Raw genomic sequence first — 1,153,433 nt, 5'->3', positions numbered from 1 at the left:
GCTCTGAGCTGTCAGCACAGAGCCTGATTTGGGGCTTGAACTCACAGGCCACGAGATCATGATCTGAGCCAAAGTTGGATGCTTAACCAACTGAGCCACCCAGGTGCCCCTTTAGTAATATATTTTAAAATCATACATGGGGTGCCTGGGTGGCTCAGTTGGTTAAGCATCCAACTTCTGCTCAGGTCATGATCTCACAGTTCATAGGTTCAAGACCTGTGTCAGACTCTGTGCTGACAGCTCAGAGCCTGGAGCCTGCTTTGGATTCTGTGTCTCCCTCTCTCTCTGCCCCTCCCTCACTCACATTTTGTCTCTGTCTCTGTCTCTCTCTCTCTCAAAAAATAAACATTAAAAAATTTTTAAAAAATCAAATATAGACAGAGACTCCAAAAAATATTTGCCTGGGACCTCACACACCCTAATTTTGGCCCTGGTATCTTCTTTTATTTGTGCCAACTTTGTTCCCTTGAGCTACTGACAGCCAGGTCACAAGTCTTTCATGAAACCATTCCCCTGAACTCCTGCAAGTGGTTCTCAGTACCAAAAAGCCCATTCTGGTGGTGATAGTCCCCAGACCAAGGAGTACTCATCCCCAAAGGTGAATAGAAGTGTCCACATCTAAAAGCTAAAAATTGCCTGGCATCTTTAAAATAATGGTCATTTTTTAGGCTCTCAGCTCCACTGCATACCCACCTTGCTTCTTTTCCTGTCATTCCAGTTTTAAAATCCTTAAGATCCAGGCTCAGCCTAGCCCTCTATGTATGACAGAGGGCTATGAAACAATTGTTTCAAACCTGATCACCATCTTGTAAGGTATGTCAACTCAGGCAAGCTTCTTCACGAAAGCTTTAATTCCCCTTTATATCATATGAGGATGCTTCTCTTTATTTTGTACAAGCTGGTTTGAGAATGAAATGTGTTAACGCTAAAGTACCTAACACAGTGCCTGACAGAGAATGCTGGATGTGCAATTCACATTAGTTCCCTTGTCTTTCTTCTCTTTAACAACAGCAACTTGAATTGCTCCCCAGCAGCTGATGTTTCCCTATTTGGATCATGAAGAGCACACTTTTCCCTGGAGGTGTTTTTTATTTTCTGGGGCCTCTGGGTCAAGTTCGGAAACAGGTCCTGGGTGGCAGGATCAGGGGTGTAGCTAGGAGGGCCGAGGAGAACAAGCCCAGACTGGTCACTTTTGCTGAAGCCTCCTGAGACAGAAGCAAAAAATTCACTGCTAATAAATATAGAAAGTGCAGGAGCCCCTGGGTGGCTCAGTCGGGGAAGCGTCTGACTCCTGGTTTCAGCTCAGGTCATGATCTCATGGTTTCATGAGTTCCAGCCCCAGGTCAGTCTCTGTGCTTGCAGCTCGGAACCTGCTTGGGATTCTCCCTCTCTGTCCCCTCCTCCACTCATGCTTGCTCTCTCGCTGTCTCTCTTTCAAAATAAATAAATTAATTAATTAAAAAAATAAAGCAAAGCAAAGCTTATGAAACATTCAAACAACTACTAATGAAGGACCAAGGAAGAGAAAACCATTATGTTTCGGGGAGATAGACTTCTCTTGCAATATAGAGATTCTCTAGGCTCAATTTTCTCTCCATGATAGGACAGGACAGAAGGCAGAATGATTAGACGATTGTAATAATGACTGTCATTAGTTCAGCCCTTGAAGGTCTACAAAGCATTGTAACTGCACTTGTCCTACAACTATGTGAATCAAACACATCACGTATTATCTTCAGCCCCAAGGAAAACTCGAACCCCGGTGTCAAAATGCCACTTTTTCTGCTGTACCTGGCATAAGTTCTTATTCATTGGTTAGGAAGAATTGTTCCTTCCTCAGTTGCATGCCAAGTGCAAGAGGGCAAATAGATAAAACATCCCTGGAGCTATAAGCAGGAGAGAAGAGGCCCAGTTGGATAGGTCTAAAGAGACAAATGAGTGCTTTGACTTCTTCAGAAGCAAGCTGCTCTCATTCACCAAATACCTATTGAAAACAAAGTTACAACTGTGGTGATGACAAAACACTGTGAGAAATCAGCTCTTTTTTTTTTTTTTTTTTTTTTTTTTGTGGGCTGCTTCTAACTGGGTCACAGGAAAACCAGTGACTCTGCATTGCAAGGGGCCCTAGTGGTTCATCACTCCAATCCCCCATATGATGGAGGATGTCCCACATCACAATGGTCTAGCCACTGCTGGCTACTCCTGGCCAAGGGGCCCTCGCTTGCCCATAAAACAGTCCTTCCCCGAGGGCCAGCTCCAGGCAAAGGCAGGGCCAGCCTAAGGTGTGGGGTACCTCTTTTAATTTTCCACCTATTTTCTTACTCTTGTCCTTGATAGTAATGCAGAGGAAGTAAATTTTCCTTCCATGTGACAATTCCATAAGGTGACCATCATATTCATCTAATTTGTTTCTGTTTCCATCCAAACATCTTCAATTTCTTCCACCATTCCTAATATGACATGATATTCACACTCCTCTGGATATGTTTTGGTTTGTCAGCATCCATCTATGGCAGACATTTTTCGTTGGCTAACCTGGCAATTGTTTGCGATCCTTTCTCTTTGGCCCCCTCCAATGTAAAAGATGGAGAAACTAAGTGCTCACTGTCCCAAGCTTTCCTGTGACCAGGGATATTCACGTGACCCAGTTCCAGCCAATGACACAAAGCAGAAACCCAATGGAGGGCTAATGGGAAAGGTTTTTCTTTTTTAATTGATGTGATAGATGCTGGCACAGTCTCTTTATCCTTTCTTGCTCCCTTGAAAGTGGATGTGATGCCTAGAGTTAGGTTAGTCATCTTATGACCATGAGGGAGAGGTAAAACATATCTTAGAGACTCCAGGAATGAAATTTTTTTAAAGTTTATTTATTTATTTTGAGAGAGAGAGAGAGAGAGAGCAATTGGGGTAAGGGCAGAGAGAGAAGGAGAGAGAGAAACCCAAGCAGGCTCCACACTATCAGCGCAGAGCCCAACTCGGGGCTCAAACTCACGAACTGTGAGATCATGACTTGAGCTGAAACCGAGAGTCAGAGGCCTAACTGACTCTGCCACCCAGGTGCCCCAGGAATGAAATTTTCTTTTCTTTTTTTTTTTAATTTTTTTTTTTAACGTTTATTTATTTTTGAGACAGAGAGAGACAGAGCATGAACAGGGGAGGGGCAGAGAGAGAGGGAGACACAGAATCCGAAACAGGCTCCAGGCTCTGAGCTATCAGCACAGAGCCCGACGCGGGGCTCGAACTCACGGACCGTGAGATCCTGACCTGAGCCGAAGTCGGACGCTTAACCGACTGAGCCACCCAGGCGCCCCCAGGAATGAAATTTTCAAGGTATAGAATTCATGCCACCAACTGCCAATATCCAGGCATTCAGCTTCATGAGAAAAGTAAATCCTCATTTGTTTAGGACATGGTAAATCAAGTTTTACATTATTTCCAACTGAAAGCAATTATATCTGATACTCCTTAAAATGTTGCATTCAGAACTAAGATGCTCCAGATTGGGTGACTGTAACAGTTGTGTCTGAGCGACTGTCTACCTTGTACCACCTGAAGAGCAACATTTTGGCAGCCTCATATGGTTGACTTGCATTCTTACTCGTAACAATAATAATTGAAACTACCATTTGTTGAGGAATTATTATTTGCCACATGTTATCATTTGTTTAACAAATATTTATAAATGTTAGACACTGTACTTAGAATATAGTAGTAAATAAAACAGATAAATTCCTGCCCTTGCAGCCTAGTGGAATTATTCTTCATCTTAGCAACATTCAAGCTATATATATAGCCACTTTTGTACATATTGGGCTTGTGTCCAAATAAAACCCCCAACTGCTTTACATCTGAACTTCTGAGAAAATATTTGTCTCCATCCTGAAGTTTATTAGAGGTGCAGTTTCATGGAATTAAACTTTTTTTTTTTTAACTTTGGAAGTAATCTCAAATTTACAGAATAGTTGCAAGAACAGTATTGTTTTACCCTGAAACAATTGAGAATATATTCATAACACAATACCGCACCACCCCCTGAATACTTTATTGTGTATATCCTGAAAACAAGGTTATTCTTTTCCATAACCACAACCGTTGAAGTCAGTAAATGAAGACTGATATATTATTGCCATCTAATCATTACACAATGTTTGAGTTCTGCTGTGTCCCAGATAAGTTTTTTTAAATTTTTTTAATGTTTATTTTATTTGTTTTTGGCAGAGAGAAAGAGAGACAGAGTGCAAGCAGGGGAGAGACAGAGAGAGAGGGAGACAGAATCGGAAGCAGGCTCCAGGCTCTGAGCTGTCAGCACAGAGCCTGACGTGGGGATCAAACCCACAAACCATGAGATCATGACCTGAGCTAAAGTTGGATGCTTAACTGACTGAGCTACCCAGCCTCCCGCCCCAGATATGTTCTTTATGGTGAAATGATTCAGGTAAAGATCACACATTGCACTTAATGGTCAAGTTTCTTAAGTCTCCTTCATTCTGGGATAATTCTTATAACTTTCCTTGATTTTCATGCCTTTGACACTTTTGAAGGACAGGCCATTTATTTTGTAGAATTTAACTTTGTCTCATGCTTCCACACAAACACATTCATGTTATGTCTCTTGAGTAGTCATGACAAAGCACCGATGCTGTGCTCTTGGCTTTGCATTTTTTCAGGTGGCACACAATTTCAAGTTGGCCCCTTAGCTGGCAATGTTAACTCAGATCACTCGGGTAAAGTGAGGTCTGCCAGTTTCTCTGCTGCAAATTGTTATTTTTCCCTTTGTAATGAATACATATTTGATAGGAAAGTGCTTCCAGCATTTATTGTGCAAATACACTGTTTTTCATCAGTTTATTCATTCACTTATTTATATCCCTATGGACCCAAAGATCCCAATCTTTGGATAAGATTCCAATCTTATCAAATGGATTATAACTCATTATCATCATTATTATGGTGCTTAAATTATTCCAGACATGCTAAGTGGCAGCTTCCTAAAGCTGGCTTCTGTGTCTCTTTGACATTATTCGGTGAGCACTTCCTTGCTTTTTGACATAAGATGTTCCAGACTTGTGTACTTTCTCCATTCTAGCCCTAGAATCGGCTATTTTTCCAAGAGTTAATTCCTCTTAGAGGAGAATGGTGTTTCCACACCAAGTGCTGAGTCTGTCTCAGCCTCCCCTTCCATCCCCCTAAGCTATGCTTAGGCCCCCAACATGACAGGAACAGGCACCCAGGGCACACGGACATTCAATCACACTGAACGAACGGGCCTGGGCCCTCCTGTGCGCCTGGTGAAGCCTGGGTTTTGCAGGGTGTGCCCCAACCTGTAGGATCAGACTAGCTCCAAATCCTCTATCCAGCCCCCATTCCCACCCCTCAGAGGGGCCCAAGGAGATCTGCCCAGTTGAGAGCTTCGGAGTTAATCTTGAGGGGCTCCGACAATGCAAGAACAAACTCTTACTTTGTGCTTCCTGTGAACAGCTGAGGAGAAAAGTTGCAGAGAGAACATTGGGAAGGACAGGTTCAGGGAGCGTCTGTGTGGGGTATACGTATGCCTCCACCACATCAGACAGACTGAAGTCGGCAAGGGCCGATGAGCACAGCAGGAGCTTTCCGTGACCTCTGCTCAAGCTGCTCTCTGGCTGGTCACCGCCTCCAGCTGGGGTGCTTCGGTCTAGCTCACAGCTCAGCAGAGAAAGACCCAACACAGGGAAATAAGTATCACAGAAGAGCAAGGGGGAACTGGAGCCAAACCTGACCATCAGCTCCACCTGACATTTCTCAAGGCTGCAGCACAGGCAGGGGGCTCTTTTCAGGTTTGTCCCTGTTCACTTCCACAAGAGGAAGCCTCGTAAGAAGTGATCTTGCTGGACACTGTGGGAGGAAAAGAAGGAAGGCCAGGCTGAGTGGATGGGCCAACCGGCAGTGACACTTTCGTCCAGACTGACTGAGGCTGCTGTTCATTGTCGATGCAGAATTTATGAAGACACGTGGGTGTTACTTTCTCAATAGCAATGGTAGACTGTAGGTCTCTGATTCCATTAGACCATCCCAGACAGAAGATGAAAAGGGAAAGACTGCCTTTGGGGACTGCAAAGATGAGAACACTTCTAGGCAGAAGAAGGTCAGGAAACAAGGTCGCCAGGTCAGAGGCTAGATGATAGGGAGTCTTTACGTGAATTAGGAAACTGTGCCCTTCGGGGTACATAGTCCAGTGATCAAGGGGTGCTTTTGTGCAATGGCAAAAAGAAGGTATCTCGCACCAGAGTACACAGCGTGGCCAATAAAGCTCTGGTTGGGTTTCAGCCTCCACTCATCCCCTCAACAGGGCATATTTGTGCGGTATATGTAATCTACACAACCGTCCACAGTGGCCCTGAGGGCTGGTTGAGTTATTACTGAGAGAATCTGAATTTGCTGCTTTTCCTGAGTGGAGGCAAATATACCCCTAGGAACTCTGCCATTGCTGCTGAAGATTTTCTCAGCCCACTTTGGCGCCTGGGGAGGCCGTGGGGAGAAGTATGGGTGTAAGTTCTGCCGAGGGAGGAGGAATTGTGTACTACCTCAGGACCTTCCCAGGCTGACAGAAGGAAGCACATTCCTGGTTCGTGATGGATAAACACCCGTGAGTGGGGGTGAACTCCAGTGACGACCACACCTGGCGCCACCCAGGGAAGAAGAACTGCCACAACTTCAGGAATGAGGAAGAAGGCAGGAGAGGGTATCCCTTTGGGGCCAGAAGAGAGATTCCTTTTCTGCAGAGGTGGAACAGCTGTTCCCCTGTGGCCAGGCTGCAGAGGGAGGGAGGCACCTGCATTCCCCAGGCGGCACGTCACACTCTCTGAGCAGGTGTGGAGGGAGAGAGTTGAGATGACTCTTGGCGCATTGCTGTCAGGCAGGTCCCAAGGCCCTGCGGTGCTTCACTTTCTTTCTCTCAACCCCACCACTCTTCCTGTGACCTGAGCTGGTAGTTATCTTTGCCAGGCTGCCAGCAAGGGCTTACTCAAGCAGGAAAAATCATGAGCCCTGGAGTCTGGCTTTACAGTGGGCCTCAAACCTGGTCACTTGCCTTGACCCAGCAGGCCTTGACTGAGGGCAACGCATACATGAGAGAATAGAGGAGGGGTGTGTGTGTATGTGTGTGTGTGTGTAGGAGGTAATGTCGAATCTCCTCCGAGGGTGTTCTATGCACTGTGTGTCTTCTCATTAGAGCATTCTTACATGAAACTTGGGGAACATGGCTCCCCGGGTGAGGTAACCCCTGTGGGAATCACCACCTACTCTCACCTTAGTTCCGTCTTTGAAAGCAAGGGCCACTGTCAACCTAGACGTCACTGTGTACAACTGGGAATTCTGCAGGAGGGGTGAATGTCCCTGCCCTGCCCTCTACCTTTAGGGACTCTTTGACCCTAAACATCCCCAGAACCTCATGATTGGTGTGATGTCCAGTGAGCTCAAGTCAACTCAGTCTTCCCAGAGATGTTGGTGGACATCACAGTGACACTGTCTTCAGTCTGGCTCCCAAGAACAGAGCCTGATATGAGGTTTGTGCACGCGCAATTATGAAGGCATGAGAAATCCCAGGGAAGTGGGGAAGTACACAAGGCAGGGAAGGAGCCAAGCAAGGTGGTGACCTCCATGGACGTCTGGCACCAGCCTGGCTCCTGAGGAGCTCCAGAGTAGAAATTACACCTTGGCCTTTGTACACCTTGACGTGGGGCCGCTGAGCTTTCAGCTGCCATCAGTCCTTGGCTACAGGTGACTTGGGGGATTACACATTCCCAGGCTCTTCCTGCTCCTGGAGGGGAAGGTGGCTCCATCAGCACAAGGCCAGGCCTCTGAGGAAGCTGCAGGTGCAGGTTGTTCAGAGGCAAAGTACACACAGCCAGGAGCAGGGATCTGAGAGGATCTGGGTGGAACGTCACCAGAGTATGTGGAGGCGAAGGGGTGACTAGCACACAGCGGGGGCCAACACAGGCTGGGGTTTGGAGCAGAAGCCAAGGGCTCAGAGTGGAGAGATGGGGTACGATTTCTGGGATCACTGTAGATATCCCCTGAAAGTCCTTCAATGTTCCTTTTCGTGAAACCAATGGATTTTCACGGCAGAGTTCAAGGCTTTCTTTTCTAGAATTATCATATTTCTCCTTCCCACTCCACTCCTCCTTTCTCTTATTACCTGATTTTTTCATTCTTCCGAGTTCCTATATCATCTATAGTTGAATGCCTATATCATCTACTCTCTGAACTACTCCGATTTTCTAACCATCCTTTAGGGGTAGCTCAGGGTAGTGGTTATGAGCACAGGCTTTGGACTTGACTTGGATTTGATGCTCAGCTTAAACCTTTACCTACTTTGTGGCCTAGGTCAAGTTACTTAACTTCTCTGAGCTTCCTTTTCCTCTGTAAAATATCACAGTAGCAGTAGCTACTTTCGGTGCACTGTGAGGATTAAAATGGGTAATCCATGTGAAGTGCTTAGCAATGTATCTGGCACAGTCCATGCCCAATAAATGCCAGTTATTGTTTTGAAATGAATGTCATGATTCTTATATGCGGATGCAGTCTCCACACTATGCTGCAGTTCAGGACAGGCACCAGCTACAGTACCTATGGACTTAAGTAGGTGTTCATCTACGTGAAGGATTTATGCATAGAAAATTCTGGGCAAGAAGACAATGGATTTGGGGCCCCATGATCAGTTTCACAGCAAAGCCCAGGATGTCCATGCTCCTCACACTGATGCTACTTCCCCCAAATTCAGGGCAGATCACCTGCCAGGAAAAGCGCCCCCTGGCACTATCCCACCTTTTCACTCCACCAGCACCGAGAGCCTGACGAAGGAGCCCCCTGCCAGCTCGGTAGGAAGAAACATGTACAAGACTATGTAGGAGAAAGTAGCAGAAATGAGGACTGGAAATCACCCCACTGTGGGGAGTAGGAAGGGCAGTGACAGAAGCCCCCACACATTCTGCTCTCCCCAAAACAGCCATGGACCTGAGTCCCCAGCTTGTCAGAGAGCAGAGAGCAGGTGTGACCAGGTGTCTCCAGGCCAGGCTAGGCTGACTGGGATGTTACTCAGCCCTGGGTGTGGTCACTCCCCCTCCTCTGTGAGGCGGTCCTTTAGAGCCTTAGCAGTTCCTGCACTTGCTTCCCAGTTTCAATCCTTGCTTGGCCCTTTTTCCGTGGCCAAGGGGAATGGGGCTGTGCATGCACTGGGGGCGCTAGTCCACCAGCTGCTTCCTGTCCTGGGTGGGAAACAATGCTTCCCTTCATCCACAGCCACTTCCCAGGGAGGGATGGGTATTGCATCTTGTTGGAAAGAAACAGAACCCAACCTGGGGAAAGGGATGATACAGGGGCTTATATACAAGGAGTTCAAGGTGGGCAGGGGGTGGAAATGTTGGTGGCGGGAGGTTGGTCTCCTTGAGGAGATTCCAGCCATTTTGAATAAGCATTACAGGGCCCGGGAAACTGGGATCTGCTGACAGGGGTAGGCACAGGAAAAATGAGACACGACTGTCTGTCAGATTGTTAAACTCAATGCTCAGTGTGAGGAGGTCTCTCTCTCTCTTTCTCTCTCCCTCTCTCTCTCTCTTTCTCTCTCTCTCTTACACACAAACACACACACACACACACAATCAGTGTTCAAGATGGAGGATGAAGGATGGCCACTAATGCATTCCTCTACCTTCCAAGTTCTCAGAAAACCAAATAACCCCCAGTCTCCTTCTATGTCCACAGAGGCTAGCCTAACCTAGGCCACCTCATTCCAGATCTTTGTGCCAGAATAATGAAAAAACTCACCCTCTCAAGGCCTTCTAGGATCAGTAGGAAGTTAAAACTGTGGGGAAGACTGTGGGAGGTCGATGGGCCAGAACTTCTGCAGTTTCTCGGACAACTTTAAATCTGAAGAAAACTAAGGGGCTCTCCCTTCAGAGAGATGTGCTTAAATCATGGTGATGCAATACTTTACGTACTATCTTATTTTATTTCTAAATTTATTTTTTTTACATTCTTTTAACGTTTATTCATTTTTGAGGGACAGAGCATGAGTGGGGGAGGGGCAGAGAGAGAGGGAGACACAGAATCTGAAGCAGGCTCCAGGCCCTGAGCTGTCAGCACAGAGCCCGATGTTGGGCCCGAACTCACAAACCGTGAGATCATGACCTCAGCTGAAGTTGGACATTTAACTGAGCCACCCAGGTGCCCCTATTTTTTTATTTGAGAGAGAGAGAGAGAGCATGAGTGTGAGCAGTGGAAGGGCAGAGGGAGGGAGAGAATCTTAGGCTCCACACTCAGCATGGAGCTGGACACGGGGCTCAATCCCATGGACCTGGGATCATGACCTGAGCTGAAATCAAGAGTTGGACACTCAGCTGACTGAGCCACCCAGGCACCTGTACTTTACATATAATGTTAGAAAGTCATGGATCACCCTAAGACCCTGGGTTAAGATACCCCATTTTGAAGGATTTAGTCACAAGGAATAGAGCTGCACAAGAGCAGGGCACAAACAATGCTGGTACATCCAATACACCTGGAGTCCCAAGCTAAATGATGTCATCCTGAGACTCAGAGAATGACAGGTGACAATGTCAAGTGAGTGTCACATCCCAAAGAGAAATCATCTGTCATGGAACACTTGCTTCCAAGGCCCTCAGGAGATTTCTCAGAACCACCCATTAGGTTCTAGACCTTCCAGCACTTAGGGTACCACATTCCTGGGCCAGTGGGAGAGCAGGTTTGGAGTGGCTGGATGAAACATTCTGAGATGACGGTCCCCAGCCATAGCAAATAGGAAGCAAACCTAGTGTGGTGTGTTTCCCCGCCCTGATGGAGGAGGCAGTAGAAGAACAATGAAAGCATGAAGAACAATTCCACAGAGAGTGTCGTGCATGGGAACCTGGGAGACTCAAGTGTGGAATGTATTGTGATGCCAAGTGCACACCCAATGTGCACTGATGGTTCAGTCTCTGAAAGTGAATGCAGGGCATGGGGACTGGCAGCAACCATCAACTTCACTCTCTTGGGATGTTCATCCATGCACTAAGCGAGCGTTTATTTATTGAGCTCCACTGTGCACTGGACATAGAGAAACAGATGTCATGACCCAGCCCCAGTCCTCCAAGAACCCACAGTTTATTGGGGAAAGAGATCATTACAGGAAGGGCCTTTCAATAAATATATACCTGCAGCTCTATAGAGCTGAAGTCCTGCTGGAAACCAGCTGTGGTGAAAAATTTTGTGAAGCTGGTGCCAGCGTCGCTGGCATTGACATTGAATGAGGAAACGCCACATAGGCAGGTAGTTCTGTCTTAGGCTGGAGAGGTCTGGGTTGGTGAGAGAAATTTGGGAGTCAAAAGCAGAAAGAGGACATTTCAACTCCTGGGCACTGGTGAGATGAGCCAGAGAGAGGGTGTAGACAGAAGAAAACAGAACCTGAGACCAAACCCTTGAGTAGAGCTCTCAACCTTGGCTGTGCATTAGAATCACCCGGGAAGCTTTGAAAACTATCAAGGACCAGGCCACACCCAGAACAAATAAATCAGAATCTCCAGGGAAAGTCTCAGTCATCAGCATTTTTTAAAGCTCCCCCAGTAAATCCAGTGTACAACAGGGTGAGCTATTGGCCAAAGCTTCCCAGCTCATTATGTGTTCTTGCTCCAGAGAACTGCCCCCCAACCCTTGAGGGGAAGCTTCATGGTTGATGAGTTAGGACCTTAGGGGCCAGCCAGGATGGGAGATGGACTAGTGAGTACATTGACTTAAACAAAAAAGCTTTAAATGTTATTGTATGTTCATGTAACTCAGAGACATGCCCACAATGTCTCCAGACCTTGAACACAGGGAGGGATTATGGTTTCCCTTTTCCTCCATATAAGGTCTTGAACCAACTCTTCTGGGATTGATGGCACTGAGAATATCTTTCTTTCACAGCAAACCCTCTCACCACCTGCATCAGGAAGGGTACGGCCTAGCCCTGTGGTCCCAGCAAGCTGATCACCACAGTTTATAGAACATTTCCCAACATTCTAGGAAATGTATGGGATATAGGCGTTTGTTGGTGTTGGACTCATAATTCAAAATAGCATAGAATCAATAGGGAAAGACAGACCACTAGAGATAATCCCAGGAAAAATGACACATAGCTGCCAATCAGGACACCATACACACTGCGAGTGGGAGTAGAATTCAAGGTGCCACACACACACACTCACACACACACACACACCTAAACCACACTTCATATATGCATGGATTTCATGAGTAGGCATCATCACCCAGGATGAAGACAAGGACAAATTCCTTTAATTCTCAAATGCTCAGAAATGCATATTATCCCTTGGTTTGGATTGGTCAGACTTGGGACATCCAGGAGACATTGAATGAGGAAACGCCACATAGGCAGGTAGTTCTGTCTTAGGCTGGAGAGGTATGGGTTGGTGAGAGAAATTTGGGAGTCAATAGCAGAAAGAGGGCATTTCAACTCCTGGGCACTGGTGAGATGAGCCAGAGAGAGGGTGTAGACAGAAGAAAACAGAATCTGAGACCAAACCCTTGAACTGCCCCAATGTTTAAAGTTGGATGGGGCAGACTAAGTAGATGTGGGCAGAGAAGAAGAAAACGATGAAAGAAGCTGACCCAGAAACCAAGCTAGGGTCCAGGAGGAAGCAGTGGTCACGTCGAAAGGATTAGGACAAAACCATGGCAGTCACTGGAGGTCGTGACAAGGGCCATTTCAGTGGCACCATGAAGACAGAGACCTTGGCAGTGGGCAGAGAAGTCATTCTACAAATTTGGAGGTGATGGGGACCTGAGACGTGGGGCTGTAGCTGGGGGACATGAAAGAAGGGGTTTTTCATGTTTATTTTTTATGCACATGGGAATGATTCAGAAGAGAAGGGAGGGATTAAGGCAGCAGAAAGGAGAAAGAGAGGTGATGCCAAGGACTGAAGTCCTTGGGAAGATGGGGAGATCATCCCACAGGAGAGAGGAACTGGCATTTGGTAAGACGAGAGATATCTAACATTTTACATGTGAAGCAAGGAAGTTAAAGTTTATTCAATTTAGCTGTGAAAGAAAATATTTCTTGCCTTCCTCTCCTCCCCCCCCCCCCCCCCGCCCCGCCTCTGTGCAGGGGGTTTGTGTTAATGGGTGGGCCCTGGAGAAGTCCTCCTTTAACAGCAAGAATCCTGGCAGTGGAATGTAAGCCTGCCCGAGCTCATCAGAATTTCAAAAGGCTTATTTAGATGTACTGTATTATATCAGAACTGGCAGGGGTGAAGTGTGGGCTGTTTACTACTATCTAGGTCACATTTATTAAAATATAGAAATCTGAGCTGTCTTTAATCCATAAGATGAAAACAAATATTTCCAGACAGCAGCAAGAGTACAAAGGAACATTCCATCAGTGTGGCCTCAAAATCGTAGAGTTAAAAAAATACATATACAGCAAGTGTTGCAGTCAAATAGCCAAGGAAGCCAACGCAACACCACTCTACTCTGTTTTTGTCTAACTTGATGACATAATGATCTAGTCTTTACCTACACTCACTACCAGGAGAACAGCCAGTCACCCTCTGGAATGTATGTGATGGGTTTTGGTGAAAATTTGCTGTATAAAGTGTTCCTTGGACATAGTGCACATCTCCAGAAATGGACTACCAGTGGTGAAATTCATCTTCCAGAGAAAAAGTTATTTGGGATTTTAGAACCTTGTATTTCCTCTCAAAAATTGAGGAAGAGAAATCCAAGGAAACAGAAAAATATGCAGAGAAATACATCATTTGGTTGATTCTTGAGCGCCCTCAGTGAAGTAGGTGCAAGTACGTATTGCACGAATGAAGGGAGAGGCTTCCACGGGTTTGAGGAAAACAGAAAGTGCTTGGGATCTTGCTTCATTTGTAGCCTTTCTTCAGAACCCAACCTGCAGCTTCCCCTTTCTTCCCATGATTTCCTTCAGCATTTTAGCATTTGATCCTTGCCCCCATTTCACAGGCTATCTTTCCAGAGCTCTCTAGACATTTCCAGTTCTCTGAACACTGGCTGCCACTCTTTGCTGCTCCTCCGCACTGAAGGATCCTTATTCATTCTTAAATTTGCCCCCACAGCCATCATCACTTTCCAGAACGCATTCACACTAGTTGAGCTGAACAACAAAAACAATATGTCTTCTCTAGGTTAGGTAAGCAACGACATGCTGTGCTAGGGTGGAACCACCAGCTCTGTTTGGTTTTTCTTTACTCCATGATCTCCATGCTCTCCCAGATCCAAGTGAGATAGAGGACCCAGGGGGAGCCATGGGGTCCAGTCTCCTTTCCTCGTCCACCTCCTTAAGGACATCCTGGGGCACCTGGGAGATCATACACCACTCAAGTTTTCAACTAAGTTTCCAGGGCCTTGTGAAGGGCAAGAACGAGTAAGAAAGTCTGGGAGGGGCCCCTTGGCTGAACACCAGAAGGAGTGGGGAGCCTGCCAGCAAGCCCTAGAGGGTGAGTCAGTGGGAAACAACTTTATAGAGAAGAGCGATGAGTAGAGACGTGGCCAAGAGAGGCGTGAAGAGAAGACGCCTTTGACACATTATAAAGTTAATGTGGCACGGTGGTTCAGTCAGCATTTCTCCCAGTTTGTACTGAGATCTCTCCTGGCCCAGCTTCTGCTCCTGCTCCAGCTCGGAACCCTGTGGGACCCTTGCTCATAACAGGGCTCCTCCGTCCCCAACCTCCAGTGAGCTCCTCAACCACAACCAAGAGAGCAAAGGAAATCAGTTGCCTTTGGAGCAACTGATACCGTAAGGGTACATGGCGACCACAGAAACAGAGCCGTGTTTGTGGTTTGGAATGTCATTCCCATGGTGGGGACGCGTGTAATCCTGTGTATGCAGGAGTCTGCTTGTGGTTGAATGGGGGACAGATTATAAATTCCGGTATGTGTTTCGAAGAAACACTGATACCCTTTCCTTTGGGGATTATTATTAGACCGACGATGTCACAGGAGGAAAACCCCAACCATGCTGACAGCCTCAGAACTATTCCCCACTAGCTTGGCTCCGGGGTCTCCAGTAGCAGCAGGTCTAGGCACTATGCCAGTCTGCAAGAGAGGCCCAGGTGCCCCTGCCTGTGGGCTCTGGTGTCACCTGAGTGCAACAATGGCTCCGAGTGGCCAGTGTCAACCACACGCAAGGTAGGACAGCTCTGCCTAGCACTCTGCACCAGCTAGAGAGTCTCATCCAGAAAGAGTCAGGTGGGTCCCAGTCTAACCCATAAAACCCATTTTAACACTATTTTTTAAAAAGCCCTTAACTGCTAAGAAACTACTATATGTTATTGCCTGTTCACATGGAGGAAGGCAAAGAGTGTGGAACGAGGGTGGCAGACAGGCTTCTTAATGTTTACCTTTTTATATCCTTTTGAATTTTGGACCATGTGAGCATGTCATGTTTTGTTTTGTTTTGTTTTTTTTAATAGTAAGAAAAAGTGTCATTACCTCAGGAAGTTTCTTCTAGCCAAGAATTTCCAGTGGAGATTTTATGAGGCATGTGCTATGTGTGTGCCCTTGGCCTTTGATTCAAGGTGACCCCTTCCCAAAGGACAGGGACCCCTGCGTGACAAGCAATGAATGTGAGATAATGTCCTCCCCAGTTTCTGTAACTCATGGCCTCTGAGAAAGTTGTGAAATGAGAGAAGATGATTCCCTGCATCTCCAACCTCAAAGAGTGACTCAAGAGAGGTAGAAGGGTCTTTCCTAGACTGAGGGGAGGAGTAATCAGCAAAACCACCTACCATGTGTGACACAGACATATCCCACTTTTAAGTGGAGACCATCTGATGTGGTTTATTTACCACCACAGCCATGTGGGGCCGTGTTGGAGTCTGAGACACAAGGAAAACTGTGGACCTCCATATGCATTTAAAAAAATTTTTTTAACATTTATTTTTTAGAGAGAGAGAGACAGACCATAAGCAGGGGAGGGGCAGAGAGAGAGGGAGACACAGAATCCAAAGCAGATTCCAGGCTCCGAGCTGTGAGCACAGAGCCTGATGCGGGGGCTCGAACTCGCGAACTGAACCATGAGATCAGGACCTGAGCCGAAGTCAGCCGCTTAACCGACTGAGCCACCCGGGCGTCCCCTCCATATGCATTTTTAATGATGAATTTCTTCCTAGAACATTAAAGTAGTTGAAAAATTATTGAAATATTGAAAGTGAGTGTATTAAAACTCACAATGTTAAGTTTAAATATCTGACTTATACCCAAGTGGAATTTACTATCATTGTAGTTCTCCTTAAATTAATTAAAAATTATTTAAACTTGTCACTTAGTCAAGAGCAATCGTCAAACATGGCAATTCTCTCAAGTAAAAATGAGACAAGCAAAGAAGTATATTTGGAAAATACCCAAGTAGAGTTTGCCTCCACTAAAGCAGGGGCACACATTTTTCTTTTTGCCTCTTGTTCCGATATGGCTCAACCTGTCATTTTTTATTTAAAATTTTTTTAAATTTAAAATTCCCATATTTTGTTCATCATGGATGTTTTGTGGTATTTTGAGAGCATAATTTTGATTTTTAAAAAATACAGCATTAAAATATTATTTTCCTTGACTGCTGAATTTTTCAGTGTCCCCTTAAATTTTATCCTGAAGGTCAGTACCTCACCCTAGCTCTGACCCAATTAACGACAGTGGCCCAAAGCTGACCTTTGCCCTATGGATTGCTTTCCGGATCACTGTTCTCAGACTTGTATCTTCATTCAAATCATACCCAACTCAACAGTCCTCTCCATGCCCATGGCTGAGGAGCCATTTTCCCTCAGAGAACTCGTTTCTGCATTACATCCTCATTATTCAAAGCCCTAAGCCCTGGAACCAGCTCCAGTAATTCTCTATTTTCCATGCATAAAGCTATTCAGAGAATCACCAGCAATTGCCCTTTAGCCTTTGGCTAGATGGAGTCTACAAATATAATTCTCTTAATCTCTTGCAAGGCCCTTAATCATTTGTAACACGTTCTGCCTGATCTAGTGTCCTGATGGAGCCACGTCCTGATGAAGTAGGGTAATAGGAAGGAACAGTGACCCAATGATGCATGAACAACTAACACCCAACTCCTTCCAGTGGCTGGTCCCCGTTCCTCTTCTGGACGCCACTGTGGGAGAAGGGGCATTCTAGTGACTCCTTTTCATTTCCCCAGCTGACACCCTGCCCCTGACCAGATGTCTGCCAGCTGGAAAAGAGGAGTGGGCAGTTGTTTTCTTTGTAAAGAGCTGCAGTATGAATACAATTTTCCACATGCTGACTCATAAGACTGTCAGTGCCCTGGACTCCAGTACACGGCTCCACTCCTTTGCTGGCTTAGGGGGTGGGGTGGGGAACTGACTTTGATCTAGCAATTTTAGTTACTCCTTGCCTTCTGTTTCCCACAAAAAGAGCACTTACTCCCTTCTGCAGGCAGAAGACAGACTCAGTGACTTCTCCCAGTCTCCTCCAACCACAGAATTCCATTAGGCTATTATTAGAATCATCTGGACAGAGCTGCAGTGTGACACGAGGCGTCTGGGTGGGCAGAACCAAATGAAAATGTTTACGGGTGTTCTGGCACACCAAACCACCTCTGGTTGTCTTTCTGGTGTCGCTCAACTTTATGAGGGCTATTTCTCTGAGCATTTCTTTCCGGTAAATGTTTCTGCTTATTTTCCTCAGTCTGTTCATTTCTTTCACCTTTCTCTCGTGTTTTCCATCTTAACTGGGCTCCACTTCCATGAAAGCAGGAAGCCTCATTCCTGCTGGTATCCACCACCATGCCTGGCATGTGGATTACAGCAGGAGGTGAGAATGTGGGATTTGCAATCAGGCAGACCCATCGGGATCTCAAGCCCTGTTCTATGCTAGCTAGATGGGCAATTGGGCAGATTACCCAATTGGTCTTTGGGTAATTGGTCTTTGGGGTCTTTGGGACCCCAGGGGCCTCTTCTATAAAATGGGATGATAATATGTGACTCGCAGAATGCTGTGAGGATTATAGCAGATCAAGGGTAGAGCACAGTGTTCAGGATTGAGCGAAGACAAAAATATTAGCTATTGATTACACCAATGAGCCTTTGCATGATAAAAAAAAAATAGCTACACCAGAGACACATGAGTATGTTCCTACTGCACAAATTCAAAGAATACAGAAGTATACAGAGTGAAAAATGAAAGAGCCTTTTCAGTGACTGCCTCTCCCCCTCCCCCTCCCTTCCTCTGTATTACTAATAGTTCTTTCTTTCTTTGTCTCTCTTCTTTTGGGGGAAGAAGGAGTTAACTATCTGACATGTAAATCTGTTCTTACTGTGAAGATCCAAATGTTCAGAAACATACAACCTCCCCAAATTTGAAGAAATTCCCCTTCATCACCTCTTTCACTCTTACTTCTGCCTCTGGAGGTAACCACTCTTGGTAGAGCTTTTTCTCATCTCTGTCCTATAATTTATATATATGTAACACACACACACACACACACACACACACACACACTTAGACTTTTTAAAAATATATACATCTTTCAAATATTTTTATATCACAGAACTCAACTATACTTGCTATCCTGAAACTGCTTTTTTCGTACTTACCCATATGTTTCCAACATCTTTCCATGTCAGCACACATAGATCCATTAAATTATTTTTAATGGAAATACAGTAGTCTGTAATAACATATTCACTCCAACTTACTTATTTCCTATTGATAGACATTTAGGTTATTTAAAATGTTTCATTGTCATATAAATAAATAAATACATTTAACCTCTGCAGGCTGAATACCAAGTAACATTTTCCCTGTCATCCATATTGGCAGCTGTCCCCAGTACAGCCTGGAGGAAGTCACCCCCTATGCTGTCAGGGAAGCACAGTCCTGGGTCTGGGCAAAGACCTCTACAAGACCCAAGGTCATTCAGATCCTCGCACCACCGCACCTAGAGCCATGCTGGTGGCTGCCGTCAAGGTCCAGTTCCTTGGGGGCCACATGAAAGGGCTGGAGCCCAGACAATCTAAGTGTCCCACAGTCAGAAATAGGAAAGGGCAAGATGCCTTAAGGAGGTTGCCTCCAGCTGGGTTTGCCTCTTTGGAACACTGGCCAAGGAATTATAAGTGATAGACAATTGGTACTTCTCCAGTATTTGAAGGTTTTAAATGTGAGCAAATGTAGATTTTAAGTATGAGTCATTGCCCAGGAGCCTACACACTACGAAACCAAAAAAGGAACATCACTTGAGTGAAATGCTGACATGACAGCAGATGGGAGAGCTGTGTGATCAGCATGTGCCTGCACGTTGCAGGTCTCCCATAAAGATCTGTTGAATGAATGGGGCTACGGGTGGAGGGAGGATGAGGCCATGAGAAGCCTTGAGTAAATAAAGATCTAGTCTGACCAAGAGGGCATTACGGGCACTAACATCTCAGGGCTCCCCCTCACCTCGGTTTCCTCCCCCCGAGAGTCCTGGGATCAGGGGACGACAGGGACAGGAGTCGTACGCAGAGTGATGTAGGTACTCCACATGCCAGGAGATGGCTGGGGCTGCTGGACATAGCAGAGGTAGCCCAGGCTATTGGAGTTCTCCAGAAATGCCAAGGATCATTAACATATTAAGAAAGCCATAAAGCTGCGCCCAAAAAACCCCAGAGTACCAGTAGGAAGATGGCACATTTGAAAGGGTTTAACTAAAGAGACTTGAGTGAAGGGATCGTTGATTGAGGTAGGTGACGGTAAAAGAACCACGAAAGGTGGTGAGGTACCCAGGGATTAACAACTGTGGGAAGCCAGTATTTCCCCTCAGCCTGAAGGAGGTGAGGGGAGGAAATGGTTTTACTGGAGCCCCCCTGCAGTAGAAGGGCAACCTCATGGGAACTATGGCCACAGAGGACCTCGGCCACTGTCAGGACCTCAGTCAATTAGTAGGAGGAAGGGGGAGTAAATATCTAGACACCCCTCTCTCTCCATCCCCAGATCCTCTGTAGACTGCAGTGAATCCAAATGGCCAAACCTTCCTGGAAGCAGAGCGGGGCACAAAGTTTGGGAAATGGATCTGGGCAGGGGCTGAGGGTGAAGCAAACAGAAGAGATTCAATGTGTCCAGTAAGTTTGGGTTTTCAGAGGCAGGAGCGAAAGGCAGGAGCCTGAGCTCAGGCGGGATCTGGCTAAGTCATCCTAAGCGAGTCCCATGAACCTGTGCTTACATGGCCAGCTCCCTTATGCCCGCTGGTTTGCATGGACTGACCTTGGCAAAGGAGCCAAACAAATCTCCAGGATCCAGGCACCAAAACCAACTCCAGGGATGGTTGACCACTTGCAATTCCATCTAGAAAAGTGAAAAAGTGCAGGTTATCTAAGAAGGTCTGGATTAATACCACTGGCACTTTCCTGCAAAGGGGTGAGGGTGATTTGGCAAAGTACCAAGGACCCAGAAACACGGTTGTAAAGAAATCAAAACCTCTGAATATAAGCTTGGCCTTACTCTTTTGAAGTAGGGGCCCACGTTATTCTGACCATTGCAAATTATAGAGAGGGGTTTTGAGGTCATTAAAGAGAGAAGGAGGCCTTGCTTCTCCCCAAGATGAAAAGTTTGCCAAGCAGAGAGATGAAGCATGCCACCAACTCCAGGAAGACATTTTCTCAGGGAAATGGGGGGCAAAATTTTATACATAACCCATCAAAGAGGATGGAATGATTGAGTATATCAAAGACTTATTATCAGCTAGCACACCAGCAATTCTCAAACTCACGCACTGTCATGTCCATTCTTCATTGGTTGCCACCGAATTTTGATTAATACGTATGATTTGAAGCACCTGGGTGGCTCAGTTGGTTAAGCGTCCGACTGCAGCTCAGGTCATGATCTCACAGTTCGTGAGTTCAAGCCCCGCATCGGGCTCTGTGCTGACAGCTCAGAGCCTGGAGCCTGCTTTGGATTCTGTGTTTCCCTCTCTCTCTCTCTGTCTCTCTGTCTCTCTGCCCCTCCCCCCACTTGTGTTTTCTCTCTCAAAAATAAATAAATAAAACTTAAAAAATATGTGTACAATTCGTTTTTGCTAACATTTAGGATGTGTCTTACTAAAGTGCTATCTGGAAGATAAAACATTTTGTCACAGAAACTTTCCAGTGTGGTGCTGAGTGCAATTCATTACAAGTAAGAGGAGTAAGGCATGACATAATAACAATGTAGCACCAAATGAAATTTGTGGATTTACTCAACCATGGGAGAACAACGCAGGCCAGAATAACATAGTGGATAAAGGTTCAGGCTCTGGAGCCAGACTCCCTGGGTTCAAATTGTGGCTCTTACTAGTTTTGAGATCATAGGTGAATTTCCTCAGGTATAAAATAGGGGTAGTACTACTCCCAGGTGCAGGAGCCTGGAGGAGGCTCCCTAGCTCTTTGCAAGTCAGTCAGAGGCCCCCAAACACCATCATTCTCTCACAGACAGTCTGGCCGGTACCCAGGGTAATCATTTTCTTTCTCTCTCCTTGCTCCAAGGATCCCAGGGTTGAGGGACCTGAGAGGACCTGTCAGATTATGAGCCACTAGCCCAACGGGGTACTGTTGCTTCCTGGAGGAGGCTCCCTAGCTCTTTGCAAGGATCCACCCCTGGAAAACCATCCTGCACTAGGTCTATGGTAGCCTCAGAGGCTTTTAAGCCAACCGCCAGCTGGGAAAAACTTTCAGGTAGGTACAAGGTTAGCAGATGAAATAATAGTAATAAGAGCCTATTGTGTATTGAATGTTTACTATGTATCAGCGTAGCTCAAACACTTTGCATTCTTACAGGAGGCTTCTCGGGTGGATACTCTTATTATCCCCATTTTACTAATGAGGAAACTGAGGCTTAAAGTGGTCAAGTGCTTCCTAAGTGGATAGAGTAGGAGTCTGACAACTGAGCTCATGCTGTCAACACTATTTATCCAGGTTTCCCAGAAACTCCTCAGGCTCTTTGGGTTTCCCCAGCTCTCCTCTTCCCATTCCGAAGCAGCCAAGCACATCTTGGTGGCTGGGGACCGAAGGGTATTTAAACAGGAGATCGCGTACGTCTGCTGCCGTGCTTGGCACATGGCAGGCACTTAACACGTGCAAGACTCTCACCAGCCCCTGCTGTTTGTCAACACCAGGGCTTCACTCTGGGTAACAGCTGAGATCCCATCCTTCACACATGTCTCTCTTCAACTGAACTCGTGGCTCTTGGTAAGAGGTGGGTGAAATAAATATTCACTTATCTTTTCATCCAACGATACTGACAGAACACTCACCCTGTGCCGGGCTCAGTACCAGACGCTGGAGCTAAAGACACGAACAAGACCCCTATCTTCTTGGAGCTGATGCCCTGGTCAGGGTGTGAGACTAACAAATGGTTCATTTTCATAGAGAATGATGGGGGTCAACACCTGGGTTTGGGGGGTACAGGATGGAGCAGAGTCATCCAAGAAGGCTTCCTGGAGGCAGTGTGTGAGCTGAACTCTGATGGGGAAGTGAGGAAGAGGAGGACATTCCAGGTAGAGGGAACAGCATGTGCAAGCACAGTGATGAAATAAATAAGAATAAACAAGAAGTCATGGGAAAAAAAAAAAAAAAAAAAAAGCAACCATGAATGGCTAGACCAGTGGTTGTCAGCAGGGATGATTTTGCCCCCAGGGGACATTTGGCAACATCTGGAAACCTTTCTTTTTCTTTTTATCCTTTCCTTTTTTTTTTTTTTTGCTTATCGTAACTGTGTATGTGTGTGCATCTGCTATTGGTATCTAATGGGTAGAGGCCAGAAATGCTGCTAACCATCTTACAAGGCAGGACAGCCCTCACAAAGAATAATATCTGGCAAATGTCAATAGTGCCAAGATTGAGAAACTCTGTACTAGATCAACAAATATAAAAGCAGATTATAGCACTTGGTTGATTAGAAACCTCACAGTACTAGTGCATGAATAGACAGATCAGTGGAACAGTTTGGGAAGAATATAAATATGTATAGTATATGATAAAGGCAGCATCCCATATGCTATGACTTCTATGCCATATGACTGTATGATAAATGGTGTTGATATTCCTGGACAGCCAGCCTGAAAAAAAATTAAGGTAGAGCCGTACCTCACACCATCTACTAGAATAAACTCCAAACGTGTCAAACATTTACATGTAAACAAACAAAAAAACATAGAAGTATCAAGAGAAAATGTGGGAGAATTCTTTTACAACCTTAGAGTGGGAAAATCCTTCCTAATTAAGACTCAAAACCCACAAGCTATAAAATAACAAACTGATACATTTAGCAAATAAAAGTAAAAAGCAATGTTTACAGCGTGTGCATACCAAACAAACAAAGGAAACTTACATAAGCAAAGCGAAAAGCAAAGTGAAAACCAAACGAAAACCTGGAAAGAATGCGCACAGTGCTGCAAAGGGCGTATCCCCTTAAATTATAAAGATATGTAAACAAACCTCTAAAGAAAAGACCAATGAAAATGTGAGCAAAGGGTATGAAAAGATAACTCACAGGAAAAAAAGAAATACAAACGGCTGTTAAACATATGCAAAGATATGCAACCTCTGTCATGGGGGGTGCACCCTCGGGCACCTGCTTGGCTCAGTTGGTTGAGCATCAGACTCTTGATGCTCAGGTCATGATCCCAGAGTTGTGGGATCCAGCCCTGTGTCAGACTCCATGCTGAGCGTGGAGCCTGCTTGGGATTCTCTCCTTCTCTCCCTCCGCCCCTCTCCCCAACTTACGCTCTCTTTCTCTAAAAAAAAGAAAGGAAGAAAGAAAGAAAGAAAGAAAGAGAGAAAACTGCACATTAACAGTGCTGAGATGCCTTTTTTGGTTTTTATTAAACCCATTAGACTGGCAAAAACCTATGTGTGAAAATACACGGTTGGCTGTGAGGACAACATTGCCATACATTGCTGGTGGGAGTGAGAACTAGCACAGCCCCTGGAAGGGCAATTTAGCACTATTTACCGGAATAAGTGCATATGTCTTCTGACAAAGAAATCCCACTTTTCAGAGCTTTCCCTACAGGTAGATAGATTTGCATGCATATGAAGTCACATGCAGACAATTATAAATCACAGCAAAAAATTTGAAATGATTTACATGCTCATAATAGAGAACCAGTTAAATTAGGAATTTATGGGGATAAATAATAGAGAACCAGTTAAATTAGGAATAAATGTAGGAATTAGGGGTCTACAAAAGGGCCTAAGTGGCTCTCAGCCTGCTTTTGCAGGGCCTGCACCCAAGAATGGCTTTATTTTTAAATGGTTCAAAAAGCCGAAAGCAGGGGCGCCTGGGTGGCTCAGTCGGTTGGGCGTCCGACTTCGGCTCAGGTCATGATCTCACGGTTCGTGGGTTCGAGCCCCGCATCGGGCTCTGTGCTGACAGCTCGGAGCCTGGAGCCTGCTTCAGATTCTGTGTCTCCCTCTCTCTCTGACCCTCCCCCGTTCATGCTCTCTCTCTGTCTCAAAATAAATAAACATTAAAGAAAAATTAAAAACAAAAAACAAAAAGCCGAAAGCAGAATTATTTTTTGTGACTCTTGAACACCACATAAAATTCTAATATCAGTGTTCTTTTGCTCTCCAAGAACTGAGTAGTATCCACAGAGACTGGATGGCCCACACAATGTGGAAATGTTACTGTGTGGAATCTCCATGCAATCGAATACTGCAGAGATACAAAGACAATGGAGTATTGTTTTGGTCAAGTATTCCTATGGAGAGGTTGCTAGGATATTATTGTTGAATTTTTAAAAAGCAGATGTAGAAAGTGTGAATTGCCCGTTATCATTTGGGTAGAAAAAGAGAGGATGTAGTTGTATTTTATTGAATATGCATCAAAACTATCTGATTGGAAATACAAGAAATGATTCAATAGTGCTTACCTGTGGGGGAGCGTGTGTGTGTGTGTGTGTGTGTGTGTGAACATGTTGTCTAGTCAAAAAAGTAAATTAAAAATTATTTTAAAAACTACACTGTGCTAAAACACACCACCGTTAAGTGGTCGGGCTTGGCTGGAACAGAGCTTGTGAGTGGCATCTGGAAAGCAGTGAGTCTGGAGACGTCTGTAAGGCCCGATGGAGTTTGCGTTTTTGCAAATCTGGAGGAGAATGAGGAGCAACAGGATGTCTGTGCTCTTAAAAATACTACTCTGGAAACCAGAAAAGAGTGGGTGGAAGAAGCTTGAGCAGGTAGAGACAGAAGGGGTTGGGGAGTGGGGATCAGTGGTTGCCTCTGGGACAGGATCTAGGAGGCTAGAAGCAAGAGTGGAAGGGAGGCTTACCTTTTGCTATGCATCCTTTTGTTGGATTTAGGTGTGTTTTCACTTCCATTATTTCCTATAAAAATACTACCATTTATTTTTAAAAGAAAAGACTTTCAGGGAAGGTGTGAGGAGGGCCTGAACTGTGGCAGTGGTTGGGGCGTGGGAGAAAGGACGTAAGTCAGGAGCCCGGTTTCCAGGACTCGGTGGCTCGGTGGAAGTGGGGGTGGTAGGCCTAGTACTTGGCTGCCACACCTGAGGGCCTGGGGAACAGAAGCTGGTGGGGAGGAAGACTGGAGTGTGAAAGATTCGCCTGCCCCTGGGTGACTTCTGACTTCCTGGGCCACAACACAAACCTCAGGTAGGCATAAACCATCACCTGGAAGCTCTGGGCCTTAGATTCCACTTTGACCCCAGCAAGACATCTCCAGCCTGGATGTGACCTATGGGAAAGCCCCTTCTTATGAAGATGATAAGATCCAGCCAAAGCCAGCAGGAGTACTGACCTGGTCCCTTCCTCCCACCTCCTCCCAGGGCCTCCCCGACCCTCCCTCCTCATTGCTCCAAAGGGAAGTTCCACATAACCGAGCTCTGATATTGGGTTTCTGGACTCTTGCTAGGACTTCTCTGTGAGTACTTTACTTTCTATTTGTATATACTGTCCTTGCCCCAATGACATTGCACCATAAGCTCTTTGAGGCAAAGACTAAAGGTCTTTGTGACCTCGCAGAGGCACACCATTTCTTTTCTATATGGTAGGTGAGCACGAATGTTCTGATTGGCTGATCGATGGGGACTGCCCCATCATCTCAACAGCCCTGCCAATGCACCTGCCCTCTGACTCTGCAGAGCTCAGCCTCCCAGCGCAGGAAACTCTCCCAGGGCCAAGAAGTCAACTGTCTGCTCAGGCATTCATCTCTCTTCAGTGGTTCTCCACATTCAGCCCTTCTCTGCCCAGATAGTATCAGCCAAACGGAAACTCATTAGCCAAAGGCTGTATTTAAGCAAGTATTCTGTTTGGACATCAAAGGAAACATAACAGTGAAAATGATAATAAACAATAATGATCATCATCATTTCCAAGAGACAACATCAGTGCCTACAGTTCCAATGAGGCTCTGGAGTGTCAGTCGCTTTATCTGCAAACCCAAAATGCACCTCACCTGCCTCTTCAGGTATAAAGAGAACTCATAATGCTTAGAAAACTGGAAATCACTTTATAACTGCCACTTACCGTTATTGTTCATAAGAGCTTTGGGATTGCAGCCATAAAAATTCCAATATGCTCTTGATATAAATGAGAGTTTATGCTCAGTACAATGGAATTAAACAGGTATTTAATGACAACCTCAGCCCAGATGTCTGGACAGAAAATAAACCCACAGCTCAGCTCCTCTAGGCCACTGAGGCCTCAGGGAGTAGGGCCTGGAGTCAGGGTGAAAGTCGTTGGCTCTGCCCCTGGGGAAAGAGCAGAGGGGTGGCAGCCTTCACAAAGGAGCCTCAGGGATCTGCCTCTCCTCCACTCCCTCCTCCAAAGGGAGAAAAGTCTTTTCTTTCCCACTTCTCTGGGCAGAGGGGAAGTTGAAAAGGGGTTACTTATTCCTAATGTTATTTATAGCTGAGCCAAAGACTGCTAGGTCTCCAGCATCACCTCTGGGAACTGCCTTCTGCAGCCACACTGGGAGAGGGTCCCAGTTAGCAGCAAAGCCAGGGTCCATCTCCTGGTGGCGCTTTATGTTCGTAGTATAAACTGAAATAGCCCCCCAGGTCTCTGGGAAGGAGAGGACCTCACTGCAGAAGCATTTTGTCCAGAACGTGTGCGGTGTTAGAACTGCCTGGATAACGTGGGGTCCGGCGCCCTCTAGTGTTTGCTGCGGGGCTTGGAGGGCATCCTGCTCTTTTGATGAGGTTTTTGGGGGAAACTTTCTGTGAACAGGAGAGGGACTGAAATGAGGAAACACGTTCCCTGTGCACAGGGCTGTCCTCCTGCCCACGATGAGGGACTAGGGTTTCGGTAGGAGAAGCTGAAAAGCTACAATCCTAATGCGTCACAGTCGGGGGCGTTGAGTGAGGGCATGGGGGAGTCTTTATGTTGGAAGGAAGCTGGGGTGACTCACAAGTAATATTTAGAGTCTTAGTCCAAAAGATTGGCTTGGTTTTGTCTGCTTGAATATTTTTGCTCACACTAAGAAAAAAAACCACAAAAAACACTGGTGCTATTTTATGACTTTTATGCTTTTCGAACTAGTGTCTTAGCGCTTGCCCAGAGCTAGCATATGGACTATTTACAAAAGTGCTTGCAAGCTGTTTCATCACTGAATCCACTCCTGCTCCTTGCTATTGCCTTTGTGGACCAAGCAGTCCCCTTTTCTTATTGTCCTGTGTCCTAACTGCCTCAAATCCTCTGCTAATCAAAGTCACCATTTGCTAGTTGCTTTACACAGTTCATTTAAAATTCACAGCAGCCCAGGGGCACCTGGATGGCTCAGACAGTTGAGTGTCTGACTCTTGATCTCAGCTCAGGTCAAGATCTCACAGTTTGTGGGTTTGAGCCCCACATCGGGCTCTGTGCTGACAGCATGGAGCCTGCTTGAGATTCTTTCTCCCTCTCTCTCTGCCCCTACCCCACTTGTGCTCTCACTCCCTCACTCTTCTGTCTCTCTCAAAAATAGATAAATAAACATTTAAAAAAAATTTAGAGCAGGCCACAGAGTGGATATTGGTATTCTCATTTTATACACGAGAAAACTGATTCATGGGGAGGTTCGGTGACATCTCGAGTGTTCCATCTGGGGGTAGCCTGCATTGCAGAGGAAGCTATATTATCCAGGAGGTCCTGGAGAAGATAAACATGGCTCTAGCTCAGAGGACACTTCCTACTCAGGACCAGTCCCTGTGACCCCAAGCCTTGGCCGGCCTGTTGGTGTAAACACCCTCCTTCCTCACAGCATCTGTCCTGCTCTCCCCACCCCAACACAAACACTTGCGCAGCCAATACTCCTCCACACTTGGAAACCACCCCAGAAGAATAATGAGAGCAAAGAGCAGGGATTTGGCAAATGTTCAGAATGCCAGGAGAATCATGGATTTGTCTCTCTCTGGGCTTTGGCCTCATCCAGTGGAAAACTGGGAAAATTCCCTGCTGGCTACTCCCTTCCCTTCCCTCTTGACCCCCTCCACCATTCTCCACCAAGTAGACATACCTCCGGAGCAAGGTTAAGTCAGGCCACTCTCTGGATTCCTCTGAAACAAAACTGTTGCTTAAATATACAAATTTAGAAATGAAGCTTAAATGGGGTAACATGCTGCAGTGGAATGCAGACCCCAACCTCCACAAACAGAGTACATGCTCAAGGCTACTGGCAGCCCGCGGGAAGTAGGTAATGGAAGGAGAACAGGATTAAGAGACCTGAACTTAAAATCCTAGCTGAGTGACTTTGGGCAAGTCACTTAACCTCTCTGAGCTTCAGTCTCCTCATTTGCAGAATGAGCCCATTCTTATCTGCGAGGCAATAGATGAGCATGTGCTTTGTAAAACCCTGCAGGGTAGAACGCACCACAGGAGGAGGGAAGAGCAGGCATTCGCAGGATTTAGGTAGGAGATTTTATTATTCACTTTCCCCTTTTCCTACCTTCCCCACTTAAAAAAAAAAAAATGTCTGTTTCCTTCTACAAAATGGATATTCACTCACACACAGACACACACACCCCCATGGTCCCTATGGGCTCCTCACTGTTTTAGAACTAAATGACCTTGGGAAAAAGCTTTTCCAATAAAGACCCAGGAGTCCCTGGGTCTTTCTTCAGGGGAGACGGGAAAAGCAGAACCCAGGAGGACCTGTGGCAGCATCCATTATTTGCAAGAGGAAGGCCTCGGAAGGCTATTTTCTCTGCTGCCAGCTAGTAAAGATGGACGTGTGTGGCTGGCACAGAGGGGAATCATCCACGACAAGCCAGAAGAGCCAGTGCATTCAAGGGGAGAGGAATACAACCGTGATAAGGAGCTGTTAGGGAGATGGAGGTTGAGTCTGACGTTCTCTCCCTGGTGGCAAAGCCAGTTTGAAAACCTCTTGATTTCTTCACAGGCTCCATTTCTCATTTAAGATGCCTCCACCCGTTTGGCCAACTCTGTGCCTCTCCACCAGGGAGGAAATAGCTTCCTAAGAGAGGCTCAGGAGGAACAAAGGCCTCATTAGGATCAATCACTTATTCTGAGTGCACATTCCCGAGAATCTCTATTGATGATCTCGGGTACAAATGAAGTGGTAATTAAGGATATAATGCAAATGATCTTCAGCTTAGTAACTCCCCTTGTAATTGAAATTTACTAAATTAAGTCTGAGGTTTTTGAAACTAGGTCTTAAAAAAAAAATTCCCCAATTATCATTACCCCCCTCGCCTCCCTCCCACCCACCCCTCCATAATGTAATTAGTTTAAAATAAGATCCATGGTATGATGACGGTGTGCTGCCTACGGATATGTTAAAGTGGCGCTTGCTCTCTGAAATGCTGGTCTCCTACACGCACTCCCCGGGGAGCGAATGGGGAGAGGAGTCTTGCATCAGTCAGGCTCTGCTGTTGTCTAACATGGGACAGGGACACTGGACACAGGGCTGGCGGCACAGGCGATGCTACACAGGGAAAGATTTCCTGGTTTCTCTCTTCTGTTCCCTTCCTCTGCATTTCAGAGGGAGAAGTAAACAATGGTTCTGTGGGGATAGGAGAGGAATTGGAATCTCTGGGATCCTGACAAGGCTCAGACAGTGGGAGACAGAAGGGTTAGGGGGCATCAGAAACCCATCTCTGTGTTCTTAAAGGTCAGGGAGCCAGAGTCAAACTAGAACAACACTGGGGCTCCTCCGAATCCTGTTCTCTGCCACTTGATGCAAACATCACCAGCCTGAACTCATTTCTCCTGACCAGGTCCAGCAGGGGGACAGGCCCACTAACCTCAGCCTGCCAGAAGGAACCCCCCCCAGGAGCCAGGTGGTCAGAGACTGGGAACCCAGGAGGTGGTCCAGCGTCCCCATCCCATCCCCAGTTTGGTCCCCTGGGCAAACCAGAAAGAGGGCTGAAGGTTGTCCTGAGGACATCGGGCCTTCCACAAGAGCACCTCAGCCGGTTTCACTTAATTCAGATGAAAAGATCTGTTTGTCTTTGAAATCATGCTCTAATTTCCTTGAGCAACGGCAGGACTGGTGTGCGAGATCAGGGGAGAAGCTGCCACAACCCCTCTTTCCTCTTCTCCCCTCCACCCCACCCTCCTGGCCCGCAGCCTCTGCAAACTGTGATGGACGCACAGAAACGCCTGGCGCTAACTGACCCTCACCCGGGGAAAGTCAAAGGCCGCGAGGTCCATCTAAGAACTCGGAAAACAGCCGCTCTCAGCCCAGCAGCCCAGACCTGAAAGAAAACGCCTTCTCCCCCTGACTCCACCCTTTCCATGTTGTGTGTGTGCCTGCTGTCCCTTCGTCAGTTCACATCACTCGTGTTGGAAACTTCAGGAAATGCCTAGCTAAACAACTTCTGATGGCAGAGACAAGTAGCAGAGTTGTATCTGGAGACCATGATAGGTGTACCTTCCATTAGTAAATCAGATTAAAAGGAAAAAAAAAGACAATAGCAATCTTGTTTCCAGATAAGCTTGCACTTAAAACGCTGTTCTGAACTAATGTGGGTGTGTTTACTGTTGGATCCTGGTGCCCTGGGTGGGGCCTGGGACCTGGTAGGTGCTCAACTATTGGTTGAAGGAAGGAAGGAAGGAAGGGGGGTGAGGGAGGGAGGAAGGAATGGCTCTTGTTCAAAAACTTTCAGTAGCTTCTCAACGGTACGGGAAAATGCCCTAACTCTAGAATCTGGTATATAGGATCCTGCAATCAGATGCCATGCCTGCTTTCAGAGGCTTTCTGCAGGCCTGCCTGCCCTCCACTAGTGATCGAAATCACCTGGAGGACTTGTTAACACACAGTCATCTGGGGCAGTCACTGCCAGAATTTCTGAATTAATAATAGGTCTGGGGTGGGGTGGAGAATTTGCCTTTCTAACAAGTGCCGGTTGAAAACCAGGCTTTGCCTGTTTCCACAAAGGGCATTGCTTACCCTGTACTCTACAGAGTCAAGGTCCAGCTCCAATGCTACCTTGCCAAAAAAGTCAACATGCCAGCAAAACTGCACCTCCCCAGCCCCCCACCCCCCGCCTCCGGCCCTCATGCACCTCCTACTGGCTGCAGCTCCCTGTGTGTGCTTAGCTCTACCTCTCAGACCTTGTAGGTCTAAAGCTTCTGCTTACCTGGACCCACAGCTGCCTGATCTTCCATTGCACTCTTCCATGTTTTGGAATCCCACCCTGTAGGACCAGTGGAAACCCCACTCGGGTAGACACGGGACCATGTCTTCTACTCTATGCTCCCCAACTCAGCATTTACCCCCCTCCCTCTCTGTGTGGAGCTCCTCAAAGACAGGAGCTGGGCTGCTGTCTTTTCATGCACCTCGCAGGACCTTATCCAGTGCAGCCTTATGACCACAGTGAGCTGAAGATGAGCTGTTTGCCTGGTCACATTCAATTCCATTCACTGAGACCTTAATAGAAAACTTAAAGTACCCGGTGCTGCCCTGGGCCCTGGGGGGTTTGCCCTGGGATCAATGTCTATCTTCCAGTGCTCATCAGGCCCACTCCGCCTTCCTTGCAGCCACTAGCCTGGGTCGTGGCTGACCTACACAGACAGCTGGACGTCCTTCCTCGACTACACGACTGGAACATTCCTATCACTTGGAACATAGTTCCAAGTTTTCAACGTGTTGTCTTTGAGACTCGGAAGGGAAGTGTGACTTTCGGTGGTAAGCCACATGATGTAGCTCATCCTGGACACGTGAGAGGCAGATAAAAGGAAATGTTCTGCAGCCTGTTTAAATGTCGGTGATTAAGACACGGGGAATGCACTGAGAATATCCTCACTTCTCAGCTGTGGGCACCTGAAAGGGCAGTGCCCCACGCCACCCGCCTGTCATGTGACAGCTCCAGCTTCAGGTCCTCTCATCCTTGTGATTCCGGGCGTAAGTTACGGAAGCTCAACTCAGACTGCTTAAGCAAAAAGGGAACTTTGTGCTCACCTTTGCAGCGTGGCTCAGGGCAGCTCGTGGACCTGAAGAAGGAGCTCTAGGAACCCGGATGGAGAGACTGACGCTGGTCCCATAAGTGTCCCAGGACCCTCTCTTTGTCCGCCTGGCTCTCCTTTCTGCTCAGCTTCGCGTGTGGGCCCAAACCTCCTGCTGCAGGCGAGAGACAGGGTACTATGATCAGGCCAGTCTCCGTAACCACCAAGGCCATGTGGAATGGGAGGGAGACTGTTCCCTGAAGGAGATATAGGTGCCAGGCAGACCCAAACCAGACATCCACTACAAACGGCTAGTAAATGTCAAGTCTTTATCATGTGCCAGGCGTCGTGCTGTTTTACATACATGAGCTCATTTGGTCCGTAAGCTGACTGTATGATGCGAGTCCAATATAAGATATTTGCTTGTCTTATAAATGAAAAGGCGTGACACAAATTATACTTAGGTCCTTTCTTCCCACTCCAGTGCTGGGTTTGGGGCACTCAGAAAATATTATTTGGATGTCAGAATACATTTTCTTTGGAAGTAAACATAAGGCTTAGGAAGAAGGCCTGCAAACCATCGGTTAGCTCTGGTTGTCTCCCATATCAGTAACTATGAGGCTAAGATCATAAACGTTGTGTAGCCTCTTATAAATGTTGTTTTATGTTTGCAGTTGTTAATTTGGGATAATTAAGATCTCTCTAGGAAGGCACCATCTCCCTGTGTGTCCACAGTGAAGGGAGCTAAGTCTCTTCAGGGGCTTCCTTCCCTGTCCCATTCAGCCAAGAATACACGTAGCTTTGGGATAGCATTTAAAAGGATAGACAATCCAATTAAGTCAGGATAAGTCATGGGGTTCTTCTTCCAGCCAGAGGATATCTGCCATCTGGAGATGTTTTCATGGGTCCTGGAGCTCCACCCAGAGAAGGACTCCCCGTCTCTGGCTTTATTTCTATGGCCAGCTCTTGTCTGTAATTCCTCTAAGAAGAAACAGCTTTAAAAAACTTGCTCCCAACTTTGCCACTAAGAGAAAATGGATCATAACAGACCCTGATCACCCCCTGACTCAGTGGTCTCATGTCACCCCAGGGGTGTGGCTCCAGGCCTAAGGGAAGCCCCTCCAATGTTCCCCACAGACTGTGCACTTCATGCAGTCACGGACTCTACCTCCTCTGCTTACCATTATAACCCAACTCCCAGCATGGTGGGCAACACACGGTAGGTCTCCAATAAATGTATTTTGAATAAATGAATAATAATCTATTCTCAAGTGATGCCTCAGGTAACTACTGAAATCAGTTGGTGACGACGAGCCAGGGCCACTCTGCTGGGCACTATAGTTATAAGCAGCAGAGACCATCATTTTTTAGGCCCCGAATAATGACCCAAGTTTGTCACAAACACCTACAATTTTTCTCCTTGCTCAGTCCTGAAGGTCCTACGTCTGGTTGTTATCGGTGTAAATGCAAACACTGTAGGAAAATGTTGTCATAATCCTTCTGTAATATTCCGCAATGCATTCGTTCACTATAAGAGTTCTGACTAGAGACATCACATCTGAGGCAAAGAACATTCAACCGAAGTCAGGCAACCAGGGTTCACCAGCTCAATAGCCGCTCGCAGAAGCCGGTCGTTCCTGAACACTTACTGTGTGTCTGGCACTTTGATGCATGATCTCATTTAATCTTCAAGAAAATCCTACGTAGATGGTGCTGTCACCATCTCCATTTCACTTATGAGGAAAGTAGGGTTTCCAGAGCATATGTCCCTCATTCAATGCCACATAGCCACGTGACGGCTAGTTACCTTAAGGCTCAAACCCATCTGTCTGACTTCAGCGCCAGTGCCCTGCTGCACTGTAAGTTACTTGACCTCCCAAGTCTCAGTTTTGTCTTCCTTCAAATGGTGATAAAAATCATCTCTTCGGTGATAAAAATCATCTCTTGATGCATCGCAGAAACTGTAAAGCACCACTCACCCTTTAAATTAGCATTGCTATCGCTCCAATTCAAAGCAGAGTATTAGAAGCCAGCACTAGACCGATAGATGCTTCCCCCCACCTCCCTTCGTCATCTTGCCAATGCTTCAGCCATCAGCAAACTTTCCCAAACACCTAATTTGTGCCACTCTCACGGAAATGAATAAGAGAGGGTCCTTGTCCTGGAGAGGTTCACAATCTTATGAGCATTTCCATGACTTAGTGAGGCTCAAGGTTGGGTCTACACTTAGCCCAAGAGTCACCCTTGCCTGATGGTATCTTGTTCCTCTGGAAGTTCTTCTGTGAAGTTTGATCCTGATGGTCAGACCTGTGGGACAAGAGGTTAAGAAGTCAGGCAGGAAGTGGAAATAAACCACCCCAGCTTTGAGAGGCACACTCCAGGGAGGAAGGAAACTCTCCACTCTTGCAAAGGATGATCAAACAGAGTGGTTAATGGGTTCAAATAGCCCTTTACTTTCCTGGCCACATGACCTCTGGTAAATTACATAACCTCTATTTAAGGCTCCATTTTGTCACCTCCCTTCCTTAAAGGTGGGGGGATAGGGATGATTTTTGATAACATGTGTAAAGAGTTGAGTTCAGGTCGTGGCACATAGCAAACATTAGCTCATGTACAGTCAAAGGGGGCAGGAGAGTCAATACTGGTCACAGTGTGAGGGGCACATGAGCAAATGCGAGGGGAAATGGTAGCCAGTGCCTGGAAGTAGGGAAGGAGGACAAGAGGAGCACCCCACCCCACCCCACCCCCGCCTCAGTGAATTAGAGCGAGCGTTTGGAACCAAAGCCTCACTTATCCAAGGTAGCCAAGATTTAAAAGGACCAAAATACCAAATAATAAAAACTGAGTGCTTTTCCCAACACTGAAAACTATGTTTGCATGTAAAGGATATCAGCTTTTCATTATGCTTTCAAATTCATCATCTCGTTAGATCCTCAAAACAACCCCATGAAGCACACAAGAAGAAAATGCTCATGCCCTTTTTACAGATGGTGAAATTGAGACTCTGATGAAGTCTCTTGAGGTGAAGCCATTTGATTAAGGTCACACCCTTAGGAGTGGCGAAACGGAAATAGCACCTAGTGCTTGGTTCAGGGCTCAACATCATCTTTCTAGGGAAATCTTTGTGGAGAAAACGGAAAAAATACAGATGCCCATCTGGGTTACCTGGAGAAGCCTTAAAACTTCTAATTCTTGGGCACTCCTGAGACCTTGTAAGTAAGAATCGACGGGTGCAGGGTCGATTCCCAGGAAACTCCCCTGGGGGGAGCCGAGGCAGTTAGGCTGGCATGGTGAACGGGCTTCTGGAAGCCAGTAGCAGAGACAGTAATGCTTGGCTTGTGGTTGGAAAAGGGTTTGAAGGCACGTGCCAGCCAGGACAAATGCCACAGCCCACCAGCTGGGGCTCCACCCATCAACCACACTGCCACTCCGCTCCCCCCACCTAATCCACCCTCCAACTGCAACCAGCCAGAGCTTGCTGCCACCCAACCTCATGTGGTCACAAGCCCACTTAGATCTTCCTGAGCTTTCCCAGGCCATTAGCCTGGCCAACAGCATTATCTGCCATTCCCTGTTCCCCAGCCCCACATGCCTTCTTCAGAAATGCAGAGATTCTCTCTTACCACAGGGCTTTTGCACCTGTCCTTGCTGCCATCTGATGCCCGTGGCTCTCCATCCCACTGCCCCACCCCTTCCTCCACTGCCTCCTTCTGATCTCAGCATTATTTCTTCAGGGAAGTCTTTCTCAACTCCCAGTTGAGGGCAGAGTCCTTTTTTATATCTTCTCTTTCTTCGGTGGTGCTCGTCACTGACTGTAATTGTGCACTGAAGGGTGTGGTTATTTTATTTAGGTCTATCTTCCCTCCACACCAGCACTGGGCTTCTGAAGACCAGGGGCCATGTCTCCAGGTCTGCCCTGCTCATCAATATCTCCTTGGTACTCGGCGCTCCGTGAACATGTGTGGGATGATGTTGTAGGATATGTGTGACAGGAAAGGCCAGGAGCCTGCTGCCCCCATTCTAGATTCCCAGGAGGCAAGATGTTTTAAAAAGGCCAGTTTGAGGAAGCCATTTGAACATCAGTGCCCCTGTCAAAGTGCAAAGTCACTAGGTTTTATGGCCAAGTAACATGCACAGCTGACACTCTCTCTCAACTTTGTGCCGCTCATAACCCTGCCCCGACCGTGAGGGACTCTCACAGTCTTCTTGATCTCTGTTTTGTTTGAATTTTTATAAGGGGAATTATTTTTATAATCTGTAAAGGCCATAAAGAGAATATTTGAAGTCTGTAAGAACTGGGTAAGACTCTAAGGTGACATTAATTCTATCTCTAAAAATCATAATTTGGAAGGAAGTAGAATGTATCTAACATATGTTTTTTTATGGAAGGTATTTAAGGAAGCACTAGAAAATTAATTGAAGTTTTTCTGGGCGTTCTGAAGTTAAGAAAAAGAGATAATGTTATGATTCACATGTCCTCATTACCTTCACACACCTGATGACAGCAGTCAGGGTCGAAGGACCCTGTAGGTCCCACAGGACCAGCCAAGACGGTCTTTGGTTTCATTCAGGATGGAAATGTGAGCCAGCAGAAGGGGAAAGCAGAGTTTATTGAAGATATATATAGATACAGATATAGATAGATAGAGATAGAGATAGAGATAGAGGAGATAACAGAGTGTCTCAGAGACTCAGAAAGGAAAGGAGGGAGTGGGGCACTCCTTTGCCTGGGGTGTGGGGTTTTTATTGGTGATTGTGGTCTGGTGCACGTGTCCTCTCAGGCATCCAGGAACTGGTCAGAACAAAGACAGGGTCCTGGTGTCCTTCATAAGTCATCCCTTCCCTGAAGCCAGGGGTCTTGGTGTTGAGATATCTAGAACCAGTGGTCTGGATATCTAGCCAGGGGTCTGTCTGCCCGGCTAATTCCTTAGATATCATCTATTGTGCCGGAATCCTCAAAAGATATCATTACCTCTTTGTCCCTTACAAGGAGGACAGAAGCTGTTCTCATTACAAGGCATGCGTAGAGTGGGGCAGGAGTACCGGGTCCTGGCAAGAGTAGAAGCCAGAAAAGGAGCAAAGGAAAAAATCAGCTTTTTTTCCATGGGATCCTTTCAGTTTCCATCTCACCACAATGTGTTGTTAACTTTAAGGGGCCCAGCAGGGAATTTGTAAGGTGGACCACGAAGACACAAGTAAATTCTCAGAGAAAGGCAACTTCCTGCTGGTCTGATTGATGGCGCCTCCTGGGATAAGTAAATGGAGCCCAAATAGGAGGCTGGTCCTATGTGGTACCAGCTCTCTACCCCTCACCACTTCCTTCCCCGACTCCTGCTTCACCCCGGCACCCCAGTACGGAAAGGAAGGCCAATTGTGGCGTAGGATTATTTGGCTTTTCACAGCACTGATGGCTTTTTAAAACCCAAAGACTTAGTGTGTATTTTGGTTTGGCTACTTCAGAGAACTGGTGTCTGAAATGACAGCACTAAGATTTCACTTACCTGAGACTGTGCCTCCCCTCCCCCTGCCAGCACCCTAGATTCTGGCTCACTTCTGGTTTCTCACTGGTGACAATCTCTTTGATTGCTTGGTTATTAGAAAAAGCATCAGAGAGCCGTGAAAGGATCTGTGCTTTCGGTTGGGCAGGAATAGAGCATTCAATAATAGCATAGGACTCACCGGTCCCAACTCAGTCAGGTGATTCTCAGCTCCTTCAGGCTGAGTGAATCCTGCCACATTCAGGTGATTTTTCTCCCTTTCCCTCTGATGGCCCATATCCAAAGGGATCCTACCTGTGAACCAGTAATTTGAGTAGTTTTAAGTGTTGGGGTGGGAGTGGGGATGGAAGGAAAAAGTTGTAAGCACAACACATTTTTGGAGAATCAGGGAAAACAGTACTTCCTGGATTCAAATAGGTGGCCTGGGAGACTGGAAGGCAGATAACAAGAAATGAGGTGGGTCAGTTTACTCTTGGTTATACAAACACGGGCCCAACCCTTATTCTGAAGTGTATGTATCTATCACTTGATAAACATTCTGTTGGATGGATGGGTGGATGGGTGGATGGGTGGGTGGAAAAATGGATCATGAAGCTCTACTGTCAGTGTTCGTTCATTGTGGCAGACACTGTCAGTGCCTTGCCTGTATTCTTTCTGTTCTCACTTCTACACTCAAAGGGCTGCTTATTTCACATACCTGCCACTCTGTCTCTGTGAGCCTTTATCTGGCCGGGGGAGCATATGAGGCCGTTGAGCCAGAAAAGAAGAGTTAATGTCCTGGAAGCAGACCTCAGTCATGGTGGATGGGGACTTGGTGGGTAACTAGCTCATGTGGATATCACTGTGGGGGCCGGGGTGTGTCTACACAGTGGGATTAACCCCTAGTTGCCCTCGGTGATAACTGGTAACACATACTTTAGTGCCTTTCTTTGCCCTTCCACTGTTTTCCTGGGATCATCTTCCAAATGAACTATTTGCCCTTGAGTCCGTGTTTTAGGTCATGCTTCTGGAGAAACAAACTAAGACACCCATCTCACTGACTGCTCTGTACGTGTGACCAAACTGTCCCCAGGTGTCACTCTTAACCCTCTGTGTCCTAAAAACAAGAATAAACTGGTTGTAAGAAAAGCACTCTTGAACCACACCTCGCTAGAATAGTATTGCAGCCTGTCCGAGTGCAAAATCACTAGGTCTGATTGCCCAGTACTGTGCACGGCTGATGGTCCCGGCCTTGGTTATGTCAGTAACCTCCAGCCTGAGCTGGAGGGCCTCCCACAGTCTTCTTTGTCAATGTTTGGTTTGAGTTTTTATGTGGTGCATTATTTAACCCACACCTAATTGGAATAGTAATAAACTCATTCTTGATTAATTCTCTCTGGAAAATCTTATCTTATTAAGTACTTAACAGAAGTTCAGCTTCATTAAGGAAGCCGATCGGATCCTGTTATTTAATGACCAAAAGGAGAACGAATGTCAGACACACAGACCCGTTTTTCTGGTCAACCTCCTTTGACCACAGAGTTTTCCTAACTTGAAGGCAGTCACGTTTGTTAAAAGAACAGCGCTTTTAGCTTTTCTCTGATAATGAAGTATCTAAATTCACTACAGATCCTCAGAATACCTACAACAGTGTCTAGCAACACTTTAAAATAATGGTTTCTCCACCCTAAGTGTGCATTGGAATCAGCCGGGAGCATTTATTTCCAAGGACCCCTGGGTGAAACAGGGTGCTGTCGAAAAAGGCCACCAGATGCTGAGTAGAAGCAAGGGAAGATTTTATTCATGGCTGGGCCAAACCTGATCTCCTGATCTTAAGGAGAAAAGTGAAGAGAATGGCCCTGAACAAAGGTAGTAGTGAGCTTATATGGATTTTAGCAAGTCAGAGTAGGTAACCAATTACAATTTACAGCATTTCATGGCAGCCAATTATATTGTGACACACAGACGTTAGTTTTGGTGGGAACCTATCAATTTAAAGGTCTTTGTCCTAAGAGGGTTTAAAATGACCAATCATAGTTAGACACCTAAGACTTCTTACATGTTGGTCTTGCCGAGGCTAGATCTTGGTAGAAGGGGTGGGGGAGCTTTTTGCAACCTAAGTTATCTATTTAGCAAGCAGGCGAGGTTACAGAAGCGAGATAGGGCAGTTAGTAATTTCCAATAACCCTAATAGGGGACTACATAAGCTTTTTATCTCAATTATTCATGAAAGGTGAGTTTAAGCCAAACTTATATACGATAAGCTTTCTGATATCTGATAAGTTCACCTATTTCACTGGGTCCCACTCCAGACCAGTCAATGGCAGTGTCCAGGCAGCTGTAGTTTTAAAGTTCCCCAGCTGGTTCTAACGTGCAGCCAGGGGTGAGGATAAGGGCACTGACTTAAGGGCACAGAGCTTGTAAGAGGCCATGAACACCAGCTGCCCCAGGAGCTGCATCTCTGGACAAAGCAGGAAGAACTAAAAGTGTCATTGGTGGCAGCCCCAGGTGACCCAGCACATGCCATAATAATACGGTCACTGCACGTGTGGCCTGCTCCATGCTTTACTCCACCCTCCACTCACATGTCCCTCCCTGCACTGGAGCCAAGAGGCCTCCAGAAGCCCGTCACTAACCCACGCTCTAATGAGAAAACATCCACCACGAAATAACCTTTTGTTCCCAGAGCATAACAAAAAACTGTCTTCCCCAAGGAGATTTCAAATCAAGAATTTTATCTTCTTATTTGAAAGTTTGGGCAGTTGAGCCTCATGCATTTTCATTTCCCTCTCTTCCAATCTGAGTAATTTTTGCTCCTGGCTGAACCTCCAGATATTTTCTCAGCCTTGGTGGATGCGACTGCCTTTATCCCTGGGGTATAATTCTAGAGAAGGAGTTCCTAGAACTAGAAGGAGTCCCTTGTTTAGTTCCTAAGCAAGTCAAAATTGAAAAAGAAAAGAAAAGAAAGAAAATGGAACCCATAAGCTGTGACATCAGTTTATGACTGGCCTCTGTTAAGCCTGGCCCTTAACAACCTTGGGGCCCCAGAGGACTTTTGAAAGGCTGATAATGCTCTCTCATAAAGCTTTAAGAAACCACATTGAGCATTTGGGACTTTAAGCCAAATGGTAACTTAATTAAGTAGGTCTGTGAACTTTCAAAGATGTTTATATATTTTGGTGTGTACCTCCATTTTTCTGAAGTGACAGTCTCACATTCTCACGTGGGTATGTGACTCCACAAAGTTTTAGAATTAGCAACTTGGCGCCCAAACCCAGAGGTTTGACGTGAAAACTTATGTTGAAACTTCTACATACCCTGGGTCTCCTCCCTCACGCTGTTCTCTTACCTCTGACGTCTTCTTCTACCTCCAACCTTCACCATCTAGGGGCTCTGGAATGTCACCACATGCAAATTCCTGGTCTCAGGAGAGGGGATCTAAGGCTACAGGGCTCCCAGATGCCAAGGGTCAAGGAGACCAAACGATCCAATGCTCCGGGTCCAGCAGTTCTTCAGAATGATCTGGCACAAGCTTTCGGGTGGCCTACAGGGTCCCCAGGAATCACTGTCCAAGACTAACATACCTGCGGGCTAAGGTCTGGGTCAGTGAGAGTGGATGACCTTGCTCTCTTCTGCAAGTTCATGTGATTATTTTCTTTCTGTGCATCCTTACAAAGGCATGACAAGGTGGTCATCTGTCACTCCAGGCTTCCCACTACATCGAAGCCGACACCCAATGAGCTGAGGGAGAAAGAATTGCAGCTTCCACCCTGGCATACATTTTGCTCCCCTCCCCACCTTGGAAAAGCCAAGCCTTTTCAGTAACTCTTCTGTGATGGGGGGGGGTGGGTATTAATAATGTCTCCCCCCAAGGGAGGGAATACAGGTCTCTGTAACTAAGTTTCATAAAGGGGAGGAGGACTGTGAGTGCATGGAGGCTTGGAGGGGGCACAGGGAGAGGGAGCCAACCTCTACTGACTGCCTAGAATGTGCCAGGTATGTGTTAGATCCCTCCCCCGTGATATTGCCTGCAGAGCACGCTCTAACAAGGGAGCACAGAGCCACACTGTAGGGTTGGAAAAGTCCCCAACCCCAAGGGACTTACTCCTGAAAGGGCAGACTAAATCTTTCTATTGCCTGTGGCAATGACTGCCAATTGTGCCCCAGGATTTCACTCTTTCTTCTATAGCACCACTGTCCAGTAGAATTTTCTGTGACAATGAAAATGTTCTGTATCCACACTGCCCAATACAGTCACCATGAGCCACATGTGGCTATTGAGCACTTGAAATGTGGCTTCATTGACTGAAGAAATGAATTTGGAATCTTATTTAGTTTTAATTCATTTAGATTTAAATAGCCACATGTGGCTAGTGGCTGCCAGTATTGAATAGTGAGTTCTAGAGTAGCCCCAAGTTTTAGCTGGGCATGTGGTCACTGAAATAAAGACTATGTTTCACAGCCTCTTTTGCAGGCATACGATTAAGTCTTGGCCAATAGATGTGGGGAAAGTGATACAGACAACGTCTAGGTTATGTCATAAAGGGAAGAGGCATGTCCCCTCACCCCCAGCAGCCCAACAGGGATGTAGCTGTGCACCATCTGGAACCAAATGATGAAGACAACACCTTAGGGGCAGCAGAGCAACAAGATAAAAGGGACCTGTGTCCCTGAGAATGACACCGGGTAGCAGTTCCCCAATTCCAGCTCAGATATCTACATGTGAGAGCAACTAAAACTCTGTTTCATTTAAGTCACTGTCATTTTGGGTCTCGGACATGAAGCCACATATCCTATCCTAACCGGTATACTGCCCACCTCTCTCTCACAGAGACTATGGGGAACAAATGTCCTAGTTAGGCTTTTGATCATGTGGTTTCAAAGCTTCTGTCGGGTCTTTATACAGCTTAAGGGCAGACCCCCAGAATAAGGGGCCTCTGCTTAGCAAAGCGCTTTGATGAACTGGCAGGTCTGCAAAGGTAAGCCTATGTTTACCCAGGAGAAAGGGATAGAGAGTTAGAGGCCATGCATAAGAAAGAAGTTCGAGTTTGGAGGAAGACTGGCTTCTGGAGAGGGAGAGATGGCCCGGAGAGGGAACAAGGAGAGGCCTGAGAAAATCAAGAAGGGCCTAAGGGGGGGCGCCTGGGTGGCTCAGTCGGTTCCACGGCCGACTTCGGCTCAGGTCACGATCTCGCGGTCTGTGAGTTCGAGCCCCGCGTCGGGCTCTGTGCTGACAGCTCAGAGCCTGGAGCCTGTTTCAGATTCTGTGTCTCCCTCTCTCTCTGCCCCTCCCCTGTTCATGCTCTGTCTCTCTCTGTCTCAAAAATAAATAAACGTTAAAAAAAAAAATTAAAAAAAAAAAAAAAAAAAAAAGAAGGGCCTAAGGGATGACATGGCCAGCAGGGAATTTCCCAAGATGACGACAATTGATATCGTTCCTGTGCCGGGCTGTGACCTTCCAACTACCGTTGCACACCATGGCCTCCTGTTGACGGGGCTTTGGAGAAAATGAAGAAATTAGAACAGTGTCCAGCATGAGACAAGGCAGTGTGATCAGAGCAGTCCTAGGAGCCAAGAAGACACAGGGTTAGCTCGAGTGCAGTGGAAGCAAGAAATCTAAGAGGTGACCATGACCCAAATAAGCACCTTGAGCCTCCCCAGAGACATTGTGAGAAGGAGCATGCTGGCTTCCAGCACTCTGCCACTCTGCTTGAAAGTTAGAGAGAAGTGTCACCCCCATCAGTCTCTATAGCCTGCGACATCCAGGCAGCTGACACTTGGATTTGCACTTCCCTATGGCACCATCTTTCTCCTGGCCCACTCTCAAAGACCTGACAGCCAAGAGGGGAAGAGAAACAAATGTTTCCTTCATGCTTTCTCTGCGCTGGCCTGCATTAAAGGAGATCTGCTCCCCTTAAATCTAGAGTACACGGTCCTTAGGAGAAGTGAGAAAATCTGTCGTTGATCAGAGGGCCAAGATGGAATAGTGAGCCAGGTGGTTGGAGACATAGGGAGCAGGAGCCTGGGAACTCTGGCTTTGAGATGGGCCAGGACCCATCTCTCAACTGGCTCCTGAGGCAGAGCATGTAACACTTGCACAGAGGTGTTTGCCGTCATTACTGCTAATAGTAACACTTGTGTTCAACATCCGAGTATACTCTGTTTACACTTGCTTAAGTGGTGGAATTTTAGGAACTGCCCCTGGCGCGATAGAAAGGGGTCGGCGTTTCTATGGAAACCCTCCTAAGTAGGATCCTACCACAGCGTTAGTCAGGTTAAGAAACAGACTGAAGGTTGGGATCCATTGAGGAAAGAACACTTGGGAGTAATAATCACTGATAACTGCCGAGTGCCTTCTATGTGCCAGTATTATGCTAGGCACACTCTGTTCATACATTCTTCACGGCAATTCTGCAATGCAGCTTTTTTTGCATACTAACAGATAGGGAAAGTGAGGCTAAGGAGATCAATAATTCGCACAAAGTCACAGAGCAAGTAAGTGGTCTGGCAGGAATCTGAACCCAGGCCAGCTGCAGTTAGATCCACATTGCCACTGCCATGTTCTGTCTCTTTGTTCTGTAGGTGCTAACACTTGGGCCTTGGGTACACACAACCCTTCAGAACCATCCAGGGCTCTCCCATGAGCACAAAACCTCGTGTAGAGGACTCTACCCTCGGATGGTGAATATCCCAGCTTCAAGCTACACGGCTATGAAGGTACCCCCTAGAAGTTTTGTTTTTGCTAGTTACATACATCTCTTCATCCACTTAGTTACTAGTCACGTCATAAAAACCATGAAAGCAGAATGTTTCCGACGCCTTTCTGTTACTTGACACTTTTAATAGCTTGGATTCCAGGCGAAGAATTTATTGTGGTTTGAACAATAAATGGTCATTTTCAACCCCAACTTTACTGAACAGTTAGCTCACTCATTTTGTTATTTATTGCCTGCCCAAATAAGGCAGAGCACAGTGTCACTAAATCTTTCATTTAGTAGGAAAATTATATTTCATTTGAATACACACGTGTGGTAGTTCTACTGAGTTAAAACTTACTGAAGCTCATTTTGAAACATAGAGTATCTGAAGGTTGTATGCACAGTACATTTCTCTATGTCCTTTTTTATTTAGGTATAGTTGACTTAAATATTATATCAGCGTCAGGTATACAACATAATGATTTGATATTTGTGTATATAGTGAAATGATCACCACAATAAATCTAGTCAACATCCATCACCACACACGGTTACAGTTTTTCTTCTTGTGATGAGACCTTTTCGGATCCACTCCCTTAGCAACTTTCAAGCAAAACGATATAGCTACGGTTGCCATGCTGTACATTACATAATTCCCATATTTTATAACTGGAAGTTTGTACTTTTTGACCCCCTTTACCTATTTTGCCCATCCCTTCCACCCGTGCCTCTGGCAACCACTTCTATGTCCTTTCTTCAGTTAATAAATACCTAGGGTCCAGCTTAACTGCCAGCTTAACTCTTTTATTGCAAACCTATCCAAGTAAAATCGTATGTTCAATAATTCTGGAAGAAGACAAGTTCTTCCATTTTGAGGTAGTATCTTTTACCGTAGAGTTAAGAATTTGAAGTTTATCTGATGTTGACTTGGCATGATCAGAAATACTTTTTTGTATTATGACATTAGTGGGTGTTTTTTTTTAATTTTTTTATTTATTTTTGAGAGAGAGAGACAGAGGAGAGAGACAGCCCTAGTGGGGGAGGGGCAGAGAGACAGGTAGAGAGAGAATCCCAAGTAGGCTCCAGGCTCTGAGCCCAACATGGAGCTTGAACCCACAAGCCATGAGATCGTGACCTGAGCTGAAGTCAGACGCTTGACCAGCTGAGCCCCCCAGGTGCCCTGACATTACTTCTTAAAGGGGAAGCTCCAGGATTATCATCCTGTTATATAAAAAAAAAAACAAAAACAAAAACAAAAAACTGTATTTCAAATACAAAATGCATTTTCAGTTCTGTATTTTGGTATATATTGAACCCATATTACCCCATTGGTAGAAAGCAAGAGGAGGGTTTTTAGATTTTCTGTTATATTAACAGTTACATCAAATGTGTAAAAGAGAAGATAGACTTGAGCAGCTTGTAACACCACTGAATCTGAGTTTCATTTGGTCAGATTGACAGAGTGATTTGGGAGTTTAACCTCCTCCTAAAGAGGCTCATACATGAGAAGTGTGTCAGTTGTATTGAAAAGGGCCTCAAAAGAGCTTCTCCCTGCGGGATTCAGAACTTGAACAGCATTATCAGCTACTCTCAGCGCGGCTGGTGAAATCTGGCTTCTCAGATAAAACAGGATCCCAAGAAATGACATTTACAAAAGTGTGGGTCGAGCCAGTTTGGAGCAAGACTTCACACATTCACACTGTAGTCCTCGCTGCTGGCAGAGACCAAATTGTGAACATTTTTAGCACGGAGAGCTGGCACTTGGCTCTGACCCCCGTGGTGAGGGCCCATAGAGAACGAGATAAAGGGTTGTACAGTTCGCTCCTCATAACCACGTCCTCTTGACATTGTGAATTTTTGCACGAAATTATCCAGAAGGCATTTCAAAATGCGCTTTACTTCGTAAATCATTCCTGTAAGTGAAAAATATATAGTGATCACTGGCGAGATCGGGGTTTCCTTTTCCAAAGTTTTTGGAGCCAACTTGTAGTTTCTTCCCACCCAGGGAAAAACTGCTAGAACGCTTAGGGGGGGGAAAGTAAAATTTGTTTGTTTTAAATGTGAGTCATGACAAACCTAGGGATTAGAACCTCAGAAAGAGGAAAACTTATCTGAGCAGGGAGAGTAGCCAAAAAATTCGGAGGAAAACTGGGGGTAAAAAATCCTGTTGCTCCAAGACTTTTCAGACCAGTCTTTTAGGTGAAGGTACATCTCCACAAAGCAGAATAAAATGTTATCTGGAAGAGGGGATACATTAGTCCAGCGTGACTGATTTTCAAAGTGTCAGAGTCCCTAAGGTAGAGACTAAGGTTGGGTAAATTTGGAAACTGGGAACTGAGTGGAGAAGGGAAAGGGGATCAAAAGATAGGTTCAGAGTATAAGATGGGGCGGTGCCAAGCATGAAGGGGGCCCTGGTTTGCCAAGGGAACCATGGGGGCCTATGTTTTGGGAATAGGAGGTAGGAGAGAAGCAAAATAATAGCTGGCTGCCTGTCCAGTAAGTCCTCATCGACTATGACACGGGTACACATCTTTTTTTTTTTTTTTTTAACCAGCTTTTCATAAACTGTAACGCGACACTGGCCTTCAGTCATCACAAAGCCTGCAAACCTAGCTGCACCACATAGCTGCATGACTCTTTCCACAAGTCTATGCACCTCACCTCTGGTTTCACTGGCTCGACCAATCTCGGCCGTTCTGGATTGTTCCCTCCCAAAGTGCTCTGCGTACAGGAGCAGCATGGGTCCCTGAAATCCAGAGGCAGAGGTCTGATCACAGCCATCAGCCTGAACCTGCTGTCATGGACTTTTTCCCCATTGCTGCCCTTTAACAGCTAAATAAGCAGGTGGCACTTCCCCTCCTGCCCCACTCTGCCCTCTAAGAGGAGTAGTAGGAGGTGAAAGGGAAAAGGTCAGCATGTCTGAATATCCTCAGCCCACCCAGGAAGCCCTGGGATCATCAAGAACCACCGGGGTTCCCCTAGATAATTTTTCAGCATCCTTCCCTCATGCTCTGCTTTGCACATCACTCAACACGCCCTGCGTCATGGATAATTTACCAGCTCTTTTACCGGTTACATTACTTCACAGGGGGTGGAAGCTTCCAATTGGCCTGTAGCCCTCCAAAGCTTAAAAACAAGCCTATTTTCTACCATGTTGAGCTTTCAGGCTCTAGCCATCGCGTTAATATACCTGAGCCCCAAAGGACATCCTTAAAATAGGGGCGCTCCAGATAGCAGCCCTGACACATGGACCTGTTTCTCATCTAAATTAAAAATGTCCAAGTCTATTTTTTCCCCTCTTTCTGGGAAGCTGACCTAAACAAGTAAGGATGTGCTATAAATGTCTTTCAAGACTCAACTTGTAGGTTCTAATTATAATTAAGACAATAATAATATCACTTTGTATTTTCCCTGCGCCTTTCTTGCAAAGCGCCCGGAGCATTCCCAGCTACGTGAGGGCAGGTATTACAAGTTCGTTTGTGTCTACCTGCAGATTCTAATTATACCTTCTTTTGATTCTAGTTCCAAACTCCTCTTCCTTCCCAGAGCCCAAGGCGCAAGGGCGCATCACCCAGGCTAACTTTCCTGGGTGTCTGGCCTGCCCTCCACCCAGTGTTATCTGATGGAGCAGGCTTTCTCCTCTGATGTCTGACCTGGAGGCTGGGCCTGACCCTGGGGCGTTTTTAGAAGCGTGGCCGGCTCTTCCCAGTCCCTTCCTGCTGCTTGAGCCTCTCTCCATCACCGCCCTGGCTCCCCAGACTCCCCGGTGCCAGGGAGTGAGCTCGGCTTCCTGCCTCTGCCGCCAGGAAAGGGCCTGTCCTTTCATGGTGCAGGGATCCTAACCCTGCCCTGCGTGGACTCGATGCCCTCGCTGGCCCAGCTTCAAGGCGGGAATGGGCTTGGGCTTGCTTATGTCCCCGCTGCTTTGTGCCAGTGTGATTGGGGCCAAGTATCACACGGCAGCTTTGTTTTGTCTTCCGGGATCTCTTAGAACTTACAGTGTGGGCTCTTCCCCTGGCCCCGGAAGGAAACCCAGACAAAGCCTCTGACCTTTCTTGCCCCATTTAGCAAAACATAAAGAGTCCTATGGTCATTGAAGTCACAAAAGCAACCTCAATTCAGAAATTAAAATGTCCAGTCTTATGTAATAATGAAAACTCTGAACCAGGTTGAAAACTGAGGCCTCTCCTGGCTCCAGGCTCAGGCCAACTATTGGGGGTGGGCAGTGGGGGGGACCGATGTGATTGATTTTCTTTTCCCATTTCTCCTCTCTTGATTCGTAGACTCCAGTTTCTGACACATTGTCTCCACCCTCACCCCCACCCCAGGTCCCTCCCCTCCTCACCACCACCACCACCACCACCACCACTGCTGGAGGAGAAGGGGGAACTGGGGAAGGGAACAGGAAAGTTCCAGGCTGGACTTTCTCAGGACTTGGCCAATATGACAGCTCAGTTTTCTTCAGAGAACCCCCACCCCCTTACCGGAATCACTGGGTTCTCTCACCTGTGTGCCCTGGGACAGTGACAAGATCCCAGTGGTTGCTTATCCCTCCTTGGTTCCCTGAAATTCAGTGACGTCTCTGCTTCTCTAAGCTGAAGTCCTTTTACACCCTGCCCTCCAACCCTGCCATCAAGGTGGCTCCATGTTACTGCATTCTTTGTCCTGCGTGCACTCGCCCGGTCCTCTCCCCGGTTCTGCCAGCAAGGCCGCCAGCCGGTCCATTTAGGTTTTCCAGGCTGATCTAAGCCACAGTGACCCCCAAACTGAAGGCAACACACATTAGGTTCTCTATAAGCCCCTCTACTGTGAGGGAAAGGAGGCACATCCTGTTCATCCCATTTGTGTACAAGGACGGGGGGGCCCTCAGCTCAGCGTACCATCGGCTTTCTCCAAGAACCCTTAATGAAAATCTTGCCTCTCAACTCTGTTTTTAGGTTGGATGTAGAGAGGGCATTATGAATAATCTCTTTGTACCTCATTTTGAACATGGTTTTTATTGTTCCTAGTTCTTTGGCTATAACCCAAAACTGTGGGAGAGGGAAGCACAAGCAGAAATCCTAGCTGCTCTCCCTTTGGGACTTTAACATCACACGCTCCCAAGAGCCCTGATCGTTAGAACACAGATTTTCCCCCCACTTCAAGTAGGAGCTTTTATGATGCCATAGTGTTGAGTCTCTGAAGAAAAATAGAATTAGGATTTCTCTGTGTGTGTGTTTCCCTGTGAAAATCAGAATAGCTATACCTTCCAGGCCTCCACCAAAATTAGACTTTTCCAACGAGGGCAAGAGAGCCATGGTATTTGAGTTCACATTATGAATGCATCTTGTGAGTACCTGGTACCCAGAAGGAGTTTATCCCACACAATCTCAATCTACTTCCCTAATTAAGACAACCATGGTACATTTTGGATTGCCTCCCCTTTCTATTAGTATCATCTGGGTGTCTAAAAGTACACTTTGGAGAAGCATCTAGACACTTTGGAAAATGATGGTCAGACACAGTTTTACCTAATGTTTCACCTTATAAAGGTAACTGCTTGATAAAACACCTACTAAAATTCAGTACCAGAAAATATTTCTATCCACACTCAAACTTGTGTGTTTTTTTTATTTGCCAATGAGAGCTACATAACTGGATGTATTTCTCACTCTGCTCTGCCTCCCAGGAAGCTCAGCACAAAAGTGAATGCTCCATTGCCCAAGCTAGTGTGTCTATCTTATTCCACTTTTAATTGTTTCCATTATTTCTCTTTCTTGAAAAGTTTTGCTATATTTTTGGGTATATTTTAACATCATAAACCACCTCCAATCCTTTTTTTTTAATGTCATCAGGATATAAATCCTAAATAAATATGAATAAAACTCGCATTTATTCATGCCTTCAAAAATATTTGCTGCTTACCTCCTACTTGCCCAGCCCTTTGCAAGTTTCTCCCCAGAGGTATCACTAGCTGCCTTCCCTCTCCTTGGGAGTTTAGTCACATTGTAGACAGAGAAACAATGGTGAGCAAACCAATCTTCCCCGCCCCCCTCACAGAACTCACAGGGTACTGGGTTTACATGCAGGAGGAGGGGCACTAAGAACTCAGAGCACCGAAGAAGACCCTGAGAAGGAAAGTCAGGAGATGATGGGGTTATGGAAGCCAAGGGGAAGTGAGCGTTACTGAAGAAAATCGTCCCCTGCTACAAGAAGACCAAGTAAGACAAGAAGTGAGGTGTGCCCACCTAGCAACAAGAAGGTCATTAGCTACTCTTCCCAGAGCAGTTTCACTGGAATATTGTAAGGGAGATGAAGAAGGAGAGACAGCAAGTGTAGACAACTCCTTCCAGAAGTTTGGCTGTGGCAGAGAGAAATGGGCTGCTGGAGGAGGACATGATGGTTGTGCTAAGAGGGGACTCAAGGCTGCAAGGGAAGGCCACCTGGGTAACTTCAAATGATTATCTGAATTTCTGTTGAGTTCCAAATCTCCTTGTGCTTAGAGTGAATGCTAATCTCCCAGAAAAGAGAGGGGTTCTGGGATGGCTGGGCCAGGAGACAAGGAGACAAGGAAGGGTACAAGAACTTGAACTGATCAGTGATTGGTTTTCTTCTCTTAAATATCACTGTGGCTGTGGCTGATATCTTCTCAGAGCACCCAGCATCCCAGGAGCACCTAAGGACTCTATTCTCGACTCCAATGTCTGGCGCACTTGGCTGCCAGTCCACAGCTGGCCTCCAGCCCAGCTTGACTTAAGAACACCAGAGTTTCCAAAATCTGCACGATCAATTCCTCCACATAGCAGAGGAAGAAGGTTGCCAACAAGCCCCACGAAGATGGGAAATACATTCACATTCTATTTTTCCAGCCCTGGGTTCAGGTCCTCTTTGGATCTCTGCTGGTTGCTTTTCTTGTTGACCCTGCATTAGCTTGATTCATCTTAAAGATGGTTTTAATGACTTATGAAAGCAATCTGCAGTGTTGTTTTAATGTTGGGAGTCTAAAAAAGGAGCCAGATAGCTTTAAGGCAAATAGAAGGGCCACATGCAGCTTTTCCAAATCTGCTTTCCCAATTGTTGAAGGAAAGTGGTAACTTTCTCCAAAACCATTGTGACTCAATATATAATTACACGATATTCTGCCTGCTCTTTCTTCTTCATCATGCACTCAACTTGTATATCATGTAAACATTCAGTCAACTCTCTCCTATTTTATAATGAGATTTTTGCATTGCTTGCATGTCTTTCTTTGTGTTGGCTTCTGGGAGGCTCATATTTGGGCTTTCTTTTCACATACAGCAAACTTCTTGAACTTTTTGGTTGGCATATTTCTTTATCCACTTTCTTTGACTCTTTTTTTTCTTCAATTTTGCCCATATTTTATTTATTTCCTGTACATGACATTTTTGGAAGCTGCTTCATATTTTTTTTTTAAATGAGGTAGGGAATAAATAAAATCAATAACCAATTTTACAATCTTCTGTTTTATGAATCCATTCTGCTTTCAGCTTATTCTCATTTGTGGTGTAGGAGGGATTCTCCACCTATTTTCAAAGATAAACTCCTTGCCATTTCACCAAAGACTTCAGGTAGGGGTGTGTGTGTGTGTGTGTGTGTGTGTGTGTAACACAACACAGCTGAATTGTTGAGAATGTGAACTTTGGAGAAAGACTGCCTGGGTTCAAATCCCAAATCCATTATTGACTAGCTGGGTGACGTAAGCAAGTTTTTTAATTCTGTGTACTTCAGCTTTAATTATGAGAATAATGCTTACTTCCTAGTGTGATCGTAAGGATGAAATGCTAATACGATCATACACGGGAAGTGCTTAGAACAGGTGCTCAATTACCGTTAATGGTCATCACTGTTGTGGGGCAGGCAGGTAATGCTGAAAATCGAGGCTCTCTACAGAGAGAGAAGAGGAGATGGTACCACTAGTTGTCCTCTCTCTTCTTGGGACATTATCCAGACTGTAGAGAAGAAAGACAGGGCTGGGCCTGCTGAGTGGCTTAGAAACACCCCCCTCTGCCCACTAGGCCCGTTTCCTGGTGGAGACTCTCGCTTGACAAGGTCTCACCCTAATTTCCCTGCTTTATTGGTTGGACCAAAAAACTTCAGAGGGAGCTGTGTCTCTTCTTCAGTTTAATCCATCTCTCAAGCTTTTAATTCCAATGGCTTAGACTTTCAGTTTGGTTCTTTGTTATTATTAGTCAGGGAGTCCATTTTTATTTTTATAAAGCGACATGTGCTCATTGTTAAAGGAGACAAATGGTCCTATAAGGGAATCTTCTGTTCTCCTCCCCAGAGAAATCAGTTTCAGCTCTATCAGTTGATTATTTGGGATTTACTGCTCTCTCTCTAAATAACATGTTCGTATTGTTGTTTCTTGCCTGCTTATTAGTTTGGGCGACTGGCATTATATTGCAATCCTGCTATGGAAAATAAGGTCTGAGTTTGCTTCCAGTCATGCCTCCCCACATTCACCCAGTCTCCCCACATTCCATCCTTCCATAGGTTATTCTCTGAGTTGATTAGATCACTACTCAGTGTTTACATTGTTGTGATCACATAAACACCTTTGATTGCTGGGCCATGTAAGACTATTTTTCCTTTCCTGTAACAGTTTTGTTTCCCATGGAATCAATACTTGTTTTTCTCAACTGCTTATTTTTTTTATGAATTTACTGCTCATTTAATCCCAACCCTCTGATGGTTGTTTAAAACTTCTCTTAGCCTGTTCAAATATATCAGTATCTCCTCAACCTTGTCTTTTTCTTATTAAGAAAATTAAGAAAGGTTCTTTATATATCCAAAATATTAATCTTTTGCTAGTTATGTTTGTTGCCATTATCTTCTCTCATTTTTTACTTTGTTTTTTCACTCTTTTAGTGGCATGTTATGATGAACCAAAGTTTTACTTTATTTTACATACTCAAATTATAGTTTCTTTTATATTTTTGCACATTTGTTTGTGAAAATTTTCCTCATTCAGTGGTCATAAGAACATCCTACATTTTTTTTAAAAATGGTTAAGTTTTGTCTTTTTAACACTTAAATATTTAATCTATTTAGAATTGATTTCTGTGTGTGGTATGATGTAGGAACTCAATTTCTCCACCCCCCATCTTTTTTTTTAATGATTAACCAATTATCCCAGCTCCATTAAATTTTTTTTTTTTTACTTTTTTAATGTTTATTCCTTTTTGAGAGACAGAGAGAGACAGAGTGCGAGCAGGGAAGGGGCAGAGAGAAAGGGAGACACAGTATCTTAAGCAGGCTCCAGGCTCTGAGCTGTCAGCACAGAATCTGACATGGGGCCTGAACCCATGAACTCTAAGATCATGACCTGAGACAAAGTCAGATGCTTAACTGACTGAACCACCCAGGTGGCGACCACCAGCCCCCCACCTGCCACCACCCCAGCTCCATTTTTGATTACCCCATTCCCTTATTGGTTGATATATAATGCTTGCTGTATTATGAATCAAGTTTTTCTCATACAATGAATTCATTTCTAAGCTCTCTTCCATTCCATGGGAGTGGTCTCTTTGCCTACCACCCCCCACCCCCCATCAATTCTCCCCTCCACCATGTCTTAATTGCTAGGATTTTACAGTAAACTCTGATATCGGTAGGCAAGTCCTCTCCCTCCTTCTTCTACTTCTCCCTCTTCAGGATTTGGTCTCCTTTTTCTGGCCCTTTGCCTTTCCATATGCATTTTATAAGCAGTTGGGGTTTTTCTGCAGAATATCCACAAAATATTTCCAGTGATTGAAACTACAGATAAACTTGGGGCAAATTGATCTTCATGTTACTAGGTCTTCATACCCTTGAACATAACTTATTTTTCATTTGGAGGACTTTTATTTTATTTTTTTAAGATTATTTATTTTTGACAGAGAGAGAGAGCACACATGTGCAAGCAGGGTAGGAACAGAGAGAGAGAGAGAGAGAGACAGAGGATCCAAAGGAGGTTCCGCCCTGACAGCAGAGAGCCCAACGTGGGGCTCAAACTCACAAACTGTGAGATCATGACCCAAGCTGAAGTCCCATGCTTAACTGACTGAGCCACCCAGGCACCCCTCATTTGGGGGTCTTTTAAATCTCTTTCAATGAGCTCTTTTTCCTTTTTTACTATTTTTTTTAATCGAGGTATAGTGAACATACATTATAATAATTTCAAGCGTACAATATAGTGATTCAACAATTCTATACATGACTCAGTACTCATTATGGTAAGTATGCAACGAAATCATATTTTACATCAAGGCTGAGACAAGTTTTTTTTTTCCTTAAGTTTAGTTATTTTGAGAGAAAGAGGAGGGGGGAGGGGGCAGAGATAGAGGAACAGAGAGAATCCCAAGTAGGCTTTTCACTGTCAGTGCAGAGCCCAATGTGGTACTCAGACTCACAAACTGTGAGGTCATGATCTGAGCCGAAGTCAGACACTTAAACAAGTGAGCCACCCAGGCGCCCCAAGACCCAGACAAGTTTTTAACGCTAGGATCATAGCCTGGGTTTCTACATTCTGTAGATAATATGAGTTCAGATCTCACCTTATGCACAGTACAACTCCTATTCACCTCTGGCTTTGATTTTTCTTTTTGCTTCTGTAACTTGGCAATTTTCTTTTCTTGATTTCATGCTAAGTCATATACTAAGAACATTTTGCTTATATTTTATCTAGAAGTTCTTAAGCATTCAGAGTGAGTGAAGGACTTCCACTTGTGTGTTTATCATCTTTAGCTGAAGTCCTCCTGATAACCCTGTAAAACATCTCTCTTGGCTTCACAAATGAATCAGAGGTTGGAAAACCTGTGATAGAGAACACAGTGTAGCTTTCTGTCATCAGCCGTGTCTGTCTGGGCCCATTCCCATCCTTCTCCTTTTGGGCTTCCTAACTTATTTGGATTGTCAACAAAGGCACATCTACTTCTTCAACACTCTGATGACTTTTAAGAAGCACTCAATAATAGCAGAAATAAACCTATTAAGAGGTGACCGCTAAGTTTGCAAATATTTATTAGTTATTTCTTTCATGGATGAAAAAATTAGAAACACATGTGGTAGCAGCCAATAACAAAGCTTTTTCTGGACTGCAGACTACAGGTCTTCATCCTTTCCTCTCCTTTCCTCCTCGAAGTAAACAAAAACGCCCGTTAACCCCAGAGGCTATCAGACAAATGTCCATCGTGCTGACCTTGTTTGACGCCTTTTAGAAAAGCTGCATACCCTTAGAAGTAATTTGCAGAGCCGTGATTTCTCAGCCAGCAACTACAACGTCAGCGTTCAGCAAGCTCCTGCTAAGAAAACAGAAGATTTAACCACACTAGTAGGAAAGTCAGATGTTTTACATATAGACCACGACATTGTGCTGCTGGCTGCCTTCTGCAGAAAGATCCCAGGCAAACATATTTCCTCTCTTGAGAGGATCAGACGCCTACAGAACCACTCTCTCCCCAGCACACAGTGTAGTCAAGCGAAAACAACTCACAGATGAGGTAGGAAATGTCTCTGACAGAGAAGGGTAAGTGGAGGGTATTTCACAGAGATTAGTAGTGAAGTTAAGCATGGTGCTGCCTTTTTTTTTTAACGTTTATTTATTTTTGAGAGAGAGAGAGAGAGAGAGAGAGAGAGACAGAGCATGAGCAGGGGAGGGGCAGAGAGAGAGGGAGACACAGAATCTGAAACAGGCTCCAGGCTCTGAGGCTGTCAGCACAGAGCCCGACATGGGGCCCGAACTCTGGAACTGTGAGATCATAACCTGAGCTGAAGTCAGATGCTTATCCAACTGAGCCACCCCGGCACCCTTAGCATGGCGCTGTCTGGGAGGGAGCAGAAAACAAAGAGAAGACGGAGCTCTATTTCACAATGGGCCTGAGCTCATTTCTGCTCTGTGGCTGTAGGTCTCTGTTTGGCACCAGACTGAATGGGATTCTGAGTGTTCATGACTCTCAAAATAAAATATGACCAAAGAGTCCTAAATTCCTATGATAAGATGATATATACTGTTATTATTATTCAAAAGTAATAAGGATAATGCAGTAAAAGAGGAATTAAAAGAGAAATGGCCCCCCTTGGAAGATGATTACTTGGTGCCTGGAGAAGTAGAGGCTGAAGCAGCCCTGTCTGGCCCTCCTCCCTTCCAGGAAAAGAAGACAGTCCTTAAGCCTGACAACAGAATCATGGTTTGGACTCCAGGAGTCCAGGTAATGGAGTTTCAGCTTCTTTGCAGTCACTAGAGATATGTCTCGTTCTCAGAGGAAAATAGTGAGGTGGTAAACTGGAGGGCCAGGAAGGTGGGGGGACCTGGGTGCTAGGAACTGGGGTTCTAGCTCCTGTAAACACTGTGGACCTAAGCAAGGAGTGAAAGCAGTAGAGCGCCCCGCCCCCTGAGTGCTTGGACAATGAGCACATCAGCAACTGACCAGTGTGGGCCGGAGGCCAGAGAGCCTCCTCGAAAGTTCTGCTTTATGTAAGTTTCCTCGGACCTTCTCATATCTTGAGGGGACTATTTCCAGTAATGAATAAGATGTAGACGGTAAAGGCTCAGGGTAAGATGTCATTTGATTTAGAAAGTATTTGGGTAATTTTTTTTTTTTTTTTTTTTGTACTCAAGTGTGGTGTTTACAAATACATACCTGCCACAAAAGCCACTTTTTTCCTCAGCACTTGTATGTCAGGCATGGAGCTAAGGACTTACATGCTTAATTCTTACGAAAATCATTTCAATGTATGTATTACTGTTGCTGTAGACATAGCTTTGATGGGGACCAATGGCTGACATCCTATACCCTAGAGCAAGCATATTTTAAACCATTCAAACAGTGTTTGGATTTTGTTATGCAAGTAATGTAACATATGGAATGTAAGTCACATTTCTACTTGCTCCTTGAGTGTGCAAAAATTGCAAGCTTTCCATTGACATAAAACATAAAAATGAAAACCAATGCATACTGTCCTAACAGAGGCTGAAGAGGCATCAGCAGGGTCCTGGGTTTGGGAAAGACTGACTGACTCGAAGGAAGTGAACATTTAGAACCATGGGCAAAGGGCTGACCATGCAAGGGCAGCCCCCAACCAAAACAAAATACTTCAGGCCTGCTACCTCTAGTATTATCCCCACTTCACAGATGAGGAAAATGAGGCAAGAGTGTTTGAGCAGCTGCCTAAGGTCACACTCCTGATAATAAAAGAGACAGAAATTGAACTCAAAGTCATCTGATTTCAAAGTCTATGAAATTTTACAGTTTGAGTCAATCCTTCCCCTCTCTCCCCTTCCCTTGATGTTTTGAAGATTCTCCATCAGGGAAAGGAACTGCATTTAAAAAAAAAATTATGGGGGCACCTGGGTGGCTTGGTCAGTTAACCGTCCGACTTCGGCTCAGGTCATGATCTCACGGTCTGTGAGTTCGAGCCCCGCGTCGGGCTCTGTGCTGACAGCTCAGAGCCTGGAGCCTGCTTCCAATTCTGTGTCTCCCTCTCTCTCTGACCCTCCCCCATTCATGCTCTGTCTCTCTCTGTTAAAAAATAAATAAACGTTAAAAAAAAAAATTTTTTTTAATTATGTTTATTTATTTTTGGGGAGAGAGAGAGAGAGAGAGAGAGAGAGCGAGCCAGGGAGGGGCAGAGAGAGAGAGAGAGAGGGAGAGAGAAATCCCAAGCAGGCTCCCAGCCATCAGAGCAGAGCCCGACTTGGGGCTTGAACTCACAAACTGTGAGATCATGACCTGAGCAGAAACCAAGAGTCATTCACTTAACTGACTGAGACACCCAGGCGCCCCAGGAGCGGCATTTGGACCTCCGCAATGACATTCCAGATTTGAAGCAAGAGAAACAGCCCCAGAAGCTGCACTGATATCCCTAGTGTTTTCATTTCTTCTCTCTTTGGTCCTTTTTTAAGCACAGAGCACTCGAAGCAAGGTGGTGTTAGAGGCACACGAAGCCACATCGTTTCAGCTTATTGCTTCCAAAATGCATTTTCAGAGCCGCTTCCATTCCCCCTCGCCCCAACCAGCCAGACGTCCTCCCGCCCACCCACCATGTGCTGGCCATGTGCAGCCAAGCCACCTGTCCCTAGCACCTCTGCGGGGTGGCAACAGCTCGGTCCTATCAGAGATTAGCTGCAGAAACCCCACTGTTCATCAGCACCCCTGCATCTAGAGCTAGAAATAGCCCAGCAGTTTCCATGTACCATAAAGAATAGAATAGGGATGGATGTGGGTAACTTTTTTTCAAGCTATTTGGTACTTGATTGTTTTTGTATTGGGCTGTGTACACGACTTCTTTCCAGAGTCAATAGAACCCATCCACATTTGGGGAAAGGAAGCCTTATACTGCCGGCCAATACAAAGACCTGGGCAGGCAGGTCAGCAGCCCTGTTTTCTACTGTCCCTTCTCCCTTCATCTTCAGGGAAGCTGGGGGGGCCTTTTCCTTTTTCTAACAGCTTTGGTCTTAAATGTCTTCTAAAAATCTCTTCTGCTGTTACTAGGAGACAGGCCTTATCACTCTGGGAACTGAATGTGCCAGGGCAGGATACAGGGATGTGGGCAGGTGAGGGTGGCAATCAATGGTTCATAGAGTAAGGCCATCAGAGTGAGCAATACTCCTCCTCACTGACTTCTGATTGACTGCTAAGCGCAGGTTCCCTCCATCACTCCCTCTTTACTTCGTTGGTCTTCCTAAGAGCCTGAGGACTCCTCACTAGGAGAGAACCCCGGCCGCCTCTGGTCCTTAGGGCTCCTTTGGCACAGCCTTTTGCCCAGGTCCATATCCAGGGAAATGATCCTGGCTAGATTTCAGCCTCCATTTACTCCCTTAGTTGGATGCCCATGCACAGGGTACGACCTGTACAGCTGTGCATGGAGTCCCTTGTCCTTACTGCCCACCTCCTCCTGCCAGTGTAGAGATGGTCATTTCTCACGTCGTCTTCTGCTTTTCAGAGTCAATTTGCTCAAGGTCAGTGAATCAGCTGCATTTTATGTACTTTGTCTTGAGCAGTTTTAATCTGAGAGATACCAGGAAAGGAAGATTCCCTAGACTCCAAGGGTATATGTTATAGGGAGGATTCGTAGATACCAGGTTCTGTTAGCTTAGGCACCTGTCAGAGTCTGCAATTTTCAAACACCGTGGGACATTAGTCACCCAGCTTTCAAAATGTATTATTGCCTGGATCTTCTACAAAGAGATCCTTTTATGGGGCGGGATATAATAAGGGTTAAGTAAAAACAGAAGAAAGACAACTCTAAGTCTTGAACAAACTGAAAGCCCTTTGTTCATGATTTGTTCACCAAATATGTATTAAGTGCTTATTGTGTGCCAGGTGATAGGATATGAGAATGAACAAAAAGAGACATGAGACATTAAAAAAACTGACATAGCAGGGGAGAGAGAGATTAAACAAAGAAACCCACAACAACATAATCACAAGCTGTAAAAGTTCTATGAATGAACAGTACTCACTGCCCTTTGAGGACATAGAGTATGTTTTATTTGTTCTGGTATCACCAATGCCTGTTACTCAGTAGGTGCTAAATAAATATTTGTAGAATCGATGGATGGATGGATGGATGGATGGATGAATAACTACATGAAAGAAAGAATAATTGCATAGCATAAGAACCACCTAAATGCACATCATTGAGATATTGTGAAGACGGAGAGCTGTTATTTCTGGGTGATTTTCTTACCTTGATTAAACTTGCATTGCAATCTCAGATTATCAAATCTCTCTGCAGATCAGCTATAAACTGGCATGGTCCAGAATCCCAGGCATGTAGCATCTCCTCACAGGACCTTGTTTGCTACTCCGAAATTCTTGGACTGAATGTGGGTTTCTGGAAACCAAGTAATGTAAATAGCCCTTCAGTAGGAAGAGGCAAAACCTGCAGGTACGGTGTGATTTCTACCACATTCTCTTTGTAGCTTTCTTTAGGTTTTCTTCCGGGTTTATGGCATTGTGGTCATCTCTGAAGTTCTGATTTCCTACTTGCCTTGGTTGAGACTCTTTGGTTATAAGATACTGAAATACATTTAAAGAAACTAGAAAAGGGGGAATCATAAAGAAAGAGGGAAGAATCTCATAGGAACCAGTTTAGAAAGTAGAGCTTATCTCTCTATCCCTTTCCCTTTCCCTTCCTCTCCCTCTCCACCCCCTCCCATACCCCTCACCTAGAAACCATAATGCCCAACATCTCTTCTTTGCCCTGCTTATCTTCCCCATTCTCTCTGCAGACTGACTTTCTCTGCAAGGCTATTGTTAGGATTACACTGAATGTATAGATCAAGTTGGGAAGAAGTAATCTCTTGACAATATACTTTTCCTATCCATAAATATGGAATATCTTCCCATTTATTTAGTTCTTTGATTTCATTTATCAGGTTTTGTATTCAGATCTTGTATGTATCTTGTTAGTATTTTATTTGGGGGGGGGTACTAATGTCAATGGCATTATGATTTTAATTTCAAATTCTACTTGTTCCTTGTGGGCATTTAGGAAGCAACTGGCTTTTGTACATAAACCCTAATCCTTCAACATTGCCATAATCACTAATTCTGGGGACTTTTGGACAGTTCTTTTGTATTTTCTACATAGATAGTCATCCCAATCTGTGTACCTTCTGATTAATTAATTAATTAATTAAGTCTTATTGTATTTGCAAGGCATTCCAGTACTATATTGAAAAGGAGACATGAGGTGTGCCTGGGTGGCTCAGTTGGTTAAACATCCAACTTCAGCTCAGGTCATGATCTCGCGGTCCATGGATTCAAGCCCCACATTGGGCTCTGTGCTGATGGCTCAGAGCCTGGAGCCTGCTTCGGATTCTGTGTCCCCCTCTCTCTGCCCCTCCCTTGGTCACGCTCTGTCTCTCTCTCTCAAAAATAAATAAACATTAATTTTTAAAAAAAAAAAGAAAAGGAGATGTGAGAGGGGACATCCTTGTACTTAATTTTAGTGGAGAATATTCGAGTTTCCTACCATTAAGTATGATGTTAATTGTAAGTTTTTTATAGATAGTCTTTATCAAGTTTAAGAAGCTATAGATTTTTTATGACACATCACTTTTTTTTGTCTCTGTAATTGCAGTTGTTTCTTTTGGCATCTTCCCTTAGGCTGTTCTCCCTGGGTCAAGTGCAGAGAAGCCAGGTCTCATCCATTCTTGGCACTCAAAGGCCCACTGATGTGCCTTAGGAGCACACCCCACAGGTCAGAAGCTCTGGAGTTCCCTGCTGAATCATGAAGTCCTTTGGGACCATCCCTTCTTCTTCATGGCTGCCAGTCACCTCCTCCCAGAACACCTTATTGTGAAGAGGGTCCATTGGGAAGGTGTCTTCTTGCTGTTGTCCTCTAGTGGCTGGACAAGATGGGGATGGCCTCCTGGAGCTAAGACAAAGGGAGACACTCCAACTGCCCAGGATGTGGGAGGCAACTGAATGGGGTGCAGGAGTTCCTCCCAGATCCCTAGACCCTGTGAAGAGCATATGGATTAGAAGATGCACAACTTGAATCTAAAGGATTTTTTTGAACAGTCTTCTGGATGTTGAGTCTGTGACTGGTGAGCTAAAATAAACCATGCTACCTATGTCTTCCTCTAATAATCAGTAGATGTGCCCCCATTTCCCTAGGCAATGTTTGATCACTGTTTCCCACACCAGAATGTAAAGTTCCCCAAGGGTAGTGACTGTGTCTGTTTTGGTTCACATGGCAGTCTGCCCAGCCCAGTGCTTGGCACATTGGAGGCCCATGGTAAATACTTGCAAAAGGTCTATATACCTGACCAGGAAGATGGGAGGCTAAGTGGACAGCCAGCATTGGACGATGGGGGAAAGGCTGAAGATGAGAGCGTGTGTAGAGCCAAAAGTCAAGTCAGGGCATGGGAGAATGTGGAATAGGGTCAGGACCAGAGAAGAGGGGCCAACACTTAGTAAAACATGGAGGAGACCCTAGGCAGTTCTGGGGAAGCAAAGAGCAAATGCAGAGGGCCAGACAATGACAGCAATGAAAGTAGGACTAGCAGGCCGAGCGAGCAAGTTGGAGGGGTCAGCAACCCTGGGACTGCTGCCCAAAGCAGGTGTCTACTTGCCTGGGTGAGCAGGGCAGACTGCATTTAATGGTCAGAGGTTAAAGAGTAGGTAGAATGTGATTAAGCAGTGGTTTTCAATTCTGGCTGCACATTTGAATCACTGGGGGTAATTTTTTAAAATATAAAGGTACCAGGTTCCATGTCCAGAAATTCTGATTTTGTTTTCATCCTGAAGGCAAGGAGAGGCTACTGAAGGTTTTAAGGATGTGTGTGTGTGTGTGTGTGTGTGTGCACGCACACACGCATGTGTGCTGATGTTTATTTGGATAACAGATTGCAGAGACCGGTTAGCAGGGTATTGGGCATATGACTCAAGAATAGGTATTTTGCAAAAGTATCCCATGCATTTAAAATATGCATTTGGGTTGGGGAACCACTGTTCTAAAACAATAGTCTTTGGTCTTGGGTGCACATTGTATTCATCTGGGGGCTTTAAAAACTTTTGATGCCTAGACCTCACTCCCAGGGATTCTGATTTAATTCTGTGCAGAGAGATTTTTCAAAACGCCTCCAGATGTTTACAGTGTGTGACCAGGGTTGAAAACCACTGTGTCTCACTGTTGTGAGACTTGCCACTCAGTGTGGTCCAAAGACCAGCAGTATAGACATCATCTATGAACTTGTTGGAAATGCAGAATCTCAAGTTCTACCCCAGATCTACTGATTCAGATTCTGTACTGTAAACAGATTCCCTGAGTGATTAGCATGTATAGTAAAGTTTGAGAAGCATTGGTCTAGAGCAGTAATTCTCAAAGTGTGTTCCTTAGAGCAGCAACAGCATCACTTAGGAACTTATTAGAAATGCAAATTCATGGGCCACTGAATCAGAAACTCTGGGAGATGAAGTTTAGGATTTCGTTTTAACAGGCCATCCATTATGGTTTCAGAACAATAATTATAAAGGGAGAAGGCAACAACTTCAGATTGCAAATCCACCAGGGAATCTGGCCAGCTGAGTATTTGAGAGATTTGGGGGTTAACTCACTTTTCTAACCTCTTCGTGCAGCTTTGGCTTTCAAAAGACTTGGAATAAATAAATAACAGTTTCTCCTCTGTGGGAGCCACCTTCCTCCCATCTTGGGACACATCCGGTTGGAGTGATGGCTTGACATTTTTCTCACGATCTCTCTGATCCCCCTCTCAGGATATCTGCCAGAGGCTACGCCGACTCCTGCCCAAAGGCTGACTTCCCAATGACTTTCATATTAAATAAAGAAAAGATGGGGCAGAGAAAGCAGCTGCGGGGCCTCAAAGGCACAACCCAAGAAGAACTAAGGAAACAAACACTATCTGCTCACAGGAAGTGAGTTTCCTCTTTATGGCTCAGGTGCACAGAGTGAGACCTGTGGCAGAGGGAGAGGTTACTGCAGTTGACCTAAGGAAGGAGAATTCTCCCTACAGGTGCATTTCTCTGGCTGTACCCTCTCTGTAACAATGTGTAGCCATAGGTATGATTTGTCCCAAGGTATCCAGCTCCTCTCCTCCATCTTGTGACTAAGCCAGGCTTTGGTCAGGCAGCAAGCTGTAGAAAACATGCATATTTTGGCACTGGAATAAGGAGCTAACATTTCACAATAATGGGATCAAGGGTGGGCCTTCCCTCTCTTTGTGGATTTTTAAGCAATGTGCAGAAGGTCTATAAATGTGCTTCAGGGACAGGCCAGAGGGCTGAGGCTTGAGTGTTCAATATAATACAAGAAGAAGTTTTGTGTCCTCATCATTCGCCTCCCCTAGTGGGAAGGGGAAGGGTCTTTTGGTGAGGCAAAGACATACTTTGCTAGTTTAAGAATGGGGTCAAATTGGGGCGCCTGGGTGGCTCAGTCATTTGGGTGTCTGACTTCAGCTCAGGTCATGAACTTGCGGTTCATGAGTTTGTGCCCTGCATCGGACTCTGTGCTGACAGCTCAGAGCCTGGAGCCTGCTTCAGATTCTATGTCTCCCTCTCTCTCTGTTCCACCCCCGCTGTCTCTCTCTCTCAAAAATAAAGACTAAGGGGCCCCTGGGTGGCTCAGTTGGTTAAGCGTCCGACTTCGGCTCAGGTCATGATCTCACTGTCCGTGAGTTCGAGCGTCGTGTCAGGCTCTGTGCTGACTGCTCAGAGCCTGGAGCCTGTTTCAGATTCTGTGTCTCCCTCTTTCTCTGACCCTCCCCCGTTCATGCTCTGTCTCTCTCTGTCTCAAAAATAAATAGACATTAAAAAAAATTAAAAAATAAAGATTAAAACTTTTTTTTTAAAGAATGGGGTCATTTTAAAGAATGGGGTCATTTTTTTTAAAGAATGGGGTTATATGTTTCTGTGATGGAATGACTGAGATATTATTTTGAGGTTTAGTCTTGCTAGTTTTTTCCTCCCCTATTCCAAGGAGGTAGCTGGGCCCTTTGAGGTTCCTTCCAGGAGAAAAATTGTCCCAAACTTGGAAATAGGCAAGAGAGAGTAAGATTTAAGTGTTGTTTTAGGGCACTGCTGGACCTATTTACTAGGCCTATTTTACAACTCTGTAGGGATAAGGTGAACTTACGGATTTTTGTCAGGTAGAGATGCAAACAATTTCTGTCCCTCAGAACAGATAACCCTCAAAGTTATTGTGAATGGCCCTGCTGGACATTTTACCCCATTTTGTATGTGAACCAGCAATCTACGAAGCCGTGTATAAGATTCTCAAAAGCTGTTTGGAGCAGCTTCACATCCCGCCAGTTTCTCTGCAAAATGGGGCTGAATACAATCTTCTACATGTGCTCATTTTATATTTACACGAGAGTCACATTTCTTAACCTTTTGAGAATGTAACATTCTTTTAAGACTGGTTTATGTTACAGACACCTTCTCTTTCTGGCTTTTGTTTTTCAAAAGCCTAAGCTTCTTGGCAGGTTTATGCTAAGTGGGGAGGGAAAGAAGACAGAAACAGCAATACAGAGTTGGGGAGATTCCCCCCAAACTGGGCAGGTGATGGGCCCACAGGTTCTAAAGTTTATGTTGACCCCTGGCCTGCTCTCTCACAGAGTCCTGGGAAACTAGTAGGTTTCCCAGAGGGCGATGCTGACTAGGGCACCCAGGCATTGTGTTCTCAGCCTCTACAGTGATCAGGTACAGAGCATGGGCTCTGATTAAAGTTACTGGATCAAAGGGGCCACATGAGCTTCGTTAACGCTCTTGAAAAGGGACCGGTGTGGGGCGCCTGGGTGGCGCAGTCGGTTAAGCGTCGGACTTCAGCCAGGTCACGATCTCGCGGTCCGTGAGTTCGAGCCCCGCGTCAGGCTCTGGGCCGATGGCTCGGAGCCTGGAGCCTGTTTCCGATTCTGTGTCTCCCTCTCTCTCTGCCCCTCCCCCGTTCATGCTCTGTCTCTCTCTGTCCCAAAAATAAATTAAAAACGTTGAAAAAAAAAAATTAAAAAAAAAAAAAGAAAAGGGACCGGTGTGAGTTAAAGACCTGATGGTCTTTGAGGATCCTTATACCACCCTGGAGGGATTAAGATCTCCAATAATTACTGAGCTCAAATTTGGGAAATCTGAGACTTAGAATCAGATGTAAATAGAGCAAATTAATGTGACATTTGTCACATACCCTAGATAGGGGGATAAGATCCCTGCCTACTACATTAGCAGGTGAAAGGTTTGTTTGTCTGACCTCTGTTCCAATTGGAGGTGCCTAAAAAGCCCCACACATCCTCCCACAATGGAGAGATGGGGCAGCTAAGTAAGGAGGTGTCCCTAGTTCCAGGGGAAGCTGATCAGCCTGTTGAAATCCATCACCAGTGCTCGAAAAATAGTTCTCACCTACCTTTCTGCTGAAAGGTAGGATCAATCCATCATGTGGTCAAAGTAATCACTCTAGGGTGATGTGAGAGAATATTTGGTAGAGTCCCCTGCCCCAAAATACCAACCTCAGCCCCTTAACTTTCTGAATCAAAGCTTCTTTCTGTCGAGCCTTCAGATCAGCCTTTGCAGATCTCAATACACATATCCCTGGAAAAGATTTCTATTGAGTGTTTCTCAGGTGTGTTCAATGAAAATACCTAGGTCAGAATCAGCTGGGGGAACTTAATAAAAACGTGTATTCCTGCGTGCTGCTCGAGACCTGTTGAATCATGGGAAGGAGAAAGGGGGGAAGCGTGCCTATATTTTCAACCAGTGTCCTAGGTGATTCTGATATCCTCTGAAATCTGACAACCTCTAGAACAGGGTTAAGAGGAAGGGCAACAACTTGGCAATAAGCATGTGGGTCAGGGCTCACTATCTTGGGGTGTCAAGGGCAAAAGAAAATGGCCTCCTATGAATTATGGGGCCCCTAGGTGGTATGAAGGGTTTGTGTTAGAAGCTTATGTATATTTTTCAGGAAAGAGTGGTCTTACCTCCTGTCGGGTCTCTCAAGCCTTGTATTTAGAGTGTGGTCAGAGCAACAGAAACAGAGCATCACCCTGGTGCTTTTAGAAATGCTGACTCCCAGGGGCGCCTGGGTGGCTCAGTTGCTTAAGCGTCCCACTTCGGCTCAGGTCATGATCTTGCAGTTTGTGGGTTCAAGCCCCACGGTGGGCTCTGTGCTGACAGCTCAGAGCCTGGAGCCCTCTTCAGATTCTGTGTCTCCCTCTCTCTCTGCCCCTCCCCTGCTTGTGTTCTATCTCTCTCTCAAAAATAAAATAAACATTAAAAACAATTGTTTAAGGGGTGGCTAGGTGGCTCAGTCAGTTAAGCGACCAACTTTGGCTTAGGTCATGATCTCATGGTCCGTGAGTTCGAGCCCTGTGTCAGACTCTGTGCTAACAGCTTGGAGCCTGGAGCCTGCTTCAGATTCTGTTTCCCTGTCTCTATGTCCTTCCCCCGCTCATGCTCTCTCTCTGTCTCTCAAAAATAAACAACACATTAAAAATTTTTTTTTAGAAATGTTGACTCTCAGGCTCCACCCAGATCCACGGACTCAGACTTTGCATTTTAACACAATCCCCTGGTAATTCTCTCCCACGTTAGGTTTGAAAAGCACTGCCCTAAGGCAGGTGGGGACGCTGGATTACTGTTCTTGTGTGTTGTAGCAGACACCCTTTGGGGGCCTTGCAGCTCCGCTCCTGTGTGTGGTTCTGTGGCTGAGCCAGCCTGGGCCTCCCACCAAGCAGCCATCGCTGCCCCCTACCTCCTTGCTTCAGGCTCCCCACCACCAGGGTGAGGTCAGCATGGGCGCTGCAGAGGCCCCCTGTGGCTTTCCTTCCCAGGCAGCTGGGAGCTGTGCCCATCTGCTCCTGCAGAAGGGCCAGGCAGCTGGAGGGACAATCACCCTCAAGTGGCACAACTGAGAGGTAATAAGAGAAATGAGTTAAATCGCACCCCCCTCCGCCCCTTTGGCCATAGACTCTGTAGGTGAGCGAAACGAAGGGGGGGTGGGTGATACCTCTCAGTCCCTTCCCTGTAGGCTCCCACTGAGCATGCTCCTGACCTGGGTCTTGGCTGCCCTCCCGCTGCTCAGTGCTCACCCACACTGTCCTTCCTCTTCAACACCGCCTGCCAGAAGACTCGTTACTCCACTCCCAGCATGGAGCTGGCTGGTGGCCAGGGTCTGGCCACCGACAGACTGCCTAACCACTTAGCCAGAATGATGGCCTCCTCTCCACGAGCAGCAGCTGCTATCTCCTCTCTTCCCTGCAGGCTGCAAAGGAGCCTCCTGGCTCGTCTGGATCCGGGCATGGCTGGGGGCCGCTCTGGCGGTGGGCTTCGGAGCCCCCTTGGCTCCATTCTCTGTGTGTCACCACTTCCCATATCTGTTCGTTCCCTTCCTCTGCCTTCCTTATTCCTCTCTAATTCCTTCTGATATTATTTCTCCCCACACCACCCCTCAGTCATGGTTGCCACCTATATACAGACATGCTTCCCTACCTCACAGCTCTAACATCTCCTTCAACCCCAGGAGATGGGGCTACTGCCTTGCTTCTCTCTCCCCCAACAATACAACTCCTTGGAACAATTGTCTTCACATGTTCTCTCCCGTTCCTCCTTTCCATTTGTTCTCCTCACTGCAGCTTGCCTTCTACCCACACCGCTCCACCCAGACTGTTCTTACAAAGACCACACGCCCACCATGTTGTAAATCCAATAGTCATTGCAGGCTTTGCGTGCTTGACTTCTCAGCAGTCTTTGATACAGGGACACACCCTAGTTCCTGACACTCTCCCATCTTTTGTCTCCGTGGCAGCTCAGACTCTTTGTTTTCTTCCTATCTCCTTCTTGGCTGGTTTCGTCAGCTTCTTCCCTTCTGTGTGACCCGGAAATGTGGCAATTTATCTACACTCAGCTCTGGGCCCTCTTTTCTTTCCTCCCTGCTTCTCTTCCTCAAATTTAGAGCCCAAAATGGTTTCTGTATAGAAAAATAAAATCCTTTTTTTCTAGAGATTTTAATCATGGTCTGAGATTCATTCCTAAAGAACGAGCAAACATAAGTCTTTAATTTCAAACCATGATAAGTGCTTTGAAGAAAGCATTTAAATAGAGAGAGTCTAGTGGAGAGGCTGATTCACACTGATTTATACTGATTCATGCCTCAGAGGAGGCACATCTGAGGAAGCGATGTTAAAGCTGAGAGCTGAAGGGTGAATGGGAGTTGGGCAGGTGTAGGATCAAGAGCAGACGCAAAGGCAAACAAAACAAAACAAAAAGCAGCAAAATCTAGCTGGTGACATTCATATTCCTATCTCCGACCCAGAAGTGTTCTCTGTGCTCTACACCATTCACACCTTCCGGAGATTTCCATTTGGTTGTCTCTCGAGTACCTCAAACTTATTATGTCCACAACAGAAGTTTGGATTCCTTTACACACACTTGTTTTCTTCCCAGATTTCCTTTCTTCAGTAAATGGCTTCATTTTCCACTCATTGCTCGAACAGAAACTTGAGAGTTCTATTGACCCCTCACTTTGCCTCACTCCCCAAATTCCCCCCAATGGCCAGACCTGTTTATTCCACCACGAAAACATTTCAAGGATCCATCCAGTCACTCTACTGCCCTCAGTCTGGTTTGAACCACCATCTTCTCTCACCTAGAAGACTGCAATAGCCTCTCAACTAGTCTGCCAACCTGCACACAGGCTATCCCTTCCCCATGCAGCAATGTGATCTTTAAAAATGGGGCAGTGCTTGCAATCCTTCAACATTTGCCAATTCACTTAAAATACGAATTCTCTGACATGCTCTGTGCAGTCCTACACAATCTGACCCCTGCCCATCTTAGCAACCTCATCTAGGGCTACCTTCCCCTCACTCACCATGCTCCACCCTCATGACCATCTTTCAATTCCCCAAAGCCATCCCATTCTTGTGTGTTGCTTGTCACAATCTAGATGACTAAGACATATTTTTCTCTAAACTATTGAGTTTCCATTCTATAAAGTGGTGGAAACTTATCTCAGCCAACTTGGAGTTTCTCTGGTGTTGTCTGATTTCCTAACATTTAGGTTGTGCGAGGTCATTGTGTTGGTAAAGGCCCACTGGTCTTGAGCCACCTGTCTACAAGGGTGTCAACTGCTGAGACATCCTTTGTTCTCCTAATTATAGGCCATGGAGACATGTAGGTCACTGCTGAAAGGAGTTCCTAGTCTTTTTGCCCCTTCACAAGTAGTAGTAGGCTCTCATTGTGACTTTCATGTCTCATTTGGGAGACAGGACTCTCTGCCTGGAGATAGCATAAGAACTCTCTTTGTGAAAGAACTATTTGTCCAGACTCATTGCATAGCCATTCTGTAGCCGGGGTCTTGCCTTCTCTTGACCCACACCCCCCACTGGATCTTCAGGACTGACAACATTTCTGGCTACTTCATGTCTCCTTCCCCTACCCTTCCACACGCCTGGGGGATCTCTCCTAGTCCAGAGGAAACAGGCTTCCCTGAAACTCCACATCTCCCAAATATTTTAGTTCTAAATAAAGTCTTCTACAGTTCTCTAAGGGCTATTAGGTTTTTGGAAACCAAAGTCAGAAAGATTCATTTCTTTCTGTTAACATCTAAACTTAAAGCAATGGGTACTGAGTACCAAGCAGCTTGGCTTGAGGGATGGGAAAAAGGAGAAATAATAGGAAAATGAAACATTTATTAAAATTTCAGGCATATTATTGTACCCATTGTTTCCATGCCTACCTTTCCTGCTTTGTTAGGGCTCTCCAGAGAAACAGCACCATAGGAGAGAGATGGGGGTGGGGGGTGTGAGAGAAAGAGACAGGGGAGATTTTAAGGAATTGTCTCATACAATGGTGTGGTGGGAATTAGCATGAAATCAGCATGGCAGGATGAAGACCCAAGGGAGAGTTGATGTTATAGTCTTGAGTCCAAAGACAGAATTCCTTCCTTCCGGGGGTCCTCAGTCTTTTCACTCAAGACTTTCAACTGATTGGATGGGCAGGGAAGGGGAGAGATTGGCATTTGCTTTGCTAGTGGCTAAAACACATGCTTTTCTGCTCTGTGGGCAATTCTACAGCATCTTCACTCCATGGCGGGATAAGGGTATTGGAAAAGCCAGAAGCCCCCCAGCCCACCTGATTATGGTAGCCATTGTAGCTGTGGAATCCCCAGGAGGTCAGCCAGTCAGTTGCCATGTCCTGACCATGTTCCTAAAGCTCAGATGTCCAGTTGCACAGGGACACAGTTGTATCTTCCAGCTGTGTTTTTGGTGCCACAGTTTTATGAGTAAAACTCGCATCTTCAGATTCCTTCTATGTAAAGTGGAGTATTATTTGTATAGCAGTCAATATATAATCAAGAGATTAAGAGGTTGGTCAAGTAGGAGCTGAGGGCCAGTACTTTAACAATCTCTGGAAGCAAAAATGGGAATTAAAGAAGTAGTTAATAAGAGCTACTGGGATTCATTTACTAATCACATGAGTTTCTTCAAGGTCCACTCTGTTTTGAGTGATTTAACTTAAATCCTAAGGAGCTACACTAATTCTGTTTATGTTATATGTTATGTACCCAAATAACATGAATCAGTCAATTCTGATTTTAGATTTCACTCAGAGTCTCCCCTAACCTGCTTACCTGATAGTGAAATGTACTGATGAGACCAAACACCCTGATGTCTAGAACACACGCAAGTATGGTAGGAATGAAAAGGTCATGAGTATTCCATGAGCTCTTAGGAAACAGAAGGTCTAGTCAGATGATGAGCAGCTTTATTACTCCTCCTCCAAGAAATGTTCAGCAGGCTACTACATTTTTTAAAGTATGTGTGTTGGGGGAGGGGATTGTTTGTTTGTTGTTGTTGTTGTTGTGTGTGTGTGTGTGTGTGTGTGTGTGTGTTCCTGAATGTTCCAGGGATTGGAAAAAATTGAACTAGACAGATTTTAAATATTCTCAGATTGATGGATTGATGTGGCTTCACTTTTGGCCACTTAGGAGCAGTGGGCTCATCTGTGTTCTGTCCCACTAAAAACTAAGCAAATTCCTTTCCCCCTCCACTTTCCCCTACAGTATTTTGAAGACTATATCTAGGTTCTGTGAGATAGTGTAGATCAGATATTGAGATCTGATATTTATTTCCTAGATGTAGGTAGGTACTGAACTATTGAATTGTCCACTTTTTACGGTAAATGGCTCACACACTCTAAAGAACATTTTAATCATCAGTAGTATATTCCAAGTTACAAAAAACAACAGTAATAAATAACAAAAGACATAAAATCACTGCACATGTTCTGGGTACGATAATTTCAGAAATAGTCTGGAAAATAAAATATGACCAAAACGGTATCATTTATATAAATGGTATTTTTTACATGTTCAAATGATGAGGCAAATAGCTGATAAATTAATTAGATCTTTAATATAGAATGGGGATTTTAATCTGTTTCCCTAAGTTTGTAGCAAGCACACTTATTCCTAGTTGATGTCTTCATATTCGCAAACAGAGAATGTATGATAATGTATCACATCACATTTATTCTGGCTCTGCTCTTAATAATGAGTATGATTAATTCTTTAACACCATTCTTTCTGGAAGTTCTAATATTGGAAAGAATGGTTTTCTGTCTCAAACCACTCAACAAGAGTTAATGAGGAAACTAAGAATGCTATGAGATGATATCTGTAATAACCAGTTTAGTGGTGACATCTACAAGGATCCCATTATCTGTAGGTAATAAATGCAGAACTGGGTAATAGTCTACTATTTGAACCTATTGGAAAATACTGTATTTTGGACATAAATGGCTTTCCCTGCCCGCCTGCATCAATATATGAAAAATTGGGGAAAAGATTTTTTTTTCATGCCAGCAAATTGCGTTTTCTAAAAAACATCAGTTAAATTCCTGATTGTTAGAATAGTACTGGCCCCAATTAAAATGTAATACCCATAGTTTTCAGTTTCCATCCACTTAGAGAAACAATGAATAATGAAAACCAATCTCAAAGGAACAAAGAAAACAATAATAAAGCCCCATTCAGCACTGAGCCGAGTCATCTGGAATTGGGTTGGGTTCGTTTTGGGTGGGCGGGGCTCTCAAATGTTGTCTCTCCGTCTCTTTTCGGACTCCGTAAACTCCACTGGAAACCGAGGAAAGGTGGGGATTCTCTGCACACAGGACAGATACCGGAAGGATCTGTAGCACCAAGTGTAGGTGAGCTACCGCTGCTGATCTTCCACCGAAACAGATGAAGTCTTATTTCCCAAGGCTCTTTCTTGGAAAAAAAAAAAAAAAAATTATGAAGTGTTGAGGTACAGAGAGCTCCAACCAGATGCCAAATTCATGTAGCCAGTAAATCTGAGATCGGTAGAAAGTCCTGCTCTGTTCTCTCCCACGTTTGCCCTGCCCCCATAAATGACTCACTCAGATCCACACTGGGCCCAGTCACAGAGGAGGCAGTCAGGGGCTAAAAGTGACTAAGCACTTTGGGAAATTAGCACTCTGGTTTGTCAAATGGTGGATCTGATTATATATTCACATCTTGGGACCCGCCTCATTGTGGCGCAGCCTCATCCAAAATCCCCCACACCCAGAGCTGGTGTAGAGCAGACACAAGAGCTTGAAAAGGACTTTGAGAGACTAATTGTCTAAGGACATGAATGGTTACAGTCACAGGGCTCTCACACTGGAATGCAGTTTATGAAGAAGAGCATTATTATTCCAAAACCCACATTCTGCAGACGAAGTGGAACTTCTCCAACTGGTTGGTGAGCTCCTCAGTTGTTTACCTCTGGGCTTCGTTTCCAAGGGTAGCTTATTTCCCAGGCCTCACCGGCTACAGGAAGAGAAAGCAAGGGTCCCAAGTTACAAAGAGGTATTTGAATTCAGGCACCTCCTGGTTTCATGGGATGCCAATGTTCACCAGAGTTTAGGAGGCTACTTGGGTTGTTCCTGCCCAGGGTCTGAGCTTTCTGGCTCCATGGGGAGGCAAGTCTGCCCTGCAGGCCTCAGAAAGCATGGGTCTACCACTTTCAGATCTACTGCCCTGTCTGATGAACCAAGGACCAGTTTCAATCTAGACAAGGTGAGGTTTGATTCTCAAACCCTTTCTGGGACTCTGAGCTCAACCCCTCCCACTCAGGGCAAGTTCTCCAACTCATAAAGGAGTTTGAGGGAAGTCTTTTCTTTTTCTTGCTCCTTTCCATGAGTGTCCTAATTCCAATATCCAGGACTTGGAGACAGGTCTTCTCCTTCAGATCCTCTTTGAAGTAAACCCTGGTGGTCTCTTAGATGTTTCAGATCCCTGAACCAGGCAAGCAGGTAGTTCTAGCTGCTGCCCTCACTGTAAACAGATATTTAGGTACCCTTTTCGTGACAATACAGTTAAATGCAGGCATCTTATTCAAACAGGAAATTTACATTTTTCACATTCTTTAACCAGAGCTAAAGCAATAGAGCAGATTAGGAATTTGGGCAATGTGAATGTTCTTCATACTTTTCCCAGTGTTGGCAACAATATTACTTTCTCCATCTTCTTCATCCCCAGGTGTGACAATAGCCTACCTTCCAGAGCCTGCCCTGGAGAGTAGTTGCCTCTTCACCTGGTAACAGCTCCGAAGGAACTAGAGCATGGCACAGTGCTCACAGGATCAGCCTTTGGCATTAGAAACCCACTTTCTTTTTTTCTTTTCTTTTCTTTTTTCTTTTCTTTTCTTTTCTTTTCTTTTCTTTTTCTTTTTCTTTTCTTTTCTTTTTTCCTTTCCTTTCCTTTCTTTTCTCTTTTCCTTTCCTTTCCCTCTTTTTCCCTTTCCTTTTCTTTTCTTCTCATTTTGAGAGAGGGAGAGAGAGAGAGAGAGAGAGAGAGAGAGCACACACGTGTGAACCAGGGAGAGGGGCAGAGGGAGAGAGAGGATCTTAAGCAGATTCCACACTCAGCATGGAGCCCAATGGGGCTCAATCTCATGACCCTGGGATTGTGACCTGAGCCAAAATCAAGAGTTGGACGCCAACCGACTGGGACACTCAGGCGGACTGAAATTCACTTTCAAATCTCCAGGCCATGCCATCATTTAAAGAGTAAGGCTTGAAGAAGACAAATCAAGGAGAAAAGAGAAGAACCAGGAAGGTCTGGGATCCAGAAAGCCAAGAACAGTGATTGGCTCTGTGTAAAGTGAATAGGTAAGACCGGTAGGTGGACAAGGTCATGAAGGAATGGGCTTTTTCCAGGAGTTTACCTGTGAGGGAGCTGGACAGTGGCAGACTGGCAAGGGAGAGAGATTTTTTATTTTAAGAAGGGAGAAACATGACCACGTTTATAGGCTGCTGGGAAGGGTTCAGAAGAGGGGAGAAGAAGAAAAAAGGAGAGAATAAAAGGCTAAAAGAAATTGGATTCAGAGTCCCAGAAGAGGCTCTATGGAGGAGACAACCCAGCTTTTCCCTCGAAAGTGGAGGGAAGGGCTGGAAGGTGAATGTGATGGCAGAGGAGTCCGAAGTTCTGAGGGTAGGAGTTGAAGGAGTTCATAAAATAGAAGATGCTATGGGCTGAATGTTTGTGTTCTCTCAAAAGTCATATGTTGAAGCCTTAACCCCAAATGTGATGGTATTAGGAGGTAGGGCCTTTGGTGGGGGGGTGGTAATTACGTTCAGAGGAGTTCATGAAGGTGGAGCCCCATGAGAGAATTAGTGTCCTCATAAGAACAGAGATCAGAACCCTCCCTCTCTCTACCATGGGAGGACATGGCAAGAACACAGTCATTTGCGAACCAGGAAGAGGGCTCTCACCAGACACTGAATTTGCAAACAATTGGCCTTTGACTTCCCAGTCTCCAGAACTGTGAGAAATAAATGTTTATTGTTTAAGCTACCTCATCTATAGTATTCTGTTATAGCAGCCTGAACTAAAACAGAAGATTTGGTCATTTTCTGAGAGAAGCATGGCCATGGTTGGGGAGAGGGCGTGGGGGCTGTGGTGGAGGTCCATACATATGTCATTACATATATCCATACACATATGCAATTAGATAGATATAGCAGAGGTAGAACAGGACTCTGTTGCTAAAGTGGAGTGGGGTTGAAGTTTTTTTGATAAGATGTTATCAAATAATGCTTCTAAAAAATCAACCTTTTTCTGGAAGAAAATAGAAGCACAACACTCAGAAGGCTGAGGTAATAGCCCAAATCAGGATGCATGTTGCAGTTTCCCTCCTGTGCCCATGATGGTCACTATTAATGGACAACCACTCTTTCCTGATAAACTCAAAATTCTTTTCAACATAGGACTCCAATAGCCTATACCAATTAATTGGAATTGGCCCAGGAGATGGAAACTGCTTTCGATTTAGGTCCAGATGAAAGGTAATAAGCCTGGGCTAGATTTTTAGCAGCAGGGATGAAGTGATGGTAAGTGAAGGAAGTGAAGTAAAGGATTAAGTGAGGCCCAGCCTCAATTCACTGGTTCACAGAGCCCAAAAGCAAAGGATGGCTCTAGGAATGACCCCAGAACTCAGAATCTCCTGGAAATACCCATAAGGCCAGTACCTACTGAAGTCCAGAGCTCACCAGGATGGGTTCTAGTCATCCCAGATGGAAATCCCAGGCCAGTTAGCCTTGGTTGGCTTCCAGAGGTGGAGAATGAGGCAAACCACAGATCTCATGACGGAGTGATGTTCCCCATGGGAATAGATGAGTGTTTCTGGCCCTGACCTGGTAGAAGCCTCATAGGAGGATGTAGTTAATTCCCTCTAGTCATTCTGGGCCATAGTGTCCTAAAAGCTAGACCCAGCCCAGGCTAGAAGGAAACAGAAGCAGCCTTGGGTCCACCTCTGAGAAATACCTTTCCCTTATTCCTCTCTTCCTTTGGGTTGAGGGCTTCATCTGGCAGGAAGCCTCACTTCTTCCTCTCTGCTAGAAGTCCCTGGTTTTACACCTTTGTTTTCTTCAACTACTGCAAAACCTATCCTGGATTATACACTATGGGTAACGTGATGCCAGTGGCTGAGGCTACTGCCTCCCTTTCAAGCCCGTGGTGGTGATGGATCAGACATCCATGTTAAGAGGTAGTTGTATTAATCACTGACTTGCCACCACAACTTCCTTTCAACTGAAAGGAATTCATAGCAAACAGAATAAGTCATCTATCTGCATCCTAGTCTCCACTTGTTTAGGGATTTGTGTTATTGTTACATAAAGAAATGGCTTTAATATGAAGGCCTTTGGGGTTAGTTTTTGCCATTTGTCTCTTGGTTCATGTTTGTTTCCCCTTAGGCACTTAACAGAAGAACCAAAAACTGGACACAGAGGACAATCTCCGTGAGACAATGATCCAAAAGGGACTAGGATTTAACAGAAAGCTATAGATCTACGAAACCAAAGGCTTACTGAAAGAATTAACAAGGAAAGCATAACATTGAAATTGTGTGTGTGTGTGTGTGTGTGTGTGTGTGTGTGTGTGAAGGGTGACACCAGGGCAGAAGGAGAGAGGGTAAGAGAAGTGTTCTTGCGTGGGCAGGTGGAGGTGTGACTTGAAATACCTATGACCAGACACACATGTGGCAGGTTTGAATCCTGAGAGTAACACATGCTCCCTGTCACTCATCACCCTGGCATTTCCTCAGGGCTGAAATGTATTAGCATCTAGCCACCCACACTTTTTTTCCTGTGTTCTCTCCTAACGTAATTAGTAAAAGATTAAGTTCTCCTGAGTAAGTGCCAGGACCTGTTTAGGTACCATCTCTTTTGGCGAGGTCCACAAATAATGTTTCTGTCATTTCAGATAGTGGTAGGAATCTTGTAATTGATTTAAAAGCAAGACAACATTGGGGCACATGGGTGGCTCAGTCAGTTAAGCATCTGACTTCAGCTCAGGTCATGATCTCACGGTTTGTGAGTTTGAGCCCCAAGTTGGGCTCTGTGCTGACGGGTCATGAGCCTGGAGCCTGCTTTGGATTCCGTGTCTCCCTCTCTCTCTCTCTCTGCTCCTCCCCTGCTCATGTGCGCTCTCTCTCTCTCTCTCTCTCTCTCTCTCTCTATCTCTCTCTCTCTCTCTCAAAAATGAATAAACGTTAAAAATTTTTAAAAAGAAACAAAAATAAAAAATAAAAACAGGACAACACTCAAATTATATGTAAACATTCCTAAAGCTGTAGACCATATTCCAAATAAGGCTACTCTCATGGTTCCTGCCCTGCTCCCTCCTAGTTTAGCAGAGGGATCTTTCCTTAGCTAATAGGCATTAATTGAGCACCTATTGATGAATAGGAAGGATACATGGATTATGACAAGTTGACCTTAGTAAGTTTACAGACCTTAGTTTACAGACTGGTTGGGGAGGCAACATTAACACACCCAGGGCAATAGGTACCTGCTCTCTATAGACTGAAGGTTTATGTCCCCCTAAAATTCATACGTTGAAACCTAATTCCTAATATGACAGCATTTAGAGGTGGGGCCTTTGGAAGGTGATTTGGTCATGAGGGTGGAACCCTCAAGAATAGGATTAGTGTCCTTATCAAGAGACCCCAGAGAGCTCCCCCACCCCTTCTACAATGTGAAGACACAGTGAGAAGATGGTCGTCTAGGAAGTGGGCCCTCAGCAGACACTAGATCTGCCAACCCCTTGATCTTGGACTTCCGGCCTCCAGAACTATAAGAAATAAATTTATGTTGTTTATAAGTCACGCAGTCTATGGTATTGGTACAGCAGCCCAAATGTACTAAGACAGAAGTACACTACCTGTGACTCTGTGTGACCCTACCCACAACTCACAAGGGGCACACAAAGCGTGCTAATAGGAAATCTGTGAGATCCAGAATAAGAAGAAACATTTTTCCAAGATGAGCTATGAATTGATTCTAAAAGCAAAGCAATGAATTGTTTTAGTTTTTAAAGTAACCTTGGAATTTTTAATCACAAGACGAGTAACTGTTTATTTTAGGATATACAGCTTCAAAAAAAATTTCAACTCACCAACTATCCCATGACCAAAATGCCATAACTGTTGGATTCACCCTGCACCCAAGGCCCCATCTTTTCCCCCTCCTGCCTTTCTATCACTCCAGTCTGATCTACTTCACACCTCTAAAGCATCTTCATTAGATTCTATTTCACAAAATGTTTCTACTGCTAAAGCAAGTTTAATGTTTATTTATTTTTGAGAGAGAGAGAGAGAGACAGAGACAGAGAGAACAAGTGAGGGAGGGGCAGAGAGAAAAGGAGATGCAGAATCTGAAGCAGGCTCTGGGCTCTGAGCTGTCAGCCCAGAGCCTGACATGGGGCTCAAATCCACAAACTGCAAGATCATAACCTGAGCCGAAGTCGGACACTCAACTGACTTAGCCATCCAGCCTCCCCTGCTAAGGCATGTTTAAAAAACTACTGCTAAACACCTGGGCCAAGTGACTCTCCTTGAGACCAGCTTTCTTTGCTTCACTCTTCTCATCAGCCACCAGTGGCGAGTCCTTGGCTTGGCCATTCAGGGCCCTCTGCTTCTGGCTGCAATCTATCTTTGCATCGTGTTTTCCCATCACCCCTTACAAGACCCTGTCTCTGGAATACAACATGTATGACACTATTCCCAAGTTTTTGCTCACATCTTTCCACAACACTGTGAGCCCAACTCTTCTGTTCAAATGTCTGAATTCAAATACCATGGCCTGAATTTGTCTAGCTTTATTGGCCTATGAATCACAGCAATAGTAGCTCCCTACATAGCTTGAGTGGTGCAAGACTCTGAGGTTCCTCAAAGTCACGCCTAGAAATTTCACTGAAGGCAGTGTGTGACTCACATCGTGCCACAGACAGGTTGCCCCTGCCATGTTCTTCCTTTTCTGCTCCAGCCACCCATATGCTCCACATTTATGCTTCCAGCTGAGACCACCACTCCTGTCCATGCCCTCCATGAAATACCATAATGTCCTTTCTCCTGATGAACCCAAGGCTCAACACTCAAGGTGTCAGAACTATAGCCCCTGGAGTCCTCAAGTCACAGGTGTTAGGCCAGCCACTATCTCCTGGACTCCAAGGGACACTGGTCTCAGCTGAGTGACTCCGATCCTTCCTGAAAGCAGCTCTTTGGGCACCTGCCCTCTTTCTACAGGCTCAGACCAGAGTCCTTCCCATTCTCCTGCCCCTGATCCTCCCCAGAAGCACTTTTGACAATTTACTCATGCAAATGGATGTCCAAAAGCTGTTTTCCCAGCTGGCTCATCAGAGGTGCTCAGAAATATTCTAATCTTGCTGGTGGAAAGAGTTTAGGTTCAAACCAGGAGTCTCACTGCATTTTCTTTAAGAACCTCAGACTCAGCACAAACCTTCATAAACTCCTTTCTATCTCAGCTAAATAAACTTACAGGCCTCTGTAACAACCATGGTTGTACAGTTAATTTGGTAATTAAATATCATGGATTTCCTTGTGACAACTCTCCTGTTCTTTCCTTAAATTGGTGTTAAATATATTATTGTACTAGAAAAAAAATGTATTTTAAAGGAATACCTTGGGGCACCTGGGTGGCTCAGGTGGTTGAATTCCCGACTTCAGCTCAGGTCATGATCTCATGGTTCATGGGTTTGAACCCTGCATTGGGCTCTGTGCTGACAGATTCTGTGTCTCCCTCTCTCTCTCTGCCCCTCCCCAACTCACTTTCTCTCTCAAAAAGAAATAAACCTTAAAAATTTTTTTTTAAAAAAAGGAATACCTTTGTGATTCTGAGGATACCGAGCAAAAAATGGAAAATCAAGATAGTCCCCTTGCCTATCAATTCTTAAGAACATAGGTATAGCTTAAATAATCAAAAAGTATCCGTGTTTCATGTTTATGTCTTACTTCATCATTGACATAAGGACCATGGTTTTGTATTTTGTAATCATGCTTTGTATTTGTAACCATGACTGATACTCAGTAGGCACTCAAATACTAGTTGGTTCTTTCATTTTAGAGAGGTTTAAGGTCATTATTTGTACCTTAAGAGAACCGGGGGGCGGGGGAGGGGGGAGACAAAGTAAGACAGGACAGAAGAAATTATACAAAATAAAAATTTCCAGAAGAGATAACCATGGAAGAAAGTTTACTTTAGCATTTTAATGGTAGGTTAAAAGGTTCCTAAAGCAATATCCCATCTTATAGGCATTGCTTTAAATGTACATATTGTGTATCTCATTCTCCCATTCCACAAATATATTAAGGACCCACTGTGTATTAAACAGACTTGTAACAAGACAGACAACATCCCTGCCCTCCAGAAACCTCCAGTTTGGTGCACAGAGGCAGAGACTGAAATAGATCATTTCAGTCTATGATAAGCACCATGAAGGTAATAGAATGGGGAGAAAAAGTATATCTCTGTTGGACTAAATGGTCAGGGAAGCCTTCTGAGGAAGTGATATTTGGGCTGAAGCCAACAGATACCAACTACATGCAGTCCCACAGGTTGTGCACTGCACATGAGCTCCATTTACATGGCCAGTAATGGTGCCCCTAGAGTTATGTGGTGCAGGAGTTCGGAACTTTCCAAGCATGTGTAAGTCAATTCACTTGTATAATTAATTTACTTTGCTCAAGTAGATTTGCATGTTCATCAACATGCACCTAGTCCATCTGGATACAGTGGCACTCGTGTGAACCATGTGGTGATTCAGACGAGTCAGGAAAATGACCGTCGGCAAATTGCAGGCTATAGTTGATCAGCTTATGACTATATGTTCTCCACTTCTGGAGACATGGGAGATGAGCCTAGAAACTGACAGACTTTAAGTGAGAAAAGCTTGAGATTATTTTTGGAACCAATCCACTGTCTACTCCTCTAGTCATAATGCCAGGAAAAGGAAACATGAGTACTTGCTGTCCAAGCCTAAAGCTGGTTTTCATGGTGAGAAATCCTCCCGCTTCAGAAATGATCAAATGTGGGGTTTTGAAAATAGCTTTTATAATTACAGACTATACTATTAAAGGCATGCCACTCAATTAACCATTTGCTGCATGGCATGGTGATATTCCATAATGATAAGTTAACGTATTCCATGCTTAATAAAAAACAAAAGAGACCAGCAGACTTCTAGTAAAGACAACTCTATAACTCTGTGCTGGCCACAGATCTCCTGTTAAACTGTCCTGAAAAGCAAATGTATAAAAAACCTTTAAGATCCCAAACTGGTTTAATGGGTTTCGCAGAAGGTGTTCAAAGGTAGCTTTCCCATCAATTTAGAAATGGAGGCTTAAATAGAGGTCATACATTGACCTCAGTTCATTCCAGAAGTGAGACATCCAGGAACTGACCCCTGTTCCCTGAATCTCTCAGCTGATTCTACTTCCTCTCTGAACTGTGCTAATCAGTGTTTGAATCTGTCCAAGTCAGTTCTGAAAAGGAAGTTCCAGTCACTCCTCCTCCCCCCCCCCCCCATAGTCTGGCATGTAGAGCCTGACAGGAGTCCAAGAGGGAGGGGAGCTGGCAGAAACACAAGGCAGGATGGGGCAGAAGTAGTGCTCCTGGGGAGGTGCTAAAAATAGAAAGTCCTGCCTAAACAGGGGAAGGAAAAATGCAGGCCAGGTTTGGCAGGTGGCATTATTCAGGGACTTCCAATTGTTGGGAGCAGGATGGAGGTACCCATCCACCAGTGCCAGGTGGAGCAAGGTTATTCTGGGATATCTGATTCAAAATAGGTGCAAAGATGGGTCAAGGTGCAAGACCTAAACAATGAGGGTTGAAGGACAGACCATAGGCTCCAGATAGCTACGTAGAGTGTGCTTTATGAATTCACTGTGCATATGAATTGCCTGGAATCTGGCTAAAAATGCATATTCAGATTGAGTAGGTCTGGGGTTCTGCATTTCTTTTTTTTTTTTTTTATTTTGAGAGAGAGAGAGAGTGCGAGCACAAGTGGGGGAGGGGGAGAGAGAGGGAGAGAGAGAATCCCAAGCAGGCTCTGCACTGTCAGCACTGAGACCAATGTGGGACTTGAACTCAGGAACCATAAGATCATGACCTGAACTGAAATCAAAAGTTGGACACTCAACCAACTGAGTCATCCAGGTGCCCCAAAGGGTTCTGCATTTCTAATGACTCTCAGATGATACTGACGTAGCTGGTTCATGTACCACCTTTTAAATAGCGCGAGGCTAATGTGCTAGGCAAGATCCTTCCCCCTTCTTCCCCTAACTGTCATGAGGCCAAGAGAAATAGGGAAGCCTTGTACTCTAGATTAGGCAATAGCATCACTACTGCTCAGGAACAGTGCTGACATTAGCCCATGGACTGGGAGCAGTCAAAGCCCTCTATTCATTTCAGGGGAGGGGCTAAGCAACTGGCTGCAGGATGAGTTTCGGAGCATCAAGAAAGAACCTGAATCAGTGGTTATAAGAAAACTAATTGGAAGCAAAGAGGGGTCATATCCGGCAAATCAAAGGGAGAGGCTTAAATCTTTGTACTTTTTTTAACACCTCATTAAAGGGTCTCTCCCCACCCCCACTGCGGTCAGCGCTCTGACTCAAAGAGGTCCCCCTCTGCAGAGTGGAAGTTGGAGAACATCGAACAAACACTGACGCAGGCTGGAGGACGGGGTTTATGAGTTATTGCTCTCACACTAGCCTTCTAGGAAAATGCAAAGGGAAGATCTCCTCCTGGGACACTTTTCTGGGTTCTAAATTGGGCGCTGCAATGGTTAGTTTAATGTGTCGAGTTTGGCTAGACTATTGCACCCAGCTGTTCAATTAAACTCTAGTGTAGGTGTTGCTGTAGTTTTTAGGTGTGGTTAACATCTACAGTCAGCTGACTTTAAATAAAGGAAGTTGTTCTTGATAATCTGGGTGGGCTTCATCCAATCACTTGAAAGGCCTTAAAAGCAAAACTGAAGTTTCCCTGAAGAAGCGGAGATTCCACCTGTTAAGTACAGTTCTGGCTTCTGCTAGAGAGTTTCCTGCCTGCTGGCCTGCCCTACAGATTCAGACTTGCCAGTCCCCACAGTCATGTACACCAATTCCTTGCAATAAATCTTGTTACATATACAGTCAGTCCTCATTATTCACAGATTCTATATTTGTGAATTTGCCTGTGTTGTAACCCCCAAATCAATACTGGCAGTGCTTCTGCAGTCATTCACAGATATGAGCAGAGTGACAAAAAATTTAAGTCGCCTAATGCATGTTCCTCAGCTGAGGTTGAATGAAGTGACTCTGCCTTCCTGTTTAGCTCCCATACTGTAAACAAGTGTCCCTTCTGTGATCTATTCGGTGCCATGAGTTTCACATTTTTGTGCTTCTTTTTGGTGATTTTGCTGTTGAAAATGGCCTCTAGCATAGTGTTAAAGTGCTGTCTAGTATTCTTAACACCAGAAGTCTGTGATGTGCCTTACAAGAATATGCACATATTAGATGAGCTTCATTTAGGTATGAGTTATAGCGTTGTTGGCTGCGAGTTCAGTGGTAATGAACTAACAATATGCATTGAATAAGATGCCTTTAAACTGAAACACAGATAAAACAAGGTTGTATCTTGATTGGTTGATGCAGTGCCATGCCCAGGGGCTCACCGGGAACCTAACTCTGCATTTCCCCTGAGAGCAAAGGCTCAGTATTTGCTAAATCAGTGTCTGTGGTGACTTACTGGAATATTACTGTGAATAACAAGAACAGACTGTTGGCAGAGGTGGGGGCGCAGGGGGTTCTGTCTCTGGAGGTATCTAACTGGTGCAGATGTAGGACCGTCCTTTCCTGTGCTGGGCACAGATAGTGCGGATCTTCTGTCCTTTCTGCATTCAGATCCCTGACAAGATTCTGCAGAAGGAGGAGGAAAGAGGCCCACGTATGAAACATCTAGTGAATGTTAATAGTCCCCTGTTAAAAGCAAAGTTTTTCTCTTACTCATTCATATTTAAGAACACAAAATATATGCAGGCCCTGTCATTTGGTATTACCCCGTCTCCCTGATACAGTAAGAAACAGGCTAGACTAGGTGATAACTGGAATACAGTTCAGCATTTTTAATGTAATTTGGATGATGAGCCCCAAATTACTTTTCCAATGTAAACTAATCAAGTATATTCCAGTTTGATGTCTTTACCAAAAATAAACTTCTTCATGAATGTATAAAAAGATAATTAGACTGTCTCCAAGGCATTGGGTCAGTTCCCAAAGGCGGAGAGAAGCCAGTAAGTCTCAGGGTAAAATGAAGGCACCAATTCAGCAACCCCACTGCCCTTCCTCTCCCCACCTCAGTGGTCAATTTTAGTCTTCTCGGAGGCTGTGGTTATGATTCCATCTTGCCAGCTCCATGGCTGCAGGCTCTATTCCTAATTCTAAATTTGTCACCTTCCATGTTGTGCTGTCTGTCACAGGAGGGACTGGCAAAGAGGAGTCATGTCTTAGGTCCAATCCCACCTGGCTCCTGGAGCACCACGCAAGCTCACACCCTCTGTGACGTGGGTCAGCATCTCCAGCTTTGCGGGTATCACGCACCTTCCCCTGTGTGCCCACCGGCACCTGAAAGAGGCTTACAAATGCTTACAAATCTCTTTTGACTTTAAGAACATGTCACAGCTAGGACTAAGCACCATTACATCAGCCACTATTGATCCTGAAATAAAATGCTCACTGGACAAAAAGAGTAAAAGTTTCTTTCATGCACAACTCCAAGGAAATCAGAACACCATTCTCCTCTCAGACCATCCACAAATGCGTTTCAAGCATCAAAACGTGTTTAATGTAAACTGAAGAGGACAATGTAATGCAGTTAGAAATCTATTTGTATTCAAAAGCATTACCCTTTTAATGTTTAGCAACCTCCATGACATGAATAGCATGCCCCGCTGTTAAATGGTAGAATGGGAGCTGCCTGGCCCTTTGCCTATTTAATTGATACACTAAATAAGAATGATATACTAACTAAAATTAAAATAACTGAAAAAATGTGTACCCCCCCATAAAAATTATAGAAATATATGTAGCAGACAAACCGATTGAGTCAAATAATTTCAACTCAGAAAAAAAAAAAATGTCTAAATGTCTAAATAGGACTAACTCTTAGGACGTTTGGCTTATAAGATCCACCTCTCCAGTGGCTTTTCGTCCCACGTTTACACACCCTACTGGCCACGTCCCCCACATCAGGTGCCTGGTGCTCCCCTTGCTCTCTCACCTGGTGGCCCCCTTTGAAAGGATTCAATTAAGTCAGGAGTCAGAAACTACAGCCCACAGGCCGAATGCAGCTCACTTCTTGTATTTGCAAATGAGACGTTCTAGAAACCCAGCCATGCTCATTTTTTGTGCACCGTCTATGGCTGCGCTTACTCCGCAATGACAGGGGTGAGTAGTTGTGACACTTTATGGTGCACAGAGCCTAAAATATTTACTATCTGATCCTTTGTAGAAAAAGTTTGCTGGCTCCTGGATCAAGTCCTTCACATTAAGGTATAAGTAACAGTTTTATACGTTACTCTTCCGGTTGTGACTTGGATATTAGTAGGAGGTAACTTTTTAATCCAAAAGAATTGGTGGCTCATAATGGGATTTCAGTCATTAGCAACAAGATATTCCGGAGATGTTTGGGGGCGGAGGAATTTCTTAAGCTCTGTTACTACCTGCTCCCCCTACCCATCAACCCAGTTGTGGGTCCACCTAGTGACGATTTTGATGAAGTTGAGAGGGTTGTGATGGCATGGAGAAAGACCTGAAAGAGGGGTAGGTCCAAAAGGGGGTTGGGGATGCTGCCAATAGCATTCTGTGGAGTGGGAAACACACAGGCCAGGAGACCGACATTTGTCTCAGTCTGACTGAAATGTTTATCCTTACCATTTATAAATTAACAAAACAATTTTGAGATTCATTTAAAGGGAATCAGATTCCTGATGTTGCTTGTCCCCTGATCTTTTGTTTTTTTACTTTAACTTTACCAAAAAAAAAAAAAAAATGTTTCTGGCACATAGATTTTCTCTCTGAAGGTCCCATGAGCTGTGTCATGTATCGGTAGGGAAGTCTCCTCCAACAAAACAGCAACAGAAATCTCGTGGTACAGCCTTGCCCTCAGAACACAGGGGCTCAGCGCACACTAGCAATTATTAAGGAGACTTCACAAGACTTTGAAGTGGCCACTGCACAAGATGCAAACAAGGACGTCTGGTTTCCCAACCTGAGGTGAATCAGAGACTAAGCGTGCGTGGAGAGTACTGACCGTTCCTAATATTTGCATTTGTTCAGGATATTACAGGCCCCAAAATGTTCTCCAGAACATCCTCCTGTTTAATCCTCAGGACAATCCTTTAATGTAAAAAGTGTCATCCCCATTTTTACAGGTAAAGAGACAAGGATCTGAAGGTTTAAATGACTCACCCTAGATCAAACAACTCTCGGAAACGGTGTCAGACAAAATTTAGGACCAGAGGGTTGATTCTTTGAGCCCACGCAGGAGGGAGCCTGGGTCCTCATCAAATTCCGAGAGACCAGCACAGTTATTCATGGAACTCTTGAATGCCAAGGTTTTGTCTCTCTTTAGGTACAAGAGTAGTAAGCAGCCACCTAAAGATGCATAGGCTCCGTCGAGATGTGCCCATGAGCTACTCACATTTAGTGCCAGGACGCCCCTGCTCATGGCTCCTGGACCCTCCTGGGATGGGACCACATACCGCTAACACTTTAAGAGGGCTTTTCACAGACTAGAAAAATGCAGACCAATTACACAAAGGTGTTCCTTCCCACAGTTGACCCAGCCCTGGGCCAGAGTTCAGCTTAGCAAGCTGAGCAGGCCAGATCCAGCCCCCGTTTCAGGCTTTCCCCCAGACAAGGCGTCATTGTCCAAGCACAGCTGGTACAACTGTCCTGTGCCTACCCTGTTCACAGACCTCTCTGCACTAGGAGGGGATCTTTCTCAAAAGAAAGAAAACCTTATTGAGAAGAACTGAATTCATACAGGACAATAGACACTACACAGTTTATCAAGAAGGTAACAGTCACAGTCTAAACTCAGTATGGTTTGGGTGGTGATGACAATCTTTCTGAGCTGGCAAATGGAGCTAGTCACCAGTCAGGTCAACCCCCTCTCATCTGATTCTCTCTTTTAGCCAAGCCTTTCTCTGTGTCCCACTCACACTCCTCTCCTCCATTAATTCAGGTGCTGCCACATCTAATGGGAATATCCATGAATTGGAGGAAACATGCCTCTAGCAGGAGGGTGGAATTTTTCTTTGCAAGTGGGTGGGTGGCCATCCCCTTCAAGATGTCTCTGTCACCCCATGACGGGCAATCCTGCTGAGATAGGTCACCTGCTTCAAGCCTACACGTTACCAAGAAACCAAGCACCGTCAGAGCATGCTGGGTCTCTTCCCACTCCTCCTCTATGTGTTCCAGGAGCCTGAATCCTCCCCTAACCCAATGGGCAAAGTCCATCTGAGCTCAGTCACCTTTCTTGCTCAAAGGTCAAAGGCAGCAAGAGCTCACAATCCTCTTTTGCATTGTGTTTTTATAGGATTTGAAGGAAAAAAATGGACCCAAGATCAAAATGTTAGCTCCAACTAACCCTGGGAGAGAACAGTAAGGTCACCCCAGGATGCAGCTAGCAAGAAAGCAGGAGGAGAGTTGGCTGGGAGCATAGCTAATCCCAGCCGCTCCCTCTTCATGTGCCACGACCAAGTAGCATTAAGAGCAAGACTGTTAGACTCGTAGAAATGGACCCCCAACTGAAAGCTTCAGTTTACACTAAACACATTCTGTTTCAAGGGGCCCTGCCTTGCGTTTATTCAGTGTGCCAGAAAGGCACTGACAAGAAGGGACGCTGACATCATTTCCAGTCTTGTTTTGATAGTTACTGCCACCGTGGTCCACATACAAAATTGTTGAGCAAGTGAGTTTATTTCAACAACCTCCAGTCACATTTTCTACACCGTCCCTTTATTTGTATTTTTTAACTTTAGAAAAGTAAATCTTTATTTTTTATTTATTTATTTTTAAAAATCTACATCCATGTTAGTTAGCATATAGTGCAACAATGATTTCAGGAGTAGATTCTTAATACCCCTTACCCATTTAGCCCACCCCTCTCCCACAACCCCCCAGTAACCCTCTGCGTGTTCTCCATATTTAAGAGTCTCTTATGTTTTGTCCCCTTCCCTATTTTTATATGATTTTTGCTTCCCTTCCCTTATGTTCATCTGTTTTGTATCTTAAAGTCCTCCTATGAATGAAGTCATATATTTGTCTTTCTCTGACCTATTTCACTTAGCATGATATCCTCTAGTTCCATCCACATAGTTGCAAATGGAAAGATTTCATTCTTTTTTGATTGCCGAATAATACTCCATTGTATATATACACCACATCTTCTTTATCCATTCACCCATTGATGGACATTTGGGCTCCTTCCATACTTTGGCTATTGTTGATAGTGCTACTATAAGCATTGGGGTGCATATTTCTCTTTGAAACAGCATACTTGTATCCCTTGGATAAATACCTAGTAGTGCAATTGCTGGGTCGTAGGGTAGTTCTATTTTTAATTTTTTGAGGAATCTCCATACTGTTTTCCAGAGTGGCTGCACCAGTTAGCATTCCCACCAGCAGGGCAAAAGAGATCCTCTTTCTCCACATCCTCGCCAACATCTGTTGTTGCCTGAGTTGTTAATGTTAGCTATTCTGACAGTGCACCTTCCTTTTAAAACTCTATTTTCTTCCATGTTCAGGTTTGGGTTTGAGTCATTTTGTCATAGAGTTTGGGGTTTAATTGCCATTTTCATCATGTAACACTTTATGGTGCCTATAGTGGCCCTGGGTCCCTTACCGTCAACTTTTGACAAATAATGAGTTGTCTAAAGAACTTTGACCTTCTACTGTGTTTTCAGGAGACTATGCTGTTCTAAGTTAGATTGTGCTTTTGTATATACCTGTATCAAGTCAGCCAAAATTATATAGGTAATATGTAGGCAAAGTATGCTTTTTAGTGACATAAGAGTTTGTTCAAACAATTTATGAGAGCGTTGTGGTTTTTAAAAATGGTTATATAAAAAGCAGTATTTTAATATTATGTACAAACAGAGTAGAGTCACCAACGGGAAAGAAAACTCTCTTCTGCTTCCTATGGTAAACAATACCAGCTGCTGTAATAATTGTGCTAAGACTGTAGACCAGCCAGTAGTGTTCAAATAATCCAGCAGTGTACTGTGAATTGAAGATTATATTAGAAAACAACCATGACTAGAAAGTAACTAACTGGCATGGAGTCGAAATTCAGAACAGAGAATGTTGGCAAATTTGCTGCTTTATAAGAACCAAATTAAAACTGGAATTTATTGACAGGCTAGTGCACATCACAAAATATTAGGTAGGAAAAACAGATAAATGTGTGGTTCTGGAAAATAGTGACTCGAAGATGGTGTCTCAGTCAGTTTGGGCTGCTATCACAAAGTACATAGCCTGAGACACTTACAAACAATAGAATTTTGTTTTTTCCTCGCAATTCTGAAGGTTGGAAGCCTGAGATCAAGGTGCTAGCATGGTCAAGTCCTGGTGAGGGTCCTCTCCTGGGTGGCAGACTGTCAACTTCCACTTGTATCTTGACACAGCCGTGAGCAGAGAGCAAGCCTTCTCGTGACTCTTAGAGAAAGGCACTCATCTCATTCACGAGGGCTCCATCCAGATGACGTCATCAAATCCTAATTACCCCTAGAGGCCTCACTCCCTAATACCTAATACTCCCTAATACCACCACTATGGTGGGAAGGGAGTAGAGTTTCCACATATGAATTATGGAAGGACACAAACATTCAGTCCATAAGAGGGGGACATCCAGGAATACGAAAATATGGCAAGGAAGTTTGGATCTCTTCATCCTTAGCACCTTGCTGTATGAACAGCAGATGCTCAGAAAATGTCTGTTAAGGTCAACCACGTTATTCTTTTCAGTAAGTTGTGTGGTTATACAACTACAAATTGAGTAATTTGTGTGATTTGGAGACAGATCATATTTTGCTCTCAATTTCCTTCAAAGCGTGTTAATAAATATTCTTAGTCAATAGGCCTTTTCCAGAAAGATGGTTTTTTGCCACCAAAAGCCATCAATGGTACAAAATTACTTAATTTTTACTATCGCCAAGGAAGAGGTTTTTAATTTCCTACAATGGAAATACTAAGAAAAAAAATTAAAAAAAATAAAAACCTCTTAAGACACTTTGTGGTATGGAGAGAGTTTCAAGAAATAGCCAAATAGGGTGAAGGTTGGGGGGAACCCTGCCCCAGCAATGACCCTAAGACTCACTTCCTGTAATTCATACACTTCACAGACTTTTCTCTCCTGCATGGACACCTGTAGGAGAGCCGCTTGCATGGGAGGCCTGCCGGGTTCCAGAAAAGTCTCATGGCTTCTCCCCTACAGCTGGGTGTCTGATGCTGACAGGTCTGTGTGCAAAAGCTGTGAGCAAGCAATGGAGAGTCTGCTTTTCTGTTCACGCTGTCTGGGAGAAAAAGCTGACAGGTCTCGTTTCCTCTCTTCCTGTCTCTGTCTTCATGCTGATCTCTGTGTGCTTTTATAACCTCAACTAAGGACTCATTCCACCTCCTCCCTAAAGAATAATGGAAAAGAAAAACGAATTCAGACAATCTGTTAGTACCAATTCAGGTACTAATGAAGGCAGCCCCGGTGAATTGTGAGGTGATTACTCATGCCACAAAACCGTTTTAGAACCCAGAAAAATAAAACTGGCAAGGAGGCTTAGCAATCTTTTGCTGTGCTCATCCTCTACTTTTGTAGCGGGGGAAAACTGAGCCCACAGAGTGAAGATGACCAGGCCAATGACCTTCTCATTCCTAACTCATAATTTTCAGAAAGGAACGTTTGTTTGGCCACAGGAATTTCAAAGTTTTTGGACCAGTCAAAATAGATTTCATTTTAAAATATCTACCTCAGACACACATTCCTGGGAAAATACCTATATAGCGTGAAAGACAATGGCTCGTGAAATGGAGTATAAATTTAAGTAGTACTACATTGATATATGCAGTCCTAAACCCTAGAATAATGGATCCTGTTCCCCATCCAGGTCACTCGGAGTATGTCTGATTAACAACGTGTGCTCCGAATAAATAGATACTATGAACAGAATCATCCAGACAGGCAGTTAACGAACATTCCTGGATTATATAATGACACGAATACAATTTTAAAACTTAAGAGACAATGAACAAAGTCAAGGTCACCTCATTTTCTCTTGATAACCTTTGTAGACACACTCTCAGCTGCCTTCTTAATACTCTCCAGCATCACTTCTGCAACTTGCCCTGATGATTTTTCAATTAGCAGCCATGTGAGCAACTGGCCGCGCACGCACGCGCATATGCACACACAATGCTCCCAGGAACAAAAGCTGGCACAGGACATTAACTCAACTCATCAGGAAAGAAAATGCTTTTCTTTCCTTCCTTCTTTTTTTTTTTTTTTTTTTTAAACCTTGGTGCAGGCACCCTTCTTAGGGGCACGCTGTCAGTCTGGGCCTTTGTCTTGGCTGGCTCCTGATTTTTTAATGCATGCTGAAAACACCACTCCTACAAACTCCCTCCATGGAGGGCACTTTGGATGGCTGCCACTGGCTCTCACTGTATTAAGAAGCATGGATCCATTGCTATTATGGAGCCTGAAGCAGAGCCAAGAAGAAGTCTCAAAGGGCCCTCTCCCTAGACAGATGTGAGCAGAATAAAAATGAGACACAAATGATAGCATGAAGCCTCTGGCACTCTTCGGGAGAAACCAGGGGCTGTGGTGTAGGCCAGGAGGATGTTGTGGTTCTTGGGAGAGAAATGAAATTAAAACATGTTATTCTTTACGTATTAAGTTCCTTCAGACCTATCATCAATAGGGTGGGTCTTTTTCTGTCTTTATTCCTCAGAGTGGGAATGGGAGTTCCCTAAGGCAAAGATACACATTCAGGACTGAGCAGGGCCAGGTTGAGAGATGGCTCCATGGCTTTCTAAGTGCCCATGGTCCCCATCCTGCTGATCAGATAACAGAGGAAGCAATTGAATACTCTTGTTTATACTAAAGTATTAGAGACTTAATGTGTTACTTCTCCCGGTGGTGTCTGCACACCAGAGGTCCTTGCTTCCCAGAGGCCCCAGGAGAGCAAACAATATTTAACCTAAAGGAATAGACAGAACTAATGGTAGAATTCCAGGCACCAGAGCTTTTAAATCGCCCTACCCCGGAGACCATCTATTACTACAAGGATGGATCTAAATATCTGATGAGGTGACAAGAAGAAAAGGGAGTGTCATACATAAATAAACCTGGAAGGGTAAGTCCTCATTCTGCTGTACTTTCTTTCTCCTTCCTCTACCAATCATTCTAGCCCTCATAACGATGGTTTCTGCAACCCATTGCCCTTGTGACTAAACTGGTTCTGAAGATTCAGCAAAGCATGTCACATGTTTTATTGGTAAAGATGAACTCAGTGCTGAGTGCAGTGCAAAATGAAATTAAGGGTCAAAAACAATGCCGCAGATCAAAAAGAATGAAATCTTGCCATTTGCAACTACGTGGATGGAACTAGAGGGTATTATGCTAAGAAAAGTTAGTCAGAGAAAGACAAGTATCATATGACTTCACTCATATGTGGAATTTAAGATACAAAACAGATGAACATAAAGGAAAGGAAGCATAAATAATATAAAAACAGGGAGGGGGACAAAACATAGGAGACTTAAATACAGAGAACAAACTGAGGGTTGCTGGAGGGGCTTTGGGTGGAGGGATGGGCTAAATGGGTCAGGGGCATTAAGGAAGACACTTGTTGGGATGAGACTGAGTATTATACATATGGGACAGATCACTGGAATCTACTCCTGAAATCATTATTGCACTACATGCCAACTAACTTGGATGTAAATTAAAAAATAAATTTAAAAAATCATACTAAAAACAAAATGAAACAAAGAACAATGCCCTGGAACTGAATAAAATGGCAAAAAGTCAGGTGGAAATGTTACTCCACCCCAGAGCTGGTGCAAATAGCACCCAAAGCCTCAGGAATCACTAATGTTTTAATGGGAAAGGACACTTCGCTAATGATACGTGATTGTTTTTGTTTGTTTGTTTCCTTTTATTATGAGAGTAAGAAGAGAAGAAAACCCATCTGGTGGTGCCAGGGCCAGAGGATTTACCAGATATTTGCTGACCCACTGCATCTCAGTGTTTCTCCGTCATTCCTTCAAACTCTCGCATTATCGCCCTTTACTACACCCTCCAGCCGCCAGCAAGACATAATCATACGGATTCTGCTTGAGCATCGGGCCAGGGGCAGACAACCCAGGGCTTCATGGCCTAGAGGGGGACTTAAAAAACAATAATAAACCAACTAAAAAGCCAGTCTGCTTTCTATTATCACCATGGCAAGCAAATCTAAACAATGTCAGTAATACTCTGCTCTCCCCCAACCGAAAAAAGATCTTTTGTTGAGCTAGGTTCTAAACAATTGTAGCAATTGCTGCTGGGTTTTAATAATATACATGTAAACTTCAATGTAGCACATTTTTTTATTGCTTCTCCTTTAGTAAACATCTTCTACATGGAACCTGATTCAGAGACCCAACTCCATGCATTTATTTTGAGGGTAAGTACATAATAGAGCTTGCTCTGGGCACAAGTCTCCCACCTCTCCTGGTACATATTCTCGTGTTCAAACAATTGATTCAAGATAAATAACGATAGCATAGTAATTGTAAAGACAAACAGAACTTGAGTTATTTCAGTTGCCCTTCTATGTCACTGCTTGGAGTTTTTTACTGTTTAAATTTTCTGGGATTTATCGTGCAATGGGAGTTTTATGCATTTCTGCCAAACACCTCCTTATGTTTAAGACTTTCCCTATTGATTTAATATGTTTCTTCATATGAAAAGCCTTTCAAGATTAAAATTAAAATTAATAAAAAGTGTTCTTTGATCAAAGACAGATTGACACTTCATGAATATGGGAAGAAAAACAAGTTTGACAAAGTCGCTGACAAAGTTGCAGAAGTTAATGGCAAAAACAGAAACTACAAAATTACTATTCATCACTGTGAAAGACCAATAAATAGGTCTAAGTTTTCATCTCTGTCTTCAAAACAATACGTTAATGACATTAAAAGTATTACCCCCAGATTCTCTTCCTTTTATGGGATATTTATTTTTAATTTTTTAAATGACAGAATACATTTCATAAAAGAACATTTCTTTTCTGACCATTATTATTATTGGTTTCACTGTGCGATTACCGCTAAAAATAATTTTGTCCTATAGGAAGGGGGCTGTTAGAAATGATCTGCTCTGGGTGTCCAATATGAGCCCCATCACCCCAATCTTTCACCTACTCTGCCTTGAGTACAGCCTCCTCCCCCACCCCACCCATCCCTCCAAACAGGACCTGTTAGTCAAGTATTAGAGAAAGGTAGATCTGATGCGCTTTATTTCTTTACTGTTTATTTATTTATTTAGAGAGGGGGGAGGGGCAGAGAGAGGGGGAGACAGAATCCCAAGCAGGCTCCCCAGTGTCAGCGCAGTGCCGATTTGAGGCTCAGTCTCACAGATCGTGACATCATGACCTGAGCCGAGATCAAGAGTCAGACCCTTGACTGAGCTACCCAGGTGCCCCAGATCTGATGCACTTTAAATGGTTCATCCCTCCTCCCAAGTTCTTCTTCCATCTTTCTCCCACTTTTTCTTCTAGAGACTAGAGTTAGGTTACAAAATTAGAAGGGTTAAAACTAATTCTTCCACTCCCTTTTCCCATTAATTGAGGTTAGAGATGAGCAGAGGGCTGCCTCCCCAGGATCTGCCTACCCACCTGTGTGAGGCAGGGGAGGGGGTGGGAGAGAGGAGGGCTCAGCTTCCACAAGCTTGCCTGGACTCTTGGAACCCTGTGTCAAGCCAGAAGCCCTCAGTGGCTTTCCTCTCTAGAGGGAGTTTGATAACTCAAATCTTAGCACCCTCCTAACACCTCAAGAACACTTAGTCCTAAAATGCTGCATTTAATGAGCACGTTGCTCCCACCTTCCACCCCCAGACCACCAGCATCACTCCTAATCTCACAGAGAGAGGGCAGTTTACATTTCGGTCCATACACCCCCCCCCCCCCCCCGCCAACTCTGATGAGCCTGATGCCTCGAACTCTGAATAATCAACTCCAATCCAGAGGGAAAATATTTTCCACCCAAATTTAACACAGGATCATCATCACCCTTCAATTCTCAGAAGGTCTCTACGTCTCCAACAGAGATTCATTATGTCTTTAAGTGTAGCGTTTCCTTCATGTTGGTAACAGGGAAAAGTTATGATATTTATTTTTCATTTTTCCTTACAGAATATAATGAATTCCACTGATGACCTATTTCTGAAATCCACCAATCAAAGGAAATTGTAAAGTTCACCATAGTAACAGCTCAGTGTCAGTTGCCTGAGTGAGAACCACACAGCATAGGAGGCCCCGGCCAATCACGGGGCAGAGTAATGTTACCATCTCATAGCAACCAAGAGATCTGCATGGCAACATCAGTTGCTATATGAAAGAAAAATTAGAAACAATATTCTGCTAGGGAGAAATAAAAGTATTAACTGTTAAGTCATACTTGAGTCACGGTTGGAGGACCTATCCTAAAATATCCACCTAAATATAGCTCCGATAATACCTGTCAGATCCAAGAGTCCATGTGCTAGGAACCCCTCGCCCACCACCGACTCGAGCCACTTGAGCATGAAAGAGAGGGGACTACCCATAGAACAGACCACTTCTGAATAGGAAGGGAAAGAGCACTTGAATACTAGCAGCAGTAGGCAGATTTGGAGGGTAAATCACACATAAGTCATCACATTTAATCCATGAGAGAGGCAGGGCAGATACTAGTATTACCACTAAATTCTCCATTTCCTCCTCCCATCCCGAACCTGTTCCTCCCCCAGCCGCAACTATCTCAGCTAATGGCCACACAACTCTTCTAATTTCTCAGACCAAAAACCTCACAGGCCTCCTTGACTATTCTCTTTTTCTCACACTCAATCCAGTTCATCAGCAAACCCCGTTAATGCCACTTTCAAGAAATGTCCAGAATCGAACCATCCTCCACCCCACGTCCACAGCCATACCCTGGTCCAAACCATCGTCTCTTCCTCCTAACCCATGTCCCTGCTTCCTGGCCTTGCCCACCTACATTCTGTTCTCAACGCAGCAGCCTGAACGACTCTTCCAAAACACAAGTCCTAGGCTGACAACCCTCCAGTGACTCCCCATCCTCTCTAAAGTAAAAACCCAGGGGCGCCTGGGTGGCTCAGTCAGCTAAGCGTCTGACTTCGGCTCAGGTCGTGATCTTGCAGTTCGTGGGTTCGAGCCCCTCATCGGGCTCTGTGCTGACAGCTCAGAGCCTGGAGCCTGCTTTGCCCCTCCCTGTCCCCCACTCTGTCTCTGTCACTCTCTCAAAAAGTAAATAAACATTAAAAAAAATACCTAAGTTCTCCCCACGGCCTACGAGGCTGAACACAGCTTAGCTCCCTCTTGTTCCCCTCTGCCCCCATCTGCTGCTATTGTCTGCTCTGCTCACCTGCTCCAGCCCTACTGGTCTCCTTGCTGTTCTTCCAGTGCACCAGGATCCCTCCTGCCTTAGGGCCTTTGAACTAGCTATTTCTTTATTTGGAACATTCTCCCCACCCCAGATACCCTCATGGCTCACTGTCTCACTTCCTTCAAGTGTTCACCTCAGATGTCCCCTTCTCAGTGAATCCTTTTCTGACCTATTTTAAAATCTTTGTACCCACGCCATTAACCCCCAGCCCCTAACCCCCCTTCCCTGGAAGTGGGCACTAGAACAGTGCCTGGCACTTAGTAAATACCTGATAAATGTCTGATTGTGAAGAAAAGAAGCACTGTTTTACGGATAAAGTAAACTCAGGAAACTAAATGAGTTCCTCAAAGCCTCACAGCCAGCACGTATTAAAGTTCAGACCTGAACTCAGATTTGCCAGAGACTCCCCAAACTGTGTTCTGCCTTCTCTACTGCGTTTTGATTTCCTTTTCCAGATCTGCTACTCTTCTAATAAGTGCCAGGAGCCCATTAATTCCCTGGGATGGGAAGAGGGGCCACTAGGTTGATGGGGCATCTGTGGGCATGGCCACAGCAGCAGTGGAGAGTGGGGGTAAGCTGGCCAAGAGCAAAAATGATGCACGAGGAACACTTCCCAGTGAATCAGGAAGTGTGGCTAAGGCCATGTCGACTGAACAATGATATGATACCCCACTGGCGATGACCTACCCCACCCCTTTACTTGGTACTCTTCAGCTATCCTATCTCTTTACCCACTCAGGTAAAAACAAGGATTTAAATGGAATTGTTAGTCTGTAAAATGTTTCAACTCTTGCTAGTTTGTACTCAAAGGGTCTCAGAGTTGTATTAAGTGTACATTGCATGACTGGTAGAAAAAACAAACAGAAAAATCCAATCACCAAATGATATGTGTTCTGTTCTACACAATAGTTTTGGGTTGTGTTTCTGTTTTTTGTTTTTTTGTTTTTTTTTAAAGAGAAGCCACCTAATGTTATGGCATTATGTGGAATTTTGTGTTTTTGTTAAAACTATACTAAAAACTCATGGTCATGTGCCCACATTTTCCACCCGGATTCTGATAGCAGGTGGTAAGTGGTGGAGGAGGAGATGGGTGAGGAGATGGGAGAGACGATCCAGAAGCAGAGAAGGGAGAGAAATAAACCTAAGGCAGGAATATGTTGCTTCCATGGCTGGGACTGGTGATCGAGAAATGCTGGTGTAGACACAGACATCGTCAACAATCTTGTTGGGCACCTGCTGAAGACAAAAAAAAAAAGTACAGCCCTTTCACCAGGAAACTAGAACATGAAAGACAAAATCAGGAATAATAGTAGCTATCCCTTCTTGAGCATGTGACATCATGGCAGGCATTTTGCTACACACTTTCATAAAGTTTTATATTTAAGCCTCTCAGCAGCCCTCAATAAGAGGAATTTCCCCTCCTCCCTCCTCCCACCATTATATAAAGTGACCTCAGAGAAACTAAATGATTTGCCCAAGGTCATACAATTAGAAAATGATAAGGCTGAACCATTTGCTTCCAAAATCTTCTTCTTTTTTTTTTTTTAAGTCTCCACACCCAGCATGGAGCTCAGCATGGGACTTGAACTCGCAACCCTGAGATCAAGACCCTGAAATCAAGACCTGAACTGAGATCAATAATTGAACCCTTAACCAACTGAGCCACCGAGGCACCCCGGCCAAAGTCTTTGTTCTTAACTATTACACTACACCTCCTCTCTTTAATAAGATTAATTAATGTGATACAAATAAACATGGAAGACACAAGGCGACATAAGGAGGTGGACATAAGGAATCTTTAAAAAAAACAAAAACCAACCTTTCGTGAAACTACCCATCCTCCCAAGTATCTTTGTATGGAGAGCAAGGCAGGCGTGTGGATGTCCTGAGGGGGCCAGGCCTACAGTCCTGCTTCTCATCTCAAAGGCAATGCCATCCCTCCTCCATGTCATGCCATAAATTTATCTCAACATTGACAGAAAAGGAAATCCCAATGCTGTGCTCATAAAGGTTCATGTTGCTAAAGGTTGCAGAACACATATTGTTCTATAATCACTCCCTTGTTGACTTAAAACTCACAAGTGAGATGTTTCATTACACTGAGAACCCAGGATGGTGAGCTCTCTCCACATAGTGAGGGCATCAAGGGTGGGCACCAAAAGCAAACGGAATTGGGGGGCCTGGAATGTTTCAGGGAGACTTCTGACCTGATGGGGAGGAAAGAGCAGGTGTGTGTTAAAGCGACGACCCCTCTTGGCTGCATTTTATTTCTTCCAGTATTTTTCCTTAGAAGCAAACTTCCACCTAAACAGGGAGAAATGAAAAACCTGTTACAGATTCCTGAATTTAAAAAAATTTTTTAATGTTTATTTATTTTTGAGAGAGAGAGAGACAGAATGTGAGCAGGGGAGGGGCAGAGAGAGAGAGAGACCCACACAGAATCTGAAGCGGGCTCCAGGCTGTCAGCACAGAGCCCAGTGTGGGCTTGAACCCACAAATGGTGAGATCATGACCTGAGCCAAAGTCAGACGCTTAACCAACTGAGCCACCCAGGCGCTCCCTGAACTTTTTTTTTTTTTTTAAATCAAGCCTGACTTTACAGAAAACATGAAGCCAATATGCTATTGGGTCTGGCATTCTGCCATAGTCCTGGGAAATTTCTACCCAGACTAAACTTTCTGGCTATTTAGCCTGAGAAGTGGCTATTTCTCTGTATTTAAAGGTGGTTTAACTGCATTGCCTAATATCAGGACCATCAGTTCATTTCTATATTTTTCAAGCAGTAACAGCTCTCACCTTTGCAGTGAAGCTACCCTTAACCATGGTAGACCTGAATGCCCTTAGCATTTATTATTTGGACCAAACATTAGGCACTGGCATATTTGCCATGGCATACTGTAGAAGATAGTATGATCTAGAGGAAAGGATCCTGGAACCAGTGCTGAGATTTGCTAATTGTGAGATTTTCGGCAGATTATTTATCCTTTCCTCCCTTCAGTTCTGTCATCCATAAAGTGAATTACAAGCATATTTAATTTATAGAAGTTTTGGGTGAGGAGTAAATACTGTGGCAGGGCCTAATATAGTGCCTGGACGTAACAAATACTCGGTTATTATTTTAAAAGTAAAATACATAAACAAACGGACCAAGAGATGCCCCAAATGGGAATGTTAACTTTCTAACTGGATCTCTTAATCCTTGCTGAACTATCCTAATTAATTATGCACGATTCTCTCCTGAGAACCAAAGTGCGCACAATCCCATCTTCAAAAAGGAGACAACTTGCCTCCCCAAGTTTTGAGACAAGTCTGCTACATTTCCCTCAAAACCGAATGTCAGTTTTCTTGTCAACATACTCAAGGACAAAGCCTCTCAATCCACTGATATCAAATATTAGATTTAGGCTCAGTGTTTCTCTTCTGACTGCTGCAACACTGCCTCATTGCACCAAAACTATGGTTAAGGACAGTGTCATCTTTGACTCACTCATCTTTGACTCCACAGGTCTTCTGCTAACCTGTGAGTCCATAAAAACTACCTGTATAATGATGGTGTAGATTTCAGGCTATAAATCCTGTTTAAATGCAGATGGCCAAACTTGAAGTGGGTTGGAATAGTCTTTTGGCAGATGAAACCCCAATTTCAAATGATATAAAACAGGCTGTATGCTAGCCCTTCTCCCTTCAGACCATCTGGGTAACGTATTTGGCACGGATATCAGGTGAGTTTGATGGATGCCCTCCAGCCTTCGGGAATAGGACAAGAGTCTTCCCTGGTGCTCATGGGAGTTTATTGTTAGGAACTTGGGATAGAATGAAGCTGTTGGACCTGTCGTCTGACTGTTGCTGGAAGGTACAGCTGAGCATAAACTGTGGCAATAGGGGTGAGGGCAGGGGCAGTGCTGACACAAAGGCCCAGCTCAGGCATTTGGCTATTTGGGTGGAGAGCGGAAGCCTTGTTGATTTGCCGGAGGAGTCAGTGAGCCCCAAGGGAAAAGAATGCAAAAGGGAACTTTGGAACTGAAGGGAGCCTGGGGATGGGAGTCAAAGCCCCAGATGCCTGAATTCTGCCCAGGGGCCCTGGCTGACTGGTGGTGTGGAAGGGTGCTTTCAGATAATACACAGGAGAATGCTAGCCAGATATCCTCTGAGCCAACTCGAGGGCTCCTGTCTCTTGTTCCCCAGAGGGAGGTCTCTTAGGGAATAGAATAAGTCTGTCTCTTCAGGATGCTAATGAAGGAATCCTGAGAAAGAACGCTCACCCTCAGAGCAGCAGATGAAGTCTGCAGACAGCAGAGCAGGAGTGGCCCCAGTGACAATGGCAAGAAAACCTGAATGGCTTCCAAGGAGAATCTACAAGACATACTACCGTCCTTAGGTGCAGGCAAAGGAGGACCGTGCTTTGGAGGGCTCCACAGGACACAAACACAAAGAAGAAAATTTTAAAGAACACATGGCCGCTTTGTCGCTCGGGGTCTGGGTCTCAGCTGTGGTGCTCTGAGACCCTCCCCCTAAACATCTGCTTTCCTGACTGACTTTGTTCAGGCCCCAGGGACACATCTCCCCACATCTCTGGCCTGGCCTCCAAATGTCGTCGTTGATTGTGGCTTCTGCTGCTGTGGACTTCATAAAGGAGCACTGCTTCCAAGGGTGGGTGGGATTTGAGCAGCTAAAGCACTCAGCAGGCAAGAGAAGAGGACAATTGCCCCGTGTTTCTCCTCAGCACGAATGGGATAGATTATTGCCTAACAAGGTCCTGTTTGGCAGTAGAGCCGCGAGACAATCGTCTCGCTTTTTTTCGTGTTTCAATTTGTGGGTCAAAGAATGGCACGTATTTTATAATTTGTTTTCTTGATTTAAAACATGTAAATAACTCCATTGATGTTTTTGTCTGAGCCCCTTTAAATGTTAGGGGCCTGTTCTGTGAGTGAGCCAGGACCCCACCCCCAGAAGGAACAGGAGGGGAGTGCCCAAGGCAATGATTCCGCTGCATGGTGTGGGGGAGGGGGGTCATTACCTTTCCATCTACTACCCAAGGCTCCTGTGTCTTCTCCCAAAGGGTGTGGCCCCAAAAGGCCGGTGTTACCAAATACTGAAACCAAAATCATCCTATTTGGCAAACATTCTCCAATATTGATGTGGGTGCTGCCTCCACGGCTTGTGCAACAGAGCAGCCAAGGCAGCACATTGAATAGCTGGCTTGTTTGAGTAGTAGGAACATTTTTACATAGAACTTCCACTCTCCTCCCTTCCTAGGAATGAAGGAAAGAGAACCTCCAACTTCTGTCCCCGCCGACTTGCTGTTGCTATCCAGGGGAGGAATGGCAGATTTGGTTGGTCAGAGCTTGAATTTACTGAGCCACACTCCTATGGATGGTGGGATGATTGGGTCTCATAATAGGAGAAACAGTCTCTGCCTCATAGAGTTCAGATTCTTCCTGCCTACCCCTGTGCTTCACATCTCCGTTTGGCAGGAAAACTAGAAAGGGGTTCTCGCAAAGGAAGGATAACCCTTTTCCTTCCCTCCCTGTTCAGCCCTGGCTGGGTGAGTGAGAGGAACTTTGACCTACCCAGCTGGCCCGGTTACGGGTTAGAATCTGTGCGGCAGGTCTAGTCCTGTGCTTGAAGGCACACATGACTTCATGAGTCCCAAGGCAGAGATTCAGGGTCAGAGATGGGAAGTCATAGGTCCAAGTCATACTCCCTAACACATTTCTCCAGAATTCCTGTTTGTTGAAGGTGTATCAGACAAGGTAGGCTAAGTGGCTATAACATCAGACCCACTACATGAGAGAGAATATGGAAGATCATCTCTCTGATGTTTCAGTCTAAGGTGACTGGGTCTCCATTGGGAGACAGCTCTGCTCCACACAGTCTTCCCGGGCCCTGGGCTGACAGCACCTCTCCCATCTTCAACATGCGGCTTCCGAGGCTGCTCTGTTCCGGCCATCCAGGAGGGGAAAGAGAGCAGTCCAGGGAGAGATTCCGCTGAAGTAAAGGGGGTGGAGGTTGCCCATATAGCTCGCTCCCATAGTCCATTGACAAGAGCTCAGGTGGAAAACCTGCCTATTCTACAGGAGGCCAACAAACGGGAGCACAGATGGAGGAAGACAGCTAGCATTCTCCACCTCAAAGGAGTTATGGAGCCTTGTAAAGAACATACAGGCTGCACTTTTACTTGGAGGGGGACACTCTTCAGGAACATGCTAAAATGTTAGTTTGTTGACTAGTCAACTAGTGGTTGACTGCTAAGTTACTCATAAAAATGTTCCAACCCAAACCATCTCTTACCTCTTACCATCTCATCATATATTTATTGAATTATTTGAGCAGATTCAAAGATTTGGGGATAAAAGTAAACACAGGTTCTTCTTATAGGCCTCATGTAGGCTGTCTTAGGATGAAAGACACCTTAAGACTCCCAAGTTAATACATCTTTATCAGTTTGATTGGCTATCTCTAAAAACAATCAATGGTATTATGACCCATCCCTGGTAAAACATTGTGGCACCTTTTAATTAAGAGACAGAGCCTAAAGGATATATTGGCTCACTCAGGTTCTCCAAGCAATAATCTTAACTTCCAATATTGTTAACTTCTTTAGGTAAGATCATTAGAAAGTCATATACCTGGGACATAGAAGTTTAGTTGCTTCCCCACCCCCCCAAAAAATTGCTGAATTTTTTTAAAGTTATGCACCTGAGATTTGTGAGGCACAATATTTTAAATGTCTACTTAGGATCATTTATTTTCTTTCATTAAACAGTAGTTGAATACTTTATCCTTTAAGTTACTCATTATTTCTTACATAAGCACTCATGCAGCAGACTCCTGAAATCCTGAGCTGGAAAATTTCATATCTTCAAATGAATATACTGCATCTTTTTTTTTTCTTACAAGAACCATGCAATTTACCCCCTCCCCTGTTTTAGTTTCTAAGATTAACATTAAATTGAACAATCAGCTATAATAGCTGGTTATATTCTGGTGCCTGAAATCTATGCCCTGGCTTGTTTTATGCTTTCATAAACTTTTTTACTTTGGAATAATGGGATACTTTTAGATTTACAGAAAAGTTGTAAAATAGTACAAATATGTCCTATATACCCTTCATCCAGTTTCCCCTAATATTAACATCTTAATTAATCTTGGTACATTTGTCAAAACTAAGAAATTAACACTGGTGCAATATTATTAACTCAGCCACAGACTTTGTTTGGACATCACCAGTTCTTCCACTAATATCCTTTTTCTGCTGCAGGATACTCCACTGCATTTAGCCCAGCGTGCTTTAATTGAAAGATCGTGTCCTGGCTGAAAATCATTCCTAAGAAATGTAATGACTAGGAACTAGAAAAAAAATTTTTTATTTAAAATTTGCAAAAGATTTTTTTTCAAAAAAAAAAGAGACATTAATTTATCCTTGGGGCAAACTATTCCTTTTTTGGGGGAAAAATACTCTGGGGTATTTAGTTACACAAATATAAAACAAATACTCACACTGTGTGTCTGTTGAAGCCTACGGAAAAGCCTTAACTTTACATATATTAGCTGGAGGTTTTCAACATAAACTAAGAGTTCTATTATGCAATTGAGTTGGGTTAAAGCTTTGTATGGGTATATGCTGGCTTTGTGCCTCTATGGGAGACAGCCATGAGTAGAGGATGGAGTTTTCCTAAAATGAGCAAATGTTCCCATTGCCAGTCATCCTGGGAGAAGACAGCCCTTGGGACAGAAAATGGGGACATGGAAGGATGGCCTTATATCTCAGTTAGGAATGAGAAGGCTTCCTTCTCTCCTAGCCTTGGATTTCAAGTAGTGAAGACAAGCTCAAGGGATTCCCAGCAGTGGGGATGAGCCTGCCCTTGCCACATGGAGACAGGTTGAACACCACCAAGTCTCATGAGGCTGATTCAGGTCTGCTGGGCTCTAAGAGCATCAATCATTGAGATATCCACCAATTTGTATCTCCCCTGTGCTAATCTTCTAAACAAGTCTTACCCCAAATTGTGGCTTAGTGCCAGCTGTGCTATGGGGAGTTAAGGGTCAGGCTGGGGATAGAGTGGCAAATAGGAAAACAGTAACCTCTCTCCCAATGCCTCAGGCAGCCTAGCTAGAGAAGAAGCTATAGGTTCCATATCTCTGAATACACATGAGTCCTCACCTTCAAGATCTCCAAGAAATACCTGGGCATATTTGATGAGCATATTTGATGGAAGTTAACTTCCTACAGTGTCAGGTAGAGGCTCAAAGTCATCATAAAGTGGGTATTAAATGTGACTTAATTTTAATGTGACTTAATTTGGACTACTAAGGTCTATATGTATAGGTTATACTAGAGTTTCTGCTCTGGTTTACTTTAATTGCTTAAATTCATTCATTCATTCAATCATTCATACTTATAGAGCACCTACTGTGTGCCAGGCACAGTTCTAATCACTGAGAATGAAAGAGAAAAAAGAAAAAGATGAATCTGACTTCATGAAAAAGTCCCTACCCACATGGAGAAAAATACATTGCAAGGTACATTGTGTGCCTTCTAAATCCTAATGAGGATGTCAGAATTACAGATATTTTAATTTTTAAAGCTATGATTTAATTTAAATATGGTTTTGCTACATGATAAAGGACTCTGATTCAGTCTTAAAAACTTGAAGGATTTAGTAGATATGGTTCATCAGGAAGGTTTGGGGAGCACATCTCCATCCTAAAATAACTTTCTGAGAAGAGAAAGAACCCTCTTAAGACTTCTGGCTTCTCTGTACCCCAAGCCCAGTAGTAATCATTGAGATTTCCTCTTGGCTTATGGCCAAAATCTAAACACTATCTTGGCCACTAACATCTGAAAAAACAGAACAATAAAGTCTTTAGAAACAGAGAGTCTTTAGACATTTCTTTTGAAAACAGCGCTAGAATAGAGCTTCTAAATCTTCTAATTGCCCCTGCTGACGTAGTCTGTTATAAAAACACAATAGTGAATAGGCAAGGACCAGACGATTCCAAATTGTCAAACATCAGAGAGATACTACAAATCATCTCTCTTAAAAAATATGGCTGTCAAAGCCTATGATCCTGATTGCAAAGACATCTGTGACTAAATAATGCTGGTTATGGAAATTGCTGAAAAGTTATAAATAAAATGTTAAATAATACAGTACAGCTAATTCCCCAGGTGTTGTTTCTATTCTCAAGCAAGGATCTACATGAACCAAGTGACAGCATACAGCTTTCCTGTGGGTGTAAATCTCCAGAGATATTGTTCACTCACATTTGCTTATGTCCTTTTACTTGATCAGTCGCAATAACATTACTATTTCTTGCTTTGTTATTTCTTCTTTCCAATCCACATCAGTAGCTTGTTCTTATAAATAATTCAGCATCTATCTGGGCATTTGTTGGCAATATTATCTTACATGATGTTATATAGGAAGAGGGAGAGCAGTAATGCTTAAATATGGGGAAATAATGTTTCTTTCAATCTTTCATGCTTACAAAGTGGTTCTGTCACATCTTTTGCCTCTGAACTTACACTGAACTTTCTCTTCCAGCAAGTCTGGTTGCGTGGATTCAAGACTGCTGCAAAATTTGATATAACTGAAACTTGATAAGAAGTTTCAGTCCAATCAAGTGTACCTACAAAATAATCTACCATACCTGTAATTCCTGGTGATATTGCATCTACTTATATGTTCAAATAGGCTTTAAAGGAAGCACATCAGATTATCTGTCTGTATACACTAAGGGGCCAGCAGAACCTTTTATTGCCCCCCGTCCCAGCAAAATAACAGTGGTCAAATGTTACCCCAGTCTCAATTAATCCCACTTAATACCAAAATAATATATATGAAAGATTAAGAATATGGAGGAGCTTATGAACACAGAACTCTGAATTTAATTTAATTTTTTTCAAACAATTTGAGACAACACTGTTAAAATTTCCAGGACAAATTAGAGCCAGGTGTTCAAATTTGAGATTTGTAGTTGAAACCTTGCTGGCTTACTTCCCACAATACATCCTACATATCCCTGGAACTATTGGGAAGTTCACCATAATTGCAACAGACATTCATCTTCTGGTTTCTAAATAGAAGTAAAGAAGGTAAACTTTGAAAACAGAATGGAGTCCATTTTGGGGGAATTATATTTATACCTTTCTTGATTGACCAGGACTAAGAGCATACCTTTTCTAAATTATGAAAACCTATAGGAACCCGGGTCAAGTGTTGACTCCAGGCCCTCTGCACATGCTGTTCCCTCTACTCAGAACACTGTTTCCTTCCTGTCCACTCTAACTTCTAATCCAATTTCATTTCACCCTTAGCATCTTGGCTTCCCTGATACCTTAGAAGAAGTTGAGTGCCCCAGGACCGTCCTCTTCTTGTCTTCAGTGGCTGATTGATGTCTGCTTCTTTCAAAAAAACATAAAAAGTTGTAAGAAAGCAGAACCATATCTGTATTATTCTCTGCTGTCTAGCCATGTTCAAAGTAATTGTTCAAAATGTACTTGAATGGATATGTCAATGCATGTGAGTGAAAATAACAACTATCACTTGTATGTTTTTTACTAAGTGCCAGGCTCTGTGCTGAGTGTTTTATATGTGAGAATGAATAGATGGATGAATGACCATCAAAAATGAGCACTAATAACATTAGAATCATCTGAATGAATAGTCAATCCTGTCTTAAACAAGTTATGCATGAAACTTTTTGTTTACATAAAATTTAGAGGAAAGTTTCAAAGTCCAGTATTATATGATTTACATAACTTGCAAACCAGAGAGAAACCCAAGTTTTGTGGGTAAACTGTTAAGATCAAACCTCGGGGGGGGAAAAAAAACCAGGATAAAACAAGAAGGTATTAACAGTAGCCAGAGAAAACAGGAGATAGGAGATAAGAAGCCTGGAGTAAAGGTACATTTACTCAGGTTCCCAGAGAGGTAGATTACCCAAAAAGGGTTGAAAACTAATGCTATATATTCTATTTGGTGAACTGTATTTTTCACTTAGCACATGTTGAGCATCTTATCATGTCATTAAATGCTCCTCTGCAATATTTTTTCAACTGGCTACAAGGATTCTATTAGGCATGTGCCATTATTTACTTATTCTCTTAATTCTGGACTACCTAAATGTTAGGTTACTTTGACTTTTTTTTTCTTATCAACTCATAGCTAAATCTTTGCACATGTCCGAGTATTTGCTTAGAATAAATTTAATATATTGAATGGACAAAACTATAGGTACCAGTATTTCCAATTCTATGGATTCACAGATATTTTACCCAGGCTGAGATCATATCCTTCCTTTAGTTCATAGAGCACAAAGCTGACAACTTCAAAAAAATTAACAACGTGTATAGCATTTTTATCTACTTGCATTGAGTTTCTTTACCATTTCTTCATCTTGCCTCAATGAAAGCAGCAAAATGTTAATAACGTTAAATTGAAAGAAATTCTGAAGGTGCCATTTGGAGATGGCAGGACGTTGGTCCTATGGTGCATTCTTAACAGTGAATATTTAACATATTTGTCATGCTATTTCTTCTAATTCTGGGGAATTTTATTTTTTTAACAAAAAAATATTTTTAATGTTTATTCATTTTTGAGAGACAGAGAGCTTACAGAGCGTAAGCAGGGGTGGGGCAGAGAGAGGGAGACAGAATCCGAAGCAGGCTCCGGGCTCTGAGCTGTCAGCACAGAGCCCGACACGGGGCTCAAACTCACGAACTGTGAGATCATGACCTGAACCGAAGTCAGATGCCTAACTGACTGAGCCACCCAGGGACCCCTAATTCAGGGAATTTTTAAATGTATGGATCTCTGTACCATGTTTTCAAGAAAAATCTCTAGTTTTCTAGATTAGTAAGATTTTTTAGAAATATTGACTGAATACTTTTGATTTCTTACCTTCTAAAAGGCAAACCAGGCCATTGATGGCTTGTCTGGTCTGAAGAGTTTCTAAAATTAGTATGAAGCCAGTCCTACTGTGACATAATAATGAGTAGAATCACTGATTTCATAAATCATAAGGCTCAGGGTCTATGAGAAAGTCAGCTGGGCCGACATTCCTGGAAGAATGAAAGCTCCTCCAAAGTCGATGCTAGAAATAAAAGATGAGGAACCATGATGTTTCTATTCAAAAGAAATCTTATTGTAGAGGATACACTTCAGCAGTGGCCATTCTTCAAGTGCAACGTCATGCTAGACAATAAAATGCTATAGGACACAATATAAAGCGGGGGAAAGTACAGCTAAAGAACTACTCTGTCTAGAATCGCTATTTGTGATATGGAGCCTTCTGTGATACCAGTTGTTACCTTGAAAAAACTTTTTTAAAAGAGTGATCCCAATCTCAGAAAACACTAATAGATCTTCAAACTGTAAAACCCTTCTTGCCGGCTTTAACCTTTCAAACCTACATGTTGTCAGATGAGTAAATTTAGTGGATGAGATGTATTCGGATCCCTTATAATAGAGATCTGATAATTAAGATGAAGAAAAAGCCCAATAGATAAGAACTTGTCTCAAAAGTTTTATCCCATTTTCATATTTCTTATGAAATTTGGTTTCCAGAGATGATGCCCAAAGAAGTAGAACAGCACTTTCACAGGGTTTTTGTTGTTGTTGGTTCGTTGGTTTTGTGTTTTGTTTGCTTCGTTTTGCTTTTGCAAGTTCAGGTGTTTAACTGCTGTTTTTCTTCCAAAATGGTAGTTTTTTTTTCCCTTTAGTCCACTGCATCAAGTCACGGGATATCACATTTCTAACAACACGTTGCATAGGCCAAATGCTTTCTGAAATGGGCAGCACTCAAACGTCATGACATGAAGCATTAAGACCCATGCTGCCCTCTTCCTTGAAAGCTAAATTCCACTAATTATTTTCAGCAGTTTGCTCCTACCAACAAACATTCTTCTTAGCACACACTACTTATGCATCTTTAACTATGGTGCAGATTCTTTGAAGACCTCTCCTTGTATCCCTAAGATAACAAAGTATCTGAAACATTCACTGCATCAGTTAATGCCAAAAGAGTAGAGAGTAAATCATCTCAGGTTTCCAACTAAAATGAAGACTCTTCCATCTGGTAGGTCACCAAAAAAAGTGAATGTACCCATCAACTCCAGAACTTCTCACAACAGAGTCCCAGAAAAGTGCCTTCCTCCCAAAAGATCCAGTTGAAAACATAAGATACCAGGTTCAATAGAATAAGGTAAAGTTTCAACCTTTGGATAGCTGGCTCCAGACGGGGTAAACTCCATCCTACATTTATTTGTAGCATGCTGTTATCTCTTGGGTTGACACAGAGACCAAGGAAAATCTGACCTGAGGATCTCATGAATGCTGTATCTCGGGCTCCTGGATACATACAACTGGCAGAGATCCCCAAAGACCGGAAAGTTCTATGGTTTACTATCTTGACATCAATGTGGGTAGACCCAATGTTAGGTCAGATGCCATGTTTGAAATAAAAAACAGTGTGCTTTTCTGAAAGAAGAGTGCAGACTTGTATCAGCGATGCCATGCCCCAACTCAGAGAAATATGACCAGTTTAGTATAGCAGGAAGAGGTCATTTTCCAAACTGGTTACATTCCAACAGAATTTCCTAAAGGTCAAGAAGGCACACTATATTTCTCTGTAAACAAAACAGAGTAGGAAAGAATGATAAAACACTCAGGACGGAGTCTTGGCACACAGAGAAATGTTTTAAATATGTAGGTGGAGATCTAAGCATTCTTAGAGGTGAGGTAGAGTCTCACAGGGATGCAAAATGAAGGAAATGTTTAGAGCATCCACAGATCAGGAACACCATGCCTCCACCTGCTCTGCCCACTGCAGGCCCTCAATAAATGTTTATTGACTTGAATTAATAAGCTTCATAGTTCTAAAATGTAGGCCGAGGCCTAATTAGCTAGTCTATGCAAACCCTCAGGAAAAAAAAAAAAAAGTCATTCTTAATGTACCTCCATTTTATATTTGGAGAACAAGGGGCACAGAATGGTTAAGTTACATCCTCATATCACCTTATAAGTTAGAGGCAGAGCCAAGACAAGAGCCCAGATGCACAAACACCCACCAGCCACCCCTGAACTGGCCAAATACTAACAAGGCCAGTCGCTGAGGAGTCAGGAACTCCAAAACAAATGGACTTTGAGGTCTAGATTCAGAGAATTTTTAGCTCCTTCAACAGATGAAGGGACTTGAAATTAACTCATCGAACTCTCCCAGTGCCTGGCTCAGGAAACTGGGGCTTCCAAGTTCAGGTAAGAAGTTACGGAGGAAGAATTCTAAGATGGCCCAAGGAAGACTGACAAATAGTAAGGTCTCACCAAAAAGGTATGAGTTCTGGAGGCAGACAGTCCTGTTTGGCATCCAACTCTATCACTCACCAGCTGTGACCTGAAGCAATTTACCAACCTCTCCAAGACTCGGTTTCCTCTTCTATAAAACAAAAATTGTAATGGCCATCTTGCAGAGTTGATGTGGAAATTGAACGCTAATACGAACACTAGTCCATTATAGGCACTCAGAGACAAACCAACAAACAAAATGCCAGTTAAAAAGAACAATCCCACGAAGAACAGCAGAGCGTCATACATTTAGAGGATGTGTGAAGGTTTCCACCAACCTGATGAAAGGAAATCTAAAATAGTTAATAAATACATGGACAGGGAGGCATTCAACCTGAAGATCACAAGGATGATTTTTTCCAGTATGAGAAAAATGCAACTCATTTGCTCCAGCAACTCATGAGCAGATGTCACTCTGGAACGATGCCCTTGACACAGGGCAGGCTGCCTTTCATTGTCTGTTCTCTCCCTTACTCTCCCAATTATGGCTTTTAATATTTGATGTTCATCAGATACACCACATACTGCATGGTGGTATATCCATATACCATATAGATGTGTTTCTTTTTTAATTGAAGTATAATTGACAGAATGTTACCTTATAGATTGCCTTTTTAAAACAGACTCACAAGATTGAGGGCAGATGTAAAACACACTTAAATTTGTTCAAAGACTTAAGAAAGAGTTCAATTACTTAACGTTGTATCCAATGGCAAGATTTGTGACAGAACTGGCTACTGAAAATGCATTTGGGGAGTTCTCACCTTCTAACCAAAACTTATATTAAATCAACATAGTGATATGCATTTGAAATTTTATTTGGCAATACAATGGTTTCTATTATCCATATCTCTGTATTAAAGGGAAACCATTCCTTTTTCACATGGAATTGATTTCAGAAGGAATTATATTTCTGAGAGAGAGATACTTACGAGATCTGTACCTGGGAGCCTCTGAGACTATAGATGTTAAATAGTATCAGTGTTGAAAGAACCTCAGTGGTCTGCTGAGAGCCTTGAAATATGTACCAATACACCTCTCTTGACCCAAGACTGCAGTCTAGGAGCCACTTAAAAATCTGTGGTAATGCAATGACCATTTAGAGTAACTTAAGAATCACCTCCAAAGGGCAATTACATTAAGAAAACAAAACAAAACAGGATAGTGAAGACAATTTGATTCCCATTAGAAAGTTAAAAATCCTGGCAACTTTCTTACTTCTTCAGGGTGATGTAAGTCAGAAGACTTCAGGTTCAGGAAAGCCAGGAATATACAATCCAGGGTAGGTTTTTAAATTAAATTTACCAATTTACTGTTTCCTTAAACACAATAGAAGCCAAATTTTTTATGGGGACATTTCCCCAATAATAAAACCAAGCAATTTCACCTTCTAAGACATCAAAACTCAACACTTTTGATTACACAGGACCCTATTTTCTTCAAAATTAAATTTCACATTAGTAAATTTTGATCAACAAGCTAGTCTTAGTTTCCCAGATGTCCTGCTCCATTCCCAATGACCTGGAGGGGCACTGCGAAGTCAAGGAAGTTTATAAGGGCTCGGCTTTGTCTATCTTCCTCTAAATGTTGGGGTTTCATTAAGCTCCATCTTTCCATCTTCCACCGTCCTCTCATCTTACTTTACAGACTCTCCTTGGGTGATCTTGTCCACTTCTTCCTACGTGCTGATGACTTTCAACTCTCTCCCTGCCTCTAGCTCAGCTCTTTCTCCTGAGCTTCAGACTCGTATCTCCAAACGCTTCCTGGACATCTCTGCCTGGATACCCCATTCTCAAATTCATCATGCACATCATGGAGCTCTTGTTCTCCATCTAATGTACCCCTCTTCCACCTTTCTCATTTTCCTTGCTGGTGCCAAGATCCGTCCAATCACATAGCCCAGAACCCCGAACACAGTGCTATATAAGCACAGGGGACACTTCAAGTATAGTAGCGAATTTACTACAGGGCAGGAAAGCAGGGAGGCATTCCAAGTGGCATATGTAATCATTGAGACACCAAAATGAGAAAGAACATGGCATGTGTATTATTAGTCAGGATAGGATAGGCTCCGCTGAGATGGTAAATAAACACATAATCTGTGTGGCTTTTTGTTTTTCTCTTTAAAAAAAGATCTGATGGGGGCGCCTGTGTGGCTCAGTCAGTTAAGCGTCTGACTTCAGCTCAGGTCATGATTTCACTGTTCCTGCGTTCAAGCCCTGCATCGGGCTCTGTGTTGACAGCTCAGAGCCTGGAGCCTGCCTTGGATTCTATGTCTCCCTCTCTCTCTGTCCCTCCCCCACTTGCACTCTGTCTGTCTCTCAAAAATATATAAACATTAAACAAATTTTTAAAAAAAAATATCTGATGCCAATTGGTCAGTTTTCTTGCAACATAAATCCAGGACTTAGTCTGCCTCCATCTTGCAACCCATTGTCTTAGATTTCTGCACTTTCTGGATTATAGACAGTAGAAAATGAGTATGAAGAGGTCAGACTCTCTCTTAGCTTCCTTGAACCAGAAGTGTCATATCCCTGCTGCTCACTTTTCTGTTGTCAAGTTTGATCATTGTCCCAATCCAACTACCAGAGAAACTGAGAAATATCTTCTCATCTGCCCAGGGAGATGAAATGAGGTAATGAACACCATTGTCTGCACTATAACATGTTTAGGAATCTATAAAAAGAACAGTGGAGCACTTGGGTGGCTCAGTCGGCTAAGCCTCCGACTTTGTTTCAGGTCATAATCTCATAGTTTGTGGGTTCAAGCCCCACATTCGGCTCTGTGCTGACAGCTCAGAGCCTGGAGCCTGCTTCAGATTTTGTGTCTCCCTTTCTCTCTGCCCGCCCCCCTCCCCCCCGCTCGTGCTCTGTCTCTCTCTCTCCCTGTCTCAGAAATAAACATAAAAAAAAAAAAAAAAAAAAGAACAGCATATCTGGAAATCAATGGGGATGGTGAGGGGTGATATGTGTTGTGGGGAAAAGGTGGGTAGACAGTGCCAGCAAAGTCAACAAAACTATCTAGAAGGACTGAGTGTGGCCAAGAGTCTGAGTGCCACGCTGAGGATAATGGGATTTTGAAGGTGAGAACAGAGAATCCTGGAGCTCAAACTTCCCAAACTGAGGCACCTGAAGTAAAGGGCCAGCTTCTGCTCCCAGGCCAGCCTAACGTTCCTATTGCTTTAAGAATCAGTGGAGTCCAGACTAAGGTCCGGGATCCAGCCTGAAAACAAATAAATGAAAAAGCTCCTGGTGGTACTGTGACCACCTTCTCTGGATGCTGTATGATTCTTCCTTAAGGGCTTGGTCCCCACACTTCCCCCTTGGTACTCCCTTCTCAGCGGCACCCCAGCTCCCAAGCAGGTTCACCTCCCTGTTCTCCCTAGCCTGACTTTCTCTTTGATTCTTGCCCCCTTTGCTTCTGAGAAGGCTCCACCTCCAGCAGTATTTACCCCAGCTGACTTCCACTCTGTTTTATACTCAGCTGTCTTCTGCCAGTTGAGAAGTCCAGTCAAAAGACAAAATAACAACAATAACACTTACTGTTTAATACATGCCTAGCACTGTTCAAGCATTTTATATACATAATCATATATATACACACGCACATACATGTAACCACCATACATTAATATATATTATATATGATTAATAAATTATATGTTATAACATATCTTATATACATATGTCTGTAAATGCTATATGTATCTAGATAGATCGATCGATAGATCATTTCATTCTCGAACCAAGGCCATGAGATAGGTGGTTTCACCTCTATTATGCAGATGAAAAAACTGAGGCAAAAGAAGTTGACTTGCCACATTCATGCAGACTGTAAGTTGGTCGAACTGGAATTTTAGTTCAGGATGCCAGGCTTTTAACCACTATGCTACACTACAAAGTAAAGGATGATGGAGAGGAAGGGAGATAGAAACAAGATAGCTTGACGATCTTTAAAAAAAAAAAAAAAAAAAAAAAGTGAGGAGTTGTGATTAGCCTGAGAAGCAGAAGAGTCTCCACTGGAGAGAACTGCAGAGGAGGAGGTGCCACCACAGGCTAGAAAGCCTACAACTATTCACACAAGGGGTATTTGTCTGCTTGAAAAGGCACAAACTCCTGAAGAGGATAATGCCTGAATTTTTATCAATGGAATTTCACATGCGTGGCAGGTGGGAGGCAGGGAGATTTGAGCCCCTCGAATTACAGCTCCTCGGCCCTGCCTCAGAGAAGTCCATTCGTCTTGGCAAAGCCCCTCCCACACACGCACAATGTGCGGTCTCTCGAGGCAGGACATCGTGTCAGCCCGGCGCACAAAATGAGAACTGTTTCCCTGAGTGCAGCTGGCGCGCCCTTTCAGCCGGTCCCAGCTGCCCGGAGCCGCGCCTGCAGCCGGGCCACGCCCCCAGATGAATATTCAAGACTGTCTTGTGCTCAGAGCCCGGGATTTCAAAGCCTCTAAAAGGATTAGAAGGACTGTGGGGGCTCCCTGATAGGGAGTTAGAAGGAAGGAGGGAGCTGGGCTTTGTCAGGACTTGCTTTTGAGAACTACAAAGAGCGCAAGGAAACTGAAGTCTTCGACTGCTAATCCAGGCGAGGTCAAATTTATAAAGGGAGCTTGGTGCTCCTCGTAGTTTATCAAATCTTTCAATGTCCCTCCACACCAACGCGCAACTACTGCTGTTTTGCAGACAAGCTCTGTTTCCAGCACTGGGAACCATGAAAACCAAGAGTAGAGTTTAGCTGTATTGAGCGCAATTTCAGAACTCTTATCCCGGTAAACTGTGTTCACAGTATACCTCTCTCACAAAAAGGTCCTGGTGCGGTTATATTAATTTGTGCATTCTTATTATCTAATCTATGACTTCTAAATGGGTGTCAGTCTATGTCCTAGGCTAGAAACTTTTAATTAAACTTTTATGATATATATACTCTCAGATCTAGTTGGGACATAATTAGAGAATTAACCATACCTATTAATACTTATATTGGGCTCTATTATTTTTATTAATGGAGAAATTTCCCAGCACAGATCATCTGAGAGGGTGGATAGTACCCAAATGCATTTCATTGACTTATAATACAAGGTAGGCTTTGGGGGAAGTACATTCAGTCTTTTGCTGTTGTTGAGTCCTTAAGAGTTCACTTTAGAATTCACTTAACAGAAATCATTGGTAAGTGTGCATCTTTTCCATTAATCCCTCCATTAAGAGAGAGGTTCTGGAGCACCTGGGTGGCTCCGGTCATCATCTCAAGGCTGGTGGCTTCTAGCCCCACCTCCTGCTTTGTGCTGACAGCTCAGAGCCTGGAGCCTGCTTCAGATTCTGTGTCTCCCTCTCTCTCTCTGCCCCTCCCCCACTCATGCTCTGTCTCTCTTTCCTTCAAAAATAAATAAACATTAAAGAAAGAAACAGTAAAAAAAGAGAGAGGTTCTGCTTCTTGCCTACAATTTGGAAATGGAAGAAATAACATTACCAAGAGAAAACAAAAGAATAAAAGGAAGGAATGTAGTGTGAAAGCATTCATTACTTCACCTCACTTCCATCCCAGAGAACTGAACACATGTGCGGATGTAAGTGTACAACCACTGTGAGCAGCCATTAGACCTTACGAAAAGTAGGATAGGGAGCAGACAAAGGACACAAACAAACACCCCAGTAATCGTAGATTCTGGAAATTATAGACAGATAGATTTCCATTAATCCCAGCAAAGTTCTAGATTGGAGATGTAAGCAGGCAGTTGGTGAGCACTTAAAAAGAAGACCGCTAGAGTCTACCAGGAACTGGTCAAGCCAAAGTTGATTTCCTTCTTATGTATTTTCTTAAAAGAAGTGCTCAACTAGTAGTACATCAAAATGCCAAAAACAAAGAACATCTTAAATTTTTTTTTAATGTTTATTTATTTTTGACAGAAAGAGAGACAGAGCACAAGTGGGGGAGGGGCAGAGAGAGGAGGAGACACAGAATTCGAAGCAGGCTCCAGGCTCTAAGCTGTCAGCACAGAGGCCGATGTGGGGCTCAAACTCACAGACTGCGAGATCAGGACCTGAGCCGAAGTCAGATGCTCAACCTACTGAGCCACCCACGTACCTCCAAAAACAAAGAACACCTTGACCGAAGGACAGCCTATTTATCTCCCCCCACCTTTTTTTTTTTCAGGGTTCAAAATGATCAAACTGAGCATTTGCCAGCCAAAAGAGAATAAACTCTAGAGCTGGAGAGAATTGGGTTTGATTCCAGGCTCTATAGCTTACTAGTTGTGTGACATTGGGCGTCTCTGAGTCTCAGTTTTCACAACTGCAAAATGGGAATAGAATATTTACTTGACAGATATGAAAGAAAATACAAATAGAGTATGCAGCACAGGTACTCAGGAAAGGGCAGTTATAATTAAGATACAACTTAAAAATTCAAATATAAACTCAGGAAAGAGAAGAACTGAATTGAGTGATTCGTATAAAAAGATTTTTTTAATTTACTGAAAGTTCAGAGTGAAATAACCAAGCAATGTGTTTCAAGTGCAGACGGAAGCTGATTAATACAAGTATCTGTAAACCCAAAAGAAGAGTCCCAATTAATTCCAGTTGGTCAGATCGTATCTTAAATTCTTTGTCCCTTTCCGAGTAGGATACTTAAAAGGTAGCAAGGAAACATTAAACAACATCTGGGATAGTGGGAGACCCAGAAACCACAATATCTGAAAAATAGTTGAAAGAAATGTGGTGTTTATCTAGGAGAAGCGATTGCATAATAGCTATCTTCTGATATTTGAAGAGCTATGATGTGGAATAAGGTATAAACTTGGTCTGTACAACTCTAAATGGTGGAATTGAGACAAATGATTGGAAGTTGCAATGAATAGATTTTAGACTCAACATGTACGCTGTTCAACAAGGAAGATTTTTGAAAAATAGCAAGGTCACAATTACTGAAAGTATTCCTGCATTGAGGAGAGGCCAGCTCTCAAAGGTAGTGTAATAAGAGATTTTTGCACTGGAAAAGAGAATGGCCTGGTTTCAGATTGGAGTTAGTAATACACTTTATATATGCCACCACCACCCCCGCCCCCACCCCAGCCAAGGCAGACATGACTAATCAATGATAGCTCTTTTTCCTGCTGGACTAAACTCAGCCTGGTGATCCTTTTTGATGCACGCTCTAAGCCATCACCATCAACGGAGTTGACAGCCCATCCAACCCAGATGACCCCTTAGAGTCTCTAAGATCCAATAACTTAGAAACTCCCCCACATTATAACTATAAAATGTGTCTGCAAATTAACCAGAAGGGGAGCCACAGTGAAGTACAAAAATATTTTCAGATATCTGTGTATGTATGTGTGTTTATGTCTGTCTATGTGCCTTTGTGTGTATATATATGTGGGATAGTACACAGATGACTACACAAAACAGGAATCATATGAAGTAAATGATTCTTTATCCACAAGAGCCCTTAAATAGTGAATCCAAATTGAATCATGCCAACGGTTAACGACATTGCTTTATGAACACCCACCCATTTCTTGTACACAAAATTTCAACCTTTTCTTACCCTATCCCACCTCCTCTGAAATTGCAAACTCATTTTGTAAGTTGTAACTTTTGGGACATTAAGGGAAAGTTGGTATAAAAAGGGAGAATTTGAAGGGTTGGCAGAGATAGGGCTGGGGGTACTTAGTAAATCCTCAAGAAAAGGGGGGATTTTATTAAGCACATGTAACCGAAGAGGTCAATAAGAAACTAAATTAGAATGTCCAAAGTGATAGCGAACTCTGCTAATGGACAGTAGGGGCTAATGGGCAGCTGGAGCCTCTTGGAATGGGTAGTAGTTGAAGACAGGTGGGTGGTAGCTCATATTTTGGCTTCCCAGCTAGCAATTAAGAGGAACAAAGAACCCAGTCTAACTCCCAGGAGAGAGACAAAGGTGTAAAGACAATTTGTTAGAGAAAAGATTGTCTTTTCAACAGTGCTGGAATAATTGGGAATCTATACGCAAAAAATAAAATACCTTGGTCTAGACCTCTCACCCTATGCAAACATTAACCCGAAATGAATCATAGAACTAAATATAAAACTTCAAACTCTAAAATCCCATGAAGTTTTCTTTTTTAAAAACGACTAAGCTACTTAAATTTTAAAAGTGAGTCAGTTTAAAGAAAAATATAAGTAAATAAGAGTATATACAGATGAAATGCAGATACGCAAAAATCGCTAAGGTGGCCCTCTGGCCACTGCCGTTTGCCATTGCCTCCTAGGGCTGGGGAGGGAGTCATACTCCACCCAGGCAGGCTGGTGTTTGATACAGAACTCTAGTCTCTGTAGAAAAGGATGCATGCAACCAGGAAATTCTACTGGAAGCCCTGTCAGGTGGGCGTGGGAAAGTTATGTTGGAAGAGAGTGAGAGGAAGCTGCTGTCTGCAGCCCAGCGCTCCCCAACTCCCAGATCTCAAGTGTAGGAGACAGGAACATGAATCCTAGATGCCACTAGTCAACGCTTGTGTGGCTACTTTTCGGCAGCCTGGCCTGACAAAGTGGGTTCAACTAGTCAAGCCAGAACGTGAAAAATAAAACTATCAGTACCTGCCACTAAGTGAGCTGAGGAAGGTAGGAGGAAGGTGTCTGATGTTCATCTCATGTGATAAATTCTTGGTCATTATTAAATTAAGACGCCAGTTACATCTTCACCAGGATCAAATTCCAGTATGTCAAGAACTATAAAACAGATATGTAACAAATATTATAACACACCAACTGACTTTGTAAGAAATTAACAAAATCTTCCTTTCTTCTTTACCCATACGATTCTTACAAAGGCGATGTATATTGTAAGGCTTAAAAGCATTAGCTGTGGTGTTAAGTTACCTGGGTTCGAATCCCAGCTCTGTCTTCTATTAGACGTGTGAGCTCAGCCTGATGTCTTAAGCTTTTGGAAACTTAGTTTCTTCTTCTGTAACATGGGATGATCAAAACCGAACCAAACCAAAACAAAACAAAAAACACCTTCCCGGAGATCTGATGATAATGCATGCGAAGGTATTTATTTCACAGTACACTTGGCACATAGTAAGCACACAGAGTTAGGGAGCTGAGAGGGAACTTAAGATCATCTGAAACTCTTATCTGCTGTACCAGCAGCGCATGGGCAAACCTACCCAATATCCCACAGCTAAATTAGGGGTAGACCTGCTTTTCAAAAGTTGAAGTACTGTCAGTTTTTATTTCAGTTTCCTTTCTTCTCATGGTGGCTAGGATCGTTTTCCTTATGCCTCTTTTTCTTATACCCGGCTTATAACAACTTGCACCATATTTTATTCTGATTTCCCATGGCTTCACTGTGACCCTACATTCTTTTAGCACTCCTACATTGTGAAAGCTGCACACCATCTGTCATCTGATGAGTGTGCAATGGTCCCTCAAGAGCTTAGTAAATGCCTTTTCTATGAAGCATCCTTCCGTTTTAAGCATAATGCAATGTTATAATTTAACTTTCAAGATCTACTCAAGATAGAAGGGATGATAAGACAGGTCCATACATAAACATTCTCCCTATGGGCAGCATGACTATAAATATATCAGGATGTGCCCTTCTTGAGCTAACAACAAATTACCTAATGATCTTCCACTTCCAGGCTTTTAAGAATCCTTCTCTCAGAAAGAAAAGATGCTGTGTTTGGTCTCTACGTCATCTCTTCGTAGAATGGGCATAAGCTATGAACCCAAAAAGATTTTCTAGTCACACAAACTAATGCAGGTGGAAATCTCCTTTGCCTTCCCATTTTCTCAAAGTCTATAGGGTAGAGTCATAAACTACTGCAGGTTTGACCAATAACAGCTCACCCGAAGGACAAGCTATTTGGAAATTAGGTCACATCTTAGGGCTTTCTGCCAGACTCACACACAGGAATAGTAACGTTATTGCCAGAAGTATCTTTGAACACAAAGAACAATGACAGATAATGTTGTTCTGCTGGGAATTGCTGAATGGCTGGATTCTTACAGGGTCTCTTGGAGTAAAAGTTTCCTGACAAAATTAAAGGGGTTTTAGGGAATGCTTTCAACGTCCGCCTTTCCAAAATAGACTATTTCTCTACTCGATTTCTTACTATATTTTATATTCCCTGTGCCTCCAATGACTGGCATGGAGTAGGGGATTCAAATGCACAGAATGGAAGAATGATCTATTTTCTTTCTTTTTCTCTTTTACCTCCTTCCTGTATTGCTTCAGAGAAACATGTAAATAAAGATAAGCTTTACCAGTAAAGAGTTAAGCCTCTCCCTTTGGGTTCTGCTCATGGCATTTGTGGAACATTTGATCAGAGCTTCATATTATCAAGTGTCCTTGGAGTGCTCAGCACGCGACCCTTGTCACACCACTTGTCCTTCCTACCTTGAAAAGGGATAAGTTTAAAGTCCTGCTTCAGGTCACCTGGGAGTGTGTTAGAACTGTAGAATCTCAGACCTCACCCCAGACTCCAACTCTGCATTTTAAGTGTCCCCAGGGAGACTCGTGCACACATTCAAGTTTGAAAAGCACTCATATGAAGCCTACCCGAATGATGGATCCTCCAAATACCAACTGCTTGCTAGTCTCTAGAAATGTATGGCCTCAGATTACATTTCAAGCAGATAACTGTTTCCAGAAAGGAAAAGAAGACAAGGATCCCATCAGACTTCCCGTACTTTGCAGACTGACAACAGTTCTCAGATGCATGGCAAGGGACGGAGCATCTGTTTCAGGGGACTGAAGCTCACAGTTGGCATAGGCAGACAAGTAACATTCACTTCTGTACATCTCAGCAAGACTTTGAAATTATCCAGGGCCTCTTGTCATTTTTCTTCTGTGTGTTACATAAAAACCGTTGCCAAAGCATTTCAAAACTTAGTTACAACTCATTGCCGAGTCGACTATTAAAAGAATAAAGATCTTGGGGGGGGGGGGCACAAATTCCCATTCCAGAGGAAATCAATAGAAAATTTTAATCTGTCAGTGATTAATTATTGTATGTATCGATTTCCATGGCTTTTAGGGCTCTTAGCAGCAACAGGGGAGAGGCTAATCGTTCTGGAATGTGTGTACACTTGGAGCATAGCCCCGGGGAATAGGGAGCTTGACCATTAGCCGAGAGAGTGTTATAAACAAATTATAGGCAAAAATTCCTTTAATGTGACAGAATTCTCCATTTCAGCTACTCTTTAGCATTTGTAAGGCAGACAATACCAAGGACAGAACATTTAACAGCCATCTGCTTTGCATGCGGAATTGGACAGACCGATTCACATGCAGCATGGTACTTTAATCTTCATTTAAAACACTGCCAGCACTGTTGCTCCATGAAACCCTCTCCTTCGGTGAAAACTCCAAAAACATGCCTTGCCACTCTTCTGCTGTTAGGTTTTAAGAGACTGGCACATAACTGAGAAAGGATGAGAGAAAATACTAGAAACATCCATGATATGTGTTCTTTTGAAGATTGAATTTCACCTCCAGATATTTGTTCATGAAGTTCCAACTGCCTACATGCTCCCCCCATCCATCTCCATTGGTTCAAGTCCTACGTATATTCTTCACAGCGCTCCTCTGTGGAACTTTCTCAGAGCTTGCAAATCAGAGTTATCCTGCTTCCTCCATGTTCTCATGGCAAGTTATGTGATCTTCTAGTACACCATGGAACTCTTTCTGCCTTACGTTGTAGTTATTTGACATGCTTCATCTCTCCTAGCTTTGTCTCTCCTAGCTTTATCTCTGCCTAGTTCTTGAGAGCTACGTCTGATTAATCTCTGTGCCTTTCTATCCAGCACAGAGCTTGGCACATGGTATATGGTCCCTAAGTAGTTACTGACTTGAACAAATGAGGGTGTATTCAGTTCTCATTAGCCAGGATCCCATACATAGCCCAGTGGGACCACAGAGCAATCCATAAGGGAAGCAGATATTCGGGGCAAAGCAAAGAGACACCCCTAGAGCCTTAATTCTCTTTTGTCAACCAGTCAACAAATATTTAACTAGCACTTATTATGCACCTTGAAAGAGGAAATTATGAAACAAGGAAGAGGAGGTTACAATCAGGTTACAAAGACAAAATTTTGAGGGCAAATAAAAGGCAAAAATATGAAGCAGGCCAAGTTTTGTCTATCATCTTTTCTAGACCTTCGGACCTCCTCCTTCTGATTTCCTACTGTCTTCAGCTTCTTGTCTCCTTTGCTGCATCCTTGTAAGCACATCTAGTGTAACCCTTATCACTCTATATTATAATTCAGTCGGGAAATTAAATTTGAACCTAGGCCATAGTTAGAGTTCAAATATGTCTATTTCCCAGCATGGACCCGAGAACAAGGCCTGAGTTCTTAGAAAACGGAGCTGAGAGAGCATTTGGAAAAGACTGTGATCACCTAGGACTTTGGAAGAGAAGGGGCCGAGATACCTCTGCATCAGCACCCAGAAAACAAATGTAGCACTCAGTGAAAGGGAGGGACATTCTCTCCATTTCTGCATGGATTGCAGACAACTGGACTGCAGTGAAACGTGGACTGGAGGACTCAGTCTATTTTGGCATTCATTCTTTCAATGTTCACACATCGTAAGCTGCTAGTAAGTGTCTGGCCCTGTTCTAGGCCCAAAGACTACAACACTGAATAAAATGGACAAAGCCCTCTGCCCTCTTGGAGCTTATTCCTCTATGGCCACAGGGGTGTGTGGGTGGCTCAGTCAGTTAACCATCTGACTTCAGTTCAGGTCATGATCTCATGTTTCATGAGTTTAAGCCCCGCATTGGGCTCTGTGCTGACAGCTCAGAGCCTGGAGCCTGCTTCAGATTCTGTGTCTCCCTCTCTCTCTGCCCCTCCCCCACTCATATTCTGTCTCTCTCTGACTCTCAAAAAATGAATAAATGTTAAAAAAAAATTTTTTTTTTTAAACTACCACCACAAAGGAGGGGAAACTGGCTGAGCTTGAGAAGAAAATGTGGTCTTAGTCACTCTTCTGGCCCATTTTCCTCCTGTCCTTTAGTTCTACATTTGCTTACTGAGTTAAACTAGCCTCTTTCTTTCTGGAGCAGGTCAGTCTGGAAAACAATAAGAATTCTCTACTCTAAACTGTTCTAGAGACACTAGCTGCCAGTCAGGCTGCCTACTACAGGGATTTATCCCCTGTTCAATTATTTTCTAGAATTTTTAAAAAATAATGTGAAAAACTTTAAACTGGCATAACAAGTACTATTGTTTTCCTCCACCATTAAATAAAAGTTTTGGGAAAGAAAAGAAAAGAGGAAAGGGAAGGAAAGGAAAGGAAGGAAAACACCAGATACCTGGCATCCCTGAGGCTGGGAAGCGGTAGATATCAACAGGCAAGAGCTGAAATGGGAAACCATAAGTAGCCAGTGTGGGAGCCCATGTGAAAAGGTGGCAGGAGGCTAAGTTCCCACAAATGTAAGCGGGGCAAAGCCTGTAAAATCTGGGTTACTTCTCTTAGGAGAACCATATTTGTACTCATGGACTGATGAAGCCTGGACAAATTTGGGTTACATTATGACTTATTTACTTATTTCCTCCCCTTTTAAACTATAAGCAGATTGATAATAGGGACTCTATGTCACCATCACCTAGAAGAGTGATGGGTGTGTATATTAGGCATAGCTCAGTGCTTAAGAATTATGTGAGAAAGGAAAGGGAAAAAGCAAATACTTAATGACTGCAAATATTTAAGAGGAATCTTTCTTTTTTTTTTTTTTCCCAAATGGCAGGAATCCAGAGCCAAGCCTGGTGACAATGTGATAAATCTCCATCAATATCAGATATAATAAGTGGAGAGATTGGAGGAATTCCAAAGATACTTTGAGAAATGGAGGCATTGTTGGAATATAACTTCCAGTTGCAACAGCATTTAACAAAATACTTTGGATGTCTGAGTAGTGGTATGTGTGCTAAAGTCTTTCTGATACTTTATGTGTCAGGTGTTAGATTATGTGGCCTGCAGGAATTTAAAAAAGAGCTCATTATCACAGGAGGTTTTCATCCACTGAATTAAAAAAAAATTTTTAATGTTTATCTATTTTTGAGAGAGAGACAGAGAGACAGAGCATGAGCGGGGTAGGTGCCGAGAGAGGGAGACACAGAATCTGAAGCAGCTGTCAGCACAGACCCTGACATTGGCCTCGAACCCTGGAGCAATGAGATCATGACCTGAGCTGAAGTCGGATGCTTAATCGACTGAGCCACCCAGGCACCCCCATCCACTCAATTTTTAAAAGAATCAGTATTACAATCTTGGCACTGACATACCGAACTTAAGAAATGGAGAACCGAAGGAAGGAAGGAAGGAAGGAAGGAAGGAAAGAAAGCTGATCAGCATCTCAACCAAAAGTGAGGGAAATGATTAAAGAAGTACCCCAAATGAAAATCTAAAAACAATGTGAGGATGCTTTTGTTTATAAATAACAGAAATAAACTCTGGCTGGTTTAAGTAATAAAGAGGACTTGATAGAACAATAATGATGGAATGATATTCCAGCCTATTCACCCTAAGACAGACATCTTATGTTTTTGTGATTGGTTGGTGTTCATGCTGCACCTTTTGTTAAATATTTTGGCCACCATCTCTGGACACTGGAGCTCCTCATAGACTCCAAGAGCAAGACACAGCCAGACCTCAGAAATGGACCAGAGCCTGTGTATCATAGATGGTAATTTTGGCAACAAGCAACAGAAAAGTCTGACTCAAACTGGCTTATAACAGTGGCTGGCAAATGACAACCTATATGTAGCTTGGACACCTGTCTTACTGGAACACATTCATGGCCATTCATATCTGTATTGTGTAGGGATGCTTTAGAGCTACAATGGCAAAGTGGATTAGTTGCAACAAAGACCTCATAGCCTGCAAATCTTAAAGTATTTACTATCTGGCCCTTTAAGAAAAAAGTTTGGTGACCCATGGCTTCTATAATAAGTCATTTATTATCGAATATAATTGATTCAGTCCAAGTTGGGCTCAAAAACTCCATCAAAGTCTCCAGCTTTTTAGAATTCTTTTTACAGTCATCTTCAATATTGCCCTCATCCCAGGATGGTCACACTCATGGTGGCAAGAGAGCTGACAATATAATTGGGACTATGTACTTCCTTGTTCCTCTCAGCAGGAGAAAGAGTAACTTCCCCCTCGATATGGAATATAAATTTTTAATCAGATTGGGCCAATTCAGGATGCATGCCCATCACCGGATCAATACAAGTGCCAGGGGATTGCCATGCACATCTTATTTTAGACCAGTTTGTTATCCCCCTCTAAGAAGGGATGAATCCAGAACAAGATCAGCATTGCTTAGAAAAGAGAAAATGGAGAGTGGATATTAGGTAAGAAAGCAACAGTGCTGAAACCACGAAGCATTGACCAACTATGGGAAGCCTAGGAATCCTCTATCCTCTCCATCTCTAAATCTCTGCTTCCCTCTTTGACTCTGATTCATTGTTCTTTCTCATTAAGCCTGTTTTGTCTACTTCCCCCAACACATGATGGAAAGTCAAGCTGTTAACAGCTCAGATATTTGTTATTATGGTCTTACAACTAACTGAAAGAGACTAATCTGTTTTTCTCTACCTTATTTTTTAATTCCTGGAGAAGGATTTTGATTGGCCCAACCTGGATCGGGGGAGCATCCTTCAATCAAAGGTGAGGTCATGTTCTAGAATTTGGAAACTCACTACTGCCATGTGGATGGTGGTAGAGAGAAGGTCAGTTCTGGAAAACAGTGTTGCAGTGATGAGGTGTCTGCTACAGCATGTTCATTTTTGGGGGTCAGATTAAATAATACAATATTTTGTATTATAGGTGACTATGTACATGAGGATTGTTTTTCATTTTGAGAAAAGCAGACCCAAAAGAGCAGTCATTTAAACAAGATAGTTTCTCTTTCTTTCATATCAAGCAAAGTAGGCAAATTGGTATGGCACTTCTGTCTACTCATCTTCTGTGTTGCCCTTGTCTTCAGTGTCCAGGATGGCAGTTGGGGCTTCTGTTAGTGTGTCCACTGTTGTAGCAGCAGGATGGAAGAAGGGACAGGGAAGGGGCAAGAGGTACACAACTATCATTTAAGGAAAGTTCCAGAAGTTGCTATATAATACTTTCACCTAGTCCTTTGCAACAGAAACTGGGAAATAGCACCCCCCCCCCATTTGCCTTTTTGTCTGGACAGCTAAACGCCCAGCCTAAAAATCAGGGGTTCTGTTACAACAGAACAAAGGAGAACAGTGTCTGCAAAGCAATCATTCATTTTTAGAATACACAGGTCTTTTAAGCTAAAGGGTTTACTTTTAACTCAGAAAGAAAAAAAAAAAGTCATCATTAAGGAACATAAAGGAGAGCCTAATAATACAACTCATGTCTTGTATTCCCATAATTGAAATTTAAATGCATTAAAGTAACACAGAAACACACAAAACACAGCCATTGTTTGCTTATGCCATGTTGGGCCTTCGAATAAAGATAGTGCTATGTCCTAGTGAAGAACTATCTCCCAGACTATGACAACCTGTTCATGTCATTTTAGACAAAATTCTGTGGAATTCTATAGCTGCTGTGGTATAAAATGAGACAGACTAGCATTCCTTAAATTCAGATTCAGACTTAGAAACATGAAATGCTGAAAAGCTATTATTTAAGCCCAAGAACTTCTCCTACTGGCTATCAAAATGGAAATGTGCAAAATGACCAGGTGTGTTTACTCAACTAAAAAAAACCCTGATCCCTGTTCTATTTGCTGCAGTGATGGCTTGGAAAGTTCCATCAAAGGATTTGTAACTTGCCTTTCAAATTATGATTGATGGGCTTAGCCTTTTCATAGCCAGTTCCCTATGGAAAGAAGATTCAAACAATATTCCCCATGCTACTGTGGTCAGTCCTTAATGGTGACTGCACGAGCTTGACTCCATCCATTTAGATTTAGAAAAAAATAGTAAATCTCAGGCCTCCTGCCTGTGAATGAATGGAAAGTAGAGAAAAGGATTTTTTAGCATCTGAAATGTTCCAACAAAACCGAGCCCTGCTACAGAGGGTGGGACAGTGTTTAGGGCAACACCCTTCCTGCCGTCATGGAGTACAAGGGCATGTATTCAAGTATTACTTGGTGACAAGAATAGAACATTATTCTGAGCAATAAAGTGTTATTCAAATTCTACCCAAGTACACAGATGCTGGAACACGGTAATTATTGTAAGAAAAAGTGTTTAATTTAGAAACTACCTAACCTTTTTGGTTTCTATTTTTTATGACATCTGTAATCTAAAGTAGCAACAAACCTGTGTCTCTCAAGCTTTTACATCAAATTCTAAACCTGATTTGCAATTTTATTTTCGGACCAGCGATCCATTTATTAGCGCTCAGTCTGTTTCAGAGATTTAAAACCAGTCTGGGCCCAGGTAATCTGCAAAGGGTAGAGAAGGAAAACGAATGAGTGCTATTGTTTTCCAACAAGGCAGAAGAGTAACCATATCACCATTGGACTGTCGCATTCCCCCTGTGCTTCTCCTAGAGATCTGGACAGAAGAGAGAGTCGTAGAATAGCTGATGCTTGCCAAGTGTTGGAACTTTGGCCTCTCAATGTGAATCAACAAAATAATCCAGCCAGTGTTGGTTATATTTAATTAAATCTTAGATCCTCTGCAAATCCACTTATTAATAAATTCATTGTTTTGGCAATAATTTTTCAAGCAGCTGTCTATACCCAACCCTGTGTTACACTATGGGTATACATGCAATGGTCAGAAAAGGTCTTCATCTCAGAGGGCTCCCATCACCATCCAGTGACAATGATATTCATTTCAGTTATAGGAATAATCAGCATGTTTATGGGAAATGATTACAGAAAAAATTTACAAATGATTATAGCAATTAGATGGAATTACGAAGACATTTTAAATTGTCCAAACTTCCTACAATGTTATCCTAATCCTATGATTGTATTGTACTCTTCTAATGCTTTTAATTAAAAATACAACAGAAATTTCAAATGCTAGTGTTAAAAATTGAGTGATGAATTTTGATCTATGCAAACAAAGTTACCTGAAGTAATAGAACTCTCACTGTAAACCAGTTTCTTTTTTAAAACAAAAGTCAATTATGTAATCATCATAATAGATTCTATCATATGCATAACACAGTTATTACAGCAAATCCACTTAAGGCTTCCCTGGGGTAGGGAAAAGGGAATGAGTGAAAACCAGAGAATAAAATAGCTTATACTATTTTTGGCCCTCTGATGAAAAGGACAGTGAGATGAATGACCCTTTTTAACCTTTTTACCGAGCATGTTGCCATTTATTAAGCACCCATGATGTCATGGTTAGGCTTACCAGAAAACATTCTTGAGCAGCTTCAGAAATTTTGTCATTAGCACATGCAGTCCACCCTATATTACCGAGAAAAGTACTTCTTGAAATACCTCAAAGAGGGAAGTTTTCACATAAATACGTAACAGCTATGGTGGTCATCAGACCTGGACCAATGGTGTCAATGGTTTACCTACAAACCAACTTGCTGCCAGAATCCTACCCACTTTCAGCTGAGGATACAGGTTCCGTGAATTTGAGGGTCCTGACAGCGCTACAAATACCATGAGGACTATCCAGACAGGACTATGAGTATTTCCCTCAAAGACAATACAAAATAAATATTGAGGAGTTGTTTTGACCAGGAAGCCTGACAAATTCCACCCTTCAACTAAATGCCCTTCTGATATCTTCAGAGCAGAAAGACCCAGGTTACCTGAGTATTTAAAAGGAGGCTTTACCACAGAAGAAGGGATGGAAGGACAAATGCTTATCAAGTTCTTCAAAAGCAACAGTTGAAGTGAACAAACTGCTGCGGATGCTTTTAATATGTGAGTTTACAAAGTCGTGTGCTCATTTCTGTCACCAGGAAGTAAGAGATAAAAGTCCCTTTCAAAATCATTGAATCAACACAGATGTGATCTTTATAGACTTTTCTCATTTCTGTCATTCCTGTTTCTGAAGATTTGAACTTTTATCCATTCAAAAATATTTATTGATTTCCTACCACGTGGCAGACAATGAGCTGGTGCTTAGAAGAAATACATCAGAGAATGGGACAAACAGGGATCCCTGTCCTTATGAGGATTACATTCTAAGTAGGAAGCTGAAAATAAACCATAAACATGATAAGTAATTTCCAGAGACATTAGAAAGGATAAATGTTATGGACAAAGGAAATATTAGACTAGGGTAAGAGGCTCAGGAGTGCTAGAGATGGAGAAGAAAGCCAAGTCCAGTTTAAATAGGTGGCACAGTAGGTCCCACTGAGAACAGGACAACTGAGAAAACATGTGAAGGTGAGGAGTGGGCCATGTAGCTGTCTGGGGAAAGCATTTCAGGCTGAGGGAACAAACATGTCTGAGGGCTTGAGTAAGAGCAAGGAGATAAGTATGACTGGAGTAGAATGAGTGAAGGTGACATTAGCAGGAGTTGAGGTGGGAGCGGTGATGGGAGAGCAGGCCATTGGGGGCACGTAGGCCTTTGTAAGGACTTCTGACTCCTCTGAATGAAACAGGACATCATTGTGAAGGCTTGAGCAGAGGAGGGACATGATCTGACTTGCATTTTTTAATATCTCTCTGACTTAATTCTTGCAGTGAGACTGTCATCTAGGATCAAGGGTAGAAGCAGGGAGGCTGCTTAGGAAGTGATTGCAATTATCCAACAGAGAGGTGACACTGGCTCAGACCAGGCAAGTAGCAGAGGAGGTGGTGAAAAGTGATTGGGTTCCAGATATATTGTGAAGTAGGAGCCAACATGATTCGGATGTGAGGAAAGAAAGGGAGAAGTCAAGGATGACTCTGAAGTTTTTGGTTTGAACTAGTTGGGGATCGGGTCGCCATCATCTGAGGTGGTGGGGCAGGCTTTAAAAGGAAGAACGAGAGTTCGAGTTTGGACTTATTAAGTTTCATACATCGAGGAAGAAATTGGATAAAGGTCTGGAGTTTAGGAGAGAAGTCAGAGCTGGGAATACACATTTGGCTGGTTTTGGATAATATTTAAGGCAATGAAACTGGGTGAGATCACCAAGCGAGAGAGCAAGGAAGAGAAGAGCCCAAGGAGAAAGCCCTGGGACCCTCCAAGATTATGAAGTTAGAGAGAAGAGGGACTAGCCAAGGAGACTGAGAAGAATGCCCAGTGAGGATGAGGAAAACCAAGAAAGGGTGTGTGCGGGAAGCCAAGTGAAGACACTGTCTCAGAGAAGAGGGAGTAGTCAGCCCCGTCAAATGCTCCTGACACACACCCAAGCTGTGGACAAGAACTAACCTATGGGAAATATAGGTCACTGGTATATTTGGAGAGAGCCGTTTCAACGGAGTATTCGTGGGAGAAATGCCTGTTTGGAGTGATTTAAGAGGTGATCAGAAGAGAAAAATTAGAGGCAGCAAATATAAATAACCCTTTAGAAAAATTGTGCTTGGAAGAGAACAAAGAAATGGGGCTATAGCCCCGGGTTTTCTTAATGTTTTCTTTGTGTGCTAATATGAAAAACTACACAAAAAACAAAAAGTGTTGGCAAGGATGTGGAGAAAAAGGAACTCTTCTGCACTGTTAGTAGGAATGCAAACTGGTGCAGCCACTGTGGAAAACAGTATGGAGGTTCCTCAAAAAATTAAAAATAGGATTACCATATGATCCAGAAATTTACTACTGGGTATTTACCCAAAGAATGTGAAAACACTAATTCAAAATATGCACCCCTATGTTTATTATGGCATTATTTACAATATCCAAGTTATGGAAGCAGCCCAAGTGTCCATCAATAGATGAATGGATAAATATATATATATATATATATATATATATATATATATATATATATATAATGGACTATTGCTTACCATAAAAAAGAATGAAATCTTGCCATTTGTAACACCATAGATGGATCTAGAGAGTATAATGCATATGTGGAATATAAGAAATAAAAAAAAAACATGCAAAATTTAAAAAAGACAAACCAGAAGAACACTCTTTACTACAGAAAACAAACTGATGGTTACCAGCGGGAGTGGGTAAAATAGGTGAAGGGGATTACGAGTATACTTATTGTGAGCACCGAATAATGCATAGAATTGTTGAATTGTTATATTGTACATCTGAAACTACTATAATACCATACGTTAACACTGGAATTGTAATTTTAAACACAAATAAATAACAATTAAAAACATGAAAAAATAATAATTGCCAAATGAAAGTCCTGATTTTTTTTTTTTTAAGCAGACAAATGTGTCCTAAACACAATTATTTACTATGGAGTTATTTAACAAACTGTTAATACTGTGTTCTGTACAAGGTCATTTCAGAGATGAGAAAATCACCTCCACTATAAAAGATTCTTTATGCTAACTGATACATGTTTTGGTGTTTCTCACTCCCATCCTTCTCAAAATGCTACCATTCATCTCAGATGGAATACTGCAGTGAGGCGGGAGGACAGTTTCTTTGCTACTTATACTTAGGACCCTGGGAAGGTCTCCTTACAATGTGCCTTACTTCCAGTAGTACAAGGGAAGGAGGAGTGAGTTGGTGTGAGGGCACCGTGGGTGTTGGGAAGATGGGGGGAGGGGAGAAATAGTATCTCTGAAGTCAGCTCTAACTCTGGTAACCAATTTTCACTGTAATATTGGTGTTTTGTTTTAATAACAAAGGCTAACTTCAAACCCAAAAAGCTCTGTATGTACACACACATGTGTGCATGCGTGTGTGTGTGTGTGTGTGTGTGTGGGTGGGTGTGTGTTTTAAAGGTTTCCTTTCTTTTGGAGGGATGGGAACAGCAGGAATTCCTTGCTGTTCCGGTCTTTACCACATTCCAACATTTGTCGTTGTCTAAACCATATCATGATACTTAAGACACAGCCAATATTCTGAAACTCATTTTTATTATTCTTTTAAGATTAAAAAAAAGTTTTAAGCTTATGTATTTATTTTAAGAGAGAGAGAGAAAGAGTACAAGTGGGGTAGGGGCAAAGAGAGAAGGAGAGAGAATTCCAAGCAGGCTCCGTGCTGTCAGCACAGAGCCTGACGTGGAGCTTGAACTCTGAAACTGTGAGATCATGACCTGAGCCAAGATCAAGAGTCGGACACTTAACCAACTGAGCCACCCAGGCACTCCTGAAACTCATTTTTAAAAGCCTGATTTAATGTAAGGAGCTTTGAAAACATCTTCAAAAAGAGAAGATAATAGTGAATATTGCATCCATGATCATAGGTAAAGATCATCTCTGAGTAAAAGGAATATTTTTATCTTCTATCTTTTCACTAATGTGAATCATTTCAACTGAGCTAACTATATAAGTAGTTTCATTTTATAAGAATAAATGTTGGCTCTTCCCGTAAGCAGCCTGAGGTGATCTCTGAAAATGGTTTGCTATTCACTTGACCCGGAAACCCAACAAAATCATGCAAATCAAGAGGTTCAAATCCTCGTGTTCACTTTAAGAACACACGTGAAACTGCCCAGACCATCAAAGGTATGCATATCTGAAAAGCCACCAAGTATCTGAAAGATGTCACTTTGCAGAAGCAGTGTGTGCCATTCCATTGCTACAATGGTGGGTTGGTAGATGTGCCCAGGCCAAACAGTGGCGCTGGACACAGGGTCGGTGGCCCAAAAGAGTGCTGAATTTTTACTGCACATGCTTAAGAATGCAGGGAGTAATGCTGAACTTAAGGGTTTAGGTGTAGCTTCTCTGGTCATTGAGCATATCCAGGTGAACAAAACCCCCAAGATGTGGCATAGACCATACGGGGCTCATGGTGAGATTAACCCATACGTGAGCTCTCCCTGCCACATTGAGATGATCCTTACTGAAAAAGAGCAGATTGTTCCTAAACTGGAAGAGGAAGTTGCACAGAAGAAAAAGATGTTCCAGAAGAAACTGAAGCAACAAAAATGTATGGCCTGGGAGTAAATTCTGCATAAAATAAATGCAAATGAAAGTAAAAACAGACAAAAAAAAAGAATAGATGTTGGAATAATATTTACTATATTAAGAGAAGACTTTCTAACGAATGGCAATTGTTCAAACTACCAACAACTACTAAGTTTCAGAATTACACGTATCCTAAAATACTATGAGGATAGTGTTGCTATCATTGCTGTGCTAGCAACTCTCCAGTTGCACTACTGAGGGTGATGGAGAGCTCTAGCACCGGCACCCACAGTGACTTTGATGACCCGTGAAGGGGCGACAAAGGAGTGGGCTCACCCTCATGAGACCACCAGTGCACTGCAGAGGCAGGCACAGCACAGGGTTTTATCTAGGAGACAGTGGCTCCCATGGTGCAGGGTTTGGAAGACAGAACAACGCAGCTGCTGTAAGGCAAGTAGGGCTCCATGCATAAAGTGCTGCTGTGCTCAGGCCATGGTGACCTGTAAGCTGGAGAAGTTCCAGGACCAGCCAGCCTGGTGAACCCACATTACAACAACTAAGCCAGAGACTCGTTGGATGTAGGGAGCAAGTATGTGGACAGGCAAATAAACCACATTACTTCCATGATCAAAAATGTAAAGGGATTTCCCCCTCTCATTCACTGAGGAATGAGAAATTTTGCCTACAGGGCCACCAGAGATGGGAGCAGGAATCTATTGAAAAGAATGGAATGTTTTCTCTTTTAAGCAAAACTAGGAAATGATGAAATCAAGAATTGCAGCAAGTTTGAATCATATGTTATTTGCTACTGGATGCTTTGCTCCATTATGCATTTTAATCCATAGAATTGGAAACAGAAGAAAGTGGTGCTAAATTTTAGGAGAGGGCTAACACAAGATTTTTCCAGAGCCCAGATTTCATGCAATGAGAGCTTGTTTTGACACTATGGATCTCTCTTGTCACAGCAAGCCAGAGCCCTCTAGGTACCAGATTGCTCTTGATAGACAGGTAGCAGTAGGCTGGGAGTATCCTCTATCCTGCTTGTGGTCTGGTGCAGTTTGAAGAGGGGTAATTGTGTTTGTTGCCAACCTCTCATATACCAACAGTACTACCGCATCATTTCCCACTGGCCATGAAGCAACAGCCATGCGGTTATATCCAATATGAAGAGAAAAAATACTTGGGTGGTATTTTTCTTTTGCTTGGTTTTGTATTAATGTTCAAGGGCCTGGAATTGATTAAGATGTGGAAGTAAGAGAGGACTGGTCAAGAGGAGAGTTTGAGAGGCTCCTGATGGATGTGACTTTCTTGCTACCAATGCACGGCTATGCTTTTCTTGAGGTTCCTGCACATCGCATCTTCCAGCCTTGACCCCACATGATACCTGAGAGGTACGTGTCACACTGGTTTGAGAAGCAGAACTTCCCTCTCACCAGCTGCCATGATGGCCCCCTGAGCCTGTCTTCCTCCGCTATTCTGCAGGAGAATGGTGGGAAGAACAGTGACACTTTGCCTTTGAAAGAAAAGGGGGATTTGAATTATAATATGTACCAGTGTCCGGGAATGTACAATGAAAGATGGATTCTTGGCTGCTAAATTAGGAAGAGTTGTTAAGTACTGGGTTTGGGAAGACCTGTTTTTTTTTTTTCTCAAGCAAATGGAATTAAGGTCTAAACATGGCAGGCATTGCTTACTTAGCCCCCTGAAATTGCAGAGCCCCTGAAAAGGTGCTCTGGCAACAATAACGATAAGGAAGCTATGGATCCCTCAGTTCAAGGGAGGGGTAGCATCCCCTTTACCAAATACCACTTCCTGTCAGGCCAGGGGCCTCTGGGCCATGCCATCTTCCTTCTTCAGCACTGGCATCATGCTGATTAGGATCTTGTTCGCTTTCTACTACTTATTACTTACAGTAATAACATAGCCTGTATGTTTGACGTTTCAAGGCTATGCTATATTTGCCTAGTGATTAAAAAATAAATAAGGTTTACTACCTCCTCCCCTAATTAAGCCCCAACTAGGAATCAGTCCAGTATTTGAATCCCAGCCCCTCAGTTTACTAGCTAGGTGGTTTGGGCCAATTATTAACCAGCCAGGGCCATGGTTTTCTCACTGGTAAAATACATGGGAATCATTTTGCCTAACTTCATGGGTAAGGATCAAATCATTTAATGTAGATAAATCGCTCGGTAACTAGTAAACCCTCAACTGTTGGGGACTATGAGAGTTCACTATTTGGATGAAGAGGATATGATTAGGAATCCTCCTCGAAAGATCTAGGAGAGGAGGGTCTGCAGCAAAGTGTGCAGTGGGTAAGGGGAGTCAATGCAGCAGGTGCATCTCCTGTCCTTGGGAACTCCTAGGAACGGCCACATCAGTCCCCATACTGCTCCCAACACCCTCACCTGTGCTAATAACTGCTCTGGTGGAACTGAAAGTACATGGAGAACTTTGTAAAGGTCAACTGTGGCTAACTGTGGCTAATTATCCATTCCCCTGAGAATCCCATACCACAAGAAGACACACACACACACACACACACACACACACACACATACCCATGCATGCATAGATACTGCTCTGGCTTCAGAGCAACAAAAATCAAGAAGGTAGGGCAACTCTAGAACATGATTTCCCCTGGGCTAGAGCAAGGTCAGAGATACTCTGGGACCTATCTTCAGGGCAATTATTTCTAAGAACCTTGATAAAATGTACAAAGCTAGACTAGGAAGTAGCAACGTGAAAGCAGTGGTTAGAAAGAAGGGTTCTCTAAGAGAAAGAACTAATTAAATATTGATTCCTACTACCTCCCTGATCAGCACCTCTTTCCAGATGATGAAAAAATGGTGAACATACAGCAAAAGGGCCTGGCAGATGCACAGAGTTAAGCTGACAACCATCAATACTGCCCCCTAAAATATGTGCACCCCTCGTTTTAGGGGAATTGCTTCTTCTTAGGGTCCCTCCCACTACTTTCCTGGTAATAGCACCTAAAAGGCTATGAAACAAATCCCAAATTTGGGTCAAATTTATAGCTGCAAGAATACAGCACGGGCTTTGGAGTCACACAAAACTGGAGATCTCTTAATAACAGCCCAAAAACTTTGCTAACTTACTTAACCTCGTAGAGCCTTGGTTTGCTCATCTTTTAAATGAGTCTTTTTTTTTTTTAATTTTTTAATGTTCATTTGATTTTTGAGAGACAGAGCACGAGCAGGGGAGGGGCAGAGACAGAGGGAGACACAAACTCTGAAGCAGGCTTCAGGCTCTGAGATGTTGGCACAGAGCCCAACACGGGGCTTGAACTCATGAACTGTGAGATCCTGACCTGAGCCGAAGTCAGACATTTAACCAACTGAGCCATCCAGGCGCCCCTAGATGAGTCTTAATAAGGTCTACTTCTCTGGGTTGTTGCCAGGATCAAATGAGAAGTGTATGTAAAGCCCCTAATAGGGTACATGATACACAGAAAGCACTGGAAAAGTGGTAGAGCATCATCATTAAGTAAAAGGTGTATTGATTCTTTAATGGTTTCTTTTAACATGGGAGTTTCTATCCATCCCAAATACAGGAGAGCTATTCTAATATTCTATTCTAACCAGTCATTATTGGAGTTTGTGATTATGCGGTCCAACCCCAGTGTTCCTAGAATGTTGAATGTAATCAGTCTGAAGCCCCCAGCAAGTTCCCTGGGCCTGGATCTTTAAATCCAATGTCACTGTGGCAAAGAGCTGGAGGAGGGGAGAACAGCACCACTGTATCAGATACACGCTCCTTCCCTTTTTTCCTAAAGCCTGTTTGTCCCTATCTCTTGGTAACTCTTCAGTTCCCAGAGAGCAGAGACTCTTGGGAAACAGGAAGTAGCAAAAAGCCTGTGAGAAAATCCCCAGATGAAGATCAGCAATAATCTCTCCAGACAACAGTTTGGTCAGATGAGGGAAATTCCCCACCAGCCCTCAAAAACAGTCCCTCAAGAAAGCTTAGAGAAGGTTAATTTGGGAAATCCCCTCAGAGGCAACAGAACAGCAACGGAAATATACTTCTTCAGAGGAATCTAAACAGAGTAAGACAATTAGTTGGTGCCTGGGGAGCTCTCTGTGTAAAGCCACTCCGCTGCTCCTGCCCGCCTTCCTCCTTTTCATCCTGATCCTGAGGGTAGCCCCGAAGGTTCCCAGTTGCCAGGGCCGCTTGACGCCCACTCTTCCCCACACTGCCAAGCCAGGGGAACTAATATCACAATTCTTAGCCTTTTGACTTGAGCTGCTGCTAAGCCAGATTGACTTCCAGTTAGGACCTCCTGTACACCCTCCCTCTCTCTTTCCTCTTCCCCATGGTAGACTATCAAGCCACAGTTGTCATACTGCAAGTTTCCCATCAGGTTTTACTGACTTCTAATCTGAATGTGACCTTGAGGGTCACATTTTTTAGCTGCTGCTAAGCTCCAGGAGGCAGGGAAAAATCCTTCCCACAGGGAAGGGGGAAAAAAATCACACAAACCTTGTTCTATGAAGAGCCTAGAAGGACTATCCACTGATGAACTGTAGCACAGAAAGTGTATAAAGACTGTAGGAAAGGGGCCTGGGGAGCGGAGGTGGGGGAGACTGTTGGCTCTGTGGTTCTCTGATCTCCACATGCAACTGAGGCTCAAGTCAACCAGCTCTCCACAAATCATTCCCTTCTGATAGGGCTTCTATGTGTTTTTTTTTTGGGGGGGGGGGGATGGGTGACTTAAAATGACCATTTTAGGAAGATGACAAAAATGAGATTTTAGTAAAAGAGAGAGGAAAGTAGTCTCCTTCATGAAAGCTAAAATTTCCTTTACTGTATACTTACCCAAAATAGGTATCAAATTTTGGTAAAGAGGAGTTTTTAAAGGCAAAGTACTCTGAGTTTAAAATCCTATAATATATTGTGCTCTAACAGGATGTGTGCCCTTTTACAGAGTCAGGACCTATCACTGTGTGATTCACAATTACAGATTCCACTTTCAAATATTTTCTGACTCCTAGAAAACAACAAATCATTTTCCTGGTACCTTCGAGCAAACATGGTTCTTACTCACTTCAATTCATGGGGCTTTGTTAAGATTCTCTTTCCAAAAGTTGTAAACATTCTCAGCCACCTACTTTTCTCCATGCTTGGAATAAGCCAGAAAACTCCTGGCTTTGGGTTTGCATGTTTCTATGCAATTTGAATAGTCTTTAAATTCATCCAGTATACACAAATAATTACAATAGTTACATTTAAATCACTATCAAAGTCTCCTACACTGGCAAATTCTGGATAGATCATCCACAAACCCTCAATAGGTATTGTTCCATTTTTTTCATTTGGGAGCCTAGGAGATAGTCAACCCACAGTTCCTAACAAGACCAAGGAATATTTCTGATTTCAGGGGAAATTTTTCATCTGCTCTCAGCTCTACTGTAGTTATGAATGTGAAATCAATTAAATGATAATGCACATCAGCAAAAAAACAGTCCTTTCATGCAGGCACAGATGAAACAGAGTCCAACATGGGTCTGAGAGTAATAAATAAACTAATAAAAAAAAAAAGGAAAGCAGGGAGAAACTTTGATGGAAATAAGCTGTTTGCCTTTGCCCTGGAAAGTTTATAGTGTTTTAAACAATTGTAAACATGTCAGTATACATGGATACCGTTTCCATAGCAGCATAGCAACAGTTAAGAGTTTCTCCAAACATACCCAAAAGGAAACTAAAAATAGCTTGTCTTCAATATCAAAATACATACATATACATATTCAGACAACAGTACACAAAATGATGTGTAATTAGATGTTCTGCAGACACCAACCTTTCACAAAAGCACATTGCAGGTAGCTTTGAAAAACAATGAGTTCAGTACCTTTAGAAGTGGGGTAGAGACCAAAGTGTCCAATGGAGGGAAAGGCAGATGCCAACTTGAATTCTAAGATCAGAGGCTCTTGACCCTAAATGCCTCCAACCATGACTTTGCCTGCTCCACCTGACACATTCCTGGCTGCCAAGGGCCCTCGCATCCTATTCACCTCAAGTTCCTACCAAAATTGGAGTTGAGTGTACGATACATAGTATTACCTCCGTTTACCTCAGTGTTCTCTCTCTTCTTGAGTTTTCTAATTGGTTTTCTGTCCTCCTTCTGGAGATTGAACAGTACTTGCATTTTTTAAAAATAACGTAAAACCAAATGCCACACTTTCCCAATGAACTTACTTCACCTGACACATGGTGACAGAAATAGTGATTCCAAAATGAAGACAGAGTGTCAGTACTTTTGGGGGCCTTCACTGTTTGTGTTTTTATTTATATCCAAAAATTACAAGTATTTCAAAAACATCATGGGAAATAGTGGGAAATATTATTATAGGGTATATGTAATTTATCACCCAAACTTGGACACTTTTTAGAGCGAAAGGGGGTGCTATTCATAATTATTGGGGAAATAGGTGTAAACCAGGACTGACCAGGCCAGTCAAGATGAACAGTCACAGAAGCGTCTTTAGGGCAGGGATGATGTTTTGTTTACTTTTATATCTTCAACACCTAATACAGTGCTTTACACCTAGAAAGAATTCAATAAATGCTTGTTAAATTAAGAAATTTTATGGGGTGCCTGGGTGGCTCAGTTGGTTAAGCATCTGACTTCAGTTCAGGTCGTGATCTCACAGTGGGTTCGAGCCCACGTCTGGCTCAGCAATAACAGCTTGGAGCCTGGATCCTGCTTCAGATTCTGTCTCCCTCAGTCTCTGCCCCTCCCCCGCTTATGTTTTTTCTCTCTCTCTCTTAAAATATATAAAGATACTTAAAAATGAAATTTTATAATTAGGTTATGTTTTTGTAAAACTTTTGGAAGTATTTACATGTAATACTGTAAAATATGAGCATATTTCTTTTTTTTCAGTCAACAGTCCATGTGTTGGGGTTAAATAAAATCCCACAGAGCTCTACAGGGTGAATCTTACTTCATCATCTAATCTTCTCCTTGAAAGTAAAATGGATAAAAATGGAGAAGCAAAATATATCTATGAGTCATAAAGAAAATAATTCTATCAGTCTGGGGTGGTTTATGAAAGCACTAAAAATGGGTTGGAGTATGAATTCAGATAAGAAGCAATTTCATAATCTCTACAATGGTTATTATCCTGGTTTCATTTTCTCTGCCAGGAATGTTGGTCCCTGGGGAGAAATGCAGATATTGGATGAGTGCACTCCAGCTGGGAAGAACGCTATTTATCTTTCATGATGAGGAGCTGAGAAGGGTACTAGCCATTGGCGAACTCCCAGGAGCGAAGGTGAGAGCCTCTTTACTTTCTGCCCAGATCTCCCAGGAGCACAGGGAATGTCTTACGCAAGTCACTTTCCCATTTGATGGACCGCCAGTTCTTGGTTTATAAGCTGCATCAAAGGATTACATTCAAGAGAAGCGCTTAGCAGTCCTCCTATGAAAAGCACTATAAATCTCCCTACCCCTCCGTGGAGAGGCAGCAGAGTTTGGGAGGTGGTGTGGCCTGTCTTTGGGATCTCAGGATCTAACTCTGCAGTCAGACTGTTTGTTTGGGTTTACAAGACAGATCACCCTACAGCATTTTGGGTAAACTTTCCAGGCCCCCATTTCTTCATCTCTTAAAGAAGGAAATAATAATTGTACCTACTTAAAGGGTTGTTTGTGAGGGTTAAATGATACTCATGTGAAACACCTAGAACATGAATATGAGTTATTACTCTTATCCAGCTCTATATTTCTTTGGATGTCAGGCAAGAAAACTATTGGAAATAAATTTTTAATTAAAGGAAAAAATTATGCTTTCATGTTTCCAATCCAAATCAACCCAAATGTGTATACCTAATGCCAGGAGGAAGCTGTTAGGCCGAGGCCACTGTAAACTAGGTCCACGCCTTTCTCTCATCAACCTCCTCAGAATTTAATTGCTTGTACTCTAACATCAAGGGAGTGTTGCACTTATTATTATTACTCATCAAATTTCATTAAATCTGAGCCAGTTTGTAGGCTGGACTGTAACTAGCCCCTCCATTTCAGGGAGAACTGAAAGCCTGTACCAAAAGAATAATATCTCTTTTTAAATATCTAACTTAGAGGCTAGGAAAGCTCTAGAGAAGTAAGGGGGTTTTTCGCAGAATTATGTAAGTCTTTATATTTAATGAATTTCTGGTGTCTGAACTGGGGGGAGGGGGTGGGAAATGGGCCCTTTATAAATATCAAATCATGTTGTTATCTACAGAAAGTGTGCCAGTTGGTTACATAGAGCCAAATTCTGTTCAGTTTGATAATTACTGAATTTGACATTCATAGAGGTTCTTGTTTAATTCTGGGAATAAGAAATCTAAAAACTCATTAAATTATGAAATGTTCCAACCCCATTATCCTAATATAATTACCCCAAGGACTACACTGCCACAGGAAGTTATCGGGACCACTCCTGGAGTTTAGGAAGACTCAACAACAGGGATTCAATTCATATAAAAGTCACCACAGTGTGGTTTTAAAAAATGAAACACCTGATTTAGGGTTATAGTTAATAATCTTAAGGAAAGGGCCGCCTGGGTGGCTCAGTCGGTTAAGCGTCCGACATTGGCTCAGGTCATGATCTTGCGGTTTGTGAGTTCGGGCCCTGAGTTGGGCTCTGTGCTGACAGCTCAGAGCCTGGAGCTTGCTTCAGATTCTGTGTCTCCCTGTCTCTCAGCCCCTCCCCTGCTCATGCTCTGTCTCTCTGTCTCTCAATAATAAATAAACATTAAAAATTTTTAAAAAATAATAATCCTAAGGAAAGATAATGTCACTCACACCCAACGCAGAGTCTTCTGTCCAACAAATCCACAATGACATTCAAAGAGAAGAAAGGCAAAAGAAACCTGTTTAAGAATATTTGGGGGAAGGAGAATAGGCCACAACATCTGTCTGTTTCTTTTGAGTAGTAATAGTAATAATTCATTTATCTAGTTATATTGCCATTTCTTCCTCAGTCCCATCAAGGGAAATCTAATTATTTCTCCCAAAACGGGAGTTTCTAATGAAACTTTTATTATTCAACACACTTAATAAACAATGAAGGTCTAAGCGGCACCTAGCTTTTCTGAGTCTTTAGAAATCCTGTCTTCTATCCTGCCTGAAATATTCCTGGGCTAATGAATGGAACAAGCATAGTGGAAGGAAAGTCCTTGGGACTGGGAGTCAGAGTTCTGTGACTTGTAGCTACAAACTTGGGCAAGTCATTTAGCAGTGAAATGTTGTTGGAGAACAGGACATTCACATGGTCTCAAAATATCGCCCCACAGAGTAGTTCCTAATTACAAAGGGGGAAGATACCTACATAATAGAGAAATCTTTTAGACAACTCCTTAACCTAATGATCCAACGTCATCATCCGTAATGGACAAACTGATGTTATGTGACCTCATTCCATGCCCATAGCAGACATCATGAATGGTTCTCAGCACAGTTTCCCATGAAGCCAGGGCACAGCCTCACAATCTTTCTCAAGATGGATGGCATCCACCTAGAGAAGGAGTTTGACAATCTAACATGGTGCTGATGTCATCCCACTTTGGCCTGCAAGTAGCAAACACAGCAGAAAGTGGTGCCACTTCTACAGTAATGAGGGCCTCCAGGATATCTCCCTGGTGGCTCTGAGGTCCTCAGTAGAGGAAGGATTGAAGATCCTATAGGGCCTTGCAGGTAGTACAGTCAAGATGGCTTCACTGATTGAAGAGAAGAGAAACTGTGTGTGCGTGCGTGTGTGTGTGTGTGTGTGTGTTTAAGCCAAAAGCAAAAAAAAAAAAAACAAAAACAGTGAGATACAATCTATTTGATATTACAGATTATTTGTGGCAACTAAATTTGCTGTGGGAAAAGTGGGCTCTGCCCCGTCCATTCAGGTTTCAAAACTGTCCTCCAAAATTAAAGCTTACTCATTTGAATATTTGTGATGGTGGCCAAGTGGACACCCTTTAATGCCGAATTCGTACTTAGATGTCACTTTTCCCATCTAACAAGCTGGTTTCTTCTCCAGCTCAGCTCCTTATCTGTTTCCTTTATACCATTTATCCCAACTGGCACTTATTTTTTTTTTAATTTGTTTGTTAGCATGTTGTTATGGGGGTGGTTTTGGTTTATCTTTCCAATTCCGTCAGCTCCAACAGAGCAGGGACCATTTCTGTCTTGCACATCACTGAATCCTCAGCTTCTAACACAGCCTGGCACACAAAACAGTCACTGGATGTTTACTGAATAAATGAATCAACAGATGAATGAATAAATGGGTAGTTCTGATTTCTTTAATATTCCAAGTTATTTGGAGTTAAGTCTATAGAGGAGAAAAATAAGTCATCAGCCTTCTGTGACAGGGCTAAAAGCTGAGGTGAAACCCTATACAGTCCTCTGTGGTTCACAGACTAACCCTGGTTCTATAGGCAACTCTAAAATAAAAAGTTCCAAATGCTTTGGAGCAATAGTGTCTTTGCTAGAATAAGTATATGTCTCCCAATGTGACTCCTTGAAGGATAATACTAACTTGAATGTATAAATTGTGTCATTTTTTTTTAGTTATGTCTGTTTTTAAAGCAAGTTTTATTCATTGCCTCAGAGTCCTGCATGCCCCAAATATCTTACATAACACATGGAGAGGAATGTTCTCACTATAACCCTTACTTTAGAAAACTCTCTGGTTGTCAGCTGAAGCCCATGAACAAAGTGTTCTTTCAGTGCTGAGCAGGACCACAGCTGAATAGCAGATCAGATTAACCAATGCCACCATAGCTGTAATGACATCCTTAGAAACACGAGAGTCCTCACTGAAAGAACAAAGATCAATATTTAGTTTCTTATATTCCTTCTGGCCACTTTTATGGCCTCCTGTTCTGCCACCTCCCTCACCTCTAACTCCAGTTTGCTCTTCTCGGAAAATAAAAGGTCGGACTAGAAATAATAGTAATACAAATGTAAAAGCACTTTCAACAAAACGTGAAGTTTGGATCACAATATTTGTGATTTGTTAACACCAAAGTTTGCCCTTTTTTTTCCTTAAATGAATTTTTTGCTGATCTATTTGCAAACCTTTAAGTATATTTTTAGTACAAACCAGATGGACTTTACTCTTTATTAACGATCAGAGGAAAGGAAGAAGCAAAAGTTATTGCCTAATTATTTTATATCCATTTTATTCACTGAATCCTGCAATCCCAAGCTTTGCAATTAAACTCTTGGCCTCACCCATTCCCAGATATAGACTTTACACACTGCTGCCAAAGTTCCAACTCACGCTAAATACACCAACCTCCTAACTTTCACACATTTAATTTAATTTTTTTTACATGGGCTGAAAACATTCTTTTATTGAAAAACTATATCCAGACATATAAAAACTGTATAATTATTATAAACACTTTTATTTATGTGACTTTACATAGTGTAATCCATGCAACAGTGCTTCAAACATATCTTTAAAAGAAGTAACACTGCACTTATTCATATCCAATACTACCATCCTTATAAACATCTGGCATGAGCTCTTAGATAGTGCTAATTTAATTTTTTAATCAAACAAAAAAGTTAAGACTAGTTTTGGAATAATAAAGTTAAGCTGTCCACCAAAATATTTGGGTTTGGAGCTGATGGTGTGGTTGGGAGTGTTACTGGTGGCCAGTGTAATGTGATGTAATATCAGGTGCAGGGAGGAGCTAAGCCTGGTCCTGGTCACCATCCGTCATTCCCATTTAGAATGTATGAAATGGTTCTGAGAGTCAATTTCCAATGTGGGGAGGGAGTTTTCCCCCCAACACCAGCAAACAAGTCTCAGATACCTGCTGGTGTCTGAGCAATCCAATTCAATCCTGACATTATCTACCCAGAAATGGCATCAGACTTCACAGGTTAAGGGTTCAGTCCCACAAGACTACTCCTCCCCCCACCTCAGATTCTAGGTACAAGTCCAAGTTGTTACCTGTGCTTCTGACCAACTGGCTATAAATCAGATGTTCCCATGACCCTCTCCTTGGATTCAATTAGTTTGGTGGAGTAGCTCCCAAAATTCATAGAAACATTTACTTACTAGATCACTGGCTTATTATAAAAGGACATAATTCAGGAACAGCCAAATGGAAGACATGTATAAGGCAAAGTATGGGAAAAGGAGGAGGAGCGTCCATGCCCTCTCCCCCTCTCCAGGAGCACTGTCCCAGCACCTCCATGTGTTCACCAGCCTGGAAGCTCTCTAAACCTGGTTCTTCTAGGTTTTTATGGAGGCTTCATTACATAAGCATTGATTAAATCACCAGCCATGGCGATTGATTTAACCTGCAGCCCCTTTTCCATCCCAGGAAGTCAGAGGGGACTGAAAGTTCTAACTCTCTAATCACATGGTTGGCTCCACTGGTAACCAGCCTCCATCCTTAGGTAGGGTCCAGTGGTCACATCATTAACATAACAAAAGACACCTTCGTTCTCATCACTGAGGAAATTCTACGGGTTTGGGGAACTGTGAGCTAGAAACCATGGACGAAGACCAAATATATATAAAAAATATATATTTGGTCATTCATATGACCAAATATATATTTCTCATAAATCACAATATTACGTAACATCTATTAGCATTGCCAAGGGGCTCCCAAGTTAAGAAATAGCAAGACTATTGCCAGGGTAAAAAATGGAAGTTATCTCCCAAATGGAATGAATGACCAATATCACATGAACAAGACCACAGCCAGAGGATGATGAGACAGGGCCAATCAGATTTTCAAAAGAGTTGGGTGGCATGTAGCACCAAGTGTGACAAGGCTTCCCATCCCGTATTCCTACAGCAGATGCGGTGGAGAGCATGGAGAATGGCACAGCTAATGATTACAACCTACTGCCTTCTGCAACTCCGCCAGACGTCACCATGGACCTTTTTATTCCCTACGTTGTTAATAACCATTTTTATGCCTTCACTATTTTCCATAAACTTATTGTTTGTGGAAATAAATTCCCTGGTCATAATAACAAGATAAACAAATAAAAATGGCAGACATTTTTCTACTGACTGGAGCATATTTCATTTTTTTTTCCTATGACATAATTCACTTTTACGTTTTTAAATTACTCACTTCTGAGGACCCTAACCATCCTGTCAAGCAAGAGAGAGATGGGGAACCTTGCCTGAGGTGCCCAGGTATTAGCTGGTTGGACCTCTGGGTAGTGCTACCATTGTGGTTCTGTCACAAGTTTCCTCTCTACCTCTTCCCACAATGCCCTGTCCCCACACACCCACCCAGCATGCCTGTCTCTGAGGGCCTTGGATCCTCAAAGTGAGCCTCATATTTTTGTAGCCTCATATGAAGAGATCAGCCATGTGAGGGGTCCAGCCTCATGCAAAAATGAGAAGTTGAAATGTTCCTTTGTTTCCACCGTGTCTGCACTCTCTGGTATCCCTCTCCTCTGACATTCCATAAAGGAGGAGGAAAAGATAGAGAGGTTGTAGGAACATAGAAATCTTTGTGGGATCATCTCTTTCTTTGGGCTTCAACCTACATCTTCTGATATGCCAAGAACTTTCCATTGTCAGGAGGAGTCAGAGAGGAGTCAGAAGGTGGTCGGTCCACTGGCTTAATGATTTGTTACCCAATTTGTGTTTGAAAATTACTTTATTGGTTTTCTGTTTCACCTGGTTGTGAATTGTCAATTAATATTTAATAAAACTTTTAATTCCATTAGAGTATTTTGTGTTTAACCATTCTTTAAAATGATGATTTATGATATCTTGTTCACTGTTCCCCACTCTACAGTTTTCCACACACTCAGTTCTTCTAATTTCAGAGTATACTAGTTAGGGTAACACTAGTGCTATACTAGATAACTATCAAAATGTTAATAGGTTAGCACAATATATCTGGCAGCCTTTCCAAGTTATTCTTCCATGACAAAAAATCCCCATATCAACAGCAAAGGCTTATTTTTTGCTCATGGTATATGTTGACTATGTGTTAGTTGCAGCTCTGCCCCATATGTCTTCTTCATCTGGAACCCAGACTGAAAGCTTCTACGTGAAGCTTGCTGTTCTCAGGGCGGGACAAAGAATAATGGTGGAGTCATGCCACAGCTCTTGCGGTTTCTGCTCACATGTGGTCTATACCAATTCTGCTGACATTTCACTAGCCCGAGCAAGTCGTATGGCCAAGTCCAATATCAGTGAGCAGGAAGTACAATCTTCCTTCGGGGAGGCTCACCACCAAAGACCCCTGCTGTAGCTGTGCAGCAGCAGAATGATGGGAGCAATAGCACAATCTGTCAAACAATAGAATTTTGTTTCTCACTCACATAGCAGTTCAGTACAAGTGTTGCTGGTTTCCAGGCAGCTTTCCTCCTTGTGATCATTCAGACCCAGGCTATTTCCATCTTGTGGTTCCACCATCTGCAAGCAGCCAGCAGATGGGGAAGAAGGAATGGAAAGAAGCTCCCTCACTTTTTATTTTTTTATTTTTTTAATGTTTATTTATTTTTGAGAGAGAGAGAGTACAAGCAGGGGAGGGACAGAGAGAGACACACACACACAGAATCTGAAGCAGGCTCCAGGCTCTGAGCTGTCAGCACAGAGCCCAACGCGGGGCTTGAACTCATAGACCATGAGATCATGACCTGAGCCAAAGTCAGACACAACCAACTGAGCCATCTAGGCACCCCTCCACTCACTTTTAAAAAGCCTGGCCCTAGAAGAGACACATGTCCCTTCTGTCACATTTATTGATGACCACCTGAATGCAAGGAGTCAGAGAAATGGGTCGTGGTGAAAAATGTAGCCTCTGCCTGAATGGCCACAACAACTCCACTAGGGAAGGGAGAGGATGAATTTTTGGTGATCTCCTAACGATTTCTGCCACACAAAATTTCAGACTCCCTATCCTGGACGTGTTTAGGCTTTATTTCGAGACCCACTTATGCTGAAATTGGAATGGCCAAAAAATATTCAGGACCTCATGGTTTGGTTTTATTTTTGTTGTTGTTGTTGTTATTAATATAGATCTTACTCAAATAACAAGGCATCCGCTACTTAGAAAATTACTGTGTTCCTTGTCTAAGATAGATGTTTACTCTATCATGTTCCAAAGACCAAGTATAGAACTTTATGTTTTGATAGTTTAGAAGGAAACCATTAGTAACGATTTTCACAGGTTGCCTATTGTCCATTGCCAGTTTGGGGTAACACAACCCCCAACATAGTTGTGTTTGTCTCCAAACCCCTGAATTTGCACATGCAATAACTTGCCTACCCAAGTGAAAAAAAAAGTGGTTGGCCATTTAAAAGCACAGACTTGTGAGTAGGAAGAAGGACCTCACAAAATTGGGGATGCAAATATATAGACTAAAATTGAAAATTGGCCTCAATGACCACAAATAGCAAAAGTGGTTGCTTCTGCAGTCATCTGATAACCTCTTGATCACTAAATACCCCAACTAACTGCCATCCAATCCTTCTACTTCTGCCTTCTCTAAACCTAATGGTAGCCTAGACGCATAAGATATTGGCCCAGAGGTCTGTGCCACCATAGCCCAGGGCTCCCAGACAACCTTGTTTTTACCTCTTTCTTAGCACAGTCACATTCTATCTTGTACCTTAGTGATTTATATACAGCCCTTCTCTTTCCTTCTAGATAATAAGCTCCTTGAAAGCAGGATCCATGTCATGTTCATCTTCCTATTTCCCACAACACATAATCAGTACTTACTATGTATTTGTTAATGTGAATTAGGTCAAGTTACAGATGAATCTAGGCCCAAATCTGAAACTAAGGCCACATTCAGATGGTGCTTCCACTAATTTAGCTGCTGTACGCCCACGTTACATTTGCTAGGTTGGGTGCCTTCAGGCTGCTAATTCCCTTCTCACATACCCTCCAATTCTATCTTTTCAACAAAAATTGCTGATGTCACTGAATCTTGTTTCTTACAGCTTCACATGCTAGAAGAGGAACTTGAGAAAGCAAGGGAAATCTTTGTCCAGACTTCACCCTTAGGTTCCTTTTTTCCTTTCTTGGTTTCCATTTTGGTCATGTGACAAACACAGGCAAATGTTTTGGAGTTCTCACTATGAGGCTCCTGAAAATGTAGAGAAGCCTCCTAAAACTCTGAAGGCTTCTTTTGTGGTCTCTCCTTACCCTTACATTCAAAAGCCAGAAAGGTCATCCTGTTTCCTTTGACTTTTTAGAAAATTAGAATCTAAACCAAGACAGACCTTTCAGACTTCTCTACTGTGAGACTTTACACATCTCACTAGTATCTGTGAAGAAACCAGAATCCTACCTTACAACAAAGGAAGAGGAAGGAACCATAGGAAGCAGATATGACGTGATGGAAAGAACCACCTAAGCAGGAACGAGATGACTTTGGGTTTGATCTTTGGCTCTTTTCCTTTTCACCTTGCTGACCCTGGACAAGCCAGGTCACCCCTCTGGATCTCACTCCTCAATATATAATGAGAAAGCTCATTAGGGCACCTCAACAGTCCTTTCTGGGCTAGGAAGTTGGAGTCACTCATTAGGCAGGCGATGGCCATTGTACTGGACCCAGCATCTTAGGCCACCAGGGGTGTGGTTTTCAATCCAAGCATCTGCCCTCTGCTTTTTTGCATGTTAGCTGCCAACCCATCACCTGGGCCAGATATAAAATCTTATCTAACGAATTAAATGACATTTCTCCCATTTCCCATTTAGAAGAAGTACAGAAATCCACATCCCAACCCAATAAAAACAGATTTCTGTTTTTTAAAAAATGTGACTAGAAGAACAATACTCTCCCAGCACCACCACCTGATAATATATCTCCAAGTGTTTATTCTAGATGGGACGATAACAAGGCCCGAACTTCCTCTCTTCCGTGTAGAGCCCAGTAAAGTAGATAATGTTCCTAAGTAAAGAAAAAGCTTTAAAGCTGTGATTTCTGAGCTCTAGTGGGAGCAGGGGGTTCTGTTGTTTGGCAAGATGTTCCAGTGAGCTTCTCATGGTAGGAGTTAGGGCATTATCTGGTGACAGGAAAAAGGAACTGAAAGTGTGTTCTGCATGAAAAATGTAAAATTCTATCTCCCTTGTGGGCACAGGGATTTGGGCATTTATGTCGTATTTAGAAGGGAAAAAAGTTGGGCGGGGGAGGGGGGTCTTGCTCTTAATTTGAATTTAGTCTACTTAGTCTCAGAATTGTTGCTTTTTCTTCATGGGCACCTGCACACGTGTATGTGTTTGTGGTGTGTGTGTGTGTGTGTGTTGTGGGAAGGAGGGGAGTAAAGGAGAGATGTTCTCCTATTCACCCACCCAGAACAGAGCCTGCAGGAAGAATAGGAAACTTTTGCACATCCTAGCAGTGAAGAAACTGTAGAGAGGACCTTTCCTGGAGGGCTAGAGCCTGCTATTAACTATCTTACTTAAGTTCCCATGGGGCTGTTCTTAACTAAATAACTCAGACCTTGGGAAATGGTGTTGTGGCACCATTAGACTACCTCCTCAGACAAACAGAAGCATCTGGTACTGAATTTAAATAGAATTTCCCTGGCGTGCCTGGGTGGCTCGGCTCAGGTCACGATCTCACAGTTTGTGGGTTTAAGCCCCGCATCAGGCTCTGTGCTGACCGCTTGCTCAGAGCCTGGAGTCTGCTTCGGATTCTGTGTCTCCTTCTCTCTCTGCCCCTCCCCTGCTCACGCTTTGTCTCACTCTGTTTCTCAAAAATAAATAAATGTAGGAAAAAATTTTTTAAATAAATAAATAAATAGAATTTCCCCCTTTGGCAGTTAGTTTCATCCCTGAGTCCAGTTGGCAGAGAACTAAGAAGAAAAACATAGGGTTCTAGATTTCTTAGGTGGCTTTACCATTCCTCTTTCCTGCTCACACTTTTTAGACCTGAGGGGTAGAAATGGGAAGGGGTTTTCTTAAAAAGAGAGTCAGGGAAAAGCTGGACTGGACATAAGCACTAGAAAAATTGAAGAATGGGCCCCTCTCAGAAAGAAGAGACAAGAAGAGTCTTTGAAACACTAGAGCAAGGTTAAGAACGGAAGTGTGCCTACAAAGAAAATTTATGGACAGTTTAAATTGCTTTAATGATTTTACTTTGCTCTGCCAGAAGATGCGTTTTCAGCAGGGATGGTAACACCCCAAGGGGGTAAAATTGGTCTTTGGAGGATGAAAAAATTTTTAGATATTACAGTGGTTTGTAGCTCTCCAAAAGGCTGTGGTGAATAAACAGGTATACAGTGTATCATGGTGTTTAAATATTATGGGCAGGAATGAGGGATGGGGTGGGGTGTGAGTTGGAGAAAAAAAGGTCCAGAAGGTCTCCTTGGTGGGGGGTGCCTGGGTGGCTCAGTTGTTTAAGCATCCAACTTTGGCTCAAGTCATGATCTCGCAGTTTATGGGTTTGAGCCCTGCATGGGGCTTGCTGCTGTTAACACAGAGCCTAGATCCTGCTTCGGATCTTCTGTCCCCCTCTCTCTCTGAGAGAGGGACATTAAAAAAAATTTTTTTAAGTCTCCTTAAGGGGGTGATAATAAAAAAAATGCTAAGGAACAGAGTACTAGAACTCAGCTTCAGTTTCACATTACCCACTTCTGTTCATAATTCCCTCTAGTTACAGTAAAACCTTGGATTGTGAGTAACTTGTTCTGTAAGTGTTCCACCAGACGAGCAAACATTTCTAATAAATTTTAACTTGATAAACGAGCGATGTCTTGCAATACGAGTAGTACGCGATGCCCAACGTCACACTGAGCCAGTGGTTCTTGAAATTTGCTTTGATATACAAGTGCTTTGGATTACTAGCATGTTTCCAGAATGAATTATGCTTGCAAACCAAGGTTTTACTGTATTTCTAGCTTTCCATTAAACACACAAACCTCAGGGCACCTGGGTGGCTCAGTCAGTTAAGCATCCAACTTCGGCTCAGGTCATGATTTCATGGTTCATGGGATGGAGCCCCACGTTGGGCTCTGTGCTGACAGCTCAGCCTGGAGCCTGCTTCAGATTCTGTGTCTCCCTCGCTCTCTGCCCCTCCCCCACTCATGCTCCGTTTCTGTCTCAAAAATAAATAAATATTAAAAAAAATAACAAACAAACAAACACACAAACCTTGTATTAAAGGGGATGTGGGGAAGTTAAACCTTCTTCCCATGGGCTCCCAGCAGTGGCCACGAAGAAGAAGCAGCTAGAGGCCAGGGATCCCACTGGTGATATGCAGTGATGGAAGCAATGGCCCAAAGCAGAGATAAAGGCTGGGGGTGGGGAGGAGAGAATGCTAGGGCACAATTCAGGAGCTGACAGAAGGCCAATTTCCTCTGTGGTTCTCAAAGTATGGTCCCAGGATGGGCAACATCAACAATCACTGGCAAGTTGTTAGAAATACAAATTCTCAGTCCTATTCTACACCCACTAATCAGAAACTCTGGGGGTGGAGCCCAGCCATCTGTTTTAACAAGCCCTCCAGGTGAGTCTAAAGTGAGTCAAATTTAAGAGGCACTGAGCTAGAAGCTGGTGACCCAAGGGAGTGGGGAGTCATCCTTTGGTGATAAAGGAGATAGAAAGTGGGAGTTCAGTAAATGAAGATGTTCTACTTTCTAGTTTTTAGTCATCTTTTAAAAATTTCCTTTAGATCTGACTAATATAAACATTGCTCATTTTCACTGGCAAGGGAAACAACCCTGCAGTCATATTTGCCGAGTATAAAATGAAGGGAAGTCCACACCAAGCTGGCTAATTAAGGCCACGTAAGTAATCGAGGCAGGCAAGTCAAGCACAATAAACCTCAGACTCTGCTGGTTTTTTCTGTCACTTCACTGATCACCTAAACCAAATAATCCTCAATCATTTCTTTGGTTTTTGCTCTGTAGACATTGACAAAATGCTCATAAAGGGTTCTTAATTTATAGCAGAAAGATTAAGTGATTTGCTCAAATCCTTACATGGGGAAACTAAGTTGCCTATTCAGGATCACACCATCACCGGTAGGCAAGATCCAGCCTCCAAGATTCTGATTGTAAACTTGCAAGTTCAAGTTTTTTTCTTTCCCTTTTAATTCTTTCCTTCTTTATTAACTATAGCAATTTAATGTATAACTTTAATTTGTTCCATTTATGAAGCATTCACATTATTTGTCCAGAAAACAAATTGCCTATTTAATAAGAGGTAAACTAAGGTTGAACTCAAACGGTTTGGTAACAACTCACTTCAATTTAGCCAGTTCCGTTCCTTAGGCCACTGCCCATTGTATGAGCTTACAAAACTCTGCATTAAAACCCAGATTCCCAAGGATGCTTTTTTTCAGAGTTAATTTCTATCAGGGACCTACTAATCATAGACTGATTATAGAAGAAACCCTATAGAATAATGACCTTCCAGTCATTCAAGTATTAGTCCCTCCCTCAGGTTACACTATGGATTTTTTCTTCTTGACCTAAACTAGTTGAGTCTATAAAAATTTGTTTGGTGTGATTAATGTTGAGGATATAATAATTATGCCTCTGCGTTATTCATGGTTTTCATTTAAAATGACCTTGTATCAAGCGTTTTGATTCCTGTGGTAAGAGATAGTGAAAAGTAACCTAAAAGGTTATTGGGTACCCCCTCGCTGTAGGATTTAAATTGACATTTACACCCCAGGATTTTTTTACATTTTTTTCCCCTTTCTCCTGCTGGGCCAGGTGACATGACACTTTCACAATAACTTATCCCCTGTGTTTCTCAAAGGCATGTCCTGGCCTAGATCACACATTGATTTTCAGATCTGTGTAGTTATTTGAAAGCTCACAGCATCTTTCTTCTTCCCATGAGCTTTTTAATCAGATCCTCTTGTACACTGGTACAGAGGTCTGCCTCAAGCCAGCACTCGCTCCCAAATCCCAGATGCAGACTGACCCAGGACCTAATGAGAATGTATTCCTGCAGGAGAAAAGGACTCTCTCAAGATGTGTACTGTCTCCTTTGTCAAGTTCTTCAACTGTCTTTTTTTTTTTTGAGCAAGTGAGACCGTGAGCCACTAAATGTCCTATTATGTTATCAAATTGGTGTAGACGTAAGGAAAGCCTATTGTTTCATTCTTTTTGTTATATGTAACATTGAATTAGCCAAATAATTCAGGCTTAATGGCAGGTGTAATCCTTCTTAAGGACATTTCTTAAGGATCACCACCCTTAAAGTGTACCTGATTTTATTCGAACTACGAAGGGATACCCAGGGGAACTTCTATATTCCCAGGGCACAAACTGTAGATAAACGAATGAAACCACATCATAAAAGCAAGCCTGAGCTGCAGATAACAAGACCTAATGTTTTTTGACCGTTTTGGGTTTTGGCCAGGTGCAAACCTATATGTTTTCCATGTTTAATTTGCGCTTCTTAACAACCTGATGACATAGGTACTCTCATTATCCCCACTTTACAAATGAGGATAGTGAAGCCCAGAAAGGTTAACTTACAACACGTCACACTCTGGTGAGTGGCCAAGCCGGTTCACAAGAGCTCCCCTTCCCTCGCTGTTACTGCACTGCCTCCCACTAGCCCTCCTTCCTACCCCCACCCCATGCATTTTATACTGTGGAGTTAGCCTGGAGCCCTGGTTGCCTTCAAGCTCCTTTGTCTCCCCAGATCCTGTGTTCCTGGTAGCCACATCCCTGCCCCTGGCTGGAGTCACACAGAAAGCCTCAACATCTGACACGCATTGGTCATGCCTCCTCCCTTTGGGGACTAATTTCATGATGTGCTTAGTGATGCATACAAGAGCATTATCTCCTGCTGCAAGCAGCAGCCCCTAGGGTATAGTGTACTCTGCCCTTGGCTAAACTTGGGGAAACCAAGGCACACTAACAGTGCAGGAGTAACTTGATTCCTCAAATGTTTTTCAGATGAGACAAGGACAAGATGGATATTTTTGGACTTGTGTTCCAGTCTGGTGGCTCGTCTATCACACTGCCCCTCCCCTCAAGCCTTCCTCCCTCAAGGACCTCTTGGTGGGGTGTTGCCCAGCCCACACCCAAGCCAAAGCACACTGACAGAGCACTGCCAGGACACCAAGCACCATTTCTAGTAAACGCAAGTGACCACTGCGACTTCCTCTTTCCCCTTATGTGAATACCCACGGATATAGGATATCTGACCTGTGTGTCCTACCTTGAGGACCCCACAGTATCAATTGTCATTAGCTTCCAAAGCCTACAGGATAAGAGAGAAAAGAGCCTGTCCACGAACAGTAAACATACTGTCCTCCTCTGCTCCGCACCCCACCAAATACTTGTGTCAAAAGCAACAGGAGGCAGCAATTGTTCTATTCAGCATGTGTCCACTTGAGACCATCTTGGGGTCTGCCTTATCTCTGCCAAAGCCAAATCCATGGAGAGTTTTAAGATGAGTCAATGCTAGAGCAGGTTTATCTTGGGCCATATTGAGGCTATTATCCCAAACTTATTTGAGGATGTTTGCTGTAATATTCAGGAGTTTGGGAGCCTGCTTAGGGGAAGCTTTAACTGTAAGAGGAAGCACAAAGCCAGGCTCCTGGTAGGGCTGAACTGTGGCATAAATAATTTCTCTTCATTCCACAGTCAACACAGATTGATGGTGTCTGCCAGGTGCCAGGCCCTGAGCATGCAGTGGTAAGTGCCACAGACAAAGGTGCCTGTCCTGGTGAGACTTTACAATGGCTTCTTCTGGGAGATTCTTGGACACCAACTATTTACTTTCAAAAGACTCAGTGGGAATTATTTTAATTTAAGAAATACTCGTGACAGCCGGTTCGGGGGCAACTTTTCCAAACATGCTGTAACAAAATTGGCAATTTTAGCTAAATCACACCCTGTTCTTCAGACACTTGACTCAGATTTTTCTTTACTACGGTAAATCTGTGTTCAGCATGTGGAAATTTGTAGGGACCAGCCACTCCAGCTCAACCTTAAAGACAGGTTTTCAGGTTAGACTACACTTTCTAGAAGAACAAACCCTTTAAATATTTTTATTCAAAGAGAATAGTAACAACAACTTGCAATAGACAACCTGAATATTTTAATGGAAGCCCTAGGCTTTTGTACTGGGAAAACCAATGGAACTAAAAAATTTAAGAAATGCCAGAACGTCTAATAAGAAGGAAAAGAAAACATATACCCTCTTAGAGATGTGCTAGTGTTTTCTCAAGACTTAATTAAGCACTGGACACTGCCTCAGATTCTGAGTGACTTAATATATTAGGTTTTTTTACACCTCATCCTTCATGTTATCCAACAAATGCCTAATCCATGTTCATTATGTATCAAGCACTGTTCTAAACATTTTACTAATGTTAACTTTTTAACTTAAGATCTTCCAAATTTTGTAAATTTTATATGTGTTTGATGCTGCTATTTCTTTTTCTTTTTTCTTTTTTTTTTTTTTTTTTTTCTCCCTGAGGGTGGGAGAGAGGCAAAGGGAGAGAGAGAATCTTCAACAGGCTCTACACCCAGCAGGAATCCTGATGCGAGGCTCGATCTCATGACCATGAGATCATGACCTGAGCCAAAATCAAGAGTGGGACATTTAACTGACTGAGCCACCCAGGCACCCCTGATGCTACTATTTTTGTTGGTGTCTTCTGAAAGTTATGCTTTTAGGTGTATTTTCCTCCCACATCACTAAAATTAGTGTTATCGAAAAGCCTCTGTATATTCTACATGCCTTAAGTAAATGTATTAATTTTCTGTAAGATCACTATTCTTATAAGCATTAAAATAAAAATGAATATGGTCTTCTGTTCATTCTTCCATTATTAATGGAATGTTCCATCTTCTGCTTTCAAAAATTCCCAATTTTTCAAAGCTGCACATTTCTCCTGTTCTGTTATATATGATTACAGCGTTGATAAGTGATTGAAAGAAAATACATTTCCCTTAAAGTTTTAAGAAAAGCCCCATTCCATGCAAAATTTCCAAACAAAAATTAATGAAAGAAAGGTGGCACAATAATTACAAAGAATTCCTCTTTAGAGTCCAAAAGACCCAGGTTCAAGTCTCCAAACCCCAACTCCACCTCTTAATAGTTAGTGTGACCTTAAGCAAGTTACTTAATATTTTAGACCTCAGTTTCCTTATCCACAAAATGAAAATATCAACACTGTCCTCAATGTTACTCTGAGGATTAATTGGAACAATACTTGTATCCTGCTTAATCCAGTGCCATCATACAACAAGCTCTCAATAAGTGATTGCTAGTATTATTACCAATACCTAAGAGTGCCAGCTATATGACAGGCAGTGCTGGGAGGTTTCACATACCCTATCTCATTTAATCCTTCACAATCCTGTGAAGCAAGGACAAATTCTTCCAGTTTTATAGATTAGGAAGGTAAGGGTCAGAGAGGTTAAGTAACTTGCTCAAGGCAGGGCTGGGATTTGCAGTCAGGTCTACCTGACTCCAAAGTCCATTTTCTTCCACCACGGAAGAAAACTGTCCTTTCCAAATTTCTTTTGCTATTTCCTGAAAAATGTGGATTGCCATTTTCAGTTTTACATTAATGCATAGCTATGTGAAACCACTTATTTTATCTACATTATCACAAATAACCAATACATCTTCTACCCCATTCAGCTCCTTTATCATTCCACTCAAGATAAATATTTTGCCTAAAAGTTGTATTGGCATTTGGAAGACACTCAAGGTCTGTACTTAAGATCTATAAACAAAAGCCAGATGAAATCACAAAGTAAAGTGATGTCTGTTTCTCCAATTCCTGGTGCTGGATGTGGATCCATCTTGATCTGAATTTGAATTATAGTCATTGTAGGCCCATCTTTTTACATTTCTTCTTTTTGAAGAAGAATGTTGAATGTTAGATGAATTAATCCCAAGTCTTTCCTTCAAGGGACTTTAAGTTCAATAAGAAAGGTAAGATGTACCAAAAGATCAGTAATTCCAGACGAGAAGTAAGAAGTCCTAAAAAAATAGAGATAAAAAGCTAGGGAGTCTCAAGGATGGCAGTTTCTTCCTCCTGGAAAGAGAAGGATCAAAGTTGGCTGTAGGGGGAAAGTGCCCTCCTCGATTAACAGCCCCATCCAGGTGCAAACTATTCATGAATTTGCTTCAAAATAATACAGAAAGGAGTGAGTAGATAGGCAAGCAGATGAAATAAGACCTGTGAGTTAATCTGTGGAAGCTCAGTGATGGGATACACAGAACTTCACCACCACTTCTGCATGTGTTTGAAATTCCACATTAGAAAAGGTTAAAAGTGGGGCGCCTGGGTGGCTCAGTAGGTTAAGCGTCTGACTTTGGCTCAGGTCATGATCTCACAGTTCGTGGGCTCGAGCCCCATATTGGGCTCTGTGCTGACAGCTCAGAGCCTGGAGACTGCTTCGGATTCTGTGTCTCCCTCTCACTCTGACCCTCCCCTGCTCACACTCTGTCTCTCTCTATCCCTCAAAATAAATAAAGTTTAAAAAAGTTTTTTTAAAAAAAGGTTAAAAATGGGGGCGCCTGGGTGGCTCAGTAAGTTGAGCATCAGGTCATGATCTCACAGTTTGTGGGTTTGAGCCCCGCATTGGGCTCTGTGCTGACAGCCCAGAGCCTGCTTCAGATTCTGTGTCTTCCTCTTTCTCTGCCCCTCCCCCACTTATTCTCTCTCTCTCTCTCTCTCTCTCTCTCTCTCTCTCTCTCAAAAATAAATAAACATTAAAACCATTTAAAAAAAAAAGGTTAAAAGTATTCACCATATCATTTTCTTAGGTAATAAACTACATGTAAATGGCTACAAATGATAATATAATGATTTGGGCCTGGAGGACTGACTGGACAGATAGGCCATTGATGATCAATGGTGAAAGAAGCAGAATTCTCCTCCCTAACCACTACTATTCCCCGCCTCTCCTTTCACACACAGAAGACTGTGCAACAAGAATTCCTTCATGTAAAACTCTAGGTTAGAAAGAGTAAGCATAGGGTAATAACTCAGGGAATGCCCTGGTACCAATGCCTACCTCTGGAGAGAGAATGAATACATGTCCTGATGAAAATAGTCAGTGTGGGTTTTATAGAAAATCGAAAATCCAATCAGTGAAGCTCAGGGGCTCCACGATATCTGCAGACTTGAATTTTGAGGCAGTATTCCATCCCTCTGATCACTCATGAAGATCTTACATGTAGGCTCAGGGAGGGATATGTGTCAATATTTGTAGGTGAGATAAAAACATTCAATACTGCATTGACCCAAGAGTTCTTCATGGCTCTATATAGCACATGTCCCCAGAATGTTCCATAGGTGTGTTATGCAGGGATTTCTGTTAATTAAGTGCAATATAATTTTGATAGAGTCATGCCCCTAGCCTAATTCAGCTGCAGGCACATCAGGTAAATGGTGGGGGGTGGAGGGGGGTGGGGGGAGGATAGAGCTCAGCCACCTGGCAGCATTCAGTAAAATTGGACAGATTTATTATAAAACATGGCACTGGGGGAAGTGGTAGATACAATCTTATACTCTTCTGAGGATGACAGAATGTATTTTTCTTGGCCATTCTGCCTGGATATTTGACCAGAATCAGGATGTTTTGAAGAGGCTTTGCCACCCTGACTCCAAACCCCAAATTAAAATTACAGCAAGTAAAATTAGAGAGTGTCACATGCTACTTTAATTCTGTGCTGCCACACTTTAGTGGCTTCTCATTTAAGAGTACATAATTATTTTCAAATTATCATTTATCATTTCATGGTTAAATTAGATTATCAACTAGAACTTTTAGGGAGATTGGAATTCTACATGCAAACTAGATTCTTCTGATCACTATTTATGCTCCTTTTGGTTAACTTTATTTCCTGAAACTTCAGATCATGTATTTCACAGATAACCATCCTAGGGCACTGGGAAGTATTTTAATGGGAGAGATCAGTACTGTTTCATATGGCATATTTGCAAAAGACATAGTTTGTCTATATGAGAGACATAGTATTCAGTGGCGGTTTAGGTTTCCAAGGATATTAAAATATTTCTTTAAGGAAATGTAATTCACGTGACTTCTAACTTCTTTATTGTACCCAGGTGTGTGCATGAGTGTTTTTGTGTGTGTTTTCTACACCTTATGTTAAGAGAAAAGTTCTTCAAAGTGTCTCTGACTTTATGCAAGGAGACAAAATGACTTGGAAACTCCCTGGATATCCTCTGACCAATGGTTGTACTTGCAGTTTTGACGGCTTTAATGCTTCTGTAACACCAAGTTCCTGATATTCTTCTTCTTCTTTCTAAAGAGAAACGGTGATTTTATTTACACATGTTGATATGATAATTTTCTAAATGTGTTTCTGCCAACCCTGCTTGATCTCTGTAGTGTCAACTGATAAAATCTATCCCTTTCATAGAGCCAAGCAGCTTTCAGATCCCAGGTCAGCGGTCACTTCCTTGGGGAAAATCAGAAGACTTTAAAGAGGTTGAAAAGCCTGGATTTCCTCAGAGAAATTGCCCACGTGGGATAATCTTACAACCTTCATGTTTTCCTAATTCCTACCAGCCGTGTGATTATTTGCTTGGTGTTCATCTATTCCATAAGACACTATAAACTCCATGAGGGTAGGGTTTGGGTTAGTTTTGCTCACCCTTATGTTCCTAATGCCTGAGACAAATAAGGTGCTCAAACAATATTCATTGAATTAATGAATGTAAATAGATAGATAGATAGATAGATAGATGAATGAAGTAAAGAAATTGCTCAAAAAGACTTTATCTGTAACACTTTAGAATAGCACTGTCCATTAAATAGCCATTAGCTACGCATACATTATTTAAATTTAACCTTAAATTAATTAAAATTAATAAAGTTAAGAATCTTGTTCCTCACTTGCACTAGCCACATTTCCAACACTCAATAGTCACACACATCTAGTGGCTATTGGATAGCACAGATTATATTTGACAGTGCAGATTACAGAGCATTTCCATCATTGTAGAAAGTTCTATTGGACAGCACAGCTTAAGTAATTCTGAAATCCCAGTCACAGGAGAGTATTACTCTTCCAGGCTCGATCAGCTCATTATTGTCACTGCTATTGTTAATACTAACTGGGTGACTTAAACCCCTTTCCTATAAAAATGTTCTTCATTTGATGATTGAGCAGAATCTTCATCTCTTTTTCTTCCAAATCATCAATAAATCATTTGGCTGCTTTGATTTATAAGAGTCCAAGCACCTGTAGTTCTATCCACGTTCCCGAGTATTCGAAAGAGTCCTTGAAATTGAGAAAACCTACTGTTCTAAAAGTGCATTTATGACACAGGCTGGGCCTCTGTGTGCTATACTGGGAATAAAAATGGGAAAGATATAATGTGTTCTAGAAGTCATCATTCGTGTACGAGGGATTTGGATTTGTATTAATTTATTTAGTTATGTTAAGTGCATGATTGCACACATTCTGAAATTGTAATTATGCATTAAATTTGTATAGCCTTCCAAATGAATAGCATTCAATATGTTTACTGAGGTTTTTTTTGTTTCAACAATTAAGCATTTTTAAAAATATAAGACCATAGTTATAGTCATCTTATTCCATTCACTACAAGCAAATATTTTATCTCCAAGAGCAGAGACTAGAAAGCTGCCAGGGGGTAGGAGAACAAAACTGTGACATTGATACTTAATTAAAAGTAATGATTTGATTTAAATACTCATATAAGCAAAAGCATCTTTAGTGGTGATACAACTGCTAGAAAAAGGTAAGAGAGTGGTGAAGATGATACGATGCTCAGATTCAGGCACACAAACAGGAAACAGAACACACCAGGAGAAATATTCAGATTTCTAGGAAGCTTTTCGTCTCTTGTAATAAAAAAACAGGTTCTGGAGCACCTGGGTGGCTCAGTCGGTTTAGCAGCCGACTTCAGCTCAGGTCACGATCTTGGGGTTCATGAGTTCAAGCCCCGGGTCGGGCTCTGTGCTGACAGCTTGGAGCCTGGAACCTGCTTCAGATTCTGTGTCTCCCTCTCCCCCAGCCCCTCCCCTACTCAAGCTCTGTCTCTCTTTCTCTCCCTTTCTCTGTCTCTCTCAAAAATAGATAAAAAAGACATTTAAAATTTTTGAAAGAAAAACAGGTTTGGTCTCCTTTTAGCAAGCTAGACTATATATAGTCCCATTTTTCTTCATATCTCTATAAAAAAGTTGTCCTCTAGTAAATACTATGGTTACCATAACTGCATCCATATTTTACATTATATATCAGAAACCTGTCCATCTATATCAGAAAATACCCAAACCAGTTTTGGAACCAGATACTTTTTACTGCACCATCATTATCACATCCTAGGTTTCAGGGACAGTTAATAAATGCAATGAATACTAGCACTATTTTTGACAGGCAACAACCCCAATGCCAAACATGCTTGTCAACATATCTAAAACACTATCATTTACCATATTCTGATAGCTTCAAATTTTCATTCCACAGGTGTTCCAAACCATAGGAAATCAAATATCACCCTGAGAGTACACTTTAAAACTTCAAGCCCTGCAAACTGAAAAGTACACAAATAACTTTTGTTTTTCCAAGTGCCTTTGCAGGGATTGCATCTACCAAGTGCCTACCTACAAACAGCCTTGGATTTTCTACTTCGCTCTTAGCCTTTATGTCTCCGGATTTTTTGTTTACCAAATGCACATCACACTTGGCAAAGGTGAAATTGTATGGTTCCACCACTGGGCTTTTAAGCAACTCAGATGTTATTTATTAGAAGGTAAACCTAGGGGTTGTCAGAATGCCACACAGCAAGTTTATCGATAAAGAACTTTAAAGAAAAAGTTCGAAGGTGAGAGGCCAGATGAGTAGAAAAAAGAATTGAGAGGATTCATGTCCCTCATCTCTGCTAATTTCCCTGTGGAAATCCAAGACCAGCTAGCCCCTTTGAAATCTGTCCTCTGAGAGACTGTTACTTTGCAGGAGTTAGACTCTCCATGCCTTCTCCATGCCTTCTTCTATAAGGGATATAATAATTGATGAGTGACATAAGGCTAGGTGACAGATAAGGAGGGATGAGTGGGAACTGTGATAAACCCCATCTGAAAACATTTAAAAATTTTAAAAAGTATTTAAAAGATAGCCCAAGCCCATTGAGTACAATCTGTGGAGTTGCAAATTTGAAGTTTCTGCTTGAGCTTAGGGCAGAAGCCAGAGTTACTGGCTGGTGTAATTTAAGGGACTTTGCATGCCAATAAAAGTCACAAGGCCATGCTTTTAAAAGGGCCAGAGAGTCCAATTAGAACAAGTTTTTCAAGTTTTAGGTTGTAAAATTATATCTAATTATCAACTAACTTTAACCTTTCTTCAACTTTTCTCTATCTCCCAAATCCCTCAGCCTTCTGTTGGCTTGATCACAAAGGTGCTTTGCCCAACACTGCCACATACTAACCAATCCTTTCTGACCACTGGTGTTGTCCGCATCACGGAGAGATTTAGAATTTGCTCCAGTTTTGTGTGAGATGATAACAACAAAAACGGACTTCTGAGATCCTTTGCAGGTTTTGAAGGTGCTGTGTGCCTGAAGATGATCCTCCTACATGTGGTACTCCCACTTTTAATGGGAACAGAGTATTTAAAATGGTTGGGCTTACATTATACCACTGCAAATAAACAGGTACCGTGTTCAAATCCGTACTCACCGTGTGATGTGGGCCAAGTAAATTATCTTTCTACTTCAATTTCCTCAACTTTTAATGTAAATGATGATGGTATCTAGCTCATAGGGTTGTCGTAAGCATCATATGTGTTGACGCATATAAAGCTACAGTGCATGTTACCTAGTGAGTACTCAGTAAATAATATCTATTTTATCGTAACACTTCTCACGTCATTTACTAATTATCCTGGTGATGATACAACGCCAATGACAGTGAGAATTTGGTAATAGTGCTTAGGTACAACTTGGATTCAACATAAGAGGAAATGGTTTGAAAACAAAGGAGAATTTATTGGGGGCTCACTAAGTGTCAGACACTGTGATAAGTGCTTTCTTTACATGTATTAGGTCTCATCTACTTTTTACAACATCTCCACAAGTTACGAACTGTTAATAACTGCATTTTGAAAATGACTCATAGGGTGATTTGTACTGCAAAAACCTAGTTAAATTAGACCTAGGTTCCCCAGAAGCTGCTTCCCTGTACGGTTCTCAGTTTGATTTGGCCAAAAGTGAAATTCACATTAGATTTGGAATGCAGAAATAAAGCAGCAGCCATTGCTTAAGGTCATCATGGTTAGATGCAGCAGGGTCAGATGTAGAGCCGGTAGGTTCTCCTCCACTCCACATCCTGCTCTTCTGAGGACCTCTGGCCGTGTTGATGAAACACAGATACCTGCATGCAAAGCTTCTGAGGCAACAGCTCCCCATGGATTTCTTCACAGCTCCCTATTCACAGGCCCATTCTGGCAGTTGGTCACGCCTGTCATCTCAGAGGGACTGGTGGGTGACCCCTCTGATCTTCCACCTCCCCCTTCAGACCTTCACTTCTGCAGTGCCTCTCACACTAGTGGTTCTGTTTCCCTAATCAAACCTTGACTGATATACAAGGTAGTAGCATTGGGGCAAGATTAAGTAGCTCACCCAGGGTCACTAGGTGCATGATGGAGCTAGAACTGGAAGACTTAATTTGTTTCTAAAGCCCATGTTCTTAATAACCACTATGCATCATTGCCTTGAAGGAAGGAAAAGGAAGAGAAGAAAGAGGCTAGACTTGAAGAATATAAATGAGGAGGGAAAGAACAGAGGTAACATGGCTAGAAGGAAGCAGGGAGGAAATGATAAGAACTATGGTAAGCAATGGGGTGAGGGGAGGAAAGTGCAGAGGAAAAACAGATAAAAGGGGACAGGATAGTGGCATTCCCAGCTCTACTTGGTCTGCCAATACGTCCCCTTTAGCACAAAGGGGGAATTTTAAGCATAGCTAATATATGCTGGAGGATTGCAGAATGCTGGTGCTCAGCTGTGAAGGAAGCAAATGTCCTTGTGGTTTTATTCTTCTATTAGGAACTGAATCTAAAATGTCATAAAGGTTTTATTTTTAACAGAGGACCTAATAATTTCTCACGTTATTCACCCTTTTCTTTAGCCATTGCTAATTAATTTTTTACAATCTCACAAGAGTCATTGGTAAATATCAACTTGTAAGCCAGCAACCTTTGTTACAGACTCTGTCCATGAGTTGAGAAATCAACTATTTTTATGCAACAGAACAATGATGAATAATTTAATTACAGATCATCATGTTCAACTGGGGTGATAATTTAACTATGTGATATTTAACATGAGGGATGTGGCAAACTCTGCACAGAATTCGAAAATAGAGGTGTGAAATATCATTTTCCCTTGTGACTACTTGGTTTACCCCAGATATTTACTATGTTTAATATTACAGCTGCCAAGGAGGCACAGAAATTAATTTAAAATCTTGTTGGGCTTTATTTTCTACTTTGAAGCAACTAAGCCTTTAAAAATATCCTGTTCAGGGTACAGAAAGTGCTCTTCGAGTGTCCTGGTGTGCATAGAGGCGAGAGGACATTATGCCTGACTTTGAGGACAAATCGTCTCATCCCCACAATCATCCCGAATGATTGCCCATGCATTGCTCCTGACTTGCATTTTAAGCATTGGTCAGCATGCTTTTGGCAAGATGGTGCCAGGAGAACAGGTTTTATGAGAGCACAGTGATAAAATTTGTGACAACCTTGCCCTAAAACCATCCCTTCTCTCCTTTGGACCTTGATATCATAGTCTCCAGTCAAAGGAACAGGCTATACAGGAACAAGGGGACGCCAAGCATGCTTTTACAACCAGTTGCTCTCTTCCTGCCCCCAAGTGAGCTTTAGAAGGGCAGGCTTGACTCAACATATTTTTTTAAATCCGGTTATTTAAAAAAATTTTTTTAATGTTTTATTATTTATTTTTGAAAGAAAGACAGACTGTGAGCAGGGGAGGGGCAGAGAGAGAGACACAGAATGCAAAGCAGTTCAGGCTCCGAGCTGTCAGCACAGAGCCTGAAGCTGGGCTCAAACTCACAAGCTGTGAGATCATGACCTGAGCTGAAGTCGGACGCTTAACCGACTGAGCCACCCAGGCGCCCCTAAATCCAGTTATTTTATTTATTTTATTTTATTTTTATTTTTTTTCAACGTTTTTTATTTATTTTTGGGACAGAGAGAGACAGAGCATGAACGGGGGAGGGGCAGAGAGAGAGGGAGACACAGAATCGGAAACAGGCTCCAGGCTCCGAGCCATCAGCCCAGAGCCTGACGCGGGGCTCGAACTCACGGACCGCAAGATCGTGACCTGGCTGAAGTCGGACGCTTAACCGACTGCGCCACCAGGCGCCCCGATTTTAAAAGACTAATTCTCTCCTGAATTCATTTCACTGAATTTTGGTGAATTTTGCCTCTTAAGAGACTACCACAACCTCAGAATGGCATCAGAAGGCAAATTTCCATATGTTATTTATATGGTATGTATTATTATAAAAATTAATAGTAATTATCTTTTAATTATCATTACACTAAATAATTGTTCGTTATTTGCTATTGCTGTGAAAAGAATGGGCAATGTTAGTCCACTGGAGCTTCTGAGGCAGGGCCTGGAAAACCACCTTAACCCTTTAAGCCCATCCCTTTAGCAGCCACATATAACTGGGCACATGGAGTCCCATCACCTTCAGCCTTTGTCCTGTACCTTTTCGTATACCCGTCTCACACCTCTTTTCTCTACTAGTTTTCAGCCTTCCCAGATTTTAGCATCTTGGGTTACTCTCTTGTCTACAGCCTCAGGCATGATGCTGTTTACCACTTCCCTCGTGCTAACCTCTGCTTCTCCCTCTGTTCACAATTTGGATACCCAGTGATACCATGGGTTCCTACTCCTCCCCACAGACTCTCCCAGGTAGCAAGTTCCCGGTTGACCCAGCACCAAGGGGACGTGAACACAAAGGTAGAAAGCAGAGAGACGTGGTATTCCCTTAACTCTGGGGCAACTATTAACAGCTCACTCCAGTCCCTGCGTTATGACTCTGGGGGATAGTGTGGCCATTGTAGTGTCAACATTATACTTGCACTAAGGTTTCCTCTACCTGAACTTTGTAACACTGGCAGGGCAGTGGGGAGTGGTGGACAGAAAATATGGAGGGATTGCAAAGCAGGGAGGTGGACATTCAACAAACAAGTGTGTTCGCATTGCCTGGGCTTATGAGCAGTAAGGTGTTCTCATACCATGGAGGCAGCACCCAAAAAAGAGCTCCACTACTCAATCATAGCCTTCAATTGGATTTTTTTTTTTTTTTTTTTTTTTTTTGCCTAAATCAAGTTGTCCTCTGCTTCCACAGTTGGTTTTGGTCAACTGACATTCTGAGCTTTGGCCTCATGTCCCTGGCAATAGTTTGAGCTGTACCTCTTGAGTTAGGGTTAGATGGTGATCCTCTATTACAAATACTGATTTGCCTTCTCAGGAACACTTCAAACATGCTTTGTAGAATACATGTATTTTGTAGCCCAGCAATAGCAATAATCTCTACACGCACCCCTGTATGGGACTCTAGCCCTCAGCATAGCCCAGTTTGCTCCAGTCCCCAAGAAAGGAGTTTGAACAACTTTAGAGAAAGCATAGTAAGGGAGAGAGGGAAGGAGTTACTAACATTTACTAAGCCCTGTTACAAGCTAAGTATTCTCCTAGCCATTTTGTTCATAGTATCATGAACATAGTATCATTTTTTTCATAGTATTTCATGATCCGTTAGAAAGTAAATTCCATAAGATCAGAAAACTTTGCTGTTGTACCTCCAGTGCCCAGAACAATACCAGGCTGATAGAAAATGTTCAGGAAATATTTGTTGAGCATACGTAGCACTCAGATTTTGGCTTCTAAATGCCATTCCCTAATAAAAGGAACCAGGACTCTTTGGAGAGATGGTTGATTTTAGAACTAGAGCAGGGAAAATACAAGATAAGCCCAGTGCATCTTACAGTCCCAGAAAACAAAGAAGTGCTAAAAAAAAAAAAACAGAACAAAACAAATAACAAATAACAAAAACAAAAGGATCAGAGTATGTCAAAGGGGGCACAGGAACCAACCTGAAAGTTTGGACAAAGCTGGAGCATTTTGAACAAAATAAATAACATCGCATTAGATTATTACCTAAAATATAAACTATACATTAGTCCATACTAATATAAATGAATGAATAAGATTAAGTAATTAATTAAGAAGAAGAAACAATTCTTCCTTACAAAAGAACTCCAAATATTATGTATGGATATTGCCCTCCAGGAGGCAGAGCTCAATCCCCTACTCCACACTCCCATCTTGACTTGCTCCAACCTATGGCCAGCCTGGTTCCCAGAGTTCACCACTCTAGCTAGGCATTTACAGCTTATAATGACCTTGTCACAGTAGGTGTCCCAAGTTAAGATAACCTTAATAACTATGTGCCTGTTTAATATAATCAAGTCAAATTCTGCCTCTAATATATGCAATTTATATTAAAGCATTTGAGTATTTTGTACAGTTATCCAAGGGCTCAGAAAATATTTTCTTTTGTGTCTTAGGGTTTGAATAATAACTTATACTTATTGAAGTCATATGTGTGGGCATATATGTTCATTACTATAAGCCTGTAATTTGTATTTTCACAAATAAGGAAATTGAGAGTCAGCGAGGTTAAATGACTTTCCCACACAACTAGTGAGTGGTAAAGCCAAAATTTAAATTTATTCTGATTCCTATGCCTATATTTTTCCCACTGTGCCATGCTGCCTAACCAAAAAAACTCTAAAAGTTCTATAGATACAGTATTCCATATGCAAAGCACTATGAAAACAGGTACAGCTAAAATTATGTCTCCCAATTTTGTTTCAGATTCTACATGTGTGCTGAGCTTATTGTTTCTTGCCTGACAATTTACTTTCTATACTTGCCTGACAGAGAAGGTAACAGATGTAGTGTGAGAGCAAAAGAAAAACAAAATGTGTCCTGATGCCAAAGTCAAAATTAACTCTAACAAGAGGGAAAAGTTGAAGGAAGAAATTTTCTTTCTCTCTCTCTCTCTTTTTTTTTTTTTTTTTTTTTAGAGAAAGAAAGCATGAGCAGGGGAGGGGCAGAGAGAGAGAATCCCAAGTATCTCCATGCCCAGTGCCTCCCAGCTCCACACCCATCACAGGGCTTCATCTCATGACCATGAAGTCCTGATCTGAGCCAAAATCAAGAGTCGACATGCTTAACCAACTGACCCATCCAACTGAGCTTCCCGGAAATTTTCTTTTTGATAGAGTTTAGTTTGGATCATCCATGCTTTGTAACATTTTACAAATCATGGAGGATTTTGGGACTCTATCTTATTTTTGTCTTTCATTGTTTCTTTAAAGGAAAGGGTTGCACAATTTTAAAGAATATATAGTTTAATGCTTCTCAATTATTTGCTTACAGTGACTTTCTTTCCCTACCAGGTTCTATGATCCGTGGAGACCACCATGTCTTAATCATCTTTTTAATCCCCACTGCCTAACAAAAAGTAGGGACTCTCAAAATAACGATTGAGTGAATGAATAAATGAATAAAAGAACAGCAAACAAATTATTATCAAGTCAATAACAGTCCAAAGGAGGATGGGGCATTTATGGATGAAGCCTTTTCTCTCTCAACCAGAGAGTTCTTTCCAGTCCCCTATCAATCCTTTTGATAGGACAGATTTTCTTTCCTGAAAGCTACAGGGAGCTTAAAAATATTCAAATTCAGTTAACACCCACAGAGAACCTGCTATGTGTCAAGACAGTTCACGTCCAATAGTCTATGTAAAACATCTAATAAACCTGTAGCTATTATTATCCCCATTTTTCAGATGAGGATGCTTAGGCTCAAAAAAGTTAAATGCTTTTCCCAGGGTCTCACAACTAATCAGGGGAAGGTTGGAAGCTGAACCCAGTCCCAATTAAATTTCAGCACTCACTCCATTCCCCTGCCGTTTCTCCACAGTGAACCAACCCAATGCCACATTTTGGTAGAATTTATGGCACACCTTTTTCATAGCTTAACATCCCTGAAATAGAAATGCATTTTATAAATGATAGCCTTTTAAATTACTTGAAATGTGGTCATGGTTTCTCAAAAAATATTAAATTCACCATCCTTATCCTGTATCATTACCTCTGACTAAAAGTTAGTATTGGAGACTTCTGCTTGTAGTGTCAAAAGAAAGCTGGAAGAACCTAACTGCAATAATTTAAAGAGCTGTAGGAAGACAGATCTGATCAAAAAACTTTTCTGCATTGTTTTTATTTTGTCACTTAACTATCAGAAATTTTTAGCTGACTTAATAGCAGTTTAATTGCTAACGTCCTCTTAACCTCAACTGAGATCCCCTCAGAGGCCATGAGGGTTTTGATTGGGAGTGGAATGGAGGCCAGTGAGGGAGTTAACACCATTTGAGAGGGTAGTGGAATGCTGTGGGAAGATAAGAAGGTTCCTCCAGGGAACATGAAACAAAAGGGTCAGGTTAAGGAGTAAAGTTTAAAATGAAACATTTTCAGAAGGTGAACACACTCCAAATAGAGACAACCATACATTAATAAGAATATTTGTAAGAAACTGGTAGGTAGGGTGCCTGGGCGGCTCAGTACTTAAGGATCTGACTCTCTTGGTTTTGACTCAGGTCATCATCTCACGGTTCGTGAGTTGGATCCCCACACTGGGCTCCATGCTGCTGGTGCAGAGCCTGCTTGGGACTCTCTCTCTCTCCCTCTCTCTCTGTCCCTCCCCTGCTCTCTTTCTCTGTCAAAATAAATAAATTAACTCAAAAAAAGAAAAAAAAAGAAACTATGGCAGGTAAGATGGTGGTATTAAGAGCAAAGGGAAACTCTTATTTCACATTTTTTAATAAGTTAACCAAATGCTCAGGGTGAAGTGAAATAGTTCCTAATTTTTATTTTGACGTCAAAACTGATTTTAAATCACTGATTATTACACTGCTCGAAAACAACTGTTGCCTTTTGTGCCTATTATCAACCAAAAAGACACTCTCAAAATTGAATATGTAGTTCTTGATCAAAGATATCTAAGAAGCCAGAAATTTCCTGCATTTGACCTAGGGTCATTGGGTCTACTTTTTCTGTCTCATCTAGAAAGACTTGTCAGCTCAACAAAAATTTTGTCCTGACCCAGAAGTCACAGGTCAAATTTTCAGGTCAAGATCAAGGCATTTGTGCAACCAGTTCAATGCCCTGTGGGCACAGCAATGGAGTAACATCCTCTCACTGGCCTGAAGGGTCTGTATCCTAGTTTACTAAGCAAGACAAAATGGTACCTACCATATCTACAGCACCTATCTAACAGGACTCCAACCCACAGTTCCTGCTGGTGGGTAGGGAGGAGAAGAGACCTCAAGCTTTTCTTTAAGCATGGGTGGCCATGTTTTGTATCTCATGACCCAACCTCGTGGTTGTTGCTACCTGGACCAGGGGAGGCCTTTCTAATTCAAGGAAAGCCTATTTGTAGACTACCTAGCAGCCTATGTAGTCTGGATTGAGAGCGCTTTCTGATGGCGGTCTAACTTGGGACAATCGAGTTCTATCTCTTTGAAAGATAAATGATTCGGGGATGCAGAGATGCAATGATACAGAGAAAGACAACTGGCCGTTGGAATTGGGAGAAGACAGACACAGAAAAGAGCATATTGAAAGGGAAAAGCTAAGTTACTTTAGTGGTAGAATAGTAGAGTAGATGTGGGCAAAAAGCATCATGAACAACCTTCCAGTTCTATTTTCTGAGACAGCTGGCTGTAGTTCTTTTTCCTGAGATTTTTTTTTATTCATATTTATCCTGAGCTCTCCTGAACCCCAGTGCATTGGTCAGAAATGGTTAAGTTTTAACTAAATGGTTAAGGTAACACGTAACATGAATGCCTCAGCAGTTTAACACAGTGAAAGGTTATTTCACTTTTTGCAGAACTCGCTCCAGATGTAAAAGACTGTTCAGGGCACACGTTCTTCAGAATTCCAGATTTCTAGCTGAGACCTGACCACTGACTCAAATACTTCTCCCTACATGTGATGTAGCCCTTCTATTCCCAGTAATTGGCTGGAGCTTATCACATCATCCAGTTAATGACAAGGAAACTGTGAAATGTGATTTTCCAAGTACTGGGAAAAAGAAAACTGGAAATATGAGTGAATCAGGTACCTAAATATGGGATACCTTGCTACTATACCTTTAACCTTTACTTGGCACTTTATGTTAATCATTTTAGCCCTTCCTATGCTTCACTGAAACCCATCAGGTAGTGTTACATTCATGTTATTTAACTCACTTTTGACTCACTGTCAGACACACCTAGCCATAGCTCTCTTGTCACTAGCACATTTGATGTCTCACAATAAATGTAACAAAACTTGTAGCAAGCAGGCACTTGCATCCTTGAGTAGACGCTTTTAGATGCTTTCAGTAGATGCTTTTTTCCCTTCTAAAATAAGAACAGTAGCAGACTGATGGATTTTTGCCATGTGTCAGAGAAGGCAGGGGAGTCAGGTGAGAAGATAATGAGAGCTACTGAGATCATCTACTACTGTAGATGACCAAACTACTGTAATTTATTTCTTTGTAAGTTATTATAGAAAGAATAAGTTCAATCTAAAAAGTAGAAAAGGGGGGGGTGGCTAAAATTTACTAAGTATCTACTACATGCCATCACTTCATACAGACATTACCTAATTTATTTACCACCAAGCATCTATGGGCTAGATATTACTATTGTCCAGTTGATAAAATTGAGACATGAAGAGGTTATACAATTTGCTCAAAGTCACACAGCTATGATGACTGAGAATTCAATCCAGACTTCTAAATCCAGATCTCCAAATCCATGCTTCTCACTATTTTATGAAGCACAGGCAGCAGCAAACCTCAAATACATCTTGGAAGAGAAAACCAGATTTTCTGGGGCTTTTCCTAAAGGAAATAAATTTCAGGAAGGATTGAGTTGATTTTAGAAAAGCCCTCAAGGCGTTTGAAGATGGTGATCTCAGGCATTCATTGATTCATTTAATAAATGAGGATAAAAAGGAAGTGAGGATAAAAAGACAAGATCTACAATCGCTGTTCTCAAGTTGCTCACTATACTTAGGCATAGCCCCACAAGTAAACAGACAGTTATGATGATATAGTGGAATAAGAGTTATGATAGAAATAAGCAAGTGATATTGAGGGTCCTACTCAGTGTTGCTTCTTAGTTCCCTGTGAAACAGACTCTAAGATGGAAATTTGTGCACAGAAGGCTTGATTTCTGGATCAAGACCTATAAGGGAAATGAAAGAAACTGAACTGGACAGAAGAAGTTGGACTGTGGTGCAGTCACAACAAAGTCCTCGGCCTTTTCATGGGATGATTATAGGGCTAGGGTGGCCTGCAGTGCTGTCCCAATTGGAGCAGTGGGACCAAGGTTTTATACTTCTGTTTCAACTAGTCATTGCATATGGGCTGCCCTTAGGAAGGAGGGCATGACCTTAAGCAAGTGCCTCTCTTCAACCAAGGTCAATCTCCAAAATGAAACTTAGCTGAGATCTGTTACCAATGCTCTCAACAGTTAGGGGAATGAATGTTCCAGTCTTAAGGCGGTAGAGGAATCCAAGCAGCACACCCCTCAATCCACCACACCCACTTTCAGGGAAGGTTTTCTGGAGAAGATGGCCCTGGAGCTGAGTCCTAAAGGACAAGTTAGCCAGGAGTGCAGCATGTATGAAGATTGGGCAGCCTGAGGAGAATACATTCGGGACAGTTTATCATGCTTAAACAAGTAATGCATAAGGGAAAGTAGTGAGTGCTGAGGTTTAGATGTAGAGGCCAGATCCTGCAGAGCACAGCATGCAATGTAAAGAGTTTGAACTTCTCCCTAAAGGCAGTGGGAAGGCATTCAAAACTTTTATTCAGGGGGTAATATAATCAGATTGGCTTTGTGGGAAAATCATTCTGACAACAGGTGGAGAATATATTATATGGGGATGAAACTGAAGCAAGGGAAGCAGATTCATTAGGAAGCTATGACAGTGGTCCCAGAGAGAATAATAATACTTGAACTGACCAGTAACAGTAGCAGTGAGAAGAGATAAAAGTGGATATTAAGGATATTGCAGAGATATTAAGTGGGCAAAACTGAGAAAATGTTAAGAAGTCAGTTAAATGTTGCAGATAGGGAAAATTTTTAAGTCAAGCCTGGTTCTATTTACTGTTGATGTTAAACTAGAGGGAAATAAAGTAAGTTCAGTTTTAAACATTTTTCCTGTGGAGCATTCACATGTTCCTACATACATTTGCCCTCCTCTGGAGCTCGGGAGAGAAATGTAGGTTGATTATAAAGGGTCACAGTCCACTGGATGGTAATAGAGATCATGGGAATGGATGAGATCACCCAAAACACATGTTCTAAGATGTACGTAGACACAGAAGAAAAGCAGTATTTAAGGTAAAGAGGAGCAACCAAAGAAGTGCTAGGAATGTAGGAAGAAAACCAGGATAGAGGGATGTCCTGGAGGTGAAAAGAGGGGAGAATACTAAGAAGTTCCAAGTGCAGGGGTACTTGGGTGGCTCAGTGGGTTGAGTGTCTCTCTCTTGATATCAGCTCAGGTCTTTTGTTTTTAATTTAATTTCTTTATTTGGGGGGGTGGAGCAGTGAGAAAGAAAGAATCCCAAGCGGGCTCTGTGCTGTCAGCACAGAGCCCAATGCCAGGTTCGATCATTACCGTGAGATCACGACCTGAGCCAAAATCAAGAATCAGACTTAACCAATTGAGCCACCCAGGAGTTCCTCTCAGTTCAGGTCTTTATCTCAGTGTCATGAGTTCAAGCTCCATGGTGGGCTCCATTGCTGGGTATGAAGCCTACTTAACTGAAATTAAAATAAATAAAATAAAAATAGTAAGTCCAAGTGCAGTGAAATGCCACTGAAAGATTTAAAAAAGATAATTTTCCACAATATTGACTAAGTTGGGGGTCACTGGTAACCTCGGCAAGGAACACTTCAATGACATGGAAAAGACAGGGTCAGAATGAAGATAATAAAGGAAATATGAATGACCTTGAGGACATTATGCTAAATGAAATGTCAGCCACCAAAGCATGAACATTGTATGATTGCTCTTATATGAGGTATACAGAGTTGTCAAACTCATAGAGACAGAAAGTAGAATGGTTGTTACCAGGGGCTGGGATGGGGGAGGAGAGGAGGAAAAGAGAATTAGTGTTTAACAGGTATGGTTTCAATTTGAGAAGATGAGAAAAGTTCTGGAGATGGATAGTGGTGATGGCTGCATAACAATGTGAACTTAATGTTGAGGAGCTGTGCACTTGAAAGTTAAGATGTCAAGTTTTATGTATATTTTACTAAAAGGAAAAGAAAAAAGAGACAGTCAAGGATTGAATGAGAGATGAGAAAATGTAGGGACGACTGAAGGTAGCCCTTTCTCAAGAAGGTTGGATGGGAAGAGAAGGGGAGAGAGAAGGTAATAGATAAAGGAGGGTGTATGGTCCTGGGGGCATTTTTGGAAGAGAGCCAGTAGAGGGGCTCTCTGGAGACACCAGAGGTGTCCTCAGAGAGAAGTACTGCTGCAAGCTGAGATGGAGTGATGGTAAAATAGGGGCCGTGAGAGCAGTACCTGAATATCATTCTGGTGAACACTGAGAAAGGTAGAATAACATAGCAGAAGAATCAATTTGACCATGAAGGATGAAAAAAGGTTTTCCTCTGCCCAGGTGATGAACTTAAATTGAACTATCAATGCTCTCTTCAAGTTTAAAAGTCAACATCTATTTCATTTGGCTGTTTTGAGCTGCTAATAGTGGCCACATACATCATTTATGATTAAATTGGTAAATCACATAATATAGTGTACTGTATACAATGTACAGACACAATGATAATACTGATATATGTAAGTTTTTATTTTCCAATTACCTATTGAGTGTTTTATTCAGTAAAGGGCAAAAACACTTATGAATGGAGCTCACTAAAATATCAAAAAAGAGTATTGTCTAAATTTTCAGGAAGAGTATTATTGTCTGAAAGTTACAATCTTAAATATTTCCCTATTTAATTAAATTTGAAAATACTGTATGTTTTCATAGTATGTTATTTTAAATACCTATAAGAAAAATATAGTCAAGTCACGGGTTCCCTTGAGTCATAAGGAAAAAAATAGTAACGTAAAAGCAACTTATTTTCTCCAGACTAAAAAAAAAAAAAAAAAAGAGGGGTCTCTTTAGAAGGACCACATTTAATGCATATATTTTTAGTCTGTCTAAATGGTCTATGCAAATTATTATCATACACATCAGAAATAATTCTTAAACATTGCACTGTATTTGTTTCTGTCTAGACATAAATGTTTATAAATTACAAAGATAAGAATCTTTGATATATCTATTCATGAACATACACATACACTCACAAATGCTTGTGGAAGATCTGGCTATTGGCCATGATCATGTGAATTTGCATCATTTCTTAGTATTATAAAGACACAGCACCAGGAAACAAAATACAAACAGAAATGCTCTCTCATTTCCAGTCCTCTGACATGAAATGAGTTTTGGGCTTTCTGTGGCAGCTTTTAGATCTAATCTATATGAATATGTAGATGATTGTAAGAGATCTCCTACTTGGTACATGTGTATGAACTTGTCATTAAAAAATACTTTTGGAGTCATCAGACGAATCGGTAATAATGACACTAATATACAGCTTTCTGGGAGACTATATGCATTAATCTCAGAAAAAGCAAATTTTAAATCTTTATTTGATAAGTAAGAAGTATGTCATAACTATCACAAAAGATATGTAACATAAGTATGACGCAAAAACAAGCATGTCTCAGAAGCCACCAGTATCACGCCCATTGTGTGTGCCTGGGCATTAGAATATTGAGGATACAACACATTAAAAATGAGAGATCATATTGTCCCCTGAGGTCCGGAACATGTGAACCAATTAAAAGTTGTAAACAGAAAAAGGAAAGGAAATTAAAAGATTCGTCTTTTCTGAGATGTCATGCAGTTGGAGAGAAGGTTCCCTTTCAACATTTTCTTTTAATAAGCAAGGGATAAGTACATCCTGTCTTTACACTGCTGGTGCTAGAATGCTTCCTTTCCTTTAAAGGGGAAGAAAACAGGACATTGTGTTCTTTCAGTGAGTCTACTATCCGAGCCTCCTCTAGGTGTGCAAAGTACTATTCTAGGCCAATTGCTCAGTTGTTGCTTCGACAAGGCCTGTCATACTGATTCAATATTTAAATGACTGCTTAGAAAATAAAATAAGTGTTTTTAAAAGGAGAAATATATTCTCCTACATGGTTGAAATGCTGTCCTGATAATAAACGGACTCTTTCCAACTTACAGACTAATCAGTATATATGTGCTCTTTGCAACCTTAAACTGGAAGAAAGAATTTTCAGAGTGTCTCTGGAATAAGTAAGCTTCATAAATAGATGTCTCCGTGTTGTTATAAACTTATATCAAATTTCACAAAATTTCTGAAGCCCATTAGAAGACCTATTCACAATTAGTTACACTTTATTAATTAGATGCTCTAAGTCTTTAATGAGTGTGGGACCCACCTGTAGAAAATCTCTGAAGTTCCTAAGTATCCTTTAGAAACAAAGTCAAAGTAAGATTTTCCTTAAAATATTAGACCATTACTCTCCAGGGTGTCCAAACACTTTGAAACAAAAATCAAAATGAATGGTCTAATGTGATTTTTAAATGGATTATTAAAATTGGATCTGTCTTAGAAAATCTTAAAAAAAGCAGTTATAGTACACAGACTCCATCCACCATGTATTTGCCCAGGAAGAAAATATTTTCCTTCCTCTTATACTTTAAATTACATCCATTTCTTTGATTTTTCTAATTCCCCACAATTAACAAAAGGGCTTAAAACTAACTTTATGCATAATTATGTTTTTGTCATTGATGTAAAGCACCACTTCTGAGTGAATACATATATAGGTCTAAATTAAGTAATTATCTCCCACACAAAGTTTTCTTGTAACCCAAGTAAAATGTTAAAGCTATTCAGTAACAAATGGTATTTTTTGTTTGTTTGAATGTTGTCTACGATCATTAACCAATTGAAAGTTTCTTAATACCTATTTTTAAATTATTAAAAATTTTCATTAAAAACACATCAAACACCTAAACAGAACATGGAGCTTTAAAACAACATACAAGTCAACAAAAGTAATGTGCAGTAGATGAAAACATTATTTTCTTATATTTCTGGGAATCCTCTTCATAATTTTTTTTTCAAATGTTCCCATGAATAGGTTGGAGAGGGAAATTTTTTAATTAGTATTTGAATTATCTTAAAGAGGCTAGATAAGCATTGTTGGCTCATTTTTTAAAAGGTAGTAATCAAATGTATTACTTTCAAATTACATTTAATGTAGTAGCTCTTTTGCCTTTTTGTAGCACAGAGGGCACACTATGGATCATGATTATCAGTATGAGACCAATCATCAATATAGCACTACAGATGGGGAAAGTATAGGAAATAGAGTTCAACACTACATGTAAGACAGACCATAAATATTGCTCTTTAAAGTAAACCCTTGGTTTACTTGGTGCTGACTACCTGAATTTTAAGTTCGGAGGTCTTTGAAGAACGTGGTATCCTTTTTGTCTCACAGAAGTATAGAATGAGGAGAAATCCAATTATTTTACTTTTCTAATAGCTTGAATTCCTAATAAATTATAATTTCTTATTACTTGTAGAAACATATTTTAGATACTCTATGATTCAGTATTAACACATAATCTAAGTTGGTATTAAAGTGTTGGCACTGTTTTTATTGGGCCCTATGATACAAAATTTTCTTAACCTTTATTTTAATATGTCTATTTGTACTGTTTCCCAAAATAGGAAACTTGGTTTGTCTGTTATCATTAGAAAAGAGGTATTCCACATAGGAGAATTTTCCAGATACTTGAAGCTCATCCCTTTAAATGCACAAGTTTTACTTTAACCGTATCTATTTTTAGACTTTTTAAAATATGCTATACTTTCCCCTGTGTTCTTTAACAGAGAGTAATCAACATAGTGCCACTTGTTCTTGATCATTAAGGTCTTAATTATACATATTTTATTGTACCATTTTTATATTCAACTACTTTATGTATTCAACAAAGCCCTCACAGGCTGATATAGCATTCAGGGCTCTTCCCTTTTATACAGGATGGTAGACTAAATGCTTCTGTAGGTTCCTGTTTCTGGGGGTTTGTTATAGTAGTGAGGTATGGGAGAAAGAAATTAACCTTTCATGTCAGACAACAGACCTGGTTTACTATTTACTAATTATGTAATTTGGGGAAAATTTATTTAACGCTTCACAACCTCAATTCTTCATCTAAAAAGTGCAGCTTCCAAGTTGCAGAATGGTTGCAAAGAGGGAATTAAATAATAACTGTACAGAGTCTGGTGCTCCCACCCCTCCACCCGCTGCCTTGTTGTGCTGTTCCCAACAGTTCTTGCTCCTGCCAGCTCATTCCTCTTACCGTTCCCCATCCCTTGTAGATCTTGACATCAGGAGCTTCCCCGGGCCTGTTCATCACTGTATTCATAGTCCCTGATGTCTGCCATCAATACCTGAAAGTGTGGTTTCTGGTAAAACACTTGTACTGTATTTGAATCCTAACCCTCCTGGTTTCTACTTGTGATCTTGGGCAACTTTGTCACCTGTCTCCATCTCAGTTTCCTTGTCTGTGAAATGAGGGGAATCATAATATATACCTCATAGGATTAAATTAGCTATTTATGTAACTATCCCTCACACAGTCAACACACAATAAATGTTAGAGTCTATAATAACTGGAGTTTAAAAAAACAGTACATTGCTTCTAATTTTCTGTGGCTGGGGGAATGAAATATCAAGTGTAATATTAGAAATTTTCTACTAATAAAGTTTGTGAGCTTTAGTATACAACTTTTTAAACATTTTTTTCCTTCTTTTCCTTTTTTTCTTTCTTTTCTCCTCCTCCTCCTCGTCCTTCTTTTTTCTTCTTCTTCTTTTTAGCAGCTCAGAAGCTTTACATTTGGGTTAATAGGTCCTATTTTGATTGCCGGATAAATGATCTCAAGATAATTGAGATTTTCACCATATAGGACTATGATATAACCGATCTTTTTATTTCTCTTTTCCCTGCTGTGTCATTTGATTCCATTTTCTCTCTTCCATTTATAAAGATAGATTTAAAGTTTCTTCTAAGCTAACCAGTTTGTTCGTGTTCTCATGTAGAAATGTTTGCCTTTTCTTCATGTGTGACCAACCGTATTAATAGCCAAGGCCATAACTCAGCATGTCATCAATAAAAATTCACAGCAATTATAGTTCCAAATCTTAACATCTAACTTATTTCGAAATGGAATGTTTACATTATGTATTCCATTTCTTTGTGTTAAGTATCACACTCTTAGCTCAGTCTACTCCTCCAGTTGAATAATCTGTTGGAATTTGGAATTGAAGAGAAAAAGATGAAGGTAGAGAGCTATAGTTGAGGAGTGAATAGTGACAAATTGCTTTGGATAGCAAAATAATCTCTTGAGTGTTATTATATGGTTCTAATTCAATGACATTTAGAAACTGAATAAACAAAAGCTCAAACTGAACCTGCAATTATGAAATTTACTTTTTTGTTTCATATCAATCCTACTACTTTATATGTATAGGATAGAGTTCTTACTGGATTCCTTTTTATTCTTTTCAATAATTCAAGTCACTTCTGAGTGGCAGAGCTTTCATGATTTCTAGTTTTCTAGAAGATAAGAATTACTTATATTTCCCTAAGTATCATTATGTCTGGTCAGCCAGAAACTAAAATGTAGGTGTCTGTCATAGTAATGATAAACTTTATATGATCCAAGTTGCTTTCTTTAAAAGTATATAATACTAATGGGCTTTTACAGTACCATTTCCCCCTCTACATCAAGGATTCCCACCCCACCCCACCCCCCCCCACGCCCCGCCCCGGCACTTCCTAGAGATGGTCTTTGAAGTTCTTAAAGCCGGAGAGTAACTAGTGAGAGCGGGCAAAATGTCCAATAAGCAAAGTGAGACCCAGGCTAGTGACCCATGATTTAGGGCATGCCATTTATGAGAGCATCATAGGAGAGAAAATTACAGGAGAGTTTTATGGGAATCCTGGTTGGGGTTAAGAAGGAGGTTAGAGTCTCTCACCATAGGGATATAAGTGTTGTGGTCAAGCACTAGAATGTCTCTGTGATTTGACTTCAAGAAGTTATCTTCGGCCTGATATCTGACCTAGAAAGAAATTTTAAGGGTGAGTCTGAAGCAAAAATCTAGTGGTATATTTTCTGTTGTCACCTCTCAAGAGAATAGCACTAGGGATAACGGGTGGGAAAATAATTGTTTTGGTATATTTGGAGAATTTGGCCTTTATCCTATGTGTCACCTCTAGTATCTCTGATAATGTTCTTTACATCAGCATTTGCTTAATGTGCAGAGAGTCAAATGTATGGCTATGATTTACAGAGGTCTTTCAGAGCAGAAAATCTTTCTCAATATGTAAATCATCAGGCATTCAGTTTTATTATTCTGACTTGATGTCACTCAGTTAACTAATCAGACTCTTTACAAATTGTTCTCTAAGATTCAAAATAGAATGGGACATTTTCTTTATCCATATTCTGGAGTCACTTGGTCTATTGTTGCTATGGTTTACTGTACACATACCCTCAAGTCCAAGTCAGAACTATTTTCCTTTTCATTAGTGAGGCAGACTTTTCTATAACTTCTCATCTCCCAGGTCTATTGATTCTTCTCATCACCAGACATCCTCCTTAGGTAGTATGTCTGTCACTCCCCATTCACTGAAACATCTTAGAACTATATTTTTTGCATTTATTGTGTACTAAGTCCTTAGTCTTTTCCTTCTTTCAAGTCAGATTTTAAGATAGTTTTTTTAGACACTTTTGTATTTATCTTTCTAGACCTCGTGCCATTTCTGCCTCTCCATATGATATTATTTTCCACCCCTAAGCAAGAGTAAAAATGTTAGCAAACCCAATTTTACCTACATCTTCAATCACAATGAGTTATGGTTACTCTTAAATCTACACATATTTTGAGGAAGGATACCTCCAGCAAACCCAGCTCTCATGGAATATAGTCCCGCTGAGCTTGGTAAAAAGAGGGAGCTCATTCTTCTTTTTAGTTGCCCAATTTCTGGAGATTGAAAAGAGATGAGAACCTGTTTTATGTATAGAGTTGAACTTCCTTATTCATGGAGTACGTATTTGTGAATTTGCCTACTCACTAAAATTAAAATCAATGCTCATAGTGCTCTTGCAGGTCATTTATGCACATGTAAAGCAGCCAAAAATTTGAGCCACCTGACACCCGCATACCTAGCAGGGGCTGAACCAGGCAGTGCTCTGCCCTCTTGTTTCAACTCTCACACTTTAAACAAGTGTCCTTTTTGTGGTCCATTTAGCACTACGTTTTTCAAATTTTTGTGTGTTTTTTGGTGGGCGGGGGGGAGTTGGTGATTTCATTGTTCAAAATGGCTCACAAACAGTGCTGAGGTGCTGTCCAGTGTTTTTAAGTACAGAAGGGCTGTGACATTGCCCTCAGAGAAAATATGTGTTAGATAAGCTTCATTCAGGCATGAGTTATAGTATTGTTAACTGTGAGTGCAATATTAATGAATCAACAACATATATTAAATAAGGTGTCTTTAAACAGAAGTACACATAAAATAAGGTTATCTATTGCTCAATTGACTAAAATACCGTGACCAGATACCCACAGGAACTTAATCCCATATTTCCTCTAGGAGGCATGGTTCAGTATTCACTAATTTGGTGTTTGCAGCAACTTTAAAGATCATAACGAGAACAAATAATGAAATTCAACTGTGCGTGTGTGTATGTATATTTCTATGTAGCAAAATTATTGAAATCAGCTAATACCTCATTAAATGGCATATTATAGTTTATAATAAGTCCCTGACTTATTATTATTATTATTATTATGCTTCTAGATCTATCAATTTACAGAAGATTCAAGGACAGAGGAATATGTAAAACATGTGGATGCAATGACAGAATCCAGACTAGATATTCTACTGGACAAATTGACCTGGATTCTTCAACAACAACCAACCCCCTATACACACACACACACACAAACTTAGACCTTAAAAGAGACTTGGCACAGTTTTATGAAAGAATGTTAATAGCAGCGTTATTCTCAATAAGAAAAACCTTCATTAACCAAATGTCCATTAACAGAAGAAAGGATAAACCTATTACAGTAGTGACAGCAATTATAAGAAGCAGACTGAATGAATCTCACAGACATTATACTGAGAAGAAGCTGTTTATAAAACAGGATAAAGTCTAGAACAGACACAAATCTAAGGTTAAAAAAAAAGTCAACATAGAAGTTGCCTGTGAAGGGGTAAGAGGCACAAGGGGACCATCTAGGGAGATGTAAATGACTACATGATGATAGGGATGTGGGTTACATTTGGTATATCCATTTGTCAAAACTGTACAGCTAAGATTTGTATATTTACATATATGTACATTTTAGCTCAAAAACTTAAAAAATAATGGAATGGAAATTGGAGACTGGGTGGAGGTATAGATGATACAAGAATGACAAACTGCTGATCACAGTCAAAGCTGGGTGTTGAGTACATATATTATACTGCTTACTTTGAGTATGTTTGAAAATTTCTATAATACAAAGCTTTTTTAAAAAGAGAGACTTAAGGGGTGTCTGGGTGGCTCAGTCAGTTGAGTGTCTGACTTCGGCTCAGGTCATGATCTCATGGTTTGGGGCTTTGGGCCCTCTTCAGGCTTTCTCCTGACAGCTCAGAGCCTGGAGCCTGCTTCAGATTCTGTGTCTCCCCCTCTCTCTCTGCCCCTCCCCTTCTTGTGCCCTCTCTCTCTCTCTCTCTTTGCCCTCTCAAAAATAAATAAACGTTTTTTAAAAGTTTTTTAAAACAAATAAATAAAGGAGAGACTTAAGAGATAATAACAACCAATGGCATTTTTGGATCTCAAGTCTTAAAAACTGGATATTTGAGGTTATTAAAGAAATATTCAGAGGGATACTTTTAGGTGTGATGATTGTGCTATAGTTTTGTTTTTAAAATAAAGATACCCAGTTTTTATTTTAAAAAAACTTAAAAAAAATTTTTTTTTGACAGAGAGAGAGAGACAGAGAGACAGAGACAGAGTGCAAACGGGGTAGGTGCAGAGAGGGAGAGAGAATCCAAAGCAGGCTCCAGGCTCCGAGCTGTCAGCACAGAGCCTGACATGGGGCTCGAACTCACAGACTGTGAGATCATGACCTGAGCCAAAGTCGGATGCTTAACTGACTGAGCCACCCAACTGCCCCAAAGATACCTGGTTTTTAAGAGAAACGTATGGATATACAGATAAAATTATATGGCACCTGGGATTTGTTTTGAAATAAATCAGTGGGTGTGGTGGAGGTAGAGACAAAACAAGGTTGTCCAGGGGTTGAAAATTCTTGAAGCTGGATGATGGGTACATGGGGTTTGTTAGACTATTCTCTGTTCTGTATATTTTGAAATTTTCTATAATAAAAAGTTTTTAAATAATGCATTAAAAACATACTCCCATAAATTGAAAAACTCCAGGCTGCTAAGTCTAGTCAAATGGATGAAACTGCGCTTTGCTAACGTGCAGTGCTGATTTTATCTGAGAAGAGACAGGCTGGGGGCAGGAGACCAGGCTGGTAACACTGGAAGGGGGCGTGTGGTGACTCAGGTTGGGAGGCTGGGAGTTTTATACAGTGACACAGTGGGGTGGGGTTGTGAAGAAACTGATCTCTGAGAGGTTACTGTGGAGGCAGGACAAGCAGGAGACACAGATGCTTAAGGCAGGTTGTGAAACTGAATAGGGAAATTATTTGAGAAAATATTGAAGCAGTCCCAGTTCAGGAGACCTAGTCATGAGGACTCAATCCTGAAAAAGGCAGAACTAGGAAAATTCTATTGGCAGAGTCCAGGAGTCTTATATTCGGGTCATGAACTTGCCAACTTTAAATATGTTTGTTTACCCTAAACCCCCTCCACGACCTACCGTGGCTCCCCAGTATTCCCTAACCTTGCAACCAGAGTGTCTATACTATCACTCCAGAGATGGTAATGCTGAACAGTCAGTATATTTCTTTTTTTTTAACTTAGACACTAGTGAAGTAGTATTTTAGAAAGTCAGATATGTTTTTAAAGGTATTGGTAAAAGATTTTAGAAACCATTCTCAATTAAAAAAACAAATTAAAAAAAGAAACCATTCTCAGAAACAAATGAAAAATAGGCTCCTACAACATGGCAGGCTGAGCTAGTTAGAGACACATTTTCTGATACAAATAAACAGGCGTCCTGGGTAAATACAACAACATAGCTGAGCTTGAGACAAATCAAGAGAAATCCTTACTGCCAGAGTGGGGGAAAATGTGTCAAGGGAAGGGGACTCAAAGTCAGAGACTTAAATATAGGCCTTAAGGGCCTGGGGCCAGGGCTTTAATGCCCATGTAGGGATAGGAGATGTGCACTTACACTTGCAGTGCAGAGGTTAGAACTGGGGCCCCTGCTGACACCAGGACGTTCAAATAGCTGAAAGCCAATGTCCAAGCTTAAGGCAGTCAGGCAGGCAGGAGGAAATTCCTCCTTATTTGTGGAAGGGCCAGCCTTTTTATTCTATTCGGTTTTTCAACTGATTGGATGAGGCCCACTCGCATTAGGGAACAAGATCTGCTTTACTCAGTCTAGTGATTCAAATGTTAGTATCATCCAAAAACATCCTCACAGACACACCCAGAAAAATGTTTAACCAAATATCTGGCCCAGTCAAGTTGACACATAAAATTACCAGTCACGAGTACTTATCTCACAGTTGTGTCAAAGATCAGATGAGATAACATATAGCAGGATGCTTGGTACAACCAAGATCTTAATAATGCGGTAAATATTAACTATTGTTATCATTATTACTCTACTCACTCCCCCTGGGGGATCTTATCCACTCTCAGCTTCAGTGATGGGATGGATGGATCCTCAATATTTAACTCATGCCTACTGGATATCATCACATTCACTTCAAGCTCAGTTGTCCAAAATGAAATCCATTGTTCTCCACAAAGTTGCTTCTTCTCTTGTGTTCACTGTATTAATGAATAACCCCAAAGTATAATGTCCAGTTACATACCCAGAAACCTCAAAATTATCTTCCTCTCCTCTTTCTCTCATGTCCCACATCCGATCAGCAGTTAAGTCCTGTTCATTCGACCTCCTGAATGTCTTTGGCCTCTGCTCTCTTTTTCCGTTTCCCACAGCTACTTAGTTTGTCCATCACCTCTCACCTGAATTATTACATATTCTTTTAACTGGTCACCCTGCTCAAACACAAATGTGATTTCTATCACTCCTCTGTTAAAATTCTTTCAGCAGTTTCTCATTCCCAAACTCCTTGGCATGGCATTCAAGGACTTCTGTGATCTGATCCCAGAAAATTTACCCAACCTCATGATTCAGGGCGCCCACATCACATTCTATGATCTGGCCTGAATTCCTTGTAGTTCTCCAAGTGGGCTTGGAGAGCCCATGTTATTTCACATTCCAGTCTTTTCTTATAGTGCGAGCTCTACTAAAATCTCTTTGGTCACCTGGTGAGTACCTACTCATTTTTCAGGACTCAGCTCAACCACTATCTCCTCTTTGAGGTGTTTTCTGATTGTATTCTCGTGTAAAATTGATTATTCTCTTGTCTATATACCCACTGTTCCCTAAACATACTTCTAGAAAAGTGATTATAAAATTTTCTTGTACTTATCTATTCACTTGCCTATAAGCTTTTTGAGGGTTGCAAACATGACTAATCTTTACATACATAGCTTGCCACTATATGAATATTCAGAGAAAGAATTAATGCATGAAATTTGAGGTATAAAAATACAATTATTCCACAAGCAGATAAATCAATAGGGATGGAAACACAATCTGAATCTTCTCTCCATGAGTTTTCCACTTCTCACATTATTTAGTAATTTTTTTAAGTTCCAAAATAACTGCTTGCATACATGTTGGTTAGCCTAATACTGAGAGTATACAGACTGCATTCTTCGGTATGTAAGCATACTGCTTTAAAACATTAAAATTTTAACTAGCTTGTCTTTGACATTTTCCAAATATATCTAAAATGTCAGAGCCAGCATTTGGGGCCTACAAATCTTTTGAGTGAAAGCCCAGGCCTTCGAATTGTGTGCCATTCACAGGTTTAAAATAGGAACATGTTCCATGTTGACTGTGAGCTATTTGGGGACTTTGAGGACATTAAAAAGAGAATAATTTTATTTTAGGGAGGGTTATTGAAAGATAGCAGTTCTAAGAGATAAACTACATAATATATGAATATTGAATGCAAACTCCTCTGCCCGCCCCCCCCAACATTATTACTTTCAAATCCGAGAGTTTCAACAAGACTTGAGTTTGCAGTTTGGGTCTTCCTGATTCCAAAGGGAAGTCTGCCTGCATTTTTAGTAAAAAAACAACTTTCAACACACATGGACTAATAGGATATAATTACTTGTCAGTACAAAATGTGAGAAATTGGGGAAAATATGAAAAGATATGTTCAATTGCTACAGATGAAACATTTGCAATAAAAGGAGAAAAATAAGCTTGCAACAGTTTCTTCAAGTCATAAGAAAAGATTGGTGTATCCAATTCCCTCTGCATCATTTACTAGCAAATTAGATAAATTGCATGATATTTTGGAGAAAGGTATCAATGTTGTGATTTTTTCTTATATTCATATTCTAAGTGCCATTTTTATGTGTGTTTGGAAGGAGAGTAGAAACATAGTTTTAGCTGATTCTTACATAGTCAGATGGTGGATAAAAACGTTGGAATTTACTCAGCAAATTCCTAAGATCAAATTTTTTTTTTAGCATTGAAGGGATCTAACAAAACTTAAGTTACTAGTCCCCCAGCACTCACTTTCTTACTGGAATGACTAGGTATTTGAATATACCAAATTTGAAAGTGCAGGTAAGCAACAAAAGGAGAGTTGCTTTGGTCAAAGAAATGTAGGTATTAGATATGTAGACTGAGGAGATGGTAATTGAAGGTGTACTTGTTTTCTGTGACCAAAGTTTCACGAATTCAAAGGACTGCAGATTTTGAAGCACTATAAAAAAATATATGGTGAACACAATTTCAAAAAGAGATTCATGGATTTTCATGTATAAATGAATGCCACTTTGATTTGTACAAACCCCACAGTATGCCTAAATTGTGGTATCTTAACCTTATTATGGTGGGTGTTTCAAAGTAATATATATTGACTGAGACTTTACTATATTCCAAGGACTTTACATGTATTTTCTCTTTCAAGAAAAACTGATTGAACTAACAGCAAGTGATGATCATACAAAAGATAAACTCTTCCTGGAATTTTAGTGACAAGTACATAAAATCCAGAATTATGTTGATGTTGCTGGCAATAAAACCAAATTTTGAGCAGTATGTGGATCTGCCTGATTCTGGGGAATATACTTTATTTCATGAAACTACTATAAGCATGTACATGACATAGAATACAAAATAACAACGCCTATAGGGTACCTGGGTGGCTCAGTCATCCAATTCTTGATTTCAGCCCAGGTCATGATCTCATGGTTTCATCAGTTCAAGCCCCTCATTGGGCTCTGCACACTGACTGTACCCAGCCTGCTTGGGATTCTGCCTCTCTCCTTTCTTTGCTCCTCCCCTGCTCAGCCTCTCTGTCTCTCTAAATAAACTTTAAAAACACCTATAAATAAGATAGAAGTTTATTTCTCTCTCACTTAAAAGAGGTCACGAAAGGGGCTCCTCTCAATCAGTTCCGACTCTTGACTTCAGCTCAAGTCATGATCTCACCAGTTCGTGAGATTGAGCCCCGTGTCAGGCTCTGTGCTGAAAGCAGGTAGCCTGCTTAGGATTCTCTCTCTCCCTCTCTCTCTCTCTCTCTCTCTGTCCCTCCTCCACACTCTCTCTCTCTCACAAAATAAATAAACTTAAAAAAAAAAAAAAAAACGAGGTCAAGAGATAGTCCAGTGTGTCAACTCCATGGTCATTAAGGACACAGATTTCATCTTTCTGTTTCTCCATTCAAGCATACTTTTTTAGGATTTCATTTATCTCCATTGTTGACTTATTAGCTATACATGTTTGTTTTCTTTCTGATGGGTGCTCTAAGATTTAAAATGTACATTTTTTAATTACAATGTACCTTCAAATAATAGTACATTTCACATATAATGTAAATTCTAACAATATAATTCTATTTTCCCCTTCCATCCTTTGAACTACTATTTTTTTTTAATTTTTTTTTAATGTTTATTTATTTTTGAGACAGAGAGAGACAGAGCATGAATGGGGGAGGGGCAGAGAGAGAGGGAGACAGAGAATCGGAAACAGGCTCCAGGCTCTGAGCCATCAGCCCAGAGCCTGACGCGGGGCTCAAACTCACGGACCGCAAGATCGTGACCCGAGCCGAAGTCGGATGCTTAACCGACTGAGCCACCCAGGCACCCCTCCTTTGAGCTACTATTGTCAAGCATTTTACTTCTACATATGCTATGAACCCTATAAAACACTGTTATATATTTTAAGTAGTCAATTATCATTTTTAAAAATTTTTTAAAGGGGGGTAAAGCCTTTTAGGTTTACTCGTATAGTTACCATTTCCAGAACTCTTCATTCTTTAGTATAAAATCCAAGCTTCCATATGTGTTTTTTTTTTGTTTGTTTGTTTGTTTTAATGCTGAAGAAGTTGCTTTAGCATTTTTTGTAGTGCAGTTCTGCTGGCAACATTCTCTCAGGTTTTGTGTTCTTTAGCTTTCATTGAAAAACATTTTTTTTAATGTTTATTTACTTTTGAGAGAGAGAAAGCAGGGAAGGGGGAGAGAGAGAGGGAGACACAGAATCTGAAGCAGGTTCCAGGCTCTGAGCTGTCAGCACAGAGCCCAACGTGGGGCTCGAACCAATGGACCACAAGATCATGACCTGAGCTGAAGTCGGACGCTTACCCTACTGAGCCACCCAGGCACCCCTTAGCTTTCATTTTTGAAAGATATTTTCTCTAAATATAGGATTCTATATGACAGATTTTTTTTTCTTTCAGCACTTTTTAAAATGCCTTTGTCTTCTGACTTGCATAGTCTCTGATTAGAAGTTTATTAATTTTTGTCTTTGTTTCTCTATATATAATGTACCTTTCTTCCCACTGGCTACTTTTAATATTTTCTTCTTATCACTAGTCTTCAACGATGTAATGATGATGTCTTTTGCAGTGGTTTTGTGAGTGTGTATAAATGTGTGTGTTTACCCTGCTTAGGGCTCATTGAACTTTTTGAGTCTCTGGGTTTGTAGTTTTTATCAAATTTTTAGCTATATTACTTCAAATAATTTTTCTGTCACCCTTTCTCACCCTTCTCTCATCTGGAACTCTAGTTACACAAAAATTAGAATTGTTGGTATTATCCTGCAGATCACTGAGAATCTTTTTTTCTTGTTTTTGTTCTTGTTTTTTTCTTGGTTTGCTTTTTACCTTGGCTGGATTCTACTGCTATGTCTTCAGGTTTACTAATCCTTTCATCTGAGTGTCTAATCCGTTTGAGTGTTAATCCCATCCAGTGAAATTTTTATGCCCATAGAAATCCCATTTTTTTAATATCTTTAATTTCTCTCTTTCAGCATATGGAGCATATTTATAATAACTTTTAATGTTGTTGATGGCTAATTCTACCAACTGTGTAATATCTGGCTTTGTTTGTGTTGATTGACTTTTATCCTGGTTACAGATTACATTTTTTTTACTTCTTTGTATGTCCTAGTTCTCTTGCTAGCTCCCAGGCATTTTCAAGATCTTCCTATTTACTCCTTAAGTGTTGATGCTCCCCAGGGTGCTATTACTGATTCCTCCTTTTCTGCTGTATATACTCCCTGTGGGCAATTTCATCTATTCTCATAATTTCAACTACCATCTATATGATGGTATATTCCAGTTATATCTCCTACTGTCCAGATCTCTCTTTAGAGCACTAGAGTCATACATATATAACTGTCTACTCCACTTCTCCACAGAGATGTCCAGAGTTGTCTCAAACTCAACATATCCAGAGTGAATTAGTCAAATTCCCCCTCAAAAGCTGTTCAATCTCCTGCATTCCCTAACTCAGTGAATGGCATCACTAGCTCAGAAATCTGAGTCATCTTTCTCCTTCCTTGTCATACATATTGTTGTGCTCTCCCCCTCCCCGTCAGCCTCCGTTCTACTTTTTCTGGGCAATCACTTTAGTTTTCTTTGGGAGAGCCATACCTCCTCATCACAACTTTGGGGGAAACTGACTCCTTTGGATCTAGGGGCAGAGCATTTGTCTTTATCCTAAGATGATTAGCCTTATGCCATCCCCTGGCCATACATAGAGACATGAACCAATTCTTGAGGCTTTTGAGAAAGGTGTAAGATGTTTTCTCTCCTTTCTAAAAGAGTTTTCAAAAATTACTCCTTTTTCTTCTTTCATATACCTGGATGGTGAAACTTAAAACCACAGGAATTTCTGGTCACTATCTTATATGGTCAAAATAAAGCTAATACTGGGGCACCTGCATGGCTCTGTCAGTCAAGTGCCCGACTTCATCTCAGGTCATGATCTCAACAGTTTGTGAGTTTGAGCCCCGCATCGGGCGCTGTGCTGACAGCTCAGAGCCTGGAGGCTGCTTTGGATTCTGTGTCTCCCTCTCTCTCTGCCCCTTCCCCACTCCTGCTTTGATAAAAAATATAAATAAAGCTAATATTAAGGATGGAAAAGCAACAAAACAAGAGAGAAACATGTCCTTAATGACATCATTTAACTGCTGAATCATTCAGCTCCATAGCCCACCTTTTCACTGGGCTTTCTATCTAGACAGGTAATATTGGTTTATTGGTTAACCCAGTTAGAGTGAGTTTTTGCTGCTTGCAACCAAAAGCATCATAATTGATAACTCTCCTTCACCCTTCACCCCCAAACACAGACAATTGCTCACTAGGTTCTATTAATTCTATCTGTCTCTTGAGACTGAAAATGTCTTAGTTCAGGCTCTCATCTTTTTTAAATGCATAAAATTCATTTCTAAAATACATATCTTAATCAACATTTCATCTGCTTACAGTCCTGGCATGAGTTTCCATTGCTTCCAGAAAAGAGTTCACATTCCTTAGCATATTGTATAAGATTCTTCATGATCTAAGCTGTTGTCTCCCTTACCTTTTCTGTGTCTCGTCTCACCACTCCCTCAACCCTATTCTACCAGCAATGCCGAACTCTTTGCTGAACCAAAACACTGTTTGGTCTCGTGCCTCTAGTGCTTTGCTCTTGTTGCCCTCCACCTCCACTCCTAAATGCTCCCACCCATTTCTCTCTTCCCCTTCCTCTACCAAAACACACAAACATACTAACTGGTAGTCATCTTCAAGTTCAAATGTTCTTGGAAGCATCTCCCGACCTTGCTTCAGTCTGGGGCAGCTGTGTATCAAAGCACCTGATGTGCTTTCCTGTTATGGTATTTGTCACAATGAGTCAATTTATTTATCTGTCTCCTCTCTGCACAGCAAGCACTTTGAAAACAAGGAATGTTTCCTTCATATTCTTGTATCTCCATTTCTGAGAATAAAGTGCCTGGGATGGAGTATACTCAGTAAATGTTTTTTTTGTTGTTGTTTTTAAATTTTTTTTTAACGTTTATTTATCATTGAGAGACAGAGAGGCACAAAGCATGAGCAGGGGAGGGGCCAAAAGATGGAGAGACACAGAATCCAAAGCAGGCTCCAGGCTCTGAGCTGTCAGCACAGAGCCCCACACGGCGCTCGAACCCACAAACCGTGAGATCATGACCTGAGCCGAAGTCGGACGCTTAACCGACTGAGCCACCAGGCGCCCCAACTCAGTAAATGTTTTTTAAATGAGTACTTATGTGGTCTACAAACACAAGGATTTCTGATCTTGAGATTCCATTTGAAAACCTCAAATTTTCTTCCTCTACATGTGTTTCTGATTTATAAACATTAATCTTTCTCTTCCAGGGTATGGGTTCCTAGACAGGCAGAGAAGGAAACCAAGAGTTTGGGACAGGTTGCCTGTAGTTCTTCTGAGATCCAGTAACTGTGTACTGCCTTTCATCACCCTCCTCCACCACCTATTCACACCTGGGTGCCCTGTATGGGTGTAGACTTAGCTGACCAGCCCAACAGCTTACTCAGACCCTGGTTCAGACTTCTGTTACTGCCAAATGAAAGTTTGCCAATATATGTAAAAAGTAAACCATTTTCAACTTCCCATATCTTTTGAATTTATGAATATTTCTTAAAAGTCATAGGCCTCAAAATAATCCAATCTGGATTATTTTACACCAAGCAAGTGAAATATGCTAACCTTAATCCTGAACTTTTACCTTTGCTGGCCTTAAAGTTTGATGTGACTAATTAGGTGAAAACATTATGGGATTCTGACAGTGGATGTTCTTAACAGTTATCACTTAATTGTTCAGTTACTGGAAGCAACTACATCTCTACAAGTCTTAGGTAAAAAACAAACTTGAATTTAAGACACAGAGGACTCGTTTGAGGGAAGGGAGGGAAATGGGTATTTGTGACAGAAAATCAGGCAGGAGGGAAGACCGAAATATCGACAGGAAGTCAGACTTCAGTAGGCACTTGTGAGTGGTGAGGTTAGGAGTTGGGGGTGGAGCGAAGTAGGAAGGACTAGCTGAGGGCGGGGTCCCTAACAGCACCTTAAGACAAGAAGGCCCTTGTTCAGCCAGCAGCAGCAAAGAACACGTTCTCTTCCTCAGTGTGTCGGTGACCATAGTAACAGCAGGGGGCTGAGCCTCTCTCCCCGAGCATGCGCAGTGCAGTGAGAGCCGGGACGCTTCCTCAACCACGATGTATCCCTTTTTTTCTTCAGTCGGAGAACTACAACTCCCAAGAGACCACTCGGCGCCGCGTCACCGCCTCCCGCTGTGGCCCTGCCTTGTCTCCTCCCTCCCGCCCCGCCCTCCTGCTAGTCCCCTCCCCTCCCTCCGAGTGTGTGTCAGTGACCCAGAGCGGTGTGAGGCGGAGGGACCGTCGGGGGGCGCCGCCGCGGCCGCCGCCTCCACCAGCAGCACCAGCGGCGCCGCGCGTTCGGTTTTGCCTCGAGCCCTTCGGAAGCGCACCACAAAGCGGGCTCCGTGCCTCTCCCTCCGCCCGCGGCTCCTCAGCGCTCGGCTCCGCGGCCAACTTCCCTCGCGGGGCTTGGCCGGCTCGTGTAGAAGGCGGCGGCAGAACGCTGGGCTGTCTGCTCGCGCTCCTCGCGTACGCACACCTCTCACCCCCTCGCTCCGGGTCTCGGGGCCGTGCTGGATTGCGGCCGCCAGCAATTGTCCGGTGAGTGCGGCCGCGGCGGGCCACGGAAGGGATGGTGGCGAGGCCAACGAGGGGTGCGGGCAAGGCGGGCGCGCAACTTCCTCGGCGGTTGCCGGGGGCGGCCGGCAGGCTCTCCCCGCCCGCCTGCGCGCCCCCGCGCTCGAGGCGGCCGGGAACGGAGTTTGCGGCTCCCGCATCCCGCGCCCTCGCAGGAGGAAGCGCCTTTGTCAGGAGCCGGCCCAGCGCGCCCTCCCCCTCCACCTCGGAGCCCCGCGCGCGGCGGCCAAGTCCGAGCCCAGCGCCCCGCGCGGGGCCGCCTGCTGCGGGAGGGGAGCTCCGCGGGGGCGGGAAGGAAGAGGGAAATGAAAGAGAAACAAAGGGGGCGGTGGGCTTTTCTTTTGTTTGTGCGAATCTGCTAACTTCTTTCTCCTTCCTTACATAACACAGACTTCCAAGTTAGTCATTCTTTTTATTGTTGTGATTATTGTCATCTCCTCTGCGTGTCTCTCGCATTTCCTTTCATCTCTGGATCTCAGAGCGTTTAAAAACACTAATTAATTACACCTTCGTGGTCCCCACGAAACAAGTTAATACGCCCGTATTCCTAAGTGGGTAAACTGAGGTCCGGAAGAGCTCTCTAATTGATGGATACTCTTCATCTTCCACCGCGCCTGGTGTCTGAGGACCTGAAAGCATTTATGAGTAAGAACTCGTTCTCCGATGCTCCGTGGAAAAGTTATAGATGCTCATTTTAGTTAAAGGTTAACTGAAGTCTAAAAGAAGTCTGGGTAATTGTTAGGTAGTTCAAACAATAATTCTTGCATAGTGTTTGAATCTTAAAACCTCAAAGGACTCTTGAAAAATGCTTTGAGTGTGGAAAATACTGTAAATCATAAACCCACCCCACCATCTACTTTTATTTTTGTACATGCAGGTCTTTTATGAGGCAAGAGTGCAGTGACGGGGGAGCAGGAGGACAGAGGGTTTTTCTTTCTTTTTTTTTTTTTTTTAATGTGAATTTGACAGATTTTAATCACTACACACGAGGAGATGTATCTTGGTTTTAACAGCATCAACAGCCTTCCCATCGTTTAATCATCAAACAGTATGTTAACAAATAATTGAGTGAGCATTTTACCCATAAGGTACTCGATGTGCAGAGAACTGAAGCTTTAAGTGTATGAAAAGGTCATCTGTTTGTTTTGGTTCAAAGCTGTGTACTTTTCCTTCTCTGCAAAAATGTTATTTTGTTTTCATAGCAGCTGATCTTTTGTTTCAGAACTGGCTTTGTCTTTTTCTACTTTGAATATGTATTATAACTGAGGAGAGATGTAAGGTGTTTGTTTTTTAATTTGAATTGTAGTGTGAATTTAAATTTTTGAATTGTGGAGAAGGTTTAGTTTCTTCAGTTCTTCTGCTTGAGCTTATGATGTTTTCTTTAAAACAGGAAATGTTTTCTCAAAGTGATCAAATTTACATCGCAAAACATTGTCTTTATTGTACAAATAGATCATATGAATTCCTTTTGTTTTTTTTATTCACACCAACAGCCTCTTCTGGAAGAGAATGCTTAATTCTGAGGACAAGTTTATTTTTGGTAGTTGAACCAAACTGGATGGTACCAAAAATTTAAGTGAAGCATCATTTCTACTATTTATTTCTTGAGATGAATAATGATCAGAACTGTAGTGAATACTTTTACCTATTACTGTTGAATTTAATTTTTTGTGATACAGTTGCCCCCAGATTTTAGATCCTGGTGGTTCCATCAGAAAAAGAAAGTGAGACGTTTGTTTTTTTGATTTTTCTCCCCAATCCTCTAACCTGTCCCCATCCTGTGGGATGTTTAAAGAGATCTTCAGTTTAAAGCAAAGGATTGGAAGTAGAACAGTTAAATGTACGGAAAGTTGCATGTAGTGGAGTGGTTTTAATGCCTCATCTAATAAATTGACACTTTGTAAAGAGAAAACGTTCAGTCGGGTTTTCATTAATGTTTTAGAGGTGCTGTAATGCAATAATAGTAGTACTTATTGACTTGAAAAAAAGCTAGAAATTGTGCCTTAGTGACAGATTTGGGGGGAAGGGGAAGAATCTGTGCTCTTATTAAAATTGTCATTTCAGTGACCTTGCAGTTGGTTACGATGAACTTTTTTCTGTAGCTTTTACAAACCAAATTTACCAGAGGCGTTTGTACTTTAAAGGAAGCTACTAACAGGACCTCTTGGCTCAATCCAAAGGCAGAGTTAGTGTCGACTGGCCAAGGCTGGCACTGCAGGTTTCCTGATAATCTTTGGGACCCCTTAAAGAAATGGCAGAAAGGTACAGGGTAGGAAACTGAGTCTGGTACTGCCAGATGCTAAACAGGCACGTTTCAAGGGGAAGCCTCCGTACATTGCTCTTTGACGTCGTTTCAGCTTCTTTTCAGGTTGTCGTAATGTCACTTGTATGTTCAGAGTCTTGTCATTTAGAATGTGCCACATTAATACTGTCCGGTGGGTCAGATGATAAGGACTTTCTATGCCAATTCTGCTTTGTGAACAACTGGTTGCACACAGAAACTTCTGGAGCTAATAAAGATTTTAAGCCCAAACTTAGAATTGAAAACTATCTTTTTTTTTTTCTTTTCAATGTCTATTTATTTATTTTTGAGAGAGAGAGAGAGAGAGCACATGCAGGGGAGAGGCAGAGAGAGAATCCCAAGCAGGCTCTGCGCCCCAGCACAGAGCCCAAAGCTGGGCTCAAACCCATGAACCGAGAGATCGTGACCTGAGCCAAAATCAGGAGTCAGATGGTTAACTTACTGAGCCACCCAGGTGCCCTGAAAACTATCTTTCTAACATTCTCACACACATACATCTTGCCATTGCACATCAGTATAAAGCTATCCTAGTATTTATGAAATCAGAAAGGCTTGTATGGATTATTTTATTACATATATTTTAGCTATGCAGTGTATATTAAAATTTCAAAACGTCAGGTATATGATGGCATTAAGATGGTTGGTTCCAGGACTTTCTTTGGAAAAAATCATGTTATTCCAAAAGTTACGTTTATGTCTTTTCATTGAAGAGAATAAAACAAATTTAAAAGCCAGTTGAAAGAAGGAAGAAGAAAATCAACAGAAAGAAACCTGATGAAGATGTTTTTAAAAAGTACAATATGAAAGATTCCTGGCATTATATAAGGGACAAAATTCTAGCTAAAGTCTATAAACAGTGAATTCCACTTAGCAGTTTCTGTTTATAGATTTCTAGCCATCTTTTCCAGATTTCCTCTAAATATGTTACACAAGGAAAGTAAATAGAAATCATTCTTTCAAGGGATTTGGGTTGTTGGAGATTTTTTTTTACACATGTGGTAGTGGGGGAGGAGGCGGTCATTGTTTTTCTTTAAGTTTAGCCTCTGCCAGAGAAGATTTTCCCCACACTAATGTATGGAAATCTCAGAACAAGAACTATTGGTCACTGAAAGAACTAGATATAATTTCAAGTTATGCCACTAGCTTTTTCTTACATTATCTTGAAAGACCACTTCTTTTTCTTTCCAGAGGTTGAAAATAATTGTTTAACATGTTACGCTTAGTAGGTCCTACATAATTTTTGTTGTTATTGCTGCATTACTTTGCAAGTAATAAAGAGAAAGTACAAGATTTCTTGAGTGAGGGGTGCCTGAGTGGCTCAGTCGGTTAAGCATCCGACTTCAGCTCGTGATCTCATAGTTCCTGAGTTTGAACCTCCATGTTGGGTTCTGTGCTGACAGCTCGGAGCCTGGAACCCGCTTTGGATTCTGTGTCTCCCTCTCTCTACCCCTCTCTACAAAGCTCACGCTTTGTCTCTGTCTCTGCAAAATAAATAAACATTGAAAAAAAAAAGATTTCTTGAATGAACATCGGGGAATTTCTGATTTTTTTCTTTTTAAATAGAAATAAGTAATCAAAACATGAACATATGATTGGAGCCTTTCAATTACCATAGCTTCCTTCAGAAATAAAGTTGAGGAAAAGAGATTTGTTAGGTAATTTAAGAGAAATGAATTGTAAATAAGTCTAAGAAGATGTGATTATTTTTTCAGAACGTATACATAATGTTTTAGAATTCTTTTTGCCACAATAAACTGTTTCAGAGAAGTAGAATTTTACATAGTACTACTTGCATTACCTCTGTAAAACTTTTATACACCTCAAAATACCGTTTACAGAAAAATAGAATATGTTGTTGTTGCCTGTAAATGAGAAAATTCTGACATTTGTTATTCCCCAGTTAATCTTGACCATTCCTGTAGTTTTAAAAAAAAGTTCCAAATTCAATACACATGTAATCTACTTCCTTTTCAAAGAATTTATTACTGATTTTTCTTCTATAATGAACCTCTTGGGATGTTGCTAATTCTAAAAATATGTATTACCCCTAGTTTCCCACCATCTTCTGCAGTTTCTTTTTGTATCATTTTTTGGCTACAATATGCTTTCTCCCCTAAATTGTCTAAAATAAGCTAAGAAATGTTTACACATATTTGACAAGAAATACAGTCATTTATTATGCTAAACTTCAGCTAAATTTCAACATACAGGGGCCATTGAATCTGTTTTGGAGATGGAAGTACACTTATTTTGAAAGGAGGGAGGTAAAGCAGGGACAGCAAATAGATTTCACCTTGGGTACCAAATCTGATTGCTTGGTGGTGGCTCCCTGGACTATATTTAGAAAACTGGGAGTCCTAGTTCAGACTCAACAGGAAAGAGTGCTGTGATTAGCAGTTTCTGCTATTGGGTGGGCAGTGGACTTTTGGCATGAACGCCAAATATTCATTCAGTAAGTATTTATTGGTTGTCTTTTATGGGTCAGGCACTGGTCTAGATGCTGATACCATTCACGCAAATTAAAATTAAAAGCTCTGAGACCCAGGCAATAAAATAAATAAAAAATTTCATGTTTTAAGGATAAATGAACTCATTTCCTCAAGAAATAAATAAGAAATAAGAAAGGGAGAGGAAGCTGTAAGATTAAAAGGGACTTCAGAGACATATCCACTAAATGCAGTATATGGACCTTAGTTAGATCCTGCTTTGAGCAAGTGAACTGTAAAAAGGTATTTATGAAAAATAGGGGAAGTTTGGACATTGAATATTTGATTAAAAGGAATTGTTAATTTTTGTAGGTGTGATAATGTATTCTGGGTTTTAAACAAGCGGCCTTAACTTTTAGAGATCTAGTGTATTTATTAATTAAAATATCATGTCTGGATTTTTGCTCCAAAATAATTTGGAGGGGAGAGGAGCATTGATGAAACAAGATTGGCCATGTATTGAGAGTTGTTGAAGGTAGATGATGGATACCTGAGATTTCTCATATTCTCTCTACTTTTGTGTATGTTTGAAAATTTCTGTAATGAACAGTGTTACACACACACACACACACACACACACACACACACACACACGAGAAGATAAAGGAGAGAAGGGGAAAAGGGACCAGGTGGGATGTGAGTATGGGATGGGAGGAGCATGGCAGAACACACCTCATTGAGAAAGACCTGAGGTAGGTGAGGGGGAGTAAGCCTTGCAGATAATCCTGGAGCAGGGCGGAGGCACAGAGAAGGGCATGTACCTTGGCCCTGAGGTAGAGAGTCTTGACTGTGCAAGAAACTACAGGATGACCAGTGTGGCTGGGTTAGAAAGAGAGAGTAGCCGGAGATAGGGTCAGAAAGGTAAAGGGAGGGGCCAGGAGACCAGATTGTGTGGGGCCTGGTTAATTATCTATCCTTGCTTTAAAGTAAGGACATTTATTTTATACTTACCTAAAATATGTCTACTTTAGTCACCCTGGGAGCTATCTGTACACTTACTTCAATGATACTAGCATTACTCAAAATATTTTTGGAACTACTTTTTTTTTTTTATTTTGGTAATTGCCTTTTAAGCCAATTTAAGAGCCACACATGAGAATAGCTCAGTACTATATATTTGCCCCATGTTTTTAGGGGAAAAGGAGGTCTAAAGACATGATATTTCATTTATCAGATATGACTCAGAGAGGACAGAAAGAAAGAAAGACAGACAGAAAGAAAGAAAATAAGAAATAACTTCAGGCTATTTCTAAAATTCAGATCCTTAAGAAGGCAATTATGGTTTCTTAAAAATCAGGTCTACCCATAGACTGAAAAGGAGTTTCAATAATGTTGTGGACAATTGTAGCATCATTTGGAATAAGGATCTAACCTCTGAGAGTAACTGATATGGAAGAGACTATTACACTCATTTAGATATTTGTGTTTTGTCTGGTGCATTGAAACATACGTATACATACACACAAGACTATACATACTTCTTAATAATTAACTACTCAAAACAGTCACTGCAGATAAGTTTCTGTGTCAGGCATTTAAGACTGAAGAGATGGCATTTATAATGTAATGAAGTTGTATAACTTTCTTGTTGCTATGGCATACACTAGGAGAATTGAAAGACCAGCGCACATTTAGTGTTAGAGACTAATCTGGCTCTCAAGTCTTACATTCATGCTTCATTTCTCAGATTAATAGTTGCTTCCAGAACATAATGATTTCCCATAAAGAACTGTATTTAAATCTTTATTGTTACAGAAAAATTGAACCCATCCTTCAAACGTTTGAAAGACTCCCTCAAAAAAACCCTGCATAAATATGGACTTTAAAAATCTTCTACTGATAGGACAGTATACATGTAGGGATTTCTAGTTTTGAATGATTTGACACTAAATGATTTAAAATGATAAATGATTTTCATTTTTTGTAGGAATAAGTTTTCCAAACTGAGAAACTAAACTTATTTCAATGATTTTTACTTTATGGATAACATTGAATAATAAAGAAAACCATTTTTTTTTTAGTTAACTATGCATAATAGGAGGGTACAATATTTTCTTCTGTATCTTTAACCAATAATATATAGGATTTAATGGGATTAAGTAGAATTTGAGAATTTTTTAATATATAATAAATTCCAGGGGTGACTGGCTGGCTTAGTCAGTAGAGCGTGCAGCTCTCGATCTCAAGGCTGTGAGTTTGAGCCCCACATTGGTGTAGAGATTACTTGAAAAAAAAATGTTTTCATAAAATAAAATAAATTGCATAAAGTGACCACTAAGAATATAAGTACGTAACAGTATAAGGAATACTTTAACAAAACTCCCTGTTTTGAACATTTTTCAGAAAATTCTTTAATTTCTTTTTTTTTTTTTAATTTTTTTTTAACATTTATTTATTTTTGAGACAGAGCATGAACGGGGGAGGGTCAGAGAGAGGGAGACACAGAATCTGAAACAGGCTCCAAGCTCTGAGATGTCAGCACAGAGCCCGACGCGGGGCTCGAACTCACAGACTGCAAAATCATGACCTGAGCCGAAGTCGGCCGCTTAACCGACTGAGCCACCCAGGCACCCCAGAAAATTCTTTAATTTCTTTAACTCACTCACTGGTCCTCTTGGTGTGTATATATGTGTATATGTACATATAGGTAGATAGCCAGAACATTTCTTCATATACTATATATTACTACTAAGATTGAGATGGTAGGCTAGATTATTTAATGTATTTTTTTTGGTTTGTTTACTTATTTATTTTGAGAGAGCAAGCATGAGTAGGGCAGGGGGCGGAGAGAAAGAACCCCAAGGAGGCTCCACGCCATCAGCACAGAGCCGGATGCGGGGCTTGATCTCACAAATGGTGAGATCGTGATCTGAGCTGAAATCAAGATTTGGTCGCTTAACTGATGGAGCCACCCGGGCACCCCTGTTTAATATAGTTTAAACACTAGCCTGTTAGCATGAACACAGAGCCCATGTTTAATTCTTGGGCTTTCCATTAATTCTGAAGGTATTTCCAAGCTATCTTTGATTCATCTGTAAAATACAATAAAATAATAATAGTTTTTTCATGAATGACTTTGAAATTCTGTGATGGGACCATACTGATGTGTGGCTCATTTTAGAAATAGCTTTCAGTCTGTTGATTTGTTGGTAGGATTATGAGTCAGTGTTTCATTTCCATTTTTGTGAAATAAATAACTTATGATGGACAAGGAAGAGAAAGGGGGAGGGGAAGGGAAGGAAGGAAAAAAAAAATCGTCTCTCACAAAATAGTAAACGTGACCATGGATAATTCTTGTAACTTGGATCTACTTAATAGATGAAATGTATAAATTAAGTAGAGAATAGTAATAATAATACAGCTTCCATTTCAAGAAAAAAAGTTGCTTTGTAAAAGGTACATCTTAAATTTCATGGTGGCTTAAACTTTGTGACCATGATAAAGCCTGTACTTATTTTGGGAAATAATAATAATGATGAATTGATAATATTAATAATGATGATGATGCTAATTAACAGTAAGGAAGAATTATTTGAAAATTCAGTCTATTACTTAAGCTCTGTAGATTTTTGCAGCATCAGCTTCCAGGGTTTTTTCAACTTGTGCTTTGCAAGATACGTGTATTCCATATTTCTGCCTCTCTCACTTCACCTCTCTCTTACTTTCATCTCTTCCTCGCTTTGTCACTGGCTTTGTTTATCTTTCTTTACTTGCTTTAGTGCCCATTGTTCTTCTGTCATGTTTTCTACACGTCTGCCATTTTTATACTTAAAAGTGGGCTTGGAATGAATTCAGGGTCTTCACAAGTATAAAAGGAGTACTTTTATATACTTCAAAAGGAGTAACAAATATAACATTCATGACAAATATAACACTCATCCTCTTTTTGTCTTACCTATTTAGCTTCTTTTTAACTTTCCTTTCTCCCTTTTTGTGTGTGGGTGTGTTACAGTGGAGAGATGGTATATTCCATCAGCGAGGCACTAATAGATAACTGTGTGACACAGAGGATATAGCACTTTTTGAAATGAATAATGTAGGAAACAGTAGTAAAGTCATTGGTTTGAGAGCTTCATGAGTTAATTCTGCATCCATCCAGAACCTATACCTAAACTAGCAAAATTTGATAGAATTATTAGCCTAGTGGAATTTCAAGTGCTGTTTTCAGCTCTTGGTATATGTCGTCTTTTCCAAAAACCTCAATCAGGGATTTCGTCATCATTGTAATAATAGTTAATCATAAATGGCTTTGGAGAAAAACTGTCTGAACTTAAGTTAAGATGCTTTTTGACAGTTAAGAGGAAAAGATAGAAAAATCAGTAATGTGGTAAACAAGTTAATAACTTCCGTGTCCTTTCGTGGAATGAATTATAAGGTGATTGGCCCTGATTTGTTGCCCGTTTTTAAATGCTCATTGTAGTTTCAACATATCAGTTGGCTTAATCTTTAGAAGGCACCATTAACTTTATTTTTTTAACAATAAGTGAAAACAATTGGAGGTGCTTTGCTGGTTCCTCAAAAACCTTAGTGTTGGATTCCTGGTTCTTGGCAGGTAATATCCACAGTACCTCATGTTCTTCTGGGTCATGCCGAGTTTAATGAGCTACATGTACTGGAAGCACTAAAAGCTGAGTTTCTTTAATTTTAGATTACAGTTAACATAATGGATTTTCCTTTGAATTGTTTCTCACTACTATTCTTTAAATTTACCAAAGGACCAAAACTTCCAAATTACAAAACTAGTTAAGTTTATCATTCATGAGAAAATGTGTTGATGTGGGTTTCTTTTATAAAGTAGTGGTTGCTTCTGATTAGAAACCACAGTCATATAGACAAGCTTCATGTATCTGAAAGCTTTTTAAATTTACTTAACTGCTTTACTGTAATTTTCATTAAAGTGGGATGATTCAGCCTTGAACTAAGTTTTTTCAGTTCACCAAAGGAGCAGTGAATTTTGAGTTAGTGTCTTAAACTCTTCATCCTAGAGCTATCTGTTACTTCAGTGACACCAGACCTTTTTTATAATTCATCACTGATACTTAGTAAACAAAAAGAAAATCACATTTTGCTAAAGCTTCTTGGTTATGTCTCTTTTAGAAATTGTATGCCAGTTAATTTGCATGTAGTTCAGCACTTAAAGACCAGTCTTTAAAGTCTTCAGCCAGGATTTGCCTCCTGAAGCTCTTTAAAATGGCTTCCAAAAAAGGATTTGCTAGATGTCAGAACTGAGTAGGATGTTAATGATTCAATATGCCCCCTCATTCTCCTCCTACTTCTTAAATTGAAAGCTCCTTCATAGCATCTAGGTGCCCTGAGTCATCATGGCTAAACTCTAAAGAAAAAGTGTAACATGGAAAAACTCACCATGAAGTAAAATTGTCAGAAAACAATCTGAGTCACAGATCCTTCATTGATCACGGTGATACAACCTAGAGCTTGTGGACTTCATTTAAATCTCTGAATGTACTTGCATGTAAGTCTTTGTTACAGGACTTGAAATTATGAGGACTTGTTTGTTCTCAGTTAATTTTTAATTGGTTTGATTTTTCCTATTATATTTAAAGGATTTTATATTGAATAAGTGTATCAGAGAGGAACAGCAGGAGGATTCAGGATAAAAACCACTATATCAGAAGCTAAGAGACTGAGAGTTCTGGTCCGTTTATTTAGTATGCATCTCATATATTTCATTTAACCTCTCTGGGCTTTAGTTTCCTCATCTTTACAAGGTCAGCAGCTTGCCCTATGATTGCCCTCTTTGGAGCCAGTCCATGGTAGATATAGCTAATAGCTGACCCCATCCCAGCTTCATACTCCCTTTTTGGTGCTGCACTGTCAGCAGCTGTATAGTTGGCATTCTAGATGAAGTCTGTCACCTCAACCTTATAAAGTCCCTTCCATCTCCATGATTCCTTGAGTTTAAATGACTTGCCAATAGAGTCTGTCTCTTTCTGAGTCTTTACTGTTTTTTCACATTGAACATTCAGAATTGAGACTTACTCTGTGAATTAAGAATTCTGTGTAGTCAGAGATGGCATGTTTATGTTTTGTGTAATTCCGTAGACTGAATGTTTGCGTCCCCCCAAAATTCACGTGTTGAAACCTAATCCCTAATATGATGGTATTTGGAGGTAGGACCTTCGGGGAAGGGATTAGGTCATGAGGACAGAGCCCTCATGAATGAGATTAGTGACCATAAGACTCCAGTGAGATCCCTCACTCCTTCTGTAAGTGTGAGGACACAGTGAAAAGATGACCATCTAGGAAGCAGGCCCTCACCTGACACCGAATCTGCCAGTGTTGATCTGGGACTTCTCAGTCTCCAGGACTGTGAGGAATAAATCTCTGTTGTTTATAAACCATCCAGTCTGTAGTATCCTGTTCGAACAGCCCCAGTGGGCTAAGACATTGTGATGTTAAAAACAAATACTGGAGAAGATTCATGGGAACACTTAAGATCCCTAGTGGAGTGGAAACATTCAGAGTGGTTAGTGATGGCTTGATTTAAACTCCTTTCAACTCCTAAATGTTTCTATGGCAAAGCTTCAGGTTAGTGAGGTTCAAAGTGATGTGTCTGTTTGAAGGGCACATAGTGAAGCAGAATGAATGCCTGAGAGGGAAGTGTTCTAGCTCTGCAAACTTAGAAGTTTGACACTAACCTGGTTAATGTCTTCGTGTAATGGTTTCAGACCATTCCTTCTCAAACATTAATGCATTACGCAGATTATCTGGGGGTCATATTGAGATACATATTCTGATTCTCTAAGTCTGGATGAGCCTTTGAAATTCTATGTTTTTAACAGGCTCCCAAGTGTGTTAACTGCTGTGTACCGTGGAACATGTTTTATAAACGTGTTATGATGGTTTGAGGTTCTTCTGCCCGGGTCTTCAAATCTTAACTCCACTTCTTTTTCTCTGACTCTTTCACATGAAATTTCATTAAACCTATTTTTGAAGCCTCATTTTTCTAGGCTTATTCCCTATTTTCTTAGTTTGATAGTTCGTTTAGGTTTGCTTTTTCTCTCTTCCCAGAACCAACTTCATAGGTGGTCATTCAAGTTAGAGGTAAGGTAGTATATTAAAAAGAGGCTTTGATTTAAAGAAAACTGGATTTAAGTCCTACCACTGATTAGCAGCTTTGCTGCCTTGGACAGTTGACTTAGTTTACTTAACCTCTCAAAGCTTTGAAAGCCTTCTTACAGAGTTGTTGAAAGGAATAGAAATAATATATAAAGCCCTCAGCACAATGTCAAGTGTGATGTAGGTGATCAAGAATTGGAAGCTGTTTTTATTCTTACTAGCATCTTGATTTGTAGAAGTGGAAAAACAGAAGAAAAGATCTGTCCCCAACCCAGGACCTCCCCGCTGTGTGCCACATTTAAATTTTCAACTGCCTGCTAGACATATTAATCCAAATTCTTCAAACTTGCCATTGTCAAAAGGATCTCTTTATTATTTTTTTCCCTATCTGTTCTGCCTCCTTCAGTCCTGATGGAACTTAATGTTTCACTCTCCACATGCCCAAGCCAGGAACTTGTCAGTTCCGCCTTGGTGTCTCAGGTACTGCCTTTCTCTATCCTCATTTCCACGTTCCCTTTGCCTGGGTTCTTTATCCTCTTTCACCTGGGCTCTTTGTATCTGATCTTGTTGATTCTAGTCTCCTCATGTTTTTCACATCCTCCATAGTGCTTTCAAAGTTACTTTCCTAAAAATTCTTTTTTTTTTTTTAATTTTTACAACCAGTATTTCTTAAATGCTTACTATGTAGAAGGCTGTTGCAGGCATTGAGTGTATGGTGAGAGAACAGAATGAGACAGCTCCTGATGAAAGTCACAGACTAGGAAGGGCAATAGATATTAAAAACAAGTAAATATATAAGTAAATACAGAACAGAGTGCTAAGAGAGAATGACAGAAGGGGACCTGTGTTATATTGTATATTGGGTGGTCAGAGAATGCTTTCTAAGGAATTAACATTTAAGCTTTTATCTCCAGAATGAGGAGTCAGCTAGGTAAAGAGCAGGACAGTGCTGTTCCAGGCTGACGGTACAGCATGTGTAAAGACCTCGAGTAGGTTTTTAAAAGTGAAATGATAGGACATGGTGATAGACAGTATATGGAAGATGAGGGGGAAGGAGTTATTTATTAAGGACTTCCAGGTTTCTGGTAAGAGCAATTACTGGGTTAATAGTGGTGCCATTTACTGAAATAAATTAGGGATAGGATAGGTGAGAGCAGGGGGTAGAATCATGAGTCTAGTTTGTCAAGTTTTAAGAGTCAGAAAAAAACAAATATAATTATGTCAGTCTATTCTGGTTCCCCATTTCCTAAAAATCTAGTCCAAATTCTATCTTATAAAGTCCTTAAATAGTTGACCCTTATCTACCTCTAGCTTCTCCCTCACTTCCCTTTATTACTGTGCATAAGCCATAATGAAATTCTCATTGTTCTCAAAACAGTTTTGAACCTTTACATATGTTACTGCCTGAAATAAACCTCTCTGGCTGAGGCCTTTTTGCCATTCAAATCCTATCTTGAATATTACTCTTCTACAGAATTTTCTCTAACTTTTTCATGTTTAGGTTAGGGTCTTGGGCCTTTTTACTGCCATTTGGTTAACATTTGATAATACGTCTTTTATAGCATTGATCACATTGTATTAGAATTTCTCTTTTGACATACCTGGACACATTTCATTAAACCATGGGTTATGTGGATCCAGAGATCTAAGCTTGTTGTTTTTGTGTTCCTGGGATCTAGTGTATAGCAGCTGCTCAGAAAGTGAATGACTGGATATTGTTCTTATATAAAGCAGTCTAATCCTACCCCTAAACTAGGATGAGTATTCTTTGTTTCCATGAGGCCCTGAGACTACTTTTACCATATTACGTTGATGTTAAATTGTTTTACATCATTTCTTAAGGACAAAAACCGAGTCTTGGTTTTCCTTGTTTATGTGGTGCCCATTACTGTGCTTAACATGCAGGAAAATTCCAGTAGACTATAGTTTCATATTGTGGAATATTTCATCAATACAGCCTTCCTTGGATGGGCATTATGGGAGCTGGAGGTAGGAAGAAGGGAGACTCAATGTAATGATCAACATACATCAAATGTTAGTTTGCTGTTCCTGATAAAAAGATATATAACTGTATTTAAGAAAATCCTGTTATTCTTTTGAAATACCTCTGGAGGTCACTTGCTCTCTCCATATTGCTAAATTTAGTGATACTTTCTTCAGTATTTAGTTACTTGACCTCTCAGCAACATTTGACATTGTTGATTGCTTCCTACTTTTTGAAGCATTCTTCTTCACTTCCAGGACATCATACACCATACACCAGCACCTTGATGCTGTTGCTTTTTAAAATCGCTTTCAGGAACTGCTGCTATTCTTTCAGATTCCTAAATTTTTGAACTCCTCAGTGCTTCTCTAGACTTTCTTCTCAAACTCTGTACTCATTCCCTAGGTAATTTCATCTGTATGTTGAAGATTTCCAGGTTTATATTTCCAGCCCAAGCTCCAGACTTGTATATATAATTGCTTCTTACTCTCCATGGATATCTGAAAGTTACCTCAGATTGCCATGCTCAAAGTCAAACTTACAGAAGCCTCAAGAGTACCTGGCTACAAAAGTTCTTGAAGAGTTATTTACTACCCTTCATAGAAATTAATTTCCACTGTTGTCTGCCTCACCCCAGTTCTCTTTTGCAGAAGGTAGTTTCTATACTAAAGTAAATATTTTAAACTAATTGACAATATAAATATTCAAGTAAATAGAAATTAACTGTCAAAAAACTATAACAATAAATCTTTATTGAGCTGTTGCTATGTGCTAGACACTTACTTTTGAAAACAACTCTTTGAGGTGGGTGATGGTATGTTATTGAAAGGTAATAGACTATAATGCTTATTTGTAAGTATCGACTCTTAACCAAGATTTCTCAGGTTCCCATTCCAGATGCCAGCCTTACCACTTAATTAGCTGTATGACCTCTGGTAACTTACTGATCTGGGCCTCAGTTTCCTCATCTATAAAACAGAGATGATATTATTCATCTCCCAAGAACGTTATTAGGAGTTAGAGAATAAATATATAAAGCTCTTTCAAAAATACCTGGCACCTATTACGATAAGCACTGTGTACATGTTAATGTATTACTTATTATCTTAGGTTTACAGGTGAGGAAATTGAGCCTCAGTAGGGTTGGCCCAAGACTTACAGCTATTACATGACAGTACCAGGAGTCAGCATAGACAGTCTGACTCCAGAACTCCATTAACCACTCTGTTGTACTTCATCTCAACTAATAATAATCTGTCTCATCCTCTTGCACACAGACTTCATATTAATGGTCTCATTGTGACCATGAGAGTATTGTAATTCATTCTAGCACTCATACCTGGTGTTTAAAATGTAAAAGATCTAAAATATGCAGGTAAAAGCTCACTTTAATATGATATGAGAAACACAAGGATATGCATTTTAATTCCGTTTTATTCCACATGCATTGTTTCTTTTTCTCTTGTTAGCAGTTAAGTCACAAATCCCTAGGAAGTAGGAGTACTAATTTTATATTACTCTTAAGTGTCTTTAGTTGTTGTGAATTACTTACTCTGTTAAATCTTGTTCTGCTAAATATTTTCAGGATAACTTGGGAGGTCAAAAACATGTCATATTTCATAGTATGCTTAAAATCAATAATTTTTGTGATTATGATCACCTCTTTTGAAATTATGTAGTTATTTGCCTATTTTTAAAAGACATTTCAATTTCCCAAGGAAGTTTTCCTTTTGATTTTATCAGCTGCTTTTTGAATAGGAACTTCAATTTTAGTACTTTAAGGTCTTTGTATTAGGTTCTGTATGTAGTTGAATCTGCTTAATTTTATAAGGTTTAGTCCCTGACTCTCATTTAGGCCTTTAGTAAAAAGTGCATCTGGTTATTATTTACAGTTTCTATAGATGATTTACTCCCCCACTTCTCCATTGCTTATAATTTTTCCATTGTTGGTTTTTTATTATTTCTTTGTGGCAAAAAAAAAAAATTCCTTTGTGTTAAGACAATATAAAGGCAGAAGATAAAAAGTCTTGTAGCCTTTGAACTTAGCAAGGAGAGGGGGTTTTGAGAAGGAGAGTAGACTGTGAACCAGAATCATTTATGAGGAAGAGTCTGTTTTACCTTGTTTTTGGAACTGAATTCTATGACCTACTGTATTTACTCTTGAGGGAAACAAACACACTTAAAATAGTTGTTATATCAGTTAAGACTCTATTGAGACAGAAAACTCCACTCAAACTGGCTTAAGAGGGGAAAAGGTTTACTGGTTTGTGTAAACTGGACCAGGATAGGTATGGCTTCAAGAATGACTCCACCCAAGGATTTAATAATGTCAACACTCAAGTTCTGTGCTTTTCTTGGCACTGCTTCCTCCCTGTTGGCTTTATTCTGGAGCCCTACCTGAGCAAAAGATAACTTTAATCCCTTCAGCCCCTAAATCCTTAAGGTGCCCTCTGTATCTGGAAAGAGGGACCGTCTTTTTCCTAGAAGCCCCAGCAAAAGTCTCATTGCATTTTACTGGCTCAGACTGGCCCACTCCCCTTGTGGCCATGGGAATGTGAAGCTTGGCTTGTCTGGGAATAAGCCATATGCCCAGCCATCGAGTTTGAGGGCACAATCAACACCACCAGATACACATAAACTGTAATTTCCAGAAAGGAAATGAAGATACCGTTACAGGAAGCATGAATGTATGCTGAGCAGCAGAAAATAGATGTCCTTAACTCTGGTTTGTATCTTTTCCATTTTAAGAGTTAGGGCTCATCTAAGGAAGACCAATTTGATTTTTTTTTTTAATTTAGTATTTAGTGCTAATTTGGAATTTATATGATTTCACTTCCAAATTACTGTTTTAAAGCAATATATAAATGGTAATTGCTAAGACTTTTCACCTTTGAAGAACTTTGAGAATATCAATTTTTTTTAATGTGGTCCTACTTTAACAAATACCATGCTATTAATTTTCCTATTAGCTGTAATAATCAAATTTGCTGATAACTACTAGTTCTTGTGATATACAACAGTGTCTTTATAGATTCTGTGTTTTTCTAGGTTAATACTTTAATGCCTTGAGCACACTGGGTTTTGAGAACAAGAAGTTCATAAAGAACCTCCCCTAGATACTCAGGGCCTTGGGGGAGAGGAGAAGCAGTAAGGGGTGATGAGGGACACTAACAAAGGCTTTATGTATTGATTACTGGAACTGATTTTAGTCTGAAAATGGAAACTCAGTTATTATTGAAAAGGAAAATTAAATAACTATTGTACTTTTATTCTTTTTAACACCAAAAATATGAAATGAAGTGGAAAATTATATTTAGATTTCAGTCTCTAATATAATCATTTAGAGAGCTCCTTAGCTCCTTCCTTTTTTTTTTTTCCTCCTTCCATGTCTTTTTTGTGTCACATTAATATATGTGAATGAGTACAAACATCCCCATAAGGCCTTACCATTCTATAGTATTTAGGAAATTTTAGGGTTTTTTCTTTTAGATTTCTTAACACTATAGAAATATTTATTCTTTACTCACCAAATTAAAATGAAGAGTTCACAATATCTAACTTAAACATATATTTAAATTTTCTTTCCTTTATTATTAAGTTCTACAAAATGAGCAAAACAGTTTTTCCCTTAGAGGAATTTTCAGCTCAAATACGAGATAGCACAAGATTGTACCTACTATAATCTAAAGCTGGATATGAGGATAAGTGTTTAGAGGGTAAGGAAGGACCTCCTGATTGGAAAAGGCATACCAAATGGATCTTGAAACATGGGAATTTTTTACAGGTGAATAGTGATAAACATTAAAACAACTATTGTTTACTGAGCATTGTTTCTTTTTTTTTTTTTTTGTCAAAAAAAGTTATATATCATTTTAAATCTAGAGAAAAGCTGGAAGAATTTGAATTATGGTGGATCCTAAAGATATATGGTTTAAAACTTAAAATCAAAAGTAATGGAACTTATTGGGACATATCAAATGGGAAGTTTTCTATTTCAGCCACCACAATAACACTTTGTAGTATAAATAAAAGTTGATAATTTCTAACATAAATTACATTGTTTCTCAAGAGGTAATCAATGATGAGAATAAAAACTTAGTAGTATATATATTACCTTAGAAGGTGCTAGATTAATCTTCTAATATTAGTCATTAAAGAAATTCCTGTGATTGTGTATGGATCAGCAATATTAGCGATTGTAGTCTGTACTCTACATCTGCTAGAATCAGCAATGTATTTATTTGCTTAGTTCTTATGTATATATTAATGTGTTTTACAAATATAAGATTGTTCATTTAAAGTGGACTTTCCAAAATACAGTGTGACTTTAAATGAGTGGTCTTGGGAAATTTATAAATACTCTGAGTATTTACTGCAGAACATTTTCATAATCACAAAAAAGAATAATATATTTCATAAGTTATTAAGAAGTTATGTCCTTTTTTGAAGTACTAAGAAGAGATTAGACAGAACCTATTTGAATATGATTTTAATTGCAGTTTATTGAGTTACATGTCAAAGAGCTCAAATTAGTTTAAGTAAATAAGATTTAAATTTATGGTATTCTGAGCCTAGTACTTTTTCATTGAATGTCAAAGGTATGTTAAAGTTTCTACATTTATGTTTCTCTGAAAAAGATTGTTCTGACAGTAGTTTTAAGCCATTTTCACAATTTATTGCTGTCTAAAAATTTCCCTTGAGTTCACATTTTGTTCTGAATGTCTTGGTTTCTTTCCTCCACCTACACACAGTGTAGAAGGCGAGTGAAGCAGGAGTTGCAAAGTAACAGTGAATTTAAGAACCTTGGCTTTTTTTCAAAACAAAATAAACCTTTATCATAAGATTGCTTTTTATTGATACCACAAAAGAGGTAGGGGGGCTTTTGGCAAGTGTTCAGTAAATGTGTGAATGACCTAATTGATTTAGCTGGAATGAATAGGAAGCTTTGCCATTTGTCCTTATAAATATTTGGGCTCAGTAAACACAGTGATAAACCAAATACTTTATGGTCAAAGGTTAAGGAAAAAAAACAGTCCACCAAACTTACTGATCCAAATATCAGCAATTTTATGTCCGAGTCAGGGCCTTCAAAGAGAAAGAACAATATGTTAATTACAATCTTGTTTATTTCTATTATGAAAAATAATTATGTTAACTTATGTAAAGTCCAATTGTTTGACAAATGTTGATATGTGAAAATATTAATGGAGATCCTTGCTGAGAATTGTAAGCTATATGAAATTCAAAGATATGTGTAGAATTTAAACATACTATCATATATTCTACAATAAATCTCCAATAAAAGCAGGAGTCATTATTAGCACCAATAATTAGAGATGACAATAGAAGCAAATTAAGAATTTTTTAAAAATTCATTATGGTTTGTCACATTAGTTCAATTCAGTCTGTAACTGTTTTAAAAATGTAAAATTTTAGGAAATTTTTGAGGTCTTATAAAAATGTTTTCCCTTCATTGAGAGGAAAAGAAGAAAGAAATGTTGATGGCAATTAAAATGTATGCAGTACTTTTAAAAAGTACATTTGCAAATCTGATCTTTTAGTTTTAAAAGCATAGAAGTGTAGCATGTATAATTTTATTTGCCTCTTGGCTTATATTTGCTTATCTAAAGCTTGTATTTGCTTACATGATTTAAAAAAAGGATATCAGAAAAATTCTAAAGGGGAAAAAAGTGTTTCTCCTAATTTTAATGGCTCCTTTAAGAAAGAAATATTTCTCATTTAATCTTTGTATCTGCAACTCCTAGCACTGTACCTGATACTTGTAGGCATCCTGTAAATGTTTACTGAACTAACCTCAATTTTAGGAATTTCGTAATAGGATAGTATTATCTTTCTGGGCTGTAAAACTGTACTTCTCCCCTCCCCACACACCCACTTTTGTACCTCAATTTTGGTACAAATAGGTTCTCAGTTTTGAGCGTGAAGAAAACTGGTTGATAGTTTCATCTCCCCAATCTTAGCCTGAGCTGAAATTACCCAAAAGGGAACTTGACTTAACAGCATACCATCTTTTCAGGTATCTAGAGTCTAGAATATAGTTTCTAAATGATATGAATGGGAAGAGTCTGTTTTTATCTGAGATGATTGATGGGAAATTTTCCTATCTAGTGGTCAGTCCTAACAAATGTTGTTAGAGGGTAGCTAAATTCTAACTTTCAAATGTTAACTGAAGCAAAAGCCTAGATTTTACTTTCCAGGTACAGGTATTTTCCAATTTCAGGTACAGCAATCCTTTGACAACAAGGAATAAAACTAGGATTAGCAAAATTGCAGTTGTTGGGGGGGCTCATTGGAAATACAGTTTGAGAAAAAGTTAAAACAGCATTAAATGAATATTTGGCACAGCATTGTTCCAGATGACATCCACTTCCAATTCAAGCCATGTTAACCAATGTTAAAAACCTGACTCACTTAACATTGTTTAGGAAACATTGCTGTGATGTCATAATCTACCAAATCATAGTCTCACAACAAGTATATAATGAAACATGCCTCTGAAAAGTTTTCAGGTCAACTCTTAATGGCATGGAATTTAATAGGTTTTATGCTTTCATTCTCCCTTGTGTTGTTTTTTTAATAAGCATCAGCAAAAAGGGATATTAACAACCTGGGCTTTTGCAAATTAATATGTTTTAAGGGAATGTTTTTTTCTGGTCTTGGTAGTCTGTCCATTGTTGAAAAAATAGAAGGTAAAGAGATTTTTCTCTATTGTGAGGTAATAAAGGGGAATCGATAAGCGCTGACATGCTTTTTGTTTGCCCTGAACTGAGTTTTTGTAAGTGAAGTTTCATATTTTGGTGTACAAATATTGAAAGTCCTATTGGTGAGGAATTTCTTTGGTTTTCTTCCAGCCTGCCTCAACCCAGCTTCTCATTCCTATAGGTAAACTCAGACTTAGTCAAGATTGTCCTGGTTCTCAGTACCCAAAAGTATAGAGACCATGTCCAACATCAGAGATTTCTTTTGATCAGTTTTGACCTGGCTGGTTTCAAATGGTTTGATAAACATCTTCCAGCTGCATATACAGTTTCTTATTCCTTTTACAAACTTGCATTGCAGAAACATCTATGTAACTCATCTCACTCTAAGAGCCCACATTACTGGCCTGTTCTTGATCCATTCGGTCTGAGGAACAATAAAGGTATAAACCCATCCCTCTTAGTGACCTGAATGGTCTCCTGCCTTCCTTAGGAAAAGAGCCTTCCCTCTGGGAGAAGTTGAACAATAACGTGCACAAATGCTGAGGGAGCCCACACCAGCCTCCTATATTCATCAGTATATATTTTACAATTTCCTAAATAGTAAACAATTGCCAAGACATGTGAGCAGAATCAGTAACTAGAAAAAAAAGTCCAGGCTGCCTGTACCTTTACATACATTACTTCATCCATTTTGTCTTCATGCCTATGCATCTTCAGATTCACTTCTTTTGTATCGGTTTAATCTGTTCTGAAGGATGACTGTTTCCTTGAGATGACTTTTCAAGAATTCCCAAAGTGAATTTTATGTGTGATACTACAGCCTAAATTTTGGTCACTCTGTCCCAAAATTCCACCCAAATTTGACATAATTTGACATAACACAGTGTTTTTATCGTAAACATTTTTGGCAATTTCTGGCCCTGGTTTGATTGATTGATTGACCTTTGCTGTGTGGAATGGTGGAAAGGACAAGGGTTTAAATTCAGATCATAACTCTTGCTGCGCAGTTTCAAAATGACCTTGAGTAAATTATTTAGCCTGATTTCCTCATCTGTTAGAAGACAGTTGTAAAGATTGAGTTTAACACTTAACAAAGTTCTATTACCTGCTACCCAGTAGATGACACACTTGCTTTCTTCCCCTCTCTGAAACCTTGTGTAAAGACTTTTGATTAACTCCAGGTCCTTAAGGTCCACTGTATCAGGCACTTCTTTGCCTTTCAGCTGCATCCCATTCAGTTATTAGATAGACATTTATTCAGTGTTTGCTGATAGTGCCTGAGCTTACAGAGACATGCTCCTTGATTTCCACAGATTTACTGTTTATCTGTCTCCTAACCAATCACTTCCCTCCAGGGAACCTTTTCACTTACCCTTTCTTGAGCACACAATCCAGTTTTTACTCCCTGCCTTTTTTGTCTTGATGCATGTGTTTGTTTCACCTGAACTGCTATTTCTCTGCTTATCAAAAACCCCCTTCTGTGAAGATTTTCCTGGATCCTCTTCCACCAAAGTGGTAATACTTTTCTTTGCAGTCTTTCAGTACCTCTGGTCTTTTGCTTTAATATAGTATCTGTCCTGTTCTGATTTAGGTTGGGCTGACTATAAATAAACAAGTGGTGGTGTAGGGAATTACACCTTTTGCATTCATTTGAATACTCCCAGAGCTTCTGGCATCATAGTGAATGTTCACTGATAATTTGTTGAATTAGTAATTGCATTACTAGTTACTCTAGATGCACAAAATTAAAGGTAAGGAGATCACAGCCCTCAGTTTGAAAACTACTCAAACATCCAAGTTAATTAAACCACAAGGGACACCTACAGTTGCTATTTTTAGTAGGAAAAAAAAATCATTAATAAGCATTTAATGGAAAATACCAACCTAGAATATTGGAAGAGGGATAGCTCTTGAAATCTTGTCTTGTAGAGATTGCATCATCTGATAACCTAGAAATAATAGTTTTTAAACTATTTTTAGCTATTTAACCAAACAGGATTGTAAGGTATTATATCTAGCTATTATTTCCTTTTATAATAAAATAAATGTAAGTAAAGTGTATTCCTGAGTTGTGTGAGCCATACTAGTAAATTATGGAACATGAGGAGTGGGGAATGGGAACCCCGGATGGATAGCCTGTTAGTCGAAAGTAAAGATAGCCTGGGATTTGTGACTGGCATTGGAAGTGGGATGGTCTTTTGGGATTGAGCCCTTTAACATGTGGGATCTGAGTTAACTCCAGGTAGATGTTGTCAGTTGAATTGAATTGTTGGACACCCACTTGGTGCCAGAGAATTGATGAATTGATTGGTGTTAGAGGAAACACTGTGCTCAGTTGCATCAACTGAACGTGATGTAAAATATCAGCAAAACGTGAACCAAAAAAATTTGTGTCTACAATTAAAGCTAGATTAAAATAATATGAGGTTAGAAATTCCAAGCCTAATTGTGAATTTTGTGATCTCTGGCACAAAAAGCATTTGGTTTGGAAAAGTCTTAATTAAGCTCTGTTTGTGAAAACTTGTAGAATGTTCAAATGATTACTTTCCTCAGTTTCTCTGGTTCAACAAGTAGTAGGAGTTAAAATATTTAGAATTTTTTAACTTATGCAAGTTCTAAAGTTGCATAAGTTCTTCTGATCTCTTATTCTTTAAAAGATCAGTATTTGAATTCCAGATGAATGCCAGCATTCGGTGATCTCAAGTCTATGTCAGAGTTGGGTTTTTTTAATGTGGTAATATTTTATTTATTTGTTATTTATTAATGACAGCTTTATTTGAGATGTATCATACAGTTTACCCACATCATCATGATCAATTTTAGAACATTTTCATCACCTGAAAAAGACACCCCTTAGCCTTTAGCCATCACTCCCCAAACCCCAATTCCCTGCCCTTACCCTATTCAGCCACTAATTTTACTTTCTTTCTGTGGATTTGCCTATTCTGGTCATTTCACGTAGATGGAATCATACAATACATAGTCCTTTGTGAGTGGCTTCTTTCATTTAACGTGTTTTCTTTAAAAAAAAAAATTTTTTTTTACATTTATTTATTTTCGAGAGACACAGAGAGACAGAGAACAAGTGGGGCAGGGGCAGAGAGAGAAGGAGACACAGAATCCGAAGCAGGCTCCAGGCTCTGAGTTGTCAGCACAGAGCCCGATGAGGGACTCGAACTCAAGCTCAAAACTCAAAAACCGTGAGATCATGATCTGAGCCAAAGTCTGATGCTTAACCGACTGAGCCACCCAGGTGCCCAATCATTTAACATGTTTTCAAAGTTCGTTCATGTTGTAGCATTTATCAGTACTGTCAAAAGTTCATTAAAAAAACAAGTAAAATCAATGAATCACTTAAGGAGAAATTAGTAAGAGTTTATTGCGCATACACCAAAAAGACAGTTTGTAAACTGGGACCATTCAACCAAAACATGAAATGAGGCTCAGATACTTGCAATATTGGAATTTTCTTAAAAAGAATTGGTAACTGGTCACCCCTTACCAATTTGGGGGAACTATTTTGTTTATGATTTTTAGAAGTGACACAGGTCAAGTTAACTTCACCTGTCTTGCATAATAAGCTAAATTAAACTTTGCTTGTATGACTGCTCAGGGAGTTTTCAATACTGGTCACCATTTGTGTTTTATTTTAATAGCTCTTTATTCATTTTTATTGCCAGATATTCTATTGTATGAACATAACACATTTTGTTTATTCATTTATCAGTTGGTGGACATTGGGTTGTTCCACTTTTTGACCATATGTGTAATGCTGTTGTGAAGATTCGTGCACAAGTCTGTGTGTGGACATATGTTTTCATTTCTCTTGGCTATACACCTAGGAATAGAATTCCTGGGTCATATGATAACTTAATGTGTAATCTTTTAAGGAACTGCCAGACTGTCTTCCAAAGTGACTGCGCCATTTTACTTTCCTACCAGCAGTGATTGAGAGTTCCAGCTCTTCCACATCCAGTACTTACTATTGGTCTTTTACTGTGTCATCCTAGTGGCTGTGAAGTGGGATCTCATTGTGGTTTTGATTTACATTTCCCTAATGGCTCGTGAGTTGAGCATTTTTTCATGTACTTACTGCTCATTTGTTCATCGTTTTTAGAGAAATGTCTATTCAGATCCTTTACCAGTTTTTAATTGGCTTTATATTTTTATCATTTAATTGCAAGAGTTCTTTATATATCTGTATCTAGATATAGATATATCTGTGTGAGAAAGTGATTTGCAAGGACTTTTTTCCCATTCTGTGGGTTATCTATGACAGTACTTTTGACATCTAGGTTTCTTTGGTTTAAGGAGACTTCCAGGTTAGCAAAAGCCTACAAAGTGGGAGAGTGAGCAGACAATTCAGGGAGGCATAGCATCTCTGTGAGCAAAGAGAAATCTCCATCATCAAATTTTTATTTATGTAATTTTCAGCTTTCTTTTTATGATATAAATTATAACAACCAATACAGCAAATAGAGCTAAAGGTGGATCTTTAGCTATCTCATGTGATAATATTTGCACAGTACAAAGTATGAGTTACTTGTTGGCTGACTGCTCTTTATTTAGTACTTGCAGTATTGCCTCTAAAACTAATGAACCAGACTAACATAGAAGTCAAAATATCTGTTAGCTAGCTCCACTCCTTAGCCCTCCAACCTCATCAAATAACCTACCCTCTATAACCTATAGATTTTTCTCATCTGTAAAATGAGGAAATTGAACAGAAAAATGGGCAAGTTGAACAGAATATTCTTTAAGGTTCTTTCCAGCTTTAGAATGTGACTATATGGTGCAGTAATACCTGTGACTTTCTTCTTCTTCCTTCCCTCCCTTGTTGAAAAATCTTAGGCCCCAGTGTATCTTTTCCTGGAAAGGAATGGAGTTAGATGAATTTGGCAAGTAAAAAACCAGGCACAGGTAGATACTCGGTATAGACATGATAGAATAGCCAGTGCCATCTGTATGGGTTTGCTTATGGATTAGAAGAACATGGCCTGTGCATCATCAGTGAGGCAGAACTAAAGGATGAAATAATTTACACACCTGCTGTGGGTGTGGCTAGAGGTGAAGGGACCATGAGGAATGAGTCCTTGATTGTATCCGCGGAAGTTTTCAGAGATCACATTAGAGAAGAAGCAAGCTTTCAGAGGTTAGTTGTGTCCAAAGGTGAAATCAAAAGCTAGGCTATAACGAATAAGAAGAAAAATAGGACCATAAGAAAAGAAACATCTGGAAAGGCCTATAAATCATGAGGTAAGTGTACTTTTGTTTAGTCTTTTTCTGGAATGATATTTATTTATTTATTTGAGAGAGAGAGAGTGTGTGTCTGTGTGTAAGAAGAGGAGAGAAAGAGTAGACACAAAATCTGAAGCAGGCTCTGAACTGTCAGCACAGAGCCTGACATGGGGCTCAAACCCATGAACGGTGAGATCACGACCTGAGCCAAAGTTGGACGCCCAACTGACTGAGCCACCCAGGTGCCCCTCTGGAATGATTTTTATAAGTTTATCATTGGTCTCCAAGCTCAACTGAGATATTGGCCAAAAGTTCAGACATTGTAGATGGAGACAAGGAAATTTAAGACAGCTGTAAGCCAAGCTAGATATGGAAGAAGTGTAGGAGAAAGATCACCAAGATTCAAGTCCATTTGCCAGTGTTTGGGAGCTTTGAGTCCCACTAGCCAAGAAGAGTACTTAAAGTTTTCTTGTATTTGACTGGTCTACATGATATTATTAATCAGACATTATTGTAAATAAAGCACATGTGAAAAGCAAAAAGTAGAATTCAGATTGGGAAAGAAAAACTTGGAGATATAATTTTTGCCCTTCTCTCCTTTATGAATATGGGTCTTTGTTTCATTATAAAAATAATTCACCATACTCACTTAGAAAATATGGATGTTTTGCCTTTAATGTCTTCTTAGAGTTCTTTAAGAAAACTATATTCCCTCAGGAAACTATTTGGTATAAACACAGAGTTTGAAATATATAAAGGAACTTTCATAGTCTTAATGCTTTAATTTTAATCATTAAGGTAGTTCATGATGATAGCATATGAGCTATTGATATCTCAGTTACCTTAGTTGTTGAGCAAGAAACACTCCCAAAATTAAGAGAGTTGATATGTTGGTCTAAAGACTGGCAAGTCCTCAGGTTTTGTTGTAGAATCCAGTTTAAGGCATAGTCCGTCACAACTGCATTCTATTTAGTATGACTATTGGACCTGTAATGTCCGGCTTCTTGAGCAGTTTCATCAGCCTAGAGTCACATGACAAGGCAGGATCAACAAATAGCAAAATCTCAGAATGTGTCCAGATCATTTTTACAGATATGCTTCCTGGACTGGACATGCATCTACACTGGTTAAACAAAAGCACGATACTAGAGCAGATTTACTTCGCAGTAACCTTAAAGGCCTACTGCCAGCAGAATGGGCAAAAGAAACATGATGTAGACTTACTGAAGAACAGCTTCAGGGCATGTGACACAGATAGGGAATGCTGGGAAGCAACAGAAGTAAACTTGCAGCTATAAGACAGAGGGAGGTGTAGTTTGTGCCAAGGCATTAGGTGACAAGGTATTATTAGACATAGGCCAGCCAAAAGCATTTATTTTTGTGTAACAGAATATCAACCCCTAGACTCGATTTGGACAACAGTTTAATGAGTGGAGAGTATAGATCGCATAGGCAGCCTATTGAACAGGTATAAACCAGCATTTATTCTTATGACTTAATTAGCGTGCTTTAAAAAAAATCTTAAATGTAATTAAGCACAAAGCACGCTCACCTTTGTGTTGAGGAATAGATGAGTTCCATGTACAACCCTTCATAAGAAAACACATTTCTTTTCCTAAGAGGAATGGGGGAATTTGGAGTAACAAGAAGTTAACTCTTCAAATGAAGTTTACAAGTAGGATGGTAAAAGAGCATCTGAAGTCTGTACTGAACGGTGTGTCCAGTAGCTATTTGGTGAAGCTTAAACAGTCCCAGCTCACCTCTGGGTATTGCTATTGATTCTCCATGTTCATGAGCACCAAATGAACCTAGTTTATTTTAAAATACAAAATTAGATATAAAAAAACATGATCAGTTGAAAATGTGATCAGATGTTCACCTGTTCTTATGCCTGGGATAATGTAGTCTTTTGTAACAAGACAAAAAGAGTCTGATTCATTAGAGAGTGCTAAACAGACACTGTTTCTTTACATATGAATTGTGTCGATTCTTCTGTGTTTTTTAATGGAATGTTTCTTAACAGGTTGAGTATTATACCAAATCTGGTAAAAATAGACTATTACACTATCGTGAAAGGGTAGTTTGGTATCTTAGTTATACTTCTGACATTTTTAGAGCATTTATGTAGTTAATTCAGTCAGCCTTTTAAGAAATAGAATATTTCCTTTTCAGGTACCTTATTCCATAACTTGAAATTAAGCCTGTGTTAAAAACTGTTCTATGCTTCCCTCTCACTTCCGTTTCTTCCCATTTGGGCCACAGACTTCCTTAGGGAGGAGGTGAGGGAGAAGTGAATTCTCACTTGAGCCAATAGAATTTAGAGTTATATAGTGTTTACCTATTTTGCGTAACACAGGCCCACCTACACATTATGAAGTGCTTAACTGAAAGAACACTGAGCAGGCTGCTATTCAATGTGTGATTCCAAGTGTAATTGGGAGATGCTTTAATACTATCTGGATTTTATCTTCTGCTGAGTGGGTTGTTTATCTAGCTTGTGGTGATAGCGATGGAATGAAGAGGTAGGTATTCTGTAGCTTAATATTAAGTGTCACGTCAGTGCTTCAGGTTTTAGGTAAGGTTGTAGTTGTAACGAATGATTTGAATCATAATCAGATTGCTTATGTTTGATTTTTTTCACATTCAGCTTTAGAAGTATGTTATGTATGAATTACATTTCCTTCTGTCTTAGGGAAAAGGTTGAATAAATCTCAAGCTCCAAGGCTTTTGTGTCATTAGAGAGGCTTTACAAATGTTAATCTCACCTCCCATCAGTCCTACAGAAAAATAACTGCAGGTGTTTATTGCCCATTGACTGTTGGTCAACAGAAACCTGAAAACTCTTCATTTGTAATATTTTTCCAATCCAAGTATATAGTTTTTTACATGCTTTAGAACTTAATGTTGTCCATTGTTTTCTTTTAAATTATTAAATTTGAGAATTATGTTGCTCTCTGAAGGAAATTAGTTGGAAACCAGAATGATGGTGCTGTTATTGTACTTTGGTTAGCTATTGACAGCTTATTCAGAATCTTGTCTTTTGACCATAAATCTCCTCTTGAGATCCTCTCAAAGAGATGTAGGCCTTTGAGATAACTACAATTTACTATTTAGACATTCTTACAAGATAAGGAAAAATTGTAAAGATTTTTTAATATTGAGAATCTTGCTTTTAAGGATTTTAAGTAATGTTTCTACCTTGAATGTTTTGTTGTTCCTCCTCTGATATGATAGGAAGAGATTTAATAATTTAGATCTGATGATTGATGAGAGGGGGTGCTTTCTGCTATAAAATGAACAATCATAAGTTCCCCAGTATTCTTTTCTGAAGCATTGTGTTTTCATTTCAAAAAAATGGTTATAATTGAGATTTTGTTTCTTTTTATAGGAAATTTATTAAAAACGGAATCTGTTTGCTAGAATACTGACATGCTGCCCAGTAATGTGTGTTCATTTTTTATCAAATTTTCTAATTTGTTAGTGAGAGGGAGGTACTCACTCTCTTGTACATGTATAAAATCGAAGTCAGTAACAAGAGAAAACTTGCAAATAAGGAAAAATTTATCATGATAATTTTACATAATTGGGGTATTTGTAATGTGATAATATAACATTAATCAGAGTGGAGAGAGGAAATTTGTAGAAATACCTCAGCTATATGTATGTATCATTTTCCTAATGAAAAGAGTTAAATAGGAATGCCACACTTAGTGATTTAAACTATTCACTCTGCTAAAAAATAGATGTTCTTAGCCTCCCACACACAATGTCTCTAAATTACTGCTATAAAAATTTATGGGGAAAACATGATTTGGTCAGAGAAAGATCAGCTGCTACTTCTGAGAACTTTTCATGAGCCAGAAAGAAAACTAAAACTTACAAAATGAAACTTTTTTTGTTAGTGAGATTAATAATAGTTGTCATCCTTTAATAAGATCTTTTTCTGACTCTTAAATACTGAGAACAAACGGAGGGTTGATGGGGGGGTGGGGGAAAGGGGAAAGTGGGTGATGGGCATTGAGGAGGGCACCTGTTGGGATGAACACTGGGTGTTGTATGGAAACCAATTTGACAATAAATTATATTTAATATAAAAAAATTAAAAAATAATGATCTCTTTCTATAGGTAGTTGACCTTAATGTTAAAACAATATTGGAGATGATTTGTAATTTGAATTTTCAACTACACTTTTCTTTTTCCAGTCCTTTTGAGTAGAACTTATAATGGAATTAGGAAACTATTAAAAGTTGAAGTTAACTTCCCTATATGAGCAGGTAATATGTATACAAAATCCAACTGGACTTAGATGTACTATTTTTACCCTATTAAAAACCAAACATTTATACAACATTCAACCTTAAAACTAATTGCGATGATTTTTGAGGACTTCGTTTGTATTTCAGGGCCTGTTAACTATATTGTAAGAAGTAGAAAACTAGAACTTTCATAATGTCAAATTTACTTACAAAGAATAGATTGTAAACATTTGTTTAGGTACTAAGAAATAAAGATAAATCTCTGAGAAAAATCTAAAGTGATGAAGCAGTATCACCATAAATTAACAAAGTATTAATAAGACCTACTTTGTATGCCTAACTAAATACATACTAGGTATTTTAGCAAGTACTTAAATTTTTTTTTACTCTCACAGTTTAAATAATTTTAAGAGACCCAAAAGTCTATGACTTAAGTATACAGTGAGGAACTGAGCAGATGGCCCAACATCCAAATCTCAAAGCAGCTTTGTTGTTCTTACTCAGTCCTAGTGACAAATTCTATGAAGTATGGAGAATATTGTCACCATTTTATTGGTAGAGAAAATCACGTGCTACAGAATAGCAGAATCATGTGCTACAGAATAGTAGATTGGAGAATTCATGAAGGACCTGGATCTAGCCCTCATGACTGTCCAGGGCCAGAGTTCTCAGGGTTCACCCTAGGCAGTCACAGCTTAGACCTTCACAAGTGTCTCCGCTAGTTTAAAGAAAACACTATCATAATGAAGTAATTAGTGAATAAGTCAGGAAAGTCCTTGACTTTGTAGCTTTTCAAGATTCTGTTTTAATGAAATATATCAGAATTAATAGGTTGATGCTGCTTCTTCCTAACTCTTGCTCCCTTCTATTCCTTTTCATAAATTCTTTAAGACCAGGATTCATGTGTATAGGTGGACAGAACTCAAATTCAAATACTGTTAAAAGATGTCAGTTACATGTAAATGTCCATACATTAACTGAATTTACATGTATAACTGATTTAATCCCCAGAACAACCTTATGAGGAAGGAACTATTATAAACCTTCACTTTATAGATAAGAAAATTAAATGTAAATGCATGAATTCAGGAACTATGATATTATTGCATATACAAAGTGTTTTCTTTAAAGCATATAAAAAAATTTTTTTAATGTTTATTTATTATTGAGAGAGAGACAGAGGGTGAGCAGGGGAGGGACAGAGAGAGAGGGAGGGAGATACAGAATCCAAAGCAGGCTCCAGGCTCTGAGCTGTCAGCACAGAGCCTGATGCAGGGCTTGAACTCATGACCTGAGCCAAAGTTGGATGCTTAACCGACTGAGCCACCCAGGCACCCCTCTTTAAAGCATTTTTTTAAGTGTTTATTTTTGAGAGAGAGAGTGCAAGTGAGATAGCGCCAGTGGAGGAAGGGCAAAGAGAAAGAGAGACAGGATCTGAAGTGGGCTCTGTGCTGTCAGCACAAAGCCCGACATGGGACTTGAACTCACAAACCATGAGATTGTGACCTGAGCTGAAGTCGGATGCTAAACTGACCAAGCCGCCAAGGGCCCCCAAAATGTTTTCTAATAAAGCCACCTACAACATTAATAGTAAAGTTGCCCTTATGTGCATAACTTTTTTTTTTTTTTTTTTTTTTTTTTTTTTTTTTTTTTAAGAAAAATCCATGAAATATCGTTCTGCAAAATTCTGGTCAGTGTGGGGATGGGTCATTTTGGTTCTGGTATCACTCAGTCCGTCGAGTGGCCACACTTGTATAGTAACAACTTTCTTGAGCAAGGGGGCTGTGGATGGGCAGTTTCATATCAGAGAAAGAACTTGAGACCTGGGAGGCGCTATGACTTGACAGGACCAGCACACAGCTTAGATACAGTGCACCTTTAGGTTAGGAGAAGGCTGAAAGGAGGCAAAGTTTGAATCTTGAATTCGTCTTTTAATGCCTTTTACTAAATTAAAGGGCTATTTTGTGCGTTCTATTTTTGTGTCTTTTTTACTTTTTATTTTGAAGTAACTTTAGCCTTACTGAAAAATTGGAAAAATAATTCAGCAAGTTTACATACACCCTTTACTCAGTTTCCTCCAATGTAAACAGTGTATGTAACCAGATTGTATTTATCAAAACCAGGAAATTTACACTGATACAATACTATTAACTAAACTATAGCCCATATTCAAATTTAACCAGTTTTCCACTAATGTCCTTTTTCTGTTCCCGGATCCAGTTCATGATCCCATGTCCGAGATAGTTATTGCATCTCCTTAACCTTTTCCAGCCTGGGAGTTTCTCAGTCTTTGTCTTTTATGACTTTGGCACTTTGAGTGAGTACTGATAGTTATTTTGTGGAAATATTGTCTGTCAATTTGGGTTGGTCTGATGTTTTCTGGTAATTAGATTGAGGTTATACATTTTTTTTGGCAACATACCATGGAAAGAAGTGATGGGTCCTTGGTGCATCATAATCAAGGGATACATGATCTCAAAATGTCTTATTATGGATAATGTTATCCTTGATCACTTGGTTAAAATGGAGTCTGTCAGGTTTTCCCCACTATGAAGTTTCTGTTTTCTCCTGTATAAGTAATAAATGTCTTAGGGGAGATATTTTGAGACCATTGTTGTTGCTTTTTTTAAAATGCATACAACTTGGTCAGCGTTTCAAGAAAAATAAAGACTAGAGGAACCCAGAAATATCTAGGAGTAATTTAACTGTCCAAAATAATTATTACTTAATACTCTTTTTGGAAGAGCCCACAACCTACAGAAGATTAATATGGTTTACTCCTAAAGATTAAAAAGATGACCGTGGAGGGGCACCTGGGTGGCTCAGTCGGTTAAGTGTCCAACTTCAGCTCAGGTCATGATCTCACCATCCGTGAGTTTGGGCCCCGCGTCAGGCTCTGTGCTGACAGCTCAGAGCCTGGAGCCTGTTTCAGATTCTGTGTCTCCCTCTCTCTCTGCCCCTCCCCCACTCAGGCTCTGTCTCTGAAAAATGAATAAATCTTAAAAAAAAAAAAAAAAGATGACCATGGACTCATTGTTGCATTTTTTAATGGTTGGGAAAGTGGTTGGGAAAAATCCATTTTATTCATTTTTTTGCCATGTTTAAATTTTACCCAAGGGACTTTTAAATACAACTTTAAACAATTGATTGAATTACTGAGAAAATTAAAATGGCTAGTCAGTATTGTAGTTTATTTCCATGTTAGGACAGTAGAATTTATGTAAGCTCTGTTTAATATTTTATAGTAGGAAGAGTTGGGGGGTTTTCTTGTGTGTTGTTTGGTTTCCCATTGTAGTTCTCTCCCGTGTACCCACCACCCACGTATAGTTTTAAACTCAATTATTTCAGCAGTTCCAGAGAACTAGCTAGAGTTTGAGTTGTAACAACCTTAGTTTTCTTATCTATAAAATAAGGGTTGTAATAGTTCCTACCTCATAAGTTTGTTCTGAGGATTAAATCAGTTAATACATGTAAAGTGCTTAGGACAGTGCTTGGCACAGGGACAGAACCCAGTAAGTGTTAGCCACTATGAAAAAAAAAAAAAAAAGGTAGCATAAGCATGAGTTGACTGCCAGTGTTGGGTGCTGACTTTAGAAAATGATAGAATTTTCCATGAGTATACTTTTATCCGATGTTTTTGTTCCAAATAGCTATCAAATCCCACTGAATTTGCTGCTTTCTGCAGACTTTTGTTCAGGACTTTAGTGGTTAAACCTAGGGGAATTTCTAGTCTTGCTTTCTGAGAAGCATATTATCATTTTTGGAACTTTGGTAATCTGAAAGGGTCGCATACAGGCCAAGTATGGGCAGGAACAGTACAAATGTTTGAGACCTTAGTTGTGTCTTTTTAAAATACGTTTCTACGTATACGAGATTAAGTGATCATCGAGGTCAGCCAGTCAGGAATACTGCCTTGCAGTTTTTTCTTGCTTGTCCCTTTTTAGGGAGTACCTGAAGGTGCTTGCCTATAAGCTATCTTGACACTTTTAATACATGTTTTTCTTCCTGGTGGTACCAGGGATTTGCTCTGGTGTAATACCCTGCTTTTCACCTGAGGTTACTTTCTCCCTTTTCCTTTTTTAAACAACCATACAAAGTCCATTTCATTTACTGAAGTTTTTATTGTTCATTGCTACCAGGAAACAGGATTGACAAATTAAGTGAGCAGTAAGGAAGTGACAAAGTTATTCAACAGACTCAAAAAACACTAGTCATAGTTGCATAGTTGTTACTAGTCTATACTGGAGTGTAATTTGTTTAGTTTATCTTACCCAGCTATACTTTCTCGTCTCTCTCCTAAATGGTCCCATAATAGCGCCTTTTATTCTTATGTAGGAATTAGCCCCCACCTCCCAATCTTGGGTGGGATTTGATTGGTGGTGTCAGAAAACCCAGATAACTTATAGGAGCCACAGTCTCTCCATTTATAAAATGGGGACAAATGATTATACTTGACATAGTTGTGATAGAAATTAAATGAGTTAATGTGTGTTGTATTAACATATGGGTTTCAGTTCTAGCTTTGCCAGATATTACCTGTTTGACCTTGAACCCAGTCATTGGCCTTTCTGACTGACACACTCAGTTCCCTTATCTGGCAAATGGAGTTAATAAGACTTTGCTACCTAATTCACAGGGCTATTGTGAGGGTCAAGTAAAATAATCTTATGTGAAAGCACTTTGCTAATTAACATTCTGTGCCAGTGCAAGATAGACTTTAATCCAAGGTTGATTCACATTGACACCCCTTTTGATTTAAAAAGATTTCCCCATGCTTTCCAAAGCTTGCTTTTAATTTCTCTAGATATGGGTCCCCTAGGTCAGAAAGATAATTGCTTATCTGGCCTTCACAGATTAGCCTTTCTCTAAATGTCAGACTACCCAGCAGTGGCCTCTAAAACTACTTCTGTGGCCACCCCAACTTCAGTCCCTTTCCTTCAACTACTTGAGAGAGGTTGCTACAATATTAAGATATTTTAAATACACAGAAATATTAATAATTAATCATCAGGGTAAGATGATAGTTCTTTAGTTTTCACTTCCAGCCACTCTTATCGACTAACAAAATACTGAAACTGCAGCTACCTTCTAAGCCATTGCCTTCACTAACACAAGGCTTGGTAATAATCCTTTAAGACATCAATATGATGATGTAAGAAAGCAAATATGTATTAAATATCTTACTTTGTGCCAAACACTATGCCAAAATAGGGGAAATCCCCCTCCTAAAACAAATTGTCCTCCTCAATTTGAGATTCGAACAGTGGTTCTCATAGGGTGAGGGGTGGGAAGGAGAGTAAGAGATGGGGGGAGGGTGGGAAGGTGGGACATTTTTGATCATTGCAACTAGAAATGCTACTGGCATGTAGAGGGTGTAAAGGCCAGGTATTACAGAACCTCCTGTGGTGAACAGGCCAGCCACCCACAATGTCAAAATATCAGTAGTGCCAAGGTTGGGAAACCCTAGTTTAGAGGAGCAAATACTGTCTGTGTGGGAAAGATGTTAACTGCTTTCCCATCAGGATGAAAATAATGTTATCCCTGTAGGTGGTAGAATATCAGCATGTCATTTGGCTGTCCTAACAGGGAAGACTTGGGTGTTTGCACGTGGGGTGCCCTGTATCTTGGGAAGCAGAACATGGACTTTACTTCCTCCATTGCTGTGTTAAAAGTAAAAAGTCACTGACAGGCAGTAGTAACCTCATACTCCATTGTTTCTTTTTTCTTTCCTTTTATGGATGAATGCTGTTTATTAATCCTGCTGATTGTAAAAGAAGGAAGAACATGATTAGATTTTCACTCATCAAGAAACTGCTATAAATTCACCTCCCTTCAATCATCAGCTTAATTGGTTTCATAAAATGGCTCCATCACAAATATACCAAAACAGTTCTGTTTGAGTCATCCTTTTGAAATCAACCAAAGGGGAACTCTAGTGTAGCTGGGAATCTGTTTCATTAGAGACAATATACGCAATCCACATTATGTTTTTCACCATAAAGAAGCATTTCATGTTTTAAAACATTTTCCTTTTTCTTTTTTTTTTTCCTCAGCAGTCTTTATGCCTACTCATTTCCCCTTCAAAATAGAAGTGTTCAGAAGATTATGTAAACATCTACCTAAGATTGGTTTTGTTTTTTGCTTAGTGTTTGTTTTGCTTTGTATTTTTTCAGGGCAGGAATTTTGTATTTGTGTTTAGTAGGTAGTAAGCAAAAGTCTGTGTGCAATGTAGATAATAAAAGAAAAAATGTGTAATGTTGAGAGGGCAACCTGAACAAAAAAGATTGATTTCCCAGTTTTCCTTCTTTAAGTGAAACTGACAATTATATGTTATAGAAAGTGATTCCTTTGGGAAGAGTTGATGTTAAAACAATTGTATTTCACTGGCTTTTATTTATTTATTTTTTTAAATTTTTTTTTTTTTAACATTTATTTATTTTTGAGACAGAGACAGAGCATGAACAGGGGAGGGTCAGAGAGAGAGGGAGACACAGAATCTGAAACAGGCTCCAGGCTCTGAGCTGTCAGCACAGAGCCCGACGCGGGGCTCGAACCCACGGACTGTGAGATCATGACCTGAGCCGAAGTCGGCCGCTTAACCGACTGAGCCACCCAGGCGCCCCAACTTCACTGGCTTTTAAACAACAAATGATTAGAATGTTTTATTAGTCAAAGTAATGAGACTATTTCTAAGAAATGTATATTTTATTGCTCATTTTTTTTAATGTTTTCTCAGCCTATACAGAAAATAACACTGGGGCCCCTGGGTGGCTCAGTTGGTTAAGCATCTGACTCTTGGTTTCGCCCTAGGTCATGATCTCATGGTTCATGAGTTCAAGCCCCATGTCAGGCTCTGTGCTGCCAGCGCAGGGCCTGCTTGGGGTTCTCTCCCTCCCTCCCTCCCTCTTTCTGGCCCTCCCCTGCTTGTGCTTTCTCTCTCAAAGAAAGAAAGAGAAAGGGAGGGAGGAAGGAAGAAAAGAAAGAAGAGTTGAAAAAAGAGGGAAGGAAGAAAGAAAGGAAGGAAGGGAGGAAGAAAAGAAAGAAGAGATGAAAGAAGAGGGAAGGAAGAAAGGGAGGAAGGAAGAAAAGAAGAGGAGGGGGAAAAAAGAAAAGGAGGGAAGGAAGAAAGAATACTATTCTAGAATAGGTTTCTTTAAAAAAATTTGTTGAACTTGGGAAGGCCCCTGCTGATGAGAACATGCTTGCTTTTTAAGGATCAAGCGGAGGTTTAAAATAATAGGTATTATAGAAAACAGTTTTACTATTTTAGCAAGATTTTTTTTCTGTCATTTTTTTCCAGTCTCAGAATTAAGGGCATTATTTAGTATTATTTTTGTTAGATCATCACATTAGGATAGAACTGAATATATGTGGTCAGACCAACTAACTTAATTGAATATCAACAGGTGCAGCCAGTAATTGAGTCATTAGAATTTATACATTTACTCATTTCATGTTCTCAAGTGATTGAATTTAGGAATTAATTTTGAAGAATTCCATATCTTATTTAGATTTTAAATACAGAGAATATACAAAGAGAATGAGTGCAATATCACTGTCTAGCAACTGGGTTTTGTTAAAGATTCTGAACTATTGTGAAAATCATGACTCTTCAGAACCTAATATAAAGATTCTAACAACTTCTTTCCAACAGTCACCTATCAACATGTTTTAGAATTGTAATAGAAGGTTCCTGGAGAAGTAGCTATCATGGCATATGTTATTCATAGTTTAAGAATGCCAGTTTATATAGCATTGACCATTTAAATTTAAGAAAACTGTTTTATCTTGGGTCATTTAAGTGTATGAACAGTACTACTAAAGTGTTTTATTATAGGTTTCAGATTATTAGATACAGAAATAGAAGCCAAGTTTGAGTGTGTTCCTGTGATTGAAACTTTGATATCACTGATAAAATATCCCCAAATCAAGCCTTCTAATGTATCTAAGCAGACTAAGAATAAGTATAATTGGAAATCTATTGTTTTTCTTGGCTAATTAGGCCAAGGGCTCCAGGAAGTATAAAATGGTGAATGTATGCTAGCCCTACTCTAGTTATTTGTCAAAACTAAAAATTGTTCCTTTTGCTGTAGAGGCAATGGGCCAAATCTATGTAGTCCTATATGTACATTACTTGTAAATTCTTATGTTAGAAGATGGTCTCATATTTTTTTACAGCTCCAAAATGCTCTTCATTCTCCTTTAGTCCCATCATTTTTAGAGATGAGGAAACATTGCTTTGTTCAAAGAGAGCTAGAACTAGAACATAGGCTAATACTTGCTAACCACGCTACGTGCTAGTGTCAGCCAAATATGGGCATCCATTTCTATCACTTCCAGATTTCAGATCACAGTACTAATACTATTTAATACCATTTAAATTGCTTACCTCTTTAAAGTTTATTTTAAAAGGAACATTTTACTACTATAAATGGAAAATTATCACTTCCTAAAAATACAAAGTAACTCTAAAAAGGAGTCCAAATCAAGACAAAGCTATGCTATTAAAATTTAATTTAAACTTTAAATTTAATTCTTATTATTACATTTTTAATTCTTGCTGTTCTTGGTCAGAAATGTGTCAAAGCGGTGTTTTCCTGTTTGATGGCAGTACCTTAATTGTCTAATAAGAAAGGCACAGTTAAAGCTTCTAATTAAGCTTTGCTTAGCTTTTTGTTATAATAGGATGCTTCTTTATGGGGGAAATAAGAAGGTATGAATTCTTGTTCATATTAAAGTATGATTTAACATAGATCAGAAGGTCTTGTTAGATGGAACCAAAATTGTTCTTTAGTTAATTTGAATTAATTCATTTTAAAACTCTTAAATTTTTACACTGAAGAGTTTAGTTAGCTTTATATTGTTTCTTTTTCCAAATGAGGGATATGATCAGAATAGTTTATTTTACTGAAATAAAACATTTCTCTGGGGAGAAATTCATCTGGGGAGATGCAGGGAGTTTATAGTGTATCTGAATGGAGGAGATATATGTTTTATTTAAATAGTTCTTAAGCATGGGGGTACCTGGTTGGGTCAGTTTGTTGCACGTCCACCTCGGCTCAGGCCATGATCTCACGGTTCATGGGTTCAAGCCCTGGGTCAGGTTCTGCACTAACTGCTCAAAGCCTGGAGCCTGCTTCAGATTCTATGTCTCCCTCTCTCTCTGCCCCTCCCCTCTTTGTCTCTCAAAAATAAATAAACATTTTAAAAAAGTAATAAATAGTTCTTAAGCATGTTTTATTTCTTTAAAATAATTTAGTGTTTTTTAAATTTACTAATAAAAATTAGTGTGTTTATCTGAATTGTTGGTCTAGATGTGTATTTCAGTTACAAGAGATAAAAGAGGGTGAAAATGGCTAAGCCTTTTCCTTTTGCTTGTTCTCATTCATTGGGCTACAAATAGTCTGTGTTGTCTTCTCTCTGAAAGTGCTGCTATAGAAGCTGTATTTCACTGTACTGTAGAAAGGCATTTTTTTTTTTTCATGAGTTTCCTATGAAAACTGTTGGTGGATGTAAAAAACCAGGAGACTTTCATGGGTTAGCTAGTAAGAGTTTTGTTGTAAAACCTTTGTAACAGGTCTAACAAGAAGACCATAAAGAGAATAGATGTAGGAATACCTGATCCCATTAAACTGCTGATAAAGTAGACAGGCTAGTATTATGAGGATTGTTTATAGTAGCAGTTTTTGTGGCTTATCAGAAGTGTTAGTGTTGTTTTCCCTATGTGTGTCAAATTTATATTTTTTAATAAGGCTTTTTTTCTCTTTTCTTTTCTTTTCTTTTCTTTTCTTTTCTTTTTTTTTTTTTAAAGAGTGAGAGCACTGGGTGGGAGGTGAGGGGAGAGAATCTTAAGGAGGTTCCATGCTTAGCACAGAGCCTGATGTAGGGTCTCAATCCCATGACCCTGAGCTGAAATCAGGAGTCAGATGATCAACTGATTGACTCACCCAGATGCCCCTTAAATTAAGCTTTTTAATTTGAGGTCATTGTAGATTCCTATGCAGCCAGAAGAAATAATACAGAGATTTTGTATACCCTTTACACAATTTTCCCCAATGGTAATATCTTGCAAAACTACACTGGTAAAGATACAGAACATGTCCATTCACCACAGGGGTCCTTCCTATTGTCCTTTTGTAGCCACACCTACTTCCCTTTTACTCCCACCCCCTCCTTAACTCCTAGCAAGAATTTATCTGTTAACCATTTCTATAGTTCTGTCATGTCAAGAATGTTACATGAATAAAATCATTTGTGTAACCCATTAAGGTTGGCTTTTTTTACTCAGTATCATTCTCTAGAGATTCATCCATGTTATTTCATATACCAGTAGTTTGTTCCTTTTTATTGCTGGATACTATTTCACGGCATAGATGTATGACAGTTTAATCATTCACTCAGTAAAGAATATCTGGATTGTTCCCAGGTTTTGGCTATTATGAATAAGGTTGCTATAAAGATTCATGTACAGGTTTTGTAACATAAGTCTTCATTTCTCTAGGATAAATGTCCAGGTGTGCCATATATAATTGTCTTAAATGTTTCCTTTACATACATTTAGAACCACATCAGATGGTGTTAATTTTTGCTATAACTTTCAGACATAATGTAGAAATTCAAGGAAAGGAAAACGTATTGTATTTACCCGTACTTTTACTTACCATGTTGTTTCTTCTTTTCTGATGTTCTAAGGTTCTTCTCTTTTATCATTTCTCTTAGAGAATTTACTCTAGCCATTCTATTAGAGTAGATCTGTTGGTGACAAATTTTCCCTCACCTGAGACTGTCTTGATTTCTCCTCCATTTTTGCTGGGTATAAGATTCTGAGTTGACAGTTGTTTTAGCACCTGAAAAAAATAAGCTACTTTCTTATGGCTTCCATAGTTTCTGGTAAGAAATCCACTCTCATTCTAATTGCTCTTCCCCCCTCCCCCTCGCCCCCTAAGTAAGATGTAATTTCTCTTTCTTTCTGATTGCTTTCAAGATTTCTTTCTTTCTTTTTCTTTCTTTCTTTCTTTCTTTCTTTCTTTCTTTCTTTCTTTCTTTCTTTTCTTCTTCTCCTTTCTTCTTTCTTCTTTCTTCTTTCTTCTTTCTTCTTTCTTATTCTTCGCCTATTTTCTCTCTTGTTAAGATTAGGTAATTTCTATCTTCTGGTTCACTGATTCTTTATTATGTCCCTTCTATTCTGCTGGTGAGCCCATCCTAAAAAGTGAGCTTTTAAATCTTTTTTTTTTTTTTTTTGTCAAGACTTTCTATTTTTTGTTTGTTTGTCCCATATATGTTTGTGATTGCTTACTAAAACATTTTTATCATAGTTGGTTTAAAATCTTTGTCAGGTAATTCTGACATCTCTGTCATCTCAGCTTTGATATTTATTGATTATTCTTTTTGCATTGTCTTAAAAATCTTTCTAGTTCTTACTATGATGAATGGTTTTCTATTGAAACCTAGACGTTTTGTCATTATGTTCTGAGACTCTGGATGTTATTTAAATCTGCTTCCACTGTCTTTTTCTGACACTGCTTTGGCAGGGGAATAGGGACTGCCTCCTTATTACTGCCAGGTAGACCTAGAACTCCAGGTCCCATACTCAGCCTTCATTGACACCCAAGGGAAGGAGATCCTTGTTACTGTCAGATGAGGGTGAAAGTCCAGGCTCCCCATATGGTCTCCACTGACATAGCTAGAGTAGGGGTGAAGACATGTTACCAACCAGGAGGGTGGAAGTCCTGACTCCCTACTTGGCTGCCCTTACAAATACCTTGGTTGTCAGGAGCAAGGGACTCTTCATTATGGCCTTCTGAGGTGGAAGTCAAGGCTCCCCATTTGGCTCTTGCTTGTGTGGGCAGTGGTAGGGCCAGTGATTTCTGTGGTGATTGGCTGCAGTAGACTAGCTATTGTCAAAACCTGTCTTGCTAAGGCTGCCCCTTTCTCCTTCCTTTAACTAGAGTGAACAAGCTTTGGAGGTGGCTTTTTTTTGTCTCTGCCAATTGACATTTCCAGATTGCTGGATTCTCTTCAGCTCTAAATCTGGGATATATTAAGCAAAAAGAAAACCCAGAGAACTCAGCACTTTGTCGTTCCTTGTGCCCCAAGGTCCCTAGCTGGTCACCTTCTCTACTTTTCAGAGTCTTCCTATATTTTATATATAATATCCAGAGTTTTTAGTTGTAGTTAGTGCAAATAATAGGGAAAAATACTCCTACTCTATCTTCCTAGAAGTGGAAATTTCCAAATTTACATTTTTAAACTATTTAAACAGTTGGACCAAATATATAACCACTCTTTGGAAAAATGTCACACACCTTCTATATAATGTGATATATTTTGCATAATATTGTGCTCACAAGGACTGCTAGAAAATAACATCTTTATTTTAATTTTTTTTAATGTTTACTTATTTTTGAAAGAGAGGCAGAGTGTGAGCAGAGGAGGGACAGAGAGAGAGGCAGACAGACAGAATCTGAAGCAGGCTTCAAGCTCTGAGCTGTCAGCATAGAGTCCCATAAGGGACTCGAACCCATGAACTGTGAGATCATGATCTGAGCCAAAGTTGGATGCTTACCCAGCTGAGCCACCCAGGTGCCCCAACATCTTTATTTTAACTGAAATTCATTGTTCATATTATTAATGAAAGCTTTTCCCTCTAGGAGATAATGCTAAAGGTGTCCAAGGCTCCTGACCAGTGAACAAAGATTTGAGAAAGACAGCCAAGCTCATGTTTTCTCCTGATCAAGAAAATCATCCATCCAAAGCACCAGTAAAATATGGTGAACTCATTGTCTTAGGGTAAGTTTTCCCCATCTGATGACACATAAAACTGAATAATAGGTAGTAATTTTGGCATCTAAATCAAACCTTTTTAGAATGTATTTCCTACCTATTTCCAAAAACAATTTAGAGCTACAAGGTAATATTATCTCAAAATAATGTTGCTAATATTAAATCAAGAAACTCTTTCAATTCTCATTTTTATGCCATCTCTTATAAGTGCTCTAATATGCATAAATTTTGCCTCACCCTCACCCCCAGAAAGCACAAATCCTCTTAAGATAAAATAGTGTATTTATCTAAAGTCATATAGTCATTACATTTGTCTTCCCTATCCCATCTTTTAGAAAAGTTTGCCTCAGCTGTCTTTACCAAAATCCCTTCCCCCCTTGAGGTCATTTCACATAGGTTAGCATTTATTTGTTACTTTATACCTCTGAGGAAGTTGTTGCTTTGTGCTTATGGCCCTGTGCTGCTTATGATAGGGTTGTATAGACATAATGATACGATGACTTTGAAGGCCAGGATCTCACTACTTATTTGCTTCCTAAGTATTCTCATCCATTTACATAAACACAATCTAAAGATTGAGGAACAAATGATTCCATTATTTCAATTTATTTAGTCTAAACTTGCATTAATCAAAACAGAGACACAATATTAGTCTACTAGCTAGAAATCTCAGAAACTAGAAATTGCAAAATTTACTTTCCCTTTCTCTTCTGTCTAGAAAACAGCTCTCTGTACATTACAACATGCTTTAGAATCAGGTTGGTACAAGTTCTTGTTTAAGTGAGAATGTGTCCATTGTTTCAGATGAGAGAGTAAAAGAAACTAGACAGATCATATGGAGTTAATGACCTTGACTGGAAGTCAGGAATGCTACATTCCAGTGCCTATTCCAACATTGCTAGTTATATATGACCTTGGGCAAGTTACTTAACCATTCTAGGCGTTAGGTTGCTCTTTGGTAAAATGACAGACAAGATCATCTAAGACCCTTTGAGACCTAAAAATAAAAACAACTTAAAAGATTAGAAACTTATGTAGTAACTACAATGTTACAATTTCAAATCACATAGATCTTAATGTATTAATAACAAACAGCTTTTAAGTACCAAAAAATATTCCAAATTAAATTCTTCTGCCAGGAAATTTGAGTCCTTTGAAGACTAGAATTTATTTATTTATTTTTTTTAATGTGCATAAACACAAGCAGTAGAGGGGCAGAGTGAGAGGGAGAGAGAAAATCCCAGGCAGCGATTCAACTTCCAGGAGTTGGATACTCAACTGACTGAGCCACCCAGGCATCCCTGAAGACTAGAATTTAAAATTGAGTATATGGTTTAAACTGCCTTTCTTAGCCCAGCAGTTTCTCATTTAACCCTCAGTTAGTGGTTGTCTCTGCATTGGCACTCTTGGTATCTTAAAATACAAATAATACTTTTCAGCCCCCTAGGAGAAATAAAGCTGGATATGGTTGTCAGTTTGGTGTTGTCACTACTTAGAAAAGAGCTTTGAGCGATGGTAACACAATGAGGGAAGGGAGTATATTCCCAGAAGAGAAACAAGTCATGCAACTTGGCAGACAGAAGGGTCAGGTACCCACAGTGGGTCTGGTGGCAACACACATCCTGGAATGAGTAGTACATTAACTAAGGGGCACTGCTCTGAACTCTGATTAGCAAGGGCTTTCTCCAATAGAAATCAGTGTGTTTAGTTTTGTATAAAGAGTTAGCATAATTTCTGTATGTGGCAGTGTAAGTTTCTTCCTCTTCCTTCTCAGCCACTAATGTAGGCCATTTTACAATTATATTCTCCTTCAACCTCAAAACTGTCCTTAGTCCCTGCCTCATTTTCCCTCAGATTGACCAACTATATATGAGAGACTAGCAAACCAAAGATTTTGTCAGAGGGCATGGGACAGTGAATGAGGAGATTATTATTAAGGCACTGTTCGTTCCATAATGAAGCAATAAAGAATGAAAAAAGCATGACAAACACCTGGATTCAAATCCTAGTTTTTCCATTATCATTTGTGTGACCTTCAGAAAATGGCTTAATTTCTCTAAGCCTCTAAGGAATCTTATTCCTCTGAGGAATAACTTAATTCCTAACCTGTAAAGGTTGAGTGATGCCAATCTCAGGAGTTTCTATGAGGATAGATGAAATGAGATGTTATGTGGTAAAGAACACAATAGTGCCTAATACATAGTAAACACCCAGTGTTTTGGTGTGAACTTCTTTCCTATTCAGTCCTCACTTACTTGCTTATTTTCAAGACATATATATGTTATCATGGAGAAATGATTACGAGATCTGAACAACAAAAGTGTATTTAATCACTACTTATCAGGCATCTTCTTTGGACAGGTTTTGCCAATGTGTATGTGAATGTGTATGTGTGCATTCAAGTCACTGAGACTTATCAAACAAATCTAAAAACTCTCAAAAGTTAAGCTATTTAAATGACAATTAAAGGAGATTCTGTTTTAGACAATTCATACTGGACTTTTTTAAAGGTTGTATTAGCACATGCAAACATTTACCTTTAAAAGACACAGAATGAGTCCTAAGGAATCAGATATGCCATTAATCAGCTCTTGATTATCTTGAATAAAAGAGGGAAGAAAAATACATATAACTTAAGACTATTTATAATCCAAAAAATACTTCTTTGTAACTTGGAATGTAAGCAAAATCTCATTTTGTTTCATACTCGTAGACAGCTGGTCTGGGGATCAGCAGTGACTAAATGGAATTTGAGATACTTACAATGTGCTAATAAATGATTAATTGGGGATTGATTCTTATTGTAAGGCAAAAGTAAAGCATTTAATTTAAAATGTGTGGTTCTTAAAAGAGATCACCTAGACTTTTTCCCTCCACCAGGTATAATGGATCTCTCCCAAACGGCGATAGAGGAAGAAGGAAAAGTAGGTTTGCTTTGTTTAAAAGACCTAAGGCAAATGGGGTGAAGCCCAGCACTGTGCATATTGCTTGTACTCCTCAGGCTGCAAAGGTAAAAAACAAACAAACACAGATTAAAATAAATCTGTTAACTTGGAGAAATTGAAAGACATGTACATGTTGTTTATATTCTCTAGCATTCATTTCACATTCTGTACCAGAAGTTTCCTTTTGTTTGGATGGGAGAAGACTCTTTGGAGACATAATATTTGAAGGGCCGCTGTATGGAAGGGCATCAGACTTTTTTTTTTAAGTGACACACCAGGATCAGTGGGTGGAAATTAGAAGGAAACATTCCCTTTTCTTATTTAAAAAAAAAAAAAAAAAAAAAAGGTAGGTTTGGGCCAGGGCTTCCACTATTACCAAAGGAGGTCTTGCCTGGGCTGGACAAGGAATGTAGTATATAATAAGCATATTCAGGTTCTAGAAGCATAGTTTGGATGAGGTGATTTTTCTAAAGTAAGGGTCTTTATCAGAGATTCTGTGTATTCTCATATGTTTTGTTTGCTCATTTTATGACCCTCATAGCTTTTTTCTCCTTTTTTTTTTATTTTTTTTATTTTTTATTTTCAGCACTAGCAGGACAAAGGGGCAGAGGTCAGGGGCGGGAGAGAGAGAGAGAGAGAGAGAGAGAGAGAGAGAATCTTAAGCTCCATGTTCAGAGCGGAGCCTGATGCGGGGCTTGATCCCATGACCCTGGTGACCATGGTGACCATGATTTCGTGACCTATGAGGATAGATGAAATCAAGAGTCTCCTGAGACACCCAGGTGCCTCTGACCATCATAGCTTTTAATATAGTGCCTTGAACAAAGTAGACCTCAGTAATTATTAAAATGAATCAAAGCTGTAAAAGCAAATACCCAGCTGTATCTACAGTTTAACTTCTCAGTCTCCTCACATATTTAATGCTCTTAGCTCCTTTTTCTTTCCTTATCCAAATCTCCAGAACTGGGCCCTCATTTCAGAACACTTGGGCTTTTCCTGGAGTGATAGACAATTAGGGGGAATTTCAAATCTTTACATTTCTATGAATTCCTCTACTTCCAACTTTGTAACATAAACTGTATTTGATATCGTGTTGAATGAATAAAAATTACAAAGTGTCTCTGAGCTTCTGGAAATACCTGTGTTTTTAGCTAAGCAGCCCCAGGATGTGCATCAATATTATACCATCTGAGGCATATCTTTGTCAGCTAAATAAATGAGAGAGAAATTGATATGTGATGACTTGTTCTGGTCATAACTCCAGTCCTGAAGTTAATTGGATTTGTTTGTGTCCAGTGTAGTGTCTAGTACAGTCCTCTTGCCTTGACGAGGCCTTCTCTATTACTGTTTGAGACCCAGTAAATGTAGAAAAGGGACAATTTCTTTTAAGTGTCTCTTTTTGCAGAGAAGGGATGTGCTAAGCAGGTAGTGAAAGTGAACGGCTAATTGATCCAACCTGAGGAACTTTATTCCAGAATTGCCTCTGCAGGAGTGCTATTGCATTTTGGGTATGCCATTTCTATGCAGGATTGTCCCGTATATTGCAGGACATTTAATATTCTTGTCCCAACCACTAATGCCATTTAAGCCTTCAAATCATTGTGACAGCCAAAATATGTACCTACATATTTCCAAGTGCCCCTTACACAGCTAATACTACCTGTGGTTGAGAACCACTATCATAGGGAAAATATTTCTGATCCCACTTTTAAAATACCCTATTCTGGCAGTCATCTAGGATATGATTAAACCCTGCTTTTCAGTCCAGTGAGAACTTAACTTGACATAGTTCTTATTCTTAATCTAAGAGTAGGTTTAATAGCTAAAAAAAAGCCAGGGATTACAGTCTCAATGCACATAAAACCCTGTGTTTTCAAATCTCTTTAGCCATTAAGAATTAACTTCTAAGGTTCTGGGCAGTTATTTGAAAAATCATTGGTTTGTGCTGAATTAAAGTAATTCTAGGTTTTAAAGCCTGTAAAACGATTATATAATGTTTATTTTTAAAATGTTAACGTGCATGGGAATGGATCTACAGTGCATTTAATGAGGTTGGATACCTCTGTGAAGAGAGGAGAGTAAGAAGAACATGTAAGCAGCATTGATATTACCTGTTGAATTTAATTTCTTTTAAGAAATCAGAAGTAAAAGTGGCATTATTATGCTTTGATAGAGCTGGGTAGTTGGTACCCAGGTGTTTTGTTTATTCTCTTTAAATATTGGAAAATTTCACAATCTTAATTAATTTTAAAGCTATTGTTTTAGGGCTTTATCTATTACAGATTACCTACAAATTGAAACCAAGTAAAGATTTATAATACCAAAGTTCTAGTTAAGAAACATTTTTAAATTTAGCTTCTTTGCTGTGTATAATCATTCTTTTCTGTTTTCCTTTTATGCAGTCTGTTTCCACTTCCTTTGTGTAGGTTTTCCCCCTTTCTGATATTATCTTCAACTCATATACATAGAAAACGCCTGAAAACAAAACCAAAAAGTTCTTTTTAGCAATGTTTTTAGTTTGGGATAAGTCAGAAATACAGTCGTAAGCATTATGTCCATTTCCTTTGGTAATGTTTAATCATTCTATGAATTTTTCCATATTTGGCCCAGCGTATGGCAAATATTTGTCATCTGTAGAGCCACAGAATGGTTAAAACCAGTTAACTCTGCTTGTGGTAACTTAATATAACTCTTTGAGTTACTTTAAAAATAATTTTCTTCATTATCTTGAAAAATACTATATTTTCTCCTTATTAGAACAGTATTCAGTACTGTTTTCAGTTTCTACATGGGACTTGATTTTGATTATTTTATCATTTAAAATATTTGTAAGGGAGATCCATGTTTTATAGTGTTTTTATACAATGAAATTATGTTCTTACTCTATAACATCTTCAGATTATTTTTACACCCCACTCGACCCAAGAAGCTACTGTCACAGCTGAGGTTATGGAAGAGTTATTAATTTCTCCCTTAAATTTTAGGAGAAAATATGTCAAGTATGTAATACATTACTTTTCTTTTTTAAATTTGATTTGATTACCCTACCAGCTAATTTTTGCTATTAATCTTTTCTTTCTTAGGCAATAAGCAACAAGGACCAGCACAGCATATCGTATACCTTATCTCGGGCCCAGACAGTAGTGGTTGAATATACTCATGACAGCAACACTGATATGTTTCAGGTATTATGACATCTGAATTTTTTTTTTTCCTTAAAACAAAAAAGTTAAAAACCTATTGAGGTGACTTTTCCTGTGTTCAGATTAATGATTAGTATATTTTAACCACATATTTCATTAAAATATATTTTGATTTCTAAATCTCATATATAGAAGTCAGCATAGCATGGTTAAGAAATGAGCTCTGAAGTCAGAATTCCTAGTAAACATTACTTAGCCACTCTATGCCTCAGTTTCCTACTATGAAGTGCAGATAATAGAGCTTCCCTCATAATGACATTTAGGAGGCTTAAATGTGTTAGTACATGTGAAGTGCTCAAAGCTCTGCCAGGTGGCTGGTAAACACTTAGCTATTAATAATAGTAGTTATAATAATAGTTCAGTTAGCTATTATCCCAAAAAAGGAACCAAGAAATATTCTGCACATATTTATGACCTTTTTTGCCACTATTTCCCACCTTCCTCTCGAGGCAACAAAATGTATGGGCAGTCTGTAAACTGTCCATATCATGTATGTGTCAGGCTTGTTTTCCAGCACATATTTGCTCCAAGCTACTACTGATGCAGTAAAAGGTTTTTTTCTCTCATTTTTGTACCAATCCAGTGCTGATTGGTACATTGGTAAACTTGATATATGATAGAACGGTCAAACCGAAAGATGAAAACTAAAATCATGGTCTTCTCCTTTATTTGGTTTTGTAAAGCCCTGGGTTTTTTGGAAACAAATAGGACATTACTAGTACCTGATAATGTTGCTCTTATAATTACTGTCCCAGTGACTTTGCAGTTTTTCTTTATTTACAAGATTGAATGTGGAAAGGCCTGGGATGTCTTTAATTATAACCAGTAACAAAATATTTCTCTGAAGTCACTCACTGCCCTTCTAATAGAATACTGAATTTTCTAGAATAGTGTCTCTGTAGTTAATATTAGAATATGGTTGTATGTTTATGTCTTTCTTGCTTTTCCCAAAAAAATTTAAAATAAATAACACCCTTAATGAAGATGAAGGTTGGGATCTTAATGAGAACCTAACACAAGCTTTAGGATGATTTCCACATTTTTTTTCACTGATAGCCAGTTAAAATGAATGTGCCTAATTAACTTTTTTAAGAATCAAGATGCTATCTAGATGTTTGACCCCAGAATTTTAGTTTTAGATAATACCTTAAATTTATTTGTTTATCCCTTATTTTTTGTCAATAAAGTTACTGAAATCTTGTGAATTCAATGTTACAAAGTTAGGTGGGGGCAAAATTGGGATTAAACCGGGCATTCTGAATTATGGAACAGTGTCTTTACCATCTTATGAAGGTCCTTAAATAAGTTGTGCCATTTTTGGTTTTCTCCTTTTCAAAAAGGAATGGAGAGTTTTTCCCAATATAATAGACATGATGCTCCTTCTACAAGCATTATGTGTATGGAAAATCCAAACATTTCTATATCAAAAAAATGGAGATACATCAGAAACCACCCTGATAAATTAGCCAGTCTTTGAGAAACTGGTTGTATACACATTCTAGGATTGCTTCCAAACTGAACAAGATAATTTATTGTTCAATTCATTAGCTATACAAACTCCAACTCTGCATTGGTGGACACTGTGAAGTTAAATAAAGGAGACATTACAAGTTGATTGTATTCATAGCCTACACTGGTAGTCTAAATGTGAAGCTTCTGATTGGATTGAAGAAGGGTGAGGGAAAGACTTCAATAGTAGTGCCTTTTTATCCGGGCCTTTTTTTTTTTCATTGTTTATTTTCAAGAGAGAGACAGAGAGACAGCACGAGCAAGGGAGGGGCAGAGGGAGAGAGGGAGACACAGAATCCGAAGCAGGCTTCAGGCTCTGAACTGTCAGCACAGAGCTCGATGTGGGGCTTGAACCCACAAACCGTGAGATCATGACCTAGGCTGAAGTTGGACACTTAACCAACTGAGCCACCCAGGTGCCCCTCTCCTTTTTTTTTTTAGTCAAGTTGAGCAGGATTTTGCCAGTCCAGCCAGTAGAAAGGCATTCTGACAAAAGAGATGGCAAAGTACACAGTGTGGTAGATTGACAAGTAAGCCACTTGTAGCTAGAATATACTTTTCGTGTGAATAGCAATGATAAATTAAACTGGATTGGTGGGAAGCAAATTGTGAGGTCAGTTTCTAATTATTATAGAAATAAGAAACTAAGAAGTTTGGATAGCCTGTAAGAGACCATTGGGGTTTTTAATGAGAGTGGGAGATAACATGATAGGGATATATGTTTTTAAAGCTCATAGTAGCAGTTCAAAAGAGAAAGAATTACAAAATTTATCTTAACACACAAAAATTATATTTTGGAATCTGATCATGATCACAGAGGTTTCTTCTCTTTATAAATTCATGAGATTTCTTCCTTCTTACCTGTCTTTACCAATATTGCTTTGTTGTCTTAAATATCCTCCAAGTCCCAGATCAAATATCAACTCTTCTGGAATAATCTCTCCTCCCAAATAAGTGCCATTTCTGAATTTCTTGATTCTAAATATCAATCCTCAATCTATTTCCTGGCCTACATCTTTTGGATCTAAAAGAGCCTTGGGGCGCCTGGGTGGCTCAGTTGGTTGAGCATCCGACTTTGGCTCAGGTCATGATCTTGTGGTTTGTGAGTTCGAGCCCTGCGTAGGGCTGTGTGCTGACAGCTCAGAGCCTGGAGCCTACTCTGCATTCTGTGTCTCCCTCTCTCTCTGCCCCTCCCCCATTCATGCTCTATCTCTCTCTGTCTCAAAAATAAATAAAACATTAAAAAAAAATTTTTTTTAATAAAAAAATAAAAGAGCTTTTATTTTTGGAAATATTTTTAGTTTCAAAAGTCAGAGACCATTTTCTTTGGCTGTTATTATCTTAAAAAGCAGGAAAAGAGACATCCAGTCTTACATTTGTTAACCAACCAATTTCTTTCAAAAACTATCCAAACTAATGACTTACAATTGATGATAGGACAAAAACACTAAAAGTATTTTATCCAAAGGTGTGTAGGTATGAGGAATTCTTGAGGCTCAACTATGCAAAGAATGACTGAAGTGTCATCTTTGTGGAGGGTCAGTGTTTTTTCTCAGTATCCAGTTTCCTCAGTTTTAGATACTACTTTGTAACAAACCCGTGAATGAACTGATCATTTTTAAATGTTTACTTTAAAGCCCTGTGACACTTGTCAGTTCTGTCATCTGTTCCACTGATTTCCTTTTCAACTTTCATCTTTCAAAATGAAAATTAATTTCTTTACTAGCTGGTACTTCTGAAGATGTTTTAATTTGCTGACCCACCCACCAGAACTCTCCTTAGCTGGAAACCTTATCTTTCAGAAATATGGCCAAGAACCAGGAAGAAAATAAAAAAGGACATCTGGCATATAAAATAAAGGCCACACAGGCCATGGGCTGAAATTCCTTTTCTTTGCTCTGTGGAGACTCTTTTAAGATCTCACCAAGAACCTTTTGAAATACTGTTCTTTGAGGTTTAGTTTTTTTGATTTCTCAACCAATATCAGAATAATAGTTAACTGGTTAGAGGTGAGCATGCTGCTAAAGATGAGCATGCCCAACAGTAAGAAATGATAGCTGACAAGCTGACAGAAAACACACAAGAATATCTGTAAAGTATACGTAAGACCTCAAAGCAAACCTGTGTAAGCTCTTAACATTAACATAAGGATCAGCATTCTTGTACACCTTTATAGTACCTGAAGACATCACTGCATTTCAGTTTAATTTAAATGGTATTTATAGTTTAATGTCCTTGAGTCATCATAAAAGATTTACTTGTATGTTCACTACATTCTGGTAAAGAAGGTAGAGTAATACATGGTAGGCATATTTCCATCCAAAGGGGTTAAAATTAAAATTTGCAGCCATCTAAAATCTCAGCCATCCTAAGCTCTGCATTCCCTGAGGGTTTCATATATTCTGGGTGGTAAGTTCCCACTTAATTCTTTCTGTGCTCTAAATGATTATTACATCAGAACAAGTTTGACAGATTAGTTTTTTACGGTGTAGATGCTCTCAGAGTTCAGTATAAGTTTATTAAGCTTTAGAAATTCTAGAAGTTTAATGATTTCATCTTATTATACCTTTCTTGAATGGATTTTCCACTGTATTCCTTTCAATAGGTTTATAGATATTTCTTTTTCCCTTAGATTGGTCGGTCAACTGAAAGTCCAATTGATTTTGTAGTAACTGACACAGTTCCCGGAAGCCAAAGTAATTCTGATACCCAGTCCGTGCAAAGCACTATATCAAGGTTTGCCTGTAGAATCATATGTGAACGGAATCCCCCCTTTACAGCACGGATTTATGCTGCAGGATTTGACTCATCAAAAAACATCTTCCTTGGGGTAAAAAGCTGTTTTCCTAAATGATGTGTTATTTTATCACCACTTCTGTTTCCAATTTACAAATAAATGGAAGTTCACTATTCTTATTGCTACTAGGAGAAGGCTGCCAAATGGAAGACATCAGATGGGCAGATGGATGGTTTGACCACTAATGGCGTTCTTGTTATGCATCCACGCAATGGGTTCACAGAAGACTCCAAGCCTGGAATATGGAGAGAAATATCAGTGTGTGGAAATGTGTTCAGCCTGCGGGAAACCAGATCAGCTCAGCAGAGAGGAAAAATGGTAAGTATTGAGATGTAGTTTCTTACCTAGGTACAGTAAGCTGTACCTAAGGTGAGTTAGACTGAATGTATTACGTATTTACAAAAACTCTTTTTTCTTTTTTTAAGTTTATTTATTTTGAGAGAGAGAAAGCATGAGCAGGGGAGGGGCAGAGAGAAGGAGAGAGAGAATCCTAAGCAGGCTCCATGTTGTCAGTGCAGAGCCCAACACAGGCCTTGACTCTGCAAATTTTGAGATCATGACCTAAGCCGAAATCAAGAGTCAGATGCTTAACCAACTAAGCCACCCAAGGGCCCCTCCAAAAACTCTTAAATCTCTTGCTGACACAAGTCTGACTATAAAACAAGGACTACTAAATATTATACTAGAGGATAATATCTGAATGTTTTAATCAAGACACTTGAAAAATTTATTCTTTCATATCATGTTAATATGTTTTAAAACCTAAGCTTTTCTAAGTTAAATAGCACTGTGATTTTCTACTTGTATCTATATCTCTTCGATCATGACATATATTGGAAATATTAGACTTACTGATGAGCCACATGTTTTAATCATCTGTCGTCTTTACCGTAAGGCTGAAAAGAAATCTGTTCCTGCTCAATATTTTACCTTTGGTTTTCAAGCTTACATTTTTCATGACTACCATTAGAGTTTCTTCTATTTAGTAACAGTCATAGGAAATCTCAATTCTTGAGTAAGGAGCATGTAAGACCAAAACTCTCACATGAGAATTGAAAACACAGTGGTGAATGTGTTTTTTGATTCTTGTTTCCTCTAGGTGGAAATTGAAACCAATCAATTACAAGATGGCTCATTAATTGACCTCTGCGGTGCAACATTGCTGTGGCGTACTGCAGAAGGCCTTTCCCACACTCCTACAGTGAAGCATTTAGAAGCTTTAAGACAGGAAATCAATGCAGCACGACCTCAGTGCCCTGTCGGGTTCAACACACTAGCGTTTCCTAGTATGAAGAGGAAAGATGTTGTTGATGAAAAACAACCATGGGTATATCTAAACTGCGGCCATGTGCATGGCTATCATAACTGGGGAAACAAAGAAGAACGTGATGGAAAAGATCGTGAATGTCCCATGTGTAGGTCTGTTGGTCCCTATGTCCCTCTGTGGCTTGGATGTGAAGCTGGATTTTATGTGGACGCCGGCCCTCCAACCCATGCGTTCAGCCCATGCGGGCATGTGTGTTCAGAAAAGACAACTGCCTATTGGTCCCAGATCCCACTTCCTCATGGTACTCATACTTTTCACGCAGCCTGCCCCTTTTGTGCACATCAGTTGGCTGGTGAACAAGGCTACATCAGACTTATTTTCCAAGGACCTCTAGACTAACAGACAGTTGTCCTCCAGGACTACATTATAAATTTATAAGCTAAGTGAGTTGGGTTTTCCAACCTGTTGTCCATGTCACAGTTTCTCTGCTCTGGTCATTTGCATTAAGATGAAGAATTTTTTTAAACATTTATAATAAATAGCAACAATTTCTGATCAAAAAATCTGGGAAACTCAAGAAAAGAATTTCTGAAAGTACCAGACTTCTGAATTCTGAGTTTTGAAAATCTATTTTGAGGATAAAAAGACATAGTCTAATTTGTTGCCTTCCTTTTAGTGTTTTTGAATCACCCATCCTCAGTGTTGAAAAATTGTTTTATATAACTGAGGGTACTGTTGGTTCAAACTATGTTAGTTTACAGTTTGTTGCAAACATTGTAAAATACAGCAACGTGTATATTAACTTTTTTCTATTTATCTTTATTATAGAAAATATCTTCGAATGTTCTTGATAGAGTAGCATGGTAACGATGGTGTCACACTCTTGGTGTGAATGGTAGTTTAGCGAGTATAGCTCAAGGATTTGCAAGCTTAGAAAGAAGGACAAGAGAGCCTCTCCCCACTCCCCTTCTAAATATGGAATTTGGTAAATTAGAATACTTTGTAAAACCAAATTCATATTAATTACTATTGTGTAAGAGCTGTTTGTTTTTAACCACGTTGAATATAATCAGGAAAGTTCTTTTTCTTAATGTTTCTCTCAAGTGTAGTATATAACGAAAACTTAATGCTAAGAAACATTTTATATGCTCCGTTGAATATGCAATTTAATCTAGATTATCTATTTTTCTCCCATGATAACTAATCTGTTTTTAGTACCAGCAACATTTGGCAAGTTTATTTTTTAGATATAAACTGTGGTTCATCTGTTCACTGTTTCTAGAAAAAAATCATTCTCATGAGAAAAAAGCATAAATTAACAAGGAAGAGAGTGACTTGATTTGCTTTTAGAAAAAGAAATGCGTAACTAATTGATTATTCTGTATGTGGTCTTCCCAGGCATTAAGAAATCTAGAAAGAGATAAAGGGTTGAATGACAACAGTGCCCCCTTTTTTTTTAACCTAGCAGACCAGCCTTAACTGTGTGGGCTTTGAATTCTAAGGAGAGTTGCCACCGTGTGACTCGAGGAAATGTTTGGTTGGCAGATGAGCACCAGTGACAGCCGAGTAGAGGAACATACTTGCACAGTATGTTTATTCTCTAATTCCAATGAGTTCTTTGCTTCAAGAAGCAAGAAAATGTTTCTTCACTCCCTCCCCTCCCCTTTTCATAATGTACCACAAGGGACGCATAGACAGTTGCACTACATCAAACCCTTTGTGACCTTGTAGAAATCAGTACACTTTTAGATTAGACAGGATCTTTTTTTTTTTTTTAATCTTCTGATTTGTGTTCCTTTAGTTTGAAAGTTGTGTAATACTTAATTGACTCTAGCAAATTTTTGTATGTGGTAGTATAGCTTTAATTTATCATAACTATTACTATGCTGTTCTGAATTTTCTTTTAGTTTAAAAAAAAAAAAACCTGTTGCTTAGAAGCCATGAACTATTTTTACTTTAATTGAACTTGTCAGAATTTCCTTGTTTTTAAAAATGATCATTTGGGTTCACTCAGGAAATGCATGTCAGGAAACTTGTATTATAAGTTTACTAGTTGTGATGTATCAGTAACTGCTGTTATCCCCTTTTCAAAGAAATATAATTGATTTTGAAGTTTTCCACATAGTCACATGCTTTGTGACTAATGCAAGGAAATCAAGTCCTGTGTTGTATTTGTTCTAGTCATTTCTATTCAGGCTATATATTGTAGCTAATTTTTATTTGCAATTAATTTATTCAAACTAAGTAAATACTTTTCAAAATAGATACTTGAATTTGTCTCTGTGAGTTCATTATTGCATAACTGAGAATGGGAAACCAGACACAAAAACTTGTGGACAAATCTACCTCTCCCCCACTTCAAAAATACTCACTTTAAATAGGTGAAGAATTTGCATTTAATGTAACACTTTAAATCGCTGGTCCTCTTGGGAAAGCATCTCTTACTTATTAATAAAGGAACTTTGTGTAGTGGTTGAATAATTGAGGCTTTAGTTAAGTCCTGCTAGAGAGTTGGCTCTTTGCAAGTTGAATACTAGACTGTTTACACAGTGCCTCGATGTCCATGAAAGGTCCACGTTCTTCTCAAAGTGCCTGAATTTTCTCCTCCCAGCTATGAAAAGTCTGATTCATTTTCTATCAAATTCAAGTTTTGAAAACTCACGCTATTTAAATCATTAGGTGTTTTTCTGTTCAAGCATTTTGAATATTGGTTCCGTCATTCTGCCTATATCTAATGAAACACTTTTACTTACTCAGTTGTATTAAGGGAATGTCAGTATTCTGGCCAAGGAGAAAAAGTTGCATTTAGGTCTCCCAAAGGTAATCTTTATGGCTTAACTCTTTTATGAAAGTGATCTAATTATCTAAATACTTCCTTAATTTGTGTAGGGAATTTCCTTCATCTAACATGTTAGGGTCATGAAGCAAGAAAGAGTAAATATCCAGAAGGAGGAGTCTTTTACCAGGCTATCTTCCTGAAGCTGTAATTGCTTACTTCCATCATTTAAAAAACATTCTGACACATGCAAAATAGTATAGGGGTAAATAATCATGTAAATAAATATATAATTACATCTAACATGAATACTGCTACTCTACTCCTCCCTCGGGATACCTCAAGAACCATGTGTGATGCATGACCTTCTGACATATAGACTGAGCAAGTGAGTGAGGGCACCAATGAAAATCCATCCATTATTTCTTTAAATTTATAAGATAAATATAATTTTAACACTTTGGCCCCTCATTGTGATGGATCATTTTGTGGTATCCCACCTTAGAGACCACTGGCCAAAAGATGGGTGATCCATTCTTTTGTGTTTATGTTCTAAGCATTAACCCTGTAGCAAATGAGATTATCAAAATGCTGCTTACTGAACTGCATTATTCTTTCTGTCTCCTACTCCCACTTTCAGAAGTAAGTATGCTTTTAGTCCATGCCCTCAAGTTTTATCCACAAATTCTTGCAACAGATATCTGAATATCTACTATGCACCAAGCCTTGTTCTAAACTTTGGGTGATTTAACAAGAAAAAAATCCCTGCCTTCACGGAGCTCATATTTTAGTGGGGAAGATAGAAATGAGTAAGAAAAATAGAAGATACAGCATGATAGTGAAGAGTGTTGAAGGGACAAATAAAGCAGGGAAGGGAGATACAAAATGTTTTATGTGATGTGTGTGGAATGTTTGCAGTATTAAGTAGGAAGGCAAGGGAAAGCCACATCTAGGAGATTATTTGGGCAGAAGAAGTAGCAATTGCAAAAATCTTGAAGTAAAAGTGTGCTTGGAATATTTCTGTAATAGCAAAACACCAGTGTAGCCATATAGTGTGAAAGGCCAAAAAGGAAAAGTGATAGAGATAAGTGGGGTGTGGGGATGAAACTAGATCATGAAGGGCCTCCTGAGGCTTGGCTTTTATTCTCAGTGAGACGGGGGCAACAGGAGGATTTTGAGCAAGGAAGTGACATGATCTGACTTCTATTTTAATAGATGCAAATAGACCAAAGTGATAGTGGGGAGACCAGTTAGACCATCACAGTAACCCTGGAAAGAAATGATGGTGGCATGGATCAAAGTGGTGGCAATGGGGCTGGTCTGAAAAGTGGACAGAATCGATATATTTTGAAGGCAGAGCTGACAATATTTGCTGGCAGATCAAATATGGGTTGTAAAAGAAGAGGAGTCAATGACTCGGCTCATCTAGCCTGAGCAACTAGAAGAATAGAATTACTGTTTGAAGTGGAGATTATGAAAATAAAAGTTTGGGGGGAGGGTGCATTGCTTGTGGAATCAGGAACTTAGCCTTGGACGGACATTAGATGGAGACTCCCTGTTAGACAAGTTATTTGCCAAAGGTAAATTGTCTCTGCTTTTTTAAGGTGCTGTCAAAGTTCTTAAACCATCATGATCAATGTTCTCCATATACACTGTGCTGCCTTAGAAACAAAAAAGTATTTCTCCTGATTAATGGCAAACTTCCTTTCACTGAAATAGAGAGTTGGGACACCTCTCATGTTTCTCTTTGTTTCAGCTGCCTTCTGAGGAAATGAAGTTCTGTTTTCAACTACAGTAACTTCCTTTAGCCAATGTATCCTAATACAGTTTTTCTCCCTTCTCATTCATGTACATCTTTTTCCTTAGGTCTTGCCTTAAAAAAAAAAAAGTCCTATTTTATTGAATCTTAATATGTTGCTGTTTCAAATTCTTTCTGACCGTGGCAAAGCACAAGTTGTGTTTGGTTTTTTAAAATCTTTTTAATATGCAGGTGTTGATGGAAAACAAAGAATTCTTGAACCTCTCTCTAAGTCCAGCTTCCCTTAAAGAAATATGCCTGTATTGGATAATACTGTCAGCAGAAAATGGAGTAAATAAGATAAGAGTTTTCCTAGTAAGTGTTGTAAAGCATCACATCCAAATCCAAACATTCTCTTAAATGATATGATGCGAATGCTGGTGTCTTCAGGCTGACATTAGATTGTAAATTCAGCTATGTATGTTAAACCACAGCGTAAAATAAATTCCTCACAGCTAACATTTGAGTATTTGTTATGTGTCAAGCTCTGTTCTAAATACACAATTTTAAGTATATTAATTAAAGCTCAAAACAGCCCTGTGAGGTAGGAACTCTTGTCTCCTTTTCACAACAAAAACCAGGCACAGCATTATCTAGGAACTTGCCCGAGGTTCATATGGCTCATGAGTGCAAGAGTTGGAATTTGAACCTTGGAAGTCTTGCTCCATACCTGTGTATGCAACTACCATATTTGCTCCTTCCCCCTTTTTCACTGAGTGGGATCTGAAGTCTATGTCTTCCACAGGTTTTAAAAAATGATTTAAGGTAGCAAACCAAAATTGTAACTAAGAAGATTAAACATCAAAATTGTTTAAAAGAATAACAACAAAAAAGGTTTGGTATTATAACAAAAGAAGATAGAACCAGAAGTGGCATGAATAGATTTAATGAAGACCTATAAACTTGCTAAATGTGAGCCACAAATCAATTTAGCACAAAGGTGTTCGCAGGTTAAACATGATTAGTTATAAGATCCATGCAGCTGCCTGGAAGGTAGCAACAAATTCACTGATGCAGAAACTCATGATCATTTCTAGTCCTGCAACCAGAAAAATTCACATCCAGGATGTAGTAGCATTACTTCATATAGGTGGATTCATGAAGTATTTGTCTTTTTGTGACTGGCTTGTTCCACTTAACATAATGTCCTCGAGGTTCATCCATATTAATGCCTATTGCAAAATTTCCTTTTTTAAGGCTGAATTGTATTCCAGAGTATGTATATACTATTTTTTCTTTATTAATTCACCTGTTGGGCATTTGGATTGTTTCCATGCCTTGGCTCCGAGGGGATAGTGCCACAGTGGACACGAGAGTGCTAATTATTTGTTCAAGACCCTCATTTCAATTCTCTTGGGTAACTACCCAGAAATGAATGGGATGGCTGGATAATATGATAGTTATATTTTTAATTTCTTGAGGAATTAAAAAAAATTTTTTTTTGTTTTCGTAGGGGCTGCACCATTTTGCATTCCCACCAGTACTGTGCAAGGGTTCCAATTGCTCTACATCCTTGCCAACACTTTGTTGTCTTTTGTATTTTGAAAATAGTCAACCTGACATGTGAAATGACATCTCATTGTGGTTTTGATTTGCATTCCCTGATGATTAGTGACATTGAGCATTTTTCATATACTTGTTGGCCATTTGTATATCTTCAAAGAACTAGATATTCGAGTCCTTAGCCCATTTTTTAATTGAGTTACTAGGGTGTTTTACTATTGAGTTCTAAGAGTTTCTTATATATTTTGGAAATTAAGTCCTTATCGGATATGGTTTGCAAATAAACTCTCTTATTCCACAGGTTGTCTTTTCGTTTTGTTGTTTACTTTGCTGTGCAAAAGCTTTTGAGTCCCACTTGTTGATTTTTGCTTTTGTTGCCTGTGCTTTTGGTGTCCTGTCTGCTGCTTCCCCACGTTAACACACTGAAGGAATTCTTTCCCGAGCGGATGAGCTATCATGGCCTGTCAGAAACTATTTCTTAGGTAATTGTAGGAAACTGTTAGAACTCTGAACCATTAAGCTACCAAAACACTCTGTAAGTAGGAGCATTAACAAAAGCAGTCAAAAGAATGAAGTTTGCGAAGCTATTTGATCAGAAAATGTGTCGTTATTGGCTGAAAAGATAAAAATGGAAGACATGGAGACATTGCCAAAAGTGACAATAAGTAGGTGACTTGGCAACAAGAAGAAGCCCATAGATGATGCCAGAAGAGAACAAAAAAAGATTCTCCTGGAGAAAAGAGAAGGAATATCGACCATAGCCTCAAAGCATGTCATCCAGACTTGAAAGCCTATCATCGGTCCAAAAGGCACAAAAAGCAATCCAAGATTGAAAGGGAAAACTAAAGTCTGTCTGCCTTGGAATTTCCTGAAGTTCTACTGTATCTTATTACTGTGTAGCTGTTAATAAAAATATAGAATATGAAACTAGAAGAGATCTTGGCAATCAAGTTACAGTTGAGAAACCAAAGCCTAATCAGACAAAGTGGCTACCGACTGATAAATCTGGTACTAGAACTTCTGTTTCCTATGTCCATCCTAACACAGGAACTTGAGTCACCAGGATTTGGTTAAATTCCCGAGTTTTGTTTGTTGAAGCAGAGACAACTATGTTGCACTTTAATTGTTTTTATTTTTAAATTAAAGGTGCCAATAGAGTCAAAAACATCAACTCATTGTGATATAAACAGTGATTCCCAATTTTAGAGGATAGTCTGTTTCAGAAATCTTTCAACTAAAAGGCTGCCTGCTTTGTAAATGAAACACAAGAATAGGAAGTGAAAACCAAAGCCTTGTGCAGTACTTTCACTAATACCCCTTAGTACTCTACTTGAATCATTCAGCCAACATGAGTGTTCACTCAAATGACAAGGCTCTTATTTTACCTTTTCTGTGTATTGTGAAGTAAGCACAATTGTTTTGCATACCACACCTCTGCAAGAATGCAACACATTCAGATACTCCTCGCTTTCAATTGGCTTGTCACATGACCTTTGGAAAAGGAGTTATTTGAAATGGTGATTGTAATGTTTCATTAAAATGTTAAAATTACTATATTGCCAGGCAACTCAAGATCTTTTTTTTATCCATGATATAATCGAATAATAATAGCAACCCAAACCCTAAGTGTCCATAAAGTTGTCCAAAGCCTGACTCAGGAGGGACAGATCCCTACGTGGAGAGACAGTAGTTGAATTGGGCTAGCTGTACAAGGAATAAAGAAGGAATTTCCCACAAAATGACTATCTAAGGTCTACAGTAGGTAAGAGCTCCCAAAGCTGGGCTGGGCTGGGCTGGGCTGGGCTCAGGTGCACGTGCAGAGGTATAGCGGGAGGAATTTCCCACTGTGGGTCTTGGTAACATGTTAGGATCCCTAAAGTAATTACTTCCAAAGTTGAGTGTAAACAGGGATTGGGGATAGGTAGGGAATGACAGGAGTGCCTGGGTGCCCAGTCGGTTAAGCATCTGGCTCTTGGTCTCAGCTCAGCTCATGATTTTACAGTTTGTGGGATCAAGCCCCACATAGGGGTCTGTGCTGTCAGCGCAGAGCCCACTTGGGATTCTCTCTCTCTGCCCCTCCCCTACTCACCATCTCTTTAAAAGAATTTTTAAGAAAAGGATAGGGGATGACAGAATTTGTTGTGCCCCCCCCAAACCATAATTATCCATACATCCAGGTGTGGAAATTATAGGAAGGAATCATAACATCAAAAGATTGGCAGTTTCTTAGAGCTCTCTGTCTCTCTCTCTGTCTCTCTGTCTCTCTCTCTCTCTCACACACACACACACCCCAAACAGCCGCTTCCAATTTTAGAATATAGCTTCTCAAGGTGACTTTTTCAAAGAACCAGTGTTCACCTGAGTGTGTAAATTCTAACACATTCGTTAGTGTAATTTCTATATTAGCCACACTGCATGAAGGCAAATGTTGATTTTACTCAGAACTCAGCGACAGCAGGAATCCCTGAACGAGGTGTTGGTATCCAGTCACAGAGGTAACGAATAGAACTATGAAATGAAGCCGTGATGTGATGCTATGAAAGTCAAAGATACTGCTCTGGAGACGTGGCCTTTTGCAGAGAAGCACTAAAAGAACGTTTACCACTTTGGCATGTGCTATTGGAGTTTAAAAGTTTGAGAGTTTACAACCCAGAGTTTGTTTAAAAGTGCTTTCATGGTTTCATTATTCTACTGACTTCAAATATGGCCATATTTATTTACCAAAGTGTTTTAATTCCTTTAGAAATACAAAAAGACCATTGAAAATATCTGGGTGGAATTTCACAAACACAAGGAATTCTTCAGACAAGGCTTGAGTCCAAACCTTAATCCAGTCTGGCCTCAGATACTAGTCCTTAGATGTTTTTTTTATCAGAGCAGGTAACAATGAGCAGTTATTCACTGTAAATAAACTAGAGACTCAGTGAGGGGAGTTCGAAAATACTGAGATAAGAAGTCCCCCTTTGGAGAGGATCCAATTATACTGAATTTCCTGTAATTTTGTAACATGCTTTTATGTTTAACTCCTTTGCTGTATTGCAGTTAGGAATCTCATTACCTGCTAACCCATGGGAATAAGATAATCCAACTCTTTGGCATCAATAAACTAATACTCATTCTACTTCGCCTTAGTCCCATAGGACTTTGGTGCTGGTCCTTTGTGTGGAATTAGACTTGTCAGAGCAGATGGCCCCAGATTAGTAGATGTATGGCCTCTTCATTTGGAGAGCTCAGAAGCCTCTTCGGAATGTAACAAAACCAAAGAATCTTAAAGAAGTTATAAAATTATCTTCAGTTTAAGTGTTTTGTTTTGTTTTTTTTTTTAATCAGTGGCTGATGAAAAGGATGTTCTAAGTTATTCATAGCTGAAATGCTTCTGAAAGGGTCTGGTTTGAGGGGCAGAGTTCAGGGCAGTGATGCAACTTGAGAAATCCCCTAACAGGTTCCAAGAAGCCACCCCTATGAGCCTGTATCAGAATTTAGTTCTATGTTGATTTGTGACAACAGTGTGAACATGTTTTCGATCTGCATGGGCTTATTATGCTGGGAATTTGAATAGTGGATCTTAACCTTTTTATGTATTTCTTCATTATGATGGATTAAGCCTGCTTACCCGTGAAATATACTACAAAATGGGAGAGACACGAATGAAAGAATTGATACAACATGTAGTAGTTTGAATTTTTACTCTGAGAATATTACATTAACTGTATAGTGATAATATACCATTATCATTGTTCATAACAGCTGACATTTTGATGAGCTACCAGTTAACCTTCTGGATTCTGAAATAAATACCCTTGGTCTGATTCACAAGTATACCTGTAACCACCAGGACCCAGCATCCGCTAGAGATGATTTACATGGCAACGAGTGAGAACACTTCCAGGAAATCTAGTTAGTGACTTTGCTTTTTTTTTACAGTTTCTCCTTATGTGGAAAGGTGATAGAAGTCTTTATTTGGAGAACTAGGTATGATGAAACAAAATGGAATCTTATGCACTGACATCAACTTCCTGGCTGGCAAAAACACAGTGACTTTTAAGACCCTCCTTCATTTGCTTCAATTTGCATGGCTTATTTCCAGCTAACACAGCATTTCTAAAATGCCAGCATTTATTTTTTGTTTTGTGGTATCGTGTCTAAGCCAACTCAACTGATCTGGATGCCAATGAGGTAATGAATGCCATGTTTTCCGGGAATTCCAGGAGATCAGTTCTCTAAATGAATTGGAGATAGTGGATTTGGCTTATTAATAATTCTAAAATTTGATCCCTTTCTGGACCAAATATCTTCTCATGGAGAAAAGCCATTTTATGACCAGCAAACTTGTATCAGGGGCTAATATATATAGATCTTCCTCGACTTACAATGGAGTTGCATTCCAATAAACCCATTTTAAGCTGGAAATGCATTTAATACACCTAGCCTGCTGAACATCATAGCTTAGCCTAGACTACCTTAAATGTGCTCAGAACACTTACATCAGTCTACAGTTGGGCAGAATCATCTAACAAAGCCTATTGTATAATAAAGTATCCCATATCACATAATTTATTGAATACTGTACTGAACGTGAAAAACAGATGGTTGTATGGGTACAGAGTGACTGTAAGTGTATCGGCGGTTTACCCTCCTGATCGCATGGCTGACTAGGTAGGAACTGTGGCTTGATGCCGCTACCCGGCATCGCGAGAGAGGATCGAACTGCCTATCGCTAGCCTGGGAAAAGATCCAAACTTAAAATTTAAAATACAGTTTCTACTGAATGTGTGTCGCTTTCGACCTATCATAAAATCAAAATGTTAAGTCAGACCATTTTAAGTTAGGGGCCATCGGGAATAACTGAATCAGAGTATAAGTAGTGCAATGCATCATGATCAATATGATTACAAAAACAGCTCAGGGCGAAATTCTTTTTAGTGTCTTAAGTCTTAATGTGGCTTGGAGTTGGATGACCTAGACTGAAACTATTTCTCTGACTTCATTCTGCTTTTTTTTTTTTAAGTTTATTTATTTTTGACAGAGACAGAGAGTGACAGAGCATGAGTGGGGGAGGAGCAGAGAAAGGGAGACACAGAATCTGAAGCAGGGTCCAGGCTCCGAGCTATCAGCACAGAGCCCAATGTGGGGCTCAAACTCACCGACCGCGAGATCATGACCCGAGCCAAAGTCAGATGCCTTCTTAAAGGCTAGGGGGCCTTTGGTAATAGAATAAGGGGCTCCCTCTTGAAAGGAGGTCTATAAGAAAGTAAAATACTCACAGGAGAAAAAAGTTTGATCCCTCATAAAACCGGAGATTGTGACAAATAAGAGGATGCCTTGCATATAGTCAGCATTCAGTTAAATATTCTTTGAATATTTGAACAGAAGTGGACCCTTCATCCTTCATGAATGATAAAGAGCTATTTTTAATTTTCCAGCAACCTTGAGGTCACAAGATAGGAGAGAGGAACTCCACTCCTGAACAGAGTAGGAAAGTAATAAGGATCTTTGCTGACAGTTCTGATACACCTTTTCTCTCTCCTCGTCCTGTGGGATTCCTGGGGAAGCCTCAGAGAAGGAAGCCTGTTGACAACTTAATTGGAAAGCAAGAGCAGATCTTAATTTGATCTTTTTCTCTGCATAAGCATCACAATTTAAAGAGATTTGTTAAACTTTAGTGATTAAGGAAAAAAACATTAAATAATGTCTGAAAAGAGAGATTCTTTCTTTTCACTCACCATGAGAATTGTTTCATTGAATATCTCTTAATTGCCTGACTAGTCAGATGTGTTTAGCCACTGGGAAAGGGAAACATGTATAGAATACCAAATGCCTACTTTGGGTTCATGTATTCACTAAAAATACATTGACTATCTAGTAAGTGAGAAACACTGGGATACAAAGATAAGTGAAAAGACATGGTCCTTACCCTCACAATGTTGAAAATCTAGTAAAAGGAAATGGGTAAATAAGCAATTACAATATGATGTGTAAGTGCTATGACAGAAATAAAGGTGTCAATCTTTGTGATTGGTAGAGAGCAGCACATAGGAGGAGCACTGAACCAAACTTGGGAGGTCAAAGAAGACTCTCTAGATGAAAGTGATATCAATCAGGGACCTGAAAGGAGGGAAGGGTAGTCAAGGATGAGGGAGAGTGGCAGGTTAGGGCAGCAGGAGTAGGATTCCCAGCAGAGGGAACAGCTCTGCTTGTGCAGAGGCTCAGCACCAATACAGAGTAGCAGATATTTTGAGGAACTGAAGTTGAATGTGGGCTGAGTGGAAAATAAAAGGAGGGGAACAGCAAGAGAAGAGGCCAAAGACACAGGCTGGAGCCATATCAGACAGCTTTTGTAAGAAAAACCGAGGTGTTGGACTTTATCCTAAAGGCCACTGGGAATCAGGGAATGCCAAGATCAGATCTGCACTTTTGAAACATCACTCAGCCATACCGTGGAGAATGGGTGTACAAGACTGGAGGCAGAGTGAAAGTTTTAGAATAGCCGATGTGAGAGATGGTGAGGAACTGCGTGAGGGAAGTAGCTGTGAGAATGGAGAGAAGTGGATGGATCTGAAACATATTTAAGAGTAAACTTGGCAAGACTTTATGATTGATTAAAGAGGACCCATGACTGTCTTGGGCAACAAGATGGATGGTTGTTCATTTACCATATTGGAATAACAGAAGAGCAGGTTTAGGGATGGGGGATGAATGTAGTTTGAGATCCCTATAAGAGATCCATGATGCTATTCTGTTGGTTGTTGAATGCAGGACTCTGAAGCCCCAAAATGAGATCCACCTTGGAGATAGTAATGAAGATTTGGGGATCACCAGCCTGAGTCCTATAAGTGAATGAAACTTCCTAGGAAGCTATGACCTGGACAGAAAGATTAACCTTTAAGGGGTAGGGTAAAAGTAAGGAAACACATAACAAAGACTGAGAAAGAGATGTCAGAAGGAAAAAAGACAAAGCCAGAAGAAATGAATGATATGGAAGGCAAGAGAATGCATTAAGGAGAAGTGTCCACAGAGTCACATTACTAAGGAGCAAAGTAAGTAGGGGACTGAGAAATAGCCATTGGATTTGGCCATAAGGAAGGTGTTGGAGACCTTGAAAACAGCATTTTCATGGAGTGGTGGGAGCAGAAACCATGCCCTGGAGGTTTGAGAAGATCCTGAGGGGTGAAGAAGTGGAGACCTAGTAAAGTCAAGTAGTTTGGCTAAGGAGGGAAGGAGTTGGGAAGGGAGAGAGAAAGGAGAGATGTAAAGGAAGGGAGTAGAGGGGGAAGACAGAGGGAAGATGAGAAAACTGGACAGGGATGTAAGGTTGAAGGAAAGTTTTTGTATGTTTATTTTGCAGATGAGAACTACTTGAGGTACTTGAAAACTGAAAGGAAGGAGCCAGTGGAATAGGGGAGGAAGACGATGGAGAGAGGGTAGTTCCTGAGTGGGATGGAAGAGGTTGGATCCCTAGCACAGGGGAGGAATTAGCCTTCAGAAGCTAATTTCATTGTAACTAGAGGAAAGGCGGGGGGGGGAATGGGCATAGATATGAGTAATCTTGGAGGGGGAGGATTGAGGGGGGAAGTTCCTATCTAATGGTTTTTTGTATTTTCTCTCTGAAATAAGCAGAGGTCAACTATTCATTTCAAGCAATTGAAAGGGAAATGGAAGAAGGAAGAGAGAAAAGTTCGAGGAGCATGAAGGAGGTTTGAAGTGGCTACTGGAAAGAATTGGAGACACCGCTAAGCAGCACTGAGGGCCCAGGTGAGGTTGGAGAATGTACTAGATATAGGCGGTGATCTGCTTAGTCATGTAATTTGACCACCAGCATTTAGAGCCCCCAGTATTGGTATGGGGAGGAAGTTACAATGATCCAACTTTGCTTTATTAGTTATATTTGGTTGCAAGAAAAGTCCAAATAACAGTAAATGTGAAAAAGGTTGATTGCTCTCTTACGTAAACTCCAAGTAGAATAGGGCCAAGGTGTCAAGAATCAAGAGTCTTTCTAGCTCCTTGTTTACTGTCCTCAGGATTTGTCTTCCACATCCTGGTCTAGCAGTTTCCCCAACCCCATCATTTTTGTTCGCATTCTATTCAGCAGAAGGAAGGAAGGATCAGGAGAAGACCATGTGCTATTAATACTTAAATCCATTGACCATAGAACATGGAACATCTAGTGCAAGGAATGCTGGCAAGTAGTCTTTTTTGTGTTTTTTTAACCTGTTTTTTTTTTTAGTTTATTTATTTTGAGACACAGAGAGAGTGCCAGTGGGAGAGGGTCAGGAAAAGAGAGAGAGAGAGAGAGAGAGAGAATCCCAAGCAGGCTCTGTACTGTCAGAGCAGAGCCTGACACAGGGCTCAAACTCACAAACTGCAAGATCGTGACCTGAGCCAAAGTTGGATGCTTAACCAACTGAGCCACCCAGGCATCCCAATGGCAAATAGTCTTTATTATGGATGGCTCTGTGCCCAGTTTATATTTTAAATTAAAAGCTTGAGCCCAGACCATAGGAGATACTAATAGGGTTTATCAAGGTAGGTACAATAGAATGGGGATAGGAAGTCAGTGGCACCCCTAGTTGTAACATTTCCAAACATAACATTTCCAATACTGTTCATAGTTGAGAACTACTGGTCTAAATTAATCATGGAGATCCCAGCTCCCTTGCCACTATGATTGGCTCAGGGGTGGACAGTTTAGTATAATCTAGAGCTAACTGAATTGACACATGACAATTCACACACATTGTCACCACGATTGGCTCATGCTGTTCCAATTAATACAAAGTCAGGATTGTTATTTGACGGTTAGAGACTTACTCCCTTTCAGTCCCCCCCACCTTCCCCCAAAGGGACATAATGAGGAGGTATGTGGGCCTAATTGCTGCTAACATTCTGCCTATAGCCAGTAGGGGACCCAGTCCCAGAATGAAGCTGATGCTAAGGGTGGTGGAAGAGAAAGAAGGAAATAGAGTCCTTGGGAACTGAACTGCAACCAACCCCAAGTCCCCTAAATTTTGAGGTACTGATGAATTTTCAGGTACTTGAGCCAATAAACGCCCTTAATGTTTAAACCAGTTAGACTTAAGGTGCCCGTTACTTGCAAATTAAAACATTAATAAGAGAGAGAAGCAGAGGAAGATTGGGTCAAGGGAGTAAAAGTACAGGAAGGATGTAAATGAGAGGAAGGGATATGACAGATGAATGGAGGGGTTTATGTTTTGGGTAAAAACCAAGAAAAATGGGGAGAAGAGGTATGCAGAGTCTAGTTAGATGCAAGATTTTTCAAAAATGAGCCTCTGTTCTCTTGGACTGGGGTTTGGGAGTAATCAGAACGGTTCTAGCATTGTGTTAGGATAGCCCAATGAGGTTTGCATTAACTCCACTGTATGGAAGAAGAAAATCGAGACTTACCCAAGAAACCAAAGCTGGCAGAGCTAACTCCTGGAGAGTTTGACTCCAGAGCCCAAGTTCTTTGCATCATTTCTCCATTGCTCTTTGATGCCAAAGGGGTAGAAATGTCCAGAATGGGACAAATACCCCTCCTCAACCCTTTCCATGCCTCATTCCAGGATGACAGGCAAGACTGGGTCAGTAGGATTGTGTTCCCCTTTATTAGTGATGGCCTACCTACAGGATGTATGGTGTGTGTTTGGGGTACAAAGCAAAGATGGCATAGGCTACTGGAGAGGTAAGGTGGACAGCTTACAAAACCAACAGCAGTGCAAGTGAACAGAGAAGATTCCTGGTGAGATAAAAAATATTAAATGTTAATTGTCAAGCATTCACTGTCAGATTCTGTGCATCTGCATTTTTTTTTAAGTTTATATTTAAGTAATCTCAGGGCGCCTGGGTGACTCGGTCTGTTAAGGGTCTAACTCTTGGTTTCGGCTTGGGTCATGGTCTTGGGGTTTGTGTGTTTGAGCCCCATGTCGGGCTCTGTGCTGACAGTGTGGAGCCTGCTGGAGATATCTCTCTCCCTCTCTGCCCCTCCCCGTTCACGCTCTCTGTCTCTCTTGAAATAAATAAATAAACTTAAAAAAAAATTTTTTTAAGTAATCTCTGCACTCAACACAGGGCTCTAACTCACAACCCAGAGATCAAGAGTCGCAAGCTCTTCCAACTGAGCCAGTCAGGCTCCCCTGCATTTTTTTTCATTTCAGAAACTTCTCTTTATTCCACTTTAATTTATTTTTTGAAAGTCAGTGCTTATGCCTTGTAAAAATGCAAAAGGTATAAAAGGTCTACAGTAAAAAATGTGTCTTTCTCCCTTCTCTGTCCCCCAGTTACCTTTCCTGGAGGCAACCGATGTTGACAGTCAACCTCTGCCTTCTTTCCTTTTTTCCCCATCTACCCATTATAGGCTGAGGTATATCAAGCTGAGTTTGCTTCTTCAGTAAAGATACAAACTTTCCTAATGTAGCAATCTTGAAATGTATGCACTAAAAATCAGATACACCAACAAAACAAAACACTTTATTGTCTATAATGACTTCTTGCTGAAAAGCCCCCATTCCTGGTATAGGTGAAAAGCACTTGCTGTTGCCAGTTAAGGATATCTCAGTTTCTTTATGTTTAAAACAGCCCCCCCTTGGAAAACCACTCAGTCTTTCAGGGTTTGTGCTTCATCTGAGGGTTCTCTTTTCCCCTCCCCAGGTAGAATGGAGGCCGCAGGAAAGGTGCAGGGAAAGTCTGTCTGCCAGTATCCAGGCCTTCCTGGCTTCCTTTGGTGAGGAAATTTTTCTCTCCAGGCTTTAAGCCTACATTGATTCTAGCTATTGACAGCCACAGTCCCCACCACAGCCCTCAGGGGTAAAGACGCTTGTACCTTCTTGGTCCAAAGCCAGGCCTCCTCAAGCCCATTCATCCTGTTAGCCTTCGTCACTCTTTCCTACAGAAAACACAACAGGCCACTAGGACCTGGAAGCACTATCTCAAGGCCTTTTGTTGCTTAACCATAGCATTTTCACTTCTGTGCAGTTGGCCACGTTCCAAATGGAAAGCAGGGTACATATTCTTCTGCTTGAGGACCCCCACTCGCCTGGGCAATACTGTGCTTCTACCCTCTGAATCATCCAACTTCCTGCCTGCTGCTTAAATTTGATTTTCTTCTCATGGGAAAATATCTCTGACATCATATCCTGTGTTCTTCCTGGAACTATCTATGATCTGTTCAGGGGCACTCCTCCAAGCTCTCATTGGTTATGCAATTATATATTTCTTTCTTTCAACACAGTCTGGCTTTTGCGAATCAAAAGCACTTGATTTCAAACTATTGTCTTCCTACAAATTTTTTTTAAAATCCTACTTTGAAACTCAAAGCTAAATGATGAGTTATCCATTCTTGGCTGTTGTTGTTGTTGTTGTTTTTTTCTCTCTCCCTGTGACTCAATGCATGCCATTGACTCAATGGGTGGGGAAGTCATGGGGACAAGGGTTTAGTGGGAAGCCAACATACATTGGTTGGATATCTCACAAACGCTATTTCCATTACATCAGCACAAGGTTTCCGGTGCTGGTCGAAGTGAGACCAACGTCAGTGTGGTCAATGCTACTAAGTTTGCATTTTGTGAAATGAGTACACCCACTTCAGGGTCCTGTGAGTGAACATGACCAAAACTGAACTACTGATTCCACCACTGTCCGCCCAGTTATGCATGGGCAAACCTGAATCATCGGGGCTCCTCTTTTCTCCACACCCCACGTTTCATCCACCTGATATTCAGGGCCAATAAAGGGAAGGGGAGACTTTCTAATTTTCACAAGAACACTGTATGGGCCAGCATGTCCTCTTTGCTGAAAGCCTAGGCCAAGCTGCCAGCATCTGCCAGTGTCTCCTCCCTGCCCTTGTCTGCCCACTTCTATGTTTGACCTCCTACACAGTCCATTCTCCACAAAGCAGCAGACTTATCTTTTTAAACTATAAATTAGCTTGTATCACTTGCCACCTTCCCTGCTTTAAATCCTCCAGTAGTTTCCCTTCAGTCTTTGACCCGGCTGTGCCTCCCTCTTCAGCCCCATCTCCTCACGCCTTTCCAAGCCGTCCCTCTTACTCTGCTCCAGCCACACTGTCCATCTCTCTGCCCTCAAACACACCAGGTTCATTTCTACCCCAGATCCTTTGCACTCACTATTTATTTGCTAGCAGATCTTCTCCCTAGGTGGCCCCACTGCTGCCCCCTTCTCAGCCTTTAGGTCTCAACCTAGATGTCACCAAGTAACTATATCACAGCTCAGGTCCCATCTGTCATATTACCCTATTTTATCTTCTTCACGGCACTTAGTGTGGAAATTTTATGTTTATTACCTATCTCCCCCTCACTTGGAATGCAACCACCATGGACAGGGACTGAGTTTGCCTTCTTTAGCACTGTTATTTTGCTCAATAAATAGTGCCTGGCACATAGTGAACACTCAGTAAATATTTGTGGACTGAAACCAACTAATTTCAATCAGATCGGAAAAGAAGGTAGACAATACTTCAACTCCACAAGCACTAGTAGATACCTTTTATTAGTTTACCATTTGGAAGAAATCATCCAGGGGCACCTGGGTGGCTCAGTCGGTTAAGCATCTGACTTAGGATCAGATCATGATCTCGCGATTCGTGGGTTTGAGCCTCGCATCAGGCTCTGCACTGACAGTGCAGAGCCTACTTGGGATTCTCTCTCTCCCTCTCTCTCTGCCCCTGTCCTGCTCTATCTCTCCCTCTCAAGATAAACAAATAAACTTAAAAGAGAAACAAGAAAACTAGAAGAAATCATCCAATTCTATTAGTTTCTTTGCAAGGGAATCATAAGATTAATGTGGCTTTCTAGTGAGAAACTTGGCTGCAAGACAGAACTGGCATCTATATTTATGCCACAGAAACGCAGCTTTTCCAAATAATCAAGTCAGATCAAAGTATAAATTGTCAGCCTTATTTGCCAGGTACAAAATTTGAATGATTGCATGTGTGTTAGTGTGTGCTTAACCTGCTGTGGGCTGCCTGCTATTTTAGGGTCCCCTGATTGCTAAAAGTTGTTTACTTGATTTCTTTCATTTTAAGTATGGCTGAAGAGTCTGGGCTGATCAGAGGCAAGATGTAGAAAGAGAGGCAACATGAATGATTTTTCTGGCACACTATGAAACAATTACCAACAATCTTTAGGTATTCTTTGTACTTGCAAAACTGAAAACTAGGCTCTCCTTGATATATGCTGCGAATTTTGAAAAACTGATATACTGGAACGTCTTGAACAGCTGCAAAGAACCTGAAGCAGGGACTTCAAAATTCTGCTCTAGTTGACATGTGTTAGAACAAAGACGGAAGAAAATTAGGTCTCATCTTGGTCAGAGTAGATGAAGTCAAACATCCTTCTCCCACCCTAATGTTACAGAGTCTGAAATTTCTACCTGTAGGGCTTCTGTTTTTATCCTGGAGTTCTCTTTCAAAATACATATATTCCTGGAAATACAGTAGACTGATTCATGAAGTTATTGACACTAATTAGATCCATGTTCCTTTCCCTGGGAGAGATTACCAGTAAGAGAGTCTAAAAGAAATAGGAAGACAGGCATGGGAGGAGACTAGAAGCACCAAGTCTGGCTTTTCTGAACATAGAATGGACCCAATGCAGTATCGTAGTTGTTGAACTACTCTGGATGATAATATTGTGAGGCAAGTTATTTAAGAGTGAGTTTTATGATGTGAGTTAATGTGAGAAAATGGGTTTTTTAGACTTTGGGTGTTGCTATGCAATGTGAATTTTGATGGATTTTTTTCCAGTTAGGGTCCCAGCAGGAAACAGATGGCACACTTAAATTAGGATAATTTGACAAAGAGTTTCTTTTCAAAGAGACTACTTACAAAGGACTGCTGGGGTATAATGAAAATCAAAGGGATAGTCTAGGAAGTGGACGTTAGAATCTGCAGAGCGATTGACAGCCTTTGGCCCTAAGAGAGTGATTTTCAGAACTTGGAAAGGGAGAGTTATTTGTAACAGACCACAGTAAGAGGAACAATGACCTTGATGCAGCCAACTAGAGGTAAACCCATTGGGTTGAGCCCTATGGATGAACACTTTGACCTTTCTCTTCTCCCTTCCTCTGGTCTTCTGCCAGGGTTCCCCATTGGCCAAACCCAACTGGAAGCTAAAGGGAAAGGGAATATTCATACGGGCCAGCCTCCCTGGGCAGAGAGGAAGGTAGAGAGTGGGTCTCGGGAGCAAATGGAAGATATCCAGCATAATGATGTTTCCATTCACTTGACAAGAGGTTCTGAAAAAGAGCCATCCAACATCTCTCCCCTTTCCCACTGCAAACTTTCAGAGTGAAGCTGCCATGGAGAGGAAAGGATGTGTCTTTAAAATCAGTTTTGATTAGCATCTTAGATTTATCTAATTTCTGCATGGAGACTGTGTATATAACTGAAGTTGATAGTCCATGACATCAGAGTGACCAGAAATCTAAGAGCCTACCAGAATTTTCATCCTAGAGCAGAGAAAGATGACCTCACTCTACCTTTCAACTACCACCTGACTTTATATACATGTAAAGTAACAGTGGGGACAAAAATAAATCAGGTTGCATTTTGGTTAGGTTAGAGAATTGTGCTTATTCAACGTACCACTCACATAATCTTTACCAACTTTTTTACTTTATAGGTCTTGAAACTGCATTCCAGAGAGCTTGATTCACATGCCCCAGTTCAGCAAGCCATTTCACACTGAAATTCAAACTAGAGGTATGACTTGAGACATCCAAAGGATATTCAGCTATAGGCTTACACAGGCAGTTAGCACTGGGGCAAATTTCAAACAAGGTCAAAGATGTTGATTAGCTATCTTTGCTATCTTTTGGCTGCAGGTAGCGACGTCTAAATGGCTAGGCCAGGCTTCCTTGTTACAATGATTTGTACCTCTGCTCTGAGGTTTAGACCTTAGTTTTGTGATTCAGAAACTCAATTTCATCTTTTCACTTAAGAATAATCTGGTCCTGATGAATTGATGTATTTGCCAACCTCGCAACAGATTTAAGTCAAAACGTTCATTGAATTACCCTAAGAAATATTATTGTCAAAAAGACAAGACTGATGTCAGCAGATCAATATCCCATGGCTGAATTATTTGGAGAAAGAAAATAGACACATCAGACATTCATTTTTATTCTGAAGAAAATAAAGTGTAAATCCCACTGATTGTGGGTCAAAAGCACAAATTCACATATAAACGACAATGTATAATATTAATAAGTTGCTTTACGGATGATATGCCCTGCATTTTTACAAATTCCTGAGTGGTTTTGATGTGTATATACCTCCACATAGTAAAACCCTGGCATCATAAAACTTTAATTAGCCAGAACTTAATTAGAACACTTAACCTAAAAGAAATTCTTTTGGGGGCACCTGGCTGGCTTGGTTGGTACAGCATATGACTCTTGACCTTGAGGTCGCGAGTTTGAGCCCAGTTTGGAGGTAGAGATTACTTAATAAATGAAAGTTTTTTTAAAAAAGAATTTCTTTTGATACATGTTCTAGTTAACTTTTCTTCTCGGCCCCAAATCCATCTTTCACTGCCCTGCTTTGTGATGCTGCAGCTGAACCCTGTAAACATTTCTCCTTTGTAGCTGGCATGATGCTATGTCAGTAAAGAGCATTGGAGGGCCACTGCAGGGGGAAAGTGCTTTTCTTCCTTGTTCTGGCATGGTTTTCCTTCTCCTGCAGTGCATGGCAGCCATGAATGCCAGAATTCCAGCTGCGTCCAGCCCCCCAGCAGGTCTCACAGGCACCCTCATAGGTGATTTCTTGCTTCCCCATCCAACTTCTAACACCTAGGTGAACCTCTCTAACATTGAGTAGGTGAGCGCTATACCCTCTCCAGTGAGGTCAGCATCCCAGTCTTGCGGGAGAAAGGGCTCTTCCCAATGTGTTCCTTCCTTAGGTATGCAGCCTTAGCCCTGAAGCAGGCATCTTCTGTGGGAGGGGCCTGATAAGTGGTGCTGGGGGGTTGGTGTGAAATAATGTCAGGTATTACAATGGTGTGTGTGGCCCTCCTAAGGGCCACAGAACATAAAAACATATACAGTGTATCTGCAGTAGTGAAATTTAATGGAGGGGAGGTACAAAGGAAAAAATGGTCTAAAAAAATCTCCTCAGGGGAGGAATAATGAAAAAAAAAATTAACATTGCCCTAGAAGCAGCAGTGGCTCCCATACCCACTATTACTATATTCTTTACTCTTCTTTACTCCCTGGTAGTTAATCCCATTTTTAGTTGATATAATTTATATTAAACTTTCCCTGTTAAGTTATTGTATGATTTCTGTCATCTAACTGGACTGTGATACAGTGCACTTGACTTCAAAAAAAAGGCAAATAATAATGGAAAATATGCTAAAATCAGAGTTAAAAAAATTTTTAAGACATTTTCAAGAACCTGTAGAGATTAATCTGCAGCTATTCATATCTTGTACGATAGGAATATATGTTCAGGATGATGATCTTGGGACCATAATGGATGCTGAATGACCAAAGAGACTCTGTTAGTCTAAACTTAGTGAAACAAAAGACTGATAAAAACTAGGGTTGAAGCAATAGCATTTAAGTAGTAAGATACATACTATCGTACTGACCACGTTTCTCACTTGTAACTATTTTATTAAGTGTCATCATGTGATGATGATGATGATGATGATAATGATAGCCAACATTCACTGGGTACTTACTTTGTACCAGCACTGTTCTAAGCTCTGCCACTCTGACAAGAAGTTTGAGAATGGATAGGAAAAATCCCAGAGAAAGGAGGCCAGTTAGGAGACTACTACAGAAGTACAGGCATGAGGTGATGGTGGCTGGGACAAGGGAGACAGAGGGCATGCGGTTGACTCACTGATGTCCAGAGCAGAAAGGACTGTCTAGCCAGTTCAGCCACCAAACATTCTGCACCAGAGTAATCATTCAGTTAACCACCAGAGAAGCAGGACTTGGGATGGAAAAAGAATCTTTCTTTCTTTGTTAAGCTCCCATCATGTGGCCAGCACTGTTACCCAATATAAGGGGTACTGTATAACAATAACACATTCTTCAGTACTTTGTGACCTCATAGAAAGCTATAAAATGATAATGCTAATAGAAGAACATGTAGAGTATACTTGAGACTTTGGGATGGGGAAGAACTTTGTAAATCAGACCAAAAGAAGCACAAGCCATAACACAAAATTTTGGCAGATTTGACCACACCAAAATGAAGGATTTCTGTTCAGTGAAGGCTATTATAGGCAAACTTATGCAGACAGAGGACAAATGGAAAGAAAATATTTAGAAGATATTTCAAACCAATAAAAAATTAAAACCTAGCACATATATGATATCACTCATAAGTGGAATTTAAGAAAACAAATGAGCAAAGGGGAAAAAAGAGAGAGAGAGGCAAACTAAGAAACAGAGTCTTAACTATGGAGAACAAACTGATGGTTACCAGAGGGGAGGTTGGTGGGGAAATAGGTGATGGGGATTAAGGAGTACGCTTACTGTGATGAGCACAGGGTGAAGATGCATGGAAGTGTTGAATCACTATATTGTACACCTGAAACTGATATAACACTGTATGTTAACCAACTGGAATTTAAATAAAAACTTTTTAAGAACTAGCATTTATAAGGAGTTCCAGGAAATCAAATAAAGCACCCACTAGAAACTATTAAAGAGGTGCCTGCGTGGCTCAGTTGGTTGAGTGTCAGACTCTTGGTTTCAGCTCAGGTCATGATCCCACGGTTCATGGGTTCATGCCCCATGTCGGGCTCTGTGCGGAGAGTGTGGAGCCTGCTTAGGATTCTCTCTCTTTCCCTCTTCCTCTCCCCCTTCCCTCCTCATGCATTCTCTCTCTCTCAAAATAAATAAACTTTAAAAAAAAAAGAAACTTAAAAAAAATACTCAGTGACACTTGTTAAAGATGGTGAGGCAGACTTTATTCAGAACCACTGCTATGGGGTTTTACAGTAGAGGGGATTGGGGTCAACTCAGAATACAACATGGGCAAGTTGGGGGTGGGAGGGGTCGGTGAATGGAAAATTACTAGGAGGAAACATCAGGGGTAAGAAGGCATCTGGCTAAATCCATCTCATAGGATTCTTGCTGAAGGCAGGCCAGGGTGACCAGACATCACCTGGGGGCAGAGGAGGATGAGGAACCTGATCAGATATCAAGGATGATCAGATATCGGGGGGAGGGTGGTGGTGGTTCTTGCTAAAACTAGATTTTACAAGGAAGTGTACATATCCCTCAGAGAAGGTTTAGGAGACTGAGAAGTTTGGTCAAGCAAAGAATTTTGTCAAAACATCAACAGAGCATATGAATAACCAGTTCTCAGAAGTGGAAAGCCAAATGACTAAGAAGGGTTGAAGAGAAGTTCAGTGTCACATGTAAACAGAGAAATGCATATTAAGACTAATTACTGGGGCCTCCTGAGTGGTTTAGTCGGTTAAGCATCGGACTCATGATTTCCACTCAGGTCATGATCTCACGGGTTCGTGAGATCAGGCCTTGAGTCAGGCTCTGCATTGACAGTGCGTAGCCTGCTTGGGATTCTCTCTCTCCCTTTCCCTCTGCCCGGCTCGCATGCTCTTTCTCTCTGAAAAGAAAAGAAAAGAGAAAAGAAAAGAAAAGAAAAGAAAAGAAAAGAAAAGAAAAGGCTAATTACTCACACCTGATAGATTTGTAAAATTAAAAGGTGGCAATGAACTGGCAGTCTTAGCAAAGATGTGGGGAAGCAAGAATCCTCATGTGCTGCTGGCATGACTCATTAGATCCGAGATTCTGTGTGCACATGTACTCTCTCATACACATACACATGCAGTGGATGACTCAGGAATCCTTCTTCACACGGTTCTCAAGGAGACGTGTATGAAGGTGTTTATCACAGGTTGTTTGTGGTACTGGAGGCAGTCTGGGGATCTATCACTAGAAGAATGGATATGGTAAAAGTATTGGACACATACTATGGAACCTTATGCAGCAGTTCAAAGAAATAAGCTAGATGTGCATAAAGGAACATGAAGAGACTTGAAAACAGCATTGTGTGAAAAAGCAATAAACAGTAAGAGCCGTCAAACAATACAGATTGAAAACACATACGTTCATGAAACAACATGATAAAATTCAACTCGGGGATACATGGATATCCAGGCACATGTTAAATACATTAGAGTGGCTGCTGACACTGGAGATGAAGTGGGGAAATGAAAAAATAAAATAAAAAAGGGGAACCTAGGTGGCTCAGTCAGATAAGCATTTGACTCTTGATTTTGGCTCAGGTCATCATCTCACAGTTTGTGGGTTTGAGCCCCGCCTCAGGTTCTGCACTGACAGCATGGACCTGCTTGGGATTCTCTCTCACCTTCTCTCTCTGACCCTCCCTCACACACACACACTCTCTCTCTCTCAAAATTAATACAAAATCTTAAAAAATAAAATAAAATAAAATAATAAAATAAAACAAGAAAAGGCCTCACATGGATGGTTGTGTACCATGAACTGCAGAGGGCGATTAACTCAAAATTTTGCACTTAAAGTCCAAAAGGAAAAAAAAAAAGAAGGACCTGAATCCTACAATTCTTGAAGTTTTTTCATTCCACAAATGAGACGTGATGTTTGCTTTTTTAGGTAATGCATGTAAACAGCTATGTGAGTAACTCGTCCATCTATCCAGTCCTTCCAGGTCTCAGGGGACATTTGAGCAAAGCACACATCCATGAAAAGCCAGTGGGTGAGAATGGTGTGGAGGATACACCTGTAAACTGAATTCTATAAACCAAAGCCTAAATGCAGCTTTATTTATGAAACTAAAAATACAGTGTGAGACCCATAATAAACATGTTGTAGGATCAGATCAGTGAGCCTAGCTTGGTTATTTTCATTCAGCAAATAGAAAAATTATTTGAGATATTATTTAACTCTGAAAAACAGAATAGAAGAGACAAGTAGCTTCAAGACATCTGCAAAAGCAATTCAGTTGGCAAAGGTAGATTATTTGGCCCCAGCAAGCACTGTAAAATGCATATACATACATATATGTGTGTGTATATATAAACGTTTTAAGTGAATTGATCTCAGGATTCTGTTTGCTTCAAAATCCCTTCAGTCAAACAGGAAACACGAAGGAGCCTGGTTTGATTCCAGGGCTCATCCTTTTTAAGCTGTCAGATCTGTCCTGAAGGGAATGAGAGCCAACAAGCCAAGTATTTCCCTGTTTCTGAGAAGGACTGCCTACACCACCTGCGGAATGAATCTATTGACCTTTTTCAGTTTATTCTTTCTCATTTTCAACTGTCTCCCTAGACAGCTGATTGCTGGGAATTCACATGCCTTTTGGTTTTTGTTAGCTTTAAAACTGTAGCCACCTATCTTAAATTACACTCTAAAGTTAGCAGGGTCTGCTTGCCAATGGACGCCTGAGAGATGGGGAAGTGAGGGAAAGAGGGGTGAATTCTTTATTCTTGGGTGCTACATCATCACTTGATCCTGCCTCTGAGTTATCGTTTGTACTTAAAAATCCCTTTATTTGCCATTAGAGGGAATAATTCTATAAAATGTATTCAATCAGGACACTTAAACACTTGACAACATTTTTGGCTACCATTTCATTTGGCTATCGTTACACAGTGGACTCACCTGCAGGTTTAACTAAGAGCATATCAAGATAGCCCTTAGCAGCACACCAAGTGTAATTAAAGAAAATTAACTTTAAAATGTGTATACATGTGAAAGAATATAACTTTTTTAAAGTATATGAAGATCTACTACTAAAGTACAATTATCACAGATTCTTAGAACTTTGTAGAAGAAAGGAACCTTAGCAATTAATGACCTCTTCTCAGCCTCTTTATTTATTTATTTAATTTCTGACTCCATTGCAACATACTCAGTAACAATGGTTTGATGTAAGGAGTCTCACCTGGGAGGGACAAACATCTGTACCATAGCTTAAAAAGATTCCCTTTCTCATTCTTTCTTCACAGCAAGCTCATTCATTTTTAGAGACCATTTAGTGCTAATGGTTGATAAAAGTGATAGTGTGATTTATGGACTTTGTTTTTGTTTTTTTAAATGATTTATTTGTTTTATTTTAGAGAGACTGAGTGAAGGAGAGGAGTAGAGGGAGAGAGAGAATCTTAAGCAGGCTCCACACTCAGTGTGGACCCCAATGCGGGTTGATCCCACAACACTGGATGGTGACCTGAGCTGAAATCAAGAATCAGACGCTCAGCCGATTGAACCACCCAGATGCCCCAAGACTTCTCTTGTTTTATTGACCAGACTATTGCTTCATCTTGATCTGAATGACAGAAGGCAGCCATCTACAGGGCCATGGAATACAAAACAAGTCCCCATCTGCAGAGAAATTGTGAGTACCTGTACATTGTTGAGTATCATTTTCAACCCTATAATTAAATCCCACACTTCCTCTGCTATTATTATTTAGCATTCAATTAAAAGGTTTTTATTGCCTATTAGTATTAAAGTATTTGCAATATTATCAAAAGTCTAATGGGGCACCTGACTAGCTCAGTCGGTAGAGCATGTGACTCTTGATCTCAGGGTTATAAGTTAGAGCCCCACGTTGAGTGGAGAGATTACTTAAAAAAAAAAAAAAAAAGCCTAAAATACTGTTAATCAATTAACAATTTTTACAATACGGTATCTGACTTTGATTGTTCAAAAGCTACTATCTGGGCTTTTGGTTTTTTAATTTTTTTTTAATATTTATTTTTGAGAGAGAGAGAGAGAGAGAGAGCAGGGGAGTGACAGAGAGAGACACACACACACAGAATCTGAAGCAGGCTCGAGACTCTGAGCTGTCAGCACAGAGCTCGACCTGGGGCTCAGACTGACAAACTGTGAGATCATGACCTCTTAACATACTGAGCCACACAGACTCTTAACATACTGAGCCACACAGGCGCCCTGTAATTTTCTTTTTCTTTTTTTTTTTAAATTTTTTTAACGTTTATTTATTTTTGAGACAGAGAGAGACAGAGCATGAACGGGGGAGGGGCAGAGAGAGAGGGAGACAGAATCGGAAGCAGGCTCCAGGCTCTGAGCCATCAGCCCAGAGCCCGACGCGGGGCTCGAACTCACGGACTGTGAGATTGTGACCTGAGCTAAAGTCAGACGCTTAACTGACTGAGCCACCCAGGCGCCTTTTCTTTTTCTTTTTAAAAAATGTTTAGTTATTTATTTTGAGAGAGAGATATCGAGCAGGGGAGGGACAGAGAGAGAGGCAGAGAATCCCAAGCAGGCTCCACACTGTCAGTGCAGAGCCCAACGAGTGGCTCAACAAGGGGCTCAAACTCACAAATGGTGAGATCATGACCTGAGCCAAAATCAAGAGTTGGATGCTTAACCGACTGAGCCACCCAGGCACCCCTGGTTTTTTAAATTTTATCACACATATTCATGTAGAAAAGTTGCAAAATACAGCTGAACAAAAAGAGACAACAATTTTTCATAATCTCATCACCTATAGAAAATAGCATTTTCCCGTATATACTGCTCGTATTCATTTTTGTCTTAAATAAGAATACTTTATTTTAAAATTTTTACCCAAATAGACTTGTTTCTACAAAGGTGAGCTTCTGAGAAACCAGCTTCCTTTGTGCAGACAGCAGATTCCGCACTAGAGGGAAGGAAGTGGCTCATATCCTGGCTAACAGGGGATCATTGTTTCTCTATCAGAACTGGCATAAAGCCTTCTTCAGCCAGAAAGACAATTATGTGACAGAATCCAAGAGTTGGGCCTGCCTTAGGAGAAAATGGCTTAAAGACAAATTTTACTCACATATGGAGTTTGTTTGGTATTTTCCATGCCTTCTTTCTAATTATTAAAAGCCAGAAAAACTTGAGTTTAAATCCCAGCTATTCCTTACAAGCCAGGTAATGGTAGATAAGTTATGAAGCCCCTTTGCCACAGTTTCTTCATCTGTTAAACAGGGACAGTAATAATACCAACCTCACTGGGTTCTTGTAAAGACCAATGAGCTTACAGAGGTCTTACTGCCTAGCCTGCTGTAAGGTTTCAACAAATGTCGACAGCATTATTGTTGTAGTTGTGGATTGCCATGAGGATTATATGAAATACTCTATTTGAAATTCCTGCCACACTTAGGAATTATTATTACAATCCTTAGTATTGCAGGGAGGACTTGTTTTTAACCACCCACATTTCTTTGGGCAGCACCCTGGTTTTTTACTATACTCTGGTGCTATTCAATAGAACTTTCTATGATCACAGAAATGCTCCATAATCTGTGCTGTCCATTATAGCAGCCATTAGCCAAATGTAGCCATTGAGCTCTTGAAATGTGGCTAGTGCAACTGAGGGTTGAATTTTTAGTTTTAATTTTATTTAACTTTAATTTAAATAGCCACCCTAGCCTCCTGTTTCTCTCTGTTCCTACTCCTGTCTAATCACTTCAATTGCCTTTAGGCACAAAGCAAATCCATCTGTAGGGACTCTAGTGAATGTCTCCACAGTCATATTAAATTTTGAATAACGTCATTTTCTACATAGTGTGTTCTTGATAAATGATAAATTATACTCCCACCATTAATAATTTAAAAACAAACTGGATATGTTTGCAATGTCAAGCTTCTCCACTAAGTCTGGCTTTCCACAGCATTTTGTAAACTTGCATGAGAAGAATTTAATAATCTTTTCAAAAAACATTTGGCAGCTTAGTTTAAAAGGCTGCTTTATCAAGCCCCATGTTGAGCATAGAGCTTACTTTAAAATGAATGAATGAATGAATGAATGAATGAATAGCTGCTTTACAGATCTGGAATGAAAAGGGAGTACTTCTCCCTCACAGTACACAACAGGGTAATTCTTGATCTGTTCTGATTCTGTGTTGTTGTGTCAATTCTGTACTTTCCTGTGGACTTTTGCTCATAGTCACCTCTGAGCCTCAGGCTGACACCCTTCACCCACCACACCTGTTTGGTGTTGAGTCAAAACTTGACTAGGCTCCCTGAGAGCAGCCACTGAGTAACTCAGAGCCAATGGCTCACCCAGAGGTGAGTCCATAACTCATTTTCCAGGTTTCAGGGTCCCTGCTTCTCTTCCCTGTTATAACGCCAATCTTAACTTCAGGTTCTAGATAAATCACCTGACCCTTATACCAAAGTAAAGCTATAAAACCAGAACCAGTTTTGGTTAGGTAAGCCTGGCTCTTCCCTCTCCTGGGGAAAGGCTGCCACCTGCTGTAATACATCAGCATTGGGCTTTTCCAAGGTCACTGAACAACTACTTCCTCTATTCAAATGAATGTATGCACAACCACACCTGCCTTCCCCTCTGGTGTGTCAAGAATGCAAAGAGGAGGGCAAACCATTAGGCATTCCAAAACTGAAGGGCAACAAAGCAAACTCATCCATATGAATGGTGCCCAGAAGGAATTGGCATCTCTCTCTGAATGTGAGAGCGTTCATTCCTCACCACTCAGCAACACTATTTTTTCAAATTAGCTCATAGCAACCTTCATAAAATCTCTGTTGTTAAGAGGCTTATTATTTCCTCGATCCTTCCAGTTCTATGTATCTTTATCTATTCTTCACAGCCCTAGAAAGTCGTTGGTAGGAGAAAGGATGAGAAGAGAATAAAAATTGATAGTTTATAGGGCAGTATCCCTGAGCCTTGAACTCTTTCTTCAAAAACCCTAAAACTCAATGAAATACTCTGTAGTCACGAGAACTGCTGCTGCTATACATGACATGGTTGAATCTTAGAAGCATAGTGTTAAGTGAAGTAAGCCAGACACCAAACAATAGAATAGATATTTATTATTTATTTGTATATAAATATATATATTTGTATGTAAATAAATATATATTTATAATATATATATATTTATATATAAAGTTTGCAATGTAATTTTATGTATATAAAGTTCAAAAACAGGCAAAATTAAATGAAGCTGATAGTGGTTAACTATGGGGGTGGGGTAGTGGTGGGATTTAGGACACGCTACCCAGAAATGTGGCATCTTGGCGTAATGAATATTTTAAAAGCTGAAAGAATTTGAGAAAAAGACAGAGCAGGAAGGTCACTCTGACCTCCCCCTCATCACTCCCCCTTCTCCACTGAAACAGGTCATAAAACTCATGTGACAAGTGCCCTCCCTATACCCGGAGGAAAGATTCATCCTTATCTAGGAAGACAAGGAGATGCCAAGAAGAATTCTAAGAAATAGGCCTTGCTAAGTTTCTCCCAGTTCACTGTAATTACCTCATACTCCTTAACCTATCATAGTCCTCCATAACTGTCCAGTCTTCAGCAAACCCAGCATAAAAATACATAGCTCTGTTTCCTTGGGTCTTTACTTCCTTATGAAGGCTTCAATAAGTCATGTAAAACTTCTATTAAATAAATTTTTATGTTTTTCTCCTGTTAATCTGTCCTTATAAGTTTATCTTTTTTTTAATATTTATTCATTTTTGAGAGACAGAGTGTGAGCGGGGGAGAGGCAGAAAGAGAGGCAGACACAGAATCAAAGCAGGCTCCAGGCTCTGAGCTGTCAGCACAGAGCCTGACATGGGGCTCTAACTCACAAACCATGAGATCATGCCTTGAGCCCAAGTCAGATGCTTAACAGACTGAGTCACCCAGGCGCCCCTGTCTTTGTAAGTTTAATTTTCAGACCCAGTCAGGTACCCTACTTCTTCACCTTCAGCAGTAATCTGGAAAGGACATAAAGGAATCCTGGAGTATTTGTAATGTTCTATTTTTTGACATGAGATATAGTTACATGTTTTCATTTTGTGAAAATTAGTTGAGCAATGAATTTTAAGGCATGTATGATACACATCAATAAAAAAATCCTTACTTGTTAAAGAAACTAAAGTATTCATGAGTAAAATAATATGATACCTGAGATTTTTTTTTCCTTAGAAAACTTCAGAAAAATAACTGGGTATGGGATAGATGAAACAAAAATATAGAATTTTTAAAAAAAAATTTTTTTACATTTATTTATTTTTGAGAAACAGAGTGAGACAAAGCGTGAGTAGCGGAGGGGCAGAGAGAGAAGGAGACACAGAATCTGAAGCAGGCTCCAGGCTCTGAGCTGTCAGCGCAGAGCCTGATGCGGGGCTCGAACCCATGAACTGTGAGATCATGACCTGAGCCGAAGTCGGACGCTCAACCGACTGAGCCACCAGGTGCCCCAAAAGTATAGAATTTAATAATTTGTTAAGCTGTAGGATAGATACATGAAAGTACATTATTCTATTTTCTCTCCTTTTGTGTATTTGAATGTTTTTATAATAAAAAGGTTTTAAAAATCATGGGTGAAATTTTAATCTTACTGTAGAGAACAACATAAAACCCAAAGTCATAAATGGGAAAAAACGATGAGGCTTCCACATCCATTCCAGCCCCTTCCTTCCATTGTAAAGGCTGTAAAATAAAATTCTGGCTTTGCTAGCCCCCTGGCATTGAGCCCCTCTGTGACCTAATGCTAGTAACCGAGGTGCAGGCAGAAATCATACATTATAGCTACATAAATAAATAATACAAATCAAAATAACAGTGAGGTATCTTTTTTCACCTGTTGGATTGATAAAGATCAAAGAGATTGTTAATACAAAATGTCGACAGTTTGAGAACACAGTAGTTGTTTTTCACTATTGGTGGAAATCTAAGTTTATATAAAATATTATGAAAGGGTAATTTGGAAATATTTATCAAAATTCTCCTGAAAGCAAAAGCAACATTTAAGTGGTAAGAGTGGGCATGGATTTGTCGTGATGACCATCGGATGATATATGGAAGTGTTGAATCACTATTTTGTACACCTGAAACTAATATAACACTGTATGTTAACTAACTGGAATTAAAATAAAAACCGAAACTAAAAAAAAATTTTTTTAAGTGGGCAGAGAGGGGTGCCTGCGTGGCTCAGTTGGTTAAGCTTCCGACCTTTGATTTCAGCTCAGGTCATGATCTCAAAGTTCATGAGATCAAGCTCCATGTCGTGATGACAGCATGAAGCCTGCTTGGGATCCTCTTTCTCTCTCTCTCTCTCTCTCTCTGCCCCTCCCCCTGCTCATATGCACACATGTGTGCATCCTCTCTCTCTCTCTCTCTCTCTCTCAAAATAAATAAATAAACTTAAAAAGAGTGGGCATGGAAAGGAGGTAACAGTTATAAGAGTCTATGTAGAATCAAAGTTAGTTAATTATATGACTGACTAACTGTGGAGAAAAGGCTCCAAAATTACTAAGGACAGTAACAGAAATAGGGAGTCAGGAGGAGACACTTGTGTGGTGGAGGAGATAAACTTTCTTTTTCTCCTACCTACTGGCAAAGATTTTTTTTTAATTTTTTTATGTTTATTTATTTTTGAAAGAGAGAGAGACAAAGTGCAAGTAGGGTAGGGGCAGAGAGAGAGGGAGGCACAGAATCCGAAGCAGGCTCCAGGCTCTGAGCTGTCAGCACAGAGCCTGACATGGGGCTCGAACTCACGAACTGCAAGATCATGACCTGAGCCAAAGTTGGACGCGTAACTGACTGAGCCACCCAGGTGCCCCGAAGATTTTCAAAAATAACTTAGTTTGGCAAAGTTGTAGAGAAATGGATACTTGTCATATGGTGTCCATATAAGTGATTACAACTTCTGGAAGACAATTTTACAGTATATAGCAAAAACCTAAAAAATGTTAGGCTTATTAAGCCATCAATTTCAATTCTACCTGAAGAATGTACATAAACATTTCTTACTTAATTTTTTCCCATCAAAGTCCTATATGGACATGCTACTAAAAAAATTAATTATTTTAAAAGACATATAAGGATGCAGTGGGACCTCTGCTCCATCTCGTATCCATGCTGCTTTTGAGAGGCTACCACTTTCGACCTCTAGCTACTTTATCTATCATTGATCTCTTTGTGTTTAAATAATTTGTTAGCTCAGCTATTTCTTCTTTCCTTCCTTCTTTTTTTGGGGGAGGGGGGAGGATAGTTGATGCACAATGTTTCTTTAGTTTCAGATGTATAACATAGTGATCCAACAAGTTTATACATTATGCTGTGCTCACAAGTGTCCCTGCTATCTGTCACCATACAACACTATTACAGTATCATTGATATATGCCTTATGCTGTGCCTTTTATTCCTTTTACTTTTTCATTCCATAACTGGGAGCCTGTATCTCCTATTCCCCTTCACCCATTTTGTCTGACCCCCTCCACACCTCCCCTCTGGTAACCATGAGTTTGTTCTCTGTATTTATAGGTCTGATTCTGCTTTTGTTTGTTTATGTGTTTGTTGGTTGTTTTAGATTCCACTTGAGTGAAGTCACATGGTATTTGTTTTTCTCATATGACCTATTTCACTTAACATAATACCCTCTAGGTCCATCGATGTTGTCTCAAATGGCACAATCTCATCCTTTCTTAAGGCTACATAATGTTCCATTGTGTGTATGTATGTGTATATATATACACCATATCTCCCTTATCTATTCGTCTATTCAATGGACACTTAGGTTGCTCCCATATGTTGGCTATTGTAAATACTGCTACAATAAATATAGGGGTGAATATATCTTTTCAAGTTAGTGTTTTTATTTCCTTCAGGTAAATGCCCGATAGTGGAATTATTGGATCATATAGTATTTCTAGTTTTAATGTTTTGAGGAAACTTTATACAGTTTTCAACAGAGGCTGTACCTATTTACATTCCCACCTGTAGTGCCTGAGGATTCCTTTTTGTCTATATCTCTAGATCTCTATCTCTATATCCTATATCTCTATATCCTCTCTATATCTCTATCTATATATATAGATATATATCTATATCTCTATATTCTCTATATCCTCTCTATATCCTTTTTCTCTATATCCTCACCAACACTTGTTTTTTCTTGTGTTTTTTATTTTAGTCATTCTGATAGGTGTGAGGTGATATCTCATTGTGGTTTTGATTTGTGTTTCCCTAATGACTAGTGATGTTGAACATCTTTTCATGTGTCTGTTGGCCATCTGTATGTCTTCTTTGGAAAAATTTCTGCTCAAGTCCTCTGCCCACTTTTTAATTGTATTGCTTATTGTTGTTGTTGGTGGTGGTGTTTTGGTGTTGAGTTGTATAAGTTCTTTATATATTTTGGATATTAACCCCTTATTGGATATGCCACTTGCAAATATCTTCTCCCATTCAGAAGTTTACCTTTTGTTTTGTTGATGGTTTCCTTTGCTGTGCAAAAGCTTTTTATTTTGATGTAGTCCCAATAGTTTATTTTTGCTTTTGTTTCCCTTGCCTTAGGAGACATGTCTAGTAAAATGTTGCTATGGCTAATGTCAGAGAAGTTACTGCTGTTTTTTCCTAGGATTTTTATGGTTTCAGATCTCTCATTTAGGTCTTTACTGTTCAGCTATTTTTTGATTTATCAACTGAAAACATCCTGTTATGATAGTTGAGGATTTAGCTCTTTCCCACCTCCTCCCACTATGGTTTTATCGTAATCTTTAAATGTCACATAGCAAAACTTTTTGGCAAAATCATCTTAAGGTAAAAATGTGATTAATTCAGTAGTCAATATTTACATAATTATGAATATAAAGACTTCCAAGTGTCAAATGGCTAGCAATATATTTTTTCAAACCTACAAACACAAAACCAGGAAACCATTTATTGGTTCTTTTTTTTTTTTTTTTTTTCAAAAAAAAAAACCCTGTCCTCTTTTTTTTTTATTTTATTAAAGTATAGTTAATGCATAATGTTACATCAGGTTACAGCAGAGTGATTTGACAAGTCTATGCTATGCTCACCGCAAGTGTGATGATGCTCACCATCTGTCCCTCTGTCCCCTTGATCTATCTAATCAGCACTGGCTGTGCCCTTGGCTTTGAGGCTCCAGGACTTCATCTCTCATCCTCTAGCTCAGCTCTCCCATTTTCTGCACTCTGTCTTCTTTCTCAGCTGACTCTTATATCTCTTAAAGGTCTTTATTCCTCCTTCACTCTGTATTAGCGGTTGGATATAAAATACTTAGCAAAACACAATCTCACTTCAGAATGTTGAAGATAGTATTCCATCATGTTTCTAGAATGGAATGATCCTGTTGAGAACCCTAAAGTTATTGTTTCTCCTTCTTCTTCTTTTTTTTAATGGTTTGTTTCCCCTTCATTTTGATGCGATCATTTTCCCCCCTTTAGAAGCTTTAATGATCCTTAATCTCAGTGCTCTGATATTTCATCATCATGTCCATGTAATAGGCCTTTTTCATTCATTGGGCTGGATATTTCAACCTAGAGATTCATGTTCTTCAGATCAGATCAGTTTTCTTGGATTTTGTCTGTAATTTTTTCCTCCTTCATTTTTGTTCTATATTCTCTGGAACTCTGGATGAAAAATGGAATTTCTGCTTGATGTTTGTTAAGTTTCTTACATTTTTCCCTTATTTTCCATCTCTTTGTCTTCTTGTTTGACTTTCTGGGAGGTATCTTCAGTGTTCTCCTAAACTTCTTTTGGATTTTTTAAATTTCAGTGGTTATATTTTTAATTTTCTTTTCTTTCTTTCTTTCTTTAGGTAATCTCTATGCCCAATACAGGGCTTGAACTCACAACCCCAAGGTCAAGAGTTGTACTCCCTACCCACTGAGCCAGCCAGGTGTCCTTATATTTTTCATTTTCAAATGCTTTTTTAAAAAGGGTTTTTTTCTTCTACGTCTCACATCATGTCTGTTTCCTCTGAGTTCTTTTTTTGTTTGTTTGTTACCTCTGACATTGTAGAGTTTTCTTAAATTTTCTGGTGATTCTTGGGTCTCTGTTCTTTTTGTGCATGAGAAAAATCAACTAAGAAAGTAAATTGAAAGCCCTTGCCAGGATGAGGAGGCAGGTCGAATGGTGGGCTTCTGTGGCTGATCATTTGGTACACTAGCCTTTTTACTGGCTGATTACCAAATGTCAGTATGTGAAAATATTTTTTTCTGAGGGTATTTAGTTTCTCCATTAAAGAATTCTCCATTCTCCTGTCTTAAACATTTTGTGAGCAAAGTATAGAAATGGACTTGAGTAACATTGACGTTATTACTACATACCGAATTTGTTTATATATTTAGGTTGGTGCAACCAAGGAAATTCAGGTTACATGTGTGTAACATGTATACCCACATTAAATAAATCATCTGGAAATACATATACCAAAAATTTTAAATTGTTATCTTAGTGTGGGTTCATAAGTGATTTTCATTTTCTTCTTTCTACAAAATTAAAATGTAATTTTTAAGATTATTTAAGTTAAACTAAATCATAAGAAACAAGCCAAGTTTTAATGTTTATTTATTTTTAAGAGAGAGAGACAGAGCACAAACAAAGGAGGGGCAGAGAGAGAGAAGGAGACACAGAATCTGAAGCAGGCTCCAGGCTCTGAGCTGTCCGCACAGAGCCCAACACAGGGCCCGAACCCATGAACTGTGAGATCATGACCTGAGCTGAAGTCAGATGCTTTACCAACTGAGCCACCAGGCACCCAAAACAAGCCAATTTTTTAAAAGGACAAAACATTTCAACAGATATTTTACCAAAGAAGATATATAGATAGCAAATAAGTACATGCAAAGATACACAATATCTTTGGTCATTAGGGAAATACAAATTAAAACTACAGTGAAAAACCACTACGCACTCACTAGAATGGCTTTTGAAAACTAAACTTACAGTAGGGGCACCTGGTTGGTTCAGTCAGTAGAGTATACAACTCTTGATCTCAGGGTCGTGAGTTTGAGCCCCATGTTGGGTATAGAGTTTATTTAAAAATAAATAGATGCTCGTGAGTGGCTCAGTTGGTTAAGCAACCAACTCTTGATTTTGACTCAGGTCATGATTTCATCGTTCATGAGTTCAAGCCCTATGGTGGGCTCTGTGCTGACAGCGTGGAGCCTGCTTGGGATTCTCTCTCTCTCTCTCTCTCTCTCTCTGCCCCTCCCCCACTCATGCTCTCTTTCTCTCTCACTCTCAAAATAAATAAATAAACATAAATAAAAATAAAAACAAAGCTTACATTACCTAGTGCTGGTTAGGATGCTAGTTAGAGCAGTTCTTTTTTTTTTTTCTTTTTTTTTTAATGTTTATTTTTGAGAGAGAAAGAGACAGAGTGCGAGTGGGGGAGGGGCAGAGAGAGGGAGATACAGAATCTGAAGCAGGTTTCAGGCTCTGAGATGTCAGCGCAGAGCCTGACACGGGGCTCGAACCCATGAACTATATAAGATCATGACCTGAGCCAAAGCCAGATGCTTAACTGACTAAGCCACCTAGGTGCCCCTAGAACAATTCTTATACATTATAAATGGGGATGCAAATGCAGCAACTTTGGAATGCAGTTTGGCAGTTTTTATGAAGTTACACACTTACCATATGACCACCATAATCCCACTCCTAGCTAGATATTTATCCAAGATAAATAAAAGTATATGTTCACACAAAAATCTGTTTGTGAGTATTTATAACAGGTTTATTCACAATAGCCCAAACCTGGAAACAACCCAAATCTCCTTCAACTGTAATACTTCTATACCATGGAATGAAACTCAGCAATCAAAACAAGTGAACTATTGATACCTCAACAATATGGATGAATCTCAAATGCATTATGCTAAGTGAAAGATGCCAGACTCAAAAGGCTTTATATTTTCTGATTCCTGTTAGATGACATTCTGGAAAAGGCAAAACTATAGGAACAGAGAACAGATTGGTGGTTACCAAGGATTTGGGGCAAGGGGATGGAATAACAAAGGGACAGCATGAGGGAATTTTCTGAATGATGGCACTGTTCTGTCTCTTGATTATGTGACTCTCTGCTTTTGTCAAAATTTATAATGCTATGCATCGAAAGAGTGACTTTTATTGTGTGTAAATAAATATTTTAAATATATTAAACTATCCCTTTGTGTTGACACCAAAACAAAATAAATAAGGAGGAGTTAAGCATTTCAAAAGGATCCTATACATGCTTCCACTAAATAGCAAGACTCCTCTGGCATTAAAATATAATTAAATGTGGGTTGCCTGGGTGGCGCAGTCGGTTAAGCGTCCGACTTCAGCTAAGTCACGATCTCGCGGTCCGTGAGTTCGAGCCCCGCGTCAGGCTCTGGGCTGATGGCTCAGAGCCTGGAGCCTGTTTCCGATTCTGTGTCTCCCTCTCTCTCTGCCCCTCCCCCGTTCATGCTCTGTCTCTCTCTGTCCCAAAAATAAATAAAAAACGTTGAAAAAAAATTTTTTTTTAAAAATATGTATATATATATATATATAATTAAATGTATAGGGGCACCTAGGTGGCTCAGTTGATTAAGCATCCAACTTTGTCTCAAGTCATGATCTAGTGGTTTGTGAGTTTAAGCCCCACATCCTGCTTGCTGCTGTCGGCTTCAGATCCTCTGCTCCTCTCTCTCTGCCTCTCTCCTGCTCTAAATACATACATACATATATAACAACATATATACATAAAAAAATAAAATATAATTAAATTTATAAAATTAATTCATATGAAGATTTTAGAACATATCTATAGTATGTTGTCTGAATATTAGCAATTCTTAGCCCATGAAGCCGTAAGAATTGCATCTTTTGCCCTTGAAAAGATAAGACGTTGGTCAAAGAGAATCTGGATAAGACACAGTTACATCAATGCAACTCCATCCCTACTCTCTCATTCATTAAATATATGTTTATATGGGGCACCTGGGTGGCTCAATCAGTTAAGTGTTCTACTTCAGCTCAGGTCACGATCTTATGGTTCGTGAGTTCAAGCCCGGCATCATGCTCTGTGCTGACGGCTCAGAGCCTGGAGCCTGTTTCAGATTCTGTGTCTCCCTCTCTCTCTCTGCCCCTCCCCTACTCATGCTCTGTCTCTCTCTCTCTCTCAAAAAATAAACATTAAAAAATTAAAAACACATGTTTATAATTATTTACAAATATTTGTTGGTTGCTTACTAATAAGGAAGAGATGATAATGTAGAAAATACAGAGACAAATCATAAGTCTTATGCTTAAGGTCCAGTAGGGGAAACAAACCACGTAATGTATACCTATATTACAAAGCAGAAAATGACTAGTGTGGCATGAAGTGTGGAAGAGGGATAAAGAGTAGAGGTTTGTTTTTTCTTAGTGAGGTCAGAGATCACTTCTGGAGTTTGTATATATAGAGCTGGGGGTGGGGAGTGTTAGAAAGGGCCCAGGGAAGGTAAATCAAAGAATGGAGAAAAACAAAACAAAATTAAAAGAAACCCAGAGATTTTTTTTTTTACAAATATGAGAAATAGCTGTGAACACACCAGCTATCATCCTTATCATTGTCATCATCATCTAAACAGATTTGTCATATTAACTGTTTTGCTCACCACACTAATTTGCTGCCAACCTTATTTATTATAATAGCTATTCTTGTATTCTTCCAGTGGAATTTTCAGTGTTAGCTGCAAGTTCCTGTGTTCTAATCACTGGAAACTTGGTTTTGTTGAGTTTGTCATTAAATGTTAATAAGTATGATTACTCAGTTTAAAATAATACATCTTACTTCAGCCTTTTTCTCCATTCCTGCCTTTGCCATTGCAAATGGTACCCCTTAAAAATGCTGCATGAAATCATTTATTTCTCTGGTATTTCCATTATTATTAAACTTCATTTTAAATTATGTTGTTCCTGTCTCTTTCAACCAGATTAAAAGGATGAGCAGATCAATTTTCACATGCCCTCTGTAACTGGAATTTTTAGTACTTCAATCATGTCCCTTTATATTCTTTTCACTTTTGCAGGCTAAGTAATCACATTGTGTCAGTTGCTGCAGTGAAACTTGAAACCTGATCAGTGAAGAAGCTTGCAATTTAACAGAAAACAAGGCATACCAGGATCTTCTGCTCCAGATATACTTTGAGGATTCTAGTCTCTTTTTGAAAATGCCCTGACATTCCTGGTTAGTTTAGTTGTTACAATTCTTGCCCTAAACAAGTTTGTAAAGTTGTTGTTTTTTAAGGAATATTATACTTAACAACTCCTAGGCAACTCACTGTATAGTCTTATAACACTGCTTAACCATACATAATTTGTGGAAAATGACATGTGCTGGGTAAATGACTTTTCTGGTTAAGCCCTTTTATCTTTCTCTTTGCATGACTCGGAATTTTGAGTTGCTTCATTTCTAGAAATGATGCCATTACTGAGAGGAAGACACATGCTGCTAGTTGCTGTTTTGAACACACCCTTGACAATGTTTTGGTATTGTTGTCATTTGTCTTTTTTTACTAAGGACAAATAAGGACAAGTTCCCCCCCCCCCCCCTGCCCCCTGCCCTGTGTGTGTGTGTGTATATGTGTGTGTGTGTGTGATTGGAAATGGCAGTTAATGCCAGTTAATTGGGTCTGGTTAATTTGAGGTTTCACTGTTAGCAGACCAAATTATCTCAGCTCTAGAAACACCCGAAATAAATTCCCTTATTTTTCTTCTCATAGTCACTAGTCCTTCTAAACTAAATATTATTCACAAAGCTATATCTTTCAACTCTTTGTGAAACCATGCCATTAACAGCTATCAAACGCCTCTTCTATACTTCAGTTTGCCAATTCAATAGCTGGTGGTTCTGAATGCGTAAAGTCCCCTTGAATGTCAAGAGCGAACACAGGCTATGGGATATGAGGAGGATATGGGATATGAGGGCACATTTGACAGCAATTTGCACAGTCATAAGCCCTAGACAGTAAGGAAAATGGGTGGCATACCAAAAAGGCACCAGTATCAGCATTAATTCCTCAAAATTCTTTTAAGTTTACCATGCACAAGCCACGGAGAAGACATACTATCATGTAGTAGTCTACTATGGAAACTAAGAGGTCCACTAAAAGGGGTGCCTATCTGGCTCAGTCAGAAGAGCTGTGACTCCTGATCTTGGGGTTGTGGGTTCAAGCCCCACATTGGGTGTAGAGATTACCTAAAAAAAAAATTAAAAAAAAGAAGAAGAAGAGGTCCACTAATAGCTTGAATGGGAGCTAGTATGTCATAAATACCATGTTCATGGTTCAGGAAATAAATGATATGACATTTAATAAAAGAGATGACATCTGAGTTGATTTTTGAAGAAGGGATAAGATTTGAATAGGTGAAGGAAAACCAAGTCTGTTCAGGGGTAGTAAGGAAAGATGCATGAGGTGAATAATGACACAAAGGCTTAGACAGGCAGGTAGGATCAAATTAGGGAAAACTTTTGCAAGTCACAGTTTGAACCTCATTCCAAATAAATGAACGTTTTCAACCAAGTCATTGGCCAAGAGCCCAGACTTTGGCATTAGATAGATTGAAGCCCAAATCCTGATTCCACTTACTTTGTGTGATCTTGAGCAAGTCACTTACCCTGCCTCTCCAAGCAGCAGGTTAATAATCTCTATCTCACAAGGCTGTTATCAGGATTAAATGCAATTGAAACATGAAACACTCATTCATTCAGAAAATATTTATTGACCCTCCACCATGTATGTCCCAGACAATGAGCTTTGTACTGGTGATACAGAGATAATGGCCAAAACCCTGTCCTCAAGGAACTCATGAGGCAATGGAAAAGACAGGTAAATAAACAGAAAATTACAATACAGTGTAAGTGAGCAAAATTAGAGGAACTAAGTAACTCAGATCAGAGAAGAGGATGGTAAAGAAAGCTTACAGGGGAAGCTGTCCCTTAGGCACCTGAAAGTAGCCTCTTAGAGGTGAACTGAAATACAAGTCATTTTGCAAGGTCTGATTATTTTTACTAATGACATTACATTGTAGTTTCTATCAAAAACAAACAAAACTCTAAATGGATTTTTGTTATTTTTTGTTTAGTTGGTTGTTTTGGGCTTATTTCTTTTCTTCTTTTTGTTATTTAATTTAATTTAATTTAATTTAATTTAATTTAATTTAATTTTATTTTAATCCCAGTATAATGAACATACGGTGCTATATTAATTTCAGGTATACAATATGGTGATTCAACGATTCCATACATTACCCAGTGCTCATCACAAGTGAACTCCTTAGTCCCTATCACCTGTTCTATCCATCCCCCCTCCACCTCCCCTCTGGTAACCATCAGTTTGTTCTCTGTAGCTAAAGGTCTGTTTCTTGGTTTGTCTCTCTCTTTCTCTTTATTTCCTTTGCTCATTTTGTTTGTTTCTTGAATTCCACCTATGAGTGAAATAATTTGGTATTTGTCTTTCTCTGACTGACTTATTTCACTTAGCATTATACTCTGTGGTTCCATCCCTGTTGTTGCAAATGGCAGGATTTCATTCTCTTTCATGGCTGAATAATATCCCATTGTATATACATACCACATCTCCTTTATCCATTTATCTGTTGGTGGATACTTGGGCTGCTTCCATAATTTGGTTTTTATAAATAATATTGCTATAAACATAGGATATTTACCCAAAAAATACAAAACCAGTGATTTAAAGGGATATTTTTTGGGCTTATTACCACAGAAAAGTGGTAAGGGAGAGTACCCTATTTCTCAGCTAACAAAAGGTAAGAACAGAGTCCATTTGAATCACATTAGCAGTGCAAGAAACAAGCCTGAAGCATGTGTGATAAAATTAAAGAGATTAAGGGGAAGTTGACCTAACACAAAGTAGCAAATCTGGGCTTTCACTTTTAGGAGACCCATTGTGGAAATTTGCTGGGTTTTCAGCCTATATTTATTTCCTCTTCTGAAATGGTGCCCCAGTTTTGTTTTGGGTTTTTTTTTTTTTTTTTTTTTTTTTTTTTTTCTGGGGAACCACATCTTTGCTCATTCTTATTTTATGTGTTCTGGTTAAATGGACTCCATTTCATTCTGGCTTCAGGATTGGCTATGATTCAGGTCCAGCCAGTTAGAGCCTCACACTGGTCACGGTGTTTGAATGGATGTATCATCACCCAATCAGAGCCAAAGGGAGGCAATCTGGGACTTTTGCTGAGCTAGTGAAAATGTGCCTTGGCTTCTACCGGTTTGAAGGTTGTAGACTGGGAGCTGCCGGCAGTCATCTTCCTATCACTGCTCACCACTCGAAGCCTGAGACTGAAGCCAGATAACATTAGACAGCAGAGATCCTCACAGTACAGTATAAAGTCCATGAGGGCAAGAAGCTTGGCCTTATTTTTAAATCTTTTTCATTGATACATCACTCACATGGGGAGCAGGGAGGCACAAAACAAATGTTTGAGTAAAAAATTCTTGTAAAGTGAATACACGTATTTACTCCTCCCAATCACTACCCCCTCTCTCCTCTTGACCAATAGCACCATAGATCTGAGTTTTTGGATTTTATATAAATGGAATTATATAGTATACATTCTTGAGTGGTTTCTGTCACTCAACTTTATTGTAAATGTCTTTGCTGAACATACATATACACACCTTTTTTTTTTAAACACATGCATTTCTATTGGATATACTTCTAAGAGCAGAATTGCTAGGTTACAGAGTGTACATATGTTTCACTCTAGAAGATATTGCCAAACTATATTCCACGGTAATTGCAACAACTTACTCTTCTACCCTTATATGTACCTGTTGCTCCATACCCTAGGCATCGTTTGGTATTTTCAGTCTTTTAAATGTGAATGTGTAGTATATCATATTGCATTTTTCTAACCAATGAGGTTGAATACATTTTCTTATGGCTATTTGGATATCCTTTTTTGTGAAATGTCTGTTCATCTGGCCATTTTTCTATTGAGTTTAGTGTCTTTTCTTTTTTAATTTGTAGGAAGTTAAAAATTTTTTATATTTAGTTACTACACCTATACCATACCATATTATACTGGAGTCTTATAATAAAACCTGGTAACTGGTAGAGTATGTGCTCCTACCATGTTCTTTATAAAAGTGTTTGTCTATTTTTGGCCTTTTGCATTTCCACATATATTTAAATTTTTTTAATGTTTATTTATTTTTTGAGAGACAGAGAGACAGAGCATGAGTTGGGGAGGGGCAGAGAGAGGGAGACACAGAATCCAAAGCAGGCTCCAGGCTCTGAGCTATCAGCACAGAGCCCAATGAGGAGCTGGAACTCATAAACTGGGAGATCATAACCCGACCCGAAGTCAGATGCTTAACCAACTGAGCCACCCAGGAGCCCCTCCATGTACATTTTAGAATCAGTTTACTATTTTCTGCAAATGCACCTATTGGGATTTTCATTGGAATTGCATTGAATCTATAAGTTGATTTGGAGAGATTGACATACTTTACAACACTGAAACTTCTAATCCATGAGCAATGTACAAATTTCCATTTATTTATCTTTAATTTCTCTCAATAAATTTCTCTACTTTTCTGTGCAGGGGTTGGTCTTGCATACTTTCATTAGATTTATTCCTCGGTATTTGGTATTTTTGGGCAATTGTAAATGGTAATATATTTTTTTAATTTTCTGCTTGTTACTCATATATAGAAAAACTATGGAATTTTTGTATAATGACTATATATATTGGTTTTCTATGGCTGCATAAGAAAGTACCATAAATTTCAAAATATCTTAGAAAACAAATTTATTATCTTACAGTTTCCACGAAGCAGTAGTCGAAATGCTAGTTAGCTAGATCTTCTGCTCAGAATCTCATTAGGCTAAAATCAAGGTGTCTGCAGGGCCTATGATCTCATTGGAGGCTGAGGGTCCTCTTCCAAGCTCCCTGATTATTGTTGTGAGGTTCCTCTTTCATGCTGGCTGTCATCTAGCAGCCACTCTGACTCCGGGAGGCCACTGCAATTTCCTGTCATGTAGCCCTCTCTCTCTGAAAAATGGCATTTTTGTTTCTTTAAAGCAGGAGACCAGTTGTTTTGTATCAAGTATCTCTGATTTATGACATCTTTGACCTCTAAACTCTTTCAAAAGTACTTACCTGACTATGTAGGGCCATTAAGATGATCTCCCTTTTAATGAATTCAGGTTCAACTGATCTTTTTTTTTTTTAATTTTTTTTTTAACGTTTATTTATTTTTGAGACAGAGAGAGAGCATGAACAGGGGAGGGGCAGAGAGAGAGGGAGACACAGAATCGGAAGCAGGCTCCAGGCTCTGAGCCATCAGCCCAGAGCCCGACACGGGGCTCGAACTCACGGACCGAGAGATCGTGACCTGAGCTGAAGTCAGACGCTTAACCGACTGAGCCACCCAGGCGCCCCGGGTTCAACTGATCTTAATTATATCTGCAAAATTCCTTCACCATTGCCATATACCATAATGTAATCATGCAAGTGAAATCTTACCATATTCACAAGTCCACCCACACTTAAAGGGAGGGGATTACATAGGGCATGTGCATCAGGGGGCAGGAATCTTGGGGGATGCCTTAGAATTCTACCTACCACATTTTGTATCCAGCAGCCTTACTGGTTAATTAATTCTACTAATATATGTTAGTACACAGTTATATTATCTAAACATTATAACGGTTTTATTTCTTCCCAATTTTTATACTGTTAAAATTTCTTCTTCTTAACTTACTGCACTGGCTAGAACCTCCAGTACAATGCTAAAAAGAAGTAGTGAAAGTAAATTTGCTCATATTTTATATCATTATATTTCCAGCGCTTAAAATAGAGTATGAGGCATGGTAGCTTTTCAATAAATATTCTTAAATGAATAAATGGATGACAGCAAAGCTGGTTGTAGGGGCGGGGGAGAAGAATTGGTTCTTACTTGATCATTTGAGCCTTTAAATCTCATCATGTCCTAAGTCATCCTTAACCACAGACTTTTTAATGACATGATGGCAATAAATGGCAATAAATTACCCCCTCCTCTTTTTATTGTTGCCCAAGCCAGATTTTTTGGTCAAGTTCAACCAAAATTTTAATTTATATCAGATCTCTCGGGGAGCCTGGGTGGCTCAGTCGGTTAAGCGTCTGACTTCAGCTCAGGTCATGATCTCCCAGTTTGTGAGTTTGAGCCCTGCATTCAGCTCTGTGCTGACAGCTCAGAGCCTGGAGCCTGTTTCAGATTCTGTGTCTCCCTCTCCCTCTGCCCCTCCCCCACTCATGCTCTGTCTCTCTTTATATTTAGATCTTTATATTAGATCTTTTTATCCACAGAATAACATGAACAAACAAACATTTGGGAGAAAAACAATGATCATGCTCGGAGAAGTTAATTATTATTATTTTTTTGAAGAGCACTTATGGAAAGTCAAACATGTTCATGTATCTACCATATTAAGAAACTCCTCCAGGGGTGTCTGGGTGGCTTAGTCAGTTGAGCATCTGACTCTTGATTTTGGCTCAGGTCATGGAATCGAGCCCCAACATTGGGCTCCATGCTGAGCATGGAACCTGCTTGAGAGTCTCTCTCTCCTCTCTCTCAAACAAAATAAAAATTAAAAGAAAATCCTCTCTCACATCCACTTCTACCTACCACTTCATCTACCCCCACCTTTTTTTTTTTTTAACAACTAAGCTTCTAGCAACGGTTTATTCATCTTTTATTTTTCTCCATATAACAGTCCTCAACTCATCACAATCTGCTTCCAATTCCACCATCTACCAAATTTATCTTGCTAGGATTAGTAGTGACCTTCATGCTGCTAAATCTAATGGACATCACACATCTTGTTTGCCATAGTTGACCATTCCTAGCTTAAAAAAAAAATACTTCTTTTCTTTTCTGTGACCTTATAGTCTCCTGGCTTTCTTCTTATTTCTCTGGCTCCTTTTTCTAGTTTCCCTTGGTTACTTTTCCTTCTCTCAGAATCTAATCTGTTAACCAGAGAAATATGATGACCACTTGGAATCAAACCAGCACTCACTGACACACATTAGTGAACTAGTTTAATTATAAAGACAAAGCCATTTACAGAAACATGTTGTTTCCTCACTGATTTGATATATGCTGGTATATGCTTATTGTACAGATTTGTGGCCAGTTGCAGGCCCCTTTTCTTTCCATCCTCTTCCCTTCCTTTCCTTTCTCTTTTCTTCTTCTGTCTTTATACTTTCAGGAATCTCATATACATCCATCCTTTCAGTTATTAACTACATGTTGACAGCTTCTGAATTTATATCCTTGGGCCTCCCTTCTGAGGTTCCAGACTCATCTATATGTCTCCTTGATATTTCCAGGTAGCTATTACATAGACATCCCAAGTTGGACATGTCAATTACTGAGCTTATGGTGCCAAATCTTTTTATCTTCCAAGGTTTCCTAACTCATTAAATGGTTCCACCACCCTCCCTGTTGCTAATGTTAGGAACCAAAAATCATCCCTAATATCCACCTATTTCTTAGCCCCTTTGTCCAACCAATCACCAAGTGCTTTCAATTCTGTTTCCTGGGATACTGCTCAAATCTGTCTACTGTCCTTTGTCTTCAGCACTACTACCTTCACCGAACACCTGGACCTCTTGGACACTGTCTTAGTCAGCTCGGGCTGCCGGGCTGCTATAGCACAATCCATAGACTGGGCAGCTCAAAAAACAGACGTTTATCTTGCAGTGAGGGAATCTGAGAAGTGCAAGATCAAGCTGTCAGCAGATTCAGTTCCTAATAAGAGCCTTCTTCCTGGCTTACAGACAGCTGCCTTCTTGCTGTGTCCTCACATGGTAGAGAGAGAGTGACCTCTTTCTTCCTCTTCTTATAAGAACACTAATCTCATCATGGGGGTTTCACCCTCATGATCCCATCCAAACCTAATTACTGCCTAAAGGTTCCACCTCCAAATACCATCACACTTGGGATTAAGGTTTCAGCCTACGAATTGGGGGCAGAGGGATACAAATATTCGGTCCATTAGAGATACATTCCAACTGCTCATGCCACCTTCTCTTGGTTACCTCCAGAAACTCATTCTCCACCCAGTGATCAAACTGATCTTTTAAATCTATACTTGTGTCATCTCCTTGCTCAAAGCCCTATCATAGCTTGCAATAAAATTCAAACTCCAAAATGACCAATAACTCCCTCTATGATCTGACTTTGTTCTACTTTTGTCTCATTGCATACCAGCCATATTGGCCTTTTCTCTGTTACCTAGCTCCATCATGCCTACTTTCTTCTGGCCATTTCCACCACGTGGGACTCTTCATGACCACTATTCCCTTTCGCTGGCCAACTCCTATTCATTTTTCAGTTTATTTATTTTATTTTTTAAATTTTCTTAACGGTTTTTTAATTTATTTTTGAGACAGGGAGAGACAGAGCATGAACAGGGGAGGGTCAGAGAGAGGGAGACACAGAATCCGAAACAGGCTCCAGGCTCTGAGCGGTCAGCACAGAGCCCGACGCGGGGCTCGAACTCACGGACCGCGAGATCATGACCTGAGCCAAAGTCGGCCGCTTAACCGACTGAGCCACCCAGGCGCCCCTCAACTCCTATTCATTTTTCAGTTTAAATCCTGCTTCCTTGGGCAAGGATTCTCTGTTCACCTAATATTAAATTACATTCACCTTTACAAGCTCTCATAAGCTTCATTTACCTTTCCATGACACGTATTCCAACTCTTGTTGAACAATTCCTGTAATTATTTGCTTAATGTCTCTCTTCTGTACTCCCTCTCCACCCCAACCCAGATTGTCAGTGCTATGAGAACATGAACTGAATCAGTCTTACTTAAGGCTAGCATCTAGGACCCAGAAACATCCTTGATAAAAATTCACTGAGTGTGAATGGTTGTCTACTTGAGAATGAGGATGAGTGCAGGAGTTTAGGTAGTATTGGTATAGAAACATTTTTCGTACCTCTTCATTATAATAAAAAATTTAGTTTTTAAAATTTTATTTTAGAGAGAGAGAGGGAGAGAGAGAGGGAGTGGGGGTAGGGCAGAAGGAGAGTGAGAATCTCCGGCAGGCTCCATGCTCAGTGTGGGGCTTGATCCCACAATACTAGGATCATGACTTGAGCCTAAATCAAGAGTTGGACGCTTAATCAACTGAGCTACCCAGGTGCCCCCAAAGTAAGAAACTGAGAATCAGAATCAGAATATTGGGCCTACCATTAAAAGTAATTATGATTTTGACAAAAATTAACCTCATTCTGGGGGCAAGTAGTGAGTAACTGAGGTAGCCTTTAACTTACTAGGGCAAAACACAGGCAGCACAGGCAGGCAGTAAGGAATCAACCAGAGAGGAGAGCAATTTCCCTCTGGATTCCATTAACCAGAGAGATATGCTGACCACCTGGAATCAAACCAGCACTCAATGGCATGCATCAGTGAGCAAGTTTAATCATAAAGACAAAGACATTTATACAAGCTTTTCGTTTGCTCACTGGTTTGATATACGCTTGTTGTAGGGCTCTATGGAAAAATACCTATCAGTAGTCTGACTTTCAATTTGTAATAGACACAAAAATACTTATGTTTTGCAAGTGTGTCCTTTATGCTCACTTTACCATTTCTTTTGCTGTGTAGACTGAACTGCAAAGTAAAGTTAATATAAACTTAGAAGAATGGAAATAGGCTTTTGCATATTTATAAGGGAGGAAAATACAAAAATAAGCTATACATTGTCTAAAATACTGCATTCTTGCAAGCAAATATGGGAACTGTCTCTTGGGGTTGGGAACTAATAATGAATACTTAAAATAATAAATTAATCTACATTGATTATTTCCTAAGTTATTAAATACTTATCACCAGGCAAAACCTTTTATACAAGATGCTTTTTTTTTTTCTTACAAGTAATAAGAACCTTCATATTCCATACATTAGGAAAAGTCTTAACTTTTCTTTGGAGGAGAAAGAGAATCTGATATGTTTTGGATTCAAATAATAAGTAATTTCACTTAATGTAAATTTTCACTTTTATGGTACTTTGTTGCTGTGCCATTCCCATGAAACAGTGTGGGACAAAGAGCATGAGACTAGAAGTCTCTGAACCTGGCTTCTGATTTGAATTTGCTACTATTTGAATTCTATTTTGCTACTACTAAACCATGATCTCTTTCAGCCCTTTGGATCTTCATTTCCTCGTCTGTCAAGTGAGAGGCCTCTTCAATTCCAAAAATCCTTTATTTCAACTATGTTTTCTTTCTTTGAGTGTATTTTTTTTTTAAGTTTATTTATTTTGAGAGAGACAGAGTGGGTGCATGTGTGCATGAGCCTGTGAGTGGAGGAGGAGCAGAGAGAGAAAATCCCAAGCAGGCTCCTCACTGTCAGGGCGCAGAGCCCGATGCAGGGCTCAAACTCAGGAACCATGTGATCACGACCTAAGCTGAAGTCAGAGGTTTAACTGACTGAGCCACCCAGGCACCCAAAGTTTGTTTTTGTTTCATATAGAAACTTAAAACCATGGAAGGGAAAATGGCTTTTCTAAACCTAGAGTTAGATTTTTGGAAATAAGTTTTCCAGATTGAAATCAGATTCTGATTGAGAACTTTTTATTAACATTCAGGAATTCATAGAAGAGAATAGGTGAGAAAACATATATATTTTATTTCCTGATAGAATGGGAACCAGAATGACCAGACAGTGGCATGGGAATGCAATGGCTGTTCTAATATATTTTGGTATTCAAGAAACTCCATTATATAATTGCAATCCATTGTTATGTTAATCTTTTACTTTGGATTATATTGTGAAATTGTCCTGGTTTCATAATACTCGTTTTTTTTTCCTCTCTCTGTTTATTTTGCTTGTAAAATATCTCCTTACTGTTTTTTTTTTCCTTTCTATTTAAAAATATTACATAGTGGTGTAATAATGTATATTCCTATTGCTTAAGGGGTTCCTTCTGTGATGGCTGGTGTTGAGACACAAACCCACTTAATGGAGAAAATGGTTCTTGAGGAAACCTTTGAGAGGCCAAGTATGGCTTCTGTTTCTCTGGAAATGTATGGCTTTTTTTTTTTTTTTAATGTTTACTTATTTTTGAGAAAGAGGGTGAGTGTGAGCAGGGAAGGGGCGGAGAGAGAGAAAGACAGAGGATCCAAAGCAGGCTCCATGATGACAGTAGACAGCCGGATGTGGGGCTCCAACTCACAGACCATGAGATCAAGACCTGAGCTCAAGTTAGCTTAACCTCCTGAGCTACCCAGGTGCCCCTGGAAATGTATAGCTTTAAAATGGCCTGTAATATTATGAGAAAGTTTTTAGGTAGAATTTCTCCTTTTCCTAGAGAAATTTTAAATAAATGGTTTTTTTCCCTAATAGATGTTTAACCATCTGTCCTTATAGTTCTACTTCATTATATAATTGCATATTTTAAAAATAATTTCATATAGTTATTACTTAAAGTATTCCAATTATAAAATAAGCTAAGACCATCATCTTTATAAATCTAACAAATTAATGTGGCTTACAAAAATCTTGAGTCCTATAACATATTGGTGGCAAATTGTTTTTAAGACATTAGACTAATTGGTTACTGATTCTGCTTAGTGTATAGAAAAAGTGGTTTATGTGTATAAGTACTAGTCTGTCTTCATCTTTTATTCATTATGTCAACAAGTGTTTATTGAATTCTCAACTTGCACCAGGCACTGTACCAGGTGTTGGGGGGTAATGTGGTAAAAAAAAAAAAAAACAAAAAAAAAAAAAAAACAAAAAAACCAGACAAAACTCTCTGCCCTCATGGAGCTTACATGCCTGTGGGGGAAAGATAGACAATAAATAAATAAAATGTGTGTGTGTGTGTGGGGGGGTGTTAGATGATAATAAAGACTAAGGTGAAGAATAAGGCAGAAAAGTATATTGGGCAGGGTGTTGCAATGAGAAATATGGGTGTCATGGAATGTCTTCTTGAGAAGGTAAAATCTGAATAAAGACCTGAAGGACGTGAGAGAGTTAGGTATTTGGACATTTGGGGGAGAAAAGCATTCCAGGCAGAGGAAAGAGCAAGTGCAAATGCTGTGAGCCAGGAGCATGCCTGCCATGTCCCAGAAGGAGCCCAATATGACTAGAGGAGAATAAGATATGGGGAGAGCAGAAGGAGATAAAGTCAAAGAGGAAAGCCTGGGATGACATCATCTATGACCTTGTAAGGACTTTATCTTTTACTATGAATGAGACAGAACCACTGGAGAGTTTCAAGCAGAAGAATGATATGATCTGACTTATGTTTTAGGAGGATCAAGCTCACTATTATGTTGAGAATAGATTATGTTGAGAATAGATTGGTAGGGGACAAAGGCTAGGAGACCTTGCGCATGATCCAGGCAGGTGGGATCATTGCATTAAACACTACAGAACTCCAAGAAACATCATTCACACTGCGGTCTCTGAATGGTGCTTCCTATAACGAGCGGTGTATAGTGTAGTTAGGGGCCCTGTGGGCAAGATGGCTTGGACCAGGGTGGATGCAATGTGAGTGGAAAAAAAATGTTCAGTCAAGATGTATTTTGAAGGTAGAACTAATAAGATTTGCTGACATAGTAGATATGGGATATGAAAGACTCAAGTATGATTTCAAGGTCATCCATTAATTTCATGAATTATTCATATTCATTATGCCAAATACCATTTACTAAGGGGAAGTAATTCACATTTCTTTTTTAATTCAGCAAGCATTTTGTTGAAAGCCTACTACATAGTATATCATCCCAGATTCTGCAGGAATATTTTTTAAGGTACAATTGCAGCAACAACAGAAAATCCTGCTCTGGAAATATTGTAACTTAGTTTGTTAGACAAGGCCTCTATAGTTAAAAGAACCAAATAAAACAATGGAGGAACCAATACTGTATACAGCAACATAAGAAAAAATATGACCATGGGATTAATAAAATGGTATGTGTATATGTGTGTATGTCTACGTGTGTGTGTATGTGTATATATATATATACATATAACTACATATAACTATATGTAACTACATAGAACCGTAACTATGACTATAGCTGTACACACACACACACACACACACATACACACACACACATATAATTCGCCTCTAGGGAAACTGCCCAATTTGAAAATAATTTTACATTTGTCAGGATATGCCCATTTCTGATTGCTATACTCCTCTAATCTATTCAACAACGTTCACTATTTTCTGATAGTAACATGGCTCATGTGTTTCCTATTCAAAATGCTGGACTAGGTATGCTGTGTAGTTGACTCCTGTTGCAGGAGGAAGTATATAAAAGGCTTCATGTGTAAGATAGGAATTACCTGTTTCATGTGCTCTTCTCTTGCTGATGTCTCTTGCTGTTGCATTACTCATAGTTTGATTGAAAATTCACAATCTTACCTTGGCCCCTAGTTCCTATTTGTCCAATTTCTGACTTGCACATTTTCTTACCTTCTCACCACTAATCTTATTTGTGGCCCTTTGGTTTATGAGGATTTTTTAGATCTTGTGGTTTCTTGTGCCTCACCTCCTCCACCTCATTCAAAGCCATGTCTGGCCATGTTTCCTGTTCTGTGGTTTTCCTAAAAATAGTGAGATAGTGAAAATTATAATAATGAGTATGATAGTTAACATTTTTAATATTGATTATGAGCTACATACTAAGCTATACTATTCAAGTACACTTAAATGTAATCCTCACAACACATCTATAATGTGGGTACTATCATTATCCCCATAAGGAACTGAGCTTTAGAGAACTTAACATGCCTGAGGTTACTCATCTGGAAGTGGCAGAGCTAGGAGGCAAACCCAGAACCTATGAATACTATTATGCTACAATATGTCCTTTTGTACCATATGCATATTAAACATACAGAAGGAGAGAAAAGCCAATCCCAACAAAGTTCTCTATGTCTAATAATTATCTTTCTAATGTTACGGATTTATCATTTAAAAACTTTCCCCAGTTCAAGTTGGAGATAACATTTGTAATGTAGTCCTATTTTATTATTTTGTTTAAAATTTTTTTTAACGTTTATTTATTTTTGAGACAGAGAGAGACAGAGCATGAACAGGGGAGGGGCAGAGAGAGAGGGAGAGACAGAATCGGAAGCAGGCTCCAGGCTCCGAGCCATCAGCCCAGAGCCCGACGCGGGGCTCGAACTCACGGACTCACAGACCGTGAGATCGTGACCTGAGCTGAAGTCAGACGCTTAACCGACTGAGCCACCCAGGCGCCCCTGTAGTCCTATTTTAAAAGGCATTGATACTAGAGTTGGTTTTACATGGCCCTAGACCCAGGTACACACACACACACACACACACACACACACACACACGCTGGACACAAGCCAAAAAAGTAGCCGTTGAAAGTAGAAATGCCAATGGGACTCAAAATAAAAAAGAGAGGAGGGAAAAGGAAGAAAAGTAACAGTGCTTATTGAGCATTTCATGTTATCAGTTATTGCATTAAAATGCTTATTTAATCCTTACAACAACTCTGCTATTACCCTGGGAGAAAAATAAAAGGTGAAGAGGTTATTACTCCTATTTGGCAGATGAAGAAATAAAGGACTAGAAACTGAGATCAAAATCATAGCTGAAGTGTCAAAGCTGAGTTTAAAACCCAGAGTTAGCTGAATTCCAAAGCCTATGGAAATAATTACTACAGGTGGAAGATAGATTCTAGGGTAACCATCATGATTTCTACCTCCTGGTACTTACATCTTTGTGTAATGCCCTCTCCCTGAGTGTGGGTAAACCTTGTGACTTGCTTCTAAACAACAGAATGTGGCAAAGATGATAGAATATCACTTTCTTGCTAGCAAACTCATTTTAGAGAGTATAGAGACACTCTTCACTGCTTTGATGAAGTAAGCAGCCATATTGTGAAAACATACATGACAATGAACTGCAGGTGGAGCTGAAGGCAGCCTCCAGCCAGCAAGAAACTAGGGCTCTCAGTCCTACAACTGCAAGAAAAGGAATTCTGCTAACAATCTGAATGACCTTGAAAGCAGATTGTTCCCCAGTCAAGCTTCCAGATGAGAACATAGCCTGACTCATGCTTTAATTGAAGACTTATGAAGCAGAAGACCAAGCTAAGCTGTACTCAAACTACTGACTCACAGAAAATGTAACATAAAAAATATGTGTTATTTTAAACTGCTAAGTTTTGCTAATTTTTACACAGTAATAGAAAACTAATACACCACACTACCTTGGTTTTCCCTGTGCTTGCAGCACAGTAAATTCTTAGTAAATGGTAGTTGCTATTATTATGATAATCAAAATGGAAATTTGGAGTATCAGAGTCAAAGAAAAATGTAACAGGAAAATATAACAAAGTTAATTGTTTCCAATGTAATTATGCAACTGATTTAGGAGATACAAATGATGGTATGTCAAAAACTTGTATATTACTCCCAACAATTATTGAATGTATTCTTATCACATGAAATATAAAATTTCTAGTGGTGCTTATATCCATGCATAGTTTTAATGTCTTACACCATACTCAAAGTAAATTGGGAAGTTTCCTACATTAAGATAGTCCTACTAGATATGAAGACATAGTAAAACCTAGTTTAAGATTCCAGCAATATTGTTATAAATTGTGATTTTTAAACATCTAACATTTAAAAAATGTTTATTTATTTTGGGAGAGAGAGAGAGAGAGCACATAAGTGAGGAAGGGGCAGAGAGGGAATCTGAAGCAGGCTCCAGTCTCTGAGCTGTCAGCACAGAGCCCAACACAGGGCTCAAACCCACGCACGAACTGCAAGATCATGTTGGACTCAAACCCACGAACTGTGAGATCATGACCTGAGCTGAAGTCGGTTGCTCAACAAACTGAGCCACCCAGGTGCCCCTAAACATTATAACATTTTTAAATAATTTAAATATGATAGAGAAAATAATTCAGGGCATTCGATCAAAAACCTAAACCATAATGAAACAAACTACTATCAGCATAATACTTTCAGTTCATGAGTGCATGTGGATTTTGCTTACCAAGGATAAAATATACTAAACCTATGATGTAATTATACATATTTAACTATAGAGTAGGTTAGAGGACTTGAATGGGTTTCTATTTGATAGATTTAAGGTTTGCCATTGTGGGGAATAAAGAGAGGCTAGTGCTCATATCTAACTAAAATGCAAAATGATTTTTCTGATTGTTCCTTCTACCAATGCCCTCTTTCCCTTCTGTATTTATATTAGCATGTGAATGTATAGTTTCTGTCAAACATATCATTAAAAATGGTGTTCACTGATTGAATAGACATGTTAACCTCACTACTGCTACACACACAAATATGCACTGAACATATAGTTAACATAAACATAAGCCTTTTATAGGTGTTACAGCAATAGAAAATTTTCTCACTCTCCCTTTAATGAGAATATATGACCCTAATGAACATAATAACTATTCATAAACCTTTTTAAGAAAATTTTTTAAAATTTAAAATTTTATTTTAGAAAGAGAAAGAGAAAAATCTTGCAAGTGGGGGAGGGGGCAGAGGGAAAGAGGCAAAGGGAGAGAGAGAGAATCTTAAGCAGACTTCACACTCAGTGTAGAGCCAAATGTGGGGCTCGATCCCACAACCCTGGGATCATGACCTGAGCTGAAATCAAGAGTCTGCTGCTCAACTGACTGAGCTACCCAGGAGCCTCCATAATTATTAATGGGTTTAATAAATACTGTGCTAAATATAGTGTTAGTAATATAGCAGCTAAATCTTTCTTCATCTTTTGAGGGCAATCATGATTTCTATCAGTTTTTCTTAATTTTCTGTCATCTGTGTTTTCTGGAAATGAACACTAATAATGCATCTATACACATTTATTATTATTTTTTTATTTTTTTAGCATTTATTTATTCTTGAGAGAGAGAGAGAGAGAGAGAGAGAGAGAGACAGAGCATGTGCAGGGGAGGGGCAGAGAGAGAGGGAGACACAGACTCCAAAGCAGGCTCCAGGCTTGGAGCTGTCAGCACAGAGCCAGACATGGGGCTCAGACTCAGAGACCTTGAGATCATGACCTGAGCTGAAGTCGGATGCTTAACCGACTGAGCCACCCAGGCGCCCCTATACACATTTATGTGATTTGGCTTTTCTAATAATTGATTCAATGAAATCAATCATTTATAATGAATTGATTCAGTGAAATCATTTATTATGAATTGATTCAAGAGACAAGTGAATATATTAATTTGAAATTTATCTAACTTTAAATTACTGGTCCAGTTAACAGGTTATTTTCTTTTTGTTTTCTTTTGTTTTTGGCAAAGTTTATCATCAGCATTTACTTTTCTGTTTAGATTCATGATTATGAATTGTTCTGTGGCAAGGTAAAAGTCTTGTTAGATCCCTAAAAGAACTTAAGGACAATACTGAATGTGTATTTTCTTCCTATGGCATGTTATCTACAGATGGATAATGAGGAAAGCAAACCAGTTTGTCTTGTTCCAGTGTCTGGGAGACAACTCACGATTATTATTTAATCCAAGTGCCATCATGAGCAGTTTGGAATCTTTTTTGGAACAAAGTGGAGTATAATCGCAAATATTTTTTAAAAGGCCAAACTGCCAGGTTTAAGGCAGCTTTTGAACTGTTGTTGACTTCCTGAAACAGGTTCAAAATATGGGAAATTGCTAAATCCATTTCTTAGTATAATCTATGAATCGACTCTAGATTTAAACTGAAATTATTTTCCTCTCTGGCGTTGAATGAAATTTGAAGCTTTCCTTAATATTTAATAATAAAAACTCATCTGGTTTTATAGGAGATTGGGGATTTAGAAGGATTTATTACTTTCTAGAAAGTTAAACTTATTTCACATTGGGGATTGATTTCTTACTCTCTTTACAAAATTGTAGGGAACTGAATTTAGAAAAACATAAGGTAAGAATTTCCTCTTAACTATTTTTGTTGCATCCTTCTCTTTTTTCCTGCCTCCCCCAACTTTATCTATTTAGTGGGTTAAATATTTCACAAAGTTATTTTTGCAGTTTTCAAAGTGACTTCTTGGAAATGAAACTTGCATCGACTTCTTTTTTCAATCCCCAACTGTAAGAGCTACATTTTCACTTTTCATTTGTTAAAACAGACTGTCTTAAAAATGCCTGAAACTTTGGTAGATATTTTTAGGCAAGCAATAGTTTCAAACTGGAAAGAAATCCTCCTAACACTAAGACATAAACACAAATGACTGAGGGCCCTTTTTTCTCTTTTTAAAAATATTCTAAAGCATTTCCTTTCTTGCAGATTTTTTTTTTTTATTAAAATTGCAAGTCCTCAGATACCAGGTTGAATTGCATTATTGTTAAGAATCACAGTGAGAAGGTATTAATACACACGCACTTCCAGTATCTCAAAGAGCAGAAATAACCGGCTTAAATGCCAGAATAGTGTGATAGATGTCTGGTAGGAAGGCCAGGAACTAGGGGAAAACTTAGAGAAGTACGCGGTGGGGGAGGCATCAATGGAGAGACAATGCGCTGTTTTCAGAGTCCAGCGTGTCGTGGCGGAGAGGATGACCTTTAACCTTTAAAGGACATTTATTTGGGAAACTCTGAACAGCGTTCACTTTGAGGGGGCGAAAGGCGAGGTGGAATGTTGTGGCAGTATCTACTTTAGTAGGTCCAGGGTGGTTTAGGGATGTTTGGAGTCGGTTGGTCCGGGGGTTGGGCGAGGGCCATGTTGAGGGAACGCGGGCCAGTCCCAGGGAAGGCGGAAGCCGGCACCTGGATGCTCCGGAGAACAACTCGGGTGGGGGAAGGGTCGTGGAGAAAAGTAGAGTTCAGCGTTGGTTTCTGTCTTCGCGTGTAGGACGATCAGAAGAGGCGCAGAGGAGCCGCGCGGGGTGTTTCCCGCTCCGGGGGAACGCCGGCAGCACCCGCGGCGCCCGCGCCGTGGCCCCTCTCCCGAGGCGGCGAGCGCTCCCCCCGGCCCGGGCCGCGGCCCTCCCGCCCCGGCGGAGGCGCGCGGTGGATTGTGGGCTGGGGGCTGCGGCGGCCTCGCGGCGGCCTCCGGCGCTGTCTCCCGGACCTAGCCCGGCCGAGCCGGGCCGGCGGGGTGAGGGGAAGCAGTGGAGCAGGGAGCAGAAGCGCTAGGGGTAGTGGTCGCGGCGCGGCGGCGGTGGCGGCGGCGGCGGCTCCTCTGGAGGCCGGGGATGTGGGAGAGGCGGTGGCAGCAGCGGCGGAGGCGGCGCTGCGGACCCGGGGGAAACTGCTGGCTGACAGGACACCCGGGAGAGACGTGAGGGAGCCGCCGCTGCCGCCTCTCACCCGCGAGCGGAGCTGGGCTCGGGAGGGCGGCCCTGTGCTCCCCCGGCCGACGGGCCTGCCGGCGCGGGGCGGGGGCGGGAGGCCGGGCTCCGGCCCGGCGGGGCTCCGGGCGGCGGCGGCCGCGGAGCAGCCTCGGCGCGACGTGGAGGGCTGGAGGCGGCGGCGATGCACTAGGCCTCGCTCTGGGGCGGCTGCCCGGGACCCGCAGGTAGGTGTCGGGCCGGCCCCACTTGACCCCCCCGGCGCTTCGCGGCCCACCCTCACCCCGACCTCCTGTGGAGAGAGGGCCTGAGACCCCACCCCCTGTGTCACCTCCCCGGCCCGAAGCGGACAGAGTTTCGGTCACAACTGACGGGCGCTGAAGCTTCCATTCTCTTCTCCGCCACCACCTCCTCTTCCTTTTCGCTCCCGCTCTGGGATCGGGGCGGTAGCTGCTCTCCCCACTTCAGTCGGCGGCCGCAAACGCCGCTGTCCCCCCTCTCGCCCCTCTCTGGGATCCGGGCTTTGGAACTTCCATCACCCTCCTTAGATGCTGCCCCGAAACTTTCCCTTTCTTTTCTCAGTAGGGCCTTTCAGCCTCCTTTTGAGCCTACTGGAATAATTTAAATATTAAAAAATTGTTTTTCTTCCTGGGGAAGGCTACCCCCCTTCCCCCATTAACTCGGTGTTTTGCAGTTTGGCGATTTAGCTCGCAGTAGTTTGTTCAGTAATTAATTTTCTTCAGTTCTGCTTCTTAACATCTGTGCATTGATACAAAAGCAGGCCTCCCCTGCCCTCCCATCGTTGACAAGGGAACTTTTGGCTGTACATTATAATTAACTACTTGGTCTGTCCATGTGTTGTGAGTTCAGGACGATATTTTTAGAATTTTGACTGACCTGGGGTTGCAAGTTTTGTTTTGTTTTAACTCGCCTTTAACCAGCTTTATTTTTTGTCCTTTATTGAGTGAGGGCCTCCTTACTTTCGAATAATTAAATTGTTTGCACTGTTTGTTTTTTTGTTTTTAATTGGCTCTATTTCTGATTTGTCAAACCCCAGGGCGATCAATAGTAAATGATTACAAGGCAGATGATATCATGATATAGTATGCTGAGGAATGCGTTATTGTGGTTAACTTAAACTGCAGATTTTGATGGACATTCGAGTTGACTTTTATAAATCTGATAGTTCTAATTGGAAAAGTACTTTGAGAGCCTTGATGATTTCTAAGCAGTTTTGATGGAACAGATGGAATGATTGGGATTTGACTATATTTGTATTGCAGTCAGAGTCTGATTTCCTAGAAATGAGTATTACTTGATGGTTCATAGTGGTCATCATTGCTCATGATAGGTTTTGGTAAGAATGATCAATATGTGCAAATTTTGGGTGGTTGATAGTTGTGGTTTGGGGGATTAAATGTTTGCAGTTTTATTGTGATTTGGCTATTTTAAAATTATAATCTGGTAATTTAAGAATTACTACACTATGAGGACAGACCTTACAGTTGGAGGATCATTTTTAAAAGAAGTGAAAAATGTATTGATTTTCTTTGTAAAGAACATATCACAGAACTGTAAAGACTTCACATTTTGTTCATATTTATATATTTTGTTTTTGTTACTTAGCATTTGGCTTTCTGAAATGTTTTCATTGTTTTTAAATTATCCAAAGTTTACTAGAAAAAGATTAAATTTTCATGTTTTTCTGGAAAAGTTAAAATTTATTTCTGGGTAGGTATTAAGTTTTTATGTCAGAATTAAAATCAAATATAACTCATGAAATGGCAAACTTCGCAGAATTTGTTCTTAATCATGTTCCTTTTTCTATCCATAAAAGTTGATTAAAATTCCTTTTTCCTGCTTCTGGCCTTTTACATCTTTGAGTAACACTCATTTAAAGGATGAAATTAAATGATTTATAGTATATTTACAGAGTTGTGAAACCATCATCGTAATAAATTTTAGAACATTTTTATCACCCCAGAAAGAAACCTGGTCATTAACAGTACTCCCCATTCCTCCTACCCCACCCCCAGACCTAGGCAACCACTAATCTTTCCATCTCAATATTTGCCTATTGTGATTCATTCATATAAGTAGGTTTTTGAAGTTTTTCTCTGAAAATCAACTTACATGTTTAAAATATTTTGAGTCCGAGAATAAGCAGCTGATCACTGGTGTTAATAACTGATGTTCTAAACAACTATTTGGTTGTATTCAGCATGAAGTATAGAGAAAGAAAAAAGCATAAATGGTTTTTAGTGATCTCAAGAGGTGATCTGGTCAGCTGGGAGTCACGTAAAAGTTAAAGGAGTATTTTTGCCATTGAATATTAGGATATCAGGGTTAGGAAAAAAACGTAAATGTCATCAGCTTGCTTCCTACTTGTTTCACAAATAGATGGCAGGAACCATATGAGGAAATCTGAAGAGTGGAAGCTTGAATCTCTAAGATTGTGGCTAAAGAACCACAGTGTGGCCATGTAAAGCAAGAAATGGGGATTTGCTAGTTAGAATTGTTTAGGTTCTTTTATGTATGCATGTATTTGACATTTTACTAGCATTTACTCATTTTGGGATGGAGGGTTGTCAGGAGACTAATGCATCTGCAGAGATGAAATCCCTCTTACAAAATCCTCTAAAAATGCTTTAACCTAAAGGAGGATGGCATATACTATAAGGTATCTTCTTGTACTTTCACTATCTTATTTTTAAAAAATTCTATTTTAAAAACAAAATTAATTAAAAATAAATTAAGATTGGGGTGCCTAAGTGGTTCAGTCGGTTGAGCATCTGACTTTTGATTTCCACTTGGGTCTTGATCCCAGGATGGTGGAGTCAAGCCTCACTTCCCCTCAGTTGGGGATTCTCTCCCTCTGCCTCCTTCCTCTGCTGTCTTGCTCACATGTGCTCTCTCTTGCTCTTTCTCAAAAACAAATTAAGATTAACAAGACTGGTTGGAGGCCTTCTTTTTCAAAGACCTGGGGCCCTAACATCTAAACTAATGGTTCTCAAAAGAGGGTAAATTTACCCTCCAAGGGACATTTGACAGTGTCTGGAAATGTTTTTCATTGTCACAACTGAAGGTGTGGTGCCATTGGCATATAGCCAGGAATGTTGCTAAATTTATAAATGCCCAGGATACATCCTATGTTATCCTGCACACCCCTCTCCCCCAACAAAGAACAAAGAATAGCCACCCAAATGTCAGTAATGTTTTAAACCTGTGGTTTGTATTATTCTGGCTAGTGTTCTCAACTCCTGCCAGGTGGGAAAATAACTCTCATTGGGTATATTAGATTAGCCCTTTAGGTCCTCTAGCAACTCTCTCTTTGCAGTTGAGGGCATATGAGGGAAAAATAAAAGGACATCTAACTATGACACAGTGCAGATATTCTTTAGTAAAATTAGTAATTAGAAATAATTAGAATTAGATATTCTACAGTAAAAATTTTTTTACTGGAAATGGCAGATTTGTTTTACTGCAGATCTGAACTATTATGTTTTGAATTGTTCGTTACTGGTGCATAAGTTTTTGAGGGGTAGATTGGGCCCAGGTTGTGGAGTTTTTGAATGTGATAAACTTGATATATACCACTATCAAAGAATACATAAGGAGAGTGACCTATCGTATCTGAATTTTAGAAACATGATTCTAAAATTGAGTGAGGTTAGAACCAAAGAAGCTTTTGCTAGGAGATTCTCACAGCAGTCTAATCTGCAAATAAAATCCTGAACTAGATTACTCGCAATTAGAATGGAGAGCAAGGGATGGATGTGTGATGAATTTTGGAGGTAGAATCCATAGGACAGTCCACACTGGTATAGAAATTAAAGAATGTAGAGAGGTCAGGGAGTCAAGTTGGCTGTAGGGTTTCTAGTTTAGGAAGCTAATAGATTATTGTGCCATTAACGGAGCTAGAGAAGGAATAAACTTTTGGCAGGTGGTGGCAGATAAAGATGGCATAAATAATAAATTTAAGTTTTGGCTATATTGAATTTTAGGTATCTTTGAGACTTGTAGGTGAAGATGCCTAGTAGGCAGTTAGAAATGTGGGTGTGAGACACTGAAAAGAGCTTATAACTGGAGAAAGATCTGAAATCTGTCTAGTTTTCTCTATCTCCACTACCATTATCAGAGTTCAGGCTATGGGCATCTCTCAGTGAGAGTAAGCAAGTTTCCTATCTGGACTCTTCTAGTCTTAGTCTTCTCCATTGCATTCTCTGTGCTATAATCAGTGATTTTTCTGAAGGGAAAATCTGATTATATCATTTCTCATCATAAATTATTTCTGTGGCTATTTTATCCTCATGATAAAATCCATATTCCTTATTCTTTTAATAGATTTGTAATTTCATTTAAGTTATTTTCCCAACTTACCTCTCTGGCCTTGTGACTCTCCCCAATTCCCTCCTCCCCCTGAATATATAATTTTCTCAGACATGTTGAATTATTTCCGGTTTCTGGCAGAAGGCTTCTTTTCCTGTCCAAGCCTTTGCAACATACTATTCCCTATTCCTGGAGTATTCTCCTTTTCTCATACTTCCTCCCCTCCGTTTATTTGGTCACTTCTACTTACCTTCACTTCTTTGTAAACTTTCATTGATTCATTATTTTTTATTATTATTGAAAAATTTTAAACCTACAGAAAAGTCAAGAATAGTGAACACCTACACACACATAAACACTCCCCCCCCCCAATTTCTTTTGCCAAGTCTGAAAGTAGGCTGTAGATTTCATTACATTTCACCCCTAAATACTTAAGCATGCATCTCCCAATTACAGGGACATTCCCCTATATGATCACAATGCTGTTATGATACCTAAAAATATCAACACTCAACAAGCTTATTAAACATACAGTCCATACCTAAATTTCTCCATTTGTCCCAAAATTTTTTATAGCTGTTTTTTTCTCTACACTATTACAAGATTCAGTTAAGGTTCATGTATTGCATTTGGCTGGTATGTCTCTTTAGTCTCCTCCAATCCAGACTAGGCCCAGTGCCTCCCTCTTCTTTTTTGGTTTATCCTTTGAAAAATAGAGGCATTTGTGCTCGAGTTTATTCCATATTCTGAATTACTCTGTTTCTTCATGATTAGATTCTGGTCAGATATTTCTGGCAAGAATACCACACAGATGATAGGTATTCCTACCACTTTATCACATCAGGAGGCACATAATGGTAGTCTGTCCCCCTGTTGGTGATTCCAGCTTTGATCATTTGGTAAGGGTAGGAACTGACAGATCTCTCTATTATTTTTTTAATAAATAACTGATAGGGTGGTACTTCATGGCTATGTAAATATCCTTTTCCTAACATCCTTTTAAACCAATGGTTTTATCATCCATTAATGATCCTTCCTTGAGTCAATCATTGCATTTGAGGATTACAAATGGTGATTTTTCTATTTCTCTTATTCTGTCTGCATTTATTACTTTTATTGGCTTTTGAGGGCAGTGAGGTCAGATTTGATGAAGACTGAATATAGGCAATTGAATTTAGAAATCAGGTCATTCCTCACCATTTCCAGAGCAGTGAGTGGTAAAGATGGAAGATTGTGCAGGAGGTAGACCCAAGAGAGAATAGAGGTTTGCCAATGAAGGGGAGGCAAGAAGTAGCTCAAGGAGATAGAGCTGAGGGAAAAAACTTTAATTTAGCTCTTGAACTTTTTTTTTTTTTTTTTTGATGGGCTGATGAGATAGGAGAGTCAGGGAATAATTAATAGAACAGGGCTGGGATGAAGTGGGAAGAGGTGAAATCAAGAACAGTTGGTTGGAGAATTAACTCTGGACAAGAGTACACACCTGTATTGTCTATCAGAAGTTAGGAGTTGTGAGAATTAGGTACATTTGAATGTGGAGGGTAGAAGTCCTATCTGAGGCTTTTTTTTTTTTTTTTTTTGGTATGAAGTAAAAAGAAAATTACTTTTTAAGCATGAGATACATGCAGGTAGGTAAACTAGGGGATATGAAGAGAGTGATGAAAGTTTTTTATAAATACTGTGGGGATTGGGGAAGATCAGTGTTTCAGTATAAATGAGTGAAAGGACTGCTGAGCAGGGTCATATCTGAGATTGGAGTTTATACATTTATAATCTGCATGTTTTATCTAAATTTTCTCCATTGTTTTGCAGCCAGGAACAAAGCAAAGATAGATTGAAGATGGATGAGGGAGGAAAGAATTAAACCTGCAAGGGACACTGTTGAAGTAATTGACAGGGGATAAATCCAAGTCATTTTTGTTCCTTTTAAGAATATATTAATATATAATTTCTTCTAACAGATATTTTTAAGGTAGGGTAAATTATACAGATTTTATTTTCAATTTACTCTTCTTGTGTAGGCATTTTAATGTCTTATGGTTTACACATTTAAGATATATGCATTACCCAGTAACTTTAAATTAGTGATTTTAGAATTTATTTGCTAATCTTTGGCTGAGACACCAAGAACAGAATACCAACATTTTAATCTGATTCACTTTGACAAAAATTTCACTAGTAATATAGTCATATCAATGGCCCAAAGGAGTAAAATAAGGCATCTAAGTTATATTTGGTTCCCACTGAATTTTTTACATGCTAGAGGCAGATTTTATCACAGTACAGTTTTATCATTCAATTCCAGGCCTGTGATGCTTAGTTAGTTTCAGTGGCTGCCCTATTACGTTTTTTGGTGAATGTGTGAGGGAAAAAAGACATTGCTTTCATTTTGAGTAACATCTAGACTTAAAAAATATATATAGTTTTTTGAGGATATTTATGATTTTTATTCCAGATAAGGATGTCATACATGAAATATCACTTATTTTTTAAATATTTAAATTTAATATTACAAATAGTTATAGTTTTTATCGTTGTAGCCATGATTATCTCTTATTGTTCCTTCTTGTCACTAGATCGAAAGTAAATGAGGAACATAAGGAAGCACATGTATTCAGTTTCCTCCAAGACCCGGCCTTATAAATGTCAAATGGGAATATAAGGAAAAAGCAGATTAGTGCAACTTTGTTCTTATTTTCTGGGTTCACTTTGGCTTCTTCCATGCTCCTTTAATACCCAAAATGAGTAGACAAGTACTTATTTATGAGGGAGCCTTAATTTGTTAATTATTTCTTGAAAGCCCACATCTTTCTGTTTAAATTTTAGCTTTATTGTTGAGATCGTTGTGGTTAAAAAATTTTAAGTACTTTAAAAAACTATGATTAAACTAGATTTGGTCAGGTGACGAATCGTATACTTAAATAGTGTAGAAGTATATTGTCATTTGTGTCTAGGTTGTATGAAAGAAGACTATCTATAACATTTACCAGAAATTGGCTCCTAAAATTCCAAAAGTGTTGTGGAAAATATTTCTTAGAATGTGAGATATTTGAGATATTTTAGATTACTATGATTTAAAAAATAGTCTGTACTGATTTCTGTCATTGATCTTTGGTAGGACATTACAGTATTTTTTTTTTTCCTTGTTTGTGTCAGTACATCTAAATTTAGGGAAATCAAGTTTGCTATTTTTTTGTTTGCTTTTAGAAAAAATAGGATTGAGTATAGATTTTTTTTTCTTTTTTACTAAACTCAAACCCAAAATTGTATCACAAAATACTACCTCTGTCCAGCTCCAGTGTAAAAAAACTTCCCACTATATCTTCTCAAATTACAAATAGACATTTTATAAACGTTAATTAATAAGTTCATTTATTACTTAGAATTCACAACACATTTCTTGTTGAAAGTGTTGAAATGATGGTCTATAGTAGATTATGTATCCCAAGTTGCAGCTCCAGAATTATCCCTTTGCTAAGAAAAATATAGTGAATTATACGATGAAAATGTGTCTTTTTCCTTAAGGAACTGTTTTCTAGTAGTGCCAGTTTTATAAAGTTCTTTGAACCTAAAACTGCTGTAAAAAGTCAAGCCTTTAAAAAAATGTTATCACAAACAGATGTTAACTATTGCTATCATTTTTAATATAAGATGGATATAAATATTAGTGTAAGTAATTTTTATTGGATCAATATTGATAGATCAGATAAGGAAAAAAAGAAGAAAGTACTGGGTGCATGAAATAGATGAGAGGCAGTAGTGAAAGAATTTAGGTTTTGTTTGTTTTGTTTTTGGAGAAGCAGTATGGTTTAGAGATAGAGGCATGGAATTTAGAATCAGATCTGAGTGCAAATCCCATATTCACAATTAACTAGCTAAAAGGACTGAAACCAATTATTCTTGAACCTGTTCATCCATAATGGGTATTCATTCATTCACTGATTCATTCAGACGTGTTTTTCTAGCAAGCAGTTATGGACTATATAGTGTCTAGTCAAATATTAGTGATAATATAATTCTTTCTTTCCATTGCTTCCCTCTCCCTTCTTTCATTGATAACTAGTGGTGGGAGTGAGGCATTCCAGGTTTGCCCAAGTCCCAGCTGATTCTGCTCCTCCCACCTCTGCTTAAGGGCATTAGGTAGAGGAGTAGGATGCAGTGCAATTTTTCTGGATCAGCTTGCTCATTTTCTCACTGTTGCCTGACAAAGTCCTGCCTTTCTCAAGGTGGGGCATAGTGTAAAGTGCCTCATAGTCCCTGGGAGTGATTTTTGTCTCTGCCTTCACCGCCACACCCCTAATCCCTGTGTTTATCTAACTCTTCTTTCTCCCTCCATCTTCTTGCCCTAGTACCTTTTCTTGTTCCTTTTTAATCTCACCCTTCAGTTGGTTTCTTGCTGTTTGCCTACATATATGCTCAGGTCTCCGGGACCTAAAAAAATTCGTGCTCAACATTTAGTTTGTTTTCTTTCACCACCAAAAAGATGTTGATCTTGTTGCCTTTAGTACTTCATTACTTACTTAACCTTTTGTGGTATGGCATCTGCCCCAACCACTGTCCTAATATTATTCTAATTCAGTATCCTTTCTTTCTAAAAATTTTTTAATGTTTATTTACTTTTGAGAGAAAGAGAGAGAGAGAGAGACAGACAGAGCTTGAGCGGGGGAGGGGCAGAGAGAGAGAGGGAGACAGAATCTGAAGCAGGCTCCAGGCTCTGAGATGTCAGTACAGAGCCCCATGTGGGGCTCAAATCCACGAACTGTGAGGGCATCACCTGAGCCCAAGTCGGTCGCTTAAGCTCAACTGACTGAGCCACCCAGGCACCCCTAATTCAGTATCCTTTCTGAAGTTAGTAACCTTGACCCCTCTCTCTGCATCATGTTGACACTACTGTTCACACTTTGCTATTGGACACTTCTCCCTTGTTTCTCTAAGGATGGTATTTCTGATTGCTTTCTTCCTTTCCTTATAAATGTATTTGGTCTACCCCTTTCTACCCATTTCTCTGAGCTCTCATTAGCCATCTTTTTTTTTTTTTTTTTTGTATTTTGTGATATTACTTTCTTATGACTAGAAGTATTTTCTCTTACTCCTGTAATGTAATTGAACTGGAGACAGCAATGGAAAATTCATGGAGGCAGGGTTCTGTACACTACATGAAAGAATTTTCTTCCTGAAGCAATCATAATTATTTTACAGTAATAATCTGCTTTTGAAGTAGTCGCTTCTCCACTATTGAAGGTTTTCAAGTGAAGGCAAGACCCCATGTAGAAAAGATTCCTATATTAGGTAAAAGTTGAGCTAGATGGTCTTTCAAAGTCCCCTCCAACTCAGAGATTGTAATTTTTATCTCATCCACTCTACTCCCATAGATTCAACTTTGACCTTTATTCAGATGTCTTCTAAATCATTATTTCTAGCCTCTCTGCCTTCTCTCCCTCATCTTTCCTCTCTTGAACAGTTTTTTGTCATCAAACTTGTTGTTTCTGTTCTAGGCCACACCTTTTCTAGTTTCAACATCATTTTCCAATATTATTTTTTCTCTCTTTTTACTAGCATAGCTTTGAGGATCACTGTTCTATTGTTTAGTTTAGTTTAGTTATTATTGTTTACTTTTCTGATAGTAAATTATATCTGCTCATATTATTTTGCTGCCTCCTCTCCCCCTAAACTAGGGACACTCAAGCAAAGGACACCAGTAGAGGAGGCTCAGGGTCCTAAAGTTTAAATTGATTATAAAACTTTGTATGACACAGTCCAAATATTAATACTTAAGATGTTTGTAATAATAAATAGTAGTAAAGTAGTTTATTGAATGTCTACTGTGTGCCAAGTATTGTGCCATGAGCTTACATAGGTTATGTAAGTTATATTCCATTTAAATTTTATAACATTGCTATGTGGAAGATACTGTTGCTGTTCCATTTTAAAAATGAGAAAACTAAGGTCACACAACTAATAAGTGATAGATCCCTAACTCACTTTATGGCCAGTTTTCTTAAGTATATTATATATACTATGTTTCAAGAATATAGAGAATCTAGAATAAAATTTTAGAAAGTCACATAATGTATGCAAAGAAGAGAATGTATTTTTGATTTTGTATGTTTTTAGATTGTTGAAATGAATATGAACTTATATGAGACATTGTTAGCGGCTTATTTGTGCTTATTACTTCTTTATCCATGATATTGTTCATTCATTCATTGAATATTCATGCATTTTACTGATTGCCTAGACTCTGCTGAGTGTGGCATAGGAAGGTGAATGAAACAAGTAAGTTTTCAGTATAGTGGGGGAGACAAAATTAACAGGTAAATAATCGGTTATAATTGGAGCAAGTACTAAAAAGATCACGCTATAATGCTAGTGATCAAGAATAATGGAGTGTGTGTGTGTGTGTGTGTGTGTGTGTGTGTGTGTGTGTTTGAATGGGGGAAGAGAAGGGAGAGGATGTGCTTAGATACAGTGGTCAGGAAAGGCTTGTTATAATAACCACTGTTAATGTTTCGTTGTATACCTTTTTATACATTATGTGTATGTAGAGAGAGTTATGTAAAGTTTTTATATCAAATGTGATTATATATTCTGTTTTGTAATCTCATAATTAAGTCTCTTGAAACAATAGCCATTGTTTTTTAATTTCCCCTCCTGTTCCACTCCAGCTTCTGCAGTCTGGCTTCTGTGCCCACTGTTGAACTTGACATTGTTTCTGATGTAACTGGTCACTGCCTAATTGCCAAATCTAAATGATGGTTTTTTCCCCCTTATTTATTTGTGAATTCTCAATTGATATTTCCCCCACCTTCTTGGATGTTCCTTCTTTATCACAAGCTTTCCTTTATATCTTTCATTTCTTTCTTCAGAAATGTTCAAGTCCTCTTAGGTTCTGTACTTGGCCCTCCTTACTGATATCTTATAGAGTGATGGATTTAACACCAGTGTCTTTAAGTCTGTAATGACTCACTAGTCTTGTGGATCAAGTCCAAAATCCTTTGTAAGGTTTCACCCAGCCTAAGGATTCTTCATTTTTTTTGATAGAAGGAAAAAAGAAATGAACCTTTATTAATACTTATTGTAAGAATTGATATTAGCACCTTCAGTCAGTTCATATGTTCATTTATCTTATGATCATCTTTATTTTAACTCAGTGGTTATCACTTGGGGTGATTTTGTTTTCTCCCTTCTTTCCCCCACCTCAGCATATTTGGCTTTGTCTAGACACATTTTTGGTTGTCATAACTGTATATGTGGCAGGGGAGGGTACTATTGGCATCAAGTGAATAGAGGCCAAGGATACATCTAAAGATCCTAAAATGCATAGACGGAAAACACCCAATAACAAAGAATTACTCAGCTCAAAATGTCAATAGTGCCAAGGATCAAAAGAAACCTCCTTTAGCTGGATTTTAAGTGTTTCCTTTAATTATGAATGTAGATAACCCTTCATAGGGATATTAGCACTGCCTGTAACTTTGTCACTAGTAGAAATTTCAAATATTTTCATGTCACATTAATGTGTTGCAGATACCTTGAAATATTTAAGCTCAATTATTGCTTAGAAATTAAGATAGATTTGCATTAAGTGAGAAGCAAGAAATTACTATATTACATTTTAAAAAGTTTATCTCAGTATAGTTGTCCATTGTAATCTAATGTATTTTATGCATTATAAACTAAATTATTCTGGGAAGGGGTCTGTAGACTTCACCAGACTGCCAAGGAATCCATAGGATAGAAAAGCTTAACTCCTGGTGCAGAGGCTTAAATATTTTTGGTGAGAATGCTTCAGAGGTGATAATGTTTATTTTATATTGTCATTTCATGACTCATTAAGTTGTCATACTATTGTCAATGATGCCAAGTTTGATGACTTAGTTAAGGTAGTGACAACCAGATTTTAAAGATACATTTTCCCCTTTGCATTGCTTAGTAATCTGTGGGGTAATACTTTGGCACAAGATGAGTGTTCTGAATCTGAACAACCTTTCACCTAGTAGCTTTAGCATACATCGATGATTTTTGCCTGAATTGGTTTATACCTTAGGGTTACAACTAATTCAGTTCTTCCTTCTACATTTATTACTGGCTTTGTTCTGTAAAGAAGAGATTTCCTTTCTTCATCCCACTCCACCCACTTTTCCTCATGTCTTTTTCTTTCCCTAAGTATCACTGTATATTCATTAATTTTTATTTAGCCAATATGTTACACTCAAGTAAGTTTCTTTTCCTTTTTTTTTTTTTTTTTTTTGGAGTGCTCAAATTGTCCCGCAAGTGGCATTTGAGCACCCTTTTTACTTGGTCCTTTATCCTTTTGACAGATCCTTCTGGTCTTTGAGCATTTACTTGCTTTCTGACGCAAGAGTTCTCAGGATCCACTTTTTTTTTTTTTTCCCCTGTGCTCCAGGTCTGAACTCAGATATTTCGTCAGTGAACCGTGGTTTCTTTGTGGAGATGGTATAGTTTTCACTTATTCCTTGAAAGTAGAGCATACCTGTGAAATCTTTTGTAAAACTGAAATAGTGTAAAGCAGAGAAACACTTACCATTAATTTATAGGGAAAATGTTTGAACGTTCCCACACCCCCAAAATGACATGTTTTAGGCTTCTCCTATTTCTTAAGACACGTATTACCAATGGTTGCCTAGAATAAATTGAGAAAAAGCACAGATACTAAGATACACGGTTCAAAGCTACAGTAGCTTGTTGCTGAGGTGCTGAGTGTAATTTCAGGGAGGTAGTTTGGCAGTGCTACCCTTGCTGCTTTGGGTGTGTCCTGCCTCTGTGATGGCTTGCTGCAAATGCTGAATGCGGTTTTTGCCTCTCACCTTTTTAAAGAAAAGCAACAATCCTCTTTGGATTTCTTTTGGTTAGTGAAAACAGGTGCTAATGTAGGTCTTTAGTAAAAGCAGACTGGCATAATGCAAACTTTGGAAAAACAGTGTGTACCTACATTTAGAAACCAGTCCGAGCTGTTGGTATGCTGGTGCTTCTGGAGTGACATTGTTTTAGGAACTTTTAATAGAAGCTTTTAACCTAACTTGTAACATAAAAAGATACTTTGAGACATAAAAGAAAGACAATCACATGTTTCTTTTTTTTTTTAATATGAAATTTATTGTCAAATTGGTTTCTATACTACACCCAGTGCTCATCCCAACAGGTGCCCTCCTCAATTCCCATCATCCACTTTCCCCTCCTCCCACCCCCCATCAACCCTCAGTTTATTCTCAGTTTTTAAGAGTCTCTTCTGGTTTGCCTCCTTCCCTCTGTAACTTTTTTTTTTCCCCTTCCCCTCCCCCATGGTCTTCTGTTAAGTTTCTCAGGATCCACATAAGAGTGAAAATATATGGTATCTGTCTTTCTCTCTATGACTTGTTTCACTTAGCATAACACTCTCCAGTTCCATACACGTTGCTACAAAAGGCCATATTTTATTCTTTCTCATTGCCACATAGTATTCCATTGTGTATATAAACCACAACTTCTTTATCCATTCATCAGTTGATGGACATTTACGCTCTTTCCATAATTTGGGTATTATTGAAAGTGCTGCTGTAAACATTGGGGTACAAGTGCTCCTATGCATCAGCACTCCTGTACACATGTTTCTGATCTTACTCATCCTTACAAATTCTTTTGGAATGAATGAGACTGTTTCTTTCCTTAACTCATACCCATGCTCTTATCTATTCACTTAAGGATTATCAGTAGCTGTCTAACTAACATCTCTCTTCTGATCTGTTCTACATATTACCCATTTAATCCATCTCTAAAGTATTTATTATATATCTATCTGTGTGCCAGGAATTGTGTTAGGCACATAGAATACACAGGAAAATGGAAACATCAAGAGGTTCATAGTCTGAGAAGACCTATATAAAGACCAAATTTTCAGTATGGTTGTTGCAAAAATAGAAATACATAAAGGGTGACTTAAGTGTGAGAAACCGAAGAAGGCTTCAAGAGAATATAATAGTTGAGTATGGTATTGATATAATTATGAAAAGATGATTGTGTAAAGAATGGTGGAGTGATTTACAGATTCTCATTGTAGGTGACCGCTGATTAAATGCCAAATTTGTTTCTAGATGTAAAGTGGAAGTATTAGAAATCAGAGGTTACCTGCATTTAGTGCATAGAGCTTTCTTTTTCCCTGTATTCTGTGTTTTTTGTTATTATTTTTGCTAGTTTTTTTTTTTTTTTCTGGATAGACAAACTATTCTTAGGTTACACTGAAACTTTCTTACTAGGATGCATCATCATTTCTGTTCTTTAGCTTTTCAATGAAAGATTATTTTTTTTGCTGAAGTTGTTTGGTTTAGAGGCCACAGGGATTTGGTGTATTTGTTTATGCATCCATGCCTTATGAATAAATCCACAATATTTTATTACTAGTGATTGCACATACTAAGTATCTGCATCATACTTATGTGGCCATTAATACAACGTTTGGTTCTTACTGTGCGGAAATCTTAATAAACTCAGGATGATTGAAAAAAATGGAGAGACAAATGGTTTGAAATTGGGACTCCCCTATATAGGCAGTCCCCTAATTTTACATACTCTCTTTATAGTTAGAGATGTTCCCCCATTTCATAAGAAGAACAAACAAAACCTATATATGTGTCCCAGTTCAGAATCTTTAAAGAGTAAATAAGGTACCACTCCCCCACCACCTCAGATACTGAAATAACTTATAGGAGTCTAGAAATTTTTTCTAGACTAGTTTAGTCTCCATCTCCTCAAGTATTTCTGGCTTCCTGAGATGGCGCTTAGGATTTCTTTTTGCTGTTAAAACAACATGATGGTAAATAGTATAAATTGAAATAGTAGTGTGCTATCAATCAGTATTTGATTTATCTGACACCAAGCAATGGGCAATCAATATAAATACATTTTCCATATATTTGTAGCTTACCTCTACAAATGTCAAAATGTCTTTAATTTAGCCATTTTATTTGATGAAATTAATAAAGTTAAATAGACTTTATGTTAAATTTGGAATTATCCTTACTAAATACTTAATATACAGGATTATGTATTATATACTTTCCTTTAGATTATCTTTTCTCTCTCAAATATGTTTTATATATATATACATATACGTATATATATATACACATATATACATATATATGTGTATATATATATATATAAAACCATACACTTAATGTGTATGGCTATATATGCAACAGGCCAGTGATCCCTTTCAAACCAAGACCCTGATTAATTCATCTGGCCATGTTCTGTGTGTGTGTGTGTGTGTGTATTTAAGTATGATTTATTTTTCAGTACTTCCCAATACAAGTGTTTTACTCTAGTCATGTCAGTTTCCACATAGTCTTATGATTATTCCATGTCCCTTAACCTTTGTTCATGTTATTGTTTGCTTTCTGTTCAGGGACCCTAAGGAAGTTATTTATCTTTGTGCATTTTCTTAACAGTTTGTTTCTTACGGTCTTAGTGGTGTAATTGGATTTGTTTCTTTTGCATTAGGAGGACTGTGACAGATAATCAAAGAAGTCTGGGGGGCGCCTGGGTGGCTCAGTCAGTTGAACGTCCAACTTTGGCTCAGGTCATGATCTCATGGTTCGTGAGTTCGGGCCCTGCATCGGGCTCTGTCTGTGCTGACAGCTCAGAGCCTGGAGCCTGCTTCCAATTCTGTGTCTCCCTCTCTCTCTGCCCCTCCCCCCCCACACGCTTTGTCTCTCTCTGTCTCTCAAAAATAAAGAAAACTAATTAAAAATTAAAAAAAAAACCCAAAGAAGTTTGGGAAATGTCAGTTTTAGCTTTCCACTAAACTAGGGGAGAGTTAGAGTAGATTAATTTTTTGTCACCATTCTTAGCTTTGTCTCTGCTCTTTACTTCTTACCCTTGGTATATTCACCAGATTTCCTGAGTAGGCTTTTTTTTTTTATTATTTGTTAAAACCCATGTGTCTTTGTAAACCCCCTAGTCTTTCTGAGCCTTGCTATACTTATCTCCAGTATGAGGGAACTTAGACTAGATGATCTCTCTAAGTTCCCTTTCAGCTGTAAACTTCTGTTTATGTTCATTTATTTATTCCTTCATTGAAAAATGTTTATTGAATACCTGTTATTTGATATGTATACTCTGAACTATAAGATTATCTACTCTCCAGTAATAAAATAATACATGTTCTTCAGTATCCAGGTTATGTACTGCTTCATTTGTAAAGTTTTACCTGAAACTGTAGCCTATGTTATGTTGTCTTGCCCCACAAATTCTTTTAGGACCTAGTGAACAATGTAGACATAGGTTAACCTGTGTTTTACTTAGTGTTTTGATTGTTGTCATTACTTAATGTAATTGCAGACACCTTGGAGAGTAATACTTCTTTTATAATTGATAACGGTTGTCACTTAGTCGTAATAGTCATGACGGTAACTAACATTTATAAACACTAACTTTTGAGACGAACGTTGTTTTATATGCTTTATATGCTTTATATATATATCCATTCCTTTTACTCTTACAAAATGTTTGTGAAATGGGAGCTCTTTTCATGTCCATTTTTACAAATGAGGTAAGGTACACAAAGGTTAAGTAAATTTCCTTGAGGTTATACTGCTGGTAAGTGAAGAATTTCTGCAGTCAGACTTCAAAAACCCATTTGCTTATAATGCATAATTACTGTATGCTTGCTGAATGAATGGATGTTTTCATCTTTAATATATAATTGGTTACAGCTTTGGTATCTATTTTGCACTTTGGATAAAAGACTGAAGATATTTCACTTCCGGGAGAATACTTTTCAAACAAGGACAAATAACTTTCTTAGTAACTAATTATGAGTGACACAGTTAATAGTATTCAAATTGTATACTTATACCTTGAGGGATTTTTGGATAATGTATCCTTTTCAGAGAAAGTGTGAGACATGCATAATACTTACAGATGAATTTTGATTTGTGTTAAGTATCTTGATTATTACTTGTTACTTATTTTCAGTTGAGTGGTGATTTTATGCAATGGCTTCAAGCCACAGTTCTTCACCAGTGCCTCAAGGAAGCAGCAGAGATGTTTTCTTTAAAAAAGAGGTAGATCCAACAAAACACATTCGACCTGTGCAGTCACTGCCAGATGTATGTCCCAAGGAGCCCACAGGTAAGGCCTTTTTCTGTTTGTTGGTTTGAAGATTTTTACTGAGGGTTTGTATTCTCTTTAAATGAGTAGTCAGATTCTGTATACAGTTGACCCTTGAACAACATGGGGTTTGAACTACATGAGTCCACTTATATGTAGCTTTTTTTTTTTTTATAAATACAGTACAGTACTATAACTATATTTTCTCCTTATGGATTTCTTAGTAATATTTTCTTTCCTCTAGCTTACTTTATTTGTAAGGATGTAGTATATAATATATATAACATACAGAATATGTTAATTGACTATTTATGTTATCTGTAGGGCTTCCAATCAACAGTAGGCTATTAGTAAAGTTTGGCAGAGTTGAAGTTAGATGTGGATTTTTGACTACATGGGGAGGGGAGTGGTCTGTACCCCTAATCCTTCCATTGTTCAAAGGTCAGCTATACTTAAAAGAATAAATTTTATAGTGTTAAAACTAAAGAGATAGATAATTTGGAAGTTGATTGGAAAATTGGAATATAGTTCTTTTCATGCATTTCCATAGAAGAAATTACTTGCATAAATGGAAAAAAAAAAGTTTTGAAAATGGAAGCTAGAGATTTGAAGCTTTTTAGTTAAACATAGTATAGTCAATTCTTATTATTTGTGGATTCTGTGTTTGTAAGTTTGCCTGATCTCTGAAATTTATTTGTAACCCTAAAATCAATACTTGTGGTACTTTTGTCATTATTTGCAGCCATTTGCAGAGGAATGAAAAATTTGAATTGCCTGATGCACATGTACCTACCTAAGGTTGAACAAGGCAACACTTTGCCTTCTTGTTTTAGCTCTCATGCTATAAACAAGTATCTTTTTTTGTGGTCTAAACAGTGCCACATTTTTTGCATTTTTGAGCTTTTTATTGGTGCTTTTGCTGTTTAAAAATGGTTACCAGATGTAGGGCTGAAGTGCTTTCTCGTGTTTCTAAGCACAAAAAGACTGCAATGTATGCACTAATGAAGAAAACTCATTCAGGTATGAATTACAGTGGTGTGAGCCATGAGTTCAGTGTTAATGAATGAACAATATATATTAAATAAGGTGTCTTTAAACAGAAACAGAATAAGATTATTTATTGATTGGTTGATGAAAATTTTGTGACCAGAGGCTTGGAGGTACCTACCCCTGTATTTCCCCTAGGAATAGTGGTTCAGTATTTGCTAATTGTTACCATGACTTTATAGAACAAAACTACCATGAATAACAAGAATTGACTATATATTTTTGTTTCCTCTATGATTAATGCCACAGCAGCATTTCTGGCATCTAATCATAAGCCAAACAAAGGATATTAGAACCAGGTGTGTCTGCCATAATACAACAGAAAAGAGGTAAACCTGTGAAAAATATGGAGTATTAAAGGATAGAATATATATAATAAAAAGGTAGAAGAGTTTTGATGTTGAAAAAAGAGAAATTGTACATTAAGGAAAGGAACTAATGAAAGACTTTCTTTATGATCCACCCCACGATGCAAATACAACTCTCAAATTTTGCGTATTCTTTATCTTTTACATGCTTTTCCTTCCCTTGGCAATTGATGCTGAAAGCTGAAGGTTATTTAATCAGATTGATTTTTGTTAAAACGTTTGTTATAAAAGAGAGATTTTGGTGCCTTGGCATAGAGCAGAAACTAAGCAATTTTTATTTTTCTAGGATGTACTTTCAAATGTAGAACTTAGTTTACAGAGTTTTCTTGTTTACTTTTTGCAGGTGATTCAAATAGTTTATGTGTTACCCCATCTCTAGTTACAGATCAACATAGATGGACTATATATCATTCCAAAGTAAACCTCCCAGCAGCATTAAATGATCCTAGATTAGCAAAAAGAGAATCTGACTTCTTCACAAAAACATGGGGATTGGACTTTGTGGACACTGAAGTCATACCTTCATTCTACCTCCCACAGATCAGCAAGGAACATTTTACAGTGTATCAACAGGAAATCTCTCAGGTAATATCTAATCTTGAAGTCAGGTCGAAAGGGATAGAAAGATCTTTAGTTTGATTTATTATAGATTTTTGACCAATAATCTTTGATGAGCTTACAGTATTCTTTTCTGTCTATATTCATTCTACTGTCCTGGGTTGTATTTAATTCTTTGCTTAGATATATGTAAATATATTTCTCTTACTGGAGTGATTTTTCACATTTATACTTTTCTAATAGTGCTAAGATTCAACATGCAACCCACCCTGCCTCCCAAGGAGAAAATTGTTCTGTTAGGCCAGTAAAACCCAGATGATTTGTGAAGTTTAAGAAATGAGCAGAATAGAACTGTTTCTTTGTTTCTTATTTACCACAAAGAATTTAATAGAGCATGCTAGCTCTGGCAGATAGTCTTGATACCTTTAGACATAATATATTGCTCTACATTCAGTTCTGAGCGAGTGGTCCTAAGTTTGAGATGGCTTGTTATTCATTTTTAGTGAGTATTTTCAATATAATTTTGGTTACCATTTTAGTCTTTTAAGAAACTCACTTTTAAAATGGAACAGGGGATATTAAAACTTCTTTCTTTACTGAAATATAATTGCCATATAACATTATAATAGTTTCAAGTGTACAACATAATGATTTGATATTTATATATATTGCAAAATGGTCACCATAAGTCTAGTTAACCTCTGTCACCATACATAGTTACAAATTTTTTTTTTTTTCGTGATGAGGATTTTAAAAATCTTTCCTAGGAACTTTCAAATATGCAATACAGTGTTATTAACTATAGTGATCACGTTTTATATTACATGTAGAAGAGGGGATATTTATATTTTTATAATATCCTTTTTTATACTTTTTTCATTAGCAAGCCTAATTTGCATTTAGCTGACTTCATTTCACTTGATTACTTTGTTCCTTTTATGATTTGGAAATAGGCTAAATATGATTACATTATTGGCATTAGTACTATACAGTATCTGGTTAATTTTTAGTACTACCTACTATTTTTGTACAGCACCTGTAAATATTATTTACTTTTATATAATGTATATTCACATATGGTGTCTAGAGTTTTTGTGTTCCTCTTTTTTTTTTTAAAGTAGGCTCCATGCCTACCTAGTGTGGAGTGCAACATGGGGCTTGAACTCATGACCCTGAGATCAAGACCTGGGCTGAGACAAGAGTCTGATGCTTAATCAACTGAGCCACCCAGGTGCCCCAAGTTTCTGTGTTGTTTTCAACAATCATAGCTGTCTGGATGTTGTTAAGTGGATGAGCTTTAATATGCCTTCTTTTTGATGGTTTGTAATCTCATGCCTTATAACCTACCATTTGGCTTCTCTATTTATCCATTTATTGATCAAATATTTATTGAATGCCTTCCATGTGCCAGGCACTGTTCTAAACACTAGGGATACAACACAGACCAAAACACACTATTTCTCTCCATTAAAAAGTTTACATTTCTAACAAGGATTATGAACAATAAACCCTTAAGCAACCACTAAAATAACAAAACAAAGTATTATAGCTAATAAGCCAACAGAAGAGATAACATGAAATGAAAAAAATTCTCAATCCAAACAAAGGCAGAAAAAGGGTAAAAAGGGAGCAAAGAATGGATGAGAAAAAAGAAAAACTTCAAGATGATAGACCTAAACCTAACCCTGTCAATAATCATATTAAATGTAAATGTTTAAGCACCCTGATTACAAGTCAGAGGTTGTGAGATTGGATGAAAAAGCGAGACCCAACTGTATGCTGCCTATAAGAAGTGTACTTTAAATACAGAGACACAGAACATTTGAAAAGTAAAACGATGGAAAAAGATATACCATGCTAACACCAGTCAAAAGAAAGCTGGAATGGCTATATTAATACCAACCAAAGCAGATTTCCAAGCAAAGACTATCCTAGGGGTAGCGATTATTTTATAATGATAAAAGTGTTAAGTTAATCAAGAGGATATATTTCTAAACATTTAGTCTGTAAAAACAGAGCTTCAAAATATATGAAACAAAAAGTAGGAATTTTATGGGGGAAATGGATGAATTCACAATTCTGGTTTTTATGGGGGAAATGGATGAATTCACAGTTCTGGTTGGGGATTTTAATACTTGTCTCTCAATAACAAGTGCTCAATGACAGCACTGTCAATCAACCTGAATTGACTTTGAAAGAACACATTGAAACAACATTCCACCCAACACAGAAGAATACATTTTCTTCTGAAGTGTTCCTGGAACATTTATCAACATAATCTGAACCATAAAACAAATGTTAATACATTTAAAAGTCTTCAAGTCATACAAAGTATATTCTTTGACCACAATAGAATTAAATTAGAAATTATTGACAGAAAAGTGTGTGGAAAATCCACAAATACTTGGAAACCAAAATTAACACTTCTAAATAAAAATGTGGGTCGAAGAGGAAAAGGAAATTAGAACCATTGATCCTTGAACAACTTGGTTTGAACCATGCAGATCCACTTATATGCAGATTTTTTTGATAAGTACAGTCACAGTACTGTAAATGTATTTTCTCTTCCTTATGATTTTCTTTTTTTAAAAACAAACTTTTTTTTTTTTAATGTTTATCTTTGAGAGAGAGAGAGAGACAGAGACAGCATGAGCCAGGGGAGGGACAGAGAAAGAGGGAGACATAGAATCCAAAGCAGACTCTAGGCTCCGAGCTGCCAGCACAGAGCCCGACCCAGGGCTCAAACTCAGGAACCACAAGATCATGACCTGAGCCAAAATTGGATGCCCAACTGACTGAGCCACTCAGGCGCCCCTTCCTTATGATTTTCTTAATAACATTTTTTTTCTAGATTATTTTAAGAAATAATATGTAATGTGTAATATACAAAATATGTGTTAATTGACTTTTTGTTACTGTTAAGGCTTCTGGTCCACAGTAGTTGGTAGTTAAGTGTTTGGAGAATTAAAAGTTATACTTGGATTTTTGATTATTGGACATTGGTGTCCCTAACCCCTACGTTGTTCCAAAGGCAGCTGTTGTTTGAACTGAGTGGAAATAAAAACACAACATATCAAATTTGTGGCATGCTACTCTGGTGGTACTTAGGGAACAATTTATAGCAGTAGATGCATATATTAGACAAGAAGAATAGTCTCAAATTAGTGACCTCAACTTCCACCTTAAAAAGCTACCACAAGAACAAATTTAAACCAAAATAAGCAGAAGAAAGAAACATCAAAGTCAAAATCAGTGAACTAGAAAGTAGAGAAACAGTAGAGAAAAATCAGTGAAACCCTAAGTTGATTCTTTGAGATCGATAAAATTGGCAGACCTGGGTGCCTGGGTGGCTCAGTCGGTTTAGTGTCCGACTTCAGCTCAGGATCTCGCAGTTCATGAGTTCGAGCCCTGCGTCAGGCTCTGGGCTGACAGCTCAGAGCCTGGAGCCTGTTTCAAATTCTGTGTCTCCCTCTCTCTGCCCCTCCCCTGCTCACACTCTGTCTCTCTCTGTCTCTCAAAAATGAATAAACGTTAAAAAAAAAACAACTTAAAAATTGGCAGACCTATAAGCAATGCTGATCCAGGAAGAAAAAACATAATCACCAATAACAAGAATGAGAGTGATGACATCACTACAGATTCTACAGTGGTTACAAGACTAATTTGAACAATTTTATGCCAATAAACTTAACAAGTTAGAGTAACTGACATATTTGTTGAATGACACAAATGACCAAATCTCACTCAAGAAGAAATAGATAACCTGAATAGCCTTATACTTATTAAAGAAATTGATGTTAAATACCTTTTCAAGAAGCAAACTCAAGCGCTCATGGCTTCACTGTTGATTTCTACCAAATATTTAAAGAAAAAACAATACCATGTCTACACATATTCTTTCATATTTTCGTGAAGATATGAAGGATAGGGTGAATATTAGGATGAGGCTGGCAAGGTTCCTGAGATGTAAAATATGAAGGGGCATGAGAATCTAAGAGTAGGTACCTCTTTAAATATTGTACCCTAGGCTCCTTGCTTGCCTCACCCTATTGCCAGCCCTGGTGGAGTAACTCTCACATACTGTTGGTGGGAATTTAGAGTGGTACAAACCCTTTTGGAAAACAGTTTAGCCATTTCTTAAAAAGTTAAAAATACTTCTGGTTCAGCTTAGAAGGAGCTTGGAAGCTTCTACTCCTGTTCTCACAAGAAAAAATCTGAAAAAACTGAAAATCAACAACTTAGAGGCTTTTTGAAGGTAACAGCCCAGGGGCGCAAACTCACTAAAAGACAAAGGCCTAATCACAGAACTCTGGAATGCTTCCCTTCCTCCCACATCTTCCCACCATATCAATAGGGCACCTGTATAATAAGGGAATACAACTAAAAGACTTAATATTGTCTTAATAATGTCTCAGACTTAATATTTAAGAAATCTGTAAAGGCAGCAAGGGAGGGGCACCTGGGTGGCTCAGGTTGTTAAGTGTCCAGGTCTCTCAGGTCTTGATCTCGTGATTTGTGAGTTCGAGCCCCGTGTCAAGCTCTGTGCTGACAGCACGGAACCTGCTTGGGATTCTCTCTCTGCTCCTCCCCCATTTGCTCTCTCTCTGTCTCAAAGTAAATAAATAAACATTAAACAACAACAACAAAAAAGACAGCAAGGGAGACAAAAACAAGGACACCAGAGGAGATTTTAGCCTCTAACATCTGCAGCTACAGCAAACAGTAAATACAGCCTCATTCCTAGCCAGATAAACAGAAATCTCACACAAAATGCCTGTTTACCTCAGTTCCTTTTATCCAGTACATCATATCTGGCATTCAACAGAGAATTATAGTATATACTAAAGATAAGAAGAAGAAAACCCCACAGTTTAAAGAGCAAGTACTAGAATGAGACTCAGATGGCAACAATGTTGGAATTCTCAGACTGGGAATTTAAAACAACTATGGTTAATATACTAAGACCTTAATGGAAAAGGTAGATAACATGTAAGAATAGATGGGTAATGTAAGCAGAGAGATGCAAACAATAAGAATCAAAAGGAAATTCTAGAAATAGAAACAGCAGACATGAAGAATGCCTTTGATGGATTCATCACTAGACTTGAAACGTCAGAGAAAAGAATCAGTGAGCTTAAGGAAAAGTTGATAGAAATGTATCAAAATGTGTGGGTTAGTGAAAGCATTGCTTAGAGGGAAATTTAATAGTTTTGAATGCGTATATTAGTGAAGAAAAAAATCTAAAATTAATAATCTAAGCTTTTACCACAGGAGACAAAAAGAACAAATGATATTCAAAGTTAGCAGAAGGTGAATCACTGTGTTTGTACCTGAAACTAATGACCTCATGTGTCAAGTATCTTACAATAAAACAAGAGAAGAGAAGAAATAATAAAAATTAGACCAGAAATCAGTGAAATTGAAAAATGGAAATCAACAGAATCAATAAAACTGAAAGCTGTTTCTTTGAGAAGATCAATAAACTTGATAATTGTCTGGCCAAGTTAATTAAAAAAAAAAGACATAAATTATTAGTACTAGAAATGAAAGAGGTCATATCACTAATGATCTCATGGACATTAAAAAGATAGTAAAATAATATTATGAACAAACTGTATGCCCACAAATTCTGTCTGAATAAATCTATACTTATTAAAGAAATTGAATCAATAATAATTTTTCAAAATAGAAAACGCCAGGGCCAGATGAGTTCACTGGTGAATTGTACCAACCATTAAAGCAAGAAGTTATACCAGTTCTTTATGATCTATTCCAGGAAATGGAAGCAAAGGGGATACTTTCTAACTTATTTATGCAGCATTAACCTAATATTGAAATTAGACAAAAACATTATGAAAAAGGAAAACTACAGACCACTGTCTCTCATGAACATAGTTGCAAAAGTCCTTAACAAAATATTGGAAAATCAAACCCAACAACGTATAAAAAGAATTCTATACCATAACTAAGTGGGATTTATTCCAGATATGTAAGGTTGATCCAATATTCAAAAAGCAATTAGTGTAATCCATAAATTAACAGGCTGAAGAAGAAAAGTCGTATGTTCATATCAATAGATATAGAGAAAACATTTGATAAAACTCAATACCCATTCATGATAAAAATGCAGCAAACTGGGAATATAGGGGAACTTTTTATTTATTTTTTTAATTTTTTTAATGTTTATTTTTGAGAGAGAGACAGAGCACAAGCAGGGGAGAGCAGGGAGAGAGGGAGACACAGAATCCAAAGCAGGCTCCAGGCTTTGAGCTGTCAGCACAGAGCCTGACGTGGGGTTCAAACTCATCAACTGTGAGATCATGGCCTGAGCTAGTCAGACGCTTAACTGACTGAGCCACCTAGGTGCCCCAAGGGAAACAAATTCAACTTGATAGTATCTACAAAAACCCTACAACTAATAGTGAGAAACTAGATGCTTTCCTACTTAAGATCAGGAACAAGCTAAGGATGTCTGTTCTCACCACTCCTTTTGACATCATACTGGAAACTCTACACAATGAGACAAGAAAAGGAAATAAAAGGTATATAAACTGGGAATGAAGAAATAAAACTGTCTTTATTCACAGATACCATGATTGTCTATGTAGAAAATCCCAAAGAGTCAGTAAAGAAACTCCTGGAACTAATAAGCGATTATACCGAAGTTGCAGGATACAAGGTTAATATTACAAAAGTAAATTGCTTTCTTATATGCTACTGATGGACAATTAGAATTTGAAATTAGCACAGCACCATTTACATTAGCACCAAAGAAAATGAAATACTTAGGTATAAATCTAACAGAATATGATCTATATGAGGATAACTACAAAACTGATGAAAGGAATCAGTGAAGATCTAAATAGAGATTCCATGTACGTGGATAGGAAGACTCAGTATTGTCAAAATGTTCTTCCCAACTTGGCCTATAGATTCAACGCAATCTCAGTTAAAATTCCAGCAATTTATTTTGTAGATACCAAGAAACAAATTCCAAAGTTTATAAAGAAAGGGAAAAGAGAATAGCTAACAAAGTATTGAAGAACCAAGTTGGAAGACTGACACTAATTGACTTCAAGACTTACCGTGAAGATATAGTAATATAGACAGTGTAGTATTTGTGAAAGAATAGATATACAGACCAAAGGAACAGAAGAGAGCTCAGAAATAGACCTACACAAACATAGTCAACTGATTTTTGATAGAGGTGCAAAGGCAGTTCCATAGTCTTGAATAAATGGTGCTGGAACACCTAGATATCCACATGCAAAAAATTATTAAATAAATAAATAAATAAATAAATAAAAAGAATCTAGACACAGACTACCCACACCTTTCACAGAAATTAGCACAAAATGGATCATAGACCTAAATGTAAAATGCAAAACTGTAAAACTAGAAGATTACATAGGAGAAAAATACATGACTTTGAGTTTGGTGATGACTTTTTAGATAATGGCATCAAAAGTACAATCCATGAAAGAAAAAATTGACAAGTTGGACTTAGTTAAAATTTAAAACTTCCATCTGTGCAAGACCATTAAAAGAAAGAATACAAGCTAGACACTGGGAGAAAATATTTTCAAAACACATATATGATAAAGGATCGCTATCCAAAATGTACAAATAACTCTTAAAACTCAACAATAAGAGACAACCCAACTGAAAAATGGGAAAAGGACTTGAATGAACATTTCTACAAATGACCAATAAGCATGTGAAAAGATAGTCAATATCACTAATAATCAAATTTAAATGATAAGTTTTATGTATATTTTGCCACAATAAAAAAAATGGGTGAAAGATCTGAACAGGCATCTCATAAAAGAATACATATAGATGTCAAATAAGCATATGAAAAGATGCTCATATGTCATTAGGGAATTGCAAATTAAAATAACAATGAGATGCCACTACACATCTATCAGAATTTGAAATTGAAATCTATGAGAACTGAAATCTATCAGAAATTGAAACACTGATAGCACCAAATGCTGGCAAGAATATAGACTAATAGGAACTCTTATTCGTTGTGGGTAGGACTACAAAATGGTATAGTCATGTTTGAAGACAATCCTGTAGTTTCTGCCACAGTTGCTATCAGAGCTCTGAACACTACCAGCTCAGTATTTTTTCCTTACCATACTCCACTTCCCTGTGGGTGTCTTCCACTATTTATGGTGTCTCTGAAAAGATAGAATTGTTAGTGATCATCTAATCTAAAGTCAGTGAGGTTTCTTTTCCTTTGAGTCAGAAAGGGTTAACTGATACCTATCTTTCTATCTTAGGTATATAGGTTTTCACATTTTCTTCCTTGTTTTAAAAAGTTATTCTCAATTGATTTCTGTTATGTAAATAAGGATCTTTCATTTGTACCCCCACTTCATTCCAAATTTATGGAGGTTTTACTATAATTATATAAAATGGGATGGGTATAAATAAGCATATAGGTGTTCATAGAGTTCATATTTGGTTTATTAAGCATACTTGTTTAAGTTCAAGAGGTTAGTGATTTCATATTAAAATTTGTACAACTAATTTGGTATATTCTTTTGTGAAATATTTTGATGCTTTCATATTGCTACATAGCATTTATTTTGTTATTTGTCTTTTTATAGAAAGAGAAGACTCATGAGAGATGCAAGAATATTTGTCCTCCTAAAGATACTTTTGACAGGACTCTCTTACATACTCATGGTATGAATATGTGCTATTTGTAGACAATATATAGATGAATATGTGGTATTTGTAGCACAGTGTAAATATCAACAAACAAAATCTTAATTTGGGGATCTTTTATTTCAGTGAAATTTTTATAGCCTGTGATCATAATCTTTTTCAAAAGTTTTTGAGAAAGAAAAATCATGGGTCTCATAGTGTTATCCTTCACTTCAACAAATATTTATTTAACATCTGGGTGCTTGGTACTTTGCTTGTTGCTTAATAATAGTTGAATAAGAAAGAACACTTGTCCTCAGGAAGCTGAAAGTCTCCTGAGTAAGGTTGCAATACTGTATATCAAGCAGTAAGTTCAGTGTGGTAAGATTGTATACAGCTCCTGATTTGTTAAGCCTTAGAAAACTTCCTAGAGTTGATGATTGCCTGTGTTTTAAAGTAGGTGTTAAGAAAGATTTATGTGGAGAAGAGGCCTTCTAGGAAGAGGGAACAGTAAAAGCAAAGCAGTAGAGTCAAGAGAGAACAGAGCATCTTCAAGAAACTACAAGAGTTGGGTATATTGGCTCTTCTGGGAGCAAGATATGAGGCTGAAGAAGTGGGCAGGGGAGTTGGCCCTAATATGAAGTGCCTTTTATGCCATGTTAAGGAATTTTTCTTTTCTAAAAGCAGTACAGAGCCACAAAATATCTTTAACCAGACATGATCAGATTTATGATTATACATTTCACTGTGAAAATAGTTGTAGAAGATAAATTTAAGGAAGATGGTAAAATTGGAGACAAAGAGATAGTAAAAGGCTATTGAAGTAATACAAGTGAGAAATCATGTGGCCCCAAAAGCAGTTAAAATGAAGATGGAAAGGAATTTAGGCATTTGAGAGATAAGTTAGAGATCAAAGCACAGGTTTTGGTCATCAGTTAGTTGTTGGTAATGATAGATCAGTTTGCACACTGAGAAGTTTCTTTGGATTTCGCAATTTAGGAGATCTTAAGGAGGACATTCAGACTTGAAGTGATAGTTACAGAAAACACAATACTATATGTTAAGGAGTGAGTACAAGAGAAAGAAATGGAGACTACCAATGTGGATATGACTTTAGGGTTTGAGATACAGGATATTGGCTATCTAGAACAGAGTGGAAGAATGTTTTGCATGGTCAACACTAGATGAGGCGGGAGAGGCATTTGCATAACCCTGAGAGTATGTGCTTTCTTAAATTTTGTACTGGAGGTCCTCCCTTGCCTCAGCCTACTCCAGGCCCTGGGTTTTAGCTTTATCTTTATTTGTTTGTTTTAATGGGAGAGAGCTGAGCATGTTTGTATGCAGACAGGAAGAGCTATTAGAAGGCAACAGGTTGAAGATACAGAAAGAGGCAGGGTAATTGAGGATGAAGCAAGCTCATGAAAGAGGCAGGAAGGCATGGAGTCCAACCCAGAAAGGTTACTTTTGAAAGGGTATGTCCTCTGAGATCTAGTTGGTGAGATGAAGGTAAAGTAGGTTCCTTTGCAGGTTTGTTGTTGATGCAAACTAAATGTCTAAGAAGAAAATTAATATGGTGTTAAAATCTTTGATCATAAGTTCTGGATGGGATGGTGGGTATTTTGAACAATAAAAACAGTATTCCTATATTAGTATTGAATTCATTTTTTAACTGTATGCCAAACTTAATTTCACCGAAACTTAATAAGATATCAACAAGCTTTCTGTGTCCATTTAAAAAAGACTTGAAATATATTTAGTTGTTTTATTGATACCATGCAATTGATTAAAATTATTCGAAACCTAGGATTTATTCAGTGTTTTGTCTACTACTAGGCATACAGGAAGTACCTGATAGATGTTTGTTGAGGGAATTTAAGTGGTTATATAGTGGCATAGTACAGAATCTAGTCAAAATGTATTTTATGGAATAAAGTGAAAACAAGTTTAAAAAATCATATTTTCCACTTTTTCATAGATAAATCCAGGACAGATCTGGAGCAAGTACCTAAGGTAACAAAGCTTTAATAAATGAGAATACTGCTTTTTAATATCTTTAATTTTTTATAATCTTAAATATCTTTAATTTTGCCTTATAAGAAGCTTTCATTTGACTTTCTCACACTTTAACCACTTTGCGTCTTCTGGGACTTTGTGCATCATTTTTCTTCTCTCTTGTACATCATCAGTTTCTTCTTTGTTGCTGAAACTTACAAATATAATTAAGTCTCTCCATTCTAAAAAAGAATTTTATTGATCTTACTGCCCCTTCACATTATTAGGAGATCTTTCCTTTGTGTGAAAAATTTTGTAGAGGTATGTAGTAGATGTCCTCCTGTTCCCCTAGGGGAAAGAGTCCATTGCATTAATCAGATTCTCCAAGAGGTCTGTGATAACTGCTCTCTAGGGTGAGAAGACAGAGAAAGACAAGACAGAAGCAAAAAGAAGAGGGCAGTCATTTCTACAGTTCTTTGATTCCTACAAAATAAAATTCAAACTCTGTCATTTAAGACCCTTAATTATTCATTTCCATCATAATCACTCTCTTAACTTTTGCTTACTAATCTTTACACATTCTTTATTTCAGCCAAACTTTTTTGCTGGCTCTGTGCTTTACTTGTACTGTTCCTTTAGCTGGAAGACTTTTCCCTCAACTCCTCATATCTGATCCTTTCTTTACATTCTCTTGCTGAAATGGCAACCTTATATAAATACATTTCTTTCCAACTGAAGATAATTGGCCCCTGTGCTAAATTTCCATAGCATTTTATGTAGACCTGTGCCTTCCTTTTTAAGGCATTTGTCACTTTTTATAAGATATTTATGTGTGTATTTTATCACATCTAGTGGACTGAAGATCCTTAAGATTAAGACCTATGTAATAATTTATCTTTGTTTCCCCTTTAGTGCCTAGCATAAGAGTTAGATTATCAGTAAATATTTATTGAATTAATAAGTACTTTAAAATATACTAAAGCGGGACTAGAAAATACACTCATGTCCCTAGTTAGATTTTCCCTATCCCTTTATACTAGTTTTTGGATATAGGTAAAATCAATCAGTAAAAATAAAATATAGAAATTAATTAGGTAAGTAGTTAAGTTAAACTGTGTTTCAAGCCTTATGCTAGGTAGTATAGATACAAAGATTAATTAGCTGTAAATCCAGGAGCATATGGCCTCCAGGGGGCAATACACATATTAAATAAATAATTTTTGTAAAGTATGAGATACATAAATATATGTGGTATATGTACTTGTGTTCAAAGATGGGGTAATGTGTTCAGAGATCGAGTAAGTAATCACACGGAGATAAATTTGTCCTTTTGTTTGGGTTGTATTCTCTAGGAAAATAGGAAAGAGCATTCTAGGCTGAAAGTGCATACAAAGATAACAGCACGAGGGTATGGAAGATAGTTGAGCATTACTACAATGTAACTTCTAAGTAGTGGGAGTGGCAAGACACAAATCACTGAGGGGGTTAAAAAAAAAAAAAAAAAAGGCTTTTGATGCCTTTCTAAAAAGTTTGGTCCTGAGGTCATGGGAATCCATTGAGAGATTAAAACAGAGAAATTAATTCAGTTATACTTGTATTTTAAAAGTATATCTGATGGGGTGCCTGGGTGGCTCAGTCGGTTAAGCATCCAACCTCTGCTCAGGTCATGGTCTAGTGGTTTGTGAGTTTGAGCCCTGTGTCAGGCTCTATGCTGACAGCGCAGAGCCTGCTTCAGATCCTCTCTCTTTCTTTCCCTCTCTCAAAAATATATAAACATTAAAAAGTATATCTGACATTAGTATAGGGGATAGATTGAGGAAGCATATCATTAAATAGCCATGTCTGTAATCCAGAGGTAATGAGGGGCTGCACTGATGAAATGCTATAGACTTAGAAGAGAGAGAGGATTCAAGTATTATTTAGAAAATATAGTGGGTAGGACTTAGTGCCCAGATGAATGCAGTATGTAAAGGAAAAAGAGTAGTCTTTTCATAAAATTGAATTTGTTTTGGTTTTAAAATTCAGTATATATCTAATCTACAAAGTAATTTTGAAAGCATTTTAAGCAGGAGAAAATAGAAATATAGAGAAATTGACATTTGGGATTTTTTTAAAAACTACTATCAATGGGGGAAATAATATAGAAATTTTTGGATAAAGAGGATGTCTCCCTTTGGTATAATCTTAGTGGGACTATATTAGTGAATTTGATCACATAATAATGGAATGATTATCTCCATTGGTAAAGACAAAAAACATTTTTCTGTCTTTTATGAGTATTTTAAACTTGATGAAACTATACATGTTTATACAGATTCTTGTGTAAATCAGCATATCACTTGCTTTTCTGTTTATGCTTGAGATCCAAGTTTATTATTAATGGTCTTATGTTTGAAGGGATAATGGATGTAAAAGAAATGTTTATCTAATCGAGGAAAATACATTTTTTAATAGATTTTTATGAAACCAGATTTTGCCTTGGACGATTCCTTAACTTTTAATTCAGTTTTACCATGGTCTCATTTTAATACTGCTGGTGGAAAAGGAAATCGTGATGCAGCTTCCTCAAAGTTGCTACAAGAAAAGGTAATTTCTTTTTTACTTTTCCCATGTAGAAAACTTTATTATAGTTAAGTAGTACCTTTTGTGTGGGTTCAGATTTAGTTATTTAGTAAGGGCTAATTTAATTTCATTTTTATTGTTACTGCCTTCAAATTTTAACTGATAAAAGTAAAAACATTTGATTCAATGGAAAACAAGTTGTACTGGTGAAAAAGGAAAAACTAATTGTTTGAGTGCTTCTTATCCAAAATAGCAGTTGCTAGAATTTAGGTTGGAAGGTTATATTAGACAACACAATTAATTGCTTTACATTTATCTCCAAAAATACATTGGCAAATTTTATATTCTTTATGATTTAAGGCATGGAAAATCAACTTTTGCAAAGGTGCTATTTTTCCTTATGTATACATAGTAAGGATGATTATTTTGAAGCAAAAGTATAGTTAAAAAATATAGTATTTTTAGCTTTGCAAAGCCTGATCTTTTACATATTAGTAGTCAGCAGTTTTTAAAAATTTTTACAGTGTTCTCTAAGGGAGAAATCAGCATCTTGAAAGTCATTTAAAATGTAGAATTTTAAACACATCTTAACTCCTATATCAAGAATCTTTTAAAACTTGAATAGGAAGTAAAGGTCTTTGATTCCTATTCTTTCTCAGCATTCAGTTTAGAGCATTTCTAAAACTGGTTCTTAAACTGAGAAGAAAGCATTTTGTTTCAGGTTAGTGACATCTCTTGGCAGTCTGGAAACTTGTCTCAGGACTACTATTCAATAAATGAGGTCCAGTAACTGAAGAGGAAACTAGTTTGGGGAGAAGAGGAGAAGACATGTAAGGAAAGAATCATGAGTATTCTTTTTCTTACAGTTGAAAATAAAAATGAAGTAATTTTTCCTTTGGCAACATTTTCACATATAAAGGTTTTCCTTGAGTAGGAACAAATTCATAAATCCAATGAAAAAGATGGGTTTATGGACACAGGCTCATTCTCAAGACTGCTTTTTTTCACATTCCAATATATGCCCTGCTAGACTAGTCACCTTAAAAAACAACAAAAGCTAATGAAAATCTCTTCCTAAATACTAATACTTCCTAAATACTTTTAGGAAGACTAAAAATTGTTCCCTTTATAGAATTTTAATAGGAAATGAATTATGAAAATATTATGCTGTTGAAAAGAATAGATCAAAGGAATATTGATAACTTGCAGAAATCTTTGAAATTCAAATGAAAGAATTTTCTCATGGTAAATGTATAAAGTGACTAAAGTAATGGAATTTTATTTTTTGGTAAGTTGCAGAATTAAGATCATTATATTTACATTTGGGCTTCATCTTATTCTACTCTTGTCTTAGAAAAGGAGTGGAAGAAAGGATCCCAAGAGAACGCTTTCAAACTCACTTTACGATTGACAAACAGCTGTTTATATCTTGCTATGTTTTAAGAGAGGGAATGCTACAACCAGGGTTAGATAATTTGTATTTTATTGTAATGCTACCCAAAGTGCTGGTTTGTGATAAAACCTAGTGGTTTGCACTAGAATGTAAATCATTGCAGTGCTTCCTTTATTAAGAAAGTCTTTCTATGAAAAAACAGTTCAGTAGACTTAGTGATATAGTTGATTTACTTTCCAGCAAAGTTCCTTATTTTATCATGGACCTCTTAAATAGTTCACAGACTGGCAGCAGCATATAAACCGAATTCTGAGTAGCACTCTCCTAAAGGAGTTACTCATTCTCCATTTACTATTCTGAAAATTGAGTCTACTTTAGCTTGCGATGTACCCAAGTACCTTTGTCCCCATATTGCTTTTTAGGTAAATAAGTGCACAGACGTGTTGAAGATGAAAAGAACAACAGTAAAAGGGTATAAACTCAAGAGATTTAAACTATGGAAAATTTTCTTGTTTGTAACCTATTATATATTATGATAGATTACTGAAGGAGCTTTGTTGAAGATATGTGTGATCTTGCATGGTTTTAAGGAAACAATCTTGGTGACCAAATAATCTCTTCTAATTTTATGAGTCCTACATGTTGAAAGCCCATTAACCTTTTAGCACTGTGAATTCTCGTGAGATGTTGAGAGAGAATGCCTAGAGCTTGAGCTATAGGTTGAAGAATCTAAAAGTTAAAAAGTGGGAGAGAAGTAGAAGATAATGTAGCCAAAAAAAGCATATGCAATTAGAAAGGAAGAAAAGACAACTCAAGTGTTAGAAGCCCATATTTGAAATTAGAAAGTATTTTTAAATATATGTTACTCTAGGAATTAATCTTGGTTGTGTTACAAATAAAATGTGAATCCATTTAAGGCATATTTTAAAAGGAAAATATATTGGCAATAAACTGAGTTTTACAAATTGATAAAAGAATAATCTTTTAAAATATTTTTAATGTTTATTTATTTCTGAGAGAGAGACAGAGCATGAGCGGGGGAGGAGCAGAGAGAGAGGGAGACACAGAATCCAAAGCAGGCTCCAGGCTCTGAGCTGTCAGCACAGAGCCAGATGCGGGGCTTGAACTTGTGAACTGTGAGATTATGACCTGAGCCGAAGTCGGACGCCCGACTGACTGAGCCACCCAAGTGCCCCAAGAATAATTTTTGAAATGTAAGATAAGCAGCCTTGAAAAAAATGTCCCAGTGAATTCTACTACTTTCCATAATTTGTGACTGGATCATGAATTCTTTAGTATTTTGCAGAAGTGTGGTATAATAGAAAGAGCTTCAGTTTTTGAGTCAGGCCTGGATTCAAATTTTAGTTTTGCCACTTACTAACCACATGACTTTATTCAAATTATTTAATGTCTCTGAGCCTCAGTTTCCTCATCTGTAAAAATAAGAATACAAATAATACTTGTACTCTAAGATTGTTAGAACTAGAAAATTATGTGTATAAAATACCAGTGCCCGGTATATAGAAGGAGGAGGTCAATAAACAGTAACTATAATAAGCTTTTAGTCAGATAAGTGATGTGTGATGGTGTGGGGGTTAAGGAGATCATTCTGTCTCAGATCTTAGAACTTCTAAAACTAGATAATGATCTCAGATGACTCTTACTTTCTAGAAAGTAGTTGGCATTTGGAGGGCAGTAATAGCAGGAGCAGAGGAAGAAGGTAAATCAGCTTCTACTCTTTTGTGTTAAATTTATTAATATTTGGGCTGTTACCTTTTGTCTCCCTTCTGTTCTGTTATGCTCAATATCAAGAATTCCATAATCAAATAGCTCACACAATGGGATTTAAAATACATATAGAAATCTTGTATCATTTTCAGAAAGTATGTGGATAGTCAAAGAAGGTATACTTACAATACTCTTATGATTTTTTTTTTTCTTCCCTCTTAAGCTGAGCCATTATCTGGATATTGTGGAAGTAAACATTGCTCACCAGATCTCTCTACGTTCAGAAGCATTTTTTCATGCTATGACCTCTCAACACGAATTGCAGGACTACCTCAAGAAAACTTCCCAGGCTGTAAAAATGCTTCGAGATAAAATTGCACAGATTGATAAAGTAATGTGTGAAGGATCACTACACATTTTAAGACTGGCACTTACCAGAAATAATTGTGTTAAAGTGTACAATAAACTCAAGTTAATGGCCACTGTACACCAAACTCAGCCTACAGTACAGGTGTTGTTATCCACTTCTGAATTTGTTGGAGCATTGGACTTAATAGCAACAACACAAGAGGTTCTACAGCAGGAACTTCAGGGCATTCACAGCTTCCGGTATGTCCTTTAAATAAGCTATTGGAAATAATGTTAGAAATTTAAAAATTTTAAAGCTGAAGAAGTGTGAATGTATTTAGTTACATGAATAGTTTTTCTTCTAGACTGATCTGTTTAGTAATGTTATCATTGTGCTGTTTTAGTCTTAGCAAATCATAAGGACTAATATTTACAGAAACATTTGGATGGAGAAACAAAATTAAATTTTCCGGTAGAGGATGCCAGTCAATGAAAGGCCAGTCATAGCTTTGAAAATAACATTTTGAAAATGTTAAAATAGTTTTGTGTCAAGGTAGTAGATCAAGGTGCAGAAGGAATACCAGTATATCTCAGAATAAGTTCATTTTATGGTCCCTGGCTGGCTCAGTTGGTGGACCATGTGGCTCTTGATCTGGGGGTTTAGCCCCACATTGGGTGTAGAAATTACTTAAAATCTTTGGTATGGTCCTGGGTGTTTGTGAGTTAAGATGGTGGAGTAGTAGAGGGACCCTATGCTTGCCTTGTCCCTCAAGCACAGCTAGATAAATACTATATCATTCTGAACACTCAAGGAATTGATCTGAAGACTGAGAGAACAAACTGCACATCTAGAGAGAAAAACAGGCACATCGTGGAAGGTAGGAGCTGTGGAGAGTTGACTTGGGGGAGAAAAGAACTGCAGGTGCTGTGGAGGGGAGGGAGCCCTGGTCACAGAGACAGTGAGAGAAAGCAGTGCACAGGGTTGCACAAGAAAGTCTTCCCCAAAACCCTTGACTGGGAGGAGGTGAGGGGCTGATTATTGTAAGTGCATACAAGCATGAAGCTCAAAATCTGAAGTTTTAGAATTCTGCACCATTGTTCAGGTCATGCCTGGCAGACTTAGGGGTGCTCCTGTGGGAAAGGAGGGCAGAGGCCCCGGAGTGGACAGAATGGTCTGAGGATCTCCTGGGTCTCACTAGGAGAAACAGTTCCCCTTCTTGGAGTGTATTTGGGAGAGGTGGTACTGCCTCTCAGGGGACAAAAGAGATGGCAGACACCATTGAGCCACCTCATTAATTAGCATTGCAGTAGAGGTACCTGCTGAAGGCAGCTAGCCAAGAAACCAGCTTTTGGCTGTGTTTTACCATGAATTCCAAGCCCCCTGCGTGGGCATGTGACTGCTTTTCTGGAACAAACTGGCACCAACTGTAGCGTGGCAAGACCCTTTTCCAGAGGATCAGCATAGATTTGTGCTGTGCTGGGTCCCTAAAATTTGGAGTTTTTGAAACCCAGCTGCATGCCTGAGATAAAACACAGGAGGTCTGTGCCACCAGACAGGCAGATGGCTTGGGCACCAGATGAAAGCAGAGTTCTGACAGAAGCCTGGGACATAAGAGAGGAGATTGTTTGCTCTTCTGTGAAGCCTTCTTGAACAGCAGCAGATGCGAACTCCCCTTTTTGGGGATGAGAGAGTGGGGTGACCCATTTCCCCCCCTGCCCATCGGCACAGAGAAACTTCAGTGAGCAACACACTGCCCCCAGTGGAGGCTGGAGCTGCTTACACCAGGCCCCACCCCACTGTGCCCTGTGGGTGCATTTTTACTATAGCAAGTTGGCCTGAGAACCAGCACAACAGGCTCCTTTCCCCAAAGACCAGCACAAATCCTCCACACGTATCAATTCTTCTGAACTTAATAGAGTGTGGCAAAGTTTCAGCTCTAGTGGAAATAGGATCAGGCTTATTTTAACAAGCAGACCAAAGCACACCTAGTTATATTGCCACACACTGGACAAGGTCCCAACACTCCCCAATGCAGGCAAGGAGAAACACTGCAAAGAACTGACCTGAGGGAAAGAGCAGCCAAAACACAGCTGCAGAGTGCACACTCTGAAATACTTTCTGACGTGCCAGGCCCTGAACAGTATAGGACCTCTTCTTAATACAGCCATTACACTCAGCAGGACATATAAGTCTTTCCTAACACATACACAAAAACAGTGGCCTAGTCAAAATGACAAGATGGAGGAATTTGCCCCAAAAGAAACAAGAGGTCATGGCCAGGGATTTACTCAAAACAAATATAAGTAATATGCCTGAATTAGAATTTAAAACAACAATCATAAGGATACTAGCTGAGCTTGAGAAAAACATAGAAGACATTAGAGAAGCCCTTACTGCAGAGATAAAAGAGCTAAAAACTAGTCAGGCTGAAATAAAAAATGCTATAACAAAGATGCAAAACAGACTGGATGTAATGAAGTAAGGATAGATGAAGCAGAGGAATGAATCTGATATAGAAGCTATGGAAAATAATGAAGCTGAAGAGAAGAAAGAAAAGTATTGGATCATGAATGTAGACTTAGGGAACTCAGCAACTCCATAAAGTATAATAACATTTGTATCATAGGAGTTCCAGAAGAAGACAGGGGAAAGGGGGCAGAAGGTTTATTTGAGCAAATTATAGCTTCCAACTTCCCTAATCTGGGGAAGGAGCCAGACATCCAAATCCAGGAGGTACAGGTAACTCCCATCAAATATAACAAAAGCCAGCCAACACCAAGACATCATAGTGAAATTTTTTAAATATAGAGGTAAGGAAAGAATGCTGAAAACAGCAAGGGAAAAGAAATCCCTAACCTACAAGAGAAGGCAAATCAGGTTTGCAGCAGATGTCTCCACAGAAACCTGCAGGCCAGAATGGAGTGGTAGGATATCATCAGCATGTGCAATGGGAAAAATCTGCAGCCAAGAATACTTTATCCAATAAGGTTGTCATTCAGAATAGAAGGGGAGATAAAGAGTTTCCCAGATAAACAAAACCTAAAGGAGTTTGTGAACACTAAATCAGCCCTTCAAGAAATGTTACAGGGGACCCTTTGAGTGGGAAAGAAAGATCAAAAGCAACAAAGAATAGAAAGGAATAGAGAAAATCTCCATAATCAGCAACTTTATTGGTAATACAATGGCACCAAATTTTTATCTATCAGTAATTACTCTGAATGTAAATGGACTAAGTGCTCCAATCAAAAGACATAGGATATCAGAATGGATTGAATAAATAAATAAAATAAATAAAGCCCATCTATATGCTGCTTAAAAGATTCATTTTGGTCCTAAAGACACGTGCAGATTGAAAGTGAGGGATGGAGAAACATTTATCATGCAAATGGATGTCAAAAGTAAGCTGGAGTAGCAATGCTTATATAAGATGAGCTAGATTTTAAACCAAAGACGAGATGAAGAAGATCACTGTATCATAATAAAGGAGTCTGTCCATCAAGAAGATCTAACAATCATAAATATTTATTCCCCCAACTTGGTAGCACCCAAATATATAAATCAATGAATAACGTAAAGAAACTCATTGATAACAATACAACAATAGTAAGGAACTTTAACACTCCACTTATAGCAATGGATAGATCATCTAAGCAGAGAATCAACGAGGAGACAAGGGCTTTGAGTGACACACTGAGCCAGAAGGACTTAACAGATATGTTCAGAACATTTCATCCTACAGCAGCAGAATACACATTCTTTTCGAGTGCCCGTGGAACATTCTCCCAAATAGATCACATACTGTGGTCACAAATCAGGCCTCCACAGAGTATGAAAAAACTGAGATCATACCATGCATATTTTCAGATCACAACACTATGAAACTTGAAGTCAACCACAAGAAGAAATTTGGAAAGACCACAAATACATGGTTAAAGAACCTCCTACTAAAGAATGAGTGGGTTAACCTGGAAATTAAACAAGAAATTAAAAAAAAAAATGCATGGAAGCAAATGAAAATGAAAACATGACAGTCCAAAACCTTTGGGATGCAGCAAATGTGGTCACAGGAGGGAAGTATATCGTAATACAGGCCTATCTCAAGAAGCAAGAAAAGTCTCAAATATACAACCTGAGCTTACACTTAGAAAAGGAACAGCAGGGGTGCCTGGGTGGCTCAGTCGGTTGAGCGGCCGACTTCAGCTCAGGTCATGATCTCGCGGTCTGTGGGTTCGAGCCCCGCGTCAGACTCTGTGCGGACAGCTGTGCTGACAGCTCAGAGCCTGGAGCCTGTTTCGGATTCTGTGTCTCCCTCTCTCTGACCCTCCTCCGTTCATGCTCTGTCTCTCTCTGTCTCAAAAATAAATAAACGTTAAAAAAAAAAATTAAAAAAAAAAAACCTGAAGCCTCAAAAGAAAAGGAACAGCAAATAAAGCCTAAAGCCAGCAGAAGGGGAATAATAAAGATTAGAGCAGAAATAAATGATATGGAAACATACAAACCAAAAAGGCACAGTAGAACAGATCAATGAAACTAAGAGCTGGTTCTTTGAAAGAATTAATAAAATTGATGAACCCCTAGCCAGACTTACCAAAAAGAAAAGAGTAAGAACTCAGATAAATAAAATCACGAATGAAAGAGGAGAGATCACAGCCAACACCAAAGAAATACAAACAACTATAAGAGGATATGATGAAAAATTATATGCCAACAAACTGGGCAATCTGGAAGAAATGGATAGATTCCTGGAAATATACAAACTACCAAAAGCGAAACAGGAAGAAGTAGAAAATTTGAACAGACCCATAACCAGCAATGAAATTGAATCAGTAATCAAAAATTTCCCAACAAACAGAAGTCCAGGGCCAGATGGCTTCACAGGGGAATTCTACCAAACATTTAAAAAAGAGTTAATACCTATTCGTCTCAAACTGTTCCAAAAACAAGAAATGGAAGGAAAACTTCCAAATTCATTGTATGAGGCCAACATTACCTTGATTCCCAGACCAGATAAAAACCCCCACTAAAAAGGAGAATTGGAGGCCACTGTCCCTGAGGAACATGGATGCAGAAATTCTCAACAAGACACTTGCAAATTGAATCCAACAGTACATTAAAAGAATCATTCACCACTATCAACTGGGATTCATTCCTGGGTTCAGTATTCACAAATCAATCAATATGATGCACCACATTAATAAAAGAAAGGATAAGAGCCATATGATCTTCTCAATAGATGGAGAAAAAGCACTTGACAAAATACAGCATCCATTCTTGATAAAAAATCTTCAACAAAGAAGGATAGAAGGAACGTACTTCATCATCATGAAGGCCAAAACGGAAGACATACATCTAATATCATCCTCGATAGGTAAAAATTGAGAGCTTTTCCTCTACAGTCGGGAACAAGACAGGGACGTCCAGGCTCAACATGATTATTTAACAGAGTACTGGAAGTCCTGGCCTGAGCAATCAGACAACAAAAAGAAATAAAATACATTCAAATTGTCAAGGAAGAAGTCAAACTTTCATTGTTCACAGACAACATGATACTCTATGTAGAAAATCGAAAAGACTCCACCAAAAAATTATTGGAACTGATACATGAATTCAGCTAAGTCATAGGATATAAAATCAACATGCAGAAATCTGTTGCATTTTTATACACCAGTAATGAAGCAGCAGAAAGAGAAATCGAGGAATCAATCCCATTTACAATTGCACCAAAAACCGTAAGATACCTAGGAATACAGAGGTAAAAAGATCTGCACTCTGAAAATTATAGAACACTTATGAAAGAAATTGAAGAGAACACAAAGAAATGGAAAAAACATTCCATGCTCATGTATTAGAAGAACAAATATTGTTAAAATGTCCTTATTACTCAAAGCAGTCTACACAATTAATGTAATCTCTATCAAAATACCACCAGTAGTTTTCATAGAGCTGGAACAAACAATCCAAAAATTTGGAACCAGAAAAGAGCTGGAATAGCCAAAGCAATCTTGAAAAAGCAAAGTAAAGCTGGAAGCATCACAATTCCAAACTTCAAGTTATATTACAAAGCTGTCATGATCAAGACAGTATGATACTAGCACAAAAACAGGCACAAGGATCAATAGAACAGAATAGAAAACTCAGTAATGGACCTACAACTATATGGTCAACTAATCTTTGACAAAGCAGGAAAGAATGGCCAATGGAAAAAAAGCCTCTTCAACAAATGGTGTTGGAGAAACTGGACAATAACATGTAAAAGAATGAAACTGGACCACTTTCTTATATCGTACACAAAATGAATTCAGAATAGATGAAGCACCTAGATGTGAGACAGGAAACCATCAAAATCCTAGAAGAGAACATATGCAGTAACCTCTCTGACTTCAGTTGTAGCAACTTCTTACTGGAATCATCTCCTGAGGCAAGGGACACAAAAGCAAAAATAAACGATAGGGACACATCAAAATAAAAGTCTGCACAGTAAAGGAAGCAATCAACAAAACTAAAAGGCAGCCTTTGGAATGGGAGAAGATATTTGTAAGTGACATATGTGATAAAAGGTTTGTATCCAAAATGTATAAAGAGTTATCAAACTCAACATCCCCCAAACAAATAATCCAGTGAAGACATGGGCGGAAGACATGAATAGACACTTTTCCAAAGAAGACATCCAGATGGCTAACAGACAAATGAAAAGATGCTCAATATCGCTTATCATCAGGAGAATACAAATCAAAACCACATTGAGATACCACCTCATTCCGGTCAGAGTGGCTAAAATTAACTCAGGAAACAACAGATGTTTGTGAAGATGTGGAGAAAGGGAAACCCTCTTGCACTGTTGGTGGGAATGCAGACTGGTACAGCCACTCTGGAAAACAGTATGGAGATTCCTCAAAAAGTTAAACATTGAACTATATTATGATTCAGCATCTCATGGGTTACCTATAATGATACTATGATTCTGTACTTCCTTATTCATTTTTTAATCAGAATGTTTCTGTAAAGTGATATTTCTCCGTAATTATTTGGTAAATCTGAAGGACAGCTCTTATAAGGAGAGGCAGAATAAATTCTAGATTCCTTTATTTTTTTCATTTAGCTGTTTTAAAAGTAACAAATTGAAAATCTTGTATCTTCCAAAGTTAACTGATGATTTAAAAATATTTTTGTAAGCATGTGGATTTGTATATATTTAAGATTTTTGCTGTTTTTATTCTTGTCAGTGTTCATAATGTTCTGTCTTTTGTAGAAATCTCCTCAGGTTCATTCTTGTGGCCTTTTACATAATTCCATGAGCTTTTGCTTAATAGTTTTCTTACTTTGTGTTATGATTAGATGTTCATATCATACATTTTTTCCCCCAGACTTATAACCCACTATATTTCTAGGGAGCACTAGTTTATTTTAGTAGGAAATGGTATTGAGAAATTATGCTCTGGATACCAGAGATATTCCTTGCTACTGGATTGGTCATTATCTCTAGACCTTTGTAGTGGACAGAGCTAGAAAATAGATTTTTCTTTTTAAAGAAAAAGTAGGAGTTCATATTGATAGTCCTAATTTAAATTCAGGACCATAAAGATTTTACTTTTTTAATCTTATATATGTAAGTCCTTTAAAACAGGCTGAAGGTGAAAACTGTGGCTCTCGATGACACTAACATAATTACTCATTTATTTCATCCCACAGTATACATAGAATGCTCTCAGAACTAACAGTATTATTACTACAAACATGGAGGATTTCTTTCTCTTCTTTAAGCTATATCTTGGTGGGATGAATAGGTACATTACGTTTTAAAGTCACTTGAAATAATTCTTTGTGTACATTTGCTGCTAACTTGATGTGTATTTAAATTCATTTGTTTCATTGCTTTTGATATTTAAGGATTGAATTTATTAAATGTAATCTTGTACTATAACTATGTTAAGTAGTTATGTGGTTCTGAGTCAAATCTCTGAAACAAATGATATTCAGAAAAATTTAATTTCTATCTTGTTCCTTCCTTCCTTCCTTCCTACCTACCCTATAAGTCACCCTTTTAAAATGTTTTAGTTTGTATTTATCCATCATGCATCCAGCCATCTCTGTCTTTGTTCTTCATCTTAGATAAGCATTAGTAAATTGTATATACTTTTCTCCACCTTGCTGTTTTAACCTTACAGTATACCCTGGAGATCACTCTACAGTGTGTATTCTCAATGGGAGGCTATCACCTTAAGGGGGCAAAAGTTGTTCTTGAGGTGAAAGAAAAACTTGGATATTATAATGACTTGTGACCCTCCAGGGGGCCAAGGTATATAAACAGATATACAGTATATATGTGATATTAGTGTGTGGGGGTTGGTGGTGGTGATTAGGAATTAAAAGGTCTAAAAGGACTTCTTGGGACAATACTGAAAAAAAGAAGACTGAGAAACTGTAGCAGTATATAGTATATTACTTGGTATTCCTCAATTATTTTAAAAGTGTATAGTGTCTATTACGATATAGTCAACTAGCCCTCTGTTTTTCAGCATTTGAGTAGTTTGTATTCCTTTGCAGTTATGAACAGTGCTGCAATGAATGTATATGTTCTTTTGTATTTTTAAGAGTGTATCTTTGAGACAGATACTGAGAAGTGAGATTCCCAGGTCAAAGGTTAATTGCCTATGTAATTTGCTAGACATTGCCAAACTTCCTTATGGCAGTGTTTTAGTTTGTACTAGTGAATATGTTCTAAGTTAGCTTATTGTGAGACACTGGTGTCATTTATGAGAATCTTACTATCTTCTAATTGGCTCTGAGAAATATAATTTTCATATTACAGAATGCAAATATATACATTATTTCACCATTGGATTTTTTTCAAAATTATCACTACCCTGCTTACCATATGTTGTTTAGATGAGAAAAATGGATCTATCTAAAAGGTCACATAGTTTATTTTATTTAACATTTTTTTAATGTTTATTTTTGAGAGAGAGAGAAAGACAGAGCACATATGGGGGAGGGGCAGAGAGAGAGGGAGACACAGAATCCGAAGCAGGCTCCAGGCTCTGAGCTGTCAGCACAGAGCCCTACATGGGGCTAGAACTCAGGAACCATGAGATGATAACCTGAGCCATAGTTGGATGCTTAGCCACCTGAACCACCCAGGCGCCCCAAAGGTCACATAGTTTAAACTAGTTTTTAAAAAATGTGCTGTATCTGGTCTTAATAAAGATAGTTGCTGACATTAGTTTTTCAAGTAAATGGTGAGTATATGTATTTTTAAATGTTTGTTTTTTATTCAATAACAAATGTCTAAATTTAAGGTAAATTTTAAATTTAGACATTTAAATATACATATTTTGAAATTATACAAAAAATAGAGCTTAAATTTTTTTATATAATATATAAACATTTCTCGTTGGCCCATTTCACTTAATTTTTGAAATACTTTGGCCAACTACATCACCTAGTTTTCTTTAATCCATTGTTTTTGTGAAGCTTTTAGTTTGTATAGTAAAGATCTCTTTGTATGTGAAGGTAGTGATCCTTAGTTCCCTGGTGAGCAGACTGCATGCATCAATCTTGTCATTTGGTTACTGCATGCTTTCTTTAGGGCATTGGTTCCAAATCCTGTTTGCAGTATTTGCCTTCACCATCCCCACAACTGCTCATCTGATTAGAGTCCTTCTCGCTCTAATCCTATGTAGGATCTATAAATATTAGAGGTAGATTAAAAAGGAACATTATTTTTTATGAGAAAAAGTTCCATGGATATACTGTTTCTTAGTAGTTTTGTTTTTTCAGTTTTGTGTTCTAATGACTTTCAGTATAATGACCTGGGGGAGATTGCACAGTAACTCAGACTATTCATAACAGAGATTGAATTGAGTCAGTCTGTCCATGTGATCCGTTAGGTATTTATATCTCCCTGACAGGGCTGTAGTAGGCACTTGTATTTGTATTTGTGGAATAAATGAATGGCTGGGGAGCTACTGGCATTGCCATGCAGTAAATGGTTAATTAGGAAAGGACTTAGAATAGCTGAATATTTTGTCTGTGAAAAGCGGACAAAAAAAGCAGTCATGAAATTTCTAGAACTGTGTCCTACAACACATTTAAGTGTTTGGAGGTTAAACATGTAAGAAGAAAAGAATATGGGAGATGATGTGAAACTGTTGCAGTTATTTTTGTTAAAGGATTCCATTTTACATTACATTGTTGCACAAAATACTGCTGCTAGAAAAGTTTTGCCTACTAGTTTCCTTGACTGTGGAGCGAATTTGGGTTTTTAAAGAATATATGTCACATTTTCCTCTTCCTTTGTAGGCATTTGGGATCACAACTTTGTGAATTGGAAAAACTGATAGATAAAATGATGATTGCAGAGTTTTCTACTTATTCTCATAGTGACTTAAACAGACCACTGGATGATGACTGTCAAATTTTAGAAGAGGTACGTGTCTTAAACTGTGGATGAAATTGGTGTCATTGCTTAGTGTTAATTCCTAATAGTATTAGTTTAGAACACATTCTTCTCAGATTATAATGAGCAGAAAAAAATTTCAAGCTCAGTCAGTCCTCTGTGAAGTCCTTCCCTAACTATGTGATTTTAGCAAACACCGTAATTGTTCATTATCCTATGAAGTTAGAGAATAAAGTAACTTTATAGCTTAATTAGAAATTGGATTTAAAATGAGGTCTTATATATATCTTATAAACCAAGCTTAAAATATAGATGTAGGATGAATTAACATATATCCATGTGTATGCATGTACTGGAGTATGTTTGTTATAAAAGTGATCATTATTATATAGTAACTTATCAGTCATTAACAGTCACTGAACCCCTGTTATGAACATGTTTTATGCATATGCTTATACATAAGATCCAGGCTTCACTTATCTGCTGACTTTTCAATGCTGATTACCACCAAGAACTAGGAAAGGATCCAGAAGCCCTGATAGCAGCCTAAGTAAAGAGATTTTTGTATGTGTTAGCAGTTAATTCCCCACAAATAGTCCAGGTCATCAGGATTTGAGAAGGATACTTTCTACCTACTTGTTAAAACTATGCTAAAATGTACTCATATTGTTTTGTCCCCAAGACAGCTTCATTTGATCCACTATAGTGCATTAGGATTTATCTGTTTTTAAAACTATGACTCCAATAATCTGATGACAAGATTGCTGTAGAAGGGGTTTTTGGGGGCTTCTAGAAAATACCACGTGCAGGATAGAGATCTGAGGATCAGATAATGAAACGCTTGATGTTGAATATTTCTACTTCTGAGTGACATTATTCTGTATTTAAATTGTAAAATTCCATACTTTTATTTTAATAGGAAAGACTTGTATCTCTTGTATTTGGACTTTTAAAACAAAGAAAACTTAATTTTTTAGAAATCTATAGTGAAGAAATGATTATTACAGCAAAGAATATCATTAAACAGGTAAATATACATTTTTATTTGATATATTTTGGTCTAGAATCTTTTTTTAAAATTTTTTTAATGTTTATTTTTCGAGAGTGAGAAAGCATGAGTAGGGGAGGGGCAGAGAGCAAAGGAGACAGAATCCGAAGCAGGCTCCACACTGTCAGTGCAGAGCCCTATGTGGGGCTTGAACTCATGAATTGCAAGACCATGAAGTCAAGAGTCGATGCTTAACTGACTGAGCCACCCAGGTGCCCCTAGAATCTTTTTATCAAATTTATTTTTACATGATCTAGTAATAATATATATGCAGTATAATAGTAACATTTTCTCATTTATTTAAAAACTTAGAATATAGAAAAATAGAAGAAAAAATAGACCTACTAGCCAAAAGATTATCACTTTAAGAATATTTCTAAGTGTAGGGGGATCTGGGTCGCTCAGTCGGTTGAACATCTGACTCTTGATTTCGGCTCATGTCGTGTGATCCCAGGACATTGAGATCAAGCCCCAGGGTCATGGAATCAAGCCCCACATTGGGATCTGTGCTGAGTGTGGAACATGCTTAAGATTTTCTCTGTCTCCCTCTGCTCCTCCCCTCAGCTTGTGTGTGTGTGTGTGTGTGTGTGTGTGTGTGTGTGTGTGTTCTCTCTCTCTCTTAAAAAAAAATGTATTTTTAAGTGTAATTCTAAGTGTAAATTGTTACTGATGTTTTTCATTGTTGCTATCATACTGTATATATGATTGTGAATTGTACATACATTTCAGAATCATAACATAAGCATTTTCTCTTATAAGCCTTCAGACACATCATTTTTGATGGTTGTATAAAATCCTATCCACATTTTATTAGTTATGCCTTTCCTCTGTGTTGAATATTTACATTTTTTCAGTTCGGTACTGTAGAACACTGTGACACACATATTTGGTGTAAAGTTTTGTTGGGTTTTTCCATAGTTAAGACTATTTTCTTATAGCTGATTTCTAGATGTGGAATTATTGGTCAGAGAGTGAAAAGTATTTTTAAAGCTATTTGATAGAGTTGAATTGCTTTCTAAAAAGATTTTACCAAATACATTCTCACCTGCAGTAAGTAAATGTTTATTTCCTCTTATCCTTATCTTTAAGAAATTATTATTGTAAACTAAAACCTTTTTCAGTCTCATCTTTGTTTTGCTGTTTTACTCTGATAAATATCATTAAACATTAAACTTCAGTTTTTCTAAATATGAGAAACAATAATTTTAAATATACTTATTAGGCTTAATGATCGTCATCAGGTTGAATGTACATTTCTGAGTTTTTAATGTTTAAATAAAACAAGCAAAAAAAGATTAGTAATCATACCACCTTTTTTACTTTTTTTGAATACTAAAACACTATATTTTAAAATTGTTATGACCACTTTCAAAAATTGTTGGCAATAGCTACTAGCACTAAATGTACACATATATTGTAACTCAGCAATTCTACTGCCAGGTATTTATCAGCAGAAATGCATACATAAATTTACCAAGACAGCATAATATTTCATGGCAGCACTATTTGTAATAAAAACTGGAAAAACCCAAAGTTTTCTTTTTTTTTCTTTGAAAAACCCAAATTCTGTCATCAGTAAAAAAAAAAAAAAAAATGATCGAGTTGTGGTATATTTGTATGAATACTGTACAGCAATGAGAATGAATAAATCACATGGAACAAATGGATGAATATCACATATATAATGTGGAGCCAAATAAACCAGACACAAAGGAGTCACAAAGGAGACACACTTTTGTAATTAATCTATGATATTAGAATTAATCTGTGGTATTAAAAATCAAGATAGTATCTTTTCCGAGAAAGTAGTGACTAGAAGGGAAGCAAGAGAGGTGCTTACTGGCAGTGTTTAATTTCATGATCTGAGTTTTCATTACACAAGTGTACTCCATTTGTAAAAATAGATTTGAACATAATTTGCGTAATTTTATGTATGTATGTGATACTTCTAAACAAATTTTATGAAACTGCTGTGTTGTAATTCCCAGGATTCTCCTGAAGTCTAAGCATTTTTTTTAACTTAATCTGTTACATATATTGCAAGAAAACATAACCTCCAAAATGAACTTTTTTTTGGAATTTTAATATGGGGCTTATACCTTATTCCTAAGAATTATGGTTCTGGGTGTTGTTCTGTTTGTTTGGTGTGTGGTTTTGAATAGTTTTAAATAGTAGGGGATTTTAGTTAATATAACAGTTCAAGCATATCCTGGAATAATTATTTAATAGGGTAAGGATATAATGCTACAGTGTTTTATACACCTTGATGTGTGTATAAAAGGCATAAGAGACGTCTGGTAAAATGATCGTAGTCATTGAGGTCATTTTTTTTTTTTTTCCGTGGAAGCCATTTTTAATATGTAAATGAACCACGAAGTACTTAGAATTCTAAAGATGTTAACTGAATTTTTTTCTTAAAATTTGCAGTGTGTGATTAATAAAGTTTCACAAATAGAAGAAATTGACACAGATGTTATTGTGAAGTAAGTATAAATATTACGTTGGGAGTTATCAGTTAGGGAAAAGATGACACATTAGAATAATCTGAGGAGGATTTAATTAAGGAATTATTTACTAAGGTATGGGCAGAGTGTAGAAAAATCACAAGTGACAGTGCAGTACCTTTAAGGGCCAAGAGAAGAGAACAGTAGGATTCAGGAGAAGGCCACTTAGTAGTAGGGAAAAAAAAGGCCTGTAGTAGTTGAAGTGATCTGCAGTGCTGGAGGCAGTCTTCCTGAGACAACCTCTCAGGGAGGGAGGTGGAGCTATCAGTTCCTTTCTTCCTTCCAGTGTTTTGTAAGGGCTCCTCCTTGGCCACGCCCAGCAGGTCAGCCTCCCAGGGCAAGAGGCTACAACGTAGGTATGGAGGAGAGACATTGAAGATGGTCCATTTCAGAGGAATCACAGTGTTATGTTTAAATTATTTAGCTATCTGATTAAAACCCAGCTTCTAATTGACTTTGAGGAATTTGAGTACATGATTTTGAATTGCCTCATGTCTGTAATTTTTTGTTTTCGCCCTTTAAATTCCTATTTTTTTTCATTTTGAGATTTATTTGAGATTAGTGATAAATATTTTATAATGAATTTCTAATTCATATAGATATCTAAACTCTATTTATTTATTTATTTTTTTAATTTTTTTTCCAACGTTTTTTTATTTATTTTTGGGACAGAGAGAGACAGAGCATGAACGGGGGAGGGGCAGAGAGAGAAGGAGACACAGAATCGGAAACAGGCTCCAGGCTCCGAGCCATCAGCCCAGAGCCTGACGCGGGGCTCAAACTCACGGACCGCGAGATCATGACCTGGCTGAAGTCGGACGCTTAACCGACTGCACCACCCAGGCACCCCTAAACTCTATTTATTAAGTAGCCCAAGATATGAATAGCAATATGAATCACTGTGAAATTTTTCCAGGCCAAATTCATAGAATAAGGATTGAGAGGTTTTAATTTCTACACTATTACCTAGTGAAAACTCTGTTTCAGAATTAGTTGAAGCAACCGTAACAATGCAGGAATCACTAGTAGTTGGAAAAATTAAGTTACTGGTATTCTGTTAAAAGCTCTATGGACCTGGAGAGTCACTTCTTTTAAATTTTATTCCCTAGGAAATTTTCTCAAATAGAAAAATTCCTGTATTGCAAATATAGAAGTATCTTTTGAGAATAAACTCCTAAGTGCCCAAAGACAAATATTTTTTTCTTTGAATTTTTTTTTCCTAGGCTTGCAGATCAGATGAGAATGTTGAATTTTCCTCAGTGGTTTGATTTGCTGAAGGACATTTTCTCTAAGTTTACAATTTTCCTACAAAGAGTTAAGGTAAGTTTATGTGATTTTCAGTTTATCCAGAATATCGCTAAAATTAAGTCCACTTTCTAGATATATACATATAGAATCGGATTAGAAAAACATAATTTCTTTGTTTTTTGTAATTTTTTTACTGTTCGTTTATTTTGACAGGGGGTGGGGAAGGGGCAGAGAGAGAGAGAGAGAGAGAGAGAGAGAGAGAGAGAGGGAATCCCAAGCAGGCTCCATGCTGTCAGCACACAGCCCAATGCAGAGCTCAGTCTCACGAACTGTGGTATCATGACCTGAGCCAAAATCAAGAATGAGCCATTGAACTGACTGACCACCCAGGCACCCCTGTTTTTGTAATTTCTCTAAAGAGCCTTGGTTTCAAATAAGATTTGAAGTGCTTCAGAGTATTTTAATACTCAATAATTTAGGATAAGTTTTGTATTAAAAAATATAGTGCTTACTTGGCATTAAATATTATAAAAATAATACTTCCTCTTATGATTTTGTGATTTTTGAATCTCTCTAGATTATCTAGAGGCACAGTATGTGAAACACTCAAAAATCTGTTCTAAACCGTGTTTTCTAGAAATATTTAATCCTGATATAATGGTATTTTTAAAAAAAAATTTTAATGTTTATTTATTTTTGAGAGAGAGGGAGAGACAGTGTGTGAGCAGGGGCGGGGGCAGAGAGAGAGGGAGACACAGAATCTGAAGCAGGCTCCAGGCTCTGAGCTGTCAGCACAGATCCCGACGTGGGGCTTGAACTCACGAACTGTGAGATCATGACCTGAGCCAAAGTCAGAGGCTTAACCGACTGAGCCACCCAGCCGCCCCAATGGCATTTTTTAACATATAATTCATATTTAAATTGCTCTACTAATGGCCTTTATTGCAGGCTTTTATTTCACTTTTTAATCTGAGGTCCAATCAAGGATTATGCATTTACATTTAATTATTCTGTCTCTTCAGTATAATCACTTAATTTTAAACCAGTCAATATAAAGAACATATGCCACAGAGCATTTTTCAGAAGAAAAGATGTCACAGACTAATGCATTGTAGTTAGAATCATTAACATGTCACAGCCGTGTTTTAATAAGACAATGCTTAGGAATTACTGAATGTAACAGGTTGTGAAATTTGCTATTCTTTGAATTATCAGATGTCAGTATTGTGTTACCTGTGCTAGTTAACATCCCTGGCATCTCCTTAGTATTCTGTTAAATGGCCCAGGGGACTTTGGTACTTAATCTGTGACATGACTTTATCAACATTGGAGTGATGCTAAGTCATGTGTATAACCTTTCTGAGTGGGAAAAGTTTTTAAAAATGTGATTCACTGTACTTTAGGCTCCTACCAAAATGTTGGTCCCACTCATTTGTAGTGACGATAGCAAACCTATAGATGTGGATTGCTCAAATAACTAAGCCATGTTTTTACTTTTTCTCATATTCCCGCCATGACTTCATCACACATACTTCTATTATTGTATGTCTGGATGTATATAACTCTTACACTGCAGATTGTAGAATTGACCAACTTTTTGCCAGTATTCTTTTTTATTTAAGTATAATTAATATACAGTGTTCTAGGGGCGCCTGGGTGGTTCAGTTGGTTAAGCGTCCGACTTTGGCTTAGGTCATGATTGATGTCACAGTTTGTGAGTTCGAGCCCTGCATCAGGCTCTGTGTTGACAGCTCAGAGCCTGGAGCCTGTTTTGGATTCTGTCTCCCTCTTTTTCTGCCCTTTCCCCACTAGTGCTCTCTCTCTCTCTCAAAAATAAATAAATATTAAAAAATTAAAATACACTGTTCTGTTAGTTTCCAGTGTATAATATAATGATTCAGCAGTTCTATAAATTACTCAGTGCTCATTACAATAAGTGTACTCTTAATCCCCTTCACCTATTTCACCCTTCTTCCCACCTCTCTCCTGTTTGGCAGCCACCAGTTGTCTATATGTATGAGTCTGTTTTTTTCTCTTTTTTTCTCTGTTTGTTTTGTTTTTTATATTCCACATATGAATGAAATCGTATGGTATTTGTCTTTCTCTGACTTACTTCATTTAGCATTATATCCTCTAGATTCTTCCATGTTGTTGCAGATGGCAAGATTTCATTCTTTTTTTATTGTTGAGTAATGTTCCGTTGTATATATATACCACATCTTTATCCATTCATCTATGAATGAACACTTGGGTTGCTTTCATATCTTTTGCCAGTAATTTTTTTATAGCTATTTCACTTTTAGGTTCTCTATCAGTTAAACTAAGTCAAATCTTTATTTGATATATATACAATATGGGAACAGTGATTTATCATAGTTGTAGTTTCTCATTTTCACATTTAGACCCCTTAAGCTAATACTTCTGTAAAACATCTTTGAAGATGATATATAACCTATAAATATGGTACTTTTTTCTTTGAAAAAAGTTTATGATTCTGTAAGGGTATGATTTCATTGAAAAATAATGTTAATTACAAGCTGTTCATTTTTAATTGAGAATTTTCAAATAACTGCAAATTGGAAAGAACCCAGATGTCTAACAGTAGAGGGAAGGGTAAAGTAAATTATGCCTGGTATATTCATTACCATGGAATATCATGCATCTGAGGATTTTTAATGTTGAAGAAAATGCATAGATTATAACATTAAGTGAAGGGATAGTATAGGCCTATTTATATAGTATGTTCTCAGCTATGTTAAAAAGATTTATTATCTCTTCATCTTCATACAATAAAGAGACATTTTGTCTTTTTGGTGGTTATCTTTTGGCAGTATAATTTAAATTCATTATTCATTTCTTTGTTTTTCCTAAATATTTCTACAAAGAGAGGTATTACTTTTATAATCAGAAAAGGTTGTTTTGGCTTTTACTAGTGTTTACCACATTATAGAATAAACTATTTGAAGTTCATAATTTAATTTACCAGTACACAAAAGCTCCAGTTTCTTCATATTCTAATACTTGTTTTTCTTGTTTTGTTTTTTGTTTTTGTTTTTTGATAGTAGCCATTTGAATGGGTGTGAGGTGGGATCTCATTTTGGTTTTGATTTGTATTTTTCTAATGATTAGTGATGTTGAGCATCCTTTCATATGCTCATTGGCCATTAGTATGTCTTCTTTGGAGAAATACTTTCTTTGCTCATTTTTTAATCAGATTTTTTTGTTGAGTTGTAAGAGTTCTTTGTATATTGTGGCTATTTAACCCCTTACTAGATACATGGTAGGCAAGTTATGTTTAGTGTAACCTATTTAAGATACTTAGAATATATGCAATGTACTCTCAGGAGATTGCTACTTAAATCAGTGAAAATACAGAACTCCATTCTTAAGCTTTAGGGAACCCATTTCTCTTGAGTAGTTCTTTTTCACAAAGTCACCTTTACTGTGATAAAAGATTGGTATAATTATGACATGCATGACCTTGACACTCATTTATAAGATTTTAAAAAGTACATATCCAGAATTCACTTTTGGGGACTTTAGATACATGTTATTTTAAATCCTTTAAAAATATATCCTGTTTTCTTATAGGCAACGTTAAATATCATTCACAGCGTTGTTCTCTCAGTTCTTGACAAAAACCGAAGGACCAGGGAATTGGAAGAGATTTCACAACAGAAGAATGCTGCAAAAGACAATTCACTGGACACAGAAGTGGCTTATTTAATCCATGAAGGCTTGTTTATAAGTGATGCATTCAATGAGAGTGAATTAACACCTATAGCAATCGACACTACCTCTCAAAGAAATGCATCTCCAAATAGTGAGCCCTGCAGCAGTGATTCGGTATCCGAACCAGAATGTACTACTGATTCTTCATCCAGCAAAGAGCAGACATCATCATCTGCTACTCCAGGAGGTGTGGATATGATGTGAGTATGCTGACTGCTGCCAACTTTATATGATTTTGAGTAAGACTGATTTTTTCAATTTATTGAAAAACCATATGAACTTTGGTCTTGGAATTTAATTTAACAAAAATAAATTAATTTTACACAACACATACCTTTTTGAAAATGTAAGGAGGTGAGCATTGGAAGTAATTGAAAATTACAGAATTTTAAGGCTGGAAAGGAACCATTTAATTAAATGTTCTTATTTCAGAGCATTTATTTGACTTATTTAAAGTCACTAGTGGCAGAACTTGTCCTGAAAATCAGGTCAGCATTACCTTGTTTATTTTTCTTTCTTTTCCTATAACGCCTTTGTATTTTGTATATAGTGAAGATCTGTTTGATTTAGTTTTTCAAAGGCATGAATTTCCAAGCGGATCATACCATTTTTTCAAACATGACTTTTTAAAACTTACTTTGAGATAATTTCAGATTTACAGAAAAGTGGCCAGAATTGTACGAAAAAGTCATTTGTTGACAGTTTACCACGTTGCCTTCTTTCTCCCTTTCTTCCTTTTTCTCTTTCTTGCTCCCTTCTTCTTTCTTTGTCTCTCATGATAATATTTTTTTCTGAATCATTTGGCAAAAGGTTGCAGACATGATGTCCCATTATTTCCGTATTCTTAAGTGTATATTTCCTAAAATACAAGAATACTCTCTTAAATAACTACAGTTAACCAATTATAATGAAGAAAACATTGATACATTATTACCTTGCAATCCATACATCCCATTCACAGTTCACCAGTTGTCCCAATAATCTCTTGTGTGGAAAAAACAAAACAAGGCCAATAAAATCTTTCTGACCCAAGAACGTAGTATGGATTTAATTATTGTTAAGAATAATAACTCAGCATGTACTTTTATTTTTACACAAGTCAGCCTATGGCCAAGGAGTTTATGTAGGTTGCAGTTACAGCATAAAGTCAACTGTAATACCTTCCTCTTCACCAAAAAGAAAACCCTGAACTACATATTAATAAAAATATTTTTTCTCTGTTCAGGCTAACATTTCACATTTACTGGTTAGGGTGCAGTCTAAAACTTACAAGGGGTGTACAAATCCTATAGCTCAAACAGCGTAGAATTTTGTTTCTGTCATGTAACAGTTCAGAGATGAGAGGTCCACAGTGGAGAAGGCAGCTCTGCTGTCCTCATTTTCCAGCTTTCATCTGTAAAGAGGCTGCTTCAGCTTTTATCATCAAATCCGCATCTTTAGCAGCAGGATGGAAAGGACAAAGGGTGGTACCTTCCTTAATTTTTTGTTTTAACTTTTTACTTGGAGTATAATGCACATATAGGCCAATATATCGATTGTACGTGTTCACCTCCATGATTGTAAAGTGAGTACGCTGGTGTAATCACCACCCAAATTAAGAAATAGAACATTACCAGCTCTCTGGAAACCTTCCTTGCAACTGTGTTTTCACTCTTTCCCAAGGAAAACCACAAAAACTGTTGGTTTTTCTGGTTTTTAAACTATATAAATGGAACCATAAATGGAATCATGTTCTTTTGTCTCAAATTTCTTTCCCTCAAAATTATATTTGTGCTATTCTTCTAAGTTGTTGCATGTAGCAGTAATTTTATTTGTGTACAGTATTCCCCTTTCTGACTACATCATTATGTATTCTACTGTAAATGAAATTTGTGTTATTTCCATTTTGATTGTTGTCATCATTCTTCTAGGTGTCTTTTGTATACGTGTTAAAAGCATAATATATACCTAAGAATGATTGAGGTATATGAATGGTCAGTTTAGCTAATAAGAGTTTCCCATAGTGATTGTACTTTTTTATAGTCCCATCAGCAATGTGAAAGAGTTCCTGTTTTTCTACATCTTCATTCAGTCTTGGGTGTTGTCAGTCTTTTACATGTTAGCCATTGTGGTGGGTATGTTGCAGGTATATTAGTTTTACTTTTTATTTCCCTGATCATTGGTAAGAGATCACTTTTCATATATTCATTGACTATTTGGATGTTCTCTTTTGTGAAGTGCCTATTCAAGTTCTTTGCCCACTTCTCTGCTTGGCTGTGTTCATTTCTTACTGATTTATGGGAGTTCTTTATGTAGTCTCAGCACAAGCCTTTGTAAGGTAACTGCAGTGCAGATATGGGCACAAAAGAAGAAATAATTTCCCAGGCAGGAAATGGGAAAAGAAAAATAATGGAAAGAATTAGACAGTTTTGTGGTTTTTTTAAACATTTATTTTAAATTGTGGTGAAAAACACATAACAAAATATACCATCTTAACCATTTCTAAATGCACAGTCCAGTAGTAGTAAGTATATTTATATTGTTGTGCACCCAATCTCCAATACCTTTTTCATCTTGCAAAACTAAAACTCTATACCCATTTAGCAACAACTCCCCATTTCTTCCTCTACCTGTCCCCTAGAAGCCACCCTTCTACTTTTGGTCTTCGTGAGTTCAACTACTTTAGGTATTTCATATAAGTGGAATTATACAGTATTTGTCCTTTTGTTATTGGCTCAATTCACTTAGTATACTGTCTTCAAAGTTCATCCATGTTGTAGTATGTGTGAGAATTTCCTTCCTTTTTAAGGCCAAGTAATATTCCATTGTATGTATACATCACATGTTTTTATCCATTCATCTGTTGGTGTACTTTTGGATTACTTCCATCTTTTGGCTATTGTGAATAGTGCTACTGTGAACGTGGGTATGCAAATCTCTTTGAGATCCTGCTTTTAGTTCTTTTCTGTATGTACCCAAAAGCAGAAATGCTACATCATCTTTATAAAGTTTTTTTTTTTTTTTTTTCCTGTGAATGTGAAAGAGATCCAATTAAACTTAAAAAATTAAAATTCTTTTTAGGGGCACCTGGGTGGCTCAGTCAGTTAAGCATCTGACTTTGAATTTGGGTCAGGTCATGATCTCATGGTTGGTGAGTTTGAGCCCTGTGTTGGGCTGTGCTTTGACAGCTTGGAGCCTGCTTGGGATTCTGTCTCTTTTTCTCTCTCTGTCCTTCCCTGCCTACTGTCTCTCTCTCTCTCTCTCTAAATAAATAGACTTAAAAAAAAATTCTTTGTAAAAAGCAACATTACAAATAACTAAGTTAAATGATTTTCTTAAAATACCAAACTTCCCATCTTTTTGGATGGTCATCCTACTTAAAGATATGAGAGTTGTTTTTATCTGCTATTTTTTGTTTTTAAAAAAAAATTTTTTTTAATGTTTATTTACTTTTGAGAGAGAAAGAGAACATGAGTGAGGAAGGGGCAGAGAGAGGGAGACACAGAATCCCAAGCAGGCTTCAGGCTCTGAGCTGTCAGCACAGAGCCTGACGTGGAGCTCGAACCCACGAACCATGAGATCGTGACCTGAGCCGAAGTCAGACGCTCAACTGACTGAGCCACCCAGGCACCCCTGTTTTTTTTTAATCTTTGTGAATTGCTAGCATATTGCCAAGAGTTTCATGTTCTTAATCTTTCTATTACATGGGGGCAAATTTTAAACATCCTTCACAAAATACAATTTTATTTCAGTAGTAAATTTGAACTGTATTTAAAAAAATTTTTTTTTAATGTTTACTTATTTTTGAGAGAGAGAGAGTGTGAACAGGGAGGAGCAGAGAGAGAAGGAAACACAGAATCTGAGGAAGGATTCAGGCTCTGAGCTGTCAGCACAGAGCCCCACATGGGGCTGAAACCCACAAACTGCGAGATCATGACCTGAACCCAAGTCGGACACTCAACCGACTGAGCCACCCAGGCGCCTTGTAAATTTGACCTTTAAAATTTAAGCAAACAGTTTTGTGGGAGTTGGTATTGAAATAGCATTGGACTATTTATATAGAAGTAAATGTTGGAGTGGAGGAAGCAGATTAGAAATGGAATTAGACTGATTCTAGGTTCTAGTCCTTTAACCTGTAACCTTGGGTAGGTCATTTAAACTTTCAAAGATTCAGTGTCCTCATCCTTAAAGTAGATATTTATCTACCTGTCTTGGGAGTGTGAGAACCAAATGAGTTGCTTTTTCTGAGAGTAAGAATATTAATCCTTTATTTTATTTTTTAATTTTAATTTTAATTTTATTTTTTATTTATTGTGAGAGAGAGTGAGCATGAGTTGGGGAGGAGCAGAGGGAGACAGGGAGAGAGAACCCTAAGTAGGTTCTGCTGCTGTCAGTGTGGAGCCTAAGGCATGCTTCAGTCTCATGAACCATGAGATCATGACCAGAGCTGAAATCAAAAGTCAAATGTTAACTGACTTAGTCAGCCAGGCGTTCCTCCCTCTATTACTTTAAAACATCGGTAAATAAATTTAATGATATTATAATTTTGAAGGATAGCAGGCAATAACTTCCCTTAATACCTTAACCCAGTTAGGGTAGTGGTTTGCCTCAAATTAACATACATCAGATTCTCTTTGTAAGACCTTTGAAAATTATTTTAATTCTATTGAAAGGGAGAGAAATGATGCAAAGGCACTTAAACTTCGTTCATAATAGCACTGCATTGAATTGTTGGTATGGAATCAGTGGTCTTTATACATGCCTCAAGAAAAACAAATGTTTAGAAACAGGAAGTCTTCTCAAAACTGGAAAAAAATACAGTTCATCTTATACATATTTCTGTTTGTCAGTTCTTTGAGGACAGCAACCTGTTGTGTCCTCTCTAGTACAGTGCTCAGGAAATATTAGTTCAGTTGAACTGAATATTAACTATCATTCATAATTATAAGTAAAAAAAAAAAAAAGTGCCTATTTGTCATGAAATAATCTTCCTTCTTCCTCCTTCCAGTGTGTCATTTTAAGCACCCTGTGTCCAGCCTGCCAAAGCTACCACCTTGTACCTAACTAGAATTTTTTATTTTTGCTGTAGTTTTTGCAGAATTTCCACTTGGAGTCTGAAATAAGTATGGAACATGCTACAGCAGAGAGAGAAAATTATTTCTATATAAGATTAGGGTAAAATATTTGTATTATCCAAGCTTATTTAAGTAATGATTCACCACACACAAAAAAAGCATTTGATACGTTACAGAATTCTTCCTCAAATGCAAATTTTATAGCTTTTTGTTTTTTATTGATATGCTACCTGTGGAGACAGTGTACTCACAATTTCCCCTGACTTGATCTCTTCTTTATCATTTTCAGGGTCAATGAAGACATGAAATTAACTGATTTAGAGCTAGAAAAACTGGCAAATAATATCCAGGAGTTATTGTATAGTGCCTCAGATATATGCCATGATCGAGCCGTCAAGTTTCTCATGTCAAGAGCAAAGGTTAATTGTTTGATAAAGCTTTAGATATTTTATATATAGTATAATTATTTTGAAGATCTAGAATCATATCCTTGCTTGTGTCCCTATGTTCCCCATAATGCATATTATGTATTTATTTATATATATATATATACATATATATGTATATATATATATGTATATATATATTTTTTTTTTTTTTTGAGAGAGAGAGAGAGAGAGAGAGAGTGAGCACAAGCATGAGCAGGGGAGGGACGGAGGGAGAGGGAGAGAGAATCTTAAGCAGGTTCCATACCCAGTGCAGAGCCTGATAGTGGGACTCGATCTCATGACTGTGAGATCATGATCTGAGCCAAAAATCAAGAGTCGGATGGTTAACTGAGCCACCTAGGTGCCCCGTCATATTATATTTTAAATACTTAATAAAGTTAATGGTACTGGTATGGCCTATTAGGGAGATGTTGAAATGTAAAATAATCCAAATGAAAGAAATAGGAAAATTTATTATTCTTTGAAAAAAATTATTAAAAGACTTAATTTTGAAATATGATACCTTAATTTGATGTTAATATGCTATTTTATATGTATATATATGTGTATATACACATCCACACACACCATATATGTGTGTATAACTGGCCAATATGTTAATAAAATTAGTTGAATTCCAATATTGTGAAAATTTTATAGTATGACCTGAATTCATTTGAGCTACTGTATTATAAAGGAATCAGAGTAAAATTTGGACATTTTAAGCTTTTAATGTTGAATTTCTGGGACTTGGGTATTGAGAAATTTCATTAAAAATAATGTTAAGATAATATTCATGAATTAATATATATTATTAAAATAATTAATAGTAACATATCAAACTAAGTTTGTTTTATACCTTGTTCATATTTGATGTTATTTCTAATTCTCTGTCATGATTTTTGTGTTATCTTTAAAATTTAGGATGGTTTTCTTGAGAAGCTAAATTCCACGGAATTCATAACACTTTCTAGATTAATGGAAACATTCATTTTAGATACTGAACACATCTGTGGAAGAAAAAGCATGTCATTACTTGGAGCACTTCAGAGCCAAGCTAATAAATTTGTAAACAGGTTTCATGAAGAGAGAAAAACTAAGCTGAGGTATCATTACCATGTTCATTCTGCTTTTCAGTTTTTTCCCTTTCCTTTACAAAACATGATTATATTTAATTGATTGGTTAACCAAAACCCCTAAAAAACTTATTTTCCACTAAAGGCAGACTGTGGAATTAAAATCCCATTTCTCAGCTTTCCAAAGTGGAATTAGAATGTTTATTTACTTGTCACAAAGATCCTCAATAGATTGGCTTTTCTTTTCCCACTCAGTGGTGAAGTTAATTATGTTTCATTACTCTTCTTGGATAGGCTAAGAGATATAAAAAGAAATATTTTCTGAAAGTACTCATTATGAATGATTTCAGTTTATTAAGGTATACATATATTTTAAAAATCTTAGTACTAACAACAGCTAGTGGCCATTACTGTTTAAAAGTCAATGCCTTGTTTACATGAGATCTACTTGAATTTAACTAAGATACATATAGTGTCTTTATTATTACTAAAAGATATGAGAACAAAAGTCTTACATACACACTCAACTCTTCTTTTTAACCAAAGAAGTTCGTGTTGAAATATCAGCACAGAGCCTGACACAGGGCTCAATCTCACAAAACGTGAGATCATGACCTGAGCTAAAATCAAGAGTTGGATGCTCATTCGACTGAGTCAACCAAGTGCCTTGTTGAAATATTGTTAAAGTTTATCTTCCTTTTTTCTCCCCCTTTGAATAGCCTCCTCTTAGACAATGAGCGCTGGAAGCAAGCTGATGTTCCTGCAGAATTTCAGGATCTTGTTGATTCTATATCAGATGGAAAGATTGCTTTACCTGAAAAAAAGTCAGGGGGTATGTGTATTCTTTCACATGCTATCTTCCAGTTTTACACTGTTTATTCATTTTATAGGAATGCTTAACATTTCTTTAATTGACACTTCCTCAATTGACTGGAAAAGTTATGTATGATAATTTGTAATAATAATTTCAGATATTTATTGATTGCTAACCATATGCCAGACCCTGGGCCAGGTGCTTTTACATGTATTATTCTAGTATATCCCCATAACAACCTTTGATGAAGATGCTATTGTTACCTTGTTTAACAGCAAGGAGGCATAAGGCTTCCAGGGGTTAAAGAATTCTGTACAAATGATGAGCTGAGATTTGAAACCTGCCTTATAATAATTTCATAGCTATGTTCTTAACCACTGTACTGTATTGTTTAAAGACACGTATTCATTCACTGAATACTAATAAGCTTCTACTCTGTGTTAGATATTGAGACCGAGATAACAGTTATAATTCTACTTTCAAAGGACTAAGTCTAGGGGCACCTGGGTGGCTCAGTCTGTTAAGCATCTGATTCTTGATCTCAGCTCAGGTCTTAATCTTGTTGTTGTGAGTTAAAGCCCCATATTAGGCTCTTTGCTGGGCCTGAAGCCTACTTAAAAAATAAAAATAAAAGGGCTGAGTCTAATAAAAAAAAAATGTGGATTAGCAATCACAATTAATGCAGTAGTGATATGATAGAGAAAACCAAAATGTAAAAAACCGTAGAAAAAGAAAACTATGCAGGAGACTCAGAAGGAAAGGCCAGAGAAGTAGGAAGAAATCCAGAAGAACATAGAAGTAAAAAAATTAGAGTTTCAAGAAGAGAATTTTCATTGGTATCAATGCCTGTTGGGTTTCATCTAAAAGAAATACAATAGCTGGAAGAAACTTTTGTATGCCAGTTAAAGTAGAGCTGTCCTGTGATAATAATGTAGGTAAACTTAAGTACAACTTATCCTATAATACCATATTTAAAATTGTGAGACTATCAAATATTTTTTTTTTCTAATTTAAAAAAAAATTTTAAGTAGATTCCATACGCAACATGGGGCTTGAATTTACTACCCTGAGATGAAGATTACATGCTCTACTGACTGAGCCATCCAGGCTCCCCAGTTGTTGAATATTTTTAATGTTTGTTTATTTTTGAGAGAGGGAGAGACAGCACGAGCAGGGGAGGGGCAGAGAGAGAGGGAGACACAGAATCCAAAGCAGGCTCCGGGCTCTGAGCTGTCAGCACAGAGCCTGATAAGGGACAGCTCGAACCCACAGACTGCGAGATCATGACCTGAGCTGAAGTCAGACGCTTAACTGACTGAGCCACTCAGGCACCCCCCAATTGTTGAATATTTTAAATGGAGGAGGCAGATGCATTTTCAAATTTTATGCATTTCATGAAATTTTAATATTTTTACATAGAAATATTTTTAAATTGTGTATTTCACATTTGCACCAAATGTGACTGCACTACAAGAGAAAGACTGAGTAAAATACAGACAGTGACCACTAGTTTGACATGGAGGAGGTCATTTGCAATTTTAGTAATTCAGTAGAGTGACAGAATCAGACTGTAGTTCAGTGCTAAATAATTTGAAAGGTGAGGACCTGTAAACAAATGTAGCCTCCTTTTTCGACAGGTTTGTTTGTGAAGGGCAAGTGCATGATGAAGTAGCACTAGAAACCGAGGAGAATAATTAGATTATTATTTTAATCCACTCAGGGAGTTGAGAGAAGAGTTTTAAGGTAGGAGAAGCTGAATTATATTTTTGTGCTTAACAGAAAGAGAAAGAATGTTAAAGATAAGAGTGGAAGAGTGGCGCAGAGTGATTGTAAGGCAGGGCCTCTGGAATTAAATCCAGAGTTGAGGAGAAAGGCTATCTCTTCTCACACTGTGACAGGAGAGGAGGGGTTAAGGACTGGTGTAAAATAGAGTAGTTCATTTAGAGCAGAGACAAGAATTGAATGAATTAACTAGATTTCTGTTGCCTAGTGACCATTTTTTAGTCGGTAACAGTGTTGGGTGGCGGTCATAATCTTAATTGATTTTAAGATATTAGCAAAGCAAAAGTATTCAGGTAGCAAAGATTGAAAGAAAAACACCGATTATTCTAAATCACGATTTAAAATTATAAGATTTATCTCTCATTTATTCTTTCAAGCTATATTTGATGACTTACCACTTTGTGAGTTGCTGTGCTAGATGACACTGACGGTTTTTGTCCTGAACAGCTCAAAGTTTTACAATCCATTCTCATGCGAGCATAACAATTTTTGAACTAAAATGATAGATATAGAGTGATTGAATTAACCATGTGTCTTTTTTTTACCCCCAAAGTGAACTGTTTATTTTCACTTTCTCTTTGGAGGATACTAACGATAAGAGGTTTCTTTTATAACTCTATTTCTGTCCCAGACTTTTATTTTTTCCTCTGAGTGAGAAAGTACATGCTATTAGAAGTCCATCACCATTTTACTTGTTCTTACCAAGTTAAGGATACTTGGTTATTATTCATTCATTGACCACCATTCATTAATGAGTTACTAGCTACTTGTCTAGGCATTGGGGAAATGAAGGTTAATGGATAGCAATTAATATTAATTGAATGCTTACCTAAGGCTACACAGTTTGTTCTCAGCACATTGCGTTCTTATTTATAGGCCCGTGAACTAGATACTGTTAGTATTCACAGTTAACAAATATGGAAAGTGAGGCGCAAAGAAATTAGGCAACTTGCCTAAGGTTACAGAGCTAGGAAGTGGTAGAGCTGAGTTCCAGATACAGGCAGACTGACTTTAGGGCCCTTTCTTTTCACTACTGTGCTCTGCCGTTTTCTCTGTAATGTAGAGAATTGGTTAAGACACAGTCCCTATCTTCAAAAATTTAATCTGGTGTACAGATTAGAAATTTGAAATTGTGTCACACTGAATTTCTTTCCTTGAAGGAAATGAGGAAGTAGATATTTAATGTCAAGTCAAAGGGACTTGAGGCTTGGGGAAGCATAATAATGGGCCCATGATAATCTAAATAATTTGGCTGATTAAGAACAATAATCCAGTCTACTCTACTTTTCACTTCAACATGCTGAGTTTTGTTTTATAACGGTAAGAAATACCACATGCTGAAAATAATTTCTGGACTGAAGTCTTGAAAATTATATCTCTCTATTGAGTATAGGAATTAGTTTATAATCTAAGAATTATAACATAGACAACCAGTTGAAATTCTAGTTCTGCCTTTCCAAACTAATATATTATTTTTTTTTACTCACTGATCATCTACCAGAGGGCAGACCTAGGATCGGCGGTTTGTAGTCATGATCTCTGTTGTTAACAAAAACACTGAAAGATAGATTCCGTTATCCATGTTTAATGGATACAGACGTTGACACTGAAAGAAGTTAACTAATTGGCACAAGTTCTTGCATCCCATGATTGGCAGTACTGGAACTCAAATCCATATTTCTCTGATTCCAAACCCAATATACTTTATTCCGTGCCAAATTGCTTCCTAAGAAGTAGACATTTGTTTTTGAATATAAGATAGTTTCCAGCCCTACCAGCCCTAAATTGGAACTATCTTCTTCATTTTTTTCCTAGTTTAAATTTTTACTTTAATTTGTTTAGTCTTGTTCCTGTGTCTCTCTTTGTTACTTGCTTTACTCTCTAGTTATGGAAGAAAGAAAACCAGCTGAAGTTCTCATTGTAGAGGGACAACAATATGCTGTCGTTGGGTGAGTGACACATTTTTCTTTATTAGTTGAGTCAGTTATTTAAAACATAGGTCTTCTAGTTCCCCCTTGATGTGAATTGGAAATTTTAGATTAATAATCTTATTTATTAATTTTTTAACATGTTTTTTTTCATTTACTTATTTTGAGACAGAGAATGTGTGCAAGTCGGGGAGGGACAGAGAGAGGGAGAGACAGAGAATCCCAAGCAGGCTCTGCGCTCTCAGCACAGAGCCTGACGTGAGGCTTGAATCTAGAAACTGTGAGATCATGACCTGAGCCAAAATCAAGAGTTAGATGCTCAACCACCTGAGCCACCCACGTGCCCCATAGATTAACAGTTTTAAATTTTAAAAGTAATTTAAAGGATATTTTATGGATTCCTCTCCATTTTCTATATTTTGTAGTATTCTATATCTATTAGGGACTACACTGCTGGCTTTACAAGAAATGGGTTGATAAATTTTTTCGTATAATAAGAAATGTGGAGGTATACAACCCAAGGGTGGAATACTGGCTTTATGCTGTTATTAATATTTCAGGCTCTTTCTGTCTTCTTTTTCTGAAGCTTTGTTAGTGTTATGGCATATAATTGAAGTTGTGCAGGCTTTGGAGTCACATTGTTTAGGTTTGAATCCCAGAAGCTCTCTTACTCTTTGTGACATTGGGCAGGTTACTCTGTGTGCCTCAGTTCTCTTATCTGTAAATCAAAACGTGAAAATAGTACTAAGAACTATTACAGAATTAAACATATAACTCATATAAGGCATTTGGCATAGTTCTAGCACCTAATAAGTTGATAGTTGTTATCACTTATTTCTGTTATCATTTGTCATTAGGTCTTTTTTACCAATGACAGTGTTTCAAATTCCAGTTAACTAAGGAAAATATAAATTCCAGTTTTGTTTGTCTAGTACTACATGCCATTTTTTAAATGGGTAGTTAAAATAATATCTTAATATTCTTTAATAGCACTTCATAATTTAAGTATTTTCATAGCAACAATCTTGTTTAATCTCTACAACCACATTGTGAAATAAACACTTCAGGGATTATTGTTCCCTTTCTACAGTTAAGAGAATTGATCCTCAGAAGTTTAAGTGGTTGATATAAAATGACCCAAATGGAGTCAGAATTAGAGTCAAGGTCTAGCTCCCAAGATCAAGACCAAGATTCTTTTTCCCTTTTGTTTCTTATCACTGTATAAATCTTTTCTGAAATACACACCCCCTCCAGGAGGAATGATTGATCTTTTCCTTGAGACTCCATGTGCCTCTAAAATAGCACTTTTCTCAGTATCTTAAAATTATTTATGTATATATCTCCCTGGTTAGTTTTGAGTTCCTTAAAGATGGTGATGTCTTACCATTTATATTTTACTTTGTACCCAATAAATAATCAAAAAGTATGTATTGAATTGATGCGTTTTCTCAGTCTGTATTATCCAGAAATCTGACACTATACCCTTCATGAATGAAAGCTTCCTTTTTTTTCCTCCTCTGGAGTTCTTTTCTGCTTCTAGTAGGGCAAAGATTTTTTCAACCTTATAATCTTATCCCTTCAATCTAATTATGATTTCTCTCCTTAATTACCCATTATCTTGTTATTCTTGCTTGATGGCAGTGGTCATCTCTGGCTTTCTGGCTCTTTAGGCAAAGAGACCGCTCCCCAAAATTTAACTCCCTGGCTAAAGGGAAAATATTTTATCTTCTGAGAGAAGACCACAAAAGATAAATAGTGAACCCCTGCCCGGTAAAGCAGATACTAGAAATATGCATGGAGAATAATATGGAGAATAATTAAGCTGTTATAAAGGCTAGACTCCTTCTTGAATCACTACTTCCTGGTATCCTTCAGACTTTCATAAAACATTATTTTATATGGATCTCTCATTTCTAAGCTTCTCATTGAACTTAGATGTCCTATAATGAATGGCTCTATTTACCTTAACCTCAATCTTATTTAAGCTCCTAGTAGTGTCTCTCTTTAATCTATGACATGCCCAGCTAATGAGCTGGTAACTTTCTCATCTTTGGAAAACCTTTTGTGACTTACCAATAAACTTCTTAGGAGATACCATTGTTCTTAGAAGCCACAGTTTCTCGTTCATCTCACTAAGAAAGTCATGATTAGGTGCCTGTCATTAATTCAGCACTTAGGATTGAGTACCTACTATTATTATGATTATTAAGAAATCCTGGGTAGGACTTTTGTCAGTGTTTCTGAATTGGCCAAGGAATGGGATATCTGCCTTATTGAAGAGACTTAATAGGAATGTGACATAAGAGAGTGATGTGCCAAAGCACAAAACTTAAGGAAGTACTCATTCTCAGTGTCATGCAAGTGCTGGCCCTGCAATTGTGTGACCCTGAAAATGAGTTCCTCCTTAATTTTGCACCCTAGAAATCTCTCTTGCCTCACCTCAATCCCTCTCTGCTGTGCTTATATGTAAAACACATAATTTCAGTTACCAAGATCAGTATTGATTTTTATGTGCTGAATCCTTTTAACTCTCTTGTTTTGACTGAGTGTTGGGTCATCTTTCTTTTCTTATAGAACTGTATTGCTGTTGATAAGAATTATCCTTGAATATTGCCAGTGTGTGGATAATATCCCATCTGTTACTACTGACATGCTTACTCGTCTGTCAGATTTATTGAAGGTGTGTATGATTTCACTGTGATGGAAAAATAGTTGGAAGAAGTAATTCATTAGAGTATGACTAATCTTCAAATTCTGAGACATTTCAAGGTTAAGTTTTCTTTAAGACATTAATTTTGTACATTTGATTGTGGTTGAATCACAACATGTTACTGGAAGAAGGCCACCTACTTCCTTCTCACTTCGCATTTAGTGATTCCTCATTATACCCATAGAGTTGTTAATGACATTGGAGACAGGAGATGATTTGTTCGTTAGGTGCTGAACATGACTGAGGCCACTTAGGTCAAAAAACCTGGACTGGTTTCAAATGTGCATGGAAGGAATTCACTGAACTTTACAAAATTCATCTCACTAAGGTTAGAGATTTTTCTTAAATCATTCTTTCAGAACCATTGATGTAAAATGAAAATGTGGTGATAATCTTATTCAGCCATTTCATTTTAACAGATTTTTTTAACTGCTAGCATAAAGAAAAGGCTTCTTTTCAAATGTTTAATCAGTTAATTCTTCCCCCAAATTGAGTTGTCCTATTTTAGTCCAGAAAGATTTTGTTACCCTTTTGAAAATAGGACCCTCCGATAAGAATGCAGAAACTGAGCTAGTTTTTTTTTTTAATTGAAGTATAATTAACATATAGTGTTATGTTAGTTTCAGTGAAACTGAGCTAGTTTTATGAATGCAGACTAAAGAATTTCTGAACAATTTATTTTTAGAATTTTACTTTTTTCCTACCGGACAATAAATATTATCGTTTAGGAACACCCCTCGCCTCTTTTTTGTCATTACATAAATAGATCCTAGTTGCTCCTACTAGAAAATTCATTTGGTCCTTGAATGAGAGGAAAGAGGAATGTAGTTTTAGAACTGTAAATAAACACATTGCCAGCATATACAGAACAGTTTTTAATAAATTGTCGGGCTTTTTCTTTCTCCTTCCTTTGTTAGTACTTCAATTCAAGAAGTTGCCAGTTAGTTCTTGGAGCTGGTGCACTGCAAGTTGTTGGATTAAAAACAATAACTACAAAAAATTTGGGTATGGATTCTTGTTTTTAATTCACATGTTGAGATTTTACGATGATGTTGCTATACTCATTGTGTTTTTAGTACACCTGATGTTTTTATGACTCTAATTTAAAGACTCTAAAGTTATTTCACTGTTCGATGTATTACCATGATTGAAAAATTGGCTTCTGGGGAAATGTTATGAGGAATTTCCTCTCTAACGAGTATAAGTTATTTGGAAGTTGCACCACTATAGAAAATGTTAAGATGTAATGTATATGAGGTGCTTTGAGGTGAAAGATATCTGAATGTCACAAGAGAATCCGTTGTCCCATTAGCTTCCTCATGTCAGTAATACTAACAACTTGAGGTCATTGGGAAAAGCAGCATGTTTACTACATTATTCAGTACCAAATTATTTAAGTGAAATAATGTTGCTTTCTGCCACTGTGTTCTTCATTTATGAAATAAACTGGGGTCTGTATGAAATTGACATTTTAAAATTTATTTTGATATATAATTAAAGTAAACTAATTCTCTTTTTTGTTTCTCCGTGATGTATCCACTGCCTGGATCTTCAGCTCTATCTTCACGTTGTTTGCAGTTAATTGTGCACTACATTCCTGTTATCCGGGCTCATTTTGAAGCTCGACTACAGCCTAAGCAGTATAGCATGCTTAGGCATTTTGATCACATCACTAAGGTACTTTTCCTTGTATTTTCTACTGAAGTTTCATAAATTTAATTCCTTAATTGGTAAATATTTTTTAGATGTATTCCAGGGACTTTAATATTCTGTCTCATTACAGGACTACCATGACCACATCGCTGAAATATCAGCTAAGCTTGTAGCGATAATGGATAGCTTATTTGACAAGCTGTTATCCAAGGTAATGATTTATGGAAACTATTAGGCAATGTTTAAAGGCATTGTGCCTTTTCATAGTTGTCTAGCCAATCAGATTCCTCAGGGTTTAGAAAAACTCAATAAATTGTTCAGATTGCCCAATAGTGGATAGTCGTCTCCTAGGGGGTTGGGAGGGGACAGGAGGGAGATTATTTTAAGAATGATAGAAACTCTCTACAGAAGTGATTTTATGTTAGCTACATTGACAAATATGTAGCTTCTTCAAACTAGATTTTAGTCTGAAAGCCTTCCAGAGATAGAATTGGGAGAACAAAGTTCAAAATAGAGAAAAAAGTAAATACGTTATTTGTGGGAAGGTATATTCTTTATTTTCCAGACTGAAATGGCAAAGTCTGAGGTGCTGTATTATTTCCCTCATAGATAATCAATTTCAATATCCGTTTCTTGTTTGCTTCCCATTCCTACTAGATCATTAAAAGAAGTATTGGTTTCCAATGAATCCTGTATTACACTGGAGAGTATTTCCAGAAAAATGTTACTTAATCAGCCCTAGTCACTTTTGCTCTATCCTTCACTCTTTTCTTTTCCTAAGTTCCTTAACACCTGTCTTAGCGACAAAGCAGAAATTTCATAACTTGAAATTTTGAAGGTTTATTTAGTTTATATGTTTTGCCCAGGAGTATGTTTAGGGTAATCATCAGACGAGGCACTTTGGTATGCTTTTCTGCTATTTGCATTCTTCAGGATTCTGAGATGGTAGGAGCAGCAGGCACATGAAAATCATAAAAGTGCAAGATAAAATGGCATCCATTCACAGATACAGACGTACTCGCACCTTTGAAGGTGACAGTGGGGAAAGAGTGCTTGGAAAATAAGATTGCATTTAATAGTTCTCAAATGCTTTGGTTGTAAGACCCCTCTTTACACTCTTAAAAATAATCAACGGGGAACGCCTGGGTGGCTTTGTCGGTTAAGCGTCCGACTTCGGTTCAGGTCAAGGTCCGTGAGTTCGAGCCCCGCGTCGGGCTCTGTGCTGACAGCTCAGAGCCTGGAGCCTGTTTCAGATTCTGTGTCTTCCTCTCTCTCTGCCCCTCCCCTGTTCATGCTCTGTCTCTCTCTGTCTCAAAAATAAATAAACGTTAAAAAAAAATTAAAAAAAAATTAAAATAATCATCGACCTCAAACAGCTTTTATTTATACAAATTGTACCAATCAGTAAGTACCATATTAGACGTTAAAACTAAGAAAAATTTAAAACACAAGAATATACAAACATGCATTCCATTGGCCATCAGAATGATGACATTGTTACAACTCCTCTAAAAATCCCTACTCTGCAATCATGAGAGAATGAGAGTGAAAAAGTTAGTAACATTTTAGTATTATTATGAAAATGGATTTTAGTCCACAGTTTCCTAGAAAGAGTATCTGACTCCCAGGTGTCCCCAGACTGCACTTTGAGAATGTCTGAGGTGGCTGATAGATAACCTAGATGTTTTATGCTTTTAAGAAGCTTAAAGAATTTATAGTCATGTGCAAACATACCTGTATTATGTTCTACCCGTTAAATTAGTTTCTAGTTTTGTATGGAGAAGAAATATTGTTTAGGAATTCTCTGATTTTCTTTATGGTTGCCAAGTAGTAACTAAATTCAAAAGCAGTTCTGTTTCACCAGTTTTGCTTTTTGATACTTGTCATTCTTCTGTCTACCAAAAGTCAATAAATAACAATGTGACTACTCTCAAGAAGTTTACCATCTGTTACCAGAGAGGAGGTGGGCAGGGGATGGGTTAATAGGTGATGGGTATTAAGGAGGGCACTTGTGATGAGCCCTGGGTGTTGTATGTAAGTGACGAATCACTAAATTCTACACCTGAAACTAATATTACGCAGTATGTTAACTAAATGGAATTTAAATAAAAACCTGGAGGAAAAATAATTTTTAACAAAAAGTTTACCATCTAACAAGGCAGAGGACTGCAAACACCTAACAATGTTAAATAGTGGAATTAGGAATAAGCTGTGGAATATAATGAAGCAAACCCAAAAAAGTGCCAGTACTCTTAAAACCTTGACTTTATTCTATCATTTTGGTCATACAGAGTTTTGTTTGTTTTTTTGTTTTGTTTGTTTGTTTTTACCAAGAATTGGGACTGTGGCTAGACATTTTCCTGTGGCAATTAGTTTTATTCATTTTTTAATTTTTAATTTTTTGATAAAAAATAAAGAATTATTTAATGAGCTTTGCAAATATTTATCACCTCTATTTAATAGTCATATCTTGCTTTTTTTGCTAAAATAAATGTGAGGCATTACGATACTTCATCCCTACATAGTATGTATTTCTAAAACCAAAGGACCCTTTGTTAAATAAATATTCATGCTACCATATCATACCTAACAAAATTAGCAATAATTCCTTAATATCATCTAATATTTATTCTTATCTAAAATTTATCAGTTGTCTCAAAATGTCTTTTTTCAATAACTTGTTTGAACAGAGGCTTCTCTACATAGTCTACACAGTACATTTAGTTACTGTTTCCTACGTCTTTTATAAAGTTTAAATATCCTGCTCCCCATTATTTTTAATGTTAAGAATGTGCCTAGACTTTTGCAACTTAGTATTTTCACTACTATCTTTCCTACTAACTACTTCTCCCATTACCTTGACCTGTTACATTCTCTCTGTACTAACATGTCTCTCTGCCCTTCCCTGCTGTATTTGCTTCATGTGTTGTCCAGGAGTTTAGCTCTGTTTTTAATTCATACTGAAATACCAAACAATGTTTGAGTTGGGTTAGCCTCTTAATTTTAGCTTTTTATTTTCTTATCTGAAAATTTTATTTGGAGAAAGAAGGATAACACAGTAATATAGGCTCTTTCTAAGAAGCTAATAAGTAGTGGTACCATTGCTTGGGTAGAATGAATCATTAATATGTAATTGTACTACTGACTAAACTAATGTCCCAGCCTTCACTTATTCATTCAGGAAGTTAAATTGTGTTAAGTAACCAGGATACATAAGGGTTAGGAAGTCTTCAGCATTGTCCCTCAAATAGTAAAATATCCAATAGGAAAAGTATATTGATAATTTTAACAGGAAATAGAATATGTAAAGTGCCACAAGTAAGGAATCGACTTTGTGCTATTGAAGCTTTTAATGCTTTGGAAGAGATGGTTGCCAGCTGAGGAGGGAGATCTGGGAAAGCTTTAGGGATGTGGCATGCATCTAAGTTTTGCTCGTAAAGATAGGCATGGTTAGGGCAAATGAAGTTGAGGTAAAGAGATACTCTGAGGTAACAGCATGTAGGTAAGAATCATAAGGAGGAAGTTTAGTGTCAGGGTTTTGGAGTCAGGTAGACCTAAGTTCAAATTCAATGTTTGTCACATATTTGCCATTGAAGCACCTTGGAAAAATTATTAATTTCCTTAACTTCAGTTTCTATCTTTAAATTGGGAAAATAATAGAGCCTCATAAGGTTATAGTGAGGATTAATGAGATAATATACATGGGGTGCTTTTCTTTTATCATGTGTCTGACTATAGCAAGTTTCCAGTAAATGTTGAATGCTAATGCTTTTGCTATTGTTGTTAATAACAACAAAATTAAGTTACTCTATTTAGCCAATGAATCAGGGTGAGTGAACTGATTGTTAGGTGAACGGAGATATGTTAGGAAGATAGTGAAGAGTTTTGACTACCAGTGGAAAGCTAAACAGTTTAAGTCAGGTTTACGGGGCTATAACACGTTCAATAAAATTCACCCTTTTTCTTAAAAAAAGAAACTCTCATTTGAGAGACACAGAGAGTGTGGGAGAGGCACAGAGAGAGAGAGAGAGAGAGAGAGAGAGAGAGAAAGAGAGAGAATCTTAAGCAGGCTCCATGCTCAGCACAGAGCCCAATACAGGGCTCCCTCCCACTACCCTGGGGTCATGACCTGAGCTGAAATCAAGAATAAGACGCTCAACCAACTAAACCACCCAAGCACCCCTAAAATTCACCCTAAGTATATGATGACTTTAATAATAGAACTACCACAATCAAGATATTGACCAGTTCCATCACTGTTAAACATTGTCTCCAGCAGTCAGTTCTCTTCCCATATCCCAAAACCTTGACACCACTGATCTGATGTTCATCTGTATAGTTTTGCTTTTTCCAAAATGTCCTATAAATGGAATTTTACAGAATGTAGCTGTTGTCCCAGGCTCCTTTCATTTAATATAATGCTTTGGAAATTTATAGTATATGTTAGTGGTTTGTTCTTTTTATTAGAGAGTAGTATCAATTGTACGGATGCATCACTTTGTTTATTCATCCATTTATCAGTGAATAGACCTTTGAGTTGTCTCCAGTCTTTGCCTGTTACAATAATGCTGCTATAAACATTCATGTGCACATCTTTATGTGGGCATGTATTCTATTTCTTTTGTGTAAATACAAAACTTTTGTACATAAATGCAAAACTTTATAGTATCTTTACAAAAAACTGCCAAATTGTTTTCTGAAGTGATTGTACCATTTTGTCTTCCTACTTTTGATATATCAGAGTTCGGGGTGCTCTTCATCTTCACCCGCACTTTATATTGTCTGTATGGGTTTTTTTGTTTTTGTTTTGTTTAACTTTTTTAATGTTTATTTTTTGGAGAGTTTTTAAGTATTTTCTCCCAGTCTATTGCTTATCTTTTCATTTTCTTGACAGTGTCATACAAAAGCAGTTTTAAGTTCTGATGAATTCCAGTTTATCATTTCTTTCTTTTATTGTTCATGCTTGTGTCCTATCCTAAGAAGTTTTTGTATAACCCAAGTTCCACAGATAATTTCCAGTGTTTTCTTATATCTGTGATCCATTTCTAGTTGATTTTTGTATGTAGTGCAAAGTATGAGTCAGTGTTCATTTTTCTGGATAGTTCCAGCACCTTTTGTTGAAGGCTATCCTTTCTCCATTGGCATCTTTGTTGAAAATCAATTGGCTATTTTTGTGTGGGCCTTTTTTTGAACTGTCTAATCTGTTCCTTTGATCTGTAAGTCCATCTTACACCAATACCACACTGTCTTAACTACTGTAGCATTACTAGAAGTCTTGGAATCAGGTAATGTAAGTCCTGGGATGTGAAGCCTTCTCAGTGGCCCCACCCCTCCTCCAGTGGTAACCAATTTGGTTTATGATCCTAGGCTTAAAGGTATTTTCTGTTTCTGTTCCTCACACAGTGGCCCTGGGGATGAAAGAGTTTGGTGCCCTTTCTCAGTGACTTAAGGCTTTTGCTTGGTATAAGAGGAGGGTGCAGGGAATTCGTCGGCATTGGTTCCTTTTCTCTAGTGGCAGCCATTCGCCTCCTGCTTGTCTGTGCTGCTACTGAGAGTGACTCTGTGACTCTGTGGTCTCCTGCTCTGATCTCAGTGTTGCTTCTGAGTACCGAGTTCCGAGAGTGTGAATGAGTGCACACTCTCCTTATAGCTAGAGTTCTCATTTATTGTAAACATGTACTAGTTCATATTTGGCCTTTGGGATTTTGTTAAAATGTTAGTTGTTTTCTTTCTTTTTTGCTTCTGTGGTAGTCACCTCTTCTTCCTATGCTCTGCCATAGTGAGACATTTCGTGTGTCCCATCTCCTCAGAAGGGCTTGTGACTCTTTGGAATTCGTTCCCGTGGTTCTGGGGACCTTTGTTCTCTGATGGGTTGAAGAAAAGTTATGATTTTGTAAATTATTATGGTTTTTCTTGTGGTTAAGGTAGTGGAACATTGTCTTACAGCTTTCTAAATTTTAAACAGAAGTAGAACCCCAAGATTTTTAAACTAACAAATCACCTGATTAGAATTGCACTTCAGAAGGACTTATCAGATAGTATGTAGAATGGATTTGAGGTGATATGAAATGTCTTCTGTTTGGAATAGTTTCACTTAATTGTTATCATTTGAAGACTCAGCAGCCCAGGTGTGCTGCTCAGGAAGCCACCTCCACTATTGCGTAAATGTCCTTCATCCGTGTTCTGTAGCATGCAATGTCCACTTTCTGGAACACCAGCCAGCTTTTAGGCAGCTCCCCAAAGCTCCCTGTCTCTGATTCATCTTTGTACACTCCAACTATTGTAGTATCTGACACATTCATTCCAGCATACGTATTCTCATATGTAGGTCCATATACTCATATACATACATATGTACATATATACATACATATATGTACATATACATACACATCTAAGAAAATACTTATCCAGAAGTTACTGTGTACCAAGCAGCTTTATTTAATGTTTGTTGACCTTATAATTGGACTCATTAAAATGCTAGTATATTTTTTCACATAAGAAGTATTGGAAGACCTCACCTAGGGCAATGCTTCTCAACTGAGACAGTTTTGTTCCCAGAGGATATTCAGAAGTGTTGGGATATTTTTGGTTGTCGGAGTTTGGGGAGTGGGCTGATACTGGTACTGAACATCCTATAATACACAGGACAGCCCTCGCAACAATGAATGATGTAGCCAAAATGTCAGTAGTGTAGAGGTTGAGAAACTCTGACCTAGAGTATTAATGTGCAAAATACTCTGAAAGTACATTTGATGGCACTTAGTCACCAATTCAATATAAGGAACCAAGGAGAAGGAGGAATAAAAACTGAGCTGGAGATTTCCAGGCTGTGTGAGCAGGAGGATTATAATAACAGCAATAGTAATTGAAACAGGAAAGAGGCAGGTTTGGGAAAGCTTATAGTAAACTCAGTTATGGTATGGAACATTTAGGAAATGTGTGACTTAATAAAGTGGTTCTGGATTAGAGATAAATTAGAAGCTGTTAGACTGAATGAGATTGATAGGAGAGAAAGAAGGGAAAATGAGGGGGGGTTAACACGGAAGAAGCTTTGCACTTAGGAGATAGGAGACGTCTTTTTCCTCCAGGAGGGGGAGGAAGGAACCAGGAAAGCATTGTGTCACACAAGGACTGTGTTTCAAGCGTGAGGGTATGTGAATACTGCAGAGTAAGTAGTGAGGAAGCAGAAGTAGAAAAGTTACTAAATTTGGAAGTTTGGATGTCTTTAGTGATTTTGGCAGAAAGAAATTTCAGAAGATTGTTAATAGTGGAAGAAGGTGGTTTGGGTGGTGGCAAGAATCAAATTTTAAGGGTTGAGAATAAAGAATATGGTATCAAGTTTCAGTGACTGAAGAAATATGATGGTGAAGGTTAGATGGAAAGAATAGTATCTTTAGGGGGGCGCCTGGTTGCTCAGTTGGTTAAGCGTCCGACTTCGGTTCAGGTCATGATCTCGCGGTCCATGAGTTCGAGCCCTGCTTCGACCTCGTGTTTTGTGGGTTCGAGGCTCGCATCGGGCTCCGTGCTGACAGCTTAGAGCCTGGAGCCTGTTTAGATTCTGTCTGTCTGTCTGTCTCTGTCTGTCTCTCTCTCTCTCTCTCTCACTCACTCACCCTCCCCTGTTCATGCTCTCTGTCTCAAAAATAAATAAACATTTTTAAAAAAATTTAAAAAAAAAGAATGGTATCTTTAGGGAAAGCAAGGTTCATCTTTAGGTGTGAAGGAAGGTTTTGGGGGTGTACTAGGTTCCCAGAGCTGCCAAAACAAATTACCACAGACCAAGTGGCTTAAAACCACAGAAATTTATTCTTTCATAATTCTAAAAGCTAGAAGTCCTATATCAAAGTGTTGTCGGCCATGCTTCCTCTGAAGGTTCTAGCAAAGAGTCTTTCCCTGCCTCTTTCTAGTTTCTGGTGCCTGCTGTCATTCTCTGTTGGCATTCTTTGGCTTATAGATGCACCATTTCAGTCTCTACGTCTGTCTTCATGTGGCCATTTTCCTTCTGTGTGTCTTTCTAAATTTCCTTAATTTTTTTTATTAAAAATTTTTTAATGTTTATTTATTTTGAGAGAGAGAGAGAGAGAGACAGACCGTGAACAGGTGAGGGGCAGAGAGAGAGAGAGGGAGACAGGGGCAGAGAGAGAGACAATCTGAAGCAGGCTCCAGGCCCTGAGCAGTCAGCACAGAGCCCTACGTGGGGCTTGAACTCACAAACTGTGAGATCATGACCTGAGCCGAAGTAGGACTCTTAACCAATTGAGCCGCCCAAGTGCCTCTCCTTTCTTTTATAAGGACATCAGTCAGTGGATTTAGTGCCCACTCTAATCCAGTATGACCTTATAAAGTTCAGAGTAAACATGAATTTGGGCAGATACTATTCAGTACAGGGTGGTAGTTAAAATAAGGGGATGTTACCATAACGAGGTAACTACTTCATAACTACTAGGATGCCTAAATAAAAGGACAGTAACAAGTGTTGGTGAGGATATGGAGATATTGGAACCCTCATACACTGCTGGGTAGGGTTTTAAAAAAAATTTGGCATTTTCTAAGAAGATTAAATATAAAGTTACCATATGACCCAGTAATTCCACTTCTAGGTATACACCTAAAAGAATTGAAAACATTTGTCCACACAAAAACCAGTACATGAATGTTCATAGCATCATTACTGATAGCCAAAAAGTAGAAAGAAACCAAATGTCCATCAATAGATGATTGGATAAACTGTGATATATTCATTCAATAGAATATCATGCAGCCATTTAAAAGACGAAGTATTGATGCATGTCAACAACATGGATGAATCTTGAAAGCATTATGCTAAGTGAAAAAAGCTAGTCACAAAAAGCCATGTGTTATAGGAGTACATTTATAGAGATTAGTGGTTGTCAGGAGCAACCTCAGGGAGGGAGGAATGGGAGTGACTGTGAAAGGTTATGGGTTTCTTTTGGGGTGAGGAGAATGTTCGGAAGTTAGTGGTAATGGTTTTATAACTATGAGTTTACTAAAAACCAGTTAATTGTACACTTGAAAAGGGTGAATTTTATTGTGTGTGAATTATATCGCTATTATTAATAAAAAAAATAGAAGATAAGGGGATTTTTATATTTCTAGGCTGAAGAAAGGTAAACCATTAGGTTGGTCACAACTTTGCTGATCTTGGTCCAGTCACGTGGTGACTTCTGAATGGTTCTTTTAAGAGCAATATATTGGAACTTATTTTAATAACTATGTAAGATTAGTACATTAGATTATTTAGCCCAGATTTGTCTTATAAATAAAAATAGTATATAATTTAAGCTGTGAATTACAAGATACGGGCCAAAGATGGCTGTTTGAATGATACCAGTATATTGTTCCAAATGTAAGAATAGTTAAAATGAATTTACCTAAGTTTAAATTTTCAGTATAGGTCATTGCTGAAAAAGTCTTCCTTTACAACATCTTTAAAGTAAATACGATTGGGGCGCCTGGGTGGCTCAGTCGGTTAAGCGTCCGACTTCAGCACAGGTCACGATCTCGCGGTCCGTGAGTTCGAGCCCCGCGTCGGGCTCTGGGCTGATGGCTCAGAGCCTGGAGCCTGCTTCCGGTTCTGTGTCTCCCTCTCTCTCTGCCCCTCCCCCGTTCATGCTCTGTCTCTCTCTGTCTCAAAAATAAATAAACGTTAAAAAAAAAAAATTAAAGTAAATACGATTACTTTATTGGCTTACCTATAAAAGAAAAAGAAAACTTTGATACCAGAGTCCTATTGGTTTTGGATATGATCATGTTGACACATTCTTAAAATCATCTTTAAAAAATAATCTCTTAATTTGGAAGGCCTACTTTATTATTTTTATTTATTTATTTTTTTAATTTTTTTTAACGTTTATTTATTTTTGAGACAGAGAGAGACAGAGCATGAACGGGGGAGGGGCAGAGAGAGAGGGAGACACAGAATCCGAAGCAGGCCATCAGCCCAGAGCCTGACGCGGGGCTCGAACTCACGGACCACGAGATCATGACCTGAACTGAAGTCAGACGCTTAACCGACTGAGCCACCCAGGCGCCCCTGGAAGGCCTACTTTAAAGATTCACGTCATTGTATATTGAGCCAGATTGGTAGCTAACATTTTTTGAGCACTTACTTTGTATTAAGCACTGTTTTGTGTTCTTATGAGTCATCTTTTTAAGTCCTCACAGAAAGCCCTTTGAGATAGAAATGAAGTAACTTGCCCAGCATTAGCTAACCATCTAAAGAGCTAGGATTTGAACCCAAGCAGTCTATCTTAAGAAAGGAAGCAGCCTGTGTTCTTAGCCACTAAATTATGATGGCTTTCTTAGATTAGGATAGTTAATGAAAAGTTCTTGAGATATGCCTGAGTAGCACAGATCATGGTTGAAGTGTAAGTTTCAACTATACCAGAGTTGGACATGTAACATGGGCCAAAAACATATGTTTTAGGAAACACTGGAGACAATTAACAATCCAGAGGACATGAACATAATTCTCATTGTTTTTCTCTGCCAGTATGAGGTGAAAGCTCCCGTTCCTTCTGCCTGTTTCAGGAATATTTGTAAGCAAATGGCAAAAATGCATGAAGCTATATTTGATCTTCTTCCAGAAGAACAAACACAAGTGAGTAGTAATTCCTAAAACTACTTTTTTTATACATAACATATGCATACAGAATTGGAGTGTTTTTTATATACTTTTGGTACAGTTAAGCCTAGTTCATTTTTCCGATATGATTATTTTTTCAGCTGTTATATTAACCTGTGAAATGTGGATACAAATGTCTGATTTCAAAGTGCCTCTAGCTCTAACAGGCCAGAGCAATAATTGCTCTGCTATATGGTCAGCATTATAAAAAGCAGATATTTTGTTCGTCCATTGAGTATAGAGATCCCAGATTCTACTTACGTCATTCATTATAGTATCAGTTTGAAAATCAGAGTTGGCATTTATCAATAGTAAAATATGTTGCTGTTATTATAATCCAAGTGGGATATGAAGGAATTAGTGATAGAATTAATAATGAGAGGACACATGAAATAACTCAGTCAGTATACCTTATTTTTGTTAGATCAACATAAATGATCTTAGTATGCATAAACCAGGAAAATAGTAAAATTTGGCACCTCTCACCTGTGAAATATCCACTCCTTGTCCCTACTGTCTTCCCCTACAAAAGTGTTATCAGAGTTTTCTCCATTGTTCACCTACACTTCTACCCCATCCCCTCTACTTGCTTTGTTTCCCTCTCCTGATACTTTAAAGATTCCAGTATTTTTTTCCCAATCTTTTTTTTTTTTAATGTATATTTATTTTTGAGAGAGAGTGTGAGTGAGCTGGGGAGAGACAGAGAAAGAGGAGGACAGAGGATCCCAAGCAGAGAGTGTGAATGAGCTGGGGAGAGACAGAGAAAGAGGAGGACAGAGGATCCCAAGCAGGCTTTGCACTGATAGCAGTGAGCCTGATGTGGGGCTTGAACCCACAAACCATGAGATCATGACCTGAGCTGAAGTCAGATGCTTAACTGACTGAGCCACCCAGACGCCCCTCCAGTCTTCTTTACCCACCTTAGCTTGTTCCCTCTATACGAGGCTATCTCATTTGAGCCCAGTTGTAGAATGATACAGTGTTGGAATACAAGCTTAGTTGTATGACTAATGAGCTTAACTTTCACTGGAATTTTTGCTCTTCAAACAAGTTTCTTATTTGAGTTTGCCTCTAAATGGTTGAGTATATAGAAATGGTATCTGGGAGCAAATACTTTTGCTGTTCTTTCTCCTGGTGGTTTCCTTTCCCATACCACCTCAGACTTCCATCTGACAGTACCTGTTTTTCTGCATGCTTCCCTAGGTTTTCATTAATCATTTCAAAGTCATGATTAAATATCATCCAACTCCTTTGAGGCCCACTGAGGATTGAGGAGGAGCCATAAGATATGGAGCACCCACTTGGGTCTCTCTTTTTTTTCCTTATTTCTTCCTAGCCAAGCCATCCTTCTCATTCCAAGTATAAGATCTCACCTCTGACATTCTCACTTTTTGGATTTGTCAATCTGAGTTCTAATTATGGCCAGGTCAAGGAGCTGGGCATACAGGTATTTCATGTTTTTGTTTTTTTTTTTTTAATCTCCATCATAATTTAAAGGGAACTCTTATCAAAGCTGGGCAAGAATTAGATTTTTATGTCAGTATTGTCACATGAATACCAGTAATTCCACAAAATTCCATAGGTGCCTTTATATATATTTCCTCCCATAGAAAACATGTTACTCCACAAAATCATTTTTTTTTAATTTTTTTTTTAACATTTATTTATTTTTGAGACAGAGAGAGACAGAGCATGAACAGGGGAGGGGCAGAGAGAGAGGGAGACACAGAATCTGAAACAGGCTCCAGGCTCTGAGCAGTCAGCACAGAGCCCGACGTGGGGCTTGAACCCACGGACAGTGAGATCGTGACCTGAGCCAAAGTCAGACGCTCAACCGACTGAGCCACCCAGGTGCCCCCACAAAAGCATTTCCAAAGATTAACTGTATATAATTTCAGGTCAGGTATTTCCCACAGAAGTATTGGGCCATTGAATCAAAACTCTGCATGCAGGAGCAATAAAATACTTTGAAGTAATTTTATCAATTTAGAAGGATGAAAGGATCTTTGCCTCTACCATTGTGACTTTGTTGTTTTGTCTTGAAGTTCTTATTTAATATACTGCAGAATTCTCCATTTCTTTATACCTCGCTTGGTTGATCCCAGTTATATATCCCAGAGGACTTCAAAGGAGCAGAAAGGCAGTGATAAATCATATCACTAAAAGAAGTACTGCTGATAAGAAGAAAAAGAGGTTTTATCCAGCTATAGAGAAAACTGTACTAAAATAGCAACTAAATACCTTCAGAGTAGCATCTTAAAAGTATATGCCAAAGCAAAGATTTTTAAAAAGTATTTTCTCCTGGGTGGCTCAGTTGGTTAAGCGTCCAGCTCTTGATTTTGGCTGAGGTCGTGATCTCGAGTTTCAGGAGTTCGAGCCCCATGTCAGGCTCCGCACTGATAGTACCGAGCCTGCTTGGGATTCTCTCTCCCCCTCTCTGCCCCTTGTCTGCTCGTGCTCTCTCTCAAAATAAATAAATAAACTTAAATATATTTTTTCCAAATAATATTGATTTGATACTGATGACTCAGATGCTTATGTCTTCTATTTCAAAAGAGCTTCAAGAAACCATATTACTTCTTTTCCAGATGTTATTTTTAAGAATTAATGCAAGTTATAAACTCCACTTGAAAAAACAGTTATCTCATTTAAATGTGATAAATGATGGAGGACCTCAAAATGGGTATGTTTTCAACATATTTTTACTACATGCTCCAGTATTGGATTGCCTGATTGGTTTTTATTCATTACGCTGTCCTTTTCCATTATAATCTTGCCAGATCTGCACCATGGTAAAATCAGCAACTTTTTCCTCTGTGGAGAGGACATCTATATCAACTTGTCTGTCTATCTACATTAAAGTGTTTTATAAGTGGTCAATTACTTACATGTCTGTTTTGAGGTAGTGTGGGTCAGTAGCACATCCTTATGTTATGCAGTAGTCTCCCTGTATCCAGACAGGACTCGAAGTCCTAGTTTGTAGCTGTGTGACCATGAGAAGGTCCACTTAACTTCTGCCTTATTTATAAAATGAGAAGGATAAAATCTTCTGTAACTTTCATAAGGTTACAAAAAAATGTGTGTGTATGTACATTTTTACTGTAAGCTTTTGAACAAATTATATGTACTATCAGTGAAATATTTTAGTTATACAAAACAATTTAGAATCAGAAAACTTGGGTTAAGTTCTGCCACTTACTAGTTGTGTCACGTTAGGTAAATCACTTTTATTTTTGCACTTTTATTTTCTTGGATTTGAAAATAGGGATGATGGTAAAAAGTACCATCACAAAATTTTTGTGAAGAACATAAAGATATGGGGAAAAATTATATAAAATACAAAAGCACTGATCATGAAGCTACATCCTAATATGATTTTCTCAGTGTGCTATCCGTTCTGTGGATTTTAGGAATAAAACATTAAGTTTTGGGCTTCAATTTCAAACTTACAGGAACAAATGAAAAAATGCATTTTGGAGTCAGAAATTGGCCCTGTCCAACAAAACAAGTACACTGAATTGATTTTGCAAAAAATATTTGGGAGCTTCATAATACTGAATGTGTTGGCCACGCCGAGTTACTTTTATGCAACAATCTGATTCTCTCCCTTAATTATTACCTGGTTCTTCTTTTTCTTTTTTTTTTAAGAATTGTTATTTTCAAAAGTTTCAGAGCCACAGAAAAGTTCAAGGACAGTTTAATGAATACCAAATACTTCTCAGAGACTATTTTTAAAAAACTAGTATTTTTAAGCCTACTCGACCCATAACCTTCTAAGTCTGGGTTGGTTCGTTCATGGGTTTTTCTGACCAGTAGTTCTGAAGCATTGAAGCTAACTCATTACCTATTATTTTCTCTGTTAATATAGCTATTTGGGGGTCTTACCAACCTAGAGATCTTCACTGTCATACACTTTTAAAGACACTAATTCTGTGTAAGTCAATTTATGTCTTGTGAGTGATTCCTTGAAAGATAGAATTCCCTGAAAATCGACCTCTAGACTCTAGCAAAAGACATAATAAACTACCTGCTTATAAGTAATTTTTGTTCCTGGAATGGCTTTAAAAATGTATTTTTTTTTCAAGATGAAATTCACATAAAATTAACCATTTTGCAGTTAACAATTCAGTAGCAGTTAGTGCATTCACAAGTGTGTTCTAGTTCCTGTTGTCTAGTTGTCCAGTCAGATAATAAAATAAGATCAAAGCTTAAAAAAAAAAAACCAAAAAGAAACCCTGTACCCATTAAGCAGTTACTTGCTACCTTCCTTCTCCCCAGCCCTGTTTTTTAAATGGATTTTTTTTTTATTTAAGACATTTTAAAAATACAGACGTAAAGAAAATATTTGTATTGCTGCTACTTAATCATTAACATTTATCATTTCGCTTGGAAAAATGTTCATGTTTAAAAAAAATGGCATTCCAAATGAAATTGAAGTATCCCTGGCTCCCATCTCCAATCCCATTCTCTTTCTCCAACCTTAGTCAATATTTCTAATAAATTTGGCCTACATTTTTAAGTCCTTCTCCTTATCTCTAGATCTTAAAAAAATATGTAGCACTGTTTTATAAACTTACATGGTATATTGTACATGTGCTGCTTACTTTATTCCACTCAGCATTGTTACTGGTTTATCTATTTGATAGGAGTTGTCCATTTTTTGACATTTCTCCCACTTGAATCCACTATATTTAATGCAGCCATTTCCCCAAGAGAGATTTCTAAGTTATTACTTTTTTCCATTACAACTATGCCACAGTGAAGATCTATATGCATGTCTAGTGGTGTAATCATTTCTTTAGAGTATACTCTAAAGTATTTCTTTAGAGTAACTTGTACAAGTTAATATAAGCATATGTACATTTTCATTCGGCTAGGTTTTGCCAGAATATTCTTCAAAGTAGCTGCACCATGTTGTCAACATTTGCTATTAGATTTAATAATTGCAGGTGGTATCTTGTTTTGATTTGCATTTCCTAATGTTTGTCATCTTTTCATATATTCATTAGTCATTCAGGTGTTCTCATTTCACTTTTCCTGTTCATTTTCTTTGTCCATTTTTCTCTTGGGTATTATCTTTTTCTTGTCGATTTTAGATTTTTGCATATGCTCTCAAACTAATCTTTTGTTGGTTATATGTGTTTGCCGATATTTCCTTTTATGTTAAACAATAATTTTCAACTTTGATAGGATTATGGAAATATTTTTAAATGGAGATTTATGTTAATTTTACGTTTAGTTTTGAATGTGGGGGACCTTGCCTTAGAAAGGTTTTGTTCTGTTTTGAGCTGTTGCTGTTAGTTTCAGTGCACTTACCATATTATCACAAGTATAATTTCAAATCTTTTTAAAGCATCTTAATTAGATGAGTTTTAAATGAAAAATATGGTCCTTGTTAAATTCTGCCATGTGATGAAAGGTCAAACATTAAGCACGTAAGTCCAAAAGCATTTATAAATTAGACTGTAGTACAAACATTAAGGGTGCTTCTAACACCTCTGTCCCCGTGTAGTCCAGCGATCCAGAACTTACGTGTTCATTAAAATACTAAAGCTGGATTTCTTCTTCTCTTTTACAAACTACTAAATTAAGGTCTCCTATTCTTCCATGGGCCATATTTGTCAAAATATACGTCTACTCAGACCAGTCCCTGTTTTACATGCATGGAGCTTTGATATGTATCTGAGTGTTATTTCCTGGAATGTTCTTTCAAGTGTAGACATTAATGTGACAGCTCAATGCTCAAAAGTGTTAACACTTTCTTTTCTCATCTCGTGTTGCTATATATCAGTATCTAGTTTTATATGTAGTAATATATATGCATGAATCCCAGCCTTCATTAGCTTCTTTGGATGTTACTCAGGAAACCTTGTCTTTCACCTGATTTCATTAGTCATATATATGTACAGTTGATCCTTGAACAATGCAGGAGTTAGGGGCACCAAACTACTCTCAAGTAGAAAACCCACATGTAGCTTTTGATTCCCCAGAAACTGAAGTACCAGTACCCACTGTTGACCGGAAGCTTTACTGTTAATATCAACAGCTGATTGACACATACTTTGTAGGTTATATACTATATTCTTATAATAAAGTAAGCTGGAGAAAATGTTTTGAAAATCATAAGAGAAAGTACATTTAGTGCTGTACTATGTCAAAAAAAATCTAATTAGATCCACGCAGTTCAAAGCTGTGTTGTTCAAGGGTCAACTGTATAGTCTAGTGACAACTGATTTTTGTTTCATGCTTTTTAGAGATAAATCTATTTTTTATTGGGCAGAATTATGAAACCAATTTCAACCTGCACTGGTTTATTCCTTTTCAAGATATTTATTGTTGAAATAGAGCGCTCTATATGATGGCAGGAATCTTGCTAAGAGAAATCTATTGACATTTGGTCCCTAGGAAATCTGAATTTTAATAGTCTAGCAGCTAGGAATAAGACTGACTCTGTGAGCATTGCTACTTTATCGTAGAGAGTGTGAGATTAAAAATAGTTTTCTCTCCAATGTTTAGGTTGGTCACAGCAGATGTAGCTTTTTACACTGGAAATCTTCAAGCCTTAAAAGGCCTTAAAGATTTGGACCTAAATATGTCCGAGATCTGGGAACAGAAGAGGTGATGACATACTGGAAAACTGGGTAGCTCATCTGACCATGGGATGTGTATGTTTGTGAAGAAAATATGGATGCCTGTGATTCAAGAACTGAACCTGGAACCCAGAGTGAACGGGATAGGGGAAGGGGGAAAGGAAAGTATCAGTGTTGGGAAACTGGGATTCAGTGGGATCTACAAGGAATGCCATTTTTATGCTTCCTTCAGTGAGGAGTAACTGATCAGGTGTCTATAACATTTTTCATTCTCTCTGGAAACAGACTCAGGTTTCTTTGGACCAAATCCAAAAGAACACATAGCTGTAACACAGCTGTAGTTGACTAGAATGCTCTGTATACTTTATATTAAAAAATGCTTTGCATTTCTTCCAGTGCAATGAAATTCATATGGTGTCCCACCTTATTTAATGATGGTACAATTTAAAATATTAAAATCTTAGTCAACCTCTGTAGAAAGTTTTCTCTATGAAAGTAAAGCTGTTTGAAAAATTATTTTTTTACACAGATCTTTCTATGAAAAATAAACATCTTTTGATTGCTTGGATTTAGGAACTCAATTTTTGTTTTAGTGACCAATGTCAAGTTTCAGGCCTCGTGTGTCACGTATTTAATCTTTCTACCACCACTGTATGTCATCTGAGTAAAGCCTTCCAGAATAGTCTAAATACTTGAAAGTCTGATCACAGTAATAATTAAAGAAAAAGATATTGGCATTTATTTATGCAACTACTAATTTAAATACTTTTCAGAAGGGGTATGTGAAAGGCTGCAGTTTAATAGCTGTATTTTTATACAAGTATCTATGAAGGGTTGGTTTGTGGGTTTTTTTGCCTTTTTATTTCTAGCAAATGGTTAGAATACATTTTCATATATTCTGAGTATTTATGAGTTCTCATTTTAACATTTAGATAACAGATGAAGTATGGCCCCCTTGGGTTTTTGTTTTTGAGTTACTTTTGACATGTATATGAACAAAGACCAGGGAGAAATGGAACTTTTAAAATATAGGCTGCTGTTCTGCGGCCAGAAATATAAGGTGATGAGTAAGTTATTTAAAGATTTTATAATACCTACCTTCAAAATTAGAATCAGCAGCACTCCACAAATGAAAGTGCCTGTGCCTCACCTCACACCGGGAGTCTTGCCTAACCCCGTCAGAGTGCCTAATCTTGTTGTGATTATGTACAATGAAATAATAGTCTTATTTTGTGCTCTTCCATTTCCTAAAAGGAAAGCCTGTTTTCTTTATCATTACTAAGGTATGTCATTGGTTCTTAAACTGTCTAAAATAAAGCTGTAAAAAATTACCAGACTTTATAAGGCAACTTTTTTTTTAATACTGTACAAGTAAATTTTAAGTTACAAGCAGCCTACTTAAAAACAAGAATGGAAGAATTAGAAAATGTAATTAATCCTTAGAGAAAAGCCACAAATTCAACTACCAGCAGAGCTGATTTGGAAGGTTATTCATGAATATTTTCAGTGACAACAAGAAAGCTTCAAGGAAAGGGAACTTGTTATAAAGTTCTACCTCTACCCCACCATACTGGAGAACAAGTATGTAAGTGAAAAACCCTACCTCTACCCACCCCATCCCTTCACCTGGGAAAAGAAACATTACTTTGTGTTCATAAGTGGAGAGTCTGTGGAAAGCATGGCAGGCATCCCAGCTTTAAAACTAGATGAAAGGTATGGAATACCTTCAGGTTTAATTCCTATGGAAAGAATGATGTGGTTAAGATTCTTAGAAATGCAAAAACTAGATGTGTCAGGTAGCTGGCCAGTGAATACTTAAATATTTCAAGACCAAATCTTCCAAACGAAATAGCAACTTTCCCAAGAGTCAACTGTTTTTCTTCATTTCATAAAGTTAGCATTGAAAGTATACATGTACACATGGATTGCCTCACAGCTTTATTTTTTAAATCACAAGCAATTCAAAGTGACCATCATTGAGGCCTCTGTTCAAAGATGTTCCAGCAGAGCTGCCCCAGTTTTAAGATTAAACAATATTGCACTTTAAGATGAACTTTCAGGATCCTCATTAAAGAAAAGTATTGCTTCCAACTGTGCTTTTCTTGGACTAAAAGCATATTGCAAACTCTACTTTAAAAATTAACACTGCAGGGTACAGTAGCATAGTAAAGTACCTGCCGATTTTAGAATCCTAGAGAACATTTCATCGTTAAGAAACTGTTTAGCCCATAATTAGTATGAAGTGTACACAGTATTTTTTTTTTCATTTCAGTGGTCCAAGATCCGAAGGTTCCCAGATACAATCTTGTTCTCTAATACTGCTCCAGGTGGGATGTCAATTCGGTCACCATGATTTGCAATGATGATAACTGTTCCCTATGTGACAGGGAAAACAAAACAGAAGAGCGTGTACTTGAAACTGCAGCCGAAATGCAACTGATTTCCTTACAATCACCGAATTTATGCAGAATTCCATTTACAATGGAACAGTTGTATTTCTAAGCAACATTAACCATGAAAAAATATGTTAAGGAAAATTGTATAATGTGTCCCTCTAACAATCCTGGCAGTAGTTCCAGATGCCCTGCCTCTGTATCAGAGGTGGTACCAGGAGTGAGAAGTGGACCCAGTGCCACAGCCTAACTGGCCCTTTCGAAGAACCACTTGCAATGTCACCAGCATTACCTACCTTCGTAAAGATACCGAGGTGCTTGGTTTATATTTACATATAGGTTTGGATTTGTTTTGTTGTTAAAGCCAGATTACTAATTTATTTTTCATGTCTTAGGGGAGACTGTTTAGATGAGGCAGTCTCAGCAATAAAGTTCCGTGTACATATATGCATATGTATATATACACACGTATGTATGTCTGTATAGTTGACCCTGGAACAACATGTGTTTGTGCAAGTCCATTTGCATGCATTTTTTCGATACAGTACTATAAATGTCTTTTCCTTATGATTTCCTTAACATTTTCTTTTCTCTAGCTTGCTTTGTTATAAGAATACAGTACATAATAAAAACACCTACTAAAATATGTGTTAATCAACTATTATCAGTAAGGCTTCCACTCAGTAATAGACTATTAGTCTGGGGGAATCAAAAGTTAGATGGGGATTTTCAGCTGCATGGGGCTCAGCACCCCAAATCCCCCATGTTGTTCAGGGGTCAACTGTATATACATCTAGACACACACATATATATATACATACACATATATCCTTATGTTTTTTTTCAAGATCTTCATTTAGTTTTACTAAGAATGCCACATGTAATCTAGGCATAGGATTTTTAAAAAAATAGGAAAAAGCTGTGGTATCTTTGGTTCTGCACTTTAATATTTATATCCATAGTCCTTCCTATTTCTTAAGCTAGAAGAATACTCAAAGTACCCAAGTACTATGGTGTAGTATCTTTACTATCAGTAAGATCAGTATCTTTAGACTGATGACAACAGATTACCTTAACAGGAATAGATTATGTTCAGTATAACTGAAGTTGCCATTTTTTCTACTTTCATTAAGATTCAGATTTGGTGAGCTAATGCTAATTTAACAGTGATTCTATTTTAAAGACTCCGATTTTCAGTAAAATAGTACCAGTTAAATTACTTCATGGTATTTGCTTTCCATTTGAATGCTATATTCCATAAAGTTCATATATACAACAATTATGATTGTATTTTAACTATGTTGTATATCTATGGAAGATAGTATTAATACTAAATATTGTGGTAAGCTATTTCATTTTTTAAATGTATTTGTCTTAGAAACAAACATCTGGTATAGACTAAGAAGTATTCCTTAAAATAAAGGTAAATTTAGGACTAGAAAATTAAACTTGTTTTGTAAAGCTAGCAGAACTAAAAATTTCATCTTAACACACCTTTAGTGAAACATTCTTGCCAAATGTCACATCTCCTGAAACTGTGAGGTGATCCAATTCAAGCATATCTGGTATACTTTCAAATCTCCTTAGATAATCCTGAACCTGAAAGAGAAGAAGAAATTGTTTCAAAAATGGGTTAACAGAAAAAGCAGGTATTCAATTTACAAGTTAGTTTAACTGAACTGTGAAAACATTATTTATGGCCAAGCTCAGACCCTCTATGGGAAGAACCAATTTAAGCACTTTCTATATGCTAGATCCTGTGCAGGAGAGACCAGGAGATATGAACAACGTCCTTACAATCAAGCAATTTATAACACCACTGAGCAGATCAGACAATAAATTAAAAGATAGGGGTGCCTGGGTGGCTCAGTTGGTTGAGCAGCAAGTGACTCTTGACTTTGACTCAGGTCATGATCTCATGGTTCTTGAGTTCAAGCCCCATGTTGGGTTCTGCACTGACAGGCTCTGAGATTCCTTCTCTCTCTCTCTGCCCCCCCCCCCCAAATAAACAAACATTAAATACATACACACATACATACATACATAAAAAGGTAACCAGGGTGCCTAGATGGCTCAGTCAGTTAAGCATCTGACTTTGGCTCAGGTCATGATCTCATGGCTTGTGGGTTTGAGACCCGCATTGGGTTCTATGCAACAGCTAAGAGCCTGCTTTGGATTCTGTATCTCCCTATCTCTCTGTTCCTCCCCCATTTGTTCTCGCTAGCTCTCTCAAAAATGAATGAATTAATCAAAACATAACATGATAAGAGCCCAATGAGTAATTCAAATAATCTGGAGTTTAGCTGGAAAGAGAAAGAGAGATCATCACTGTTTGAAGCAAGCTAGACTGGAGCTGGGCTTTATGGGATGGGTAGGATTCAGAAGAAATGGAGTATTTCATGAACAGCAGCACAGATTATCATTATAAATGATCACTATCTTTACCGCCTCTTGTTTCCTTAGATTTATAGGCACTAGAAATTGTCTATCTTATATGGCCTCATTTCCTGTTTTGCTAAGAAAATTAGAAGCAACCTGAAAAGTTTCACTGGCTTCTACTATCACTCAGTTGCTCCCTAGCCCATTACTCTGTCCCTCTTGTTATTGGGGTGGGACTCTTTACTCCAACTTAAGGCCAGTCCTTCTTATGGCCTAATTCAAGGGTATTATCCAGTGATCATTTCTCCTTCCATGTTTTCTCCCTCTGACTGCATCAATTCTGATCAATGTATAAACGTGCCATAAATTCTCCCATCTTTAAAAAGCAAACAAAATATCTCAAATCCTATATCCCTTTCTATCTATGGCTGCTTTTTGTTGTTGCTTTCTGTAAAACCAATTTCTTGAATTAGTTGTCCAAATTCATCTAATTTCTCTTCTATTAAATCCATTCCAGTCAGGCTCCAGAACCTCTATATTGATAAATCTGGTGGTGAATTCTCCTTGATCTTACTGGAACCATTCATCTTACTTGAATCAGCAGCAACACCTGACACAGGTGATTTCTTTCTTTCTTTCTTTCTTTCTTTCTTTCTTTCTTTCTTTCTTTCTTTCTCTCTTTCAACATTTTCTTAATTTGGCTTTCAGGACATACACATTCATGGTTTTCCATGCAGTTCCTCACCTGTAACTCGTCAGTCACCTTTACTGCTTCCTTCACCTCATCCCCATCCTCTAAGTCTTGACTACCTTAGGGCTCAGTTCTTGGGACACCTCCTCCTAGGTGATCCCTATCTCATGGCTTTAAATACCAGCTGTACATGGAGGATATGTACCTATATCTTCTAGATCTCTCCTCTGATCTAAAAAGAATCTAATAAATTTGAAGGTCTAATAAATTCAGTATCTCCAAAACTCAACTCCCCATCCTGCTTTCCCTACATCTGTTCCCCTAAACCTACTTCCCCCATTTCTGTAAGTGGCTGGCAATTCCATGCTTCCAATTGCACAAGCTAAAAACCTTGGCGTCTTTCCTAATCTTTTCTCTTACACTCCCCATCTAGTCCAACAGCAAATCCTGTAGCTACAACTTTCAAAATATCTCAGCACGTCAACTATTTCCACTGCCATCACCCTGGTCAAAGCCACCATTTCCTCTTGCCAGGATTCCTGCAATAGCCTGTTCCCTGGTTTCCCTGATTCCACCCTTGCTCACCAGATCAGTCACTTCACCCCTCAGCTCACAACTCTGATGGTTTTTCATCCACCAGAAGAAAAGGAAAAAAAAAAAAAAAAGCCACCTACATTCCCAATATTCAATGACAAGGTTCTACATATTGGGCTTGTTCCCTCTTTGACCAACTCCTCCCCCCATCTCTCACTTGCTCTGCCCCAGGCAGATTGTGTTCTGTCCCTAAAACACATTCATCCTCTGAGTAGCCATTAACCACTCAGCCCATATTCTCAAATTAGAGCAGCTCAAGTTCTTATCTCCTGCAGGGTATGGAAGAGGCTAGGAAGAGTGAGGGGAAAGTGAAGGCAGGGTGAGGCTGGGCAGAAAAATGGCTGGCAATACCTTTTCAGAATGTGGGAAAATGGTGAGTATTTGTACCACCAGGATTTTCCCAGCTCAGCCAGGCTGATGAGAGGCACCCAAAACAGGGACTGATGCTATCCTGGGAAATGCAGCATAGCCACAAGACCCAGAATCATCTGCCATCAATATATGAGGCAGTACATACCTCCACACCAGGTGGCACTTAAACCACAACCAGGACTAGAACAGGCCTGGAGGGCATAACAGGACTCCAGGCCAGCCTCAAAGGCTCACCCTGTCACCTTCATTAACCTCACAATATTTTATGTGATGAAATTTTTTTAAATGTTAATTTATGAGAGAGAAACAGAAAGAGAGCAAGAGCAGGGGAAAGAGGGAGAGGTAGAGAAGCCCAAGCAGGCCCCTGACTGTCAGCGCAGAGCCCTATATGGGGCTCAATCCAACGAACCATGAGATCACGACCCAAGCTGAAACCAAGAGTCAGACACTTAAGTGACTGAGCCACCTGGGAACCTCCATGATGAAATTTTTTGAATTCCATTTATCATGTTAGGGTGAGGTTTTACTATACTTGCTATTGCCCTTGCCCGGCATGCTTTTCACCCCAGATACTTGCATTATATACTTCATTTCTCAGTGAGACCGTCTCTCTGGCCACCCAGTATAAAATTATACCAACACCACCCCACCCACACATTTCCTACTCCTGCTTTATTCTCCTTCATACTATTTCCCATCACTTGACATATATACATTTATTTGCTTATTATCATTCTTACCTCACCAGAATATTCACGAAGGCAAGGATTTTAGTCCATTTTATTTGCTGCTAAATATCCAGCACTTAGATCACTGCCCAGCACATGGTAGGGGCTCAATATTTGTTAAACAATTAACATTCTCCCACTGATGAAAACAGTAAATGGTTTTACAAGAGACATAAAGTAAAATGTCCCAAAATGTAAACATTCTTTTCTACTCTATAGCAATAATCAGATTTCAAAAGTGAATTACATGTTTATCTTCAACAGCTGATTCCTTTTAAAAGACATCAAAGACAGAGGACTATAATAGGTTAGCAGCTGAGACTAATTAGACCCCAATTCATATCTGTATCATTTTTATACTTACACATTTAAGAAATACAAATGCACATGTATATCGTATTTATAATTACGTACCTTTGTAAAAGAACTGCCTAATTTAACCAAGGGTACTGTAGGAAATTCCCTCTTTTCACTCATTGTCAAAGATCCTGCATTAAGGCTATAGAGGTTTGACATCACAAGCAAGAGATCTGATGTGGTTTTGACAGGTAGAAAACGGCTCCTAGGAACATTAATACCTAGAGAGTTCTCAAAACTTTTAATGGCAGCCCCTACTGCAGTTTCTAACTGAATGACATTCAGGCCTCCATCCAAAGTCTGTAAGAAAAAAAAGGGGTCAGGGGGAGAGGAGAAACAGGTTTTAGCAACTTTGTTTCGTGGAGGCTAGTTAATATTTGGGGAGTGGTTTCAGAGACCCATTGAAGGAAACAAGAATTTTGAGAACTGATATTTAGCAAGCACATACCATATGCCAGGTGCTTATACATACGTGGTCTTTTTTTGGCATAACTCCTCTCTTTATTAATATTTCTATTTTACAATAAGGAACCAAATGTTCACAGAAAACTCATGCAAGGTGCCTGTCTGTGGCCAAAAGACCTTTACGTGTCAGAGCAACAAGTAAGACCGAGGTCGGTTGCTCTCTTTTTGGGCCCTGTGCTCTTGCTGCTACCACAGCCCCAGGTGAAGTGAGGGTACCAGGGCTTGGCACACTAAAGAGATGGATGGGTGTAGACTCGGAAGGACAGGGCCAGAAACTGGAGAGACTGACTAGGCAAAAAGGAGGAACCAATGAATAGATGGACCAGACAGAGTGGGGGCAGCAGGTCTGCGTGCAGCCCACCTATTATGATCTTAGGAACCAGGGAGACCAGGGCTGCAACTGTGGCTTACCTTTGGATTCACGATGATTTCCATATCAATAGCATTTTGCTCTTGCAGTCTTTTAACTGCCGCAAGAGAGATCCATAGGTTGTTTGTGTTAAATATTTTGAATTTTGATACAGACTTGAACTCATCAACGTGTGCTTTCGGCACTTGAGCGATTTCCACCAGTCTCAGTTTGCCTTCATACTGAGTGAGGGTCCCACCCTAGAAAGGCAGACAGGAGTGTGTGAGTGCCTCCACATCTCTCCCAGTCACAGCCATACCACACTATTTTCTAGTCTGTGAAAGGACATTGATGATAAAGTCCCCCAGAAATCAAACGCTTTCGCACTGATTCAATCTGTAATACGCAGCAACATACATATTATAGTAGTGAACCAAAAAAAATATTCAGGTTGTGTGTCATTTTATACTGTGTACCCACCCTCTCATCCATAATAAAAGCCGTGGGAGTGTATCCGAGTCTTCCTCACTTTTCGAAGGCCTGCTACTGGAACGGCCATTCCTCTTATTCCCAAACCACAGTCCATCACAAACAACTAGTCCTACCACCTCAGACCCTGCTCTGACTGGCTGCAGGATCAGCGGAGAAGAGGGAAGACAGAGGCACAACTGGATGAGAAGTGACCCCCAGAGTGGCCTCCGCTTAGAGCTGTTCTTAAAGTCATGAGGTGACAGCAGTGTAGGGAGAGGGGAACGTTCACTCACCTATCAGGGGGCATTTGCAAGAAGCATAGAACCCAGCCCAGGAACTGACCATTTTAGTATTTACACACTGTCTGCTTCTCTTACTCCCTGTGGCTAAGTAGTAAAACCTTGTGTACCATTTCATCAAATGCCAAGTGTCATCACCACTAAACATGCAAAATTATAAAAAGATTTGTGCCAAACAACTGCATTTTTTTTCCAATTACAGAGACATTACAGTGATAAAAAAATATATTGAAGTGCATAAGAAAAACAGAAATAGTAAATTTTCACTAAAGGAACAATGAAATAAATACACTTAAGCACCAAACTAGAAGAATATTAAAGGTATGAACAAACGTTGAAACTGTTTTCACTTAGGATTCAGATTTATCCGACAAATATATGTGAAATTGTTTTCAGTTAGAATCATCCCTATAGATTACTCAACAATACTGTTAACTCTTGATTTATACCCACACAGTTATGTCAGGTGGAACTTGGAGATAGTATACTATAGAGCACTCTATCTTACAGTGATGTTATCAAGTGGATACATGTGTTTTGCTTCACACAAAAAATTCTGCAAATAAAAATAGCTTGAGCTACATAACCTGTGAAATGTGAGATATGAATCCCCAAACTGCTTCCTCTCAGTATTTACCTTTACATCTGCACGTGTTTTATTTGTGACTTCCATGACAAATTCACAGGGTTTCCCATTGGGTGGGTTCATTAGATGATTAAGAATATAAAGATCCACAGTGGCACCCAGATTATCTATGTTGGACACAAAAATATACTCTTTGCCTTCTCCTATAAGGGTGTCAAGCAAACCAGAGTTGTAGAAACTGGCGTAAATATCACCGTGACCTGGAGGGTACCAAGCTTCTGTATTTTCCCCTGAGTACGAGACATCCTTTGCTACAGGCAGTAAAGATTCCTTATTAATCCTCGGGTACCTTTAAAAAAAAAAAAAAAGTCTTTTTCAATATCAATTCGGAGAGTATTCCAGACCTTCAAGTAAAACAGTGCATTTAAAGTTAAATAAAACTGGGGCACCTAAGTGGCTCAGTTAGTTAAGCATCCAACTTGGTTTCAACTCAGGTCATTATCTCAAGGTTTGTGGGTTCGAGCCATGCATTGGGGTCCGGAGTTCTCTCTCCCTCTGTCTCTGCTCCTCCCCCTACCCCATGTGTGCACACGTGTGCATGTTCTCTCAAAAATAAAACTTTCAAAACACCCACAAAGTTAAATAAAACTTTTCAGTCTATTAAAAGTAATCAGGTAAATCCATTTAAGAAAATCTCTTTAAAAAAAAATCTCTTATCTGTGTTGTTCAATAATCAGTTAACTTCATCATAATATTTGCTGCAAAAAAATTTCCATCATCATACAAATGGGAGGACACTGCATATTCTTAAGATACTAATATATTTTGTAACTCTAAAATAGTCATAGATTAGAGTACTCTAATGAATTTACATGAAGTCAATTTCTCAAACTTACTTGGCCTATCTGGGAGATCTATCTGGGAGAATCTGTCCATTCTTACAAAGACATCTATTCAGGGGCAGTGCTGTTTCTTTCCCAGAAAAATCAGCAGATTAGTGCTCAGGGACATGTGCTTCCTACCACTAGTGAGAACATGTACCGGGGCTGGCAGTGGGGGAAGGGGGGACAGAGGAGCTAGCACTGTAACAGACCAAGGACCAACCAGAAAACAGAGGAAGAGCACCTGCAACATAGAAAATGTCCATGAAAAAGTAGATTAAAAACAAAAACAACTATGATACAATTTTATAAATACCCATTCTGTACCAGTTCACATAGCCCCATATCCATCCTTAAATGGAAGACTTCTTTTCCCACTTGCCTGGGCTTTATCAAAATTCATCATCTGAATTCCTTTCTATGGGCACACCTTGGAGATACTGCAGTTTCTGTTCCAGACCACAGCAATAAAACAAATGCCGCGATAAAGCGAGTCAAAATTTTTTTGGCTTTCCAGTGCATATAAAAGTTATGTTTACACTATACTATAGTAAGTGTGCAGTAGTAGCATTATGTCTTAAAAAAAACAAATGATGTACATACCATAATTAAAAAGACACTTCATTGCTAAAAAATGATAACCATCCTGTGGGCTTTCAGCAAGTCATAATGACTGATCACAGGTCACAACAAATATAATAATAAAGAAAAAATCTGAAACATCGTGAGAATACCAAAACGTGTGACACAGACACAAAGTGAGCAAAATGCAGCTGGAAAAGTGGCACCAATACCAACAGACTTACTTGTTCAATGCAAGGTCACCACAAACCTTCAACTTGTGAAAAACTACAGTATCTGCAAAGCACAACAAAGTGGAAGGCAATCTAACAAGGTGTGACTGTGCTTCCCTTCCCCAAAGATTTTTTCCAGAAGTTATTAAATTCCCCCCAATCCTATTCAGGATGTTGAATAAATGTCTTCCCATATGAAAGAAAGTCATCAACACAGTAGACTATAAAAGATTTTCATAGACCCATGTGGATCCCAAATATGCCCTCAGAAAGCCAAGACCTATAAGCCAGCCTCAAATATTCTGAACATGGAACAAGCAGGTTCTCTCTTAAGAATTAAGGTTATAGAATCACAGAGTGACTGTATCACCTATCTATGAACAAGTGTGCAGCCTCTGAAGGCACTAAGCATTTGCAAACACGAGTTTGTGGCACTGCACATCTTGATGTTGCTCTGTTTCAACAAGAAAAAAGTCTGTTTCCCAGGAATAACATTCCTCAGACTTATTTTTTTTAACTTATCTTATCGTACCTGCTTTGATTAAAAGTGTAGATTTTCACACGACAATGATTGTACTTCTGTAGTATTTTTTTTGTATCTTCATCCGTGTTAAAAGAGTTCATTAGAACAAGAGGAACATCTGTATTGTAGGTTTTGTTCAAATGCTAGGGACGAAAATAACAGATTACTCGGATTTACTTTACTTTCACTTAAAAGTGTAAAACCCTTAATGTTTAATCACAAAGTATCCAAGACATTACCTATATGCAGCCAAATATAAATATTTAGCATAAGCCAGACATTTTGCTAAATAGTTCACCATGTACTTGCTCATTAAATCACAATCCTATGAAAGAGAAACTCTTGTCTGTGTTATATGGATGGCTAAACTGAGGCCCAGAGAGGCAGAGTCCAATTCCGGAGTTGTGTGCCCAGCCAGTGCCCTGTGGCCTTACTGGATAGGCAAATGCTGACTACGCATTTATTTACTCTCTCCAGAGCACAGTGGGGATGAAAGTACAAATCTTACAAAGACACAGCTCCCTACTCTCAGGATTCATGTTAAGAACTGTGAATCACTCCCCAACTGAAATCTTTTCAATCTCTAGGAAGAGTTAAGGGGCAACACAGAATGAGAAGAAAACAGGTTCTCAGAAGTCAGACTACCATCTCGGGCAAGTAAATCAACCTCTCTGTGCCTTGGCTTCCTCATCTGTAAAATGGGGATGAGAATAAAGAGTACTTAGCTGTTGAGTCAATTCATGAAAAGAGCTCAGAGTGATACTTAGTTTACAGTACATGCTGCTGCTGAGCTGCTGCTACTGCTAGTCTTGTAGTTGCCAGCATCGTATTAGACACTAGAGATAAGAGATTCTTTTTTGCAAAACACAGGCCACTGCCTCTGAAGAATTTAAGGTCTGTGATTAACAACTTTATCCTAAGAGACACAGTTCTTAGCATCCACGGCACCCAACCAAATCTGAAAATTCTCCCTGGCCTCCCAAAAGGGGTTAATAAAGCCAGATCATCCCAGCTGGGAGGAAGGCTGCCACTAGAAAGAAATTTGGCAGAGGAGTGGGGGAGATCAAAGGAGACTCCAAAAAGATCCAGAATTGCAACAACCACAAGGGCTATTTAAAGATCAAAAGCTTTTACATCACCCTAAGGATTTGCCCTTGGGATCACCAAACCTTCTTATGTACTATTAAAAAAACTAAAGATAGCAAATTCCTTGCTATCCACATCTGTTATTTCATCAGATAACATTTATAATAACCTAAAACTGACTTTAGTAGTTCATGAGAAAGGCTGAATGTTACTCACTTCAATTTGCTGAACGGTCAGGTCCAAAAAGGTATTCTCATTCCTCACACCAATCAGACTTTTCGGACCTTTGCAGCCCATGCTGGTTCCCAAACCACCATTGAGTTTCACCACCACCAGCTTATTTAGTACAGAAGATATATTATCAGGTAAGCCTCTGGCCTTTATCTTTTCATAGGGCTGAATCTGAAATTGAAAAAATAGAATTCAAGTAGGTTTTTTTTAATGTTTATTCATTTTTGAGCTAGAGAGAGACAGAGCATGAGCAGGGGTGGGACAGAGAGAGAGGGAGACACAGAATCCAAAGCAGCTCCATGCTCTGAGCGGTCAGCACAGAGCCTGACATGGGGTTCAAACTCACAAACCGTGAGATTATGACCATAGCCAAAGTCGGATGCTTAACTGAGCCACCTAGGCACTCCTAAAATTCAAATTGTTTTATGAGAGGTTAAATCCAGTCAATCTCAGGGTTATTTCCATGTTTCCTTAAAGAGTTTGCTTTCTTCACAGAAAGTTTCAACTGCATTTCCTTTAATGTCACAAGTCCTTCTGGTACAAAATCAAGTACTTACTTGCAACTTCTCTTGCACAAAGTAGTAGTTCAGTGGCTCATTTACATTGTGATCAAGTACAAGAAGGGGGAAAAGTTACAGTCTACAAATATTTGCCTGGCTGGTAAGAACATGTAAGTCTCTTGAACTGCCTTCATAAACTCAGAATTACTAATTTGCTTCAATATAGTAAATGGGATATACAAAACTCACCAAATCTTCAAACATTTCTGGTACAGAATGGATCTACTTCAATTCTGGAGAAGTACATATGTGATCACACATTATCCCTTCTCCCAAAGGAGGCAAAAACAAAAACCAAAATGTTCCTTGCAATTCTCCTCCATTCAACAGTTAAGTCTGCCCTTCAGAGAAAGGTGGTGTAGGGTTTTTGTCATACTTCTAAGTTAGAATTTAACTGTCAGGCATCATTTTATAGAGCTTGTATTGGAAAATTCAGTGTGTTCTCTCTGCTCCAATAAATACTCTGATGGGGTGGGAAAGGCAAGAGCTGGGGCTGGAGAGAATCTCCTTGTCTGTTTCTGGGAGCACAGAGCATTACTCTTCAACTTCTCCCTCCTAGAACAAGAACAACCACACAGTGGGTTTTCTTCAAGGCAGAGGCACAGCCAAGTCTAAATATGTTATAGTAAGAATAAAGTTTTTACAAAGGTCATAGAATATTCTCTAACCAGTTGCAGGACTTTGTTATTCTTCTTTATTGGAATACATCATCAAATGTACTCTTCAGTTACACACATCATCATGGTGTGGGACAGTTAACACTTGAGGGGGCTGAAGAAATAAAACCATAAAGTGCTCACTTACTATGAGTTGAGCTATTTTTGTTTTGCTACCTGTAGAGCGTGTGTGGGTGGGTGGTGGATGAAGTCTGTAATTGGGAAAGGAGTTCATGGGTTCATACTCCAGTGATTAGGTTGTGGAGGCAAAAATCCCTTTATACTTGGTCAAACATACATATGTGTCCTATGTCGATTCCTGACCACACAATTTCTACTGTTAGCAGCTCTTTCCACACAAACTAGTCTGGGACTCTTATTTCCTCTACCTTGCAAGACACTCTGCTAACTGCCAACTGCAGACAAATGCACTTTTGCTTGGTGTAAATAGTGAGAAACAAGAAACACTCTTCTCCAAGACTCTCTGCTGGTTACCACCCCAGTTATCACTAGTGCCACTAAGTAGTCTTCTGCAGTCATTCATATTTAAAAGGGCTGGTGACAGAGAAAGACCAAAGGAGAATACAGGCTTGTGGGCACCATGGCCTTCAGTGGATGCTACCCCAATACTAGGATGCTAACCACCAAGGAAAAGAAGGGTAGGGAAGCAGGAAAGAACATGGACTATACTGGTTGCTTCCCTGACAGTACCTGGTCCAGTTGAGGACAACACATGGATGAAAACAACTTGGATACCCAACACACACCCCCTCCCCTCCCAGGGCCCAAGTAACTGACATTCCTTGAAGGATGTTTTGACTCCACTGCCATCAACATTGTTTCTTCAGCATGTCAGAGAAACTGGTAATATTGTTTGGGAGAAAAAGCCCAATTTAAGTGCTATACTACTAGAAAAAAATAAGAGGAGATGACAAAGCTAGAACTTGTCACCCTAATAAAACATGGCAGTTTATAATCCTTTCAAAAGCCCAGCTGTTGAAATCAACCAGTCAGTGAAAGGAATGCCACTGTGATATAATGCCTTCAAACAGTCTATTATTAGGTTAGGAGAATTTCTTGGGCACATTACATTTACTCAAAGAGTTACAAAATGGAACCAAGCCAATTAGTTTCCAATTATCTTTTAAAAGCCAAGAATTTCCATTCAGCAGTTACTTTTGACTTCCCAAAAAAGACTTATTTACGGAGGTCTCAAAAGCGTGTGAAAATCAATTTAACTAAAACTCCCTAGTTCATGCATTCATTTTAAGTAACATTATCAGTTCAGAAATATTTTTACCTATTTAATGCTTCCTTTAATATATTTTTAAAAAATACATAAAAGCAATTTTTTTTCTACATATGGTAGACAGGCCTACATTTTCCAATTTCACCTAAAAAATTTTCATTATGAAACAGCATAATACAAGTTCATAAAATACATACAGTTGAAAGTCAAAGAACCTAAATAAATAAGAATATTACCACAAGTTATAAGTCTCCTTGAGTTTGTCCCTGATCATATTCCTCTTCCACCCCTAGTGGTAACCACCATCTTGACTTTTACTTTATTTTTACCACCTATGTATATATCCATAATGATAATATTTTACTTAATTTCATCTCTAAACTTTCGACTTGCTGGTTTAATTCATTGTTATACTTAAGAATAATTCACATTAATGCCTAAAGCTATAGTATATTCAGTTTTCACTGCCATATGGTACTCATTTTATATATCCATTAAAAGAATCCATTAAAAGAATGGCTGTCACTATTCACAGATGATATGATTCTATATAGAGAAAATCCAAAGACCCTACAAGTTATTAGAATAATGTGAGCATAGCAACATTGAAGATACATGATCAATATTTTAAAAAACAACTGTTTTTAGAGCCCTGTACTCTACTGGTGAGAATGTAAAAAGGTGTCCAGCTGTTAAGAAAAAAAGTATTGTGGCTCCTAAAAAAACTTTAAATAGAATACCATGTGATCTACCAAATCCACTTCTGGGTATACGCTCCAAAGAATTGAAAGCAAGTTCTCAAAGAGATGTTTGCACACTTACCTTCATTATTCACGATAGCCAAAAAGTGGAAGCAACTCAAATGTCCATCAACAGATGAATGGATAAAACAAAATATGGCACATACACGCAATGGAATAGCATTCGGCTTTAACAAGGGAAAGAAATTCTGATACATAGTACAATATGAACGAAGTATTAGGTTAAAGTGAAATAAGCCAGTCATAAAAAACAAATACCTGTATGATTCAACTTATATGGGGCACCTAGAGTAGTCAGACTCCTATAGACAGAAAGCAGAAGGGTGGTTACCAAGGACTGGGGAAGGGAGGAATGGGGGAGTTGTTTAATGGGAACAGTTTTAGTTTTGCAAGATCAAAGATTCTGGAGGTTGGTTGCATAACAATGTGAATGTACTAATGAATTTTATGTTTAGAAATGTTTAAAAATGATTTAAAGAAGATTAACTCTCTCTCTCTCTCTCTCTATATATATATATATATATGAAGAATTAGAAAACAGGATTAAAAATAGCAAATATTTAGGAATAAATCTAACAAAAGATATGCAAGACTTCTCTACACTGAACACTATAAAACATTTCTGAGAAAAATTAAGACTTAAATAAATTCAAGGATGTATTTATCATGTTTATAAACTCGTAGACTTACAAATGTAAAGATCCCAATTCTTCCCAAACTGATCACTGCAATCCTAACCAAAATCACAACAGTTTTTTTGTGTGTGTGGAAACTGACAAGCCTATTCTCTACACTGAACACTATAAAACATTTCTGAGAAAAATTAAGACTTAAATAAATTCAAGGATGTATTTATCATGTTTATAAACTCGTAGACTTACAAATGTAAAGATCCCAATTCTTCCCAAACTGATCACTGCAATCCTAACCAAAATCACAACAGTTTTTTTGTGTGTGTGGAAACTGACAAGCCTATTTAAAAGTGTATGAAATGCCCTATGACCCAGCAATAGCACTGTTAGGAATTTACCCAAGGGATACAGGAGTGCTGATGCATAGGGACACTTGTACCCCAATGTTTATAGCAGCACTCTCAACAATAGCCAAATTATGGAAAGAGCCTAAATGTCCATCAACTGATGAATGGATAAAGAAATTGTGGTTTATATACACAATGGAATACTACGTGTCAATGAGAAAGAATGAAATATGGCCTTTTGTAGCAACGTGGATAGAACTAGAGAGTGTGATGCTAAGTGAAATAAGTCATACAGAGAAAGACAGATACCATATGTTTTCACTCTTATGTGGATCCTGAGAAACTTAACAGAAGTCCATGGGGGAGGGGAAGAAGAAAAAAAAAAAAGAGGTTAGAGAGGGAGAGAGCCAAAGCATAAGAGACTCTTAAAACCTGAGAACAAACTGAGGGTTGATGGGGGGTGGGAGGGAGTGAAGGGTGAGTGATGGGTATCGAGGAGGGCACCTTTTGGGATGAGCACTGGGTGTTGTATGGAAACCAATTTGACAATAAATTTCATATTAAAAAAAGTGTATGAAAATACAAAGGGCAACGAATAGATAAGACACTCTGAAAGAAAACCATCAAGTTGGGAGAACCAACTTCGTGACAGTCTTTTCTAATTGTAGTAGCATAAAATTTGCCAACCTAGCCATTTTAAGTGTACAGTTCAACAGTATTAAGTATATTCACACTGTTGAGCAACCAATCTCCAGAATTATTTTTGACTTGCGAAACTGGAACTATACTCTTTACAAAACATGTCCCCATTCCCTCCTCCACCCAGCTCCTGGCAACCACCCTTCTGTCTTCTGCCTCTAGGAGTCTGACTACTCTAGAAACCTCATACAAGTGGAATGATACAGTGTTTGTTTGTGATGGACTTATTTCACTTTGCCTAACATCCTCAAGATTCATTTAGCATTCTTTCTTAAAGGTGGCTTGTATGTTTGAGGATATTCCAAATTATTGGAGATTTTCCCAGAAAAAGTCCATATTTAAAGTTTCTTTGTGTGTATGAAACATACCTGGGAAAAGGAGGGCTGGTATGAAGGACTGGAATACAGGTACAGCTTGGCAAATCTATGATAAATTGAGTACTATAAAACTTACATGTAAGTTATAAAACTTAATATTTACAGATATTAAAAATGGAATAGAATACAAGTTCTGAAGTCTCAGTTTAGTAATCAGACAATGGGTTCTTTTTATTTGAGTTTAGCAAATACACCCTAACTTTGAATTAAAAAAAATTAAAGGATGAAAAGAAAATTACAAGCATAACCACAGTTCTAAAAGTATAAACCGAAGAAAATGCTGTGCTTCAGATACATGTGAGAACAATGCAGAATGGCAGGCTGTGGATTTCAAACATCATTCAATACCTGTGTTCTGAATTTCCTCTTATCTCTAAAGGATAGGCAGCCTGTCATTTCAAGGGAAAAACCACAGAAATACAAACAATATAAAAAGATTTCTTCATATTTAAGTATATTACAATCAAAACATTAACAGGATGTCACTTTTTTCACTGTCACTCTCTAGACATAGTGTCCACTAGAACTTTATGCAACTATGGAAGTGTTTTATTTGTAATGGCCACGTGTGGCTATTGAGCATTTGAAATGTGGCTAATGCAACTAAGGAACTGAAGTTTTCATTTAATATTAATGTAAATCAACACACACGGCTAATGGTATGTGCAATTCTATATGGTCTATTTAAAAAAAAAAAATCAACCAAGGAATCAGAGTTATGTTTTTCATTTTAATATAACTGCTCAGATCTTTTTTTGTTCACTATAACCTTTTTCCACTTCAATACCACTGACATCACAAGACACTCGACTCAACACATAAAAAGATGAGCTAAAACCTAATTCTTCCTTGTCTTCAGTAATCAACATTCCATTTCTACAACAATGCACAATAGTGAGCTTTTTACTAAGGATAAACCGATACTCAACTTCAGCATTAGAATCTGACCAAATTATCTGTATTCAGTCTCCGCTTAACCCTCTCGAAGGCTGAATGCCAACTCCCACAGCTACATACCAATTCAGGAGTCCCAGAACCTATGATGATGTAGGTATTATCATATTTTACCGTTACTGCAACCTCAGCAATTCAAACAAGGCATACCATTAGAATTAGTTGTCAATATCTGACTAATCTGCTTCAAATTGAGGTAAACATTCTAGATGTAACTTGGGGTGAGAAATTTCAGGTAACAATGTTCTAACCAATCTAATATAAATGATTACTACAAGAGTAAAAATGCTACATTCTAAAAGCTATTCATGTTATGTACAATGTTTGCAAATATTTCAGTTAAATTTAAATTGGGAAACTGACAATAAACATAAAAATTGAGTATGTAGGGTATCTTTAGGAAGAATATAATTTCCATTATGAACTGACAAATGTTTGTACAGATATACATAGTAATACCAAGTGAATAATGTAAATTGGATATCTTAATTTTAACCTTTAAAGAAATGCTTGGTATACTAACATGAATAGCATTAAAGTGAGCTTTAGGAACCATGTTTAATTTTTAGCTATTTAATTTCCTTTAGGTCATGAATCTTTAGGAAAAAACACTAACAAGAATTTTTCACTTCCTGTGAAGATGAATTAAAAACCAAAATGTCAACCTTATGCCTAAAGTTTCACCAAGAGAAGAAACAAACGTCCAAAATCATACATATTCAAGATAAATCATCTTTGACCCACACACCATAAAAAATACAAAGTCCATGAAAAGTATTTAGAGAAAAAGTACATTCTGTTCACACCAATGAAACTTTGAAACATGGAGTTAGGACATTTGGCTCTCAGCCAAAAGATATATCAGGTATACTTGTAGTTTTAATTCAAATCCCCCCAAGATTGGTATCTTAAGAACTTGAGTTTAATTTTTAATTTTTTTAATGTTTGTTTAGTTTTGAGAGAGAGACAGAACGCAAGCAGGGGAGAGGCAGAAAGAGAGAGGAAGACATAGAATCTGAAGCCGCTCCAGGCTCTGAACTGTCAGCACAGAGCCCGACAAGGGGCTTGAACCCATGAACCATGAGATCATAACCTGAGCTGAAATTGAATGCTCAACCGACTGAGCCACCCAAGCACCCCTAAAAATTTTTTAGGATTTATTTATTGTGAGAGAGAGAGAGCAGGGGAGGGGGCAGAAAGAGGGGGCGAAAGAGAGAATCCCAAGCAGGCTCTGCCCTGTCAGCACAGAGCCTGACGTGGGACTCAATTTCATGAACTGTGAGATCATGACCTGAGTCAAAATTAAGAGTTGGATGCCTAACCGACTGAGCCACCAAGGTGTCCCAAGAACTTAACTTTTAAATGTAATTCTGAATTATTTTTCAAATATTTGGGATGAAATAAAATGATCTGATTGAAGCATAACATTGAGTTCCAAAACAGAGTTAATAAAGACTTTTGGGTACAAGCCCAGGCAACTACCAGTTGAGTGGACAGAACTCTGTGAAATGCCACATTTAAAACCCTCCACCCTAAGCTGAGTGGACAAGGAGTCACCTTATCTGTACAAATGTCAAGGAACCAGGGTTCTTTATATGGTGCTTTCAGTAATACCCACTCATCTTGCTATATCTAATCTTTAAAGCAGCTAATTAAAAAAAAAAAAAAAAGGCTTCACTGAGGAACTTGACTGTTAACATGAAAAAGGACTGACCAGAACTATGGTGGGGAAGGGAGGAAGAGCCACAAGGTGCGAAGTAACAGTTGTGACCAGGAGAGAGATGTCCAAAATGGGCAGGTTGGTGCTGCTGGAAGCCTTCCCTGGACATTTTTCACTTACGTTTCATGACTTATAACCCACCCCACTCCCCAACAGAAATAGACACAGACACACACATATGCAAAGAAAGGTACCAATCATTTGATTCCAGGAAGCCAGGACACTTTCCGTCTAAAGTTTATTACAGGTTAAATTAGGCGGTAAGCTTTCCATCACATAAGCCACCTTATGTGAGAACACAAGTTCTCTCTGTTGCTGATGCTGTCCACACCCTCACCAGGGACCTCACCAAGCAATCCCACAGAGCTCAGTTTAGTTCCACAAACTAAGGGGATCTGTGTTAGAGAGTTGCTTCGCAACAGCTGAAGTGACACCAGACACACCTAAGTCACAGAGACATTTTTAGACTTGCCCTTCACTTTCCTTTTCTCAGCTGCCTCAGGAGAATGCACAAAGACATCTACTCATGCAAAGAAGGATGGGATTTGGAGACAACAGGGGGTACCACGCACTGCCGGACACGACCTCGATATTACTCTGACTCAATCACTTTAGTCAACCACTAGTGCGATCTTTATGTCCTCAATCCTGATCATCCCGTTTCTCTTTATCCAAAACATGAAGAGAATTCAGTGTTGTGAGACCTCCACCACAAATAAATACACAATAGGGCAACCACTACATGTGAAGTGGGGCAAACCCCATGAGGCTCCCTGCAAGATGCACACAGAAGGCTAGGCCACTCATGTTCCCTCCTCCTGGGAGAAAAGAACTGTTCGAATACCCAACTTCCTCTGGCAGTGAACAAAACAAAGTAGTTGGCAATGTACTAAAGAACATGATTTAAACAAGATTCTGCCCTCTAGAGTGTCAATCTAGTTTCTCTGCAGAAACTGAAAGATTTTTAAGAAGATCTTTTAAAAACTATCTACCATGATCTGTACCTTGCCAAGTCTGTTCACAACTTAGTTTCCAGTTAGAAGAAAAGCTGAATTCATCACACAGTCATGGACACACTGTTCCCATTAGCAATAGTATAACCCAGTTCTTGGTAGCATATTTGTGCTATTCCTGGAGACAGCGCCAAATGCCCAAAACAAGCTAACAGTACCTGCCCTGTTATGGTTCACAAGGGTATGATTATTGCAATCTGAAAGATCTTTTTTTCAACAAAAGCAAGTTTGCCTGAAAGAAAATGAACTATGTAAACAGTAAAACAAGTTTGAAACGACGCTCCATATGTGCAGGAAGTATTCCAAGAACATAAGCTTATTCACAAAACCCTTACTGCATGGTCTGTGTGCCAAGTTCAGTGCCAGGCACTTTCACATACTGTCTCTCCATTTCACATTTCTAAAGGTAATGACTAAGTTCAGGGTCATTTGAAAGCTCCTACACATTAATGACATACCTAGATCAGAGATTTTTTTTTTCCACTAAGCCCCTCAGCCACCGAGATGAACTCAACCCCTATTTCACAGGCCAAAAAAAAAAAAAAAAAATCATCATTTATGGGAACACTCTCAACTTTCCACCACCAGATGCTCAGAACCTTCCTGCATCTCCATCCTTGTTTCTTTCCCCCATCCTTCTGGTCACAGGAGGAGTTGTCCTCCACCCTAAGGCAATCTCTCCACCAGTGCCCATCTCAAAAATCCATTTCATCAATCATCCAGTCTCATTGGCAGACTCCCCCTCTTGATTCCTTTCCATCAACATGAACACATTCAACATTTGCCATCTAAAAACCAAGAAAGAAAATAGGAGTGCATACACTCACTTTCCTTTTCTACACCTACATCCCTCTTCTTAGAGGCAGGGCTTCTGGAAAAAGTTGCTATGCTCACTTCTGCTTCCTCACCTCCCATTCATTCACTCATTCACTGCAATTCGGTCTTCTCTACAGTTCAGCAAACTGCTCATCCATATCCTCCTAACTGTGAAATCCTATCAGTGACATCGATTTTTCTCTTGCATGCTCAGCTACATTCGATATAACTTAACATTCATTCTATCTTGAAATGCTCTATTCTCCTTGGCTTCTGAAGCCCCACATTCTATTTTCCTCCTCTTTCTGCCTGTTCCTTTTTAAGCCCATTTTAGGTAGACCTCCTCTTCCCAGGCAATCTGCTCCAATCCATGGCTTCATTCATTCACTCTTGTCTCTACGGTACCAAGACAAACACAGCTGCTCAGCCAGAAGACTGTTCCCATTTGATCAATGACCAAGACTTGAGTCTCGTGGAATTGTCTCTGCTTCCAGTCAGCATCCTGGCTCACCTCTCACCTGTTTTACTACAATGGTCCCTATGGTCTCCTACCTGCCTCCAAGCCACCTCACCTCACAGGTGGCAATCTTTTAGAAAAGAACATTTGAACATGTTTTTCTCATTACATCATTCGCAAAATAAAGCACTGACATGCATGGAAGAGGTTATTAGCTGCCTACCTCAACACCATTTTTTCCCTTCCACTTTAAAACTCTGACTTTCAGCTGGACATACCACCATCCCAAGAAAGATAACGTTTCCCGGCTTCCCTTGCAATTATTTGTGCCAAGGTTGTGATTAAGTGGAAGGGAAAGATTTCCAGGAAGTCTCTGTGACAGGGAAGGGGCCTTGCCCTTCTTCCTCCTTCCTGCTGTTTGGAACGGAGACATGATGACTGGAGTTGATTCAAGCAGCCATCTGGGTCGCTGAGGAGACAGGCCAAGGATGGCAGAGTAGCGGACAGAGAAGCCCAGGTTCCTGATGACCACCATGCTGCCATACTAGCTTTGGATTGCCTCTCTCTAGATTTGTTATTCTGAGTTTCACTATTACATGTAGCTGAATCTAATCCTAACTGGAAGATATGGTTTGCAAAGGTGTTTGATGATTTGGCCCTTTTATCCTTGCACTTTCTCCTCTCCTATTCTCCCTGGCACACTGTACTCCAGAAACATGGAGGAGGGGGGCTCTCTAATGTGCCCTATCTCTTGCTTGTAGGCCCTTGCACTTTCCCCCCCTCATGCAACTTCATCAATTGCCTTTTCTTCATCTTCCACATCTCAGTTCAGACCAGCAACTCTCAGACTTTATGAGCTATCAGGCATGGGGTCTCTTTCAGAAAAACGCAAATACTAGCCTCTGCAAAAACAAAACTTTTTGCATATTAATTTACTACGTTACTGTGGAAATTTCATTCACTGAATATAAAAATAATCTTTATAGGAGATGCTATTTCCTATGAAAGTTATTATGCATATAAAGCAAAAAATAAACCCTCTCCCCAAACTGAATTTCAATGAGAAGGCTTCTGTTTGGCTTGAATAAGAAGTTTGATACTGTGATAGTGTGAGAAGGTTACATGCATCCCTCTTTAACTGCCATTCTATTCTGACTTTTCTTTTTATGATCCCAAGTACTGAAAACCTCAACTCTCTCCAAGGAAAGTTCTCACAACCTGCTGTCAGTTGAATGTAGGTTTGTGATAGGAACACCTGAATTCTCCAAGGCAGAAAGCTCAATGGCTCATAGATTTCCTTTGTCTTCGAAAGTCAGTAAGTTCATCTTGGTGAAGACTGCATCATCCATGCAGGATCACGCCACCTTCGATACAAATCTCAGAGATGTAGAAGAGAATGAGTGACAGTGACATGTGGTGCTCACTCTCCTCTGTAGCAGCAGGATGAGAAGTGCTCTTTGGCATCACAGATATTACCTGTGCACAGAGCACTAGGACTTCTCTTCCAGCACAAGTTTTGCTTAGCTTCTTGGAAACCTGATCATTTTAAAAAGGTTTTAGGATTCATACTAATTCTCGTGTGAGGGCACCAGAAGACACATAATGTATGAAAACCAGTAGATAGCTGCCCTGAGAAATGTGTGAAATTCCAAGGACATGATGTAGCTGCTGTTTCCTCCATGACTGAATCAAATCCTTCTAATAAACTATAACAATTCCAGCACGAATGGTAGCATCTGACAAAAAAACTGCTGCAGAACTAAATGAGGCAGTATAGTACAGTAGCTGAGGGCACAGGCTTTAATGTCAGAATGCTGGGGTCTGAATCTCAGACTCCACTGTTTATTATGGCAAGTAGTTTAGCTCCTCTAAACTTTCTTCATCTACTTCATTGATCTGTTATGAGGATAAATGAGATAATGCATGTCAAGTGCCAAGCAGAGTGTATGGCCCACAGTACGAGCACAAATGTTGTTGGCTGGTATAATCACTGCACATGGACCCAGACACACGCTGCACTCCCACTCCACATTTTAACATTTCTGAGACAAGGATGCAGCATATAATCGATGGGATCTTACAATCAATTGGTTGCACTATTTTTCTTTCTTAGTGGTACACAAAAGGTGCAACTTACAGCCAATGGCACAAATTTGATAAAATATGGTATTGAATTTCTCTTTCTGCTCCAAGTCACAAACCAGCTTAATGATCTCCCAGATATAGGTTTCACCCAAAGTCTCTCTCCAGTGATGCATAATTTAAGAACAGTTGAAGACAGGGGTCAAAAACTACAGCCCTTGAGACAATCAGGTCTGCCACTTGTTTTCATAAATTGTTACCAGAACACAGCCACTCTCATTAGTTTCCATATCTATGGCTGCTTTCATTCAACCACAGCTGAGCTGAGTAATCATGACAGAGAATGCAAAGCCTACAAAGCCTAAAATACTTATAATCTGGCCCTTTACAGAAAGGATCTGCCAAAACCTGGTTTAAGACAAGTCTTCTAAGGTGGAAAAAATACAGTTTTTGATAATATTTCTGCCTTGTTAAACTTTGCTTTCCCTAAAATGGTTCCATACTGCCTGACAACTTCTCAGGATGGTTAGACACCGCAGGATCTCCTTTAGGCTATGTTGGCTCTGTGCTTCCACTGGCAAGAACATCACTATGTAACAATCCCTCCCCCCCCACCCCCCCCCACCCCGGCTTTTGTATCTATTTGTCCTGGAAAGCAAAAGCAAAAATACATCATTGGTAGGAGAATGCAGGCAATTTTCAAAATAACAGAAAGAAATCCAAGATTAAAAAAGTCTTTTACCACTTACATGAAGTAGTAGAGACAGAACACAAAATAATGGTTGCCACGGATTGGGGGAAGGAGAGAATGGGGATATTGTTTAATTGGTAGAGTTTCAGTTTTACAAGATGAAAAAGCCGTGGAGATTGGTTGCACAACAATGTGAATATATTTAACACTACTGAAGCGAACCCTTAGAAATAATCAAGATAAATGGTACATTTTATGTGTACTTTATAATTAAAAGCATTAAAAAAATTTAAGTGTTTTGTATGGGTGTATATGGGCGGGCACACATGTATGCCCCATCAAGGTGTCTAAGGACCACATAGCAAAAATATCACTTCCTTTAAAAGCCTTTTATGACCCTCACACTCCTAGGAGTGGATCTGGTGCAACCCCCACTTCTGGCTTCAGCTACTACCAACTTCTATCATAGCAATTATTACACTGTCTCCAAACTGTCTATTCAGTGCTCCATACGTGTTCCGTGTTCCGTGACTGTAAACTCCGTGAGGATAGGAACTGCCATGTGGTTCTCCCTCTACCGTATCTGTCACCTTTAACTGTCAGGCTCACTGGTGGCATTCACATATTTGTTGAATAAATGAGTAAATGAGTGGAGCAAATAGAGATTAATATTAATAAATTAAATGAAGTTAACTTATTAATAAATCAAATCTATTAATAAATGAAATCCGTTCTCTAGAATTTTTTTTGTCTTCTTAAACTCTAAGTTTAAAACAAAACTGGTTTCATCATTAATTAGAAACCAGTTTACAAACACCCATCACTTTAATTCAAGAAAAAAGTACTGGGATCAGCACACATTACATAGAAGTTTGATAAAGAAAACCTAAATCTAAGACTTTGTATAAAAAATGCTTATAGCCCATATTAAAGTATAAAACAATCCCTGTGATTAAGCAAACAGGATGAACAATCACATAATAAACATTCTGGGGAAGTACATTCTCTAAGAAAGTTATTTTGTCTTCTTCTGCTTATAAATTATAACAAGGAAAACAAATCAAGGACACAATTTAATTTTGCTGGCTATTGGTAATATTAACTCCTACATGTTTGGGGTTTTAAAAAATTATTTTTATTTATTCTAAAGTAAATATTAACTAAAACTGTGGAAAAGAAAACACAAAGGCAATTTTTCCAGTGGTAGAGGGAATCAGCTCTCCTATTCATACACTGAATCCTCATGTCCAGAGGCAAAAAATTTTAAGAGGAGGTACGCAAACAGGTCTTTTCAAAGATCAAGTCAGAAATCTTGGCACTGGCACTGTTTTCTAAACAATTACTCTCATCAGCACTGACCCAATAACTCATGCTCAGTATCCTTCACTACAATCTGCTACCTCAGTTACTAATGTCAGCCTTCGTAAAAATCTCAGCAAGAACTATTATCAGAAGCAAGAATCATAAAAATCATTTACCTTCACCTTTAAGTCTCATGTTGACCAAACTTAAATACCATGACCCTTTGTTATATAAAGGTAAGAATCATAGCAGTTCAAAGTCTAATAACCAATTACTATAAATAAAAGGATAGTTCTATATTAAATATTCCAAGCAACATTACAAATAGCCAATGGAAAACTTAAACCTAATAAATAAAAATTTTAAGATATTTTTCATCTTAACCAGCAAATATATTTTGCATCAATAATACTCAATGTTTTAATAACTAGTGAAACTGACAATAGGTGATCTTTACTTAATGTTAATTCAAAGAGGCCTTTCCTATCTCTGCCTACCCTACCTAAAATATTACTTCTAGTGCTCATTCTTTGTGCCCTTTCCCTTTATTTTTCTTCATATCACTTATCACTACTGGAAATTACGTTATATATCTTTTATTGTCTATTCCTCCACTAGACTGTATACTAGAAACTAGATGAGGGTAGGGCTCTGTCAGTATGGTCCTTTTATAAACAGTTTATGTTCCAAAAATTGCTGTTGAACCAATAAATTAATATGAATGGGAGCAAACTGGTATACTCTTTCTGGAAAGCAATTTGAAATATGTAACATGAAACTTTAACTTTTTATAGTAAGAAACTTTAAAAAGTTCATATCCTCTGGGGGGGAAAAAGCACCATTTCTCATTATTCTTAGAAATAATTCAGAGATGCAAAGATTTAGGTATAAATATATTCATCACAAGATTTTTATACTAGAGAAAGTTAGCATCAACCTACATGTCCAACCAGAGGAAAATCTCCAGAAATAACACAAACTGATACAATTGTACAAAGTCCCAACCCTCACACTCCTGTCAACTGTTCCTACTAATATATTTCCTTTAAGTGATGAGTTGGAGTCATTATTTCCATAAAAAAAAAAAAAAATAAGAAAATACATTTGATTTCCAAAGTGGAAAAAGCCACACTCAAGTGGATAGATGGTTAAAGAACTAATCCTACAATGGTCATCAGCCATCCTTCCTAGTATTTCACCTAAGCTTTGACAATCCAATGCCAGTAACACTCTGCAAAGCCTCCCCAGCTCACTAAATTTTACATCCCACAATGAACAAACACACCCTTTTAGGTACCTACAGTTTCACACAGTATGAGAATGGGCATATGATTCTTTTAATAGCTCTGATAGTCCTCTGAGATAAGGCCGACCCCTCACATATATCTTGAGTTTAGTAGATAAAAAGTCTATAAACATGGACGGAGTTGCTGGCTACACACAATTCCACATATACCCTAGGGCTTTCACTATGTAGATCTTCAATAAAACTCATCAGTAGAATGGTACAGCTAATTATCTTCATTATGGAGGGCATTATGTTGTTTATTCTCACTGGCATGACAGACTACACACCTCCTCCAATCCTCAAGATTAAAGAAGAAAGTTATAGAATTTTAAAAAGGAGTACTATCTGTAATCTTAATACAATTCTGTTGTTTTTACTGTATCCAGGATAACACCTGATATCTAGAGACTGGGATTTAAAACTCTGGAGTCTGTGTTCTTGACTTCACTGCCATTACTGGTAAACTGGGGGAAAAAAAAAGTTAAATATGCTGAGAGAATAAATTCAGTATACACATATAGGTGGGTTTGTAATGGTGGAATATATTAGTGATTAACACTGAGCATGAGGTAACTGCTCAGCTACTTGTTGACTTACCATATGAATGAGAACATTATAGCCCAAGATCATGAGATTAGATATTTTAACTATAAGTTTGCTCAATTACACATCATCAATGTATAGAAACTAAACTGCAAGAAGGTCAGTAAGCCCTAATAAAAGTAGCTAAAAACAAAAAATAGCAAAAATTAAAAGTAACCATTTCAGTGATGGTGACCAAGAACTTTAAGTAATCTGAATTTCCTATGTAACTTGGAGTTTAGGATATACGAAGTTAAAGGACAGCTACCCTTCACTTGCCTCCTAAAAATAGATTCCAACTAGACTGCCATAAGTCTAAGGACCTCCTATCTCCTGTATTTTCCATCATCTTCTTAGCACAGCCAAAATGATCCCTCCTGACAATTCATTGAGGACATGGTCACTATTTGCATTGTCTACCTTCATCTCCCACTCATTTCCATTCTTACTCTCCAGCAGTGCTAAAAAAAAAAAAAAAACAACCTGCGGTTCTTAGAGCACTTTCCCCTCTCTTGTGCCTTTACACACTTAGTTGTCTTAAACCTGAAATATCTACCTGACTTTTTGGGCCAACTCTTATTTACTCACACTTCAAGTCTCAGTTCTAATGTCACCTTTTCATCCGTTACCTTGCTTAGGATTTCCCAACTGCTCCCCAGCTCCTTTTCCTGCTACACTTGGTACAAATACCTGAAATCCATTTATTTAAAACATTCTGGAGAGGTTTAAAAATTTTTTTAATTAAAAAAAATAAGTTCAAACATAGAATCATGAAAAAAATTTAAATACATAAACTATTATCAACTTTTTACAAAAAAATGTACATTCATTCATAAAGATATTTTCCTTAGGTATGGTATGGATCTGTTGACCAGAGTTATTCATCTTATGTAAACCACACCAAAAATATATCATCTATGATTTCCAATTTCAGTTCTTCAAAGTGGACCAAGAACTTAGTCATCGTAAAACAATCTGCATGCAGAGGGATCGTTCTACATTTATGCAATTCTCTTAATCTTTCATACTCGTCTCACCCACACCCAATTTAACAATTGCTTTTTTCCCCAAAACATTCAATTCAATTTTAAGTAACTACTTTAAACCCATTTCACTGGTTTACACAAAATTTAATTACATTATGCCTTTACAACAAATTTAATTGGTATGAACAGGTTTGGGGATAAACACAATTAACTTTTAGTGAATAAGCTATTCTGCTAGTGAGAAAAGAAAATAAAGGATAGACCCAAGTATTCAAAGAAAATGGAGAACCTCAGTTAATCTCTCTAGTTGATTAGGTAGAAACTGGTTAGTGAAGTGTCTTCAGAACTATCCTCAAAGCCATTATCCCATTGTACTACAAACATCTTTGTGCAAACATCTCCCCACTAAACCAAAAATTCAAAACTAGTTTGCTAACGCATGCCTGTGTTGTTGACTCCCTTAGCCCTGAAGGCAGTTGGGCAGAGCCCAAGGCAGCAAAAGTGCCCCCCTCCCAGCTAAAGGGAGTTAAAGAGCTGTACAAAGTTGTCAGCTCTTTAAAAGAAGTGACTGTCTTTATTTTTTCATTCCTAATAGTTAAAATAGTACACGTTTGATAAATTTGTATAATAAAAGTAATGAGAAAAGGAGACATTCACAGCCTCACATAGGGACTATAGGTAAACCAGACAAAGACTTCAGCCAGGGAGATGTGACTGCTAAGGGTAAACCTGGGCCAGGAAAAGGAGCAATGGGAAATTAGTCTTTACATGTAGACATTCATGTTTTCTCTCTCCCATTAGAATGAAGTTAGATGAGTGTTAGGCCCTTGTCTATCTTGTTCACTTATATCCCAGTGCCTAGATAAATGCCCACCACACAGTAGCTCTTCAAAAAGTATTTGTTAACTGTGTAGCTGGGAGAACCTCAGAAAGAAATGAAGGTATTTTAAGCTCCAAGAAAAGGAGTGGAGCCTACTCAACAGTTCTACTCAAGGAATGGTGATTGCTCTGTAACATATCACAGTGGTTAAGAGTCTGGGCTCAGACAGACCTGGACCTAAATTCTGGTTCTGTCAACTTATTAACTAAATAAAGCTGTGTGGACAACTCAATCCCTTTTATTCTCAGAGCCTTCCATTGTGAGACAAAGATAATGGGCTCCCAGAGTTATCTGAGAATCAAGTAAAGAGCTGAGAACAATGTTTGGCACATTAGTGCCGAATAAATGTTTGCATTGTTGCTATTATCTCTCTTGTTGATAAGCACATAAAGTACGGCACATTCTGTGCTCTAAAGATAAAGACTTCTGTGCTCTAGAGATTATGTATTTCTTGAAGAGCTACATTACTGTTACTAAAGTATACTAAAGGACCAGGTCGTTGGCTACCTGGTTCATATCAGGGTTCTTCCTCTTAGGCAAGTTACTAATTCTGAAGTTCTGTTTCCTCTTTTGTAAAATGAACATGATAATAGTGGCCTGTCTTCTATGTCCATTGTGAATATTAAAGGAGATTACAAACAAAGGATTCAGTACATGTTACTTATAAACCCCCCAACATTGACAACAAATATTAACTATATAGAGCTTTGCGTATATAGGTTTTTATGAATTTTTTAAAAATGAAAAATGCTTAAAGCTTTGACTCATTAAAAAACAAAAACTATTGGGTTGGTGTTTGTTTCATGCTCTTTTGAAATAGCAGAAAACTTTCCAATCTCGTGAAGGCTTTAGGACTATGTACAATGAAGACACTTATCTTAAACAAGCCCATCTATAAATAGGTATTTTTGTTTAATGGTTTACTTCCACCATTTTCCATATTTAGTCTAGTCATAGACTAGACCTCTGGCATTTCCATGTTTCTTCTCAGCTATCTTTTATTTATTTTCCGTTTTAAGCTTGGGATAAAAATTCCACCAGCACTTTCAGCAATTATTTTGTGCTTCTTTTGACTCAGCAGGAAATTTAAAAATAGGATATAGGTAACAAAACAAGCCTGGATAGCTATATAATGTTTCTAGTTAAAAACTGTTTCTTTCCAACTTTTCTATAAATCAAACTTGTAAAATTAAGTTATTTAAAAACACGTATTATAAATTACTTCTCACTAATTCAATTTGTATGTATTTATCTACTTATAGTATTGTTTGTTACTTATGATAATTTTGCCTCTTAGGTAGTCTCATACCTAATGACCGCCCATTAAAAACTGCAGCAACTTCCAAAACGCTGTAAGAGATGTAAAGTTGTAATACTCTCATTACAACTGTGTACTTTGAACCCAGTAAACTAAAGAAGAAATGACAGTAACAAGAAACAAACAAAAACAGGGTAGTTTCAGAAAGCCAAGTGATCATGAAGTAGGAGGTAACTATGAAGAGAAAGTGGCAACTAAAATTTACCGTAATCTACAATTTTTTATAAAAAGTCTAGGAAGTTCCAAGACTTTTGTGTATTTTTTAACTGCAAAAGGCAAAACTAATACATACAGGCAGAGGGAGCTAAGATGGTGACATAGCAGGAGGACCCTAGGCTTGCCTCATCCCTCGAACACAGCTAGATAACTATCCAATCATTCCGAACACCCAAGAAATCAGCCTGAGGACTGATAGAACAAACTGCACAACTAGAGGGAGAGAAAAGAACACATCAAGGAATGTAGTAAGCATGGAGACATGGTTTGCGGGGGAAACAGACTGTGGGTGCTGCAGAGATGATGGAGCCCTGGTGGCAGAGAAAGGTGAGAGAGAGTACAACACACAGGGAAATGCACAAGGAGAACACTACCCCAAAGCCACTGGCTGGGAAAATAAGAGGGGCTGATTTTTGTGAGTTTTGCAACCAGCAGGACTCAAAGACTGGAGTTTTGGAGGTCTATGGGCTTGGCTGGAATAGAGGGACCTGAGGGAACTGCTCTACTCCTTCAGAAAAGGCAGGCAAGCAACTCAGGCAGACTGCATGATCTGAGGATCACCTAGCTCACATGGGGGGAGACTGCTGACTGTTCTTGGAACGCATCTGTGAGAAGTGGCATTGCCTCTCTGGGCACAAAGGAAACGGCCAGTGCCATTTCCCTCCCCTGCCGTTCAGCATAGGCACAGAGACATCTGGCAAGGGTGGCTAACCCAGACACTGGCTGTTTAGGCTGCTTTGCTCCAAATCCCATGCTCCTGCACTCTGGCATGGTTGCCTGTCTGGGTCGCACCTGCATTAGTCCCAGCTCGGCGAGATCCTTTCCCAGAGGACTAACACAGGTCCCGGCCACACCAGGTCCCTAAAGTGTGGAGTTCTAAAGTCAACAGGCTTGGCCACAGTAGATCCCAAAGTGCAGAGTGATGCTCTAGGCAGGCAAGCAACCCAGAGACAGACACTGTGAAAACAGCAATCTGCAAAATGCCTAGGATCCATGAGGAGGAATTATTCAATTATTTGCTCTTCTTGGAGGGCTTCCCTGAAAGCAAGCATGGACTCCCCTCTCCAAGGACAAAGGAGCAGGCTAGAACCATCTCCCTTCCCTGCCCTTAGCATACACCAGCTTCAGTTAAAAGCACAGTGTCAACAATGGCTGCCTAACCTGCTTACACTAGGTTCCTACCCACTGAGCTCTGCCGGTACTGATTTTCTCAGGCAGGTATACCTAAGGACAAGTGAAGCAGGCCCCTTCCCCAGAAGACCAGCACAAACCCCCCACCCGCACCACATCTATTGACCAGAGTTCCACAAAGCTTCAGTTCTAGTGGAAATAGCATCAGGTCTCATTTAACAAGCAGACCACAGCATACCTAGTTAAAACTTGCCATGCTCTGGCCAAGGTCCAAATGCTGTCCACTGCAGACAAGAAAAGCCTCTGTAGACAACTGACCTGAGGGATAGAGCAGCCAAAACACAGCAGCAGAGTGCATGCAACACACACCAAAGATACTTCCTGAGGCACCAGACCCTGGACATTATATGACCTCTTCTTCATAAAGCCAATACTCACAGAAGCAGGAAACATAAGACTTTCTAACATACAGAAGAAGACAGACACCTAGACAAAATGCCAAGATGGAGAAATTCATCCCAAAGAAAGAACAAGATAAGGTCACAGCCAGAGATCTAATTGAAACAGATATAAGTAACATGCCCAATGGAGAATTTAAAGCAACAATCATAAGGATACTTGCTGGGCTTGAGAAGAGCATGGAAGAAATCAGGGAGACCCTTACTGCAGAGATAAAGAGCCAAAAAAAAAAATTAAAAAAAAAATCAGGGAGAAATGAAAAATGCAATAACTGAGATTTGAAACTGGATGTAATGACCACAGGATGGAAGAAGCAGAAGAATGGATAAGTAATACAGAAGACAAAATTATAGGAAATAATGAAGCTGAACAAAAGAGAGAAAGAAAAATGATCATGAGAGTTGACTTAGGAAACTCAGTGACTCCATCAAATGCAATAATATTCGTATCATAGGATTCCCAGAAGAAGAGAGAGAAAAGGGGGCAGGAGGTTTATTTGAGGAAGTAATAGGCGAACACTTCCTTTTTCTGGGGAAGGAAACAGATCTCCAAATTCAGGAGGCACAGAGAACTCCCATCAAACAACACCAAGATTTATTGTAGTTAAATTTGCAAAACACAGTGATAAAGAAAAAATGCTAAAAACAGCAAGACAAAGGGAGTCTCTAACTTACGATACAAGACCCATAAAGTCAGCAGCAGATCTTTCCACAGACACTTGGCAAGCCAGAAGGGAGTGGCATGATATATTCAATGTGCTGAATGGGAAAAATCTGTAGCCAAGAATACTCTATCCAGCAAGGCTGTCATTCAGAACAGAAGAGGAGATAAAGAGTTTCCCAAACAAAAACTAAAGGAGTTTGTGACCACTAATCCAGCCTTGCATAAAATATTAAAGGAGACTCTTTGAGTGGGAAGGAAAGACCAAAAGTGAAAAAGATTAAAAATGAACAGAAAAAATATCCAGAAATAATGTAAAATAAGTAATAAAATGGCAATAAATACGTATATATCAATAATCACCCTGAATGTAAATGAGCTAAATCCTCACAATCAAAAGACACAGAATGTCAGAATGGATAAGAAAAACAAAACAAAACCCATTAATATGTTGCCTATAAGAAATTCATTTTAGACCTAAAGACACCTGCAGATTGAAAATGAGGGGATGGAGGGGCATCTGGGTGGCTCAGTTGTTTGAGTTGGTTGAGCGTCCAACTCTTGATTTCAGCTCAGGTCGTGATCCCAGGGTTGTGGAATCAAGCCCTGCATTGGGCTCCACGCTGAGCATGGAGCCTGTTTAAGATTCTCTCTCTCCTTCTGACCCTCTCCCCTGCTCATGTGCACTCTCTAAAATAAAAAATAAAATAAATAAAGTAAGGGGATGGAGAAACATTTATCATGCAAATGAAGGTTGAAAGAAAGCCAGAGTAGCCATACTTATATCAGACAAACTAGATTTTAAAACAAAGACTGTAACAAAAGATGAAGAAGGGCACTATATCATAATAAAGAGACCTATCCTGCAAGATTTAGCAATTGTAAATATTTATGCCCCCAAGTTAAGAGCACCCAAATATATAACACAATTAATAACAAACATAAAGGAACTCATTGATAATAATACAATAATAGTAGGGGGGGACTTTAACATCCCATATACATCAATGCACAGATAACCTAAAAAGAAAAACAACAAGGAACCAATGGCTTCCCTGCCCCCACAATGTTTGTTTATTTTTGAGAGAGAGAGAGAGAGAGAGCGAGAGAGAGAGAGAGAGCACGTGCATGCGCATGAGTGGGCAAGGGGCACAGAGACAGAGAGAGAGAGCAAGCGAGCATGCGCATGAGTGGGCAAGGGGCACAGAGAGAGACAGAATCTGAAGCAGACTCCAGGCTCTGAGCTGTCAGCACAGAGCCCGATGCGGGGCTCAAACCCACAAACTGTGAGATCATGGCCTGAGCTGATGTCAGACACTTAACTGACTGGGCCACCCGGGCACACCGGAACCAATGGCTTTGAATGACACACTGTACCAGATGGACTTAACAGATATATTCAGAACATTTTATCCCAAAGCAGAATACACATTCTTTTCAAGTACACATGGGGCATTCTCCAGAATACATCATATACTAGGTCACAAATCAGGTCTCCACAAGTATGAAAAGACTGAGACCATACCATGCATCTTTTCTGACTACAACACTAAGAAGCTTGAAGTCAACAACAAGAAAATTTTGGAAAGACCACAAATACATGGAGGTTAAAGAACATCCTACTAAACAATGAATGGGTTAACTAGGAAATGGAAGAAATTTAAAAAAAATACATGGAGGGGCGCCTGGGTGGCTCAGTCGGCTGAGCGTCTGACTTCGGCTCAGGTCATGATCTCACGGTCTGTGAGTTCGAGCCCCATGTCGGGTTCTGTGCTGACAGCTCAGAGCCTGGAGCCTGCTTCAGATTCTGTGTCTCCCTCTCTCTCTGCCCCTCCCCTGCTCATGCTGTGTCTCTGTCAAAAATAAATAAACATTAAAAAAAAAATTAAAAAAAAAAATACATGGAAACAAATGACAATGAAAACAAAGGTCCAAAACCTTTGAGATATGGCAAAAGAGAGAAAAATATAGCAATACAGGCCTACCTCAAGAAGCAACAAAGTCTCAAATAAACAACCTAACCTGGGGTGCCTGGGTGGCTCAGTTGGTTTAGCATACGACTTCAGCTCAGGTCATGATTTGAGCCCTGTGTCAGACTTTGCACTGATAGCACGGAGCCTAGAGCCTGCTTTGAGTTCTGTGTCTCCCTCTTTCCCTGCCCCTCCCTACTCACACTCTCTCTCTCTCTCTCTCTCTCTCTCAAAAATGAATAAACATTAAAAAAAAAAAAAAATTAACAACCTCAACTAGGCCTAACTGAGCTAGAAAAAGAAGGAAAACCTAAAGCCAGCAGGAGAAGGGACTAAAGAACAGAGTAGAAATAAATGATATAGAAACTAAAAACAACTACAAAACAGAATAGATCAATGAAACTAAGAGCTGGTTCTTTTAAAGAATAAAATTGATAAATCCCTTAGCCAGACATATAAAAAAGAAAATAGAAAGCACACATATAAATAAAATCACAAGTGAGAGAGGAGAAATAATAACACCAGAAATAAAAAGATTTATAAGAGAATATTATGAAAAATTATACACCAACAAATCGGACAATCTGGAAAGAATCAATAAATTCCTAGAAACATATGAAGTAGAAAGAAATAGAAAACTTGAACAGACTGATAACCAGCAAAGAAATGCAATCAGTAATCAAAATCTTCCAACAAATAAAAGTCCAGGGCCAGAGGGCTTCACAGAGGAATTCTATCAAACATTTAAAGAAGAGTTAATACCTGTTCTCTTCAAACTATTCCAAAAAATAGAAAAGGAAACAAAACTTCCAAACTTATTCTATGAGGCTAGCATTACCCTGATTCTAAAACCAGACAAAGACTCCACTATAAAAGAGAACTATAAGCCAGTGTCCCTGATGAACATGGATGCAAAAATTCTGAACCAAATATTAGCAAATCAAATCCAACAGTATGTTGAAGAATCATTCACCACAATCAAGTGTGAGTTATTTCTGGGCTGCAAGGGTACCAATATCATAAATCAATCAACATGATACATCACATTAATAAAAGAAAGGTTAAAAACCCTATGATCCTCTCAATGGATCTAGAAAAAGCATTTGACAAAGTACAACATCCATTCATGATAAAAACCCTCAGTGAAGTAGTTTTAGAGGGAACATACCTCAACATAATAAAGATCATATAAAAAACCCACAGTTAATACCATTGTCAATAAGGAAAAACTGAGAGCTTTTCCTCTATGGTCAGGAACAAGGCAGGGATGTCCACTATCACCACTGTTATTTAACAAACTACCAGGAATCCTAGCTTCAGCTATCAGACAACAAGAAGAAATTAAAAGCATCCAAATCAGCAAGGAGGAAGCCAAACTTTCATTATTTGCAGATGACATGATACTCTATGCAGAAAACCCAAAGACTTCACCAAAAAATTGCCAGAACCAATACAGGAATTCACTAAAGTTTCAGGATGCAAAAATCAATGTATAGAATCTGCTGCATTTCTATACACCAAAAATGCAGCAGCAGAAAGAGAAATCAAGGAATTGATCCCATTTACAATTGCACCAAAAACCATAAGATACCTATGAATAAACCTAACAAAAGAGGTAAAAAAACCTGCACTATGAAAACTATAAAACACTGATGAAAGAAATTGAAGAAGGCACAAAGAAATGGAAAAATAGTCCATATTTATGGATTGAAAAAACAAATATTGTTAAAATGTCCATACTACCCAAAGCAATCTATACATTTAATGCAATTCCTATCAAAATACCACCAACATTTTTCACACAGCTAGAACAAACAATCCTAAAATTTGTATGGAACCACAAAAGACCCCAAATAGCCAAAGCAATCTGGAAAAACAAAGGCAAAGCTGGAGGCATCACAATTCCAAACTTCAAGTTATATTACAAAGCTGTCAGGATCAAGACAATATGTTACCAGCACAAAGACAGACATATAGATCAATAGAACAGAGTAGAAAACCCAGAAATGAACCCACAACTATATGGTCAACTAATCTTCAGCAAAGCAGGAAAGAAGAGCCAATGGAAAAAAGGTCTTCTTCAACAAATGGTGTTGGGGAAACTGGACAATAACATCCAAAAGAATGAAACTGGGCCACTTTCTTATATCATACACAAAAATAAATTCAAAATGGATGAAAGACCTAAATGTGAGACAGGAAACCATCAAAATCATACAGGAAAACACAGGCAGTAGCACCTTTCCTCAGTCTTAGCAAATTCCCTTCCCTGAGGCAAGGAAAACAAAAACAAAAATAAACTATCAGGATATCATTAAAATAAAAATCTGCACAAAGAAGTAAACAATTAACAAAAATAAAAGGCAATCTTTGGAATGAGAGAAGGTATTTGTAAATGACATGTGATAAAGCATTAGCATCCAAAATATATTAAGAACTTATCATACTCAACACCCAAAAAACCAAATAATTCAGTTAAAAAATGAGCAGAAGACATGAATGGACATTATTCCAAAGAAGACATAAAGATGGCTAACACATGAAGAGATGCTCAACACCACTCATCATCAAAATTACAATGAAGTATCACCTCACACAAGTCATAATGGCTAAAATTAACAACAAAGGAAACAACAGGTGTTGTGGAGGATGTGGAGAAAGGGGAACCCTTTTGCACTGTTGGTGGGAATGCAACCTAGTGCAGCCACTCTGGAAAATATTATGGAGGTTCCTCAAAAGGTTAAAAATAGAACTACCCTACAACCCAGCAATTGCATACTGGATATTTACCCAAAGGATACAAAAATACTGATTTAAATGGATATATGCACCCCAATGATTATGGCATTATCAACAATTGCCAAATTATGGAAAGAGTCCAAATGCCCGTTGATGAATAAACATGAGGTGGTGTATATACTTACAATGGAATATTCTCAGCCATCAAAAAGAATGAAATCTTACCATTTGCAACAATGTGCATGGAGCTACAGAGTATTGTGCTAAGCAAAATAAGTCAGAGAAAGACAAATACAATATGATTTCACTCATATGTGGAATTTAAGAAACAAAACAGATGAACATGGATAAAAAAAACCCCAAAGAGGCAAACCAGAAAACTGAGGGTTACTGGAGGAGAGATAGGCCGTGGGATGGGTTAAATGGGTAATGGGTATTAAAGAGGGCACTTCTGATGAGCACTGGGTGTTGCATGTATGTGATGAATCACTAAATTCTAAACCTGAAACTAACAGTACACTACAGGTTAACTAACTGGAGTTTAAATAAAAACTTGGGGAACAAAAGTAATATATACAGATAGTAAAAGAAAAATTCAAACACTACAAACAGGTATGTATTCATCACTCGTTTATAGAAGTTAGCTGAAGTAATAAAAGTAGTAGTTAACCTTGTGGGTCATTTGGCCCATATCCTTATCAGCTAAAGTGGTAGCTTTCAAAGAACTTTCCACTTTAGCATGGATTAGAAAAGAGAAAGGTAGATGACCTTTGTTGAAAAGGAGTTGGGAAAAAGCTGGAGTTGGAAAAAAGTTCTAATAGAAGAGATAAGAGGTCCAAAATCCAACCTAACCTGCTTATGTGACCGAACTGCTCATTACTAAAATCAAACTTGTATATTCCCTATAAGCCAACCCTCGTATAGTATGTGGACAAAAATTCTTTCAAAATAACCGTGACAATCCCAAATTCCCTAAAAAATGAAACTGAAGCCTCTTGACGTCATCCTGTTTATGCTGTGTATTAGCTTTAAACTCTGCAGTACTAAATAGCCAGTGATTAAAGAAGTATAGAGTACACTTCATTTATGTAATTCACATCGTTGAAGCAGCCCTGGAAGAATGAAGGTGGGGAAGGGGGAAAAGGCCAGAGGCTATAAAAAGAAATCTTTATAGAAGATTAGACCGCAGGTGTGAGTGGGTGGATAAAGGCTAAGAGAAAGGCTAGCTGAGGGTGGAGCGAGGCCCACCTCTTCCTTGAGAGAAGTCTGAATGAAGGAAAAAATAATATTTTAGAAAGATACGTATTTGTTCAGCTTGTGTATTTAAGGGAAAAGGTAAAGTGGGAACCAGAGCCCTGTAAGGGTTTAAGAAGAAACATATTTTAAAGTGGCACAATGGACCTTCTGGGGATGATGGAAAAGTTCTAATTCTTGATTTTGGTGGTGCAAAAACCAAATGCATTTGGATGCATTTGCCAAAACTCATAACACAGAACAAGGGTATCATTTATTATATGTTAATTACCTCAATAAACCTGACATTCAAAGATAAAAGCCATTAACAGCTAAAATGCTGATTAACCTTATAAGGTTTGTTAATCAAAATTACAAAAAAAACCCAAACAGAATAAGCACCTAATTTTAATCTATTTGGGTTATGTTTTACAATGTTGAAAACTCTGAACAAATTGTGTGAGGTAGTTGGTGAAGCATGGTTTTTAAAATCTGTTCCAATTTCCCACCATTAAGGTCTCTCTTAAATGGAAACTGCAGTTTCTGACATCTCGGCCAGTGAGCAGGTGCCAAAATGGCAGGTAAAGAGACTCAGCTCTAGACTTGGAAAAGTAGCCTTATCCACCATATGCTCCACAACCAGCAAACAAGCTACATGCTATAAGCCTATTATTTTTATACTACTACTATTCTCAAAGCCTTTTTTTCTCTTTATTTTTCCTCCCATAATCAGAGAAGTCTTGTCTCAAATTCACTCCAGGAGATCACCTTAACACCACGATGTCTTTCCTAAGCCCCCATGGGATTTAGATGCTTCCGCAGCATCCTATGGACTGCTTATTGCAGTCTTCCGTAGTTAGCCATTTCTGGGTCCATCTCCTCCACAAACTTGAGGCCAAAATGCCAGAGGGAAGAATACTTATTTTTGTAGCCCCAACTAGTGACTGGCAGAGAGGAGGCCCATAAGAGTTCCTTGAATGAGATTCAAGAGAGTAGTTCTGCATTAAAAAGGGAGAGAAAGAGAAAGAGAACCTTTCATTAACCTTTACAGGTAATGAACCTCTTTGAGAATCTGATGAAAGGAAATCTAACCTGAAAAAATGTATATTTATACACAGTTTTACTTGTAGTTTCAAGAAATCTATGAAGGGCCTACAATCCCTAAAAAGACCTCCCAGGTTGAGATGCCTGGTATAGACCTTCTAGTCTCATCTTGACTACACAATGGGACAAGCACAGAGTCTGCTGTTCACATCTCATCTAAAATAAGGAAAAGGAATTAGAGTTGACCCTTAAACAATGTGAGAGGTTGGAGCAACAACCCCCCACGCAGTCAAAATCTACATATTAACTTCTGACTCTCCCAAAACTTAACTACTAATAGCCTAGTCTTTTTTTTTTTAATTTTTTTTTTTAACTTTTTATTTATTTTTGGGACAGAGAGAGACAGAGCATGAATGGGGGAGGGGCAGAGAGAGAGGGAGACACAGAATCAGAAGCAGGCTCCAGGCTCTGAGCCATCAGCCCAGAGCCCGACGCGGGGCTCGAACTCAAGGACCGCAAGATTGTGACCTGAGCCGAAGTCGGAGGCTTAACCGACTGAGCCACTCAGGCGCCCCGAAATAATAGCCTAGTCTTAAATGGAAGCCTTACCAATAATGTAAACAGATTAACATATATTTTGTATATGTAATATATACTGTATTCTATCAAGAAAGTAAGTTAGAGAAAAGAATACCATAAGGAAGAGAAAATATATTTACAGTATTATAAAAAAAACCTCATGTATATCTGGATCCACACAGTTCAAACTCATGTTGTTCAAGGGTCAACTGTAGTAAAATATCCCCAAGGAATTAGTGGGCAGAAAGGATCATAGGTATGTTTGAGCCATCCATCTTGTTTTATATAAAAATTCTCCCAGAACCAATCTTGTAGGTTCAGGGCTATCACATAGTTAATAAGCGTAAATTCCCTTATAGTTACACCACAGTTGAAGATGTAAGGTAGGAGAACCTCACAGATCTATTTTTCTTATCTGATTATAAGACATAAAATGCCTACATAAAAGATAAATTTGGAGATTGTAATAAATAAAATTATCCATATTAGGTCTTGAAAAGCATGAGCCACGGTCCAAAAAGAATCTCTGTGGATAGGGACTGGGCAGGGGGCAACGGCATGTTCAAGGAGTGCTACTACCATCTATACCTGTTATGATTTTCCCAAGGAACTCAGGTCTGTCGGAGTGGATTGCCCTCTGCTCTACACACAAGGGTAGTAGTTAGAGACCCTGGTCCAACACTATTACCTCAAGTCTCTCAAAGCCAATCATGGAACTGACATTAAAGTGGCCACATATTTACCATTACTATTTCTGTAGAGAAACAAATTAAGTAACCAAAATGGAATTAAGGATCACAGGCCCAAGATCAGCCTCCTTAGTCCCATCCCCTTCCAGAAATTAAGGGCCCTGTATATAAAGGCATGTGAAGGAAGACAGTTCTGGGAAAAAATTAAAGACTGTTAATTTCATCGTGGAATCAAAAGGTAGAGAATTAGAGCTTTGGCAATATTTGCTAAATTAGTATAAATATATTTGCTTAGATTAGTAGTTCTATATATTACCATTTTAAAACTTTACATCAAGGAAAAGATGAGACTCTTTGGTAGCCAGCCAGCTATATCCTCACAGCCAGTTTCTTAAATGTCACTATTTCCTTTTGTGTGGAATGCTTTTTTATGTACTTATTTTGAGACAGAGAGAGAGAGAGAGAGAGAGAGAGAGAGAGAGAGAGAGGGGGAGAGAGAGAGAGAGGAGGCCAATAAGAGTTTCTTGAATGAGATTCAAGCATGAGTGAGCATGAGTGAGCATGAGTGGAGGGAGGGAGAGAGAAGAGAAAGAATCTCAAGCAGGCTCTGTGCTGTCAGCACGAGCCCCATGCAGGGATCACTCTCAGGAACACCATGAAATCACGATCTGAGCCAAAATCAAGAGTTAGATGCTTAACCAACTGAACCACCCAGGCGTTCTGGCTTTTGTGTAGCACGTTTACATTCAAGATCTTTTTTATCTATGTACACACCCAAAACAAATCTCTAATGGCTATACCATTAGCTGACTGAAGTTGGAAAATTTTCACCCAACAGGGGATGCTCAAAGCAAACCATCCTGTGTCACATCATGTCAAATCCTTGACCAAACTGCCTCTAGTGAGTCTTTCAAAAAAAATATGTGCAAACATTAGTTGCACAATAGACTATGGTTCATCTTAAAAAAAAAAAAAAACAACAACTGTATTTTTACTCTGCACACATACACTAACTTTCTCAGAATGCCTTACCATTTAAACACACACATTTTAGGGGCACCTGGGTGGCTCAGTCGGTTAAGCGTCCACCTTCAGCTCAGGTCACGATCTCACGGTCCGTGAGTTCGAGCCCCGCGTCGGGCTCTGGGCTGATGGCCCAGAGCCTGGAGCCTGCTTCCGATTCTGTGTCTCCCTCTCTCCCTGCCCCTCCCCTTCATGCTCTGCCTCTCTCTGTCTCAAAAATAAACGTTAAAAAAAAAAATTAAAAAAAAATACACACACACATTTTAATGTTTTGTACTGACAGACTAAGAAAAACTCTCAATTATTTTATGGGGCAAAACAAAAAATGTGAAGCTAAAATATCACATTATATGATATTCTTCATGCCAATTCTCTGCATTAAAAAAAAAAAAAAAAAAAAAAAAAAAGAGTTGACCCTATATAAATCTTCCCCATTCACGTAGAGACAAGAACAATGACAATCAAATCAAGACCTTGGTTCCTCTAAATGAAAAAGCCTTTTTTAGAGAACATTTTCACATAAATGAGAATGCACCTTAAACAGGTTTTAAGTTAGAGCTCAAAACAATCTGTCAGCTACAGTACTACCTTCTTGAGCAGACTCTGTATCTCCTTGTTTCTTTTATCTAATTCCCATCCCTCTACATCCAAAATATAAACTTAAACATTAAGTTTGTTCAGGAACAAGTCACTAACAGCCTCTCTAGAAAAGAATGAAATGGTCAAATGAAGTTGTACATGCTGACTGGTCCTTCCTTGCTCTAATCCAAAACATGTACTTTAATACAGTTTTTAAAAATTTATTAACGTAGCTAAATATCAAGACATACCTCGATTACAACATTTATGTAGTTAACTTCCACAAAATTGGAACAAACATTATCCATACCATAACTCCATAAATTGAGTTTTTTTCTTTTAGCCAGAATTCAATAAAATATGGACTCAATAGGCTTTTCGAACAACATGTATGTGCAGAACAAACTCATGGTTACCAGAGGGGAGGGGGGATTGGCAAATTGGGGGAAAGGGAATGGGAAATACAGTCTTCCAGATATAGAATAAGTTACAGGAATAAAAGGTATGTACAGCACAGGGAATATATGCAATGCTGTATGGGGACAGATGGTAACACTTGTAGTGAGCAAAGCATAATGTATAAAATTATCAAGAATCATTATATTATACACCTGAAACTAATGTAACATTATGTGTCAACTACACTTAACAACAAATTTTTTTACAAATGTATATGCTTACTGACAGAGGACAGAGTTAAGATGAAGTATTCAACACAAGAGTAAAACATAAAATTTCAATGCCTATAAGTATATCCTTCAATCTAGTATTTATACAAATATTTTTATTTAAAAAGTAATCATCTGAATGAAAAAGGCATTTAAATTCAGTTTTCTGAGGGCCAAATAAGAAAAAAGTATACTAAAATGGGGTCAGCAAAATTTTTCCATAAAGGGCCAAGAAGGAAATATGTTAGGTTGGGTAGGCTACATGGTCTCAGTTCTAACTATTCAACTCTGCCATTGTCTCATGACAGTAGCTACAGGCTGTGTTCCAATAAAACTTTATTTATAAAACAAGGTGGCCAACTGGTAGTCTGCCAACTCCTATACAAAAACAGATATTCTATCATGACAATGTTTATGTGCACAGCTTTGATGCAAGGCTGATGTGAGACATGTTACTCTAAATGACTATTCTCCCACAATAATTTCTTTTTGGTTAGGAGGCTAAAGTATCACCTGCATTTAAAAAACAGAAACCAGAGGTGCCTGCGTGCTCAATTGGTTAAGTGTTCCACTCTTGATTTCAGCTCAGGCCATGATCTCAGTTTGTGGGATCGAGCCCCACATCAGGCTCCAGGCCAACAGCACGGAGCCTTCTTGGGATTCTCTCCCCCCCCATTCTCTGCTCCTCCCCCACTCCTTCCCCCCACCAAAATAAATAAACTTAAAAAAAAATCTAAAAAACAAAAACCTATGTGTGCTAAAAAAAGTTATGATTTGAGAGAAAAACTGATCTCTGTATAATCTCTATGACAAGAGACAGAAAATCTACAGGAAAGGGGGGAGGGAGGAAGGGAGCTGGAAGAATGTAGAGAAGCAAGGTGAACAATATTGTCCCATAATCTGTATTCTCATAATTATTTGCAAAAGTTTTTAACATTCAGAGTGTAACATTTGTGGCCTCAAGAAGCTCAGGACATAAAAGAACAAACTTATCTTTTGCCTCTGTACTCTGAAACCTTCAACATTAAGGGCAGATGGGATTATAACCATATATTTTAAAAGATGCTCAAAACCTAGGCTTCAACATTTTTAATGAAGACTTACACTTTTATAAACAGAAAAGACTTCACAAAATAAAATTCTATCCAGAATTCTATTTTTTGTATTCTTTTTCTGTATCAACTCTGCATTCCTATCAGTAACTATGGCTTACTATGGGCACACAGTGTCTTGAAAGTATTTGTCAGAACCTTGTTGGGGATGGTAGTTCTGAACTGGAAAAATCCTTAGATGGTTCTGATTCCTCCCTCCCTTCCTTCCCCACCCTGCAATCCATATTCCAAGAAACCCTTCTTTATAGCACAATCTTCTCTCAAAATACACAAAGGCAGATTTCTCACTGACAAAGCAGAATCCTGAACCTTACAATATACTAAAAGTAATGAATCTGTGTGCCTTCCTACACGGTAGGCTCTATCATCAAAAGGTTAAGTTTGTGTAGAAAAAAAAAAAGTCCATGTATGCAAGCAAGAATTAACTACACCTTTATGCCCAGGTCCAGGTCTATGATTAATTAGAAAAATGAATTTACTTCAATAAGGAATAAACTTCTAGGCAAAATTATAGTTACTTAAACTTTAACAAGTTTAAGAACTAAAAAGCATGTTCCACATTCTGGAAATAAAAGCACTCCTAACCAGGAACTATATTTAAGATTTTCTCAAGAAAAAATCCAAGGGACTCCATTAGCTTAAGTCACCATAAATGGTATATAAATGTATGTGTACAGTTATGTTCCCATAAAACTTTACAAACATAGTCAATATAGAACTTTGCCTTCAGGCAGAACTTTGCCAAAACCCTGCTCAAAACAGCCTTGTTTTAAAACCAGTATTAATTAGATACTAGAAGACTGCAGACATTCAAGAGCTAAACTATCTACATACAATTGCTCCGCTCTATCAAGTTTCTTCTACCTGCCATGAAAAGTGCTACAAACAGTGAGATGTCAAAACTGCTGACAGGAAAGAGAAGAAAGGTCAATATGTTAACAAAACCTATTTCCTAGACAATCAACTGCATTTAGATCATTCATTCAACAAACATTTGTTTAGGACACATGGTTCCCTGGCCTTCAAGGTCTCTCAGGAAGACAACACATGCATACAAACAACTACTACTCATGCCAGCTAAGTGCTACATGATGGTAGAAGTAACTACTAGTATCTGAAAAATGCTTCATGGTTTAACATGTTTCCATATATGCTTCTTAATGAAGCCTCATAGCCCTGTAAAGTACATACGTCACTTGGTATTATTCTCATTTTACATAAACCTCCTAAGTAGTAAAACTAGGATTTGTACCTCTGACACTACTGCACTACACTTCTTCAGAGCAGCTTTATGCTAGGGGTCAATGACAGAGGTGGAGGCATTTGGACTGAGCCTCAAAGAATGAGCAGGATTTTGACAGGTGAAGAGATCAATGTATTCCAAAGAAATGATATACACAGAAGTCTAGAAGCAGGGAAATACAACATGTGAAAAACAGGCAAGGGAAATATGGCTAAAGACGGGTTGAAAGCATGAGGAGAGCTTTAAGTAGGTGATTTAGCATCTGTACAAGACACTATAGGCTATCAGAAATCGGATGGTTTGGGAGAGAGAAGGAAGAAAAGAACATAAAGGAAGCTCTTACTATGTGTTTGGTACTTTGCAAAAGAATTGCCTCATATGCAGGGATTTTTAAGTTATGAGGTAGTGTTATAGGGAGATTAGACTTTCCTAAATCCTCTGCAGGACTGAAAAGATGGGACTAACAGAGGGGAAAGCAGTAGGCTATCTCTGTAGTTTTGGCATGAGGAACAGAGAATGTAAAGTGATGGTTCTTACAGGTCCCCCACAGTACCTCACCCCCAAATTTAAACCCAGGTCTTGAATTACCTTAAATTTTCATACATTTTATCTAAAACTTACCGAATCTTCTGGAGGTCTCTGGATTTTCCCCCAATCCACAGAAGGTCCCTTTTCTTGCAAAAATCGATGGAATAGCTTCCGAAATCCATCAAGGTCTTTTTTAGTGTGCTATGAAAATAGAAGTTCTTGTTACAATGAGCAGAATGCTTAATTTTAACATAGATATGTATTATACATTTAAAACACCTTTCAATTAAATTATTACACTATTAGAACATGGAGTACAGTAGAGACTTTTTTATGCCCCCAACTTAAAAGTGAAGAGGAAGAAAAGCTAATAGGAACCACACTTAAAGGAATATAAGCAAATAATCCCCAAATCTTCCAGCAGTTATCATGTAAACTCAACACCATTTGGTCCATGGGAATTTCAATTGGTTCTCTACATTTATTTGCCAGTACTTTTTTTCTACTTCTTTTAAGTGAAAATTCACTTTCACTGAAAGAAAAAGGAACAAAACACAGTTAACCTCAAAACATTAAGTATGAACTGAAATTTGAAAATGAAAAGGATGATCTATTGATTTATAAACAGAAAAGTAAAAATACCTGTCTACACTGGGAAATCTCTACACAGCTGACAAACAGCATGGTTCTATTAGAACTGGCTCTCTGGAAAAAGGCATGCAGGTTGTATGGTTGATAATTCTAACTGAGTACTGTTACCCATTTTTTTACCCAACGATACTAGAACACAAAAAAAATAATTTTTTGTTCTGATTCTTTAGACTTTAGAAACTTCCTAGAATTAAAAAAAAAAAGACAATGGTTTAACAATGGGAAAATGTTGAAAATCCTTAACTGTTAAGCAATCCTACTTTTTTTAATGCTATTATATTTTGTGCTTATTTCAGGCTGGATGATCAACAGCAGCAATAACAACTCAGCATGTAGATGGATGGAAGCAAGAAACACTGCAGAGTCCTTACCTCAAACTCATGTGATGGCGCTGTGGTAAGTATTTTTTCTAGTTCCTTCTTCACAGATAATTCTAGCTCTTGTCGAATGACTTCTTGGAACTGAGAAGCACCATCCTGAGACATGGCTTTGCTAAGATCTTAAAAATATAAAATCGCCAACAGAAAAAAAATCAGACAGCCATTCAAATAGCTGGTAAGCTATAACTGATTTATTTTTAGTTTATCAGAACATGAAAAGGGTTCACTCCTTTAGTCCCATTATCCTCTCGAAGGATATCAGTAGTGTCAACTAATTAGAGCTATATAATCACATGGCCTCAAATTTGTTACATCTACCTGCATTACTAGTATATCTGAGACACTAATAAATGCTTTTGGGAAGATGGGGCAGGTGGGAATAAAAGGATTAATCTTCATTTGGGCATTTAGTTCTATCTCTAATAATGTTTCCCTCTTAGCCATCAAAGCTGGAGAAAAATGAGAGGTGGAATAATGTTAATAAAGGTATGTTTTATGGTACATGCTCTTATGGAACTGCTGCCAGATAAAAGAACCGAAAGGGCTTAGCAATTTCACAGAAGCAAAAAAAAAAAAAAAAGTTCCCTTCTAGGCCAGCTGAAAAAAATTAAGGAATTCTTTCCATTTTAGAAGTGAAGCCCTCCAGTTTCACATTCCTTATTAAAGAAAAACCCGTTGAGAGATACTGGCAATTCCCAGGTGCCTCTATGTGTCTGGCATCAAAATTTTCACTTAAAAGGAGAACACAGGGCTCCCTGCCCACTTATTGCCCTCAGTTTTAGCCTAGACTCTTCAGTGCTTATCTGTGTCAGACAATACTATCAGGGCTTTTGGCATAGATGGCCATCTCTGGCCACAGACGGATCTCACTACAGGTGACTCACTAAAGGTAACAGAAATGCCTGATGGATGTAAACAAGTAAAAACAGAAAAATATGCAACAAGAAAACATCCCAAGCCTAAGCACCTTGGGAGAAATATGCCAACACAAGTTGTTTTACATGCTCAGCTATCTAATTATCTTGTCTTTTACTTATGAAATAAGGAACAGTCAGACTACTGTTCATATCACCTTTTCTCTTCAATATGTAACTCAAACTTATTTTATAAATGTAGTTTTGAAGCTTATGTTCAAACATTTTGTTTGATAACTAGTTCTACAAATGGTGATTAATTTACCAGAATCATTTCAGTGAAACTAAAAATACTCACACATACCATAAATTCTTTTATTTGTTATCTGGGCAGAAGAAAACATTTATTCACACAGAATTAAAGCCAACATAACCAATAAGATACTTGTGAGAGCAGAAATTAGTAAATTATGTAACTCCTGAAGCAATTTATTTAATGTAGACAGCTTCTCCTCCTAAATACCTACAAATGTTAACAAATGAGATATTTAACGTTGCTCTTCAAAAACTTTTTAAAATACATTTCCTGTAATATTAAAATCCAAGGAAGGGGAAAAACAAGGAAATTAGGTGAGAACACACAATCTAATCCTAAAATAGCTGTTTTCTAACTGTGCTTTTTTTTTGAGAGAGAGAGAGAGAGAGAGAGAGAGAGAGAGAGAGAATGAATGAATGAGCAGGGGAGGGGCAGTGAGAGAGGGAGACAGAGAATCCCAAGCAGGCTCCCTGCTGTCAGTGCAGAGCCCCCGACACCCATGAACTGCAAGATCATGACCTGAGTCAAAATCAAGAAGTCAGACGCTTAACCAACCGAGCCACCCCGGCACTCCTAACTATGCTCTTTTCCTAGGCATAAACCACAACACAACTAAGTTTATGGACTCCAGTAAAACTTTAAAGTGACCCAAATAGTGGTTCATAAATAACTTCTTTGTGAGCTAAGAAACACACATGTGTGTTTCATAAACAACCTAAATGTATGTTTCCACTAGTAAGTAGCAACTTGATTATCATCTGTTCACAGCTCCTAACAATGGATGAGTAGGTTTACATAACTATGATAGGTAACTAAAAAACTCCTGTAGAACATTTTAAACTAGAGTTAGTGTGACGTCAACTATACACATTCACCTCTTGGTTGACTTAATTGCAATTTAAAATTTATCACAGGTTAAGTATCCCCCAACCCTGCTGCCCCAGCAGTTAAATGAGTTATCCAAGGTTACAGAACCAGCATACCTGGGATATCTCTCCCACAATCTTTAAGCCAACTCCCATGTTAATGTTTAAGAAATAATTTGCAAGAAAATTCTACTAAACATAAGCATAAAACCTCTAAATTAAGGAACACATGAATTCTTTGATTCTGTGTCACTGATGGATTAAAATAGATCAAGAAATTTATAAGGATTTTTAAAATAAGGGTTTTTTTGTTGGACTCAAAAGCAGCTAACAACAGACTTGCTGCTTTGTTGCTGAAGTTATATCCTGAAAGCCAGTATTCAGTCACATTCCTAAAAAATTAGTGATGGAAACATTTAACCTATATTCTAGGCAAATGTCAAAATGAGATAATTGTAAGTGTAACCGTAAAGTTCAAAAATAATTATTAATAGCTGTTTGAGATTTGTCTACATGAGAACAGGAAAACCAAACAAAACACCAAACAAAAAACCCCACCAAACTTTGGAGACTCCCTCTACAGAACAACAGCCTATCAATCTACATGATTTAAGGCCAAAACACACAGAACCCATGTCACTATCCTCCCTATGAAGCCAAGGTAAGAAAGGTTGGCTGAAAGACATTTAATAGTACATGTGATCTTTGCCAGGTGCAGCAGGTCCAAACTTAAGATATGGATTCAAAAAAAACCCCAGATTCAAACTCAAATTGTAACAAATGTCTGTAAGAGTTATTCCTCCCTATTCTTCCATTTCTTTGATATAGCACCAAACACAAAGAACAATTTGTATTCCCTCCAGTCACTCTACAGGTATGAACAGCTTACACAACAAAAGAATATTCTAAGGAGGCTATCACCTCTTCCACCCTGTTCCACTGCGTTTCCAACACCATCCTCTGGGCAGTGCTACCAATGAAGTTTTGTTTTTTAGTGACTAAAGAATAAAGAAGGACTTGGGAATGCAAGCTGGTGCAGCCACTCTGGAAAACAGTATGGAGGTTCCTCAAAAAACTAAAAATAGAACTACCCTATGACCCACTAATTGCACTACTAGGCATTTACCCACGGGATACAGGTGTGCTATTTCAAAGGGACACGTGCACCCCCATGTTTATAGCAGCACTATCAACAATAGCCAAAGTATGGAAAGAGCCCAAACGTCCATCGATGGATGAATGGATAAAGAAGATGTGGTATATATACAATGGAGTATTACTCGGCAATCAAAAATAATGAAATCTTGCCATTTGCAACTACATGGATAGAACTGGAGGGTACGATGCTAAGTGAAATTAGTCACAGAAAGACAAAAATCATATGACTTCACTCATATGAGGACTTTAAGAGACAAAACAGATGAACATAAGGGAAGGGAAACAAAAATAATATAAAAACAGGGATGGGGACAAAACAGAAGAGACTCATAAATAGGGAGAACAAACTGAGGGTTACCGGAGGGGTGGTGGGAGGGGGGAAGGGCTAAATGGTAAGGGGCACTAAGGAATCTACTCCTGAAATCACTGTTGCACTATATGCTAATTTGGATGTAAATTAAAAAATAATAATAGGGGCGCCTGGGTGGTTCAGTCGGGTAAGCATCTGACTTCGGCTCAGGTCGTGATCTCGTGGTTCGTGGGTTCAAGCCCCGTGTCAGGCTCTGTGCTGACAGCTCAGAACCTGGAGCTGCTTCAGATTCTGTGTCTCCCTCTCTCTCTCTGCCCCTCCCCTTCTTGCACTCTGTCTCTCTCTCTCTCAAAAATAAACAAACATTAAAATAAATAAATACATTTAAAAAAATAAAAAAAGAATAAAGAAGGACTTTTAAGGATTAAAGAATATGCAAGAATAAGGACACATGCTTAATCAAGAAGAGTATCTACCTTAAAGACATGACACAGATCGGGAGACACATAGCTAGAAACCATTTCTCTTTGCAGTGACTTCCTTATCTATCCTGAATTTTTTAAGAAAGGTCTGGAATTTGGGGTAGGAAAAGAAGTACAGACCTTAAAAGCTTTCTTGGACTTCTCAGGTTACACTTCCAGCAATGATAGTTGTATTTCTAATTGAAAGTCAATTAAAGAATCCTCTGAATAATGCAAGATTTCTAACCTCCCAAATGTTTTATCCCTCCTTACTTTCTAGCAATAGAAAATGGATCATCCTCAACGTTAGAGAGTGGATTAGGAATCAAACATTTCATTACGATGGTGATAACTCAAAACATTTTTAGAGAGGAGAGGGAGAATTTAATCTACCCTCAACATTTTACAGATGAGGAAACTGCGGCTGAAATAGTTAAATGAGTTATCCAAAGTTACAGAACCAGCTAATGGTGGAGGTCAGAAGCAAAGCCCCATCCCACCACAATGAGGCAGAACATCCTGCTCATTTTTTCCTCCTACTCTGACTCTCTTTAATCCCTGGCACAAAATTCATAAGTACTCTCCTCCAAAAGCATTTCTATCAGAATGTCTTCTTATACCCAGTGGAACTGACAGGAAACTCATCTCCACATGGGCTTACTAGAATGGTCCTGGTTGATTTAATTATAATTTAGTCAATTTGGGATATAACAGGCAGTAACTATTTTTTTTAAGAAGTTTTCCTGCCACCTCAATTTCCTAATTCTTCCTTGTTCACAAGAATTAAAATTTCAACATCATGGACTTTCCCCTATCCAACTGGAGCAAAAAAAAAAAAGGGAGTGGGGGAAGAGGAAAGCAATAGAATCAAGAGGTAGGAGACATTCAATCTAACATTTATTTTCATTTAATTCAGGTATTTCATTTCATCCATTTCATCAACTAAGAGGTATACATAATACCCTTCCCTGACATCCTGATACTGGCACAAACAAAACAACTTCACGTTCTAAAGGAGAAAGCCAGCTTCACAATGCACAGGCCACGGAAAGGGCAACAAAGAGGTTAGGAGCTCTCCCCAGGCCACCTCCCACCCACTACTCATTAGCTCTATCAGTCCCAACCTTCCTTGGAAACTCATATTGAGAGGAACCCGAAGTCAGAGAATTAAAGAGCTCACTTAATCTTTAACCTGGAAATGGCTTGCAATCCACGTATAGTAGTTCCCCCTCATCTATGGGGGCTGTGTTCCAAGACTCCCAGTGGATGACCTAAACCACAGATAATACCAAACTCTATATTTACTATGTTTTTTCTTATACATACATAGCTATGATAAAGTTTAATTTACAAATTAGGCACAATAGGAGATTAACAATAAAAAGATAACTATAGTATAATAGTTATGAGAATGCGGTCTCAAAATATTGTAATGTACTCAGCCTTCTTGTGATGCTGTGAGAAAATAAAATGCCTAAATGATGAGATGAAGCGAGGTGAATGATGTAGGCACTGTGATATAGCATTAGGCTACGGCAGGCATGTCTCGTTTTATTGCACTTTGCTCTTCTTGCACTTTGCAGATATTGCATTCATTTTTGTTCTTCTTTCCCCCCAAAGCTGAAGGTCTGTGGTAACCCTGAATTGAGCAAGTATATCAACACCATTTTTACAACAGCATTTACTCACTTTGTGTCTCTGTGTCACATTTTGGTAATCTTGCAATATTTCAAATTTTTTCATTATTGTTATATTTGTTATGGTGATCCGTGACCAGTGATTATGACTCGCTGAAAGCTTAGATGATGATTAGCATTTTTTAGCAATAACAAATTTTTAATTAAGGTACATACACTTAGATATAATGCTATTACATGCTTAATAGCTTATAGTAGAAATATAACTTTTAAATGTGCTAGGAAACAAACAAAAAAATACTCATTTGACTCCCTTTATTGCAATATTTGCTTAATACTGTGGTCTAGAACCAAACCTGAAGTATCTCTGGGGTATGGCAGTATTGACCTTCTGACAATATGTCAGGAGGAGGAACATCTGCTTCTAGACCTCAGTTGACTGCATGTGAGTGAAACGGTGGATAATGGGGGCTACTCTCAGTATAGAACTCCCAAGAATGTATTGGCAACTGTAAATATAACCATGGATGAAACTAAAGACATATATTGACTAGATTTATGACCAATTAAAGCTAATCATCCTCTTTTGGGCTCTCATTGCAGTCCTTAAACTCAGTTATTTGTGAGTATTCCTCCTAGAAAATCTTTTCTTGTTTGAATTCCATTACTCAATATTACTCTGTATCTTTTCCACCTCTGTGACCAGGCCTCAGTTTCCCTAACTGGCTCTTTCTTCTCCTACTCCCTGGGTTTCCTTAAGATTCTGTCCCCAGACCACTTTTCCCTTCAATAGTACCCTTACCAGTATCCCAGTATCCTTATTGATAACTCCCAAATATATGCCTCGTATCCTCATCTTTTTTCCTGAGCTCCAGACTCACCTTCCCTACAGCCTTCTAGACCTTTCCCACCTGGATACCAGGGCTGGATACCTCACACTGAACATATCCAAATTGTCTAAACTAAACTCACCTCCCTGCCCCCCAATATATGAACATTGTCCCACTCAGTCCTAGATGACCTAGAAACCTCACTCACAGAAGGCTCTTCCCTCCTTTCCCCTCACATTACATCCAATCCAATACTATACACTTCAGTTGCCACAATTCTCCTTCATCGCTTTCCATTCCCACTGCTGCTACCTGAATTTTCCTCTCATTTTCAATCTCCTGGTCATGACAACAACAGTTTTCAAACCAGTCTGCCCATTTGTCACTTTAATCTGGTGGTACCAGGCAGAATGGATTGGTCTCCCTAAGCTGCAACCCCAATCATATCACTTCTCTTCTTCATTGATGGGATTTGCATTTGATGGGAAATAAATACAAATTCCTTAGCCAGACATGTTTTAATAGCCAAGCTGAAGTAACTTTTTGAGTAGACAACGCTAATGAAAGTGCTAGAGCATAACATCTAAAGGTTGCAATTTCTTAATTCATTTGTGATATCTCAATAGAGCTTCTAAAACTTTAATGTGTACACAAATTACCTGAAGGGCTTGTTAAAACAGATTCCTGGGCAAGCTCCTGGGATCCTGACTCTGGGAGTAGGTATGGTGTAGGAAGAATATGCATTTCTAATAAGTGAATGCTACCTGTATTGCTTTGAGTAGCTCTGATATAGATTATACTCCATTTTTCTTAATACATTTATAGCAGCCATACACATCATTCTTCTCTCCACACCCATGCTGTTCTGTCACCTATTGTCTGCCCCAAGGCCAGATGCTTCAGAGATAGCACGGGGCCCAGACTGGTCTAAAGCCTTCCCAGAGACTGGTTTAAGCATGAAACATAATATGATTCTGACCAGTGAGCCATAGGGTATAGTTTGCCAAAAGACTTAAGAGAAAGGTGCTCTTCACTGAAAAAAGAGACACATGGAAAGAAATAGAAACTTTTCCTCCCCTGTACATATGTGTCCACCACTTACCTCCTGTTTCTTCTGCCATTTAGTGACCTTAAGGGAAGCTGACCCAAGAATGAGAAAGATAGGCTTAAGAAAGCAGAGGAGAGGGGAGCCTGGGTGGCTGAGTCGGCTAACTGTCCGACTCTCGGTTTCAGATCAGGTCATGATCTCACAGTTTCATGGATTTCAGCCTGTATCAGGATCTGCGCTCGTGGCACAAAGCCTGATTGGGATTCTCCCTCTCCCTCTCTCTGCCCCTGCCCCATTTGCACTGTCCCTGTCTCTCTTAAAGAAAATAAAATAAAAAACTTAAAATATTAAAAAAAGCAAGCAAGCAAGCAGAGAAGGAAGGAAAGATTGATGCAGTCTCTATACTCAATTAGCCAACTCTGGAACATGCTACTTCAGAATTCATGTGATAGAAGTCCCTCATTTTTTTAAGACAAAAGTTGGTATTTTCTGCTCCATGAAATTAACAGCAAACTAATTATTATAAGATTGTTCCAAAACATACATCTCAAGTGTCATTCAACATATTTAGAGGAAGGTAGGCAAAAATGAGGAAGAAAAATTAGAAATTAGTGGCTCAGCATGAATTCCCAAATCATAAAAATCATCATAACCTCCAGGAAACCTCCCTGATACTTAACCCCACCCCCCCCCAAAGGTTTAAACTCTGCAATTGAGTAGCTTCTGCTATTTTGGGGGTGGCATTCTGTGTTCTTGGTGGTAGCTTCTGAATATTCAAAAAGGCCTTCCTTTCAATAACTCCTTTAATGTGGAGGTTTTAATCACTCCTACCTCTGTATTATATCAAACACTCCTTAAATTTTAATTCTTTGCTTAGATGCCTGTCTGCAACACTTTAAGGGCACTAGCCATATTATGTTATTAAAAACATTTTTTTCCCAACACCTGACTCAGCACCTGACACAGCGCAGGCACCTGACAATGTGGAAATAGAGATCAAAACTCATATTCTCATATTAGTGAACCTGAGCAACCACTAATATATACCACTTGTCAGAGTTCAGTTTAAATGTAATCTCCTCCTAGAAATCTTTCTAAACTAAGCATGGCTACCCACTACATGCTCACATGGTAGATTCTTCTACCTCTCCTTTATACCATCGTGCTTTTTAAAATTTATTCAATGTCTCCCTTACCCAACCGGTTATAATCTCTGTAAGAATGTACCATGTCTATTTTGTTTAGGCTGTATTCCCTGCTGTTAGTTCAGAGCCCAAGGCAGGGCTCGATCCCACAAATCATGAGGTCATGACCTGGGGCGAAATCAAGAGTCCAACACTTAAGTGACTGAGCCACCTAGGCTCCCCTTCACTAATTTTAGAGATTAAATAAAATTGGGCAATTTATATATTTAGATTTAGCTTAATGTAGGAAAAATATAACCCATGTCATTCAATCATAAGAAAACTCAATTAGTTGATTTTGCATGATCTTTTAGTATTAAATTCAATGTTGATTATTTCAGATTGCAAACTATAGGACTATTTACATTTACATAGATTTTTAAATGACCCAGTTCTATATACATATGACGCTTAATAAATGCTTTTTTGATAAAAAATAAAAGGTACCAGTCTTCTGAGAACTGTTCTAGCACTGAATATGCAGACCTACTTGCTAATCAAAATTTTTGCTAATCATGCACTGCTTACTTAAAAAATTATTTGTAACTATTAGAATTTACACATAAACCAGATTTCTCATTAATAATTGACATTAACTCTGCTCTCATACAAGAGTAGCTCTTAAAATCTTAAGGGAAAAAAATAAAATATCATTTCCAAAAAACAGAACTTTCAGAAGAGATGTGTCAACTAGTTAAATAATATCACCTTGCATTAAGTTGAACAGATATAAGAAGGCCATGTCAAGGGGCCTAGAACACTAATTTGCTGAGTGGAGGAAAAAGAAATACAACATCAAATCCTCATCATTAATCCTCATCATCAAGCACAAAAAATGATTTGGCAGGCTGGTCCTGTAATTTGATAGATGTGTATTTAGTTAAAACTTCTAAGCTTGTTAAAGCTTTAAGGTCAGTGAGTCCTATTCCCTTATCTTTGAGATGAAACAGGGCCTCAGAGATGCTGAATTGCCTAAGGACACAGTAGCACTGCCAAGCTGGAATTCAAACCCTGGAGCCCTGCTTCTCCTTCCTGGAGGAAGGTCTTCCCTTTCTTGGTTACAGTGCATTTACTTGGTTTGTCATCTCCAGGTGGAAGCCTGAATTAAAACATGCAAAAATCCAACTATGTCTATAACGTGAGGTTATTGGGGGGGTTAAAATTATATAACAGAATAAGCATCCTTTTATGCTCTTCACCTTTTCCCTCTATACTGTTTGTTTTCTGGGGAATGAAAAATCAAAGTTTTTTATGCACTCTCTAAATATTTTATTACGAGGCCAAGCATTTTATCATTGGCATAAGTGAATCTAAGACAGTGCATAGGACTGTGTTATTCCATTTTCCTGCATTCTTTGGAAGTTTTAAAATTCTAGGAAGGGTTTAAACATAAATGAAACATCACATCATGCTTTGCCAGGACAGCAACTAGAGGAAAGCAAACTCAAAACACCTTGTCTGCAGGCTTTTGTGGCCAAGGAGCAATGGAGCTACTATTAAAGGAAATATCCCCTAGAATAGTATTTTTTACTTTGGTGACTAATAATTCCAAAGTGGACTAAGCATAATGTGACTATTTTATGTACAAGAATACAGTGAATATTTTTTAAAAGATACAAGTGAAATCACAGAAAAACAGGGAACTCTCTTGATTTACACAGGAAAAATTAATATCTAGAAATATTTTGGAAAACGAAATATTTTTTTGTTCATGTAAGTTAACTTAGACAACATAGCCAATTTCTCCACAGTTCTCAAAAACAACCCTTAATTGTCAAAATGGTTTGGGGCACAATCAATTTCATTTGGCAATGACTGAGAGAAATAAACAATGGGACTGTTGGCAGAGAAAAAAACTGAGCCTTAAACAATTACTTTGCAACAAACTAAAGGGGATGCCTGCATCACCAACAGAAAACTGGGAAATAGCTTTCAAATGGAGTATTATCCCCTTTCCCCCACTTAAAGCCCAATTAAACACATAGCTTAATTTTCTTTTGATAGCTCAGCAAGCCAACTTTGAAAGAATTCAGTAAGTTATTCATAGAAAGATGCATGCCTGGTAGAAGAATTTTAGAGATCTAAGACACATGGTTTTAATTAATTGTCATTGTGCCTGTAACAATCCATCAAATCACCCAAGATGAAGATGTCCACAATTCAAACACTATTTACACCAAGTTCAAAATTTGATAGTTTAGAAAATATAGGCTGTGTCAAAAGGACACCAGTCTTTAGAAAAAGTCAAGCTTCTAAAGAGATTCCAAGCAATCAAAATGGTGGTAAGTGAATCATAATACTTCCTCATTCACTAAATCCCAAACCCTCAGAGGCTCTCCGCCCCTAAATTTTATTCTAATAATTCTGGGATTTTCTCCACTGGCATAAATTCTGGATATCAAGAAAAATCACATTATGGAAAGTTAGTACAGTTAACTCTTAATTACTTGTTTTTTTATATATAATCCACAGTGTAACTTTGAAATATTTGTTTATATTAACTTTTTAAAAATGGATATATCTGACTTTCTGAGAACTCCTAATACCTGCACTTAGGCATAAAAGTTCCAAATACAATTTGGTGGAAAATAAAAAACTACAGTATATTATTTCTTTTATCAGGAACATTTTCATTATTGGGCCAACTAATGTTATTAAGTATCCTATTATTAAGTCTCCCAATATTTTAAAGTTACTACAATTCATAAAATTACAACTTTCTACGAAAAAAAAAAAAATCACACACACAGAAGGGTCTCTATGAAGCAATATTACAAGAAAACACCTACTATCCAAAATTAACATTTTAGAGTAATTTCCTTTTAAAGTTATTTTTCAATTTATCTTCAGAATATTAAGATGGCACTTCTGAGAAGTGTACCAGTTAATATTTCTTATTTCTCTAACGTTCCCTATCAATTTCTTTTTTCAGTAGGCTTTCACAAATTAAAACCATCCATCTTACTGGAAGAAAGACCTAGTTATCAAGAACAAAGGGAATTTAACCACAGAGATTACAAAGTCCGTGGTGGAAAACAAAGTTTTCGTCAGCTCAACTCTTTATTCTGAGTTTCTTTTAATTTTCCACTTAGAACTGTGATTCTGAATGTAACTAAGTCCCCCCTCTCTCTAGCAACATAATGAATCCTAAGCCGCATCTTTAAAAAATGAGGAGTAGTCTTTAGTCACTACTTTGTCCCCTCTACTACTGCCTCAAATCCATGTCACAATCCCCTTGGGCTAAAAACATCCTAGTCCTCTAAATAATCAGCAATAAGCTAAATTTAGTTTGAGGATTTGAGAAGAAACAGGCCAAGGCCCAACCTCCACAACCAGGCCCCACACTGCATCTCATCCGTATATTCATCTGAGACCCCTCCGGTTAAAATTAGCTCAGCTAATCCTCCCTGGCTAGCTGCCATCTACCAAGCAGGAATCATAAAAATAAAGTCATAAAGAGAGAATTCCAACAAATGGGAAAGTCGATAGGCCTCAAATGTTTTTTAAGTGACACACAGATACTCAAATGGCTTCCCCTGAAATATAAGAAAGCACCTCAATTTATGAATATTAAAGGACATTTTTATATAATTTAGATAATGGCCTATTAAAAACAGTTCAAAAAAGTTCCTTTAATATTACAGTATAAGCACATAACATGTCCTTAGCAGGCTAGATAACAATAGTTCCTGAACCATTTATAAATTCCAAATCATGTAGAGAGATTATCCTATAACTCTTAGAACTTTTAAAAAAGCTAAATCCCAAATGACACTTACTGACAAACCTGGCAAAAAGTCACAGCTGCTGAGGACCCCTAGCACCTCCAACTATTATGCAGAGTCCCTTCTCAACTCCGCTAGTACTCACATTTATTTAGAGTAACTGGGGGCCCTGCAACAACCCCTGGGGTGGAGAAAACCAGCAAATGGGAAGTAATTTTCGGGCAGGCAGAAGGTGACCTGAGGGCAGAACACAACAGCTAGGGAATTAGGGCTTATCTTCAGGAAAGGAGAGTCTTCCTATAAGAAAGATACTTAAGTGCCAGAGGAACACAGACTTGAGAGATGGCCAAATAAAGTTGAACCTTCTTTCAGCCAAGGAGTGTATACTGAGAATACTCTTGCCTAAGCATTTTCATTAACTGAACATTTCTACCTAATGACAGGTCAAAGTGCTTGAGAATGGAGATGCCCAGCCTTCCTGCAAAGCACGTCGCTTAGATCTGGGAGAAGAAATTCAAGCCAAGTATAGAAACCCCAAGTCCTGACCAGGCATTCAAAAACCCGTGTACACAACACGCAGTTATAATACCTAGATATTCTGAATTTCAAGTGCCCACTATAAGGGATACACATGTAAACGCTCAAAATATTTTTGTTGACTCTACTGAAACAAAAACTGTCATCAACTATGTATTCATATCACAATTCAAACTTCTCCTCTCCCACTCCTGAACTTTTTTTTTTTTTTTTTTTTTTTTAAATAGATCAACTCCCAAGTCCTGGGGACCTCAACACCAAACTTAGAATAGGAAAATAAAGAACAGTGATACCTGCTTTGTCTCTATTCATTGCTGTTGATGACATAAGGTTGTATTTATGGTGCCAGTGCTATCTGAATGGACACCATCATTTCAAGAAAGAAAAGCAAAACTCACTGGCCATCTATTTTATGACTAGGACCTTCATATAATTCATCTCATTTCGGGTTCTCAATAACCCTGTGGCAAAGTATTAATACCCAATGTTTATATAAGTAGAAACTGAGCCTCAGAAAAGTTATGTATCTGGGGCGCCTGGGTGGCTCAGTCGGTTGGGCGTCCGACTTCGGCTCAGGTCACGATCTCGCGGTATGTGAGTTCGAGCCCCGCGTCGGGCTCTGTGCTGACAGCTCGGAGCCTGGAGCCTGTTTCAGATTCTGTGTCTCCCTCTCTCTCTGACCCTCCCCCGTTCATGCTCTGTCTCTCTCTGTCTCAAAAATAAAGAAATGTTAAAAAAAAAAAAAAAATTAAAAAAAAAAAAAAAAGAAAAGTTATGTATCTAAGATCACCTGTCAGGAGAATTCAAACCTAAATCTAAACCCTTCTATCTTTCACAACATTTATGTAATCTAAGTGGTGTTATTAAAAAAAAAACCTGTAACTGAAAATAAAAAATGTAAACTATCCTACTAAAAAGTACATGGAAAATGCTGAGTTTCTCATTTGTCATCCATGACAAATTCTTTTAGAGCATCCATCACTTCAAGACACTATTTCCCATAGGGATATATTATCTTTGCCCACAGGGAACTGACAGTCTAGTTAGAGAAACAAGCCATCTAGGTAGGTTTTTAATGTAAGAGGCAACAAAAAGTACTGGAAATGACAAGGGTTTTAGAGACGTTTATATAGTAATTTGAATGCTTACTAGTTGTGAACTTTGGACAGGCTCCTTAAATTTCCTCAGCTGTAAGGTCCTAATTAAAATCTACCTCTTAGGAGCTCTTGTGAAGCTTAAATGAGACAACAGGTGAAAACAGTTAGGAGCCCAATAATTGTTCTATCTCTCTCCTATGGCACAAGCTAAGTGTCAATGAGTGGAAATATCAATAAGTGATATAGCAAAGATCAATTTGATCTGGTACAAAAAAATTCAAAGACAAAAATCCCAGTCCTTACACTTGAAAACTTATCTGTGGAGACAGCTGAGTTAATAGCCAATTAGGTTTATCATTTGTAACAGTAGCAAAGTTAATTAAACACAGAGTGTTTATACTTAAAGTACAAAATTTAAACAATAATGAACGGAACACAATTATGTTAAATTTGGGGGGGGGGGAGAGAGGTATCATTTTTTGGTGCCAAACTGCTAATTTAAAAGGAAAACTACCATTTAAACCAAAAGTGGATGGCAACTAAATGCAATGTTGGGTTGAATCATGGAACAGTAGCCTGACTCTTCAGTTAACACTGATGTATCAATGGTAATTCCTTAGTTTTGACAAATGTGTTACTTTCCATAAATCTAAAAGTATTCCAAGATAAAAAGCAGATGACAAGGGAAAGGAATATACATAGCAACAATTAGGTATTGCCACTTGATTTTGGGTTTCCTGAAGATAGTTAGCCATGAATAGCAAAGGCTTTGAAATCAGTCAACACACACCATCCCAGCAAGCTACTCTAAGCATAACTACTAGGAATACCTGAAGCGTAATATTCTTAACGTTTAAAGAAAAGTGACTTGTTCACTTTTTCCTAGCATACTCTTGCAAAAAGCAGCTTTCTGGTAATTTTGCTGTTGCTGTTACAAAACCAGCAAATTAAGTTACCTCTGCTTTTGCATTCTTGACTAAGACATTTATTCAATCAGAATATAAACTGCCTCTCTCACCACATACATAAATTTGAAAGTCTAATAACAAGTGACATTTCTGAGCTTAGTGCTAAAGGCAAGCATAACTGTCTCATCTGTTTCCATAAATAAGGCAGACAGTCAAATACTCTTAATCTATTATACAAAACTCAAAGAAGAGTTAATAAAATGATATAAAAGTTACTAGGGCATTTTTATTCCCAGGGTCAAATAATGGCCGTAACTGACAATTTGTTTTTTAAAGCTCATCCACTGGGAGTCACATTAAGTGGTTGTGAACTTTCACTACCTGTGTGTTCAGCGAGACAGCTGAAGCTTTTAAACTCTGGGGTATGCAAGGAAAGAATTTACTTGCATACCAGAATGCAAATCCTATGCTAAAAACTAGCGACAGGTTTAAGGTATCACCAATTTCAACGTGTACAAACTACACACAAACACACACACATTCAAACATGCAAGCAATGTTAACACTTAGTTCAGAGGCATTCACTAACCCTTTTAAAATACGCATGGAGAATTTAAAGGGCAATTTTCAAATTTCAAGGAAACCTTAACAATCTTTCCAAATTTCAAAGAAGGAAAAAATAAACAGCAATGCAGCAAAGTCATTTCTCCTGCTGAAATGACCTCCAGCTTCTATGAGCTACTCCCGGTTTCGCAATAACTGAATCTGAGACTCCAACCACGTACACACAAAACGGAGTAGAAGCAGAGAACACTAAAGCTTCCCCAACAGTCCTGGCAAAACCCACCTCCGTTCCCTCGGTCCTCACGGTTCCCCTTCCCTTCCGCGCACACATCTTTACCTTGACTTCCACCAGGAAAAGAGAACAGGGTTAATCAGCAACCAAAATCCTGTTTTATCATCAGTTAACAGCCACTAACCTGGCGAGCCAGAGTGCTACTAACCTGATTTCAGGGAGGCAGAACTAAACCCAGCAGAGCACAGGGATATAAATTATACGTATCCGAAATGCCAACCCAGCAGCTCAATGCAGCTCAAATGTCAATTTAAGGAAAAGGCTTTTGCAAACAGTATCTCAAATGAACATTTACACTTCCAAACCACGCACCAACCTCCCGCCTGCCAGGACCCAAATTCGGCTGAAGCAACCCGGGAGACAAAAAGAAAAGTGTCTTACCTTGTACATATCTCGACATTTTAGGGATTTATTAAAATACTGTGATGTGTATATATTAATTTCTAGAGGAGTTACGCTATAGGGCAGGTATCTCTTCCTCCCCTGCTTTAACAACCGACGTGTTCTTTCTCCCCTTCCTATGTTTAGCCACTTAAGAGAGTATTCAAAGCTATTAAAACTGCCTTAAAAAAAAAAAAAAAAAAAAAAAAAAAAAACAGGAAAACCTCCCCCACTTCCAAAGAGAAGAAACTTAGACTGAGTCTACTTAGAACTCCTGTCTACACTGCGCTCCTGACACAAACCAGGGCCAGCTAGAGACTCCCGGAAAAGGTAAAATCACACGAACTTAAATTTCATCAATGAAAGAGGAGGATCTACAACGGCTATTTCACCGCCCCCCGGGTCCCCACGCCCTCCCGGGTTGGACGACAGCAGACACTGGCCGGCCGCACCCCCCGATCCCCTCCCCCTCGCTGCCGTCCAGCCTCCGGCCGGTTCCCCAGGAAACCCCGGTCAACAGCGGCCCGCGCCCCAGCGGGGTCGGGGAGGCGGGCAAGGCCGGCAAAGAGGGGCAACGCAACCGTTTTTACCAGCCCATAAACACCCTGGGACTAGGAGGCGGTAAGAATTCCGCGCGCCCGCCGGCGGGCTGGGGCCTCCAGCTCGCCCCCTTCCAGCAGCGAGGCGAAACCATGTCGTGGCTTTTTCTCGGGAGGGGCCGAAGACCACATCGCCCCTCCCCCACAGCAAACACTGAGGGGCCTTCCGCCAGGAGAGAATCCGCAGGCAGCCGCGAGCCCAAGGGACTGGAACGCGGGAGGGCCCCGAACCCCAAATTCGGCCTCCGGGGCAACACAGCGGGTGGGGCAGAGGAGCTCTACATATCTCCTTGAGGGACGCACACCCGCCCAAAGGGTCGTGGGAAGCCCGTCCCCGCCTCTCTCCAAACCACCACCGAGACCCACCTTCCTCCTCTTCCTTTAGCAGCTGGGAAATTGGGGGCGTTTATGGCGCCCCGGGAAGAAGGCTCGCAGGCTGAGAGAATGTCACCTCTGAGACACCCTTCTCTCTCCCCCTCTTCCCTCACACATGCACAACTTGAACTCCTCGCCAGCGGTTGCAGCCCAGCTGCTGACCCCCTGCGCCCACCAGGCTGCGGGCTTCTGACACCCCAAGCCCCCACTTTCTCCCAAACACCTCCCCTCCCCCTCCATTTGGAGCAGCCCCCCTCAATGCGGAAATGTCCCCGCCGCGCAGACAGACAGGAACAACCACCAGTCAGGAGCCGAGGCGGATGCAGGGCCTAGCCAATGAGACGCGCGGAGGTGGCAGGAGGCGGGGCGTCTGAGGCTGAGGGGACGCCCCCCCCTCCGGGAGGTGGGCGCAAACAGGACCCTGGGATCCGCTTGTAGAAGCAGCACCTGCTGCGGCGGGGCAAGGGGTGTTTCACCCGTAAAACTCCCCGGCTTCTACGGATACTTTAGCAAGGGCGAGAACCTGAAGCACGAGTGGTTATTTTTGCAGTCCATAAAAGTGTTCCGGTTTACCAGGGATTAAAGATAGCTAAACAGCGGATAGAGCCAGAACGCTCCACGGCTACTACCTGAGAGAGCCTTTCTCAGTAGATACAAACTCTCCTCACTACATCTGGTCTGGGGAGAGTGAAGGTGCGTTCAGGAGTAAGCAGTGGGAAGTGTGGAGTCCACCAACAGAAGGAGGGATTTAGGGTGTGGAAAAAAAGTGCCAGGTGAAGGCTCTGCCACCAGAACCAGCACGGCCAGTCCCTATTCCTGTAGAGAGTTATGCTGTGATAGACATTTACTTTAATGACCAAAGTGGCAATGGCTTGTTACCCCTCGAGATGCATACCTTTACCATTCTTGAAGTCCACAAGGAAAGAGGATGTTGCAAGAACGTTGGCAGTGGCGTGTGAACTGCGAGAGGGCCAGCCCAGCGCCCGCTAAATCACACCTGATATTGCCAACACCTGTAAAACTCAGTGGGTGTATCTCAGACTTCGTGACTCAGTCAAACTATGTCAGGACAGATGAATTGTCAGCACTCTCTTAGAGGCCTGCAATAAACCAAGTAATTCTAGAAGAGTTTGAGGCTTTGGACAACCCTAATCAACCAAGGTAAAGTGAGAATTTTTTAATGATTCACCTGTAAACAAATTTTTTTAGTGCCACATATTCGTATGGAAATGTTATTAGATAGGTAACAGAGAAAAGGCCAGTGATTAATTTGTCACGCTAGACAGCAACAATCCTTGGTGATGTATTTATTATGTGAAATCCAAAAAGATTGACCTCTCAGCTATAAAAGTAATTTCCCCAAATAAAAACCAAAGAAGTGTCTAAAACCCAGGTGTCTACATTTTAATAATGGCATTTGGAGACAGGATCTTAATCAGAATCTCCACATTCTTTGTGTGAGGTAGAGAAATTATAGCAGCAGTAAATAAGAGTATTAATCAATCAGTGTTAACACCAAAATAAGATGCCACCAAAACATTTGGGCCCCATAGGTTTGCTTAGCCTGCAAAAGATAAAGGGCAATGAAGAGTCTTTAATTATACAAGATATATTGTAAGAAAGATGATCAGTTATTTTCTACCTTTACAGAAGGTTAAGGAAGAGAAAATGAGTTTTAATTGCAGCAAGAGCATTTGGTAATACCTAAGAGTGACATCTTGATTTATGAATAATTAAATATTCAGACATCATACCAAAGGATGTTGTACATTTGCTGCCTCAAGAGATCTCCAAAAAGTAACTACCTGTCTTCAACAGTTAAGTTCACAACCACCCAAAGTCTGACTCTTAGAGAAGTAGTACTCTAATAGCTATATTCCCATATATTATTTACAAATAGTGCCCTGTAAAATGGAATTTCTTTAGAGAGTGATTTAAGTTTAAGTTTTGAGCCCCCAAACATTTTGTAAAAGAGCCTCCCACTTCTTCAGAGCCACTAGAAACAACCTCACTTGGCAGATCACGTGGGGATGGGGAGAAAGATCATGGCCACGGAGCAGTTTCAAGTCTTCTTAGAAGGCAATTGCCTATCTCTCTGTATATTTATACATTTTAGTACCTGAAAAATCACTTTCTGTGGTGTGTGTGTGTGTGTATGTATGTATTTAATCCTTTTTCTCATGATACACTACTGTGAACTTCCCTTCAAGGTACATGATGTTGGTACATCTATCGTTAGATATCTGTAACATGGATAGATAGATTTACAGATTAAACCTTTGCAGAAACTTTGGGGGACCTAAAGGAGGATGAAGAGTGTGTATTCAGAGGTAAGTTAGAATTAGATGCATTTTTAGATTTAGTTCTTGGCAAATGTCTGGTACGTAGCAAGTACTCAGTAAGCGTATACTGAATGACCAGTTTAGTGCCACAAGTAAATAAGATTTTAAAATTTAATTTGTACTTAGAGGTAAGGAATTTTTAATTTTTAGTTTGTCTACCTAGAATGTGAACTTGGGCCAGAATATAAGAAAAATAGCAGCAAATGCAATGTCTTGATGACTTTACAGTAAGCTTTGCTAACTCCCAACATGAGCATTATCCAATAAGAGGTGGTTTAGAAATTGCTAAAGTATGAAATAAGTGTACAGATCAGCAATGTGTGTGGTCTTCTATTTTTTTCTTGTCTATCCTACATCTATCCCCTAAACACAATACAATAAAGCAGAGCAGTTTTGGAGAACATGTCAGAGACATAAAAATTTCTGTGTCATGCCCAAAGTGTTTAGCCAAGAAACCAGGCAGCAATTATACACTAGACTGTTGCCCACATTCAATATTGGCTCCCATCTGTACCTATCTAAATTCTTGGCCACCCACATAAAAAAAGGAAAAAGGGGGCTACTGTTAGCCAGAAATTGCCAGTTACTGACTAGATCTAACAATAGGGCATTTCACTTGAGTTGAAAGGTAACCAAACAGGGTTAACTAGAAAAAGATATCAAATAATATCTGTGAGACAAACTACTAATGAATGAGTAGTCTAAAAAATGAATAGTGTTTCCAATTACTTGAGGAAGAGAAAGACTTCATTCTTTCCTGTTGCCAACACCCTGTTGTTAATGAATCAGGAAGTTTGCTGAAACAAGTGGTGAATTTAAATTATGACATATCCTTCCATTTGTTCATAGTATGATTTTTAAATTAAATTTGAAGGTTATTTAACTTTTACATCCCAAAAGTAGCAATGATTTCAAATAACTAAGATCCTTTAAAAAAAAAAAAAAAAGAGTTGCCTCACATTACAGATAATTATCTAAGATTGATAAGAGTTGATAAATCTTCTAAGTAGTTTTAAAAGTCATTAGGCTCAGAAGAATGCAGTTGAACTGCAACATGCATTATCTTGTTCACATTTATCAATAATTCCCCTCTAGATTCACCTTTGAAAGTTGCATAGAGGGCAAGACCTTAGTATGTGTCTCCTGTTTCTCCTTTTCTGCGTATTGCCCAAAGGAGAGTGTTGCTGAGAAATGGTGATGCCCGTGAAGTTTTTGTATTTCACTCATGTGCCAAACTGTATCTCCAGATTCCACCTTGATGATAGAAGCAGAGGAGTCATTTCCTTTAATGAGTAGCCTAGGAATAACCATTAAAAAAACATCCTGTGTTCTCTCAGGGTTTTTAATAAACATAGATCATTATGTAATCATGATTTGAAAATATAAAAAGACTCCCTAAGAAATAACACATCTCTTCTAAACTCATAAGATAAACATTCTTGCTTTTCTGTAGTGATATATGTGTAGATGATGAGACTACTTACTGACTTTGAAATCCTCATGGAGAAGAGCTGTGAAATAGAAAACTATTCAGTTTAACCCTATTTTTTCTTCCATATTTCTTTCAGCCATATTAAAGATTCCCTGTTGTGCATCCCATCAAATGTCTTTTGATGGTTTTCCAAACATCTCTGCCTCTGGTCTAGCTTATTAAATTTCCTGCCAGTGCCACCACTGGGAAGGAAAGGATAAAGAACTTCTGTTCCCTACCTTAGTCTCTAGGAATTTATTTTAAGCATTTCACACCCACCACTCTAAGTATTAAAGAGAAGATCCTCAGGACTGTTCTTTGGATGAGGCCTAAATAATTGGGTAATTATATGTCATTAAATGGGTAATATGATTAGGGAATAAAAAGTAACAGCGTTTTTCCCTCTCTATAGTGGAAAGGAGGAATGTCATAGAGAAAAGACCACAGAAAAAATGTGGTATATTAATGTTAAGTTCTGGTACCATTTTTAATTGAACTTAAAAAAAATCCAATAATGATGCACATCTTTAAAAAAAAAATCTAGTACCAAAATGTCCATAATGAGTAGCAACAGATAGCTAGCTATCTCTCCTTACTCCAACATTGCACCCCAGAGGCAACCATTTTTTTTTCTGACAGTTCTATAATTGTTCTGACAATTCTATATATCTGATAGTTATTTCTAAGTGTTTATATTGCTTTTGTTGTTGTTGTTGTTTTTATTTTCTAGATTTTAGGCATTATGTGTTTGACTTCCTATTATTACAAATACAGACTTTGTTCACTTAAAACCCTGGCCTTGTTTTCTCCATTGTATTAGTTTCCTGAACTTTGTAGAGCTATATTTCCCAACCTTTTCTGCATCACAGCACAAAAAGAAAATGATAATATTTGCGTGGCATCCTGGGATAACCTAGAGTGTGTGGGGATCTATATTGGACTTGGTGATAAGTTAATTGCTTTTTAAATAATAAAAACATGAGAATAAAAATAAATGCAAAGTAATAGGGGCATTATTAGATACTGAACTTGTATAAAACTCTGAGCAAAAATCTTTTCAAATTTTTGAATGAGATAATTGAACTTGTCTGCGTGAACATAACCTTTTGAATCAGGTTTTATTCTTGAAAAAGCTACACATAGTTTCTGATCAAGACTTTCAAATTATAATCTCTTCACATTCTTGACAGTTACTATAGTAGACTGAATAATGGCCCTCAAAGATAACCAGTTTTTAATTCCTGGGACCTGTGAATGTAACCCTGTGTGGTAACAGGGATTTCAATAGTGTGACTGCATTCATGATTTTCAGATCGAGAGATTATCCTGGATTATTTGGTTGGGCCCTAAATGTAATCACTAGTGTCCTTATAAAATGTAAGCAGAAGGGGGTGCCTGGCTGTAGAGCATGTGACTTGATCTCAGGATCAAGCTCATGAATTTGAGCCCCACATTGGGGGTAGAGATTACATAAAAAAATAAAATAAGTATAATAAAAAAAATAATAAGATGTAGGCAGAGGGAGATTTGAAGACAGGGAAGAAAAAAGTGATGTGATCATGATAGAGGCAGGGGAGAAAAGGCAACGTGATTCAAGGCCATGAGCTAAGCAATGAAGACAGCCTGCAGAAGCTAGGAAAAGCAAGGAAATGATTTCCCCCTAGAGCCTCCAGAAGTAGTTTGGACTTGCTGACACCTTGATGTTAGCCCAGAGAAACCCATTTCAGATTCCAGACTTCCAGAACTATAAGAGAATAAGTATATATATGTTATAAAGCATCCAGTTTATGCTCACTTGTTTCAGCAGCCATAGGAAATGAATACAGTCACCATTCATGAGGAATGTTGCACAGATTTAAAAAACTTATAAACCATTCTTTAGAAGCCATTAAAAAATGTGTAATGGTTGAAATCATATTCAAGGAATCTAACAACTCTTTTTATTGATAAACACAATGATGAAATTTAATGTGATAAGGCAAATGGATTTTTAATTCAACTAGACTTTTTTCTAGTAAATATTTATGGAGAATGATGAAGATTTAATTTGTAAAACACACGTTGTTGGATCAGTAAGACAAAAACTAGTTTGGATGCCATTAAAAGGGTATATCAGCTGCAAACAGCCAGAAGCACCTGATGTCTGTGAAGTCAGAGTTTCAGAGCCACCAAAGTTGCACCATCCAGGAGCTCAATGCTGGCTGCGATGTGCTGAACACAGCCAAGGAGGTATTCTGCCATCTGGACATCTACTTCAGCAGCCAGCTGTTGAGCTGCTATTCCCTTTAAGTGGCCAGTGGAACTACTGAATGTTTTTCATCATCTACTCCACCTGTAGAGACTCTGTTCCTCTTGAGCCACCCACTGATAAAGGCTGCGAGCAGCTGGAGGCAACCATCCCTGGGGGTCCCAACTGCCTACCCCAGGCCTTAAAGGCTCAATGTCATGCTTCACAGCTGTAAGGCATTCAAAGCATTAAATTAGAAAATTCTGGTCTATATTATCTCTACCACCACTGCTGGGCAGCACACCAAGAAAATGAGAATTTGGAGCACACACCAGTGCTGGGAGAGACAGGCCATTCTCAAATATCAGTGACTTTCAACCAGAGTTTTACATAGAAAACATTAGAGGTTTGTAAACCCACTGAAGTCCTGGCTTTGCATGGATTTGTACAGTAACAAAACTGAGATTATTGGAATAATAGAAATAAATTTATTGGAAACTACTGTCTGGATTTGGAGCATCACAGATAGATTCAGAAACTTTAAGCTGTTTGATACCTTTCTAACACAGATCAGCATGGGATGGAGACCAGATAAAGCCACAAATGGAGTACCAGGATAATGAAAGAAAATAAGGATCCCAGGGCACCTGGGTGGCTCAGTCAGTTAAGCACCTGACTTCAGCTTAGGTCATGATCTCACGGTTCCTGAGTCTGAGCCCCGTATCTGGCTCTGTGCTGACAGCTCAGAGTCTGGAGCCTGCTTTGGATTCTGTGTCTCCCTCTCTCTCTGCCCCTCCTCTGTTCTGTCTCTCTCTCAAAAATGAGTAAAACATTAAAATAAGTAAATAAATGAGGATCCAGATAGACCAAAACTTTTTTAAAGCCATGTTAGCTTGAGAATTTTACCAGTTTCCTAATGAGGAATAAAACAATGCTAAAATTAGCTGAAAGTGTGTGTGTGTATGCATATATATATATGCACATATATATGTGTGTGTGTGTGTGTGCATTTGTATATATTACATATGTCTGTATATTTATTTGTAAAAAAATAATTTGAGGCTGAGATGTATATGTTCCTGATTAAGTTCATTGCTTAGTAAGCTGGATATAGTATAGTTCATTCTATAGTGGTAATTCAGTTTAGTCATTCTCATCTAATCCTTTTTGTTGTTTTTAGATAGTCATATTAAAGAACCCCTTCAGGTATTATTTTTAAAAAGGCCTTTTCTCAACCTGGTACACCCAAATGATAACAGCCTGGGGTCCAGAGAGATTTAGGAAACAAGCAGAATTGCTTGTTGTTTAGGTAGGTGTACTAGATTAAGTGTCTTACACATTACATGATCAACCCTAAAGCTGTACACACTGAAGTCCCTGCAGAAGAGTCCATACAAAATATGTACCATCATTTAAGGTTTTTGTTTGTTTGTTTTAATTTATTGGTATTTTTTCCATTTCAGGTACTCATATGTCAGTACCATAACATACTGGTTTCTAGGGAGGCAGAAGTGTATATTGGAAAAAAACAGATTTTGGAAAATAGTCTGTTTTTATCTTGAGTACTGTCACTTAGAACCTGAAAAGCTTGGATAAATTACTTGGTTAGCTCTATGATGCTTAGTTTTATCATTTAAAAATGAGAATAACAACTAATAACCTGTCTTGCCTCTTACAGACTTACAAAGATCATTTCACTCAGTGTTGGCACAGAGTATGAGTGATGGTAATGATTTCAATTAATGATTTCCTGTCTTGCCTTGCCATAACATTAATCTCAAGTTATTATTACTTAATTGTTATTACATGTTAAATATCTATATTTCCTCCATAGAGCATAAGCTCTTTGTGAGCAAGAAGCTTATCTGTCTTGTATCTCCAGAGCATATCACAGTGCTTGGTACTCAAAAGAAATTTGTTGAATGAATTATCAAGTGAAATATTTATGAATGAACTCCCATTATTTCCTTAGGAATCATGTTTTGGATGGCAAGCGGTCAACTTATAAATTTACTTTTAGAACACTAAAGGGAGCACTTCAAACAAATTCTGTTTTGGAGCACCTGCATGACTCAGTTAGTTCAGCATCCAACTCTTGATTTCAGCTCAGGTCGTGGTCATGCATGGTTCATGAGATCTAGCTCTGCATCGGGCTCCGCACTAACAGTGTGGAGCCTGCTTGGGATCCTCTCTCTCTCTCTCTCTCTCTCTCTCTCTCTCTGCCCCTCCCTCAGTTTCTTTCAAAATAAATAAAAAATAAACATAAAAAAACAAATTTTGTTATGATAGAGTGTTGGCAAATATGGCCATCCTGTGTCCCACTCCTTTGCAATATGACTTTGTCACTCCTCCCATTAAGACTCCCATTTGGAGTCTTTTCCTCCCAACACACCTTGAGTCTGGGTTGGCCCAGTGATTTGTTTTGACCAATAGAATGAAGCTGAAGTAATATTGTGTGACATCCAAGCCTTAGCCCCAAGAAGCTTTTCAACTTTTAGTCTCCCCTTTGGAATGCTGCCCTGAGACCACTGTATAAAGAAGCCAGTTCTAACCTACTGGAAAGTGGCAGGTCACATGTAGTAGAATTTTTCCAGTTGTAGTAGAATTTTGCCAGTTTAGGCCCCATAGACCAACCAGCAGCAACTGGTGAAATTGGTAATGAGGCAAGCTGGTCATATAAGTGACTGAGATAGGACCATAGAAGAATCAGTAGCCCAGCTGAGCCAAATGCAATACTGTATATTGTAGCACGGTACAGATGACTGACAGACCCATTAATGTAGAGTCAAAGAAAAATCAAACCACACTCATTTACTCTTTGTTTATCCCACAACTGCCCTTAATATACGCACACTGGGGTTTTATTTTTCAGCCCACTCATTTCTCACCTCTAAACTGTATTCTCCAAACCCTTCTGAGGAAGAGATTTCTTTTAAAAAAAATTTTTTTTTAATGTTTATTTATTTTTGAGAGACAGAGAGACAGAACGTTAGTCAGGGAGGGGCAGAAAGAGAGGAAGACGCGGAATCTGAAGCAGGCTCCAGGCTCCCAGCAGTCAGCACAGAGCTCGATTTAGGGCTTGAATCTACGAACTGTGAGATCATGACCTGAGCTGAAGTCAGATGCTTAACCGACTGAACCACCCAGGCGCCCCGGAAGAGATTTCTTCTAATCACTTTCCTGGTTTAATCAATATCCCTAAACTTATAGATCTGCTTTTCAGATAGAGCTTTTGAGATTCCTTAAAATTTTTTCTTTCATTTTTAAAATTTATTTTAGGGAGAAAGAAAGCACAAGTGGGAGAGACGGGTAGAAGGAGAGAGAGAAAATCTTAAGCAGGCTCCATGCTTAGCACAGACCCCAGTGTGGAGCTCAGTCCCGTGACCTTGGCATCATGACCTGAGCCAAAATCAAGAGCCCAGACGCTCAACCAACTGAACCACCCAGGCACCCCTGAGATTCTTTAAGTGGAATAAGATAGGTTTTGAGTTTAAAATATATTTTAAACATAATTTAAAACATATTGTTTTAAAGATACATTAGATACTTTCAAGTTTCCAAGGATGTTTCTTGCATTGCTTTAATGATAAAAATGAAGATACAACTCATGCCACTAACAGGGGAATAGTTAAATTATGATAACTACATTTGGTAGTATATATATTGACATGGAAAGATATTCTTTATATTCTAAGTAAGGAAAAACAACCAGGCTAAAAAATATATATATTAGGCCAGTTTTTACAAACTTTTGTAGAAGAAAAAAAGTTTGCTTGCTTGTTATCTAAGACTAGATAAAAATACACCAAAATGTTAATGGTTACATCTGAGTGGTAAGATCATGGGTGAATTTTCTTTTCTTTCTTTTTAAAATTATGTTATGTACTATTCTACTATGAATATTTGTACAGTAAAAATAAAAGTCATGTTTAAAGCATAGATCAACCTAACAACAAAGAAAACCCATATTCCAGCACCAATATTCATCAACCTAGTCCCTCATTCATTAATATGGAAAATCAAGAATTACTAAATATTTGAAGAAAACCAACTGCACCAAAGATAGGGACAATGATAAAACAAGCCTAAATATGAAAGACATGAAGATTGATTCAGAGAATTAAAGAAACTATAATAAAATAAGCTATAGAAAAACAACATTCAGAGTACAAGAGATAATGCTTGGGAATTAAAAATGTGATTACTGTGATTAAATGATTTGACAGAAGGAATGAAAGGTAAAGTTCAAGGAATTCTTGGAACATAGGGCAAAGAGACAAAAAGGAAATATGAGAGAAAATTATGATATGTTGTGTATCAATCTGGAAATTTCAGCATCCACCCATGTTCATTCTATTAAACTGTTGAAATTAGTGTCACAAACATAAAACTTTTCTTTTTTCTTAAACACTTTCTTCAGTCATGACCTGTCAAATTGCCCTTTCCTGCCTCTTGACAACACTGCTTACTTTCAGCTTTCAGGTCTCTAGTATTTCAGTTCCAATTTCATATCCCATTTAAATCTCATCTCCCCATTCCCCAATCATTTTGTCTCAGGCTTTACCTATTGCTCCAGGAACCTGTGGTGGAGAGGGAAGTATGTCTGCATTTTCACTCTTCCCTCTCCTTAAAAAACACCCAACAGTTGAGGTTGGTGTTGGTGTCCCCTTCTTTTGAGAAGTAATTTCCAGTCTTCACACCTCACTTGGTTTAGAAAGTAGGAAACACATTCCCCTGCTCCCCTTGAAAAAGATGCTGCCCTCTTGCTTACAACAAGGCTGACAGTTTCTTTTTTCACTATCCCTCCTCAATCATCTAGTTATAGACATGGGATAGCTGGGGAAGGGTGATTAGGGTACTGGTTGGAAGTAGCAAAGCTCTAACTGCTGAGCCTTTCTCTTTAAAATGAGAGATACTTAACACCTCTTGGTACTCAGCTTGACATATCAGCAACTCTAGGGCAATGGAATAAATCCCACTCAAATCCTATGGTGTGTCAAAAAGAGGTTCCAGGGAACAGAGAACAGAAAAATTGAAAGGGTAGAAATAATAGTAAAAGAAAATGTGAAGAGAAACAAGTTTTTAGATGAAACATGTTCATGAAAAACTAAACTGGATGACCCACACCATTTTCTTTTTCACCTTTTTGAGAATTTTCAGAGCATGGTTTCATTCACTTACTCATTCAACAAACGTTCATTGAACACTACCAAAAACCAGACACTAGTGGGCTGTAGGTTTCTAATAGTGAACTTAACAGGGAAATTTACTAAGTGGGAGTGATAGACTGGAAACAAATAAATAAAATAATAAATAATTGTAGACTGAATGAAAAGCTATGAATGAAATTGAGAATAACAGCATCAATATGGTAAGGTGGTCAAGAAAAACCTCTCTTAGAGAGAGCAGTAAGACTACTGACTCTGGGGGCTGAATTCCAAACTACACTATGCCTTTTCCTAGTTTACATAGAATCCATGTGTGGGTTAACATGGAAGCCCTGAGCATTTAAGCTAAAATCTGAAGGATAAAAAAATCAACCACATAAAGACCTGTGAAGAATGTATGCCAGATAGTACAGCAAGTATGGCAACTCTGAGATAGAAGGAACATTGTGTATTCTAGGAGATAACAGGAGGCTGGAGTGAGGAAATAGGGAGTAGAAAATGGCACGAGACAGGAAATGAGTTTGGAGAAGTAGGAAGGCATCAGATGTGTACAGCTGGCTGTATAGGTTTTGGATTTATCCTAAATGCAATGGAAAGCAATTCACTCATTTAAAGCAGGGAATTGACACGGTCTAATTGACATTTTTAAAAGAGTTTGGAGATATATTTTGAAGGTGGAAGTAACAGGAATTTGTGACGGATTCATTGAGGAGGGAGGAGTCATAAGGAGTAAATGAACAGGAAGGGTCAAGGAGCACAATTTACACAGGACCATTTATTGAGGTGGTAAAGGCTGAGGGAGATCTAGATTTAGAGAGAGAACCATTTTGGTCATGTTAAGTTTGAAATGCCTGGGAGACATACAAGAGACATTTTAAGTAGATATTTAAAGATGTGAATCTGGAGCTCAGAAAGGAAGACTAGCCTACTGATATAAATTTAGGAATTGTCAGCAGATAGTTTTTAAAGTCATGAGAATGGATAATATGTAGGGAGAAGGCATAGAGAATAAAACAGAGGATACAGGAACTCTGGCACTTAGAGGTCATATAGAAAAAGGAAAAACATGTGAAGGAGAATGTGCAAGAGGAGTCAGTTATTCAAGAAAACCAGGATAGTGGGTGGTGTCAAGTCCAGAGATGAGAGTATCAGAAAAGGTCCATAATAAGAGCTCTGTTAAACTGAGGACAGAAAAGAGAGTCACCTGAGTAGAGATTGTCAATTACCTTTACAAGAGTAGTAGAGTGATAGAGAGATTGAAGTAGACTGAAGTTTTGCCATTTATCTTTTCAGCAACAGTTGTTTAGAGAGAGAGCACAAGCAGGGGAGGGAGCAGAGGGAAAGGGGGGAGAGAGAGAGAGAGAGAGAGAGAGAGAGAGAGAGAGAGAGAGAGAGAGAGAGAGAGAGAATCCTAAGCAGGCTTCATGCTCAGTGTGAAGAGGTCAATCTCACAACCCTGGGATCATGACCTGAGCCAGAATCAAGTGTTGGACCCTTAACCCACTTAAGCCACCCAGGTGGCCCTAGCAACACTGCTTTTTAAAAGACAGTAGACAATACCTTCAAACTTTTGAGAGAAAATTATTCTGAACTTAGAATTCTATAAACAAAACAAACATTCAAGAAGAAGGACAAATTAGAGACCTTTCACTTTTTGGTAGGGGATGGGGGGAGGGGCCCCTATGGATCTTTTCAGGGAAAAAAGAAATGCCTAAGGAAATGTCCCAGCAAAATGAAAAGAGGACTCAAGACGGAAACACAGGAACTTAGTAATAGGATATTTCAGGAGCACAAATTTTTGGGCTTCAGTGCAATCAATAATAGAACAGAAAGTTCTCTCAGAAGAATGTCTTTAAGAAAAAAAAGTAGATTAATTTTATGAAATAGTATGATTAAAAACATTAATAATCTTAATGATAGGGTGACATTTGCTTCTCCTGTCATCAACACCAAAGAAAGACAACTGGAATCTTTAGTAAAGGCAAAAAATTGTGTAAGCCATGGTCCCCAAAATATGACATTATTATGAGCAATCAGTGGACACATTAAAAAAGAGAATCCATTCGACATTAGCTTTAGAACATTCTCCTTCAATAAGTGTAGATTTTGTAACATGGTTTCTGATTCCCTTTTCACAAGTTTATTCATACTATTTGATTCAGCAGTGAGTAAGGTTTTTAAGATTGTAATGCTAAAAAAGAAAGTCTTCATTTTTCAAATTAACTTTAAGATAAAATGTGAAATACTTGATTATTCTAACAAAGTAAATATAAATACTGACAATGTAAAAGTAGTGATAGAAGTAATGGAAGTTAGTAAGTGGAGGGAAGTGAAAGGATGTAAAATATATTAATCTTACATAATAGAAGAGTGTCAAGAGACACTTTCTCAAATGGGTGGATCAAGAAATAGAGGTTTGAGTATATTCTTTAAAGCAATAAAGTAACAAGTAGAACTTAATAAAAATTCCAAAGAGGAGACAAAGGAGTAAAAATGAAGAGTAATATAATGGAGCTAAATTCTTATTGTTAATTATCAGTGTGGAATCAATGAAAAAAATGTCAGGAGCTAAACCAAAAAGTGGCAGTATGTATTTATTGTTTTCAATTATGGAGACAACTATCAAATGCTAACAACAGTTTGATATAGCTACCTTTAGGGCACTGCTTTTCAAATTGTGGGAGTGAAATCACTTTAGTGAGTTACAACCTACATTAGAAAAAGAAGAAGAAAAAAGGAAATATTAAGTTGCATTACACTAGTAAGGGTGAGTAAAATTGATGAAACTTTTCTCAGCGTTGTGTGTGTATGTGTCTTTGTGTAAAATGTATTTGCTACTTGGGTCCTGGTCAACAAAGTACTCTAGGAAGTAGAACTGCTCTGTGGACAATGGCTGCATTTTTATCTTTCATTTTTCCACTTATTTGTTTGAATTTTTTTAACTCATGCATGTATTATTTTTTTCATAATAATTTAAAATATGTATCTTGGATTTTGTGTTTTTTTCTTTGTTATACATAAAAAATATAAGCTTATAGGTTTCCATAAGACAACGTGGTTTATTTCCTAACAAAAGAAAATATTAGGCAATTTTTTGAGAAGCAAAAGGATAGGCAATCTTCCATTACTTAAGAAGGGAAAAGTTAACAATACATTTTGAAGATTGCTTACGGCTCAAGGGAGAGAAGTCTGGGGCAGGGGCAAGAGTTTAAGGTGTTAGGAGTCTAGGCAATGGATTAAGTAAGACAAAGCAAGAGAAATCAAAATTTTAAAAAAGTTAATGTTTATTTTATTTTTGAGAGATGGAGACAGAGCATAGATGGGGAGGGGCAGAGAGAGAGGGAGACACAGAATCTGAAGGAGGCTCCAGGCTCTGAGAGCCCAACATGAGGCTCAAACCCATGAACTGTGAAATCATGACCTGAGCCGAAGTTGGAAACTTAACTGACTGAGCCGCCCAGGTGCCCCTAAAATATTGTTACAATATAAGCCAATGCTAAAGATGATCTTAAATCAACTAATTATTTTATTGGTTCTATATAATAGTGTTTTATCTGACAGTGAACACTGTAATTGCTTGCATTTCTATGGTGGCTTTCAATTTTCCTCAGTTTGCCCTTAAAGCAAATATGAGACAGTTTTTGAGTACCTGCTTACCCAGACCCTTCCTTTTCTAAAAGCTTCTATTCCATTGGGAATAGAAATTCTATTCTGTGGCCTTGGGCACCATGTGACCTGCTCCCTAGCTGCGTATACTTAGTTGGACCAAAGAGAGACTACTGACCCAACCTGTACTAGTCAGATTTTATCTCCTAGGAATTTGGAATTAGAACTCAGAAATGCTGATCATTTTGTGTTGGTTACTTGGGGGAATAAGAATATCATTCTGGGGCAGCCATATTTGGCCCATCTGAATAGATACACAGAAAAGAACTTGTCTGCCTAAAAAGGAAAGACTAAAGCATGGAAGAGAGGCTACTAATTTATTAAATAAACAAATACTAAGTATCTACTGTTCCAGGTACTGTTCTAGATACTAGGGATATAGCAGGGAATAAAACTGAGTCTCTGTCCTTGCTAGTATATGTTCTTGGGGGAAGAAAATATTTAATAATAAATATTTAATATATATTTAATAAAACGTGAAGTAGTAATAAATTCTATGAAGAAAAATGAAGGAGGGGTGTGTCTGGGTGTCTCAGTCTGTTAAGCATCAGACTTCAGCTGAGGTCATGGTCTTGCATTTCGTGAGTTTGAGCCCCACATCAGGCTATCTGCTGTCAGCATGGAGCCCACTTTGGATCCTCTGTCCACCTCTCTTCCCCTCCTCTGCTGTCTCTCTCTCAAAAATAAATATAAACATTAAAAGGAAAAGAAAAGAAAGAGAAAAATGAAGGATGGCAAGAGATAGAAAGTTTGAAGTTGGAATCAGGAAATAATTTGAGCAGACTTGGACCAATTGGGGAAGCAAGCCAAAAATCTATCTGGAGGAATTGCTTTCCAAGCTGCAGTTCTAGAACATGCAAAAACTTTGAGTTGGGAACATTCTTAGGAAACTTAAGAGACACAGTGGCAAGAAGAAAGAATAAATAAATCTGCACCTAGATAAAGAGGAGATCTTAAAAACTTCCGGAGAGAAAAGATAGATTACCTATTATATAGATGGGTTCAAGATGGTGTCTGTATATTGGCCCCTATATGTTGTTTACTTATTCATAGCAGGCTAGGACCATTAGATCAAAGCCTGCCAGTGCCAACCCAAATTCTTAGACATGGACTTTAAGTGTAGCCTAAATAAGCAGATCTCTAGTCACTTAGATCCTGCCTGCTAGGCATACCCTATGAAACTGAACACATCATCTTCTAGCCAAAGATAACACAAACTCTGTTGCTATAAAAGAACTCAAACTGTATTGCTCTTCAGAGCTCTCTGACCCAGAGATTCCCCACCTTGCTACTGAGTGACAAATCCTAGACACATAAGCCCCTTCTCTGATTCCCCTCTTCTTGGGAGTTCCATTGTCTTTTTACCTTTCTGAGTGGTAGCCCCATGCAGCTATCTCTGGATAGTCTCTTGCTGTGAGTGACTTCCCTTTCCTGCAGTCCTGTCCAAGTGCCACCCTATAAACTTTATTGTGCAGGATTACCATCTCACGTTCTTATCTTTTCCTTGATATGTCCTGAAATCCTTGAGTTTACCACACCAATAAGCAAAATTAGATTGAAAGTCACTTCTCAATTGCAACAATATGAATCAAAAGACAATGTAATAATATATTTCAAGTACTAAGAGCAAACATTTGGCAGCCTAAAATTTTATACCAAGCTAAACTATAATTTGTTTAGTTATTAGTTTTCAGATATTAAGAACTAAAGGATATAATGAATAATTTAAAAATTGTACCACAAAGAACAAATGAGATACAAAATAAGAAAAAAAGAATAGCAATGGGAGCAGGTAATGCATGGGAAAATCTTAAGTATTAATTACATAAAACAATGATACTAATAATGACTCATGAAGGAATACAAAAACAAGATGCAGCTTAAATACTAATGGTAATAACACAAAGGAATAAGGTAATCATAAGAAAACTATGCTCTATGCTAGTCTTTGTTTTATTCAAGATCAAGCAAGGTAGGTATACTTATCAACTTTAGACTTTAGTGTTTATATTAAGGATATCACTAAGAATATATGTAGGATGTATTACTCCAAAATACAATCCACAGAGGTAAAGACAAAGAAAATTTATTTAATGCAGTAGACATAAGCAAAAACAAAATAGATTTTTTTTTTTAGTTTTTAATTAATTAATTATTTTTTAAATTTACATCCAAGTTAGCATATAGTGCCACAGTGATTTCAGGAGTAGATACCTTAATGCTCCTTACCCATTTAGCCCTTCCCCCCTCCAACAACCCCTCCAGCAACCTTCTGTTTGTTCTCTATATTTAAGAGTCTCTTATGTTTTGTCCCCCTCCCTGTTTTTATATTATTTTTGCTTCCCTTTCCTTATGTTCAGCTGTTTTGTATCTTAAAATCCTCATATGAGTGAAGTCATATGATACTTGTCTTTCTCTGACTAATTTCACTTAGCATAATGCCTTCTAGTTCCATCCACGTAGTTGCAAATGGCAAGATTTCATTCTTTTTGATAGCTGGGTAATACTCCAATATATATATATATATATATATATATATATATATATACACACACACACACACACACACATATATATATATGTGTGTGTGTGTATATATATATATATATATATATATATATATATATCTCCATTCATCCATCGATGAACATTTGGGCTCTTTCCATACTTTGGCTATTATTGATAGTGCTGTTATAAACATTAGAGTGCATGTGCTGCTTCAAAACGGCACACCTGTATCCCTTGAATAAATACCTAGCAGTGCAATTGCTGGTTCATAGGGTAGTTCTATTTTTAATTAAAAAAAAAGATTTTAAAATGTAAAACTAAAAGACAATTGTTTTAACTTTAAAAGAGAAAATAAGCATGAAATAAGATAGTAGAAATAAATCCAAATGTATTAGTAAGCATAATAAACACCAATTGGACTAAGCACACAAGTTGAAAAATAAATTATTAGATTAGATTATTAGATTAAAATAAACACATAAAATGTACCTGAATGGAATTTACAGGAAACACACCGAACATGAGGACACAGAAATATTTAGGTAGGTAAAAGAACTTCTACAGTAGGTCAACAGAAAAAAAAGTTAAAGGGTTGGAAGGAAATAAATAAAACTACCATTATTTGCAGATAATATGATTGTCTACATAGAAAAATCCAAAAGATTCTACCAACAAATCATTAGACTCAATCAGATAATCTGCCAAAGTGTCTGATACACGATTAATATACAAAATTTAAATGCATTTTATATACAACTAGGAAAAAACATTTTAAGAGATTTTTTTTGCAATAGCACACACAAAAAAATGGAACATCCTTTGGATATTAGGCAAGACCTTATAGAGAAAATTAAAAAAACTTTAATGAAAAATACATTGAGAAATAAAAACATGTTGTTGGATAGAAAGACTCAATATTATAAATAAGACAAGTTTCCCAAAATTAATCTACTCTTCAAATTAATTTCAGTTGAAATCTTAGCTCAATTTTTTAAATGACAAGTTTGATAGAATTTTATGTAGAAAATCAAAGGCTAATGAATAGGCAAGACATTCCTCAAGAAGAAGAGGGGAAGATTTGTTCTATTACATACAAGACTTCGTATAAATTTATATTAAGTAAAACATTTTGACAGTGGCCCAGCAACAAAAACTTGATGAGTGGAACTAGAGTATAGAAACTGATATTTATATCTAGATATATCTAGATGTGTTTCTAGTTCTAGTATATAAATATCAGTTTCTATAGATCCAGATCTAGATATATATCAACTTTATCTATGCCAGATGGGTATTTTTTTTAATTTTTTTAAATTTTTAATGTTTTTATTTATTTTTGAGAGAGAGAGAGAGAGCGCATGGAGGTGCAGAGAGAGAGGGAGACAACAGAATCTGAAGCAGGCTCCAAGCTCCAAGCTGTCAGCACAGAGCCTGACATGGGGCTCAAACTCCCACTCAACCTATTGAGCCACCCAGCCACCACATATGCCAGATGAGTATTATAGGTCACTGGAAAAGGATAAACTTCAATAAATGGCAGTAGCCTTTGAGCTGCCTACCTTCAATTTTCTTGATAAATGAGATAATAAATATCTACATTGTTTACTCTTAGGTTTTTCTGTTAGTTGCAGCTCAAAGAATTCATACCTGATATAGTTACTAGCATTTCTTGGCCAAAGACATGTGATTAAAATGATCTAATCAGAGTGGATCCTGGGACTTGTGAAGGAGCAACAGGGAAGAAACTATGACTCTTTTACTAAACTTGAATCTGAATGAATGTGTGCCTGAGGTTTCTGGAGAGTACCACATGGCACCTGAGAGTGAAGGCAGAATAGAGGATTAAGAGATATTGAATGTGGATGATAGTTAACACTTGAACTGAGACCTACCTTCTGCTATCTACCCATGGACTTTTCAAATATGTAAGCCAATAAATTACTTTTTTATTTGTTTTAGCCATTTACAGTTGAATTTTCTGTCTTATGGAACCCAAATGACCTCACTGGAAATGGTAAACTCCACTCACTTTCTGCAAGAGCTCATGATAGAAACCATGTTCAGACATTGAATTTTTTAAAATGTTGATGGCTATAAAGACAGATATAACTAATAAAACCAATGTGCACCATAGATGAAACATCAAAAGCAGTATACTGGTTTGATTGAAACATTTGAGCCATAGTAATATTTACATCGTTTGAAAATTCCAAGAAAAACAAAAGAGTCACCGTGTTTTGTTCAATGAAACCAAAGCTGAAGGGTTGAGAAGGAGACCATGATGTAAGGTCAGAAGGAGAGCTTATTTTGTTAACCAAGTAATAAAGGGGCAAGGGATTGTAGAAAATAGACTCTTGCCTTATCCTCTAGGTTTATGGAAGCAATTTTTACAAATGTGCAGTATAAACTGCTTTTAAAATTCTGGTATTTTGGGGCGCCTGGGTGGCTTGGTCGGTTGGGCGGCCGACTTCGGTTCAGGTCATGATCTCGCAGTCCGTGAGTTCGAGCCCCACGTTGGGCTCTGTACTGACAGCTCAGAGCCTGGAGCCTGTTTCAGATTCTGTGTCTCCCTCTCTCTGACCCTCCCCCGTTCATGCTCTGTCTCTCTCTGTCTCAAAAATAAATAAACGTTAAAAAAAAATTAAAAAAAAAAATAAAATTCTGGTATTTTGTTCACTGGGAGTCTTGCTAGGATGGCTTACAAAGAAGAGAGATTTAAGAAAATCTGAAAAGTCATAAGGCATAAGAGATTAAACTTGTGGTTTAGAAAATCTTTCAAAATGAGACCTGAAACTCAAATAAATACCAAATCGATTTATGACAAAGAAAATGGTCTACAGAAGTAGTTCTCAAAATTAATGTTAGCATTGGAACCTTTTTCTACATGAAATCTTACAGAAAATTATAATATGTAATTTAGACAATGTATTTATTAGTGTAGATTTACTTTTTTAAGTTGAATTGTGTAACATTTGCTTCTTAAAGAAGAGAGGAAGGATGCTAGTCTGATGAGCACACTAAAATTTTAAAATCAAGAGTCATAGATAACAGTTCCACTCTTATAATTATTAGCATTTGACTTATTTCTCTATTCATTTTAGTTATGCAGGAGTTAGATAAAATATTTGCAAATAGTAATTACAGGATACTTCTCCATTAAACACAGAAGGCTGAGAAAGGAATAGTAGATTTAAATTTTTTTATTTCAAGGTGAAGCCGCTAAACATGTCTATTAGTAGAATTAATTATCACAAATATGGAGGTTTAGAGAAGAAGAAATTAAAAGTTACAAATGTATTACTTAAAATACTTATACTAGGATACAGTATCATGATGCCCTGCTTACTTGTTAGTGTGTTGTTTTGTTGCATAATTGGCTATTTTGCCTCAACAGAGAATTTGCCAAACTCATGCATTTGAATTTTTAACCGGCTTTTCATTGAGCATGATGCATGTGTGTTGTGGATTTGTGTTCATTTGTATAATTTTATGTCAGTAAATGTGCTGACATGTCTTGATTTTTAAAAAGAGAAAGAATGGAGGACTGTAACTTTACATTTAATCCACATCTGTAAGAAGTTTAAGTGAGCACACATATTGATGAAGAAATCACAAGGACTGTTCACAAAATTCCAGTTATTTTCCTGGATATTGATAGGACTACTCTTCCCTGACCACCTTGATGTTAGTTATGGCCATGTGCCTTGCTTTGCCCAGTGACATGTGAGCAATAGTATCATGTATCATTTCTGGGCAGATGTATTAAGAGCAAGTGCCACTGCACAATTCTTCATGTTTCCTTTCCCCTGCCACAGTGTTCAAAGAAGCACACTACTGAGATGGGGTCTCCATCAACTTGAATTCCTAAGTGATGATGAACAGAACCCGTTGCTAACCTGCACTAGACATGTGTAAAATCAAACACTATGGATAAGCTGAGGAAGCCAATTAGCAGAAAGAAGAGAGTAGGACAGACCTGCAGAAAGAATGTGAGCTGCTATGAGAGAAAAATAAGAGGGAGCAGCTGATCCTTAGAATCTTTGGTTCCAGGTGCTTTCCAGGTCCTGTGGGTTTCTAACACTACATATTTTCCTCTGGAGTTTAAATAGGACTCCTGATACTTAAATAACAATAACAAAAAAACTAAATAAAATGTGTATTTCCACTTAGCAAGGTGTTCCCCTAATGTATATGTCGAATCAAAAGGTATGGGCATTTTATTTTTCTTAAGTTTATTTATTTTGAGAGAGAGAGAGATAGAGTGCACACAAGTGGGGAGAGGGAGAGAGAGAGAGAATCCTAGGCAGGGTCTGCACTGTCAGTGCAGAACTTGGCCCGGGGCTCAAAGTCATGAACCATGAATGAGATCATGACCTGGGCTGAAGTCAGGTAGGTGCTTAACAGACTGAGCCACCCAGGTGCCCCTGACCATTTTAATATAAATTGCCAAATGTTACCCACTAGCAGCACAGAAAGTGCTCCTTTCATAATACAGTGCTTTTAACAACACTGGTAATGCACATTAAAAAATAAAACAAAGTGGGAATAAAAGCTGCTAATAGGTGGGGTGCCTGGGTGCCTCAGTTCGTTAAGCGTCAGACTCTTGGTTTTGGCTCAGGTCATGATCTCACCGATGGTGAGTTCAAGCCCCACATTGGTCTCCATGCTGGCAGTGTGGACCCTGCTTGGGATTCTCTCCCTCTTTCTGTCCCTCCCCTGCTCACACACGCATGCTCACTTTCTCAAACTTAAAAAAAATACTAATATCAGATTGGCAAAGAGGTAGTATAAATTAAAAATAAACTACTGGAGTGCCCTCGTGGCTTAGTCAGTTAAGCGTCTGACTCTTGATTTCAGCTCAGGTCATGATCTTGCAGTTTGTGAGTTCAGACCTCATGGGGGCTCTGCACTGGCATTGCTGAGCCTGCTTGGGATTCTCTCTCTCCCCATCTCTCACTCTCTCTGCCCACTCCCCCACTTACACTGCCTCTCTCTCTCTCTCTCAAAATAAATAAACTTTAAAAAGTTTTACTAATAGGCAAAAAAAAAAAAAAAAAATGAAAGTTAAGTGTATTAATCAGAATTCATTTTTATTTAAGGCTGACTTTTTACCAAATTTTTCTAAGTCATTTACCACTTCTTTTGTAATTTAAAAATTTTACCTATCTTGCCAATTATTTATTAGGATCTTTAAAAAAATGATTTTTTAAGTTTATTTATTTATTTTGAAAGAGAGAGAGAATGAGCTGGGGAGGGGCAGAGCAAGCAGGGGACAAAGGATCTGAAGCAGCAGAGAGCGTGATGCAGGGCTCAAACTCATGAACTGTGAAATCATGACCTGAGCCGAAGTCGATGCTTAGCCAGCTCAGCCATCCAGGCGCCCTTCGTTTGTTGGGATCTTAAAGTTTTTTTTTATGGGGCACCTGGGTGGCTCAGTCAGTTAAGTGTCTGACTTTGGCTCAGGTCATGATCTCACGGTTAGTGAGTTCGAGCCCCACGTTGGGCTCTGTGCTAAAAGCTCACACAGAGCCTGGAGCCTGCTTCGGATTCTGTCTCTGTCTCTCTGCCCCTTCCCTACTCGCTCTCTGCCTCTTTCTCAAATATAAAACATAAGAAAAGAATTTTTTTTACAAAGTTTTTTTTTATGGATGTATGTGAGCTTTTTGTATTGTAATATTTACCACAAATATTTTCCCAGTCTGGTTTCAGCTTTCAGATTTTTATTATCTTGGTATTTTATGTCAATGTTTAACTGTTAGGTAGTAAAACATATTTTTCTTTACTAAGTCCATAATTTTATTAAGATTAAAAGTTTTTACCCAATCAGAGGTTATTAAATATTCATTCCTCATTTTTCCCTTTAGTCTCTTTTTCTCACCTATATGATTCTCATTCACATTGTGCAAAACTCATCAATTGAAGCAAACTATAAATACAAAAGTAAATTATTAAATGAACAAATGATTATTTTCTCTTTTAATAAGATTTTTTAACCTATAGTTATTAATCTGTTTAGATTTTATCCTGCTGAATAGCATAAAATTAAGATTTAATTGATTTATTTTCCAAAATGGCTAACCAATTATCTTGGCATTTTATTGAATAATCCTTTTCTCCCCCACTAATTTATTGTGCTCCTTTAACTTCATTTTTGATCAAATATAATGAAGTTTGAATTTCAACTTATCCACTCTACATTTCACATTTATCTGTTTCTTTGTTCCAGGGTGCCTTTTGAAAGAGTCAATTGAGTGTAAGAACATTTGGTTATCAAAATCCCTCTTAATTTTTGCTGATGTGCTTAGGGGGAAAAATGTCATGATGTCTGTGGAGTCTACCACTTAATTCTGATTGGTTCTGGAAAGAGAGAGACAAAGTAAACACAGCAAAATGTTAATCTGGTGAATCTAGTGGTCATTTAAACAGTCTTAACTTTTATATAAGTTTGAAAAGGGCTTCTTAGGGTGAAACTTTCTTGACATTTTTCTTTAGTGAAATTTGAAAAATTGAGGTGTAATTTACCTATAGTAAAATAGATTTGAAACTTTACAGGGACGCCTGGGTGGCTCAGTCGGTTAAGCATCCGACTTCGGCTCAGGTCACGGTCTCGCGGTCCGTGAGTTTGAGCCCCGCGTCAGGCTCTGTGCTGACTGCTCAGAGCCTGGAGCCTGTTTCAGATTCTGTGTCTCCCTCTCTCTCTGACCCTCCCCCGTTCATGCTCTGTCTCTCTCTGTCTCAAAAATAAATAAACGTTAAAAAAATTTTTTTTTAATAAAAAAAAAAAGAAACTTTACAGAATAAAAATGGGGGGAATAGAGGGATATTCAAGATGGCATCAGTGAACACTTATGTTGTTTCCATATATTGGCTGTTGTAAATAATGCTTCAGTGAACATGGGGTACATGTATCTTTTTGAATTAGTGTTTTTGTACTTTTTGAATAAATACCCAGAAGTGGATTTATATTATAGTTCTATATTTTAAATTATTAATATTTGTATTTTACTTACTATACAGTGAAATATTGGTTTCAGAAGTAGAATTCAGTGATTCATCACTTACATACAACACCCAAGCTCATCACAATAAGTGCACTGCTTAATACTCGTCACCCATCTACCCCATCGGCCACCCACCTGTCTCCATCAACCCTCAGTTTGTTTTCTATTGTTAAAAGTCTCTTATAGTTTGTTTTCCTTTCTTCTCTTCCCCCCCCTTCTGATGTGGTAGTTCTATTTTTAATATTTTGAGGAATCTCTATATCATTTTTCTATAGTGGCTGTACTGATTTACATTCCCTCCCAACAGTGTACAAAGGTTCTCTTCCTCCATTCCTCTCCAACACTTATTTCTTGTCTTTTTGATAATAGCCATTCTGACAGGTATGAAGTGATAACTCATTCTGGTTTCGATTTGCATTTTCCTGATGATTAGTGATGTTAAACATCTTTTCATGTGTCTGTTGGCCATCTACATGTCTTCTTTGGAAAAATGTCTATTCAGATCCTCTGCCCATTTTGTAATCAGGTTGTTTTTTTTGTTGTTGTTGAGTTGTCTTATGAGTTCTTTATATATTTTAGATATTAACCCCTTATTGGATATATGGTTTGCAAATGTTTTCTTCCATTTGTAGCTTGTGCATTTTTTATTGTTTCCTCTGCTGTGCAGAAACTTTTTAGTTTGATATAGTGCCATTTATTTATTTATTTTTGTTTCCCTTGCATTTGGAATCAGATTTTAAACATTGCTAACATAAAACATTTTTAACATAAACATTTTTAAACATAAAAAAACATTGCTAACACCAATATCAAGGAGATTACTGCCTATGTTTTCTTCTGAGAATTATATAGTTTCAGGTCTTACATCTGAGTCTTTAGTCTATTTTGAGTTAATTTTTGTGTATGACATAAGTGATCTAGTTTCAGTATTTTGCATGTGGTTGTCCAATTTTCCCCAAACCACTTATTGAAGAGATTGTCCTTTCCCCATTGTATATAATTGGCTCCAATTTATCCATTCAGATCTGTTAATATTTACTTTATATTGGTGCTTCTTTGTTGGGAACATAAATATTTACAAATGTTGTATCCCCTATTTGGATTGACCCCTTTATCACTATAAAATGCCCTTCTTTATCTTTTATTACACTCTTTGTTTTGTTTTAAAGTCTATTTTGTCTAAATATCACTATAGCAGCTTTCTTTTTGCTCCCATTTGCGTAGACTATCTTTTTCCATCCCTTCACTTTCAGTCTGGTATGTCCTTAGATTTGACATGAGTCTCTTGTTTTTTGACCCATTGAGGCCCTCTGTGTCTTTCAATTGGAGAAATTAGTCTATTTACATTTAAAATAATTATTAACAGGTATGTATATGATTGACATTTTGTTGATTGTTTTCTGGCCGCTTTTGTAGTTCTTCTCTGTCCTTTTCTCTTGTTCTTGTCCCATGGATTTAATTGATTTTCTTTAATGTTATGTTTAGTTTGCTTTCTCATTGTCATTTGTGTGTGCACTGTAGATATTTGCTTTGTGATTACCATGAGAGTCATATATAACAGCCTATGTGTATAATAGTATTTTAAATTGGTAGCATCTTAAGTTTGAGCATATTTTTAAAACTCTACATTTTTACTTCCCCACCAAACGTGTTGTTTTTGACGTCATATTTTTATTTACATCTTTTTACTTTTTGTATCCCTTAACTAATTATTATAACTAATTTTACTACTTTTGTCTTTTAACCTCCATACTAGCTTTATTAATGGTTAATCTACTACCTTCATTGTATATTAGTTTGTACCAGCAAGATTTGTATTTTCATAGTTTTCTTATTACTTGTTAGTGTCTTTTTTTCCCCAGCTTAAAGAAGACCCTTTAATATTTCCTATGAGGCCAGTTTAACAGTGATGAACAACTTTTGTTTTTGTCTGTCTCAAAACTCTTTATGTCTTCTTCAATTTTAAATGATAACCTTGCTAAGAAAAGTGTCCTTGGTTGGAAATTTTTTCCTTTCAGCACTTTGAACATATAATGTCACTCCCTTCAGACCTGCAAAGTTTCTGCTGAAAATCAGCTTGTAGTTTTATGGGGTTTCCCTTGTATGTAACAAGTTCCCTTTTAATATTCTCTCTCTAACTTTCGACATTTTAATTATAATGTGTCTTGGTGTAGATCTGTTTGAGTTCATGTTATTTGGAATTCTGTGTTTTCTGAAGCTGGATATCTGTTTTCTTCCATTTAGGGAGGTATTCAGCTATTATTTTTTCAAATAACTTTTCTTCTCTCCCCTCTCTCACTCTTCTCCTTCTTAACCCTTGTAATGCAAACGTTATTCTGCTTGATGTTGTCCCACAGGTACCTTAAGCTAGATTCACTTTAAAAACTTCTTTTCTTGGGGTATCTGGGTGGTTCAGTCAGTTAAGTGTCTGACTCTTGGTTTCAGCTGAGGTCATGATCTCGTGGTCTATGGGTTTGAGCCCCGTATAGGACTCTGTGCTAGGATTCTCTCTCTCTCCCTCTCTCTCTCTCTGTGTGTGTCTCTCTGTCTCTGCCCCACCCCTGTTCTTTCTCTCTCTCTCTCTCAAATAAATAAACTTAAAAAAACTTTTTTTAATTAAAAAAATTTTTTTAGCTGTTCTGATTAGGTGATTTCCATTACCCTGTCTTCCAGGTCACTGATCTGTTTTTTACTTTGTCTAGTCTGCTTTGAAACCATTTAGTATATTTTTTCAGTTTAGGTATTGTATTCTTCAGCTCTTTGACTCCTGTTTGGTACTTTATTATGAATTCTGTCTTTTTGATGAAATTCTCACTATGTTCATCCATTCTTCTCCCAAGTTCAGTAAACATCTTTATAACCATTACTTTGAACTCTTTATCAGGTAGATTACTTATCTTTTTCATTAAGGTCTTTTTCTCAGGTTTTGTCGTGCTTTCTTGTTTGGGACATATTCCTCTCTCTCCTCATTTTGCTTCACTCTCTGTGTTTCTATTAGATGAAATAGCTAATAGAAGGAGTCTATGTCTTGAAGGAGTGGCCTTGTGTACCAGTGAACTTTATTGCTCAACATTGCTGTAGCTTTTGGTTGATATTGTAATTGTCTAAATAGCCTGATTTTATCATTATAGGTCCCAGTTGCTGAGGGTTTGCCAAGACCCATCAGTGTTCCAAAGGGAGGGGTCTTAGAAAATGCCTCGTTTCAGGCTAACTGTAAGCTAGATCCTCGCACAATAGCTTTTAAGGTATGTAAGGTATGTAAGTCTTGTGGTTCCACAATTGTAAACCCTGCTAACTTCCAGACTAGATATAAAGGAGTCCCCTGGGTGACAGTTGTAAAAATCATGGTTTTCAATGTGTACATAAGATCCTTTATGGGAAGTATCAGTGGCTTTGTGGCAAAGCCAAAGGATGGCAATAATATGATGTCTTCCTGCCCATGTTCCCAGGATGAATCTCTGTAGCCTCTGGATATATGACAAATCTGAAGCTTTGCCCTCAGGCTGAAGATCCAGGAGAAGAAAATTGGCCTTTTTCACCTGAAGACTGAAGGTATATTTCAGTCTTCTTGTGCAGTGCTCTGGGGATAATAGCCTGCTCTGCCAAGGGTGGTCTCTTTAATTTTTCACAACTGTGGAGCCTAGAAATTTGATCTCCAGGCCACCAGAGTTAGGTACTCAAGGGGCATCCCTTGATGTGCCTGCCAACTATGGCAGGGCAGGCCATGGCTATAGCACAAGTGGGATGCTTGAACCACCAGGCCAGGGTATGGCATAGCAGCCCGCAGCTGTGGCCATGGGGCAGGATCTTCCATCAGAGCTAGCAGGCCAGAGAGGGGGTTTGAAAATGGTGCCCACCAGCACTAGCACCAAGATAGGGAGAATGCAAAAATGGCACCTGCCAGCACTTCAGTCTCTGGAGAAAATCCCAACAGGTTCCTGCCTCTCTGGCAGATGCTTTAAGATTAACAAATGAGTCCCTTTTCATATGTCTAGGCACTTTGCAAACTGTTGCTCTTGTGCTGGGTCCCAGGGTAAACGGGTCTGTGTGCATACATTTTAAGAGTAGGTTTTCCATTTCCTGTAGCCCTATGGTTCTTCAGGAAGTGAGCCCTCTTGGTTTTCAAGGCCAGATGCTTTGGGTACCTTCTTTCTGGTGAAGTTCCTAAAAGTTGGGACTGTTGGGAACAAACCTTTTACTCCTCAGGGACAAGCTCTGTATTAAGATATCCCTCCCAACTATGGGGCTCTACAACTGGGGTGGGATTTCTTGCAAGACTACATCTCTGCCTCTCCTACCTCTCTTGATGTGGCCTTTTTATCCTTTGTTGTGGAGGTGCTCTTCAGCAGGAATCCAGGTCCTTATGGGAAATCGTGCCATATGGAGCTATAGATTTATTTGTGGAAGGAGGTGAGTTCAGGGTACTTCTATGGTGCCATCTTGAATATCCCTCTATTTTTCCCCACTTTTATTTTGTAAAGTTTCAAATCTATTTTACTGTATGTAAATTATACCTCAATTTTGTTAATTTCATTAAAGAGAATACTATATAATTACATTTATATCTAAAAAACAAGACAGTGCCTAGTTGGCTCAGTTGGTAGAGCATGTGATTCTTGATCTAAGTCATGAGTTTGAGCCCCACATTGGGCACAGAGTTTACTTTAAAAAAAAAACAGGCATGCTTGGGTGGCTCAGTCAATTAAGCATCTGACTTCGGCTCAAGTCATGATCTTGGGGTTCATGAGTTCAAACCCTGTATTGAGTGAGCTCGAGCCCCACTTTAGGTGAGCTTGAGCCCTGCTTCAGGTGAGCACAAGCCCAGCTTCAAGTGAACTCAAGCTCTGCTTCAGGTGAGCCCCACTTCTTTCTCTCTCCCTGTCTGTCTCTCCCTGCCCGTCCTGGGATTCTGTCTCTCTCTCTGCCCCTCACTCACTTGCGCTCTCGCGCGCTCTCTCTCTCTCTCTCTCACACACAAATTCATAGATACAAGGCAGGAAGGGGGGTTGTGGGGCAGCGAAGATGGGTGAAAGAACTCTATAGTATGGTGATGCATGGTAACTGGACTCATGATGGTAATCACTTTGTAGTGTATGCAAATAACAATTATAATGTTGTATACCTAAAACAAATACCAATTTTACTTAAAAAAAAAAAAGAAAGAAAAGAAGAAAAAGGGGAAAATAAAAGCAATACATTTTAAATGAGGTTTGTTTGTGATTTGGTTCTGTTATGCCCAGAATTCGTGATCCCCAAAGACCACCAGGGAGCCGAGTCCGATGCAAAAGCAAAAGAACCTTTATTCGAGCTAGCTCGAGCTCAATCCCCTACCTGCACCGACGCAGCGGTGAGATACCAGGGAGAGAGAGCGAGTGTCAAAAGCACAAAGGTTTTATAGGGGTCTAGGGGCAGTTGGTGAGGTAATGGCTGTGGCCTCAGCCGATTGGCTGGGGAAGGGTCGTGGCCTCGGCCGATTGGCTGGGGAAGGGTCGGAGTCCTGTTACGCAGGTCGCTGGGCGTGTTTTGATCAGGAAGTTTGAACGGGTGAGCGGGAGGTTACTCAAGGGGAGGAGGCGCGGTCTGAGGTTTCTGTGATTTTCCCGGAAAAGGGGTCATGTCGGGGACATAGTCACTCAAGGTGGAGAACACAGAACAAGATGGAGTCGGCCGGCGTAGGCCCGCCCTTTCATTCCCCCCTTGCCATGTAACTTACGGACCGAATCATGGGACCGGCTGCATTTATGGTGACAAGGGGAACAGAGTTTGGAGGTTTACGCTAAGTTCTGGGAAGCATGTGTCCCTGGGGTGGCTCTGGGAGGTCTAATTAAGTATTGTCCCTGAGCTGGTATCTATGATCTGCCAGGTGATGTTTTGGGGGGTGTGGGGACTCCCGGTAGCATGAGCAATGACAAGCAGAGTTAACAGAGTTACCAATATTAGGTGGGTCGAATGCGCTGTAGCTTGAGCTTGAGCTTGAGCGGGATGTGTTGGTCCCGACTGATGGCCCATCGCGTGACGAAGTCCTTCCGGATCGAGGAGGGGTCCGCTGGCCGAACGTGGGTGTGATGGACCCAGGTCGCGATGCCGTCTACTTTGAGAGCGGTGGGGGTTGTCAGCACTACAATGTAGGGTCCCTTCCAGCGCGGCTCGAGAGTCTCTCGGTGGTGCCTCTTGACATAGACCCAGTCTCCCGGCTTGTACTGATGAGGTGTCGGGGTCGGGCCAGCCTCGTAGATGGCACGGAGGCACTGCCAAATGTCCTCGTGCGCCCTCTGGAGCCCTCTGGAGCCCTCTCAAGGAAAGAAAAAGTTCTTGATCTTTAAATTCTGCAAGAAGTTCAGCTCGAAGGCTGGGAATAACAGGGGGTGGCCTGCCAAACATGATCTCGTAGGGAGTAAAACCCAGAGTGTAAGGAGTGTTTCTAACCCGGTAAAGGGCGTACGGTAGGAGAGTCACCCAGTCCCCGCCAGTCTCCATGGTTAATTTGGTAAGGGTCTCTTTTAGGGTTCTATTCATTCTTTCTACCTGTCCTGAGCTCTGGGGCCTATAAGCACAATGTAATTTCCAGTTTGCCCCCACCGCCTTGGCTACTGCCTGTGTTACCTGAGAGATAAAAGCTGGTCCATTGTCTGATCCTACCATGGCAGGAAAACCATACCTGGGTAAGATGTCTTCTAGTAGCTTCTTAGCCACCGTCTGAGCCGTTTCATGCTTGGTTGGGTATGCCTCCACCCAGCCAGAGAAGGTGTCTGTAAATACTAAAAGATATTTATAACCATACTTTCCTGGTTTGACTTCAGTGAAGTCGACTTCCCATTGGGCTCCCGGTCTGGTGCCTCTGAGCCTGGTTCCTTTTTTATTTGATGTGGCTTTCGCGTTGGTGAGTTGGCAGGTCTTGCAGGCAGATACAACTTGCTCTATTTTGGTGTCCTGTTGGTGAATCTTGATTCCGGCATGTCAGATTAAGTCTTTTAATTTTCGGGCCCCCATGTGAGTAGACCGATGCATGTGCTCTAATATTGAGACTCCGAGCCGGTCTGGCAGCACGAGCTCCTTGTTAGGTGTATACCACCATCCCTTTATCTCCTGGGCCATGGGGAGTTTCTTGATCCGCTGTAACTCCTCCTGGGAGTATTTGGGCTGGTCTGGTAAAACTGGGTCTCCCAGGTCCGGTAGTTGTATGGTCATGGTGGGGACTGGAGTAAGGGCTACTGCCTTGGCTGCCTGGTCAGCCTTTCGATTACCTCTAGCTACTGGGTTATCAGCTTTTTGGTGCCCTTGGCAGTGGATAATGGCTAGCTTGGCAGGAAGCCATAAGGCCGTAAGCAGGTTAAGTATCTCCTGCTTATTTTTTATAGTCCGTCCTTCTGCCGTCAGTAACCCCCTCTCCTGATAAATTGCCCCATGAATATGAGCTGTGGCAAATGCATAACGGCTGTCTGTGTAGATGTTAAGCCGTTTTCCAGCTCCCAGCATCAGCGCCTTGGTGAGGGCTATGAGCTCCGCTCGCTGGGCTGACGTTCCGGAGGGTAGAGCCTCCGCCCATACGGTGTCCGTTTCGGTGACCACCGCTGCACCCGCATATCTGTGTCCATCTCGCACAAAGCTGCTGCCATCAGTGAACCAAGTAGCCTCGGCATCGGGGAGGGGCTGGTCGGTCAGGTCCATCCGGAATCCATGTACTTGTTCCAGGATTCCCGCACAGTCATGTAGTGGAGCACCTAGGTCAGGGTCGGGCAGCAGGGTTGCAGGATTGAGGGCTGCACTGGGGTGGAACCGCACTCGTGGAGGGTTGAGTAGGAGGCTCTGGTAATGAGTCATACGTGTATTGCTCATCCATCTATCCGGAGGCTGTTTCAGGACCCCTTCAATGGCGTGTGGGGTCGTGATCCAGATCTCCTGTCCTAGGGTCAGCTTGTCTGCATCCTTGACTAGGAGTGCTGTCGCCGCAATAATTCTTAGGCATGGCGGCCAGCCGGCAGCCACTGGGTCTAGTTTCTTAGACAGGTAAGCCACTGGGCGGTTCCAGGGGCCTAAGGCTTGAGTTAGAACCCCTTTTGCTATTCCCTTATGTTCGTCTACAAAGAGGTGGAAGGGTTTCATAATGTCTGGTAGGCCCAGGGCTGGGGCACTTAGGAGGGCCTTTTTTAACCGATTAAAGGCAATTTCTTCTTTTTCAGTCCATTTAAATGTTTTCCCCTCTTTGGTAGCTTCATATAGGGGCCTGGCGATCTCAGCAAAACCTGGAACCCAGAGGCGGCAGTAGCCAGCTGATCCTAGGAATTCCCTCACTTCTCTTCGGGAGGTGGGAGTAGGGATCTTTAGGACAGTTTCTTTTCTGGCATCTGATAACCGCCGCTGTCCGCCCTCCAGGATATATCCCAGGTAACTTACCCTCTCCCTGCATATCTGAGCCTTCTTCGCGGATGCCCGGTACCCTAAAGCCCCCAGGGTAGCCAGCAGGTCCTGGGTCCCTCGCTCACAGTCTTTGGCCGAGTCGGCAGCAATCAGGATGTCATCTACATACTGTAGGAGGGTGAGGCCAGGGTGCTCCCTTCTGTACTCACCCAGGTCCTCGTGTAGTGCCTCGTCGAAGATAGTGGGTGAATTTTTGAATCCCTGAGGTAGCCGTGTCCAGGTGAGTTGCCCACTGTAGCCCTCCTCCGGATCATGCCACTCGAAGGCGAACAGGGGTTGGCTCTGGGGTGCCAGCGGCAGACTGAAGAAGGCATCCTTTAAATCTAGTACAGTATACCAGACCCTGGAGGGCGCCAACGAGCTCAAGAGAGTATATGGGTTGGGAACAGTTGGGTGTATGTCCGCGACCCTCTTACTTACTTCCCGGAGGTCTTGTACCGGTCGGTAGTCATTTGTGTGAGGCTTTTTGACTGGCAGTAAGGGGGTGTTCCAGGCAGACTGGCAAGGAACTAGTACCCCTAGGCTTCGTAGTCTCCAGATGTGTGGTTGGATCCCCTTCCGGGCCTCCTGTGACATGGAGTATTGTTTGATCCTTACCGGACTCTCTCCTGGCTTGAGCTCTACCAGGACTGGGGTCCTATGAGCGGCTAGTCCCATCCCCCCCCCAGTCTCTGCCCAAACCGAGGGGAATTCTTGTAGCCATCTGTCTATATTATCCTCTCTCGGGAGCGCCTCCTGGTGGAGGAGGTATTCATCCTCCAGTTTCATGGTCAGTACCTGGATGGGGTGGCCCTTGCCATCAGTGACCTGAGGCCCCCCTTGTCTGAAAGTTATCTGAGCTCCAATCTTGGTCAGTAAGTCCCGTCCTAACAGCGGGTAGGGGCATTCTGGTATTACCATAAAGGAGTGGGATACCCGGCCCGTTCCCAAATCTACTGTTCTTCGGGTAGTCCATGAATACTGGCTCATACCAGTTGCCCCTTGTACCCAGGACTTCTTGCTGGCTAGTTTTCCTTATGGGGTGCGGAGGACCGAATGTTGTGCTCCGGTGTCGACAAGGAAGTCAACAGGGGTCCCCTCCACTTTAAGAGTTACCCTGGGTTCGGGGAGAGGGTCCGAACCCCGACTCCCCTAATCACTTAGTTCATCTAGCTCTAGGACTTTTACTCCATCAGTCTTGCTTCCTTTCCCGCCGGCCCTTTTCAGACAATCTCGGGCCCAATGCCCTATCTCCTTGCAGTATGCGCACTGATCCTTCTGCAGCCTCTGCTTCCCCCCCTTGGTGGTTCTTTTACCTTTTCTTGCGTCGTCTGCCAGCTGCCGGAGACGGTGGTCTCGTTCCTCAGGGGAGTCAGCAGTGGTAGCTAGTAGTATTCTGGCCAGGTCTCGAGTCTGCTTACTGCTGGCAGCCGCCATGGCGCGAGCCTGCTTGTCCTCAGGAAGCTCCTGGTTATTATATACCTTTTCGGCTACCACCAGTAAGTCCTGCAGACTTTTTTCTCCTAGTCTATCTATTTTCTGTAATTTTCTCCTAATGTCTATGGCCGATTGGTTTACAAAGGCCATGATAACAGCTGCCTTGCTTTCCGGAGCCTCTGGATCCATGGGGGTATAGGTACGGAATGCCTCCATGATCCGTTCTAAAAAGGCAGCCGGAGATTCATCTTTTCCCTGTTGTACATTTCCTACCTTGGCCAAATTGGTTGGCTTTCTAGCAGCCATTCGGAGACCCCCCATTAGAGTCTGGCGGTAGACCCGGAGCCTCTCCTTACCTTCTGCCGTGTTGAAATCCCACTGGGGCCGAGTTAAGGGGAAGGAGGCATCTATCTGAGCCTGGTTGGTGGTGGGACTCCCGTCTGCACCCGGAACTAGTTTTCGGGCCTCATTGACGATTCTTTCTCTTTCTTCAGTCGTGAACAGGACCTGCAAAAGCTGCTGGCAATCGTCCCACGTGGGCTGATGGGTAAAAAGAACAGAGTCTAATAAATCAATAAGCCCTGCCGGTTTCTCGGAAAACTTAGGATTCTGAGCTTTCCAATTGTAGAGGTCACTAGTGGCGAAAGGCCAATAGTGATGGGGCTGATTCCCCTCCGCGTCTGGGGGTCCGGTTGCTCGCAGGGGCAGAATAGTGGAGTCGGCGGCGGAGGCGGATTGCTCCCTCTGAGCCCTTTGTCTGGTGAAGGGCGGGCTTCCCACTGGAGCGTTTCCGCCTCCCGCTCTCGGAACAGCGTCTGCCTCCCCCGGAGGGGGAGGATGGTGTTCTTCCAGCATCCTAGAGGGGTTATACGAGGGAGGAAAAATTAATTCTTCTTCAGTACCCCCCTGTAAGACAGGGTAGAGGGGTGCTGAAGGCTGGATAAGACTTTTCTTCTTCTTTGTCCCCTGCAAAGCAAGAATGGGTTTTGGCTCCGGAGGGAGCGGGGCTAGGAAGGGCTTAAGCCAAGAGGGTGGGTCTTCTACAAGGTCCTGCCAAGTGATAATGTAAGGGAGCTGATCAAGATGGCCCGTCTTAGACTGAGAGATGATACTCCTGACTCGGTGGATGGTAGGGAGGTCGAAGGTCCCCTCTGGTGGCCATCCGACATTGAAAGTTGGCCACTCGCTAGAACAAAAAAACTGCCACCGACCCTTTCGGACTTCCACACTGAGGTTGTTAGCTCTTCCCCTCACATCCTTAAAGTGATCAATCATAATACTTAGAGGAGTAGTCTGAGTCTGTCCCATAACGTCCATCCAGTAAGTCCACAGAACAAAACAGAGAAACACAAAAACAGACAAACAGAGGGCCCCTAGAAAATCTTCCAACTCCATGGAAGCAAAACTGAAGGCTAGCTTAGACATTTGAGGGGATTCCACGTCCCTCCAAAACCGATGAGGGGATTCCACGTCCCTCCAAAACCGATGAGGGGATTCCACGTCCCTCCAAAGACGACGGCCTCACGCCGACCAGCGGGAGCGACCCGCCTCGTCTCAGACCTTTGAGGGGATTCCACGTCCCTCCAGAAGGGAGAATCGGAATGTCTTCCGAAACTCCCGGCCCGTGGTCCTCCAGTGCGTCCACTTAGACCGCGTCGGGCACTACCAGAACTCCAGAAGTGAGCTCACACAGAAAAGACAGAACAAACAGACAGACACTAACCGTGGCCAGTCAGGCTCTCCGGGTCGGGGGTCCCTCGGGGGTCTTGGGGATCCCGGGCCGAGCCCCCAAATGTTATGCCCAGAATTCGTGATCCCCAAAGACCACCAGGGAGCCGAGTCCGATGCAAAAGCAAAAGAACCTTTATTCGAGCTAGCTCGAGCTCAATCCCCTACCTGCACCGACGCAGCGGTGAGATACCAGGGAGAGAGAGCGAGTTTCAAAAGCACAAAGGTTTTATAGGGGTCTAGGGGCAGTTGGTGAGGTAATGGCTGTGGCCTCAGCCGATTGGCTGGGGAAGGGTCGTGGCCTCGGCCGATTGGCTGGGGAAGGGTCGGAGTCCTGTTACGCAGGTCGCTGGGCGTGTTTTGATCAGGAAGTTTGAACGGGTGAGCGGGAGGTTACTCAAGGGGAGGAGGCGCGGTCTGAGGTTTCTGTGATTTTCCCGGAAAAGGGGTCATGTCGGGGACATAGTCACTCAAGGTGGAGAACACAGAACAAGATGGAGTCGGCCGGCGTAGGCCCGCCCTTTCAGTTCCATGTTTAAGACAAATAAAGCAGTGTCCAAGTTTTTCTGATGAATATTTTTATGCTATCTTTCAAATCTTTTAAGAGATTTATTAACTTTAGTGGGGGGTTTTAATACACTCCATAAGTTAATGATAACAAAAGCTGATATGACTGAGTACTTTCCTCCATAACTCATTTTGAGAACCTGTATGAAATAAAAGCTATTTTAAATTAATGATCTCTTCAAGGAATTGGTCCCATTTACAATTGCACCAAAAACCATAACATACATATGAATAAAACTAACCAAAGAGGTAAATACTTGTACTCTGAAAACTGCAACACTGATAAAAGGAATTAAAGATGGCACAAAGAAATGGAAAAACATTCCAAGCTCATGGATTGGAAAAATGACTATCGTTAAATGTCTATACTATCCAAAGCAATCTACACATTTAATGCAATCCCTAACAAAATACCACCAACATTTTTCACAGAGCTAGAACAAACGATCCTAAAATTTGTATGGAACCACAAAAGACCCCAAATAGCCAAAGCAATCTGGAAAAAGAAAAGCAAAGCTGGAGGCATCACAATTCCAAACTTCAAGTTATATTACAAAGCTGTCATGATCAAGACGGTATGTTACCAGCACAAAACAGACACATAGATCAATAGAACAGAGTAGAAAACCCAGAAATGAACCCACAACCATATGGTCAACTAATCTTCGACAAACAGGAAAGAATAGCCAATGGAAAAAAGACAGTCTCTTCAACAAATGGCGTTGGGGAAACTGGACAGTAACATCCAAAAGAATAAAACTGGGCCACTTTCTTATATCATACACAAAAATAAATTCAAAGTGGATGAAAGACCTAAATGTGAGACAGGAAACCATCAAAATCCTGGAGGAGAACACAAGCAGTAACCTCTTTAACCTTGGTCTTAGCAACTTCTTACTGGAATTGTCTCCTGAAGCAAAGGAAAAAAAAACAAAAATAAACTATTGGGGCATCATCAAGATAAAAATCTCCTGCACAGTGAAGGAAACAATAAATAAAGCTAAAAGGCAACCTTTGGAATGGGAGAAGATACTTGCAAATGACATATATGATAAAGGATTAGTATCCAAAATATCTTAAGAACTCATTGAAGACACCCAAAAAACAAATAACCCAGTTAAAAAATGGGCAGAAGACATGAATAGACATTATTACAAAGAAGACATACAGGTGGCTAAAAGACACATGAAAAGATGTTCAATATCCTTCATTATCTAGTCAGAATGGCTAAAATTAATAACAAAGGAAACAACAGGTGTTGTTGAGGATGTGCAGGATGGGAACCCTCCTGCACTGTTGGTGGCAATGCAAACTGATGCAGCCATTCTGGAAAACAGCATGGAGGTTCCTCAAAAAATTAAAAATAGAACTACCCTATGATCCAGCAATTGCACTACTAGGTATTTACTGAAAGGATACAAAAATACTGATTCAAAGGGATACACGCACCCTTATATTTATAGCAATATATCATTATCAATATCCAAATTATGGAAAGAGCCCAAATGCCCATTGACTGATGAATGGAAAAATAAGGTGATACACACACACACACACACACACACACACACACACACACACAATGGAATATTACTCAGCCATCAAAAAGAATGAAATCTTGCCATTTGCAATGATGTACATGGAGCTAGACAGTATTATGCTAAGCGAAATACGTCAGTCCAAGATAAACAAATACCATATGATTTCGCTCCTATGTGGAATTTAAGAAACAAAACAGATGAACATGGGGGGAGAAAAACCAGAGAGGCAACCCAGGAAACAGACTCTCAACAATAGAGAACAAATTAAGGATTACTCGAGGGGAGGTGGGGAGGGGGAAGGATTAAATGTGGTGGATATTAAGGAGTGTACTTGTTTTATGAGCACTAGGTGTTGTATGTAAGTGACGAATCACTAAATTCTAGACCTGAAACTAATATTACACTGTATGTTAATTAACTAGAATTTAAATAACAGCTTGAAAAAAGTAATAAATTTATATTTGATTTCTTCAATCCATGAGTTTTATGTTTTCTTTTTATTTTTTAAAATATTTATTTTTGAGAGAGAGAGAGAAAATGTGAGCAGGGGAGGGGCAGAGAGAGAGGGAGACACAGAATCTGATGCAGGCTCCAGGCTCTGAGCTGTCAGCACAGAGTTGGACATGTGGCTTGAACTCACAAACCACAAGATCATGACCTGAGGTGAAGTCCAACGCTTAACCGATTGAGCCAACCCAGGTGCCCCAAGGTTTATGTTTTCAATAGTAAACTGAAATAAGATTTAGTGTATGCACACTGAAACTCTGTATGTTTTAAAATAAATTTCCAAAGCTGAATTTTAGTATGAGGATTTTATAAACTCAAATTTATTTGAGGTATGTAATAATACATAAGTGCTTTGTTAGCTTTTTTTATTACTGTTTATAATATAAAATTATTATCCTAATCAATTTTTTTTAAAGTTTTTAAATTTTATTTATTTTGAGAGAGAGAGAGAGAGCATGGGAGGGGCAGAGAGAGAGATAAAGAGATAGAATCCCAAGCACTGCACTGGCAGTGCAGAGCCAAATGCAGAGTTTGAACCCACAAACTGAGATCATGACCTGAGCGGAAGCCAAGAGTCAGACGCTTAACCAACCTGAGCCACCCAGGAGCCCCAATCCTAATCACTTTTGCATACTATGTGGATTAACATAATTTATATATAACTATTAAAATTATCCCTCGTAGTTTTCCTTTTAGAGATCAAATTGATTGATTAATGAACCCAAAGTCTCTTTTCTACTTCCTTTAATAAAACATTTAATTGTTCCACAGTATATCCCAGCAATCATACTTTCTCTGCCCTCACACAAAGATGGTTTAGATTTTTATCTTATGTTAGTTAAGCTGCTGGAAGAGATTTTACTGACCACCAAGGAAATCCTTACTCCTTAACTTCAAACTTAATGTGGGAAGTGGGAGTTGTGTGGCAGTGGGGGGAAGAGTATGTGTGGTTTTTTCTGAAATCCTTATGTTTTCAATTTTGCACTCATTTTTATGGTGTAGGTCTTTGGATAGGGCCTTGGTTGTAGGTCATTTTCAGCAACTGTTGCACTTGTATAATACAATAACTTAAAAATAAGGCTACTATCAACTTAAACATTTGGAAACACAATAAACAGAGTTCTGCCTCCTGAAGGCTGTTGTGACCAAATCCTAATATGACTTTTTGTTAAGGTAGTTCATTATGTCCACTCTCTGTACTGTTGACCCTAAAGTTGTTGCCAAAACACAAATCAAATCTTGTAACTCTGCTGCTTACAAAACTTCCATGGCTTCCAGCCACCTACAGGTAAAATCAAAACTCCTTAGAACAGAAGAAGAACCTTTCACCATCTAGCCCCACTTAACTTTTCTACCCTCATTTTCATCCCTCTTAAAATGAACACAGGAGCTATAGCCACACAGATCGGCTTGTCAGTCTCAACAAATTTTTTTTATGTCAGTGGTCTTGTACTTGTTTTGTTATTTCCCTTTAGAATGTCCTGCCCTTCTCTGCCCAGCTCCCCACCCCAATTCTTCTTATCTTTCAAAAGCCAACTCAAAGTTCATTTCTTCAGTGACAATAAGTTCAGACTTCTGGTAGTCATTTCTTCCTCTAGGGATTTGACAATCATAATCCAGTGCGGGAGAGTGACAAGGAAACAAACACATGGTCAAAAGACTGTTAACTCCTTAAGGACAAGGACTGCATCATTTATTCACCTGTGTGTCCCCTGAACCTACCAGTCACAATAAATCAATGTTGAATTGCATTTAAGTGAATCATATGGAATGAGTCTAATAATTGCATTAACTATGTAGATTTTTCTAAAGTTTTAGGTTCATAATTTGATCTTAAAAAAACAAACCATGAAATAGTTGCTAAAGTTTTACAAATAAATATATTCTTATAATTTTTAATAAATTTTAGTTAAACATACAGGTGTTTTCGTCGTTTTCTACTTTAAGCAAGGTCTATATAATTCATAGAACTCATGTAAATGTCTCAGGGTAATTTGACAATGTGTAAGTGTAGAAATAATATTGGAATGGGTAGCTGAGATATAAATATTAAAGTATAGGAATGTACCAAAAAGAAACTCTTGCCTGAAAAGAATACATGTTTTTTGCAGTGAGCAAAACCCTCACATATTTAATAAATCATCGCAAAATCTGCCCCTCCCTCTCCCACCAGGGGAGGCAAAGTCAAAGTTCAGACTGTGCTGTGTTTAGAAACTTTGGAACCATGTGTTTAAAGAATGAGAGAGGTTTGTCAAGACTTTCTGCCAAAGTGCATCACAAGCTTAACAATGTGTTTACTGCCTGTTCTCAAAAATTAGTCTCCATGAGCCAACGGACTGCTAGCATTTGGGTTACCCTCTAGCTAGTTAAGCCTCAAACTGGATCATATCTCCATTTCCCAAAGGAAGTTTTGGAAACTTTCTGCTATGTCCTCTGTCTCTCATATAATTTGTTAGCTCTGTTTAATAAAATTCCTCAGTTTTAACCTTAGAGTCATGACATTAAAATTTATAAATATGAAAATGCTGATATTAAGATGTTCCTAAGCTAATCACCTTCTTGATAAAATTGCTCTTCCCACGTACTCTGTTCTGATGCAGCCATCTTTGCAAACACCTACCTCAAAAAAGTTGAAGTCGTAACAATAACAGCTAATGTTTATTGAGCATTCTTAATGTCTCAGACAGTGCTCGCTTCGGCAGCACATATACTTAATGTCTCAGACACTATGCTTTTTTACAGAGGCCCTTATTGATTATCTGTGTCTCTGGGGCTGCCTGTAGGAGAGGGTAGGTTCTATGAGGTCTATAATTTGGGAGGGCCAACTCCCTTCAAGAAAAAGGGGCCTGCATGTGTACATAGTCACTCTTCTTCTAAGTGCCTAAGAGTAGAGTGTTTCTCTCTCTATACTTGGAAAGCCAGGGGCAAAGAAGCTCTCTCTTCTCCATTTCAGTGATGGGATCCCAATTTGCCAGCTTGTCTGCTTTGGACTAGAAATCAAGATTTGAATGCTCAACCAACTGAGCCACCCAGAAGTCCCTTGTAGACTTTTCTTAAGCACTGCACAATAGACCCTTGGAATCACTTCATCTAAGTTCTCTCAGCCCTGGCCCCATCCACTTCCAATTCTCTCTTTCATTTCTCTGTAATCAACTGTTAAGTTCTATAAAGGAGACAAACTTTTATCTTCACCTTCTTAGGGTTCTGTTTAGCTGGGCCTGAGAATTAAATTGACACAAGACAGATCAGCAGGAGAAAAGCATACCAACTTATTTAATACAAGTTTTACATGACATGGGAGACTTCTTCAGGAAACAAGACCCAAACAAGTGGCAAAACCTACTCACTTTTATATTTGGTTGAATGAAGAGAGGCAATTATGGAAAATGACTAAACTATATGGGGAGGCTAAAGGAAGAGAAGAATGGTTTTCATAAGGTTTGTTTGTATAGCATTCTCTTGCTCTTAACTTCTTGTCCTTGATGATAATGTTATGTTTCCTCTGGTGTAGGGAGAGTATCTTTCATATAGGAATTTCATTTCCTGCTTTCAAGAAAAATAAGGAAAGTCAATGTTTTTATTTTATTTTCTGTTGTTCAGGTGCCTCTAATTCAAAATGTTAATATGCCAGAGTGGCATAACTCCTTCACTTCCTAGTATGCCTCACAGGTGAGGCCATATAAGTTAACACATATATGGATAATACACCATGACTCTGGAGAGTGTAGTACTGAAACATCATGGCAAAAAATGACAAGCGAAAGAAAAATGAACTCATGTGCTAAGTAAGAACCCTAAGATTTTAGCTCACAGTCTCACCAAGGTGCCTAGGGTGAAGACATTTCAAGTGTCTTCACAAACACTGCTAATTTATACCATGGATTACAATGAGAATTACAGAATGTAAGACAAAAAAGGGCTTCCGTAGCTACAGGCATAGTTATAGACTATAATTTTAGTACAAGGGTTGGCAAACTTTTTCTGTAAAGGGCTAGACAGTGAATATGTTCAGCTTTGCAGGCCATACGGTCTCTGTCACCACTACTCAACTCTGACTTTGTAGGATGAAAGCAGCCCTAGACAATATGTAAATGATTGGGCCTGGCTGTGTTCCAATAAAATTGTATTGACAGTAGCTCAAATTTGACCCATAGGCTATTATTTGCTAACCCCTGCCTTAGTGTGTAATTTCAGTCCTCATTGTTATTTGTTGGGTTTTTTTTCTTCTCAGTATGTTTTATTAAGATCTAATTTACATTGAATAAAATTTAGCAGTTGTTAAGTGTACTTGATGAGTTTTTGACAAATATATTCACCTATGTAATCACTATCCTAATCAAGATATAGAACATTTCTGTTCCCCCAGAAAGTGCCTTCATGCCTCTTTCCAGTCAGTCCCCACCTCCATCCCCAAGGTTCACCATTCCTCTGATTTCTATTCCCATGGATTAATTTTGCCCATTCTTGAACTTCATGTGAATAAAATTATACAGTGTCTTTATGTCTGACTAGAAGGCTTCTTTCATCCAATTGTTTGGTGAGGTTCATCCACGTTGTTGAGGGTATCAGTGATTCTTTTTTATTGCTGAGCACTGTTCCATTGTATGAACACACATGTTAATTCGTTTCCTCGGACTGTCTTAAGAAATTGCCACAAATTTCATAGCTTAGAACAACAGAAATGTATTCTTTCAGCTCTGGAGGTCACAAGCCCCAAATCGAGGTGTTGGTAGGGCCATGCTCCATCTGAAAATCCTGGAGGATAATCCTTCCTTGCTTCTTCCTGCTTCTGGTGGCTTCTGGTGTTCCTTGGCTTGTGGCTGAATCTTAGTTCTGCCTCTGTCTTCTCATGGCCTTTTCCTCTGTGTTTCCATGCCTTTCTTCTTTTTTGTCTCTTTGTGGACTGTGTCACTGGATTTAGTGTCCACCCTAATTGAGGATGATCTCATCTTAAGATCCTTAATTGTATCTGCACAGATCCTTTTTTTCCAAATAAGGTCACGTTATAGGTTCCAAGTGGACATATTTTTCTGGGAGCCACTATTCAACCCACCACAGTATATCACACTTTTATTTATCCAGTGAACTAATAATAGACATTTGAATTCTTTTTCTTTCTTTCTTTTCTGTTGTTGTTGTTGTTGTTGTTGTTGTTGTTATGGGGTTTTGTGGCTATTATGAATAAAGCTGCTATGAATATTCTTATATAAGGCTTTTTGTTTTCAGCTTCACTGATTTTGAATTCCTGTTCTAATTATTTTACCAAAAGATGTGATTGATTTTCTTTTTAATGATAATTACCCATAATAACATTAGTTCTGTCAGGAATTTCTGTAAGAATTGGACAACCTATATATATTTGACTTTGAAATGTTGTATAAATAAAAGCATAATACCGCCAAGAGACAAGACATGGAATTCTAATAAGTAACTTCATTTTTGTTTCTCAAAACACTATCAAGAAACAAGCAAGTTTCATATCAGGAAACATTGGCTTGAACTCTTAAAATAGCCCCAATATGTGATTATAGTAAAAAACAAAAACAAAGATAGCTTGACTCCATTCTGTCAGTTCTTTTGTTTTGTCATGATACTTTGCATAGGTGCTTACAGCTGTCACCTAAGCTAAACTTGATACATTTATCTCATTATGGGCATGGTTAATATGCACCATTCCACTGGTATGGGATTTAAATGCAACTCCTTAATAAACAAACGAATAAAGCCATTCATCTGGGCTGCTCTCCCACCCTTAGATTCTAATAGGCCCAACCTTAATAGAACTACTAGGACGTGGTTGAGAGGCTTTCTGCCTGTGTGGCTGGTTGCCACTCTACAGCAAAAGCTTTTTGGAGGGGAGGGACTCTCTCTCATTCATCTGTGTATCATCCAACTCCAGGCCCAGCTCAATGCTTTCTTAACCTTATAAGTGTTTCCTGAGTAGATAGTGCCTGTGAATAAAAAATAGAAGGAAGATGCTGATAGCTCTACCCTTCATAGTAGAATAATTCCACTAATGCAGAGCAGTTCCTGTTAATGAAGCTTCTTGGAAATAGTTTTAATAAATGATTCCTTTTCTTTTTTAATCTATTGGAAAGTCTCTAGGATTATTATTAATTACACTGGTAGTTTTTTATTGAATATTTGCTCCATTTATTCAGCAATTCTAGGAACTGGTGATTGGTCACACTATTCATTTATAAAAGGAATTTAAAACACTACTCAGGCTCTGACAACACTTGGCGAGGGTAGCAGAGAAAAGCATAGAGTTTTGATTTTACTTTTTAAAAAGACATTTAAAAAAACAATCCTATAAAATGGCTTGAAGTTTCTAAAATAGGAACACAATTGTGTAATGTGTTCTTTTATTTCCACTTCAGTCTTTTGCAATGTCTGTAAATAAAAAATCTTACTTAACTGTTTTTGAAAAGTGCAGATACAGCCTCATTATTTTGGAATATAAGTTTTGGAAACTTTTGGGGGGGATAAATTTGAAATTTTCACTAATACTAATTTTCCATTTTTTATTGTGTCCTGTCTCTTTAATTTTAGTTTCAATAGGCCTATCTCTGCAATCAGAGTTGACAAACTACTCTGTTGAAATCATAACTTCTTCATTTTTTGACACAGTTATCCCCATGATAAGGTTTAACATCCTGAGAGACAGTGAAGACTATGACAACACAGTAAATGCTAGATAGTGTGACTTATGATACACACTTTTAAAAGAAACACAAGTGCTACTTTCAAAATGACAATTTCAAAATCAATTAGGCATTTTAAAGCTATTTCATATGTAGCATTATTTGTCAGATTATGTTATTATCCAGACTTTTTAACCTCCTTTATTAGGCTGGGAGTGTTTTAAGTATAAATAACAGAATAACAGATTAATCTTTTTTTTTTTCATTTGGTGACTGTGTATTTTTTTTAAATTGAGGTAAAACTTACAATGAAATATACAGATCTTAAGGGTGCAGCTCATTGAGTTGTGGCCAATGGATCCATGCATCTTTTTTTTTTAATATAATTTATTGTCACATTGGCTAACATACAGGGTATAAACTGTGCTCTTGGTTTTTGGTGTAGATTCCCTTGGTTCATCACTTACATACAACACCCAGTGCTCATCCCAACAAGTGCCCTCCTCAATGCCCATCACCCATTTTTCCCTCTCCCCCACCCCTCCCCCCGCATCCATCCTCAGTTTGTTCTCTGTATTTAAGAGTCTCTTATGGTTTGCCTCCCTCCCTCTCTGTTTGTAACTGGTTTTTTCCCCTTCCCATCCCCCATGGACTTCTGTTAAGTTTCTCAAGATCCACATATGAGTGAAAACATATGATATCTGTCCTTCTCTGGCTGACTTATTTCACTCAGCATAATACCTTCCAGTTCCATCCACATTTCTGCAAATGGCATGATTTCATTCTTTCTCATTGCCAAGTTGTATTCCATTGTATATATAAACCACATCTTCTTTATCCATTCATCAGTTGATGGACATGATACAGGAGCCTTTCCATAGTTTGGCTATTGTTGAGAACACTGCTATAAACATTGGGGTACATGTGCCCCTATGAGTCAGCACTCCTGTATCCTTTGGATAAATTCCTAGCAGTGATATTGCTGGGTTGTAGGGTAGTTCTATTTTTAATTTTTTGAGGAACCTCCACACTGTTTTCCAGAGTGGCTGCACCAGTTTGCATTCCCACCAACAGTGCAAGAGGGTTCCTGTTTCTCCACATCCTCGCCAACATCTGTAATTTCCTGAGTTGTTCATTTTAACCACTCTGACTGGTGTGAGGTGGTATCTCAGTGTGGTTTTGATTTGTATTTCCTGATGATGAGTGATGTTGTGCATCTTTTCATGTGTCTGTTGGCCATCTGGATGTCTTCTTTGGAAAAGTGTCTATTCATGTCTTCTGCCCATTTCTTCGCTGGATTACTTATTTTTTGGCTGTTGAGATTCTAAGTTCTTTATAGATTTTGGATACTAACCCTTTATCCAATATGTCATTTGCAAATATCTTTTCCCATTCTGTCAGTTGCCTTTTAGTTTTGTTAATTGTTTCCTTTGCAGTGCAGAAGCTTTTTATCTACTACAAAGCTGTAATCATCAAGACAGTATGGTATTGGCACAGAAACAGACACATAAACCAATGGAATAGAATAGAGAACCCAGAATTGGACCCATAAATGCATGGCCAACTAATCTTTGACAAAGCAGGAAAGAGTATCCAATGGAAAGAAGACAGTCTCTTTAGTGTTGAGAGAACTGGACAGCAACATGCAGAAGAATGAAACTAGACCACTTTCTTACACCATACACAAAAATGAACTCAAAATGGATGAAAGATCTAAATGTGAGATAGGAAATCATCAAAACCCTAGAGGAGAAAGCAGGCAACAACCTCTTTGACCTCAGCCGCAGCAATTTCTTGCTCAACACATCTCCAAAGGCAAGGGAATTAAAAGCAAAAATGAACTATTGGGACCTCTTCAAGACAGACTTATAGATATTAAGCAAGAGGGATTTATTTATTTAACATAAGAAGAGATCCAGAGTTAGATGCTTGCTGACATTGGTTTAGCAGCTTAATATAAGAGTTTACATTGGTATCTTTGTGATTCCCTCTGCTTGTCTCTTGTAGTCACAAGATGGATGCAAGAGCTCCAAGCATCATAACCATTTTCAAAGGAAGAATACAACGGACAATACTGAACAGAGCTTTCTACTCAACTCTTTTTTATCAGGAAAGATGTATTTTTCTCAAATCATCTATTCACTAGTTTTCCCCTTGCATTTTAATGACTATCCCTAGCTGTAAAGGATGCTGGGAGGTTGAGTGTCTACTTCCACCTCCATAATTAGAGGGAGGCAAGGGAGATGTGATTGAGAATAACTTTAGGGTAATCAATGACATCTTGTATAAACTGTGTGTGCAGTAACCATTTGCTGATGAATTAACAAGTGATCACAATATTCAACAGAGCTATAGTTCAGGTATACACCTACCCTTTTATTATTTTTTCTATTAAATTTACATTTTATTTTCCTCATTTGTTCAGAACATTAGAAGAGGTTTTTAAGTGTACTACTTACCAGCAAACATTTGTTAAATATGTGGAATACACCAGTACTTGGCTTTGCTCTATGATGGAAAGATAATTAGGAATGACTAATTCTAAGCATTCATCCATTTACTCAAGAAATATTTATTGAGTGCCTAGTATGTGCCAGACACTATTCTGGAGTTATGAGATATATCTAAAAAAAAAAAAAAAAAAAAGGGCCGTACCCTTGATAAAACCTACATTCTAACAAAGCATATTGACATTTTAATTGGATTTTGAGAGGTGAGTTCGATTTTCATAAATAAACATAATTGGGAAATGCATTTCATTCAAAAAGAACAACATGAACAAAGATGTGGAAATGTTAAAATGCCTGTCCTGTTTGGGGAGGACATGTATATTGTAGAATGTGCATGGTGAGGACTGAAAAGGCAGGTTATTGTCAAGTTTTGAAGAGTTATATCCAGGAAAATGTGAGTTTTTGCCAGATAAAAACTAATATCTCTCAAAGTTAGTACCAAAATTACTAGATATTGTCACTTGGAGGTTCTATAGACACCTTGAATTTATCATGTCCCAAATGGACTCATTACATTTCTCTTGAAATGTACTCCTATTTTCCTAAATTTGTTTTGGCTGTCACCATTTCTCATCTGGGCTGTCGCTCTTATGTTCTACCTGTAGTAGTCTCCTTTAATTCATTATTTTGGCAGCTCTAGAAAGTGATATCCCTAAAACTTTTATAACCCAGAGGTCAGATGAAGGCCATAGACTGTACAATATCTTAAATTTGGTGAAGGGGGAGACAGGGTAAGGGGATTGTTACATTTGTATTAGTTTTCTATTGTTGTGTAAGAAATCACCACAAATTTTAGGGGACTTAAGACACACATTTATTATTTCACAGTCAGAAGCCTGGCACAGGTTATCTGGGTCCTCTGCTTAGGGTCTCACAAGACTACAAAGTGTTGATGGGACTATATTCTCATCTGGAGGCTTGACTGGGAAAGAGTCTGCTTCGAAGCTCACTCAGGTTGTTGGCAGAATTCATTTGTTTGTAGTCGTTCGACTCAGAACTCCACTTCTTTCTGCTATTGGCACTGGAGGCTGCACTCAGCTTCTAGAGACATAGTCCCTCACCATGCGGACTTTCCCAACATGTCTGCTGACTTTATTAAACCAGCAGAGTCAGCTAGCAAGACAGAGCAATGTGATCATGGGAGTGACAGCCTATCACCTTTGCTATATTCCATTTATTATAAGCAAGTTACAGGTTCTACCCACACTCAAAGGGATGTGAACACCAGAGATGCAAACACCAAGAAGCAAAGATCATGGGGAGCCACCTTAGAGTCTATCTGTCAACACACTTTCATAGTCTTCTCTATCCTCAGGATCTGCTCAGTGAGTACTATTTAAAGGAATGATCTTGGAAGTGAAGTTTAGTTACTATCAAAACAAACAAAAAGCCAACCACTCAAAGTATTTGTGAGTTAGTACTTTGTGGAACACATAGGACCACTGCCTTTGGATATTTTTCTGGCTTCTCTTGCTTCTGTTCCATTTCCCTAAGGCTGTTTTAAGGAATTCCTTCTCCCTCTAGAAGTTCAGCTTCTCTAGCTTTCCACTCATAAATGTGTACAACCAAATCTCTTCAGGGGCTCAGCAGAACAAATTTAATCCATGCTCTTTGGAAGCCACGAGGGATTAAAATAGAAAAACTTTTCTGTTGTTGTTGTTTCCTGTTACATCCAGATGTGATCCTGTTCTTCCTTTGCTTAAAAAGTCCTTTAATGTTTTTCTATTGCTGCACAATAGGCATAAGAAATATGTAATACTTTGGAATATCCAAGTATGACAAATCAGACCCTCCCTGATCTGGCTCTTGCGTGGTTTCTGGCCATTCCCCACTTTGCACTCTGGGGCCAATATTTTAGGGAACTATTTTGCAGGCTCATTCATGATTCAGGAACTTGATTCACACTGTTCTTTCTCCTTGCAATGTCAGCCTATTTGTTCCCCTTCTGTCCAATTCCTTCCCCTAAATATCTATTCCATTGTTATTTCCTCTTTGAAGTTTTTTCTAACTCTCTTTCTTTTGTACTCCTAGTACCTGGTACGAACTGATATTTTTAATGTTTAACATTCCCATAATTTTTTTTACATGCCTGTATTTATTTTTTAACAAAACTGTTAACTTCTTGAAGAGTTTGTTTTATGGAAAGAGAAATACAGATCAACACAGGAGGGGAGAGATGATGGCTGGAGTACATGTTTGAAGGTAATTAACATATAAGATAGAATTTGAAATCATGAAAGTGAATCAGATTATCCAGAAGAGAATAGAAGAGGACAGATCAAAGCAGTGGAGAACCTCTAATTAGGATGCTTAATGAATTGTGAAGCTAATCTTATATTTTCAGTTTCTCCTGGTCTTTTGGTGCTATTTTATATATTGCTTTCTTTTTTAATTAGTTCTTCTCTTTACTAGATTGGTTAGCCAAATATTGTAGAATGGTTTGAAGTCTCACCAAAGTCTAAATAAAGTATACTATAGATGAAAAATTTCAGTTAAAGAAAAAATATTTCAGAGTGCCTGGGTGGCTCGGTCAGTTGAGTGTCTGACTTTTGATTTCAGCTCAGATCATGATCTCACTGTTCATGAGTTTGAGCCTACATTGAGTTGCTTGGGATTCTCTCTCTCTCTTTCTCTCTCTTTCCCTGTCTCTCTGCCCTTCCCCTGCTCATGTTCTCTCTCAAAATAAATAAATAAACTTAAATATATATATAAAATATATATATATATATATATTTTATATATATATATATATATATATATTTCTTATGAAGGAATTAAAGTTTTAAAAACCTGAGATAAAATATCCTATTTTTAATAATTTGAGCAACTCAAATGATTTCTCAGTATCCTGCCAGTTTCATTTCTGTAAATTCCTGTTCTAAATAGCATTTTTTTTTTAATTTTTTGAATGTTTATTTATTTTTGAAAGAGAGAAAGACAGACTGTGAGTGGGGGAGGAGCTGAGAGGGAGACGTGGAATCCAAAGCAGGCTCCAGGCTCTGAGCTGTCAGCACCGAGCCTGACACAGGACTGGAACTCATGAGCCGTGAGATCATGACCTGAGCCGAAGTCAGACGCTCAACCAACTCAGCCACCCAGGTGCCCCTAAATAGCATTTCTGTTAAAGACCATAACATGTAAGTTCACAGCCTTGTGACATCAGGTATTAAGGTTGAAAGATAAAAGCCCAATTTCTTCAGATTTTATATAATAACCCTTTTTAATAATTTGACAAACACATTGAACACCTATTATATGAATCTGTTATTTGCTGTCTTTGTTGGCTTGATTCCTTTTGACAGATGCTTTCTATATATTTGTGAACTTCATCGATTCAGTGTAATATCATTTTCTGAGATTTCAGTTTTTATTTTAAAAGTCCTATCATTTAGGGGCACCTGGGTGGCTCAGTCAGTTGAGCGTCCGACTTTGGCTCAGGTCATGATCTCACAGTTCGTGAGTTTGAGCTCCGCATCAGGCTCTGTGCTGACAGCTCAGAGCCTGGAGCCTGCTTCGGATTCTGTGTCTCCCTCTCTCTGCCCTATACCCACTCATGCTCTGTCTCTATCTTAAAAATAAATAAATAAAAACTAAAAGTCCTATCATTTAGAATTAAAATTGCAAGCAAAACTCATCCTAGTTTTAATCGTAAAGTTCTTTCATATAAAGTGGTTCTATTGCCAGTATTTCATACTTCAAAATAGGTTTGCTGTTAAAATTATTCATAATATAACATGTAAGATAAATTGTTATGATAAAACTTTGAGAGGAAAAATCCCTATGGTGGTTTAAAATTTATTAATTTTTTTTGCTAATATATTTGGAAGAGGTTAGAAAAACTCTTTTAAACATTATTAAGAGTAGACTAGGGGTGGCTGAGTGGCTCAGTTGATTAAGTGTCGGACTCTTGATCTCAGCTCGGGTCTTGACCTCAGGGTTTAAGCCCTGCACTGGGCTCCACACTGGGCATGAAGCCTACTTTAAAAAAAAAAAGAGTAGGGGCGCCTGGGTGGCGCAGTCAGTTGGGCGTCCGACTTCAGCCAGGTCACGATCTCACGGTCCGTGAGTTCGAGCCCCGCGTCAGGCTCTGGGCTGATGGCTCAGAGCCTGGAGCCTGTTTCCGATTCTGTGTCTCCCTCTCTCTCTGCCCCTCCCCCGTTCATGCTCTGTCTCTCTCTGTCCCAAAAATAAATGTTGAAAAAAAAATTAAAAAAAAAAAGAGTAGACTAGAGTTCTGTATTAATAATGTACAGTACACTCTTATTAGACTATTCTCAAATCATTTTGAAATGAAATGGAGAATTTTATTCACCAGACTTTCTATGGCTCTGCCCCTCATAATACTGGGAAGTGATGTGCTTTCCCCTACTCTTATTTCAGAAGGATTTCCCCCAGATTAACACTCTGGCTTCATACCCCACCTGATTAGTGGCTGATAGCCATGAATCCACAGATTATAACCGAGTGGGTTTTTGGGGTGGGGTAGAGTATGTCAGGGAATATTAGCAAGTTCATTTGGCTTTCAGCCTTAACCCTCATACCCCAAACAGCCCTCTCAGTAATAAAGATGTTATTTTGATCTTTAACTGCCTTACTCCAAGTAAGGATTGGAATCACTAAAATGCTTTCCAGTTCTGAAATTCAGTGATCCTAAATGGGATTATGTGGGTGTACTCACTGAATATATCGGTTCCCAGCAGAAAGCAATTTTGTCGAAAGTACATTTAATTGTTGACTGGAATTGTTGGTCCTGACACTTTCCTTTCTATAAGAGAGAATAAAACTGCATAAATTTGATATGACATGGTTGGCTTTCCTTTCACTCCTATTTCCATCCAGAGACACTCTGGGTTGGACTCTACATGTTCTCTTGTCATATGTGTATAACAAGGCAGTAAAATGGGTTAGAGGATGAGACCTGTTCCACCATGACTCTGAAGAATTCTGCTGAGTCATTTTAGCTGCTTACCAACATCGTTTTGCAAAGGCGGGGTCTGGCTGCCTTGTGGTTAGAAGGATAAGGGCACATACATGGAGTTGGGGCAAGAGGATCTGACTTGTTCTCCAGAACATTTCTGTGCCATCAAAAGCCTGGAATAGGAACTGAGTAGGATGCTTCTCCTTAATGTGCTTAGAAAAATATGGTACCAGCCTTGCACTGGGTATGAAAGGGAGAATTGAGCCAGATAAAATTTTATAGTTAGTCACAATCAAATACCAAGTGCAGTATCATCCAGGATAAATCTGTTTTTGAATGAAAACTCCCCTCAAAGGCAGCTATTTCAATTCAATGCTGATTTTTCTCACTCTGTCACATGTAATTTTCTGGTGATAAGAGATGTGAGGATAGATGATTGAAAGAACAATGTGAAATCAAATATAAAAGCATGACATTTAATAGTGTTGTTAAAGTACACATCTAAAACTAATCACTGAAATGATGTGTATTTGTATGCAATAATTTAAAGTCCCAAAGGATGTCTGAAAATGCCTTACCTGTACTTGACACTGAATTTAGTATGTGGTGAATGAAGTCAGGGGAGAGGTCAAGCCTGAGCTGTAACCTCCTCACTAATATTAAAAGGTGAGCTAATAGGAAGTAACTTTTTTTTCTTATTGTCTGCTAAGACTGAATGTTTCCGCCCCACCAAAATTCAGATGTTGAAACCTAATCCCCAGTGTGATGGTATTTCTTTGAGGGATGATTATGTTATGAAGGTGGAACTCTCATAAATGAGATTAGTACCCTTGTAAAAGAGACATCAGAGAGCTTCCTCACTACTTGCATCATGCGTAGACACAGGGAAAAGATGGCTGTCTGTGAACCAAGAAGCAGAATCTCACCAGACACTGGATCTGCTAGTGCCTTGATCAGGAACTTCTCAGACTCCAAAACTGTGAGAAATAAATTTCTCTTGTTTATAAGCTCAATCTATGGTATTTTATTATGATAGCCATAATGGATTAAGATACTATCTTTTTTATAAACATAATGAAACATAATAAAATACTGTATGTTTGAATAGTAATTTCCATATTAAGAGCTTTTAAAAAGTACCCAGAAAAATAATTTTAAATACCCAGAAAAATAAAGAGGTAGGGGCTATAGCAGATGGTAAGTATTGGCAAGTTATATAACTCACTATTCAGAGTTACTTAAGCAAAGAGCCAAATTTTTCAACTTTTGGTATGTTAGTTTTATATTACTCAACAATATAATATGAAAAGATGATACTTTTCTGGTTTACACTATACCAATTCTGCCAAAAAGAAATATCATTCTATTTTTAGCATATATTCCATATGTTTATTGCTTGCAATAAATGTGCAGATTTATTGCAGGCAATAAATCTGATGACCAAATTTATTATTTTTTTCAGTTTTAAATCAGAAACTCCTTTTCCTTATGTGTTTGAAATTGATAGGCCACATTCACAGCATTGTCTCCTGTCTGGGTTGGTGTCTCTGCCAAGGAATAAATGTCAGAGTGAAAATGTCAGAATCTCATGAGACATAGTTCCATTTAGTAGCTTAATGATAAATTCTTATTGGTGATTAATGATAAACATCACCAGTTTGAAAAACAAATGCTGCTTGGCAGGCACAGCCTCTTCTGACCCCTTTTTTGAAGTGTCTATGTTGCTCCATATATAGATTTCAAGGCGTGGGCCTTTGAAATGTCAGGGTCTCTGGAAATGTTATAAAAGATCTAACTACAATAAGAGAACCTTGAGCTTTTTGTGTTATGACCATGTGAAAAGGGTTCACTTCCTGGACAGGTGCAAGCATGAAACCTAGTGTTGCAGTGGTTAGTTTGGGTAGAATGCTCTGTGCTCAAAGTAAGTCACTGAATCTCAGCGAGCCCCAGCTATCTCATTTGTAACTTGATAATATTTGAGGTTACTTCCAAATCTAAGGGTCTGGTGTTTCTAAGATACTACCAAACCTCTATGGTTGACCTGCCTTTATATTCAGTTTCTGTTCTTGAAGTCAACAACAATATTGTTGAGCTATTGTTGAGATATTGTTGAGCTTTCCTAATTAATTTACTCATAGGCTAGATTTCCTGGCCATTTCAGTTCACTTTCACCAAAGTTGCTCTTCAGAAATGAAATTGATTTACATAAATAAGAAAAAAATTCCAGAAAAAGAAAATTGTTATTTATGTTGGCAGCCTCTAAAGTATGAAAGATTCTTAGTATGGATGTTAATTAAGCAAAGGTAAGAAACACACATTTGCTCACTTCTAAAACATTTCACATCATAGATGGATGTGGGAACACTGATGACCTACCAGAATTCAAAATAAATCATTCTAAGGTTGATGTCATTTCAACTGAGAAATGTAACATTCTAGGGATGTTAAATGTAGTATTATTACCTTACTTAGAAGACAGATACCTTAGATTTCAGTTCAATAACTAATAATGAAAGATGCAATCTAATCACAAGCCAAAATAAAGATATTTGTTCTTGCTTAATTCCCCTAACAAGAGATTTCTTCTGGAAAAAGGAAATATTTGGTCATTAAAGTGGCATTTTTAACATTTATCTCTCTTTTTTATAAAGAAGCTTAATTTTATATGAATGGCTCAAAAACGGTGTACTCACCTAACATCAAATATGTTACGTTTAATTCTATTTCTTAAAAAAAACTCAGTTTTTTGTAAGAATTATCCTATGGCTCCCTGAAAAATATCCTATGGCTCCCTGAAAATTATAATATTGAGACAAACTTAGAAGAATTCAAGATAAATAGCTTTCAAATAAAATTTAAAACCTTAATGTGCTATGACCACTTATTTCTTGGGTAACAGTTGCACATTTTTTTTGTTTTTTCTGGAAAAGCTTATGAAATCGGTTGGACTATAAGAATTTTATAGCTCACCATGGTTTGGCCCAAGGCATGTTGGCAGGGAGAGGGGACTGGCTGTTAAGTCTCAGTAGAAAGAGGAGTCTGGTGTTTCCTTGGCAAAGTAAATGTAAATCTAATTTCTGACTCCGAGCAGGGGAGAGAAATAGAATAGTGACCAGTAATAGCTCTATGAAATTTGCTCCTTTCCTTTAAAACTCAGTACAAAAGTTATCACTTTTTTTTTTTTTAATTTTTTCTTAATGTTTTATTTATTTTTGAGACAGGGAGAGACAGAGCATGAACAGGGGAGGGTCAGAGAGAGGGAGACACAGAATCTGAAACAGGCTCCAGGCTCTGAGCTGTCAGCACAGAGCCCGACATGGGGCTCGAACTCATGGACTGCAAGATCATGACCCGAGCTGAAGTCGGCCGCCCAACCGACTGAGCCACCAGGCACCCCAAAGTTATCACTTTCTACAGAGAAAGCCTTCCAAGGCTATCCCTTCCTAATGCTAGCTTTCTTTCATCACTTATATTTTCTTTCCCTACACCTTACTTTGTAGGCATAATTGTATCTTTTTTGTTATCTAAGTATTCTGTTAGACTATCTAAGTGAAGATAAAGGCCATATTTTTCATATTATTTTAAGGTTTTTTTTAAAGTAATCTCTAGACCCAACAAGGGGTTCAAACTCATGACCCCAAGATCAAGTGTTGCAAGGCTCTTCTGACTGACTCAGCCAGGTGCCCCTTCATATTTTAACCACCCTTCTTCCTTTATAATCTCCACATCCTGGGAACTTTACTGATAGTCTTGAGCAACTCTTAAAATTTGTTCATTGTAAATCTTTTAAATAAAACTTCACCAGTTAAGATTAATTATAGAAGCCAATCTGAATTGTCAAATATTTTAAGATTAATGCAACTTCAGTCCTCTCATAAGCATAACATTTACTTATCATGAACATTTATAACAGAAATCTGCTTTAGTGTACACATAGAATGACCTACAATTGGTATATGACTTACTGAATTATAGTTTCTTCTAAAGTATTTGAGAATAACTTATCTTAGTTTAAATGTAGCTACACAGTCAGCTATTTTATTGAGCTCTTTGAGAACAGGGAGTAAGTACATATATATATATATATATATATATATATGTATACATATAAGTACGTATATATATATATACATATATACTTTTTTTAAGTTTTTATTTCAATTCTAGTTAGTTAGCATACAGTGTAATATTAGTTTCAGTTGTACAATTTAGTGATTAAACACTTCCATACAAACACTCGGTGCTCATCATAAGTTCAAGAAAGTAAGTACTTTATTCATCTCTGTGAATCTAGCATTTAACAAGTCTTGAGACAGAGTAGTTGCTAAATAAATGCTTTTCAAATAAAATGCATAAATTAATAAATTGCATTATAGTGTTGGATAGGCTATTTTATTTTATTATTATTATTTATTTTTTGCTTTATTATTATTTATTTTCTTGTTAAGAAAGAAAAACATCTTCCTAGTTCCTAGAAGAAATGGCACAGACACTGACTGTATTAGTTTGCTAGGGCTGCTGTAACAAAGTACTCTAAACTGAATGGCTTAAATAGCAGATGTGTATTGTCTCACGGTTCTGGAGGCTAAAAGTCTGGGGACCAAAGTGTTGACAGAACTGCTTCCTTCTGAAGGCTGTGAGGGAATAATGTGCTCCAGGCCTCTCTCTTTGGCTTCTAGATGTCTATCTTCTTCATGTCTCTTCACATTATTTACCTCCTGTGCATATCCGCGTCCAAATTTCCTCTTCTTATAAGTACACCTGTCATATTGGAGTAGGATTCACCCTAATGACTTCATTTTAACTTGATGACCTCTGTAAAGATCCTCTCTCTAAATCAGGTCACATTCTAAGAGAGTAGGGGGTTAGAACTTCAACATATGAATTTAGGAAGGGGGACACAAATTAAAGACTAAAGTCTGAATTAATATCTGCATGGTACGACTGAATAAATGTATTCATGCTCCAAAAAGTACACTTGAATATAGTGTCTAGGTTAGTGTCTGGGCTCTACCTTCAATGAACTGCCTCTAGGGAAGTTTGCATTATGAAATATTAATCAGTTGAAAATAGCACTCAAAGGGTGAAACAGAGATAGTGAGGGTGCTTTGAACAGCAAGTAAAAGACATATTCAATTTAGATAGACTTAGGCAACAAAGATATTTATTATTACAAATAACAAGAAATTTTGAGGTAAGAGACAATGAAACTGTTTAATTCAGTGTCTGAACACCCTGTTTCTTTCCATTGTTTTCCTCTGCTAAGTATGTCAGTTTCATAGTTAGTATAAAGCTCTCCTCTGGTTACCAGATGGCTGCAGCAGGTCCATGCATCATAACCTGACATGATAAGGTTCAGAGAGAAGGTATGATTTTCTTGTGTCTCTTTTAAAAAGTAGAGAAATCTTTGCCAGAAGTGTTCTAGCAAACTTCTCAATGTTGCATTTCTCAGCACACCTTTGTCTAAAAGAGTTACCAGCAGGGGAATAAGAGAATCATGATTGGCCTAGACTAGTCTTAGGAATGGACATGAGACCAGTCTCTCCTGATGTACATGAACACATAGAAGGGAGAGGGTACCTAAACAAAAGTAGGGCTCTTAAAGTAAGAAGAGGAAACTCTTCTTACGGCCGACTTCGGCTCAGGTCATGATCTCGCGGTCCGTGAGTTCGAGCCCCGTGTCGGGCTCTGTGCTGACAGCTCAGAGCCTGAAGCCTGTTTCAGATTCTGTGTCTCCCTCTCTCTGACCCTCCCCCGTTCATGCTCTGTCTCTCTCTCTGTCTCAAAAGTAAATAAACGTGAAAAAAAATTAAAAAAATAAATAAAAATAAAAAATAAAAAATAAAAATGTCCAAACCTACATGAGACGCATTCATTATCTCCCCAATGGGAGACAACCCAGAGTTTCACTCAGTAACCATATCCAGCTCCAAGGCCAAGAGCTCTCTGCCAGGTCTACATGGCTCCTTGGGAGCCAGGGATTCATTGCTTAAACATACATTTTCCATTCCAAACATTTTCAATATACAACAATGGAAAAAGAATTGGATAAGTACAATTAAAACTTTCATTTGAGAAGGAGAGAATGGGAAACAGCGCTCAGTGGACATTGGTCTATAGCCTATATCATGTCCTGTTCGAAAGAAGAGAGAGTCCTGCCTACCCTGGTAGTGATGAGTTCCTTAGTCAGACAATCTGGTAGCCTCTGATTCTTGTTTTCTAGGAGAATCCGTTGTCCTCCATGGCCCTTAATTCTGTCCTTTGGGAACATCTTCCTTGTTCATTATCTTCTATGGCCACTTTTGAGACAGATAGTGGAGAGTTTAGCACTTATTATTGGTGTGAGTTTGGGAGACTGGGAATGCCTTAGGGATTGAACTATCACAGGATTGTTCATTGTTGTGGACTGGCCAGGCTTAGAATTTCTTTGTCAGCCAATTCTCTTAAAAACTTAGTGACTCCTTGTGCCCCATATCAGATGAGCCCCACTTCTCTCTCTCTCTCTCTCTCTCTCTCTCTCTGCCCCTCACTCACTTGCACCCTCTCTCTCTCTCCAAAAACAAACAAACAAAACAAACAAAAAACCTTAGTGACTCCTGATTTCTTTTCTTTTGGCCAATTCCACAAACCAGTAAATATAGTTAGAGAGCTCGTCTAAACATAGTCTTTGGGTCTGAGAAGAGTCTTCTAGCCACAGATATGTCTCTAAGATCTGCCCATTCCCCTGGTCCACATTTTGATGACCTCTGCCCCCAGTGAAATTGAAAACAATGTATTTAGGTAAAGAAGTCCCATCTGTTATCCTATATTTGACATAAAATTAGCTGCCTTTGTCCAATGTAGATTATTTAACAGAAAATCATTAGGAGGAACTTCAACAACTAAGATCATTACCTACTACAGCCTTCCTTCTCTGCTTGCAGCCTAAGCTTCCCTCTTTGTTAAGATCTTTAGTGAAAACCATAATAAGTAGCCAACACATACTAATTCTACCCTAGAACAAGAGTGACAGTTTTCTCAGTCTAGAATAGTGGGATTCTCACTATTTTCACCACTTCCATTCATCCAGTTCCACAATTTGGGGTTTGTTATTTGTAGCATCCCACATTCTGGTAGCAAATTCTTTGTCAGTTCAGTTGTTTTCAAATTCAAACAACAGAATGCCCCAACTCATATTGTCTTAAACAATAAGAACATTTGTTAGTCACATAAAACGGAGGCTGAAAATAGTGTATTCCAGCAATTAGATAACATTTTCAAGGATTCATTTTTTCCCTCATTTTTCTGTTTTGTCTTTTTCAGCATATTGTCTGTGACCTCAGGCTAGCTCTTATGGATGCACTAGGTTCGTACAACCTATCCTGCATCATAATGTCTAATGGAAGAAGCCAGGAACAGATACTGGGTAGACAACCAAAATGTTCACTATAAATGACTAGATAGAAGAGTGCTGATGGTTAAATCTAAGAAAGATAAGCCAGTTGGTGCATCTGATTAAAACAAAGGTGATAGGCAAAAGTGGTAGGAAATTGCATCACTTAGAATGCTTTCAGCTACAAGTAACAGAAACCCAACTCAAAGTGGTGGCTTAAACAGTAAGGAACTTTATTGGTTCACACAATTTGAAGTTCAGAGGTAGACTGAGCTTCGGGTTTGGTTGAAACTCATTTCAACAATTTTATCAAGGACCCAGGATAATATCAGATCTATCCTAAGGTGGTTTCCTTGTGGTCATGGGATGGTAGTAACAATTGGAGCTATGGGCTTCTTTGTTTAAAAATAAGAAATGCCTTTTTTTTCCCTAATGACTCTCACTTAAGAGTGAGAAAACATTTCCCAGAAGTCTCCAAGGAATCTTATTGGCATGTCTCATTGGCCTAGATACACAGTTATGTGCCTATTCCTAAATCAGCCTGTTTTTAAAGGAATACCATATGCTGACTGGTTTAAGCATTGGTTCCTACACTAATTAATTATAGGCAAGAGGGATCAGATTTTATTGATTGAGTCAGATTTATCAGGTCCTGCCTCAGTTGCCCAAGTCAGTTCCTTAAACCATATGACTGATGCACAATGTCAGGAGGTGGGATGTTGAAGAGATGACCTCAGTGTCTACTGCACAGTGGAAACCAACATTAAGGGATAAAAGATAAATGTTGAAATGCAAACATGAAACAGGACAATTCAGAGCCAGACTTTTACTGGAGTGTGCCTTTTTGGTATGATCTGGCCAGCATGGCCCAATGTGAAATAGAAGCTTCAACAACCAATATCTCACATTTTTTACTTAATATTCCTTTTATATGTATGATTCAGCAGATGCCTTTAATTATACTTCTGTTGCCTTAAGTTATTTTACAATCGTTTCTCAAAAATTAAATTTCCTGCCAGCATCCTGAAAATGGAAATGTCACACATTCATATAACTATGAAAGTACTAAGTATTTTACAAATTTGAGAATTTTAAGAATTTAAAATTTTAAATTTTCAATAACATTTATAGAGTTTGGTGTAGATATAGCTCTACGCTAATCCTTGGAAGACTAAGTATTTCACATTAAATAGAATTTCCATTTATAAAGTCATTTTCAGTCAGACCTATGACTACTAGGGCCACTGGGTGTTAAAACCATAGATTTGGGAGCATGTATAGGGATCCTAGAATTTCATTTTAATCATCTTTGAAGATGTGTAATTTTGTTTTTAAAAAACTCAAGATGCTCACTGTAAAAGACATTTTACTTAAAAATTTTTTTATTGTCCTGGGGCACCTGGATGGCTCAGTTGGTTAAGCAGTCAATTTGGCTCAGGTCGTGATCTCACAGTTTCCGAGTTCAAGCCTCACATCAGGCTCTGCACATACAGTACAGAGCCTGCTTAGGATTCTCTCTCTCCCTCTCTCTCTGTCCCTCCCCCATTCTCTCTCTCAAAATACATAAACTCAAAAAAAAAGTTTTTAAATAAACAAATAAACAAACAAATAAATAAATAAATTTTTCTATTGTCCTAAGACCTTCAGAAACATTTTGGCATGACATTTATGTTACAAAATTAAGAAGAGAGGGACATCCTTCTTGAGTAGCACGTAGGCTTTTCCAGTGGTGGTTCTACTTTTGTTTTCAGTGTTATTCAGATCTTTGGAGTGCTTTTTCTAAAATGTAAATCTGATCACCTTGCTCCTCTGCTTTAAACCCATCAGCAGCCACTCACAGCTCTTAGGTCTAATCCTAAACTCCTTAGCCAAGCCACAAAGACCATCAGGAGAGACCCCTACTCACCTTTTCATTTCCCTCACTGCATCGTCACCCTACTCCCCATTTGTATTCCAACCACACTGATGATCTATTTGCAGTTTCCCAAATCCACCAAACTTTTTCAAGCTTCTGCCAGGGGCACCTTCCATCCCCTTTTCCTCTTAATCAACTCTTCTTTAGGATGCTCTTCCAGAATCATCTCTTCCATTTTAGATGTCTGTCCTACGAATGTCATATCACCCTGAGCTGACATCTGTCATTGTACTATCCACAACAAATTGTGTTGAAGATCTCTATTTACTTATGCTTTGTCCCCACTAGAGGGACCTGTATCTGGTATTTTTGCCACATTTTCGTTGCATAAATAATTGACTGTAAGGCAGTTTTGCCATAAAAGATAAATCACAAAAAATAAGAGGGACATTTGTTTAAAAGAACATAATGAAACTTTTAAAATGAGTGACAAAATTATGGGGTGCCTGGGTGGCTCAGTGGGTTAAGTGTCTGGCTCTTGATTTCAGCTCAGCTCATGATTTCATGGTTTGAGAGATTAAGCCCTGCAATGGGTTCTGTGCTGACAGTGTGGAGACTGCTTGGGATTCTCTCTTTCCCTCACTCTCCTAGTCCTCCACTTACTCACAAGCATGCACTCTCTCTCTCACAGAGTAAATAAATGAGCATTAAAAAAATAAAAGCGAGTAACAAAATTAACAAGACCTTATTGCAAAATACAAAATATTGAAATATGTTCCAAATGTCTAGTGTAGATTCATGACAATACTGCAAAAGTAACTGAGTTTATTTTGTAGATTGTACCTAAGCAAAATCTTCAGATTCATAATATTATACCTTTTTTTGTTTTTCTTTCTTTTTTTTTTCTGGAGGTAGGGGGCTTGTTGCTTTGTCTCTTTGCTTGCAACTGCACTTGTGTGTGTGTGTGTGTGTGTGTGTGTGTGTGTGTGTGTGTGTGTGTTGGCTCACATTTCTTCATTCATTAAGACAGGTGTCAGTTTCCAAATCCTGGGATGCATATTTGTAACTTTGTATTGCTTTATGAAAACTTTCTACACTGTTTGTTTGTTCTTGATATATTGTCACCTGTCCATTGACAAAAGTTCCAAAGTTCTATAGGAAAAATGTTATTTCAAAACTTTGTCACTGTATAGACCATTATGAGAGCTAAGGTATGTATAATATAAAATTGGGAGTACTGCCTCAATGGAGAAATGAAATCAGAGTGTCAACCAGTTGATGTAACCAACAAACAGTCAAACTGAACTGTCAACCAGTTACTTTTTTATCTTTTAAGGCAAAATTGCTTTTACAGCCTATTATTTATACAGCCAACATGTTTGTGGTGAAAATATTTGTAGCAAATATGTGTATGGTGGAGATGCTGATGGTGCAAATACTTGGAACCTAGAAGGCCATGTCGTCTTCTCCCTGGTACTTCCCTCCAGAGCTTAGTAAAATACTTGGCAACTAGTCACTTAATAAACATTTGTTGGATGAATTGATTTCATTTTTTTCTTATATTTCCTAGTAATCACAATAGCTATCATTTATTAAGCAGCTTTTACACGCACACATTATAGTAAATGGTTTACATTATTTATCTTATTTAAATTTCACATTTGTCATGTGGGTAGGAATCACTATCCTCATTTTTATAGATGAGGAAATAGGCTTAGAGAAGCTCAGTGACTTACCTAAAATTAAATAACAAGCTGAGATCAACCCCATATCTGTCAGGTTCCAAATCTTTGTGTTTTTTTAATTCCACACAACACACCATGGAGATTCTCCCTAATACCTGAAGTGGGAAGGTGCCAGTTTCAGTGTTATTCCAGGCAAATGTTCAGGCAGTAAGTAATGCTCTAAGATAAGCAGGTACCATTTCCATGGTTTAGGGTTATCCTTATCTTCAGAGAAGAATCCCAGTCAGAAGCTGAAGGAAATAGGATTCAATACTTTAGGACTCAAATCAAGAGAGAGATCTGCTGCCCAGCCAAGAGGACTGGGGTCCAATATAAGGCTCCCTCCTATAAAAGAACTGCAATACTAAGGCAGGAATTGAGCCATGATATGTGGGAGTAAATGATGAATCCCAGTGACATTCAGGATTGGCACAGCCATCTCCCTGGTATCAGGCAATGAGTCAAGAGAAAAAACTGTGCCAAGCAGCTTCCTAGGTGAGGAATTCACATCAAGCAATTGCTAAATCAGTGTTCAGGAAGAGAAAGCTGCTTTCTTTGTCCTAACTGAATGCTTCCTGAATTTAAAAAAAAAAAAAGAAAAAAAGAAAAGAAAAAAGAAAACATCCTAATTACAGTCTGTATTGATACCTTTTTTTATCCTGTAGTATGTGTACAGGAAAACTAAAGAATGTATACTAAAAAAACAAAACAAAACAAAAAAACTCCCAAAAACAATTTCTTATTTCCACTAAAAAAACATTTCTCCTTACTAAGAGGGCTTCTTTTTATTAAAAGTAGTCTAAAAGATTCATGTTATCTTCTTTTTGTTGTTAAGTTTTATGTATATGCTCTCTTTTTATGACTTATTTCAAAAGCTTTGTACATAGGTAGGGCCTTCATTTACATTATCATCAGTCAGGTCGTGCTGGATTCCAAGTCTTTGCACTCCTCTTCTTCCCTCAGCAAAGGCTTCTTGGTCTTAACCATGAGCTCAGCTTACCTTGCTGTCTAATCTAGACCTTGAGGACAGACATTTATGAGGCTGTCTCCTAATGCTGTGGGATTCAGCATCAAGTTATCTTTCTTGCTAGCCCAGCTCTGATTACTTGCCCAAGTTCTGATTACAAGTCTCTGTCTTACCCTCCAAGACCCACTTGTGCATCAGTTTGGTTAACTGAGTTTCTGGCTTGCTTCCCTGTGGCTGGTATCTGACTTTGTATTTTCAACAACCAGAATCCTGTTTTGTTATTATCAATTTCTACTGTCACTCCTCAGGGTCTGTCCCTGAACACCAGGCAGGTGACTGAAGTTCTGTTACTGCTGATGGGCCTCTCTGATGCTGACTTTCTGCCTTCTTGGGCATTCAAACTGCTTTCCTCTGGGTTCTCTATTTCCTCCCTTTTGGTACTCTGAGTGTCAAAATTCAGAACAACTTCCCCTCAGCACCTCAAGAGAGGACTGCCTACCCCCACCTCTCCCACCAAGCTGCACCTGGTCTGGTGGGGGGGTCTAATCCTAGGTGCTGGCACCTCAGAAGCAGCTCCATCAGGAAGAATTTGGCCTAACCATGTATCTAGATTTTGCTTTGTCTTTGGTTAATAGAGCTTCCTAGACTTCTGGCATTTGATGCAAATGAAGCACTCCAGAAATTTTGAGGTTAAACATTGTTTTAGAATGGGAATATTGTCAAGTAGGAACATGAATATCAATATCGGGTCACAGTATGCATTTTACTCAAGAAAGGTATTTTAACTTGAGACTGTGTGAAAGACTTCAGTCGTTTCCAAACATTGATATCTTGGGACCTGATGTAATTCCACTTACATATGGTTCACATTATTCCATTTAAAGGGAAGGAAGAGTAACCATTTTCTCCAAATGGGAAACATAATTCAAAGGAATAAATTTCCAAACACATGAAACTTAATTTGCATATTCTTTGGAGGTAGGAAGAATTTATTTTAATTAATTTCAACACCCTTCAAGAATGAAAGCACAAGGAAAAATATTGTTTCTTGACCATGAAACAATATGACAGGCTCCAGCCTAATTTTCTTTGCCTCTTTCATTTTGGCTTCTCACTCAGCGGGTTCAGGATCTCTACTGTCAGGTGTGGTACCACCACAGTTCCCAAACTTGGTCAAGCTTGGAAGCTGGATTGCTAAAGAACCTTAGCATTGGCTGGTCCATCCTTCACAAGCTGTGTATCATGTCACTACCTTCAGGGTGATAGCAATTCCTATATATTCTTTCAAAAAACATCTAATGTGGCAGTTCTGAGCCAGGCACTGGGTAGAAGCAGATCCATGTTTTATGTGACCTAAGCTTATATAATTTGAGGGCCCCCTTTAAGAAAAAAATACTAAGTGTGCCTGGGTGGCTCAGCTGGTTAAGTGTTCAACTTCAGCTCAAGTCATGATCTCGTGGTTCATAAGTTTGAGTCCCACGTCAGGCTCTGTAGTAACAGCTCAGAGCCTGGAGTCTGCTTTGGAGTCTGTGTCTCCCTCTCTTTCTCTGCCCCTCTCCCTCTTGCACTCTCTCTCTCTTTCTCTCAAAAATTAATAAATGTTAAAAAAAAGAAAAGAAAAAATACTAAATTACATATCAAAAACAGGTATGAAAATAGAGAAAGGAAATCATGACAAATTTAAGCTTGTAAAAGCTGATAAATACCACTAAGATTACAAAAATCTAGAAAAATAATATACTGTAGAATCTTTATTAATTTATTGCCTGACAAACCTCTGTAATACTTCTCTCCTGTTTTTTCATTTGCATACTCTTTGGTAGTTTCTTCATACAATAATAATTTTGTAAATTTTTTTCTATAGAAATGATGGAGAGTCCTCTAGCATGGTTAATCAAAAATAAACTTTTAAATTGTTAGCAATGTCACATAAATTTTTAGGATTTGGGGGAACTTCTATCAAGATTCATTCATATGTAAGCAGTAAGATTTGAGGCATTTCAAATCTTCTTGTACAGAGGCTAATCTTAATATTCTGAATTGTCATTGATGTGCCCATTGTAGTGGTATCTTTGAGTTTTATGTTATCTTTATTGATTCAGTATTTTATATCAAATCAGCAGGCAATTTAAATTTTTATTGGTGTTCATGTGATAATACTTTGAGATGCATGAAACATTACACACTCATCTGCACTTACTGTTTGTAATACTGCTACAGGTTTGTTCCCCATGAACACAGGGATAATGAGAAATTCTGTTTCACCTGATTCTCATTAAAATGGGAAAAAGTGTATAGTGCATTTATAATTATACAAGTGACATTGTTGAGTGCATTCTATATGGAAGAGAACTTCCATTAAATATTGATGAGAATTAAATCTTCCACTTGGAATTATGTACATCTAATGACTAGAAGAATTTTCCCCAGGCTAACTCCTGGTTCCATACATTTCAAACTTAGTTTCTCCTTCACTGCTCATATACTTCCGTGCTGGCTACTATAGCACCTGTTCACATCATGTTTCAACCTCTGGCTACTTTGCATTAGGGTCTTGACACACTTGATGTCATGGATGAGTTAGGGGTATTCCTGGGAGCCATTTCTACATTGAGATGATTAGCAAAAACTTAACTACCACAAACCACATGAACATTCCCACTAAACCCAAATTAGGTGTATCTCCAACTCAACTTTCCCTTAGTCATCTCTATTTGCAGTTACTCCAATACTACACCATGACTGAAAGTGTGAGAAGCTCTAGTGGGAATATTCTCACTTTGATTGTGATTATAGTTAGAATATATTACTTTTGCAAATATTACAGTAGCATTTGACATGGGAACACATTGCTAGGTCCCTCCTAGGCTCATAAAAATGAAGGGTCCTAAAGCTTAAACTTCATTAGCTTCACAGGATTTACTTCTGTCAATAAAGAAGAAACTAAAACAAACCCAGTCTCTGCCCCAGGCCTGGCCCCCCTTCTGGGGGAATGAGATGCAAGAGATAATATAGACAAGGAATTAGGTTTCCCTATTCTGTGATTTATTCTTGCATCCGTCCTAGTATTAGACACAGTATCTCCATGCCAACTGCTGGAATCCTGTATCATACACCCAGATTGGCATTCCCTTCCCACCACACCCCCTCTCCCCTACCTTTGCCCCATGCTGTTTGTTTTTATTTTGTTGGTTGTTGTTGTTTTGTCTTTGTCTTCATTTCCCTATTTGTTGTGGTGGTTATTATATGAGAATCTATTTTTAAGGTCTGAGTGGTCAGAATTACAGGCACACTCCTTAGATGTGTGTGATACTGAAGTTTGCAGTGCCAGGAGCCAAAGGCAATATGACTGCACAGAAAGAAAGGAGATTGGAAAATGTGAAGGTAACCAAGGCAGATAGAACTTGTATGCATCAGTATGCATCTAGTCATCATTTTTGAAACCCATTTGCAGAATTGGTATAACAAAAAGTGGTAACAAAGAGAAAGCAAGATTTTTTTTTTTAATCAGTTGCATAACTGAACAACTGAGCTATGGTAGTTTGTTTTGCTTTGTTTTGTTTTGTTTTGTTTGTAAAAATAGAAATGTCCTTTAAATAATATGATGATTATAAGGAATAATGGTACACGTGAATAAAATAAGACTGTATCTGTATTTAGCATTAGGAAGAAAGGAAGTCCTTAAGAGTTCTAAGAGAAGCCTTAGAGATGTACTCCAAGTTGTGGCTGCAAACAATTTTCACAGGCCTCCCACTACTGCTCAGTCTGCTAAGTATTGAACCATATGTTTCTCTCAAGTGTAAAAATATGAAGTTGGACAACTTACTAAGACGAATTCTCCTGTTTCCCATTACATCTGTTGATCAGACTCCTTACTGGAAAGTGCATTGGCTAATGTCCTGCGAGTCATACCCATCAATGACATAGCGCTCATTTTTGTTTTTTATAATACTTGATTTTACTGGAACATCATGGTCTGGAAAATTATACCGCTTGTTTGCACTGTGTGTTGAAGGACTGTGTAATTATTCTGGTTATAAAATGTTGGCAGCATACATCTACAAACTGCTAGATATCATGAGTTCTATCTAAAGTTAGAAAGAGATAATTTGATATTGGACCCTGATTTTACTAATCACATTGACTTAGTATCTTGGTTCCATAGGTTAGCAGTTACTTATATTTGGTATCATCTTAATTGATAGAGATTGGATTATGACCAGTCCTCAACTTTAGCTCCTACTTTTAGGTAATGCTGCTCTGATGTATGCTTGTTATAAATATTTCTTTTATAATAGTCTGTTCTGGGGTGTCTGGGTGTCTGAGTCGGTAAAGAATCTGAATTTGGCTTAGCTCATGATCTCACAGTTCATGGGTTTGAGCCACACATCCGGCTCTGTGCTGACAGCTCAGAGCCTGGAGCCTGCTTTGGATTCTGTGTCTCCCCCTCTCTCTCTCTGCCCCTACCCCACTTGCACTCTGTCTCTCTCTTTCTCAAGAATAAATACACATTAAAGAAATAAAATAAAATAAAATAAAATAAAATAAAATAAAATAAAATAAAATAAAATAAAATAAAATAAAAAATCTGTTCTGGAACAGCCAATGATAATAAGTCACATAGGGGCGCCTGGGTGGCTTAGTCGGTTAAGCGTCCTACTTCAACTCAGGTCACGATCTCGCCATCTGTGAGTTCGAGCCCCACGTTGGGCTCTGGGCTGATGGCTCAGAGCCTGGAGCCTGCTTCGGATTCTGTGTCTCCCTCTCTCTCTGCCCCTCCCCCATTCATGCTCTGTCTCTCTCTGTCTCAAGAATAAATAAACGTTAAAAAAAAAAAAGAAAAGAAGTCACATATTTGATTCTTCAAAACTTCAGTGCCCTTAATGAATAGAGGAGGTGTTATTTTTAAGTAAGTCAAAATTACTTTGGCCTAAGATCAAAACAAACTCTCTCCAATGAATGCCTATTTCATCTTTTTTCATCCAGTAGTTTTACCAATAGGTATAGGTAGAAGACCTCCTCAGTATGTTTTTGTATTCTATTTGCTTAAACCCATTTTTCCTGTGGTGTAGGAATCCAGGTAACCCTGGGCAAAATTACCTAGAAGGTAATGTTTGTCTTAGATGCCTTCTTTTTCTTTCCTGAAGTCACCCGTGCCCTTAGGGCCCCATCTCACGTACTCTATCCTAAATTTTTCCTTTGGGTTCCTAGCACCACATTCTGTAAGGTCATGGGTACCATAATTTCTTTCCCTAATTTAAACTTACCTGTTATGGGGCAACTGGATGGTTAAGTCAGTTGAGTGTCTAACTCTTGATTTTGACTCAGGTCATGATCCCAGGGTCATGGGATCGAGCCCTACATCCGGCTCCACACTCAGCGCTTAAGATTCTCTCTCTCTTCCTCTGCTCCTCTTCCCTGCTCATGTGCTCTCTGTCTCTTTCTCTCTCTCAAATTAAAAAAGAAAAAATAAATAAAAATAAACTTGTGCTGTGTTTATTTTCCTTAGGATCCCAGGATACACTAGTTCATGAAATTAAAAAAAAAAAAGAAGAAGTCAAGGCAGATATACTCATAGGAGAGCACTAAGATAATCTTGGATCAGGGATCTACTAGAAATGATACCACTTCCTCATCTATATTGTCTTGATTGTTCATTCTCTTGGTATATATTTACCGAGCACCTAGCATATGCCAGAAACTGTTCTAGGCACTTGAAATATATCAAGTACCAAAAGATAAAATTCCATGTGCTTCAGGTGCTCACATTTGTACAATTTTAGTATCTCTTGAGAGTATGAATCATCCTTTTTCATATTGTAAGTCATTACATCAGTGCATGCAATTTAAATTTCTTTTGAGACCTTTCCCTCTGATCATGCTTTATGTCATGTCTGTATTACTTGATGAAACACAATCTTGTGCCTTAGCTGTGGTTATTTAAGTAACCAGTCAGTGACTTGCTTCTCACCATATTAAAAACAAAGTGAGAGGCTGATAAGTTAAGATTCAGCATTTTCGTGGAGGTGAGGATGCAAGTCAGGATCTAATGAGGCTGTAATCAACATACACATTAGGCACCAGCAGTATCATAAGCAAATTATAGGCATTAAAAATTCTCCAAGATTCCTGAAGGTTTGCATTAAAATGCAAATGATTATTTAGGTCTCTTCAAAACTTCATAGAGGCACCCTCCTTAAGACATTCCATAATGGGACTGACTTTTTTTATTCAAATATTTACTTTCTGCTTAATTGACTATTGCATAGAGAAACAAAATGAAATAGGGACATGAAAATTTAGACTAAGGAATTCGTGGTAAACACATACCCCTTTTTAAGAAGTTTTGGTGGGGGGTTGGCACCTGGGTGGCTCAGTATGTTAAGCTTACAACTCTTGATTTCAGCCCAGGTCATGATTTCACTGTGAGATGGAGGCCCAGGTTGGACTCTGTGCTGATAGCACAGAGCCTGCTTGGGATTCTCAGTCTCCCTCTCTCTCTGCCTCTCCCCCACATTGTGCTCGCACATGCGTGCACATACTTGCTCTCTTAAAATAAATAAATATGAAAAAAAATTAAAGTTTATCTGAAGCTAAACGGTCAATGTAATTAATCTTGTTTTCAAAACATAAAGCTGTGCTACCAATGTGTACTCTGATTTTACTAATAGAAAATATATATGTTACCATGATTATTCTATCTTGATGTATTCTTTTTTTAAAAAATGTCTTGCTACAGAATCATATAAATCCTAGTGTTAAACAATTCAAGTTTCTCCAGATGGCCTAAATCAAAACTTGTAAGGTTCAAATTAGGGGACAGAAAATGAATCTAAGATTCTAGTGTTCCTTTGCTTCATTTAAGTGGAAGAGTGTATGCATCCAGAAGATGCCTAATTTTAAGCCAAAAAAAAAAAAAAAAAAAAAAAGGACAATGGAGGAATATGCTAAACCTTTTCTAAAACATAGCACTCTAGGAAAATAAATTATTTGCAGGAGAGTTGCATTAAGAACTTTATAAATATTAAAACAGAATAGTAAATGTATATAATGTAATATTTATGGATTTTTAATTTGTAAGCGCCAGTTTAGTATCCTTTCAAAATACTGACTAAAAAAAAAATGACATTCTGCCCTACTTCAATAATGAATGAGCTCAGCTCTGTACACCCAAGAGAGGGAGAATCAATGAGCGTGAACTCATGCTTAGTAGCCAGCTTAGGTGTGCACAAAAGAAGCAGAGGGGAAAAAGGGAGGAAGAAGGAAATAACTCCTCTAGTATGAGAAAGAACCTAGGAAGGAAAAAGGAGATATTTTTTCCTCTGTACCCAAGGAACACATTTTCACCAGTGTTGACTGGGAGGAATAAGAATGTATTTAAATATTCTTTTCACAGATGGGAAAAAAATCAATTCGATGAAGTTGAAGAGCAAATCTGGTGGAAAATAGATTTTTAAGAAATATTTTTAAATGCTTGAAGGAGAGAATTTCATTTATTTAACAATAATTACCACCTATGGAACCCTTATAACCTAATAAGCTCAGCCAGATTCTTTATCTACATTGTCTCATTTAATCTTTACAACTTTGAGAGGCAGCATAACTATGTTCATGGTTTATATGAAGAAAAGGAAGCTTTCAGAAATTAAGAAATCCACTCGAAACATCAGGCTTCATGATGGTTTGCGTATTTTAAAGACTGTGTCCTGAATACAACATTGGTTCCTTGTATGATTTCAATGCTGAGATTTGAAGTTGAGCACTATAATACAATTGCATATATAGTTTATAATTTTCAGTTTATAAGAATACAATTATCTGAAAACATTTCAGTTTGCTGACATTTGTTTTGTATAACTGGGCCTAAATTTTGAGCTGTTACTTCACTGTCTTTCCTTATTGCAGCAAGATGTTTGTCAGGGCTTTCCTCCAGAAGCTGCATATTTTTTTTTTCAATAAAGATTTTTTTTCAAAAGTTCAGATTTTAAAAAATCATCTTTGAAGAGTTGTCTTTCATGTATTTGCCACTTACATTTTCCAGTCTATATGATTAGTATTATAGAAAGGATCAGAACTTTTTTGAACCCATATTTTCTTATGCCCAAATTCTGTTATCAAATGCAGGCACATTTCATTATTTTCAAGAGGAATTTCCTATGCCAGCCAATCTAAGACAATGTTGTTTAGTCTCGGGCCAAAGTTTTTCTTTGGGATTTCTCTGTCTTGCTTTGAATGCCCCTTCTAACTGTTTCACAGATCCTTTCTAGGATCTTCTTATTGACCCCTGGCTGCTTGGGTGATGATCTACTCTGCCTTGATTGGTCCTCACTTCAGTTCATTCACTCACCAAATATTTATTGACCGTAGACTTTGTCTCCAGTTCAGTGCCAGATGCTAGATATACAATTATGAAGCAAAAGACATAGTGATTGCCCCCCTGGACATAGAGAAGAAGGGAGTGAGGTGCTAATCCAACAAACAGAAGCTGCACAAATAAAAGCAACACTACAAATGTGAAATGGTGCTGGGGATTTAGTGCTAGGATTTGGCCTAGTCAGGGAAGTCAGGCCAGACTTTGTATAAGGAAGTGACACTCAGCTGTAGTTTGAAGGATGAATTAATATGAGGAAGAGGTAAAGGAAGAGCTTTCTGGGCTAACTACTCAATTCTCTCTGCATGTACACATGTACACACACACACACACACACACACACACACACACACACACACATGCCGGTAGATTGACTGCTTTGGGGTAGGTGCTAATGGGGATCAAACTATGCTGCCTCAAAGTATGTCACTTTTGTATAAAGATTATTTTAAGCTGAAGACATATTAGACTCAACAGATGTAGAAGAAAAGCCTCAGAACTTCCCTTATCTGACTACAAGCAGCAATTTCTGGGAAATAAGGCTACTGTAAATTCCTCTTCAGAGTGGATCTGTTCTCAAAAGGAAGAATGTGAATAAAACCTATCTCAAATATTTTCTCCAAGGGAGTTTTATGACCTTGTAGAAGCTGGAAAGACCATCCATATCTATAATGACAAACATTGTCACCAACTCTTTATCTCCTGTTTTATTTTCTCATGAAAACTCATTTATCTTTCAAAAAAAGTAATTTGCTTTTCCCTACCTGTCTTTCTCCCCTTCCTCTTCACCTATAAGATGGTATGGAAGCCCTAAATTTTATCCTACTCTTTGAGTTCCTCATCACAGAGTTTTCCTATCTGTATGCACATTATACACATAAATAAACTGTTTTTTCCTACTGTTAATCTATTGTCACTTTAAATTGCAGATTCACAGTCAATGGGCATGAGAAGGTAGAGAAAGAGTTTTCTCCTTCCCTGAAGTACCCAGAGAGCATTTGTTCCAGAGAGCTATAGCTGGGGTACAGACAGCAGAATCCTGGGGTCTACCTGGAGTATCTCAGCAGGATATGGGGAAGTGGCAATGTCACTTACTGGAACTATGGTTCCAGTTATAAATGAACAGTTCACGTCAGGGACATGCTACTGCCTCCAAGAAGCTTACCTAGTTCCTCCAAGCAGAGTGATTGCTCCAGCCTCTGTTCCCTGCTTGTATCTTGTAACTGCTCCTGCTATTACACTTACCCCACAGACTATTTTGTTCCTATTGTTTACATGTCTGTCTGCCTCCCAAGAAGGCTGTGTTTCTTGAAGATAGAGACTATGTCTTACTTATTTTTTCCTAGACTACAGTGCTTAGAGTTAGCACTCATTTTAATAACGCTAGAGGAATGAAAGGTAGTACCACTGGAATACTTCTCAAAAGTGAATGATATAAAGAATAAGACAGTTTTGAGGTGCCTGAGTGACTCAGTCATTTGAGCATCTGACTCTTGGTTTTGGCGCAGGTCACGATCCCAGCATCGTGGGATCAAGTTCTGCATTGGGCTCTGCACTGATGATAGAGCCTGCTTGGGATTCTTTCTCTCTTCCTCCTTCTCTCCCTCTGCCCCTTGCCCCCACTCATGCTCTCTCTCTCTCTCTCTCTCTCTCTAAAAAAAAAAAAGAAAAAAAAAGGAAAAGACAGTTTTTACTGCTACCAGGGAAAGTTAAATGTACCCTTTCCTTGGACCTTGTGCTTATCTTCTCCTTACCTTTCACCCCTTGGACATGCCTGGGACTAATTGGCATGGCTATACCTGGGCATGATACTATCAGTAGTAACATCCTACTAAATGGAACATCTTGGGTAAGATGGGAGAAGAGATAGGCAAGCTTTTGGCTAATGTGTATAAAGTATCTTGCAGAGTGCCTGGCATATAATAGACACTTACATGTAACTCCCTATCCCTTCCTTCTCTACCTCTTCACAAGTCACCCCACATCTATCTCATCCCAATATTTCTGGGTACATATATTTAGTATATGCAATGTATGCTGCATAGACAGGCATGTGTGGTGATGAATATGTGCTGGTCATGGAAAGCCTATGCTCAGCAAATACCTACATGGCACTTTAGGGCCAGCCCAAGTCCTGGCATTTAGAGTGGGGTTGAGTATGGAAGTGCTGTAGGAAAAAACAGAAGGATCATATAGTGCTCTTCAGGGATGTAGCCTGAAGAAATAATACAGGGGGAAATAGCACTAATTAAGCTGAACGGCTCAAAGACCAAGCAATACACTTTGCTCAAACTAATTCTATAACAGACCTGATTCTCCAATTTTTCAGTGTTGGCTTTATTCCAACTGTGTGTAGAGATCCCATCCATTTTTGAAGTGGTTTTCTTTGTGGAGAGACGAATATAAGATGGCTATTTGGCTAGGTTTTCAGATCCCACATGTTGTTTGGTTTTTGTTTTGTTTTATTTTTCTCTCTCTTTTTTTTTTTTAGAGCCTAAAAAGGCTCCATTACACCTACATATGTATTTATTTTCTTTATCACTTCCATTCTGCCTGAAGTCAGTTAGAATAATAAACGTTGTTTTACAAGCTGGACATATATGATCCATCAGAGCTAGGAAATAAGTAAAGATGTGTTGTCTTGAGAAGGCTGTTATTGTCAAGCAGCAGGTGTTTTGAATTAGACCTTGTGGGCTGATTAAAACGCTATGATTCTCCTCCTGAAGTTGCCTTCGATTTGTTATATTTGAGCCCCTACTTCTGATTAGGCCAAGTATGTCCTTGGGAGTTCTGTGCTTAGAAGGAAAAACATGTAACAGGAAAAATATCTTCTCTATAATTGAGGATAATAATGTTCAGCCTGGCTCACCAGCAGGGTATCCTTCTGTTAAAGAGCAGAATAATCCTTCTATCTCTTCTTTCCAGATTGTATTCTGGCAGCCCTAGTCTCCCATGACCCACAAGAGAACCCTTTCCACTAGCATTTCTGTGGCAATTAGAAGATTCTCCCAGGGTAGAGTAAGAGACACAGCATTCTTTTATTAAACAGAAGTGTGTTGAGCCAGGCTTCCTATGAACCAGCTGCTATACCCAAGATTGGAAAGGTCATTGACTGCCAGTCACTCTTTGACACAACACAGTTGTGACTTATGCAAGACAGAAGCAAACAGCTGTGCATAGCTGAAAACCTGAGTACATGGGCATGAAGCTGGAAGTAAGAATAAAAGAAAATATCCCCTAGATTGTTTGGTGCCTAGAAAACAGCTATTGGAAGTAGTTAGGGGAAAGATTGTGAGCAACTTGAGGGCAGGAACTCTGTGTTATTTTTCTTTGTAAACCTAGAACCCTAAGAAAATTGTGAGTTATTTACAAAATATGTCAAAGATTAGGACAACATCTTGATTCTAAGAACTAGTTCTTGGAATATTTTTGGAAAAAGAAACGAAAGGGTAATTAGGACATATAGATTTTATTTATCATGAAGTTGGACTAAGCTTTAAAGTCCCATGCTCACACATGGATTAGAAGTTGAAGCTGAATGGTTTTTTTCAACAGTGTTTTCTGTCCATCTGAGAACGTGATTTGAAAGACTCTTATAAAGCTGCCTCCCATTTTTCCACACAAGAATGGAAAGCATTTACCATTTATTCCTCACAGGTACTTAATCAACATCAAGCCCTAGTGTCTGCTCTAAGGAAATACACACTTAGAAAATTGATCATGGTTTATTCTCAGGTGGGAGGTCCACCACAACAGCAACATGCTGCCTCTGAGGCACCTGCAAAATCAGAAAATGCCAGGACAACCATATGCTTTACTTCTCAGAAATTTTATTTTGGCTCCTTCCCAATTTGAAGAATATAATTACCTAACCCTCTTAAATCCTACCTTTTTCTGTGGGAATGGGAATAAACATCTATTCTAATACCTATTATTCCCTGACTGTCATCCAAAAACCTGTATGTTGTCTGTTTGTTGGTTAGTTGGTTTGTTGGTTTGTTTTCAAAAGTATATTTTATGGCTGGACGCTATAACAATTCATCCTACCATAAAGTGGGCATTTACACAATGGGTTACACATTTTGGAAAACCATTATCATATTTTCATAGTGTCTATAGGTCTTCCAAATACTTGAGAGGATGCCTGCTTGATCCTAGTGATTAATTTAAATGTATTTTGTCACTTAGTCCTGAACCTGCTTATGAATAATTGTTATGTATCCTAATAGTCTCTCTCTACTCCTCAAAATATAGGTTCAGTTCAGTTAGATCTTCTGCAAACCTTCACTGAGATTTACTGTATGTCCAACATCAGGGTTCAAAGAAGGAAAAGACACATTCCCCTTCCTTGGTGTGATGTGTCTCAACTGGAAGAAAGAGGGATGTGTCAGAACTTCCTGGGTAACCAGAGGGAGGGAGAAATATGTATGAGCTGAAAAAAAAACATATTCAATATTACAATATCATATAACAAAAATATATTATTTCATAACATGAATGACAGAAAGTAAGGCTTGAATAATAATTTGGGACTGGTAGTAATATGCAGAAGATGCAAGGAATCTCAGGGCTAAGGATTGCTTTGAGGGTTAAGATCCTAATATTTATCAAAAGAAAATGTAGATCTTTTTAAGAGCTGAGAAATGCTGCTCAGGATAGTCGCAGAACCTAATATGTAAAGAAAATACAGAATCTCTGCACTGTAAATGCGGTGTGTTTATACAAAGAGTAACCGGAGCACCAAGGGACACAGGGACTAAGGCTGGGTGGGGGCAATTAGGAGGATATCACAGAGGTGGGGACATTTTAGCTGGCTCTTGAAGAATGGGCAGAAACTCAACAGATGGAGAAGGAAGATGTGGACAGAGTTGAAGGAAAAAGCGTAGAAATTTTGCAAAATCATCGAATGGCATACTAGGAGTTCACTTTTTATTCTGAAAACCAGTGGCTCTGCATCTTAGCTCCTCATCAAAATCATTTGTATAGTTTTAAAACAATTTTATTGAGGTATAATTGCATATAATGTAATTGTACCTATTGGGGTGTATAATTTGATAAATTTTGACAAATGTATACACCCATGAAATCATCTTCACAGTCAAGATAATGAACATCTTTTTCATCCTAGAAGTTTCTTAAGTAATTCCTCCTTTTTCCCATTCTTTTCCCCCAATCTCTAGGCACCACTGACCTGCTTTCTATCACTATAGATTAGTTGGTATTCACTGGATTTTTATGTAAATGGAATCATTTATATACATGCTCTTTTTTTGTCTGGCTTCTTTCACTCAGCATAATCATTTTGAGATTCATTTACGTTGTGTGTGTATCAGTAGTTTATTCCTTTTATTACTGAGTGATATTCCATAGTATGGATATACCGTAATCTGTCTATTCATTCACCTGTTGGTGGACAGTTAGGTTATTTCCAGTTTTGGATTTTACAAATAAAACTTCTATGCACATTCAGCTACAACTCTTTGTATGGATATATGCCTTCATTATGGTAGATATATGTTTAACTTTTTAAGAAACTTCCAAATTGTTTTCCATCATGGCTATAGCATTTTACACTCCCATCATCAGTGTATGAGAGTTCTGGTTGCTTCACATCGTAATACTTGATATGATCAGTTTTTACATTTTAGCCTAATAGATATGGTTTTAACTTGCATTGTGGCTATAATTTGCATTTATCTAATGACTAATGGTGTTCAGTATCTTTTCATGTGCTTATTTACTATCTGTATATTTTCTTTGATGAAATGGTTATTCAGATCTGCTCACATTTGTATTGGGTTATATTCTTATTACTGAGTTTTGAGAGTTCTTTTTGTATTCTGGTTACAAGTATCTTATCTGATGTGTGTGATTTGCAAATATTTTCTCTCTGTCACTTACCTTTTTATTCTCTTATCAGAAGTTTTCAAAAAGTTCTTAATTTGATGAAGTCCAATTGATTAATTATTTCTTTTATGGAGCAACCTGCATAGTTTTGTGTTTATATTTTAATACTGATTTGTGGGCCTCTTTCCTCAAGATCCTCGTGCAGTAATTCTGGAAAGAGGCTTGGGCATCTGAGTATTTATGAAACTTCAAAGATGATTTTGGTGTGCAGCTGTGACAATTCTGCATAAAACAAGAGAGGTAGCAGGATGTGGTATTTGTTTATTTGAATGCTTGTGTAGTTATTTACTTTAGTTATTTCATTATTTACTTTAGTTATTTAGTTATTTCCTTCTATTTCATCTTGTTGCAGAAAGACTTTAAGATAGTTTACAAGGATCCAAGATAATGTAACTTAAAAGTTGATAGAAAAAAAGAAAAATAAGGTGGGACATAAACTGGAGCCACTAATGACAGTGAAAATGCATGCTATAATGATCTGCATTTTGCCTCTAACTTTTCCTGCAATTCAGTGTGTATAAGATCAAACAAACCAATTGCTTAAGAGATATATTAGTACATATTAAAAAGACTAGACATGAATTTCTCCCATGGAACCTTATAAAGAAGAAGGAACAGTTTCCTTGACAATGGCAAGTTTCAAGGGGCAGTTATAGTAGTTCAGTATGGGTTGATCACATTACAATCAGGTGGCATTCAGTAAAAGCCTATCTTTCAGGGGACCGTTACAACAAAGAATAGGTATCCAGCTCTCTGATGATCTAAATCCTATGCAAGACTATGCTTTAGACTACTTGGACTATAAAAAAGGGTGAATTATTTTTATTTCTTTCAGGCACTGATTCATGGTTTCTCTTAGAAAAGTTTTTGATAAATATTGTTTGAGGGCTCAGAAGATGAGCTCAAGATTATACTCCCTGCTTCTCTATGCTGCTTGTTGAATATAGACCTATATGGGAAGGGAGCCAGTTGAGTGGGGATTAGCATCTCTTTGTAAAGGTTGTTACTTAAGAGAGCTATCTCATGTCTGTCATATCTAGAGACTCAAAAGCAGGGCCTAGAATCCATTGGAGGTTTTAATGCATGGGACTGATGTGACTTGTATTTTAGAAAGATGATATCAGTAACAGTACAGAAAATGGGCACTGAAATAGGCAGAGAGCCTAGGAGGGAGGAGATTATTGGAATAGTCTATACACATAATAAAAAGGGACCTGCTCTAAGACAATTGTAGTGAAAACTGAGAGATGGGGATCTCTCAAAGGAGAAAATGATTTCGGAAGTAGAAGCAACAGATGGAGGGATGGTTTGCTATGGGGGTTGAGAGAGAAGAAGGAAATGAAGATGAGTTGCAGATTCTAGACTGGCTAACTAGGAAAAGGAAGGTACCACTAACTGCAAATGAGAACAAAGGAGGAAGAACGGGTTTGCTGGAAAAGATCATGAGTTTGGCTTTTGACATTTGGGAGCTGTGTGTTTGAGTTATCGGAGTAGAAATAACAGTAGAATGTTAAAAATCTGAAGCTCAGAAGAGGGGTGGCTGGAGATAGAGATTTGAGGACATCAACACAAGGAGGTGGTGGTTGAAATTTGGGGAAAAGAAATTACCTGGGGAGATTTTGTAGTGGGGGAAGAGAAGAGGTTAGAATACTGAGAATAGGGAATTTAGAGGTAAGACATTTTCTAAAATATTCTTTAATCAAGATGAAAGAAAAAAAGGTTTTCTGTGTGGCTATTCCTTCATTTTACACTTGCTCCATGATGATGACCTGGCTCCATTGATTCTCAGATTGATTTTGAACAATTTTGTGTCATAAAAATGTTTGTTATTGGATTTTGTGGCCCTTGAAAGTTATTTCTATAATATTTTTGCCCTGTGTAACTTCTGACCTACCATCTCTTGGACTTTACTGATCTCATCTAAAATTATGTCTAGTTTATTTCGTACTTAGCCACAACTTACTTTCATGACAGTAGGAGGTCTTTTTAATTTGAGATTCAGTTTTTTTCCAGGCTTCTAATATGACGTTTTATATAGTTCCTAGAATATACAGTGACTTATTACATTTATAATTTTCTATAGAATTATTTTCCAAATATGCTCACATTTTAATCAAAGTTTCCAATGCTAAAACAAAATGTTTTTTTCTTATGTAATAATGTTGAGCTAAATCATATAATTATATTATGATTACTCTTTTAGCAGTTTGATTTATCTTAAAAATATTTTTGCATTGGCCCTGAAGTTTTTCTAAGCCTCCTTATTCAATAGTACATCTTTTGACTGTGCAGGTAAAAAATAAATCTTTTCATCAACGTCTTGTACAAACATCTTTATAAATTATTTTATTGAAGTATAATATATATACAGAATACAATATATATGTTCAGAAAAGTACAAAATTTATAGGTACTCAGCTTGATGAATTTTTACACACTGAACATATCCGTGTCATCTCCATTTATACCAAGAAATGAAGCACTACTAGACCTCAGAAATCTCCTTAAACCCTAGTCGTATTTTCTGCTTTCTAAATTGTAATTATTCTTCTGACTTCTAACCCAATAAATTAGTTTTGCCTGTTTCTGAGGGTCATACAGACATTATTGTACAACACATACTTCTTGTGTCTGACTTCTTTCATTCAACATAATGCTTTTGAGGTTGGCCATACCGTTGCATTTATCATTGGTTTGTTTCTCTTTGTTGTTGTTTAGTATTCCATTGTATGAATATATCTCAACTTACTTTTCCATTATATTGTTGATGGGCATATGGACTGCTTCCAGTTTCTGACTTGTAAAGAATTCTCCTATAAACATTTGTGGGTATAGTGCACATATTTACACTTTTTATTGGATACATATGCAAGAGTGAAATTATATAAGTACAATGCTAATGTTTTCTCTGAAGAATCTTTTGGATCTTACACATATACAATTGTATTATCCGTGAACAATGGTAGTTTTATCATTTTCCTTTCATTCCAATGCTTATATATACCTATTATATGTTTTTCTTAACATTGTACTGGTGAAGCCTTACAGAAAAATAATGAATAAGTGGTGACAGTGGACATTCTTGTCTCATTTCTAATCTCAGGAGAAAAGCTTTAAATATCTCGAATTAAGTTTGATGTTTTCTGTAGGTATTTTGTAAACTTTTTGTCAGGTTAATGAAGTTCCTTTCTATACCTAATTTGTTGAGAGTGCATTGTTGTATTATTTTTGTATCATGAATAATTGAATTTTTAAAATTTTTGATGGTTTTTCTGCATTATTGAACTCAGCATTTAAGATATCCTTAATTTCATTAATGTCATAAATGAATTACATTTATTGATTTTTAAATATTAAGCCAACATTGCATTCCTGGAATAAAATCAACTTGATTGTGATTTATTAACCTATTATGCATGGCTGGATTAAATATACTAATATTTTGTTGAAGATTTTTGCATCTGTCATGAAAGAGATTGGCCTGTGATGTTCCTTTCTTGTGTTGTCCCTGTGAGGTTTTGGTACCAGGTTATGTTGGTCTCATTAAGCAAGTTGGCAAGTTTTCCCTTTTGGTCTATTCTCTCAAAGAGTTAATTAAGAGTGGTGTTATTTCTTCCTTAATTGTTTGGTAAAATTCACTGGCAAAATTATCTGGGCCTAGATTTTTTTTTTTTTTGAACGTTTATTTATTATTGAAAGACCGAGAGAGAATGAGCATGAGCAGGGGAGGGGCAGAGAGAGGGAGACACAGAATCTGAAGCAGGCTCCAGGCTCCGAGCTGTCAGTACCGAGCCCGACGCAGGGCTCAAACTCACAAACCGCAAGATCATGACCTGAGCTGAAGTCAAACGCTTAACTGAATGAGCCACCCAGGTGCCCCTGGGCCTAGAGGTTTTGAGTATACCAGAGGAAGGTTTTAAATTAGAAGGTTTTAAATTAAATGTTTAAATAAATATACAATTATTTAAATTTTCTACTTCCTTTTGTCAGTTTCAGTTTGTTTTTCTAGGAATTTGTCAATTCATTAAAATTTCAAATGAATTAGCATAAATGTGTTTATAATATCTTTTTACTTTTTAATATCTATACCTCCTTTTTATTTTTGATATTAGAGGTTCATGACTTCTTTTTTATTTTTCCCTTGATCAACCTCACCAGTGGTAAATCAATTTTTTTAGTCCAGTGGTTTTCAGGATCCTTTCGAGTCTTAAAAATCATTGAGGACTTGGGGCACCTGGGTGGCTCAGTCAATTAAGCGTCTGACTCTTGATTTCCTCTCAGGTCATGATCTCACAGTTCATGAGATGGAGCCCCTCATCAAGCCCCACATTGGGCTCCATGCTGACAGCACAGAGCCTGCTTGGGATTCTCTCTCTCTCCCTTTCTCAGTCCCTTCCCCACTCGTGTGCTCACTCTCTCTCTTCCTCTCTCTCTCTCTCTCAAAATAAGTAAATAAACTTTAAAAAAATCATTGAGGGCCTTAAAGAACTTTTGTTTGTGTTAGCTGTATGTATCAACACTACCATATTAGGCATTTAAATTATGATCATTTAAAATTATTAATTAATTAATTTAAAACCTATTACATTTTAACAAAATAACATAGTTTTATAAAAATACCTCTATTTTAATGAAAATAGCAATATTTTTCAAAACAAAAAGTTAAGTGATAAGAATAACATTGTTTTACACTTCTAATCTTTTTTAATATCATACCTAATAGGAGACAGCTGGATTCTCTTATCCACCTTTGCTTTCAATCTGTTCCAATATTTTGTGTCATGTTGCCACTGGAAAACTTTACTGTATAATTGTGGGAGAATGAGGATAAAAAAGAAAAATAACACACTATTATTATTATTATTATCATTATTAAAATAATTTTGGCCTCATGGACCGTTTGAACTCAGGGGCATCCAAAGATCCTCAGACTACATTTTAAGAACCTCTGTATTAATCTTCATAAACAACTAACTTTGGTTGTGATTCTCACCATTATAACTTTGTTTCCTGTTTTATTATAACTTGTAAAGTTCTGCTTTTTATTATTTCCTTCCTTCTATCAGGTTTAGCAAAATGATATTGCTGTTTTTATAGCTAAAAAGTAATTGAATACAGCTAATTTCATATGATTCACTCTAACACTTCCTTTAGATTTAAGTCAATATTCTTTTTCCACCTTCTCAAATGATTTTTAACTTTCTTTTCTCTGAGTACCACAAAAGTTGAATCTCAGTTTCAATATACCGTATTTCCATAATATGAAACAAAATATTTCAGTTCAAAATAGTTTCCCATTTTTTGGGTGTGTGGTTACTTCTTGGACTCATAGGTTATTTAGAAATGTATTACTTAATTTCCACTTAGCAATTTTCTAATTATCTTTTTATTATTGATCTCTAGCTTAATTCCACTGTAATCAGAGAATATGTATAGGGCTTTAATCATTCGAAAATATTTTAGACCATGGCTCAAAATATGGTCAATCATGGTTACCATTCCATGTGACCTTAAAAACAATACTTTTTAATATTTTTAAATCTGTCAATCACTTTAGCTGCTACTTTACCTCCATATAAACTTTACAGCACTGTATTATTATCCTGCTCATGTTATCACCACAGTAGACTCATTCCACAGAAGATTCATGGTTCTAAGCTTCCTTGTCCCAGTGACATTTCTATTGCCCCTCCCACATAATGCTGTATGCTCCTGTGTGTTCTTATCCCTCACACAGAACTAGTTATCTATCTGCAGTGTATTCATTTTTTTCCCCAACTCTGAATATGAGTTATAACAAAGTCTACACCTGTGGCCCAACTATGTAATGCAACCATTCATGAAAATTTCATTAAAATTATTAAAGAAGTACTTCATAGAATTGGAAACTCAGAGTAGTTAGCTAAGCCATTTTTCCAAGAATTCTGCTAATGCTGAAAAGCCTCTGCAGCTTTTCTGTTAGTACATAGTAGGTGCCTGGTGAATGCTGAATGAATGGATCCCACCAAATAGCTATCCAGTCTATAGGACTATAAGGATCTCCTCTCTTAGGAAACCCATTGTTTCTGAGGACATTATTGGCTGTTAGAAAGCACCTCCATGGGCTGAAATGATGTCTGACCCCCTGAAGTTCCTGTCTGTTAGATCAGAAAGAATCTAATTTCTCCTCTGTATGATAGTACTTCAAACCCATGTCTCCTTGAAAATTTTCCTTTAAGCTCAGCATCATTGGTTCTTTCATTCCTTGTGTTATTCAATATGGTTCATTCCCTTTGGGAGGATTAGGCAGGCAGAACCCCACCAAGAGAGGTTCCAGGTCTCAGTGTCCAGCACCCGGGCTGCACATAAAATCACCCAGGGAATTTCTTAAAAAATAACAGTATCCATGTCCCATCCCCACAGGTTATGATTCAGTTAGTCAGAAGTAGCCAGGCATAAGTATTTTTTAAAAAACACCCAAGTGGGGACGCCTGGGTGGCTTGGTCGGTTAAGCGTCCGACTTCGGCTCAGGTCATGATCTCGTGGTCCGTGAGTTTGAGCCCCGTGTCGGTCTCTATGCTGACAGCTCAGAGCCTGGAGCCTGTTTCAGATTCTGTGTCTCCCTCTCTCTCTGCCCCTCCCCTGTTCATGCTCTGTCTCTCTCTGTCTCAAAAATAAATAAACGTTAAAAAAAAATTTTAAAAAAAGAAAAAACACCCAAGTGATTGAAAACTTGATTTTTTAAGATGTTATTTCTTGCCACATTGATCTGTAGATTCAGTGCAACCTCCATCAAGATCTCAGCACACTTTTTGTAGAAATTGACAAGTTGATTCTAAAATTCCTGTGGAAATGAAGAGAATCTAGAATAATTAAAACAATTAAGGAAAAAAATTAAGTTGGAGGATTAATACTACATGATTCCAAGACTGAAAGATATTGGTGTCGAAATAATCAAGTAGTTCAAAGGAACAGAATAGGTCTAGACCAGAAATAGGTCTACACATATACAGCTCAACAAAGGTACAAAACAAGGCAATTCAGTGAAGAAAGTATAGTGTGTTTTTTTTGTTTTTTTAACAAATCATGCTGAAACAATGTAACACTTATATGAAAAACAAAAAACTTCATATCTCTCACCACATAAAAAAATTAAAATGATGGATCATGGAACTAAATATAAAACTTAAAAACTATAAAACATCTATAAGAAAAAATAATATGATGACTTTGGGGCAGGCAAGGATTCTTTAAAATATTTTTTATTTTTTTTATGTTCATTTATTTTTGAGAGAGAGAGAGAGACAGAGAGACAGAGTGTGAGCAAGGGAGGGGCCAAGAGAGAGGAAGACACAGAATCTGAAGCAGGCTCCAGGCTCTGAGCTGTCAGCACAAAGCCAGATGCAGGGCTTGAACTCTTGGACAACGAGATCATGACCTGAGCCGAAGTTGGACACTTAACCAACTGAGTCACCCAGGCACCCCTAGGATTCTTTAGATGCCACACCAAAAGGATTATCCATTAAGAAAAATTATTAAATTGGATTTCATCAAAATTAATGACGTTTGCTCTTTGAAAGACACTATGGAGAGAATGAAAAGACAAGCCACAGACTAAAGGAAAATATTTGCACATCACATATCAGATAAAAGACTTGTATCCAGAATTAATAAAGAACTCCTGAAAGTAATACACACACACCCACACACACATACACACTCACATTAAAATATGGACAAAAGATATGAAAAGACATTTTACTAAAGCAGATAATTCAATTGACAAATGAGCACATGAAAAGATGCTCAACTTCATTAATCATAAAGGAAATGCTAATTAAAACCATATACCCACTACAATGTTTAAAATACAAAAGATTAACCATACCAAATGTTGGAGAGGATATGGAACAATTGGAACTTTCATACATTGCTGCTGAGAATGTAAAATGTTACAGCAATTTTTGAAAATAGTTTGGCAGCTTCTTAAAATATTAAGTCATATACCTTCCTAGGTATTTATGCTCATTTCCTAGGTATTAACCCATGATAAATGCAAACATACATCCACACAAAGGCTTGAACACAAATGTTCATAGCAGCTTTGTTTGTAATAACTAAAAATCAGAAACAACCCAAATGCCCATCAACAGGTGAATGGTTATATACATATATGTGTGTGTGTGTGTGTGTCTGTGTGTGTGTCTGTGTGTGTGTGTATATACAATGCAGCTTACTTACCAGTAAAATAGAATGAACTACTGATACACACAACATGAATGAATTTGAAATAACTAAGTTGAATGGAAAAAGCCAGACAGGAAGAATATATACTTTGTAATTCCATTTGTATAAAATTCTAGAGAACACGAACTGATCTATAGTGATAGGAAAAAGATCAGTGCTTGCTTGGAGATGGGATAGAGGTAGAACAAAGGGACATGAGAAAACTTTTAAAGGTAATTCATATGTCCATTATATTGATTGTGGTGATGATTTTATAGGTGTAATAACTTGTAAAATACATTAAAACTTATCATATTGACACTTTAAACATATGCAGCTTATTGTATGCCAATTATAACTCAGTTAAAGCTTTTTTTCTTTTTTAAAGTAACATTCCTACCTTGGAATACAGAAGTGCAACAGAGTAAAAGAACAACTGTACTTAATCTCACTGTCGAAAAGTTAACATTTGGGCGTATTTACTTCCAGCCTAAGTTCTTTATAAATAACTTTTAAAAACATATCTGAAATAAAAGTGTATCTGTGTTTTTCTTTTAATCCCCCTCATGTGTAGGGATGAGAATCACTGCTTTTGCTTCTGGTTCCTCATGTCTTTGTGAACAGAGGATGCTAATCTTTTGGGTTGGCTCGGTTCCACTTTGGCAGAACTGCCTGCCCTGTGCTCAGCCTCCGCTCATCCATTACAAAGATATTTACTGATTCCCTACCACACAGTAGGCACCGTGCCAGGTGCTGAGATACTGTTCTAAACAAGGATGACTTTCCTGGCCTCCTGGAGCCAAGAACGGCTGGAGGTGCTGTCCCCACCTGTAATAGCTCCACCCAAATATCTGCTAGGAAACCTGGCCCTGATATAACTGAGAGCTTCATGACTCTGCAGGTCGCTCATTCCTGGTGAAGGTTTTCTTTTAGGGAAAGCACAAACTTGGCCACATCCTTCCAAGTACACAGGAATTACTTTTGTAAGGGTTTTTGTTTTGTTTGTTTGTTTTTAATGCGGATGTATAAATACATTTGCCCCTGAATTGAGCTGAAAGTGTTAACCAGGTAGTAGTACATTGATCCTGCCAGCATCACATGCCTTACTTTTTGGCTCCTGGTAGGAGACTTGATCTAGATTCTAGAATAATCTGGAATTTCCTGAAGGGATTGAATCTACATCTTTGGGATAATGTTACATGGGAGCCTGAGACATGTGACATGGGTGAATTAATGGCCTAGTGCATTTAACTGGAGGATAAAAAGGAAATCTGCCCAGTCCTTTCCCCAAACCCTTCAAGGCCCTGGTTTAGCTCACATCCCACAGCCTTACAAGCGGGAGAGACTGTCTGCCCTACCTGAGGATGGCTGTGCTTGCTAGCAGGACACTCGCTTGGCAAATGTGGAGAAGTAGCCAAGTAAGCTGCATTCTCCTGCTTCTTTCTCCTGCCCCTGAGCTAGTACTCACTGACGCTCCTACCACCTCAAAAAAAAAATGTTTACACACCCTTCCCAACTCCAGGTTTCAGCTAAAATGTTTCCTCAGGGAAGCCTTCCTCATCCTTCCAGATTTTTCGGTAACACACTGCCATTGCCTACTGAACTATTCCTTGTTAGCCTTCATAATAAGCCTGGGTGGCTCAGTCATTTACACGTCGTACTCTTGATTTTGGCTTAGGTCATGATCTCACGGTTGGTGAGTCTGAGCCTGGTGTTGGGCTCTGTGCTGACAGCATGTGGAACCTGTTTGGGATTCTGTTGTCTCCCTCTCTCTTGGACCCTCCCCCGCTCACACATGCACTTGCTCTTGCTCTCTTTCAAAATAAATAAATAAACTTTAAAAATGGTTATAATAATTAATATTTATGTATTCCTATTAAATATTTACCTCTAGATTATAAACTTCTTGGGGACAAGTACTGTTATCTGTCTTGCTTATCATTATATTGTCCTTGTCTAAGACTTAGTTCTTCCCACACATAATTTGTTGAATGGATGAGCTGCCCTAGTCTAGTCCAGGACTCCTCCTTTTTAGTTAAGCAGTTCTTTCCATTTCCAATTTTTTACTCACCATGTCCTCCACCCTACTCCACCCCCATATGAGCCCCAAGAGACTCTGGGCTAGGAGAAGAATCTGAATTACACATATAACACTGGAATCAGAAAAACCATGCCCTTTTGATGATTCAACCTTTGCTTCTGGCCCAAGCTCTTCCTCCAGGTTCTTCATTTAGGATGGATTTTCTAAGAAGACTCTTGGTCTTTGCTCTAAATACATGAACCCCTTCCCAGCACACATTAATAGAGCCAGTGCTGTGAAGAGGCAATTCTTGGAGGCTCTTAGTGTAGTATTTATGGCTTTTTTCACTTTCCAACCCATTTATAAACTTTGAATTCACATTTGATCTTTTCTAACCACTTACCACATCTCCTGATTGCCTGGTTATTTATAATTCGAATTGTTTAAATCTGAAAACCTTAGATATTCTTCAAAACTCAGTTGACATTTTGGTCTTCTAGAGTCACCCAGGGAGTTTTCTCAGAAGCTGTAAGGTCTGCATGGAGATAAAACTGCTGCCCCTTTGGAGGGCAGACCATACCACATATTCAGAATCAGAGATCAGGAGGGCATTACTCTTGGGATCACATACTAGCCCCAGCCTGGCCCAACAAACCCTATTATTAAATTACTATTTTTATACTTTTTGGAGAGAAATAATTCTATCTATGACAGAACAGATAGGATTAGTACTTACTACAATGAGCCAAAGATTAAATAATTCTCAGGTTGGCCGCTTAATGGGTATGGGATTTCCTTTTGGAATGATGAAAATTTTTAGAACTGGATAGAAGTGATGGTTGCACAGCATTGTGAGTGTACAAAATGTACACAATGTCATTGAATTGTATACTTTAAAATGGTTAATTTTATGTAATGTGAATTTTACTTCAGTTAAAAAATTAACAGCAATTCTCAGGGAACATAGAATTTTTCACATAAGAGTCTAGGAATTTCAGTTGGTCATCACTGCAGTCATAAAATTTTTGGACATGTGGCCATCTGTCCTCCTTCCCCTAACCCCGTATCATTTGAAGCCAGCTGGATTTAATCTACTACTTAAAGATTCCATTTTAAAAAACAACTTCTAGCAGCAAATTGTTGGCACACAGGAGTAGCTAGAGGACAACGAAATAACTCCTAATTTCTGAATATATCCTTTATATTCAGATATTTTTCTTTATAAGGATATTTTTCTACACAACTTCATTAATTAAAATACTTTTTTTGCCGTTACATCTCAGAATATATGAGGTGGATTTTGGTTTCATGAAGTTTTTGTCATGTTAAATTAACAATAAATGTATTTTAGATGAATTTCACGAGTTATGGTATTGTCAGTACAAAAATGAAGTCATGTATTCAGTCAACAAATACTTTTTGAGTATCTTTTATGTGTCAGTCAGGTTATTAGGTGCTAAGAATACCGAGATGAATAAGGTATCCCCTACTAAAAAATGTGTGGTCTAATAATCACATCATCCATCCTCCTCTTATCCAGCCTCCTTATCCCCCCTTAGTCACAATTCCCTTGTGGTCTCCAAAGATTCTGACTTTTACACAAGCCTTTACTCTCTGCCCAGACACTTGGACTTACTGGCCTGGTTTGGGGCTGATTGCCTTGATTTGGTCCACAGTGTCCCCACTCAAGGCAACTTTCAGCATCTCAATCCTGCCCTGAACCTTGGCCACATAGAGGTGGCAGTCTTGCAATGGTCCTGAAGAACCTAGGCTAAGACTTGTACTAATATTCCTATTTGTTAGATGCACGTATTTTTTTAATGCTTATTTAGTTTTTGAGAGACAGAGAGAGACACAGCATGAACAGGGGAGGGGCAGAGAGAGAGGGAGACACAGAAGTAGCCTCTGAAGTAGGCTCCAGGCTCCACACTGTCAGCACAGAGCCCCACATGGGGCTCAAACCCACAAACTGCGAGATCATGACTTGAGCCAAAGTCAGACGCTCAACCAACAGAGCCACCCAGGCACCCCATATGCATTTATGTTTTAAAAAGTTAGTGCTATTGCTCATGGGGCACCTGGGTGGCTCTGTTGGTTGAGCATCCAACTTTGGCTCATGTCATGATCTCATGGTTTGTGGGTTTGAGCCCCATGTCAGGCTCTGCACTGACAGCATGGAGCCTGCTTAGGATTCTCTCTCTCCTTCTCTCTCTGCCCCTCCCCTGCTGTTCTCTCTCTCTCTCTCTCTCTCTCTCTCTCTCTCTCTCTCTCTCTCTCAAAATAAATAAACTTTAAAAAAAATTTTTTAAAGAATTATCTAGTCCATGACCTAAATCAGTGCATACAAAACCTTTCTCCAAGGGAGATTCGCAAAGAAGAAGTAGGATATTTGCTTTTAAGTTCTTTTTCTAGGTAATGAGTATGCAGACAAATTCTATTTTCTCTATTGCATATGTGTCTTGGGTTTCACTAATGGACATTAGTAAATTTTTGGACTATTTTTAAAATGTCAGTTACTTAAAATAAATTGAAAACATTTGTGAAAGCCAATATTAGAAGGTTGCCTTTTCAAACAACCTATCAGAATTTCAGAGGCTTTGCCTGTGAGATGGTGTTGGCAAGAACAATTTCATGAAATCAGAAAAAAAAAATTTAAACATTATGTTGGCACGGACACACATAGTTGGAAACTTGATAAGATCAACTTTGGTTGTTTTTATTTTAGTTACTTATCTCTTGAATGTTTTCTCCTCCTGCTTCATTTTCCCAATTGTAGCAGAAACTCCCAGATGTGCATCTAAGTACTGTTCCACCCACTTCTTCCACTATAAAAAAAGATACATGTCTGGCCAGCTATACAACATGTTCTTGCTCCTTCTGCTATTAGATACTGTCATGTGATTAAGTTCCTTGAGTGAAATTTGAGTAGTCTTGGCCTGTAAAAACCTCCCCCCAACACATGCTTCTCCAGGATGGTATCCTGCCTCCAAGATGACTTCCAGTGATTTCTGACTCCCGGTATTTATGTCCCTGTGTAATCTCCTCCTTCACCGAATATAGCTGACCTATATAACTAATAGGTTATTGCAGAATAACAAAATGTGATTTCCAAGTCTAGGTCGTAAAAGATACAGTAATTTTCATCTTGCCCTCTTTTTTTTAAAGTAATCTCTGTGCCCAATATGGGGTTCAAACTCATGTCCCTGAGATCAAGAGTTGTAGCACCACCCACTGAGCCAGACAGGCAATCCTCATCTTGCCCTTTTGGACCACTTTCTCTGAATGAAGCTAGCCAGTATGTCATGAGGACATTTAAACAACCCTATAGAGAGGTCTATGTAGCAAGAAACTGAGGCCACCTGGCCACAACCAGCTTTAACTGAACCATATTAGAGACAAATACTTCAGCCCTAGTTGAGCCTTTTTATGACTGTAGCTACAACAGACATCTGACTGCAAACTGTGGCTCAAAGACAGTGAACTAGAACTATTTGGCTAAGCCACTTCCAAATTTGTGACCCACAGAAACTATGAGATCATAAATATTAAATAGTAGTTTTAAAAGGTGCTAAGTTTGCTTTGCAGCAATAGATAACTGATGCATCCCGTCAGCTGAATGGCAAAGCTCACAAGCTTGGAAACCACATGTTGAAGAGTTCAGAGCTATAATCAGCTCAGGTTCCTGAATCAGCATGTAGAGGACAGTCTTCTTCTCTAGTTTCTCCACTCCCCACAATAACCTTGATTGTAGAGACAGAAATAAACTTATTTACAGCAATTAAATTTGGGGGTCTAAATTTTACAGTACTTCAGCGTGTCCTAACTAACACATCAACTTTATGTTCTATCTTTCTTTCTTTAATTGTTATGTATATATGAGGATATTATTCTGCTGAGCAAGGATTACTCTTGGAATAGTTCTTTAAACACTATCAAAAACATTTCATTGGTTAAAAATCATATGATTAAATATTGAAAGTTCTTTTCTCACCTGCAAATCCTATTTTATTTGCCTAGCCTTGGAATAGTTACAGTTAATACTATGATAACCCTGCCCAGTTCCCCTTTACATGCTTGAAGCACCCCCAGTCCCTTGAGTGTGACTAGTAATGGCTTACACGTAAGGCCAACGGGAGCCAACTCAGGAAATTATGCCCTCTCTATAGATGATCCACAACCTATGGCCAAACAAAATGATGTCATAAAAGTCCAGCCCTGTTGCCACAAGGAATGATAGGTTTATGGTGTCATTTATATCCAGAGCTCTCCCCTTTGTAGATTGGGCTAAAGCTGGACTTTATGTAATACCAGATCCTTACTTGGCAGCTCTTTTGCTTCCCTATCATGTTCTTCTCTCTCCCTTACAAATTTTTCTCCAAAGAGTGCCTTCTCAATAAGACACATGCACCCAAATCTGTATCTCAAATTCTGCTTTTAGAGAATCTAATATAAGACTACCTATTTTCATGAAACTAGACAGGAAAGGTGAGATCTTCTCAGTTATTTATAAGACTGATATATTTGATTCATGAGAAAAGAAGATGTATTCTTAGTCCAAAACTTTGAAAAATACTTTTAAAAAGAAAAACAATAGAGAAAATTAAGAAAGCCAAAAGCTGATAATCTGAAGATATCAACAAAATTGAAAAGTTCTAAGATGAAGAAAAAAATACAACATAAATCACCAATATCAGAATAAAAGAGAGATTATTACTACAAATCCTACAGACATTAAAAGGATAGTAAGATAATATGAAAAATGTAAGTAAGATAATATGAAAAATGTATACCAAAACTCTGAAAACTTAGATAAAATGGGTAAATTTCTTGAAAAATGCAATTTACCAAGGTCAACAACAGATTAAACAGAAGATGCTAATAGTCCTATACCTATTAAAGAAATTAAATATATTGTCAAAAACTTCCCAAAACAGAAAAAACTCTCAACACAGATGGTTTCATTGGAGAATTCTACCAAACAATTATGGAAGAAAAAAACACTAATCTTATAAAAGCTCTTTCTTACAGAAAATAAAGAAGAGGCAAGACTTTCCTACTTTATAAGATCATCATAATCCTAATCCTAAAACCTAGCAAAGATATTACAAGAAAAGAAAATTATCTACCAATATCACACATGAATACAGACCTAAAAAATCCCTGAAGGGGCGTCTGGGTGGCTCAGTTGGTTAAGCATCCAACTTCAGCTCAGGTCACGATCTCATGGTTCACAAGTTCAAGCTCCATGTTGGGCTCTGTGCTGACAGCTCAGAGCCTAGAGACTGCTTCAGATTCTCTATCTCCCTCTCTTTCTTCACCCACTCACACTCTCTCTCTTTCTCTGTCTCAAAAATAAATAAACATTAAAAAAAATTTTTTTAAACCTTGAAAATGTATTAATTGAACCCAACAATACCTGATAGGACTAATATACCATGACCAAGAAAGGTAGAGCCTGAGAATGCAAGGTTGGTTTAACACTCAAAAATCAATCAGTATAACCACATTAATGGAGAAAAAACACCCTTAGATCATCTTCACAAATACAGAAAATGCATTTTGTCAAAATTTATCACCCATTTATAAAAACACTTGTAGTAAACTAGGAATAGGAAGGATCTTTCTCAGTTTCATAAAAGGCAGCTATAAAAACTTACAGCTAATATCACACAACAGTCATACATTGGATGATGTCCCCCTATAATTGGGACAAGGAGTAGAAGCCCACTTTCCGAACTTCTTTTCAACATTGTAATAAAGGTGCCAGCTACTCCAATAAGGCAAGAAAAATAAAAATAATAAAGAAGAAAGAAATAACAAGAGTTATACCTTTCATCTATTCTGTGTATCCTAGCAAACTAGTGTTTATAAACATGTTGTTTAGCAACATAATAATAATAGCAAAGGTAAGATACCAGAGAGATTATAGGATTGGAATACATTAAACATTTAACATAGTCAATTCATGTAATATGGCAAGCTAGGCACCTGGTTTGTCTTTCTTTAAGAAAACAAAAAAAAATTCTAGATAATATATTTTAAAATATTTAAAATATCAATTTACTATAAGAAAGTAAGGAATTCTCAGATCAGGGATTAAAAGAGGCAGGAAGCCCAGAGAAGTAAGTGTAGCATTTTAGCCATTTTTCTTTCTCAAGGCATTGCCTAAATTGCATGAATTTGAACTTATCATGGACTCACAGAACCCACAAAGAAGGGGACAGAGACCAGGGCCCTCCAAAGGTAGTAGTTTAATAGAAGCTCCTTCCTAATCAATAAAGCTAAGACATCAAAGTTCTAAACACTCGGTATCAGCATGTTTATACCCCTTTCCTGTCCTTGGGATCTACAAAGAAAATAGTTTTCACTCTTAGCATTGAGCAGAGAAGAAAAAAATGTCACCCAGGAGTTGTGATTACAAAACAGTTCTTGCACAGGTTTGTAGCACAAATTCATAGGAACCGTGTGCTACCAAAACCTTAAGCTAAGAATTTAAATTACAGTATTCTAGATTTGTAGTGCCATCATATGACTAGTCAGCATCATATGTAAATTCAGTCTGGCACATCCCACCACAGCCTCAGACTTCGAAGAGTTCCGAGAAGTAAAACCCCAAGTAAAATGAACAGCTCATGGGAGAAAAAAAAAACTGAGAAAACACACAAGTACAAAAGATACCGTGAGTGATATACAGCAGAAACAAATATTGCCAAGAATATGTTCACATATATTTCAGACACAAACTATAAAATTAAAATGTTTACAATGCTTAAAGAAGTAAAAGATAAACTTCACAGTGTGTTCCAGGAATAAAACATTACCAAAACATATCCAGCAATGGGTAGAAAAGAAAATATATTATGACCAAGTGAGGTTTATCCTAATACCAGTAAATTAATTAATATAATTCACCACATTAACAGGTTAAAGGAGAAAATTTATATGATCATCTCAATGATTGCAGAAAAGGTGTTTGATAAAATCTGACATTCATTTATAATAAAAACTCCTAGCTAACTAGAAACAGAAGAGGTTTTTTCAGCCCAATTTAAAAATAAGTAAAACTTAAGAAAACATTACATTTAATGGTTAGTTATTAAAATATTTTCTCTAAGATTGGGAACAAGGTAAGAATGCCCACTTCTATTTAACATCATACTGCCCACTTCTATTTAGCATTGTACTAGTCATTGAAGAAAAAAAAAGAACAAAGTATAAGAAGAATAAGGATTGGAAAGAGGGAGAATATTATCATTGTTCTCAAATGATGTTGTAGGTAAAAAATTCAAAATACGCCACCAATAAAGTTTTTCCAGCTTTACTGACATATAACTGGTAACCAATAACTTTTTAATGAATGTGGATTTAACAAAAGTTTCCAGATACCAACTCGATATACAAAAATTATCACATTTCTGTATAGCAGCACCATGTACTAAATGTATCTCTGTGTATATACATACATATATATATACATATATGTATATATATATATGCACATATACATATATACCACATCTATATTTTTAAAACCATGAATATCTAGGAATTAACCTAACATCAAAACTTTTAAGAAAAAACAGACTAGAAGATTCTATATTGTAAAGATATCTGTTGTCCCCAATTTGATCTATAGAATCAATGCAATCTCAATAAGATCGCCAATAGATTTTTTAAAAGTGGAACTTCATAGTCATGTTCTAAAATTTATATGGAGATACAAAGGACCTGAGATATCCAAGTAACTCTTGAAGAAGATGAATAAGTTTAGGGGACTTGCCCTACGGACTTCAAGACATAAAGCATTTGTTCTTATACTATATTAAGATAGTATAGTATTGGTGCTGCATAGAGAAATAGGTCAATGGAACAGAATTAAAGCTCAGAAATAAACACTGGCATATATAGATAATAATATATGACAGAAGAGTATTGCAGATAGTGGGAAAGGATGGATTTTTCAATAAATAATACTGGATAAAGATATTCATATGGGAAAATATTACATTGGCTCTCTATCCCACACAATAATCAAAATAAATTTCTGGGAGAAATAAAGACCAAAAAGTCAGAGGTAAAGTTAAAGGCATTGAAAGATAATATAGGAAAATATCTTCGTGGCAACAGAATACAGAAGTATTTCTTTTTTTTTTTTATTTTTTATGTTTATTTATTTTTTTTTGAGAGAGAGAGAGAGACAAGCGCGAGCAGGGGAGGGGCAGAGAGAGAGGGAGACCCAGAATCCGAAGCAGGCTCCAGGCTCTGAGCTGTCAGCACAGAGCCCGACACGGGGCTTGAACCCACAAGCCATGAGATATGACCTGAGCCGAAGTCGGATGCCCAACCAACTGAGCTACCCAGGCGCCCCCAGAAGTATTTCTTACACAAAGAACAAAACATTGAACAGAGAGGGAAATGTAAACTACGTCAAAATTGAGAAGTTCTGATCTTCAAAATACATCTTAAACAGAATGCAAAGACAAGCTATAAGCTAGAAGATATTTAAGATCTGTTATTTAGCATATATAAGAGCTGCTACAAATCAGTAAGAAAACAACAAAATATTCAGCATCTAAATGGGCAAGAGCCTTGACCAAACATTTCACAAAAGAAGAAACCTGAATGCCCCATAAACTCATGAAAACATGTCCAACCTAATCAATTGTCAAGAAAATGCAAATGCAATAAGACACCATTTTTTGCCCATCAGACTGACAAAATTTAAAAATAGTGCCATATGTTGATGAGCATTTGTAATAATGGGAACTCAGCTGTGCTGGTAGGAGTATTAATGAATGTAAAAACTGAAAAATAGTTTGGTGCTACCTCATAAAGAAGCACCAGGCTTCTTATAAAAGGCACCAGGCTGGAGACTCAGGAAAGAATTACAGTTAAAGTCCAAAGTCAGTCTATTGGCAAACCAGAAAGAGCCAATGTTTCAAATAAAGTGGAAAGACAGTCTGCTGACAGAATTCCCTCTTGTTCAGGGGAGGTCAGCCTTTTGCTTTATTCAGCCTTTGCTTTATTTATTTGCTTTATTGAATCAGATCTGGAGGCCACTCTATTTTACTCAGAGTCCACCAATTTAAATTTAAATCTCATCCAAAAATACCCACACAGAAACATCCAAATTTCTAGGCACCATGGTTCAGCCAAGTTAAAAATAACCATCACAGCCCCAAACTAGAAAAGAAAAAAATCTAAGTGTCTCATCAGCAGTAGACTGGATAAATAAATTGTGCCTTATACATATAATAAGTACTAAATTACTACTGTGGTAAGCACAATTCTAAATTGCTCCCCCTCCACCATGGTCTCTACCCCTGCTGTTATGCCCTGTATAATCTCTCCTTGAATGCAGGTAGTACCTATGACTTGTTTCTAACAAATAGAATATGAGAAAAGTCACAGGGCGTTACTCTCTTTATTAGGTTATGTTATAGGCAAAGGTGATGGGATATCACCCCCATGGTTTTGTGTGTGTATGTGTGTATATGTGTCTCCATATTTACATATGCATATTTATGTACACACACACACACACACACACACACATCTATGTATATATATTTAAGCAGACTCTTCTCTCCTGCTGGCCTCCAAGAAGCAAGCTACCATGATTTTTAAAGCTTCAAGAGAGTGAATTCTGCCAATAATCCAAATGAGCTTGGAAGCAGATCCTTCCCCCTGTTAAGCCTCCAGAGGAGAATGCATCCTGGCTGGCAACTTGACAACAGCCTAGTGAGACCCTAAGCAGAGGACCTAGTTAAGTCACACCTGGACTGTTGACCCTGTGGAACCTGTGAGATAATAAATGTGTGGTGTTTTAGGCCACTAAAACTTGGTAATTTGGTAATTTGTAATTTGATAATTTGTTAACAGCATATAAAAATTTGCAGCTATACAGAAATGAAAATCAACTACAGCTATATGTATCAATATAGATGAATCTTCTAAGGTTGAACAAAAGAAGTCATAAAAATACAGATGGTAGGTTCCGTTTGCATTATGTATGAAAGCAGATAAAACCCAACCAATATGTAATTTAGGGAAGCATACATAAAGAATAAAGTTATAAAGAAAAGCAAAGGAAAAAAATCACAAAAGATGGGAGGATAGATTACTTCTGCAATAGAGCACAGGATGCACCCAGAGCTCTAAGATATTAGCAACATTGTATTTCATAGCCAGAACTCAAATATTAAAAATAATTTAATTTATAGAATATACAAAATACAGTCCTATATTTATGGTTAGCCCCCACCCCAACCCTCCAGCTCAATTCCCCTCCTTATGGTGGAGTGATTTGAGGTCAGACAAACCTAAATTCAATTCTTAATTCTGTTCCTTCCTTACTATATGATCTTGATTTGGAGCTATATGATCAATATCTAGTCTCCAGACTTTCCAGATGAAAGGGCTGTAATAAAATAACAGTTGAAAAATCATTACCTTGTTTAATGAAAAAAAAAAAAAACAAAATCAACAATTTTGAGTTCTAACATACACATAAATACTATGGTTATATTTTTTAATTAAAAAATGATAGGGGTGCCTGGGTGGCTCAGTCGGTTAAACTTCCAACTTTGGCTCAGGTCATGATCTCACAGTTCACAAGTTCGAGCCCAGCGTTGGGCTCTGTGCTGACAGCTCAGAGCCTGGAACCTGCTTTGGATTCTGTGTCTCCCTCTTTCTCTGCCCCTCCCCTGCTCACACTCTGTGTGTGTGTGTGTGTGTGTGTGTGTGTGTGTGTGTGTGTGTGTCTTTCTCTCTCAAAAGTAAACATTAAAAAAAATTACAGTAATCAACCAACTTCGCAGAGAGAGTGGTACTTATATGCTGGTAGCATGCAAATTGACAGTCTTTTGGGAGAGTAGGTTTAACCATATGTGAAATGTGAAATGATATATTAAAGTATTGTCATTCTTCATATTACAAAACTGTAATCATCAAGACAGTATGGTACTGGCACAAAAACAGACACTCAGATCAATGGAACAGAACAGAGAACCCAGAAATGGACACACAAACATATGGCCAACTAATCTTTGACAAAGCAGGAAAGAATATCCAATGGAATAAAGATAGTCTCTTCAGCAAGTGGTGCTAGGAAAACTGAACAGCGACATGCAGAAAAATGAACCTGGACCACTTTCTTACACCACACAAAAATAAACTCAAAATGGATGAAAGACCTAAATGTAAGACAGGAAGCCATCAAAATCCTCAAGGAGAAAGCAGGCAAAAACCTCTTTGATCTTATGCAGCAACTTCTTAATACGTCTTTGGAGGCAAGGGAAACAAAAGCAAAAATGAACTATTGGGACCTCATTCTGCACAGCGAAGGAAACAATCAGCAAAACTGTAAGACAGCTGACGGAATGGGAGAAGATATTTGCAAATGACATATCAGATAAAGGGTTAGCATCCAAAATCTATAAAGAACTTATCAAACTCAACACCCAAAAAACAAATAATCAAGTGAAGAAATGGGCAAAAGACATGAATGGACACTTCTCCAAAGAAGACATCCAGATGGCCAGCCAACTGCCACGTGAAAAAATACTCTACATCCCTCATCATCAGGGAAATACAAATCAAAACCACAATGAGATACAACCTCATACCTGTCAGAATGGCTAACATTAACAACTCAGGCAACAACAGATATTGGCAGGGATGTGGAGAGACAGGATCTCTTTTGCACTGCTGGTGGGAATGCAAACTGGTGCAGCCATTCTGGAAAACAGTATGGAGGTTCCTCAAAAAATTAAAAATAGAACTACCCTATGACCCAGCAGTTATACTACTAGGTATTTATCCAAGCAATACAGGTATGCTGTTTTGAAGGGGCACATGCACTCCAATGTTTATAGCAGCACTAACAACAACAGCCAAAGTATGGAAAGAACTTTATATATACCACATTTTCTTGATATATATATCAAGATATATATATATATATATATATATATATATATATATATGGAGTATTGATATATATATATATGGAGTATTACTCAGTAATCAAAAAGAATGAAATCTTGCCATTTACAACTACATGGATGGAACTGGAGGGTATGATGCTAAGTGAAATGAGTCAGTCAGAGAAGGACAACTATCATATGACTTCACTCATGAGGAATTTAAGATATAAAACAGATGAACATAAGGGGAAGGAAGGAAAAATAATAAAAAAACATGGAGGAGGAGAAAACATAAAAGGTTGTTAAATATAGAGAACAAACAGGGTTGCTGAAGGGGTTGTGAGAGGGGGGATTGGCTAAATGGGTAGGGGCATTAAGGAATCTACTCCTGAAATCATTGTTGCACCATATGCTAACTAACTTGGAGGTAAATTAAACAATAAATAAATTTTAAAAAATATGTCAGAAAAAATAAAGTATTGTCATTCTTTGACTCAGGATTTCTACTTTGGGGAATTTAAGGTTATTTAAGAAAATAAAAAGTCAGAATCAAAGCCAATGTGTGCAATAATGTTTAAACTTTTGTTGTTTGTTTATTTATCTATTTTGAAGCAGCGAGAGAGAGAGAGAGAGAGCGAGCATATGTGAGCGCAAGCCGGGGAAGGGCAGAGAGAATGGGAGAGAATCACTAGCAGACTCTGTGCTGTCAGCACAGAGCCTGATGTGGGGCCAGATCCCATGAACTGTGAGATAGTGACCTGAGTCAAAACCAAGTGTCAGACGCTTAACCTACAGAGCCACCCACATGCCCCATGTGCAATAATTTTTAAGGCAGAAATATTTATGAAAACAAAACTTGAAACAATTAACGTTTTTTTTTTTTGTAAATTACCAAAGTAGAGTACATGGGCAATAAAAATAATGTGATAAATATATGCCTCGTATTGGTATATGGATATATTAAATAACATCAAATGAACAATGAGAACTAAACATGCATTCATATGCTATCTGTATGATTAAAAATATCTGCAGAAGCATTGAAAACATCAGAGATAGTTAAAACAATTTAAATAATTGTGTTAGGTTTATGAGAATGTTCAATGAAGTGACTATGATTTTTAAAATAAGCGGGTATATTTAACTGGAGGCATAAATTTAATGATGGAATTTCAGGCAGTATTATAGACAGATGGTGAAACTATTTGTGCAGGATGTGGGGGTGGTTTGAGGATAGGGGGACCTAAAATCTCACCACATGGGAAGTTTCTATAATCAGAGGGTTTTCTCTGGTTGTTTAGGCTGTGGAGCCAAAAGGGGAGAATCATGTATAAGATTTCTCAAGGGAGAAAAAAACTGGAAGAACCATACTTAGAAAAATGTGATTATAAATTAATTTCTCTTTAGGACGCAGGCTGCTTTGTTTTAGTTTCTTTGTTGTTGTTGTTGTTTCTCTAAAGCAGTTACAACTTAATGATTTACTTCAATATATGAGAGACTTCAGGGTGAGTCTGAATCCTGTGTGCCTCGGTCTGACTAATTTGTTTCAACATGGAAAGAAGTCTGAATAGTGTAACAATTAATGAATATAATCATTCATAGAATGGTATCCAATTGCTTTGATGGCAGCAATTCTAAGGTGGTTTAGTTCTGAGTCTTAGTAATTTTAGTAAATTAAAACCAAAAAAAAAAAAAAAAAAAAAAAGAATGAAGAACCATTCCCAACCACAGGCCAGCATAAAAGAAAGCCCAGGAGCAGGAGGAGAGGTTCCACATGGCTACTGAGCTTTCAGATTAGAGCACAAATTAGAAATGATGAAGAAGTCTATTTAATCTTAATCAATAGGGTATAGGTGTTCTGCCTAGAGACAAAGTGAATGCACATAAAAGCGTTATGTGTCCAAGAGCACGATGACTTCAGCATATCACATCTCTATCTCCATTTCTCCAGTTACAGAATAAAACCCTCTGTGTAGAATAAAACCCACCATCCCTGCCATTCATCCATCTGGAACATATTGTGACATATTAGAGAAATCAATGATTTTTTTCAGAGCATGACATACAGTTGTCCCTGCTATCAACTGGCTTATTACACTTTAATCAAGACTACCTCTGTTTTTTGCATTAAGTTATCTGATTTCTACCCAAGGATTTTTTTAGAGAGATATTTAAATCACAAAGAGTGATAAGCAGTGAATGAATTTTAAGTTAATTTTCCATGATAGTAAAATTGTAAGACATATAGGAAGGTTACATAGACTGTTTTTACCTTTAAGCAGCTCATGATTGAAGGAAGGAAGGAAGGAAGGAAGGAAGGAAGGAAGGAAGGAAGGAAGGAAGGAAGGAAGAAAGAAAGGAAAGAAAGAAAGAAAGGAAGGAAGGAAGGAAGGAAGGAAGAAAGGAAGAAAGAAAAAGCTTTTGGTATCACAAGGGCTACGATGTAATCTCCCTAATAAGATCACTTGATAACAAGTTGCTCAACTGTGTACATGACCTTTCAAATAGAGCTCCCTCTTAATTCCATGAACTGTCATGCAGGTATTCATAACTTGGGATTACATTTCATATACATTATTTGAGAAGTCTACACAATACTAACAAAATGATTTTCTTAAAATCCTATTCTCTCGTTTCCAGGTATATCATGATATATTAAGGAAAAAGGCACCTGTGATATCAACAAATTGCTTTAGAATCTAAAGTTTAGATAATGTCACAAACTATTCAAAGAAATTAGTAAGTCTTTCCCACAGCTGTTCTTCCACTTCCCCTGGCAGCATCAGGTGGCAAGGACAGGCAGTAACCAAATCCATTTAGCGTTAGGCATGACTCTGAAAGAACTTCGAGGACCTTACTGAAGTAGTTGAGTCTGATGTTCTGAGAAATGATGAAATATGGGAGCCATGTAACGGGTTGCACATACCATCTCCCACCAAGCTTCATTTAGCATATAGCTTGAAATTTTGTTGGATAACAACTTGCAGGCAGGGAGAACAATTGAGGAGAAAAAGTACTGGAGTTGGACAGATGGAGATGCAAATTCTAGGCCCTCTCAATATCAACCCCTCTTAGCCTGGCTACTCCTCTGTAACAGGAAAACTACAAACAACATCAATTCCATAGGGTCATTTGAATATTAAAAGAATGTAAACAAACTACTTAGCATAAAAATAAAAGCTCAAGAAGTGTTAGTTCTCTTCCCCCATTCACCTGGGTCACCTTGGCCTTTCTTATTAAATTTTCAGTTTATTTTCAATTACAGCATTCTTAGATTCTTTAGAATCTAGTCAATTAGATGCAATTGATAACATTGTGTTCTGTGTTGTTAATGCAAGTACTGAGTATAGTTTCCCTGGTGCCACTTGGTAATTATCCAGACATTCTACAAGGTCAAGGTCTGTGGCATTGTGCAGAGCATACAATAAACAATCCATCAGCATTTTTGTGTCACTTTGTATGAGTCTTCTTTGTTAGTTACCACTGCTCTGGAATTTTGTGTTGATAATCTAAAGATAATCTCATTAGCATTTTGTAGATAAAAGCTTCATCACAATAAGAGTCTGCATAAAATAAACTGAACAAAACTAGACTTTTAGTGCAAACTACTAAAGTTTCTTTATTGAGAGGATTTGGATCAGACAGGTCACCATAAGCTCTGATGTGACAGTACCATAATGGTCCTTTGGACCTATTCCATAATGGAGTAGGAAGGCCAGACCTGTTTAACCAAATACTGGGTGCTCCCTGTAATGCTCAGTGGGCATCATGTGCAAGTTACATGGCACTTTAATGGAGGACCACTAAAATGACAAACTGGAATAAAGACATTGAAATAGCAACTTTCATCCCTCTTTTTCTCCCTCCCTTCCTTCCATCCTTTCCTGCCTTCTTTGCTATTCTTTCCCTTTTTTATTTATTTCCATTTTATCTTTATACAGGCTGCTGACAAAAACACACATTACACATATGTTACACACATGTTACTACAAGATGAACTATTAGAGACTGGGGAGACTAATACTGCTGCACATGCAATCAAGACATTCCTCTAGGTATAGCCAAGAGTTAGAGATCAGGACTCAGACAAGCACAAGCACTCATTAACACAATCTCTAAAATATGCCTGAAATGTGATGAAAATTCTATCTATAGTTATTCTACCTTAGTTAGCTTGCTTTTCTTTTGTTAAAATTAACTCTTATAATTTTTTATTAATCACCAGATGATGTATGATCCAATTATAATACATCATTTATGTTTCTGTTTATCTAAACTTTCATCTGTATAGAGGCATAGAGAGATGTCTGGAATAATATTCACTTAAGGTTAACAATGTTTATTTTCTGAATGGTAAGAAGTATTTTTTTTAAGTTTTTTTTTTTAATTTATTTTGAGAGAGAGAGATAGAGAGCAAGTTGGGGAGGGGCAGAGAGAGAAGAAAAGACAGAATCCCAAGTAGGCTCTGCACTGTCTGTGCAGAGCCCGAAGCGGGGCTCCAACTCACAAACCGTGAGATCATGACCTGAACTTAAACCAAGTGTTGGATGCTCAACTGACGCAGCCACCCAGGCACCCCAAAAGTATTTTTTGCTTTATTTTTTGTGTTTTTCTTAATTGCTTGAATTTTTTAAATGAGTATGTATCTTTTTAAAAAAATATTGAAGTTGTTATTCTTTAATAAAATCATACAAAATAATGATTTTCCACTTATCTAGCTCTTGTTAAAAGTGACAAATATGAAATGAGAAGTTATACTGGTAAGCCCTTAAATATTATGAGAAAAATTGTGTAAATATTATAATTACCCAGGTGAACCAACAAAATTTAAGATGCAATGTATCAGTGGGTTGAGTGACAGATTCTTGATTTCTGTTTGGGTCGTGATCTCCTGGTTGTGAAATTTAGTCCTGCTTTGAGCTCCGAGCTGAGTATGGAGCCTGCTTAAGATTCTTTCTCTCCCTCTTTCTTGCCCCCAACCTACTTGCTCACGCACACTCTCTTTCTCAAAATAAATAAGTAAATACACTTAAAGGGCACCTGGGTGGCTCAGTCAGTTAAATGACTGACTTCAGCTCAGGTCATGATCTCACAGTTCACCAGTTCAGGCCCCACATTGAGGTCTGTGCTGATAGCTCAGTCTGGAGTCAGCTTGGGGTTCTGTGTCTCCCTCACTCTCTTCCCCTCCCCCGCTCATGCTCACACGTGCACTCTCTCTCTCTCTTTCTCTCTCTTAAAAATAAATAAACATTAAAAAAAGTTATCACTAAATAAACTTTAAAAAAAAGATGCAATGTATCAAAGCCAGAAATCACCCAAATTAGGCAAACAAAATAAATAAACAGTACAGTGAAATACAAATAAACCTTGATTCTGCTAAGGCCATTTCCAGTGTAATTGAAAAATTAAATAAAAAATTTGCTATCAAAGATTCTGGAAAGAAAACCAGCCTGTGGGCATGGTGGGGAGAAACAGAGGGTCCCACAGGACTGAGACCTTTTCTCTAGTCCTTGATGGCATCCCAAAAGGTGTCCCTATTAAGTGTTTTCTCTCAGTGGTTGTTTGTTTATTGTTCTTTTTTAATTTACTTATTTTGAGAGAGAGAGAGAGAGAGAGAGAGAGAGAGAGAGAGAAGGTGCACCCTCTGGGGAGGGGCAGAGAAAGGGAGAGAGAATCCCAAATAGGCTCCACGGTGTCATCACAGAGCCTGAAGTAGGCCTTGATCCCATGAACCTCAAGATCATGACCTGAGCCAAAATCAAGAGTCAGGTGCTTTAACCAACTGAGCTATCCAGACGCCCCTTTGTCTCAGTCTCTTTGAAGGATCAGCTTATAGCAAAGTAAGAGGGGTTGCATAATATGAGAAACCTGTTACTGATCATTAGAGTTGACCTTTGGCCAGAAAATGCCAACTTCCTTCCGTGTGGAAAGACAGCATCCAGAAATCTCTGACTTCTTAGATTCAGATCTTGAACTTCTAGAAATTGGGTTCGAAGAAAAGCATCACCTGCTGGAAAGGTTACTACAAACAGCTGCCAGTCACCAAATGAGGAGTACTGTGGGTTACACATTTATATTACGGCTGCAAACATAGAGAATAACCAGATCTTCCCATAAAGAATATACTTTGTGGCTTAAAAACAAACAGTAGATAATACATGACAAGAGGGAAATCCACTTAGATAGTGGATAGTGGATAATTCACTAACTTAAGGTATCTATTTACAAATTGGTTCTGAAGCACAATCATTTATTAAAGAAAGATTTATTCCTCAATTCCCTGAAAGTGATAGGAGCTGTACAGTGAACTCAAGATGTATGCAAATCAAATGAAAACACCAATGACTTAAATCCAGGCAAGCCTATTGTTCTTTTAAATGACAAGTGAAATTCAGAGTGTTGGTGAGAATGTGGAGAAATTTGAACTTTCATATGTTTCTAGTGGAACTATGAATTGTAAAAACACTTGAGTAATCTGTTTGGCTGTATCTTTTAAAGCTAAATATGCACATGCCCTATGACCCAGCCATTCTACTCCTAGGTATATATTTAACAAAAATGCGCAGATATGTGCAGCAAAAGACATATATGAGAATGTTTGTAGCAGCACTTTTTTGTAATAGCCTCAAAATGTAAATGACCCAAAAGCTGATCAATGGTAAAATGGGTAAATTATAGTATTGTATAATGGAATAGTGTACGGCAATGAGAATAAACAAATTACAACTGTATACAACGATGTGCACAAATCTCATGAACATAATGTGGATCAGCCAGACACATGTAGGCCATTGGATAAATTATAAAAACAGGCAAAATGAAACTATGATGTCTGAAATTAGGAAAGTGGTTACCCTCAGGGTTAAAATTATGAAAAGGAGCATGAAAGAGTTTCTGGGAGCTGGTAATACTTTATTTATTGCCCTAGGTGCTGGTTAGATACATGAGTTCAGTTTGTGAAAACTCATTGAACTGCACACTTATAATGTATGTACCTTTCTGTTTATCTGTTATACTTCAGTAAGTTAAAAAAGAAAAACGTATATGTTTATTCTTTATGACTTGTTTAAATTGCCCTCACTTATTACTATGCCAGACTAATGACTATGATCATTATTTGATATTCAGACATTTGGTTTTAACAAAGGTACAGGTTAAAAATATAAATACATATATGCTTGAAAAATAGCCATTTATATCTAAAAGTGACATGATAAAACAAATAGACTAAACTAAATTGCTTTGTCATTTGTCATAAGCATTTTCCACTTCTGGATTGAGCCAATCTCAAGCAAATCTATATGCATGGGGGAGGAGGTGGTGGTAATCTCAAGAACAATCAACTGTCAATAGTAGCCATCATAGTAATAATAATAATAATTAATAGTAATAATAATAGACCCTGAGTAAAAACAAAACAAAACCAAAAACATTTACTGAACATTTTGTTGTGAGACTGTAGATACACCAAGTATTATAAATGAAACAATGTGGGTAATACAATCATGTCTGTGAGTCTGGCTGTAAAGAGGTTTTCATCGAAAATATTAAGATTCACAGAGCTTTCAAACCCAAGGGCCAGGCAGGTAATGCAAATGAGTAAAGCAGGCCAGATGAAATACAGTGGTATTTGGTGGTGAGTTCTGGAAAAACTATAGAACGGCAACCCCTAACTGAGAACCAGAGTAGGTTCAGACCAGACACATCAGGAACTAGTATTGGGCCCCACCCCAGATCTACTGAGTCAGAAACTGTGGGGGTGGAGCCCAGTAATCTGGGTTTTAACAAACTTGATTCTGATCCATGTTCCTGTATGAGAACCACCAATCTAGATGTATTCTCTTTCTCTCTCTCTTTTTTTTTAAATATGTGGACTTAAAAAAAAAGATCTTCTGGCCAGATTTGACCATAGGCTACCAATTTATAGCTCCTGATGAGAATCGAATGAATTTGTATAACTCTATCAGTTCTGTATTTCCCTTTTCTAAGATAAAGACAGATGGTATGTTGAAATTAGGTTTTATTCTCCCCAGGACTGAGACCTATCTAGGCATACCTAGGGTCTGATTGTGATAGGCCTTCTGGAATTTTATTTATAAGACAAGTCAGGTTGCTCCAGGAACTAATCCCAAGTGGAAGAAAGAACCAGGGTACAGAGGTTGCATTAAGGGCAAACAGATGAGATTGAACATGTCTGTGTACAACATGGTGTCTTCCACTTAGATTGTTTGTAGCCCAGCCTGGTGGACTCCTTCATTCTTTCAACAAATAGCTGTTGAACATCTACCTAATCTGTCCCTGAGCCCTGTGACTCCAGGGTGGCTGTAATATAAGACCTAGTAAAGGCTAAAGGAACTGTTTTTTGCTCATCTTCTTAGGACACGAGGACGGCAGCAGTGTTGGCACCAGGACCCTCAACACTTCTGATGCCCTGAAAGTTGGACCCCTTGCACATGTCAGCAGCTGCAACAATGGCGGTGGTACCTTTGGTGGGCAGTGATGACACAGCTTGGAGGACTGGCAGCAGCTAGCTGCTTGTATCAGGTAAGGAGAATTGTGAACATGGTTTGGCAGCTGAGAGAACTGTTCTTGGAGCACCCAGGCACACATCCCTGAGCACCTTGACCTAGTGGAGGTAGAGGATATCCCCCCAGCAGAGACAGGGAAATAAGATTTTTGTAGCTGTGTGTGTTACTATGTGTAACATAAATTACACATAGGAAAACATGGAATCCTTAAGGGAATCTATGACTTTTTGTTTTTCTGTCTTGGCAACAGTTAAAGAACTACATGTTGCTTCTTGTGATAAAGTTAAGGTAATGTGCCTGCAGTGAACATGGTAGACACAAGTATCAAATTTTGAACATTTGGTTTCCTTTTTTAAAATAAAAAGCAGGAAGATTATTACAGGCTTTGGGACATGAGGTTTAAAAAAATCACAGCACACATTCCTAATTTTTTCCCCTGTCTCAAAACATCCCTATAAAATGAAACAACATTGCTGATGAGCTATTCTTTGGCACCAGTGACCAGCTTATTGCAAAGGAAAAAGGACTTTGGAAGCAGCCACTCCTTTCCTGCCAGAATTTTGAGAGATTGATGCCCTTTTCTTTCATTTCTGTAATGCTTATAGCCTGCAGATTTTCCATTACTTGCTGAAATCCCAAACTGAAGTTTATTAAAAACATATTTGTTATTCTACTCTCTCTCTCTCTCTCTCTCTCTCTCTCTCTCTCTCTCTCTCTCTCACACACACACACACACACACACACACACACACACACACACACACACGTTTGGGAGTTTGGAGACCACAGTGTTGGTAAGACCTAAGGAATTTCCCCTGACTTAACCAGAATTTTCCAAAAAGAGTCAAGCAGTTGCTACACTGCATTTAACTTGGTGTTTTATGATACCTAATGAGCAAGGCATGTGGTACGTCAGTATTCCAACGAGATAGCAATACCTTGCAGATTTTTAATTTTCTAGTAGAGCCATACTTTTTCCCCCCTTGCTTTCTATTTATTTGAAACCAACTTGTTAAGCCCAAGCAAACTAAGAGTCACTTTAGCTTGATACTTCAGTTCTAACCAACCCAGAACATCTACAGTAGATCAGGAGATGTGACCCTTAACCAGCCGTGTCTCCCCAGACAAGTCAGTTTCTACGATGGGGCTCAGTTTAACTATTGGTCAAATTGGAGGTAGGCAAATGGGATGGAGTTCTATGATCAGCGCAGAGTTCTGTGGGTAGAATTCTGCATTCCTTAACCTGTAGATTAAGAGAACTCTCCCTGCAGAATCCTAGTGATGGATCAAGTATCTGAAAGGAAGTTTTGCTGTGAGAGGACTCTCAGAGGCTATTGATATTACAGATTTCTTCTTTATAAAGAGCTGGAGTAATTTTCTGTGTACCTTTGGGTACAAGTGACCGATATTGTTACCAGTCAATCGAAGGCTTGTTTCTGTATTAACTTTACAGAATTTAGTTTCCTGGAATACAAATTGCTAACAGGAATATGAAACATTTATTCAATTCCATTCATGATGCTTCTTTCCTTGATGCTCCTCCTTCTGGCTCCTTCCCTTCCCTTCCCTTCCCTTCCCTTCCCTTCCCTTCCCTTCCCTTCCCTTCCCTTCCCTTCCCTTCCCTTTTTTACATGATTTATATGTGGGTTAACTGATTATTCCCAAGTACAGTTTTTCTCACATTACTTTCCTACTCAAAAACCTTAATAGGTCTCTGTTCACCACCGTATAAAACAAACTCAAGGTAGCCAAAGTCCTTCCTTTACCATCTGACTCAACCTAGCTTCCCAACCCTGTGGCCCATTACTCCATTTACCACAGACTTTCAAGCTTCTTGCTCTTTCTTTACGCGTCCACAAATGTTCTGTCCCTGTGCCTTTGTCCCTGTGGTTCTTGCTTCTCGTTTCCACCTGTTCATATTCTACCTATTCTTAACATTTAAGGCCAAGATCCTGCTCCCAGCTTTTCTTGGTCTCTTTCAGCTGCAGACAACCTCTTTTTTTCTGAACTCCTGTGGCAACTTATCTGCATCTCTTTCATAACGGTTATCACTTTGTACTCCATATTATAGATATTTATGTTCATATCTTATCTTTCTCACTAGATAATCAGTTTCATGAAGTCAGAGAATATCTGTTCCATATTTATACTCCTCAAGGTACCTGGCACATAGTGGTTTTTCTACAAAGGGTTGTTCAATGAATAAATAGTATCAGAGATACCATGGAAATTTGAACTTATCCAAACTCATTCAACCCAGTTAAAACCACTCATGGGGCATTTTTTAAATTATGAATTTCTCCACTTATTTGTTATCTCTCTCTTCATCTCATAATTTCTCAGCTTGTCTGGTTTCAGTGAGAAAAAATAGGAAAAAAAGAAAAATGAGAAAGGTACAATAACTTAAACTACAGATGTAGCAAGTAATATCCAGTTCCCTTCCTTCAAGCTGTGCTGCAGTCAGCTTCCAAAAGTGGTTTAGGTTCACATGATTTGTGTACTGTGATGTTCAAATGTTTGTTAAAGCTGATGCAACTCTATGAGAAAGATCAACACTAACTCTGTGGATGGTACATACAAGTTTTAATCCAGTGAGGTGAAGAATTTACTTAAAGACTGCTACATGTGGGCCATCGAGAAAAGTCATGACCTTGGTTTTGGGGGAGAAAGGGGCAGAATAGCCACTCAATGAAAAATCTGCACCCAAGTGGAAACAGTCAGATGACCCGTCACAAGACAGTGCTCATAATATGTATAGACACAAATATATGTTAAAGTGGCTATATATTTATATAAATATACATATCTAAAAAATATATAACGTAACATATATAAACCACGTTATTCACTTCTGTACTTTCTTTGTATGATGTTTGCCAATTTTTAGACAGTTTTGTATCTTGAAATTAATCTTCAGAACTCCACACCACATACTTGAAATATACCTATGTGCATGTAAAAATAATTACCAAATATCAACAAACTTGAAAAAGTAGTAATAATTGGAAATGCCCATCCACTGATGAATGGTTGAAATGTGGCATACCTATACAATGGAATACTATTCAGTCATAAACAGGTCTGGTAAATGCTACGACATGAATGAACCTTACTCCAGCAGCTGGAGGAAGAGGAAATGAGAGTGACGGCTGATGGCTATGGGGTTTATATTTTGAAGTGATGAAAATGTTTGGAATTAGAGTCATGATGGTTGCCTAACTCTGTGAATATACTAAAAACCACTAAATTGTACACTTTTAAAAGGGGTGAATAGTATGGTATGTGAATTGTATCTCAGTGTTAAAAAATACCAGTTGAAGATTGCTCAACAAGGAGGTTTTCCAGAGGTTTTGTCTAGCCAGCATTCAAGAGGAGAAAGATGGTAGTCACTGAGAAGCACAGTCTTCAGCATACTTGCTCTCAGGGGTCATAGGTTTTATGGTAACTGAGCAAGAGATCTGCTAAATGCTTCTTCCCTATTCCTCTGGACTGAAGATGAATGCCCGCAGCTATTACATTAGAGTGAAATAAAACCTTTTATTTGTATATTGGCTTATAATTTCTCAAGCACATTTACCCTCATTAGCTCATTTATTCCTCACATTTTATTTCTAACTGTACTTATGTTTTACACTTATTTAAAATTGTTCATCCATAATGAGAGCAAAAACATTCCATTTCTTATAAGTGCTGTGGATTTCTCTTGGTATTTCTCTGACTCTGTTTGCTTTACTCTACTCTTTCTAATATCTTTTACCCAAATATGACCAATTCTTCTGACTTTTTGTATATACATAGTTCTTTATGTTTCTGTTCTGTTTTCTGAGTCTTTATTTTTAAGATGTTGACTTTTTTCTTCATCTATCTCCTTTTTCTGAATAAGACCCATATATTTTTTCTTTAAAACTATAATCTACTTCTTCCTTTCCCCTAATCTTTGCTAAGTGACTCCAAAAATATTTAGTTATAGCCCATGCAGTGGTAGTTGCTGTCCCTATTCTGAACATTTTTATTGTAGAACCATTGTTTGTTAAATGTTTTGTAAGATATTTCTGTCTTATATTTAATATAAACTGTATTTATTATACTTATTCTTTTATTGCCTGTAGGCTTTGAAAGATTATTTTAATACTCATTATTAAATGATATATAAATGGTATATAAATACCATTATTTATTCTTTTATAAATATACATCTCCTTTAATAGTCCTTTGATAATTTCCTATCATACTTTTTAGATCCTCAGTCCTTACATTCCACTGATGATCCTTCCTTATATCTTCTGGAAAGATATTTCACTTACGATTCACCTTTCTTTAGCAGAATTTGCTCTTTCCTCTCAGATGGGTGAAATTTGAAGCGCGATCTCCAATTGTTGCATTTTCTTCCCTTTCAGAGTGTGTACCCATTGTATACTTTACATTTTCAGTGTTATTGCACTCCCCTTTATGTCCCACTTTTATTTTGTGGGTTTCCATACCTTTTTATCTTGCTCGTTTTTTATATATTTTAAATGCTCTTTTTTTCCCTCCAAATGATGCCATTATAGCGATAAATTGCATAACAATAGCTTCTCTTCATATATTCTTCAGTTTCTTGGAATTGGCCTGCAAGGCCAATCTTGTGACAGGATCTATACACCATAAAAACAAAAACATGAAGCCTTAATTAGCTCCCTTCTTTCCTCATTTTTTCCTGGAGAGTGGGGATTTGGTTCACAGGCCCCATGTAACATCCCCACCTATTTCTGCAGTTTACCTGCACTTTAATGCTCTCCATAGTCTTAACGAGAAAATCACCACTGGTCCATGCATAAGACTCTGCTTTAAACCAAGCAAGTAGTCTTCCTGTGACCTTCTTCTGATATCTTAACCCTTCTCTCTCTAGTCCCTTTTCTTTCACTTACCTATACCATAGGATTACATGTCTGAATTCTTCATTAGACTGCAAGCTTGTCTGAAGACAAAAGTTAGATCATATTCATTTTTGCTGCCTTCCATATCCGGGCTCAGCAGCACTAACAGCACAGCCAAACAGGAGGTAGCAGCCATGCTCTGGGGCTGTGAGCTAAACCAATAGAAGTGGACTTAGACCTTCAAACCCCAGAAAGAGGGGACACATGACTGTGAATTGTTGCTTAGTATGATTTGCTTGTGGGAGAAAGCCCAAGAGGAAATGAACCTCATGGGGATTCTGCCCCAGCAACCCCAGAGGACCAGAAGAAGAAGCCCATCACCATTGCCCTACTTCAGGCCTCTGTCCTAGCCATGGTTATCATGATAGGATCTGAGCTGGCTCTCAAGCTGGCTCTAGATCTGTGTTGCTGAGTGGCCAGGAATGTTACAACATTTCAGGTCTATCCTAGGAAGAGGAGGGGAAGAAGAAGAAAGAAGATGATGTCAATGTAGATGTGTTCCTGGAGGAGGAGGCCCCTGTCAAACAATTCAAGAGGCTGGTACCCCAGAAACAGATAAGCATTGCTAAGAAAAAAAAGAAAAAGTGGAAAAAGCAGAGAAAGAGTAAGACCTAGTCTTTTCTTTTCTTTTCTTTTTTTTAAAGTTCTTATTTATGTATTCCTCTTTGTGATCTTTATTTTTTAATAGCATTTTTTTCATTGCACATAATGGAATAGGGAACCTAAATATTGTGCAGAAATTTGTTATAAATGTTGTATCCCTTTAATCAGGGGTAAGGGATAGGAGGGAAAGCCTTCAACAGTAGATAAAAGTTACTACACATGTTTAGGAAAATAGAAATTTGAGTTGTGCAACATTTCTGATTTGTTTTTAGCATGAAAGTGAAATAACTTTCTGTATTATCAGGAGGCATCAAGGTTCAAGGAAATTGGTCTGGCCATGCCACTAACTGAGTGACCTTGGACAGGCCACTTCTCTTAGCTGGGTCGATTTATTCACCTAGAAAATACAAGCACTGAATCTACTCTTCACTTTTTTTTTTTTTAACTCAAGAACTGATTTTCACAGAACAATTCCACTTCCCAAGAATTAAAAAAATATCATTTTGTATAGTATATTATGAAGTGGTTTTAGGTTAAAAAATTTTAGATTAGTATTTTAATAAAAATATATTAAGATAATTTAAATAAAACTGCTAATATGTAACCAGAATCCTGTATTTCCCATTGTGAAAGTGTTGGATTAGAAAACACTGAGCCATATTAGCTCCATGTCAACATTTTATTTAGATGTTTGTTTGTTTGTTTTGTAGGGAATATCATGATCATGAGTTTGGATAATATGGAGTGGATATTTTTAGGATATAATTAAGTCTCGTTCAAAAGCCAGGCTTTTTATTCATATATTATGTAGATTAAGGATTTTTTTTTTTGGTATAAATATATAATTCGTGGTCCTGGTTCTAAATAGAGATTGGATGAATAAATGGAAAGTTTGTTGTGTCTTTGAAGTATTTTTCATTTGTGGTCATGAGACTGTATATTGAAATTTTCCTTGATGCTTGCTGGAAGGCATGCCTTTGGAATTCAGAGATAAACTGTCCTGAGTGACACATGAGTGGGTCATTGAGTAGAAGAATGCCAGGGCTGAAGCGAGAAAGCCTACGTTCAAGTCTTGACACCCTACTCACTAGTGGAGTAACTGGGTAAATCATTTGACCCTGAGCTTCAGTTTCCTCATCTGCAAAATGAGGGTGATTATATATCTAATTTCTAGGGTTGTTGTATGACTTAAATAAAATAAAGTATAAGGCATTACTTTGAAAGAGTAATGAGTGTTATCATGGAGCATGAGGTAAGTGAAGTGCTCGGGGCTCAACATCTAAGGTGGCACTCACTCTCAGGGATGACCCTGTACTTGCCCCTTCCTGAGAATGTTGAGGCCTAGCCCTCAGTCTGCCCTAGTCCAGGCGCTGGTATTTGGCCAAGCACAGCTCCTGTGACTAGGAGTCATATGGCTCCACATGTGGGTCTGGTTTCTGAAAGACTATTTTGCTGTTGTTTACATACACTTAAGGTAGTTTAAAAGCAGCCTTTCCTTCCCAAAGCCATAAGGCTGCTGCTTAGATAAAACAATTCTCTTTCTTTCTTCTTCCTTTTTTCTATTCCTTTATTTGCTATGTGTATATTTGTGCATAGTTAGATGTTACAAGATACATTCATTTTATCTTCAGGTATTCTTCTAGAATTCTTTTGTTTCACTACAGTGGATTACTAAATAATACTATGTCTACCTTATTGTTTTCCGAAATTTATATTCCTGAGGCTGGGGGAGGGGGGTCTTTTAATTTCAGCTTCTTTATATTGCTTGCTTTCAAGGTAGAAGCAATTTTCTTGTCAAGTATAAAGATATTATAAGAATATCATAAAAAATTCCAGAGGTGAATGGGTGGGAAAACAGTTCTTCTAGGCTCAGAGCCAGAGTCCTAGACACACAAACGAATTGCTCTCTGCACACATTTTTCAAGAGCAGTTCACATGCCCATGTGCGTCTGGCTGAGGTGGACTTCTCAGAATAACTGGTTAGTAACAAACCTCTCTTTGAGTTCTTTAAACAAGAGAGGCTAGTGTTCCTGGTTAGTTCAAGAGCTTGCTAAAATTGCTCCTAGCAATTTAAATTTTAAGTTTTAAATTTTGAAACTTACTGTCCACTTTTCCACAGGAGTTCCCTCAAGCCACTCTTAAATTTTGCCCCATAATGTCATACACTTGTCTTTTAAATCTTTGCAGATACCCAAATATCATTAATAATGTTTTGAAACGAAATCTGTCACAGAAGAATTATTTTTTTTTTTAATGTATGAAAATATAGTCAGGGTCAATGATTAGTAAGATCTGTAGAGGCAGGAGAAATGGCAAGTAGATTCCACAGGAAATGTGCCCCACAGTGAAAGTGTTGACAAGGTTCTTTCAAAGTGTGCATTTTTGCCCTTTAGTAGTTAAGAAGAAGAAAAAAAAGGCATAAGACCATTTTTTAAGTCTATTAGTTTAATGGAAAGTTAGAACATAGATGAAATATGGTACTTGTAGCCCATTATTTTTCCTTTTGTGAAATGTAAATATATTAATAATGAAGAATTTCAGTTTAGCAATAAACAATGACATCAAACCAAATGCATTATTCAGGTGTTTTTCCTTTGTTACTCGGCAGTATGTACTTTGGGGGTTCTTATTTATCTCTCACAGAACTTTCCCAAATTGGGCAGAGCCTAACAAAGCATGTGCTAGATGTGTGGGTTGTCAGTTAAAGGTGAAGGGATTTCATGGGGTGCCTGGGTGGCTCAGTCGGTTAGGTGTCTGACTTCAGCTCAGGTCATGATCTCAGGGTTGGCGGGTTCCAGCCCCACATCGGGCTCTGTGCTGACAGCTCGGAGCCTGGAGCCTGCTTCGGATTCTGTGTCTCCCTCTCTCTCTGTCTCTCCCTTGGTCATGCTCTGTCTCGCTGTCTCTCAAAAATAAATAAAAATGTTTAAAAAAATTAAAAAAAAAAAGATAAAGGGATTTCAAATTGAAATCTAAGCAGCAAATCTACTGAAATGCCACACAAATTTAACAAATGTTTAAAACAGACATTGTCCTGGATGTTGAGATTATAGGAGGGTTTTTTTTCCCTTTTTTACATTTTTGAACTTTGCCAAATTTTCTCAGTGAGTACAATACTTTTATAATAATAGTAATGAAAGAGTAGGGGGAAAATAGGAATGTTTTCTATAATGATTTGCAATCCATGTTTCCTCAGCTTTGGTGGAGGTGTGAGAGATCTCCGGGGTTAATCAGACCAGAATGGGTGGGGCCAGAGGGCACACTGGCCCACAGTGTGGCTCACTAGCAGATCAAATTGGGGTAGGGGGAGGGAATGGTAAACTTGGGTACAGTCCAGACCAGCATTAATATGCATTCACTCATCCATAATTTAACAGCTATTTAAAGAATGCCAACTACATGGAAAGCACTGTGTGAGAAGCTAGGCAACCAATGATGAACTCCAGCACAGAACTTCTGTTTTAGAATTCTTCAGTTAGTGTTATGATAAGGGATACAAAGATGTAACAAGATTCTAAGAGACTTTATGCTAGCAGAACCTGACCAGAACTAGGGTAAGGGGGATGGTGGCTGTGAGGAAGTGATACATAATTTACAGTTCTGAAGGGTAAGCAGGAATCAGCCAAGTGTGAAGGGTGGGGAAAAGGAAACATTCTAGGGAGTGGGTTTTAGAGAGGCCCAGAAACATGAAAAAGCATATCAACATCAAGAAACTGAGCAGCCATTGTAGCTAGAGCCAATGGAGCAAGGTGTTACTAGATGTCAGGGTTTGTTTTCTTTTAAAAGAACAGTCTGGTGGCCCTGTGGAGTCTGAACTAGAAAGGGCAAGAAGAGGCTTGCCCTGGAGGAGGCTATTACAGTGGTCCTGGTGAGAAATAATGGTGGCCTGGGTGATGGTTGTGGTGTCAGGCTTGGGGCATAATAGAAATAGACAAATTCCAGAGAGATAATACAGGAGGCAGAATTGACAAGAACTGCTGCTTGTTGGTTAGAGGAAACAGAAGGTTGTCAAGAATGACTCCCAAATTGCTAATTTTAAAAACTAGATAGATGGTGATGTGACTTACTGAACTACAGGACACGAAGATAAAGTTTAGTAGGGAAGAACATGAGTTTTGTTTGGGCCATAGTGAATTTTAAGGTACCTCTGAGACACCTCAGTGGAGCTAGTGAGATATCAATATGTGGAGATCACAGGAGAGGTTTCTGCAGAAAACAGTAGCCAGAGTTTCAGGCAACATTCATTGTCAGGTGAAATCTTCTTAATTCCAGGGAGGTCCAGCCAGTTAGGTGCTATGTGCAGCTACCAGGAAGTCCTTAGCCCCTCAGAGAGATGTGGCTAGGAGCACATTTACAAAGTGCCACATACTTTGCCATGTGTACTCCTCTAAGGAAGGTATATTTTCATAGTTTGTGAATGAGGAAACTGAAGCTAACAGGAGTTAAATCATCTGCCCAAGTCTGTTCAGCTAATAAGTAGTGAAGTGGGGCATCCTAGTCTGAGTTTTAACCAGAAACAGCTGGCAAACTTGAAAGACGATAATTCAAGGAGGGATTGTCTGTTTTACAATGCACAGCGAAATGAGGATACAGAGTAGGGGACCATGAGGAATAGTACAATAAACTGGGACTAGTACTTGATTAAAGCATCAAGAGGAGAGACTAGCTTCCAGAGAGCAGCAAGGAGAAAGTAGTGTTCGTAGAAGCTGCTTTGAAAGGAGTAGTGGTTGTCAGTGGAGGGACACAGCTGCAGACAATCTCACTCAGTTCTCTCTCTTCCGCTTGTCTTCTGTTTAGGCTCCCACTGGCCAAACCCAATAGGAATTCCTTTCTGCCAGAAGGCAGAAATCTGGGTGCACCAGGGTAGAGGGTGGAGAGTGTGATCGAGAGGGAGCAAATAAAATAGCAAGCATGGTGGGACTTCCATCCAGGTCTTTTCTGACTCCAAAACCCATGCTGTTACCGTTTGGAGCTCCCAAGTTTTGATTAGAAAGGGTTGCTCTGATGTGGTGGAGGACACATGGAAACCTGAGCAGAAGCCCAGCCAGGCTTGCAAGTACTGGCCACCAGGTGAGAGAGGAAAGCTGAAGTTTGCTGAGGAGGTCTGCCCCGGCCGTCAGATACCTGTAAGCTGACCACCTCTGACCCCATCTGCTTAGTGCAGGATGCCTCCCCTTATAAGACCGCCTCTGAAGTAGGCCAATAGTGAACATTCATTGCCATTTTACAGATTTGCAAACAGTTAAATCAAGAAATTGAGCAGCAGCTCAATGTATGCACTCATGCCAGTTTTCCTTGATTCATGTATCTGAATCAAGATATGAATTATAAAAGCGTGATCATCAATGTAGATTCCCCCCTATATAAAGAATTCTGTTAAAGAACTGTTTGCTTCAGGGATGCCTGGGTGGCTCAGTCGGCTAAGCATCCCAGTCTTAGTTTCAGCTCAGGTTATGATCTCACAAGTTCATGAATTGGAGCCCCAAATTGAGCTCTGCGTTGATAGTGCGGAACCTGCTTGGGATTCTCTGTCTCCCTGTCTCCCTGCCCCTCCCCAGCTCATGACTAGTGCTGTCTCTGTCTCTCTCAAAATAAAAAACTTAAAAAAAAAAAAAGAATTGTTTGCATCAGGGTGGCTCAGTTAAGCATGGGACCCTTCATCTTGGCTCAGGTCATGATCTCACAATTGGTGAGATCCAGCCCCACCCTCAGTCTCCACGATGATGGGGCAGAGCCTGCTTAGGATTCTTTCTCTCCCTCTTTCTGTCCCTCCCCCACTCAGGCTCTCTCTCTCTCAAAATAAATAAACTTAAAAAAAAACTGTTTGCTTCAGGGCTCTCTGTTCAGTTGTCCTTATTATCACTTGAAATGTCAAATGAAATATTACTTTGTTATTGACATTTCAGGCTCTATGTTAATGACTTTCAGGTATGGCAGCATACTCAGTTAACTGTTTCAGACTAAGGGGAATTAGGCTTAAAAATGTATACAGTAATTTAGATGTCCCATTCTTGACATTCATTTTAGTGGATTGTGTTAATAGTTTCTTGTTTGGATTATTTTATTTGTCCACTGTATGGTTTCTGTTTAACTGCTCTGTAAATTACTACCATCCCTAGCAGAAATTCTCGATGAACAGTACAACATGCACATTTAGAGGTCACAGGAATGTTGTTTATGTTCAAGAGCTCAGCTTTTATTTTTTCAGAAGTCACCTCAACTTAGGGGTCAATGGAAAGAGACACAATGGAATCATTATATTGTTTTCTATGTAGGAAAAACTAAATGAGGAAAGTTAAGTGGAAATTTGGCATACCATAGAGTAAGCCATGGTAGCTATTTCATTTGGGTTAAAATCCTACACACTACAAAATTAGCTAGGGAATGTGCCTTGAGAATGGACTAAAAAGAAATTGAGGATAACATAATCCATTTAGCATTTTTTAACTAGGTTTTTTTAAAGTAATGGTACAAATAGTATAAAAGATTCAGAATACCAAAAAAAGAAAAAAGGGAAAAAGGAAATTACCTTCCCATCCCACAGGCAACCACTATTAGTAGTTTCTTAGGTATCTAGGTATTTTCTGTGCATATATAAGTAGAGACATGATTTTATGCAAATATCGGTAGAGTAGGGATAATGCTTTACACTTTGTAATTTTCACTTGGAAATACATCTTGAAGATCATTTTGTATCCACACATATAAATCTTTTAAGGCTGATTTCTAATTGAATTGCATTATGTTCTATGTAATATCAATTATTTAGCATTTGACCCTCTTGTGATACAGTATGGTAACTTTTATAAATATTGCATTGCAAATATGCTCAGAAAGAATTTATACTTGCTGCCTGTTGGGAGCAAATGTTCTCTGTCTCTCTTTACACCCACACATACCACATCTGTAAAATGAAGCTTGTTAATTGTACAAATGTACATCTGACTAATTCTGGGTTACTTGGTCTATCAGTTTATGATAGGGTTATGTGAAAATTTCTCACTGTGATTGTTGTGCAAAATTATTCTCCATTTGCCCTATGGTCTATAGATGCTCATAAAGAAAGATGTGCTAGTGTGAAATGATAAATTAGAAAAAAAAAAAATCCATTCTTAGCCTTCTGTCCCATTCCCTTTCCCTCGCATTTCTGATTAGGTTTGGCATACCTCCTTGCCCCAGCGTAAGGATCGGAACTCATTTTGGGCAGCCCCTCCAGCACAAGTCTTGCTCCCATTGAGCCCCAGTAATACTGTTCCCTCAAGTCCTTGGGGGAGTCATGGCTTCCCACTGTTGCTGGTTCTTTGGTCCTCACCATTCCTTCTTGTTCTTTCAATCCTTTAACTCCTTGTTTAACACCTCATCCCATGTTCCTTATCATTATAGAGAATTTTAATTCTACCTTTTTGGTGGATGGGAGATGGATTAAGTGGGTGATGGGTATTAAGGAGGGTACTTGTTGTGTTGAGCACAACTCAAGAGAATATCTAAATATGCACACCCCCTGCCATGGTGATGGAAAGCAGGTGTTTGCCTCCATTTCCATGACTTCCTTTTATCTTGAAGTTCTTTTCACCAAAAAAGACTTGTTCTGAGTGCTTGGGATTTATATTATCCAATGAAGACTTTGGATTTCACATATGCTTTGAGATAAACCTCTCTTGTTTCTTTCTTGTCCAAGTTCTGCATTTCATTTTTCTTGTTTATCTTTTGCTCTTCCAGCAATGATGTTCTTTTTTTTCCCCCTTCAAAATGAACCAATTACAATTTTCCACTTGAAAATAAATTGCATCATACTTTTATTCCCTGTTTTCCAGGTCATTTGTTTTTCCAAGTGACTCAGATCTTGCTAAGAATTTTGTTAGCGGCTCCCAAGTATGATGCATTGTAATTCTCCTTGAAGGTGAAAAGTGAAAAGTATAGGAGCAAGTCTAGCCTTTGGCCTGAGGCTTTTACCTAGAATCCTAAAAACTGAGCTTACGTGTGATTTTGCCTGATCTACATGCTGACCTTTTCCCTCACAAAAGGTATCCAAAGACTTCCTATTTCAACCACTACCATAATCTCTGTGCCATGAAGACTCATAAAAGCAGTAAACGTGGGGCACCTGGGTGGCTCAGCCGGTTAAGAATTTGACTCTTGATCTTGGCTTAGGTCATGATCTCAAAGTTTGTGAATTCAAGCCCTGTGTCGGGCACAAGAGCCTGCTTGGGATTCTGTCTGTCCCTCTCTCTTATCCCTCCCCCCGCCTGCCTCTCTCACTCTCTCAAAGTAAATAAACTTAAAAAAAAAATAAAAGCAATAAATGCATGTGAAAATTACTTATTTGAATATTTCAGTTGATGGTCTTGCTTTGTGTTATTGCTTTATAAGTCAACAGTAAGTCTTTATAAGACATCTCATAACTAAGGAAGTGTGGAGATGCTAGTTTGATCAAAACATCAAATTACTACCAGAATGAGATTATAACCTATGTTAAGTAGAACAATTCTGTGAAAATTATCAGAATTGTATTTATTTTTTTAACTGGGCCTCCAAATTTGGGCAGTCTACCTCATTTCAATAGACTGAGTACTAGATTGGCAACAAAGTACTCCTAAATTCGAACTTCAGTTCTGCTGATTGGCTGTATGGGGTAAGTAAACCATTTGTTGTTTCTTTGCCTTTGGCCTTGTAAAATATAAAAGTAGAAAAAAATTAGGGTGCCTGGGTTAGGTGTCCAACTTCAGCTCAGGTCATGGTTTTGGGCTCTGCATCGGGCTCTGTGCTGACATTTTGGAGCCTGGAGCCTGCTTCAGATTCTGTGTCTCCCTCTCTCTTTGCCCCTCCCATACTTGTGTTCGTTCTCTTCCTCTCTCTCTCTCTCTCTCTCTCTCTCTCTCTCTCTCTCTTTCTCTCTCTCTCTCTCAAAAATAAGTAAATAAATATATTAAAAAAATAAATAAAATTAGAAAAAGATTTAAGGCATGGCAGTTGAGTCCTTAATATTTAATTTGAGGAATTACTTGGCTCCAGGGCCACTTTTTAATTTCTAATCAAGCACTCATAGAGCAGAGCATCAATAGCTTCTCTTTGCTGCCTGGCCTGTCTCTCCTCAGCCCCACACTGCACACCCCAACCTCTCCCAAACAAGGGCTTTTGTAGCCCATAGAACAATGGTGACTATCTTTGGAAATAAGTGTGTGAATAACTCAAATATATTCTGTTATTTTTGCACACTTATTCAGATAGCTTTTATGCTTCTTTTCTAAAGTTAGGTTGCCCAATCATTTAGATGATTTCAGAGGATAATAAAGAGCTTTAAAATAGTGATAAGAATGCCACAAAAATGAACAAGAACTAAGATCCTATGACTCAGAGAATGGGAAATTTATCTGAGGTAGGAATGAGCTTATTGCTGTCAGCTTCCACTGTTTGAAAGTTATTTTATAGAGGATAATGTCTTTGTTCCTTATCCCCACTAAGATTAAGGCAACAAGAAAGTATTACTCAGCCATAAAAATGAATGAGATCTTGCCATTTGCAACAATATGGATGGACCTGAAGGGTATGATGCTAAGTGAAATAAGAGGGAAGACAAATACCGTATGATATCATTTATATATTGAATCTTAAAAAAACAAAAAAAAACCAGAAACAGACCCCTAAATACAGAGAACAGACTGGTGGTTGCGGGGGTGGGGGATGGGAGATAGGCAAAGTATGTGAAGGGCAATGGGAGGTACAGGATTCCAGTTATGGAATGAGTAAGTCACAGGGATGAAAGGTACAGCATAGGGAATATAGTCAATGGTATTTCGATAGCATTCTATGGTGACAGATGGTGGCTACACTTGTGGTGAGCACAACATAACTTACAGATTTGTCAAATCACTATATTGTACACCTGAAATTAATATAACATTGTGTGTCCACTATACTTCAATTTAAAAAAGGAAAGAAAAAAGACAAGAAAGTAATCATGAAGGAATTACATTAGATACCAATAGAGAGGTCTGTTAAGATACCAGACAGGTATCTTCTCTGAAGAAACAAAACAAAACAAAACAAAAGATCCTGACCCATTACAGCTATCCCAGAGTCAGGGAAGTGAAGTGTCTCTTCATACCTCATCACATTCATCAGCTTCCCAGGGTCTTAAATGCCTCCTTAAGGAACTTTGTAGCTTCTTTTAGCATCTTAGTTTAGTCTCTTTTCATTCTTGCAGCAAGAACATATTAATGCTGAATAGGAGCCCCTCAGTACAGGTAGGCTTCTGCCCTCTTTCCTCTGGGAAGGGAGGACAAATGATCACCACCCCATGTGACATCCCTCAGTACTCAATTCCTATACCACTTTTTTTTTTTTCCTAGCCCTCACTGGGTTTATCTTCCAAAGACTTAATTATTGTTATCTCTTTGATTTTATGATGAATGGCAATTCTGACACCCTCTGACCCTAGAAGTAGAGAATTCTTGCCTTTATCTTTGCACTAAGAATTTAAACGCAATGGAATATATGGGCAAAAATAGGTCATTTCTCTTTTGCACATCACCAATTGCAAGATTTCTTTTCATGAAAACCAGTGTATCAATTTTCTATTGAAATACATTTTGTAAAGCATGAAAAAAATTTAATCTTGTGCTCTCTAGCTGTCAGAGAGATGAATGGCTCTTCTATTTCAAAACAGCTGCCAGGGATCATTTCTCTCCTTGGTGAACTGTCAGGCTTCTCTTTATGAATCTGGTACATTATAGGTGGCTAAAGTAGCTTGTCATTGTCAGGAACTGATGCAAACAGTTGTTTCTCTACCTATGGCGTATAATCCTGTTTCCTAGGACTGAAGGATATTGAGTTACAATGTACTTAATGCAGAGAACTGAATACAGTGTGTTTTACATTTAAAAATTATTTTTATTAAGATCAAATTCACATAACATAAAATTAGCCATTGTATTTTTATTTACTTATTTTGAGAGAGAGAGAGAGAATGAGCAGGGGAGGGGCAGAGAGAAGGAGAGAGAATCCCAAGCAGTTCCCACACTGTCAGCACAGAGCCCAATGTGGGGCTCAAACTCACAAATTGTGAGATCATGACCTGAGCCATAATCAAGAATCAGATGCTTAACCCACTGAGCCACCCAGGCGCCCCACATAAAATTAGCCATTTTGAAGCAACCAATTCATTGGCATTTAGTACATTAACAATATTATGCAATCTATATCAGGATCCAAAATATTTTTATTACTCCATAAAGAAATCCCATACCCAACTACCTACAGATTTTGCCAACCACAGTCTGCTTTCTGACTCCGTAAATTCACCTATTCTGGATACGTCATTTAAATGGACTTTTACAGGGTATTGAGGAGGGCAACTTTTGGGATGAGCACTGGGTGTTGTATGGAAACCAATTTGACAATAAACTTCATATATTGAAAAAAAAAAGTAAATGGACTTTTATAATATGTGACCTTTTGTATCTGGCTTCTCTCACTTAACACAATGTTTTCAAGGTTCATCCACACTGTTACATGTATCCAGTACTTCATTCCTTTTTTTATGACTGAATATTGCATTGTATACTATAATTTGTTTATCGATTCATCCATTGATGGATTGTTTCTACCTTGTGGCTATTGTGAATACCTCTACTATGAACATTCATGTAAAAGTATTTGCCTGAGTACCTGTTTTCAATTCTTTTGCATGTATACTGAGGAGTGGAATCGCTAGGTCATATGGTAATTCTGTGTTTAACTGTTTGAGGAGCTGCCAAACTGTTTTCCTACATTTATCTCTGAAAGAGAAAACCTACAGCATTAATGAAATGAACCTGTCTTAGCAGGGAGAGCACAGCCCTCTGAACTTCTGAGAATTCTCTGAAGAATTGAAGGGTACATAGTCATTGGCAGTGGAGTTTGTGTTAGCTAACTCACCTCTGTGCCTAGACAGACAACACCAAAATACACACCGAACAACAGTAAGCACCATCTGCATAAAATATCAGAGAAAGAAATCTTAAATCAGCCCCCAAATCCAGGTAAGCTTTTGCCAGTTGTTTCTTTCAGATGCTTCAATCATTGCAGACCTATTGCCCCTTGGCCACATTGCTACTATAACAAGCCTCAAACCCAATTAAGAGAATTGCTTTAAATGAAGAAGCCAATTCTGAGGAGGTTTATTCTTAGAAAATTTTGAAAAAATAGTCTAAGGTTGCCAGGAGTCAGGTTTAGCCACTTCCTTCCTGTCAGCATAAAGATCCACACTTTGAATATTTGACTAATTTTAGCGTATTAATTACCATTTAATTATCACATAGGAAGACATCCCCAAAACCTACTTGGTTGTGGAAAAATTGGGGTAAAGACTAATCTAGTTTGCCTATTGTGGAAATAGACAGGCCTTTTAAAAGTCCATCCCTATGTTCAGTTTTCTGAATGTCCCATAGGCATTCCTTTTGTGATATTGATATTGAAGATGTAGGGGAGCACAAAATGATAACAGCCCACACCCATCCTACAGTGCCAATATAAAAGGCAGCTTTAGGATATCTAACCTCATGACATAGACACAGTTTACCATCCCATGCTTAATCAAGCTGGTCATGGTGTGCAGTGGAATTGCAGCCATGACAGAATTAAGATGGAATAAACTAGAAACAAAAACACTACTCTTTCTTGGAGGTTTTGTTCAAGTTACTAGAGTTGAGACAACGAGCACCCAAAAAATGAGCTCATCCACTATGGATCTTGCCATGTTGTAATTCAGAATTACTCCTTGGAATCACAAAGCTATTACAGTCTGAGTGGCATGGTTGCCAGAGAATGAATCCTCAGAAAACCCTGGGCAGTCCGAGTCAGAAGAGCTGCTCCTTGGCTGCTAATCCACTATGTCTATAATAGTTCAGCCTGATCACTGACATTACGCAGCCTGAGTCACATGCTCTTGGAGATTACGTCAACTCTAACTAAAAAGGTCAGAAGGGGACAGGGAGGCAGGGCAGTTTGGGGTTGTGCAGATGCACTCTTTGGTCAGATGGCAAAGGAACATATTAGGGAGAACAGGCTTTGTGGGGTCTCCTTTCCTCACACAGAAGAAGCCCTCTGTCAGGAAGGCTCACAATTTCCTTAAAGTAATGAGTATGCCTATGAAGAAGCAAACTGTCCCTAAAGTAGAATTGTTGGACCCAGTCATGCATAACTGGTGGTAGTAGGCAGGAGACAGCCTGACACTTCAGGCCTCAATAATATTCGGATTTTGGCTCATAGAAGAATTTGTGTTAAAATTTTACGTTAGTTAAACCCCTAAAGATTGATTAACATTTTCCAAGGACAAGAGAAATCATTTTTTGTATGAGAGTCCATATTCATTTCTCCGCAATTTATCTTCTTGAGCTATTACAAAATTCTTAACATATTAAGCTACTCTTGATATTTTTTTTAAACAATCTCAAGAAATGCATTTGATCCTGGGTAATAACTCACAGCAATATTTTTGGATGATGCCTGGGTGCACTGCTTAGTAAACTGAGTCCAGGCTGCACATTATATTAGAGACCATCAGGTGATGTCCTTTCAGCTGGCACACAGGGCCCTTCCTGCCAGAGTGGAGGGCAAGTTCTTGGTAAACGTGCAAGGCTCATATGACTAATGAGAGTTGGTTTGGCCCTTAGTGAGATCTGAAGTCCCATTAAACCAAAATAGGAATCAGGGTGTCACTTCAACCTTGTGAAAGCTCCAAGAACTATTCCTATCTTCAGTACAGAGAAAATGAATTACAGAACCCCAATGAAAACAAAAATCCATAAATGTTGCCATAGCCACCTCATCCTACATTCCGATCCCAGCAGAATTACCAGAGGAATTTTGTGGAAGGGAAGTTGGGTTTCTTCAGTATTGATTTCAAAATGTCAGAGAGAGATTTCAGCTTCCATTAGTAAACTCCTATCTAGCCACTAGACATAGAAGCTATTTCTGTAACTTATGTATTCCTAGCTTCCCAGTGTATGACTACAGTGGAAATTATCCTTCCATTTTATACCAAAATTATGACAGCCTTCTATCCTACCAGCCTATTTGCTAGGAAGTCACCTCTCTCAAAGTGCTTTCAATTATATCTGAAACCTTATTTTTACTCCTTATTTATAAAACTCTAAAATAGAGCTTTCCTATACATCCCCTCTGGCCTTCTCACTACACTGCTTTGACTTTCAGGAAAGTTTGGCTGTCATGGGCTCAGTTCTTCCCAGTGTTGTCCCCCTATCAGCTTCAGGAAAGAGAAAATATTTTCCTTTGGGCCAAAGGGAGCATCTTGATCGTGCCTCCTGCTTTTTGGTGTGGACAAAAGCAGATACAATGCCTTTCCAGCCTAGGAGTTCCTCAAACTCTGATTATTTCCCTCTCTGAGCTGCTGTTGTCTGCTGCCATTCCTGACAAGCACAGAAACTTGTTTTTACTGCAGCCTTGGGGAGAGCTCGCTGCCAGTGTTAGCCTGCTTGAAGCTTCTCCATACCTCAAAGTCCAGGACCAAATAGATGTCTGATTCAGAGAGTCAGGGAAGTCCTTCCTTCCACAGTCCATGGCTTCAATTTATTTCCTACATGGGGATTATCCAGTTCCCAGGATGATTTATAGTGGGCACATTCATTTTCTAAAAAGAAAAACATACTTCCACCCAACCATTGAGTCCAACAGGTGCCCCTTGACCCAATAATACAAAGTACTATAATACTGGCCTTTATCACAAAGTCAGGTGTAGTCTCTTGTACTATTTCTTAGGTACAGAGATCTCTACGTGCATTAATGCATCAGTGAGGGTTCAGCATAGGTCTGGAAAAGGACAGCTACTACATGAAGGTAATTGAGGGAGGTTAGTAAAGGCACTATTCACAAGGTATGAGTAGGGTTTACAGAAATCAACAGGGGTTAATGCAGTGTCTGGGAGTTAACAACAATGGGGGGTTATTGCTGCCCATACATCTGAAGTGAGAAAGGAAGAGTGTGTTTCCTAAAACCCAGAAGGAATATGGAGAGAGCTATCTGACCAGAGTGGTAGCCCTGAACACCCTGGTAGAGAGAGAGCAAGGGAGATGGGGAGTAAATAACCTCACTCTTCTCTGTCTTCCAGAATCCTGCTCGGTGCCTATCACTACCACCCCATTCACCAAACCCAGCGCTAGCCAGAAGGCAAGGGGGTTGGTTGCTGTGGTCCATAAAGGTCAGCTTCCCAGCACCAGAGCAGGGCAGAGAAGGATAAAAATTAGATTTAAAGAGGCAAAAGAAGCAAAACTACCCATTGTGAAACTCAAGTGCTTTAATTTTTTTCTCTAAGTTTATTTCTTAAAAGTTGTAAGACCTGTTGTAACATTAGTGTGAGGGTTCTATTACTAGATTCGCCTGATGTTTACCTCTTGATTTTAAAAGCTTTAACCAAAACAAACAAACAAATAAATAAAATAAAAATAAAAAAATAAAAGCTTTAACCATATGCCCCCTAAGTCACTGCTATCCAAAACCTAAGTTGCCTGGTCATTTTTGTTGATCTCTACTCAGCAGGAGCCCTTTCTCTTCAAATATTTTATTAATTCTCTGTCCTTCTGAATCTCTCTCGTGATTTCCTTAAGGTGCAGCAGCTAAAGCTTCATACCTTATTCTAGAAGCATGCAAACTCAGATAATAATAGGAAATATACTAAATAAGGAGAACTTGAAGAACAGTAAAACTAAAATAAAATTTAGATAAATAGAAATTATAGCAGTATTGGAAATTAGAACAATTTAGAGGTGGTTAGGAATTAGTAGATATTAACACGAAATAGACCATAAAACCGAAATTCATAGCAGGCGTTGGGGTACAAGTTTCCATAAGCTTTAATATATTTTTGATGACTTGATATTGATCCTATTTTAGGGGGACTATTTTGCATAGCGTAATCAAATAGCTCTCGTGACTAGATAGGACTCTAGCCTCCAAATGCAATTCCAAATGTGATAATACCAACAAAGCCTGAAAGGGGTGGGAATGAGGATGAAGATGGAAGAGAAAAAGGCAGGTAAATCTTCCATTCTGTGTGAGAATGAGCACCTGTTAATTTTTGTTAATATAAAAATGTAAGCATAGATATGTAAGGATCATCATTAACCATATAAAGATGGAAATCAGAACTTTCAAAACACTGGAAAGGGCAGAAAAAGAATAACAAAACTGTACCATCTAGCAAAAATCATGAAAGGAAAAAATATGCAACAAGAAAACATAAGTTGGAAACATAAAATATGACAGGCCTACCACATTCTTCCTCATCACCCATCTGGAATTTTTCTTTGACTCCTCTCTCACTTACCATGTCAGTGTGACTGACTCACTTGATCTTTCCTTGGAAGAATCTCTTGTGTCTGATCACTTCAATTCCCATGCCCACACCTCTCATATCCTTGTCCTGTACTAATGCTAATGTTCAAGCACAACATATCCTACCTTAGCCTCACCGCAGCAATTAGCGCAATCTACATAAAACATAATATCACACCCCTACTCAGGGCTCCCCATTCATTACCATCTACCCTTCTTACCTGATTTTCAAGGCCTTCTATGATATGACCCATCTGTGTTTCATCAATTCTAAGACCTATTCTTAAAATATATTAAAACATCTCTGAAATCAGAGTGCATCTTGTAATGAATGGCAATCTTGGCATCTTAGATTCAATGAAATACGGTTATTTTCTCAGTTCTTGGCTTGCTATGGGACACCTCTGTTCTAGAAAACAGGACCTCTCACTTTGCTGTGCTATCACTCATTCTGTCAAATGAGTGGCAGAAACCTCAAGCTTCTTAACCAGTTGGTTAAGCTCCAAATTTTTGTTCAGGGATTTCCCTCTGTCAGGGTATCCCTCTCCCTGGCCTCCTTTCCTATATGGGCCCATCTTTCAGACCGAGCTCAAAGGCAGCTCAAAGAGTGCTTTGTTCACTACCTCAGCTGGAAGCAACCTTTCCTTGGAATCCTCCCAGTTCCTTCTTTGTAACTCTAGCAACTCTTATCACATGGTTCCTTTTAGTTTACATACTTGGATACATATTTGGTCTGTACACAGGACTCCTAGAGTCCTGCAAATTGCTTGTGAAGGCAGCTAAAATTGTGACATTCTGTGAAAGAACATAAATTTGCTTCACTAATGCAATCCAGGATATTCAGTTTCTTTAAAATCTGTGAAGTACTGCCATTCCAGAACTCAAGAAGAGCCTTGTTTTGAACTGCCCTCTACAGGTAGTATATCATCAGTGAGCCAGAGAGAGGCCTAAGACCATGGATCAGCAACACATGCTGGAAGACACTCAGATGGGATGGAGAACTGCTAGGAGTAGCTGCCCAACTGGCAGGACTCACTGGCCCTATTCCTGGCAGTAGCCTTTGGAAAGGTCAAGCTCTGAAAAATCATGTTGCTTAGAGATTGTCAGTCCTCTCCACTCTTTATCCTCACATGAGCCATGATGTGGATCCAAGATGGGGCCAGGTGGAGGACTCTTGGTTTTTCAATTTACCCTTCCCTCCAGAAATCCAGACTGGACTGGAAGTCCAAGAACTCTGTTACCTCAATAGGTACCTACAGGGAGACACTGAACATAACCCAGCCCTGTCTGAGGGTATAGCCTGGGAAAGAGGGCTAATGTTCACACCATCATCTGCAACAGATTCTTCTCCATCACAGCTAATTTTAAACTCTCTGAAGTTATGTAAATACATCTTTGTTGTAATATATTACAAGCCTTTCTCTAAGAAAACTTTCGTGGCCACAAGATGATAAAAATCTGCTCAAATGCCCTCTTGCTACTGATGTGCCATTCTGTGGCTAAATTTAAAATGACTTGTGAAATTTCCTGCTGAGTTCTGCTTCCTAAGACTAGTGTCATTTTCTAAAAGGCCTCCCACTTAACCAGCTTTCCATGGGTAACCTCTTCAGCCTCAGTCTCGACCAACAGAGGGGGTTGGTTAGAGAAGCTTGAGGTTTCCGCCAGCTTCTACATTCTGACATCTGTTCAGTACTCTACGTAGCTCATTTCCCCTGCACTGGTTTGCATGAATGAGTATGAAACTCACTTTTCTGAAACAAAATGGTTGACATGTTCCTTGAAAGCTTTCTATAAGATGTTATTGCTTTCCAATGGCTTCACACCAGAAGGCCTTACATAAAAGTCACAATTGTCGATCTGATTTCACCAAAAGAAATCATTTTAAGAATTTTTTTACTCATTGAAAGAGTCATTATTATAGAAAATGTAGACAATATAGAATGTTAAAAAAAAAAGAGGTAAAAATTGCTTCAACTGTGACATTGTTAACACTATGGCATGTATCCTTATAAGTTTTCCTTGTATATATAGTCATGATTTTTTCAAAAATATTTGATATAGAATTGAAATCACACTTTACAAACTTTTTTTAAGCTTGTTCTTATTCTTTAATGATAAATGATTAACATTTTCCTTTGTCATTATGCAACAGTTAACTGTGTGGACTCTGGAGGTAGCCTGTCTGAATTTGAATCCTGGCCCTGTTGTCACTTACTAATTGTGTGACCCTTGGGCATGTCATTTAAGTGAAATATGTATTTCAGATTCCTCATTGGTAAATGGGGATAATAATATTTACTTCACAGAGTTGTGAATATTTAAGTGAGTCAGCATTTGCCGAGAACTTAGAACAGTGCCTGACAGGTAGTACGGGCTTTATAAGGCTAGCTACAACTACTATGACTACTACTACAATTTTGCTACAACATCATTTTAAAGACTGGATAGGATTGCATTTTGGGGGATATAGCATAATGTATTTAGTCAAGGTCCATTGCTGGGTAGAGTGTTCTACTTTTTGGTATTTTGAGCAATACTGCAAACAGACATCTTTCTTCCACTGCATTTGTAACAGGACAGACTATACATCAAGCAGGGAAGGAGTATAGATGGTGATGGGAAATGGAAGTACTATCTTTTACTTTCTTGGTTTTGAGCTTGGTTGGAGAGGCAGATGTCACCAGTATTTCACTTTTGCCTGGAAGACTGCTGCTGAGAAACTACTCAGACTTTATGGCTCCACCCAGTCAAATAGCAGATTGTCCTTCCCAGATTGAATCACTAGTAATCATATCCTCAGATTCTGATAGAAGGGTCCTTAGCCAGCCATGTCATATACTTTTAGTTCCTCATGCAACAGCTGTCATAGAATTTCTCAGCCCTGGGGGTTCAGCTCCAAGGAAGCCTTGGAGGACACTCACTGAACTCAGTGAGCCCCTGGAGCCTCCCTCTCTTCTAGGCTGGTGCATGAGATCCTGTTAGAGATGCTTCTGCTCTCGTTTAGAGTTTGATTCCTGTGGCCTTTCTCCCAACACTACTGGGGACAAGTGGAAGGGGCCTTTTTCTGAATCCTGATCCCCTGCCCTTTCTAATGGGAATGGTTATGGTGCATTCTGATAAAATAGGAATAGTATCCTCTCTACAGGTTGAGAGAATTATAGACTTAGAGGTATTACATGGCTTCATGGAACAACCTTATGCAACAAAGCTATGCCAGTGCAGATGAACACTGGCAACAGGCAGCTCCTCCTAAGAGGACAGTGACTCATAAGATCATCTTCATGAAACTGCACAGGGAGGCATGTCAAATGCCTGCTTATTACTATCTCTCTGTTAAATGTTATCACCAACAAAACCACCTACTTGGCGCTCAGCTTCTCCTAAAAGTTCATAACATACCATATTCCAAAAGACTCACAACTTCTTGATTTCTGCCTTTATTATCTCCTGGGTTCTCTTGAAGGTATTATCTCCTAGCTTCCCTGGAAAGTTCTACCCACCTGCTACTCCCATGAAGGTATTATCTCCTAGCTTCCCTGGAAAGTTCTACCCACCTGCTACTCCCATGGGTTCTGGAGAAATACACTACGTTGAGAATTCACTTAATACATGGAGACAGGAGAGCTCTCCCATAACCTCAACCATCTCCAATCAACTGGACATTTAACCTGGAGCCAGAGTTCTATGTCTCTTCCAGTAGGTAGACACTTTTTTAGAATACAAGGACGAGGACACTGATGCTAAATAGAAATAGTGGCAAAAATGGGTAAAATTAGTCTATACTTTTAGAAGTCAGAAATCTGGTCAGGAAAGTAGGGGGAAAGAGGGCAAGGGAGACTTCTAGGAGGCTGGTAACATAGTCTGGTAACATAATTTGGACCTGGGTGCTGATTACATGGATGTGTTCATTTTGTGCAAATTTAATGAACTGTACACTTGAGATAAGTGTGCTTTTTGTGTGTGTGTTGTATTTCAATAAAAAAATTTCACCTGGGTAGTTCAGTTGGCTAAGCATCTAACTCTTGATTTTGGCTCAGGTTGTGATCTCAGGGTTCATGAGTTCGAGCCTGGTGTCGGCTCCACAATGACAGGGCAGAGCCAGCTTGGGATTCTCTCTCTCTCTCTTTCAAAATAAATAAATAAACTTAAAAAATTTCAGTAGAGGATATCCATAAACTGGATTAAATATGGAATATTCAACTCTTAGGACTAGTGATTCTTTCCTATGACTACCAGATTTAGCAGATAAAAATACAGGATGCCTCACTAAACTTCAATTTCAGACAGAAAACAAATAATTTTTTAGCACAAGTATGTCCCATGCAATATTTGAGATATGTTTATACTAAAAAAGTATTCATTGCCTATGTGAAATTCAAATATAGCTAATCACCCTGTATTTTATCTGGCAACCCTAATCTTAAATCATCTAAGTATGTTTTATCTTTGATGTAATGAGCAAGTGAGAAAAGGATATATATTAAGGATATGTAGTCTTAGATAGAAATATTGAAATGTATAAATAAATTATAGGAGACAGAAATGAGAAAATAAGTGCTCTAGTTTTTCACTTACTCCATTCCTCCTTCAATTAATACCCCTCTTCTGTTTTCAGGTCCTCATTCCCACTTTCGTGTCAATGAAGAGAACAGAAATAAGATAAGCCAGAGAAATAAGGTAGTGCCAAAATCATTCACACTTCCATTTACTGAGTTTGAATTTGCAACTCTGTTGGTGTTTCTGAACATTCAGTCCTGATTTGTCTATGTTCTTGTTTCTTATTTTTTATTGAACTGTTTTCCCTCTGTTTTCCTCTTTTTCAGAACTCTGTAACCTCTGCCCCATTGGAAGTTGAACCCTTCCCAATATAAGCAGTGTTTTTCCTGCCTTTTCTTATCTTTAGGTTTCATAGGCTAAACCTGAAAACTCTATTTGTTATTGATCTCAGAAAGGTCATTTTTCCCTTTTCTCTCTCCAGAAACGTTAACTAATATGTAGCTGGTACATTTCAACTATGGTTCTCACACAGTTCGTAGATTTGAACCAAGTTTTCAGAATTCCATCTCCCCTTTCTTTCCTATACTTCCCACTCTTAAGGGTGAAGAAATTCCAGCACAAATTATTTAGTACAACTAGGCTGTGTCAGTAAATGGAATCAAGTCTCAAAGGTTTTGTGCTTTGATATATTTTCAGTACATAGAAATGGTGGCAATAAAATGAAATTATTTTTTGCATCCACAAAGACTTCCAAGTCATGATTCTGTAATACCAAGAGTGTTACCACTTTATTTGGAGTAAAATTCTTAAGTCAAAAATGATTGTAATATCCTTTCATTTAAGCAATAACTACATCTCCTAAAATACTTGAGGGGAGGTAGAAAGGGGAAAGATGGAAGTTGCATCCACATCAAGGACAGATGATATTGTGTTTCAACAGCCCACTTTTGAAACCATTGTTCTAAATGCTGGCCAATTCTTTCAAAAGTTAGTGGTTTTCTGCAATGTTGTCAACTAATGTGTATTTCTTTTTTTTTTTTTCTCCCCCTCCCTGCCCTCAACTAATGTGTATTTCTTTTTTTTTTTTTTAATGTTTATTTATTTTTGAGAGAGACAGAGACAGAATGCAAGTGGGTTAGGGGCAGAGAGAGAAGGAGACACAGAATCCAAAGCAGGCTCCAGGCTCTGAGCTGTCAGCATAGAGCCCGACATGGGGCTCAAACTCACAAGCTGTGAGATCATGACCTGAGCCAAAGTCGGACAGTCAACTGACTGAACCACCCAGGTGCCCCACTAATGTGTATTTCTGATTGAACCACTTCACTCATCATCGATCCAGTCATTTCTAAATGACTCCAGGGAACACTTTTTACTGTTTTTCATACAATTGATTGAAATAACTGGTTATCCTGTTGTCATGGAGACTATGCATATATATACATATATATATATATATATATATATATATATATACACATGTATGTGTGTGTATATATATATATATATATATATATATATATTATTCCTGTGTTAATGAGTATTACTGTTATCAATTACCTTTGCTGAGAGAGTGGGGAGGTAGGAGGAGGGCAGAATGATGAAACCCAGTATATGCAGAGAATTTAAAAATACACAGAGACAAATTAGTATGAAAGTATCATAAACACACAAAAAAGCACTAATTTTTATGGAACAGTATTAGCATAGATACATAAATCAAGTAGCTCTGGACTTTTCAGGACACTTTGTGAGCATTACTGAAAAGGTCCATTAATCAATAAATGACTTAAACAATTGTGGAATCTTTAATAGCTCTAATAGTTCCCGTGCAAATGCAATAATGACATTTAGCACCTAAATAAGTTGCAGGAATGTGCTGGGTTACCACTTACTTACTAACTACTTGCTTTTTTGTCCCTAACATTTCTGTAACATTCAAAAGTCTCCAAAATCTGTCCCCACTTACTTTTCCAACCTTATCTCCTGCAACTCCTTCAATTATTTCCGATCAGGTCTCTTTATTAGCTTCTAGATCAGTGTCTCTATACCCAGGAGGCTGCCAGAATATCACCTTACTCACTTCCTCCCTGCCCACCCAAATCATCTTTCACTGTCCAGGTCCAGCTCAAAACCCACCACTCCCATTAAATTAACTGCCTTCTCTAGCTCACAGCCATCTTTCCTTTTGCCTGGCTATATTATTAAATTATTGTCTATACCACTAATGTATTTTTTTACATACTAGCTTGTACCATCTTCTGCAGTATTTTCTTAGAGTTATTTAATATGCATAAGTATATGAACATACTTTTGTAAACTATAAAGAACCATACCATTGTATATAGATTATTGTCTTCATTACTAGTTTATAGCCTTCCTGAGATGGAGATTGCACATACATTTTCACATGACATCTAGGAGAGCAGGTCATACTCCATGGCCCCTCAGTAAATATTTTCTGATGAATAAATGCATGGAAAGCCACTGCTTTTGGAGTGGAGATAAACTACCAAAGTTTGCATTTACCCCTTGTTAACTGTCTGAATTTGAACTATTTAATCTCTGTGCTTCAATTTCCTTATCCATACAATAGGGATAATAAAAATATTTACTTCATAGAGTTGCTTTGAGAATTAAATGAATTTATACATGTAAAGTGCCTAAAATAGCTTGTGTAGCACATAGCAAGTACTTGATAAATATCAGCTTTCTAATGAATGAACGAAACAGAATGGATTATGATGAAAATCTAGAGAAAACAATGGCTACTTTTGTTATTCCTCGATCTATGATTATAAAATTATACATAGTACATAACAATGTTAAGAGAAATTAGTATATCTCTAAGATATAAGCCATGATGATTTATTTCTGGAGAGAGTTTCAGAATGAAGTTTGTATTCTATATGATTGACCTTTTTTTTTATAATTTCCACGGTGGTTAACATACAGTGTTGTAATAGTTTCAGGTGTACAATATAGTGATTAAACAATTCCATATATTTCTCAGAGCTCATCATAAGTGCACTCTTAATCCCCTTACTTGTTTCACCCACCCCGTCACCTACCTCCCCTCTGGTAATGCTCTGTTCTCTACAGTTTGGAGTCTGTTTCTTGTCTCTTTTTTTCCCCCCGTTGTTCATTTGTTTTGTCTCTTAAATTCTACATACTAGTGAAATTATATGGTATTTGTCTTTCTCTGACTGGCTTATTTTTCTTAGCATTATACTCTGTAGCTCCATCCATGTTGTTGCAAATGGCAAGATTTCATTCTTTTTTATGGGTGAGTAATATTCCTGTGTGTGTGTGTGTGTGTGTGTGTGTGTGTGTGTGTGTGTACCACATCTTCTTTATCCATTCATCTATTGATGGACACTTGGGCTGCCTCCATACTTTAGCTATTGTAAATAATGCTGCAATAAACATAGGGGTGCATATATCCCTTCAAATTAGTGTTTTTGTATTCTTTGGGTAAATATGGAGAAGCGTGATTTCTGGATCATAGGGTAGTTCTGTTTTAATTTTTTGAGGAACCTCCATACTGTTTTCCACAGTGGCTGCACTAGTTTTCATTCCCACCAACACTCCACAAGGATTCTTTCTTCTCCACATGCTCGCCAACACTTGTTGTTTCTTGTGTTGTTGATTTCAGTCATTCTGACGGGTGTAAGGTGACAGCTTATTGTAGTTTTGATGATGAGTGATGTTGAGCATCTTTTCACGTGTCTGCTAGCCACCTGGATGTTGTCTTTGGAGAAATTTCTGTTCATGTCTTCTGCCTATTTTTAACTGTGTTATTTGTAGTTTTTTAGTGTTACATAAATTCTTTCATATTTTGGACACTAACATTTTGTCAGATATGTCATTTGCAAATATCTTATCCCATTCAGTAGATTGTCTTTTAGTTTTGTTGCTTGTTTCCTTTGCCGTATAGAGGCTTTTTATTTTGATGTGGTCCCAATAGTTTATTTTTGCTTTTGTTTCCTTTGCCTCAGGAGACATATCTAGAAAGATGTTCTTATGGCCAATGTCATAGAAATTGCTGCCTATGTTTTCTTCTAGGATAGTTATGGTTGCAGATATCACATTCAGGTCTTTAATCCATTTTGAGTTTATTTTTGTGTATAGTGTAATAAAGTGATCCAGTTTCATTCTTTTTTGCATGTAGCTGTCCAGTTTTCACATTTCTAGGCCTTCTATTGTGTTCTATTGATGTGTGTATCTACTTTTGTCCCCAAACCATACTGTTTTGATTACTAAAGCATCATAATATAACTTTAAGTCTGGAATTATGATACCTCCAGTTTTGTTTTTCTTTTTTCAAGATTGGTTTGGCTATTTGGAGTCAGTTTTGGTTCCATACAAACTGTAGGTTTGTTCTAGTTCTGTGAAAGATGCTATTGATATTTTGATAGGGACTGTATTAAATCTGTAGATTGTTCTGTAGTATGGACATTTAAAAAATATTGGGTCTTCCAATCCATGAACATGAATTGTCTTTCCATTTCTTGTCATCTTTAATTTCTTTCATCAATGTGTTATACTTTTTATAGTACAGAACTTTCACCTCTTTGGTTAAGTTTATTCCTAGGTATTTAATTATTTTTAGTGTAATTATAAGTGGAATTATTTTCTTAATTTCTCTTTCTGCTACTTCATTATTAGTGTATAGAAATGCAACAGATTTTTGTACATTGATTTTTGTATCCTGCCATCTCGCTGAATTCATTTATCAGTTCTAGCAGTTTTTTGGTGGAGTCTTTAGGGTTTTCTATATACAGTATCATGTCATCTGCAAAGAGTGAAAGATTTACTTACTCCTTACCAATTTGGGTGCTTTTTATTTCTTTTTATTATCTGATTGTTGTGGCTAGGACTTCCAGTACTATGTTGAATAAAAGTGGTGAGAGTGGACATCTTAGTCTTCTTCCTGACCTTAGGGGAGAAGCTCTGTATTTCCCCATTGAGTATGATGTTTGCTGTGGGTTTTTTATATAAGGTTATTATTATGTTAAGGTATATTCCCTCTAAACCTACTTTGTTGAGAGGTTTTATCATGAATGGATGTTGTACTTTGTCAAATGCTTTTGCTGCATCTTATCAAATGATCATATGGGTTTTATCCTTTCTCTTATTGATATGATGTATCACATTGATTGATTTGTGAATATTGAACCACCCTTGAATCCCAGGGATAAACCCCATTTGGTTGTGGTGAATGATTTTTTAATGTATTGTTAGAATGAGTTTGCTAATATTTCATTGTGGATTTTTGCATCTATGTTCATCAGAGATACTGACCTATGGTTTCTTTTTTTTGTAATGTATCTGGTTTTGGTGTCAGGGTAATACAAGCCTTACAGAATGAATTTGGAAGCTTTCCTTCCTCTTCTATTTTTTTGTTTTACTTTTTTTAAAATTTATTTATTTATTTTGAGAGAGAGAGAGCATGAGCAGGGGAGCGGCAGAGAGGGAGAGAGAGAATCCTAAGCATATGCAGGGCTCAAACCCACAAACTGTGAGATCATGACCTGAGCCGAAATCAAGAATCAGACACCCAACCAACTGATCCTCTTCTTCTCCAGGTGCCCTCTTCTTCTATTTTTAGAAATAGTTTGAGAATAGGTATTAACTCTTCTTTAAATGTTTGGTAGAATTCACCTATGATGCCATCTGGCCCTGGACTTTTTTTGGTTGGGAGTTTTCTTTTTACTGATTCAATTTCATTGCTGTTATTAGGTCTGTTCAAATTTTCTACTTCTGGCTTCAGTTTTTGGTAGGGTATATGTTTTAAGGAATTGATACATTTCTTCTGAGTTGCATAGTTTTTTGACATAAAAGTTTTCTTAATATTCTTTCATAATCCTTTGTATTTCTGTGGTGGGAGTTGTTATTTCTCTACTTTTGTTTCTTATTTTGTTTATTTGAGTCCTCTCTCTCCCCTCTCTCTCTCCCCCCTTTTTTTGGAAAGGTTTACCAATTTTGTTGATCTTTCCAAAGAACCAGCTGTTCATTGATCTGTTCTATTGGTTTTCAGTTTTTGAATCACTTATTTCTGCTGTAATCTTCATCATTTCCTTCCTTCTACTGGTTTGAGGTTTTGTTTTCTTCTCTTTCTAGCTTCTTTAGGTATAAGTTTAGGTTGTTTATTTAAGATTTTTCCAGCTTCTTGAGTTAGGCCTGTTTTGCTATAAACTTCCCTTTTAGAGCCATTTTGGCTGCATTCCAAAGATTTTAGACCATTGTGGTTTCCTTTTTCTTCCTGTGTTTTTATGTTTCCTCTTTGATTTCTTGATTGATCCATTCATGTTATTTAACCTCCATATATTTGTGCTCTTTCCAGATTTTTTCTTGCAGTTGATTTCTAGTTTTATTGTGTTGTGGTTGGAAAAGCTGCTTGGTATACCTTCAGTCTTTTTTAATTTGTTGAGACTATTTCTGTGACCTAATATATGATCTACTCTGGAGAATGTTCCATGTTCACTTGAAAAGAATGTGTATTCTGCTGTTTTAGAATGGAATGTTCTGTGTAGGTCTATTAAATCCATCTGTTCCAGTGTATCATTTAAAGCCATTGTCTCCTTGTTGGTTTTCCGTTTAGATGATCTATCCACTGATGTAAATGGGGTGTTAAATTCCCCTACTATTATTGTATTACTTTCATTAGTTCTATTATATTTGTTATTAACTATTTTGTTTTTGTGTGCTCCCATGTTGGATACACAATTTTTACAATTGTTAGGTCTTCTTGTTGGGTTGTCCTCTTACCTTAACGATTCTATAGTGTCCTTCTTTGTGTCTTGTTACAGTCTTTGTTTTAAAGTCTATTTTGCCTGATATAAGTATTGCTACTCTGGCTTTTTCATATCCATTTGCATGATAAATATTTTCCATCCTCTTACTTTCAATGTGCATGTGTCTTAGGTCTGAAATGAGTCTCTTATAGGCAGCTTATAGATGGGTCCTGGTTTTTTATACATTCTGACACCCTATGTCTTTTTATTGGATATTTAGTAGTCCATTTACATTCAAAGTAATTATTGATAAGTATGTATTTATTGCCATTTTGTTGTTTTGTGGTTGTTTTGTAAATATTCTGTTCCTTTCTTCCCTTCCTCTCTTCTCTCACCATGGGTTGGCTTTCGTTAGGGATGTACTTGGATTCTTTTCTCTTTAATTTTGCATATCTGATACTTTTTTTTTTTTTAGTTTATTCATTTATTTTGAAAGAGAGAATGACTGAGACAGAGACAGCACAGGGGAGGGGCAGAGAAAGGGAGAGACAGAATCCCAACCATGTTCTGCCCCATGAGCACAGAGCCTGATGTGGGGCTCAAACTCACTAACCATGAGATCATGACCTGAGCTGAGATCAAGAGTTAGCCACTTAAATAACTGAGCCACCCAGGGACCCCATTGTTACTATTTTTTGATTTGCAGCTACCATTAGGTTTGCATATAACATCTTCTGTATATAGCAGTCTATATGAAGTTGACGATCACTTAAATTTGAACCCATTCTTTACTCCTCTGCTCCCCACATTTTAGGTATATGGTGTCATACTCTATACCCTTTTATTTTGTGAGTTCCTTAACTGAGTTTTACAGATATAATTTTTTTTTACTGTTTTTATGCTTCCTGCTTTTCTTACTCTTACTTATGGTCTTTCCTTGCCACTCAAAGAGTTCTCTTTAATGTTTCTTGTAGGGCTGGTGTAGTGGTAATGAACTCCTCTAGCTTTTGTTTCTCTGAGAAATTCTTTATCTTTCTTTCTATTCTGAATGATAGCCTTGCTGGATAGAGTATTCTTGGCTACAGACTTTTCCTTCCAGCACTTTAAATATATCATGCCACTTCCTTCTGGCCTGCAAAATTTTTGCTGAAGAATCCACTAATAGCCATATGGGGTTTCCCTTGTGTGTAACTGCCTTCTCTTGCTGCTTTTAAAATTCTCTATCACTACTTTTTGCCATTTTAATTACTGTGTGTCTTGGTGTGAACCTCCTTGAGTTGATTTTGTTTGGGGATCTCTGTGCCTCCTGGATCTGGATATCTGTTTCCTTTCCCAGATTAGGGAAGTTTTCAGCTATTCTTTCAAATACATTTTCTTCCCCCTTTTCTCACTCTTCTTTTTCTGGGATCCCTATAATGAGAGTGTTATTGTGCTTAATGGAGTTGCTGAGTTCCCTAAGTCTATTCTCATTGTGTATAATTTTGTTGTCCCATACCTGCTCAGCTTACTTGGTCCTCCATTGTTAATTCATTCCTCTGCTTCCTCTAGCCTGCTACTTATTCCAGTGTATTTTAAATTTCACTTACTGTGTTCTTTATCTCTGATTGGTTCATTTTTATTGGTTCTATCTCTTTGTTAAGTGTCTCACTAATATCCTTCACTCTTTTCTCAAATCCATTACTTTAAATTCTCTATCAGGCATATTACTTACATCTGTTTTGCTTAGATCTCTTGCTGTGGTTTTATCCTATTCTTTCATTTGGGGTATATTCCTCTATCTCTTCATTTTGTCTAACTCCCTCGGTGTTAGGAAAGTCAACTACATCTCCTGCTCTTGAAAATAATGGGTGGGGCACCATGCTTTTAACAAGGTGGTGCTGATCCTTTGCCAGATGTATGTGCGTCTGTGGAGACCAGGGCTGGCCAGCCTAATCTGCAAAGCATGCCCAGGCAGGGCATGCAGTTTTAACAAGATGCATGCTCTGTGGGAGGTGATTGGCCACTGCTGGTAACAAGGCCCTGCAGGGCACGCAGCAGGGAGAAGCAGAGTTGGCAAGGTTTGCACCAGTCTTCTGGGTGGAGGAGAACTGCAGCAACAGGACTGAGACAGGTGTGGCTGGAGGAGTGGGGCATAGTGTAAGCAAGTTAGGTAATGAATGCTGTTGTAGTGCTGGTTCCTGAAGGTGGCTGTGTGTTTATGCTGTAGGGGCGGGAAATGGTGCCTGCCAGTTCCTTTGTCCTGGAGGGATCTCCCAGAGAAATCTGTCTCTCTGGGAAATGCTCTGGGATTAGTAAATAACTCTGCCTCCTATATGCACCAGGCATTTTTCAAACTGCTGCTTCTTTGTTGTATCTGCATGAGCTATTTGTTGTGCTGTCTCTTTAAGGACAGGGATTCAGTTTCCTATCACCCTCCAGGCTCTCTCAGAGCATTTGTAAAATTCCAGGCTTTAAGTCCTTCTGGTTGTAGGAACTCACTAACTTCAGTCTCTGTAGTTTTCAGAGCTGAACGGTATGGGAATTTGTCTTCCCCATGCCAGCTCTCCAGCGTGAGAATCTGTTTCCCTCCCCTGTCCAGGCCTGGGGCTCCCTCCCATGGATGGCCTGTGTGTCTATTAGCTACCCACCGCGTCTCTGCCCTTCTTACCCACTTCAATGTGGCCTCTTACATTTAGTTGTGGAGTTTGTTCTACCAAGTTTCAGGTAATTTTCTGGATTATTTACACCGCTATGAGTGTTATCTAGTTGGTGAGACGAAGTGAGCTTAGGGTCCTCCTACTCTGCCATCTTCCCCCTTACTTTGTGTTTTTTTTCAATAAAAAATCATATAAGGCTTATGTAAAAGAGATTTTAGTAGACTCATTTTTCTAGATACCACATTACTTTTAGATCTGAATAAATAATATTGATGAATATCCCTGACCTTAGTTTATATTATTTAGAAGATGGTACTTAAAGTGGCAATTATTTCTAGATGATTTTTTCTTCATATCTATGTTGAACTGCTTTTGTGTACATATATGGGTAAATTTTGAAGTAGAAATTGACAATAACAACTTCATGATGAACTTCTTAAAATATTTGTTTCCGAAATATTATCAAAACATTTAACTTGCCAAAGTTAATTTAGCAAGTTAAATATTTGCTTATACCATTCAAATTGTTATGATTAGAAAACATTTCTCTCTGTTAGAGACAGTGTAAAAAAGATTTCCAGCTCTAAGGATTTACACATAGATCAATCTTAAATCATTTCAAGTGATTTTTATTGCTCTGTGGAGCCATCTGCTGGTCAGTGGTGTTTTATATATGTAAATATAAAACTCTGTATACTTAAGTTTTTTTCCCGAATGGATAAAATCAAGTTGTAATTAGATCAGGTACTTCCCATAAGGTATAGCTAGGATTTGTGACCCAGACAAAACCCATAAAGAATATTCTTCCAGATATAAATAAGGAGAGCAATTTGGCAACAGGATAATGGAGAAAATAATCACATTTAGAAAATGAGTAAATTCTATATTTTGTGGAATTATTTCATTCACTCAACAAGTTTTTGTAAACTGCTTCCTGCTAATAAGATAGAAAAATACATATACATATATACATACACACATGTATATACATTGTAGTATCTAATTTTTGAAAACCTGTATAGACCAATACCTTTCTACTTATTAAATTAATAACAAAGTAAACCAAAATGTTATATTTATTCTTATTTTGTATGGAAACTATATTTTTATCACTCTTAATTAGACAATTACAGTTTTAACTTGTTTTAGTTAATCATCACTGTTACTATTTATTTGTTGCTTAAGTGTTCACAACCTATTCAGGGGAAGTTCCTTTGTATAGTTTGTTTTGTCTTCTAAACACTTCTATCCTTGCATCCTTGATTTCTGGCAACAAATTATTGTTTCAAATGCAACATAATTTTTCCTGCCCCCAAATTATGGAATCAACTATCCTATAAGAATCCTGGTTCATTTTAATGGAGAATAACATTAGAGAGTAAAATTGGGGTGCTAAGAGTGCTCCTATGGGATTTGGTTGTGGGCAAAAATGGTATTGTTGATGTTGGTATTGCTTATGACAGAGCTAGGTAAATAAATATATATATTTTAAGGTTATGCATGTACATTGTTTTTTGCCCAATTTGTTATACATTATTATGTTTCTACTTTTTTAATGTGTATTTTTTACCTCCATTACATTCCCCTATGTAATTTAACTTGCCATCTTTGATAGATATTTATATTATTTTTTAAAAAGTTTATGTATTTATTTATTTTGAGAGAATGAATATGACTGTGGGAGGGGCAGAGAGAGAGGGAGACAGAGAATCTCAAGCAGGCTCCACACTGTCAATGCAGAGCCCAATATACGGCTTAATCCCACAAACCATGAGATCAGGACCTGAACTGAGATCAGGAGTCGGACGCTTAACCAACTGAGCCACCCAGGCACCCTGATTTTGATATTTTGCCTTCAACAATTCTGCAGTGGGATCATTACAGATAAATTTTACACCTATCCATGATTCTTACCTTAGAACAATCTGCTTGACATTTTTAGTGTGTATTGCCAAAATACAGAGGGCCTAGGTTGTTCCTGAGAGAGAGTTACTGGGATGGTGTGAAAGAGCACAGAGCCAGGAGTTAAACAGGGGCTAAATACCCAATTCTACTTAAATCACTTGACCTCATTGTGTCTCAGTTTCCTCATTTGTAAATTAATGATAACAACCTTTGCTGCTGAGTTTAACAGTTTTAAATATGCTTTTATAATAAATTCCTCTCTACTCCACAGGAAACTTTTTCGAGTTAATTAAAATAACTGATTGTGAGTACTTTGAACAACGCAGAACAGGCTGTACAAACGGAAGGGACAGATGGTCTAACTCTTGACCATCCTTTGTTCATGTTTCCACTCAGTCAAAACTGCCTAATTCCTATTCATGCCCCCATCCTTGACCTCTTTAAACACTTACCTTATAATGATATTTTTTAACTTTTATTCTTGCTTCTGTATAGTATGGTAGGCTGATAACATTAACTTGAGTCCTTGACAAGGAAGTTTAAATACAACCTGAAAATTTCTAGAGGTCTTTGTTTTGTCTGACACCAAATAGCTGAATTAATAACTTTGAATAAGCCAAGAAGTAACCGAGAATAATGGGAAAATGTTGAGTCAGCCTTACTTTTTTTTTTTTTTAATGTTTATTTATTTTTGAGAGAGACAGAGTGCGAGCCAGGGAGGAACAGAAAGAGAAGGAGACACAGAATCTGAAGCAGGCTCCAGGTTCTCAACTGTTAGCACAGAGCCCAACGTGGGGCTCAAGCTTGTGAACCAGGAGATCATGACCTGAGCCAAAGTCGGATGCTTAACCAACTGAGCCTCGCAGGCACCCCCTTACCTTTTCTTTCTTTCTTTCTTTCTTTCTTTCTTTCTTTCTTTCTTTCTTTCTTTCTTTCTTTCTTTTAATGTTCATTTATTTTATTACAAGCACAGTAAAGTCATGTTTTTCTCAGATTGAAAGAATCCAAGGACCAAAGGTAGTGTCTTTGATGTCAAAGCCTGTGCTAAGTGGACTCTCTAGCAGGATGAGTATAGTTTTCATTGCTTCATTTCCCATAAATAACTCCTGTGGATGTTCTCACACCAGGGTTAGGTAAAGCCATCATATGGCTTCTAGTAAGTGTCTGTGACATGTTTAATCTGTGTTCTTAATGTTTCATGTTGTACTCTCACATTTAGAATCCATATTCCCATGGGGCGCCTGGGTGGTTCAGTCGGTTAAGCATCTGACCCAGGGTCAGGTCATGATCTCGTGGTTCGTGGGTTTGAGCCCCATCTACGCTGACCACTCAGAGCCTGGATCCTGCTTTGGATTCTATGTCTCCCCCCCTCTCTCTCTGCCCCTCCCCAGCTTGTGCTCTGTCTCTTTCTTTCTCAAAAATAAATAGACATTAAAAAAATAGAATCCATATTCCCTAAGATCATGGCTTTTCCTGGCTGATTACTGCTTCTTTGTTATTCTCACTTGGAACTTGTCTGTGATAAGTTTCACATCATTCTGTTCTTCATATCTGATTTTTCTTTCCATTCTTTGGTGCTCTTTGTTGGTCTGGGTCTCTGTCTTATTGCTCCTCTACTATTTGTTTCATAGGCATTTTCTCTATAGTTCTTCAGAGTCTTACATATCACTTAACCATATTTACATTTAAAAAACACTTTTAAACCTTTAAGCATCTATTTTAAAAACATGTAAAAGTCACCAAGTAAGTAAATGAATACTCAGAAACAAATGCAGTTTTTATAAACACTTTTATGAGCTGTATTAATTTGAAAATAAGTGTTGTGTAATTTGCTAAACTTAATTTTAAGAATATGAAATGTATCAGTTCTTCAAGATATATGTAATTCCTCTAAAGAATCACTGCACGTCATCAGTTTATAAATTAATACCCACAGTGATTCCTTTATCCTTGTGCATTTGTCAGTGGGAACGAACCCATGAAATCCTATCTGAGCCTCAGTATTTTTTCCATCTATAAAATGTGAATATTAATTGTACCTACCTCATCAGTTTGTTCTGAAGATTAAATAAGATCTGGGTGGTGTATGTAAGTGACGAATCACTGGAATCTACTCCTGAGGCCAAGACTATACTGTATGTTAGCTAACTTGAGAATAAGTAAAAAAAAAAAAGATCATGCATATGAAATACTTAGCACTGGGGTGCCTGGGTGGCTCATTCAGTTAAGCATCCGACTTCAGCTCAGGTCATGATCTTTGGTTGACAAGTTCAAGCCCCGGGTTGGGCTGTGTGCTGACAGAGGCTGGAGTGCAGAGCACACAGAGCCTTTGTGCAGAGCCTGGAGCCTGCTTCGGATTCTGTGTCTCCTTTCTCTTCTGTCCCTCCCCCACTCATGCTCTGTCTCTGTCTCTCTCTCAAAAATAAATAACCATTAAAAATTTTTTTAAAGAAAAAAAATAGCACTATGCTCAAAAATGATTGTGCTCAATTGGCTCTTATTACATAAGATATTTTTACTCCTGTTTGGAATAAAAATTGAGGAAAAAATCAGCCTTGACTACCACAAACGCTCTTTGATAACTGCTTCTGATAAGGGCTAACTTTGTGACAGACATGCTGGTGATGGTGACAGAAGCAGAACTCACAGCCTTTCTAGAGCCATGTGTTGCTGTCTGTCTTGTTGTTAAGCTGACTCTCTTCTCTCTTGTACTCCTCAGTCAAAAGATCAAAAATGTGGTTGAGGAAAGAGAAAACAGAAAACATTGACAGTCTTATCATTCTGACAGGTGTGAGGTGGCAGCTCATTGTGATTTTGATTTGCATTTCTCTGAAAATTAGTGATGTTAAGCAACTTTTCATATTCTTGTTGGCCACCTGTATGCCTTCTTTGAAAAAATATCCAGTCAAGTCCTCTGCCCATTTTTAATCATATTTTTTGTGTGTTTTTTGCTATTGACTTGTATGAGTTGCTTATATGTTTTGGATATTAACTCCCTATCAAATATATGGTTTGCAAATGTTTTTTTCCTATTTTGTAGCTTGCCTTTTCATTTTGTTAATGGTTTCTTTTGCTGTGCAGAAGCCATTTAGTTTGATGTACTCCCACTTGCTGCTTTTTGCTTTTGTTGCTTGTACTTCTGCTGTCATATCCAAAAAATTATTGCCAAGATCCATGTCAAGGAGCTTTTCCCCTATGTTTTCTTCTAGGAGTTATACAGTTTATGGTCTTATGTTTAAGTCATTAATCCAATTTGAGTTCATTTTTGTGAATGGTGTAACATAGGGATCTACTTTCATTCTTTTGTTTGCGAATAACCAGTTTTCTCAACACCGTTTATTGAAGAACAATCTTTTCCCCATTGAGTATTCTTAGATTATCTGTCATGTATTAGTTGACCATATATACGTGGGTGTATTTGTACACTCTGAATTCTGTTCATTGGTCTATGACTGTTTTTATGCTAGTACCATTCTGCTTTGATTATTGTACCTCTGTAATATAATTTGAAATCAGGAAGTATGAAGTTTCTAGCTTGTCTTTCTCAGCTATCCATGGTCTTTTGAGATTCCAAACAAACTGTTCTATTTCCATGAAAACTGCCTTAGAATTTTGATGGGAATTGCATTGAATCTATAGATGGTTTGGGATAGTAAGGCCATTTTAACAATATTCACATTTCTCATGCATAAACATACAATATCTTTCTATTTATTTGTGTCTTCCTCAACTTCTTTCATTAACATCTTAAAGTTTTCAGTGTACAGATCTTTTACCACCTTAAATTTGTATCCAAGTATTTTGTTGGTTTTGAAACTACTGTAAGTGGGATTGTTTTCATTATTTCTTTTTTGGATAGTTCCTTGTTACTGTATAGAAGTGCAACTGATTTTTTGAATGTTGATTTAATGTTCTTAAGCTATACTAAAGTTTTTAAATTCCTTTTTTTAAGTTTATTTATTTATTTTGAGAGAGAGAGAGATTGAGCAAGAATGAGCAGACGAGGAGCAGAGAGTGAGGGAGAGTGAGAGAATCCAAAGGAAGCTCTCTGCTGTCAGTGTGGAGCCCAACGTGACACTTGAACTCATGAACCATGAGATGAAGACCTGAGCCGAAACCAAGAGTCAGACACTTAACTGACTAAGCCACCCAGATGCCCGTAAATTTTTAAAATTCTAACAGTTTTTTGTGCAGTCTTTAGGATTTTCTATGTACAAGACCATAGCACAAACCACCTTACTTCTACCTTTCCAATTTAAAAGCTTTTTATTTATTTTTCTTTCTTAATCTGTCTGGCTAGGACTTCTAGCACTATATAGAATAAGAGTGGGCACTCTTGCCTTATTCCTGATCTTAGAGGTAAACTCTTCAACCTTTCACCACCGGCTATGATATTAGCTATGGATTTGTAATATATGGTCTTTGTTATGTGGAGGTATGTTCCTTCTATACCCAGTCTGTTGAGAGTTTTTATTATAAATAATGTTGAATTTTCTCAAATGCTTTTTATGCACCTGTTGAGATGATTGTGTTATTATCTTTCATTTTATTGATGTGGTATGTCACATTCATTGATTTGCATATGTTGAATCATTTTTGATCCCAAGGAAAAATCCCACTTGGTCATGGTGTGCAATCATTTTAATGTGTTCTTAAATTTGGTTTGCTAACATTTTTTTTTCAACTATATTCATCAAAGATATTGGCCTGTACTTTTCTTGTAGTATCCTTATCTGACTTTGGTATCTGGCTAATCCTGGCCTAATAAAATAAATATGGGAGTGTTCCTCCTATTCAATTTTTTTGTGAGAGTTTGAGAAAAATTGGTAATAAGTCTTTAAATGTTTGGGAAACTTCACCTGTGAAACCATCTGGAGATGGACTTTTCTTTGTTGGGAGGTTTTAAATTTGGGGGTTTTTTTTTGCTTTAGTTTCTTTCTTTTTTTAAGTTCAAGTATAATTAAACATACAGTGTTGTGTTAGTTTCAAGTGTAGAATACAATGATTCAACAATTCTATATATTACTCAGCATTCATCATAATAAGTGTGCTCTTAGTCTTGTTCATCTATTTATCTATTTCTTCCATATCCCCACCTACCTCCTCTCTGGAAACCACCAGTTTGTTCTCTATATTTAAGAGTCTGGGGTTTGTTTTTGTTTTTGTTTTTTGTTGTTTTTTGTTTTTGTTTTTGTTTTCTTCTTTGTTTTGTTTGTTAAATTTTTTATATGAGTGAAATCGTATGTTATTTGTCTTTCTCTGACTGACTTATTTTACTTAGTATGATATCCTCTAGATCCATCCATATTGTTGCAAATGGCAAGATTTCATTCTTTTTTATGGCTGAGTAGTATTCAGTTGTGTGTGTGTGTGTGTGTGTGTGTGTGTGTGTGTGTGTGTACACGCCACATCTTCTTTATCCATTCATCTATCAATAGACACTGGGTTGCTTCCATAATTTGGCTATTATAAATAATGCTGCAATAAACATAGGAGTAAATACATCCCTTCAAATTAGTGTTTTTATATTGTTTGGATAAATACCCAGTAGTGCAGTTTCTGGATCATAGGGTAGTTCTTTTTTTAATTTTTTGAGGAACCTCCATACTGTCTTCCAGAGTGGCTACACTAGTTTGCATTCTTACCAACAGTGCAAGAGGATTCCTTTTCTCCACATCCTCACCAATACTTGTTTCTTGTGGGGGGGGGGGCAGGGGGGTGGTATTTTAGCCATTCTGACTGGTGTGAGGTGATATCTCATTGTGGTTTTGATTTGCATTTCACTGATGATGAGTGATATTGAGCATCTTTTGTTGGCCATCTGTATGTCTTCTTTGGAAAAATGTCTATTTATGTCCTTTGGCCATTTTTAAATTGGATTATTTGGTTTTTGTGTGTTGAGTTGTATAAACTCCTTATATATTTTGGATATAAACCCCTTATCAGATGTATCATTTACAAACATTCTCTCCCATTCACTAGGTTATCTTTTTGTTTGGTTGATGGTTTCCTTTGCTGTGCAGAAACTTTTATTTGATGTAGTCTCAATAGTTTAATTTTGCTTTTGTTTCCCTTGCCAAAGGAGACATATCTACAAAAAGGTTGCTATAGCTGATATCAAAGAGATAACTGCCTTGTTTTCTTCTAGGAATTTAATGCTTTCAGATACCACATTCAGGTTATTTTAATTTTATCTTTATATATGGTATAAAAAAAGTGGTCTGGTTTCATTCTTTTGCAAGTAACTGTCCATCTTTTACAACACTATTTGTTGAAGAGACTGTCTTTTTTCCATTGCATATTCTTGCCTCCTTTGTTGATAATTAGTTGATCATATAATCATGGACTTATATTTATACTCTCCTGTGCCGTGGACCTATGTGTCTTTTCTTTTATGCCAATACTATACTATTTTGATTCCTGAAGCTTTGTAGTGTATCTTGAAATCTGGGATTGTGATACATCCAGTTTTGTTCTTATTTTCCAAGATTGCTTTGGGCATTCAGGGTCTTTTGTGGTTCCATACAGATTTTAGGATTATTTGTTCTACTACTGTGAAAAATGCTGTTGATATTTTGATAGGGATTACATTAAATCTGTAGATTGCTTTCAGTAATATGGACATTTTTTAAATATTGGGTTTTTCAGTTCAGACCATGGAATATCTTTCCATTTGTTTGTGTCATCTTCAATTTCTTTCATCATTGTTTTATAGTTCTTAGAGTACAGGTCTTTCACCTTCTTGGTTAAGTTTATTCCTAGGGATTTTATTATTTTTGGTGCAACTATCAAATTCATTTTCTTAATTACTTCATTATTGGTGTATAGATATGCAGTGGATTTCCGTGTATCAATTTTGTATCCTGTGACTTTACTGCATTCGTTTATCAGTTCTAGCAATTTATTGGTGGAGTCCGTAGGATTTCCTACATATAGTATCACGTTGTCTGCAAATAGTGAAAAATGTACTTCTTCCTTACCAATTTGGATGCCTTTTATTTCTTTTTGTTGTCTGATTTCTGTGGCCAGGACTTCCAGACTGTGTTGAATGAAAGTGGTGGGAATGGGGAACCTGAGTGGCTCAGTCATTTGAGTGTCTGACTCTTGATTTCAGCTCAGGTCATGATCCCATAGTTGTAGGATTGAGCACTGCATCAGGCTCGATGCTCAATGTGGGGATTCTCTCTCTCCCTCCCCCTCTCCCTCTTCCCTACTCACACTCCCTCTCTCTCAAAATAAAATAAATCTTAAAGAAAAAAAAAGTGGTGAGCATTGGTGTTCATGTCTTGTTCCTGATCTTATGGGAAAATCTCTCAGTTTTCCCCCATTGATTATTATATTAACTGTGGATTTTTTCATATAAGGCCATTATTATGTTGAAGTGTGTTCCCTCTAAACCTACTTTGTTAAAGGTTTTTTTTAAGTTTATTTACTTTGAGAGAAAGGGAGCAATAGAGAGGGTAGAGGGAGAGAGAAAGGGAGAGAGAGAATCCCAAGCAGGCTCCATGCTGTCAACACAGAGCCCAATGTAGGGTTTAATCCCACAAAACATGAGATTATGATCTAAGCCAAGATCAAGAGTCAGACACCTAACTGACTAAGCCCCAAGCGCTCTAAGGATTTTTTTTTTATCATGAGTGAATTTCGTATTTTGTCAAATGATTTTTCTGCATCTCATCAAATGATCATATGGTTTTTATCCTTTTGTTGTTGTTGATGTGATATATCACATTGACTGATTTGTGAATATTGAACCACCCCTGCATCCTGGGAATAAATCCCACTTGATTGTGGTAAATGATTTTTTTAATGTATTGTTGGAATCAGTTTGCTTATATTTTGTTGAGGATTTTTGTGTCGATGTTTGTCAGAGGTATTGACCTACAGTTTTTTGTGGTGTGTTTATTCAGTTTTAGTATCAGGGTAATGCAAGCTTCATAGAATGAATTTGCAAGCTTCATTTCCTCTTCTATTTTTTGGAATAGTTTGAGAAGAACAGGTATTCACTCTTCTTTAAATGTTTGGTGGAATTCACCTGTGAAGCCATCTGGCCCTGGACTTTTTTTTGTTGTTGGGAGTTTTTTGTTACTGTTTCAATTTCATTGCTAGTAATGGGTCAATTCAAATATTGTGTATCTTCTTGATTCAGTTTTGGAATATTATGTTTCAAGGAATTTACATATTTCTTCTAGGTTGTGCATTTTGTTGAAATATAATTTTTGATAATATTATCTTACAATATTTTGTATTTCTGTGGTGTAGTTATTATTGCTCCTCTTTCATTTCTACTTTTGTTTATTTGAGTCCCCTGTCTTTTTTTTTTTAATGAGTCTGGATCAATTTTATTGATCTTTTCCAAGAAACAGCTCCTGGTTTCATTGATCAATTCTATTGGTTTTTTGTTTTTTTTTTTTTTTAGTTTCTGCATCATTTATTTCTTTTTTAAAAAAATTATATCCAAGTTAGTTAGCATACAGTGCAACAATGATTTCAGGAGTAGATTCCTTAGTGCCCCTTACCCATTTAGCCCATCCCCCCTCTCACAACCCCTCCAGTAACCCTCTGTTTGTTCTCCATATTTAAGAGTCTCTTATATTTTGTCCTCCTCCCTGTTTTTATATTATTTTTTTTTCCCTTCCCTTGTGTTCATCTGTTCTGTGTCTTAAAGTCCTTCTGTGAATGAAGTCATAAGATATTTGTCTTTTCTGACTAATTCTGCTTAGCATAATACCCTCTAGTTCCATCCACGTAGTTGCAAATGGCAAGATTTCATTCTTTTTGATCGCTGAGTAATACTCCATTCTATGTATATGTGTGTGTGTGTATATATATATATATATATATATATATATATATATATATATATACCACATTTTCTTGATCCATTCATCCGTTGATGGACATTTGGGCTCTTTCCATACTTTGGCTGTTGTTGTTAGTGGTGCTATAAACATTGGGGTGCATGTGCCCCTTCAAAACAGCATACCTGTATCACTTGGATAAATACCTAGTAGTATAACTGCTGGGTCATAGGGTAGTTCTATTTTTAATTTTTTGAGGAACCTCCATACTGTTTTCCAGAATGGCTGCAGCAGTTTGCATTCCCACCAGCAGTGCAAAAGAGATCCTGTCTCTCCACATCCTCGCCAATATCTGTTGTTGCCTGAGTTGTTAATGTTAGCCATTCTGACAGGTATGAGGTGATATCTCATTGTGGTTTTGATTTGTATTTCCCTGATGATGAGGGATGTTGAGCATCTTTTCATGTGTCAGTTGGCCATCTGGATGTCTTCTTTGGAGAAGTGTCCATTCATGTCTTTTGCCCATTTCTTCACTGGATTATTTGTTTATTGGGTGTTGAATTTGATAAGTTCTTTATAGTTTTTGGATACTAACCCTTAAACTGATATATCGTTTGCAAATATCTTCTCCCGTTCCATTGGTTGCCTTTTAGTTTTGTTGTTTCCTTCTCTGTGCAGAAGCTTTTTATTTTGATGAGGTCCCAGTAGTTCATTTTTGCTTTTGTTTCCCTTGCCTCCAGAGATGTGTTGAGTAAGAAGTTGCTGTGGCCAAGGTCTAGGAAGTTTTTGCCTGCTTTCTCCTCAAGGATTTTGATGGTTTCCAGTTTTACATTTAGATCATTCATCCATTTTGAGTTTATTTTTGTGTATGGTGTAAGAAAGTGGTCCAGGTTCATTTTTCTGCATGTTGCTGTACAGTTTTCCCAGCACCACTTGCTGAAGTGACTGTCTTTATTCCATTGGATGTTCTTTGCTGCTTTGTCAAAGATTAGTTGGCCATATGTTTGTGTGTCCATTTCTGGGTTCTCTGTTCTGTTCCATTGATCTGAGTGTCTGTTTTTGTACCAATACCATACTGTCTTGATGATTACAGCTTTGTAATACACCTTGAAGTCCAGGATTGTGATGCCTCCTGCTTTGGTTTTCTTTTTCAAGATTGCTTTGGCTATTCGGGGCCTTTCTGGTTTCATACAAATTTTAGGACTGTTTGTTCTAGCTCTGTGAAGAATGTTGGTGTTATTTTGATAGGGATTGCACTGAATATGTAGATTGCTTTGGGTAGTATTGACATTTTAATATAATTGTTCTTCCTATCCAGGAGCATGGAATATTTTTCCATTTTTTTGATGTCTTCTTCAATTTCCTTCATAAGCTTTCTACAGTTTTCAGTATATAGATTTTTCACCTCTTTGGTTAGATTTATTCCTAGGTATTTTTATGGTTTTTGATACAATTGTAAATGGGATCGATTCCTTGATTTCTTTCTGTTGCTTCACTGTTGGTGTATAAGAATGTAACTGATTTCTGTGCATTGATTTTATATCCTGACACTTTGCTGAATTCATGGATCACTTCTAGCAGTTTTTTGGTGGAATCTTTTGGGTTTTCCATATAGGGTATCATGTCATCTGCGAAGAGTGAAAGTTTGACTTGCAACTGGCCAATTTGGATGCCTTTTATTTCTTTGTGTTGTCTGATTGCTGAGGCTAAGACTTGCAATACTATATTGAATAACAGTGGTGAGAGTGGACATCCCTGTCTTGTTCCTGACCTTAGTTGGAAAGCTCTCAGTTTTTCCACATTGAGGATGATATTAGCGCTGGGTCTGTCATATATGGCTTTTATGATCTTGAGGTATGCTCCTTCTAGCCCTACTGTCTTGAAGGTTTTGATCAATAAAGGATGCTATATTTTGTCAAATGCTTTCTTTCTTTCTTTTTTTTTTAATGTTTATTCATTCTTGAGACAGGGAGACAGCGTGAGTGGGGGAGGGGCAGAGAGAGAGGGAGACACAGAATCTGAAACAGGCTCCAGGCTCCAAGCTGTCAGCACAGAGCCCAACACGGGGCTTGAACTCACGAACTGTGAGATCATGACCTGAGCCAAAGTCAGATGCTTAACTGACTGAGCCACCCAGGTGCCCCATCAAATGCTTTCTATGCATCTATTGAAAGAATCATGTGGTTCTTATCCTTTCTTTTATTGATGTGATGAATTACATTGATTGTTTGGTGGATATTGAACCAGCAATACATCCCAGGTATAAATCCCACTTGGTCATGGTGCATAATTTTTTTAATGTATTGTTGGATCCAGTTGGCTAATATCTTGTTGAGGATTTTTGCATCCATGTTCATCAAGGAAATTGGCCTATAGTTCTCCTTTTTAGTGAGATCTTTGTCTGGTTTTGGAACCAAGGTAATGCTGGCTTCATAGAAAGAGTTTGGAAGTTTTCCTTCCATTTCTACTTTTTGGAACAGCTTCAAGAGAATAGGTGTTAACTCTTCCTTAAATGTTTGGTAGAATTCTCCTGAAAAGTCATCTGGCCCTGGACTCTTATTTTCTTGGGAGATTTTTTGATTACTAATTGGATTTCTTTACTGGCTATGGGTCTGTTCAAATTTTCTATTTCTTCCTGTTTCAGTTTTGGTACTATATATGTTTCTAGGAATTTGTCCATTTCTTCCAGATTGCCCATTTTATTGACATATAATTGCTCATAATATTCTCTTATTATTGTTTTTATTTCTGCTGTGTTGGTTGTGATCTCTCCTCTTTCATTCTTGATTTTATTTATTTGGGTCCTTTCCTTTTTCTTTTTCATCAAACTGGCCAGTGGTTTCATTGATCTGTTCTACTGTTGGGTTTTTTTGTTTGTTTTGTTTTTGGGGGTTTTTTTGGTTTTGATAGCATTGATTTCTGCTCTAATCTTTATTATTTCCTGCCTTCTGCTGGTTTTGGGTTTTATTTGCTGTTCTTTTTCCAGCTCTTTAAGGTGTAAGGTTAGGTTGTGTAGCTGAGACCTTTCTTCCTTCTTTAGGAAGGCCTGGATTGCTATATACTTTCCTCTTATGACTGCCTTTGCTGTGTCCCAGTGGTTTTGGGCTATGGTGTTATCATTTTCATTGGCTTCCATGTACTTTTTAATTTCATCTTTAACTTCTTGGTTAGCCCATTCATTCTTTAGTAGGATGGTCTTTAGTCTCCAGGTATTTCTTACCTTTCCAAATTTTTTCTTGTGGTTGTTTTCTAGTTTCATAGCATTGTGGTCTGACAATATGCACGGTATGATCTCTATCTTTTCGTACTTGTTGAGGGCTGATTTGTGTCCCAGTATGTGGTCTATTCTGGAGAACATTCCATGTGTACTGGAGAAGAATGTATATTCTGCTGCTTTAGGATGAAATGTTCTGAATATATCTGTTAAGTCCATCTGGTCCAGTGTGTCATTCAAAGCCATTGCTTCCTTGTTGATTTTCTGATCAGATGATCTGTCCATTGTTGTAAGTGGTGTGTTGAAGTCCCCTGTCAATGAGTCTTTATGTTTGTGATTAATTGATTTATATATTTGGGTACTACACATTTGGAGCATAAATGTTTACAATTGTTAGGTCTTCTTGGTGGATAGACCCCTTAATTATGATATAATGTCCTTCTTCATCTCTTGTTACAATCTTTATTTTAAAGTCTAGATTGTCTGATATAAGTATGGCTACTCTGGCTTTCTTTTGGCAATCATTAGTATGATAGACGGTTCTCCATTTCTTACTTTCAATCTGAAGGTGTCTTTAGGTCTAAAGTGGATCTCTTGTAAACAGCATATAGATGGATCTTGTTTTCTTATTCATTCTGTTACACTATGTCTTTTGATTGGAGCATTTAGTCCATTGACATTTAGAGTGAGTACTGAAAGACATGAACTTATTGCCATTATGTTTCTTGTAGAGTTGGAGTTTCTGGTGGTGTTCCCTGGCCCTTTCTAGTCTTTGTTGCTTATGGTCTTTATTTATTTTTCATCTTTTGTCCCCTCAGAGAGTGCCCCTTAAAATTTCTTGCAGGGCTGGTTTAGTGGTCACAAACTTCTATAATTTTTGTTTGTCTGGGAAACTTTTAATCTCTCCTTCTATTTTGAATGACAGCTTTGCTGGATAAAGAATTCATGGCTGCGTATTTTTCTGATTCAGCACAGTGAATATATCCTGCCACTCCTTTCTGGACTGTCAAATTTCTGTGGATAGGTCTGCTGCAAACCTACCCTGTCTTCCCTTGTAAGTTAAGGACTTTTTTTCCTTTGCTGCTTTCATGATTCTTTCCTTGCCTATTTTGTGAATTTGACTATGATATGCCTTGCTGATGGTTGTTTTTTGTTGAATCTCATCGGAGTCCTCTGTGCTTCCTGGATTTTGATGTCTTGTCTTTCCCCAGGTTAGGAAAGTTTTCTGCTATGATTTCCTCACATAACCCTTCTACCCCTTTTTCTCTCTCTTCATCTTCTGGGACCCCTGTGATTCTGATGTTGATCCTTTTTAATGACTCACTGATTTCTCTAATTCTTAAATCGTGCTCTTTTGCATTAGTCTCCCACTTTTTTTCTGCTTCATTATTCTCCATAAGTTTGTCTTCTATATTGCTGATTCGCTGCTCTGCCTCATGCATCCTTGCCACTGTGGCATTCATTCAAGATTGCAGCTCAGTTTTAACATTTTTTATTTCATCCTGACTAGCTTTTACTTCTTTCTCTGCAGAAAGGGATTCTAATCTATTTTCCATCCCAGCTAGTATTCTTATTATCGTGATTCTAAATTCTGGTTCAGACATCTTGCTTGTATCTGTGTTGGTAAATCCATGGCTGTTATTCCTTCCTGCTCTTTGTTTTGTGGTGAATTCCTTCATTTCTTCATCTTGAAGGAAGAAAAGGAATTAATGAGTTAAAAAAATTAAAGGTAAAAAATTGAAAACAACACAAACACACAAATTAATTAAATGATGCTAGATCCTAGGTGTGTTTTAGTTTGGGTGTTGAAAGGGGCTTGATAGATTAGAGAAAAACAGTAAGGATAGATTAGAGAAAATGTTTGAAAATTTGAAAAAATGAATAGAATGAAATACAATAAAATGAGATGATGGGAGTAAAATAGAATTTGAAAAATTTACAAAAAAAGTAAAAAATATAGAAGGAAAAAATTAAAAATATTTTTAATAAAAATTGAAAATAAAAATAAATTTTTTCTCTTTCTGTATTCAAGAAAAAGAAAAGAAATGAAAAAGAAAAAAAAGAAAATTGAATAGATGGACCAGCGAAAAGACTGAAATATGATTGAAATTACATTGTTTTCCCCTAGAAGTCAAACTATGAAACACTTTATAGTCTGTAAAGTAAGCAAGCAGAGAGACTTGTATTCCTGAAGAACAAGGTTGGCCCAGTTGGATGGGGCTTGGTGTAATGGCTCCATTCTCCACTCGATGGCACTGCTTAGCTTACTGGGGTGGATTGTTGTGGCACTTGTAGATGTGTGAGAGGGGTGAAAATGGTGTCACCCAGCTAGCCAGTCTCTAGTATCAGAATTCTGTTCTCCTGGATCAGCAAATGCAGACCCATCCTTTATCTCTGGCTTCTGTCCACTCCCTGCTTTTCTGCTCTTTGTGACCAAGTCATCAGGTTGTGAGGCGCCACCTCCCTCCTGAGTTTTATCTCAAATTCGGCTTTTTTTCCTGACCCCTAACTTCTGAGGGACTGCAGCTTTGACCCATTCTGCCTCTCTGTGGGAGGGCCTCACCGAGTAATGGTCAGGTGCCAACTGCATCCAGGAATTTTCACGGGACCGTGCTGCTGCCAATGCCCAGAGACTGCAGCTGGGTGCCAGCCCATCCCAGAAAAAGTTCATGAGATCATGAAGCAGCAGCATTTCAGGGACTATGGAAAATCACAACACACATCTGGCACCAGGCTTCACCCTTAACAACCTTGTTCCAGCACCAGCAAATATGGTTGTTTTCCAGGATCCACTGCTGGGGCCTTTGCCTGGGGGGGGGGGGGGGCGGGGTGCACAGCCTGTACCAAATGTCCTCCCAGCATGGGAACCACCTCCCCCTGTGTGGCCTGAGGACCCCCGGACCTCACTCTTCTCCTGGGGATTCACCCTTCTCACCAGAGCACCACCAAGTATCAAGCTGCAGAGTTTCTGACTCTGCACTCCCCCTGTTTATAGAGTCTTAATGGAATTTAAACCCTCTCCTTTCTCCTTTCTCCCTTCTCCCTTTTTAGTTCTGTCCCTGTGGCTATTTCCACTTTTCCACTTTCTCTCCAGCTGCTTTTGGGGGGTGCTTTTCCTGTAATCTCTCCTTTCTCCGTCCTCTTTCTGGAAACAAAAACAGCTCCCTGCCCTCTGCAACTTCTCTTTCCCCAGTTCACCTCTCCACACTTCGTACCTGCTGAGTTCTGTGGTTCACGTTGTGCAGATTGTTGTGTTAATCCTCAAGTCAGTTTTCTCTGTGTGCAGGATGCTTTAGTGTTGATTTGGTTGTATTTCATGGACGCGAGACACAAAACAAACTTCCGTGCTATTCCAACATCTTGGCTCCTGTATCATTTATTTCTGCTCTAATTTTTATTTCCTTCCTTCAGCTGGTTTGAGGTTTTGTTCTTCTTTTTCTAGCTCCTTTAGGTGTAAGTTTAGGTTGTTTATTTAAAATGTGTCCTGTTTCTTGAGTTAGACCTGTTTTGCTATAAACTTCCTTCTTAGAACTGCTTTTGCTGCATCCAAAGATTTTGAACCATTGTGTTTTCATTTGTCTCCATGTATTTTTTCATTTCTTCTTTGATTTCTTGGTTGACCCATTCATTGTTTAGTAGCATGTTATTTAACCTGCATGTATATGTGCTCTTTCTAGGTTTTTTCTTGTGGTTAATTTTCAGTTTCATATCATTGTGGTTGGAAAACATGCATGGTATAACTTTGATCTTTTTGAATTTGTTGTGACTTGTTTTGTGGCCTAATATGTGATCTATACTCGAGAATGTTCCATGTGCACTTTAAAGGAATGTGTATTCTGTTGTTTTAGTATGGAATGTTCTGAATATATCTGTTAGATCCATCTGGTCCAATGTGTTATTCAAAGCCACTGTTTCCTTGTTGATTTTTTTTGTGGATGTTCTATCCATTGTTGTAAGTGGGGTGTTAAAGTTCCCTACTATTGTTATATTACTGTTGAGCACTTCCTTTGTTTGTTATTAGCTGTTTTTTTGTATATTGGTGCTTCCAAGTTGGATGCGTAAATATTTACAATTATTGCATATTCTTGTTGAACTCTTTCCTTTATGAGTGTATATCCTTCTTTGTCCCATATTACAGTCTTTCTTTTAAAGTCTATTTTGTCTGATATAGGTATTGTTACCCCAGCTTTCTTTTCACTTCTATTTATGTGGTAAATGCTTTTCCATCCCTTCAACTTCAATCTGCATCTATCTTTAGGTCTGAAATTAGTCTTTTGTAGGTAGCATATAGATGGGTCTTGCTTTTTATCCATTCAGTTGGCCTATGTCTTTGGATTGGAGCATTTAGTCCATTTACATTCAAAGTAATTATTGATAAGTATGTACTTATTTCCATTTTGTTACTTGTTCTATGGTTGTTTTTGTAGTTCTTCTCTGTCCCTTTCTTCTCTTACTCTCTTCTGTCATGATTTGCTGGATTTCTTTAATGATATTCTTGGATTCTTTCTCTTTTTTTTGCATATCTATTACTGGTTTTAGATTTGTGGTCAACATTATGTTTGTATATATAACACCTTACACATGTAGCCATCTATATTAAGTTGATGATCAAATAAGTTTGAACCCATTCTTCCCCAGAAGTGAGATCCTCCACTCTTTTCTCAAGTCCATAAATGGTCTTTATGACCATTACTTTAAATTATCTATCAAGTATGTTGCTTATCTGTTTCATTTAGCTCTCTTGCTATGATTTTTTCCTGTTCTTTCATTTGGGACATATTCCTCTATCTCCTCATTTTGTCTAACTCTCTATGTCTACTTCCATGTGTTAGGAAAGTCAGTTTTGTCTCATGATTGAAAATAGTGGCCTTATGAAGAAGAGGTCCCTCTTCTTAGTAGTGCCCTGTAGTGCAGTGCCCCTGTTCACCAGAACCTGGCACTTCAGGAGCATATCTATGTGTGTTGTGTGCACCCTACTATTGTGGTTGTGCTGCATTTACCTACAGTCCAGTTGGCTGTAATGGCCCTCTTCATCTGTTGTGGGCAAGGTGTGGTCTCTGTGCTAGTAAGGGTCCAGTCTAGGCCATCTTGGGCTTGTAGTTGGATCAGACCAGATGCCTGCCCTCAGCCCATTTACCCAAACTGCTATTGCATTGAATTGCAGGATTCTCTCCCTGTGATGTGCCCTAATAGGCTTTCGTTGGTGGACCAGGCCTGCAGCTAGACCAAGATATCTGCCCCTAGTCTGTTAGTTGGGGTTGCAGTGACCCTAAACTATAGGACACTGTAGTGTGTGCTATAGTTGGTAGTTTGTGCTGCCCTTTGTGAGGTCTCTGTTGGTGTGCAGGGTTGGCAGTCAGATCAGTTGTCTGTCCCTAGCCCACCACTGGGGCCACAGTCAAACTTAGGTGTGTGGTTATCTTCCCTCTCCCCAGGGCAAGAGTTACTTTGGGGTGGTGATGGACCCTGTCAGGGCTGCCTGCATAATGAGACAGATCAGGCATCACTCTGCAGGGACTCCTGCTGAGTGGAGCAGGTTGGAAGGGCAAGTTCACAGGAGAATGTGGGGATAGAGCATGGTGTTAGCAAACTAGGTAGTGAGTGCCTGCAGTATCCATGTATCTGGGCTGTGGGGCAGGGGAGGAAAATGGCATCCGCCAGCATCTTTTGTTCTTGAAGACATCTCCTAAAGATCACTGACCCTCCAGCACACATTGTGAGATTAGTAAATAATTATCTTTCCCACATACTTTTCAAACTACTCCTTCTATTCTGTATCTCAGTGGGATTGTTTGTTATGCTGTCTCTTTAAAGGAAGGACTCAGGGGGCGCCTGGGTGGCTCAGTCGGTTAAGTGTTGGACTTTGGCTCATGGTCTCACAGTTCGTGAGTTTGAGCCCTGCATCAGGTCTGTGCTGACAACTCAGAGCCTGGAGCCTGTTTCAGATTCTGTGTCTCCCTATCTATCTCTCTCTTTCTGCCCCTTCCCTGCTTGTACTCTGTCTCTTTCTCCTCAAAAATGAATGAACATTAAAAAATAATAAACAAACAAACAAATAAAAGGAGGACTCAGTTTTCTACCACCCTCTAACTCTCATGGAGCTGAAGCCACTGATTTTTGAGTGAGTTAAGTGATTTTGATTTTGAGTTAAGCCACTTAACTCTGAAGCTCTCAGAGTTAAGCCCCACTAATTGTAAAAACTTGTGAGGTTAGACCCCTCTGGATTTCAAAGCCAAATGTTATGGGGACTTGTCTACCCAGTGCAGGTCCCCAGTGTCTCGGGTGTCCCTTCTCTGTGCTTGAGGTGTCCCTCTGATTTGTTTTTAGTCTTGCAGATTAGTTTGGTACCCAACCAGGATTCTACCCTTCATATCAATTTTTATGTGGTCTCCTCTCTATAATTAACTATGAAGAGTCTCTTCTGCCAGTCTTTGGTTTATTTTCTGGGTTAGTTACATTGATGTACCTGTTATCTACGTGTATCCATAGGATGAGGTGAGCTTAGGATCCTCCTATTCTGCCATCTTTCCAGGCTCCTGTTGGGAGTTGTTTTTATTACTCTTTGAATTGTCTAATTTTTTATTGGTCTCTTCAGGCTTTCTGTTTCTTTTTGATTCACCCTTGGTAGGTTGTATGTTTCTAGGAATTTATCCCATTTTTTCTGGGTTGTCCCAATTTGTTGGTATATAATTGTTCTTAATAGTCTTTTATGATCCTTTGTATTTCTATGGTATCATTTGTAGTATCTCTTCTTTCAGGTCTAAGTTTATTTGAGTGCTTTCTCTCTTTTCTTGGTAAGTTAGGCCAAAGGTTTGTCAATTTTTATTATCTTTTCAAAAAACCAACTTAGTATCATTGATCTTTTCTATTGCTTTTCTTTATTTCTTTTATTTCTGCTCTTGTCTCTGCTCTCTTCTTCCTTCTGTTAACTTTGAGCTTTGTTTGCTTTTTCTAGTTCCCTGAGGTATAAAGTTGGGTTTTTTCTTTTAGATTTTTCTTGTTTCTTAATATAGGCATTTATCACTCTAAAATTCCCTTTTAGAACTGCTTTTGCTGCACCCAATAATTTTTGTTGTGTTATATTTTCCATTTTCATTTGTCTCAAGATTTTTAAAAATTTCTCTTTTGATTTATTCTTTGACCCAATGGTTGCTTAGTAGCATGTTGTTTAATCTCCACATTTTTGTGACTTTTCCAGTTTTCTTGTGTTGATTTCTAGTTTTATACCACTGTGGTTAGAAGAGATGCTTGATATAATTTCAGCCTTCTTAAATTTACTAATATTTCTTTTGTGGCCTAGTATATAATTTATCCTGGACAATGTTCTATGTGCCCTTGAGAAGAACATGTATTCTGGATAAAATGTACTGTAAATGTCTGTAAGTCTGTCTGGTCTAATGTGTTTAGTCCAGTGTTTCCTTATTTTCTATCTGGATGGCTCTATCCATTGATGAAAGTAAGGTTTTGAAGTCTATTATTATTGTATTGCTGTCTGTTTCTTTCTTTAGATCTGTTAATATTTGTTCTATATATTTAAGTGCTTCTGTGCTGAGTGCATAAATATTTACAAATGTTGTATCCCTATATTAAATTGACCCCTTCACCATTATATAATGACCTTCTTTAAAGTATGCAAATAAGGTGAAGACTGGCAGATTGGCATTTCTGCTTGCTCCCTTTGCACTGAACCCTGGGGTGATAGCCATAAGATGTGTCTATCAAGGGATGTATCCTCTGGGTGGCATTTAGAAAAGCTAAGGTGCCAGACATGTACACAAGCTCCTTTCACAGAGACACCAGCAACATGGGGTGAGTCACAGGGAGAGCATGAAGTTGGCAACTGCTAGCTTCCCTAGTTTCTGGAGAGGATTGTAGTCACCCCCTAGATGCGTATTAAATAAAAAGTCTGACCTTTAGGCCACAGCTTTTAAGATAAGCAAATAGGCCTCTTGTATGCAGACTGGGCATTTCATTCTACTACCTCTGTACGGTACACTGGGGGGATCCAATGGTTGTTCAGAAGTGTGTTGTTTAGTTTCCACATATCCCTAGACCTCCTCACTTTGCTCTTATTGCTGATTCTTCTTGTTCTTGATACTCTCATAACATTGCGGTCATAGAAGATAGTATGATATCAGCCTTCTTAAATTTTCCAAGATGTGTTTTGTGGCCTATCATATCATCTATCCTGGCAAACGTTCCATGTGCACTTGAGAAGAATGTGTGTTCTGCTGCTGTTGGATACAATGTTTTGTATATGTCTATGAAGTCTGTTCTAAAGTGTGGTTCCATCCCAATGTTTTCTTGTTGGTTTTCTGCCTGGATGATCTATCCATTGCTGATAGTAGGGTACATTGACATCTCCTACAATCACTGTATTGTTGTCTACTTCTCTTTTAAGATCTGTTACTAATTGCTTAATATATTCCGGTGCTTGGGTGTTGGAAGTGTATATATTTACAACCGTTGCATTGACACTTTTATCATTATATAATGACTTTCTTTGTCTCTTGTTACCTTTTTTGGCTTGAAGTCTATTTTGTCTGATATAAGTATTGCTATGCCTGCCTTCTTTTCACTTTTTTGTGCTTGGAATATCATCTTCTGTCCTTTCACTTTGAGCCTATGTGTGCCTATAGAGCTGAAATGAGTCTCCTGTAGGCAGCATATAGTTGAGTCTTTTTTTTTTTAATCCATCCAGCCACTCTGTGCTTTATAATTGGTGAGTCCAATCCATTTATTTTTAGGGTAATTATTGATTGATATTAAGGATTTACTATCGCCATTTTATCTTTTGCCTTCTGGTTGTTTTGTCTCTTCATTTCTTTTCCCTTCTGTTTCTGTTTACCTTTGTAAGTTGGTGATTTTCCATTGTGATTTGCTCAGTCCCCGCTTTTATTTTTATGTTCTGTGTCTCTGCTCTAGATCTTTGCTTTGTGGTTACCATGAGGTATACATACCATGAGGTATGACATAACATGTCATAGATAAAGTAATGTGTTTTTCTGCTGATTGCATTTTATCTTCATTCACCTATAAAGTTTCCATCTTTTTACTCTTCCCGCTTTATATTTTTGATGTCACAAATGATATCTTTTTATGCTGTGACTTCATTACCAAATTGTAGTAACCGTAGTTATTTTTTCAGAATCTTTCCCTTTAATCTTTATGTATTATTAAGAGTTTAATATGCCTTTCTAAAAAAAATAGCATTATAGTATTCTAATTCTGACTGTTTGTCACCTTAATCAGACTTATGTGTACTTATGGTTTTTCATTTCAGTTTCAAGAGCTCCTTTCAGTATTTCTTGTAAGGTAGGTCTAGTGGTGGTGGACTCTCTCAGTTCTTGTTTGTCTGGGAAAGCCTTCATTTCTCCTTCATCTGAAGAATAACTTTGCTGGGTAGAATATTCTTGGCTGGCAGTTTTATCTTTCATCATTTTGAATATGTGATTACATGGATCTCGCTCTCCCTCTCCTCTCTCTCTCTCTCTCCCTCGAGAGGAATAATAACCAACCTTTGTAGGTTATTAGGTTATTCTCTTTTTTCCTCCTGGCTGCCTTTAAAACTCTTTATCATTGACTTTTGACAGTTTTAATATAATGTGCCTTGGAGAATGTCTTTTTGCATTGAGCTAGTAAGGTGTTCTTTTAGCTTCACGGACATGTATATCCAGTTCCTTTTTCAGGTTTGGGAGCCTCTAAGCTATTATTTCTTTAAATACACTCTCTACTCCTTTCTTTCTCTCCTCCTTCTGGGATACCCATTGTTCTTGTGTTGGCTTTTCTTTCTTTTTTTTTTTTAATTTTTTTTAACGTTTATTTATTTTTGAGACAGAGAGAGACAGAGCATGAATGGGGGAGGGTCAGAGAGAGAAGGAGACACAGAATCTGAAACAGGCTCCAGGCGCTGCACTGTCAGCACAGAGCCCAACGCGGGGCTCGAACTCACAGACTGCGAGATCACGAGCTGAGCTGAAGTCGGACACTCAACCGACTGAGCCACCCAGGCACCCCTGTGTTCGCTTTTCTAATCGAGTCAGATAGCTCTTGTGATATTTCCTCACTGTTTTAAAATCTTAATCCACTCTCCTCTTCCACCTGAACCATTTATATATTGTATTATCAAGCTTACTAATTCTCTCTTCCATATGATCTGCTCTATTTCCATTGCATTCTAATATATTCTTCATCTCATTTATTGAGTTCCTTAGTTCCAGAATTTGTTTGGTCCTTTTTTAGAATTTTAATCTCTCTGGCAAAGCATTCCTTCTATTCTTTAATTTTATTCCTGAGATTATTGCATTGCCTTTTTGAGTTTTCTTGAAGCTTGTTGAATGTGTTCATAATAGCCATTTAACATGTTAAGGCTGTTAATGGCCATAACAGCCATTCTTTTTCAGCTATATCACAGTATCTCATGTCTTTGAGTTCAGTTGCTGAAAAATGGTCATTTTCTTTTTGTGATACCATGTTACTGTGATTTTTCATGGTGTTTAATGAGAAGTGCCTCTGCCCCCACATTTGTTCTGTACCTTTCAAGCAAGGTATTGCTTACTTTCATTTTAACAGTTCCAACAGGCTGGTAGTTAGGAACCTTCCTTATATTTTCCAGAAGGTGGTGCTATAGCACAAGTTTTTTGTTTCTCTTATTGGAGCTGACTGACCACTAGGGTTGGGAGCCAGTACATTAAAAATGAAAAGAAAAGAAAAGGGTAGCAGTGGTGGGGCAGGAGATGTATACTTAGCACTTGGGGCTTTGGGTGCCCACAGCCCTGTGTGGGGATCCTCAAGTTGGGGGTAGGGGGTGCCCCAGAGATACATGGGTAGTCCTCTTGCCTTCTGGGGCAGACAGCAGAAGATAATTTCCTTCAGGTTTTTTTTTTTTTTTTTGCCTACTTCTCTTTCTTTTCCCTCCCCCCAGTCACTGCCATTTCTCCTCAGAGAGAACAACTCCAGCATCAGCACCCACGTGACCAGGCAGACACACACACACACACACACACACACACACACACACACACACACACACTCACCATCTTTACCTTCCACCTCCTGTGTCAGAAAGGTTGTGCTGGCTTGTTGCCAAAGGGTGGCACCTTCTCTGCCATCATCACTTCTGCTGCTATAGGCTCTACTGCCACTTCCCTTGCTTGTTCCACTGCCTTTTCCACAGTCTAATCCACCCACTTTGAGGTGCATAAATGGATGAATCTCTCAGGTGGTATGCTGTATACAGGTACTTTTTTCAGTTATGGCTATCCAATTAGTTGTAAATCAACGGGGAGGGGAAAGAGGAACAACTCACCCTAACATGGTACTGATGTCGCTCTCCCTTTCTGAGTAACTTTAGAATAATTATTTTGAAGTCTTTGTCAGGCAATTCATGGATCTCCATTTCTTTGGGGTCACTTACTAGAAGTTTACTGTGTTTCTTTCTTTGGTAATCACTCCTTGTGATCTCTGCAGCCTTGTGTAGGTGTCTGTGTATTTGAAGAAGCAGTCACCTCTTCCAGAATTTATGGACTGACTTTGGTTAGAAAGGACTTTTACTTGTGGGTGGGGACATTCTGGAGCATGCTGTGATTCTAGATTTAGTGGTGCCAGGTGCCAAGTACAAGGACATATGGTGGCTTTGGATCTGGGGAGGTATGATGGCTCTTTGGCTCAGGCTGCTGGGGTCCACAGCATTGTGTGGTTCTTGGCTACTGCTGTGAGGGGCCTAGAGTGCCTGCAAGGTCTGTTGGGGTCCTCATTAGCACCTCCAGGTCCTGTGGTTAGGGGGTCAGGGCAGGTAGTGCTAGTGGCTGGAGCTTCTGGTGTGTGCACACATTCAGCTACAGGAGGCAACTGTAGGTGCTTGTACAGTGGCAACAGCCTGTTGCAGACACACATAGTGATGGGGGGCCAGGCCGACAGAGAAGGCCAGGGCCAACTGTAGGCACATTGACAGCTGTGAGAGCCCTGCCTATTCGTGTACACTCCTGTGGTTGTTGGTCTTACCATGGGCACACAGCATTGGAGACTGGTGTTGGGAGTCAGACTGTAGGCATGTAGATGCACAGCTGGATGAGCTAGTTGCAGATGAGCCCCATGGTACAGGCCAGTGACAGGAAACAGGTTCAGTGTGCACTTCTGTGCCTGCAAGATCTTGCCTTGTGTGTGCATGCATCAGTGGAGGCTGATGACAGGGGTCAGGCCATCAGCCTGCAAGTGCACAGCTGGAGGGGCTAGTTCTGAGTGTGCACACACTGATGGTGCACAGCTGCAGGGCCTACACTGGTGTCTTGCACTGATGCAGCTGTAGAAGACTGAGCTGGCTGCCATTGTTGGTGCTGGACTCTAGCAAGTCTTGGAGGTGAGGAGGAAGCTGGGAGGGACTTAGCTGATGATTGTGACATGAATACCTGTGGAGGAAAATTTGGTAAAATCTGGAAGGAGTCCATGGTAGCTATGCTGGCCATTGGCTTCTTCATTGGTGCAAGGCTGCTGGAGTCCTCTGCTGAGAGTTTATTAAGATCTGCAGTTGTTCATGGGGTGCCTGGGTGGCTCAGTCAGTTAAGCATTTGACTCTTGATCTCAGCTCAGGTTTGATCTCAAGGTCATGAGTTCAATCCCCACATTGGGCTCCTCAGTGGTGTGGGGCTTACTTGAAAAAAAAGGGTGGAGGGGGCAAGAACTGCAGTTGCTCCTGTTGCATGGCTGATACTGGTAGCCTTTGCTTTTCCTCTATGTTCCTATAGGGAAAAACTGAAGTGGGTCCTTCATTTCATCAAAAAGCTGGAGAAACTGATTGTTCACTCCACTCTCCCTCTCCCAGCAAGGGGGACTGTTTCTAGCTGGGGAGCTCCCTCCTGGTGCTGAGTAATGACAGCCCTGGGGGATGGGATGATGAAACAGGCAAAATGAAGCTATTTTCCTTTCTGTTTTATGTTCTGATTCACCCATTTTCTGCTCCACTGTGTTGCTAACATTTCTTTCTTTTTTAAAAAAAAAATTTTTTTTACATTTATTTATTTTTTGAGAGACATAGAGAGACAGAGCACAAGTTGGGGAGGGACAGAGAGAGAAGGAGACACAGAATCCGAAGCATGAAGCAGGGTCCAGGCTCGGAACTGTCAGCACAGAGCCTGACGCAGGGCTCAAACTTGCAAACCGTGAGATCATGACCTGAGCCAAAGTTGGACGCCCAACCAACTGAGCCACCCAGACACCCCTGTGTTGCTAACATTTCTTAAGTGCACTCCAGATCTTTCCCAGAGCTGTTTTTGTTCATGAATAGCTGTCAAACTGTTGAACTTTGTTGGGGAAGGGGGGTGTGGAAGCTAGGATCTCCTATACCGCCATTGTGGTGATGTCATCCAGGCCTTACTTTTATTTTTTTTTATTTTATTTTTTTTTAGGTCTTCTATATTTGTGTTATTTCTCTTTATTTATTTATTTTTTTGAAATTTATTGTCAAATTGGTTTCCATACAACACCCAGTGCTCATCCCAACAGGTGCCCTCCTCAATACCCATCACCCACCCTCCCCTCCCTCCCACCCCCCATCAACCCTCAGTTTGTTCTCAGTTTTTAAGAGTCTCTTATGCTTTGGCTCTCTCCCACTCTGACCTTTTTTTTTACTTCCCCTCCCCCATGGGTTTCTGTTAAGTTTCTCAGGATCCACATAAGAGTGAAAACATATGGTATCTGTCTTTCTCTGTATGGCTTATTTCGCTTAGCATCACACTCTCCAGTTCCATCCACGTTGCTACAAAGGGCCATATTTCGTTCTTTATCATTGCCATGTAGTACTCCATTGTGTATATAAACCACCATTTCTTTATCCATTCATCAGTTGATGGACATTTAGGCTCTTTTTCCAGACTGGCTATTCCTGGGCCAAGTTGTCTCTCTTGCAGGACTCTGTAGAAAGTGGCCAGCATTCTGAATAGGGTGTGTGTTGGGGGTGCAAACTTTTTTTTTTTAAGTATCAGGAGTATTCTGAGCAACCAGTTTACTTTTCTTTATAAAATGTTCTTCAACTGAATAGATCTTCTTCCACTGAGAAGCATTTTTAAAAGTAAGGCCTGAATGCTTCTCAGTGGAAGAAGATCTATTCAGTTGAAGAACATTTTATAAAGAAAAGTAAACTGGTTGCTCAGAATACTCCTGATACTTAAAAAAAAAAAGTTTGCACCCCCAACACACACCCTATTCAGAATGCTGGCCACTTTCTACAGAGTCCTGCAAGAGAGACAACTTGGCCCAGGAATAGCCAGTCTGGAAAAAGAGATGGAGGAAAACATAGCTTTGCTTGGAGAAGTGCTCTGCCTGCTGCTTACACTCTAAATTACCTGCAACTCCTGCATTTTGGATCTTTATAGAGGTTAAAAAGATAATTTCCATTACTGATGGAGAAGGTTATCTCAGGGCAAGAAAAGAACAGCTTCGGCAAGAGACAATATTAGGGCTCCAGGCCTTTCTCAAACATTTTCCCTTAGAAGTTCTCTACCACAGAGAAGAGGAGAGGGAGGACCACCAGAAAAATAAGTGATTAAAGCTGGTGTCTCCCCACAGGAGGCTATTGATTGAAAGTGCCCTAAGGCAGTAGCCATAATTAGCTTAGAGCTAAAGGGAAGAACAGAGCACACAGGGCTACAGGTTAAAAAAAATCTTCAGACTTAATTCCCATATCAAAATAACTCTTTGACTATGGTTATTCACACATGGGATCAACAAAAAGCCTCCTAAGGAAGTTCATGGAAGCTTCAAAGAAATGCCAGGCCTGGCTGGCCAAAAGCCAATGACTGACTCTTCAGCCCCAAAGGCAATCCTGGGACTCCTGTATCCACATCAACAGGGAGTGGGCTGCATAATCTGTGTAGGAATGGAATTTTTTCTAATAACCAAATAAGATGTGACCATTGAGGATAGAGGGAAGATTTTCCCAGAGGACAGAACAAGCCTGAAAAACAGATGGTTCAGCCATGAGCTGATTCCACTATTCCTATAGAAATTCGTCACCATTCCTCACCACACAGTGGGATTCTGTGTGTGCCATGAACCACCGACAGTTTCAGGTTTCATGTTTGTACTGTGGTTCTCCTGCTACTTCTCCACACGTTATGTAGACTGGGAATGTGGAAGGTAGATTAACCATGGCTCCTTGGGGGAGCTGCATGTGAACCTGACAAAGAGAGATAAAAATGACTCAAACTGAATGCAAGAACTGGATGCAATCTTGGGGGAAGGAATGACCCCTCAAAATGAAGTATATACTTGATGAAAAGGTAAGTATGGGTATTGGAAACCTAGAGAGATGAACTGTAGCAGATTGTATTAGCCAGGTTCAACTGCAGAAAACAAACTAGCTATTTTAAGTAAAAGTACTTAATACATGGCATTAGAAACTTAAAAAAATTTAGGTAGAGATGAAGGATTAAGTTCCAGGCCAGACCTTCAATAATAATTCCCAGAACAGTTTTGCAGAACTAGCTACTAGTAGAGATGTCGTTTCTGCCACCAGCAGGAGACTATCATTGGAACTATTGGCTTCAGGAGCACATGCCCGGGATCATCTACCATCACCTGCTACCATCACCACCACTGCTAACTTCTGAGCTACGCTCTACAGCAGGTCCATCGCTACCAACGAAGCTAGCAAGTGGCCACTAACATACTGACACAGAAGAAGCCAGTGCTTTGCTGCCTGACTGTGCTTTCTAGCAGAAAGGATCGAAAGAAGCAACAGAATGGCTTTTACCTCACTCACTTCTACCTCCCAAATCGTGCATAAGTGCATCTGATTAGCAAAAGCTAAATAATACAGGATCCCATTTGGGAAAAGTTGTTTTCAGCTTTCTAGTCTCTGCAGTACAAGATGATACATTAAAAGGTGGTGGGGTGAATATTTAGAGAGCCAATTGACCTTATCCACCATACAGGTACTATATATAGGTTGGCTTGCTTCACGTTAATTCCCAGCCCCCTTCCATTTTGCTTTCCTCTACGATAGAGGCTGGAAAGATAAATGCTCTATCATTTCCCAGTCTCTCTTGTAACTGGAGGGGCCCTTGTGAAACAGTTCTGGCCAATAAGATGTAGGCAGAAGTTTGCTAAGCAGATTCTGGAAAGCATTGCTTTCCCCCTAAAGAGAAACAAAACAGATGATGAAGCTTTTTTTTTTTCCTTCCCATTTCTTCCTTCCTAAAATGGGAATGTGATGCCTGGAGTTATGGCTATTAACAGAGAAAACTAACAGGGGCACCTGGGTGGCTCAGTTGGTTGGGCATCCGACTTCAGCTCAGGTCATGATCTCACAGTGTGTGAGTTTGAGCCCCGTGTCGGGCTCTGTGCTGACACCTCAGAGCCTGGAGCCTGCTTCGGATTCTGTGTCTCCCTCTCTCTCTGCCCCTCCCCTGCTCATGCTCTGTCTCTCTCTGTCTCAAAAATAAATAAAAACATTTAAAATTTTTTTTAAAAACAGTGAAAACTAACAAACTAAGGATAGAGCAGAGACAGAAAAAGTCTGAGTCCTTGATTACATCGAGCAGCTGCAAAGGCCATGGATTATCTACCTTAAATTCTTGTTATATGAGAAAAATAAACCCCTATTTGCTTAAGCTACAGTTAGGTTTTTAAACACTTGCAGCAAAACATTCCTATATGATAAACACTTTCCTGTCATAGAATGGTTATGAAAATGACGTGATATACTTTATGTATGTATCTTTCTTCACTGTATATATGCTGCCTACCTGAGTTAAAGCCCAGATGGAAAGAGTGTGATAGAAACCCAGCCAAGGGATTCTTAGAGTAGAACTCTTAGAGTAGCCCCAAGTTCAGGGAATTTGGCCAGGATTCTAAGAAACTCACTGCCTGGGTGGTAAAAGAGCCATGCTGGGGCAAGTGTGTAGGCAGATGAGCCTAAGAGGCACTTGACAGAGTCTCATACTCCAGGGTGGTTCCGGAAGACATAAAAAGTTCCTGAGCTCCCAGGTGAAAAAGTGATAAGAGCCAGAGGAGACAAAGAAGGTTGGGTTGGAATTCAAAAGGACCCCCAAGACCAGGGCAGGTGAGAACCAGGTATATTCTCATGTTAATAAAGTTTGGCATAAAAAACAAGATGCCCTTGCCCCATGCCAAGTTGATGAATTCTCAGGGTAAATTAGATCACACACACACACACACACACACACACACACACATACACACACACACACACCTGGCAAGGAGTTGAGTAGCCTCAGATCTTAGAGTTGAGTGGATATTTACTACATTTTAGGCCAGACTGACTGAGTCAAAATGAACAGGCAGGACTGAACATTCTCTACCATCAAGAAAAATAAAAGTCCAAAAACTAAATTGAAATCAGCTATAGCACCTTGATCTATAAATTTTAAAGTACTGTAATATTCTTTACAATACATTTTTAGATCATGTAAGGAAATGCCCCTCTGTAGCTTTTCTTTTTCAGAAATTATTTGAGGGGCACCTGGATCTCAGTTGGTTAAGTGTCTGACTCTTGATCTTGGCTTGGGTCCTGATCTCACAGTTCATGACTTCACATTGGGCTCTCTGCTTGACAGCACAGAGCCTGCTTGGGATTCTCTGTCTCCCTCTCTCTCTCTCTGCCCCTCCCCTGCATATGCTCACTTTCTTGCTCTCTCTTTCTCTCTCTCAAAAATAAATAAACTTAAAATATATAAATTATTTGACTCTTCTCCCTTTTTCATTGCATCTGTTAAACTCTGAATTACTTTGTCAAATCTCCCAAAGCCCTTGGGAAGCTTTGATTACTATATATAAGTCTATATTGTAATCAAGGGAAAAAGTAAGACAAAAAATGTGATGTTATAGTTGAAGCCAAAGAAAAAAGAAAATATATAAAGTTAATCCAGTTATTCTTTTTATCCATGAGGATAAAACATTTGTTTCTCAGTTACTGGATTCAAACCAGTGGGGACCTGGGACTCTGAGGTGAGTTTGGTTTCTGGAAACTTGTGCTGACATAAGGAATAGGGCAGGGCTGATCTGAAATTTTGGGGACAAGAAACAAATACAGAAGTAAGAATATTCAGGGAACAAGTCAGACCTGGGAACCCATCAAGCAGATCCAGCCTCACATCCAGCAGAAACTGAGTAGAAAGGCAAAATGCATTGCAACTGAAATTAGAAATGAAATCAATTCAGGAGGGTAATTAGAGGGCAATTGTCCCTGGCCTCCTTTTGATCACCTCTCTTACTCTGCAGGTCAAAGCCCAGTTCTGTTTTCACCCTGAGCCAACCAGTGTCGTTAGCATCCTGTATCTCTTCTTCTACCTTTTATTTCCTAACCCCCCCTTCACCATTAAGCAGCAAATTTTTGTGGAATTATACTGATTATAAACTGAGGACATCTTGGGGCACCTGGGTGACTCAGTCGGTCAAGTGTCTAACTTCAGCTTGGGTCATGATCTCACAGTTTGTGAGTTCAAGCCCCACATTGGGCTCTCTGCTGTCAGGGCAGAGCCTGCTTCAGGTCCTCTGTTCCCCTCTCTCTCTCCTCCCCCACTCATGCTCTCTGTCTCTGTCTCTGTCCCTCTCCCATGCTCAAGCTCTGTCTCTCTCTTTGTCTCTCTCAAAAATAAATAAACTTAAAAAAAGCTGAGGACATCTGGTTATATACCCACAAAGAATTGAAAAACAGGTATTTGGACAAAAACTTGTACACAAATATTCATATTAGCATTACTCATAATAGCCAAATGTAGAAACAACCCAAATGTCCATCAACTGAGAAATGAATAAGCAAAATGTGGAATATAGTCAAATCTCATTATTCAAAGTAATTATGTTCTATAAAGTCACCATGAACATTGAATTAGTGAATATTGAATTCTTGCTGCTAGAGGAAGTATAGGGTTAGGTTTCTGCAAGCCTCTGGTCACAACATTTGCATCAACTGTTCAGTGCATAACCTTGTCTTAGGTGTGTTTCTGTTTAAAGACATTTTAATATATATTGTTCATTCATTAACATCAAGCTTGGCAAACAGCACCATAATTCATTCCTAAATGAAGCTTATCTGACACACTTATTTCCTCCATAATGCACATCACAGCCTTCTTGCACTTAGAAACACTAACTAGACAGACCTACATTTGGGGCCATTTTAATGAGTTAAAATCACCAAGAAAAAGCACAAAAATGTAAAAAGCATGGAGCTAAATGGGCTGTGAAAAAAGACACATGTGTAAGAGCTGAAACAAGAAAGCAGAATGTCACCTTGTTCCACAGCAGCTGGGACATACATGTCAGGTGACTCAAAATTTCCAGCACTCTGCACATATGCATGTCTATGGATGACCACAAGAGCACCGTGCGTATGGGGATCACAAATAAATTTTAGCAAGCAGGAAAATTTGCAAATATGGACTCTAGAAATAAAGAGAATTAACTGAATATATAATCAAATATTATTCAGCCATAAAAAGTATTGAAGTACCATTACATGCAGCAAGAAAACATTTTGTTACATGAAAGAAGCCAGACACAAAAGACCACGTATTGTATGATTCCATTTATATGAAATATCCAGAATAAGCAAATCCATAAAGACAGAAATCATATTAGTGGTTAGCCTTGGGCTGGGGAAGGAGTGGGAAATGTAAATGAGTGCTTAGTGGGTGCGAGGTTTTTTTTGGAGTGATGAAATTGTTCTGGAACTAGGTGAGTGGTGATGGTTGCACAACACTGAGAATGTACTAAATGTCACTGAATTGTATAGGTTAAAGTAGTAGATTTTGTGTTATGTTTATTTACCACAATTTTAAAAATTGGAAAACCAGACTCTCAAGGGAGTAAAATAAGCCTTCTCGTTTAGAAGGCTGTGTGTTTGGTAGACTTCTTTAAACAAGTGAAAATACTATGGTTTGCCTGTTTTCTATGCCAAATATCACTATGCTAGCATCTTCAAATATATGTTCATTATTCACATGATCTAATTAGAAAAATTTTTTTAAACATTTATTATTGAGAGACAGAGCTTGAGCATGGGAGGGGCAGAGAGAAAGGGAGACAGAATCTAAAGCAAGCTCCCAACTCTGAGCATTAGCACAGAGCCCAACATAGGGCTCGAACTCACAAACCAGGAGATCATGACCTGAGCCGAAGTTGGACGCTTAACTGACTGAGCCACCCAGGTGCCCTTTCACATGCTTTAATTTATATAGAAATTATAAGCTCATTAAAATAATTATTTTCAGAAAAACAAAACAAAACGGAGAGCATAATCTTCTAATGAACTCAGTTTTTTCTTTGTGGGTCCAAGATAAGCTGCACTAGTATTGAGCTTTTCATGGATCTAATGATAAAGTCTAGAATCTGCCGGATTGGCTGGACAATCATGGTTCCCAACATATTACTGCAAATAGGCTTCTTCCTTAGATGGGCCTATTCAAGGTCAAGACCGCCAGTAAGAAATGGGCAGTGACTACTCCATGTCTTGCTTGGTTGGACCCAATCTACATTATAGACGTAGAGATTGAATAAGTTGATGCTGCAGTTGACTCCTTTCTAATAGAAGTTGATTAGTAAAACCAAGCCTTTTGCCTGGAAAAATGGATATTCCACTTCCCTACAGATATAGACTAAGGGAATACCCACAGACAAAGCCAGAACTGCTCCATTCAAGCATGAGAATCCTGAACTTGAAGCTTTTACATCACACCTAGAGAATAGTGAAGATTGTCTAAGTATAATTGAACAAGTGTTGGTTTAAGGCATTGCATTATAGATGGTGAGTAGGAGAACAAGGATTTCCTGTTTCTGCTAGTGCTTGGAGATTATGTTAGTCTGGGAAGCAGGTGCCAAACTGGGATTAAATATGTGAGGATTTTATTAGGAGGGACCATCTGTGAAATAAAATGAGGAGGAAGCCTGATAAGGCTGAAAGAGCCATCAGTTCATGAAGCAAGTCTGATTGACCCCAGGAGGAGAGTGGGAAGAAAAGATGGATGAAAGTGTCGTAGACTGCCATAGTCCCAGAAAGGTTCGGCAAGGCTGTTTGGGGAGTTCCTAAGCCAAAGTAATCATCAGAAGGTTCCTGTGTCTCCTGGAAGTGGGCTGACCTTAGTATCCCTGCTATAGTCTGTCATTGACTACGAGCAGCCTATGGGAAGCATGGCCTTGGAACAAATGTGATGATGGATTTCAAAGCACAGAAGCTCTCCATCAGTTACATTCCCGGTAGCTGATGGACTAGTCAGCACATCTTCATGCCAGCCACGGAAGTGGGGAGAGGGCCATGCCAGCAGAAGAGGATCCTAACTGCCCTCCTGGTCACTCTGAGGACTACTTTAGTCTGTCTAAAAATCTCAAAGCTGGGCCTGAATGGGGATGGATTTAAGAGTCCCACTGTGCAGTAGTCTTCACCTCTTTTACTCCCTTCTCTGCACAAAACTTTATGCATGTATTAATCAATTAATCATGCCTGTTAATTAGTTCCTCAAGAGCAAATGTTATCATTTTAGCCTTTCTTTCCCCTCTCCCCTGTTCTCTAGTCCTCTTTTTTCTGCTTCTTACACAACTCTTCTTCTCATTTCACACTTTTGCCTTAGATGTGCCCACATTACCCAAGGCAATAAGAGGTTGCTGACCCTTGTTATTTACAATGTTAACTTGGTCCAAAGGTGAGTGTGATTAATAACATCAGGTACCATTTCTGACCAGATCCCAGATTTTGACGTAGGTTGATAAAGGGCAGATAGGAACATGGTCTCCAGCAGCTGGCTCTTATCACTTATGTTCTCCATCTAACTTTCTCTTTTATTCCCTGGTTTTACACCATCTCCCCTCTGTCCTTCCCCCAACACACACTTACCCCTGGGCACTCACATTCCTGTAATTTTCCTGCTGCATTGTGATTTTGCTGCCTCTGTAGCTTCTCCCACGAAACATGAACCTGGTGTTCAAGGGGGCAGTAGAGAAAAAAAAAAAAAGCAGAAACCGCCTTCCCTAGTATACTCAGTCCTAGCACTCACAGCTCCCTACACTAGATCCCAAGATCCCACCTTCCCTAGTTCCTACCTATACAAGGTCCATGTTAAAGTCTCCATGTTGGGCAGGCACTGGTTGGGAGAAAGATGGAAAGAGGCCATGTGGCAAGAACCAAGGCAAGTTGGGTGCACTGGGTATTTAGCAACACCAGGTCTGCAGTAGATCTGAGGGAGAAGACTGGTAACATAAAAGTTTGGCATTGTGAAAGAGCTTTCTAGTGGTCAAGATTCATAAAATTGTATCAAGTTAGGGTCTTTAAAAAACTTTATTTCTGTGGGTGGTAGCAATGTGCCTGCCATATGGAACTGCTCACTTAACCACATTTATAGATTGTGTTCTCAGCAACTGAGTATCAGAAAAATGGTAAACTTAGAGTATCAGACTTTAGTACCCATTTGTTATTTTTATCAATGATACCTAACAATTATCATCACATCATTAATTCGTTTACTTCATGCAGTCCTCACAGTAATCCTAAGAGGTAGGTACCATTAACATTCCTTTCTTATAGTTGAGGAATATGAAGCTTAGAGAAGATAGAAGCTTCCCTGAGTTCATACAGCTGGTAAGTAGAGGACCAGGATTCAAACCAGGGGCTTCAAGTACTGTCAGCAAGCTGCGCACTGGACAACTCCTGGAATAACTATTCACAGAGACCATGCACTGGAGTCGTGCAGTGCAGGAGTCTCTTGCCAGATTTCATATTTTTATATCCTGGAGTTCCAAAGGGAAGGGGTAGAGTTCAGAGAAGCCAGTATCACATCTTTCCCCCTAATATTTCCCTGGATGTGGCTGTTCGGACACGGTTACCTTACTTCATACCAGAAAAGAACAAATGTGTTGCCATCTTATGCACTCTGGAGAGGTTTATCTAACAACTGCCAAGTTTCGAGCTTTTTAGACCACTGGGATCTGCCTGAAATGATGCTGGCAGCAGTTTCAAATGCCTGTGCTTCCCCCCCTGGGAAAGGAGACTTATAGAGAGCAATTAGTGTCCTTAAAATTACACTAGCACTAATTTGTGGGATATACAACAAAATCAGATGTATATCTAACTCTTGCCTATTAGCATCTCCCACAAAATAAAGACATAAGCCTAGAAATAAGACAGGAGTGTATACAAAGGGGAAGGAAAAAATGGAGGAAAGAGCCCAAACCCTGCAGTTTGCCTGGAAATGTTGCGGGGGTTGTAGGATGTACGATAAACAAATCTTCCACCCATCCCCACCCCATCTGTGGATTGACAGCAGGGGAGAGAAGCACAGATACCTTGATCTTGAGTCCTGCCGATGAATGTGTGTTTACATTACATATAAGAAGTGTATATCAATTTCCTTAAAAAAAGTTTTTTATCAATTCCCTAAAAGTGCAGATCTGGATTTTCTTCTGAGGTAGACAGTTCTCTTGGGGTACAGGTGGGAAACTATACATGATTTTATAGTTGTGCTAAAGCCAAATCCAGAAAAAAAAACAGAACAGTGTGAGTTAAAACTTTTCTGCTGGTTGTTGTACAAAAGGATTGGTTCCTTTGGGTGGAGAAATTATTTTTGTGTTAAATCTTCTTAGATTTTTGTAGTTTTCCTAGGGACATTGAAAGTGGAATATTGGGGGTAGGGAATGGTGGGAGAGGGGATGCAGGAGACAGTGAGAGACCACCCCAGAGTCCCAGGGACTGTTGATCAGGGACAGCTAGCAACTCCCTACAAAGATGTGGGTTGGCTCACAGGTTCTAGGAAGAGTTGGCCACCTGACATCTCACTTTGTGTCCCTTTCTGCCCCACAATGGCAACCTATCTGTTGCCTCTCTTTCCACCAAAACACTTTAAAAAGTTTTTGTTAATCATTTCAATTTAGTTGCAGAGTCGGATGAGCTCTAGTTGCTTTGGGGAATCCCAGGCTTTAGAGCAAACAGAACCACAGAGAGGGTGCAGCATCCTGGAGAAACAGTAATCATGTAGAGAAAAGCAGGGATTAGGACAGAGTCCGGAGAGAATGAACACCCTCCTGGGAAGCCTAAGAAACCTGCAAGAAAGGATGGGTTTCTAGCTGTGCAGCATGGGGCTTCAGTTACTTTGCTTGAATATTGAAGGAAGGAAGCCTGGAGAACTTGAAGACATCTTGATTTCAGTAGCTGGAATCCAGAGGGGGAAGCTGAAATAATATTGGCTGAAGCTCTTCTCCCTGGGTTATGAAGGGGTCTTTTCCTTATACATTTCCCCATATCTCCGCATTCTCCACCCTACCCTGCAAAAGACATCCAAGGAGGAAAAATAGGTTTAATGCAGCTCTAGAAAAAATACAAAACAGGAGAAGAGAAGAAGAAAATAGGGGGGAAACACCAGAAAGTTTCTGAACTGCTTTTGGATGTACATTATCTAACCCTTGAAAAGTGGGAGGTGGGGAGCGAGGGGCAGGGAAGCGACCAAACCTGCAAGCAATCAGCTGTTACTGTTAAAATGTTAACAAAACATTTCAGTGTTCCTTCTACTGTGCCAGAAGTCACTGGATTATTTGTTCAGGGTTTTCCAGGCACTTTGTTTGCAATGCGAAGTGCTTGCTTATCCCCAAGACCTCTGCCAGCTTTGTCCTGCCCTAGAGAACAAGCAATTGCCAGCCTTACCCATGGTGAATAAATGTGTGCAAATGTCACTGCTCAAATTCTGAGCTACAACAATGTCAATGAGAGACCACCCCCTCAAAAAACCAGAAAGGTAAGTTTGCTCAGGAGCCCACACATTTTAACAGCCCTGTTGAGGTGTAATCAACAAACAATAAACTGCACATACTTTAAGTCTACAATTGTTAAGTTTTAACAGATGTATGCACCCCTGAAATCACTTCCACAATCAAGATAGGGGCCATTATTTTAATAAACATGTATGGATGTTTCCTGGAGATGGTTTCTTTTTGAGTCAAATATCTCATCAAATGAAATAAACTTACTAAAATGTTTTAACAAAAAGCATCCGTATTGCAACTATCTAAGCCCCCTTTTTTTTTGTGGTCTGTTGGGCTCTATCAGTGGGAAATTTGACAAGATCCCAGTGTTGACTTCCTTGGTTCTCCAGCAGAATATGTCTGTGGAACGTGGAGAGTGTGGACATGCTTGTGTGGGGTAGGAGTCACAGTAAGTTTCCAACATGCTCAGCGTGGGCTCTTACACTGTTAAGCAGATGAAAGCAGTGGAATAGAAGAAACGGGAGGAAGTGGAAAATGCCCAGTGCTGAGCAACTTGGCTGCAGCAGGAACTTCAAAAGGCCCAGGCAGCCAGGTGGTCACACTCTGGGAGAATCAGGCATTAGCACACAGGGCTAAACTATTTTCATCCTGAAGGCGGGAACACAAAATTCAGTCCCATGGGATCATGAAAGAAATGAATTCACTGAAACAGCAGGGAAGTTTGAAAAGGAATAAAGCACTTCTTTCAAACTGGAGTTTTAAACATACATAGGAAACCAATTCCATGTTTTCAGTCATACACATCTTTGCTTTCAGAGCTTCCCTATTTCTGAAATACAGCTACTGACCCTAGCAAAGAGAAATGAAAACACAGCAGGCATGGAAATCAGCCTTCTAAATCCTAACTCCTTCCTGCTGTACAGCTCAAAAACTCTATTTGAATTTGCAGTTATTTGAGGCTTTTGCATTTTAGAGGAGTATCTCTAGACACAGGAAAGAAAGGAGTTTCATTTTCAAGGAACGAAAATATTTGAAGTGTTCTGTTACTCATTTGAATAGCATTAACATTCAGGAGGGATATACGTAAAGGTCCTTAGTACCTAAAATTATGTCTTCATTTTGGAACACAGAAGCTTAAGTGTAAATTTCCTACCCTGAATTTCTTAGAGTGACAATCACTATGGCAACACCACCACATGTTATGCAGATGTCTACCCCAAACCAGTTGACTTCAAATTACAATTTTTAAAGATGTGGCTTGACATATGGGAAATAACACCACCAAACTAAAATTACCAATCAGATCAGTGGGTGTGTGATAAAGGCTACATAGGGATCTGTCCCTCTGTATAGAAAGGGCTATACCTTTCCTATCACAACAAACTTACATAGAGAACTGTCTGTGTGTATTTCCTCTGCATCCTCTCCTAAGCCCCTCTCCCATAGATTCATAATCTATGTCTGCCAGTGTCAATGTACTAAATTGTTCTCACCCAGTCACATTACCTCTCAGTTGCCAAATCCAATAATTTGTAGCCTTCATCCTTCTTGAACTTTCAGCAGCATTTATACAGTTTATCACTGTTATGAGTTAAATTGTGTCCCTCTCCCCAAATTCATATGTTGAAATTTTAACCCCAGTATCTTACCATGTGATCTTATTTTGAGGTGGGGTCATTGTGAATATAATTAGTTTAAAATGAGATCATACTGGAGGAGGGTGAGCTCCTAATTCAAGATGACTGCTGTTGTTATAGGGAGGGGAAATTTGGAAACAGACATACAAAGAGAGAAGACTGTATGGACAGACACAGGGAGAATGCTCTGTGAAGGCAGAGATTGGGATGGTAAGCCAAGGAATACCAAAGATTGCCAGCAAAGTACTAGAAGCTCTAAGAGAGTCATGGAATGATTCTTCCTTGCAGCCCCAGAAGGAACCAACACTGCCAAAACCTTCATCTCAACCTTCTAACCTCCAGAAGTGTAAGACAATAAATTTCTGTTGTTTAAGCTACCCAGTTTATGATACTTTTTATTACAAGCAGCCCTAGGAAGCCAATACGACCATCATTCCTTGAAATCTTCTTATGCCAGGTTTCTGATAGAGCACTTTGCTTGAAGTCCCTCCAGCTCTCTGATCATTTATTTCTTCTCAACCCATTTTACTTCCTCTATCTACTCCCTAAATGTCTGTGTCTCCTAGAATTCCATTTTTGTCCTCTTCATGGAGAGGTAGTATAGTGTAGTAGTTAGTAGTCGTATGTAAGTTCTGGAGTCAGCTCTCCTTGCTAGGTGACCTTGGGCATGTATTTGATCACCCACTCTACCTGCAAACCAGTACTTCTGAGTGAGAGAGTTGTTCTAAGGAGGAAACTTTCGTATATATAAAATGCTAAAGATGTAAGTATTCTATGAATATTTGCTATAGTCATTATCTTTTCTCCTTCCACATCTTCTCTTTCATAATCTCAGTTCTGTTCTTGTAGTGGATGTTTCTTATTCCTTTTGGCCACACTGCACAATTAACCTTCTTCCCGCTTTAAGAAATCCTGCCTCCTCTGTAGTCCATATGGAGAGTCACATTCCTAGCCTCTCTTGCACCTAGGACATAGGCATTTCAATTATACCCACACCGACTGAGTTGGGAGCTAGTGAAGGAAGAAGGAGCCTCTCATGGAGCCCTTCTGGCAAAGGTGGAAACAGCATCTTCAGGATCCAGAGGTGGTTGTGGCAGAGGTTGATGATAGTGTCTATTGCCACATGTTGGCAGTGTTGGTGGTACCAAGCTACAGAGGCGGGGCCCAGCCCTATAATGTGATTTGGAAATTGTTTCTCATCATAAGTCTCTAAGCCTGGTTTCTCATCCTTCTGGAGATTTTGTGAACTACCTATTGTCTCTAATAAATTACTTCCCTGCTTAAACTAACCAGGGTTGGTTTCTATTGTTTGTAACCAAGAACCTTGATAGATACAACTGTGGTTGCAATGACCACATATACTGATCATTTCCAAAGCTAAATCTTCAGCCTCTACTTCTCACTTGGAATTCTGTCTGCACCTCCCCATATGTATATTCTAGAAATGACCTTGAGACTAATATGTGCTTACCAAATGTAATAATTTAATGATCTCAAATTTCTGGAAACCTTATTTTCTCACTTAATGGGATTACCCATTAGTGACCCTCAGTACAACTTAGGTGTGGGGTGGGTGTTAGTATAGGGACAAATGCCCTGCCAACTTCCCAAACTAGGGGGGAAAAAGATTTCTATTGAAAATATGAAAAGAAAACAAACAGCAAATACATGAAGTCAACATCAATTAACAAATTAAAACATTCCATGGGCATCTGGCTGGCTCAGTTGGTAAAGTATGAGACTCTTGATCTTGGGGTTATGAGTTTGTGCCCCATGTTGGGTGTAGAGTTTACTTAAAAAAAAAAGACTACACCTGAAACTAATACTACACTGTGTGTTAAGTAACTGGAATTTAAATTAAAACTAAAACAAAAAAAAGAAAAAAAAAGATAAGAAAAAGGAACATGAAAAATGAAAATAAAAAACAAACCCACACTCCAGTTCTAGTTGTTCCATAAAAGTTACAAATATTTTTTTATCAGAATGTATGGTAAAAGCCCATAATTATAACATTCAATTAATCTGTAGCCCCCCTCCAACTGTTTTAGTCACACAACAACCAAATTAAAAATCTGATTCACTCTGAATTCTTTTTTTTTAAAGTTTATTTACTTATTTTTGAGAAAGAGAAAGCACACATGCAAGCATGGTGGAGGGCAGAGAGAGAGAGAAAATCCCAAGCAGGTTCCATGCTGTCAGTACAGCCCCACACGCAGAGCTCAATCTCACAAACCCTGAGATCATGACCTGAGTCAAAATTTAAGAGTCAGACTCTTAACTGACTGAGCCACCCAGGTGCCCCCGAATCACTCTAGACTCTAACCAAGTCTTATATATCGCACCTTCAAAGTCTTAAAACCACCCACGTTCACCCCTTAGTCCTTTCTCCATTTCTTTTGGTTTTTCTGTTGGTTTAGTCATCTCTCATTTGTAATATGCAGTTGCCACCTTATGGGAGATTCTATTTCTTCTTGTTGCATATCCCTCAATCTGGGCCAGGCTGGGAGCCGACCTACACCAGCGTTCACTATTGCTCTTTTCTCTTACTTTCCCTTCCACGGTTCTATATTTAGTCCTAAGATAGGGAAGAAGAATATTGTGTAACTTATGTATATTGTGTAACTTGTTTTATAAGATCATGTAGTTTCCAAATATTTGTTTCAAGTCTGGACCAGAACTTATGAAGAACTTGGCATCTTGCTCTCTAATTCCTCTAAGATAAAATCCCCTCCCCTCAAATAGCAATCCCTTGTGTAGCAGCCAAGGTTGGGAGAGGGAGGGAGACAGAGCACAGGGGATGTAATTTTTAATCATTAAAAACATTATCTCACTACATGTAAGATGCTCTCCAGAATCTCTCATCTGCAGAAATTATATGTGTGAAAGAATTCCAAGAAAGCAGCCAACAGATTATTGAGGATATGACCAAATGGAAGTGTGTATGATATGGAATTGTCAGTAGGGTGTTCACCTTAGGGTATACAGTGGCCAGTGAGCCCTTGGTCTCTCAACAACAGTGGCATCTGTGAGGAAAGATTTTAGAGCCATTTGGAGTAGAGTTATTTGTTTTTGGACTCCTGAAGGAAGGTAACATGTATTAGGATCTACTGTTGGGATGCAATTCTCCATGAATATTTTCACATTTCTGCACTACCTAGGCCTTCTGAACAAAGAGCACCACCAAACTTCATTAAAGGATGATTTACTGGCAACATACCATATGAAATTAGAGAGAGAGTATTGCTCTGGAGAGGCTTAGAGATTTATTTTCACTGGAGCCATTTGCTTACCTCTCCCTGGAAACATTTGCTTACCTTCCAGAGTAAAGATAAGGTATGTATCTATTCATCTCTTCATAGAAGAATGGGAAGATGTGCCAGAAGACTTGTATAAGCCCCAGGTCTAATAACTTTGTGGACTCTTCTGTGGTGCAACCCTGTTGCACATGCACTGTAGCACAGACTCTTACCATGTTGTCCTGTGGGGCTTGGCACTTGGAGAACCAGTGCCAGAGTGCTCTGTGAGTGATAAAACTGTTCTCTGAATCCAGAGATCTCATGTTTCCTTTCATAATATGAATGAATACACACATGTGTGTGCAGGTTCATGCGTGTATGTATATACATATGGACCATATGGCAAACCTAGCACTATCTAATTAAATCCTCAAAAAAACCTAAAGTTGTTTGAACTATTACTATCTCTTCACAGATGAGAAAACTAAAGTTCAGTGAAGTAAGTATTTTCCTAAGGTCAATCTGATGCCTGGCAGAGCTGGGTTTCAAATCCAGCTATTTAACACTAAAGTATGTACTCTTTATATTCCAGTACTTTCTATTCTGCTACTGGCTTGTGCCACAGAGGACAAGTCATTTTTCCAGTTCCCCATATTTAATGTGAAAGGTTTAGAAAATGACCACTAAGCTCCATTACAATTCCATCATTTTAGGCTTCTGTACTCCCCCTCCCTCCCTGACTTGTTTTCAAGTTTTTCCTATAGGCATCCTCCTCTCTTGCCTACTCTTCTGGATCCTACTCTGGATCCCTATGCACAACACATACACCCTTATCTTTAAATATTTGTCTAGGTATTTTTTTCCAGCTGGTAACTCTCCTTACCAACTTCCATCTGCCAAGGTCCTATTGATCTATCAAGGCACTGAGAATCATTAACAGAGCCTTGGTGACAGCTCTCCCATGGCACACACTGTCTGCAATATTCATTTGCCCCATATTGTATTTGGCTTCTATTACTTCACCTACATTTTATTTGTTTCACAGATACTTCAAAACACAACAACAGTGTATAGTTCTTTATTTTCATGGCCTCTTGCATTTGAATATGTACTGAGGTTGACAACAGAAATTTGTAACAGAAAATGTGTGTGTTAAAGATGATTCAAGCAATACATGTGACAAGTGATAACAGAAATATCCTTTTCTCTTGTTTAAATATCAATAAATTATAGGCACTAAGTATGTCCATTCTGTCATTATTTCAACAAGCATGTATTAAGTAAGTCCTACTCTTTGCCATGCATTGTTCTTGGTGTCAGGAAAGCAGTCATGAACAAACATGTGGTCGTGGCCTTCGTAAAGCTTATAGTCAATTTGAGGAGGTAGGGAGGATAGACATTAACCGAATATTTATGGTGGTAGGCAGGTTTCTAAGATGACCCCAACAATTCCTGCCTCCTGGTATCCAGGCCCTTGTGTAATTCCCTCCCCTCGTGTGTAGGCTGAATTTAGCAACTTACTTGTAGTGCTACGAAACGAATACAGCAAAAGTGGTGGGATATCATGTTTAGATTACAAAAGACTGTGAATTCCATCTTGATAACTCTCTTAGTGGCTCTCTCTTGTCCTCTTCTACCATGTTGGGAGATTTCCCTATGGAAAGTCCCATGTGGCAAGAGCCAACTGCCCATCAAGAATTGAGGCCTCAGGGCACCTGAGTGACTCAGTCAGTTAAGCTTCTGACTTTGGCTTGGGTCATCTTCTCACAGCTCATGAATTTGAGCCCCATAGCAGCCTCTGTGTCATCACAAAGCCTGATTCGGATCCTCTCTTTCTCTCTCTGCCACTCCCCCACTAGCACACATGTGCTAAATAAATAAATATTAAAAAAAAAAAAAAAAGAATTGTAGCCTCAATTTAGCAGTGGGTGAGGAAGTAAATTCTGACAATAAACTAGTTGAATAAGCTTGGAAGTAAATCTTCCTTAGTTGAGTCTTCAAATGAGATGACATGCCCAGCTGACACCTTATAGCCTTGTGAGAGACCCTGAAGCAGAAGACTTAGCTAAGCTGTGCCCAAAGAACCCCTAGAAACTGACCCATGGAAACAGATAATAAATGTGTGTTTGTGTTGTCTTAATCCACTTGGTTTTGAGATTTTTTATATACATTCACACAAATGAATATATAACTACAAATGATAAGTGCTATGAATTAAAAGAATGGAATGAGAGATTATAATAGTGTTTCCTAATTTAAATTTAGATTTAGATTTCCTCCACTAAATGGAATTGAATTTTATCAAATGGATGTAGTTTAATAGTCCATTATAGTAATGCCAAAGAAAACATTTGCAATAATTGTACTTGAATATATTCTTATGTGAAGAGTTCTCATTAAGCTCGACTACTAAACTTAAAAAAAATGATACTGTGTTACTGAGGTATTATTCAGACCTCAATGTAGGTTAATAAAGGGCAGGTGGGGGTGTCTGGGTGGCTCAGATGGTTGAACGTCTGACTTTGGCTCAGGTCATGATCTCACAGTTCATGGGTTCGAGCCTGGCGTCAGGCTCTGTGCTCACAGCTCAGAGCCTGGAGCCTGCTTCAAATTCTGTGTCTTCCTCTCTCTCTGCCCCTCCCCTGCTTATGCTCTGTCTCTGTATCAAAAATAAATAAACATTAAAAAATATATGTTTTTAAAAAGGCAGATGGGACATGGTTTCTAGCAACTGCAGGCTCTCATCACTTCTTTCCTTCATCTCATTTTCTCCATCTTATGTTCCCTTCACACACTCACTCTTGGGTGCTCACCTTCCCATAATCCTTCTGCTGTTTGTATTGTGGCCAGAGTTGCATTTTTTTAATTGTAGGTGAAATTACTTTATTCATTTTTTTAACAGGAGAAAATCAAATTTAATTATGTACATATGGCGGCTCCATAAAATTAGGAGGCCCCCAGTCAATCAGGTAGTTGAAGCTTACATGCCATTCAGAGCTAAGGAGAAGGGGTTACAGGTCTGGGACTGCAAAGGAGAGGAAGACAATTCACAGGAAGATGAAAAAGAGTAAATGTTTGGTAAACAATGTTTGCAGGGCCTGAGTTACATTTTTACAGATTATTAAAATGGTTGGATTATTAAAATGGAGTAATTTTCTCTATTCTTCAGAATAAGAGAGAAGTTGAGGTCCTAGACTCCAAGTAGATGATGAGGAAGTGAGGAAGTGAGCTGGTCCATTGACACTATGGAAGCTCAAGTGTCCATAGTGAGTGGTATCTTGTATATTAGATTCCCGTGGCTGCTGTAACAAATTACCACAAACTGGATGACTTAAAATGACAGAAATTTATTTTCTCATGGTTCTGTAGGCCAGAAGTCCAAAATCAAAATGTCCTCTTTCCCAAGGCTCTAGAGGATAATCTACACCTTGTGTCTTTCAGCTTCTAGGGGCTGCAGGGATTTCTTGGCTTGTGGCTGCAACACTCCAACCTCTTTCTCCATGGTTACATTGCCTCCTCCTCTTTTCTGTGTGCTTTTCTTCCTGTGTTTTTCAGTCTAATCTCCATTTCTCTCATAAGAATACATGTGATTTATTTTAGGGCCCATCTAGATAATCCAGGATAAACTCTTCTTCTCATAATCCTTAACTTAAAATCACATCTGTAAAAATCTTTTTTTTAAAATAGGGTAGCATTCACAGGTTCCAGGGATTAGGGCATGTGTTTTTGGAGGCCACCATGCAGCCCGTTATATCTAGCTTTAATTTTTTTTCTCATGAACATTGTAATTTTTTTCTGTTGTCCTGAACTTTTCAGTTATGTGTGGTCAGACCTAGGCTTGTTTTGGCAAAGACACTCATCCACTTGAGAAGAAGTTGTCAGCAGTTGTCCAGCTGAATGCTAAATAGTAAGGAGGCCTGAAGAGAGAAAAAGTGGGCCAGAGTGAGCTAGCTAGCTGAAGTGATCACAACAACAACAACAACAACAACAACAACAAAATAAAACAAAAAGCAAAAACCATTTACACTTGTGGAAAAATGTCAACATTTCCCAGGGATTCCCAGAAACACTCAGATCAAAGAACCCAACAAACCACTGGACTTCCTGCCATTACATAGGATGGGGAGAGATGCAAATTATTGTTATTTGGGTATTTAAAGGAAGTTTAGATCACCCTTGACTTTGGGTACTACTAAGTTACATGTATTTCCATAGTGTTTTGATTTTATAATAAGGATATGCATTTTTTTTTTAAGTTTTTAAATTTATTTTGAGAGAGAGCAGAGCAGGGGAGGGGCAAAGAGGAGGAGAAAGATAGAATCCCAAGCAGGATCTGCACTGCCAGCACAGAACCCTTCACAGGGCTTTAACTCATGAACTGTGAGATCATGACCTGAGCTGAAACCAAGAGCCAGATGCTTAACCAACTGAGCCACCCAGATGCCCCAAGGTATGCATTATGTTTAACAAATATTTATTTATTTAGGTGTAGGGAGGGGCAGAGAGAGACAAGGAAGAGAATTCCAAGCTAGCTCCACACTGTCAGAACAGAGCCTGTTGAACTCATGAACTCTGAGATCATGACCCAAGCCAAAATCAGGAGTTGGACACTCAACCCGAATAAGCCACCCGGGCACCCCAGGTTACACATTATTTTTAAAGGCTTCTTTTGATTGAAATACTTAATTCAATCAAAATACTCAATTCTGTTTTAAATGGTTTTCTCTTTCATATTCTCTGCTGTTCATTCTAGGCAGCTACTTTCTCTCACTACTGGCTCCAAATGATCTTTCTGCATAGTCAGTACATAGGGATGATTACCCCATTACAGAAATGGAGTAGAAAAGTACATGGCTGCCAAACAGCCGACACGCCCCAGGAAGGACTTTCGTAAGCCACCCACTGTGTCTTTTTCTAAGAATGTATTTTAACTTTGGACAGAGAGTATTCAGGGCAGAGATCATCTGGATCTTGGACACTCTCCTTGCACTATTTCAGGGCAACTCTATCCAAGCCATTTAAAACACATATTGGGCTTGTTAGTTTGTTTTAAAGACCAAGTCAAAATCAGAGTTAAAATGTGAAGTAATTGCTCTATTGAGGTCAATGGAGATGTAGAATACTACTCAGGCCCATATTTATATTATTTCTGATAGTACTTTTTAAGTTTTTGTCTTCTAACTCCATCATCTGTCATTTCTGGGTCTGTTTCTATCAACTGATTTTTCTCTGGGCTATGGTTTTTTTTCCTGAGTCATTGAATGTCTAGTAATTTTTATCGGATGTTGGACTTAAATTTCACATTACTGAGTGCTGAGTATTGTTTCATTCCTGTAAAGATTGTTTGACTTCATTCTGATAGGAAATTGTTTGTAGACTGGCTTTTCCAGGTTTGCTTTGAAGATTTTCTTAGGATATGTCTAGAGTAACCTAACTATAGATCAAGGTTAGCCCCACTATTAAGGCTTGACGTATCTGGAATCTTTACTAAACTCCCCACGTATTTAGCAAGGTCTTTCCACTCACGCTGGTGGGAACCTGATTCAGTCTCCATTCTGTGTGAGCTTTGGGAACTATTTGGCTTACAGTTTCCCAGTAATTGTTCTTTCCCAATTCTTTGCCCAGCCCCAGGGAGTTTCACCCTTTGTATGTAAGACTGATAAACAGCCAAGGTCTCAAAAGAACCTCTATGCAGATTTCTGCATCTGTTTCTGTGCAAAACTCCCTCCTCTCCACTATTCAGGATTCCTGTCTCCTTAACTCAGCAAGATCACCAGACTCTGTTTGGGTTCCCCTTCCTGAGCCACTGCCAAGAATTTGCTTCCAAAAAGAAAGGGCAATTACAGAATTCATCTTATTTTATTCTCTTCTCTTAAACATCATAGTACTCTGTTGCCTATTATCCAATATCTGAAAAGGTTTTTCCAATTTTTTGTCAAATTATCTAAGTTAAAAAAATTGTTTAATGTTTATTCATTTTTGAGAGACAGACAGAGACAGAGCACAAGTTGATGAGAGGCAGAAAGAGAGGGAAACAGAATCCAAAGTAGGATCCAGGCTCTGGGCTGTCAGCACAGAGCCCGATGTGAGATTCAAACTCATGAACCGTGAGATCATGACCTGAGACGAAGTCAGATGCTCAACAGACTAAGCCACCTAGCCACCCCTATCTAGTTTTTTTTTTTTTTAATGGGGGACAAGGAGGAGTGCAGTTCTGTAGTAGTTACCCATTTTAAAAAGTGTTTATTTATTTTTGAGAGAGAGAGACAGCACACATGAGCAACCATGAGTGGGGGAGGGGCAGAAAGAGAGGGAGACACAGGATCTGAAGCAGGCTTAAGGCTTCAAGCTGTCAGCACAGAGCCCAACGCGGGGCTCAACCCCACGAACCATGAGATCATGACCTGAGCTGAAGTCAGACGCTTAACCAACTGAGCCACCCAGGTGCCCCAGTAGTTACCCTTTTAAGGGCCACCGTCTTACATTCGAATTCTCTTTCAGGGATTGTATCTACCTATATACCCTACATTTTGGCTGAGAAACAAATGAGTCCAAGATCTATAACCCATATTGAATCAGACTTAAGTTCTCTTAAAAGGTGCTATGAGCAGTTTAGCTTATATTAAGTTTGGCAAGGTTTATCTTCAGAGTCAATTGCCTTTATGTTTCTGAATCCTTTCATTCTCAACTTCCAGCAGTCTCTATCCTTTTTATCAAAACCTTTTTCTCAGAAAGTCTATAACATTTAATAGTGATTAAGCCTTAACTGAAGGGAATGAAGCTCCAGTGCTGATACATTTCAGCAGATGGTAGAGACTTTGAGGCAGGCAGGAGAGCCATCTGGTGGGATCCTTCTACAGAGTTGCCTAATTTGTAAACCCAGAGACAGTCCTGGTTTTAAGCAAATCAATTCCTTATTTCTCTCAAATAAAAACACACCTTTTCTTGAATTGATATCTACTTCCACGGAGGGTTTTACTGCTTCTCAGTAAGAGTTCGAATCCTTGAATTTCATGATTCGTGAATTGCATAAATCTTGTGACCCATCTTCACCCAGAAGGTATGCCATACGAGTTGTTGGATGCCATGTACAAAGCTCCAAAGTTAACTACACTGTGTGTGTATGTGTGTGTGAGTATGTGCGGGTGTGTGTGTGTGTGAGAGAGAGAGAGAGAAAGAGAGAGAGAGAGAGAGAGAGTGTGTGTGTGTGTGTGTGTGTGTGTGTGTGTGTGTGGCAGAGGAACTTCCACGGAGCTAATGTGCTGTCCTTGCCAGAACTTCACAGAAGCAACTCTGCACATGTCATACCAGTGTCCATGTGTGGAACCATCAGGGACATTTGCACAATTCAGTATTGCATTATCTGAACAAATACTCCTTAGAATTGCAGCATTTAACTCACTGATTGAGCCAGATTATGGGCTTAAATGATCTCTTTTTCTGTGTGGAGCTAAGGGTTAAATTAGGCAGTTTATACTCATGAAGAAAGTTGTTACATATTCAGCAACACATAGCCAGATAATAAGCTTTTGAAAATCAGCCTGATTTATGTCCTGTGCCCATTCAAATCTTAATCCATTCTTCAGGTTCAGCTCAAATACCACTTCCTACAGGAAGCTGTGATGATTAGTTTTACATGTCAACTTGGCTAGGTTATAGTTCTGAGTGATTTAATCAAATACTAGTCTAGATGTTGCCTTGGAGGTAGTTTATAGATGTGAATAACATCTACAATCATTGACTGTAAGTAAAAATAATTTAGGTAGGCTTAATCTAATCAGTGAAGGTCTTAAGAGTAAAAATTAAAGTTTGCAGGAGAAGAGATTTTGCCTTAAGCCTGTAGCATTAACTCCTGTCTGAGTTGCCAGCCTGCCAGCCTACCCTAGGGAATTTAGATTTGCCAGCCTCCACATTGCATGAGCCAATGCCTTAAAAGAAGTCTCTGAATGCATATATTTATAATATGTATTATATGTGTATAATATATATATATATATATATATATATATATATATATATATATATAAAATAGATTCTGTTACTCTGGAAAACCTGACTGAAACAGAAGACTTCTATGACATCTCTACCCCAAAATGACTTTTCCTTCCTCTGACTTAGCACTCATCATACCTTTATACACATTACTTTTATTTTCATAATCTCATGTCTTCTCTCTCCAGATACATTAATGGTATGTATTTATAACATATCTAGGACAGACAAAGTGGCTATAATTAAGACTCAAAAGTACAGTGGCTTTAAAAAAAAAAAAGAACTTTTGTCTCTTTCAGCATTTAGTAGGGTGAAAGGTCCAGGGCGAGAAGTAGCTGTGGTCAGAAAGCAACCGAGGATCCGTATTGTTGTTCTGTCACGTCCACGAATGTTGTCTTTGTCTGATGATAGTCCCAAGTTTATCTCTTTGTATTTGAAGAAAATTTCCAAAGCCCTGTAAGTCTTAAGTCCACTGGGTTACTACCAGGTCCCCACATTCCAGCTTTTAGCACACTTGTCAAGACATTTGGCAAGATATTTGAAAAGTGTTTATGTTGCCTCACTTCCTTACCAACAAAACTACAATTGTAATCATTTATCTTCCCACTGTGTAATTTGGCGATCCCACTTCATTGCACCTCTCAATGCATGGAAACTATTGAAGGGAACCTATTCCTTTCTTTCAAACTCCTCGCCATGGAGACTCTGGCAGCTGGTCAATTGCTAAGAAAATTGATGGTTACCAAGAAGGATCTTCATGAAACCCTCAGACTGGTTAAGGAATAGCTCAAAAGTAAAAGCATCAATTCAAGATTTTTCTCAGTTCAGTCACTTCCCTCTAATTGTTACTTACAGCTGCATTAGTTGTACTGAGGTGCTTCTCCCTACATTCCAGTTGTTCCCCCAAAGCGAAATAAGACGAATATATAGGTCCTATAAAGACAAGGGGAGTAACTATGGCTAACTCCAGTACTAAATTCACTGGCAAGGTGTTAAGTCCTAAAGGGAGTAATAGTGGGAACCATATCCTGGCTTCAAAATGCTTTCCAATGGGATAAAGCTATTTGCTAAGGTAGAGGTTCTCAAAGCGTGAACCTTGGACCAGTAGCATAAGCCTCACTGAGGAATTTGTTAGAAATGCAAATTCTTGGGCCCCAGCACAGACCTGCTGAATCAAAATTTGGGGAATGGGGCCAGCAATCTGTATTTTAATAAGCTCTCCAGATGACTGACTCAAACAAAGGATTGAGAAATATTGTACTGAACAGATCTGGGAAGACTCCATCCCATTCTACCTTGAGCAAAGGTAACACCCAAACTGGATACCCTAATACCTCAGTCCAGACCCATAGAAGAAGCCACAGCCCTTGCTGATGTCTTAGCTCTACATATCCACATCTCTGGGAGTCTCTCTGGATCACACCTACGAGTTTCCCTCCCTTACTGCCTTGTTTCTCATTCCTGAGCCCTGCATAGCCCCTTTGCCCAAGACTTGGTTTGGGCCTCTCTGACCAAACCCTCTATATCTGTTGCCTTGTCTGGTTTGCTTTGTTTGTTTTTGGTGTCTGAACCAACTTCTGCCCTGGATTCTGTCTCTTTCCCCTTTGCTCTAAGCTGTGCAGCTACTGGTCAGCTCTGCTCTACTACAGACCTTACTCTTTTTGGGAGAGAGAGACAGAATGCCAGATTAACTATTTCCTTTTTTAAAGAAATCAAGTTACTATGCTGGCTAATTAGGGGAATGATTTCTATGAATGATGAAATTTAAGAAGGGCAAATGTATTTCTGTGGAAAATAGGCAGTTCCTCAGAAAATTTAAGAGTTAATATATGACCCAGCAATTCTGCTCCCAGATATATACCTGATAGAATTGAAAACATATTCACATAAAGACTTGTTTACAAATGTTTATAGCTTAATTCACGATAGGTAAAAGGTAGAAAAAACCTAAATGTTAATCAATTGATGCATGAATAAATAAAATGTGGCATATGCACACAATGGAATATTATTGAGCTGTAAAAAGGAATAAATTACTATTGCATGTAATAGCACAGATACACCTTGAAAACATTTTGCTAAGTGAAAGAAGCCAGACATAAAAGATCACAGGTTATGTGATTCTGTTTATATGAGATGTCCAGAATAGGGAAATATACAGATACAGAAAGATTAGTGGTTAACAAGTGATGGGGAAAAGGGAGAATAGGGACTAACTGGTAACAGGTATGGGGTTTCTTTTTCGGGGTAGTGGAAATATTCTAGGATTAGTGATGATTGATGTACAACATGGTAAACATACTGTCATGTACATTATTAACATGGATAATTTTATGTTACATGAACTTGTATCTCAGTTTTTAAAAATACTATAAGGAAAATAAAAGTTAAGCGTTAAACGTTGTATTTGAGGCTCAAATAGCATTTGGACCCTATCAATTGCTGAACAGAAGTGCATATGAAAATGGCTTGGGACTTTTAGTTGGCTGTAGCCTAAATGAGATGACTTTGCAATCTGCTGAGAAAGCTAATGTGATCTTTGATGGCAATTAGAGAAGACTAGTGTTCCAATTAAGATATAAGGTAATCATTCTTCCTGCTGTGTTCATTGGAGTGGACTGTTTCCAGGGTCTTGGGTTCAGTTCTTAGCATTTAAGAGTGCTAACAAAATTCAAGAATAAAGAGGGATGTTTTGAGGCATCTGGCTGGCTTGGTCAGTAGAACATGTGACTCTCAGTCTCAGGGTTGTGAGTTCAAGCCTCATGTTGGGCATAGAGACTACTTAAAAAAAAATATGTCCTTATTGATGCAACAAAATGGATGAATCTCAGAAGCATCACGCTAATAAAAAGACACATCAAAGACTACATACTGTTTGATTCATTTTTTATGACATCCTAGAAAAGACAAAACTATAGCAACAAAAGTCTTATCGTTGTAGGTTATTAGGAGACAGAATTGACTGAAAGAGGCACAACATTTTGGGGAGATGTAAATACCTTGATTGTGATAGTAATTAACATGACTACATCTATCAAACTCATTGAAATGCCCACTTTAACAGGGTGAATTTTACTGTATGTAAATTATATTTCTTTTTTTTTTCAATATTAGAAATTTATTGTCTTATTGGTTTCCATACAACACCCAGTGCTCATCCCAACAGGTGACCTCCTCAATACCCATCACCCACCCTCCCCTCCCTCCCACCCCCCATCAACCCTCAGTTTATTCTCAGTTTTTAAGAGTCTCTTATGCTTTGGCTCTCTCCCACTCTAACCTTTTTTTTTTTTTTTTCCTTCCCCTCCCCCATGGGTTTCTGTTAAGTTTCTCAGGATCCACATAAGAGTGAAAACATATGGTATCTGTCTTTCTCTGTATGGCTTATTTCACTTAGCATAACACTCCCCAGTTCCATCCACGTTGCTACAAAGGGCCATATTTCATTCTTTCTCATTGCCATGTAGTACTCCATTGTGTCTATAAACCACAATTTCTTTATCCATTCATCAGTTGATGGACATTTAGGCTCTTTCCATAATTTGGCTATTGTTGAGAGTGCTGCTATAAACATTGGGGTACAAGTGCCCCTATGCATCAGTACTCCTGTATCCCTTGGGTAAATTCCTAGCAGTGCTATTGCTGGGTCATAGGGTAGGTCTATTTTTAATTTTTTGAGGAACCTCCACACTGTTTTCCAGAGTGGCTGCACCAATTTGCATTCCCACCAACAGTGCAAGAGGGTTCCCGTTTCTCCACATCCTCTCCAGCATCTGTAGTCTCCTGATTTGTTTATTTTGGCCACTCTGACTGGCATGAGGTGATATCTGAGTGTGGTTTTGATTTGTATTTCCCTGATGAGGAGCGATGTTGAGCATCTTTTCATGTGCCTGTTGGCCATCCGGATGTCTTCTTTAGAGAAGTGTCTATTCATATTTTCTGCCCATTTCTTCACTGGGTTATTTGTTTTTCAGGTGTGGAGTTTGGTGAGCTCTTTATAGATTTTGGATACTAACCCTTTGTCTGATATGTCATTTGCAAATATCTTTTCCCATTCCGTTGGTTGCCTTTTAGTTTTGTTGGTTGTTTCCTTTGCTGTGCAGAAGCTTTTTATCTTCATAACGTCCCAGTAGTTCATTTTTGCTTTTAATTCCCTTGCCTTTGGGGATGTGTCAAGTAAGAGATTGCTACGACTGAGGTCACAGAGGTCTTTTCCTGCTTTCTCCTCTAGGGTTTTGATGGTTTCCTGTCTCACATTCAGGTCCTTTATCCATTTTGAGTTTATTTTTGTGAATGGTGTGAGAAAGTGGTCTAGTTTCAATCTTCTGCATGTTGCTGTCCAGTTCTCCCAGCACCATTTGTTAAAGAGACTGTCTTTTTTCCATTGGGTGTTCTTTCCTGCTTTGTCAAAGATGAGTTGGCCATACGTTTGTGGGTCTAGTTCTGGGGTTTCTATTCTATTCCATTGGTCTATGTGTCTTTTTGTGCCAATACTATGCTGTCTTGATGATTACAGCTTTGTAGTAGAGGCTAAAGTCTGGGATTGTGATGCCTCCTGCTTTGGTCTTCTTCTTCAAAATTACTTTGGCTATTCGAGGCCTTTTGTGGTTCCATATGAATTTTAGGATTGCTTGTTCTAGCTTCGAGAAGAATGCTGGTGCAATTTTGATTGGGATTGCATTGAATGTGTAGATAGCTTTGGGTAGTATTGGCATTTTGACAATATTTATTCTTCCAATCCATCAGCATGGAATGTTTTTCCATTTCTTTATATCTTCTTCAATTTCCTTCATAAGCTTTCTATAGTGTTCAGCATACAGATCTTTTACATCTTTGGTTAGATTTATTCCTAGGTATTTTATGCTTCTTGGTGCAATTGTGAATGGGATCAGTTTCTTTATTTGTCTTTCTGTTGCTTCATTGTTAGTGTATAAGAATGCAACTGATTTCTGTACATTGATTTTGTATCCTGCAACTTTGCTGAATTCATGTATCAGTTCTAGCAGACTTTTGGTGGAGTCTATCGGATTTTCCATGTATAATATCATGTCATCTGCAAAAAGCGAAAGCTTGACTTCATCTTTGCCAATTTGGATGCCTTTGATTTCCTTTTGTTGTCTGATTGCTGATGCTAGAACTTCCAACACTATGTTAAACAACAGCGGTGAGAGTGGGCATCCCTGTCGTGTTCCTGATCTCAGGGGAAAAGCTCTCAGTTTTTCCCCATTGAGGATGATGTTAGCTGTGGGCTTTTCATAAATGGCTTTTATGATGCTTAAGTATGTTCCTTCTATCCCGACTTTCTCGAGGGTTTTTGTTAAGAAAGGGTGCTGAATTTTGTCAAATGCCCTTTCTGCATCGATTGACAGGATCATATGGTTCTTATCTTTTCTTTTATTATGTGATGTATCACGTTGATTGATTTGCGAATGTTGAACCAGCCCTGCATCCCAGGAATGAATCCCACTTGATCATGGTGAATAATTCTTTTTATATGCTGTTGAATTCGATTTGCTAGTATCTTATTGAGAATTTTTGCATCCATATTCATTGGGGATATTGGCCTGTAGTTCTCTTTTTTTACTGGGTCTCTGATTTAGGAATGAAAGTAATACTGGCTTCATAGAATGAGTCTGGAAGTTTTCCTTCCCTTTCGTTTTTTGGAATAGCTTGAGAAGGATAGGTATTATCTCTGCTTTAAACGTCTGGTAGAAGTCCCCTGGGAAGCCATCTGGTCCTGGACTCTTATTTGTTGGGAGATTTTTGATAACTGATTCAATTTCTTCACTGGTTATGGGTCTGTTCAAGCTTTCTATTTCCTCATGATTGAGTTTTGGAAGTGTGTGGGTGTTTAGGAATTTGTCCATTTCTTCCAGGTTGTCCAGTTTGTTGGCATATAATTTTTCATAGTATTCCCTGATAATTGTTTGTATCTCTGAGGGATTGGTTGTAATAATTCCATTTTCATTCATGATTTTATCTATTTGGGTCATCTCCCTTTTCTTTTTGAGAAGCCTGGCTAGAGGGTTATCAATTTTGTTTATTTTTTCAAAAAACCTTGGTTTCGTTGATCTGCTCTGCAGTTTTTTTAGATTCTATATTGTTTATTTCTGCTCTGATCTTTATTATTTCTCTTCTTCTGCTGGGTTTAGGCTGTCTTTGCTGTTCTGCTTCTATTTCCTTTAGGTGTGCTGTTAGATTTTGTATTTGTGATTTTTCTTGTTTCTTGAGATAGGCCTGGATTGCAATGTATTTTCCTCTCAGGACCGCCTTCCCTGCATCCCAAAGCATTTGGATTGTTGTATTTTCATTTTCGTTTGTTTCCATATATTTTTTAATTTCTTCTCTAATTGCCTGGTTGACCCACTCATTCGTTAGTAGGCTGTTCTTTAACCTCCATGCTTTTGGAGGTTTTCCAGACTTTTTCCTGTGGTTGATTTCAAGCTTCATAGCATTGTGGTCTGAAAGTATGCATGGTATGATCTCAATTCTTGTATATTTATGAAGGGCTGTTTTGTGACCCAGTATCTATCGTGGAGAATGTTCCATGTGCACTCGAGAAGAAAGTATATTCTGTTGCTTTGGAATGCAGAGTTCTAAATATATCTGTCAAGTCCATCTGATCCAATGTATCATTCAGGGCCCTTGCTTCTTTATTGACCGTGTGTCTAGATGATCTATCCATTTCTGTAAGTGGGGTGTTAAAGTCCCCTGCAATTACCACTTATCAATAAAGTTGCTTGTGTTTCTGAGTAATTGTTTTATATATTTGAGGGCTCCCGTATTCGGCGCATAGACATTTATAATTGTTAGCTCTTCCTGATGGATAGACCCTGTAATTATTATATAATGCCCTTCTTCATCTCTTGTTACAGCCTTTAATTTAAAGTCTAGTTTGTCTGATATAAGTATGGCTACTCCAGCTTTCTTTTGACTTCCAGTAGCATGGTAAATAGTTCTCCATCCCCCCACTTTCAATCTGAAGGTGTCCTCAGGCCTAAAATGAGTCTCTTGTAGACAGCAAATAGATGGGTCTTGTTTTTTATCCATTCTGATACCCTATGTCTTTTGAACATTTACGTTCAGTGTTATTATAGAAAGATATGGGTTTAGAGTCATTGTGATGTCTGTAGGTTTCATGCTTGTAGCGATGTCTCTGGTACTTTGTTTCACAGGATCCCCCTTAGGATCTCTTGTAGGGCTGGTTTAGTGGTGACCAATTCCTTCAGTTTTTGTTTGTTTGGAAAGACCTTTATCTCTCCTTCTATTCTAAATGACAGACTTTCTGGATAAAGGATTCTTGGCTGCATATTTTTTCTGTCCATCACATTGAAGATCTCCTACCATTCCTTTCTGGCTTGCCAAGTTTCAGTAGAGAGATCGGTCACAAGTCTTATAGGATTCCCTTTATATTCAGAGCATGTTTATCCCTAGCTGCTTTCACAATTTTCTCTTTATCCTTGTATTTTGCCAGTTTCACTATGGTATGTCATGCAGAAGATCGATTCAAGTTACGTCTGAAGGGAGTTCTCTGTGCCTCTTGGATTTCAGTGCCTTTTTCCTTACCCAGTTCAGGGAAGTTCTCAACTATTATTTCTTCAAGTACACCTTCAGCACCTTTCCCTCTCTCTTCCTCCTCTGGAGTACCAATTATGCGTAGATTATTTTTCTTTAGTGCATCACTTAGTTCTCTAATTTTTCCCTCATACTCCTGGATTTTTTTATCTCTCTTTCTCTCAGCTTCCTCTTTTTCCATAATTTTATCTTCTAGTTCACCTATTCTCTCCTCTGCCTCTTCAATTCGAGCCGTAGTTGTTTCCATTTTGTTTTGCAGCTCGTTTATAGCATTTTTTAGCTCCTCCTGACTGTTCCTTAGTCCCTTGATCTCTGTAGCAATAGATTCTCTGCTGTCCTCTATACTGTTTTCAAGCCCAGCGATTAATTTTATGACTATTATTCTAAATTCACTTTCTGTTATATTGTTTAAATCCTTTTTGATCAGTTCATTAGCTGTTGTTATTTCCTGGAGATTCTTTTGAGGGGAATTCTTCCGTTGTGTCATTTTGGATAGTCCCTGGAGTGGTGCGGAACTTCAGGGCACTTCCCCTGTGCTGTCTTGAATAACTTGCGTTGGTGGGCGGGGCCGCAGTCAGACCTGATGTCTGCCCCCAGCCCATCACTGGGGCCACAGTCAGACTGGTGTGTGCCTTCTCTTCCCCTTTCGTAGGGGCAGGATTCACTGTGGGGTGGTGTGGCCCCTGTCTGGGCTACTGGCACACTGCCAGGCTTTTGGTGCTGGGGATCTGGTGTATTAGCTGGGGTGGATCGGCAAGGTGCACAGGGGCGGGAGGGGTAGGCTCAGCTTGTTTATCCTTTGGTGATCCGCTTCAGCAGGGACCCTGAAGCACTGGGAGGGAGTCAGACCCGCTGCTGGAGGGATGGATCCGCAGAAGCACAGCATTGGGTGTTTGCGAGGTGCAAGCAAGTTCCCTGGCAGGAACTGGTTCCCTTTGGGATTTTGGCTGGGGGATGGGTGAGGGAGATGGCGCTGGCAAGCGCCTTTGTTCCCCGCCAAGCTGTGTTCTGTCGTCCAGGGCTCAACAAATCTCCCTCCCGTTGTCCTCCAGCCTTCCCGCTCTCTGAGCAGAGCTGTTAACTTATAACCTTCCAGATGTTAAGTCCCGCTTGCTGTCAGAACACACTCCATCCAGCTCCTCCACTTTTGCAAGCCAGACTCGGGGTCTCTGCTTAGCCCGAGGGCTGCCCCTCCACCCCGGCTCCCTCCTGCCAGTCCGTGTAGCAAGCACCGCCTCTCCGCCCTTCCTGCCCTCTTCCATGGGCCTCTTGTCTGCTCCAGAGAATCCGTTCTGCTAGTCTTCTAGCAGTTTTCTGGGTTATTTAGGCAGGTGTAGGTGGAATCTAAGTGATCAGCAGGATGCGGTGAGCCCAGCGTCCTCCTATGCCGCCATCTTCCATCCCTCAGTCTGTATATTATATTTCAATAAGAAAAGAAGAACTGAAAAATTTAATTTTAGGGTGGCCAACTTAGTCTGCATGTGACCAGTACTTTCTCAGTTTTAGCACTGAATGTTCCACATCCTGGGAAAACCCTTGGTGCTGAATATATCGGGATTAGTGAGGCCAGGATAGTGAGGGAACTTGAAACCTTATCTAATGAGAGAAACAAGGGGTGAAGAGTTGGCCCACAGAAAAGCCCTAGATCCAATGACATCTTACAGCGTGGTGGATTTGAGCTGAAAATTGAAGAGCATTCCTACCATGATACTCTCCCATAGTAGGATGGGCTGAATTGACCAGCAGTGGGTCCATTCAAGCAGCTATCTAGGGATACCTGTGGGGGAGGTTGCTGGAAGGAATCCATGCATCACCAAGAAGCTGGGCTATCTCGGTGATTTTTAAATGGTATTGTACACACCAGTGTCAGGCTGCTTGTTAATGGTTTTTTGAAAATAGCCAAGAAAGTTGTTAAAAATACAGATTCTTGGGGCACCTCGGTGGTTCATTTGGTTAAGTGTCCAACTCTTGATTTCAGCTCAGGTCATGATCTCCAGTTCATGGGTTCGATCTGTGTGTGGGGCTCTATGCTAACAGTGTGGATCCTGCGTGGAATTCTCTCTCTCTCCCTTTCTCTCTCTCTCTCTGCCCCTCCCTCGCTTGTGTGCATTCTCTCTCTCTCTCTCTCTCTCTCTCTCTCTCTCTCTCTCTCTCTCTCTCAAAATAAATAAATAAGCTTAAAGAAAAACAAATACAGATTGTTGGTTATCATTCCTGGGATCCTGATTGGTCAGGTTACAGATGGGGCCCAAGAAAGAGAACAGACATCCTTGCCTTATCCCTGATCCTAGAGGAAAAGTGTATTAGTTTGCTGGGGTTGCCATAACAAAAGACTACAGAATGGCTTCACAACAGAATTTCATTTTCTCAGGTTTTGGAGCCTAGAAGTCCAAGATCAAAGTAAGCAGATTTGGTTTCTTTTGAGGCCTCTCTTTGGTTTGCACATGGCTGGCCTGGCCTCTTGCTGTCTCTTCACACATGCACCCTGATATCTGTCTCCTCTGGTGTTCTAATCTCATCTGCTTGTGAGGATACCTAACAGCCTCATTTTAATTAAATTAACTCCTTAAAGGCTCTGTCTCCAAATATAGTCAAGTTCTGAAATATTGGGCATTATGACTTGAACATATGCATTGGGGGGACACAATTCAGCCCATAACAGGAAGCATTGCTTCACCATTGAGTATGTTAGCTATAGATTTTTTTTGTATTTGCCCTTTATCAAATTAAGGAAGTTTCCCTTTATTTCTGTTTTCCCTGAGAATTTTAAATCATGAATTAAGTGCTGAATTTTGTCAAATGTTTTTTCTGTATCAATCAATATGATTATGTAGTTTTTCTTCTTTAGCTTATTGATGTGATAGAGCACACTGATTGATTTTCAAATATTGAGCCACCCTTGTATCCCTGAATAAACTCCACTTGGTCATATTTGCTTTAAATATTGCTTAATGCAATTTTTTAATATTTTGTGAAGTATTCATGAAGGATGTTGGTCTGTAGTTCCCTTTCCTTCCCTTTCCCTCCCCTTTCCTCCCCACTCCTTTCCTTTTTCTTTTCTTTTTCTTTTTGTCTTTGTCTAGTTTTGCTATCAGAGCAATACCAGCTTCATAAAATGAATTCAGAAGTGTTTCCCACCTCCTCTAAGTTTTGGAAGAGATTGTATAGAATTTGTATTAATTCTTTTAAACATTCTTTAGAGTTCTTTAGTAAAACTATCTAGGTTTGGAGATTTCTATTTTGGAAGCTTTTTTTTTTTTTTTTTAATTTTAGAGAGTGAGCATGTCATTGGGGGAAAGGGGCAGAGAGAGAGAGAGAGAGAATCCCAAGCTTGATCCCATGACCCTTCAATCATGACTGGAGTCAAAATCAAGAGTTAGACACTCAGCCAACAGAGACACAAAGGCACCACTATTTTAGAAGCTTTTAACTTATGAATTCTATTTCCTTAATCGTTATAGGGTGATTCAAATTACCTGTTTTATATTGGATGAGTTGTGGTAGTTTATATTTTTCAAGGAATTGGTTCATTTCACCTAAATTGTCAAATTTCTGAATGTAGAGTTTTTTTTTATAGTATTAACTTATTATTCTTTTAATATCTGCAGAGTCTATCATAATATCCTTGCTTTATTACTGATATTAGTAATTTGTGACTTCTGTTTTCTTCTTTGTCAATCATGCTAAAGGTTTGTCAATTTCACTGAGCATCTCACAGAACCAGTTCTTTGTTTCATTGATTTTCTCTATTTTGCTCTTTTCAATTTCACTGATTTATACTCTTATGTTTACTATGTTCTTCTTTCTACTTCTTATTTTCTCTTCTTTTTCTAGGTTCTTAAGGTGGGAATTAAGATAATTGATTTGAAACTTTTTCTCTTTTCTAATGTATGCACTTAGAGCTATACATTTTCCTCTCAGCAGTGCTTCAGTTGTGCACAATTTTTGATATGTTGTATTTTCATTTAATTTTGTTTCCAAGTGTTTGGAGATTTTCATTATTTTGTAATTACTGACTTCTAATTTGATTCCAACATGATCAGAGAGCATACTCTGTATGATTTCAATTTTTCTAAATTTGGTTAGTTTCACTATAGTTCATTCAGAATACATTTATCTTGGAAATATTCAGGGAAACTTGAAAAGAATGTGTTTTCTGCTGATGTTGGGTGGAGTGTTCTATAAATATCAGTTAGATACTCTTGTTTGATGTTGTTGAGTTCTTCTGTATCCTGCTAACTTTACCCTTGGTTTGTTTTGATTAATATTTGCGTGATATATCTTTTTCAATTTTTTTTGCTTTGTTTTTTTACTTTTAACCTGTTTCTATCATTATATTTGAAGTGAGTTTTTTTAGACAGTACATAGTTGGCTTCTGTTTTTAAATTTTTTTGATTTTTTGATGTTTTAGATTTATTTTTAAGTAATCTTTACACCCAAAATGGGGCTTGAAACTCACAACCCTGAGTTGAAGATCACATGCTTTACCGAATGAGCCAGCCAGGTACCCTAGGTCCTGTTTTTTAATCCTTGCTGTCATCCTCTGTCTTTTAATTGGTGAATCTAGATCCTACTCGTTTAGTCTAATTTAATAAAGTATGGCTTAAGTCTGCCATCTTATTTTTGTTTTCTGTTTGTTCTGTTTTCTTTTTCCTGACTTCCTGTGGATTACATGAATATTTTCCTCTCTAAGAGGTATTTTAATTTTGAATTTTTTTTAGTGTATCTCTTTGTTGTAGTTTTTAGAGTTTGCTACAGTTATATTATATATATATATATATATATAATATATATATATGTATATATATATTATATATTATATATAACTTATGCTGAGACTTCTAATTTTTCATTTATTTCAAGCATGGTCATAATTGCTCACTGAAGCATTTTTATAATGGCTATCTTAAAATACTTATCAGATAATCCTAACATTTTTGTCATCTTGGTGTTGGCATCTATGGTTGTATTTTTTCATTCAATTTGAGATCTTTCTGATTCATGATATAAGTGATTTTCAATTGAAATCTGGACATTTTGAGTATTATGTTATGAGATCTTAAATCTTACTCTAGATCTTACTTAAATCTTTTTGTTTTAACTGATTTTTAATGATATCATTCTGGCAGAGGAAGAGGGTGGTGGGGTACCACCTCATTATTGCCAGCTGGGGGTAGACATCTATATCTCTTCCTCAGACTATGTTGATGTGCAGCCAGAGTGTGGGAGAGGCTCCTCAATACTGCTGGGTGAAGATAGGAATTCCAACTCTGCACTCAGCCTCCATTTATGTTTCCCTGGCTGGGAGAGGTAGGAGTGCCTTATTATTCCTTCCCATGTGGCCTTTACTGGCACCAAGAGGGGACTGGCCTTCTTATTAGTGACACAAGTCCTTATCCTCAAGTAGCCCTTCTCTGACACCACCATAAAATGAAGGTAGAGGAAGGGTGCCTCATTATTGCTTGCTGGGGTAGAAATCCAGACTCCCCATGTAATTTCCACTGATATCATAGAGGTGGCTTCAAACTGCCCATCCCTGTAGGGATGAAAGTCCTGGAATCCTGCTCAGCCTCTTTTGATACTATTCCAGGGGTGTGGCTAAGATGACTCTTTACAGCATGGCCTGAGTAGAACTCTAGGATCTCTACCTGGCATTACTGGTGTGGGTTAGTGGGTCCACAGTTCTTTTTTGTAGCATTTGGCTGGAATAGAGCAGTTATTGTCTGGATGATTTTTCTCTTGTTATGCTGCCCCTTTCCTTCTCTTTTGGTTAAAGAGAGCAGGCTTACATAGGATCTTTCTTTTGTCTGCACCTGTTGACATCCAGGTTGTGGACTTCTGGGATATATAAGGCAAAAAGAAAACCTCGGGAACTCACCACCATGTTGTTTCTTGATATCCCAAAGTTCTTGGCAAGTCTGCCTTCTTCTCTCAACTTTTCAGAGCCTTCTTATGTTTATTTATATATAATGTCCAGTATTTTAAGTTATAGTTAGAGGGAGGCATAGAGAAAATAATATTGACTCCACTTTTCTAGAAACAGAAGTCCTGAGAAGTCCTGGAGGCTCATAGCTGAGTCCAAGTGTGGGACCACTGGACTAGGTAATGGTGAGGCCTGTGCCAGCTCTGAGGTGCAATGTTCTACAATCTGGTCCTGGATTTGGGCCCATTAGAAGAGACCTTGCCGGCCATGATATGTTCTCCAATTTACCCAATTGATTGTTAAACCAGTTGCCATATGATGTGCCTTTCTTCCAGACTGCCATGATTTTCTTTTAAAAAGGTGGGCTGCTGTTGCAAATGGCAGTTATCAACCTCCTTAATCCACATACCAAGGTGTTAAATTGGGAGTTGCTCCTCTGTATGAAGAAAAACTGAATTCCCCTAAACCAGATGAAGTCTAAACTTACAGCTCTGAATTCCCTAACAGAACAGAAGCTTAGCAGTATTTTTTTGAATCTTAGACTGAAATCTTTCTCCCTATTTTAACATCCCATCTTAGTTTTTTCACAGTTGACATTTATGCCTTTTAAATAGATATTTAAAGATGAGCTTGGTTGTTTCTGTTAATAAAGTCATAAATAGAACTGTCAGAAGTAGTGTTCACTATCAAAATTTGGGGTTTAATATCAATATGTATATTTAGGAGAGGAAGATTCTTCTCTACTCTTAGGTTCTCTGGCTGGGTTTGAGCAGCAAACTGACAACAGGCAGATTAATAGGAGAAAAGGCATACATTTTTATTTGATTGCACGTGCTGCAGAGGGGAGGGAGCTGTGGTTGTGGAAGAGGACAGGAGAGAGAGGAGTGCACAGGGGAATGCACAAGAAAAATGTTTCCCCAAAGCCATTGGCTTGGATAATAAGAGGGGCTGAATTTCATGAGCTCTTGCAACCAATGAGGCTTAAAGCCTGGAGTTTTAAAGGTCAGCGGGGCTTGGCTGGAATAGAGCCCTGAGGGCACTACCCTATTCCTGGAGAGAAGGAAGGCAAACAACCCAGGGCTGACAGCATGGAAACAGTGATCTGAAGAACACCTGAAGCACACAGTAGGGAGATTATTCACTCCTCCTGGAGAGTGTCCCTGAGAGACAGTGTTCAGGAAGCTGGCAAAGGAGCTGGGAACAAAGGAGCTGGCAGGCACAATTTCCCTCTCTTGCCTCTCAGCATAAACACAGAGCCACTTGCAGGAAGCAGTGCAGCACTGACACTGGCTGCCTAACTTGCTTACACTAAGGCCCACCCCCCTGTGCTCTGGTGGGACTGCACCTCTCAGTCAAACTTGACTCAGTCCCAGTGTAGCAGGCCCCTCCCCAGTAGGCCAGCACTAACCCCTGCCTACACCATGTCTTCCAACCAGAGAGTTCTGCAGGACCTCGCTTCCGGTGGAACTGGACCAGAGCACACCTAGTTAAAATTCACCACATTCAGGCTAGCGACCAAAGAGTGCCCACAGCAGGCAAGGAAATCTCTGCAGATGACTGGCCTGAAGGATAGAGCAGCTAAAACATAACAGTAGAGTGCATGCAGCACATACTGGAGACACTTCCTGAAGTGCCAGACACTACATGACCTCTTCTTCATAAGGCCATCACTTTCAGGAGTTGGAGATATAACTGGTTTTTCTAACACAAAGAAGAAGGCAGAAACTTAGAGAAACAAGCAGAAACAAGACAAAGGAATTTATCCCAAATGAAAGAACAAGATAAGGCCACAGCTAGGGATGTAAGTGATACAGATATAAGTGACATGCCTGGTGGATAATTTAAAGCAACAATCATAAGGACACTTGCTGGGCTTGAAAAAAAGACTAAAAGACATCACCGAGACCCTTACCACAGAGATAAAAGAGTTAAAAAAAAATCAGTCAGAGATGAAGAATGCAATAACCAAGATTGGAAAACAGGCTTAATGTTAATGAACAGTAGGCTGGAAGAAGTAGAGAAACAAATTAGTGACCAGGGAGACACAATAATGAAAAATTATGAAGCTGAACAAAAGAGAGAAAGAAGAAGAATGCAACACAAGGATAGACTTAGGGAACTCAGTGACTCCACCAAACGTAATAATATTCATTGTATAGGAGTCTCAGAAGAGAGAGAAAAGGGGACAGATAATTTATATAAAGAGATAATAGCAGAAAACTTCCCTAACCTGGGGAAGGAAACAGACATCCAGATCCAGGATACACAGAGAACTCCCATCAAACTCAATAAAAGCAGGCCAACACCAAGACACATGGTAATTAAATTTGCAAAATAAAGTGATAAAGGAAAACTTAAAAGCAGTAAAGTTAGGGGCACCTGGGTGGCTCAGTTGGTTGAGCGTCCGTCTTCGGTTCAGGTCATGATCCTGTAGTTTGTGGGTTTGACCCCCGCATCGGGCTTTGTGGTGACAGCTCAGAGCCTGGAGTCTGCTTTGGATTTTGTGTGTCTCTCTCTCTGCCCTCCCTTGCTCGCACTCTGTGTCTTTGTCTCTCAAAAATAAACATTAAATTTTTTTTTAAAGCAGTAAGATTTTTAAAAAGTCCTTAATTCACAAGGCAAAACCCATAAGCTAGTTGGAGATTTCTCAAAAGAAATGTGGCAAGCCAGAAGGGAGTGGCATGATATATTCAATGTGAATATATTCATGATATATTCAATGGGAAAAATCTGCAGCCAAGAATACTCTATCCAGCAAGGCTATCATTCAGAATATAAAGAGAGATAAAGAATTTCCCAAACAAAAACTAAAGGAGTTCATGACCACTAAACCAGTCTGCAAGAAATATTAAAGGGAACTTTTTGAGTGGGAAGGAAAAACCAAAAGTGACAAAGACTAGGAAGAAACAGAGAAAATCTCCAAAAACAGTGACAAAACAAATAATATAATGGTACACATCTATCAATAATTACTCTGAAAGTAAATGGACTTTCAGTAAATCACAAGACATAGGATGCCAGAATGGATAAAACAAAATCCAAGACCCATCTATATGCTGCCTATAAGAGGCTCATTTTAAAGACATCTGCAGGTTGAAGGTGAGGAGGTAGAGAAACATTTACCATGCAAATGGATGTCAAAAGAAAGTCAGAGTAGCACTGTTTATATTGGACAAACTTGACTTTAAAACAAAGACTCTAACAAGAGATGAAGAAGGGGATTATATAATCATAAAGGGGATAATCCAACAAGAAGATATAACAATTATAAATATTTATGCATCCAAAATGGGAGTACCCAAAATGCGAGCACCCAAATGTATAAAACAATAACAAACATAAAGGAGCTGATTGATAATAATACAATAATAGTAGGGGACTTTAACATCACACTAACATCAATGAACAGATCATCTAAACAGAACATCAACAAAGAAACAATGGCTTGAAAGATACACTGGACCAGATAGACTTAACATATATATTCAAAACATTCCATCCTAAAGCAGTAGCATATATATTCATTTCAAGTGCACATGGAACATTCTCCAGAATATATTACATATTTGGTCACAAAACAAGTCACAAGAAATTAAAAAAACTTAAATAGAAAACTTGAACAGAGGTGCCTGGGTGTTGCAGTCAGTTAAGCATCTGACTTGATCTCAGAGTCATAAGTTCAAGCCCTACATTGGGCTCCATGCTGGGGTGGAGGCTATTTAAAATAGAAAAGAAAAGAAAAGAAAAGAACACTTGAACAGACTGATAATTAGCAAAGAAATGGAATCAGTAATCAAAAAACTCCCAACAAACAAAAGTTCAGGCCCAGAAGTTTCACAGGTAAATACTAGCAGACATCTGAAGAAGAGTTAATACCTATTCTTCTCAAACTCTTCCAAGAAATAGAAAAAGGAAGGAAAACTTTCAAAACTTCCAAATTCATTCTATGGGGCCAGAATTACCCTGATACCAAAACCAGATAAACACTCTACTAAAAAAGAGAATACAGGTCAATATCCTTGATGATCATGGATGAAGTTCTCAATAAAATACTACCAAACTGAATCCAACAATACATTAAAAAAATCATTCACCATGATCAAGTGGGATTTATTCCTGGAAAGCAAGGGTGGTTCAATATTTTTAAATTAATCAATTTGATACCCTAATAAATTTGGTATCAAATTAATAAAAGAGAGGATAAGAACGATGTGATCATTTCAATAGATGCAGAAAAAGCTTTTGATAGAAACCCTCAACAAGGTAGGTTTACACAGGACATATGTCATCATAATAATGGCTATCTATGAAAAATCTACAGCTAATACCCTCAAATGGGGAAGAACTGACAGCTTTCCCTCTATGGTCAGGAACAAGACAGGGATGTCCACTCTCACCACTGTTATTTAACATAGTATTGGAAGTCCTAGCCACAGCGATCAGACAATAAAAAGAAATAAAAGGCATTTAAATCAACAAGGAAGTAGTAAAAGTTTCATTATTTGCATATGACATAATATTCCATGTAGAAAAACACAAATGACTCCACCAAAAACTGTTAAAACTGATACACAAATTCAGTAAAGTTGCAGGATATAAAATCAATATACAGAAATCCGTTGCATTTCTATACACCAATAATGAAGTAGCAGAAAGAGAAATTAAGGAATCAATCCCATGTACAATGCACCAAAAACCATAAGATACCTAGGAATAAACCTAACCGAAGAAGTGAAAGACTTGTACTCTGAAAACTATAAAACACTGATGAAAGAAATTGAAGATGACACAAAGAAATGGAAAGACATTCCATGCTCATAGATTGGAAGAACATTTATTGTTAAAATGGCTATAGTGCCCAAAGCAATCTACACATTTAATACAATCCCTACCAATAGCATTTTTCATAGAGCTAGAACAAACAATCCTAAAATTTGTATGGAACCCAAAAGACCCCAAATAGTGAAAGCAACCTTGAAAAAGAAAAGCAAAGCTGGAGGCATCACAATTCCAAATTATATTACAAAGCTATAGTGATCAAAACAGTATGATACTGGCAGAAAAGTAGACACATAGTTCAAGAGAACAGAATAGGAAACCCAGAAGTGAACCCACAACTATAAGGTCAATTAAACTTCAATGAAGCAGGAAAGAATAGGCAACGGGAAAAAGACAGTTTCTTCAACAAATGGTGTTGGGAAAACTGGACAGCCACATGCAAAAGAATGAAACTGGACCACTTTCTTTTATCATACACAAAAATAAATTCAAAGTGGATGTGATACCTATGTATGAGTTAATACAGGATGTTATATTAGTTTTGGGAGTACAATATAGTGATTTAGCAGTTCCATATATTATTCAGTGCTCATCAAATAAGTGTACTCTTAATTCCCTTCACCTATTTCACCCATTCCCCTACCCGCCTTCCCTCTAGTAACCATCTGTTTGTTCTCTAGTTAAGAATCTGTTTCTTGGTTTGTCCCTTTTTTTGTTTGCACATATGAGTGAAATTATATAGTATTAATCTTTCTCTGAGTGGCTTATTTCACTTAGTATAATACTCTCTAGCTCCATCCTTTTTGCAAATGGCAAGATTTCATTCTTTTATGGCAAGGTAGTATTCCATTGTATACACACACACACACACACACATATGCATATATATATATATATACATATATTCATATATATGTGTGTGTGTATATATATATATATATATATATATATATATATATATATATATATGCATGCCACATCTTCTTTATCCATTCATCATTTGGTGGGCACTTGGGTGGCTTCCATAATTTGGCTATTGTAAATAATGCTGCAATAAACATAGGGGTGCATGTATCCCTTTGAATTAGTGTTTTTGTATTTTGGGGGTAAATACCCAGTAGTACAATTGATCATAGGTTAGTTCTATTTTTAATTTTTTGAGGAACCTCCATATTGTCTTCCATAGTGGCTGTACTAATTTGCATTCCCACCAACAGTACATGAAGGTTCCCCTTCTCCCTATCCTTACCAATACTGTTGTTTCTTGTGTTGTTGATTTTAGCCATTCTGACAGGTGTGAGGTAATATCTCATCGTAGTTTTGATTTGCATTTCCCTGATGGTGAGTGATGTTGAGCATCTTCATGTGTCTGCTGGCCATCTGAATGTCTTCTTTGCAGAGATGTCTGTTCGTGTCTTCTGCCCAATTTTTAGTTGTATTATTTGTGTTGTTTGGTGTTAAGTTATATTAGTTCTTTATATATATTGAATGCTAACCCTTTTTCAGGAAAATCATTTGCAAATAACTTCTCCCATTCAATAGGTTGTCTTTTATTTATTTATTTTTGGTTGTTGTTTTCTTTGTTGTTGTTGTTGTTGTGCAGAGGTGTTTTTACTTTGATGAGGTCCCAGTAGTTTATTTTTGCTCTTGTTTTCCTGACCTCGGGAGATATATCTGGAGAGAAATTGCTACAGCCAATGTCAAAGAAGTTACTGCCTGTGTTCTCTTCTAGGATTTTTATGGTTTCAGGTCTCACATTTAGGCCTTTAGTCCATTTTGAATTTATTTTTGTGTATGGTTTAAGAAAGTGGTCCAGTAGCCGTCCAGTTTTCCCAACACCATTTGTTAAAGAGATAAATGCTTCTTGGATATTATGACTATCATGACTCTATAAATGACAGTATTGAGCAAAGTTAAGAATGAATGAGCTTTTGGTTTTGAACTAAAGGTTTTCTGCTAGGAATCTTTTTTTTTTTTTTTTGAAAATCAAGATAATCTGAGACTAAAGTTTTAGAAAACAAAATGAGTTAATCATGAAATCATGATCAAAGCAGGGAAATTATCTTTTCATGGAAATAATCACTAAATGTGTCATTTATCTAATTTTTCATGTGCTTATATTTATTTTTTATTTTTTTTATGTGCTCATATTTAAATTGACAATAATTATTAGTAGTCCATTAGGTATGAAGCATGGTGTTAGGCTGTTAGAGAATATAAAATATAGATCTTCATGTGCTTACAATCTAGTGAAACAGCACCTAGATCCTTGGAAAAGTAAATAATGATAGCAGTTTAGGTTCAAAGAGAGATGATACAAACCAGCATATGATAAGTGGCCAAATGAGTTAATTATACTGAAAATCTCTATGGGAGTTTTGAGGAAGAAGAGTCTCTTCAGATTGGAGTTTTCAGAGGCAGTGATAATTGAACAAAGTCCTGAAGGGTATGAGGGATGTGGATAGATGGAGGTGATAGAGGATGGGCATTTCAAGCCTTGAAATTCCCTGTTACTCTTTTTAAAGGAAGTGGGGTGATATTTGTGGATAATCTGAGTTACCCATGACCCAGCATACTGATGTCAGTTTAAAACCCTTCTCTGCCCTTCATTCTTTTTTCTTGTTCCCTAACTGGTCAGCAGATTGACATGGGCTGGAGAAAGAGGCAGTGGTCAAGAAATGAAAGAGGGTCAGAGAATAAAGTAAATCCTCCTGGGAAACCTGCTAGTGGTTGTGTTTAATTTTACATCTTAACATGGATCAGTGCTGAAATAGATCTTCCTCACAACATACAATTTATGGCCAATTTAAAACCAAATGATTATCCCTCTTCTATCAAGAGTAACACATTTTAAGGGCTGTGGTCCTTATGCTTCCAAAAGTGAACCAAGGGCATGCAGAATTGTGTCAACCAGAGCCCAAGGGTATTTAAAGAGAAATTGCTCCAGCATGCCGGGTGATCAGCATCTAAAGGATGAAGATGGGAGATAATCTCTTATCATTTGACAATTTCAGTAAATAGAGTCAGAAAAAAAAATAGATTTGACACCTGGGCAATTAAATTCTTAATAATAAGTTAGTGATTACACTCAACTGTGCTGGATGTGTTGCAGGAACACAATGAAGTCCATTTCTACCTAAGTTGCAGATTGTGCCCCCCTTAAGCTATTAAGTTCAAAGATGCAGCCCCCCCCCCCCCCCCCCCGGAAAATAAAGCATGCTCCCTGCCTTCCCAGTTCTCTATTCCATGCTGGCTGAGTTTTCATTCTAAGCACTTGCTTGAGCATTTTGGAGAATCTTCTTCTCAACAGGACGTTGGTATCTGTGCAGAAAAGAAAATTGTTTCTATTTCCAACTCAAAGGTGGTTGTATTTACATAAGCTCCTCTTTCATTTAAATCTGTCTTAATCCTCAAGGATTTAGTAGTTGAAATGCAAAGTGCATTTTTTTTAAATAAATGAAACAACCATAAGGGAAAACAAACAGTACAGAGAAAGAATTTTAACAAATCACCTTTCTTTTTTGTTTCCATGTTGCCTAACCTAAAAGCCATGGGGTTTCAAGATATTTGTTTGTATTTTCCTAGTAAAAGGTTGGAATGAAATTTGTATGTATGTACAAATTTTGTGTGTATGTACAAAATGTATGTATGTACATATGAAATGAAGGTATGAGGTCATGATTTCATCTGAAAGTACAATGTAATCATTTTATTCTTAATTTCAATCCACCTTTAAATTTAAAGGTAAATCTGCAAAAAATTTGAGTTTGATAGCTGAGTTGAAAGGCAGCTGGTCTACCTTATCACTCCAACAGTTATATTAAAAATCGTTAACTATTAGCTCTTGGGATTGCAAGAGCATGGCCAATGTAGATTTTTTCCCCCTAGAGTAATGTGCAAGAATTTATTCTGTGTCATGAATGGCTTAGTTGAGAGTTCTTAAAAATTTCTTCCCTGGTGAGGTGCTAATTGTGAGAGCTCAGCTCTGAGCTAAATGACCTGTCAGCAGAGCAGAGACATGGCAAAAGCTCCTGGTTTGCATTCATTTCTAAACTTGTTTTTTTCCATTTAAACAAGCTATACTTTCACTTTTGGCTATGTTGGAGAAAGGCATTTTGTTTTTTACAAACAAAAAAATACTTAGACTTTAAAAATCCCTTTAAAAAATAAATGCAAAGGTATTTTACTAATCCCAAAGGTTTCCGTTTTAAAATCCTTCTACAGATTGTAATTTTATTTAGCTCTTTTCACATTATCACTACAATCCTTATTTGCATATACTTTTTTCTTTATAATAATTTTTTTCTTTTATGCATAGGATGCTGTGTTTATGTAATTCTACAATACTTGCAGTGTAATACTAGAGGAAGGTAGTAGAGTAATATGGCCTCTTTCCAGTCATGCTAGGCAAAACTGTCCACTAATCAACATCATTGGCAACATTAGTGGCCAATAAAGCCACTGGAATCTTAAAATTATTTTTCTTTGAGATTTCTTATTATAAGCTATATAGGATATATAAAGGACTCAAATTTGCATGGTAGTCTTTCTTTTTCATGTTAAAAAGAAATCAAGCCTATACAATTTTCTAGTAGATTAGTCTGGTACCTCAGCAATGGAGCAAGTGATTTCCTTCTATCACTAAGCACAGTGTACGTAGTGAAGAGAAATAACATTTATTTGCCCCCTACTGAGTGTCAACAACCAATATGAACATTATCTAATTTAATCCTGTGTGGTAGGTATTACTAATCTTATGAAAACTCAGGATGGCTAATACTGTCAATACAACCCACAAAAGTACCAGTCACCAATTAGGTGACATTAATAGGAAAATATCTCAAAGCTTACACTGTATTTCTGCTGAGTCAGTAACCCTCATAGTAACCAATCAATATTCAGAAACCAAAACATGGCTAGGTTTCATGTTTTGTTAAGGTTGTTTAAAAGCCATCATGGGTTCTTATTCCGGTTTCTTCCTTCCAACCTATTTCTGTTGTCTTTTGGTTTTCATAGTGAAATTCTTAAGTTTATATACTAAAAGGGTAACTTCTAATAGACTTTGTCCCTGGCCAACATTCCTTGAGAAACATTATGGCTGGCTTAATGAAGGTCTTGTTAAAAAAAAAAGTTTAGAAGAAAACCAGTTAGAATGTACTATTATTAAATATGTAACTATAGGACCCAGAAGCTATTGCTTTTAAAATAAATCAGACACAGGGGCGCCTGGGTGGCTCAGTCAGTTGAGCGTCCGACTTCGGCTCAGGTCATGATCTCGCAGTGTGTGAGTTCGAGCCCCATGTCGGGCTCTGGGCTGACAGCTCAGAGCCTGGAGCCTGCTTCAGATTCTGTGTCTCCCCCTCTCTCTGCCCTTCTCTGCTCATGCTCTGTCTCTCTCTGTCTCAAAGATAAATAAAAACATTTTAAAAAAATAAAAAAAAAAAGAGTGTTTATGTGTGAGAGAAGTAAGGGGCTTTTGGTTTTCATTTAATGTCATTTCACTAATTTTCTGACAAGTATCTATTACTTTTATATGAAATATGATTTAACTGGTAGCAGGATAGAGTTTTTGCACCTGCCCTTCTTTATGCTTTCATGCAATTAAAAAAAAAAAAAAGCCAAAACCTTTTATTTTTTTGAAAAAGCTGTTGCTGGCCATCCTTCTCTGTTGTTTAGAAAACATTACCAGGGTCATGATCTGCAGAGGCCAATTCTCTCCTAAAGTTTATTTTATTCAGATTGTATCTTTCCTGGAAAGTTTTTGAATCCAGCTTTATTGGTTTAAAATGTAAGGTCTTTTGCCCTGTAATTCCACCCATGTGTCATTTCCTCAAGTTCTAGTAAAATGCTCTGAAAGGCCTGAGCCTTTCACAAATTATCACACACTTCTTAAGGGCACAATTTCCTGGGCCTGGACTGTTCATTAAAAGGAGACAAAAAAGTGCTTTATTCTCTTAGGGTGACAGAGGTGAATAGCATAAAGAAATGGCATACAGAGGTGATGATCAGCTTCAAATTGTGACTCTTCAAACACAAAGCCATGCTTCAAAAGTACAGAAGCACTTTTGCTTGTGAGAAGTGAGAAATTGGTGAGAAATTATTGCTATAACTAATCTACCAGATCTCTCCAAAGCCTTATGTCCACTTCATTTGTTTACATGACCCCTGATTTTAAGGAGCTGTTGAGGTTAATTTACGGAATCAATAGGCCAGTTTATCCAAAATGGATGACAAAATAGAGGTGAACACATTATTGAATTAATTTAATTTTAGGTCTTTCAGTTCTATCATGTGTTCTAGCTCTTACAACTTTTAAAAAAAATTTTTTTTTTAATGTTTATTTATTTTTGAGACAGAGAGAGAAAGAGCATGAACGGGGGAGGGGCAGAGAGAGAGGGAGACACAGAATCGGAAGCAGGCTCCAGGCTCTGAGCCATCAGCCCAGAGCCCGACGCGGGGCTCGAACTCATGGACCGCGAGATCGTGACCTGAGCCAAAGTCGGACGCTTAACTGACTGAGCCACCCAGACACCCCTAGCTCTTACAACTTTTATACATTCTTTCTTCATATGACATTTAAAAAAATGCATTAAATTTTGTCTTCATGCCCAATTAATTTACTTATTACAAAAAAAATTTTTTTTAATGTTTATTTTTGAGAGGCAGAGCACAAGTGGGAGAAAGAGAGAGGGACACATAATCCAAAGCAAGCTCTGAGCTGTCAGCAGAGCTGGACATGGGGCTTGAGCTCACAAACCGTGAGATCATGACTTGAGCCAAAGTCAGATGCTTAACTGACAGAGCCACCCAGGTGCCCCTTTACTTACTTACCTTTGAAGTAAGCTCCATGCCTAGTGTGGAGCCCAACGCAGGGCTTAAACTCAGGAGCCTGAGATCAAGGCCTGAGCTGAGATCAAGAGTTGGAAGCTTAACCGAGCCACCCAGATGCCCCTTAATTGCACTTTTAAAGACAAACGTGCCTTGTTTGTTTTCTTTTCTGGCTTATGTATCAAATGGAGTGAAGGTAAAGATAAAAGAAGCCAAAAGGGAGGAGCAAGATTATGTTCCTTCCTCCTGGAGACCTGCTGGTCTCCCTCTACTACCCTTTCTCAGAAGTTTTTAACTCAAGGAGCAGCTGGTAAAGAAATATTTGCAGAGTTCCAGATCCAGTGTCATAAGCAGAGTATAGAAGGGTGTGTTTGGAACTGAGAATAATTTAATAACTGGTATACATTCACACTTCTTATATATAAAATAATTCATATGAAATTTTTATGCATCTGATTAATAAGTTATTTAAAAAAAATGTTTATTTATTTATAGACAGACAGAATTCCAAGCAGGCTCCACATTGCCAGTGCAGAGCCCGATGTGGGGCTCAGACTCACAAATCATGGGATCATGACCTGAGCCGAAATCAAAAGTTGGACACTTAACCAACTGAGCCACCACCCAGGAGCCCGTAATTGGTTAACAGTTCTAAAAGCACTTTGCACTTTCTTGCTTTTTTTCTCTTTTCTATATATAAAATACAAGATGATAAAGTTTTATTTAATAGATCCAACTAGGTATTTGAGCACCCATGAAGAACACTAGATTAGGCCCTGAGAGATTTATATTATCTATTATGTACAATGAATTAAGTATAAGAATGGAAAGTGAGGTCTCTGGTCCTTATGAATTTTGGAAAAAAAGACTAATTTTTTTGAACAGCACTGTTTCTAGTAAGAAGCTTAGACTGAGGACATTCCCACTAGCATACATTTCTGTGGCATTTAGCAGTTATGAAATGTAAATTATTCCTTATCTGCTGTAAGGTAATACATCAAGGGAAGATTTATTACCTTTTCATTCCATCACGAAAATGATTGTTCTAATTTCACCCAATGGCATTAAACTGTTAACACTATTTTTGCAACCTGTTTAACACATAATGTTAAAATCAAATTATCTACAGTGCATAAACTAACCTTTAAGATTTAAAATATGTAAGTGTTTAATAGTCTAATGTAGGGATGTTTAAAAATATATTCTACAGTAGACTGATTCATTATCACAAGATGGATTTTCCTATCCTGTTTATGAGAAGAGAATTATGCTTTATTTTGTAACATTTTCCATCTTTACTGCTTTTCTCTGGTTAAAAAAGAAATCACAGTACTAAACTGGGACACATGCAAGTTTGTTTTCTGAACAGAAATGAAATGTTAGCTGGAAATTAGTCTGAGTCGTCTTCATTTGAATATATATTTTATTTAGAATGCAGCACTAACAGCATGATGATAAACTGTCACAAATTTATACCAAGAAGCACACAATCTTTCAAATGTGTTGTTTTTTCGCAAGTAATTTAAGTATAGCATTATTGTTATTTGGTTACGAGAGTCAAAGACGACATTTAGATTCTTCAGCTCTGGAGCTTTTAGTAACATCAAAATGATTGTCTAGTCAGGCAGAAGAGAGAAATTCAAAAGCAGTTTCTTTTTCTTCTGCCAGTTCCTTTGCAGTTAGATCCATCTTCTCACGAGAGAAATCATTAATAGTGAGACCTTCAACAACCTTCCAGGTCTTATTCTGTTTGAAAATAATTGCAAATAAAAGATTTACAATTAAATGAGAACTGATCTTCCAGCAAGCAACAACTCAGATTGAACTTTACGCTACAGGAGTATCTGTTTTTAAAGTCTGATTCTAAAGAAGCAAATCAAAATCCAGATCTTAACTAACATATAATTCTGGTAAAAATTCAACACTTGGATTTAAAACTCATTGAATCTAGAAAAAAAATCTTTAAATGAGGATTTAATTAGCAAACGTTAAAAAAAAACAACTAATGACTTTCATATGGTCATAATAAAAATAAGATACTATTGGTAGGTATCCAATATTAGAGGAATAACAAAGTACGTCTAGTGACAAGAGGTGAATCTTGCTTTCCAGATTAATTTCAATCTTTTAGTACCCTGAAGTTGTGCTTCATACAATTTTAAAGTTGAGAAAAATGTCTAACTTAGTAAAAGAACAACTTTCTAGACTAACATACCAATATTAATAAAAATATGTAACTACTCTCCCAGAAGGGAACAGAGGGAAATAACCCTAAAATACCATACCTTGATTGTAACAGGGAATGAGTACAGCAGATCATCAGGAATACCATAGGGGTTGCCATCAGAGATAATGCCCATGGACACAAATTCTCCCTAAAAACAATAATCAACGTTGTATATTCTCATGGTGCTCAGGAATTAGTTCACACAAGCAAATGAACATGAATTAACAAAACTAAACCAGGTAATGCTTTCTTACTATGTGCCTGACTTCAATACTGTATAAGGAAGCATCACCAGGCACTTCCATGACAGGTTAACTTCCATGTGTTATTATCTCATTCCACTCCTCCAATCCTTGTGAGAAGCAGGCCAGAGAAACCGAATTCTCATTTTATAAATGAGGAAGCTATGGCCTTAATATAGGTTTTAGGAAAAAAGTCACAGTCGCCAGGCGTGCTAGGTGTTTTCCATATATCATCTCATCTAACCCTTAACAACCCTGTGAGAAATGCCATGTAAAAGATAATCAAATGGTTCACAAAGTTTAAGTAACTTTCCCAAGATTTTTCAGCCAGTAGGCAGCTGAGCTGGGATATAAACCTAACCTTCCTGACTGCAAGGTTATGTTCTTTTCATAGCACAACATCAGAGGCCAAAAGTGAAAGAGCGGCCTGTACAGATCACTGGGTCCTCACCTCTGGGGTTCCAAACCAGATGTCTCTGACATGGTCACAGATGGCTTTTGCAGCAGACATTGCGCTGGACAGCTTTCGAGCCTTGATGACAGCAGCACCACGCTGCTGCACAGTCTGGTTGGGGACAGGCAGAGACAGTATTACTTGATCATGAGAGCAGAGTTTTTATCAATTCTGAGCTAATCCTGGGATGAAAGACTGCAATCATAGTTTAATGTCTTCCCCTCCAAAATCATTCAACTACCTGGTGCGAGCCTTACCAACCTATCTGAATTATAAGCACCAGTCTTTCTGAAAAAAGAAAACTACAAATCCACACAGAGTTTACTACATTCCATATAAAGAAATGGATCTCGTTATAAAGATGAACTGGATGACTGGAGGGAACTTTAGTTTTTTCTCATTTTAGCAATCAATCTTGACTGCCACACAACAGATCAGATCTGACTGGATCAAGATTGGCTGTGTATGACCTGCAAAGAAAGTATGTAGTCACCAGAGCAACTGTGAAAGGCCTGCTCTCCTTGAGAACCACTCCACCCCCATCCCTTGGAGAGACACTCAGGTCAGCAATGTGGTGTGTTTCTCAAGAGTTCTTTATGCATGGCTGTTAAGAGATTTTTCTTACTGTGATGAATTCTCCTTTGAGCCAGCTGTCATCTTTCAGAGCATCGTAAACACCAACTTCCTTTCCATGCAGTTTCACCTTGGCATGGCTGACATCTGGATACTGAGTTGAGGAATGGTTTCCCCAGATAATGACATTCTTCACATCATCAGAAGTCACACCAAGTTTAAGAGCAATCTAGTGAAATAGAAAACAAACACATTACTTAGACAAATGCTTTTTATTTCAAATTGTGCCTGACAAACCTTAAAATAAAAAGCCTCTGAAACTTCAAGAAAACACACAAGTTATATTGATTTGTAAAATAATATAGTGTTAATTATTATTATAATAATTTACTGCTTGGCTACTTCCTAAAGCTCAACTGTATAAACAAAATGTGAACCCAAAAGATTACAAAGTAGACTATTTGAGAGCAAAGAGCACCTCAGTTTGTGCCTGACTTATCAGTATAGTGGGTTTATCAAATATAAAACACCAACAAGAGATTAATATGGTTTGAATATATAAATGTGACCTTTGCTTTGTTGTTAATACTTACTTAGAGATGTCTCCTCAGCACTTCTGAGCAATCAGGTTAGAATATGGAATTTTCTCCACATTTAGGAGAAATTTTTATTATATATCATAAAAATGAATTAGCTAAATTTCAAATAATCCTATGAAATTTTTGAGTGGGAAGGGATTCAGATTACCAAAAGTATGACTGTCCTCAGTTTATAGAACAGGGAACCAAAGGAAAGACTCTAAATGTCTCTAAAATGATACCAGAACTAACAATTTCTCCTTGTAGGTTCAAAAAGCACTTTAGGGGACATCTCGCTGGCTTGGTTGGGGGAGCATGTGACTCTTGATCTTGGGGTCATGAGTAGGCAGTCCATGCTGAATGTAGAGATTACTTAAAAAAAACCAAAAAACTTAAAAAAAAAAAAAGTACTCTAGGATCCTGCATGCCTTATAGTCACATGACTATCAATTATACTATGTAGCCACACAAAGGGTTAGAAAGTTATGTTTGGGGCGCCTGGGTGGCTCAGTCAGTTAAGCATCCAACCTCAGCTCAGATCATGATCTCACAGTTCATGGGTTCAAGCCCCACGTTGGGCTCTGCACTGACAGTGCAGAGCCTGCTTGGGATTCTCTCTCTCCTCTCTCTGCCCCTCCCTGGCTTGCACTTTCTCTCTCTCAAAATAAATAAACTTGAAAAAAAAAAAGTTATGTTTTGAAAGATTTAAATAAACAAAATCAGTTCACTTATTTTGTTATTGCCTGATAAGATAATTTGCAAAAAGAAATTATGGTTAGTTACATGTATAATTTGTTCTTAATTAGACAGAATTATGATGGACCAGAAGGGAATGTTTTGGGAAAAAATTTTTGAGAACTGAATGTGTTAGGGTAGCACTGTGGGTGATTTCTCTTTCTTTCATATTACCAGTAGAATGGGAGAGAAAAATAGCTGTGCCAGAGTTCACAGCTTTTGCATACATCAATAAAAGCACTCCATCCAAAGGATATATACTCTGATAATTTAAGAAGATTTAAAAACAATAAGGATAGCCCCAAATTGGAAATAACCCCAAAGTCCTTCAAGAATGGTTAGAAATGGTGGTCCTTCCATATAATGAAATAAATGGGAATAACTGCACAAATAATAAAAAGGAGTAAACTATTGATACAGGCAACAACTTGGATGGGTCTTAAAGGCATTAAACAGTATAAGAAAGTACAGGGATTCTCTGTACTATTTTTGTCACTTCTTAGTCTATATTCCAAAATAAAGAGTAAAAAGCAATAGAACCAACCAACCAACCAACCAACCAACCAACCAACCAACCAACCAACCAACCAACCAAAAAGGACACTAATGGACAAGGCCAATACCTAAAATGCTTGCAATGACTTGATTCATCTTTACCCTAATTTATTCCAGCAAATAAAAATCAAATTGTGTTCACTTTCACTATAACCCTTAAAATTGAGACTTGTTTCTTAAATCCTACAATAGTTAGGGACGCGTGGATGGCTCAGTCGGTTGGGTGTCTGATTTTGGCTCAGGCTGTGATCTCTCATGGCTCAGGCTATGCACTGACAGTGCTGAGCCTGCTTTGGACTGTCTCCCTTCCTCCCTGTCCCTCCCCCACTAGTGCTCTGTGTCTCAAAAATAAACATTAAAAAAATTAAATCCTACAGTAATTGGAGGATTTTTTTTTTAATATGAAATTTACTGTCAAATTGGTTTCCATACAACACCCAGTGCTCATCCCAACAGGTACTCACCTCAATGCCCATCACCCACTTTCCCCTCCCTACCACCCCCCATCAACCCTGAGTTTATTCTCAGTTTTTAAGAGTCTCTTATGGTTTGCCTCCCTCCCTTTCTGTAACTTTTTTTCCCCCTTCTCCTCCCCCCACCATGGTCTTCTGTAAAGTTTCTCAGGATCCACATAAGAGTGAAAATATATGGTATCTGTCTTTCTCTGTATGACTTACTTCACTTAGCATAACACTTTCCAGTTCCATCCACATTGCTACAAAAGGCCATGTTTCATTCTTTCTCATTGCCAAGTAGTATTCCATTGTGTATATAAACCACAATCTCTTTATCCATTCATCAGTTGATGCACATTGAGGCTCTTTCCATAGTTTGGCTATTGTTGAAAGTGCTGCTATAAACACTGGGGTACAAGTGCCCCTATGCATCAGTACTCCTGTATCCCTTGGGTAAATTCCTAGCAGTGCTATTGCTGGGTCCTAGGGTAGATCTATTTTTAATTTTTTGAGGAACTTCCACACTGTCTTCCAGAGTGGCTGTACCAGTTTGCATTCCCATAATTGGATGATTTTTAAAAATTAACTTAAAATTTTGTTTCTGACATTTAAATCACTTCTCATCTAAACCCTGCTTCATCTAGAGTTCTGCAAGTATTAGGACTATTAAAGCACATCAGTCTTCACAAAGTAGTTGGATAGCTTGTTTCTAGAGAATCCAGCTACTGATCTGCTTAGTGGTCGAGGTAGAGTGGTAGGAGGTACAATGAGTACCATTTTCTGTGCTAGGACCTTCCTGGACTTGGGAAGAATTGCTCTTACTTGTATTTAGTAGTTATCACAGAGAAAAGGGAAAATTTACCCAGGGCAAGCAACCTAAGATGTCTGTTACCAAGAACTAAGAACCTATACCTTTGCTGGATGCCAGCCTTAACTGCTCCAGGGTACGGTGAAGACAAACTGCTTCCAGGCCTCTCCTCCCTCCAGGAAGCTCCTTCCTTCTTTTGTCCTTTGCCTACTTCCTCTTTTTTTTTTTTTTTTTTTTTTTTTTTAAATTTACTGAGTTAATCCATTTCTGTCTGGACAGCAAAGGCCAATACTTTGCAGATGTAGTTTCTAAATTTCATTCGTGTCAGAGCGAGTCTAAATTCACGTGTATCCAGGACTGCACTTCCTTGCTCCATTAGATGCTGTCATGTCTGCCATGTAGACCTGTTAAACAGTTTTGGACTGATTCTCCAGCCCCAGTAAATCTCTTCCCCCTGGTACCAGCTAACTAGTTGTACTGGCAAATTACCCTGTCAGCATACATATGCAGCTCTGGTTTGCAAATACACAGGGGAATTCTGCAGGTGTTAGACAGTCACTAGGTAGCTAGGCCCTGATTTCCAAAATGAACTACGTTAAGACGAGCAACATTCACGTATGAAATAGTCTTTGCATTTGTTATTTTTCTCACTGGATTAACAACTTCTATGGGAGGAAGAAACTGCTTTTTCAAAAACTTCCTACAAGCTCTCCCTGTGCCAGACTGACATGCTGGAACATGTGCCAAAAGTTAAAGTCTGCTTTAAAAAGTCTGCTTTAAAAAGACTGCTTTTTGTCTCTTTCCTCAATTAGACTTTTGCCCCTATAGGGAAAAGGGCTTCAGGCACTGGGACAAAGTGTCACTTAATAGTACCTCTGTAAGCAGAATTTTCCAGTGCCTGCCTCCACCAAGGCCTCAGTTCAAACAGCAGAAAACCAAGTTTGTCAGGGTCCTTACCTTTTTCCCTGTTGCATGTAGGTAACCATCTTGCAATCCAGAGCCAAGAAATTCAACAATGTTTCGTAGTACCCAAATGTCTCCACTCATTCAAACTAACTCCCGTTCCTTCCACCCACCAGATTCTAGCTAAAAAGTAAGGAAAAAGACAGCTCACAGCCTAAAGCCTCACAGGAAATATTTGCAATTTAAGCTTGTTATCGGATGGCCTTCTAAATTAATTGAATATTCAAGATGTATCTGAGGTATGGCTCTTCTCAACTTGGTTATATCCTTCTTACTACTACTACTACAAATCATTAATAGTAAGAGCAACCCACTTTTATTTAGTTTTACTATGTGACAGGTACCATGATAAGGGCTTAATGTAGATCTTATTTAATCCACATAGCTTCCCTTTGAGATAGACAGAATTATTATCCCATTTCATACCTTAAATATACTTTCTCAAGGTCACAGAACTAGTAAGAACTAGTAAGAAAGTAAATATACTTTCTCAAGGTCACAGAACTAGTACTGACCCTGCTACGTAAGAACACACTTAGGGGTTTGGACTCAGATGAATCTAGGCGGCAGGATCCCTGACCTCTCTGGGCTTCAGGTTTCTTATCTGTAAAATACAGATAATAACATACCTCATATGGTTATTAGAAGAATTAAATGATAAATTACATGTAGACCATTCCGCTTAGGGTAGAAGCTTAACAAGTATCAATTCTTTTCTTCTTTACTAGGTACTCCAAAGCTGAAAGTTGATCAATTCTCAGTTTAAAGCAATGGTTTTTCAACTTAGACCTCACACCATCTTTTGACGAAAACTTTTCTTGAAACTAAAATTGTTTTTAAAAAAATGTTTATTTATTCATTTTGAGAGAGACAGAGAGAGAATGAACGAGGGTGGGGCAGAGAGAGAGAGAGAGAGAGAGAGAATATGAATCCCTAGCAGGTTCTGTGCTGTCAGCACAGACCTGACATGGGACTTGATCTCATGAACCATGAGATCATGACTTGAACTGAAATCAAGAGCTGGACGCTTAACTGAATGAGCCACTCAGATGCCCCAACAAAGTTGCGTTCTTTAGAAGAAACAGCGGGGAGCCTATGTGGCTCAGTCAGTTGAGTGTCCAACTCTTGATTTTGGCTAAGGTCATCATGATCCCAGGGTCATGGGAATGAGCCTTGTATTGAGCTCTGTGCTGAGTGTGGAGCCTGCTCAAGATTTCTCCCTCCCTCTCCCTTTGCCCCTCTCCCCCACTCATGCTCTCTAACATAAAATAATTTCTAAAAATGAAGAAAAAGGACTAAATTCATACACTACTTAACAGTGATGACCTGTTTATGAGGAGGCATGGTCAGAAAAGTGTTAAGGAAAAGGAAAGAGGTTATGTCCAAGAACCCTGAACTTTGTCATGGCGTTTGAAGGGCACCAGGATTGTCTAGACCCAATAAAACCTAGGAGACCAGTACAGATAATTGGCCGTGGCTTCTCATTTTTTTAAAAGGTTACTGTTATTACCCTGGTCACTGACTCCTTGGCACATTTATCTAAGACTCCAAGGGGTAAGGGCACTTGAGAACAATTAAAATTTAGTTGCTAAGAAGTGGTAATTAAGAAGTTTTATGGAAACAATGTAGAATATTAAGAAGACATAAAAATAAAATTAGATATAAAATTAAAAAATCTGAATCTGATTGCTTAGCTATAGGGAAAAAGGAAACAATCACATAAAACACAAAAAACTGAAATCTTTCTTTCTATAATGTTCTATATATCTCACAAAAATCAACTATGCATTGTCATGTTAATTATCTATACTAATGACTGATTTTTTAACTACTACAGTAAGAGAACATTAGGAACAGCATTTTAAATATAGTTAGCAAATTAAATATAGTCAAGAAAATTTTTTTTCAAAAAAAATTTTTAAGTTTATTTATTCTGAAAGAGAGAACAAGAGAGCATTGGAAGGGCAGAGAGAAAGGGAGAGCGAGAGATCACAAGCAGGCTCTGCGCTCTTAGCGCAGAGCTTGATGCGGGGCTCGAGCTCACAAACCGTGAGATCATGACCTAAGCTGAAACCAAGAGTCAGACACTTAGCCGACTGAGCCACCCAGGCACCCCTATAGTTGAGAAAATTAAGTATGAAGCTCAGCCTCCTTAAGAGACTAGATTTAAAGACTCCCTAATAAATGAGAAAAGCTTCCTATTAAACAAAAACAATAAAATAAAAAAGTAAATTTCAGCTACTTTAAAAGTGAGAGAAAAAGGCTTTAAAGTTGAACATTCATAAGATTTTAAAAGGTGTTTTCCTACCTGAGCTTTAGCTCGGTTGTGATCCAAACGAGTCAAGCAACTGAAGTTCTCCTTGGGGATGGAAGGTGCCGACTTGCAGGCAGTCAGGCAGTTGGTATTGGCTGGGTTTCCCACCACAATAACCTAGGAGGCATAGCACCGTTATAGACCACATACTGATTAACTAAACTATCTTAGAATAGGACTGACGAATGTGTAACATGTAGTCTTTGTGTCAAGTTTGTGTGAACAAAATAGGCAAAGTTACCACTGCAGTTTCTACTGTATTTCCACCCCATTGTTAGTGTTTGGTACAATGTGTTTCGTACTCAAAATGTGTCTTTAAGAAAGCTACCAGTATGTACACAAGTTGCTTTCCAGGTGGCAGTGTCCAAGACCTGAGGTCCATGTCTTTCTATTTTGTTTTGTGCCAAAACAGAGACAAATCATTTATCTAATTGCCACACACACACACAAAACCCTAAGTAATCCAAGGCTCTAAGACATCAATTCATTCATAAAATTTTCCTTTTTTTTTTTTCCTTCCTTCCATAAAATTTCCTTCCATAAAAGTAATCCAAGAAAGAAATTCTACTTGAGCAGTTCACTTTAGGACAATGATTTGTCTTTATTAATTGAGAGTATTTTCAATCTTGCCTAATCTTAAGAATTAACTGGGATTTGCTAAATTACAGATTACCAAATCCTACCCATCCATACCTACTGAGAAGGGAGAAGAATCCTTAGAAGAAAGCACTTTAGGCTACTTTTTTTTTTTTTTTTTTAAATTTGGGGAGGTACAGGATACACTGCATTATAATACAGTATAGGAAAATATACAGAAAAATCCACCATGGGCTTTTTCATTCAAGTTTTTAAAATCTTGGGGGGCCAGGGTGGCTCAGTCGGTTAAGCGGCCGACTTCGGCTCGGGTCATGACCTCACGGTCCGTGAGTTCGAGCCCCGCGTCGGGCTCTGTGCTGACAGCTCGGAGCCTGGAGCCTGTTTCGGATTCTGTGTCTCCCTCTCACTCTGCTCCTCCCCTGTTCATACTCTGTCTCAAAAATACATAAACGTTAACAAAAAAAAATTAAAATCTTTAATAAAATTATATACTTACCAGGAAATAATGCAAACTTACCGAAAAGCTGCAAGAATAGTACAGAGACTACCTCCCACATCCTTTTTACCCAGATTCCCCAACTTGCTCCATCTCTCTCCTCTCTCTCTCTCTACACACACACACACACACACACACACACACACACACACACACACACAATATCCTTAGCCTTTTTTTTTTCTTTTTTTTGGCCCATTTGAGAGCAAGCTGAAGACATGATACCCCAATGCCCCTAAGTACTCCAGTGTCACTGTGTATTTCCCTAAAAAGGACACTTTTGGCTGAGGAGTTAATTACTGTGGAAGCAGTACCACAACTCCAAGCAGCCTGGAGCAGTCCAAACAACATTGTAATTTTTTGAGACCTATGGATTTCTCCTCAACTTATTTCTACTGTTTTCTATTAATGACTATAGAAGATAAAAGTAAGCTATTTGAAATGAATTCTACAGAAAGCAAAAATTCAGATATATGTATATTATTATAATAGAACATTGTAATTGGCAACTTTAAAAATCTTAAACATTTTCTCTTACCTTTGTTTAAAGTCAGGATAGGGGGAAAAAAAAAGTCAAGACAGGGAAGAATAACTATTAAAATCAATAAAACCTCTCATCAGTAAGCCTTTTAGCTATGACAACTAAGTTCTAGTTAACTGATATTTAATTGGTAAAAGAGGTCTTATTATAATAATAAGGCAAATTTAGAAATAAAGTACCTTGAACACAAAGAGAAAAGGAAGTTACACCAATTCCACTCCTCAAGAGACAAGCATATCAAAATTCCTCTGAATTGAGAAAATCTGAGCATTTTAGAAGACACAACCTCTCATTGCTGAGAATGCAACTTACAGCCATCTCTCTCTACAATCACAAATCCAAATTCTGAACAAATATTTCCACACAGCTAAAAGGCACCAGAAAGTTCTGTGCCTTCTCTAGAAGTCTCTAAATTAATACTGAATTTCCATATCACAGTAATGAGCAAACTATTTTTGAAAACCTCTAAATAAAAATTTCTACATTATAGGGAAAAAAAGTTTTATCAAGCAAAATTCTCTATTTACTGACCACAGCACAGAACTGGGGTGGGGGGGGGAGGCAAATAATTTTGCCTCCACTTAAATGCTGAAACAAATTTTAAATGCTGATAATGAAAACCCCCATAAAATACTATATGGTCACCTTAACTGTCTTCTTGGCATATTTCTCCAAGGCTGCACCCTGGCATTTGAAGATTTTCACATTTGCTTTCAGTAAATCTTTCCTCTCCATGCCATCCCTTCTTGGCATGGAGCCCACAAGAATGGCCACATCCAGGTCTTTGAAGGCAACATCTTCTTTATCTGTTGCGATGACATCTGTGAACATGGCAATAAATATGGAGAGCTACTGAAACACCAAAGTCTGAGGTCTTCTTTTTCACACTGCATCTACCCAGTACTTCTTTCCCTTTGTAGCAAATGTTAACATTTATATATCATAATGTTTAAAGTTTTATGGGCCTAAGAAGGGAAAGACAATATAGTCAACAAACAGAACATCAGCAGAAATGTAAATTACATTTATTTTGCTTTTCCTATTTCAGTAATTGTTTCAAATCCAAAAACTCTATAGCTGTTTGTTCTATAATCAAAGATTGTACAAGGTATAATATATAACTTTCAAAGCAACATTTGTTATTCACACTACCACAGCATGAAAGAGAAACTAATTTATCTATTTTTACGCTGTAATTACTTTAAGGTCTAAGATCTGAATCACACATTCAAAATAATGTTTATTGAGGAGTTTTGTGCCAGGAATAACACTATGAATTTTATTTTATTGAATTTAACTTTAATATTTGATACGTGAAGACAAAGAGATTTAAAGAGATTAATCAGCTGCCATCAAAAAGCAGTGAAGCTATAATTCCAGCCTGGGTTGGTCCAGAGGTCAACCACTATTCTACTATGTTAGTCCAATAAACATCCACCACTTGTTTTTTGATTAAAGAACATATATCATCACTCTCCTTTGTTGACAGTATTAAAAAGGCCACGACTAGTGCTACGGACTAAATGTTTTTGTCCCCCACAAAATTCATATGTTGAGACCTAATCCCCAATGTGATGGTATTAAAAGGTGGGGGTCTTGTGGGAGATGATTAGGTTAGAAGGGTACAGCTGTTATGAATGAGATTAGTGTTCTTATAAAAGAAGCCTCAGAGAGCTCCTTCACCCCTTCCATTTTGCGAGGACACAGGAAGACAGTGGTCTATGAACCAGGAATTGGCTTCTCACCAGAATGTGACCATGCTGGTACCTTAATCTTGGATCTCCTAACCTCCAGAACTCTGAGAATTATTTTTGTTTGTCAGCCACTCAGTCTATGGTATTTTTGTTATAGTAGCCCAGATGGACTAAGACAACCAGGATTCAGCATTGTCACTGGTAAATTTTTATGGTGGTCGACTTGTGTCACAGTAAGGGTGCTGTAAAGCCCCCAACAGGTTTACAAAGAAACATTACTTAGTCAGGGGGAATCTTCTTCCATGACATGTATCCTTATTTGCAGAACTTTCCCTCTCTGTTCACAGCTGATCGGGGACAAGCTATTAACTAGACCCATTAGAGCAGAGGAACTCAGCAGAGAAAGGACTAAAAATGCAACAATGCAATAAAGTTGACTGGAAAAAGAGGGTGAGTTGTGTGTCAACTATACTTCAATTTAAAAAAAGAAAAGGAAAAGAAAAGAAAAGAAAAGAAAAGAAAAGAAAAGAGGGTGAAGAAAGGGAGCCAGAAGAATAGCTTGCACTCTCTTATACAATTTGCACCCACATGATTTAGGCAGCAGAGTACTCCTTCTAGTAAATGTCTATTGAACAGACATATGAATTCTGAGCATGGTTTCTCTTGAGTGTGCATATATTTTGTTCTGTGTGAACTTATAGGAGAATATTAATTAATCCTTACTAAAAGAAAAAGATCATAAAGAAAGTATACGTAAAGAAAAATATTCAAATTAGTTTACAACTTGATCTAACATTTTAATGAAATGTTCGTGAAATTCGATGAAAAGACTTCTGTCTTACATTTGTGCAATAGTTCAATGATTCTCAAAGGCTCTTAGCAGAACTCTCATGGGCTTTCAAACTATGCAGCATACGATTAGGACAATTTATGCTATATCTCAATCTGATAACGGCTGTGGGTTGAGACTCTACGTGAGGGACTAACCAATTTCCAGCCTCATGGCAATATGGCTTTGGAGGACATCACTTAGAGTTCAAAAGTTCTCCATTAAAGGCGCTATTACTTGTTAAATAGATTTTAAATAACAACATAATGTAGACAATCTCAGGTGTATAACTCTTGTGTGATATTATGCTTAGTTAGATAAATCATATATAAGCACCTTGGAAAAAAGGCATAGTTTTTAACCGCCCCGGGTTACTTCTTGCTTTTACCCTTATGTATTCTTGATATACATCTTACCAAGTAGTTGTAGCTCAAAATACAAAAACACTTTTATATAAAAAAATTTTTTTTAATCTTTATTTATTTTTGAGAGAGAGAGAGAGAGAGAGAGAGACAGACAGATAGACAGGGCGTGAACAGGGGAGGGGCAGAATGAGAGGGAAACACAGAATCTGAAGTAGGCTCCAGACTCTGAGCTGTCAGTACAGAGCCCGACGCGGGGCTCGAACTCACAAGCCGCAAGATCATGACCTGAGCCGAAGTCGGACGCTCAACTGACTGAGCCACCCAGGCGCCCCCAAAAACACTTTTGTGAAATAGTTTCTAATTGAGAGGCTGGTTAAAAATCTCTTTTTTGAATGACATAGAATACTATAATATCCTTTTCTCCTCCACCCCAACTCACCTTTCAGGAGGGGAAGGGCACAGTCTTGCAGTTCCATTAGGACACCATCTAGGACACCCATCATGGGAGTGATATCCAACAGCACAAGAATTATAGGCTGCCAAATAAATAGCCAACGACAGCATCTGTCAGTGTAGCTTATGTCACTCAGTCACAAAAAAGTCCTCCTGCAGAGTTTTTGCTTATTTGGTGTATGTATGTGTATAATTCCCATTATTAGTTATAATTATTTTAGGAGGTCAGGTTATCATCCCACTTTCAGAAAAAGGAATGCTAGAAAACCAGCAACAGTGTGCTAATAGACAAAGTAAAAGGAATCACCACTATTGAATTTTAAAGGAGTATACAGGAAAGAAATACCAAATTGAAGTGACATGCCACAGCTCACTCGTATGGTTCATAGCTGTATATCTGATTTTAGTTCATGAAAAGCTAAGTATAGTGTCTGGCATGAAGGAAGAACTTGATATCCATGGGTGAAGAGAAATAATAGATGAATACTTTAGAAACGGACTTTCATGTAACCAGACCTGCTGGAATAGGGAGTGCCTGCTTTAAACTGGAACACAGATTTGCCTGTCCAACTATTTTGTGTCTAAAGACCACTGGCGAACAAGGAAGTCCTAATTCAGTAGCTTTCTCTCCCACATGACTCTACTAGTTACTGTTACTAGTAAAAACCTTCCACTGACTGACTAATACCTGCTGGCTGTACCAAGTCAACAAAATACAGTATGTGGAATAGTTCTGATCTACAAAGCATTTTCAATGCCTGGAAGAGCACATATTAATAAGATACCACATACATTTATAGCAGCGTGCCTACTACATTTATTGGGATAACCCATTCCTTCATCATTTAAACATTTCTTTGAAACTAAATACAGGGTTTATTGACAATGTTCTAATTTTGATTTGAGGTATATAGAAGACCTACCTGGTCTTTACCAAAGACAGATCCATTTCCAATACTGTACAGCAGTGAATATGCAATTTGACCAGCTGCTCCAGTCACAAGAACTCTGATTGGTTCAGACTGTAATAAAAGAGACTCATTAATTAACATCTTATTTTCAAACGCTGTTGTATCCTAAAGATGTTCAGGATGTTCTCTGTAACAAGACAACCACATACTTTAAAATACTGTAAAATTAAAAAATTTTTTTAACATTTACTCATTTTTGAAATGCACAGAGAGACAGAGTGCGAATGGGGGAGGGGCAGAGAGAGAGGGAGACACAGAATCTGAAGCAGGCTCCAGGCTCCAAGCTGTCAGCACAGAGCCTGACGCGGGGCTGGAATTCATGACCGCGAGACCGTGACCTGAGCCGAAGTCAGCCGCCCAACCGACTGAGCCTCCCAGGCGCCCCAAAAGTTACTGTGAAATTTTAAAGTTTCTTACCATTTGGCTTAGTAGAGGACTAACTTATTTCAGACTTGTCCAGTAAATATAGCATGCCCAAATCTGGAACATGTGCCCGTCCTTTGGCTGCGTTATTTCTGTGGTGTTATTTACCTCTGTAAACCTGGATTTACTTACAAAATCGTACCTATCTTTTTAAGGCTATTTTGCCACTGAAATAGGCCTAAGGATGTTGAGGTGCCTTATATGGTGATATAAACTCTCGTAGTCACTAGAGCCTTATGCAGATCTCCCCACTCCCACCTGCTCAATAGAACCCTCACACCAGGAAGAGGAGTAATAGTGGCTAAAGTTTTCTATTTACAATGAATCAGAAAATGTTAATGAAACTATTAATCATGATTCAACTTAACTACTTGAAGGAGGAAAATTAAGCCTTTATTTTTTATGTAAGGAGAAAGAAAAACAAGAAAATGATATCTTGATTACAATAAATTTTAGTATTAAATAACAACAAAATAATACAGTGACAGTTGACAACCCGATTCCAAGGGAAAATTAATTTTAAAAGAGAAGTACAGAGAGCATAATAGTTATAACAGAAGTTGCCTTATAGACCTTAACAGATCCTGAACAAAACACAGACATATGGACAAAAATAATAACTAATATTCAAAATGATGATCCAGAGTCACAAAAAAAAAAAAGGAAGCTCAGAGAATTAAAAAGATAGAAATATTTCTTTTAAAAAGAGTTAAACAAAAATGTTTGGAACTTAGTGGACACATTTACTTAGATGGAAACATTTAATCAAGGTGAACTGTTCCTTTCCTTGACAATGCTGGGTAAATGGACTTACGCTGTGTCACCTATATTGTTACCGGCAGGAGAGAAGTGGCCCACTGAAACGAATGGTGAAAGAAGCCTGTGATTTCTTTATATTTAGAATTCTCTCTTCCAGGGTGAGTCATGTCTTTGGGATAGAAGGAGACTATGTCCGATGACCTTCCAGCCCTAACATCTGAAGGTCAGCAGCACTTAACAATTTGGTACCCATAGAAATCAAAGGAAAAAATTCTCAAAGTAGTATCAACTGTTGTAGAGAAACAAGTCTGTACATAGCAGACAATGTATGCTTTCTTCCCAAAGATGTGACCAGAGTATGAGTGGAAAAAAGGAGAAAACTATGGAGAGTAACTATGAAGGTTATTCCTTGACCTTCTAGGTCTCTTCCCCATCCTCTTCACCAACTTTTCCCCTAGGCCTTCCCTACGCCTAAAAAGACAAAATACGGTAATTCCCCAAATAAACCAATTTTATTACAATACATACTTCTGTTTCCAAAGAGACTTTAGGTTTATAAAGAATACTAAAACTAATTGTATATGGTTATTTTTTATCATATGGCCTTTACATGTTAATTGTCATTTTCTCCTCTTCCCTTGAAGTAGAGTGGGTGAGGAAAGGGGAATAGAGGAAGAAATTATTCCCCCTTTCTCTTTAGAATGCAATCTTCTTCTTTTTTTTTTTTTTTTTTAATTTTTTAACATTTATTTATTTTTGAGAGACAGAGAGAGCCAGAGCATGAGCAGCGGAGGGGGAGGGAGAGGGAGATTCAGAATCCGAAGCAGGCTCCAGGCTCTGAGCTGTTTGTCAGCACAGAGCCCGACATGGGGCTTGAACTCATCATGACCTGCGAGACCATGACCTAAGCTGAAGTCGAAGGTCAACTGACTGAGCCACCCAGACGCCCCTCTTCTTTTTTTTTTTTTAAATGTTTATTATTTTCGAGAGAGAAAGAGAGAGAGAGAGAGTGGGGGAGGGGCAGAGAGGGAGACACAGAATCTGAAGCAGGCTCCAAGCTGTCAGCACAAGAGCCTGACGTGGGGCTTGAACTCACAAACTGAGATCATGACCTGAGTGGAAGTCAGAAGGCACCCAGGTGTGCAATCTACTTAAGGCCAGGGGCTTTGTTTTTATTTTATTTTATTCTATTTTATATACTTTGTATTCCAACTGCCTACAACAATGCCTGGCATGTAGCTGGAGCTCAAATACTTGCTGAAGGAATAGCTGGGTCTTGTAAAATGACTACTGAAAACCTGGAAATGTAAAAGAATTGTTTGGAAGCAAACCTAACATGCTTTAAAAATTTGTTTAAGATATTTTATTCGTATATACTCGCATTGAGAAGGTTGGAAACTTACTGACCACAATAAAGCCAGCTATAGTTGGCAAAATTATGTCACTAGTTCTAATGACAGGGTCTTATAAATCAACTGATAAACTGTTATCTCACTTCATTCATTAAACAATACACTAATGAATCTTTATTATGTACTTGGTACTACTTTAGGCCAGAGAATTCATTATTGAACCTTGTGCAGGAAACAAGAGGATAACCCAGTTTTCTAAAACAAGGGCTAGAAAGGTGGCAGCGTGTAATACAGAGATAGCCTCTAGACCCAGAGGTTCTGGTTTTAAATCCTGACTTTACTACTCATTCGCTGTATGTTTTCGGCAAGTTACTTAACCTCTCCGTATTCAGTTTCCGCACAGTAAAATGTAGATAATGACAGCACTACCTAACAAATAAGGTGGTTATAAAGGATTGAGGGAATTAACAGAAAAGCATTAAGAACAGTATGTAGCAAATACTGTAATTATAGGTCTCTGTCACCATAAAATTTTCCTCTAAGGACTATTATACCCTGTGGTTTTCTACTTACATGTCTGTTACTCTCTACTGGACTGTGAACCACCACCCCCTTGCAGTGAGAGAGGTCCACCTTTGACTCAAATTTGCACGCCCAGATAGTGTCCAACAAATATTTGTTGAATGAATGAAAGTGCAGGGTTAAGAAACATATAAACACATGCTACTACAGTGTAACGCAAGCCAGGATAAGAAACGAAGGGGAAAGTGAGTATCACTATCTGTAAAGCTCACAGGTAGATGGTTAGAACACAGTAATGTAGTCAATCTTAGGCATTAATTTTAGCTGCTAAAAAAGTGTTCCCAGGACCACAGTCCTTAGGGAAGGGGTTGTGGCCAACTAGTGAACAACTACTAATTCCATCTCAGCAGTTTCCTTCTATGTCCATGAGCAAATTATTTTCACAGATAGGTAATTCTGTCTTGTTAAGAGGATAGGAAGCCTAGTCAAGTGTCTGAATGTTTGATTATGAAATGGGAAAGGATGTGTGTATTTGGTTCTTTTTGCTCTTTGCAACACTGCATTTGAAAAGCAGGAGGGTGGGAGATTCCTGCTGACTTTCCACAACGTTACAGTGTGAAGACAGGTTACTATTCTTTGCTTAGACATCTGGGCAGTCAGCCAAGATCCAAAGAAGGAATATCTTTGCTCTTGGCAGGGCTCTAATGACCTTCCTGCAGATTCAGACGCTTGTGCATGTCTCAGTTGTCAAGCTTGAATAGAAGTGCTCCTTCTGTTATTCTACAGAAAAACCCATGTATTCGTTTTTTTCTTTCTAATTTACATCTATTTCTGTAATATAAAAGACAAACTATCATTTAGATTCCTTCATACAGTTAATTCTTGCTGTCACTCCCAATTCCCGCTTTAAAAAAAAAATTGCTTTGAACAGCTTGCAAAAGATGGCCCCTTTTAAACTCAATGATTGTTCACATCCTCTCCTGAGGAGGAAAGAAGACTGAGTCATGTGAGACTGCTGTCAGTTTCAGGAAACCGACAGGAGCATTCTTTCTTATGGACATCTCTGTGTTCTCTGGTGCCCGGGTGACCTTCTGGGGGTGAGGCCTGGTTTTATCTACTGCGTAGCAAAACAACCTAAGAATGGGGGCCCAGGATTCTCTCTGTGACTTTGGGAAAATCATTTAACCTCATCAGGCTACTTTTATTTTATTTATTTATTTTGAGAGAGAGACCGGGGCGAGGGGCGGGATAAGGAGGTTGGTGGTGGTGGTGGTGGTGGAGCGAGAATCCTAAATAGGCTCTGCCACTGTTAGCGTGCAATCACCAGGCTACCTTTTAAAATTAGATTAAATAATCTCCAAATTCCCTTCCAATCTTAGAATTCCAATATTCTGAATTGCAGGGAATAAAGCTATCAGGTAATGTAAATGCTGATAAAATACTTCAGTTTGTATCTGCAGTATGAACTTGTATCTGCCTCCAGAACCTCAGCTACTGAAAATAAATTTTCAAAATAACTTGGTAATTGTACGGCACAATATGGTAAGGTGAAAAAAGCTGTAAGACCCTTGGGAGCAAACCGGTGTATGACCTTGAGCAAATAATTCTTTGGGTTTCATTTAACACAATTTTAAGATTTGAAGTAGGGCAGATTTATCAAGATGATCTTTAAAAGGTCCTATCCAGTTCTAAAATTATAAAGTCTCAGGTTCTCTAAGTACCCTGCATTCTTGCTAAGATTATTAGGTCAGAGTCCAAACCATCGTTTAAATGACTAATTATAAGTAAGAAACCGAGATTTAAGAGTTAGTAGCTACTAAGAATTAGTAGCTGTCACCACTGGCCCCTTATAAAGGTAGAGGAGGTAGTAATCCCCTTACCTTGAAAATATGGCTTACCGGGTTCAGGAAAAATTCCAATTCATTTAAATACAGCGGAAATAATGGAGGAAGAACAACTTCAACTATAAATACAAGTACTGAAGAAATTTCTGTCTGATGTCAAATGTCACCTTCAAACAGCATGCAGATTATTTCTACGTCAGAGTTGCCCCACCTCCCCCTCCCCCCCCTTGCAGCAGAGACAAAATATGGTGATCTAGGTACCCAGACCTTCACAAGATGGTTACATTGTGTAATATTAAAAGTAGTGGCTCTAGAATTCATAACACACAGATCAGTGCTAGTGATGCCGCCACTGCACCACTTCCTGGTTTTACAAAAGATCAATGAACAGGTTTTAAATAACATTTTGTGAAATTAGATATGGCGGAAACACAGCTCTTGAAAACGTCGATTGTAATCTGGAGCACCTGGTAAGCACTATCTTTAACCAAGGGCTCTCTGCTTTCAAGGGCTTTGTGAGAAAAGCCTTTAAAAAACGCTGTGGGCTCAAGGAAGAAAAAGAGGTTAAGATCCAACACCCCTCCTCCCATATCATCCTTATCAAACCCTATAATTGTGCTTTGGAGAAAACCCGCAGCTTCGTATTTTGCATCCCCGCCATGCAGCAGGACTGAGATCGGGCCTCTCCAGTGATGAACTTCTCTGGAGTCCTTGTAAGAGCCCCTAGGTGGAAATCAACCCCGTCCCAATTACTGGGTCACTGCGAAAGTCCCCAAAAGAGGATTCGAGGCTTTACTAAAGCCCTCCAAGGACAGTGCTTTGCACAGCCGTCCCCTCCCTCCCTCCCCCAACAAGTCCTTCAAGTGCAAGAAACCCCACATAAGGGCGCGAAGGTCGAAGGTAAGCAGGATGCAGGGGCCCACACTCACCATGATTAGGAACTGCGCGAACAATTTCAGCACCTGCAAAACGAGCCTCCGCGAATCCGGTCACCTCTACCGCAGAACGGACTTACGGAGGGCGAGCGATGTGAGAAAGAAAGAGCTCCCAACCGCAGCGCCCTCTGGGAACTGTAGTTTATGCTGCCCAGATTCTGGCGCACTCTCCAACTCATTTCCTTCAAGTGTTGAACTACACTTCCCGAGGTCAGAGGACCCACTCACTCCCTTCTCCCTGCGCTCTTCGCGGATTGCAAAGTAGTCCCTGAGGGCCGGCAGCTGTGATTGGAAGACAGCGATGAGCAGAAGATTTGTGCTTAAGGGAAAGGACCTGCCTGATGGCGCCCAGCAATTGGTGGGAGGGGAGGCATGTGGAACTTGAGGGAGGAGATACAGATCTGTTAGCTACATCCCCCGTACGTACGCATCTGAGACTTATCTTATTCCCAAGGGTAAATGTGTGAAGCAAAGAGACCTTCCGCTGCGTAAATCGGCATGACCCGGAAACAAAATCTTTTTAAAAACTATTTGCACCCTGGAGGGGCGGGCGGAATTGACGTGTCGCGAAGACTGGAAGGCTTCGCAGGTTGCTAAGCGACAGGCGGGAGAGCGCGCGCACGCACGGGCCGCTGGGGAGTACTTGGGGGGATTGTGGCTGCCGCAGCTCCGAAACGCTGGAGACAGAGCTAGCGTGCCGTGGCCAGCACGGCCTCCTTCCTTACTTGCCAGGGGACGCTCCTCAGTGGTAGTGTCGGGTGACGAGGTGAGCAGTTTGTGGGGACGCTCCTTTGAGGTGGCCAGGGGCCGCACGTCTGCCCTACTCAAGAGGCTGGTGAGCCAGGGCCCGAGGGCTAGGGGTTTTCTGTTAACCTGAGGGTCCAGAATGCCGGGTAGGCGCCGGCCTGCTTTGCTTTTATCTACCCGGGCGCTTACCTACTGGGCAGTGCCCGCGAGCTCGCCGGTGCCTCAGCGCTGAGTGTTAGGGCAGCAGCGTTCTGGAGGGCGTAGTGTCCTGAAGTTCGCGCCCCCTCCCCTGTGTATGATACGGCTCTTTTAAAGTTAAATAAAAAATAGTGCTTGTCTTGTGGGAAGTGAGCCCTTCCTCTCCTGGAGTTCACAGTTCCACGGATCTTTTTCTCTAAGTCCTTGTGAATGTCGACTTTTGCCTATTCTTTTTTGAAAACTGGCCTCTGTATAAGCCATCTTGACCTTTGAATTACGCCAAACCTGAATTTCTAAGGGACATGTAGTACTTGAACGGGAGACACTAGTTGTTTCAGGCAGTGTCTCAGCTGGTGTACAACTGGGATGTTTTGATTTAAAATGAATGCTGCCCAAGAGAATTGTTGTGCTCCCTGAAACCTTGTTTGATGTGGCTAGGGAAAGGAAGATGTGGTGCTCTGGAATGACGTATATGTAAAGAAAATGAATGCAGTATCTATATTAGATAACATTGCTCTAACTTCTAGTTTTTCTCTATCACTGGTGATTGAATGCCAATCTTTCAGTTTCACTCTCTTCATTTTGGAGGGTTTGCTATTGTAGGAAAGAACTATAGCATTTTACTTTCCAGTTTGCTTTATCAGTATTACTTATCATAACTGAATGGTTCTCTCTTCTTTGAATCACTTTATTCACTTGTTATTCATGTAACCTACTTTCCTGGTTTTCCTCTTATGTCACTGGTTGTCTCTTCTCAGGTTTCTTTGCATGTTCTTTTTTGCCTTTGACTTCTTAACATTGCAGTGCCTTTGCTCTTCTATCTACAGTTAATCCCTAAGTGATCTACGTCCTGAGTTGCATGGTTACAAATGTCAAATGCGTAGTTACTTCTGTGTCAAAAAATTCCCAAATTGGTGTTTTGTCCTGAATTCCAGATTCTATGTTGAACTGCTTACTCGTTATTTCCACTTGATTTCCTAATATGCATCATTTTCACTATTTTACAGTGTTTTCTACTGAGCAATTGTATATGGAGGTAAAACACCAAGCCCTTTGATATAGATAAAATGACCTTGGATTTCTCTAGTTCTAAGATGTTGGTTGTGAATTGGATTATGAGATTTCAAATGGTAGAGTAGTAAAGAGCTGGGATTGGTTAGATGAAAACTGGTGTGGGGCGCTTGGGTGGCTCAGTCGGTGAAGTGTCCAACTTCTGCTCAGGTCATGATCTCGTGATTTGTGGGTTCGGGCCCCACATCAGGCTCTGCACTGATGGTGTAGAGCTTGCTTAGGATTCTCTCTCTCCCTCTGTCTCTGCCCCCTTCCCCCCTTGTGCTCACTCAAAATAAACAAACTTAAAAAAAAAAAATTGGCCAGGAAAATGTAGGGCAAGGGTTTTAGGATGTGGCACCCTATTAAGCTCTGAGAATTAAGAAATTAATATGATACAATTGCTGCCTTTTTGGAGCCCCCATAATAGCAGGGAATACAATTATGTAAATGACAACGTGGTGTGGCCTAGTTAGTAATAAAGAGTTAGCAACTATGGGGTGCCAGGACTTCACAAAGGAGGTGCTGCCTGAATGAAGGCAAATGGATGTTTTTGCCAGGCAGCTAAGATAAGAGGTAGAACCACATTTACTGTTTTATAGGTAGGGTTTTGGTTTGGTGGTAAGACAGCTGCTTTAAGTTCCTGATTTTTTTTTTTTTTAACCGAGGCTCCAGAAATGTGTTACCCAAGACTATAGCTGTGAATCACGCAGCTATTAAATTTAAATTAGTTAAAATTAGATACAAAATTAAAAGTCCAGTTCCTTAGTCACACTAGTTAGATTTCAAGTGTCCAAAAGCCACTTGGGACAGAATATTGAACATTTTCATTATCACAGGAAGTTCTTTTGCACAGCTGTTGGAAGTTAGTGGAAGCAAGGCATCACCCAGAACAGGAACAGCTGCAACATATCTTTGTGGGGTGTTTCTTTTGCCCCTGAGTGTAGAATGGAGTGCATAGCTGTCTGTGCTACTGACTACACAGGAAGTGTACTGTCAGAGGCAAGAAACCCAATTCTGGTCTTAACCATCGCCTTTCTATTTTGGAAGAACTTTAACAGTCTTGGTGTGTGTCTGTTTGAAAGAATGTTTCCAAACACTGCATTGTCCTGGAGCTTGAACCGGACTTAGCAAGCCCACAGAAGGGGTTGAGAAAGCAGTGTCATTGTCTTGATGACACCAAACAACATCTGCCCGCTGCTCTTTACTATTTTAGAATGCCTGTGTTCCTGCCACATTCTGAGTAGATGGAAGAGTACCTACCACATATGGAAGTGTGATATAGATTGGCAGGTTCAGACCCCACCAATAATGGGGGTTAGGAGAGAAAGGAGCCCAGTTGGGATATCTTTATACTTTAATGTGTACAACAGGTGCATGTTCATACATGCTTTTAATGAATTGTCATATGTTTTGTTTGGATATATTTGTTTTCTATGACTTACGTCTTTTATGAGTTTTTCCTATTACATGTCCAGCTGGTTTTATAATTTTTTATATTTTCAGATTGGGTTAAACAAACATGCTTTTCATAAATCAAATTTTACAATAGTTGTGAAATTTCTAAGGAAGGAGAAAGAAGAGAGACATCACTGGACAGTGGCTTGAGGGTGCTTTAAATGTATGGGTAGGTGGAGAAAATATTGGGAATTCATTTTATTTGTTCAACTGTACTCATCACCCAGTTTAACAAAGAATATTACCAATCCCTTCCCAGAGATTATGTGCTGACACACATACACATATACTCACTCTTGAGTATATACGTATATTTTGTAGTTATAAAAAGAAAGTTTTTTATTAAAAAAAATCAACTAATGCCTTTTCTTTTTGAAGTTTATGTATATATTTTGATAGAGCGTGTGTAATTGGGGAGGGGCAGAAGGAGAGGGGGAGAGAGAGAGGGAGTCCCAGGCAGGCTCCACACTGTCAGTGCAGAGCCTGATGCGGGGCTTGAACTCATGAACCATGAGATTATGACTTGAGCTAAATAAAGTTGGATGCTTAACTGACTGAGCCACCCAGGTGCCCCAAATAATGCTTTTTCTTATCCCCTACTAACTAGAGATTATGAAATCGTGTCTTATGTTACTGCTAATAGCTTTACATGTAAAAAAAAAAATGTAAGCACAGACATAGCTACATTTTGTCATAAATATGTCCAAAGACATATACTTATGCCTATGTTTGAAGAAATTAAGACATACAAAAAGACTGCAATGGATCAGTTTATGACTCATAAGAGATAGGAAAGAGTGGGAAGAGCTAGGCCTTGGACAGTATGTCGAAGTATGGGCAGAGCAGGGACAGGAGAGTAGGCCAAAAAGAAAACAATTGAATGTGAAGAATTAACATATTGAAGTGAAGGTTAAATGGGAGGAAAAAATAACGTATTAATGTGCATTTTATGTCTTTTTTTAAAAGTTTTTTTTTTAATGTTTGTTTATTTTTGAGAGAGAGAGAGAGAGAGAGAGAGAGCCAGAATGTGAGCGGGGGTGGGGCAGAAAGAGTGAGACACAGGATCTGAAGCAGACTCCAGGCTCTAAGCTGTCAGCACAGAGCCTGACTTGGGGCTCGAACTGACAGACTGTGAGATCATGACCTGAACTAAAGTCATGCTTAACCGACTGAGCCAGCTGGGTGCCCCTTATGTCTTGTGCTTTAGCCAATCTTCTTGCTGTTGCTAAAACATGTCCTTTGGAGCTGAGAGGTGGTAAATTGCTAACTGACGCACCCCTATACCCACACCTAATTTCTACAATTGTTAAGTGTTTTTTTTATATTTACTTTATCATGTTTCTATACATCTCTTCATGTGAAGTCTTTTTTGATTCCTCAGTCTGATCACTCTTTGTTTTAAATTTTGAATTTAAAAATTATCTGCAAAACTAATCAATGGTGGGGAAAAAATTCACCAACAGTGGTTCCCTCTAAGTGGGAGTTGGGGTGGAGATTGACTGCAAATGGGCAAGAAGGAACTTTTTAGGTGACAGTAATTTGCTATATCTTGATGAGGGTGTGGATTAGAGAGGCGTAGACATTTGCAAAAATCTGCAAGTGAAACATTTAAGATTTGTGCGTTTCATATTTGTAAATTTTCTCTTAAACACTGTAAAAATTATTAAGCTCTAGCTAATGATAGTTATGCTGAAATATTTAGGGATGAAACATACTTATGTCTGCAGCTTTCTTTGAAATGCATCAGGGATGCCTGGCTGGCTCAGCCTGTGGAGCATGTGACTCTTGATCTCAGGGTTGTGAGTTCAAGCCCCACATTGGGCATAAAGATTACTTGAAAATAAAATCTTTTAAAAAATTTAAAAAAATATAAGATGGATTGATGGATATATAGGGGGATGAATAGTTATGTCCATACAAAGTTATAATATAGATAAAGCAAATATAGTTACAGGAAATACTGTATAGTAAAATGTTAATTTTAGAATTTAGGTGGTAGTCACTGTGCAATGCTCTCAACTTTTCTGTATTAGACTGATGCTTTCTCTGAGTTCAGAGACTCTTATACATCAATGTATGCCTCATAGAGCACAACATGATGTCTTCCTCAAAATCGGTATAAGAGAAATGTCTTCAAAATTGCTATTGTGGAATCTTGAAGACTAACAATCTTGGCTTAATGAACCCAATCAGTTTCAAACTTTTCTAGCCAAGCAGAAATTTTGTAAATGCAAATTATATTGGAGAATGATTAGAAGTTGTTGTAGAGTACTGAGCATATCTGAAATTTCACAGATGTTATTTGACACTTTAATAAAAATTTATATATTACCAATTTTTGGTAAATAGCTTATTCACTTGTATACCAACTCATTTAGCTAAATTATCAGGCTTAACCTATAGGCAGAATTAAGAACAGTTTCAATTATAAAATATACATGTAGCAAAATTATTTTTTTATTTCAGTATGATGTATTTATTGTCTAGTATGCTTGGTTTGCCTGTGGAATATAGTTGGCTCCATCTAAATGAAACTACTGAGATCTGTAGATGGAGGCCCAGAAAATGGGCATATATTATTCTTACTGGTTTATGTTACATGACGCTTATTTTAAGATAGGAAGTTGTAAACTGTCCCCAAAAGATGGGATTGACTGGGTAAGGCTGGCTGTCCATAGCCTTGTTTCTAAATCTAAGACCTCTGTTTCCTTTTTACATTTCAGTGCCTTAATTCCCAAGTCTGCTTTTGTAATACCCTCTTATATTTGGCGAAGTTTAATTTTAAAGAATCGTGGTACATAGGAATTTAGTTATAGTTCAATTTAATTTATAGCCCCTAGAAATGAATCAAGTTTTCATGACTTGCAGCTGAGATTTTTCATGTTATGTCTTAGTTGGTCTGTCCAGTTCATATAAAAAGGACTCAAAATTAAGGGAGGTGTTATTTTTTTATAGGCCCCCATAAATTTAATCATACTGTTTTACATTTTACAAAAATCAGATAGTGAATATGTATACTACATATGTATCATCCTGAAGTAGAGTATTATCCTCAGTTTAAGAAACTCAATTTCAAAAGTTGTGATTTGTTCAGATTCTTCTAGCCATATCTAGAAAAGATCTTCTTACATTAAGAAAGCAAACTACATATCCCCTCATACATTTAAAAATTAACATCTAAAATGTGTGATGTTTATACAATTATAAAAATTGTAATTTCCAATGTATTATGAATATTGAATTAAAAAAAAAAAACAACTGTTAGATCATTCTTTAAAAAACATGCAGCGGGTGGGTACCTGAGTGGCTCAGTGGGTTGAGTGTCTGCCTTTTGATTTCGGCTCAGGTCATGATCTCATGCTTTGTGAGATCAAGCCTCTTGCCTGGGATTCTCTCTCTCTCCCTTTCTCTCTACCCCTCCCTTGCTCTCTCTCCCTCTCTCTCTCTCTCTCTCTCTCTCTCTCACTCACTCTCAAAATAAATAAACTTAAAAAAAATGCAGTGGAATGTAAATATCTTCCTACCATTGTCCTTTTAAAAAAATAGGTAAATATGTCGTCTTTGACGGTCAAGTTGAGGTTTCTATACATTGCTAATCTCAAACTTCCAATTTTATCTTACTTTAATGTAGTTTAATGCTAAAAAGGTCTTTTATGAGCATGTTATCATAGTTTTTTATGACAAAAATATGAATATAAATTGAATCTAAATTTTTTTAAAATTTATCACTTATGGCTGTTGGTATAATAAACTTGTCATCACAGTTCTTAATTGCATACAGTGTATCAAAACAAATGTTGCAAATTTAGATACTTATTAAAAATTAAAAGTATAAATTTAATGGGGTGTATCTCAATGGATGGGACTTTTTCTCCCCTGATTAGTTTATATATATGTGGATGATTATTACTTGTGTTTAGAATGAGATTGGATTCAGTTTCAAATTTATTACCGTTTTCCAGAGTTATAGTTGTAAGTGCTTAGAAACCTTACTCACATAAATAAGAAGATGAGAATTCTTAGAACTCCTTCTATGTCATTTGCAAAACAAAGTCACGTAGAGGGCTGTAATCAGAAATTGTTTTCAGTGATCTCATTTGGGCCATTTCTTCAATTTGTCTGAAAACAGAAAATTGAAAACTACCTGACTTTCAAAAATATTACTTATTCAGAGCTTTACTAAAATTTGCCTAATGTTATACAGTCCCTCTTTGATTTAGAGTTACCTTGATTAATTCAATATGCTCTGAAAGTGTTAGGAAAAATTGAAATAGAATTTTATTAACACCTTCCCCAAACAATATTTGTAATTAAATGCTTTCATCTTACCATATTCCTTAAATATGTTTTTGTCAAAGACTTGAGGTGGTTTATTTGCTCATTGAATTTTCAGTTTTGGATAAAATATTGCCGTATAATCTAATTGTTGAAACCCAGTCAAATAAGATTGACTTTTAATAAAAGTATGACTTCATTTTGAATTAAATTAATGCCCATTAATACCAATTTTGAAAAATACTATAAAAACCACTGAGAAATAAATTGTGGCATGCCTTTGGAAGAGATTATTAAACCAATAAAGTCAAAGTTAAGATGATGCAGGGATGAAATATGGTTTAAAATAACTGATTAAAGTGATGATAATGCTGTTCCTAATTGTTTAGTTTATAATAAAGTGATATAAAGTAGATCTAAAAATATAAATTATTTATGAATTGAGGAATATGATAAATGGTGTCGTATTCCTTCGGCATATGGGTATCAAACTCAAAGCTTTTGAGCTGCAGAGAACTTAAGAATCATATATACAAGTTAGAAGTAAATACATAAATTTTGATAGACTTTTTATACCTCAACCAATCATTTCACAGTCAAACTTTGCCTAATCTCATGATTTCTATTCTTGATTTAGAGTGAATTTTCGAAGGGAGAGTTTTTATAACCAGAAATCTCATGCAGTCCTATAGCAGAATAGGACATCTTCATACTCCAAGGAGGCCACAGACATGTGTGCCCCCCCTTCCCTCTTCCAGTTCAGATACATGCAATCACAGTCAACTGACTGGTGGTTCATGGCCTTGTTCTCTTTATAGTTCCTTGTTAGATTAAAGAACACATTAGCACTGATTAGTTCATAAGTTACCTTTCACAGGTAATGCAGTATGTTACAAGAGAGGATTTTTGTTCTGGTGGGCATATTAGCATATTTCCAATTATACTAATAATAAGGTTGTCTTCTCTGCCTTCTTAGAGAATCAACTCTGGTAATAATTAATGTCAAGTAGTACAAATGTCATTGCAATTCATTGTGAGTTTGAATCTCCAGGTGGTTTCTGAATCATTCGCTTTTGTTAAGGCAACAAACAATAGAACATTAATCTATTATGCTGGATTTGGAGATGTTTTTAACATTTTTTTCCAGTTCAGCATTATTTAGGTAATGTTTAATTAAAATTACAGAAAATATTTAAAATACCATTCTAACAACATCCAACAGAGCTATTGAAGGAGTATTAAGTTTCAAATCCCTAAAATTGAATGTTGGCTCTTGATACTCTAGGTATTTTGGAGCTTACAAGATTTTACACTTACACAGTAAGAAATTAACCTCATTAATTTTACTTATAGCATATATAAAATTGGTATGATTCCGGTTAAAAATCATTCATTTTGATGTTTTCTTTAATGAACAATAATTAAAGCTCTTTATGTAACAATTTTATTATAATCTGATTGTGTTTCATTGAAACCAGCAAAGTAATTTTTAGAGAGAAATCTTAAGGTGCCTTTGCTGTCTTAAGTATCCGCACATTTAGAAATATGTGTTTTGCATAGCATCCATGCAATTGATAAAGAGCCATGGTAGATTATAGTGTGATTAAAAACAGGATCTCTTAAAAAGCAAGATTAAGACTTGTAAAATAAATCAGGGATTAAATTATTATAAAGGTTTTTTTTTTTTTTTACTATGGTAAAATATGTATAAGATTTACCATCTTAGCTATTTTTAAGTATACAGTTCAGTGATATTACATATCTTCATAATTTTTAGCAACCATCATTATCCATCCCCATAACATTTTTCATGTGTTTTTAGTTTTTTAATTTTTATTTCTGAGAGAGCATGCACAAGAGGGGAAGAGGGGCAGAGGGAGAGAGAGAGAGAAAGAGTGAGAGAGAGGGAGAGAGAGAGAATCTTCAGCAGGTTTCATGCTCAGCATAGAGCCCGATGTGGGGCTTGATTCCATGACCCTGGGATCATGACCTGAGCTGAAATCGAGTCAGATGCTCAGCCAACTGAGCTACCCAAGTGCCCTACACTTTCATCTTGTAAAGCTGAAACTCTATACCTATTAAACAATAGGAAACTTTGTTCTGGAAACTTTGTTCTGGAAACATGTTTGTAATCAAAGCACTTGTATAACAAAGCAAATTTCCCCATAAGAAATAATGGAAACTCAAATGATTTGTTATACAATCCAAAAATATTTATATAAAAATGATTACAATACTGTAATATAATACAAAATAATAAAGGAAATACAAAATATAGAGAAAAATAAATTAACCTGCACTTACCTTTGAAAACCTTAATGGCTAGTGTGCAGGAGACAGGAGAGAGGGAGGTTATCGTGTAGGATGACTTTCACTATCAGATACAGAATCATTGCTACCTACTGGATCAATGGAATCTTTTTCTGCATGGGGGGCATTATATATGCTTGCATGGATGTTGACTACAGTACGGTATTAATAAACTCTTGTCATATACTGTATTTAATGTAACTGGCAATAAAGTAGCAGAGGAAATGGTCTATATCTGCAGGCAGCCTGACCTAGAATGAAGCAAAACATTCCTAAGGTTACTCTTGTATGGAAAAGCAAAGGACTGGCCAAAGGTGCTCTGAAGTGATAAAAAATATACTAGTGCTGGTGTGGGCACCTTCCAATGTTCTGAAAAACCACTGATTTTTGCCAAACGCTGTGGACTGAGAGTGAGCATGGGAGATGACCATCCACAATCCCTCAGCAAGAGAGCAAGAAGAACCATTGGCTCAGTTGATCGTGTGACATTCAGCATCATATATTACCCATATTGCAAGACATTACTCGTTTTCAAGTTAAAATTTATCAGAAATGTTTGCTGTTCTTGCGGAACACTTGCAGGACAAGTTACAATCCAAGTTTTTACTGTAATTGTCTTTTGTTACTGGTTTTTTTCACTTAGTATATTGTCCTCAAGGTTCATCCATGTTGTAACATATTGCAGAATTTTCTTCTTTTTAAAGGCTAGCTAATATACCACTGTATGTGTATGTCACATTGTGCTTATCCATTCATCAGTTGATGGACCCTTGGTTTGCTTCCACATTTTAGCTATAGTTAATAATGTTGCTATAAACATGGGTATACAAATACCTTTTTGAGATTCTGCTTTCAGTACTTTTAGATAAATACTCAAATGGAATTGCTGGATCATATGGTAACTCTGTTTGTAATTTTTCAAGAAACCATCGTATTGCTTTCCGTTAACAGCTGTTCCATTTTACATTCCTACCAGCATTGCATGAGGGTTCTGATTTCTCCACATCCTTCCTAAAATATATTTTCTGTTTTTTTTTTTTTTTTTTTTTTTTTTGATAGTAGCCATCCTAATGGGTATGAGATTATACCTTATTGTGGTTTTGATTTGCATTTCCCTAATGATTAGTGATTTGAGCATCTTTACATGTGTTTATGGACCGTATATCTTCTTTGGAGAAATGTCTACTAAAGTTTTTGCCCATTTTTAAATTGGATTTTGTTTTTAAAATTTAATTTTTTAAAGTAATCGTTATACGCATTGTGGGGCTTGAACTCACAACCCCAAGATCCAGAGTCATATGCTCTACTGATATAGCTAACCAGGTGCCTGTTTGTTTTTGTTTTTGTTGAGTTTTAGAATTTATAGATTCTGGATAGTAATCTCTTACCAGACATATGATTTGCAAATATTTTCTCACATTGTGTGGGTTGACATTTACTCTATGGATAGGCTCTCTTTTTTTTTTTTAGTATTTTTTTAATAAACTTTTTCAGATAATTGTGGATATTCATCATTAATACTATGTTAAAACCACACACATGGTAATTTCTCAAAGGTTATTTGCAAAATGGAACCTGAAACAATTATCATTGAATATTTCCTATTTGATTACATTAAAAATCTATGTGCTTTTCTTGTACATTGAATGGGTCAATGTGTGACTTTTTAATTTAAATATTTATTTATTTTGAGAAAGAGCGAGGGAGATTGCGAGAGAGCATGAGTGGGGGAGGGGCAGACAGAGAGGGAGAGAGAGAATCCCAAGCAGGCTCTGTGCTGTAAGCCTGGAGCCTGACGTGGAACTCAGTCCCATGGACCATGAATTCGTGACCTGGCTGAAATCAAGAATTAGACATTTAACCAACTGAGCCGCCAGGCACCCTCAATGCGTGACTTTTTGAGTAATTGTTTCATTAAGGATAGTGGTTTTTGATGTCCAAGATTTTAAAATTTTCATGTAGTCCAGTTTGTCTATTTTTTTCTTTTGTTACTTGGGCCTTTGGCATCCTATCCAAGAAATCATCACCAAATCTAATGTCATAAAGCTTTTGTCCTATGTATGATTTTAAGAATTTTACTGTCTTAGGTCTTACACTTAGGTCCTTGATCCATTTTCAGTTAATATTTGTATATGATGTTAGGTAAGGGTCCAGCTTTATTTTTTTGCCTGTGCATATCCAGGTTTGTTGAAAAGACTCCTTACTGAGTGGTCTTAGCACCCTTGTCAAAAGTCATTTGACCATATATGTAAGAGTTTATTTCTGGACTTTCTATTCTATTCCATTGATCTATATTTATCTATGTAGTAGTCTATATATGCTGATACCATAATTACTGTAGCTTTGTAGTAAGTTTTGAAATGAAGAAGTATGAGCCCTCTAGTTTTTTTCTCTTCCTCTCTTTTTTCAATTGTTTTGGCTCTTTGCAGTCCTAGAGGTTCCATATGAATTTTAAGGTGAGTTTTACCATTTCTGCACAATATGTCATTGGGATTGCATTGAATCTGTAGACTGCTTTGGGTTGTATTGACATTTTAACAAATTAAAGTCTTCCAGTCCATAAACATGGGATGTATTCCCATTTATTTATGTTGTCTTTAATTGCTTTTTTTTTTAATGTTTATTTTTGAGAGAGAGAGAGATTGTGTGCAGGTGCATTCAGGGGAGGGGCAGAGAGAGAGGGAGACAGAGGATCTGAAGTGGGCTCTGCTCTGACTGCAGAGTTCCTGATGTGGAGCTAGAACCCACGAACCGCAGGATCATGATCTGAGACCAAGTTGGATGCTTAACCTGCTGAGCTATCCAGGTACCCCTTGTCTTTAATTTCTTTCAGCAGTGTTTCCTAGTTTTCATTGAACAAGTCTTTCACCTCCCTGATTAAGTTAATTCCTAAGTATTTTATTCTTTTTGATGCTGTTGTAAATGGAATTTATTTTATAATTTCCTTTTCAGATTGTTCATTGTTGGCATACAGAAATGCAACTAGTGTTTGTTGGCTTTATGTCCTGCTACTTTATTAGTTCTGAGAGCTGTTTTGTGGATAGGGTTTTCTAAATATAAAATCATTATTTGCAAGCAGGTCATATGACTTCTTCCTTTCTCATTTGTATGCCTTTTTTCCCCCTTGCCTAATTGCTTTAAGTAGAACCTCCAGTACTGTGTTGAATAGAAATGGTGAAAGGTAGGCATGTTGCCTTGTTTCCAATCTTAGAGGAAAAGCTCTAAGATCTAAGTTTTTAAGTCTTTCACCATTAAGTATGATGTTTGCTGTGGGTTTTTCATATGTGGCTTTTATTATGTTGAGGAAGTTTCCTTTTATTTCTAATTTGTTAAGTGTTGTTATCATGAAAGGATGTTGAATTTTGTAAAATGTTATTTCTCCATCAATTGAGATGATCATGTGCTTTCTTTCCTTCATGTTGATGTGTGTATTATTTTGATTGATTGTCATATGTTGAACCATCCTTACATTAATCCCACTTGGTCATGGAGTTACCTTTTTAATATGCTGCTGAATCCTGTTTGCTAGTATTTTGTTGAGGATTTTTACACCATTGTTCATAAGAAATATTGATCTATAATTTTCTCACAGTGTCTTTGTTTGGCTTTGGTATCAGTATTATGCTGGTCTGTTAGAATGAGTTAGAAAGTGTTAGCTTTTCTTCAATTTTTGGGAAAGTTTGAGAAGAATTGATTCATTTCTTTTTAAATGTTTGGTAGAATTCACCTGAGACAGCTAAGCAGCAGGATTTTTCTTTACTGGGAGATTTTTATTACTGATTCAATCTCCTTAAGAGTTATAGGTCTATTCAGATTTTCTTCATGATTTAATCTTGGTAGGCTTTGTGTTTCTATGAATTTGTTCATTTTATCTACATTATCCAATTTTTTGGCATACAGTTCATAGTAGTTTCTTGTAATACTTTTAATTTCTGTAGAATCAGTAGTAATGTCCTCCCTTCCATTCTGATTTTGAGTAATTTGAATCTTCTCTCCTTTTTTTTCTTGGTCCATCTAGCTAAAAGTATGTTAATTTGGTCAATCTATTCAAAGAATCAACTTTTTGTTTCATTGATTTTCTCTATTGCGTTTCTATTCTTTATTCATTTATCTCTAATCTTTATTATTTCCTTCCTTTTGTGAGCTTTGGGTTTAGTTTTGTTCTCCTTTTTCTGGTTTCTTAAGTTGTAAACTTAGATTGTTAATTTTTAAAATCTTTTTTAATCTTTTTTTTTTTTTTTTTTTTTTTAACGTAAGCATGTATAGCTCTAATTTCCCCCTTAGCACTGCTTTGGTACATTCCATAATTTTTGGTATTTGGTGTTTTTATTTATTTCTAAGGATTTTCTAATTTCTATTGTGATTTCTTTTTTTTTTTAATTTTAATGTTCATTTTTGAGAGAGAGACAGAGAGTGAGTGGGGGAGGGGCAGAGAGAGGGAGACACAGAATCCAAAGCAGGCTTCAGGCTCTGAGCCTGATGCAGGGCTCAAACCCACAAACTGAGATCATGACCTGAGCCGAAGTCGGATGTTTAACTGACTGAGCCACCCAGGCGCCCCTTGTGATTTCTTTTTTGAAATATTAGTTGTTTAAAAGTATATTAATTTCCATGATTTTGTGAATATTCTAGTTTGATTTTTGTTTTTGATTTCTAACTTCATTTTGTTGTGGCCAGAGAACATAGTTTGTATGATATCTTTTTAAACATATTGATACTTAATCTGTGGCATAATATATGTTGTATCTTGGAAAATGTCCCACATGCACTGGAGAAGGATGTGTGTGCCATTGTTTTTGGGTGGAGTGTTCTGTAATATGTCTGTTAGATTTAGTTTGGTTTATTGTATTAAGTGGTCTGCCCAGTGCAGTGGTTCTATCCATTATTTGTGAGTTGAGTATTGTATTTCTCCCTTAAACTCTGTCAGTTTTTGCTTCATATATTTTGAATGTCATTAAATGTATAAATATTTGTAATGTTACATCTTTTTGCTATATTGAAGCTTTATTAATAATATACAATGTCCTTCATGTCTCTAACCTTTTTGGATTTAAAGTCTGTTTTGCGTGACTTAATATAGCCACCCTGCTCTCTCTTGGTTGCTGTTTGCATAGAATCTTTTTTTCATTCTTTCACTTTCTGTCACTTGTTTGTGTCTTTGGGTCTTAAGTGGGTCTCCTGAAGACAGCATACAATTGGGACATATATTTTTATTCATTCTTTTATTCTCTGCCTTTTCTTTGGAAAGTTTAATACACTTACACATGAAGTAGTAACTGATAAAGAGGGACTTTTGTCCCTCTGTATGTCTTCAGTATTTTTGTCCCTCACTTCCTGAATTGTTCTTTTATGTTTAGTTGATTTTTTTTTTTTTTTGGTAGGGAAATGTTAAATTCCTTTTTCATTTTCTTTTGTGTATATTGTATAGTTAATTTCTTTGTGATTACCATGGGGAATGTATTTCACATCCCAAAGTCATAACACTGTAATTTGAATTTATAACTAGCTTAACTCTAGTAACATACAAAAACTTTACAGTTCTAGCTCCATCCTTTTGGTTGTTGATGTCACATTGCGTGATCTCAAATAAACAATTCTTGTAAATGCATTAGTATCCTAAATTATATAGAAAACAAGGTTTGGAGTTACAAACCTAAGTTATCGTAATAATAGCTTTTATACTAATTCAGTATTTTTTTCCCTTTTAAATGTATTAGTCATTTAAATCATTCAGAAAACAAAAAGTGCAGTTACAGACCATTGTTACATATACCAGCTTTTATAATTGCTCAAGTATTTACCTTTATGGATATCTTTTTTTCCCCATATGGCTTTAAATTACCGTCTAGTGTCTTTTCATTTCACTTGCAGGATTCCCTTGAACCTTTATGCATGGCTGGTCTAGTGGTCATGAATACCCTCAATTTTGTTTGGGAATATCTTAATTTCTCTTTCACTTTTGAAGGACAGTTTTGCGAGATATTGGATTCTTGGTTGTCAATTTTTTTTTTCGTTAGCACTTTGAATATATTTGCCCACTGTGTTCTAGCCTCCAAAGTTTCTGGTGAGAAATCTGTATGTAATCTTATGGAGGATTCCTTGGATGTGATGACTCTCTTTTGCTTTCAAGATTCTCTGTCTTTTCAAAGTTTGATTATAATGTATGTCTGTGTGGGTCTTTGAATTCATCTTACTTAGAGTTTGCTGAACTTCCTGGAAGTGTATTTCATGTCTTTTTTCAAATTTGGGAAGTTTTTGGCTATTATTTCTTCAATTATTCTCTTTCCTTTTTTTCTCTTTATCTTCTGCTTCTGGGATTCCTATGATGCATATGTTGGATTGATTGATGGTATCCCATAGGTCCTTTAGGCTCTGTTCACTTTTCTTCAATTTTTTTTTCTTTTTGTTTCTGAGGCCTCAATAATTTCTATTGTTCTATTTTCAAGTTCACTGATTCTTTTTTCTTTATATTCAGGTCGGCCTTTGAATCTATCTAGTGGATTTTTCATTGCAGTTACTGTACTTTTCAGGTCCGTAACTTAATTTTGGTTTGTTTTAGGTTTTCTATGTCTTTTTTTGGTATTTCCATTTTGTCCCCCCCCCCCCTTTTTTTTTTAAACTTTCTCTACATCTTTCTTTGGTTCTTTGGACATATTTAAGACCATTATTTTGAAGTTTTTTGTGTAGTATATATTTGCCAGTAGGTCTTTCAGGGACAGTTTCTCTTAGTTGTTTTTATTGAATGGGCTATACTTTCCTGTTTCTTTGTATGGCTTGTGATTTCTTGTTTAATACTAGACATTTGCAACTAATAATGTGGTAACTCTGGAAATTGAATTCTCTGCTTTTCCCAGAGTTTGCTGTTGTTGTTTAAAATCTAGGCTGTTTCTGTACTGAGGATCAGACCGAGGTATAGACTTAATGTCTGCTCAGGTCTTTTCTGAGCCTTTCTCTGGGCATTCATGGTCACTTTATTTATTTATTTATTTATTTATTTATTTTTTATTATTTTTTTTTAATGTTTATTTATTTTTGAGACAGAGACAGAGCATGAACGGGGGAGGGGCAGAGAGAGAGGGAGACACAGAATCAGAAGCAGTCTCCAGGCTCTGAGCCATCAGCCCAGAGCCCGACGCGGGGCTCGAACTCACGAACCGTGAGATCGTGACCTGAGCTGAAGTCAGACGCTTAACCAACTGAGCCACCCAGGTGCCCCTTCATGGTCACTTTCTAATTTTCCTTGTATATGTAGTAATTTTGATGTTCTATTCTTAAATGTCTGGCTCCCAAAAGAGTTTGAAAAAGCAGAAAAATGAAGAGGGGGGAAAATGGGCATTGGTCTTTTAAATCCTTTGGAAATCACTTCAGCATTGGGGAAGGGGCTTGCAACAATGAAGGGAGGTGCAACAAGAATGGGTGTCTGCCTCTTTGTACCTTTGTGAGAAGAAGCAGTAATCAGTTATCAGTTTTTGGAGGACAGAATTGTTGTTGTTGTTGTTGTTTTAACTCCACCTGTCTCCAGGAAGCTGTGTACAAGCTGCTCCAGGAGCACATGTACAGCTGGCTGCCACATGGCTAAGACTAGAGGATTGGGTAGCTGCTACTGTGCAGAAAGTTGAGATGGACTGAAGCTAACAAAACTGCCCATTCAGATCTTCTGAAAGTTGCAAACTTGTATCTGACTCCAGACATCCAAAACAGTTACATGAGACAGATTCTGCCAGTGTAATTGTTGCAGAAGTAGGGAGATAGTTCTGGTGTTTCCTAGTCCACCATCTTCCCAGAATCCTCTCCACATACTTTTTAATAACTTTTTTTTTAACCTTTTATTTATTTTTGAGACAGGGAGAGACAGAGCATGAACAGGGGAGGGTCAGAGAGAGGGAGACACAGAATCTGAAACAGGCTCCAGGCTCTGAGCGGTCAGCACAGAGCCCGACGCGGGGCTCGAACTCACGGACCGCGAGATCATGACCCGAGCCGAAGTTGGCCGCTCAACCGACTGAGCCACCCAGGTGCCCCCTCTCCGCATACTTTTAAATTGAAGGATTATACTGATCTAAATAGTTACTAGTTGACTAATAGTTACTAGTTAAAGTTTGGATTGTATTCTTTTTTTTTTAATGCAAGAATAATATTATTAATATTATAATATTAATAATAATAATATAATATTATTTGGTTTAGGTGACATGCAAAACATTTTTTGCAAATACTCTCAAATAGCTTCTACAGTGAATACAGAGTATTTTAAAAATTATTATTACATTCACTTCAGTGGGTCTTAAACATAGTAATTCCAAAATCAAATTTAGTCGTGAAAGAAAAAAAAGTTCTTGTAATTTAATTTAAAGTTGTAGTCACAATTGGAAATGCTTTATTACTAATTTTTAAAAAGTATTTTATGCACACATAATTTATACACATCCCAGCATATTTAACTATAAAATATTTGACTAGATTTTCAGGAATGGTGAAGTACAGGGTATCTTAACAGGATGAAATTTATAGTCATGTGATTATCATATAACCAAGTTGCTATGAGAAGTCAAGAGGTAGAATTGACTGGAATCAGTTGCTAGAACCTCCTCTTGTAACTTCATGTAAAACAAGGTAAAATATTATCCATCCACTTTTTGATAAGTGGTTGTTTCCAGGACTATGAGATCTTTTCTTTTAAGTAGATGGAAGGGAATTTATTTGTTTTAACAATACTGCCTAGCTATGTGATCTTGAACAAGTTTCTTGGTCTCTATAAGCCTCGGTTTATCAATGAAAAGGGGATCATAGCACAAGAATGACCATAAAACCTGGAAACATCATGTAGCAACTCCTATAGCTATCCCTTTCAATCTGGAGATGTATAGGAATGTTCATAAGCAGTTTCTAAGAGCAAAACTCTAAGCGCCCATTTGTCCATCAGTAGGAGAATGAATGAATATATTGAAATGAATGGACCATAACTATATACACCAATATGGATGGATATCAAAAATGCAATGTCGAGTGAAAAAAGCAAATCACATAATATATAGAGTATGATCCTATTTTTATGGAATTTAAAAATATGTAAAAATCCTATTTAGGGTTTCATACACATCTAGTAAAGCCATATAGTATAGCAGAGGAATGATTAATTCAGAAGTGAGTTCTTTGGTGGAGAGTACAAGAGGGTGCAGTAAGGTCTTTATTTTTTTTTTTTAATTAAAAAAATTTTTTTTTACTGTTTATTTATTTTAGAGACAGAGCACAAGTGGGGTTGGGGCAGAGAGAGAAGGAGACAGAATCCGAAACAAGCTCCAGGCTCTGAGCTGTCAGCACAGAGCCCATCGCAGGGCTCGAACCCATGAACTATGAGATCATAACCTGGGCTGAAGTCAGAAACTCAACTGACTGAGCCACCCAGGCACCCTATAAGGTCTTTAAATATTGGTAAGCTTCTGCTTCTTAAGATGTGTGGGTACATGGGAATTTAATTTATTCATTTGTGTGTTTTTAATATATATTTATTACTATTTAAAATATACCTCTGGTCACACTTGTTTGATATTTTATAAAAAAAAATACATAGTGCTTAGAGTTTTATTTTTTATCATGGAATAGCACCTTTGAAAAAGATTTATGTCTCTCATTAATTTTCTATCCTGATAGAAAAATTTACATTTTTGTAAATCCCATTTAAGTTTTCAAGGTTACATTTATTTTTTTCTAAATTTTTTAATGTTTATTTTTGAGAGAGAAAGACAGAGCATGGGTTGGGGAGGGGCAGAAAGCAAGGGAGACACAGAATCTGAAGCAGGCTCCAGGCTTTGAGCTGTCAGCTCACAGCCCAATGCAGGGCTCAAACTCATGAACCGTGAGATCATGACTTGAGCTGAAGTTGGGTGCATAACCAACTGCACCACCCAGGTGCTCCCTGCAAGGTTAGACATAAATTTATCATCTTGCCATTTGTTTTCTGTTTGTTCCATGTGTTTGTTCTTTCTTTCCTCCTTTTCTTCCTTCTTTTTGATTTGTTGAAATTTTTTTATAATTCAATTTTATCTCTTGTTGGCTTATTAGTGATAACAGTTTTCTTAATTTCATGATGGCTTTGGGGTTAATAGCATACATCGTTTTCTCATGTCTGTCTTCAAGTGGTATTATAGCACCTAACAAGAACATTCAATAAGTTACTTGCATTTTTCCTTCCTTCCTTTTGTGTGATAGTTGTTATATATTTTATTTCTGCTTAAGTTTGAGCCACAAACTACATTGTTATTTTTGTTTAAATGGTCAATTACCTTTTAAGGAGATTTAAATAATGAGAAAAAAATATCTAATATTTACTCATGTAACTGTTTTTAGTACTTTCATTGTATACATCCATATTTCTTCTATGGTGTAATTTTTTTTTCTGCCTAAGGAATTTTCTTTTTAAAATATTTATTATAGGGGAGCCTGTGTGATTCCGTCGGTTGAGCGTCCGACTTCAGCTCAGGTTATGATCTCGTGGTCTGTGAGTTAGAGCCCTGCGTTGGGCTCTGTGCTGACAGCTCAGAGCCTGGAGCCTGCTTCGGATTCTGTGGCTCCGTCTCTCTCTGCCCCTCCCCCGCTCATGCTCTGTCTGTCTCTCTGTCAAAAATAAATAAACATTACAAAATTTTAAAATATTTATTATAGCAGAGACTGGATGGTGAAAAATGTTCTTAGTTTTATATGTATGAAAAAGTCTTTATCTTTTATTTTGAAAGATATTTTCACTGTGTATAAAATTCTAGGTTGACATTTTTTTCTTTTAGTGCTTGAGAGATGGTGGTCCACTACCTTTTTCATTTGCCTTATTTTTGATGTCATCTGCTGTCATCCTTATCTTTCTTTTTGTATGTAAATATTTTATTTTTTATCAGTGGTTTTGAATGATATTACGATATGCCTTGGTTTAGTTTTTTTCATGTTTCTTGTGCTTGGGTTATTTGAGATTCTTGGATTTATGAATTTACAGTTTTTAACAAATTTGAGAAAATTTGGTTATTATTCCTTCAAATTTTTTTTCTGTCTATCCCCCATTCTGCCAGTGTTTTGAGGATGCAACTTATATGTATAATAGGCTGATTGAACTAGTCCCATTGTTCACTGATGTTCTGTTCAGTTTTTAAGTTTTTTTTCTAGTTTCATTTTGTAAAGTTTTTATTGCTGTGTGTTCAAGGTCACTAATTTTTTTTTTTTTTTTTGCCACATGTATTCTGTTAATTCCATCTGTTGTACTTTTCACCTCACATATTGTTTTAATTTTTTAAAAAAATTTTTTAGAGAGAGAGTGAACATGAGCAGGGGAGGGGCAGAGGGAAAGAAAATCCTCTATTTTTTTTTAAAAAAATGTTTATTTTGAGAGAGAGAGAGAGAGAGAGAGAGAGCATAAGTGAGGAGGGGTATGGGGAGAGAGAGAGAGAGAGAGAGAGAGAGAATCCCAAGCAGGCTCTGCACTGTCAGCATGGAGCCCGATGTGGGGCTCTCACTGACAAACTGTGAGATGATTTCTGAGCTGAAATCAATAGTTGGAAGCTTAACTAACTGAGCTGCCCAGGCACCACATGGGAGAGAGAATCCAGCAGGCTCCACTCTGTGTGTGGAGATCTCACAATTGTGAGATCATAATCTGAGCCGAAATCAAGGGAGGGATGCTTAAACAATTGAGCCACCCAGGTGCCCCGTAATTTTCATCTTTGTAAGTTTGATTTAAAAAAATTTTTTTTAATGTTTATTTTTTTTTTTTTGCGAGAGAGAGAGCATGGGGGAGGGGCAGAGAGAGAGGGAGACACAGAATTTGAAGCAGGCTCCAGGCACAGAGCCTGACATGGGGCTGAAACCCACCGACTGCATGATCATGACCTGAGCCAAAGTTGGATGCTTAACTGACTGAGCCACCCAGGCACCCTGATTTGGATCTTTTTTATATCTTTCATGTCTGCTAAATTTTTAGAAGATATGAAATACATTTTAATAATGATTTTAATGTTCTAGTTTCTTCATTATAATTGTCAGAGTTGAGTTAGTTTTGACTGATTTTTCTTCTTATTTTGGATCATATTTAAAATTTTTTTTAAATGTTTGTTTTGAGAGAGAGAGAAAGAGAGAGAGAGAGAGAGAGAATGGGGGAGGGAAAGTGAAAGAGGGAGACACAGAATTCAAAGTAGGCTCCAGGCTCTGAGTTGTCAGCACAGAGCCCTACACGGGGCTCGAACTTATGAACCATGAGATCATGACCTGGGACAAAGTCCGACGCTTAATTGACTGAGTCACCCAGGCGCCCCTTGAATCATATGTTTATGTTTCTTTGGATGCCTGGTAACTTTGTATTGAATGCCAAATGCTATGAATATTATATTTTTGGGTGTTGGATATTTTTATTTTTCTATACATAATTTTGAGCTTTTTTCTGGGATGCAGTTAAATATTGGGAAACAGTTCAATCCTTCAAGACTTACTTTTAAGATTTATTAGGACTGAGTAGTATTCAGCCTAGGGCTAATAATTTTTCGTTCCTGGGGTAAGACCTTTCTGGATACTCTACGCAATTACTATAAATCAGAAAGTTTTTCTGTCAGGCTGGTAGGAGTAGGTACTATTCCTAGCCTCATATGAATGCCAAGCACTATTATCTTTAATCATTTCTGGCCTTTCTTTCCCCTGTCTTGTGAACTTTTTTCATATGCATATACTGTCAGTACTCATCTGAATTCTCAAGAGGAATTGTCTGAAGGTCTCTGGAGTTCTCTCTCTGTGTGGCTGTTTCTTCTCTAGAGAATTGTAACCATTGTGTTCTCTCTAGTCATTCAGCACTGTCTCCTTAACCCAAGTTGTTTCCTGAACTCTTCCTGATTTTCCTCATTCTGTATCATACCTTCTCTCTCTTAACACAGCTTCATATGCCTACCAGTTTTGTTTTTAGTTCCTACTTTCTTTTTGGTAAATAAGAACTCCTTTTTCTTGCAAGTTCAGTGATTTTTTTTTTTTTTTTCCTTCTTAATGGGCCAGGCATTGTGCTGGTTTTCCCCATGTCTGCCTTGTTCCTGATGGGAGCATTTGGAAATGGGGCGTGCTTTTCCCAGGAGTTTTGGCCTCACCTACAACCCAACAGCTGGTCCCTGGTACAGCCAAGAGAGCTCCTTGGAAGCCAGTGTGCCAATAGGAGGCCTTAGCAACCTTAGGCACTGGGATGGGTTGGGTTATTTTCTAAGTGGAAGAACATTCTGCTCCTCTTGTTTAGCTTTTCCTTGCAATCTGAAATGGAGAAATCATTCTCCAAACTGACTCAAGTGAGAATAAAAGATACCCTTTGTTAGGCAGCCTAACAGTACCCACATAAGTCAGTGTTTAGATAAGAACAGGCCCCTCAAAGGTAATGGAACCCTACTTTGGGCCTTAATTGATTTTTATGTTTGTTCTGCTTCTTTTAATTTTTTGTGGAAAAGTGATTTGTAGTGCAAAGTGGCTTTCCATGTTATATAGGTACTATATTATGTAATAATGTTCTTATGAAAAGGTCATTTTTGCTTGTTTTAACTTTTTAAATTTCGAATCCAGCCCATGTTTACTTTCATTTTTCATTTTATTTTTTGTTTTTACAGTTTTTGTTCCTCTTATTTCTCCTGCTTTACCAACCCCCATCATCTGCCAGAGAAATGGGAGGAGATGGGGCACTTGGTTTAATTCTTTTCTTTTCTTTTCTTTTCTTTTCTTCCTTTCTTTCTTTCTTTCTTTCTTTCTTTCTTTCTTTTTTTTCAATATCTGAAACCAATTGGCTGGATATCTTCAGAAAAAATCACCTTTTCCCTGGTGAGTTCGTTATATAAGGTGGAGTCTCATTAGTTATAATTCTGGCCCCTAAGAAACTGGGTTATGTTTATTCCTAAGGATTAAGGCCATCTTGACCTGGTTGCCCCTTTAGTGATAAGTGTGCTCTTTTTTTTTTTTCCACACAAACCCACAGGAGTTCTTTTATTTATTTTAATAAATGCCAACTAAAATCATATTATTTTTGGGGCGCCTGGGTGGCTTGGTCGGTTAAGCGTCCGACTTCGGCTCAGGTCATGATCTCACGGTCCATGAGTTCGAGCCACGCGTCGGGCTCTGTGCTGACAGCTCAGAGCCTGGAGCCTGTTTCAGATTCTGTGTCTCCCTCTCTCTCTGCCCCTCCCCTGTTCATGCTCTGTCTCTCTCTGTCTCAAAAATAAATAAATGTTAAAATCATATTATTTTCAAGCCATTCAAATGTAAAACTAACCTTTTCTTCCACAGTGTCTTAGGTATGCAAATTTAAAGACTGCATTAAGAAATAAAACAATAGAAAAGAAACCCCCAAAAGGAGAACCAACTAAAATATAAGAACAATATGACACAAGTATACCACAATCTGTGGTATAAATCTCCATAATAACAGTCTTCCAGAAATAGTGGCTGAGATGATTGTAAAACATAAGTTTAAACAATACAATGCTGCTCGTAAGTCTTGTATGTATATGTATATGGGTGGCCAGAAGTAATGGTGGCAATAGCAGAAGCTAGAATCTCCTGGGGAGAAGCCTCACTATTTGCCTGCCAGTCTAAAGTTGGGGGGAAACAGATAAGTTTTGGGCACAGTCCGTCAGGAGAGAAGGTGTTATGGAACCAGGCTGGAACACTGGTGGAAAAACCAAGCGGCACTTGGAGATCTTGGTGGATCAGAGATTTATTTAACACCGGCGGGCTCAGAGGAGACCGTTTCTCCAAAGATCTGAGCTCCGAATAAAGGGGGGGAAGGGTAATTTATAGTTGTCAGCTTCCATATCTGTGGCAGGTTTTCACGTGCGTGGCAAACAGGGCAAGAATAACGCGGAAGAGGGGTCTTCAAACTAGAGACCAGGGCTTGTTTTAGTCCCGTTGGCTATCTTATGGTGTAAAACTTTATTTATTTTCCCAACATTCCCCCCTTTGATGCCTTTTAAAAAATCTTTTATTAGGCATCACTTTTTAGCCCTAGGGGTTGATACCCTTGGAGGGCTAAGATACGTGCTGCAGTTTGGCTAGCAACAGTGTTTTCAATAAAACGTACCAGGGTATTTAGTATACAGGGGCCAATGGTCACAAGTAAAATTATGGAAAGGAGGGGCCCTGCCAGGACAAGGAGACAAGTGTGCTCTTTAATCCCCATCTCCTATTTTACCCATTTCCCCCCACCCCACCCGCAATCATCAGTCTATTCTTTATAGTTAAGAATCTGTTTCTTGGTTTGTCTCTCTCTCTCTTTGTCTCCTTTGCTTGTTGTTGTTGTTGTTGTTGTTTTTTATCTTAAATTCTACATACAAGTGAGATCATGTGGTATTTGTCTTCCTCCGAATTTATCTCATTTAGCATTATACTCTCTAGCTCTATTCATGTTTTTGCATTGTCATTTTATTTTATAGTTGAGTAATATTCCGTGTGTGTGTGTGTGTGTGTGTGTGTGTGTATGTATATACATACACACACACATACATACACCACCCCTTTATCCACGCATCTATCGATGGACACTTGGGCTGTTTCCATAGTTTGGCTATTGTAAATAATGCTGAGATAAACATAGGGGTGCACGTATTCCTTTGAACTTGTGGTTTTGTATTCTTTGGGTAAATACCCAGTAGTGCTGTTGCTGGATCATAGGGTAGTTCCATTTTTAACTTTTTGAGGAACCTCCCAACTATTTTCCATAATGGCTGCACCAGTTTGCACTCCTACCAACAGTGCACAAGGGTTCCTATTTCTCCACATCCTCTCTAATACCTGTTGTTTCTTGTGTTGTTGATTTTAGCAATTCTGACAGGTGTGAGGTACTATCTCATGGTAGTTTTGATTTGCATTTCCCTGATGGTAAGTGGTGTTGAGTATCTTTTCATGTGCTTGTTGGCCCATCTGTATGTCTTCTTTGAGAAATATCTCTTCATGTCTTCTGCCCATTTTTTAATTTGATTATTTGTTTTTTAGGTGTTGAGTTGTATTGGTTCTTTGTATATTTTGGATACCAACCTTTCATCAGATATGTCATTTGCAAATATTTTCTCCATTCAATAGGTTGTCTTTTTTAGTTTTGATTCCTTCACTGTACATTCTCTTTGGTAAACAAGAACTCCTTTTCTTATAGGCTCAGCTATTTTTAAAAGTCTTTTTATTTTGAAATAATTTGAATTTATTGAAGATTTGTAAGAATAATACAAGATCTTCTCAGACCTCTCATCCAGGTTTACCAATTAACATCCTGTCACATTTGCTTTATTACACTGCTTATCCCTCTCTTTCTTTACTTTGCCTCCAAATGTTATTTTTTTCCGATCCATTTGATAGTAAGTTGTAGACATCATGCACTTTTATGCTCCTATATTCTTCAGTGAATATTTTCTTTCTTTCTTTTCTTTTCTCTTTTCTTTCTTTTTTTTCTTTTGTGAGAAAGAGAGAGGGCAAGCATATGCAATTAGGGGAGGGGAAGAGAGAGAGAAAGAGAGAATCCCAAGCAGACTCTATGCTTGGTGTGGAGCCTAATGTGGGGCCCTATCCCATTACCTTGGTGTAATGACCTGAGCTGAAATCAAGAGTTGGATGCTCAATCGACTGAGCCACCCAGGCCCCACTTGAGTGAATATTTTCTAAGAACAGGGATATTCTTTCCTAGAACCACCATACAATTAGGAGATTAAGAAAATTTTTAAGTAATCTCTAAATTTTTAAGTAATCTCCATACCCATCATGGGGCTTGAACTTGCAACCCTTAGATCAAGAGTTGCATGCAAGCCAGGCGCCCCAGCACTTTTTCTTTAGTACAAAATCATGCATTGCATTTAGGTGTTGTGTCTCTTTAATTTCCTACTATCTGGAACAGTTCATTAATTCTCTTTGTCTTTCATGACATTGACTTTTTTTAAAAACCTTATTTATTTATTTTGGAAGAGAGTGAGTGGAGGAGGGGGAGACAGAGAATTCCAAGCAGGATCCGTGCTGTCAGCACAGGGCCTGACACGGGGCTTGATCTAATGAACTGTGAGATCATAACCTGAGCCGAGATCAAGAGTCAGATGCTTCACTAATTGAGCCACCCAGGTGTCATGACATTGATGTTTTTGAAGAGTATAAGCCAATAAGTTAGTTATTTTGTAGAACGTCCCTCAGTTTAGGTTACTTTGAAATTTCTCTTAATTAAATTCAGGTTATGTATTTTTTCCAGGAATACTGCATAAGTGATGTTGTGGCCTTATGAGGACATTACATAAGTTTGTCTTATTGTTTGTGATGCTAATTATAGTAGTTTGATTAAGGTATTGTTCATCAGATTTTCCACTGTAAAATTACATGTTTTCCCTTTGTAATTAATAAGTAATCTGTGGGGACATACTTTGTATGTTAAAATCCTGTTTCTCATCAAAATTTAACCAGTAGTTTTAGCTCTTGTTGATGATTATTTCCTGAATCTGTTATTAGTATGATGGTAAAATGCCTTTCAAATTTTGTCATTTCTTCAACATATATTAGATGCCATTATACTATAAGTTTAAGTTTTCCCTTATTTATATATTTATCTATCTATCTCTCATCTGCTCTTATTACCAACACTTCTGATACCAGATGTTTGTGTTTTCTATACCAATTACCCAGTTCTCTGTGGACACCCAACTGAGTGTCCTACAATTCAGTTCAATTCTGACACCACCTGGAGTTAGCAAGACCTTTCAGGTTAAGGGGTCAGTCACACAAGCCTGTGCCTCCTTCAGAGAAGTCCAGACCTGCCATAATTCTTACCAACTGGCTATAAATCACAGGTTTCATGACCCCTCCTTGGGTTCAGTAATTTGCTGGAATGGCTCATAGAACTCAGAAAGATGGTTTATTTGCTATTACTGATTTATTTTAAAGAATACAACTCAGGAACAGACAAATGGAAAACATGTATTGGGCAAGGTATGAGGCAAGAGGTATGGAACTTTCATGCCTTCTCTGGGCATGTCACCCTTCCAGCACCTGGATGTATTAAAAAACTTGGAAGTTCTCTGAACCCTGTAGTTATTATAGAGGTTTAATTATGTAGGGATGCTTGGTAAAATCACTGGCCACTGTTGATTAACTCATTCCCTAGCCTCTCTCGCCTCGTTGGGGATCCTGCTGTGGGGCTGAAAGTTTGAACCCTTTAATCATGCCTTGGTCTTTCTGGTGACCAGCACCCATCCTGAAGCTATCTTAGGAGTACCTCAGCCAAGAATCATTAGTATACCAAAGGCACTCTTATCACTCAGGAAACTCCAAGAGTTTTAGAAGCTCTTTTGCTAGGGAACCTGTGATGAAAACCAAGTATTTATTATATCACAGTATCACTCTCATTATCTATGTGATCTATATAATTAGTGTAGATTTGTGGATTCTTCTTCAGTGGATTAAGTTAGTACCTCAAGGGTTTATTTTTCTTTAAGTAAATGATAATGACTTTTTTCTAACTTGGCATGATTTAGTAAGAGAAAATGAGCTAAAATCAAAGCCAAAAAGGTCTTTTATTTAGCACTCTTGGTTTTTTAGGAACAGAGATTATCTCAGATGCTTTGTAATTTTGAAGCTATACTGTAAGGATACGCATAATAAGAAGAAAAGGACAAATCACAGCAATTTGGCAAGACCCCTGCATAACCCAGGGAAAGTCAAGCTGAGATTTTATGACCACTCTCTCTTTTTCCAAACAGAAATAAATTGGACAATTATGTGAGCGTCATGGAAGATAGAACTGATAAGTCATTTTAGAATCTCAGAAGGTTATGGATTCTTGATTATCTAACTGTTCATCTACCTTTAGGAGTTCACAGATCCACCAATAACCTGACTTCTTAAATCTTTTTGCTTTTCTTGTTACTCTTAACTGTCTGGTATATCCATATTGCTGAGAAAAAGAGAGAGGGAGGGGAGGGGGGGAGGGGAGAAGAGCAGAGGCATGAAAAGTTATCACCATTGTTGCTTGGGCAGAGATTCCCCTACCAGAACCATCAGAGTTTGCTTACCAATCTTCAAACTATATCAGGTGCCCATTCCCAGCCCACTCAGGTTTATGTATAGAGTCATGATTTTCAGAGCACATTCCTTATCATAGGAATATCTGGTGGTTAGCTCCCCTTGTAGTAGGGTTGTTGGAGAGGGCATTTTCCCTAAGTGGCTTCTATGGATATAGTTTGCAATATGTATCTGTATCTTGGTTCTTCATCCTGCCAGAACACAACCTTACTCTGTCTGTAAGCAATATAAGCTAAGTGATTTACTTTCTGAGTTCTTTTCAGAACATTGTGATATTTCAATTTATTGTCAATAATAATAATGCTACAAATTGGTATAAAATTGAGACAAGGATTTTCAATAATCTAATACCTTGTATTATTCACTAAATGTATCATGAAAGCATGGCTGTTAATTAATGTGCCTGATTAATTTGACCTGATTAAGAGGTATAAATATAACTGTATATTTCCTTATACTTTTGTGTTGTGATATGTGATAGCATTATCATTTAGTATTTTCCTTAAAAAGAGCTATTCAGCCTTTCTTTTTTTTTTTCTTTTTTAATTTAACAGAGCATTTTTTAATTTTAACAGAGCATGTGTGGGGGAGGGGCAGAGAGAGACAGAATCTGAAGCAGGCTCCAGGCTCTGAGCTGTCAGCACAGAGCCTGACGTGGGGCTTGAACTCCAGAACAATGAGATCATGACCTGAGCTGAAGTCAGACGCTTAACCAAAACTGAGCCACCCCAGGCGCCCCTATTCAGCACTATGAATATTGTCCTTAACATTTTCCAGAAACCCAAATAGACTTCCCACATTGTATAATTTGCTTTTGAAAATTTCCTGCATTGAATTTCACTTGTTCATGTGTTCTTTATTTAATATGACTAAAATATTAATAACTAATTGTTTAAAGTGGGGTATTTCAGTTAATTCCATGTATAATTAAAAAATTTAAATACATTAACATTTTACAATATAGTCTGTGATTGGGATTAGGACTGTTTGTGTTTGCTATTCAAATAGTGTAATAATATTTGATATTTGGATAAAATGCTATTTTTCATATCAAGTATATTTGTTTAAAATTTTAGAGGGGCTATGCTAGGGTGCTTGAAAATTTGTATTTAACATAAAATTATTTGATTATTTTCAGATATTAAAAATACAGAACAGTTTTGGGACTCTCACAGGCTTATCTGTTAGATTTTTCAGGTTTGCATCCTTTAATGATATGTTCTTTTCTGTCATAAAGAACATTTGATCTCTAGGTCTTGCTCAAATTGGGATGGGGGGGGGGTGAGATGAGATACCTTTTCAATTCTTTTCTAGAGAACAAAAAACTATCCAATTTTTTTTAAGTGGACTCGCCCAAATGATTAACTTTATTTCACAAGAGGAAACACATCTTGATTTTAAAGTACAATACGTTCCTTGTATATTGTGTGAATTGTTAGATGTGTTGACATTTTAAAAAAACTGTCTCACGGAACCAACTATTTACAACAAGCCCAGGCCAGTCAGAACTACTTTGGGAAGGGCATATAGACTTACTGAAGTTGAAACTACTACAAGGCAAGATTATTCTAGAGACATGAAGTCTGGGTTTTGGCTTCGGGAAATAGCACTTTGGAAGTTACTCTCTAGGTAGGATTAAATATAAAAGTTTGAAATGTGTATCTAAAATGAATGAAGTTACCATACTGAATAGATTGCCAAGGGATTTTAAAAAAACATTTTGGTTACTGTTATTTCAAATGCTTTAAGAATGTTTGAAACTGAATTGTGGAACTACCTTATAATGAAGGCTTTAAAAGAACATGATCTTTCCTGGCTGTGAAAATCTGATTTTATTATTATCATAAGTTGATTATAAGAAAGCTATTAACTCGTGATATTTAACCTATGTCTAATTGAAAAGAGAAAAGTATTTAATTATGTACCTGTAAAAAGAAAATAAGCTCTCAATGCCAAATTATGAATCATGCTTCTCATTGTAATAAACAGCGAGGTGAAATATTACAATACAGGAGTCGAGGATTCATAGTTATTTTCTGAATTCCAGTTCTAAGTGATGGAAATGATCATTCATTTAATATTAGCACAATTCTAAGTTTTTATATTGTCTATGGGATATATATGCACATATACATATGTACACAAACTATATGTTGTATGCTATGTATAGTAGTATTAGTCTATATATACTGTATACTATATATTTATAGAGTACATTTAAAAGATAATTTATAATATACAGTATGTACACTATAAGGTATGTTTGTGTGTTTACAGTGTATAGATAGATATATGTAATGTGTGTGTATATATGTATATATATATGGAGAGAGAGAGAGAGGTAGATAGACATACTGTCTATAGTGGAGAACAGTGCATTTCTAGCATTTCTAGGTTATTTCTATTGTGTCATATGTAGAAATAATTATATCAGTAATTATAAGTCTTTTTAGTTACAGCAGTCACCTTCTAAGCAGAACTTCCTTTGCCATGTTTTTTAAGGTTGTGCTATATAGAATTACTGGTGGCAGTTGTGTATGTTTGTTTTCTCATTTTAGCCCTCCACTAAGCAGACTGTTGTCAAAGGACATATTATTTTTATTAACATTTTTTTTATTGTTTGTTTATTTTTTGAGAGTGAGAGAGACAGAGTGTGAGTGAGGGAGGGTAGAGAGAGAAGGAGACAGAATCCAAAGCAGGCTCCTGGCTCTGAGCTGTCAGCACAGAGCCCGATTAGGGGCTTGAACCCACGAACCACGAGATCATGACCTGAGCCGAAGAAGCCCGTCGCTTAACTGACTCAGCCACCCAGGTGCCCCTTTTATTTTTTTAAAAGTAGGCTCCACTCCCAACATGGGACTTGAACTCAGGACCTTGAGATTAGTGTTGCAGGGTCTACTGACTGAGACAGCAGGGTGCCCCGTCAAAGGATACAATTTAAAAGAGACTGTGATCATGACTTTTATGAAAATATAAAATGAACATATGTCAAAGATTACATGTAACTCATTAATTATTAATATGATATTGTTGTCAGTTCAAAGTACCACATGTTTATTATCAAATAAGGGCTAGTGAAATGAATGTACAAGTGAATGCAGAACAGATAAAACTGATCAATATCCACAGGACAATCATCAGGACCAATTTGCATTTCAATGGGTGGGAAATATTCGTATTATCCATTTCTATAAGTTAATTTTTCTTTCTACAGAGTTATGAAAGAGTCTAGTCAATGACAAATGCCTGAGCTAGTCAAGACACCCATTAAATTTCAGTCTTTCACAATTTTTTCTTATTGAATACTGTTCAATACTGTTCAATACTGTTTTCATCTCTGGTAATTTATATTAACTTGATTTTAGTAGTTGCAATAGAGAAATTGTGTCATATCCACCTGTTTATTTCAGTTTAGTATTCTGTGAGGGCAGGCACTCAAAAATGCATTAATCTCTAGATCAAGAAAGTGATGCTCTGGGTGTAAATGCAAAAGTTGAATGGTTAAAACCCGTGTCCTGCTTCAAAAAGTAGAAGAAAATAGGGTTTTTATAAATCTAACATTATTTTAATTGTAATAAAGGAGTCAGTTATTTGAAGGAGTCCAGCAATGAATACTTTTAAAAGCAAGAATTCTCTTCTAATGGAATTAATTCCTCCTTGCCTTATTTGTTTTATAAATTAAAGCTCTGTATATCACATTTTAAATTGGGTATAACTTTAACTCCAAAATAATTAGAAGCACCGAACCATGAATGAAGCAAGTATGGCATGTTATATTTACAAAATCCTCATATTGTATGATTTTGCTCTGATGTTTGCTCCCTTGCCAGTCATTATATTTTCCATTTTATAATTAATAATAATACATTAGAACTAACTTAGAGTTACATACCCTTCTCATTTTGAGGAATACCAAACATGGTGAGGTAAGCTCCACCTATATATATCCCTGGCAGTTAGGCTGTGAGCCAGTCAGATAGTCCTGCTCAGGATATTGACTCTTAAGGGAGTGATGGATGTTTAGTTAGATTAGATGCTGCAGCGGCAGAGTACTTTCAGTAGTATGAGTGTGGAGAGGGGGGATGAGTATTCAGTGGGTTCTCAGGGCTATGGGGTGGGTTTGTGGCTTAGAATTTTCGTGATACCTTGCCTTCTTTGATTTTCTCCGGAGTCTCAGTCTCTGGGCTTCCAGTGATTGTGTGATCTACCTGATCTACCTGATTTTCTTGCAATAAGTTTCTTTTCTGCTAAAGTTAACTGTAGTTGTTTCTGTTGTTTATTAAGCAAACAAAAACCAAAACAAAACCCTAGTAGAAGAAACAACCAAGTACATGATTATGTTTCTAGTTATATGATCATTATCAAATTTACATAGGACAAAGTTACTATTCTATGTGGGAAAAAGAGAAACAATGCTGAAATAATTGGGTTGCCGAATTATAACCTAAGAGACCACATGAGTCAATTTATGGAATAATAGTGATAACTATAAATATATCATTTTGAAGTATTGTAATCTATCTTTTGCCTTAGAGTCACATGTCCAAGAATATCCTTTGAATATTTAAAACTTTTCTGGCATCCTAAAATATTAGCTGCTTCTAGTAATAGTAGAGTAGCTCGTATTGAACTAATCCTCCTGCAGAAAACCATTATAAATTCTGGACAAAATACAAAAACCCCACAACTCTGAAGGCACTGGAGAGTGACCATAAGCAGGCAGAATTGGAGGGGGGAGTCAACACTTGGAAGGAGAATAACACTGCATAAACAAAAATGAGATTTTATTGCCAAGAGACCTGCATTACAAGAAATTGCTGAAGGGAGTTCTTCAGGCTGAAGTGAAATGATACCAGAAGGAAACTTGGATTTTCTAGAGGAATAGAGAGCACCAGATATGGGAAGTATGTGGGTAAATGTATTTATTATTCCCCAATTCTTTTAAAACACATGTGACTGTTCAAAGTAAAAGTTTTAGCATTGTATTGTGAGGTTTATGGCATATGTAAATGTAATACCTACAGTGATTATAGCATAATGTTGAGGAAGGGAAATTGCAAGGCTCTTGCATTTTCATGCAGTGGTACAATATTAACTCTCAGTAGACTGAAAGGTTAAGGATGTATGTTGCTATCTTTAGAGCAACCACTAAAAAATAATGCAGAGGGATTGCTAAAATATGAGGTTAACAGTTTTTAATATGCTGGCATGCAGCTGCATTCAGATTTTAAAAAAGAATGACAAATGTATTTAGGTGATTAGATCTCAAACATAAGATAAAATTTTTAAATGGCAGAGTGGAAAATACTAGCAGCCTGTAAAAAGTACTGAAATAATGCCAAAACTCTCTGGTAAATAATAATTATAATTATTAAAATTTATTGAGAGCTATGTATCAGCATTGTGTTAAGCTCTTTACATACATTATCACATTTATTCATTACAACAACCTTAATAGGGTTAATAAGGAAATTGAGGCATGGGATGGTATTAAATAATTTACTCATGGTATCATAGCTAGTAAGTGGCAGAGGCAAAATTTGAACCCGGGATACCTGACTTTAGAGCTTGTGCTCCTAGCTACTATATTATATTTCCTCAGAAAATGAGACCTGCATTAAGCTTTATTACCACCATATTGCAGATAAAGTAGAGTATATGAATAAAACTAAATTAAAGGTGGGTTGCCTATGTGGCTCAGATGGTCAAGCATTGGACTTTGGCTTAGGTCATGATCTCATGGTTCGTGAGCTTGAGCCCTGGTTCAGGTGAGCCCTGCTTCTCTCTCCCTCTCTCTCCTTCCCTTTCTGCCCCTTGTGGGATTCTCTCTCTCTTCCTCTCTTTCTGTCCCTTGCTCACTTGCGCCCTCTCTCTCATTCCAAAAAAATAAAAAAACAAAAAAAAAACACCTCAAAACCTAAATTAAAGGTAAAGTATTTGTTAAAAATATGAAATATGAGAAACCTTCAATTCCTGTTTCTAATATTCTTGGCATTTTCTTTTCCTCATACATAATATATATATTTCACTTTCTCCTGTGTTAACTTGATAATGATCATCTACCTGGGTGTATCTCCCTGGTTAATCTCTTGGGCAGATAATTCCTATCCCAAATTCTCTGCCCTTTGGCTTTATTTTGTCCCTTGGCCCTTCCTTTATTTTTGTGGCCCCTCTTTCAATATATCTGACTGGAAAGCAAGAGCTTACAGCCTGAACGAGGAAAAATGAGGGAAACATTGGTAATTCATAGGGAAACATAGGTGTCTCATTGGTGACTCATGGGGAAGAGAGAAAAATCAGGCTACTGTTTGGTGGGGAAGGACATAAACTTATATTGAATGCCCTCTGTGTATCAGTTTCATAAAAAAGTTCCACGTTGTGTCTTCTGCCATTTCTGTATTGCAATGCATGATATAGCTATGTTTTCAAACTTTTTTTGTTAAATAGCAAAGAATTTTTTTTCCAAGTTAAAATTTTCATTTTATTGCAATATGTAAAACAAAAGTGGTATTTTATTTATGCAGCTGTTTTAGTTAAGTTCACATTTGTAATATTTGTATCAAGTCAGTGAGATTAGTGTTTTGCTAAAAGCAAAATTTGTAGATAATTATAATCTTGGCGTCATCACCCGGTTATTTCTGTGGTTTGTGTTTGTTGCTGAACATTGAGATAAGTGGTAAAAAATGGTCCTACTAAGAGAGGGGCATGGAGTCACTCTGCCACATCCCCACCCCTTTTCTTGTGTTACCTTGAGTGATCATTACTATGTATAGACACTTGAGGTTTAAGGCATGTGAGAGAGTCTGAAGGGTCTTTTTGAACTACTCATTAGGGATACTTCCACTCTGAAGGACCACTGACTAATGCTTGCTAGCCACATCAACCAGGATATAGCAAATACCATGAAGGTAGAGAGTTTTGGGGGTATTAGTCATCACAGATAGTGGTTGTTTTTTTAAAACTACCTTTTTGCTTTTTTATGTCAGTGATATCTCCAGTGCACTTATGCCTCGTCCATGTGAATTAGCAAATGTTTGTAATCAAGAAATTGGGTATAAGGCCCTAACATCAAAGATAAAGGAGGAAGAAAGCTGAGTGGTATTCATTATCTGATAGGACAACACTTAAAATCTTGGGGCTTCCTTGGGCTTCTCTCTGTCCAGCTGGATCTTTGCATAGATGACATAGTATAGCTCTATCTAGATATATGTGAAACAATTCATAACATATATGAGGCATAAAGGAAAAAATGTGTAATACAAGTGTACCTCCCCTTGCCTCCATTTAAGAACTAGAATATTACCCATGCTTCTCAACCACCTATAGGTCCCTTCCCAATTCCATTCCCGTTCTTCCTCACCAGAGATAACCATCCTGAGTTTTGAGTTATTCTCTGGCTTTTCTTCATAGATTTCTCATTTATATCCTAAGCAGTGTAGTGTTTAATTTTGATCATTTTTACATTTTGTGTAAATGAAACAATGTATATTTTTCTTAAACTTGCTCCTTTGCTCAACATAGTTGAGAATCAATCATGTTGTCTGCTATATACTTTATTCATTCTCTATATTAGTGACCTTTAGGTTGTTTTTAATTTTTAACTATTTCAGACATTGCTACCATATACATTTTTGTACATGTCTCCCAGTACACATGAGAAGCTGTTAGGGAATTTTTAAAGCTCTTTGGAGAAGGGCTGTCTTCAGGAATCTACTTAGTAATTTCCATAGTCAGAGACTTCTTCCTGTTTTCTAATTTAAACTAATTTTTTTTAATGTTTATTTAACATTAAATAAGAGAACGAGTGGGGGAGGGACAGAGAGAGAGGGAGGAGACACAGAATCTAAAGCAGGTTGTCAGCACAAAGCATGATGTGGGGTTCGAACCCACAAACTGAGATCATGACCTGAGCCGAAGTCAGATTTTTAACTGACTGAGCCCCTAAACTAGTTATGTTATAGTTTAACTTGTTACCTTATATTCTAGAAAGCATAGTGGTTGAACCACATTGCCCAGTTTCAAAACTCCCAACTCTCTCATGTCTGTGTAATTTCGTGTAAGTTATTTTATCCCTTCTGGCCTCGGCTCCTCATCTGAAAACTACGTCATATGGTTATTGTAAGGATCAATGAATTAATCTATGTAATCTATGTAACGTTTACCTGAAACATGGTAAACATTCAATAAGTGTTAGCTATCATTCTTATTCTACCTGTAATGGAAATGGAAAAAGCTGTCATTTATCTTTTATGGGAGACCTGTTTATACACTTAAATTTAGTACTTCCAACTCTTTTTGAAAGCCTACTTATGAATAAAAATTTACTTAGTCCAAAATTTAAACACTTACTAGATGTGTGACACTGTGCAAGTCACTGGGCATACAATCAGCTGCTAAAGTGATGTGATCTCTGCCCTTAAGAAACTTGACTTTAGGGGCGCCTGGGTGGCTCAGTCGGTTAAGTGTCCGACTTCAGCTCACGTCACGATCTCGCGGTCCGTGAATTCGAGCCCCGCGTCGGGCTCTGGGCTGATGGCTCAGAGCCTGGAGCCTGCTTCAGATTCTGTGTCTCCCTCTCTCTCTGCCCCTCCCCCGTTCATGCTCTGTCTCTCTCTCTCTCTCTCAAAAATAAAGCGTTAAAAAAAAAATTTAAGAAACTTGAGTTTAGTAGGGGTTAGAGACATAAAACAAATGCACAAGTATAGAATTTCAACTTGTTATTAGTGTTCTGAAGGGAAAGAATATGGGCGATGAATGTGATAAAAACAAGAGAATGTCTCCTTGAGATGGAGGGACTGAGGAGAGCCCCTTTTAGCAACTGATATTTAAGCACAATAAAAGCAAAATAACTAGAGGAGCATTCCCTACAGGGGTCATCGTGTGCCGGGACTCTCACATGGAAAAGAGCCTGGCGTGCTGGGGGCTTAAGAGAATCCAGAGAGTCTGAAGTTTAGCAAGGCAGGAACAGTGAAATTGGAGAAATTAGAAGAGATACAGGCAAGGCCTTGCAGGCCAAGTGAAAGACAACAAATGGGAATTGGGATGGATTTGAGAATGGAGAGGGGCAGGATCCATTTACATCTTAAAGGATCTACCTGTAGTAGAGAGAAGGTATAAAATATAGATTCGTTGGGGAGGCTGTAATCAGTTGTAGAGGTGGCAGATGATGACAGTGGAGATGGAGAGAATTAGACATTCAGAAATATTTAAAACACAGAGTAGGCGAGCCTGGGTGGTGGTTGTATTTGTAACCATGGGTGGTGAGAGAGAGGGAGGTGTTAAAAGTAGCTCAGGTTTTTGATTTATCAACCTTCTTTGTTAACTTTTGAATTGTATTTGTAGTTTTTTTTATTCAACATGCTCAGATTTGCAACTTTTCTCTTAAGTTGTATAAACTGTAATAGAATTTAATGCTTTTTAAAAATAGACGCTTGGGACACATGGCTGACTTAGATGAGTGGGTGACTCTTGATCTTGGAGTCGTGAGTTTGAGCCCCATCTTTGGGATTACTTAAATGAATAAGTAAATAAAGACTTTAAAAAAAAGGACTAAAATCTTTAAAAAAAAATCAGATGTGTAAACTAATGTGGGATTCTTTGTTTTATATACTGATTTCCTGCTTGCTTTTTAGGTTACCTAGCAATATAATATAATTAATTTTCTTAAATTTTGAGACTTGACAGTGAGCAAGATACTAATTAGACTAAGTGAGTTATTCAGAAGTAAAGTCAATGTAGGCACAATACTTAAACTACTGATACCCTGTTTTCTTCAGTGGCTTCTAGATGTCTTACTATAATTCATCTTACAGGGTTTGAATATTTCTTTGTCTTCCAGCACATTTTTTATTGGTTCTGACCAATGGTCATCGATATATTTGTTCAAACCCTTATTGAACTTAATTGTATTTTAGTCATGTACTCATAACAACAAGTTCATAGGTTTGTGCTCATTAAAAAAATACTTTTTTGGGGAGATCTTAAAACAGTCTCCTACAGGCTTTGAGGGATGCAGGTTTTTGGTTTTTTTTAATTGAAGTATGGTTGACTTACAATGTAATATTAGTTGTAGGCGTAACAGCATAGTGATTGGACAAGTCCGTATGTTATGCCATGCTCCCCACAAGTGCCGCTACCATCTGTTACCATACACTGCTATTATAATACCATTGACTATATTTCCTGTGCTGTTTGTCTTTTTCAACTGAAGGTTGAAGTGTTTAATTCTAATATTTTAGAATTTGATAATCATTACATACTCAGCCTGTTCATGGCCTTCAAGCCTTAGGATAAATCCTATTTCATTTTACTTTTGTCATTCTAGAAAGAAGTAGTCTTATCTTTTTGGTCTTTTTAATATAAATATACTATACTCTTGATTGTTTTAGCTGCTCTTTAAGAGACCTTAACTAGGTCTGTTATTTCCTTTTTGGTTTATTGGGTATTTGATAGTTGCTTCAGCCAGTCATCTGTCATGGCTGAATATATTTAGCTAATACTGGCCCTACAATCAGTTTTGAAAAACAACATTTATTATTTCTCTTCGGATAATTCTTATTCATTGATAACACTTACAAATGAAGTTATGTAACCAATTTGTCACCACCTAATAGGCATATGTTATATGAAACTTGAGAGACTTTCTAAACTTTGTTTTGTTCCTTGATCAGACTATTAAAAAAAAATATGTTGCTGGGGCACCTGGCTGGCTCAGTCAGTACCCCAGTTGAAAAACATTCAGCTCTTGATCTTGGGGTCATGAGTTCAAGTCCTACTTTGGGTATAGAGATTACTTAAAAATGAAAACAAAAACAGAAACACATTGCCTAGTAATCTTATTTTTAAAAAATTATCTTAATTTTTCCCTTTTACTTTTTTAGAGTTAAAAGTTAGATTCATGGGTATAAAGTTTTTAGCATCACTGAATCTGGTGTCCGGCTATCTTCAACATTCTCTGTCCCAATGGAATTTTTCAAATCCTTAGCCACTTCTCCAAGTTGTTTTTTTTTCTTTTTAAGTGGATTTTTCTCAATGACAAGTGTTAATTAACTCAGTTCTTTTAGCTTTGGAGGATGCTTTTCATCGAAACTTTTAGATTTAAAAAAATGATCAGTTAAGTCATCTTTAATTAGGCTATTGCTTGTTTACACTTGGTTGTCTACCCAAACAAGTATTATATTTCTTGTTTGTTTTCCAGGTTTTTTTTTTTTTTCTGAAAAAGAAAATTTTTGATTTTATGTAACTTAAGAGTACCCCAGAAGTCTTAGTGCTTCAGAAGTATAACTTCTGCAGACTTAACAACATATCATTTGAAAGTTTAATTATTTGGATTTCTTTTATACTCATGTTTTTATGAATTTTGAATAGCAAAATTTTAATTTTTTTTGTTTCAATCCTTTTAATTGAAGATGGTAAACATTGAAGAGAAAGTTAACTGTGCTCTTGGTTGGCTGAAATCAAGTTCGTGATGACAGTAAGAATATTCACTTCCTATTATAAGAAGGAGACTCCCCACAAACATTAGCAACTAAATGAAAAACTCAAGGACATTGGGCATAGTTTATAACAAGCCTACATCTGGGAGATGCCAGCAAGGCAGGGACTGTGGCTAAGATTGAGACTGTGTTGGCATAGAGTGCCCAAAACATGTACTGTATATCTGCTGAACCAAATATTCTAAAAACCTCAGTCTGCAGAATTCTAACAGTGAAGCTCCAAAGCATGCCTACATGTTCAAATACTACAAAAGAGATTACCATGCTAAGTTAGACTTCTGACAACTAATGAAGTGAAAAATTGAAAATTCTAATTATATTCTTGACAAGTTGGCCTTGTCTGATGAAAGCACATTTCTACCTAAATGGCAAGATTGTCTTTCACAGGTTATCGTCTGTGTTTGGTCTATGGAAAAGTCTCAGAAAGTCTGGCAACATGAGAATCCTCAAAAGTTAACATTTGGTGTGCTGTTAGGAAGTTTTGCGTTATTGGTCCTTCCTTTAAAAAAATTTAGTTTAAGTTTATTTTTCAGAGTGAGTGAGTAGTGGAGGGGAAGAGAGAGAGAATCCCAAGCAGGCTCTGTGCTCTCAGCAGGGAGCCCAATGCAGGGCCACACTCACAAACCGTGAGATTCATGACCTGAGCCGAAATTCTGAGTCAGATGCTTGACCGAATGAGCCACCCAGGTGCCCCACCCTCCCTTTTTTATTGAGATAAAATTCACAGACCGTACAAGTCACTTTTTTAGTGTACAATTCAGTGATCATCACTATTATCTAATTCAGAACATTTTTGTCACCTGCAAAAGAAATTCCATATGCATTAGCTGTCACTCCTCATCTTTCCCTCCATCCTGCCCCTGGCATCTAATCTCCTTTCTGTCTCTATGGATTTGTCCAGTCTATATGTTTCATAGAAATGGAATTATACAATATATGGCCTTTGTGTCTTTTGACTCCTTTTTGAAGAATCTATAGTCAATGGTGAATCTTACTTGCAGTGTGTTAGAATTTTTAAAATTCTACATTGTGATGGTTATTCTATTAAATAATACCATTTTTCAGTGAGACAAAATACCTGTTATTATGCTTTGCATATATGACAGTTTCTGCATGACACTTTCTCAAACTTGTGAATATCTTCTTGCTTACTGTCTTCTGTTACCTGTTTTATCTCCACTAGGCTTTTTTTTTTTTTCTTGTGAAGTCATTTCAAAACTATTGTACAATCATCAAAACCTTATTCTTTGGATGATTTTAAGACTAGAAATACAGGGACTTCTGGGTGACTCGGTTAGGTGTCTGTCCCTTGGTATCAGCTCAGGTCATGATCTCTCAGTATGTGGATTGAGCCTTGCATGGAGCTTTGTCCTGATAGTGTGGAGCGTGCTTGGGATTCTCTCTCTCCCTCTCTCTCTGCCCCATCCTCCCCCGCTTGCTTGCATGCACATACTCTCTCTCAAAGCAAATAAATAAATATATATTTTTTAAAAGACTGGAATTCAAATACAGTTCTTTCAGTCACTGAACCAGCAGTAGGCTACATGTGTATGTATATGTGCGTATTTGTGTATGTACCTGCAAAGATCTCTTAGCTCTGACCCCTGAGAGGGTCTAGAAGCACTAACAGTTTAGTAGCAATGAACACACTTGTGCCCAGATCTTGGTTTCTAAATGTTATTCTCCACTAAAACGAAGCAAGGCTTCTTAGGGAAATGGCTTGTTGAGCCAGAAAGCAATGAAGTGTTGCAAGAGTGATAAAACCATGCATATCAAAAGCACACTGATATAACTAAGTGAATAAATAATTAATGGGATTGAATGAAAGGCACTACCTTATAGTAGAACACCCAATTAATCTTAATAAATGTTGGAATTGGAAAATCACCTTTGGCAGCCCTCATGGCAATAATAAGGCAAATTTATTAATGGATACTATAGTGAGTGAAAATTTGATGAAAAGCAAGATATTTGCATAGTTTCAAAATACCTCCCCATAAAATACTACTAATTACTTTCAAAAGAACGCAATTCTAACTTTACTGAGGCAAGTATCATCTTAACCAACTGACAGAATTTAGCAACCCAGGAATGGGATGAGTCAACATTGTATATGCCTCCTGATAATGAACCCGGAAGAACATAGTCTTGGTTCTGACACTCTTGCCAAAAATACATACACTACATCTAATTATGATAAGGAAACATAAGAAAAATCCAAATCGAGGAACATTCTATAAAGTAAGCAACATTTATACTTCAGAAATGTCAGGTCATGAAAGAGAAGGAAAAACTGAAGAAGTGTTCCAAATTGAAGGCATCCAGAGAGACATGACAATGAAATGCAAAATATGATCTGAACTGGATCCTGGATATTAACGGAACAATTGGTGAAATTTGAATTGGGTCTCTGGTTTAAATTGTAAAATTGTGTTGAAATTTGTTGACTTTGGTGATTGTATTGTGGCTCTGTAGGACAGTGTCCTTGATTGGAGGGAATATACATTGAAGTATTAAGGGGTATTGGGACATAATGTTGCAATTTAATTTCAAATGGTTCAGGAAAAAATTTGTGTGTATATGAGCAAATGTAAGTTTAATGAGGTAAGGTGTTAACAATTGGGGAAGCTGGATCAAAGATGTATAGTAGTTCTTTGTACTATTTTGCAACTTTTCCATTAGTTTTAAGTTATTTCACAGCACATTTTTAAACAAATGTCCTCAAATTTGAGTATCCCTATAACCCAATTTGCATTGAATGCTCTGTTTACCAAGAAAAAAGTTTTTTTTTTTTAATATTAAAATGATTAGATGCAAAGGTGAGTTTGAGTATTTATACAAGATAGATGAATGGATAATTGTGCCTTATATATAACAAGGTTGACATGGGACTTTTGATTTTTTTTATCTTAAAAAAAACCCTTATCCTCCAAAATGCATAAATCATTTCTAAACAGAGATGCATTAAGGAAGAATAGCAATCTAGAGGACAAAACACCCCAGGCATTTATCCCCTGACCTTACCACATGACAGACCTTGAAAGAGCTTCAAAGCTATAAAAATAACTGGCTCTGACATGTACCAAGATGGGGGGAAATACTTTCCACAACTTTGAAATAGATGCTTAGTCTTTAAAGAGAACAAAAGAAAATGTAATATCACATTTCATAAATAGAATTTAACAGTTGAAGAGTTCACATTATTCATTTGTGATTTTGTTGTTACTTGGGAAAAGCTGATAAAGTTAAATCAAACTTATTTTTATTTTTATATCCTTTCCCTCACCACTTACTGCCCCCCCCCATGGTAGTGTGTAGTGAAGCTGAAAACTTTGAAAATATTCATTCCCTGCCCCCCCCCGCCCCTGATTCATTCATTTTCCCCTAAGTGTCAGTGAAGTCTGTTGGATGCTTTCCTTTCACTGCCATTAGGCCTAGACAGGTCAAATTTCATTTTATACCCATTAGTTGGCATTCGTGTTCTTCTGTAGTTTAGTGGTAACCTATCTTTTTTACTTTTCTTAACTTTTCTACCCTGTAGAAATCATCTTCAGACACACTTGTATTTATTTTACCCTGTAAAAAAATTTTTGGTTCTAATTACATGTGATTCTCTCACCTCTGTTCTTTTCTGAATGTTTGCTACTCATCTATCAAAACACCTTGTGGGATCCATTTCTTCTGGGAAGCTGTTTCTAGTCATCTTGGTGCATGGTGATTTCTCTGTATTAAGAAATCTTACAGCTTGTTTGTTAAAGCCTTTTCTTTGACATTATATCTCTGAATCTTCTGCATTTTTGTTTTATTGTTTGTGTCTGTATCCTTTGTCTTCTCAACTAAGTTATAAACTCCAAAAGAGGAGATACTATCTTTGTACCTCATAATCTTTGTGACAGTGCCTAGCTGTCTTTTTGGTTGAATTACTTTTTAATGTATACAGTTATCCATTAAGTGCTCATTACCTAATATGGATTTAAATCCATTATTTTTTTGTTAAAATTTGTTTAAATGTTTATTTATTTTTGAGACACAGAGTTTGAACAGGGGGAGGGGCAGAGAGAGAGGGAGACACAGAATCTGAAGCAGACTCTAGGCTTAGCTGTCAGCACAGAGCCCGATGCGGGGCTTGAACCCACAAATTGTGAGATCATAACTTGAGCTAAAGTTGGATGCTTAACTGACTGAGCCACCCAGGCGCCTCTGAATTCTTTAAAATTGGCATGGAATTATTTAAAATTAAATAATGGAATTATTTAATGGAATATTTAAAATTCATGCTTCATGGAATTATTTAAAATTAAAATGATTTTTAAAAATGAATTGGAGTAGGTGTACTTTTTTCTCTTGGAATAACTGGAAAAAATAGCATGAAAGAATGAATAGAGTGGCATCTGGGTGGCTAAGTCGGTTAAGTGTCTGGCTTCCGCTCAGGTCATGATCTCCCGGTTTGTGCATTCTAGCCCTGGATGGGGCTCTGTGCTGACAGCTCAGAGCCTGGAGCCTGCCTCTCTGTCCCTCCTCTGCTTGCACTTTCTGTCTTCTCTCAAAATAAATAAAGAAACATTAAAAAAAAAAGAATGAATAGACAAAATTTATCTTTTATAAAGAAAGTTACTGTCTCTTAACATTCTCCTTGATTTAAGAATGCCCAGATACTCACTTGTTAAATATGACACCAATGAAAGAAATGTTTACAATTTTCTTTGGGGGAATATAATACAGCACTGACCTTTTAAATACAGAATATAAAATGGTTTTTTCTTTAAAGTATTTATTTGAGAGAGCGAGCACAAGAAGGGGAGGGCCAGAGAGAAGGAGAGAGAATCCCAAACAGACTCCGTGCTGCCAGCGCAGAGCCCGATGCGGGACTCAAACTCCCAAACTGTGAGATCATGATCTGAGCCGAGATCAAGAGTAGGACTCTTAACTGACTGAACCATCCAGCTGCCCCTAAAATGTTGTTTTAAAGAAAGCAACAAATGACTCATGGTTAGGTGTTTACTAGGATAAGAAGAGTTAAGAAAGAATATGTTGGAGATAGGTAAAGAAGGGCAGCTAGAAATCGAGATTATTAAAAAGTGTTCATTGTCCTTTTCATTTGGGTTCCTTTGATTTGAACAGGTAATTCACATGTATGTAGTTGGTTTTAGGGCACCAAAACATTATGCCAGCATTTTGCTTTTAATATATTTTGGGACTTCATTGCTTTAATGTTATCTAAGATCACTGTGGCCAACATTCATTGCCATTATAGCAGTTGTATTTTTGACCAGACAGATGTTTAAAATATCTAAAGCTTTCAATAGAAGAAACTTCTTTTTTCTCTTTTGACTACTACTTTTCAGAAATAATTAATAGGCATCTATAAACTTACACTGGGGGAGCGGAGGCAGGGGGGAAGCAATGACTTTGGTAGCAACCTACTTCTTAATGTTGTATTGCTAAGGTTCATTCATACTATTGCATGTCACTATGGTTCATTTGTTTTAACTGCTGTATAATACTCTGTTTTAATGTTCCATGGTTTATTCATTTATTCTCCTGGTGATAGACATTTGGGTTTCCAGGTTTTGATATTCTGAAAACATGTACATTCTTATACATTTCTTGTACATGTTTTGGGGAATACATTCCTATAAGTAGGAATGCTGGGCCATATGGGATATGATTGTTCAGTTTTAGGAGATAATGTCCAACCTATTTTCCAAGGTGTTAATTTCTTCCAGTTGGCTTCTGAGTCCTTTGACACAATCTCCATTGTCTTTGAGAGCTTCCTTGTATTCAAATAAAAGATATTTGAGGCTCATCTTGTAGATTTTCTGTTCTAGATCTGGAACCAGCCTTTTCTCCAAGGAGCCCCGATTCTTTTCGAAATATATGTAGAAGACACAATCTGGGCTGGAGGAGTGCAAATTATTGGATTGTTGTGTTTTTTTCCTAGGCCTTCTTAGTGGATATAGAAAATATCTATTTTTGGGGGGAAAAATACATTATGAGTTCATACTAATATTCTGACTCATTCAGTAAGATAGGATTTTTACTTCTTTCATTTTATTTATTGTATCTTTTCTCATGCTGAAAGTTTTGATTCTAAATGATAATTAGCATAATTACTTAAACTTATTCTAAAACAGAGTTTTAGTATAACGATCTCATTACTTATCAGTGTGATTATCAAAAACAGTAATTTCTTGGTATTTCTTTCTTCTCTGTCCTTTAGGATATTCCATTAGGGATAAATAGCCAATTGCTGTGTTTTAAAGTCACTTAAAGTAGTTCTTGGTGTGTTTGAACTTCATTTCTTTTTTACTGTTACTTTATCTAAAAATTTTTGAGTCTTTTGATTCTAGTATAGTTAACATTCTATGTTATATTAGTTTCAGGTGTGTAATGTAGTGATTCAGCAATCTTATACATTACTTAGTGCTTATCATGGTAAGTGAACTCTTTAATTCCTATTACCTATTTCACCCATCTCCCCACCAGCCTCCCTCTGATAACCATGTTTGTTCTCTGTAGTTAAGAGTCTGTTGCTTGGTTGGTGTCTCTCTTTTTTTTTCCCCCTTTGCTCATTTGTTTTGTTTCTCAAATTTTACATATGAGTGAAATCATGGTGTTTGCCTTTCTCACTTGCTTACTTAGCATTATACTTTCTAGCTCCATCCGTGCCATTGCAAATGGCAAGATTGCATTCTTTTTTTATGGCTCTGTGTGTGTGTGTGTGTGTGCGTGTGTACGTGCACACATGTATATATGTATACACCGCATCTTCTTTGTTCAGCCATCTGTTGATGGCCACTAGAGCTGCTTTTTAGGTTCATAGTTACTATCTGATTTTGGGATTCTTATTCATCTTTCCTATTTCATGTTTCTTTTCCTCTCTTGCCTTCTTTTGCATTGATTGATAAAAAAAAAACAGTTTTTAAAGCAGTTTGAGGTTTGTAGCAAAATTGAACAGAAAGTACATAAAGTTCTCATATACCCACTGCCCCTTACCACCCACACAGAGAGACATATCCTAGACCAGAATGGTACATTGGTTGCAACTGATGAACCTACACTGACATAGCATTTCCCAAAGTTCATAGTTTACATTAGGATTCACTTGTGGTGCTGTATGTTCTGTGAATTTTGACAAATGTATATATAGTATAATGATGCTTAATCCACTATGCAGAATTATTTCACTGCCCTAAAAGTCTACGGTGCCCTTCCTATTCATCCGTCTCTTCCCCCAACCCCTGGCAATCACTAATATTTTTTATTATCTCTATAGTTTCACCTTTTCAAGAATGCCATGTAGTTGGAATCATATAGTATGTAGCCTTTTCAGATTGGCTTCTTTCATTTAGTAATAGGCATCTAAGTTTCCTTTATGTCACCTCATGACTTGATAGCACATTTCTTTTTAGTGCTTGCTGAATAATATTCCATTGCCTGGTTGTACCACAGTTTAACCATTCATCTACTGAAGGACATCCTGGATCCTTCCAAGTTTTGGCAATTTTGTATAAAGTTGCTATAAACATCTGTGTGCAGGTTTTTGTGTGGACAAGGGTTTTCATTTCTTTTGGGTAAAATACCAAGGAGTGTGATTCCTGGATCATAGTAATGGTATATTTTGTTTTGTAAGAAACTGACAAACCGTCTTCCAATGTGGCTGAATTCCAACCAGCAGTGATTGAGAGTTCTTACCGTTTCACATTATTACCTGTATTTTTAAAAATCATTTCATGTTCCCTTTCCACTAGTTTGGAAGTTATATACTTAATTCTTTTCTTTTAGTGGGTACCCTAAAAATTACATATATTGTACTTTTCAAGATCTAAGGACAATTAGTACCTCATTTTCTTATCAGATAATAAAACAACCTCAGAACTTTTTAATTAGTTTTGCCTGCCTGCTGACTTACATGTTATTGCTGATTTATATTTTAATTCTTTTCATTTGAAATCTCAAAAGAAATTATTACAAGCTTAATACTTGTGTTTTCTCACTTTTCTTTGTTCCTGAGATGGGCATCTCAGATACCCATCCAGTAGGATTATTTTCCTTCTGCCTAAGGTATATTCATAGAGTTGTCTTTTTCAAAGTTTGCTGGTACCAGACCTTTAGCGTTTCTGTGTCTGTCTGAAATGTCTTTATTTTGCCCCAATTCCTGAAAGATATTATTACTGACTATAGATTTCTGTGATCACAGTTTAGTTTCTTTCGTTCAGAACATGGTTTCTCACATGGCTGTTGATGTCAGCTGCCAGTCTAATTGTTGCTTCTTTTAAGTCAATTTTATCTAACTGCTTTTAAGATCTTGGCTTTGTCTTTGGCCATCTGTACTTTCACTGTGATGTATCTGGACATGAATTTTTTTCTTTTTAAATCCAGCTTTGGATTTGTTGAGCTTTTTGAATCTGTAGATTATTGTTTTTCATCATTGCTAGAAATTTGTTAGTATTTCTTCAAATTTTGCCTTTGCCCCAATCTCTCCTCTTGTTCTTGAGCAATAATCAGACATACCAAATAATTTCTTACTTTGTAGTCTAGGTTTCTTACACCATTCTATTTTAAACTCTCAAACTGATTCCTTCATGTTTTCCAGCTCTTCATACTGCTGTTAATTTTTTCCCTTGAGTGTTTAATTTCAATTATTATGTTTTTTATTTCTTAGAGTTTTATTTTTCTCTAAAATCTGTTGTTACTTTTTTAAATAGTATAACCTGTGCCTAATAATTCAAACATATTATCTCTTTGGGTTTGTTTCTGCTTTCTGTTGCCTTTGCTGATTCTTGTTCATGATGCATTATATCATTCTATATTTGACAAATTAATTTTGTGAAGTCTTTGAGGTTTGGAATGAAAGTGTGTCTCTTCATTCCTCCAAGAGGAATTGTGTTTGTTTCTACTGTAGAAACCACTTACTGGTCTGGGACCACTTTGGGCTAAATTAAAAACTTAAAGTTCTTTGGATACCCAGGTCAAGAGAATTTGGACTGCATTTCTAGTGATTACTGAACTCAGGCTGCTGTTTCTTAGGAACAGGATCCTTTGGCTCCCCCTACAGTGCCAAGGCAACTAACTGTCTTTGAAGTCCTGTAGCAATAAGAAGGATTGGGTGGATTTACTTTTGCTTTGCTTTTACATTGAGAATGTAGCATTTAAGGGTTCATGCTTTATGGTGAGGATGGTTGTCTCTTAGATTCCCTACCTGGATAGAAGGCCTATATTCTGCCTTCTTTTCTCTTGAATTAAAAGTTACATTACTCTTTTTCTCTGGGCTCATGTTTAAGGCTCTAAGTTATCTAGTACAACATAGCTTATGCATTTAAAAAAAAAAAAAATATATATATATATATATATATATATCATTCACTACTTTCATTTTATTGTGCAGGAGGAAGGAACAAATACCACCCTCATCTCCTCTTTTTGCTACCCTAATTATAGTCTAAGTCTCTCACAAGCATCCATTGTAATCTTTTCGCCTTGCTGAACATAGTATCCTACAACATTTTAGTAGTTAAAGTGCCATGGGGTTCTAGGTTAGGCTTAGGATCTTGAAAGCCATGGCTCTCAGAATCTTGGGAGACTTTATTATGAGTTGGCCTTTAGGATCATGGGATCTCTGGACCAGTATGGCAAAGGGAAAGTTTTAAGTAAGTTTTTATTTAAGTTAGAAAAAAATGTTTGAACTATCATCACATTTCACAGTACTTTTGCATTTGAGTCCCTCATATTACTATAGAGTCCAGTTCTCATGACAATGAGAGTATGTCAGAAGCAGCTAGAGGAGGTGGGAGAGCAAACCTTTGCAGACCAGTGTCTCATTTTTTTGCCATGGAGGTGTCATATTCTTAAGTACTTTCAGTCTCTAGGGATTACAGGGTGTTCCATAAGCCCTTGAATGTTTTAAGGTAGATCTGAGCTCTGCTTGATATTGTGGCCAAGGATGTCACTTGGATCATTTCTATGTTCAGATTTAGACAAATAAACTATATAGGTCATGTCCTTTAACTAGCAAAGATGAAAAATGAAATGTCCAAAGACAAAAGAAAGGGTAGACTTAAGAGATAAGAAAGTGCATGGTGATAGAGGCCTAGTGCTGGAGGACAAAAGGCAATAGACACTATCAAAGAAGATTTGATTGCATACTTCTGCTGTTTAAGTGGGGAACCTAGACTAGTTTTCAATTTGGATTGAAGTCCATTTTCATGTCTCTGTCTCCCTCTTCTTCCCTACCTCCCACCCCGTATCCCTATTCCTCTCCCCCCACTCTGTTTCTCTCTCTTTCTCTCTCTCTCTCTCTCTCTCTCTCTCTCTCTCTCTCTCTCTCTCTCACATACACACACACACACGCACACGCACACACACATTTTAACACACTTTAACACTAACTACTATTCTAAGCCAAAGTGTATTTGGCTCTCTCCTGGCTTTCAACACTGGAGGTTGGCAAGTTGGAGGACTGGTATACTTACCAGCCAGGGAATTCTGTAATCTACAACCGTGGCACCCTGCTGCTAGAAAAGAAATAGGTTTGACTCTCCAAGTATAAATAATAGATTTAATATCTTTGGTAGGGCCTAAGAGTACCTTTGTTCCACCTGGGTTTCCCTTTCTCTCCCTCCAACTTACTTTAGAAATTCTTGGTTTTAACTATAAAAGGGCAATGTTGATTATAGTAATTCATGGGAACAGTTTATCATCTATGCTTGATTACCATGTAGAACAGTAAAGATGACTTTTAATCAGTATGTACATTATTAAATAAGTATGAGGTTAATATTGTAAATTTATTATAACTATGGTATTTTATCATTCATGGATGCACATTTAAAAAATTTTTGCTCAATAGTATAACAGGAACATTCCTTTTTAAAAAATCTAATAATTATTTACTGAGGAAATAAATTATTTAAATTATTTCCTCAGTAAATACCTATAGTAGTAGAAATATAGTAGTATGTCTTCCCTATACACAATTAAATACTCTTTAGAATGTGACTTTGGGTGGAGAACAGGAAAAAGAGGCTGCCCTGTTGTCCTCAGGAAGCCAAAGAAGTAGAAGACAGAGAAGGTATGTCATTGCTTTGACCATGAGGAGACCACCCACCGTCTCATTTATCTCTGTTAATTTTGGCATTGAAGCACATTCTAGATTTAAAATGTGATTCTTTTCGAGATAATATGTCATCAGTTTGAACACATTTGAAGTACATTATTTTCAGAATTGGGAGACGACCTCAGAGCACGTTTAGATTATTTAAATAGATCACAATTAAAATCTAAAATTTTAATACATCTCAAATTTTAAAGTTTTACAAGTCAGACAAAGATAACAAGTTAAAGTTTGGATTGTTGATGTAGAATGGTGGCGTGGTGTCTTGATGGTTATAGTGGTAGTGGTAGTTTTTGTTTTAAATATTGAGAAAGCTTTACTAAATTTGTAGATTTATTGCCTAGTGAACACTAGGTGGTGCAATTGTGCAGGGACCATATAATGAAGTATGTGAAAGGCTTTTTTGTTTGTGTTCTTGGAAGGCAGGAGGATGAAATTAAAATTCTGGTTTGAGGAAACTCTTTGGAAATAAGAATTCTCAAAATATTAAAATGCATGGATGAATCTTGCTCTTTCATTAATTGTTCTGGGATTCAAATGGAGCCTGTCTTTCGATTTGGATCATACAGCCTCAAAGTATTTGTGTATTATTTATATTGCATTTTAAGCTCAACTAACTACAGAAAGGAAAACAACCCCACAAAAAAACAAAAAAGAAAACTGATACAATTTTGTTTTCTATAAATTTTTCAATATTGAATTGCTCTATTTCTACAATTAAACAGGCTCACCCTCTACTATTTCAAATTTAAAATTCCATAGGAGTTGAGCAATTATATGTATATTGTATTTCATCTTGTCAAATGATTGTTGATCAGTTAAAACTTGGAAAGTAGCTTTCCTCTTGGCATGTTTTATCTTTTTTTATCCACTAAAAACAAACAAACAAACAAACAAACAAACCTTGCATTCCTATGTAAGTTCAGGTCATTAAATTAGTAAATTGAAGATTTAGTTTCTGAAATGAAAAATAACTATTGTTGATTTACTTGTGTATTAAAAATAAGAAAATATTTCCATACAGATAATTATTTAAAGCTTTAAGTTCTAATTCTGATTTTTTGTTTGTTTGCTTGTTTCCTTTTAAGTTCTTTTCCAATTTGAGATATAGTACTTTTTGGAATTCAAAAAAGTCATTTATGTCTTCCACCAATTTAATGAATAATGTTATTTCAGTTACATTCATATTTAAATGTATTTCAATATTTTAGAAGCAAAAAATGAAACTATCTTATCATTTTGAAATATTCACTGATAATCATAGAAAAATCAGAATCAATTTAGGTACTTCAGTAAGCTGTCATAACTGATAGAATTACACAAACCCTATGTGTATTTTTACATGTTATTTTTCTAATTGAATCATATATGCTTTACCAGATGCAGAGTTATACAAAACTGATTTTAAGTTTCACTTAATGTACCAAAACAACTTTATTTTAAAACTTACTTTCCATGTACTATACAAAGATTATAACATTTTTGGAAATTTAGATTTATGTTTTATGAATTATTTTTCTCACTAACATTATAATACTTCTCTTCAAGACTACCACCTTTAGTATTTTTCTCTTGAATCTTTGATATTTCTATTTTGAGGTAATAATATTTCATTATGAATAAAGTTATTTTCTTTCTATTTGTGAAATAGGTATATGTGTTCACAGACAGACACATACATATATCAGACTCCAAGTAGCAGGGCCATTGCTCATGGCTTATTTGATGGTATATACTTTTATTTTAAATTTATTTTCACAGTCCCCTTTGAAACTTTTGGAATGTAACATGTAATTAATATTTTCTTTAAAAAATACAGGTTAATATCTGAGTCATGTAACCAGTTTTAGATAAAATGTTACAGAAACAATATGTGGAATTGAAAAATCATTGTAAAAACATTTTTATGTTTAATTATTGTTGAGAAAGAGAGAGAGAGAGAGAAGGAGCACGAGAGGGGGAGGGACAGAGGGAGAGGGAGACACAGAATCCGAAGCAGGCTCCAGGCTCTGAGTTGTCAGCACATAGCTGGACACGGGGCTTGAACCCACAAACCGTGAGACCATGACTTGAGCCGAAGTCGGACGCTCAACCGACCGAGCTACGCAGGTGCCCTGAAAAAAAACACTACTTTTATGGTAGTTGGCAGCTTTTATAAAATGACTTGCTGGTCTTGCAGGTGTATCCATTATCACAATTGTCAGTATTTAATGGTACCCATGTTAGCTATATTAGCCAGGGGGCTGAAGAGCCATGAAAATGGGAGTAACCTCTGACCTCAGAAATCGTTCTTTTAAAATGAGGACTGAAACATTGGTGATAGGAAATTTGAATTGCTCTTGCAGCTGCAGTGTTTGTTCTGTGAATACTTAATTTAGTTTAGAGCTATACTTTTTCTTCCAAATCTGTCAGTCTTTAAAAAGCATCAAATTCACTTCAGGAAGAAAAAAAAAAATTCTTCCTTCCCAAGACTGTATTATTGAATGCAGTATTCAGGCTTCAAACAGTTTCATTTAGGTAATACATATAGTTTTACGAATGGGAATCCTCACATTTGACACGCTCTGTTAAATACATAGCTCGTTCAGACCCTGGTCAGGATATTGCTGCAGGCACTTATTTTGGATAATCCTTTTAATGCCTATAACTTAACTTCTTAGCTATGTAAAAGATTGGTAGAGTGTAGAGATATAAACGTACATGTGTATGTGTGTATGTGTAGTGTATATATATTACTGATGTGTAAATATGTGTGTATATGTATATTATGTAAGCCTTTAAAAGTTTTGTAAAGACTTTTGATGTTGTGTTATATATGTACATATTTAGATATTTGAAAGAAATTGTGAAAAATTTATGTTTGATGTGTAGGAAGTTACACATAGAATACTCATTTGGGTAATGGGATTGCTATGGCTAATTCTCACATGCTGACCGAAAATTTAACTCAAAGAGATTTGACAGTAATATTTAAAAAAAAAAAAGTTGTATTGTGGTCTCATTGCTTTGAAATTCTTAATTAGTCTAACTTTTACAAGACTCTTCTACCCTTACTTTAAACATTTTAATAATGTATTTGTTGATCAGAGAAGAAAGGGGGGAGGGAGAAGAGGGCAGAAACCTACCATTTGCTGTTTTAATACATACTGAGGCAAAATCTAAATATTTATTATATATTTTAATATTTGCTATGTATTTAATAATGTTAAATGATTTTGAAAAATCAAAGAATATGATAAAAATAATATGAAAGTAATCTGAAGTTTTAAACATTTTACAATTAAGAATTATGTGAAATAAAGAACTATAATTATTACTTACTTTATTACATGCTGTATTGAATTATAAGTTCTGATAGTGAGAACTGTTTGGTGCAGTTTTGGAAAATGATAAAACATTACTGAAATCCATTTGAGTTTAAATGCTTATTAAATCAAAATGGGACCAACTGAAAACTGAAATGTAGAATTTAATCATGTTTGAATTAGGAACATAGTTATAGTTCAACTTGCTGCTTTTCTTCATTTTGTATTTAACATAAACAATCACATATAGAGACATAATTGTTCCTATATCTAACATAAAACACAATCTTACATGCTTTTTGCCCTGTCATTAGCATTTCCTTATATTGAAGGGTTAGAGGTGCCTCTTGCAAGTATCATGTCCATTCCTTAGCCAACTGTAAGATGAGGCTTTGATACCAACAATCTCCTTTCTCTACTCTTTACTTGAACGGAGTGTACATATTCTCTGCTCCAAAAGTGAACATTTTATGTAACACATTTCCTGAATTCTGTACCTTCTTTTAATTCATTAATTTGTTTGTACTAGCTGTTAATCTAACTCTATAGGAAGTTAACCTATTTGTAAAAGAAAAACAATTATTTTGATGTTTTAGCATGTTAACAGAGGTCAAATAAATATTTATCTCTTATTCATAAAAATAATGAGTAAAGTAAATACTATTTCTTAATATAGGACTTGTTTCTGTACTGAATAAAATTGTGAGGGGCGCCTGGGTGGCTCAGTTGGTTAAGCGTTTGACTTTGGCCCAGGTCATGATCTCATGGTTCATGGGTTCGAGCCCGTGTTGGCTCTGGGCAGACAGCCAGAGCCTGGAGCCTGCTTCAGATTCTGTGTATCCCTCTCTCTCTCCCTCCCCCACTTTATTTATTTTTTTTGAATTTTGAATATTTTTATTGAAAAAATAAATAAAAAAAGAAAAAAAAAAGAAAAAAAATTTATTCCCAAGTTTATTCTTTCTTATTGTGTTTTTTCTTTCTCTTTCTGTTTTATTTTATGTTTTTGAATTAATTTGTTTTTTCAATGTATGAAATTTATTGTCAAATTGGTTTCCATACAGCACCCAGTGCTCATCCCAAAAGGTGCCCTCCTCAATACCCATCACCTACCCTCCCCTCCCTCCCACCCCCCATCAACCCTCAGTTCTCAGTTTTTAAGAGTCTCTTATGCTTTGGCTCTCTCCCACTCTAACCTTTTTTTTTTCCTTCCCCTCCCCCATGGGTTTCTGTTAAGTTTCTCAGGATCCACATAAGAGTGAAAACATATGGTATCTGTCTTTCTCTGTATGGCTTATTTCACTTAGCATCACACTCTCCAGTTCCATCCACGTTGCTACAAAGGGCCATATTTCGTTCTTTCTCATTGCCACGTAGTACTCCATTGTGTCTATAAACCACAATTTCTTTATCCATTCATCAGTTGATGGACATTTAGGCTCTTTCCATAATTTGGCTATTGTTGAGAGTGCTGCTATAAACATTGGGGTACAAGTGCCCCTATGCATCAGTACTCCTGTATCCCTTGGGTAAATTCCTAGCAGTGCTATTGCTGGGTCATAGGGTAGGTCTATTTTTAATTTTTTGAGGAACCTCCACAGTGTTTTCCAGAGTAGCTGCACCAATTTGCATTCCCACCAACAGTGCAAGAGGGTTCCCGTTTCTCCACATCCTCTCCAGCATCTATAGTCTCCTGATTTGTTCATTTTGGCCACTCTGACTGGTGTGAGGTGATATTTGAGTGTGGTTAAAATAATACTTACTATAAAGCTACTGCAACATAACCTTTTAATAAAATGCCTTGTTTCTATTTAGAATACCAATAAAAATGAAGTTATTAGACTATTTAAGAAATAGGGAATACAAACCATGTCCTGAATCACTCAAGAAGTGATTTGTTAGCTATTATTTACCTATCTGTTCATCTATCAATAATGACATTATTTACTAAAATTATTGGTTAAATTATCTGATTGCCTATAGATAATAGTTCAGCTATTAGAAACATACTACTAAAAATTAGTTTGATAATACTTGGAGTAATCAAAGTATTAACAGTTAATTTTTAACCATCATTTGTAGAGAAGACCTTATTCAGCATATTTGGTTTATTCTAACTATACGTTACAGAAGTTTTGGTAGTGTGGAAGAATTTTACCTGCTTTCACCTTGCAATATCTGTACAGTTTTTACTTTAAGTGAAAAGAAGGGATTTAGGCATCAAAAAATTAGCCAGATGGCAATGAGATAATATAGTTTTCTATGTAAGTGTAAATTGTGGGCTGTCTTAGAGGAAAATACAAAAATTAAAAAAAATTAATAATTGCATATATTTGGCAAAAGTTTCACCTCTTGTCAAATGGTATTTTTGCTAAAAATAGGTTTCCTTTAAATATTTTAGTAATTGGATGTTGAAACAATATTTTTTAGCAGTTTATTAAAGTTCTGGGGGAGTTGGATTCAGTAATTGCAAAGAGGAAAATTGAGAAAAACCTGAGAAATAGACACCAGCCTATGAATTCTAATGACTAAACCTATATTATTTTGAACATATCTACACTAGCCATACAGTTATCTTGCATCTTACCTCATATGATATCTCAGAATAAAACAAAAGTGACTGATTTCCATGAATAACCCATTGGGCAGTGAAATTCTATCAGGCTAGTTTCATCTTTTCTGCTAGCTTTCCTACTTTAAAAACTGTAAACCCTTAATAAATTGCTATAATCTTGTTAGTTTGAAAATACATGTCAAAATAATACATGCTTTAAAAATACTTTCCTTGAATGAGACATGAATGAATGCTTTTAAAGGAGGTGTTGAAACTAGTCATTTTGATGATTGATACTAAGCTATAAAGAAAATACACGGGGTAATATAGTATATTTAAAGCAGACTTATGTCAGTAATATATGCAAAATTGTTGAGGTATTGAAATCTTCATAACTGGACAATCTTGCTTGTATGAATTTCTCTCCCTTTGAGTTCCCAAAGCAATTTGTCAAAAGCAAATTTAAAATTTTTAAGGGTTGGTTTAAAATATTTTAAGGTAAAAAATCTAAACTCAAGTAGATTATAGTGAGCTAATTCTATAGGATAGTCAACATTTCTCAATGTTTCTTATTTTTCTGCCCTAGTATATTAATGAATCAGTTCATATGTAGTGAGTCAGATTTTAATTAATTATTTTGAGTATAGTTGACACACAGTGCTACATTAGTTTCAGGTGTACAACATAGTGATTCCATAAGTTTATGCTATCTGTGTTCACCACAGTGTAGCTACTATCTGTCACCATACAACACTATTACAATATCTTTGACTATATTCCTTATGCTGATTCTTTTATTCCTGTAACTTAATCTTTCCATAACTGGAAACCTGTATCTCCCACTCTTCACCCATTTTACCTATCCCTCCTACCCTCTCCCCTCTGGCAACCATCAGTTCGTTTTCTGTGTCTGATTCTGTTATTTATTTATTTATTTGATTCCACATAGGAGTGAAATCATATGGTATTTGACTTTTTCATATGACTTATTTCACTTAGCATAATACCCTCTTGGTCTGTCTGTGTTGTTGCTAGTGGCACAATCTCATCTTTTTTTATGGCTGTTCATGTAATACACACATCATCTTCCTTATCGATTTGTCTATTGATGGACACTTGGATTGCTTCCATAATTCCGTAGGCTACTATAAATAATGCTGCAATAAACATAGGGTTACATATACCTTGCCAAATTAGTATTTTGAGGGGGTTTTTTGGTAAATACCCAGTAGTGGAATTATTGGATCATATGGTATTTCTATTTTTAATTTTTTTAGGAACTTCCATACTGTTTTCCAAGGTGGCTCTACCAATTTACATTCCTGCCAACAGTGTAAGAGAGTTCCTTTTTCTCCACATCCTCATCAACACTTGTTAGTTTTTGTCTTTTTGATAACAGCCATTCTTTAATAAAAAACTTTTTTTTAGGGGCACCTGGGTGGCTCAGTCGGTTGAGTGACCGACTTGGGCTCAGGTCATGATCTCATGGTTCGGGAGTTCGAGCCCTGCATCGGGCTCTGTGCTGACAGCTCAGAGCCTGGAGCCTGCTTCTGATTCTGTGTCTCCCTCTCTCTCTGCCCCTCCCCCAGTCATGCTTTGTCTCTCTCTGTCTCAGAAATAAATAAACATTAAAAAAAAATTTAAAAACTTAAAAAAAATTTTTTTTTAATTTATTTATTTTGAGAGAGAGAGACCCCATGAGCAGAGGAGAGGCAGAGGGAGAGGAGGAGAGAATTCCAAGCAGGGTCTGCGCTAACAGCACAATGCAGGGCTTGATCTCACAAACTGTGAAACCATGACCTGAGCCGAAATTTAGATTCATACACGTAAGGGACTGAGCCACCCAGGTGCCCGGATAGTAGCCATTAAGACAGGTGCTAGGTGATATCTCATTGTGGTTTTGATTTACATCTTCCTAATGATTCGTGATGTTGAGCATCTCTTCACTTGTTGGCCATCTGTGTGTCTTTTTTGGAAAACTGTTCAGTCCTCTGCCCATTTTTAATCAGATAGTTGGATATTTTTTTGGTGTTGTGTGAGTTCTTTATATATTTTGGATATAAACCCTATATTGGATATGTCATTTGCAAATATCTTCTCCTGTTCAGGAGTTTGCCTTTTTTGTTGTTGGTTTCCTTCACTGTACAAAAAGCTTTTTAGACATGCCTAGAAAAATGTTACTATGGCTGATGTCAGAGACATTTATGGTTTCAGGTCTCAGACCTGGGTCGTTTTAATCCACTTTGAGTTTATTTTTGTATATGATAATAAGAAAGTGGTCCAATTTCTTTCTTTTGTATGTAGCTGTCCAATTTTCCCAGCACCATTTGTTGAAGAGACTGTCCTTTCTCCATTGTATATTTTTGTCTTCTTGGTCATGGCTTAATTGGCTGTAAAAGTGTGAGTTTATATCTGAGCTGTCTGCTCTGTTCCATGGATCTATGTGTCTGTTTTTGTGCCAGTACCATACTGTTTTGATTGCTACTGCTTTGTAGTATATCTTGAAATCTGGAATCAGTACCTCCAGCTTTGTTCTTATTTCTCAAAATTGTTTTGGCTATTCAGGGTCTTTTTTGGTTCCATACAAATTTTAGGATTGTTTGTTCCAGTTCTGTGAAAAATGCTGTTGGTATTTCGATAGGGATTGCATTGAATCTGTAGATTGGCTTGGGTAGTATGGATATTTTAACAGTATTGGTTTTTCAGTTCATGATATGGAATATCTTTCCATTTGCTTGGGCGGTCTTCAGTTTCTTTCATCAGTGTGTTGTAGTTTTCAGAGTGCAGGTCTTTCACTTCGGTTAAGTTCTGAGGTATTTTTTTTTTTTTTGGTGCAATTGTAAATGGAATTGTTTTCTTAATTTCTCTTTCTGCTACTTTGTTATTATTTGTAAAACTGCTACCAACTTCTGGGTATTAATTTTGTATCCTGCAACTTTACTGAACTTATGTATTACTTCCAGTAGTTCTTTTGGTGAAGTCTTTAGAATTTTCTATGTAGAGTATCATGTTATCTGCAAATAGTGTTGGTTTGCCTTCTTTACCAATATGGGTACCTCTTAGAGTCCATTTTTATTTTAACATCTTATTTGGGAGTCTAATTTTATAATTTCACATATTACTTTAAATAATATTGCTAACAACAATTTGTAAATACTTGGTCATATATAATTGAGGGATTGATTATATTTTACTTGATTAAAGTCAGGAGTCTGGACTGTGTGACTCTTGGGGTTCCTTTCCTAGCATTTCGAGTCATACTTTTTAAAAAATAAATTTATTTTTGAGAGAAAGAGAGAAAGGGAGGGGCAGAGAGAGAGGGAGAGAGAGAATCCCAAGCAGGCTCTGCACTATCAGTGCAGAGCCAAATGAGGGGCTCGATCTCACGAACTGTAAGATCATGACCTGAGCTAAAGTCAAGAGTTAGACACTTAACCGACTGAGCCACTCAAGTGCCCCTTGAGCCATACTTTTGAATGTAGATCATGTTCTTATTTTGACCTTTGTGAAATTTTAAAAATTCTTGGTTTTTTTGAGCATAGTATATGGTGTTTGAAAATTTATCAGACTCAGATTCTGTCATTGGGGGACATATGTTCTTATTTAGCAGAGATAAAACATTCTTTCATTCATTTGACAACAAATATTTATAAAACATCTCATATGTTCCATAAGAGTAACTAAGTTATCAGGGCTCACGTTGATTTCAGTCTTGTGCGGAACACAGACAAGTAAATAGGTAATTAAAATCTAAGTATGTAAGTTGATGAGTACTATGATTGGGGAACATACAGGATACACTGAAAGTACCTGTGGTGGAATTAGGTTTGTCCATCTAACCAAACCTTAGTGGGGCCTGGTGTTGGGGAAAGTTTCCTGGAGAAAGTTTTGGCTAACTCGAGGCTTAGCATGTATGAGGGTTAACCAGGTGAAGTGTTGGAAGGGGAAGGGAAGTAGGGATGATTAAGTGCATTTCACACAAAGTATGTGCAAAGGCACAGAGGAGTTAGAAAACATGGCATGACTCATGGGACTCTAAGACTTCAGTGATCAGAGACGAAGGTGGTGGCATGAACAAGGAGGATTTCATGTGTGGTCTTGTGTATTTTGGAATTTCAACCTTGGTGCAGTGGGAAGCTGTTAAGGTTTTTCAGAGAAATGACACAATTCTTGTTGCTGTTTGGAAAGATTGTGCTAGCAGCAGGATGGAGAATGGGTTGGAAGAAGTTAGATTAGAGACGAAGATGCACAATGAGGACTTTCTGAGTAATTGGTTGAGATAAAAAGTCATAAGCTATTTTGGTGCAGTAGAGATGGAAAGAACTAGATGAATTTATGAAATTTTAACTGGTAACAGCGACAGTGTTGGTGATAGGATGTGGAGGTTTGTGGGAGAAATAGTAGTAAAGGTGACACTCAAGTTTCTAACCCAGGTAACTAGGTACATAGTGCGTCCATTCAATATGATTGGAATAATGGAAGGAATCAGAGAAGAATATGAATTCAGTTTTATAAATGGTAAACTTCCAAATTAATGTGAAAGAGTGTGTGGAGATGGCCAGTAGAAGTTGGATATATAAACTAGCTGCTCAGGAGAGAAATGAGGACTAGTGACTAAGAGTCATCAGCATATAGGTAGTAATTGGAGTAGATGGGGTGTTTTACAGGGAGGATATAAAGAGATGAGATCTCAGAGGATTCTGAAAAGAGGACCCTAAGGGATCCAATATTTCAGAGATGGACAGAGGAAGAACCAGTGAAAAATATTAGAAAGTAGCAGGTAGAGAGAGGTAGGATGAAAATGAGGAGAGTGCAGTGTCACTGAAACCAATGGATGAGAGTGATTAAAAGGATATCAGGCAGAGTAGAAACATAATGGTAGAAAATGCACACTATATGGGAAATTCAGATGAAGTGCTGTGTAATTTCAGATGAAGGAAAGATTCTGTCTTTGCTTCAGGGATGTTTCATGGAGGAGGTTGCATCTGAAAATCACATTTAAGGAAGCTCCTGAATGGTGGGAAATAATATTCCAGGTAAAGGGGCAACATAGTAAAAGGTAGGAAAGTATAAAGCTATAGAACTAACAAGTTGTATGTCAGCTAGTGACAGTTCTAGGGTTCATGTTAGAGATAGGACTAGATGGGTAGTAGGGGGAAATGATAATGAAGGCCTTGCTTGACATGCTGTATGTTTTTGGCAATAGGAAGACATAGGAGGATTTTAACTAGAATGATTTCATTCTTTTAAAGGCTGAATAATCCTAATATTTCATTGTATAGATATACTACATCTTGTTTATCCACTTACAGCAACATATTCTTTAAGGATATGCATATAGGTAGTAGTCTATTTTGAAAAAGGGAAGTAACCCAAAATTCAGGGTGTTAGTCACTTCTGGAGGAGGGAATGGGAGAGATGTGACTGGGAGGGGACAGGAGGGTTTTAAGGTACTGGTAGTGTCCTGTTTCTTAAGCTGTATGGTGGATACAAGATATTCATTGTATTTATTAAATAGTACTTTTATATTTCATACTTTGTATGATATATTTCACAATTTAAAAAAAATTCATATGATCATGCCATTAATGTAATTTTCAGTGTTTTATAAATAAAAGAATGCTAAAAGATTTGTTTTTTGATAAGATTAATCTACCAGGTTAGATTGGGACAAAGGGCCAGGAAAAGGAGCACAGGGCCAGAACCCAATTAAACTATAGCACTGGAGAGAATAGGAAATTAGTATAAAACAAGCAAAAAACCCCAACAACAGTATTTGAACTGGTGGAAGGGACAGGGTGAAGTGGAGGCGTTCACTTCCAGTTTGCTTCCTTTCCTTTTTCTCATAGTGACTTTATCTAAAATCGCTTGTGTTAAGCCTCCCCCTATTCACCTTGCCTTAACTCAACAGAAGACCTCTTTCCATTCTTCATTAGGAAAAAATAAGTTATTAAGCTTTAATGTGCCACTTTTTTTGGTCCCTACTTCATATCAAGAAACATGAGGAGGGGAGCCTGGGTGGCTCAGTTGCGTAAGCCTCCGACTTCTTGATTTCAGCTGGGTTCGTGATCTTAGGATTGTGAGATCAAGCCCGGTGTGGGGCTCCGCGCTGAGTGTGGAGCCTGCTTAAGATTCTCTCTTCCTGTCTTTCTGCCCCTCCCCTGCTCACACGTGTGCATGCTTGTGTGTGCATGCACTTACTCAAAAAAAAAAAAAAAAAAGGAAAAAAGAAGCATGAAGAGTCTGACATTTTACCTTACTTGCACACTAGTAAGTTAGCCCACTACAGTTTTATGGATGCTGGTAGAAAACATAAGATGCCTGGGTCAGAGGTGAAAGTTTTCATTCTCAGCAATCGAGGGGTTGAAGTACTAGCATTCTTTGCACTGGTTCCCTGAACCCTAGTTCCCTGAAGAGTGCCAGCTGACACCTACACATGCAGTGGGCTGCATTATGGAAGAGGAGCCGTGAGCTTAGGGAACCTAAATCTTTTATAATTGGAAGTAAGCATGCCTGCCCTTTGCTTCATAAGAAACATTAACTCTAGGGGCGCCTGGGCGGCTCAGTCGGTTAAGCGTCCGACTTCGGCTCAGGTCACGATCTCACAGTCCATGAGTTGCAGCCCCGCGTCAGGCTCTGGGCTGATGGCCCAGAGCCTGGAGCCTGGTTCCGATTCTGTGCCTCCCTCTCTCTCTGCTCCTCCCCCATTCATGCTCTGTCTCTCTCTGTCCCAAAAATAAATAAACGTTAAAAAAAAAAATTAAGAAACATTAACTCTATTTTCCAGGGTTGTTTGCTATCCTTGAAAAGATAGCGTAGAAAAAAAGGGCACTCAGTGCCTTTTTTTGCAGAAACCTGAGATACCTATACAGAATTATCTTCCAGCATCTCAAAACATCTTAATCATCATCCTCTTTCATTCCTATCTATCTCAGAAATAAGTCATTTTTTTTTCATGGCTAACGCTTCAACTTTGATTTTCATGCTCTTCTCTTTGGACTTCTGAGATCTTGTGTCATGGCTAAGTCTTCTCAAATCTTCATTTACCAAATATTTATTATGATACAGTATGGATGTTACAAAGCAGCTTTATGTAGCACTTATGCTAGTGGAGGTACTGAGACAAACAAGCAAAGAAATAATCAAGATAATCTTAGAATAAGATAAGCCCAATAAAGTTAAAAGTTAAAAAGAATGGTGTGACAGAAACTGAGATGGTCCTGTTTTATATGGTCATCATTGGAGAAGACTTTTAGGAAGAATTGATATGCACAGAGATCTGAATTACAAGAAGAATCAGATTTCTACATAAAAGAACAGCACAAAAGCTCTGAAGTAGGAATGAGATTAATATTTTTTGAGAAACAAAAAGAAAGCCCATGTTTCTGGATTGTAGCGAGCTAAGGAGGACAGTGCTAAATGATGAATTTAGAGAAGTAGGTCATGACAAGAGGTTTGAATTTTATTCTATCTATAGCCTTTGTTACTCCACTATATCTTTCTTTTAAATTTATAGATACTCTAGGGCCTTTTCCTGTTCTAAATCACTTTTTGAATAGATGCCACTACTTCCCTTTCTTTTCCAAATTCTTTCAAACCGGAAGAATTAAAAGATAAATTTTCAGCACTGTTGGATGACAGGAAATGGTGCCATCAGATATTGCGAGGAATTCCTGAGAGACAGAAAGCAGAAGGCTGGAAAATGACAGCCCAAAATGGCACAGAAAACAACTGTGCATGAAAGTAGAGCATCAAAACTTTCAAGTTCTTGGTAGTAGGAGTAATTATTTAAAGGTATGTGCCTTAAATAGAAGAAAGTATTTCTCTTTGCCCAGTTCTTTCTCCTCAAATCATGCAGATACTCATGTCTACTTCTCCCTTTTTTTCCTCCCTCTCCCTCCCTCCCTCTCTCTCTCTCTCTCTCTCTCTCTCTCTCTCTCTCCCCCCTCCCCCTCCCCCTCCCCCTCCCCCTCCCCTCCCCCTCCCCCTCCCCCTCTCCCCCTCTCCCCCTCTCCCCCTCCCCCTCTCCCCCTCTCCCCCTCTCCCCCTCTCCCCTTCTCCCCCTCTCTCCCTCTCTCCCTCTCTCCCTCTCTGACACATGCACACACACATACACATAGACATTCATATACATATGCACACATACATACACATAGTAGCAATAGCAGGCAGCAGTTGCATTGGCCCATTTCTGAAATTTCAAAACCATACATTAGGCAAACTACTTATCTGGGAAAGGCTCCCAATGTGGCTGTAGGGACATGAGAAAAGAGTAGAACATGAAGTACCTTGGGAGGATTTACCTATGTTACAGATGTGGATGGAGGAAAAATAAAAGATAGCCCTGCCCAGGAGGGAAATATGTTAGAGTTTTCCACAACCAGAGTAAAACTCTTTTGTTTTTGTCACTTGGAGCCTCCTCAGCTTGCCTCTGTATGCTAGTCTACACATCTTAATGTGACTCTGGCCATTATATTACCAGCAGTCAGCCTTCCTGTACAGGAGAGAGACCAGATTGGCGAAACACCTATATGGCCAGCTGTGTATACTCATCAAATGAAATTTTTGTTTATAAATACGAATGGATGGCCAAGGATCATCAGAGACTGATAAAAGAACGAACAGCAGGGAAAAGAAGAGCCAAGATGAACAGACCACTGATTTGGATGAAACATTTAATTCAAAGAAGAGCATATAAAATATATTCAAATAAATAACTTCTGAGAGATTCCAGAAGATAATGGAACAAGAATAGACCACTATTCAAAAGAAGCAACGAGACAATGATCTCATTGTCTCTGATATACATACATATATATATACGTATATATGTATGTATATACATATATATATATATATGTATATATATATACACATACACACACCACATACCACTGACCATTGAACAATGTGGGGGGCTAAGGGTGCCAACTCCATGCACAGTCTAAAATCTAAGTATAACTTTAGACTCCCCCAAAACTTATTTACAAATAGCCTATTGTTGACTGGAGGCCTTACTGATAATATAAACAGTTGATTAACACATATTTTGTATGTGATATATATTATATACTATACTCTTATAGTAAAGTAAGCTAGAGAAAAGAAAATGTATTAAGCAAATCATAAGGAAGAGAAAATATCTTCATAGCACTGTAGTGTGTTTATTGACAAAAATCTGGTATAAGTGGGCCTGTGCAGTTCAAACCTGTGTTGTCCAAGAGTGTATCTTCTGGGGTTCCTGGGTGGCTCAGTCGGTTAAGCATCCAGCTTTGGCTCAGGTCATGATCTCACAGCTCCTGAGTCTGAGTCCTGCGTTGGGCTTTGTGCTGACAGTTCAGAACCTGCAGCCTGCTTTGGATTCTGTGTCTCCATCTCTCTCTGCCCCATCCCTGCTCATGCTCTGTATCTCTCTAAGATAAATAAACATTAAAAAAAAAAGTATATCTTCTGTATATGAGAAGAGTAAAACAAGGTAATAAATCTTACAGACTGAAATAGTAATCTGGAAGATAAGGTCAAATAAATACTCTCAGTTAGAGTTAAAAGACAAAATGTGGGAGAAAAGTTAAGCCAGGGAAGGTCAATCCAAGCAATCCGATACAACTAGAAATTGAGAAATAAAGGTTGTCCCCCTACTTGTAGCCATTTGGCCTTAGAGAACTGTTGGTATTAGTGGTGGGAAGGGGTATTAGGGATGGACCCCTGGACCTTGCTTCTACCAGAGCATCTCTACTTTTACAAGTTTTATATATTGGAGTTGAGTGGAGAGTGAAGGAAGATTACATAGTAGAAGTAGAGGCCACTCACATAGGCATATATAAGCCAGTGTAAGGATTTTAAGACATGCAAGGAAAAGCTTTTGAAGAGCTTCACACAAATGAATAAAATGGTCTAATTTGTATATTTAAAAATATTTTATATTAACTATGATTACATATTATACATTATATATTAAAATTATAAAAATATTTTTATATTTCTATGGGAAATGAATTATGAAGGTTCAAATGTTGAAATGGGAGACTGGTCAGAATGCATGAAATAAATGCTCCATACAAGAAAAGATGGTGTTCTAAGCTAGAGAGGTAATAATGGAGATAGAAAGAAGTAGCAAGATTAGGATATGTTTTAGAAGAAGCTGAGTCAAGAAGGGAAAAGAGAACATAGGGGTGGTGACTGATAGAAAGACTTGCAAGGGCGGAGTTTTTGTTTGTTTTTCTTTTTTTCCTTTTTTCCTTTCTTCCTTTCTCCATGCTCTGTCTTGTCCTCCCCCCTCTCTCTTTTAGTAAGACATTGAGCTTTCTTTGTAGCCATAGAGTATTACATGTTGGGGAAGGGAAATGAGTTGGTGGTAAGACTGGAAATGTTACCCACATTCAAAATGAATTGCTCATATATTTAATCTAATAAAAGAATGTCAGAACTTAAACATTTGTTATCCTCATAGTTTGTGTGCATCATATATTCGAGAGTGGCTTCAATGGGCAGTTCTGGTGCTGGATCTCTCAAGAGATCGCAGTGATCTGATGGCTGGCCTGGAGCTGGTGGATATAAGGCCCAGGAGGCTCAAGCATGTGGTTGGCAAGGGAGTGCTGGTCGTTGTGGAGGGGCCAGCTCTCCCTCTCCCAAAGTGGTCTTCATAGGCTATTTGAATGTCATCACAACATGGTTCTGGCTATGCCCTCTCACTCTGGCCTGGAGGGTGACAGTCATCTGCAAAGGAAGGTACTGAGCCTCATGGACAGCTGTAGCAGCTGGAAAATGGGGCGGAGCAGTCACAACTTCTTTAAAAATGGTCTTGGGGTGCCTGGGTGGCTCAGTCAGTTAAGCATCCAACTTCTGCTCAGGTCATGATCTCATGGTTCATGAGTTAGAGCCCCGCATCAGGCTCTGTGCTGACAGCTCAGAGCCTGGAGCCTGCTTCAGACTTTGTGCCTCTCTCTCTCTTTGCCCCTCCCCTGCTCATACTCTGTCTCTCTCTCAAAAATACATAAAACATTAAAAAAAAAAAATTTAAGTGGTCTTAAATACCCTACCTACAGTGAAAGAAGCATGTAGTGACAAAATGATGAGTTTGGTTTAGATTTGTGTTAAAATACACCTCCAGGGGCGCCTGGGTGGCTCAGTCGGTTAAGCGGCCAACTTCGGCTCAGGTCATGATCTCACGGTCCGTGAGTTCGAGCCCCGCGTCAGACTCTGTGCTGACAGCTCAGAGCCTGGAGCCTGTTTCAGATTCTGTGTCTCCCTCTCTCTGACCCTCCCCCGTTCATGCTCTGTCTCTCTCTGTCTCAAAAATAAATAAACGTAAAAAAAAAAATTAAAAAAAAATACACCTCTGTCACTTTTCTATTTTATAAAACAGGAAAATACTACCTCATATGGTTGTTGTAAAGTCTAAATGAGAAAAATGCGTACAAAGCACTCACCATATAGTGGGAACTCTCTAATTAGCTGAGAAGAGAACTTCTTTCTTCTTGATCAAACATAAAATGAGTAGCTTTAAAACCTTTGAGATTTTTCAAACTTGCTGAGTTTAAAAACAAGTAAATGCAACTTCTAAAGGCAAATTACATTTATTTCCTTATTAGCATAATCAGAGATTTATATGTAGAAGGCTAATAACACCCAACACAAATGTAGTTTTCAGGAGTTGACCATTGCTTTATAAGAGTGTTAAACCTTTTATTGAGTATCTTTAAGTTAAAGCACTTTTCTGAGTATGCCACATATTGAATAATTTGTAACAAAGTCATACCATAAACTGACAGTTTGAATAAATCATGTCCAAACATTAATTTAATAAATTAGGTACTTTATGTAAGTGTACATTGGAATGTCTATGGAAGGGGATATGTAGTTAAACCAGTGTTCGTGCCAAATCCGCCATGCACTGATATGTATTAAGCTATAAATTTAAAAAATATTTTGTAATTAAAATATGTATACCACCCAATTTTTCTTTATTAGAAAATAACTGACATATAATATTTACTAACTACTGAAAAAATAGCAAACCCTGCTTTGAATACCTAGACACCTTCTCATTGGTTGGCACCATCTGTGACAAATTCTGAACTGTACTGTTTACAGACACACAGCTGCAGCCTGAGTTGGCACCAAAACCAAGTATTGACGCTGTGCTCTTTGCAGCCCTGGCCCTGTCTAATTCCTCTAGGAAGGAGGATATGGGAGAAGAGGTTGCAAACACAAGAGTGATGAGAATAATTGATAGTTTACGTCTCTTCCATCTTAAACAAACAAACAAACAACCCTCCCTCTGTCCTGAGACTCCTTTAGCTACCACCCTCTCTCACCATCCACATTTATGGCTTCAACTACTTAATTGGCTCCCTAACATTTTTATTCTAGATCTCACTCCCAAGCTCCGTATCTGTAGTTGGGTATTTAATGTCTACCTAATGCTTTAATAAGTTAGCTTGACAATCTACAGAATATGCATCTCCTAAAAAAATAAATGCTAACTGTGGGTAGCTCTGCAGTTTCGCACCTATTTTTAAATGCCAGATGACATCGTGGAATGTTGCAAAGTCAAAGTGGTGAATTACCTCAGGAAAATACTAATTTTGTTTCTAATAGAAAGTATTCTTTCATGGAGGGTGCCTGTTGAAGTAGTATGATTAGCTGCTACTACAGTGGTTAAATAGACCATCAATTGAGGGAGAATAAAGGATGCCCACCAAGACATTAAAGGCATTGTTAGCATAGGAGTGAGTGAGACAGCAGGATTGAAGCAGTTACTCAATGTTCACTGCTATTTCTGTCTTCAGATGTGTTCTGAATAAACTTGGGACGAGGTGGGAAACTTTTTATTTAAATCAAAATGGCACACATACATAGTATAAGGAGAGTTCTGTAAGGCTTATCAATAACCACGGCATTTCTGATCCTCAGCACCAACCAGAGGCAAGCACTTTCAGTTCTTTAGTTATTTCTTCTGGTGTTTACCTCTGTATTTGTAAACAACATGCATTGCTTATTTCTTCATTTTGAAAATTTTACTTTTTAGCCTATTAAATTGTCACTTTGGAAGAGAACTTAACCCCTGCCTTAGCACTTATGCCCTCCCATACAAACTTCTCTCTCTTCCAGCACAGGTATACCACAGTTTTTGGTTAATCTGAATTGTATGTCTCCAGTATTCTAACTGTATGTAATAAAAGTTTAGCAGTGTAACATACAAAGATTACATTTTTCTTCTTGTATAATTGTGTTTTCTATGCAGTTAATAATTGCATTACTTTTACAATTTGCTTATTTTTTATAGACCTATTATTTTCTCATCCCAACTTTCCCAGCAAAGGTATAAATCTTCTTTCTGTAGATTTGTATGCATCAGGTAGTCTGTTACTGTCAATTTTTTTTTCTTGGCAATATTCTTCATGGAGCTTGCTCTCTTCCTTTATTGTGCATGAGATACAGTTTTATCCTTGTATGATTTCCCTTTATTGCTATTCTGGAAATCCTTTTTCCTTGTTCTTGTGTTGGATCCTTTATTTCCTGGATCCCATATTGTCCTCTTTCATGGTTAATTGTATCCTTTGGTGGGACACATTTTTCAGTAATTTCCTTTAAAAAATGCACAATAATTTTTGAGACCTTGCCTCTTTGAACATCTTTAATCTCACACTGAAGTGATAGTTTGGCTACATATAGAATTATAGGTAGGAAATAATTTTCCTTGAGAAATTGGAAGCAGTACTTCCTTGACTTCTAACTTCCATTGCTGGTGTTGAGAAGTCTGATTGATGCCTTCCTGTTTTTGTCATGGTTTATTTTTTTCTTCTCTGGAAACCTAAGATTTTTATCTCCAGTGTTTTGATTTTGCAATGATATGCCTAGGGGGTGACTCTTTTGTAAACCATTGTGTTGGGTACTTGACAATTTCTTTCAACCTAGAAACTCATGTATTTCAGTTCTAGGAAATTTTCTTGTATTTTTTCTTTGATAATTTCTTCCCTTCCTTCCATTGTCTCTATTTTCTTCCTTAGTCATATGTGTGATTTAGGATTAATCTGACTGATTCTCCAGATTTCTCTCTCTCTCTCTCTCTCTCTCTCTCTCTCTCTCTCTGTGTGTGTGTGTGTGTGTGTGTGTGTGTGTGTGTGTGTGTAAGTATGCATTTCTTTTTACTTTCAGGGAGATTTCCTCAACATTCATTTGAGTTATTTATTTTGGCTGTCTTATTTTTATTTCCTCCCTTTCCTCCCTCTTTTCAGAGTAGCTCTCTTATTTTTCAGTAATGTTTTGTTTCTTAAGTAGTTGCTCTGAAACCACCTCTAAAGAGTCATTTTACAGTTTTCTATGATAGGGAGGGATAGTCCAGCTGTGCTGGCAGAGAATAGCACCTAGAAGTCTAAGTATTCTTTACATAGAATTTCAAACAGTTCCCTTGTTTTCAATCCTAAGCATTCCTTCAAAAGTACTTGATGCTTCTAGTTTCTGAGCCTTTTTAGAGTTCTAGTGCATGAACTCTTTGGCTCTTAGCCATCCACCCTACATGTATTCTTGGCTTTATGCTTTTTTGAGTCTATTGTCAGTTACCTCTTATCCATCAGCTTTTTACTCTCCAAAATTTTGTTGATAACTATTTTGTTGCCCTATTTCTCATTCTCCTTGCCTTGTGAGTTTTCTTTCTGTTGTTTACTGTCATTTTATATGTGCTCAACCCCCTATCTTTATTGGGATGGTCCTCTATGTAGGATTTTTGTGTATGTTGCCAACTTTGAGCTGGTTGTGCTACCAAAAAAAAAAAATCAATCAAGCATTGATATAGGCAATGTTTCCTTCATTCTAATTTACGATTGATTATAAAGTGATATTGATTTAATGTTGAATTCTGATTAAAAAAAAGCAACCCTGTGTTAAATGTATACATTGATTATCAGATACATAAAGTTTCAATGTGAAGCATACAGTAGCTTTATGTGACCCAGTCCTATGCTAGGTATTCATTTTCTCTAAAGAGGCCTCTGGTTCTGAAAATAGATTTATAATTTCAATTTTTGTGGCTGAGATTGTGTTAGACGTTAGAATTGATAACTCTTTTCTCTGTACTTTCTTCCTTGGATATGATTCTACTTTATTTTCCATACTCTGATGTAATTGTATTCATTGTTTTTCTCTTCCCATCCCCCCATCCTCCACTAAGTTACCACCTCCTCACATGTAAGTTCTTGGGTTTTTTCCCCCCTTTATATCTTGAATGCCTAGCACAATGTCTGGCCCAATTTGGGACATGGTAGATGCTTTGCAAATGTAGATTGACCCAAACTAAAATAATTAGAAGATGAAATGATACTTAGTGAAACACTAAAATAATCAGAGTATTTTTTTCTTTTCTATTGAAATCAGGGTCTGTTTTACAGATATGAATATTGAGGAAAAGGAAACTGACATTTATTGAACAATGGTCATTTGCCACATATTTTCAAATATGTTATTCTATTTACTCCTCGATAAGACAGTCCAGTCTGAAAAGCATGGGAAACATTTTTTTTTTTTTAATCCATGATTTGTTTGGGCTTTAAGGTAAAACATGATTGTAATCTAGAATCTTCCTTGTTTTATTCTGATTTTTAAATATTAGTTAATAATTTTCTACTCATTAGGAAATTATTAACATTTTAAGCTGTGATGATGTATGCCTGTATTAAATGTATTAAGGTGAAACTGATCCCTTCTCAGGGGGAACTTGGTGGTTATTCACAGTCTTCATTTCAATAAGAAAAGGCTGTTCTTTCCTGAGTTACCTTCTTTGGTTTTCCATTCAAGTACTGAAACAAAATACCAAAAGTATTATGTAAGTAATTATGCTGTGACAAGCCATTAGTAAAGGTGAAAATGACCAATCAGGGAATAAAGAGTATGAAGGAAGTTCCAATCACAATATAAAAGGATTCACTGCAAAAATTCTTCTGAACTGGGAGCTTTTAGGGCTTGTTTACATTTCATTAAGAACTTGTCATAGAGATTGAGGAGCTTGTGAATTTAGTGAGAACCACCACCCAATAAGGGGAGTCAAAATAGAAATAAACCTCTGATATAATGCAATAACTTAAAAAGAAGACCTTAATTCACTTAACATTCAGCTGTAAAACATTAATAATTCATGTTAGAGCTTAGTTTTGTATTATCTGTGAAGTTTGTTAAGTAAATAGTGTGAAGATTCTTTAGTGTCTAAGAAATACCAGTTTTAATCAGATGTTTTAGATACATCATTTTACTTAAAAACTGCTAATATACTAATTAAAAATAATCCTTAAATAGTCATTCACATAACTTCCTCCAAGGGTTTTCCAAGCAAAATAAATTAAATTTGGCCAGAAAATAGGTTTCATCTGTATCTTTCACCATGGATTAATTACATCAGTCTAAACTGACACCTGTCTTAGGTGCTTAAGCAGAAGCTTAACTAAAAGGCTCTATTTAGCGTAGCATTTAGGCAGAGGGAGGTAGAGTAGAAAGAGCACTGCACAGATAATCTGTGGACATGAATTCTAGCCCTAACTGTTCCTATAACAAACTGACTGAACTTGTGCAAATTACTTTACCTCCTTAGGCCTATTTTCATATCTAAATTAAGAGATTTCTAGTCTATCAGAGTTGATTTGGGTTGGGGGAGGGCAGGCAAAAAGACTCCTTGGAGAAACTGCTATTCCTTGCCCAGAAAAATACTTTTATGCCCATGCACACCATATGTACACAGGCAAATACATGCACAATTTAGTACACAATTCCAGAGGGTTACTGTGAGGATTAGATGAAATAATGAATATAAAATGCATTAAGTAGGTATTTAAAAATGTTATACCCCCTATTCTTCCCCACACTGGGAGTGTTCTTCAGCTTTTAAGTTTTGATAATAGCCATAGAAAAAGGTTTTTCAAGTCTCTTTGGGGGAAAAAAGATTTTAAAGTATACAACTATCAAATTGCATGAGATATTCCACTTTTATAAGAAGCCGTTTCTTTCAACAGTTACTAGGGTTTGTTTTTTAGAGGAGGGGGTGGCAATCTGTCATCAAAGTGTTGACAAGTGAAATCTGACAAGGTTGAGGTGATAGCTGGAGGCCACTTCAAAAATTTTCACTGTCTTCTATTTGAAGAGAAAGGATCTCTATCTTTTTTTCCATTCTTGCTCACTTTGCAACAGTCTTTGATTTATATGCTTTTTAAAACAGTAAATCTAAATTGACAAATTATTTCACCAGTTAGCATTGGTTTAGATAAGAGCATTTCAGTGTTCTCTTGTCTTTAACTCAGCTCTTTAGGAATTATTCCTGAAATTCAGTTTACTCTGTCTTCAAAGTCCCATTTCTTTCTATCCATGTATAGCATATGCAATTGTAATCTAGAATTAATTATCATGATTGTATTGCCAACATTTCTGTTTCTTTGTCTTTTTATAGTTGTGACTGAAATACATCCTGACAAGAATTAAGTCCATATTTTTGTAGATAAGAAAGGTGGGTACATATATAAGAGGAGATGGTAGGCAAAGATTATTTTATTGTTGTTATTATTATTTGCTTATGCAAGCCCCCCCCAAATTCCTGATGTAAGCCATTGCAATTATTTTGCAAGGTCACTGAAAAAATGCACTTCAACTGGATACAAGTCTCTTTGGAATAATGGAAATTGTGTGCAGCAAAATATTGAAAATGAACATCAGCAAACAAGATGTTTGTATTAACAGGAACTAGAAAATGGCTATGCAAAGGTCAACACTGATCTTTAAATATTAGTGAAATTTAATTTGTTGCATGTAATGAGTAGAAAGAAGAGGAAACAGACCACAATAAAGAAGCCATTGATAAATTGTCTAAATGTCAAAACTGCTTACAGTGTGAAAAATGTTAAACTGACAAAATCTATTTAAATGAATTAAACAATTTAAACAATGCCCAAGGGGAATATTTTCCAGATTTAAGTATAACAGGAGATTTATAAAGATTTTTGCCACAGTTTATTTTGGGAACTTGAAGGGACTCCCACTTTTCTTTCTAGGCAAAGAATCTCCTCTAACCTCTTTTATTTATTAAGAGTGATGCACACTTTTCCTGGAACATAAGAATCTGTTGTCTTTTGCTTCATCTAGAAATAGCATCATCTGACCAACTGTGAGCGGCTGTGAAGAACCACTTCTTCACTAGCTGAATGGAGTTCAGAGAGCTTTCTGTTAGGTTATGCTCAATTTTCAAAAAAATGTAAATTCTGTATTCTCTTATTTTCTTCATGTATAAAGCTGATGAAAAAATTTCAAGGGCTAAATATGTCCAATGTATACAATGAAGGATTAATGTTATTAATACACAGAGAATTAGATAAAGAACTCATTGGAAAGATAGGCAAAGATAGAAACAAGTAGTTTATAGAAGAAATAAAATTATTTAAAAATCCATGAAAAGGTGTTTGATCTCTTTAATAAGTGGAAAAATGAAACTGAAAACTACAGGAATCCAATTTTCACATACCAGATTGGCAAAAATGTAAAAGTTAGATAATTCTCCATGTTATAGGGAAAAAGATAGTAATGTTATTGGTAGAAATGTCAATTGGCAGAGTCATCTCGGAGGCCAGTTTGGCATCACCTCTCAAAATGTAAGGTGTGCATATATGTTTTCATGGGATTATAAGGCAAAAAGTAGAAACAGAATGTACATTGAGGAAATGGTTAAGTAAATTACGATCACTATCCAATGAAACATCTTACATCCATCTTACATTGTATCAAAAAATAGTGAGGGATGTACTTCTGGATCTGGATGAAACATTAAGTTGTCTTCCTTCTCTGTCAGGTGTACAGTTTTTAAACTATTAGTGACCTTTCAAGTCTTCTGAAAACAGCGTGGCAGTATGTGCGTGGTCCATAGCACAGAACAAGCAGCATCTAATAACAGTTTCCATTGTAGAATGTTTTCAGATACTTGAATAAATCCAATCTTTAGTTGAGGAAAGTAACCCAAACAATGAAGTCAGTCTGTGTATGTAGATAGAGAATATCCATGCTGTGGTGTTCAGGTGAAAAAAAGAAATGGTATGTATCGTAAAATCTTGTCTTTACAAAAACACAAAGGAAGTAAGTATGGGTATGGACACACTGTAAGCATATCAAGAAAATCTGTAAGGCCACATGCCATACTGTGCAGTGGCTCCTTTCACAGTGGAGAGGGCAGCTGGGAGGGGAACATACTCATTTTAACATCAAATATTTCCATATTTGTATTTTTTAAAACAATAAGCATGCATTACTATTGTAAATTTAAAATGGATTTAAAAGTTTCTCTATTTTTTGTATACTTTTAGGTTGTATAGGTTGTTTTAGAAATAAGGACTTTTTTTCATTTTTTTAAAGTCTATTGATTTATTTAAAAAAATTTTTTTTAATGTTTATTTTTAAGAGAGAGGGAGACAACGCGAGTGGGGGAGGGTCAGAGACAGAGGGAGACACAGAATCTGAAGCAGGGTCCAGGCTCTGAGCTGTCAGCACAGAGCCCAACACGGGTCTTGAACCCATGAAGCATGAGGTCATGACTTGAGCCAAAGTCAGATGCTTAACTGACTGAGCCACCCAGGCACCTCTAAAGTTTATTTATTTATTTTGAGAGAGAGAACATGAGTGGGGAAGGGATGGAGAGAGAAGAAGAGAGAGAATCTCAACCAGGCTCCACAGTGACAGCTTGGAGCCTGACCAGGGTTTGATTTCGCGAACTATGAGATCAAGACCTGAGCCGAAATCAAGAGTCTGACACTTAACTAACTGAGCTACCCAGGTGCCCCAGAGACAGTGTTTTCAATACACTGCTTTGTGCTTTTGTATTTTGCTTTTACCATATAATTTCTTGGTGTTATTTGTAAAATCTAAAATTTCATAAGTTTGAGTATTACCTTTTAGCATTTATTGAATACTTGCAATGGCTGCTCATTAGCAAATAAGTATGTCCTGAATATTTATATTTAATATTTAGGTTAAAAAAGTGTTCTAGACTTCTGAGCTCATCAAATCTTTATATCCTATGGAATAACACTTATGATACAATCTAGAAAAGATCTAGATACAGAAAAATAATTTAATAATAATAATTGAAGGTAAATGTCACTGAGGGAGCTAGAACATTTATGTGATAACTGCTGTTTGAATTAAATTAAAGGATAAAATTTTCAGTATTAATAGGCAATTAGTTATGCAATACCAACTAGTAATGCTCAGTGCTTTTCATCTTCAAAGCAGTATACAACATTAATTAATCCTTACAATGTTGTTGCAAATGTAGGTCAGTATCATTATCCTTATTTTTGTAAGTAGGGAAATTGAGGCAGAGAAGTTAAATGGTTTGGGGTAAGTCTGCCATAGCTAGATTAGAAATGAGGCATTTTGGCTCGCAGCCCAGCATTCAGAGCAGTAGAACCACACCTTCCTTAGAAGACTTAATCTCTCTGCCCTTGATAAAACATTACTTCTCATTAAACTGTATTGAGGTCATTTCTACATTGAAATTCAGAAACAAGTTTGACCACTATATAGCCACTTAAAATAAAACACATATACCATTTTTTCTTCTCTTGTTTTCTTGACACGTTTGTTTGTTTGTTACTTCCTTCTTTCTTCCTTTCTTAATATTTATTTGTTTTTGAGAGAGCGACAGAGTGCGAGCAAGGGAGAGGCAGAGAGAGAGAGAGGGGGAGGCACAGAATCCAAAGCAGGCTCCAGGCTCTGAGCTGTCAGCACAGAGCCTGACATGGGGCTCAAACCCACAAACCAAGAAATCATGATCTAAGTCAAAGTTGGACGCCCAACTGACTGAGCCAGCCAGATGCCCCTCTTTTCCTTCCTTCCTTCCTTCCTTCCTTCCTTCCTTCCTTCCTTCCTTCCTTCCTTCCTTTCTTTCTTTGACACTATACTGTCTTAATTTCTTTTTCATCATCTTCTTGTTGGAGAATTCCCAAAATATCTATCCTTGGCTTTATTTTTGTTTTGGGATCTTACTCAGTGATTTTTAACTTTCTATTTATATAATCCCAAGATAGTTTTTGTACAGTCCAGGCCCCTTTTCTGTATTTATAGCTATCAGTTAGACATAACCGTATCTACTTTTATACCTTGAATTCCCACTGTGTCAAAAGTTCAGCTTACCTACATTGGCAAAACATGCTTCTTTTCTAGACTAACCTGCTTCTGTGTATGTTTTAATTCAAAATCTGCTCTTGAAACTAGAATAAACCAAGTGGGAACAGGTCTGTGTAAGGGGTTCTTGTAAACTGGGCGTAACTAAGAAAACTGATGTTTGTGAGTGCTTCACAGAGTGAAGACGCTGAATCACAGTCTAAGGAAGAGGGAGAGCCTGAGTTAGAAACTGAGGGGCAAGGGAAAAGTACTCAGGAAACTGAGTAGCCAGCCAAGTCAGTGGCTGGGCAGATTGAGGTGTGTGGATTGAGTAGTTGAGGTAGTCAAGTGGAGAATGTACTGGCTCCCTTTTACCTGGCACATGATGATAGAGACATACCTGCTCAGTGGAAGCATGTTCAAGGCAAGGGCCACTCTCTGTGCAGTAACTAGATTCCTATTCATTGGGGGTTATTCCAGATTCTTCCTTCTTTCTCGCTTCTACAATTCATTAGTCCCCATAGGATATTGACTCTTTCTTCAACAGATCAGTTGAATCTGTTTTTTTTTTTTTCTTTTAAGCTACTTTCCAACTGCCATCATCCCAAATCAAGTTCTTGTTACTGAATATTGGTGTTATTTCTTTTTCTATGTAGCTTTTCTAACAGGTTACTTGTATCCTCTTCCTCCACTCCGTCAATATTACCACCTATACAATAAATCTTCCAACAACAATTCTGATCTGTTGATTACTTTTTCTAGAATACCTTACCAGATCAGAAACTTGTCACTATTCCTCATTAGCTACCTAGCAGATGTGAAGTCCTGATGGCGACTACCTTAGTGTGGCCCTGATTTATCTCTTCTATTTGTGCACCAAACCAATTGCTTATTATTTCTCAAGCCTTGCAACTTAAATTTTTGTATACTGTTCCCTCATTTTTATTTCTCTCCCTCTGTCAAATCTAACAATCCTCAGGGTAGCTGGGTGGCTCAGTCGGTTAAGCATCCAACTTCCCCTCAGGTCATGATCTCATGGTTCATGGGTTTGAGCCCTCTGTCGGGCTCTGCGCTGATGGTGCGGAGCCTGCTTGGAATTCATTCTCTCTCCCTCTCTCTTAGCCCCTGCCCCCCTCTCAAAATAAATAAATAAACATAAAAAAAACTAACAATCCTCAATGCCCTTCTACTTCATGATCAAACTAGAGCACCTACTGAACACCCTTTGTTGCTAGATTAGCACTTACCATAAACTTCATGTTGTTTTTGTGGTTATTTTATCTGCTACATGGATACTATTTGATAGTAGAGATTCTACTTTGTAAATCTTCGTATATTGGACTCACAGTAAAATGCCATACACCTAAAGTGCTCAAAATATTGGTGACATTTAATTAATATAATTAATATCATAGGACTCTCTGAGGTACCAACGGTCTGGTGTTCCTAATGCTCTAGTCTTCTGTTGCAGTAGGTTCAATCCAAGCTAGAGGTCTCTATTTTGAGACCACTCTGCCCTTTTACACAAATGTTTTCATTGCTTAATTGTTTGGTTTAGTGTTAAATATTTCAAAATATTATTTTAAATCTTAATTTCTGGTAATGTGACATTGATCAATTATGTTCATACATATGCTTAACAGGTATTATTAATGATTCTATGTTGATGCTTGGCAAGACATTACGGGGGAATATGCTGTGTTTCATGTAATTTGAAAATTGCCTAATGATACAGTTAACCAGTGGTTTATCTTAAATTTATGCTTTTTTAGTTGTCTTCATTTTTGTACATTTTGAATTGGTGAATAGATATTCCTCAGAAAGTCTGTTGGTAGTAAATAGCAAGTATACACTCTAAGTTTATGCCCAACAAAGATTCCCTTAGGCTCTCTGAGGTATTGTGCTGATAACACATTTATTTTAAATGTCTTGTTGGCGCCAGGTATCATTTATCTTTGTTAAACTAGAACAGTGTCTTCTATTTGTTAATTCTTTCCTTTCCCATCATGTTTTACATTAGGGTTTTATTTGCCCTGAAGCTTCCTGTTCTTCCCAAACCAGTCAAAATAGCTGACTTCAGAAACCAGGAAGACAAGTATTTTGCAGATTTATTTAGTGGCAAGTAATCTGTACCTCTACAACATAGTTTTTCTTTTTCAAAAGAAAAATTATCAAAAGTAAAGCAAGTGTCAGTGTTTTAACACAGCTGTTTTTATTTTGCATGTTACTTTCTTAAAATTTAGTCTGTATGGTAACAATTTTCTTAAGGCAAATAAATATTGATTTATTACAATGTAACCAGTTTTGAAGGAAAGGCTTTAAACTTTTTAAAAATGGAAGTAAAAAGTAAGAAGGCTCTCTAGGATCCTCTCACCATTTTGTCCTCAAAATTTGGTGTCATAGGGGTACCTTTGTGGCTCAGTTGGTTAAGTGTTTAACTCTTGATTTTGGCTCAGGTCATTATCTCATGGTTTGTGAGACTGAGCCCCACATTGGGCTCTGAACTGTCAGAGCAGTGCCTGCTTGGGATTCTCTCCCTTTTTCTCTGCTCCTCCCCTGCTCGCTTGTGTGCACTATGAATGAATGAATGAATGAATGAATGAATGAATGAATCAATATTTGGACTGTCATAGATTCTACCTCTACAGCAGAACAATCATCTAGATTTAGGTCAAGATTAATTTAAATCATGCTGCTTATTCTCTCATGGAGATCACAGGTTTAGGTTCAGGATGGGCTTCTGGGCATCTGGGACGGTCATCAACTACCTTACAGAATTTAGGTAGAAAACTGTAGAAATTTAAGTTTTTTTAACATAAAAATTATGGGCATTTTGTTGTTGTAGAGGTTTTTCCTTTTTCTTTTCATTTGGATTATTATTTGCTATATTTTTTACTAAATCATTTTTTTTTCCACATAACCCCTTAAATGGCTACGTTTGTTCTAGCTCTAAATTGTGCATTGGATTTTACTCCGAGAAATGGACAAGGGCACTGAATAGGGACAGCATTTCTCAGCTAACTTTTTAAGGCACTCCCTATTTCTCTCCCTTTTTAATCTCTGCTCACACCCCAATCCCACAATGCAGAATCCATCATTCTTCTGAAATTCTTTTCTTACCCTCCTTTAAAACAACTATTTATGCACTAATACAGTATTTGAATAATACAAGCTCAGTCTTGACTACTTCCTCCAGGCAATTTTTCAAATAAGAAAATTACCAGCATTCCTTTTAACTGGTGACATTCTTGAGTAAGATGCAAGACGTTTAAAGGTCTGTATCTTTTAAAGAACCTGCACAGTGTAAAGATGGCAAGACATCTTGAGGGCTAAAAAGGATAATGACTTGGTCCCCTCTCACTGTGCCCATGTAGTTATTGTAGATTTTTATAAACTTGTTTTATTTACTCCATTAATTCTTTTTAGTTTTTTATGGTCTTATCAGCAGATATTTAAAGTTCAGGGGAAAAGAAGGATGAATAACCCATATTTGACTATCTTTGGTCTACGTGCTAGGGTATGACTCCTGCAAAGCCTCCTTAATTGTATGTATTTTGGGGAGTCTGCAGGGGTTGTCACATGTGCTCATAAACAAGTACAATCATTTACTAATGGGCATTGGTTATTTTCTTCTCACTTGCCTCACCCAACTATTTGTTAGGCTTACTCCATCACCTGATTATTGCCGTTTCTCCAGGTGGTATGGATTACTCCTTGGCCACCATGTCTACTTTTGCTGGGGTGGATCCCATTTTGTCTGGATCCCACACTTTTGTTGACTATGTTTATCCAAATGGCTGCCAGGCCTGCTTACTTTCTGCTGGGTGTCATCCCCTACAGCTAGCTGGGTATCATCCTTTACAGCTATTACCCTAAACCAAATGTTCCACAAAGGGGTCCTTTGTTTTTATTTATTTATTTATTTATTTATTACAATTTTTTTTTTTTTTTTGAGAGAGAGCTTGTGTGTGTATACACATGTGCATGCTTATGAGCAGGGAAGGGACTGAGGGAGAGGAAGGGGGGGGGGGGAAGAGAGAGAGAATGAATGAATGAATGAATGAATGAATCTTAAGCAGGTTCCACACCCAGTGTGGAGCCCAATGCAGGGCTAGATCTCACGACTGTGAGATCACGACCTGAGCTGAAATCAAGAGTCAGTTGCTTAACCTACTGAGTCATCCAGGTGCCCCCAAAGGGGTCCTTTATAAAGCAGAATGCCCCTCTCTTCCTTTGTCCTGTATTTTTTAGTGGGAAATAATATCAATACAAATCGATATTTATGTATCAGAGCATTTTGAGAACTAGGGCATCTTTCTCAGTGTTCCCACTCCATTGGGACTAGACATGAATCTTTGATACTGACCTACCTGGAAGACAAGTCCAGATCATAGGCTCAAACCCATACGATTCTCAGAACTTCTCCTTATGTCCAAATACAAAGGGTCACAGGCTTTGTTTGCACTTGACATTTGAAGCTCTCCATGGACCTCATTTTGCTTGTTCTCCCCCAAACTCTAATTTCTGAGTACTATAGGAGTTTCAAACTTAGTAAAAATATGGACAGTGGATCTATTGGTTTTCAAGTTAAAAGCATTCCTGCTTCTTAGAAATGGCCAATGTGAATTACAAGGAAAAATATTCTTTTCTCTCCATTTCTGCTATTAGGGAAAAGTTTTGACAAATTCTTTATTATTGAATTGACTTAAATTGGAAAAAAAAAAGCAGAGTTTCAAGTGCAGTCTTCTTTTGATATATAAGTAAAGGTGTGGCCTTTTTGGCTTTAGCTGTAAAACTTTATATTTAATTTGCATAATAAAACTTTTTTATGTATCTAATAACAGCTGAATTTCAGCCTTGTCTTTGTCTACATTGTCATAAATCCTAATTATTGGTGTCTGAATAGACACTAAATTGAAGAATGTGAATTTTTATTTTCTAGTGTAGTCTAAAAGTTGTGACCTTTGATACTTAATATCAGAAGAAATATGCTCCTGTTTCATCACATCCATTCTTCTCTGTTCCCAGTGAAATATTAACCCATTTGCATGTCCTAATCCAAATACTTTCTCTTGTGTAGAAACTTCTCTACAGATACATGTTTTTCTTTCATAAAACCCCTATTGTACTCTGTACTTAGGAGTACAGAGTTTTATTCATTTATTCATTTCATTCATTTCACCTTGTGAAATTACTGTCTAAGGTCAGAGATTGTATGTAACATACTCCTTGTGTTTTTTTCATATAAATTTGCATAGTGCTAGACATACAGAGTAATAGCAGTAGCAGCAGCAACAACGGCAACAATAAATTAATTGAATAAAAGTGCCCTTGAGTCCCTGAGGTAGGTACTTTATTATGGCCATTTTATATCTTGGGGAACTTAGAGAAGCTATGTCAGTTTTCCAAGTTAGGTAGTAAACTGAGAAGTTAGAATAAGAAACCAGGCAGTTAGGGTCTAGAATATACTCATTAAGCTTTTTAAATGCAAGTAAATATTTATTTAATTTATTAGCTGTTTCTTTAAACCAATATTCTAGACCTCACCCATCCAAATGAGAAGGGTGCAGTTTACATATTCTAAAACAGTAAGTATTTTGGTTTTTAAAAAAGTATACCATAAAGTAATCCTGAAATGAGCCTCATAAACTAACTGAAAACAATTCCAAAGAATATGGCTTTGGAAATATTTTAAGTAATAGTAGCCTCACTAGAGTCACTCCCAAGGAGACAACGCTGCAAGATAAAGTTCAGTTGAATTGAAAAAGTTGTAATTAGCTTAATACCACTTTTTCTGTACTGCCTGCTGATAAGGAACTTCATCCTCTTTCATAGCTCTTCTACCCCATACCTACATACAGTGGCAGCCAGCTTCTGGTGACTGCTGGGCAGCTCTGGAGATTGAAAGGTCCTTTGTTCTATCTCTAACCTTTTTAAGGCACTTCAGTACACAGAAGAGAGTGAACTCAGATCAGTCCAAACATTTCTATTATTTTTATAGTCTGTTTCCTTGTTACCCTTTGCAATTGCATTTTTCTATCACTTTCTTTTTCTTTTTTTTTTTTAAAGTTTATTTATTTTTGAGATAGAGAGTGCGAGCAGGGGAGGGGGGGAGAGAGAGAGAGAGAGAGAGAGAGAGAGAGAGAGAGAGAGAAAGAAGAGAAGAGAAGAGAAGAGAAGAGAAGAGAAGAGAAGAGAAGAGAAGAGAAGAGAAGAGAAGAGAAGAGAATCCCAAGCAGGCTTCGCGCTCTCAGCTTGCGGCTCCATCTCACGAACCTCGAGATCATGACCTGAGCCGAAACCAAGAGTTGGATGCTTAACCGACTGAGCCACCCAGGCGCGTCTTCTGTCACTTTCTACCATGCATTTTAATCTACTGCCATGCCTGGGATATGCCATCCTTGTACTCAGCACTACTACCTATTCTCCCTCCCACCCTTCTAGATAGCCCAATACTATAGAGTGCTCTGGTTTCAAGCACAGATTCTGGAGCCAGTCTGCGTCTATTCAAAGTCTGCCTCAGCTAACTGCTGGCTATGTGACTTCTCAGTCCCTCAGTTTCTTCATTATAGGAGTAATAATTGTACTACTTCAAAGGGTAGCTATGAGGCTTAAATAAGTTAATATATATATAATGTTTAGAACAATGCTTTTCATGCGGTATTTAGCGAGTATTGCCTGTTGCTATCATCATCATTTTCTTTATTATCATTTAACTGGTGAAATCCTATGCATCTTTGATGCTCTGCTGACATTTCACAACTTCTCTGTAGCTTTTTCAAAGCCCCACTGTTCCAGGCAGGCTTGGCCCTTATTTTATGCTGCCATTGTTCACTCTGCTCTTTCAATATTGGCACACTGCATCTTGTTATCTGAACATGCATCTATTCCTTGATTATTAATACATTGAGGTCAAATGTAAAGGTAAAGGAAGGATGAAAGAAGTTTCTACTATGTCTAAAATTATTTGGGGTTATCACCCTTATGAATAATATGGGAAATGTTTTTAGTCACTCCTAATGTTAAAGAAGCTGGGAGCTTTTTCCTGTGTCTACAAAAGTCATAAATATTTTTCAAGCTTTCTTTGTTATTCAGAATTTTATTGGAAAGAGCAATTCTTTTGTGATCTCTGTAAAGAAGATACCAATAGTTTATGTATTTCTAATACATAGTGAACTATCCACATAGCATAGTACTGTATGTATTTCTAAGCAAACATTTGGAAGTTAAATAAATTTCTTTCAAATACTTGTAAAATGTTGACTTTTTTTCTCATTCATATTGGTCTTCCTCCAATTAGTCCAAATTAATGGGGTTCTCCTTCATGAAAAAGTATCAGTAATAACCATCACTAGCTCTTGATATTAAAAATGGGAGAAATACTCCATGTACTCTTTTGTTATCTTGTTTTTGTTTTTTTTTTCCCTAATGTAATTAGAGTAGAATACTGTATCTGGGTCTACAATGAGGTGCAGATTAACAAACTAATCTGAACATTCACTACTGTGGTTTCACACATTTACCTTTAAGTAAATATTTTTTGTAATAGTAACTATATACCATTTACTTTGCAAATTCCACTTTATTATTATTTTTTTAACATTTATTCATTTTTGAGAGACAGAGCGTGAGTGGGGGAGGGGCAGAGAATGAGACACAGAATCTGAAGCAGGCTCCAGGCTCTGAGCTGTCAGCACAGAGCCTGATGAGGGGCTCAAACTCACAGACCTCGAGATCATGACCTGAGCCTGAAGTCCGACGCTTAACTGATTGAGCCAACCAGGTGCCCTACAAATTCCACTCTAATTAGCTTGTTTGTATGTGGGAGATCATAAATATTTGCTTTGTATATTAAAAATACAATACAAAATGTGTTTATATGTAATAATTACCTAACAGATGTTTCCTTTTCTTTTTTTAAATAAATATTTTATTTATTTTTAAATTCTTAAAATTTTAAAATTTTATTTAAATCCAATTTAGTTAACATATAATAATGCAATAATGATTTCAGGAGTAGAAGTTAGTGATTCATCACCTAACATACAACACCCAGTGCTCATCACAGCAAGTGCCCTCATTAATGCCCATCACCCCTTTAGCCCATCCCCCCCCCCCCCACGCAAAGCCCTCTAGTAACCCTGTTTATTTTCTGTATTTAAGAATCTCTTATGGTTTGCCTTCCTCTCTGTTTTTATATTATTTTTGCTTCCCTTCTCCTATGTTCATCTGTTTTGTTTCTTAAATCCCACATATGAATGAAATCATATGATATTTATCTTTCTCTGACTTATTTCACTTAGCATAATACACTACTTCCCAGATGTTTCCTTTTCTTAAAAATGTTCTTAAAATGCTTAAATATGAAATAATTCTAAATATACTCAGAGCCTTAAAAATCAAACAAGGTACTGAAGATTCAAACATATATTTTCATGTTATCACATTTCTCAATGCGATGACATACTACATTTAGGAAGAGTGTATTTTTTTTTTCCTAGAGTTTATTTCTTGATGGTTAACCAAGGGTACATTAAAATATGTTTATTCTAATGGGCCATATCTCAAATATCAGTAGTGTCAGATGATTCTATTATTTTTCTAAGAGATCTTGGTTTTATTGACAATGGAAGATAATTAGCATTTCTTTTTAATTATTTTTTAAACAGGACGGAGATTTCTTCTGCCTTCAGATGTCTTTCTGCTTGACTGAACTGCACCTGTGGTCTTTGAAGAATACCTTACACATTGGGGGTAAATGATCTCTGGATTAATTTCAGTCATTTTCAAATATAAGTTACAATGTTATAAGTAAGTACTAGCAAAGATTAGAGTTTAGATTCTTCTGCTGGAGTTGCATTATTTTTTTATACTTAATGAAAAATTGGCTAATGAAAAAAATAATTCTTTTTAGTTACTCTGAATAAGTTATTTTTTCAATTTGAGTTAGATTTTCTGTTGTGAAAATTATATTGGTCTAATATTTGTTTCCGTTTAGGAGATATACATGTTCAATTTTTTCCTGGGATTGTTCCTAATGACTGACTTATATTCATAAATATTTGTAGGCTAACTAATGGTAAAGGTATTTCTATTTGATATTAAGATAACATTTCAGGGGTGCCTAGGTGGCTCAGTTGGTTAAGCATCCAACTCTGATCTCAGCTCAGGTGTTGATCTCAAGGTCATGAGTTCAAGCCCCATGTTGGGCTCTGCACTGGGCGTGAATCCTACTTAAAAAAAAAAAAAAAGGTAATATTTCAAACATACAGCTAAGGTGTACAATTAATTATATTCATGTTCTTTGGATTTCTTTGCTCCATACTCCCAGCACCGAGCCCGACATGGGGCCTGATGTGGGCTCGACCCACAAACCCGTGAGACCATGACCTGATCCAAAATCAAGAGTCTGACACTTAACTGACTGAGCCACCCAGGTGCCCCAAAAGAGAAGATTTTTTAAAAGATATTTCCTAACAATACATACTTTATCCCATAATACTAATAAGCATTGTTAAAACACACATTACTCCTGTCTTTCATCCTTAAAATTTTCATTTATTTTTTAACTTTTGTGACCTTAACAGTTTTGAAGATTTTATGCCAATTATTTTATAGGAGGCCCCTGTATTTGGATATGTTTGAAGTTTTTTTTTTTTACAAATCTGAAGTTTCAGATTATATATGTTTGATGTGAATATCCCAGAAGAGGTGTTGTATTTTCAGCACATCCTAGTTGGGTGGTGTACAATTTCAATTTGTGTCTTTATTGATAATGTTTATGATCATTTGAATAAGATTGTGTCTGGTAGTATTCTCCACTGCAAAGTTACTTTTCCTTTGGAGTTAATTAGTATTTCATAGGGAGATATTTTGAGATTATGTAAATGTGTTGTTTCTTACTAAACTTTAAGTATATTTATTATTTATCTTATCCCTGTGGACTCAGGTTTCCTATTCAATGGTTTTAATCCATTACTATCATTATTTATTTTGATATTTAAATTGTTTCTGATGTGGCCAGTGGGACCCCACTCAAGCTGAGTCTATGTCTTTGTGACAGGTCCCTATCAGTATTTAAGCATTTCCATTCTTTCTGGCATAACAGAAAGATTCCCTAGCGTGCTGGAATCAGTTACTTCTCTAAGTAGCTTGGTTCCTTTTAGAGGGAAGTGGTATCTAGAAGTCAACGGTGCTTTAGGTATGCTTATTGTTATTGGAGTATCATTTTTACTAGGCTCTCAGTGGGCAGAGCCTAGGGTATGTATGTATGTACATATATTTACATCTATATTCATTTTTGTATCTATCTCTATTGAAAATCAATTCTAATCTACCAGCAGAGGGTTCATTCTAATTTTCTCCCTTTCTATATTTGTATTTCTCTTCTCTGACAGTGAGAAACCTGGGACTCCCATATCTTTTCTTACTTAATCACCCTGTATGCACTCAGTCTTCTATCTCGGTGGGGATTCCTTCCCCTATGTGGATGCCCTTCTCATTTCACATTGGTTCTGACATACCATGTTGGGCTCTTCCCATATGTGGATGTCTTCCTCACCTAGACACCCACATTTGGCCATTGCCCCATGTGAATGTCCTTCTCACCCACCTGTGGTTCTGATACACTGTCAGCCTGACATTCTGCGTGGACACCTTCCTCATCCAGCTTAGGCTCTGATTGGGTTTTGACAGCCTACTCTGGGTCAGATGCAGAATTCGGGGTTCTTGGGGTGCCTGGCTATCTCAGAAGAGCATGTGACCCTTGATCTCCAGGTCATGAGCTGGAGCCACATATTGGCTATAGAGACTACTTAAATAAATTTTTTTTTAAAAGCTTAAAAAAAATAAAAAGAATTCAGGGGCCTTTATGGTCTTCATAGTTCTGTTCTAGAGTTATAAATATTTGGCTGCATCTAATGATGGAATATTATATGAAGACACATTGCCCATGTAAATAATGCTTATGGTTCTTAGATTTTAAAAAAGCCTACCTTTTTATTGAAAGCCTACCTTTTTATATATATTGAAAAGTATAAAGATCATAAGGGTATATTTTGAACTATCAAAAAATGAACATGCCCATAAAATCACTCAAGAAATAAAATATTATCAGTATCTTAGGAGCCCTACTTATAACCTTTCCCAGTCACCCCTTATTAAATATTTTTAATCTAAATAATAGAAGTAAACTTCATTCTTTAAAATTATATGTCTCTGTGCGCATGGCTGGCTCAGTCAAAAGAGCAGTCTCTTGACCTCAGGGTTGTAAGTTCGAGCCCCATGTTGGGTGTAGAGATTACTAAAAAATAAAATCTTAAAAAAAAAAATTATGTGTTCCAATTAGTGGCATGGTAAATAGAATGGAGCTTTAATAAGTACACAGGATTGAATATTTTTAACAACTCTATTTAAAAAATTGGCTATAGCTGTAATACCTCTTTTGAAAGTTTCATTTAGTTTGAGAAAGTTTGGAGCAGTCAGTCACTAGGGGGCAGCCTGTACTGCTTCCACTTCTTCAGAAACCGTTGCATTCTTTTGTTAGTAACTAGAATTATTTTGCATGGAGGGAAACAAACGTTAATTCAAAGGAAAAAGATTTCACTATTCACATATAGGAACAAAATGGACACAGTTATTTTGTTTTCCTGTAATTCAGTTGCAAAGACAGAGTCCTTGGTTAAATCACTCTAGGAAGCCTTGCTTTGCTTTTTAGTCCCAGGAGAACATCTGAATTTGAATGCATTTGGGAGGTTTTTTGAATCTAAACAAGCTTCAGGTAACTTACCCATGCTTTCCTCTAATTTTATTTTTCTCCTGCAAATTTCCCCCAAGCACTGTACTAGATTCAAGCTAAACTGGAGAAAAGCAAGCAACAACTCAGCATCCAACAGGGCATTTCCATCCACTAATTTCATATGGTGTTGCTTAGTGGCAGTTCCTTTTGGTAGCACCCTGTGAAAAATATCAGAGGAAGTGTGAAAGAGAAAAGTTGGTCTTATTTGATTTCAGTTTTTTACTGCTCCTTTCCTCATGCCCTTCCAGTTTTGTGTAAATCTTTTCTAATTAGATTGATAAACCTTCCAGTTCCCACATATCCCTGGAATAGATGAACGCATATACTTTTGATCTTATTTATTTCTAGTAACATAAAAAGATGGTTTATGTCCTCCTTCCTGCCTACCCACTCCCAACCCCAATCCTGACATATATATAGCATGGTTTGGCTTCTTATTTCCCAGAACTTTTTATCATAATCTAATGTTATTTCTTCTTTTCTATAGATAGAGACATAGGGATCTACCAGTATTATGACAAGAAAGACCCAGCAGGTAAAATATCTATTCTATACAACTAATTTTTATAAATGAAATATTTTAAACTGTAAAATACTGACCATTAAAAAAACCCTTTTTTGAGCATTAGGTAAATTCTAAAATTAAAAAAAAGTCATTTTAGTCCTTTAGAAAAATGTTGAGGTTGATATCTGTTCTGTATGTATAAAATAAAGCAATATTGAGAAGATGCTGTAGAAGAACATGAAAATGTTCATTTTACTGCCGATCCGACTGATAACTGGACAGTCTATTCACGTTTATTTATCAGTGTCCCAGTAGAGGGCATTGTTAATGCGTGGGTCCCACTGGTGCTGGCCTCCCGGATCCTCACCTGATATCTGAAATAGGCATTTCTGAGTGAATGATCAATTTTCTTTATCTGATTAATCCTGTTAATCCCAGAAGTTTCATGATGGGCCAAAAGGTCTCTCTAGCTAGTTACTTCCTGTTTTGGTCTCTGTTGAAGTGGTGCTGGGGTGGGCATCCTGTATGCTTAGCTTGGTGGTTAATAGGCTAGCTTCATGGTTCTGATGACAGACTGAAGCAGCTTCTATTCTGGACTCCGTTGCAGTTCTCTTCCCTATCTGATGAGATTGTGAGCTCAGGATATTGGCCCACCTGTTGTGTGATGTAAGCCTTTGCACTACAAATTTAAGAAATACCTCTATGAAATGAAAACATCCACTTTATGGCATTTTTTCACCTGCCTCTTAAAAATTTAACATAACTCATTAATCTCAACAACGTGCATAATATACATTATATATGTGCATTTCAAAATACAAAGTATTAAAATTAAAATAACTTCCATTTTTATTTTCTTCCTTCTCTCTTCTGCCACAGTATCAGTGACAGAGCATGGTGACTTAGAAGAAAAGCATAAGCTGGCAGAATGTAAGCTTACTTTATATTTTTTTGTAATTATTATAAAACTGGAGTTTTAATATCCCTGAAGATTCAGTCTTAAAAATTTTTTTAAGCTTTCTGTACAAGTAGGAAATGTTACTCCTTCCAAATTTCTTTAATTATAAATTCCCATTGTTGAGGTATATAAACATGAGAATTATATTTCTTAGGCACTTCTAATTCAGACCATTGAAATCTCTGTCTAGTTTTGAACAAGATCTATGCTTGTGTGAACATAAACTTTCTTAACCATATTTATATCATTTATTATATTTAAAGTAAGTATATTATATTTAAATTCTGATAATGTTTTATTATACATACCATGCCTAAATGATTAATACATTTTACCCATTTTAAGAAAATAAAATTTGTAAAAAAGAACGAAAATTTGTAATGATTAATATTAGCATTTTATTCTTTCTAGCCTTATCTGTTCTCAGGTATATAAATACATTATATATGTAATTTGGCTACAATGAAATATGGCTTTGATGAGTGAAATTAAATATAATTTAAGTTTTATATATAATACAGGTAGAGCTGAAAATCCTACTTGTTCCCTTGTTTTAAATGGTCAAGCTGACATTTAATTTTTTAAATGCTGTATTAGTAGCTGCAACATCAATTTAAAACCTTGTACATATGCTCTATACATCATACATTATGTTTATAGAATGAAATTAATTTTCTGAAATAAGATACATAGTAATTCTGTAAAATTTAAATGACTACATATACTATATACACTACATATTATAGGAGGATGCATACAGAACATATGCACATATGTATAACTCTTATTTAGAATTATTATTTAGGAGAACTCAAAGATGAATTTATTTTCCTGATGAAACAGGTATCATTATAATGATTTAACATGTTGTTCTTTTAAGTAAACTATTTTTAGTTTGTCTTACGCTAACATTGAGTTTCTACTAAAGAATAATTTTATCTTTTAATTAAATGCATTTAAAGCAAAAAAAGGCTTATCATTATTGAATTGTGGTATAGCTTTTAAAGAGGATCATTTTAAATAAAAATGTCAATAGGTGATGTTTACTTTAAAATTTGTATTCTGTGCATCATATTTTGTGTTATATTTCTTCCCTTAGTATATTCATTCACTCAGGAATTTTTAGGTTTGAGAAGGCTACTTGAAATTTCTTTTGGATTGAACTTTTAATTATTCATGTGAAAAAGTTACTTCTTTGGCAAAGAGTTGGTCATTTACAATTAGGTACTAGATTCACAGGACAAGGAAACTTTCCCAGGGATTCTCTGAGCCACATTGGTTGTCATCATAAAATTATGATCACCGAGATTGTTTTGTGGTAAAAATCCTGTTCCTATGACAAAGCTTTTGAAAAGACTGTTATTTGATGATGGAAATGAAGCCCACTTCCTCTCAATTAAGGAGGTGTTTTATTTTAATCCTCCCAAGGCACACTGCTCAGCAGTGTTTCCTTTTTAAATCATGTTTAACTAACTGTAGTACATGTTTCATTTGCCAGCACGAGATTATCCATGGACACTCAAAAATAGACGCCCAGAAAAACTTCGAGACTCACTCAAGGAGTTGGAGGTATCTTTCCAAAAGTTTCAAAAATGGCAACAAACAAATCTATTTTAAAACATCTTTCAACAGCTTTAATTTTCATAAAGGATCAACTCTCCTAGTGATGATAGCTTTGCTTTTGTCTAGTGAGGAGTTCCAAAACAGTTGCATCTTTGTGTGGCATGCTGATCTTTTTTTTGTTTTGTTTTGTTTTGTTTTGGACTTTTGCTTTTTTGGGTTTTTTTTGCTTGCGAATCAGAAACACTTTAAGTGATAACAACAGTGTGTATAGCCAACTACGTTGTCTCTTTTTCTGTTTCCTTCAGGAGCTGATGCAAAACAGTCACTGTGTGCTGAGCAAATGGAAGAACAAATATGTCTGTCAGGTAAAATGGTTTGACATGATTTTGCAGTGTTTAACCAGTGGAGCTGAAAACTATGCAGTAATTGGTATTCTTGTGTTATGATAGGTAATGGACAAAACCTTTTTAAGAGGGGATATTTCATAGTTTGAATTCTAGTCATTCTAGAACTAACATTAGACAGATTGACACAGGCCACCAGGCTGCCTCATTAGTCAGTATAGTTGTACTGACACTATAAATGCTAATAAAAATATTTTTGGATGGTATATTTTGTTTGGATTTATCTGAATGTTATATTAGATGTTTACTGGCATAGATTTAATCATATTTTTGAATGAAGATAAAACCATAGGGCAGAAGGTTTTTTGGCCTATCACTCTAGCAGGCATTTGTGAGTACGATGCTTATGGAAGTCAACAAGTGGACTGGAGTTAGACCTAACATAACAAGATATTTGCTCTTATTTTTTGAACCCTCTAAGTTGTGCTGTTTAATATCATAGCTACCAGTTACTGTGGCTATTTAAAAATAAATTGAGGGGAGCCTGGGTGGCTCGGTCAGTTAAGCGTCCGACTTTGTCTCAGGTCATGATCTCATGGTCCGTGAGTTAGAGCCCCGCGTCGGGCTCTGTGCTGACAGCTCAGAGCCTGGAGTCTGTTTCAGATTCTGTGTCTCCCTCTCTCTCTGCCCCTCCCCTGTTCATGCTCTGTCTCTCTCTGTCTCAAAAATAAATAAATGTTAAAAAAAAAAATTAAAAAAATAAATAAAAATAAATTGAAACTAATTAGAATTAAATTAAAGTTGGACTACCCATATTTTAAGTGCTCAGTAGCCACATATATCATATGGACAATATAGATACAGAACATTTCCATTACAGAAAGTTCTGTTAGCACAGTTTGGGCCTAGACGACAGGAGCTACATCTTGAATGGGTCTAGATTCAGGACATAATAATTAGTGACCTTGGATCACAAAATAATGGACAAATTCCTCAACTTTGTTTATACACTTAAGAAATACCAGTTGCCTAGAAAAATTAGACTTGTTTATGATTAAAAGAATCATTAAGTTATATTCTAGTCATACATGTAATTGAAGTTACATGAGTACTACTACTAATTATAACTTTTATGGAATTGAATATCCTGTATGGATTTAAATACTGACTTGTTTATAATGTGATTTATTTTAGTTCTGACTACTCTTGTTTGAGGTTTAGGCCCATGGCTGTATCCATAAATCTACAACACTGAATTTATGGTTATTAGGAACATATATTAACTGAATATTTGAATATGGGCTATCATTTCAGTGGAGTCTAGTTTTTCCTCATTTTTTGTTTAAACTAGTATACTTTTATTCATGAAGGTAACTATTTGGTTACCTCCTCAAATGGCATGAATTATTATTTTCCAGAGCATGTTTGCTAGGCTGAATTAATATTATTAGAAGCATAATACTTTTTAAATTTGATTTAGGAATGTATTCAAAGGGTGAAATTACGTAAAAACTCATAATTCGTTTTCACTAAACTTTTAATCAGACTTTAAGACTTGAATACAAAATATGCTCCAGAAAGTTTTAAACTTAGTACAACTCAAATTGTGCTTCTCAATGCCATTACTCACCTTAAAAGCAGGCTCAAAATTATTTGACTGGAGGGCAAGCCTACTACCTATAGTAAGAGGTGTGTCTTGTGGCCTCACCCTTACCATCGCACAGGGTAAGTTGGAACATGTCAGGCATCTTAAAATATGCAGTGAGGCATCCCAATAGGCAATCCTTTTTAAATAGACGTTATTGCATTTTAATTTTTAAGCAACTTTGTGTGTTTTGTATATAGGTGGAATCAGGAGAAGGACATCCCTCACTATTGAATTAATTCAATGCAGAAAAGGAATTTTCATGATAGAATATATATAAACTTTTGTAATTTACATCAAACTGACAATAGTGGTTTCTTAGGCTGTTGTACCAATGGGTCACTTTTAATATTTCCAATGGAATTTATCCTTCTTTATGTTCTGTCATATTTTGTGGTTTATTTGTGTGATTGGTAAGTTAAAATAGTCCTTTTAATACCAGCACATTCTTGATATAATGATTTATTTTAGTAAGATAACTTGACCTCCACCCTGCCCACTAGTCCAGATTGGTCCCCACATCTTTAGGGCCTTTGAGAGATCTCCTAACATTATCTGTCCTCTTCCTCAGTTTCTAAACAAGACTGTGAGCTAAGTCTTCTAAAAATACGTGTATGTGTGTTATCCTAAAGATCTCTTATATTACAGTAAGTTAAAAATTTTGTGTTCAAGCTAAATTTTTAAAAGGATCCCCTTAACCTTTTATTAGTTGCAAAATAAGTGCTCCCCAAGCTACTCTAGGGTCCTCCTTTTTGTGTATTATCCAGTGTGGCGGCTCTAAAGATAACATGTGCTTAAATTTCTATTAGTAGTTTTCTCCATATATTTAGCCCTAAGATGGCAACAGTTGACCACGACATATTCTTAAAGAAGGGATGAAAAAACTCCCTCAATACCTTGGTGTTAATAAAGTTGAACTCTCAGTCTTTGACTGTGGCCACACCTCAACTGATATAAATTTTTTACCCCCCAAAATGGCAAATTTAAGACTTATAGAATTTATCTTGGTTTTCTTCTTTTTAAGGGATCCTTATTTCTTCAGAAGGTCCAATTGTTTGGAAATTAGCAGGGCAACTACAGAAACATAAAGTATTTCAGAGGATACAGTTTGAGCTTGGATTTTCCCCTCTATTGAATAATGAGATTTTATAGTTGTCATAAAAACCAACACTTAGTTCATGTTGTTGATCCAGTGACCTGTAAATTGTACCATTTAAAAATAATTCCCTCCACTTGCAAATTCAAATCAGTTTATAAATCAAGACTTACCTATATATATGTCTGTAGGAAAATTGTTTTTTAAAGTTGGTTTTTCAAACTAGGCCTATTCCTAGTTTGAAATGCATTTAAAAGTATGAGATGTAATTTATAGTTTTAGTTTTACTAGCTATCAAAATATTTCTCTCTTTTTTGGGGGCTGTCTTCTAAAATCATTTTATTTTAAGAAAGTGTTTAATAATTTCCAGCTTTGAATTTTTCTTTTTTTAAAAAAAATTTTAATGTTTATTTTAGGGAGAGACAGAGACAGAGCATGAGTCGGGCAGGGGCAGAGGAAGAGAGGGAGACACAGAATCCAAAGCAGGCTCTAGGCCCTGGGCTGTCAACACAGAGCCCAACACAGGCCTCGAACTCACGAACCGTGAGATCATGCCCTCAGCCGAAGTCAGACACTTAACTGTCTGAGCCACCCGAGTGCCCCTCCAGCTTTGAATTTCTTAAACTATTTTACAAACTGTTCATTTTACAAATATTTTACAAAGGGAATGATAGTTTCAGCATTGAGTGACTATTAAATTGTGTACCACTATGGTAGAATTTTTCAATTCTTTAAATTATTGTGAGTCAAGTCACATTCATATTTGCAGGTTATTGCATAATTATTTAAAAGCAGTGTTATTAAGATAGATGTAAACTCACACATGTTGATTTTAGATTAAATTATTTGAATCGTGTATGTACAATCAACTACAAAAATATACAATATAGTCAGCTCTACCCTGATTTCTTTCTATAGCAGTTCTGCATTTCCAGGTACAATTTTAAAATGCCAAGAAAAGATAATTTTCTTTTTTTAGTTCTTGTAATGAATTACTTGCCATGCTATGTAAAAATACAAATTATTTTCTAAACCTATCACAGATAGATTGTGAGTTTATGGAACTCATTTTATCATAATTTTCTCAGTTATAGAATTGATAGCATCATTACCTGATCTTTCCTTTCATCCGATTGTATGAAAATCAGTTTGGTTTTCTCATAAAATAACAGTTGGCAAACCATGATGACTTTAAATTACAACTATTAGAAACAGCATATTACTTATATAAAACTTATCACACAATATTTATTGACTGCCACCATTATGGGATGCACTAAGGAAGTGTAAGATGCGGGCTGAGTCCTCAGTATAACCTAGTCAAGGAATATAGACACATGAAATCACTAAGACACTGATGAGTGCTAAGTTGTAGGATACCAAGTAAAAAGATAGTAAAGTTTAGAGGAAAGTAAAGTTTAGTAAAAAGATAGTAAGAGTTTAGAGAGAAGGCATAGAGATTAGCCTGGGAGTGAGATGTAGGATAAAACAGGAAAATTAGAGGCAGTCTGTATAAAGAACAAATGAGATGGGATAATTATTTTCTGGAAGCACCATGCCAAGGTGTTTCTGGACTTGAAGATGCTAAGCACAATACTCAGTAGAAGTGAGGTGGCTAGACTGAGAATAAGGGGATTAAGTGAGAGTCTATATCTGGAATGATGAGATCTTCCTCAGCTCTTTCCCCTCTCTAGCAGCTAGGTATATGTCTCTGTGTAACCTGTTTAAAGGATCCTTCTCTGAAAAAAATATATTTTCCTTCCCTCCCTCCCCTCCCCTGCTGGCCCAGAGCAAAGGATACAAGTAACAAATTTGGTAGTTTCCTTTGAAAAGGTAGGTGTGCCAACCAATCTCCTTACAGTGGAGTTATAAGTTAATAAACCTGCCAATGCATAACAAGCTCCCAATAAATTTTTAAAGAGATTTACTTTTAAATATAACCAGAGAGCTACAGATTATGATGCTTTTGAGGGAATTCTCCATCTGTAAATCTAAGATCTAGGAGTTTGAGTCTAAAACAAACAAAAGATAAAGAATCAGGGACAATGCAATAAACAGAAGTAAATTTGGGAATTTAAAATTAATCCCCACAGAGATGTAAGAGGAGATGTTGCATCTTTGAAACAAGAATAGGAAGCTATTTTTAAGAAAGGGATATTTGGGAAAAGGGGAAGGAGCTCTTGGGAACTAAAAATATGACAGCAGGGGCACCTGGGTGGCCTAGTCGGTTGAGTGTCTGACTCTTGATTTCAGCTCAAGTCATGTTCTCACAGTTTGTGAGATCGAGCCCTGCGTCAGGCAGTGTAGAGCTTGTTTGGGATTCTCTCTCCCTCTTTACCTCTCTCTCTGCCCTTCCCCTGCTTGCATGCACTCTCTCGAAATAAACATTAATTAAACAAAATATGACAGCATAAATAGAAAAAAATACTAGAAGGATTGAAAAATTAAGTTGAAATGTCTCTCTAGCACGACCACAATGACAAAAGGACATTTTGGTGAACAGTAGGCAACAGAAGATAAGGAAATTAGAGTATTAGGCCGGAAGGTTTAATATGTAAATGATTAACAGGAAACAGAAGGGAAGAAACAAAAAAATGATAGAAGAAAAATTCCAAGAACTGGAAGGTGCTTATTTCCAGTGTGAAAGAACTCAGTGACTGAAAAAAGATCAATATTAGAGGCCTATTTTGTGAATTTTAGAAAACCAAAGATGAAGAGAAGATCCAAAAAGCTTTCAGAGGAGAAAAGAAAATAAGATACGTACAGAGGAATGGGAATCAGACTTGCCAGCAACAACACAAAGACAAAACAGTGGGATGATGCTTTCAAAATTGTGAAGGGAAGAGATTTTTTAGCCTAGAGTTCTATGTGTAGAATTCTGAATTGTCTTTCAAGCAGGGACATTTCCAGACTTGTTAGCTCTCAAAAAAATTTACCTACCGGGTACTTTTCTCAGGAAGTTATTGGAAGGTGTGCTATTCTAAAGCAACAGAACAAACCAAGAAACAAGACTTCTCAGGAAACGGAAGATCTTACATAAGAAAGAAGTGAAGAGAGGGTCCCTGGGCGGCTCAGTCAATTTAGCAGCCGACTCTTGATTTCGGCTCAGGTCATGATCTCATGGTTCATGGGTTCGAGCCCCACATAGGGCTCTGCGCTGACAGTGTGGGGCCTGCTTGGAGTTCTCTCTCTCCCCCTTCTCTCTGCGCCTACCCCACTTGCATTCTCTCTCGAAATAAATAAATAAATAAACTTAAAAAAGAAAAAAAAAAGAAGTGAAGAGTAATCTTTAGGATGATAACTGTGCCTTAGACCTAGAGAGCAACTATTCCAAATTGGGGCAGGGGACAGAAGGTTCTACTAGGAATCTTGGAATGAGGGAAGAAAAGGAACTGATAAATCTAATATCTGATATAAAATTTTAAAGAATAATGGATAAGAGATAAAAGATACAAGAGAATTAAATCTTGATTCATGATAATAAGCAATCAATAGGTAGTGACTAAATAAAGAAATAACATATGGAAGACATTACTAATTGCTTGCCTAATATCTATTTTTCTTTATGAACAGACACTGTTGTTCCCAGTGGCAATGTGACCAGTTTAAAGTACTCAGTTACCCTGTTCCCCATGAAGTTGGAGGTGGCCATATGAAGTAGCTCTGGCCAAAGTAAGCAGAGGTCACCAGTAGGATCTACATGAAAACTTATTAAAGGGGCCAGACTCAATTGTGAGGTGCCTTTTCAGCTTCTGTTCTTGGATTTCTTCTAGTCTGGATCTGAGATATGCCAGAGGGGCAGGGGTCTGCTTTTGACCATTTTTTTTTTCACTCAAGTCATTTTATATATATATATATATATATATATATATATATATATATATATATATATATAAATTTAATATATAATATATATATATTTATATATATTATATATTATTTATATATAATTATTATTTATAATTATATTTATATATATATATATTTTGTATCTACCATATGCCCAATAGTATTCTCAGTGCTGGGGATACCAGTGAACAAAACAGACAAAAATGACCAATATTTCTGTTCTCCTGCAGTTTACATTTCCAGTAGGGAAATAGTCATGAAAATATTAATAAGTACAATATAGAGTATGTAAGAAAGTGAAAACTGTTAGGGAAAAATAATGCAAGAAAGATAGGAGATATGTGTGGGGGATGGTAGTGCATGATGGGCCTGATATTTGGTGACCAAGAAAGGCCTCACTGCAATATTATGTGATTAAGACATGCAGGAGTAAGCAATGGAAGACAGCTGGAGAAGATGTTTCCAGGTCGAGGGAATAGCAGCCTGAGATGGGAGTATACCTGGCATGTTTAAAGAACAGCAAAAGGTCAAGGTGACTAGAATGGAACGAGCAAGGAGAAGAGTAGTAGGAATTGAGAGGCAATTAGACACTAGTTATATAGAACCTTCTAGGCCTTTGTTAGGACTTAACTTTTACTCTAAGTGAGATGGGAAACCCTTGAAGGATTTTTGTGCAGAGGAAGAACCTGATCTAATTCACTTTTCAGCTGGATCACTCTGGATATTATGAAGGGAACAAATTGAAGGGAGTGAAGGTAGAATCAGGGAGATGAATTAGAAGTCTTTTGTCATAGTCCAGGTAAATAATGGTGGCTTGGACTGGATGATTGTGATTGTGATGTGAGAAGTGGCCAGATTCTGGGTATATTTTGAGTTTTGAGCCATCAGAATTTGCTAATGGATCAAATATGGGAGATAGAAGAATGGAGTTGCCATTTACTGAGATGAAGGAGATTCCAAAGAGACATTTTTGAGGGAAATATCAGGAGCTCAGTTTTGGACATCAGTGTTTGAAAGGCCATTAGATATTCAAGTGGAGAAGTCCAGTAGTTAATTATAGTAGTCTGTAGTTTAGAGAAAAATCTGGGCTGGAGAGAGAAAATTGGGAGGCAGCCACCAGCTGGTATTAAAGCCAAGAGATTGGTAAAGATCTCCAGGGGAGTGAGTGTACATAGAGAACTAGAGGAGGCCAAAGGGCTGAGTTCTGGAATCCTCCAGCATTTGGGGATTGGAGATAGAAAAAGGGAAAGATGGATCAAGGAGACTAAAAGGAGTAGACAGAGCACATTGAAGGGAGTGTGGTATCCTGGAAACTAGGTTCCAAGAAGAAAGTGAAGTGTTACTATTATATAAGAAACCAGTAACAAGATGCCTCAGAGGGACCATTGGATGGAGTAGCATGGAGGTCATCAGTGACTTGCATAAGAGCCGTTTCAGTAGATGATGTGGGCAGGAGCCTGACTGGAATATACTTAAGAGAAAATGGGAGGGGAGAAATTAGGAATTAACAATGTAAGAAGGGGTATGTTACAAAGGAAAAAGGAGAAATGGGGCAGGAGCTTGAGGGAGAAGTGTAATCAAAAGAGGTTGTTATTTCTTTTTTTAGATAGGAGAAATAACCTCTGTTTCTGTTGGTATGCTAATGGAAGTGATCCAATAAAGAAGGGAAGAATTGATGCAGGGAAAGGGGAGAATTGATTGCTGGAATAATGTTGACAAAAAGCCACTTAATAAAGGGGGAGGGATGGAAAGTAGGTGCCTGGTACCTGATGATATCATGGACCTGATTATCAGCCATGGACTGCCTAACTGCAGATTTCTGGTTCTATGAGGAAAAACTAATCCATTCCGTTAAGTGATGATTTTTTTTTTTTTTTTTGGTTTTTGTTACATGCATCTGAATGCGATTCTAAGTGACAAAACTTGTTTAGAAATGTGGGCATAGGACCAGAAGGAGCTACTATAAGAGTTAAAAATGGTCCCATTTGCAAATGGGATGAGAGGCTCTGGTGGGATTAGGCAGTAAACAGTTTTTGGTTTTTGGTTTTATTTTAGAGAGAGCATGCGAATGGGGGGAGAGGAGCAGAGGGAGAGAGAGAGAGAATGAGAATCCTAAGCGGGCTCATGCTCAGTGCACAGCTGACGCAGCGCTCTATCCCACGACCCTGGGATCATGACCTGAGCTGAAATCCAGTCGGATGCTCAAGTGACTGAGTCACCCAGGTGCCCCAGTAAATGGTTGTTTTAATTCCAGGTGTTCTTCGACATTTTAATAATTTATACATGTATTTCTTTAATTTAAATCTTTTAAAAACATACCCATAGTGCTTCTGAGAAGCAGATGTCAAGCTATACTAAGAGGGCGCCTGACTGGCTCAGTCAGTAGAATCAGTAGAACATGTGACTCTTGATCTCGGGGTTATGAGTTTGAGCCCCACATTGGGCATAGAGATCACTTAAAAAGTAATTAAAGATTAAAAGAAGATGTACTAGGAATGCAAGAGGTTTATGGGGGGAGATGTGAAAGATAAAGGAGAAAGGGAGAAAAGTAGGTGGGAAGAATCTGTTGACTGGGATGCTGATCTGAACCCTGTGAAAGGAGAAGGAGTGAGAGAAGAATGGGTATAAAGAGCCTCAGGCTACAGCATGGTCCTGAGAAAGTTTCAGCCAAGCTAAATGGGGAGTCCGTGAGCCAAAGTTCCTCATTAGAGGAGTCCCTTGTAGAACTCGCACCCAACCATGCTCAGACACTGGCTAGTAGCCACCTCGGCCAAGTGTAGCTTTTGTCAGTCAACTTCCAGCCTTCATTCCTCCTGAAGGAGCCCTGAGGGCTGTATATCCAAGGCCATCACACCCACAAAGATTTATGTTAAAAATAAGAACGTATGTCTGGATATTTGCACATATAGAACACTGTACCTGAGTGTTAATGTCCAGCTAGCCAGTTTAATATCATGCCTTAATAATTCTTTCTTAGGCAAAAAATTAATTCTTTTCCAGGAAAAACAGAAAGAAAACTTACATTGTATCTTGACTCCCTCAATCCAAAGTTTGATGACCGGCAATAATTCATAGATACAGTAATTATTTACTCTTAAAATATAGTACGGTATGAATGAACCCAGTTTTAGAACATGGTTATGATACAAAGAAAATTTTGATCTTAATAATTATCTTTGTATCATAAATGAACATTTTCTTCTGTTATTTTCATAAATAGTTCTTTCTTCTCTTTTATTAATTGTTTTCATTTTAAAACATTGCTTTAAAGAAACTTGTAATTTCCCTGCCTCCACCCTTGGCATTCATATCTAACAATGTTTTGGAAGCTTCAGGGTATTTTGCCCCAAAGGAAACTAGGTCAGGACTATGAATTTCCCTCATATATTCAGTTATAGTTAATAATAAATATATGTAATACTAAACAAATTCCAAAATCTGAATTATCTGTCTCTTGTTGATTTTCATATTTAACAAAATAGAAACACATGCCAAACATTTATCTACTTTTTAAAGGGAAAATAAAGTTTTACTTCCATTGCTAGCAAATGAGGAGACATTTATTGCATTATATTTGAATGCTTATACTGAGATTTTATATAAAAACTTAAAATATGTTTCAAATTTAGAACTTGAGATGCACAAGTTGGAATGTACCAGTTAGAAAAGTACGTGTATAAACCAAGCATCTAAGGTTGGGTTTCAAAACATAGCAACTGGACATTCATGATATTTGAGAATATTAATGTTATATATATGACAGTGTAGCTGATAGAGAAAATGCATCAAATGCCTCTGCCAAGTTGTAATTTATACCTCTTAACTTAAAAATAAAGTTAAAGGGGCACCTGGGTGGCTTTGTCGGTTAAGCCTCCGACTTCGGCCCAGGTCATGATCTCGTGGTTCATAGGTTTGAGCCCCATGCCAGGCTCTGTGCCAGCAGCTCGGAGCCTGGAACTTGCTTTGGATTCTGTGTCTCCCTCTCTCTCTGTCCGCCTCCCCTAGCTTGTGCTCTCTCTCTCTCTCTCTCTCAAAAAATGAATAAACATTAAAAAAAAATAAAAAAAAGTAAAGTAAAACTATTAGGTTAGCACAAATACTGCTTAAATGACAATGAAATGAAAAGCAGTTATAGCTATGCCTCTTATAAAATAGTGTTACATATAAAATATTCACAGTAGCTCTTCACAGGGAAGTACCTGCCATTTGGTGGTCACCTTGATCTAAGTAGAAGCCCAGGTTGAACTGTGAGATCAAAGTTGTCACCGCGTGCTAAGTAAACAAATGTCCTTATATCTGTACTCATCCTTCTGCCATAATAGAGGAACAGTCCCTACTCCTCTTGAAGGCCCAGCCTCTCTGCTTCTATGACTTTGACGGCAATCATAGCTCTCAAACTGCACTGAGGCATCCTAGGGACTGCAGTGAGTTCACAGGAGTCCTGCAGGATATTTAAGAATTTCACAGAAAACACAAGACGTCTGTCAGACACTATACAAACAAGTAGCTCCAGGTAGTGCAGGGTCTCAACATGAGATTGCGCCACATTCCTTTTAGGATGTCCTAGCTATATGAAGGCAGCTTTTCAGGACTTGCTGTGATAAAAAGCACGTACCACACAACAGTTCACATAGAACAGGAGCGAGTGTGAGGGTTTCCAATCTGATTTCAAGGTTTGAGAAGTTGTGTAGTGCCCAACTTCTGTTAGTGTACACATCCTATTAGTAATTGTGGTTATTAGGAATTAATTGTTTTGTTTCAATCTCTGTATATTATGTTTTCAAATGGCTACTATGTTTTTGGGACATAAATACTTAAGTTGTTTGAATCGCTTTATTAAATGGAATTGCTGGTATTTCTTTTGGCCTAGGGGTACCATATGACTACTGAGACACATAGGGTGCCATGAACTGAGAAAGTTTGGGAGCCTCTGGCCTAGATTTTGGATCCCATGCCATCTGGCCTTCTTAGGACCCCACATGATTGTCATTTCGCTCATATGTAGCATAGTGATGGAAAGCACAAACCGCTTCATTCTTCTTGGCATCAAATCTTGGCTTTACTAGCTGTGTGACTTTGGGAAGTTACTTTACCTCTCTGTGCCAGAGTTTATTTAACTATAAAATGAAGATTAAAAACTCATACGTTTATTATAAGAATTAAGTGAGTTTATATATATATATATATATACACATATGTATATATATATATATATATATATGTACACACACACACACACACACACACACACACATATATATATATAAAATGCTTGGTTTCTGGCACAGACCTGATTTTTAGTTTCTATTTAATTTTTTAAATTTTTTTAAAAGTTTATTTATTTTGAGAGAAAGAGAGAGGCATGTGCACAGCTGGGGAAGGGCAGAGAGAGAGGGAGAAAGATTCCCAAGCAGACTTCGTGCTGTTAGAACAGCACAGAGCCCAATGTGGGGCTCAATCTCATGAATGTGAGATCATGACCTGAGCCAAAATCAAGAGTCAGATGCTTAACCAACTGAGCCACCCAGGTGCCCCAGACCTAAATTGAAACTTACTATCAACTGGATCTTTGGAATCAACTTAAAATTTTTTTCATTAAAAAATATTTTTATTGGGGCACCTGGGTGGCTCAGTCGGTTAAGCGTCCGACTTCGGCTCGGGTCATGATCTCACGGTCTGTGAGTTCGAGCCCCGCGTCGGGCTCCGTGCTGATAGCTCGGAGCCTGGAGCCTGCTTCGGATTCTGTGTCTCCCTCTCTCTCTGACCCTCCCCTGTTCATGCTCTGTCTCTCTCTGTCTCAAAAATAAATAAACATTAAAAAAATTAAAAAAAAATATTTTTATTATGGTAAAACATAAAATTTTCCATCTTAATCATGTTTAAGTATACAATTCAGTGGTGTTAAATATATTCATACTGTTATGAAACAGATCTCCAGAAGTTTTTCATTTTGCAAAACTAAAACTCTGCATCCCTTAAACAACAAATCCCCTTTCCCCCTCCTCCCAGCCCTTGGCAACCACCATTCTACTCTCTGCTTCTTTGAGTTGGATTAATTTAGATATCTCATATAAGTAGAATCATGCAGTACTTGTCTTTCTGTGACTGGCTTATTTCACTTAGCATAAAATCCTCATGGTTCATCCATTTTGTGGCATGTGACAGAAATTCCTTCCTTTTTAAGGTTGAATAATATTTCACTATATATGTATATACCACATTTTATTTATTCTTCCATTGATGGACATTTGGATTCCTTCCTTCTCTTAACTCTTGTGAATAATGCTGTTATGAACCTGGGGTACAAATACTTCTTCAAGACCCTGATTTCAATTCTTTTGGATATATACCCACAAGTTGGATTCCTGAATCAGATGACAGTTCTATTTTTAATTTTTTGAGGAAACCCCATACTGTTTTCCATAGTGATGGTACCATTTTACAATCCTAGCAATGGTGCATAGGGTTCCAATTTTTCCAAGCCTTACCAACACTTTTTTTTTTTTTTGATAGTTGCTATCCTAATGGGTGTGAGGTGATATCCCATCATGGTTTTGATTTGCATTTCTCTAATGATTAGTGATGCTGATATGCTTTTTGGCCATTTGTATGGTTTCCTTTTTGAGAAATGTCTTTTCAGGTTGTTTCCCTGTTTTTTAAGGGTTATATGATTTTTGTTGTTGTTGATTTATGGGAGTTTTAAAGAATGTATTCTGTAAATTAACCCCTTACCAGATATATGATTTGCAAATATTTTTTCCCATTGTGTAGATTGCCTTTTTACTCCATTGATAATGTACTTTGATGCACTAAAGTATTAAGGTTTGATAAGTCCCATTTGTCTATTTTTGCTTTTGTTGTCTATGCTTTTGATGTCCTATTCAAGAAATCATTGTCAAATCCAAGGTCTTAGAGCTGTTTCCCTATGGTTTCTTCCAGGAATTTTATACTTTTGTGTCTACATGTAGATCTTTGATACATTTTGGTATTTTTGTGTATGGTGTAGCTTAAGAGTCCACCTTCATTCTTTTGCATGTGGATATCCAGTTTTTCCCCACACCATTTGTTGAAGTAACTTTCCCCTTGAGTGGTCTTGGCATTCTTGTTGAAGATCACTTTAACCATATTTGTGAGGCTTCGTATGTGAGCTCTTTGTTCTGTTTCATTGGTCTATAGATCTGTCTGTATGCCAGAATCACACTGTTTTGATTATTGTGGCTTTATAATATGTTTTGAAATCAAGTAATATGAGTCCTTTAATTTTGTTCTTTTTCAGTATTGCTTTAGCTATTTGGGATTCCCGTGATTCCCAAACAGCTTTTAAGTAAGTACAACTTTTGGGGCACCTGGGTGGCTCAGTCAGTTAAGCATCCGACTTCAGCTTGGGTCATGATCTTGCGGTTTGTGAGTTTGAGCCCTGCATCAGGCTCTGTGCTGATAGCTTGGAGCCTGGAGCCTGCTTCAGATTCTGTGTCTCCCTCTCTCTCTCTGCCCCTCCCCTGCTCATGCTCTGTCTCTCTCTGTCTCTCAAAAATAAATAAATCTTAAAAAAAATTTTAAATAAGTGCAACTCTTTTCTTTTAAAACAAATAAACACAAATCTTAATCATCTCTGGTCTTATCCTTTTCGTTCAAAATCAGATTTCTCAAAAGAATTGTCTCTATTTGTGATCTCCCTTTCCTCTCAGTGCTCACCCAGCATTCAACCAACTCCTATTTTGCTTTTGTCCTGATTATTATGCTGAAAAACTTTCCGCTAAGGTTGCAAAAATCTCTGTATTACTAAATGCAGTAGACTTTTTTTAGAAAGCATCATCTGAAATACACAAGAGGACTTAACACTACTGACCACTCCTTTGTTCTTGAAATACTTTTTTCTGTTAGTTCTCCTGACACTTTGTTCTTCCAGTTTTCTTTCTGCCTCTGTGGCATTCTTCTCTGTCTTCTTTATAGACCCATGCTCCTTTCCTGTCTCCTTGAAATGTTGGAATTCCTCAAGGCCCAATTCTAAGCCCTTTCTCCTCTTCTCTCAACTCCTAGATAATCAAATTTATATCCATAGCTTCAGTGGCTTCTTTATAGAGCTCAGACCTTTCCCCTTTGCCCCAAGTCCATAAATCTAGCTGCCTATTTGATGTCTCCCCTTGAGTACATCAAAGATATTTCAAACAGTATCTTTTTAAAAATTAAAATTATTTATTTATTTAGTAAACTCTACCCCCAATATGGGGCTTGAACACACAACTCCAAAATCAAGAGTTACATGTTCTACTGACTGAGCCAACCAGGCAGCCCCAAACACAGTATCTTTAAGATGGAACCCCGAGCCCCTTACCTATTCTTCTTTTGCCATTCCAGTATCAGTGAATGGCTCTGCCTTCCATCCACTTTTAGAAACCAGAATGCTGGAAGTCACCTGTTTATCTTTGATATTATCCTCTTTATTTTATTTTATTTTATTTTATTTTATTTTATTTTATTTTATTTTATTTTATTTTATTTTAATTTTCTGAGAGAAAGAGAGAGAGAGCATGAGCAGGGGAGAGGGGCAGAAGGAGAGTTAGAGACAGAGATAGAGACAGAGATAGAGACAGAGACTCTTAAGCAGGCTCCACACTCAGCACTGAGCTGAAACCCTGGCATCATGACCTAGGCTGAAATCAAGAATCCGGTGTTCAACTGAGTGAGCTATACAGGAACTCCTCAAATGATTGTCTTCTTTACCTGACTCCTCCCACCACACACGCATGTCTAACTAAACTCTTATTCTTATTGATTTTATCTCCTACATCTCTCTCACATCTGCCGGACGCTGTCCATCCCTTTGCTCATAACTTTAGTCAAAGCTACCTTACTTTACCTCTCTTCTAGACTGCTTGAACACTTCCTAAGTGTTCTGTCTGCTTCCATGTTTGCTCCCCATCAGTCTTCTCCACACTTTAGCCAAAATGATTTTTTAAAAGCAAACTAGTCACTCTCATGCTTAAAACCCTTCTACAACTCTGGAGAATAGATAGGAAACTGAAAACTGATTAACTAGGGCAGGGGTAGGGGAGTATGGGTGGGAAGGTACAGAGAAAGGAACAAGACTTTTAATTATCTCTGTATAATTTGTTGTTGTTTTCTTTTGGAACTACATGAATATATTATTCATTTCCAAAATTAAATCAATAAATTGAATTTTAAAAATTACTGCATCACACCACTCTTGAAGGCTAAACTGAACTGTTTCCAATCTACTTACCTTTTTTACCTCATCCCCTACTATATTCTCTTTTAAAAGTCTCAGTGTCCTAACAAAACAAAATGAAAACATCTCAGTGCCTCAGCCATACCCAGCTTCTGTCAGTCCCTCATGCTCTACATGCTATCTCTTTCTTCAGGGCCTTTGCACAAATTGTTCCTAGCTCTGCCTAAAATGCCCTTTGCTACTGAGATGGCACTTCTCCTTCCATCTCAGACCACTAGTTATCACTTCCTTAGGGAAACCTTCCTTGACAAGCTCTGTCCCCCATTATGTGCTTTTACAGGACCATGTGCTTCTTGACACTCATTGTGGTTCCAGTTCTACCTTTATTGTGTGACCATCTAACTATTATCTACCTCATTGTTTTGACTAAAAGTTCCAAGTGGGGGCAGGGACTGTGCCTGGTATGTTAAGTTAGAACACAGTTATAAATTATTTGGGAGAAGTTCTAAAACTTGACTGCTCAGTTTTTGTGATTTTTATTTTCAAGGATTTTTGTGGTTTTATATTTCTAACTCAGCAAAAAAGTAGAAGTAGTAACAACAATACGAATCCTAAGAAATCTCTCCTATGCTTAAACCCAGAATAATTACTCCAAAATTTTAAATTAGTAAGGCATCTGACAACATATTAAGGGTGAATGTGTGTATGTGTGTGTTTAAATTAACTCGGGAAGTGCTCGGGAAGTGCTGTTGCTTCATGAGGTTGACTTATACACAAAATTTTCAAGCTTTTCTGGAAGATTTTCAAAGATTCGTATTTTACAGACTCTGCTTTGGGAAATGCTCTTTTAGATTTATGCTAATATTAGTATTTTGTTACAGGGAAGGAAAAGCAGAAGGTGTCAAGGGCAGCTGTTGAGTATGGTTCTAGTAAAAGAGAATAGACAAGGAGTTAGATTAGAAATGGTAGATTTTAGAGAAATTGAAGAAAATCGGCAGAATATTGGTGAATTTGAGATCTGTTCAGTGAAGGTGAGCAATTAAAAATGGTAAATTCAAACTAAGGGAACTGAAAAAATATTTAGTGGTGACCTTTATTCCCACTTTTAATGTTTTAAAATTTAAAATAATTAGGGGTGCCTTGCTGGCTCAGTTGGTAGAGCCTGCAGCTCTTGATCTCAGGGTCATAAGTCCAGGCCCCATGTTGGGCATGGAGCCTACTTAGAAAAATAAATTAATAAATGAATAAAAAACAAGTAAAATTTAAAATAATTAAAATGGCTCCTTATCACTGTAAAATGGCATACAGTAAAAATAGATGTATAATACAAATTAAAAGTACCTCCCGAACCCCAAACTCATTCCCCTCTCCATGGTAAGCAGTTTGCAGTTTGGTTTATGTCCTTCTGTGTTTACAAACACTCATCTGTGTATATGTATGCATATGCATGGTTTTAAAATAGGTGGAATTACTCTGTAGATATTGTTCTGTAACTTGCTTCACGTGTATAACCTGTCAGTGATCTACATCTGTCTCCTTGTTTTTAGTAGGTGCATAATAATCCATAATTTGGATCTACCATACTTTACAGTGATAAGCTTTTTAGTAAGTAAAAAAATTGGATATGGATGAACAATTTAATAAGGTAACAAGGTAAGAACAAAGAGTGTTTTAAATTTTTTTTAATAAGTGAAATTGCTGAGGAGAGGGACTCAGTCCAGTTTTCTATTTGATCCTTTTAGTAAGGATCCATATTGTAGTTCATCTTCAGTATGATTTTTTAGAAATTTTTATAATGCTTATTTATTTTTGAAGGTGGGGGAGGGGCAGCGAGAGACAGAGACACAGAATCGGAAGCAGGCTCCAGGCTCTGAGCTGTCATGTCAGCACAGAGCCCGACGTAGGGCTCAAACTCATGAACTGTGAGATCATGACCTGGGCCGAAGTCAGACGCTCAACCAATGGAGCCACCCAGGCGCACCTCAGTATGAATTAAATTCAGACTTCTTAGAAACACATTTTCTGGCATAAAAGTATCTCTTTAAAACTTTATGGTTTTTTATTTGTGGCCAGATTTTTTTTTTAATTTTTTTTTAACGTTTTATTTATTTTTGAGACAGAGAGAGACAGAGCATGAACGGGGGAGGGGCAGAGAGAGAGGGAGACACAGAATCGGAAGCAGGCTCCAGGCTCCGAGCCATCAGCCCAGAGCCCGACGCGGGGCTCCAACTCACTGACCGCGAGATCGTGACCTGAGCTGAAGTCGGACGCTTAACCGACTGAGCCACCCAAGCGCCCCTGTGGCCGGATATTTTAAGAGCTGCTTCTTTGTTTTTGAAAAGTTTTATAGAAAAATACCAAAGACATATAAAAACTTAAAAATTCATCCGTAATCCCAATTTTTAACAAATCTATAAGGCTAGAAGTTAAAATTCATGCCTCCAGCTCCTAATTTCACCTCTTTGAGGTACCTAGTGTCAACAGTTTGGGGCATACTCTTTCTGACATTTTCTTGTATTTATGCAGATAATTTCCAAATACGTATATATACACATACCACACTGCTTTTTTCTAATAAAATGGGCTCTTGCTATTCATGTAGGTCTGTAAGTTTTAAAAATTCTGCCCTCCCCACTTCAACAATGTATCGTAGACTTGGGCAGAAAACTTATGATTAATTAAACTTATCTATCTTCTATGTTATCTCCATTCGTTTTCTTGTACTAACAACATTCACAATAACCAGACTCAGAAGCAACTGATTTATTAACTGCATGGCAGTTTATTAATTTATAGTGTCAGAAATATCTGTTATCATAGATTTTGTTCATTTGCTTGGGGCATTCCCACCTGATGGATGAATTACTCAAGAGACTAAATTATAGATAAGAAAGCTGATAGGTGAGCTGAGAATTAGAACAAAAGCAAGGAGGTGTTCTTACAGGATGTTTCTATCTAGCTATGGTAGCTCTCTGACTTGCCCTGCGGCTCTTTCTATCTTGACAGCTGGCATGAGTTATCACTCATTGCCCTGAACATGGTTAGAAACATACAGAACAGGCTTCCTCCAGGCTCCTGATATGAACTGTGCACTGCTCACTGCTCCATTTAAGATATCTGACCAGGTCTTCATTCATCGCCCTTTCTTTATGTGTGGAAAGTGTTGATTAGAATTTGAAGATCCTCCTGATCTGCTTGATGGAGGTAGGGAAAAACACCTTTGCCTCCACAGCAACTCATTTATGAGAACTTTCTTCAGGTGAGCCCCTGTGGAAGTGACTCACATAAACATCTTGTGACAACTATAGTGCCTCCACACATTGATTGCCAAATGTCCCCTGATAACCAAAATCACCCCTAGCTGAGAACCTCTGGTGTAGAGGGAGGCTGGTTTAGAGTAGAAAGAGCTAGAGAGGAAAACCAGATGGGATATTACATGGAAGTCAACTGAGAAGTGAGGCTTAAGGATGTTAGTTCCTCAGTGGTGTGAGAAAAAATGTTGGATTTGTCCTATGTCTTGGTCTCTACTTTCTTACTAATTATGAGACCTTTCATTAGTTGCTTAACCCTCCTGATTGTGAATTAATATGAAGATTAACCTTGTTACTATTATTTTTTAACTTGTGTTCTTTTTATGTACCAGAGTTGTACTGGCATTTTACATGCATTAGAACGTATCTAAAAGTACTCTGTAAATTATAAAATTTTGTACGAAAGTAGTGTGCTGTCTGGTATGTCTTCCTATTCACTTCTTACCACTGCTTTTATCCCTTTTGACCTTTAAAACTACTGGCAAATAGGGTATTTACCTTTGTACCCTTTGTGTGTGTGTGTGTGTGTGTGTGTGAATTTCACCATGATTATATTTTCTAGGAATGATCACTTTTATGTAATTATTATATATAAATATAAAAGAGGTGGATTGAAAATTACATTAGAGATTAAAATAGCATTGCCGGGGTGCTGGGTGGCTCATTCGGTTAAGTGTTTGACTCTTGATCTGGCTCAGGTCATGACCTCATGGTTTGTGGGAACAAGCCCCATGTTGGGCTCTGTGCCTACAGTGCAGAGCCAACTTGGGATTCTCTCTCTCCCTCTCTCTGTCCCCCACCCCCCTCCCCAAATAAATAAACTTAAAAAAAAGTAACATTACTTGTAATAAGTAAGAAAATGAGATTTCTTATGATTGAAATAGACTTAAGCAAATTTCTAGGCATGTATCTATTTCATATATTGAATTACACCACACAAATCATTGGAAAACCCCTTTGTTAACACTCTGTATCCAGAAAAATACCTGTTTATTTCTTGTACTTTTGTTTCTTCTTCTTAACTCAATTTCCTTTTTTGAGTCAATTAGATTTTTTTGTTCTTGTCTTAACTGCATTCACTTTTGTTTCTCTACCTTAACAGTTTAGTCAGGTATGGTTTCCCTCTATACTCAAATGTTTGCTGAATGAAGGAATAAATTACAGAAGACATGTTATCCTTCTTCCAGCACGTTATCTCTTAAAATGATCAGTGACTCTACACTCCGATTTAGAGTTCCCCAATGTAAAATTGCTTGACTATTTATAGCTCTCAGAGTTTCTCCAGAATTTATCCCATGGATTGGATTGGGGGCAGGATTGAGTGAGGTGTCGACGTGATGTCAATTTACTGGACCGCTAGGGGAGTGGCTTTACAATGCTTTAAATATTTGCTTCAGCCCTAGAATTCACTCCAGTGGTCCTAATACTTTGTTGCCTCTCTGGATTGTAGTATTCAGCACCTGCTGTCTCCCACATGTCTGCTAATGATTATGAAAATCAATCTTTGCTGCCTGTTCATGACTTAATTTTCAGATTGTGAATTAAACCTGTCACTCATTGTTGATTTTTTAGTACTCACCTGGCCTACTTTACTTTTCATTTTCTCCTCAGATGTGATGATAATCACATGGATTTGGGATGGGGGGAAGTTTTCTTAACCAATGAGAACATTGAAATCAATGGACTTGTTTGTGATCACTATTACAAAATAGCTCATTCACAATACTATATCAGTTCTTTAGTACTAGAGACCAAGTGTGCTGCTTTTCTCTTCTCTGGCATATTAAACTCTCTCTTCTAGGAAGCAGCCATCTATCCTAACCAAAACCTGCACTTCTTGCTGAGATGAGGTCTTCTACTTTATTTTATATATATATTCTACTAACATATGTCTTCCTTACTCACTGTTGTATCCCTGTCTATATACTTGGATTATATAGGAGATGCATATTTTGACCTGGTGAATGGAATAAAACTCAGGTTCTTGTGGTTGTTTATGTTTTGTTTTGATTAATGGTATCATCTGATATAATTTTCTCTTTCTTTTCCCTTTTCATTTCCACTTAAGTACTGAATCTAAGGTTAGAAGAAATCATTTGAAGAGCCATCTAAAGATTATAGGAATCATTTCCCAGTTTCTTAAAGAGAAAAGCTCTTTGGTATGAGCTTATTAAAGAAAATGAGAAGGAGAAGTGATAAAAGGCAATGGAAAGACACATGGACTGAGCAGAAATAATAAGGAAGATACTTCCTGTCTGGGAGGGTGTCTGAGAAAAGGACACGTTTCATTTCCTGTTTTGCCTTAGTCATGTTGTACACAAAGAACAACATTAAAATTGGAACAATTTTGGGAAATCTCATGGGCCTTCTCATTGATTCATCATGTAGATCTATTCCCAAGCTCAGATCTATCTGCTTTATAGTGGTTTCCCTTTACTGCTGTCCTCTTTCATTTTCTGAGCTGTCAGAAATCTGCAACTCCTTGTAGTGGGAAAGGACAGTATCTTAGTGCCCCTTTTCCTTCTTGTCCTGCCAAATCTTACAAAGGCCATTCTCATTTTGGTGAGTTAAAAACAACCTTTTAGGGAAACAGGTGGAAACACTTTCCTGTCTGAACTGGAATATTCATTTCTTGAACTTGAGACTATTTTTTCCTAATTCTGGTTATCTCTGTTACTCTACCCAGGAGTATCTTTGGCACCAGTACTTGGAAACTTTATGCTTTCCCACAGGTTGTTTTATAAAAATGCATTAATTAGCTTATTAATTTATCTATACTTTCTTATTTCAAAATCTGGTGTCAGAGATACCTCTAGGCCACAAGACATTTAGAGATAGGTAATGATGGACACACCTTGATCCTAATGAGTACCCAAACTAGGTTTCAGTAAGAGGGCTAATCTGATCTTTTAACAACTCTAAAGTTTGGAATGTCCCAAACCTCAGACCTTGGGCTTCTTTCTCTATCAACTTTTATTGATTGATTGATTAAACAACAGATTTTTTTTTTTTCTTCTCACAGTTCTGGAGACTAGCATTCCAAGATCAAGGTGTTGTCAGGGTTGGTAAGGGTTTCTGGTAAGGCCTCTCTTCCTGCAGCTGTCTTCTTACTGTGTTGTCATATGGCCTTTCCTCTATGTGTGCACATGGAGAGAGAGAACTCTCTATTGTTTCTTCCTCTTCTTATGAAGATACCATAAGTTGTGGATTGGGGTGCCACCCATTTGACCTCTCTACTCCTTTTTTTAATTTTAAAAAATTGTTTAAATTTTTTAATTGTTTAAAATTTACATCCAAATCAGTTAGCATATAGTGCGATGATGATTTCAGGAGTAGAATCCAGTGATTTGTCCCCTACATATAACACCCAGTGCTCATCCCAACGCATGTCCTCCTTAATGCCTCTTGCCCATTTAGCCCATCTCCCCACCCACAACCCCTCCAGCAACCCTCAGTATGTTCTCTATATTTAAGAGTCTCTTATGTTTTGTCCCCCTCCCTGTTTTTATATTATTTTTGCTTCCCTTCCCTTAGGTTCATCAGTTTTGTTTCTTAAATTCCACATATGAGTGAAGTCATATGATATTTGTCTTTCTCTAACTGACTAATTTCACTTAGCACTCTAGTTCCTCTACTCATTTTTTAAGAAGAGCTTGTCCAGTTCCATGACTTTTAATACTACCTAAATGACTAAATGACTCCCAAATATATATCTGCAGCCCCCACTTCACCTTAAACTTCAGACTCATTTCTAATTGTCTACTCAATATCTCTACTTTTATGTCCATAGACACCATAAACTAACATGTCCAAAACCAATTTCTTGATTCCCCCTGAATAGTGTCTCCTTGGGTGTTCCGTAACTCATTAAACCCAGTTGCTCAGCCCCCACATTTTTTAGTTTTTCTCTTGTATGCCACACCCAGTCCCTAAGCAATTCCTAGTTGATCCCCTTTAAAATATATCTCAAATCTGTCCACATATCATTTCTTGTAGCATTGCCATTTTAGCCCAGCCATCATCTTCTCTCTCTTGCAGTAGTTTCCTAAGGTCTCCTTGCTTATACTCTTGCCCAGCCAGACCCCTCTTTAAAACATAAGTTAGGGGCACCTAGGTGGCTCAGATGGTTAGGTTTCTGACTCTTGATTCAGCTCAGGTCATGATTTCAGGTCTTTGGATTCTCTCTCCACCTCCCTCTTTCTGCTCCCCTACCCCCTGTCAAAAATAAATACATAAGCTGTAAACAAAACAAAACAAAACAAAACAAAACATAAATTAGACCATAATTCTCTGCTGCTTAAAACCGAGTGATTTCTCATCGACCTAACCTGGCCCAACTACCTCTCTAATTTTAGCCTCTGTGAATATCACTGTCACTCACTTCCCTCTAGCTTCTCTGGCCTAGCTTTCTTCAGTCATCCTAGGCACATTCTGACCTTAGAGTTTTTGCATTTGCTGTTCTCTGCCTCAGACTCCTTTTCTCCAAATAATCTGTGTCTTGTTCAGTCACTTCATTTGTGTCTGTACTCAAATGTCATCTCGTCAGGTCTTTTTCTTAATTAGTCATTCTGCTCAAAACAGCATTCTTCTAAAATCCCCATCCTTACTGTGCTTTATTTTTCTCTGTAATTCTTGCTGCTATTTGACATTATATCAAAATGTTTTGCCTGTTTCCTGTGTCCACACTAGAACGCAACTCCCTGAGGGGAGGTAGGGAAAAGGTTTTGTCTGTTATATTCACTGCTGTATCTTCAGTATCTAGAACAGGGCCTAGCTCATACAAATACTAATACAGATTTGTGAAATGAATGAATGAATGAATGAATAAGTAGGCTGTGCCAGTCCTTGGAAGGAAAGATTCTGAAGGAATGCTGAAACTCACTGGGCAGGATTCGCAATTCCCAAATCACTGCTCCTATCTCCGTGTGGTGTGTACTGTAGCATATGCACGTTTTATTCCTGTACCTGGACATTTCCCCTCTGAATCCTTTCCAGCCTAAATTCCTTCTTTTACCTACTCTCACAGGTTGTACTTTACGTCTCCATCCATATAAGTGGTCATATAGAATTAGTTTTATAAGATAGCAGATGCTCATACATAGAAATAGCAACTACCGTTAGGAGATGAGGGCCAGTTCATGATAATGTTGCTGAGAGCAGAAAATAAGGAACAAGAAATTTGAGAGACTTGGGCAAATTAAATTCCAGACTTCTGGAGGAAGTTGCAAATATCTTGGAGACAATATCTTTATGAAACCATAGCAAATGGGAAAGGTGACAAAAGATTGTACTGGTGATAACTCACCTGGAGTCTAGTGTACCATGTCTAGTATTGAGTCCAATCTGGGCGCAAGATTTTCAGAAAGACAAAAGAATGTGCTCAGAGATTGCAAATAGTATAGTGAGCACACATCCTATGAGTACTGGCTGAATAACAGTAACAGTAGTAATTGCAGGGGCTCCTGGGTGGCTCAGTTGGTTAAGCATCTGACTCTTGCTATAGGCTCAGGTCATGATCTCACTGTTTTGCAATAGGGATTCTCTCTCCCCCTCTCTCTCTGCCCCTCCCTGCTCATGCTCTCTTCCCTCTGCCCCCCCCCCGTCTCGAAATAAATAAACTTCAAAAAATAGTAATAGTAATTGCAAACATTAATATGTGCCGGGCATTATTCTAAATACTACTTGTAAAAAGTTACTTAATGCTCTTCCTATGAAGTAGATATTACCTTTTCAGATGAGGTAATGAAGTTACAGAGAGGTTAAGCAACTCCCACAAGGTCACACAGCTAGTAAGAGGTAGAGCTAGTGCTGATTTCATTCTGATTTCGGAGTCCAGGCTTAACACTATGCTACTATCCTTTAGTATTTGAAAGTGTGCTATTGAAGAAAAACTTGGATTACTGTAGGAGTTCTTAGAAGGCATTATTAGCCTTTACCTCAAGCGTCACCACCTTCTCCTCAGTCTCCCCAGTCTCCCCTGTATGTACTCTTATAATAGGACCAGTAATAGCACTTTATTACATTTGTTTTCTTATATCTCTACCTCTGTTAATCTATATTTCATCTATTTTGAGGATTATATTTTATTAACTTTTGAGCCACTAAATTCAGTTTAGTGCTTGGCATATAATCAACATTCAGGTTTGTTGAATGAAAAAAATGACCGAGTGATCTCTGAGTCGATTAGAACTGTCCAGTGGTAAGATAATGAGCTCCTGATCACTGGAAGTATTCAAGAATAGGCTGATCCTTGAAGGAATGCTGCAGAAGGAAAAGGAACTTATGGAAGTGGAAGATTAGACTAAGTTTCTTTTTAACTATGAATAATCAGATCCTATAATGAGTTAATTATGTTTTTTTTCTCCAAACATTTAATTAGCACTTACTCTGTGCCTGGCATTGTTTAAGCATTGAAGGTACAAAGATACAAGTGGCCTAGCTAGTACCCACAAGGAGCTAGTAGTCCGTGAATAATTAAGAAAAGAGATGCTCAAGAGTATAGGTTAAGGTTTTGGTAGATAAAAATACATTTAAAACGGCAGATTTTAGAGATGTTTTGAACAAATGGGGAAGGGAGAGAAAAAAGCTGTTACATAGGGGAGAACTGGAAATGAAAGATGACCCTAAAATTACCTGCTTGAGAAGGGAGAATTTAGAAATAAAGACCACATGCTTTGTTGTTATTGGGGAATTCCCCAAAGGGAAATATCAGTGTTTTCCATCAAGAGATATTGCAGAGCTGGATGTAATTCAGTAGAGATTAATTAATTTCTGAATATTTTGAAATTCTTGGAACAAATGTTCTTCTCTTATTAGTCTCCCAAATGAATAAATATGATTACATCTTCCTTGTCCTCTGCACCCTATAGGGGCATTGATGTTAAATGGACAGTCTATTAAGTCACGGGGGACCCTTCAGTTTCTTTTCTTATTCCTGTGCCTGGAATCTGTTAGGCAATGGGGAAGTAGTCGTCTTTCTTTATAATAACCTGGTCCCTCGTGCTGCTCATCTTTCACACATGTCTAAATATGTCTTGACACAGAAACATCCTTTCTAGCTGGGACATGATATCTAGGTAGGTGGGGAATTCCCCTGTTTTGTTTAAAATCATAGTTGTCTTTGAGTTTGGCTAGCATGTTCATGATTAGTTTACTGACAATTGGTTTTTTTCTTCTTATACCATATGCTATTCCATGATTCATCTGCTTTGAGTCTGTTGCCTTGAAGGTGAAACAATTTCTTCCAATGTTGATATTTCATAATCTCATAGATAACAAGCATACGCATATGCATAGTCCTTTCAGAAGTTTTAAACATTTGGAGATGAATGAATTATGTTGCCACAAATGGGAAGGAGCAATATAAAATCATAATGGTAATATCCAGTCATCTCTTGTTGGGGGGTTGGGTGAACCCTGATATTGATAAAGCCTGAGTACTTTACTGTGTTTATCTCTTCTTGAGGAATTGTTTGTGGTATGTATTATTTATTTACGGATTTTAAAGTTTAACATTTTATTTTAATTGCCTTGATTTACATGTATTTTAATATTTTATTTTATTTTATTTTTTTTTTTAGCGTTTATTTATTTTTGAGACAGAGAGAGACAAAGCATGAATGGGGGAGGGTCAGAGAGAGGGAGACACAGAATCTGAAACAGGCTCCAGGCTCTGAGCTGTCAGCACAGAGCCCGACGCGGGGCTCGAACTCACGGACCGCGAGATCATGACCTGGGCCGAAGTCGGCCGCTTAACCGACTGAGCCACCCAGGCGCCCCATGTATTTTAATATTTTAAACTGACAAGATCTTTATTTGTAGAAGTGGGGTTTAAAGTCCAAATAAATTGTAACATACACTGTTTGTATTCTAATGGTTGCATCTTTTCTATATTTAATGTCTAGGAACAACTATTTGGAAATCGTCTTTTAATTTCAGATATAAAAAGTAATCTTTCAAAATACTAACAGAACACATTATATTTCTGAATGCAGTGCAAAGCATTTATCTCTCCATGAGTATTTTCTAAATGTTTAGATGATTAGACTTCTAATAAACGTGAACTAAACTCAGTTTCTGCACATAGCTTTGACCAATGCACTTCTTGTGTTGTATCATTTAGCCACCTTTTCCTATTTACTCAGAATGGCAGTAATTGTTTTCGATGAAGAAAAACTCTTTATAATTTCATGGTATAAATGCTGTGTAAATGTCTGTATAATTTATACATTTGAAGAGAGATTTTTGAAAGACTAATGCTCAGTGTATCTTCCTCCCACTCTTCCTCTTTACCGGGTTTTAGCTCCTCTTTGGTTCAGGTGTGCTGGTGTCCCTAAGCCTCTCTGGGCCGCAGCTGGAGAAAGTAGTGATTGACAGAAGCCTGGTGGGGAAGCTCATCTCAGACTCCATCAGTGATGGTAATTACCCCCATGTGCAAGTCAATTGCCTACATTAACAGTGGGGCAGGAGAAATAGTATGTCAACAGGTACACTAATTATTACCACTGGGGACTTGCAAACACAAGTAATCTGCTTATAATAGCATAGTTACAACCCCTGGGACAAATACAAGTTTTGACTAATATTTAATACCAAAGTTTTTGTCAAGTGTTAGGCTCATATTCTGAGTATTTTTCAGTTTTTCCTTTAAAAATGTGAATGTATTTTCAAAATAGGGTATTTTTTTTTTTTGGTGTGTGTTTTCAAAATTAGCCCCCTATTGTTGACATTTCAAATATTTTTCATTTTCAAATGAATTTTGAAAAAAATAACTCAAATGTGTCAACACAATCACCAGTGGAAAAAAAAAAAAAAGTCTGTAATTTGGCTCGTAGGAAGATTCTTTGTTACCAAAGTCTATGAATACTAACTTTTGAGAGAATTTGGGCAGTATTTCTAAATATCAAAAACCAATGCCAAATATACAAAGCTGGATTCTTTTAAGTATAACACAACCAGTATGTAATTGCCACAAAGCACATAAAAAATTTTTTTAAGCCAATTATTGAAAAGGTAGGATACTGACATTTATTGAGCCCTGAAAGGCTCTATACTATACCAACCTACTTATTTAATTAAAAAAACAACTTTATATGGTATAATTATCTCCATTTTATAGATAAGGAAATTGAAGCTAAGATACTAAGGAACATGCCCATGAATGAGATACTAAGGAACAGCCTGAAAATAACCAAACTGAGATTTGAACCCAGGTTCTAGCTACAGAGCCCATTTTCTTTCTGTTATACTGTGCTGACTCCTGAGGTTTTAAGCTTATATTCTTTTATTGAAGGTAAAAAGGTTTAAGAAACAGGTTGCATTATCATTAGAAATTGAAAATTGTCAGTACCTTAAATTGAATAATCAGAACAAAGTGTGCACCAGTGGAAAGGACAGAGGTGAGAACACAGAAACCTTCCTTCTGCTATGTGCTCTCAGTAGCTACCACTGAATGACTTAGACACAATTTCATCATCTTAGAGGACAGCACTCGGCAGGATGGCTGTAATTAGCAACATTCCTGATAGTAATAAGCTGGGGGTAGGATTGTAAGTGTGCCATTTCCTCTTCCTTACAGGAACATGGTGCCAAGGAAGCTTCCGATGGAAAAAGTTCCGTCTTCATGTCTAATAATTGACCCCTTTGTTGACACTACGAATAAAATAGTGGCTGTGATGATTTTGTCATGTTGATGCTCCTCTATAAGAAATAAAAGACTTCCAACACTATTCATGTCTCTGAGATATCTTTTTTTACTTGTTTCTTTTATTTATACCCCAAATAATACACTCTCATGAGACCATGATAACAATGTGATTTCTTGGCAGTTCTCCAGATTCTCCTGTAATTGTGTAGATATACTGTTGGTTGCTGCTTGCACAGCCAGGGGTGTGGAAGTGAAGAAAAATATATGAAACATTGTATAATTTCATTATGCTAGGAACAATATAAAATATTTCTCAAATTCCTATTATATGTTTTTATCAATAATTTTTAATATTAGTAGCCCTTTATATAACTTATGAATATTAATTGTCTACCTACTAGTGTGCATAGAAATAAAGCTGTAGAAATCTTTTTGCTAATCTTCATTATTAGATATTAACTTACATAATGTGCATATTGAGTATAATATGCTTTGTTTTGTTCAGCTTGTATACCCTCAAAAAGAAAGTTCATTGATGAAAAATTTAAAATAAAAAAATACATAAGATTGGTGGAGAACACTGATCTATATCCCCTAAAAAAAAATCAGTTTGTTCTCGGATGGTTTATATCATATAAATGCAGGATTAAAGGCTAAGCACAAAAAAATGTTTTCATCTTAGATTCAGTATGGAATAGTCTTTATTTTATGCTTTTCTAGCCCTAGTTCCAAATATATCTCATTTGGTGGTTGTCCCCAAACATCAGTGTATCATAAAATGGTCTCAGGATAAAAGGAAAAGTATCAAATCCATGTATCACTAGTTTGATGATTATTGTTTATTCATAGTATCTTTAATATCCTTGTAAAATAATGATATTTGGGAGACTAGTTATTTCAGTTGGTATTTATATTCTGAAAGTAGCTTTTTGTAATATTTCAGTGGAACAAATTACTTCATTATCATTTTATTGTAACTTAGTATTTTACAGTATTTTATCAAATCTTTTTTTTTTTCCTTAGCTCTTCTTACAGACAACTTTATCATCTTATCATTTTTGGCACAAAACAAACTATGTTTTATTCAGTTTACCAAGAAGATGGGTTCTCCTGATGTAAACAAAAGACTGGAAAAACTCTCAGCCTTGGATTATAAGGTAGAGATTTCAATTTATAGTCATTTTATTAATTATTAAGGTATGCTAGAGTATCACATGGGCTGATACTATGTTCAGTATTTTTGAACAGTTCTAGATTTCTGGAAAACCAGAATTAATTATATGATTAGGGTTGATTTATTAAAAATAGTGGCTCTCCTACCTTTTCTGTTTTAATCTCATTATAAGGGTCTAATAATGACATGTTTGGTACTTATGGAAATCATAGACACATAAGAGAGACAAATTACACATTTGAAAATGTTTTTCTTTCTAAGGACAGTATATACAGCATTCTCATTTTTCCCTAAGACCTCATATCATCTTTCTAGGCAAGGATAGCTACTTTGGCTTCTATTTCACAAGAAAAGAAAGAAGAAAGAAGGCACTTTCAAAGGTTAATAGAAAAGTGTAATAAACAAGGGGAGGAAAAATACCCACCCCCCCACCCCCCACCCAGCTATAACTGGAGAAGAATGCAAAACGAATTCTCCTTCATATGTTAGTATCTCTCCCTTCACTAACTCCAGGTAATTTGTTTCCTTGTATCAGGGACTTTACATCTGTTAAGGAAGGATTTTTATTTTAAATGATGTGTTTAATATAAGTTTTGCCACATTACATTTTAACTGCTTGGAAGGCATACTCTCTGCTAGGATGAGTATCTAATACATTTTCCAGGCTGTTTCAGTTCAAGGCCTCTTTTCAGGAATGACTTGTGTTTGCAAGATTGATCCAGCCTCTGTGACGTGGATTTGAGACAGTTCACTGTTCACTGGGAACAGAACTGATATAAAGCTTCCTTAAAAAAGATGCACACTTATGCCATACCCAGAGTATCTATCCGTAATAACGGCAAAGATTTTTAGAAGTCAGCTTTATGGCTTGAAACTTTGTGTGTGTGTGTGTTTGAAAAAGTAGTATTTAAGCTAACCTTTTGCCCTTTGGGATTATTTCTTATTGTGATTGAGATGATAGTGGTATGGGGAGGATTTAGTTTTATTTGGTGGAAACCTCTATTCTTATAAAAAAATTTTTTTGACATGAGATAAAATATATTAAATGAGTTTTTCATTGTGGTAATAAACTAATTTGGTCATATTTGCCAATCTTGTGGAGCTTCTGTAGCATTTAATACTGATTTCTTTACTTGGAAAATCAGTGGTACTCATGTATTCTATTTTGGTTAGTAAAAAAAACTGGTATTAGCACTCTTAATGGGATGCTATTTTCCAGGTTGGCTAATTGTAGATTTATTTGAAATGTTGTTTATTTACTAATACTGGTCTTTAAAATGTACCAATATGGAGTGAGTAAATAAATAAATAAATAAAACGCTCCAATGTGCATTAACTCAAACTATTTAAAATGTTTTCAATACTATTGTGTAAAATTTTTTATGACTAGTTCTCCATCTTAGATGTGATGGATAGCTTAGTACAGTCTTCTCAGCTGAAGGATCATAGCTACCCATTAATGGGATCAGAGAGAAACTGCCAGGATGTCATCTTTTCTTATGAAGAGATGTGGAAAATAGACCTGGTATATGGACTCTTGCACCTTAAGCAAGGGAATTACTTGTTTGTTTGTTCTTTATGCTTTTGGATTTGAGAATAACATGGGCACTCCATGTCTATGCATTGGACTATGCATGCAGGGAAGTAACCTGCTTCCCTTTGGAAGAGCCCATGGATTTCACTTTCTGGTTCAATGTTTAATATATATATATATATATATATATATATATATATATATATATATATATATATTAAACACTTAGTAAAAACTGCCATTTGTCTTTTGGAAGAATAATTTAAGAAACTTGTTCATTTTACTTGCTCTATTGACCATCATGATAGAAAACTGATGCCATTAAAACTCACAGGAAACAGAAAATTTCAGATAACATACATGATGTGCACTATGAGGACTGAAAGTGCCAGTTTCTTGTTTTAACTCTATTTTCTCATCTAGAAATTCCTAAATAATGTGTGACATGGCAATAGGATGTCAAAATATTGTATGTATATTTGTAAAGACCTAGCTATCCCATTGTGGTATTCCTCTCAAATAAGAAGATAAGTAGTCAAAATAATAATATTGAGAGCATAAATATAAGAATTTGTACTTCAAAGCATAAGGTACATCTGTGTTGTCTGTCATTGCCCATTTGGATTTTAAAACAAAGAAATAGTGTATTTATAATCCTGTTTTTCTTTACAGCTGTACCATAATTCTTTCAGATTGAAATAATTTTGGCAAAGAAAATTGCAGGGTAAATATCCTGAATCTACTGACCTTTAACAAGTTTTACAGGCTGCATTTAAAAAATCCAATTCAATTTATTTAACAGTGAAGGGACAGTGCAAGGAGTTAAATGTTTACCATGAGAGAACAACACTGGTAATTACTTTGATTTCAGTTCCTTTTGATGTGCATTCAGAGGATGAAGAGGTCAATAATATTATGGCCATGCAAATAGAAAAGGGTTCCTTTTGACCATATTAAAAAAAATAGCAGAGGATTATTAAAGCATTAACCTTGATTTTAATGGCCTTGGTTGAGTGGTGAGATCACAATTTGGATGAGCCTGATTATTTACTAAATACAATACATAAATGCAACGGGTTCTTAACACCCATTGCACTCTGGCATTATCGCATTACTGCCATCCTTTGTTGCCTTGCAGACAGGAATATGAAAGCAATCTGTCATGTAGTGAGACTGGCTCCAGAAGCATTTCTCTGATAAGAAGACCCCCTGCCCTTTGCTAGTGTCTGGTCCAGTAGGCTTAGCCATGCGCTTAATCCCCAGAAAGTGGTTCGATTATTGCTGACCAGCAATGGCAAGATAGTTTTTTTTTTTTCTTCCAAGCTATCAACCTTCCATTAATTCCTTAAGCAGAAATACGGTGCAATCTATATTTCCTTGGCATGTGTCACCCAGATGGTGCCGTGCTTATGTTTTCAAATAACCATGTTCCAAAATAACATAGTTTGAATAATAAATTCTACAAATCCTTCCTAAGAAAGAGAAGCATAATTCTCAGAAGCTGCATAAACTTTTACGCATGATGCTGTGGCTTATCCCTTTATGCAGAATATATGTGTATATGTCTCATATATTCTTTAAAGTGATATTTGCCTCAAGTTGTTTTTCCTTTTATTGTTGTCAGTCATTGTTAACATGTTATGTCTTAAACAGTAGTCAGATACTCTTGGTCAGCAGTACTGAACTTGTCATTTAATATAGCTGGTCTTAAATCCTATGTGTAGGTCGATGCTGTCAAGCAGCCATGACTGTACATTTTGGTATTGATTGGGATTGCTACAGCCAATTCCTCCCTAACTCACATTTCTCCTTTCCCTTTCCTCTGCTAAAAATGGGGAGAATTTTGAACATATGTCTTTTTTATATATGTGTCAAAAGAATTTGGTAAATTCTGACACCTCCTTAAGCACATGTTTAACATGCATATTTACTTGCATTTATCTACATTTACAGATGCTTTAATTTTTGTAATACATCGAGGATTTTGCATTAAAAAATGATTCTTATGTGCTTTTTTTTCTTAATCATTAGATTTCCTATTCTGAGATACCGGGCCCAGTAAACAGGACAGCAGACCGTCATCTAGCCATCAATTGTGTTCAAGATACAGTTGTTTGCTGGTGGCCGCTGGTCAGTGATGATGCTTGGCCTTGGGCCCCCATTTCTCCTGAGAAGGACAGAGCCAATCTGCTGCTCCTAGGTTATGCTCAAGGAAGACTGGAGGTAAATCTAAAGCAAACATATACATTTTATTGAAGAACAAATAAAATAGGATTATTAGTTTTTTTGATTCTGAAATAAAGATGAATACTTTTTTTAATGTATAATTTATTTTTCTAAATACTGAAAAAAGGAAAGTACATATAAAGTGGGATCCTTTAAAGTATCCTATCTGCAAGATAGACAGTTCCAGGGCTGGCCTGAGTCTCACAGTGATTAAGAACACAGGCTTCTGGGTTCAAATCCTAGCTCTGCCACTACCTAGCTCTTTGTCCTTGGGCAACTAATTAACCTGTGTGCACCATGGTTTTGTTATCTGAAAAATAGAGTTAACGAAGAAAAATAAGTTATGACATGCATTTAGAGCAGTATCTACATATGGTAAACTCTCAAACGCTGATCATTGTGTGATTCTTATTAATATCATTATTAGTACTATCATTACGGCTTGCCTATAATTTCTTGCTTGCCAAAGTTATGTTATCAATCACCTTCTTTAAACTTCAGTTAAGGAATCAGTAAACATTAGTCAAATGTCTATTTGGTAGAAGACTGTGGAGCCAAACCATGGCTAAGGCAAGAATTTATCAGGAGGGCTATAGAGCTATGGCCTTCTCATCTGGTATCCTGCCTCAGACAGGAGCACCAAAAGGGTTAATCTAGGAGGCGAGGATAGTATTCTACCCTGTCTATTCCTGCCAGTGGTTCTACCATCATTCATTATTGTGAACCTACAGGTAATTTCAACTTGTACCAGTACTTTGAGTATGGAATTTGTTTTTCTTTTTTATAACTTAACAAAAGCAACCCTCCTTTATTCTTTTTTAAGTTTTTGCCTGAGTAGAATATAGACAGTTCAGTTTACAGATGATTTGACTTACGATTCTTGACTTCACCAGGATGTGAAAGCAATTCACATTTAGTAGAAACCATACTTGGAATTTTGAATTTTGATCTTTTCTCAGTGTAGTGATAGGTGATAGGATCCTCTCTCATGATGCTGGACAGTGGCAGACAGCGCAGCTCCCAGCCAGCCATGAGATCACAGCCACATACCCTTACAACCATTCTGTATCCATAAAACCATTCTGTTTTTTGCTTTCCGCACAGTATTCAGTAAATTACATGAGGCTGTGTGTTAGGTGATTTTGCCCAATTGTAACCTAATGTGAATGTTCTGAGCGTGTCTAAGTAGTTGAGGCTAAGCTGTGAGGTCCAGTAGGTTAGGTGTATTAAATGCATTTTCAACTAAGGATATTTTCAACATATGATTGGTTTATTGGGACGTGAATCCATCCTAAGGCAAGGAATAACTGTAGTATACATCTATATTTTCTCTAAATTTATTACCATTTAGACTTTATGAAGTATTTCTCGGAGTTAGTATTCTGAGATACAATGAGCAAGTCCAGGTTTTTTCTGTCCCTACCTACTTTTTCTGGTGTTATAAACTTCCAGGCTATCTTTTAAGACTGTAGAGTCCTTTCTAATTAATTAATTTGCCTTTTTCTGGAACTTTTCCAATTTTGTTATAGTAACTAAAACTACTTATAATGCTTTAGGTGTGGATTTTGTGAGGCTAAGGAAGTGCTTTGTTCCTATTCATTGGCTTTTCATGCCTACTGTTTTATTGATCTTGGGTTCAGAAGCTAATTGAGTAAAAGAGTTCATCAAAATGACTGTAATAAAGCTAATTAGAATTCTAAATGTTCTGTCTTAGAATAAAGGTAAAAGTAATTTAGCTAAACTTTACACAAATTACCTGTATGTGAAATGAATGTACTACATGAAATTAGGAGTGCTTAAAGGGTATACATACATTTTATATACCTCATCTCCTGGTGTCATCTAGATGATGTCCTTTGGAGTTAGACAAACTTGGTTTACCTGTTGGTCAGACGATATACATACTAACTGTCTGACATTAATCAAGCTTACTGCCTCTAAGCTTCTGCCTGCTTTTAGCTAATTTTGTGTTCTTTGGCCTTGGATAGATAGCCTGTCCTCTCAGACTTTAGTTGTCTGTTTTTAAAATGATAGATTTCAACCAGATAGATCACCTCTTTAGGTCTGTAATAGCTCTAAAAAGTGCTCATCTGGATTCTGCACAGGTCTGATTTAGCCATTGCTTGCTAAAATGCCTTTAGCATAACTAACAGCGTCAGCATTGAAAAGCCCACATTGACTGGCCCTGACCTACCTTTCCAATGTTACTTCCGTATGCAAACCTGTGTTCTAGCCAAGTGGTTTGTTTACTCACTGCCTTTATTTTTCACGTCCTGCCTATACACATTACACAAGGAAGAAAGGCCCTTCCTTCTGTTTCTACATCATTTGACAACTATTGAGCATGACCCTGAAGTAAACACTGTATTTCATTACAGGGAATATGAATACAAAAAATAACCCTGCCTGCAGGGATCTTAGTGTCCACCAATGAGAGACAAATATGAAAACATGTAGGTGCACTAAGGCATTAAATGATGCTGTGGATAGAGTATGTATGTGTATGCTATATAGTAGTAGCCAGTACAGAATGATTGATTCTACTTAGATAGTAAGGAAGAAACATTAAAGGGGCTTTACAATTTGCTCAAAAATGAGATTGGTAAGCAATTTTACTTTCTTTTACTCTCCTTTCTAAGTTCCATATGAAGGTTGTACTAGACCTATGGAATGATTTGGCTAGCTTTTTCTTTTTCTCATCTTTGAAACAGTACCAAAAGGAATTATCTGATGTTTGAGTGTTTGGTAAAACTCACATATGAAATTTGCCTGGGTGTGGTGTTTTAAAGGAAGTGTTGCTTATTTTTCAGGAATTCTGTTTTTTCCTTAATTTGTATTTCTGGAAAATTATCCATTTTATGTAACTTTTTAAATAGATTTTCATAAAGTTGTACATGATACACATGATTTTTTTGTTCAAATTTTTATTTAAATTCTAGTTAGTTAACATACAGTGTAGTATTAGTCTCAGGAGTAGAATTCAGTGTTCATCACTTACATACAACACCCAGTGCTCATCATAACAAGTGCCCTCCTTTAATACCCGTCAACCATCTAGCCCATCCCCCACCCACCTCCAGCCATCAAGCCTCAGTTTGTTCTCTGAGAGTCTCTCATGGTTTGTTTCCCTTTGTTTTTCTTTTCCCCAGCTCTTTTATATGTTCATGTGTTTTGTTTCTTAAATTCCACATACGAGTGAAATCATGTGGTATTTGTCTTTCTCTGACTGACTTATTTTGCATAGCATAATACACTGTTGCTCCATCCATGTTGCAAATGACAAGATTTCATTCTTTTTGATGGTTGAGTAGCATTCCATTATATATATATATATATATATATATATATATATATATATATACACACACACACACACATATATGTATATATACTCAGCATATATATATATATATATATATATATATATGCACACACACATACATTCATACATACCACATCTTCTTTATCCATTCATCAGTCAGTGGACATTTGCCTCTTGCCGTAGCTTGGCTATTGTTGATAATGCTGCTGTAAACATTGGGGTGCATGTGCCCCTTTGAATCTGTATTTATGTATTCTTTGGGTAAATACCTAGTAGTGCACTTGCTAAATTGTAGGGTAGTTCTATTTTTAACTTTTTGAGGAACCTCCATGCTGTTTTCCAGAGTGGCTGTACCAGTTTGCCTTCCCACCAACAGTGCAAGAGAGTTCCCCTTTCTCTGCATCCTCACCAACACCTTTTGCTTCTTGTGTTGACAATTTTAGCCATTCTGACTGGTGTGAGGTGGTATCTCATTGTGGATTTGATTTATATTTCCTTGATGTTGAATGATGTTGAGCATCTTTTCATGTGTCTGTTAGCCATCTGTGTGTCTTTGGAAAGTGTCTGTTGATGTCTTCTGCCCATTTCTTCACTGGATTATTTGTTTTTTGAGTGTTGAGTTTGATAAGTTCTTTATAGATTTTGGATACTAACCCTTTATCAGATAAGTCATTTGCAAATATCGTCTCCCATTCTATAGGCTGCCTTTTAGTTTTGTTGATTGTTTCCTTCACTGTGCTGAAGCTTTTTATTTTGATGAAGTCCCAATAGTTCATTTTTGCTTTTGTCTCCCTTGCTCCTGGTGATGTATTTGTACGTGATTTTTAGCTATTCATCAATGATTGCATAGTTAATGCCCCCCTTTTCACTCCTACTATATATTAAGATACATAATTCCTTTTTCTTTTTTTAAGCAAGAGTAGCTTTTACTTGGATTTGGCCTTTTCAGTCTATCAAAGTTTAGACTCTTGGAAAAATTTGCAAAGATTTCTTTTTCAGGGAGTGCCTGGGTAGCTCAATCAGTTGAGCACCCGACTTCAGCTCAGGTCATGATCTCATGGTTTGTGAGTTCGAGCCCCGCATTGCGCTTGCTGCTGTCAGTGGAAGCCAGCTTCAGAGAGAGCTTGTGTTCTCTTTCTCAAAAATAAGTAAACCCTTAAATTTTTTTGCTAATGTTTATTTATATTAGAGAGAGAGACAGAGCGCAAGCAGGGGAGGGGCAGAAAGAGAGGGGGACACAGAGTCTGAAGCAGGCTCCAGGGTCTGAGCTGTCAGCACAGAGCCCAGCGCAGGGCTCAGACTCATGAATGGTGAGATCATGACCTGAGCCGAAGTCGTATGCTCAATGAACTGAGCCACCCAGGAGCTCCCAAAATAAGTAAATCTTTTTAAAAAGTTAGTAAAGAAAAAAGATTTCTTTTTCAGACCCTCGTGTGAACTTCCATATGCAAAAGACATACGCATATGTCTTTGGACGAAATCTCTAAGGAAATAATTATTTCTTTTTTTCCCATTGAGGACATAATTTTTAACTATGAATTAATTGTAGCACATTTTTTAGACTATCATGAACAAAAACCACTACTCGATAAAAGCGGTATTCAGACATATGTCTTTAAATTTTTTTCACTGGTCACCAATAGACTTCTTGAACCAATCATCAGAATAAAAGATACAATATACTTTTTTTTATTTTTAAATATTTTGTACTATACTTTTTATTTATTTATTTTTTAATATGAAATTTATTGTCAAATTGGTTTCCATACAACACCCAGTGCTCATCCCAACAGGTGCCCTCCTCAATACCCATCACCCACCCTCCCCTTCCTCTCACCCCAATCAACCCTCAGTTTATCAGTTCCATAAAATTCAAACTAAAAAAGTAGCAACCTCATAGAAAGGAAATTTAGTCATTGCATCTGTTAAAAAATAGAATTTTTAGGGGTGCCTGGGTGGCTCAGTTAAGCGTTGACTTTGGGTCAGGTCATGATCTCACAGTTTGTGGGTTCACGCCCCGCATCCGGCTCTGTGCTGTCAGCTCAGAGCCTGCCTCGGACTCTGTGTCTCTCTCTGTCCTTATCCTGCTCCCACTCTCTCTCTCTCTCTCAAAAATAAATGAATAAACAGTAAAAAAAAATAGAATTTTTAAAAAGCATTTCCCATCTAAGTTCAATCAGAAAATATAATAATAAGCTTTTAGTTGGAAAGTGGCAAGATCCTAGAGTCGTGGTTCCCAGCCTTGGCAACACATTACAATCACCTGCAGAGCTTTTACAGAGGAGCCCACCCAGACTAGTTATATCTGAACCTCCTGAGAGGGAGGAGGCACCAGTATTCTTTAACAGGTTCCCTAGGTGATTCTCATGTACATCCAAGTTAAGAGTCACTGCTTTACAGCAAACTAAAAAAAAAAAAAAAAAATCATTTTTGCATAACAGACCATGGAAAGGATAAAGCCCACATACTGAACCAAATGAGAGTTTTAACAGTAGATTCTAAGTAGAAAATTGGCTTACCAAGCAGCTAAAAAAAAAAGAAAACAAAGGAAACATAGAACTAAGCTCTCTGTGACTGAATTATCTGTCTTTCGGAGGAGGAACATTTTTTAATTTATTTTATGGATATTAGAAAACTCCTGGTCTAATTTCACACTGCAGAGCTCTAAACAACAGCACATATCTTAATTAGAAGCAGAGAGCAGAGAGAGTTATGTAGTCTAGGAAAAAAAATTTCTTTGAAAAATATACAATAGATAGTGCGCAGAGAAAGAAATTTTTATCAGTAAATTCATTTTAAAACAGCTTTTAATGGTGTGTGTGTGGATTATCATATATAACATGGTAATCATTTTTATTTAAATTCCACATACTCTTTATGTATTCCTTTTTAGAAAGTTATTATAGTCATCACAGAACTATTTAATTCATTCACTTTGTCAAAAATGTGATGACTACACAACTAATTCTTCCCTTACCTTTGTATTTGAGCAGGTATTTTAACTTTTCAGCTATATGGATTAGGTAATGCTTTCTGAGTATGATGGTAATTTCAAGCTGTATTACTCAGAAGGGGTCACTGAATTTGTTTACCAATTTAATCAAAACCACATAAGCATAGCTATTAAACCTTACAACTTGTAGTCAGGGATAGGGAAATATAACCTCACGAAGATAACCTTTTTCCCATAAAACTTAAAACTATTTTTGCAGTGATTAAGAGGAGCAGCAACTAATGAAAAAGTAAAAATGAGACGAACTTTCAATATGGCATAATTTGATTAAAAAAACATTCAGAAAGTGTTGTAAATGCATTCAACTGAAAAGCCAGAATATTTGAGAAACGTCTCTTCCAAAGAAATGTATGTACTGTGTTAGCTTTCAACTATATAACAAAGATTTTATATTCTAGGGATGGTAGCTTTTAAAAAAAAATCTCTTTATTATAAAAAAAAACATGCATAAAGAAAACCACATGAACTAAATGTATAGTTTAATGAGCTATTACAAAGGAAATACCCCTGGAACCACACTCAAGTCAAGAAGTAGAACTTTGCCAGGTGCCCAGAAATACTATGAATGTACTATCATGATTTCAACCCTTCCTGTTCCCTAAAAGTAACCTCTGTCATGACTTTTAATCACTTTCTTATATACCCATATAGTTTTTATCACCCTAATGCATCTCTTAAAACTTTAGTATTATCCATTTAAGACACTTCAGGGTGCCTCAGTCAGTTGAGCGTCTTTGGCTCAGGTCATTATCTCGCCATTTGTGAGTTCAAGCCCTGCATTGGGCTCGCTGCTGTCAGCACAGAGCCTGCTTTGGATCCTCTATCCCCCTCTCTCTCTGCCCCTCCCCCCTTCAAAAATAAATACACATAAATTTTTTTTTTAAAAACCACTTTAATGTTTCTCTTTTAATATACAAATCCCCCTCTCCATTGCTTTCTTTTCCTTAAAATTTATCTTTTGAAACTGCAGTGTCTCATAGTGTGGATTTTGTTGTTTGCATAATCATGTGGTTCAACATGTTTCTCTTTTGAAAATTCTGCAAGTTAGTGTTGGCAAGACTGTGGGGCGGTGTGTTCTTTTCATCAGAAGGCACGTAACGTCAGGTTCTCTCTTGGTTGTCTCTCTTCTTTGATGTTAGCAGCTACTAATGCTCAGTGCCTAGATCCATTAATTCATTAGGTTGCAAATGATGATATTCTAATTACTAGTTTTTCATTTATTAATTGGGATACTTTTATAGATACTTCTACTCATTTCCTATTTGTTTTCCTAGTGGTTGAATTCATGTATTATAATCAGGATAAATGTCTGTTTCTTTTCTTTTGTTTACTAGTTTTCAAGATAATGAGTTGGTTCCTTATCACTCCCTGAAGATAACCAATTAGTTTTGTTTTTTAAGTAGCATTGATAATTTATGAATTTAAATATATTTGATTTGATGGGTTTTATAAATTGTAGTCGTTATCCTATTGAAAGCTCAAATTTGTCTCATATTTGGAGCCTCTACAAGTTGGTTCCTCTTTTTGTCATGACCCCAGTAGTCTTGGGTAGCTTCCCTGCTATTTGCTATGATAGTATGTTTCATGCTCATCTTAAACATTTCCTGCCTCAGATCTGGAATTAGCCATTTCTTTAATAAGCTCTGGTTTCTTTTCATGGAAAATGGTATTGTAAGCCCAAGTTTGGGAGCTAGGGATAAAGTGTTGTTATTGGATTGGGCATTATTTCTAGATATCTTTAGTAGGATGAGCTACATATTTTATACATACATATATATATATATATATATATATATATATATATATATATATATATATTCAGAGTGAGTTCACATTGTTACTTCTAACTCAAATTCAGGATACAGGGTTTTAAATTTAACCTCTTCTATATTACATCTGTATCTCCTCTTTTTCATACAAAAATCCTAGTTTTCAGGGACATGGGAGATGAATTATAATATCTCACAATTACTTGCTTACTTTATGTCACAGTATACACTTAACAGTCTGAGAATAATCCTACTAATACTACCACTACTAATATAAATTACTGAGAATATTCAGAAACTTTTTGCCTATGTTTTTATCAATTTTTTCCTTTACATTAAAAAAAAAATTTTTTTTTAACGTTTATTTATTTTTCAGACAGAGAGAGACACAGCATGAACGGGGGAGGGGCAGAGAGAGAGGGAAACACAGAATCGGAAGGAGGCTCCAGGCTCTGAGCCATCAGCCCAGAGCCCGACGCGGGGCTCGAACCCGTGGACCGTGAGATCGTGACCTGAGCCGAAGTCGGACGCTCAACCGACTGAGCCACCCAGGCGCCCCTCCTTTGCATTTTTAAATAGTTGTACTTTATTTACATTATTGGAGCATAAAGTCATTACATACAATGCTCTCTCGAATTCTCATCTAGTCATCCATAGGTTTTTGGTTTTGCTATTTAGTTGAACTGTTTCTTTCATGTAGGGATTTAGAGAGATTCAAAAACTATAGTGCCACCATCACCACTTTGCCAGAATCAGGGATGCTATACTCATGGTCATAATAAACACTTAGTTTTTTTTTTAAGTAAGCTCTCCACCCAACATGAGGCTTGAGCTCATGACCCTGAGATCAAGAGTCGAATCCTCTACCCACTAAGCCAGCCAGGTGTCCCGATAAACACTTAGTTTGAACCAGCCCTCTATAGCTAAACATGAAACATGACAATCTTGAGCCTATCTCCAGCTCACTATAATTGCTTTTCTGCTTTCTGTGCTTTCTTAATTTTAAAATATCTTCCGGAGAGGGCATCAGTTATATTAACTATTTAATGCTTTTCCTACTCTATACTGTTCCTTTTTTGATGACTTTTGGAACAGCTCTGTCTACCTTTTTCAAATTTACCCTTTTTAAGAATAAAAATGAAATAATCTCAGTGTGCATTTTTCAACAAGTTTCAGCCTTAAAGCTGACTGATTCAAACTTGACTGAAACAATTCATTTTAGGAATGAAACTACCAGCTTGTTTATCCTTGAAATTAGAAATTCCAAGACCTTTAGGATTCTTCTTTACCTTTTCTGTTCTTTCTTGGCTTGAATTTTTAAACTCTTATCATTTCTTTCTTTATTACACAGTTTTCTTTAAAAAACAAAAAGCAAATGGGGTGCCCAGGTGTCTAAGTTGGTTACGCGGCCAACTTCGTCTCAGGTCATGATCTCACAGTCCTGAGTTAGAGCCCCACACCGGGCTCTGTGCTGACAGCTCAGAGCCTGGAGCCTGTTTCGGATTTTGTGTCTCCCTCCCTCTCTCTGCCCCTCCTTCACTTGCACGCACGCTCTCTCTCTCTCTCAAAAATAAATAAACATTAAAAAACAAACAAAACAGAAAGCAAACAACAAAAAAATAAAACATTGAATCATGGTCATCTATTCTTAGGTCTGCTATCACAGTCTTTCTTAACCGACCCATTGGAACATAGCATAATCTGTGGTTTAGCTAACACACTGCCTGTTTCTGTGCTTTTCTTCTTTGTACCTTCCTATTACTTTAGAATTAAAGCAGAGATCTTTTTCTAAAGATCTCCAGACTTTAAGCAGGCCACCACACACTATAAAAGTCTTTAAGGGTGCCTGAGTGGCTTAGTCGGTTGAGCATCCAACTTCGGCTCAGGTAATGATCTCACAGCTCATGAGTTTGAGCGCCATGTCAGGCTCTGTGCTGATAGCTCGGAGCCTGGAGCCTGCTTCAGATTCTGTGTCTCCTCTCTCTGCCCCTCCCCCGCTCATTCTCTGTCTCTGTCTCTCTCAACAATAAATAAACATTTAAAAAAATTTTTTTGGTGTTTATTTTTTCATCCCTTAATTATCTACACTGTTCTTCTGCATCTCATTCTTTGCCTGCTCACTATGCTTTGTTAAAACTTTTCACCGTGTCCTTTACCACAGCCATTCCCATTTGAATTCTACTGACTAGTTCCTGAAACCTCTGGCATGTATTTTTTAAGAATCTTTAAAGAGTTATTAGATTTCAGAATTCACCTAATCTGAGGAGTGCCTGAAGATAGGATTAAGACCAAGAACTCAATGTTGCTAAGACAGTAAATCTTAAAAGTACTTATCACAAGAAAAAAAGTTTCTAACTGTGTATGATGATGGATGTTTATGAGACTTCCTATAATGATCATTTTCAATATATACAAACATTGAATCATTTTGTTGTACACCTGAAAGTAATATAATATATGTCAATTATACCTCAATAAAAAAAAAAAAGAAAGACCAAGAACTCAGTGAAAGAAGGGAATTCTTGATCATGAAGTTTGTAGAGGATAACGTTGAACAAGCCTTATGGAAGATGATAGAAGACATCAAATTAATCTTGTTAGCTTACATGAGTCTCATCAGCCAGGGTCCTCTGTTTTTGGATTATTTTCTCTCCTTTGTGCTTTTTTCTTCAGAGCATTGTCATTAATGTTTCTCCCTTAACTATACACTGTACTTTTTCTTTATCTTAACATTATATCTTGACCTGATCATCTCCTGACTAAGTTCATTTGGGGAGGAAAAACCAGCTGCATAAATATGAGAGATGTCTTAGTATATGCAAGTTTGGATTAAAAAGTCTGTATTTTTTCTTGGTATTTTGCAATGACTACCTAATTGCATTTGGTGTTTTCAACTTCCTATTTGCAAATGATCTGCTAACAGAGCACCTTATAGCTAGAAAATGTATTGACAGATTTTCCTTTCAGATAGCTCTTCAGTCAGTAGGGTATATTTTAATAACTTTATTTGATTTTTTTAAAGTTTTTATTTATTTTGAGTGAGAGAGTGTGCGCACATGCAAGTGCGAGCAGGGGCAGAGAGAATCCTAAGCAGGCTCAGCACTGTCAACACAGAGCCTGATGTGGGGCTTGAACCCACAAACTATGAGATAATGACCTGAGCTGAAACCAAGAGCTGGACATTTAATTGACTGAGCCACCCAGGTGCTCCTAACAAAAAAGAAAAAAAGAAAAAGAAATAAACTCTTGGTGTTTAAAAGAAATAAATAAGCCCTTTATTCATTGTTTTAAAAATTAAACTGATATTTTTAGATATTCTACTACCATACTATTTTAGTAAAAGCCCACCTTATTAGTTTTTATATATTGAACATTAAGTTATTTACAGACTTTCAAAAACAAAGTGTTAAAGTTAAAATGTTACAATTTCTGCAGCTGTGTTATATATGTGCTATATATATTTATGTGTTCTATGAGAGAGAGATGCACAAATATATATGCACATACATATTTAAATGTTGCTGATGTTTAAGGTGATAATTGATGGTCTTCAATGGGATGCTGGATTAATATGCAGTCGTATGTGTGACAGCTGAAGAAAAACCAAGGTCTGTGTGAACATACTTGATACTTTTCTCACAGGTTCTGAGCTGTGTCCGCACAGAATGGGATCCGCTGGATGTTCGCTTTGGCAATAAACAGCCTTATCAGGTGTTGACAGTGGAGCACTCCATCAGTGTAGACAAAGAGCCCATGGCTGACAGCTGCATCTATGAATGTGTTCGGAATAAAATCCAGTGTGTGTCAATAACCAGAATACCACTAAGATCGAAGGCCATTAGCTGCTGCAGGAATGTTACTGAAGACAAACTGATTCTGGGCTGTGAAGATTCTTCAGTAATTCTTTATGAAGCTCACCGTAGAGTAACTCTCTTAGCCCAGGCTAAACTTTTGCCTTCGTTAATAAGCTGCCACCCAAGTGGCGCCATTCTACTAGTTGGCAGCAACCAAGGGGAGCTGCAAATTTTTGATATGGCTCTATCCCCTATTAACATCCAGCTCTTGGCTGAAGACCGCTCACCCAGGGAGACTCTGCAGTTCAATAAATTCTTTGATATTTCCAGCAGTCTTGTTCAAATGCAGTGGATAGCTCCTCAGGTGGTTTCTCAGAAGCCTAAAAGTGGGGACATCTATGATCTCCTCTTCCTCAGGTTTGACAGAGGACCTTTGGGTGCACTTTTGTTTAAACTTGGTAAGTCAAGGAAGTTGGTGAGTAAGTAAAATGTTTATGATGATAACATTATGATTAAGAGAATAAAACCGTTCTAGAAATGTAGGTTTTCTGTGTCTTCCCGTAAATAGGCTTGCCTTTCAGACATTTCATGTAGCTGTGTTTTTTTTCCAAGTAATCTCTATGCTCAACGTGGGACTCAAACTCACAACCTTGAGATCAAGAGTCACATGCTCCACCAACTGAGCCAGCCAGGTGCCCTCATATGGTTTAAGAAAGCTTTGTGGATGATTTTCTAAGTGTTAGGGAACATTAGATAGTGAAGAATTTGGAAATTGCACTAATTGTCCATTGTGATGAATGAAAAGCTTAAACTTCCACATTTGATACTTTCCAAAATAAATACATATGTGAATATTTTAAAACTATTTACTATGCCCATTAAAAAATTTTGTGTTGAAGGAATGTGATAATTTTTCTATTAAAATGATTTGATTTGATTTGATTGATTTTATGTTTACTCATTTTTGAGAGAGACAGAGTGTGAGTAGGGGAGGGACACAGAGAGAGGGAGACAAGAAACTGAAGCAGGCTCCAGGCTCAGAGCTGTTGGCACAGAGCCCAATGCAGGGCTCAAACTCCCAAGCTGGGAGATCATGACCTAAGCTGTAGTCCAACGCTTAACCGACTGAGCCACCCAGGTGCCCCTATTAAAATTATTTGATATAATATGTATGTATTGCTTCTCAGATTGGAGTGTGTAAGGCTTAAAAAATAGATTTAGGTTTAAAAAATAGATTTTAATTAATGCATTTTATCGCAACTTGAAAACATAGAAAAGTCAATACATTTTTAAACTCTATGCATGGTTTGGCTCTGTGATACAGAGTTAAGTTTTTATTTTTTAAAAAATATGTATTTATTTATTTTGAGAGAGAGAGAGGGAGACAGAGAATACCAAGCAGGCTCTGTGCTGACAGCAGCTGTTCATGAGATTGATGCGGTGCTCAATCTCATGAACATCAAGATCATGACCTGAGCTGAAATCAAGAGTCAGACGCTTAAGTGACTGAGCTAGCCAGGTGCTCCCAAAGTTAAGTTTTTAAAGATACTGTAGTGTTTGCTAAGTATATGTCAGTTTATTATTTTTTAATAGATCTACTTGCCTCTGAAATTGAACTGATGAAATAAATCTACTTAAAAATGACTTGATTAACCTGAAAGGTATAATTTGAGCTCTGTGTTCTTTCCACATAATAAAAATGCATCGAAATTTATATATAATGTTAATGTTGTCCAAGAAAAAATGTTTAGAATCTCATTTATTATAAAATAATCCAGTTCTTTGCCCAACTACATGTTTAACAGTTGTATGTCTCCATACACAACGCTCATTAAAGTGGATGTTAGATGTTTTGCATGTCTGTTAAAACACACACACACACACATGCACACACACACACACACACACACACACACACACACTCTCTCTCTCTCTCTAAATTACCCAGTTACCTGTCAAACAGAAGGCTGTCTGCCCACATATACCTAGCTTTTCTTCAGCCCTCCCTTGTGGGCCTACTCACAACAGCTTTGCAAAAAGCACAGCTTTCTCTTCCTATCTCTAGCACATTTGCCTTCTTACTAAAGTAAACAGGCTCTCAGTGTAGGGATTTAGAGGGCTTCCTGCTAATTGCCAGCTTGTAAACTTAATTGGACTGTCTCCCTGGGCACTGTTCCTAAATCAATTAGGCAATGAGTTGGCTGTCACATCTTTTTCCCAAGAAGGTCTCTTGGAAGAGAATTATCCAATAGAAGTCAAGCATTCAAATGAAAAGGTGATAACTTCTGCAACTGACATTTATCATTAAAATTTTATTTTCAATATGACTCTTAAGTTTTATGGGATAGGGAAATTTTGCAGACTTACAGACTCTTTAAAAGATCTAGATATGGAGTTTCCCAGAATTTTAAAAAACACATTATAAGATTAATATTTATTACAGATTATTAATTTTTCTAGGAAGAGTAGATTCCTTGAAACAGTAGATTCCAACTAACAGATCTTTTTTTTTTTTTTTTTTTTAAAGAAAACCCTGTTTAAAGAACAGATTTTTCTTAGGTTCTGCTACTAAATACATCCAAAAATTTTAATATACTTCTTGAATTAACACAGTGCTGATTCTGGGCATCCATGTGGAATTTTCATGTATAATTCAAGTTACTGCATATATAAACAGGTAGTTGCATGTGCAGTTTCCCCACTAGGGAGCATTTACGAGATTTTTTCATAAGCTTGTTATGCAAGCCTTTGGAAAATTTGACATGCAAGGTGTAGCTTACAATTTAAGAAGCTGACATAGATCATAGTTTAAAATAGAATGCTGTCATATGTAAACGTGGCAGTGGCTGGTGCCAATATGCTAAGATTTTTGGAGTTTGACTTTTAGAATAGGTCAGTGTAATCTTGAAGGAAAACTTTGTTCCAAGACTAGAGCTTCCATTCTAAATCCTTATAATCATCATGCAAATGTGTTGGGGATTAAAAGGCCATCACTACTGTTAGAAGAATTTGAAGGGCATGCCTTCCTCAGGAGGGAGCTAGAAGTATCATCCTCCCACGTGGAAGCCAATAAGTACTGTCTCATGTAAAGCAAAATATAATCAGATTTCTTTGCTTGGCAGTCATTGTCACGTATTTCCACATATGTAGACTGAGATTAATTTTTAAAAGACAAGTCCCTAATTATATTACAGAGATATTAAAGCTTTTCCATTCTCATCAGTACCTTTTTCAACTTCCACTGCTCTCTTTAAACTCACATGATCATCTATCTGCCCTCTGAAGAGAGAATCTTCCCTTTTAATTGATACTTCATTAAGTTTATCTGCTTCTTACCACCTACCCACCCAACCTAACCAACCCCTTATCTACATGAACATAAATCTTTCCTTCTCAATTCAATGGAAAAGGAGACCTTCCTCTTGTCCAAGACTAGTTCCACCACCACTTCCACTCTGGATCCCACTACATTCCTTTTGACACCTTTACTTTGTCAGCCTTCCCACTCCCCCCAAAAATCTTACTATACCCCAAGACACAGGCCCAAGCCACACCATAAAACAAACAAACAACAGACAAACATCTCTTCCTTAACATTGTTTCTCTTCCGTTATTAGTCAGATGATCACCTTCTTTCATAGTCAGATGCACCAAAATAATAGTGAACATTGACTTTTTCTGCTTCTTCACTCCCCATTCACTCCTCACAGTACCAAGTTCTGGCTTGGGTCTTTAGTTTTCTGGAACTGCTCTTGCAAAGGTCACCAGGGACTTCCTACTTGATAAATACATTTCTGTTATGTTACTTGATGACTTTTCAGCACTTAATGGTTGCTTACCACTTCTGTCACAGAATTCTCATTGTACTTGCCTTCCATGACCCCAGATAACACCTTTTCATCATGTTTGTGTTCTCCTTCTGCCTATTCATGAATATGTTGAGGCTCTGTAAGGTTCCATTTTTAGCTCTCCTCCTGTTTTATGTAGATTGAGAGTTTATTTCTTTCTCCCCAAACCTGTTTCTTCTATATTCTTCATTTTGGTGGATGGTACTATTATTCAGATGGAGTCCCAAGTCAGAAATCATCCTAGAATCTTCCCTCACCCCTAATGCCATATGCAATCAGTGGCCAAGTCCCATCAATTCTACCTTCTAAATACTGTCAAAAACATCTCTGTACAGCCTTGCTGTCATGACCTTAACCTGGACCTTCCCTGTTTTCAAGCAGCGATCAAGGAGTAGCTCTCTGTAATCTTCTGCCTTCCAATCTTCTCATAATCCCCTGAACTGCCACCAGAGTAATCTAACTGCAGATTTGGTCATGGATTCTCTAGCTTGAAATCCTTCAGGGGTTGATAAGCCCTTGTCTGCCTCTCAGGCTTCATCTCCCCAGCTGTTTTTGCACTACTGTAGCTCCCCATTTGGGGCATGTGCTCTCTCTCACATTCCCTCCTTCCTATGGTGATTTTGATAGTATTCCATCTACCTGGAGTGCCCTTGCAATACTCTCCCAGAGCCTGCAAAGTTAGGAAAAGGTTAAATATTCAAGTGATAATATTAGGCAAGAAATAATTAAAGCTAACATCTGCCCTCTCATAGGATTTTGAAAATCAAAGGCAACGTGTGTGTGTGCATGTGGGTGTATCATTCTGTCTAGAAAATTAGTAGGATGATTTTTCTCTTAGTATTTTTATAAGAAATAGGTTTTCTTCAAAAGTTCTGTTTTGATTACTTTTTTAGTATTGTAAATAATATACCTTTTATTATTTAGGGCATTTTTAGGAGGTTTTTCTGTTATTTGTGACTGAAATAAATTTAAAACAACCGTCAATATTTCCAATTGTGATTACAGATTTTCTTTATTTTTTTTTAATATTATTTATTTTTGAGAGAGCACAAGCAGGGGAGGGGCAGAAAGAGAAGGGGACAGAGGATCTGAATCAGGCTTTGCACTGACAGCAGCGAATCCAATGTGGGGCTTGAACTCATGAACTGTGAGATCATGACCTGAGCCGAAGTCAGACACTCAACCGACTGAGCCACCCAGGTGCCCTACAGAGTTTTCTTTAATCACAAAAGATAGCTATTAAATCCTGAAACAATATTTTTATGTACCTACTTTCATCTGAGAGTCCAGGTTCTAAAAGTTACTAAAACTCCAGGCAAATAAGGCCCTTGGCTTAAAAATAAAATGTAAAATGATTTTATCACAGAACACCTATTAGCCCCTGAAGGAGAAGTTAGAATTGTCATCTAGAAGGGGATCAAAAAAGGCTTTAATCTGAATATTTAGCTCATATACATATTTATACGTATATATGCCATAATACAGGCATAATCACTATATTATTTATTTATTTATTTATTTAAATCCAAGTTAGTTAACATATTGTGTAATAATGATTTTAGGAGTAGAATTTAGTGATTCATCACTTACATATAACACCCAATGCTCATCCCAACAAGTGCCGTTCTTGATGCCCACCACCCATTTAGCCCATACCCCTACCAGCACCCCTCAGTTTGTTCCAAAAGAGTTACTTTTAGTGAGCTTTTAAAATACTAAACTTTACCCAGGTGGTAATTGTGGGTAATTTATTGCTGGAAAGAAATGTCAGATAATTTCTTAGATGCCTAGTAATCTTAAACTTGGATCTCAAATCATTTGAAATAGACTGTTATTCCAGACAGCATTCTGCTAAACTAGAGTGATGATGGATTTTTAAATCAAGTTTATTGGAGTATAATTTACATAAAATAAAGTGTACCCATTCCAAATGTGCAGTTTAATGAGTTTTGACAAATGTATGTATCCTCATGATTACCACCACAATCAAAACAGAATATTTCCATCACCAAAAAATTCTCTCAAACCTCTTTGCAGTCTATTTCCCTGAAGGCCAAAAGAGCACTGACCTGCTTTCTCTCATTACTGATTAGATTTGCTTTTTCTAAATTTCATAGAAAAGGACTCATAAAATAGGTACTTTTTTAGTGTTTTTCTACGTGAAAACATTTATCTGTTTATCTGTGAGATAAACAGCATTTATCTGTGAGAATCTTCCATATCGGTATGTACATCTTCAAATTTTCCTTTACATTACTGAGTAGTATCCCATTGTGTAGATAAACCACAATTTGTATATTGCTCCACCTCTTGATGGACATCTGGATTGTTTCCAGATTTAAGCTAATATCACTAAAAATACTATGTATTTTCATGTACAAGTCTTTATATTGACATATATGTATATATTTTGTTTAATGCTTATTTATTTTTGAGAGAGAGAGAGACAGAGCGTGAACAGGGGAGGAGCAGAGAGAGAGGGAGACACAGAATCTGAAGCAGGCTCCAGGCTCTGAGCCGTCAGCACAGAGCCCGACGCGGGGCTCGAACTCACAAACTGCGAGATCACCTCCTGAGCCACAGTCAGACACTTCACTGACTGAGCCACCCAGGCGCCCCTATATTGACATATATTCTAATTTCTCTTGGGAAAAATCTAGGAGTAGAATGCCTAGGCCATAAGCTCAGGATATGTTTAACTGAAGAAGAAACTATTTTGAAGTTCTGGTTGCTCTATATTCTACCGCTTAGCCTTAATGGTCTTTTTAATTTTGGCCATTCTAATGGGTGTGTAATGGTGTTAATTTTCATTTCCCTGATGACTATTGGAGCTTAGTATCTTTTTATGTGCTTATTTGCCATATATCTTCTCTGATAAAGTATATCTTCAAATCTTTTGCCCAAATTTAATTGGATTGTTTATTATTGAGTTGTAAGAGTTTTTATATATTCTGAATAAAAATCTTTTGTGAGACACTAGTATTATGAATGTTTTCTTCCAGCTCATAGTTTTACCTTTTCATTTATTTAACAACGTGTTTCGGGTAGCAGAAGTTTTTAATTTTAATGAAATTCAGTTCTTAAATTATTTTATGACTTGTGTTTTTTATGTACCATCTTAAGAAGTGTTTGTCTAACCCTGTTTCCTCCTAGACATTTTAGCTCTTACAATTAGGTTTATGGTCTGTTCCAAGTTAAAATTTTGCATATACTATGAGGCATAGATTAAAATTAATTAGAAAAAATTAACGTTTTTTCATTCTTGAGAGACAGAGCATGAGTGGGGGAGGGGCAGAGAGAAAGAGGGAGACATAGAATCCAAGCAGGCTCCAGGCTCTGAGCTGTCAGCACAGAGCCTGATGCGGGGCTCGAACCACGAATTGTGAGATCATGACCTGAGCTGAAGTCGGACGCTTAACCACCTGAGCCACTCAGGCGCCCCCAATTTTTAAAACAATTTTAGCCAACCAGGGGCCCCTGAAATTAGTTTTTAAATATAAATATTCATTTGTCCCAGAACCAATTGTTGGAAAGACTGTCCTTTCTCCATTGAACTGCCTTGACCATATATGTATGTGTTTATGAATAGATTCTATTCTCTTCCACTGATCTATATGTCTATATGGGAGTACCACACTGTCTTAATTACTGTGGTTTTATAGTAAGTCATAAAATCAATTACTGTTCTCCAACTTTGTTCTTTTTCCAAATTGTTTTTGGCTACTCTAGATCCTTTGATTTCTATATAAATTTTAAAACAAACTTGTCAGTTTTACAAAAGTACTTGAGATTTTGATTGGGATTATGTTGAATCTGTAGTTCAATTTGAGGTGGAATGACAGTTTAACAATATTGAGTCTCTCAATCTTTGAACACAATATCTCTCTCCATTTATTCAAATCTTTTAAAACTTCTCTCAGCAGTGATTTTTGGGCACCTGGGTGTCTCAGTTGGTTAAGCATCTGACTTTTGATTTTGGCTCAGGTCATGATCTTGCAGTTCCTGGTATCAAGCCCCAACTCGGGCTCTGCGCTCAATGCAGAGCCTGCTTGGGATTCTCTCTCTCTCCCTCTCTCTCTGTCCCTCTCCTACTTGCATTTTCTCTCTCTCCCTCCACCTCTAAATAAATAAATAAATAAATAAAGTTTATTAAAAAATTAAAAACAATAAAATTTCTCTCAGCAGTGTTTTTTAATTTTAAGTGTAAAGATCTTATGCATACTTTGTTCATATTTTTGGGTGCTACTGCAAATAGTATTTTTAATTACAATTTTAATTGTTCATTGGGATTATATGGAAATAAAATTTTAAAATCTTGACCATGTACCCTGTTAAACTCATTTCCAGCTGTAATAATGTTTTTGTAGATTCTTTAGGACTTTCTGAGATGACTATGACAATGGCATTTAAAAACAGTTTTACATATTCTTATTCAGCCTGTATGCCTTTTATTTTGGTTCCTTATTACATCAGCTGGAATCTCCAGTACAGTATTAAGTGAGGTGGCAAGGGAGGACAGCCTTGCTTTGTTTCAGATCTTAGATGGAAAGCATTTAGTCTTTTCACTATTAGTATTAATGTTATTACGTTGAGGAAGTCCCCTTCCTTCCATTCCTAATTGGCTAAGATATATTATCTTGAGTAGATATTGAATTTTTTCAAGTTTTTTTTTTTTTTTTTTTTTTGCATCTGTTGAAATTATTATGTTTTTTCTGGTCATATGGTGAATTATATTGATTAGTTTCCAGATGTTTTAGCAGCTTGCATTTGTGGGATAAATCTCTCTTGTTCATGATCTATGATCTTTTTAATATATTGCTAGACTTGCTAATACTTTGTTAGGGATTTTTGTATCTGTTTATGGGAGATATTGGTCTGTAGTTTTCTGTCTTTTCCTGTACTGTCTCTGTCATTTTTTACATCAGTGTAATTAATGCTAACATGATGAAATAAGTTGTCAAGTGCTCCCTCTTCTTGTATATTGAGTTGTGTAGAGTTAATATTATTTCTTCTTCTGATATTTGGGAGAATTCACCAATGAAGGCATCTGGACATGAAGGGTGTGTGTGTGCGTGTGTGCGTGTGTGTGTGTGTGTACATGCATGTATGTACATGTGTGTTGAAAGATTCTTTAACTATGAATTCAAGTTTAAATAATATAGAGTCATTCAAGTTATCTATTCCTTCTTGCAAGAGCTTTGATAGTTTGAGTCCTTCAAGGTATCCATCTCATTTACGTTATGTTTATTTGTATAAAGTTATTCATATTACTATTTTTTAATGTGTGTAGTTCTGTAGTCTTTCTTTCTTTTTTTTTATGAATTTAGGCCAAGATTGGTCAGTTTTACTGATCATTTCAAAGAACTAGCTGTTGATTTCATTGGTTTTCTCTATTCTTTATTTACTAGTTCTTATTTTTATCATTTCCATCCTTCTATTTACTTTAGGTGTAATTTACTCTACTTTCCCTAGGTTCTTAATGTGGGAAGCTGGGATTGTTGATTTTAGACCTTCCTTCTTTTCTAATTAAAACACTTAAAGCTAGAAATTTCCCTCTAAGTACTGCTATAGCTACATCTCACAAGTTTTGATGTTATATTTTTATCTTATTTATTTATATTTTCCTTTCTAAATCTCAGAGAGGGAGAGAGAGAGAGAATCCCAAACAGGCTTCCCACTGTCAGTGCAGAGCCCGATGCAGGGATTAAACTCATGAATCATAAAATCATGACCTGAACTGATGTCGGATGCTTAATCAACTGAGCCGCCCAGGCACTCCTTTTTGTTTTTATTCATTTCAAAATATTTCCTAATTTACTTTGTGGTTTCTTCTTTAAGTCATAGTTTATTTAAAAGAATGTTGATTAATTTCTAAGTAGTTGGAGATTTTCCAGGTATCTTTCTGTATTGATATCCAATTTAATTCTGTTGTGGTCAGAAGAACCTACTCTGTATGATTTCAAAACAGTTAAATTTATTGAGGTTTGTTTTAGCCCCCTGAATATGATCCATCTTGGTTGATATTCTATTTACATTTAAAAAGAATGTATTTTGCTGTTAAGTGAAGTGTTTTATAAATGTCAGGTCAAATTCACTGATAATGTTTTTCAAGTATTTTCTATTTTTGCTGATTTTGTTTATGTGTTCTCTCAACTAGTGAGTGAGGAAATTCCAATTATAATTGTGGCTTTCACTTTTTCTCCTTTTAGTTCTATCAATTTTTGCTATATTATTTCAGAACTCTGTTATTAGTAATATTTAAGATTGTTATGGTTCTTCATTAATTTTCAACTCTTTATTATGAAGGTACAGAATTTTAGTTTAATTCATTTTTATCTAAGCATTTTTAAAAGTCTTGCTGTTGTCTTCTGGCTTGCATAATTTCAGAAACAAAGTTTGCAGTTTTTCATATCTTTGTGCCTGTGTCTTTTTTCTTTGGCTACTTTTTAAGATTTTCCCTTCATCCTCTTTTGAACATGATTATGATTATGGTTAATGTTTTTTTCTCAGCAAATAAGTTTCTTCTCTTTCTAGAGGTATTGCTTAGGGTACGAGCAGAATCAACAGATTTCAGATATTTTGGGTTTCCTATAAAGTTCCTACACATTGATATCTACTGCCAAGGAACCACCCTGATTTATGAGAGTTTACAGTGCTTGACTGCAAGCTTGTGAAGGCTTTTGGATAGTACCATTCATGATTCTACCAACACAGAAAGAATAGTGAGGTTTTATTGCTTGGTATGGTTAGGGCAATTCCCCAGATTCCCTATCAAGTTGAGTCCTGTTACATATAGCACAAATTCTTATTTTGATGTGACTTGAAGTTAGTATGAAGAATTTTGGCATCTTTTGCATGAACTAATGTATTTTTTAAAATCCTAAAACCTGTAACTATTCCAGTTAAATGATGTTGATGATGATAGTAATAAAAAGAAGAATTGCAGTAATATTTTATATACTTTACAGCTTATAAATAATTTTACATACATTTTCTCATTTGGTTTTATGATTATTTGTACTGAGAAATTTTTATGGACTCACTCAAATCAATAAACATTGCTACTTTTGAAGAAAAAGTATTTTATAGCCAACCATTTTTAAAAGATTAAAAAAAAAACCCCACCCTGCTTAAAAGCCCTAATACTTACTGTCATTTAATTACACAGAAATTGTTAGTTTCAAATGAAATCAAGGATGTATAAAAGATGATAAAATTAGAATAGAATGCCCCATCTTTGTTTTGTGGTCTTGCTTCTCTTACATTAGAAGTGGATTTTCTTTGGGGCGCCTGGGTGGCTCATTCGGTTACACGTCTGACTTTGGCTCAGGTCATGATCTCACAGTTCGTGAGTTCAAGCCTCACGTTGGACCCTGTGCTGACAGCTCAGAGCTTAGAGCCTGCTTCAGATTCTGTGTCTTCCTCTCTCAGCCCCTCCCCTGCTCACACTTTGTTTCTCTCTCTCAAAAATAAATAAGCATTAAAAAATTTTTTTAATAAAAAAAAAGTGGATTTCTTTCATTTTTTTATTTAAAATTTTTTTTAATGTTTATTTAAAAAAAATTTTTAATGTTTATTTATATTTGATACAGAGAGAGACAGAACATGAACGGGAGAGGGTCAGAGAGAGAGGGAGACACAGAATGTGAAGCAGGCTCCAGGCTCTGTGCTGTCAGCACAGAGCCCAACGCGGGGCTCCAACTCACAGACCGTGAGATCATGACCTGAGCCGAAGTTGGACGCTCAACCGACTGAGCCACCCAGGAGTCCCGATTTCTTTCATTTTAAAAGGATAAACTAATGTACTTATATTGTGCCAAGATATTTTATAGTAAATATTAGCTGTGAAGGGCATCACTAGCAAGATTAACACTGATCATTTCTTCAGTAGAAAAGAATAGTCTTTACTTTTTAAAATTTTTTTAAAGTTTTTATTTATTTATTTTGAGAGAGACAGAGACAGCATGAGTGAGGGAAGGGCAGCTAGAGGAGAGAGAGAATCCCAAGTAGGCTCTGCACTGCCAGCAGAGAGCCTGACGCGGGGCTCAAATCCATGAAGCCGTGAGATCATGACCTGAGCTGAAACCAAGAGTTGGACGCTTAACCAACTGAGCCACCCAGGTGCCCCAAAAAGAATAGTCTTTAAATGCCAATTTAAAATAAATTTGTATGTGGTATCTATGAAAAAACTATCAATTGAGAGCACCCATTAATAAAAACAGACTTCAAAGCATATATATAGTCATATTTGTCATGGCTATTTGTACTTATCCCCACCCACACCAAAGTATGTGGGGCTGAAGAGTAAAAGCAACTTAGAACCAATAGAGCTAGTCAGTAAGAATTGTGTTCACATCAAAACCCTGTCTTTAAATGTATATAACAGAGGCCTAAACAACTGGTGCGAAAAATAGGGTTAGCTATTGTGGTCTACCTAAAAGTGAATAAATAAGAGAAGAATCTTTAGGTAGACCGCAAAAGCTAACCCTATTTTCCCCATCTGTTGTTTAGGCCTCTGCTGTATATGTTTAAAGACAGGCTTTTGATGTGAACGTAGTTTGATTATGTGGAGTATAAATTAATTAATATATGCTGAATGACAGGCATAAGATAGATGGAGTTGGTAGCTGGTAGCCACAAAATCATATTATTCTTGCCCCCCTAGATCCCACATTTCTAGCACTTATGCAGGAAATGATTATTTTTCCTTTATGGAAATGTTAACTCTGTATTTGTTAATCTACTTGTTATTTTCAAAAGAATCACTTGGTTTTACTTTTTTGTGACAGGTATCTTCACACAAGGACAGCTGGGCCTGATAGACATCATATTCCAATACATTCACTGTGATGAGATATATGAGGCGATAAATATCCTGAGCAGTATGAACTGGGACACTCTGGGCCACCAGTGCTTTATCAGCATGAGTGCCATTGTAAACCATCTTCTTAGACAAAAGCTCACTCCAGAGAGAGAAGGTCAGACATGGAATATATTTCATAAATGGATTTTGTATATATATGAAGTACATTTTATTGAGTCCACTATGTTTTGAGGATTTTTTTGAATTGTATTATCAGAGATTAAAAGACAAATGTTAATGCCCTATTAAAACTGACAAGATCAGATATCAAATAATTATCCATATGGTACTTAGCGTGTAGTATTTGTCAACATAAAGAACAACTTTTTTTGTGTATACCTGTGTTGGAACTCACAATGCAGTCATTGTACATTTCAGTCTAAGTTCATGTGTGTAATATGCTCAGATCTTAAACTTTAATTGAGAATTCCATGTACTCTGTAGGGGCTGGTAGACAGAGGGCCCCAAATAAAGGTCCTTATTCTTCCTTCATTTTAGACATCAGTATTTTTTTCTCATACTCCAAGTCTTTTGTCTAGATGGTAGTCCTTACCACTGATTTGTGTGTGTGCTGTGTGTGTGTGTGTGTGTGTGAGAGAGAGAGAGAGAGAGAGAGAGACAGAGAGAGACAGAGACAGAGAGAGAGAGAGAGAGAATGAGAGAATGAGAGAGAATGAGCAGCCCAGGCTGCTACTCCTTGTTTTCATTTTAACTGGTAGTTCCGATACCTCTCTGCCTACTTGGATTCCTCTGCTTTCCTTCAGTAAGTAATTATGCCCATAGGATCTCAGATAAGACATTGTTTTTTAAGTGAGCTCTGTGCACAGCATGGAGCTTGAACTCACCACCCCAAGATCAAGACTTGCCTGCTCTACTGACTTGAGCCGTCCAGGCGCCCCTCAGATAAGACACTTTTTTAAAAAAGAGAAAAATAATGTGTACATACAGTAATGAAATTCATTTTTGTATTTTCCAATTATTCAGTGTATGCTATTTTTATTATGAGTTATTAATATAAAATGCACCTAAACATTCTTGCACTTGTGTCTTTATTTCAAATCTTTGCAAGAAGCTTTGACATTAATGATGGGAAGTCCTGGACAATGAAAAATGTCCCTAGGTAATTTACAAGGTAGAGAAAGCAGGAAATATGTCAAAAGGTCTTCACTGGAGAGCTTTTTCCCTACTATTTTCTTTGAATGTTTATAGATTTTCTTCTTCCATTTCACTATGTTTCCAAAGTAACCAAATTGTGTAGATAAAATTCTGTACCTAACCTTCATTTTAGTAATTTTAAAGAACAGGTTCCTTCAGGAAGTTCACATCATGGGACTTGGCGCAACTCTTAGGAGGCCCACAATAAATATTTATTTAATGTTAATTGAATGTGCTCTTTGGAGGTAGTCCAACCCATCTCTGGAGGGTCCAGTATTTCTACAGTGAGAAAATGCCTAGCACAATGCTTGGCCTACCATAGGTATTTAATGACTATTAGTTAAAAATAAAAAGAAGAGTATAACTTTAAAATGTTAGGTTACTAGATATTACTGTAATATTTCTGCCTACAGAGTTATCTCAAGTACTTATTTCTTAGTATTGGTACACTCTCAGAGATTAGGTACATAGTAGGGGGTTAAAAAGCAGAATATGTAAGGAAAGCCTGTTATAGTATACACAATATGTGTAAGAGATGCTAAATTTACAGTTGAAGAATTGTAGAGAAGATAAAATATTGACTGTCAACGATGCTGAGAAATTGCTAGCACCTTGGTGAATTTGTGTTGTAAGATTCCTGTGTTGTAAGAAAGGTTATTAGGGAATTCACAAATGGGCATTATCAGATTCTTGCTTTAATAAAGGATATTTTCAAGGTACCGTGTTGGGAAGATAGGGAAATGAAAAGCTTGTATGATACTAGGCTATTAAAATAAAAGACTTGCATGATGCTGGATTATCAGAATATGCACATTTTAAGTAGGTATATGCATTTCCCCCCAAGTAACTGCAAAATACATTTCTAAAACATTCAGAATTCTTCTCTGTTGAGATTTATTCTGTCCGAATCTAACAAATTTGACATGGTAATTTGTTTTCCTTTTATTAGTGGAACCCAGTGAGTTCTTTCATTTGTGCTGTGTTGTGGTTATCTTTGAGATCTTCATTTCTGCCTTAAACATCAAGCTGGGCTATCTAATGAATCTGTAACTGTGCTGGGAGTTATGAGTGTTCCATATAGGTTTGAACATTGCAGAAGTACGAAACATGCTGTCAAGAAAACAAGCAATGGCAAGAGGCTCTGGCTTGTTTTCACAATAGCATTGCTGTATTCAATTTTAATCTAAATTGACTGCTGCTTTGAAAGAAAATACCTCTGAAGTTCATCTTACTTTACTGTCTAGATTTGAGATTAAAAAAAAGAAATTACTAACAGCTTAGCCAAGTCCATAGCAATTACTCTGATGAGGTATTTAATACTTTCAAACCCAAATATACCTAAAACTAGAGTTTTGCTAAATAAGGAATTTTTTATTCACTCTAGCACTTAGTAGCATAAAAATCAATGGAGTTTTACTGTAAGCTGAAGTTTTCTCATACAGTGCTCACCATTACTGTAATTATATAACTTCCAGGTGTTTGGGGGAGAAAACACAACCCCTTGGTAAAATTATGAAGTAGGCAAAATGTGCCTTTTTCTCCCAGTCTCTAGCCCTCTGGTTTATCAAAACTTGCTCTCCAATCCTTTTTTCCTAGGAAGGTGTCAGTTGACCAAGAGCAGATTAGCATGACATCCCTCCCAGGGGTGTTAGCTTTCACACTTGGACAAAACCAACAATCTTGTTTATTAGAATGAGATTTAGGGAAGGTATGGGGACTTTCACTGTTTCTTTAAAATTGTCTTAGAAGGATGTTATTACTTCAGTAGGGCTGTATTTATTTTTAAATGTTTATTTAAAACATTCCTAATACTTCTTTCAATCCCCAATGCAAAAAGGTTAGTTTTCTCCTTTTAGGTAAAGAGTAAATGTTCAGCACACTGTGAGTTGATTCTACTGGAAATACTAGTTCAAACTGTGTTACTTTGATGAGTCACTGTTTTAATTACCCATTTGTGGTGAGAGGTTGGTTCATTATGGATTTCTTCAGTTTTGACAGCTTTTTGTTGCTCAGAGTCATTGTCAGCTTTGCCTCAAGTGAAAGTTTATACACAGGTTTGTTTTTGTACCAGCTGTCATATTTTAATTTCATCTTTCCTGCAACAAGCTCACATTTCATCCAAGTTTGCAAAACCTGACTGACTGCAAACATGAGTATTCTGTTGTAATTGAAGGAGTTTCACTTGTTTCAGTGCTGCTATGTTTGAATTCCACAGCACAGCTTGAGGCAAGCCTTGGAACCTTCTATGCTCCAACAAGACCACTTCTGGATACAACTATATTGGAATACAGAGATGAAATCAGCAAATATGCAAGAAGATTCTTCCATCACTTGCTCAGGTGAACAATATCTTGGGATTGATTAATGTCAGACTACCTATTTAAGGAACCATTTTCTTTAATTAGAATATTCCATAATGTGGCTGTTTTCTAATAGTCCATTTCCTAAGAGAAAAAACAGATCTTCTCTTGATACTCTTTAATATGTTCTTGTTTTCCTTTTAATGAATATATTTGAATATTGTTTAGGGCTTTTACACATCATCAGAATGCTTGAATATAACTTCCCCTTTAATATGAAAGCAAACAATACTAACTATGTAAAGTCAATTTTATTTGTAAAGTCAATTTTATTTATTTTATTTTTATTTTTATTTTTTTGAGAGAGAGGGGGAGGGAGAGGGAGAGAGAGCAACTCACAACTGTGAGATCATGACCTGAGCCAAAATCAAGAGTTGGATGCTTAACTGACTGAGCCACCCAGGTGCCCTAGTAATGTTCCATTTTTTTAAGATGAGAGGGATATGCATCAGGGTCCATCAAAAACTATTATTCTTTTAATTAAATATATGTGTTGTATACTTTTATATATCATGTATTTTATAACAGGAAGTAAGAGAATTATCAACTTCATGTACCAAAGGTAAGTATTACATCGAGTTGAATTTTGAGTTTTAATTTCATTTATAATGTGTCATAGTTCTTTTTAACTCTTTCAAACAATTTAATGTATTATCTCTCCTTTTTTCTCAGAACATACCCTGTAAGAGGGTATCATTATTTGACAAATAAATAAACTATTAAGTGGTACTTTGGTCTCTACCTAACAGTGAAGCCCTTGGAAAACAGTCTTAAAAGTTGAGAAATGTTGTTATATTGAATGAATTATGATCTGTAATTGAATCTTGCCTTTTTATCTGAATGATTTTAGCATATTTCAAGAGACTCTTCATCCTGAATGAAGCTGTTTTCTATGTGTGAACAAATGCCAAAAATACTAGGGCGGATGTCACATTTATTTGGACTTCTTTGCTTTGTTCTATATTTTGTTTCCCTTGTTTCTGAATTTACCTCCTGCCTATACAGCCCAAAAAAAGGTTATTCCTAGAATTAAATGTTTTTCCTTGGGGTATATCAGGATTTTCTCATTTCCTTTTTTGCACGCTTTGCTACTATTTCAGTTATCATGAGTGTTTATTAGTTCTTTTGATAGTAGGCTATATATGACATTATGAAAAAAGTGTACATTTAGAAGAAATTAAATGAAATAGTTTAAATTGGAATTATTCTTTTTTTAATCTGCTGTGAAGTTCTCCTGCTTAGAGGAAGAGGAACAGGCTAAATACTTTGTATTTGTGAAGTGCTAGAATTGCATTACTGCCTGTACCTTGTCTAGCCAGTATATTAATACTTTAGAGTATTAATACTTTAGAGTGTAGAGAATTTCAATTTAGAGAATTTCAAGTTAAAGATGAAGAAAAGAAGCACCATGCAGAATAGGGATGTACCTAAGGTCACTCATTGGTAAAGCTGACTGAGACTGCCTGAGTCCAGATTGGGCTCTTTTGATAAAGAAGAATAAAATATTACATTGATTTTAATTTCATACAGCATATAAAGCATGAGGTCATAGTATGCATGCATGAGGACAGTAATCCATTTTGGTTATTAAAATAACTATTTTTGATACAATTTTGTTTTTATCTTGACATTAGAGGAAGTACACAGATCTTTTTGTCATTAGCAAGTATGAAAACTTATCTTGACAGTCTTCCTCCAAATACAAATGAATCTAAACTTTAAAACTGATTTCTCATGTCCTTTCTTGACACCTTTTTGTATGTGTTCCAAGTAATAAATTTTCATCAAGAAATGTTCCCTGTAAATGTAAATCATGGCTTTTAACATTGAAGATAGAAAGCAGTAGAGGTACAATATTGATAAAACAGCTAAATAAAATGTTTACTATAGTAAAATTTTAAATAGATGATGCAGTCTATTTCATAAAATCATTAAGTTGTAAGACGCTTACCTATAGAAGTTGTCTAGAAAAAACTTCAGTGTGTTTTCCTTTATTCCCATACTCACTCTCTTGACACCAGATAGGTGGGAGTTTTTTCCCCCCACACTGACCAATCTCTGACACCTGCAGGGTGTTCTAGAATTCAATACAATTCTGACAGTAACCAGAGTTAACACAGACCACACATGTAAAGTTATCAGTCCTACAGGAGTGTCCTTATTTCAGCTGCCATCTGCAAGTAATAAGTCCCCAGGTTACTCACAGGTTCTGTCCATTTTGGCTACAAATTGGAGTTTCCTGCTACCCCCTTCTCAGATTTGATAATTTGCTAGAGCAGCTCACAGAACCGAGAAGAGCAGTTTTCTTACTATTGCCAGTATTTTAAAGGATGTTTTATTTATTTATATTAATTAAAATTTTTTTTGAACATTTATTTATTTTTCAGAGAGAGAGAGAGAGAGAGAGTGAGTGAGCAAGCATGAGCAGGGGAGGAGAAGAGAGAGGGAGACACAGAATCTGAAACAGGCTCCAGGCTCTGAGCTGTGAGCACAGAGCCTGACGTGGGGCTCAAACTCATGAACCGTAAGATCATGACCTGAGCAGAAGTCAGATGCTTAGCCTACTGAGTCACCCTGGCACCTCCTTAAAGGATGTTTTAAAGGATACAGGTGAACAGCCAGATGAAGAGATGCATAGGGCAAGTTATAGGAGAAGGGACATGAAGCCTCCATTCCCTCTCCAGGAGTGCCACCCTCCCAGCACTTCCACTTGTTTACCAAATTTGGAACCTTTTCGAACCCGTTCCTTTTGGATATTTTATGCAGGCTTCATTACGTAGGCATGATTGATTAAATAATTGGCCATTGGTAATAACTCAACCTCCAAACCTTCTCTCCAGCCCCAGGTCTGGGGATAGGGCTGAAATTTCCAATCCTCTAATCATGCGCTTGGTTCCACTGACAACCAGCCCCCATGCTAGGGGCTTTCACAAAGTCTCCTCTGTAATGTAAACTCAGATGTGGTTGAAAGGGGCTTGTTACAAATAATAAAAGACTTTCTTTTCTTTTAGGAAATCCTAAGGATTTTAGGAATGGGATAAAACCAAATATATAAAATATATATTTCTTACTATAAATCATAATATCACAGAATGCAAATGCAACTGCCTAAGCTAAGTTCAGAAGATGATTGTTCACCTGTCTTCATGAAATAGAATAGTCCTCCAGAACTACTGAATAGGAAGGTATTAACAAGTAAGAACTTTTCATTATAAACAAATAGAAACTATAATAGGAACTCCTAGATATTGATGAAATAAAAGGGCAAATATTTCAAGTGAATGTGCCACATATGAAACTTATTTTACTAACATGGAAACATATTATAAAGGATTAAAAATTAATTGATTCTACTTGTTTATTTCCCCTCTTAACTATAAGACTACTGTTTTCTGGGGCGCCTGGGTGGCTCAGTCGGTTAAGCGTCCGACTTCAGCTCAGGTCATGATCTTGCGGTCTGCAAGTTAGAGCCCCGCGTCGGCTCTGGGCTGATGGCTCAGAGCCTGGAGCTTGCTTCCGATTCTGTGTCTCCCTCTCTCTCTGCCCCTCCCCCGTTCATGCTGTGTCTCTCTCTCTGTCTCAAAAATAAATAAACGTTAAAAAAAAAAATTAAAAAAAAAAAAGGCTACTGTTTTCTGACTCCTATGGAACAATGTGATTGTGGCACAGAGATAGCGTCATGCTTTTCAATTATTAGAAAATGGTAAGCAAGTAAGTTGGAAAAGGGAACTTTATTGCCTAGAAATAAAAATAAGATGTTTGTGGGGCACCTGGGTGGCTCATCAGTCAGCAAAGTGTCCGATTTCAGCTCAGGTTATAATCTTACAGGTCATGAGTTCGAGCCTCCAGTCAGGCTCTGTGCTGACAGCTAGAGCCTGGAGCCTGCTTCAGATCCTGTGTCTTCTTTTCTCTCTGCCCCTCTCCCACTTGTGCTCTGTCTCTCTCTCAAAAATAAACATTTAAAAATTTTTAAAAAATACAATGTTTATGAAATATTTCAGGCAGAGTTTAGTGATACCTGTATTTTCCTTTTCACTGCAACAAAAAGTAAGAGGAACTGATGGAAAGAAAAGGAGATGGATAGATATGTAATAAAACAATATTGTAAAATGATGATAGAATCTAGGTGGTAAATATATTCATACAACTTTCCTGGATGTTTGAAAAGTTTTACAATAAGGTGTTGGAGGGAAATATATATTATGTTGGGGTCAATATTTATACTTAGAGTTCAGGTAAAAAAGGGTAGTGTTTTGGAAATTATTCTTAGCTTTCTTTTTTTTTTTTTTTAATTTTTTTTTAACATTTATTTATTTTTGAGACAGAGAGAGACAAAGCATGAACGGGGGAGGGTCAGGGAGAGGGAGACACAGAATCTGAAACAGGCTCCAGGCTCTGAGCTGTCAGCACAGAGCCTGACGCGGGGCTCGAACTCACAGACCATGAGATCATGACCTGAGCCGAAGTCGGCCGCTTAACCGACTGAGCCACCCAGGCGCCCCTATTCTTAGCTTTCAAAATGGTTCTTAGCTTATGCAATACATATATATGATAGGCACAAAAATTATTCTGTGACTAAAAAAGTTGTTAACCAGCTTGATTTCTAAATGGCTTTTTTGGTTACACTTTTCACTAATGCAGCATACATAGTAAAGTAAGTAAAACCATTATATGAAATCAATTCAAAGAATATTAATACTAAAATAGTTACCTAAGAATATTTAGGAAATAACACAGAATTATTTGCAGAGAAAAACTTCCTGGTCAGATCATCTAAACATGCTTGATAATATATTTAAAATATTTGCTTAAAGCGTGGCAGGAAACTAAGGGAAACACTCAGGTAGAAATGACAAGGATGCTTGATTCCACTAGAGTAAGCAAACTCAAAGTTTGCCTTGAGGGCATGTGCTGGCACCTGGCAGTGAGGAGGTTGGTTTAGGAAAGCTTGTACATTCAGAGTGTAGGAGACAAAGCCTAGGGCTCAAGCAGAATGGGGAGATGGGATCTGAGATCTCCACATCAATCTATGACCATTGGAGGGTAGCATCTTCTCTGAACTATAAGGAAGGAAGGTATGAAAGGCAAGAAGGAATGGTGGGCAAAATATAATACTAAACTTGTAGGAACATACAAATCAATAGTATAAAACATAAACACTAACATCTAATTCAAGGGATTAAAAATTAAGATAAAATTCTGGGCAATAACAGTATATAAATCAGAAGATGAGTGAAGAAGTTAAAGTATTCTAAAGTCTTTATGCTTTTCAAGAAGAAGATATACTACTAATACTAGGTTTTATTTATTTTTTTTAATTTATTTATTTTTAATCTTTATTTATTTTGAGAGAGAGAGAGAGCATGAGCAGGGAAAGAACAGAGAGAGAAGACACAGAATCCCAAGCAGGTTTCAGGCTCTGAGCTGCCAGCACAGAGCCTGACGCAGGACTTGAACCCATGAACTGTGAGATCATGACCGAGCCGAAGTCGGATGCTTAACCAACTGAGCCACCCGGGTGCTCCAATACTAGATTTTATTAAGTAAAATATACACGGTAGAATTTCTGGGGCAATCACTAAAAAAATGCAAACATTATATAATTTTCAAACAAACAGAGTGAATATGTTGGATGAGAACAAATTCATCACAAAAAAAGGCAAGAATTGGGAGAGGGTGCAGCACACAGGGGGACAAAACATTAAAAAAAAGATGGAAAACAGAAAACACAAAATGACGTAGTAGAAATTAATTTAAAAATCAATAATCATTGTCAATGATTTCATTTGCAAAGAGAGAGAGAGACAGAGTGCAAGAGGAGGAGGGGCAGAGAGAGAGGTAGACACAGAATCTGAAGCAGACTCCAGGCTCTGAGTTGTCCTCACAAGCCTGAACTGCAGGGCTCAAACTCACAAACCAGGAGATCATGACCTAAGTCGAAGTTGAATGCTTAACTGACTGAGCCACCCAGGCACCCCTAGGTTCATTTTTATTACTGAACATTCTTTTGTCTTCTCATGACATATACTATTAGAATACATCACATTTTATTTATCTATCCTAATGTTCAGGGACATTTCTGTTATGTTTAGGGCTACTATAAAATATGTTGCTCTTCATGTACATGTCTTTGGTGGATATGTATGGATCTTTGTAAATTTATTGACCATTTGGAATTTTTTTTTGTAAATCGTCTATCCATTCCATTGGAATTTTTACCTTTTTTATGGATTTTTAAGCAAACTTTGGATGTTATTGATAATCTTTCATTTGTTGCAAATATCTTTTCCCGTGTTGCCATTCGTTTTTCAGTCTATTACATGCATGTTGTTGTTGTTGTTGTTCCTAAAGGAGTTTGATAAGGTTAATTAATATATGACTATTCTGCATTATGGTTTCCTAGTTCTTAGAACTTCTCTCCCCAGCATTATAAAAATACTTACCTTCTTTTTTCTTGTTTTTTTTTTTTTGGCCTTTTTTAAAAATTTAAATTCAAGTTAGATAACATACAGTGTAGTCTTGGCTTCAGGAGTAGAACCCAGTGATTCATCTCTTACATATGACACCCAGCGCTCTTCCTGAAAAGTGCCCTCCTTAATGCCCATCATCCATTTAACATTTAACCCATCCCCCCCACACCCTCTCCAGCAACCCTCAGTTTGTTCTCTGTATTTAAGAGTCTCTTATGGTTGGGGCGCCTGGGTGGCTCGGTTGGTTAGACGGCTGACTTTGGCTCAGGTCATGATCTCACGGTTTGTGGGTTCGAGCCCCATGTCGGGCTCTGTGCTGACAGCTCAGAGCCTGGAGCCTGCTTCACATTCTGTGTCTCCTGTCTGCCCCTCCCCCACTCATGCATGTGCTCGCTCTCTCTCAAAAATAAATAAACATTAAAAAAAAAAAAGAGTCTCTTAGGGTTTGCCTCCCTCTCTCTTTTTATCTTACTCTTCCTTCACTTCCCCTGTGTTCATCTGTTGAGTTTCTCAAATTCACATCATGATATGTCTTTCTCTGACTGACTTATTTCGCTTAGAAAAATATACACTCTAGTTCTATCCACGTTGTTGGAAATGGCAAGATTTCATTCTCTTTAATTGCTGAGTAGTATTCCATTGTAGATATTTGCCACATCTTTTTTATCCATTCATCAGTTGATGGACATTTGGGCTCTTTCCATAATTTGGCTATTGTTGACAGTGCTGTTTAAACATTGGGGTGCGTGTGCCCCTTCACATCAGCATTTTTGTATCCTTTGGATAAATATGTAGTATTGCAATTGCTGGGTTATAGGGTAGTTCTATTTTTAATTTTTAAAAAAATTTTTTATGTTTATTTATTTTTGAGAGTGAGAGACAGAGCATGAGTGGGGAAGGGGCAGAGAGAGAGGGAGACACAGCATCTGAAGCAGGCTCCAAGCTCTGAGCTGTCAGCACAGAGCCCAACACGGGGCTCGAACCCACAAACTGTGAGATCATGACCTGAGTCGAAGTCTAACGTTTAACCAACTGAGCTACCCAGGTGCCCCTATTTTTAATTTTTTGAGGAACCTCCATACTGTTTTCCAGAGTGGCTGTACCAGTTTGCTTTCCCACCAACAGTGTGAAAGGGTTCCCCTTTCTCCACATCCTTGCCAACATCTCTTGTTTCCTGAGTTGTTAATTTTAGCCATTCTGACAGGTGTGAGGTGGTATCTCATTGTGGTTTTGATTAGTATTTCCCTAATGATGAGTGATGTTGAGCATATGTATGTTAGCCATCTGGATGTCTTTTTTGGAAAAGTGTCTATTCGTGTCTTCTGTCCATTTCTTCACTGGATTATTTGTGTTTTAGGTGTTGAGTTTGATAAGTTCTTTATAGATTTTGTATACTAACCCTTTATCAGATACGTCATTTGCAAATATCTTCTCCCATTCTGTCAGTTGCCTTTTAGTTTTGTTGATTGTTTCATTTGATGTGTGGAAGCTTTTTATCTTGACGAGGTCACATTTGCTTTCATTTCCCTTCCTTCCAGAGACATGTCAAGTAAGAAGTTGCTATGGCCAACGTCAAAGAGGTTGCTGCCTGTTTTATCCTGTAGGATTTTGGTAGTTTCCTGTCTCACATTTAGGTCTTTCAACCATTTTGAATTTGTTTCTGTGTATGGTGTAAGAGAGTGGTCCAGTTTCATTCTTCTGCATGTTGCTGTCCAGTTTTCCCAGCACCATATGCTAAAGAGACTCTTTTTTTTTTTTCCATTGGATACTCTTTCCTGCTTTGTCAAAAATTAGTTGGCCATATATTTATGGGTCCATTTCTGGGTTCTCTATTCTGTTCCATTGATCTGTGTGTCTGTTTTTGTGCCAGTACGATACTGTCTTGATGATTAAAGCTTTGTAATACAGCTTGAGTCTGGAATTGTGATACCTTCAGCTTTGGTTTTCTTTTCAGCATTACTTTGGTTATTCGGGGTCTTTTGTGGTTGCATACAACCTCTGTTTTTTTTAATCACCTTTATGACTTTATATTCTACATTTTATTCTTTAATACTGAAAATAATTTTGGCATAAGAAATAACACATAGATCCAACTTTATTTTCTCTCTTCTCTCTGGGCACTTGTCCTAAGATCCATTTTCTCATGACTTGTGAACTTACTGTATTCCATAGTAACAATTACAGAATAACTTTAGGCAGCAGTCACAAAGTCATGCTCATCCACTAGAGTCTATATATGCATGCATACATGTGCGCGTGTGTGCACACACACACACGTACATACATGCACACATGCACACACACATACACACACATTTTAAGAATTTGAGTCAGCATTTAAAAATTGATATTGCAGGGGCACCTGGCTGGCTGTGTTGGAAGAGCATGTGACTCTTGTTGGGGTCATGAGTTCCAGCCCCACATTGAGGGTAAAGTTTACTTAATTAAAAAAAATTGACATTGCATTAAAACCTAATTTATGATTTCCCTTAAAAAAAAAACTCACTGGATTATTTGTTAATAGTGAACCTGCATTTTTCAGACAACAATCAGAGCAGAATGGCACATGTCCCATCCATAATGGGTTTATATTCTCCCTTTTGTCACAGATTCCCACCAGTTCTTCTTGCTTGTTACATTTGGCCTATTAAATATATATCTATTGCCTGCCTGTTTTATCAGCATTTAATTTATGGGCTCTATTTCCAATAATCTATCCCCCCCCCATGCCCTCTCCATACCATTTCATTTACTATAACTTTGTGTACAATATGAAGCACTCTTCAAAATGTCTCTGCTTTATAATAAGTTTTTAAAATTTCAGATAAACTCTAGGGTTCTTTGTTACTTTGTAAAAAAAAGGAAATCTCATGAGGATTTTGATTAGAATAGTTATGAATATATGGATTAATTTTAGGAAGAATCAACATTTTTATAATACTGAATTCTTCTGTTCAATAACAGGTTTCTCTCTGTTGATTCAAGTTTTCCTTTACATCCCTAGATATATTTTTATATGCACATATTTCGTGTTTACTCCTCTATATTTTATTGTAGTTTTTTCCTATTTTGGGGTAAGATATTTTTTAAATTCAACTTCTAATTTATGATTGTTGGTATATCAGAAACTATTGATGTTTGTATACTAATTTTTTAGTGGATTACCTTTTTGAACATTTAAAAATTATTTCTAATAATTATTCAGTTGATTATTTTGTCTGTCCAAAGTAGACAAGCATGTTGTGTATAAATAATTATCATTTCCCCTTTCCCATATTTATACTGCTCATTCTTGTGTAGTAAATAATAGTGGCAGTAGGACACTCTTAAATGTGACTTCAACGACAAAGTTGCTCTTCTTTTATAATTTAGGATGATGCTGTCAGTTGTTTTGTGATGTATACTTTTTAAAAAAATTTATTAAGGTTTTTATTTTAATTCCAGAATAGTTAGCATACAGTGTTACAGTAGTTTCAGGTGTACAATACAGTGATTCAACAATTCTATACATTAATCAGTGCTCATTATACATGTACTCTTTAATCCCTATCACCTATTTCACCCATCCCCCACAAATACCTCCCCTCTGGTAACCATCAGTTCTCTATAATAATTACGAGTATGTTTCTTGTTTTGCCTCTCTCTTTCTGTGTGTGTGTGTGTGTGTGTGTGTGTGTATTGCTTCTTACATTCCACATATGAGTAGAATCATATGGTATTTGTCTTTTTCTAATGGACTCATTTCACTTAGCGTTATACTCTCTAGATCCATCCATGTGGTTGCATTTGCCCAGATTTCATTCGTTTTTATGGCTGAATAATATTCCATTATATGAATATATATATACCACACCACATCATCTTTATCCATTCATCTATTGATGGACACTTGGACTGCTTGCATAGTTTGGCTATTGTAAATAAGGCTCCAATAAATATAGTGGTGCATATATCCTTTTGAATTAGTGTTTTGCAACACTAATACTGAGTGTTGTAAACACTAATACTGAGTATTTACTTTGGGTAAATACTCAGTAGTGAAATGCATTAGTTTGCATTTCTACCAACCGTGCACAGAGTTCTAATTTCTCTACTACCTCGCCAACACTTGTTATTTTCTGTTGTTTGATAGTAACCCTCCTAACAGATGTGAGGTAGTAACGCATTGCAGTTTTGATTTACATTTCCCTCATGATTAGTGATGTTGAACATCTTCATGTGCTTATTGGCCATTTGTATATCTGAAGAAATTTTTATTCAAGTCCCTTGCCCATTTTTGCATTGGGTAGTTTGTATTTTTGTTAAGTTTTAAAAATTCTCCATATATTTTGGATATTAATCCCTTATCACATGTATAATTTGCAAACATTTTTCCCATTCTGTAGGTTTCCTTTTTACTCTGTGAATGGTGTCTTTTGGTGCACAACATGTTTAAATTTACATAAAGTCCAGTTTGTCTATTTTTTTCTTTTGTTACCTGCACATTTGGTGTCATATCCAAGAAATCATTGTCAAATTAAATGCTGTGAAGCTTTCATCTTATGTTTTGTTCTGAGAGTTTTATTGTCTCACATTTAGGTTCTTGATCCATTTTCGGTTAATTTTTATATACGCTTACTGGGTGAGGGTCCAACTTTATTTTTTTGCATGTGGGTATCCAGTTTTCTAAACACCATTTGTTGAAAAGAATGTGCCTTCCCCATTGAATAGTCTTGGCCTTCTTCTCAAACAGTGTTTCATTATAGGGATCTCCTGGTTGGCTGGCTTAGTCAGTAAAGCATGTGACTCAATCTCAGGGTTGTGAGTTCATCCACCTGTGGGGCATGGAGTTTACTTAAAAATAAATAAATAACATAAATAATTTCATTATATATGTGAGGGTTTATTTCTGGGCTCTGTATTCTATTCCGTTGGTCTATATATCTGTCTGTATGCCAGTACCATACCAATGCTTCATTTGTGATTACTTTGCAGTAAGTGGAAATCAAGAATCATAAATCTCCCAATTTGCTCTTGTTTTTCAAAATTTTTTTGGCTATTCGAAGTCTCTTGAGATTTTATGTGAATTTTAGGATGAGTTTTTCTATTTTTACAAATAACATCATTGGGATTTTTGTAGGGATTTCATTGAATCTGTAGATTGCTTTGGGTGGTATCAACATTTTAACAATATTAAGTCTTTTAATCCATGTACAAGGGATGTGTTTCCATTTATGTTTTCTTTAATGTTTTTTTAATTTTCATTGGCTAAGTCTTTTACCTCCTTGGTGGAGTCAATTCCTAAGAATTTTATTCTTTTTGATGCTACTGTAAAAGGAATTAATTTTGTTATTGTCTTTTCACATTGTTCATTGTTGGTGTGTAGAAATGCAACTGATTTTTGCATGTTGACTTTGTATCCTGTTACTTTGCCGAATTCATATATTCTAACAGCTTTTTTTGTGGAATCTTCAGGGTTTTCCACATATACAATGATATCATCAGCAAAGAGATAATTTTATTTCTTCCTTTCCAATTTTTATGCTTATGTTTTACTTTTTTTTTTTTCTTTAATTGCTCTAGCCTGAATTTCCATACTGTGTTGAATGTAAGTGGCAAGAGTGAGCATCTTTGCCTTCTTCCTGAACTTAAAAGAAAAGCTTTCTTTTACCATATAGTATGATGTCTAGTGTGGGCTTTTCATATAGGGCTTTTACTAGGTTGAGGAAGTCCCTTCTATTTATATTTTGTTGAGCATTTTTATCCTGAAAGGGTGTTGAATTTTATCATGTGCTTTTTCTGAATCAATTCAGATGATCATGAATTGATCATGATTCATTCCGAGATGATCATGTACTTTTTCCCCTTCATCTTGTTAATGTGCAAAATATGTTCATTGATTTTTGTATGTTGAACCATTTTTACATTCCAGGAAATCCCACTTTGTCATAATGTGTAATTCTTTAATATAATACTAAATTATGTTTGTTTAGTATTTTGTTGAAGTTTTTGTGTCAGTGTTCATATGGTATATTGGTTTGTAGTTTTCTTATACTGCCTTTGGCTTTGGTATCAAGGTTATGCTAGCCTTGTAAAATGAGTTAGGAAATGGTTCCTCCTCTTAATTTTTTTTGAAAAGTTTGAGAAAAATGGTTATAGGTATTGTTTAATGTATGGTATAATTCACCTGTAAAGCTATCAGGTCCAGAACTTTTCTCTGTTGGGAGATTTTTAAGTCCTAATTTAATCTCCTTACTAATTATAAATCTGTTCAGATTATGTTCCTTCGTGTATTAGTCTTGATAGTTTTTGTCTTCCTAGAAGTTTGTGCATTTCTTGTAGGTTATTCCATATTTTGATGTACATTGTTCATAGTAGTCTTTTATAATACTCTCTATTTTTGTAGAATCAGTAGTAATGTTCTTACATTCATTTCTGATTTTAGTAATCTGAGTCTTCTCAGTTTTTTAGTCCATCTAGCTAAAGGTTTGTTTATTTTGTTGATCTTTTTGAAGAACCAACTTTTGTTTCATTGCTTTTCTCTATTGTTTTTCTATTCTCCATTCATTTATTTCCACTCTAATCTTTATTATTTCCTTCCTTCTGCTAGTTTTGGGCTTAGTTGTTTGTTTATTTGTTTTTTCCTAGAACATTTCTTAAAATGTAAATTAAACATTAACATTTCTTGGGGCACCTGGGTAGCTCAGTCAGTTAAGCATCTGACTTCGGTTCAGGTCATGATCTCACGGTGTATGGGTTCAAGTCCTGCCTGAGGCTCTGTGCTGACAGCTCAGAGCCTGGAGCCTGCATTAATTTCTTTGTTCCCCCTCTCCCTCTGCCCCTCCCCTGCTCATGCTCTGTCCTCGTTCTGTCTCTCAAAAAAAATAAATGTTAAAAAAAATAAACATTAACATTTCTTAAAATGTTGATTTTAGATCTTTCTTGTTTTTTAATGTAAGTGCTTACAACTGTAAATTTCCCCCTTAGTGCTGTGTCTCGTAGGTTTGGTGTGTTACCCTAAAGTCATTCATCCGCAAGTGTTCTCTCATTTCCCTTGTGATTTCTTCTCTGATGCATTGGTTGCTTAAAAGTGTATTGTTTAATTTCTACAATTTTCTGAATTTCCCAGTTTTACTTATGTGATATATTTCTAACTTCATCCAGTTGTGGTAAGACAAAAAATTGTTTGAAATCTATTGAGACTTAATTTGTACCAACATATGGTACATCCTGGAAAATGTCCCATGTGCACCTGAGAAAATTGTGTATATTGGGTAGAGTTCTGTATAGGTTACATTTAGTTGGTGTATTGTGTCGTTTATGTCCTCTATTTCCTTATGTATCTTTTGTCTGGTTATTCTATCCATTATTGTGAGTAAGATCTTGTAGTCTCCAACTGTTGTAGAACTCCCTATTTCTGACTTCAATTCTGTGGGGTTTTGCTTCATATACTTTGATAATCTGTCTTTAGGTTCATAAATGTTCATTATAGGTTTATCACCTTGCTGTGGTAAACTTTCTATTAATATATAATGTCCTTCTTTATCTCTTATAACCTTTTTTGATTTAAGATCTGTTTTGTCTATGGGCACTTGGGTAGCTCAGTTGGCTTGAGCATCCAATTCTTGATTTTGGCTCCAGTCATGATCCCACAGTTCCTAAGATTGAACCCCACTTAAGGCTTGGGATTTTCTCTCACTCTTTCCTCCTGCCCCTCCCCTGCTCCCTCTCTCTTTCTCTCTCAAAATAAATAAACTTAAAAAAATAAAGTCTATTTTGTCTAATATTAGTTTAGCTGCTCCTATTCTCTTTTAGTTACTATTTGCATGAAATATCTTTTTCCATCTTTTCACTTTCAATTTGTTTGTGTCTTTGAGTCTCAAATGAGTCTCTTATAAACAGCATTTGGTTGGGTCATGTGTTTTTGTCCATTCTGCCAGTCTTTGTCTTTGGGTGGAGAATTTATTTCATTTACATTTAGAGTGATTACTCATAAGGAGGGACTTACTTTTATCATTGTGCTATTTGTTTTCTCTATGTGCTATAGTGCTTTTGTCCCTCATTTCCTTCATTACTATCTTCTTTTGTGTTTAGTTCATTTTTTTGTAGTGAAATTTGTAAATTCCTTTCTCATTTCCTTTTGTGTATATTCTATACCTGTTTTCTTTGTGGTCATCATGGGGATAACATTTAAACATCCTAAAGTTATAACACTCTAACTTAAACTTATACTAGTTTAATTTCAGTAGCTTACAAAAAGTCAGCTTTACAGCTCTGTCCCCAATTCTTTCAGTTGTTGATTGCTGAGAATTACAGTAGTCTCCCCTTATCCGTGGGGGATATGTTCCAAGACCACTAGCTGATGCCTGAAACTACAGATAGTACTGAATTGTATATATACTGTTTTTTCCTATACATAAATACCTGTGATAAAGTTTAATCTATAAATTAGGCAACAATAACAAGATTAACAACAATAACTACTAATAAAATAGAACAATTATGACAAGCTGTAATAAAAGTTATCTGAATGGAGTCTCTGTTTCTCAAAATATCATATTGTATTGTATCACCTTACTTGTAATAATTTGAGATAATGAAATACCTACCTGATGAGATGAAATGAGGTGAATGATGCAGGCATTGTGATGTAGCATTAGGCTACTACTGACCTTCTGACAATATGTAAGAAAGAAGATCACTGGCTTCTGGATCACGGTTGACCATGGGTACCTGAAACTGTGGAAAGCAGAACCACAGGAGGTTCAAGGGGACTGCTGTACATCTTTATACATTGTATGCCCCAAAACATACACTAACAATCCTTTTCAGTGTCTCCTAAACTTTACAGAAAACAAGACTTGGAATTATGAACCAGAGTTACAATAAAGCTAGCTTTTACATTAATACTTGTTTTTTAAATGTATCATATAGAAAACAAAAAAAAGTACAGTTATAAATTATTATTACAATAATACTGGTTTTTATAATTTCCCATGTATTTACTTTTATTGAGATCTTTATTTCTCCAAATGGCTTCATGTTACTATCTTGTGTTCTTTTATTTCACTTGCAGGATCCCCCTGAGTGTTTGTTCCAGGACAGGTCTAGTGGTCACACACTCCCACAGCTTTTGTTTATCTGGGAATGTCTTAATTTCTCCCTCACTTTGAAGGATAATTTTGTCAGATATAGGATTCTTGGTTGATAGATTTTTGTTTCCTTTTAGCACTATGAATGTATCTTTCCACTGTTTTCTGACCTCCAAAGTTTTTGATGAGGAATCTACCTATAATCTTATTGAAAATCCCTTGTATATGTGATTAATTTCTATTTTGCTGCTTCCAGGATTCACTCTTTATCTTTTGAAAGTTGTATTATAATGTGTATCTGTATGGGTCTCTTTGAGTTAATCTTACTTGGAGTTCATTGAGCTTCTTGGATGTTTATATTCATGTCTTTCATCAATTTGGGAAGTTTTCAGCTGTTATTTCCTCAAATATTCTCTCTATCCCTTTCTATCTTCTTCTGGGACTCCTATGATGCATATGTTTGTCTGTTTAATGGTGTGCCACAGGTCCCTTGGGCTCTTTTCACTTTTCTTCCATCTTTTCTCTTTCTGTTCCTGACCCTTGATAATGTCCATTGTTCTCTTTTCAAGTTTACTGATTTTTTCCTCTGCCTGCTTAACTCTGCTTCATATCCATCTGGTGAAGTTTTCATTTTGGTTACTGTACTTTTCAGCTTCAGAATTTCCTTATCATTTCTTTTTCGATTCTCCTTCTGTTGAGATTTCCATTTCATTCACACATTGTTTTCTTGACTTTCTGCATGTCTTCAGTTCTTTGAGCATCTTTAAGACAATTGTTTTAAAGTCTTTGTCTAGTATATCTGCCATTAGGTTTTTCCTTGGTCAGTTTCTGTTGATTTATTTTTTCTTTGAAAGGACCATACTTACCTGTTTCTTTGTTTGCCTTATGATTTTTTTTGTTGTTGAATGCTGGACATTTGAATATAATAATGTAGTAACTCTGGAAATCAGATTCTCTTCCTTACCCAAGGTTTACTGTTTTTTGTAATGGTTATTGTTTTTTGATCATTTTAGGTGTTTCTGTGCCAAGATTAGCTTTAAGTATAAACTTAATGTCTTCTCAGGTCTTTTCTGAGCTTTTCCCTGGGTATGCAGGGTCATTTTCTAATTTTACTGTATATGCAGTGGCTTCTGAATCTCCTAGTCTTTAATGGATGACTCTCAAAAGAGAAGAAAGCAAAAGATGAAGAAGGGGAAAGAGGACCTTTAAAATCCTCTGAAATTCATTTCAGCCAGAGGGGAAAGGGCTTGTAACAATGCCCTGGGGGGAGGGGGGGAGAGACACAACAAGGGTGGCTCCCTGGCTTCTTTGTACTTATGTGTTCAGAAACAGCAATTAACGATCAAAACACAGTTACCCAGTATTTGGAGGACAGGATCCTTTCCCCCATCCTAGCTCCCACAGTTATGAAAGTTGCTCCAGGAACACATGCAGAGATGCTTGCCATATGGTTGGGGTTGGGGGATTGGTAACTGCTACTGTGGTAAGAGCTGGAATTGACCAAAATTAGCCTCAACTTACCTTCAAAGTCTTTCCCTGGAAGTTGCAAGCCTTCAGTAGATTCCAGAATTCCAAAATAGTTACATCAGGCAGATTTTGACAGGGCAGTTGTTGTCTAGGTGGGCTGACAGATATCTGGTGCTTCCTATTCCACCATCTTCCCAGAATCCTCCCTGTTAGTGTGTTTTTAAATCATGTTAGCTGAACATTTGTCTCTTCCTAAGCTACTAAGAATCTGAAAAATATTTTGTATCTTATTGAATGCCTTTTGGAGATCTTCAGATAGGATTATATGCCCCTTTATAAAGATAGCCTATTTTATTTATTTATTTTGAGAGAGAGAGAGAAGTGTGAGTGGAGGAGGGGCAGAGAGAGAGGAAGACAGAGGATCCCAAGCAGGCTCCATGCTGTCAGCGCAGAGCTGGACATGGAGCTTAAACTCAGTAACCGTGAAATCATGACCTACTCTGAAATTAAGAGTCAGACACTTAACCTACTGAGCCACCCAGGTGGCTTTTGTTGACACTTTTATTGACAGATCCCTAATAATAAACCATCCTTATATTATTAGAATGTAATACTCTGATCGTAACTATTGAAGCAGATGTAAATAGTAAAACTTGACCTAAAATTGAATATTTATAATAAGTCGATTATTTCAAAATAAGGGCATACCTATTTTGCTGATGCACATGAGCCTCAACTTGATTTCTCTTCTGAGCAGTAATTACATGAAATCATCATTCTCGCAATGACATTTGAAACTTGGGCTTATCCCTAGAATTATAAGATAAAAATCTTGATAATGAAGAGATGGAATAGAATCATAAAATATATTCAATCCAAAAGAATGTCAGAAAAAAAGACAATTGAAAAACAAATAGTAATGTGGAAGATTTAAAACCAAAACTTATCAATAATCATATTATATGTAAATGGTCTAAACTCTCCAGTTAAAAAAAGAGAAACCACACCAGAAAGAACAGATAACTACTGGAAATCAGGACATACTTGAGATAATCACAGTGAATGTAGATGAAAAGGCAAAGGAATTAAAGCAATTAGAAATATGTATTAGATATAGAAGATAGATAATTCAACAGTAGGATAATGAGAAAAGACGATGTACTCAAATATATAAAACAAGAAAAAAGTCCCTGAAATGAAAAAAAAATCAAGCAGTGCAATCTAAGAATATTATACCTAGTTGAAATTTCTGTCAAGATTAGACATAATAGGCAAATAAATCAAACAGTAAAGACCTCAATATAACACCTCTGAACCTTTTGTGGAAAAAATGCTTAATAATGAGCATAAATAAAAGTCTTCTCAAAAATGGAGAATCTAACAGAAAAACAAAGAAGCCTGGTAGTAAGCAGTCGTTTTGTGAGTAACTAATACTAAACAACTATAGAAATTATAATTAGAAAAGTAATAGAATATTATCTTGGATAATATAAAAAACAGAACTGTATTAAGAATTGGAAGTTGGAGGAAGGGGAGATGGAGAAAACACGAGTCATTATCTTTCAAAACAGAGTCAGTAAATCCTGTTTAAAAGGAATATAAATTCTTTTAAAAACCTGAATATTTTTAATTTCTTAACTTTAAAGGGATATTTTAGGAAATAGCCTGCGTTTAGGAAATAAGTAATTGAAGGTTATTTCTACAAAACTACTTTTCTTCTTTTCTTTAAAGCAAAATTAATTTTTTTCTCTTAACTAACAAATAGGATGTGTAACATAAAAGCCTTTATACAGAAAAGAATTTCTTGGTATCTCTCCATCTATTTTATATACCTATACAAAGATACCCGGATGATGTGTACCTAATGTGAACAATGGAAATTTATGGGTATTTATTGCATATTTTGAGAGAGAGAGAGAGAGAATGTGTGAGTGGAGGAGGGGCAGAGAGAGAGGAAGACAGAAGATCCCAAGCAGGCTCCATGCTGTCAGCTCAGAGCTGGACACGGAGCTTAAACTCAGTAACCGTGAGAAATTTATGGGTATTTATTGCAATGTGGGAGTGACTTATACTTTGATATTTGTCCTTTTGTGTTGTTTGAACCTCTTTTTATGAATATGTACCCATTTTATAAAGACAAGGGTGATTATTTTGTGCATAGTAGAACACATGTAATTAATAAGTGGAAGTATATACAGTTAACCTTTGAACAACCTGGTTTTGAACTGCATGGGTCCACTTATACTTGGATTTTTTTTGTTCTGCTATAGAATTAAAAATGTATTTTCTCTTGCTTATGATTTTTCTTTTTTTCCTTATGATTTTCTTAATAACATTTTCTTTTCTCTAGCTTATTTAATTATAAGAATACAATATATAACATACAAAATATGGGTTAGTTGATAGTTTATATTATCGGTAAAGCTTCCAGACAATAATAGGTTATTAGTAATTAAGCTTTTGGGGAGTCTAAAGTTATACATGGATTTTCAACTGCACAAGGAGTAAGGCCCCCACCCCATGCACTGTTCAAGCATCAACTGTTTGAATCTAGATTAGTTAACAATGATAATTATGTTCTTCTTTATACTTCCCTATACATTTTTTCATTTCTAATTTTTAAGCTTTTGGTTATAAATTAAGAACAATACTAAAATTGTACCCCAAGTCATAATTTTAGGGACTTGTATGTTACAGGAAAACTGAAGCAGAAAGTATGCCTAAGAGTAGCCTAGTTTGTAAATAAAACATTCATGCAAGCACAGTGGTTGAGAAAATTAATTTGTGGAAACAAAATTTTTGTGTTAATATCAAGTAAATAAACTAAACTCTGAAGGGGCCAGCTCATTTTTCAAATGTATACGAACATCTCAGAGATTGCACACATTCAGCCTGTCTCCTAGACTACATTAGAGAAGCAGAGCTAAGCAGACCAGGGTTATTAGCTTAGTTCACTTTCCTGATGGTACTGTATCCTACTCATAGTCACGGGACTGCAGTATTAATAAATATAGCACTGATGACCAAGATAAGAATAACACATTTTCTTTAGAATATTATTTTTCTTTCTATTTTCAGGCCTTTCGACTTTCTTACCTCTCTCTCCCTTCAACTACCTCTCCCTACACACACACACACAGCTGACAGAAAAATGGGATTCTGTTGACCTTACCTGTATATGCATGTGAGAATACCTCATTAAAAAAGAAAAAAATAAAACCTCCCTCCTCCAAATTTTCAAGTGAATTTTCCATCCCTAGAGATGCTGTGAATCTTGGAGCTTTGCTGCCTCATCCCCTCTCTCTTTGACAAGTATAGCTTTGTTAGTGTTGCCCTCACTGTTATTCTCTGTTCCCACTCCTCTCACTTGCACTATCTGCAAAAGAATGAAAGATTAGGCTGGTGCTTGGACAGGTCATGTGATCCCAACATACAACTGAGTAGGAGGAGTTTTCTACCCTACATGGTGACACATGTGCTTGGTGTAGTATGAACTATACTCACGTGGTTTAGTTTCAAACCACTTTTTTTTTAAGTTTCTTTAATTATTTTGAGAGAATGCAAGTCAGGGAGGAGCAGAGAGAGAAGTAAAGAGAGAATCTCAACCAGACTCCATGCTTGGTATGGAACCCTATATGGACCTCGATCTTACAACTGTGAGATCGGGACCTGAGCCGATATCAAGAGTCTGATTCTTAACTGATTGAGCCACCTAGGCGCTCCCAAACTACTTCTTTATTTTCGCTTTCTGTGGAATCTTCTCCTAATTTTTCTTTAGTTTTTGAAAAAACCATTTATTCACTCAACAAATATGTATTTACTGTGTGCCATCTACTATGCCAAAAGTGCAGAATATAGCTCAGAGCTCTATCTGCAACCCCATGCTTAATATAATTTATCATCAGTGGTAAATGATCAGTTTCCAGATATTCAAATTTATACATTTATTACCTCACTAGCTATTTTGCCCACAATATTACATTATAAGTCTTAATTGCTTTATATTAAATATAATTTATGCAAATATATTCTGGGCAATATATGCAATATATTTGCACACTATGCACATCTTTGTGACATTTCCTTTTCTAGTCCTTCTCCATCTTACCACTTTTGTGTAGTTTATTTCCTTTTCAGTGACTTAAATATAGTTACTCTTCAAGAACTTTGATCTTCGCTGACTACATGCCTACTTGATTGAAGTCACTATGGATTTTGACCTTGTCTCTCTCAGTGCTAGATCTATTCCCTTCCTTTCCTCCATTTAGTCCTGCCATGAAAACACTCTATGGAGACCAGCAGGAGAGATGGAAGAGAGAGATACACTTAAATGATTTACTAAGTTCCTGTTCCCATAGTTAAAATTGTTGAGATATCACATGCGGACAATTGACACATATCATTAGAATGTAGTTCATTCTTAGAGCTGTGATATTGCATTCCTTAAACTGACTGTGTGTGTAGTCATCCTGATAGGTTTGTTCAATAAAACATGACTTTCCTATTAAGTTTAAATGATCACTACAGTGAAAGACCTACAGCTGGAATGGAAGAAAAGCTGCAGAGAATTACTGAAACAAAGGATGGGATTTGGCAGACTGGGGCTGGAGCAAAAGAAGTGTGAAACAACAGGTGCCATGGGTTATCAGCATTTTTAATTAACATCTGTTTTTAGCCTGAAGCACTTTGCTGAGAATTCTCCACCAGTGCCTGTATTCAGAGATAAACACGGACTATTGAGAAGCAGCTAAGTAGTAAAGAGGTTAGTGAAACATAAAGGTTTTCCTTGAGAGGGAGGTTACTCATTGGAGATAGACGTCTAAGGGAAACCTCTATTAAAACGGTATGTTTTTATATCATTTATTTTGATACTTAATGTGTTTAGGAAGTCACAGTGAAGTATGAAAAGCCACAGTCTGTAATAATAAAAGTGTTCACTTCTGCTCATACCTGGGCTTGGAATTCGGAAGCAGTTCTAGGGGGTTTTTGCTTTATCTGCATTATTTGAATTTTGAAAACGAGACAATATTTATGCATTACATTCATAATTGTAATAAAAGAATAAAAACAAAAATAAACAATCTGTGGCATAAGATACTGTGGCAATTTCAGAACTTTTCATGTTGGGAAAAAATGGAAAGAATTTAGAAAATAAAAACAAAGTAAGGGTTTGGGCAAGGGAGTATAAGTAGTTTTCTTTTTTCTTTTTAAGTAGTTTTCTTGATTAGCTTTTGTTAGATGTAAAAATGTTCACTAATGTCCTCTAACAGTTGAAACTCTAACCATAAAGTAAAACCAGTACGTAAGTAACAGCAAGACACCGACTTGTATTGTTTGGCTTTTAGTCTAATGCAAAGCTCAGGTTTGGTTTGGTTTGCATTGTTTGTGGAAAGAAAAATTTCTTAGAAATATTTTAATGGCTACTACTTTTTGACATATATCCTATATAAAGATGCTAATTCAACTCTCCTACAAAATGTTATTCCATTAAGTATAATTTTAAAAATCATGAATTTACCTATCAAGGGCATTTCCGTTATTTCCAGGTTGGGGCTATTACAAGTAAAGCTTCCATGAACATTCATGTACAGATTTTTGTGTAGATGTGAATTTCCACTCCCTTGTGATAAATGCCCAGGAGTATGCTTGCAAAGTCGTATGCAGGGTTGGGTGTGTTTAGTTCTATAGGAAGCTGCCATACTGTTTTCAGAATGGCCATATCATTTTGCGTTCCTGTCAACAATATATGAAATATCTAGGTTCTCATCCTTGCCAATACTGTCACTGTTTTTTGTTTTAACTGTTATAATGGATGTGCAGTGATATTTCATTGTTGTTTTCATTTGCATTTTCCTGATGGTTAATGATGTGGAGGATCTTTTCGTGTATTAATTTTCCATCTGTATATACTCTGGTGAAGTATCTCTTCATGTCCTTTGTCTATTTTCTATTGGACTTTTTGAAAATATATATTTTTTAATGTTAATCGATATTCTTTGGAAATGCAAGTTTGTATTTTGTAAGCATGAGGGAAATCTTGTAAGACTGAGGACATCGTGGCTGTTTAAATGTAGATGCAGGAGCCAGAATGACGTGGTTGGATTATGCTAAGATTCAAACATTGGGGGTATGATATTAAGATATGAATATAAAAAGTGAGAAAGGAGAGAAATGAGGGGAAAGGAAAAGAAAATGGAAAGGGGAAGGAAGGGAGAGGAAATATAGAGAGAATATAGTGGAAGGAAGGAAGAGATAGGGATAGAAAGAGATAATAGGAATCATGAAGAAAGGGGGTAAGTAAGAGAGGAAGGAGGAAAATGAAATGTATTAAAGCTAAGTACATCCTAGCAACAAGGGCTTTTTTAGGGGGCTACAATGTATTGGCAAGACTAAAGAGAAGTAGAGACTGAGGCAGACCGTACAGAAGTTTGGGGGATGAATGTAATGAGTTCTAACCAGCAAAGTGGAGAATTTGCCTTCCTTTATTTACATCTAAGCTAATTGTGGTAGAGTTAAAAGAGAACTGGAATCAAGGGATGTGATTTTTTTTAATGCCAGTTTAACCAAAGACTAAAGAGATTTTTGATAAGCTTTTTATCTGTAAAATGGAAACCAAATCACCTGCCTCTTCTAACTCTTGGGAGTGTTGTACCCAATAAAACAATTACTAGCAAACACTTTTACATCTGCAAATTTTTCCACAAATAAAAACTATAATTGCTTATTTTAAAAAACTTTGGGGAAATAGGAGCAAGACTGAAATGTTAAATGAATGCAAATATAACCATGATTTTGAAAAAAAGAAGTACTTTACTAATTTTCCAAATCTTTTTAAACTAAGTAAAGATATTTAGCATTTTTCATGTTTTCAAAATGTATTTTATTACTTAACCAAGTTGCAGGCTAAAGAGCAGGTGGGGTAGAAAAACTCTAAAAAAGTGTATATATTGGCCACGTGCATTTGTGTAAGTAAAGAGAGCATCATAGGTGGTTATAACTTGCCTTACTGTGCCCCCCAAATGCCTGTGAATTGCCAGGAGACTTCCAAAGACTTAGGTAAATCTGTACAAAAAGCAAGAGTCCAATTTAGGGCCGAAACGGAACAAAAGGCAGGTGGAATTGTACCCATTGCACCACAATCCCTGCTCTTTGACATGCCCTATACACTATGCTCTGCAGAGAGAGAGAGGATTAGATCTCACAGCAGCTAAACTGTAGCACTGAGCTACTCACACCATAAGCCTTCACCCGCACCAACGAGGGACTGACAGGGAGATGGCTCAGGGACAGCTGTTAGAGAAATAGTGTGTGTGTAAGAGAAGCACACAGTGTTATGGGGAGGGAATCCTCTGTTCCACAAATTTTCCCATTTTGGCCTTTTGGGAAAGAGTGACCTGTCCTCTGAGTGTGATCTGGGAAACCCTACAATTCAAATGGCCCTCCTATTGTTATGAAGAGGGGAGTGCCACTGTGAGAGAGCAACCACAGGGCACATGGTTGGTCTAGTTGGTCACAGTTTTTATGAGCCTCCGTCTTGCCAAATGTACTTTTTTCCTTCAAAGGATGAAAATAAGACTGTTTATTCCTAACCCAAATGACTTCAAATGTGTCATTTAATGTAGGTTTATGTACCTTTTATATAGAAGATAAAAGGAAAGAAACCAACTTAGAGTTTTCTTTCCAGAGGCTTCTAACTACCATTCAGTATTGATTAATTAAAAATACTAGTAATAATTTCATTTGTTGCATAGCTTATTTTGTACTGTAACAGTAAGTTAGAAATAGTTTATCTTTGAAAATTATAGAGAGGCAGGACTAGAAAACACTCATAGCTTATTTGACATGAAACAAGATAGAGGGAAATTTTAGGTGTCTTTCAGGAGAACTAAATTATTATAGGAAAATTTTAGTACTTAATACTTAAAAGTGGTAAATACAATTAAACTGAGATAGAAGTTATTTACCTTTAAATTTGTACCCTACACAAAAACTATCAGTTATGATTTTAGTAAAGCATGAGAGACTTCTGACAAGTTCATGGTTCTAGAATAAATCAGGAACTTTGAGCTAGATTGTTACTTCTGTCCATACTTCACAGATAAAATTTAACATGCACAACCAACCAATGCATGCAAATTTTTAATAGATTTATTAATCACATATTTTTACTCCTATACTCAACATACAGGCATACAGCTAATTATGCAGCAGGAGACTGGAGGCAAATTGATTTGAACTTTCCACGAAGTGACTCAGAAACATCTCTCAATACTTTTTAAAGTTTATTTATTTATTTTGAGAGAGAGAGAGCACACGAGTGGGGGGTGGCATGGGGCAGAGAGAGAGGGAGGGAGGGAGGGAGAGAAAGAGAGAGAGAGAGAGAGAGAGAGAGAGAGAGAGAGAAAAGAGAGAATCCCAAGCAGGCTCCACACTGTCAGCATTGAGCCTAGTGCAGGGCTCAAACTACCAAACTGTAAGATCATGGCCTGAGCTAAAATCAAGAGTCAGACACTTAAACAACAGAGCTATCCAGGAGCTCCTCAGTACATCTCCCTCTCGGCATATTTTACAGGGCCGCTATTTAACTGGTATTTCATAAACTCAGCTATTATGTAAAGTCTTGATGTTCTTAGTACCAGAATTTGTTGACATTTTTGTTCTCAAATCCTGACTGAACAGTTCTCTCTAGAGGAGTATCTTTAGTTAAGCAGTACTGTTATTCTCCTTTATCAGGCCCTATCTTTCACATATATTATTTTTAAAATATATTTGCTGTCATTGATATGGTTTGTGTTTTATTTTAAATTGATTTGTTATCACAGGAACATTCTTCAATATAGTATTTTGTTTTTTTACATTTCATAATGTCAGTAGTCATACTGCAACACACTACTATCATCAATAGCCATATGAAAGCAATGAATGACTTCCGCCATTATGTTTATGGCGATAGAATCAGCTTATTCATCATAGCTGACAGAAGAACGTCTCAGATATAATATCTTTAACAAATATGATAACACAAACAATTTGACTATTTGCTACACACCGTCTCGATAATCTCAACAGCAGTTATGAACAGCCCTCTGCAAAGTATGGAGGAGGGTACACTAGGTAGGAATGCTCCCTTAAGTCTTAATTGCTAAGCTCTAGCATTTAGAGACTGAGGTTTTAGATAGTTGTGGAGGTCACACTCGATTGCTTTTGAAAAGCCCAAGCACTAGAGTCAAACAGAACTAAGTGTGAATCCCTGCTTAATAATTTACACAGTAATGCACAAACTCTTATTTCCATTTTACAAATGAGGAGTTTACTAACCTTAAACATCTTTGTCAGAATTATAAATAATAAATATGAAATGACTAGCATGTATTAAATAAGTACTTAATAGATGTGAAAGCTACTATCATTGTTTATGTCTATTTCTCCTACTAGAGTGTGAGTTGCTTAAGGTCAAGAATTAATGTCATTAGGTTTTCTAACGCTTTGAGTTAACACAGGAACTTGGGCATTGGAGGTATTTCGTAAGCACCCTATAAAAGCAAATGTACTTATAGGGGACAATATAGCTGATGATAACTTTTGAATGATACTAGTTTTAAAGCTTGTAGTGTTCAAAATGATGGAATTTTGGGTCCCTAATATGCTGTAAACCAAAAAAGGGAGCTGGCTCATCTCTTTATAGAGCCAAAGGTGGAAGTCGTTTGGTCATTCCTCTTTAATGAATGCAACATGGCATTTCTTATCTGAACTGAGAGACCTTCTCTAAAGAAGAAGGACCTATAAGCCTATAGCACATAGTTCATTCTTTCCTAGTGTATTAGAGCAGCACTATATTAGAGGGTGGAAGTTTTGGAGCCAGATTACTATACAAGTAGCTGTAAGACCTTGAGCAAGTTTAAAGTTGCCAGATTTATTTAGCAAATAAAAATAAAGAACACCCAGTTAAATGTGAATTTCAGGTAATAAAGAATTATCTAGTGTAAGCATGTCCCAGATATCATATGGGATATACTTAACACTAAAGAACTATTCATTATCTAAAATTCAAATTTAACTGGGTTTTCTGTCCTTTTTTTTTTCCTTTGCCTTCTTTTTTTTTTAAGTACGTTTCAAGCCCAACGTGGGGTTTGAACTGACCACCCTGATATTAAGAGTCTGCATACTCTAGGGGCGCCTGAGTGGCTCAGTCAGCTAAGCTTCCAGCTCTTGATTTCGGCTCAGGTCACAATCTCAACAATTGTGAGTTTGAGCCCCACATCGGGCTCTGCACTGGCAGTGTGGAGGCTGCTTGGGATTCTTTCTCTCCCTCTCTTGGCACCTCTCTTTCTCATCTCATCCTCTCTCTCTCTCTCTCTCTCTCTCTCTCTCTCTCTCTCTCTCGGCACCTCTCTTTCTCATCTCATCCCTCCCCCCTCTCTCTCTCCATATATATATATATATATATATATATATATATATATATATGTATATATATATAACTTAAAAAAAAAAGAGTCTGCATACTCTACCGACTGAGCTAGCCAGGTGCCCCAGATGTTCTGTATTTTATACGACAACTTTTACTTAACCTCTTTGTGCTTGAGTTTTCTCCTTGTTAAATAAAAGATAAGAATAGTACCAAATTGATAGGGTTGTTGTGAAGATTACATGAGTTAATACATAGAAAGTACTTAAAATAGTAACTAGTACAGAGAAGATCTCAATAAATAAATAAGATCTATTGTTGTTACCATGGGTGTTGTTGATGGGGTTATAATATTTACTGAAGATACTATTTCTGAGACCTTCTGCTGTCAGCTGTGATGATAACTGGTAATAGATTGACCTGTCACCAGAGACAGCTATTAAACTGGACATTAAAATTTGTTTTTAGAGGTGAAGTGATTGACAGTGCAGGACTCTGGTCCCTGAGAGTGAAAAATAAATAAGGTCAATCTTATGATCTCCTGGTTTTCCAACAGGGCTACTTTCTACATCAGAGAGCAAGGAGGGGGAACCCAAGCAGAATATGGCAGGCAGTTTGTTGAATTGGTCAGAGTTCAGGGAAGATGAGACAATTGGAATTTGTGGGTTTGTGTACTAGAGAGGCAGGTGCTGTGTAGAGAAAGAGCTCCAGAAATCTGCGTAAGAGTCAACTTAGGTGAACCCTAAGCTGTACATGCATAGAGTGAGACTCCACAAAGCTGACAAAGGACAATGACAGGACAGGTCCGTGTCTCCCAGGAATGGACCTGCCTGAGAATCCCTGCTTCATCATTCATTGGCTAGGTATAGCTTCTGGGGAATGTAGCCTCAGTGTAGATGCAGTGATAAATTTCAGACCACAGTATCTGAAGCTGTTGGTCTATTTTGTACCCTGAAGTCAGAGATCTCAGATGTGCCTTCTCATGAATGCCACTGTACAGATCTACTTTTCCACATAGGTTCAGAGAACAGCTATTCCATGGAAACTGGAGACAAAAAGGGAAGTTAGTAAGATAAACTGTATCCATTGTCACTGAGTTTCATCTCATGGCTGCAAATAGTATTCATCCTCTCTCTCATCCACCATCCACTTTATTTCTTTTTGCACTACTTGGCATTGCCAGGCATTTCCACTTCATTGAGTTTGGCCATTGTTTTTGTTTTTTTTTTTTTCAGGCTTTTAAGAGCCATTCCAGCGGCAGTTTATCCCACCCCATGGAGCCCTTGATAGGATGTTAAATTCTGTATCCTGAAGGAGTGTTCCCCACAGTAATGAATTCTTATTTATCCTGTCTTCCATTCCAACTCCCCTTTTCTTACTGGCACATGCTAGCTAAATCTTGTAATTATTTAAGTGTATGGTCTCATAGTTTATCAGATCTAGCATGTTCCTAGCTGTATTGTGCTGAGATTTAACCCCAGTTATCAGCCTGGCAGCCAGGCAGCGGCACAGGCACTTCCTAAGGGGAGGGAATATTTGTTGGTTTGAGAGGAGGGGTCTCTACAGAATCTTCTAGCACAATTGGAAGTGGTGGAAGATGTACCCATCCCAGATATCAGGATCCCAGGTGTTCTTAACAGGGCATTGACTAGTAAAGTAAACTTGCCTTGGTAGTACATCCAAATGTCTCTAGAACTCTTTGACTCTAACGATTAGGTCTCCCCCATGTCAACTGTATCTGCTTTTCAAATGCAGAGGATAAGGACTTCTGTAAACTACCAAAGTGGCTATTAACTGAAAAGAGCACTCAGGGGAAAAAAAAAAAAAAAAGAAGGAAAGAAAAGAGCATTCAGTCTCTCATTATGCTTCCTCATGATGTAAATACAACTTAGTAGTAATCAGTCTGTTCCACTGTCTGCTTAATAAGTATTGCCCATCCACAGCCTCCACCACCCACCAAAGCATACTTCTGAGCAATTCTAAGGAAAGTTCTAAGGCTATCAGAAGTCATCAAGCCAGTGTTGCCCATTTGAAGAATTCCGTGTCACCCAGGAACAGGACTGCCTTACTATCTCAACTGCCCTCAGCCACTGCCCAGGAGCAGCTTATGGAAAGTGTAGCCTTAACAGGAAAACACAATGATAGATTTCAAAATGCAGCAGCTGGGGCTGTCAGTCAGTTGTACTCCCTGCAGTAGGAGATCTGAGAGAGAGATTCTCATGAGTGCCACATTGAGGTTTATAAATAGAAGTGGGAGAGATGACATGAAAACAGAGTAGGGAGCTCCAAGAATCAGTCCTTCCACTGAAGCAATCATTAAGCAACAAAACTGACAGAATTAACTTTAACTTTATAATCTAATTTTTAAAACTTAAAACAATAGTGCCTAATAAAGACAGAATGCTAAATATAGGTAAGAAAGAATTACTGCATTTTTGTTTACCTATCTACCATCCCCCATACCCCTCTATGACAGTGGCCTTGAGGACAGTGGTTGGCATTCCTAGTATTACCTAGCTGGTGCAGAGGGCCATGATGGACCTTGTTCTCAAAAACTGTGGTTATGCATTTTGCATTTTGACCAGTGTGTGGTTTCCAGAGGGACCAGTGCAGAAGCTTGGTTTCATTTACCTCTGTCAGGCTATGACAGCATCTCTGGCAAAAGCATTTGCATATGTCAAAAGCATTTAAAGACATATAATATGCATAGCTGACTCAGGCAAGAGAGGGAGACTGGGAAGAGCAGCAGATTGACCAGCAGACCTGGGAAAGAGAAGGCTAAGCAGAAGATATTTTAGAATAAGTTCCTTGAAGGGCTACTACATATACTAGTGCATCACAGGTGCAACACAAATGCCCAAAGCTGGATGCATGCTCAGAAAGACCTGAGAGAACCCCAGTTATAAACTCAGGAAGACCTTCGGCCCTGCATAAGAAAGAAGGTAAGGCTAAGACGGAATTATATGTAGGTAATTTGGCTAAGCAATAAAGGAGTATCCTAACTCTGAGCCAATCTACAAAGACTGGGAGAGTTGTTTGTTGCTTCACAATTTGAAAAAAAATCTATCAGGTCATCTGTCAGGATTTTAAAAAATATCTGGCTGCTGAGATAATGAAACAGAGATGTCAGTGATCACACATGAGAAGGAATATAGGCCTTGCAAAAATAGTTTGGGAATGTCAGTAAACAAATGGAGTAGTGCCCCCAACAGTACAGTAAAACCTAGAGAGGGAAAGAATCTGATTTCCAGAGTTATCACATCATGATACTCAAAATGTCTAATTTCAAAAAAAAAAAAAAAGTTTTCAAAGGCATACAAAGAAGCAGGGAACTATGGCCCATTCACAAGGAAAAAAAGTTGGCAGCATCCCAGGGGAAACCTAGGCACTGGGATGACTAGACAAAGACTTTATTTATATTTACTATCTTAAATAAGCTCAAAAAGCTAAAGGAAACCATGGACAATGAACAAAAAGAAACAAGAAGGATAATGCCTTACCAGATAGAGAATATAATAAAGAGATCGAAATTGTAACAAGGAATCCAATAGAATATCTTGAGCTATAGAGTATAATAGTTGAAATGAGAAATTCACTAGATTGATTCAACAGATTTGAGCAGGCAGAAGAAAGAATCATTGAATGTTAAAATAGGACAATTTAAATTATCAAGCTAGAGGAGCAGATATAAAAACAGAATGAAGAAAATAAAAACAACTTGAGGGACCTGTGGGATGCCATTAAGCATATGCATTATGGGAGTCTTAGAAGAAAATTTTGACGAATGGCATGAATCTACATATCCAAGAAACAAGATGAAATTCAAGTATAATCAACTCAACAAGATCCACATTAAACACATTACAATCAAAATTCAAAAACCAAGAAGAGAATCTTGAAGGTGGAAAGCAGAAAGCAACTTATAAGCAGGATCCGTAGTAAGATTAACAGCTTATTTCTCATTAGAAACCATGGAGGTCAGAAAGTGGTGGGATGACATTTAAAATGTACAAAGGAAAAAACTATAAACCAAAAATCCTACACTTGATCTTAGAAGAACAACTTTTTTTTAATACCATTGAGTATAATGTTAGCTGTGGGTTTTTCATTTATGTTTCTCTAACATCAGGAACCAGACAAGGATGTCCACTTTCACCACTTTCATTCAACATTGTACTGGAAGTCCTAGCTGTAGCAATCAGATAAGAAAATGAAATAAAAAGTATAAAATGAAATACAATGGGTAAGGAAGAAGTAAAACTTTGACTATTTGCAGATGACATGCCACTATATATAGAAAACCCTAAAGACCACCAAATAACCACTAGAACTGATAAATGAATTCAGTAAAGTCACAGGGCACAAAATTAACAGACAGAAATATGTTGCATTTCTATACACTAATAATGAAGTAGCAGAAAGGGAAATTAAGAAAACAATCCCATTTACATTTGCACCATAAAGAATAAATACCTAGGAATAAACTTAACCAAGGAGATGAAAGCCATGTACTCTGAAAACTATAAAACACAGATGAAAGAAACTGAAGATGGCCCAAACAAATGGGAAGATATTTTATGCACATGGAGTAGAAGAACCAATATTGTTAAAATGTCCATAGTACCAAAACCAGTGTACACATTCAGTGCAGTCTGTATCAAAATTCCAGTGGCATTGTTCACAGAAGTAGAGCAAATAATCCTTAAATTTGTATGGAACCACAAAAGAACCTGAATAGCCAAAACAATTTTGAGAAAGAAGAACAAAGGTGGAGGTATCACAATCCAGATTTCAAGATATACTACAAAGCTTTAGTAACAAAAGAATATGATATTGGCACAAAAATGGGCACATAGATCCATGGAAAAGAATAGACATCCCAGAAATAAACTCATGATTATATGATCAGTTAATCTACAACAGAGGAGACAAGAATATACAATGGGGAAAAGACTGTTCCTTCAGCAAATGGTGCTGGGAAAACTGGACCACTTTCTTAACACCATGCACAAAAATAAACTCAAAGTGGATTAAAGACCTAAATGTTAAACCTGAAACCATAAAACATTTTTGTACATATGTCTCCTCAGGCAAAGGAAACAAAAGCAAAATTAAACTATTGGGACTACACCAAAATAAAAAAGGTTTTGCACAGTGAAGGAAAACATCAACAGAACAAAAGGACCACCTAATGAATGAGAGACAATATTCGCAAATGGTATATCTGATAAGGGGTTAATGTCCAAAATTTGTGAGGAACTTACACAACTCAACACCAAAAATCCCCCAAATAATCTGATTAAAATGAGCAGAAGAATTGAATAGATGCTTTTCCAAAGAGGGCATACAGATGGCTAACAGACATATGAAAAGATACTCAACACCACTAATTATCACAATTGCAAATCAAGACTATAGTGAGGTATTATTGCCTTAAACCTGTCAGAATGGTTAGAATTAAAAAGACAAGGAGTAATAAATGCTGGTGAGGATGTGGAAGAAAAAGAACCCTGTGTGCTGTGTGGTGCATCCACGATGGATAACAGTATGGAGGTTCCTCAAGAATTTTAAAATAGAATTACAATATGATTCAGTAATGCCACCACTGGGTGGTAAACACCACTGGGTATTTATCCAAAGAAAATGAAAACATTAATTCACAAAGATGTATGCACCCCTATGTTTATTGCAATATTATCTACAATGATGAAGATATGGAAGCAAACCAAGTGTCCATCAATAGATGAATGGATAAAGGAGATGTGATATATATGTTATTTATATCATAGAATATTGCTCAGCCATAAAAAAAAGAATGTGATCATGCCATTTGTGACAACATAGATATACTTAGAGAGTATAATGCTAAGTGAAATAAGTCAGTGAAATATGATTTCACTCGTGGAATTTAAGAAACAAGACAAATTAACAAAGAAAAAAGAGACAAAAAGTACAGAGAAAACACTGGTGGTTGCCAGAGGGTTGTGGAGATGGGTGAAATAGATTAAGGGGATTAAGAATATACTTTTCATGATGAGCATTGAGTAATGTATGAAATTGTGGAATCATCATATTGTAAACTTGAAACTAATATAACACTGTATGTTAATAATACTTCAGTGTGTGTGTGTGTATATATATGCATACATTGAAAAGATATTATATTATATTATATTATATTATATTATATTATATTATATTATATTATAATTCTACCACTGGCAAAGTTTTATAAACTGAAAGCATAAAAATATTGCTAAAAGAAATTAAAGAAGACTTAAATAAATGTGGACATCCCATATATGTGGATTGGAAGACTTCCTCTTGTTAAGATGGCAGCACTTACCCAAAGTAGTCCAAAGATTCAAAATTCCAGTGCCTTTTTTTTTTTTCAGAAATAGAAAAAGCCAGTTCACAAACTTATATGAAATTGCAAAGGGGCCCAAACAGCCCAAACAATGTTAAAAAAGAACAACGGTAGGGAACACACACTTCCTGATTTCAAAACTTACTACAACTGTTTTTTACTAAATTGATAAAGTAATTCAATGTAGTCTAGATGGTCTTTTCCAAATATGATACGACATAAACTGGTGATCCATATAGGGGGAAAAATGAGTCCTGTCCTCTACCTTTTGCCAACACAAACATACTTGAAGTGGATCACAGCCCTGAATATAAAAGGTGAAATTATACAACCATCAACATGGCAGAATAAGTTTTTACCATTTACTCCTCAGCACACCAATTTAGACAATCACCCATGAATAAGAGTGCCTTTGTGGAAGTCTGGGAGTCCAGCAGAGATGTTCCAGCACACCTCTGGAGCAAAAAGGGGGGAAAATCTGAGATTGGATCCATTGAATAGGGTAAGAGGAGCAGTTTCACTTTACTTGTGTCATCCCTTTCCCAGGGTGGCACAGCTCAGTGCCAAGAGAGACCTCGGCCCATGATTTCTCCCATGGCTAAAAGTGAGAGCATGTTGAGTAAGTGCCTGGCTTCCCAAGCTGTGCAGGATGCTGCCAGAGACTTACTTCTTTCTCATCCCATCCAGAATACTCAAGTGTGCTGCATATCTAGGGGGTGGAGAACAGCTGGAAAAACAGCAGTCACTGCTCTTAGAGGGCATCAAAGGGATACAGATGCTACTAACTGACTGACCGACCAGACTGACTGACAGACTATTATCAAGAAGCCTACCCACGAACTGATGAGGACACCTTGCCTATGGATCCGCACAACTGGCAACAGGTACCCCAAATGCTCCATGTGTGCCCCCACACTCCATGGCCAGCATCCTATGCATGAGTCCAGGGTGGCAAGAGGAGACTTTGGAAATGGCTACTAATCACACACAGATAGCCTGACTCTAGGACTAAGAGAAAGCACACAAACTTGGGCATAAGGAGTGCCCTAGGAAAGCAAATAGCAGGTTCTCAGCATCTGGCCTAAGGTTGCAGAATAGAGAGAAGGCATATATCTTAAGAATTCCTCCCCAAGAGAGAATAAGAAGTGTGGAGCAGGTTTATCCATAGAAAAAGTCTGAGAACAGCTCAGAATCCCTACAGGGCTAATATTCCTGAAACTAGTTGGTAAGACTGAATTAGGTGACTACTCTTTAAATGAGAGAACAGCAACATAAGACTTGAAGAAGCATGAAATATCAAGGAAACATGACACCACCAGAGAAACACGATATTTTTGTAATAAATATCCCCAAAGAAATGAAGATCTGTGGTATACCGAATAATTAAACATTTTAAGGAAACTCAACGAGCTACAAGAAAACAAAGACATTAAGATAAGGAAAACAATGAACAAAATGAGAACTTTACAGAGACAAAAATCATTAAAAAAAAACAGTTTCTGGAGGTGAAGAATACAATGGATAAAATGAAACATGAAGTAGAGAGCATCAACAGCAGATGGAATTGAGCCAGTGAAAGAATCTTTGAGGTAGAAGACAAGTCTTTTGAAATTACCCAAAGGAGAGCAAAGAAAAAAGAATGAAAAATAGTAAAGGAAGCATGTATGAACTATAGCATACCATAAGAAAAAATAATCTGTGAAATTATTTTCCATCATACTAGCTTGTTTTCTTGTGCATTTGGTGATTTTTGATCACAAGCTCATACTTGTTTTATTTTAATTTATGATAAGCCTGGGGGTTTCTATAAAAAATGCTTTAATCTAGGGGTGCTAGGCTGTCTCAGTTGTTGGAGCATGTGACTCTCAGTCTTAGGGTTGTGTCTTTGAGCCCCACATTGGGTGTAGAGTCTACTTAAAGAAAAAGCTTTAAGCAAGACATGAATTTTTTTTTTTTTTATTCTTTATGCCAAAGTTAGGGACACTAATATCCTGGGAACATTTTAGCCCTTGGCTTAATCAGAAGTCTTGGGCTTAGCACCGTTACCTTGACACTTGTTCAGAGCTCAGTCTCTTGAGTGTGATGGCCCTTAGGGTAGTTCTGCCTCTCCCTCTCCCCCAGTATTTGCTCTCTGCTCAGGGATCTTTACTCTAGTTTTAATGAAGGGATTTCATTTGGTTGGTTATATTTTGATTGAGACTATGGTACTCTTAGAGAGATTTTCTTATTTTTTTAGAGTTCTGTGATGTACTTTAATGTATATTTTATAGGCAGTCTAGTTGGGAGTTCCCTTTGGTATTTCTGGTTGACCATTCTGCCCAATTCCAAAGCCAATCCTTCATTTTATCATAGTGCTCATCATTATCTCTCACCTAGAAAGAACAAAACATCCTATCTTGTCCCTCTTAATTTCACTTTCTCCAATTTTAATTTATCATATATATGGTTGCCAAATTGATGTATCGATGGATATGTTAGACACTTTAAATTTAAAGTACCTGGAAATAAAAGTTTGGAGCTCAGGAAAGATAGGGAACCTAGGGATTTGTGAGTTATTGATGTAATTATCAATGGCATGAAGTGGGTAAGGTTATTGGGGAAACTAGAGTAGTAAGTATAAATAAGAGGACCATAGAACACCAACTTTATGGAGTAGGCATAGAACAAACTGGGAAAGGAGACTAAGAAAATGAAATGTCAGAAATGAGAAAACAAAGAATGGCATCTCCAAATGCAAGGAAAAAGGGAGTTTCAAGGAGGGGAAATTTGTAGGGTCAGATGTGGCCAAAAGGGCACACAAGATGAGAACTTATCTTACGTTTCATCACTAGAAGCTGGAAGATTACTATTGACAGAAAAGTTTCAGTGTAGTGGGATCAAATGTAAAATAGCAGTGAATGTATGAACAAGTTGTACAACTTGCTACAGTCCTCTGTTTCTCATTACATCCCACCTCCACTGAATACACAAGGAATCAGTAAACTGCCTGGAACAAAAGAAATACAACTGCTTTCTGATCTTCCATAGTTAAAGGGATTCAGGCAAATAATGGAGAGGTTAGTAAGAACGGTGAAGGAGGAGATTGGCAATAAGAGTCATTAATTTTTTGTTAGGACTTAAATTATTTTAGCTATTTTACTGATAAAATTTATGTAATCTGTTAATATTCCATATTTCTGATGTGTTGCATTGAAATCTTTATATTTTATACTGTCATATTTCACAATATAAAATAGAGAACAGAGTACAACCTGGTTATTTACCTGCTTGTTTCTGGAGTCAGAAATTCTCACAATTATATCTATGTAAATCTCAGCATTCAAACCAAAAAAAAAGACCTTTCCTTCTAAAACTCTGTGCACAGTATGTGATCATAACATGCTTTGCTTTCAGGAGCTTCAACTTTCCTGTGAAGGTAATTAAATTAAACTGTAGTTTTCATATATCTTGGGCTAAAATTAAACTTTCACTAAAAAGAATTATCAGGGGCACCTGCGTGGCTCACTCGGTTAAGCGCCCAGCTTCAACTCAGGTCATGATATCACAGTTCATGGGTTCGAGCCTCGTGTCAGGCTCTGTGCTGACAGCTCAATGCCTGGAGCCTGCTTTGAATTCTGTGTCTCCATCTCTCTCTGCCCCTACCCCACTCGTGCTCTCTCACTCTCTCTCTCTCTCTCAAAAATGAATAAACATTATAAAAAAATAATTATCAAAGTTATACTTTAGGAAAAGTGTATATTGTGTAAAAAGAGTAGAAAAGTATGTTTGAAGTATTTAGAAAATACTTAAGAATACTTAGAAAAGGGGCGCTTAGGTGGCTCAATCAGTAAAGCATCCAAGTTTGGCTCAGGTTATGATCTCACGGTTTGTGGGTTTGAGCTCTGAGTCAGGCTCTCTGCTGTCAGTGTGGAGTCCACTTCAGATCTTCTGTCTCCTCTGTATGCCCCTCCCCAGCTTCCTCCCTCCTTCCCTCCCTCTCTCCCTCTGTCTCTCTGTCTCTGTCTCAAAAATAAATAAGCATTAAAAAAACTTACTTAGAAAATACGTTAAAATATTTAGAAACCATTTCTACTGTCATTTTCGAACAACCTAAGGTGTATATTTTCCAAAACTCACAAATATGACTTTTGTAATAATACAGCGTATGGCTTCTCAACTTTTACCTGTGAAACACAAAAGTATAATTATTCGGTTTGTTAATTACTGTTATCTTGCTATATTCTACATATTCCCATACTTTTCTCTTACAAAACATGATAAAGTTAAAAATTATGAGAGACTTTTTCCTAAGCTATTATTTCCCTACATTCAACAGCACCTTCTCTGGGTTATGCTTATCCTTGCAAATTGCATTGAAGGCCTCTGCAGGCTCTTTGACTAAGGCCCTTCTAAGTGCAATAACATTTCACATACAGAAAATCCCAGCAGGCAAATTCCCCACTGTTTGAAAATATTTTTCCCATCAGAAGAACAAAAAACAGTAACACATAAATACATTGAACAAGCAGCTCTCTTCTTTTATGGTTTTGTTCATAACTAACATATACATTTCTTTTCTTCATTATAGGTACCAGAGATTTGAAAAGGCATTTCTGTTAGCTGTTGACATTGGTGCTCGTGACCTGTTTATGGTGAGTCATTCCCAGAGATGATTTTGTGCCTTCAGTTCTAAGGCTGAGTAAGTTGTCAGCTTTTGTGACCATTAAAAAGGATTAGTGTCATTTGTGCCTTAGACACATGGTGAGAAAGCATTATTCCTTCTTGGCTTGCAGCTTTGCCTTCATGAAACTGGTCAATAGCCATCTAGTCTCTTTTGACTCGTTGACATTTTCTTTGCCGGGGCCCAAAGGATTTTTTATGTTTTCTAAGAATTTATAATTCTTGAACTTTTCTCCTCGTGTACCTTGATGTGAGGGGATGACACCTTTCTATCTAATAAGCGTGTCCTTTTAATCCATTCTCTAAAGTACAGCTACAGAAGCCAGGACATAGGGCAAAATATGTACCATAGATTTTGAATGTGCTCAAGTTTGTCCCTTAGATTTTAGTGTAAAGTAACAAATTATGAATGTTCTCACTTATATTTTTAAAGTAACCACAGTGCAAAACACATCCAAGAAGTTATAAATTCATATACACTTTAGTCCTCCCATTTATTAGCTAACAGCAGTAAAATTGGCCAGTTTCTTACAGATCCTTGTGCTCTGTATCAGGTTCTTCTAAGATCTTTTACCACAATGTCACAGTGAGGTCAGATGAGGTGGTGTTCCTTTCCTGGTTTCCTAGCATATTCTGCTCCACAGAAAATTCATTGTTGTCAAGGAAACCAATAAAGTAAAAGCTTCTTGAAAACGAAACAAAAAAAATTCTGGAAGGCTCTTTTACCTGAATCTTCTGCACAATGAAGACATTTCTGTAGTTTAAGCTTTGATGCTTTAGATATTAAAATGGCTTCATGACATTAGGTCACTTGTCTTTGGAATGAGTTTGTTGTTTAAATTCTAACTTTGCATCATTCAGTTAAATTGTGCTTTCATTGATCGTGAAGAAATCTCTAATTCAAAAAGTTATTATTTATCATCTGTATTTTGTTTTGTCAAATTGAATAGACATATTCGTATATTGAGAGAAGGTTTTATTTGGCCAATATCTCTACATGTAGACATCACAGTGTCAGAAATAACAACACTTTTTAGATTTTTTGACCCCACTATCTATCTCTACTTTCTCACCTTTACCAGTATTCCCCTCAGTAAAGGTAGATTTTCTTCATATTTCTTTATTCATAAGGTTGTTTTTGAGTCTTAGTGGGGATAATGTATTGAAAGTACTTTGTAAACTGGTAAGTAATATACAGATATTATGTGTTATTATTGTTGAGACAGAGCAACTATTGTTATTACATAGCCATGTAAAAAATAATGAATACCTGAAACAGGGCTTGAATTATATGAATGTAAAAGAGAGGATATTTTGTAAGCAAAAGCAATATGATTCAGCAAGACCTTAGATTGAAATAAAATATTTTAATTATAAGAATAAATAATACTATAATAGAAAGTAAACAATAAATAAAGAGAATAAAAATAAAAAAACAATGGACATCCTTTAAAATACCTCTCTGTGAATGTATTCATTCCCTATACTTTTTGTTTATAACTTGATTTTTTTCTTTCAACAATATGACATAGTTTTCCATATCAGTAAACATAAGTGTATGTCATTTCTTTAATGTTTATGTTATATTCCATCTTATATGTGATAACTGGCATAAAAACAGGCACACAGACCAATGGAACAGAATAAAGAGCCCAGAAATGAACCCATGCATATATGGTCAACTAGTCTTTCACCAAGAATACACAATGGGGACAAGTTAGTTTTTTCTTTCCTTTTTTTTTCTTTCTTTAATATAATTTATTGTCAAATTGGCTAACATACAGTGTGTAAAGTGTGCTCTTGGTTTTTGGAGTAGACTCCCATGGTTCATTGCTTACACACAACACACAGCGCTCATCCCAATAAGTGCCCTCCTCAATGCCCATCACCTACTTTCCCCTCTCCCCTACCCCTCCATCCACCCTCAGTTTGTTCTCTGTATTTAAGAGTCTCTTATGGTTTGCCTCTCTCCTTTCTGTTTGTAACTATTTTTTCCCCTTCCCTTCCCCTATGGTCTTCAATTAAGTTTCTCAAGATCCACATATGAGTGAAAACATACGATATCTGTTCTTCTCTGACTTGTTTCACTCAGCCTTCCAGTCCTATTCACCTTGCTGCAAATGGCATGATTTCATTCTTTCTCATTGCCAAGTAGTATTCCATTGTATATATAAACCACATCTTTTTATCTATTTATCAGTTGATGGGCATTTAGGCTCTTTCCATAATTTGGCTATTATTGAAAGTGCTGCTATAAACATTGGGGTACATGTGCCCCTATGAATCAGCATCCCTGATTCCTGTATCCCTTGGATGAATTCAATAAGTGGTGTAGGAAAATTGGATATCCACATGCAAAATAATGAACCTGGACTCCTATCTTACATGACTCACAAAAACTAAAAATGAATTGAAGACTTAAATGTAAGACCTATAGCCATAAAGTCCTAGAAGAAAACATTGAGAAAAAGCTCCTTGACATTGGTCTTGGCAGTGTGGGTTTTTTATTTTTTGTGGGTTTCTTTGTTTGTTTATTTGTTTTTGTTGTTGTTTTTTGATAAAAGACAATAAAAGCATAGGCCACAAAAGCTAAAATAAGTGACACTGTGTCAAACCAAAAAGTTTCTGCACAGCAAAAGAAATAGTAAAAAAAAAACCAAAAAGGCAATCTACAAACGGGAGAAAATATTTGTAAATCATATATTTGATAAGGGGTTAATATCCAAAATATATTACAACTTCTACAACTCAATAGCAAAAAAATCAAACAATTCAATTAAAAAATGAGCAAAGGACCTGAAAAGACATTTTTCCAAAGAGGACATACAGATGGCCAACAGGTACATGAAAAGGTACTCAACATCACTAATCATCAGGGAAATGCAAATCAAAACCACAATGAGATAATACCCCACACCTGTTAGGATGTCTTTTATCAAAAAAGAGATTACAAAAGTTGGCAGAGATGTGGAGAAAAGGGAACGCTTGTTCACTGGTGGTGTGAGTGTAAACTGGTGCAGCCACTATGGAAAACAATATGGAGGCTCCTTAAAAAATTAAAAATAAAACTGCCACATAACCCAGAAATCCCACTTCTGGGTAGATACCCAAAGGAAACAAAACCAGTATCTCGAAGAAGTATCTGTACCCATGTGTGCAGCAGCATTATTCAGATAGCCAAGATGTGGAAATAACCTAGGTGTCCATTGACAGATGAAGGAAATCTTGCCATTTGCTATACCATTGACCAACCTGGAGGGCATTACGCTAAGGAAAATAAGAGAAAGACAAATACTGTCTGGTGTCAGTTATATATGGAATCTTAAAAAATAAATAAAAACTGGTTTCATAGAAATAGAGAGTAAAGTGGTGGTTGCTAGGGACTGGTTAGTGCTCTTTGTGCCTTGTTTTAAAAATCTTCAAGGTCTTGAAATTTTCAAGGTCTTGAAAATTCTTCTTTTTTCTAAAGATTTTGTTTTTAAGTAATCTCTATAACCAATATGGGCTTGAACTCACACCCCCCCAGATCAAGAGTTGCATGCTCTGCTGACTGAGCCAGCCAAGCACCTCCAAAATTCTCCTTTTTATCTTCCAGAATTTGTATTATTTTAATGTTAACATTTAAACCTACAATCCACCTCTATTGATTTTTTTAGAGGATATGGCACAAAATTAACTTCCATCATACGTATATCCAGTTGACCTGTGAACATTGATTGACAAAATTGTACTTTGACGCTTTACAGGGTCACCTTTGTCATAAATGAGGTTCCCACAGAAATGCACATCAAAACCATAATGAGATATAACCTCACACCAGTCAGAATGGTTAGTATCAAAGAGACAGGAAATAACAAGTGGTGGCAAGGATGTGGAGAATGTTGGTGGGAATGTAAATTGTTCACTATAGATAACTATGCAGATTTCTCAAAAAAATAAAAATGGAAATACCATATAATCCAGTAATTCTGCTACTGGGTATTTACCCAAAGACAATGAAAACACTATTTGGAAAAGACACATGCACCCCTGTTTATTGCAACATTATCTACAAAAGCCAAGGTGTGGAAGCAACCCAAATGCCCATCCATAGATGAATGGATAAAGATGTTATATATATACAGGATGGAATAATAGCCATAAAAAAGAATGAAATCTTGCCATTTGTGACAACATGGATGGACCTAGAGGATATTATGCTACGTGAAATAAGTCAGACAGAAAAAAACAAACACTGTATTTTCACCTATATGTGGAAGCTACAAGTAAAAACAAATGAACAAATAAACACCAAAAGAAACAGAAACAGGCTCATAAATACAGAGAACAAACTGGTGGTTGTCAAAATAGAGGGGTATAGGGGGATGGGTGAAATAGGTGAAGGGGATTAAGAACTAAACATTTTTAGTTATAAAATAAGTTAGGGAGATGAAAAGTGCAGCATAGGGAATATGGTAGATAATGTAATAAATTGGTATGTTGACAGATGGCAACTACACTTATTGTATGTAGTAAGCATTACATAATGTATAGATTTGTTGAACCACTATGTTGTACACCAGCAAATAATAGAATACTGCATGTCAACTATAATTCAATCAGAATAAGCCAATCAAGTGCCCTATATGTGAAGGTATATTACTAGATTCTGTCCTTGCTCCAATACTAAACTTCTTTAATTACTTCATAAGTATTTATATCCAATAATGTAAGTCTTCCAAGTTTGTTTAAATGTGTTGTTCTTACTCTAACCTGTGATAGATGCTTAAGTCATGGTTTTTTAGCTACTGTATCCTAATGTATGCATTCAAGGGTATAATCTCCATTCAAAGATGGCCTTGATTGCATTCTGACAATTTTATGTGTCTGTTTTTCATTATCATTCAACTCAAAGTATTTCTAAACATTTCTGTTGTGAATTCTTTGTCCTAGGTTTCTTACATTTACTAATTTCAAATAATAAAACATTTTCTAGACAGACACACACAGACACACACACGCACACACACACACACACCCCCCTTAACCTATTCTGTATTACATCAACCCTTTGAAATTTGTTGAAATTCCCTTATGGCTCATTATATGGTCAATCTTTTATATCCATGTTTCTTTATATTTTGAGTTGCATCTCTTATAAGCAATAAATAGTTGTATATTTTTAATCAGGGGTCACCTTTGTCTTTTAATTAGATTATTTAATTGGATTATAAATAATATAATTGTGTTTGTCCTACCCACTTTCTTTTCTGTTTCTCCCACCTATTCTATGTCCTTTTACCTAACCATCCTTGCCCTTTTTTATGTTAACTCTATTATTCCATTTTTTCCCTTCTATTAGCTTATTAATTACATTTTTCCTCTAATTTTTTCTTTTGACTCCTATCCTTATGCTGAATCTTTCTGTCTTTCTGTTCTTGTTTGGGGGTCATTTGGTTTTAACTCTCTGCCTTTTTTTTTTTTTTTTTGAAAAACCAAAGCATTTTTTTTAAATGTAGTGATAATTTGAGGCTGTGTATGATGTTGTTTTCCTCCAGAAAGAATTTACTTTTGCTTCTAGAAGTTAGTTAGGGTAAAGGTTAAAAGATACCTTACTCCATTCTGGGATTGAGTTTGAACATGAGTTTCAGTCTAAGAGCCAATTTATTTCTACTTTATACTGAACATCAAGAGTGTAGCCCTTCAGGAGTCCCAGTTAGAAGCCTTGTCTGTTCAGCAGACCCTGAAGTATAACTTAGTAGCCTTAGCCCATTGACTCTACCTAATGTTCAGTGTGGTTTCTCAACTTCTCAAACACTACTTTCTGTTAAGTTTCTCATCTTCTTGGCCGCCAATTACATACTGGCAAATACTTTGAAAAGCAAAAGCTGCACCAAATGTCAGGCTTACCTCTCTGGGCTTTGCTTCTGTCTAGAATCTTGGTCCTTCAAATACTCACTGTCTTGTTCTCCAATGTCTTCAAACAGAATTTTAAAAATTATTTTAGCCAGCTGTTTTAGTTGTTCTCAGCAAGACTATTAGTCTGATATGTTCTCATCTGGGATAACTGGAGTGAGAAGTTCTGCAGTATGTTTTTGGAAGGTGAGTGAAGTGTTAAGCTTGGCACTAGCTGCTTTCCAATTCTGGATAACCCCCCTGCAGTGCGCTGTTATGTTTGAACTATTAATCGCTAAGAGCCTTAAATGTCACAAATTCTGCTTTAAAGCATGACATATCATCCATTTTATGCCCCAAATGGAACAAATGAAATTATATAAGATGTTGTTTATACTAGGGTTTATGGTTTAATTGTAGTAAAAGCACTAAAAAGAAAAACCCAAGTTTTAAAAATTCTAACTTATGTTCAAAAAAGTAAAAAAAGTAATTTTCAGTTCTTCAAGTTGAAGAATTATAGAAATCTTATAAGATTAATAATGCAGATCTTTCCTTTTGCTAATGAAAATATTTGTGTATGCCAGCTTAAATTTATAGTCTGTCTTGCTTGAAGGCATACCAAGTGCTTTATCAGTAACAAAATCATTACATCTCACAAAGTTAAAGGAGTTAACTTTTCTTGATCACCTGCAAAGGCATTATACCAGATAATGCCTTATATAATGGTATAATATATTATGTCAATATGTTATATATAACATACATTATACCACTTTATAAATTATCTTATTTAAGTCTCATAATAATCCTAGACAATAGAATTATTATACCTATGTTACAGTTGCTAAAAGTAATTATAAGGACAACTGAGAATTGTGATTCAAACTAAGGTGTATTTGACTCTAAAGTTCATGCTGTTTCCATTTATACCAAACTATTTATATAAACTAAAAATTTAGAAGTTCCCCAAAGCTCAGTGATTTATGACGTGATGACTCCCTATTACTAACTTCAAAGAGCTATTCTTTTCCTTTTATTCTTTACCAAAGTTCAAAAGTTATCAGTAAGACTGTTTATTGCAGAATGGCATCTGATCTATCCTGAATGATACACAGAACCCAGTTTATTTGGAATATCATTCATCTAAATTAAGAGCTCTTAGTCTGTAATAAAAGGAAGTGCACAGTGAATATAGAAAGGACCACAGAAAAATAGCACCAATTGCCCATTTCCCTATTTTCTCATTCATGTCTCCAGGAAAAAAAAAAACAAAACCTCACACATTTAGTGATAGTTTTCTTAGAGAGGAATGTGGTATATGCCAGACATGATATTGATAGATCTTCCAGGACTATGAGTCTGCTCTTTGAGAACCCATTTGCATCTTGGGAGACACAAAGAGTTGTGTCTTAAACTGTCATTTGAACAGGATAGGTGTAATACTTTTTAAAGTGTCCATTCCCAATTTCTTGTCTTTTAAAAACCATTAGCTTCTAGGGGCACTTGGATGGCTCAGACAGTTAAGCATCCAACTTCAGCTCAGGTCATGATCTAAACAGTCTGTGAGTTCAAGCCCCATGTGGGGCTCTGTGCTGACAGCTTGGAGTCTGGAGCCTGCTTTGGAGTGTGTGTCTCCTTCTCTCTTCCCCTCCCCTGCTCATTCTCTATCTGTCTCTCAAAGGTAAGTAATTTAAAAATATTTTTAAAAAACCAAAACACTAGCTTCTCATTGATCCCTATAGTCCAAGGTTGTTTCCTACCAAAACCCAAGCAAAAGGGAATAATTATATAGTCAATATTGGCAGAACTGTTTTAAAATATTACTGGTAAGGGAAGAGGATCTTCCACTTCCAGCTACTGGACAAACTGGTTTCAGACTTGTGCTCCCACTGTAAACTGCTATAAAACTACATAAAATATGAGACAACAGTTTTTAGGCATTGGACAATAAGTAAGCCCTGCAGGACTTTGATTCTTAAAACAGGAGGAATATACAGATGGCCCTCTATATAATTTCCAGAACAGAGACCAGTGATGTCTCTCAGATGAAGAGCCAGGGATGAGTTCAGAATTCAGAGATGATAAATGATCTAGAATTTATGGGGCAGGATACCAGAATGGGAAAATCTATGTGAAGAGTGGGGACCCAGAAGTCTACAAGGTGGTTACTTGGGTCCTTGATGGAAGGCTAAGCAGCAAGTATATATAAGGCCTACCAAAGAGTCACTGCTGTGAGACTGAGAGCTAAACCGAGAGCCTTCGTAATGGTGAGAGGTGCTGGAATTCTGGCTCAAAGTGAAGCAACCTCACTGGGCATTTTTATGAAACTCTAGAAATGCTATGCTTGAAGATGAAGAACTTATTACAGGACTGTGTACAAAACCAGATCTGCCTTTAAAAATCACAAAACCTAACTTGACAGAATCAAAAGAATTCACCACTAATTTAATACCCTGCTAGTACAAAAATCAACATCCTTTAAAGAAAGCATTACCCAAACTCCTTATAATGTGATTTACAGCACACAATAACACATCATTAGGTGGTTAAAGAAGCAGGAAAATGTGATGTATAAATAATGGAGAGAAAAAGGAGCTAATGGTAACAGACCTGAGAGGACCCAGATGTTGAAAGGAGCAGAAAAAACTTTGGAGCAGCTGTTATAAATATGTTTAAGTATTTTAAAGGAAGAGATGAATATAATGATTGAATATATATGGATTCTCAAGAGAGACAAGGAAACTATTTTTTAAAGGGGGCAAAGAAATTCTAGAACTGAAAAATGTGAAACCTGAAATGAAAAACTCCCTGGGTAGGCTTAGCAAAAGATTGGACAGTATAATAAAGGATCCATAGAAAGACATCAAGACAGATAAATGGAAATCATCCAGTATTAATAAAAAGAAGGAAAAATACAAAAATTAATAAAGGCTGAGTAACTTGTGAAACCCAAATCCAGTGGTCTAAAATACATGTCATTGGTGGAAAACATTAGTCTATGGATCGAAGCTCAGTGAACTCCAAATAAACAAAGCAATACTCAGGCACACTACATCTTGCCATAGCATACCCAAACTATTGAAAATCAGTGATTAAGATAAAAATCTTTTTAAAAACTCAACAACCAAAAAAAGACTTAGAAGGACCAACTAATATGAATTATAGCTTACTTCTCATCAGAAAAAATAATGCCAAAGATAATGTAGCAACATCTTCAATGAACTGAAAAAATAACAAAATTTTATATCCAGTGAAAATTACCTTAAAATGTTGGTAAAATAAAGACACTTTTGAATAAATGAAAACTGAGACAACTCAGCACCAACTCAGGAGACCTGCAGTACAAGGAAAGGTAAAGGAAGTTCTTCTGGCACAACAAATATAATATCAGATGGAAACATGGATCTACATAAAAGAATGAAGAGCCCTTGTAATGGTAAATATGGATTATTTGTAAAAGTATTTTTTCCTCATGTAAAAATTTCTTTAAAAGATAATTGTCCAAAGCAAAATAATAATGCATTGTGGTATTTATAACATGTAGATGTGAAATGAATGACAGTAACATCATATCATAACAGGTGATAAAATGGAATCATACCATTGTAAGGTTTATACCTTTTACCTGAAGTGGTACAATATTAATTCTAAGTAAACTGTGCTAAGTTAACACTAGCTTAACACTTATACTGTGCTAAGTAAATTGTAGTGCCTGGAGGATTTTCTCAAAAATTTAAATAGATATGCAGCTTTAAAGAAAGTCAATAGAGGAAATTAAAAACAAACAAACAAACAAAACCTTTAAAAATAGTCAACCCCAAAGAGGGCAGGACAGGAAGGAAAATAGAAAACAAACAGCAAGATGCTATACTTAAACCTAAACATTTATAATTATATTGAATTTAAATTAATAAGATACTCCAGTTAAAATACAGATTGAATTTTTTTTAAGTCTGACTTTGTCAGACAGGATAAAAAACAAAACCTGATTATATTCTGAATAAGAGAACACTTCAGTTACTATAACACAAATACATTTAAAAAGATGTAACACACTAACATTAAGTACCAAAGTAGACTTCAGAACAAAAGAAGTATTAGAAGACCTAAAAAGACATATTCCTGATGATAAAAGTTCAATAGAAAGACATCATTCTAAATGTTTATATACAAAATAAGTGAGTTTCAAATATATGAAGAAGCCTGGGTGGCTCAGTTGGTTAAGTGTCTGACTTCAGCTCAGGTCATGGTCTCCTGGTTCAGGAGTTCCAGGCCTTCATTTGGCTGTCTGCTGTCAGCACAGAGCCTGCTTGGAATCCTCTGTCCCCCTCTCTGTCTTTGCCTCCCCTACTGGTGTGCATGCACGCTCTCTCTCTCAAAATAAATATTCAAATATATGAAGCAAAAGATAACAACCAAAAAAAGAAAAGTAGACAAATGTAGTAATTCATAGGACAAGTAGTACAGAAATGCATAAGGATACAGAATATATGAACCTATCCACCAACTTGACCTGACATTTTTTGAACCTATATTCAACAACTTTAGAATGTACTTTCCTTTTAAAGCACCTGAAATAGTCACTAAACATAGATTATATGCTGGTATATAAAAGAAAGCACAGTACTCTTTAGAAAAGTGAAATACGACACGAAAGGAATTAAATTACAATTCAATAACTTTCATATTCTCAACAAAGCTCCCACTATTTGCACATTAAACAGTACTTCTCTAAATGTCTCATGGGTCAAAGAAGAAATATGAGAATTTAGGAAATAATTTTTTGAATTGAATTTTATCAAAATATGTGGGATGATTATAAGTTGTATAAAATAAATTGCCATGAGTCTATACTGATACAAATAAGTACAAAAGTGAATAAATCCAATTAATAAATGTAAAAGGAATGACAGAATGAGAAAAATCACAATTTGGAAGACATCATATTAATAATAGAGTAAGGCAAGAATAATTAATGGATGCTATAACTGTGAGAGAAAGTTTCCTGACATACAGGGTATTTGCATTGTCTCAAAAAAATATTCCTTCACAAAGTATGTGTTATTTACAAAAGGAAAAAATAACTTCACAGTGGAGAAGGCTGGTAGATACCATGTTAATAAGTGATCAAAATGGTATTATCAGTAATGGAAGAAATCAAAATAAACTACCATATATACTCAATAAGAACACAACAGCCTTTCTGTGGTATTTCTGCAAAAAAAAAGTATATAACTGGCATCTAATCCTGAGGAAACATCAGGTGAACTCAAATTGAGGGACATTATAATAACTAACCTATACTATTAAAAAAAATGCCAAGTTCATATGAATGAAAAGAAGACTGAATAACTAATTTATACTGAAGGAATCTAAAGAGACCTAACAAATTCATTAAGAAATTGATCTTTGTTATATGAAGAACGTTACTGGAACAGTTGGTGCAATTTCAGTGATTAAGCTGGAATAATGTTATCAATGCTAACCTTATGATTTTGATGATTTGATTGTGTAGGTAGGAGAATGTCCTCAGTAGGAAATAAACATTAAAGTGTTCAAGAGTGTGTTGGCAACTTCCTCTCAAATGATTCAGAAAGAAAAATCTTTGTACTGTATTTGAAACTTTTCTGTAACTGAGATTGCTGAAAATTTTTTTAAAGAGAAAAAAATTGTACTGTCATGGCTCTAGACTCTTTTTGTCCATGTTGTTTCTAGGTAGAAGCTGTGCAGTTTGGGAGTCTGTTTTTGTTGGTCACAGAAATGCCGCTTTTAATTTTGTGTCTTTGGGATCTTATTCTGCTTTTGAGAAATCAGGTAACCTCTCCAACCTAATTATTACTGTGGCATAAAACTACTCATTTGCCACCCAAGATTGCTTCTCTGGTCCCATGTTGGATGGCATGAAGATGAGTTTGCCTTCTGAACATTCTCATGTTGGCATCCCTAATTACCTTGGCCATTGGCACAGGACCAGTTGGAATGTCAAGTGTGTGCCATTTGATAATGCTATAAAAAGACCTATAGCTGCTGCTCTCCAGCCATCTGTGCCTTCCCTTGGCATGACACTATTGGGTAGTTTGTCTTTCATTGGCATGGTTTCTGTAGTGTGGCTTACATCTGCCACTCCTAGGCACTTGCTTGGTGATCAAGTTGACATAAAATTGCTACTTTGGCACTGTTTTTATATAGAGAAGTTTTATACCTGCTAACTTCTGAAACAAGAATTACCATTTATTACATACAATATAATTGTAGTTTTAAATATTAGCACTATAGATGTCTCTGGCTTCTCTTGACTCAAACTTACCTATTTGGACTTCCAATTTCAAATTTTCCCAGTCAGAAGTCTTCACTCTTAAAAATTAACTTCTAAATGAAACATACCTCTTCTGTTTTAAGACACTGGATTGAATGCATATACATCAACCTCTCCCTCCTGTGCCAAATCTCTAGAAATCATGGGATATGTGTGTTCTGTGTTTAAAATTTGTAACTGGAATTCAAAACAAGAATACATGGGGCGCCTGGGTAGCTCAGTCAGTTGAGTGACTGACTTTGGCTCAGGTCATGATCTCACGGTTTGCGAGTTGGAGCCCTGCGTCGGGCTCTGTGCTGACAGCTCGGAGCCCGGAGCCTGCTTCTGATTCTGTGTCTCCCTCTCTCTCTGCCCCTCCCCCACTCATGCTCTGTCTCTCTCTGTCTCAGAAATAAATAAACATAAAAAAAAAAAAAGAATACACGATGGACCAGAAGCTGTAAGGAACCTACTGAAAGCTGTAAAACAGACAAAATCAGATTGAAAAAGAAAGCAGAAACTTAAATGTCCAGAGGAGAAGACTGCTCCCCAAGTTGGAAAAAGCACCCAAAGTTCTCCATGCCCTTTGGAAGGAGATACTAGGAATGGGAAAAATTCTCCTGGGCTAGCAAGAGTGAATAATCAGGGGTGCAGGAGGGTGCCTGAGCAGAGAAAAATCAAAATAAATAGATATTAATTACCCCAGCTATTGTTAGAAAAGTAATTTGTAATGTTAAGAATTTAAGAATATACACAAGGAAAATAGGACTAGATGGTGTTATGGACTAAATTGTGTCCCCATGCCTTCGAAATTCATATATTGAAGCTCTAACCCCCAATGTGACTATTTGGAGACAGGTTAAAGTTGTAACCCTAATGCAGTATGACGGTGTCTATCAAAAGAGGCAGAGTCACTGCACAGAGGAAAGGCCATGAGAGTTTACAGCAAGAAGGTGGCTCTCTGCGAGCCAAGGACAGTGGCCTCAGGAGAAACCAACCTGTCAACAACTTGGTCCTGGAACTTTAGCCTCCAGAATTGTGAGAAGATACATTGCTGTTTTTGAAAGCACCCACCGCATGGTATTTTGTTATGGTAGCCCTATCAGAGTGATATAAACAGCGTAACTTCAGTACCAGTAAATAGGAAAAGTACAAGAAAGAAAATGATAAATTATTAAAAAGCAAACAGGAAATAATCAAAAGGTAATCACTAAATAGTATAGTAATAGTAACTAGTAATAGTAAATAGAAAATACAAAATCAGCTGTTAAGAATGTCTAATCAGTAGTTATAAGGTGAGTGAATTAAATTCACGTATTGAAAATCAGAGACTGTAAGATTGGATTTTTTAAATATTCAGATATAGGTTGCATATAAAAAAACGCCTCCAAACCTGAAATAACTTGGGAAAGTTCAAATGGAAAAAGATATACAAATAAATGCTGCCCAAACCAAGTACCAGACAAAATATCTGTGCTTTAAAAAATTGAATAGGGGAAAGAAAAGTGAGGTACATTAAAAATATGTCCTGAAATCCTTTGATATTTCTCTTTTCAAAAGCTGGTTCCTTACCCTCTCATCCCCTCTCATCTCACTTAAGTTATAACTTCTGAAACTAAGTAGTGTAATGTGTTGTGGCTTCCTTTTTGATCCCTTTGTCTCTGAACACTTGCTCTGCAGGAAGTCAGTTGCCACATCAGTAGGGTATTCAGGCAACCCTATTAAGAGGTCTATGCAGTGAGGTACTGATGTATCTTATGAACAGCCTCCAGCCAAAATCCATGTCAATGAGCCACCTAGAAGTAGGTCCTTCATCCCCAAACTTTCAGATGACTGCAGCTCTGGTCAGCATCTTGACTGCAAACTCACGAGAGACCCTGAGTCAGAATCACAGCTAAGTTGTCCTATATTCCTGACCCTCAGAAATTGTGAATCACTGTTTATCGTTTTAAGCTGCTAATTTTGGGGGGTTTGTTATGCAGCAATAGACAACTAACACAAAGGGATCCTTCATAATTATATAGTTGATAAGAGAAGTAATGCATCAAGTAGATATAGCACTATTCATTTAAGTACAGGGCTCCAGATTATTTTTTTAAAGAAAAATCTTCAAGGAAAAAATGCAAAATCCACAAATTGCAGGATATTAACACATACTTCTCAGAAAACTATATACAAAGAAGGAAATAAACAGTGAGGATCTTGAGTACTTGAATAACATTAATTAGAAAATTTGAGCTAATGATATATTTAATAAACAGAATACACATTATAAACTGACAAAATCAATCACAAGTGATCATATCGAACCCTCCAAGCATATCTCAGCAAATGCCATCTCTAAATGCATATTTCTAAATGCTCTCTTAGAGACCATATTCAAAAATTGTAATATATATGTAATAAAGGTTAAATAGACCACAAAAAGATTGTGCTGCTACAATATAACGTGTCACTCAAATTTTGACAGCATCCTTCTTTTTCTTTATTTTTAAAAATCATTTTGTTTTTTTAAATTTTTTAAGTTTATTTATTTTGACAGAGACAGAGACAGTGTGAATAGGGGAGGGGCAGAGAGAGAGAGAGAGAGGGAGAGAGAATGAATCCCAAGCAGGCTCTGCACTGTCAGTGCAGAGTCCGATGTGGGGCTCAGACTCATGAAACTGAGATCATGACCTGAGCTGAAACCGAGCATGAGACACAACCGACTGAGCCACCCAGGTGCCCCTCTTTTTATTTTAACTGAAGTGTAATTAACATAGGGTGTTTTATTAGTTTCAACAATTCTATGCATTATTCTCTGCTCATCAGGATAGGTGTACTTTTAATCCCCTTTATCTATTTCACCTCCTCCTCCCCCTCCCCAGCAATTACCAGTTTGTTCTCTGTGGTTTTTTTTTCTTTTTTCCCTGTTTATTTTGTTTTTTAAAGTCCACGTGAGTGAAATCATTTGGTATTTGTCTTTCAATGTCTGCCTTATTTCACTTAATATTATACCCTCTAGCTATATCCATGTTGTCGCAAATGGCAAGATTTCATTTTTTATGGCTCCATTACATATATATGTATATATGTGTATATATATATATATATGTATGTGTATATATATATCATATATATATGTATGTGTATATATATATCATATATATACACATACATATATATATGAGATATATATATATATATATATATATATATATCTCATATATATACACACACATATACATACCACATCTTCTTTATCCATTTATTCACACTTGGGTTGTTCCTGTATCTTGGTTATTGTAAATAATGTAGTAAATATAGGGGTGCATAAATCTTTTTGAATTAGTGCTTTCTTTTTCTTTGGTTTAAAACCTGGTAGCAGAATTACTGGATCATATGGTAATTCTTTTTCAACTTTTTGAGGAACCTCCAAACTGTTTTCCATAGTCCCTGCACCAGTTTGCACTCTTACCCACACTGCAGAAAGGTTCCTTTTCTTCCACATCCTCACCAATACTTGTTATTTCTTTTTTTTTTGTTTAGAGTACATAATGTATTTAAATTCAACTTAGTTAACATACAGTGTATTAGTGGTTTCAGGAGTACAACCCAGTGATTTATCATTTACAAACAACACCCAGTGCTTATCCCAACAACTACCCTCCTTAGTGCGCATCACCCATTTAACCACACCTTCACCTGCCTCCCCTCCAGTGGCCTTCAGTTTGTTTTCTGTATTTGTCTCTTCTAGTTTGCCTCCATCTCCATTTTTATCTTATTTTTCCTTCCCTTCCCCATGTTCATCTGCTTTGTTTCTTAAATTCCATATATGAGTGAAATCATATGATATTTGTCTTTCTCTGACAGACTTATTTAGCTTAGCATAATACACTCTAGTTCCATCCACATTGTTGCAAATGATAGGATTTCATTCTTTTTGATTGCTAATATTCCTCTGTGTGTGTGTGTGTGTGTGTGTGTGTGTGTGTAAAATATATATAAACATACACCACATCTTTTTTTAGCCATTCATCAGTCAATGGACATTTGGGCTCTTTGCATAATTTGGCTCTTGTTGATAGCAATGCTAATAAACATTGGGATGCATTTGCCCCTTCAAATCAGCATTTTTGTACCCTTTTAAATACCTATTAGTAAAATTTCTGGGCCATAGAGTAGTTCTATTTCTAATTTTTTGAGGAACCTCCATATTATTCTCCAGGGTGAATGGAACAGCTTGCATTCCCACCAACAGCGTAAAAGGGTTCCTCTTTCTCCACATCCTCACCAACATCTGTTGTTTCCTGAGGTGTTAATTTTAGCCATTTTAATAGGTGTGAGGTGGTATTTCATTGTGCTTTTGATTTGTATTTCTCTGATGATGAGTGATGTTGAGGATGTTTTCAGGTGCCCATTACCATCTGGATGTCTTCTTTAGAAAAGTGTCCAGTCATGTCTTCTGCACATTTCTTAATGGGATTATTTGTTTTTAGGGGTTGAGTTTGGTAAGTTCTTTAAAGAGTTTGGATACTAACTCTTTATCTGATATGTCATTTTCAAATATATTTTCCCATTTCATTTCATCAGTTGTCTTTTAGTTTTGTTGATTGTTTCCTTCGCTGTGCAGTTTTGTATTTTGATGAGGTCCCAATAGTTCATTTTTGCTTTTGTTTCCCTTGCCCCCCAGAGACTGTCTAGTAAGAAGTTGCTGCGGCCAAGGTCAAAGAGTTTGCTGCCTGTTTTCTCCTGTAGGGTTTTAATGGTTTCCTGTCTCACATTTAGGTCTTTCATCCATTTTGAATTTATTTCTCTGAATGGTGTAAGAAAGTGGTCCACTTTCATTCTTGTGAATGTCATTGTCCAGTTTTCTCAGCACGATTTGCTGAAGAGACTGTCTTTTTCCATTGGATACTCTTTCCTGCTTAGTCAAGGATTAATTGGCTGTATATTTGTTATGTGGGTCCATTTCTGGGTTCTCTCTTCTGTTCCATTGATCTGTGTCTGTTTTTGTGCCAATACCATACTGTGTTGATGATTACAGCTTTGTAATACAGATTCAATTCCAGAATTGTGATGCCTGCAGCTTTGGTTTCCTTTTTCAAGATTGCTTTGGTTATTCATGGTCTTTTCTGGTTCCATACAAATTTTAGGATTGTTTATTCTAGCTCTGTGAAGAATGCTGGTATTATTTTGATAGGGATTGCATTGAATGTGTAGATTGCTTTGGGTAGTAATAACACTTCAACAATATTTGTTCTTCCTATCCAGGAGGATGGAATGTTTTTCCATTTTTTGTGTCTTCTTCAATTTCTTTCATAAGCATTTTATACTTGTCAGCCTACAGATCTTTTACCTTTTTGGTTAGGTTTATTTGTAGGTATCATGTTTTTGGGGGGCAATTATAAATGGGATTGATTCCTTGATTTCCCTTTCTGCTGCTTCATTATTGGTGTATAGAAGTGCAACTGATTTCTGTACATTGGTATTATATCCTGAGACTTTGCTGAATTCACATACCAGTTCTAGCAGTTTTTCGGTGGTGTCTTTTGTGTTTTCCATGTAGAGTATCATGAAGTCTGTGAAGAGTGAAAGTTTGACTTCTTCTTTGCCAATTTTGATGTCTTTTTTTCTTTTTGTTGTCTTATTGCTGAGGCTAGGAGTTTCAGTACTATGTAGACCAGAGTGGTGATAGTGGACATCCCGACTGTGTCCCTGGCCTTAGGGGGAAAGCTCTCAGCTTTTCCCCACTGAGGATGATATTAGTTGTGGGTCTTTTATATATGGCCATTACAATGTTGAGGAATGTTCCTTCTATTCCTAGTTTCTTGAGGGTTTTTATCTAGAAAGGATACTATATTTTGTTAATTGCTTTTTCTGCATCAATTGAGAGGACCATATGGTTCTTATCCTTGCTTTTATTAGTGTGGTGTATCATGTTAATTTATGAATATTGAACCAGCTCTGTAGCTCAGGAATAAATCCCATGTAATCATGATGAGTAATTCTTTTAGTGTACTGTTGAATTCGATTTACTAGTATCTTGTTTAAAATGTTTACATCCAGATTCATCAGGAATATTGGCCTGTACTTCTCCTTTTTAGTGAGGTCTTTGTATGGTTTTGGAATCAAAGAAAGCTGTCCTTCCATTTCTATTTTCTGGAACAGTTTGAGAAAAATAGGTATTAATTCTTTAAGTTTCTGGTAGAATTCTCTGGAAAGCCATCTTGCCCAGGACTCTTGTTTGTTGGGATATATTTGGTGGAAACTGATTCCGTTTCTTTGCTGATTATGGGCGTGTTCAAATTTTCTATTTCTTGCTACTTGAGTTTTGGTAGTGTGTAACTTTTTAAGAATTTTTCCATTTCTTCCAGATTGCCCAGTTTGTTGGCATATAAGTATTTCTTTTTAATTGTATTTCTGTGTGTTGGTTGTGACTTCTCCTCTTTCATTCATGATCTTACCTATTTTGGTCCTCTCTCTTTTCTTTTGGAAAGTCTGGCTAGGAGTTTATCAATTTTGTTTATTCTTTCAAAGAATCAGCATTTAGTTTCATTGATTTGTTATTTTTTTGAATTCTATATCATTTATTTCTGCTCTAATCTTTATTATTTCCCTTCCTGGGCTGGCATTAGGCTTTATTTGCTACTCCTTTTCTAGCGGCTTTAGGGGTAGGTTTAGGATGTATATTTGGGACCTTTCTTACTTCTTGAGATAGGCCTGAGTTGCAGTATGCTTTCCTGTTAGGACTGCTTTTGCTGCATCTCAAAGGATTTGGACTGTTGTGTTTTTCTTTTCATTTGCTTCCATGTATTTTTTTTCTCTTCTTTAATTCCCTGGTTAAGCTATTTGTCCTTTAGTAGGATGTTCTTTAATCTCCATGTATTTGAGGGCTTTACAAATTTTTTCTAGTGGTTGATTTTAAACTTCATAGCATTGTGACCTGAAAATATGCATGATCTTGATCTTTTTCTACCTGTCAAAGGCTGATTTGTGACCCAGTATGTGGTCTATTCAGGAGAATGCTCCATGTGCACTCAAGTAGAATGTGTATTCTGCTGCTTTAGGAAGAAATGTTCTTAATATATCTGTTAAGTCCATCTGGTCCAGTGTGTCATTCAAAGCCATTGTTTCCAGAGATGCCTGGGTGGCTTGGTTGGTTGAACATCCAACTCCTAGTTTTGGCTCAGGTCATGATCTTACACTTCATGAGTTCAAGCGCTGCATTGGGTTCTGTGCACAGTGCAGAGCCTGCTTAGGATTCCGTTTGTCTCTTTCTCTGCCTCTCCCCTGCTTGCTCTCTAATTCTCTCTCTCAAAAATAAATAAATGAGCATTTTTTAAAGCAATTGATTTCTTGTTGATTTTCTGCTTAGATTATCTGTCCATTGTTGTAAGTGGGGTATTAAAGTTCCCTATTAAGGAATTGTTATCAATGTGTTTATGTTTGTGAATGATTTATTTATTTGGGTGTTGTCGAGTTTGGGGCATAAATATTTACAATTGTTAGGTCTTCTTGATGGATAGACCCCTCAATTATGATATAATGCCCTTCCTCATCTCTTGTTAGAGTCTCTGTTTTAAAATTTAGTTTGTCTGATTGATCTATGGCTACTCCGGCTTTCTTTTGACTTCCATTAGTATGATAGATGGTCCTCCATCCCCTGACTTTCAATCTGCAGGTGTCATTAGGTCTAAAATGAGGCTCTTGTAGGCAACGTATACATGGATCTTATTTTTTTTTTATCCATTCTGATACCCTATGTCTTTTGATTGGAGTATTTAGTCCATTTACACTCAGAGTGATTACTGAGAGATATGAACTTAGTGCCATTGTGTTACCTGTAGAGTTGGTGTTTCTGGTGATGTTCTCTGGACCTTTGTAGTCTTTGTTCCTTTGGTTTGTTTTTTTTTCCTCCACTCAGAGATTCCCCCTTAAAATTTCTTGCAGGGTTGGTTTAGTGGTCATGAACTCCTTTAGTTTTTGTTTTTCTGGGAAACACTTTATCTCTCCTTCTATTCTGAATGACAGCCTTGCTAGATAAAGGATTCTTGGCTGCATATTTTTTCCTATTCATCACATTGAGTATTTCCTGCCACTCTTCTGGCCTGCCAAATTTCAGTGGACACGTTTGCTGCTAACCTTAATGTCTGCCCTTGTAGGTTAAGGGCCTTTTGTCCCTAGCTACTTTCAGAATTTTCTTGTTATATTTGTTTTTTTGCAAGTTTCACAATGATATGTCATGGTGGTATCCCATTTTTTTATTTTGAGGGGTGTTCTTTGTGCCTCTTGGACTTTAATGCCTGTTTCCTTCCCCATATTAAGGAAGTTTTCAGCTATAACTTGTTCAAATAAACCTTCTGCCCCTTTTTTCTGTGCTTTTTCTGGGATTCCTATGATACAGATACTGTTTCATTTTATGGAATCACTTCATTCTCTCTGCCTCCCCTTATGATCTAGTAATTTCCTTTCCCTCTTTTTTCAGTGTCATTATTTTCCATACTTTTATATTCTATCTCACCTAATCTCTCCTCTGCTTTTTCAATCCTGTCACTTTTTCCAGTTTGTTTCCCATCTCAGTTATAGCATTTTAAAATTCATCTGAACTATTTCTTAGGTCTTTGATCTCTGCAGAAAGTGTTTCTCTGGTGTCTTCTATGCTTTTTTCAAGCCCAGCTAGTAGTCTTACGACTGTTGTTCTAAATTCTTGTTCACATAAATTGCTTATATCTGTTCTGAGAAAGGTCCTGGCTGTGATTTATTCTTGACCATTCTTTTGGAGAGAATTCCTCTGTCTTGTCATTTTGGCTAAGCTTCTGTCTTTTGCATGTCTTAAAAGCTTGTTATGTTTCCTCCACCTGCGAGTGCTGCTGTATAAAAAAGGAGTCATACACTGTCCAGGGCCTGGCACTCCAGGAACTGTTTCTGGTGTGTGCTTTGTGCACTCTGCTGTTGGATTTTGACTACTGTTTTCCCTCTTGTCAGTCATTTGGAGAGCCCTACCATGCTTGCAGTGGTGGAATGTTTGATCCCCTAACTAGATGTGCTTTGATGTGTTTGAAGTAACCCTGGAAAAAATAAGCAGTGGGGAGAGCCTCATCCCAATAAAAGAAAAGGAAAGGGAACAAAAAACCCCAAACAGAATCAGAATACTGTAAGACTGATTCCAAAGAAAAAGGAAGAAAAAAGGGGGAAGGGGAAAGCAGAAGAAGATAAATAAGAGGGAAAAAGAAAAGAATTAAAAAGCCAGAGCCAAAAAAAGAGAAAAGGAAATGAAAAAATAAAACCCTTCTACAAACAAGGAACTAAGAGCCTGATTCCCAAAATTAAAATAGAAGAAGGAAGAAAAAGAAAAAAGAGCTGTCTGTTGGTGCATGGTGGGGGTTGGGGGGGAGGGGTACTGGCTGTGCTGTTCTGGAGGAGAGGCAGGCTATGTTGGCTCAGAGTCAGTCTTGCCCCAGTAAATAAGCAGTTGACAGGGACAGAGGGGCAAGGTTTGGGGTAAGAGGGTCCTGCCTCCAACTGGGGGCTGGTGTGTTGCTCTCTGAAGTCCTACCAGATTGGTGTTGGCGAGGGGGTCGGGTGGGGGATGCTACTACCTCAATCTCTTGTCCCCGGACCAGGGATCTCAACCCCTGCTCTTCAGGCAGCCCTCACAGTATAGCAAGGGCTATATGGTATAGCAGCTATACAGTATAGCAAGGGCAGTCATCTTGCGCTGCACCACAACTCTTTGGCGTTTTTTTTATTTGGCATGCAGCTGGGATTCAAAACCCAAAGTCTTAAAGGACCTTGCACCACGTGGAAATACTTCCTTTGTCCAGAGTAGAGCCTCTCTACCCTGCTGTTGAAAGGCCTTTGGCTGGTCCCTGCAGGGTCTTTTATACGGGGGAGGCAATAAGCCCTTTTCCAGAAGTACTCCAGGAAGGGGACTGTTCTCTCCCAGTGCATCCTGGAGATCTCTACACCTTGCTATGCACTCTGGGCCAGCGCCCTCCTCCCCAGAATCACACTCCACAGCTCTGCTCTGGAAAGTCGCACGCATTCAAAACCTCACAGTTTGAACTCCAAAAGCTGTTTGCAAAACAAACAAACAAAGAAAACTTGGACACTGAGGACTTCTCACTCCCCAGTCCATGGTCCAGAGAGGTTTTCCTCATGTGGTAACTCAATGCTGCACTAACTCAACCCCTCTCTCTTTCCCTCCATTTTGTCTCTTCACAAAAGGGTTCCTTCTCCTGTGTGGTACTGCCATTTTTCTCTCCCCCAATTCACATCCACGCACCTTGCACCTACCAAGATGTCTCCCTCCAAGTATTAATATCCTTCTGCCACTCTGCAGATTGATTTCCTGGGTGTTCCAAGTAATCTGGCCTCAAAACAGCTGTGTTTGAGGGACAAGGAAAGGCCTGGGTCCCCCTACTTCTCCACCATCTTAATTCCTCCTCCAGCCCTTATAAGTGTTTTCCCACCTTCTCTCTGTTCTTTCTGAGAACCAATTACATTTATGTTATACTACTTAATATCATTCACTGGCCACTAAAGCTCTGCTCATTATTTTCAGTATTTATTCCCTCTCTGTATTTAAATTACTCTGCTTGACCTTGTCCTCTGGCTCCATTCATTTTCTTTTCAGTCTTTTTTTTTTTGCTCTGTGTGCTTAATGTTGATTGTTTTTATTGTTTAAGTTCACTGATCTTTTATTATTTATTATTTTTTAAATTTTTATTTAATTTATTTTTAAAATTTATATCCAAGTAAATTAGTATATAGTGTAACATATACTATTTGATTTCAGGAGTAGATTCCTTAATGCCCCTTACCCATTTAGCCCATCCGCCCTCCCACAACCGCTCCAGTAACTCTCTGTTTGTACTCCATATTTAAGAGTCCCTTATGTTTTTGTCCAACTCCCTATTTTTATATTGTTTTTGCTTCACTTCCCTTATGTTCATCTGTTTTGTATCTTAAAGTCCTCATATGAGTGAAGTCATATGATATTTGTCTTTTCTAATTTCCCTTAGCATAATACCCTCTTGTTCTATCCACATAGTTGCAAATGGCAAGATTTCATTCTTTTTGATTGCCCAGTAATACTCCATTGTATATATATACCACTTCTTCTTTATCCATTCATCTGTCAATGGAATGGCTCTTTCCATACTTTGGCTATTGTTGATAGTGCTCCTATAAACATTGGAGTGCATGTGCTCCTTCAAAACAGCATGCCTCTATCCCTTGGATAAATACCTAGTAGTACAATTGCTGGGTTGTAGAGTAGTTCTATTTTTAATTTTTTGAGGAACCTCCATACTGTTTTCCAGATTGGCTGCACCAGTTTGCATTCCCACCAGCAGTGCAAAAGAGATCCCCTTTCTCCTCATCCTCACCAACATCTGTTGTTGCCTGAGTTGTTAATGTTAGCCATTTTGACAGGTGTGAGGGGGTATCTCATTGTGGTTTTGATTTGTATTTCCCTGATGATGAGGGATGTTCAGCATTTTTTCATCTGGTGGTTGGCCATCTGGATGTCTTTTTTGGAGAAGTGTCCACTCACATCTTTTGCCCATTTCTTCACTGGATTGTTTGTTTATTGGGTGTTGAGTTTGATAAGTTCTTTATAGATTTTGGATACTAACCCTTTATCTGATATGTCATTTACAAATATCTTCTCCCATTCTCTTGGTTGCCTTTTTGTTTTGCTGATTGTTTCCTTCACTGTGAAGAAGCTTTTTATTTTGATGAGGTCCCAATAGTTCATTTTTGCTTTTGTTTCCCTTGCCTCCGGAGACATGTTCCATAAGAAGTTGCTGTGGCCAAGGTCAGAGAGGTTTTTGCCTGCTTTATCCTCGAGGATTTTGATGGCTTCCTCTCTTACATTTAGGTCTTTCATCCATTTTGAGTTTATTTTTGTGTATGGTGTAAGAAAGTGGTCCAAGTTCATTTTTCTGCATGTTGCTGTTCAGTTTTCCCAGCACCACTTGTTGAAGAGACTGTCTTTATTCCATTGGATGTTCTTTCCCACCTTGTCAAAGATTAGTTGGCCATAGGTTTGTGGGTCCATTTCTGGGTTCTGTATTCTGTTCCATTGATCTGAGTGTCTGTTCTTGTGCCAGTACCATACTGTCTTGATTATTACAACGTTGTAATACAGCTTGAAGTCCGGGATTGTGATGCCTCCTGCTTTGGTTTTCTTTTTCAAGATTGCTTTGGCTATGTGGGGTCTTTTCTGATTCTATACAAATTTTAGGATTGTTTGTTCTAGCTCTGTGAAGAATGCTGGTGTTATTTTGATAGGGATTGCATTGAATGTGTAGATTGCTTTGGGTAGTATTGACATTTTAACATTTGTTCTTCCTATCCAGGAGCATGGAATATTTTTCCATGTTTGTGTCTTCTTCAATTTCTTTCATCAGCTTTCTATAGTTTTCAGTGTATAGATTTTTCACCTCTTTGGTTACATTTATTCCTAGGTATTTTATGGTTTTTGGTGCAGTTGTAAATGGGATTGATTCATTGATTTCTCTTTATGTTACTTCACAATTGGGTGTATAGGATGCATCCAATTTCTGTGCGTTGATATTATATCCTGCCACTTTGCTGAATTCATGGATAAGTTCTAGCAGTTTTTTGGTGGAATCTTTTGAGTTTTTCATGTAGAGTATCATGTCATCTATGAAGAGTGAAAGTTTGACCTCCTCTTGGCTGATTTGGATGCCTTTTATTTCTTTGTGTTGTCTGATTGCTGAGGCTAAGACTTCCAATACTATGTTGAATAACAGTGGCAAGAGTGGACATCCTTGTCTTGTTCCTGACCTTAGTGGGAAAGCTCTGTTTTTCCCCATTGAGGATCATATTAATATTGGGTCCTTCATATACAGCTTTTATACTCTCGAGGTATGATCCTTCCATCCCTTCTTTCTTACGGGTTTTTATCAAGAAAGGATGCTATATTTTGTCAAATGCTTTCTCTGCATCTATTGAGAGGATCATATGGTTCTTGTCCTTTCTTTTATTGATGTGATGAGTCACATTGATTATTTGGTGGATATTGAACCATCCTGTCATCCCAGGTATAAATCCCACTTGGTCGTAGTAAATAATTTGTTTAATGTATTGGATCCGGTTGGCTAATACCTTGTTGAGGATTTTTGCATCCATGTTCATCAAGGAAATTGGTCTCTAGTTCTTTTTTTGTGAGGTCTTTGTCTGGTTTTGGAATCAAGGTAATGCTGGCTTCATAGAAAGAGTTTGGAAGTTTTCCTTCCATTTCTATTTTTTGGAACAGCTCCAAGAGAATAGGTGTTAACTCTTCCTTAAATGTTTGGTACAATTCCTCTGGAAGTTCATCTGGCCTTGGACTCTTGTTTTTTGGGAGATTTTTTTATTACTAATTCAATTTCTTTACTGGTTATGGGTCTGTTCAAATTTTCTATTTCTTCCTGTTTCCGTTTTGGTAGTGTATATGTTTCTAAGAATTTGTCCATTTCTTCCAGATTGCCCATTTTATTGGCATATAATTGCTCATAATATTCTCTTATTATTTTTATTTCTACTATGTTGGTTGTGATCTCTCCTCTTTCATTCTTGATTTTGTTTATATGAGTCTTTTCTTTTTTCTTTTTGATCAAACTGGCTAGTGGTTTATTAATTTTGTTAATTCTTTCAAAGAACCAGCTTCTGGTTTCATTGATCTTTCTACTGTTGGTTTTTTGTTTTTGTTTTTTGTTTCAATAGCATTGATTTCTGCTCTAATCTTTATAATTTCCTGTCTTCTGCTGGTTTGGGGATTAATTTGCTGTTCTTTTTCCAGCTCTTTAAGGTGTAAGGTTAGGTTATGTGTCTGAGACCTTTCTTCCTTCTTTAGGAAGGCCTGGATTGCTATATAGTTTCCTCTTATGACCACCTTTGCTGCATCCCTGAGGTTTTGGGGTGAGGGGTTGTCATTTTCACTGGCTTCTATGTACTTTTTAATTTCCTCTTTAACTTCTTGGTTAGTCCATTCATTCTTTAGTAGGATGGTCTTTAGTCTCCAGGTATTTCTTACCTTTCCAAATTTTTTCTTGTGGTTGTTTTCTAGTTTCATAGCATTGTGGTCTGCCAGTATGCACGGTATGATCTCTATCTTTTCGTACTTGTTGAGGGCTGATTTGTGTCCCAGTATGTGGTCTATTCTGGAGAACATTCCATGTGTACTGGAGAAGAATGTATATTCTGCTGCTTTAGGATGAAATGTTCTGAATATATCTGTTAAGTCCATCTGGTCCAGTGTGTCATTCAAAGCCATTGTTTCCTTGTTGATTTTCTGATCACATGATTTGTCCATTGCTTTAAGTGGGGTGTTGAAGTCCCCTACTATGATGGTATTATTATCAATGAGTCTTTATGTTTGTGATTAATTGATTTATATATTTGTGCGCTGCACATTTGGAGCATAAATGTTTACAACGGTTAGGTCTTCTTGGTGGATAGACCCCTTAATTATGATATAATGTCCTTCTTCATCTCTTGTTATAGTCTTTATTTTAAAGTCTAGATTGTCTTAAGTATGGCTACTCTGGCTTTCTTTTGGCAATCATTAGTATGATAGACAGTTCTCCATTTCTTACTTTCAATCTGAAGATGTCTTTAGGTCTAAAGTGGGTCTCTTGTAAACAGAATATAGACAGATCTTGTTTTCTCATTCATTCTGTTACACTATGTCTTTTGATTGGAGCATTTAGTCCATTGACGTTTAGAGTGAGTACTGAAAGATAAGAGTTTATTGCCATTATGTTTCTTGTAGAGTTGGAGCTTCTGGTGGTGTTATTTGGTCCTTTCTAGTCTTTGTTGCTTTTGGTCTTTTTTTTTTTCCCCATCTTTTCTCCCCTCAGAGAGTCCCCTTTCAAATTTCTTGTAGGGCTGGTTTAGTGGTCACAAACTCCTTTAATTTTTGTTTGGGAAACTTTTAATCTCTCCTTCTATTTTGAATGACAGCCTTGCTGGATAAAGAATTCTTGGCTGCATATTTTTCCAATTTAGCACATTGAATATATCCTGCCACTCCTTTCTGTCCTGTCACGTTTCTGTGGATACGTCTGTTGCAAACCTGATCTGTCTTCCCTTGTAGGTAAAGGACTTTTTTTCCCTTGCTGCTTTCATGATTCTTTCCTTGCCTGATTATTTTGTGAATTTTACTATGATATGCCTTGTTGATGGTTTGTTTTTGTTGAATCTTATCGGAGTCCTCTGTGCTTCCTGGATGTTGATGTCTGTGTCTTTCCTCTGGTTAGGAAAGTTTTCTGCTATGATTTCCTCACATAACCCTTCTACCCCTTTTTCTCTCTCTTCTTCTGGGACCCTTATGATTCTGATGTTGTTTCCTTTTAATGACTCACTGATTAACTCTTAAATCGTGCTCTTTTGCCTTAGTGTCTCTCTTTTTTTCTGCTTCATTATTCTCCATAAGTTTGTCCTCTATATCGCTGATTCACTGCTCTGCCTCACCATCCTTGTCTCTGTGGCATCCATTCAAGATTGCATCTCAGTGATAGCATTTTTTATTTCATTCTGACTAGCTTTTACTTCTTTTATCTGTAAAGAAAGGGATTCTAATCTATTTTTGACCTCAGCTAGTATTCTTAATATCGTGATTCTAAATTCTGGTTCAGACATCTTGCTTGTATCTGTGTTAAGCCCCTGTGTTGTCTTTCTTTTTGGTGAATTCCTTCGTTACATCATTTTGAAGGAAGAAAAGGAATTAATAAGGGAAAAAAATAAAATTAAAAAATTAAAAACAACACAGGCACACACACACACAAAATCAAATAAATGATGCTAGAATAGGTTGTCTTGGTCTAGTATTGAAAGGAGAGTGATAGATGAGAGGAGAAAGGGAGGGGAAAACAAAGAAAAAATTGAAAAGAAAAAAAACAAGAAAAAAAGAAACGTTTGAAAATTTGAGAAAATGAATACAATGAAATAGAATAAAATGAAATGATGGAAGTAAATTATAATTTGAAACATTTACAAAAAAAGTAAAAAATATAGTAGAAAAAAATATTTTAATAAAAGTAAATTTTTTCTTTCCCTATTCAAGAAAGAAAAGAAACGAAAAAGAAAAAAAGAGAAAATTGAATAGATGGACCAGTGAACAGACTGAAATACAATTGAAATTATATCATTTTTCCCTAGAAGTCAAACTGTGAAGCACTTTAGTCTGTAAACTAAGCAGGTGGAGAGATTTGTTGTGTTCCTAAAGAGCGAAGTTGGCCCAGTTGAGCGGGGCTTAGTGTAATGGATCCATTCTCCACTAGATGGTATTGCCTAGCTTACTGTGGTAGATTGTTGTGGCACTTGTAGGTGGGTATGCGCATGTGCGGAAGGGGTAAAAATGGCGTCACCCAGCTGCCTAGTCTCTGGTATTGGAAGTCTGCTCTCCTGGACCAGCAATCACGCACCCATCCTTTGTCTCCAACTTCTGTCCACTCCCTGCTTTTACGCTGTGACCAAGCTGTCAGGTTGCCAGGCAGCACCTCCCTCCTGAGTTTTATCTCAGATGCGGCTGTGTTTCCCGACCCCTCACTTCTGAGGGACTGCGGCTTTGACCCGCTCAGATCCCCTGGGGGAGGGTCTCACCGAGCAATGGCTGGGTGCTGGCCACACCCAGAAACATTCGTGGAACTGTGCTGCTGCCGATGCCCAGAGATTGCGGCTGGGTGCCAGCCCAGCCCAGAAAAAGTTCACACAACCATGTAGCAGCAGCGTTTCAGGGATTATGGCAAATCACAATACACACCTGGCACCAAGCTTCACCCTAACGACCTTATTCCAGCACGAGCGAATGTGGTTGTTCTCTGGGGTCTGCTTGGACTGGGTGACCACACAGCTTCTACCAATGTCCTTACAGCATTGGAACTGCTTCTCCCCATGTGGCCCGAGGACCTCCCAGACCCCGCTCTGCTCCTGGGGATTCACCCTTCCCACCAGAACACTGCCAGGTATTGAGCTGAAGACTTTCAGACTCTGTGCTCCCCGCCCTGTTTGTAGAGTCTTAATGGAATTTAAACCCTCTCCTTTCTCCCTTTTTAGTTCAGTCCCTGTGGCTGTTTCCACTTTTCCACTTTTGGGGGGGGTGCTTTTCCTGTGCTCTCCCCCATCTCCATCCTCTCTCCACGAGCAAAAACAGCTCCCTGCCTTCCGTGGCTTCTCTTCCCCATTTCATATCTCTGTGCTGTGTACCTGCTGGGTTCTGTGGTGCAGGTTGTGCAGATTGTTGTGTTGATCCTCAGATCAGTTTTCTAGGTGTGCAGGATGGTTTAGTGTTGATCTGGCTGTATTTCATGGACTCGAGACCCCAAAAAAACCTTCCATGCTGTTATGCCATCTTGGCTCCTCTCACCACCGATCTTTTATTCTTTAGTGTCTGATTTGTTTACTCCTTTCCAGTGAACTTTTCATTTTAGATACTATATTTTAAATTTCTAGTTCCATTTGGTTTTTTAAAATATCATTTAATCTTTCTTTGTGTTTTCCCTTAAATGTATATGTCTCTCAGTAAATGTGTGCATATGTATATGTCTGTTTTAAAGTCATTTTTGCTAATTCCATTATCTCTGCCATTTCTATGTCCACTCCAAGTGACCGATTTTTCTCTTTGTTAGGGTCACATTTTCTTAGTATTTCTCATATCTAGTATATCGTCATTAGTAGCTGGAGTTCATGAATTTTGTTGCTGAGTGTGGGAATTTGTTCTGTTCCTTTAAAGAATGTACAGATGGTGGGGCGCCTGGGTGGCTCAGTTGGTTAAACGTCTGACTTCGGCTCACGTCATGATCTCTCACCATTCGTGAGTTTGAGCCCTGCGTCAGGCTCTGTGCTGACAGCTCAGAGCCTGGAGCCTGCTTCAGATTCTGTGTTTCCCTCTCCCTCAGCCCCTCCTCCCTCATGCTCTTTCTCTCTCAAAAATAAACATTAAAAAAAATGTACAGTTGGTAATATTTTTGCACCATCTTTAGTCATAGAAATCCCTTTAAGTTGATTACTGAGTACTATTAAGGTGACCCCCGTAATACTGATATCTTCCTTTCCTTCTTGTATGATAAGGTGCCCCCAGTCTGCTATCAATGATATCTCTGAATTCTTTTTATTTCTTTTAGTAGCAAATGGTTACTAGAGTTAAGACTGTTGCTAATGTACCTTTTTCTACTGAGTTTGGCATTGTTTTCTAGAGGAGAGAGCTAGAACAAAAGTAGTCAAAATATTCTTTTATAAAGGGCTACACAGTAAGTATTTTGGCCTTGCAGGTCACATAGTCTCTGTCATTATTCAATTCTGCCATTGTAGCTTGAAAGAAGACATCAGCAATACATAAACAAATGAGTATGACTGTTTTAATAAGACTTAATTTTCAAAAATTGGTTGTAGGTTGGATTTGGTTCACAGGCTGTACTTCGCTGACCTCTGTTATACAACATTTCTAGAAAACGGCTTTAGAATATTTCTACAAATATGATTCCCACTAGTATAATTATGAAAACATTCTAAGATTTCATTGCAATTCCTTTATTTTTAGAGATATGCCATAAGAGATAAATGTCTGTATTTTAAACTGATTTGAAAATACTTTTTTCGTGTAATTATGCCACCAAATTGATGTCTTAAGTTCATTAACTTAATTTTGATTGTGAAATTTCAGGAATAATTTAAAAGTTTTATTTTATCTTATAATTATGTAAAAATGATTCTAAGTTAGATTTTAAAAAATGGTACATTCAGTGAAGTCTAACTTCACTCTCTGTTTTCTTCACATTGTTCCTTTCATTCCTCTTTAGGTTGTCATTATGGTTTATCCATCTTTTATGGAAAATACATAATACCATATATGCATATATGTTCATCTAAACCCCTGTTTTACTATTTTAGTAGCACACTAAACACATTGTTTGGCAACTTGATTTTTTCTTAACTCCATGTATCTTGGCAGTGACTCCCTAGCAGTATAAAGATCAAAAGACTTTTTAAAATTATGATAATTATACAGGCATCCTTTGGAGATACTGTAGGTTCAAATCCAGACCACAGCAATATAGTGAGTCAAATGAATTTTTTGGCTTCTCAGTGTATTTCTACTTATATTTATACTATACTGTAGTCTATTAAGTATGTAATAGAATACAGTACCATAAAAGAAAATATGCATACCTTAATTTAAAAATACTTTATTGCTAAAAATTGCTAACAATCGTCTAAGCTTTCAGTGAGTTGTAATACTTTTGCTGGTGGAGAGTCTTGTCTTGATGTTGATGGCAGCTAGGCGATCAGGTGGTAGTTTCTGAAAGTTAGAGTGGCTGTGGCAATTTCTTAAAATAAGACAGCAATAGTTTGCTGCATCAATGGACTCTTCCTTTCACAATTTCTCTTTCACATGTAATGCTGTTTGATAACATTTTACCCACAGTAGACCTTCTTCCAAAATTGGAATTAATCCTCTCAAATCTTGCTGCTGCTTTATTGACTAAGTTTATGTAATACTTTAAATCCTACTTTGCATTTCAACAGTTTTCCCAGCATCTTCACTAGGAGTAGATTTCATCTTAAACCACTTTCTTTGCTCATCCATAAGAAGCAGCTCTTCATTGGTTCAAATTTTGTCATGAGACTGCAGCAATTCAGTCACAACTGAGATTCCACTTCTAATTCTAGTCCTCTTGTTACTTTCATCTGTAGTTATTTCCTCCACTGGTCTTGAACCCTTCAAAGTCATCCATGAGGGTTGGAATCAACTTCTTCCAAACGCCTATTCATGTTGGTACTTTGACCTCTTTCCATGAATTGCGAATGATCTTAATGGCATCTAGAATGGTGAATGATTTCCAGGAAGTTTTCAATTTACTTAGCCCAGATCCATGAGAGGAATCACTATATATGGCAGCTATGAAATGTATTTCTTTAATAATAAAACTTGAGGGGCGCCTGGGTGGCTCAGTCGGTTAAGCGTCCGACTTCAGCTCAGGTCACGATCTCGCGGTCTGTGAGTTCGAGCCCCGCGTCGGGCTCTGGGCTGATGGCTCAGAGCCTGGAGCCTGCTTCCCATTCTGTGTCTCCCTCTCTCTCTGCCCCTCCCCCGTTCGTGCTCTGTCTCTCTCTGTCTCAAAAATAAATAAAACGTTAAAAAAAAATTTTTTTTAAATAAAAAAAAAATAATAAAACTTGAAAGATGAAATTGCTCCTTTCTCCATGGGCTGCAGAATGGATGTTGTGTTAGCAGGCATGAAAACAATATGAATCTCGTTGTATATCTCCATCAGACCTCTTGGATGACCAGGTGCATTGTCAACAAGCAGTAATATTTTGAGGGGAGTCATTTTTTACTAAGCAGTAGGTCTCAACAGTGGGCTTAAAATAATCAGTAAAGCATACTGTAAACAAATGTGCTTTCATCCAGGTTTTGTCCTTCCATTTCTAGAATACAGTCAGAGTAAATTAACATTAATTCCTAAGGGCTGCTAAGATTTTTGGAATGCAAGTGAGCACTGGTTTCAACTTACAGTCCCCAGCTGCATTAACCCCGAACAAGACAGTCAGCTTCTCCTTTGAAGCCAGTATTGACATCTGTAGGTAAGAAAGTCCTCGATGGCATCTGCTTCCAATAGAAGGCTGTTTCTTCTACATTGAAAATCTGTTGTTTAATATAGCCACCTTCATTAATGATCTTAGCTAGAACTTTTAGATAACTTGCTGCAGCTTCTACATCAGCACTTGCTACTTCACCTTGAACTTTTATGTTATGGAGATGGATTCTTAAACCTCATGAATCAACTCTGCTAGTTTCACACTTTCCTTCTGTAGCTTCCTTACCTCTCTGAGCCTTAAAAGAATTGAAGAGATTTAGGGCTTTACTCTAGATTAGGTTTTGGCTTAAGGAAATTCTGACTGGTTTGATCTTCTATCCAGACCACTAAAACTTTTTCCATATCACCAACAAATCTGTTTTGCTTTCTTGTCATTCATGAGTTCACTGGAGTGGTACTCTTTGTTTCCTTCAAGAACTTTTCCTTTGCATTCACAACTTAACTGTTTGGTGCAGAGGCCTAGCTTTCAGCCTGTCCTGGCTTTTGATGTGCCTTCCTCACTTAGCTTAATCATTTCTAGCCTTTGATGCAAAGTGAGAGACATGCAGATCTTCCTTTTACTTGAACTACTTAGAGGTCATTGTAGGGCTATTAATTGGCCTAATTTCAACATTTTTTTTGTCTCAGGGAATAGGGAGGCACAAGAAGATGGAAAGAGATGGGGAAATAGTCAGTGGAGCAGTCAGAACACACACATTAGTTAAGTTCACCATCTTATATGGGCATGGTTTATGGTGCCCCAAAACAATCATAATAGTAGCATCAAAGATCACTGATCACAGATCACCATAACAAATTCATTAACAATGAAAAAGCTTGAAATATTTTGAGAATTACTAAACTATGACAGTGACACAAAGTGAGCAAATACCATTGGAAAAAATGGTGCCAATAGACTTACTTAATGCAGGATTACCACAAAACCTTCACTTTTGGGGAAAAAAAGCAGTATTTATAATGTGCAATAAAGTGAAATGCAATAATACAAGTTATGCCTATATATACATTAGTGCAAAAAACATGAAAACCTAGTGAGCATGAATAATTTTTTGAAAAATATAAATGGCTAAAAATAACATACTAAACAAATGAATTAAAATCATCCAGTAGCCACAAGAAAAAATTCATACAAGTCAAAAATATAACTCCTGAAAGGAAGCAGAAAGTTTTATTTATGAGTTCTGTGAAAACCTCAAAAACATGCAATTTCCAATAAGTTTTTCTAACATAAAAATATGTGCCCCTATAATTAAACTTGGTAAAAAAATAAATAAATTACTTCCACATGTTTTCATATTTAAAATGATTATTCATTGCTCTGATTTATATAAGAAAGATGATTTACATAGACATTAAGAGTTGATTACTAAAATTTATGTGCATGTAACTATTTGATACATTATTATCTTCAAAGTTAATTTTCCTCAAATCTACAAAATAGAGAAATTCAATTAGCACATTATCAGAAACAAGTACTTTATTCCTGATTTTTAAAACTTTTTGATCAAATTTTCTAATCTGAAATTATAAAATAATAGGTAAAAAACAAGTAACAGAAAAAGAATTATGTCAGCATTTTACTTTAATTGAAATACAGCAACATAAACTTGAATTCTGAAAGCAATTTTGGACAAGGTAAACTTGAATATCTATAATTAGAATTTAAATTTCATTTATCAATTGGTTTGAACTAACTTAAATGTTACAGCTAGAACATGGTATTCTTTTTTTCTCTTTAATTTTTTTTAATGTTTATTTTTAAGAGAGAGAGGGGGGGGGGTGTGAGCAGGCAGATGAGGAGAGAGAAGGAGACAGAATCCAAAGCAGGCTCCAGGCTCTGAGTTGTCAGCACAGAGCCTAACACAGGGCTCAAACTCACGAATGGTGAGAGATCATGACCTGAGCCGAAGTCAGATGCTGATCCACCCGGGCACCCCTAGAACATGGTATTCTTAAATATGCATAAGCTGTTGCATGTCTTTATAGTGCTTTTTTATTTCATACAAACTTATCAGTCCCTGGAAACATTATAAAAATTAGAAAAGATTATAACAATAATATGTTATAAAAGTTAACTGTTAATAACTGATCCAAAGTATGATATAAAGATGAAAATCTATTCAAGATTGCTTTTTAGTTTTAAATATTTTGTTGTAAATTTGCATATTAATTCCGGTAGTACATTCAAAAGTCATCTGTGAAAGGTGGTAAGAAACCAGTAGCAGCAAGTTTTTTTATTTTTGATCCTAGATAACACAGACAGGATATGTGTAAATATTTAAACCTGGATCATGGCCAAAGACTATCAGTGTTTGTCATCTTTTGTGCAGTGGAAGCCAATTTCACTTAATAGTGCTAAATGATGATACTAATTTAAGTCAATTTGGCAAATGTAAAATTATAAAATTGTTACTGAGAATGACAAAAACTAAGTGGTTTATTCTTCTGAATATTTTTCTGAAAACTTCCTTCCAGGTTAGTAACACTTTAATAAAAGAACTATCCACCAACTAGGTAACCTGGTTGGGTGGTAGTAAAAGTTGGGATTTATCAATAGGGTACTTTTCAAATCTATTGCCATCTATGTTGTCCATTTAGTCTTGTTAATTTTAATCTTATACAATAAATCTCTAAAAACAGACCAATAAAACAAAAAATGACTATACAACTTCCAATGTCTCCTATGCCTTGTGCCTCTCAGACACATGATTCTAAACTAAGCATGTGGTAACACAGTCCACTAGTATGTGAGAACCTTGATGGCTGTACATCAGGGGTGGATCCATGTTTTATAGAGCTTGAAGTTTGTATAATTTGAGGAGTACTTCTTAAGAAAAAATTTAAAATTTCAAATACAAAATTAGGTACTGGAAAGGCATGTGCAAATAAGAAGTATTGAAGCTTAAGCTTCATTAATTTTGTGGTAAATTCTCCTCTGTATATGGTGCATAATAGATATTCCATTATTATTTATGGAATGATTTTTTTTTATTAATTGTAATTGAATTTGAACTCAGGGTGAGTGGAAGGGCATGGCAACCCTGGTAGTGGCCTCTTGAAATGTCTTAATATGTGATTTAACAGTACATTAGCCTTAGTCTCAACCAGCTTTACTGTATATCCATTATTCATGTATGTACTGGTCTAGTCAGGTGTAAGACATGAAAATGGAATATAAAGCCAAGTGGCTTTTATTTTCTTGACTCATTTAGAATATAACCATTTTCCAGAGATATATGAACACACTAAGATGTATATATCCAACATTTAAATTAAATTCCAACACTAAAACTATCCAAAAGTTAAAAAATAAGTGAAGCTAGAGGATAAACTGGCAAGTGATATAGATACTAGATATGTCTTGCATCAAACCCTAAAGAGTTTTGTATTAGACCCTAAAGATGTATCAACTATGTCAACTGAGGAGCGTGGAGTTAAAGGGATATATTCTCTACTACATTTAGCTAAAGACTATACTCAGACATGTGAATGGCAGGGAAGCTCACAAGTGTATCAGCAAGTAAATAGACTGTTTCTAAATAGAAAGATTAAAGAATGAAAACCTTCATGGTAGAGATACAGTAACAACTTAGGAACTGTTGAGGGTTACCTTCCTCAAATTAATGACCTCATTCTTTAAAACAATTAAAAAATAAAGAGGAAAAATCAAAGAATTAAGGAAAACTGAGAGAGTGAGACAGAGAAAATGATCCAGAAGTAATTTGTGGGCCACAGATCTTATAGCCAACACTTACATCACTGCTAAACATAAAGTACTGAAGTTAGTAACTCACTAAGAAAACCATATTTATATGGGTATGTTTCTTTCTCTTTGGTTTATATGCCTGTGTAATAGTGCTGTAGAGCCTTACTGTTAGAGTAAGTCTTTCATATTTTTGACGATTTGCTTTGACATAAGAATTTTAAGATCAACTTGTCAAGTTCCATTAAAACCCCTGAAGTGATTTTATTGTATTCCACTGGATTTTATAAATTATATGGGGTCAGAATTGATCTTTGTCATGTATGGTCTTTTTCAGACGTAAGTAGGTGTGTCTATATTTTAATCAGGTGCTCACTTATGTTGCCCAGTAATATTTGGTAATTTCTTCTCAAATTTATTGCATATATTTTGCTTATTTTCAGTGAAGAATCACAAATTTTTCCAGAGAAGAGAAAATAGAAAACAAGCCACCTAACTTATTTTGTAAGGCTAATATAACCTTGGTAGCAGTGTGGGCTTATTAGCTGTCAGGCTCAAGTAAAGTCATTGACTTTTCTTAAGAACATAGATGTAAACGTCTTAAATATTAGCAAATCAACTACAGTAGTGTATATTTTTAAGTTATTACAAATTACTTCATTGAATAATATGGACCCATTATGAAAATATTATGCCACTCTTGAATTAAAAGAAAAAAACCCACGTAATTATTTCACTTGATGTACACTAAAGTAGCTTCCAATTTTTCATTGTTATAAGTAATGCTGTTATTGTCAATCTTTGTACATACATTGTCACATTATTTTCTTAGGAGTTTACAAAAGTGTATATATAGGTAAATTTTTTATTCTAATATACTGTTAGGACACAGAATAAATAACTTTTTCTGGAAAGATCCATATAGCAAATATTATAGGCTTGTGGACCAAGAAGCAAAATTAAGGTTATTATGTAAGTACTTATATATAGCAAGGAAAAAACAAACAAAGCATAAATCTTTACTGACTAAATTAGAAATATAATAATTAAGTAGTTTTGCTAATACAAGTCAACAAATGTAAATAATGGAATTCTTTTTTATGGGGATAACATTGTACTTAAATTAGGGTTGAAAGCTGGTGTTCCTCATTAAAAAAAATCTGCAAATGTTCATCTGTAAATACTGAGCTATGATGAGTTTGTATGTATTTCACTTTTGCAAATTTCTTTCCTCATAGATAGGTACTGCCACATGTTAATATCATTAACCCATAGGCATATGGTTTTAATTGAGTATATTCACCAATTCAAAGATATTTTTAGAATTCCATTAACTAAAAGACAGAATGCCGTTTAGCATGTCATTTTATTACAAATTAGTCACATTAATTTAAATTAGTTGTAAAATTATAAAAGTTAATTTGTAATAAAATTAATTTGTAATAAATTTGTAATTAAAATTAATTTATTATGAAATTAATTTGTAATACAATGACATGCTAAACAGCATTCTATATTGGGACCTCATCAAGATAAATAGCTTCTGCACAGTGAAGGAAACAATCAACAAAACTAAAAGCAACTGATTAGGAAAAGATATTTGCAAATGACATATCAGATAAAGAGTTAGTATCCAAAATCTATAAAGAACTTACCAAACTCAACACCCAAAAAAACAAATAATCCAGTGAAGAAATGAGCAAAAGACATGAACAGACACTTTTTCCAAAGAAGACATCTAAATGACTACAGACACATGAAAAGATGCTCAACATCCCTCATCATCAGGGAAATACAAATCAAAAGCACAGTGAGATACCACCTCACACCTGTCAGAATGGCTAAAATGAACAACTCAGAAAACAACAGATATTGGCGAGGATGCAGAGAAAGGGAAATCCTTTTGCACTATTGAGAATGCAAACTGGTGCAGCCAGTCTGGAAAACAGTATGGAGGTTCCTCAAAAATTTAAAAATAGAACTACCCTATAACCAGAAATTGCATTACTAGGTATTCATCCAAAGTATACAAAAATGCTCATTCAAAGGGGCACATGTACCCCAGTGTTTATAGCAGCACTATCAACAATACCCAAATTATGGAAAGAACCCAAATGTCCACTAAATGATGAATGGACAAAGAAGATGTGTGTGTCTGTGTGTGTATACAATATATATATAATGTGTGTGTACATATATATGTATGATATATATAATACATATATACATACACACACACCCACAATGGAATATTAATAGACAAACAAAAAGAATGAAATGTTGCCACTTGCAACAACATGGACAGAACTAGAGTGTATTATGCTAAGTGAAATAAGTCATTCAGAGAAAGACAGACATCATGATTTCACTCGTGGAATTTAAGAAACAAAAAAGATGAACATAGGGGAAGGGAAGGAAAAATAAGATGAAAAGAGAGAGGGAGGCAAACCATAAGAGACTCTTAAATACAGAGAAGAAACTGAGGGTTGCTGGAGGGGTGTTGAGTGGGGGGATAGGCTAAATGGGTGATGGGCATGAAGGAGGGCACTTGTTGGGATGAGCACTGGGTGTTTTACCTAAGTGATGAATCACTTAATTCTACTCCTGAAATCATTATTACAATATATGTTAACTAGCTTGGATTTAAGTAAAATTTAAAAATTAAAAAATAAAATGTAGAAAAATACTGAAAAAGACTGCTGTGGATTAAAATCAGAAAATATATTGCTACGGGAATGTGTGTAGAATGAGATTTCCTTTATTCTTCACAATTCAGGGAATGTATAACACAGCCTGACATTACTTGCAAGTCAAAAAATGGTAGTTATCACTGAAATTACTCTATCACAGTATAAGTTTCACACCGAAGTTCTATTTTACCTTGTAGTTTTAGGTTGAAATATTTTTAAGTCTTCAGCATACACTAATTCCAAAGCCATTTAGAGTTAAATAAGAGTAGTTGAGCACAGTTCTTCCAACCTTTTAAAAATGTAAATACCATTTTTAATTCAAGGACTATACAAAAGGCAAGCTACATTTGGCCTCTAGGCCATACTTTATGGATGCCTGCTCTATAAAGTCTTATATTCCCAGTAAATAAGTGCCTGGTTCCCCCAAACTTGCAACCAGTAAATATTCCTTTTCATAATTTAATTCCAATGTAGTTAACATATACTATCAGTTTCAGGTGTACAGTATAGTGATTCATTAATTGTATATATTACAGGTGCACATCGTGACAAGTGTACTCTTAATCCCCTTCATATCTTTCACCCATCCCCCCACACACACACCTCCCCTCTGGTAACCATCAGTTTGTTTTCTATAGTTAAGTGTCTGTTTCTTGGTTTGTCTCTTTTTTTCTTTGTTCATTTGTTTTCTTTCTTAAATTCCAAATGTAAGTGAAATCATAGGATATTTCTCTTTCTCTTTATTTCACTTACCATTACACTCTATAGTTCCATTCATGTCATTGTAAATGGCAAGATTTAATTGTTTTTTGCCATTGAATAATATTCTGTTATATATATGTACCACATCTTTATCTGTTAATCAGTTGATAGACACTTGGGCTCCTTCCATATCTTAGCTATTGTAAATAATGCTGCAATAAACATAGAGGTGTATGTATCCCTTTGAATTAGTGTTTTTTGCATTCTTTGGGTAAATACCCAGTGGTGTGTCTGTGAGATCATAGGGTAGGTATATTTTTACCTTTTTGAGGAAACTCCATACTGTTTTCCACAGTGGTTCCACTAGTTTGCATTCCCACCAACAGTGCAAGAGGGTTCCTTTTTCTCCACATCTTCACCAAAACATGTTGTTTTTTATGTTGTTGATTTTAGCCATTCTGACAGGTGTAAGGTCCTTGTGGTATTGATATGCATTTCCCTGATGATGATTGGTGTTGAGCATCTTTTCCTGTGTCTGTTGGCCATCTGGATGTCTTTTTTGGAGAAATGTCTGTTTATATGTTCTGCCCAATTTTAAAGTGCATTATTTGTGTTTTCTGGTGTTGAGTTGCAAAAGTTCTTTATATATTTTGGACACTAACCTGTATCACATATGTTATTTGTAAATATCTTCTCCCATTCAGTAGGTTGTCTTTTAGTTTTGTTGATTGTTTCCTTTTCTGTGCAAAAGCTTTTTATTTTGATGTAGTCCCAATGGTTCATTTTTGCCTTTCTCTTGCCTCAGGAGACATACCTAGAAAAATGTTGTTATTGCCCATGTCAGAGAAATCACTGCCTGTGCTCTCTTCTAGGATTTTGTGTGTGTGTGTGTGTGTGTTTTGAGGTTTCACATTTCAGGTTTTTAATACCTTTAACTTTATTTTAGTGTATCCAGTTTCGTTCTGTTGCATGTAGCAGTCCAGTTTTCCGAGCACCACTTATTGAAGAGACTGTCTTTTTCTAATTGCATATTCTTGCTTCCTTTGTTGAAGACCATATAAACTTGGGTTTATTTCTGGGCTCTCTATTCCATGCATCTATGTGTCTGTTTTTGTGCCGGTACCATATTGTTTTGATTCCTACAGCTTTGTAATATATCTTCAAATCTGGGATTGTAATACCTCCAGTTTTGTTCTTTGACAGTTTTGCTTTGACAATTCAGGGTTATCTTTTGTGGTTACATACCAATTTTAGGATTATTTGTTCTAGTTCTGTGAAAGATGATGTTGGTATTTTTATCAGGATTGTAAAAAATCTGTAGACCACTTTGAGTAGTATGGATATTTTAACAATATTGATTCTTCCACTCCATGAGCATAAAATCTTTCCATTTGTTTGTGCCGTCTTCAATTTCTTTCATCAGTGTTTTGTACTTTCAAGAGTACGCGTCTTTCACTTGCTTGGTTAAGTTTACCTTTAGGTATTCTTTTTGCTGCAATTATAAATAGGATTTTTTTTCTTAATTTCTTCTTCAGCTACTACATTATTAGTGTATAAAAATGTATTAGATTTTGCTTTATCAAATGAATTATCAAAATGTGTATTGATTTTGTGTCCTGTGACCTTACTGAATTCATTTATCATTTCTAGTACTTTTTTTTTTGGTAGAGTCTTTAAGGTTTTCTATGTATGGTATCATGTTATCTGCAAATAGTGTCAGTTTTACTTCTTCCTTACCAACTTGGATGCCTTTTATTCCTTTTTCTTCTCTGATTGCTGCAGCAAGGACTTCCAGTGCTATTAAATAAAAGTGGTGAGGGTCGACTTGTTCCTGATTTTAGGGGAAAAGCTCTTAGTTTTTCCACCATTGAATATGATGCTAGCTGTGGGTTTTTTCATATATGACCTTTATTATGTTCTCCCAAACCTACTTTGTTGAGGAGTTTTATCATGAATGGATGTTATGCTTTGTCAAATGTTTTTTCTGCATCCATTGATTATGTAGTTTGTATCCTCTCTTGTTGATGTGATGTATCAAACTGATTGATTTGCAAATATTGAACCACAGTTGCAGTACAGGAATAAATCTCATTTGATTAAAGTGAATGATTTTTTAATGTATTGTTGGATTCAGTTTGGTGATATTTTGTTGAGGATTTTTGCACCCGTGTATCAGAGATACTGGCCTATAGTTCTCTTTTTTTTTTTTTTTGTTTTTTGTTTTTTGTTTTTTGTTTTTTGTAGTGTCTTTTCTGGTTTTGGTATCAGGGTAATGGCAGTCTCATAAATGAATTTGGAAGCTTTCCTTCCTCTTCTCTTTTTGGAATAGTTTGAGAATATGTATTAACTTTTCTTTAAATATTTGGTAGAATTCACCTGCTAGGTGTCTGGTCCTGGACTTCTTTTTGCTGGGTGTCCTCTGATTACTGATTCTATTTCATTACTGGTAATTAGTATTTTTAAATTTTCTGTTTCTTCCTGATTCAATTCAATTTCTAGGAATCTATCCATTTCTTCAAGATTGTCCAACTTGTTGGCATATAATTTTTCATAATCTCTTATAATTCTGTTTCTTTGGTGTTCATTATTATTTCTCTTCTTTCATTTATGATTTTATTTATTTGAGTTCTCTCTCTCTCTCTTTTTGATGAGTCTGGCCAAAGGTTATCAATTTTTTAAAAATCTTTTCAGAGAACCAGCTCCTGGTTTCATTGATCTTTTTTTTTTTTTTTTTAAGTTTCTATTTCATTGATTTCTGCTCTCATCTTTATTATTTCCTTCCTTCTGCTGGTTTGCAGTTTTGTTTGTTCTTTTTATGGCTCTGTTAGGTGTAAGTTTAGGTTGTTTATTTGAGATTTTTCTTGCTTCTTGATTAAGGCTGTATTGCTATAAACTTCCCTTATAGAACAGCTTTTGCTTCATCCCAAAGATTTTGGAACATTGTATTTTCATTTCATTTGTCTCCCTGTGATTTTTGATCTCCTCTTTGATATTTTTGTTGACCCATTCATTGTTCAATAGCATTAAATAATCCAATAAGTAGCATGTTATTTAACCTCCATATATTTGTGTTCTTTCAGATGTTTTTCTTGTGTTTGATTTCTAGTTTCATAGCATTGTAGTCAGAAAAGATGCATCGTATGGCTGATCTTTTTGAGATTGTTTAGACTTGTTTTGTGGCCTAACATACTCCATTCTGAACATTGTTCCATCTGCACTTGAAATGAGTGTGTATTCTTGTATTATAGGATGGAATGTTCTGGGTAGATCTCTTAGATCTCTCTGGTCCAATGTGTCATTGAAAGCCACTGTTTCCTTGTTGATGTTTTGTGTGGATGATCTATCCATTGATGTAAGTGGGTTGTTAAAGTCCTCTATTATTATTGTATTACTATTGATCACTTTCCTTGTTTGTTATTAGCTGCTTTATGTATTTGGGGCTGCAATGTTGGGTGTATAAATATTTGCAATTATTTTATCTTCTTTTTGGATTATTCCTTTTATGATTATATAGTCCATTTTCCTTTATTACAGTCTTTGGTCTAAAGCCCACTTTGCCTTGTATAAATATTGCTACCCCAGCTTTCCTTTCACATCCTTTGGCATAAGTGCTTTTCTATCCTTGCACTTCCAGTCTGCATGTGTCTTTAGGTCTGAAATGAGTCCCTTCTGTGTAGCATATAATGGGCCTTGCCTTTTTTATCCAATCCATCAACTCATGTCTTTTGATTGAAGCATTTAGTCCATTTACATTCAAAGTAATTATTGATAAGTATGCATTTTGTTACTTGTCTTATGGTTGTTTTTGTAGTTCTCTGTCCTTTGTTCTCTTGCTCTCTTCTGTCACAGTTTGCTGGCTTTCTTAGTGATAAGCTTGGACTCCTATTTATTTTATGCATATTTGTTAACGGTGTTTGATTTGTGGTTACCATTAGGTTTATATATAACATCTTATGTATATAGCAGTCTATCTTCAGTTGATAGTCCCTTAAGTTTGAACCATTCTAAAAGCACTAAATTTTTTATCTTTTTCCAGCCCCATTTTATGAATATCATTTCCTACTTTACACCTTTTTATTCTGTGAGGCTCTTGACCAATTTTTATAGATACATTTAATTTTACTGTTTTTTTGCTTCCTACTTTTCTTACTCTTGCTTATGATCTTTCCATTCAGAGTCCCTTTAACGTTTATCGCAGGGCTGGTTTAGTAGTGATGAATTCCTTTAATTTTTGTTTGGGAAATTCTCTCCTATTTTTTAAAAATTTTTTAATGTTGATTTATTTTTGAGAGAGAGAGACAGCGTGAGCAGAGGAGTGGCAGAGACAGAGGGAGATACAGAATTTGAGGCAGACTCCAGGCTCTGAGCTATCAGCACAGAGCCCAGCACGGAACTCAAATTCATAAACCGCGAGATCATGACCTCAGCCAAAGTCAGACACTTAACCGACTGAACCACTCAGGCACCCCAAATTCTCTCCTTCTGAGTGATTATTATGTTGGATAGAGTATTCTTGGCTGCAGGTTTTTTTCTTAGAACTCTGAATATATCATCCCTTCTGACCTACAAAGTTTCTGCTGAAGAAGTCAGTCATATAGAATTTCCCTCATATGTAACTGTTTTCTTTTGCTGCTTTTAAAATTTCTCTTTTGCTGCTTTTTGCCATTTTAATTACTATGTGTCTTGGTGTGGACCTCTTTGGGTTAATTTTGTTGAGGGATCTCTGTGCCTCCTGCATCTGGATTTCTGTTTCCTTTCCCAGATTTGTGGAGTTTCTTGCTATTATTTCTTCAAATAAATTTTCTGCCTCCTTTTCTCTCTCCTCAGGGATCACTATAATGCAAATGTTATTATGTTTGATGGTGTTCCTGACAGGTTCCCTTAGTCTGTTTTCTTTCTTTTTTTAATTTTATTTATTTTGAGAAGCAGAGAGAGACAGAGACAGAGAACATGCATGTGAGTGGAGGAGGGCAGAGAGAGAGGGAGAGAGAGAGAATCCCAAGCTGTCAGCCTGGAGCCTGGTAGCACCTGGCTAGATTTGTGGCACAGTTTTGGATGGGCTCCTGCCAAGGGCATACTGGAGAAGGAAATTCTGCAGTAGAGTATGGGGGCAGGGCACATGGTGCCAGCATGGTCCTTGCCATCTGCTGAGGGAGAGGACCTGCAGCCACCTGGGAAAACTTGCCAAGACTGGCAGGGTTGGGGGTGAGGGGTGCAAATCTGCAGAAGTGCACTGGGGCAGGGTGCACTGTTAGTAAGCTAGGTGGAATGTGTTGGTGCTGTGCTGGCTTCTGGAGCGTGTCCATGTATTTAGGCTCGGGAGCAGGGGAGAGAAATGGTGCCCAGCAGCTCTTTTGTTCTTGGAGAAGTTTCCCAAAGATCCCTGCCCCTCCAGCACATGCTCTGAGATTAGTAAATAAATCTATTTCCCTTCATACCTCAGGCATTTTTCAAACTGCTGCTTCTATGCTGTATCTCAGTAGGTCTGTTTGTAGAGCAGGAACTCAGTTCCCTGTTGTCCTCCCTGCTCTCCCAGAACTAAGCCCACAGATTTTTTTAAAATTCTAGGTGTTAAGCCCCACTGACTTTCAAGTTAGGCCCCTTTAGTTTTCAAAAGCAAATGTTATGGAGATTTTGTCTTCCCAGCATGAGTCCCCTGTGCCTGGGGTGCCTGGTGTGGAGATCTGGTCCACTCTCCTCTCAATGCCTGCAGCATTCCTCCCTCCTGTGGATAGTCCCTTGGGTTCCTTGGGCTCCTGACAACATCTCCACCTTTCCTGCCCTCTTTGATGTGGCTTCTTCTCTGCATTTACCTGTGGAGAGTCTGTTCTGTTAGTCTTTGGGTCTGACATTTTCTGGGCTATTGACACTGATTTGTGTGTTACCCAGTTGTATCCATGGGCGAGGTGAGTTTATGATTTTCCTACTCTGCCATCACCTCCAGAAGATGGTTCTGGTTACTCTGCAACCAGTAAATATTCTTAATTTTTAAAAATGTAAACAATTTGAAATTATATCTTTTCTACTTACATTTATTTGAATATTAATAAAGTGAAGCATCTTTTCGTGATTATAGGCCATTTATATTTTTTCATTATTAACTGTTCATATTCTTTTTACACTTTTATTGCAATAAAATTTCCATTCCAGCCGTCTTTTTGCACATCAAAAATAGTTCAGAATCCTTTTTACTGGCTATATCTACTTTAGTATTATTTTATACTGCTTTCTCCCACACATCCAAGACTCCTTCCATATTCAGACATTTCATTGCCTAACAGAACTGTGTTTTTGAAGTTTCTCTACATATATGCACCAGATATTAACTGGTACATTTTCTCTATTTTCCCTCCTAGCATAACTCTTATTTGTCCTTCAAGACTCAGATCAAGGATCAGTGCATCCTCTTGACTCCACAGCAAATATCTGTGGAAATACCTGTTATAAAACCTATCACATGTTATATAACTAACTGTTGTTCACAATGGTCTGTCTCCCTACTGGGCTCACAGCTTCCAGAGACATGAAATTGTAATTGATCTCTGTATTCTAGAATAGTGCCTGACACTTAGTAGGCACTGATTATCTGTTGACTGCCTGAGTTCAAGATAGTTACTATATTTGTAATGTTAACAAAGTTGTATGTGTCAGACACATAAATGTCAGAAATTTTTGTAGTAGTATTTCTTGTAAAATGCTTAGCATTTTGTATGATGTGCAACAGAATTTTGTAGAAGCCATCTCCGATATTAAAATCTCACCAAAGAACATAGCAATAAAAGTTTTCATTTCCTGATAAAACTGAGTATATCAAACATTTGGTTTAAAAACTTACCTTTTTCCCTGGAGACTTAAAACAATTTATTTAAATAACTGCTATTAGGTATAGTTATAATCTACAATTCAAGAAAATTTGCTTATACTGGGAAAGAAAACTAAGAGAATTAAAACGCAAAAAAATATTTATCAGCCATGTCTGTTTTGTAATCTGAACAGTAAGCTCTTTTGTTCAAAGTCTTCTTTGTAAGTTGACCAAGATTCATTTGGATTAATCCTTTATTTTGCTTTATTTCCAAAGGACATCCATTACTTTGCACTAGATAAGGGTGAATTGGCACTGGCTGAAGTGGCAAGAAAAAGAGCTAGTGACATTGATGCAGAATCAATAACCTCTGGAGTTGGTAAGAATTAATGCTGTTTTTTTTAAGTGCTTTTTGTTTCAATCAATACTCGTTCAGTATCATTTATATTTATGTTTGTAGGGCACGGTTGGTTAATTTGAATTACTTTCTTTAAAAAGAAAGAAACTTTAAAAAAGAATTAAGCCTGGGTAAATAGTACAATATAGATATATAAGTTGGAACTGTGATGACATAAAAATTAATAATCACTGATTAATCATCACTTGGTAAAAAGTCAGAAGTACACTGTTCTTCTCATAAGATTTTTGAGGAAGAGTTTATTACCATCAGTGCTGTTATTAATATTAGCCAATACAGAAAGTTCTATAATCCTTTATTTGTACACATAAACATGTCAGATATATTTTGAGATATCAAAAGAATTGTCTTACACAAAGTATTTCACATGGGATTTTAGGTTTAATGGATGACTTGTTTTAATTTAGAAGCCACTAAAGCCATTTTACAGTATAGTCTTCCAAAGAAGACAAATCAGAAGCCTAAACTTAATCTAAAGGTCCATTCAAAACTTTTAATACAGAAAAATGATAGTTTTTAAAATTATTCTAATACCAAGATAAGCTTCCTTTCCGACACTCAGTAATGTGTCTCAATGTGGAAGTATTGACCTGTGGACATCCCAATTCCTATTCTTCCTGGTATTTACTATTCCTAGATTAGGCAAAGGACCCTGAGAATTGTAACATAGTTCATTTCTTTGTGGAATTCCTATGAAACAAGTAAGTTTTAATATATCTCCACTTTGTAAATTGCTTCAAATTATTACAACAAGACTCTCCATTGATTGATCATCTTTGTTTTTATAATGCTGTTTGCAGCCCAAAGGAGTAATTCTATTGCTTCTAACAGTGGAGGCCACTTTTGCATTTTAGAGAAATTTAAAGTTACTAAGCCTGAAAAGGAATGTGAAAAAATTATCCAAAATTTCAGAAAAAAAAAAAGAAACTCCACTAGTCACCAAAATGCTTCCTATGCTCTCTGTATTCTTTGATTAGACTGCTGTGGCTAGCTGAAACTTCTTAGCCAAAGAGCTTGGTTGATGTTGTTCCCTTTTTAAGCCCTGCCTCATTTCTAGCAAATATCTCTTCATTGAAACCCTGTTCCTCCCCACTTCTCAGCCTTTTTTTCAGGCCTCACCTTTTGACCTCTATTACTCTCCCTTGACAAAGATACCATTCAGTGACAATAGTTAACTATCAAGAGGTGAACTTCTCAGATTGTTCTGCTCCACTTTTATTCTAGAAAACTGGGGTGACTCCCACTCACAATTCCAAAAGGAATTAGGAAAGCATCTCTAATTTCTTTATTGTAGTTTTTGTCTAATTTTTCCATACAGCCCACATCATGCTGGGGAAAGCTAATTTTCTCTCAGATTCCTTCAATTTAATTCAACTATGCTCCCTCAAACTTTTCTGAAAGCAGAAAATAATTAAGTTTTTGGCTTGCAAAAGTGTTCTTTGATGCAAGCAAGGGGGTAAATTATGTAAAATATCAAGAATATTTAAGTATAAGTAGTTCAGTCTACATGGAAGAGTCTGTAAAAAATTATCACATGTAGTAGCTGTCAACATAAGTAAAAGAGTTGCCAAAGGAGAAGTTGAATAATAATAATCTCAACAATTTGAAAATTTTTTATTTAAATTTTTTATTCCAGTATAACATGCATACAGAAAAGCACACAAATCATGAATATAGGACTCAATGAATTTTCACAAGGTAAACATCCTGGGGTACCTGGGTGGCTCAGGTCATGATCCTGCAGTTCCTGGGTTTGAGCTCCGTGTCAGGCTCTGTGCTGACAGCTCAGAGCCTAGAGCCTGCTTCGAATTCTGTGTCTCCCCCTCTCTCTATGCCTCCCCCACTCATACTCTGTCTCTTTCTCTCTCTCAAAAATAAATAAACATTAAAAAAAACCCCAACAAACACATCCTTGTGACCATTATCCAGACCAAGTAACATACATTACCAAGACCACACAAGCTGTCTCCTATCCATTTTTAGATACTACAGTCCAGCCCAACTATCTTTACTATGACACTATATATTAGCTTTACCTTTCTTTCAAATTTTAAATAAGTGGAATATATATTATTTTTTTGTATTTGGGTTCTTTTATTCAACTTTGTGAGGATCTTTTATATTGTATATAATTGTAATTCTTTCATTCTTATTGCTATATAATAGTATTCCAATATATGAACATATACAAGTTTATTCATTCTATGCCAGGTATTTGAGTTCTTTCAAGTTTGGGGTTTATTGTGAATAGTGTTGCTGTGAACATACTTGTGTTTGTCTTTTAACAGATATATCCACAGGGTATGTGCTTTAAAGTGGATTTGCTGGAACACAGGCTATATTCATATGCTCAGCTTTAGTAGTATAGGTGAGGAAAATGTAAGCCTCTGTCCTTCAAGGTTTTTCCAGTTGGATTGAAAATCACATTTTCATAAGCCTGATTAATAGAAACTCAAACAAATTTAAATAGTATATATACTTCCTGTATACATGGAAGAGACCCAGGAAAACTGAGTAACTCCCCAAAATAGCTGAAGCCATCACCTTAAATACCATCTCCATCTAAAAACAAAAGATGATGTTGTGTGTACAGGGTCAGTACATAACGGAAGGTTACCAGAAAAAGCATGGTAAAAAAAAAAAAAAAGGCTGAAGTTGTCATGCAGATTTAATAAGTTCATGCCTTCTCCACTGATAAATGTCTAGACATTTAAGAGTCCTCCCCTTCTTCCTGATACTGAGGGAGATACCCTTACAAATGGAGATTTCCTTTATACATGTAAATGTCTCCTAAGGAAGGGAAACTTGGGTTTCAGAGTTTTTCTTGTGTCTACAGTTTCTTTAAAAATAACTAGGTTAGGGGCGCCTGGGTGGCTCAGTCAGTTGAGCATCCGACTTCGGCTCAGGTCATGATCTCGCACCTTGTGAGTTTGAGCCCCGCGTCGGGCTCTGTGCTGACAGCTCAGAGCCTGGAGCCTGCTTCTGATTCTGTGTCTCCCTGTCTCTCTGCCCCTCCCCCACTCACACTCTGTCTCTCTCTCCTTCAAAAATGAATAAACATTAAAAAAAATAAAAAATAACTAGGTTAGAATAATCAATATGTGAAAGATGCATATCTTTTTTTTCAAAAAAAATATATATGTATGTATGTGTGTGTGTGTGTATATATATATATATATATATATATATATATGTAAGTTTTTATTTAAATTCCAGTTAACATACAGTATAATATTAGTTTTAGGTGTACAATATAGTGATTCAGCACTTCCATACATCACCCAGTGCTCATCACAGCAAGGGCATTCTTTAATCCCCATCACCTGTGTAACCCATCCTTCCACCCACCTCTCTGGTAACCATCAGTTCTCTATATTTAAGAGCTGGTTTCTTGGTTTGCCTCTCTCTTTTTTTTCCCCTTTGCTTGTTTGTTTTATTTCTTAAATTCTACATATGAGTGAAATCATATGCTATTTGTCTTTTTCTGACTGATTTATTTTGCTTAGCACAATACTCCAGCTCTATCCACGTCTTTGCAAATGGCAAGTTTTCATTCTTTTTTGTGGCTGAGTAATATTCCGTTTTATATGTATACAACACCATACAACACTATTACAGTACCACTGACTATATTCTCTATATTGTACCTTTCATCCCATGACTTATTCAATCTGTAATGGAAACCTGTACCTCCCACTGCCCCTTTAGTCCTCCCCCATCACACCCCCTCTGGCAACCCTAAGTTTCTTTTCAATAATTATGGGCCTGTTTCTGCTTTTTGTTTGTTTTTTAGGTTGCGTATATGAGTGAAATCATATGGTATTTATCTTCCTATGTCTGGCTTATTTTACTAAGCATAATATCCTCTAGGTCCATCCATGCTGTCTCAAATGGCAAGATCTCACTCTTTTTTATGGCTAATATTCCATTGTGTGTGTGTGTATGCCACATTATCTTTGTCCATTCATCTACCAATGCACACTGTGTTATTTCCTATCTTGACTACTGTAAATAATGCTGCAATACACAGAGGTACATATATTTTTTCAGATTAGTGTTTTCATTTTCTTTGGGTAAATACCAAGTCGTGGAATTACTGGATTGTATGGTATTTTTAATTTTTTGAGAAACATCCATAGTTTTCCACAGTGGCTACAACAATTTACAATCTCACCAAGAGTGCATGAAGGTTCCTTTATCTCTACATCCTTGCCAACATGTATTTCGTGTTATTTTGATTCAAGCCATTCTGACAGGTATATGGTGATATCTCACTGTGGTTTTGATTGCATATTCCTCCTGACTAGTAATGTTCAGGTCCATTTTATGTACCTGTTGGCCATTTGTTTGTCTTCTTTAGAAAAATGTCTATTCATGTAGGTACTCTTCCCACTTTTTAATTGGATTGATTCATGGGTTTTTTTTTTTTTTTGGTGGTGGGTTGTATACATTCTTAATATATTTTGACTATTAATTTCTTATTAGATGGATCATTGCAAATATCTAATCTCATTCAGTAGGTTGCTTTTTGTTTTGTGGATGATTTCCTTTGCTGTGCAGTAGCTTTTTATTTTGGTGTAGTCCGAACAGTCTGTTTTTGCTTTTGTTTCCCTTGCCTGAGGAGACAGGTCAAGAAAGATATTGCTAAGGCTGACAGTCAAAGAAATGACTACCAGTGTTTTCTTCTAAGAGTTTTATGGTTTTAGGTTTAACATTTAGGTCTTTAATCCAGTTTAAGCTTATTTTTTTTTTGGTATGGTGTAAGGAGTCCAGTTTCATTCTGTTGCATATAGCTGTCCTGTTTTCCTAGCACCGTTTGTTGAAGAGACTGTCTTTTCTCCATTGTATATTGTTGCCTCTTTTGTTGGAGATTAATTGACAATATATGTGTGAGTTTATTTCTAGACTGTCTATTCTGTGTCATGGATTGCATATCTCTTTTTATGTCAGTACTATACTGTTTTGATTCTTACAGCTTTGTAGTAGATCTTGAAATCTGGGATTGTGATACTTTTAGCTTTGTTTTTTCCCAAGATTGCTTTGGCTACTTGGGACCTTTTGTGGCTCCCTACCAATTGTGGATTATTTGTTCTAGTTCTGTGTAAAAAAGCTGTTGATATTGATAGGGATTGCATTGAATCTGTAGATTGCTTTGGGTATCAGGGACATTGAACAATATTGGTTCTTCCAATCCATGAGCATGGAGTATCTCCATTGTTTGTGTCACCTTTAGTTTCATTCAAAGTTTTATAGTTTTCACAATACAGATCTTTTATCTACTTGCTTAAGTTTCTTTACAGGTACAGTATTTTTTTTAGTGTCATTTTTTTTTAAATATCACTTTCTGCTACTTACTAGTATATAGAAATGGATCTGATTTCTGTGTATGAACTTTATGTCCTGCAACTTTACTGAATTCATTTATCATTTCTAGTAGTTTTTTTGGTGGAGTCTTTAGGATTTTGTAATAGCATCTGTAAATGGCAACATTTTACCTTCTTCCTTACCAATTTGGATACCTTTTATTTCTTTTTCTTGTCTGACTGCTCTATGACCAGTACTGTGTTCAATAAAGTGGAGAGAGTGGACATCCTAGTCTCATTTGTGATCTTAGAGGAAAAGCTTTTCCTTTCACCATTATGATGTTAGCTGTGGGTTTTCATATATGGTGTTTATTATGTTGTGGTATATTCCCTGTAAGCCCACAGTGTTGAGAGTTTTTATAAGAAACATGTTGACTTTTGTCAAATTCTTTTTTTTTACATCTATTGAGATGATCATATGATTTTTATCCTTCATTTTAGATTTTCTGATGCTTCCTTATTGAATTCGGAAGACTGTATGTTTCTAGGGATTTATCCATTTCTTCTAGGTTGTCCAATTTGTTGGCATATAATTTTTCATTGTAGTCTCTTAATAACCTTTTGTATTTCTGTAGTATGTTACATCTCATCTTTCATTTCTCAATTTATTTATTTGGATCCTCTCTTTTTCTTTTCCTGATGATTGTGGCTAAAAGTTTATCAATTTTGTTGCTCTTTTCAAAGAACCAGTTCTGGGTTTCATTGATCTTTTCTATTGTTTTCTTTTTTTTTTAAGTCTCTACTTCATATATTTCTGATCTGATCTCTATTATTTCTTTCCTTCTACTCATTTTAGGTTTTGTTCTTCTTTTTCTAGTTCCTTCTAGATGTAAGTTACCCTGAGATTTTTCTCATTTCTTGATGTCTCTCAGTATCAGTATGAATTTCCCTCTTAAAACTGTTTTCATTGCATCTCAGTGGTTTTGAGCCATTGTGTTTTCATTTTCACATTTATTTCCATGTATTTATTTCCTCTTTGATTTTTTTATTAACCATTTGTTTGGAACGTGTTGTTCAGCTTCCACATGTTGGTGTTTTTCCAGTTTTTTTCCAGATTGATTTCTAGTTTCATACTGTTGTGGTCAGAAGAGATGCATATATCAACCTTCCATATATTTATTGAGATTTATTTTGTGGCCTAAATTGTAATCTATCAGAAAATGTTCTGGGATAGATTACACTTGAAAAGAATGTGTATTCTGTTGGTTTTGAGTGGAATGTTCTGTATATATCTGTTAAGTCCATATAGGCTAATTTGTTTTCTATTTTTTTTAATCTTTACTTATTTTTGAGAGAGAGAGAGAAAGAGAGAGAGAGAGCGTGAGTGGGGGAGAAACAGAGTGGGAGACACAGAATCTGAAGCAAGGTCCAGGCTCTGAGCTGTCAGCACAGAGCCCGATGTGGAGCTTGAACCCACAAACCACGAGTTCATGACCTTAGTCAAAGTTGGACACCACCCAGGTACCCCTGGTCTAATTTGTTTTTTAAAGACACCTTTTTTTTTCTTTTTTTTCTTTTACAAGTTTTTAAGTTCCAACTAGTTAACATTACAGTACAATATTAGTTTCAGGTGTAGAATTGAGTGATTCATCACTTACATACAACAGCCAGTGCTTATCACAACTGCCCTCCTTAATACCCATTGCCTGTTTAACCTCCCAACTCCCCTCCAGTAACCATCGGTTTTTTCTCTGTTAAGACTCTGTTTCTTGGTTTGCCTCTTTCCCCTCTACCCATGTTCATTTGTTTTGTTTATTAAATTCCACATATGAGTGAATTTGTCTTTCTCTGACTTATTTCACTTAGCATAATACTCTCTAGCTCCATACACATCGTTGCAATTGATTTCATTATTTTTTGCAAGATTTCATTATTTTTTATGGCTGAATAATATTTTATTGTATTTACATATACCACCTCTTATTTATCCATTCATTAGACATTTGGGTTCTTTCCCTAATTTGAGTATTGTTATAATGCTGCTATAAACATCGGGTTACATGGACCCCTTCAAATTAGTATTTTTGTATCCTCTGGGTAAATACTTAGTAGTGAAATTGCTGGATTGTAGGGTAGTTCTATTTAACTTCTTGAGGAACCTCCATACTGTTTTCCAGAGTGGCTGCACCAGTTTGCATTCCCACCAACAAAGACACTGTTTTCTTATCAATATTCTGTGTGTATGTTCTATCCTTGGATGTAAGTGAGATATTAAATTTTCTTATATTGTGTGTTACTGTCATCATCTCCCATTATGCCCATTAAATGTTTCCTTTATGTAGTTAGGTCCTCCAATGTTGGATGCATAGATATATGCTCTGGCTAGACTGATCCCTTTATCATTATAAACTACCCTGCTTTGTTTCATGATGCAATCTTTTTTTGAAGACTATTTTGTCTAAGTATTGCTACCCTGGCTTTTTTTTTTCTTCTCCCATTTACATGGTATATGTTTTTCCATCTTTGTATTTTCAGTCCATATGTATATTTCAGTCTCAAGTGGGTCTCTTTTAGACAGCCTCTGAGCCCTGTTGTTTGTTGTTGTTGTTTAATCCATTCCACAAGCCTGTGTCTTTTGATTTGAGCATTTAGACCATTTGCATTTATAGTAATTATTGATAGGTATGTACTTACTGCCATTTTGTTAATAATTTTCTGGTTGTTTTGTAGTTCTTCTTTATTTCTCTCTTCCTCTTCTTTCTTTTTGTGATTGATAGCTCTCTTTAGTGTAATGCTTGTCATTCTTTGTTTCTTGAGTCTTTAATATAGGTATGAGTTTGTGGTTACCATGAGGCTCACCCTATGCGTATGGCAGTCTATATTAAGTTCATGGTAACTTAAGTTCAAACACATTCTCAAAGCACTATTTTATTGCCCCCTTACATGTTTTAAGTATATGTTATTAGATATTAACATTTTTTAATTCATATGTTTCTTCTAATTATGGCCTTTTATTTGCCACTTAAAGAAGTCTAAACATTTCCTGTAAGGCTGGTTTAGTGGTCATGAACTTTTTAAAACTTTTGTTTGTCTGGAAAATTCTCCCCAATTCTGAATGATACCTTGTTGGATAGAGTATTGTCGGTTTCAGGTTTTTCCCTTCTAGCACTTTGAATATATGATGCCACTTCCTTCTGACCTGCAAAGTTTCTGCTGAAAAATCAGCTGTTAGCCTTGTGGAGTCCATTGTATATAATGGTTTCCTTTTCTCTTGCTTCCTTTAAAATTCTCTAATCTTTGACATTTTAAATGTTATGTATTGTGGTGTGGACCTCCTTGGGTTCATGTTGTTTGGAACTGTCTGTGTTTTCTGAACCTGGATGTCAGTTTCCTTCTCCAGGTTAGAGAAGTTTTCATCTATTTCTTCAAATAAGGTTTCTACCCCTTTCTTTGTCTCTGTTCTCCTTCTGGGACCCCTATACTGTGAATTTTTGTTCACTTGATATTATCTAAGAGATCCCTTAACCTATTCTCATTTACTAAAATTCTTTTATTCTTTATGCTGTTCAGATTGGGTGCTTTCCATTACTCTGTCTTCCAGATCACTGAACCATTCTTCTGCATCCACAAAACCATTGATTCCCTCCAGTATATTTTTCATTTCAGTTATTGTATTCAGCTCTGATTGGTTCTTTCTCATATTTTCTATCTCTTGTTGCAGATCTCAGTTCTTCCATGATGCTCTTCAGTAGAGTGAACATCTTTATGATCATTACTTTAAGTTCTTTTTTTTTTTAATGCAAATTTATTTTTTTTTTTAATGTTTATTTTTAATACAGAGAGAGACAGAGCATGAATGGGGGAGGGTCAGAGAGAGGGAGACACAGAATCTGAAACAGGCTCCAGGCTCTGAGCTGTCAGCACAGAGCCCGATGCGGGGCTCGAACTCACGGACCGCGAGATCATGACCTGAGCCGAAGTCGGCTGCCCAACCAACTGAGCCACCCAGGCGCCCCTTTAAGTTCTTTATTGAGCTTATTGCTTGCTGCTTATAGTTTTTTTTTCTGAAGTTTTTGTCTTAGTCTTTCATTTGGGGCATATTTTTCTGTCTCCTCGTTTTTGCTTTCTGTAACTGTTTCTGTGTATTATGCTGAACAGCTGCTTCTTTTAAACTTAAAGGAATGGTCTTGTGTATGGTTGTATTCTGGGTAGGCTGTGTGTGCCTGGTAACTTTGGTTCACCAAAGGAATTCTGGTTTTAAGTATTTATTGAATGTAACTGACATATTAGTTTCAGATGTACAACAGTTATTCAACAATTACATACATTATGGAATTATAAGCATGGTAAGTGTAGTTACTCTGTCATCATGCAAACTTATTACAATATTAGTCACTATATTTCCTATATGCTTTTCATCCCTGTAACTTGTTTTACAACTGGAAGTTTGTAGTTCTTAATCTCCTTCACTTATTTTGATTGTCTCCCAATTTCTTGTGGCAACTACCAATTTCTTGTCAGTTTCTTTTGTTTGTTCAATAGGTTTGTTTTTTAGATTCCACATAAAAGTGAAATTATGTGGTATTTGTCTTTCTCTGTCTGACTTCACTTAGCATAATACCCTCTACGTACATTCATGTTTTCTCAAATGGCAAGTTATCATTCTTTTTTAGGGTTTTTATATTCCTGTGTGTATGTGTGTGTGTATACACATACACATACACACAGTATATTTATCCATTCATCTATTGATGAACACTTGAATTTCTTCTATATTTTGGTTATTGTAAAAATGCTGCAAAAAAACAGAGGCCTGTTACTCTTTTAGAGTTACTGTTTTTACTTTCTTCATTTAAATACTCAGGTATGTAATTACTGGGTTGTATGCTATTTCCATTTTTAATTTTTTGATGAACCTCCATAGTGTTTCTCATAGTGGCTACACCAATTTACATCCCCACTTTACATGACTGTTCTCTTATCCACATCCTAACAAATACTTTTGTCTTTTTGATACTAGCCATTCTGTTTTGAAGTGATATCTCATTGTGGTTTTGCTTTTCATTCCCCTTGTGATTAGTGATGGGCATCTTTTCATGTGTCTGTTGTTCATCAGTATGTCTTCTTTGGAAAAATGTCTATTCTCAGGTCCTTTACCCATGTTTAATCAGATTATTTGATTTTGGGGGTGGGCCATATGAGTTCTCTATATATTTTGGGTGTTAACCCTTTACTAGATACATCATTTACAAATAACTTCTCCTATTCAGTAGGTTTTCTTATGTTTGTTGATGGTTTCCTACCCTGTGCAAAAGCTTTTTAGTTGGATGTCATCCCAGTTTTTTATTTTTGCTTTTGTGAGAAAAAATATTCTGAAAAATACTTCTAGGGCTGATGTCAAAGACCTTACTAGCTAGGTTTTCTTTGGGAAGCTTTATGGTTTCAGGTGTCACATTTAGGTCTTTCATCCATTTTGAGTTAATTTTTGTGTATGATGGGATAAACTGGCCCAGTTTCCTAGCAACATTTATTGAAGAAATTGTCTTTTCCTCATTATATATTCCTGCCTCCGTTGCCAAAGATTAATTGACCATATAAGTGAGAGTTTATTTCTGGACTCTCCATTCTATTCCATGGATCCATGTGTCTGTTTTGTGCTGATCCATGTGTCTGTTTTTTGTGCTAATGCCATACTGTTTTGATTACTGTAGCTTTACAGTAATTTGAAATATGGGATTGTGATACTTCTAGCTTTGATCTTCCTCAAGATTACTTTGGTTACTTGGGGTCTTTTGTGGTTTCTGTACATATTTTAAGATTATTCTAGTTCTGTGAAAAATATTATTAGTGTTTTGATGAGGATTTCACTGGGTATTATGGACATTTTAACAATACTGGTTCTTCCAATCCATGAATATGGTATATTTTTCCATTAATTTGTGTCATCTTTAATTTCTTTTGTCAGTGTTTTGTAATTTTCAGAATGCAGGTCTTTCACATCTTTGGTTAAGTTTACTTGTAGGTATTTTATTCTTTTTGCTGAAATTGTAAATGGGATTGCTTTCTTTTAATTTTAGAGGGAGAGAGAGTGAGGGAGAGGGGAAGAGGGAGAGAGAGAGAGAATCTTAAGCAGGCTCTACACTCAGTGCAGAGCCCAATGCGGGGCTTGATCCCACAACCCTGGGATCATGAACTGAACCAAAATCAAGAGTTGGATGCTTGGGGCACCTGGGTGGCTCAGTAAGTTAAGCTTCCAACTTTGGCTTAGGCCATGATCTCATGGTCTGTGAGTTCAAGCCCCACATTGGGCCCTGTCCTGACCTGGACTCTGCTTCAGATTCTGCGTCTCCCTCTCTCTCTGTGCCTCCCCTGCTTGTGTTCTGTGTCTCTCAAAAATAAACATTAAAAATGTTTTGTTTTTGTTTTTGTTTTTTTTTAAAGGTGTCAGATGCTTAACTGATTGAGCCACCCAGGTGCCCCTGGGATTGTTTTCTTAATTTCTCTGACAGCTCTTTTTTAGTGTATAGAAATACAGTAGATTTCTGTATATTGATTTTGTAGCCCTGGACTTTCCTACATTCATTCATTCTAATACATTTTTGATGGAGATTTTAGGATTTTCTATATAGTATCAGCTGTAAATACTGAGTTTTACTTCTTCCTTACCAATTCAGGTATCTTTTATTTCTCTCTTGTCTAATTGCTGTGGCTACAAATTCCAGGACTATGTTGAATAAAGGGAAAATGGATATCCTGGTCCTGCTCCTGATAATAGAGGTAAAGCTTTCAGCATTTCACTATTGAGTATGAGTTAGCTGTGGGTTTTTCATATATGGGCTTTGTTTTGTTGAGGTTGTTTTTCTATACCCACTTTGTTAAGAGTTTTTACCATGAGTGGATGTTGTATTCTGTCAGATGCTTTTTCTGCATCTTTTGGGATGATCATATGATTTTTAATCTTTCATTTTGTTAATCTGGTTTATCACATTGGTTGATTTATGATAGTTGAACCACTCATGCATCCCTGGAATAAATACTACTTGATAATGCAAATGATCCTTTTAATGTTTTCAAATTTAGCTTGCTAATATTGGTTGAAGATGTTTGCATCGATGTTCATCAAGGAGTCAGTCTGAAATTTTCTTTTTGTTTGTAGTGTCTTTAGTTTTGGTACTAGAGTGATGCTGGCCTTATATGATGAATTTAGCAGTTTTCCTTCCTCTCCTATGTTTTGGAAAAGTTCAAGGAGAGTAAATATTAATTCTTCTTTATTTGGTATAATTCACTGTGAAGCTATCTGGTTCCGGACTTTTGTTTGTTGGGAGTTTTTTCTTTACTGATTCATTTCCATCACTAGTAATCAGTCTCAGATTTACTATTTGTTCCTGTGTGAGTTTTGGAAGATTATATGTTTCTAGGAATTTATCTATTTCTCCTAGGTTGTCCAATTTGGTAGCATATAATTTTTCATAACATGCTCTTAAAATCCCTTATCCTGGTTTCAGTTGTTACAGCTCCTCCTTCATTTCTGATTTGAGTCCTCTTTTGTTCTTGATGAATGTGGCTAAAGGTATTTTGTTGACCTTTTCAAATAATCAGTTCCTGGTTTCATTGATGTTTCCTATTGTTTTTTTAGTGTGTATTTTGCTTACTCCTTCTCTAATCTTTATTATTTCCTTCTTTCTACTAGCTTTAGACTTTGTTCTTTTTCTGACTCTTTTAGGGGTAAGGTTAGGTTGTCTGAAATTTTTGTTTCTTGTGGTAGGTCCATATCCATATGTAGTTCCCCCTCTTAGAACAGCTTTTGCTTCATCCCAAAGATTTTGAACTGTGATGTTTTCATTTTCATTTGTTTCCATGCGTTTTTTCGAATTCCTTTTTTGTTGTTGACCAATTGTTTGTTTTGTAGCATGTTGTTTAACCTCCACATATTTGTGTTTTTTCCAGTTTTTTTTCTTGATTTCTAGTTTCACAGTGTTGTGGTCAGAAAAGATGCATATAATATCAATCTTCTCTTTATTGAGACTTGTTTTGTGGCCTAACTTGTGATCTATCCTGGAAAATGTTCCACGTGCCCTTAAAAAGCATATATATTCTGTTGTTGGATGGAATATTCTGTCTGTCTATTAGGTCCACCTGGTCTAATGTGTCATTCAATGTTTCCTTGTTGATTTTCAGTCTGGGTGATCTATCCTTTACGTGGGGTATTAAAGTCACTTATATTATTGTATTAGTGTCAATATTTTTCACTTTATTTGTTAATATTCCCTTTATGTACTCCAATGTTGAATGCATAGATATGTACAATTGTTATATCCTCTTGTTGGATTGATCCCTTTATCATTTGAAGTGTCCTCCTTTGTCTTTTGCTGAAGTTTTATAAGAGTCTAATTTTTCTGATGTAAGTATTGCTACTTTGTTTCTGCTTCCATTTGCATGGTACAGGTTTTCTATCCCTTCACTTTCAGTCTGTGTCATTAGGTTTAAAGTGAGTGTCTTTAGGCAGCACATAGATAGGTCTTGTGTTTGTTTTTTTAAAATCTGTTTAGTCACCCTTTGTCTTTTGATTGGAGTGTTCAGTCCATTTACACTTAGAGGAATTACTATTAGGAATGTACTTATTGCCATTTTGTTATTTGCCTTCTGGTTGTTTTTGTAGTTCTCTGTTTCTTCTTGTTCTCTTCTGATTCCATGGCTTTCTTTAGTGTTACTCTAGGTTTTACTTTTGGGTATTACAGGTTTATGATATATGGTTACCATTAAGTTCATATTTAACATTATGTATATAGCAGCCTACATTGAGTTGATGTTTGTGTAAGTCCAAACACATTCTAAAGCACTAAATTTTTACTCCCCACTGCATTTTTTATTTATTTTGAGAGAGAGCTGTGCGAGTGGGGAAAGGGCGGGGAGAAAGAATCCCAAGTGGGCTCTGTGCTGAGAGCTTGCAGGGTGTGATGCCACAAACCATGAGATCGTGACCTGAGCCAAAACCATGAGTTGGACATTTAACGGATTAAGCCACCCAGGTATTTTACATTTTGTGTGTGTACGTCCCTTGACTGGTTTTTGTAGATATAACTGATGTTACCGCTTTTGTGTTTTAACTTCCATCCTGGTTTTATAGTGGTTCTACTACTTTTACTACGTGTTTACTTTTACCCATGAATTTCTTTCTTTTACAACTTTATTTCTAGGTATGTCCTTTTCTTTCCACTCAAAGAATTCCCTTTAACATTTCTTTTAAGTCTGATTTTCTGTGTTTGTTTTTGTGTATTGGAAAATCAGATACATGTTCCTGGTCTTGAAAGTAGTAGTCTTGTGTAGAAGAGGTCCTGTGGTGCTTTATCCAGTGCAATCCCACTGGTCACCAGACCGAGGCACTCCAGGGAGGTCTGCTCTGTAGGGCCTCATGCACCCTACTGTTGTGACTGAGCCGTGTTTGCCTTCAGACCAGTCTGACCTCTGTGCTGGTGAGACGCATATCTGAGGCCACTGTGGGCTTGTAGGTGGGTAGGGTCAGCAGTCAGGCTCGCTGTCTGTAATTAGCTACTGCACAGCTGCAAGCACACAGACTGGCAGGACTTGCTTTCTGCGTGGCCAACTGAGAGGCTTTTGTTGGTAGGCAAGGTGAGCAGTCAGACTAGATATCTGCAGTTAGCCTCTGTGCCACAGGTGCAGGTGCACCAAGCTGCAGGACTTTCTCCCTACACAGTCAGCTAAAAGGATTGGCTGTTAGAACTGCTGGCACCCTGGTGTGTGGGGTTATCTTACTCTCTCACAGGGCAGGTGTCACTTTGCAGTAACACTGGTCCCTGCTGGGGCTACTTGCAGGGTGTGGCAGGGCAGGAGCCACTTTGGAGGGATTCCTGTTGAGGCTGGCAGGTCCCATGTGGAATACGAGGGAGGTCACATGGTGCTAGCAAGGTAGGTAGAGAGGGTTATCACTGGTTCCCACAAGTGTCCACCTGTCTGGGGGAGGGGGAAGAGAAATGACACCTGCCAGTACTTTCACTCCTAGAGAAATATTCTGAAGAGTCCTTCCCTTTCAGTGTATGTTCTGAGATTAGTAAGTAAATCTTTGTGTATACTTCAGGCACTTTTCAAACTGCTGCTCTTGTGCTTTGTCTCTGGCCAACTTACTATGCTCACTCTTTAAGGGTGGAGACTCAGTTTCCTGTTATCCTTCAGCTTTCCCAGAGTTAAGCCCACTGATTTTTAAAGCACCCAGAGTTAAGCTGCCCTGATTTTTAAAAGCTCCCAAAGTTAAGCCTCACTGGTTTTCAAAGCCAGATGTTAAGGGGACTTGTCTTCCAGTGCTTCATTGCCTGGTGTGGGGTCTGATCCTCTTGCTTGTCCCTGCTTTTGGTGTTCCTTCTGTTTGTGTTTAGTCTTGCTGGGAGTTTGGTTCCTAACAGTGTCTCTGCCCCTCCTACTCTTTGAGTGTGGTTTCCTCTCTACCATTAACCGTGGAACGTCTGTCCTGCCAATCTGCAGGTTTTCAGAGTTAGTTGCTCAAATGTAGCTGTTATCTCAGTGTCCAAGGGATGAGGTGAGCTCATGATCCTCTACCCCACCAACTTCTTTCAACCTCAGCCTTACAGGTATTTTAAGCAAAATTTCACTAACCTAATATTGATATCTTTACAGTATTGAATATTGCAGCCATGATATTTGTCAATGATACCTGGTAATTTCTTAGTTGTCTTGAACTTCTTTTGTTATATTTATTCCTATAACCTTATTTTATGTTATGTGTTTTAGTTGATTTTCACCTTCAATGAGATAACATTGTAGAAGTTCAAGGTGTATATGCTTCTGATACACATAAACTGCAATAAGATTACCATTTCTTTTTTTGTGATGAGACTTCTCTTCTCTTTTAGCATTTTTAAATATAGTACTGTTAACCATAATCACAATGCTGTGCCTTAGATTCCCCAGAATGTATTTATAAGTGGAATTTTGTACCCTTTGATCAAGATTAATTCTCCTTCCCTCACCCCTTGGCTACTACTACTCTAGTTCTGTAAATTAAGGTTTTTTAAGATTCCACATATAAGTGGTACAGTATTTGTCTTCCTCTGTCTGCTGACCTATTTCACTTAACAACATAATGCTTTCAAGGTTCATCCATGTGGTTGCAAATGGCAGGATTTCCTTCTCATGGCTCAATTTATACATATATATCAGCTTCTATATACATATATATACACACGCACATATACATACATAATGCATCTGTTTTATCCACTCATCCACTGATGGACAGTTAGGTTGTTTGCCTGTCTTGGTTACTGTAGTGCTGTAATAAACATGGGAGTGAAGATATCTTTTCCATTTCCTTTGTATATATACCAAAAAGTATGATTGCCGGATGATAGCGTAGTTCAGTTTTCAACATTGAATGTCCGTATGGTTTTCCACAATACCTGCACTGACTTACACCAGGTTTCCCTTTTCTCCACATCATCACCAACACTTATTATCTCTTCTCTTTTTGATGATAGCCATTTTAACAGGTGTGAAGTGATATCTCATTGTGGTTTTGATTTGCATTTCCCTGATGATTAATGATGTTGAGCACACTTTCATGACCTTGTTGGCCATTTGTAGGTCTGCTTCTGCCAATATTTTATTCAGATTGGTGGGTTTTGTTGTTGTTGTTAAGTTGCATGATGAATTCTTTGTATATTTATTTTGGATATTAACCCCTTACCAGATACATGGTTTGTAAATAATTGGCTTTTCATTTTTGGACTATTTCTTTTGTTGTGCAGAAGCTCTTTACACTTTGACGTAGTTCAACTTATTTTTGCTTTTGTTGCTTACACTGTGGGTGTCGTTTAAAAAAAAAAAAATCATTGCCAGGATCCATGTCAAGAAGCTTTACCCTGTGTTTTCATCTAGGAGTTTTGGTCATAAGGCTACCCCGATGGATACGAAGTCTAGGAAGCATCTTCAGTGTGTATGTGAAACACATGTACCCAGTAAAACACCTGTGACTATAAAAGTAATAGCCACGTGAGGGGACAGCTAGCACTTATGTGTTATAATGAGATTTGTTGAATAGTATTTAGAAGAAGAAAACAGCAAAATGGGGAACCATCTTCCTCTATATGATCCACATATTCACAGAAATGGAAATAATTTAAAAACCCTGTTCAAAGGCAATTTGCAGCTGCACTTAATGTACCTGGCTACATATCTGCATATACAGAAATTCTTCCAAATGTATTATCTTTACAAATACACATCTCATATATGGTCTTTCATATCTCTGCTATAAAAAGGCTATAGTTTATAAATTGCCATCTCCTTTTAAAATATATTTTAAACATCTGATATAAAGCTTATTTGTGCTTAATGGAGAACTTTAGAGAATGCAATATTAAATATGTAGTATAAAAATGATAAAGAGTACTCATTATCACCCAGAGAAAACTGACATTACTCTATTTCTTCTTTTTACTAAGCACAAATTCAAATCATTTATCTTCCTTTTTGTTACCCAATGGTATCTTATGACTGTGTTCCTATATCATTAAAAATCATTTCAAAGCCTGATTTTTTTAAATTTCTTTTTTTTGAGAGAGAGAGAGAGAGAGAGAGAGAGAGAGACCAAGCACAGTGGGGGAGGGGCAGGGAGAGAGAGAGGGAGACACAGAATCCAAAGCAGGCTCCAGGTTCTGAGATGTCGACACAGATCCTGATGCGGGGCTTGAACTCATAAACTGCAAGTTCATGACCTGAGCCACCCAGGCCCCTCAAAAGCCTGATTTTAATAAGTTATCTTCTTAAATGTCTTTCTTACTTTACTATAAAATCATAGTACCACTATAAAAACTGTATAAAAATAAAACTTTGCTCTTAAAATATCTCATTTATATAAAAAGCCTCTAAAACTAAGCTACAAAAGAAGTTTTAAATTCTACAACTTAAAATTGGATTTAACTGTTTACCTACACTGCTTGAGAGGCCACATTTATTACTTGTTTGACTTATGAGATACATTCATGCCAACCTACTTTGGGCTCCAATTCACCTATCTTCTCTTTATTGTGTCATGATGTCAGGTTTGATCTGTACCTTCCTACCTCTAGGCATCTTTGCCTAAAGCCATAATCCTAAACCCTTCATAATTATAAGCACATCAAAGACTAACTGCTTTGCTTAGCTGCAGAGTTCTATACAAGACTGTTACTTGTACAACTTAAAAGAGATTTATAGTTTTCAGTGAAGTTCCTTAGAACACATGTGTACCCAACCTTTGTTGCTTTCTTTGTGGCAAGTCGCAAATGCTGTCAGTTGCAAAATGCGACATATTAAATAATACCAATTCTTAATTACCTTAAGTATAGATTTTCTCTAAATTAGGTATTTATTTTCAGGTCAGACCTTTCCATCATTTAAACAGTTAACATTTTTGAATACTATTCAACTATATTATGAAAAAAGATGTCATCTTTTCAGAACTTACCTAGTCATAAACTGACACTTAGCAAAAGATATTAATAGTCTTTTCCTGTGGAGAAAGGTGCAAATATTACACTATTTGGGCTTTAACCCTACTTTTTCTCCTTTTCAGAAACGAGTCAATGTCTCAAACATTCTTCTCTGTTTTACTTTTCAGAATAGTAAGTTATGCTGATCTAGGATAGAATGATTGCCAATTAAATTTTCTGTAAATAAATAATGCAGAATTTTACCTGATTGTTATGTAATATTAAGAGTAACTAATGAAACCATAAAGTTAGGAATAAATAGAATATTTGCTAACTTGGCTAGTGTGGAGTACAACAAAAGTGTCTTCTATCAAGAATCCCAAAAAGGGAATGGATAAATAGATTCATGTAGTTATGTGCTACAGACTTGAAGAATACCAAGGTGGTAGTCAGGAAAGTGTAGTTTTGGCTAAACTAGTCAAGACTAACCATTTGATATTTTAAAAGTCACTTTTGAAAAAAAAAAAAAAAAAAAAAAAAAGAGGTTAGAGTGGGAGAGAGCCAAAGCATTAGAGACTGTTAAAAACTGAGAAAAAACTGAGGGTTGATGGGGGGTGGGAGGGAGGGCAGGGTGAGAGGGAGGGCAGGGTGGGTGATGGGTATTGAGGAGGGCACCTTTTGGGATGAGCACTGGGTGTTGTATGGAAACCAATTTGACAGTAAATTTCATATATTAAAAAATAAAAAAATAAATAAAAATAAAAAATAAAACTGCCACAATCTTAAAAAAAAAAAAAAAAGTCACTTGTGTTTTAGTTGGTTCATGTATAAAATGAGAGGAAATCATTTGAATATTCTCTTAGTAGGGGAATTACCTTATTCAAAAGGTAATTTTGAATTAAATCCTCTTGTATAGGGCTTTTGCTACAAAGTAACATCGAGGTGCCAAAGCAGAGGAGCTAATATAGGAATGGAATAATTTCTCAATAAGCAATGATTTCACATATGTTAGCTAACAAAAATCATAAAATTATTAATTTACTTTTGAGCTGAATTTGGACCTCATATGCATATTTTACATGTATAAAATTACATAATGTGTCAGAATTTATATCAATTCTGAAGGGTCATCTTCCTGTACCCTTACCATGTCCCCAGGAAACCACTATTCACAAAACAATCTTTGTTTTGCAGTTGGTCTATAAAGTTGGTGAGTTAAGAACATACATCCGCTTTATCAAAATTAAGTAGTATCTTTACCTCCTTTTAACCATTTTACAGTCTACACAATGGCTTCATATTATCATAAATCTATATTCTTAAGAGAATCGGGGAAGAATCAGACTTTTTATAGTCAGTTCCCAAAGGCTTAAAAGAAAAAAAAAAAAATGCCTATAGTCTCAGATCTAATCATCCTTACAGTTTGCTATGGGGTAGAATTTAGTTTAACAGCCCCTACCATGAACATACATACACACCTTTCAAGAAATGTAGGTGTCAGGAATTCATAAAGTATTCTAGTGATGCATTAGTGCTGGTTTCTATGGCCTTGCAAGTGCCGGTAGAGCTGGGAAGGGATACACTCAAAGTTTGGCTACATGTTAATAGCTCGAAAATGGACACAGGGGTATTTACATCACAGAAATAAGCAAATTGGGTTTTTTGCTTTTGTTTTGATTTTTAATCATTTAACAGAATATCACTGAGGTGATCTCAGGTTATGGTTCATGAAAGCAAAATCTCCACATATATCACAGATCTAGAACTATTCCTGATTTTATAACTACCAGAACTGAGTAAAATTTTTAACATTCACATATCCCTCTCCAACTTCCTATAATTTGACTGCAAGGGTAAAAGAGGGAGTAAACTCCATATCATGTATAATTTATTGCCTGTCTTTGAACCTGTGTAACAGTGTTGTCCAATAGAAATAGAATGCAAGCTACATACAGAACTTTAAATTTTCTACTACAACTTCAAGTCCATCTCAAATCAGATGTTCAGTTATCACTGGAAACACTTTATCTGCATTTAGATTGCATTAAATGTACTTGTGAAGTCGTTTCAGGTACCCAAGTTGGTCCACACATTTTTTTTTTTTTTTACAATTACTAAACTATCAGCTTTTAACCTTAAATTAGTTAAAAATAAATAAAGTTTAAGTTACTTCCTCAGTCATACTAGCCATGTTTCAAGAGTTCAACAGCCACACACACTAGTGGTTATCAGACTGGACAGTGCAACTCTGTACTTCAGAAGTTTCCCAGAGGCTTGGGCCTTATTCTGTGCCAGCTTACAAGTATGGAATCAAATGAATTATTTCACTTTTTAAAAGTGCCTAAATTTTCTGAGACAGTAACAAACTTACTAGAATAAAGTATTACTAGTTATAACTGATAATAGAAGTTCTAATGATTGCTATAATCATGAATTCACTCCCATGGTACAGTAGCTGCCGTTTTTGTCATGTCCTATTATTTAACAACTAACCCATCAAATAGTAGCTGCATTTTGAAGGAGAGTTTAACCTTGTTGCGTGTTAGTAGCAATAAATGCTGAGCATTTATAGAGTGTTTTCCTTCTTTAAAGGGCTTTAAAAATTATAATTAAGCTAATAATAATATATCATTTTTGTTAGAAGTGAACTCGTGATGCCAAAGAACTTTCTGCTCAACAAAAACTTTCAATATATTTGTCATACACTCTATACTACATAAATTCAAGTGTTAATATCTTATTCCTGAGTGATGAACAGGACAAAATATTCATATTAAGTAACTTTTCTGATCCTGAGTACCATAATAAACCAATCCCAACAGAGAAAAATGGAACTTCTATAATGTTCGTCACTTGTGTGTTATCTCCAAAACTAACAAACGTCAAGTACAGCTTTCTTGATTATACAGATTTTTAAATCCCATTTGTATGGTACTTAACCTCTAAACTGCCATCAGAACCATGATAATACCATCCATTTTTACAAGCTTTATGGTTCTCAAAGTGCTTACCTGCATCATTTTATTATCTCAACAACCTAAAAGATAAACAGGGCAGGTGTTGTTAGGCCTATTCTGGGGACAAAAGGCTAAGTGACTTGCTCAAAGTTTCACGGTGATCAGTGCAAGAGCTAGAGCCAGAATCCAGGTCTTAGGATGTTATCCATAATTTAGCAAAAGCTTATTAGGTGTTAGAGAATATGTTGAACATGGGGCATTACCTCATTTAGTGGTCACGACAGTCTCGTAACATATCTATCTTACAAAGAAAGGATGCAGAAAGATGTTACACATAGGTCTTTTTCCTCAAAGCATATGTTCTTAACTTCTCTACCACACTAACAGTGGAGTATTATCAGGGTAAGATAATAAAGGGACCAATCTTCATTAAAAATAAAAATACTACTTTTGCTAGCACATGCTATTTTCCAGGTAGAGTGCTAGCTCTGCAATCACTGTTGTATTTCATATTTACAGCAACCATAAAATATTACTTTTTTCATTTATAAACGAGGACACAAAGACTCAAAGTTTAAGAGGTAGAATTGTTTTAAATTTTTTTAAATGCTATTTATTTTTTAAGAGGCAGAATTTAAAACCATTCCTGTTTGACTCCAAATCTCATATTCTGAACGACTTTGCCATTCTGCTTTTTTACTTCAGGTCTGCTGCAATTTCCCTTATTCCTTACTGCCTAACATTGCTTGTTACTTATTTTTTGAGTTGTTTTGGTTTTGGGGCCTTAAAAAAGGATAGCAAAACAAGGCTTTCTCTGTCATCTTTGGCTACCATATTACTACTAACAGTGCCAAAAGTGAGTCCTTACACCTTTTCATAACATAGTGCGGAAAAAACCTCTTTGAGCACTAGCTCATGCAATCCCTATTATACCTTTGAAACTGAACTCCTTTACCTTAGACTTTGAGCTATTTCAATAGTTCCTCCACTTACTAAATGGTAAACTGACATTCCTCCAAAACTAAAAGAAACTGACTTGTTCGTTTAGATTTGATTGAACACTATGCAACAAAATATGAGATAGAGGACTAAGAACTCTTTAATAACTTTGCTTAATGTAGCCAGATGATTTACATGAATGGAAACTGTTGTGTTTTAAGAGTAATTACTTTCCTCAGAAAAATTCTTTCTTCCTCCATTACCTAAATATCCAATACTTCATGTTGCCTTAGCAATCAGAAATAAGTGTTTAGGGTAACATACCATTATGAAAAATGTCATGAAGATCTAAACACCACAAATACTTCCAGGGTAAATTTTCTGTTAAATTCAATTAGTTCTTTTTTCATTACTTTCTGGCTAAATTCCATGTGTACTAGATAGTTACCATGTTCCCGGTAAACTGTCTCTAAGAAGGAAGTAAAACAAGTTTGAGCACATACATGCATATGCAAAAGAAAAGACAAAATGTGAAAGAGAAACATGTTGTTTCTAGTAAAACTCCTTCCTGAATTAGAATTAGGTGCACTCAAATGTATGCACTAGAATAATGTACAGAGATGACTAGTAAAATGTTTTTAAAAAATTTATCATTTTTCTAAGCTAATAATCTAGATATTTGGAACACAATCATTTAAACAGAAGAAATAGCTGGCAAATATTTTCATGTCAGGTGGTATGCATGCTAAACTTTTAAACTTTCTTCTGTTTATTCAATGTAAGGTAACTTGATGTGACAGGGTTTGACATATCACAGGGATGACTCAGGTCAGGAATTTCAAGAAATTTTGAAAACAAAATCTTTACAAAGTACTTAAATAAATAGTATTTTAAAGATTTATAGAGTATGATGGATAATAGGAAAAAAGACTATAAAGAATTGACTTCAAATGCTTAAATGCTTATGAAAGTCTTTTACTTAGAAAAAGGGAAATATGTGGTCATCAAAGTAGGAGAGGAATCACGATGGTCCTTTACTGTTAGAGTACTTGACAGCAGATCTATTTATTTAGTGTTTACACATCTATTTGTTGACCAAACAATTCCAATGATAAATTTGTTTCTATCACCTACTTTTCCTTTTTTTCTAAAGCCTTTGCAGTTAGATACCATTATCAACTCCTATCTCAAAGCATGGGGTTTCAACATACATGGTTAGATCACAATATTTGCTTCTATAGGGCAAATTAATTTTGTTTCTGTCAAAGGAAAATGAGTGTGTACTTTTTGAAGTAGACATTAAAGATAACATATATTTGGAGATGTGTACATTCTGGAAGTGTTCAACTCAGTGAACATACTCATATAACTATAATCCAGATAATTAAACTGAACTTTAACAGCACCCCCAAAAGGCCTCCTTGTCCCCCCTCTCATACCTCGAAAGGATGAACACTCCTGACTTCCAATACTATAAATCAGTTTTACCTAATCTTGTAAGGGAACCCTGCATCCTTATGGTACTGCAGTAATATACAGAGATGAGTATTAGGGACTTTTCTGGGGATGGTTGACATCTGACTTATTTAACAGTGTTTGTGAAATGAACCCATATTTTATGTTTATTGTTTTATTGTATACTACAAATATATGCCACAATTTACTTATTTTGTCATCAAATGTGAAAGAGCATTTGAGTTGTTTCCAGTTTGGGGTTCTTACAAATATTCTTCTACATGTCGTTTGCAAATACACCAATTTATTTCTGCATACATTCAGAGTAGCTGAAGCAGTTTACATTTTTATTATCAGTACATGGGAATTCTAGTTCATTCCCTTCCTTCCCAATACTTGCTATCCCCTGCCACCATTTTACATATTCTGGAAGGTGTATAGTGGTATTACACTGTAGATTTAATTTGTATTTCCCTGATGACCGGTGAAGTTGAACATCTTTTTTTTATATGTTTACTGGAAATGTGGATATATGTGCTGTGAAGTGCGTTTCAAGATTTCTGAACATTGTTCTTTTATCATCATTTTTGTCTTTTTTGAGAGAGAGGTTGCGAGTGAGGGGCAGAGAGAGGGTGAATGAAGGAGAGAGAGGAAAGAGAGGGAAGCAGGGCTGGAGCTCACAAACCATGAGATCATGACCTGAGCCAGTCAGATGCTTAACAACAGAGCCACCCAGGTACCCTCATCCTTTTTCTTATGATTTTTCATGAGTTCTTTAAATAATCTGATACATACCCATGGTTAGATATAAATACTGTAGATATTTTGTAATACTCTTGGGTTGTCTTGTTTGTTTTTTTAATATTGTCTTTTTTAAATGGTATATTGGCCCTTTTATTTACCCATCCAGCATATATTAAGCATATTGTTGTGCCAGGGATATGCCTAATTTCATATTATCTTTTGAGAATGGAAGTTTTTAGTATTAAGTACTCCAATTTATATACTACAAAGTACCTATTTTTCCCATCATGTTCATTATGTTTTGTGCCCTGTTTAAGAATGTCTTAAGAAAGACTCTTAAGGTCATGAAGAGATTTCTTATGTTTTCTCTAAGATCTTTACCTTTAATATTTAGATCTGTAATCCACCTAGAATTGATTTTTGTATACACCATGAGGCAGGGTTTTAGAAATTTATGTTTTAACTACATAGCTATCCAAATGACACAGCACCGTTTATTTAAAAGATTATCCTTTCTCTACTGCATGTCATCTTTATCATTCAGGTGACATATCTATTTTCACCATGTAAAAGGTCTGGATTTCTAGTAATATAAGTCTTCTAGCTTTGTTGTTCAGAACTGCCTTGACCATTTGTTGGTCCCTTGCATTTCCATTTTATAATCAGTTGTCAATTTACACAAAAAAATATGGTTAGGACTTTAATTGGGTTTGCTTTGGAATTTAAAAAATCAATTTATAGAGAACTGGTATCTTTGGAATATTCAACCTTCCACATGCTATATATTCTATTTATGTAAGTCTTCAATTTTACTTAATATTTCATAATTTCCCATGTAGAATTCTTAGCATGTCTTTCTTTGAATTTATTTCTAAGTATTTAGGATATTTATGCTCTTGTAAATAGAATATTTTTGAATTTCATTTTATGTAGACTTACAAATCTTAATAAAGTATACTTGATATACAATGTTAATTTAGTTTCAAGCATACAACATAGTAATGTGAAAAGTGTATTCATTATGCTGAGCTCACCCTTAGATACCATCCGTCACCATACAAGATGATTACAAAACCACAGACTTTATTCCCTGTGCTATACCTTTCATCCCCATGACTTACTCATTCCATAACTGGAAGCCTGTATCTTCCCATTTTGCCCATGCCCCCATCCCTATCCCCTATAGCAACCAACAGTTGTTCTGTATTTATGAGTCTGTTTCTGCTTTTTGCTGTTTAAGAGAGTGAAGTGATATTATTTTTCTTTCTCAGTCTCACATATTTCATTTAGCATAATACCCTCTAGGTCTGTCCATGTTGTTGGAAAAGGCAAGATCTCATTCTTTTCTAGGGCTAATAGTCTACTGTATGTATGTATGTCTGTGTGTGTGTGTGTGTGTGTGTGTGTACACACACACACACACACACACACACACACACCACATCCTTATCCATTCACCTATTGATGGGTACTGTGGTTGTTTCCACATCTTGGTTATTGTCAATAATGCTGCAATAAACACAGAGGTGCATTTATCTTTTTAAATTAGTGTTTTCATTTTAAGTAAATACCCATTAGAGTTACTAGATTGTACAATATTTCTATTTTTAATTTTTTGAGGACTCTCCATACTGTTTTCCACAGTGGCTGCACCAATTTACATTCCCATCAACAGTGCAGGAGGTGTCCTTTTTCTCCACATCTTTGCCAATATTTGTTATTTCTTGTCTTTATGATAGTCATTCTAACAAGATGATACCTCACTGTGATTTTGATTTGCATTTCCCTGATGATAAGCAATGTTGAGCATCTTTTTGTGTGTGTGCTTTCGAATGTCTTTGTATGTCTTTGGAAAAATGTCTATTAAGGTCTTTTGTCCATTTTTTAATCAAATTATTTTTTTCCTTTTTTTGGTGTTAGGTTGTATATATATAACTTCTTTATATATTTGGAATATTAACCCCTTTTCAAATACATCTTTGCAAATATCTTCTTTCAATGACTAGGTTGCTTCACTAAGCAGTAGCTTTTGGTGTAGTTCCATTAGTTTGCTTTTGTTTTTGTTTCCCTTGCCTAAGGAGACATACCTAGAAAAATGTTGCTACAGCCTATGTCATTGAAATTACTGCCTATGCTGTCTTCTGGGATTTTTATGGTTTCAGGTCTCACATTTACGTCCTTAATCCATTTCATTTTGTATATGATGTAAGAAAGTGGTGGAAATTTCATTCTTCTGTATCTAGCTATCCAGTTTTCCTAACCCCATTTGTTGAAGAGACTGTCTTCTCCATTATATATTCTTGCCTCCTTTAAGATTGACCATATAAGCATGGATTTCTGGGCTCTCTTTTCTGTTCTGTGGACCTGTGTGTCTGTTTTTTTGCTAGTACCATACTGTTTTGATTCCTACAGCTTTGTAGTAAATCTTGAAATCTGGGATTGTGACACCTCCAAGCTTTGTTTTTCTTTCTCAAGATTGCTTTGGCTATTGGGGATCTTTTGTGGTTCCATACAGATTTTAGGATTATTTGTTCTAGTTCTGTGAAAAATGCCATCATAATATTGATAGGGATTACACTGAATCTATAGATTGCTGTGGGTATTATGAACATTTTAACAATATTTGTTCGTCCAGTCCATGAGCATGGATTATCTTTCACCAATGTTTTATAGCTTTCAGAGTACAGGTCTTTCACCTCCTTGGTTAAATTTATTCCTTATGTATATTATTGTTTTACTGTTTTTGGTGCAAATGTAAATGGAATGGTTTTCTTAATTTATCTACAACTTTGTTATTAGTGTATAGAAATGCAACTGATTTATTAATTTTGTGTCCTGCAACTTCACTGAATTCATTTATTATATATGTATTCAATTGAATCATTCAATTGAATTTTTTGGTGGAGTCTTTAGAGTTTTCTATGTATGGTATCATGTCATCTGCAAACAGTGAAAGTTTTACTTCTTCCTTATAAATTTGGATGCCTTTGCATCTTTTTTTTGTCTGATTGCTTTAGCTAGGACTTCCAGTACTATGTTGAATAAAAGATAAGAGTAGACATTCTAGTCTTGTTTGTGATCTATGAGGAAAAGCTCTCTGTTTTTTACCATTGAGTATGATGTTAGCTGTTAGTTTTTCATATATGGCCCTTATTAAATTGAGGTATGTTCCCTCTAAACCCACACTGTGAAAGTTTTTATCATGAAGGGTGCTTTTTTGAATCTACTGAGATAATCATATGATTTTTATCATTTGTTAATGTGGTATATAATGTTGATTGATTTGCAAATATTGAACCATCCTTGCATCCCTGGAATAAATCTCACTTGATCTTGGTGAATGATCCTTTTAATGTATTGTTGAATATGGTTTCCTGATATTTTGTTGAGGATTTTTGCATTTATGTCCATCAGGGATACTGGCCTATAGTTTTCTTTTTTGTAGTGTCTTTGGTTTTGGAATCAAGGTAATGATGGTCTCACAGAATATATTTGAAAATTTACCTTCCTCTTTAATTTTTTTTAGAATAGATTGAGGAGAATAGGCATTAACTCTTCTTCAAATGTCTGGCATAATTCCCTGTGAATCCTTGATTTTGTTTGTTGGGCCTTTTTTTTTTTTTTGATTGCCAGTTCAATTTGGTTACTAATAACCAGTCTATTCAGATAATTCTATTTCTTCCAGATTTAGAAATTGTATGTTTCTCAGAATTTATCCATTTCTTCTAGGTTGTTCAATTTGTTGGTATATAATTTTTGTAGTAGTATAGACTTTTCTTTTAAATTAGTGCATATGTTATTTATATATATACGTATATATATATATATATATATATATATATATATATATATACATGTGTGTGTGTGTGTGTGTGTGTATATATATATATATATATATATATATACATACATATACATACATATACATATATAAAAGTGGTGGCTGGAGAAGATCCATAGACCATATGGACCATTGAAAGAAATAAAGGGTGACTCCTGAGAAAGAGGTTGCAAGAATATAATGAATCTCAGTTTCAGGAATCCTTACAATAACTTCTTTATTTCCTGACGTTACCTCCAAGGCTCTGTTTCTTGAAACAGATTAAAAAAAAATATATATATATATATATACACACACACACACTAACCAAATCTTAGCCGTTCTTGTCAACCAAAGCTCCATACGACCATCTCTGAATTTCTTTCTATTGTCTATCCTGTTCGCTATTTTTCAGGGTTTGATCTTATCTCCTGGTTTTACTGGTAATGTTTTATTAAATTCTACAACTTAAATCCAGAAAATTATAGAGGCTCCAGTAATGTTATATTCCTCTTGAAAGGATTCTCCTGCTAAGCATAAGGATGATTACCTTAATCCAATCAGAGACTGAGCTAAATTGAGCCTTGCTCATAGTTTTGGTAAAACTTAGTCTACCTCTGACCTTCTCCTATTCCTTCTACATATGTGTCTGTGTGTATACATACATACGTATATACAAACATGTAATAATGTTCTATGTATTATATATTATATAATACAAAAGTATTTACAATTTAACAGATAAATTTTTTAAAATCTAGATTTCTGTTTGTTCTCAGAATACTGGTGTGCTACAAACTCTTTCATCCTGAGAACAAAATTTATTTATGAAATATGTTTTTTCTTTAGATTCTCTTTTATCTTTCAAGTAATTTTAAAAATAACATGTTGTGCTCGCTTCGGCAGCACATATACTAAAAATAACATGTTAAACTTAGGGCCAGTGACTTTTTTGTTGTGATAAAACAAAATTAACCATTTTGCCTATTTTAAGGTATACAATTCACTGATTTTTAGCAGATGTGTCACTGATATTTTGTGGAAGATTATAATTATCCTTAGATGGCACCATGATTTGTAAATAATGGAGCTATTGTATTTTTACACACATTAAAAAAAAATTCATTTTTTCACATGATCATTTAACTGGCCACTTAAACTATCAAGGTTGTAAAAAAGAAAACAAAAAAGAACTCCCAAATAGCCAAAACAGATATCAAAAAGCCCATGTAGTAAACTAGATTTCATGTATATTATTCATGCAGAACTTATATCTTACAAGACTGAGAAGCTTAGAGGCTTGTTTTTTCTAATTGTAGCAGAAAAGGCTCATGGCAGACATAACAAGTGGAAGCCTATGTGAGAAAAGAGAGAAAAAAATAGAAAAATATTTTTAAAATCACAGCAATTTAACTCTGTATGTTAACTATACTGGAGTTAAAAAACAATTACAGCAATCTGTGGCATATTTAGTAATTTCCAAGGATGTAATTATGCTCAAACACACCTATTGTCCAAATTGACCTATAGTTAAATACAATCCCAATGAAAACCTTAAATATACCAACAAATTGGACAACCTGGAAGAAACAGATGGACAGAATCATGAAGTAATAGAATATCTGAAGAGAACTACTGCTGGGAAGGATATTGGGAATCAATAATCAAAATCCTTCCAGCAAACATAAGTCCAGGACCAGATAAGCTTCACTGGTGAATTCTACCAGCATTTATTAGTCCAAAAAATAAAAGAACAGGGAACACTCTGAAAACTCCTTTTACAAGGCCAGCATTACCCTGATACCAAAACCAGACAAGAACACTACAAGAAAAGAAAATTACAGGCCAGTATCTTCGATGAACATAGATGCAGACATCCTCAACAAAATGTTAGCAAACTGATTTCAACAATATGTTGAATAGGATCACATATTTTAGCAATATGTTAAAAGAATCATATACCTTCACCAAGTGGAATTTATTCCAAGGATGAAAACATGATTCAACAACTGCAGATCAGTCAACAGGACACCCAACAAATAAATAAAAGGCTAAATAATAAAGGGTAAAAATCATATCATCACCTGAATAGATGCAGAAAGAGCATTTCACAAAATTCAACATCGATTTATGATAAAACTCTCAACAAAATAAGTACAGTGGGAGCATATCTCAGCATAATAAAGGCCATGTATAACAAATCGACAAATAACCTCATACTCAATGGGGAAAGCTGCAACCTTTCCCTCTAAGATCAAAAACAAGAATGTCTACTCTCATCACTTTGATTCAATATACTACTAAAGATCCTAGCCAGAGCAATTAGACAAGAAAAAGAAATAAGAGTCATTCAAATCAGAAAGGAAGAAGCAAAACAGTCTATTTGCAGATGACATGCTATTAAGTATAGAAAACCCTCAAGACTCTACTAAATTTAATTATTAGTTTTAACAGTTTTTTGGTAAAGTTGCAGGATATAAAGTTTATATACAAAAATACCTTGTGCTTTAAAAAAAAATGTTTGAGAGAGAGAGAGAATCCCATGCAAGCTCCGTGCTGTCAGTGCAGAGCCTGATTTGGGGTTCCATCTTATGAAAAGAGTCGGATGTTTGACTGGGCCATGCAGGCATCCCTCTTGCACTTCTATACAGTAATACTGAACTGTGAGAAACAAATGAAGAAAACAAAACCATTTATAAGAATATCAGGAAGAATAAACTGTTGAGAAGTAAATTTAATCACAGAGCTGAAAGACCTATTACATTGAAAATGGTAAGACACTGAAGAAACTGAAGATGACACAAATAAATGGAAATATAAACCATGCTCATGGACTAGAAGAATTAATGTTGTTAAATGTCCATACTACCTAAAACAAATTACAGATTCAGTGTAATCCCTTTCAAAATTCCAATGACATTTTTCATAGAACCAGAACAAATAAGCCTTAAAATTTGTATGGAACCAAAAAGACCCCGAATAGCCAAAGCAATCAAGAAAGAACAGGGGAGGAATTAAGATGTTGGAGAAGTAGGGAGACCTGGGCTTTCCTTGTCCATCAAACAGCTGTATTAAGGTCAGATCACTTGGAACACTCAGGAAATAGATTTGTGGAGTGGCAGAAGGATCTCCATAGTAGGAGGGAGACAGCATGGCAGGTGCAAGGCATGGGACTGTTTTTTAGGGACAGAGTATTTCAGACAGAGTATGAAGAGCTCTAGTCTGGGGTGGGGGAGAAGGGGGCTGGATCCACATAAAGCCTCACCCTTTAAGACTTTGGGTTTTGAATCCCAGACACATGCCAAAGAAAAAACACAAGAGGGTTGTGGCACAGGGAAAACTGACTGCCCTTGATATTCTGTGAGGGCTGCCTAAACACTGTGGGCTGTGAGATCCCCTGTCCAGAGAAGAGATATTGGGGTGGCGCCATTTCCCCCACCACCAACATGGTGGGACTTCAAAGAACAGCACAATGGCTCCCAGTGGAGGCAGGACCCATTTACACCAAACCCTGCACCCCTGTGACAGGCAATTGCTTATTTACTCGTGCAAGACTGATCCTGAGCCACTGCAGCAAGCCTCTCCTCCAGCAGACCAGCACGGTCATCACCCCACATACACCAAGTGTACTGAAAATCGAGAGCTTCAGAATGACACCAAAAGTTCTGGCTTACTTCAAACAAAAAAATTAAAGCACGCCTAGTTAAAGGTACAAATGCTCCCCACTGCAAGCAAGGAGGAACTCTGCAGAGTACTTACCAGTGGGAAAGAACAGCCAAAACACACTAGCAGAGTGCACACAGCATACATCAGAAACACTTCCTGAATTGCCAGGCCCTGGACAGTATGTGACCCCTTTTTAATATGGCAGTACTCTCAGGTGCAGGAAGCAACAAGCTTTTAAAACACATGAAAGATGGGGCGCCTGGGTGGCTCAGTCGGTTGAGCGTCCCGACTTCAGCTCAGGTCATGATCTCGCAGTTTGTGAGTTCGAGACCCGCGTCAGGCTCTGGGCTGATGGCTCAGAGCCTGGAGCCTGCTTCGGATTCTGTGTCTCCCTCTCTCTCTGACCCTCCCCCGTTCATGCTCTCTCTCTGTCTCAAAAATAAATAAATGTTAAAAAAAATTTTTTTTAAATAAAAAAATTAAAAAAAAAACAAAAAATAAATAAAATAAAATAAAACACATGAAAGACAAAAACTTAGCCAAAATGACAAAATTCTCCCCAAATGTAAGGTCAAAAAGAAATTGCAGCCAGTGACTTGCTCAACAAAGATAAGCAATTTATCTGAACAAGAATTTAGAACAACAGTCATAAGACCTACCAGCTGTGCTTTGAAAAAAGCACAGATAAACCCTTGCTTCAGAGATCAAAGACCTAAAAACTAGTCAGGCTGAAATAAAAAAATGCTATAACTGAGATGCAAAACTGACTGGATACAGTCACAACAAGGATTGAAGAAGCAGAGGAGAAAATAGGTGAAACTGAAGAAAAATTATAATGGGAAAGGAAATTATTAGATCATGAGGGGAAAATTACAGAACTTAGTGATTCCATAAAGTGAAACAATAGCTGTATCATAGGAGTCCCAGAAGAAGAGTGGGAAAAGGGGGCAGAAGATTTATTGAACAAATTATAGCTAAGAACTTCATTAATCTGGAGAAGGAAATAAGCATTAAAGTCCAAGAGGCACAGAGAACACCCCTCAAAATCAACAATAACAGGTCAACACCACAACATATCATAGTGAAACTTGCAAAATACAAAGATAAAGAGAGAATTCTGAAAACAGCTTAGGGACAACAGGTCCTAAATCTACAAGGCAGACACATAAGGTTAGTAGCAGACCTGTCCACTCAAACTTGGCAGGCCAGAAGAGAGTGGCAGGAAATATTCAATGTTCTGAATAGGAAAAATATGCAGCCAAGAATCCTTTACCCAGCAAGACTGTCATTCAGAATAGGAGGAGAGAGAGAGTTTCCCAGAAAAACAAAAACTAAAGGAGTTTGTGAGCACTAAGCCAGCCCTGCAAGAAATTTTAAGAGGGGCTTTCTGAGTGGAGGAAAAAGAGAAGACCAAAGCAAGAAAGACTACAAAGGACCAGAAACCATCACCAGAAACACCAACTTTACAGGTAACACAATGGCACTAAATTCGTATCTTTCAATAATCACTCTGAATGCTCCAATCAAAAGACCTAGAGTGTCAGAATGGATAAAAAACAAGATCCATCTATATGCAGCCTACAAGAGACTCATTTTAGACCTAAAACCACCTGCAAATTTAAAGTGAGGGGATGAAGAACCATCCATTGTGCTAATGGATGTCAAAAAAAGCTGGAGTAGCTATACTACTTTCAGACAAACTAGGTTTTAAAGCAAAGACTATAACAAGATATGAAGAAGGGCAATGTATCATAATTAAGGGGTCTATCCATCAATATATCTAACAGTTGTAAATATATATGTCCCCAACTTGGAAACACCCAAATATATAAATCAATTAATCACAAACATAAAGAAACTCATTGATAATAATACCATATTGGTAGGGGACTTTAACCCCACTTAAAGCAATGGACAGATCATCTAAGCATAAAATCAAGAAGGAAACCAAAGCTTTGAATGACACATTGCACCAGATGGACTTGACAGATATATTCAGAATATTTCATCCTAAAGCAGCAGAATACACATTCTTCTCAAATGCACATTCTCCAAAATAGATCACATACTGGGTCACAAATCAGCCCTCAACAGGTACAAAATACCAAGATCTTACCATGGGTATTTTCAGATCACAACACTATGAAACGTGAAATCAACCACAAGAAAAAATTTGTAAAGCCCTCAAATACATGGAGGTTAAAGAACATCCTACTAAAGAATGAATGGCTTAACCAGGAATAAAAAAGAAATTAAAAATACAAGGAAGCAAATGAAAATGAAAATGAAAACATGATAGTCCAAACCCTGAGGAAAGTGCATTGCAATCCAGGCCTATGGCAAGAAGCAATAAAGGTCCCAAATATACAGCCTAAAACTACCACCTAAAGGAACTAGAAAGGGAGCAGCAAATAAAGCCTCATATCAGCCCAAGAAGGGAAATAATAGAAGACTAGGGCAGAAATAAATGATACAGAAACAAACAAACAGTAGAACAGAACAATGAAAGTAAAAGCTGGTTCTTTTGAAGAGTAAACAAAATTGATAAACCCCTAGCCAGACTTATCAAAAAGAAAAGAGAGAGGACCTAAATAGATAAGATCATGAATAAAAGAGTAGAGATAACAATCAACACCACAGAAACACAAACAATTATTAGAGAATACTATGAAAAATTATATGCCAACAAATTGGACAATCTAGAAGAAATGGACAAATTCCTAGAAACTCACATATTACCAAAACTGAAACAGGAAGAAATAGAAAATTTGAACAGGCCCATAATCAGCAAAGACATTTATCAAAAACCTCCCAACAAACAAGCGTCTCAGACCAGATGACTTCCCAGAAGAATTCTACCAGACATTTAAAGAAGAGTTAATACCTATTCCTTTCAAACTGTTCCCGAAGATAGAAATGGAAGGAGAGCTTGCAAACTCATTCTATGAAGCCAGCATTACTTTCATTCTAAAAGCATATGAAGACCCCTCTATAAGGCAGAAATACAGGCCAATATCCCTGATGAACCTGGATTAAAAATTCTCAACAAGATACAAGCAAATTGAATTCAACAGTATGTTAAAAGAATTATTCACCGGAATCAAGTGGGATTTTATTCTTGGGCTGCAGGGATGGTTCAGGATTTGCAAATCAATCAGTGTGATACATCACATTAATGAAAGAAAGAATATGAACCTTATGATCCTCTCAATAGATGCAGAAAAAGCATTTGGCAAAATATAGCACCCTTTCTTGATTAAAAAAAAACACACACACAACGAAGTAGTAACAGAAGGAACATGGCTTCAACATCTTATAGACCATATGAAAGATCCACAGCTAATATCATACTCAATGGGGAAAAACTGAGAGCTTTCCCCCTAAGGTCAGGAACATGACAGGATCCACTCTCCCCCACTGTTGTTCAACATAGTACCAGAACCCTTAGTCTCAGCAATCACACAACAAAAAGTAATAAAAGGCATCCAGATCAGCAATGAAGAAGTCAAACTTTCCCTCTTCGCAGAGGACATGATACTGTACATGGAAAGCTTGAAAGTCTCCACCAAAAACTGTTAGACCTGATATATGAATTCAGCAAAGTCGCAGAATATAAAAATTAATGCAAAGAAATTGGTTGCCTTTCTATACACCAATAATGAAGCAGCAGAAAGAGAAATCAAGGAATTGATCCCATTTACAATTGCACCAAAAACCATTCAAAGATCTAGGAATAAACCTAAACAAAGAGGTAAAAGATCTGTACGCTGAAAACTATAGAAAGCTTATGAAGAAATTGAAGACGACACACAGAAATGAAAAAATATTACATGTTCATGGACTGGAAAAACAAACATTGTTCAAATGTCTATACCACCCAGAGCAATGTACACATTTAATGCAATCCCTATCAAAATACCACCAGCATTTTTCTACCAAACTTTTTAAAATTATATTTTAAGTCTGTATTATCCATGGAAATGCTTTATTTTTTTTAAGCTTATTTGTTTATTGAGAGAGAGCACACACACTTGCACATGAATGGGGGAAGGGCAGAAAGGGGAGGGAGAAAGAGAATCTCAAATAGGCTCAGCAGTGTCAGAGCAGAGCCCATCACAGGGCTGGATCCCACAATCTGTGAGATCACCTGAGCTGAAATCTAAGAGTCAGACACTTAACTGAGCCATCCAGGTGCCCCTCTACCAAACTTTTAAAGAAGAATTACCACCAATCCGACTACATCTCAGGTCATGATCTTGCAGTTCATGAGTTCAAGCTCTGCATCAGGTTCACTCTTATCAGCACAGAGCCCACTTCAGACCCTCTTCTCCCACCCCCGCCCCTCCCTTGCTCATGCTCCCTCACAAAAGTACACATTAAAAAGAAAAAAAAAAGTCGAGGAATCCTGAAAAACCTCCTAGAGCTAGCAAATGACCTCAGCAGGTTGCAGGACAAGAGATAAAATTTTAAAATTCAGCTCTATTTCCATAGATAGCAATGAACACACAGACACCAAAATTTAAAATCCAGTGCCATATATAGTTGCTCAGAACAATAAAATACTTAGCTGACAAACACATGCAAGACTCCTCTGCTGAAAACTACAACACAATGATGAAAAAAAATGAAATATCTAAATCAATGTAGAGACATACCATGTTCATAAATGGGAAGACACAACACAGGAAAAATGTCAGTTCTCCCCCTATTGATATACAGGTTTACCCCAACTCCTATCACAATCACAGCGAGTTTAATGGCAGATATAGGCAAGATCATTATAAAATTTATATTGTGGGGTGCCTGGGCGGCTCTGTCGGTTGAGTGTCCAGCTCTTGATCTTTGTTCAGGTCATGATCTCACAGTTCACGAGTTCGAGCCCTGCATCAGGCTTTGCGCTGATGGTGTGGAGCCTGCATGGGAGTCAATCTGTCCCTCCCCCTCTGCCCCTCCCCTACTCTCTCTCTCTCTAAAAATAAATCAACTTTAAACATAAAATAAATTTATATAGAAGAGTTAAAATAATTTTGAGAAAGAAAAACATATAGAGGGAAGTAGTAGTCTATCAATTTTCAAGATGACTTACATAGCTACAGTAAACAAGCCTGCAGTATTGATATAGGGATAGACACATAAAGAAAGAGAATAGAAGACCCAGAAATAGACCCATACAAATTTGCTGAAATGACTTTTGATAAAGGTGCAAAACCAATTCATTGGAGGAGGGATACCTTTTGAACAACTGCCTTGTTTTGTTTTGTTTTGTTTTTCTGGCCTTATGACTATAAGGCCAAAAAAAAGCGCCTTAACCTAAACCTTACATCTTATAAAAAATGGGTCATATGCAAAAAGAAAAATTGGAGACCTAGGGCTTGGTAAAGATTCTTAGATATGGCACCAAAAAAAATCCATTAAAGAAAAAATTGAGAAACTGGACCTACTCAAAAGCTTTTGCTCTATGAAAAACCCTCTCAAGAGAATGACAAGCAATAGATTGGAAGAATATATATGCAATATATTTGCAAACCACATTACCTGACAGAAGGCTCATACCTAGCATATATAAAGAAATCTCAAAACTCAACAGTAAAAAATAATGCAATTAAAAATTCAGCAAAACACATGAGGAGACATTTCACTTCAGAGAATACATGATAGCAAATAAGCGTGTGAAAACATATTCAACATAATTGTCACTTCAGGAAATGTAAACAAAAGCCATAATGAGACATAATAAAACACCTATTAGAACAACTAAAATTAAAAACTGTGGCAATACAAAATGCTGGCAATGGTGCAGATAAACTAGATCTCATACCTTGTTCATGACAATGTGAAATGATGTTACTATTCTGGAAAATAGTTGGACAGTTTCTAATAAAACTGAACATATGCTCACCAATGATCCAGTAACTGTCCACACAAAAGCCTATACACAATTGTTCACAGCAATTTTATTTGCAATAGTCAAAAACTGGAAACTAATATAGTGAATGATTAAACTGCGGCACTTAACAATCCATGAAATCCCACTAAACAATACAAAGGAGTCAACTATTTTTTTTAACTTTTTTTTATTTTGAGAGAGAGAAAGCGCAAATGGGGGAGGGGCAAAAAGAGAGGGAGAATCATGAGCAGGCTCTGCAAGATCAGTACAGAGCCTGATGCAGGCTTGAACCCATGAAACTTTGAGAAAATGACCCGAGTCAAAATCAAGACTCAACTAAGCCACCCAGGTGCCCCAAGGAGTCAACTACTGATACATGGAACAACTAGCATAGACCTCAAAGATGTTAGGTTTAATGAGAAAATTCCAATCTCAAAAGGTCTCATTTTGTATGATTCTATGTGTGTAATATTCTCAAAATAACAATTATAGAAATGGAGAATAGATTAGTGGTTGCCAGTGATTACATATTGGGCAGAGGAAGAAGGATGGCAGAGAAATGGCATGTGAATCTTTACAGTGATGAAATAGTTTTGTATCTTGATTATAGTGGTGCTTATACAAATCTACAGGTGATAAAAATGACGGAACTTTACACATACATTGTACTAATGTCAGTTTCCTGGCTTTGATATGATAATTATGTAAGATGTAATCATCAAGGGAAACAGGGAAAATATACAAGAACCTCTGTGTATTATCTTTGCAAACTTCTTGTCTGTTATTACTTAAAAATAAAAGGCTTTGGTTTTTTTTGTTTTGTTTTCTTTTTTCAAAAGAAAGAAAGCAGGTAATGACTCTTAAGATCCAAACTTAATAATAAAGAATTAAGTGGGGCACCTGGGTGGCTCAGTCAGTTAAACATTCCACTCTTGATTTTGGCTCAGGTCATGATCTCACAGTTGTGAGATTGAGCCCCCTGGTTGGGGCTCCATGATGGGCATGGAGGCTGCTTAAGATTCTGTCTTCCCACTCCCTCCCCTCCCCAGCTTGTGTATACACATTCTCTAATAATTAGTTAATTAATTTTAAAAATAAAAATAAAAAATAAGTAATCCCTTCTTTTTAGCTGTGCTACTTAAGACAGGTCAATGTACAACCTTTGAATAGTACTTAAAACAATTTTTTTCAGCTTTTCTAGGTCAATTTTGGAATAAGTAGTTTCTTTTCTTGAACTAAGTTATGAAGCCTGGGGCATGGAAAATAATTTTTTTAAGTACCTTATTATTCCTATTTGGCTAATGATTTAGATTTTAGTCTTTTTGTTATTCAATTTCTCATGTTACTAAAATCAATTTTGATAGGAACTAATTTTGCATCTGCTTGGGAATTAACAAAAGATGGAACACGGCCAAATGATTATCTTTCCTCTAATACACAAAATATACCAGAAGAATCATGGGCAGCATTCCAAAGAAGTTCTGTGACAATGCACAGTAAAGCAGTATCGGGCATTCGTAACAAATCAATCTGTTGCACCCTCATTGGCAGCTCACAAAGGCACAATATAAGCACCCACTCCATCAGTGTATCTAGTCATGTCCCTATGAAATATGAAAAAATTAATGTCCCATTCTATATTCCCCATGTTACTACTTTTTTTTTTTTTTTAAGACAGAGCTAGTGCTTGGAGGCAGCAGGAAAGATATCAGGAAAATGAGTTTTTTTTTTTTGCCTTGCTCTTAACACTTAATGTATTATTATTGTGTATTGTTATTATTAAACTTCATTACATGACCATATCTCTCAAAAATTAATATACACCAAAAGATCAATATTATGTGCCTTAGTTTTCCTATCTACCATGGGGAGGAGGAGGTATTGGTATCCTACATGATAAGATTAGAAATAATCAGAGAAAAAAATCATAGCATAATTATCTTAGAGTAGGAATTTTTTTCTCAAATTAAAAAAATAAACATTTCAGCTTAACTTTTTAAAGAAAATTCTATTTTTAAAACTTGTAACTTACTGCTGTCAAAACATACCATATATCCACTAAAAATGTTTCTCATTTGTAGATTTTGGTAACATTCTGGTCATTACATGACAGGCCCCCCACTGTGGTCCCATTAGCACAGTTCTCTGGGCAAATACAGGCAGTTCAGATTTGGCTATTAATAGAAGTCTAGAGGGTAGAATAAAAGAATCTCCCCTATGCATTCCTTTGACTATAAGGCATTTTTGAAACAAAGGGTTCTTTTTTTTCAAAGGAAAAATCAATTTTAATACTATTAAGTAACACAAAATGTTATAGAAGATCTAGATGGAAGGGGACTTATTTGAAAACTGAACTATTTGAGAGGATGTAAAAAGTGTTCTGACTTGTGGTATCTTTAAAGTTTTTTATCTTCTAGTTTTAGTCTTGTTATTTCCATTTAAAAATATTTGTTCTGAAATCTTGAAAGTCCTTTCTTGAGAAGGCAGGAAAGCCAGAGTTATGAATGAATTCACTTAAAAATTGTTTTAAAGCACCTGGAAAAATGGCAGGCTATACTCATTCATTTTGCTGTCTCCCAAAACTACAATAAGGAGGAAGAGAAGTAAAGGGTGGGTAACTGACCTATGAAAGAACCTAGCATGGGGAAGGCTGAGAACTAAGCCAAATTCTACAAATCCAAAGGGTAGAAGCTACTTTGAATTTTTCAGCAGCAGCACTGGAAGCAGTTCAACAGTGGATCAATACCTTCAAACTTCACAAGAAAAATTACTCACTAGAACTCTCAAATTATAAGGGAGAGTCCTCAAGATGCTAAAAGAAATGGCACTAACAGGTAACTATGAAATCAGGGTAGAAAGAAGGGATAAAAAGAAAGAAAAAGTTTGATCTTCATTCCACAAGGATGACCAACTTTGTCCACCCAGCAGAAAAGTAGAGGCTTATTTTCTAGGGGTGTATTCTCTAAAGAGTGTTAAGATCCAACCCCAAGATGAGTACCATGCCACAAACGGGAATTAAGTGATGGTATCCAAACAAAAATGCTAAGATCCCTGGTCTTCTTTTTTTACTTATCTACTGCTAGCCAGTGTTGCAGGAGCCAACTTCTAGGCAAGAGATTTCAAAATTGCTCAGACTAATAGTAAAGATCTGTAACATCTACAAAGGTATTAACATCCTGGGGTCCCCAGCAAATGCTCCCCACCACCAAAATCATCCTATGTAAAGCTAGTCTTCAATGTAACAGAATTCACTCAGAGTTTGTCCAATGACTCCCTAGAATGGGGCTCTTATTTATAAATGCAATAGGAAAGCAGAAAATAGACTATTATTGTTCAGTTTCTCTCTTCCAAGGAACCTTCATGTAACTGTAGATATATTGTCTTTTCTTTACATAGCCAGTTTTGTGAGTGCTACTCAGATTTTCAAAATTATACCATATTCTGTCTAGTGATAGTCATAAAGCACGGTAGTAAAATGTTCTGTGATAAGATCTCTGGGCTAATGGAGAATCTAGATCTTTGCTGATTATCTATTTGTCTCTCAGAAATTACCCAGTCACAAATGCCTTGCACAATTTAGTCAAAATGATCCAACATTCAGGTATGAATAGAATTCATTAGCATTATCAATGGAAGGTGGGTTGTTTCCCTTAAATAGGAATTCCTAATTTTAAGATTTAAGGTTTCCTACTATCAGACTATTTATATTTATTTATTACTGATATAGTCATTTTTTATTTTCTTTAATGAGATACTAAAATAGTTGAAGAATGTATCCATTTTATATTGTCTGTATAGAAAACTGGTTTGTCGGGGCCATTTCCTCATTTTTCTTAGGCTTTACAGGTTAGATCAGTTGTTCTTCACCTTGCTAGATCTTTTCCTCTTTTTGAAAAAAACAAATTGCCAAAATCAAACTCATAGATGATGAACGTGTGTGTGTGTGTGTGTGTGTGTGTGTGTATGTACTTTTAATAAAACAACACATTTATAATTTTTAAAAATATAAATCTTTGTGACACTTCTAGAATAAAAGGCATAATGAAATATTAAATTACTTATATCTGTGCTTAGGATCACTGTAAATGTAACAACTACAAATGCAGACTGTGTTGTATTTATGACTCAAATACTGAAAGCTTCACCTCTAGGTTGGGCCTTAAACATAGTCAACAAACCAAGAAACAGAAGACTTAGCCTGTCACAAGAACTGTAAGTGAAAGACTCAGTGCTTAGCATGGCAAACAATGTAGTTATTATCCAAGCCAGATGTTTCTATTCCTACATTCCTGATCTATGGCTATGATACATGAGGTCTTCCGTTTTTTCTAATGTCTTGTTAAAAAAAAAAGGAAGGGGGTGGGGCGTGAAGGAACTCCTATTGTGCCAACACAATCTGAAATGTGCATTTTAAAGAAGTTGTACTTACAGGAGAGAAGTGTAAGTAGAAAAGCCTTTCAGAAACTCTTCAACTAAAAGTAATTTGTGATGTCCTTAAGCCCATGCAGTGCTTGAGCCAAATGCGAAAGTTTGATCTTTTATACTAGGAGTAATCCTATATCTGTCTGTCTGTCTCTATATCTAGATGTATGAAATTTTAATTTTTATTCTTAGCTTTCAACATTATATGAATCTCTGTCCAGGCAAAGCTGAATTGCCTGCAAGAATATCACCACTGGACCAGCCTCTAAGGGTGCACCTCTGGAGAGCCCAGAGGGGACCCTCCTGGACAATATTCTAACTATGGGAAAGGATCTAACCCAGAGTGGGACAACCCATACCCCCTTCTCAAAGATACTTAAACTTTTCTGGGATTCACAGGTTATTTCACACCCTATTTGTCTAACCTTATTGCTCTGTTCAATGAACTTTCTCAAAAAAGTGTTAAGACTTTGCCTGAGTTCTAACTGTAAATTCTCCACATAGTTTTAATTAACAAAGACAATTAGGAGCAAACAACAAGTGGACACCTACACATAGCAATGACTAACCTAATCAAGAACACTTTAGAGATGAGCCCCTAAAGATAAGGGATATAGGCCAGAAGATGGGGAAGTTACACAGCAGTATACGTGGTTCTGTGTATCCAAAAGAAAAACTCAAACATAAGCTCTGCACTGGACAGTTACTATGGCCAGTAAATAATAATTTATTATATTCACTTATAGAATATCATTTCATAGTAAATCTGACTTCCATGCCTGCTTTTCACCTTTCTAAAAAAATATCTGAGTATACATGGACATACAATGTACATTCATTTCACCTGTATAACACAGTGAATCTACAAGTTTATACGTTATGCTATGCTAACCCCAAGTATAGCTACCAACTGTCACTACACAACACCATTATAATATCCTTGACTATATTCCTTATTTTGTTTCTTATATTCCCATTACTTACTCATTCCGTAAATGGAAGTCTATATCTCCCATTCCCTTTCACTCATTTTGCCCATCTTGCCACTCCTTCCCCTCTGGCAACCGTCAGTCTGTTCTCTGTATTTATAGGTCTGATTTTGCTTTTGGTTTATTTATTCATTTTTTATTTATTCGTTTATTCCACACATGAGTTAAATCATGTGGTATTTGTCTTTTACTGACTTTATTTCACTTAGCATAACATCCTCTAGGTCCATCAGTGCTGTCATAAGTGGCATGATCTCATCCTTTCTGATGACTGTGTATGTTCCATTGTATATATTTGTGTGTGCGTATCTTCTTTATCCATTCATCTGTCGATGGGTATTTAGACTGCTTCAAAATCTTGGCTATGGAAAATAATGCTGCATCAAAATAAAAAGCTTTTGCATAGTTAAGGGAACCATCAGGAAAACAATAAGGCAAGCTAATGAATAGGATATTTGCAAATAATATCTCTAAAAAGAGATGAATATCCAAAATACATAATGAATTTATATAACACCAAAAAAGACAATCTGATTTAAAAAATAGGCAGAGAATATGAACATTTTTCCAAAGAAAACATACAGATGGCCAACAGACAAATGAAATGATGTTCAATATCACTCGTCGTCAGACATGAGAATCAAAACCACAATGACAAACACCTCACACCTATCAGAATGGCTAAAATAAAAAAGACAAGAAACAACAAGTGTTGATGAGGATGTGGAGAAAAAGGAACACTTGGGCACTGTTGGTGAAGATGTAAATTAGTACAGCCACTGTAGAAAAACCATACTGAGGCTCCTCAAATAATTAAAAGCAGAAATACTACATGATCGAATAATTCCACTACTGGGTATTTACCCAAAGAAAACAAGAAAACTAATTCAAAAGATACTAGCCTGTTTTGTTTTGTTTTTCCTGCACCACTGGGTAATTTCACAAACCCTCACCAATCACTAGTTTAAGAAGAACTTCACACTAAGAAATCTAAAAAGACTTAGGGAAAACCTTCTAATGTACCAAGAAATAGATAACAGTCATCAGAAGACATAAAGTTAAAGACACCGTTTTACTGCAGAACACGTCCATACTCTCCATTTTGGCTAAAACTTTCCTTGAGCCTTTCAGAGTCCTAGCTATAACCAACTAACCTCACATTCAGCTTAGATTTGTACATGTTCAGTTCAATTCACCTACTCTTCTGCTGTTCCCTGTGTCTCTCAAGTTACTTTATTGCCCCATGATCCAACCACAGAAGGTATACAAGAAATAACAAACTCCCTTCAACCTCCTATCCAGCTTCAAAATCTGCTATAATAGGAACCAATTTTCTAAAACAAGAAAGTTCTAAAATCCATGTAAAATTTTTATTGGCTTAAACTCTGCTTCTACCACTCAAATCTATACCTTAGAGTTAAATTTTTGTACCAGATTACCACACAAAAGATAAAACACATACAGATAATACATAAATAAATCAGAAAAAATTACTGAAGATGTCATGTTCAGGGCAGTATGGAAAGGGGATATAGTCAGCATAGCCATAGGTTTTGTGTCTGGTGTTGTTTGGTTTGTTTTTACTGTATCTTAATTTGCATAAAATATGCATTAAACCACTTACGATAATATACATTTATATTTAAGTCATCTATATTAACTTCCAGATACGTAAAAGTTACTATGTAAGAAATGTTGGAAATAAGGCAAAATAAGTACTTTAAAACCAAAGTTTTAACAACCTGTTCAATTATAATGTATTATAAGACTAATGAAAATTGTATCAGTTGCAAGGAAATTTTACTCTTTTAGATGGAATATAAGGCTCTGCTTGAGAACTTTAACTTTAATCTGGAACTTTCAAACACTAATATGGTTGTATGGCCTTTTAAAAGCCTTTGGGTACAGGAATGATAAAATGTGGTTTTAGTTATTGGCATGCCTGTGCAACAAAGCATTTGGGAAATGTGATTGACAGGAGAGGAGTGTGTATAAAAGAAACCTATGCTTATGTCTGCTTCAGTGACTTTATGAGCCACACCCTACTTGTAAATTGTAAACTGTCATTCAAAGTAGCATAGTGATGTTTTAAACAAGTTGGGTTATAATACTCCTACTTCTTTTGTCTTAATGCCTAAAGGTAAATTCAGAAACTGCTATGTTTTGGCTCATAAAAGGATCCATCTGGAAAATAATAATAACAATAATAATAATAATAATAATTAAGCCCAAATAGAAAAGAGTAATGCAAAGATTTGTCACACTATGCATATATATAAGTTGTATATTTAAACATGAGCTAATTCACCTTTCATTATAGTTCCAACTATTTCAGACTGGGGACAGAAAAAATAATTTTATTAATTATTTTCAGGTTTTGAACCAGTATTTTAAAATACTATTAATATATACTGAATTAAAATTGTTATTAACACCAACAGCTTCAATCGAGACCCTTTTTTTTATAAAGAGCTATGGTGAAAAAAATGTGTTTTAAAGCATAGTGTATTTTATTAGAAATGCCTAATTTTACATTAAAATATTAAAATAGGTGCAGAAGAAATATATATTCACATTATGACTTTTCTAATAACTACAATTTTGAACTGAAATAATGGATGAAAATAAGTATTACAGTGAACTGGCTTCTTACTAAATATATTCTAAAAATTTATTACTAAATATCAGATAATTTAGTCTTAACTAATCTTTTTTTTTTTTAACGTTTATTTATTTTTGAGACAGAGAGAGACATAGCATCAACGGGGGAGGGTCACAGAGAGAAGAAGACACAGAATCTGAAACAGGCTCCAGGCTCTGAGCTGTCAGCACAGAACCTGATACGGAGCTCAAACTCACAAGACAGCGAGATCATGACCTGAGCCAAAGTCGGCCGCTCAACTGACTGAGCCACCCAGGCACCCCTAGTCTTAACTAATCTTAATGAAATAAAAAATATTGGGGTACCTGGGTGGCTCAGTCGGTCAAGCATCCAACTTCAACTCAGGTCACGATCTCATGGTTCATGAGTTTGAACTATATGTCTGCGCTAACAGCACGGAGTTTACTTTGGGTCCTCTGTCTCCCCGTCTCTGCCCCAGCCCCACTCATAAACGCTTCTCTCTCAAAAATAAACATTTAAAAAATTTTTTAAATAAAATATGAACCATTAAAAAAACTCATATTGTACACAGTAAAGTCAATGAAAATCCCTCATAATCCTTCCTTCCCTGACCAAAAACTTTACCTGCAACAAAATAACTTTTGTGTTCTAAATTTCAACAAGGTTAATAATTCAAATGTCTAGCTTTTAGATAAGTATTAAAGGTTGTAATCCTTTACTGTGTATTACCAAATTGAATTCTGGTCAGTGCTCAAACTATAAGGTAAAAGATCTTTGAGTGTGATTGCTCAGTAACTTAGTATTCAATAGTGACACTTCTAATTTTTCATATCTGAATGGATATGAAGGATATGTCAATGGATGGAGGCAACCTTGAGGGATATTAGGTAGTCTAGTCTTTGTCTGGGGATTCAACTGTAGGATTACTGAGTTTTTCTTTTTGAGGTGGACCAAACCACACAACTATGTCTCAGGAAGGCTATTTATCTGACAAGTAAGAAAAGATAAACACCTGTAAGTTGATGTTTAAAGCCCAAACTAGTTTTGAAGTAACAAGAAAGGGAAAGCTAACAGTTCAAATTTCAGTCACTTTTCATCTAAAGCCATCAATGTGTGCACTGGTCCATTAATTATCTGGCCCAGCACAAAATGATATGTTAGTCTTCCCTTTTACTCTATGATGACAGCTGTGAGGGAAGATTTTAATTAGGGAGAAAGAAAGTTATTTCAAATACTTTATTTGTTTGTCCTACCTAAATCATCAATGAAAATGACCAAGTTTAATTGAAGACAAACCAATTGTTTCGTTGATTACTCTGATAGAACCAAAATAAAATTGAAGAGATAATCTAAAACCTAGGATTCTAATGGACCCAGCTTTTCCAGGTTAATGAGACATTCTGTCTCATTTTGTTCTGTAAAGGGCCACATGGTAAATATTTTAGACTTTAGGGGACATAGTTTCACAACTACTCAGCTCTGCCATTGGGCAAAAGCAGCCATAGATAATAGAATATGTAAATGAATGATCAAGGCTAAGTTCCAATGAAATTTTACTGTGGGCACTGAAATATAAATTTCACACAATGTTCACTTGTCACAAAACATTATTCTTCTTTTGACTTTATTTCCACTATTAAAAATATAAAAATCACTCCTAGCTTATAGGTTGCAGAAAAACAGGCATCAGGCTAGAGTTAGCCTGGTCATAGTTTAGTAACCCTCATTTTAATAGATTATTTTTGTTCTTGTTTTACAGACTTATTTCTGTGTATTAGCTGTGTCACTGAGATTTTTTTTTTAAATCTTCTTTAAAGTAAATATTAGCAGGGTGCCTGGGTGGCTCAGTCAGTTAAACATCCAGCTCTTGATTTCAACACAGGTCATGATTTCACAGTTGAGATGGAGCCCTGGGTGGGGCTTTGCACTGACAGCACAGAGCCTGTTTAGGATTTTCTCTCTCTCTCTCTCTCTCCCTCCCTCCCTCGCTCCCTCCCTCTCTTCCTTCACTCCCTTCCTCCCCCTCCCCTGCTCACTCTCTCTCTCAAAATAAATAAACTTAAAAAGTAAATATTAGTATCTTCAACTTCACTATTAAATAAGTTGCTGTGGTTTATAAGCTACTCAAGTTGGTGGTATTTTGGTACAGCAGCCTAAATGGATTAAGACAATAATAGGACACTTTATTTTTGACAACTTGATGAACACAACAACCCCAGATGCTCCAGACTTATAAAGATTAAAAAAGTTATCTTGGTCCATCCTGCCCTCTTAAAAGTAGAAAAACCAATTTCTCATAAAAATGAATAACAGTAAAAGTTGCCATCAAATCTCATACAAAGTTCCTTATAAAAAGTAGAATAAAGAGCAGGATAATTTCCCTACAATGAAAGCACTCTAGAAAAACATGCCCAAAAGTAGATGAAAACTGACCCTATTATTCTAAAGTAGGTTTAAATAAATTAACACAATGATAGAAGTTATGAAAGAACAACATAAATCAGTATTAAGAGAAATTGAGAACTAAGGTGATTAGAGAAGATTTTTTAAAGATGAAAAAATAATTAGAAATAAAAGGAAAAAATCATTTCAGAAGTAAAGCTTAGACTAGAAGGATCACAAAATCAAATAAATACAATGCCTAAGATAACTGGAAAATTTGAAGGGGAAAACACTTGAAAAATAAAAAATAACTGGAGGACTCTATCAACAAAATAAGAAGGGCAACCTACAGAATGGGAGAAAATATTTGCAAATCATTTATCAGATAAATGGTGAATATCCAAAATACATAAAGAATTAATACAACTTAATGGCAAAAAAACCTAAATAAACCAATTAAAAATGGCTAGAGAATCTAATAAGGTGCTCAACATCACTAATAATCAGGGCAATGCAAATCAAAACCACAATGAGGTATCACCTTAACAATTGTTAGAATGGCTACTCTCAAAATTCCTCAAAAAATTAAAATTAAAACTACCATATGATCTAGCAATCCCATTTCTAGGTATGAATACAAAGAAAGTGAAATCAGAATCTTGAAGAAATATCTGCACTTCTATGTTCATTGCAGCATCATTCACAAGAGCAAAGACATGGAAGCAACCTGTGTCCACTGATGGACCAATGGATAAAGATAACATGATACACACACACACACGCGCACGTGATATATATACACAAACAGACACACAATGTAGTACTATTCACCCATAAAAAATAGATTGAAATCTTGCCATTTGCAACATGGATGGACCCTGAGGCACTATACTAAGTGTAGTATGTCAGACAGAAGAGGATGAATGCCTTATGAGGTCAGTTATATATAGGATCTAAAAAAAAACCCAAAGACAAAAAAGGAAAATGAGCATATGGATATAGAGACAGATTGGTGGGTGCCTGAGGAAGGAGTTGGGGGGTGTGTATGAAATGGGTGAAGGGGTCGGAATGTACAAATTTCCAGTTATAAAATGAATTAAGTCATGAGTATGTAGTGTACAGCATGGTAAATATAGTTTATAATAGAGTACTGCAAATTTGAAATTAGCTATGAGTGTGGATCTCAAAAGTTCTTTTTTTTTTTTTTCAAAAGTTCTTATCACAAAGCACAAAAGATCCAATATGTGTGTTTTAATAGTTTCTAAAGAAAAAAACTGAAAGCAATACAGGGAGGAATATTTTAAAACTCTAAAGAAAATGTTTCTGAAATTTAAAAATTTTATGCTTACAAAATGAAAGGACATATCACGTATCTAGAAAAATCGGCTTAAGTCAGCCAATATCAAGACATACTTTAATGAAATTCTTGGACTTGAAGCAAAGAGATGCTTTAAACATTCACACAAAAATACTGAGTCCTTGTAAAGAAAAGAAAATCAGATAGTGACCATTTTTTGATAGCAACACTTTTATAGTAATATATTTAAGATATTCAAGAAAAGGAAATGTTAGCGAAAGATTTATATACAACCTAAACAACCTATTATTCCCATGAATTATTCCCGGGAAATCTAGAGAAAGAAATGCAGGCAACCAAAATGACTAAGAACATCTATATAAGGACGAGTGGTAAGCATTATAAATTTATCAAACTATAAAACTAAATGATGAAGCCACAGCAATTTGAGAAACAAGAACAAACCTCGAGGTATCTCAAGCCCAGATTTCAAGATATACTACAAAGCTTGCAGACGAAGAATGAAACTGGACCACTTTGTTAACATCGTAACATTCACCACCGGAGCCACCCAGGGGTCCCGGATCATAACATTAACAAAAATAAACTCAAAATGTATGAAAGACCTAAATATGAGACCTGAAACCACAAAACTCCTACAAGAAAACATAAGCAGTAATGTCTTTGAAATCGGTCTTAGCAACATTTTTGTAGATACATCTCTTCAGGCAAGGGAAACAAAATACAAATCAAACTACTGGGACTACACCCAAATAAAAAGCTTTTGCACAGCAAAGAAAACCATCAACAAAGCAACTTACTGAATGGGAGATGATATTTGCAAATGACATATCTGAAAAGGGGTAAATATCTGAAATTAAGAACTTATACAACCCAACACCAAAAAACCATAAATAATCCAATTAAAAAATGGACTGAAGACCTGAATAAACATTTTTTCAAAGAGGACAAACAGATGGCCATAGACACATGAAAAGAAGTTCAACATCACTCATTATCAGGGAAATGCAAATCAAAGCCACAATAAAATATCACCTTACATTTGTCAGAATGGTTAAAATCAAATAGACAAGGAATAACAAGTGTTGGTGAGGATGTAGAGGAAAAAAGGTGGGAAGGTACATTGGTGCAGCCACTGTAGAAAACAGTATGGAGGTTCCTTAAGAAATTAAAAATAAAATTACCGGGGCGCCTGGGTTGCTCAGTCGGTTGAGCGTCCGACTTCGGCTCAGGTCATAATCTCGCGGTCCGTGAGTTCAAGCCCCGCGTCGGGCTCTGTGCTGACAGCTCAGAGCCTGGAGCCTGCTTCAGATTCTGTGTCTCCCTCTCTCTCTGCCCCTCCCCTGTTCATGCTCTGTCTCTCTCTGTCTCAAAAACAAATAAAACATTAAAAAAAAAAAAAAGTTTAAAAAAATAAAATAAAATTACCATATGATCCTGTAATCCTATTACTGGGTATTACCCAAAGAAAATGAAAGCACTAATTCAAAAAGATACATGCATTCCTATGTTTACTACAGCATAATTTACAATAACCAAGATATGGAAGCAACCCAAGCCCAGTAAAAGATGAATGGATAAAGATGTGGTATGTATATACAATGGAATTGTACTCAGCCAAAAAATAGAAATAAAATGAAAATGAAATCTCGGGGCTCTGGCGTGGCTCAGTTGATTGGGCATCTGAATCTTGATTTTGGCTCAGGTCATGATCCCAGGGTCGTGGGATCAAGCCTTGTATTGAGCTCCATGCTGAGAGTGAAGCCTGCTTAAGATTTTGTCTCCTCTGCCCCTCTCCCACTTGCATTCTCTCTCTCTTTCCCTAAAATAAATAAATTAATTAAAATAAATAAAATTTTACCATTTTCAATAACATGGTATTGTCTAAATACCATTGTATTTAGAAGGTATTATGCTAAATGAATTGTCAGAGAAAGACACATACCATATGACTTCACTTATATGTGGAATCTAAAAAAACAAACAAACAAATGAACAAACAAACCAAAAGGAGAAACAGACCCATAAACACAGAGAAAATACTGGCGGTTGCCGTAAGGGAGGAGAATGAAGGAATGGGGTTAAGAGGAGGGGGAGGTTATAGGCTTTCCGTTATGGAATGAATAAAAGTCTTGGGGATGAGAGGTACAGCATAGGGAATATAGTCATTGATATTGTAATAGTGCTATATGGTGACACAGGGTAGCTATACTTGTGGTGAGCACAGCATAATCTATAGACCAATGAAATTAATATTTGGTATACCTGAAACTAATGTAATGTTCTGTGTTGAGTATAATTTTTTAAAAAATGAAATCTTGCCATTTGCAATAACATGGATGGAGATGGAGCCAGAGAGTATGATGCTAAGTGAAATAAGTCAGAGAAAGACAAAGACCATATGATTTCATTCATGTGGAATTTAAGAAATAAAACAAATGAACAGAGGAAGAAAAAGAGAGAAAGAGACAAACCAAAAAACAGACTCTTAACTATAGAGAACAAACTGATGGTTACCAGAGAGTAGGTGGGGAGTGGAGTTGGTGAAATAGGTGATAGGGATAAAAGGGTACACTTATGATGAGCACTGAGTAATGTACAGAATTGCTGAATGGCAATACTATACACCTGAAACTAATATAACACTATATATTAACTAAACTGGAATTAAAATTAAAAACTTAAATCCTAGATGATTCTACTCATATGAAATATTGAAAATAGTCTAAGTAAAAGGTGGTTGCTAAGTGGGGGGATTGGTATTTAATGGGTATAGAGTTTCAGTTTTGTTAAGTGTAAAGGTAGGTTCTAGAGAATGTTGCAGAACAACGTGAATACACTTATCATTACTGAACTATATAGTTAAACATTGTTGAGATGGTAAATCTTACATATTTTTTACCACAGTAAAAAAACTGGCAGTTATAAGGGAGGACATAACACAGTTTAGCTATCAAAAAATGTGGGGAGAATGAGAAGAGTACAATAAAAGTAAACTAAATACAATGACTGCCTTGTAGATACTGGCTGAACGTAAGAGATAACTTCAAATCTGACATTGGAGAAGAAGGACAAAAAGAAAAGTGGGCTTATAGCTAATTCCAGTATTGCTCACAGTAGGGAACCAACAGACAGTACTCCCCATATAAACGATAAGTGTCAAGGGTATTATGTAAAGGTACACATATAGGGGCACGAGGCTGGCTCACTTAAGTGTCTAACTCTTGATTTTGGCTCAGGTCATGATCTCACGTTTCATGAGATCAAGCCCCATGCTGAGAGTGCAGAGACTAGGGATTTTCTCTCTCCCTCTCTCTCTGCCCCTTCCCCACTCATGCACTCTCTCTCTCGCTCTTAAAATAAATAAAAACTTAAAAAAAACAGATATAAATGTACAGATATAAATGTAATTATTGGAAAAAAAAAACCAAACCTTCCTAAATATTAAAAGTTTATACATACACATTAAATAAGGCAGATAATATAGTCTCTCTGTGTATGTACAATGAAACCTGACAAATGTGAGGCCAGACATAAAGATCTTAATAAATGTAAATGAATTAAACTCCTTTATAAAAAGACAAAGTTCAGATTAACTAACAAAGCAAAATCCAATACTATGCTGCATGCAAGATGGATATACAATCTTACTCTCTGAGAGAGAGAGGAAGGGATAGATGCAGGGAGAGGAAAAAAGATTAATTCAGAAAGTTTACAAATAGGGGTGCCTGGGTGGCTCAGTCGGTTAAGCATCCAACCTCGGCTCAGGTCATGATCTTGTGGTTCATGGATTCAAGCTCTGCATTGGGCTCAATACTGACAGCTCACACAGCCTGGAGCCTGCTTTGGATTCTGTATCTCCCTCTCTCTCTGCCCCTCGCCCCCCCTCTCTCTCTCAAAAAGAAACATTAAAAAAATTTTAATGAAAATTAAAGAAAGTTTAAAATAATAGGACAAAGATGAGGATAAATGCAAATTAAAAGAAATGGGAGGTCACACTTTGAGAACTGATAAGGTAGAATTCAGACCAAAAAGAGAAACAAAGAAGGACACTTCATAATGCTAAAAGATGCAATTCACAATAACGATGTAACAGTTACAAAAATTCCAAACAACACAGTGACAGTTATCATTAAGCAAAAATTATACAAAGTGCAAGGAGAATATACTCTCAATTTAAGAAAGATCAAGTGGACAAAATATTAGAGGATATAAAACACCTAAACATAATCAGTGAGTTAGTTCTTTTAGATCTATAATAAATTCTGAATTCTGATAATAGAGGATTACCTTTTGGTAGATGCTCATGGAAACACTGAGGAAAATTAGCCGTATCTTAGGCTACATAGAAGGGAAACTTCAATAAGCCTGTTAATCAGAAAAAAAAATAGAAATAAAAGGAAAGTGTACTCTGACCTTGCTGAAAGAATAAAATGAGAATACTAGGGAAAATGGTGGTGTAGGAGGACGCTGGGCTCACCTCCTCCTGCTGATCGTTTAGATTCCACCCACATCTGCCTGAATAACCCACAAAACCGCCAGAAGGCTAGCAGAACGGACTTTACGGAGCCAAGTGTAGACAAGAGGCCCACAGAATTGGGTAGGAAGGGCAGAGATGCAGTGCACACTACACGGACTGGCGGGAGGGAGCCGGGGCGGTGGAGGGGCAGCCCACCCAGCAAGGCAGAGCCCCTGAAGTCTAGCTTGCAAAAGCGGAGGGGCCGGACTCCGTGAGTTCTGACAGCCAGGGGGACTTAACATCTGGAATGTTAAAAGTCAACAGCTCTGCTCTTGGAGAGCGGGAAGGGCGAGAGGACGTCAGGAGGGAGAGCTGTTGAGCCCCAGAAGACAGAGCTCAGCTCGGTGGGGAAACAAAGGCACTGGGAAGCACCACTTCCCTCTCTCATCCCCCACCCAAAATTCCAAAGGTAACCAGTTCCTGTCACCGAACTTGCTTGCACTGCGCAAACGCCCAATGATGTGCTTCTGTGGATCCATCCCTCCAACAGGCCTGCCTCCCTCCCAGTGCTGCAGGACCCTGCTGCAGGGGGCCACAGCCGGCAAAGCAAGTTAAGCCTGCCCTTTCTGCCCCTGTGCACCTTGTGGATCCACCCCGGCTAATATGCCCTTGGCCAGATCCCATTGAAGCAGCACCACAAGCCTGGCAGTGTGCATGTAGCCCAGGCAGGGGCCACACCACTCCACAGTGAGTCCTGCCTCTGGGAGAGGGGAAGATAAGGTACACACCAGTCTGACGGTGGCCCCGCCCACCAACACAAGTTACTCTGGACAGCACAGGGGAAGTGCCTTGCAGTTTGGAGCCATGGCAGGCACTACCCAAAGTGACGAAACGGAAGAATTCTCCTCAAAAGAAATTCCAGGAAGTAGCGACAGCTAACGAATTGATCAAAACTGATTTAAGCAATAAATGAAACAAGAATTTAGAATAATAGTCATAAAATTAATCACTGGGCTTGAAAAAGCCTAGAGGACAGCAGAGAATCTATGGCTACAGAGATCAAGGGACTAAGAAATAGTCATGAGGAACTAAAAAAATGCTATAAATGAGGTACAAAATAAAATGGAGGTTCCCATAGCACAGATTGAAGAGGCAGAGGAGAAAATAGGTGAATTGGAAGATAAAATTATGGAAAAAAGGGAAGCTGAGAAAAAGAGAGATATAAAATTCCAGGAGTATGAGGGGAGAATTAGAGAACTAAGTGATGCAATCAAACGGAACAATATCCATATCATAGGAATCCAGAAGAAGAAGAAGAGAGAGAAAGGGACTGAAGGTATACTTGAACAAATCATAGCTGAGAACTTCCCTGATCTGGGAAAGGAAAAAGGCATTGAAATCGAAGAGGCACAGAGAACTCCCTTCAGACACAATTTGAATTGATCTTCTGCACAGCATATCATAGTGAAACTGGCAAAATACAAGGACAAAGAGAAAACTCTGAAAGCAGCTAGGGATAAACAGGCTCTAGCTTACAAAGGTAGACACATAAGAGTAGTAGCAGACCTATGTACTGAAACTTGGCAGGCCAGAAAGGTATGGCAGGAAATCTTCAATGGGATGAACAGAAAAAATATGCAACCAATAATCCTTTATCCAGCAAGTCTGTCATTCAGAATAGGAGAGATAAAGGTTTTCCCAAACAAAAACTGAAGGAATTCATCACCACTAAACCAGCCCTACAAGACATCCTAAGGAGGATTCTGTGAGTGAAATGTTGCAGGACAACAAAGTACCAGAGACATCACTACAAGCATGAAACCTACAGACAACACAATGACTCTAAACCCATATATTTCAATAATAACGCAGAATATAAATGGACTAAATGCTCCAACCAAAAGACATAGGGTATCAGAATGGATAAAAAAAAAAAAAAAACAGGACCCATCTATTTGCTGTCTACAAGAAACTCATTTTAGACCTGAGGACACCTTCAGATTGAAAGTGAAGGGATGGAGAACTATCTGTCATGCTACTGGAAGTCAAAAGAAAGCTGGAGTAGCCATACTTATATCAGACTAGACTTTAAAGTAAAGGCTGTAACACGAGATGAAGAAGGGCATTATATAATAATTACAGGGTCTATCCATCAGGAGGAGCTAACAATTACAAATGTCTATGCGCCAAATTGGGAGCCCCCAAATATATAAAACAATTAATCACAAACATAAGCAACCTTATTGATAAAAAGGTGGTAATTGCAGGGACTTTAATACCCCACTGACAACAATGGATAGATTATCTAGACACAGGATCAGTAAAGAAACAAGGGCCATGAATGATACATTGGATCAGATGGCCTTGACAGATATATTTAGAACTCTGCATCCCAAAGGAACAGAATATACTTTCTTCTCGAGTGCGCATGGAACATTCTCCAAGATAGATCACATACTGGGTCACAAAACAACCCTTCATAGGTATAAAAGAATTGAGATCATACCATGCACACTTTCAGACCACAATGCTGTGAGGCTTGAAATTAACCACAGGGGAAAAGTCTAGAAAACCTCCAAAAGCATGGAGGTTAAAGAACACCCTACTAATGAATGAATGGGTCAACGAGGCAATTAGAGAAGAAATTACAAAATATATGGAAATAAATGAAAATGAAAATACAACAATCCAAACGCTTTGGGATGCAGCAAAGGCAGTCCTGAGAGGAAAATACATTGCAATCCAGGCCTATCTCAAGAAACAAGATAAATACAAAATCTAACAGCACACCTAAAGGAAATAGAAGCAGAACAGCAAAGACACCCCAAACCCAGCAGAAGAAGAGAAATAATAAAGATCAGAGCAGAAATAAACAATATAGAATCTAAAAAAAACTGTAGAGCAGATCAATGAAACCAAGAGTTGGTTTTTTGAAAAAATAAACAAAATTGATAAATCCCTAGCCAGGCTTCGCAAAAAGAAAATGGAGATGACCCAAATAGATAAGATCGTGAATGAAAATGGAACTATTACAACCAATCCCTCAGAAATACAAGCAATTATCAGAATACTATGAAAAGTTATATGCCAACAAAAGAGAATGTTATGCTAAGAGAAATAAGTCATATAGAGAAAGACAGATACTGTATGTTCTCACTCTTATGTGGATCCTGAGAAACTTAAGACCATGGGGGAGGGGAAGGGAAAAAAAAAAGGTAGAGAGGGAGGGAGCCAAACCATAAGAAACTCTTAAAAACTGAGAATAAACTGAGGGTTGATGGGGGGTGGGAGGGAGGGGAAAGTGGGTGATGGACATTGAGGAGGGCACCTGTTGGGATGAGCACTGGGTGTTGTATAGAAACCAATTTGACAATAAATTTTATATTTAAAAAAAGAATAAGATGAGAAATGATGAATAAAATAAAAATTATTTATTTCAGGCCTGTAGGGGTACCTGGCTGGCTTAGTCAATAGAGCACATGACTCTTGAGCATGGGGTCAGGAGTTCAAGCCCCATGATAGGTACAGAGACTACTTAAAAAAAAAATTAAAAGGCCTATTACTGGGGTGCCTGGGTGGCTCAGTCAGTTAAGCATCTGACTTTGGCTCAGGTCATGACCTCACAGTTCATGAGTTTGAGCTCCACATCAGGCCCTCTGCTATCAGCACAGAGCCCACTTTGGATCCTCTGTCCTCCTCTCTCTCTGCCCCTCCCATGCTTGCATGTGCACACTCTCCGTTTCAAAAATAAGCATTTAGAAAAATAAAAAATATAAGGCCTGTTACTCAGAAACTTAAAAACATATTGAATATTCTTAGATCAATATTATATATCAAAATCTTTGAGTTATCAGAGGAAAATTTATACTATTTAAGAGTCATATTAAAAAATGAAATTCAAAGACTCATTCAGAACTTAAAAGCTAAGCAACATTACTACAAAGCAAATCCTCCACGCTTCAAAAAAAAAGGGAACGCCTGAATAAAAGTGAAAGCAGAAATTAATGCTAGAATTTCTAACATTTAATTTCTAGAAATTGAAGCTAGAAAACAGAAAATGAACAAAATCAATCCAAAATATGGTCATCTGAAAAAAAACATCAATGTAGACAAATCACTAGGCTAACCTTTTTCAAAGGGAAAAGGAAGGAAACAGAAATACACAAAATTAGACATGATAAATGGGGAATGATGACCAAAACAGAAAAAATTTAAAGTATCAAAGAAGATTATTTTATTTAAATATGAAAATAAATTTGAAGACTTAGTTGGAAAGGATAATTTCCAAGAATACTACAATTTACCAGACTAGCAGTAAGTCTTAGATGAAAAGTTACATTAGAACAAAACAGATGAACTAAAATGCTCTCCCATCCACACTAAAATATCTTGCTCAGGTAGGAAAATTTTACAAAACATATAAAAATCAGATTATCTCAATGGCTGTTAAACTTTTCTAGACCAGGAAGAAAATTTCAAATTTCAAAATTCCATGTTCTGAGGAAAGTAAGCCATTAATTTTGTACTCATCAAAGGCATTACTTCAGACTACTGTGACTTAAAAAACATCATTATAGCAGTTCCTAAATGAAACATTACTAAATGGAATCCAATAGCGCATTTTAAAAACCATGACCAAGTGTGGTTTATTCCTATTTTCAAGAATGGTTTTACATTAGGAAATCTATTAATTCATTATATTCATGGAACTAAGATGTAAAATCTTATGACCACTTCCAGAAACAATGCACAAGACATGTGACACATTCAGTTCTCCCTAAGTTAACTTATAAATTTAATACTAAGTTTATAAAAATACCATCAGACATTTTTCCTCCTGATATTAAATAGTTGTAAAATTCTTTGGAAAGATGAGTAAGCAATAAAAGCCAGGAAAATCTTATAAAAGAAGAATGAAAGGGAGCTGATCCCACAGACATTTAAGCATACTATAAAGACTCTGTATAAAGTATTATATTGGTATCCCAATGGTACACAGTAGACAATCCATATGAAGTTTAGTATATGATGAGAGCAATTCAAATCAGTGAGGAAATGATGGACTTCATCTTTTAAGGAGTGGTATCTATTTGACAGTAAGGAAATGGAAAACCATCTATCATGTTTATGGATGTCAAAAGAAAGCCAGAATAGCCATACTTATATGAGACAAAGTAGACTTTAAAACAAATATTGTAACAAGAGATGGAGAAAGGCACTATATCATAACTAAGAGGGTCTAGCCACCAAGAATAACTAAATGTAAATATTTATGCCTCCAACTTGGGATCACCCAAATATATAAATCGATTAATCACAAACATAAAAAATTCATTGATAATAAAACCATAAGAGTAGGGGACTTCAACACCCCACTTATAGCAATAGACAGATAATCTAAGCAGAAAATCAACAAGGAAACAATGGCTTTGAATGACACACTGGACCAGATGGGCTTGACAAATATATTCAGAACATTTCATCCTAAAGCAGATTACACATTCTTCTCAAAGACACATGGAACATTCTCCAGACGAGATCACATACTGGGTCACAAGTCAGCCTTCAACAAGTACATAAAGATCAATATCATACCTTGCAAATTTTTAGACCACAACACTATGAAACTTGAAATCAACCACAGAAAAAATTTGGAAAGACCACGAATACTTGGAGATTAAAGAACACCCCACTAAATAATGAATGGGTTAACCAAGAAATTAAAGAGGAAATTAAAAATACATAGAAGCCAATGAAAATGAAAACACAAGGGGTACCTGGGTGGCTCAGTTGGTTGAGCATCCAACTTTGGCTCAGGTCATGATCTTGTGGTTCTGAGTTCAAGCCCCATATCAGGCTCACTGCTGTCAGCCTGTCAGTGCAGAGCCTGCTTTAGATCTTCCGTCCCTCTCTCTCTGCCCCTTCCCCACTTGCGCTCTCCCCAAAATAAGTAAATATTTTTTTAAAAAAAAAGGAAAGAAAAGAAAATGAAAACACAGCAGTGTAAAAGCTGTGGGATGTAGGAAAGGCAGTCATTACAGGGAAGAATATAGCAATCCAGGCGTTCCTAAAGAAGGAAGAAAGGTCTCAAATATACAACCTAAACTTACACCTAAAAGAGCTAGAAAAAGATAGCAAATAGAGCCCAAAACCAGCAGAAGGAGGTAAATAATAAAGATTAGAGGAGAAATCAATGATACTGAAATTAAAAAAAAAAAAATGTAGAACAGATCAATGAAACCAGGAACGGGTTCTTTCAAAGAATTAACAAAATTGATAAACCCCTCGTCAGATCTATCAGAAAAAAAACTGAAAGGAAAAATAAAACCACATATTGAAAGAGGACACACAACCAACACTGCAGAAATACAAACAATAGTAAGAGAATGTTATGAGCAATTATATGCTAACAAATTGGGCAATCTGGAAGAAATGGACAAATTCCTAGAAACATATAAACTACCAAAACAGACAGGAAGAAACAGAAAATTTGAACAGACCCATAACCAGTAAATAAATTGAATCAGTTATCAAAACTCTCCCAACAAAAAAGAATCCAGGGCTGGAAAGATTTCCAGGGGAATTCTACCAAACATTTAAAGAAGAGTAAATACATATTTTTTTGAAGCTGTTCCAAAAAACAGAAATGGAAAGAAAACTTCCAAACTCATTCTATGAGGCCAGTATTACAGTGATTCCAAAACCAGACAAAGACTAACCAGGAAAACAATAGACCAATTTCCCTGGTGAACATGGATGCAAAAATTATCAACAAGATACTAGCAGACAAGATCCCACAATACATTAAAAGAAGTATTCACTATTAGCAAGTGGGATTTAAGCCTGAGCTGAAGGGCTGGCTCAATATCTGCAAATCAATCAATGTGATACATCACATTAACAAAAGAAAGGATAAGAACCATATGATCTTCACAAGAGATGCAGAAAAAGCAATTGACAAAATATAGTATCCTTTCTTGACAAAAACCCTCAAGAAAATAGGGATAGAAGGAGCATACCTCAAGATCATAAAGGCCATTTATGAAAGACCCACCACTAATACCATTCTCAATGGGGAAAAACTGAGAGCTTCCCCATAAGGTCAGGAATACGACAGGGATGTCCACTCTCACCATGTCGTTCAACACAGTTTTGGAAGTCCTAGCCTCAGCAATCAGACAACAAAAAGAAATAAAAGGCTTCCAAATCAATCAAGAAGTCAAACTTTCACTCTTCACAGACGACATGATACTCTACATGGAAAACCTCAAAGACTCCACTAAAAAATTGCTAGAACTTATAGGTAAATCCAGCAAAGTCGCAGGATATAAAATCAATGTACAGAAATCATTTGCATTTCTGTACACCAATAATGAAGCAGCAGCAAGAGAAACCAAGGAATCGATCCCATTTACAACTACACTGAAAACCGTAAAATACCTAGGACTAAACCCAACCAAAGAGGTAAAAGATCTGTATGCTGAAAACTATAGAAAGCTTAAGAAAGAAATGGAAGAAGATACAAGGAAATGGAAAAACATACCATGCTCATGGATTCAAAGAATAGATATTGTTGAAATCTCAATACTACCCAAAAAATCTACATATTCAATGCAATCCCTATCAAAATAACACCAGCTTTCTTCACAGAGCTAAAACAAACGATTCTAAAATTTGTACGGAATCAGAAAAAAACCCGAATAGCCAAAGCAATCCTGAAAAAGAAAACCAAAGCTGGAGGCATCACAATTCTGGACTTCAAGCTGAATTACAAACTGTAATCATCAAGACAGTATGGTACTGGAACAAAAACAGACACACAGATCAATGGAACAGATTAGAAAACCCAGAAGTGGACACACAAATGTATGGCCAAATAATCTTCAACAAAGTAGGAAAGAGTGTCCAATAGAAAAAAGTCTCATCAGCAAATAGTGTTGGGAAAACTGGACATTCTTCATGTACCTTGACTGCTTTCTTACACAATATACAAAATGAAGTCAAAATGAATGAAAGACCTAAATGTGAGACAGGAGAACATCAAAATCTTAGAGGAGAAAAGAAGCAGTAACCTCTTTGATCTCAGCCACAGCAACTTACTAGACATGTCTCTGGAGGCAAGGGAAACAAAAGCAAACATGAATTACTGGGAACTCATCAAGATAAAAAGCTTCTGGACAGTGAAGGAAACAATCAACAAAACTAAAAGGCAGTCAATGAGATGGGAGAAGATATGTGCAAAAGACACATCAATAAAGGGTCAATATCCAAAATCTATAAAGACCTTAATCAAACTCAACACCCAAAAAACAAATAATCCAGTGAAGAAATGGACAAAAGACATGAACAGACACTTTGAAAGAAGACACATAGATGACTAAAAAACATGAAAAGATGCTCAACATCATTCATCATCAAGGAAATACAAATCAAAACCACACTGAGATACCACCTCACACCTGAAACAATGGCTAAAATTAACAACTCAGGAAAGGTTAGCTAGGATGTGGAGAAAGGGGAACACTTTTGCACTATTGGTGAGAATGCAAACTGGTACAGTTTGGAGGTTCCTCAAAATTAAAAATAGAACTACCCTAAAACCCAGCAATTGCACTACTAGCTATTTATCCAAAGGATACAAAAATGCTTATTTGAAGGGGCACATGCACCCCAATGTTTCTAGGAGCACTGACAACAGCCAAATTATGGAAAGACCCCAAATGCCCACCGACTGATGAGTGGATAAAGAATATGTGGTATATATGTAACAAATAAATATTACTCAGTAACCAAAAAGAATAAAATCTTGCTATTTGCAACAACGTGGATGGAACACATATTATACTAAGTGAAATATAAGTCACTCAGAAAGAAATATCATATGATTCCACATGTGTGAAATTTAGGAAACAAAACAGATGAATATACAGGAAGGGAAGGAAAAATAAAAAGAGACAGGGAGGCAAACCATTAGAGACTCTTAAATATAGAGAACAAATCGAGGATGGGTGTTGGGTGGGGGGATGGGCTAAATGGGTGATGGGCATTAAGGAGTGCACTTGTTGGGATGAGCACTGGGTGTTATATTTAACTGATGAATCACTAAATTCTACTCCTGGAGCCATTGCTATACTATATGTTAACTAGCCTGGACTGAAACAGATTTTTTTTTTGAAAAAATTTGGATTTACTCTTCACACCATAGTAAATTCCAGAAGGATGAAGGATTTAAATCTAAACCATGTAGGGGTACCTGAGTGGCTCAGTGGGTTGAGTGTCTCACTTTAGCTCAGGTCATGGTCTTGCAGTTCGTGAGTTCAAGCCCCATGTTGGGCTTGCTACTGTCAGCTCAGAGCCCACTTTGAATCCTCTGTCCCCTTCTCCCTGCCCCTCCCCTGATTGTGCTCTCTCAAAAATAAACATTAAAATTTTCTTTTAAAAAATCTAAATCAGAAGAAAAAAAAAGAGTGAAGTCCAATATAAGCTGGATATTAGGAATTAGGGAAACTTTCTAAAAATTAGTGGTAGGCAAAACAGATCTTCCAAAGATGTGTGAATATGCTATGCAAATGGCAAAAGGGACTTCGCAAACATTACACTAGAATTTTAGATTGACCATTTTGTGAATATATTTCATAATTTTTAGAAACATGTATGTATTTCTTTAGTATAATCTTTTAATAAAGAATAAAATGTTTGTTAACCAAAAAATGTAATTATAGTTGCCAAAAGATTATTCTGTATTATCCAGTTGGGTGCACTATATCAAATGAGCCAGAGATCTTTTTCTGGCTGGAGTAAAAATATTGTGGCAGTAGAGGAGGAAAGAAAGTTTTGAAGTGTGAAAGAGATTTGACCTTCTATTGCTGGAGGAATCCTCATGGAAAGCTTGAAAGGGAATGTTCCTCCTCTAGGAGCAAAGAATAATCCTAACCCATAGCAAGAAAAGAGTGGGAGACCTTAGTGCCATAATGTCAAGGAACTGAAGTCCATCAACAACCTGACTGAGCCTGCATCAAAATCTTTCCCATGAACCTCTAGACACCAGCCCAGCCCAGCTGACAACTTGATTTAAATCTTGTCAGGCCCTGAGCAAGAGGTTCAGGCAAGCTGCACTATATGTGGACTTCCAAACTACAGAACAGTAAAATAGATGGGTGTTGATTTAAGGTGCTAAATCTGTGGTAACTTGTTATAGGAACAACAGAAAATCAACACACAAACCTTCAAAATCCAGAAGTAAAAAGGGAAAGGTGATAAAAGTAATAACTTAAAATTAATATATTTTATAGGGAAAACACATTAAGCAAATTTTTAAGATGACTAACAAAAATATTCACAACTTACGTGAATAAAAATTTAATGTCTCTAATGTATTAAGAGCTTCTAAAATACAGTAAAACAAAAGATGCACATTCCTGAAGAAAAATGGGTTAGGAACAGCGTGCACAGCAAATTAAAATCACCCTGAGATATTTTCCACCTGTTAGATTCTAAGTCTGACAGTATATGCCATTGACAAGGTTGTAGGAATGAATACATACACTGCCAGTGGGAATGCAAAATAATAAAAGTCCTATAAAAGAGAATTTGGCAATATCTAATAAATGTATAAAGTAACTTTGATCCAGAAATCTCACTTCTAGAAATCTAATCCAAAGACACCCATACACAAACATGTATACACGGAAAGATGAATGCACAAAGCTATTCATTATAACACTGTTTATGATAACCCCTCCCCTCCCCCCAAAAAAGACTGGATATAATCTAAATATTCATTAAAAGGAGAATAGTTCAATACACTATGGTACATCCAAATAAAGGAGAAATGTACAACTCTACACACAATAGACTGATGTTCAGAATCTACTAAGAATAAAGAACAAAGTGAACAAAGAATATGATACCATTTATCTCAGTGTATTTTTGTTTAAATATCTACAATAGTTATTATAGAGAAAAGGGTACAGGTGTAGAATTTATAGTTCCTTGAATATGCTTCTCTCTGCAGAGTGGACTCTGGAACCATTAATTTTACATAATTATATGGAGCTTTTTAAAAAATAATCGTAAAAATGAAACAAAACTAACTAGGTATCCAATTACTGCCATAATAATGCAGGAATTATTCTAAGTGACTTTTAAAATTCAGTGTTTGTAACTACACATATGAATAGATATAAAAATGGTCTTTCAAAACAATCTTCAGCTGTTTTACAATCATAATCAGTGGCACTATTATTAAGAATCCAAGAGTCAGACATGTGGTGTGGGATACAGCAAATGAACATTTATGATGATGATTAAGAACTAGGGTTTTCAACATAGGAGAATGGTGATATTAGTAATGCTGATGAAAAAAACATCTCTGTAGACCTGAAATTGAATTAATAATCTCAGTATTAACTAATGATGTAGTTTCTATTTGAAAAAAAAATAATAATAAAAACCAAACCAAACATCAAACAAAATGACACAAATAAATGGGAAGATACCCCATGCTTATAGATTGGAAAGAACAATATTGTTAAAATGTCCATACTACCGAAAGCAATCTACAGATTCAATGTAATCCCTATCAAATATCAACATTTTCACAGAACTATAACAAATAATCCTCAAATTTGTATGGAACCACAAAAGGCCTCAAATAGCCAAAGCAATCTTGAGAAAAAAAGAATAAAGCTGTAAGTATCACAATCCCAGATTTCAAGGGATACTACAAAGCTGTAAGAATCAAAACAGTATGGTACTGGCACAAAAACAGGCACAAAGATCCATGGAACAGAATAGAGTCCAGAAATAAACCCACACTTTTATGGTCAATTAATCTACAACAAAGGAGACAAGAATATGCAATGGGGAAAAGACAGCAAATGGTGCTGGGAAAACTGGATAGCTACATACAAAAGAATGAAACTGGGCAACTTACTTAATCCATACATTAAAAACAAAAACAACAACAACAAAAACTCAAAATAGATGAAAGTTCTAAATGTGACACCTGAAACTACAAAACTCTGAGAAGACTATATAGGCAGTAATAACTTTGACATGGGAAGGGAAACCAAAGCAAAATTAAACTATTGGGACTACACCAAAATGAAAAGCTTCTGCACAATGCAAGAAACCATCAACAAAATAACCTACTGAATGCGAGAAGGTATTTACAAGTGACATATCCAATAAGGGGTTAATATCAAATATATACAAAGAAGTTATATAACTTTACACCCCCCACAAAATAATACAATTAAAATATAGGCAGAGGACCTGAATTGATATTTTTCCAAAGAAGTCATACAGATGGCCAATGGATACACGGAGATACTCAACATCACTAATCATCAAATGAAAACCACAAAGACATATGTATCACCTTATATAGAGAAAAAGGAACCCTTGTGCATTGCTGATGGGAATGCAAATTGGTATAGCCACTGTGGAAAACAGTATGGAGATTCCTCAAAAAATTAAAAGTAGAAATAGCATACAATCCAGTACTTCTACTTAAAATGAAAACACTAATTCAGAAAGATATGTGTACTCCTGTATTTATTACAGCATTAGTTATAACATACAAGCTACAGAAACAATCCAGGTGTCTATGATGAATGGATAAAGAAGATGTGTGTGTGTACACACACACACACACACACACACACACACACACACGAATATTAGTCATAAGAAAGAATGAACTTCTGCCTGGATGGGCACAGATGGAGCTAGAGAGCATTATGCTAAGTGAAACAAGTCAGTCTGAGAAAGGCAAATACCATGTGATTTCACTCAGGTGGAATTTAAGAAACGAACAAAGAAGAAAAAGGGACAAACAAGAAAACAGACTCTTAAATACAGAGTACAAACTGGTGGTTTCCAGAGAAGTGGATGGGTGGAATGGGTAAAATAAAGTGGATTAAGAGTACATCTACCTTGGGACACCTGGGTAGCTCAGTCAGTTAAGCATCCGACTTCACCTCAGGTCATGATCTCATAGTTCATGAGTTGGAGCCTTGCACTGGGCTTTGTGCTGACAGCTCAGAGCCTGGAGCCTACTTCAGATTCTGTGTATCCCTCTCTCACTCTCCCTTCCCCACTCGCACTCGCACTCTGTCTCTCTCTCTCTCTCTCAAAAATAAACATTAAAAATTTTCAAATTTTAAAAAGAGTACATTTACCTTGATAAGCACTGAGTAATGCATAAAATTATTTCATGATTATACTGTACACCTGAAACTAATATGTATTAATTATACTTCAATAAAAATTAATAAAAAGGGGAAGCACTTATTTTTAAAGAGATACAATATAAAATATTTCAAATAAAATGATCTGTCTAGGATTTGCTTCAATTATTATTCCAGGGTTAGAGTATTGAATGGTAGAGGATTGAGAAGAAACAAGATTGACCATAACTGGTAATTACTGAAGCTGGATGATGGAGAATTAGCTAAGGGATCATTATTCTGTTCTCTCTGGTTTCAGACATGTTGAAATTCCATAACAAGATGACTGTGGGGTGTGTTTATGTTTAAATAACAAGCTGGAATAAATAAAAGTACTCTTGTAAATATCTTTGTACACATTATGCTAGTGTTTGTAGAAGATAATTTCAAAGTATAGTATATTGAGTCCAAAAAGAAATATTTTTATGGACACCGCCAAATTTCCCTTTAAGTATTGATTTACCAACAATATACAATCAACAATATACAAGATACCCATTTCTAAAATCCTCACCAATAATCTGAGAAGTTAGATGACCTACCCAAGACCAGATGGCACAACCTAGAATAAAACTCAGATAATGGTCAGTAATTATCATATTGCCTGAGTCAGTAGTTCATTAATTTGAACAGTGTTTAAATCTGTAGTTGAGTTCAAAAAAGGAGATAGGAGCTAAGAGAACTTATTGCTGTCATACACTGGTCTTCTGAAATAAATGGCACTATTTCCTTGGTTATCTTATACACGGTTCTTTAAATCTCTCTCTTCTTTTGTTGGCTATGTGCCTTCAAAGGAGATGTCCGTTCCAGTCTAAAATCTCCCAAAGGTTTTCAGGGTAAAACACATTTCAAGATGTGCAATACATGGAAGAGTGAAAATCTTATATGATATTGTTTGTTAAACTGACAGCTCTACTTAACAGAAGCCATTAAAATATTTACAAAGTAGCAGCTGCTCTAGTAAAAAAATACAGCTTTTTGGAGGCATGAAAATAAACAAGTTGATAAGTACAAGGTAAGCCGTTTGACAGCTTCTTTGTGTGCACTGCACAATATACAGAAAATTCTGATATTTACAGAGCAATTATAATACAAAGCCTTTTAAGTTAAAAGGACATAGAGCAAGTAAGAACTGTTTACAAGAATTCTTCATACTGATCTTTTAAACAATTTAGAAAGCCCACAGACATAATTCTTTAAGAAGTGCTAGGTTTTTGGTGTTTTTTCTTTTAAATAAGCTTTATTTTTAGAAGATAATTATATACACGTCTCCATCTATAAACTGAATTTAGCATATGGACTACCAGTTTAAAATCTTTGTTCTAGGAAAACAAAACAAAATTCTAGGTAATTCCTGCTTTTGGCAGACAGTTAAGATTACCCAATTCACTGACTCTTAGCCCAAACCCATACTCACTCTGCCTACTGAACACAAACGTATGACTATAAAGTAATAGATCACTAAGGATATAACCTCTCCATACTCTGTCCTCTGGCTCCATCCCAAACAAAATTCTGCCACTTGGTAGTTTGTTAGTTTAAGACTTTATCCTTTATTTACTAGGTGGAGCCAAACTACTAGTCATGCCTATAACATTCCCTGAAATTTAGTAAGCTCATTATTATATTTTTAAGTAAAACCACACTAATATAGCTATAATCTAAGACCATATGCCTTATAGTAAAGAATAAATACTGTTAAAACAATCCTTTTTTTTTTTAATTTTTTAAATGTTTATTTTTGGGAGAGAGCGAGCGCGAGTGAGCATGAATGGGGGAGGGGCAGAGAGAGGGAGACAGAGAACTCGAAGCAGGCTCCAGGCTCTGAGCTTTCAGCACACAGCCTGATGCAGGGCTCTAACCCACGAACTGCGAGATCATGACCAGAGTTGAAGTTGGGTGCTTAACCAACTGAGCCACCCAGGTGCCCCATAAAGCGATCCTTTTTTTTTTTTTAACGGTTCTCTCCTGCTGACATTTCCCCCAACTGCAACAATAATCATTTGCTGCTACTGTTGATTTTACTTTCATTTTATATTCAAGAAAGCACAATTGAAGCATACCTACCCTGTCAAGGACAGCCTTTATGTCTTCTTCATGTTTATATCCCCTACTCAGTAGAGCAACCTACATGGAGCCAACTCTCAATAAAAGTTTGCTTATACAAATAACCAAAGCCTATTTTCACATTTGAAAACAGCACCACCTCAGAACTCCATTTATTGTCAGAGATCCATACAGTCTCATTTCAGCCTTATTAGTAAGCAAAGAGTAAAAATGTTATGGCACATGTAATGGTATTCTACAAAATAAGTATGCTTATGATACAAGTACTTTCTACAAATATTTTCATCCTTAAGATAATACTAACAGATCTCCAAGCAGAATTTATTACTTCAAATTATTGGAAGGAGATAATCCAAGCCATATGTATTTTGTAATGGACAAGAAAAGAAAATTGGTAACAGGGTAATTGGGAATAGGACTCAATGTGAAAATAAATAGTCTTCTTTGCCTACATGAAAGCTATTTACTTATTACCTGTTATAGTTTTAGGCACTATGGAAACTAGTGACTTCACTGTGGAAGGAGCAACTTCAGCAAAATGGTGGACTAGGAAGCTTCAGACCCTTGTTCTCCCATGAAGACACCAACCTAACAGCTATGAGGAATAAAATACCTTTGTGAGAACTCTAGAAAATAGTGAGGGGCCATAGCACCCACACCAATGCATAAACAAGAAAAGGGGTGGTTCAGAAGGAGTAAAAGAATTCATTGCATTTTGCTCACCATACACACCATTCCTCACCTCAGTAGGGTGGTACAATAGGAAGAATATCACCCAGTAACCAACCCCTTCCTTGAGACAGAAGAAATAGAGTGGAACTCAAGTACAGTATTCTGGCTTCTCTGGGAAGTGTACAAGGAACTGACTTCTGTGTTGCCTGGCTTGAGATGTTAGTAAGAATGACAGCAGCATAGTTTAGATATCAGATTGGAGGCCAGTGAAAACAGAAGTGAGTGCCTTGGTGCACTGAATATCAGAGGCTCTCAAGTCAGCAGGCAGGCACTAGGCAGAGCAAGAGAATAAGGGCAGAAGAATTCAATAGAAAATGAAATCTGAGAACAAATGGGAAATCAAGACACACACACACACACACACACACACACACACACACACACACACACCTGTATATACTAAAAGCACACAGATCATTTGAAATCATTGAGTCAGAGGAACAAAAAGAAAACAGAATGAAGAAAAAGTGAAGAGAGCCTAAGAGACTTATGGGTCACCATCAGAGTCCTAAAAATGTGTTATAGCAGTCGTAGAAGGAAAAGATAAAGGACAGAGAACTTACATGAGAAAACATTGGGAAGTGGCTGAAAACTTCCCAATCTAAGGAATGAAATGAAAACACAAACTGTAGATCAATGAACTCCAACTAGCATAAACATAAACAGACCTAAGTTATAACAAAACTGTTCAAAGTCAAAGAGAATCTTGAAAACAGCAAGAAAAAATGACTTGTCAAGTACAGATTATCAGATTTCTCAGGAGAAACCTTGCTGATCAGAAGAAACGGGATGATATACTAGAGAGCTAATGACAGAAGAAAACTGTCAAACAAGATTATTGTGTCCTATAAAACTGTGCTGAAAAACTGAAGGAGAAATTAAGATCTTCCCAGATAAATAAAAGCTGAAGGAATTTAGTACTACTAGACCTGCTATACAAAAAAAAAAAAAAAAAAAAAAAATACTAGGGACTCCTGCAAATTAAACCAAAAAGTGCTAGACAGCAACATGAAGTCCTATTAAAGTATAAAGTTACCCAGTAAAGGTAAAAATACAAATATAGAATCCTGTATTACTGTAAGTTTGTTACATAAATCCACTTTTAATTCTTGTACAGAGTATAAAAGACAAAAACCCTAAAAAAACTATAAATCTATGTTAATAGGTATACAATATATAAAGATATAATTTGTAACAATAACAAATGGGGGAACAGAACCATAAGGGGGTAAGGTTTTGTATGTGATTAAAGTTACCAGTTTAAAATAGATTTTTTAACTTTTAAGATACTTTATATAATTAAAATTATATCCAAAAGAAAAACTATAGAATACACACAAAAGCAAATGAGAAGGAATTACAACATATCACTACAAAGAAAAAGTCAAACACAAAAAAAAAACAGTAAGAGAAATAAAGGACAAAAAAGCTGTAAGACACCAAAAAACAAGTAACAAAATGACAATGGTAAGTCCTTCTGGGTCAGTTAGTTTAAATGTAAATGGATTACACTCCTCAATCAAAAAACACAGATTGAGTGGATTAAACAAACAAGATCCAATAATATATTTCATACAAGAGACTCACTTTATATTTATAGGCTGAAAATGAAAGCATGGAAAAATATATTCTGTGAAAATAATAACAAGAGCAAAGCTGTCTGTACTAATAGCATCCATAAAGACTTCAAGTCAAAAACTATCACAAGAGACAAAAAAGTATATCATATAATGAGAAGGAGCACAACTCACAAGGAGGATCTAACAATTATAAGTATTTATTTAGCAAACACTGCAGCTCTTAAATATATGAAGCAAACACTGACAAAATTGAAAGGAGAAAGAGAGAGTAACAAAACAATAGTAGGAGACTTCAGCACCCTTCTATCAGTAATAGAAGAACAACCAAACAGAAGATCAAAAGGACATAGAGGGCTTGAACCACACTATACACTAACTGGACCTAACAGACATCTATGCAACACTCACACAACAGTGTAAAATACATTATTCTCAAGTGCACATGGAGCATTCTGCCAGACAGACCTTAAGTCAGGCAAAAAAACAAACAAACAAACAACAAAAAAACAAAAATCCAAGTCTTAACAATGTAAAGACTGAAATCTTAGAAAATATCTTTTGCAAACACAATGGAATATAACTAGAAATCAACAGAAGGAAAACTTAAAATTCTATAAATATATGTGTATTAGGGTTCTCCAGGGAACAAATAGAATATATAGCAAGATACATGAGGGGATTTATTGTAGGAATTGGCTCACATGATTATAAAAATTGAGAAGTTCCATGGTACACCATCTGCAAGCTTTAGAACCAAGAAAGCTGGTGGTGTATTTCAGTCCATGTGTAAAGGCCTGAGAATCAGAAGCACCAATGGTTTAACTCCCAGTCTGAGGCCAAAGGCTTGAGAACAGGGATGGGGGATGGGCAGCAACACTGGTACAAGTCCCAGAGTTGAAAAAGCCCAATGAATGAGGAATTCCAACATCAGAAGGAAGGAGAAGATAGATGTCCCAGTTCAAGAAGACAGAGACACAATTCACCCTTTCTCTGCCTTTTTGTTCTATTTGGGCCTTCAACAGATTGGATGATACCTACCTAGTAGACTTCTTTATTTAGTCTACTGATTCACATGCTAATTGCTTCCTGAACTCATTCACAGACATACCCAAAAATAATGTTTTACTGGCTATCTGGGCATCATTTAACCCAGTCAAGTTGACACATAATATTCACCATCACAACATGGATATTAACACCCTTGTAAATAAACGATGGCTCAAAGAAGTCACAAGGGAAATTAGAAAATATCTTGAGACAAATGAAAATGAAAACACAATATACCCAAATTTTGGGGATGCAGCAAAAGCAGTGCTAAGAGAAAAGTTGTATCGGTAAATATTTACATTAAGAAAGAAGCAAGATGTCAGATCAACAACCTAAATTTATACCTCAGGAACTAGAGAAAGAAGAACTAAGCCCCAAGTTAGCCAAAGGAAGGAAATAACAAAGATCAAAGATGAAATAAATGGAGGCCAGAAAAATAGAAAAGATCAAGGAAACTAAAAGCTTTTTTAAAAAACTTCAACAAAAATTGAGGAATCATTGGCTAGATTAAGAACAAAAAGAGAAAACTCAAAAATAAATATCAGGAGGGGCTCTTACAACCAATACCACAGAAATAAAAAGGATTCTAAAACTACTATGAACAACTACATGCCAACAAACTGTAAAGCCTAGAAGAAATGGATAAATCCTAGAAATGGATAAATCAAAAAGAAAAGTCCAGTGACGGCTTCACTGGAAAGTCCACTACACATTCAAAGAAGACCACCAGTCCTCTTCAAACTTTTACAAAAAAAACTGAAGAGGAAACAACAGCCCATACTCATTTTATGAAGCCATCATTACTCTATGTAGGAGTGCTGACAATACTAATTTCATCTTTGACCCTACCATCTTGTTCATGTTCATTTGATGACCTCTCTTTTGGGGTTTCATGTTCCAGGCCCCTTGGAGATTAATATACATGCCTTAGGCTGCCAAGGCTAGAATGAGGTGGAAGGCATGTTTTAGCCTCCCGTGAATCTGTTAGCCATAACACAGCCTTTCCCCCTCATGATGCACAGGTGGTGCCACAAGATCTAATAAAAGGTTAGCTGTCAATTAGGTACATGCAAACCCTTTGAGGTACATGTTAACCCTCTGATCTCATTACACTATCCTTCTCTGTGTCCCCTAGCTCTAATAAAATCTGTGGACAAAGGTCTGGATTTCCTGGAGAATAACTATGTAGTTGCCATGGAACTCCCCCACCTGATTGCCCCATCGATAAGTTACCATGAAAAAAACTTTGTGTATACTGTATGGAATCACCACCTTCATATTCCTGTCTTAAAATGCTTTCTCAATTTGGGGGATACTTTAATGTCCCTCCCCGACTTTCTAGCACCCTAATACCAAAGCCAGACAAAAACATTAAATAACAGAATATACCAATATTTCTGATGAATGCTGATGCAAATTCTTAACAAAATACTACTAAACCAAATTCAGCAGCATATTTAATACATTATACTCCAACTAATTTATTTCTGGAATGCAAGGACAGTTCAACCTACAAAAGTAAATTAATGTAATATACCACAATAACAGAATGAAGGACAGAAATACCCTCTCATAATAAAAACTCAACAAACTAAATAGAAAAGGAAAGTATCTTGACATTAAAAAGACTCATATTAAAATTATTAAAAGCCCACCACTAATATCATAGTTAAAAGTGAAAAGTTGAAAGCTTTTCCTCTACAATCATGAACAAGACAAGGAATGCTCTCTTTCTCTATTTCTTTTCAATATGGTGCTGGAAATCCCAGCCAGAGCAATTAGGAAATAAAATAAATAGGGGTGGCTCAATTAGTTAAGTGTTTGACTTCAACTCATGTCATGATCTCACAGTTTGTGAGTTCGAGCCCCACACTGGGCTCTCTGCTGTCAGTGCAGATCTGGCTTTGGATCCTCTGTCTCCCTCTCTCTCTCTCTCTGCTCCTCCCCTGCTCACACATACTTGCACACAAGCTCACTCTCTCTCTCCCCAGAATAAAGAAACCTTTAAAAAATAAAATAAATAGAGGCATCCAAATCAGAAAAAGACCCTTAACTATACAGAACTGTAGGCTACTGGAGGGAATTGGTGGGGAGGGATGGGTAACATAGGTGATGGGGATTAAGGAGTGCACTTGATGTGATAAGCCCCAGGTGTTGTATGAAAGTGTTGAATCACTGTATTGTACACCTGTGTATTAACTAACTGGGATTTAAATAAAAACTTTTTTTAATTTTTAAAAAATGAACAATTTATAAAGAAAAATTTTAAAAACAAATCCAATCAAGAAAAATTAAATTCTTAGGAATAAACCTAAGGAGGTGAAACACCTATACACTGAAAAGAAGAAAACACTACTGAAAGAAAATGAAGAAGACAGTAAAAAGTGAAAAAGCATTCCTTGTTCATGAGTTGTTAAGATTTACTGTTACAATGTCCTTAGATCCCAAAGGAATATAAAGATTCAGTACAATCCTTCTCAAAATCCCAATGACATATTTTGCAGAAACAGAAAACCTATCCTAAAATTCATATGGAATCTCAATGGACCCTAAAGAACCGAAATAATCTTGAGAAAGAATAAAGCTGAAGGACTCACAGTTCCTCATGTCAAAACTTACTACAAAGCTACTGTAACCAAAACAATAAATAGTACTGGCATAACAGCAGACATATAGACTGATGGAATAAAACAGAGAGCCCAGAAATAAACCCTTACATATATGGTCAAGTGATTTTCAACAAGGGTACCCAGTCCAGTGCAGGAAAGGACAGTCTTTTCAACAAATGGTGCTTGGAAAACTAGATATCCATATTAAAAAGAAATGAAGTTGGGGAGCACCTGGGTGGTTCAGTAAGTTAAGTGTCCAACTCCTGATTTTGGCTCAAGTCACAATCTCACAGTTAATGGACTGAGCCCCGTGTGGGGCTCTGTGCTGACAGCATGGAGCCCGTTTGGGATTCTCCCTCTCCCTCTCTCTCTGTCCCTTTCCTGCTCATGCTTTTTCTCTCTCTCTCAAAGTAAATGAATAAACATTGTAAAAAAAATGAACTTGGACCCTTAACTTTCACCATCTATGAAAATTAACTCAAAATGGACCAAAGGCCTAATTGTAAGACCTAAACTACCCAACTTACAGAGATAAAACAAAGAGAAAGCTTCATGACATTGGATTTGGCAGTGGTTTCCTGGATAGGATACCAAAGTAGGCAACAAAAATAAACTGGACTGCATCAAAATTTAAAACTTTTATTCATCAAAGGACACTATCAACAGAATGAAAAGGGCAACCCATAGAATAGGAAAGAATATTTGAAAATCATGTATTCTATTTAGTAGTATATATGTAGTAAGGGTTTAATATCCAGAAAGATAAAGTACTCCTAAAACTCAACAACAAAATCAAACAATCTGATTCAAAAATGGACAAAGGGACTTGAATAGATATTTCTCCAACAAAGAAAATCAAATGGCCAATAGGCACATGAAAATATGTTTGACATCACTGATAATTATGGACACAAAAGCAAAACTATAATGAGATATAGTTATATGTGAGTTACATGTGAGCACCTCACATCCATTAGGAGGGCTATAATAAAAAAAAAGAAAGGAAAATAACAAGTGTTGGCAAAACTGGAAAAATTGTGGAGTGCTCTTGGTGGGATTGTAAAATGTTGCCACCACAACAAAAAAAAATGGCAGTTCATTAAAAATTAAAAAAAATATATACCTTACCTATGATCCAGCAACTCCACTTATAGGTACATATCCAAAGGAATTGTAATCAGAGTATCAAAAAGATACCTGCACGCCCATCTTCATAGAAGAATTATTAACAGCAGCCAAAAGCTGGAAGCAACCCAAATCTCCATGGACGATCAAATGTATAAACCAAATATGGTTCTGTGTACACACACACATGTGCAGTGGGATATTATACAGCCTTAAAAAGGAAGGAAATCCTGGGGGGTGCCTGAGTGGCTCAGTGAGTTAAGTCTCCAACTCTTGATTTCTGTTCAGGTAATCATCTCATGGTCGTGAAATTGAGCCTGGCACATGGGGGTCTGGGCTGGAAATGGAGCCTGCTTAAGATTCTGTCTCTCCCCCCACCTTTCCCCCCTTCAAAAAATTTTTTTTAAAAAATTGTTAAGAAAGGAAGGAAATCCTACCACATGGATGAGCCATGAGGACATTATGCTAAGGAGAATATGCCAGTCACATAAATACAAATACTGCATGATACCACTTAAATGAAGTACTAAAGTAGTCAGATTTATAGAAACAAAAAGTAAAATGGTGGTTACCAGGGCCTAGAAGAAGGGAAATAGGAAATAAATAGGGAGTTTTTTAATGGGTGTACAGTGTCAGTTTTGAAAGCAGAAAATATTTTGGAGATCTGTTGCACAATGAGGTGAATATACTTAATACTAATGAACTGCACACTTAAAAAATGGTTACCATGGTTGGAACACCTGGGTGGCTTAGTTGGTTAAGCATCCAACCCTTGATTTCAGCTCAGGTCATGGTTTCATGAGTCTGAGCCCCATGTCGGGCTCTGTGCACTGACAGTGTGGAGTCAGCTTAGGATTCTCTGTCTCCTCTCTCTGCCCCTCCCTGGTTCATGCTCTGTCTGAAAGAAAGAAAGAAAGAAAGAAAGAAAGAAAGAAAGAAAGAAAGAAAGAAAGAAAGAAAGAAAGAGAAAGAAAGAAAGAAAGAAAAGAAAGAGAGAGAGAGAGAGAGAGAGAAAGAAAGAAAGAAAGAGAAAGAAAGAAAGAAAGAAAGAGAAAAAGAAAAAGAAAAAAAGAGAAAGAAAGGAAGAAAGAAAAGAAAAACAAAATACACACATGCACAGGGTACAGTCCTAAGAGTTTTTGGCTTTTAATAAGATTTATGTTTTTTCAGATATGTTTTTCACAACTTCATCATGTTTCACAATTTTTCTAAACAATGCCCTGTCAAAGTTGCCAATATTAAAGTTTGCTTTCTTCATCTGTATGATGTGGGAATAACAAACTCTCTGTACACTTTAAAATTGTAATTAAGAGTAAATATTAGAAATATACTTTCCTTTATTGCTTTCAAATTATGTTCAACATATGGAGTGTAAAATAATTCACCTCTCACAACTTTCCAATATAATAAAATATTCCAGTAATTTGTTAACAACAAAAAATATTTGATTAATAAAATGCTGGCTAAAAACACTATGAATGAAGTTACAAGTGAATTTTTAAAGTCTAAACTCAGAAACATTAATTACTCAGTTACCAAATTCCCCTGGGTTGAGCTAAGTGTAAGAAAGACAGAAGTCATAGGGGGACTATGACTACAAGATTTCCACTGCACATTATATAGTTAATTGACAAATTTTTAAGTTTCATTGGGATATGTGAAAGATTTTCCTGTAATCATACTTATGAAGGAGTTATCAGAAATTTTATTTGATTTTAACTTATATCTTGATCATTTTTTAACAGAACTCCTGGGGCCTTTGGACAGAGGAGATACGCTAAATGAAGCTTTTGTTGGCCTATCTTTAACTCCTCAAGGAGAAGACACATTTCCAGATGACCTCCCTCCCTTTTGTTCAGTCCATAAACATATTCAACAAAGAACACAGAATGTCTCTTCTAACAGGTAAGATATGTTGAACTGAGTAAAGTGCTCCACAAAGTATTTAGTATTAAACAATTTAAATATTCCCTTTTTAAATGCAAACTAATAGTTAAGCAAGATTTCAAAATATCAAAGAAAAAAATGTGCATTTTCTCATGGCAACAACTTTATAGTAGTTTGTTCATGCAACAGCAGTTATGATGTAATTGAGTGTAAACAGTATTGTTAGGATGAATGTTATTGCAAACCAACATGAACATGAAATTACTATAAGATACTAAATTCTAGTATTACTCTGTTGTTAAATTTTAGGATTGTGAGATTATTAGATTAAAATATTAATTTTTAGTATATTCAGTTTGAATTATAACTTATATGATCATACTTATGAAGGTTACCATTAGTTTTTGGAATCTGATAATTGATAACTCATATGTATGTAGCTGATTATATTGGGTTATTGAGAAAATAAAGGATAAATGTGAAGTAAATATACTAGACAAAGTAATATTTATAATGGTAGCTATGTTAATTATGATAATGCTTTGAAGCAAAGGTCAGCAAACTTTTTGTGTAAAGCACCAGATATTAGGCTTTGTGGATCATACAGATTTTATCACAACACTCAACTCTGCCATCTTAGTATGAAAGCAGCCATAGATAATACATAAATAAATGAGAGTGGCTGTGTTACAGTAAAACTTTACTTACAAAAATAGGCAGTGGGCAGGATTTGGCCCCTATTCGGTAGCTTACATACCTGCTCTTAAGGATCCCAACTATATGCAATTACTGTGAAGAGGCCATATTTTTCATATATATCATATTTCAATATATTGCATATTTCCTATCAATTATACATGCATACTTAAAACATCCTTGAGAAAAATGCTTCAAACTACATAGTTTGGTTAATAGTAAATAAAGGAGAATTTCCAGGTATGGCAAAGTTTAGAGGTGAATAAATCCTGTCCCCAGCAAACAGTTTTAAAACTGGACAAAAACTACGATTTCAGGGCTCTGAAATCAAAAAGGGCAAACAACAATTTGATAAGCATTTATTCATGAAGTAATGCTGAACTTCTAGTAATGAAGGGGAAATCTGATGTTCTGGGGCTGCTCCCATCCTTTCACCACTCCCAAGCTAGTTCAGCCTTGTAGTTAGTTCTAGGGTAGCACTGGCTGTGAAAAACAACAGCTAGTTGACATGATGTGGAGCTTTTGAATGGAAAAACCCTTGCCCAGCACTATTATCGATAAAAATAGCAAACTAACTGTCAGCAAAAGTAACAAATTTGATAGGAAATGAACAGGGAAAGCCACAGTTCTACTAGCCTGCTTAGGTCAAGTGATAGAATGGGAGACTAGCCAAAAATTTAACCAGAAGATCCTGGAATAAGACCGTCTAATTAAGCTCTTTACACATTCCTGATAGAGTTGTATGACCTCTTAATTCTTTTGGCTCCCTTTTATATTGCAGGATCCTAAATTTTCCCCTTTTGCTTCTTTCTTCCTTCACACCCAACTGCCATAAGGTGCTTCTCCCTTTCTACCTTTTTCACCCACTCATCTCCCCACCCCGGAAACTGTGCATTTAAAAAAAACTATCCCTTCAAGTTGCATGGTGTAGTTCATGCTAAGAACACCAGGAATTGGAGATCATGCACTAGCATTTGGCGTTTTTTCCATTTTATTTACAATTGTTTGGAAGTTCTCTGTCAAGTCATGCTGAAGCTGTGGCTTTCATGCAGTTTGTTTCTTCCTTATTATGTTCTATACTGTTTATAGAGGAAGTACTGAGAGGTGGAAAGGAAAGCAGCCATTATTATCTTCAACTACCTGGCAGTCCTACTTCTTTATTTACTTTTTTAAAAACAATGTTACTGGCGTATAATTTACATGTACCACAAAATTCACTCCTTGTAAGTATACAATTCAAATATGTTTGCTGAATGTATAAAGTTGTGCAACTACCACTACAGTGTAGTTTTAGAACATTTCCACTGCCACAAAGTTCCCTTATGCCAATAATTTACAGTCCATTCCCACTCCTACCTCCAGCCTGAGCCAGTCATGTGTCTGCTTCCTGCCTCTAGAGGAATTTCATATAAATGATATCATACAGTCTGGAAACTTCATAGAAATTAATTCATACAATATGTTGTCTTTTTTTGTGTCAGCCTTCCTTCACTTAGCATTATGGTTTCTGAGGTTCATACATGTTGTAGTGTGTAGTTTATTCCTTTTTAATTTCTGAATAGTATTCCGTTGTATGGATATACCATATTTTGTTTATCCACTCACCAGCTGCTGGATATTTTAATTACTTGTAGCTTTTGGCTACATGAATAACGTTGATATAAATATTCACATAAGTCTTCGAGGGAACATACGTTTTCATTTCTCTTGGGTAGATATCTAGGAGTGGAACTGATAGATCATGTTCTCAGTTTATATTTATCTTGTTAGTTTTTAGAAACTACCAAATTGTTTTTCCAAAGTGACTAACATTTTACATACCCGTCAGCAACATACAAGGGTTTCAGTTTCTCCATATCCTCACCTGTGGTTGGTATTGTCAGTCTTTTTTATTATAGCTATTCTACCAGGTATAGTGTCTCATTATGGTTTTAATTTGCATTTCCCTAATGACTAGTGATGTTGAGCATTTTTATGTGATTATTAGCCATTAGCTTATCTTCTTTGGTGAAATATTTATGCAAAACGTTGTCCATTTTTTAAATAAGTTCCCTTATTATTGAATTATAAGACCTCTTTATATATTCCTCAATTTGAAGTCCTTTATCATATAATATGATTTGCAAATATTTTCTCCCAGTCTATGGCTTGCCCTCTCATTTTCCTAACAGTGTCTTTTGAAGTGCAAAAGTTTCAAATTTTGGTAAAGCACAATTTAGTTTTTCTTTTATTGATTGTACTTTTATATATAAGAAATCTTTTTCTAAATGAAAATCACAAAAATTTTCTCTCATGTTTTCTCCTGGAAGTTTTATAATTTTAGCTTTACATTCAAGTCCATTTTGAGTTAATTTTTATGTCTCATATAAGGGTTAAAGTTCATTATTTTGTATATGAAAATCTAATTGCCTTTACTCCTTTGTCAAAATCAATTGACCATACGTGTGAAGATTTATTTCTGGATTTGCCATTCTGTTCCATTGGTCTATGTGTCTACCCCACAAAAACAAGTGTCAGACTTAGCTATACAAAGGGCTCCAATGAACCAGAATCTCACAAAATACATTCCAATACCACAAAAATAAACAGGAAAAAGATGAAGAGTTCTATAGAGTTATACTGCAAAGAAGCAAAAAAATGAAGACCAACATATATCAGTTGAGAAAAATTCTCTCCCCTAAAATAGGCATGAAGTACAAGAAAACTGTACAACACTTCAAGCACTCTGGAAACCCACTCTGAATTAGATGAAAACTAAGAGGAGAGGCAGGGAAGAGGAAGCTCAGTGCATTCAAGAAACAAAAGGAAGCAAAATATCTTAGAAATGAAAAATAAATTACAAGGCATTCCAATGGGAATAAATTCAAATTAAAATTTAAAAGAAGGCACTGAAAATGACAGAAAAAAATCCTCAAGAAAATAGGAATTGAGGGATATATTCTTAATATATATGACTTAGTCCTAATACTAGTATCTTCTTTAATGGGAAATCACTGAGGGCATTTCCACTAAAACCAGAAACAAGACAAGAATACCCACTATCTCTGCTACTGTTCGACACTGTACTAGAGGTACATTACAGTTAGCCATTACAATTAGATAAATCAACTAGATCAAAGGTTGGCAAACTATGGCCCAGTGGCCAAATCCAAATCTGCTGTTTTTGTAAAAAAAGTTTTATTAGAACACATCCACACCCATTTATTTATTGTTTATGGGTTGGTAGTTGAGACTGTATGTCCTCAAAGCCTAGGTAATTTACTATCCTATACTTTGAAGTTTGCCAATCCTTGAAGTAGAGAATAAAAAGTGGTAAGGAGAGGTGCCTTGTTAACTCAGTCGGTTGAGTGTCCTACTTAAGCTCAGTCATTATTTCCTGGTTCGTGGGTTCAAGCCCTGCCATCAGGCTCTGCACTGACAGTATGGAGCCTGCTTGGGATTCTCTCTCTTCCTCTCTCTGCTCCTTCTCTGCACTTGCTCACTCCCTAAACAAACAAACAAACTTTTAAAAAATTGGCAAGGAAATAAAACTATCTCCCTTTTCAGTGATATGACAATATAACAGAAGACTACTAGGGAATCAATGATAAAATCAAATATTTTAAAAATACAGTAAGGTAGAAAGATACAAAACTAATGTACAAGAACCACTAGCCTTCATATACACAAACAGTAATGAGTTAGAGATGGTAATGGTAGAGGAAAACCCCATCTATTTTATCAACAAAGATTAAATACTGAGGAATAAACTGAACAAAAAATATGCAAATTCCACATGATAGAAATCTTACAACACTGTGAAAGACATAAAAATGGCCTTGAACAAATGGGAAGATATCCCTCTTCTTGAATAAGATGACTCAACATCATAAAGATGTCAGTTCTCCCTAAATTAATGTATTATATTAAACTACCTACATTTAATGTAATCCCAATAAAAAGACCAACATACTTTTTTATTGAGTTAGACAAGGTGATATTAAAGTTCACATAGAAAATTAAAACAAAGAAGAAACTATGGGAGGGGAGCCAGTCCTACCAGATAGTAAAACATCCTAATTATAAAGCCTTATAATACTATAATACTATAATACTTACAGTTTTATTCTTATGTGATTATTAGATTAGCATCTGCTTCCTCATTAACCTATAAACTCCATGAAGGGGAAAACCACCATGGCTCTTAGATATTATCATTTCACTAAGCCCTGCCATAATGCCTAGTGTATAGTTGGCACTGCAGGCCTACTACACTCTTGGAGTTCTCAAGCATGTAGGGGAGGAAGAGGAATGCTATAGATAAGAAACAAACAAAAATACATAACTAAAGGTCATTCAATTAATGATAAGTACTAGGAAAAAATACAAAGAACTGGTGAGTAGAGAAGGTACTATTTGAGTTAAGGGCTGAACGATAAGAGTCATCTATGTGAAGATGCAGTAAATTGACAGAAGATTCCAGGGAGAGGAAAGTACCCATACAAAGGCCCTAGTGTAGTAACAAGATTGGGAGGTTTGCATAACAGAGAGCCAATACAGCTAAACTGTAAAGGAGTATGGAACATGATAAATTACTAGAGCCTTGTTAAGCCATATTAGTGTGTATGATCTTTGTTTTAATTACAGTGAGAAGCCAATATAGGATATTAGAGTATGTAGTGGGCAGAATGGACTCCCAAAGATGGCCACATCCTAACCCCCAGAATCTGTAAATATGTTACATCATGTTGTAAAGGGGAATTAAGGAAACAGATGGAATTAAGGTTGTTAATCATCTGACTTAAACATACAAAGATTTGGGGCGCCTGGGTGGCTCAGTTGGTGAAACGTCCAACTTCAACTCGGGTCATGATCTTGCTGTTCCTTGGGCCCCATCGGTGCTGACAGTTCAGAGCCTGGAGCCTGTTTCGATTCTGTATCTACCTTTTTCTCTCTGACCCTCCCCCTCTTACCCTCTGTCTTTCTCTCTCTCTCTCTCTCAAAAATAAGTAAACAATTAAAAAAAAATTTTAAATAAGAAGATTACCTCAGATTATCAGGCCTAATGTAATCCTTAAATCTGGAAGAGGGTCCTTAAATGTGGTTGACAGAGGCAGAAGAATCAGAGTCTAAGTGATTCACTATGAGATGGACTCAACCTACCATTGCTTTGAAAATGGAGAAAAGGAGCCGTGAGCCCAGGAATGCAGGCTGGCCTCTAGAAGCTCAAAAATGCAAGAAAACAGATTATCCTGTAGCACTTCCAGAAAAGGAATGCATGCTGTTTAAGCCACTAAATTGTTAAAGAATCAAGGAAAAATTAATACAAAGTGTTAGGATGTGTTCTGCAGTTTTAATAGGTCATTTTGAATGACTAGGCTGACTTGATAGGGAAAGCTGCCTTGGCATCAGTGACAATTTTGATGTGATGTCTGATTTCATACTTCAACATACGGATGCTGGGGTTCAGGGCTAAATGTGAATTTCAGAACTACATTGGGGAAGTTTACCCAAAGATACTTAAAGTTTTTGTCTATAGGAGTTCAGTAATGTATCAAGCTCTGTAAGAAAGAGAAGCAGAGAGAAGAGAATGGCAGCATGGCCCACAACATGGGTCTACTCACCAGGGGTTAAGAGTGTACCTACTTTTGCTTACTATTGTATCCAGAGCCTCCAACCCAGCACCAGGCACAAAGTTAGGATTCAACAAATATTCCATCCATGAATGGTTGACTGAACCATAAAATATTAGCCTTCTTTATAAAATGTCCTCTTAATTTTAAGTCCTTCCCATTAATTATTTACATTTTTCATAGGCCTATATGACTGAATAAATTATTTTTTTATTCTTAATATACCTATTTAAATTCAGGTTAACATACAGTTTAGTACTGGTTTCAGGAGTAGAACCCAGTGATTCATCACTTACATACAGCACCCAGTGCTCATCCCAACAAGTGCCCTCCTTAATGCTCATCACTCATTTAGCCCATCTGCCCACCTACCTCCCCTCTAGCAACCCCGTTTGTTCTCTGTATTTAAGAGTTTCTTATGGTTTGCCTCCCTCTCTGTTTTTATCTTATTTTTCCTTCCCTTCCCCTATGTTCATCTATTGTGTTTATTAAACTTCACATGAGTGAATTCATATATTTATATTTCTGAGTGACTTATTTTGCTTAGCATAATACATTCTAGTTCCATCCATGTTGTTGCAAATGGCAAGATTTCATTCTTTTTCATCACCTAGTAGTATTCTGTTGTGTGTGTGTGCGTGTGTGCATGTGTGTGTGTGTGTGTGTGTGTGTGTGTGTGTATAAAATCAGTCGATGGACATTTAGGCTCTTTCCATATTTGACTATTGTTGATATATCGCACTGCTATAAACATTGGGGTGCATGTGCCCCACTGAATCAGCATTTTTGTATCCTTTGGATAAATACCTAGTAGTGCAATTGCTGAGTCGTAAGGTACTTCTATTTTTTATTTTTTGAGGAAACTCCCTACAGTTTTCCAGAGTGACTGCACCAGTTTGCATTCCCATCAGCAGTGCAAAAGAGTTTCCCTTTCTCTGCATCCTCACCAACATCTGTTGTTTCCTGAGTTAAGTTTACTATTCTGACAGGAGTGAGGTGCTATCTCATTGTGTTTTTGATTTGTATTTCCCTGATGATGACTGATGTTGAGCATCTTTTTCATGTGTCTGTTAGCCATCTGGGTGTCTTCTTTCTAAAAGTGTTTGATGAACATAAGGGAAGGTAAGCAAAACTAACATAAAAAACAGGGAGAGGGACAAAACATAAGAGACTCAAATATAGAGAACAAACAGGGTTGCTGGAGGGGTGGGGGGTGGCGGATGGACTAAATGGGCAAGGAGTTTTAAGGAGGACACTTGTTGGGATGAGCACTGGGTGTTATACATAGGGGATCAATAACTGGATTCTACTCCTGAAATCATTATTGCACTATATTCCTAAGTTGGATATATATTTTAAAAAATAAAATAAATTTAAAAAAAAGACAAGTGTCTGTTCACGTCTCTTGCTCATTTCTTCACTGGATTATTTGTTATTGGGGTGTTAAGTTTGATAACTTCTTTATAGATTTTGGATACTAACCCTTTATCCGATATGCCATTTGCAAATATCTTCTCCCATTGTTGGTTGCCTTTCAGTTTTGTTGATTGTTTCCTTCACTGTGCAGGTACCTAGTAATAAACCTAACCAAAGAGGTAAAAGACCTGTACACTGAAAACTACAGAAACCTTATGAAAAAAAATGAAGACACAAAGAAATGGAAAAAACATTCATCCTCATGGACTGGAAGAACAAATATTGTTACAATGTCTATACTGACCAAAGCAGTCTACACATATACCACCAGCATTCCTCAAAGAGCTAGAACAGACAATCCTAAAGTTTGTGTGTAACCACGAAAGACCCCAAATGGCCAAAGTAATCTTAAAAAAGAAAACCAGGAGCACCCAGGCGGCTCAGTTGGTTAATCAGCCGATGTCATTCATATCATGATCTCACTGTTCTTGAGTTCAAGCCCCATGTTGGGCTCTATGCTGACAGCTCCGAGCTTGGAGCCTGATTTGAATTCTGTGTCTCCCTCTCTCATTGCTCTTTCCCCACTTACATTCTGTCTCTGTCTCTCTCTCAAAAATATAAACATTGGGGTGCCTGGGTGGCTTGGTCGGTTAAGTGTCCGACTTCGGCTCAAGTCATGATCTCACAGTCCATGAGTTCGAGCCCCGTGTCGGGCTCTGTGCTGACCGCTCAGAGCCTGGAGCCTGTTTCAGATTCTGTGTCTCCCTCTCTCTCTCTGCCCCTCCCCTGTTCATGCTCTGTCTCTCTCTGTCTCAAAAATAAATAAACATTGGGGCGCCTGGGTGGCTCGTCGGTTAAGCGTCCGACTTCAGCTCAGGTCATGATCTCACGGTCCGTGAGTTCGAGCCCCGCATCGGGCTCTGTGCTGACAGCTCAGAGCCTGGAGCCTGTTTCAGATTCTGTGTCTCCCTCTCTCTGTGCTCCTCCCCTGTTCATGCTCTGTCTCTCTCTGTCTCAAAAATAAATAAACGTTAAAAAAAATTTTAAAAAAAATAAATAAATAAATAAACATTAAAAAAAAATTTTTTTTAATATATAAACATTAAAAAAAATTAGGAAAAAAAAAGATGAAGGCATCACAGTTTGGACTTCAAGCTGTATTACAAAGCTGTAATCATCAAGACAGTATGGTACTGGCACAAAAACAGACACATAAATCAATGAACAGAATACAGAACCCAGAAATGGACCCACAAATGTATGACCAAATAATTTTCAACAAAGCAGGAAAGAGTACCCAGTGGAAAAAAGACAGTCTCTTCAGCAAATGGTGCTGGGAGAACTGGACAGCAACATGCAAAAGAATGAACCTGGGGAGCACCTGGGTGGCTCAGTCGGTTGAGTGTCTGGTTTCGGCTCAGGTCATGACCTCACAGTTTGTGGGTTCGAGCCCCACATCGGGCTCTGTGCTCACAGCTTAGAGCCTGGAGCCTGCTTAGAATTCTGTGTCTCCCTCTCTCTCTGCTCCTCCACCCCTCATGCTCTGTCTCTCTCTCCTTCAAAAATAAATAAAAACATTTTAAAAAATTTAAAAAAAAAGAATGAACCTGGACCACTTTATTACACCATACATAAAAATAAATTCAAAATGGATGAAAGACCTAAAAGACAGAAAACCATCAAAATCCTACAGGAGAAAATATGCAAAAACCTCTTTGACCTTAGCCATAGCAATTTCTTACTAGATATGTCTTAGGAGGCAAGGGAAACAAAAGCAAAAATGAACCATTGAGACCTTATCAAGATAAAAAGCTTCTGCACAGCGAAGGAAACAATCAACAAAACAATAAAAATTTTAATTTCTGTGTAGGCTATGGCAAAATTAATAAATGGAATTCATTTGAACTAAATATAATACAGAAACCAACTGAAAACTGGTTTTGAATAGACTGTACTATGCTTGAGTTTATAAACAAACTTACTTGAATGTAAACTGTATGAGGGTAAAGATGTCTTTTTTTAATTCTTCATTGCTGGATCCTACAGGACTTAGAAAATTGTCTGTAATATAACGGATGCTTAATAAATATTTACTGAATAAATAAGATAATTATTTTTATAATACAAGAATATACAGGATATTGAGAATACATTACTAGTAATACATGTGTTAAGTAGACACTTTAGACACCCAAAAGAATCAGGCACTTCCATATTAATAGCAGTTACAACATCTAGGATATAAATGAGTGTTTTTAAAAATCACCATTATGTGAATTGACTGAGACTTTATAGGTCACTGACATTATTATTTAAATAGTTGGTTTCCATATTTTATGTGGTTAAAATAAACATTATTTAAATGGTTAGTTTTTCATATTTTTTGACCTGGCAATTAAAAAAAATGTTAAACAACTCAAAGAAAAAACAGTTTAGAATGAAAAAGGGTAATGAGAAGGACAATGGTAAATAATTGATCCTAGGACTAAATATTTTACTTTAGGTTTGGTACTGCCCTAAACTAGTTATTATATTTTAAATTATTCCATTTCTCTAATTGCTTCAATCTTTCCCTCTGTATTAGATTATCTCCTTCAAGGTCTAAAATTCTTTACTGTAAATAAACCTTGCGTTCGTAACAAATCTACTTTGATATTTACTATCATAAATGAATAGTAATATTGTTTAGTTTTCTATTTATTATATCTGAATTCATACCTAACAAACTCCAAATAAAATACAAATCTTGTTAAAAGTTTTAAATATTGGCTTGGTTTTGTTAGATTTGTTTCTAAGCAAATTTCCCTTAAGTTAGAACAAACAAACAAAAAAACCCATCTATCCATAATCCTTATGTGTGCCTATAAACAATATAACTGATGAAAATTTTCAGTGTTTACAAAACAAAGAAAATTGTCAACAGAATGCCTGGCGGTAGACTTACCAGCAAAAAAAAAAAAAAAAAAAAAAAAAAATTTACAGCCTATAATTCATGAAGATTGGCTCAAAACAAACTGTCCCTGCCAACAGAAAATCTGACAATTATTCTGTTGTCTAATTTGGCTCAGCTTAAGTTGACCTTGTTTATTCATCTCAGTCTTTTAATTCTTGTTAACTTGGCATAAGAAGAGAACATATGGCATATGTCTAGGAAGTCCATTTCTGCATCTTAAACCAAAATAAATGTAGAATATACTGAGCATTTCCAGTGTGTTCAGCTATTAAGGTAACTTAATGTATATTACACAGAACTGATTAAGTTCATATTATCCCCACTAGATGTTTTATGTTTGCTGCCTATAAAGCTGAAAACTAAGTACAGACATCTTTTTCTAAGCTTCAGTATATGACTAAACCTGGCCAATTTCAAACATATTTCCAAAGACGACCATCAATTATAAACTCTTCTAAAACATAAAAATTAAAGGATATCAGCAATTTGACAATGTAAAGATGTTTACAGGTTTTCACTTAATCTCTAGCTGTGTTTAAGAAAGCTGATCAAGAGAATGTGACAAAGATAGAATAAAAGCTGTAGAAGAAAAAGAACATTTCCATTTTCTCTCCAGTCTAATCTGGTCTCCAGTGAATTTTCTTATTTTCATTTTCTGACCCACTAAAGCTTATTGTTAAAGAGAAATTTCATTTTATTGTGGCTTTAATTTGTCTCAAAAAAAGCTATGACGAAATGAGGTGCTTTACAGACTCATGGCTCTATTACTGAATCGTAATTCTCCAGTACCGGAAAAAGAAAAGCAAACACCTTGAAAATCCAAAGTTCCAAAATTTACGTATTTTAAGGGGTATTATTTTGGTTTAGAATGTATTCTTTTTATTAACTAAGTGAAATGAAAAACATGAAAGTATAATTTCATGTACAAAACCATATTAGTATTAATATATTTTGAAGCTCTTAACCTTTGTTAGTGTACTTCACAGTACTTCTTGCATAGTACTTTTCTTCCACAAAGCTCACAACATTCAAACTTCATGACTTGCATTCAAAATACCATAAAATTTCAACTATAGGGGCATCCTTATTACCCAGATATTCATTACCTGAAATCCTATAGTTATGTGTTTACAAAGAGCAACAACAGTCTTCATAATGTGAAATATCTAAGAATGAACTAACTACTTATAAACTCAGTCCCCACTCAAATATTTATCCACAGTGAATACTAGCATTTATTTCTACATATTAAGTGCAAGGTCATCGGCAGTTTCACAGATTATCAGCTGTACCTACCACAGTAATACAAAGACATTTCAAAACAACCAAAAATTTTGCACAAAGGAGTATTTCATGAGTTCAATGAAAGACATTGGAGGAATGTTCAGATCCCATGCAAAAACCATTGATAAATGAGGAAATGGCACTTAGGCCAATTAAGTTAAAAAGAGAAATTCCATAAGGATAATGAAATTAAAAGAATTGCAAAAGAAAACTAGTTTATTATCAAAGTATTAATAGAAACCACAGGAAAATGAATGGCCTTCTTTATGAAGATGTGTACTGCGAAAGTCAAATGTGAAGTTAAAGATGCCATTTAATGCTTCTAGAGGATCTAGTCAAAAAAACTAGGACCACTCCCCACCTGCCCAGTCAAACTGACTTATTCTTTGTTCCTTCTAAGAATTTGTGCCTAGTTTGAAATTATAACCTACATGTTATATTTTTTTAATTTAATTTTTTTAAATTTACATCCAAATTAGTTAGCATAAAGTGCAACAATGATTTCAAGAGTAGATTCCTTAATGCCCTTACCCATTTAGCCCATGCCCCCTCCCACACCCTCTCCAGTAACCTTCTGTTTGTTCTCCCTATTTATGAGTCTCTTCTGTTTTGTCCCCTCCCTGTTTTTATATTATTTTTGTTTCCCTTCCCTTATGTTAATCTGTTTTGTCTCTTAAAGTCCTCAGTCATATATTTGTCTTTCTCTAATTTCACTTCACATAATGCCCTCCAGTTTATTCAATTAAACTTTTTTTATTATTTTTTTTTAATTTACATCCAAGTTAGTTAGCATATAGTGCAACAATAATTTCAGGGGTATATTCCTTAGTGCCCCTTACCCATTTAGCCCACCCCCCCTCCCACAACCCCTCCAGTAACCCTCAATTTGTTCTCCTTATTTATGAGTCTCTTCTGTTTTGTCCCCCCCTCCCTGTTTTTATATTATTTTTGTTTCCCTTCCCTTATGTTCATCTGTTTTATATCTTAAATTCCTCATATGAGTGAAGTCATATGATATTTGTCTTTCTCTGACTGCCTAATTTCACTTAGCATAATACTCTCCAGTTCCATCCACGTAGTTGCAGATGGCAAGATTTCATTCTTTTTGATTGCCGAGTAATACTCCATTGTGGATATATACCACATCTTCTTTATCTATTCATCCATCGATGGACATTTGGGCTCTTTCCATACTTTGGCTATCATTGATTGTGCTGCTATAAACATGGGGGCACATGTGTCCCTTCGAAACAGCACACCTGTATCCCTTGGATAAATGCCTAGTAGTGCAACTGCTGGGTCGTAGGGTAGTTCTATTTTTAGTTTTTTGAGAAACCTCCATACTGTTTTCCAGAGTGGCTGCACCAGCTTGCATTCCCAATAACATACATGTTATTAACATAAACTTATCTCTATGTTTTACCTTTATTTTTTAGTCATATTGTACTATCACTATTTACAGTGATTTTCAATCCCAGTTTAAAGGCTCCCTTTATTTATATATTTAGTTTTCCCTGGAAAGCTGTTATCCTCAGACACGGACCTCATGCAGCTTAAAATATTTAAATATATGGTTTCAAAATAATGCAATGTATGCCATTGAGGACAAAGGAGAAATATCTATGTGCCTTTAGTTGTTCTTCACTATTCTTTTGGGTTCCTTTTTTCTGCCATATTTGTTGAATCTAGGTTCACATACCTTACACTATCAACAAAGAGAAACGAAAAAACTTAGGAAACTGAAACTTTTAAGGAGAGAATTATGAAAGCATAAAATAACCTAAGGAAGATGATTCCATTTATATACACAGAAAAATAAATAAATAAATAAATAAATAAATAAATAAATAAAACAAAAGATGCTTTGGTTTTGCTATTTCATGTATAACTGAAAACAGGTGTCCTGAATTGCATTCTGAAGATATGGAAGATCCTAGGAAAATCCTCTAAATGGGGTCTGAAACACCCTGACACCACCATGTAATACCTTTTCTTTATAGGCCAAGCTACTGGTCTGTTACCTATTGTGAAGATATACCAAGTTTTGCATATCCCTTCACAGAGACAAACTACATATCTGGAATATGGAAGAACATCAGTCATCTATAAATCCCCTATATTTAGAAATTTTAATTATTTTACTCTTCTTATATATATTCCTATAAACAAATTTAGGGAAATTGTTGCTTTGTGTCCCAAATAACAAAAAATAACAGAGGATACTCTGTGCTATTACCATACAACAGGAAGTATATAATGTCTTTTAGTGATGTTAAGATTAATCAGTGGAATTCTCCATTACAGATGATCCCTGACTTAAGATGGTTCATCTTATGATTTTTTGACTTTATGATGGTGCAGAAGTGATACACATTCAATAGAAACCATACTTCAAATTTTGAATTTTTTTTTTTAACGTTTATTTATTTTTGAGACAGAGAGAGACAGAGCATGAACAGGGGAGGAGCAGAGAGAGAGGAAGACACAGAATCTGAAACAGGCTCCAGGCTCTGAGCTGTCAGCACAGAGCCCGACATGGGGCTTGAACTCACAGACCATGAGATCATGACCTGAGCCGAAGTCGGACGATCAACCGACCGAGCCACCCAGGCGCCCCTGAATTTTGATCTTTTCATGAGTTAGTGATACGTGGAACTATGTGTGATGCTGGGCAGTGGCAGCCAGCCACAGCTCCCAGTTAGCCATATGATTAAGAGGGTAATCAACTGACACATTTATCACCGTTTTGTACCCATACAACCATTATTCAGTAGTCAACAAATTACATGAGATATTCAACACTTTATTATAAAATAGGCTTTGTGTTCGATCATCTTGCCCAACTGTAGGCTAATATACGTATTCTGAACATGTTTAAGGTAGGCTAGGCTAAGCTATGATGTTTGGTAGGTTAGGTGTATTAAATCCAACATCCACTTAAGGTATTTTCAACTTACAATGGGTTTATCAGGATGTAACCCCATCAAAAGTTGAGGAAGATCTGTATAAAGTTCCCCATCAACCTTTCTCCTAATGTTTTGGAATTTACTCATGAAAGCTGCCCAGATGACTGTTTAATTAGGAGTAGTGAAATGGTGATTTTTTTAACACTGGCATTCCTTCTGCAGTTATAAGCTGGAATTCTTCTATACAGGGAAAAAAAAAAAAAAGATTCCTTACTAGTTATTTGATTACCCTGAAAGGCTAAGTAAATGCTTGATAGTTCCCTATATTTACCAGTTTCCAGAGCCATAGTAAATTAAGCCATCAGCCTGCAATGGGGACCACTATTTTGGCAGGGGTGGGAGGGGGGAAAGGTCAAGTGCATTTTTAAATGGTGTTTAATGTGTTAGAGTCCATTGTGGTTGTCAAAAGTTCAGAAATAACAGTAAAACCAATGAATCACCAAAGTAGTAAATAGTAAGTTTACTGTGCACACACCAGAAACAAAGTTTCAAACCAAAGGCAGTCAAACCAAAACATCAGGGGTATATTATTATAGAGCAGCTTATATAGTAAGAAAGCAGTGACACTTTATTCTTCACAGTGATTAGTTATAATATTAAAATTTTCTTAAATGCTAGGAAATTGGTGAGTGGTTACTTTACACCAACCCTGGGAAACAGTTCAAGTTTTAGGATCTCCACAGGCAAAAGCAAGAAATGACCCAGGTCAAGTTAGTCTTGCAAAATAAGCTAAGTTAAGCTTTGTTGATATGATGAGACTGATTTTGTCTGTTGAGGAAATTTTCTTTTTTTTTTTAATGTTTATTTATTTTTGAGAGAAAGAGAGAGAGGAAGAGGGAGAGAGAGAATGAGCAGGGGAGAGGCAGAGAGAGAGGAAGAAAGAATCCAAAGCAGGCTCCATGCACTGAGCTGTCAAGCCCAGAGCTCGACATAGGGCTTGAATTCACGAACCGTGAGATCATGACCTAAGCCAAAGTCAGACACTTAAACGACTGAGCCACCCAACGGCCCCTCTTTTTTTTTTTTTTTAATGTTTATTTATTTTTTGAGAGAGGGAAAGAGCATGAGCTGGGGATGGGCAGAGAGAGGTAGACACAGAACCTGAAGCAGGGTCCAAGATCTGAGCTATCAGCACAGAGCCCTACATGGGGCTCAGACTCACAAACCGTGAGATCATGACCTAAGCTGAAGTCAGATGCTCAATAGACTGAGCCACCCAGGCATCCCAGTTGAGAGAATTTTCAAGACTGGTCTCCATTTGTTTTGTATTTTAATATGGTAAATATTCTTTTTGATGGTCAGGTTTTATGCATCCAATTAAGTTTTTCAGAAAGTAATCTTGGCAACTGTATCAAAAGCTTTTAAATATCATGACTTAAAATTTCATTTTTGTTATATATATGTGTGTGTGTGTCCATCACACTGCTGGCATAAAATGAATAATCTTAAATGCCTATTTGGGAAATTGCTGAGTAAATTAAAGTATATCTGAATATTAGAATACTATGTAAGCCATTAAAAATCATAATTATCAGATTCTGGTCCCAGATGGAGTGAGCATACTATTCCTGGTCTCTCCCACTGAATGCAGCTAAAAATCCTAGAAAGAATGTACAGATTAGCTATTTGAAGACTCTGGAAAGTAAATAGTGGCAGACAGCTTGAGGAAGAAGACCAGAATCTGAACTACCTCAACCAATGGTAAGTTTACCAGTATTTTTTCCTTCATTTTGCCACCACTTGGGCCTGGAGGCAGTAATAGTCAAGGAAGTAGGTGGCAGCATGTAGTTACTGACACCACTGCTTCATAGAGGAGAAAAGTACCAACAGAGATTACAGATAGGAAGGACCTCAAGAAAGTGACCCAATTAAATTGTTTCTAAATTCCAGGTTTATACCCCAAGATGTGCATGTGTAGATCTGATCCTAACTAGCATATAATAGACTTTGAGATCTAAACTAACAGATAAAACATCACCCAAGTCACAGATTCATTACTGGGTGATACACACATGAACAGATCTAAATAGTATTGCAAAGACTCTGAAAATTGAACTGACATTGGAACCACAGCTCACAGAGGTACACTAGAACTTGATGCCTAAAGCTAACAAGATCAGTTGCCTGCTAGGACAGAAATATCAACATTTATCATGGGATTTCAAATAAGAACAAGTCTTGCCAGTATTCAAAATATCTAGGACCCAAAATTACTTGGCATAAAAAGAACCAGGAAAACCCCCACTCACATGAGAAAAAATAGTCAATAGACAGTAATATGGAGATGATACACTGGAATTATCTGATAAAACTTTAAGCAATTATTACAAAAATGCTCCAACAATCATAAAAGCTGTCGGAAATGAAAAATACAAAGTCTCAAAAAGAAATAGGAAACAGGAAAAACACATAACTCAACAATAAAGTAACCAATTTTTTTAAACCTCACTGATGGCTTCAATAATAGCAGAATTGAGATGAAAAAGGAGTGAATTGCAAGACAAATCAATAGAAAATATCCAATGAACAACAAAAAGAAAAAATACTGAAAAAATAATAATAAAGAGAGCCTAAGGGACCTCTGAGACAATGCCAAGTCTAACATTCATAACATCAGAGTCCTGGGGTGCCTGGGTGGCTCAGTCAGTTCAGCGTCTGACTCTTGATTTTGGCTCAGGTCATGATCCCAGGGTCATGGGATCAAGCACCAAGTCAAGCTCTGCTGAGCATGGAATCTGCTAGGGATTCATTCTCTCTCTCTCTCTCTCTCTCTCTCCCCCTCTCTCTCTCTCTGCCCCTCTCCCCTGCTTGCATTCTCTAAAATAATTTTTTTAAAAAGAGAAATAAAAAAAAAAAGTGCCATGCAGAAAAATAGTTTATAGCAGTGCTATCAACAATAGCCAAATTATGGAAAGAGCCTAAAATGTCCATCAACTGATGAATGGATAAAGAAGATGTGGTATATACATATAGAATATTACTCAGTGATCAAAAAGAATGAGATCTTGCCATTTGCAACAACGTAATGGAACTAGACTGTATTATGCTAAGTGAAGTCAGTCACAGAAAGATAAATATATGATTTCACTCATTATGGAATTTAAGAAACAAAACATATGAGTGGCAGGATGGGCTAAATAGGTGATAGGTAGGGGTTTCTGGGTAGCTCAGATGGCTAAGTGTCCAACTCTTGGTTTCAGCTCAGGTCATGATCTCATGGTTTTGTGAGTGCAATCCCCACATTGGGCTCTTGTGCTGGCAGCACAGAGCTTGCTTGGGATTCTCTCTCTCTCCCTCTCTCTCTGCCCCTCCCCAACTTGTGTTGTCTCTGTTTCTCTCAAAATAAATAAACTTAAAAAAGAAAGAGGGGTGCCTGGGTGGCTCAGTCAGTTGGGCATCCAACTTCAGCTCAGGTCATGATCTCATGGCTTGTGAGTTCGAGCCCTCCATCAGGCTCTGTGCTGACAGCTCAGAGCCTGGAGCCTGCTTCAGATTCTGTGTCCCTCTCTCGCTCTGCCCCTTCCCCACTTGTGCACTCTCTCTCTCTCTCAAGAATAAAACATTTTTAAAAACTTTTTTAAAGAGAGAGAAAAAAGAAATCTTCCAAAGATTCAATCAATCAATCAATCAATAGCTGATGGGCATTAAGGAGCACACTTTTTGAGATGAGCACTGGGTGTTATATATAAGTGATATATATATATATCACTTATAGATGAGCACTGGGTGTTATATATAAGTGATATATATATATCACTTATATATAAGCACTGGGTTTATATCACTGGGTTTTACTCCTGAAACCAATACTACACTGTATGTTAACTTGAATTTAAATAAATAAATTATGTACTCTAAAAAAAATAAACAAACTACCAAAACCAAAACAGGAAAAAAACAGAAAACCTGAACAGACCCATAACCAGCAAAGAAATTAAATCAGTAATCAAAAATCTCCCAATAAACAAAAGGCCAAGGCCAGATGGCTTCACAGGTAAATTCCACCAGACATTTAAAGAGGATGTGGAGAAAAGGGAATACTCTTGCACTGTTAGTGGGAATGCAAACTGGTGCAGCCGCTCTGGAAAACAGTGTGGAGGTTCCTCAAAAAATTAAAAATAGATCTACCCTATGACCCAGCAAAAACACTGCTAGGAATTTACCCAAGGGATACAGGAGTGCTGATGCATAGGGGCACTTGTACCCCAATGTTTATAGCAGTACTTTCAACAATAGCCAAATTATGGAAAGAGCCTCAAGGTCCATCACCTGATGAATGGATAAAGAAATTGTGGTTTATATATACAATGGAATACTACTTGGCAATGAGAAAGAATGAAACATGGCCTTTTGTAGCAATGTGGATGGAACTGGAGAGTGTTATGCTAAGTGAAATAAGTCATACAGAGAAAGACAGATACCATATGTTCTCACTCTTATGTGGATCCTGAGAAACTTAAGACCATGGGGGAGGGGAAGGGAAAGAAAAAAGTTAGAGAGGGAGGGAGCCAAACCATAAGAAACTCTTAAAAACTGAGAATAAACTGAGGGCTGATGGGGAATGGGAGGGAGGGGAAAGTGGGTGATGGGCACTGAGGAGGGCACCTTTTGGGATGAGCACTGGGTGTTGTATGGAAACCAATTTGACAATAAATTTCCTATTAAAAAAATAACGAGGAGGTTAATTCCTATTCTCAAACTATTCCAAAAAATACAAATAGAAGAAAAACTTGAAAATTCATTCTATGATGCCAGCATTACCCTGATACCAAAACCAGACAAGACTTCACTAAAAAAGAATACAGGCCAATATCCCTGATGAACATGGATGCAGAAATTCTCAATAAAATACTAGAATCAAATGAAAACAGTACATTAAAAAAATCATTCACCATAATCAAGTGGGATTTATTCCAGGGCTACAAGTGTAGTTCACTATTTGCAAATCAATCAATGTGATACACCACATTAATAAAAAGAAAGGATAAGAACCATACAGTCCTTTCAACAGATACAGAAAAGGCATTTGACAAAGTACAACATCTATACATGATAAGAAAAAAACAAAAACAATAAACAAAAAACCTCAGCAAAGTACGGTTAGAGGGAACTACCTCAACATCATAAAGGCCATATATGAAAAACTCACAGCTAATATCATCCTCAATGGGGAAAAAATTAGAGCTTTTCCCTTACACAGTCAGGAACAAGGCAAGGATGTCTATTCTCACTGTTACTTTTTAACATAGTACTGGAAGTCCTAGCCTCAGCAATCAGACAACAAAATAAATAAAAGGCATCCAAATTAGAAAGGAAGAAGTCAAACTTTAACTGTCTGCAGATGACATGATACTGTATATGGTAAACCCAAGAGACTCGACCAAAAAAATTGCTATAAGTGGTACATGAATTCTGTGAAGTCACAGGACACAGAATCAATGTACAGAAATCTGTTGCATTTCTAGATACTATAATGAAGCAGCAGAAAGAGAAAACAAAGAACCAATCCCACTTACACTTGTACCAAAACCTACAAGATACCTAGGAATAAACCTAACCAAAGAGGTAAAAGATCTGGACTCTGAAAACTGTAAAACACTAATGAAAGAAACTGAAGATGACATAGAAATGGGAAAACATTCCACACTCATGAATTGGAAGAACAAATATTGTTAAAATGTCTCTATTACCCAAAGCAATCTACAGTTTTAATGCCATTCCTGTCACAATACCAACAGCATTTTTCACAGAACTAGAACAAACAATCCTAAAATTTATATGGCACCACAAAAGAACCCAAATAGCCAAAGCACTCTTGAAAAAGAAAAGCCAAGATGGAGGCATCACAAATTTCAGATTTCACGTTATATTACAAAGCTGTAGTGATCAAGACAGTGTGGTATGGTACTGGCAACAAAAACAGACTGGCACAAAAGAGGACAGAATAGACACCCCAGAAATGAACTCACCACTATATGGTCAAGGTCAATTAATCTTCAACAAAGCAGGAAAGAATATCCAATGGAAAAAAGACAGTCTCTTCAACAAATGGTTTAGGGAAAACTGGACAAGAACATCCAGGAAAATGAAACTGGACTGCTTTCTTACACCATACAGAAAAATAAATTCAAAATGGATGGGAAACCTAAATGTCAGACAGGTAACCATTAAAATCCTACAGAAGAACACAGCCAATAACCTCTTGACACTGGCCATAGCAACTTCCTACTAGATAGGTCTTCTGAGGCAAAGAAGAAAAGCAAAAATAAACTACTGGGACTTCATGAAAATAAAATGTTATGCACAGCAAAGGAAACAATCAACAAAACTAAAAGGCAACCTATGGAATGGGAAAAGGTATTTGCAAATGACATATTTGATAAAAAGTTAATATCCAACATTTATAAAGAACTTACAAAACTCAACGCCCAAAGAACAATCCAGTTTAAGAAATGGGCAGAAGACATGAACAGGCATATTTCCAAAGAGGATATACAGATGGCTGACACACGAAAAGGTACTCAACATCACTCATCATCAGATAAATACAAATCAAAACCACACATACCTCGCACCTGTCCGAATGGCTAAAATGAACAACTCACTCATCAAACAACAGATGCTGGTGGGGATGTGGAGAAGGGGAACCTTCTGCACTGTTGGGAATGCAAACTGGTACATCCACTCTGGAAAACAGTATGGAGGTTCCCCAGAAAGTTAAAAATAGAACTGCCATATGATCCAGCAATTGTACTACTAGGTATTTACCCAAAGGATAAAAACATGCTAATTCAAAGGGATACATACACCCCGATGTTTCTGGCAGCATTATCAACAACAACCAAATTATGGAAAGAGCCCAAATGTCCTTCACCTGGTGAAGAAGTAGTGGCATATATATACAATAGAATATTACTCAGCTATAAGTGAGAATGAAATCTGGCCATTTGCAACCATGTGAATAAAGCTAGAGAGTACTATGCTAAGCAAAACAAATCAGAGAAAGACAGATACCATATAATTTTACTCTTATGTGGATTTAAGCAACAAAACAAATGAACACGGGGAAAAAAAGAGAGGCAAACCAAGAAACAGACTCTTAACTAGAGAGAACAAATTGATGGTTACTAGGTGGACAAAGGGATGGATTAAAGAGGTGATGTGTATTAAGGAGGGCACTTGTGATGAGCATGGGTGTCGTATATAAGTGATGAATCACTAAATTCTGTACCCGAAACAAATATTGCACTATATTTTTACTAGCTGGAATTTAAATAAAACTTGGGGAAAAAAGTAAAGTTTTGTAGAATTCAAATGTGAAGCCATCTGTTCCTGGACTTTGTTTTGAGAGAGTTTTAAAGTATGTTTCAAATACTGCTTACACTAATCAAAGAAGACCACAATAAATGGAGACACATACCATGTTTATGGACTGAAAAACTCAATATGGTACACATATCAGTTGTCTTCTGATTGATCTAAAGTTTTAAAACAATTCTAATCAAAATCCCAGAAAGATTCTGTGTAGATATGGACAAGCTGATTCTAAAACTTATATAAAAGGACAAAGAAATTAGAATACCGAAAACAATTTTGAAGAAGAGAAATAATGTTGGAAAAATCATGCATGATCTTAAGACTTTTTCTAAAGCAAGAACTAGCAAACACTTTCTATAAAGGGTCATTTAGTAAATGTTTTAGGTTTTGCAAATCATACAATCCCTGTCACAGCTACTTAAGTCTGCTGTTAAAATAAAACAGCAGCCATTGATATTATGGAAATAAATGGGTGTGGGTGTGTTCCAATAAAACTTTATCTACAAAAATGGGCATCACTTTAATTTCCCATGGACTGTGGTTTGCCATGCCATTCTCTAAATCTATACTAATCAAAAAATCGTGGTATTAGCAAAAGGACAGATTGACAGAATAAAACTGAACAGAGAATCCAGAAATAAACCTATGCAATATGCCCCATTGATTTCTGACAGACGTACAAATGCAATTCAGTGGAGTAAGAATACTCTTCAATAAATGGTATTAGAACAACTGGACATCTTATGTATAAAAGCAATGAGCCCCAAAGTAAACCTCATACCTTATTAAAAAATTAACCCTAAATGTATCATACATCGAAATATAAAATGTAAAACTATAAAACATTTAAAAGAAAACATTTAAGTAAATCTTCATGATCTGGTATTAGTCTAAGAATTCTCAGAACTGACACTAAAAGTACAATCCATAAAAAAACAAATTTGACAAGCTAGACTTCATCAACTTTTGCTCTTCAAAGGATACTGTTAAGAACATGAAATGACAAGCTAGCAAAATTAGTGGTTCCTAGGCTTACTAATAGAGGTGAAAGTGTGACTGTTAGGTATGAGGGAGTTTTTTTTTTCACATGCTGAAACTATTTTTATTCTGATTGTGATAGCAGTAACACAAATCTATACATCTGTTAAATTCATAGAATCTACATCTTTCTTTTAAAGATTTTTAAGTCATCTCTACATCCAATGTGAGGCTCAAACTCATGACCCTAAGACCAAGAGTCCCATGCTCTGGGGTGCCTGGGTGGCTTAATCAGTTAAGCTCTGACTCTTGATCTTCACTCAGGTCATGATCTCATGGTCTGTGAGTTCCGGCCCTTCATTGGGCTCTGTGCTGACTGTGCAGAGCCTGATTGGGATTCTTCTCTCCCTCTGTCTGCCACTCCCCCTTTCAAATAAATAAACTTTAAAAAGAAAAAACAAAAAGAGTCACATGCTCTTCTGACTGAGCCAGCCAGGTGCCCCTAAAATCTACATCTTTTTTTTTTTTTTTAATGTTTATTTTATTTTTTTGAGAGAGAGAGAGAGACAGAGCTCAAGCAGGGGAGGAGCAGGGAGAGAGGGAGACACAGAATCTGAAGCAGGCTCCAGGCTCTGAGCTGTCAGCACAGAGCCCCAGGCGGGGCTTGAACTCACAAACCATGAGATTATGACCTGAGCTAAAGTCAGATGCTCAACCGACTGAGCCACCCAGCACCCCTAAAACCTACATCTTTAAAAGTCCATTTTCAAAAAAAATAGTCCATTTTAATGTGTAATAATTTACATACAAAATGTAACAAAAACTGTATGAGAGCTATATAAAATTTTATAAGATAGTGTTATCTCAGCTTTGTTTAAAAAGATGCTTGGGGCACCTGGGTGGCTCAGTTGGTTGGGCGTCCGACTTCGACTCAGGTCATGATCTCATGGCTTGTGAGTTTGAGCCCTGCATCGGGCTCTGTGCCGGCAGCTCAGAGCCTGCAGCCTGTTTTGGATTCTGTGTCTCCCTCTCTCTGCCTCTTCCCCAGCTTGCACGCTCTTTCTCTCTCAAAAATGAATAAACATTAAAAAAAAATTTTTTTTAAAGATGCTTACATATAGAAGCTAATTATCCAGATGAGAACTCTGGAAATCTGAATTATATTATTGTTTTTTTCCTTTGTGTTTTTTTTTTTTTTAATTTTTCTGTAGTAATAAATTACTTTTAAAATCAGGAAAATAAAATGTATTTAATAGGAAATTTTTACCATCCATTCTAATCCTGTAATACCCCAGTAGAATGTCACATTTTGTTTCCACTACTTCTTTTGAAAATTGTGTATGTAAAATATTTTATTTGTATCTTAAATTTGAATTTAATTGCTCTTCAAAAATGTCCTGTAAATTATTTAATGATGGGAAAATTGAAAAAATTCTATGACATATTAACCCTATAATTTTCTTTTTAATCCTTTTTCCAATTAAAAAAAAACAACAGACAAGTACTTGACAGAAGAAATGAACTTGAAAAAGACACCTGTGCTGAATCTTTGATGACTAAGACCTGTAATGAAGAAGGTAATGGTATCCAAGTTACTCAAAGTATTTAAAGCATAACAGAATAACAATATTATGGCTGGCAAGAAACTAAGAAATCCCTGAGCATTTCTAGTTGGTGTGTTATAAGACAGTTCTTGGTAAATATAGTGTAAAATACTAAGTCAGCTTGTTTTAACAAAAGCTTAATTATAATGATTATACAAATAAATTTGGGGATCTTCTTAAAATGTTGGTTCTCACTGAATAGGTCTTGAGTAGAGCCCATGATTCTGACCTTCCAACAAGCTGCCAGTGATGTGTATACTTCTGGCTTAGAGATTACAATTTGATAAGACAGGTTCTGAAGGTCACTGAGAAAAATGGCTTCATCCTTACCTAATTTAGTAAGAAAGAAATGTACACAGTAAGTTAGACTACAAGTGCTACCCCAAATAAGCATGAGGAGGTAATAGAGCAATCACTTCTAGCCAAGATATTCAGCTGAGCAGATGGCCTTCAAAGAATTTCAACATGTAGAAGAAACTGTGTGAGCATTTATAGAAAAAGAAAGTACAAATAACACATAGTTGACTGTGTGTGAAGAGACAAAAGTAGTTAATATTTGAATGTTCACACTATGTTCCCTTTTCACTATCCCCTAAAGATGAATCTTAGTTTGGCCTATTTATTTTCTTACCTTTCTCCCTGAAAAGGGGTCATTTCCGCTTAACTAAAGTCTTTGAAACTTTGAAATGCCGAAGTTGGAACAAAAAAAGGATATGGAGAAGGACAAGAGAGGCATGTGGAGTTAAGAGACTTTTTATGACGTTTTTGGGTTTTTTTTTCCTACATAGCCCAGAGAAAGAAGTGCATAAGAGCAACTTCTGAGGCAAGTGGACAGGAAGGAAAAAGAACTTTTAAGAAGTATTGTATAGTGCCAGGCATATAGCACTTACTTTACTGCTGTTGTTTTACAAACTGAGGTCTACCAAGGATATGCCACAAGGCCTATGTATGGTCCCAACTCCAACCCAAAATACTATTACTTCAATTCTTTTGTTGTCCTCATCTATAAAATAAAAAAATGGAATGGTTCTCATGAAGGATGAACAGTTGAATAAACAATTTAGAGCTATGTTTTTGGCATTAGTAGTTTAAAGATACATGATTCTATGTAGGAAAGAAATGGCATTTTCCAATTTTGTTTCTTTTGAATTTGAAGAAAAATGTGGAGTTTATAGTATTCAACAAGGCCAGCAGCTAGTTGATGGTTACTAGCAAGATGGCAGAATAGGTCTCCAGCCCTCATTCCCCCCTCCCCATAAACACCAATTTGGCAACTATCTACAAACATAAGTACCATTGTGGGGGCTTCAAAATCCAGGAAGAAAGTTGCAAGAGCACAATGGAGCCCAAGACAGAGGATTCTTTGAGAAAGCATACCCCTGCCCCAGGACCTGACCACAGACCTAGGAGCAGCTCTATCACCCCATATACATGGATCTACACTAGCGGGCCTGGCAGGAATGTCATGTGCCTGTAACCCCACTAATAGGCCCACTGACTACAGACCCAACTGCAAACCTAGAAGCAACCCCATATTCAGTTCCAGCTGCTCAACTGTGATCCCACAGCCAGTCTGGTCCACCTAGGGACCTGTGAAGAGACATGCCAATCCATGTCCCAAGTAATAGGCGGGCTAACTGTGGACTCAGAAGTAGCCTTTCCACCTGGACAAGCAGCACAAGCTATGCCTGATGATGCCCCCAATGATAAATCAGCCAACTAGTAACCTAACTGTAGACCAGGAAGTAGCCCCATGACCTGGCCCTGGTTCTGCTCCACTGCAACCCTGGAGGCAGGCTTGTCTATCTGGGGACCTGCAGGAGTAGGTCTTTACCTGCCAAAAACACTCTGTAAAGAATGGAAGAGGTCCCTGCTCCTTTAGTTGCACAGACACCAGTGCAAGGCTATAAAGTCACAAAGAAGTGGGCACAGTACCACCAAAGGAAACAAAAAGTTCTAGTAACCAGTGCCAAAGAAATGGAAATCCACAAACTGCTTGACAAAGAATTCCAAATAAAATCATCTTTACAAAGCTCAATGTAGATAGATAGATAGATAGATAGGTAGGTAGGTAGGTAGGTAGGTAGGTAGATAGATAGATAGATAGATAGATAGATAGATAGATAGATAGATAGATAGGGGGCCCAGTGAGGGCACCTGGGTGGCTCTGTCAGTTAAGCCTCTGACTCTTGATTTCAGCTCAGGTCATGATCTCACAGTTCATGAGATTGAGGCCTGCATCGGGCTCTGCGCTGACAGTGTGGAGCCTGCTTGGATTCTCTCTCTCCCTCTCTCTCTGCCCCAACCCCACTCGCTTGCTCTCTCAAAATAAATAAAAATTTAAAAGGAAAAAAGTTCAGTGAGCTAAAAGAGAACACAGATAACTAAAGAAAATTAGGAAAACAATACATGAACAAAATGATGAAGCTCAAAAACAAACAAACAAAAACCAACCTATTAAAAAAAAACAAAACAAATCTGGAGCTGAAGAATATAATGATAAAACTAAAAATTCCATTAACTTCAACAGCAGAATCAATTAAGCAGAAAAAACCCCAACAAACTCAAAGACAAGTCATTTGAAATTCCAAATTTAAAAGAACAAAAAAGAAAAGAATGAGGGGTGCCTGGGTGACTCATTTAAGTTAAGCGTCTAACTTCAGCTCAGGTCATGATCTCATGGTTCATGAGTTCGATCCCCACATCAGGCTCTCTGTTGTTGGTATGCAGCCCACTTCAGAACCTCTGTGCCCCCCCCACCCCTCTCCCACTCCCACTCTCTCTCAAAAATAAACATTAAAAAACAAGTGAAAAAGTGAAGAAACCCTATGGGACTTAATATGATACCCCAAAAGAACAAATACTCACACTATAGGTGTCCCAGAAGGAGAGAGAGAGACCAAAAAGTTAAAGAAACAGTGGTTGAAACATCTCAAATATAAGCAGGAAAATGAACATCCAAATTTGTGAAGCCTAAAAGTTCCCAAAGAGGTTCAAGTAAATTGTCTAAAGTAAAAAGAAAACATTTTCACAGCAGCAAAAGAAAATGACTTGTCACACCAAGGGACTATAACAAGGAATAGCACCTAAGACTATCAGTGGATTTCTCCACAGAAACTGTGTAAGTCAAAAGAGAGAGGGATGAAGGGTGCCTGGGTGGCTCAGTCGGTTAAGTGTACAACTTCAGCTCAGGTGATGATCTCACGGTGAGTTCAGCCATGTCAGGCTCTGTGCTGACAGCTTGGAGCCTGGATCCTGCTTCAGATTCTGTGTTTCCCTCTCTCTCTGCCCCTCTCCTACTCACACTCTCTCTCTGTCTCAAAAATAAATATACATTAAAACTTTTTCTAAAAAAAAGGGGGGGGGGCGGGATGATATATTCAAAGCACTGAAACAAAAAAAAGTACAAACCAAGAATACTTTACCTGACAAAACTGTATTTTAAGAATAAAGGAGAGAGTCTCCCATACAAACAAAACCTGAGGGAGTATATTATGCTAGATGTGCCTTACAATAAAAACTAAAGGGAGTTTAGTTTGAAACAAACAAAAAAAAGTATAAACAATAACATAAAAGCATATGAACTGTCACTGTTAAAGGATATACTTTAATAGTGGCATGTATATCACTTTTAACACTAGTATACAAAAATTAAGACCAATGTACTAAGAATAACTATCACCACTAAAATGGAACACAACATAGAAAGAAGTAAAATCTAGAATCAACAAAGTTTATGTGAGAGAAGTATACACATTCTGCACATAAGTAAAATTAAGTTGTTATTAGCTTAAAACAGACTGCCTTAACTAGAAAATGTTTGATGTGAGCCCAGTAGTAACTACAAAAACAAAAGGCACAATAGATACACCAAAGATAAAGAGAAAAGAATCAAAGCATACTGCTGCTGCTGCTGCAATCATCAAATAAAGACAAGTTGAAGAAGAAACAAAATCACTACAAAACAGAAAACAGTTAATGAAATAGTTATATTAAGTCTTTTCCTATCACAGTAATTACTTTAAATGTAAATGGATTAAATTCCTCAATCAAAAGATAGTATGGCTGAATGGATTAAAAAATTTAAAAAGACTCAACTACATGCTATCTACAAGAGACTCACTTTAGATTTAAAAATACACATAGCCTGAAAGTACAAGGGTGGCTACAGGTAACCAAAAGAGAGGAGTCATTACAGTAGACAAAAGAGACTTTAACTGATAAACTATCATGAGACAAAGGACATTACATAACAATAAAAAGGTCAATTTACCAGGAAGATTTAACAATTATAAATAAACATGCGCGCAACATCAACTATATACCTGTCAATACATATTAACATATAAAGCAAACATTTACAGATATGAAAAGAGAGGTAGACAGTAATAAAATAGTAGTATAGTTCAATACCCACCTCTTTATAATGGATAGATCATCTACACACACAAAAATTCAGTAACACAGCAGAACTGAATGACACTATAGACAAAATGGAAACTGAACATATATAGAACATTCCACCCCAAAACAAAATACTCATTCTTCTCAAGTGCACATGAAACATTCTCCATGATAGATCACATACTAGTTCACAAAACAGGTCTTAACAAATTTAAAAAGACCGGAATCATTTTAAATATCTTTTCTGATCACAATGGAATGAAATTAGAAAGTAATTCTTCTCCATGTCACCATCCAGTTTTCCCAACACCATTTGAAGAGACAGTCTTTTTTTCCATTGAATACTCTTTCCTGCTTTGTCGAAGATGAGTTGACTGTATAGCTGTGGGTCCATTTCTGGGTTTTCTATTTTGTTCCATTGTTTCCATCTGTTCTGTTCTCTTGTTTCCATCTGTTTTTGTGCCAGTACCATACTGTCTTAATCACTACTGCTTTGTAATATAGCTTGAAATCCAGAATCACAATGCCTCCGGTTTTTTCTTTTTCAAGACTGCTTTGGCTATTCTGGGTCTTTGTGGTTCCATACAAATTTCAGGATTGTTTTTTCTAACTCTGTGAAGAATGTTGGTGGTATTTTGATAGGGATTGCATTTAATGTGTAGATTGCACTGAGTAGTGTAGACATTTTAACAAAGTTTGTTCTTCCAATCCATGATCATGGATTGCTTTTCCATTTCTTTTTGTCCTCTTTAATTTCTTTCATAAATCTGTATTTTCAGAGTACAGACCTTTTATCTCTTTAGTAAGGTTTATTCCAAGGTATCTTACTGGTTTTGGTGCATTGTTAATGGGAATGATTCCTTGATTTCTCTTTCCACTGCTTCATTATTGGTGATAGAAATGCAACAGATTTCTGCACGTTGACTTTATATCCTGTGACTTTGCTGAATTTATGTATTAGCAATTTTTTGGTGGAGTCTTTGGTTTTCTACATAGAGTATCATGTCACCTGCAAATAGTGGATGTATGACTTCTTTTTTGCCAATTTGTATGCCCTTTATTTCTTTTTGTTGCCTGATTGCTGAAGCTAAGACTTCCTGTACTATGTTAAATAGTAATGGTGAGGGTGGACATCCTTGTCTTGTTCCTGACTATAGGGGAAAGGCTTGAGCTTAGCTTAATACATTCTAGGTCCATTCTTTAGGTTTTCCCCATTGAGGATGATATGAGTTGTGGGTCTTTCATATATGGCCTTTATGATGTTGAGGTGTGTTCCAGTGATCCCCACTTTGTTGACAGTTTTTATTAAGAATGGATGCTGGGGGCACCTGGGTGGCTCACTCAGTTAAGCATCTGACTTCAGCTAAGGTCATGATTTCACCATTCGTGGGTTCAAGCCCCATATCGAGCTCTATGCTGAGAGCTCAGAGCCTGGAGCCTACTTCAGACTCTGTGTCTCCTTCTCCCTCTGCCCATCCCCCACTCATGCTCTGTCTCTCTCTCTCTCTCTCAAAAATAAACATTTTTAAAACTTTTTAAAAAAAGAATAGATGCTGTATTTTTGTCAAATGCTTTTTCTGCATCTATTGACAGGATCATATGGTTCTTATCCTTTCTTTTATTAATGTGGTGTATCACATTAATTGATTTGTGAATACCAAACCAGCCCTGCAGCCCAGAAATAAATCCCATTTGATCATGGTAATTCTTTTAATGTACTCTTGAATTTGATTTGCTAGTATCTTGTTGAGAATTTTTGCCATCCAGGTTCATCAAGGATATTATATTGGCCTATAATTCTCATTTTTAGTGGAGTCTTAGTCTGGTTTTGGAAAAAAGGTAATGCTGGCTTCATAGAATGAGTTTGGAAGATTTCTATTTCTGTTTTTTGGTACAGTTTGAGAAGAATAGGTATTAACTCTTCTTTAAATATATGGTAGAAATCCCCCTGGTAAGCTATCTGGCCCAGGACTCTTGTTTGTTGGAAGATTTTTGATTACTGATTCTTACACCATACAAAAAAATAAATTCAAAATAGATGAAAGACCTAAATGTGAGACAGGAAATTACAAAAATCCTAGAGGAGAAAAGCAGCAGCAACCTCTTTCACCTCAGCCATAGCAACTTCTTACTAGACATATCTCCAGAGGCAAGGGAAACAAAAGCAAACATGAACTACTGGGACCTCACCAAGATAAAAAGCTTCTGGATAGTGAAGGAAACAATCAACAAAACTTAAAGGCAACCAGTGAGATTGGGGGAAGATATTTGCAAATGACACATCACATAAAGGGTTCATATCTAAAAATCTATAAAGACTTTATCAAACTCAATACCCCAAAACCAAATAATCCAGTGAAGAAATGGGCAAAAGACATGAACAGACACTCTTCCAAAGAAGACATCCAGATGGCTAACAGACATATGAAAAGATGCTTAACATCTCATCATTAGGGAAATCCAAATCAAAACCACAATGAGATATCACCTCACACCTGTCAGAATGGCTAAAATTAACAACACAAGAAACAACAGGTGTTAGCAAGGATGTGGAGAATGGGGAATCCTCTTGCACCACTAGTGGAAAGGCAAATTGGTGCAGCCACTCTGGAGAACAGTATAGTTTCCTCAAAAACCTAAACATAGAACTAACCTGCAATCCAGTAGTGACACTATTGTGTATTTACCCAAAGGATACAAAAATACAGATTTGAAGGGGTATATGCACCCCAGTGTTTATAACAGCATTAGCAACAATAGCCAAACAATAGAAAGAGTCCAAATGTCCACTGACTGGTGATTGGAAAAAGAAAATATTATGTATACATATGTATGTGTAGTGGAATATCACTCAGCCATGAAAAAGAACAAAATCTTGCCATTTTCAGTGACATGGACAGAGCTAGAATGTAGTATGCTAAATGAAATAAGTCAATCAGAGAAAGACACATACCATATGATTTCACTCATATGTGGAATTTAATAAACAAAACAGATGAACATATAGGAAGGGAGAGAAGAAGAAAGGGAAGCAAACCACACAAGACTCTTAATGATATAGAACAAACTAAGGGTGATGGAGGGAGGTGGATGAGGGTTGAGCTAGATGGGTGATGGATATGAAGGAAAGTTCTTGTTGTGGTGAACACTGGGTGTTTTAAGTAAGTGATGAATCACTGAATTCTACTCCTGAAGCCAATATTGTACTATATGTTAAAAACTAAAATTTAAATTAAAAAAAAAGAAAATCCAATAATCAAAAAGAAAAATAAAAAGAAATGAATAATAAAAAGAAAATGAGAAAATTCACAAATACTCACAACTTTAAAAGCATACTCAAACATTTATTGGGTCACATATGAAATCAAAAGGGAAATAAGAAAATATCTCTAAAGAAACAAAAATGGACACACAATATATCCAAACATATTGGAGGCAGCAAAAACAGTATTAACAAGCAAGGCTATAGCAGTAAGCTTTTTTTTTTTAAATGTAGAATAAACAACATAACTTTATACCTCAAGGAACTAGACAACAACAAGCTATTCATGAAGTTGGCAGAAGGAAGAAGTAATAGAGATTAGAACTGAAATAGAGAATAGAAATACATTTTTAAAAAATCAATGAAATTAAGAATTCTTTTGGGAAAATATAAAGTCAACACACCTTTAGGTAGACTAAGAAATAAAGAGAGAAGAATCAAATAATAACAGAAACAAAAGAGGAGACATTACAACTGATCCCCCAGATATAAAAAGGATTGTAAGGGACTATTACCAAAATTATATACCAGTAACTTGAAAAACCTACATGAAATAGCAAAATTCCTACAAACATACTACCTACCAAGACTGAATCAAGAAGAAACAGAAAGCCTGAAAGACCAATAGCAAATGAGAAAAGTAAAGGAGTAATTAAAAACCTTCCAACAAAGAAAAGTCCAGGACCAGATGGATTCACAGGTGAATCCTACCAATCATCAAAAAAATTAATACCAGTCCTCTCCAAACACTTCCAAAAAGTCAAAGAAGAGGGAACACTTCCACCTATTCTATGAGACCAACACCACCGTGATACCAAAGACTGACAAAGACACCAGAAGAGAAGAAAACTACAAGTCAAACATCTCTGACAAACATAGTTGCAAGAATCCCCAACAAAATACTAGCAAACTTAGTTCAAGAGCACATTAAAAGAATCATATCCTTGGAATGCAAGGATCGTTCAACATAGAAAAATCAGTAAATGTGACATGCCACATTTAACAGAACAAAGGATAAAATTAACATAATCATCTCAATACATGCAGGAAAAGCATTTGACAAAATTCATCTCCTTCTCATGGTAAGAAAGAAAAAACTCTCAACAAAGCAAGTGCTAAAACAAATGCACCTCAACACAATAAAGGCCATTTGTGAAAAGGCCACAGGTAACATCGTACTCAACAGTGAAAAGCTGAAAGCATCACATTTAACTTCTAAAACAAGGATGTCCACTTCCCCCCTCTCCAATTCAACATGGTACTTAAAGTATAAGGCAGAACAATTAAAAACAAAAAGTAAACAAAGGCACCCAAATTGCAAAGGAAGAAGTGAAACTACCTGTTTGCAAATGACATAATCTTAAATGTAGAAAACCTTAAAGACTCCACAAAAAACAGAGTACATGGATTCAGTAACAACACAGGATACAAAACCAACATACAAAAATCAACTACATTTCTATATATTAACCACCTACCAAAAAGGAAATTTAAAAAACAGTTCCATTTACAATAATATTTTTTAAAAAAGAAATACTTAAGTATAAATTTAACCAAGGAGTAAAACCCTTATACACGTAAAACTACAAAACACTGACTTAAGAAATTTAAAAAGGGGGCACCTGGGTGGCTCAGTCAGTTAAGCATCCAACTTTAGCTCAGGTCATGATCTTGCAGTTCGTAAGTTCGAGCCCCATGTAGGGCCCTGTGCTGACAGCTCAAAGCCTGGAGCTTCCTTCAGATTCTGTGTCTCCCTCTCTCTCTGCCCCTCCCCCACCAACACTCTATCTCCTTCTCTCAAAAATAAACATTTTTTAAAGAAATAAATTTAAAAAGAAATAAATGGGGTGCCTGGGTGGCTCAGTCAGTTAAGCATCTGATTCTTGATTTCTGCTCAGGTCATGATTTCACAGTCCTGGGATGGAGCATCACGTCAGGCTCCATGCTGGGCGTGGAGCTTGCTTGAGATTCTTTTCCCCTCTCCCTCTGCCCCTCTCCTGCTCACACAATCTCTCTATCTCTCTCTCTCTCTCTCTCAAAACAAAAACAAAACAAATACATAGAAGGACATCTCATGTTTATGTACTAGAAGACTCAGTATTGTTAAAAAGCTCGTATTTCCTGGGGCACCTGAGTGGCTCCATCAGTTAAGCATCCTACTTTGGTTCAGGTCATTATCTCACATTTCATGGGTTCAAGCACCCATTAAGCACCCATCAGGCTCTGTGCTGACATCTTGGAGCCTGGAACCTGTCTCAGATTCTGTGTCTCACTCTCTCTCCTTCCCTCCCCTGCTTGTGCTCTGTGTCTCTGTCTCTCTCTCCCCCACCTCTCTCAAAAATAAACATTTAAAAAATTTGTTTAAAAAAAGCTCATCCTGGGGTGCCTGGGTGGCTCAGTCAGTTGAGCATCTGACTTCGGCTCGGGTCATGATCTCACAATTCGTGAGTTTGAGCTCCGTGTCGGGTTCTGTGCTGACAGCTCAGAGCCTGGGGCCTGCTTCAGATTCTGTGCCTCCCTCTCTCTCCACCCCTCCTCCTGTGTCTCTCTCTCTCTCTCTCTCTCTCTGTCTCTCTCTCTCCCCCCCTCAAAATAAACATTAAAAAAAAAAAAAAAAAAAGCTCATACTTCCCAAAGCAGTTTGTACATTCAATGCAATCTTTATCAAAACCCCAATGGCATTTGTTACAAAAACAGAAGACAATACTAAAATTTTTTTGGAACTACAGAAAACCCCAAATAGCTCAAAAAATTTTGATCAAGAATAAAGCTGGAGGTATCATACTGCCCAATTCAAACATATTACAAATTTATAATAATCTAAACAGTATGGTATGGGCAGAAAAACAGAAATATAAATTAATGAAACAGAATAGAGCACCAGAACTAAGTCCATGCATATAAGAATCAACTGATCTTCAGTAAGGGTGCCACGAATACACACGTGGAAAAGACCATTTCTTCCATAAATGCTGGGAGAAAAATTAGAAATTTACATGTAAATAAATGAAACTGGACCCTTATCTCACTCCATTTTGAATAATCAACTCAAAATGGATTAAAGACCTAAACTCAAAACCTGAAACAATAAAGTCTTAGAAGAAAATCTAGGGTAAAAGCTACCAGACATTGGACTAGCCAATGATTTCTTGGATAGGACACCAAAAGCACAGGCAACAAAAGCAAAAATAGACAAATGAGATTAAATCAAACTAAAAAACTTCTTTACAAAAACGAAGCCCTCAACAAAATAAAAAGGCAACCCACAGAATGGGAGAAAATATTTACAGGCCAAATATTAAATAAGGGTAAGTTAATACCCAAAATTTATAAATAATTACAACTCTCGGTATACAGAGGAATATTATTCAGCCTTAAAAAAGGAAATCCTGCCATTTGCCACAACATGGATGCGCCTAAAGGACATGATGCAAAGTAAACTAAGCCAGACACAGACAAATCTTGGGGCTCCTGGGTGGCTCAGTTGGTTAACTTCAGCTTCAACTTTAACTTCAGCTCAGGTCATGATTTCATGGTTTATGAGTTCAAGGTCTATGCTGGGCTCTGCACCAACGATACGGAGTCCGCTTGGGATTCTCTCTCTCTCCCTTTCTCTCCGCCCCTCCTCTACTTGTGCTTTCTCTCTCAAAATAAAATTTAAAAACTTAAAAAAAAAAAAGCAAGACATGATCTCAATTATATGTGGAGTCCAAAATAGTCAAATACATAGAAGCAGAGAGTAGAATGGTGGTTGCCAGGGGCTGTGGAGAGGAGGAAATGGGAATCTGTTGGTCAAAGAGTACAAAATTTAATTTATGCAAAACGTTCTGGAGATCTACTGTATGTGACCTGTAATGTTTAATACCGTATTTTAAAATTTTCTGAGAGAGTAGGTATTATGATAAGTGCTCTTACCACAAAGGAAAAAAGGAAAAACAACAAAGGGGGTATGGGAGGAAACTTTTGGAAGTGATAGATAAGTTTAGGGCAATTATAGTAATGAGGGTTTCACAGGTGTATACGTATCTCCAAACCCATCAAGTTGTATACGTTTAAACATCTACAGCTTTTTGTATCACTGTGGTTAATATAGTTTCCTTCATGGTATTAAAAAATGTAATTGAAGGGGCACCTAGGTGGTTCAGTCATTTAAGCATCTGACTTTGGCTCGGGTCATGATCTCATGGTTCCTGGGTTCAAGGCCAGCGTCAGGCTCTGTGCTAACAGCTCAGAGCCTGGAGCCTGCTTTAGATTCTGTCTCCCTCTCTCTCTGCCCCTCCCCTGCTTGCACGCTTTCTCTCTCTCAAAAATGAACAAACATTAAAAAAATAAAAAAAGAGAAATGTAATTGAAGAACTTGAGTTATTTTGGAACAACCAATATCTGGATGTGGGATTCTGTCATTTTGACAGTGACAGTCATTGTACTTGCCTCGTTCCAGGTTGCCTATATCTCCTGGAAATGAACTGTGCACTTGTTTGGCATTCCAGTTTTTGCAGCTGCCACCTAGGGGGATACCCTTTGATCACCTAGCTCTGGTGGCCAGCAAGGCTTACATTCAAAAGGACTGTAATAAATGGAGAAAGAGTTCTTAACCAGCTACCCTAGGGCACAGCAGAAAGGCAGCAGACTGAAATGCCTGGTCTTTCTGTGAAAGAGGCGTATAAGATACCTTCTTGGCTGCACCCTGAGGGACAGGATTCTAATTTAATACACATCTAAGAGCCAACTGTAATCCTCTCCAGAGATCTCAGAGGGTGGGAACTATCTTCCTGCTCTCCCTCTGCCCTACTCCAGGTCACTGGTGTTTCTGAGAAAGGAGCTTGTATACTTGGTTGGTGCTTCAACTTTTGTCTGCTGCCGAGAGGACAAGTTCCTTGATATCCTAACTCTTGGTGACCGGTGGGACCTGCATTCACAGGCTACCATTTCAGAGGGAATGGCAAAAACACTCCCAGTCTTCCCATGAAAGAGTCATGTCTGCATACTTTAAAAGCTACTGCCTGAGGGTTTGTTTCCAATCAGTCTGAATCTATGAGCCAACCAAGATCTTCCCCTTTTGGACTCTGACAGGTCTTGGCAAACCCGCAACTATTGACAGCCACTAAGAATAAAGTAGGCTGCTTGGAGAAGCACAAGGGTTTGAGAGACTTGGGTTGAAAGATGAAAATCATTCCTATGAGGTACTGCTTCAAAACAGGGAATGGCAGCTGTTTTATCTAATGCATAGAAACTAAAACAGAGAGTCAAGAAAATGAAGAAAGAGGAATAGGTTCCGTATGAAAGCAAGATGAAACCTCAGAAAAACATTTTCATGAAACAAGTAAGTGATTTACCTGATTAAAAGTTCAAAATGACAGTCATAAAGATGCTTACCAATCTTGCCAGAAAAATGTATGAACAAAGTTTATGAACAAATTTTAACAAAGAGAAAATATAGGTTGCCAGAAAAATGTATGAACAAAGTTTATGAACAAATTTTAACAAAGAGAAAATATAGGAAAGTGTCAAATAAAAGTCACAGAGCTGATAGATACAATAACAGAATTGAAAAATACAACACAGAGATTCAACATCAAAGCAGATGAATGAGAAGAAAGTAGCAGTGAATTCAAGGACAGGTCAGCAGAACTCATCTAAATAGCAGCAGGAAGAAAAAAAAGTGCAGATAATTTAAGGGGTTTATGAGAGAGCATCAAGTGGACCAACATTCATATTATAGGAGTTCCAGAATGAGAAGAGACAGAGAAGGGGTAGAGAACTTAAAGACATAATAGCTAAAAACTTCCCTACTCTTGGAGAGCCACTCTAAAACACATTATAATTGTCTAAAGTTAAAGATAAGGAGGGAATCTTTTTTTTTTTTTTTTGGTAATTGGTCCAGCCTCGCATCTGTGTGTTTTTTTTTTTAATTCCAGTAAGTTAATGTTCAGTGTTATATTCATTTCAGGTGTGCAATATAGTGATTCAACAATTCTGTATATTTGTCAGTACTCATCAAGATAAGTGTATTCTTAATTCCCTTCACCTATTTCACCCCCGCCCCTACCTACCTCCCCTCTGGTAACCACCAGTTTGTTCTTCATATTTAAAGTCTGGTTTTTGGTTTGTCTTTTTTTTTTTCCTTTGTTTGTTCATCTGTTTCTTCAATTTCACATGAGTGAAATCATATGGTATTTGTCTTTCTATGACTTATTTCACTTAGCATATACTCCCTAGATCCACCCATGTTGTTGCAAATGGCAAGATTTCATTGTTTTTATGGATGATTAATATTCCATTGTGTGTATATATATATATATATATATATATACACACACATATATACACATATATACATATATATACATATATATACATATATATAAAGAAGTGGTATATATATATATATACCACTTCTTTATCCATTCATCCATAGATAGGACACTTGGGCTGCTTCCATAATTTGGCTATTGTAAATAATGCTATAACAGGGGGTACATCTATCTTTATAAACTAGTGGTTTTTTATTCTTTGGGTAAATACCCAGTAGTGGAATTACTGGATCATATGGTAGTTATGTTTTTAATTTTTTGTTTAATTTTTTTTAAAGTTCATTTATTTTGAGACAGAGAGAAGGTGAGCAGGGGAGGAGCAGAGAGAGAGAAAGAGAAAGAGAGAGAGAGAGAGAATCCCAAGGAGCTCTGCAGGACCAGCACAGAGCCACCTTGGGGCTTGAACTCACTAAACTGTGAGATCAAGACCTGCGCTGAAGTCAACAGTCAGATACTTAACTGACTGAGCCACCCAGGTGCCTCTGTTTTTAATTTTTTTAGGAAACTCCATACTGTTTTCCACAATGGCTGCACTAGTTTGCATTCCCACCAACAGTGCACAAGAGTTCCTTTTTCTCCATATCCTTGCCAACACTTGTTGTTTCTTGTCTTTTTTATTTTAGCCATTTTGACAGGTGTGAGGTAATATCTCATTATGGTTTGATTTGCATTTCCCTGATGATGAATGATGGGGAACATCTTTTCATGTGTCTGTTGGCCATCTGAATGCTTTCTTTGGGGAAATATCTGTTTATGTCGTCTGCCCATTTTTTAAATTGGATTTTTTTTTGGTGTTGAGTTGTATCAGTTCTTTATATATTTTAAATACTAACCCTTTTTCAGATATGTCATTTGCAAATACCTTTTTCCATTCAGTAGGTTGTTTTTTATAGTTTTGTTGATTGTTTCCTTTGCTGTGCAGAAACTTTTTATTTTGATGTAATCCAAATAGTTTATTTTTGCTTTTGTTTCCCTTCCCTCAGGACACATGTCTAGGAAAATGTTGCTATGGCCATTGTCAGAGAAATTATAACCAGTGCTCTCTTCTAGGATTTTTATGGTTTCAGGTCTCACATTTAAGTTCTTAATCTATTTGGGGTTTATTTTTGTGTATGGTGTAAGAAAGTGGTCCAATTCCATTCTTTTCGTATTGCTGTCCAATCTTCCCAGCACCATTTGTTGAGTCTTTTTCCCATTGCATATTCTGCCTCCTTTGTTGAAGATTAATTGAACATGTAATTGTAGGTTTATTTCTGGGTTTTCCATTCTATTCCTTTGATCTATATGTGTCTGTTTTTGTGCCGGTACTATACTGTCTTGATCACTATAGCTTTGTAGTATAATATGAAGTTTCTAATTGTGATGCCTCTAGTTTTGATTTTCTTTTTCAAGACTGCTTTGGCTATGCGGGGTCATTTGTAGTTCCATACAAATTTTAGGATTATTTGTTCCATGAAAAATGCTGCTAGTATTTTGATAGGGATTGTATTAAATCTGTAGATTTCTTTGGGTATTTTAACAATATTTGTTCTTAAAACAAGGAGAGAATCTTAAAAGCATCAAGAGAAAAACAATTAGTTAAATGCAAGTGAAATCCCATAAGAAAATCAAGACTTTTGAGTGGAAACTTGGCAGGCCAGAGGGAGTAGGCACAATATATTCAAAATAATGATAGAAAAAGACTGCCAACAAGACTCTCTAGCAAAGATGTCCTTAAGATTTGGGGTGGGGAGGTGTGTGAATGAGTTTTCCAGACAAGCAAAAGCTTCAGGAGTTTATTACCCCTAGACCTGACTTACAATAAATGTTAAAGGGACTTCCTTAAGCTTAAACATAAGGCACTAATTAACAATAGGAAAACATAGGAAAGTATAAATCTCAGTAGTCAAGGTAAATATAGCAAATATCAGAAATAATCTTATATTGTAAAGGTGGTTGGTTAACTACTTATAAATCTAGTATGATGGTTAAAAGACAAAAGTAGTAAAAATACCTGTAACTACAATAATTTGTAAGTTAATATTGAAAACTAAAAGATTTAAATTGTGACATCAAAACAAAATGTGGAAGAGGGAGAAAAGATGTCAGGTTTAGAATACATCTGAACTTAAGCTATTAACTTAAAATAGACCATCTTTATTTATTTCTATGTGATGTGAGATATATGTAAGCCTCATGGTAACCACAAAGCAAAAACCTATAGATACACAAAAGATAGGAGATCTATAAGCCTATTACTACAGAAAATTATCAAATCACAAAAGAAAAAAGAAAGAAAAATAGAAAGGAATAAAGAAATTTTAAGAACAGCCAGAAAACAATTAACAAAATGCCAATAACTACCTACTCACCAATAAATTGCTTTAAATGAAAATGAGCTAAATTCTCCAATAAAAAGCGAGAGAGTGGGGTAGCTGGATGGCTCAGTCAGCTGAGCATCCAACTCTTGATTTTGGCTTAGGTCACGATATCACAGTTTTGTGGGTTTGAGCCCTGGGCTGGGCTCTGCACTGACAGTGAGGAGCCTACTTGAGATTCTCCCTCTCTCTTTTCCCTCTCCCACTCATGCTCTCTCTGAAAATAAATAAATAAACTTAAAAAAAAAAAAAAAGACACAGACTGGCTGAATGAATGATAATAGAAGATGCATCTATATGCTGCCTACGAGAGACTCACTTCAGATGTAAGGACAGGCAAACTGAAAGCAAAGAGTGGAAAAAATATACTCCATGCAAATGAAAAGCAAAAGAAAGCTGGGGTAGGTATACTTATAGCAGACAAAATACACTTTAAGACAGACTATAATAAGAGACAAACAAGGTCATAAAATGATGATAAAAGGACCAACCAAACAAGAGGATATAACATTTGTAAATATTTATTCACCCAATGAAGAAGCACCTAAATACATAAAGCAAACATTGATCAATGTCAAGGGAGAAACAGACATCAATTAAAAAATAGTAGGGGACTTAAATTCCCCACTTTCATCAATTAGATCATCAAAACAGAAAATCTATTCAAGGGGTACCTGGGTGGCTCAGTTGGTTAAGCATCTAACTCTTGATTTCAGCTCAAGTCATGATCTCATGGTTCATGGAATTGAGCCCTGTGTTGGACTCTGCGCTGACAGTGTGGAACTTTCTTGGGAGTCTCTGTCTCTCCCTCTCTCTCTGCCCCTCCTCGATTCACACACTCATGCTCTCTCTTTCTCAAAGTAAATAAACATTACAAAAAGAAAATATTAAAAACCATTTTACTTAAATGACATGTTAGACTAGGTGGACTTAACACACACAGAACCCTCTATCCAAGCAACAGAATACATAGTCTTCTTAATCTCACATGGAACATTCTCTAGGAAGAATCATATGTTACACCACACAAGTCTTCACAAATTTAAGAGAACTGAATCTTATCAAGCATCTTTTCTCACCACAGTGGTATGAAACTAAAAATCAGTTATAAGAAGGAAAGTGGAAAATTTATAAATATGTGAAGATTGAACAACATTGTACCAAACAGTCCATGCATCAAAGAAGAAACCAAAAGAAAAAGCAAATTCCTTGACAAATTTTAAAATGGAAATACAACATATCAAAACTCATGGGATGCATCAAAAGCAGCTGTAAGAGGGAAGTTAATAATGACAAATGCCTTCACTAAGAAACAAGGGGTCAAATAAACAACCTAACTTTATACTTCAAGAAACTAGAAAAGAAGAACTAAACCCAAAGTTAGCAGAAAGAAATAGCAACAAAAAGAGCAGAAATAAATGAAATGTGACTAAAAAAAAAAAAAAAAAAAAAAAAAGAAGGAAAGAAAGCAGAAATGAAACTGGCTTCCCAGAAATTTTTACAAAGGATAGGAGACTACCATGAACAATTAGAATTCAACAAATTGGAAAATCTGAAGAAATGGATAAAACTCTAGGAGCATACAGCCTATCAACGTGAATCATGAAGATACAGAAAAGTAAATTAAATCTCTAATCAAAAATCTCCCCCAAAAGAAAATTCCAGGACCAGATGGTTTCACTGACGAATTCTACCCATTTAAGTAAGAGTAACAATCCTCTGAAACTCTTCCCAAAAAAAGTAAAGCAGAGATTTTCAAACTCATTTTACAAGGCCAGAATTACCCTAATACCAAAAGTAGCAATGACACCATACAAAAGAAAACAATAGGCTAGTATCTCTGATGAACAGATGCAGAAAACCTCAACAAAATATTAGCAAATTCAACAATAACACTAAAAGGATCATACACCATGATCAAATGCAGTTTATTCCAGGGATGCAAGGACTGGTTCGACATTTGTAAATCTATCAATGTCATACACCACATTAACAAAATGAAGGATAAAAATCCTATGATTTTCTCAATATATACAGAAAAATCATCTGATGGAGTTCAACATCCATTTATGATTTTTAAAAATCTCAAAAAGTGGTTATAGAGGGAACATATCTCAACATAATGAAGGCCATATATGACAAGCCCACAGCTAACATTTTACTCAATGGTGAAAGCTGAAAACTTTTCCTCTGAGATCAAGAACAAGACAAGAATGCCCATTCTTATCATTTTATTCAATGCAGTATTGAAAGTCATAGCCAGAGCACTTAAGGCAAGAAAAAATAATTAACAGCTATCCAAATTGGAAAGGAAGAACTAAAACTTTATTTGCAGATGAATGGTTATAGAAAACCCAGATTCCATCAAAAAGCTGCTAGAATAAACAAATTCAGTAAAGTTGCAGGTTAAAAAAATCAACATACAAAAATCTGTTGTGTTTCTATGTAATAATATTGAACTGTCATAAAAAGACATAAAACAATCTGGTTTACAACTACATCAAAAAGTATGAAATACCTAGGAATAAATTTAACCAAGGAAGTGAGAAACATGCCCAGTGAAAACCATAAGAAATTGATGAAAGATTGAAGATGTCACAAATAAATTGAAAGAGAAACCATGATCAGATGGGAAGAATATTGTTAAAATGTCCATACTACCTAAAGGAATCTACTGATTTAATGCAATTCCTTTCAAAATTCTAATGGATCTTTCCACAAAAAAAGAATAAACAATCCTAAAATTTGTATGGAAGTACATAAGATCCCAATAGCCAAAGCAATTTTGAGAAAGAAGAATCAAGTGGGACTTGAAATCACACGTCCTGATTTCAAACTATATTACAAAGCCACAGTAATCATACAGTATGATACTGGCATAAAAAAATAAGACACATAGATCAATGGAAAAGAACTGAGAGCCCAGAATTAAACCCAAGCATATAGGGCTAATTAATTTACAATACAAGAGATAAGAATGTACAAAAGGGAAAAGATAATCTTTTCAATAAATGGTACTGGAAAAACTGTTACAGCTACATACAAAAGAATGAAACCATACCACTACCCTACATGCACAAAATAGCCTAAAATGGATTAAAGACTTGAATATGAAACCCAAAATAGGAAAACTCCTTAAGAAAATATAGGCAGTAAGAGCCTTGATTTTAATCTTGGAGACAATTTTTTGGATCTGACACTAAAAGGAAAGGCAACAAAAACAAAAATGAACAAGTGGGACTAACATCCAACTGAAAAGTTTTGCACAGCAAAGGACCATCAACAAAATGAAAGAAAACCTACTGAATAGGAGAAAATATTTGCAAATCATATATCTGATAAGGGGTTAATATCCAAAATATATAAAGACCTGACAACTCAACAGCAAACAAAGAATCCACTTAAAAAATGGGCACAGGATCTGAGGTGGTGATCCCAGGGTCATGAGATCAAGCCTTGCATCATGCTTCACACTGAGTGTGGAGACAGCTTGAGATTCTCTCCCCCTCTTTCACTGCCCCTCCAGAGTTCTCATGTGCATGCTCTCTTTCTCTCTCTCAAAAAAAACAAAAACCGGGGGTGGGGGGCAAAGGATCTAAATAGACATTTTTCTAAAGATGACATATGGATATCCAATAGGTACATGAAAAGGTGCTCAACATCAGTAATCATCAAAGAAATACAAATCAAAACCTCAGTGAGGTATCTCCTCACCCCTGTGAGAATGGTTATTAGCAAAAAGAAATAACAAGAGTTGGCAAGGATGTGGAGAAAAGGGAACCCTTGTACACTGTTGGTAGGAATGTACACTATAGAAAACAATATGGAGATTCTTCAAAAAAAATAATAAAATAAAATAGAACTACCATTTGATCAAGCAATTCAACTTCTTTGTATTTGTCCAAAGCAAACAAAAATACTAACTTACAACAGTATCTACATTCTCATGTTCATTAGTATTATTCACAATAGCCAAGTCATGGAAACAACCTTTCAGTGTCCATCAGTGATTGAATATGATATAAATACACAATGGGATACTTTTCATCCATAAAAGTCAAGGAAAGCCTGTTTTTTCTGACAACATGGATGGACCTTGAGGGCATTATACTAAGTGAAATAAGTCAGACAGAGAAAGACAGATATCATATGATCTCACTCATGTGTGGAATCTTAAAAAACAAATACAAAAAACAACCCAACTCCGATATACAGAAAAGAGTTTGGTGTTTACCAGAGATGGGGGTGGTGGGAAAAATGAGTAAAGGTTATCAAAAGGTAGAAACTTTCATATATAAAATAAGTCATGGGTATATAATGTACAGCATAATGACTATAATCAATAATACTGTATCAGGGGCACCTCAGCATCCCGTTGACTGAGCATCCCACTCTTGGTTTCAGCTTATTTTGGGTCATGATCCCAGGATCATGGCGTCAGGCTCTGTGCTAGGTGTGGAGCCTGCTTGGGATTCTCTCTCTCTCCATTTGCCCCTCTCCCCTGCTCATGCACGCTCTCTAAAATAAAATTTTAAAAACTAATAATAATGCTGTATTATATTTCTGAAGGGTGATTAGAGAATAAATATTAAAATTTTTCATCACAAGAAAAAATTCTAATGGCTATAGATGTTAACTAAGCATACTGTGGTGATCATTTCACAATAAATCAAATCATGTTGTATACCTAAAACTAACATAGTGTTATATGTCAATTATATCAACTTTTTAAGTGTAATATCAAAATTTTAAAAATAAAAATTCAAATTTTATTAAACATACATAGAATTATCCTGTCAAACTGCCATAAATGTTTACAATTGCTTCTTTTTTCCAAGCACAAATAATAAACAGTTAACAGACCAGCAAAAAATAGTTTGATGATCAGCTATTAGTCTTCATCCTATACTTTGAGTACCACTGTTCAAAGAGTAACTCGCCATTAAATTTAGGGAGAAAGCTCATATCATAAATTTGTGATGAAATAACACAAACACTGGATGTGTTTAAGTCAGAAAGATCTAAAGTGTTTTGCAATTTTTGAACTATATAGCTAAGCAAAACATCCCATTCTGTACAAAAATATCCCAAAATAGCAAGTAATTTTGAGTTAGTGACAGACAAGTAACATGTATTTTTATAGAAATATAATCATCGGGGAGCCTTGGTGGCTCAGTGGGTTAAGCGTCTGACTCTTGATTTTGGCTCAGGTAAGCCCCGAGTCAGGCTCTATGCTGACAGCACTGGCCTGCTCAGGATTCTCTCTCTCTCCCTCCCACACTCATGCTCGCTCTCTCTCTCTCTCTCTCTCTCAAAAATGAATAAATTTTTTTTAAAAAAAGGAAATATAATCATTATCAAGGCATTTCTTGTTGCCAGGACTACAAGGAGAAATAAGATGCTGCTGATAAGCTTTTAAAAACATAATATACTTGGGAAGCCAGTCTAAATAAATAAAGGAAATAAATAATAATATGTTAACATAAGCATAGTGCCAAATGAGTGGTATACATGCACTAAGGGCTAGTACAGAAACATAACTGGTACCTATAAACACCCACCAATTATACACAATTACTTGTTTCAAGGATGAGAATATATAAATTAATGTCTATCTAATACCATGAATAATGGGAAATTAGACTGTAGCACTATGACATGTGTTTTCTTTCAGTCTAGTGGCATATAAATTTAAGTAAGGATGTCTCTTTTAAAAGCATCATTTAGATATACTAAGCCAGGACCTAGCAGGTATATCACTGCTATGAGAGCAAATAACCCATAAGCAAATACAGTATTCTTTTCCCTTGAGGGGAAAAAAAGGGGGGGCTTATAAAACTCAACTGAGTTTTCTAGGTAACCACCACTAATCAACTAGAATTGGCACTTAGATGAAACTTACTTGCCAATCAAGTTTTAAGGTATCATTTTAAGAACAGAGGGAACAATGTAGATATAGTCTACTCATTTGATTTCAGTGCAGCTCTTAGCCCCAAAGGTATGTATGAGAATCACTGGTAGTTTCATACTATTTTGAGGTTTGGCTATTGCTGTCTCTTGAGTTTTCAGTATTTCAATTTGTTTAAATTAGGATTTAAAATAGTCCTAATTAAAATATTTCTCTTGCTACTAAGGATATATTAAAAAGTTCTGTTAACAATTTTCAGTAAGGCTCTTTATTAGATGTCAAATAATTAATGTTGCAATATTTTATTTTTAAAGGAGAAAGGAGAGAAGACTACATAGAACAGGTAAAATGCTTTCTCTTACTGTTTATCATTAGAAAATTAAATTCCAAGAGAAAATCATACTATATGTGATTATTTTGAACTCAGAAAAAGATGCCCACTGGTATATATTAATGGGAAAATATTTTTCTAGAGAACTATTCAGTTTTGTAGTATTTCAGGGCTGTAATTATTATTAAAATAGTTATTTTTGAAAAATAAAATTATGCATAATGGAACATGTACAATGAAATTATATACATGGAATTTGCTTCAAAATAATCCAGTGGGAAGAAAGTAGGAGGTATATACATGAACTGAACCCACCATGAGTTGATAATTGATGCAGGTGGGTGATGAGTAAAATAGCAGTTTACATATATTATTCTCTCTACTCTGGTTTGTTTGAAACTATCCAAAATTAAAAGTTAAAAATAAAAGAAAGGTTTATAATAATGACAAGGTTATCAAATTCATTTTTATTATATTTATGTATAATTTTCATAAGTAATGCATGTTGGGTCTCTCTCCATATTCTGCCATTAAAATATCTAAATTCATTTTGAGGAAATATCAATGGTTTATTATACCAATTTCAAAAAGGTTAGGTCTAAATCAGAGAAAGTCTCATAATTTTATTAAAAAGTTCTCAGCAGATTGCCATAGTAACTGATTATGAGACTTGAGTCTGAATAATCGTTCTACAATTACTAGCATTATACTTTGGAAAATCATTTCATCTATGGATGCCTCAACTTCTTCATCTATAGAACAGATAATTCCACATACCCCACGGGATTTTTATGAAGGAGTATTGTGACTATGTATGTGGTAGGACTTTGTTAATTATATGGAACTATACTAATGATAGTAATTATTAAACCATTGTTTCAATCTACTTCTTTATAGATATATTTATAATGAAAATAATTTTAGTTCTTGATTTGCTTAGAGAAAAATATTCCATGTTACAGTTGAATACACATTCATATAATCTACTCTTAATTTGCTAAAGCTTAAAGAAACCTAACTATAAGTTTTGTATATTTTTAAATAGATTATTTTTAAGAACACTTGTTAAAGAAAAAAAAAAACTGCATCCCGTCAAAACTTTATACACATCCACTTGAATACATAAGTGCACAGGACATCCAATCAAGAAACTGATTTCCCAAGGACTTTTCTGTAAGGGTTGTTACACAGAATGAGAGGACTATCAGTTTGTGTACTGAAGTATAGAATGGTTATCATAACTTAATTATTAGGCCACAAGTCTTTAAATTCAGATATTAATACAATTTAAGTTCAGATTAGCACCAGTCATATACACGTCATGTTCAACCTTCTAGTTTCTTGTTTAGAAACTTGTTTAGGAAGATACAGATAAAATTCAGATTATAAGAGCCTATCATTATTGCTTACAAAGGTATTTCTCATTCAAAATTTCCATATACTGCATTTTAAATTAGGATTTTATGTGTTTCTTTGTATAATTTTCTTTTAGTAATTTTTTTCAGCATATTTCTCTATCACCTATTTATTTAAGTTTAACCAATTGGATATATTCAACAAGAACTAAGTTTTTAACAATAAAACCACAAAAAAAAAGAAAGCAAAAAATAAATAAAATAAATAAAATAATGCTAGTATTTCTCAACTGCTTCTTATATTACTGGCTCTGGTCTCAATGCTTTAAATATTTTAATTCAGTTAATTCTCACAAGTCTATGAGTTAAAAATTACTATTAGTGCCATTTTATAGACAAGGAAACAGACACAGATATTAAGTAACTTCCCCACAGTTTATAAAGTATACTGCTGGAATTCTAACCCAAACAATCCTCTTCTAGAACAGAGTTTCTTGAACTCAGAGGTACTGACATTTGGGGCCAGATAATTCTTTGTTTTGGAGAGCTGTGCTGTGCACTTCAATTCTAAGAGAACTCTTTGGGTAGAATCTGCTGGGTGATATATAGAGAACTCCAGGTGCAAAGTTCTCTGATGCTTTGAATTAGCTGACTGTCAAAACATTTGTTACTAGAGTAGCTACATTTTTCTCAAATAGTATACATTACTGCCTGCTTATGGACCTCTCAAGAAAAAGTTTGTTCTTCAGATCCCTGTTTACCTTCTCTTTTGTGAAAAATATGAAACGGGAATTACGTTCCATGTCTTAACTTGATGTAACTACCATCTGAAGAACGATTTATGTTAGTCTTTCTAAAACAAATAAAAAAACAACACTCTGACAGTTTTTCCCTGCAATAGGAAGGCAATTCCACAAATGCTTAACTCCTTCTCACTTTTAAAATTTATAGACAGTCTTCAGAGTTACCCTACTAATCTCAGATGTCCTGAAATTTGGGAGATGTTCTCTAATAGATGTGGTACACTCTAAGAAGATTTTTACCCACTTTCTCCAGAACTATTTTGAAATACGCATTTAAACAGATCTTAACTGAGCTACAGTTAACAGTCAATCACAGCAAAGAAAAAACAAATTAGGAAAGTCATGAGTGATTAAAATGGCAAATTTTATGTTATGTATATTTCACCTCACAATTAAAAAGAAATAAAACTACTAGAAGTCTGGCTGGCTCTTGGGAAGATTTTGGGAAGGATTTGTACTGGCAAATGCTGAGGAAAAGAATTTGATTTCTCCATTAAACTTTAATCAATTTGGAAGAGGATAACTTGGGCTTGCATGTCGGAATACATTTCTAGGTATGGAGCATACCTCTTGTTTCCCACTGACTTCAGTCATAAATAGGTAATAAATTGTACAGTCATATAGCTATATTGTTTTACCTGTACTACTCACTGGCATACTGTCTGGAAAAAATCTTAGACTTGGAAATGCCAGAAACTCATTTTTTTAATGTGGAATTACAACAGATATACCAATCTGCTGTTTATATTGCTCTTTTTGTGTTATTCTATCATCCAACAAGGTGGATTCCAACCAGAAAGAGCAGTATGAATAGAAGAAAGTATATTTGTGTGTCTATGTTGTCAATATGTAAATGTTAGGGATATATGTATACACACATATATTATATTTACATATACATTTATATGTAATATAAACCTAAATACCTACATATATTCATATACTTACATATAAATTTATATGTAATATATATTTTTACATATAAAACATATACATACATATATACACATATATTTACATGTATTTGGAAATATATTTACATACTGACAATTATCCATGTTAACAAGGAGCACGTTATATAACTGAAGTTTAAGTAATTTGTACAAGTGTGATAAAAGCAATTTTTGGTTGTCACTTCTATCATAAAGCTTTTTTTTTTTAAGTTTATTTATTTTGGGGACAGAGAGAGACGGAGCATGAATGGGGGAGGGTCAGAGAGAGAAGGAGACACAGAATCCGAAACAGGCTCTAGGCTCCAAGCTGTCAGCACAGAGCCCGACATGGGGCTCGAACTCACGGACCGCGAGATCATGACCTGAGCCAAAGTCGGACGCTCAACCGACTGAGCCACCCAGGGACCCCTCATAAAGCTTATTAATCTACTTGATGGATAACAACATCTTCATATATTTGTTAAGATGGGAAAGGTGCTAAACTCGTCTCATACTTATTTCTGTCCTCCAAAGGATAATTTTTGAAAAATATTTTTAAATATATAAACTTATTACCCAAAGAGGAGAGTTAGATAAACCATTAGGTAGAAAACAAAAGGGTCAGCACAGCCATAAAAAGTAGTCATTCTTCATAGAAGGAACCAATTTATCTTAGTATTTCTGACCTGTCTACTTTCTGAAAGATTTGGAGCTGAGTTCACAAAATTATTTTATATGCAATATCAAAAATGAAATTAGACAAAGCAAATATCAATTAAAATTTGCAGAGTAAGAGATGTTGCTGAATATCTGGGCTGTTACATACAACTAAAAAGGAGTTTGGCTCTCAATTTGGGGAGGCTAAGGTAAAAAGGGGAAATAGGTTTACTTTACTTGGGGAGGCATCATGGTATAATAGAAAGAATGTAGGATTTATAGGCAAACTATGTCAGTTCCACTTTTGTTCCACTACTTCCTCACTGCTACAGCCTATTTATACCTATTTCTTAAACTGTAAAATTGGAACAGTTATATTTAACAACATCATAGGACTGCTATGTCAAATTAGGTAATGTGAAAGCATTTTGTAATTCCAAAATACCATTCATTATTATTGTCTTTACTGACTTAATTGTTTAAAGTATGCAAACAGTAAATGCAACTAAATTTAAACGTTTTTCTAGCACTGGATTCATACTCAAGAATGCCTGGAGACCCCTGAGCCTGCTTGGGATTCTCTCTCTCCCTCTCTCTGCCCCTCCCCTGCCCTCTCTCTCTTGTAAACAAACAAAGAAAGCAAGCTTGTGTTAGAAACTAAACATTCCTCAAGTAGAGTTCTGAAAAAGAAATCCTATTCACAAAGAAGTTTTCATTAGAAATCTTCTATGAAAGCTGGAATTATACTGAATCACAACTCAGTGAAGGCTATTCTGTGGAAAAGTGAGAGGACATGTTCCTAGCACCTTCCTTTCTGATGGCTGACTTAACACAGAGAAGGCTAGACAATGAGATAGTTAGCTTATCTATTAACCTCTCTCACACATGTACCAGAAACCTCAAGCCAACCTTTGGCAACTGCTAGATTGTAGTCAACTTAAGATTTCATTTTCTAGAAAGAATATCAAGCAACAAAACTCTGGAATGCTGATTAAAAATAAATCCGTGTATGATACCAAATATGCAATAAGCAGAGTTAACAGTCTATAGTGAAACCGGAGTAACTGGACCACTTGCTCAAGAAAGCATCTCCTGTCACACAGGGGTGGGCTACTGGCATGCCTATAGAAAAAAGCCTTAAATGACAGAGTAAGGCAATCTTAAGAGTTCATCATAAAGTAGCCTGTGGAACACATGTTCCTTGTTACTACATAAAAAAAGCTGTAGTGGAAAAAGCACCTCAGAGAAATAAAAACGAAATTCTAATCCCAGGTCTGCCACTAAATGAGTAATTATGGATAAAACACTTAACCCACGTAAGCCTTGGTCTCCTCATCTGTAAAATGAAAGGACCGCCAATTAGGAAACTTTCTTCTCTCTCTAAAATGGAACACTTCTGGGATTTAACTATTGTTGAAACAAACAAGAAACATGAGACCATTAGGGGAAACCTAATGTAAAATAATGAGATGCTCACTTAGTATTATATAGATATATAGATATAGATATAGATATAGATATAGATATAGATATAGATATCTGTATTAATTGAGGAAGAAGTCAAAATCCAGTTTGCAACAAAGCAAAGCATAACTTGTCTACAGAATTTGATTATCAAAGTCTATGTACATTTAAAAGAAAGTGACCTGGTATCACCCAACATTAGGTAACAGTAATAGGGTGTGGTTTAGAAAATGCACCAGCCCGTATGTTGAAATCAAATGAGGGTCTGGGAAAACCCTTTTGTTGCTGTAAATTATTACAAGAATTAACATGTAGCCATTCAGTCAAGGGTGAGCACAGTTTCAGCACTTAATAAAATGAAGATTAGCCTCCATCAAAACCACAACTTTCTATTACCAAACAAAATCACCTCCTCCCAAACTAGGAAATAAAGAAAGCTAAACTACCAATTCTAGTATTTATCCAGAGGCCTAAAATTTCATAAGCTTTGGCCCAATAATTCTATCTCTGCAACTCCATACCAAAGAAATAATCCTAAACACAGAAATAAAACTCATGCCTAGTAATATCTTTTAAAAATTTTCTATCACTGAGTTACTTACTAAAAAAAAAGAGGAAACTGGTAACAACACAGATTTTAACCAAAAAAAAAAAAAAAAAAAAAGGAATAGTTGAGTAAAGCTACAGTATTTAATGGAATAAAATTAAGCCGTTAAAAACAAAGGCTGGAAGCAATGAAAAGTGTTCAAACTGAGGCAAAACCCTCCAAAATATATAGAATTGTATGTATGATTTCAGCTGTGTTTAAAAAATATATATATATATATAACGTGGAAAAAAAGAGACTGGAAGCAAATACATGTTAAACCACAGTTTTAATTGACTAGTGGGACTATGGGTAATTGTTTATACTTTTCTGTGTTCCAAATTCTATTTAATGAATTGACTTTATTTCAAATAATAAGTAACTGTGTATACAAAATACATTATTTCATTAATCACCAAAATAGTCCTCCAAGTTGAATAAGGACAAGTCAATGTTATTTAGCATGGAACACATTATGATGGAAATCCTGAAATGCCCTGAAGTAAGTCTTTTACAAATAGGATGAATTTTATGAAGTTGTTTTTTGTTTTTTTTTTTTAAGTCCTGGGAGATTCTTAAGAAGTTAATTCTAAGGTTCCTACTTTTGAGAATTCTTTTTTTTTTTTGAGAATGTAATTCTTAACATAAGACTATATATATATATATATATATATATATATATATATATATATATATATGTTCTTGATATATATATATATGTTCTTGATATATATGTTCTTGATATATATATAGATATATATATATCAGTATATATAGATATATATATATATATCAAGAATATGGTTGAACCAGATGATACATCGAGTATACAAAATCTGGCCTTTGGTAACAGTTATAACCGGATATTAGAGAAATAATTTACCTAGGATTTCTGCCAGTTAGTCAACAAGACCAAAAACTAAAGCCAAGTTTCTTGATGACCATTCTAGTGGTGGAGAAAACAAACTTTGGGATAGTAGCTTATAAGCCAAGAATTGGAACTTATGCTTTTTAAAAAGCTGGTACTTTCATTTTTTTTTTTTTTTTAAATTGAAAGCTACCTAAGTCTCCTGAACTTGCCAGCACACACACATAAGCCTCCAGGAATGTTAAATTTGTCATTCTTCTTGTTACCTGTTTTTCCAGGTTGGTATTTTTTTTTTTAATTTTGTATTATCAGGATTCATAGGCACATACATACATACATGCTTCCCTTACGTGTCAACCCCACACCTGTTTTCTTCTAGATAGGACAAATTTCTGAAAGGCTTCTCACTAAAAAGAACTTTAAAGATATAAGTAAGGAATAATTTTAAATTCTTAAAGAGTAATGTCTGCAATTATGACATGTTAGCTTAAGTACTAACCACCATCCGTACTCTCTTTACTTTTCCCCTTTACCATTTCAACTTTAAGTAGGTTATTTCCAAATTTCAAAAATGTCCCCACCGTACTGTTTTTCAAATAATGTCATTCACCTTTGGTGTCATGTTTAAACATTCTCCAATTTCAGAATCCTATGATAAAATTTTTTGTTTATCTCTACTTAATGGGGTAGGTGGGAAGGTGAGAAAGAAAGCAAAAAATGGGAAATGGATGAAGTTCTTGTATCTCTTTGCAGCTTCATAAAATTTTATGAAGGGCTTAGAAACACCAAAATTAAGAAATAGACTTGGGGAACAGATAGTATTATAAAATCAAAAAGGTAGAATAAAAAAATGAGGATTCATAATTTGCAACTTTTTATTGCAGGAGCCTTTACATGCTTCCAAATTTCAGCTAACATTTTTCCTTCTTTACCTTTTTATGCTTTGTATATTATTAATCTTTACTGCCTTTATGAACACCGTATCAAAATTTTAACAGTAGGCTGAATACATGGTTCTCTTATTTACATATATACAGTGCATTTAACTATTTTATTTTGCTTCAATGTTTTCTAATATTTATATTAAAAATATTAAAATATAAATACTAAGTCAATTATTGTTTAATCTCTACCATAAACATGATTTTAATTGTTTTTATTTGTTTACTTTCAGGAACTTGGAGATGGTGGTTCTCTCAGAATGGTTCACTTTGGTTTGGTATAAACAATGAGAAACTTTTTTACTTAAATAAAACAACACATTTCTCACATCTAAAATCTTTCATGGCCTGATACAGAGTAAAATCTCCCTATACAGATTAAAAAGAGAAAAGACAATATGAATTAGTTAAGTGTTTTAAATTGAGAGTATTCTCAAGTTACATTTTATTAGTTTCAAAACATGTAACTTACCAGCAGTGATCCTAAGTCCTTATTTTCAATAATTTAAAATTTTCGAAGTTTCTTAAATTATATATTATTGGGTATAAAAAGTAAAATATTTAAACTTGGTTCTCCCAAGTATTTTAAACATTTACTCTTGTGAACTTGTTTACATTATTAATTTGCATTATGAATAAGATATTTACTAAGCAAAACTTTCAGCCCAGACCCATTGCTGGGAGGCAGTTTTCTATGGGTCTCTTGAATTATGGCTATGAGGCAAAGAATGCCCCTTGGAGCCAGATACCATCTCCCTCTAGAGCATAGACCAGACATGCTTACTGCCCATTTGAAAAGTTCTGTTTTGGGGGCATCTGGGTGACTTAGTGGGTTGGGCCTCCAACTCTTGATTTCGGCACAGGTCATGATCTCACAATTCATGGGTTTGAGCCCTGCATGGGCCTCTGTTCTGACCGTGCAGAACCTGCTTGGGATTCTTTCTCTCTCCCTCTCTCTCTGTTCCTCACCTGCTCTCTCAAAAATAAATAAATAAGCTTTTTTAAAAAAAAAAGTTTTGTTTTGTTTTTAAAGATTCTATTTTTAAGTAATCTATACCTCTCAATTTGGGGCTCAAAGAAGACCAAGAGTCACATGCTCCACCGACCAAGCCAGGCAGTCTCCCTGACCATGTGAAAGAATTAAAGTTCCCTAAACTCAGAGTTCCTAGCTTTTACACAGCCCACCTAGTGTGCAGGGGTCATCTGACCTTCTTGACATCACCTCATGGGAATGGGCTTAGGAATCAATGCCCTCCCCCTGCCCACCAAAACTTGACACTATAGCTGTTATTACTATGAGTAATAAACTGTCTTTTATTTCTGAGTCTTGAGCCTCATGTCTTCTACCAGCATGCCACTGTTACTTGGTAATTTGTTACAAGTAGGGTAAAAATCTCAAGCCCTTCACAGTTCTTGACACCCATTCATTAGGCAAATAGCATGTATTTTAGAAGAGTAAATGTCTATAATAATCAACATTTTTTTCAAATGTTGTACATGAGGTAAATTATTTATTTCAATCTTAGAAGTTAATTAGATTGAAGGCTTTTACACTTCAGATTTTTCTCCCTACTTCCTATTCATATGCACCTCTACCAGATGGTATGATGAATAAAGGAAGTAAAACTCAAATTAGATTTTTCAGTTTGCTACTCCTCTGGAAAAGGTTTAGTAATACATAGTATATGAGCCATACTAAAAAGAGATGTAGAGTTACCAGCAGATTTTAATTTTACTATTCTGATCTTTACCATAATAATCAAAAGTTAGCTAGTGTTTTTAAAGAAAAAATTATATTGAGAAATATATGGTTTTGTCAAGACTGCAACATTTTCTCCAGATTTTCTAGTAAATAGCCATTAACCGAAAATACAAATCACATTTCCTGATCTACCATATCCTTTTGTTCGTTTCACCACTGTCTCTACAGCGATGTGAGAGACTGGTAGAAGAGTTCAGTATTATTTCTAAGTTCTATGCGAGTAGACATAGTGTATGCTAAATAGATATAGTCTCTGCTAAAACTAAAAAATTTTAATGAGACATTAAGGGGCACCTGGGTGGCTCAGTCAGTCAAGTCAGTTAAGCTTTTTGACTATTCTTCAAAATTCACAGATCTCAAATAATATCCACAATAATGCACAACTATGACATTTTGCCTTTTACTAAAATAAACTGTGTTTGCATACTCCTTTCTAAATGGTTTTGGAAAAGCTTCATTACGCTGTATTTGGCAGTGATTTCTTGGATATGACACCAAAAGTACAGACAACAAAAGTAAAGGTAAACTGAGTGACATCACTATTTAAAACTTTGTGCCTCAAAAGATACCATAGTCAGAACTCCAACAACAAAAAACTAAATAATCCTATTAAAAAATTGGCAAAGAACTTGAATACACAGTTCTCCAAATGTAATATACAAATCACACGAAAAGATACTTATTAACATCATTAATAATTAAGGAAATGCAAATCAAAACCACAATGAGATACTATTTCACCACATTAGAATGGCTAAACTAAAAAAAAAAAGATAAAAGAAAACAAGTGTCAGCAAGGATATAGAAAACTGGAACCCTTGAAAATTCTTGATTATAAGATAAAATGGTGCACCTGCTACGGAAAACATACAGTTCCTCAAAATTAAAAACAAAATCGCCATCCAGCAATTCTACTTCTGAAGTATACCCAAAAGAATATAAAGTAGGAACTCTAATGTTTATACACCCATGTTCATAGCAGTGTTATTCACAATAGCCAAAAGATGGAAATAAGTGAAGTGTCCAACAAAGTATGAATAAATGAACAAAATGTGGTATATACATATAATGGAATGTTCAGCCTTAAACGTAATACTGACATATGCCATAGCATGGATGAATCTTGAAGACATCATGCTAAGTGAAATATGCCAGTGACAAAAAGACAAATGCTATGGGATTTCACTTACATGAGGTATCTGGAGTAGTCCGATTCATAGAAGCAGAAAGTAAAATAGTGGTTGCCACAGGTTGGGGAGTGGGGAAATCAAGAAGTGTTTAACAGGTATATGGTTTCAGTTTTGCAAGACAAAAAAAATTCTGAAGTCTGGTCACACAATGATGTGAATATACTTAACACTACTGAACTGTATACTTAAAACTGGTTAAGATGATAAATTTTATGTTTATATGTATTTTATCAAAAATTTTAAAATATGTGTGTAACATATGATTTTACCTTATTATATGACCTGGAAGGCTCTGAAAAAAAGTACATGGAGATCAATTATCTCCTTAAACTAAATAAAAAGCTAAATTTCAGAAGTAACAAGTTTTCTAAATCTTAATAATTTAAATGTATAATCCTAGTTACATAACACCAATTTGCTTTTTTAAAAAGTAATGGGGATTAAAACACAATTCTTATAAAAACAGATTTTATTTTTTTTATTTTAACTTGTTTTATTTTTTATTTTTTTAAATTTACATCCAAATTAGTTAGCAGATAGTGCAACAATGATTTCAGGAGTAGATTCCTTAATGCCCCTTACCCATTTAGCCCACCCCCCCCCACAACCCCTCCCGTAACCCTCAGTTTATTTTCCATATTTATGAGTCTCTTATGCTTTGTCCCCCTCCCTGTTTTAATATTATTTTTGTTTCCCTTCCCTTATGTTCATCTGTTTTGTCTCTTAAAGTCCTCATATGAGTGAGGTCATATGATTTTTGTCTTTCTCTGACTAATTTCACTTAACATAATACCCTCCAGTTCCATCCACGTAGTTGCAAATGGCAAGATTTCATTCTTTTTGAATGCCAAGTAATACTCCATTGTATATATATACCACTTCTTCTTTATCCATTCATCCATTTATGGGCATTTGGGCTTTTCCCATACTTTGGCTATTGTTGATAGTGCTGCTATAAACATTGGGGTGCATGTGTCCCTTCGGAACAGCACACCTGTATCCCTTGGATAAATACCTCGGAGTGCAATTGCTGGGTCATAGGGTACTTCTATTTTTAGTCTTTTGAGGAACCTCCATACTGTTTTCCAGAGTGGTTGCACCAGCTTGCATTCCCACCAGCAATGCAAAAGAGATTCTCTTTCTCTGCATCCTCGCCAACATGTGATGTTGCCTGAGTTAAAAACATTTAGAGGGTTTGGAAAGACGTTGAAGTAGGACAATCCTGCACTCACTTCCTCCCATGCACACATGAAGGCTGAAACTACTTAGTGTGCAACTCACTCTGAAAATGACCTGAAGACTAAGAGACCAGCTCTTCCACAGCTAAAGATGTAAAGAAAAAGCCACATCAAGAAGAGTATGAAGGCCAGAGATGTGGTTGAGAATTAAAACCCCGGTGCAGTGACCCATTGGCAAGTGAAATATCAAAAACATAGAGGTCCTTCCTGAGGAGCAAGGGGATCAAGCCCCACATTAGACATTCACCAGCTTGGGGATCTGTGATGGGAAGACAAGCCCCCATGATGTTTGGCTCTTAAAATCAGCAGGACTTAACTCCAGGAGCTTTGAAAATTAGCAGAGCTTGGCATAAAAACAGACACTCAGATCAATGGAACAGAATAGAGAACCTAGAAATGCACCCACAAACATATGGCCAACTAATCTTTGACAAAGCAGGAAAGAATATCCAATGGAATAAAGACAGTCTCTTCAGTAAGTGGTGCTGGGAAAACTGGACAGTGACATGCAGAAAAGTGAACCTGGACCACTTTCTTACACCATACGTAAAAATAAACTCAAAATGGATGAAAGACCTAAATGTAAGATAGGGAGCCATCAAAATCCTTGAGGATAAAGCAGGCAAAAGCCTCTTTGACCTTGGCCGCAGCAACTTCTCACTCGACACATCTCCAGAGGCAAGGGAAACAAAAGCAAAAATGAACTACTGGAACCTCATCAAAATAAAAAGCTTCTGCACAGTGAAGGAAACAATCAGCAAAACTAAAAGGCAACCGACAGAATGGGAGAAGATATTTGCAAACAACCTATCAGAGAAAGAGTTAATACCCAAAATCTATAAAGAACTTATCAGACTTAATACCCAAAAAGCAAATAATCCAGTGAAGAAATGGGCCAAAGACATGAATAGACACTTCTCCAAAGAAGACATCCAGATGGCCAACCGACACATGAGAAGATGCTCAACATCCCTCATCATCAGGGAAATACAAATCAAAACCACGATGACATACCCCCTCACACCCATCAGAATGGCTAACATTAACAACTCAGGCAACAACAGATGTTGGTGAGGATGAGGAAGAGAGGATCTCTTTTGCACTGCTGGTGGGAATGCAAACTGGTGCAGCTAATCTGGAAAACAGTATGGAGGTTCCTCAAAAAATTAAAAATAGAACTACCCTACAACCCAGAAATTGCACTACTAGGTATTTATCCAAGGGATACAGGTATGCTGTTCCAAAGGGACACATGCACCCCAATGTTTATAGCAGCACTATCAATAATAGCCAAATTATGGAAAGAGCCCAAATGTCCATCGATGGATGAATGGATAAAGAAGATGTGGTGTGTGTGTGTGTGTGTGTGTGTGTGTGTGTGTGTCTGTGTGTGTACACACACAGACACACACACACACACACACAGACAATGGAGCATTACTCAGCAATCAAAAAGAATGAAATCTTGCCATTTACAACTACATGGATGGAACTAGAGGGTATCGTGCTAAGTGAAATTAGAGAAAGACAAATATTACATGACTTCACTCATATGAGGAATTTAAGATACAAAACAGATAAACATAAGGGAAGGGAAGCAAAAATAATATAAAAACAAGGAGGGGGACAAAACAAAAGAGACTCTTAAATATGGAGAACAAACTGAGGTTTCCTGGAGGCGTAGAGGGTGGGGGGATGGGCTAAATGGATAAGGAACATTAAGACACTTTATTTTTTAATGTTCATATCAGTTTTATTTTTTTAATGTGAAATTTATTGTCAAATTGGTTTCCATACAACACCCAGTGCTCATCCCAAAAGGTGCCCTCCTCAATACCCATCACCCACCCTACCCTCCCTCCCACCCCCCATCAACCCTCAGTTTGTTCTCAGTTTTTAAGAGTCTCTTATGCTTTGGCTCTCTCCCACTCTAACCTCTTTTTTTTTTTTTCCTTCCCCTCCCCCATGGGTTTCTGTTAAGTTTCTCAGGATCCACATAAGAGTGAAAACATACAGTATCTTTCTCTGTATGACTTATTTCACTTAGCATAACACTCTCCATCCACGTTGCTACAAAAGGCCATATTTCATTCTTTCTCATTGCCACGTAGTATTCCATTGTGTCTATAAACCACAATTTCTTTATCCATTCATCAGTTGATGGACATTTAGGCTCTTTCCATAATTTGGCTATTGTTGAAATTGATGCTATAAACATTGGGGTACAAGTGCCCCTATGCATCAGCACTCCTGTATGCCTTGGGTAAATTCCTAGCAGTGCTATTGCTGGGTCATAGGGTAGGTCTATTTTTAATTTTTTGAGGAACCTCCACACTTTTCCAGAGTGGCTGCACCAGTTTGCATTCCCACCCACAGTGCAAGAGGGTTCCCATTTCTCCACATCCTCTCCAGCATCTATAGTCTCCTGATTTGTTCATTTCAGCCACTCTGACTGGCGTGAGGTGGTATCTGAGTGTGGTTTTGATTTGTATTTCCCTGATGAGGAGTGACGTTGAGCATCGTTTCATGTGTCTGTTGGCCATCCGGATGTCTTCCTTTAGAGAAGTGTCTATTCATGTTTTCTGCCCATTTCTTCACTGGATTATTTGTTTTTCAGGTGTGGAGTTTGGTGAGCTCTTTATAGATTTTGGATACTAGCCCTTTGTCCGATATGTCATTTGCAAACATCTTTTCCCATTCTGTTGGTTGCCTTTTAGTTTTGTTGATCATTTCCTTTGCTGTACAGAAGCTTTTTATCTTCATGATGTCCCAATAGTTCATTTTTGCTTTTAATTCCCTTGCCTTTGGGGATGTGTCAAGTAAGAAGTTGCTGCAGCTGAGGTCAGAGAAGTTTTTTCCTGCTTTCTCCTCTAGGGTTTTGATGGTTTCCTGTCTTCCATTCAGGTCCCTTATCCATTTTGAGTTTGTTTTTGTGAATGGTGTAAGAAAGTGGTCTAGTTTCATCCTTCTGCATGTTGCTGTCCAGTTCTCCCAGCACCATTTGTTAAAGAGACTGTCTTTTTTCCATTGGATATTCTTTCCTGCTTTGTCAAAGATGAGTTGGCCATACGTTTGTGGGTCTAATTCTGCGGTTTCTATTCTATTCCATTGGTCTATGTGTCTGTTTTTGTGCCGATACCAAGCTGTCTTGATGATTACAGCTTTGTAATAGAGACTAAAGTCTGGGATTGTGATGCCTCCTGCTTTGGTCTTCTTCTTCAAAATTACTTTGGCTATTCGGGGCCTTTTGTGGTTCCATACAAATTTTAGGATTGCTTGTCCTAGCTTCAAGAAGAATGCTGGTGCAATTTTGATTGGGATTGCATTGAATGTGTAGATAGCTTTGGGTAGTATTGACATTTTAACAATATTTATTCTTCCAATCCATGAGCATGGAATGTTTTTCCATTTCTTTATATCTTCTTCAATTTCCTTCATAAGCTTTCTATAGTTTTCAGCATACAGATCTTTTACATCTTTGGTTAGATTTATTCCTAGGTATTTTATGCTTCTTGGAGCAATTGTGAATGGGATCAGTTTCTTTGTCTTTCTGTTGCTTCATTGTTAGTGTATAAGAATGCAACTGATTTCTGTACATTGATTTTGTATCCTGCAACTTTGCTGAATTCATGTATCAGTTCTAGCAGACTTTTGGTGGAGTCTGTCGGGTTTTCCATGTATAATATCATGTCATCTGCAAAAAGTCAAAGCTTGACTTCATCATTGCCAATTTTGATGCCTTTGATTTCCTTTTGTTGTCTGGTTGCGGATGCTGGCACTTCCAACACTATATTAAACAACAGCGGTGACAGTGGACATCCCTGTTGTGTTCCTGATCTCAGGGAGAAAGCTCTCAGTTTTTCCCCATTAAGGATGATATTAGCTGTGGGATTTTCATAAATGGCTTTTATGATTTTTAAGTATGTTCCTTCTATCCCGACTTTCTCGAGGGTTTTTATTAAGAAAGGATGCTATATTTTGTCAAATGCTTTTTCTGCATCGATAGACAAGTTCATATGGTTCTTATCTTTTCTTTTATTAATGTGATGCATCACATTGATTGATTTGTGAATGTTGAACCAGCCCTGCAGCCCAGGAATGAATCTCACTTGATCATGGTGTATAATTTTTTTTATATGCTGTTGAATTCAATTTGCTGGTATTTTATTGAGAATTTTTGCATCCATATTCATCAGGGATATTGGCCTGTAGTTCTCTATTTTTACTGGGTCTCTGTCTGGTTTAGGAATCAAAGTAATGCTGGCTTCATAGAATGAGTCTGGAAGTTTTCCTTCCCTTTCTATTTTTTGGAACAGCTTGAGAAGGATAGGTATTATCTCTGCTTTAAATGTGTGGTAGAATTCCCCTGGGAAGCCATCTGGTCCTGGACTCTTAGTTGTTGGGAGATTTTTGATAACTGATTCAATTTCTTCACTGGTTATGGGTCTGTTCAAGTTTTCTATTTCTTCCTGTTTGAGTTTTGGAAGTGTGTGGGTGCTTAGGAATTTGTCCATTTCTTCCAGGTTGTCCAGTTTGTTGGCATATAATTTTTCATAGTAATCCTTGATAATTGCTTGTATTTCTGAGGGACTGGTTGTAATAATTCTATTTTCATTCATGATTTTATCTATTTGGGTCATCTCCCTTTTCTTTTTGAGAAGCCTGGCTACAGGTTTATCAATTTTGTTTAGTTTTTAGATTCTATATTGTTTTTTTAGATTCTATATTGTTTATTTCTGCTCTGATCTTTATTATTTCTCTTCTGCTGCTGCTGAGGAAGACACTTGTTTGGATGAGCACTGGGTGTTATACCTAGGGGATGAATGACTGGAATCTACTCCTGAAATCATTATTGCACTATATTGGATGTAAAATTAATTAATTAATTAATTAATTAAAAAGATGTGGTACACAATGGAATACTTTTCAGTCATAAAAAATAAAATCTTGCCATTTTCAATGACATGAATGTATCTAGAGAGTATTATGCTAAGCAAAATAAGTCAGTAAGAGAAAGACAAATACCACATGATTTCACTCATATGTGGAATTTAAGAAATGAAACAAATGAACAAAGGGGAAAAAAAGAGAGACAAATCGAGAAACAGACCCTTAACTATAGAGAATAAACTGATGGTACCAGAGGGGAGTTGAGGGGATGGGGGAATGGGTGAAACAGGTGAAGAACATTAAGAGTACACTTATGATGAACACTAATGATGTATAGAATTTCTGTATTGCTACAGTGTACACCTGAAACTAATGTAACACTGTATATTAATTATACTGGAATTAAAATGAGAAAATAAAATTTTTAAAAAGAAAAAAATATATATGGAAGCAAATGAAAATGAAAACGCAACAGTCCAAACCCTTTGAGATGCAGCAAAGGCAGTCCTAAGAGGAAAATACATTGCAATTCAGGCCTCTAACAAGAATCAAGAACGGCCCCAAATATACAACCTAAACTTACACCTAAAGGAGCTAGAAAGGCGGCAGCAAAGACAGCCCAAAGCCAGCAGAAGAAGAGAAATAATAAAGATTAGAGCAGAAATAAATGATACAGAATCCACAAAAACAGTAGAATATATCAATGAATCTAAGAGCTGGTGGTTTTTTGAAAGAATAAACAAAATTGATAACCCCCTAGAGCCAGACTTCTCAAAAAGAAAAGAGAGAGGACCCAAATAGACAAAATAATGAATGAAAGAGGAGAGATCACAGCCAACACCACCTAAATACAATTACTGTAGAATAATATGAAAAATTATGTGCCAACAAACTGCACAGTCTGGAAGAAATGGACAAACTCCTAGACACTCACACACTACCAAAACTCAAACAGGAAGAAATAGCAAACTTGAAAAGGATCATAACCAGAGAAGAAATTAAATTGGTTATTAAAAATCTCCCAACAAATAAAGGAACACTGGGCCAGATGGCTTTCCAGGGGAATTCTACCAGACATTTAAAGCAGAGTTAATACCTATTTTTCTCAAACTGTTCAAAAAAAAAAACAAAACTGTTCTATGAAGACAGCATTACCTTGATTCCAAAACCAGACAAAGATCCCACTAAAAAGGAGAATTAGAGGCCAATATCCCTGATGAAACTTGATGCAAAAATTCTCACCAAGATACTAGCAAACTGAATTTAATGGTACACTAAAAGAATTATTCACTATGATCAAGTGGCATTCATTCCTGAGCTGCGGGGCTGGTTCAATACTGACAAATCCTTCAATATGTTATATCACATTAATAGAAGAAAGGATAAGAACCATATGATCCTCTTAACAGATGCAGAAAAAGCATTTGACAAAATATAGCATCCTTTCTTAATAAAAACCTTTGAAAGGAGTGCCTGGGTGGCTCAGTCAGTTGAGCGTCTGACTTCGGTTCAGGTAAATCTCACAGCTTGTGAGTTCGAGCCCCGGGTTGGGCTCTGTGCTGACAGCTCAGAGCCTGGAGCCTGCTTCAGATTCTGTGTCTCCCTCTCTCTCTGCCCCCTCCCCTGCTCAAGCTCTGTCTCTGTCTCAAAAATAAATATTCAAAAAAAATTTTTTTTACATAAAAACCTTCGAGAAAGTCAGGGTAGAAGAAACATATCTTAACATTATAAAAGCCATGTATGAAAGGCCCACAGCTAATATCATCCTCAAAGGGAAAAAACTGAGAGCTTTTCCTCTGAGATCAGGAACATGGAACATGACAGGGATGTCCACTCTAACCACTGTTGTTTAACATAGTTTTGGAGGTCATAGCCTCAGCAATCAGACAACGAAACAAAACAAAAGGCATCCAAATTGGCAAAGGAGAAGTCAAACTTTCACTCCTCACAGATGACTTTAATACTCTATATGGAATACCCGAAAGACTCCACCAAAAACTGCTAGAGCCAACACAAGAATTCAGCAAAGTCACAGGATATAAAATCAATGTACAGAAATCATTTACATTTCTATACCTCAATAATGAAGTAACAGAAAGAGATATCAGGGAGTCAATCCCATTTACAACTGCATCAAAAACCATAAAATACCTATGAATAAAAACCTAACCAAAGAGGTAAAAGGCCTGTACTCTAAAAACTATAAAATGCTTATGAAAGAAATTAAAGATGACACAAAGAAATGGGAAAACATTCCATGCTCATGGATCAGAAGAACAAATATTATTAAAATGTCTATACTACTGAAAGCAATCTACACATTCAATGTAATCTCTATCAAAATAACACCAGCATTCTTCACAGAGCTAGAAAAAACAATCCTAAAATGTGTATGGAACCAGAAAAGGCCCCGAATAGCCAAAGTAATGTTGAAAGAGAAAACCAAGGGGCACTTGGGTGGCTCAGTCGGTTAAGCATGCCACTTTGGCTCAGGTCATGATCTCACAGTTTGTGACTTCGAGCCCTGTGTCGGGCTCTGTACTGACAGCTCAGAGCCTGGAACCTGCTTTAGATACTGTGTCTCCCTCTCTCTTTGTTCCTCCCCGCCCCCTTGTGTGCACTTGCTCTCTCTTTCAAAAATAAACACACACACACACACACACACATTTTTTTTAAAGAAAAGAAAAGCTGAAGGCATCACAGTTCTCGACTTCAAGCTGTATTACAAAGCTGTTATTATCAAGACAGTATGGTATCAGCACAAACACAGGCACACAGATCAATGGAACAGAACAGAGAATTCAGAAATGGACCCACATATGTGTAGCCAAATAATCTTCCACAAAACAGCAAAGAGTATCCAGTGGAAAAAAGACAGTCTCTTCAGCAAATGGTGCTGGGAAAATTGGACAGCAACTTGCAGAAGAATGAAACTAGACCATTTTCTTTCACCATACACAGAAATAAATTCAAAATGGATAAAAGACCTAAATGTGAAACAGGAAACCATCAAAACCTATAGGAGAAAACAGACAGCAACCTCTTTGACCCTGGCCACAGGAACTTCTTACTTGACATGTGTCTGAAGGCAAGGGAAATAAAAACAAAAATGAACTACTGGGTTTATCATCAAGATAAAAAGGTTCTGCACATCCAAGAAAACAATCAACAAAACTAAAAGGCAACCGACAGAAATGGAGAAGAGACTTGCAAATGACATATCTGATAAAGGGTTAGTATCCAAAATCTATAAAGAAGTCACCAATCTCAACACCCAAAAAAAAACAAATAATCCAGTGAAGACATGGGCAGAAGACATGAAGAGACCATTTTCCAAAGAAGACATCCAGATAGCAGATACATGAAAAGATACCCAACATCACTCATCATCAGGGAAATATAAATGAAAAAGACAATGAGATACCACCTCACACTGGTCAGTGGCTAAAATTAGCAACTCAGGAAACAATAGATGTTGGCGAGGAAGTGAAGAAAGGGGAACCCTCTTGCATTGTTGGTGGGAATGCAAACTGGTGCAACCACTATGGAAAACAGTGTGGAGGTTACTCAAAAAATTAAAAATACAACTACCCTATGACCCAGCAATTGCACTACTAGGTAATTATCCAAAAGATACAGGAGTGCTGATTCGAAGGGACCCATGCATCCCAATGTTTATAGCAGCACAATCAACAATAGACAAATTATGGAAAGAACCCAAATGTCCATCAGCTGATGAATCGATTAAGAATATGTGGTATACATATACAATGGAATACTATTCAGTGATAAAAAACAATGTTATCTTGCCATTTGCAACAATGTGGATGGAACTGGAGGGTATTATGCTAAGCAAAATAGAGAAAGACAAGTATCCCATGATTTCACTCACTCATAGCTGGATTGAGAAACTTAACAGATGATCATAGGGGAAGGGAAGGAAAAATAAGGTAAAAACAGAGAGGGAGGCAAACCATAAACGACTGAAATACAGAGAATAAACTGAGGGTTGATGGGAGTGGGGTGATGAGGAGTGGAGAAAATGGGTGATGGGCATTAAGGAGGGCACTTGTTGGGATGAGCACTGGGTGTTACATATAAGTGATAAACAAATAAAAAAAATAATAAAATAAATAAATGCCTGGAGGAAAAAAATGAAAAAATAAAACAAAGATTGTAAGGAGCACCTGGGTGGCTCAGTCATTTGAGCATCTGACTTCGGCTCAGGTCATGATCTTGTAGTTTGTGAGTTCGAGCCCCACATGGGCTCACTGCTGTCAGCATGGACCCACTTAGGATCCTCTGTGCTCCTCCCCGACTCATGCTCTCTCAAAAATAAACCATTAAAAAAAAGCAACAAAGATTGTAATAAGAGACAAAGAAGGGCATTACATAATGTTAAAGGAATCAATCTAACAAAAGGATATGTGACAATTGTAAATATCTATGCACCCAACATAGGTGCACCTAAATATATAAAGGGAATATTAACAGAAATAAAAAGAGAAACTGACAACAATACAATAATAGTATGGGACTTTAACACCCCACTTACATCAATGTATAGATTATCCAGACAGAAAGTAAGAAAGCAGTGGCTTTCAACAACACATTAGATGGTCTTAACAGATAAGTATAGAATAGTCCATCAAAAACAGCGGAATAAACATTATTTTCAAGGGCACATGAAACATTTTCCAGGATAGAGCACATGTTAGGTGACAAAAGTCACCTAAGTCTTAATTAATTTAAGAAGACTGAACTCATATCAAGCATCTTTTCCATCCACAACACTAGGAAACAAGAAATCAATTACAAGAAAAAAATACTAAGAAAAAAATTATGAAGGCTAAAACAACATGCTACTAAACAACCAACTGGTCAACAAAGTAATAAAAGAGGAAATCAAAAAAATATCTGCAGACAAATGAAATTGGAAATGTAACAGTTCGAAATTTTGGGGACACAGCAAAAGGAATTCTAAAAGGAAAATTTATAGCGATACAGGCCTATCTCAAGAAACAAGAAAAATCTCTAATAAACAATTTAACTTTACATCTGAGGGAACTAGAAAAAGAAGAACAAAACCTAAGAAGAGTAAAAGAAAGGAGATCGTAGAAATCAGAGCAGAAATGTATGAAATAGAGACTAAAAAAAACCAATATAACAGATCAATGAAACCAAGAGCTGGTTCTTTGAAAATATGAACAAAATTGATAAACTTCTAGCAATACTCATTTTAAAAAAAGAGGACTTAAATAAACAAAATTACTAATTAAAGAGAAGAAATAACAACCAACACCACCCAACAACTGTAACAGAAAATTACTAAAACCAATATGTCAACAAATTGGACAACTTAGAAGAAGTGGATAAATGCCTTAAAAACATATAACCTACCAAACTAAATAAGGAAAATCTGAACAGACAAATCACTAGCAATGAAATTGAATAACTTATCAAAAATTCTCAAAAAACAAAAGTCCAGAACCAGAGAGCTTTAGAGGCAAATTCTACCAAAATTTAAAGAAAACTCAATACCCAATTCTCAAACATTTCTAAAAATACAAGAAAAACGAAAACTTCCAAAATTCATTCTGTGCAGCTAGTATCACCCAGATACAAAAAAAACAGATAAAGACACAGGCCAGTATCCCTCATGAATACAGATGCAAAAATCCTCAATAAAATACTAGTAAACTGAATCCAACAATTATTTAAAAAATCACATACCACGATCAAGTGGCATTATTCCTGGGATGCAAGTGTGGTTCAATATTCTCAAAACAATCAGTGTGATACATCACATCAATAAGAGAAAGTATAAACACCGTATGATCCTTTCAATAGATGCAGAAAGAGCACTTGACAAAGTACAACTTCCACTCATGATAAAAATCCTCTACAAAGTAGGTCTAGAGGGAATATCTCAACATAATAAAGGCCTTATATGAAAAACCCATAGCCAACATCATACTCAATGGTGAAAAACTGGGAGCTTTTCCCCGAAGTTCAGGAATAAGACAAGGCTGTCCACTCTCATCAATTTTATTCAACATTGTACTAGAAGCCCTAATCACAGCAGTTAGACAACATAAAGAAAGAAATGGCATCCAAATTGGAACGGAAGAAGTAAAACTCTCACTATTTGCAGATGACACGATACTATATTTTAAAAACCCTAAAGACCCTACCAAAAAATTATTAGAACTGATAAATGATTTCAGTAAGATGGCAGGATACAAAATCAATGTACAGAAATCTGTTGCATTCCTATACACTAATAAAGCAGCAGCAGAAAGTGAAATTAAGAAAAAAATACCATTTATAATTGCACTTCAAACAAGAAAATATCTGAAAGAGGGGAAAGACCTATACTCTGAAAACTATAAAATGCTGATGAAAGAAACTAAAGATGGCACACACAAAAATGGAAAGACCTCTCATGCTCATGGGTAGGAATAACAAATAATGCTAAGATGGCTACACTGTCCAAAACTATCAACAGATTAACCGTAATCCTTATCAAGATACCAATAACATTTTTGACAGACTAGAACAAATGATCCTAAAAATCTGTATAGAACAAAAGACCCTGAATAGCTACAGCAATCTTGAAAAAGAAAAACAAAGCTAGAGGTATCACAATTACAGATTTCAAGTTATATTACAAAGTAGCAGTAATTAAAACAGTAAGGTAGGGGTGGTGCCTAGGTGGCTCAGTCAGTTGAGTGTCCAACTCTTGATTTCCGCTTGGGTCATGATCTCATGGTTTGTGGGATCAAGCCCTGTGACAGACTGTGCTGACAGTACAGAGCCTGCTTAGGATTCTCTCTAAAAATAAATAAAGTTTAAAAAATAAATAAATAAAACAGTATGGTACTGGCATAAAAACAGACACACAGATCAATGGAATAGAAAACTCAGAAATAGCAATTCCTATCAAAATAACACCAGCATTCTTCACAGAGCTAGAACTAACAACCCTAAAATTTGTATGGAACCAGAAAAGACCCCGAATAGCCAAAGTAATCCTTAAAAAGAAAACCAAAGCTGGAGACATCACAGTTCCAGACTTCAAGCTATACTACAAATCTGTAATCAAGACACTATAGTACTGGCACAAAAACAGACATATAGATAAATGGAACAAAATAACCCAGAAATGGACTCACAAGTGTATGGCCAAATAATCTTTCACAAAGCAGGAAAGAATATCTATCCAATGGAATAGACAGTCTCTTCAGCAAATGGTTTTGGAAAAACTGGACAGTGACATGCACAAGAATGAACCTGGACCACTTTTTTACACCATACACAAAAATATACTCATAATGGATGGAAGACCTAAACATAAAAAATAAAAAAGGAATTCATCAAAATCCTACAGGAGAAAACAGGCAAAAACCCCTTTGACCTCGGCCTCAGCAACTTCTTATTAGACAGGTCTCTGGAGGCAAGGGAAATAAAAGCCAAATCAACTATTAGGACTTAATCAAAATAAAAAGCTTCTGCATGGTGAAGGAAACAATCAGCAAAACTAAAAGGCAACTGACAGAATGGGAGGAGATATTCACAAAGGATGTATCTGATAATATCTGATAAAGGATTAGTATCCAAAATCTGTAAAGAACTTATCAAATCATCACCCTAAAAACAAATAACCCAGTGAAGAAATGGGCAAAAGACATAAATAGACACTTCTCCAAAGACGACATCTAGATGGCTAACAGACACATGAAAAGATGCTCAACATCACTCATCAGGGAAATACAAATCAAAACCACAATGAGATACCCCCTCACACCTGTCAGAATGGCTAAAATCAACAACTCAGGCAACAATAGATGCTGGTAAGGATACGGAGAAAGAGGATCTCTTTTGCCTTGCTGGTGGGAATGCAAACTGGTACAGCCACTCTGGAAAACAGTATGGAAGTTCCTCAAAAAATTAAAAATAGAACTACCCTATGACCCAGCAATTACACTACTAGGTATTTATCCAAAGAATACAGGTGTGCTGTTTCAAAGGGGCACATGCACCCCAATGTTTATAGCAGTGCTATCAACAATAGCCAAAATATAGAAAGAGCCCAAATTTCCACTGATAGATGAATGGATAAAGGAGATATGGTGTATACATATATACAACAGAATATTTCTCGGCAATCAAAAAGAATGAAATCTTGCCATTTGCAACAATGTGGATAGAATTGGAGCATATTATGCCAAGCAAAATTAGTCAGAGAAAGACAGTATCATATGACTTCACTCATATGTGGAATTTAAGATACAAAATAGATGAACATAAGGGAAAGGAAGCAAAAATAATATAAAAACAGGAAGAGGGACACAACATAAGAGACTTAAATACAGAGAATAAACTAAGGGGTTATGGGTAGGAGGATGTGCTTGATGGGCAAGGGGCATTAAGGAGGACACTTGTTGGGATGAGCACTGGGTATTATATGTAGGGGATGAATCACTGGAATCTCTACTGAAATCATTATTGCACTATATGCAACTAACTTGGATGCAAGTTTCAATAAATAAGTAAAAGAAAGAAAGAAAGGAGAGAAAGAAAGGAGAGAAAGAAAGAAAGAAAGAAAGAAAGAAAGAAAGAAAGAAAGAAAGAAAGAAAGAGAAAACTCAGAAACAAACCCACAATTATATGGTCAATTAATCAACAAAGGAGAAATGAACATACAATGGCAAAAAGACAGTCTCTTTAACAAATGGTGTTGCGAAAACTGGAGAGCTACATGCAAAAGAATGACCACTTTCTTTTATCACATACAAAAATAAACTCAAAATGGATTAAGGACCTAAATGTGAGACATGAAATCATAAAAATTCCTGAAGAAAACACAGGCAGTAACCTCTCTGACATCAGCCGTAACAACATTTTTCTAGGTAGGTCTCCTAGGTAAGGGAAATAAAAGGAAAAATAAACTTTTGGGACCATGTCACAATAAAAAGTTCCTGCACAGTGAAGGAAACAATAATGAGAACAGGCGACCTTCAGAATGGGAGAAAATATTTGTAAATGACATATGTAATAGAAGGTTAGTATCCAAAATATACAAAGAACTTATCAAACCCCACACACACACAAAAAAAAAAAACACAAATAATCCAGTTTAAAAATGGGCAAAATACATGAACAGGCATTTTTCCAAAGAAGATATAAAGATAGCTAACTGACACATCAAAAGATGCTCAACATCACTTATCATCAGGGAAATGCAAATTACAACTACAATGAGATATCATCTCACACCTGTCAGAATGGCTAAAATAAAAAATGTAAGAAATAACAAGGGTTGGCAAGGATGTGAAGAAGAAGAACCCTTGTGCACTGTTGGTAGGAATGCAAACTGGTGCAGCCATTGTGGAAAATAACATGGAGTTTCTCAAAAAATTAAAAAGAGAACTACCCTAAGATCCAGGAGTCACACTAGTGGGCATTTATCCCAACAATACAAAAACAGTAATTTTAACATTACTGTTAATTTTACAGTAATATATAATGTAAATATCACAGTAATATGTAATGTAATTTTACAGTAATATGTAATATATAATATATAATGTAAATGTTACAATATTTACAGTAGCCAACCTATGGAAGCAGCTGAAATGTCCATAAAGATGAGGTGTTATACATAGACAATGAAATGTTACTCAGCCATAAAAACCATTTGCCATTTGCAACAACATGGATAGAGCTAGAGAGCATAATGCTAAGTGAGTAAGTCAGCCAGAGAAAGACAAATCCCATATGATCTCACTCATATGTGGAATTTAAGAAGCAAATGAGCAAAGGAAAAAAAAAAGAGAGAGCAACAAACCAAGAGACTCTTTTTTTTTTTAATTTTATTTTTTATTTTTTAAGATTTACATCCAAATTAGTTAGCATATAGTACAACGATTTCAGGAGTAGATTCCTTAATGCCCCTTACCCATTTAGTCCATCCCCCCTCCCACAACCCCTCCAGCAACCCTCAGTTTGTCCTCCATATTTAAGAGTCTCTTCTGTTTTGTCCCCCTCCCTGTTTTTATATTACTTTTGTTTCCCTTCCCTTATGTTCATCTGTTTTGTCTCTTAAAGTCCTCATATGACTGAAGTCATATGATTTTTGTCTTTCTCTGACTAATTTCACTTATCATACCCTCCAGTTCCATCCACGTCGTTGCAAATGGCAAGATTTCATTCTTTTTGACTGCCGAGTAATACTCCATTGTATATATACACCACATCTTCTTTATCCATTCATCCATCGATGGACATTTGGGCTCTTTCCATACTTTGGCTATTGTTGATAGTGCTGCTATAAACATGGGGGTGCATGTGTCCCTTCAAAACAGCACACCTGTATCCCGTGGATAAAGGCCTAGTAGTGCAATTGCTGGGTCATCGGGTAGTTCTATTTTTAAAGAGACTCTTAACTGTAGAGAATAAACTGGTGGTTACCAGAGGAGAAGTTGGTGGGGGATGGGGATTAAAGAGTACACTTATCATAATGGAAAAAATAATCCCTTAAGCACGATGAAAAAAATTGAATATGACACAAATAAATGGAAAGATATACCATGCTCATGGATTAAAAGAATAATAATTGTTAAAATGTCCATACTACCCAAAGGAATCAACAGATTCAATGCAATCCCTATCAAAATATCAATAGTATTTTTCACAGAACTAGAGCAAATAATCCTGAAATTTGTAAGAAACCACAAAAGATCCCAAACAGCAAAAACAATCTCGAGAAAGAACAACAAAGCTGGAGATATCATAATCCCAGATTTCAAACTGTACTACAAAGCTATACAACTACACTAGAGTAATCTAAATGGTACAGTACTTGAACAAAAACAGAAACATAGATCAATGGAATAGAATAAAGGGTCCAGAAATAAACCCACATTTATATAGTCAATTAATCAGTGACAAAGGAGGTAAAAATAGATAATGAGGAAAAGACAATTTCATCAATAAATGGTAGTGGGAAAACTGGACAGTTACATGCAAAAGAATGAAAGTGAACCTGGCTCTTATAACATTTACAAAAATAAAATCAAAATAGATTAAAGACCTAAATATGAAAACTGAAATCATAAAACTCCTAGAAGAAAACGTGTGTAGTACATTTGTAGACATTTGTCTTAGCAATTATTTTGGGATCTGACCCTTAAACATGGAAAACAAAAGCAAAAATTAAAAAAAAAATTTTTAAGCAAAACAAACAACTGGGACTACATCAAACTAAAAAGCTTTTACACAGTGAAGGAAATCCTCAACAAAATGAAAAGGCAACCTACTGAATGGGAGAAGAGATTTGCAAATGATGTATCTGATAAAGAGATTATATCCAAAATATAAAGAACTCCAAAAACTCAACACCAAAGAACCAAACAATCCAATTTTAAAAATGGGCAGAGATGACCTGAGCTAACATTTTTCCAAAGACATACAGATGGCAAAAGACACATGAAAAGATGCTCAACATCATTAATCATGAGGGAAACGTAAATCAAAACCACAAGGAGGTATCATCTCACACCAGTAGGAATGGCTATCATTAAAAAGACAAGAAATAAAAAGAGAACCCTCATGCACTGTTTGGTGGTAACGTCAACTGGTACAGCCACTATGGCAAACAGTATGGAGGATTCCTCATAAAATCAAAAATAGAAATACTATGTAATCCAGTAATTCTACTATTGGGTATTTACCTGAAGAAAACAAAAACGCCAATTAGAAAAGATTCACCCCTATGTTTACTGGATCACTATTTATAATTGCCAAGCCAGCAAAGCAACCCAAGTATCCACAGATAGATAAATGAATAAAAAAAGATATTTACACAATGGAATATTACTAGCCATAAAAAAGAATGAAATCTTGCCATTTGTGACAACATGGATGGACCTAGAGGGCATTATGCTAAGTGAAATAAGTCACATGGAGAATGACAAACACCCAATGATTTCACTTATATGTGGCATCTAAAAAATGAAATAAATGGGGGCGTATGGGTGGCTCAGCTGATTAAGCGTCTGAATCTCGATTTGGCTCAGGTAATGATTTCATGGTTCTTGGGATCAAACCTGCATCAAGCTCTGTGCTGACAGCACAGAGCCTACTTGGGATTCTCTTTCTCCCTCTCTCTGCCCCTCCCCTGCATGTGCTTGCTAGTGTTCTCTCTCTCTCCCTCCCTCCCTCTCTCTCAATAAACTTTAAAAATAAGTAAAATAAAAATAAAACCAATGGATAAACAAGAACAGACTCATAGATACAGAAAACAATTTGGTGTTTGCTAGAGGGGAAAAGGTTTGGTCAGATGAGCAAAACAGGTGAAGGAGATTAGAGCTACAGACTTCCAGTTATAAAATAAGTCACAGGGATGAAATGTACAGCACAGGGAATATAGTCAATAAAACTGTAATAACTTTGTGTGGTGACAGATGGTAACTACACTTCTCATAGTGAGCATTTCATAATGTATAAATGTCAAGTCACTGTGTTGCACATCTGAAACTAATGTAACATTGTACTGGAACTATACTTCAATTAAAGTATTTTTAAAACTAAAAGGACACCTGGCTGGCTTACTCAGTAGAGCATGCAACTTTACTCTCAGGGTTGTGAGTTCAAGCCCCATGTTGGGTGTGGAGCCTACTTAAAAAACTAATAAAAAATAAAACTAAGCTAAAAAATAAAACATCTAGGGGAGACTAGGTGGCTCAGTCAGTTGAGCATCTGACTTCAGCTCAGGTCATGATCTCATTGTTCCTGAGTTTGAGTCCCACGTCGGGCTCTGTGTTGATGGCTCAAAGCCGGATTCTGTGTTTCCCTTTCTCTCTCTCTCTACGCCTCCCCCACTCATGCTCTCTCTCTCTCTAAATAAACATTAAAATAAATAAATAAAAATAAAACATCTGGATTTAATTTTGATTTGCTAAAAATCTACTTCAATATTCTACTTCCATTCTCAACTTCTCAAAGAAAACAAGTACTATTCTTTTATTTTCTCACAATTATCCTAACATAAATTACACACAAATATTTTCATTAGTTATCTAAGTTTCTTAAAACTTTTTTTTTTAAATAAGCTCTATACCCAATGTAGGGCTGCATTCATGACATCAAGATCAAGAATCACATGCTCTACCAACTGAGCCAGCGAGGCACCCCTTAAACTTATTTTTAACATATTTATTAAAATAATTTTACTAAACACAGTATTTCTGCTCTATTGCTCAACTGTTTACATAAAATGATAGTTAGAAATCATTTTCATACAATCTCCTGTTAGAAAAAAAATATATTTAAATTTCCTTTAACTATTTCTTAAATATACATAAATTACAAACCACAATGCCCATACTGTAACAGCTGTCTTTATTTTTCATGGCCCATTTAGACATTCACCTACATGTATTTAGTTTTTACCTATTTCATTCAAAAACATAAGCAACTGGAGCAATGTTTTCTATAGATTTAACTATTTTGTTTAAAAGCAATTTTTTTTAAGTTTATTTATTTGGGGGGGGGTGGTCAGAGAAAGAGGGAGAGAGAATCCCAAGCAGGCTCCATGCTGCGAGCACAGAGCCTGACATGGGACTTGATCCCATGAACCATGAGATCATGATCTGAGCTGAAATCAAATCAGACACTTAACCAACTGAATCACCCAGGAACCCCTAAAAGCCAATTTATCTGTACTTGTATAATGAGGAAATTAAAGTTCAGAATAATAGCAACATTTACATAAAATCTTTTAAAATATCTTTACCAAGTGAGTTACCTCAATAAAGTGGAAAAATCCAAATAGCATATTTAATGGCACTAGTTCACCAAAAAACCACCAGGGATACCTTTTCCACGAATCCCTATGAAAACCTAAGAAAAATATGTTTATGAGATTTAAATTCGGAGAATTATACGACAACCAGTCAAGAAGCATAGAATCTATCCTACATAAAATAACTTATCCATTGAGCTTTTTTGCTGAATCACAGCCATACTTCTGTCAGTTCAAATAATGATCTATATATGAGGGATTAATCTGACACAAGACAGTGAAGCTTAATCCTTCAGTATATCATAATCTATTTATTCTGCATGTTAAGAGGATTTCAGATTTAAAATTTATACAGGAAGTGATGCCAGAAATGTACACAGAATAAGATTTTCCTAAAATATTAGGTTTTAATGTCTATATAACATGAATAGACTTCATTTTAAAAAGTCAAAAAATGTCTAACATAAATGTACTTCTTTATTTTAAAATGTCTAATAAATGTCATTTAAGTTTTAAAAGGCAGAATTAAAGTTCATTTGATCACATTTTATATCAAAGAAATTAAGTCTTAAGTACAGATATTCATTGAAGGGGGACTAGCTAGAAGTCAGCATGTTCTCATTTTATGATCACTAATGAAGTTACCACTATCAAGAGAGGAGAGATGTGACCACATAATTCCCAAGTAGAGTAAAAGGCACTGTTAGACTAAAAAGATTCCTTTTTTACTCCGTAATTATTCACATAATATATAAAAAATAAAATTACTCAGGCGGCCTGGGTGGCTCAGTCAGTTAAGCAACCAACTCTTGGTTTTGGCTCGGGTCATCATCTGGCAGTTCCTGAGTTCGAGCCCCACATCAGGCTCTGTGCTGACAGTACAGAGCCTGCTTGGGATGCTCTTTCTCTCCCTCTCTGCCCCTCCTGCTCTCTCTCTCTCTCTCTCAAAAATAAATAAACCTTTAAAAATAAAACAAAATAACTCCTGACATATATAAGAGATGCCAATAATTTCTTCTTTGAAAACCTGCCCTGCTTATAACCCTAGAAGGGACAGATCCCTTGTGCCACCTGACCCTGTCCCTTCACACCCAACCGTACCTCCAGAACACAACTGACTGAAGCAATTTATTACTCTGTCTTGGAAATCTGTAATTAGAATACGGACACTTAACTGTGGGATGAAGAGCTAGAAATCACGTGGATGATATGTCTTAGGCTATCATTTTGAAATGGTCATGATAAGTGCATATGCAAGTAAATATGTGAGCAGGAAAGTCAGTTTATAATGAATAAGAAGAGAGAAGCAAACATGCAAAAAAATGTCAACAAGCCAGCTGGTTCCAGAGAGCTGTTTCCTAGAAGCTGCCAGCAACTGAATGAAATCAAATGCCCTTTAAGATATCAACTCTCTCCAAGAGAGTTCTATTGAAACTTTTTGAACGCTTTCTGCTTTTATAAACAAACATTCCTTGATTATGACAATGATTCACAAAATATTTTATACACCAAATTTTACAAAATAATTAAGGACTTCCAAAAACATGACAGGATGAAGAAACAAACTCAACCTCCCTTTAAACTATCTGAGAACTGCTGCTTTTGTAAATGTGAGAAGCATGAGAGAAATGGCACCACTAAATATTGTCCTCTATCCCTCAAAAATCTGCAGTACAGGGGTTGCTTGGCTGGCTTAGTCAGTGGAGCATGCAACTCTTGGTCTTGGGGTTGTGAGTTCAAGCCTCATTTTGGGTGTAGAGATTGCCTTAAAAAAAATTCTGCAGTAAAGCACTCAAGCTGTGAAATTCCTTAACTCAGAAGACACTTTTCATTCTTATTCTTACCAGGTGTTAATGTCAAGATTTGAGTACCTATTCACCTCCTCCATTTTTGTGTGATTTTATTTTTTTTTTAATCTCTTCATGTTAGACTATTTTATTCTCTGTACCACTTGAACATATCATTTTATCCTTTACTTTCTGGTTATTCTAAATTGGTTATTCTTAGTTTATATTATTGTCCTAATATTTTTGCTATCTTACAACTTTCAACTCTTATTTTTATCCTCTTAAATATTTAGTTCTTCTTAAATCTGCATTCAAGTGTTTATTTTATCCAGATTAGGTAAAATTTTTTTGGAAATTTCTTTATTTTTAAGTAAGTCCTATGCTTGAACTAATGACCCTGAGAGCAAAAGTCACATGCTCTACCAACTGAGCCAGCCAGGCACCCCCAGATTAGATATCCCTTAACCTTATTTATTTTTATTTTTTTCTCTGAACTTAAACTAAATATATTTTTAAATATATAAGATTTTTAAAGAATAAAATTTGAAACTTCTATTTTCTTTCACTCTCCTTTTCTGTGAAAAGAGGCATACTTTTTTTTTTTTTTTTGCTCTTTGCTTTATTGAGTTTCACAGAAATTCTGTTTTTAACAAATTGAAGGTCTGTAGCAACCCTCTATCAAGTAAGTCATTTTTCCAACAGCAGTGATTGCTCACTTTGTGTCTATGTGTCACATTTGATAATTCTTGCAATATTTCAACTTTACCATTATGACTATTTGCATTTGTTATGATGATCATAAGTGATCTTTGATGTTACTGTTGTAATTGCCTTGGGGCATCACAAACTGTACCCACAGCAGATGACAAACTTAATAAATGTTCTGTGTGTTGTGAGTACTCCACCAACAAGTCATTCCTCTGTCTCTCTCTCTCTCTCTCTCCCTCTCTGGGATCTCCCTATTACCTGAGACACAGCAATACTGAAATCAGGCCAATCAGTAACCCTACAATGGCCTCAATGTGTTCAAGTAAAACAAGAAGTTGCATGTCTCTCACTATAAATCAAAAGGTAGAAATGATTAAGCTCACTGAAGATGGCCTGTCAAAAGCTGAGAACAGTCAAAAGCTAGGCCTCTTGCATCCAACAGTTAGCCAAGTTGTGAATGCAAAGGAAAAGTTGTTGAAGGAAATAAAAAGGGCTATACCAATGAACACACAAATGGTGAGAAAGCAAAGCAGCCTTGTTGCTGATATGGAGAAAGTGTTAGTGGTCTGAATAGATCAAATCAGCCACAACATTCCCTTAAACCAAAACATAATCCAGAGCAAGGTCCTAACTCTTCAATTTTATGAAGGCTCTGAGAGGCAAGGAAGCTGCAGAAGAAAAGTTTGAAGCTAGCAGAAATTGGTTCATGTGGTTTAAGGAAAGAAGCCATCCCCATAACATAAAAGTGCAAAGTGAAGCAGCAAAGTGCTGATGTAGAAGCTGCAGCAGGTTATCCAGAAGATCTAGCAAAGCTCATCAATGAAGCTACACTAAAAATTTGTGTGTACACAAAACAACCTTCTATTGGAACAAAGTGCCATCTAGGACTTTCAGAGCTAGAAAGGAAGAGTCAATGCCTGGCTTCAAAGGACAGGCTGAGGATAGTGCAGCCAATGACTCTAAGTTGAAGCCAATGCCCACTTACCATCCCAAAAATCCTAGCACTCTTTTCTAATTATGCTAAATCTGCTCTGCCCGTACTCTAGTAATGGAACAACAAAGCCTGCCTGAATGACAGTACATCTGTTTACAACATGGTTTACTGAATATTTTAAGAATACTATTGAGACATCCAGCTCAGGAAAAAAAGATGCCTTTAAAAATATTACTGTTCATTGACAATGCACCTAAGCTCTGATGGAGATGCGAAACAAGATGTATTATGTTTCATGCCTGCTTACACAATATCCATTCTGCAGCCCAAGGATCAATAAGTCATTTCAACATTCAAGTCTTATTACTGAAGAAATACATCCTGTATGGTTATAACTGCCATAGATAGTGACTCCTCTAGTGATCTGGGCAAGGTAAATTGAAACCTTTTGGAACACAATCACCATTCTATTTTTTTTAATGTTTATTTATTTTTTTAATTTTTTAAAATTAAAAAAAAATTTTTTTTAATTTACATCCAAATTAGTTAGCATATAGTACAACAATGATTTCAGGAGTAGATTCCTTAATGCCCCTTACCCATTTAGTCCATCTCCCCTCCCACAACCCCTCCAGTAATCCTCTGTTTTCTTTAAGAGTCTCTTCTGTTTTGTCCCCCTCCCTGTTTTTATATTACTTTTGTTTCCCTTCCCTTATGTTCATCTGTTTTGTCTCTTAAAGTCCTCATATGAGTGAAGTCATATGATTTTTGTCTTTCTCTGACTAATTTCACTTAGCATCATACCCTCCAGTTCCATCCATGTAGTTGCAAATGGCAAGATTTCGTTCTTTTTGATTGCTGAATAATGCTCCATTGTGTGTGTGTGTGTGTGTGTGTGTGTGTGTGTGTGTGTATACACACACACACACACACACACACACACACACACACACACCACATCTTCTTTATCCATTCATCCATCGATGGACATTTGGGCTCTTTCCATACTTTGGCTATTGTTGATTGTGCTGCTATAAACATGGGGATACATGTGTCCCTTCGAAACAGCACACCTGTATCCCTTAGATAAATGCCTAGTAGTGCAACTGCTGGGTCGTAGGGTAGTTCTATTTTTAGTTTTTTGAGGAACTTCCATACTGTTTTCCAGAGTGGCTGCACCAGGTTACATTCCCAAATCACAATTCTAGATGCCATTAAGAACATTCATGATTCATGAAAAGAGGTCAAATTATCAACATGAACAGGAGTTTGGAAGAAGTTGATTCCAACCCTCATGGATGACTTTGAGGGGTTCAAGACTTTATCAGAGGAAGTAACTGCAGACATGGTGCAAACAGCAAGAGAACTAGAACTAGAAATGAAGCTTGAAGATGGGGCTGAATTTCTGTGACTAAATCTCATTACAAGGATGAGGAAAGTTTCTTATCGAAGAGCAAAGAAAGTGGTCTCTTGAGTTGGAATCTACTCCTGGTGAAGATGCTGTGAAGACTGTTGAAGTGACAATGAAGGATTTAGAACACTACATGAACTTAGTCAATAAAGCAGTCGCAGGGTATGAGAGGACGGTCTCTGATTGTGAAAGAAATTCTGTTGATAAAATGCTATCAAACAGCATCTCATGGTACACAGAAATCATTCATGAAAACAAGAGTCTATGGATGCAGCAAACTTCATTATTCTCTTATTTTAAGAAATTGCCACAGTCACCCCAGTCTTCAGTGACCTCTGATCAGTGAGCAGCCATCAGCATCAAGGCAGGACCCTCAACCAGCAGAAAGACTACAACTTACTGAAAGATCAGATGATAGCATTTTTTAAATTTAATTTTTAAATTAAGATATGTATAGTTTTTAGACATAATGCTATTTCATGCTTAATGGATAGTGTAATATATAATAGTATAGTGTAAATACAATGTTCATATGCAGTGAAAAAAATTCATCTGATTTGCTTTACTGCAGTGGTCTGGAACCGAACCTGCAACATATCTGAGGTATGCCTGTGTATTATACAACTGGGATCACATAACATATATAGTTTAGGGTCCTGCTTTTTTTAGTTGAGTATAGTACAATTACACTTTAACACTCATCTCTTGATCAGCATTTAAATCAGTTTTCAGTTTAGGGTTTATATTAACACTAATATGTTTACATTACTTTTATATACTTATTTTTGAGTATTTCCTTAAAACAAATTCCTAGAGTTAGAATGCTATGTAAAAGAAAATAAATATTTTTACAAATTGTGAAAGATATCACATGGTTTTCCACAAAATTTAACACAAATTCACAGGAAATATGTTGAATGTAATTTTTTGTTTACTGCATCCTCAATAAATTCTCATGTTTCTTTGTTTTGTTAATACGATAGATTTTTTTGCTGCACTGCTTTTATTTTGAACAATTTTTAAAATATGTATGATCATTTTATTTCTTTTGTAAATTGCTTCTTAATCTACTTTGCACTCTTAAATGGAAATATCTTTATTAATTTTGCTGACTACAAAATATTACAGATTCTGAAATATTACAGAGAGTAAAATTGTATCACAGACTCTGTCAAAATCTAACAAAAACAATTGAAAAACACCTTAAATGGCAGGGAAACCAAACAAGAAAGGAGAAACAACTATATGAAGGGGTCCAAAATAAGCCACTGTGGCATAAAAATTGTTTTGAGCTAAAGGCATTTGATTTCCTAAAATCCCTTATCTGCCAAAGGAATTCAGTTGTCATAAAGCCCCTCCCAGGGAACAACTCTAATCTTCCTTCTTAAAAAAGAAGTCAGCACTACACCCAGTCAGACTTTGTCACAAAACTAAATCTCCCATCTTTTCTCCTAAGGGCCCACTTATCTTTCCAAAAAATTATCTGTTTTTTTTCATGAGTGTCCCTTCTCTCCATGCCTCTCTAAGAAGTCCTTTGTTTTCCCAAAAATGCTCCTCTACACCTGTCTATTAAGATGCTATGTAAGTCCCAAATTTCAAATAACTCAGTCACATTTCTTTAATTCCCATGTTACATACATAATTAAATATGTGTGTTTTGTCTTGCTAATATGTCTTTTGGTAGTTTAATTTGTAGGCCTCTGAGTGTGAACACAAGAGAGTAGAGGAAAACTGTTTCCTCCCTGACAATTTGCCACAAATATTCAAAAAATGATAACTAGAAAAATGGATGGGTTGACCATAATCTCCATCCCACCTCCATCCCAAAAAATCTCTTCAGAAAGAAGTGTCAGAGAAATCATGAGATTGCTCACAAGTAGTGCCTCTGTTTGGAAAAAAAAAAAAAAAAAGCAGACTAACGAAGTGAGTAGGGACCTTGGGAAAAAGAGACTGAAAAGGTCTTCAGAGACCTTTTGTCTTCAGAGTAGACAAACTCCAAATAAAGTGCCTATATCCCAGTGAGGAAATGAGGAAACTTCAGGCCCATCATTTAAAACACAAGTAGAGCTAACAGTCCAAGACAATAAATCAGAATTTAGCAAAATAAAAAACTAAAAGGAAAGTCAACTATCATAAACTACAAATGTTGAAGTAGAAACATGGAATAGAATGTTTCTTCCTAGTGTAAGAAAAGACACTAGGGTTATACCACAAGTTGGAGGAAATCATCTGAACTCTGAAAGTATCCTCCACAGGAAAAATATAACCCACTGTTAGAAATGAACCCCAGTTCAGCCACTTAATAGAATTTCAAAGAAAAAGCAAAACCCATTTCCTTTACAAAAGGCTACACAAATCCCCACTGAATTACCCTATTTCTCCTAGTCCTCCCAACTATAAGAGGATAGAAAGCAAATACCCAGCCATCAAAGTCTAGCTCAGAGAAGATAAACCAGTCATAGATCAAAAGTCAAGGAGGGGCACCCAGTTGGCTCAGTCAGTGGAGCATTCAACTCTGGATCTCCGGGTTATAAATTCAAGCCCCATATTGAGGGTAGAGATTACTTAAAAATAAAAAAAAATAGGGGTGCCTGGGTGGCTTAGTTTGTTGAGCATCCGATTCTTGATTTCAGCTCAGGTCAGGATCCCAGGGTCATGGGGTTTAGCCCTGCATCCAGCTCCACATGGGGCTCCATGCTGAGCATAGAGCCTGCTTAAGAGTCTCTATCTCTCGCCATTTGCAACTACGTGGATGGAACTGGAGGGTATTACGCTAAGCAAAATTAGTCAGAGAAAGAAAAGTATCATATGACTTCACTCATATGGGGACTTTAAGACACAGAACAGATGAGCATAAGGGAAGGGAAGCAAAAATAATATAAAAACAGGGAGGGGGACAAAACATAAGAGACTCATAAATATGGAGAACAAACAGAGGGTTACTGGAGGGGTTGTGGGAGGGGGTATGGGCTAAATGGGTAAGGGGCATTAAGGAATCTATTCCTGAAATCATTGTTGCACTATATGCTAACTAACTTGGATGTAAATTTAAAAAATAATAATAATAAAATAAAAGCCACGTTCACAATTTTAAAAAAAAGTCTCTCTCCCTCTGCCCCTCTCTCCTACTCATGCTCTCTAACATTTAAAAAAAAAAGGCAAAAGATAAATTTAAAAAATAAAAAAGAAACAAACATCACACACACACACACGAAGTCGAGAAGAGTTTAGCCATATTGGATTAGAGAAAATAGAAAGTCAGAATAGGGATCCATATCTTAAGAATAGGCATAGGGGCGCCTGGGTGGCTCGGTTGAGCGTCCAACTTCGGCTCAGGTCATGATCTCACGGTTCGTGGGTTCGAGCCCCGCATCGGGCTCTGTGCTGACAGCTCAGAGCCTGGAGCCTGCTTCAGATTCTGTGTCTCCCTCTCTCTCTGCCCCTCCCCCACTCACGCTCTGTCTCCCTCTGTCTCAAAAATAAACATTAAAAAAATTAAAAAAAAAAAAAGAATAGGCATAATAAAAGAAATATCAAGTCAATCAGAAAATCCTAAAACAGCATAATGAAAGAAATGAACTTTCTATACAGAAAACCCAAAGATAGAAGCTTAGATTATTAAGATCTTTCTTACTTTCTAATACAAGCTTTTAGTGCTCTAGATTTCCTTCTATGTTAGTGCTATAAATTTAATGCTATAAATTTCCCTCTTTTTCTACATCCCACAAATATTTATATGTTGTATTTTCATTTTAATTCAATTCAAACTATGTTGTAATTTCCCTTGAGACCTCTTCTTTGATCTTCTTTAAGCCACAGGTTATTTATTTATTTTTTTTTAATTTATTTTTTAATATATGAAATTTACTGTCAAATTGGTTTCCATACAACACCCAGTGCTCATCCCAAAAGGTGCCCTCCTCAATACCCATCACCCACCCTGCCCTCCCTCCCACCCCCCATCAACCCTCAGTTTGTTCTCAGTTTTTAACAGTCTCTTATGCTTTGGCTCTCTCCCACTCTAACCTCTTTTTTTTTTTTTTCCTTCCCCTCCCCCATGGGTTTCTGTTGTTTCTCAGGATCCACATAAGAGTGAAACCATATGGTATCTGTCTTTCTCTGTAAGCCACAGGTTATTTAGAACTATGTTGCTTAATTTCCAAATATTTGTGTATTTTCCAGACAGCCTTTTTATACTGTTTTATAATTTAATTCCATTACTGTTAGAGAACAGACTTCATATGATTTAATTTTTAAGAATTTCTTAAGGTTTGTTTCATGACCAAGGATATGGTTTATCTTGGTCAGAGGACAGCAAGCTATGGCCTATTTTTGCACCAAAATCCAGCCCCTGATAGTTTTAGTATGGCCCACAATATAGGAATTATTTTGACATTTTAAATGATGAAAATATCAAAACATTTCATGACCTGTGAAAATTATATTAAGTTCAAATTTCAATGTCCATAAATAAATTATTATTGGAACATAACCAAACTCATTTACTTATTAATTATCTAAGACTGCTTTTGCACAGTGGCAGATTAGAATAGTGTGAAGAGACCATACAGTTCACAGTGCCTAAATATTTACTACCTGACCTTTTACACAAAACATCTGCTGACTCCTAATCTTCGTATATGTTCTACAAACACTTGAAAAGGATATATATTTTATTCTTTTGAGTGTTGTATTCTCTAATTTCAATTAGATCTAGTTGGTTGATGCTGTTATTCAGTTGTTCTATATCAATGTTGATTTCCCATTTGTTTTATCACTTACTGAAAGAAATGTTGAAATTTTCACCTAGAAGTGGATTTTGTTCCTATCTCCTTTCAGTTCTACCAGTTTTTGCACTGTTTATTTTTTAAGCTTCTTGTTGTTAGGTACACAGATATTTAGAACTGGTAAATCCTGTTGGTTCTTTACATTATGTAATATTCCTGGTAATTTTCCTTGCTCTGATGTCTTCTTTGCCTGATATTAATATAGCCACTCCAAATATTGTATTTAGATGGTATAGCTTATTCCATCCCTTACTTTTAACCTGCCTATAGTATTAACCTTAAAGTGTGTTTCTTATAGACAGAAAAATATTATTTTAAAAAATATTACTGAATCTGACAATTGCTGTTTTTCAACTGTTGTCTTTAGACCATTTATATTTAATATAAATATTAATGTTTAGATTTAAGACTACAATTTTATTATTTTCTGTTTGTCCTTCTGTTTTCATTCATGTGTTTCCTCTTTCCTACCTTCTTCCAGATATTTATTTTTTAGTATTTCATCTTAATATATTGTTTTTTTATAACTTTTTTTTTTTAGTGGTTGCTGTAGGGATTACAATACATTTGCTGAACTTTTCATTATTTTCTTAGTACTATGACTCTTTTGAAGCAAGTTTTATTGTAGTAAGAATGCTTAATATAAGATCTACATTCCTAATAGATTTTTGAGTGTACAACATACTATTGTTAACTATAGGCACAATGTTGTACAGTAAATCTCTACAACTTACTCATCCTGCATAACTGAAATTTTATAATTGTTGGTTAACAACTCCCTGTTTCTCCTCCCTCCCCAACCCTGGAAACCACAGAGAATCACTATTTTAACAATTCAAATAAAATATAAAACCTTATCATCATATAGATCCTTTTACCCTCCCCTTCACATTGTAGCTATCTCATAAATTATATTAACATACATTGAAAACCCCATCTGATAGTGTTTTTCATTTCAACCGTCACACATATGCTAGAAAACTTGAAAAAAAAAAAAAGTGAGAATTGTCTATTATGTTACCCAACAATTTACCATTCCTGTTATTCATGCAAATGAACAGATTGGTGCCACTGAAATCTATCATTACCTATCTCACTCTGGTTCTCAGCTCTACCCAATAACCTTTCTCCACTTCCCTCATCAGTTCCTTTCCATCCTTCACTGCTTTTCTCAACCTTCCCATCCTATTTGTCCCCTTAACCTGAGCAAATGACCCTGCCTCCTAATTCACTGATCAGGGACATCAGCCAAGAATTCCTCAAATTCTTCCCATCACACTTAAACTGACCCATACCCACACTTATCCATTTCCCTAGGCTGGATTACAGGGTTGACTGAACAAGTAGCTGCCTGAGTACCAGCCTATAAGAAGTACTAGAACATCACTGGCATAAACTGATAACAGGGGACCATTTAAATCTACTTCATAACCAGGCAAATGCACACTAGTCTCTAAACCACCAAAGTTGACAGAATTTGATCAAAAAATTTAAAATACTTCCTGTCAGCACTAACCTATCTCCAAATATTTTTGCAAATTATACCTATTTAATAAATCATATAGTGCTACCAAAGGCTACACTACCAATCCTGATCCAGATAACTAACAGGCACTTGAAACTTAGTCAAAATCTGCACAAAATTTGAAATTAAACCATGCATTACATGGTGCTATTTACCAGGAACAAGCAATTTATTTTTTAACCTAAATTTGAAAACTTTAATATGCCTCACAGGAAGCTGTCTGGTTCAGAAAACAGCATAAGAAAACTGACTAAAGAACCAAAATATAGAAAAGTGAGAAGCATGCTGCCAACATAAAAACCAGAAAAAAAAAACCTTTAAAATACATTTTGAGCAAGTCTTTCCCACTTTAATAATTTATTCAACAATATTATTAAGCACCAATTATGTGCCAGATACTATTCTGGAGAACAAGACAAATCAGGGTCCTTGCTCTTAAAGACTAACATTCTAGGGGAGGCATACTATTGAAAAAACCAGATGATTGATATGATAGAGAAGACCGGGCTGGAGAGGCTGCTACTAGAGACTGAAATCAAAGGAAGGCCACAGTGAGATGCAAAACACCTAAAGAATAAATAGAAACCACACAAAAATAGGGCAGTGGGGGAAACAGAACATCTAAGCAGAGGGAATACCAAGTCCCAAAATAGAAATGATTTTGGCCTTTGAAGAATAGAAGACAAGACTTCTCTGTGGCTGAAATAAAATCAGTAAAGGAATGAACTGTAGGCAATGATGGAAGAAAGATAGGGAGAAGTCAGATCAAGTAAGGCTTTAGGGGACTCAAACCTTAATGAGTATGAATAGATAATGCTATCTGGTCATAAGTGACAGGAAAACAGTTTTTTTAAATACAGTTAAAATGTTAAGGTACTTTCTGTGCATCTGGTAAGTCTTTTATTACAAACACAATGATGTATGTACAATTTTTTACTGGAAAGTATCTCCCCACCCTCAATAAAATAAATGTTGAGCAAACATTTGAAAGAGTGTCTCTTTAGATTTGGCTTTCTACTTTCCTACCATCATTATGGATTAGCAATCAGTTCTCCCGAGCTCTGGAGCTCATCATCTTTACCCACCAGAGCCTCTGATAGCTCACATATAAACCGTAGAAGAGAAAAGTGCCTCCTCTGGGCACACAATCCCTGCACAAGGACATAAATTTAGCAGACAAAGCACCAGATTTCAACCAGCCCCTCCTCACCCACTTGGCCCAGCATCCTTATACATAACCATTTAAGATGGCCTTACCAACCACCTCCTTGGAAATTGTATTCCATCAACTAACCCCTCTCTCTTGTGACTTCAACAGCTCCCTCAAAAGCAAAGGACAGATACATCAGAAACTGTTTACAGTCATGCCCTTCTCCTCAAGAAATGCAGAGCATTACTGTATATTTACCATTATGTACTGCCAAAGCCTGACAGAGTGCTAAGGCTTTGAGTGTTTTGTTAACTTAAAATACATAATCAAAGTTACAGTAGTTCAAAAGTTCTTGTCCTCTTATTAGAAACCAGTTACCTTTATTTGGGTAGCTTTAAAATCATGTACACACCTAGTTATTTGTAATCCACACCCTACTTCCTATGGGTGTGAGATATATCACAGTTTGAGAATGAATTTTTTGGATCATCTATAATTCCAACTACCATATATCTGAATCCTGGCATTACAGCTTACTATCCTGCCAAAAATAATGATGCAAAAACTGGCAGAGATGCTGATTTGTCTGTCAAGAAAATCTTTTTAAAATAATATAACATTTAAAAATTTCCTAGTCAGCACTTAAAACTTTCAACTGTTTCTAAGCAAAATATGTTCCTTAACATGGACTATAATTTAGTAACCGCAAATGGCTAATTTTTTATTATACCTTCACAACTGGTAAACTAAAAAAATTATTAAGACTACATGTCTAATAAAATAAAAATTTGCATATGAGATGTATTATTTATGAAATTTTAATTATTTTTAAAGTACTTTGTTTTAATAATGCACAAATTGTGATACTTATACAAATTATTTACTGTCACCTCTGCTCTTTAATAAAACACCCACAGATCATAGGGGCCTATAACAACTTTCAGCAAATTAAACACTGACATTGGTCATGCTTTGAGAATGTCTTGAAGTAACCCCAGAGCAAAAAGAATTTATGCTTCAAAAAATAAGCTTTCAGATAAAAATCACAGCTCATTTGCTCTGAACAAAGTATTTTATCCAGCTCTTCTTCAGCCATTGGTACAACAAAATTGACCTTTGTCATGCATCACTGATTTGGTCATCTCATATTCCACAGATAAGCAGGGAACCCTTAATTACAAAATGATTTTTTTCTTTTAACAGTAATAATATAGTCCAAATTTGGAAAAATTAAATATTACCCAGAATTCCACTAACCTAAAAACAAACAGCTTTCCCTTTTTAAAGTACCCAATCATTTTACACAAAAGACCATTTATATGAAAAACAGGTACCTTAAAAGGAAGTTGGGTTTTTTCCCCCAATACATTGAGCTAGATAGCCAAAAGAGAAGAAGTCACATTCAAATCAAAGTCGGAAAATTGGTTCAGTAGATCTTAGATGGAAAGATACAAATACAGTAAAACTCCAGAATATGAGTGATTTACTTTAACAGTGATTTAACTATATTTTGGAACAAATCATGAGCTGCAATGTTAGGAGTTTTAACAATATTCAACTTTATCTAAAACTTTTCAGATAATTTACAAGTAAAATGATATGTTGTCTTCCTATTATTGCTTTTTGCTTCACAATAATCTTGGTGAAGGGGCAGTGAGCACGCAGTACTGATCAAGTAAGGCTAGCCATGTATTGACTGTTGAAGTTGTGTGATAGATATCTAAGAGTTCACTATATTTCTCGACTTTAGTTTATATCAACAATTTTCCAAAATGAAAAATGAAAAAATTTACCAAAAAAACCCTAAGACTATATAAGCTGAAACAGAAAAAAAAAATCAGGCTTGTCTTTCATGTATGTTAATTCAAGTATCATCACAGCAAACTCACTCTACCAAAAATGGACTGACTATATGTCACTCAGAGAAATTGGGATCTATCCACTATTTATCAGGATCACTGTTTGATGACAACACACTGATGGATTCTTCAAAATACTTGCTGCATGGGGCGCCTGGGTGGCTCAGTCGGTTAAGTGTCTGACTTCGGCTCAGGTCATGATCTCATGGTTTTTGAGTTCAAGCCCCGCATCGGGCTCTGTGCTAACAGCTCAGAGCCTGGAGCCTGCTTCTGATTCTGTGTCTCCCTCTATCTCTGCCCCCTCCTCGCTCTCTCTCTCTCTCTCTCTCTCTCTCTCAAAAATAAACATTAAAAAAAATTTTTTTTAAACAAAATACTTGCTGATGTCAGAAAAACCTCTGACAAAACAAAGAGGTTATTCATTAATTCAATTATTCACTCAACAAATATTTTATTAAGCATTTATTCTATGCCAGGTCTATTCTAGGCAATGGAGTTGCATCAATAAATAAAAGAGATAAAAATCGCTATAGAATTTATATTCTAATGGGGAGGAAGTGAGCAGGCAATAAACACAATAAATTATATATTATGTTGGGGGTGATAGATGCTATGGAAAAAATACAGCGATATAAGAGAGCATTCAAGCAGGGGATGTAGCAATTTTAAGAAGGCTGACCAGGATGGTCTCATGGAGAAGATGCCATTTGAGCCAAGGCTTGAAAGAATAAAGTGAAGCCTGTGGATAACTAGACAATGTTCTAAAATATAGAACAGGCAGAGGTATGTCTGATGTATTAAGACAAAACAAAAAAAACAGCTGAATGCCAGAGTGGCTGGAGCATAATAATCAAGAAGAAAAATAGTGGAGGAGGAGTTGGAGAGACAATAGAGGAAAGAGGTATGGTAGGGAGCTTTATAGGCACTATACGTCAAGCTTTATAGGCCACTATAAAAACTGGCTTTATGATGAGTTAAACAGAATGCCAAAGTGAAGGATTCTGAGAAGACGTTACATTACCCCTTTTCTGATGTTCTTTGACTCTGGGGTTCTAGTCCAGCAGTGACCCAAATGGTTGCTCCCTGTTATCACCCATGGTCTGATCATCAACTCCTTGTCAAATGGTGACTATTGTAGAGGGGCTCCAATTCATGTGTACTATTCCTAGAAAAGCTTTTGACCTCTGAGACATCAACAATCCCCCACTTAGAAGGGGATATAGTGTCACCTCCAGAAGATGTTATAAAAATTTGTTCCTGCTTTTGATGAATAGAAATCATATGCATTAACACTGCTTTTTAGATTATGCAAAATGACTAAATAACTGGCTTGGTATCAGATTAACCATGATTGAAGTCAAAACTAAAAGACACCCTGTGGAATGGGAGAAGATATTTGCAAATCTATAAAAATCTTATCAAACTCAACATCCAAAAAATAAATAATCCGGTGAAGAAATGGGCAGAACACATGAATAGACATGTTTCCAAAGAAGACATCCAGATGGCTAACAGATACATGAAAAGATTCTCAACATCATTCATCATCAGGGAAATACAAATCAAAACCACAAGGAGATACCACCTCATACCTGCCAGAATGGCTAAAATTAACAACATAAGAAATAACACATGTTGGCAAGGGCGCGGAAAAAAGGGAATGCTCCTGCACTGTTGGTGGAACACAAACTGGAACAGCCACTATGGAAAACAGTGTGGAGGTTCCTCAAAAGTTAAAAATAGAACTACCCTACCTTACAATCCAGCAATTGCACTACTAGGTATTTACCCAAAGGATACAATAATACAGATTTGAAAGGGTACATAGGCCCAATGCTTACAGCAGCATTATCAACAATAGCCAAACTATGGAGAGAGCCCAAAAGTCCATCGACTGATGAATGGATAAAGAAGATATGGTGTGTGGGTGTGTATGTATGTGTGTATATATACACACATATGGGGCAGGTGTGTGGAGTACATGGGGACGGGATGGGGAGGCGGGGATAGGAGGGGCAGATAGGGACGGGATGTGGGTGTGTATATATACACACATACATACACACACAATGGAACATAACTCAGCCATCATTTGCAACAACGTAGATAGAGCTAGAGTGTATTATGCTAAATGAAATAAGTTGGTCAGAAAAAGACAAATACCATACAATTTCACTCATACGTGGAATTTAAGAAACAAAACAGATGAACATATGGGAGGGAGTAAAAAAGAAAGGAAAGAAAACCATGACAGACTCGTAACAATAGAAAACAAACTGAGGGTTGCCAGAAGGAGGTGGGTGGGAGATGGGCTAGATGGGTGATGGATACCAAGGAAGGCACTTGTGATGAGCAGTGGGTGTTCTATGTAAATGATGAATCACTGAATTCTACTCCTGAAACCAATACTGCACTGTATGGTAAATAACTAAAATTTAAATTAAAATTTGAGAAACAAAATCTAAATTTAAGTACTTAGTAACAGCTCAATGATCTTGACAAATTAATTTTTCTTAGTCTTAATTCTTACAATTATTGAAAGAATAAAAATACCTGAACTCATCTAAGGATTATATAAATTAAATGAAAAGAATCTACCCCAGTGCCTAGATCAAATGGGCACTTAAGATCCATTACCTTGCAACCCTTAGAGTACTTTCCGTGTTGTGTTGCATCCTTGAGAACTCAATCCTAGCAGCCCAAGGTTCCAGAAACACCCAAGTGGAGAAAGAAGAGTCACACCAGCTTAAGTGGGAACAATTGACTGTTTACAGTTTAATAATTGAGGCTGCTGTGCACCAGCATTTTAATCAGGTCTCTATGCTCCCAGCTGCCCAGCCTTGAGCCCAGAACCCTTCCTGGGATTAGAGATGCTGCTCCCATAATAAAGTGTGGTCTCCCACCCCCTCCCGGGGAGGCCCCCGGCACCACGCTGTGTCTGTATATTCTACACAAGAGTACTTGCGCTTTCTCTTTGTAAGTGACATTTGATATGGAGTAAAACAATATAAACGAAGAAAAGATTTATATTAGCATCACATTAAAGAAGCTAAATATTTTAGTTTGATGCCTTAATTTTGAAGAGAAAGCTTTGAGATTAAGTTTCCCAAAATAGGTGGCTTTCTAGACATAGCATGAACATGGCTGATATAAACACAGGTCTTTCACTAAAATTCTCAAAAAACAGAAAGACCCCAAACCTCAAATTTATCCCTTTAATGGGATTTTCCTATTGGAAGAAGAAAAAAAATCAAAAATTCTTCTTATTTGGAAGTAAATACTTATACTTATGTATCAATATTGAAAAAAAAATCCTAAAATCATTTGACTATGTTTTAGTTGCCAGCCCTTGGATTTTATAAATATGCAGGAATATTTATAGTAACTAACATTTGCTTCTAGTCCCTCCTTATTTTGTACCTTAGTTAACCTGGGAGAAAATATGAGGCAGATTGCATGACAAATTAATGTTCATGTACTTGCCTATATAAATGATAAATGATACTTTCTTTCATTTTCTTCAAAGACTGTTTTTCCACTTTTGTATGTATCAACTACATATCAGTAGTTTGCCATTCACTTCATAAATTAGCAAATGTAAAACAGAATTCTCCTGGCTCTTTTAAGTGGAGGAACCTTGTTGCTAAGGGAGGGGCAAAGACTACGTTTCCAAGCAATGTTGCACTATAAAAAGGTTCCTCTGTGTAATCGTTAAGTTGTCCACTCTGACTGACCACTTGCCCCCTTTTGTCCAGGGGAGGGTAAGGAACAATGCCTTGGTGGGCAGGAGAGGGTTCTCAGTCATCTGGCCAGTTGAGACACCATCATTCCAAGTTTTTGTCTCCAGTGCTAGACCTAACCAGACAGAGTCAGTCAGGATTCTGGATGGTTCCTTCAACTACCTGGGCATCTTCCTGTTAATCAGTTTGTTTCCTTTGGAATCCTCTGTTGTTTTGCCTTAGAAAGCAACAATGCCCAATTACTTAAACAGCTTACTGCTTCTCTCATCATAAATGTGCTTGCATTTTCTTTCCTAGCTAGAGCATCTCCTCTCAAAACATGTAATACTCCCTGATAATTGCATTTAGGATAACTCAAGCCTTGTGCTCCCCTTTGCAGGTCCTAGAGTGGAAACATCATGAATAATATTTGGTAGAAGTCATCCTAAGAGAGACAAGTGGTCTCTTTCCTGAACCCAGCAGAAAGTAACTTGGAACCAACAGCCTATAATTGCAGTTTCACACTGTGGTTTACCTACATTTGAGCTTGATGAACCTCAAGGACTTTTTTTCATCATATTATTGGTACCATGGATCATTCATTGGTCACTGATGGTCAGAATTTCACAGTAGCCAAGTGGTTTTCTCCATTTAGAAAAGATAGATTTGCTACACTCACATCATTAGTAAACAGTTCTAAGATGGACAGTGATGCTTTAAAAGTACTTTTGTAAGGGCTAGTATCCAAAATCTATAAAGAGCTCATCAAACTCCACACCCAAAAAACAAATAACCCAGTGAAGAAATGGGCAGAAAACATGAATAGACACTTCTCTAAAGAAGACATCCGGATGGCCAACAGGCACATGAAAAGATGCTCAACGTCGCTCCTTATCAGGGAAATACAAATCAAAACCACACTCAGATACCACCTCACGCCAGTCAGAGTGGCCAAAATGAAGAAATCAGGAGACTATAGATGCTGGAGAGGATGTGGAGAAACAGGAACCCTCTTGCACTGTTGGTGGGAATGCAAATTGGTGCAGCCGCTCTGGAAAGCAGTGTGGAGGTTCCTCAGAAAATTGAAAATAGACCTACCCTATGACCCAGCAATAGCACTGCTAGGAATTTATCCAAGGGATACAGGAGTACTGATGCATAGGGGCACCTGTACCCCAATGTTTATAGCGGCACTCTCAACAATAGCCAAATTATGGAAAGAGCCTAAATGTCCATCAACTGATGAATGGATAAAGAAATTGTGGTTTATATACACAATGGAATACTACGTGGCAATGAGAAAAAATGAAATATGGCCTTTTGTAGCAACATGGATGGAACTGGAGAGTGTGATGCTAAGTGAAATAAGCCATACAGAGAAAGACAGATACCATATGGTTTCACTCTTATGTGGACCCTGAGAAACATAACAGAAACCCATGGGGGAGGGGAAGGAAAGAAAAAAAAAAAAAAAAGAGGTTAGAGTGGGAGAGAGCCAAAGCATAAGAGACTGTTAAAAACTGAGAACAAACTGAGGGTTGATGGGGGGTGGGAGGGAGGGCAGGGTGGGAGGAAGGGCAGGGTGGGTGATGGGTATTGAGGAGGGCACCTTTTGGGATGAGCACTGGGTGTTGTATGGAAACCAATTTGACAGTAAATTTCATATATTAAAAAATTAAAAAAAAAAAGTACTTTTGTAAATACCTTCTATCTTATCTACAGCTATTCTTTTTTAAGTTTATTTTGAGAGAGAGAAAGGAGGGTGCATGCACGTGCTAGCAGAGAAGGGGCAGGAAGAGAGGGAGAGAGAGAATTCCAAGCAGGCTCTACACTATTAGCACAGAGCCTTATGTAGGGCTTGATCTCATGAACTGAGACCGTGACCTGAGCCAAAATCAAGAGGTGGAAGCTTAACTAGATGAGCCACTCAAGGCACCCCTTATCTGCAGCTATTCTTATTGACAAACATTCCTAATAATTCATTGAAGGGAGTAACAATACTTTTCTCAGATAAATTCACCAGGCTGAGGCTTCTGGAAGTCGAGCATAGAGTTGCCATCGTCACTTTTTCCTTCTCATTTTCTTCCACCAAATTTGTATATGACATTGGGAACTAATCCCTTATTTTGATGTCAAGTTCTCCACAAATTTTTCCTCAGAGATAAACAGTGAGATAACATCTTCTTGTACCAAGCTAAGTAAAGTCTGATCAGCAGTATATGGAAAAATAGTTTTTAATTAATTTTTTTTCATCATGTTCAGTCCAGTGAGGAAAGAAACCAATTGCAGTTAACTGAAATCAACAGATTATCCTCTCTCAACTCTCTGGAACTAATGATGTGGAGTTAAACATATCAATGGGTTGTTATATGTTCTGGCTAAAGGAGCTAGGGCCATTTTAGATGCACAAGTAGAGTAGACCCAAATATGCAGTCTATTTTTTAATCCAACCATGTTGCTTCTATTATTGATGAAGATTGAGGTGTTCTCGATACTAGGATAAAGACTGGAGTCTTTATTTCTTCTATCACATTATTTTCTCAGAAACTTTGGTATGATCACCACAGATTTCTTGCCAGCTAGGCAGTTTGAAATTATTAATTCTGCATCCTACAATATTTTCAACCAAAAACCAGAATCACCCCTTCTCTTCAAGTACAGCTCCTTTGCAAACATCTGCCAATAAATATTTAGACTTCACTCTCGCAAGTAACAGTTTCTATATACTCTATTTGTGTTCTTTCTATTCTTTAGTGAATCTCATTCTCTTTGACTTTTTGTCTGACCATCACGTTTGCTTGAGATTTCTCCAAAAATCTAGCTTATTTCTATGTTCAGTTTGGCAATTTTTTAAAAAGACTTTCTTGTTATAAGTAATTTCTACACCCAACATGGGGCTTGACGTACAACCCTGAGATCAAGAGTCACATGCTGTACTGACTGAGCCAGCAAGGCACCCCTTGGTATCTTTTTAGAGATGCATTCATATATTTTAAACTGAGATCTGTCTTCTCCAACTTGCATCTAATCTCTTTATGATTTTTTTTTTGAATTAACAAAAGGAATTTTTTAACAATCCACCACAGATTTAAGACCAGATTGGTCAACATAGGAAACCTGGTACTAACATATTTCACCTATTTTGGCCATTCAATTTTCCTGCCACTTTTACAATACCAAAGACAATTGTGCAGTAATAATTTTTTGTAAGTTTTTTTACAACTTTTCCTAAGTTTATTAAATTTCACAATCCAGGACAGAATTGTTCCATAGTATTGTGGCGCTCACATGTGACAAGACGTACGCAACTCTAAAAGCTCTTCAGCTGACCAAGGGCTGCCTACATCCCACTATAAATAGAGCATTTTATAGACATTCATGTTTTATCTTCAAAGTGTAGCCCACAGAATCTAATATGCCTAAAGGGTCTATATTTTTAAACAATCTAATTCAGCAATTTCAAAGGACTCCACAATGGAACAGTTTGGGGAAATCTTTCTCTGATAGACTAACAATAACACATTAAAGGCTATGGAAAGTCACACAGTTCAGAGAAGAAAAGGAAACTATTCTGCTTTAACCATAGATTCCTTTCTCCCTCATAAGAGGGGAAAAAATTACTTTATTTTGACTATAGAAGGTCGTCTTCTTCATGGGTATTCTACTGACATATCAAAAATTGGTTTATCAGAAAACACAGTTTAAAGAATACTGATTCCATCTGGAAATCAAAATCATTTTCTAAAAAAAAATTTTTAACAGTTATTTATTTTTGAGACAGAGAGAGACAGAGCATGAATGGGGGAGGGGCAGAGAGAGAGGGAGACACAGAATCGGAAGCAGGCTCCAGGCTCTGAGCCATCAGCCCAGAGCCCGACGCGAGGCTCAAACTCACGGACTGCGAGATCGTGACCTGAGTTGAAGTCGGATGCTTAACCGACTGAGCCACCCAGGCGCCCCTCAAAATCATTTTCAACATTATTCTCAATGGGGTTGTCTTGCCCTAATGAAAGGGAATTTGTTTTTAATTTTGCAGCAATTTAAAAATTTTTACATATTCTTGGAACTCTGTGGTGGCCTTTTGGTTATATAGTTATTGGAATGACTGAGGTGCTGCTGATATTTAGTGGACAAGAAGCAAGTGAGCAAGAAGGAGCAGAGCTACACAGAGCAAAGAATAGTCCCTTGACTTCCAAACTCCCAATAATTATAAGGGAAAAACTTATCTGTAAATATGTGAGCTTAGAATCTAACTCCATATTTCACATAAACACAATGTGCTCCTGCATTCTACTGATATGTGCTGAAGTTTTCAGGAATTCAAAGTTTGGAACTTTTCAAGAGCAGTTCACCATTTCAGAAAATCACACTACTCAAAGAAAAACCACTCATGATATTTTAAACATCAATAAAGTGTACCTCTATCAGTTTGCATATATAGCAGTCTATGTAACAGTAATTTTGTAACAAGTGCAAGAATCTGACTACTTCCTCAGAATTTCTGGTATGGTCAGGCCTAAGCATTTCTATATTGAAATATCTAATATTTTACTATAAATCAGTTTCTTTTATTTTTATTTTTTTTAACATTTATTTATTTTCAAGAGACAGAGAGAGACACAGTGAGAGGAGGGGAGGTATAGACAGAGAGGGAGACACAGAATCTGAAGCAGGCTCCAGACTCTGAGCTGTCAGAGAGCCCGACGCGGGGCTCAAACCCACCAACAGTGAGATCATGACCTGAGCTGAAGTCGAGGCCTAACCAACTGAACCACCCAGGCACCCCTTTCATTGCTTAATAGGATTTCAAACATTATATGGTCTTTTTAAATGAGATGTATAAATAGGTTGTATTGTTTAAAAATTTCATTTCAAGATAATAAAGTGGATATTACAAAGAATTTTATTTTTTAAAGGATAGTGTTCAGTCTGATGAGATTGAGAACCACTGATCTGTAAGCTTTGGTTCTCTAAATACAAATTTGAATTCAGGGGCTCCTGGGTGGCTCAGTAGGTTGGGCATCCGACTTCCGCTCAAGTCATGATCTCACTGTGTGTGAGTTCAAGCCCCGCATTGGGCTCTCTGCGGACGGCTCAATGCCGGGAGCTTGCTTCAGATTCTGTGTCTCCCTCTATCTCTGCCCCTCCCCCCACTTGCACTCTGTCTCTCTCTTTCTCAAAAATAAAATGAAAACATAAAAAAATTTTTTTAATTGAATTCAGACAGTTTATGACCGAAAACATGATTAAATTAAACCACAAGTATGTGTGATTAAGATAAATATCAGAGGAGTGCTGGACTGGCTCAGTCAGTAGAGAGTATAACTCTTGATCTCAGGGTCATGAGTTCAAGCCCCACACAGGGTATACAGGTTACTTAAAAAAATTAAATTAAGTATTTTTTTCTGAGAGTGCACGTGCACGAACAAGGGAGGGGGAGAGGGAGAGAGAGAATCTTACGCAGGCTCTACACCCAGCACAAAGCCCGACACAGGGCTCAACCTCACGACCATGAGATCATGGCCTGAGCAGAAATCAAGAGTTGGACACTTAACTGACTAGGCCACCCAGGCACCCCTGAAACAGTTTTTTTTAAAAGATAAATATTGGTAAATATGGTATACTTAAGATATAATAATTTATCGTTGATAATGCTGCTATAAACATCGGGGTGATGTGTCTCTTCAAATCAGTATTTTTGCATCCTTTGGGTAAATACCTAGTAGTGAAATTGCTGGATCATAGGGTAGTTCTATTTTTCACTTTTTGAGGAACCTCCATACTGTTTTCCAGAGTGGCTGCATCAGTGTGCATCCCCACCAACAGTTTATAGGAGCATTATCAACAATAGCCAAATTATGGAAAGAGCTCAAATGTCCATCAAGTTATGAATGAAGTAATGCTCCACACATATAATGGAACATTACTCAGCCATCAAAAAGAATGAAATCTTGCCATTTGCAATGACGTGGATGGAGCTAGAGAGCATTATTCTAAGCGAAGTAAGTCAGAGAAAGACAAATACCATATGATTTCACTAACATGTGCAATTTAAGACACAAAACAGATGAATATAGAGGGGGAAAAAGAGAGGCAAACCAGAAAACAGACTCTTAATTAGAGAGAACAACCTGAGGGTTCCTGGAGAGGAGGTGGGCAGGGGGATGGGTTAAATGGGTGAGGGGATTAAAGAAGGCACTTGTTGTGATGAGCACTGGGTGTTATATACAAGAGATGAATGACTAAATTCTACTCCTGAAACTAATATTACACTGTATGCTAACTAACTGGAATTTAATTAAAAACTTGAAACAAACAACAACAAAAAGAGATATAATAATTTATCAGCAAGCTTTTACTATGTGCCCAGCACTTGATTACACTGATACACAAAGAAGTTTAACACAGTTCTGGCTGCCTTCATGGAACTTACAGTGAAGTGAAGGAGACAAAGTAACAGTTGTAACAAAGAACTAAATACCAGTTATCTTCTAAACTTTTGTGAAACAAATGTTCATAATTAAACAATAGTCTTAGGAGCCTGGTGTGGCCAGGTAAGTCTCAAAATAAGATAAATCTTCTTTTGTACATTCCAGAATTAACTGGACAGCTTTATTAAGGTATGTTTACATGACAAAAAGAAAACCTGCCAATTTGCCAAGGAATGGGGGGAAAGGGGCAAAGTTAGATCCTGAGAGGACCAACAGGACAGAGATGCTGGAACTGGAGGATGAAAAGCCTTGAAAAGGCATAGCAGTCTGAACTTAACAGGACAAAAGGAAGCTCCTACAGACTCCCTCAGAGAGTAGTAAAGATTAATTACTTAGGCTAAGACAGATAATAATATATAGGACAGACAGACTTACGGAGAGAAAGATAGATGTAAACGATCTCAGAATGTTGAGAAGGGGACTGTGAAATACAAAGATGAGTCAAGTGCTAGATTAGATGAAACTGAGATGATCAGTTTGAACAGACAGCCTTAAAAGCCAACATAAAGTTAACAGCTCAATCTCTCATCACCAGAATGAATGAGCTCAGAGAGAAAATGCACATGGAGATGGTTAGAGGAGGAAGATAGGGCCTTGGGCAGCAGTCACTGGCTGGAGGACCAGAAGAACCACAAAGCAGCCAAAGAAGGTATTATTTTACATACAAATGATAAAACAATGGAAATCTTTACACTTGCAGGTAAGTGGTAGAAACTAAAAATATAAATTATTTCTTTAAGATTTAAGAAAAGACCACAGAGTCATGACAGTTTACAAATATGACATAAATCCCTAAACCTTTACATTGATATCAAAGATTACATCCTGTAGATAAGTAACATATAAACTTTTCCATGAAGGAGGCTTTTCTGTAAGAAACACATACTACTTACAGAAAAGGGATTCTGTCATATATAGGTAAGTCAAAAGACCCATAGATGCTATTACAAACTTTCAGCAAATAACATTAAGCAGAAATGAGCTATAAACTCATAATCAATCATCACAAAAAGTTGCATCACCGTAAGGATTACTGTTATTCAATGTAACAGACAAAAAACGTTGCCTAAAGGGCAATCCGGCTTAGAGCACAGATTTAGTTATATGCAACAGTAGATGTTATAGCAGCATGGAGGTCTACAATCCTCTTAAATCATCCCTTATTACCTATGTTCACTTGTAATCTGAAACTACTTACATTAAATTTATCAACCTTATGAACCTACCTCTAGATTGTTTTAGCAGCCAAGTCTCTACGGAAATTAATCAATATGCCATCATGACTAAACATTCCCAAGATTAAATGTTGACTCCAGTTGCAATTTAAGAAAGTCAAAAATTCTATAAATAGGATAACCTATGTCCCAGTTTCCTTAGGACAGTCAATTCACACCTGCTTTCAAGATCATTAGTAGCACCCTCTTTCATTCTTAAAGTATAGGCAGTAAATTACATGGAACCCCTATCAATGAAGCCAACTACCCAGGAAATTCTTATGAATTATATTTTACTTCATATTTATTCCTACTTTATAAAGGCACCTCTAATATTCTATGAACATCCATTAACTTGTAGAGTCCTGCTTATTAGGTCAGGATCTAGCCCTGAGATAGCTAGGGACTGCCTCCTAGTGGTAGGGTGATTCTTGGATGTTCCTGACCCCACCTCTATTTCAACATCTTTTCAAGCCTGGTGATGTTCTCCCATACCTACTTATAAGCTTCACCCCAACTCTTTCCATCCCATACTTTTTTCCTCTTGTCTTAATAAGCTCTTGTGTGTCCTTCATTCAAACCAAGCTAATGAGAAATGTATCCCAAATATGAAAGACCACTTTACACACACACACACACACACACACACACACACACACAAACAGGCTTTGTTTCCTCTAAAATCAGGAAGAAGACAAGAATGCCATTTTTGCCACTTCTACTCAACACAATGCTAGAAGGTCTTGCCAGAGCAATTAGGCAAGAAAAACAAAAGGCATCCATATTGGAAAGGAAGAAGTAAAACTCTCTATCTGCAAATGACATGACCTTCTATGTAGAAAACCCTCAAGAATCCATTCAAAAAAACTGTTAGAGCTAAGAAATAAATTCAGCCAAGTTACAAGATACAAATCAACAGGCAAAAATCAGTTGTACTTCTACCTACTAGCAATGAACAATCTAAAAAAAGAAGAAAACAACACCATTCGTGAAGTATTGAAAAGAATAATCCTCACACCTATTAGAATGGCTACTTTCAAAAAAAGAAAGAAAATAACAAATGTCGGTGAGGTTGTAGGGAAATTTTAACTTTGTGTACTGTTGCTGGGAATGCAAAATGGTGCAGCCCTGATGGCAAAAGTACAGTGGTTCCTGAAAAAATTAAAATAAAATTACCATATGATCTGGCAATTCCACTTCTGTGGAATATACCTGCAAGAACTAAAAGCAGGGTCTCAAACAGACATGTACTGTTATGGACTGAATGGTGTCCCTCCAAAAGTCCTATGTTGAAGTCATCCCCAGTATACCTCTGAATGTGACTAAATTGAAGACAAAGCATTTAAAAAGGTCCCATGGTGGGTCCTACTCTAATATGACTAATGTCCTTTAAACAAGAGAAAGAGATACCAGGGATGTGCACATACAGACAAAAAGGCCATGTGAGGGAACAGGGAGGAGGTAGCACTCTGCAAACCAAGGAGAGGGGCCTCAGGATAAATCAACACTGGTTATTTCTTGATCTAAGATTACTAGCCTCTGGAACTGCGAGAAAATAAATTATATCAGATACCTAGAGTAGTCGCATTCAGAAGCCAAAAGCAGAAGAGTGGTTGCCATCAGCTGTGGAAAAGGAGAATGTGGAGTTGTTTAATGGGTTTATAGTTTTAGGGGCACCTAGTTGGCTCAGTTGGTAGAGCATGCAACTCTTGACCTTCAGGTCATGAGTTACAACCCCATGTTGGGTATACAGTTTACTTAAAAAAATAAAATGGTTCTTTAAAATAAAGGTATAAAGTTTTAGTTTTGCTAGATAAAAAGAAGTTGCGGAGATTGCACAACAACGTAAATGTGCTTAACGCTACTGAACTGTACACTTAAAAATGGTTAAGGTGGTTAATTTTATGTTATATGTATTTGCAATAATTAAATTTAAAAAAAATACTTAGAGGGGCACCTGGGTGGCTCAGTCTGTTAAGCGTCAGACTTCAGCTCGGGTCATGAAAGGTTCTTGGGTTTGAGCCCCACATCAGGCTCTGTGCTGACAGCTCAGAGCCTGGAGCCTGCCTCAGATTCTGTGTCTCCCTCTCTCTCTGCCCTTCCTCCTCCCACACTGTCTCTCTCTCTCAAAAATAAATAAACATTATAATTTTTTAAAAAAATACTTAGCAGTTAATTTAACCAAGGAGGAATAAGGCTTGCATGTTGAAAGTTACAAAACATTGCCGAAAACAAGAACACAAGAAACAAGAAGACGTTAATAAATGGAAAGAAATTCATGTTCATGGATTGTAAGACTTAATATTGTTAAGATCATAGTACTTCCCAAATAACATGCAGATTTAGTGCAAAATCCCAATAGTATTTGTGGCAGAAATCAAAAACCCATCCTAAAGTTCTTATGAAATTTCAAGGGACCCAGAATAACCAAAACAATCCTGGAAAAGAACAAAATTGCAAGACTCACATCAACAACTTCAAAACTTACTAAAAACTACAAGTATCAAGAGTGTGGGGGCACCTAGGTGGCTTGGTTGGTTAAGTGACCAACTCTTCATTTCTGCTCAGGTCATGATCTCCCAGTTCATGAGATCGAGCTCCATGTTGGGCTCTGTGCTGAGCATAGAGCCTGCCTGGAATTCTCTCTCTCCCTCTCTCTCTGCCCCTCCCCTGCTCATATATACATGCTTGCTCGCTCACTCTTTTGAAATAAATAAACATTAAAAGAAAAAATGTGGGGTGCCTGGGTGGCTCAGTAGGTTAAGCATCCAACTCTTGACCTCAGCTCAGGTCTTGATCTCAGGGTCATGAGTTAAAGCCCCATGTTGGGCTCTGCACTGGGCGTGAAGCCTACTTTTTAAAAAATTATACATATATACAATATTTTTAAAGTATGGTACTGACATAAAGACAAATAGAGCAGTGGAATAGAATAGGGAACCCAGAAATAAACCTTCACATACATGGTCAAATTATTTTCAACAAGGGTGTCAAGAACATAAAACAGGGCAAGTCCAGTCTTTTTTTTTTTTTTTAGTTTATTTATATTTTGTGAGAGAGAAAACATGTGCAGGTACACATGCATGAGCAGGGGAGGGGCAGAGAGAAAGGAAGAGGGAGAATCCCAAGCAGGTTCCACACTGCCAACACAGAGCCCAAATGGGGGCTTGAACTCATGAACCATGAGATCATGATATGAGCCAGGATTAAGAGTTGAATTCTCAAGCTACTGAGCCACCCAGGCACCCCAGATACAGTCTTTTCAGTAAATAATGTTGGGAAAACTGGGTATCTACATGTAAAAGATGAAGTTAGGCACTTAACTTACCCCTTAACTCAAAATGGATCAAAGAACTAAATTTAAGACATAAAACCACACTAGAAAAAAAAGAGGGAGAAAGTTTCATGACACTGGATCTGGCAAAGATTTCTTAGATAGGACACCAAAAGTACAGGCAACAGAAGTAAAATTAAATAAATTAGAATACATCAAAATTTATAATTTTGTTTCCCAAAGGACACTATCAACAAAGTGACAGGCAACCCATGAAATGGGAAAAAGTATTTGCAAATCATCTATTTATAAGGGCTTACTATCTAGAATATATCAAGAACTCCTCTAACTCCAAAAAAAAAAAAATCATTAAAAAATGGGCAAAGGACTTGAATAGACATTTCTCAAGAGAAGATACACAAATGGCTAATAAGCACATGAATAGGTGTCCAAGATTACTAATCATTAGGAAAATACAAATCAGAACCACAATGAGGTACCACTTCACACACATTAGGATGGTCATTGTGGGGGCGCCTGGGTGGCTCCTTCGGTTAAGCGTCTGACTTCAGCTCAGGTCATGATCTTGTGTTTCATGAGTTCAAGCCCTGCATCAGGCTCTGTGCTGATAGCTCAGAACCTGGAGCCTGCTTCAGATTCTGTGTCTCCCCCTCTCTCTGCTCCTCCCTGGCTTGTGCCCTCTGTCTCTCAAAAAATTAATAAATATTAAAAAAAAAATGTTTTAAAGGACGGTCATTTAAAAAAAAAAAAAAAAGGAAAATAAGTGTCAGCAAGGTTATGTAGAAATTGGAACCCCTGTGCATTGCTGGTAGGAATGTAAAATGGTATAACCACTATAAAAAATAGTATGGTGGTTCCTCAAAAAATTACAAATCACATGATCCAGCAATTCCACTTGTGTGTATATACCCAAAAGAATTGAAAGCAGGGTCTTAAACAGATATTTGTATACTGTATTCACATAGCATTATTCACAATAGCCGAAAGGTGAAAACAATCCAGGTGTCCACCAACAAATAAACAAAAAATGGTATACACATACTATGGAATATTCATCTCTAAAAAGGAAGGAAATTTTGGCACATGCTACACTAGATGAACCTTAAAGACATTATGCTAAGTGAAATAAGCCAGATACAAAAGGACAAATAATGTATGCTTCCCTTTACATGAGATACCTAAAATAGGCAAATTCATAGGGACAGAAGGTAGATCAAAGGTTATCAGACTGAGGGGAGGAGAAAACGGAAGTTACTGCTTAATGTGACAGAGTTTCAATCTGGAATAATGACAGAATTTTGGAAATAGACTGTAGTAATGATTGCACACCATTGTGGACGTAATTAATGCCATTAATTAACTGTACACCACTGTGGACCTAACTGAATTCTACACTTAAAAATGGTTACACTGGCAAATTTATGGTACAGATATCTCACCACAATAAAAAAAATACAAGCTTGAAATTGGACTTAATTGGATTAGTATAATGAAATCCAAATGATCTGAATTTATTTATACATTCAGTCATTCACTGACATTTTATATAGCACATATTATGTGCCAGGCACTTGGCTAGATTCTAGGGATAAAGTGATAAACAGACACTTATGATAATGTGTTAATAACATTAATAGCTAACATTTTTGGGGTACTCTTACATGCTCCTAACAAACTAACTGCTATTATTATCCTTGTCTTACTGATGAACAAACTGAAGCTTAGAAAGAATAGCTTGCAAAATACCACACTGCTGGACTCCATACATTCAACCATTATCCTGCCAGGAAGAGTATTTTCTATAATGAGAGGACATAAGCAAGGCAATTAAGTTAGTCACCCAGGGTTTTAGGTATGTTTAAGTAGAGACTTGAAAGTTGAGTAGGAATTTGGCAAGGGAGGTCGTGTTAAAAATGTTTCTAACAGCACAAGTAAAAAGACTAGAAGAAAATGCAGAGTTCATTCTGGAAATTTCAAGCAGCTTAGAGAAGGTGGAGCTTAAAGTGTCAAAGGTAAATTGCCAAAGATGAAACTGGAGTAGGACCCAAAACAGAGAAGTTTTGTTTTGGTTTTATCTATTGTGAAATAAATCACTATAAAAGTTAGTGGTTTAAAACAACAATCATTTTGTTATCTCTCATTACTCCAAGAATTGACTGGGCTCAGTTGGGCAGTTCTCTAGCTTATTTGAGATCACCTGGGGCTGAAACCATCTAGTTTTCCAGGTATAGAACATGTATAATGGCTCTCCCATAGGTCTGGCATCTTGGAAGGAACATCCAGAAGTCTGGATTCAGCTGGGATGCTGGGATGTCTAGGCATTTCTCTCCATATAGTCCTCCTGCAGTAGCTGGACTTACAAGGAACTTCGGGTATGTAAGTTGAAGTTATCAGGCATTTTTTTTAAATTTTTTTTTTTTCAACGTTTTTTATTTATTTTTGGGACAGAGAGAGACAGAGCATGAACGGGGGAGGGGCAGAGAGAGAGGGAGACACAGAATCGGAAACAGGCTCCAGGCTCCGAGCCATCAGCCCAGAGCCTGACGCGGGGCTCGAACTCACGGACCGCGAGATCGTGACCTGGCTGAAGTCGGACGCTTAACCGACTGCGCCACCCAGGCGCCCCTTTTTTTTTTTTTTTTTTTTTTTAATTTTTTTTTTTTTTTTTTTAAGTTATCAGGCATTTTTAAGGCTAAAGCCTGGAACTGGCATAATGTCATCTCTGCCATGCTCCGTTACTTAAAATGAGTAACAAAGATCAGCTCAGATTCAGTATGAGAGGGGACTAAACAAGGGTCTGAATCCCAGGAGATGTGGTTCACTGGGGGGTCAACTTTGGAAATCAGCTACCACAGATTTTATGGATAGGTGCAAGATTGAAGAGAGTAACATCAATTAGAATGTCATTAAAACAAACTAGCTGAAAGATTGTAATGGAATTTTGTATTTATATTTGGGTATAGACAAATAGAATTAAGAGCAATTAAGTGATGAAATGGACCAAGCTAGATGAGTAACTGACAGTGAGTGTTGAGGAGGGACCATGGTGGTTAGAATGCAGATGACTGGTTTCCTTGTTAAGCTCCTGGGTTGACTGAGTTGTTATTCACTGATATAAAGAATAGAGTAAAAAGAATAGATTTGATAGTAGAGGTACTATGGTATGTCCAGAAAGAAACTGGATCTAGAGATTAGGGCTGAAGATGCAAATTTAGAACTCAAAACGTGAGTAGATGAATTACTCAAAGTGAGTTTGTTAAGTAAGAAGACAGACCAGAGTGGAGTCTTGAGGAACAACAACGTTTAATATAACAGAAAACGGAATCACAAAGAAGTCTAAGAAGAAGGGTCATCAGAATAAAAATCAGAATAGATGAGTATCACAAAAAAAAAGAAAAAAATCATTTCATAAAAGAGAAAATAACTATAAGTATCAAATGCTATAGAGAGATTAACTATGATTAAGACTGAAAATTGTGCCTGTGAATCACAAACAAGTAAGTTACTAGTGACTGGGAAAAGCAGTCATAGGGGTGGAAGCTTTGCTACAGTGAATTAAAAAGTGAACACAAGGGGAAAACGTAGAAACAACAAATAGACCAATTTTTTAAGCTTAACTGTTAAAAAGAAGAAGACCTAGTAGTAGATACAGGACAAGTGATCAAGATAGGTTTTTTAAGATTTCATTTTTAAGTAATTTCTACACCCAACTTGAGGCTCGAACTTACAACTCCAAGATCAAGAGTCACATGATCTACTGACCGAGCCAGCCAGGTGCCCCAAGAGAGGGTTTTTTTTTTTTTAATTTTTTTTTTTTAACGGTTATTTATTTTTGAGACAGAGAGAGACAGAGCATGAACGGGGGAGGGGCAGAGAGAGAGGGAGACACAGAATCGGAAGCAGGCTCCAGGCTCTGAGCCATCAGCCCAGAGCCCGACGCGGGGCTTGAACTCACGGACCGCGAGATCGTGACCTGAGCTGAAGTCAGACGCTTAACCGACTGAGCCACCCAGGCGCCCCTAGAGAGGGTTTTTTAAGATGGTGAAGTCAGAGCATGTTTAAGTACTGTTGAGATGAAGCTAATAGAGAAGGAGAAAAAAACTGAAGATGCCAAAAGAAAGGCCTCTGAGGAAGCAGAAGGGGATAAGATACAGAACACAGACAGAGATTATCCTCAGACTAAAGAGAGCTACCATGCCTAGCAGTGGACAGGAGTTAAAGAATGGCTGTGAGTGCAGGTTAAACCGTAGGTGTGGCACATACACACATATATGTATACGTACATAGAGTATCCATTCACATGGTCCCTAACTTACAATTTTTTGACTTCACAATGGTCCAAAAGTAATACACACTCAGTATAAACCATATTTTGAATTTTGAATTTTGATCTTTTCCCAGGCTCACAAGCACAATACTCTCTCATGATACTGGGCAGCGGCAGCCAGCTCCAGTTCCCAGTCAGCCATGTGACCACAAAAGTCAACAACCAATATCCCTACAACCCTTCTGTACCCATACAATCATTCTGGTTTTCACTTTCAGTATAGTATTCAATAAAATACAGGAGATGGCTTTGAGTCAACATGGAGGAAAAGTAGGGATACCATAATTTCCCTCACCCCTCAAACACAGCAGTATTGAGGTCATAACTCTTGGAATTCCAGGAATCCAGGCTACAGTCTGACAGAAACATCACCAGGGGTGTTTGAAGACAGCTTGGAGGGACAGAGGTGCATGTTTGCCAACTGGGAGAGATAAGATGGGTGGCCTAGGTAGACTTAGAAGAGAAAGAGAAGCTGTGGAAGTATGAAATTGTATTTGGATAAGAGAAAGCTCTCTCTGGACCATGGTCCAGAAAATGAAGAATACAAAGAGATCCAGTTTCTACTTTGCAAACAGCCTTAGGAGTGAAGATCAGAGATTTCAGGGTTGCACAACTACTCTGGACCAGAGCCACTGCCAGCGCACCTGTGCCCCTGCTGGTACACGCGCCTGGTGGGGAGGAGAGCCAACCCCAGACTTGGTAATGCTCTGGGAGGTGTGGGGGGCGCACTGGGAGCAAGCCATCCCCTCCACTGAGTACTGTGAGAAGAGGGTTTACTCACTCTCCAAGAACAAAAGACCCTGCAGGTGTCAGCCAGAGGCTCTTTGTTGGCTGGGCAGAGTGGCTCTATTCCAGGTGGTATGGAGCATTCTTTAAGGCAGTGGCTTTAAGGCAGTGGGTTTTGAATCCCAGTCGAGCACAGGGGAGGCACAGACTATGCAGCAGGGCAAACCCACCTGCCCAGCTGCTCTGGGAGGGCTGCCTGAACAGCGTGGTTTGGGACACCCATCCAAAGAGGAGAAAGATTGGGGTGTCACCATTTTCCTCCCTATCACTAACATGGTGGGGCTTCAGAGAACAGGACAGTGGCCCCCAGTTGAAGCAGGACCCCTTACAAACCCACCCCTCTGTGCTTAGTAACTGCTTATCCTACTGGAGTGAGAATGACACTCACCAAAACCAGTCAGCCCCTTCTCCAGAGCAGCAAGGCCACCGTTTCCAAGGCACCAACAGACAACTGTCCTATGGTTTTGTATGTTAGTCCAGGTTTGTTGTTATTTTTGTTTTCTTTTTTCATTCTTTTTTTTTTCTTTCTTTGTCTTCTCTTTTCCCTGCCTTACCTTTCTACTCTATTTTTTCTCCCCCCCCTTGGAATCAGCCATATACTTTCTGATTTAGTTTTTGGTCAATTCTCATTATATATTTTTCTTTCCCTTTTTTGGGGTGGGGGGGTTACTCTGTTCTGGTTGTTTGTTTAATCAAGCATTTTTACTCTATTCTTTTTACACCTTTTCTGTATCTCCTTCTTATTTATCTTTCCCTCTCTCTCTCTCTGGACTAAGCCCTCTTGTTTCTTTGATTCTCTGCCTGGTCTTTCTATCCACCCCTATCATTCCTCTCTTAGTTTGGGATAAGGTTTCTTTCCTCTCCCTCTTTCTCCTCTTTTCCAGGGTTACTTCAACAAACAAATCAAAGCATACCTGGTGGGCAATCCAATCCACCACTACAAGTAGTTAGATAAAGCATTCAAGACGTAACAACAGAATGCACGTAACACACTCCAAAAACATTTCCTGAAGTTCCAGGCCCTGGACAGTGTATGACCCCTTTATAATACAGTAGTACTCGCAGGTGCAGGACACATAACAAGCTATTAAAACACGTAAAGGACAGAAAACTTGCCAAAATAACAAAACAAAGAATTCTGACCAAAAGAAATTCCAGGAAGAAATAATAGCCAGAGAATTGCATAAAACAGATATAAACAATACATCTAATCAAGAATTTAGAGTAATAGTCATAAGACTAATAGCTCAGCTTGAAAAAAGATACAAGACAGTAGAGAATCTATTGCTGCAGAGATCAAGGAACTAAGAAGTTCATTGTAGTCACAATGAATTAAGAAATGCTATAAATGAAATGCAAAATAAACTAGATTCAGAGACAGCAAGGATGGAATGAAGCAGAGGAGAGAATAGGTGAAATAGAAGATACAATTATGGAAAATATTTGATGTGCTGAATAGGAAATATATGCAGCCAAGAATCCTGTATCCAGCAAGGCTGTCATTAAAATAGAAGGAGAAATAAAGGCTTTCCCAGACAAAAACTAAAGGAGTTCATGACCACTAAACCAGCCCTGCAGGAAATCCTAAGGGAGACTCTGTGAGTGGAAAGCAGCAAAGACTACAAAGGACCAGAGACATCACCACAAGAACAAAACCTACAGATAACACAAGGACACTAAATCCATATCTTTCAATAATCACACTGAATGTAAATGGACTAAATGCCCCAAAAAGACAGAGCGTATCAGAATGGATAAAAAAACCAAGATCCATCTATATGCTGCCTACAGGAGACTCATTTTAGACTTGAAGACACCTGAAGGTTGAAAGTGACGGGATGGGGCGCCTGGGTGGCTCAGTTGGTTGAGCGTCCGACTCCCGCTCAGGTCATGATGTCACGGTCCGTGAGTTCGAGCCCAGCGTCAGGCTCTGCGCTGACAGCTCAGAGCCTGGAGCCTACTTCGGATTCTGTGTCTCCCTCTCTCTCTGACCCTCCCCCGTTCATGCTCTGTCTCTCAAAAATAAATAAATGCAAAAAAAAAAATTTTAATAAATAAATAAACAAACATTAAAAAAAATTAAAAAGAAAGTGATGGGATGGAGAACCATCTATCATGTTACAGGATGTCAAAAGAAAGCCAGAGTAGCCATACTTATACCAGACAACCTAGATTTTAAAACAAAGACTGTAACAAGAGATGAAGAAGGACATTATATCATAATTAAAGGATCTATCCATCAAGAAGAGCTAACAATCATAAATGGTTATGACCCCAATGTGAAAGCACCCAGATATATGAATCAATTAATCACAAACATAAATAAATGTATAGATAACAATACCATGATTGTAGGGGACTTTAATACATTACAGGAGGTATTCAGAGGCTTTCTATTAGATGATTTTGGCCAACTGTAGGCTAATGTAAGTGTTCTGCACATTTCAGGTAGCCCAGGCTAAGTTATGATGTTCAGTAAGTTCGGTGTATTCAATGCATTTTAACTCATGGTAATTTTCAACTCACAATGGGTTTATTAGGACATAACTCCAAGGAAGAGCTATAGTTCATAGTCAAGGGCATTCTCTTCTGACACCTTCTACAGCATTTTCTCAGTGAAGTAGGATGTGGGGTCATCTGCTGAGAACATGGATAGGAGATATGAGAAGAATGAAAGGTTTTAAATAGCCACTATCAAGACTGGAGTATTGGAAAACAGAAACATTGCTAGAAAGCCCGAGAACCAAAGACCAGATTGGTAATCAAGACTCTGTACTATTAACAGTTGACTCAAATCTATGGTTTTCTCTTAAAGCTATCAGTAATTGGGTACATAAAATTATATGGATTCAGGGAAGGAGTTGTGCTAAAGAACCATGGTAGATGGATAACAAGAAGATTACAAATTTTACCAAGATATCTATTGATACTTTTAGACTATTCTTTTTTATTCAATAAACAGACTCACACCATTAACTTGGTAGTTTGCCAAAAGGATATACTGCAGTACTCTAGGTACTACTGAGAGGTACTGCACAGTATGGATGTGGTCCCCATTTGTTTATTTATTATTTTTAAAGGGTCTTTTTATTTTAGGTATTTATTTTGAGAGACAGTGAGCAAGCGAGCATGAGCAGGGGAGGAGGAGAGAGAGGGGGAGAGAATCCCAAGCAGGCACTGCACTTTAAGCGCAGAGCCTGACACAGGGCTTGATACCACAACTATGAGATCATGACCTGAGCCCAAATCAAGAGTTAAATGTTTAACTGACTGAGCTGCCCACGTGCCCCCAAAAGGCTTTCTTCTTAAAGGGTCCTGTGAGGGGTGCCTGCGTGGCTCAATCGGTTAAGAATCCGATTCTTGGTTTCAGCCCGGGTCACAATCTCATGGTTTCGTGGGTTTGAGCCCAGCATCAGGCTCCATACTGACAGTGCTGAGCCTGCTTGGAATTCCCTCCCCCTCTCTCTCTGCTCCTCCCCCACTCATGCTGTCTCTCTCAAAATAAATAAACTTTAAAAAAAAAAAAATTTAAAGGGCCCCATAAGATACAGAGCAGGGAACTATATCCACCACTCAAGGATCAATACTTCTATTCACAGCTGTATAAAAGAAAAATAAGAGCCACATATACAATTTAAAATTGTCTATTACCAGGGTGCCTTGGTAGCTCAGTTGGTTGGGTATCTGACCTTTGATTTTGGCTTATGTCATGACCTCACTGTTTGTGAGTTCAAGCTCTGCATCAGGCTCTGGGCAGACAGTGTGAAGCCTGCTTGGGATTCTCTCTCTCCCTTGCTCTCTGCCCCACCCCTGCTCACTTGCTCTCATTCTCTCTCTCAGAATAAACGTTTAAAATGATATCTAGTATCTACATCAGAAAAGTAAAGAAATAGGTGAAATATTTTTAATATATTTTAACATAATATGTATAAAATATTTCAATAAGCAACTAATATAAACTTACTAAGGAGACATTTTACTTTTTTTATACTAAGTCTTTGAGATGCAGAGTGAATTTTATACTCAACATTGCATTTTCATTCAGACTAGCAATATTTCAGAAGCTCAAAAGCCACAAGTAACTATAGGTCACAGTACTGGACAGTGTTGCTCTAGGTATTATGATTGTATAATATATACATATTTTAAAGTTATTATATCCTTGTTGAATTAACAAAGCCACTGCAATTCTTCCTTATACTCATTAATAATATCATTCATAATATACGCTTACATAACATAGTTCATCTACAAATGCTTAGCTATTCTGAGACTCTATGAGTCTAGAAAATGTTTTGCAATCAGATCATCCGAGATAGAGCTTTGGTTCCCTACCAAGTTCATGCTGGTCTCTTGTCTGGAAACCATCAGTATCTACACAGCCACAGGCTGATATTCACTACCTCAGCTAGTCAGGTGTGCAGGTGGAACAGACTGAGGGGGCCAGCTTTCTTTGCTAAGACAGTTACCACTCATCCATCTACCTATGGCCCAGCTTCCAAAAGTCTATTGACATCTTCTGTCATGTTCTCTTTGTCCTTATGGACTTTATGCCTTTCTTTATTCCCTGACTTTAATTTTACTATGTTAAGAGAGAGTGAAAATAAAACATGTATTCAATTGACCATGTTTATCTAGAAATTGCTCTTATGATTAGGGGCTGGCTGGTTTATTTCAAAATCTATACATTCATGAGAAGATAACTTATCTACAGATACAAACTTTTTCAAGCTTTAAAGATTTACTCCAATCAGAAATCCAGATATAAACAATATATAACATTTTAATAAAAAAATCAATTTGCTCTTAAAATTTCTTAAGAACATTTTGTATTTAGAATATTCCTATGCATACAATGAATCAGTTATATTAACATGAAAAGTTAATAATGTTCTTGAACACTAACTCTGCTCCCTCTAGATGAACTGTAAAAAACTGTCTCACCCTAATTCAATTGTGTTGTATGTTTGCTGTGTGAGCTTTAAGTAAATATTTGGACTCTAGCCTCCAGAGGTTTTAGTTTTTATGGGAATCTGAAGAATTGGCACATGAAACAACTGTTAACCTGTCTGTCACTGTTCTGATTAAACCTAAGGGGAACCTGGATTTACCAGCACCTTCCAGAGTAAAAGTTACCAAGTGCTGTGAAAACAGAATTCATGATATTATAAAACTTGTAATAGGATAGACTATGCTCATTAATGTGTTCCCTGAAAGACACAAATTTCTTCAGCAGTACTGTGAATGTCTTAGTTTTTTAAAACTAATTTAACTTTGTATTCTGTTTGACATGTAAGTCACCCTTTTAAAAATGAGAACTCTGTCAATTTTATTTGTCCTTTTAAGATTATTTTTTCCCTTCAGTTCACATTAGACCAGAGCAGTGTGGTTCTAATCTTTTCAGCTAGAACCCATTCACAGAAAACAGCCCATTGTACTCTTTCAACAACATTTTTAAACATACATTTCTATTTTCTTTTTTAAAGTTAACACAATTCTTCAAGTACTTTTTTTTCTTCAAGTATTTACTGACTACTATCTTGTAGCAGGCATTGCTAGATTCTAAGAAAAATAAGATTAATAAAACATATTCTCTGTCTTCAAAAACTTCATAGTCTAGCATGAGAGATCAATAAATATAAAGCATTATGATACGTACTGCAATAAAGGTATGACCAAAGTACTATGGGAAGCCCAGAGGAAAGAAGGATTAATTCTTTCTGGAAATGATGGTGGAAGGAACTGGATTTTCCCAGTGAGAAGAGGTAAAAGGAATAGTGTTCCAAGCAGAAGGAACAACATGAAAAAGGGTACAAGGACACAGCTCCTTTGGGAAACAGTAAGAAGCCTGGTGTGGCTAAAACATGAGATTCCTACAGAGTAATAGTAGGAGCTATGAGAAGGAATTTGAATTTTTTGTTATAATGAAGGCAATGAAAAAGCATAAAACCAGGAAAGAGATGGGATTTGTGTCTTAGAAAACTCTATGGCTGTGTAAGTGAATGACTAGAGAAGGGGAACAGAAGGCAGGCAGGAAAACCAATTAAAAGGTTATTGTACCAGACTAGGTGGAACTCTCCACAGTAATTCTGGAACTGGAAAGAAGGGAATGAATGGATTTGACATGCCTTTTAGAGGTAGAATCAATGCTCTGGTTTCTCTTCAAATCGCATAAATCTTTCGCCTTTTACTAGAGGTAGAATCAGTTGGACAGGATGGCTATTTGGATGGAGAAGGTAAAGAAAGAAGAATCAAAGATTCCACCATGTACTTTGGCTTATACGATGATTTAATGTAAACAGAAAACAACAAAGTTTAAAAAAGTAAGCTCTACACTGAGATATCAGCAAGTATTTGCAAGACATTCAAGTGAAGAGATCCAGGAGGCAGTTGGAAATAAGGGTCTCAGCTAAAAAATATAGTCAATACCAAGAATATGGATTTTTGGAATTATCAACATAAAGATGACATTTGCAGTCATATAAGCAGATAAAGTTTCAAGAAAAGGAAATGCTGCCAAATTCTGCACACTACAAAAAAAAAGTCATATGATTAATATGTAAGGCAAAACTTGAAACAAATCTTTTAAAAGAAAATATGGGGAAATATTTTCATGATCATGAAGTGAGAACAAATTTCCTAAATAAGACACACAAAAAGCACCAATCATAAAAGATCAACAAATTCAGCTACTTTAAAACACCCTAAGAAAGACTGAAAGGACAATGCACAAAGTGAGAAATTATCTCCAACACATATAACTGACAAAGGACTAGTTTGCAGAATATGTAAAGAGCTCTTGCGAATCAGAAAAAAAGGTAGACAATCTAATAGAAAAAAAGGAAAATAGAAGAATAGGCACTTCACCAAAAAAGATACCCGAATAAACATAAGGGGCTCAATTTCACCACTAGTCAAGAAAACACAAATCAAAACCACAATGAGGTATTACATATCCAATATATTGACAAAATTTTTAAAAGTCTAAAAATAAGAAGCTTTGGCAAAGATATGGATCAACTGGAATTCTCATACACTATTTGGGAATATAAATTAATGCAACCAATTTGGAACCTGTGCCAATATCTAGTCAAGTAGAAAATATGCATTCCCTATGGCTCAGAAATTTCACTCCTAGGATATACTCTAGAGATTTGCATCTTTATGTGCATCAGGATACACATATATGAATGTTCAGAGCAGCACCACTGTGATTATCCCAAACTGGAAACATGACAAATGCCTTTCAACAGAACAGATCAATTAATTGTGGTATATTCACACATTGGAATACTATACAGCATACAAACAGAAGCTACTGATACACACAATAACATGAATCAATCTTGTAATTTTAAGTGGAATAAAATTACAAAAATGACACAATATAATTCTATTCATAAATAATACAACATAATAAAATTCAAATAGGCTAAACAAATCCATATTGTTTAGGAATGCATACACAGTGATTGAGAAATGCAAGAAAACAGTTACTATAAATAATAAGATAGTTGTTACTTCACAGGAGACCAAAATGATTGTAATGGGCAAGGGATATTCTCAAGGAATTCTGCAGTCCCAATGTTCTATTCTTTGACCTCACTGGTGGTGATTACATGACGTTAAGTTGATAACCATTTGATTAAATGTACATATAAATTTTATGGACTTTTAAATATGCAACTTAAAAAAATTTAATGAACTAAATTTTGAAATGGTCCTACATTTAACAAGAGATGTAATAATAAGAAGAGAAGTAACCAGAAAGGTCTTGATCCTAAGGACGATTAAAGGAGATTAAGAAAACATGCTATTGAATTCATTCAGAAGTAACTCTGAATACCACAAAAAAAAAAAAAAAAAGACAATTCTGTATCTGAGATGAATTACATTTAAATCTGTTTCAAGGCTGATGACTGGATTTCATTCTTTCATTTGAGACCTACCTTGTGTCTGGCACCATGCCAAGGACTTGCAGTACAGGAAAACTTAGTCCTACCTCTTAGACTTTTCTCAGCACTAGGACCCCCATTGACTTCTAATCTTTCTTGGGATAAAAGATTTAGCTATTTTATTGATTGGAATACAATGAGGCAGGGAGAATCTCAGTTCCAAATGTAGAAATAAAAAGGCATGCAGGAATTAACAGGTGCTAATCTGAGTATATGATACAGTTTATGCCTCAAGTGAGGAAATATAGGGAGAATATGGATGCTAGATGTTTTCTCTTTCAAACATTAAGGAACATGAACAAACAACCTTTATTTTTCACATCAGGCAAGAGAAGGACTGAGATCAATAGCAGGAATACAAGGGTGAGGTCAGGGTTTTTAAAAACTGAAACAATAAAGATACAATTTAAACAAGACTTCTGCTTTTTGCTTTTCAGGAAAGAAAACCTGTATCTATGAAGTGATGTGATCTCTCTAACTCAACTTTTTAACCCATTTTAAAATTTCAGACTTGGCTCTGAAAAAATAAAATTTACCCTTAAAAAGGCAGTATTTGCTACCAGTGAGATTTAAAAAATTAAGCTACAAACTTCAAAACTCGAAAAGAGAAGTTCCTAAGTTAGTATAATTAGAATATAAGATCCCAAATATCTGTTTACAAATTATTAAGGCTCATACACAGAGCCATTAATCTAATTTCAACTCTTTGTCTGGTTTACACAGTTTTCTCTGGGTTAGAACTCCTATAATGTAGCAAAGCAATATTCTAAGGAGCAAAAAGGATTCAATCAAGAGCAAACAACACATAAACATGAACCAACCAGTAAGGAATTTTAAAATTACTTAGAAATGAGCAATTAGTAGGGAATTAAAATTGATACGAAACTGAAAGGGTAGATAGACCTGGTATCAGACTAGTACTCTCACTTAATGCTCTATTAAAATCTTAATGAACTCTCATATAGATTGAAGTGATGCTCAGAAACATAAAGGTAATAATGTCCCAGGAAATAATTTTCAGTTACCAAAGCTCAAATTTTATAACTCGAATTTAGATAAAGCATGTTTTGTTGATAACCTGGTAATTGGATTGTCAAGTGATACGGTTGGGGGTCTTTTAATTAATGTTTGCTAATATGCTGAAAATTTGAGGTAGCTTTTACAGCAAAAGACATGGGATCTGAAGACGGAGTACCAGGCCTGCCACCTACCATCTATGTAATGTTGAGTAAATAACCAAACCACTCTGAGTCTCACACCAACCAACCTTGCAAGACTTGAGAGCAGATAAAGAAAATACATGCAAATTATACTGTAGGAACTCCAGAAGTATGGAGTCAGTTTCCTTAACATACTACAAAAACTACTTTCAGCAAACTAACACATATTTTTATCCATGTTTTATTATGGAAAAAAATTTAAACTACAAAAGTCTAGTAAAATGAAGTTACATGTATTCTCATTAGCTTCAACAATTATCCATTCATGGCTAACCTAGTTTTGTCTATATTCCACTCATTCCTTCTCTTCCTCTATTATATTTTGAAGCAAGTCCCAGATATCATATCATTAACATCCTAAGAGCTAAAATCCAGTGGCTTCTTCTCAGTGGATGTACAGGTATATGAAGTCCAACAGAGAGGTCTGAGCTAGTAATGTGAATTTGAGTGTCACCAATAACGAAATCAAGAGTTGAAGCTATAGCTCTGCATAAAGGTCAAATATCCATGCTTAGGAAACAAGATGACAGACTTTTCCTTGATGCTCCTTTGATAAAAATATCTACAGAAAGCATAATTCTTCCATCAAAAAAGAAACTACAGATTTTCAAAGGCCTATAAAACTTCTACATCCTACGACTATAATTGTTTTTCTGCCTTAAAAAGGTGCCCCTATATTAGTACTCACTATTCTAAAGGATTTAACAAAAATCCCTAAAACACAGACATAATTTATGTAACAAATTTACACACTGGTATTGTAATCAACCCCAAATCTACTTTTCAAACTATTTAAAAACATGTTCCTCCATGTAAATTTTCTGTTCTGCTTGAAGTTTACATATGTTTTACACTTTCTTTTCTATGTATACTTCACAATAAAAATTTTTAAGTAAACTTTAAAAAGAAAATTTGATTCCTACATTTAAATAGCTATGACAGACGATGGTATATCTCATCAGCGTTCAGAGCTTTGAACATACATGAGAATATTTGCATACTAAAAATATTTTATAAGCTCTTTAGACACCAAGTTGTTGAATCAGAGGCCATTTATTCCTACATTTTCATTAATTTAATGAAAACTATCAAAATTAGTTATTATTTATATTCCACTTCAATCCTGAAAAAAATGTGACTCGAGCTCCTTATATCCTAATTTTACAATCCACGTTAAAAGAATTTCTAAAATTTTCTAAAACAGTTTCATAAGCTGTCCAATAAAGATTAACCTTTGAAATATGAAGTATTTATGACCTTGGGAATGAAATGGAACTTTGTGTCTTTGATTATATTAGCCACCAAGTAAATTGTCCAAAGGGGATAGGAGGCGTAAAATTTTTAGAAACACAATAGATTGTCAATGGTTAAATTATGATGGGTCACCACTGATTAAATAGAGCTAAGTCCTATTTGATTAGAAAGAACTCCAAAATATTTTAAAGCATATCCTTATCTTTGAACTAATAGTCCTAGAAACCTGAATGTACAATTTCATAAATAGAGAGATATACATTTTAGTTGTGAACACACGTACACATCTGTGCTTTATTTTTTCCTAAGAAATAATCAGATATATTAAAAGCAGTTTCACTTCGTCTATATTATGTAACTGCCATTTCACCTAAGTTACTGAAGGATTTTTGGAAAATATTTTTAATTTTCACAGGCTTTTGAAAGACTGCACCCAAAGTATTTTAAATGAAATCCAACTCATTTTTAAAGCATGATTAAACAATTAGGTCAAAATGGCATGTCCCCCTCCCTCACAAAACAATCCAATTCTTTTTTCAGATATCAGTAAATATCAACAAGATAATTAAGGCATAATTGCTTTTTCAGGAATGGTTTACTAAACACAGCTAAATGCAAAGCCTCTCCTTTTCAAAAAAAAAGCATATTCCAGACACCCACACATTTAATTAAACAGGTTCTTTCTTAAAGACAATAGAGATGTTTTCTTGTTGTATTCACCTTTTAGTTGCTTTCTACTTTAATATTATATTGTTGAATATAACTATTCTTTAGTTAAATCTAACCAGTTTTTTTTCCATTCTTATTTTAGACATTAAAATGTATGGGGGAAGGGAAAAGAAGTGTGGAAAATATAGAATAACTTGAGAATTTGATAGGTTTTCAATTAAGGAATTTCATAAAGATATCTTGTTGCTGTTCTTAAATTAATTCTGCATCAGAAGCCAAGTGATTTTTTCGGTCTTGAATAGTAATGACACAGATTTTCTCTACCAATAATGTATATATTAACTACATTTAATATATCGGATACAATTTTATTTCTGTATTTCTAAAGAAAATCTGAGAGCCTGTTAAGGCTTAATTAATAACATCAGTAACAATTCTGCCAGAGTAAGTAGTGGTTTTATCATTTATCTTCACAATCGAAAGAAATCTGTTTATTTGTGAAACTGCTATTTTGAACACATACATGAGAAAACTAGTAATTTTCTTTTGACACAAGAAATGAAACCACTGCTTTTTTAGCCCAATAATGTAGCACACATGAATTTGCTGACATACAGTGTCTTTTTACCTGCTTTCCCGCTCACGTAAATACTCCATAGCTTTAACGATTTTTTTTCCCCTCAAAAACACTGTTTTCACAATCTAGGGAAACGTCTCCATATACTCTCAGTAGCTACTGCAGACTGAAAAGTTCTACAACAAACGAGGTTACTTCACTGAATCTTTTCAGAGCTTCAGGAAATGAATGCGGTGCTCCCACGATAGTTTTATGTTTTAAAATTCCTTAAAAATCACCAATAGGAGTTATCCTTTACGCCTCACGGCACCTCACACGTGTTCACTTCAGGGTGGACTTTTCTGCCCCTGGAGTTTGAGCAGAGAACACAAACTAGGAGTAAAAAACACGAAGATTTCGTTGGGTGCTCAACGAAAGAAAACTGTTGAGTAAGCAACTGTCTTCGCGTTGCTAAATCTCCTTAAGTTGCCTCACTTGTGTCACGAACACCCAACCCAAACAGAACAAACCTCTCCCCTCCCGAGAAGGGCGAGCTGAATGAGAGCGGTTCTGCCCATTAACAGGTGGCCGGGCCGGGAGGGGCCTTCCGCGCTCCCGCTGCCGCCGCCGCCGCCGCCGCCGCCGCCGCCCGGGGACGCCCTCCCCTCACCCGGCCTGGCCACCTCGGGCCGCCCCCGCCGCGGCCACGCACCCACCCCTCTCCCCGCTAGCTCCCGCGCCCTGGTGGCCTGCGGTGCCCCAGTGCCTTCGGGCTCCTGGTTTCCACCCAGCGCCACGGGCCCTCGGCACAGACGGGGAGGCCCTGGGAGAAGCACGTGCCTCTTTTCGAAGCCTCCTTTCCCCGGGGCGGGAACTCCCGCCGGGTCTCCGCGCGCCCGGCCACCGGGGCCCGTCTGCTGAAGTACGCAGGCGCCGAACCTTCTAGACGCCGCCGAGTGGCCGGGCCACGGGGACGGGTCTGACCTACCCACCAGCAACTTGGCCCAAGTGTGAAGTTCTGGAGCTCCCCAGGCCAAGCGGGGCCAACTAACAAATGCGACCGAACGGAGGCCCAAGGGTTTGAGTACCTTGCTCCGGAGGCCACACAGTTGTCTGAGCAGGCGCAAAGCCGGGTCTCCTGGTGTCATTCCCCCGAACAGCCAAGAGGACCGCTGCCCCCTCCCCCAGAACCCGCCTCGGAACTGCGGGTGGGGGCAGCGTAGCACCCCATTCATTCTAGCGCCACTGGCAGCTGCTGCGTGAACCGGGGCGGGACGGGCAGGGT

At 37.8% G+C, this 1,153,433-nt stretch overlaps 5 protein-coding genes, 1 long non-coding RNA gene and 1 pseudogene across 33 annotated transcripts; 4 read left to right on the top strand and 3 right to left on the bottom strand.

The window, feature by feature from the left end:
* Positions 1–95,466: 95,466 nt before the first annotated feature.
* LOC102949360 lies at positions 95,467–109,494 on the bottom strand. 3 transcript variants are annotated; one of them, XR_006215765.1, is made up of 5 exons: positions 109,425–109,494; positions 107,860–107,926; positions 99,726–99,822; positions 98,660–98,754; positions 95,467–95,508 (listed from the first exon to the last, which is right to left on the bottom strand). It is a non-coding gene; the product is annotated as an uncharacterized LOC102949360 (long non-coding RNA). The 3 variants fall into 3 exon arrangements; XR_443969.2 differs by lacking the exon at positions 95,467–95,508 and having other exon boundaries at positions 97,351–98,754; XR_006215764.1 differs by lacking the exon at positions 95,467–95,508 and having other exon boundaries at positions 97,351–98,751.
* Positions 109,495–134,264: 24,770 nt separating this feature from the next.
* On the top strand, positions 134,265–134,816 carry LOC102970957 (annotated as a pseudogene).
* Positions 134,817–196,155: 61,339 nt separating this feature from the next.
* Positions 196,156–264,610, top strand: PELI1 (pellino E3 ubiquitin protein ligase 1). 5 transcript variants are annotated; one of them, XR_006215762.1, is made up of 11 exons: positions 196,156–196,238; positions 238,994–239,132; positions 242,007–242,136; positions 245,155–245,256; positions 249,416–249,613; positions 249,710–249,898; positions 250,680–250,999; positions 252,316–252,434; positions 260,849–261,100; positions 263,681–263,961; positions 264,542–264,610. XR_006215762.1 is itself a non-coding variant. In XM_042981532.1 (8 exons), exons 2-8 carry the CDS (start codon positions 239,062–239,064, stop codon positions 252,404–252,406), a joined length of 1,101 nt encoding a protein of 366 aa, XP_042837466.1. In that variant the 5' UTR covers positions 196,156–196,238; positions 238,994–239,061; the 3' UTR covers positions 252,407–253,905. The 5 variants fall into 5 exon arrangements, 3 of the variants coding, with proteins under 3 accessions (XP_042837466.1, XP_042837465.1, XP_042837464.1); XR_006215763.1 differs by lacking the exon at positions 260,849–261,100; XM_042981532.1 differs by lacking the exons at positions 260,849–261,100; positions 263,681–263,961; positions 264,542–264,610 and having other exon boundaries at positions 252,316–253,905.
* A 13,500-nt stretch (positions 264,611–278,110) lies between these two features.
* Positions 278,111–448,113, top strand: VPS54 (VPS54 subunit of GARP complex). 7 transcript variants are annotated; one of them, XM_042981510.1, is made up of 24 exons: positions 278,111–278,294; positions 291,698–291,855; positions 328,255–328,410; positions 330,148–330,389; positions 338,981–339,059; positions 340,996–341,030; positions 343,467–343,598; positions 346,919–347,304; positions 357,344–357,470; positions 358,360–358,467; positions 360,916–360,971; positions 362,216–362,312; positions 365,832–366,172; positions 371,316–371,445; positions 372,379–372,560; positions 373,250–373,362; positions 377,012–377,075; positions 379,629–379,734; positions 380,682–380,769; positions 381,320–381,441; positions 381,548–381,628; positions 391,934–392,041; positions 394,654–394,748; positions 398,582–399,986. In XM_042981510.1, the coding sequence occupies exons 3-24, from the start codon at positions 328,275–328,277 to the stop codon at positions 398,685–398,687; spliced, it is 2,934 nt and encodes a 977-aa protein (XP_042837444.1). In that variant the 5' UTR covers positions 278,111–278,294; positions 291,698–291,855; positions 328,255–328,274; the 3' UTR covers positions 398,688–399,986. The 7 variants fall into 7 exon arrangements, 6 of the variants coding, with proteins under 6 accessions (XP_042837444.1, XP_042837445.1, XP_042837447.1 ...); XM_042981511.1 differs by lacking the exon at positions 291,698–291,855; XM_042981513.1 differs by lacking the exons at positions 278,111–278,294; positions 291,698–291,855 and adding an exon at positions 311,093–311,180.
* UGP2 (UDP-glucose pyrophosphorylase 2) lies at positions 400,571–465,438 on the bottom strand. Of its 5 annotated transcripts, XM_042981529.1 has the most exons (12): positions 464,297–464,752; positions 463,907–463,965; positions 448,120–448,247; positions 447,740–447,802; positions 447,191–447,298; positions 411,840–412,025; positions 410,547–410,680; positions 408,391–408,688; positions 407,046–407,243; positions 406,227–406,469; positions 402,543–402,647; positions 400,571–401,031 (listed from the first exon to the last, which is right to left on the bottom strand). In XM_042981529.1, exons 3-12 carry the CDS (start codon positions 448,231–448,233, stop codon positions 400,924–400,926), a joined length of 1,557 nt encoding a protein of 518 aa, XP_042837463.1. In that variant the 5' UTR covers positions 448,234–448,247; positions 463,907–463,965; positions 464,297–464,752; the 3' UTR covers positions 400,571–400,923. The 5 variants fall into 5 exon arrangements, with proteins under 5 accessions (XP_042837463.1, XP_042837461.1, XP_042837459.1 ...); XM_042981527.1 differs by lacking the exons at positions 463,907–463,965; positions 464,297–464,752 and adding an exon at positions 465,262–465,438; XM_042981525.1 differs by lacking the exons at positions 447,740–447,802; positions 464,297–464,752 and adding an exon at positions 464,887–465,111.
* On the top strand, positions 464,776–1,084,097 carry LOC102951328 (WD repeat containing planar cell polarity effector). Of its 12 annotated transcripts, XM_042981517.1 has the most exons (23): positions 465,456–466,431; positions 574,629–574,794; positions 592,123–592,317; positions 600,144–600,322; positions 601,242–601,303; positions 783,742–783,798; positions 796,106–796,190; positions 799,721–799,768; positions 800,618–800,668; positions 802,195–802,265; positions 802,565–802,624; positions 829,997–830,111; positions 832,364–832,497; positions 836,080–836,271; positions 848,021–848,630; positions 860,810–860,998; positions 864,254–864,377; positions 902,749–902,812; positions 949,777–949,879; positions 1,028,465–1,028,624; positions 1,053,326–1,053,405; positions 1,075,992–1,076,020; positions 1,083,848–1,084,097. In XM_042981517.1, the coding sequence occupies exons 7-23, from the start codon at positions 796,130–796,132 to the stop codon at positions 1,083,896–1,083,898; spliced, it is 2,142 nt and encodes a 713-aa protein (XP_042837451.1). In that variant the 5' UTR covers positions 465,456–466,431; positions 574,629–574,794; positions 592,123–592,317; positions 600,144–600,322; positions 601,242–601,303; positions 783,742–783,798; positions 796,106–796,129; the 3' UTR covers positions 1,083,899–1,084,097. The 12 variants fall into 12 exon arrangements, 11 of the variants coding, with proteins under 11 accessions (XP_042837450.1, XP_042837451.1, XP_042837452.1 ...); XM_042981518.1 differs by lacking the exon at positions 592,123–592,317; XM_042981519.1 differs by lacking the exon at positions 600,144–600,322.
* MDH1 (malate dehydrogenase 1) lies at positions 688,491–708,982 on the bottom strand. The gene is made up of 9 exons (XM_007075355.3): positions 708,765–708,982; positions 702,888–702,986; positions 701,951–702,047; positions 699,269–699,444; positions 696,984–697,106; positions 690,634–690,810; positions 690,006–690,119; positions 689,371–689,460; positions 688,491–688,831 (listed from the first exon to the last, which is right to left on the bottom strand). The coding sequence occupies exons 1-9, from the start codon at positions 708,765–708,767 to the stop codon at positions 688,706–688,708; spliced, it is 1,005 nt and encodes a 334-aa protein (XP_007075417.1). The 5' UTR covers positions 708,768–708,982; the 3' UTR covers positions 688,491–688,705.
* Positions 1,084,098–1,153,433: the final 69,336 nt, after the last annotated feature.

Source organism: Panthera tigris, chromosome A3 (genome assembly GCF_018350195.1).
Source record: "Panthera tigris isolate Pti1 chromosome A3, P.tigris_Pti1_mat1.1, whole genome shotgun sequence".
Classification (NCBI taxonomy): Eukaryota; Metazoa; Chordata; class Mammalia; order Carnivora; family Felidae; genus Panthera; species Panthera tigris.
The sequence above is the reverse complement of the archived record's forward strand: the minus strand, read 5'-3'. Positions and strand labels throughout refer to the sequence as shown.

What these genes read in the sequence shown, in the direction of transcription:
- PELI1 (XM_042981531.1), top strand. Translation starts at nt 239,062, where the DNA reads ATGTTTTCTCCTGATCAAGAAAATCATCCATCCAAAGCACCAGTAAAA. An exon ending in GGTGAACTCATTGTCTTAGG is followed by an intron (nt 239,133 to 242,006) that starts GTAAGTTTTCCC and finishes TCCCTCCACCAG; the next exon opens with GTATAATGGATCTCTCCCAA. An exon ending in GTACTCCTCAGGCTGCAAAG is followed by an intron (nt 242,137 to 245,154) that starts GTAAAAAACAAA and finishes TTTCTTTCTTAG; the next exon opens with GCAATAAGCAACAAGGACCA.
- UGP2 (XM_042981525.1), bottom strand. Translation starts at nt 464,990, where the DNA reads ATGGTTTCGCCTCGCTGCTGGAAGGGGGCGAGCTGGAGGCCCCAGCCC. An exon ending in AGAGACCTCCAGAAGATTCG is followed by an intron (nt 412,026 to 447,190) that starts GTAAGTTTTAGA and finishes TTTCAATTTCAG; the next exon opens with ATTCAGCCCTATGAAAAGAT. An exon ending in AAACACGTGCAGATGTAAAG is followed by an intron (nt 407,244 to 408,390) that starts GTAAATACTGAG and finishes CTGCCTTTCTAG; the next exon opens with GGTGGGACCCTCACTCAGTA.
- VPS54 (XM_042981511.1), top strand. Translation starts at nt 328,275, where the DNA reads ATGGCTTCAAGCCACAGTTCTTCACCAGTGCCTCAAGGAAGCAGCAGA. An exon ending in ATTTTGATCACATCACTAAG is followed by an intron (nt 381,442 to 381,547) that starts GTACTTTTCCTT and finishes GTCTCATTACAG; the next exon opens with GACTACCATGACCACATCGC. An exon ending in TTGACAAGCTGTTATCCAAG is followed by an intron (nt 381,629 to 391,933) that starts GTAATGATTTAT and finishes TTTCTCTGCCAG; the next exon opens with TATGAGGTGAAAGCTCCCGT.
- LOC102951328 (XM_042981516.1), top strand. Translation starts at nt 796,130, where the DNA reads ATGTCTTTCTGCTTGACTGAACTGCACCTGTGGTCTTTGAAGAATACC. An exon ending in GAATACCTTACACATTGGGG is followed by an intron (nt 796,191 to 799,720) that starts GTAAATGATCTC and finishes TCTTTTCTATAG; the next exon opens with ATAGAGACATAGGGATCTAC. An exon ending in ACTCACTCAAGGAGTTGGAG is followed by an intron (nt 802,266 to 802,564) that starts GTATCTTTCCAA and finishes TGTTTCCTTCAG; the next exon opens with GAGCTGATGCAAAACAGTCA.
- MDH1 (XM_007075355.3), bottom strand. An exon ending in TGCCCTTCCCCTCCTGAAAG is followed by an intron (nt 699,445 to 701,950) that starts GTGAGTTGGGGT and finishes CCATGTTCACAG; the next exon opens with ATGTCATCGCAACAGATAAA. An exon ending in ATGCCAAGAAGACAGTTAAG is followed by an intron (nt 697,107 to 699,268) that starts GTGACCATATAG and finishes TATGCCTCCTAG; the next exon opens with GTTATTGTGGTGGGAAACCC.